Below are 1,153,433 nucleotides of genomic sequence, written 5' to 3' on the forward strand. Positions count from 1 at the left end.
GGTTTTTGTCAGTCTCACTACCTGCAACCTCCAGGAACCGCACGGAAACCTTGGGCGGGGCGCAAAGTCTCCAGAGGTTTCCGTTCAGGTTTCCTAAGTGGGACAGGGGCATTACAGATAATTTTACATAAATTTATTATTACCATAACATAAATCTTATTAGATTTCCATCTAAATTATAGATATATGGACAAACAGCTGAGGTCCCAGCACAGATCCTATGGAACACCATTGGGCACATACCTCCAGCCAGAATAACATCCTTCCACCACAACCCAAATCTCCCAAACCCCACCCAACATCTGCCCTACCACTGATGTGAGGCTCATCGGCCTAGAACTTCCCAGATTATCCCGATTTCCCTTCTTAAGCAATAGTACATAGAACAGGGACAGACCCTACGGCCTAACATGATGCCAAATTAAAATAAACCTTACTAAGAGAATCTTCCAGGATTCTCCCTTACCTTTTCTGCCAAGGATATTCCATGTCCCCTGTTTATCCTCCTAATCCTACTTGAAACCCTACTTTTCTTGTACTCCTTTGTACATTTGTTTGATCCCAGCTGCCTATACCTGATATATACCTCCTTCTTATTCCTGACTAAATATCTCCTATATGCCATCTTCCTCACAACTCATAATGCCTCCAAGTTTCAGATGACCTGAAATTTTGGAAATCGTGCACTGTAAACTGTCTACATCATTGATATATGTTAAGAATATTGGTGATAGTATGACCAACTCCCGGAGACCGCCTTTGTCTAGTCCTCTCAACTATGATAAATAACTTTTTTACATTACATTTACCATTAATAGATAATTGATATTCATGCTAATTACTGCCCATGAGCTTCAACTTTGATGACAAGCCTATTATGTGTCACTTTATCAAAAGCCTTTTGAACCAATTTATATTGCATCCAACTAAGGGACACATTTTACCTTTAACAGATGGCCTTCTCTAATCAATTCACATGACCAAAATAACTATTAATCAAATTCCTGATGCATTTCAACTGGACAAGTAGATTTATCCACTTTATGTATAGCTCGTAGTCCTATTTTTTCCTCTATATAAACTTTTAGACCATCCAGAATCTCAACTATATCCTTCTTTGCTCAGATTCCAGGAGCATTCTTTCCTTCAAAAATATTGTTATAAATTATTCATTTGAAACCTCAGCTGTGGCCACAGTTCTCCTCATTCTTCTCACCAAAATGTAACACTTTGCCTTTTTCAGCATTGGATTTAATCTACTTCTCCTCTGTCAGTTTCACCAGCCTTCCTCTTGGTTAAATATATCTCCTAGCTTTGCACCCCCTTCCACTGATAAGTTCCATTTTAAATTGACATTTATTATACAAAAATAAACATTTTGATATGAAAATGCAATTATCCAATTATTTTCATGCTGACTGTTGCACCTCTTGGACCACATGCAGAACCACATTGCCTGAACCAAATGCAGCAACATTGAGCAACATCCTGCTTCCCTGAACTAACAAAGAACTGATAAAGTAAGTTATCATCAAGATATTTCATATGTTAAGTGCAATCGATGTCAAGGACAAGATATTCTACATTTGTTGCATTTTCTGTAATTTTCCTGCACATTTGATCTTCCCCCGTTAGTCTTAAGTGGCCCAGTAATAAGAGTTTCCTTCTTGCTTCATACCACTAACTAAATGGATTTAGTCTATAACCTTGCAAGAATGCTCCTTCTCTCTAGCACTATAATGAGTAATGGATTGCCACCCTAATTTATTTTTCTTGATAATATTTCCTGAATAACTGGTATGCAAGAATATTAATTGTGCAATCACATGTTTTGTACTGTTTCATAAAGTCAAAGGGTTACTTGAGTCTGTAGTTCACTAACTTTGTGCATTGTGCCTTTAAACATAGTCTTTGTCTTCCTGCTAGTCAGATTCTAGCTTTTACTGAATTTCTCATTAATCAAGTGCTACCCAATACTCCGATGTTTCAGTATTCCTTGTTCCTCTTTTCTACCTCGACAAGCAGGTGAAATTAGTTTGAATGCTCCTCAATCAAACTAGTGAAATATGCTCCACGCAAGAACACTGTCTGCAGTTTTATTTTTTGGATGTGTCTTCTTCTTTTTGAACAGTTCTCACCTACCACAGAACTGATCTCAATGTTCCCAGAATCTAAAACACTATCTTTTCTACCATGCCCTTAGCCATGCATTTTATCAATTCATTGTTAACTCAGTTAAGAATGATGTTCCTCAATGTCGCTGCGGTTGGTTCTGACAAATAGTGTTCCCCTAGCAATGCATTGATCTTTTTTATCTTATTTTTCCATTTTGTCGATGCATGGTTGAGATTAGACCATAGGTAATCCTGTATTTTAGAGATCCTATAGAGATCCTATTAAGATCCTTTATTTTAATGTGTCCTAGCTCCTGAAACTCTGACTATCGGTCCTCAACCCTCTTCTTTCTGATGCTGTTTATTTCCAATGTGTGACACAGCTTGCTTTTTTTCTCTCCTCTGCAGAGTGTTCTGTACCCATGCTGTGATATTCGTTATTCTTCTACCAGGACTCAACAGACTACCAGATTCAAGAGCAGCTTCTTCTCTGCTGTTATCAGGTTCTTGAACAAACCTCGCATATGCTGAGAATGCATCCCCAATCTATCACACATGCATTTTTATTTCTAGATGCACTTTTTCTGCAGCAGTAACATAAAAATTCTGCACTCTGTTTCCTTTCTCTTTTTCCCATACCTATTATGCTCACATATGTTATTATTGCATTCAAGGATGGTTTGATCTGCCTGGATAGCATGCAAAACGTATTCACTTTATCTTGGTAGAATAATAATTTAATAGCCTTTCACGTAATTATTATCAACTGATTTTATTTATTTACATTTCAAAGTGCAATTTATTTCAAAGAAATGGCAAATTACCAAAAGTTCAAAGGGCAAAATACTTGCCACATCCTTGTACATTTTCCTTTTTATCTCCCCAGTTTATGCTAAAGTTTAAGTTAGAGACCACTGCTTTCTCTTCTGCAACAAATTCCCATATTGTCCAAATTCAATAAACAATCTGTTAAAGCTGTATCCTCTGATGTCATAGTTCTTTATACTTAAGTACATCTTTCAGCCTCATCCCCCATATCTGAGTATTGCTTCAGCTCTTGATGATAATACTTGCTATCTACAATACACAATTGGTTTTCTAGCATGTCAGATTTGACAGCTGCCGGTTTGTGATAAATGTTAGTTAATTAGGAGTCAGCCTGCCTGCCCCCAAGGGTCTGTCCCTCCTTCAGCCTGCCTGCCCGCTCCGTGTTGTCTCTTCTTCAGCTTGCTTGCTCTTTCTGTGCTGTCTCTCCTTCAGCCTGCCTGTTCCCTTGGTGCTGTCTCATTTTCAGCTGTCCTGTTCCCTTGATGCTGTCTTTCCTTCAGCCTGCCTGTTTCCTTGTTCATGTCCTTTCTCCCTTATCATTGTTGTTCCTTCAGTCCAGCAGCTTCCTTAGCATTGACTTAATGTTGGTCTGGGTGCTCCTACAGTGCTGCCACAGACCCATCCCAATGTTGACGCAGGTATTTTCATGGCACTATCACAACCTAACCTGACACAAGTCAGGATAGCTACTCCCTTGAGGTGATGGTTGCAGAAATACATTTGTTTGTAAAGTACTGGACAAGAATTATTTTACTGAATTCAGTTTTGAGTTCTCGTTTTGTAGTAATTTACTACCATTTGCAGGCATCTTGTTCACAATTGAGAACATCTAAGAGATATTTCGTGAATTTGAAGTTAAATTATAAATGCAAAATTAAATTGAATTGAAGAAAAATACAGAAATAAATTGATTAGTCACTCACCAATTCACACACCGAAGTTGCTGGGATTCACACCCTATTCAATTTGTACTCCGTAGGTTTTACTCCATACTTTCCCACATACATGTGTAAGAGGAATAAAGAAATCATACATTTCAGCGGAGTAGCCGGATACTCTGTTATTTCATGGAAATTGATACGTCTGTTTGCACACTTAAACCCCATTGCCAACCCTTTCCTCGTGATCTTAGCTTTCCAACCAGACCACAGGTTCCCTCCCCAATCGTCAGCATGAGGTTAAAACAAATTGTTTGCAACCTTGCATGTTGCATGACCTGTTCTTCCAACCACATATCCACAACACCTACAAAAAGAATTGCTCAACTCAGTCACAGCTGAAGACCTCATCCATGTCTTTGTTGTCACTGATGAATTCACCAGTGGTCATCATTCCCCATTACACCCTCTGTAAATTTGAGATTATCCAAAATTTTAGTGCCCTTATCCTAACACGCATTGTTTGATTCACCCATCACCTCTACGCATGTTAGTCGACATTGGATGTCAGTTAAACACTTCTTCAATTTTAAAATTCTGACTAATTTTCAAATTTCTCCATGGTCTCATGTTTCCCATCTATATAAACCTTCAGTCGTCCTCTAATTCTGAGGTTATCAGCACCCCTGATTTCAATCACCCATTCACTGGTGGTTGTGAATTTGCCTGCCAAACTTCTTTACCTTTAACTTCCTCTAAACACTCTTTAAAACCAACCTGTTAGACTATGTTTTGTCCTGATTTGCTTTGGTGTCCAAGATGTTTGATAATGCTCATGTGAAGAGTTTTAGCAAGCTTTAATGTGTTAAAGATAGTTGAAATATATTGATGTAGCATTTTTAAGTGTAAAAATACTGTAAAAATGAATGTTTCAATTAACCATATAACCATGCATGGCCATCTCGCATTGGCTTCGGCAAAACAATGTTTTTCCTGGGTTTCAACATACTAACCCTCCATTCTCAGATCCATATGCCTATCCATATATTTTTAGGTCTTTATTCTCTGCAGCGCTTCCAGAAGCTCATTCCACACTGGGGACCTGATAGAGAAGTCTTTAAAACTGAATTCTGAAGTCATGGTTTGATAGACCTCAGAGTTGATGCTTGGATCAAAGCTTTATCCCTCTCATTTGAGAATCAGGGAAGATTCAAACAAGAGAATAAAGACATTCACTCTCAGAATTAAGGGACAGAAGTTTAGGGGTAATATGAGGGGGAAACTTCTTTACGCAGAGAGAGTGTGGACATCGGTATAATTGGACCAAAATTGTATACCAGTGGAAGTGGTGGAGGCCAGGCCTTGTACATTTTAACATCATTTAAAAATAAATTGGATTTAGGCATATGGATACCAAAAGCTTTCTGGACCCTTCTATATGGTATTCCACCTGCAGGCATGCACGTGGGACTAAGGGGAAAAAATTCTTCAATTCCCTACACCATGTACTTCCTAGGGCCGAGATGGCCTGCATCTGCATGCTGTAATTGTTATATGGTTATATGGTCCAGATATTGTTAAGTATTGCCATGTAATTTATTTATTAGTTTAGTTTATGGTCACGTGTACCGAGGTACAGTGAAATGCTTTTGGTTGCATCCTATCCAGTCAATGGAAAGACTAAACATGATTGCAATCAAGCCGTCCGCAGAGCACAGATACAGAATAAAGGGAATAACATTTAGTGCAAGATTAGGTCCAGTAAAGTCCGATTAAAAATAGTCCAAGGGTCTCCATTAAAGTAGATGATAGCTCAGGACTGCTCTCTAGTTAATGATAGGATAGATCAGTTGCTCGACAACAGCTAGGAAGAAACTGTCTCTGAAACTGGAGGTATGCATTTTAACACTTCTAGAACTCTTGCCTGATGGCAGAGGGTAGAAGAAGGAGTGTCGGGGGTGTGACTCATCTTTGATTATGCTGGTGGCCTTGTCGAGACAGCGAGAAGTGTATATGGAGTCAATTGAAGGGAGGTCTGGGCTGCGTCCACAATTCACTGCAATTTCTTGCAGTGTTGGATAGAGCTGTTATCATATGTGATGCATCCCTATCAAATGCTTTCCACAATAGCAAGTACACATAGCATATGTGTACATAGTTCCTTGAAAATGACATGCAATTTGTAGAAAAATACATTGAAAAAATGTATACATTCAAAAAATGAATACATTCAAAAAAATCAAGATATTTTCAAAACCAACTTTATTATCGTGTGTTTTGATATAAATGAGACATTTTAAATTCCCAAATAGTTCAGAGTTGTCACTGACAATTAGTTGTAAGAGATACATACTGTATGTATGTCTTACTGACTTTTTGATAATCTGCCATTGCTCTGGATTGTGAATAACTTGAAATTTGAGTCCTGAGCTTATTTACTATTTATAAGAAACACAACTGAATTATGTGTTTTGAAAACCCTGTACTAAAAAATATAAGCACAAATTATTTGGTCTTGTACTAATATGTTCCTTTTAATAAAGGCGAGAATACTTTGTGCCTTTTCAATGTCCTGCCACCTTCAAAGATTTATTAACGCACACTTTAAGGTCACTTTGTTCCTGTTCTCTCCTTAAAATTGTACTGTTTAGCAATGATATTTCCTTTTCTTATCCTAACCAAATCGCACTTTCTTATTTCATGGTCGAGGTGAAATTTGAGGAAAACTGTGATAAACCTCAAAGAGATGCTGCTGAAGAAGGTAGTAAGGTTTAATACTGAGAAACATGAAAAAGTAGGATAAACAATATAAGCTTGAGGGCAGAATCCTTAAAAGGAGTACAAGAACAACGTTGTAGTTGTGTATGTTCATTACACATTGAAAGTGGCAAGGCAGCTCGGAAGGTGATTATAAACCATGCAGGATCCTGCTAATGAAAAATTACAGCGTGATCTTGATCACTTGGGCAAGTGGGCCGAGAAATGGTTCCTGGAGTTTTATGCAGGCAAATGTGAGATGTTGCATTTTTGGAAGTCAAGCAAGGGCAGGATCTACACAGTGAATGGCAGAGCCATGGGGCGGGATGTAGAGCAGAGGGATCCAGGAGTGGAGGTACATGGTTCCTTGCAAATGACATCACAAGTAGATAGGGTGGTCAAGAAGGCTTTTGGTACATTGCCTTCATCGGTCGGCTAATGAGTATTGAAGTTACATTACAGTTGTAGAAATTGTTAGTGAGACTGCATTTGGAGTATTGTTTTCAGTTTTGGTCACCCTGCTGTAGGAAGGATGTTGTTAAGATGGAAGGAGTGCTGAAAAGATTTACGAGGATGTTGCCAGGACTTGAAGGGCTGAACTATAGGGAAAGGTTGGGCAGGCTAAAACAATTCCTTGGAGCACTGGGCGATGAGGGGTGATTTTAGAAGATCATGACAGGAATAGACATGGTGAATGCAGTCTTTTACCCAAAGAAGGGGGAATCAAAAGACAGAGGACATAGATTTAATGTGAAAGGGAAATAGGAACCTGAGAGGCAAATGGCTGGAGTTTGTACGTTCTCCCCGTGACCTGTGCGGGTTTTCTCCGAATATTTCGTTTCCTCCCACACTCCAAAGACGCACAGGTTTGCAGGTTAATTGGCTTGGTGTATGTGTAAATTGTCCCTAGTGTGTGCAGGATAGTGTTAATGTTTGGGGATCGCTGGTCCGCACGGACTCGGTGGGCCAAAGGGCCTATTTCCGCGCTTTATCTCGAAACTAAAAAAAACGAAACTATAACCATTGATATATCTTGACAAACAGTGATCCAGTTACGAGTGGAGAATTCTGCATCACTCTGGAAAATATGTAAAAGCCTTAGAAAGTGAAGAAGAGATTTACCAGGTGGTATTTTTCTCCTTTGAAGCAAGGGGATGGAGAGAACAAAGTCTTCCACTGGTGGAGGGGTCAAGAACAAGGGGACATGAAATGAAGGTGATTGGCAAAAATGTCACTTTAGTTTGATGAAAAAAAGACAAAATAACTGGTTATGGTTTAAAACACACTGTGAGGGTAGTTGTGGACACTGATTCAATTGGAAGATAGCTTTCAAGCAGGAGATGGATAAATAACCAAAACTATTTTGTACTCTGAAATTTCAGCTGTCATTTGATTTAATATGTTACGCATCTTTATTCCTATTGAAATCTATTATTAAATTATATCTTGTGGACTATATTTGACTTTTGGTAGTCTCATTCAGAAAATTAATTGGAGCCAGATACTGAGCTAACAGGTTAAAGAATATTCAGTAATAAAATTATTATTAATACCAGATTCCTTTACAATGTTCTGTTCAAATTCAGGTTACTGATGGTCTAAGTAATTCCATTGATCATTTAATTGTGTAGTTAACATTAATTAATTAATTTCAAAACACATATGGAAATACCATTTTATAAGCCAATTTTCAAAAAGCATACATTAGAACAAATAATAATGGGTTTTTTTTTAAAGCAAGACTTACAGAGGTCGGCAGGGTGTTCTTTGTATTGGCCCAGAGTATACTAGAGTGATGCAGTGTGGAAACTGGCTCTTCGGCCCAACTCGCCCACACCAGCCAACAATGTCCCAGCTACACTAGTCCCACTTGCCTGTCCTATCCATGTACCTGTCGAACTGGTTCTTAAAGGATGGGATAGTCCCAGCCTCAACTGCCTCCTCTGGCAGTTTGTTCCATACACCTGCCACCCTTTGTGTGAAAAAGTTACCCTTCGGATTCCTATTAAATCTTTTCCCCTTCACCCTGAACCTATGTCCTCTGATCCTCTTGGCCTACTCTGGGCAAAATACTCTGTGCATCGACCCGATCTATTCCTCTCATGATTTTGTATCTCCCCTCATCTTCCTGTACTCCAAGGAACAGAGACCCAGCCTACTCAACCTCTCCCTATAGCTCACACCCTCTAGTCCTGGCAACATCCTCGTAATTTTTTTCTGACACCTTTCAAGCTTGACAATATCTTTCCTCTAATAATGGTTCCCAGAACTGAACACAATATTCAAAATGCAGTCTCACTAATGTTTTATACAACTGCAACATGACCTCCCAACATCTAAACTCAATATATCTAACTGATGAAGGCCAAAGTGCCATAAACCTTTTTGACCACCTTAACTTATCTGCCTGCAACTCGACCTTCAAGGAAACATGCACATGTGCTCCTTGATCCCTCTGCTCCACAACACTACCCAGAGGCCTACCATTTACTTTGCAGGTCCTGCCTTTGTTCGACGTATCAAAATGCAACACCTCACACTTCTCTGCATTAAATTCCATCAACCATTCCTCCGCCCACCTGGTCAATCGATCCAGATACTGCTGCAATCGTTCACAACCATCTTCACTATCTGCAAAACCACTCACTTTTGTATCATCAGCAAACTTGCTAATCTTGCCCTGTATGTTCCCATCCAAATCATTGATGTAGATGACAAACAGTAATGGACCCAGTACCAAACCCTATAGCTCACCACTAATCAAAGACGTCCAGTCTGAGAAGCAACCTTCCATCATCACCCTCTACTTCCTTCCATGGAGCCAATTTATCATCTATCCAGCTATCTCTCCTTGGATCCCATGCGATCTAACCTTCCAGAGCAGCCTACCATGCGGAATCTTGTTGAACGCCTTACTGAAGTCCATGTAAACAACATCTACAGCTCTGCCCTCATCAACCTTTTTGGTCACGCCTTCAAAAAAAATCAATCAGATTTGTGAGACACGACCTCCCACGTACAAAACCATGCTGACTATCCCTAATCAGCCCTTGCCCATCCAAATGCCTGTATATTCTATCCTTCAGAATACTGTCCAATAAGTTACCAACTACAGATGTTAAGATCACCGGCCTATAGTTCTCAGCATTTTCCCTGCAGCCCTTCTTGAAAAGAAGTACAACATTTGCCACCCTCCAGTCTTCCGGCACCTCTCCTGTATTTAAGGACGGCTCGTAAATTTCAACCAGGGCCCCCGCAATTTCTTCTTTGTTTCCCACAATGTCCTCGGATATATCTGATCAGGCCCTGGAGCTTTATCTACCTTCAAACACGGCAGTACCATATAACCATATAACAATTACAGCACGGAAACAGGCCATCTCGGCCCTACAAGTCCATGCCGAACAAATTTTTTTCCCCTTAGTCCCACCTGCCTGCACTCGTACCATAACCCTCCATTCCTTTCTCATCCATATGCCTATCCAATTTATTTTTAAATGATACCAATGAACCTGCCTCCACCACTTCCACTGGGAGCTCATTCCACACCGCCACCACTCTCTGCGTAAAGAAGTTCCCCTTCATATTACCCCTAAACTTCTGTCCCTTAATTCTGAAGTCATGTCCTCTTGTTTGAATCTTCCCTATTCTCAAAGGGAAAAGCTTGTCCACATCAACTCTGTCTATCCCTCTCATCATTTTAAAGACCTCTATCAGGTCCCCCCTTAACCTTCTGCGCTCCAGAGAATAAAGACCTAACTTATTCAACCTTTCTCTGTAACTTAGTTGTTGAAACCCAGGCAACATTCTAGTAAATCTCCTCTGTACTCTCTCTATTTTGTTGACATCCTTCCTATAATTTGGCGACCAAAATTGTACACCATACTCCAGATTTGGTCTCACCAATGCCTTGTACAATTTTAACATTACATCCCAGCTTCTATACTCATATACTCATACAGAAGTACCTTCAGTACTTCTTCCACAGTATACTGGAAAATAATTTAATGCACATGTTGATATTTCAATGTAAATAACCCAGCAGGTACCAAAAAATGCCTCCCCAGCCTGTCTGAATGACTACCGTCCGGTGGCCCTTACCTCGGTAGTCATGAAATGCTTTGAGAGGCTGGTGAAGAAACACATCTGCGCTTTCCTCCCTCGGAACATGGACCCGTTGCAGTTCGCATACTGTCCGAACAGGTCCACGGACGATGCGGTCTCCCAGGTCTTGCACACCGCCCTCTCCCATCTGGACAGCCAGAAGGGGGGCTACGTGAGGATGCTGTTCATAGACTACAGTTCAGCCTTCAACACGATAGTCCCCACCAGACTGGCCGGGAAGCTAATGGAATTGGGGCTCAACACCTCCCGGTGTGGCTAGGTTCAGCTCCAATTCAATAATTAAGGGTCCTGGACTTTCTCACCGCCAGGCCCCAGGTAGTCAAGATGGGAGGGAATACATCGAAGTCCCTCACCCTGAGCACAGGATCGCCTTTACCACCACCTCAGGCAATTGAGGAAATTCAGAGTGTCTCCGAGGATCCTCCAGTGCTTCTACGCAGCGGCGGTGGAAAGCATCTTGTCCGGGAACATTACCATCTGGTTTGGGAATTGCTCTGCCAAGGACACGAAGGCTCTGCAGAGAGTAGTCCGTTTGGCCGAACATACTATGGGAACTTCACTCACCCCCCTGCAGGAACTATACATCAGGAGGTGCAACTCCAGAGCCAACAATATCATGAGAGACCCCTTCCACCCCTGCAACGGACTGTTCCAGCTGTACGGTCAGGCAAACGCCTCCGTTGCCATACGGTGAGAACGGAGAGGTTGAGAAGGAGTTTCTTCCCAGAGGCCATTCGGACTGTAAACGCCTTTCTCACCAGGGACTAACTCTACTGAACGTTTTTCCTTCCATTATTTATTATGTAAAAGAATATGTGTGTTATGATTGTGTTTATAGTTTGTTTGGTTGTTTGTCTTTTGCACAAAAGTCCGCGAGTATTGCCACTTTCATTTCACTGCACATCTCGTATGTGTATGTGACAAATAAACTTGACTTGACTTGACTTGTGATGAGAGTGAGTTGTGCTGCCAAATGATCTGCACCACTTTCTTGCTGGCATCAGTACAATGGAAACTCAACCCACTCATGGGTTTGAAGTAATTGCTGTATTTGCGTTGTAAACCAATACAATACTGCAGGAGATTAGGACCGCCATTTAATCTATTTAAAACCTTCTTAAGGCTTGATTTTTTTCCCTGATATCCAACTTGTACCAGGATTTTAGCAACGGAACAAATCTACGCTGTGGCATATCTGAAAGATGTTAAATTGGGAATTAGGCTTTTAAAATGTGAGTTATTAAGATTTAAATTGTTATCTTCTTGAACTTTCTGTTTCTTGGTACAGTCAATATTTTCTTTTAACTTTCTCTCCATACCCAATATGACTCTATTTGTTTAGTTCAGTTTAGTTTAGAGATACAGCGTGGAAACAGGCCCTTCGGCCCACCAAGTTTGCGCCGACCGGCGATCCCCGCACACTAGCACTATCCTATACACTGGTAACAATTTACATCTTTACTGAACACAATTAACCAACTAACCTGTACTTCTCAGGTAAAATGTTCAAGAAGGAACTGCAGATGCTGGAAAATCGAAGGTAGACAAAAATGCTGGAGAAACTCAGCGGGTGCGGCAGCATCTATGGAGCGAAGGAAATAGGCAACGTTTCGGGCCAAAAAAGGGTTTCGGTCCGAAACGTTGCCTATTTCCTTCACTCCATAGATGCTGCCACACCCGCTGAGTTTCTCCAGCATTTTTGTCTACCTTCTGTACTTCTTAGGAATGTGTGAGGAAACCGGAGAACCCAGGGAAAACCCACACGGTCATGGGGAAAACGTACAAAGTTTGCACAGACAGCACCCAGAGTCAGGATCGAACCTGGGTCTCTGGTGCTGTAAGGCAGCAACGTTATTGCTGCACCACCTTGCTCACCCTTTTTTTTTCAATTTTCCTTAAAATCTCATTGATTAAAGGGGCAAAACTGCTTGAACATCTTTTAATAATTTGTCCATTGACCAAACAGTTATTTTAAATTTGTACTCCTAGCAAAAGATTTTTGGGCTGGATTAAGAAGTAAAAAATATAATTAGAAATGGAACAAACTGGGGGATGCTCTACTGCAGGAAATTCTGAATCATTTTGTATTCACATGCCAGTTAATTACAAAGAGTATAATTACAAATCCTATGTTCTATTAGGCCTTTTGTTGGTCAAATTAGACACGGCTCTGCAAATTTGTAGGCTAGATAAAATACTGTACATTTGGTGTTTGTTCCCGATTCTAAAAATACTCAGTTTGCAAGATAAAATAAAACATTTTCAAGTTTGTCAGCTAGTTTTTATGCAGTTCTCATGTATTTTCATTCCAAAATGCAAATTTTGAGCTGAGGTTTTCCTGTACAAGGGCAGCCAGGCAGTTGTTCCTATTTTTACAGTTTTCTGTAATTTCCATATGCTGGTGGTAAAAATGAATAGAATTCCATTGCACCTGGATGACAAAACTATTATCCATTGCTGCCAAGGAGCATTGTTCTAATACATTTCAAGTAACTCTTCAATGAAACAATGTTAAAAATACAAAGTCAATTTGAACTCTTTAATTTACTGCTGCCGAGAAATTATTTGAGTTTCACTTCTGAATGTTATGGCAATTTTGGCAAACACATACTGAAAAAAGGAGGTAGATGGATACCGTACCCACTTCAAGGGCTATGATCATATGATCAGCCATGATCATATTAAATGGCGGTGCAGGCTCGAAGGGCCGAATGGCCTACTCCTGCACCCAATTTCTATGTTTCTATGTTTCTATGTGTGATGGAGTTGAAAATTCAGCTGTGCGTAACAAATGTAAAGAGTGGGCACTTCTCATCACGAGCCATGTTTTTTCTGGGAGTTCTAGTGGAGATTCATTCTGTTAAATGAGTCAGATAGGCTGCTAAGAAAAGCATCCAAAAGATTCCATTGTCTCCTTCTTCCTCGCCGGTCTGAGAACAGTCCTGGCAGTCCAGGACTGATTACTTGTGGTCAAAGATGTATTTTTGCAGAAACCTTTCTCTGAGGGACAAGTGGTGCAGCACAATCCAACCGAATGGAATATTCCACAGAAAAAAAGTTGGCTCTGGACTATACTTGTGTCATGTACAGCGAAACTGAGATTACCTAGCATGTTCAAACCAGGTTCTTTCCTGCAACTGAGGGAAGAGAAACTCCCCCATTTCCAACTTGTTTCAACTTGGCTATCTACTCCAACCAGTTCTAGCTGCATGCTCAGACTTCTCTGCACTTCATTCCCAGAAACTTATTGAAAGTTGAACTTGGCAGTGAAACATACAAAATATTGGTCGGATCCATTCTCAAAGAGCACAACCTCTCTGTCACTGCAATTGATTCTGGTCTCAGAGTCCGGTTCAAATTGTATGCACATGCTCGTCGGACTGCAGATCAACAGTAAGTCCAAGGAGAAGATGATGACATGATCCATAAACAAGAATGGTTTGACCTTAGTGCCTCTGCTGCTGGGTGCCTAGCCTTCCTGATGGATTCAGCAAAGGCTCAATGTAACACGCGAACAAGAGACCCGAGATAATATCCTTATCTAACTTCAGTTTTGATTGTGAAACTTCCCGTTTCTAATCATTAAAATGAACTATGCTTATGATGTCTGTGTGGAGCTGCGGTATCCAATTTTAGATTTTCTTTCAAACTTCTGTCAAAGGCTATTTCCTGGTCCAAACAGTCCACCTCGCTGTCACATGTCTGAAGAAGAGTCTTGACCCGAAACATCCCCCATTCTTTCTCTCCAGAGATGCTGCCTGTCCCGCTGAGTTACTCCAGCATTTTGTGTCTATCTTTCACTGTCACATTAGATAGGCATATGAATATGCACGGAATAGAAGGATATTGATCATGTGCAGGCAGTAGAGATTAGAGTCTGAAGAAGGATTCCAGCCCGAAACGTCACCCATTCTTTTCCTCCAGAGATTCTGCCTGGCTCACTGAGTAATTCCAGCATGTCCATCTGTCTCTTTCTATCTTCAGTTTAATTTGGCTTCATGTTCGGCACTGATATAATGGGCTGAAGGGCTGTTCCTATGTAGTTTCCTATTCCTAACCGAGGAATGAGGAGATAAGTTCAGTTGGGCAAGAGCAAGCAGAAATATTGAGCTTACCAGGATTGTGTAGGAAGAAAATACAAATGCTGGTTTAAACTGAAGATTTAACTGTAGGCCGATGAGTCGGACTACAGGGAGGAGGTCCAGCTCCTAGCAGCATGGTGCACTGACAACAACCTGGCCCTTAACTCCAAGAAGACCAAGGAGCTCATTGTAGACTTCAGAAGGTCTAGGGGTGGCACGCACACCCCCATCCATATTAATGGGACGGAGGTGGAACGTGTTTCCAGCTTCAGGTTTCTGGGGGTCAACATCTCCGATGACCTCTCTTGGACCCACAATACCTCAATTCTGGTCAAGAAGGCTCACCAGCGTCTCTTCTTCCTGAGGAGACTGAAGAAGGTCCATCTGTCTCCTCAGATCCTGGTGAACTTCTACCGCTGCACCATCGAGAGCATCCTTACCAACTGTATCACAGTATGGTATGGCAACTGCTTTGTCTCCAACCGGAGATCACTGCAGAGGGGGGTGAAAATTGCCCAACGCATCACCGGATCCTCACCCCCTTCCATTGAGTCTGTCCAAAGCAAGCGTTGTCTGCGAAGGGCGCACAGCATCGTCAAGGACTGCTCTCACCCCAACCACAGACTGTTTACCCTCCTCCATCCGGGAGGCGCTACAGGTCTCTCCGTTGCCGGACCAGCAGGTTCAGGAACAGCTTCTTCCCTGCGGCTGTTATATTACTTAACTGCGTACCTCGGTGATTGCCAGTCACACCCCCCCTCCCCTCGGACACTCCTTCCACCAGAAAATAAAAATTTGCACTACTACGACTGTATGTACGTAAATATATTTATTGCTCATATTCTATGTTCGCTCTTCTGGGGAGATGCTAACTGCATTTTGTTGTCTCTGTACTGTACACTGCACAATGACAATAAAGTTTGAATCTGAATCTGAATCTGAAGATAGACACAAAAAGCTGGAGTAACTCAGCGGGACAGGCAGTATCGCCGGAGAGAAGGAATGGGTGCAATCCTTCTTCAGACTCTAATCAACCCGAAACGTCACCCATTCAATAGACAATAGACAACAGACAATAGGTGCAGGAGTAGGCCATTCGGCCCTTCGAGCCAGCACCGCCATTCAATGTGGTCATGGCTGATCATCCCCAATCAGTACCCCGTTCCTGCCTTCTCCCCACATCCCCTGACTCTGCCATCTTTAAGAGCCCTATCTAGCTCTCTCTTGAAAGTATCCAGAAAACTGGCCTCCACCGCCCTCTGAGGCATTCCTTCTCTGCAGAGATGCTGTCTGTCGCACTGAGTTACTCCAGCTTTTTCAGCCTACCAGGATGGTTGTTTTTGTGGATTTGGGGTTGGAAATAGAAGCGGCCGGTACAAGGCTGGGTCACTATCAAGTTGAAGGCTGTGCAGGAATGATTTCCTGATGTGCAGAGGTCTGTGACAGTGTGGGATACAGTGGCCTGGTATTCGTTGGTTGGATTATGGTCCAGGGGAAAGATCCAGAGGTGGTACCCAAGCTGCTGCCTGGCCTCTGCAAGGTAGAGGTCAATCTATCAGACTACAATGGCACCTCTCTTGTCTATGGGTTTGTGATGATGAGATTAGGACCGTTGCGAAATGAATGGAGTGCTCTATGTTTGAGTTGGGTCACATTGGAGTGGACAAGAGTGAGAAGTCAAGGCAGTTGACGTTACAATGGCAATTGGAAGTGGTAATATATCAAATGCTGGGGAAGAGTGAGGAGGTCCAGACACGACTTCAGGAGCAACCGAGTTGTGAGAGAGTGAAAGGAAACTACTGCTGAGAATCAGGAGTCCGCATTCTGGAGCGTTTCCGATCCTTCCTGGAAGTCAGGAACATGATAAATCAGTGGTTGGAAAAGTAGATTAGATCAGGCAAAGGATGAAGAATTGAGGGCCATGGCACATTGGGGGAAAGTAGGGGAAATGGACCAGATGTACTAAGGCATGGCAGAGATGGTAGAGTTTACACAGCTGATTGGTACTCCACGAACATAGAAATACTTAATTGAATTCGATCCTGGTTGGCTCGGAATCAGATTTACCTCCAGTGTTCAATAGGTATAGTGAACTCACTGTGGCGGAAGTTAAATTTGTGTTTATTGTGTGTTTTTTTTGGGTTTTTTTAAATGTATGACTGCAAGGCACGAAATTTCGTTGACAATAAAGGATAATTCTTTCATTTAAAAAGTAAGAGTAAAACTGAGTAATGGATTTGATAAGGTATAAGAAGGCTGCACATTTTAACTGGGCACAAGCGATTGAACACTTGGGTGATAGAAAAATACTTTTGTCATTGTCTATGTTATATCATCGCAAGGCACAGCTTGGATTTGGCAGGTTCTAACCGTTAGGAAGAGGGATACCAACCAAGTAAAACAATCTAGCCTGAAAAGTCTTCATATTCACTATGGACTATTTCAACATCAGCATTCTCATGAACCTCTCACTCAAATGATTTTCTTCTTTAGACTTCAGTTTTAATCATGCAAATCCTTGAAGATGGGGAGAGGCAAACAGGTATTTGTAATGGAAATAGAGGGGTCCAAAATTTGTAGGTTGGGACGTCAGTTACAATGTGAGCATGTGCCAGGCTTATATTTAGTACAGCTGCATTCAGATGCCTGCCAGCAGGGCGGTTCTGTGGTTAATTTCAAAATAAGGAATCCATTACTTATCCCACATATTTCCATTTGGTTACCAATTGACTCCTGCAAAGTTCTACTGCGGTATTCATGTGGAAAAATTAGTTGAAAAAGTGGGCTTACATTATGAATTCCAAGGGTCTTCAATACGGTTGGAGTAGAAATTTGGGTGATCTCTATGTTGTTCCTCACTTTGATTTTAAATTGTCTATTTATTTAATGCCAGTCTTTGGAGTTACAGTGTATCCCTCAGCCTGCATCTATCTCATTGCTGGCAAAATAGGATGGTATTCCACATATCTACCCCAAGGTTTCTAAAGTGTACAGTCACTCTGGGAAATACAAAAACACAGGATTGCTCTGTGCAGGCAAGTAATGCCTCTGTAAGTAATGCCCCTGTCCCACTTAGGAAACCTGAACGGAAACCTCTGGAGACTTTGCGCCCCACCCAAGGTTTCTGTGCGGTTCCCGGAGGTTTTTGTCAGTCTCTCTACCTGCTTCCACTACCTGCAACCTCCGGCAACCACCTGCAACCTCCGGGAACCGCACGGAAACCTTGGGTGGGGCGCAAAGTCTACAGAGGTTTCCGTTCAGGTTTCCTAAGTGGGACAGGGGCATAAGGCATATCACTGTTAAACGCCATCTCCACCTAATAAAACCTTGCATATAGTCATACCAGGCACATAATTTTAAATATGGTAAGAAATTATAAATGAATTCAAACATAAAAAATAATTAGCACAATTATACATCAATCGAGTAAAAGTACTAGTATACAATGATAAAATTGTTTTGCATCACGGCAATTGAAACACCCAGGAATGAAGAAGTATGCAAAAAGTGGTGAACACTGCCCAGTCCATCATGGGTACTGACCTCCCATCATCGGAGGAATCTACAACAGTCGCTGCCTCAAAAAGGCAGCCAGCATCATTACAGACCCACACCACACAGGTCACTCTCTCATTTCACTCCTGCCATCGGGAAGAAGGTATAGGTGCCTTAAAACTGTGATGTTCAGGATCAGGATCAGCTTCTTTCCTGCAACCATCAGGCTATTAAATCTATAACCTTCAAGTAGGTTCTGAACTAGTTTATAGACTGAGGGACATTGTTTTTGACTTTATTATTGTCTGTTTGTTTTTCTGTCAGCATTTGGATAGACAAGGCATGATCGAGGGATAGTCAGCAGCTCGTTGTGCATGGGAAATTATGTCTCACCAATTTCGTGCCTCACAAGTTTGTTGGAAGGGTCACCAAAAGAGGATTAAGGAGGGCAAGGTGGTGGATGTTGTCCATTTGGTCTTTGTCAAGGTCCTGCGTGTTAGGCTCGGCCAGAAGATTACATGGGATCCAGTCTGAGGTTCAAAATAGGCTTTGTGGAAGGAAACACAGGAAGGTAGTGAGGGTTGTTTTTTCCAATGGAGACCTGTGACCGGTGGTATGCTGCAGGAATCTGTGCTGAGTCCACTATTGTTTGCCATCCATATTAACAATTTGGATAATAATAATCATGGTCAGGAAATTTGCAACTGTCACCAAAATTGGTGGTATACGTAGATAGTGAGGAAAGCTAGCTGTATTTACAAAAGGATCTGGATCGACTATGGAAATGGGCCAAGGAATGGCAGATGAAATTTAACTCTAAGAAGTGTGCAGAGATGCATTTCAGTAGGACAAACCAGACAGGTATGGTAAATGGAGGCCCTGGAGGTTGGTGCATAGCAGAGAAGGCTAGGGGTAGTGGTGTACAGTTTTCTGAAAGTGACAATATAGATGGATATAGTGGCGAAAAAGGAGTTTGACACACTTACCTTCATCAGTAAACGTTTTGAGTACAGGTGTTGAGCCATCATGCTGCAGCTGAACAACACATTGGTGAGACTAGATATCAATCAATCAATCAATCAGTTTTATTCGTCACTTGCACATAAAGTGCAAGTGAAATGAATTTGCCAGCAGCGGTACAATGAAAAAGAACACACAAAAACACAATAAAATGTTAACACAAACATCCACCACGGCATTCATCACTGTGGTGGAAGGCACAAAATTTGGCCAGTCCTCCTCCATTTTCCCCCGTGGTCGGGCCCTCAACCCTCCGCAGCCGCCACTGCGGGCGTCCAGATGAGTGAAAGTCAAGGTAAGTCCTGAAACGGTGCCTCCCCCACTGGAGACCGCGGCTTCAGGTTTGTGTAGGCCGCAGGCAGGCGGTCGAAGATTTAAAGTTCCTGCTGTGCTGCGCCGCAGCCAGAAGCACCGCAGACTGCAGGGCCGGCGGTCGAAGCTCCCCTACAGAGCCCCTGGCGAGGGACCTCGCTCCTGATGGTAACTCCCTGCTGCGCCCGCGGTAGAAATAGGCCGCGGGCCGGCGGTGAGAGCCTCTTCTTCTCCCGGGTCCCCAACGAGGGATCCCAGGCTGCGGACGCCGCAACAGCTGGAGCTCCGCAGACCGCGGCTTCAGGCTGCCGCCGGCCAGCGAACTGACGCTCCCCTCCGGCGAGCCCTGGCTCCACGCTGAGAGTCCAAGCTGCTGAAGCCCCGGGTGCGTCTCCGGGAAAGGCCTCACCGATCCTCGATGTTAGGCCACGGAGGAGGCGACCAAAGCGGTTTCCCCCTTACCCCCCCCCACACAAGACACACAAAGAAACATTAAAAACATACATTTAAACACACTTAAAAAATTAAAAAAATGTAAAAAACTGGCACGCTGCTGGCAGGGCTGCCGGCTTGCAGCGCCCCCACCGACCGACAGATATGGTGTATTGTCTGCCGTTTTTATACTGATGGATCGTATTAAGCTGGAAAGGTGCAAAAAGAATTCACCAGGATTTTATCAGGACTTGAAGACTTGAGTTATAAGGACTAGATAGACTGGGCTTTCCTTCTCTGGATCGCGTGTGGTCAAGGGATGACTTTAAACAAAATCAAGAATGCCATAGAATGGTCATGGCCTTTTCCCCAGGGTGGAGCTGTCCAGAACTAGAGGGCATAAGTTAAATTGAGAGGGGAAAGATGTATCAGAGACCTGAGGGGAAATTTCTTCATGCATGTGTAAATGGAACATACTGCCATAGGAAATTGTAGGGGTAGGTACAATGGTAACGTTTAAAAGTAATTTATGCAAGTACAGGGATAGTAAAGGATTAGAGGGATACTGGCCAAACCTAGGCAAATGGTACTAGTCCCAAATGGTATATCCTGGTCAACATGGACAGGTTGGGCCGAAGGGCCTGTTTCTGTGCTGTTTGGCTACGATTTATAATATGCAATCAGAAAAGCGATATGAAATATTCTCAAAACTGTTAACATTTGAAAAGAGAACAGTAATTAATATTTTGTTATCAGATCCTTTTTCCAATCTGAAAACAGAATGTAAGTGAGTTTCTTTTAGAATTACAAAAAGAGGCAAGAATGAATTTTGGATATTAACCTATAAAGCTGGAGCTAATATGATTAATGATCAATGTGATGGAAATAGAAGAGGTCAAAATACAACTAGTAGATTTCATGCTGTTGCAAAGAAAAGAAGGCAACTAAAGAAGAATAGATTTTGGAACATGTAGTGGATTTGGTCATGATGGAGGGAATTGCTTATTTGAAAGCATGAAAGAATATAAAAGACACGTTTGGTGGGAGCATCCCATTACAGACTCGACTTGTACTCGCTAGAATTTAGAAGATTGAGGGGATCTTATAGAAACTTACAAAATTCTTAAGGGGTTGGACAGGCTAGATGCAGGAAGATTGTTCCCGATGTTGGGGAAGTCCAGGACAAGGGGTCACAGCTTAAGGATAAGGGGGAAGTCTTTTAGGACCGAAATGAGGAAAACATTTTTCACACAGAGAGTGGTGAATCTCTAAAATTCTCTGCCACAGAAGGTAGTTGAGGCCAGTTCATTGGCTATATTTAAGAGGGAGTTAGATGTGGCCCTTGTGGCTAAAGGGATCAGGGGGTATGGAGAGAAGGCAGGTACAGGATACTGAGTTGGATGATCAGCCATGATCATATTGAATGGCCTACTCCTGCACGTATTTTCTATGTTTCTATGTTTCTACAGATGGTGTAAATGTGAGATAAACCTCTACAGAATTTTTCAATTATGCAAGGGAGCCCTGTCATGACTGTGAGTGAGCAAAGGAGCAGACAGGATCGTTGATTTCATCAACATTAAGGAGGTGGATATTCAAGGCAAAAAGAGTAGAAACACAGGTTGGTGTGACATAAGAATACTTTTAGGAACAGTGTGCACAATGTAGTATGGCTCAAAGATCAGCTCTATGATCTTTGGTATGGCTTTGGTACATTATTGAAGCAGCCATTTATTTTTTGTTGATATGCTGCCTTTAATAAATTATACTTGTTGATATTTCTATATTTCAATATTATTTGCCTCCAAGTACCAACAGTGACGTAAAAAGCTCCAGGCAGAGAAGTGATAATTGCAAATAGTGGATGTGGCAGAAATGTAGGCCAGTTCACGCAAAATGAATGGTCTCAGCTGTTTTTCCAGTAAATGGAATATGTAGACACAAAGTGCTGGAGTAACTCAGTGGACCAGGCAGCATCTCTAGATAGGCTGACTAGTCGCTAGAAAGGTTCTGATCCGAAACATCACCCATCCTTTTTCTACAGAGATGCTGCCTGACCTGCTGAGTTACTCCAGCACTTTGTGTCTACTTTCGATATAAACCAGCATCGGCAGTTCCTTTCTGCACAATGGAATATGTGGAAATATTCTCCAGGCACAGAATATCATTGAGGTCCCAAGAAGTACATTGAATATGCCAAAATCATATATTAGAATAGGCACGTGAATTTTGTACTTATGGTTGGGGAGTGGGGAATACTGGAGGCATGTGAGACTCAAGAGTCCACTACGGGTACAAATCACATGCCTGTAAACTCCCAAGCAATGTTTCAGTGCAGCACTGGAGATTTGAGAGAACTTTGCTTTGGTATATGTAACTTGGGACCTGGGATTTGTAAAGATGGCTTGTGAATTTGTGTTTTGCGTGAAACCTTTTTTCACACTATGATTGATGAGGGGATTCAGATGAACATAATTAATACAGAGCACTTAACATATGAAGGATCATGTAGAATGAAAATGGACATTTAAGAACCTGAGGCAGTTTCAGTCAGGCAGAATTCCATTTTTTTGTTCACAGTGTAGTATCATATAATCATACAAAGCAACTTGAGTGGAAACCCTAGGGTCACAAGAATCATAAGGTTTACAGAACAGGAGGCTAAAGGAAGTAGCTTAAAGAGATAATATGTTTTAAATGTGTATGCTTAAGTAGATATGTTTATGATATATCTCAGTGATTTAATTGTTTCTCAGATAACCAGTTTCAAAAGTACAATACATATTGTATTGTACTTTTGTACAATACAACGCAATACAGATACAACGCAATGTTAATGCAAAGGCAAAAGGTCAAGAAACAAAGAATCATGATTAATTAATTCAAAACAGGTAAAAACTTCTAAAAATATACTTGTCAGGTTACCAGCTATGGAAGGAGTTGGAATGCTATTAACTTTGAAACCCATACTGTAGAAAACCAGGGACAAACAAACCAATGAAATCTATAAGAAATGTGTCAATAAAGTATACAACTTGAAACCAGTAAAGTAGCAGCAGATCAGATTAAGAATGATGGGAGGTTTAAATATCTCAAGGACCTTCCCACTGGAGCAATGACATTTTGTGACAAAGAATAATAATGACTAGACTAAGTGGGACCCGTTGTGGGGGTGGGGTTGTTGTGGGGTGGTTGTTGTGGTGGGGGGGGGGGGATTTGTGGGGGCGGGGGTGGTTTGTGGGGACGGAGGGAAACTGTGGGGGCGGGGAGGGTTGTGGTGGGGGCTGTGGGGGCAGGGGAGGTTTGTGGGGGTGGGGGGAACTGTGGGGGTGGGGAGGGTTGTGGTGGGGGCTGGGGGGGGGGAGTTTTGTGGGGGGGAACTGTGGGGGGGGGGGTTTTTGAGGGCGGTGGGGTTATGGGGGCGGGGAGGGTGTAGACAATAGGTGCAGGAGTAGGCCATTCGGTCCTTCGAGCCAGCATCGCCATTCAATGTGATCACGGCTGATCATCCCCAATCAGTTCCCCATTCCTGCCTTCTCCCCATAACCCCTGACTCCGCCACTTTTAGGAGCCCTATCTAGCTCTCTCTTGGAAGCATTGAAAGAGTAGTGGGGGCGGTGGGTTGTGGGGGGGGGGGGGTGATGGAAAGACTGGAGGAAAGACTAGGTGCTGAGAGCTCTCTTATACCTGCATTAAGGAGTCATTTAAACACACCTGAGCAATTACAAACTCCTGTGAAGCCACATGTCCCAAACATTATGGTGTCCTGACATGGGGGGACTATGTATAAACACAGCTGTCATTTCTACATGGTGAAACCAAAATGTATAAAAATGGCAATAGACAATAGACAATAGGTGCAATAGGCCATTTTGCCCTTCGAGCCGGCACCGCCATTCAATATGATCATGGCTGTTTATCCACAATCAGTATCTCGTTCCTGCCCATTAGCCATATCTCCTGACTCTGCTATATTTAAGAGCTCTATCTAACTCTCTCTTGAAAGCATCCAGAGAATTGGCCTCCACCTTTGAGGCAGAGAATTCCACAGATTCACAACTCTGGGTGAAAAAGTTTTTCCTCGTCTCCGTTCTAAATGGCCTGTCCCTAATTCCTAAACTGTGGCCCCAGGTTCTGGAATCCCCCAATATCGGGAACATGTTTCCTGCCTCTAGCATGTCCAATCCCTTAATAATCTTATATGTTTCAATAAGATGCCCTCTCATCCTTCTAAATTCCAGAGTGTACAAGTCCAGCCGCTCCATTCTATCAACATATGACAGTCCCGCCATCCTGGGAATTAACCTTGTAAACCTACACTGCACTCCCTCAATAGCCTTTAATAAAATCTGACAATGTGCACTTTAACCACATGTGATTTTTTCTATTGCAAATCGCAAATTGTGGAGTACAGAGGCAAATAAATAAATGATGGGTCTTTGTCCCAAACATTATGGAGGGCACTGTATATGTTTCTGTAAGATTCCCTCTCATCCTTCAAATTCCAGTGAATACAAACCCAGTCGACCCATTCTTTCATCATATGTCAGTTCCCATTAATGTGGTGAACCTACGCTGCACTCCCTCAAGAGCAATAATGTTCTTCCTCAAATTAGGAGACCAAAATTGCACACAATACTCCAGGTGCGGTCTCACCAGAGCCCTGTATAACTGCAGTAGGACCTCCTTGCTCCTAAACTCATATCCTCTCGCAATGAAGGCCAACATGCCATTATCTTTCTTCACTGATTGCTGTACTTGCATGCTTACTTTCAATGACTGATGTACAAGCACATCCAGGTCTTGTTGCACCTCCCCTACTCCTAATCTGACACCATTCACATATAATCGGCCTCCTGTTCGTCCCACCAAAGTGGATAACCTCACATTTATCCACATTTTACTGCATCTACCATGCTTCAGCCAAACCTATCCAAGTCGGCCTGCAGCCTCATAGCATCCTCCTCGCAGCTCACACTGCCATGTAGTGCAATAAGAAAAATAACAGGAATGCAGAGTAAACCTCAAAGAAAGTGTATATAAAAAAGTGCAAGGGCTTCAACAAGGTAGGTTGGGAGATTGGGTCTATACCCTTAAGATCATGGTTGCAGATGCTGCTCCCTGCATTATGGCTAGAAATGGTGTGCAAGAAAGATCATATCCATTGTTTTTCTAGATGGATGGAATCCACACAGTGGGTTGGGAATCAGTCATGCCCTCTGGGAAAAGGCAGTTGTGCCAGACAGCAGTCAGACCCCTCTGCAACTTCCATGGTTGGATTTGACACTTTTCTCGAAGATAGTCACAATTACAGGCCTTCTATGTTTCTTGGATTATCTTCGTCTTCCCAGATATATATTGACGCTGCAGATTTGTAACTGACACGTTTGTCACTGAGTTTTAGGATTTTCATGAAGATTCTGTCTACTTTCAAAGCCTTGTGGGATAGGAGCCCCGTGCACTCACTTCAATAATGCAGCTGCGTTTAAGGAGATCCTTACATTCCTCACGGCGTGACTGCCACTCTGTCCCTCTTGAATTCACCCCTAGTGTGACTTTCATTGTGGGAGGATTTTGTGTGTTGTCTTTGATAAAATCAGTTGGGAAATTTCATTTTTAATATAGAATGCTAGCTGATAGCTCAACCTGTTATTTGTATTTGTAAACAGCAACATTAAGGAGCCAACAGATGTTACAGTGTGGATTTGTCATTCCCAGTGCAATGGGGGTGAAAAAAGCAGAACTGAAGGGTTGTGGTAAATTGGTCGGAAGGAAGTTTATTGAAGATAAGTGTGATCATTAACTGGAGTAATAGCAAGTATTGTTTTGTAGCATGAAACTGATAATGGACAACAAGGAGTCGAGGGTGGGAAGAATCATGATAGAACAATGTGAATGTAAGGGAGGAGTGGAAATTTTAAACAAAGCTGTTGACTTTTTTCAGTTCATATTGATAACAGGAAATAATCATTAGTGCATTGGCAAAAATAATTTGAAAAGACTGAAAGAAGGGTCTCGAACCCAAAACTTCACCCATTCCTCTCCAGAAATGCTGCCTGTCCTGCTGAATTAATCCAGCATTTTGTGTCTATCTTCTGAAACTAAGAATGTTTGATTTCTCATTTCTCTTGTTTCTCGTCTACGTGCTGTCCTGTTGACTCAATCCCACGCACAGCTTCTGTTTGCACATATACACAAATGACACCTGGATCCTCCAGACCACAACCCCAATGATACCTGCACTCATTTTCAATTGATGCCTGTTTGTATAACACAAGTGTATCCTCCAACTTAAATATTTAGTTATTAGATACCGATCACTTTCAGCGCCAGAGCAATTGTATGAGGTTACACTGTTCATGACTATGGTATCGTATTTGAATCCAAGATGAGCTTCCAATCAATATTTTCATTTTATCGCAGTCTGTATATTTTCACATCTGTAACATCCTTCTCATAATAGGAAGTACAAGTCTGCCTGTACAAAGAATGTTTTGCAGCAAAAACCCAGCTGAATTATAATTTGTAAATTACAAACATTTGTGAAGAAACTCAAAAAATCCAGAATGAGCTTTGTGGAAATTGTTACTGTGATAAAACAAAAGGCGCGAGAATGTAGCATTTAAGAAGGAACTGCAGATGCTGGAAAAATCGAAGATACACAAAAATGCTGGAAAAACTCAGTGGGTGCAGCAGCATCTATGGAGCGAAGGAAATAGGCAACGTTTCAGACCAATCTAAAGAAGGGTTTCGGCCCGAAACGTTGCCTATTTCATAGAAACATAGAAACATAGATTGTTCCCGATGACTAAGGAGTTGGTGGTGGACTTTGGGAGAGGAACACCCCTGTCCCCTGTCTCCATCAATGGTGTGGATGTGCAGTGTACCTGGGAGTACAAATACCTTGGAGTGTACCTGGACAGTAAACTGGACTGGTCCAGGAACGCTGAGGTCCTGTTCAAGAAGGGACGGAGCCGGCTGTACTTTTTGAGAAGGCTCCGCTCCTTCAACATCTGTAATAAGATGCTGCAGATGTTCTACCAATCGGTGGTAGCCAGTGCCACCTTCTTAGCCGGCGTGTGCTGGGCAACATGACGAAGGTTGCGGACGCGAATAGGATCAACAAACTCAAAGGAAGGAAGGCTGGCTCTGTCCTGGGGGCAGAGTTGGATTCAGATTCAGATTCAGAAAACTTTATTGTCTGTCGTAACAGAAAATCTTCTTTTACGTGGCTCAACATACAGACAGGACAATGTACTGATAAGCAGTCATACAGCACAGATTTCTGTGAGCACACACAGTGTGTATCGATCTTAAAAGCAAATATAAAGATTAAAAACTAAAAATAGACAAGATAAAAGTTGTGGATACGTGTAAAGTGACAATGCGTCAGGGTTAATTTGTCCATTGTTCATTTTTTATTTAAGCTGTTTATGGCAATAGGTATGAATGAGTTTTTGTGGATGTTTTTCTTGGATAGGGGGACTTTATATCGGCGGCCTGATGGCAGAAGTTGGAGAGACTTGTGCAGGGGGTGGGTGGGATCCTGTGTAATGAAATTGGCTTTCCTTTTAACTGCCTGAGTGTGGAGTACTGATAATTGATTTTGAGTTTTGCTTGCCTGATTGATGATCCGGGAAAGCTTTGATTTGTCTTTGACAGAGGTGAGGGTGAACCAGGATGTGATGTTAAAGGTGAGTACAGATTCTATAAGTGATTTATAGACAGCTGTTAAAATGTCCTGTCTGACATCAAAGCTCCTGAGTTTCCTCAGCAGGAACAGGCGTTGCTGTGCCTTCTTGTACACAGAGACTGTGTGCTGGGAGATCCCTGCTGCTCTCCTGCTCTTTGCAGCTTTCGTATCCCCAACTACAATTAGCCAAAAGAAGAGTCCTGAAACGCCACCTGACCATGTACTCCAATGGGGTGTCAATCTCTGTGCCCAGGTATCTAAAGGCCTCTACCTGCTCAACTGTCTGCCCATTCAGCCTCAGAGGTTCAAAGAGAGGTTGGGGGGAAGATGTTCGCCTCCCCCCACAACACAGCTCCTTGGTCTTGGAGATGTTAAGCTCCAGAGAGCTCTCTTTGATCCACAGCATCAGGGTGTTGACCTGCTGATAGTAGGCAGCCAGAGAAGTGTGATCCTTGATGTGGGCCACCAGGGCCATATCGTCTGCATACTTAAAAAGGGAAATGTCACTGTTATTATTTGTTATGTTGTTTGTGTAGATGGAAAATAGAATCGGTGATAAGACACAACCCTGGGGGACACCAGTGTTTAAAATCATGTTCTTGGATTTCAAACCATTTACCACCACATGCTGAGGCCGGTCCTGCAGAAAGTCTTTTATCCACAGGATAAGTGATGGGTTGACTTGTAGATCCAGAAGGCGGTTACAGAGGGTGACCGTGTTAACTGTGTTAAAAGCTGAAGAAAAGTCCATAAATAAAATCCGTGTGTGGGGGTGTGGGAAGTCCAGCTGTCTGCTAACTGTGTCCAGGAGAGTCAAACAGGCATCCTCCACCCCACGCCTTGCCTTATGGGCAAACTGGAGTGGGTCAAGCCTGTCCCATGGTCAAGCCTGTTCATGGAGGTGGTCTTGGAGGGGAGGATGCTCCTCAAACCGCGAAGTATCCTGGACAATACAGCTCACCACCTCCATGACACACTGGTCAACCTGAGGAGCACCTTCAGCAACAGACTGGACCCACCAAGATGCAGGACCGAACGCCACAGGAGATCCTTTTTCCCTTTACAACTTTATCAAACTTTATAACTCCTCCCCTTCTGTTGTGGGGTAGACTGAGACTGACTCACCTCCCCCCGCCTCCTCAATCTTTGCACACCCCCCAAGCCTTTCCACTCATCACTTTAATTTCATGTTTCGTGTATTTCATGACTGTTTGCAGATCAATTTGCTCTCCTGGGATAAATAAAGTTCTATCGTATCTTCTGCACAGAGCCTCTTGCCCAGAGTAGGTGAATCGAGGACCAGAGGTCATAGGTTAAGGTGAAGGGGAAAATATTTAATAGGAACCTGAGGGGTAACTTTTTCACACAAAGGGTGGTGGGTGTATGGAATAAACTGCCAGAGGAGGTAGGGACTATCCCAACATTTAAAAACCAGTTAGACACGTACATGGATAGGACAGGTTTGGAGGGATATGGACTAAACGCAGGCAGGTGAGACTCGTGTAGCTGGAACATGTTGACCAGTGTGGGCAAGTTGGGCTGAAGGGCCTGTTTCCATCACTCTATGAATATCTATTCAGGGTTTCAGAGTACAGATTAAACCATGTACTTTGCCCCTCAGCTTTGCACCTATGTTCGCTGAGATATGGGTGGTGATCGAAGTAATTTGAAAGAGGTTGCTGTACCTGTGGAAAAAGGTAAATCCATGCAAGAGTGCAAATTAACAATTCTTTATTGTCAGAGTGAGGCCACAAGCAAACTGGAGGACAGCACCCTATATACTCTTCTGCAACCTAATGGTATGAATATTGAATTATCCAATTTTAGGTAACTAACCACAAACACCCCTCCCCCTTGTTTTTCCCCATCTTCCCCATGTCCCACCTTGATTTGCACCCATTTCTCCTCTCCCCTAACATTCTTTCCTCTGGCTTCACAATTCACAACTCTTCAATATTTATTTCACTCCTTTTGTCTTTTCATCCCTGGCATTTGTCCAACCACCTGCCTATAAAATATACCTTCACCTGTATCCATCCATGACAGGGCGGCACAGTGGTGCAGTGGTAGAGTTGCTGAATTGCTGCAAGATATGTGAAAAGAAAGAGATTAGTTAAAACAAATGTAGGTCCCTTGCAGTCAGAAACAGGTGAGTTGATCATGGGGAACAAGGATATGGCGTACCAATTGAATAACTACTTTGGTTCCGTCTTCACTAAGGAAGACATAAATAATTTGCCGGAAATAGCAGGGGACCGCGGGTCAAAGGAGTTGGAGGAATTGAGTGAAATCCAGGTTAGCCGGGAAGTGGTGTTGGGTAAATTGAATGGATTAAAGGCCGATAAATCCCCAGGGCCAGATAGGCTGCATCCCAGAGTACTTAAGGAAGTAGCTCCAGAAATAGTGGATGCATTAGTAATAATCTTTCAAAACTCTTTAGATTCTGGAGTAGTTCCTGAGGATTGGCGGGTAGCAAATGTAACCCCACTTTTTAAGAAGGGAGGGAGAGAGAAAATGTAAATCATGTCTGACGAATCTTATAGAATTTTTCGAGGATGTAACTAGTAGCGTGGATAGGGGAGAACCAGTGGATGTGGTGTATCTGGACTTCCAGAAGGCTTTCGACAAGGTCCCACATAAGAGATTAGTATACAAACTTAAAGCACAAGGCATTGGGGGTTCAGTATTGATGTGGATAGAGAACTGGCTGGCAGACAGGAAGCAAAGAGTAGGAGTAAACGGGTCCTTTTTCACAATGGCAGGCAGTGACTAGTGGGGTACCGCAAGGCTCAGTGCTGGGACCCCAGCTATTTACAATATATATTAATGATCTGGATGAGGGAATTGAAGGCAATATCTCCAAGTTTGCGGATGACACTAAGCTGGGGGGCAGTGTTAGCTGTGAGGAGGATGCTAGAAGACTGCAAGGTGACTTGGATAGGCTGGGTAAGTGGGCAAATGTTTGGCAGATGCAGTATAATGTGGATAAATGTGAGGTTATCCATTTTGGTGGCAAAAACAGGAAAGCAGACTATTATCTAAATGGTGGCCGATTGGGAAAGGGGGAGATGCAGCGAGACCTGGATGTCATGGTACACCAGTCGTTGAAGGTAGGCATGCAGGTGCAGCAGGCAGTAAAGAAATCGAATGGTATGTTAGCTTTCATTGCAAAAAGGATTTGAGTATAGGAGCAGGGAGGTTCTACTGCAGTTGTACAGGGTCTTGGTGAGACCACACCTGGAGTATTGCGTACAGTTTTGGTCTCCAAATCTGAGGAAGGACATTATTGCCATAGAGGGAGTGCAGAGACGGTTCACCAGACTGATTCCTGGGATGTCAGGACTGTCTTATGAAGAAAAAGTGGATAGACTTGGTTTATACTCTCTAGAATTTAGAAGATTGAGAGGGGATCTTATAGAAACTTACAAAATTCTTAAGGGGTTGGACAGGCTAGATGCAGGATGATTGTTCCCGATGTTAGGGAAGTCCAGGACAAGGGGTCACAGCTTAAGGATAAGGGGGAAATCCTTTAAAACCGAGATGAGAAGAACGTTTTTCACACAGAGAGTGGTGAATCTCTGGAACTCTCTGCCACAGAGGGTAGTTGAGGCCAGTTCATTGGCTATATTTAAGAGGGAGTTAGATGTGGCCCTTGTGGCTAAGGGGATCAGGGGGTATGGAGAGAAGGCAGGTACGGGATACTGAGTTGGATGATCAGCCATGATAATATTGAATGGCGGTGCAGGCTCGAAGGGCCAAATGGCCTACTCCTGCACCTAATTTCTATGTTTCTATGTTTCTATTACAGCGCCAGTGATCCGGCTTTGACTCTGACTACGGGTGCTGTCTGTATGAATTTTGTTTGTTCTCCCCGTGACCTGCGTGGGTTTTCTCCGAGATCTTCTGTTTCTTCCCATACTCCAAAGACATACAGGTTTGTAGGTTAATTAGCTTGCTATAACTGTATATTGTCCCTATTGTGTGAAGGATAGTGATCGTGTATGGGGGATCACTGGTCGACGCGGACTCGGTGGGCCAAAGTTACTGTTTCCACACTCTATCTCTAAACTAAACTTGCCCACACTCTATCTCTAAACTAAACTTGCCCAGCTTTGTCCTTCCCCTCTTCTCTTCCAGCTTTTTTCCATCTGGCCACCACAATCAGCCTGAAGAAGGATTTTGACTCGAAACGTTGACCTGTTGAGTTACTCCAGCACTTTTGAGTCTCATTGTGTGTAAATTATTTGATTTGATTTTTGTGTTTAATTGCTTTTATGATTTTATGGTCATCTGAAACAATTAGATGTTATTAATCACCTAATCTATGTGAATAGTTTTTACATGTTTGACTATCAGCACATAAGCCTTTGACAGTGACAAACATTTGTCAACTGTCAAGGCAGTCTGAGGTAGTACACTTATTTAGATCAATTTGCATCCCTGAGCCCTTCTGGAATAGCTTTTAGACATAGAGGGTGAGAGTATTCTGTCCTCTGCATCTGGGGAAAGGGTGTATGGGGAGAGGAAGGTGGGGAGTTTCAACAAGTCCAATAGGGGTCAGAATCCAGCATGATCCAGACCAATGTTTTACAAATGAAAACTGTAGCAAACAAGGTAGCTACAAAATGGTACGTTTAGTAACAACACGTAAAACTCAAAACTGTGAAGGGGTAGATCGGTTCAGCACGGGAACCTAACTGAAGCTTGAACTCAGGATTAGATGAAAAGTTATACTTTATAATCCACAAACCTCCAATGATGTATTATTAGTAAACCATTCCATTCTTTTTTTTATCTTGACATTTGTGTTTTTTTCCTCTTTCTCTCTCACTTCCTATCTTTAAAAAAAAAACTAGAAGCAGAATCAAACCAAAATTGATAATATTAATAATGTACGACTGATATACATGAAATGTTTATAATATGTGTTTGCTTCTAATAAAAATATTTAAAAAAATAATAATAATAACAGATCCTATAACCTATGGATTTATGAATAATTTTAAAAAGGATGTCATTGTAGTCACTGCTAACAACAGAGAACACATCTTGTCCACACCAGCTTGTTCTCAGAGCAGCTCTCTAGTTCCACCCACTGGCCCTCTTTTTGTAACCGTACAATGTTTCACCATTTATTTATCCAATGTACTCTTGAAGACCACAATATTCCTCCCCCACATCTGCAGGCAGCGCTTTCCAGATTTCAACCACAGGCTGTATAAAAAAATCATGTCGATCTTATTTTTCTACTTTGAACCTGTAACCTCTAGCCCTCAACTCTTCCACCAAAGCGAACAGCCTTGCACTATATATTCTGCCCAGACACCTCATTAATTTGAATATTCTTATCAAATCTCCCCTCAGACTTCTCTTCTCCGAATAAAACTGGAGTCTATACCACCATTCATTAAGCCTCAATGGTATTTACCTGCAACATCCCCATATCCTGTAATTCCATTAAGGGCCTGTCCCACTTAGGCGATTTTTTAGGCGACTGGGCAGTTGCCACATGGTCGCCGGGGTGTCGCCTGTATGGTCATGAGTAGTCTCCTCAGTCACCCAGAGTCGTAGCATTTTTCTGGTCGCTGCTGGATTTTGAAATGTTCAAAACTTTTTGGTGACAGTCGGCAACCGTGGGCTTGTCGTAGCTTGTCTTCTCCTGACGTAGGTGCTGATGTAGGTTGTCACCAGGTTGTCATCAAGAGAAGTCAAGAGAAATCAAGTAGGGACTTTGGAAAAATACATGATCAGGTAAAAATAAAGCGCGTGGACTTCCTGAATTTTTTGTTGGAGACCTTGAGCGTTGTAAAATGGCTCCAAGGAGAAGGAAGGGACAGCCCAGTGGCAAGGACAAAACCCCATCCCCACCCACCTGGCAGGGGGAGACTGAGGAGACCCTGGAGGAGGAGACACTGGAGGAGGAGACCCTGGAGGAGGAGTTATGGGAGGAGGAGGCCCAGGAGGAGACCAGGGAGGTGGCCCGTGTCCCCATCACCACCCCACTCCAGACTGACTGCCCTGTCATGACCACAGGTACTGCTGCTGCTGATCCAGACTCTGCTTCAGATTATGGTCAGGACATTGATGCCTCAAGTGAGGTGAAGAAGGGCAGGAAGCTTATGAGTTCAGCAGGGAACAAGAACCTGAGCTCGTTGAGTGGCATCAAGCAAACCCTGAGTTGTAAGATAAGAACTGCCAACTTTATCGTAACAAGGACAAGAAGTACTCACTAATTGAGACCAAGGCGAAGGAGTTCCCTGACTGCACCTGTAAGTACCTACTTACTGGGTTGTTTGTCTGTTAATATAATTAAAATTAAAAATTTGTTTCACACTGGTCTTCATTTTTTTTACAGATGCACATCTCTGGCAGTGGTTCAAGAGCCAGAGAACCAGATATGGCAAGCTGTCTCACAACAAGTCAGGGTCTGGTGGCATGAACTTTACCCAGAGGCAGCGGTGGATCTTGGACAAATGGGGCTTCATCAATTCACATATAGTACGAGTGGAGAGGAGCAGAGCACCAAGAAGGTAAATATTATAAAATACTTATTGTGACATTAATTATTTGATTGTTATCTTGCCTGCCATGTCCTGATGGTCTTGAAAGTTTGTAAAACATATTTATTTTCTTCCAGTTTGACAAGACATGTGCCGTGAAGAGGAGGTTGATCCACTTGAGGAAACCTCTGGATCCACCCCCTCCACCAGTCAGCAGCACAGCAAGAGGAGCAGGAGCACTGCCAGCACCACTGCAGGCTCTACCCCAACAGCAACTGAGGTTCAGGAGAGAGAGGCTTGTCAGCTGGAGCTGATCAAGGAGGGAAGTAATTTTGGGGAAATATTTGGCAGATTTCTCCATCCATCCATCCACCCACCCATCCATCCATCCACCCACCCATCCATCCATCCATCCATCCATCCATCCATCCATCCATCCATCCATCCACCCTCCCTCCCTCCTCTTCTTCTTCTTTCCCCCAGATACAGGAAAAACATGTTCCCGATGTTGGGGGAGTCCAGAACCAGGGGCCACAGTTGAAAAATAAGGGGTAAGCCATTTCGAACGGAGACGAGGAAACACTTTTTCTCACAGAGAGTTGTGAGTCTGTGGAATTCTCTGCCTCAGAGGGCAGTGGAGACCGGTTCTCTGGATACTTTCAAGAGAGGGCTAGATAGAGCTCTTAAAGATAGCGGATTTAGGGGATATGGGGAGAAGGCAGGAACGGGAAACTGATTGTGGATGATCAGCCATGATCACATTGAATGGCGGTGATGGCTCAAACGGCTGAATGGCCTACTCTTGCACCCATTGCCTATAGTCTATAACGATGGTCAATTTTTGTGGAACAAAATTACAACAATTTTTGTGGAATTTAGGTAACATTTGACTTTAATATTTGACCTTAAAATTCATGTATTTGTATGAAATATTCACAATGAATTCATGTGTGTTGCAGGTTCTGCAGCTGATGGGACACATGGGACAGCAACAGATGGGACGGCCTGTTGTAGATCGCCACTCCCGTCTGACGAACCAATTAAAGATTGCCATGATTTTACCTTTAACAGTTTTTGTTGCTATCTGCTTTTAAGAAATGAACTTTGACATTGGGACTACCACAGATGCCACCACCAGCGATGTCATGCTCACCGATGGCCACCTCAAACATGGGCAGGTCACCCAGTTCTACAGAACATCAGGTAGTCACAATTCCCACATACACTGCCTGGCAGCCATCAAATACTAATGGCATCTCTGGACATTCAGCCGCATTCACAAAGAACCCCAGGCTTGACACACCCAGACCTGACCCAGTGACCCCAGGTACCCCCGGAACAAAGACTCAGGACGCATGTGGGCACTTGAGTCTGAGTTTTACTGGATTAATGGACACAGATCACCCCTGAGTGTAATGATGTTAAGTCCTGTATGTTTTTATACTTGTGTTATGTTTAAAGTCTGAAGTTTGAAGTTTATTTAAACTCGCCGACCCTCCTTGGGGTATGGGAGTACAATTTAATGTGATTATAATATATTTATTTTTGTATGCACAGTTGTACGTTCTTATGAACATTTCTTTGTTGTTAAAACTTTTGGTTGATTAAATATCAATAAAGGAAATTCTTAATATCAATAAAGATATTTTATTTCAGAATAATGTCTCATGGGATTACTTTCAAATATTTAAATTTCATATTTTGATTAATAAAACACACAAACCCAAGCATTCAACTGCATTGAAAAGCAACCTCTTTTCATATATTTTGATCAATTAAACAAACACAACACAAGCATTGTACTGCATTGAGAAAATTAAAATCTTTTGGGACGATGTGCGTTTTATAGGAAAATTGGGTGATTCCATTGTTTGTGGCCAAAATGACGTCACACGTCTTCAGTTGTCGCCGACAGGGTCGTAGCGTATCATGGGTGGACGTAGTCTATCGTCGGTGTCGTCGTAGGTATGGTCGTAGGTGGACATCCTAAGTAGTGACGATTGAGTCGCCAGTTGTCAGTAGCTTGACGTCGATTAGGTGGTAGGTTGTAGTTTGTCGCAGACATTGTCATAAGGGGGTCCTGTCGCCGGCCTGTCAGCAACCTGCTACGACTATGACAGTCGCCAGCAGTCGCCGGAAAAATCACCTAAGTGGGACAGGCCCTTTAATGTCCAGAAATCTATCGATCACTTTCTTGAGTGAACTCAGTGACTAAAACATCATAGGTTAGAGAATTCAAAAGTTTTACACCTTCTATTTGATTATTCTTATCTTTCTCTCTGTCTTAAATGGTGCACCCATAGTCTGAAACTATAACCCCTGATTTCAGACGACCAGCATCCAGCCTGCTAAACCATCTAAGAAACTTCTAAGTGTTGATGAGATTTCTCATTTTTCTAAGCACTAGAGAATACAGGCCTGGTCTACTAAATCGCTCCTCGTACACCAAATCTACTATTCCTGCATTGTATTGTATTGTATTGTATTCAAATTTATTGTCATTGTCTCAATTTGAGACAACAAAATTAATTTCCCTTACAGGCAGTATCATAAAAAAAAATCACACAAAAAATAAATAAATAATAAAACATATTAAAAATAAAATTGAAATTGAATTTTAAAAAAGCACAAACACAGAAAGTCCACGACACAACATAACATAAATGGCACCAAGGTGAGGATGGCACCATAGTCCAGCCAGCCTCCCCTTCGTGTTCATCCGTGGTCGGGGCCTTCCGAGCACCCGCAGTCGCCGCCCCGGTTGGCCCGATGTTCAGGCCCTCACGCCGGGCTGGTGGAACGCCGACGCCGAACCCCGACGGTGAGCATCCTCCTCCTCAGCGGCCCGGACCTCCTGATCAGCCGCCTCCCGCTGCCGGAGTCTGCAGCTCCTGAGTCCACAGGCCGAGCCGGGCAGAGTCACAGGACCCCGCGCTGTCCATCAGCACCGCCCGCATTGGGAGCTCCGCAAACCGCAGCTCCAGGATGTTGGTGCAGCAGGTCCAGCACTCCGGGCTCCAGTCGGCGACCCCTGGTAAGGCATCGCCAGCCCCGCGATGTTCCAGCGCTGTCCCGCCGCTGGTGGTGCTCCGGTCGATCCAGGCAGGAAAGGCCGCGCCAATCCAGGTATGTAGGCCGCTGTGGGGGGAGGGGCGAGGACTCGACTCGAATAATAGTCGCGTCCTCACCAGGAAGCGGCTGAAGGACGGTATCCCCCGCACCGTGCCCTCTTCCCCCACATAAAAGCACAAAAAAAACACACTTTTACATAACTAAATAAACAAAAAAACAAAAAGATACCGGGCTGTAGGTGGAGGCGGCTGGCACCAGCGCCACCGGAAGTACAACACTGGAAGTGCAACCTGCCCAATTAATTTTCTTTACATTCCCTTTATGGCAAATATATTGTTTTATATGTAATGGGCCCCACACTGGGCTCAATACTCCAGGTGAAGTCTCACTGAAGGCAGATCCAATGGAACAAGACTTCCTTATTCCTGAAATTAAACCCTCTTGTTATAGGCAAGGTATCATTTGCCTGCCTCATTGCCTGGAGCATCTATGCATTGGCTTTCAGTGACTCATGCCCAAGGATACTTGCATCTCTTTGAAGATCACCATTTCCCAATTGCTCACTATTTAACAAAGAGTTTACTCTTCTGTTTTGCAAGTCAAAGGTGTAGAACTTCACATCTTTCCACATTATAGTGTATCCGGCATGTTCTTGTCCTCTCATTCAATTTGTCTGTATCCCATTGAAATGTCTACATATCCTCCTCTTTGCCTTGAATCCTTGAGTTTTATATCACCAGCAACACAGGAAATATGACATTTGGATCCTTAACTAAATCATTGATAAAGATCTTACATCTCTGTGAAATGCCAATAGCCATAGTCTGCCAACTCAAAAAAGATCTGTTCTTTCCTAGTCTTGGCTTTGTGATGGATAACCAATTCTCAATCCATGTCAGTAAATTATTAAAAAATCTGTGTGCAGTTTTGGTCACTCCAACACAGGAAGGATGTGGAGGCTTTGGAGAAGATGCAGAAGAGACTAACCAGAATGCTTTCAGGATTAGAGGGCCTGACGTATGAAAGGTTGGACAGACTGCCGGAGAATAGGAAGGAGATTGAGAACCTCGTGTCCTGGTGTCAAGACCACAACCTTTCACTCGATGCCAGCAGAACAAAGGAGATAGTGATCAACTTCAGGAAGCTAAATGGCACACATACCCAGTATGCATTGATGGTGCCAAAGTAAAGATGGTTGAATACTTCAAATTCCAAGGAGTAAATATCACCAACGACTTCTCCTAGACCGTCAATATTGAAGCAACAACCATGAAAGCGCACAAATGCCTCTACTTCCTAAGAAGGTTTAGGAAGTTCGGCATGTCCCCAACATGACGAATTCCCTGCCACAGAGGGCAGTGGAGGCCAAATCACTGGATGGATTTAAGAGAGAGTTAGACAGAGGTCTAGGGGCTAGTGGAGTCAAGGGATATGGGGAGAAGGCAGGCATGGGTTATTGATAGGGGACGATCAGCCATGATCACAATGAATGGCAGTGCTGGCTCGAAGGGCCGAATGACCTCCTCCTGCACCTATTTTCTATGTTTCTGTCTCTCACAAACTTCTACAGACACATTTTATCAGGATGCATCACAGCTTGGTTTGGGTACAGCTCCATCAAAGACCGTAAGAAATTGCAGAGAATTGTGAACTCAGCCCTGATCATCACACAAACCAACCTCCCTTCCATTGACTCCCTTTATACGTCACGTTGCCTTGGCAAGGCCAGCATAATAATCAAGGACGAGTCGCACACTGGCAACTTCCTCTTCTCCCATTGGGCAAAAGGTATAGAAGTGTGAAAACGCACACCTCCCGATTCAGGAAAGGTTTCTTCCCAGCTGTTATCAGGCAACTGAAATACGCTTGAGAGGTAGAGACAAAAGAAGGAGATGTCAGGCAAGCTGATTCAGTGCGATGCTTGCAGTATGTGGGAGGTCAAGGACACCGCTGGTGCCTCTGGCTGCTACAAATGCGAGAAGTGCATCCAGGTAGAGCTCCTGAAGGGCCGTGTTGGGGAACTGGAGAAGCAAGTGGATGACCTCCGGTTCGTACGAGAAACGGAGTCGTTCCTCGACAAGTCCTACAGTACGATTGTTACACCTAAGGTACTGGAAGAGAGAAGGTGGGAGACAGTGAGAAAGGGAGGGAAGCATGGAATGCCAACGTCCCCGGGTGATGTGCCTCTTGTAAACAGGTTCATCCGCTTAGAAGCTGTTGGGACAGAAGACGTGTTTACACTGAGCGGCGGACTGGCTTGCGATGCGAATAGGGCTGTTGAGCCAAAACCAAAAAGGCCTAAGGCAGGCAAGGCCATTGTTGTGGGAGACTCCATTGTGAGAGGTACGGACAGGGGTTTCTGCGGGATGTGAGGATGGTGTGCTGCCTTCCCGGTGCCAGGATCCAGGATGTCACGGACAGAGTGCAGAAAATCCTCAAGGGTGAAGGTGAACATCCGGAAGTGGCAGTGCATGTCAGCACAAACGATGTCGGAAAGAAGGGGATGAATATTCTGCAGCGTGACTTTAGAGAGCTCGGAAAAATGTTGAAAAGCAGGACTTCCAGGGTTGTTATCTCAAGTTTGCTTCCAGTTCCCCGTGCTGGCGAGAGCAGGAACAGGGAGATACGGGACCTGACCGTGTGGCTGAGGAACTGGTGCACGGGGCAGGGATTTAGATTCTTAGATCACTGGGATCTGTTTTGGGGTAAGGGGGAACTGTACAAAAGGGACGGATTGCATCTTAACAGGTGTGGGACCAGCATTCTGGCAGGCAGGTTTGCCACTGCTACACAGGTGGTTTTAAACTGAATAAGGGGGGTGGGGTGTCGAATGGGATAGTGGAGGATGGAGTTAAAGGGAAAGGGTTTCTTAAATGTGTGAGCGTAGAGACAGAGGGGTGTAGAAGCAATAGGTAGCAAGGTGAAAAGTAAAAGTGGCAGGCAGACAAAATCAGGGCAAAAATCAAAAATCACTTTTCAACATAATTGTATAAGGGGTAAGAGTGTTGTAAAAACAAGCCTGAAGGCTTTGTGTCTCAATGCAAAGAGCATTCGTAATAAGGTGGATGAGTTGAATGTGCAGATAGCTATTAATGACTATGATATAGTTGGAATCACGGAGACATGGCTCCAGGGTGACCAAGGCTGGGAGCTGAACATCCAGGGATATTCAATATTCAGGAGGGATAGAGAGAAAGGAAAAGGAGGTGGGGTAGCGTTGCTGATTAGAGAGGAGATTAATGCAATGGAAAGGAAGGACATTAGTTTGGAGGATGTGGAATCGGTATGGGTAGAGCTGCGAAACACTAAGGGGCAGAAAACACTGGTGGGTGTTGTGTACAGGTCACCTAACAGTAGTAGTGAAGTTGGAGATGGTATCAAACAGGAAATTAGAAATGCGTGCGACAAAGGCAAAACAGTTATAATGGGTGACTTCAATCTACATATAAATAGGGTGAATCAAATTGGCAGGGGTGCTGAGGAAGAGGATTTCTTGGAATGTATGCGGGATAGTTATCTAAATCGACATGTAGAGGAACCAACGAGAGAGCAGGCTATTTTAGACTGGGTATTGAGTAATGAGGAAGGGTTAGTTAGCAATCTTGTTGTACGTGCCCCCTTGGGCAAGAGTGACCATAATATGGTTGAATTCTTCATTAGGATGGAGAGTGACATTGTTAATTCAGAAACAATGGTTCTGAACTTAAAGAAAGGTAACTTTGAGGGTATGAGACGTGAATTGGCCAAGATTGACTGGCAATTAATTCTAAAAGGGTTGACGGTGGATATGCAATGGAAGACATTTAAAGACTGCATGGATGAACTACAAAAATTGTTCATCCCAGTTTGGCAAAAGAATAAATCAGGGAAGGTAGTACATCCGTGGATAACAAGGGAAATCAGGGATAGTATCAAAGCGAAGGATGATGCGTACAAATTAGCCAGAAAAAGCAGCATACCGTAGGACTGGGAGAAATTCAGAGACCAGCAGAGGAGGACAAAGGGCTTAATTAGGAAAGGAAAAATAGATTATGAAAGAAAACTGGCAGGGAACATAAAAACTGACTGCAAAAGTTTTTATAGATATGTGAAAAGAAAGAGATTAGTTAAAACAAATGTAGGTCCCTTGCAGTCAGAAACAGGTGAGTTGATCATGGGGAACAAGGAAATGGCGGACCAATTGAATAACTACTTTGGTTCCGTCTTCACTAAGGAAGACATAAATAATTTGCTGGAAATAGCAGGGGACCGCGGGTCAAAGGAGTTGGAGGAATTGAGTGAAATCCAGGTTAGCCGGGAAGTGGTGTTGGGTAAATTGAATGGATGAAATCCCCAGGACCAGATAGGCTGCATCCCAGAGTACTTAAGGAAGTAGCTCCAGAAATAGTGGATGCATTAGTAATAATCTTTCAAAACTCTTTAGATTCTGGAGAAGTTCCTGAGGATTGGCGGGTAGCAAACGTAACCCCACTTTTTAAGAAGGGAGGAAGAGAGAAAATGGGGAATTACAGACCAGTTAGTCTAACATTGGTAGTGGGGAAACTGCTAGAGTCAGTTATTAAAGATGGGATAGCAGCACAATTGGAAAGTGGTGAAATCATTGGACAAAGTCAGCATGCATTTACGAAAGGTAAATCATGTCTGACGAATCTTAAAGAATTTTTCGAGGATGTAACTAGTAGCGTGGATAGGGGAGAACCAGTGGATGTGGTGTATCTGGACTTCCAGAAGGCTTTTGACAAGGTCCCACATAAGAGATTAGTATACAAACTTAAAGCACCCAGCATTGGGGGTTCAGTATTGATGTGGTTAGAGAACTGCCTGGCAAACAGGAAGCAAAGAGAAGGATTAAACGGGTCCTTTTCACAATTGCAGGCAGTGACTAGTGGGGTACCGCAAGGCTCAGTGCTGGGCCCCAGCTATTTACAATATATATTAATGATCTGGATGAGGGAATTGAAGGCAATATCTCCAAGTTTGCGGATGACACTAAGCTGGGGGTCAGTGTTAGCTGTGAGGAGGATGCTAGGAGACTGCAAGGTGACTTGGATAGGTTGGGTGATGGGCAAATGTTTGGCAGATGCAGTATAATGTGGATAAATATGAGGTTATCCATTTTGGTGGCAAAAACAGGAAAGCAGACTATTATCTAAATGGTGGCCGACTAGGAAAAGGGGAGATGCAGCGAGACCTGGGTGTCATGGTACACCATTGAAAGTAGGCATGCAGGTGCAGCAGGCAGTGAAGAAAGCGAATGGTATGTTAGCTTTCATAGCAAAAGGATTTGAGTATAGGAGCAGGGAGGTTCTACTGCAGTTGTACAGGGTCTTGGTGAGACCACACCTGGAGTATTGCATACAGTTTTGGTCTCCAAATCTGAGGAAGGACATTATTGCCATAGAGGGAGTGCAGAGAAGGTTCACCAGACTGATTCCTGGGATGTCAGGACTGTCTTATGAAGAAAGACTGGATAGACTTGGTTTATACTCTCTAGAATTTAGGAGATTGAGAGGAGATCTTATAGAAACTTACAAAATTCTTAAGGGGTTGGACAGGCTAGATGCAGGAAGATTGCTCCCGATGTTGGGGAAGTCCAGGACAAGGGGTCACAGCTTAAGGATAAGGGGGAAATCCTTTAAAACCGAGATGAGAAGAACTTTTTTCACACAGAGAGTGGTGAATCTCTGGAACTCTCTGCCACAGAGGGTAGTTGAGGCCAGTTCATTGGCTATATTTAAGAGGGAGTTAGATGTGGCCCTTGTGGCTAAGGGGATCAGAGGGTATGGAGAGAAGGCAGGTACGGGATACTGAGTTGGATGATCAGCCATGATCATATTGAATGGCGGTGCAGGCTCAAAGGGCCGAATGGCCTACTCCTGCACCTAATTTCTATGTTTCTATGAATCCTACCACAACTATAGAGCAGTCCTGAACCACTATCTACCTCATTGGTGTCCTTCAGACTATCTTTGATCAGACTTTACTGGCTTTACGTTGCAGTAAACGTTATCCCCTTATTAAGTATCTGTACACTGTAAATGACTCAATTGTAATCATGTATTGCCTTTTCACTGACTGGTTAGCATGCAATAAAAGCTTTGCACTGTACCTCAGAACACGTGACAATAAACTAAACTGAATTGACTATGCAATGTTACATTCCCCTCTAACTAGTCTGAAAGCTAACAGCAGCTTTCTGAAATTGTCAAATTTTGAGACCACTTCTCTGGATTTTGGCAAGATTGCCGTTCTGCAGATGAGCAGCAGTCTGTCTGGTGTTAATAAAGAATGGCTAAGTGACCAATGGAATTGATATTATTCAGATCTCTCTCTCTCAATTTCAATTTTCAATTCAATTTTAAAAACTTTATTGGCATGATAAAACACATTGTTATATTGCCAAAGTATAAAACATAACATACATATTTAAAATGCATAAATATAAATACAAGTATACAGTGCATGGATAGATATGCTCCTGTACATACATATACACATATATACTCGCAATACACCTATAGCTCTTTATTGATTGCTACTGTGAGAGGTACAACAGAATAGCAAGTTTAGCAATTCACTATTAATTTCTTACTATCAGTTAATGTCAATTAGTGTGTGCATGCATGTGTGCATGTTGGTCATTCACCGTCTCTCAGGTTATGGCATGCTGTTACGTATTGTGCACCAAGATGTGCCGTATTTACTTCACCAAGGATTATTCTTAGTTTTGATATATCATCTAGTTCTTTAAAATCTGGGGTTGCCAGGCTGAGTTTGTCAAAGTATGTTTTCTTTGTTTTGCCAATTTTTTTTTGCATTTTAGGAGGAAGTGCACCTCTATTTCAACCTCATCTGTCAAACAGTGGCCGTATATTCTATTTTCTCTTGGTTGCCAAAATCTCTTCTGTCTTCCTTTTTCAACTGCCAAATAATGGTCACTTAACCTGTATCTGGTGGGGGGCTGTCTCTGCTTTATGTCTCTAACAGTTGAGAGATAGTCTGCCAATTTATAATCTCTTTTTAGGGCACAGTAACATTCTAATCTGCTTTGGCTTTTGGTTTCTTTAACACAATGTTCCAAATATGTTTCTTTACATTGTTTGATAATTTGGTTCACACTAATTGGTGATTGGGGGGTCAGTATTGATCTGGGGCCGGTCAGGGTTTAACTGGATAGGGTTTACCTGAATAGGGGTAGTTAGTCTCAGTACCAACTGACACATGAAACTCTTTTCTGGGTTCCCCTCTTGGGTTTGAAGGGCTTTAAACTGGAAGGTATCTGGGGGGCTAGATTTAAGGTGATTCCAAAAATGTAGTGGTCGTTTCTGGATATTTATTATCAGTGGGTATCTGCCTAATTCCACCCTACATGCGTTTGTTGGTGATTTTCTTTGGATACGGAGAATTGTTCTGACAAATTTCCGCATGCAGGGCCTCTGTTGTATTTTTTTACCATTTAAAATAGCCATGGTGACTGAGCGGACCCCATACTTCACTACCATAAAGCGCAATAGGCTGGATTACACTGTCAAATATTTTACTCCAGATTTTAATTGGATTTTGGATGTTGTAGAATCTTTTTATTACATACAGAGCCTTTCGAGCTTTCTCTTTTAGTGCATTCACTGCCATATTGAAGCTCCCTGATGCTGCAACAGTTAGACCAAGGTAAGTATAGCTCATAGTGTGTTTGATAATGATACCATTGAGAGTAAATTGGTATTTATCTTCCTGACATCTGGGTCTTTTCTGAAAAATCATGATGTTGGTTTTCTTTAGATTTACTGCCAGGGCCCAATTTTGGCAGTGCTCATCAAGTAGATTCAATTGTGGCTGCAGTCCCTGTTCTGTGGGGGACAGCAGAACCAAGTCATCTGCATAAAACAGGGATTTTACCTCTCTGTCCAGAAGACAGAGGCCCGGCGCTGTGCTCTGGTCCACCATTACTGCCAAATCGTTTATAAATACATTAAATAGTGTCGGGCTCAGATTGCAGCCTTGCCGGACGCCTCTTTTCTGGGCGAAGAGATCAATGCGTTTGTCCCCAATTTTAATGCCACATTTATTATTCAGATACATTGATTTGATAAGGTCATATACCTTTCCTCCTTTACCACAACAGTGAAGTTTGTAATAGAGCCCTTCGTGCCAAATAGAATCAAATGCTTTCTCAAAATCAATAAAACTGGCAAATATCTTTCCATTTTTTGCTTGGTGTATATGTTTTTCAATGAGAGTGTGGAGGGTATAAATATGGTCAGTGGTACGGTGTTTTGGGAGGAAGCCAATTTGGTTTTTACTGAGAATGTTGTATTTGTTAAGGAAATCCTGTATTCTGTTATTTATGATACTGCAGAATAACTTCCCTAGGCAGCTACTGACACAATGCCACGATAATTATTTGGGTCTAATTTGTTTCCACTCTTGTTTGTAGTTTTGTTGTGCTCAGGTATTCCACATATCCAGGGCTCGAAATTAGCGGTTGCCCGGGTGCCACTGACCACCCAAAGTGCCGCCGGGCAACCTAAACGGCGGATCATTTTGCCCGGCTTGGCAACTTGGTTTATACCGAAGATAGACACAAAAAACTGGAGTAACTCCACGGGTCAGGCAGCATCTCTGGAGAAAAGGAACGCGACGTTTCGTGACAGTGACGGCTGTCGTGCGGGGCAAAGATACTAGGTGTGTGGTGACGAAGGGTCAGAGCGAATGACGGGTCCCGACAGCGGCAGTGACAGCGGTTCCATCTCCTCCTCCTCCCGCCCCCCCTGATAAGGGCCGCTGCTTACAAACCCACTAATGGCGCTTTCAAAACAAACCCTCCCGCACACCGAGCCAGGGAGGAGTGAGGAAGGGGGAGGCCTCGGCGTGCGGGAGGGTTTGTTTTGAAAGCACGTTAACGGATTTCCAAGCAGCAGCCGCTATCAAGGAGGAGGCTGAGATGGAGCCGCTATCGCGGCTGCTGCTGCCACTGTGCGGGACCCGTCATTCGCTCCAACCCTTCTGAAGCAGCTGCACGAAAGATCCTATAGCTATAGGATCTTTGAGCTGCACTGCTAGGCCCCGCACCTTGCTGTTGGCTGGCGGAGGAGGGAGGCGGTGGCGAGGAGTTTTCAACGGCCAAGGCAGCGGGACGATGTTGTCCGAGGAGCGCTGACTTTCCTTCCTCCCCACCTCGCCCCCCCTCTCTCTCTCTCTTTGTACGCCCCATCCACCTTATCCTGGGACCCCTCCTCTCCATCCTGCACTGATCACCATTCCCGCTTCTATTCAGCCCTCACTGACATCCCCTGTGCTCCCCTCCCCATCTACCCCCCCCCCCCCCCCCCCCCATCTATTCATCCTGCGCTGATCACCCTATCCACCTCGCATTAATTCTCCTGCTAACCCCCCCCATCCATCCTACTCTGGTCCCCCAATTCATCCTGTACTTACCCCCCTTCCCATCCATCCTGCACTTCTCCTCCATCCATCCCGTACTGAACCCCCCCATTCAACACCACTGACATTCCCTGTGCTCTCCCCTCACTATTTTACCTACTCCAACCAACACGTACTAATTCACCTGCCTCAATCAAATCCATTCTGCACTGACTGCCTTCTAACCCCCACCCCCACTCCCGCCATCTATCCACCCCGCACTGATTCACACACACACACACCACTCCCTGACCCTATTGTGCTGGAAATGTTTGTTTTAGTCCTTAAAGATGGATTAATTATATTGTGAACACGTGAAACATTAAAACCGCAGTGTTCGATTGTCACTGCTGCCGTTGACACATTATTACAGAATTCATTTTAAAAGCAAATTAATGCTCTTAATATGGAGTATCAGTATTGTAGTTATTTAATGAGCAACATTCACAACTATACGTTGGATTTATCCAGGTTTTACTTCTACAGTCGATCATACACATCATAAATTTGGTCAGGAGATATTTCAGTTGAAATTTTAACGTTAAATCTGAAGTGGGAATGATGGAAACAGCGTTTATCAATAATTTTATTTAAATCTGGTGCTTACAAACTGGGTATCTTCATTGCTGTTCACAACACATTCATCTAATCTGAATGTCCAGTAATGTGGCGTTTTGAATATATTACCAAAAGAACATTTGCTGCAGTTATGACCTTTGGCCATCTCTTGTCAGTTAGTGTAATGTTTAACCTGTCAGATGGGTATAGTCGGTTTTAACACCTATTATCATAAAATGCCTATAGAAATGTCCTTGCAACCTGTATATTTTGTTGTGGATAAATTATGTGGGAAGCGAGAGTGTTTCTGTACCAATAGCAATAACGGCCCATGCTATGGGCATGTTATTTTAATTTTCGGTCCTTCACAGAAAACATGCTTGCATCAATCTGTAGTGTGCATGGTTAAGCATATATGTTACCATGGTCCAGGATTTATTGGCACAGGTTGATCATACGCTGAATAATCCAACCACATTTTAGTTTGGAAGTGGAAAGATCTAATAGAAATTACATTCATTGCAATGTGTAAAAAGAGTTGAGATACTGTATTATAATTTTGCTGCATGTCATCTTGGGATATATCATGTCTTGCTTGGTGAATATGTTTAGTTTGTGACTTTATTTGAAGCAGAAATAATATGTGAATGCTTCATTGAGTATAATTCCGACTGGTAACTACGCATTTCGTCTGAGCACATTATCGCGCGCGTCATGCAAACCGTCTTAAATGCCAACCTAAGCTGTCTTTTGGCAACCTAAAAAGCTGCCAAGGTTGCCTGGCTGGCAACAGGGAAAAAAAGTTAATCGAGAGCCCTGATATCCCAAAATTGGTTTTGATTTATGGAATTTTCAATTTCATCAAGTCTTTTATGAGTGTAATTTTGTGTTTTGTCCCTAATAGTGTGTTTATATCTTTTAAGAGTTTCATTATATCTAATACATAAGTCTGGATTGTTTGGTTGACGGTGTTTTTGGTTCGATATTTTCCTCAGTTCTTTTCTAACACGTTTTTTGATAATTTTTCTCTTCTGTTTCACAAGATCTGCTTTGATAGCTGCCTTGTGAAAGATCACATTAATGTCATTTATGGACATGTTTACACCATCTCTAGTCGTCTCATATGGGTTTGACTTGAATTTCAATATTATATTTGTGAGATCAGGTGAATTCAGGGCCATGATGAATTTATCTCCAGAGCCTAAAGCTCATCTATATGTCTGATTTCGTTTATAGAGCTTACTGGGCTCCTTTTTTACATCTTTAGTTTGAACAGGAAATTTTAGGTACACGTTGATTTAACTATGGTCTGAAAGAGGGGACTGCTGCCAAAACTCTCTCTCTCCCCCCCCCACGTTAGCGCAAACATTTTTGCACCACCTTATTCACAATTGTCAGGTTTCGTTCAGATTGATGTTATATTTCACAAGCGACATATAACCATATAACAATTACAGCACGGAAACAGGCCATCTCGACCCTTCTAGTCCGTGCCGAACACGTATTCTCCCCTAGTCCCATATATCTGCGCTCAGACCATAACCCTCCATTCCTTTCCCGTCCATATAACTATCCAATTTATTTTTAAATTATAAAAACAAACCTGCCTCCACCACCTTCACTGGAAGCTCATTCCACACAGCCACCACTCTCTGAGTAAAGAAGTTCCCCCTCATGTTACCCCTAAACTTCAGTCCCTTAATTCTCAAGTCATGTCCCCTTGTTTGAATCTTCCCTACTCTCAGTGGGAAAAGCTTATCCACGTCAACTCTGTCTAACCCTCTCATCATTTTAAAGACCTCTATCAAGTCCCCCCTTAACCTTCTGCGCTCCAAAGAATAAAGCCCTAACTTGTTCAACCTTTCTCTGTAACTTAGTTGCTGAAACCCAGGCAACATTCTAATAAATCTCCTCTGTACTCTCTCTGTTTTGTTGACATCCTTCCTATAATTAGGCGACCAAAATTGTACACCATACTCCAGAATTGGCCTCACCAATGCCTTGTACAATTTTAACATTACATCCCAACATCTATACTCAATGCTCTGATTTATAAAGGCCAGCACACCAAAAGCTTTCTTTACCACCCTATCTACATGAGATTCCACTTTCAGGGAACTGTGCACAGTTATTCCCAGATCCCTCTGTTCACCTGCATTCCTCAATTCCCTACCATTTACCATGTACGTCCTATTTTGATTTGTCCTGCCAAGATGTAGCCCCTCACACTTATCAGCATTAAACTCCATCTGCCATCTTTCAGCCCACTCTTCCAACTGGCGTAAATCTCTCTGTAGACTTTGAAAATCTACTTAATTATCCACAACCCAACCTATCTTAGTATCATCTGCATACTTGCTAATCCAATTTACCACACCATCATCCAGATCATTGATGTACATGACAAACAACAGTGGACCCAACACAGATCCCTGTGGCACCCCACTAGTCACTGGCCTCCAACCTGACAAACAACCATCCACCATTACTCTCTGGCATCTCCCATTCAGCCACTGTTGAATCCATCTTGCTATTCCACCATTAATACCCAACCATTGAACCTTCTTAACCAACCTTCCATGAGGAACCTTGTCAAAGGCCTTACTAAAGTCCATGTAGACAACATCCACTTTACCCTCATCAATTTCCCGAGTAACCTCTTCAAACAATTCAAGAAGATTAGTCAAACATGACCTTCCAGGCACAAATCCATGTTGACTGTTCCTAATCAGACCCTGTTTATCCAGATGCTTATATATATTATCTCTAAGTATCCTTTCCATTAATTTGCCCACCACTGACGTCAAACTAACAGGTCTATAATTGCTAGGTTTACTCTTAGACCCCTTTTTAAACAATGGAACAACATGCGCAGTACGCCAATCCTCCGGCACAATTCCCGTTTCTAATGACATTTGAAATATTTCTGTCATAGCCCCTGCTATTTCTACACTAACTTCCCTCAATGTCCTAGGGAATATCCTGTCCGGACCTGGAGACTTATCCACTTTTATATTTCTCAAAAGTGTCAGTACTTCCTCTTCTTTGAATCTCATAGTTTCCATACCTACTCTACTTGTTTCCCTTACCTCACATAATTCAATATCCTTCTCCTTGGTGAATACCGAAGAAAATAAATTGTTCAATATCTCCCCCATCTCTTTTGGCTCTGCAGATAGCTGACTCTCTAATGGACCAATTTTATCCCTCGTTATCCTTTTGCTATTAATATAGCTGTAGAAACCCTTTGGTTTTACTTTCACCTTACTTGCCAAATCAACCTCATATCTTCTAATTTCTTTCTTAAGATTCTTTTTACATTCTTTATACTCCTCAAGCACCTCATTTACTTCATGCTGCCAATAATTAATGTAGATCTCCCTCTTTTTCCGAACCGTGTCCAATTTCCCTTGAAAACCATGGCTCTTTCCAATTTTTTACTATTTCCTTTCAACCGAACAGGGACATAAAGATTCTGTACTCTTAAAATGTCACCTTTAAATGTACTCCATTTCTCTTCCACATCTTTCCCATAAAACAAACTGTCCCAATTTACTCCTTTTAAATCCTTTCGCATCTCCTCAAAGTTGGACAGCATCTCTGGAGAAAAGAAAAATAGATGATGTTTCGGATCGAGACCCTTCATTTGTGGAAAATGGTTCATTTCTAAAATCATCTCTGCCAGCCTGATTATCTCGCCGCCCTCACCTGAAGATGCAAAAATCCACAGTCCTATCAAAATGTAATCACATGGAAAGTTTGCTTCAGAGAAAATAAATTCGACTTAAACGACATCGTCTTCAACAAATGTCTTTACTCGGCAGTGCATTTTATAAAAGCCCAAAATAAATGTAATCAATTATTTACAATATGTACAATACAAAACTATACAAACAAATCCACCACCGTAATACATAGAAACATAGAAATTAGGTGCAGGAGTAGGCCATTCGGCCCTTCGAGCCTGCACCGCCATTCAATATGATCATGGCTGATCATCCAACTCAGTATCCCGTACCTGCCTTCTCTCCATACCCCCTGATCCCCTTAGCCACAAGGGCCACATCTAACTCCCTCTTAAATATAGCCAATGAACTGGCCTCAACTACCCTCTGTGGCAGAGAGTTCCAGAGATTTCACCCACTCTCTGCGTGAAAAAAGTTCTTCTCATCTCGGTTTTAAAGGATTTCCTCTTTATCCTTAAGCTGTGACCCCTTGTCCTGGACTTCCCTAACATCGGGAACAATCTTCCTGCATCTAGCCTGTCCAACCCCTTAAGAATTTTGTAAGTTTTCTATAAGATCCCCTCTCAATCTTCTAAATTCTAGAGAGTATAAACCAAGTCTATCCAGTCTTTCTTCATAAGACAGTCCTGACATCCCAGGAATCAGTCTGGTGAACCGTCTCTGCACTCCCTCTATGGCAATAATGTCCTTCCTCAGATTTGGAGACCAAATCTGTACGCAATACTCCAGGTGTGGTCTCACCAAGACCCTGTACAACTGCAGTAGAACCTCTCTGCTCCTATACTCAAATCCTTTTGCAATGAAAGCTAACATACCATTCGCTTTCTTTACTGCCTGCTGCACCTGCATGCCTACCTTCAATGACTGGTGTACCATGACACCCAGGTCTCGCTGCATCTCTCCCTTTCCCAATCGGCCACCATTTAGATAATAGTCTGCTTTCCTATTTTTGCCACCAAAATGGATAACCTCACATTTATCCACATTATACTGCATCTGCCAAACATTTGCCCACTCACCCAGCCTATCCAAGTCACCCTGCAGTCTCCTAGCATCCTCCTCACAGCTAACATTGCCCCCCAGCTTAGTGTCATCCGCAAACTTGGAGATATTGCCTTCAATTCCCTCATCCAGATCATTAATATATATTGTAAATAGCTGGGGTCCCAGTACTGAGCCTTGGGGTACCCCACTAGTCACTGCCTGCCATTGTGAAAAGGACCCGTTTACTCCTACTCTTTGCTTCCTGTTTGCCAGCCAGTTCTCTATCCACATCAATACTGAACCCCCAATGCCTTGTGCTTTAAGTTTGTATACTAATTTCTTATGTGGGACCTTGTCGAAAGCCTTCTGGAAGTCCAGATACACCACATCCACTGGTTCTCCCCTATCCACTCTACTAGTTACATCCTCGAAAAATTCTATAAGATTCGTCAGACATGATTTACCTTTCGTAAATCCATGCTGACTTTGTCCAATGATTTCACCACTTTCCAAATGTGCTGCTATTCCATCTTTAATAACTGACTCTAGCAATTTCCCCACTACCGATGTTAGACTAACTGGTCTGTAATTCCCCATTTTCTCTCTCCCCTCCCTTCTTAAAAAGTGGGGTTACGTTTGCTACCCGCCAATCTTCAGGAACTACTCCAGAATCTAAAGAGTTTTGAAAGATTATTACTAATGCATCCACTATTTCTGGAGCTACTTCTTTAAGTACTCTGGGATGCAGCCTATCTGGCCCTGGAGATTTATCGGCCTTTAATCCATTCAATTTACCCAACACCACTTCCCGGCTAACCTGGATTTCACTCAATTCCTCCAACTCCTTTGACCCGCGGTCCCCTGCTATTTCCGGCAAATTATTTATGTCTTCCTTAGTGAAGACGGAACCAAAGTAGTTATTCAATTGGTCCGCCATATCCTTGTTCCCCATGATCAACTCCCCTGTTTCTGACTGCAAGGGACCTACATTTGTTTTAACTAATCTCTTTCTTTTCACATATCTATAAAAACTTTTGCAGTCAGTTTTTATGTTCCCTGCCAGTTTTCTTTCATATTCTATTTTTCCTTTCCTAATTAAGCCCTTTGTCCTCCTCTGCTGGTCTTTGAATTTCTCCCAGTCCTCCGGTATGCTGCTTTTTCTGGCTAATTTGTACGCATCATCCTTCGCTTTGATACTATCCCTGATTTCCCTTGTTATCCATGGATGTACTACCTTCCCCGATTTATTCTTTTGCCAAACTGGGATGAACAATTTTTGTAGTTCATCCATGCAGTCTTTAAATGTCTTCCATTGCATATCCACCGTCAACCCTTTTAGAATTAATTGCCAGTCAATCTTGGCCAATTCACGTCTCATACCCTCAAAGTTACCTTTCTTTAAGTTCAGAACCATTGTTTCTGAATTAACAATGTCACTCTCCATCCTAATGAAGAACTCAACCATATTATGGTCACTCTTGCCCAAGGGGGCACGTACAACAAGATTGCTAACTAACCCTTCCTCATTACTCAATACCCAGTCTAAAATAGCCTGCTCTCTCGTTGGTTCCTCTACATGTTGATTTAGATAACTATCCCGCATACATTCCAAGAAATCCTCTTCCTCAGCACCCCTGCCAATTTGATTCACCCAATCTATATGTAGATTGAAGTCACCCATTATAACCGTTTTGCCTTTGTCGCACGCATTTCTAATTTCCTGTTTGATACCATCTCCAACTTCACTACTACTGTTAGGTGGCCTGTACACAACACCCACCAGCGTTTTCTGCCCCTTAGTGTTTTGCAGCTCTACCCATACCGATTCCACATCCTCCAAACTAATGTCCTTCCTTTCCATTGCATTAATCCCCTCTCTAATCAGTAACGCTACCCCACCTCCTTTTCCTTTCTGTCTATCCCTCCTGAATATTGAATATCCCTGGATGTTCAGCTCCCAGCCTTGGTCACCCTGGAGCCATGTCTCCGTGATCCCAACTATATCATAGTCATTAATAGCTATCTGCACATTCAACTCATCCAACTCATACAAGTAGGTATGTTGCAAAGCCTACCTGAAGATCGCTGAAAATCTGTCCCAGCCCGTGTGCGTGATTTTTGCACCGTTTAGAGGGGGGTGAGTTTAAAACGCGATTTTCCCTAGGCTGTTCAAATCGAGGTTTTTCAGCCTAGTTAATTATTAACGAAAAATCGCTGGAAGATTCCGTAGCTGAAGCTATTTTTAGTTTTAAGGGCTTTCTTTACTTGTTATAGTAGGTTAAAAATTAACCTCTAAACCCACGACCGCCGACAACGGGTCGGATCTCATACAGGGGAAAACGGAAGGTAGGCTGTTTATTTTTACGTTAAAAAGGGCTTCTTAAGATCCCTTTATACAAAGTTTAATGTTGCGAGTAGCTAATTTGGGCCCCATTATATCCCGCAGTATTTTTCTGGGCATTTGAGGGCACAAATCTACCGCAATGTGAATGTTCTAAACCAGCGGTTTCACAGGATCCCACTAGAAAGCTGATTTAAATGGACTTTAATTTACAGCAATTGAACACTAAATTCCTTCCATTTGGCCTATAAATTAATGTAAATGAGATTTAAAAATCATGTTTTATTGTGAATTATTTGTGAATATTATTTGGACACTTAGGCTATTTAAAAATGTTAATCATTTATTAAGAAATGGATAGATGTTTAGATCTAGTAATTGAAGTTTGAAATTAGCTACAATTGGGTAACTAACTAATTATATGCTTTAATTTCAGGTCATCCAAGTAAGATTATTTTATATTTGTTTCAGAATGCTTCAATCTATGATAACTGAAAAAATTTCATTCAGTTCTCTTAATTTTTAAGAAAGTTATGGGCTTTTGACTGTCCACGATCACAGCTTTTTTGTTATGTCCATAGAAAATCAAGATGCTAATTTCCGAGTATGAAAATGGCCATAACTTTTTAAATACTTGAGATATGAAAGTGAATTAGGTGTCAAATTAAACTTCTGTTTATGCTTTATCTGATGGGATAAATTGCAGACTTGACTTTAAAATCTCAAAATTTTGTAACATTGCTAATAGGGTGATTTCACCAAAGGTCAAATGAGCGTAGATCCCCCCTCACGTGACCGAAAATTTTAACTGGAGGACATATGTCAGATCGGTACATGTAAGTGAATGGGGAAACACGCACTTTCCCACCCGTTAAAAACATGGAAAACGGCGGATTTGTGACCTGAATTTCATCAAAAGTAAGGCATTATTAACTTATTTTTGATGAAATTCAGCGAGCAAATGCAATAATTCCCGATATTTTGGATCTTAAAATCACCACGGCAAATGTCAGCTGTTCACTTCCGCTGCTTTCTACCTTCAGTTCCCTCTTGTAATTACCTTACTTTCTATCTTTTTTTTGGCCTGAAAATTTAGGTCGCTGTGCTTCACGGTCACCCCGACTAGCACAGAAAATTTCAGGTCAAAAATCGTTTTCCATGTTTTTAACGGGTGGGAAAGTGCATGTTTCCCCATTCACTTACATGTACGGGTCTGACATATGTCCTCCAGTTAAAATTTTCGGTCACGTGAGGGGGGGGATCTACGCTCATTTGACCTTTAGTGAAATCACCCTATACAAGTAAAATATTCTTAATACTGAACATTAAATTACTATTTGACCATTCTTACTCAGCAGTGCAGTGGGGTGAGATGTTTTCAACGTGTGCACAGGGAAGCCCTCTGGGGGAAGTGAGTCTAAAAGCATTGGTTGCCAGGAGACAATGGGGGCCCACTTGCCATGGGGCAAGCTGACACCCTGGCCGGCCCGCCACTGCCTCAGGGTAGTACGGGGAGTGGGTTCACAGGGAAGGCCTCGGGGGAGTGGGTACAAGGGGGAAAGGGTCAGGGGAGAGGGAGCACCAGGGAAGGGTCAGGGGAGAGGGAGCACCAGGGAAGGGTCAGGGGAGTGGGTACCCGGGCGGCGGCGGCGGCGACGTTGGCGCCCAGACCAGACCAGACCTACCTCAGGGGGCGGGCGGGCGGCTCCAGCCGCCGAGTGACGTGCGCTCACTGACACCAATCGGCCGCCGCCGCTCCGCCGCCGCCGCGTTGAGTGGAAGGGAGGAGTAGGCCCCACAGTGTAGGCAGCTCACAGGCAGTTCATCCTCGCCGACTCTGCCTCAAACTAGCAATAGTTTTTTTTGTTGTAACTATTAGAAATTATGACACCTCTCCGTACAAGGTTGCAAACGCGTGAAAGCTAGTGAGGAATAGTCCCCGGTCGGTAGCACGTATTTTACGGCAATTTACGGTTTCAAAGACGTGCAGTGAATGGGCAGCTGCGGCCTTGTTTAAAATGAGTGTTTGCAACAGTGTTACAGCTGAAATTTCATACCTGCTAACTAACGCTCACTGTGTGAGGGGAAGACGAGGGCGATATAAGAATGGGACTCTGGACTGCTGGATCCGATTGCTGAAATTCTAGAGGGTTTTAATATTGATTGATAACAAAGCTTGTTATTTTTAAAATATCACAATCAGTTCACAGCCAAAAATAACAGGTTGATTGTGAAGCCTTATAATAATGCATAATCGAAGTGATTCAAAAATGTTTTCTGACACGAAGGTACATCTTGTTCGAAGTGTGAAAGGTGCAAACTATTAAAAAAAAAATTGGCCTCAAATGTATGATTATAAATATTTTCGAAGGTTCTGAATTTAGTTGCCGAGGATGTAATTTCTAATTCTTGCAGTTCACACGGATTAGTCACTTGAAATGCTGTTGGTTTAAAAAAATGGACAATATTTACATTAGAAATGACAAGTTATATTAAACAGTTACTTAGTAACACCTTAAACTCCGACATTGTAGTTAAAACCTATTTTGTTTTGAGATATTTATGGAATCCATGTTTTTTTAATTGATGATCATACCTAGATTCCTACTTCTCTATAACATATGTGTAACATTAGGCATAGTTCCAACACTAGTACTCGGTGAGCGGCATCATATGATATAAAACACCATAAAACGTGCGTATAAAATCTGATTTTTCAGTCTAAAATTAATTTTCATATTAAACTGAAAAATCATTCTAAATGATATTTCAGATTTATTTTGCATTTTAATAAATGTGTGGCAAAGCATTTAGAATGTCAACTTAATCAGTGTTTATATTTGGAAGATGCAAACATATTTAAAGTTGCCATCTTTACTATTTGTTTACCTAGGTCACAAAACATTACAATATAACTATTTAAAAAAAAAACTTTGACTCATTTTATTTGTGATCTGGTGGTGAATCTGTGGAATTCTTTGCCACAGAAGGACGTGGAAGCAAAGTCAGTGGATATATTTAAGGCAGAGATAGGTAGATTCTTGATTAGTACAGGTGTCGTAGGTTATGGGGAGAAGGCAGGAGAATAGGGTTAGGAGGGAGAGGTAGATCAGCCATGATTGAATGGTGTAGACTTGATGGGCCAAATGGCCTAATTTCGCCGCTGTAGCAGAACTAGGCCATTTGTGATCTTATGATCATATGATCACTCATGATCTTCTGATCTGAGTTTCACTTTTCCACCCATTCCTATTTTCCCTAACGAAGATGATAATCAGCAGCAGTTGACCTGGTAAAGATACATGTGTTGGATGAGTTTCCAGGATTTAGACCGGACAAGGCCAATGTGTTTACAAGGTACACGGCTTCATGACAGTATGGTGTCCAATTGGATGGAAGCCAGCAGATGGTAGTACTATTCCTAGTCACGTCAAGAGAGTTTATTGTCATGTGTCCCAGATAGGACAATTAAATTCTTGCTTGCTGCAGCACAACAGAATATTGTAAGCAAAAATACAGAATAGTTCAGTTCAATATGCACATAATAAGCAGATAAAGTGCAATAGGCTGTTACAGTTCAGAGTCTTTTTGTTGGTGAGTTTAATAGCCGGAATGCTGTTCCTGAACCTGGATGTAACAGATTTCAGGCTCCTTGGTGGCAGAGATAAAAATTTCACAAGGAGCTGTTTGAGTTGCATAAGTGAGTAACTGCAGTGCATTTTGCTGATGGTGTACACTGTAGCCACAGTATGTTTGTGATGGAGAATTGGATTGTGGATGTGATATCAATCAACAGAGATGTTTTGTACTGTGTTGAGGTTCTTGAGAGTTATTGGAGCTGGACTCATCCAGGCAAATGAAAGAAAAATGAAAACCAAAATACGCCTGTGTGCCTGTGATGTTGCTACACGCAACATTTTCATAGTATCTGTACCTCACTGTACTTGTGCATATGACAATAAACTTGACGAGTATTCCATGACATTCCCTAACTTATAAATGCGAGGAGATGTAATAATGTTAATGCCATTGAATGTCAAGAGTATGTTGGTGGACCTTCTCTTTTTGGAGATGATAATTGCCTGGTACTTATGTGACATGGATGTTACTTACTCCTTATCGTTGTCTTTAATGTTGTCTAGATATTGCTGCATATAGGCAAAGATTAGTTCATGCGTCGAGGAATTGTAAAAGGAAATAAACATTGTGCAGTCATCAGCTTTGGACATTGTGATGGAAGGAGCATTGTTGTTCTTTCACCAGTTGCTAGATTGATTCCATAGGTCCAGATGCGAAAGTCCTTCAGTGATGTTGTGGGTTTGGGATAATTATCTTCTACAATCATAACTGGCTTCCTTGGTGTGAGTTGTGACTCCAAGCATCAGAGTTTTTATTTCACCTTGAGGTTCATTGACTTCAGTTTTCTCCAGGGTTCTTGAAATTACGTTTGGTTGAATGCTGCCTTAACCGCCAAGGGCAGTCACTCTTGCTTGACCTATGAATATATTATATTGGTTCCTATTTGGACCAAGATTCTGAGGTCCAGAGCGGGAACATAAACAGACAGGGCTGCACTGATCAATTGATTGGTGAGGAAACACCACTGTAGTTGAGATGCTCCATTTCTACTTTATCAGGGAGATGCTGGCATTGTAACCAGAAAAACAGCATGGCAAAAGATGCAGCTTGTTCTGAAGTGGGGTGATTTTTACTCCCCCCAAAAAATTGCTGTACCCAGTGTTCTCAGCTGTTTCATGCTGGCATGGATATAAATGCATTTAAACAGGTACATGGATAGAAAATGATTAAAGGGATATGGGCCAAACCCATAGGCACCTTGGTCGGCATGGACAGGTAGGGCCAAAGGGCCTGTTTATAATTATAAACTTATATAAGTTATATAATTCTATGACTATTATTTAGTTTAGATAGTAGACTTTTGGATGTGTCATTTATGCAGGGAAGTTGTGCTTCATTTCTCTATGATGAATATCTTGCAAGATAAAGGAACTGAGAGGCATGCCTTAGTGTCAGCAGCCTTTTACACGGAAGTTCATCTTGTGCTGGTAATTTTGTCAACATGGACAAGTTCTAAGTGAGGGCCAATAGCAAATTCATAGGTTATAAAGTAAAACCAGAGTACTGAAAACTTTCAGCAGGTCAAGTGACACCTGCCACAGGTGGGGGTTAATTTCTTCTCTTTCTCCTATACAAGGAATTTCATGTATTTCATGGGGGTGGGGGATTGAAATGGAGATGTGGGAGGGATAGGCACAGATGACAATATCTTAGTATGTAAATACTTTCAAGCACCTCTAGCAGGGCATTTTGAGATTAGGCAGAAGTTACCAGAATCAGAGTTTAATTATGTGAGCTTTAAATAGTGTTAAGTGATTGTGGTTTCGAAAGGAAAGGTGACAGACTGTCAACCACCTTGGGAAGGATGGAAAGTAAAATTTGATTAAGGAGTCTCTGGGCATTGAGTGGATATTGTAGATGAGATGAGGTCAAAACGTTTAGTGTGAATATGTGGTAAAGAAGTTCATGATTAGAGATTGTGATAAGCTATATGATCATTAATCTTCGCATTACGATTAAGCAGCTGAATGAATATTTCTGTCTGTGGCACATGTGTCTTTGAACATTTAATTCTTGTTAAAGGTTTAGGTTAGTGGGCAAGTGGAGGGTGGGGAAAGAGACCTGAATACAAACAAATACTGTGCCATTTTTCCTGTGCTCCTGTGAGGCCTGATAGTCCTTTATGTGGTTTGACAAGATATGTCAGTGGATGGCAGAGTTTGTTTGCATGCTATGCATGCATGCTTGCTGAAGTAAATAAATAAGGATATTTTAGTGAGGGAAAAGATGAATTATTCAATGTCATTGTACTAATTCATATTTGACATGATAATTATGGATCCAGTGGGTGAGGCTGGGATTGAATATTGCTGTCAGTTCAATATAAAATATGATAAAGCCAAGAAATACTCCTACATTTTTAGATATGTTCAAAAAGCTGGAAAAAGAGGTTGTGAAATTTTAATATCAATAAAGCTAGCTCTTGTCATTATGTTTTTATAAAAATGAAATATAATTTAGAACATAACAATTGTCCATCACTGTTGGCATGATACTCTCGTGTTACAGAAAGGAGATGGTTGTAAGTTGGGCTCCTTCCCTGCTCTGAGTTATGTTGAATAGATATTATCAAGCAGCTGGTTGCTGTATTTTCCAACATTGACATAGGAAAATCATCTGGTTGCAACAGAAAAGAAATGTGTGTCTCTTGACCTTCAGTTGTGGCAGATGGATGAATTTGAGATGGTGCCGAGGAAGCAGTGCACTTCTCATATGAATACACAAACATCCCAACTAGGCACAGGAATAGGCTGCATGACTCATCAAGTCTGCTCTATTGTTCCATAGGATTTTGTCTATTTGGTCAATATCTCAAATCCATATTCTTGTCCATCTTTGTAACCTTTGATTATCAAAAATCAATTTACCTCTCCCTTAAAACCATCCAAGGACGTTGCTTCCACCAGCAATTAAGGATGAGAGTTTCAAAGATTACATCTCATAGAAAATAGGTGTAGGAGGAGGCCATTTGGCCCTTCGAGCCAGCACCGCCACTCATTGTTTAAGAAAGAACTACATATGCTGGAAAATTCGTAAGTAGACACAAAATGCTAGAGAAACTCAGCGGGTGAGGCAGCATTTATGGAGAGAAGGAAATAGGCAACGTTTCAGGTCGAGACCCTTCTTCAGACCCGAAACATCTCGACCTGAAACGTCGCCTATTCCTTCTCTCCATAGATGCTGCCTCACCTGCTGAGTTTCTCCAGCATTTTGTGTCCACCCGCCATTCATTGTGATCATGGCTGATCATCCACAATCAGTAACCCGTGCCTGCCCTCCCCATATCCCTTGATTCCGCTAGCCCCTAGAGCTCTATCTAATTATCTTTTAAATTCATCCAGTGAATTGGCCTCTGCTGCCTTCTGTGGCAGAGAATTCCACAAATTCACATCCCTGAGATAAATAATATTTGCCTCTTCTGTGTTAGATGGAATGACCTTTTTTATTTTAACAGTGATCCCAAATTCTAGATTCTTTCACGAAGGGAAATATTTTCTCCGTATCACAAACCTCAAAGACCTGGCAGGAGCTTATGTTTTAATTAAGTCCCCTCTTGTTCCTCCGAAGTCCAATGGATAGAGGTCTAGGTCTTTCACACATGGCAACCTGTTCATTGCAGGAATTAATCTGGTAATTTTTTTAATATCAATAACAAATCATCCACACTATTAAGATATGCCATTTGCACCAGCTACAGTGTTAATGACCAACATTCTCAGAAGCATTGATTAAGATACAGGATGTGTGTATTTTCAGTTAGCGACCTCAAAGTAGATTTATATGAAAAAGGTGAATAAAACATGGCTTAATTCTTGTAAAATTCTTGGTTAAGACGACAAGAGTTCTCAAACTGTAGGCTATAGAAATTAGTTTTGTATATTTTCTCGCTTTCCTATGACGGTTTGAATTTATGGGGGGTCTTGGAGAATTCTATCAAACCCATTTCTCTGCTTTTTTCTGTAGCTTATTTTCTCTTCTGTGCTCATTGTTTACAGGGTGGCACAGTGCCACAGTTAGTAGAGCCGTTGCCTCAAAGTGCCACAGTTAGTAGAGACGTTGCCTCAATCTTGACCTCGGGTGCTGTTAGTGTGGAGATTGTACGCTCTCCCTGTGACCACAAGGGTTTGCTCGGGGTGCTCCAGTTTCTTCTTGCATCCTAATGGGCCTGTCTTAGGCACCTTTTTAGGCGACTGCAGGAGACTCTACAGTCGCCACATGATCGCCATGTTCGCGGGTAGTTGCCGGGGGGTCCCCTTCATGGTCGTGAGGAGTTCCCACATTCTGGGAACTAGTCGTGGCCTCATTATGGTCGCCGCAAACTTTTCAACATGTTGAAAAATTAGTGGCGACTGGAATGAACCCGCCATGGAGAGTAGCGAGAATCGTTGTGCCGTAGGTGGGTCACCAGGAGGTCCTAGTGGGTTGTAGGAGGTCAAAGGATCTCGTAGGTTGTAACTGATGCTGACCAGTGAATTTCATTGGCTCATTGGGGGAAAAAACGTAAGCAGTAGTTTTCAGAACCAAAGATAACTGACCGAGCTTCACAGCCGTGTATCTCTGGCTTCTTAAAAGGTCACTCCTTCCCCCCTCCTCCTTCCCCCCTCCTCCTTCACTCCTTCCCCCTCCTCCTTCCCCCTCCTCCTTCCCCCATCTTTTAAAGGGCTTACTGTACACTGTGCTTTAGCCGTCTTAATTACAGCGCAAACCTTCCTGCTCATCTTGGTGTGTGTCTGTATCACCTTGGCTTTGCACCGTGTGAATTTCACTCAGACAGCGCTTGCCCTGTCCCCCACCAACACAGTAGAGGCAATTTACAGATGGCAATTATCCAATCAACTCAAAAACCTTTATGGGCGATTTGTCAGGCGACTGTCGGCGACTGTCAAGTTGCTGGCAGTTGCCTGAGAAACCGACAACTGGAACGGCGACTGTCAGAGTAGAACACACACACACATCGCTTCCTACACTAGCCCGTGGGTTAGTGTAGGAAGCTAGTGTAGGACTCGTGTAGGAAGCGATGTGTTTGTGTTCCACTCTGACAGTCGCCCATCCAGTTGTCGGTTTTTCAGGCGACTGCCAGCAACTTGATAGTCGCCTGACAAATCATCTATGTGGGACCAGCCCATAAAGGTTTTTGAGTTGATCGGATAATTGCAATCTGTAAATTGCCTCTACTGTGTTGGTGAGTGATGGAATCTGCGGAAAGTTGAAGAGAATATGGGGAGAATTTTGGGGGTGGAGAAAATAAATAATTGTTGGATAAGTATAAAATGGGTGATTGATGGTTGGTCGGGATGTGGTGGGCCAACATATTTATTTCTGTGCTATTATTTTCTCTCTATGACAGTGTTTAGATGAGAAAGTATATTTATGACACATGTTCCTTTTGGTCTTATGTTCCATATCAGCTTCTTGTGTTACTGATTTCTTCAACAGTTGGAGGGTGTGTTTAAATCTTAGTTTAATCCTTTTAGAATGGATTTTGTCTTAAAATAATGTATGTTGGTGCATATAGTATTAAAAATAAAACTGCAGATGCTGGTTTGTATTAAAGATAGACACAAAATGCTGGAGTAACTCAGTGTCTCTGGAGAAAATGAATAGGTGGCGCGGTTAGAGTCAGGACCCGTCTTCAAACGGATTGTAGCAGGTGGGGAGTAAGCTGGAACCTCGTAACCAGGTGCTGACCCAAAACGTCACCTATCCATGTTCTCCAGAGATGCTGCCTGACCCGCTGACTTACTCCAGCATTTTGCGTCTATTTGAGGTGTATGTAGTATTTGAATTGTGCTGCCTTTTAACTCCCCCTCCCATTCCCAATCTAACCTCTCTGTCCTGGGCCTCCTCCATTGCCAGAGTAAGGCCCAGTGCAACTTGGAAGAACAGCACCTCATATTTTGCTTGGGTAGCTTACACCCCAGCGGTGTGAACATTGACTTCTCTAAGTTCAAATAGCCCTTGCTTTCCCTCTTGCTCCATCCCCTCCCTCTTCCCAGTTCTCCCACCGGTCTTACTGTCTCCGACTACATTGCCAATGCATCCACTATTTCTAGAGCCAACTCCCTGAGGACCCTGGGATGCAGACCATCAGGTCCAGGGGATTTATCATCCTTCAGTCCCATTAGCCTACCCAATACTATTTCTCGCCTAATGAACATTTCTTTCAGTTCCTCTACCCCCTTAGATCCTCTGTCCTCCAGTACATCTGGGAGATTGTTTGTGTCTTCCTTAGTGAAGATGGATCCGAAGTACCTATTGAACTCTTCTGCCATTTCCTTGTTGCCCATAATAATTTCACCCGTGTCTGCCTTCAAGGGACCCATATTTGACTTTGCTACTCTTTTTCCCTTAGCATATCTAAAGAAGCTTTTACTGTCCTTTTTTATATTCCTGGCCAGCTTCCCTTCGTACTTCATCTTTTCAGCCCGTATTGCCCGTTTTATTTCCTTCTGTTGTCCTGTGAAAGTTTTCCCAATCCTCTGGCTTCCAGCTACTCTTTGCTGTATTATACATCTTTTCTTTTAGTTTTATTCTATCCCTAACTTCTCTTGTCAACCATGGTTGCCTCCTACTCCCCTTAGAATATTTCTTCCTTTTTGAAATGAAATGATCCTGCGTCTTCCGGATTATGCCCAGAAATTCCTGCCATTGCTGTTCCACCGTCATTCCTGCTAGGATCCCTTTCCAGTTTACCTTGGCCAGCTCCCCTCTCATGCCTTCATAGTCCCCTTTGTTCAACTGCATCACTGACACTTCCTATTTACCATTCTCCTTCTCAATTATAGATTAAAACTAATCATATTATGATCACGACCTCCAAGCGGTTCCTTTACCTCGAGTTAATGAAACTTAATTCTAAAACTCAATTTTCTATGAATTAGAATCAAAATTAGCTATGAACTTTTGGATAGTGCTGTGGTTGTCAGCTTCTGTGCAAAACATTTTTATTTTTGTAAATGTACTTCAAAAGCTTTTGTTATGGCAGTTAAGTGTATCTTTATATAATAGAATTGCAATTTTGATCCTGTGGTTAACTGCGTTGAACATTGTTAATTTAATGGTAATTGTCCTTGCATGAGTTTGAAAGTGTATGATAGTATTGCAATTATAAATACAATGGCTGAGGCAGAAACATTTGAGTGATTTTTATGAAATTATCTCCTTAGTAGAGGAGTGTACACTATTCTTTCCTCTATGGTTATACTTCCAAAGTTGTAATTTGAAATTAATTGTACATCTTTACAGATTTGTGCAGGTGAAAATTTGCTTGACACTTTTTTTTCTTTTTATAGAAGGATCATATTGGAGAACGTTTTGAATCTTCTATATGGGCCATTTTCTTTCAAAAAATGGTAAACGCGTGAAGAAAAGAAGACGGAAAGTTAGAAAGAACTGCTTTCTTCGTGGACCTTGTATGCTATGCTTCATTGTTCACAATACTTCTGCCCTTGATGAGGATCAGTTTGAAAGTGCATCCAAAGCAGCAGAAAGATACACTGCATTGACTACTACGGAGGAGTGTGCTAAGTTTCTTCTTTCCCCAAAGGAACTTAGTATCTGGGAAGAACAGGGTAAAAGTTTGCTTTCCAGTGTTCCAGCAAAGCTCATTGGACCCCCTCTGTTTAGAACAGTTTGTTCAGACTATTCCGAGATGCCAGTTTGCAAGCGTAAATGTGCTGGCGTACAAGCTTGTACACCTTGCAAACTGCCTCGTTCTGCAGTCGGAAGAGTTCCTGAGACTGGATTAAATAATGACATAGCACAGTGTCCAGTGTCTGTATGTACTTTGCCTACATCCACAGCAGAATGTACAAATTTGGGACTTGAGGGGAACATGGGTGACTGCTCTTCTTTGCTCCAGCAACCATTGTCCCCTTTGGGATCTGAAGATAGTGAAGTTATTACCCCAGAAAATCTTACAGATTTAAGAATGGAATCTGAGCCACCGAATATTAATCAGCTTCCTTCGTCTATACTTCTAAAGGTGAGGATTTTAACCATGTTGATTATTACTTGTATCTTGAATGGTGCCACTTAATGAAAGTACACAAAACAAATCTGAATTATTAGAAGCTTAAGCAAACGAGATTTCTGTGAAAGAAAAGGTTAAAGGCATTGACAACCCTCATGTTTGTTTCTGGTCATCTGTTTAATTTATGTTGTAAAGACATGACTTCATTCTAAGTTATTGGGGAAAACCTCTACTTGATGTAAATATTGTCCCAATAATAAGACGCTTGCAGAATGATATTCCATGCAGTTTTATTAAAAACAATCTGAGGTGTGCATTGTAAACTCTGCAATGTTGTAATCTGCCTTGCTCTGCAGATATACCAAGATTAAAATTGAAATATAGTTTTAACACACATCGGCTGTATTTTGCTTTTTTTCTAGTAGAGCAACTCGTCCATCTCTTTTCCCTCCCTCTATATCATGCCAAAAACATTGAAACCCCGGAATATTGAGCTGCTATTCATGTCCTGCTGTCAACCATGTTTTTACATTGGCCTCAACATCATAACTGGAGCAATGATTCAGGTTCTAAGTTCAGCTGCTTTCCTAATAATACTCCCTGCTTTGAAAGAAACATACTTCAGCTCATCAGCTTCACCATATTTGTACATCTCTCCATGCTATCCTTCCTTGAAGACTTTCTTTCCATCATTCCTAACCAATGTCTGACCTGCTATTATGCTCCTCCAGCTCCTTGTTCATCTATTTATATAACTTCAACTTTAAAGTCTTAAAGCTTTGGAATTCTCTTCCGAAATCTGTCCTAATTTCTTCTTGCGACAGTGATAAATATATGATAATGCCATTGTGAAGCATGTCAGGGTTATTTTCTATGTTAAATGTTCTACATAAAATCAGATGTTCATGTCCCAGGTATTGCATTTGTTGAAAAAAATATTTTTTCAAGGATTTTTTTCAGATTTGTTTTCTCTTTGCTGGGAATTTACTTTAGTGATCAGTAATCTCATGGCAGTGTTCAAAAAAATGGAACACAGTTCTCTAGATACCCCAGCCAATATAAATCAAAATTATGGATTTGATGGAAAAGACATCCTCATTTAAATTATTGCCCATCTGAGTTGTATAACCATATAACAATTACAGCACGGAAACAGGCCATCTCGGCCCTTCTAGTCCGTGCTGAACACTTATTCTCACCTAGTCCCATCTACCCGCACTCAGACCATAACCCTCCATTCCTTTCCCGTCCATATACCTATCCAATTTATTTTTAAATGATAAAATCGAACCTGCGTCCACCACTTCCACTGGAAGCTCATTCCACACAGTTACCACTCTCTGAGTGCATATGAGTGCATAAAGGACTAAAAACTATTAGGGATTTTAAATAACTTTTTAGCAATAAATAGCTGTTTACATTTTAATTTTAATTCAAGTTAGTCATTTTTTTAAAATTTAAGCCAGGTAAAATTCACACCCTTTGTGTGAAAAAGTTACCCCTCGGATTCCTATTAAATCTTTTCTCCTTCACCTTGAACCTATGTCCTCTGGTCCTCGATTCCCCTACTCTGGGCAAAGGACTCTGTGCATCTACCTGATCTATTCCTCTCATGATTTTGTACGCCCCTATAAGATTTCCCCTCATCCTCCAGTGCTCCATTGAATAGAGAGCCAGCCAACTCAACGTCTCCCTACAGCTCACACCCTCTAGTCCTGGCAACATCCTTGTAATTTTTTCTGAACCCTTTCAAGCTTTCCTATAACATGGTGACCAGAAATGAGCACAATATTTTAATTGCTGTTTAAAAGCAAAGTGATATAATTTCCTTTTGGGAGATCTGAGGAAATAAATGGAATTTGTTACTGAGAAGCAGCGCAATACATTATGTAATTACAGCCAGATTGGGAAAGTAAACAAAATTACAAGAGCTTACCATGGTTTTGTGAATGCTATTTTTCACAACTCCCATCATGAGATCTCTATGATAGGTTTCCCATTGCAGTTGAGGGTGAATTTATTCATCCAAAGCCATGATTAATTATTGCATCCAGTCTGACATCCTTTTTCTTTATTATTTTCAACAGAGAAAAAAATGACTGCAACATATTTGGATAATCATTGACATTATATCAGATACATTAAAGGCATTGCCAGTTGTAATTTATCTAAGATCGAGAGGCTGAAAACTTCAGGGAAGATATTCCATAGCTTTATTAGGACAGAAATAAAGTCCAGATAAGTTGGACTATTTCAGGTATTTTCTGATGTGAAATCATTGTAAGAAGAATACAGAGCTGTAGACGGGGCTGACCGTGGTATGTTGAGAAGAATCATGTCTGGTCTTTTATTAATCTTTCTATGTGGGGAAACTCCATGCCTTTTGTTAGGTTCAATATCAACTACTGTTCGTCATCTTATAGTCGCTGACATAATCTGGTATCAATTCTGCTTTCAAATTTTAATTACATTTCAAAATAGTCTCTTTTAACTTTTTTTCTAGTTCTTTACTCCTTTCGATCTTTTACTCTTCCATTTCTGGCGTTATGTGCATCATGAATTTTATTTGGTCCATCATTAGCAGCTATGCCCTTGGCTCCTTTGGTTGCAGCATCTGATTAATGCTTCTTGAAGTAATCTTTGTTGCTCTCTTTCAAGTTTGTCACGTTAACAAAACATTTGGTGATTGCCTAATCTCCTGACGTGACTGCGTTGAATGTTGTCTAATAATGCTTCTGTGAAGAAACTTCGGATGTTTTATTATGTTGAAAGGAATGAAAGTCAGCAAAGTCACTAAGCAAGGGAATAGTTAGGGAATGAGAATAGTGGAGGTGAACATGTTAATTTGACTGACCTGCAGAATTCCTCCAGTTCTTTGTGTTTTGATTATTATTCATGTGTATATTTAAAATATCTAACTTTACAACTTTATATCTTAACTCCAAGTCCGTATTTAAAATTGCTGTCTTTTTATTGTGCTGACCAATATTTTTCTTGTCCAGGAGTTTCAGATTTTACTGCAGGAAAATAGAAGTTGCAAAAAATTGGCTCCCAACCTTTCTGTAAATTTTGCCCTTTAACTGAAGTATCAAATGTAATTGTCTGATTGTATTAAATAAAAACACATTTGTCAGTCGGTTGTTCATCGATTACAGATTGGCGTTCAATGCCATCATCCCCTCTAAACTTGTTACCAAGCTCGGGGAACTGGGTCTCTGTGCATCCCTCTGCAACGGAATCCTCGACTTCCTCATCAACTGACCACAATCGGTACGATATGGCAACAGCATTTCCTCCTCAATAACCAGCAGCACAGGAGCACCTCGGGGCTGTATGCTCAGACCCTACTCTTCTGACACTATACCTTTGACCATGTTCCAACTCCATCGTAAATTCGCCAATGAAATCGGCATTGTTGGACGAATTATCGTAATAATGAGTCGGAGTATAGGAAGAAGATTGATCGTCTGATTGAATGGTGCCAGAACAACAAACTTACTCTCAATGTCAGTAAAGCCAAGGAGCTGATTGTTGACTTCGGAAGAGGAAGGCTGAGGATCCACAAACCTGACTTCATCGGTGGGCCGATGGTGGAGAGAGTCAGCAACTACAATTCCTGGAGTTCCGTCCTGGACCCAACACATTGGTACAATCATAAAGAAAGCCCATCAACGCCTCTACTTCTTTAGATTTTGTTTTATTTTGCACTATATTGGGTTTTTGTCTTTATTTTATCTGTTGAATGCTGTATTTGCAAACTAGTGCTGTTGCCAGTAAGAATTTCATTGTTACATTTTAGTACACGTGACAAATAAACGCTCTTGATTTGAAAGTGGAGAAATGAATATTTTACTGTCATTTCACAAACTGCCCACTGGGTGTAGCTGAAAATCCATTCAATTTGTTTATTTCTTTTAAAGAAAACTTCTGTTCAAAATGTAACTTTCTATTTTCACGCTCTACAATTTGATCTATCATGTAAAAACAAAACTCATTCCATACACAGCTATTCCAGTGTAATTTTTGAAAATTGTATTAGTTTGCTGTTATTGCGCATGCAAGGTTTTCTTTTGAGCTTCCCAGGAGATGGCTGTTGGTGACCTGTACTTTAAATTCATTTAGATATTTGAAAATGCTGATTAAATAGTTCCTTCCAACAAAACCTACATTCGACTTGAGATACTGTGCAGAATCAGGCTCTTTGGCCCACCGAGTCTGCAGCGACCACCCAATAGACTAACACTATCTTGCACACAAGGACAATTTACAATTTTTACCAAAGCCAATTGACTTACAAACGTGCACATATTGAGTGTGGGGAGCATCTGGAAAAAGCCCACACTGTCACTGTCACAGGGAGAACGTACAAACTCCATATAGACAGTAACCACAGTCAGGATTGAACCCGGGTCTCTGGTCCTGCAGGTCTACCTCTTTGCCACTATGTCGCCCTAATTCTCTTTTCCTTTTATTTTTCTCGCAGTTTTAAATGTGTCTCTGTTTGCATCTCAATATTTGAATCGTATGCAATTTGCAGTGAGTGCCGACAGATTTAGGTGGTTTCCCTTCGTCTATTTCAGTAATCTTTTATCAAAATGGATGTGAAATTAAAAAATATCTAGCAAATATTTGTTTTGATCTTTGCTGGATGAATGTATTAATTATCTTGCAGAGCACATGTTTGAAGCCACACCTGGTCTTGTAAATATTGGCTCTATTGTATCTGATCAGAAACTTCTCTTAATTTCAGGTCTTTGCTCATTTATCTTTGAAGGAAAGATGTCTTTCGGCATCTTTGGTTTGCAAGTACTGGCGCGATCTTGGTCTAGATTTCCAATTTTGGAAGCAGCTGGACCTCAGTGGGCGACAGCAGGTAAAGACTTGACTCTCTTATTTATATAGATTTGCTAAAATAATCCTCCAGGCCATTTCGCTTTAATATATGAAAAATACTTTACCAAATTTACAGGTTACATAAAGAGTTAAATTAAGCTTCGACAGCAAGAAGGGTCATGGAAATGACTGCACAAATATATGCTCTTCATGTGCTGATTAAGTTTGCTATAAATTATAGGAAGTTCTATTTGCATGCATTAATTAATTTTAAAAATAGGATGGATCAACGATTTTGAGCATTCCTACCTAATATTTGATCACCCCCTTAAATTTCAGTCATTTTGGAGGAGTGAATTATCTGATGTAAGGAGGTATACATTTAACCTTAAAACCACTCAATGCTCCCATTAGTATTTGCTGGGTTAGCATTGTAGCCAATTCTTGAGAATAAATCAAATCATTTGTGTTTTTGAAAAAGTAAATTTTGTTATTCCCATTGCTCGGATGAAAATGCTGTTGAGCCTTTATCTTAAATCATTGTTAAACCCGTCTCACGGCGCAAGTTGACCCACGAGGTACCCCGAGTTTAAAACAAATTTTACTCGTGGTAACTACGTACAATTAACGTAGCGGGAACATCGGAACTCGTGGACGCAACTTAGCGACTCGTGGCGCTAAAGGCAGGTTCCCGTGAAACTTGGTAACTCTTGGAAAAATTCAAACATGTTTAAAGTTTTCCACAAATAAAATGTACTGCTGAAGTTAAAAATTGAGACATTTAAACTTGTTTTAAGAACATAGTGGCCCGTGCGTTTACCTTAGTGTCTCGTGAGTCTACCGTGGGAACTCTTTAACTCAGCGGGCAGGCAGCATCTCTGGAGAGAAGGAATGGGTGACGGGATGACATTTCCAAATTTCTGCTGCATCTTTGTGTAACTACAGCACTGTGTGTACACTTTTTGTCAACCAGCATCTGCCCTTTCTTGTGTATGACATCATTTGTATCCGTGGCAGTTGATTGTCGCTCCCTTCAGTTTCCCAGGGGGTCGTGACGGGACTGGAGTTGGGAGGGAAAGGTGGGGGGGGGGGGGGGGGAGGGAGGGGGGGGGAGGAGGAGAGAGGGTGGAGAGTGGAGGGAGAGGAGGGGGAGAGAAGATGGGGGTGTCGTCATTCACTGGCGGCGGTGCCTTTCACTGAAACAGGCAGGTGAGATTTCACATCCACCTTGTGTGTGTGTGTGTCTCTCTCTCTCTCTGTCTCCCTCCCTTCCTCCCTATCACACAGGCTGAGAGACTGCCTCTGTGAGTGTACGTCTCTTTCTCCCCCTCTCTCCGCACAGTAAGACAGAGGTACTGTGCTCTGTCCATCTGTGTCTCCCACATACACAGTAAAACTGCTTTGTGTCTGTATGTATGTCTCCCCCCATTTCTCTCTTTCTCCCCCCACCTCTCTCTTTCTCACCCCCACCTCTCTCTTTCTCCCCGCATGCACAATAAGACTGATGTATTCTGCTTAGTCTCTCTTCCCTTCCACACACACAGATAGACCGAGGTCCTGTGCGATCTTTCTCTCCCACACAGTCACGGCGAAGTACCTCTCTCGCTCTCGCTCTCTCGCTCTCTCGCTCTCTCTCTCTCGCTCTCTCTCTCTCTCTCTCTCTCTCTCTCTCTCTCTCTCTCTCTCTCTCGCTCTCTCTCTCTCTCTCTCTCTCTCTCTCGCTCTCTCTCTCTCTCTCTCGCTACGACGCTCTGAGGCCTCGCAAGGATGCGTTCTCAGCTCCTTACTATACTCTCTATGCACTCATGACCATGTCGATAGATTCGGCTTTAACTGCATTTCCACGTGGGACTGGGAGCAAGATAAGTCCAGGACAAGTCATGGTCGCAACAGATTACCTCAGGCAGGGTGGTTTCCTGATAGGCCAATTGTTGGCTGGGGATAGTGTGATCCTAAGAGAGATACATTGTTGCAAATTGTGGAACTGGTAACTGACTTTTAGTGGAGAAAGGGGAGCAAGGGTGGGGGGAGGAGTGGAAGGGGAGGGTGGAGCAAACATTCCCCCCATTTCCTCTCTCCCCTATCCCCTTGGTCCTCTTGCCCTTGGTAAAAGTGTGCACAGCTCACCTCTGTTACATTGGACATAAAATATGCCAATGAAATACAAACTCGCAATGAATACAATTTACACTGATTCTGTATTATTCTGAATTTATTCTGACCATTTACACTCTAAGTGTACAAAGCAATTTTGATTAAGGTTCTGTCTTAAGAAAATTAATCATTAAAATGACTTTGTATGAATGAAATGTTTCCAAACAGACTAAAGGGTAAATCAAGTTTCTCAAATATTTTTGCAAAACGCTGAGAGGCTGTGCAGTTGATTTATACGCCATTCAAAATTGTGGTGGTGTAAGCTTTGTGAATTCTATTTTGATTAGAGATTTCAGATTTATATTGCCAAAAGCTTTCCATAAAAAAGAGTATGGTATATTTTGTTTTAAACACTCGAACAAAATTAATACATTCATTTGTGGCTCTCCTGTTTTCTCGATTAAGTTGAAAAGTAGTGAGTGGCCTTTTTTTATGTATGTTCATGTTGTGAATTTCAATAAACAAACTCAACCCTTCCAGATATAAGCGATATTCATTTTGTGATAGAAAATGCTTGTCCTGTATTGTGTTCTGCTGCACAATATTTTATGCAAAGTGCAAATAGTACGGCATTGGTAATGTTTTTGAATGTGACTTGAGTTTATTTCATTTGAATGTTTTGTTAGAAAATGAGAAGAAATCAACCTGCTGTTGGCTTGGGTAGTGGGCAGTGGGGAACTGATTTGCTGGTGCTTTTGGTGGAGGAAGGGATGCTAAGCTTGCTCGTTGGACGGATACCTCAGTGAGTGTTCAGAAAAGAGAAACAAAACAGAAAGGCAAAGTTAGTGAAGTAATATGCAAAAAAATGCCATAAACAAGTAAAGCGGTCAAGTACAGAAAAAAATATTAATGACAACATTAGAGAAATGGTAAAATGGAGACACAAGAATTTGCTGATGCTGGAATCTTGTGCTGCATTGTGTGTCTTGCTTCCTGTAATATGTTGCCAGAGTGTTGCAGGGGTTGTGACATATTAACTGATTTAATTTAATGGTAGAATGAGTTTGAAGACGGAATGACCGTCTCTTTATTTTTGGGGGGGGGGGAAAGAGAAAGATTAACAGACACCTGAGGGGTAACTTTCCCGTACAGACACTGGTGTAAATATATGGAAACAGCTGCCAGAGGAAGCTGAGGAATTGCTCTATCAGAGAAATTGAGACAGGTACAATAACATAATTTAAAAGATATTTGGACAAGTAAATGGATAGGAAAAGTTCAGAGGGGATAGGTTAAATGCATGCAAAGGGGACGGCAATAATGAGCATCTTATTTGGCAGAGATGAGTTGGGTCCAAGGGCTTGATTCCCTCCTGTATGACTCTTATCAATCGCAAGCTGAGAGTGTTTCAGTTTCTTTTGCTTGTTTTAAGCAAATCCTATCCCGGGGAGCCGCCCGTGTGGCGGTGGGAATGTCCCGGGGAGCTGAGCTCGTGGAAGCGGGAGTGTCCCGGGGTGCCGCGCGGGCCCGATCCACTCACCGAACAACGGTGGCGCTGACGACCGGAACGCGTCCTGGTAAGCCTGACGCCCTACAGGCCTCCCAGGGGACTGCGGAGAAGCTGGGCAGCGAGGTCTGCCTGGGTCAAAGAAGCGTCAGCGGCGGCAGCAGCTTGAGCCTTGACAGCAACAGGAGCCTCAGCGGTGATGGGGCCTCGGCGGCAGCGGGAACCTCGGTGACGGTGGAACGTTTGGGGGGGGGCGGGAAGACAATGGGAACCCAGCGTGGGGAGACCGTTGTGATGAATGGTGGAGAACCCGGCGTGGGGGGACTGCCGTGATGAACAATGGAGGACACGGGAGAGGGGTGGGGGGGGGGAAGCAACTTTAGTTTTAGAATCCTCTTCCCAGGCGATAAGCCTGCGTTCGTTTGTTTGTTCCGGTTCGTTTCGGATGAAGGCGCTGCGTACACGGCAGCCAGCCAGCTAACAGTCGATTGTCCTTTTACTTTGCACTTGTAAGTTCAAGTTTTTGTGTACCTTGCGTGTTGTGACTGTTGGCAGACCAATTTCCCTCCGGGGATGAATAAAGTGTTTATAGTATTGTTACGTTAAACATGATATAAAACATTTTAGACGGCAAGAAATGATACCAGGGTTTGATATTTGAACATATGAACATATTAGTTAGTCTCAAACTGAAGGTGTCTTTTTGTTCAGTGCCAAAGGCATTCTTTACTTTAATGTTTGTAGACTATTTCAAGGAAACTGCTAAAGTTGAGAGAAATTGTCAGTTGGAGCATTTTTCCAGCATGTACAATTTTATGATTTTAAGAATTAGATAATTACGACTCTTTCAAAAACGATTTCCTCTTGCACAATTTTGTGCTTTATCTGGTTAAATATTATTTGGATTGTTGGTTTGTAGATGCATAGAACTGCAGATGCTGGGTCACAAAAAAGGACACGGTGCTGAGTAACTCAAGGAGTCAGGCAGCATCTCTGGATAACATGGGTAGGTGATGATTCAGGTGGAAACTTGTCTTCAGAGTCTGAAAAAGGGTCCCAACTCAAAACGTCACAATCAATGTTCTCCAGAAATGCTGCTTGACCTGATGAGTTACTCCAATGCTTTCTGTCTGTTTTTGGATTGTTACTTTACTGTTCGAATTCTAAAAATCTTCTTGATGGATTTCTAAAATATGTGCTATGTTGCGTTCCTTTCTGGTTTGAGTCTGAAATTGAGTTGAAATTGAGTTGAAAGTTAAAAAACAGCCCGATTTCTTCAAACTCGCCCATTTCGAGAAAAGAAATTCTGAATGACGTCACAATGCACACAAGGAAGGACGGCTCACTCCGGCTCCAGCGCTCCGGGAGGGAGGGGCACTCCAGCGCTCCAACGGCAGTTCGCAAAGCACGACAGGCCACTCAGGGCGGGAGCGCACTCCAGCGCTTCAATGGCAGTTTCCACATTTTAAAGCGCTTGCATTTAAAAACAACGTTGCCATTGTTCACTCTTCCAACCGCTCTTCCACAACGTTCTTCAAACCCTCTCAAGACAATCAGGCGAAGGTGCAGTTCAGAGCTGATTGCTTCATTCTGACTTCGCTGACTCTATATTAAAAATAGACGGCGATTGGATTGATTAATATTTATTAAATAAAGACTTGCTGATTGTATCGATTAATTGAGATTTCACACTGTAATTAGACTGCTGCTTTTGAAAAAAAACGGCCATTTCAGTGCATTTAAAAAAAATATAGATTAACATTTATTTTAAAACACTTGTATTTAAAACAAAAACGATTACTGCTCCGGATCACATGTGAGGGGAGCACAGCTCCATAACCGCATTTCCAGAACATTCTGACCGCTGACTGCACTGTATTTAACTATAAGCATTTACTAGACTAAGTGGGACCCGTTGGGTCCCATGTTCACATGGGAGGGCTGGGCCTCCAACGCAATATTCCACCTCCCCACCAATTCCAATATTGGTGGCCAATGGGGTGGGGGCTTTCTGGAGGGCCAGTATGGAAGTTGTGGGCCAAAGGAACTGGTTTCCTGAGGGCTAGTATGGACATTGTGGGCCAAATGGATTATTTGGCTGGCAGCTCAGTCACTCGGGCCTGGTGGGCTGGCAGCTCAGTCACTCGGGCCTGGTGGGCTGGCATCTCAGTCACTCGGGCCTGGTGGGCTGGCAGCTCAGTCACTCGGGCCTGGTGGGCTGGCAGCTCAGTCACTCGGGCCTGGTGGGCTGGCAGCCGACTCACGGCTGGTGGACCGGCAGTCGACTCACACACAGCTGGTGGGCTCACACAACACACACACACACCCTCCATCACAGACACACACCCTCCATCACAGACACACACTCCTTCTCACAGAGACAAACGCTCCATCTCACACACACACACACCCTCCATCTCACACACACACACACTCCCATCTCACACACACACACACCCTCCATCTCACACACACCCTCCATCTCACACACACCCACCATCTCACACACACACACACACCCACACTCACACCATCCATCACACACTCTCACAGACTCACACACTACATATATGTGACAGTAAAACTCTCTTGAATCTACTCGCGCGTTTGAGCGCGGCCTCTCCCCTGACCGGGGCTTCCGTAGTAGGTGGGACTTCCGGAATGAGCGCGACATTCAGTTCAAGTAGCCCAACCCTTCAATTCAGTTCAAGCAGCCCAGTGCAGACCAACCCTTCAATTCAGTTCAAGCATCACAGTGCGGACTCACAGTTCAGTTCACTCACGGCGTAGACTCACAGCTCTGGACTGAACTCTCACTCACGGTCTTCCGGGATGACTGACTCACGTCCAGCCTCTGGGGCTTTATTCTCCTAGCCCCCCCAGAAGGGGCGTTACCTTCATCATGGTGACTGACGGGCGAGAAGACCAATCTGCTGATCTCACAATTTTTAAAAAAACATTCATAACTTTTAATATTTCACCGATCGGAAATAACCTTGGGGCGGTTGGAGGAGAGGATGATGAGTAAGATGGTGAAAAAAATCATAGCGATATAGGGTAGCATTTTTTTCTAAAATTTATTTACAACCTAGACAGGAAGTAATTAAGATGAGAATTTTAGTAATAGTGTAGATATATTTTTAACTTTGCGCGATTCTTTCAATAATACTTGCAATTTAAAAAAATCGCTATTGCATTGATTGACTTTTATTTTAAACAAGTTTCATTTAAAAAAAAACATTTTGTTTTAATCGAGTTGCATTTTAATTAAAAAAAAGACGGACCGGACCTAATGGGTCCCACTTGGTCTAGTTAAGAATAAAGAGAGCACTGGTGAGCTTACTAATCATAAAGGGACTGGCAGGTTAAGGAAGACCTCCACAGCTGATGACAGAATTCTCTCTATAATAAAGAAAAATCCCCAAACACTTGTCCGACCGATCAGAAACACTCTTTAGGAGTCAGGTGTGAGTTTGTCAATGACCACTATCCGCAGAAGACTTAATGAACAGAAATATAGAAGCTACACTGCAAGATGCAAACCACTGGTTAGCCACAAAAATAGGATGGCCAGGTTACTATTTGCCAAGAAGTACTTAAAACCACAGTTCTGGAAAATGGTCTTGTGGATAGATGAGACGAAGATTAACATATCAGAGTGATGGCAAGAGCATAGTATGGAGGAGAGAAAGAACTGCCCAAGATCCAAAGCATACCACCTCATCTGTGAAACACGGTGGTGGGGGTGTTATGGCCTGGGCATGTATGGCTGCTGTAGGTACTGGCTTGCTTATCTTCATTGATGATACAACTGCTGATGGAAGTAGCATAATGAATTCTGAAGTGAATAGACACATCCTATCAGCTCAAGTTCAAACAAATGCCTCAAAATTCATTGTCCGGCGGTTCATTCTACAGCAAGACAATGATCCCAAAAATACTGCTAAAGCAACAAAGGAGTTTTTCAAAGCTTAAAAAATGGTAAATTCTTGAGTGGCCAAGTCAATCACCCGATCTGAACCCAATTGAGCATGCCTTTTATATGCTGAAGAGTAAACTGAAAGGAACTGGCCCCCAAAACAAGCATAAGCTAAAGATGGCTGCAATACAGGCCTGGCAGAGCATCACCAGATAAGACACCCAGCAACTGGTGATGTCTATGAATCGAATACTTCAAGCAGTCATTGCTTGCAAAGAATATGCAACAAAATACAAAACATGACTGCTTTCATTTAAGTGACATTGCTGTGTCCCAAACATTATGGTGCCCTGAAATGGGGGGGACCTATGTATAAACACTGCTGTAATTTCTGCATGGTGAAACCAAAATGTATAAAATATAGCCTTTATTAAAATCTGACAATGTGCACTTTAACCACATGTGATGTTTTCTATTACAAATCTCAAATTGTGGAGTACAGAGGCAAATAAATAAATTGTGGGTGTTTGTCCCAAAAAATATGGAGGGCACTGTAATTAAAGATGTTTCACTGTAATATACTTTCACGTGAAAATGGTTAACCATATAACCATATAACAATTACAGCACGGAAACAGGCCATCTCGGCCCTACAAGTCCGTGCCGAACAACTTTTTTCCCTTGGTTGTTCTTTTTCTGTTATGTTTTGTTTTTCTTTGGTTCATGAAGGTGTTTCTTTTAAGCTCTGGGAAAGAAAATCCCAAGATGAAAATTAAACCGATAGTATTTGTTCCTGAAATTGTACTGAACCGGTAATAATCAGAGATACAAGAGTATCCTGAGCAAAACACTAAGAGCTTGAGGAAGTTAGTGGGCCAGTCAGCGCCTGAGAGAGAATAGAATGACACCCTAACTTTGATTATGTATATTTAAATTGATTAAACTGATTTTCATTTCTTGTTTATTGACAGGTCACCGATGATGTACTCAAGCGAATTGCATCAAAGAACCGAAACAGAATCCAAATTAATATATCTGATTGTCGAAATATCTCTGACACTGGAGTGAGTTCCATAGCAATGCAGAGTCCAGGACTGCAGAAATATATAGCATATCGATGCAAGCAACTTAGTGACATTTCGCTCATTGCAATTGCTTGCCATTGCCCTTTACTGCAGAAAGTGCATGTTGGAAACCAAGATAAGCTAACGGACGAATCTTTACAACAGGTATTTGTTTTATTATTAAGTATTTTATTTGCTATCTTTTTTGAGCTTCTTTGATCTATTAGATGTTCTAAATCTATTTTAGACTGTCCAGGGATTTTTAAAGTATTAGATGAACATGCTCACAGTATCACAGTCCATTGATTAATAATCAAACAGTATTTCATTCATTTGGGGTTGGATTCACTTGATTAAATTATTTGCAAGCATTTTTATTTTTTTAACAATTACTGAGAATAAATGTTTCCAGTCTGCTTCTTCATGAAATGAAAAATACACATTATGGTTGGAAAGATTAAGTTGCATTTGCAGATCAAAGGGGCTGATGTTATTCCTCGAGTCATAACTTCATAGTGATAGGAGCAGAATTAGGCCATTTGGCTCATCATGTCTTCTCCGTCATTCAATCATAGCTGATCTATCTTGCCCTCCTCACCCCATTCTCCTGCCTTCTCACCATAACCCCTGACACCTGTATTAATCAAGTATCTATCTCTGCCATCAAAATAATCCATTGACGGCCTCCACAGCCTTTTATGGCAATGAATTCCACAGATTCACCACTCTGACTAAAGAAATTCATCGTCATCTTCCTAAAGGAATGTCCTTTAATTCTGAGGCTATGATCTGCGGTCCTAGACTCTCCCACCAGTGGAAACATTCTCTTCACATCCACTCTATCCAGGCATTTCACTATTTGGTAAGTTTCGTTGAGGTCTCCCCTCATTTTTCTAAACTCCAGCGAGTAGCACCTCAGTGCCATCAAACGCTCATCATTTCTTAACCCACTCATTCCTGTGATCATTCTCGTAGTCCTCCTCTGCACTCTCTCCAGAGCCTGCACATCCTTCCGCAGATATGCTCACAATACTCCAAATGCGGCCTGACCAGTGCCTTATAGAGCCTCAGCATGACATCCCTGTTTTTGTATTCTCGCCCTCTTGAAATAAATGCGTGCATTAAGTTTGCTTTCCGTACTACCAATTTGACTTGCAAATTAACATTTTGGGAATCCTGCACCTAGTTCCTTTTCATTCCCAATTCCCTTTATAGAATAAAGTGGGTGATGACAACTGATACATGACATGCAAGGTGAATATAGTTGTAGTTTTAGATGTGCTGCCGCTTGTGGAGGATTATGGATCGAAGGAAAAAGGATGGAAATAATAAGCGAGTTCGGTATAGCGACTGCGCATGCCCAGGTCAAAGGTCACTATGCATAAACATTGCTGGAAAGCAGTGGAGCTGTGTACATATACACCTTCATTTCTTCTGTTTTCCAGCTTTGATTCTTCTAGGTAAGAAAATACTGATTTCAAACTATGAATTAGTTGTATTTATTGTTCCTTTGTTAAAAGCTAAAATTATTTTTTCGTTTTGCCAGCGCAGAGAAGCAGCGCTAAATCCAGCTCAACTCTGCCTGTTAACCTACAAGCCCTACCTGGACTTGCGTGAATGACGGCCCAGGTTTACAGCCTACGTGGAGAAGCACCGCTAGCTCCACGGCTTCGGACTGGTGTCCCGTCAGTCCAGGCAGGGCTCTAGGTTAAACCGGCGAGACAGGCAGAGTTGAGCTGGATTTAGCGCTGCTTCTCCGCGCTGGCTGTAAGCCTGGGCCGTCATTCACGTAAGTCCAGGTAGGGCTTGTAGGTTAACAGGCAGAGTTGAGCTGGATTTCGCGCTGCTTCTCTGTGCTGGCTGTGGGCCTGGGGACACCGCTCCCGTCTGATGTTAGGATTGTTTAAAACTCCAAACATTAAGGTAGACACAAAGTGCTGCAGTAACTCAGATGGTCAGGCAGCTTCTCTGGAGTTAAAGGATGGGTGATGTTTTGGGTCGGGACCCTTGTTTGCGTGTGTGTATGTGAGAGTGCGTGCGCATGCGCGAGCGGCCGCCAAGAAATTGCGTCCCCATGTTTTGATAGCGATTTCCGTGCCTGTCCTCGGGCACTGTCTGTGTTGAATTTGCACATTCTCCCTGCAAGCGTGTGGATTTCCTCCCACATCCCAAAACGCATTGGCTTTGTAGGTTAATTTGTCTCTGTAAAATTGCCCCTAATGTTTAGGGAGTGGGTGAGGAAAGTAGGATAACTGAACTTGTGTGAATGGGTAGACAAAAATGCTGGAGAAACGGGTGAGGCAGCATCTATGGAGCGAAGAAAATAGGCAACGTTTCGGGTCGAGACCCTTCATCAGACTGATGTGAGGGTGGGGGGGGGGGGAGAGGGGAAGGAAGAGGCAGAGCCAGGAAGAGGCGGAGGGAGAGCTGGGAAGGGGAGGAGAAAGCAGGGACTACCTGAAATTGGAGAAGTCAATGTTCATACCACTGGGGTGTAAACTGCCCAAGCGAAATACAAGGTGCTGCTCCTCCAATTTATGGTGGACCTCACTCTGGTCATGGAGGAGACCCAGGACAGAAAGGTCGGATTCGGAATGGGAGGGGGAGTTGAAGTGCTGAATCACCGGGAGATCAGGTTGGTTTTGCGAACCGAGCGGAGGTGTTGTGCGAAGCGATCACCAAGCCTGCGCTTGGTCTCACCGAGGTTGATCATACGCTGAATAATCCAACCACATTTTTGGAAGTGGAAAGAAATAATAGAAATTACATTCATTGCAACGTGTAAAAAGAGTTGAGATACAGTATTATAATTTTGCTGCATGTCATTGTGGTATATATCATGTCTTGATTGATGAATATGTTTAGTTTGTGACTTTATTTGAAGCAGAAATAATATGTGAATGCTTCATTGTGCATAATTCCGACTGGCAACTACGCACTTCGTCCGAGCACAATATCGTACACGTCATGCAAGCCGTCTTAAATGACCACCTATCCGGTAGGCGGCGCGACTCTCGTCAGCAGCGGCCTCTGCAGCCCGTCCGCGTTTTAATTATTTTTTGTCTATGTTTCTATGTAGTTTTTGTTATTTTTTGTTGGGGTGTGTGTGGGGGTGGGGTGGGAGGGAGGGGGTAACTTTTAAATCTCTCCCTGCACGGGACCTTTTCTTGTCGGGTCTCCGTTGTCGTTGGGGCTGCAACGAGGAGCGGCCTCCAACAGGAGAAGACCGGGGGCTCTGGTGCCGACGACTCACCTCACCATCGCGGAGCTGGCCGAGTCCAGAGCGGGTGGAGCGGTGGTGGAGCGCTGCTGCTGCTGCGGCCCGACCTCCGGAGATTCGGAGGCTGCAACTGCGGGTCTGGCGGACGGCGGCACCGGGAGCCCGCGGGTCCCTGGAGGGAGACCGCTTTTCAGGGCTCTCGCAACGGCGACTTCTCCCGCCCGAGTTGCGGGGTCGAAGAGCTCCTGGAGCGGGGTCTCACAGCACCGCCCCGCGCGGCTTGGAATGGCCGCGGGACTCTGCGAGCGCACGCCGGGGGCTCTAACACCAAGACCCGGTGTGCGACCTCGCACCACCCGGCCGTGGCTTTAATGGCTGTGGGACATCGCCAGCGGGGGCTTTGACTTTGACTCTGACATCGGGGGGGGGGGGGGGGAGTGCAGTGGAGAGATAAGTTTTTTTTGGCCTTCCATCACAGCGATGTGATGGATGTTTATGTAAATTATGTTGTGTCTTAGGTCTATTTGTTTGTAATGTATGGCTGCAGAAACGGCATTTCGTTTGGACCTCAAGGGGTCCAAATGACAATTAAATTGAATCTTGATCTTGATCTAAACTGTCATTTAACAACCTAAAAAGCTGCCTAGGTTGCCCGGCTGGAAAAAAAGTTAAGTGAGAGCCCTGGATGTATACTGAAGTAGTTTTGTTTTGCATGCTATCCAATCAGATCAGATAATATTATACGTAAATACAATCAAGCCAAACTCAAGTTCAACAGGTAGAACTAATAGAAAGATACAGAGCAAGAGCACAGAATATAGTTTACAGCATTGCCACGCCACAAATCTCGTATTGTATGTGACGAATAAATTTGACTTGACTTGACTCCATATAGCAATGTTACAAAATTTTGAGATTTAAAAAATCAAGTCTGCAATTTATCCCATCAGATAAAGCATAACAATAAGTTTAATTTGGCACCTAATTCACTTTCATATCTCAAGTAATAAAAAAGTTATGGCCATTTTCATACTCGGAAATTAGCATCTTGTTCCCTATTGATTTTCTATGGACATAACAAAAAAGCTGTGATCATGGACAGTCAAAAGCCCATAACCTTCTTAAAAATTAAGAGAACTGAATGAAATTTTCAGTTATCATAGATTGAACCATTCTGAAACAAATATAAAATAATCTTACTTGTATGACCTGAAATTAAAGCATATAATTAGTTAGTTACCCAATTGTAGCTAATTTCAAACTTCAATTACTAGATCTAAACATCTATCCATTTCTTAATAAATGATTAACATTTTTAAATAGCCTAAGTGTCCAAATAATATTCACAAATAATTCACAATAAAACATGATTTTTAAATCTCATTTACATCAATTTATAGGCCAAATGGAAGGAATTTAGTGTTCAATTGCTGTAAATTAAAGTCCATTTTAAAATCAGCTTTCTAGTGGGATCCTGTGAACGCGCTGGTTTAGAACGTTCACATTGCAGTGGATTTGTGCCCTCAAATGCCCAGAAAAATACTGCGGGATATAAAGAGCCCAAAATGAACTACTTGCTATAGAAAACTTTATATTACAGGGTTCTTAAGAAGCCCCTTTTATTCTAAAAATAAGGTACATACCTTTAATTGTTTGCTTTATAAAACCCTGGGGCTGCGAGAGGTTGCGAGTTGAGAGAGTGATTTTTAAACTACTATAACTATTATAGAAGGCCATAAAAACTAATAATACCTTTTGCGACGGGGTCTTTCAGCGATTTTCCGTTAATGATTTACTAGGCTGAACATTTTCGATTGCAACAGCCTAGTAAAAATCGCGTTTTAAACCCGCCCCCTCCAAACAGCGCCAAAATCACACACACGGGGCTGGGACAGATCCTCAACGACGATTCAGGTAGGTTTTGTAACATACCTACTCCATTCCAGGATATCCACGATGTCCTCATTCTTCAGAGAACAGGGGTTCCTCCCTTCCATCGTAGATGAGGCCCTCAAATGTGTCTCCTCGGTACCCTGCAGCTTCGCCCTTTCTCCCTTTAGTCGCAACAGGGACTGTCCCCCTAGTCCTTACCTTTCACCCCATCAGTCCTCTAAACTGTAAACATAAGTACACAACAGGCTTGTGATTCGGTGTTGATTTGCTTGAGAAAGGTAAGGAAATCGTGGAACAAAGGTAGAAAATATAGTTCATGTATAAACCAGTCATGACTTAATTGAAAGACAGAAAATGGACAAGTTCATGAAGGTGTATTGTCTTTTTGATGTAGTGCCCTTGAAATGAGCAATTGGATGGGCAACAATTTCATTCCACTGTTTGAAGATAATATGGAAATTCTTTGGCCCTGACATTTATTTTTGCAAGCAACAATGCAAGAAAATTATCTTAGTTTATGAATAAGAATATCATTGTTGTTATTGTCCTTGCTCCCCTCACTCGCCAGACGATGCCTCCCAAATTATTAATAGACTGTAGTTCAAGAGTGTTTATCTTACTGGGAAATTATTTTGGCACATCTTGAATGTGTGAAAAGGGTTAAATAAATGCAAATCTTCCTCTCTCCTTTTATGGAAACCCATGGAGCAGGAGTGTTGTGTACTCTGGACACAACACTAGGCTAGGTTCAGCTCCAACTCATTAATTAAGTTTGCTGATGACACTGTGGTGGTGGGCCTGATCTCAGACAACGATGAGAAGGCCTACCGGGAGGAGGTGGCTGGTCTAGCACTCTGGTGCCAGGATAACAGCCTCCTCTTGAATATCAAAAAAACGAAGGAGCTGATCATGGACTTTAGGAGGGCACATCATCCGAGGACGTACACTCCATTGAGGATAAATGGGGATCCTGTGGATAGGGTGAATTGTTTTAAATATCTGAGAGTCCACATCTCCGAGGATATGACAAGGGCGTCACACGCCTCAGCACTCGTGAGTAAGGCAAGGCAGCGCCTTTACCACCTCAGGCAATTGAGGAAATTCAGCGTGTCTCCGAGGATCCTCCAGTGCTTCTACGCAGCGGCGGTGGAAAGCATCTTGTCCGGGAACATTACCACCTGGTTTGGGAATTGCTCTGCCAAGGACAAGAAGGCTCTGCAGAGAGTAGTGCGTTCGGCCGAACGCACTATGGGAACTTCACTTGCCCCCCTGCAGGAACTATACAACAGGAGGTGCAACTCCAGAGCCAACAATATCATGAGAGACCCCTTCCACCCCTGCAACGGACTGTTCCAGCTGCTACGGTCAGGCAAACGCCTCCGTTGCCATGCGGTGAGAACGGAGAGGTCGAGAAGGAGTTTCTTCCCAGAGGCCATTGTAAACGCCTATCTCACCAGGGACTAACTCTACTGAACGTTTTTCCTTCCATTATTTATTATGTAAAAGAATATGTGTGTTATGATTGTGTTTATAGTTTTTTGGTTGTTTGTCTTTTGCATAAAAGTCCGCGAGCATTGCCACTTTCATTTCACTGCACATCTCGTATGTGTATGTGACAAATAAACTTGACTTGACACTACTCCATTGATCTCTGTTAATGTGGAAATGAATTAGAATGACACAGGAACATTTATAGCCCTATCAAATCTGGTTTTACAAATAATCAATAATAATTTGATGCTCTTGAGAATTATTTAGAGTACCATAATTCAGCATGTTCAGTGACTTTACTGAGAACTAAGTGTTGTAATCTTGTATAGAAAATTAATTATGGCAGTGCAGAAATCATTGAGTGAAAGGAATATTTGTCCACTTACTTTATAAAACACATTATGGCTAGAGTAAGAAAAAAGAATCCTTGTTTAAATAAACTAAGAGATTATTTTAATGAACTTGTAAAATCCTTTTTGTAAATCATGGTGATGATTCCAGAATTCACTTGTGTTTTACTGTATTTCTCGGCAATGAGAACGCTATTTTTTTTTACCCAAAATTACATGCGTCTTGGAGGCCGAAGGTTAGGTTGTTAGCCAAGAAAGATTGACGGCTATCCCTCAGTTATCCCTCATTGCTGGCAGCTGATGGGAAGCGGCTGTAAAGTGGGAAGTGGGTGAGCACGGCCTGGGCTGGACAAATTGGCTGGGCTTGGAAACATAGAAACATAGAAATTAGGTGCAGGAGTAGGCCATTCGGCCCTTCGAGCCTGCACCGCCATTCAATATGATCATGGCTGATTATCCAACTCAGTATCCCGTACCTGCCTTCTCTCCATACCCCCTGATCCCCTTAGCCACAAGGGCCACATCTAACTCCCTCTTAAATATAGCCAATGAACTGGCCTCAACTACCCTCTGTGACAGAGAGTTCCAGAGATTCACCACTCTCTGTGTGTGAAAAAAGTTCTTGACATCTCGGTTTTTAAAGGATTTCCCCTTTATCCTTAAGCTGTGACCCCTTGTCCTGGACTTCCCCAACATCGGGAACAATCTTCCTGCATCTAGCCTGTCCAACCCCTTTAAGAATTTTGTAAGTTTCTATAAGATCCCCTCTCAATCTTCTAAATTCTAGAGAGTATAAACCAAGTCTATCCAGTCTTTCTTCATAAGACAGTCCTGACATCCCAGGAATCAGTCTGGTGAACCGTCTCTGCAATCCCTCTATGGCAATAATGTCCTTCCTCAGATTTGGAGACCAAAACTGTACGCAATACTCCAGGTGTGGTCTCACCAAGACCCTGTACAACTGCAGTAGAACCTCTCTGCTCCTATACTCAAATCCTTTTGCAATGAAAGCTAACATACCATTCGCTTTCTTTACTGCCTGCTGCACCTGCATGCCTACCTTCAATGACTGGTGTACCATGACACCCAGGTCTCGCTGCATCTCCCCCTTTCCCAATCGGCCACCATTAGATAATTGGACTTATGTTTTTCAACAAATTAAAGTCTTTCAACAGATATATTTAAAATACATCAATTATAAGTTCTATCAATTATACTTTTGATGCAGCAAAAGTTCATCTTGAGAGAATTGCATTCTAAATATGGTACTGTTACACAAAACCATTTAAATCAATTGCCATCAATAATTTATCTGTGCAGTGTTTAAACAACCTCTTAAGTGTGAGGTCTGATTGTTATCTTTCTTGCTAATGTTGTGCGAGTTTGATAGCATAATGCTTACCAATGTATACCATCTTAAAAATTGCTTAAAGTTGATTTAGTGAGCTATGTTCTATAATATTATTTTACGATTAATGATACGAGTTTCCGAGATTGATACCACATCCATATAACCATATAACAATTACAGCACGGAAACAGGCCATCTCGGCCCTACAAGTCCGTGCCGAACAATTATTTTCCCTTGGTCTCACCTGCCTGACTCATACCATAACCCTCCATTCCCTTCTCATCCATATGCCTATCCAATTTATTTTTAAAATGATACCAACGAACCTGCCTCCACCACTTCCACTGGAAGCTCATTCCACACCGCTACCACTCTCTGAGTAAAGAAGTTCCCCCTCATGTTACCGCTAAACTTCTGTCCCTTAATTCTGAAGTCATGTCCTCTTGTTTGAATCCACATCAACTCTGTCTATCTCTCTCATCATTTTAAAGACCCCTATCAAGTCCCCCCTTAACCTTCTGCGCTCCAGAGAATAAAGACCTAACTTATTCAACCTATCTCTGTAACTTAGTTGTTGAAACCCAGGCAACATTCTAGTAAATCTCCTCTGTACTCTCTCTATTTTGTTGACATCCTTCCTATAATTGGGCGACCAAAATTGTACACCATACTCCAGATTTGGTCTCACCAATGCCTTGTACAATTTTAACATTACATCCCAGCTTCTATACTCAATGCTCTGATTTATAAAGACTAGCATGCCAAAAGCTTTCTTTACCACCCTGTCTATATGAGATTCCACCTTCAAGGAACTATGCACGGTTATATCCAGATCCCTCTGTTCAACTGCATTCTTCTATTCCCTACCATTTACCATGTACGTCCTATTTTGATTTGTCCTGCCAAGCTGTAGCACCTCACATTTATCAGCATTAAACTCCATCTGCCATCTTTCAGCCCATTCTTCCAAATGGCCTAAATCACTCGGTAGACTTTGGAAATCCTCTTCATTATCCACAACACCCCCTATCTTGGTATCATCTGCATACTTACAAATCCAATTTACCACACCTTCATCCAGATCATTGATGTACATGACAAACAACAAAGGACCCAACACAGATCCCTGAGGCACCCCACTAGTCACTGGCCTCCAACCCGACAAACAGCCATCCACCATTACTCTCTGGCGTCTCCCATTCAGCCACTGTTGAATCCATCTTGCTACTCCTGCATTTATACCCAACAGTTGAACCTTCTTAACCAACCTTCCATGAGGAACCTTGTCAAAGGCCTTACTAAAGTCCATATAGACAACATCCACTGCTTTACCCTCATCAATTTCCCTAGTAGCCTCTTCAAAAAATTCAAGAAGATTAGTCAAACATGACCTTCCAGACACAAATCCATGTTGACTGTTCCTGATCAGACCCTGTTTATCCAGATGCTTATATATATTATCTGTAAGTATCTTTTCCATTAATTTCCCCACCACTGAAGTCAAACTAACAGGTCTATAATTGCTAGGTTTACTCTTAGACCCCTTTTTAAACAATGGAACAACATGCGCAGTACACCAATCCTCCGGCACTATTCCCGTTTCTAATGACATTTGAAATATTTCTGTCATAGCCCCGGCTATTTCTACACTAACTTCCCTCAATGTCCTAGGGAATATCCTGTCAGGACCTGGAGACTTATCCATTTTTATATTTTTCAAAAGTGTCAGTACTTCTTTTACTTTGAAACTCATAGTATCCATACCTACTCTACTACTTTCCCTTACCTCACATAATTCAATATCCTTCTCCTTGGTGAATACCGAAGAAAAGAAATTGTTCAATATCTCCCCCATCTCTTTTGGCTCTGCAGATAGCTGTCCACTCTGTCTGTCCAATGGACCAATTTTAACTCGTGTTATCCTTTTGCTATTAATATAGCTGTAGAAACCTTTTGGATTTACTTTCACCTTACTTGCCAAAGCTACCTCATATCGTCTTTTAGCTTTTCTAATTTCTTTCTTAAGATTCTTTTTACATTCCTTATACTCCTCAAGCACCTCATTTACTTCATGCTGCCTATAATTATTGTAGATCTCCCTCTTTTTCCGAACAAGACGTCCAATTTCCCTTGAAAACCAGGGCTCTTTCCAATTTTTACTGTTTCCTTTCAACCGAACAGGGACATAAAGATTCTGTACTCTTAAAAGTTCCCCTTTAAATGTCCTCCATTTCTCTTCTACATCCTTCCCATAAAACAAAATGTCCCAGTTCACTCCTTTTAAATCATTTCGCATCTCATCAAAGTTAGCCTTTCTCCAATCAAAAATCTCAACCCTAGGTCCAGTTCTGACCCTCTCCATAATTATATTGAAACTAATGGTATTGTGATCACTGGACTTGAAGTGCTCCCCAACGCATACCTCCACCACCTGTCCTGTCTCATTTCCTAACAGGAGGTCCAGCACTGCCCCTCCTCTAGTAGGTACCTCTATGTATTGCTGCAAAAAACTGTCCTGCACACATTTTACAAACTCCAAACCATCCAGCCCATTTACAGAATGTGTTTCCCAGTCTATGTGTGGAAAGTTGAAATCTCCCACAATCACTATCTTGTGCTTACTACTAATATCTGCAATCTCCTTACATATTTGCTCTTCCAATTCTCGATCCCCATTTGGCGGTCTACAATACACCCCTATAAGTGTTGCTACACCTTTCCCACTTCTCAGTTCCACCCAAATAGCCTCCCTAGATGAGCCCTCCAATCTATCCTGCCAAAGCACTGCTGTAATATCTTCCCTGACTAGCAATGCAACACTTCCACCTCTTGCCCCTCCAATTCTATCACACCTGAAGCAACAAAATCCTGGAATATTTAGTTTCTAATCACAGCCCTCCTGCAACCATGTTTCACTGATCGCCACAACATCATACTTCCAGGTGTCTATCCAGACTCTAAACTCATCCACCTTTCTTACAATGCTCCTAGCATTGAAATATGCACATTTAAGAAACCCCCCGCCTCTTATTCTCTGTTTATTTCCTTTTTCTTCTTTCTCCTCTTGTGTCCGAGTGCTTCCCTTTTCTGCTTCCTGCCTCCCATTCTGTCTACTAGCTTTTTCCAATAGTGAGGAGTGGAATTTACATGCCCATATATCCAATATGCAAGATTCCATGTAAAGTCTTAAAGGATAAAGCTATAAGTCACGAGAATTTACTTCAGGAAATCTTCATGTAATGCTTTATGTAGATCTGATGCATTGAAGGATACTATGTATGTAGGCAAACTAAGATACACAAATAGTGTCCAAAGCTGGGATATTTTTCTGTGCATCGTGGTTCACCAATTCTCGCTGCACTGTGAAATGGTGATGTGATAAACAGAGTTAAAGAGGAAGCATTATAGAATGTAGCATCTTTGAGATTCACCAGGCCTAGCTGAAAAACATTCCAGACGGTTAAAATATACACTGGATAAATTTCTGATCATCAACATTCAATCTTTACTTGCTACAGGATTGGGACTAGAGGCTTGGAAGACTGTGAACATTGCATTGTGATTTAATAAGAGAGAAAGGGATCAGATTACAGTTTGCTTTATTATATACACCAGAGGACAACAAAATCCCATGTTCACGTGAAGCTTACAGAGTAAACAGTATACACAAAGTAGTAATAAATACAAGAATAAGTACAATGCCGAGTGCCGCACAGTAGAAAGGTGCAAGGTTATAGTTCATAGCTAAGTGGTACAAAAGGATTTAGTTTAATTTGGAGATATAGCGTAGAAACAGGCCCTTCGGCCCACCAAGATTGCGCCGACCAGTGATCCCTGCACATTAACACTATTCTACACAAACTAGGGACAATTTACACTTATACCAAGCCAATTAACCTACAAACCTCGTCAAGTCACGAGAGTTTATTGTCATGTGTCCCAGATAGGACAATGAGATTCTTGCTTGCTGCAGCACAACAGAATATTGTAAGCAAAAATACAGAACAGTTCAGTTCAATATACACATAAATAAGCAGATAAAGTGCAATAGGCTGTTACAGTTCAGAGTCTGTTTGTTGGTGAGTTTAATACCCTGATGGCTGTGGGGAAGAGGCTGTTGCTGAACCTGGATGTATCCGATTTCAGCTTCCTGTACCTTCTGCCCGATGGTAGCGGAGAGATGAGTGCGTGACCAGAATGGTGTGGGTTCTTGATGATGTTGGCTGCCTTTTTGAGGCAGCGACTGCGATAGATCCCCTCGATGGTGGGGAGGTCAGAGCCGATGATGGCCGATGTGGTCACAACTTTCTGCATCCTTTTCCTCTTCAGGGCGCTCAAGTTGACGAACCAAGCCACGATGCAACCAGTCAGCATGCTCTCTACTGTGCACCTGTAGAAGTTCGAGAGAGTCCTCTTTGACAAACCGACTCTCCGTAGTCTTCTCAGGAAGTAGAGGTGCTGATGTGCTTTCTTTATAATTGCATCAGTGTGCTGGGACCAGGAAAGATCTTCGGAAATGTGCACGCCCAGGAATTTGAAGTTCTTGACCCTTTCCACCATATATATACGTTGATATAAACGGGATTGTGTGTCCCTATCCTACCCCTTCCAAAGCCCACAATCAGTTCCTTGGTATTGCTGGTGTTGAGAGCCAGGTTATTGTGTTGGCACAACCTGTATGTATTTGGAGTGTGGGAGGAAACTGAAGATCTCTGAGAAAACCAACGCGATCATGGGGAGAATGTTGAAACTCCGTACAGACAGTGTGCCATCAAAAGCACAAGATCTATTGTATGTATTATTTACGTGCATTTAGGTAACATGATAGGCTAACAAGAAATTGTGAAATGCTAATAAGAGTGTACAGTATTCATACATATTTATGCCATTTGTTCTAACTTTATCAATTAAAGCAAAAAATCTCTTTTCTGTTGTAGCTGGGAGAGAAATGTCCAGATGTCTTGGATATCCATTTTGGTCAATGTTACAAGATCACAGATGAAGGCATGATGGCATTAGCACGGGGCTGCCCAAGGCTGCAGAAAATCTACATGCAGGAAAACAAACTGGTATGTTGAAATTCAAGGAAGAGCTGCGGGTGTTATGAATTAATAAACATGCGTGTCACATGACCAGAAAAAAAAAACTTTCTCTTGGGTAAAAATGATTATAATTGAAGGGTTTCATTTTTATATATGTAGACCCTACTGAAAAATGATGTTCTGATTCTAGTTTTAGAAAATAGAAAATAGAAAATAATTTTGTTTTGTAGGAAATACTGTAAAATGGTTGTAGGCCATGGACCAGATACATTTTCATGCTGTCAGAGGCAACATGGATTTCTTCTACTAATTACCATAAACCATTCTCTTAACTGAAGAATCAATACTCCTCTCTGTTAAACCATACTTGGAAGGTTTTGGGTTAAGGTAGAATATAATCTGAGTGACTGACCTCTATTGCTGACGTTCAATCATCTACAAACCCAGCATTGTCACCAAAAGTTAAGGAAAGACCCGTGGCTGTAGTAGCAAGTCTGGGTAGGAGCAGCAGGTATCACAGAGGAGGAGCAGTGAGAGTGGGTCTTGCAGAACTCCTGTTGGAGAGTGGAGCAAAACCTGTTGAAAGTAAATATATTTTGCGTGGATATGCAGTGGAGCAGTAACATTAAGGCACAATAGGCTGCAGATGTTGGTGATCCTGACCCGAGTTTGCAGATGCTGGTCTGAAGAAGGATGCTGACTCTGCTTCTTGCGTTTGAGGCAGCAGAAGTCTGCAGCAGGGTGATGCCATCCGGCTCAACATCCGTAGGTGCCCGCTCCAAAAAGGGTGCATGCCCCGGGTTGGGGCCAAACAACGCTGACTCAAAACATCGTCTGTCCACGTCCCTCCACAGATGCTGCCTGAACTGCTGATCTCCTCCAGTGCCTTTTTTTAAATTCAAGATTTCACCCTTTGTGTCTCCATTTTATTGCTCCACAGCTAAAACTCCTCAAAGTGTGCCTAATTTGAAGTAGTTGTCCTCCTTCCTGATGGGGGTTCTGTGGGACAATAGCTGCTCTTCCTCCTATGATTCCTGCTGCACTTCTGCTCTTTGACCACATTCTCACCGAGACTCGCTACTGCCGCCATGTGTCTATCCTCAGTAGTTACCTTCATTCTGAAGAAGGGTTCCGACCCGAAACATTGTCTGTCCATTTCCCCCTACAGATGCTGCTTGACCCGCTGTTTCCTCCAACACTTTGTTTTTTGCAGTCACCAAAAGTGACCCTTGAGGACATAGTTGGACTGATACTGAAGCAGGTAGTGAGAACACCACACAGGGCATAAACTACTACATTTTGTTCTTACAGTTGTGGATTAGGAGAGTGGCCACCATGCAATGATTGTAAAGATCCACATTATATGTGGGTCATTGGGTGAAACGGATATTAAGTTGAAACAGATATAGTAGTGCAAAACCAGTGTCCATAACCATGAAGGCTATTTGAGTGGTAGGATTGTTTTTCACGACAGTTCGTAAACTCCTGGTATAATATTAGGGGATCAACACTGATTCAACGTATACTGGAACCAGAAGACTTGTGCTCTGGTTATATCCAGGGTAGCTGCAACACAGGATTATGTGCATGCTGAACAGAAGAAACAGAATGTTTAAGAAGGAACTGCAGATGCTGGAAAATCGAAGGTACACAAAAATGCTGGAGAAACGCAGTGGGTGCAGCAGCATCTATGGAGCAAAGGAGATAGGCAACGTTTCGGGCCGAAACCCTTCTTCAGACTGGACAGAATTCTGCAAATTTAACTTCTCAATAGATCAGATCAAAGTTTATTTAAAATTATAATATTCATTCTCAGGCACTGGTGGACAGTTAAACGGGTATAAGTCCTCATGATTATTCGCATTTTTAAAGCCAACATGCTGCAAGAAAAGATATAGCTGAAGCATTCACAACTATCTTCAGACAGAATAAACCTTTGGTTAACCCTTCAGTTTCTTCCTTTCATCACTGAAGCCAGTTTTCAAACAATATGATTTTCTTAACATGATTTTAAAGAACAGGGGTGGCACACTGATGTAGCTAACAGAACTGCTGCTTCACAGCTTCACAATCCAGATTCAATTTTGACCTCTGGTGTTGTCTGTGTACAGTTTGCTTGCTCTCTCTGTGACCACATAAGTTTTTCACAATGCTCTGGTTTCCTCCCACATCCTAAAGATCTGTGGATTGGGAGGTTGATTGGCGCTGTAAATTGCCCGAGTGTGGGTGAATGGTAGAATTAATGGTAATGAGTGGGAATAGGTGACAGGGAAAATTAATGGGAGAATGGGATTGCCTTGTGTGTCAGCATAATACACTAAATGACCTCCTTCTATGTCGTAACAAAAAATATGGAAGTAGACTGGAATGAGCAAAGGCTGTGGGCTCAAACAATATATCTAATGCAGTGCTATAGAAATAGAGCTGCAAGACTAATTTCAGCTTTCATCACACTTATCCAGTATAAATGCAAGTTCCTGAACAAAAAGGAAAATATTCTTGATATGCATAAGCTACAAAAAAAACAGCATGCATCCCTCAAATTAATTATAGTGCTGTTGGCAAATAATCTGCCTTTTGATTCCTCTTGGTGCATGACCTCACACGTCCTCATATTAAACACCATATGCCAGACTTCTGTCCAATCACCCATCTTATTTATATCACGTTATAGAATCATATAACCCTCATCACAACATGACCTTCCACCTATTTTTGAATCACAGCAAACTTAGATGTTGTTCCTTCCTCCAGGTAATTAATGTAAATAGTAAACAAATGAACAAATGAAGGCCGAGAACTGATCCCTGGAAATTCTTTTAGCTCCAACCATCCAGCCTGAAAAGGAACTATTGATTCTAACTTTTTTTACACGCGATAGCTAGTTTTCAATCCATGCTAACGCACAATACCTTTGTCCTTCCTCTCGTCTCTTTCAGCTTTCTCTCCCCCCCCCCCCCCCCCCCCCCCCCCCCCCCAACCCCCCCCCCCCACCACCACAGAAGGCCCCCCCCCCCCCCCATCACCTATCCATGTTTTCCAGAGATGTTGCCCGACCCGCCTTTCCTCCTATACCTTGGGCTCCTAACATTTACACTGACAATAAATACTGTGAAATATCATAAATATTAGATTCAAATTATGCATTTTGGATTATGTAAATAGATTTTGGTGGCATTATATAATATTTTTGAAGACTCGTGGCTGCTTCAATTTGCAAAGTAGTGGGGAAATCTTGGGATTGGGAATGAATAATAGTAATAGTGATAAGTTGGAGAAAGTGGATAAAGTCTTGTTGATTTGTGTCGTGAACCTGATTTTTTGCTGATGGTTGTCGTGAGCCTGGATTTTATGGATTTTAACAGTAGTTTTTACCTCAGAAGTAAGTTATGCAGGTTCTTCTTTCCTTCATGGATAATGAACAGTTATATTCACTCTTTGTTTTCATTTGTGTGGCACTGGCAAAGTGCTATAGAAGAAATCTATTGTTAAGTACTGTTACTTCAACTACCCTGAGCTATTAGTTGTTTGAATATTGTTTTTTTTAACAAACTACTTTGTCGCAAATATCTGAACATAATTAAACCATTTTCTACATTTTGAGGATTTGTCATTCCAGTACAAAATTAGAGTTAACCCATAAATATATTTAATTATTTGGTCAGGCATGTTCCCACTGAGTTGAAACTGGTTGAGGAATAATTGGAATTTAATTCCCGTTCTTCGCTATCTGATGAAGTTGTTATTAGATCTTCTCTACCCACTAGTTGCCATTTAATACAGCTTATCAGATTTTACTGGATTTTGATGTATCAATTTCAATTAAGCTTTAAACAAATTCAAGGATGTACTTCTGTGTAATTATGTAAATGATAGTTCATTTAAATAGTTAATCAGATTAAAGGATACAAGATAGACAAATAAAAGCAATATGTTGAATAAAGTGGATTTTAATCTAGAATGTTTCTCCTCTGTTTTTAAGAGACTAATGGCAATTCTGAGACTTGTATATTTATATATTGTTGGACCTAATCTGCACATGTGTTATGACATAAGCAATTGCTTTCTTCATAGAAGACTTAATTGCCCTAAATAAAAACATCCATGCAGCATAACATCTCAAGTTTCCAGCATCACACAGATAACTGCATAAAGATTCAAGCAGCTACTGTCGACGTTGAATGCTGATTTATTCTAACAATACAGTGCAGTTTGCAATAATACTTGCAAACATTTAATTCAATATTTGATCCATGTCTTAAAAATGATATTTTGTCAACTTCAGGCTGATATTTTCTTATTCCAAGGTTTAGTCTATATTTTGATCTGTAAAGTATTTCTTGAATGTGAATAGATTCAAGAATTATGAGTGTCTTCTACTGTTTGGTCATTTTAACAAATTTTCTATTCGTATGAAGGAGGATAAACTTTCCAATCGGTTTAAAAATGAGGGAGAGAAATGCATTTGTATTAATTTAAAGCAAACAATTCATCAGACTTCAGTTCTGGCTTCAAAATAATCATGTTGAGCTGGTTTAAATGTAAAGTTTTTTTTGTTTTTTTCAGAATTTTATTTTCGAACAATTGTTCTGCTGCCACCTTGTGTTGTTGCATGAGATTTGTAATTTGATAAAAAAAATCAGCAATCGCTTTAGAATGTAAGGTTCTGGAAGGAAATGTAACAGCATAAAAATTCTTGTTATACATTTTGCACACACAGACACAGACACAGACACACAGACACACAGACACACACACACACATTGACATAAATCATAAATAATTGATCCATCTCTTCCAGTGTGAAAAAATAACCATTTATTCCGACTCTATCTTCTCTGTGATAACTAATCTTCGGTTTTTGCCAACAAATGTCCCCTTGTACCATGAGGATTTATCAATGCCCTAGTCATTCATGTGGTACCTTGTCAAATGCCTTTTGAAAATTCAAGCACATTACATCTTGAGGATTCCCACTACCTTGTTACATCTTTTAGCAAAATGGAGACATGTTTCAATTTTTTTTCCGCAATCATATGTACTTCCTATTGTAACACATTAGTTTTCTTTCTGAAGGTGTTCATAAATAGGTAGCCAGTGTGTGAGCTTTCAGCTGCAAACCGAGTCTATTATATCAACATTCAGTAAGGAGCATTCATTCTGCATTTCTTTTCTTCTCCTTTTACTGTGCAGCACTTGCTTTGTTTTATGATGTCCCTTCTTCCATCCCCTAATCTTCAGGATGTCAACAGGCACTCACTACCAATCTATGCCAGCGTTAACTGACCAGAAAATAAAACTTTAGAACAATGAACACATAATAAATTGCTGTGTCTGAACAATTAAATCCATACATGAAGACAATAATCCTAAATATTTTGAATGTGTATTGTTGCTTTTACCTCTGAGGCACAGTGTGTTTAATTTATTTTGTTTTGATAAGCAAAGGACTGGGTCTTTCGTTGACATAATTTGCAAAATAACATTTCCTTGGGTGATATATTTGATCATGAGGGGAAAATACCATGTGAATATTGCACATCCCTCACTAGTTTAAACTGCCTTTGATTAAATTGAGCATATTTCCTGAACCTATTTCATGACCATTATTAAGTTGTCCAATTTAAAAGTAATTTAAAGTGCTGTTTCAGGCAGAGGATAAAGAAAATCAGTGGTCAAGCCTCAGTAAGATGTGCTTTAAAGAAATCATGTTGCTTCCAAAATAGTCAGATGAAGTTCAGGTAATACAACCATTTTTTTCCTTTCCTATAACAAACATTTTGTTTGTCATTTATTTCTGCCAAGCTTCATTTCAGTTTTCAGTGCTCCACCTCTGTGTTGTTGCAGGTTATCATTGAAACAAACACGCAGGTAGAACTTTGGAATCTCTGCTAATTACCAATGAAACCACAGTTTCGCTGGAAGAATTTTATTTATTTGTTTAGTTATTTTGTGTCTTGGAATACTGTGATCATATGAATCGTAATGCATTGATCTGCCCCTCTCCCATGTTTATATTCTTCACTTTGATTGTTAACAGTTAATACAAAACAATTTGAGACTCCAATTTCCCACTCCTATCTTCATTGGACACTATGTCTGCTATGTCAGAGATGGAGAGTTCAATGATTTTCTGAGAGGAAGACATTGCATGGTGGTGAGACACCCGACCTAAGGGCGGTCCTGGGAACCAGTGGTACCAGGAGACTGGCAGAGCCAATATTAGAAGAGCCTTGGAGGAGGCTACTTAAATAGACACCATTCAGTGGAATGATGTTGGAAAAATGTCAGGATTTTGCATGAAAGTGCTGAAGGAACTCAGCGGATCAGGCTACATCTTTGGAGGGAATGGGCAGATGACTTTTAGGGTCAGGCTCACACTCCAGACTGATGGAATTGGGCGGATAGAGTTAGAAATGAGAAGTGGGGGGGTCCGGCAAAGCCTGGCAAGTGATAGGTGGATGCAGTTAAGGGGGGGGGGGGTGTTTGACAAATGGGTGGAATAAGTGGCATAGGCTAGTGGTGAAAAGGGGATCTCGCTTCCTTTCACCTCTAGCCTTTGCCATTATATCCATCCATTTGTCAATCAACTCTCCTCTCTTGTATCCACCTATCACTTGGCAGGCTACAGGCTTTTGTAGTGAACTAAATCATCGCGCGCCAATGACCTGTCACGGAACTGACGGCCAAAGTGGGACAGGCCCAAGACTCCGGCGCGACGCAACGTCTCACCTTCAACAGCATCAGAAGCAGGCAAACGATCGCCGAACTCGGCCTGGGGCTCACATCCATTGCGGTCTGGACCTTCCCCCACTTCTACTCCCATCGCGGGGCCAAGAAAATTAAAGGTAGACACAAAATGCAGGAGTAACTCAGCAGGACCAGCTGCATCTCTGGAGAGAAACAATGGGTGACGTTTCGGGTCAAGACCCTTCTTTTCAGACTGAAGAAGAGTCTCGACAAGAAACGTCACCCATTGCTTCTCTCCAGAGATGCTGCCGGTCTCGCTGAGTTACTCCAGCTTTGTGTCCATCTTCAAATGACGTCACGCGCTCCAGATGGCTGTGCGTACGCATTGAATCACGCCTGACCTTCGCTCGACCGTCTCGGCTCAACGCGACCACGAGGTCTCGTAATTTGGGACACGTAAGTGGGACAGGCCCTTTAGGATGTCCGACTGCAATTAGGAATATTGTGTGCAAGTCTGATCACTCTACCACAGTAAGGGTACATTTGCTAAAGAGGGGAGCAATAATTATTCACCAGTTTGATTCCTGATAAGAGAACAACAGTTAGGCGAAGAGAGATTAAACAGACTGGGTTAATGAATAAAAGGTGATTTCATTGACAGAAGTCTTGCAGGGATTAATCGGATGGATGTGGGAATTAAATTTCCTAAAGCTATGATGAGTGGAACTAGAAAACGGTTTCAAAATAAGAGGTCAGATACTTGGGACTGATATGTGGTTTATTCTGCCAAAGGATATTGAATCCTTGGAATTCCCTATCCAAGAGGGTTGTGGGGTTCACTTGCTATATATATTCAAGAGAGATTGATAGATTTGTTTATCAAGGGAATATGGGATAGTGCTGGAAAACTGTGCAGACTAAATAAATTAGCTATAAGCATTTTTCAATAGTGCAGCGTACAGGAGAGATCAAATGGCATGCTTCTGGTTGTAATTTTTATGTATAATTTGTGAGTAAGAGCATATATTTGGCAGTAAGAGATGGGATGGAGCAATTCTAGATTCAACCAAGCACGGATATACATAATCCATTTATAATTTTGGTCCATGAGCAGTGATGAGGTGCCATTAGCAAAGTAATTTGATTTGCCACATTTATGCTGTACAGTTAATCACCTGTGAGCACTGTTTCCTGTATAATGAATGACACTGCAAACTTGGTTTGAAGGATATTTGCATCTCTCTTGAAATTATTTTGTGTTATGTTGAGCTTTGTGTGTAAATGCTCTCAGCATACTAGTGCATATTTTATGTCACAACTATCACTTCTGCATTTTTAAATCTGAACTGCAGAATTGGTTCAAATGTAAAATAAATCAAAGATCAAGCATTAAAAAAAACCCAAATTATCTCAGATGTTGCTGAATTTGTCACATGTGGATAATAGATACACTTGAAAATTAGCTACAAAGTCAAGTCTGAAAATATGATTTGTATTTGTTAAGAAAATATGTAAACTTCGTATAAGATCAAACCTTTTGTAAAGGAAGTTGCTCGCAATTTCATTTAAATTGAAGGTCAAAGGCTATTGCTGCATTGAGGAAACACTTGAGATGAGACAGCAGGTGGCTGTTTCGATACACACATAAAAAGCATCGATGCAGTAGCTCTGTAGATTAGACATGGTCCTTGCTTGGCTTTAGACATGTTCTCTTTGAAGAGGAAATTGTTGTCTTTCTATTCATGATGAATTCTCAAAGGATATGTGTCAGGTCTATTTCCGTTGGTCTTTTAGTTAGAGATTATGGTTCTTTAGTTTTGGAGTAGTTGGCAAGTGATAAATGGCACTCTGTAGTTTTGATGCCAGTCTTAAAGCCCTCGTTGCAGGCTAAAAATAAAAACTCTTGTTAGTTTGTAGCAGATTTACTAGTAGTCACTATAAATTTTAGTATTTTTTCTAATGAGGTAGTTCAAATATAAATATTAATGCAATTTATATGAATTAAACATTATGTCTCTTCACTCAGATGCATACTTTCAAATGCTATTGTTTGATTTGTTAATCTGATAAAGATGGTTAGTTAAGAATGCTGGTCAAAAATTTATTCTGAATATTTCGTACATTTCTGTACACTTTAAATTTCTGAGTGCCACAGTCTGATATATTGACCTATTTGTTTTACTGTATTATGGTGTTAAATGTTTGAATTTATATATTATACTTTGTGTCCCATCCTTTTTTATATATCTGCAATAAACATGCATTTTCTCCAGAAGTGTAATTGCACAAATAAATTGCTAATATCAAACACAGGATGAATTTAAAGGAAATGGCTTTAGGATATATTGACCAAACGTAAATATTTTTTTTGTTTAAACCAACCAAAATTTACCATGGGATGAATTAATTACCAACATTTTGTGAAGTAGAGCATATTTGAAGTACATTGGTACAGATGGATCAGTGATGTTAGGTTTTGCTTCATGTCTAATACTGGACTGGCCCGCTTTGTGCTGCACTTCATGAGGAACCTGCAACAACAGAACTGTAAGGGCAGCATGGTGGCGCAGCTGAGTTACTCCAGCATTTTGTATTCACAAGTAATCTTTCTATTTCTGTGGAATATAAACCCCTTGTTGTATGGAATTATGTAACTGGTTTGGACTGATGGTGGGATGGAAGAGGTGGAATGAATAGACACAAACTGCTGGAGTAACTCAGCGAGAGTTACACATAAACTAAGTCGATGAAGTTGATTGTGCATTATTTTTAGGGAAATCACATCTATTCATGCGTCCATATTCTTTTAACTGAAATTCATCATTTATTAGATGCATTTATATTTACAAGCCTGGTACGAGCACTGTCTAAAACAATTGTCCTGCATTGTTTAAGTGATAAATGACAGGCAGTTTCAATTTGTTATATAATAGTACAAGCTTGAGAGAAATCAATGTCTCTTATGAGTGAGTGGATAATGTTAGACAGAACTGCTTTCAGTTTTGTGATTATAGCCTTGATTCTACAGCTACTTAGTTAATGCTTTGGACTGCTTTAAAAAAATATATAACTCATCAATCACTTTGTGAAAGTTACAGTTCCCTCCATAATGTTTGGGACAAAGACCTGTCATTTATTTATTTGTCTCTGTACTCCACAATTTGAGATTTGTAATAGAAAAAAATCACATATGGTTAAAGTGCACATTATCAGATTTTAATAAAGGCCATTTTTATCCATTTTGATTTCACCATGTAGAAATTACAGCAGTGTTTATACATACATGGTCCCCCCCCCATTTCAGGGCACCATAATGTTTAGGACACAGTAATGTCATGTAAATGAAAGTAGTCATGATTAGTATTTTGTTGCATATCCTTTGTTTGCAATGATTACTTGAAGTCTGCGATTCATGGACATCGCCAGTTGCTGGGTGTCTTCTCTGGTGATGCTCTGCCAGGCCTGTATTGCAGCCATCTTTAGCTCATGCTTATTTTAGGGGCTGGTCCCCTTCAGTTTTCTCTCCAGCATATATAAGGCATGCTCAGTTGGGTTCAGATCGGGTGATTGACTTGGCCACTCATAAATTGACCATTTTTTTAGCTTTGAAAAACTCTTTTGTTGCTTTAGGAGTATGTTTGGGATCATTGTCTTGCTGGAGAGAGAGATAGAGAGAAGGGGCCAAGCTGGGAAAATAACACGACTTTTAGATTGCCCGGCGGGACTTTAGGTGGCCATTGGCAACCGGGCAACTGTTAATTTCGAGCTCTGCGTACCGTCTCTAGACCTCACTATCTCCACCGCAGGTAACAGACTACTGACCGACATCTACTACAAACCCACTGACGCCCATGGCTATCTGGACTACACTTCTTCCCACCCTGCTTCCTGTAAGGACTCTATCCCCTACTCCCAATTCCTCCGTCTATGCCGCATCTGCACCCACGGTGAGGTGATCCAAACCAGGGCATCGGAGATGTCCTCATTCTTTAGAGAACGGGGTTTCCCCTCTTCGACTACAGATGAGGCCCTCACCAGGGTTTCCTCTATATCTCGTAGCTCCGCTCTCACTCCCCACCCCCCCCCCCCACTCGTAACAAGGACCGAGTCCCCCTTGTCCTAACCTTCCACCAGACGTCATATACCACAGATAATCCTCTGACATTTTGCCACCTCCAACGGGATCCCACCACTGGCAACATCTTCCCATCACCTCCCCTTTCGGCTTTCCGCAAATACCGCTCCCTCCGTAACTCCCAGGTCAATTCGCCCCTTCCCACCCAAACCACCCACTCCCTGGTACTTTCCCTTGCAACCGCAGGAAATGCTACTCTTGTCGCTTTACCTCCCCCCTCGACTCTATCCAAGGACCCAAGCAATCTTTCCAGGTGAGGCAGATGTTCACCTGCACCTCCTCCAACCTCGTCAATTGCATCCATTGTTCTAGGTGTCAACTGCTTATCATCGGTGGGACCAAGTGCAGCTTGGCGATCGCTTCGCCCGACACCTCCGCTCAGTTCGCATTAACCAACCTGATCACCCGGTGACTCAGCACTTCAACTGCCCCTCCCATTCCGAATCCGACCTTTCTGTCCTGGGCCTCCTCCATGGCCAGAGTGAGTCCTATCGCAAATTGGAGGAGCAGCACCTCATATTTCGCTTGGGCAGTTTACACACCAGCGGTATGAACATTGACTTCTCCAATTTCAGGTAGTCCTTGCTTTCTCCCTCCTTCCCCTCCACTTACCAGCTCTTCCACAGCCTACTGTCTCCACCTCTTCCTTTCTTCTTCCCACCCCACGTTAGTCTAAAGAAGTCTCGGCCCGAAACATCACCTAGTCCTTTGCTCCATAGATGCTGCCTCACCCGCTAAGTTTCTGCAGCATTTTTGTCTACCTCTGATATGTTATCTTCGTCTGATCTGTCCATAAGAACATTTTTCCAGAACTATGGTTGCTCTTTTAAATACTTCTTGGCAAACTGTAACCTGGCCATCCTATTTTTGCGCTAACCAGTGGATTGCATCTTGCAGTGTAGCCTCTGTATTTCTGTTCATGAAGACTTCTGCAGACAGTGGTCATTGACAAATCCACACCCGATTCCTGGAGTGTTTCTGATTTGTCGGATAGGTATTAGTAATTTTCTTTATTATAGAGAAAATTATTCTGTCATCAGCTGTGGAGGTCTTCCTTGGCCTGCCAGTCCCTTTGTGATTAGTAAACTGCTCTCTTTCTTCTTAATGATGTTCCAAACAGTTGATTATGCTAAGCTTGTTTCGCTGATTTTTCTAACAGTTTTATTCTTGTTTCTCAGTCTCATAATGGCTTCTTTGACTTTTATTGGCAAAACTTTGGTCCTCGTGTTGATAAACAGCAATAAAAGTTTCCAAAGGTGTTTGAAAGACTGGAGGAAAGACTAAGTGCTGAGAGCTTTGTACCTGCATTAAGGAGGCAATTAAACACACCAAAACAATTATAAATGCCTGTGAAGCCACGTGTCCCAAACATTATGGTGCCTTTTTTGGGGGGGGGGGGGGGGGGGGGGGGGGGGCTATGTATAAACACAGTTGTAATTTCTACATGGTGGAACCAAAATGTATAAAAATGGTCATTAATCAAATCTGACAATGTGTACTTTAACCACATGTGATTTTTTTCTGTTACAAATCTCAAATTGTGGTACAGAGGCAAATAAATAAAGTAGGGTCTTTGTCTCAAACATACCGGAGGACACAGTATATTCAAATTATCATATATAGTTCCTGTTTGCAAGGAATGGATCAAGATAGATATTGATCACAAATGTAGATCTTTTAGTTTGTCCATGTAATGGCCTTTTCAAGAGATGCCTCTCACCAGATAGTAGGTCAGCAAAGCTATGGTGTTTGCTGTAACCAAAATGAATTTGTCCAGTCAGTGCACTGAGACTGTCCAATTTTCAATCAGAGCATGGCGTATTTGTGCCTCAATGCCACTTGCTCTTCACTAATAGAAAACTTATTTTTGAAGTTTAGATTGGTCCAATTTTCACACACTTTTTGTTTGGAAGCGAATTTGAGATTTCTCCCTCTTCTGGAAAGACAACTATGCTTATCAATTTGATACCTAAAAGGTTCCCATCTAATTTTCAGATTATGCTGCCATATTTGGATTTCCACATAAGAGGAAATGTTTTATTTCTGCATCAATCTTATTGAATCGTTGACTTATTGCAATACACTAATCTATTTCCATAACCTTCTTCACTCTTTGTGTACACGCTAAATCTATAGAAGCTGCTCTCAAAGTTCACTCCTTTCACCTGTTAAGTCTGAAAAACATTAAAAACAATCGTACAGAATTCATATGAAACGTGATATGGTAGATGTGAATTATATTTCTCCTGGCTGTGTGTAGAACTGGGTATTACAGTCTGAAAATAAGAGCCATTCAGAACTGAGAGGGGAAGAAATTTCTTAAAACAGTGAAAGAGATTTTGTGGAATTTGTTACCTGGCAGTGTTTTGGGAGCTTAATTGCTGAGTATATTAAAAACAAGAGTTTTAGCTATTACTGAAATTAAAGGATATAAGATTAATGCAGGAAATGGTCAGTGAGTAAAAGATCAACCATAATTTTAATTGAATGGCAATGTAAGCATGAAGTGCCGAATGACCTAATCAATTTCTTACATTTTTATGGAGCCGAGTAGCTCTAAATCCACATTACTAGAAACAAATGTGCTGGTCATTATCACACTCTGGTTTGCAATAACTTGCTGGACACTTATTAATAAGCGAGTTGAGTATTTCGAAGAACACAAGGAATCATGGGATTTGTCAATGGTCACTTGCTGTAAAGAAAAAGCGATCGAAGCGCTGGCTGCATAAACTGTGTATAAATTCTTATCTTTATTCATGATTTATGTGTAAAAATATATTTAATGTGAAGAACAGGGTGCCAAGTAGCAGGAGAGCGGGGTGGAACAGCGAGAGAGAGAGAGGGTGCAGTTGCGAGTGGGAGAAGGGGAGAGACGGACCGGCAGAGAGACATTCTCGGCAGTTGCTCGCACACAGACTTGTACCTCATCCGCAGCCAGGATCGAACCCTTGTCTTCGGCACCACAAACGCTGGAGGCCACTGGACCATCCGTCCCACCCCTTTACCCCCCCCCCCCCATCCGGGGCGACTCCTGACCGACAGGATGACAGTTCAGTGGCCCGGAGCAGCGGCCCACAGCCTGCACGGAGAAGAAGCACCAACTACAGCCCAATCCCGCTCCAACTCCAAAGGAACCCGCTCCCTGACGGGCTGGGGACCGCCAGTCGCACCCCTTGCCTCACCCGGCGGCCGTCGGCCACTCTCCCCCCCCCCCGGTGCTGCCGAAAGCCATGCACCAGCCATCAACGGGGATCCACACAAAATGCCGCAGCAACTCAGCAGGACAGGCAGCTTCCGCGGAGAAAAGGAATGGATGACGTTTTGGGTCAAGATCCTTCTCCAGAGATGTTGCCTGACCTACCGAGCCCCCGCAGCACCCCATGTGCATCCCTGCCGATGGCCAGCACTTGGCTTTATTTATTTAACTGACAGCCATTGGACAATTCGAGAGGCACAGCCGACGGTTCCAGGCCCGCCAAGGAATGACCCCCCCCCAGGAGCCGGAGCAGAGCCGAGCCGGCGCCAGCACCTTGCCAGTCCAGGGCTGTCGACCAACCCGGCGGGACAGGCACAGCCGAGCAGGAACCAGCGCCTCCCCCCGCGCCGGCTGCAAGTCTGGGGCGGCTACCACCCCGCCTGCCCAGGGCCACCCCGGCCACCTCCAGCAGCCCCCAGACAGGGACTGGACACCCGGGTGGGGACGACCCAGCACAACTCAACAGCACCCGCAGCGCCGGAGACCCGGGCCCGACCACGGATGAAACACAAGCCTGCACACAACGCAGCAGCACAGCTACCGAGAATGTTTATAGCGAGTGACCCATGACCTGGGCATGTGTAGTCAGAATACCGAACTCGCTTATTGTTGTGCCTTCAATGTAACAACCATGACAACAATTTAAAAGTACCTATTAATTTGGTTGCCTTAAGCATGTGAACGATTTTGGAAGAAAGTGTATCCTCATCCACTAATGAAATGTTAAACTGACTATGCTTACAAGTCTTTTGTTTTCGGAACGAAAATATCGTCAGAAATTATGATCACTATATCCACTATATCAGTTTTTGATGATTTGCTTACAATTGTGTTTTGTTACGAGTTAAAATCTCCTATGCATTAGAACAGTCTTTGCAAACATTCACTGAAGGAAAAGCATAGTTTAAAATTTTTATTTGACATTTCTAATAGCGTAGTGCTAATAAATTTCAAATGGTACAGCTTTTTAATTCATGCATATTGCCAAATTGATTTAATTTTTTTAAATTATTGTATTCCTTTATTGAGTTTTGTTGTTCATTTTTGATATTGTGTATTCATTTATTTCGTAATATTTGATGTATAGTAAACATTTGGCACATCTTGCACTCATTGAACTAGTTTTAATCTCCTTGAATTGACCGCCAGATAATGTAATTTCAATATCTAGTTTAATGTTATTAATTTGTTGTATTATTGATTACTATGTAATTATCAGTGTGTCATTGGTATGTATTATGGACCTGTTAAAAAGCAACAAATAACAATGTCATTCTTCTGTTGCTGGTACATGTGACAAGCACGACTTGAGAAGGAAAGATAAATATGGCGACTTACATTTTTGTGAATAAAATTATAATGGTTAAAGTTAAGCTGAAAGATCTCTTGGGATCGTCACACATTCAGTGTTTAATATGTTTAGTTGATGCTGATTAATAATCAAAGAAACCGTTGGATGTTGAAATCCACCGGCAGATTGCTCTTGTCGAGCTGCTGTGCTCAGTTCTGCTTGACAGGAAAAAGGCGATATTAAAATATTTGTGGTAACACAACGAGGGAACGAGACAGGATCTTGGAAATGATTGAGGCTCAGTTTTTTACACTACTTATGAAGGAAACTTTATTTCTTATGAGCATCAAATTGCATTATTTAATTTTTATATTAAGCCACAATTTATGATTTGATGTACATATTAATGTTAATTAACTGTTGTAGTATGACGATGAAACAAAATGGTGCATTGTTTAATCACCCAATAATTAGTCCTCTCTTAAAGCTCTGAGTAGAACTGGCACAAAGAATTGGTGCACGATTTGGGATGCAATTTCATATGTTCTGCCATTGAAACAAGAACAAATAAAGAATTAGAGTAGCTATTGGTGGTACCCTTTTCCACATTTTCAATAGGAAAGAAAATGCAAATAAAGTCCATTTAATCACTAAAAGGTTTGTGTGTACTGTACTGATACTGATGGTTTTCCTGGATAAAATGCTTGACATAGTTCAGAGGAGTAAATTAATTCGGCCTGGTTAAGTATTCAAGAGGTAACTTTTCATCAGTATCTTTTGCCAGAGGACTTGAACGTTAAAATGGCATAGTGAAAAATTAGGCTTGGATTGTGAGTGATATCAATTAATTCAGCAATAGTTGTAAATTCGCATAATGGCGATCAGTTTCTTGTGAATTCCTGGTGAATGGGTCTCCCAGTCTCATCATTGTTAACAATTTGAACCTGAAGTATGTGGAAAATAACACTTGCGACAATTTCATTTATGAAAAAATATGTTCTATTAAGCTGTAATATTATTGGCTGGAATGTTGAAATCAAAATTAAAGTACATATTTCAATTAATTTTAAACTGGTGTTGTGCAGCACCATTGTGTTGAAATATTTTTTGAGCTGATGCAAGTACCTAAGTTCTTCTGCATTTTGATACCTAGTGATCCATTGTTAACATTTTGTTACTCTGCGATTCATTAGTTTGATTTTAGACTTTGACCCTCTGCTGTGTGGCCTGCAAAGAACACCAAATTCATCAATGGTAGTTATTTAACTGGTTGATTACAGTTTTGTTGAGAACTGTTGAATTGTGCTCTTTATATTGTTTTTTCCGTTATTTCCATCACCTATTTATAAAAAGTCTGGAAAATCCTGAGAGGAAAATTGCATATTTGTTTTGTAATTTGATTATCTATTTTGGTAGAATGCTAGTAATTCAACTTTTTTTAAAAAGAGAATACGACTGGAAGATGTCCAATACAACACAAGTTGTTCTTCAGTAAAAATGTATATTACAGGAATTTAACATCAATTAATTTCACATATATTATGAGGCACAGGGTAGATCATTTCCAATTACAGCCATTATAACAATTTTAGATAAGTGATTCCCTCTCTCTAAATAAAAGGATTTATGTACTTTAAAGTTTAAAATAAAAGTATGCTCTTAATCACTGGAGGCCGATATATTGAATTTCAGCTGTAATCATGAGTGGCGAGCCAGTCAAAATTTAGACCCTTACAAAAATAATTCACTGTGCAATTGCAAGTCAAAGCAGTCAATGGTGCCCTTTATTTACATTTTGAGTTCAAAGCATGAAAACTCTTTGGGGATTTAAAAAAAAAATACTGCCATGGGAGCAGGAGTCATTTACCTATGTGTAGAAATCACTAAAAGCTGAAGCAGGTATAAGAAGTAACCAAAAAGGGTGATTTGGTTTCTTGAGTAGAATCCAATATTGAGTAAATGATGGTTATAAAAATAACTTTTTATAGTTGTAAAGCCTTGGCTGAAGAGAATTGCATTTATTATTGAATTTGTGTCCATCCTGGAGTTTTGTTAGTCTTGTAAGGGTAATTCTGCAGGTAGTTAGACTAAAAAGGGATAATATTGAGGAAAGAAAATAGCTTGAATCTGGGAATATTTGCTTGGAATGAGAAGTGTTCAGAATGATTTGAAGACTTGATGAGTATTGGCCTAGGCTGCTTAATCATTCCTCCAAAGTAATCCTTCATCCCAATAATCAATGTAGTGTATGTCCTTTGATTGTAATCGTATGTGGTGTATTTTATCTGGCTTTGTTTTACTTTTGCATTGATCTTAACTGTTTAATCTTTACGGTAATATTTTATTACAATTTTAGTGTTCATACGCACACAGTTATTTTATTAGCGTACATTCAATCCTCATTCACCACTTCATATTCTCTCTAGCTAAAAACACAGAGTTCACAGTACTTATTGGTGTCAGTTAAAGGAAAGCAGCTGAGAACATATGATTTATTTAATGTCCAACCACAGGGTACAAAAGGCTAAAGATTTTATTGCTACTTTGTCTCATGTAATTTCATTTGTTTCTTATTCTTCAGTGGACTAATAGTCCTTTGAGAGAATGATAAACTTTGAACAGTAGAATGAAGTAAATTAAAAAAAAAACTTCAGTGGTGCCAAACAATAATGCTGAAATACGTCAGAAAATGTATGTTTTAAATAAATACACGTTTTATATGTCCCCTTCTTATAATTGCTAAGGCATTTGTATTGTATCTGAGTTGTATTGTATTGTAAGAAGAATATTTGCACATCTATATTTTAATTAGTTATTGATTTCTGCTGCATGGAATCAGACCCTTTGGCACAACTCCCCTCTGCAGACCAAGTTTTACCAGAGCTAGTTCCATTTGCCTGCATTTGTCTGATATTTATGCACTTGTCTAAATGTCTTTGAAACATTGTGATTTTATCAGCCTTCCTCTAGCAGCTCATTGCATATACCCATCAACCTCTGAAGAAGTTGTCCCCCACGTCCCTTTAAATCTTTCCTTATTCACCTTGTACCTATTCTGCAGAATGAACTGATGAATTGCTTCCTCAAATGGAAATTACAATTTGACGTAATTCAATGGTTATATTTGTTCCATTTAAGTACAACATTTCAATCAATCAATCAATCAACCTTTATTGTCATCTTGCAAAGCAACATTTGTACAGTGCAAAATGAGAAGACTTTTCCCACAGAATACCGGAGCATCGCACATAAAACTTAAACATTTCACACATAATAACAGTAAAAACAATCCAGTCCCTGATGAAACAGTATGAAACAATTTAAATCCTATTTTGTACAACCCATCACAGATCATTGACTCTCTTGTTGGAATGGATTCATTGAGATTTTTTATTTGGTCACAGAAAATTTCTGGTGTCATTTGACAATTTAAAACATATATGTGGTGATCGTACGTACTCCTGCTATATGAACTGACTTTTCTGTGTGTATGTGGATTTAATAAAGCAAGTCAAATTTAGCTCAAGACTAAAATCTATGTGAAGAGTTGGATGCTTAGTGATTTGTCTCACACAACAGACAAATCTTAAATGTTATAAAAAATATTTTTTATAAGATTTAGAAATTGGGAGAAAAAGGTAAATTAAGTGCCTGGCCTTTTATTGAAAAAGATCAATGGATTAGTTCTATTCTTATTAATCTATCGTACTTAAAAGCTTGCTTCTTCTGATGGTGCCTGACAAAAACCCTCCACGAAAATCTTTTGTACTAAACTTATAACAGTTCAGAAAGCATTGCTGTTGTATGAGACGTCAAATGGTCTTTGTCTGACTAACTGACATTTTTTTGAAAATTATCTAATGCAGATAGAAAATAATCGCGGTTACAATTAAGTTAAAAGGATTTTTAAGAACTAATGTTGAAAAGAGCTAAATATAATGAGGACGGCCCACTGCACACAATAATCCTTTCTCCTACTGTATGTGCATAGGCCTGACATTGCATAACAAAAGAAATTGAATTGGAAATGATGAGAGCTACAGCTATTCTTCTAAAATCACGTCATGGCCTATTGGCTGTATTGGAGCTCTGTTTGATGGTCTTTATTCTCTATGGCACATTGGCACACTAAAATTTGACCATCATGAGATCAAAAGTGCCAAAGAATCAAAGCAAAGCGTTTGTATTAGGAGCTTTTCTTTCTGTCCTCAACACCTGGCTGATCACGAAGTGAAAAATGCACCAGACGATAGACTGTGTTGATGTATTTTGTATAGTCCATTTCAAGTGGATAAGAGTGCAAACTGCATGGTTTCTAAACTGCTGTAACTCAACAGAAAATGCATTGAAAACTTTGTGGTTCGAAATACTTTGTATACTTTGTAAGAATGCACTAACTCTTGTAGCTAAAATATCAAGCATTGTTCAAGTATTATTATTATTTTTTTTAAAAGCCTCTGATTTTTCATTGGAATGAACATGGTCATTGATAACTTAAAACCTAAGTTTTTGTCTCAAGTTTTAAGAACTGGATAAATGTTGCTGCTCTTGAAGTGGTTTGGTCAAACCTTTTCTTCACTGGAGTAAATCACAAATGTGTTTAAAAAAAATCTTTGGATTTTGCTGCACAGGCATTAATGTGGAGGATAGTATATGGATGGTTAAAAACTTTAAAAACATGCGTCTTCAGTAATTAAGTGTTAACTAAGAACAATACTGATCTTACAATTAATAAGAAAAGTAATTGTGAAATATATATAATATTTTAGTTCACAGGGTGATATGTATAGGAGTAATGTTTTAACAGTTGTAGGTAAAGTAAAATTGTTGTCATTTATTATTAATAATTTTGAAAAATTATCATCAAATTGGAGTGGATGCAGAAATCAAAAGGATCAGGCTGAATACCTATGCAGGTTTTTACCCACAGATAAACTAATTTGATTGAATTAATCATACTATTGTGTTCTCATAAGGATGCTCAATGTTCTAAAATATAATTGCATAAAATGATGCATTACCTTTTATTTTTTCTTCTGTATGCCTCTATGCATCACCTACGTGCCTCTGCCTCCCTTCTGCACCACTCCTCTTTCTCGACTTGGCACCATATTCCATCATCCGTCTCCTTTCCCTGGCCCACCAATCAAGTCTCACCACTCTCTCACCACTCACCTTCTCCTCTTCATACCAGCAATCTTCCTTCTCCACTCTCTTTTCTGATGCAGGGTTTCGATCCGAAACAACAACCATACCTTTCCATTTTTGGATGCTGCTTGAACTGCTCAATTCCACCAGCAGATTTTTTGTTGCATTGATACTTAATATACTGGTGAATTAAGGAGTCCAAAGCTTATGAATGGGAATAGTTAAATATTGTAATGAAATGCAATATTAATAATTACATATTCTGACAGCAAACAACTCCTTAAGGAGTATTAGAAAGATATTTAATAATACACCAAAGTATGTTCCTGTTTCTTGGATTATTTTCACTGTCTTTTATAACTTGAGCATCATTTATTTATAATTTATGTTTTGTCTGTGTCTATGTGCCTGTGATGCTGATGCAAGCAAGATTTTAATTGTACCTGTACCTCAACAAATTTATGCATATGACAATAAACTTGACTGGAATTAATGTAATGTTTTTCTAAATTGTCTTTACTGGATTACAAACCCCACCTTGCTTGCTCCGAGTAAGGTTATATTTTACATTTATGATTTATCATTTTTTGAATTCTAGTTATTGGTTAAAGTTGGAAGGTTATCTATCTAGTTTCCAGCGAAGTATACAATTAGGTTTTGATTTAGTCCAATGTGAATTACAGTAAAACGCTTAGTCTGGTACTCTTGGGACTTTGGGTTCAGACTAACAGATTTTCTGGACTATTACTCAAGGCAGATGTAGATGATGAAATTCCCTATTGCCGTAAATTTGCCAGCTCAATTTAGAACCATCAAAGGAAAGGTATTCAAAGATCAAGACTTCACCCCAGAAAGAGTTGTGTGAGCTCAGGCAGGAGTAATCTGCCCCCTTCTGTTCGTCTCTGGGTCATGAACTACATGTACACGACATCTCAAAGTAGTGGACAGATACCACCACTGCCGCCTTTGCAAAAATCTCCAATGTCTGCACCTTTTTCTGAGACAATATCTCTGCTGGTGTAGTACTCATTAGCTCCAAAGTCAAGCCACATTGTTTGCTTGCCCAGCACCAGACTGCCGAAACGGTCTGTTTCAAGTTCTGTCCCAGCAAGAGAACTGAGCAAAGGGTTTAAAGATGTCCTTGATGCCTCAAAAAAAAAAAGTACCATCTCCATTGACCCCTGGAATCCCTCAGCCATAATCCATCAACATGGCGATTTGGGGTGGAGCTGAGAATCTCCATTAATCATTCATTGGTTGCCTAGCATTAATTGCAGAAGGAAATTATCATGATCCAGATAACCCACCCCATCAAATACTTCCTGCATCAGTGTCGGCAGAGTCCGCAGTCCCACATTTGTATCCCCAGCTATGTCAGAACAAAGAGATATAGAGTGAAAGTATATTATTCTCAATCCCAAGGGATTGTTGAGGAGAAAGTTAAAGTATTTCAGAATTTTGTATATGGTTATTTAAACATAACTCTTAATCTCTATAAAATATCAAAACATATTGGTTTGAATACAGAAAGAGAAAAAAAGGTTAAAATTGAGCCACGTTGTGGGAGGAAAGGGTGAAGGTGAAGCTGCTGTGGGAACAGGAAGATATCTGTGCTGGAGCCGGTAAGAAAAGTGATGATGGGAACCATTCGCGGAGAGGTGAAGTGTAAAACCAGATTGGGGAGGGGATCTGATGGGATTATTATGTGGGCAGTAGGTGAATAGAGCCAGGGGAAGGTATAGCTGTCTTATTGTTACATGTACTGAGATGCAGTGAAACGTTTTGTTTATGTGCTATCCAGTCAAATCATGCTATCGTTGTTCCCTTTTGTAGAACTTCAGACAGTGTTGGGTTTTTTGTTTGTATGCCCAAGTTATTTATTTAACTGAATTATCCAGAAGGAAGGAAGATGATTATTGTACAATAGAGCTTTGCATTTTACCATTACTGATATCGGATTTTTATTTTTAAATCATGCCCTTTAAATTGACATTCATTGAAGAAATTAATCCATAATAATCAATTAAACTGACCTTTTTTGCAGAATGTCTATAGAAATGTGTTCTTATGTTCCAATATATTCAAAACACAAACTGCTGGAGTATGTTTATTCAATTTATTTTATTTTTTAATTGCAAACAATCTTAATTTCAGAGCAGAATAACTACCACTTTCCTTCGCAAATTACCACTGCTTTGTTATCACTTTGTTTCTGTGGAACATAACATTACTCCAGAGATTGCATTGTCATGTATATTATAAATAGATAATGTTTTTTTTCTAAAACCTTTTCTTACCTGGGGATTATGTGAATGATTGTACTGTTTTCATTAAGCCATGTAACATTCATGACCAATCTTTCTTTGCCCAGCTGTTTACTGCTTTTTGCTGTCGTTTTTGTACCATTAGATAATTAACCTTGCGTATCTTTGCTGAATGGAATCTTGGTTATTCATAATTACTTCTTGCCCAGTTGAAGATTACTATTTGGAATATTCCCATAACGTTAGATGTTGCAACATTTGTATTTTGTGAAGAGCATCTCTGTTAATGAACTCACGAATAGATATAGTTTGAGCAGGGGTTCGGAAAGTACTTTGAGAGGAATTGATAGCCAGCACAGCAGAATTTCTGAGCTCCAGTGCTTGGCTATCTTTTGCCGAATGCTTCATTTAATTTTATTTTGGGACTCAGATAACTTTAGGGTATTCTGAAAGGTATAATCATAAAGTGGAAAGAATTCTGTTGAAGGCTTTGTTAAAAAAAAAAATATACAAAGTCTTTGTGAAAATTGTGTTCTTAACCAGGGTCAGAACTATCAAAATTCTCTTTTCAGTTGAATATACACCTGTTACTAATGGAAGTCTACAACGTATAAAATTTGTTGATTGTAGTTTCTTGGTATTTGTATATTGTTGTCACGTGCAGCATTGAGATATACTGAACATTTCTGTTTTGCGAGCTATCCAGTTACAATCATATAGGAAAAACAATCAAACCTTATGGGATAATGTGCTATAGGGATGTAGTGTTACAACCACATAGAAAGTGCAAATAAAAGAAAGAGTGCAAAGGCTGCAACTTTGGGGGATTGTGAATCGTGGAGAGGGGGAAAGATTCTCTGCGTATTTTGATATGTTTGTTCGTGCGCATATGAACTCGTGGAGCAAGTTGTTATATTTAGTTAATGTTGTAAATAATTTTTATATAGGTTGATCAGAATTTTAATTGCACTAATTTGACAATATCTAAAGGTGCATTTTACAAAGTTCCTTTGAAGAGCTGAAACTAAATTATACACTCAACAAGATTTGTGAATGAATCTTTTGATTATGTTCTGGTCCACTGGACATGTTTTCTTGTTTATGGTATTTTGTTTAAGGCCATTGGACAGTGATTGATTTGTTTCTCTTAAATGCAATCAGAATAATATTGGCAGAAAGGTAGTGAAAAAAGTAGGCATGTAATTGAAAAAGATATTAAACAGAGCCAGTGTAAAGAATCTCGACCCAAAACGGCTCCTATTCCTTTTCTCCAGTAATGCTGTCTGACCAGCTGAGTTACTCCAACTTGTTGTGTCTATCTCCAGTCTAGGTCTGTTTGGATAAATACTGTCTAATGAAGAATGTGGAGGTCTCCAAGGTACCAATAACCCTCCCTCGACATTGTCTCCAAAACCGCAATAAGATGATAATTAATTCACTACAGTTAAATCTTGATCAGGATACTCCTAATTTTCAGCTCTTTAAAGAAATTGTGAAATGTACTTTTGGAGATGAGATTTTCTGAGAAGTTGTGTAGTTGTTATCTTAAGGGCCTGTCCCACTTGGGCGTCATTTGCTCGTCATTTACGCGACAGGCCGGTAATGACTGACGCGTGACAGTCGCGCGAAAATCGCCTAGCAGTAGGACTGTCGTGCGCCAAGTGCTCTTGAGGGCCCTACTTCTTTTGGGAGCAATTTGCGATGTCGTTCGTACTTAGTCCGATCTCCGTGGCAAGGATTTTCCCAGTGAAAATCAAAGATACTATGGTGAAAATTTTTCAAAACTACAAGCGCTTTAAAGCCGGGTGGTCACGTGGTGTGGTGCTCAAATCACGCGTAAATGGTGCGCCGACGGCGTACGGGCGGCGCATAGTTACGGACGTTGACGCTCGGTGACACATAATAAATTAGCATAGACAATGTTCGTGCGTAACCGTGCGTCACCACGTGCTACATGTATGCAGTCAGTACGTCAGCATACGCCATCAGTATCAGCGTGCGCAAGGGATATGTCACGCAGTTAGCGCACGAGGATTTTGAGCACTGCAAAATCCTGGGGCGCTGCGCGTCACTGCATATGCCACCACGCCTCACCACGCGCCATGCGCGCATCATGACGCGCCAACCAATTTTTAGGATGTCGCGCAAATGACGCCCAAGTGGGACAGGCCTTTTACTGTTGCTTGCAAACTTGTGGTGCATTGCTATGATGTCACCAAATAGGAATTGACCATACATGCATGGTTAAGACGTGTAGGGTAAGAAAGTATTCTGTGCACAAAGGAACAAACTAAACAAATTATTGGCTAAATTCAACTTTGATGGAAGTTATTATATAGAGTCTGCTATTTAAGGTGTAAGGCCCTGTTGCCATTTACAAGCTAGTTTTGGGGGCAAGTTATCTCTGCAGATAAATGTGAACTGGGGAACATATGAGCAATCAAATTTACTCCTCACTGACACCAAATGTTTATTGTGGAATGCTGTTCTATACCTATCTTCTGACATCCAATGCACAATCTAGTTAAGTGTCTGTATTGTAATATGTAATATTAAGTTACTTTTTTGAAACCATTCGTAGAATGTGAGAGGGAAGTTAATTCAAACATTTGAAAAATTGTAAAGTATTTTGTATATTTTTCTAGCCTAAAGATAGAAGATACCAGATGTTACCGCTTGGAACCAAAAAATATATATCTTTGATCCTATCTTCTCCTACTTTACATTTGAGATGACGACTTTAACTCTGGGGAGGATATCATTCCCAAATAATTAATTCCCTTTGGTTTCTGAATGATTGAAAAAGCTGAAAGGAAATCTTGAGTACAAAATGTATGCAATGTTAACACTTTTGATTATAACCAATTAACCTTTATATTCAGAAAGGACACAAATAAATTGGAGCTTAAAGGATCCCTCCAGCCATTATCTCTGGGATCTAAATGATCAAAAGAATACAATGTGCATATTAATGTCTATGATGTTCTGCATAAGTCACTGTCAATCTCCAGATCTGCCAAATATTACCTTCCATTGCCAAAATCGGAGAGAAGGCAATTTTATCTTGTTATTTTGCATATGTTTAATAAATAATGCAGTGTGTTAATTCTGCTCACATAACTGTCCTTTTTTCATCCCCGCTTGCTACTTTGAAAATACCTTCTATTTATCTGCATTTATTCGTGCATTGTCCAACTCCATGTCTTCCCATTTGCATACATTTTCCTAAAATAATTTTCATGATTAACCAATGCTGCATTTAAATTGGTTTATATTTTTTTCTTGTATATTGTAGTCTAGATATTTTATGTTGAGTAGACCATTTGTCCTAATGTTGACCCATAGAAATGTTATGACTTCATCTTTGTATCAAAGAAAATATTGTTTAATAAATGCTGCTTATTGTTCTTGTCATTTCCTCTCCTTGTTTGCATATTATATCTGCTCTAAATTCCAGTGTAGAAATCTATGTGTCCTTGGCTCACTTACTTTGCTTGTGGATTTGGAGGTTTTTGAGGAGACAACTTTATTAGATTTTTTCCAGTACTTTGAAATACTTCAAGGTTTCAAGGTCAAGGTTAGCTTATTGTCACGTGTACCAATTAAGGTACAGTGAAATTTCAGTTACCAAAGAGCCACACTAAGTGAAAAGCAACAAGACACACAACCACATAAAAGTTAACATAAACATCCATCGCAGTGTATTCCACATTCCTCACTGTGATGGAAGGCGATAAAGTTAAATCTTCTTACGCTTTGTTCTCCCGCGATCGGGGCAGTGAAACCATCCACAATCGGGGTGATCAAAGCCCCCGCAGCTGACGGTCGAAGCTCCCGTCGGGGTGATCGAAACTCCCGCGTCGGGGCGGTTGAAACTCTCTCTGCAGCATGGAGCCCCCGAGTCGGACTCTTCTTACCAGAGACCATGGGCTTCACAATGTTAAAGTCCACAGGCCCTGCGGTTGGAGCTTCGATCCCCACAGGCCAGCAGTTAATGCTGTCCAGTGAACTATCTGCTTTGTGTCAGACTTGAGATCTTGATCTCTCAATATTCTTTTCCTCACTGCCAAAAGGTGCACTAAAGTGATGGTGATTATCATCATTCAAAATTGCATTAACTGAGAGATGCCCTGAAATAATGTTTCTACTGCAAATGTTATTTGTCAGGTTACACTATGGGGACGTGTTGGCTGATGTAATATGCTTATCGGATTTTTAGTATTGGGACCCTTTCTTTTCTAGCCTTTAATAAGTGAGTTGATGACTCGAATCTTGTCATCCGAACATAAATGTGCAAGTATCATATGCCTGCTTCATCTCGATGACGGAGCTTATTGTGAGTTGTTCTGGAATGAATCTGATAGAATCGAACAGTATATTCGTTCCACTCCAGTTAGAGGCTTCGTGGAGATGAGGAATAGAATTGTTGGGCAAAGATCAACAAAATAAAGGGGAAATCAAGCCGTGTTTTATACTGGTCTGGTCAGAGATTGGGTCTGATGTTGGTTAAGATTACAGCTTGCCTGCCATTATGGATGTGAGGAGTAAACTATTCTTTGAACTCGGCTAAATGTGAAAAGGGTACTTTGTAGTTCCTCTTGTTTGATGGCCGAAAGGATTTGTGAGGTCAATGGTTGATGCAACTTCCTATATTTTTCTTAGAACTGTGACATAATAAAAGACATGGTGATAGACATTTATCAAGATCTTGGGTGATTTTCTGTCTCACCTTCATGTTCCTGCACTATCCCTATATCTAATTCTTCCCATAAAATGTAGAAATCTGTTGATTTGAGTTTTGAATGCACAGAACAACAATCTTTCTACAGCATTTGGGAATTCTAAAAATGCACCTTTCTCCGCGTGAAGAAACTTTTCCTCATCTCAGACCTATTCATTTGGTCACTGTATTCCGTGGTTTACTTGCTTCCTCAGCTGAAGGTAGACATCCTCCATGTATTCATGGAGAAGACATCCTCTCCATGTATTCATCCTCCATGTATTCAAGTTAGAAATTTGTAAGTTTCAATGAGAGATCTTCTTTAAACCCTTGAGAGTACAGGGTATGGCATGCTAAACACTATTCACCATAGCTTATTTTTTTACAAAATAAAAGGGGGCCATTTTGGTCAATTAACTCAATGCTGGCTCTCAAAACAGTCCCATTCCTCACAAATTTCCGCACTGTAACCTGTTCTCACCACATTTCCAACATTTCTTCCCAGATTCCGCCACTCATCGGCACACAGCAGAAATTTACAGCAGCCAATTAATCTACCAATAGACGTTTTGTATATGGGAGGAAACTGGAGCATCTAGAGGCAACCCACAGGGAGAATATGCAACTCCATAGGAACTATAAGGCAGCAGTACTTTTTTGCTGGGTCATGGTTCTTCCTCCACCAATCATAACATTGCATAAGTGTTTGGATGTTCAGGGTTGTGGTTGGTATTTGTGAGGGGGGTAAGGAAACTTAATTCTTAGTCAAGCAAACCTGGTAAAACCAGCTGGGGGCTCCGTCTGGCTGCGAGGCACTCCAAATCCAGCACTTCCGCGAATGTTGGGAGTCGGCGGCCACAGCGCTCCGGAGCTTACCGCACGGCGACCCGGTAAGGCATTGCCTGCTCCCCGCTGGTATCCCAGCGCTGCGACGCTGCCGACTCCCAACATTCGCGGAGCTGGGGCTGGTCGGGCCGCGGGCGGCGGTAGATTTGGAGCGCCTCGCAGCTAGGGGTAGAGTTGCCGGGGTCGGAGCTTGGGAGTTGGCGGCCACAGCGCTGCGGAGCTTACTGCACGGCGACCCGGTAAGGCATTGACCGCTCCCCGCCTCTCCGACCAGGTAGGGGGCTAAGAATTAAAGTTTTCCCCTTCACCCCCCCCCTTCACATAAAAGCCCTCCAAACTAACTGACTAACATTTAAGCAATGATTTGCAGATGTTTAAGTGTCTCCCCGGTCTCCGGGGAGGAGGCAGCCGCTACAGTAGTACAGACCTGGGTTGACCGTGGGTCGTTTCGGGTCAAGTTTGGCGCCAAACGCGAGCTTTGGTGTGCAGACGACATCCTGGAAAAATGGCCGGTTTTCTGAGTTTTTCGGTTTCCGGAACACCGGATAAAAGGTTGTGCACCTGTACCTTTCAGTCTCCATTTCTTGGCTGGTCAATTTCTTTGTTTTTCTCTTTCCTTTTGGCATTGGTGAAGGAGGAAGTCACAAAAGAAACATCAGTTTTCTCAGTCTGCCCATCTTCCCATGCACTGTAAAGCTGTGCATTGTTGGGTGCTGCATTGCTATTCCAGTTTTTCGTATGAGAGTCCAATTGTGTGTCTTGACTTTAGATTCCTTCATATTTAAATACCTGTATTTGATCATCAGATGCTGTATATTTCCCTGGATTGTTAGTCTTCATCATTCTGTGGTATTAACAAGCTGAACAGACTAGTAGTGTTGGAAGGAACAGCAGATGCTGGTTTACACTGAAGATAGACCCTTCTGCAGACTGGTAACTGGTTCCCATGTTAAAAAAAAATGAATGTTTTCTATTTCAAGATGCAATTTTTGTTATTTTTTTGGCAACGCGTTAGTTTTTCTGTGTCTCAACCATCTCTTCTCTGTCCATTTACTTCTTAACTCTTACTTTCTCCTACCACCATATTAGCGGATTAGCGGAACATATTCTGATTAGCGGAACATAAATGCTTTATTAAAAATTGCCCTAGAAACTGCCCAAATAAAATTTTAAAAACAAGAACTGGTCTTGTTGAATTCTAAAATCAGCTCATCGTGTAAAAATAAATGATTTGCTTAGTTCAGAGACAGCACTTTATTAGGGTGTAGTCTCAAACCAGCTACTATTGGACTTTGTCTTTGGATCTGATGCGCTACAATGCTGGAAACTATATGCTGCATTCTGTATTTTACCCTTTTGCTCTATCTATCGTACTTGAGTTTGATGATTATATTTATGTATAGTATAATCTGATCTGATTGGATAGCAAAACGGAGCTTTTCACTGTACCTAGGTACACATGACAATAATAAACTTAAGCTTAAACATGATTTAATTGTGATTAAAACAGAACCAATGGAGTGAGAAGGAAGTAAAAGTGGTGAGAACATTTCTTTGAGTAGGGCCATGTAGCACACAACTTGATTGATGGCTTCCCTGCAAGCAATATGCAGTCACACTTTGGGGCTTCCCTCGATTATTACTTAAGGCCTGTGCACTCTCTGTACTTGTTGCTGACTTTGCCAGCTATGCTTTACTCTCTGGACCGACAGTGTTATGTTCTTTTTCTCTACTTTCATTCAAACAACTAGCAAGAGTGCAGCCAATAGAAACTTTAATTTTTTAAGTTTTTAAAATGAATTGAAAATGATTGTCTATACAGTTATGACTTCATTGTATCAGTATGCATTTCATGCTGTCGGGAGCATCTGATTGCATCTTTCACGACAGCCTCTGAACGAGCTCATCTGGAGAAAACATTTTCTTTCTGGGACGGTAGTTGTTATGAGTGAGGGGGATCTGTAGACAGCCTTAAATGATCAGCAAGATTTGATTGTATTGCACTAGCACTGGGAATTCATTTATATTTACAACATTTTACAGTTTTCCAGGCTATTTCTTCTGTATCCTCAACAAATACACTGGAATTTTCAGGTCATTTTTTCGACTGATGTCCAAGTGCAAAAGTGTGAATTCTTCACATGAGGTAAAAGGCCCCTTCAATCTTTTGATGTAACGTTAGCATAAATGTGATGGCAGAAGTAAATTCTCAGGGTTTACTTACCAATATTTACTTTTCATTTATCCAGGTAGATAGATTTTCAATCAGCAAGGGAATCAAGTGCCATGGGGATTGGGCAGGAATGCAGACTTGACAAATGTTGCAATAACCACAATTCAATTCAAAGGGCTGAGTGACCTTTTCCTATTTCTGCTTATGGTCTTAATTGGATGAAGTGTCGCTAGCAAATTAGTAATTTGGTTCGTTGAGAATCATACTATCTGGTGTTATTTTATCAGTAATTAACAAGAAATACATGCAGATATTCTGATCAGATTTTGACTGCACAGATTTATTTCACAAACCTGCATCTCACAACGACGTGGGGGTTTGTAGATTAATTGGCCTCTATACATTTCTCCTATTGTGCAGGGAGTGGATGGGAAAGTGAGATAACATAGAACTAGTGTGAAAAGGTGATCGATGGTTGGCATGGGTTCAGTGGTCCGAAGGGCCTGTTTCCATCCTGTATCCTTCAATCAATCAAGGTGTTAAACCTATGATAAAAATGTTCAATAATGCATTCCTTACCAAAGGTCTGCCAGCTACCTTAGCAATAATGTCTAAAGGTATCTGAGGTTTGCTCTAGTAGTAAAACATCTATTTATTATATTACTAAAAGTCTGATCTTGACTACTTCCTGTTGTTCTGTATATTGATTAAAAAAAAAACGCTGCCACTTACGGCTGCGATTTATGGCCATCTTACTCCGAGTCCCCCTACGCTGCACAGGACAAGAACATTTTCCCCATTGATTACAAATAAGAGATATTAGTGTTTAAAAAATATTGTAATTCTCTCTCCTGAATGCCACACCCCTTCCGGAGGGACTATAAAACCCAGAAATGTTGAGTGCCTCAGTCAGTCTCTGCAAGATGGGGAAGCGAGAGGGTCACGTCTCTCAGTCTGAGCTGTGAATAACACTGAAAACATGTCTACTAAACTGTGAGTGGTTTTATTAACTTGTCAGTGCCCTTAATGTGGTTTGAAAATATAGTTTGGAAATGCTAAAGCAGTGTGCCTTTGGTTTGGAAATGCTAAAGCTGTGTTGCCTTTGGTTTGGAAATGCTAAAGCTGCCTTGCCTAATTAAAGTTGCCTTGCCTAATTAAAGTTGCCTTGCCTAATTAGAGTTGCCTTGCCTTCTATATAATTAAAAGTCTAATCTTGACCACTTCCTGTTTGTGCTTTATATTGATTTTAGAAAAAACGCTACCACGTACTGCTGTGATTTTTGGCCATCAGGTGCCGAGGATTTTTCCCATTGATGAAAAATGAAAGAGTTATTAGTGTTTTAAAAATGTTGAGGTTCTCTCTCCTGTCAATCATATTATGGAGGCCATGCCCCTTCTGGTGGGGGGGTGGGGGGGGGGGGGGGGGGGGGGGGGGGATACTATAAAACCCAGAAGTGTGGGCGTGGCTCACTCTCTGCAAGATGGAGGAGGGAGAGGTCGTGACTCGCTGTCTTTAGTGGCCTTGCACCCTGCTTGAAATGGTATGAAACGGCACTTGAATTTGGTGGTCTTGCATGTTGGTTTCAATGGGGGTTGTGGGGCCTGCTTGTCCCTTTTTCACCTCCCCATTCACACTCCCATCCTCACTTGGTGGAGAGCTTTTATATGTGAACCTGCATTGATGGTAGCAGCTATCTAATTTAAATGCAACCCAGTGTCTTGGTTTCACTCCTGTAGATTGCAGTTGAGCACTTTTCCAGCAGTAGAGACTTAAAAAAACAATTTGAGGCTGAAATAGACAATTTATAACATGATTAAAATTGACCAGAAATGCAACAGAAGTGTGACACCGGGAATTTGTTATATTTTAAAAAATGTTTTATCATTACAGTTCATCACAAAAATTGGCTTGTAATTAATTTTCCTTAGTTGGGGCTGGCTGTATTTCCAGTTGCTTTGGTTTTCTCGCTGACTTTCAATGATTTTGCTCATGTATGTGCTATCTGATATCATCTGGTATCGAATCATTGATTCACTGTTACAAAGTTATTTGTGATCATTTGCATACAATAGTCTTCTTACTTCTAAAATGTGAGCAATATAATTTATTATAGGATCTGGAATTTGCATGTGAAGCATGAAGAACCTGGGTGTTTGGCAGTAATGGGTGTAACCTGGGTGTAATGGAATATCAGTAAATTGTATTACCAATTTGATTCTGTTAATGATACATCTGTACATTGATTAACAGCTTTACCTACATTAAGAAAAAGCTACTTTATATATATTTACTTTGAGCGAATTCATACTTTGCAGTTAATCACTGTATTTGGCAGTCAGCTGGAAGGTCTGAATAATACTTATCAATGATAGATTTAGTTTTTATAAGCATGAGGCACTTCTCGGGTATTCTGAATGGAACACTATGAATCCTTTGCAGCAGTGAAAAATAGATGGATACTGCATTGTAAATAAATGACCCACTTTTACATTTGCTCACACTGTCAGGCTAATGAGATCTGGAGAACATTAAATAACTGTTCAGGCTAGATGCTAGAAAATTGAAGGTACACAAAATGGAGAACTCAGCGGGTGCAGCAGCATCTATGGAGTTAAATAACTCGTATTTCCTTCGCTCCATAGATGCCCCGCTGAGTTTCTCCAGCAATTTTGTGTAACTTAAATAACTTATTTTTCTTCCACCAATCCAGAGGATTTTTTTTCTATTTTGTGTGTTTCATGCATTGCACTTTGGCAAAATATGATCTCTACAGGCACTGCATTATGCAATCTTCTACAGAACTTGCATCAATAGGACATGAAGTAAACAACTTTATGGAAAATTATATTATGTGTGGTGTAGCTACGTATCAGAGCCAGTTTTAACGTAGTCTTAAATGAAAACAAACCTCTTGTTTTGTGCGGAGGATAACAGTTGTCTGAAATACTTATTTTGAAACACATTTACAGTAATTTTGGAGGGATATGATGAAATATAAAGCAACTGTTGAATTAGCACAAGGTGCATTTTAAACATTGGTAGGATAGATTCCCCAGTGCTTCCAAATATATATTGTAATAAGTGTTGTACAGTGTGATATGCTCCTTGATGTGCCTAACAAAGATTCCTTTCAAGGTAAACTTTACTTTTTCAATTTTTAATTCGATATATCTCTTTGTGCATTTTTAATTGCATTACAAACCCACGTTCCCATATTTAGTGCTTTACTGAACTCTTGGACCTCTAACTATTCTCTCATGTTTAGACTCTTGTGATTCTAATTTGCCTCCTTTTTCTGCCCATCTCACAATTATCTAAATTCAAATTTATTTTCAAATTACACATACCATTCAGTAATTTCCAATATATTTCCTTTGAATAAATTATAATGCTCAATTGGTATGGTTATCAGGTAGAAATTATATTTCTCGTCCTCCAGTCCAAGTTATTAATACAAATAATGAACAATAGTGGTCTCGGATGGGGAATATTGTTTCTTTCTTTAACCTTTTAACCTCAACTTTCTATTTTACAGTCAGTTGGTTACTTGTCTCCTGCTACGTTTTCTATGAACTTTTTTATCCGTTAACAACTTTGGTTTCTGCAGCCATACAACAAAAAGAAACAATTTTACAAGACACACAACCAACTCGATTCACACAGACATCCATCTCAGTGAATCTCCTCCTCACTGTGATGGACGGCAATGTCTTGTCTCTCCTCTGCTCTCCATCCTCTCCCGATGTTAAAGCCCCCGGCGGGCGATGGCAAGTCCCGCGGCCATTAAAGCCGCTCCGGGCGATGTCAGGCCCCGCTCCGGGTCGTTTTCATCCCCGCAATTCAGGCGGGAGAAGCTGCCGCCGCGGGAGTTCCGAAAAGCGGTCTCCCACCAGGGACCCGCGAGCTCCCGACGTCACCGTCCACTTCTAAATCAAACCGCCTCATTTGACAGGAATGTGATCAACGACATTCCAAAGCAGCCTGTTGACGACTCCCTAAGCAGAATACCCTCACTTGTAGAAGTCAAGGAAGCCATCAAAACCTTGAAAAACACCAAGACAGCTGGACTCGATGGAATACCAGCCGAGGTCTACAAAATTGGAGGTAACCTGCTCCATTATCAACCGCATCAACTTCTCATCAAGATCTGGATAAATGAAGATGTACCAGGAGACTTTAGAGACTCAGCAAACGTTACCATCTACAAAAGGAAAGGCGATCGATCTGACTGCGGAAACTATCTTGGAATTTCCCTATTAGAAACAGCTGGCAAGGTCCTCGCCCACATCATGAACTACAGACTCAAGCCTTTAGCCGAGAAGATCCTTCCAGAGATACAAGCCCGATTTGGACCATCACGTGGAACAGCCGACATGATCTTCACAATGCGTCAACTACAAGAAAAATATAATGAACAACTTCAACCTTTGTACATGGCATTCATCGACCTCACTAAGGCCTTCGACTCGGTATCAAGGGAACTCTTATCGGACATCCTAACCACCTTTGGATGTCCTGAAAAGTACATTCGAATGCTTTCAAGAGAGAGCTAGACAGGGCTCTTAATAATAGCGGAGTCAGGGGATATGGGGAGAAGGCAGGAACGGGGTTGTGGATGATCAGCCATGATCACATTGAATGGCGGTGCTGGCTTGAAGGGCCAAGTGGCCTACTCCTGCAACTATTGTTTATTGTCTATAATCCTGAGACTCCTCCACGATGACATGCTTGCCACAGTCCTGGTCAGCAACAGCAACTGTGAGCCACTTCAAGTCAGATCAGGAGTGAAACGGGGATGTGTGATTGCCCCAACACTGTTCACCATCTTCATTGCGACAACGATCCACATCATCCAGGACGACCTACCCCCAGGAATTGAAATCGTCTACAGAATAGATGGCAGACTTTTCAATCTTGCCCGTTTCAAGTCCAAAACTAAGGCATCTATGAGCTCCCTCATTGAGTTCCAATACGCAGACGACAAATGTGTTGCAGCTCTTTCAGAAAATCATCTGCAACAGATCCTGACTGCCTTCAACAGTGCATACACAAAACTTGGACTTACCATCAACTCCACGAAGACGCGGGTTATCTACCAATCATCACCAACTGAGACAAATCGGAAAGAACCGTCAATTCAACTTGGTGAAACAACCCTGGAAAATGTGGATACTTTCCGTACCTTGGAAGTCGCCTCTCCTCCAATGTCGACCTTGATGACGAGATCCAACATTGTCTTAAGTGTGCTGGAACAGCTTTAGGACGTCTTCGAACGAGAATCTTTCTAAATCGTGACATCCGAACAGACACCAAAGTAGAAACATAGAAACATAGAATATAGGTGCTGGAGTAGGCCATTTGGCCCTTCGAGCCTGCACTGCCAGTCAATATGATCATGGCTGATCATCCAACTCAGTATCCTGTACCTGCCTTCTCTCCATACCCCCTGATCCCTTTAGCCACAAGGGCCACATCTAACTCCCTCCTAAATATAGCCAATGAACTGGCCTCAACTTCCTTCTGTGGCAGAGAATTCCAGAGATTCACCACTCTCTGTGTGAAAAATGTTTTTCTCAACTCGGTCCTAAAAGATTTCCCACTTATCCTTAAACTGTGACCCCTTGTTCTGGATTTCCCCAACATTGGGAGCAATCTTCCTACATCTAGCCTGTCCAACCCCTTAAGAATTTTGTAAGTTTCTAGAAGATCCCCCCCCCGCAATCTTCTAAATTCTAGCGAGTACAAGCAGAGTACAAAATGTTAGTGTACAAGGCAGTGGTGATTCCAATGCTGTTGTATGCATCAGAAACCTGGACAACATACCAACGCCACCTGAAAACACTTGAAAAGTTCCATCAACGATGTCTTCGAAGCTGCTTAAATATCAGCTGGGAAGACAGAAGAACCAATGTCAGCGTGCTGAATGAATCAAAAACATCAAGCCTTCGTCATCAAGAACCAACAAAGATGGGTCGGTCAGGTTGTTCAGATGGAAGACGAGTGTCTACCAAAGCAAACCTTCTACTCCCAGCTTAAAGAAGGCAAATGTAAAAGAGGCAGACAAAAGAAGAGATTCAAAGACACCTTAAAAGCCAACATGAAGAAATGTGAAATGGACATAGACAATTGGGAAACCAATGCCAAGGACAGGAAACTCTGGTGAACCATCATCCAAGAAGGGACAGCGACCTTCGAAGCCAAGAGATGCGCAGAATTAGAAGAAAAGAGAAGAAAACGGAAAGAGAGGCAGCAACAACCAAAGCCCGATCTGCCATCTGGAATTACCTGTCCTGAATGCCGAAGAACTTTCAAAGCCAGGATTGGCCTCATAAGCCACCTGAGAGACCATAAAAACAACAGAACGTAGACCATCATCCTCGACCTCGAGGGACAGCCACGACGAATTCAAATGTTCACAACTTATTAGCTTCATTCTTAAACAAGGAGACTAATATTACAAACAATAGTCCAAATATGGATTCACCAATGCTCTATATAACCTTTTTTGTATTTAGTTTTGCTAGCAACAAATAATATTCTGTTTTATTTTGAAATTTATTCAAACATTACATGTGCATTTTGCAAATTATTAATGTATTCATATACTGTATCTTGTTTCATTCCACCTTCGTGTTAATTTAATTGCCAATTTGACTTGTCGGTGCATTTAAAAATTGTATTTCCTGTTACCATTCCAAAATGTTAATGCAAATTGTGAGCAAACGTGGTCCAGGATTTCCACCGTGTGCTGTTCTGAGTGTTGTGTTTATTTTAGTTTAGTTTACGTTAGGTTAGGTTAGTTTAGAGATACAGCATGGAAACACGTCTTTTGGCCCACCGAATCCACGCTGACCATCGATCACCTGTTCACACTAATTCTATGTTATCCCACTTCCACATCCACTCTCTGCACACTAGGGGCAACTAACCTACAAAACCAAACATCTTTGGGATGTTGCAAGGAACTGAAGCACCCAGAGGAAACCTATGCGGTCACAGGGAGAATGTGCAAAGTAGGTCATGTTCGTACCCGCTTCTCAGGCACTGTGAGGCAGAAGCTCTACCAGCTGCGCCACTGCACCACCAAAGAGGGAACATCATTAATTTACCCTCTCACCATGATGGTAGATGACGGCTAGTGAGGCATTGCTGCATAACAAAGGCGAAAGTGATCGAAAGCCTAACATCATTGGCGATTAAATAATTGAAATATGATTCCAAAGACCAGTATAAATGACCATTTAAAGAAATAAAGGAGAATCGGCACGGATTATTTCGGAGAGTTGTTTCAGACTAAGAACAATTTTAAAGGATGTTGATGAGGGTGGTGCATTTCATGTATTGCATGGATTGTAGCTGGGCATGTGAAAACGTTCCACGTGGTAGATTGATCAGGAAATAAATGTTCATGTTTCACAGGAAACGTGTTTTATTAAAAATTGGTGCAGTGAGATAAAGCAAAGTGATCATAGGGACTTGCAGTGGCTGGAGGGCAATGTACACTGGGGGGTTGTATTCCTCAGTACTAGGTTCTTTGCTATTCATAATAGGCATCAAGGACTTTGACTTAAATGTATGGTCTGTGATTGATAAGTTTGCTAATTTTACCAGATTTAGCTATCTAACTGTTGGAAAGAAAGTTCTAATTTGTGATACGATATCAATGGACTACTTAGGTGGACTGTGTCAAAGGAATTTAATTTGAGAAGTGTGAAGTTTTCCACAGGAAACAGGTTAAAATAAAGTGGTTAAAAAGATAGCACAATATATTTGCCTTTATTTGTTCAAGGATTGCACTAATCTTGCTTGAACAGAATACAGCAAAAAAAAAACCCAGTTAGACAACAGCCAAATTACAGATTTTATTGATCACACTACAGGAAGGTTGTGACAGCACTAAGGATGATGCAGATGAATTTATCGAAGATGTTGTCAAAGCTGGAGAGTCATAGTTATGAAGAACAACAAACCAAGCTGACTTGTTTTTGTTGGAATAAAATAAGTTGAGGGGGGAGTAATCGGCATCTGCAACCATCCCCTTTGCAAGTGCTGGAAGCAGAAGTTTTCATCGCATTTGGAAAGCACTTGGAAGATTATTTGAAGAGCTGTAACCACAAGGCTTTGTACTAAGATCTTGGAAATGCAATAATCTAAATCATCCCATAAATGTCGCAGGGCAATTGGTGGTTCCCTGTCCTATAAATTTCTATGATTCCATGATATAAAATAAATTAGGTTCCAAATTCTAAACCAGGATGTGCCCTCGAGTGACTTAAAGCTTTCCTTGAAGCAGAAACATAACCCCAGTCGTCATTTTGCGTTTTAATTTTAGCTATAGCTTTAGTCTAAGTGTCTTTGAATATTCCAGGAGTTAAGCTTAATCAACAGTTGACTTCACGTTTTCTTATCTGGATCTTTTTGAGTGCGCAATGATTAGATAGACAATGCTTTGTTATTTCAGCTGATGATTTTATCTGCTTTTTCTTGAACATGGAATATGACAAAATATAGAGCCTGTCCAACTTAGGCAACTTATTAGGCGAGTGCAGGAGACTGCCCTCGCCACATGGTCGCTTGTGGTCTCTGTTGTGTCTCCTTCATGGTCGAGAGGAGTTCCTGCATTCTGGGAACTAGTCGTGGCCTCAGTATGGTCGCAGCAACTTTTTCAAAAATTGGTCCCCATGGAGAAAATCGATACTTTTGTAGTCGTAGGTGAAGTGGTAGCAGGGTCGCCATGTCGTTGTAGGTAGTCGAGGTAGCCGTAGGTAGTTTTACTTAATCTCCTTTGCTGACCGGGCATTTTCATTGGCTCATTGGGGGAAAAAAAACGTAATCACGAGTTTTCAGAACCAAGGAAAACCGATTGGTATTGTTAAATGCCCGCTAAACTTCACAGCTGTGTATCTCTGGCTTTATTATTCCTAAAAGTGTTCGCTATGTCCTTTAATTTAGATCCCCCCCCCCCCCCTCCCCCCCGTCCCCTCCCCCCCCCCCCCGCTCTTTTAAAGAACTTGCCGTACACTGTGCTAGCCGTATGTGCCTTCCTCCATCGCGGTGTGTGTCTGATCACCTGGAGGTTTGCACCATGTGAATTTCAGACGGCGCTCTCCCGCTTTCCCTGGCCCCCGCCTTTGCGATGTGTGTTCCACTCTGACAGTCGGCGTTCCAGTTTGGCGTTTTTCAAGCAAGTGCTTCGAGCTTGAAAGTCACAGACAGTCCATTGAAAAGTCGCCTAAGTGGGGCAGACCCTTAAAATCCAATAAACAAGACTAGGCATCAAAGCGCCCTTTAAACAGTGGAGCAGGGATAGTTATGGGCAGTGCACACTTATGCCTACCTTCAAATGCTGGAACTTAAAATGGTGTGCTTGCTTTCCAGAATGAATATTTGACTGATCATAATGTGCACAGGAATTTTATTTATGTAGCATTGATTTTCAGGTGAAAATGGACTCTGAAGTTTCTAATATGGCATACAATATGCATGGTCAGCTCTACTTCGTAGTATGCTGCATTGGTTAGGATATTCTGCTCCAGTGTGGTATCTAAAATAAACATCAGGCTCAATGCTGAGAAAAATTGGGGCCTTAAAACTTTTTCATGCTCTGTCATTTTCAATTCCATTTTCTTCTGAATACAATATCTACGCAATGACATGTGTAGCAGGCGAATTACCAAATTTAACAGTTGTCAGGTGTTGCCACAAGAAAAATAATTAAAGTAAGGTTGTACTTATTATAGTCCTGCCTGCACAATAAAACTGTACCCTAATCACAAAAACTGACAGTAGTGGGAAAAACTTCCATGTTGCACTCATACCTTGCACACAGCTTTAGTTAATGGTGGGCAATCATCGCTGCATGAGCACCTCAAGGCAGTGTCCTGGATCATCTAATCATGGTCCCTGTTAGTTGATATTGCTGATAGCAAAATAAGAAAAGCTTGTGCTGAATTCAATGGAACCTATGCCTTCTGGAGTTAACTGTATATTCTCCCTGCTTTTCCTTTTCCATAATTTATAATGTTTAGTAGCTCTATCCCATTTATTATTTAATCTTCGCTGTGTTTTAATTTAGATCACCCAATCCCTTTACGTCCATATCATATTGATAATCCCCATGTGCTCTCCATATCTTACCCTCCACATAAAATAAGCTAAAGAACTCTAAAAACATACATATAACACATACAAACAACCAGCAAAGGAAGGAAAGCCAGACAGACAGACTGTTGGTGAGGCAGCCATTGCTGGGAGAGTCTAGGACCAGAGACCTCGGAATTAAAGGATGTTCCTTTAAGAAGGCGGAGGAATGAAGTGGTAAATCTGTGGAATTCATTGTCGCAAAAGGTTGTGGAGGCCTAATCAATGGATATTTGTTAGGCAGAGATAGATTCTTGATTATTATGGGTGTCAGGGGCTTGGGGAGAAGGCAGAAGAAAGGGGTTAACAGGGAAAGATAGTTCAGCTAGATAGATTGATGGGCCGAATGGCCTAATGCTCCTATCACTTATGAACTTATGAAACACACAATACATTATCAATTAATCTTGGTAAACTAAGACTATGATAGGCCAAGCCCAAGTAGCTAGTGCACAATGAATAATGCAAAGTCCATAATAGTTTGGTGTTGAGTCAGGGTTGTGGTCAGGTTTGTGCATGATGGTTGGTGGGAAGAAATTTTTCTTGAACATTTCCTGGACATAATCATTCTCAGGCTCTTGTACCTTCTCCCAATGGTAGCAACGAGATGAGAGGATAGCCAGAGTGGTTTGGTTCTTTTATGTTAGTTGTTTTCTCGAAGCAGCGTTTTGTGTAAATTCCTTTGATGGTGGGAAGGTTAATAAATAATAGGCGTTATTTATCTTAAATGGGAATAATCGGCAGACCACAATCAGTTTGAACAACACCACCACCACCTCTGTTCTGGATAATACCCATCATTGGAGATATATATATATATTGCACTATACTTCCATTTCAGTTATATGAATATTGCATGTTCAATTTCTAATGATATGTTGTTTCTCAGAGAGCTCAAATGATGCCAGTCAGAAATGGATACAATTTACATCAATTTATTTTCAATTAAGTGCTGGGTACAGCTATGTCCCAGCATGAGGTAGTCATCAGGCAAGGGAAAATATCAATGTCAGAAAGTTTAGCAAATGGGTTGCAACTTCTCTGACGCACCTTCCTCCCACCCTGCACCCCACTACACTATTACTGCCTTATTTATCGTAACAGACAGGCCAACAAGTGATGTGCAGGATTAGAGGGGGGAGGGAGAGAATTTCCTTCATCCAGGAGTTCAAAAGTATCTATTTGTGCGCCAGGCAGTACTGTGAAGTGGGAATAGGCAGGATAGTATTATTTTTGGACGGCAAGGATGTGAAGATCTAAATAGACTCCTGTCCCATAAATTTATTCTGTTTTCTGTTCAAGACACAGTATTATGTTTGCAGTCATTTAAATTGTGAATCATGCTGGTGTACTTTTCCCCTCTGAACTCTGTGGCAGTTAATCATGTGATAAAATGATCCAATTGTTGCCTCATGCATATGATTTTTATAATTTATAAAAATATAAACACAATTTGATTCGGTAATTAGTTTTAAGATTGTTAGGCTTATATTTTAGCAGATTTATATCTTGCTGATGACTTTTATTTGATGGTGGAGCACATTTTTTCACAGTTCGCACCAGCAATAACAATTTTCAAAGATTTTCTAGTCGAAAGTCATCAAATATCATATATCATTAACAATTCATTTTTAAATGCTTGCACCCTATAGTAATGTTTAGCACATTGCGCTTTCTGGTTTTAAGTTTCTTTAGTGTGTTTTAACGATTAATTAAGCAAATGCTCCCACCTTTTTTCAGTCTAGAGTAATTGTTCTCGGAGATTGAAATTTGTTGAAAGCACAGCATATATTCATTCAAAAATTCTGGAATCACCTCTGCTGATATCTTGATACATTATATGTTTGTGGTTATTTAATTATATAGAGAGAAATTTTAAAAATCTATTTCAGAATCATGTTTCTTCCAAATGCTGTTGTAATCTGTCTATTTCTAGAACATTGTCTTTTGCACGATTGATACAATATGATGGATGTTTTTATTTTGAGAAGCTTCTGTTAAAGGAGCATCATCAAATGTTTGAATCTCTTTTGGAGAAGGTAGAATGAGAAATATGAATCATGATTAACATTTACGGCATATATTGAACTAAAACTATACTGAAACTTAATGTTAGGTTGGGCATTGTCACTTTTTGCTTGTCTATTTGAGGTGTACAGAAAGATTTTTAAAGATTTATTTGTCTAGCCTTAAATTATGCTCATGACCATGTTACTATCAGTACAATGTTACTCAGTATTATGCTGACTAGATGATCCACCATTGCATTGTTTATTCAGAAATGTTACCCGTATAGTGTGTGTGAAAGAAATACAGTAGGAATACTGATGTAGTAGGTGTGCCGTTTTGAATACAAGATAAACAGATAACAGTTAAAGAGTTTATCACTGCTGACTTTTGTCCTGGTGACTGGATTTGGTTAAAGTTGGAACACCACATCCTTTTTCGAGTATAGTAGTTAGATAACTATATATATATCATTAAAGACGGGGCTCGAAATTAACGGTTGTCCGGTTGCCAGTGGCCACCTAAAGTCCCGCCGGGCAACCTAAAAGCGTGTCATTTTGCCCGGATTGGCAAGCGAAGGAAAGCTTGGCTGATGTGGACAGCGGACGGCCTGATATAAACCGTGCCTGCGTTTCTCAGAGAGCTCCTGCCTTATCCTTGTTCCCTGCCTTGCCCTGTGAAGTTGCTGCTTGTTTGTGAATCAGCGGCTCAGGCAGCGGATTGGCGCTCGACACCGCTGCAAATTGTTCTGTTGCTGTTGTTCCCTTAAAGGGCCTGTCACACTTAGTGATTTTTTCTACAACTGACGCCCTTTAAAACCATCAAGTTGCACGACATACACGCTGACATATGCTCTCCTGCGGGTGATGCCCGGTTAGGGGTTTGTTAGGGTTAGGGCTAAGGCTAGGGTTAGGGGCCACAGATGGGCTGTAAAATGTTCTTCCTTCAATGCATGGATTTTAAACATTAATATATTACAATCAATACAATAAAATCAATTGTGTAAATGAAAAAATGTCTGAGTCATTCAGTTTTACAGATGTATTGGTCCGCTTCCAGATCCAATCACCATCTAACTTTTCACAGGGATGGATTCAGTGAGTGCAGACTGAACTCCCCTCTTCCCTCCACCCCATTCTTCCCCCCTCCCGCCCACATCCCTCCTTCTCCACCCCCCACACCCTTCTCCCCTTCCCCCCCTCTTCCTCCCTTCGCCCTGTTCCACTCTTCTTCCCCTTCTCCACTCACCCCCCCCCCCTCTCCTCTCATGCCTTTCTACCCCCCTCTCCCTCCCTTCTCCCATTCTCCAACTTTCCCCCCCCCATTTGTGGACCCAGCCTGCGACCAGCGACCCCCCCCCCGCACACTGTCCCACCCACGCTAGGGACAATTTATACAAACCTGTGCGCCTTTGGAGTGCGGGAGGTAACCCTAACTCTAACTCTAGGTTGATAGGCTTGGTATTTAAGTAAAAGTTGTCCCTAACGTGTTATGGGATAGTGTGCGGGGGATCGCTGGTCGGTGCGGACTCGGTGGGCCGAAGGGCACTGTATCTCTGAACTAACTGTGGCACAGGGGCCCCAGGGGTTGGACTCGAACCCCCAATATTCTGCATGGGAACTAAAATGTTGGCCACGAGTTGTCCCAGAGGCAGTTCTCTCTTCCAATGGTCTCTCCAAACCCCCAGAGGCAGTGGGCTTTTCAACTGGGTACAGGCAATGTTGTCAATGTACCAGTGCCACCCACCTGAATGCCACTGAATCTAAATACCCACCACCCATTTAGAAGCAAGGCGAGGGGGGGGTGGGGTGGTGGGGTGTTGTTCCCAAAGTCTGCATTTATCCCATAGTCGATGTTACTAAAACAGATGACGTGGAGTAGACTATGTGCAATACTAATAGTGGGATCTAGCTGTCACAGGCTGGGTCCACAAGTGGGGGGCGTTGGGGAAAGTAGGTGGGGGGTTGGAAAATGGGAGAAGGAAGAGATAGGAGGAGAAGGCGATGTGAAGGGAGGGGGGGAGTGGAGAAGGGGGAGAAGAATGGAGCCGAGAGGAGAAGAGGGGGAAGGGTGATTTTCACACAGAGAGTGGTGAATCTCTGGAACTCTCTGCCACAGAGGGTAGTTGAGGCCAGTTCATTGGCTATATTTAAGAGGGAGTTAGATGTGGCCCTTGTGGCCAAGGGGATCAGAGGGTATGGAGAAAAGGCAGGTACGGGATACTGAGTTGGATGATCAGCCATGATCATATTAAATGGCGGTGCAGGCTCGAAGGGCCGAATGGCCTACTCCTGCACCTAATTTCTATGTTTCTATGTTTCTATGTGAAAGAAGGGGGGGGAGAGGGGAAGGGAGAAGGGTACGGGGAAGTGGACAAGGAGGGATAGGGTGGGAGGGGGGTGGAGGGGAGAGGGGAGTTCAGTCTACACTCACTGAATCCATCCCTGTGAAAAGTTAGAGGCGGTGATTGGATCTGGAAACGGTCCGATACAAAATATAACTGAACGATTCAGACATCTTTTCATTTGCACAATTGATTTTATTGTATTAATTTTAATATATAAATGTTTAAAATCCATGCATTGGAGGAAGAATATTTTACAACCCATCTGTGGTCCCTAACATCAACCCTAACCCTACCCAGGCGTCACCAGCAGGACAGCATACGTCAGCATGTGATAGGGCGCACGACATGATGAGACACCCAAATGTCGCCCCTGGATTTTGAACATTCCAAAATCCTGGGGCGACAGAGACACCGCGTGTCACTACATGCGTCACCTATGCGTCACGACCCGACCCGACCATGACGCGACAACCTCTTTTCAGGCTGTCGCCAAAAATGTCGCCCAAGTGGGACAGGCCCTTAACTAACTAACTGTCTGGTTCAAATCGAAGGTAGACACAAAAAGCTGGAGTAGTGGTTAACAATGGTATGAACATTGACTTCTCCAACTTCAAGTAGCCCTTGCTTTCCCTCTCTCCCCATCCCCTTCCCAGTTCTCCCACCAGTCTTACTGTATCTGACTACATTCTATCTCTGTCCCAAACACTCCCCTGACATCAGTCTGAAGAAGGGTCTCGACCCGAAACGTCACCCTTTCCTACTCTCCAGAGATGCTGCTTGTCCCACTGCAGCTTGTGTCTACCTAACTGTCTATCTCTGTCTCATAGAGTCATAGAATCATAGAGTGATACAGTGTGGAAACAGCCCCTTCGGCCCAACTTGCCCACACCGACCAACATATCCCAACTACACTAGCCCCACCTGCCCGTGTTTGATCCATATCCCTCCAAACCTGTCCTTTCCATGTACCTGTCTCTGTCCCTGTCTTTCTATCTGTCTCTGTCTCTGCCCTCTGTCTATCTCTGGCTCTGCCTCTGCACTTTCTGTCTCTCTCTATCTCTGTGTCTCTGTCTCTCGCTTACCAGTCCTCCCCCACTATTTCATCAGAAACCCACCCCAAAATTTGGGCATTGAAGCTCCCCCTAATGCTCCAGTGTAGTTCCAAGTACAGCCATGTTGCTGAAAGGGTTGTTGTGATATAGCATGGTGTTCCTGAAGTCCCACACCAGATGATGTACCCAACATCTGCACTCTCCTTGAACTCGTCCTTACCATACCGGCAAGTTCAGCTGAGGCTGAGCGAGGCAAAAAAAAACCCATAACCACTTCAGCCATTTTTATTGCCCTTCTGGGCAATCTCACTTGCCAAGTTCCATGATTGATTCAATATAGTCACCTACTTCCATGACTAATCTTAAATAGGCACAGAGTTAAAGAGGTACTATGTACATACAAAAGTATGGTGTAGGTCTGGTCAGGTAATAATAATAATACAGTAACAAGTATGTTACAAGAAAAAGAAAATCAAAGTGCACTTCCATTCTCTTTATTTCTTTTAAATTACAAAATCCTAGAGCAGAAGGGATATATTATGTATCTATTTTTCCCCTCTTGATGTTGTTACTGTTACCTTCAAAGATGTCAAACAGATCGATTCAATTCTTTATTAACTTACCTTGCTGCGACTGGGCATAGCACAGATTGATGATTGAAGATTCAAGAGGAAAAGACCATGATAATTGTCGGCCCTTCACAGAAAACATGCTTGCATCAATCTGTAGTGTGCACGGTTAAGCATATATGTTATCATGGTCCAGGATTTATTGAAACGGGTTGATCATACGCTGAATAATCCAACCACATTTTTGTTTGGAAGTGGAAGAAATAATAGATATTGCAATCATTGCAACGTATAAAAAGAGTTGAGATACTGTATTATAATTTTGCAGCATGTAATTGTGGTATAGATCATGTCTTGATTGGTGAATATGTTTAGTCTGTGACTTTATTTGAAGCAGAATATGCAAATGCTTCATTGAGCATAATTCTGACTGGTAACTACGCACTTCGTCCGAGCACATTATCACACGCGTCATGCAAGCCGTCTTAAATGACCACCTAAACTGTCATTTGGCAACCTAAAAAGCTGCCTAGGGTTGCCTGGCTGGTACAGAGAAAAAAAGTTAAGTGAGAGCCCTGAAAGATAGACACAAAATGCTGGAGTAACTCAGTGGGTCAGGCAGCATCTTTGGAAAAAGGAAGCGGTGACGTTTTGGGGGATGAGACCCTTCTTCAGACTGACTTTCAGGTCTCGACCTGAAATGCCACCTATTCCTTTTCTCAGAGTTGCTACCTGACTTGCTGAGTTACTCCAGTATTTTGTGTCTATCTTCGGTGTAAACCAGCATCTGCAATTCATGCACACTTGATTTTTCTTTGATGTTCATTTTGTTCTCTTTCAGATAATTTGGACAAAATTAGGTTTAGTAAAATATTCCTATACAAAATGTACTTTTGTCAATCAAAGGTAATGGTAGTGGCTCAGTACTTCTGTTTAAACAAGAAATTATTGGAAACCCAAAATCATAACTTACATAAGGAAATTATTGGCCTGGTTAAATGGCCCGCTCAATGGTGTGTATTCTTTTCAGCACAACCAATGATTACTTGCTTTAATGTTATTTTGAATTTTCTCCCATTTTTCTGCAATCTCTATTCTTTATTATCACACATATTCATTCTAAATAACTCTCAGTTGGTGCACGGTCTTGTGTGTAAAATAAGTCATGTTGCTATTTGATTCAACCTGGCTTTTATTATTTAGCCTCTTACATGGTGCACATGGGATTGTGAATATCCCACATCCAAATATGACTTGGGCAAAATATATTTTTATGCTGTAAAACAAGATCAACAATCAGTTTTACACAGTAATTGTCAGCTGAACACCAAACCCCATATTCCAATTCCCAGAGATTGTAATTGCACAATTAGAATTCTAGAATATTTGTGATGCAGAAGAGGCCAAGGAGAATAAATCCTTATTTTTCTCACTTCTTCATAGTTATACACTTCTCACATAAGAGACCTCAACAACCCAATTCACTTTGTTTGAAAGTCTATCTTACCCAAGCTGTAATATCCAGTCCACCAATATCGCCATGTGATCTCATCCTACTTGCAAGATGGTGACCAGAACTCTGAAAACTATACAATTATGGCCGCTGGGAGATGAAGGCTGACCAGCAGCCCACTGCAGTATCACCCTTGGTGGCTGGTATGAAGATGGTATCAGGGTTGGTTCTTCGTGGAAAAATATGCTGCAGGTTCAGAAGGTGATATGTTAGAATGAGTGAGGCAAGGAACGACTTTGTTGTAGAGAAATGCTTTTCTTAAGCAGCAAGAAAAGTATTGTCCCCAATGCAAACTACCAAATGTCGTCATCAATAATCAGCTTGGAGAGGCAAGGTAATGCATAATATTCTCAATTCCTTGAAGGTCTATTTGCATTGACGATAGCAAAAGATGGTAAAGATATTTTAAAAAACTTGCTTCAACATTTCTCGACGGTGATGAATGAACTTTTCCATGGAGGAGCTTCACAATACAGGTGTAAAGAATGGTGGAGAACTTAAGTGCTTCAGCAATGGAGGCTGCTCAGAATTGTATAAAATGCAGTTCAGAGCATCGATTATCGCAGAATATTGTTTAGATGAATATGCATTCAATTGGAGGATAATACATTAAGCAGCTAACATTTTGTGAAAGGAAATATCTTATAGAACTTCAAGTATAATTTGATTTTAAACCATTGAACTGTTTAACTATTTCCAGGTAAACAATGGAGTACTTATTGTTTCAGAAAATCAATTGCTTATGATTGCCAGTGGGAGTGGCGGTGCCTAACGGCAGCGGCTCGACTACAGGCGTCTGTCTTTTTTTTATTTTTTGTCTTGTTAAATGTATGTCTTTGAGTCAGTTTTTATTATTTTTTTTAGCTGTGTATTTGTGGGGGGTGGTGGGGGGGGGCTGTGGGGGAAACCGTTAATCTCTTCCCTGTGCGGGGATCCGACTATTCCCTGTCGGGTCTCGGATGTCGTTGGGCCTAACATCGTGGAGCCAGCGGCGACCTCCGGCCGGGACTAACCTGAGGGCTCCAGTTGCAGAGCCTGCGGAACTGACATCGCGGAGCTGGCCAACTTCGGAGCAGGAAGAGCTGTGGTGGCGCGCGGCTGCGACCCGACTTTTGGAGTTCGGAGGCACCGGCCGCAGACCCGGTGGACGGGAACATCGGGAGCTCGCAGGTCCCTGGTGGGAGACCGCTTTTCCAAGCTCCGCAACGGCGACTTCTCCCGCTGGAATCGCAGGTTTAAGGACATGGAGCCGGGGCCTAACATCGCCCGGCGTGGCTTAAACGGGCTCAGGACTTACCATCGCCCGCCGGGGGCTTTAACATCGGAGCCCCAGTTCACCTCGACACTGCAGTTGGACTGCTGGACCACGGGAGAAGGAACAAAGGGAAGCGATAAATACTTTGCCTTCCATCACAGTGAGGAGATGTTGGAGACTCACTGTGATGGATGTTTATGTAAACTATGTTAAGTGTGGGTCTTGAATTGTTTTGTAATGTAAAAAACTGTAGAAATTGAATTTGAAACACAGGTTTGAATGACAATAAATAGCATTCTATTCTATTCTATTCTATTCAGTTTCATGCCACATTTTCTTTATGTTTAGCCTGAAATATGCTATAAGAACTGCAATTTTCATAAGTAATTCAGTTTATCCAATAAAACCGAAGATGTCAGATTTTGAAAAGCAAACTATTCAAATTCAAATTATTTTTAAAAATCTTGATAAGCACTGATTGCATAGTGGTTAAAATTGGGCAGGCATGTCTTTCAAACGTAGCTAATGTTGTAAATGCCCTGCATGATTAGGAATTTAAATTGTAGTAAAGGTTAAATGTTTTGCTGAAGACGTTCTGATGCTTGCTGAAGTCATTTTACGATTTAAAAGGAACTTGAAATGATTCTTATCTGTGATTGTTTCATACAAAATACTGATTATTTGCCTTGTATTTGATTGTAAAATAATGAGGTGTGAAATGAACAATAAAGTAGTTATCAGATTTCCCTTCTCTACTTCAATTCAGCTTTGAATCTCAACCAGAATTGTGACAGATGCCCCAGTATCTAATGGCTCGGGTATAATGTAGTTAAAAAGGCACAGTAAAGCTACATGCCAATGTTATATATGAAAGGGAAGAATTGGGATTGGGATGAAGCACGGAATTAAAGGAAGCAGTGATTGCAATGAATGAGCATAGAATACTTCCTTCTGATATTCCTTTTTTTTAAAATGAAATATGTGGCAATATTTTGCAAGCAATGCAACAGGACAGGATCAAATATTTGATATTTGAACTTGGATAAAAGAAATAGTACAAATCAGTACTGTAACTTATAAACTGCTAGTCCATTTAAATGGATTTTTCACTTTTGTGATCTCACGGCACCAGAGTTAACAGTTGTGAGGACATCCCTGATGTTGGGGAAATCCCCAGCCTCACATTTACATGGAATACAGTGCCAGGAAACACACCAGAGGCCACCATTGTGCCCAGAAATGTGGTCAATGGCACGGCCTGCAGGTAAGGCAGATGCTCAAGGGACTGAACACACCCTCCCTTCCATTGGCCAATGTAGATGCCCTAGAAAATAAGATTGAGGACTTAAGGGCAAGGCTGCCTTAACAAAGAGAGATGAGGAGATGAAGCATGCTCTGTTTTACAGAGACATGTTCACCCCCCAGTTCTCCCAGACTCAGCCCTCCAACCTCTAGGTTTTTCAATTCATTGTATGGATTGAATGGAGGCAATGGGGAAAGGGAAAGGGAGAGGTGGAGATGTCTGCATCATGGTAAATTCTTTGTGGTGCTATGACATAGTATAGCATGTCTTTATTGTCATTTTCCTGGGTACTCACATACCCAGAGGAAACAAAAAAAGTTGCTCAACCAGTGTCCATTCAGTGTGCAGTAAAAAATAAATAGAAATAAAAATACATATATCATGAACAAATTAAACACTACTCTCTACTAAACATCAACAGGCGTTCCGATCGGCAGCGGCACGACAGTGGCTCTGCTGCAGTGTGTCCAGGTTGGTGGTTGGTGCGCATTACTTTGGCAGGGGGCAAAGTCCATTTATCAGTCTTATAGCCTGCGGGAAGAAGCTGAGGAGCATCCTGCTGGTTTTGCAGCTAATGCTCCTGTACCTCTTCCCAGATGGCAGGATGGAGAATATGTGATGTGATGGGTGGTAAGGGTCTTTGATGATGGAGATGGCTCTGCTGATACATCTCTTCCTGTATATGTCCAGCAGGAAAGGGAGTGGAGCACCAATAATCCCGCTGGCGGTCTTCACAATCCTGTTTAGTTGGTGCCGTTCGTACGCCTTGCAGCTTCCGAACCAGGAAGTGATGCCGTAGGTTAATGTGCTCTCGATTGTCCCCCTATAAAAAGTTTGTAGGTGTGTAGTGTGGAGACCTGCTTTCCGTAGTCTTCGGAGAGGGTGTAGTCGCTGCTGGGCTCTGGTGTTGGTCGTGGACGTCAGGTCATCTGACAGGTGGAGTCCTAGGAACTTCACGCTGCTGACCCTTTCCACATCAGCTCCATCGATGTGCAGAGGTGTATGGTGTTGTTTCCCCGCCCTCCTGAAGTCAACCACCATCTCCTTAGTTTTTCCCACGTTGAGAATGAGGTTGTGGGATTTGCACCACAACCTCATAGCAGTCCTGTCCAACTCCTGCTCTCCGTACCAGGAAGAGATGGACGTCCGGCAGCTGTTGCATGGCTTGCATGCCATTACTTCCTACAGGCGAAACCGAGTGGCAGCTCAGGTCACAGAGAGGCATCACTCACAGATGAGCTCATTGTGTTCTATGCACAATTCGATAGGGAGAACACTGATGTGCCTTCTCTGGAGGTCCCCATAGCTCCCGATGGTATTGTAATCACAGTCACCAAGGCCCATGTCAGAAGATACTTATTCAAATGGCCATAAGAGGCCCTCACTCGTGTCTCCTTGGTACCCCGCATCTTGGGCTTTGCTCTCTCTCCCCCTAGTCACAACAAATACGGAGTCCCCCTTGTCCTTACCTTCCATCCCATCAGCCATCGTATACACCACATAATCCACCAAAATTTCCGCCACCTCCAACGGGATCCCACCACTAGCCACATTTTCCCATCTCCATTCCTTTCCGCCTTCCGCAGAGACCGTTCCCTCTGCAACTCACTGGTTAACATCCCTTCCCACCCAAACCATCCCCTCCCCAGGTACCTTCCCCTACCACAGAAGATGCAACACCTGTCGCTATACCTCCTCCCTCGACTCAGTCCAGGGACCTCGACAGTCCTTTCAGGTTGGGCAGAGGTTCACTTGCACCGCCTCCAACCTCATCTACTGTATCCGTTGTTCAAGATGAGGACTCTTATACATCGGCAAGACCAAACGCAGACTAGGCGATCATTTCACGGAAACCTTCCCTCAGGCCACGTTAAACAACCTGATCTCCCGGTTGCCGGACACTTTAATTCTCCTTCCCATTCCTACACAAACCTTTCTGTCCTCGGTCTCCTCCATTGTAGGAGTGAAGCTAAACGCAAATATTTCGCTTGGGCAGCTTACAGCCCAATGGTATGAGTTTGATTTCTCTCACTTCGGGTAGCCCTGGCATTCCCTCTCTCTCTATCCCCCTCCCCCACCCAAGTTGCACCAGCTTCTCATTGTCATCCTACAAACAGTTTACAATGGCCTGTTTCCTTTATCATCGTTACTTTTTGGCATACATTTCATTCTTTGTTCTTTATCTCTCCACATCCCCATCTATATCTCTCGTTTCCCTTAACCCTAACCAGTCTGAAGAAGGGTCTCGACCCGATACATCATCCATTCCTTCTCTCCAGAGATGTTGTCTGTCCTGCTGAGTTACTCCAGCTTTTTGTGTCTTTTGTGAGTTTAAACCAGCATCTGCTCTTCCTTCTTACACAGATAAATGTAATAGATGGAATGTACAGCAAGACCTGGATTAAACCCCAATTCAGACACTCGTGTTTTTATTATGCTACGGTTGAGCAACTGCTCTAATTATTCATTCGGTTATTAGCAGTGAATAAAAATAAGCTGTGTTTTAAAAATTGAGCCATGGAGCCCCATGTGCTCCCACACCACAACAACTGGAAGATCTGGAGCTGAAAAGAATAAGGGTACCAAGCACATGAAAACATCATCACATTCAGGATCTTTGTGGACATCTTGATGGGCACATAATCACCATCCCTTAACTGCTGCTGAAGACCAAAAGAACTGCAGATGCTGGAAGAAATCTGCACGGGAGAAAACTTGCCCACCTGTTCCCGAAGGCACAACAGCACAGAGGAGGGCGACTCCTGCTGATCCCGCGCAGTCGGAATGAAATCACCTGGAACCGTAAGCAGAGTACTGTACACTAATTCGGCAGAGGACGTAGCCAGATCTCCGTTAGGGGCAGTGCGCATTCCCAACAATACCCACGGTAACTCATCAACCCAATCTGGACCTGTGAGCCGTGCTTTCAAAGCATCCTTGAGATGGCGGTGGAAACGCTCAACTAACCTGTTGGATTGCGAATGGTACGCCGTGGTGTGGTGCAGCTGCCGGGCCATGGCAGACCAGAAGTCAGAGGTGAACTGTGCCCCCCTGTCAGATGAGATGTCCACTGGCACACCAATGAGTGGCGAGGGCACGAGCACACATATCGGCGATCGGAACAGCCTCCGGCCATAGAATGAAACGATCAACGATAGTAAACAGATGAAAAACCCCTCTGGACGGGAGCAATGGGTCCACAATATCCACATGGATATGGTCAAAGCACCTCTGGGGCACAACAAAACCCTGCACAGGCGCCCTGGCATGATGCTGCGTTTTATACGTCTGATAGGAGGTACACGATCTCGCCCAGTGACCAACCTGCTTGCGCAAACCATGCCACACATACTTGGCCGCCACCAACGCAATCGTCGTTCGGATGGATGGATGGATGGGCCAAGCCATGAACCAGATTTAAAACCCGGTGACGCCATGCTGCAGGAAGGATGGGTCTCGACTGACCAGTCGACACATCACAGATGACCTTGGCACCAGCAGGAATAAAGCGCACATCTTCCAAAACCAAAGCAGAAATAGCGGTGCGGTAGGTGACCACCTCATCATCGTCACGCTGTGCAGCCGCCAGTGCAGTATAATCAATACTCGGAGCCACCTCATGGATGTCCTGGATAGCGGTGCGGGACAATGCATCCGCAACCAGGTTGCTCTTACCCGCAATGTGCCGGACGCAAGTTGTGTATTCCGACAAGTAAGCCAAATGGTGCTGCTGCCGTGCTGATCTTTGTAAAAGTGAAAGTAAGAGGCTTGTGATTCATGAAAGCTGTAAACTCCCTGCCCTCGAGAAAATATTGAAAATGGCAAGAGGTTGCCGACTGAAAAAGGCGAGAGGTTGCCAGCGCCCATCCATCAACTGCTCGAGTACGCCCCCCAACAGCAGTGTCAAGAAGCGTCAACTGTCAGGGCAGTAGGAGCGGATGGACTAACATCGTCGCATTCGCCAGCGCTTCCTTTGCGCCCTCAAACGCAGCCGTGGCCTCATTGTCCCACGCCGCTTGCTGGACATGAACCTAAACAGTGGCCACATAATGCGAGCAGCCGTGGGCATGAAACGATGGTAAAAATTGACCATCCCAACAAACTCCTGCAGGCCACGCACTGTGGATGGTCGAGGAAAATGCCAAATAGCGTCAACGTTACTCGGGAGCGGCACCACCCCCTGTGGTTTCTGAAAGATGATAGAACTCAGACCAAATTGACACTTTGCGAGGTTGACGGACAGTCCATATTCACTGGTGACGTTGACACAGCAAACGGATGTGGGTGCAGTGCTCTTGATGAGAGCGACTGGCGACGAGGATATCGTCCAAGTAAATAAATAAAAAGTCCAAACCACGACCCACCATGTCCATGAGGCGCTGGAAAGCCTGTGCGGCTGGGACAACCAAAACACGGGTAATTTAACCGCAACGGCGTTCTGCTGAGCCAAAGGGCCGACTGCATCAGGCGGGCTGTTTCTGTTTGCATTTTGCTTCTCTGCTTGCTATTCCAAAACGACAGTTTGGAAAACATCGAGGTCACCATTGAAGCACAATAAAACAAGTTGTAAGCTCCAGAGAAAGCTTTATTAAATACGAAGGAACTTCAAAATAATAGCGGTGTGGCTGAGCTCAGACAAAGTGCGTGGCGATCTGCTAGGCACACGAAAACTCCCTTTTTAACTCCTTATCTCCAACCCTCACCCCTCAGTCACACGCTTCTTCCGAGGGTTCGACTAAATAATGGCCCAACTATCAGATGGCGCCACAATATTATATATATATTTTAGTAAGTGAATAACTTTGATTAGTGATGAGAATTCAACTGATTGTATATGTTTTGTAGTTCAATGGCAAGGCAAGGTGGATTTTACGTCATGTATCATTCGTATTGTGTTTTAATGAAGGACATAAAATGCTGGTGTAACTCAATGGTGCATCTCTGGAGAACATGGACAGGTGACATTTCTGGTCGGGACCCATCAGACTCAATTGTGTATTTTTTTGACTGAACTCGCAATTCGTTTGGATTGTAGAATTAACTAATTAAAGAAACATTGCAGAAAAAAATTATGGAAGTACATGTACAATTATAATTGATTGCTGACATTCTAAAACTTTCTTCGCAGTTTTCATCCACTTTGAATCTGGCGTTTAAAGGAAACGACAAATAAAATAGCTTGCAGAATAAGAAATCATATGACGACAAATAACTGCTATTAAATAGTTTATTTCTTCGTGAATTTGCCATTCTTAAATTGCAAAATTCTAAGCTGCCCTAAAATACATAAAATATAACTTTGGGTGCAGTTGGAAGAATGCAAAGGAAATTTGACCCATTACAGTGAATTATGTTGATTGTTTTGCATGCCTAGCCTTGTGGTCAGCAATTAGAGGAAATTAACACAGATTGAAGTATCTGTGGGGCTGGTTTATTTTATTCTAGCTGGATGAGCACTGTTGGAATAAACAGTCTCATTTTTTAATAACCATTTATCATCAGCATGCAATGAACACTGGAACACATCATTACGAGCTTTTAAGCTTTTAACTTCCCCCAAAGACATGATGTCCTAAGTAAAATATTACGCAGACCTTGGGTCCAATTGAAAATGCTTATAAGGCTGTTAAATATATAGTGCACAAAGTATATTCAAGCCTCAGTTTATAGATCATTATGAAATTTGAGATGTTGTGTTAGATGTTAGCTTTTAGCCAGTAAAACTAATTCCCAGACCTATATGCATATGCCCTCAATCTGGATTTATTCTGTCTGGCCAGTGACCTTTCATGAGAATCAACTTGAAAGGTCAACACTGTATTTCTTTCTGTAGATGTTGTTTAACCTACTGAGTGTTTCCAGCATTCTCTGTTGCCTTTCATAAGAATTTATTGGCCTTGTCACAGGACTGCAGGTGTGTTATCATCAAGGCGCACTACAGTCGTGCAGAAGCATTCTTTTTATATTCTAGTTTTAAGCAGAAAAAGCAAACACCATTTTCCTACTGGAAAGAAAATAGTGCACACGCACCCCAAGTTTTGAGCAAGAGGTTGCGTCATTGATATGTAGATAAGAAAGGAAGATAAAAGAAGCTTGCCCGATCCAGTCCAAATATCAAACATTTCTTGTCATTGTTTGAGTTGGATATTTTTATACATTTATATTTCACCATTTAAGGAAGAGCATGATAGACAATACAATACAATACAATACCTTTTATTTGTCATTTGAACCTCAAATGAGGTTCAAACGAAATTTGGACAATAGGTGTTCTGAAAAAGTTCTGAAAAAGTCTCAACAATATATAGGTAATATTGAGATGCTTTATGGAGCAACTGGTGCCATGCGCATCTGTCAGAATGTTTTGAATTTAGCTTGGCTGTTTCGCATAAAACAGTTAGTGTGCTTGAAATTTCTCATAAATCAAATTAGAAAGCATGTTTTTCTTCTTTTAAAAGTGTCTCTCACCAACCCATCCTTATACACACACATCGTCAATTTAAAATCCTAAGAAGTTTCAGTTGTTCGGTTAGAGTGAGTAACCCTTTGTCAGCATGTACAACAATAAGTTTAAAATGAACTTATTCCTATAACTAGTTATATCGGAAGAACTACAAATAGGAATCCAAAAGTTGTAATCTGACGAAGCTTTTATTCAGTAGTGTTGTAGAGTTGCTGGAACTTCATCGTTTTTAAGTTTGGATTTGCAGACAAATTGACAACATACAGGATACAAGTATTTCATAAACAACCATCTTTTTCAGGTTATTTGAGGGTTTTTTTAATGGTTCTGTGATGTTATGTCATGATTGTTTTGTAGTACTTATTAAGATAAATGGTGACATGGCTCTTTAAACTCTGTTGAACATCTAATCTGATGCTCAAAATATGTGAACCATTTCTGTCAGCCTATTTCCAGTTCATAGTAATTTGGGAGTGATTTTGGTTTTGTTCATTGTGAACAGCTTAAGAAGTTAAATAATAAAATACAATTACAGTGTTGGTGAAAATATTTAAAATGTTGCTATTACCAAGAAATGTTCTTGTGCATCACACACGCATTTATGAATTATTTTTGCATTGAAAAAACTTGATTAAAGTTTCAAGTAAAAGGCAATTTCTTGCCTCTTAGTCTCACTGCACAACAATACATCTGAGGACATTGTGGGAAACCAGAGAGAAAATTGCGGGAGCCCTGGTTGAAATTTACGAGTCGTCCGTAAATGCAGGAGAGGTGCCGGAAGAATGGAGGGTGGCAAATGTTGTACCTCTTTTCAGGAAGGACTGCAGGGAAAATGCTGGGAACTATAGGCCGGTGAGCTTAACATCTGTTGTTGGTAAGTTACTAGAGAGTTTTTTGAGGGATAGGATGTACAGGCATTTGGATGGGCAAGGGCTGATTGGGGATAGTCAGCATGGTTTTGTTCGTGGGAGGTCGTGTCTCACAAATCTGATTGATATTTTTTGAAGACGTTGATGAGGGCAGAGCTGTAGATGTTGTGTACATGGTCTTCAGTAAGGCATTCAACAAGGTTCTGCGTGGTAGGCTGCTCTGGAAGGTTAGATCGCATGGGATCCAAGGAGAGATAGCTGAGTGGATAGCAAATTGGCTCCATGGAAGGAAGCAGAGGATAATGGTGGAAGGTTGCTTCTCATACTGGGGACCTGTGACTAGTGGTGTGCCTCAGGGTTCGTGCGGGGCCCGTTACTCTTTGTCATCTACATCAATGATTTGGATGGGAACATACAGGGCAAGATTAGCAAGTTTGCTGATGATACAAAAGTTAGTGGTTTTGCAGATAGTGAAGATGGTTGTGAAAGATTGCAGCAGGATCTGGATCAATTGACCAGATGGGCAGAGGAATGTTTGATGGAATTTAATACAGAGAAGTGTGAGGTGTTGCAATTTGGGACGTCGAACAAGGGCAGGACCTACACAGCCTCTGGGTAGTGTAGAGCAGAGGGATCTAGGAGTACAGGTGAATGGTTCCTTAAAGGTCGAGTCGCAGGTAGATAAGGTGGTCAAAAAGGCTTTTGGCACTTTGGCCTTCATCAGTCAGAGTATTGAGTATAGAAGTTGGGAGGTCATGTTGCAGTTGTATAAGACTTTGATGAGACCGCATTTAGAATATTGTGTTCAGTTCTGGGCACCATGTTATAGTAAAGATATTATCAAGCTTGAAAGGGTTCAGAAAAGATTTACGAGGATGTTGCCAGGACTAGAGGGTGTGCAAGCGCAGGCAAGTGGGACTAGCTGGGATATAGTTGGCCGGTGTGGGTGAGTTGGGCCTGTTTCCACACTGTATCACTCTGTGACCCTATGGACTGTATGTCTCTATAAATACAAATATTTTCTCAAAATACTGTTGTATAATTGAAGTGCTTTTAAACAGGATAAATAGCAACACATTTATATAGGGATTGTACTTTATTTGAATTAGCAGGAAATGTGATTTGATGAGGAATCTAAACTATCCTGCAAGGACTCCTCAACCAGAAACAAAAATTAGCAATGTTGAAAATACAGCTGAAAATTTAGCTGTTGTATATGTAAGCACTTTTGGTTAAAGTAGAACATCATTTGAATAGTTAAAAGCTGATTTCAGTGGTGAAGCAATGCTATTTGTTGGATGTCCAGTTTTCTTAGTTATATTCTTGTAACTGGCTTTCACCAAAAAATGAGCAAGAATCAGAGCAAAAAAAAAGTTTTTCTTGTTTTCATGCCTTTTCCTCCTCACGATGGTTTCCGAGTAGATGTACAGTAGAATACTAGACTAAGTGGGACTCGTTGGGTCCCAGCATCACCCAGCATCACTCATACAGAACAACAGGAAGTGGTCAAGATCAGACTTTTAGCAATATAGATATCTCGGACACGAAAGATCCTTCTCTCCAGAGATAATAATAATAATAATAAATTTTATTTATGGGCGCCTTTCAAGAATCTCAAGGACACCTTACAAAAATTTAGCAGGTAGAGGAAAAACATGTAAGGGGAATGAAATAAATAGTAGAGACGTGACTAGTACACAAAGTAAAGACAGAATTCAATTCAAAACACAATATGAGGCAATTAATGCACAGATGAAAAGGGAGGGGGACGTGGGGCTAAGGGTAGGCAGAGGTGAAGAGATGGGTCTTGAGGCGGGACTGGAAGATGGTGAGGGACACGGAATTGCGGATCAGTTGGGGGAGGGAGTTCCAGAGCCTGGGAGCTGCCCTGGAAAAGGCTCTGTCCCCAAAACTGCGGAGGTTGGACTTGTGGATGGAGTGGAGACCGGCTGATGTGGATTTGAGGGACCGTGAGGGTTGGTAGGGGGAGAGGAGGTCAGTGAGATATGGGGGGGCCAGATGGTGGAGGGCTTTGTAGGTGAGGATAAGGATTTTGTAGGTGATCCGGTGGGAGATGGGAAGCCAGTGAAGTTGTTTGAGGACTGGAGTGATGTGATGCCAGGATTTGGTGTGGGTGATGAGTCGGGCAGCTGCGTTCTGGACCAGTTGGAGTCGGTTGATGTAGGTGGAGCTGATGCCAAGGAGAAGTGAGTTGCAATAGTCCAGTCGGGAGGAGATGAAGGCATGGATGAGTCTTTCAGCAGCGGGAGGTGTGAGAGAGGGTCTGAGTTTGGCGATGTTGCGGAGATGAAAGAAGGAGGTGTTAATGACATGGCGGATGTGAGGCTCAAAGGAGAGGGTGGAATCAAAGATCACGCCAAGGTTGCGGGCCTGGGGAGATGGGGAGACAGTGGTGCCGTCGATGGTGAGAGTGGGGTTATTGATGTTGCTGAGTGTGGCTTTGGAGCCTATGAGGATGAATTCTGTCTTATCGCTGTTGAGTTTGAGGAAGTTATGTTGCATCCAGGTTTTTATAGCTGACAAACAGGAGTTGATAGGGGAGAGGAGGGGGGGTTGTGGGGGGATTTGGTGCCGAGGTAGATCTGGGTGTCATCGGCGTAACAGTGGAAGTCCAGGTTGAAGTGGCGGAGTATCTGACCAAGGGGGAGGATGTAGATGATGAAGAGGAGGGGGCCGAGTACGGAGCCTTGGGGAATGCCTTGAGTGACTGTGGCTGTAGCAGAGGTGTGGTTGTGGAGAGAGATGAAGTGGGATCTGTTGGAAAGGTAGGAACGGAGCCAGCTGAGTGCAGAGCCTTCAATGCCGAGGTCTTTGAGTCTGGTGAGCAGGATGTTATGGTTCACTGTATCGAAGGCTGCGCTCAGGTCGAGGAGGATGAGGATGTTGAGGGAACCAGTGTCAGCAGAGGTGAGGAGGTCGTTGAGGACTTTGAGGAGAGCAGTTTCTGTGCTATGGAGGGGGCGAAAGCCAGATTGGAGGGGTTCAAGTAGGTTATACGCAAGGAGGTGGGAATGAAGTTGCGACGCAACGATACGCTCCAGGGTTTTTGAAAGAAAGGGGAGGTTTGAGATTGGGCGGTAGTTAATGAGAGAGGAGGGAAAAGACCAGGTTTCTTTAAGATTGGTGTGACAGCAGCAGTTTTGAAAGCGGAGGGGACAATTCCTTGGGACAATGAAGAGTTGATTTAGTGAGTTAGGGGCAGAGAACGGGGAGGCAGGACTTCAGCAGGGGAGTGGGGAGAGGGTCGAGGGAGCAGGTAGTGGGTTTGGAAGAGCTGATGAGTTTGGAGATTTCAGTAGGGGTGACCAGGTCAAACTGGGAGAGGAAGCAGTGTGGAGGAGGGGTAAGGAGGTCAGTGGAGATGTTGAAAGGAGGGGCCTTGGTAGGTGGTGGAGTAGATGCTGGGGAGTCGGGTACAGGGGATAAAGATTGATAGATGGTGCTGATTTTATCAGCGAAAAAGTGGAGGGATGAGTTGCAGAGATCCGGAGTAGAGGTAGGGAGAGTGTTTGCTCGAGGCTTGAGGAGGTTGCCCACTGTGGAGAAGAGGGTTCTGTGGTTTAGGCAGGGGTCGGTGAATATGGAGGAGAGGTAGGCAGATTTTGCAGCAATGAGGGCATCTTTGTAGTCAGTGAGGTGGAGTTTGTAAGCTTCAAGGTGGACTGTGAGAGATGATTTCTTTGTGAGTCGTTCAAGTCGGCGACCAGTCTGTTTCAGTTTACGAAGTGCAGGTGTGTACCAGGGTGAAGATGTGTTGAAAGTTACGGTTCTTGTTTTGAGGGGGGCCATAGTGTTAAGGGAGGTAGACAAGGTGGAGTTGAGACGGTTTGTGAGATCATCAGGTGAGATATGGATTGAGTCCAGGGGGAGAGTGGTGGAGAGCAGGTCAGAGAGATGGTGGGGATCAATGGATTTTAGATTACGGAAGGTGATTTCTCGGAGGAAGCAGGGGCGAGGTGTCGGAGAAGGGATGGTGAACCGTATATTAGCTTATGATCAGAGAGGGGGAAGAGGCATGGATGGAGGTCGAGTACCGGTTGATTTGTGAAGCAGACCAGGTCAAGGATATGACCTTTGTCATGGGTGGGAAAGGTGATGTGCTGAGTGAGAGAGAAGTTGTCAAGTAAAAAGGCGAATTCAGATGCAGGCTTGCAGGTGGGGGAGTCCATGTGAATATTTAAGTCACCAAGTAGCAGCAAACGTGGGGAGAGGGATGAGGCAAGTGTGAGGAGTTCAGTGAAGTCAGATAGGAAGGAGGGGTTTGGTTTAGGTGGCCTGTAAATGAGGATGACTGTCATGGAGGAAAGGGCTTTGATGGCGAGGATTTCAAATGATGCTACGGGGGGAAGGTGAGTTCAGTGATCCAAAAATTCTGGTTGAAAATATGAAGAGATGGTGCCTATCCCGCTGAGTTACGCTTGCATTTTGTGTTTATCTTTGCTGCATGGATTAATCACCTGTTTAGCCTGAAAGTAAAGTCTAAATGAAAAGCAAAAGAACCAATGCCAATGATAGTTAAACTGAGAGAAGTACTACAATCCTTAAATAAAAACAAGGGGGTAATGTGGGGAGCAGCAAAGAGAGTGTGGAATAACTTGCAGCCAATGTGAAGCATAATTTGGACACCATCAAAAAATTGAGTAATGCTGAATGAAGTCCATTGCAGTACAATTGTTAATGAGCCAACAAGGTTATGCAATGGCAAGAATTCATTTCATAAAAGTGCCTGATGCAATTTCATAAAAATAGTGGAAACTGAACAAACCTGCAATTTGTTAATTTCAGTTATTTTATAAATGTTTTTTCACCATGAAAGGACGAGAAAAAATGAATTTTTTGATAGCTTGTGAGTGTGAAATTTGGAGTGCGATTAGCAGAATTGATCTTATTAAATAGAATTTTAGAAAATAGCTCCACCACAAGGGGAAGAAAATAACGTTGTGTCCACAAATTTGGTAATCCACTCAGAATACCTAATGAAGTTGGTGAGAATTTTTGAGCATTTTTTGTTCTAAAGTTCAATTGTGTCAAAATATTAAACATCAATACAAAAAAATAGACAAAACATATTTTGAGCAGTTAGCTTTCGAATAGTTGAATAAATAGTCTATTTGGCGCTTTTCAAATAATAAGTTGGAGATGTAAGTCACTTTTATTTTCATTTTAGATATTCTGGACTTGCATCATCACTTGGTTCTGTGATGTGAACTGAAATGCACAACATGTCAGACTCCATATGTGGAAAGAGAACTAGCATTAATCTTTCAGACCCTTTGTCAAAAAAAATGTTTCAAACATTTTTTTGCGTTTATTTCAAATTTCCGACATCTGCAGTTTCTTTGATTTTCAATTGGTTTCATAATATTGCAGTCTGATGTGCTATTTTTGGCTCAATATGCAGTTAAAATTGTTTGCGAATGGCTCCTGCCCTGAGGTAAAAAGCTATTCTTTTGATGTGTCTAAGAGGAAATTCCAACACTGAAGTGATTGATTTCACCTAAAAGATTGATAATTTGATGAGGTGAGCCACTGTTGTGTAACTTCTTCTGCTCATCTTGTCTCTCCCTCCATCTTCCACACACCCAACATCCCCATGGGAGTGGCTGGTAATGTTGTGATAGGGCAAAATGTTGTCTGTGTGTCTTGAAACCTGAAACAGTTTTCTTTCAGAGGAATGCAGTGGAGAGCCATTTTCCATTGCTTAAGAGCACATAATATAAAGTTTTATTTTTTGCAAATGAGGAGTATAAATTGGCAGACTTACATTTATTTAGTGTTTAAAATAAATTAGTTGATGTTTTGTCATTATGTTTCTTAACAATACATAGTTTCTTTCAACACATAATTACTGGTTCTGGATCTCCTTCCTGTACTCCGTCTCATCATTATTTGATATTCTGCCCCACAATGGTGTATTGTCTGTAAATTTATAAATTGAATTAGATTTGTACATGACTGCACAGTCGTGGGTGTACAAAGAGCACAACATTCATACTATGTCCTTCAAGTCCATAATACCGAATATGCTCATCTCTAAATTCCTGGATAGACACAAAATACTGGAATAACTCTGCGGGAAAGGCAGCTTCTCTGGAGAGAAGGAATGGGTGACGTTTCGGGTCTGAGATGCTGCCTATCCTCGTTCTTACTCCAGCATTTTGTGTCTATCTTCAATTTTCATACCACTGGGTTGTAAGCTGCCCAAGTGAAATATGACCTTGGACCTTGGCATTGGGGCCAACATCTGCTCCTGGCTTCTGGATTTCCTGACTGGCAGACCTCTGTTTGTTAGATTTGGTCATAATATTCCCTCCATACTTACCATCAAGACTAGTGATCTTCAAGGTTGCGCGCTTCATCCCCTGCTCTTCTCCCTGTCCATCCATCCAAGTGTGGTCAAGTATTGTGCCAACGTGATCCTTAAGTTACAGGCTGGAAGTCTGCCCTTCTGGCCATTCCTATTATTTCCTTCTGCCTTCTGGGAGAAGATACAGGAGCTTGAGAATCTGGAGATCCAGACTTATAACAGGTTCATAATAAGTTCATGTCAAAGGAGCAGTCAAAGATCTATCTTTTCCTCTCAGCCCCATTCTACTGCTTTCTCCCCGAAATCTTTGACACCCTTACCAATCTTGGCTTTAAAAACACACAACGACGTGGGTTCTACAGCCATCTGTGGTAATAAATTCCACAGATTCACCATCCTCTGACTAAAGAAATTCCTCCTCATCTCCTTTCTAAACTTTTGTCTTCAGATATACAGCGCGAAAACTGGCCCTTCGGCCCAACAAGTTTGCGCTGACTAGCCATCATCCCGTACACTAGCACGATCCTGCACACTAGGGATAGTTTACAATTGTTACCAAAGCCTTTGTAGAGTGGGAAGAAACCGAAGCATACGGAGAAAACTCATGCGTTCGCAGGGAGAGCGTGCAAGCAGACAGTCTCGACCCCAGGTCTCTGTCGCAATAAGGCAGCAATTCCACCGCTGCCTCACTGTGCTGCCAAAGGTACGTCCTTTTATTTCGAGGCTGTATCCTCTGGTCCAAGACTCTACTACAAGTGGAAATATCTCATCCACTCTATCCAAGCCTTTTACTATTTGGTAAATTTCAATGCGATTTTCCTTCATCCTGCTAAACTCTAGTGAGTACAGGCCTAGAACCGTCAACATCCGCATCACATGTTAACCTTATTTCCTACTGTTATCAGATTCCTGAACCATTCACTCCTTTGCACCCCATTATCGGAGGTACTGCCACGTACTCTTAACCCCACCTCTTCGGTCATTTTGTTATTGTGCTTTAGAATTTTTTTCCTAGCTTCATATTGCACATCAATCTTTGGACCATTATGCTGTGTTGCAGTCTCCATTGTATTTCTGGTTGCATCCATCATTATACCATTTACTGTGTACTCTGAGCTTCATGCAAATAAGGAATTTCATTGCACCCTGGTGTATATGACAATAAACTAATCTGAGGCTGATGGGTGATTATAATTCCATTAAGAACACCTGGAATAACAAATCAAAAAATTTGGTATTGTCTGTTGATTTGCATTTATACAAATATAGCACATAACATTACAAAAAAACTGTTGGCTAAAGCATTTTAAGCTTTATGTATTACACCTGGAGTAGCGCTGATAATGGATTGTACTAATTGCCTATTCCAAAGACTGAAATGAAAAAAAGGAAGACTCCAGTATAATACCAAGAGCACAATTCCATATTTCAGGTAATATTTTTAGGTGTTATATTAAACCAAGGCTCCATTGACCCTGCTGATGGCACTGTATTGAAGAAGTATTCAAGAGCTTTTTTATGTTGTCAAGGTCAATATTTATCCCATATCCAGCACACCAAAAACAAATGATCTTATTTCTGTTTTTGTGAGATCTCATTGTATGTAGAAATTGGATGCTATGTTTCCGACATTAGAACATAGCGATTTCGGAAAGATCCATTTGTTGTAAAATTCTGAGGGGTGTCCTGAATTTATGATAGTAGGTATATAAACTGAACCATTTTTAGAACTTCAGATAGCTGTCGAAATATTCTTGCAGTTGCATATTGTGACCACTGGATGTCATTGCAGTCATAAATACTTAAAGGCAAATTTACAAAAATCGCCATATGATTCAATTCCGAACAAGGATGGTTTGTCTAAAATACAATACAGCAACATGTTGCTTTGCAATGAGTGAGAATTTTTTCTGAAAAATAAATCACGTTTAAATTTTGGCAACTTGCAGGTTAATTTGCAAAGTCCAGTCTTTTTGTCTTCCAAGTCCTTCTGCCAAAAGGACCTCGATGCAGGGATGACAGTGGGACAAAAATGGCAGGTGTTTCTAGGAATAATACAGAAGGTGCAGGATCAGTTAATTCCTAGGAGGAAGAAAGATTCCAAGGGGAGAAAGGGACGACCATGGCTGACAAGGGACGTCAGGGACAGTATAAAAATTAAAGCGAAGAAGTACAACGTAGCAAAGATGAGCGGGAAGCAAGAGGATTGGGTAATGTTTAAAGAGCAACAGAAGGTAACTAAAAAGACAATACGGGGAGAAAAGATGAGGTACGAAGGTAAGCTAGCCAAGAATATAAAGCAGGATAGTAAAAGCTAAAAGTAAAAGTAAAAGCTTCTTTAGGTATGTGATGAGGAAAAAAATAGTTAAGACCAAAGTTGTGCCCTTGGAGGTGAATTTATTATGGGGAACAAGGAAATGGCAGATGAGTTGAACAGGTACTTTGGATCTGTCTTCACTAAGGAGGATACAATCAATCAATCAATCAATCAATCAATCAATCAATCAATCAATCAATCAATCAACCTTTATTGTCATCTTGCAAGCTGTACAGTTGTACAGTGCAAAATGAAAAGACGTTTCCCAGGGAATACCAGAGCATCGCACATGAAATTTAAAACATTTCACACATAATAACACTAAAAACAATCCAGTCCCTCATGGAACAGTATAAATAGTTAAAAGCAGGTAAAACAACAACGTTAAAATACAGTAAAACCAATCATAAAAATGTCAGGAGCAGCTGATTTGAGTGGCCAGTGCCAGTTATTAAAGTGTCTGTGCCAAGCCTCAGAATCAGGTGACTGTGAGTACAGAGTGACTGTTTAGCAGCCTCACAACCTGTGGCAGTAGTAGTGGCCAGAGTATCTGGGGTGACAGAGGAACTGAAGGAAATCCACATTAGGCAGGAAATGGTATTGGATAGACTGATGGGACTGAAGGCTGATAAATCCCCAGTGCCTGATGGTCTGAATCCCAGGGTACTTAAGGAAGTGGCTCAAGAAATCGTGGATGCATTGGTGATAATTTTCCAATGTTCTATAGACTCAGGATCAGTTCCTGTGGGTAGCTAATGTTATCTTTTTAAGAAACGCGGGAGAGGGAAAACGGGGAATTATAGACCAGTTAGCCTGACATCCGTGTTGGGGAAGATGCTGGAGTCAATTATAAAAGATGAGATAGCCGCACATTTGGATAGCAGTAACAGGATCGGTCCGAGTCAGCATGGATTTACGAAGGGGAAATCATGCTTGACTAATCTTCTGGAATTTTTTGAAGATGTAACTAGGAAAATGGACAAGGGAGTGTAGTGGATGTAGTGTACCTGGACTTTCAGAGAGCATTTGATAAAGTCCCACATAGGAGATTAGTGGGCAAAATTAGAGCACATGGTATTGGGGGTAGAGTGCTGACATGGACAGAGAAGTGGTTGGCAGACAGTAAACAAAAAGTAGGGATTAACGGGTCCCTTTCAGAATGGCAGGCAGTGACTAGTGGGATACCGCAAGGCTCAGTGCTGGGACCGCAGCTATTTACATGTTTGCCGACTACACCACCGTTGTGGGACGAATTCCAGAGGGTGATGACTCAGTGTAGAAGTGAGATCGACTGACTGACCAAATGGTGCCAGCACAACAACCTCTGTTTATCTATCTTCTATCTATATTACTAAAAGTCTGTTCTTGACCGGTTTTGGCCATCTGTGCTGCGATTTCCGAGAGAACGCCGCCACCTACGGCCGTCATTTTTGGCCACCTTGCTCAGAACCCCCCTCCGCCGCATGTGTGCCGAGGATTTTTCCCGTCGATTAAAAATGACAGAGATATTAATATTTTTACAAAATTCCCCATTCTCTCTGCTGCCCCCGCTGGCAGCAGGGGGGAGGGACTATACAACCAGGAAGTGGTGTGCCACACAGTCTCTTCAAGATGGAGGAAGGCAGAGGGTCACGTTTCTCTGAGCTGTGAATAACACTGAACACATGTCTACTCAAATGTAAGTGCCCTTAGTGGTTCTAAAATGCTTGCAGAATGTGTCTATTGGTTCTAAACCTTGCAAAAAGGTGCCTAATGGTTCTAAAGGTTACAATAAAATGTCTATTGGTTCTAAAGCTTGCAAAAAGGTTCTAAAACTTGCAAAAAGAGTCTCTATTGGTTCTAAAGCTTGTAAAAAGTGTCTCTATTGGTTCTAAAGCTTGCAAAAAAGTGTGTCTATATTGGTTCTAAAGCTTGCAAAAAGTGTCTATTGGTTCTAAAGCTTGCAAAAAATGTCTATTGGTTCTAAACCTTGCAAAAAATGTTATTGGTTCTAAAGCTTGCAAACAATGTCTATTGGTTCTAAAGCTTGCAAAACAATGTCTATTGGTTCTAAAGCTTGCAAAAAAATGTCTATTGGTTCTAAAGCTTGCAAAAAATGTCTATTGGTTCTAAAGCTTGCAAAAAGTGTCTCTATTGGTTCTAAAGCTTGCAGAAAAATGTCTATTGGTTCTAAAATGGTTCATACTAGCGCTCCAGAAAGCCCCCCTCCCTGCCCGGTTGGCTTGGCTTGGCTGGGTGTGTCTTGAAATTGAAAGGCACTACTTACTGTAAATGGTGGCATGAAGTTGAAAGGCACTACTTACTGCAAATGGTGGCGGGTGCTTTGGCTTGCAGTTGAAAGGCAGTACTTACTGCAAATGGTGGCTTGGGTGCGGTGGCTTGGGTGCAATGGCTTGAAGTTGAAAGGCACTACTTACTGCAAACGATGCCATGGGTATGGCTTGAAGTTGAAAGGCACTACTTACTGCAAATGATGGCTTGGGTGTGGCTTGAACTTGAAAGGCACTACTTACTGCAAATGGTGGCTTGGGTGCATTGGCTTGAAGTTGAAAGGCACTATTTACTGCTAATGGTAGCATGAAGTTGAAAGGCACTATTACTGCAAATGGTAGCTTGGATGCAATGGCTTGAAGTTAAAAGGCATTACTTACTGCAAATGGTGGCTTGGGTGCATTGGCTTGAAGTTGAAAGGCGCCACTTACTGCAAATGGTGGCATGACGTTGAAATGCACTACTTACTGCAAATGATGGCTTGGGTGTTCTGGCTTGAAGTTAAAAGGCACTACTGTAAATGCACTTACTTCCTGTTTGCACTGTATATTGATTATAGATAAAACACTACCACTTACGGCTGTGATTTTTGGCCATCTTACTCAGTCCCCCTCCGCTGAGCAGGTGCAGAGAATTCTTCCCATCAATGAAAAATAAATGTTATTGGTTTTTTAAAAAAATGTTGAGAATCTCTCTCCTGTCAATCACTCCATGAAAGCCATGCCTTTTCCGGTGGGGGGGGGGGGGGGGGGAGGGGTTATAAAACCCAGAAATGTGGGTGTGGCTCAGTCTCTGCAAGATGGAGGAGGGAGAGGTCACGACTCGCTGTCTTTAGTGGCTTTGCACCCTACTTCAAATGGTATGAAACTGCACTTGAATTTGGTGGCCTTGCACCCTGCTAGAAGTGGTAAGAAACTGCACTTGAATTTGGTGGCCTTATACCCTGCTTGAAATAGAATTTCAAGGATTAGCCGTGAGTCAACTACCAGCCCACCAGCTGTGAGTGAGTGAGTTGCCAGCACAACAGGCTTGATTGACTGAGTCGCCAGCCCAAGAATCCATTTGGCGCACAATTTGCATACTAGCCCTCTGGAAACCAGTCCCTTCAACCCACAACACCCATACTAGCGCTCCAGAAAGCCACCCCCCCCCAACTGACCACCAATATTAGAATTGGTGGAGAGGTGGAATATTGCGTTGGATGACCAGCCCTCCTGTGTGATGCTGGGACCCAACGGGTCCCACTTAGTCTAGTATATATATATAAACCTATGTGAGTATGTAAACATAGGTGAGTATATATATACACATATGTGAGTATGTGTATATGATACACAATATTGTGTGTATATATATACACAATGAACTTTTTTTTCTCTCTCGTTTATCATATTATTTACAGTGTACTATGTTTACATTTTCTGTTGCGCTGCAGCAAGCAAGAATTTCATTGTTCTATCTGGGGGATATGACAATAAGCACTCTTGGGATTTGTTTTATCCAATTGCCTTTGCTATATCCAGTGTATTCAGATACTGATCCAGGGTGAAGTGAATTGAATTGGGTTATAACTTCATTTCTGTCATCCCTCTGTGATATTAGCTCAGCTTGTTCATTTCCCTCACACCTTTCTCTTTTCTATCCCTCTGGAAGTGGAAGTGCACTCCCCCCCACCCCCTTTCTGCTGCTTAACAAGTTTCCTTTGTCTCCTGGAGGCACAAGGAACTGGAGATGCTGGAATCGTGAGTAAACCACAAAGTGCTGGAGAAACCTAGCGGGCCTGGCAGCATCTGTGGAGAGAATAGATGGGTGAGGTTTTGGGTTGGGATCCTTTTTCAGATGTCTCCTGCCCAGTTCTGATGAAGATTCTTCAACCTGAAGCATAACTCTGCTTCTCTTCACAAAGATAGAACTTGGCCTACTGAGTGGGGTGGAAGATTGCAACCTTCACGTGGTCCGCCCTGTTTCGACTAATGCAATCAACTCGACGTGCACAAACGGAAGATCAAATAGATAAGTTATTCTTTAGGCTGTGCATGCCACACGAAAGAAGAAGAAGACCTACTGATTATTTCCAACAGTTTTTTTTTCTTGTTTTAAACTTCCAGCATCTGCAATTGATTTCACTTCCCCTTGAATTTTATTTAAGTGTCATCCACCATTTGGAACTGGATGTGGTAGGGCTTCAGAGTTTTAAGCGGATTAGTTGATTTTGACACTGCTTACATATATCTATTGCATGCTTTTGTGGTGTTAATCATGCACATTGTTCTGTGTTTCAGCTTCATTAGCTCTTACCTCATCATATTAAGTATGTCTTGTGCGGCATGCCCTTCTGCTCCGGGTGTTTTCCAAGGTTGGTCCCTAGGATTGACAGTGACAATGCTGCAGCAACATGCTGTCCTAGTCCCATGGCCAAGCATGTTCTCTGCTTAGATTGTTCACTGCTTATTGTAGGAGTTGATTGGGATTATGTACTACACACTAGTTAGATTTGGGGTTACTTACAGTGCCCTCCATAATGTTTGGGACAAAGACCCATAATTTCTTTATTTGCCACGGTACTCCACAATTTGAGATTTGCAATAGAAAAAAATCACATGTTTAAAGTGCACATTGTCAGATTTTAATAAAGGACATTTTTATACATTTTTGTTTTATCTTGTAGAAATTACATACATAGTCCCCCCAGGGCACTATAATGTTTGGGACACAGCAATGTCATGTCAATGAAAGTAGTCGTGTTTAGTATTTTGTTACATATCTTTTGCATGCAATGACTGCTTGAAGTCTGTCATTCATGGACATCACCAGTTGCTGGGTGTCTTCTCTGGTGATGCTCTGCCAGGCCTGTATTGCAACCATCTTTAGCTTATGCTTGTTTTGTGGGCTAGCCCCTTCAGTTTTCTCTTCAGCATATAAATGGGTTCAGATCGGTTGATTGACTTGGCCATTCACGAATTGGCCATTTTTTAGCTTTGGAAAACTCCTTTGTTGCATTAGCAGTATGTTTGGGATCATTGTCTTACTGTGGAATGAACCGCTGGCCAATGAGTTTTGAGGCATTTGTTTGAACTTGAGCAGATAGGATGTGTCCATACACTTCAGCATTCATTATGCAACTACGATCAGTATTTGTATCATCAATGAAGATAAGTGAGCCAGTACCTACAGCAGCCATACATGCCCAGGCCACCACACCCCCACCACCATGTTTCTCCTTTTCTCCTTCATACTTTGCCCTTGCCATCACTCTGAATTAAGTTAATCTTCGTCTCATCTGTCCACAAGACCATTTTCCAGACTGTGGTTCCTCTTTTAAGTACTTCTTGGCAAACTGTAACCTGGCCATCCTATTTTTGCAGCTAACCAGTGGTGTGCATCTTGCAGTGTAGCCTCTACATTTCTGTTCTTGGAAGTCTTCTGCGGACAGTGGTCATTGACAAATCCACATGTGACTCCTGAAGAGTGTTTCTGATCTGTCCGACAGGTGTTTGGGGATTTTTATTTATTATAGAGAGAATTCTATCATCAGCTGTGGAGGTCTTCCTTGGACTGCCAGTCCCTTTGCGATTATTAAGCTCACCAGTGCTCTCTTTCTTCTTAATGATGTTCCAAACAGTTGATTTTGATAAGCCTAGTGTTTGGCTTCAGGAAACATGGACGTCTACAAGGCAGAGTCTTACCGACTGCGAAGGGCGGTGAAGAACGCAAAGAGAAGGTACAGGGACAAGATGGAGTTACACATGGAGCAGCAGGACACCGGAAGCCTGTGGCAGGGGCTACGGATTGTAACCAACTACCGAAGCATCGCTCCCTCACCCGCATGTGCCGGCACCTCCCTAGCTGACGACCTGAACTCCTTCTACGCTCGTTTCGAGAGGGGCAACACCACTCCAGGTCTGCCGACTATCGACAATACCGACAGCGGGCTGGCTAACGAAGCTGAAGGGAGGAATATGCACACATTCTCGCTGTCCGAGCACGACGTGAGGAGGGCACTGACACGGGTGAACACGAGAAAAGCTGCAGGCCCCGATGGCATCTCGGGGCGAGTACTCAAGTCCTGTGCTACGCAGCTAGCTCCAGTGCTCACTACATTATTCAACCTCTCCCTGGACAAGTCCGTGGTCCCTGCCTGCTTCAAAAAATCCATCATTGTACCGGTACCAAAAAATGCCTCCCCAGCCTGCCTGAATGACTACCGTCCGGTGGCCCTTACCTCGGTAGTCATGAAATGCTTTGAGAGGCTGGTGAAGAATCACATCTGCGCCTTCCTCCCTCGGAACATGGACCCGTTGCAGTTCGCATACCGTCCGAACAGGTCCACGGACGATGCGGTCTCCCAGGTCTTGCACACCGCTCTCTCCCATCTGGACAGCCAGAAGGGGGGCTACGTGAGGATGCTGTTCATAGACTACAGTTCAGCCTTCAACACGATAGTCCCCACCAGACTGGCCGGGAAGCTACTGGAATTGGGGCTCAACACCTCCCTGTGTGCCTGGGTCCTGGACTTTCTCACCGCCAGGCCCGAGGTAGTCAAGATGGGAGGGAATACATCGAAGTCCCTCACCCTGAGCACAGGATCGCCCCAGGGTTGCGTCCTCAGCCCCCTATTGTACTCCCTGTACACACATGACTGTGTGGCTAGGTTCAGCTCCAATTCAATAATTAAGTTTGCTGATGACACTGTGGTGGTGGGCCTGATCTCAGACAATGATGAGAAGGCCTACCGGGAGGAGGTGGCTGATCTAGCACTCTGGTGCCAGGAGAACAGCCTCCTCTTGAACATCAAAAAAACGAAGGAGCTGATCATGGACTTTAGGAGGGCACATCATCCGAGGACGTACACTCCATTGAGTATAAATGGGGTCCTGTGGATAGGGTGAACTGTTTTAAATATCTGGGAGTCCGCATCTCTGAGGATATGACATGGTCATCACACGCCTCAGCCCTGGTGAGTAAGGCAAGGCAGCGCCTTTACCACCTCAGGCAATTGAGGAAATTCAGAGTGTCTCCAAGGATCCTACAGTGCTTCTACGCAGCGGCGGTGGAAAGCATCTTGTCCGGGAACATTACCATCTGGTTCGGGAATTGCTCTGCCAAGGACAAGAAGGCTCTGCAGAGAGTAGTGCGTTCGGCCGAACGCACTATGGGAACTTCACTCACCCCCCTGCAGGAACTATACAACAGGAGGTGCAACTCCAGAGCAAACAAAATCATGAGAGACCTCTTCCACCCCTGCAACGGACTGTTCCAGCCGCTACGGTCAGGCAAACGCCTCCGTTGCCATGCAGTGAGAACGGAGAGGTTGAGAAGGAGTTTCTTCCCAGAGGCAATTCGGACTGTAAACGCCTTTCTCACCAGGGACTAACTCTACAGAACGTTTTTCCTTCTATTATTTATTATGTAAAAGAATATGTGTGTTATGATTGTGTTTATAATTTGTTTGGTTGTTTGTTGTTTGTCTTTTGCACAAAAGTCCGCGAGCATTGCCACTTTCATTTCACTGCACATCTCGTATGTGTATGTGACAAATAAACTTGACTTGACTTGACTTGACTTGGCTGATGTCTCTAATAGTTTTATTCTTGGTTCTCAGTCTCATAATGGCTTCTTTGACTTTCAATGGCACAACTTTGGTCCTCATGTTGATAAACAGCAATAAAGGTTTCTAAAGGTGATGGAAAGACTATGTGCTGAGAGCTCTCTTATACCTGCATGAAGGAGGCAATTCAACACCTGAACAATTACAAACTCCTATGAAGCCATGTGTCCCAAACATTATGGTGCCCTGAAATGGGAGGACTATTTGTAAACACTGCTGTAATTTCTACATGGTGAAACCAAGAAGTATAAAAATGGCCATTATTAAAATATGACAATGTGCACTTTAACCACATGTGATTTTTTTCCCAAATTTTCCCAAATCCCAAATTGTGGGGTGCATAGGCAAATAAATAAATGATATGTCTTTGTCACAAACATTTGTATATTTTCATCTTGGTATCTCCACTGTATATTTTCCATCTTGGTATCATTTTACTCCCTGCAGTTCCTGCCTTCATCAGGCAGCATTTTTTTAAATACATTTTGCTTATTTTTTTTCCCCTCTGTGCCTGAAGTGCAATCTGAATTCTGCCAGGTTGTCAAAATCTTTTGTGGAGTGGCCTAGATACTTAATCTGGTTAATTATCTTCAAACCAAAACACTTGGGATCCAAATTCCTCATCAAAGAAACATATTTAAATCACACTCATTTACACAAGTTTTGTAACAGAAGAAGGAGGTAAAAAAAGTTTGGCAATTACTTTTCATTTTCGTAAAAAACATTGGGCAATATCATTGGACATGAAGGAAATAACTAATGGCCTTTGTGACGCTCCTTTCTCCTCAACAACACACCTCGTTTTTAAGGCATCCAATGATACTTCCACCTTCTCCCATTTAAAGGATATATTTTTTTATGACTTCACTTCTCTTATTATGGACTACACCTCTTGCTGAGGATGGTCTGTGGGGGAGCTGCGAGATGGCTGCCCTGCCAGCAGTGTGTTCGTAATCTCTACTTTTTTTGTTTTTTTTAATGTGTCCAAATGTGTGTTTAAATGTCGCTTGGTGTGTCTTGCGGGGGGGGAGGGGGGGGGGCTCGTCCACACCGGACAACTCGTCCACACCGACCAACATGTCCCAGCTACACTAGTCCCACCTGCCTGTGTTTGATCCATATCCCTCCAAACCTGTCCTTTCCAGGTTTCAAGTAACTTCTTGCTTGAGTGGGCTCATTTCTCCTTGATATATGAAACAGAAAATAAACAGAGGAAGGTAAAATTTGACAGCCAGTCGTGGTTTCCTCTTTTTTTTAAAACAAAATCGTTATGCTAAAATAAATTAGTATTTCTGAGTTAATTTTAGCAAAATATGTGCTAAATTACTTGAGATGCGGTTGACCTGGTTGGCCTAACGAATTAAGTAAGTAATGTGATCTCTAGGGTCCAAGTGTTTTGCAGGCTAAAATTCTGCTCCTTCTGTGATTTCCTGTGATCAAGGACTGCTCTCACCCCAGCCACAGTCTGTTTACCCTCTCCCATTCGGGAGGCGCTACAGGTCGCTCCGTTGCCGGACTAGCAGGTCCAGGAACAGCTTCTTCCCTGCGGCTGTTACATTACTTAACTCTGCACCTTGGTGATTGCCAGTCACCCCCCCCCCCCCCGGACCCACTGCTTCCCCCAGAAAAATTGCACTACTACTACTGTATGTACATATATATATTTATTGCTCACTATTCTATGTTCGCACTTCTGGGTGAGATGCTAACTGCATTTCGTTGTCTCTGTACTGTACACTGCACAATGACAATAAAGATTGAATCTGAATCTGAATCTGAATCTTCCTGATGGTGCTTGATGGGCAGTTTACATCTTTACTGAAAAACTGTACAGTCAGGAATAAAGAACCAAAACTGAGGGCAAAACTAATTTACCTTGAGGTAGTTTCAGAGAGAGACATACTTATTTCAATTGTAGATGTTTTTCTAGTGCATGCAATATTTTTTGCACCTTAGTGTTTCCATGGTTTAATTAACCCTACTGAATTTATGTATGTGTTAATGTAGTAACTAAAGAACATGTTCCTTCACTAAAGACAGAAACAGAAGTTGGAACAAACTGGAAGTTGGTACAATTTTTTAATATTATCACTTCTGCATTTCGTTCAAGCAATAAATTATTTCTTCCTTGGCCCCCTCCACTGCCAGCATGAGGCCACACACAAACTAGAACAGCACCTCATATTCTGCTTGGGTGGCCTACAAAATGCTGGGAATTATGGACTGGTGAGCTTTACATCTGTAGTTGGAAAGTTACTAAAGAGTATTCTGAGGGATAGGTTATACAGGCGTTTGGACGGGCAAGGGCTGATTTGGGATAGTCAGCATGGTTTTGTATGTGGGAGGTCGTGTCACAAATCTGATTGATTTTTTTGAAGATGTGACCAAAAAGGTCGATGAGGGCAGAGCTGTAGATGTTGTATACAAGGTTCCGCATGGTAGGCTGCTCTGGATTGTTAGATCGCATGGGATCCAAGGAGAGATATGCAAATTGGATACTGGATGGATAGCAAATTGTCTCCATGGAAGGAAGCAGAGGGTGATGGTGGAAGGTTGCTCTCGGACTAGATGCCTGTGACTAGTGGTGTGCCTCAGGGTTCGGTGCTGTGCCCGTTACTGTTTATCATCTACATCAATGATTTGGATGAGAACATACAGGACAAGATTAGCAAGTTTGCTGATGATACAAAAGCGGGTGATTTTGCAGATAGTGGAAGATTGCAGCAGGATCTTGATCGATTGGCCAGGTGGGCTGAGGAATGGTTGATGGAATTTAATACAGAGAAGTGTGAGGTATTGCATCTAGCAAGGGCAGGGCCTATACAGTGAATGGTAGACCTCTGGGAAGTGTTGTAGAGCAGAGGGATCTAGGAGTGCATGTGCATGGTTCCTTGAAGATCGAGTCGCAGGTAGATTAGGTGGTCAAAAAGTATTTTGGCACGTTGGCCTTCATCAGTCAGAGTATAGAGTATAAGTTGGAAGGTCATGTTGCAGCTGTATTAGATGTTGATGAGACCACATTTAGAATATTGTGTTCAATTCTGGGCACTTGAAAGATATTGTCAAGCTTGAAAGGGTTCAGGGAAGATTTACGAGGATGCTGCCAGGACTAGAGGGTGTGAGCTCTAGGGAGAGGTTGAGTAGGCTGGGTCTCTATTCCTTGGAGTGCAGGAGGTTGAGGGGTGATCTTATAGAGCTGCACAAAATCATGAGAGGAATAGATAGGGTATATGCACAGTCTCTTGCCCAGAGTAGGGGAATCGAGGACCAGAGGGCATAGGTTCAAGGTGAAGGGGAAAAGATTTAATAGGAATCTGAGGAGTAACTTTTTGACACAAAGGGTGGTGGGTGTATGGAACAACCTGCCAGATGAGGTAGTTAAGGCTGGGACTATCCCATCGTTTAAGAAACAGCTAGACAGGTACATGGATAGGACAGATTTGGCGGGATGTGGACCAAGCGCAGGCAGGTGGGACAAGTGTAGCTGGAACATGTTGGCCGGTGTGGGCACATTGGGTCGAAAGGCCTGTTTCCACACTGTATGCACGCTATGACTCTTAACCAATTAACCAATCTGTTGGCCTCGTAAATGCACCAATCATTTTCATCACTTTCGGTCTCTATGCAGACATGCATGGAGATTAGGAGTGCGAACCCAAAATTCTGAGGTGAATTGTAGTTTTAATTTAGCATAGATGAATCTGATATTTTGCGGTTCGGTCCGAACCTTGGCAGTTTCACATACATTATAATTTCAGAATTAATTCTATTTGCACATTAATTTATTATTCTCACTGTTGATTTTTTTTCCGTGAAACAATTCAATTAGTTCCAGCAATTTGCTGGTTCTCGTGATTTATTAAATCTTGTTTCCAACAAGTAATCACTGTGGTTTGCCTTAAAAGAAATGTTTTGAACGCAAAAAAAACCCTATATATTTAAACTATAATGAGTGTAACAGTTGCTTAAAGTTGTGCCTTTTGCAACACAGATTGTGTTATCTCCATAAATTGACGTCAGCATCAAACATTTTGGCCAGTTGGAGGTTTAAACTAACGATATTTCATATATTATCAGTTGGGTACCAAAAATACATATGATGTGAAAACAATTTTTTTTTTTGTGTGTTATATGTGTTGGTGTAGTTTGCAATTTAGTTGGCATGCTGATCTGGAAAATTAAAAGAAAGAATGGTTATGGCTTCAGAATTTTTTTCAGTTATACCAAGATTCCAAAGTATAATTTTAGACCCACTGGAAGAAGTAATGAATATCAATGCGGAGTCAACAAAATTAATATCATACTTGTATAACAGCATTTTAAATATAGAATTACCATCAACAGAGGCAATTAGAGAAGACTGGGAAAAATAATTAATGATAAAAATCTCAAAAGAAACATGGGAAAAATATTTGATACATATACATAAATGTTCGATCAATGCTAGACATAGCTTAATTCAATTTAAAATATTACATATATTATATTATTCCAAAACTAGGTTGAATAAATTTTATCCAAATATTTCTCCCATTTGTGATAAATGTCTTTCTCAAAATGCCAATATTACGCACTCATTTGTCTCTTGTTCAAAACTTTATAAATTTTGGTGTGATATATTTGATATATTCTCAAAGTTATTTAAGACAAAAATGGAACCTAACACTGAAATTATTATATTTGGAGTAAGTGGAGATGGGAACAAATTAAATACACACCAAAACTCATTTTTCAATTATGGGTTAATAACAGCAAAAAAACTTATACTTAAATTTTGGAAAAATGCTAATATACCAACATTTAAAATGTGGATCAGTAATATGCTGGACACAGCACATTTGGAAGAAATGAGACTCCTCCTAATAGACAGACAAGACCTGTTCTTAAGGAGTTGGTCCCCATTTATTGATTTCTTGGATTCATGTGGTGACATAGTATCATGAAAACCAACAGTTTCAGGTATGGGTGAAAGATGATTTAGAATATTTTAAAAAAACATCTCACTGTGGCAATGGAATAATCTCCCTCCTGCTTTCCTTCTTCACTTATTCCTTCTCTTTCACTTTTTCTTTATTGGTTTTTCACCCACGCTCACTAATCTATTCTTCACTTTTCACAACCTCTTTTTCTTCTCTCCTTTCTCACTTCTCTTTTTTTTTTTTAAAAAAGGGAAGTTGTACAGAGAATGTAGAATGTTAACATCGTTTTTGTACCAATGCATTGTACTCACTTCTAATAAATAAAATAATAAAAAAAAAAAATATATATATTTTTTCAGAATTATTTATTGAGAAATTCTATATTATTTATGAAAACATTGTAGAAACAAGACTAACATGTAGGACTCTTGACCTTAAATAGTGAAAGAGGGAAGCATACACTAAATTTAAAAGAATTTATCTTTAAAAAGCTAGATAATATAAGGGTATAATTTGTCAATGCGATCTGGTGCACTGAATAGGGGAAATATATTATCTAAGGTCCATCATATATCTTTTTTAATGGGTGGAAAAATATCAGTGCCATTAGTTCCAGGCCAGTCTCTTTTCATATTCTGTAGGTTTTAGTGCATAACTTATAAATTTCCTTTCATCAGCTGTACAATTTGCTTCAAGCAAACCCAATGTGAAGCAATGGTCAAAGAGTGAATGTCATTGAAGGTGGAATAGGTAATCAAATTATTATGAATTCCTGGGTAGAAGCTAATGGACTTGGATAATGTGATAGTTGTGATTTTCTGTGGCCTTGTCATGAGATACAATTAATATGCCCACAGGAACTAATGATAATTTTATTTTACTATTGAATTAGCTACTGACCGTATCATTATTATTTAATTATGTATTTTTCTAGGTCATTCTGCCTGACTCTGGAATTCAACTGGGCACACCTCTGGGTGACTCACACTTGTGTGGGTGATGTGTTTTGGGGATCTGAAGTACACGCAATACATTCTGTTCATCTACAACACTGCTTGTTGAGTGTTGCTGGGTAAAATTCAGTCACATTTCTCCAACGCTTCCTTGCCATTCGTTATCTTCAGACCAACCACTTCCTCATTGCTGTTTGCTTGGCAGCTGCATGATTTACACTTTCACTCCTAGTTCTTGAACTCTCTTGTGCAATATTTAAAGAGTGACTGATCACCACGGAGGCTTCTACTGCCTTCCATAGCTATTCAGAATCTGGAAAATCTTTACAGTACGTGCATGCATTATGTTGCTGCTGGAGCTGTTGGAAGACCTGAAACTGGACCACTGGCCTTGTGCAGACCAATACAGCCAGGGTCTCCATTCTGCGGAGATTTATATTCCTATTTCTAAATCTATCGAGGACAGCATGTATGCTGGCTCGGATCTATCAAGAGAGTCATCACAAATATCTGACTCTTTCAGTGCAGGTTTACATCTTAGCCACTTTGCCAGAAGATTTCAAGGTCACTTGAAACTATACAACTTCCCAGCCTTAATATCTTTCCTGGTGGCTGTGGTTGTTCTATGCTATATCATAGGGTAATGGCGCAAGAAACAAGCTCTTTGACCCATCAAATCAATGAACCAGCAAGCATCTAGTTACATAATAAGTTTAGAGAGTTTAGAGAGATACAGTGTCGAAACACACCATTCGGCCCACCATCAATCATCCATACACTAGTTCAATGTTATCTCAATTTTGCATCCATGGGCAATTTAAAGAAGCTAATTAATCTACAATGGAATGTAAGAGGATACTGGCGCACCCGGAGAAAATCTACGTGGGTCACAGGGAGAACGTATAAACTCTACACAGATAGCACCAACGGTCAGGATCAAACCTGGGTCTCTGGTGCTGTGAGGCAGCAGCTCTACCACTGCGTCACTGTGCCGCTCCTTAGTTGTGTATTATTCTCCCAGGTTAGCCGGGAAGTGGTGTTAGGTAAATTGAATGGTTTAAAGGCCGATAAATCCCCAGGGCCAGATAGGCTGCATCCCAGAGTACTTAAGGAAGTAGCCCCAGAAATAGTGGATGCATTAGTGATATTTTTTCAAAACTCTAGATTCTGGAGTAGTTCCTGAGGATTGGAGCTAATGTAACCCTACTTTTTAAAAATGGAGGGAGAGAGAAAACGGGGAATTACAACCAGTTAGTGGGGAAACTGCTAGAATCAGTTATTAAAGATGGGATAGCAGCACATTGGAAAGTGGTGAAATCATTAGACCAAGTCAGCATGGATTTATGAAAGGTAAATCATGTCTGACGAATCTTATAGAATTTTTCGAGGATGTAACATTACCGAGATCACTGATGCTCCATACTCCAGGACAAATGCTGTGTATTCAAATTTGTCTTTGGCGCAGAAAATGAAGCAAAGTGATACATGGATTTGCCAGAATTGTTGACTACTTCAAATTCCAGGCCATTGAAGTGGTTATGCTCAGTTCTAATGTAGTTTAAATGCAAAATTGATGCTAAATGGGCTTAATGTTTGAAGGATACCTAACCTCAGTAGTTGCATGAGATGATTTACAGTGTGATGTGCTACACTTTCACCATTCTCCTGTGCTCAAGTGCAACAGGTTTTGTTCAGATCGATGGTATAGTTTAAAATTTATTAAGGTTTAAAAATCTTAAAAACCGCGCATGCGCAGATTGGTCTCCTCTCCTGCCAGTCACCCGGGATGGCGACGCCCAGGCCAGGACGGCGCTGCCCCTTCCGGCGCACCATCACCACATTGATTGGCTGGGTCCTCTGTCACTCACAGGCGGGGAGAATTGAAGGAGCGGAGCGAGCAGAGTTAGTGCATCACTGCCGGCTGGAGCCTGGCCGACTTCCAAGCTGACTTCTGCAACCTAGAGATCCTGGGGAGGTGAAGAGGGGGACTGAGACTCAGCAACCTGATAGAAGTAGCTAAAATTATGAAACTTGTAGATAAAGTAAATAGTCTTTTCCCCAGGTTTTAAGGAAACTTTAAAGGAGACTTATGAGGGAAGTTTTAATCACATCGAATGCCAGGGGAGATGGAGGAAGCAGATATGATAGCAATGTTGAAGAATGCATAGAGGCAGGAAATTGAGATACGTTGAGCATATATAGGTAGATGGGGGACGCGTTTAATTTGACATTGTGGGCCCAAGAGCTTGTTCCAGTGCTGTATTGTTCTATGTTCTGGAGGCAAGGAGCAGAAATATTGAACTGTTGACCTTTTTTTAAAATTTCCATTTGCATGTTTACACTAGAGAGGGAAGCACAGAAACATTATGATCAAAGTAGGCAATCACTTGAGTTTAACAGAGTTTAAACAAGCTGATCAATGTTTATATTTTTGGCTATTTTCAGGATATGGGTGAAATTAATTGCTTGTCCATAATTGTCCTGAATTAATGACAGAGTCACCTTCTTGACCAATGTAATCCTTCTGTTAAAGGTGCTTGCATAATGTTATTAGTCAGAATTGTACCACATGGAAATAGGCCATTTAGCCCACCATGTTCATGTTGGTCATGCGGCCTACCTATATCAATCCCTCTTACCTGCATTAATTCTGTATCCTTCCATGCCTTGCTCAGTCATGTACCTGTCCAGATGCATCTTAAATATTGTTACGATTCGTACCTCCTCTGGTAGCTCTTGGCAGCTCATTGCAGCTACCAATACGTTTTGTGTAAGAGACTTACCAAATCGCCATTAAATCTTTTTCTTCTCAGATTATGCCCTCTAGTTTTATGGAGACGTAGACTTCGGATGTTGGGATCTTGAGCAAAAACAATTCTAGTGCACTCAGCATTGCCTGAATGAGTACCTGCAGAATATTTTATGGATAGTACCTACCATGAGTAAGAATCAATGTTTAAGATGGTCTTTGGGTTGCCGGTCAAGCAGGCTACTTTGTCCTGAATGGTCTTGAACCTCTTGAGTGTTGTGGATGTGCATTTGTTTAGGCAACTGGAGCCAATTCCTGTGGCTGCTAGGTATTGGAAAAGGATTTTAGATTGTCAGAAGGTGAATTACTTGCTGCAGGATGCCAACTCTGTTCTTCTATTATGGCCACAGTATTTACATGGCTAGTCCAGTTTCTGGTTGCTGATGGATTATAGCATGTTGATCTTTAATGGCAAAGCCATTGAATGTCAAGGCTGGCTGAGTAGACTTTGATTTGTTGGAGATGTTGTTTTTTTAATGAAAATTACCTGCACATTCCTCAATTTTCTGGCAAGTTCAATTAAAACTGAATATTGTCCTGTCTTCAGCAAACATCTTTTCTTCTAACCATTGACAGAAGATGACTGGACCTAAGGTTATTTCCTGCCCTGAGGAAATCCTGTAGAGATGATTGACTTCCAACAACCACGGCAGATCATCATTATACCCCCAAGGCTATTTGCAGATGGGCAATAAATGCTGGCAATACCAGCAATGATATTATGCCAAAACAGGAATAAATTATGTAGGAAGTTAATCAGGACAGTCATCTTATTTTTTGTTCTGATTAATTAGTAGCCATCAAGTGAACAACCAGTTGCACAGTACCTACAGATACTTTTTCCTCAGGATTGTTCTTTTAGCTCTATAAAATGCTTTAGTTCATCTTGCTGTTATTTTAATAATTAGAGCAGGAGTAGGAGCAGTCTTGAATCTAGACTTGCTCTCCAATATGGTCATGGGTGATATACCCTAAGCCTCCTCATTACCAAATTGCCAGAACTCTCAATCCTTAGATCTTTTTCATAAGTATATCTACCTCCAATTTAAATACTTCCAATTAGCTAGTATCCACAGCTGTCTGGGGCAGAGAATTCCAGAGATTCACAGCTATCTGCAAGAGTAAATGTCTAAGTACTTCAGTGTTAAATGCTCAGATTCTTATCTTGAAACAATGTCCCCTCGTTTAAAATTCTCTCGTGAAAAATCTTGTCAAGTCCATTAAAATCTCAAAAGCACCTGTTTCCCTCTCATCGTAGCTCTTAAGCCTAGTGGATATCATTTGGATTGCATTCACTGCTGCAGAATCCTTTCTTAGATAGGGGGAATCATAACTGTGCCCAGTAGTACTGGCGAGATCACACCAACACCCTATACCATAACAACTCTTCTGGTTAGAGTTCTGAAAAAATTGACTTCCTTTGGTGGGACACACACCTTGTTTTATTTTTTTTGTAACGTGAAGTATTTGGCATTTTGTTAATTTCATTGTTGACTGCATTGATCACTAATATTTTACATCGATCTGATAACCTGTTGCTCTCATACCTTTCTATAAAGTTTGATATGATTCATAAATGCTGGAAATGTACAAAACTCCAAATACGAGATTGATTTAACATTCCATGAGGTGAAAGATGTTTTTTTAAAGCAGTTTGCAACATTCTTCCCGAAAGGAAATTTCACAATGTGTGTTGTATGTTTTATTCTCTAATGCCTCCACCATGCTAACCTAATGCTTTATTTAAAAGGGAAAGGATTTGTTGTACAAATTCTGACAACTGTGTTTTTGCTCTCAATGTTTAACACACTGAGAAAGTATGATGGAGCTGCCAGACCTACCATTGCTGAAGGAAAGCTTTGATATTTGCATTACATTGGATTTTAATCATGATGTATAAGTTTTATATAGAACCATAAATGTAAATGTTTCTTTTTGACAAATACATTGTTTCAAAGTATGCCCACAGTATGGTATGTCCACTTGCAGTGAAATTGAATGTATCTACCATTAGTTCAAGCCATGGTGTTATAATTTCAAAAACCTTTCCATTACAATTTTACATTTATGGTTTTCTAAATTGAAACCATGAACATTTTGCGTGGCTGTGAGAGGGTAAATAGTTAACAGCCTTTCCCACCACATATTACTCAATGACTAGATTGCATTGCACAACGACTAGACACAATGGCTTGGATTTAAAATCATCAAAGAAATGATGAGAATATTTTTAAATGCACAATTTAGGACAATGTTTCAGCTGAAATAGACGGGTTTTAATCAGGAAAGAGATAAATATTTTGAATGTTCAATGTTCTAAGCTGAACAAAGCAACATAAATAATGTGCAAAAGATGAATTGCAAAACTAGTACACTCACTCAGATATACAATTTGGTTTTGCATTTAGCATTGAACTTTAATTTGCGAAAAGCTTGCGATGTTAATACATAGTAAAATGGGTTTTGCCAATTAAATGTTCAAACCGTTAATTATGTGATAACCTGTAATGGGTGATAATTATTGTGAGCTGAGGTTGAGTCAGCACTTAGGGACCTCAGGTTAAGTAAATAGATTTTGCTGGCACGTTCAGTGCATTATCGGGAATTTGATGCAGAGGGGAAAAGAGGTGAAACTTTGTGTCTCCATTAGTTTCTCGTGCTGAGAATACGTCTGGGTGTTTTGGCCTTTTCTACAAGGTGAATGGAATGGAGGGACAGTTATATATTTGCTGGTGTTTGGAAGAATGTGAAGTGTCTTACTGAAACATATCAAATTTTGAGATGGCTTAACAGGTTGGTGGCTCTCTAGGATATCTTAGAACTAGGACATATAATTGAGAGTCGCCTATTTAAGATTGAGGTGAAGAGGAAATTCCTCTCTTAGAGGGGTGCAGAACTTAGGAATGCTTGACAAGAGGTTGTGATGGTTGAATGCATCCAAGAATGATAGATTTTTGGACTGTCCTTGAATCTGGAGGTATGCATTTTAAAATCTTGCATGATGGGAGAGGGGAGACGAAGGAGCAACTAGGGTGAGACTGGTTCTTGATAATGCTGGTGGCCTTGTTGAGGTATTGTGAAGTGTAGATGGAGTCAATGGAAGGTTGGTTGGTTTACGTAATGGTCTTGGCTACGTCCACAACTCTGCAATTTATTGCGGTCTTGGATGGAGCTATTCCCAAACCATGCTATGATGCATCCTGATGAAATGCTTTCTATGGTGCATCTGTAGATGTTAGTAAGGATTGTTGGGGACATGCTGAACTTCCTAAGCTTTCTAAGGAAGTAGAGGCGTTGGTGTGCTTTCTTGACCACTGCTTCAATCCGGCTGGTCCAGGTCAAATGGCTGGTGATATTTTTTCATTAGAACTTGAACCTGTCGTCCATTTCATAGAAACATAGAAACATAGAAATTAGGTGCAGGAGTAGGCCATTCGGCCCTTCGAGCCTGCACCGCCATTCAATATGATCATGGCTGATCATCCAACTCAGTATCCCGTACCTGCCTTCTCTCCATACCCCCTGATCCCCTTAGCCACAAGGGCCACATCTAACTCCCTCTTAAATATAGCCAATGAACTGGCCTCAACTACCCTCTGTGGCAGAGAGTTCCAGAGATTCACCACTCTCTGCGTGAAAAAAGTTCTTCTCATCTCGGTTTTAAAGGATTTCCCCTTTATCCTTAAGCTGTGACCCCTTGTCCTGGACTTCCCTAACATCGGGAGCAATCTTCCTGCATCTAGCCTGTCCAACCCCTTAAGAATTTTGTAAGTTTCTATAAGATCCCCTCTTCATCCCCATCTTCTAAATTCTAGAGAGTATAAACCAAGTCTATCCAGTCTTCATAAGACAGTCCTGACATCCCAGGAATCAGTCTGGTGAACCGTCTCTGCACTCCCTCTATGGCAATAATGTCCTTCCTCAGATTTGGAGACCAAAACTGTACGCAATACTCCAGGTGTGGTCTCACCAAGACCCTGTACAACTGCAGTAGAACCTCTCTGCTCCTATACTCAAATCCTTTTGTAATGAAAGCTAACATACCATTCGCTTTCTTTACTGCCTGCTGCACCTGCATGCCTACCTTCAATGACTGGTGTACCATGACACCCAGGTCTCGCTGCATCTCCCCCTTTTCCAATCGGCCACCATTTCGATAATAGTCTGCTTTCCTATTTTTGCCACCAAAATGGATAACCTCACATTTATCCACATTATACTGCATCTGCCAAACATTTGCCCACTCACCCAGCCTATCCAAGTCACCCTACAGTCTCCTAGCATCCTCCTCACAGCTAACACTGCCCCCCAGCTTAGTGTCATCTGCAAACTTGGAGATATTGCCTTCAATTCCCTCATCCAGATCATTAATATATATTGTAAATAGCTGGGGTCCCAGTACTGAGCCTTGGGGTACCCCACTAGTCACTGCCTGCCATTGTGAAAAGGACCCGTTTACTCCTACTCTTTGCTTCCTGTTTGCCAGCCAGTTCTCTATCCACATCAATACTGAACCCCCAATGCCTTGTGCTTTAAGTTTGTATACTAATTTCTTATGCCATTTTTTCTGGCTAAAGTGGCCCTTTTTGATTTTTGCCCTGGTTTTGTCTGCCTGCCACTTTTACTTTTCACCTTGCTACCTATTTCTTCTACCCTCATTTTACACCCTTCGGTCTCTACGCTCACACATTTAAGAAACCCTTTCCCTTTAATTCCATCCTCCACTGTCCCATTCAACACCCCACCCCCCTTATTCAGTTTAAAGCCACCCGTGTAGCAGTGGCAAACCTGCCTGCCAGAATGCTGGTCCCATACCTGTTAAGATGCAATCCGTCCCTTTTGTACAGTTCCCCCTTACCCCAAAACAGATCCCAGTGATCTAAGAATCTAACTCCCTGCCCCGTGCACCAGTTCCTCAGCCACACGTTCAGGTCCCGTATCTCCCTGTTCCTGCTCTCGCCAGCACGGGGAACTGGAAGCAAACCGGAGATAACAACCCTGGAGGTCCTGCTTTTCAACATTTTTCCGAGCTCTCAAGTCACGCTGCAGAATATTCATCCCCTTCTTTCCGACATCGTTTGTGCCGACATGCACTACCACTTCCGGATGTTCACCTTCGCCCTTGAGGATTTTCTGCACTCTGTCCGTGACATCCTGGATCCTGGCACCGGGAAGGCAGCACACCATCCTCGCATCCCGTCTGTTGCCGCAGAAACCCCTGTTTCAACTTGGGCATCATCAATGGGCATGTACTGGGTGTGTACTGTTTTGCTTCCTGAAGTTGATCACAATCTCCTTTGTCTTGCTGACATAGTCATAGAGTGATACAGTGTGGAAATAGGCCCTTTGGCACAACTTGCCCACAGTGGCCAACATATCCCAGCTACAGTTGTCTCACCTGAAGGCGTTTACTCTATATTCCTCCAAACCTGTCCATATACTTGTCTAACTGTCTAAACGTTCCAGCCTCAACTACCTTCTCTGGCAGCTTGTTCCATACAACCACACTTTGTGTGAAAAAGTTACCCTTCAGATTTCTACTAAATCTTTTCTCCTTCACATTAAACCTATGTCCTCAGGTCATCGAATCACCTACTCTGGGCAAGAGACTCTGTGCTTCTACCCAATCTATTCCTTTCGACTTTGGCAGAGAGGTTGTCGTCATGGCACCAAGTTACGAGGTTCTCAATCTCCTTCCTGTACTCCGTCTTGTCATTATTTGATATCTGTCCCACTTTGGTGATGTCACCTGCTCAAGTGTTATCTATTTTATATAATGGTACTTGAACCCTATGGGATAATTTAGAAATAAGACTATACCATACAGCTTTTGTCATTTTCTGAAATTATCCCAGCTCTGGCAATAACAATAAGCCCCATTATCCAGAGTTTTGTTTACAAAAAAACCCACAAAGCGCTGGAATAGACTGAATAGGATCCCGACCCAAAACGTCACCTATCCGTATCTACCAGAGATGGTGCCTGACATGCCGAGTTACAGCATTTCGACTGACATGCCGACTCCAGCATTTTTTTTTTCCCCTCAAGATTTATGCATTAGTCCCACAGTCCAATGTTAATGAGGAGGTTTTAACGTTGATTTCTAGGACTCGATACAGCAGCCACTTAACTGGGGGTGTCAGAATTAACAGCCACTTGTCATTGATATTTGCTGGAATTGATTGAATTAGGAAAGCTTTTGAGAAAGGTTCACTATCGTAATTGCCGGAAAAGTTTAAAGGAGCAAGTATAAAATATGTAACAAGAATAGCATTTACTGTCATTATGGGATTTAAGTAATATCATGACTGCCAAAAAGTGTTTTAGCTGATTGAAACGTACAGCTTTACTAGCCTAATTATTTGAGCATGAAATCTAGTTGTTTATTGTTTATTAACTTATTGTCAATATCTACCTGGAGTTATTTTTTCATGAGAATTGACCAATTTGAATAAAAGTTTAAACTTAAGCTCTGGGGTGGTAAACCAACATTGGAGCATTCTTAAGTTTTGCTGCATAACATATAATGTATTCCATTTGGAGCAAAGAGAAACTTCATGATTTAGCTTCAGATGTTTTAATTGAAGTTTAGTAAGGAACAGGAACAAGTAAATATCAATGAGTGAAAGAATTAGAGAGAAGAAGATTGGAAAACCAATTTGAAAGTAGCTGAAAAGGAATTAAGAACATCAAGAGAAAATTGGTAGAGTAAATTGGAAAAGAAAATTGCTAATGACCAAAGTGTGATGTTTGGTGGACTGTGTGGGGTGGGAGGACCCGTTGCTCCTCCCGAGCAGCAACGTTGTAAACGCTGACGACCGCCTTGAAAAACTATAGCCAAGTGGAGAAAGAAGCACAGGCGATCATGTTTGGTGTCCGGAAGTTCCACCAATATTTGAGTGGGCGACATTTCCTGCTCATCACCGACCACAAGCCGCTGCTGACTATTTTCAGTCCGGAGAAAGGTTTGCCCGTCATGACGTTGCAGCGTCTACAACGTTGGGCCCTGGTCATGATGGGGTATGATGACCACATCATTTACCGACGGTCTGCCGAGCCTGCCAATGCCGATGCACTGTCTTGTCTACTGATTGGACCAGACCTGACATTCGATAAAGGGGAGGCTATTATGGAAATTGAGACGGACGTGATCGTGCTCAAAATGTGGGTCATCGTCGATTTACCCGTCTCCGCAAGGACGGTCGCCAACTATACAAGCACAGACCCCATTTTGTTGAAGGTATGACATTTTGTCACTCAGGGGTGACCGAACAGTCCTAAGTTGGACAAGGAATTCTGCTCATTCCAGAATATGTAAACTGAAATCGCCTCAAAGGATGGCATTCTGCTCCGCGATGGTCGAATGATCATTCCGACGGAACTGTGATCGCTAATTCTGAAAATGTTGCGCAAGCCACAAATTGGAATTGTGCAAATGAAGTCGTTCACCCGCATGCATGTGTGGTGGCCGAATATCGAGACCGATATAGCCAACCACTGCAAGGACTGCACACCATGTGCCGAAACAGCAGCAAAATCCGCCGGAAAAGAACTCCGCATGGCCCGTCTCCGACCAACAATGGCAGCGAATCCACATAGATCTTGCCGGACCGTTCATGGAGGACATGTGGCTGGTCGTCATGCACGCCCATTTGAATTGGCCACATGTTATCCAAATGTATATGTATCCGACCACCGAAACAACCACTTCAGCGTCGACAATTTGTTCTCCATTTGGGGATTGCCCTTAACAATTGTAAGCGACAATAGACCCCAATTTGCCTCGTAAATGTTCGGTGACTGGTGCAAACAACACTCAATCGTGCATCTGACATCAGCACCTTTTCATCCATCCTCAAATGGTGAGGCAGAGCGGCTTGTCGGCGTTTTCAAGCAGGCCATGAAACGTGCTTTAGGAATTGAAAAGAAATCGAAAGGATTGGCATTGCGCGATTTCTTACGGCAATATCGAACCGTTCCAAACTGAACTATCGGCTGAACTCCAGCAGAGATGATGCTCGGACGTCAAGTGCGCTCTCCTCTATCAGTTTTGAACCCGACCCATAACTCTTATACGGCGCACACTCAGCCAACAAAGTCGAAGAAGTCCAACTTCGATATGTGCGACTACGTATATTACCGCAATTATACGGCCAAGGAAAGCTGGCAGGATCATGGCTCATATTCGAACCAAAATGTACAAGAAGAACAATTCCGACGGCATGTTGACCAATTAAGAAACCGCATTCCTCCAGCGAAGACTGTGCAAAACCTGACCAGAACCAAGCAGTCGGACACCCTGGTGCCGAATCGTGCGGATACTGGAGTGCCTGACTTGCCCTTCCCCTGGCTTGACGAAGTTCCGCCAGATGAACTCCCCGTCGATCTGCTTGTGGTCCTTCATCGATCGACACGTTGCAATCGTGGCATTCTCCCAAGGTGACTCATTCAGGAATAGAGACATTCAAACTGGAAAGGGGGAGTGTGATGTTTGGTGGACTGTGTGGGGTAGGAGGACCCGTTGCTCCTCCCGTACAGCAGGTGTCACTGCACAGGACAAAGGGAGATGTTTTGTTTATAGTCTGTTGTCTGTCTGTCTGTCTGTCTGTCTGTCTGTCTGTCTGTCTGTCTGTCTGTCTGTCTGTCTGTCTGTCTGTCTGTCTGCATTGAGCAAACCATTAATGCTTTCTGTTGTATATTAAAGACTGTCAGGTTTTGTGCAGACCATGAAAACGAAGACGAAACAAAGAGAATGCCAAGTTCTTTTGATAACTGCAGCATTTGCAGTTTGGGTATTTGTAGTTTGATATCAAGGATTGAAACACAAAATTGCTTGTGAAAAAAAGAGATGAATGTAACTAAAGGTCTAAATGACTTTCAGTCAATTATACATTTTCAAATGTTCAACAAACATTAAGGACAGCCTTGAATTGCAAGTTCAGAAATGCATGTGCATTGCCTTCAATTAAATGTTCAGAGGTCCACAATGGATTTCAGGAATAAAGGTTGAAGCCCATTAAAGTGATTCGAAAAAACATTGTGACATATTGCTTGAAAATGAAGAATATACTACTTTCTGTTATTACCAAAAACACAATGGACGGTGAATCTATAAAAAGACATCTATAGTGCCCTCCATAATGTTTGGGATAAAGACCAATCATTTCTTTATTTGCCTCTGTACTCCAGAATTTGAGATTTGTGATAGAAAAAAATCACATGTAGTTACAGTGCACATTGTCAGATTTTAATAAAGGCCATTTTTATACATTGTGGTTTCACCATGTAGAAATTACAGCAGTGTTTGTACATAGTCCCCCCATTTCAGGGCACCATAATGCCTGGGACACAGCAATGTCATGTAAATGAAAGTAGTCATGTTTAGTACTTTGTTGCATATCCTTTGCATGCAATGACTACCTGAATGTAATGTTTTTTTACCTGCACTTTTTAACTATTCGTATTGTTTTTGTCAGGGACTGGATTGTTTTTATTGTTTTTATTTATGTGTGAAATGTTTAAGTTTTATGTGCGATGCTCCGGTATTTCCTGGGAAACATTTTCTCATTTTGCACTGTACAATTGTTGCTTTGCAAGATGACAATAAAGATTGATTGATTGATTGATTGATTGATTGAAGTCTGCGATTCATGGACATCACCAGTTGCTGGGTGTCTTCTCTGGTGATTCTCTGCCAGGCCTGTATGGCAGCCATCTTTAGCTTAAGCCTGTTTTGGGGGCTAGTCCCCTTCAGTTTTCTCTTCAGCATATAAAAGGCATGCTCGATTGGGTTCAGAGTGGGTGATTGACTTGGCCACTCAAGAATTGACTGTTTTTTAGCTTTGAAAATCTCCTTTGTTGCTTTAGCAGTATGTTGGAGATCTTGCTGTCGAATGAACCGCCGGCCAATGAAACATTTGCTTGAACTTGAGCTGATTGGATGTGCCTATACACTTCAGAATTCATTAAGTTACTACCATCAACAGTTGTCACATCAATGAAATTATTATGGGGAACAAGGAAATGGCAGAAGAGTTGAACAGGTACTTCGGATCTGTGTTCACTAAGGATGACACAAACAATCTCCCAGAAGTACTGGAGGACAGAGGATCTAAGGGGGTCGAGGACCTGAAATAAATTTTCATTAGGCAAGAAATAGTATTAGGTAGGCTAATGGGACTGAAGGATGATAAATCCCCTGGGCCTGATGGTCTGCATCCCAGGGTCCTCAGGGAGGTGGCTCTAGAAATAGTGGACGCATTGGTGATCATTTTCCAATGTTCTATAGATTCAGGATCAGTTCCTGTGGATAGCTAATGTTATCCCACTTTTCAAGAAAGGATCGAGAGAAAAAACGGGGAATTACAGACCAGTTAGCCTGACTTCGGTGGTGGGAAAGATGCTGGAGTCAATTATTAAAGAGGTAATAATGGGGCATTTGGATAGCAGTAAATGGATTAGTCCAAGTCAGCATGGATTTATGAAAGGGAAATCATGCTTGATATCTTCTGGAATTTTTTGAGGATGTGACAAGTAAAATGGATGAAGGGGAGCCAGTGGATGTAGTGTATCTAGACTTTCAGAAAGCCTTTGATAAGGTCCCGCACGGGAGACTAGTGACTAAAATTAGAGCACATGGTATTGGGGGTAGGGTGTTGACGTGGATAGAAAATTGGTTGGCAGACAGGAAGCAAAGAGTAGGAGTGAACGGGTCTTTTTCAGAATTGCAGGCAGTGGCCAGTGGAGTGCCGCAAGGCTCGGTGTTGGGGCCGCAACTGTTTACCATATATATTAATGATTTGGAAGGGGGAATTAGGAGCAACACTAGCAAGTTTGCGGATGACATAAAGCTGGGTGGCAGTGTGAACTGTGAAGAGGATGTTAGGAGGTTGCAGGGTGACCTGGACAGTGGGCAGATGCGTGGCAGATGCAGTATAATATAGATAAATGTGAGGTTATCCACTTTGCAAAAACAAGGGGGCAGATTATTATCTCAATGGGGTTAGGTTAGGTAAGGGGGAGGTACAGCGAGACCTGGGTGTCCTTGTACACCGGTCACTGAAGTTTGGCGTGCAGGTGCAGCAGGCAGTGAAGAAAGCTAATGGAATGTTGGCGTTCATAACAAGAGAATTTCAGTATAGGAGTAGAGAGGTTCTTCTGCAGTTGTATAGGGCTCTGGTTAGACCACATCTTGAGCATTGCGTACAGTTTTGGTCTCCTAATTTGAGGAAGGACATCCTTGTGATTGAGGCAGTGCAGCGTAGGGTCACGAGATTGACCCCTGGGATGGCGGAACTGTCATATGAGGAAAGATTGAAAAGACTAGGCTTGTATTCTCTGGAGTTTAGAAGGATGAGGGGGATCTTATAGAAACATATAAAATTATAAAAGGACTGGACAAAATAGATGCAGGAAAAATGTTCCCAATGTTGGGCGAGTCCAGAACCAGGGGCCACAGTATTAGAATAAAGGGGAGGCCATTTAAGGCTGAAGTGAGAAAAGACGTTTTCACCCAGAGAGTTGTGAATTTGTGGAATTCCCTGCCACAGAGAGCAGTGGAGGCCAAATCATTGGATGGATTTAAGAGAGAGTTAGATAGAGCTCTAGGGGCTAGTGGAATCAAGGGATATGGAGAGAAGGCAGGCACGGGTTATTGATTGGGGACGATCAGCCATGATTGCAATGAATGGCGGTGCTGGCTCGAAGGGCTGAATGGCCTCTTCCTGCACCTATTTTCTATGTTTCTATGTTACTTCTTGGCAAACCGTAACCTGGCCACCCTATTTTTGCTGGCTAACCAGTGGTTTGCATCTTGCAGTGTAGCCTCTGTATTTCTGTTCATGAAGTCTTTTGCGGACAGTGGTAATTGACAAATCCACACCTGACGCCTGAAGAATGTTTCTAATCTGTCGGACAGGTGTTTGGGGGATTTTTCTTTATTATGGAGAGAATTCTTCTGTCATCAGCTGTGGAGGTCTTTCTTGGCCTGCCAGTCCCTTTGCGATTAGTAAGCTCACCAGTGCTCTCTTTCTTCTTAATGATGTTCCAAATAGTTGATTTTGGTAAGCCTAAGGATTGGCTGATGTTTCTAACAATTTTATTCTTGTTTCTCAGTCTCATAATGGCTTCTATGACTTTCATTGGCACAACTTTGGTCCTCATGTTGAACTTTGGTCCTCAACAGAAATAAAAGTTTCTAAAGGTGATGGAAAGACCAGAGGAAAGTCCAGGTGCTGAGAGCTCTCTTATACCTGCATTAAGGAGGCAATTAAACACACCTGAGCAATTACAAACGAATTGCAAAGCCATGTCCCAAACATTATGGTGCCCTGAAATGAAGGGGTCTATGTGTAATTTCTACATGGTAAACCAAAATGTATAAAACATCCTTTAATAAAATCTGACAATGTGCACTTTAACCACATGTGATTTTTTTTCTATTACAAATATCAAATTGTGGAGTACATGGGCAAATAAATAAATTATGGGTCTTTGTCCCAAACATTATGGAGGGCACTGTATATCTTTCTGATTATTTGCAGTCCTTTGTTAACAGGTTCTAATTTAATTAAATGAAGTAAATGTAATTAAACAACCCAATTGTTGAATGTTGCCGGAGTAAATGTGCACTAGTGTTGTTCTCAGTCATCCTTGGCAAGAAAATGGAAAGGCAGCCATATTTTTCATTCATGCAATGTCCATTGCATATCGTAACTGTGAATAAACCAGATTCTTATGTTCCCTAAATAGCCTGGTCATATCCATTGTTTGAACACATGGAATTTGTTTGCATTGCAAGTTGCTCTGAATGTTGATTTTCTTCTGAACCATCATTTGATCTGTGTTCAAGTGATTGATTGAAGTCTTTCTTTAACAGATATTGGACAACATCATTTTTTTCAAAGGGTTAACCATTTAGGCCTAAATGTACATATTTCCATGCTGAGGGTGGTGGATATACCTTCCCCCACTCTCTTCCCAGGTCATGAATTGCATTCAATAGCACAAGTGATGGATTTCTGAATAGCCGAGTAATCAAGGAATAAGGGGATGGAACAGAAAAAATACTGTTGAGATCAGCCAATTTCTTGTTGGCTGGTGGAAGGTGGCTTAATGGTCTGTTACTGTTCCTATTTCTTATACACTTATTTCGATAACTTGAATATTAATTAATAGCCCACAAATTGCTTGGACACCAAACTACTGACTTCCCCACGCTTTCTAGACCAGACATTTTCATGTCCATAACAATTTTTTCCATACTCCACAAGAAGCGGCAGATTAATTATATGATGTACTCTGCAAGGCAACTAAGATCTTTTGCACGGTGTATCTCCTTTCACAGATTGTTTCATGAAGAGTGGGAAGATGTGGATGGTTTTGTTAGTTTGATTGGACATGATTGGGTGGCACAGTGGTGCAGCAGTAGAGTTGCTGCCTTATGCCCCTGTCCCACTTAGAAAACCTGAACAGAAACCTCTGGGGACTTTGTGCCCCACCCAAGGTTTCCGTGCGGTTCCCGCAGGTTTTTGTCTGTCTCCCTACCTGCCTCCACTACCTGCAACCTCCGGCAACCACCTGCAACCTCCGGGAACTGCACGGAAACCTTGTGTGGGGCGCAAAGTCTCCAGAGGTTTCCGTTCAGGTTTCCTAAGTGGGACAGGGGCATTACAGCGCTTGCAGTGCCAGAGACCCGAGTTTGATCCCGACTACGGGTGCTGCCTGTATGGAGTTTGTACGTTTGCCCGACCATGTGGGTTTTCTCCGAGATCTTCGGTCCTCTCCCACACTCCAAAGATGTACAAGTGTAAATTGTTCCGTGTGTATGTAGGCTTGTGTTAATGTGCGGGGATTGCACGTTCGTGTGGACTCGGTGGGCCGAAGGGCCTGTTTTCACGCTCTATCTAAACTAAAATTAAAGTTAATGTAAAAAAAAACATGATTAAGATTTGATTAAGTGAAAAATATACAATAAGCCAAAGGGCAAAGAAAATGAATTTTACTTAATATAATCTCCAACCGTAGAAAAGTAAAAGGATATCCAAGTTTGTCATTATTAATTTTCAGTGTTAAAGATAGACCGACAATAATTATTACTTCGATTTTTAAATGTTGTATTTTGAAGTTAAACCTTCTGTATGGATTTTGCAGGACAGTATCCCAATTAAACAGAAATCATATGATTTTTATTGGGTCTTAACCATGTCTGAATCATTTATTCAACAATTCATAAGATATTTGATTCCAAAATAATCCAGTCAGTATAATATTAATCCTACCTGTATGCCTATAAAGCGGTAAAGTATCACGTTTATTGGATTTTCGTTAGTCTTGATAAGTAATCTCTAATACAAACTAGTAAATATTACTGCAACCACCCGTGCATTTCCAATGAAATTCTATCTTTGTCCGACAATTTGTTACCTCAATAATTAAAAACAAAAAGTATTAGATTTCACCAAACTAGGTGAAAGCATTTTTTCAGACGCATGTTTTATTTCATTGATGGTAATTATAGAACCCTCCTCATGTAAATCTCTGACGAGGCTTTTATATTTTCCATTTTGAAATTTCAGAACAAAAGCTATGGCAGTTTTGCCACTGTATTAGAGCAAGGTTTCAGTTTATTCTCATATGGTTTGAATAGTGCAACATGCTTTGAGGAATTAAATCATGGCCTTTCAATCCTGTCCTATAAGTCATGTCTTTCTCTTTCTTTACTGGAGTGTCAGAGGTCACAATTAGGATCCCTCTCTCCTTAAATGTATTCCTGTATGTCCTGCTAATCTATTGCTTCCCCCCCCCAAAAAAAATCTTTGCTTTAAATGTTCAACTTTTTTTGCACACAATTGAAGTAATGAAAGGATATACCTGGCTTAATTTTGCTTCTGTTTCTACTGCCCATTGTCTTTATCAATGTCCCATTCTGATTGCCTCAGTTTCCCTTCCTCTCTTTCTCTTTCACCAGCTTACTGTATCAAAATAAGAGTTTTGTTGCATCTATTTGAACTATCAGCTTTGACATGTCAACAAAACCTAGGTGAGGATTTAGACAACCTCCGCGTTACGACAGTCGGGGTAATGGAAGTTTGCTTTTGAAGAATTCACAAATCATGACCCAAACATTTAGATTTATGCGGGGGAAAAAAAAGGAATAAATACATTTTATTCAACTTGTGTTTGAGGATGCAGGCGCAGATGATGCTGGTTTGTGTTACACAAAATCTTGGTACGGACCATTTTCCAGGAATGTAACCGACATCCACCGCCCTCCTTCACCGTCCTCTTCACAGGGGTTGCTTGTATTTAGTTATGAAATTATTTGTTGATTTTTTGTTTATAGCTATACCTTACTGTTCTTTTGCACATGACAATGGCATGAACATGAAACGTGTGGTTACTTGAAACAATGCCCAAGTCATAATCTCACATCAAAGTCAAATTTGTTTAAGTTATATAAAAAACACCTAATTTTTTGCTTTTGTAATACTTCAGAATATGTACCATTTTTACCTGCTGCGTCCTTCAATTAAAGCACAGTTGTTTCTTTAGTAACTATGCTTCACAAAGTATTTGATTTGAATGAAGATTATTTTCGCTGATTGGATCAGAGCCCATGCATATGACTGAATTTTAAAACAGCATGCTGGGTATTGTAGGTCAGATAGCATTTGTGGAGAGACTCCGGAAATATAATTTAGTTTTTAACACAATGGGTGATACACTATTGTTTTAAGCTGCTTTTCTATCAGCATTTTAGTTCCAAATTTGAAATATCTTGTATGTGGTTATCATGTATACAATAAATAAATTAATTATTGTCATTTAAACCTCAGTGAGGCTCAAACGAAACTCTGTTTCTACAGCCATACAAACAAAAAACGATTCATACTAGACACACAACCAATTCACACAAACATCCATCATAGTGAACCTCCTCCTCATTGTGATGGATGGCAAAGTCTCTTCTTTCCCCTGCTCTCAATTTTTCTCCCGACGTTGAAGCCCCAGGCGGGCAATGGTAAGTCCCACGACCATTTTAGGCCGCGCCGGGCGATGTACGGCCCCGCTCTAGGCCCAAAAGTCACAATGTTGGAGCCCCCGGTGGGTGCTGGAATGTCTCGCGGCCATTAAAGCCGCGCCGGGCGATGTACGGCCCCGCTCCGGGTCGTTCCAACCCCGCGACACGGGCTGGAGAAGTTGCGTTGTGAGAGCTCCGGAAAGCGGTCTCTCACCCGGACCCGCAAGCTCCCAATGTCCCAGTCCACCGGTCTGCAGCTGGAGCCTCCAAGCTCCGGAGTCGGGCCGCAGCAGCGAGCCACCACCACTCCCCACGCTCCGAGGCTGGCCAGCCCCATGATGGTAAGTCCGCAGGCTCCGCGACTGGAGCCCCCTGGTCGTTCCGGCTGGAGGCCGCTCCACGGTGCTAGGCCCCAACGACAACGGAGACCCGACAGGATAAAGGTCGGGTCTCCCGTGCAGGGAAGAGATTTTTTTAAGTTTCCCCCCCCCCCCCACATAAACACAGTTAAAAACAATATTAAAAAAACACAACTACATTTAACTAGACAAAAAAAATGTTTTAAAAGACGGACAGGCTGTAGGGGCCGCTGCAACAGTGTCGTGCCGCCAACCGGGATGTATATCTGGGATGTATTGGGCAAAGATCATCATGCCAAGGGCTTATCATACTGCCAATGGCTTAGATGAGTGGAGTTTGTCCAGTGTGTTCAGGAACGTTTCCTCAGGCAATTTATTGAGGGCCCTACAAGAGAGAGAGGGCTCATCTTAACGTACTCTTAGGGAATTGGACAGGGCAAGTGACTGAAATGTCAGTGGGTGATGCTTTTGGGACCAGCAACCACAGTTCTATTAGTTTTAAAGTAGGACAGGGCTGTTCCACAAGTTAAAGTTCTAAATGGGTAAGTGCATCTTTGAGGGCAATAGATGATTAAAATTGGCTGAAAAGTGGGATCCTTTCAAAAGCGTGATAATGCGAGTTCAAGGTACGCATACTCCTGTTAGAGTGAAGGATGAGGCAGGCAGGAGTAAGGGACCGTGGATGACGAGAGAAATTGAGGCTCTGGTCAGGAAAAAGGAGGAGGCAAGGGATTGTTCAAGCTGAGTTCAGGTGTATCCCTCGAGGAGTATAGGGGATTGAGGAGTATACTTAAAAAGGAAATCAGAAGGGCAAAAAATGGGCATGAGACAGCTCTGGCAGATAGGATCAAGGAGAATCCAAAGGGAAAAAGGGCTAGCACGGAAAGAATAGAACCCCCAGAAACCGTAGTGGTCATCTATATGTGGGATCTACAGAAAATGTACAAGGTCTCTTACTGCAAAAAGACATGACGAATTAGGAAAGGAGATGTCTTGAACACGGTCTATATTACAGTTTAGGAGGTGCTGGGCGCCCAGGACAGACGAAGGTAGATAAATCTCCCAGGCTTGATCTTATCTATCCAAGGTCACTGGGGGAGGTTAAGGAAGAAATTGCAGGTGTCCTGGCTGAGATATATGAATCAGCATTAGACACGGATGAGGTACCGACGGATTGGGCGGCGAATATTGTGCTTCTATTTAAGAAGGGCTGCAAAGAAAAACCTTGGAACTGTAGATCAGTAAGCTCAAAGGGGTGGGACAGTGGTAGAGTTGCTGCCTTACAGCGCCAGAGTCCCGGGTTCGATCCTGACTACGGGTGCTGTCTGTACGCAGTTTGTACATTCTCGCTGTGAGCGCATGGGTTTTCTCTGGATGCCCCGATTTCCTCCCACACTGTAAAGGCGTACAAGTTTGTAGCTTATGGCTTCTGGCGTCTGTAAATTGGCTTCTGTAAATTGTCCCAAGTGTGTAGGTTAATGTTAGTGTACAGGGTGAACACTGGTCGGCAGGAACTCGATGTGCCAAAGAGCATGTTTCCACACCATCTCTAAACCATAGAGTAAATACATTCTAAAGTAAATCTGTACTAGGAAAGGTACTAAAGTGGATTCAAAGGAATAAAATGCATTTGGAAAGAGATGGATGATTCGTGATCGTCTACATGGTTTTGTGCATGGGTGATCATGTCTCACAAATTTGATTATTTTGTCAAAGTAACTATGAAGATTATCGATGACAGGGCAGTAAATATAGTCTACTTGGACTTCAGCAAGGCCTTTGTTGAGGTTTCACATGGTAGGCTGCTCTGGAAGGGTAGATTGCATGGGATCAAGGGAGATCCATCCCTTGATCCCATGTGTATTCTTCCTGGATACAGAAATATCTGCATGGTAGGAAGTAGAGGACGGGAGTGGAAGGTTGTTTCTCAGATTGGAGGACTGTGACTAGTGGCAGTAACCAGGTGCTGGGCCCACTGCTTGCTGTTTGTAATCCATATTAACAATTTGGCTGAGAATGCACAAGGCAGGTTTAGTAAGTTTGCAGATGACACTAAAATAGGTGGTATCAGAGGCAGTGAAAATAATGATTAAGAATTATAGTAGGATCTCGAGCAGTTGGTCAATTGGGCTGGGGAATGGCTAATGCTCAGACGGGTGCTATCTGTGCAGAGTTTGCGCGTTCTGGCGGGAGATGCTGGAGAATCTCAGCGGGTGCAACAGCATCTATGGAGCGAAGGAGATAGGCAACGTTTCAGGCCGAAACCCTTCTTCAGACTGAGTATCTAAGTCTTCAGATCTAAGTAAACAACATCTACTGACTCTTTTGTCCTGCTAGTTACTTCATCAAAGAACTCCAGCAAATTTGTCAAGCAAGACCTCCCCTTCACAAAGCCATGCTGACTTTGGCCTATTTTATCGTGAACCTTTAAGTACTCCGTAACCTCATTCTTTATAATGGACTAAAAGTTAGGTTGAAGGCCTGTTTCAATGCTGCAAGACTATGAGCTAATGGATTGACCAGAGCTCAGACCTACTACAGATTTATTATCAAACGTCTTTCAGCTATGGTAGACATTTTATTTTCAAAGTGATGAAAGGCAATCACATAGCTTGGTACACATGCCAATAAACTAACTGGGGGTAACGTTAAGCAGGTTAGGTAGTTCTTCAATTGGGTTTGAAGCTGCACCATTCATAAGCATATCAAAATCACTAATATTTGTATTCAAATATGTACCATGATTCAAAAAGCAAAAGACTGCAGATGCTGGCAATTCAAAATGTAAACAATACATGCTTTGAGTTCTCAGCAGGACAGGCAGCATCTGTGAAGTAGCAATTATAGTTCTGGTTGATGGCCTTTCATTAAATCACCCCCCTTGTGCTTGCCTAATCCAGGAATGACTATTGTAAAATTTTCATTCTTATTTACGAAGGTTTCTATGGCCTTGCTACACCACCTTTGCAAATGTCCATGTGCCTTGCACTCCGACCTATTGCGTATTCTCAGTATTAATTGCTCCAATGTTAGCAGCTATGCCTTCAGCATTAGGTCTTCACTATCATTTCCTTATGCCTCCACATTTCTGCCTCTCATTCCTCTGTAATGACGATGCTTGAAACTTGTTTCTTTGCTTGTCGTAGTAGCATCTTGTGTAACTTTTTTCAACATTTTATTTGATAATTTGTCTGTAATTTGGCTGGGATCATTTTACAACATTAAGCAGACTATAAAGATTGATGCTTTGAATCTCCTGTACATGCACGAGTTTAAGCATCCATTAATGCTCCCATCCTACAATTTACACAATCTGTGATTATCAGCACTATTGATTAACATTATATTTTGCTTTAATTCTTATAATATCCCTTTCCAATCCTGGCCAATGATTGTGGCTCTCCAGCGAGGTATATGAATAATATTTGACTGTGACTTGCCTACGAGTTGTGATGTTATAATCTAGCTGAGTTTCGTTTTTTGCACCTTATCATTGACTATTATAGGAATAGAGATATTGTTTATTCAAGAAGATTTCCATTATTTACTGCTATTTTATTAAGTCTGCTCATCCATGTCATTCAGAAACTATCATTGCGCTAATAAGAAAAAGATTGCAAAGTTAAATTCTTCCTCTGAGACTGACTATCGGGTTATGTATACTCATCGGGTTTATAAATATTAGATCAAATACAAGTTTGTGTTCAGGTTTGCAATTAACATAGTTGCCTGTGCAAAATATGCCCATAGTTTAAGTCTGCCTGATTTGATATGCGTCCATTCCCTCCAAGTTCAAATGAGCACCCAAGGGGTTTGGTGGAGGAAGATTGTAATATTTTCAGAAAAATTAAGGAGGTCATTATAGTTCATTGCATAGTTTTCTATCAGGCCCAATGGGAATCATTTGCAACTCAAGGGATACTCAAGCACTTCTAGCTTCAAGCACTGTTTAGTAAATTGGGCCAGGTCGTGATCAACAAATCCTCCTATTTGTCCCTCGCACAATTCCCACTGCTGCATTAAATATCTGCTACCAAGATGGTTGCCCCTGAGCGGGAAGCCTAGCTGCTGAAGCTGAGACTGTAAAGAATATAAATTGGATATTAAGCAATCACACATTTATTTGAAAACACAGTGAACTGACATTAATTAAAAGAAAAACACTTACCTTTCTTGCCTAGGTTGGAGGAATTTTATACAACCCTTCAGTACATTGCTACTGAGTATCTCCCCAGGTTCAGTAATTAATCCAACTAGGAGCAATAATCAGATGCAAAAGCATCTAACTACCAGAACATTTCTTATAACATGGGGGAAAGCTGTTAACTGGTTGTTCCCATTGCAGCGAGCTGTAGCAGAGGGTCACAGTATGGACAAATGATATCTAAGTGATCTGTAGCTTTGAAATAGCATTGATAAAGCTCTCCATCTTCTTTGGTTATTGTTGTCCGCTTAAACCACTATAGGCACGTTGATTTCCAGATTGCATGGGAACCGATTTTGGTCAGCCTCTACCAAATGTGAACCTCCTGTGGCCAAATCCAACCTTCTATTTGTTGTTTTTTGCACTTTTCCCTTTTCATAAACCAGATGGAAATGATGACATTTCTGAAATTCCTCATTTATATTTCTGAAAAACACATGGAATATTACTGCACAGCAGCCTGCAGATTTCTCTGATTTCTCCTGAAGGTGATCAATAGGGCCATATATCCTGTCCATCCCCTTGTTGGCCTGGTGGGTCAAGATATTGACCAGATATTTATTCTGATCCTTTCAGCGATGTCAAAATCATCTGTTGGCCAGAGGTTCTGTGGCTGAATCCAATTTTTTATGATAAGCCCGCACCTTTCGTGATTTTTCTTTAACCTAGTGACCTTGCCACTGACTATCATAAACTGTAACTTGAACTGAAAATCTTTTGGTTTATGTTATGATACAAAAAAATCTCTTTTTTCTGAATGTTATCATATAGCACTGAGAAATCATATTTAATATTGAGATTTTGACTGTGGAATATGACAAATAAAATGTTACTTCATGCTGCTTCGTGTACATATGCAAAGCTTCATGCTCCTGTTGTGTTTGATTCTGGAACAGAGCCAGAAACCTTATCCTGTTAGGTACACTATTGAATTCAGCATTTCTGTTTTCCAGGATCATGCTTATTTTTTGTGTGTGAATCAACCAGTCTGTCTTTGCTACATGTGGGCTAAGTCTTGTTTTTTTTTCACATCTGAGCTGAAGTGTGCTCTATAATTATGAGCTGCGGTTATGACACCAAGTAGTTGCCGTTAGGTGTCATGTTTTGCAGAGACATTGTGGATCGAAGGGCTTGTTGCTGCACTGTTCTATTTTCTATGAAAGGCCATACAGCATCTACTGATCGCCTTCAATAACCATTTAAGTTATCTGAAGAAAACCCAATCAAATTATTGAGGCAAGATGGAATGAAATTGACCAAACTAAAGAGGAAAGAAAACCAGGAAAGAATGGGTGGGGGTGAAAAAGACATTTAAATAAAAAGAATGGGAACTGCTAATGTTCTTTGAAGGTTAGGCAATGATAATGAAGTCTGAAGATAAAATAATTGAGAGATTTTTGAAAATTTTATTTTGTTTGATTGGCTAAAACATTGGGTGTTTTTTCTTTGTTGTTTGTTATTTAGAATTTTTGATTTGTTCTCTCTCATGAATCCTATATTTAATTACCATTTATTTAAAAAAAAATTTGCTCGGGTGTCTGAAAAAAACAAAAGCTTTTCAAAGCAGATGAAATTGAGCCATTGTGAGAATTGTTTTATTGATGATTTCAGTATAATGGCCTTTACGCAAAATGTTCCTTCAAATTAATTTGTTCGATAGAGTTTGTTAAAACATTTTCTTTTGATGAATGTATTGCTTAGCTGCTGGATAAATGTCAGGCTAATTGGTTTTTCTTGCATTCTTTCTGCAGGTGACCGATAAGTCGGTGAAAACATTTGCAGAACATTGTCCTCTGCTGCAATATGTGGGTTTTATGGGATGCTCTGTCACATCCCAAGGAGTGATTCACCTCACAAGGGTAAGTAGTAAACCAGTACTCATTTATCATAAATCTCCATAATTACTGCCAGATCGGTTTCAGTATTTCCATAGAAATATATTCTGAAGTTCGGCAAATCGAAATATCAAATCTTCTACCACTCCTTCACTATTTTAAATCTGATTAGGATTAATGAAAATCTTTCTGATTTCTTGAAGTATCTTCCATGGATACTTTTATGCGTTGTGCAGGAAATAAACAGTCTAATTGATAGCTGAAGCATTTTTAAATTATTGTTTAGAGTGCTCCCAAATTCATTCAATTTCAATGCTGATTTAAATATAGCTTTTGATCTACCAGAAAGAACAATGAAAAAGGAGTTGATGGAGAAAATATGGCATGAAGTAAATTTCACATGACAAAAATTTACACCGTTTTACTAACTGAATAACATTGTGCTGGGATGATAAACAATGATTAAGGAATAAGATGTAGCATAGGCGAAGGGATAAAGGCATAGACGCCTTTCTAAATGAATGAATGAATGAATGAATACGTTTATTGGCCATTATTCACATACAAGGAATTTTCCTTGGTGCTCCGCCCGCAAGTGACAACAACATACCGTGACAGTTAGGAATGACACATAAAACATTAAACATTAATAATAAAACATTATTGATTAAACATGTGAATTAAATAAAATACCAGAGCAAAAGGAGGCTACAGATTTTTGGTTATTGAGTAGAGCTACTACTCGTGGAAAAAAACTGTTTTTATGTCTGGCTGTGGCAGCTTTGACAGTCTGGAGTCGCCTTCCAGAGAGAAATGGGGCGAGGATTCACAAAAAAGGATGTTCAAAGGGACTTTGGAGTAGTAGTGAAGGATTCCCAAAAGGTTAATTTTCAGGTTGAGTTGGATAAGGAAGGTAAATGCAATGCTAGCATTCATTTCAAGGGGACTCAAATATAAAAGCAAGGATGTAATGCACAGGCTTTGTCATGCACAAGTGTGGCCACATTTGGATTAGTTGTGAACAATTTTGGGCCCATTGCTGAGGAAGGACGTGCTGGCTATAGAGAGGGTCCAAAGGAGGTTTACAAGAATGATCCTGGGGATGATTAGGTTAACGTATGAAGAGCATTTGAAGTCTCAGAGTTTAGAAGGATGAGAGGGAATCTCATTGAAACCTACCTGATAATGAAAGTTCAGGATAGAGTGGATGTGGAAAGTATGTTTTCAGTCATGGGAGAGTCCAGAATCAGAGGGCACAGCCTCAGAATAAAAGTACGTACCTTCAGAATGGAGATGTGGAGCAATTTCTTAAATCAGAGGGTGATGAATCTGTGGAATTCATTGCTGTGGAGGATGTCATTGGGTACTTTCAAATTGGAGATTGATAGATTCTTGATTGGTAAGTGTAGATCTGTGTCACTCATGTTATATCGTAATTTGTAGCCATGCCCACTAGTTTAACAGAAAGCTTCTCTGCCCTTTCTCCCTCAGTCTTGAGTTATGTGTTAAGATGAAGTTACCCATGCTGTAACACTAATAAAGTCTTTGGATATTGTGCCAGAGCTACTACACTCCAAACTTTCCGAGTTGACTGTGCCTGAACCCCTCTGTCAGTGGATCACCAACTTCCTGACATACAGGAAGCAGCATGTGAGGCTGGGAAAGCACATCTCGGACGCGCAAACGCTCAGCATAGGAGCACCGCAAGGCTGCGTACTCTCTCCTCTACTCTCTCTACATCAACAACTGCACCTTCACAGACACCTCTGTCAAGCTTCTCAAGTTTGTGGACAACACAACCCTGATTGGACTGATCCAGGATGGGGAGGAATCTGCCTACAGACAGGAAGTGTCACAGTTGATGTCCTGGTGCCGTAGCAACAACCTAGAGCTCAATGCTCTTAAGACAGTGGAATTGATTGTAGACTTTAGGAGAGCTCCCCCTCCCCTCACCCCACTCGCCATCAACAACACCACAGTCACATCTGCAGAGTCTTTTAAGTTCCTGGGAACCATCATCTCCAAGGACCTTAAGTGGGGGGCTACCATCGACTCCACAATCAAAAAGGCACAACAGAGGATGTACTTCCTGCGGCAGCTGAGGAAGCACAATCTGCCACAGGCAATGATGGTCCAATTCTACATGGCCATCGTAGAGTCTGTTCTCACCTTCTCCATCATGGTCTGGTTTGGCTCAGCCACCAAGCAGGACACCTTAGGAGGCTGCAGCGAATCGTCCGATCAGCAGAGAAGATTATTGGCTGCAACATTCCCTCCATTGATGAACTGTACACTGCAAGGGCCAGGAAATGAGCGGGCAAGATCATCTCTGACCCCTCTCACCCTGGTCACAAACTCTTTGAATCACTTCCCTCTGGAAGGCGACTCCGGGTTGTCAAAGCTGCCACTGCCGGACATAAAAACAGTTTTAATCCACGTGTAGTTGCTCTACTCAACAGCCAGAAATCTGTAGCCTCCCTTTGATCTGGTATTTTGTTGGTTCACATGCTTGATCAATGGTGTTTTATCATTCATGTCTTATTATTATTAATGTTTAGTGTTTTCTGAGTCATTCGTAACAGTCACTGTATGTCATGTTGTTACTTGTGGGCGGAACACCAAGGCAAATTCCTTGTATGTGAATACTTGGCCAATAAACTTACTTACTTAATCACTGTGCGTGACTTAAGTTATTCCAACAGCAGAAGCTCGACAGTAAGGGATTCAATGTTATGGGGAGAACGCAGGGGAATGGGGTTGAGAGGGAAAAATAGATCAGCTAAGATTGAATGGTGGAATAGACTTGATGGGCTGAATGGCCTAATTCTGCTTAATAGAAACATAGAAAATAGGTGCAGGAGTAGGCCATTCGGCCCTTCGAGCCTGCACCGCCATTCAATATGATCATGGCTGATCATCCAACTCAGTATCCTGTACCTGCCTTCTCTCCATACCCCCTGATCCCTTTAGCCACAAGGGCCACATCTAACTCCCTCTTAAATATAGCCAACGAACTGGCCTCAACTACCTTCTGTGGCAGAGAATTCCAGAGACTCACCACTCTCTGTGTGAAAAATGTTTTCCTCATCTCGGTCCTAAAAGATTTCCTCCTTATCCTTAATGACCCCTTGTCCTGGACTTCCCCAACATCGGGAACAATCTTGCTGCATCTAGCCTGTCCAACCACATAAGAATTTTGTAAGTTTCTATAAGATCCCCCCCCCTCAATCTTCTAAATTCTAGCTAGTACAAGCCGAGTCTGTCCAGTCTTTCTTCATATGAAAGTCCTGACATCCCAGAAATCAGTCTGGTGAACCTTCTCTGTACTCCCATATGGCAAGAATGTCTTTCCTCAGATTAGGAGACCAAAACTGTACGCAATACTCCAGGTGTGGTCTCACCAAGACCCTGTACAACTGCAGTAGAACCTCCCTGCTCCTGTACTCAAATCCTTTTGCTATGAATATCTAAAGGTCTAAGTGAAAAAGAACCTTGAGTTGTAGGGAGTTATGTAGTAATATTGCATGCAACAGACTCTTGGGCTCGTCACACTCATGGCACCTGTTGGACCTATGTACAGTCATTTACTCCCAAAGCCTTTCATGTCATAGAGGTTCTTCTTAAATATCGTGAGATTATCTGCCTCTACCGCCTCTGCACGCAGAGCATTCCAGACCGTAAACCAATTATCTTTTCATACACACCACCTGCATGAAAAAGAGATTTATCTATCCACTCAATGTATTCCGCTTAAATCACTCTGTATCAAACCACCTCTCGGTTTGCTCAACTCCAGGGGAACAAACCAATGTCCATTATTGAACTGCTCCAATCCAAGTGTGTTCTTGTGAATCTCTTCTGCACCCTCTCCAGCACAATTAAAATATTTTGATAGTGTGGCAACGAGAACTACACACAATACTAGGTGTGGCCAAATCAACGTGTTATAAAGTTACAACATGACATCTTAGCTGTTATATTCAATGTCAACTGCGTTCATTTGTAATACCTTTCATGACTGCTGGGCATCATAATACATTCTGATGGCATATTTTTGAAGTCTAATATAGAACCAGTTTCTGCCCCCCAATGGATGTGTTTTAATTGCTTAAGAAAAGCAGTGTGAGTAGACTACAGAGTTAAGAGACAAAAAAAAATAATGAAAAATCATAACATAGAAACGTATAAAATAGGTGCAGGAGTAGGCCATTCGGCCCTTCGAGCCTGCACCGCCATTCAATATGATCATGGCTGATCATCCAACTCAGTATCCTGTACCTGCCTTCTCTCCATACCCACTGATACCTTTAGCCACAAGGGCCACATCTAACTCCCTCTTAAATATAGCCAATGAACTGGCCTCGACTACATTCTGTGGCAGAGAATTCCAGAGATTCACCACTCTGTATAAAAAATGTTTTTCTCATCTCAGTCCTAAAAGATTTCCCCTTTATCCTTAAACTCTGGACTTCCCCAACATCGGGAACAATCTTCCTGCATCTAGCCTGTCCAACCCCTTAAGAATTTTGTAAGTTTCTATAAGATCCCCCCTTAATCTTCTAAATTCTAGCGAGTACAAGCCGAGTCTACCCAGTCTTTCTTCATATGAAAATCCTGACATCCCAGGAATCCGTCTGGTGAACATTCTCTGTACTCCCTCAATGGCAAGAATGTTTTTTCTCAGATTAGGAGACCAAAACTGTACGCAATACTCCAGGTATGGTCTCACCAATACCCTGTACAACTGCAATAGAATCTCCCTGCTCCTATACTCAAATTCTTTTGCTATGAATGCTAACATACCATTCACTTTCTTCACTGCCTGCTGCACCTGCATGCCTACTTTCAATGACTGGTGTACCATGACACCCAGGTCTCGCTGCATCTCCCCTTTTCCTAATCGGCCACCATTCAGATAATAACAAGATAAAAACTTGCAATCATCCTGGTGAACGGGAAAAGTAATATGAAGTGAAAATGATAATGAAAGGGAGTACGAGAAAACATTGCAAAAGTTATCAACTTCAAAATGCAGAATTTTCATGACTTCATTAGAAAAGACAGTGAGCCGTTCTCAAATTGGTAACAATAATTTTTTTACAGGAAGTAAGTAAATCCTAGACATGCTTAATTAGGTTTTTTTTAATGTTGAAGGAAGGGTGATGGCATGTTGGATATCTCAACCAGTGATAGTTGTGATAGTAGACAATTAAGGATGGTTTGGGTTAATTAATTTTACTTGTGAACTTAACTGATATCCATGTCAATTTTGTCCTTAATTTGGAAACTGTTCCAAAATCACTCAATATGGGAACCATATTTCAGTGTTTTAATTAGTTGTATTAAAAAACACATAGAGGAGAGAACAATTAGAGGAGAGAACAATTAATAAAAATGAAGAGAGAGAGGAAACTTGTTCCGCCGTTCATGGGAACGAATGTTTGTACGTGCATCAAACTTTTGAATTGAATATTATGGGAGTTAGTTCATATGTATGAGCGTTCAAGTTGGTCATTTGGAACCTTGTTGGTCAGTTGAATTTCATAAAACTGCAGACAAGTTGCTGTCTAAATTAGAAAATTTGATGTGACAGGACAAGAGATCACATATAATGTCTGAAAAAGGGCCTCGACCCAAAGTGTCACCTATTCGTTCTCTCCAGAGATGCTGCCTGTCCCGCTGAGTTACTCCAGCATTTTGTGTCGACCTTCAATTTAAACCAGCATCTGCAGTTATTTCCTGCACATGTAATGTGATTGTCATGTCCCACAAGCATTTATGTGAGAACTGCAATTAGAAACATAGAATCATAGAAAATAGGTGCAGGAGGGGGCCATTCGGCCCTTCGTGCCAGCACCGCCATTCATTGTGATCATGGCTGATCGTCCCCTATCAATAACCCGTGCCTGCCTTCTCCCCATATCCCTTGACTCCATTAGCCCCTAGAGCCCTCTCTAACTCTCTCTTAAATCCATCCAGTGACCTGTCCTCCACTGCCCTCTGTGGCAGGGAATTCCACAAATTCATAACTCTCTGGGCGAAAACATTTTTTCTCACCTCAGTCTTAAATGACCTCCCCTTTATTCTATGACAGTGGCCCCTGGTTCTGGACTCGCCCAACATTTGGAACATTTTTCCTGCATCTAGCTTGTCCAATCCTGTATTCTGTAACAACGTGTCAACACTGCGGTTTTAATGTTTCACGTGTTCACAATTTAATTAATCTACCTTTATCGACTAAAACAAATAATAACATTGGGAATTAAAACACTTTTGATTGTATTCCATTATCAAACATAGTCAATGTTCGCTCTGAAGACATTTCCAGCACATTAGGGTCAGGGGGGGGGGGGGGGGGGGGTGGGTAATCAGTGCGGGGGGGGTAGGGCGGGGGGGGTTTAGAAGGTGATCGGTGCGGGGTGGATAGATTGAGGCAGGTGAATTAGTACGTGTTGGTTGGAGTATGTAAAATTGTGAGGGGAGAGCACAGGGGATGTCAGTGGTGTTGAATTGGGGGATCAGTACGGGGTGGGGGTAACAGTACAGGGATGGAGGGTAACAGTACAGGATGAATGGGGGGGCTCAGTACAGGATGAATGGGGGACTCAGTACAGGATGAATGGGGGTAGACAAAAATGCTGGAGAAATTCAGCAGTTGAGGCAGCATTTATAGAGCAAAGGAAATAGAAACTTAGAAACATAGATGGATTAAATAGGCAACGTTTCGGGTCGAGACCCTTCTTCAGACTGTTCCCCCCCATTCTTCTTGAATGGGAGGATCAGTACAGGATGAATGGGTTGATCAGTACAGGATGAATGGGGGAGGGGGGGGTCAGTACAAAATCGGAGGGCCTGTGCAGGGAGAAACTCACTACAGGATGAATGAGGGGATCAGTACAGGATGAATGGAGGGATCAGTACAGGATGAATGAGGGGATCACTACAGGATGAATGAGGGGATCAGTACAGGATGAATGGAGGGATCAGTACCCTTCTGAATGAGGGGACACTACAGGATGAATGAGGGGATTCAGTACAGGATGGATGAGGGGGGCTACAGGATGAATGAGGGCAGTACAGGATGAATGGGGGGGTTCAGTACAGGATGAATGGGGGGTGGGGGATGAATGGGTTGATCAGTACAGGATGAATGGAGGGAGACAAAAGTACATGAAGAAACTCAGTGGGCGAGGCAGCATGTGGGTATGAATGAGGGGATCAGTGCAAGGTGAATGCGGGGATCAGTGCAGGGAGAATGGAGGAGGCGAAGTGCAGGGTGAATGGAGGAGAAGTGCAGGATGGGGATGGGAATGGGGGGATCAGTACAGGATGAATGGGGGGTACAGTGTGAGGGGATGGGGATGGGGGGGGTGCAAGGAAGGAGGGGATCATGCAGGGGAATGGATGCAGGTAGAATGGAGAGAAGGCAGGGTGGATGGGAAGGGGTAGTACAGGATGGGGGGGGGGGGGGGGGGCGGCAGGAGAATCAATGCGAGATGGATGGGGAGATCAGCGCAGGATGAATAGATGGTGGGGTCGGGGGGGGGGTTGATAGGGATGGGAGCACAGGGGATGTCAGTGAGGACTGAATAGAGGCGGGAATGGGGATCAGTGCGGGATGGAGAGGAGGGGTCCCAGGATAAGAGGGGTGGAGGACGGCGTACAGAAAGAGCGAATGAGAGGGGACGAGGTGGGGAGGAAGGAAGGTCAGCGCTCCTCGGAACACATCCCTGTCCACTGCCAAGTGCCGCTGCCAAAAGGGGGGGTGGTTGGGATGTCCACCACCTCCCCTTTTGGCCACCTCCTCCCCTCCTCCGCCAGCTAACAGCAAGATGCACGGCCGAGCGGTGCAGCTGCTTCAGACGCTGGAAGGAGGCCTCCCCCTTCCTCCCGCCCTTCTCCCGGCCTCGGCGTGCGAGAGGGTTTGTTTTGAAAGCGCCGTTGGCAGAGTGGCACGCAGCGGCTGCTATCAGGGCGGGCGGGGTGCGGGAGGAGGAGAAGTTGTCGGAGCCGTTGTCGATGCCGCTGTTCGGGGCCCGTCATTCGCTCCGACCCTTCGTCACCACGCACCTAATATCTTTGCCCCGCACTACAGCCGTCACCGACACAAAACATCACGTTCCTTTTCTCCAGAGATGCTGCTTGACCCGCTGAGTTACTCCAGTTTTTTGTGTCTATCTTCAGTATAAACCAGTAACTGCAGTGCCAAGCCGGACGAAATGACTCGGCTTTTAGGTTGGCCGGCAGCACTTTGGGTGGTCATTGGCACCTGGGCAACCACTAATTTCGAGCCCTGAGAGGCTAAATAATACCAAAGCACATGTATTCTGATTGTGTGCTGCTGATGTACTGTTCGAAAAGTCTCTGGATAAAGTAGAAAATAAATTTGTTCTGATTAAATTCCCTTGTGTTTAACCAGGTTAAAATGTAATCTTCAGCAGCCATATGCCAAATTTACTCAATCTCTCAGAGAATAAATGCTTTTGCTGTCAACTGTGTAATTAGAATGTCCTGAAATTAAATATGTTTAAAATCTTGAGGAAGCAATAATGTGTGTCATTATCTTTTATAACACATGGAATGATATATAAACATGTAAGAAATATTTTCCTGCGTGCGCAAGGCACAGTAGAGCGTAACATCTGCAATTCAAAGAATTGCTAAAAGTGATGAGGAAGAACTTTTTGCTGAGAATTATTAATTGTAGTAAGTGGGCCATTCCATGCTGGTATTCCAAAGATGGTAGAATGAGGCTACATGTGCAAGAAAAACAACATGAACCTTACATTGCCTTTTTGAAACACTTCAATGTTCTTATTTTTAATTATATTGCAGTCTTTTGATTACTGATTCTAGAACAGCTAAATTACCAACCTAGAAAACAGTTTTAATGGGATGTCAATGTTTTGAGATAAGTTTGCCACAGGAATCCACTCGAACTATTGGAAGGTGCAGGTTGGGTCTTAAAATGATGTCTATTTAACAATTGCAGCTCCCAGTATTTCTATTGATGTTTTGTATGCATTATGGAGAAACATTGGTACATTGCCTGAATTAATAAGTGAGTTTGATTTTGAGGTGTAGGGAAGAACTACAGATGCTGGTTTAAATCGTCACCCATTCCTTCTCTCCGGAATTCTCTGGAATTGTCTGCCACAGAAGGTAGTTGAGGCCAGTTCATTGGCTATATTTAAGAGGGAGTTAGATGCAGCCCATCCGCGTTTTTATTCTTTTTTGTCTATGTTTATATGTAGTTTTTGTTATTTTTTGTTGGGGTGTGTGTGTGGGGGGGTGTGGGAGGGAGGGGGTAACTTTTAAATCTCTCCCTGCACTGGAGACCCGACCTTTTCTTGTCGGGTCTCCGTTGTCGTTGGGGCTGCAATGAGGAGCGGCCTCCAACAGAAGAAGCCGGGGACTCTGGTGCCGACTCACCTCACCGTCGCGGAGCTGGCCGAGTCCAGAGCGGGTGGAGCGGTGGTGGAGCGCTGCTGCTGCTGCTGCTGCTGCTGCTGCTGATTCGGAGGCTGCAACTGCTCCCACGGGTCCGGCGGCCGGCGGCACCGGGAGCCCGCGGGTCCCTGGAGGGAAACCGCTTTTCAGGGCTCCTGCAACGGCGACTTCTCCCGCCCGAGTTGCAGGGTCGAAGAGCTCCTGGAGCGGGGCCTAACATCACTGCCCCGCGCGGCTTGGAATGGCCGCGGGACTCTGCGAGCGCACGCCGGGGGCTCCAACATCAAGATCCGGTGTGCGACCTCGCACCACCCGGCGTGGCTTTAATGGCTGCGGGACAATCGCCATCGCCAGCCGGGGGCTTTGACTTTGACTCTGTCATCGGGGGGGGAGAGTGCAGTGGAGAGATAAGTTTTTTTTGGCCTTCCATCACAGCAATGTGATGGATGTTTATGTAAAATGTAAATTATGTTGTGTCTGGGGTCTATTTGTTTGTAATGTATGGCTGCAGAAACGGCATTTCGTTTGGACCTCAAGGGGTCCAAATGACAATTAAATTGACTATTGACTATTGATGTGGCCCTTGTGGCTAAAGGGGTCAGGGGGTATGGTGAGAAGGCAGGTAGAGGATACTGAGTTGGATGATCAGCCATGATCATATTGAATGGCGGTGCAGGCTCGAAGGGCCGAATGGCCTACTACTGGACCTTTTTCTATGTTTCTATTTTTCCAGAGATGCTACCTGTCCTGCTGAGTTACTCCAGCATTTTGTGTTTACCTTTGATTTTGTGATCATCTTAGTCAACATAGCTTCATAATACAATAGAGGGGAATTAACAAGCCCATAGCAAAATTTTGCTAGATAATCATGATTTTGATCTTTATGCACTGCGGATTCATAAAGATATAGATCCATCAATACAGGGCTGGAAAAATCAGATGGAATAACTATAAGTGACTATTACAATTAACAATTACATTTTGAATGTAGGATAGAAACATAGAGTTTGCAAATGGCTACTTGTGTGCCTGAAATTAATTTGGAAAGGTCAAAACTGTGAGATATCTCAAAGGAAGATAATGATATGTGACTGAGTACCGCCAACATTATCGACAGTGAATGTACCTCATATTCTGCAGTAGTTCCATTGTAAATAGTACATTGTTCACAGACCATCCATTGCTTTTGCACTGTTCATCTTCTTGAAATATCTTAACTTCTTCCAGATTTCCTGACATTGCATAGGTCTCTGAAAATTATGTTATAACTTGTGACTGTTTCCTGTGGAGCTGATAGTGCACTTCATCAGTGGCGAGTGAGTAATTTAGCAAGGAAGAGGATCATCTTCTCCATGAATAGAGACTATTGAAACTTAACCAAAGACTTCTTCTTCTGTTCTATAAAATGTTGGAAAATTTCCTGACCTTATTTTGCATCATTTGTAGGTTTTACTTTCTGAAAATTGATGTAAATTTGATAACAAGTTTGAAATCAAGGGAAAAAAAGATTTGTGACGTGTTTTATTTTTCTGTGGAGCTGATAGTGCACTTCCAGTGGCGAGTGAGTAATTTAGCAAGGAAGAGGATCCAATCTGAGTTTCTCCGTGGTAAAATGCAGCAGTCAGTAATGAAATGCAGTAACCATATAACCATATATACAATTACAGCACGGAAACAGGCCATCTCGGCCCTACAAGTCCGACCCAGTTTTGAAACATTGGAACCAAAGACCACTCTCTGAGTAAAGAAAGTTCTTTTACAAACTTCTGTCCCTTAATTCTGAAGTCATGTCCTCTTGTTTGAATCTTCCCTATTCTCAAAAGGAAAATGCTTGTCCACATCAATCTGTCTATGTCTCATCATTTTAAAGACCTCTATCAAGTCCCCCCTTAACCTTCTGCGCATCCAGAGAATAAAGATCACTTTTACTTCTCTGTAACTTAGTTGTTGAAACCCAGATGTAAATTTCTAGTAAATCTCCTCTGTACTCTCTCTATTTTGTTGAAATCCTTCGTAATTGGGCGACCAAAAAACACCCATACTCCAGATTTGCTCACGTAATGCCTTGTACAATTTTTTACATCCCAGCTTCTATACTCAATGCTCTGATTTATAAAGGCCATACCAAAAGCTTTCTTTACCACCCTATCTATATGAGAGTCCACCTTCAAGGAACTCTGCACGGTTATACCCAGATCCCTCTGTTCAACTGTATTCTTCAATTCCCTACCATTTACCATGTACGTCCCATTTTGATTTGTCGTGCCAAGGTGTAGCACCTCACATTTATCAGCATTAAACTCCATCTGCCATCTTTCAGCCCATTTTTCCAAATGGCCTAAATCACTCTGTAGACTTTGGAAATCCTCTTCATTATCCACAGCACCCCCTATCTTGGTATCATCTGCATACTTACTAATCCAATTTACCACACCTTCATCCAGATCATTGATATACATGACAAACAACAAAGGACCCAACACAGATCCCTGAGGCACCCCACTAGTCACCAGTAGAAAGACAATACATGATTACAATCGAGCCATTTACAATATATAGATACTTGATAAAGAAATAATGTTTAGAGGGGAAAGCCAGCAAAGTCCAATCAAGGATAGTTCGAAGGTCACCAAAGCGATAGATAGTAGTTCAGTATGGCTGTCTGGTTGTGGTAGGATGATTCAGTTACTTGGTAACAACTGGATAGAAACTGTCCCTGAATTTGGTGGTGTACGTTTTCCCGCTTCTATACTTTTTGCCTGATGGGAGAGGGGAGATGAGGGAGTAACCAGGGTGCAACTAATCCTTGATTACGCTGCTGTCCTTGCTGAGATATAAATAGAGTCAATAGAAGGGAGAACCGCGGAACCAACGAATCCCCATCTACTGATACTCTCCTCCGCCTAGGTCCTTAACCTTAATAACTTTTCGTTTGACACCTCCCATTTCCTCCAAATACAAGGCGTACCTGTGGGCATGCACATGGGCCCTAGCTATGCCTGCCTCTTTGTAGGGTACATCGAACAATCCTTGTTCAAGGCGTACCTTGGCCCCATCCCCGAACTCTACCTCCACTACATCGACAACTGCATTGGTGCTATCTCCTGCACTCACACACAACTCACTGACTTCATCCATTTCACCACTAACCTCCATCAAATACACCTGGACCATTTCCGACATTTCCCTTCCATTTCTTGACCTCACTATCTCCATCGCAGGTGATAGACTACTGACCGCCATCCACTATAAACCCACTGACTCCCATGGCTATCTAGACTACACTTCTTCCCACCCTGCTTCCTGTAAGGACTCCATCCCCTACTCCCAATTCCTCCGTCTACGCCGCATCTGCAACCAGGATGAGGTGTTCCACACCAGGGCATCGGAAATGTCCTCATTCTTCAGGAAACGGGGGTTCCCCTCTTCGACTATAGATGAGGCTCTCACCAGGGTCTCTTCTATACTCCGTGGCGTTGCTCTCACTTGCCACATTTTCCCATCTCCTCCCCTTTCAGTTTTCCACAGAGACCGCTCCCTCCGTAACTCCCTGGTCAATTTGTCCCTTCCCACCCGAACCACCCCCTCTCCGGGCACCTTGCCTTGCAACTATTGCATCCGCTGCTCTAGATATCAGCTGCTCTACATCGGTGAGACCAAGCCTAGGCTTGGCGATCGCTTCGCCAAACACCACTGCTCGGTTCGCAATAACCAACCTGATCTCCCGGTGGCCCAGCACTTCAACTCTCCCTCCCATTCCGAATCCGACCTTCCTGTCCTGGGCCTCCTCCTTGGCCAGAGTGAGGCCCACCGTAAATTGGAGGAGCAACACCTCATATTTCGCTTGGGCAGTGTACACCCCAGCGGTATGAACATTGACCTCTAATTTCAGGAAGTCCCTACTTTCTCCTCCCCTTCTCAGTTGCCTATTTATTTCGCTCCATAGATGCTGCCTCACCCGCTGAGTTTCTCCAGCATTTTCGTCTACCTTCATAGAAGGGAGGTTGGTGTGTGTGATGGTCTGGGCTGCATCCACAATTTGCTGCAATTTCTTGCAGTCTTGGATGGAACTGTTTCCAAACCAAGCTGTGATGCATCCTGATAAAATGCTATTGATGGTGCATCTGTAGATATCCCTTTTCTAAATAAATAATAGATTAGATATACATTTAAGGCAACACAAATGCCATTGTATAAAAACATAAGTACCAAGATATTTGATATTATATCTTCCAGACTATGAGACAACAACTAAATTAAGAATTATAGCATTTTATTAATCTGATGATGACATTTTTTGATATACATTATGCATTTGTCTGAAATTTGGCGAAATTGTTCGATATTCATGTCAATCTTTCAAGAAAGATTTGTGCAGATGGTACTGGCTATGTTTATATTTATCTACAACATTTGTGTGAACTGGATATTCACAGCCTTTTTATTTTAGGACATCATGTGAACAATTGCTTTTTACTTGTACAATTAGCATGTTTAAAGAGAATCTGAGTTGTTACAGCACAGAAGGAAGTAATTCATCTTAAATCTGTGCCAGTTCATTGTAAAACAATCCATACATTTCCATTACCCCCGCTCTTTTCTTTCGCCTCCGCCTATTTTTTTTTTCTCACCTTGAAGTATTTATACTATTTCAGTTTGAAAGCCGTAATTGCATTTACAACTAGCACTCTTTAAGGCAGTGCTTTCCAAATCATTGTTACTTGCTGAGCAAAGATTTTCCTCATGTCCCCCCTGGATCTTTAGCTTTTATTTTAAATCCGTGTCCCCATTCCTTGATCCTTGCATGAATGGGAACTATGGCGCTTCTGGACCTTATTTAAATTTGTTAGATATCTATATAGTCTATCAAATCTCTCAACTTTCATAGCCTGAGATTCCACAGTATGCAGTTTTTTGTAATTGAAATCCCTTTTCTTCCATAGCAGTCCCTGGAAATCTGAAATATATCATCTCTGGAGACTACACATCCTTCCCTAAAGTGTGATTACTGGAACTGTGCACAATATTTTACTTATATCCCAACAGTTTTATAAAGATTCAAAATGACCCCCTTGCTTATTTACACTGAATTACTATTTATATATTCATGAAGGGAGTTGATGAGGTGAATGCACAGTCTTTTACCCATTGTGAGTGGAATCAAGAACCAGAGGACATAGGTATAAGGTGAGAGGGGAAAGATTTAATAAGAACCAGAGGGGCATTTTTTTAATTGGGAGTGATAAATGTTTAGAATGATCTGCCAGAGGAGGTAGCTGAGGCCAGTACAGTAACTGCACTTGTGGGCTTGGGTTAGAGGGAGAGGTTGGATAGGCTGCGACTATTTCCTTTGGAGTGTAGGAGACTGAGGGGTGACCTTATTGAGTAGTACAAGATCACAAAGGGCATGGGTAAGGTGAGCGCTCAGTTTTTCTCTCAGGGTAGAGATTTCAAAACGAGGGGACATAGGCTTAAGAAGGATCTCTGGGGCAATTTTTTCACTCAGAAAATGCTGGAGTCAAATATAAAATATGAAATAGCGGCACATTTGGATAGCAGTAACAGGATCAGTCCAAGTCATCATTGATTTACGAAGGGGAAGTCATGCTTGACTAATCTTCTGGAGAAGGCAGGAACGGGGTACTGATTGGGGATGATCAGCCATGATCACATTGAATGGCGGTGCTGGCTCGAAGGGCCAATTGGCCTATCCCTGCACCTATTGTCTATTGTCATATGTTGATGGAATGGAGCGGCTGGTCTTGTATACTCTGGAATTTAGAACGATGAGAGGGGATCTTATTGAAACATATAAGATTATTAAGGGTTTTATACACAGTAGAGGCAAGAAACATGTTCCCGATGTTGGGGGAGTCCAGAACCAAGGGCCACAGTTTAAGAATAAGGGGTAAGCCATTTAGAACGGAGATGAGGAAACATTTTTTCACGCAGATGGCTGTGGAATTCTCTGCCTCAGAAGGCAGTGAAGGGCAATTCTCTGGATGCTTTCAAGAAAGAATTAGATGGTGCTCTTAAATATAGCGGAGTCAGGGTATATGGAGAGAAGGCAGGAATGGGTACTGATTGTAGATGATCAGCCACAGTGAATCTTGAAGGGTCGAATGGCCTACTCCTGCACATATTGTCCAGTGTCAACAATTTCTGGAATGAGCTGTCAGAGGATGCTTTAGAAATGGATACAATTGTGATTTTTAAAACATATTTGGACAGATGTATGGATATAAAGGGTTCAGAAGAATATTGGCCAAATGCAGGCAAATGGGACTAGCTCAGTATGCCGACTTGGTCAGCATGGACAAGATGGGTTGAAGAGCCCGTTTCTGCTGTATAGAATTCTATTTTGTTCTATGGATTTATTTTGCACTTTTCAGGGGTGATTTTGCATGATGATTTGGACTGACATTTAATCTCACAATTTTACATAAACTTGAATGAGGTAAAATTCTCTTGCCAGGAACAAAATGAAAACAATAAATTTGCTTCAATCAATTTATGTACTTCATACCTTTCCACTGATGTCTTTAGAAATATTGGAGTATAATTGTAGCAAATTGAATGTCCTGTTTGAATTGTTTGCTTCATCTTTGCAGGATTGGCCTTGAAGCAGTGCAAACATCGAGTGTTTTCAAATATATCTATTTGCCTGTGAAATTCATCATCTGTCAGTAATGCTAAATGTTTTCATTGGAATATGTTGCAGAGCTACAGTAGAATACATTGACACCATGAGCTCAATCAACCTGCTGGGTTTTTTTGGAAGTTATCTGGTGGATTTTGACTCATACACTTCAAAAACCAGATCACAAAGTAGGCAGCTGTGATTAATCAAAGATTTATTGAAAATACCTTTAAAAATATTTGGAAAGTTAAAAACTTTTGTCAATTTAATTTGAGATTAGCCATCAATTTCTGAATTAGTTCACAGCATGCTTAATTACCATCCTTTTAAATTTAGGCTTAAATTTAAGCCTCATTTAAATTTTGAGTCACGGCACAATTATTGAAAACTACCAACGCTGATTAATTCATCCTGGAAATGTGGTCAGTTTTGTGTGAGGGGCAAGTTTCTAGCATGATTTTTTAAATAATGCAAACAATTGTATAACGAGTTGTTTAAAATGGGATTTGAACTCAAAGTTCCATGATGTTTTGCTGTGCCCATTACTGATGCAGTATTGGAAAATTACTCCAATAAAATCTTTGTAGATGAGAACAAATTCCTTTCTAAAATTTGAGAAAATCTCAGCCATAAATGTTTTTCACAGCACATTTTGAGCTGGGCATGATTGCCTGGGTATGTTTCATATTTTAGTTTGGTTCAGAGAGACAGAGTGGAAGCAGGCTTTTCGGCCGAGGATCTGCACCAACTGACAATCCATCACCTAATATATTGAGGACCATTAATTAAAATTTCATGTATGGCATTAACATCATACTTCATTGTATTACAATTGATGGAAAGTTGATCTGAAAATGTCATTATCATATCCAGGGCCTTGAATGTTATGCTAAGTGGTGTATATCCTGAATTAATGAATACGGAGAGAAACAGGGATAAAGAAGCTTTGTGTATTGGAGCCAACATAAATATAAACAGATACACGAATGAAGAATGACTCCAAGGAAGAGTAGATTAAGGAGAGAGGGAAAAGTTCACAGGAGGGAAAGGCGAATCGAAAATTAACAACAATAAGCAAATCAAAAGAAACATCCTTTCTTAATGTAGACAAAAATGCTGGGGAAACTCAGCGGGTGAGGCAGTCATGAGACTGAAGAAGGGTTTCGACCCTGAAACTTTGCCTATTTCCTTCGCACCATAGATGCTGCCTCACCCGCTGAGTTTCTCCGACATTTTTGTCTACCTTCGATTTTCCAGCATCTGCAGTTCCTTCTTAAACATCCTTTCTTAATGTAATTAGAGGTCTCCCGGTTAAATAACATCAAAAATAGTACATTTCCAAACTCTTTTTTCAATTGTTATAATTTATGGAGTTTCCATTAAAGGAGATTTTGGGTCCAATAGTCTCATATCAAAGAACATGTGCACTTGCATATTCTTTTTGATCTCATAAACCCGCGATGCAATTGATAATTGTTCCAACTTACGTACAGTGTTCAATCTTTTTTCAGATGCTCACCAAACAGAATGCAGCTTGTCTTTCATAGTGACCTTGAAGTTAAGAGTGGGTAGTTTAACAGTATAGTTTTAAACTGAAAATGAAACGTTGAATGCAAACTGTGAAATGTCTGTGACTAATTAAGTATACAACAACAGATTTTTTTTCTCTCTCTCTCATGGTCTTTAGAAATACTGCCTTTTATCTGCTGCCAGGTTTTGAACACTGAGTTTATTGTTTAAACATTTCGCAGAGTGTTGCGGTGTTTTTCTTTGATGGTTTCTCGTGTTCAGGTGTGTTTTCTTGCTGGATTTAATTGATTATAGATGGAAAATGAAACAAATAAACTACAATTTGATAATTTATCTTTTTCTATCACAAGTAGAAATGTTGAGAACATTTTGGACTGACAATGCAGAAAATGCTGGAAACACTAAGCAGGTCTGGCAGCATCTGTGGAAAGTAGAACACTTAACATTTTTTGTCCAGGCCTGAAACATTAAATGCTTTTCCAGCACTTTTTGTTTTCATTTAAGATTTGCAATATTATTTTTATTTTCAATGGACTGACTTTATATGGTCACACTGCAAAGGTTTTAAACCCTCCAAGCACTGTAAGTATAAGCATTAGCTCATGGAGGTCAGCCTTGGTTATAAACAAGTCTTGGTCATCTGGCTTAATGTTAAGGAGATACAAAGATGAAATTGTCAGTTGTGTTAAACTACTTCTTTCGATGGCCACTATATCTCACAGAAGTCCAGTTTTGGCAGCCTTCATCCATTCCTAATCCTTTGAAAGGACAGTAGTGTACGAGGGAGTATGTTCTTATTGTAAATGTGCTGTTTTGTCTCGAAGTAAATGCAAATAGCTGACCTGCCAATGCTGTCAAAGACAGACCCATCATCAATGAGGAGATGAGGCAGGAAATCTGTTGGGTAGACTGATGGAACTGAAGGCTGATAAATCCCCAGGACCTGATGGTCTGCATCCCAGGGTACTTAAGGAAGTGGCTCTAGAAATCATGGACGCATTGGTGATCACTTTCCAATGTTCTATAGATTTAGGATCAGTTCCTGTGGATGGGAGGGTAGCTAATGTAATCCCACTTTCTAAGAAAGGAGGGAGTGAGAAAACAGAATTATAGACCAGTTAGCCTGACATTGGTGGTGGGGAAGATGCTGGAGTCAATCATAAAAGAAGAAATAGCGGGACATTTGGACAGCAGTAGCAAGATCCGTCCGAGTCAGTATGGATTTTGTTGAAGTCAGTTGAACAAATGTGTCTATGAAGGCATGAAGGCATGAGAGAGGAGCTGGCCAAGATAGACTAGAAAGGGATCCTTGCAGGAATGACAGTGGAACAGCAATGGCAGGAATTTCTGGGCATAATCTGGAAGACGCAGGATCATTTCATTCCAAAAAGGAAGAAAGATTCTAAGGGGAGTAGGAGGCAACCGTGGCTGACAAGAGAAGTTAGGGATAGAATAAAACTAAAAGAAAAGATGTATAATACAGCAAAAAGTATCCGGAGGCCAGAGCATTTGGGAACCTTTCATAGGACAACAGAAGGAAACAAAACGGGCATTACGGGCTGAAAAGATGAAGTACGAGGGGAAGCTGGCCAGGAATATAAAGAAGGGCAGTAAAAGCTTCTTTAGATATGTTAAGGGAAAAAGAGTAGCAAAGTCAAATGTGGGTCCCTTGAAGGCAGACACGGGTGAAATTATTATGGGTAACAAGGAAATGGCAGAAGAGTTGAACAGGTACATCGGGTCTGTCTTCACTAAGGAAGATACAAACAATCTCCCAGATGTACTGGAGGACAGAGAATCTAAGGGGGTAGAGGAACTGAAATAAATTTTCATTATGCGAGAAATAGTATTGGGTAGGCTAATGGGACTGAAGGATGATAAATCCCCTGGGCCTGATGGTCTGCAGCCCAGGGTCCTCAGGGAGGTGGCTCTAGAAATAGTGGACGCATTGGTGATTATTTTCCAATGTTCGATCGATTCAGGATCAGTTCCTGTGGATTGGAGGATAGCTAATGTTATCTCTCTTTTCAAGAAAGGAGCGAGAGAGTAAACGGGGAATGACAGACTAATTAGCCTGACCGGTGGTGGGAAAGATGCTGGAGTCAATTATTAAAGAGGTCATAATGGGGCATTTGGATAGCAGGAAAAGGATTAGTCCAAGTCAACATGGATTTATGAAAGGGAAATTATGCTTGACTAATATTCTGGAATTTTCTGAGGATGGACAAGGGAGAGCCAGTGGATGTAGTGTACCTGGACTTTCAGAAAGCATTTGATAAGGTCCCACATAGGAGATTAATGGGCAAAATTAGGGCACATGGTATTGGGGGTAGAGTACTGACATGGATAGAAAATTGGTTGGCAGACAGAAAACAGAGTAGGGATTAACGCGTCGCTTTCAGAATGGCAGGCAGTGACTAGTCGGGGTACTGCAAGGCTCAGTGCTGGGACCACAGCTATTTACAATATACATCAATGATTTGGATGAAGGGATTCAAAGTAACATTAGCAAATTTGCAGATGACACAAAGATGGGTGGCAGTGTGAACTGTGAGGAGGATGCTATGAGAATGCAGGGTGACTTGGAAAGGTTGGGTGAGTGGGGCAGATGCATAGCAGATGCAGTTTAATGTGGATGAATGTGAGGTTATCCACTTTGGTAACTAAAACAGGAATGTAGATTATTATCTAAATGGTGTCAAGTTGGGAAAAGGGGAAGTACAACGGGATCTGGGGGTCTTTATTCATCAGTCAATGAAAGTAAGCATGCAGGTACAGCAGGCAGTGATGAAAGCAAATGGCATGTCGGCCTTCATAACAAGAGGAGTTGAATATAGGAGCAAAGAGGTCCTTCTGCAGTTCTATAGGGCCCTAGTGAGACCACACCTGGAGTATTATGTGTGGTTTTGGTCCCCTGATTTGAAGAAGGACATTATTGCCATTGAGTGAGTGCAGCGTAGGTTTACAAGGTTAATTTCCAGGATGGTGGGACTGTCATATACTGAGAGAATGGAGCGGCTGGGCTTGTATACTCTGGAATTTAGAAGGATGAGGGGATCTTATTGAAACATATAAGATTATTAAGGGTTTGACATGCTAGAAGCAGGAAACATGTTCCCGATGTTGGGAGAGTCCAGAACCAGGGTCCACTGTTTAAAAATAAGGAGTAAGCCATTTAGAATGGAGATGTGGAAACACTTTTTGACAGTTGTGAGCCTGTGGAATTCTCTGCCTCAGATGGCGGTGGAGGCTGGTTCTCTGGACACTTTCAAGGGAGAGATAGATAGGGCTCTTAAAGATAACGGAGTCAGGGGAGAATACGGGGAGAAGGCAGGAATGGGGTACTGATTGGGGATGATCAGCCATGACCACATTGAATGGCGGTGCTGGCTCGAGGGGCCGAATGGCATATTGTCTATTGTCCGTTGAGATTATGGAACTATTTTTGTGATTGTAGAATACAGATGAAACAATTCAGCTTTTGTATCTGTTTATAGGGAGATTAATCAATACTGATGCAATTGTTCAGAAACTTTGTTGTACACTCAATGAGGAATGATTTTTAATAATTGCTTTTGTAAGAGTGAAAAGAATCAATGTTTGGATAGTGATGGGAAATTGAAGAACAAGAACATGAGAATCTCAATGCTCTGTAGCCTTTTGAGTTTCGTTGCACGTTCATATCCTGCCTGTCCCGCTGTGTTACTATGTGTGTATGTGCATAAGTACATATATATATGTATATATATAATATATATATGTATGTGTGTGTGTATGTATGTGTGTGTGTGTATATACAGTGCATTCAGAAAGTATTCAGACCCCTTCACATTATCCACATTTTGTTACATTACAGCCTTATTTTTTAATGGATTAAATTAATTTTTTTTAATCATCAATCTAAACACAATACCCCAGAATGAAGAAGTGAAAACGGGTGTTTAGAAATTTTTCCAAAGTAATTAAAATTAAATAACAAATATTACATTTACATTAATATTCAGTCCCTTTGCTATGACACTCAAAATTCAGCTACCTGTTTCCATTGATTATCCTTGAGATGTTTCTACAACTTGATTGGAGTCCACCAGTGGTAAATTAAATTGATTGTACATGATTTGGAATGGCGCACACACCTGTCTACATAAGGTCCCACAGTTGACAGTGCATGTCAGAGATGAAACCAAGCCAAGAAGATGAAGGAATTGTCCGTAGACCTCCGAGACAGGATTGTGTCGAGACACAGATCTGGGGAAGGGTATAAAACAATTTCTGCAACATTGCAGGTCCCGTAGAGTACAGTGGTCTTCGTCATTCTTAAATGGAAGAACTTTGGAACCACCAGGACTCTTCATAGAGCTGGCCGTCCAGCCAAACTGAGCTATCGGGGGAGAAGGGCCTTGGTCAGGGAGGTGACCAAGAACCCGATGGTCACAATGACAGAGCTCCAGAGTTCCTTTCTGGAGATGGGAGAACCTTCCAGAAGGTCAACTATATCTGCAGCACTCCACCAATCAGGCCTTTATGGTAGAGTGGCCAGATGGAAGCCACTCCTCAGTAAAAGGCACATGACAGCTCGCTTGCAGTATGCCAAAAGGCACCCAAAGGACTCTCAGACCATGAGATACAAGATTCTCTGGTCTGATGAAACCAAGATTGGACTCTTTGGCCTGAATGCCAAGCGCCATGTCTGGAGGAAACGAGGCACCGCTCATCACCTGGCCAATACAATACCTACGGTGAAGCATGGTGGTGGCAGCATCATGCTGTGGGGATGTTTTTCAGCGGCAGGAACTGGGAGACTAGTCAGGATTGAGGGAAAGATGAACGGAGCAAAGTACAGAGAGATACTTGATGAAAACCTGCTCCTGAGCATTCTGGACCTCAGATTGGGGCAGAGGTTCACCTTCCAACAGGACAACGGCCCTAAGCACACAGCCGGGACAACGCAGAAGTGGTTTCGTGACAAGTCTGTGTATGTCCTTGAGTGGTCCAGCCGGAGCCTGGACTTGAACCTGATCGGACATCTCAGGAGAGACCTGAAAATAGCTGTGCTTCGACGCTCCCCGTCCAACCCGACAAGCTTGAGAGATCTGCAGAGAAGAATGGAGAAATTACTCAAATACAGGTGTACCAAGCCTGTAGCGCCATTACCAAGAAGACTTGATGTTGTAATTGCTGCCAAAGGTGCCGCAACAAAGTACTGAGTAAATGGTCTGAATTCTTATGCAAATGTGATATTTCAGTTATTTCTTTTTAATAACTTTGCAAAAATTTCGAAACACTTGTTTTCGCTATTTTTATTATGGGGTATTATGTGTAGATTGATAATTTAAAAAAATGAATTTAATCCATTTTCGAATAATCCACATGAATAAAAGTAATTTGACACAACAGTAAATCGCTCTTTACATAAGTTGCCATGCAATTCGAAAAGGCACAAAGCATGGACAAAATTCCAAAGCTTTTAATATATTAATGGTGAAAAGGCGAATGAAGCCTAAGAAAAATACGTTTTCTAACTTTCTTTGGTATCTTGCAATTAAGCACTCTTTGGGTGGTAGTACAAATTATTAAGCAAAATGTTGTAGGGACAGGAATTAAAGTTATAATGGAAAATGATTTGTGTATAGAATGGCAAAGGAACAGTGTGGTCGTGAGGGAAATAAGAGACCCAGTCCGTAAGTTATCAGTGCTTCCCTGATGGAATGCATATTACTCCTTGGAACCTCTTGCGATCATTAAAGCTATTGTTGTGAACCATCTGATCGAGCAGCAAAGCGCTGGCCAATCTTTGTGAATAAAATTTGGTTTTAAATTCTGTTTTCACATGCCACCTGTGTAAATATTGAAGTCAGACAGTAGGCATTGTGCTCCATCTGTTGTTGATGTGTTTTTGTACTTTGCTTTCATTGCCTACTAGTTTCTATCAGGTGCTTACTTATCAAATTAGAATATTTTATGTTCTAATATTTCAATGACGCCTTTAAAATTACAGTTATTTCCTTAAGAATCTTTTCTTGATATACTTTTCCGAACGATGATATTTTAAAACCTATTTTTACTGAACCAAATATTCTTCCCTTTCATACATTTTTCATGCATTTTCCAGTCTATATACCCTCACTTCATTAAGCATTTGTTCAGCACATGTAAAAATCTGCTTCAATGAAATTAATATTGAGAATGTGAATTGCCTGTAATTTATTTGTTTTGAGTTGCATGTAGTCAAAAGTATTTCATGCTGATTTTATATAGTTACGGCATTTTTTGATACCCGTGTTCAATATAAAATCAGGAAAATAGGCTGTTTTTTGCTAGAAACCTCATGTGAGAACCAGGCTATTAATAGGAACTTCACAGGCAAGATGACAATGTAAGGTGTAAGTTTCAACAGAGACCAAAAATGAGATCAACTTTAGAGGAATGGCTGAGATATTAATTGAATATGTTGGTCTCTTTCAAAGAAGAATATGCTGCTGGAGTCTCATAGGCCTGTTGTGGCAGTAGGCAAACCACAGTGGATCATGCGCAGGAAGGAACTGCAAATGCTGGTTTAAATCGAAGATAGACACAAAATGCTGGAGTAACTCAGCGGGACAGGCAGCATCTCTGGAGAGAAGGAATGGGTGGCGTTTCGGGTCAAGACCCTTCTTCAAACTGAAGGTGGAAGGGGGTCGTGCTCATTCATGGACCAATTTGCCAGAGACCATCCTCGAGTAAAACGTACATGGTCGAAGCCTGTCTTCAACATAGTCGAAGGAGGTCAAAGGAGGTCTTCTTCATAGTCAAGGGAGGTCTTCAACATAGTCGTAGGAGGTCATACACATAGTCGTGGAAGGTCGTAGGAGGTCGTAGGTGACCTTGATTTAAAAAAAAAAGTTGCTTAAGGTTACCAGAAGTCGCAGTGGAGGTCGCCGAAGTGGGACAGGGTCTTTACTCCAGCTTTTACTATTTCAGATTTTATTCCTTTTAGCAACAGTGTTACATTGGAGTAGATTAACAATGCGGGGCAACTTCCAGTCCTTACTTTCCATTGTTAATGGTGACATTGGTCTATGATGGGAACCTTCTGTCAAGTGCCAGCGTGTTTCTCTGGTGATCTTCACGTGGACTCCAATTGAATAGAGTGATCCCCGGTAGGCCTCCCAGCTCAATGGTTGCAACATTTGATTGTTGAATCGAGCTATGAAAATAATTATATAACCATATAACAATTACAGCACGGAAACAGGCCAACATGGCCCTTCTAGTCCGTGCCGAACACTTATTCCTAGTCCCATCTACCTGCACTCAGACCATAACCCTCCATTCCTTTCCTATCCAATTTATTTTTAAATTATAAAATCGAACCTCGCTCCACCACTTCCACTGGAAGCTCATTCCACACAGCTACCACTCTCTGAGTAGTGGCAGTACTTCCTCTTCTTTGAATCTCATAGTTTCCATAGCTACTCTACTTGTTTCCCTTACCTCACATAATTCAATATCCTTCTCCTTGGTGAATACTGTAGAAAAGAAATTGTTCAATATCTCCCCATCTCTTTTGGCTCTGCAGATAGCTGTCCACTCTGACTCTCTAATGGACCAATTTTATCCCTCGTTATCCTTTTGCTATTAATATAGATGTAGAAACCCTTTGGATTTACTTTCACCTTTCTTGCCAAAGCAACCTCATATCTTCTTTTAGCTTTTCTAATTTCTTTCTAAAGATTCTTTTTACATTCTTTAGACACCTCAAGCACCTAATTTACTCCATGCTGCCTATAATTATTGTAGATCGCTCTCTTTTTCCAAACCGTGTCCAATTTTCCTTGAAAACCATGGCTCTTTCTAATAATTTTTACTATTTCCTTTCAACCGAACAGGGACATAAAGATTCTGTACTCTTAAAATTTCATCTTTAAATGTCCTCCATTTCTCCTCCACATCCTTCCCATCAAACAAAATGTCCCAATTCACTCCTTTTAAATCCTTTCGCATCTCCTCAAAGTTAGCCTTTCTCCAATCAAAAATTTCAACCCTAGGTCCAGTTCTGACCCACTCCATAATTATATTGAAACTAATGGTATTGTGGTCACTGGACCCAAAGTGTTCCCCAACACATACCTTCGCCACCTGACCTGTCTCATTTCATAACAGGAGGTCCAGCACTGCCCCTTCTCTAGTAGGTACCTCTATGTATTGCTGCAAAAACTATCCTGCACGCATTTTACAAATTCCAAACCATCCAGCCCATTTACAGAATGTGTTTCCCAGTCTATGTGTGGAAAATTGAAATCTCCCACAATCACTACCTCGTGCTTACTACTAATATCTGCGATCTCCTTACATGTTTGCTCTTCCAATTCTCGCTCCCCATTATAATACACCCCTATAAGTGTTGCTACACCTTTCCCATTTCTCAGTTCCACCCAAATAGCCTCCCTAAACGAGCCCTCTTATCTATCCTGCCAAAGCACTGCTGTAATATCTTCCCTGACAAGCAATGTAACACCTCCACCTCTTGCCCCTCCAATTCTATCACACCTGAAGCAACAAAATCCTGGAATATTTAGTTTCCAATCACAGCCCTCCTGCAACCATGTTTCACTGATCGTCACAACATCATACTTCCAGGTGTCAATCCAGGCTCTAAGCTCATCCACCTTTCTTGCAATGCTCCAAGCATTAAAATATATACATTTAAGAAACCCACCCCCTCGTATTCTCTGTTTATTATCTTTTTCTTCTTTCTCCCCTACATTTAGTGTCCGAGTGCTACCCTTCTCTGCCTCCTGCCTCACACACTGACTACTAGCTTTCCCTATTTGAGTCCCTCCCCTCAACCGTTCTAGTTTAAAGTCTCCCCAGTAGCCTTTGCAAATCTCCCCGCCAGAATATTGGTCCCCCTCGGGTTCAAGTGCAACCCATCCTTTTTGTACAAGTCGCACCTTCCACAAAAGAGGTCCCAATGATCCAGAAACTTGAATCCCTGCCCTCTGCACCAGTCCTTCAGCCAAGCATTTATCCTCCACCTCGCTCCGTTCCTACTCTCACTGTCCGTGGCACAGGCAGTATTCCCGAGATTGTTACCTTTGCGGTCCTTCTCTTTAACTCTCCTCCTAACTCCCTAAATTCTCCTTTCAGGACCTCTTCTCTTTTTCTACCTATATCATTGGTACCTATATGCACCACGGCCTCGGGCTCCACTCCCTCCCATTTCAGGATATCTTGGACACGTTCAGACACATCCCAGACCCTGGCACCAGGGAGGCAAACTACCATCCGGGTCTCCAGACTGCGTCCACAGAATCGTCTGTCTGACCCTCTAACTATAGAGTCCCCTATTACTAATGCCCTCCTCTTCTTTTCCTTACCCTTCTGAGCAACAGGACCGGTCTCTGTACCGGAGGCCCGGCCGCTGTTGCTACCCCCATGTAGGCTGTCCCCCCCAACAGTACTCAAACAGGAGTACTTATTGTCAAGGTGTACAGCCACCGGGGTACTCTCTAGTCCCTGCCCCCCTTGCCCCTCCTAACCGCGACCCACTTGCCTGCCTCCCGTGGTCTTGGAGTGACCACCTCTCTGTAACTCCTCTCAATTACTTCCTCGCTCTCCCTGACCAGACGGAGGTCACCGAGCTGCTGCTCCAGGTTCCTAATACGGTCCCTTAGGAGCCCCATCTCAACGCACCTGGCGCAGATGTGGACGTCTGGAAGGCTATCAGATTCCTTGACCTCCCACATCTGACATCCAGAACAGTAAACTGCCCTGGAACTCATACTCCGCTCCTACCTAGGATACAATACATCAGCAGGTATCTGACTCGCAATCAGCTGCTCCCTCTTGTCTGCTTCCACCAATCAGCGGCTTCCTCAAGCCCACTTGTTTTGAAATGCGAATGGCACGTTGCAGATTTTGGCTCCTCCCTCTGCGACTGCTCCTACTGCTCTCGGGCCTCTGTAAGCAACAAGCAACAATTCTGAGTGTCAGGTATGTACACAGAAAGCCTCGCTCTTCTACCCCCCGGTATCCCCATTCCCATGCTGGAAGAGGACTATGCTGGGAGCTATACTTGTACTGGCAGGGTCATTTGTAACTTTGGCTCACCAGAGGATCTGTGCCATTGGTTTGTTAAATCTGGTTGATAACATTCTCTCAGTCCGTTGTGCAAAACTTTGGAAGCTGTGTGTCCAGTTCTGAAATTTAGTTGCATTGGTATCATTAGAAATGTATTTACAAATAGAATGCCCCACTCAACCACTGTTAGTTATCCTGCAGGTTTAATGGAATACCAGCTCAAATATTAGTTTGTTCTAAGAAATCCTTTAATCAAAGTTACTGTTGCAATTACAACTTAAGAGGAGAGTCTCCAATTGTAGTTGCAGTTATAGTTGGTGCTACCTATGTAACTCAAAGCCAATTACTGAACAATTTTATTTGGATGCACATTGCTTATCAAGCTCTGCAGTTGCAGTTGCAGACCTTCAAGTCATTCAGCAAACTATTTTGTGAGTAATTTTCTTCACGTATAACAGGATAAATTATATGTTGTCAAGTGCAAAGTACCAGTTTAACAGATTTTGCAATGTGAAGCACTAGAGCTTTTCTTGTCTTTGACAAAAGACATACAATATTACAATACAATATACAATACCGTCCAACTGCGTATTTAAATATAGTTTGGCAGACAACAGTTCTCGTCAGTTGGAGTCCTCTTGTGACATGCTGTGCAGTGCAATTCCCTTAAATGCTAAGTAAATTGCTGCGTTCTGCACCAAGGGATCGATATGAAATGTTCATGAAAGTCATTTTTATGGAGACTTAGGAGAATCAAGATATTTATTCTTTGACGAGAAAATGATGAATCTGTTTCAGATGGGGTTTAGTGGCATTGATTGGGTTTAATACATTTGAAAGACTTAAGCTCAACTTGCCTTGATTCAGCAATTTGTTTATCTATAAACTTGAAATCTCACTGAGGCAGAAGATTAACCAGAACAGTATGTAGATGCAAAAATATATATATATATGATTACAAAAAGGGCGAAGCTTGCACAATGAAGGGGTTGCTTTGCTTGGAATTATTTAATATTTACAATAAAAAAACAACTGTGTGAGAATGCCCAGCAAGCCTGTCAACATTTCAAAGGGATGCTAGGGATTTACAGCTGGTCTAGAAGAAAGGATCACGCCTATCTCTCAGAACGTTGCCTTCAGGAAACGGCTGAGAGAAGCCAGTTCCATCCATTGCAGTGGGGTATGCTCAGTGACAGGGCCATAAACCTTCTTGAAATAATGGAGAACTGCTCGTCCAGAGTGAAATACGAACTCAAAAATATTAGCATTGATAAAATAAAATATGATTAGGGGGTTTAATGGGACTGGAAGGCAATAAACCTCCTAGGCTGTATAAACTATATTTTAGGGATAGGATGAAGGAAGTTGTCATTTTAAGCATTCCATAAGCTCACAAATTAGTAGAAAATGTGTTCCCACAAAGAAGAGAAGAGAGGGAGAGAGAAAATTGGGGACCAAGGGCCAGTTAGCTTGACTTCATTAGTAGGGAGATTGCAAGAATCCATTAAATGAAAAAGTAATAATAGAGCACTTAAAAAATAATAATAGTATCAGGTAGAGCCAACATGAATTTGCAAAAGGGAAATTATATTTGACAAATCTATTTGTTTTTTTAAGGTTACAGCAGGTTAAACACAAATCAACCGATGAATATATTGACTTTAAGAAAGCCTTTGCTAAAGTGTCACACAATATATTATGAAGCAAAATGAGAATGTATGGCATTGGAGGCAATATGTGATCTATGAATTGGTTAATAGACAAAAAAGTGGAGAAATATTAAATCATTTTCAGGAGAAAAGCAGCGATTATTAAAGTGTCGCAGTGCTCAATGCTAGGGGGCCAGTTGTTTCCAGTTTATTCCATTAATTTAGATGAGGGGACTACATATACTACATCCTTGTGCTGCCAATGCCAAGATGGTTGTCAACGTAGGCCATGAGAAGAGACAGTTAGCCTTCAGGATATATGAATATGATAAGTGACTGGGCAAAAGCATCTGGAAATTAACCGTTTCAGAACTGGGTGAGGGGTGTGGAAAGATATGAAGTAGGTATATTCCTTTCTTTTCTGTTCTGTTTTTTTTTTCTCTTCCCCCCTTTTTTTCTTTTTTTTTTTGCTCTTCCTTTCTGGTCTTCGCTTTTTTTCTACATCTCTATGGGCTCTTTCTCTCCATCTATCCACAAACTACTAATTGTTAACTTCTGGGGCCTACACATCACTACTTTCCTTAACCTCTTCTTTTTTCTTCTTTTCTTGCGTCTATTAATTTTCTGTTGTTAAATTTAAAACAAGAAGTTGTACACTAAATGTATTATGTTATATGCCATGGTTTATACGACTGTACATTGCTTCTATTAAAATATTTAAAAAAAAGCATAATATGGAAAAAGGTGGAGTTACCCATTTTGGTAGAAATTATAGAGTAATTTCAAGAGATTGAAAAGAATCAGATGGACAGAGGGACCTCTGTATAAATAGTGTCCTTCTGTATAAATCATTGTAAGTTGACATGGAGATTCCACAAGCAACAACAAAAAATAACACCCTCGAGGCCGGTGATCAGTGATCGCTCAGCTTCCCCACAGTTTCATGTTCAAGGCTTGTATTTTTCAACAACTTCATTCTTTTTAAATTGTAACCAAAGTTCATTGCATTGGAAACTAATCTGCATGTGCAAATACGTTAAAACAGTAAATCCTAAAAGAAACCTTATGTAAAAATATAAATTGTTTGATTAATGTCCCTTGAAGCAACACGATTACATTTTCATGGGAGCTTTCCAAATTTACACCGCCGCTTCACGTAATTCTTGGAGAAACAGTATCAAGACCATTTATACCATTTCTCCATGCTTGCATGAATCTTCCTCGAAATATGGCCATTGTCAGAACGCCAACAACTATTGAACAAGCCTCTTGTAAAGACATTTTGGTGTTCCGTATGTTACTCTTTTTTGCCTCGAACATAAATAGGTTTCTATGTCCTCAATAAAACAAATGTGAACAGACTAAATCTTAACTCCATGTGTCCAAAGTAATAGTCCAAACAGGTCTGCCTCAAAATGCTTGAAATGAGTGTTTAATTAGAAGAGTTCAAAGCTGTTATACCCACAGCATGTATGCAACATGTATCAGCTGTTGATTGTTTTTTAAGCATCCACATAAAATGTTAGTAAATAGAAGATTAGAAATACTTTTAGAATATATTTGCAAAACCACAGCCTGTCTGATCCATGTTGGTTCTTATTCTCCATGTGAATCCCATCCCTCCCATACTAGAGTAAATATGGTATAAGCTTCCTTTTGCCTTCATACACTAACCTAACTTCTGCTTGCATGCATTGTGCGATTTGCCTTATGGGCCTGTCCCACTTATGCGACTTTTTCAGCGACTGCCGGCACCCGTCATAGGTTGTTGCAGGTCGCCGAAACCTTTCAACATGTTGAAAATCCAGCGGCGACCAGAACAAGGTACGACTGTTTGGGCGACTAGTCATGACCATATAGGCTTCACCCCGCGACATGTTGCCGGGGTGTCGCCTATATGGTCGTGAGTAGTCTCCTTAGTCGCCCAAAGAGTTATAGCGTCTTTCTGATCGCCGCTGGATTTTCAACATGTTGTAAATTTTCGGCGACCTGCAACGACCTATGACGGGTACCAGCAGTCGCCGAAAAAGTCGGGTAAGTGGGACAGGCCCATTAGTTAGTCCATGCAGTTAAAACAAAAGACTCATGTGAATAATTAAATCATGATTTCATTGAAAGAAGGAACTGGTTTGAGGGATTAAATGACATATAGTGGTTCCTTTTCTAGATTCTTTGTTCCAGTTATTTTATTGTGATTTACAGCAGGAATCATAGTGTAAGTGATATGTTTCAAATTTTATTTTTACTTTTGTCCTAAGCTGAAGGAGCTCATCAGTCTCGATCTACGTCACATAACTGAATTGAATAATGAAACAGTAATGGAAGTGGTGAAGAGATGCAAGAATTTAAGCGCTCTGAATCTATGTCTGAACTGGAGCATTAATGACAGGTACAGTAGTGATTTATGTATATATGTATTAACTTGAAAATATGAATGGTGAAAACTCCCAAACAACACTTTTTTTCTCGAGAGCTACATCTTTTGCTATCAGAGCCAAGATGATTACTTTGCAAATGATGTCTTTGCACAATGTAAGTTATAATAATTTCCTTTTCATAGCTGTAGTAATTGGGATTGCCTGTAATAAAAATAAGACTATGGTTTGAAGAGCCAGTCATTCCATTAACTTATTTATTGGTAATTTTGATTACAAAAATATGAAGAAAGCTTAAGAAGCATGAGGAAGCATGGAAATTATATGAACTTTCTAGGATAATCCATTATTTTCTACTCAATGATGAGGTAGCCTACACTTCAAAGTAATTTAATTGTAGGTTAAGTAACATAAATGTAAGCCATTTCACTTAATTGTTTTTGTTATTTGGCAAGAAGGCAGAAATTGGAACACAATCGTTTTTGTTTAACACAAGCAATGTTTCAATAGCATGATATTCCTATAATTGTGAAGAAGTTTTGCGTATTCAACAAAAATGTTCATGATATTGCCACCTGGGTGGATATAGACTTCTATGTCCTCCTCATCCGATGCTTTAATCTGTACATCCAGCAATGTGTGATCTAGGCATGTTCTCACTGTCATATTATTCTAGAAAATAGTGTCGAATAATGTATACTCATGAACCTATACCTTAACTAGTTTTGTTCAAAAATGATTAAATCAGCAAAGGTTCTTTGAGCACCGACCACATCATTCAATGTGGTTGCTGGTCATTAATAAATTTAAAGAATGCAACAAACAATGGTGGAATTGTAACGGTAGCTGGTTTCGGCCATAAACCTGCATGGAAGTGACTATTCCTTTAAGTAACCCTGGTTGGGTAGAAATACTCATGGGTATGGTCGGAGGTAGTGTGGTGATCGGGGAAGTGTCCCTTGTGAATCCAAACGAGCACTAATGAATCAAAAGGTGCATGAGAACTAATATAGCCTCTATAGTTCCACTGACTGATCTAATTTGAAATTGTGCACATTTCACATGTGCAGCCGATATTTCGTGCAATTAAGTAGGAATACTGGGAATATTGTTCGCAGTTTAAACAGTTTGGAAGGAATTTTAGGTGAATCACAGTTTCGTGGAGTATGGCTGTTTTAGTTGCTAATTAGAACTTGAAACACAAACCGGTTATTTTCGGAAAGTTGTGTTGGAATTGGGCTGGAGTTTTTAAATTGCACACAAAGAATACGAGCAATGTTGTTAATTTTTAATTCATGGGAGAAAGACTTTCCCCATGTTTTATAATTCGCCTTCGTTCTAGTAAAATATTGCAGAACTTTAGTAATGCACATTTTTGGCAGTGAATCAGTTATTATTTGCTATTAAAATGTATTGCAAGAAAGTTTTAGAGCCACAGAAAGGGGATTTTTATTGGGGGTAGTTATAAAGTGATTTGTATGCAATGGTGCTAGCTCACAAAAAATCATTTATTGTACCATATGCCTGCATCCAGATTCAGTAGAAGGGAAAACAACCAGCTGAATAGTTGTGTTGAGTCTGGCGAGAAGAATAGCCAGATCAAGTCAAGAGTCAAGTCAAGAGTGTTTTATTGTCATTTGTCCCGGATGGGACAGTGAAATTCTTACTTGCTGCAGCACAACACAATATGTGAATCTGTAAACATAGTACATAACGGGGGAAGAGAGAAAAAAAGAGAAAAAGTTCAATAAATAACAAATATAGTGCAATAATAATATAGTATTTTGCAGTTCAGAGCTCCGAGCTTATTCATTGTTGTGTTTAATAGCTTGATGGCTGTAGGGAAGAGGCTGTTCCTGAACCTGGACGTTACAGTTTTCAGGCTCCTGTACCTTCTTCCTGATGGCAATGGTGAAATGAGTGTGTGGCCAGGATGGTGTGTGTTCTTGATGATTTTGGCTGCCTTTTTGAGGCAGCGACTACGATAGATGCCTTCGACGGTGGGGAGGTCAAAGCCGGTGATTGACTGGGCAGTGGTCACAACTTTTTGGAGTCTTTTTCGCTCCTGGACGTTCAAGTTGCCGAACCAGGCCACGATGCAGCCAGTCAGAATGCTCTCTACCGTGCACCTGTGGAGGTTTAAGAGAATCCTCTTCGACATGTCGAATATCCGTAATCTTCTCAGGAAGTAGAGTCGCTGATGTGCCTTCTTTATAATTGCATCAGTCTGCTGGGTCCAGGAACGATCTTCGGAGATATACACGCCCAGGAATTTGAAGTTATTGACCCATTCCACCATCGTCCCATTGATGTGAACAGGATTGTGGGTCCTCATCCTTCCCCAACCAAAGTCTACAATCAGTTCCTTGGTCCTACTGATGTTGAGAGCCAGGTTGTTGTGCTGGCAGCATTTGGTCAGTCGGTCGATCTCACTTCTATACTCTGACTCATCCCATCTGTGATTTGTCCGACAACAGTGGTGTCGTTGGTGAACTTGATGATGGAGTTCGCACTATGTCCGGTTACACAGTCATAGGTATAGAGTGAGTAGAGCAGGGAGAGTATAGAGTATAGAGCAGCCTTGAGGTGCTCCCGTACAGATTATCACTGAGGATGAAGTGTTTCTGCCAATTCGAACAGACTATGGTCTGTGGGTGAGGAAGTCGGGGATCCAATTGCAGAGGGATGCGCAGAGACCGTTCCATGAGTTTCATAACCAGCTTGGAAGAGATGATGGTATTAACCGGCGAGCTGTAGTCTATAAACAACAGCCTGACGTAAGTGTTTTTATTGTCCAAGTGGTCCAATGCGGAGTGGAAAGCCAGTGAAATTGCATCCTCCGTTGACCTGTTGTGGCGATATGCGAAATGTAGTGGGTCGAGGTTCTTGGCGAGGTAGGAGTTGATGTGCACCATAACCAACCTCTCAAAGCATTTCATCACCACAGACGTTAGTGCCATTGGTTGATAGTCATTGAGGCACGTGACCTTCCTCTTCTTGGGCACTGATATAATTGATGCCTTCTTAACGTAGGTGGGAACCTCAGACCTCAGAAGTGAGAGGGTTGAAAATGTCCGCAAAAACCCCGCCAGTTGGTCTGCACAGGTCTTGAGAACTCGACCGGGTATACCATCAGGTCCAGGCGCTTTCCGAGGGTTCACCAACCCTGAAGGATCTTCTGATGTCGGCCTCTGTGACTGTGACTATAATACCGTCAGGGCGAATGGGGGCTCGAGAAAGCACATGAGCGTTCTCTCTATCGAAACGTGTGTAGAACGCATCGAGCTCGTCAGGAAGTGATGCTTCGCTGTCGTTTGAGCTTCCTCCTGATTTTGCCTTGTAGGAGGTGATGGTATTCAGGCCCCGCCACAGTTGCCAAACATCTGTCTCATCCTCCAGCTTAGAGCAGAAGTCCCTTTTGGCCTTTTTGATGGCCTTACCAAGGTTGCATCTGGACTTCCTATAGACCTCGCATCGCCAGACCTGAATGCCCGGGATCTGGTCTTCAGAAGAATGCGGATCTCATGGTTCATCCAAGGCTTCTGGATAGGAAACACTCGGAAGGTTTTTTCTGGAACGCAGTCCTCCACACATTTCCTTATGAAGTCTGTAACCACTGTGGCGGATTCATTCAGGTCCGTTGCCGAGTCCTTGAACATTGCCCAGTCTACAGACTCCAAGCAGTCCTGGAGTTGTTCCTCTGCCTTCCCCGACCAGCTCTATACAGTCCTCACCTCTGGGGGTGCTATATTCAGTTGTTGCCTGTATGCAGGAAGAAGCAGCATCGCTGAATGGTCGGATTTTCCAAAGTGAGGGCGAGGAATAGAGCGATAGGCATCTTTGATGGCCGTGTAGCAGTGATCAAGGGTGTTTGATCCTCTGGTGCTGCAGGAGACATGTTGGTGGAAGTTAGGGAGCAATTTCTTCAGGTTAGCTTTGTTGAAGACCCCGGCTACGGTGGTAAGCACCTCAGGGTAAGCTCTCTGGTGCTTGTTGATCACGGCGTGCAGCTCCTCCAGTGCCAGACGGACGTCTGCCTGGGGTGGGATGTAGACCGCAGTCAGGATAATGGAGGTGAATTCCCTTGGTAGGTAGGAGGGGTGGCACTTCACCACCAGATGTTCCAGGTGTGGAGAGCAGGAGTTGGATAGAACTGCCATGTCTGAGCACCACAAAGAGTTGACCATGAGGCAGACGCCCGCTCCTCTCCCTTTCCCAGATGCCTGCGTATGGCCCAGATGGTGGATGGAGAAACCTTCAGGCTGGACAGCTGAGTCTGGGGAGCTGTGGGTGAGCCATGTCTCTGTGAAACAGAACACAGAGCATTCCCTCAGCTCCCTTTGGTAAAGCAGCCTTGACATATCAGGACATATAGGTGAAACGATACATTAATCGATAAAAAAGAAAACAACCATCTGTAAAATATAGAAACAGATGTAAAAGAATTTACAAAAACCTCTCAAAAGAAAACAGTATTTTGTGACCTATAACAGTAATATCCATAAAGTTAATGACGGCTTCAATTTATTGATGTCCTTTGGTGGCTTAGATCTCCTGACTTTGAATTAATCAATTAAACTCTCACAGACACTGTACAGCTGGAAAAATAATTCAGGAACATGAAAGGATTGTAGAAAGCTGAATAACCATGTATTGAGCAACTTTTTTTTTAAATTGTGAACATCTTCTGGCAGTAGTTGAATGGTTTATGACACTCAAACATTTTTAATAGATTTACAACTTTTGTAGCCTCACAGGATGAATGCAAACATATTCTGTGCATGATATTTATTTGTCTACTATAGTGCTGTCATTTTTAAATACTTTCTGAGCAATGTACATTCAAGGACCAGAGAATGGTTGTGTCAAAACAGAATCGGCTTTATGTCTTGAATGTCACATCATACAGGAGTTTTAGAGGTGTGACAGGAGAATACTGGTATAGTTAATTATACTTTTAAAGTAAATTCAGTAGATTATTTGCAACAACGAAGGTGCAAACTACAATTTTTCCCTTGTTCATCCAATAATTGAAATATGAGGTTTAAAGCAGCCGAAACGTTGCCTATTTCCTTCGCTCCATAGATGCTGCTGCACCCGCTGAGTTTCTCCAGCATTTTTGTGTACCTTTGATTTTCCAGCATCTGCAGTTTCTTCTTAAACACATTATTTTCTGTTATCTCTATTACTGCAGTTACCTTTGTGGACAATACACTAATCATCCAAAGATTCACTGCTAACAACACATTTCTCATGATATATGGCAACATTTATTTTGAGTTCCAATCAGCATGATAACTGCGTTTAACCTGTAATCAACAAATTATCATGTTGTTTTCAACTCCTTTAGATGTTTGTTGAGATATTCCTTTATCTGACTGGCTACTTGATATGTAATTACTGGTGTGTTCTTACATGGGTTCTGTATGTAATTGCCTGTTCACCAATAAGAAGTTTGTGGAAAGTCTGCAATTTTGAGCTTTACCATTTTTTTTATCGAGATGTTAGCACATGCGTGTTGGGTGGTACACAGGCGAGATGACTTTTACCTTAAAGCAGCAGTTTACTGTAGCACAAATACTGTATACGTGTCCATTACTGAGGATGGATTGATTCCACCAAAATAGAAATTAATCTTAACACGCAAGTATTTTAAAATGGAGCTTGAAACTAGAAGCGATGGAAGAATAAAGCATAATCATTTGTGCCAATTGCAGCAGAGTGATGAGAGAGCAATAATATAGCCACAGTCAGCTTCACAGAAGGATGTGAGGCATTACTCTCAATGTTCATGTTCATAAGTGTCATGAGTAGAATTAGGCCATTCGGCCCAAGTCTACACCACCATTCAATCATGGCTGATCTATCTCACACTCTCAACCCCATTCTCCTGCCATAACCCCTGACATCTATGCTAATCAAGAATCTATCTATTTCTGATATATTATGGTATAATGTTGGATTAAGAGTGATAAGTGATACAGTTGTTATGGGTCTATTGAAGTATTTCCACATTTGCGTATGTCATTTTGGGCTGCATGTTGCTTGCATGGTTTTGAGGCCAAAGATGCCACTGTGCAGGTGAAAATCATTTCAGTGATTGTGGTCAGTCCGGATGCCAATAGCATAGCATAAATAAAGTGGGGTCCTTCAGGAAAATATGTGAGCTACAAAGTAAATGAATAAGAAAGACTTTGAAGGATGGTAATCTTTGGATCACATGTTCACCAATAAGAAGTTTGTGGAAAGTGCAATATGCTTAAGTTAAATCCAGAAATAGGATAATGGTGCAGATATGCTGAAAGCTTTGAATGGTTGATTGTAGATGAATGGTTGAATGGTAGATGAGCTCGTATTTTCCACATTATATTTTTCTGCCATGTCCTTTTCCATTCATGTAGCCATTTTTTTTAATCCACCTGATGCCTCTCCCATTCTCCTCACAGCCCACATTGGCACCTACTTTTAAATTATTGGCATATTAACATTTCTTCAAACCTGGTAAACAGCGTGAATTTCAGACTATTCAGATGTCAAAGTTCCTGGTTTGCTGTCATGCTTGTTGCCAGTGACATCCCTGAAATTATTTTTTGAGAATGGAGATTCAGTCTCAGAATTATTTAGGATTTAGGGTTTGGATTGCTGGGAAGGCCTGCATTTATTACCCACCTCTAATTACCCTTGAATAAAACAGCTGGAGGACATTTAAACGATGACCACATTGGTGAATCTGGAGTTGTGTGCAGGATGTATTGAGAAAGGATAGCAGTTTCTTCTGTTGTCAGAGTAACAGATGTTTTTTTGTATAACAATACAGTTGTTTTGTGGTTATTGGTGCTAAAGGGATTTTCATTCTAAATGATTAATTGAATGTAAAACCCATTGCATCTTGTGTGGGTTTTGAATTTTTATATCTGGACTACTAGTGTGACCTTTTGGATAACGCATCAAAATATCTGGACTAATTTAGTTGTTTTGCCATGTGCAATGTGAGGTCGATCGTAATTACAATTCATTAAGATAAAAATCCATCAGAATTCTTTGCTCGTATCTGTATGCTTTTAAAGGAAAAGTGCTTTTGATTAATACAATCTACTCCCAAGACTTTCCTTTCCTGTTTGAACCTTTACATCCCTTCGCCCCACCGCTCCCTATCACCATGCACACAGTGCTTTGTCCTTAGATTTTAAATAGATTCAAATTGAATTACACTTAATAAAGAATTTCCAATTCTTTGAATGTCTGCTACTTGAGGTCCCTGGGTGATGTTCATTCACATAGGTAGGTCATCGTTATTCAATATGGGTCAGTTGCGTGTGTGATGAAAATAGAGGTTTATCTGGCAAATGTCCAGCAGCTAAATCTACATGCTCAGTAAGTTGAAAAGCAGTTATGGAATAGTAGGCGTGTTGCTGTACTTTGAATACTTCCATAGACAAATGCTTAATCCCATTGCCCAATTCCCACTGTGCATAGATTGACAACAATAGTGGCAAAAACATGGCTATTATCAATAGGTTTTTGGATGCAATATCTCTATCAAATATTAAAAAATAAAAACAAATAATCTTTGGATACTATTGAATCTTCATTTCAATTATGCTTTCCTTGGGGATTTCAAGTTAATCAGAGAACTGTTTGTGACATGCTGGAAATGATAATTGAATGAGATTGCTATTATTTGTACCTGGTTGAGACGGAGGCTGGAATCGTCAATAATGAATGTTATAGAGATCGGTGGTGGTTTAATATCTATTCATGAACAAATAATAGTTTCTTAACGCAAAATCTATGAATACATAGATATCAAAAATGGTGTTTGAAATAGATTGCTCACAAATAGAAAAGGCTAAGTTAGGTTTATGTGTGCTGAAATACTGGCTGTCCTGTAAATCTAAGGGATCTTGCAGTAAAATCTATGGGATCTTGCAGGAATCTATGGCCCCTGCAGCCTGTCTGTCTTTTTTTTTTTTTTTGTCCAGTTGAACGTAGTTTGTTGTATTCTTTTTATATGGTTTTTAACTGTGTATATGTGGGGGGCGGGGGGGGACTTTTAAATCTCTTCCCTGCACGGGAGAAACAACCTTTATCCTGTCGGGTCTCCATTGTCGTTGGGGCCTAGCACCGTGGAGCGGCCTCCAGCCGGAACGACCTGGGGCTTCAGTCGCGGAGCCTGTGGACTACTCACCATCATGGGGCTGGCCGGCCTCGGAGCGTGGGGAGCGGTGGTGGCTCGCTGCTGCGGCCCAACTCCGGAGCTCGGAGGCTCCAGCCGCAGGTCTGGTGGACGGTGACATCGGGAGCTCGCGGGTCCAGGTGGAGACCGCTTTTCGGAGCTCCCGCAACGCAACTTCTCCCGCCCGTGTCGCGGGGCTGGAATGACCCGGAGCGGGGCCGTACATCGCCCGGCGCGGCTTTAATGGCCGCGGGCATTCCTACACCCACCGGGGGCTCCCACATTGAGACATTAAGACCTGGAGCGGGGCCGTACATCGCCCGGCACGGTCTCAACGGCCGTGGGACTTACCATCGCCCGCCTGGGGCTTTAACATCGGGAGAAAAGTGGAGAGCAGGGGAGAGAAAATACTTTGCCTTCCATCACAGTGAGGAGGAGATTCACAGTGATGGATGTTTGTGTGAATTAAATTGTTTGTGTGTCTTGTAGAAATTGTTTCTTTTTGTATGGCTGTAGAAACAGAGTTTCGTTTGAGCCTCATTGAGGTTCAAATGACAATGAATAAATATTGTATTGTATTGTATATCAGCTTCAAAAGCTGATAGAAATACTGCTGTGTGAATGTTAATTTAACCTTACGATGAGTACTGGACTGGAAAAACACAATATTTTGTGCACTTTAATTACTCCCACTAATCAACCCTACATCACTCAAAGCAATGTCGGCTTGTTTTCATTTATCACAAAAGCAAAATAATGTGAGTAGTGGGTATTTAGAAATGCTTTCCACAGTTGAGTAATTCAGTGAAAGTCTGATCCAAGATATAGCAATTTGTTTTGAAATCACATTTTCGCCTGTCTGGCAAAATAATAATTGATGAAACAACTGCTCAGTTAGAATTATGTGGGCGTGCTCCGTGCTGGAACCATAAAAACATGTTTGTTTGATATTACCTGCTGTAAATCAATGGACCTAATACTCCAAAAGTAAGATATTAAAAATATTTAAAACAGCTGCAAGCAAGACAGAATTCACAACACAGCAGTGTAAAATAAGAAAAGAAGACTGAATACACAATCTAAATACACATGCCCAGAGGTGGTAGAAAGAGAAATGGACCATTTAGACCCTCAAGCTAGCTTTATCATTTCAAATGATCATTGCATCTTCTGCCTGCTATGCTTCTGTGGATTTCTTTATTGTTTTTTTTTATTCCTCCATTGACACTTAACAAGAAATGCAGCAGGATGAAGTATTGAAATTCATGAGTTTTAAGGATTACTGGAAGAGCGGTGGAAAAGAGCAAAATCCAGAATAGAGTAAAAGAGTGGAAGGTGGCAATAAGGTGGCCAAGGATACTAGGATGGTGGGCAGTAGGTAAAAGTTGGAGTCTCACTCCTGGGGGAAAGAAATGTCATTTGGCAGAATGGTTGGAGTTGCTTTTTCCATGTGCTGACGTTCCATTGAAGAGCAGAAAACCAATAGACCAGGAATTGAAGAGGAGGAAGGCAGAACACCTGAAGCTGATGCTCAGCCAGAAAGAGTGGCATGAGCTAACTAATGGTCACTCAGACAGGAGTGAGAGAGAGCATGTTGGTGCATGGATGGTTGATAATCCTTTGGCTACAAACTGCATAAACGAATGAATGAATGAATGAATATGAATAAGTTTATTGGCCAAGTATTCACATACAAGGAATTTGCCTTGGTGCTCCGCCCACAAGTGACAACATGACAAACAGTGACAGTTAGGAACTTGGTATCTCCATCGTTTTGTGCGGACATAAGATTTTCAAACCTAAGTTAGTGCTTATTCATATTTGCGATGTCTTACTTGTTTCCCATGTTATTTTTATAGGCACTGTGTAGGTGTATTTGAATCCTGAAGAGCATGCATGTGTGTGTGCGCACCTACACAGGCACACACACAGACACACATGCACATGCACATGCAAGCAGAGAAACAGACACATGTTCAAATTCATACAACGACAAAAAGAAACAATATTTCAATGGTTAAAAGTGGCCAAAGGCGTTGGTTGAATTGTGTTAAAAACGTATTATTTATGTGTTTTGCTGCTCAATTAAGTGTAGAACACTGCACAAACCATACCATGTAATGGAAGGCCATGTACACTTATAAAGCCAAAGTATGCTTGCCAAAGGAAACATAAAAAATAATAAAATATGACCTCGAAGTATTTTACAGTTTTAAGACGTTCTAGGAGTACATTAATTTTTTATGAGGATAAAATGCATTTATTTCTGGCATTCAGATCAGGTCGACAACTTGCAACAATATTGTTCCTTTATTGTGGTAATCCATCCCAAAAAAAGACAGTTTCAGCTTTTCCCTTTTCAGTACATCAAGAATGATTTAAGTACAACCTTGTAACACCAGACGCTCTGAGTAACTCTGCTTAAGGCTGACAAATTCTTATTACATTGGGAATAAACTGTTTGTAACTTATGTTTTGAAAATGCTATTTTTTTCTGTTAAATGGGCAGTATACTTGCATTGAACATTTTGCTTCTGTTCACAGATGTCATGAAATGTTCATAGGGGACAAACCTTATTGATTTGGTTCATTTTTCTTAAATCACATTTGAGAATCCTCACAGAGAATATTGCACGCATACTGATGACAATATTCCTATTAACTAATGAAAGGAAGTTATCCTGTTTGATAACTAAATTTAACAAACACCCTCACGCCCAAATGCCTCCTGTAATAGTCATGTCTTCCTGATTGTGATGTTAATTTTGTGACCAATGGTTCTACCATGCTGTACCAGCATCATTTTATTTAATTTCAGAACACATTGTTTTTGCCTTTTTCATCAAGATCTTGAGGGCTATTTTTTTTTTCATGATATCCCCCGTATTTGAAACAATAAATCGTATTGATTTGTGGCTTTCTTTGTTGGGCTTGGTGCTTGATGTGCCTGAAGTTTTACTAATGGTGAGGCATGCTCATAGACAAAGAACTGACATAAGCAAGAGAAGCATTGGGATAGAGGGGGTAAAAAACCCATAGAAATAAGCAAGGTGACAGAAATAAATTAAGAATAATGCAACAAAGAGGGTTGAAAATCAACAGATTTCAAGAATTAGATTAATTTAATTCGAATAAAATAAAATAATTAGGGAGCATTTAAAAAGATGAGTATGGCATTTTGTGAAAATAAATGTGATAGCATCGTGTTATTGTCTGCATGAGGAGAGTGTTGAGTGTACATTGAACCTGTCAAATTTCTCAAAGTCAGACCACTGCACAACTCCAAAACCAATGGATAGGAAATCCCATATCAGGCTTTACTTCATGGTGCTTTGCTTTAGATTCCAGTCTGTTATGTCAGTGAACAATGATGCCCATTCTTCTTCCTTTGAGAATAATTCCCCCCCCCTCTGCTAGCCAAGGTGATTATCGAGATGTGCTCCAGATTTTGAACTGCTTGTGCATAATAAGAAAACAAAGGTAGCATTGATATTTTTAAATCATTTATCGTTTGTTTTCCTAACCATTAAAAAAAGGAAAGAATGAGGTTGGACACGGAATGTTTTTTTATAATTCATGACATCCGAAAGGTGTGAGCCATGGAAATAATTCTGAAATATTCACAGAGATATATAACATCACAGAGAGATATAAAGGATTGATAACTTTGGCCCACATAATCAACATGAATCCCATTTTTACATATTCTCATCAACACCACGCAGATTCTTCTTCTCACCTGCACACTGGAGCAATTTACAGTGAACTAACCTTATCATTCCACTTACGGGAGTACCATGAATAAACCAGCAGGGTTACAGTGAGAAGCTACAAACTCCATGCAGCCAGCACACAGCATCAGGATTGAACCAGAGTCTCTGGCACAATGGGGCAGTGGTTCTATCAGCTGTGCTCCTGTGCCATTTGTGAGAACACTGCTGCGGTGAGGAAAATGTAACATGTTATTTTTATGCAATAACATTGTCAAACATTGATGGAATAAATGGCATAATGGAATAAATATTATTTATTTTAAATGTGAGAACAGAAAATGCTGGAAATGCTCAGCAGTACAAAAAACTGGGTTAACATTTCATATGGATGACTAGATACTGCCTTAGTTGCAGGATTTTTCCAGTGTTTTTTTGTTTTTATTTCCGATTTCCAGTAAGTCCAGTTTATAAATTTGGTTGCCAAATGTTGACTTGGTCATAAAGAGGAGTTCTCTTTGAATAGTGGCAATAATTGTAATGCCTGCCGACGGCAAATGGGCCTTGGTTCAATAATCTTTCACATGAGCATCATTAAAGCAACAGTCTGAAAATATATGTTCTGGTTTATGAGGTGGGCTTTGAACCCACAACTGGCGGCATTCAGCACTGCACTGAATCATGGGTGCTACATGTCTGCATCAGAGAGGTGCAGCTTCCATTCTCCACAAACTGGGCCATTTTATCTTTGAATAAATAAAGCCTATATTTTTAGCATTCAAAGACAAATATTAAAGGAGCAAAAAAAAATGGAATTGATGTGACTTGTTATATTCTTTGCCAAAGTGGATACATTTACAGCCGCATTTTTCTACCTTGCTCACCCTGTGTGATTGTTTGTAATTTACTGTTCTGAGCTCCAATTTGTTTGGTTCAGACAAAACTTGTTCGATTGATAAACATTTAAAAATAGTTACCGCTGAATGATTTTGCGCACTGAACACTTATATTTGTCTAATGCTGTCTGCAGATCTATTACAGTGATAGATATAATCGGGAACTTATTATACCTAGACTAGGAAATAGGATCAAGCAGCACGTCTGAAGATCTTACAGATTCTCTGACCTACATTATAAATGTCTACAGCAGGGTTCAAAGTCAGTTTCAGTTGCAGAATTATATCAACTTGTTCCACTGCTGTATGAACAACAACATTTGAAGCCAGGATTCTAAACATGCAAGATCAAAGCTATTGAACAGAAATTCTTGAACGGGGAGGCAAGCATGGTTTTGAATGCCGGCTTTGAAGCTCTGTACACATGTGCACTAAAGCTATCATCACGTTCGACATATTCGGAAAACTAAACGTGGGAATATATCATGCTTCAGTTTTACCATTAAGCTTTTACTAATAAGTAAAGCAGAGAGTGTCGTATTTTAACATGTGTTCATTATTTGACTATCTTAGTGGTGACACTGGCAAATTAATGTAAACATCAGTGCCTAGATCTTTGCTTGGTAACCTAGATTAGAGGAAATAAAATAAAAGATGAGGGCCAACAGAGATTCTATGAAAGCATATTCATGCTGTGACTGTTAACTATGCAAGGCCCAATCAAAGGTATGACGCCATGTGTAAAAACATTTTGTTGTGGTGCTTCTTTAATTAAAGATATTTAATGGCTCACCATCAATTGAATGAAACTGTTGAAGAAATGTTAGGTTAATGATTTGCAGTAATACAACATTAATTTTATAAAGGATTGGAAGGACAAGATGTGTGTTTTGTTGTTCCATATTTGGTTACAAATTGCATTAGAGTTGAATCGAATGCATTCCTTTCTCATTATCACTTGCTGTTAAAAAGGGTTAAATGTCACTTGGGAACGTGCTATCAACTTGAGTAACTGACCTTCTCAAATACGTTTGCAAGTTTTTAACAGATTTTAAATCATTTATAAGAAATCAAACAAACTGAAGTCTGAAGTCCCTTAGACTTTTAAACAGATTTGCTCTATGCAGATTTATAATTTATTTGAATATGTGGAAACCTTAAATTCATAACTTTTTTTAAAGTACATTTAAACAAAAAGTCTCAAGGTAATGCAAACTTGTCCATTTAAGGACAAGGTAATGAACCATGTGAATAAATTAGTCACCACATTTAGCCCAGCTTATATTAACATTATTGATCTCAGTCATAGTAAGTTGATTTGTTGCAATTAACTTCAATGGCACAGGGCATCACGGTGGCACAACGGTAGAGTTGCTGCCTTAGAGCGGCAGGTACCTGGGTTCGATACTGACTACAGGTGCTTGTCTGTACAGAGTTTGTACGTTCTCCCCTTGACCTGCATGTTGGTCTTCAAGTTCAAGTTCAAGTGAGTTTATTGTCATGTGTCCCTGATAGGACAATGAAATTCTTGCTTTGCTTCAGCACACAGAACGTAGTAGGCATTTACTACAAAAACAGATCAATGTATCCATATACCGTAACATAAATATATACACACTTGAAAAAAATAACATGATAAATTGCAAATAACAGAAAATTGGTTACTAATAATCAAAGTTTTGTCCGAGCCAGGTTTAATATCGGGAAGTAGCTATTCCTGAACCTGATTGTTGCAGTCTTCAGGCTCCTGTACCTTCTACCTGAAGGTAGCAGGAAGATGAGTGTGTGGCCAGGATGATGTGGGTCTTTGATGATACTGCCAGCCTTTTTGAGGCAGCGACTGTGATAAATCCCCTCGATGGAAGGAAGGTCAGAGCCGATGATGGACTGGGCAGTGCTTACTACTTTTTGTAGTCTTTTCCTTTCCATGGCGCTCAAGTTGCCGAACCAAGCCACGATGCAACCGGTCAGCATGCTCTCTACGTCTTCCCCGGGATCTCCGCTTTCCACCCATATTCCAAAGACGTACAGGTTTGTAGGTTAATTGGCTTGGTAAAATTGTAAATTGTTCCTAGTGTTAATGTGCGAGGATCGCTGGTCGGCATGGAGTTGGTGGGCCGAAAGGCCTATTTCCACCCTGTATCTCTAAACTAAACTAAACTAAACTAAACTTCTAGGCTCGGGATGGCCATATCAGCAATTGTCACTACTTCTGCTAACTCATAATTTCTCAACCACAAAATAGCCAATCTTTACATGATTTTGACTCAGAACAACACAGAGCATTCAGGTTTACACATGGAAAATAGTGGCTAGAGCTGTTGGTATGTATTAAACTGCACTCTTGTACTAGTCATTACCCTCAGATGAGAAATTAAAAAAGAGAAAACAGTAGGTCAGAAAGTGCAAAATGCTCACAAATGTTCACTCCTACTTTTGCAATAGATTCAACCCCTTCCCCTAAACTCTCTTGGCCATTGTCTTGCTGAATCACACCATTCATAATCTGTGACTGAGAGGAGCTGCGAGTATCACCTTATTTCCAGCACCAAGATCATTTATTTTGCATGCATACTGTTACATGTATCTGACCCTGTCTCAGTCCTATCACAGCTGAAATCCTTGTGTCAGCTTTGTTATTTCAGATTTGATTATGCTAATACTGTTCTTATTGACGTAATACCCTCGATTAATTACAAATGATCCAAATTTTGCAAATAATTTGTCTAGAAATGAGTCTAACATTGATCAGAATTTAACTTTCTAACATATTTGTCAGCTATGGCTGTGGTTACCAGTTTCACTCCAATTACGTCAGTACTAGAAATGCTGCATAGCAGGAGGAGTCATCTTTCAGATGAGAACTTGCCTCAAAGGTTGTCTTCTCTCTTGAGTCATCACTTTGATGGAGTTTTCCTATTGGCCTCACCGTACATAACAAAAATTAGAACAGATATGTCGGCAAATGTCAGTCGGATGTAATAACATCAGGGAATTAGTAAGAGGATTTTACCTTTCCGATTTTGACAGGGATTGTCTCACTTAAGGGCTTAGATGGAATTTGTAAAATGCATCCAAGAGAGCATTTTAAAGCAGCTTGTGCAGAGTCCATGTGGCTGTATTCGACTTTGTATTGGGTGTGGTGGAAGTGTCTTTGATCCTTTAACCCTTTGGGAACAGTGAGCATAATTCAATAAATGACAGGTTAGTCATAGCTAAAGATTGTTGGCCTTAGTAACAGGGTCCTCAATTGGGCGAGAGCCAATTTCAATAGTTTAAGATAGGGTCTGACGAAAGGAGATGGGTAACAGCTGCTCGAGGGATACACACATCCCAAAAGTGGGAGGCATTTCAATGTGAAATAGTAAGAGTTCAGGATCAGCATGTCCCTGTAAAGATTAAAAGCAAAGATGATAAGATATGGGAACAAAGGTAATTGAAGGTTTGATAAGGGAAAAACAGGTAGCATATGTTGGGGACAGGCAATTGATATCAAGTGAGTCCTTTGAAGTTAATAACGGATATCGAAGAGAATGTCTGAAACAAGTTAGGAGGACAAAAAGGACAAAAAATGGCATCGGCACGCATGATTAAAGAAAATCTCAAAATCTTTGAAGGATATATTAGAAGCATGTGTAGTTGGGGAAAGAGTAAATCTCCTCAGGGACCCACAGGGTAATCTGTGTGCAGTCAGAGGATACGATTGTGGTCCTAAATGAATACATCTCATCATTATTTATCAGAGAAAAGGATGTAGAGAATGGAGTTAGGGGAGGCATACAAAATATGTAGGATGGAACCGCAGATGCTGGTTTAAACATGATAGATACAAAAAGCTGGAGTAACTCAGTGGGACAGGCAGCATCTCTGGATAGAATGAATGGGTGATGTTTCGAGTCGAGACCATTCAGACTGAAAGTCACGGAAAAGGGAAACTACAGAAATAAACAATGATGTAGAGAGATATAGACCAATGAGTTAAAAAGATATGCAAAAAAGTATTGATGATAAAGCCCAGTGGTGTGAATATTGATTTATTTAACTTCAACTAACCCCGACATTCCCTCTCTCCCCATCTCTCCCCCGCTCAAGTCGCACCAGCTTCTCATTTTCACCCAATAAACAGCTAACAATGGCCAGTTTCCATTATCATTGTTAGTTTTGTGCATATATTTTATTCATTGTTCTATATCTCTCTACATCATCGTCTATATCTCTCCTTTCCCTTTCCCGTGATTTTCAGTCTGAAGAAGGGTCTGGACCCGAAACGTCACCCATTCCTTCTCTCCAGAGATGATGCCTGTCCTGCTGAGTACCTCCATCTTTTTGTGTCTATCTAGGGGAGGCATATGCTGATATTCTGGTGTGTAGGAAGGACTAATTTAATTTACAAGTTTGTAGTGGGGAGTATTTTGAACATGGTGAGACAGAGTATGGGAAGGGGATAAAGAGCATGGTGCCAAGACTACAACCTCTCCTTCAATGTCAGCACAATGAAGGAGCTGGTAATTGTCCTCAGGAAGTGTAGTGAAGTCCGCACCCCAATCAGCTTCACTGGTGTTGAAGTGGAGATTGCCAAGAGCTTCAAGATTCGAGGTGCGAATATCATCAACAATTTGTCCTTGACCAAATATATTGAAGCTATGGCCAAGAAAGCACACCGACACCTCCTTTCTCAGAAGATGCAGGAAGTTTAGCAAGTCTCCAATGATTTTTACAAATGTCTACAAATGCAAAGGAGAGAGCATCCTATCAGGATGCATCACAACTTGGATTGGCAACAGCTCTGCCCAATACTGCAAAAAATTGCAGAGTTGTATATTAATCCAGTCCATTACACAGACCAATCTCCCCAACATCGACTCCTTCCACACCACACTATCACGGGAAAGCAGCCAACATAGTCAAGTACATTTTTCACTTTGGTCATTCCCTCTTCTCTCCTCTCTTCTCGGACAGGAGATACAAAAGCTTGAAAGCACGTACCCCATATCCAGGAACAGCTTCTTCCCCTCCATAATCAACGGTCCTCAATGAGATGAAATAAGCTAGGGTGTAGTCCCAGCCCACCATCCCATGCCATTGTGGACCTTGGACTTTTCCTCTGTAACTGTAATGCAATAATGCTGTAATACTATATTCTGCACTGCGGCATTTTTCCCTTTGCACTACCTGTTGTACTCATGTAATGGCTTGATTGTACTCGTGTATAATATAATTTGATTGGATAGGATACAAACAAAATGTTTCTCTATATCTTGGATTACATGACAAAAATAAACCGATACCCATCTGCTGTTATTTGTTTCTATTCTTCAACATTTGTTGAAAAATAAGTAATGAACACCTATTACTTTGAAAAATGTAAAACAATTACTTCACTGAATTACATCCTAAATGTAACATGGACTTACACTGCAGTATGATATGTGTATACTACCCAACCGATTATCTTGTTTTTAAAAGCAAGCAACACTTATCTCAGCCAATTATTCCGCATGATCTTCCTATTGATGTGACTTGTTCATCATGACTAATGCCGTGCCACTTTTTGAAGTGGTGTCAGTGAAATTTGATGCGTGGTGAGAAAGCAGTTCAATTTTGCTGTATTCTTACATTCACTCGGTTTATAATTTACTACAAGAGAAAAATAATGACGTTTGCATTTCTCATTTTGATAAATAAATATGGAATATTGGATTAATTAAAAATACTGATTAGCAAAACTGAAACTTCCTAATTGGTAGAAAATGCTCTCACTGTCATAGATCTTTGTACTAAAACATGGTCAGAAACATTCAAATTTGATGAAGCATTCATTCAAAAATTTTTTTTTTTTACCTTATTCAAAGCTCTCCCTTACATTAGCAAAATGTACAAACTGATTAATAACCATTACTGCAGAAATCACTGGCAAAAAGCTTGGTTATTCATTTGAATTAAACATGGGAAGTGATGGATTTATCTAATTACTGTGCCCAAGTTACAATTACACCAGTAGGGTCAATCTGATTGTCACCAATTAGAGAAGGAAAGGCTACATTTATGGGTCTGAAAAACAATTGTACTGAGAGAATGGAGTAGCTGGGCTTGTATACGCTGGAATTTAGAAGGATGAGAGGGTATCTTATTGAAACATATAAGATTATTAAGGGTTTGGTCACGCTAGAGGCTGGAAACATGTTCCCGATGTTGGGGAGTCCTAAAACCAGGGGGCCACAGTTTAAGAATAAGGGGTAAGCCATTTAGAACAGAGATGATGAAACACTTTTTCACACAGAGAGTTGTGAGTGTGGAATTCTCTGCCTCAGAGGGCGGTGGAGGCCGGTTCTCTGGATATTTTCAAGAGAGAGCTAGATAGGGCTCTTGAAGATAGTGGAGTCAGCGGATATGGGGAGAAGGCCGGAACGGGGTACTGATTGTGGATGATCACATTGAATGGTCACATGATCACATTGAATGGCGGTGCTGGCTTGAAGGGCTGTATGGCCTACTCCTGCACCTATTGTCTAATTAAGTCAATTTTTATGCTACTGTCAGTCTTAAATTTTCCAAGAGATAATCCCATTTGCCTTCCTAATACACCTTGCTCAGTAATTGCTGTAAAATAGAGCATTTTTTGTTAATTGCTAGAACTACCACCATGTTTAATCATATTGTTAAAAAAATCATGTTAGCAACAATAAAATGTCAGGTGCATCTTTGCCCATTGCAGTAATAGATGAATTTGATCATCTTTCAAACTTCATGTGAATTTAATGGTCAAAATTAAATTGCTCAGTCATTGAGTTGTTACCCATAGGGAAAGTGGTGCACGACCCTATTCAGCTTCTTCAGGCTGATTGAGATTACAACATTAAGAGTTTACATTCTCTTGGATTTAGTAACACTTATCGCTTCAAGTTGTAATACTTTAATTCCTTACAATTAAGAAGGAACCTTAATTGCTTGATATCTTAAACAATTAGCAGTGTAACAAATGAGTTATAATATAGGTATTTTGTGGTTTGTAGAATATATTTATATTGTATGTACTGCCACATACATTTTATCATTGTTTATTGTGAGAGCATGTCAATAAATCTGTCCTGGGACAATTGTCTTACTCTGTTAGAGGCTGTATATGTTTACAGTTCTGCCTGGAGCTTTTCTACAGAAACCTCAAGAGTGATTCCAACCATAATAGAGGTAATACATGTTCTAAAATGGGAATTATCACTTTTAATACATTAATCTGACTTTGTATCAATGCTTCTTGGTACAGGTGCACAACCTTTTATCCGAAAGCCTTGGGACCAGACACTTCTCGGATTTCGGAATTTTTTGGATTTCGGAATGGAAGATTTTTAGCGTAGATTAGGTAGGTAGCGCGGGCGGCTTGAAAAGTCTGGAGCGGCTGCCTCCTCCCCAGACCCCGGGGAATCATTGTAAATCATTGCATAAATGTTAGTCAGTTAGTTTGGAGGGATTTTATGTGGTGGGGGGGGTGAAGGGGGAAACTTTAATTCTTAGTCCCCTACCTGGTTGGAGAGGCGGGGAGCGGGCAATGCCTTACCGGGTCGCCGTGCAGTAAGCTCCGGAGCGCTGTGGCCGCCAACTCCCAACATCGCGGAGCTGGGGCTGCGGGCGTCCGGCTGCGGGCGGCGCCGGTTGGAGCTCTGACCCCGGCAAACTCTACCCCTGGCTGCGCGGCGCTCCAAATCCAGCGCGGCCCGCGGCCGAACGCCCGCAGCCCCAGCTCCGCGATGTTGGGAGTCGGCGGCCACAGCGCTGCGGAGCTTACTGCACGGCGACCCGGTAAGGCATTGCCCGCTCCCCGCCTCTCCGACCAAGTAGGGGACTAAGAATTAAAGGTTCCCCTTTCACCCCCCCCTACCCCTTCACATAAAAGCCCTCCAAACTAACTGACTAACATTTAAGCAATGATTTACAGATGTTTAAGTGTCTCCACGGTCTCCGCATAGGAGGCAGCCGCTACAGTAGGACAGACCTGGGTTGACCGTGGGTTGTTTCGGGTCAAATTTGACGCCAAACGCGAGCTTTGGTGCGCAGACGGCATCCTGGAAAAAATGTCTGGTTTTCGGAGCTTTTCAGTTTCCGGAACTCCGGATAAAAGGTTGTGCACCTGTAGTTGTTTTAATACATTAAGATGAATATCTGTGGAAAGGGGAACATGCCTAATGTTTCAGTTTGATGACCTTTCATCAGTAACCTTTCTTTCTCCATTGCTGCTGCCTAACTGGAGTGTTTTTATTTCAGATATACAGCATGAACCATTTTTGCTTTTACATTAGCTGTAGGTGTCCAATTTGAAAAGATTTCTTCATCAATTAATTCTGTCCTCCATGTAATTCAATCGCTCATGAATAAGCTGGGCTGCATGAAAGAGGTGGTATATAAACTTGCTTTCATAGGTTGGGGCATGGATGTAAGAGTCAGAAAGTAATGATGAAACTTCATAGGACTATGGTTGGGCTGCATTTGGAGATTTCTGTGCAGTTCAGGACACTCTATTACAGGAAGGATGTGGAGGCTTTGGAAAGGGTGTGAAGTAGGTTTACCTGATTAATGCCTTGATTATTAGCTGCAGGGAGAGGTTGGACAGACTTGAGAGGTTGTGAGGCGACCTGATAGAAGTGTATAAAATTATGAGAGAGATAGGTAGAGTAGACAGTCAGAACCTCTTTCCCAGGATGGTAAATTCAAATACTATAGTGTATAGCTTTTAGGTGAGAGGGGCAATGTTTAAAGAATTTGTGCAACTTTTTTACACAGTGGGTTGTGTGTGCCTGGGACACGCTGCTGACAGTGGGGTTGAGGCAGATACAATAGTAGCATTTAAGAGGCTTTAGGATAGGCACTTGGATATGCAAGGGTAGGAGGTACATAGATTATGTGCAGGTAGATAAGAGATGATCTTGGCATCATGTTCGGCACAGACATTGTGGGATGAAGGGCCTGTTCTTGTGCTGCATTGTTCCATGTTCTATTGCCTGGTCTCTGATGGTACTGACCTCACCACCATCAAAGAGATCTACTGGAAGCACTGCATCAAGAAGGCAACTAATATCATTGAAGACCTACACCATGCTGGCCCTCTTATCTTGCTGCCACCATTGGGAGAAAGGTACAGGAGCCAGAGAATTGTTATATCCAGGTTTAAGAACAGCTTCATCCCATCAACCATTAGATTCTTGAATCTGCCTGTGCAACTCTAACTGCACATTCAATCAGTAACAGACTACGTCAGTGCTTTTATGATTGTTCCACATTCTTACGGTAGCTCTACCTACTTGGTTTGCTGCAAGTAAGTGCATTGTTATAGTTCATATGACAACAATATGAATATGACAATAAATGCTCTTGATCTCTCGAAAGTTCCAATGCAAAAATCCTATTGTTGAAAATGATTCTATTGTTGATGCACTTATTTACCTGTTCCTTTCAAAATGTCACCTCTTAACCCCTGCCTAACTCTGGACTATAATGTTAAGCAAAGTATTTATTCTTTTAGCAAAATGTCACGTGTCCTATTGAAATCAAGTAGTCATGTGTCTAATGGAGATATTAATTATTTTATGTGAAATCTCCTTTAAAGTTCCAATGGAACAGGCACTGTGGTATTATTTTATGTCTTTGTAACAAATTCCTTGCCACTTAAACAATCTCTTCTTTTGAAGCCGACTCATGTTTCCTAATCATCCGCAGCTTGTGTGATTAACATTCCTCATATGTAAGATTAAACCATAAATATTATTAAGTCAGTTTTCCATGCTTGTAATTCCAGCAGAAATCAGTAACAAGTGATTAGGCATAGGAAATTAAAAAAAAATATGCAGATGTATAAAATCGGAATCAAAAACAGAAAATGATCAGCAGGTCAGGCTAAGTCTGTGAGAAGAAAACCAGAGTTAACAATTCAGAATGGTTTTGGAGCCAAAGGAAGCTTATTAAACCTCAGGGATGGTAGGGGAGGGAGAATATGTCTGATCAGGTTATACTAGGTTTACTGTGGGGATAAACTGTAAACACATTTATCTGGTCTTGAATTTATTTATTTGTTTATTTGTTCCGAACAAGTAAAGACATAAATAGGAATAAATAACAACAACAAAATTGAAATAGTCAAACAATTGGACATTCCAGGCAATATTTGCAAAGCAATGAAAAGCATGAAGCAAAATTTAAATGACCAACACTTTTTCTTTACAAGCTCGAAAAGGAGTGAGAAGAAGAATAACGTATTTAATCTCCCTGAATGAGTGGGAGCAGTTAGAGAGTGAGAATAGGGATAAAAGAGCATACATTCTTGTTCAAATTCATTGAATCACGGACTGATTTTGCTATTTTCAAAGGTTATTTTATTGGTCACATACACCTAGGTGTAGTGAAATGCTTCTTGCCAATGCAGCACATAAAGAAAGAATACAAACATAACAGCAATAAAGATATTTAAACATAAAAACACCCCCCCCACAATGGTTCCCATTATGAGGGAAGGCACAATGTCCAGTCCCCATTTTTTCATATGATGATTTTCTATGTCTACCATTTGTTCTTAAAGTTTTCTGAAACACTGTGAATCGCTCTGAAAAAGTTATTGTGGTCATTTTCTATTTGCCAGGTATTAATTTCCAGTGATTTCTGTGCAGAATGGTCAAATTCAATGTTAAGTGCCCAGATAAGTTGAGGTGCTGTCTTCAAGCTTGTGGTTTTGCATCATTGTAACAATAACACAGGACACAGCCCAAGAGGTCATTTAGGGAACGGATAGATGATTAAAGTGTCAGGCAACGGGAGCTCGGGGTCATCCCTGTGAATGGACACAGGTGTTCGGCAAAGCCAATCTGCATTTGTTTTCTCCAATGTACAGGAGACCACATTGTGAGCACTGAACTCAGTTGGCTAGATTGGAGGAACACGTGAATTACTGCTTCACCTGGAAAAACGTTTGGTTCCCTCGATGTTGTGAAATGATGACATGAAAGGAAAGGTGTTGCATTGTCAGTGGTTGCAAGAGAAAGTAATGTAAGAAGAGAAGTGGTTGGTAGGAATGGAAAAGCCTACTATGTTCTGTGTGCTGAAGCAAAGCAAGAATTTAATTGTCTTATCAGGGACAGATGACAATAAACTCACTTGAACTTGAAGTAGATAAGAGAGTCGTGAATGGATGCAAAATGCTGAAGGTGGAAAAGGGGAAAATATGTAGTGGTGCAATCTCTTTGTAGGTGGTGAGAATCAAAGATCTTATAGCGGAGCAAGATAGGCTACTCCTGCTAAATAGAATGGGCTGACGTGTAGTACGCTACGGAGGGGATCCTGGGCATTTTTCCCCGCCCATTTTAGTAACCGGAGCCTACCTGACCCGACCCGACTCGCAGTGCAATCAATGAACAGTTTGTGTGTGTGATATAGGGTTAGATTCATCATTCTGTCAGTTCATACTTCTTGTCAAGAATAAAATTTGACTCTGGTAATTGTCTTTTTTCATATATTTTAAATCATTTCTTTTTAAATGGCTCACAAGCAGTGTTTGAGTTGATTTTGTAGTAACCGGAACCGACCCGACTCGCAGTGTAATTGACATTGCGGGGGAAGTTTTTGTGTGTGATATAGGGTTAGATTCATAATTCTGTTAGTTCATAATTCTGTTAATTCTTGTTAAAGAATAAAATGTTTATAAACACACATACATGAATGTGATATAAATGTATATAATCATATAACACACACAATTATATTTCTTCTGATCCAATGATGAACTTTATTTCAGACTAGACAAGGGACATTAAATAAGAAACATTGTAAACCTCCCCGCAACTTCACACACACTAGGCCTTATCCCCGGGCCCCACACTCCCTCTCCCGCTGCCCTGGGCTGCGCACTCCCTCTCCCGCCTGCCCGGGCCGGGCACTCCTTCTCCCGCTGCCCCGGGCCCCACACTCCCTCTCCCTCTCCCCGGGCCGTAAACTCCCTCTCCCCGGGCACTCCTTCTCCCCGCTGCCCCGGGCCCCATACTCCCCGCTGCCCCGGGCCGCGCACTCCCTCTCCCCGCTGCGGAAACAAAGATCCGATCTTTGACCGGAAGCAAGATGGCGGAACAAGATGGCGGAGCAAGATGGCGGGGGCTGGTTGCTAAAATGGGTCATATAATCACCCATGAATCCGCCCATGAGCGTACTACACGTTTGCGTGAGAGTAACCCATCTTGCTCCGCTATAAGATCTTTGGTGAGAATTGGAATTTGGTGAGAATCTTTGGTGAGAATAAGAATTTGGTGAGAATAATGCATTTTGTTGTCTCTGTACTGTACACTGACAATGACAATTAAAATTGAATCTGAATCTGAATTGTGGAGAATGGTTAATTGAACACAGGCTAGTGGGGTGGAAAGTGAGGACCTGGGGAATTCTATCCTTGAGGTGAGGTGGACAGGAGACTACCATTTCTCCCCAATCGATTCATCTGTCCCCCTGTCCTGTAGCTTAACAAGCTACTTTTGTTTCCTTCCTGGTACTGATGAAGCCTTTGACCAAAACATTATTTCTGCCTCCCTTCGCACCTGCTCTGCTGGATATTTCCAGCATCTTTCATTTTTATATCATGCAGGGAAACTGAGCAAATTTTATGTTGCAACTATTTGCACTGATTTTGGTGAATTTCTTTGCTCATAAAATCTAAAGTTGCCACCTGATCTCCCGGTTGCTGGACACTTTAATGCTCATTCTCATTCCTATACAGACATTTCTGTCCTCGGTCTCCTCCATTGTCAGAGTGAGGCTAAATGCAAATTGGAGGAACAGCATCTTATATTTCGCTTAGGCAGCTTATAGCCCAGTGGTATGAATATTGATTTCTTTCACTTCAGGTAGCCCTGGCATTCCTTCTCTCTCTATCCCCCACCCCACCCCCCACCCAATTCGCACTAGCTTCTCATTTTTACCCTACAGTTTACAATGGCCTGTTACGTTTACCATCGTTACGTTTTTGCATCTTTCATTTATTGTTCTTTATCTCTCCACGTCACCGTCTATATCTCCCGTTTCCCTTATCCCTAACCAGTCTGAAGAAGGGTCTCGCCCTGAAACGTCACCTATTCCTTCTCTCCAGAGATGCTGCCTGGCCCAATGAGTTACTCCAGCTTTTTGCGCCTACCTAATGTAATAGTTGCCTTTCCCAGCCCATAGCTTTGTGGACCTTTGTCATCAATTCCTGTCCTGGTTTGCTTCCTGGTTATACATTACCGCACATGAGTGCATCGCCCTTTCTAAAGTTTGTTGCACAGCAGGCTACTCAAAACTCCATGCCAATTTCCTTATCGTGGTCTTCACCCTTAATTTCAACAATGATGGACAAATTTCCCCTGTGGCTGAAACATTGTTCTCTTTTCCCAGATTGATTTGAAATATGGTCATTTATTTTCCCACTTTTTTAAATTTTTTAAAATTTATCTCTATCTATCTATTTATTTGTTTGTTTATTAGAAGCCATGTACAAAAGTATAAACTGCGGCATATGACATTGTACAGCTTCCATTTTAATTTTAGCAAACATGAAGTAGAAAAAGAGAGGAAGAGCAAGAAAGAAAATGAAAGAGAAAGTGAATGTGTAAGAATAGAACCACAAAACTACCCAATGAGTTTAGTCAAAGAGTGAGTAAATAAAGACTTAAAGAAATAAAAAGACAAAAAATGGAAAAAATAGTTTAAAAAAACAAAAAAGTGTTGATATACCTGCTTCATTTCTCTCCCCACTCATCACCCATTTTCCCACTTCAAACATCCGTTATAGCTCTCTTGCTAATGGCCATAGCTTCATTTTGAAGGTGATTATTTAGCAATGTTACAAAATTTTGAGATTTAAAAAATCAAGTCTGCAATTTATCCCATCAGATAAAGCATAAAAATAAGTTTAATTTGACACCTAATTCACTTTCATATCTCAAGTAATAAAAAAGTTATGGCCATTTTCATACTCGGAAATTAGCATCTTGTTCGCTATTGATTTTCTATGGACATAACAAAAAAGCTGTGATCATGGACAGTCAAAAGCCCATAACCTTCTTAAAAATTAAGAGAACTGAATGAAATTTTCAGTTATCATAGAGTGAACCATTCTGAAACAAATATAAAATAATTTTACTTGGATGACCTGAAATTAAAGCATATAATTAGTTAGTTACCCAATTGTAGCTAATTTCAAACTTCAAATACTAGATCTAAACATCTATCCATTTCTTAATAAATGATTAACATTTTTAAATAGCCTAAGTGTCCAAATAATATTCACAAATAATTCACAATAAAACATGATTTTAAAATCTCATTTACATTAATTTATAGGCCAAATGGAAGGAATTTAGTGTTCAATTGCTGTAAATTAAAGTCCATTTTAAATCGGCTTTCTAGTGGGTCCCTGTGAACGCGCTGGTTTAGAACGTTCACATTGCGCTGGATTTGTGCCCTCAAATGCCCAGAAAAATACTGCGGGATATAAAGAGCCCAAAATGAGCTACTCGCTATAGAAAACTTTATATTACAGGGTTCTTAAGAAGCCCCTTTAAATGTAAAAATAAGGTACATACCTTTAATTGTTTGCTTTATAAAACCCTGGGGCTGCGAGAGGTCGCGGGTTTAGAGAGTGATTTTTAAACTACTATAACTATTATAGAAGGCCATAAAAACTAATAATACCTTTTGCGACGGGGTCTTTCAGCGATTTTCCGTTAATGATTTACTAGGCTGAACATTTTCGATTGCAACAGCCTAGTAAAAATCGCGTTTTAAACCCGCCCCCTCTAAACAGCGCCAAAATCACGCACACGGGCTGGGGCAGATTCTCAATGACGATTCAGGTAGGTTTTGCAACATACCTAGATTATTGACCTTTCACTGTAATTATCAGTCAGTGTGAAGCTGTTGTCAGCAAGGCCATGCAATGGAATTATTCTGAAAGATGTTCGTCCAGCAGACATATATTCTACGAAAATGCAGTGGTTTTATCAGTGTCAGTCAGATATTGTATTACCGGTTTCGTCTTGTGCAACTCTCTGGATACAAAAGCAACTGCTGTTATCTTTGATTAATCCAATTTAAAGTCTATGGAATCATGTTTAAAAGAAACAGAATGGTATTTTCTGCTGCTGCTTTACCATGCTTCCAATTCCAAGCATTGCTTCTCAATGTACAATCAATCTGTAAATTTACAACCTAAGCTAGCGTGGCTTTGTTTTAAAGATCTTCACTCTATTAATAGCCAGTACTTGATTTTATATTCTCATCCCAATATTTTTTCACTGACTGTCCCACAAAATTGACTTCACTGTGTAACATGTAATCCTCTTCAGTTGGTGTGCATTGGGTGTACTGGACAGTTTTTGGAGATAATTAATATGAGTGATGACTGTAGGAAATGTAATGTTTCATTCTCCTTCCGCGTGGATTTCATTATCTTTGCTTATACTGAGTCAGCTGTAATCCTGTGAACATTTCAGAGCACTTTTTGCAATTTATTAGAGCAATTGAAGAACATCAGATTTCCTGCTGTAGCTCACTTGCCAGAAGAGAATGTAAGACTCTCCAGCCCGTGAACTCTGTTGATGGATCGTCAAACTTCAGAGACTATAACAGAATTGTTTTAATTCTGCTTTGAGACAACTTTTAAGAGCTTGGATCCAATGAAGCCTCTGCTAGGGAACTTGCTCACATGACAGCTTTCTCCCGACAGCAGCGCACTGCTATAATTTGATTCTTTGTTATCCAAGGGCCAACTTGCTGACGTTCTTTCAATGTATTGGTGATACTGACTCAAAGTACATAGTTTGATCCTCCCCCCCAGACTCCATTCAAGGACCCAAGTAGTCTTTCCAGGTGCGGCAGAGGTTCACCTGCATCTCCTCCAACTTCATCTACTGCATCCGCTGCTCTAGGTATCAGCTGCTCTACCTTGGTGAGACCAAGCGCGGGCTTGGCGATCGCTTCACCCAAGACCTCCACTCGGTTCGCAATAACCAACCTGATGTCCCGGTGGCTCAGCACTTCAACTCCCCCTCACATTCCGAATCCGACCTTTCTGTCCTTGGCCTCCTCCATGGCCAGAGTGAGGCCCACCGTAAATTGGAAGAGCAGCACCTCATATTTCGCTTGGGCAGTTTACACCCCAGCGGTATGAACATTGACTTCTCTAATTTCAGGTAGTCCCTGCTTTCTCCTCCCCTTCCTAGCTCTCCCTCGGCCCAGTGTCTCCACCTCTTCCTTTCTTCTTCCCGCACCCCCCCACCCTCACATCAGTCTGAAGAAGGGTCTCAACCCAAAACGTTGATCCTTTGTTCGGGAAGAACAAACACAGTTATGTTTTTGCTCAGACCCCCGGTTACTAAACCCCCTCCCGTTCACATACTGACCTTTCTGTCCTGGGATTCTTCCATTGTCAGAATGAGGCCCAATGCAAATTGGAGGAACAGCACCTCATATTTCGCTTGGACAGCTTACAACCGAGCAGTCTGAATTTTGGTTTCTCTAATTTCCCTTGCTTTCCCTCTCTCTCTGTCCATCCCCTACCCTAGTTCTCCAACTAGTTTCACTGACCTTCTGATTAATTTTACTGATTGTATGCCCCCTGGTCACCTTCCCCGTAACTAACAATGAACCATTCTACATTTCCTTTAATCTGCTTTGATCTGTCATTTTCACATCTTATCCTTCCATATCTCTGAACTCCCTCTCCCCTGAGTTAGGTGAAAATCATAAATGGATGTGGAGGACTCATCCTCCACATCCTTTGTGTCCGTTTTTCAAATTGAGCACCAATCTGTGACTAGTGCTGTGCCTTTAACATAGTTTTAACCATTTTATTAGATGTAGTTTGCAACCTCCCCACCCAAGTTCTCTCTCTCTAATTCAGACCACGTCAGCTATAAGCAGCAAGGTGAACTATTAATAAACTAGTAGAGTGGGAGGTGTGCTTAGTTTTTCAACACAAATCTCCAGTATAACTCAAATCTAAGGATTATGAGTGGGAGGTCCATTTTCCGAGTATCTTTCCGAAGAAACACCCTCCCTTTGTTTTTCCCTGGTCAGTTACAGCAGCTGTGCTGCAAAATCTGCTCAAATTTGAGATTCAATAACACCAATATGCACATTATTCATTTTAATGCTTTTTGCTTTCCTTTGGTAATCATACATTTTAATTGAGGAACAGGTATGACTGCATGTTCTTGCTTAATTTTTAATTAGATCTATTTACATCAAACAATATTAAACATTTATGTGGCAATATTAATTTGTAATGTGCTGTGAAGTTGACCTTGCAAAAACACTCCTGTATACAGAAATTCTGATTATTACGATGGAATTTAATAAACTCCAGTGGTAAAATACTCAAAGGTAAGAGATTCTATTTGGCTCATCTTAATTTGTCTCTCCAGAAAGACCTACTTCACTTATTAAGTTGAATGTTTCACCTACGTCTGCCACTACTGCTGATGCATGTGGAGATTATTTGAGAATCGTGATTCACAATGAAAGTCAGATGTATAAAGTCTCTGAATCACATTGTTCACATTCACTGCCAACGGAAATAACTAAGAACTTAAATTAGATGATCTGGACAGCAGCAACTTTGTTGAGTTCCTGGCGGTGGGAGAGTTTGCTGCAGCATGCTAGGTTGATATGGGCAGTGATTGTATGGCACAAATGATGTGGGTAAGAGCACAAATGATGTGGGTAAGAGCACAAATGATTGGGTAAGAAGAGGAAGGAAGTTCTGCAACATGACTATAGAGAACTAGGTAGGAGGCTGAAAAGCAGGACCTAGGTGGTTATCTCTGGGTTGCTTCCAGTACCTCCTAGTGAGGGTAGGAACAGGGCAATAGGGGATCTGAATGTGTGGCTGAGGAGTTGGTGCAGGAGGCAGGGATTTTGATTTATAGATCACTGGGATCTCTTCTGGGTCAGGGATGATCTGTGCAAAAGGGTTTGCTAGTGCCACACGGGTGGGTTTAAACTATGGGGGGGTGGTGTCAACAACGTGGAAGTGTATGCGTGCAGTTAACAGTAAGGTCATGTTTCAACTAACAGGTTAGGGAGATGGAAACCAATGCAAGGAGACAGAGGGGCATATAAGGAGGACAGAAGTATAAGGTTCGTTGTTAGATTTAGAAAAAGGAGAAGAGGGGCATATAAGGAGGACAGAAGTATAAGGGAGATTAGAAAAACAAGCCCGAAAGCTTTGTGCCTTAATGCGAAGAGCATTTGTAATTGGGTGGATGAATTGAATGCACAGTTAGTAGGGCGCATAGTAGACATGGCTTCAGGGTGACCAAGGCTGGGAGCTAAACATGCAGGGGTATTCGATATTCAGGAAGGATAGACAGAAAGGCACAGGAGGTGGGGTGGAATTGCTGGTTAAAGAGGAGATTAATGCAATAGCAAGGAGCGAGATTAGCTTGGATGCTGTAGTATCGGTATGGGCGAAACAGCCAAAGGCAGAAAACGCTAGTTGGAGTTGTATACAGACCACCAAGTAGAGTAGGGAGGTTGGGGATAGCATCAAGCAGAAAATTAGGGATGCGTGTGGCAAAGGTACAGCAGTTATCATGGGTGACTTTAATCTACATATAGATTGGGCCAACCAAATTGGTAACAGCGCTGAGCAGGAGGATTTCCTGGAATGTATACGGGATCGTTTTTTACACCAATCTGAAGAAGAACTGACTAGAGGACAGGCCATCCTAGACTAGGTATTGTCCAACGAGGAAGGATTAGTTAGCGATCTTGTTGTGCAAAGCCTCTTGGGCAACAGTGACGTACGGTGGAATTCTGCTTTAGGATGGAAAGTGACACGGTTAATTCTGAGACTAGGGTCCTGAACTTAAAGAAAGAAAACTTTGAAGGTATGAGACTGGAATTGGCCGGTATAGACTGGCAAATTATACTTAAAGGGTTGACGGTTGAGATGCAATGGCAAAGATTTAAAGACCGTATGGATGAACTCCAAAAATTGTTCATCCCTGTCTGGCGAAAAAATAAAACCGTGGCTAACGAGGGAAATCAAGGATAGTGTTAAATCCAAGGAAAAGGCATATAAATTAGTCAGAGGAAGCAGCAAACTGGAGGACTGGGAAACATTTAGAACTCAACAGAGGAGGACAAAGGGGTTAATAAAGAGGGGCGAAAATAGAGCATGAAAGAAAACTTGCGGGGAATTAAAAAACGGACTATAAAAGCTTCTTTAGGTATGTAAAAAGGATAAGATTAGTGAAGACAAATGTAGGCCACTTACAATCAGAAACAGGTGAATTTAAATTGGGAAGCAAGGCAGAACAAAATGGCAGAACAGTTAAATGAGTACTTTGGTTCTGTCTTCACTAAGGAAGACACAAACAATCTGCCAGAAATACTAGGGGACCGAGGATCTAGTGGGAGGGAGGAACTGAAGGGAATCCCCATTAGTCAGGAAATGGTATTAGGTAAGCTTTTGGGACTGAAGGCAGATAAATCCCCAGGGCCTGATGGTGATCCCAGTGTACTCTCAAGGAGGTAGCCCTAGAAATCGTTGATGCATTGGTGATCATTTTCCAATGTTCTCACGACTTTGGATCAGTTCCTGTGGACTAGAGGGTAGCCAATGTAACTCCACTTTTTAAGAAAGGAGGGAGAGAGAAAACGGGGAATTATACTGTAGACGAGTTAGCCTTATATCAGTAGTGGGGAAGATGTTGAGTAGACAATTAAAGATGTTATAGCAGTGCATTTGGAAAGCATTCTCCAGAGAATGGAGCAGCTCGGCTTGTATACTCTGGGATTTAGAAGGACGAGAGGGGATCTTATTTAAACCTATAAGATTATTAAGGGTTTGGACATGCTAGAGGCAGGAAACATGTTTCCGATGTTGGGGGAGTCCAGAACCAGAGGCCACAGTTTAAGAATAAGGGGTTAGCCATATAGAACGGCAATGAGGAAACACTTTTTAACACAGAGAGTTGTGAGTCTGTGGAATGCTCTGCCTCAGAGGTCGGTGGAGGCCGATTCTCTGGTTACTTTCAAGAGAGAGCTAGATGGAGCTCTTAAAGATAGTGGAGTCAAGGGATATGGGGAGAAGGCAGGAACGGGGTACTGATTGTGGATGATCAGCCATGATCACATTGAATGGCGGTGCTGGCTTGAAGAGCAGAATGGCCTACTCATATTGGAGGGGGGGGACCTATTGTCTATTGTCTAATGTCATTGTCAGTGACAGGAACGGTCAAAGTCAGCATGGATTTATAAAGGGGAAATCATGCTTGACCAATCTTTTGGAATTTTTTGAGGATGTAACAAGTAGAACGGATAAGGGATAGCCAGTGGATGTGGTGTATCTGGACTTTCAAAAAGCCTCCAACAAGGTCCCACACAAGAAATTAGTGTACAAAATTAGAGCACATGGTATTGGGGTTAGGGTATTGATATGGATAGAGAACTGGTTGTACATTTCACATCAAGCAAGCACATAAATCAGCAAGCACAGAGATTATGGACAAGTGAAACTGCAATAGAATATCGGGAATGTGATTGTAGATGAGTTTAAATTTGTAACGGTTAGAAGATGGGAGGTTATCAAGAGCACCATTCAACACTAAATCTGAAGTGCTACAGTGAAGTCTGTTAACAGAGGATTTTGTTTTAGAGCTTCTCAAATACGATACGATACGAAATTGTCACAACACACAAGGTACACAAAAACGTGAAATTAAAAGTGAAACCAAAAAGAAAAGCCAAGCGACTGTTGGCTGGCTGCCGTGTGCACAGCTCCTTCAAAATGGTACAGTTGCATCCCTAACACTTCGTGCATTGAAGAGAATGCCAGCTTTAAGGCTCAGATCTTTCCCATCATACAATTATTTTGTTACCTTTATGAGACCTGAGATGCTGAAATCTGAACTGAGCAGACGGAAAGATCTTTAATATCTCTATCTGTGTCCCTAGCTCTTATTTCTTTTGTACTTGAAAAAGTCACTGATAGTGATATTCATGTGCATTGAAAGCACTTTATCAAGGAAGTGACACCTTAAAAATCTCCTGTATTTTAGATCAACCTTCTTTTCTTTGCCCAGTTGCTGCTCAGTGTCTATTGCACATAAAATATCTCACTCTATTTTGTTGATAAAATTATAGGCATTTTGCTGTTAAAGTCATTATTTGAGTGTCATTAAAATGTTGTTTTCGTATATAGACATAGACATAGAGAATAGGTGCAGGAGGAGGCCATTTGGCCCTTCGAGCCAGCACCGCCATTCAATATGTTCATGGCTGATCATCCATAATCAGTACCCCGTTCCTGCCTTTCCCCATATTCCTTGATTCCTCCAGCCTAACAGCTCTATCTAACTCTCTTTGAATGCATCCAGTGAATTGGCCTCCACAGCCTTCTGAGGCAGAAAAATCCACAAATTCACAACTCAGACATCGGGTGGCGCCACGTGCGGCAGCCTCACTAGCAGTCTGTCCGTCCCTTCATCCTTTTTTTTATTTTTAGTCTGCCAAAAAGTATGTTCCTGGAGTCTTTTTATGTAGGTGGTGGGGAGGGGGAAGAGGGGAAACCGTTTCCCAGTCACTACCTGGTCGAGGATGCGTCTTTTCTCCGAGTCGCATCTTTGCCCCCCCTTGCGGCCTACCATCTAGTTGGCACGGTCTTTCCTGCCAAAGACCGGCCAGAGCTTCAGCAGCGGCGCAGCACTGGATTCCATCGCGGAACGGGCAATGCCTTACCGGCGATTGCCGTGTGAAGCTCCGGAGTGTTGGACCAGCTATGGTCTGCGGAGCTTCCAGCCGCGGGCGGCGCTGACTTTAACATCGCGGAGGCCTGGGATCCTTTGCTGAGGGTCGCCAGTTTTGGAGCTCAATCCAGCTCGGCCTCTGGACTTCGGGAGCTGCGGTCTCCGGTAGGAAGCGCCTGATTCCGAAACTCCAAGCTGCTGAGTGTGTTCTTCCGTTCTGACGCCGGAACTCCGATCATCCCGGCGAAAGGGCCTGAACATTGGCCACCGTAGCAGCGACTGCGGAGGGCTCAAAGGCCTCGACCACGGGTGAACAAAGAGGAAGATGACTGAACTTTATTGCCTTCCCTCACAGTGGGAAACGTTGATTCCGCTGTGTGGGGATGTTCATGTTAAATTCTATCTAAATTCTATATGCTCTTTCTTTATTTGTTTGGCTGTACGGTAACTCAAATCTCACTGTACCAATTGGTGCATGTAACTTCAACTTGAACTCTCTGTGAAAAAAGCTTTTCCTCATCTCAGTTCTAAATGGCCTCTAATATCTCTAATTAAAACATATCTTATGCTTTCTGTATAACTTTAATGTTCTTCTTTGAAAATATGGACTATTTTCCATGGGATCTGAGTAATCCGTCTAACCATGCTTCATGTGTAAACCTTGATATTAAAGGTGGACTATTTGAATGTAAAATCTGTTATATTTATGGAGATCTGTCCCAATGATTTCTGGTTAACACAAGGAGCAGAAGTTTAATTTTCTTTTTTTATCCTAAACAAGAAGTGCTAAAGTTAATTATAAATCTATAGACATTCTCATTGAGATGTAATTAGTACAGTTGCATCTGTGACAAGTAGAGTCTGAAGAAGGGTTTCGGCCTGAAACGTTGCCTATTTCCTTCGCTCCATAGATGCTTCTGCACCCACTGAGTTTCACCAGCATCTTTGTGTACCTTCGATTTTCAAGTATCTGCAGTTCCTTCTTAAACAGAGTGATCTTACAGGTTTATCCAGAATGTCGGTTCTCACTCATCTACTCTAAGGCCTGTCAGGGAGGTTCATCCTTCTGAACTCTACCAGCTTTGTTTTGTGTTAGGGTGATCAAGACACTTTGGACTATAGATGATAAAAACTCCCATCCAGCATAAATTGTTCCTGTGTACATATTTCATTTGAGGGGGGATATTCAAGAGTAATCAAATGGTAAGTTACCTTATGCGATACCATGAGGCTTTATGGGGCATGGAATCAAGTTTGAGAACCGCCAATCCATTCCTCTCCCAAATGTACCAGCTCTCTGATGATGCCTCTCTTCTGATAACCAGAGATAAGGATGAAAGGATTTGGATCACTCACTGAAAGCTGTGATTCTGCGACTGCCATCCTGTTACTTGATGTCTGCGTGATTGATTTTCCAATTGAGGCACAACTCCAAATCTTTATGGCTTGTAATTTGCAGGGTAAACTGCTCTTATTATGTTTTTGTCATGTTCAGATCAGTGCCCATATCAATGCCACATCAGCATTTTAATTTGGTATAGCTGAGTGGCTTGTTTTGGCAATTGAGAGGACACTTGAATCATCAGTCGTCTTGAGTCACATACAGCTATATCAAGCAAGAACACATCTTTCCAATGTGAACTGGTGATTATTTTATGACAAATCCATTGCCATAGTTCTCTTCGTTCTGTATGAGATTTATTAACTGGCAGAATTTAAATTCCCCAACTGCCATGGTAGGATTTAAACTCAAGCCTCTGGATCTTTTACAGTTCAGGTAACCCGATTCTTGATGCTTTCTGTTTGCAAATGAAGATAAAACCTGAAAGACTGGCCACTGAACTTGAATTCTCCATGATCCTCACCACGTCGGGGAACAGTTTCTAAACTTAAAAGAGCTGATCACAGACAAATCAAACTTGACCTTGAGTCATCCTCATGGAATCATAACATACTGACAATGTGCCTGACTCCTCAACCACAATGTCTGGAATGCTCTGCCCTACTGGTAAGATAAACTCAGTAGACTGAGTAAACAAATGAAACAAACAGTTTTGGGAGTCCTTAACACTGACTTCTGGCCCATAAAGTCTTATGTATTGTCAAGGAAAGCTCCTCCTGATTATCATTTTATGCAATCCTTTAGTTAATGAATCAGCGTTTCTACACGTTGAACAGCACTAGTAAGAGACACAATCCATGTACTTATGTTCAACAAAATAGGGACATGGAACATCGAACAGTACAGCACAAGACCACAAAGTCTGTTCCGAATATGATGCCAGGACTAACTCTAAGGGCCTGTCCCACTTGCATGCGATTGCATGCGTTTGGCGTGACCAAATGGAAGCGGAGTTCACGCGAAGTTCATTTGCGTCATACTCACCAATCAGCTGGGCAGGAGGCGGGCCGACTGAATTTGGGCATCGCACGGCGTCGGGCGGTGACGTCATCACGCAAAGCTATGCCGGGCGGTGACGTTATCGCGCAACGCCACGTGCTAGGCGTACGTCATCAAGACGCTGTGTACGACCGCAATGCGCCTGCGTGCAGACAGGCCGTTGGCACGCGAAGATTTCGGCCACTGCCAGTTTTTCGGAGCCCCGCGCGATCTCAGGACCAGCCCCGCACAACTCCGCGCTTCTAAGTGGGACCGGCCCCGCCCGGCCATACGGTGCCCGTACGCCTCAAGCGACCACGAGGTCGCGTAATTTGCGAGCCAAGGTCGCGTAAGTGGGACAGGCCCATTATCTGCCTGCACATAATCAATTTACCTTAATTCCCTGCATATTCATGTGCCAATCCAATAGATTCAATAGATTCTTAAATGCCCCTATTGTATCTGCCTCAACAACCACCCCTGGCGGTGAGTTCAAGGCACTCACCATGCTTTGTGTGAACAAAAACTTGCCGTGCACATCTCCTTTAAACTTTGCCCCTCTTAACTTAAGGCTGTGCCCTCTGGTATTTGATATTTTTCATCCCATGAAAAGGGTTCTGATTGTCTATCCTATCTATGCCCGTCATAATTTTATATACTTTAATCAGATTTCACTTCAACCTCTGGAACATTTTGGAAAATGAGAGTGATGTAATTTGATTGTTGATCATGATTAGCATGCAGTTTGTTTAGCTGCGGGCAAAAGTTATTTTGCTGGCAACTTTCATTGGTGATTTTCAATTGCTCGTGGAAAGTGGTAATTAGTCTTGTCTGTCATGAACTGCTGTGATTCGTGTCTGCTTGTATGAAAGCTGATATCATGCTTACAGATAATTTTGGAATTAAATAAGATTAATGAAGACAGGATTGGTCAAGGATGGAACCAAAGAACATACTGGAGAGTAACCTTGAGGGTATTGATCTTTCTTTTGAAATAGAATGTGCAAACTTGGCTTGGCTTGATCCTCTCAACGGGAATATTTTTGAGAATAGCTATAAACCAAAATGTTATGTTTAGTTCTTATTTTATGTTTTATTATCTATGACAATGTTTCATTAGATATTATTAATAAGCCAAATTACAGTATAATTAAATTACACCAACATTCAGTCAAAATAAACTGAAACTGTAATTCTGAGCATGTAGGAAGTGTCTGAAACATGGAATAATGGGATCAGAGGCCAGACAGAAAAGAGAAAATGGGCACGCAAGCAAAGTGAATTGAAAATTATTTCAATGCTGATATCAAATATAAAACAATATATCTTACTGCATTCTACTAACAAAGTATAACATAATGTAATTTGAAATGAAACATGCAAGATAATAATTTAAATTCACACTTGATGTAAGGAAAAAGGCCAAAGAATTCAAAACTATATCTTCAATGTCAAACATGGGAAGTTTGCTGGATGATAAAATATATCATAGCAATAAACTTCAAAATTGCATAGCAAATCTACAAGTGAAAACATTACATCAGTGAAGATGGCTTGACAATAGCTTCTGAAAATCATGTCCTAAAAAGCAAGCTTTATTTTCCAACTATATTCTTTACTGAAACCTAGCAGTGAGCTGTGTTTTAGCCACAACTCAGTATTTTGTGTATCAGTTTATATAAAGATAATACTTTTGGTTAATAAAAATTTGCTCTTTTCGTTAATACTTTTGGTTAATAAAAATCTAGCCTCAAGTCTTCTGTTCTTCAAAGTGGATACATTTGAACAAAGTTTATTATTTTGTTTTGTAAGGAACTGCAGATGTTGGTTTAAACCGATGATAGACACAAAATGCTGGAGTAACTCAGCCGGGCAGGCAGCATCTCTGGAAGGAATGGATGACGTTTCGGGTCGTGACCCTTCTTCAGACTGAAAGTCCCGGGAAAAGGAAATGAGAGATATAGACGATGATGTAGAGAGATATAGAACAAATGAATGAAAGGACAAATTTTGACCCGAAACGTCACCCATTCCTCTTCTCCAGAGATGTTGCGCTGCTACTCCGGGCTGGCTGTAAGCTTGGGCCATATTTCCCATAAGTCCAGGCAGGGCTGTAGGTTAACATGGCGGGAGAGGCAGAGGTGAGTTGGATTTAGTGCTGCTTCTCTGTGCTGGCTGTGGGCCTGGGGGCACCGCTCTCCTCTGACTCCCGATGTCTTTGGCCACCCCGGGCATGGGGGGGGGGGGGGGGGGCACTCGGGCACTCGGGTGGGGACGGGGATGGTCCAGTGGAGGTTCGGCAGCAATTGCAGCACCGGAGAACCGGGATCGATCCTGGCTGCGGATAAGGCGCAGGTCTGTGTCCAGGGCTGCCGAGAGTGTTTTTGCTTGTGACCTATGACCAGGGCACGTCTCCCTCCTCCAATCACTGCGCTCTATCCTCAGTCCCACCCCCCCCTACTTCCGTCTCCGACCGACTCCTCCCTCCTCCAATCATCATGTCCCGCCCCCATTGCCTGCTGTCCGATGTGTCTCTCGTCCAATCGGCACCCTCGATCAGCAGTCCCACCCCCACCGTCTCGCCGAAAGCGGAGATTTCACCGAATTTCAAAATCCAGATTACAAAAAATGTAATCCTCTCAAAATAGGGGTGGGTGGGGGGCGTGTTCACCCTGGCTCCCCCGGGATTTCCACCTCTGCAAAGTTGCATCATTATAGAAACATAGAAAATAGGTGCAGGAGGAGGCCATTCGGCCCTTCGAGCCAGCACCGCTATTCATTGTGATCATGGCTGATCGTCCCCAATCAATAACCCGTGCCTGCCTTCTCCCCATATCCCTTGATTCCACTAGCCCCTAGAGCTATATCTAACTCTCTGTTAAATCCATCCAGTGACTTGGCCTCCACTGCCCACTGTGGCAGGGAATTCCACAAATTCACAACTCTCTGGGCGAAAACGTTTTTTTCTCGCCTCAGTCTTAAATGGCTTCCCTTTTATTCTAAGACTGTGGCCCCTGGTTCTGGAATCGCTCAACATTGGGAACTTTTTTCCTGCATCTAGCTTGTCCAGTCCTTTTATAATTTTATATGTTTCTATAAGATCCCCTCATCCTTCTAAATTCCAGTGAATACAAGCCTAGTCTTTTCAATCTTTCCTCATATGACAGTCCCGCCATCCCAGAGATCAATCTCGTGAACCTACGCTGCACTGCTTCAATCACAAGGATGTTCTTCCTCAAATTAGGAGACCAAAACTGTACACAATACTCCAGATGTGGTCTCACCAGAGCCCTATACAACTGCAGAAGAACCACTCTACTCCTGCTCTCTACATTATTTGCAAAGTGGTGGAAATAATAAGATGTTTGGATTATAGGTGATAAATCTTTCATGAGGCAACAATCTGTATTGTTAGTTTATCAACTTATGTTCTTGTGTTGTTTTGTGAAAGGAGAAGTTATCTTATTACATATATTATGTTGTAATAGTGATTTGTTCATCTGAACTCTTGTCCTACAGTGGCTACGGTGTACATTCACAATCTCTTTGATGAGTCTTGAAGGTCTGCAGAGAAATAAAATAGGATGACTGATTAGATACAGTATAGGTACGTTATTCCCTATGCAAAGATTGATCCTCTATGTTACTCATCCATTATCTTTACTATGCACCACTTTGGTTGGTGTGAATGTCGGAGAGAATGAATGTGAAACACTGATAAATATCAAGCTTAAAGGATTATCAGTATCTTCATGTTTCTAACTGAATTCTGTGAATAGAAACAAAGGAATTAGGTGCAGGAGTAGGCCATTCAGCCCTTCCAGCCTGCACCGCCATGCAATATGATCATGGTTGATCATGCAACTCAGTATCCCGTACCTGCCTTCTCTCCATACCCCCTGATCCCTTTAGCCACAAGGGCCACATCTAACTCCCTCTTAAATATAGCTAATGAACTGGCCTCAACTACCTTCTGTGGTAGAGAATTCCGGAGATTCACCACTCTCTGTGTGCCAACCATTTGTACAACAGTAAGTGCCAAAGGAAAATGCGTCTTTTGCACCACAAATATTTTGCTGAACTTTGTGTTATTGGAAGGGTTTGTACTGAGAAATGGAATGCTTTCTTCGGCATAATGAACTCCAGGTTAAGGTATGATACAGTTAAGTGTCTTTAAACGAACAATGTGTCTTAGGCAACTTGATCAAGATGAATGTTTCCATTTTGCCCGTTACCACCGAAATATGAGTTTCAAAGCTGTAAACACGAGAATTACATTGGCAATGCCACATTTAACGTGCATTGTCACATGCTTTCTTAAATAATAGTTATATATACAACCAAGTGGCTATGAGACAATCCCAGAGGATGTTAAGAATTATTTATGTGCTGGGGTTTTATCATTTGTTGTGAGTTTGATGAGGATCTCTGCTCACAAATCTCCGGATATATTGAATTTATTTTCACGGTTTTCCATTTGAGACATGAATTCACATGACTGACCTGTTGGATTGTATCATTACAAAATCAAAATCAATAAACATGAAAGTAAAAATGTATGGAAGTTGATTCCAGCTAGTGCTTTCATCAGTGAATGCCTGTTATGGGGCTTTCAATTGTTCATTCAAGTGGGCTGAGGATCACAGCCTACAGCCCCTTGATTTTCTCACATCAGTCCTCTGCAAGTACACAGATGATTGAATCGACCCTGTATAATTTCAAATACAAGGGACTATCCTGCCTGATCTAGTGACCATATTAGTGATCAAGTCAAGTGATCAAGTGCTGGAGTGAACTTCAGACTTTCTTTGTGCTGAAATGTCTTGCACCTGTCACATACACCAAGAAACTGAATATCATGTCTGCTGTACCTCTGGATGGGTGGAAGCCACACTGTGATTCTGGGAGTACCTCCCCAGACAGTGGTAGAAGTCAGTTTGCGAGGACACAAGCAAGGACTTTGCCTGTTGTTGACAGGAGTGAGATGCCCCTGTAGTTTCCACATTCAGCTTTGTCGCCCTTCTTAAAAATGGTCACTATTAGAGCATCCCTGAGTTCTGAGGGAAGTTCTTCTTTTTCCCAGACCTTCCCAGAGTAGGGCGTGGATGTGGTACAGGAGCTCCGGTCAACCTTCCTTTAAGATCTCAGCTGGGATCCCATCTGGACGGATGGCCTTTTTGTTCGTAAGGCTCGTGATGGCATCTTGAATCGCTGTCATAGGGGGAGGTTCTTCCATGTCTTCTCTGATGGGACTCTGGGGGATGCAGTGGGTAATGTCTGGTTCAGTTGTGCTGTCACGGTTGAGGAGTTCCTGGAAGTGCTCTTTCCATCATGTAGCAGATGAGGCGATGAGCTGGTTCCTGATGGCAAACCCAACACCATGGTTCCTGGGCTCATCAGCAACTTTTCCTTTCCAGAAGAAAGTGCAGCCACCCTTCTCCTCCTTCTTCTCCTCCTTTGCCAAGGCATACAGAGCCATGCGTCTAGCCTTAAATATCAAGAAAACCCAGATCCTACATCAACCTCTACCCAGCCCACTATAAAAATGGACAACACCACTCTTGAAAACGTTGACCACTTCCCCTACCTTGACAGCATTCTTTCCTCAAAGGCTGACATCGACTCTGAGGTCAACCATCGCCTGAGTTGTGCAAATGGAGCCTACGCCAGACTCAAGAAAAGAGTTCCGACTTGAAACATCACCTATTAATTTTCATCAGAGATGCTGCCTGACCTGCTGAGTCACTTCAGCATTTTGTGTCTATCGTTGATTAGTTTTGTGTTGTCATCATGATCGGCAATCACTAGAAATGAGTATGACTGTCCTCTCCTCTTTTCAGCTTGAAATTGTGCAATCTGCTGCATACTGTCGCAAGTCTTTTAACTTACACTTGAATGCAATATTTATGCTTTAAATTGGATTAGCTATGAATGTTAGGCTAAAATGCATTCCTAATTATATTCCACAGTAGATCCGGGCTCTGATCAACAGGTGCAGCACATAAATGATCTTAATATATTCATGTATGGAAATCAGATTATAATCAAACACTTGGCCCACGTTGACCAACCTGGGTCTCACCGCACACCTGGTACTATTCCTGACCCTGACTCCAGTTGCATACCTTCTCTCATTCCTGACCCTGAGTCCAGCCTTACACCTGGCCCCCTATTCTACCCCCTATCATAGCTGCTTACCTGCTTAGGTTCCCAGTGCTGAACACTCCCGTTGTCCCAGCTTTGACTGCACATCTAGTACTATTCCAGACCTTGACTCTGGATGCCCACTTGGCCTTGCTCCTAGCCCCTCTTCTTCTTGTTGCATATGGCGTACACAGCCTAAAGTTGTAGAACAACTTGTTCTATTTCATCTTACTTGACTGTGCACGCCAGGTTGATTACATTCGTCGAAACAGGGCGGACCACGTGAAGGTTGCAATCTCCCACCCCCTAGCCCCTCTGCACTGACAATATATCTGGTCCACATATAAAGCCCCATATCTGACCCCCTGGACCGATTACGTTCAAGTCCACCGGTGCTTATCTAATGCGGTAATCTTTTATGGGGTACTTCATTTTGTATAACAAAATTTGCTACATCCATTGGCTTCCTTGTTATCTAACATGCTAGTTACTTTGTCAAAGAAGTCATCAATTGGTTGAACACAATATTTCATCCATAAAATTATACTCACTCAGCTGTATAAGTATTCGGTTACCATTTCCTTCATTTTCCTAACAAACTGTCCTGAAGTAATTTTCGCCCCCAATATTTTCAGTATTTTGTTATCTTCCTCTCAGCTGGGACTTTTCCGAAATGCAAAGTCTAATAACTATATATTTAGGCAATATTATTCTATTAAATGTGATCTTGAGTGTATATAATATTTTCTGTGGTATTCATAACACAACAATGATAAAAAGATCTTTGTTTTGGTTGCACCTACCAACATACATACATTATTATATTACAGTTAATATGTACAGAGGGCAATTTTTTGTTCCAGTGCTCCCCATTCCCAATTCCTTTTACATTGAAGTGATTGAAATCCAAGTGACGTTTAAATGGCATCAGAAAAATAAAACCTCCGGAATGGATGATATTCATTACGTGATTGGTTGGGGTCAGTATCAGCACAATTACTATATTAAACTTTGCATCTTCAGATGTCCTGGTTCAAGCTAAAACTAAAGACAAATAATAACCTCCTCACACAAATAATAACTTCCTGCAAGTATCTCTGTCACTCCTTTAAAGTATGCCCCTTCTTTGAACAGGCTCTTAAACATCGCATCTGAATCAGTTTCCATCTGATTACACTCCTTGAGGATGTTCATCTACGTGTTCAATTAATAAAACAACAAGATTGGGGACAATTCCATTCAACCTGTTAAATGAATTTGGGGGGGGGGGGGGGGGGGGGGGGGGGGGGTAGAAATAGTCAGTGAGGTAAACAAACATAATAGTTGAGTGGCAAATGATAATAGTGCTACTTTCCCAATATTTAACTGAAGGAAATAATGGGTTATCGGGGCTGTATGTTGTGACAGACAGCCTGACACCTTGCATGTCATTTTAATATTACGCTTATCCCATACCCCTGGAAAATCCGGATTAATAAATTAAGGTTTTGTCAACTAATTACAAATCAGGCTAATTATAAATCAATAACATTCGCCAACTTTGAAACACGAAGCGCTGAGCATTCAGATCCAGACATCACAGACATCTGGCCTCAGTTCCCCACTGGCAGTGCTCTCTGTCTGAACCAGGGGCCACGGAGGGTTTTTGAAAGTGGGGAGGGTGAGCGATCACTGGTCTTGGGGGTACCTGGCGAGGGAGTGAAGCAACTGAGTGGGGGGAGGGTGTGGGTGCGGGGTGCCCCCCCCCCACGGTAGGGACTTTTTGAAATTTTATGTATTAAAATAATGTTTTAGTACATTGTAGAAGTATGATTTCAATGTTTTTTATTTGAAGTATTTTTAAGAGGTAACTTTTTAAGGGGAAACTTTTCCCACAGAAAGGGTGGTGGGTGCATGGAACAAGCTGCCAGAGGAGGTAGTTGAGGCAGGGACTATCCCAACATTTAAGAAACAGTTGGACTGATACATGAATAGGACAGGTTTGGAGGGATATGGACCAAAAGCAGGTAGTGTAGCTGGAACATGGTGGCATGTTGAAGGGCCTGTTTTCACACTGTATCACTCTATGACTATATTATACTTCCACCATGCATGAATGCTTCAAAATCAAGCGGTCGAGTTTTATTGCCGTATACTCAAGCATAAAAACATAGAAAATGGGTGCAGGAGTAGGCCATTCGGCCCTTCGAGCCAGCACTGCCATTCAATATGATCATTGCTGTTCATCTAAAATCAGTACCTCTTTCCTGTTTTTTCCCCCTATCCCTTGATTTCGCAAGCCCTAAGAGCTAACTGTAACTCTCTCTTGAAAACATCTTGAAATTCTCTGCCTTCTGTGGCAGAGAATTCCACAGATTCCCAACACTCTGTGCGAAGAAAATTTGTCCTCATCTCAGTCCTAACTGGCCTACCCTTTATTCTTAAACTGTGACATCTGGTTCTGAACTCCCCCAACATCGGGAACATTTTTCCTGCTGTTACAGTAAGTGAAAATCTAGCAGGCAATCAGGATGCTTTCTCCAACCACCCCCATTTGAAGGCTACTATCTTCCACCGTATCTACCCAGTGCTTGGTACATACTTTCAGTAACCACTGGTTGTCCTCCAGGATGCACCGAGCCGCAGCCTGATCTATGCCGGTCACCTGGGCGATTTTGGCACAGAGACTCTCATGGCAGCGGCGCAACGCTTCCGACACCTCAGATGGCCCGGGACTCTGGCACTGAGGCTGCTCCATGGCTGGAGCTACAGCAAGCGACTCGCCAGCCCGGCAAACACTTGCCAGCCCCGGCTCCCCGTCCACATCTGTCCCCGCCGCTGCTTCTGCTTCCATCCCTCCCTCAGCCCCGGCTCTCCAACATCAGAGGCCCATGCAGTTTATATGAGTTTTGAAATTTTCATTGATCAGTGTGAGAATTTGGTGAAATGCGTGATTCTCCCACTCAATGCGTGAGAGTTGGCAGCCCTGAATTTTAGGTATTTTCTACAACCACCTTCCTCCCCCTCCCCCCCCCTCATTAAAAGTCCACCAACCAGCTCCACAGTTCGCAACCATGTATCCCTCCTTGGCTCACACCTGTCTACCCAACAATTGACCTATCAGTGAATATCCTTGCCTGAGATCATCTGTTGCTGACCCTGATTCGTCCTGGGATTTTTTCGCTTCCAGTCCCCCCCCCTGCTCCCCCCTACTACAATCAATCTAAAGAAGGATCCCAACCCGAAACGTCACCTATTCATTTTCTCCAGAGATGCAGCCTAACCCGATGAGTTACTCCAGCACATTGTGTACATCTTCAGTATAACCAGCATCTGCGGTTCTTTTTTTTTAATCATATTAAAAAAGCAAATCAAGTTGCTTTGTTTTGTTCTTATGTTCTCAGGTGAAATCAGACTCCATTAGTTTTTACTAATTATCATTTATGATATTTGGTAGCTCGTTATCATCATATGAGAGGTACAGGCAAGTACTGTGGGACAAAACATCATCAAAGCAACATTATTGACGCAGCTGGAATTTTATATCATTCATCAAATATAGAGGTTACTGTTTAACTCGTTAGAAATTTGTTTAAAAATAGTATTTCTGCTTTAGCTGAGTTATTCCAGCACGTTGTGTTCATTTTGAAGACAGAAAATAAATTGTGGCAAAAGACGATACCCAGTATATTTTTTACGGAAAAAATGATTGATTGTGCTGCAAATGCTTTCGACTGTTTTCTCTCCTGCATTAAGCCATAACCCATGAAATTGTTGACACATTTAATGCCTAAGCTCTTGTTTGTCTTTGAGTAACCAAGCTTCTTACTCTGAAGAACAGTTCCCATAGTTGCAGTTGAATGCAATTGCTGGTCGGTGCAGACTCGGTGGGCCGAAGTGCCTGTTTCTGCACTGTATCTCTAAATGAAAATAAAAGAATGACAAATCATAATTCGGTTACATTTACCTATGCACTGAAAGTTTAACTTCTCTCTGGAGCCCTTTCTCAGAAAAGATTGGATTTAGCAGCACAAAGGTGGCCGGGCGAGGAGAATGGTCCGAGCCGGTCGAGGGCGATGGAGGAGGCCCTGCAGCAACCTGGGGCTTACCTGGGTCAGGAGCTGCTCTGGTACATCCAGCACCTGGACCGGACCTATCAGGGTCAAGGGTGTCAAGGTTGTGGGGAGAAGGCAGGGATCAGCCATGATTGAATGGTGGTGTGGATTTGATGGGCCAAATGGTCTAATTTTACTCCTATAACTTGTGAACTTGTGGAACTTTCTCGAGAAAGATAAAATGGCACAAACTCCCTGATGATGAAATGCACAAAGAAAACTTGGCAAATATATCTCCAGATTACCTCCGTGCCTCTGTTGGGCATTCTCTGTAAACCAATTGAACTACATCATTTTTTGTTCTGTAGCCCCCTAGTTTTGCCTCATTGTTGAACAGTATGCTTCTAAAGGCATATCTTATCAAGTTCCTTCCTCTCCAGTTTACTCCATCTGGTATTTATGTAGTAATTAACTATCACAGCCCCTCTCTGTGCCCACGTTTTGAATATACAGAAGATCTTCTCATGAGGTATTTTCCATTGTATAGTCTATTATGGAGTGAGGCTAATCCTCAACCTCAGCTCCTTTTTCTGTACCATTCCCATATCTTTTGTTTCTTATCGAATTCAGAATCTCTTGACCAATTTTGAATGAGCTCTCACTAAAGGGCCTGTCCCACTTTCACGACCTTAATTCATGACTTTTTTTACTCGTGGATATTTTTCATCATGCTAGGAAAACGCCCCAACCTACTTGATGTCACGAGTACCTACGACTAGCACCACGGCCTGCTACGACCTACCTACGACCATTGCTGCGAGTATGAAACAAGCGCAAACTCAGCAGAGGTCGTGAATTAGGTTGTGAAAGTGGGACAGCCCCTTAAGTTTGCACAGGAGTAGAGAACTCTCAAAACTCAACCCACTGAATTAAGAAATGTCTTCTCATCTCAGTCCCTTGATGACGGGGTTGTGACCCCCTTGTTTCCAGATTTCCACGGGAAACTTCAGCTTTTAGTGACTAATCTGGTCACTGAACTCGTCCTGTTAAATATCAGCAATTCCCAGACTCTCACCATTTAAAGACTGCTCATTAATTTTCCTACCCAACTGGATAACCTCACTTTTTTTTTAAACATTTACTCCATCTGTTGGCTGCTCACTCATCTGCTCTATATCCTCTTGAATTCTCGTGGAATTCTCCTCCCTTCTCACATTTCCATGAAATTTCATGTCATCATCAACCTGGAAATCCAGTCTTTTACACAGAAAGCTGGAGAAACTCAGCGGAATCAGCAGCATCTCTACAGCGAAGGAAATAGGCAAAACTCGGGCCGAAACCCTTCTTCTCAGACTGAGTCAGGGGTGGGGGGGGTTGTGACCCCCCTGGGAAAAGATTTAGCCGGGAAGGCTTCCGGCTACTCCTCCTTTTCCTGAACTCGTCCTGTCCCCACCCACCCCCACCCCTCTCATCAGTCTGAAGAAGGGTTTCGGCCCGAAACGTTGCCTATTTTTTTAAACTTTTACTCCATAGATGGCTGCTGCACCCATCTGAGTTTCTCCAGCTTTTCTGTGTAACCTCCTCGATTCTCACATTTCCATGCAGTCCATGTCTCATTAACACTGGAAATATTATATTGAGTCTTCTCAGCAATGGTTGATATACATTGTGAATAGTTGAAGCTGAAGCACAGGTCCCTGTGGTAGTCTGCTGGTCATTGTTGTTGCCATTCAGAAAAGGACCCTTTACTCCCACTGTTTACTTTTATCTGTTAACCAGCTCTTAATCCATGCTTAGTATGTTACCCCGAAATTCCAAGTGTTCTACCTTGCTAACCAAACTCCTGGATGCTACCTTTTCAAAAACCCTCTGAAAATCCAGTTGCATCACAACTAAATAAAAAGACACAGTGCTGGAGTAACTCAGCAGGTCAGGCAGCATCCCTGGAGTTTACAAAGACACAAAGTGCTGAATAACTAGCTTCAGCTGATTAGTCTCGAACCGAAACATCACCTACCCTTGTTCTCGAGGGATGCTGCCTGTCCTGCTGAGTTACTTCAGCACCGTATTGTTTTGAAAATCATCATCTGCAGTTCCTTGTTTCTACATTACATCTAATGTTTCTCTTGTTCCCGACATGATACATTCGCAAATAACTAAAATAGATTGGTCAAACATGATTTTCCTTTCATAAAACCCCGTGTTGACACTGCCCTGTTATGTTATTTAGTGTCTTAATATCAAACTCCTTCATTGAGATTTTGGCATTTTCTCTGCTACTGATGTCAGGTTAACAAATTGGCAGTTCCCTATTTTCTCTCTCCCTCCTTTCTTAATTAGTGGGGTCATGTATGCTGCCCTTCAATCTATAGGAATAATAAAAAAAGTTATAGAACTTAGGACGATGAAAACCAGAGCCTCCATTTTTCACTCTTCAAACAGAGTAGGCCTGAATAGGACTGAATCAGTGATTGTTCCATACATCTAATGAACAGACAAGCATAGGTTGGATCCATATGAGTTTAAGTTAGCGATTTTAATTGTCATATGCATCGGGAATAGAACAATTGGATTCTTCCATGCTGCAACTTTACAGGCATGTTAACACAATGACAACAATAATCAATAAGACAATAAAATTAGAAGTTAGAATCTTCATGGGCGTGTCAAATCTTCTCAGATGCCTAGGAAAATAAATATGCTGATGCACTTTCTTTATCATTGCATCAGTGTGAAGGGATCAGGTTTCAATTGCTGGTGATATGGAAGCCCAGGAAATTGAAGCAGCTAACCATTCCTACAACAGTCCTGTTGATGAGAACAGTGTTGTGTTCACCCTCTCCCTTCATTAAGTCAACAACCAACTCTTTTGCCTTATTGATGTTAGGGCTAGATTGTTGTTCTGATCTCATGACACAAGGTTCATAAGATCATAAGTGATAGGAGCAGAATTAGGCCATTCGGCCCATCAAGTTGCTCCGCCATTCAATCATGGCTGATCTATCTCTCCCTCGTAACCCCATTCTCCTGCCTTCTCTCCATAACCTCTGACACCCGTACTAATCAAGAATCTATCTATCTCTGCTTTAAAAATATCCACTGACGGCCTCCAAAGCCTTCTCTGGCAAATAATTCCACAGATTCACCACCCTGAACTATCTCCAATACTTTGTGTCTCGACTTAACAGTGGTCTGATTGGCAAAATTAAAGAGTGAGTTGCCCCTGAATGCTGTGGCAGAGGTAGACAGGGTGATGATAAAAAAAAAGGTGTTTGTAAGAATATTGAGTAAAGGTGTTTTGACATCATGTTACCATTATGCAAATCATTGGTGAGACCACATTTGGACAATTGTGCACACTTCCAGCTGCCCTGCTGTATGATAGATGTCATTAAGGTGGAAAGAGTGCAGAAAGATTCACCAGGATATTACCATGACTTGAGGGCTTGAATTAGGAGGACTTCGGGCTTCTTTTCCTGGAGCATAGCTGTTGAGGGGTGACCTTATACAAAATAATGAGAAGCATAGATAAGGTGAATGTTCATAGTCTTTTTTAAAGGATAGATTTTAGGTGAGATTCAAGATTTAAAAAAACACCTGAGGGGCAATTTTGTAATTGAAAGGGTGATGAATATATGGACTGAGCTGCCAGAGGAAGCTGTGGGTATAGGTACAATGGTGATATTTAAAAATCATTTAGACTTGTATATGAAGTGGAAATGTGTATACAGATACGGGCTAAAAGGTGGCAGATGGGGAGAGCTCAGCTATAAATCCTGGTTAGCATTGAGGAATTGGGCTGAAGTGCATGTCCCCAATGCCGTATAACTTGATCCCTTTTATGAGTGATTCAGTCAGTGCTTTTTTCCTCTGAGACTTTGTTGCTGAATTCCTTTCAAAATCTGCGACTGACAGTGTACATTACCTTATATTCAGTGAGTTCATGTTTTCTGATACCCTTAGCACAATAATGATTTTACTCATCCACTCTCATATTTGTTATACTGCAGTATGAAAACAATCCTGATGACTCATTGCACCCATTGGCATCTGCCAACACCATCCGCATTTCATTTCATTTTCATACGCTATCATCTGCCTCCACACCCTGATTCTCTTGTCACCCATTATTTACTAGATTTACTAGAATGTTGCCTGGGTTTCAGCAACTAAGTTAGAGAGAAAAGTTGAACAAGTTAGGGCTTTATTCTTTGGAGCGCAGAAGGTTAAGGGGGGACTTGATAGAGGTTTTTAAAATGATGAGAGGGATAGACAGAGTTGACGTGGAAAAGCTTTTCCCACTGAGAGTAGGGAAGATTCAAACAAGGGGACATGACTTGAGAATTAAGGGGCTGAAGTTTAGGGGTAACATGAGGGGGAACTTCTTTACTCAGAGAGTGGTGGCTGTGTGGAATGAGCTTCCAGTGAAGGTGGTGGAGGCAGGTTCGTTTTTATCATTTAAAAATAAATTGGATAGTTATATGGACGGGAAGGGAATGGAAGGTTATGGTCTGAGCGCAGGTATATGGGACTAGGGGAGAATATGTGTTCGGCACGGACTAGAAGGGTCGAGATGGCCTGTTTCCGTGCTGTAAATTGTTATATGGTTTTTATATGGTTATTATGCCAGGTATATCTTTCAATAGCTGAATAACTTACAGCCAACATGTCATGGGCATTTAGGAGGAAACAACCAATGGAAACCTACAAAGTCAGAAGGTAAATGTGTAAATTCCTCGCAGACAACTCTGACGTTCACGATCAAATCCCAATCTGAAGTTGAAAGCCAGCAGCATTAATTGCTGTGCTACTTACTGCCCTTTTGTCCGTCAAATTGTCCTTGAACCATTTGTGAAAGGGATCAGCTTCTTTCTATATGTCCTTACTAAAACCTCTTTCTTTGAGCACCTACCTTTATCAATTTTCATTTCCGTCATCTGCGTTTCCAAAACTAAATTTTTGGCTTGAATCCCTCATCCAGGAAATATTCTTGTAAATCTTTTTTGCATCCTATTTAGCACTGCCACATCCTTCTTGAAGCGTTATGAACCGTTACAACCAAACTAGTGTTTTAAAGAGGTTTGATTTAATCTCCCAGCTTTTGTAATCTTTGCCTCTTTGAATGAATCCCAAGATCATAAATGCTTTGCTAACTGCCCTCTCAACATGCTTTAATACTTTCTAGAATTATGCATGCATTCTAACTGGCCGTTCTGCTCCTGCATACCCTTTCGAACTGTCTCATTCAGTCTTTATTTTTCCTCATTCTTTTCTCTATAATGTATAATTTAGCACTTCTCTGTATTAAATTCCACCTGACACTTGTCTCTCAACCTGTTTACTTCCTTTTGCTGCCTTATTACTGATCATACTGTTGACCATTCCTCCATATTGGTGCTAATTGATATTTTAAAATCTTACCGTGTTCACTCTTGCCTAAGTCGACAATATGGATTGAAATAAAGCAGTGATTCTTGGGGAACAATATGTCTATATGCTCCATATTATATAAACTAATGTTTAGCAAAACACTGTTTTCTGTCCTGCAGCCTTTTGAGTCACACCCTGAGAAAATTCATATATTCATCTGTTCCATCAAATTTTCCTGTTATCTTATTGGAGATTTAATTCAGGTTACTGAACCAGAATTTGCCTTTTCAGAAATCCATGCTGGCTCTCCTTTTTAACTCCTTGTTAACTTATACAAGTGCCTGATGTTCTGCCTTCGATAATTATGTCGAAATGTCCCACCACTTAGTTTAAATTGACTTGCCTATGTTTGAGTCACTTATACCATTTTCTAGTCCTCTTGTATGTCTCGGGTGAATTGGAAAACACATAATGCTCCATTTCACCTTCATTAGCAAACTCCTTTGCATTCTCACTGTGCAAACTACTGGCAGTGTCAACCTTCCTGCCTGAATCTGGGGTGAGCCAATGGAACTCTATCTGTGAGAGTGTTGAGATGGAGGATACTGCTTCACAAATGGGATCAACTGTTCAGTTTGATTTGAATGTTATATAACATTTTCTTTGAATCAGTAAGTTGGAAGAGGTACAAAGCGGGAATGGTTTGTACCCAGGAACATCCAGTGCCAGTCCAGCATACCCCTTCAGTTGGTCCCCACCTCAGGCTTGTGCAGATGAACTCTTGGACTGAGTAGTTTAGAACTACTGGCTCTTCTCCGCAAGCCCTGGTCTAATATTTAAACTGCAGAATTTGCCTTACTGACAGCCAGACAACAGCCAATGTTTAATTCACCTGCACTTTCACTGGTGCCATGGAGTTAAGTAGGCATGAGAAATTGGCAAGGCTTGAATTACAAGTGAAGTGTGGGACTTAACAGACATTGACTGCAGCTTGTGGGATGTTTAGCTCTCCAATGTCATTACGCAGAGGAGATGGGAATTGAAATACTGATTATTTTTTGTTTAACACGTGGAAAGAACACAGTTTTTGTATTTTATGACTCCTACTGGGACTGCAATATTGGACTTGTTTTAAGACAAAAATTATGGTGCAAAATTACAGGATCAATCTTTACTACTTTCCCTTTAGGAAACAAATGGTTTAATCTGCCTTATTGACAAGGTGTGCATGTGCAGATCTGGCTTGTGGCTGATCTTGGAGTAGCACCAGACATTTGAATTTCTAATGCTTTCAAAAAACAACTTCAGGAAGCACACATACTAAATTGAAATACTGGCTGTCCACACAAAACACAGATGGTCGCTGTGTGTGTATGGTGACAGCTTTCTATTTCTAGTATAAATTGGGCATTCACTTCAAGTCATGGAAAGTGGAAAGATTCTTACATAGGGTTGTTATATTATTACCAAGGAAACTACCCAAAGGATAGAGCATTCGGAATGAAACTTCACTTGTGAGTGATATTCCTTCATTATGCTAATTAATTACACAGAAAAAAAATGTATGTTATACATATCAGATCCGCTAAGTTTAGGCAAATTGCCATTGATTTGTAAGATTGTGCCATTGAAAATAAACAGAACTTCATATCTATGAGCATCTTTGTCACACGGATTGAAATCTCACTGCTATCTGATGCAGTGCCTCTGAATCATTACGGAATTACCCATTTGCCAAATGGACAAAACAGAAATATGCGACAAAAACAAAGTCATGCTGAAGAGTACAGCCAATATTATTTAATTTTTACTTTGTGGCATCTGGAATGAACAAGATTTTTCCTGAGCTGGAAACCTCTCTAAATCTACCCTGGTTTGTCTCTTGTTTGACTGCATACATTACTGTTCCACTGCAGCATCTCAAGAGTTAGAAATTAAAGAGAAGGGGAAAGAAACAAATGGAGCGAGGAGAAATTAACCAATAGAAATGCTTTCAAACCATATACAGAATGATACTGTTCAGTTTCAGAACTTCATAGAGGGAGAGAAATACACAGTGCAAGAAAAACATTAATTGAATTGATACTGCTAGAGAGAGTAGCAAGGCAAAGAGTGGTACAGTGGTACAGCTAGTGACGCACCTGGTAAAGCTGCGGCCTCACGACACCAAAGCCCGGGTTCAATCCGGACCTTGGGTTCTGTCTGCATGGAGTTTGCACCTTCTTCCCTGTGTTACAGATTCCTCCCAAAGATGTGCAGATTTGCAGGTTAATTGGCTTCTGCAAATTCCCCCAAGTGAGTAGAGAGTGGAGGTGAAAGTGGGATAACTTAGAACTATTGTGAATGAGAGTGATGAATGGTTGGCTCAGACTCGATGGGCCGAAGGATCTTTCAATCAATCAAATCTGTTCTAAATTAAAAGCACCAATTTCAGAGTCTGTGCATTTTCAAACGTTTTTAAGAAGGAACTGCAGATGCTGGAAAATCGAAGGTACACAAAAAGACTGGAGAAACTCAGTGGGTGCAGCAGCATCTATGGAGCGAAGGAAGTCTGAAGAAGGGTTTCGGCCCGAAATGTTGCCTATTTCCTTGGCTCCATATATGCTGCTGCACCCGCTGAGTTTCTCCAGCCTTTTTGTGTACCTTCAAATGTTTTTAACCCTTTTCCAAGGTAACAGAGATTTTAGTCTTTATCTCTGGTTATAGAATGTTATGAATGTAGCAAGAAAATTAAAGAAGCATTTAAAAGTAAAACATTTTTGAACTATAAAATCCACAGAGAATACTTTCATCGAAGACCTATGGAGGCATTGGAAAGTCATCAGAAGAGTTATCAAAAAGACAAGAAGACTTATTCTTGTGTTTTTTCACTCTTTCTTCTTGTTCTTAGTCTTTTGATTCTGAGTCCAGCAGAAATCCTAGGATCTAGAAAACAGATGGTGCATCAGTGCGTTCAGCTAGCTGCTGATAGCCATGACGTGCGCAAGGTCTTCAAAGCTGTAAAGGCCAAACATCCAAGGTCCCACTCCTTTGAGAGCTAGAAATAAAACTTAATTCATCGGGGACAGAAGAGCAATCAAAACTCACTGAAATGAAAGATTCACTTTGATAACCTCCATGACAAGAGTGCACTTGAGTCTATCCCAGAGTAGCTTATGTGGGCCAGCCTTGCTGCCACCCATGATTGAAATAAAAATTAATAATGCCTTGGAAAGCAAATTATTACCCCCCCCCCCCCCCTCGAAATCCTAAAATGTGGCAGTGTGAAGCTGTGGCCACAAGTTCACAGCCTTATAACTATATTTAGGAAGAGGCAGATATTTCAAGAACACAAGAGATCCCATTAATGTGATTCAAGGGAGGAGACAAATCTGACTGTAGTACCAGCAAAGGATCTCACTGCCCTTTGCTGAGGAAAGATTGTTTCCAAGGTCCTCCGCAACGGCCACCTCCCAGGGGGCAAAGGGTTGCTCCTTGAGTGGGTGTCGACTCTATCAAAAAGCACTGTGTGTGATAATGTCAAGACAAATATAGGGAATAGTACAATCCAGTATACGTGTTCTTCTTCAACCTTACGAAAGCCTTTGACTCCATCATTGGGAGGGATTGTGGAACACCCATCTCAAATTTGGCAATCCACAGAAATTTAGTATCCAAGCCAGATGTTAAACAATGGGTCTACAATGGTACCATCTGCAGTGTCAAACGAGGCTTTGTCAATGGTACACAAAAATGCTGGAGAAACTCAGCGGGTGCAGCAGCATCTATGGAGCGAAGGAAAGAGGCTTTGTCAATGTTCTGACACCATTCTCAAAGAGTTTAACCACAGTGCTGCATTCCATTCCCCAAATGTTCAAGTGGGTATGGAGTTAACCTTAAGAATGAACAGGAAACCGTTACACCCATGGTGATCACGCTCCAAACATCTGCAGTTGGGCTGCAATATGGTGCTCGTGTTTGCCTCCACTCAAAATCTGAACACCAAGCTGCTGTTGATGCTTTAACCAAACTTGAGCCTTATGTTCATTATCCACAAGACTATGTTCTGCTATCAACCTACTGCCACCACACCACACTACCATCTGACAGTGAATGTTCACAGTGAGATCCTGGCAATTTGGAGACCACTTGCCATATTTTGGGAACCAACTCTTGCGGAAGCCTAACCAGCACAGCCTTTGATCACGTGGGAAAAGGGATTTTGGATGATTAGATAATTTGCACAATGTTCACGGTCTACTGGGCGGGTGTGATCTCTTTTATCCTTTGAATTTGGATTACCTACATCAGGCATCTCAGTCTGGAAAAATACCACCAATGCTGTCTTGGCAAAATTCTCCAAATACATCGGAAGAACGAACAACCCAACATCATCAATTCCTCCTTTACCAATAACTCCAGATTAAGGCCAGAGTGAAAGTAAGTGGACAATGGGAAGACCACTGTTTGCATGCTCAACACCCATCGACAAACTCTTGAAACAAACATACTGTTCTGAGTGCTGTCCTATAATCAGGCCAATGGAGGAAAAGATTTCAGCGTGCTCAAAGCATCTTTGATGAAGAACAAAATATTTGTTGACTCCTGCGAATCTCTAGCTCAAGGCTGTTTAAAGTGGAGAAGAAACATGTGGGATAGTATTAAGAACCTGGGGGCTCTGTGGCTTCAGCTCAATAGATGACTTTCTGTTACTAGAACGTTTGATAACATATCCACATTATACAAGAATTTGTCTAGTCTGGAATGCGACTGTGCCCATTTATTGAAAGTTTCATCATAAGGTGATTCATTCCTCTTAATAAAATGGCATTACCTTCAGAGTGATTTTTGTTGATTGTACTTGGAAATAAGTCAAGATGCAAAAATGTTCCTCAATGAAACTAGAATAATAATTGAAGTATTTCTTTGGATTCACTTTCTTTTTGCAAAAGTGATAAAAAATTAATGGCCTGTAGAGAAATTGAGGCATAAATGGTCAAATGTTATGAGAAACCGATGATAGATAGTCTGCCAATACAATGTTATTATCTGGCTAGAGAAGACATTTAGTTTATCGTGGCTCCTGAATCTATAATGACTCAAGGTATTCCATCATAACATTCAATTGTTTCCAAAGCTTTCTCTTCCACTATTCTGAGAAATCCATTCCCAGTGTTAGACAGCAATCCTAAACTTGCACCGTACTGTTATGCAATTCCTTGCTTGTGTTATTCACAAAGTTTAGTTGATTATGATTTTCTGGATTTACTTCTTCCATTAAATTCTAGTGTCGATCTCCAAAAGATCACTGCTTGTCTTTAGTTTTTATCTAATCTAATCATTTTATTTTTTTCAATATACAGGAAGCGGTATAAGCAAAGAGGTTGTTTTGAATTGCCTTTGGGGTTTGACCATGTTTTAATATCTGCGGTTTTTGGATTTATTGATTATAAAACTAGGATGAAATTTTATATCAATACACTCTATTCAAATTTCTTAATATCAACAATGTTTTTTTTAGTAATCTTTCTATTGATAATGACATTGTTTAAATGATTGAATGATGGGCCAGCTTGTAGTTTACTGGATCATGTCTCACAATTGTTCCTCTATGCCAGTGGCTCTCAAATGGGGGTACGCGTACCCCTGGGGGTACGTGAGATTTTAAAATATAGGCCTACATATATTTAAAAAGTAGCATCCATGCAAAAATCCCGCTGGTTAGGGGGTACTTGGCTGAAAAAATATTTCACAGGGGGTACATCACTGAAAAAAGGTTGAGAACCACTGCTCTATGCTATATGATTCCTTGTAATTGCACAAACTTGCTGCATAGATCTAATGCAGCTCAGAGCTTCACTGCTGCAGCTGTTTCACAAAGTGGACCCATTTACGAATGGCAACTAATCCTTAGTTAGAGGACTCACTCTGCATTAGGATCATGCGTTCATAATTCTTTTGGGTTTTTTAAGATATTTAATCAGCAGCATTTAAACACTTGTGTAATTGATTTAAAAGAATTGAAAGTAAACAAAATGTAACAAATTGGAAATGGGCTGCACTATGTAAGATAGCTATTGCTGGATATGAAGAAATGGAAAGAACATTCTGAACATTGAGATGAACCCAGATAAACTGTTCTGTCTTCATTCAGTCCTAGATGTATAAATCTAATAAAATAGTTTTAATTAAACAGTTATCCTTCTGCACTGAGGTAAAAATCATGTTTATTTACCTTTTTAATTTACTATTAACAAGATAATTATGTATAATGTTGGTCAATAAAATAGTTTCCTTTCCTCAAAAGAGAATAATTTAGGATGGTAATCTGGCCTGGATGATTTTGATCTGTGTAACACAAATATGACAATTATTCTTAGCTCGTCCAGGATGTGCGCAGCGGTCCAACGATCATGTTATTTCAAGGTCAAGGTTTCACGGTCAGTTTATTGTCACATGTACCAATTAATGTACAGTGAAATTCGAATTACCATACAGCATACTAAAAAAAAAGCAATAAGACACAAAACTACATAAAAGTTAACATAAACATCCACCACAGCAGATTTCCCACGCTCCTCACTGTGATGGAAGGCAATAAAGTCTTCTTCTTATCTTCTTCCTCTTGAATGAGTAGTCGCAAGACAGAATCCCCCAGTAAATGTCCATAATCTTTTATCTCCCCTTGTGCCTGGGTTTTTCTGAATTCGATATTGAAGAACATGCATTTTATGCATTTGCTGTTATGAAGAACTCTGAAAGGAGTAATCATTCATTTACAGATTATGCTTGTACATGCCTTTCTCCTACAGCATTTGCTTACTAATTCCAAGTATTGAATTTCATATTGATTGATGATTGGGCAAAAGTCACAGAGGCAAATCGGAGAAAGGTTATCTATCTATCCACTGTGGTGCTAATGAATTTTTCACCTCCATGTTTAATGTTAGAATGGTCACTGAGAGCTGAATAAATGCCGAGGCACAGCCAAGCACGTTAATCATCTCCAGCTCTTCTATCCTAGTGTATTTGTTATTATTAGTGGTCAAAGAAAGTTTATTTTGGAACATCCATCTCCTGAGTCTGCCTACACAAAAAAGCTGGAGAAACTCAGCGGGTGCAGCAGCATCTATGGAGTGAAGGAAATAGGCAACGTTTCGGGCCGAAACCCTTCTTCAGACCACTAAATCCTGAGTCTATGCCATTGGTGCTCCTTTTAGGAACAGGCTTTGTGTATTTGCTGGTACATTTTATCTGGTGAATGGCCCTACATTTGAGATTCCACTGGAGGAATTTATACCATGTGTGGTTGCAATTTCAACACATTGTAACATTTATCTGTACAATTACTTTTTAGTTCTCGTTCACCAGTATCTTGGATAAACCCACACTGCATATTCCCTTCTCTTAGATCTTCAGAATTCAGAGGAGACAAATTAAAGTTTGTGTACTTTCCTCAGCCGTGAATTGCACAGACCAGACTACCAACCATTGACTCCATCTAGGCAGCTTTGGAAAGGCAGCCAACATAATCAGAGACTTGTCCCACCCCGGCCATTTCTTCTTCTCCCTGCTCCTGACTGGCAGAAAGCCCAGAAGCTTGAAAGTGCACACTACCAGACTTGGGAACAGCTTCTCCCACTCTGTTAACAGGCTTCTGATTGGTCCTTCCATATGCTAGGGTACTGTCCGATTCACCACTACCCCATTGCAGACATTGAACTTAGTCTATAGAACTGATGCACTACAATACTGAGAACTATATTCTGCACTTTGTATATTCCCTTTTCCTCTATCTATTGTACTTGAATTTGACATGATTGCATTTATATATAGTGTTATCTAATCTGATAACATAGCATGCAAAACAAAGCTTTTCACTGTACCTTGGTACACGTGACAATGGTAAACTTAAACCTGAACCGATACCTAAAGATTGTGGTTTAGAATAATAGATTAATGTAGCACAGAAACCGATCATTTTGCCCATTGCCAATGCACTGGCATTTTGTAAAAAACTGTCTAATTAGACTACTCTTGGATAATTGTACTGTATCTACCATCATCTTGCTCACTCATACTCAGATTGTGCATTCCTCATACTCAGATTATGTCCTCCTATTTTATGTTCCTGCCTGCCATAATTGGACCATTCATCAAAGTTATTAATATGGCTGAATCCCCAGCACTGATCCATGAATTTTTGTACTATTTTCAACTTGTAAATGATTCCTTTAACCCTACTTTCTATTTCCTTTCTGTTAACCAATCCCCAGTCCGTAGTCATATGTCTTCCTGAACCCAGCTATTAAGCAGTCACCTCTTATGTGGTGCTTTATTGAGCTCCAAAACTACAATCTCTGGCTGCCCATACCTATCTTGCTAAGTACTTCCTTGTAGTTTCAATACTTTTGTTAAATGTAGATGTTGTAGATGGGTTGGTCGATAAGTTTGCAGATGTCCAAGCCACTTATGTCCAATCAATGTGTATATATTGTGCAATGTGCAATAGCAAATATATATATATATATGTGTGTGTGTATGTGTGTTTGTGTGTGTGTGTGTGTGTGTGTGTGTATATGTGTGTGTGTGTGTACGTATGTGTATGTGTGTATATATATATTTCTGTGTGTGTGTATATACGTATGTGTGTGTGTGTATATATCTATATGTGTGTGTGTGTGTGTGTGTGTGTGTGTGTGCGCATACAACGCACACACATACACACATATATATATACATAGATATATATATATATATATATATATATATATACACCACAGTATATAACATACAAGGTATATATAGGATAAGATAGAGCCACAATTCTTTTGATGCAAGAGCATGAAAAGCTAGAGGGCATGGGATTTAGGTGAGAGAAGTTTTAAAAGTTGCTTGAGTGGTTGATATATATGAAAAATCCTGTCAGGGGAGATGATGGATTCAGATAAAATCACCACGTTTAAAAGCCATTTGGCAGACACACAGGCAAGGCATAGAATATGGGAAATGTGGGCAAATGAGATGTGTAAATGGGAAAACGGTTGGCATTTATGTGGTAGGCTGAAGGGCCTGTTTCTGTGTCATTCACAATAGTCCTGGTCCATTCAGTCCAAAGCTTATATAATTGCAGGAAGACATCTTGACTGCTATTACCAATTCTTGTCATAATAAAGGGCAGCTTATTATTTGCTTATGTTGTCGGGGGGTTATGGGGAGAAGGCAGGAGAATGGGATTAGGAGGGAGAGATAGATCAGCCATGATTGAATGTCGGAGTAGTCTTGATGGGCTTAATGGCTCCTATTACTCATAACCTTATGACCTTCTTAAGTGTTTGCTGCATGTGCAGATCAGCGAATAAGCAAGAATATTGCTTGAGAATTGAACAGCAAATATGTTTTTCTTTTCATTATATGCATCTTTCAACTGCAATTTTAATGGAGTGAAGCATATTAAGAGTTTTTCGGGCGATTCACATCATCCTGGAAAATCAATGAGGCATCTCCTCCTCCAATTTCTACACTGGGGCAGCACATGTGTTGTCTTCATTGTCTATGCCACAGTCATGCTGCAGCATTAAATGAGGGATTTGATTACACTGCCAAGAGGTGTCCTTCCCTGGGCCTTCCAAAAAAAATGTACAGCCCAGCCATGAGTTTCTTAAAGGAAATTATTTTCAGAATATTTTGAATTTGTGATGGAGTAAAAAGGAGATTTAATGACGATGAGACAGGAAACCATTATTAAACAAATAATACCAGAAGCTTGTTAACATTGGGCAGAGTGACTATAGTTATAATGATTGCAGAAATTAATGGGAGTTGGTTGGATAAATGCTTAGAACCTGATGATCTGTATCCTGGGGTTTTGTCGGAGATGGTTAGGGACTGGGTGGATATACTAGTTGTCCATTTTCCAAAATCACGTAGATTGTAAAAACATTCCCACAGATTGAAAGCTAACAAATGCTACCCCACTGTTTAAGAAGGAGGAAGGGGGTAAACGGAGAATAAATAATCAGTGACCCTGATATCACTAATAGGAATATTACAGTTAACTGTCCTTAAGGAAGATATTAGGAATCGGTTAGGACAGGGATGGATTTATGAAAGGGGAATCATATTTAACAGATGTGTATGAATTTCTTTTGAGGTTGCAACTCGCAGAATAGGAAATGATAAACCAGTAATCAATAGGATTACATTATAAGATATAAGGAGAGAGCCGCGGCGGCACGGTGGCGCAGCGGTAGAGGTGCTACCTTACAGCGCCAGAGACCCAGTTCGATCCTGACAATGGGTGCTATCTGTATGGAGTTTGTACATTCTCCCCATGACCAGCATGGGTTTTCCCCCAGATCCTTCGGTTTCCTCCCACGCTCCAGAGACTTACAGGTTTGTATGTTAATTGGTTCGGTAAAATTGTAAAAATTGTCCCTAGTCTGTAGGATAGTGCTTGCGGCCAAAGGTCCCATTTCCGCACTGTATCTCTAAACTAAACTGAACTAAATGAATCTTTTTCAGGTTGGAAGGCTCTGATTAGTGTGGTTAAGAAGGAACAGCAGATGCTGGAAAATCGAAGGTACACAAAAATGCTGGAGAAACTCAGCGGGTGCAGCAGCATCTATGGAAGAAGGGGTTTGGCCCGAAAGGTTGCCTATTTCCTTCGCTTCATAGATGCTGCTGCACCCGCTGAGTTTCTCCAGCATTTTTGTGTACCTCTGATTAGTGTGGTCATGGCTTTTTACAAACTATAATATTGATTTGAATGTGGGAATCATGTAATATATTCATGTTTGCTGACATAAATGAGTTGTGTGGCAGTGTGGACACAGTGCAACAAGACCAGGGAGGTACAGATAGATTACATTAATGTACAAGTATGGGGTAGGATATTGTGTGGAAAAATGTGAGACCATTCACTTTTAGAAAGTTTTTTAAAGAATGAAGATTGTAAGGTATTGACATTCAGGGAGACTCGTGTAAGAATGGACGTGATCTACTGGTGCGTAACATGCATGTGTAGCAACCAATTAGGAAGGCAATTAATATTTAGTATCAAATGCTTCATTGTCTGTTCTGATTCTTCTTCTGGAATTATATATTATCGTCTAATGGAGAATCTAAAGATTTGATCACTTACAATAATGCACATGTTAGGGTCAGATATTTATACAATGCACTTTGCATTGATTACTTTCTTCTTTTGTGAGTGCAGCTTAAAGGTTTTATGTCTGATTACACATGAATGTTGCTGATGAAGATTTTTATAATATTGGAGTCATTTGAAATCAGGTGCAATCATTATTTTTCAATTAGTTTTACTTGACAATCTCAATCGGCATTACATATATCATCATTCAGGCTTGTAAGGCTCGCATTGTCAAGAATGAAAAATATTTTAATCACACTCATAAATGGGATCCATATTTTGCTACTGGATACAATTAATGTTTTTGATCAGAAAATAAAGAAGTAATTATTTATCTAAGTTTATTGTTCAAAGTCAGGAGTCTCAGGCACCAAATAGGTCTTAAGATTGCTGAAATATACTGTGAATAACATTACATTCATTGTGCATAGCATTGTGTTCATTTTTGATACCAAATTTTGTCATTATATAGATGAAAAATATTTTTTGCAAAAATGTAAATCTTGTCGGGATTGTAAAATGTGTTATTTGGTGAAGAAATAATACTGATAATTTATTGAACTTTTTGCATCCCAGCTGTTTTTAGATTAGAATTTGCATTTTCTGTGGCGAGGGTTGTTTTTTGAGATTCGCTGAAGAACATATCATATTTTGCATTGCCTCATTGTAACAGAAGTGTTGTAGAATTCTCCTTAAGACCCAAGACCTACACTACGTTTGTTAATCTGACAGTCACATTAAATTAACAGATTTGCTGCAGTGACGCGTTATTGGAGGAATGAAAACCAGTAATATTCAACAATGGTGATTTCTTCTTATTTCACGATGTCTCAATTGACTAATGTTCACACAGAGGTTTAAATTAAATTGTTCATCTCCCTGCTGATCATGGCCAAGAATTGTTGGATGGTGTCAGGAATAGGGGGGATGGGGTGGGTGGAGGCATTGATTTGGAATCTTAAATCATGTGTATTGGCATGAAAGATAAGGCAATAATCTATAACACAAGGAAAGGTAGAAAATTAATGAATAACATTTATATGAACAAAAACATGTACAATAGAAAACACAGGAAATTATTTGGTTCAATGATTCCTTATCTCCTTGGAGGCCGTGGGAAAACCAACTAAGAAAGTCAATAAACATATATTATGAAAAAATTAGTTTCAATTTCTGTTAATGCATTTCGTTAATTTAGAAAAATAATTGTAAAATGACTTTTGCAGGCACAATAGATTCTGAAGCTAAAGATGGCTGCTTTGGGAAGTGTGACGAGATGTAAGATTTAAAGGAGTATTTCCAGAAATATGTAATTAATATAATGGAAAATCTAGCTGCCAATGGTAATATACTTGATTTTGTTTCATTTAAAATGAGTGCGAGCCATGATAGCATTTCCTCTTCTGACCTCTCCTTGTAATTTTCTGGTATATCTTTTACTTTTTAATCAAATGGAATAGAATTAATATATAGATTTCATCTGTTTCAATTTGAGACTTTGCAAGGATTTGTTTTTTTTTGACCTGTGTGAAAAGTGTCAAGATGTCGTTTTTGTTTTATATTGATTGGTTTTATATTGATCGTTTTATATTGATTGTCCGAACCTAATAATGGTGTAAAATGTGGCTCTGTTGTTGAATTGAAAGGGACAATGGTTACAAATTTGTAAGCATTGTTACACTTATAACTTTTTAGATAATACATTTATAGACAATAGACAATAGGTGCAAGAGTAGGCCATTCGGCCCTTTGAGCCAGCACCGCCATTCAATATGATCATGGCTGATCATCCACAATCAGTACCCCGTTCCTGCCTTCTCCCCATATCCCCTGACTCCGCTATCTTTAAGAGCCCTATCTCGCTCTCCCTTGAAAGTATCCAGAGAATCGGCCTCCACCACCCTCTGAGTATACAAGCCCAGCCGCTCCATTCTCTCAGCATATGACAGTCCTGCCTTCCCGGGAATTAACCTTGGGAACCTACGTTGCACTCCCTCAATATCAAGAATGTCCTTCCTCAAATTAGGGGACCAAAACTGCACATAATACTCCAGGTGTGGTCTCACTAGGGTCCTGTACAACTGCAGAAGGACCTCTTTGCTCCTATAGTCAACTCCTCTTGTTATGGCCAACATGCCATTTGCTTTCTTCTCTGCCTGCTGCACCTGCATGCTTACTTTAATTGACTGATGAACAAGGACCCCCCAGATCCTGTTGTACTTCCCCTTTTCCCAACTTGACATCATTTATATAATCATCTGTCTTCCTGTTTTTGCTACCAAAGTGGATAACCTCACATTTATCCACATTAAACTGCATCTGCCATGCATCTGCCCACTCACCCAACCTGTCCAAGTCACCCTGCATTCTCATAGCATCCACCTCACAGTTCACACTGCCACCCAGCTTTGTGTCGTCTGCAAATTTGCTAATGTTACTTTGAATCCTTCATCTATTCATAGCAAAAGGATTTGAGTATAAGAGCGGGGAGGTTCTACTGCAGCTGTACAGGGTCTTGGTGAGACCACACCTGGAGTTTTGTGTACAGTTTTGGTCTCCTAATCTGAGGAAAGACATTCTTGCCATATGGGAGTACAGAGAAGGTTCACCAGACTGATTCCTGGGATGTCAGGACTTTCACATGAAGAAAGACTGGATAGACTCGGTTTGTACTCGCTAGAATTTAGAAGATTGAGGGGGGATCTTATAGAAACTTACAAAATTCTTAAGGGGTTGGACAGGCCAGATGCAGGAAGATTGTTCCCGATGTTGGGGAAGTCCAGAACAAGGGGTTACAGTTTAAGGATAAGGGGGAAATCTTTTAGGACTGAGATGAGGAAAACATTTTTCACACAGAGAGTGGTGAATCTCTGGAATTCTCTGCCACACACAGAAGGTAGTTGAGGCCAGTTCATTGGCTATATTTAAGAGGGAGTTAGATGTGGCCCTTGTGGCTAAAGGAATCAGGGGGTATGGAGAGAAGGCAGGTACAGGATACTGAGTTGGATGATCAGCCATTATCACATTGAATGACGGTGCAGGCTCGAAAGGCTGAATGGCCTACTCCTGCACCTATTTTCTATGTTTCTACATCATTGATGTATATTGTAAATAGTTGCAGTCCCAGCACCGAACCTTGCGGTACTCCACTAGTCACTGCCTGCCATTCTGAAAGGGACCCGTTAATCCCTACTCTTTGTTTCCTATCTGCCAACCAATTTTCTATCCATGTCAGCGCTCTACCCCTAATACCATGTGCCCTAATTTTGCCCACTAATCTCCTATGTGGGACCTTATCAAATGCTTTCTGAAAGTCCAGGTACACGACATCCACTGGCTCCCCCTTGTCCATTTTCCTAGCTACATCCTAAAATAATTCCAGAAGATTAGTCAAGCATGATTTCCCCTTTGTAAATCCATGCTGACTTGGGCCGATCCTGTTACTGCTATCCAAATGTGCCGCTATTTCATCATTTATGATTGACTCCAGTATCTTCCCCACCACCGATGTCAGGCTAACTGGTCTATAATTCCCTGTTTTCTCTCTCCCGCCTATCTTAAAAAGTGGGATAACATTAGCAACCCTCCCATCCACAGGAACTGATCCTGAGTCTATAGAACATTGGAAAATGAACACCAATGCGTCCACGATTTCTAGAGCCACTTCTTTAGTACCCTGGGATGCAGACCATCAGGCCCTGGGGATTTATCTGCCTTCAGTCCCATCAGTCTATCCAACACCATTTCCTGCCTAATGTGGATTTCCTTCAGTTCCTCCGCCACCCCAGATCCTCTGGCCGTTACTACATCAGGAAGATTGTTTGCATCCTCCTTAGTGAAGACAGATCCAAGGTACCTGTTCAAATCATCTGCCATTTCCTTGTTCCCCATAATAAATTCACCCTTTTCAGTCTTCAAGGGTCCAACTTTGATCTTAACCAATTTTTTCCTCTTCACACAACTAAAGAAGCTTTTACTGTCCTGCATTATATTCATGGCTAGCTTATCTTTGTACCTCATCTTTTCTCCCCGTATTGCTTTTTTATTTGTCATCTTAAGGGGTTGGACAAGCTAGATGCAGGAAGATTGTTCCCGATGTTGGGGAAGTCCAGGACAAGGGGTCACAGTTTAAGGATAAGGGGGAAATCCTTTAAAACCGAGATGAGAAGAACTTTTTTCACACAGAGAGTGGTGAATCTCTGGAACTCTCTGCCACAGAGGGTAGTTGAGGCCAGTTCATTGGCTATATTTAAGAGGGAGTTAGATGTGGCCTTTGTGGCTAAGGGGATCAGGGGGTATGGAGAGAAGGCAGGTACGGGATACTGAGTTGGATGATCAGCCATGATCATATTGAATGGCGGTACAGGCTCGAAGGGCCGAATGGCCTACTCCTGCACCTAATTTCTATGTTTCTATCTGTTGCTCTTTAAACATTACCCAATCCTCTTGTTTCCCGCTCATCTTTGCTATGTTGTTGCACTCCCCCTCTTTATCTATTTAAATAAAATTCTTATTAATGGTAAAGTTTCAAAATTGAGGACCAATTGCACTGTGGTCCATTACGCAGCTTAGTTTTACTGTGCTCAAAACTTAAAGATAATTTGGTGTTGGAAAAGCAATTTTATTTCAGTTCACAATTAAATAAATTAACAAATCTATTGTATTGAAAGCCATGAATGCAGTAATCCCAGTAGTAAATAAACAATGAAGCTGTGTAATTCTTATAATTAGTCTTCTTAAAAGTAGATTAAAGAAAACTCCTTCAGTGACCTAATGTTGTCTGTAATTTCAGCAAGCTGCATAAGGGAAAATGTAATTCAGGAGCACATCTTTGTTCTGAATACGTTTTATTTTTGGTACTCGCCTCATGTTTGTAGTCAGATAATTAACAATAACTGAAAATAATGAGCGAGAAAATCCTAATGTGCTCTGCATTTTTGCATAAGAAGTAAAGGCACATGGCTATAATGTCCCGAAGGGTGGCTTAAAATCAAGGCCCTCATTGTAATGATCAATGTCACTGTTATTCGAATGTTTTGTAGACTTCTATATATAATTCTATCTGAGAAACGGGCCGTTTTGTCATCTTTTTTCCTTGTTTGTCAAATGAAGGCACTTCATGATACTGGGTCTGGATGAGCTGACCATTCTTCATCTCTTAATCTCTCTGATTCACAGTGTTAACCATTATAATTATATCATTCTTTCCGATCTTGTTGTTATCTAACAGTCAAATCTTTCCAATAAATGTCAATGGTTGATTTTGGGAGTGGAGAGTCCATCCCTTTGCATGGAAGTGCTGGCACCTTGGTGTTAAACTAAAGTTCCTTGTTGAGGTTGGGGGTGACATTAAATAGATCATTTATATTTTTTTAGGAGTTCTGGATATAACTGGCAAGGCAGCAGGCCCTAATTATTTTTGACAAGATAGTTGACCAGTAATTTCATTTGCTGCAATCTTTGTGGTGATACTTTTGTTGGGTATGCAGTTCAAGGATTTAGACCCGATGATGACGAAGGAACAGTGTTTTGTTTTCTGATGGTGTCTGATTCTCTGGAAGAACCTGTACGTTTCCATGCTCATGTTATTCTTGCTCTTGTCTTTCATGGTGGCAGCTGGTTTGTAAGATGCCGCCGGTGGCTAGGTGTGTAACTGATAAAATATATAAGAGAAAACCAGTTGCTCGAGTTTATTTTTGTTTTAGAATATTAGTGTGCCAAATGAGAGCACATGGAATAAAATCAAAAAGGACTGGAAATACTCAGCAGGTCAGACCTGAAATCTTATCTCTGGTTCTCTTAGAAACATAGAAACATAGAAAATAGATGCAGGAGTAGGCCATTCGGCCCTTCGAGCCTGCACCGCCATTCAATATGATCATGGCTGATCATCCAACTCAGTATCCTGTACCTGCCTTCTCTCCATACCCCCTGATCCCACAAGGGCCACATCTAATTCCCTCTTAAATATAGCCAATGAACTGGCCTCAACTACCTTCTGTGGCAGAGAATTCCACAGATGTAGCCTGACCTGTTGAGTTCATCAAACATTTTGTGCTTTTACTTCAGATTTCCAGCAACACCGGGTTTTATTCAAATTTTCACATAAAGTACATGGAACTGGGGGCAAGGAATGACAGTTAGGAAAAGGGGATTCAAAGTAAATATTTTTTTCAGGTGATCAGTGCCTGGCCTTTGGTATTTGGTCTTTGGTCTGGACTCATATCATTAACGGTCTGGCTAGATGAACTGAATGTAATAAATGCTTCATGACTATGACACAACACTGGACGGGGTAATAAGAGGGATCCAAATAGATTTAAAGGTAATTTTAGCCAAGTTGAGTGAGTAGGCAATATAATGTGGATAGATGTGGTTATCTTCATAGAAAGCAAAACGGAAAGGTAGAATATTATTTAAATGGTGATAGATTGGGAAATGTTGATGTATAAAGGGATGCGTGGGATCCTTGTACACTGTTCACTGAAAACTAGCATCCAAATGTAGTAGAAACATAGAAACATAGAAATTAGGTGCAGGAGTAGGCCATTCGGCCCTTCGAGCCTGCACCGCCATTCAATATGATCATGGCTGATCATCCAACTCAGTATCCCATACCTGCCTTCTCTCCATACCCCCTGAACTTTTTAGCCACAAGGGCCACATCTAACTCCCTCTTAAATATAGCCATTGAACTGGCCTCAACTACCCTCTGTGGCAGAGAGTTCCAGAGATTCACCACTCTCTGTGTGAAAAATGTTCTTCTCATCTCGGTTTTAAAGGATTTCCCCCTTATGCTTAAGCTGTGACCCCTTGTCCTGGACTTCCCTAACATCGGGAACAATCTTCCTGCATCTAGCCTGTCCAACCCCTTAAGAATTTTGTAAGTTTCTATAAGATCTCCTCTCAATCTCCTAAATTCTAGAGAGTATAAACCAAGTCTATCCAGTCTTTCTTCATAAGACAGTCCTGACATATCAGGATGTAAGTAAGTTAGTAAGTAGTTCAGAAGGAAAATGATACACTTGCCTTCATTGCAAGGCTTTTTAAGTGGATGACAGAATAATGTGCCAAAGCATAAGCAAAGAGTGAGTTTATTTTAACAAACCTTGAGTTAAGAAGAATCTATCAGTGTGGATTAAACACATAAAGTCGTACAGCACGGAATCAGGCTCTTCTGCCCAACGTCCATGCCGACCAAGATGCCCCATCTAAGATAATACCATTTACCTGTATTTGGCCCATTTTCCTCTCATCCTGTCCTATACATGTACTTGTCCAAATGGCTTTTAAATGTTGTTATTGTACCTGCCTTAACTACTTTGTTGGCAGCTTGTTCCATATACCAGCCACCCTCCTAGTGAAAAAATTGCCTCTCAGGCTCCCAATTAAAATTTTCCCCTCCCACCTTAAACCCATGCCTCTAGTTCTTGATTCCCATAGCCTGTGAAAAAAGACTGTGCGTTCCCCCTATCTATTCTGTATTGTATACACCTCTGAAAGATCATCACTGAGCCTCCTGCGCTCAAAGGAATAAAGTCAGCCTGCCCAACCCTTCCTTGTAACTCATGCACCTCGAGTCCTGGCTTTCTTTACCACCCTATCAACTTGACACGCCACTTTTGGGGAACAACGTATTTGTACCTCAGATCTGTGCTCTGCAACACTCCCCAGAGCCGTACAGTTCACTCTGAAGGTCCTGCCAGAGTTCGACTCCCCAGAATGCAACACGTCGTACTTATCTGAATTAAACTCCATTCGCCATTACTCAGCCCACATGCCCATCCTATCAAGATCTACTGTAATACTTGATAATCATCTTCACTGCCTACGATACCACCTAATTTATTGTCATGTCATTTCACTGATAATGGTTTGTAAATTAATTGATTATTGACAGAGCAATGGGTCCATCGCTGAATGAATGAATGAATGAATTAATGAATTAATTAATTGATTAATACTTTATCTCTGATCTCTGAGGAACACCTGTAGTGACATGTTAGCAGTCTGAAAAACAACCTTCCATTACCAAGCTCAGCTGCCCACCGTGAATCCAATGCTGTGCCCAGTTAAGTAGTTCTCCCTGGATCCCTTGCGATCTAACCTTGCAGAGCAGTCTACCATTTGTAGCCAAAACAAAACCTTGCTGATGTCCATGGAGATGATGTTTATGGCCCTGCCCTCATCAACCTTCTTGGTTACTTCTTCAAAAATAGCTAATGAAATTCATGAGATAAGATCACCCATACACAACCATGCTAAATAATCCCAATAAACCCTTTTCTTTTCAAATGCATGTTTATCTTATCCCTCAGAATCTTCTGCAGTAACTTTCCTACCTTGGATGTTAGGTTGACTGGTCTATAATTCCCAGCTTCTCTTTGCAGCCCCTCTTAAATAAAGGCACATTAGTAACCCTCCAGTCTTCCAGCACCTCACCATAAAAGGACAATATTTTGGATGTTTTACTTCAGTGACTGCTCCTTGTTACCCTGTAAAATTTCCTTTTCAACTATTTTCTTTTGAAAGATTAATTGCTTCTCTCTCACATACTTGTCTTCCGAAATAACAATCCTCCTTATCTGGTCTCAGTTTTCTCTACCAAAAAATGTCTATGTACGTTTGCAAAATACTTGTCGGTCTCATATGACATTGATCATGCTGAGTCATCTGCTTCCTCGATGTGCAAGATTTATTGTTTTGTTGCACTATGCAACTAAATGTCTCTTTCTCTGACCCAGTTTCTTCTGCAACAATGACCAAAATAAAACAACTCCTGAGTTGTCAAAAAATGTGTTCAATATATGGTTCCCAGTTTATCACATAACATCTTGAATTATTTTTTAGTTCACCCTTCCCCTCAACTGAATCCGCGTTTTTATTATTTTTTGTCTATGTTTCTATGTAGTTTTTGTTATTTTTTATTGGGGTGTGTGTGTGTGGGGGGGTGGGGGGCTGGGGTGGGAGGGAGGGGGTAACTTTTAAATCTCTCCCTGCACGGGAGACCCGACCTTTTCTTGTCGGGTCTCCGTTGTCGTTGGGGCTGCAACGAGGAGCGGCCTCCAACAGGAGAAGACCGGGGACTCTGGTGCCGACGACTCACCTCACCGTCGTGGAGCTGGCCGAGTCCGGAGCGGGTGGAGCGGTGGTGGAGCGCTGCTGCTGCTGCGGCCCGACCTCCGGAGATTCGGAGGCTGCAACTGCGGGTCTGGCGGACGGTGGCACCGGGAGCCCGCGGGTCCCTGGAGGGAGACCGCTTTTCAGGGCTCCTGCAACGGCGACTTCTCCCGCCCGAGTTGCGGGGTTGAAGAGCTCCTGGAGCGGGGCCTTACATCACCGCCCCGCGTGGCTTGGAATGGCCGTGGGACTCTGCGAGCGCACGCCGGGGGCTCTAACACCAAGACCTGGTGTGCGACCTTGCATCACCCGGCGTGGCTTTAATGGCCGCGGGACAATCACCATCGCCAGCCGGGGGCTTTGACTTTGACTCTGACATCGGGGGTGGGGAGAGTGCAATGGAGTGCAGTGGAGAGATAAGTTTTTTTGGCCTTCCATCACAGCGATGTGATGGATGTTTATGTAAATTATGTTGTGTCTTGGGTCTATTTGTTTGTAATGTATGGCTGCAGGAACGGCATTTCGTTTGGACCTCAAGGGGTCCAAATGACAATTAAATTGAATCTTGAATCTTGAATCTTGAATCTTGGACACTCCTATTCTTAATAAGTAAAAGGTTTAGTATCTGTCATTGTAGCCGTTCCCACATACAGTAAATGCACAATATTTTAGCTGCCCTTTATCAGTACAGACTCCAGCATATTTGAGGAAACAAAGGGCGTAGTGATAGGGCTACTGCCTCACAGCGCCAGAGACCCGGGTTCAAACCTGACTATGGGTGCTTGTCTGTATTGTGTTTGTACCTTCTCCCCAGTTTTTACGCTGTATCTCTAAACTAAACTAAAATGCCGTAGATGCTGGTTTACACAAAAGGACAATAAGTGCTAGAGTGACTCAGCAGGCCAGGCAACATCTCTGGAGAACATGAAGAAGAGTCCTGGCCCGAAACGTTACCTAGCCATGTTCTCCAGAGATGTGGCCTGATCCACTGAGCTACTCAAGCACTTTGTGTCCTCCATATTGATCATTGCTTTGTTGTGCAAAAGCTATACTCTCCTTAAGGGTTATGTTTGAAGACTCCATCAGCAACCTTCATGTTCTTAGTTATTTTCTTCCCTCAAATGTATTCATGGCATAGAATTGGCCAGGCATTGGAATGAACACTAATGAACATAACAAGTCTAAGAGCAGAACATCTTCTTAGATAGAAGGCTTCAGTAATTTCTAGGGTCTGGGCTCAAAATGTCTCTATATTTATGCAGGTTTTCATATCCACTTCATCCATCATGTGGTTTCTGTGAATTACAATGCCAGTTTATTGCCAATTAGTGCTGAATTATGGTTGGCTTGGTGATCTAAAACCATTATTTTGAATTGTGTAGGTTGCCAAATACATTCCAATTGGGATCCTTCAAAGTCCAGAGAGCAGAAAGAATTTAGTTTTATCAGTTCAGACTACCTTTGAGCCAGGTACCAGATGTTAAAGCAAAATGCTGAGCTCAGTGTTCCATTTGGAAAAACTTTTAAAAACATTGGCTCTAAAAGAGAGCTTATGTAATTGAAAGGAATTGCTTATTTTCCTTTAATATACTTAATTCACAATGTTTAGTTTGTGCTGATGATGCACTTTTAAGAAGATATGATAACAATTATAAAGAGGCAACAAAAAAGCCTAAACTGCAAGGTGGTTTTAAAAGGTATTTTTCTTTTCATTGATGTATCAATCATTATTGCAGAATGGTTATATTCAACACGTCATATAAATTGTCTGATTCATCGCCTCAACAATGCATTCATTGTCTATCATGTGTGATCAACTGTGGAGAGACTTCTGTGATTCAGAAATAAATTGATTGAAACTTTTGTGATAAGCCTTTCAGCTGGACCCCAACATACCTGGCTGGCATTGTGGGGGTGATTCTGGTATGTGGGTCTACTATTGAGGTAAAAATTTATAGAGATAAAAATCAATAAACAGTTGTGGATTCAGGAGATGTAATACCCAAGAATGTCAAGTCACTAGAGAACATTAGTTCCACATCTTTTATTTTGTTCTTTTTGATGTTAATATTGAGTCTCTTTGAATATCAGCTGGCCACTCTAAGATAGGGTGTGAACCCATTTTATAGGATCTTGCTAGGATTGCAGAGGAATTCCATTGTGCTCCAAGCTAAGCAACAAACTGAGGAACAAATAACTATATTTTTATTTGATTCATGTATTTTGTATAAATACAGGACTGTAGCAAATACTGCTCAATATTTGTTGTTCAGATTCCCTATCATGTTCATGAGTGAGGTGAGGAACAGGTACGATGAAAAATCTCTCAAAGGGAGGTTCAGATGCCTTTGTCCTGGACCTTAGGGATGAGTTTGGGGTGGGTGATAGTGTTGATTGCCAACCTGTAGGTGACTAATAGCAGCTGGAAGCATGTGTTCCTGTTATCCAGATGGTCGAGAGCAGATTGAAGTGCCAGTGAGAGAGCATCTGCTGCTGATCTGTTTTGGCGATAGGCAAACTGAAGTGGATCCAGGTCATTTCTTAGAGAGGAGTTGATTTGTGCCATACCTAACCTCTTGAAGCACTTGAATCATTATGGTGGATGAAAGTGCTACCAGACAGTATTTATTGAGGCAGGTCACTGCTTTTCCTTTTCCCTGGCCATGAATCTTATTTTAATAATTCCAAAATAAAATCACACCAGGTAGTTTAAATATGCTGCCTCTATTAGTCAGGATAGAGTGATTTGCTGTAGAGCTGCAGTTATTCATACTGTGGAAGAGCAACTTTTACTAAGGACTTGGCAACTTAATTTGGATATGTGTGTGTAAAACAATTGTACTCAGATAAAATAATAACTTGCTGACAGTGAGGAAGGGAGTGGTCATTGAATAAAAAGCTGCACGTGAAACTGAAGCTTTACAATTTTAAACACTGATCAAGCTGCTGAATTCAACCACCTCTTTATTGGACAACACGGTTCTTGGTTTAAATTCAGACCAGACTAACATGAGTAACCAATTCCTTTCAAGATAGTAGAAAAATAATTTTGATTTGCCGAACTGAAATGCTCTGAATCTACGTAATCAATCACAAGATAATTGGGCTTTAATCCTGTTTGGGAATAGCAAGCCGAGCAGACAGTAACTGTCCTTGGATTGATTTATTGCTGACAGTAGAGGTGTTCCATTCCTCAATAGGACATCCCTAAACTCAATGAAGATGTAATCTAATGCCCCTGTCCCACTTAGGAAACCTGAACGGAAACCTCTGGAGACTTTGCGCCCCACCCAAGGTTTCCCTGCGGTTCCCGGAGGATGCAGGTGGTTGTCGGAGGTTGTAGGTAGTGGAAGCAGGTAGGGAGACTGACAAAAACCTCCGGGAACCGCACGGAAACCTTGGGTGGGGCACAAAGTCTCCAGAGGTTTCCGTTCAGGTTTCCTAAGTGGGACAGGGGCTTAACACACTGATTTTCCTTTGGATACCCTAATCTTAATCAAAATAAAATCAAAAGCTGTCGAGTGGATATGAAAATATCCTGAGATGTTATTGTGCAAGAAGAATAATGAATTTCTCTACAAATTGTATGGTCCAAAGTTTTGAAAAGGGGCTTGTCTAATTGTCTTGTTTTAGTTTTGAGAACGTATCAGTATCTATTTACCAATAAAGCTTGGCAAAATTATTTTCTGGTTCTGGATTTTGTGCTTTCAACATTTGCAATACAGTGCAATACTCACGCACTGAGATACTCATTGAATTAATGGATCATTTACTTTCCCTGGCAGCAAGCCTGCAGCATTTAATATTTCAGGAAATCTTCTATTCATCGAACCTTAGTCGGCTTACCTAGACTTTCAAGTTGATCATTTTGCTACCTAATCATATAAAAAACATAGTGTAATACAAAGCAAAACACGATATTTAAATATGCTGCATCACTTGAATGGAACTAATATTGTCATAACATGACCGTTATAGTACTATACTTGAAGTTATGGATGCAAGGATGCATTATTTGCCCTTTATTATATTCCCTATGCAGTTATGATTGTGCAGCCAAAATCTGCTCTATTTTACAAATTTGCTGATGACGCTACAGTGATAGGCTGGATCTCAAATAAGACTAGGTTGAATAAAGGAAGGAGATAGGGAGCTGAGCAACCTGGTGTCAAGACAACCACTCCCTCAATTTCATCATTATAAAGGAGTTAGTTTTGACTTCAGGAAGCATGATGGATGACATGCCCCAGTCACCATCAATGGTGCTGAAGTGGAGAAGGTTGAGAGCTTCAGGTTCCTTGGCGTAAATATCACCATCAATTTGTCCTGGATCAATCACCATGAAACTGTGGCCAAGAAAGCACACAATGCCCAAACATCCTCTGTAAATTGAGGAAGTTGGACATGTCTCCAACAACAGTTATCAACTTCTGCAGATGCATCTTAGAAAGCATCCAGTCAGGATCAATCACAGTTTGGTTTGTCATCTCTGCCCAAGACAGCAAGAAATTGCAGAGAGTTGGGGATGTGGCTTAGTCCATCACACCATCCAGCCTCAATACCATCGACCATCGATACCCAGTACACGGCATTGGGGGTTCAGTATTGATGTGGATAGAGAACTGGCTGGCAAACAGGAAGCAAAGAGTAGGAGTAAACGGGTCCTTTTCACAATGGCAGGCAGTGACTAGTGGGGTACCGCAAGGCTCAGTGCTGGGACCCCAGCTATTTACAATATATATTAATGATCTGGATGAGGGAATTGAAGGCAATATCTCCAAGTTTGCGGATGACACTAAGCTGGGGGGCAGTGTTAGCTGTGAGGAGGATGCTAGGAGACTGCAAGGTGACTTGGATAGGCTGGGTGAGTGGGCAAATGTTTGGCAGATGCAGTATAATGTGGATAAATGTGAGGTTATCCATTTTGGTGGCAAAGACGGGAAAGCAGACTATTATCTAAATGGTGGCCAATTGGGAAAGGGGGAGATGCAGCGAGACCTGGGTGTCATAGTACACCAGTCATTGAAGGTAGGCATGCAGGTGCAGCAGGCAGTGAAGAAAACGAATGGCATGTTGGCTTTCATAGCAAAAGGATTTGAGTATAGGAGCAGGGAGGTTCTACTGCAGTTGTACAGGGTCTTGGTGAGACCACAGTTAGATGCGGCCCTTGTGGCTAAGGGGATCAGAGGGTATGGAGAGAAGGCAGGTACGGGATACTGAGTTGGATGATCAGCCATGATCATATTGAATGGCGGTGCAGGCTCGAAGGGCCGAATGGCCTACTCCTGCACCTAATTTCTATGTTTCTATGTTTCTATTACTCTATTTGCATTCCACACTGCCTGGGGAAAACGGCCAACAGAATTAAGGACCTTCCTCACCCCTTTCATGAGGTTGGAGGAGGTGCAAATGGACCTCTGCCTAACCTGAAAGGACTGTCGGGGAGGAGGTATACGGGCAGGTGTTGCATCTCCTGGTGGTTGCAGGGAAAGGTACCTGGGGAGGGTGGGAAGGGATGAGTTAACCAGGGAATTGCAAAGCGAACGGTCTCGACAGAAAGCGGAAAGAGGTGGAGATGAGAAGATGTGACTGGTGGTGGGATTCCGTTGGAGGTGGCAAAAACGCCTGAGGATTATATGTTGTATGCGACGACTGATGGGGTGAAAGGTGAGGACTAGGGACTAGCTTTTTCAGAGTTGTGCTATCTGTTGCAGCTTGAGTGCTGCCAAGTTTCAGAACATATGTAAATGTGTAAGTTTCCTGCCATTTCCTGGCTGCCTCCCACCCCTGGACTCTACCTGGAGTTCAGCAGAAGAGCAGAGCTTGCTGTGACTTCTCAGCATTTAGAGATAATGCTTTGAACTTTCTCTCAGATCCTGCAGCAGGTTCGACATAGCAGAGAATTCACGAGCCCATTAACTTTAATGTGGATTGTGGGGGAGAAAGGGAAGAATCGGTTCAGTTGCAATGTTTTAATTACTTGTATTTGGTTTTGTACTTTGAATAGGAAATTATAATGATGATTTTTAATGTTTTTAATATGTTTTTATCATCATTGAATACTTATGCACGTAAGAAATATTCAAATACATTGAAAACCACGCAACAAAAACGTTTCACTACCTCGGCACACATGACAATAAACTAAACTAAAAAATGTTAACAGTTTGAGGAATTCTGGATGCAGGAGCTCTGTCATCTGTCAAGGGTTTCCAGAGGAGTTTTGTGGGTGGGTCTGGGTACATTTGCTGAGGCAGTGGCTCTATGCAGGCTATGGCTGAGAATGTAAGTTTGGGGAATTGGGAACATGTGCAGCAGATGCAACTCAGGAAAATCCATGCACCTACATTTTGTCATTTTCTGGGAGTAGGATCTACATATTTCCTCCTGGTTCTGATTACTAAAATGTACTGTTAATGCTCCTTCAACTTGCTATATCGAAGATGTAATTCACCCCTGTCAGATGTTTCCATTGTGACCACCACCATCACTCTTATTTTATTTATAACATTGTTATTCATGTGCCTGGATATTATATTTTAACGGTACAATCTTGACAGACCAAATTTAAATAGCAACCTCCTTGGCTTTAAGATATTCCAAAGCACGATAAAATATCAATTGTGCAGTTTTGCAGCATGGAGGAAATGGAGGGATATGGATTATGTGCAGATAGATAAGAGATGAATAATATAAACCGTGTAGTAGGGCGGAGATTCTAATACTAAAGCACTACAATTAGGCAGTGTGGAGTAACCAATCTACAGTCTTGGCATCATGTTCGCAATAGACATTGTAGGCCGATGGGCCTGTTCTTGTACTGTTCTATGTTCTATGTAATGTAGTTAAACACAGCGACTAATTCCCAAACAGTGTTTTGCAAAATGTACATATTCAACGTAGTTGCAGCTGCTCTGCTTTCTGCATTTGAGGACTCTTTTCTTTGAGGCCTAGTTTTAATTTTAGAGATACAGAGCGGAAACAGACCCTTTGGCCCACCGAGTCTGCGCCGACCAGCAATCCAGCAATCCTCACACATTAACACCATCCTGCACACACTGGGGACAATTTACATTATAACCAAACCGATTAATCTACAAACTTAATCTGCAAAACCTACGGGAACGGGGAGAACCTACAAACACCGTACAGACAGTCCCCGTGGTGAGGATCGAACCCGGTTCTCTGGCGCTGTAAGGCAGCAACTCTACCACTGTGCCACCGTGCACCCGACAAGGCAATGAAAACTATTTTATAATCAGTGTAGATTGTGAAACTGTTACCCTGTAATGCATTTGTTTTGAGGCAATAAATGGAACTACAATAATGACAGAAAATGTTGAAGTATTCAGCAGGTTAGGCAGCATCTGTAAAGAGAAGCAGACCAAACATTTTGGATTGATGACCTGTCATTATTACTGAGAAAAGGTGCAGCAAAGGGGAGGGGTGGTGAGCACAAAGGGAATGCCAGTGATAGGATGAAAATAAGATAGAGCTTGATGATTGCAAATCATGTAAATAGAATAAAACAAATAAAAATGAGGGAGGGAGGGGAATAAAACAAAATACAATCTTCAGATATTGCATATAGCTTTCACCAAGGAAAGTTAAGTTCTGATGAAGGCTCCTTGACCTGAAACATTGGATCGCTCTCTCCATTGATGCAGCCGTAATTCAAGGTTTCAAGGTTAGTTTATTGTCACATGTACCAATTAAGGTACAGTGACAATAATTTTTTGAGTGCTTCCAGCATTACCTGTCTAGACGTTAAAACATTAGCCTGAAGGTCAGCATCCCTTAATAGGACACCAAGTCACCTCCCATCATCCCTCTTGGCAATCACACTCACATTTGGCTCGGAGCCAACCATTTGACTGCTTCTGCAGATGATTCTGGGCTGCCGTCTGTATCTCGGGCAAGACCTTCTCAAGTACCATCATGGACATCTGCGTAGACTCAAAAGGAGCCAGTCTGCTGTCACAGAAAGGACACTGCGATTCAGCACTAACAATTTTAGACCAGTGCATGTAATAATAAAACCGAAAAGAGTCGGGGGTGTTAACATTTAGGCCAAAATATTGTTTATTTTAAAATTATTCACCCTTTCCTCGTTATAAATTACTCTGAACACGGTAGTGCAATTCAGCTATGACCTTAAGTGTAATAAGTGACACGGCTGTTGTGGCTGCTAGGGTTGCCATAGACCCTGACAGGTTAGAGCCAGAAAAGTTGCTAATTTTAGGGATGAAGAATGACTTGGGTTCTAAGTTGGTTACTAAGGTCATATAGCAACCATAGACTCTTCCACAGACGGAACAAGAGGTGGCTGATGGGGCAGGTAGGGACGTAGTGTGTGGAGTGGTGTATTCCTTTCAGCACTCATACAGGGATTTCGATTCATGAGCTTGAGGTAGTCAATACCAACTATTTCTCCATTTTGAGTGGGTTTGGGCAAGAGGTTTACAAGAATCAGTGGGAATCTCACACAGGCGTACGAACGGCACCAACTGGACAGGATAGTGAGGACCGCAAGCAGGATTATTGGTGCTCCACTACCCTTCCTGCTGGACATATACAAGAAGTGATGCATCAACAGAGCCATCTCCATCATCAAAGACCCTTACCACCCATCACATGACTTTTTCACCATCCTCCCATCTGGGAAGAGGTACAGGAGCATCAGCTGCAAAACCAGCAGGATGCTCCTCAGCTTCTTCCCACAGGCTATAAGACTGTTAAATGAACTTTCCCCCCTGCCAAGTATCACGCACAAACCCCCCACACTGCAGCAGAGCCACTGTTGTGCCGCTCCGGTCGGAGCTAAATGTTATCTGATTAGAGGGTTAAATTGTTCATGACTGTATTTTAATTTTAATTGCTATTTATTTTGTAACGAAAACTGAACGGACACTGGTTGAGAAACGTTTTTTTGTTTCCTCTGAGTATGCGAATACTCAGGAAATGACAATAAAGATTTACAATTACAATTACAATTACAATTACAATTACATTTTCAGGGAAGCCTTAAGTACATCCTTGAATCTTTATCTTTGACCCTTGAATGTCTGATAGAGTTCAGTCAATGTTGTCTTCCCTGATACAATTGTTGAATAAGAATGTCAGCAGCTAAAATCTGAAGAAAGCAGGGTCTAATAATTTTAGCACCATCTGTGCACTTTGGAGGAAGTCTGAGCAACCTGAAATGAGTTCTAAAGTAATGCAGTCAGGTCTGGTAATGTCAGTAGAGTGCAATGAAAGTAACAATATAACATGATGTGATCCCGGTCGGACGTAAATATTTCCACATGGCAAGTAGTTTGCACCTTTGAATTTCATTAAGAAAGGAAATGGTGGTTGGACAAATAGCGACTTTGTTTGGTGTGTACTTGATGCTGAAAAGGAAATCATAGCTAATGGATTCTGCAACTGCTTAAATTAATTTTTGTGCAATCCATACAAATTGCACAAAATGTAATCTAATCCAATTGCTGGTCTTATGTAACTTTTAAAATGGGCATTTACTTTTCCTCTTATCACCATAAACATATATTTCACTTCAGTGTCTGACTGCATATTTTATGGGGGTGAGTGCAATTTAATAAAATATATATTTTTCTAAAAGGCCGTATTCTTTTTAAACAAAACAACTGTTCATTATAAAACAGTCTGATAGAGATCCACCACGGCATGCATTTGCACCAGGAAGCTATTGTAATGACTTCATGATTGATGAAAATCTTGGAGTGGCTTTGTCAATATGTCAGGGCATTTGAAGTTAGCCAAATTGCAGACATAGTCTATTGCCTTTTGATCTCAGAAAAATCCGCCATAAGCTGGGGAAACAATTCCGTTATCTGAGGGACATGCCAACATGAAACCACACATTAATCGAAGGGCTACTGCATAGAATCACAGTCTTGTCCACAGACCTGCATTCACCAAGACTAACTGGATGTTGAAGGTGTACCATGCTGACCTCTGCACCCTTGCTGTCAAACGTTTGGTTTGGAGGGTGACTGGGCCTCAGCTGACAAAGTGCAGAAGCTTGCCATCAAAACATCCCTGACAGCAACAAAGGTGGCTTGCTTGCTTTGAAAATAAAAATTTTAATTAGCTTTTTAAACAGAAGTTAATAAAATACACAGAATCCCATAAATTAATGAAATATTAAACTAAAGGAAAATATTTTTTTAAGTAACTCAGTTATTCTTTGCTGCAGAAGTCCTTGCCAACAGTGAGAATTCTTATTAAGATTAGTTTGTCATTGGATAACAATGGCAGAATGAACTGACAGATCTTTTGAATAAACTCCAGACTTTCATGTTTCACAGCACCTGCACTTCAGTCTGAGATGGACAGCCTTTGAAGGGCTGTGTACTTGTGGTTCCAATTAGCACTGCCGCTTTAACTCAGCATGTTCAGGTCCATAATGTTTCTAAGTAAATAATTCTGATTGGACTGGGAAGTGAAATTACTCCTATTTAACTTTTCTCCAACTGATAGATAATCAGGATTTGGTTCGTATGCAGGTTTTTAATAAAGATAAGAGTAATTTGAATGAACTCTGAACTGAGTGAGGATGAGAGAGATTTGACTTGCTCATCAGTTCTTTATCGGTCTTTACCTTCAATGAGGGACGTCTGCATGAATCGTCGCTGAAAATGTTAAAAGCTGAGTGCAATGCATTTCAATCTGTTGGAAATTGAAATGCATTTTGATTAAGGTCAATTTAGGTCTCCATAAACCTCATAAAGCTAGACGCTAATCCCTATAGTGTGTCTGTGATTGAGACTATTAAAGCTGCAAGCAGCATTTTCAAGGCACACCTCATCTGGTTTCTCTTCCTTCATTTACTTCACTATTGTTAGCTTTTTTTCTCCCGTATAATCTCCTGCACCACATTAACTCCACTCAGTTTCACCACCATCCCAACAAGGCACGTGTGCAGAATGTGTTCAAAAGCTCCTGCAGGCTTTTGCATCTGTCAGTTACATTCATCAGGCTCGTAATAATTTTCAGACATTCCCAGGATAAAAATAAGTTGACATTGACCATTCATCAATGATCCATGACAAAACTTATTTCCCATATGTAGAAGCACAGTGAACATTTGGAGCAAAAGGTACAAAGCATTTAAGGAAAGTCTAGGTATGCATGTGGGGTATGGGAGATGAGAGGAATGTAGGACACAGATGGAGAAAGGATGGAAGGAAGCTCAGGTGAATCATAAATATCTGCTTTGGGTGGCTGGACCTTATTTTTTTCTTCTACATTATCTCATTTAACTGCATGTTTAGGTGATTTACTGATTCTGCTTTTGGAGCAAGACAGATGGTAAAACCGAACATCATTAAGGTAAAATATAACATCATCCTACAGCTATATCTCTGTGAAGGGCATGAGATCAATGTGAACATTCCCAATAGGAATTCTTCCATTGTGTCATGAAAGGACAATGATCACTGGCCACGTTGTGAAGTCCGAAGAGTCACGTTCTGAGACTAGGAGAGTGAAACGTTAATAATTCAGCATGCGATCATTTGGAACTCCTGATGGTCTGGCATCTGACTCGCGCATTAGTCCAGAATGGGAGATGAGGGTCCAGAGCGCAAGTTGGGTATGTGGCCCGAGCCGGAGGTCTGGAAACATAGAAACATAGAAAATCGGTGCAGGAGTAGGCCATTCGGCCCTTCGAGCCTGCACCGCCATTCAATATGATCATGGCTGATCATCCAACTCAGTATCCTGTACCTGCCTTCTCTCCATACCCACTGATCCCTTTAGCCACAAGGGCCACATCTAACTCACTCTTAAATATAGCCAATGAACTGACCTCAACTACTTTCTGTGGCAGAGAATTCCACAGATTCACCACTCTCTGTGTGAAAAATGTTTTTCTCATCTCGGTCCTAAAAGATTTCCCTCTTATCCTTAAACTGTGACCCCTGAAAGCAGCTGCAATCTGGACCATAGGGCAACGCTGGGATTGATAATCTGCAGCACCAGGGGGTCAGGTATTTGGGTGGCTTTGCAACAGGAGCTGAGGATCAGAGTGCTTGTGTACTTCCTGCATCCTTTAGACTCTGAGTTTACTGGAAAATTTATTATACCACTGTGCAACATGTTTAAAAAACGACATCGAAGAATAGTCGGGAAAATCTGCTTGTCCAGCACTGCCAAAATCTCAAGGGTATAAGATTATCAGAGTGTTATTGTATACGAAACATTGAGTAGCTTGGCCTCCGGCAGGCATGCAGTTTGGGATAGCAGCCTAATTATCAGTCTTTGACATCCCCACAGCCTTCATCAACTTCAGTTCATCAAAGTTGAAAAGGCCAAGTAGGATTCTGAGCTCTTCCTGGTATAACACGTCCAGTAACTGTTCTAACACTTACTGCCTAGCCCTTATCAAAACATTGAGCTCTGACATTCCCATTGAGGAAACTGCTGGAGGGAATAACATTCCAATATTGAATGAAACTTGAATTATCACTAGTAGTGGAAATTAATAAGCCACAGTACTCCATTGATTTAGTTACAATTGTGTGTAATTATTCAAATCATTAAAACAACAGTATATTTTTTCAACAGCTTTGTGTGACAGTAACATTATGAGTAAACCCCTTGCAGAAGCATGCTGCAGAATATGCTATCATCTTTGGAAATGGAGTGGGAGCTGCAGTAGAATTGTTGCTTCACAAATTAACTTATTCCATTTTTATCTTTTCAGCTAAATATGCTCAATATCCTGAAAGGATCTAATACATTACATCAATGTGTGTGTGAGAGAAAGGCCTTCTATAAAAAATAATTCATCTGACTATGGTGATAAGATAAAAGGCTGTGAATGATCTTTTGGTGTGAGGTTCAACTAAATGGTGATGATTTAAGACAAAATTCCGAATTATCAGTCCTTCACATCCCCACAATGCTGCTGACTGTCTTTGAATAAAAACAAGAACGGCGAAAACTAACATTTCTCCCCAATATTAAATCCTATCTGTTCAAGCTATGGAAAGAATGTATTCAGTTTAAGAAAAGCATTTGTGTGTTTGAGAACTGTTCTATGTAGATAACTGAAAGTACAATAATTCCACAAGTGACTGGAATTTTAAACTATTTCTGCCTTCATTGTAAGGAACAAATGCTTCTCAGATTTGTCCATACTCCTGTCATTTGATCTCTTTATGTGCGTGTATGTGAGAGTGTGTGTATGTGTGTTGGATGCAGAGGCTGGTGGAGTGAAAGGTAAGAACCAGGAGTTCAGATTGGCTATAGTAGCTTCTGGAGCAAACCCGATTTCAAACTAATCAACTAGATAATTAAACAAAACCAGTACTAAGGAGAGAGCAGAACTGCTTTAGAAATAACTAAATTAAACATGACTATTGTTGTTAATGCAAGAAATAGCAATTTGGGATGGTGGATATCCCATTAGTTACAAATGGACACTGATTGCTGGCCAATTTGTGAACTCGATGATAGGCCTTAAGAAAATGAGAGGCTGCTGTTAATCTTATCATTGACATTCACGGCATTTCTGGATTTGTGCCACAACTACAAATTAATCTTGGCACCGCCACATATGACAGTAATTCATGTTGTGTCAACATGCCACATGGCCCTTGGGGCCTTGAAAATAAATAATAAATTCTCACTGCGAAAAAAATTTCAAGAGGTTTTCAAAAAGAAGTTTATAAAATGCCTTTACTTCCCTTTCCTTAATCAACTCTTTCTGACTCAATCTTACTTTACTCTTTGATTATCACTCATCTCCCATTTTCTCCTCCAATTTGTTTGGTATCTTTCTCCATCCTTAAATTTAATTGACTTAATTTCTATCAGATTCTAAATACCTGCATTGACATCGGTATCAGGCTATTAATTCATGGTTTTAGCCTTGTGATGCAAGAATAATAGAATCTGAGTGATGAGGTAAATGTCCAGCTCATGACACTTGTTGCAAGTTATGTCAGGGCAAGAGTTAAACTTCACTCAAGTTTTACCGTTCGTTCAGTTGGTAAATGTGCAAGGTCACATGTGCGAGCCGCTCTTTGACTGTTGCATTCCACTTTCTGCTGCTTTCGCTGATCTTATCTTTGTTGGTGGTTGATGTCCTTCAGTAAACCTCAGCAACCATGGGTTAGGGAATGGAGAGTTTTTCACCGGGTTCTGTTCTTGATTGTCCATAAATCACACACGAGCCAAAGGATTGTCAATTTGTAGCATTTTCACAAATGATGCCTGATCTACTGCGTATTTCCAGCTTTTGTTTCAGATTTCCAGCATCAGTAGTTTTTAAACATTCACCAATCATATACTAAACTCATGGCTAGGGTCGTGTCCAGACATTAATTAATTTGTTATATCTTTTCTGGCGAATTGAAATTTTTGGATTGCGAAGGATCATATATTTTTTAAGTGTTCCTGGGAAGGAAACATGTTGGCAGAGACATTGCTTGTCAAAAAGAACCTCATGTGGTCTTGATGGAGCAGTTGCCAGTGATGATGTTTCCTGGCCATTTTGTGGTACTGATTAAGCCAATGAATAGCAGGTAGTCAATCAGTATAATAATAATAATAATAATAACTTTATTTATAAAGCGCTTTTAGATGTTACGCAACTTGTTGATTGACCCAGAGAGACTTCATGGGAAGTTCACCACTGATTCTTATCAGAATCTCATGATGCTCAGTAACATGATCTAGATAAACTTTTTTTTTGGCGTGTTGTATCCATGTTTGAGACTTTTTCACATTGTCCTTCTAATATAGTCCCAGAAAAGTAAGAAATCCTAATACAAGTGATTTAAGGGCTGCTTTTATTTCAGGCACCCAATGTTGATAACAAGCATTCCAGTGTCAGTGTTATCAAGTTCAAGTTCGCATTTATTGTCACTTAGCTTTTTGTTTCAGAGGTGTATATACATTTGGCAGTTTGTACATTTGTTGGTAATGTTTGGATGAGACAATTCTGGGAATAAAAGAAAAATCCAATCAAAGTCTTCCATGTATCTCACCATTACTTTATTTTTGTTTTTCTCCAGCATGCAAACTAAGATGGATAGGTCATTTCAAAATAAGCCTGTCCAATAACATCTTGAAATTATAATGAGTGGATAATTATATCTCTAACATGGACACAAAATACTTAAGAATTCCCTCAGACTCTAATTAAGCTAATCTGATCTGCTATAAAGTTGAGATGAGTGCTTTTGATTTCACAGCAAGATGTATTTTCAGCCCACGTCAAGATATTGGTTCCTGATTTATTTTGCCATTTCTCTTGATAACCACATTTCATAGCTGCTAACTACTGTGCCTGAGAATAATACCGCATACTTGTGGCTTTCCCCAGTGGTGAAAGCTGCCACTATCCAATTAGTCTTTTAAAAATAGCAAGAAATAAAATTTAAATTGCTCTGTGCAACCGGAGCTCTTTTGTGCTATACTTTAAAGTGCTGCATAACATTTAAAAGCCTAGCAGAATAGCTGACAGCTATCTGGGATTTATATCCTGCAGCATTACTACCCTTAGGGCAATTTATAATAAGGTGGCAAGCTTCAACCACAGAATGTTAACCCCTTCACTTGCAATTCATTACTTTAGGCTGTGTCACTTGTAATACATACAGAATTCTGTCTTTGTATTGTCACACAACTAGCATGGTTAGAACTCGGCCTCCCAGAGTGATGGTGCTGTTTCAGAGGTACAAAGACAATGTAAATTTGCAGTTCCAGAAATGATGGGAGCTGTGTGCAAGGGAAGAATAAAGAAAATCCAGTTAAAGTGACTCCACTGTATTTTTATTCTCGAAAGGTATAGGAATTAACTGGGAAACACTTTTCAGAAAAAAATGTCTGGGTGCTATTGATTCACAGAGAATAAGGATGTATTTTTGTGGATCTCTACTGAGTTGATTGGGTGAGCACATTCTTACCAGACAGTGGGGTATGAAAGAGAATACTTGAGTGGGAAGAGGAGGGAGGATGGTTTCCTGACTGGTATGTTGTGATTTTAACTGGGTAGCATTTGTTGATCTCAGACAAGGAGGAGATGGGAGTTGGACATGATTGCCCTTGTCCTTCCAACCCTCCATCCTCTCCCCACATTATCAAATAGTCAGCTGTAACCCAGGGACTCATATTTCGAATGAAAGAGCAAGTTAGTAAAAGGTATAAACAACTCGTGCCCCAGCATGTATGCCAGTATTGTTGTTACGGCAGAAAGAAAATAAATCCGTTTTTTGTTTATCTGTAAATGAAATCCACCGATAAAAGATGCACAGCTTTAGTCCAGGTCTTTCTTGTAAACCAAAGTATTTGCCTGATAGTTTGTCAGTAACATCAGCAGCTAATCTAAAGAGAATCATTTTTTTTGTACATGGCCATTTTATAGACTGTCAAACAATTTGTTAAAAGCCAAAATGCTGCTTCCTATTATGAGAACACGGTTTCCAATGACTGAGTGAGGCCAGGGATGTACATGGTCTTACCATAACTTGCAACCTTACAATTAGAAAGTCATTCGATTACAGCACTCCGATTACATACCAAGTGCTGTCAGCAAGCTATCTAATGGTCATTAAGGCCCAAGAGCACCACTTTATCTTGGTAACTTCACACTCAGATATGGTAAAAACACACACACTCTGGATCTCAAACTATTTATGGCTGACTTATGAGCTAGACCAAATGAAGAAATTGTCTTGAGGCAGAAGCAGCCAATTAACATTTATTTATGTTCTCAACAATTTAGTTTTCTCCTGTGCTCTTGGTACGTTGGTTTTTCTGGGTTATTGTTCCAGCCAAGCCTTGATGCTGGTTTGTAAAAACAGAATTATTCATGTTGGGTGAACCGTAATAAATGTATCAAAAATATTGAATGTTTCTTACTATTTAATGTTTCTTACTGTTCAAAAATATAGAATGTTTCTTGCTATTATAAATTTAAAAACAATTCAAATTTTGGTCAAATAATTTGAAAACAAATCTAAATTAGCAAGTACATCCTCTATCCCCCCTCCATTGAAATTGTTGGAGAAGGTGGCCTAACACCTGGTCTAACTTGACATGTTGTTTGAATGGATTCACATTGCAAGCAAAGGGGAAAATAGCACAACCTTGCTTTATATGTCTGTCTTTTGACACTACGAGGAGTTCAATGTGGAAAGTCAGTTTGGCTATCTACCACAACAGACGGCACATTGGTGCATTTAGTAGAGCCACTGTCTCACACTGCTGAAGACCTGGGTTCAATCCTGATATCAAGTGAGTTAGTGTTCAAGAAGGAACTGCAGATGCTGGAAGATCGAAGGTACACAAAATTGCTGGAGAAACTCAGCTGGGTGCAGCAGCATCTATGGAGCGAAGAAAATAAGCGACGTTTCGGGCCGAAACCCTTCTTCAGAGCGGGAGGGGAGAAGGAAGGAAAAAGGGGAGGAGGAGCCCGAGGGTGGGGGGGGATGGGAGGAAACAGCTCGAGGGTTAAGGAAGGGGAGGAGACAGCAAGGGCTGGCAAAAGTGGGAGTATTCAACATTCATGCCATCAGGATGCAAGCTGCCCAGGCGGAATATGAGGTGCTGTTCCTCCAATTTCCGGTGTTGCTCACTCTGGGAATGGAGGAGACCCAGGACAGAGAGGTCGGATTGGGAATGGGAGGGGGAGTTGAAGTGCTGAGCCACCGGGAGTTCAGGTAGGTTATTGCGGACTGAGCGGAGGTGTTCGGCGAAACGATTGCCCAACCGCCGTTAGTCTCCCCGATGTAAATCAGCTGACATCTAGAGCAGCGGATGCAGTAGATGAGGTTGGAGGAGATACAGGTGAACCTCTGTCGCACCTGGAACGACTGCTTGGGACCTTGAATGGAGTCGAGGGGGGAGGTGAAGGGACAGGTGTTGCATTTCTTGCGGTTGCAACGGAAAGTGCCCGGGGAGGGGGTGGTACGGGAGGGAAGGGAAGAATTGACAAGGGAGTTGCGGAGGGAGTGGTCTTTGCGGAAGGCAGACATAGGGAGAGATGGGAAGATGTGGCGAGTGGTGAGGTCACGTTGGAGGTGGCGGAAATGGTGGAGGATTATGTGTTGTATTTGCCGGCTGGTGGGGTGAAAGGTGAGGACCAGGGGGACTCTGCCCTTGTTGCGAGTGCGGGGATGGGGAGAGAGAGCAGTGTTGCGGGGTATGGATGAGACCCTGGTGCGAGCCTCATCTATGGTGGCGGAGGGGAATCCCCGTTCCCTGAAGAACGAGGACATCAAGTGAGTTAGGATGGATTTCCTCAAGGGGGGCCTGGTTTACTCCCATACCCCAAAGACATACGGCAGGGTAGGTTAATTGACCGCTGTAGCGGCCTGGACGAGGTCAGGAAAAGGTCAGACGTCAGGCAGGTTCAACAGTAGTTTAATGTAACCTCGAGGACACACACACACCGAGAAGAACCTCGGGAAACCCCGTGGCAGACACACCACTGTAAATTGTCTCCAGTGCATATATGAATGATAAAATTAGGATGAACTGACAGAAATGTGGAGTTGATAGAGATGACTGATTGCCAGGGTGGACTTGATCGGATGAAGGGCCAGATGGATCTCATTGACTTTATGACAGTAGCTAACCACAATCTTGGGACATCCAAATTACATGGAAACATTAGGTAGATAAACGAGCACTATCGGTGTTTCCTTGCAACATCCAATACATGGATGCACATATCGTACCTAGTTAGTTCCAGCCATGTCCACTGAAGTGATTTGAAGCAGGAACATACTGTTTATTCCTGTTTAATCACGGAATACTTATTCTGCTCAAGGACGCCTCTAATCCTGCATTGCCCGAGTTCAGTTGCTCAGTTCATACCAGGGACTTAACCCAGCACTTGTGCTCGCTGAACTTTAGAAGAATGAGGGGGGACCTCATTGAAATGTACAGAATGTTGAAAGGCTTGGATAGAGTGGATGTGGAGAGGATGTTTCCACTAGTGGGAGAGTCCAGGATTAGAGGTCATACCCTCAGAATTAAAGGATGTTCTTTTAGGAAGGAGATGAGGAGGAATTTATTTAGTCAGAGGGTGGTGATTCTGTGGAATTCTTTGCCAAAGAAGGTTGTGGAGGCCGTCAGTGGATATATTTCAGGCAGAGATCGATTCTTGGTTAGTACATGTATCAGAGGTTATGGGGAGAAGGCAGGAGAATGGGGTTAGAAGGGAGAGATAGATTAGCCATGATTAAGTGGCGGAGTAGACTTGATGGGCCAAATGACCTAATTCTGCTCCTATCACATGATCTTGGTTGCTGGATAAACCTGCTGTCATGTCAACAGTGCAAGAATGATGCTCTTTCTCAAAATAGGGTATGAAAGGTGATGAAGTGAGAACGTAGCTATAAGGTGAGATGGGGAAAGATTAATAGAGATGTGCGAGGCAAGTTTTTTACACAGAGGGTGGTGGGGGCCTTGAACCCATTGCCAGGGGTGGTGGTGGAGGCAGATACTACGATAGTGGTATTTAAGAGGCTTTTGGATAGGTACATGGAAATTCAAGGGATAAAGGAATATGGATCTTGTGTAGGCAGAAGGGATCAAGTAAGCTAGGCATAATGTATGCCACTAATATTGTGGGCCAAAGGGGTCCTCTCCTGTGCTGTTTTCTATGTTCTAAGTGCTGAATGAACGAACCTTTATAGAAATGTAAAATCCCAAATGGTGGAATTTGAAGATGAGGAAACAGTGTAAAAGGGAAATACAAAGCAAACATTTTGACAAAGTAAATGATTTGTGATAAAAGGGGAACATCAGTCTGAAGATGGGTTTCGGCCCGAAACGTTGTCTATTTCCTTCGCTCCATAGATGCTGCCTCACCCGCTGAGTTTCTCCAGCATTTTTGTCTACCCATGATAAAAGATATTTGGGTTGTATAAAACTGACCTAGATTTTGGAATTGAATTTTTATAGCAATGCCTGGGCATGTTCAAAGCTGAAACGTGTGTAGAAATAGTTAGCATTGGCACAGCAGAATGTTTGATCACAGCCAGGAATCATGAATCATATCATGCAATAAAATGGCAAAAAATAACCTACATTTCAGGAAGCATATGTGGTCAGAGAAACAGAATTAATGTTTTTGGGTTGATGACTAGGATAGCTAAAATCAATTTTTTTGCGAAAGAAGGAAAGGGAGAGACAATAATAGGAAGGTCTTTGATACAATGCAGGAAGAAAAGATTCATCAACGTAGGTGGAATCAGTGCTGGTTGAGGTGATTCATATTCGATCTAGTTGGAGGATATGTAAGAGGAAGCAGATGATGAAAATAGAGGGAGTGAAAAAGATAATGTTGGAACTGCAGCAGGCAAAACACTCAGCAAATACCCAGTAGATCAGGCAACGTCTGTAAAGAGAGAAAAATTGAGTTACTGTTGCAGGTTGAAAATCTTCTATCAAGGAGATGCTGCTCCATGAAGTTGCATTGAGCTTCATTGGAACAGTGAAGGAGCCAAGGACAGAGAGGTAGAATGGTCATCAATTCTGTATTTGGTTTCACCAATGTAACATTAACTCAGCTTTTCTTTTCTCTCCACTGATTCTATTTAAAGTTAAAGGTTGCCAATATAAGGAGCTGTCAGCCTGGCCCTATTTCCAAAGACCCCCTGTAGTACCTCCTGCATCATAAGGAACAGATTAGTATAGTGCAAAAACGAAGAACGTTTTTAGCTTCAGCGTAGAATATCAAAAGTTTCTTTAATAACCACACCAGCCAAAATAATGATACATATCTGAAATAAACTTGTGACACTACATTGTGGATTGTAAATGATTGAAAAATAATCATAAAGGAAGTAATTATTTACAGTCACCTTGGCACAGCATGCAATTCAAACATCATTCTTTCCCCATCTCTCAGCTGTCATCTGCAATTGACATTTGTGAAACATGGCGTACAGGGGACTTAAGTAGGAGACCATCTTCACAAACAATTAAGGCGGTGGAATTCACTTTCAAGACCACTGTTCAAGATAAGATTTTAATATATACTAGACCAAGTGAGACCCGTTGGGTCCCGTCCGCTCAATGCGCCACACATACACACGCACACACTCTAACCACCCCCCCTCCCACACACACACCAACCCACCCCTTGATATTATATTATATATTATTCAATACGCTCCTTTTACCCCATCCCCCGCCCTATCCACTCATGCATAACCCCCAACTTCGCAAGCACGGCTAGGGGGGGGGGGGGGGGGTGTAGTAGAGGGAGAGGGAGGGGGTTGGGATGGAGGGGTAGGGGGGCGCGTGGCGTCACAGGGGAGGGCTGGTTCCCAACCACAATACTCCACCACTGACCCATAAGTCCCAGTATTCACCACTCCCTAGAGAGGGAGGGGGGGGCGGGCAGAGAGGGAGGGAGGGCCAGAAAGGAAAGGGGCGCAGAGAGGGAGGGGGGGAGCAGAGAGAGAGGGGGCAGAGAGGGAGGGGGGACAGAGAGGGAATGGGGGGGGGGGGGCAGAGAGGGAGGGGGGCAGAAAGGGAGGGTACACAGAGGGAGGGCATAGAGGCAGCACCTACCCAGGTCGTGGAGCAGCAGCCTCCCCACCAGGCGCTGGGCCCGAGCGAGGCTGTGGGTGGGCGTGTACCTGAGCGAGGCCCCCTCTCCTTCCCCTCTCCCCCCCCCCTTCTCCTCTCCCCCCTTCCCCTCTCTCTCTCTCCACCCCCTCTCCCTCCCTCCCTCCCCCCACCCCCCCTCTCTCCCCCCCTCTCCGCCACCCCCCCCCCCTCTCTCTTTCTCAGCCCCGGGGAGGGGTTAGAGAGGGAGGGGGAGGGGGTAGAGGGAGCACCTACCCAGATCGTAGAGTTGCATCCTCCCCACCAGGCGCCGGGCCCGAGTGTGGCTGCGGCCGTGTGGACCCGAGCAAGGCCCGGAGCTATCTGAGGGCGGTCAAAAGCAGCAGAGGGCGAGGGGAAGCCCACCCACCCACCCGCGTGACAGACGATCGGGCGGGGGAGAGAGGAGAGGACGTCGTCTCCCGTGGCGGCCAGAGATCGCCAGGGTGATGAAGGGAGGGGCAGCGGGCGGGGCAGCAGTGCGCACGTCAACCAAATTGCTGTGTGTTCAGCGGCTTCAATCCAGTGGGGGGGGGGGGGGGGGGGGGGCGCGGGCGGGGCGGGTGGCTGGCCGAGTGCGAGTCGACTGCGAGCAGGTGGCGACCAAATGACTGCAAGTCGGGGGGTGACATAAATCACAACGCGTGGAAAACAGTTCGCAGCAGGCGATGCGTGGAAAACAGTGTGCAGCGAGCAGACCCATTGTGACGTCATCAGCTCGTTTTAATAAATAACTCGAGAAATAATGCATCATATTTTCAGATAAGGCTATTTTTGACATCATGGCATAAATCTCTATTGTTGAATATCGTTGAAGGAAATAATGATTGAAAGGTTGTTGATCCCTAATATATAAAAGTGATGTGTTATTTGGCTAAGTGGAGGGTAATTTCCAACATAGTAAATGGATTAGATAGCCAGGGGGTCTATTTTTCTACTCCAACCCCTAAATATATCTTTGGGATAAAGCAACAATTGAGGTCCGAAAGTAAAGTTTCTTCCCTTTTACAGGATACATGGAGATTTTATTTAGCTTGTAAAATAATTTGAGAAAATGGCCAGAACTTACCTGCACTTCTGAATCAATGGATTCATTGGATACAGAAGTAAGAAGACAGTTACATTGCCCGGATGCAGAGTTCAGGCTTGAAGATCAAAATAGTACTGGAGGCCATGTCATTTGTGCACGTGATACCACATTTCCAAGACGCACATTTAATTACAAGTCCGTCACGAGACGTGAGTACGAGGTGGACAGAAAGGAAGATTCAAGTATATCCTCGAAATCGCCTTGAAATAAATTGAAACTTCCTCTCTGACTCCTGGGAATCCTTGGTTCTTGACCACTTGAAGTGCATAAGTGCACCAGCGTGTCGGGACAGAACTATTTTGAATGCAATTGGTGGAAGGAGTTCACACTCTTAAACTACCAATCTTTCCATCCTGTCTGGCATCTCCTGCCTTAACTGTGATGTTGCCTGCGGGTCATACATTGACTTCATTAGCCAAGCCAGAACCTACAAAGCTTGAGTGGTAGCAAAAACTGAATGCTGGAGGAGCTCAGCAGGACAAGCAGCATCTGTAAAGGGAATGGACAAATAATGTTTTGGGTTGGAACTCTTCTTCAGACTGATGGGATGGAGGGTAGATTGTTTGTAGAAAGAGGAAAGGGGATGTAGGGGCAAGAGTGATCAAATGATCACTATATTTAAGAGGGAGTTAGATGTGGCCCTTGTGGCTAAGGGGATCAGGGAGTATGGAGAGAAGGCAGGTACAGGATACTGAGTTGGATGATCAGCCATGATCATATTGAATGGCGGTGCAGGCTCGGGCCGAATGGCCTACTCCTGCACCTAATTTCTATGTTTCTATGTTTCTAAATGACTCATCGGTGGATGAGTCAGGTGTGGGGGAGGAGAAGGGTGGAGATAGCAACCGAGGCTGGAGGTAATATGTGGAGAAGACAAATGGGTGCAAATGGTGGAGTCTGATAAGAAAGGTGCACAGGGGGAGTGAACTGTAGAACCAGAGGCAGGTATGAGGAAGAAAATTGAGGGACCAAGAGGAGTGGGGGAAGGGAAGAAGAATTGAGTGATGGGAGCTGAGTGAATGACCACCTAGAACCAGAACAGGAAAAGGAATCCACTTTTTACACGTTGCCTCTCTGTTTTGAAGTCAGTTGACCATGTCATACTCTGGAAACTGCATTTTGAACACCTAATTTCACATTAAGCAAGTGATTGGGGTTGCTTTGGCTCTGTCATTTGAGATAACTGATAAGTAGATTGGGCAGAATGTGATAAGCAGCAATGAATGTCAAAAAGATTCAGAAAAAATAAATTGCATAGCTCTGAGATACCACGACATTCTTGTAAATAATGTGAAAGGTTAGTTTTCCAGTGTAGCAAGTAATTTAGAAAATGATCAGAAACATGTTATTGTTCATTGACATGGAATTTAATACAAAAGTAAGGAAGGTATGCAGTTATAAGTGAGACCTTATCTGGAGCATGAAATATTATTTGTCAAATTTAAGGAAGTAGTTTAGGGAAGATTTATTCAATTGATACAGTTTGAAATGACTGAAATCTTCCAGCATTACTGTTTTTCTACGAATAGGTTGTCTCATAAGAAAAGGTTAGGCTAGATGAGGCTTCCATCCTCTTTCATCCACTGACAAGAACATGTGTGGAACATAAAAGATGCTGAAGTTCTTAACAAAATCAACGTGGATCCTCTTTATGGGAAAATATTGAATTTGGGATCACTGAATAAAAATAAGGGGTCACTCATTTAAGTCAGAGATGAGAATTTTTTGTTGTTTTTTAAAAAGGCCCAGAGTGCTTGTATAATTCAGCAGGTCAGGCAGCATCTCAGGAGGACATGAATAGACGATGTTTTGGGTCACGTCCCTTCAGTCTCGACATGAAATGTCGTCTACTCATGTCTTCCAGAGGTAATGCCTGACCCGCTGACTCCAGCATTTTGCATGGGTTTTATTTGTAATCCAGCAATTGCAGTTCCTAGTGTCTATTTTTTTCTCTTAATAGTCTGTGAGACCTTGGAGCTCCCATCGTCAAAGTGTGGTGAAGGCAGAGATGGAATATTTTCTGGAGAGGAGATAGATATTTGATAAGCAAGCGGGTGACGTATTATTGTGGGTAGAAAGGAATGTGGAGTTGAAATTATAATCTGATTAACTGTGGTCTAATTTAATGGATTACCTGGCTCAAGGGGGTGGGGCCTTCTATTGATCTTTTATATTCCTTTGGTTATTAATCTGATCACATTACATATATAAAAACATATATAATGTCAACTTTCTGAAAATTTCTCATTCATTATTTTCAGCAAGTGAAGTTGTAAAATATAGCCTAGTCCACGTATTTCCGGCCGTGAATATTTAAACTCTAACTGTGGTATGGTAGAACATCTCTGAAAAATTGCTTTAGTATTTGACTGTTGATGTAATAATATATGTACCTACTACAATAAAACACAAGCCAGTATTTTAAAATATTAACCTACATATCAGCTGCTGTTCAAACATTTTTTGTATTTTGCAAATACTTCTTCAGGGGGTAGCAATAAAAAATAGATGAGAACCATGTGTTCCCCTGAATATTGTTCTCACATATTAAAGGTTGAAGTGTTGCAATAGAAATTGATCCATGAAATGGAATAGGAATTCATTTGAGTGTACTAAAGATGAGAAAGGTTCACATGCGAGTACTGTTATTTCTTTCTTCGCCCCCAACCATGTCCTAAGTACTTTCTCCATTTGCAGTAATGGACCCCTACCTTGTAAACTACCTAACTGCCCACCCTGTCAGCCACCGCATGGTATGTTTGTGCAAGATTATGTGGGGCTCATGTTGGCCTCGTAGCCACCTCAGGACCCACAAAACCAAAGTGGATGCAAGTCATCCTGAATCCGAAAGGGTTCTCCAAGAATGTTTTCTATCTTAAAAGTTATAGTACATATTTCAACGAGAATTCTGCTTTATCTATTGTATTCTGGTATGGAAGTGAGATGGAATTTAGAATAAGAAGCACTATTCCCCAATCTCTTATTTATGATTTTTAATCATACATAATTATTCAGATTCAGATTAGTTTCTTGTCATACACACTAGGGTGCAATGTAATTTCTTGCTCTCATGAAGCTCATAGAATACACAGAATACATAATAATGATAGACACAACAATAATGGTGGCACAATAAGCAGCTGGTAGAATGTTTTCTATCTTAAAAGTTATAGTACATATTGCACTTCCAGAAGTTCTCATTCAAAAAGAGAAATTGCCCATGTGTTGTGAAATGTGACATGCTGGACTACAGCTTTTGATGTTGGTTTGGGGTGGCTCTCTGCCCTATCCTGAAGTAGTAACCTGTCAGTAAGCAATACCAAGAGTTTATTCTTTTCCCCTGAAGTGCATTCTCCATTGAATTTGCCTTGCGTCATCTGTTGCTGAGGGCCGAGGCTCCAGAATTCACTATGAGGATTTTGTTTCCTCCACACTCGTTCAAGACACATCTTCAAATCAGCTTGTTTAGTCTCAGGTTTTGGTTGACTACTTTTATCTCCTTACGTTACATAGCATTTTCCATTGCATGGCACGTAAAGCACCAAAGTTTCGTACTTTCTTACAGATATCGTGTAAGTGGAATTTGTTGGGGGGCGACAGTGTGGAGCAATTGCGTTGAGAGCAGAATAGAGTGAAGAAAGAGGGAGATTGAAGAGAAAAGGGGAGGGAGGGAAGTTAAGTGGGATGGAGCAGAGATGGCTCTATGCAGGGCACAGTACTGAGATAATCCTGGACCTTGTTTCTTCCGAAAAGTCAGCTTTGGTTTGTCACTTGCTGTCCAAAATCTAATTTTGTGCAGCAATTGGATCCTGAGGGAAACATGGCTTGAAATTGACTCCTGACTGTTGCAAGCACTCACAACATGCGCAGAACAGGGTCAATCAACCCAGACCACTCCCCACCAAGGTTCCTACTCCACTTCCCCAGAATCTGTTTTCCTTCCCCTTGCAAGGGTTCAAGGTTCAAGTTCAAGGTTCAAATTTATTCGTCACATGCACCAACTAAGGTACAGTGAAATGAATTTGCTATGCTGCGATACAATTGAAAAATGAACACACAATACACAATAGAATTTAACATGAACCCACCTTGCATTCTTCACTGTGGTGTAAGGCAATACAGTTCAGTTAGTCCTCCTCCTTTGCAGTATGGCATTTAAAAGAAAAATTGTTTTGAATGTAGTTGAGCTGATTTATAATGAACTCTGTAGTTGATAAGGATGGGTCAAAGGAAGTAAATGCTGTGAAAGAAGCTTCACGTAGATGGTTGCAGAAATTTGAAAGTAGTGGTATTGGAGGAGGTTCAACACAAAGAAAAAGACAAACCCATTCAGGAACATAGACATGACAATTGTTAATTAAATTGTTCGGTGATAAAGGGAAATCATTTTCCCGTGGACCCATTCATAAATATTAGTATTTTGTCATGTTTTAGCCATATGAACAAAACTGTAAATTATTTGCGATTATTTTCTTCAATTGTCCTGCTATTAAGAATTTCATTGTTTCCTTTTCAGACATATGGCATTAAAACACTTTTGAAGTAAAAATACACTTGTTATTTAGAGAAGTAACCCTTATTGAGACATTAACCTATTGGAAGCTAAATGGGATAAATTGACTCGGTCATTGTCAAAATCACTGCAGAAGTAACAAAATTGTATTTGTTACTTCGTAAAATCAGTTTATATATGTTAGCACTGTTGTTTCTCAGCGTTATAATATAAACCAGAGTACAAATGCTGTAAGTACTCCCACCAGTGTAACTGCCACACCATATAACTTCTACTTCTAATGTAGGCAGTAATAGTCAAGAACTCAAAAGAATTTGGTTCAGTAACTTCATGATACAGAGCCAGCATTTGGCTTCTTTCAACAAGAATTCCATGTATTTGATGGAAAAGCAATGCCCCTTTTTTAGATAAATGTCGATTATCTGTAAGTCAAGCAGTAATATATGAAGATTTTCAAATCCACATTGAAGTTATGACTTTGACCAGTGAATTACTGCTTAAAATGAAAATAGAAAATTCAAGAGAGTTGATGGAAGAAGCCAATGGAGACTACTTTTGATTGATTTTATAATAAACCTGGTAGAATGTTCTTAGTTGTTTTACTAATGCAATCATCATGTGGACTTTCTTTCTCACATTAATCCTCCTGTAATGCACGAGTGGCAATATTGTCACATATAGCTGGAGCCTTGACTTTAATCTAACGTGAATTCTACTTTTTACGGTGACATAACATCACCAGAAGTCAAGTTGTAGATCAGAAATATATGGATCATTACAAAGCTTCTCTTTGATGTTTTACAAAGCTGACTGTCAATTAGATCATTAGAACAGCCAAATAGGGATAGTGATCTAACTTATGGAGATCCATGCCTTAAAGTAATCTTTCAATGAGAATTCTGCTTTATCTATTGTATTCTGGTATGGAAGTGATGTGGAATTTAGAATAAGAAGCACTATTCCCCATTCTCTTATTTATGATTTTTAATCGTACATAATTATTCAGATTAGTTTCTTGTCATACACACTAGGGTGCAATGAAATTCCTTGCTCCCATGAAGCTCATAGAATACATTGAATACAAAATAATGATAGATACAACAATAATGGTGGCACAACAAGCAGCTGGTAGAGCTGCTGCCTCCCAGTATCAGAAACCCAGGTTTGATCCTGACCTCGGGTGCTGTCTGTGTGGAGTTTGCGCTTTCTAACCTTAATAGCGTGGTCTTCCTCCGTCCGGATGCTCCAGTTTCCTCTCACATCTTAAAGGCGTGTGGGTTTGGATCTGGACTTTAGCAGAGAGTGAATCTTGTTCATCCAAGATTTCTAGTTAGGAGAGACTGGAACTGTTGTCATAACTCAGTTGTCAATACATTTCTTCATGAAACCGGTGAAGTGTAAAGTCTCACAGGCTAGATGAGGTGGTTTTGAACATGATTCTTTGAAATGACTCAACACAGTCTTGAAGTAGACCCTCAACCTTGTCAGACCACTGCAGTATTACTCTCTGATGTTGTCTTACATTTCAATCTCTGTAAGCCAACAGGTGCAGCACTGACAGATGAGAATGGAATAGCTGGATTGAGGGTTGGGTATGAAGAAATACGGTACTTGATGGTGGTATATTAGAATGTTAAAACCCGTGTGGGATAGGGTACATTCTGATCGTATTTGGGCAATGCATTCTTGAAGTTCGCCTGATTGAAGTCACCAGCATCGGGGTTTGCTGTCTTGAGAGTTGATGACCATGTGTAATAATGGGTGAATCTCATGGGATATCTATGGAAAAGATATTTTTACTGTTGATATTTTAGTGTTTATTTAGAGATACAGCTCGGAAACAGGCCCACCGGGTCCGTGCCGACCAGCGATCCCCGCACATTATCACTATCCTACACACACTGGTGACAATCTTTACATTTACCAAACCAATTAACCTACAAACCAGTATGTCTTTGGAGTGTGAGAGGAAACCGAAGATCTCAGAGAAAACCCCCACGCAGGTCACGGAGAGAACGTACAAACTCCATACAGACAGCACCCGTAGTCGGGATCGAACCTGGGTCTCCGGCGCTGCATTCACTGTAAGGCAGCAACTCTACCGCTGCGCCACCGTGACTGCTCTGTTGTATGGAGAAATATGTTTTGCATGCCTGTGCAAGGAGCAGGATAGCACAAGAACAGGCCCTTTCAACCCACAATGCCCATGCAGAACATGATGCCAAGACCAACTCTTAGTTGCTTGCATGTAATCTATTTCCATCCATTTCCTGCATAGCCACATGCCTATCCAAAAATCACTTAAATGCTACAATCATATCCGCCTCAACAACTACCCCTGGCAGTGCGTTCCAGACACTCACCACCATCTGTGTAAAAAAATATTTAAATTTTACCCCTCTTACCTTAAAGCTATGCCCTCGAGTATTTGATGTTTACATCCTGGGAAAAAGGTTCTGATTGTCTACCCTGTCCATGCTTCTCATAATTTTATATATCGTTCTATCAGCTCTCCCCTCGACTCCTGGCATTGTGGAGAAAATAAGCCAAGTCTGTCCAACCTCTTCATGTAGCTAATGCCCCCTAATTCTGATATCATTCTGATAAACCTCCTCTACACTCTTTCCAAAGCCTCAATATCATTCCTGTATTTTGACTTTTATACTCAACTAGACCAAGTGCAGACCCGTTGGGTCTGTTCCCCCAACGTGCGGTTGTGGGGGGGGGGGGGGGGAGGCATGCAGCGTCACACACACTAACTATCCCCCCCGCACTCACTATTAATATTATTAATTTGCACCTTTTACCCCATAACCACACAATCTACTGACGCATAGCCCCCAACTTGCACACATCCAGAGAGGGGGGGGGGGGGGTGGCGGGGGGTAGACAGTGAGGGTAGGGGCAGAAACAGAGAGACAGAGAGACAGAAACACAGAGGGAGGGGCAAGAGGGAGAGGGGGGTGGAGAGGAGGAGAAGAGGAAGGGTGGGTGACGGGGGAAAGGTGGGGGAGGAGGGGAGGAGAGAGTGGGGGTGAGAGTGAGGGGTAGAGAGAGGGGGCGCTGAGAGGGGGGTGATGGGGAGAGGTGGGGAGCAGGGAGGGGGAGGGAGGGGGGAGGATGGAGGGAAGAGGGGTTAGGGGGTGTGGGAGGGTAGGGGATTTAGGGGAGGGAAGGAGGGTGGGGGAGAGGATGGAGGAGGGAGGAGGGGAGAGGAGAGAGAGAGAGGGAGGGGGGAGGGGGAGGAGAGAGGGGGGCGAGAGGGGGGAGAGGGGGGGGATGGATGGGGGGAGAGATGGGGAGCAGGGAAGGGGAGGGAGGGGGGGGGGGGTGGAGGGAAGAGGGTAGGGGGTGTGGAGGGGAGGGGGTTTAGGGGAGGGAGGGAGGGGGATGGAGGGGGAGAGAGAGAGAGGGATAGAGGGGGAGGAGAGGGAGAGAGGGGGGAGGAGAGAGGGGGAGGTAGGGTGGAGGGAAGGGGGTAGGGGTGTGTGGAGGGGAGGGGGGTTTAGGGGAGGGACGGTGGGGGAGGGGAGGGGAGAGAAAAAGAGGGGAGAGAGGAGGGGGGGAGAGGAGGGGGGGAGAGAGGAGGAGAGGGGAGGTAGAGGGAGGGGGAGAGGAGGGGAGGAGGGGCAAGAGAGAGAGGGGGGAGGGGGAGAGGAAGGGGGGAGAGGAGGAGGGGGGGGGAGAGGAGAGGCTGGGGGGGAGAGGAGAGCTGGGGGGGGGAGGAGAGGAGAGAGGAGAGGAGAGGGGGGGGGGGAGGGGAGAGGAGGGGGGGGGGAGAGGAGAGGCTGGGGGGGAGAGGAGAGGCTGGGGGGGAGAGGAGAGGGGGAGAGGAGAGGGGGGTGGGGGTGGGGAGAGAGAGGAGTGGAGAGAGAAAGAGTGCATTTTTACTTCAACCCAAACCCCCCAAACAACCATTTGCAGGCAGTGCTTTTTTTATTTAAAACTAACCATAACCATATTTTCATTTTCAAACCACATTAAGGGTACTTACTCACAGCGCTCAGAGTGACAGAGACTAATTGACAGAGCTCCATCTTGATGAGAGACTGATTGAGGCACACCACTTCCTGGTTTTATAGTCCCTCCCCCTCCCTCCAGCATGGGGCAGCAGAGAGAATGGGGAATTTTGTAAAAACATTAATATCTCCGTCATTTTTCATCGACGGGAAAAATCCTTAGCACACATGCGGGGGGGGGGGGGCTCTGAGCAAGGTGGCCAAAAATGATGGCCGTAGGTGGCGGCGTTCCCTTGGAAATCGCAGCACAGAAGGCCAAAAGCGGTCAAGAACAGAGATTTAGTAATATAGATAGATGTCGTGACCTATGAAAGCAAGCATATCATTTGCCTTCTTTACTACTCTATCTAATTAAGTTGCCACTTTCAGGGCGTGATGGACTTGGATCCCAAGATCCCTCTGTACATCAATGCTGTTAAGGGTCCCGGCATTAATTGTGTATGTTCCCTTTTCATTCAAACTCTCAAAGTACACCTCTCACTTGCTTGGATTAAACTGCATCTGCAATTTCTGTAGCTGTTCAATACCTCATTGTGTACTTTGACACACTGTGTATGGTGTACTTCGCTGTATACTCCTCACAGACCGTGACCCCAACAATCTTGGTGTCATCTGTAAACTACTAACCAACCCATCTACATTTATGTCCAAGTCATTTATGTCTACCATGAACAACAGTAGTTCCACCGCAGATCCCAGCGGAACTCCAATGGTCACAGGGCTCCAGCCTGAATATTGTCCGTCCACCACAACCTTATGTCTCCTATCTGTAAGCCAGTTCTGAATCTATACAGCCATGTCACTGTTAATCCCATGCATCTTAATCTTCTGGATCAGTGCACCATGGGGACTTTATCAATTGTCTTTCTAAAATTCATGTAGACACCATCCACAACTCTTATCGGTCACTTTGAAAAAACTTGATTGATTTAATAAGACACGACCTCCTGCAAACATATCCATGCTGACTCCCCTTAATGAGCCCATTCTCTTCCAAATGGGAGTAAATTCTATCCCGAAGAATCCTCTCCAATAGGTTCCCTACCACGGAGATGAGTCTCACGTCTATAATTCCCTGGATTCTCTCTACTTCCCTTCTTAAATAAAGGAACAACATTATCTTCTCCTTAAATAAAGGAACATTAGCTACCCCTAGGTATATACCTGCGTTTTGTAGAAATTATTGATTAGCAGAGTTTGAACACTAATATTTTGATGCATTAAGAGAAAACAAGTAGGAATTCCAAACTTTGTCTCTTTGCATGCAGGTTTTCTTCACAATTGCCAACAAAATCATGTCTGGTTGTCAAGAAATTAATTGCTGTAAAGCAGAAAGGGACATCTTTTGTGCATTTAAGGTGACATTTCAGTGCATTCTTTCTTTATTCTTTATTATCTTTACGCCATAGTACTTTCACAACCGTTTTCATTCGTGACCACCATTGGAGGAATAAAATGGCAGCCAATTTATGACCATGTAAACAAACTGCACAGGAGCTGTAAAACGAGTCATTCAGTTCTGCTGGATTTGGCTAAGACAGTGAGGTGGTGCATTTTGGTCAGGATGCTAGGAAAGCTTCATAGCCTACGATCTTCTACAGCACCTGAACAGTACTTCAATTTAATGGCATTCATGAAATATAATATCTCTGACATAACAGCATTCAACAATTTTCCACTAACATGCCAAGTGTGATTATGTTGTGAAGTCCTGAGCTGGGCTTTAATTTGCATTCTCTGGCTAGGATTTCTTCCACTGAACCAAGGCCAACACATAATTAAAATACAATGTCAATAAGAGCCTGCTGGAGAATGGCTGTCAAATTTTCCTGTCACTTCACTTCAACCAGCTATCAAGGGAACTGCGTGGTTCATGGGTTAGTGTATTGAGCAGGATGCTTTTCCAAATAATATTTTGCCAGTTTTCTACTGAAATCACTATGTCTTATTTCATTTAGAATATATGGACATTAGCTGATATGCTGCTGCCAGTTGTGTGAATTTCAAACAGGGAGTGAAAGCTGAATTTTGCAGCAGAGAATTTTGTATCCTATGCAAACATCTACAAGTGTATACTTTGCAAAAGATATCTCCAAATTATCAATTGTAACTTGAACTCTTGTTATTCAAGGTTTTCGAGGGCAGGTGGGAGGCTGTGGACTTCCTGTCTGAATTTACTAACTCCGCAAAGAATAACATTTAATCCTCGTGTTCCCTGGCTTGGTTTAATATTAAGTCAAGTGGATATTTTGGCTACTGTCTTTACATATACTGACAGCAAAGCTGTAGCCATTCCAACTGGCTCTTGCAGCGAGAGTTTTAAAAGGTTAAAAGTTCGAAAACAAGTGATTTGAGTTAGTTTGTATCAGATTAGCACAGTGAATGAGGCACGGCACCCAGATTTAGAGCGATTCATCTTGCTCAGCTCGATTCACCGAATAAGCAACAAATCAAGCAGTAGCAGGTCGCATTGTTTCTGTCACCTGTGCTGCAGTAAAAAAGATGGAGTGCCAGAATTAATACTCTTCAGTGCAGTGCACACCGGTAGCTGTTTAACAACCGTGCCAGATAGTGCCAAGAGCTAGTGACACACTGAAGCACAAAAGCTGTCACTCCAAATGACTTGAGATCTCTATGGCAGCAGCAAGTGTTAAAAAGTGCTTCCATTTCCTCAGATATATGTGGTACTTATTGTTGCTGTTCATCGAGTAACTGAAGAGCAGATTGCAAAGAATGCGGAGCGCTATTCAAAATGTTGATGTTTAAATGCAAGATTAAATATAGAGCACTGGAAAATATCCTTTCGCCCACAGTGTTTGAGCTGACCCTGTTGCCAGTGTAAACGAATCCCATCTGCCATCAGAAGCTACATTTCCCTCTATTCCCTGCCTGTTCATGCGTCAGTCTAAATGCTTCTAAACCATTGGTCTTGTATCTATTGCTATCACTCTCCCTGACAGCCTGTTCCAGGTAGCTACTAGCCTCTGCATGCCTGGTAAATCTCCTTTAAACTTTTCTCCCCTTTAATATAACCTATGCTCTCTACTATTTGACACTTCCTTCCTTGGAAAAAGACTCTGACCATCTACCTATCCTCTCAAAATGTTTGATTCTAACGTGGTCGTCCCTCACTCCAGTGACAACATTCCAAGCTTGGTCAACCTCTCTTTTGAGCTAATAAACTCGGATTCAGGCAGCATCCTGGTGATTCACACCCTTCATGGCAGGTGGCGAACAGAACGATACACAATACTTCAATGAAGGCCTAACCAAAGTTTTATACAGAGCAAAATTAATTCCCAATTATACTCAATGCCGCATGCCTGCTTGCATGCCATTCTTTACAACCCTATACACGTAACTAAACAGTATTAGATCCCAGTTTTTTTCTCAGGCATTAATTTACGATGTAGATTGTTCAGTAAAGGTGGGAAGATCAACTATTGGTAGATGCACAGTATTTAACATGTGCTGAATAGCTGCAGACACAATTGGAGTGTTGATGTGATTGCGATAGCCTCAACAACAGAAGTAATATGAAGGCAATTGGTCATTCCCTAGCTAAACAGATGCAGAATATTACCAATTTCATAGAACTGAACTGACGATATCGCTTTGTGAATCCTAACGATGGGTTATGAAAGTAGGATATTTGAAATGAAATGTGTTCCTTTTTCACCATACCTTGCCCACTCTCATCAGAAAAATACTATGGAGGTAATAAATTGACAATTCCATTTTAAGGTATGCAGATTTCATTAACTTACTTTTCACTAGCTGATACAAGGTAATGAAAGAGATTCTCCAGGTTAATCCCTGGCATGATGACATTTTCAATCAAAAGGGGATGAACAGATTTGGTCTGTATTCTGTGGTGTTTAAAATAATGAGATGTGACCTTATTGAAACATAAAGGATCCGGAGGGGGCATGGCAGGGTCGATGCTGAGGTGTTTTCACTAGTCGGAGAGTCTCCAACAGGGAGGCATAGATACAGATTTGGGGCAGGACATTTAAAATGTGGGTGTGTAGAAATTTATTTTTTGCAGAAGCTGGTGGATCTGTGGAATTCTCCAGCCCAGAAAGTCGTGAGGCCAACTTATTAGAAGATTTTATGGAGAAGTTAGATAAATATTTGAAAGATCATGAAATTGACAATTGGGATGTGGCACAGTAAAGGAGTAATGTTGTTGAGTGTATATACACACCAACAAAATATAGTATATCATGGACAAAGTTTTTGAAATGTATGTATCAATCCCAATTTAAAAATATTTTTGTGTTATCGAGCAGATTTGTACAAATTAAATCATGCCCCAACGCTTGCCGTAGTTATAATTTGTTTATAAGTCCCTTGTCCATTTTCTGTCCATTCTGCGTATTTTACGTATTGCTCTGCAAACTTTCTGAAATTGAGCTGGTTTTGCTTTTGGTTTCTGAACATTGGAAAAGAGACTTGCCTGATGCGATTCGACATTCTAGCACTTGAGGGGCTGTAAAACCGACTGGGCAGCATTGCTCTGCTGGTAATGTGTGATTAGGAAACAATGCTTGAAAGTGCGCAGCCAGCGCCCGTCAGGCCAGCCGAAGATGACGTACATTTCCTGTTCCGATTGGTTCGTGCTCATTTTTTTATCGTCTATATTTCTCTTTTTATCCCCGTTCCATGTTTTTTTTCCCATCACATTCCTTAAATCATTTCTCTGCAACCCTTATGACGATGTGTTTTGGGAATCGAACCTTCTCCAAAGGACCTGCTCCCCTGTTCGACATTCTTGCTAAACACGAGAAAAGAGGTTGATGAGCGAGTCTCCCTTGAATTGATGCGCCCTTTTTTTCCAGTGATCCCTTTGGTCTTTTGTCCCTTGTGGTTCCTGAAGCGTGCCATATGTGATGGCATCTCAGCTCCCCGTTTTTGGCCGGTTAACATCATTTTGTTTGGGGCATTATTGATTCACTGCCACTTGTCGGGGTAGCGCGCCCCCATTTTTTTAGTGATTGACTTTTTGCCATTAAAGAGGCTCTTGCGTTTCCACTGTACCCATTGTGTTTCTTTTGATATTATGACGGAGGACTGGTATATAATGCGTTGGCCGCACTCGTTTGTCGGGTACCTTCATAACTGTGGGGACAATGTAGGCGACTGCCTGGGGGTTTCTAGGTCACGTTGCTGAGTGAACCTCGGTCATTAGGGATGGCAGGGTCGTGGACTGGGTTGGCGGGATGAGGAGAGGGTATCTGACGCCACCTGGGCCACCACTTACTCAGTTATGTTGTATTCGTCGTGTGTGTTGTTCTTTGTATTGCTCTTAAACAGAGCACTTGGATTCCCGAATCGTGGCCCCCCTCGCTTTTTATAACATAGCTTATATCTCTACGTTACAGTCGCTTAGTTTGCTGGAGGATATCGCTTAGCAGGTCCGTTTTCCATGCCTCTTGGAGAACAGGAAGAGTGCGTTTACAATCACCGAGTGCCCTTGGAGTTTACATGCGCGGGTCAGGCAGAATCGTGGAGACAGATAGGGAACATTGCCAATTATTGCACCTTTTTATGACCGAACGATAGTGTATCAGTACGCCGTTGGGTTACTGCCTATCCCCAAACAAATAGCGTCAGTTCCGCTTCCCTACTGTTTATTTTAGCCCATAAGGGAGGCGTGTTTCGCGTGCGTTTTATTTTAATCGCGCGGTGTTTCAAGTAGTATAAGTGAATGTGTTGGGGTCAATTTTGTTGCGAGCCCCTTTGCTTTTGGGGTGTTTAGTCATCAATGAAGTCTAGGTCTTAGTGAGGCGATCTCACTGCCAGGCGCGGAGCATAAATGGACGCCTCTCGTCGTGAAGCTTTGGTTTGGCTGAATTTTGAGCAAATAGGCCTTTGATTTTTTAGTATTCTTTAATCGCAGTAAGGAAGTGAGAATCAAGCCCAGAAATAAAGAATAAAATGTTCAATCGAAGGGTGCCCCGAGGGAAAAGTGAAATCAGCATATGTAAAGTTTGGAAAGTCTGGCAATTTTAAAGCTTTATCGCGAATAAGGTTTGTGTCAAAGTAGGATGAAAACTTCGCAGTGAGGCTGTCACTGATGCTAGCCATCGATCGGTGAAGGTCATCAGTGAAGCTATCGTGTTTTCCTTTCAAATGTCTTTTGACTTTTCGAACTTTTAATTATCCAAACTATTATGACTCCTTGAGAAACCTAATTAGCATACAAATGTTAAGAGAAGGTGGTTCGAGGTACTCTTCCCCTTATCCTGTGGAAGGGCGCGGCCAACCTATGTCAATTCGGAATATGAGAAAAATCTGATGTTTATCGTTACCGCGTAGTATTTGCGAAGATGTGTAAAGACAACACAGATACTGCACAACATATACAAACCTGTGAAGTTTACAAGATGGCAAATTTTAATAACGGCCAAACAAATTCTCCATGGCCCATTAGTCATTGATAATTTACTATATTTGCCATTGGCCAGTGTTCAATGCACAGGATGGGCATAGGGCAGGCGTGTACACAATCCACTTGATAGTCATTTCATTTCACATTTTGATTTCTTTTTTGCAGTTTCAAGCACAGGTAGGGCAGGCCAAAACATCATGTGATATGTGAAATGTGATAGCAAAGAAAGAGATAGTTACCAAAACAAATGTAGGTCCTGTTGCAGCAGACACAGGGTGAGTTGATCATGGGGATTTACCTACCTAATTTAGGATATTAGGTCGGGTTCCTCACTTTCTTTCTCTTTCTCGAGAACAATGTGAAATTTTAACATAATGCCCGGTACATCTTCTCACTAAGGAAGACAGAAACTAAATACTGCGGAAAATGTAGCAGGGGACCGGGCGTACAACGGAGTCGGGGATTTCATTTAGGAATTGATGTGTAAGTTTTTCTTTTTCCTTGGCGTTCGTCCCTTTGGTGGTAAGTTGGTGTGTGTTAAAATTGAATTGCGATCTAAAGGCCGCTGAACCCACCGATCCCCCTAGGGCCAGATAGGCTGCATCCAGTAATACTTTAAGGAAGGTAGCCCATGAAATAGTGTGCAGTAGTAATCATACTTTCAAACGCTTTAGATTCAATGCTTGAGTAGTTCTGAAGATGGCGGGTAGTCAACGTAAACCCCTTTGTAAAAGGGAGGGAGAGAGAAAATGGGGAATTACAGCACTCCTGTAGTCTTTTCTAACCTACCGTGTAGTGGGGGAAAACTGCTGAGAGTCTAGTATTAATGTATGGTGATAGCAGAACATTTGGACAAGTGGTGAAATCAGGATCCACTTAGATTCTATCTCTAGCAGGGATGTTTTAATCGATAAGGGAAAAAATAATGTTATGACGAATCTTATTTTGAGAAGTTTTCGGCGAGGAGTAATTATTTTCGTAGAGTGTGTTAGGGTGATGATACCTCCATGTCCCGCCGCCACGGTACCATTCTGTTATATGTTCATATTGATGTGGTCTTCGTTTTTATCTGGAAGCTTCCTAGTAAGGGCTTTCGACAATTCTCGATCTTTGGTCCACATCAGTCTGATTAGTATTTGCACCAGATCTTTAAGTATCCCAGCAATTTGGGGGTTGTCAGTTATTCGTCTTGTGGATTTACGAGAGAATCTCTCCCTGGCTGGCTACTTAGTTGATCTCAGGACGACAGCCCACCTAAATGAGTTAGGATCCCGTATATATGCCGCGGGTCCCTTCGTCATTCTAATGGCAGGCAGGACTTAGTGGTTGGTTATCCGCCAATGGCTTCTAGCTGCTGTGGACCCAAGCTTCGCATGTTTACAATGTTCTTTTGTATATATGATGTCGCTTCTTGCTGGCTGGGCTGGTCCATTGATACCCCCCTTGGCTCCAATTTCGCCTATATGTTGCGTTCTTCTGCACTAAGATGGGGGGCAGGTTAGTCTTAGTGAGTGAGGATGCTAGGAGATCCTGTCACATGGTGACTTGGTTAGGCACTGGAGTGACCTTTGGTCTGCCAAATGTCTGGCCATGAGCCCCTCTTTTCCAGGTATATCATGTGTTCCGATAAAGCTACTCATCCTTCTTTTTCCACCTTTTTTTGTTATTCGGTAGGGTTACCATTTTGGGGCAAAACACCAACAAATCCAACGAGGGAGAAGATATCGATTTACTCTAATCGGTGGTCTCGAACTTCTTTTTTGGGAAAGGGGGTTCACCCGATGGGTGAGGACGCGGTCGGAGACTGCTAGAGCTTTCTTCCGTGGTTGTCATCCGCTCCGAGAACCTAGCAGTTCCTGAGGTCTGGGGGGGGGGGGGGTGAATGGGACCCAGCGCCACCCACTGCAGTTAAATGGCATATGAGGCGCCGCAATTGGCTAGTGAGAAGGAAAGCGAATGGTATTTAGGTTCATGCAAAGGAGTGAGTACGGACCGGAGAAGGGTGGTTCTTAGTGCAGTTTTTGTACAGGGGTTCTTGGTGATGACCACATCTTGGAGGTTAGTGCGTACAGTTTTGGCGTCTCCAAATCTGTCGGAGGAATTATTGCCTATAGAGGAGTGCAGGAGCGGTCACCCGATGCTTCTGGGTGCTGTCTAGGTTGTCTCTCGGAAGCAAAGCCGTGGCTGCTTTGCATCGATTTCGGAGTTGATGGAGGGGATTTTATAGAAACCTTCTTACAAACTTCTTTATAGGGGTGGACCGGCGAGGGCCTGATAGTGAAGATTGTTTCCCGAGTTAGGGCACGGCACAGGAGGACCCGGGGTCAAGACTTAAGGATCCGGGGACTATGCATTTCGTCACGCGATGAGATACGCAACTGTTTTCCCCCAGAGAGGGTGCATCTCTGGACCTCGCCTCTGCCACCGAGGGTTAGTTGATAGCGCCCTGTTCCTTGGGTATATTACGAGGGCGTTAGCATGTGGCCCTTGTGGCTACGCCCGGATGGTCAGGGGGGGTGATGGGCCTCTGGGAGAGCGAGCAGGTACGGGGAGATGAGTAGGGAGATCAAGCCCTGATCTATATTGCCTGGCGGTGCGGCGTCGAAGGGCCCGATGGCTATCCCTGCACTATTTCTGATGTTTGATAGTTGCATTAAGGGTAACCAGATCATTTATTGCACAGTACATTGGCCCGGGACTCAGTCAGTTGCTTCACCGCTTCGAATACAGGCGGTCGGTCTCCCTATGGCGATTGCGGAGTGATGGAGACGTCCAGGCATCGGCGTTTTGTTTCTCGTCTCTGCGCCCTCCCCGCCCCCCGTCCTGGACGGGGCTCTCCTTCGATTTCGGCACGAGACTCCTATGTTTGATTGGCAGGCTTTTTTTTTTTTATAAGCAATCGGAAGGAAACCAATTTTGTTAGTGATCTTCAATTCCCTTTTAACACATCCCTATAGCTTGTTGTTTTTCATTTTTGTTCGATCCGTGAACAATTTTTCAGTGGACCTCCGCTGGCTCCCTCCGGGCCATGGCGCATCTTGTGAGTAATTCCGCCTGGCCACAGCAATATCTTATTCCATCACATAGCGGCTTTTTTTTATTCTTTGTTAGCGTTTGTTTTTTAACAATCAGCGAACTCATTACTCCCTCTCGAGCGAGAACGCTTTCCGCCGGTGTACCCTCTTTTATCGCACCAGGAGAGAGCACTGTCGGACTCAGCGCGAGTTTGACGTCGGCCCCGTTCGTAGTGCTTGCTTCTCGCACGCCGGACGAAGTCTACCATCGCCGGCTGGGGGCACCAAACCGTAAGTGTGGATCGCCTCGGGCTAGTTTTTCAGAGCGTGAGTACCACAGGAGGGGTATAGAGGGGAACGCATAGTAGACTTGAATGATTTTTTTTTCGGCGTTTTCTATCACAGTGCAGGATTTGGTGCTTTTTTCCTCATGGTGTACACCTACTTGTTGGTGGTATGCTATGAAGTTGTGTTTATTATTGCTGTTTGTGTCTTTTGACTCTAAATGTATGACTGCAACCTCACCCCAACCTTTTTTCCCCTCTCAATTTCAGTGTTTTTTCCCCTTTCCCTCTCCCCCCTTTTCTCCCCGTGTTAGGCCACGGACTTTGTTTGCTTCGAAAGGATGCATGAAATAAAGGTCATACTGTGGCTTTGATTTTTGCCAGGAGTGGGTCAAGATGAGACTTTTCGTTCTATTATGAATGATATGATATGATCTGGTGGCCTCTTGATTCGCTGTGAATCCATTGAGATGGCTGCAATATGAGATTAAATCATCCCTTAGTTAGGGCTGTGGTGATTACATTCGTGCATCGTTTCAGGAGTTTCTGTATTCTGCGTCGCGATTTGTTAGTCTTTTACTTCTGGCGTCCTCGGTGGTTTTCTCTGTGACCTCCCATATTCGACTTGGAAATTCAGGGCATGAGCTTGCAGGGGGTTAGGCGGCAGAGAGGGGGGTGAGCTTTTTTTTGTGGGCGTGGGGGTTTAGAGGGTCTGGGTGGCTTGGGAGAGGTGTGAGGTGCTTCGGGAGGGTTAGGGCGACGTTTTGGGGTGTGTGCGGTGTTTCGCGTTTCGGGCGGTAGTGAGGTTGGGGTACTCTTGGTGGGGACACGCGAGCGGCCTCCCCCCTTTTTTCTTTTTTTGTGGTGTTAAAAGTAGATCAAGCTCCTTGAAGTGGCTAAGAAGCATGATCCTCTCTAAAAACTCCATAGGCCCTACACAGTCATGTATCAATAAGTCCAGTTTATGCCCTCGATGGTCTCCGCTTTTGCCAGGGTGCATGGAGTGACATTGATGCACCTAAACTCTTGCCTTTCTACGGGAAAATTCAAATTAAAAAGGCTCTTCTGAACCTTGGAATTGCAGTCATTATATTGTTTTTTGGTTCAGGTGGAAAGCAAATGACATAGCATACAAATTTGTTATGGAGGTTTTAATGTAAACATTATGTACTTCATGGCATATGCAGTGTGAGTATATTTTGTGCAGCCTACTGCAGCGATATCAGGAAACAGTGCTAACCGATTTTTTTTTCAGCACGATTTTGCCACCCGTGCTGTAAAGGATTTTAGAATGTTTTATTGCTAGAAAATAATTTGATTGGTTTCAGGAAGTTCCTTTCAGTCGTAACAGTGATATGGGAATCCTCCAGGGACTGTCAAAGACTGGACAACGAGGGTCAGAGAGTACAACTTTGAGCTACTTTTTCATCGCCCATCTTCTCCCACAGTTTGTAATACCTTTTGTTGCTTTCCTGAAAGATTGCCATAATCGGTTTTCACCCACCCCACCAGCCTCCACATTCAGTGGGTCATTCTTTGCAATGCCTGCCACTTTCAGTGACATTCTGCCACAAAACACATCTTCCCCTCCTCTCGCGTGTTTGCATTTTGAAAGATTGTTCCCTCTGAGATTTCCGAATCCTAATGTAATATTCCTAATGTTATATTGAGGCCCAATGCAAGCTGGAGAAACAGTACTTTGTTTTGCAGGAGAAATTAGAACATCGAACACAGAACAGTACAGCACAAGAATCGGACCTTCGGTCCACAGTGTTTGTTCCAAATATGATGCCTAGTTAAATTAATCTCATCTGCTTGTATATGATCCATATCCCTCCATTTCCTGCAGTCCCATGTGCTTATCTAAAAGCATCTTAAATGTCACTATCGTATTTGCCTCAACCACCACCTCTGGCAATGCGTTTCAGGATCCCACCACTCTCTTGTCCCTCACTTCTCCATTAAACTTTCCCCCTCTCACCTTCCCCTCTCACCTTATGGCTTTGCCCTTCAATGTGGACATTTCCACACTGGGAAAAAAGTTCTGACTGTCTCACATGCCTATGACTCACGTAATTTGATATACTTCTATCAAGTTTCCCCCAAACCTCGATGTTCCAGAAAAAAACTATCCAAGTCTAAAATTGTCACGGGCGGCCATGGTGGCGCAGCGGTAGAGTTGCCGCCTTTCAGCGCTTGCTGCGCCAGAGACCCGGGTTCGATCCCAACTACGGGTGCTGTCTGTACGGAGTTTGTATGTTCTCTCCGTGACTGCGTGGGTTTTCTCCGAGATATTCAGTTTCCTCCCACACTACAAAGATGTACTGGTATGTAGGTTAATTGGCATGGTGTATGTGTAAATTGTCCCTAGTGTGTGTAGGATGGTGTTGATGTGCGGGGATCGCTGGTAGGTGCGGACTCAGTGGACCGAAAGGCCTGTTTCCGCGCTGTATCTCAAACCTAAACTAAACTAAAGTATACCTTGTAATGCTGAGCCATAGCTAAGGGAAATGTAAGACCCAGAATGACATATGCTGGACTTTAAAGCAATAAACTGACAGCTGTTCAAACAGCAGCATTTGCTTTCTTTGCATAATCTGCACCAGCATGTTTCCCAGGTCTATGATTAGTGGGAGTCTGTAGACAATGAGTAGAGGTCCCCACTGTAAGTGGATAGAACTATGCATTCCTGTAATTAATCTGCATTGTTAGAACTTCAGTAATTAGAATGATTTCTTACAACACTAACATTGCTCACTTGTAGCCTCCTTTGGTGTCCTCATTGCACTCCTTGTTCTATTTCAACTGCACGCTACAGTAGGTTAAACACATTGTCTGGAGACAAAATATTCATGCCAACAAGATGGCTTTGACCAGCACACCAAATGAAAATTAGGTCCCACAGCTGTAGATTTACGTCTTTTATTAAGAAAAGGCATATCATATTTTGTAACCATTTAACTTGACAGTGGTGACCTTCCCACTTAACAGTGAAGAATAGTTTGGTGGAATAGTCTAATTTGAAAAACACACTCAAGTGAATCGGGGAGATGACACTGAACCTTTGTAAAGTTGTGACATTTTTCTAAGGTACAGAAAGGATTTACTGGATGGTTCCAGGAATGAGGAATTTTAGCTCTACTGTTTGACTGAAGAAGCTGAATTTGTTCCTCTTGAGGTAAGAAAAAAGTTGAAAGGGTATTTGTAGGAACGAACTGCAGATGCTGGTTTAAATCGAAGTTAGACACAAAATGCTGGAGTAACTCAGCGGGACAGGCAGCATCGCTGGAGAGAAGGAATGGATGACGTTTTGGGTCGAGACCCTTCTTCAGACTGGTTAGGGATAAGGGAAACGTGAGGTATAAATGGTGAAGTGGAGAGATAAAGAACAGTGAATGAAAGATATGCCAAAAAGTAACAATGTTAAAGGATACAAGCTACCGTAAGCTGTTTGTAGGGTGAAAACGAGAAGCTTGTGCGACTTGGGTGGGAGAGGGATAGAGAAAGAGGGAATGCCGAGGCTACCTGAAGTGAAATAAATCAATAATCATCCCACTGGGCTGCAAGCTGCCCAAGCGAAATATGAGATGCTGTTCCTCCAATTTGCGTTTAGCCTCACTCTGACAATGGAGGAGACCGAAGACAGAAAAGTCTGTGTAGGGATGGGAAGGAGAATTAAAGTGTCCAGCAACTTTGAGATCAGGGTAGACACAAAATGCTGGAGTAACTCAGCAGGACAGGCAACGTCTCTGGAGAGAAGGAATGGGTGACGTTTCGGGTCGAGACCCTTTGTCAGGGCAGTGGGCGGGACAGAGATAGAATTAATCGGAGACAGTAAGATTGGTGGGAGAACCGAGAAGGGGGAGGGGATGGAGAAAGATGGAAAGCAAGGGCTATTTGAAGTTAGAGAAATCAATGTTCATACCACAGGGGTGTAAGCTCCCCAAGCAAAATATGAGGTGCAGTTCCTCCAATTTGCGCTGGGCCTCACTCTGACAATGGAGGAGGCCCAGGATAGAAAGGTCAGATTGGGAATGGGAGGGGGAGTTAAAGTGGTGAGCCACCGGGAGATCAAGTAGGTTAAGGCGGACTGAGCGGAGGCATTCAGCGAAACAATCGCCCAGCCTGCGCTTGGTCTCGTCGATGTACAGAAGTTGACACCTGGAACAGCGGATACAGTAGAGGAGGTTGGAGGAGGTGCAAGTAAGCCTCTGCCTCACCTGAAAAGACTGTCGGGGTCCTTGGATGGAATCGAGGGGAGAGGTAAAGGAACAGGTGTTGCATCTCCTGCGGTTGCAGGGGAAAGGATATTTGATAGGTATATATGATGTGTAGATGTAGAAAGTGCAAAGAGAAATAGTTTGTTTGCCTTAGCAGTGGGTTAAAAGACAAACGGACACCAATTTAAAGTGGTGTGTGAATGATTCAGGGAGCTGTGAAAATATTATCTTTTGCACATAGTTGATCTGGAACTCGCCTCCAATAATAGTAGTTCCAATAACAGAACAAATAGGAAATAAGGACCTCCATAAAGGAATTAAATGGGCGTGAAATAAAATAATTTGCAAGGCTATTGGAAAAGAATGAGGGAACAAGGCCAACTGAATTGCTCTGCAAAGAGTGAATACAAACTCAATGATCTGTATTATAACAATGTTTTGGTTCTGGACTTGGAATGATCACTAGAAGGCTTAAACAAATGTCCTCACTCAGAAAGTTAATAGACTATGGAATGTTTTGCCAAAAGAGGCTGGAACCGGACTTTCTGTGAACTCATCATGACTTGATTATTCAAAAGCAGCTGATTTTTTCAGTGGTATAAGCAACACAAATAGAAAGGAATGCAATCATCAGATGGTTTAAATTAAGCTGTTAATTAGAATGTGTTTACTGAATAATTATCTTCTAATGGAAATTAAATAGGTATTTGAGAAGAAACATTTTAAAGGGTTACACAAGGAACTGAGGCTGCAGAAGTGGTGCCAGTGTCTTTCCTCTTGTAACATTCATGCATCTGTCACAAGTGGGTTCATTTCCCATTTCAGAGACTCAAGTACAGAAATCAAGGCCAACGTTCCTATCCAGTACCAAAAAAATGGCGCAGTCAGAAATGCCATCTTCCAGGCATGAGGTTAAATAGAAGTCCTTTCTATTCTCCACAGTGGATGTATACAATCCTATTTTAAAGAAGGTCACGAGAGTTACCATTGTGCTCACAATTCAAAGGCACCCATTAATAAATGTAAAACATTTGGGGAATTTTAAATAACTTTTCTCCTTAATTTTATTTTCTCATATGTGTTATAATTTCTCTCATGTTCTGGTCATTCAAGTCAAGTCAAGTCAAGTCAAGTTTATTTGTCACATACACATACGAGATGTGCAGTGAAATAACCAGAATGACTTTTCAGCTGTGCATAGAGACATAGAGTCATAGACTGTTACAGCGTGGAGCGGGCCCTTCGGCCCAACTTGCCCACATCGACCAACAAACCCCAGCTACACTAGATAATTTATTATTTACTGTTAAGAAATAAGACAACATTTGGGGGTATCACTTTTGGATTAAGCAACACCGACAGGACCCTTTCATAGACAAGGCTCTTTATGCTATCACTATTTACTGGCCACCATTGGAAAGTACTTATCTGGGCACTGAATGAGAACAAAACAGTTAGTCAGTTTGGTTAGTTAGCTTAGTTTATTATCACGTGTACCACAGTGAAAAGTTTTTTTTTGTTGCATGATATTCAGTCAGCGGAAAGACTATACATGATAACAAACGAACACCAATGACAAATGCACATGTGCCTCTAGGAAAATTGGTCTGGGCACTGATGCACCCTGTTCATGTTTATACTCCTGACATCATATCTGCATCAAATGTCTTTTTTATTCATGTAATATATATTTTTTTACTGAGGTGCAACGCAAGATCTCCGTTAAACAGTCACAAAAACAAGCTAACATTTGCATTAAGATTCTCAACTCTGAATTTGGTTAATGATCAAACATCTGTGAGGTTCATATTTAGTGGCCAAAATGTTTTCCAAGCAATTTTCCACAATCTCCACTTTTATGATCATCATGTAACACATTTGGCAGGGGGCTACTCTCAGCATGAGATTTCATGAAAGGTTACCACATATACTAATAGTGTGAGTGATTCTTGATTATGTTGACTGCTTTCCTGAGTTAGCATGAACTATAGCTGGAGTTGATGAGATGTAGGCTAGTTTGCACGATGGATTGGGCTGCATACACCATTCTTGTTGTGCATCCAGATAAGGTGTTTTCTAAGATGTATCTGTAGAAATTGATAAGAGTCATTGGAAACATGCCTAATTTCCTTAGTCTTCTAAGGAAGTGGAGGCGTTGATGTGTTTTTCACACGTCAATGTGGTGGGATCAGAGCAAATTGCTGATGATATTTATGCCTTGGAACTTGGACCTCTCAACCATCTCCACTTCAGTAGACTGTACTGCATCCCGCTTTCTGAAACTGATGACTAGCATTATATTTCGCTGACATTGGGGAAATGTTTGTTGCCTTGTCACCGTGTTACTAAGCTCTCTATCTCTTTCCTGTAATCTGTCTTATCATTACCTGAGAGCCCCAGAGTCATGAGTATGTAGGAAGCATAACAAGGGACTGGAGGAGCCTTGCTGGGTACCAAGGTTGAGAACTATAGTGGAAAATGTTTTGTAGCCTTCCCATATTATTGTAGGCTATGGGTCAGAAAGTCAAAGATCCAGTTGCAAAGGTATCCAGGAATTATGTGTTTCCTGGGAATTATGGTGTTGAAAGCTGTAGTGAATAATAGGAGTGTAATTTATGTGTCTCCATTCGCCAGATGTTCCAGAGATCAATGCAAGGTCAGGGAGAGAGCATGCACAGTGGACCCAATAGCTGAATTGTAGTGGGTCAAGGCTGGCTGGCAGGCTGGAGATGATGTGTGACAGGACCAGCGTCGTGACGCACTTCATGATGGTGAATGTCAGAGCCAGTGGATGGTAGTAATTAAAAGGCGCACTACCGTGCTGTTCTTTGGCACGAGGATGATAATGATCTCATAGATCTCTGCAGCTCTCGTGAGCGTATCTGTATATCCTATCTTGTCTTCCTATCCAGTTTCAGAATTTGTGGGCAATTTCACAATTATTTTGCAGGGCTTTGTGGAAAATCAACTTAATGCACCAAAGGTTGGTGAAATTAAATTTCTAGCTAATTATTTCCACCAGATCTGCAGTTCAGTGGATGACTTTACCCAATCCATGTCAGTGTTGTGTCTCTTTAATCAAACACAATGGTCTCCTGCAAAGGGAAGCTCAGAGTAAAATCTTACTTTGTTCCAAATAGTTATCAGTTTTATGTTCCATTTTATAGGATTCATCTGGCACATGTGTCTGGGATTCTAATATTACAGTAAATCTGATGTCTTAGTTAGCTCTTTATAATAAATCAGCTTTAAGTTCTATTAATGTGTTACGGCATCCTCGACACCCTTTATTGGGAAAGATTTTACAAGTGTACTAACGGTCTGGGGGGTGTAAGAAAAATAATGTTCTTCTCCCAGTACATTTGTACTATTGTTAATGCATACAATGGAAAGGAAAGATATAAAGCCATGACTAAATTCCTGCTAACAAGCAAGAACTGCTTCATATTATTCTACAAGTGAATATGTCAGTCCAGTACTGCTCTTCAAAATTGTTTAATTATTTTTCAAAATCCATTACTAACAGCAGGTTCTCAATTAACATATATTTTACATCAATGCAAATTTTATTTTGTACTGCATATTGTTGCAAATAATGAAGTGTAAAATTGCTAAATTACTGAATTAAAAAAAAACACAAGTGATTCCAGGAGATTGTTTCACATTGCAGTGGCTTCTGAACTGCTGTAATATAACCACCAAACATTTTGTAGTAAAGTTTATATTGATCCAATATCCAAATTGTTTCTGGTTGGTGGATGCAAAGGCAGCTGCCAATATTTAGCTTCTCCAACATAAATAAGACTCAGATTTGTGTGGAATTGCTATAATATCGGGGACCTGTGGCCTGTTTATCTGTCACTCAGCTGCAACATTGAATTCCCCATTGTGTTCAACAGCAAAGCCACATCAAACTTTGTTTGGCAGGCAATGTGCTGGTGATTTGACTTCTCTAGCCCATTGCCAGTCAGAACTGGCAGAAGAGCCGCAACACCATTGATTTGAATGGCCATTCTTGGTCATATTGATCAATGGAAATGGCTAAGTAAGTTCAGTTATTACTTTTTTCTTGTTTTATTTCAGTTTAATATTGATTATTTTCTAGTGTCGTAAAGTACTTTTCATCTGTTTAAATTTACAAATCTGTTAAAATTAGTTAAATCAATATTCATAGTTTTTTACTGCTTCTGTTATCCAGAGATCATTTAAGCTGCAAAAAAAACTACCGAAGGCATTGATGGAAGAAGACACTCTACCTAGGGCAGGGGGTGGGGTGGGAATCAATGCAAAGGCAGGGGATGGGATCCAATGTAAGGAGACAGAGGGCCATAAAAGGAGGACAAAGCAAAAGGTAGAAGGGAGATAAGAAAAAACAGACCTGAAAGCTTCGTGCCCAATGCGAGGATCATTCGTAAAAAGGTGGATGAATGCGCAGTTAATAGTTAAGGGATATGATATAGTTGGAATTACGGAGACATGGCTTCAGGGTGACCAAGGCTGGGAGCTAAACATGCAGGGGTATTCAATTTTCAGGAAGGATAGACAGAATGGAAGAGGTGGGGTAGCATTGCTGGTTAAAGGGGAGATTAATGCAATAGCAAGGGGAGAGATTAACTTGGATGCTGTAGAATCTGTATGGGTAGAACTGCAAAATAGCCAAGGGCAGAAAATGTTTGTTGGAGTTGTATACAGACCACCAAGTAGCAGTGGGGAGGTTGTGGATAGCATCAAGCAGGAAATTAGGGATGCATGTAGCAAAGGTACAGCGGTTTTCATGGGTGACTTTAATCTACATATAGATTGGGCCAACCAAATTGGTAACAGCACTGAGGAGGAGGATTTCCTGGAATGTTTACGGGATGGCTTTTAACCAATATGTAGAGGAACCGACTAAAGGGCAGGCCATCATAGACTGGGTATAGTGTAATGAGGAAGGATTAGTTAGTGATCTTGTTGTGCAAAGCCCCTTGGGCACCAGTGACCATAATATGGTGGAATTCTGCATTAGGATGGAGAGTGACACAGGTAATTCAGAGACTAGGGTCCTGAACTGAAAGAAAGGAGACTTTGAAGATATTATACGGAAATTGGCTAGAATAGAAAGCAAATTATACTTAAAGAGTTGACGGTGGAGATGCAATGGCAAAGATTTAAAGACTGCATGGATGAACTCCAAAAATTGTTCTTCCCAGTCTGGCGAAAAAATAAAACGGGAAAGGCGGCTCAACCTGGCTAACGAGGGAAATCTAGGATAGTGTTAAATCCAAGGAAAAGGCATATCAATTGGCCAGCTGAAGCAGCAAACCGGAGGACATTTAGAATTCAACAGGGGAGGACAAAGGGGTTGTTAAGAGGGGGGAAGAGCATGAAAGAAAGCTTGCGGGGAATATAAAAACCATGTAAAAGCTTCTTTAGATATGTAAAAATTAAAAGATTAGTGAAGACACATGTAGGTCCCTTACAGTCAGAGACAGGTGAATTTATAATGAGAAACAAAGAAATAGCAGAACAGTTAAACGCGTACTTTCTCCCACAAATACTAGATGACCGAGGATTTAGTGGGAGGGAGGAACTGAAGGGGATCCACATTAGTCAGGCAAACTGTTGGGACTGAAGGCAGATAAATCCCTAGGGCCTGATGGTCTGCATCCCAGAGTACTCAAGGAGGTGGCCCTAGAAATCGTGGGTGCATTGGTGATCATTTTCCAATGTTCTCTCGACTCTGGATCAGTTCCTGTGGACTGGAATGTAGCCAATGTAACCCCACTTATTAAGAAAGGGAGAGAGAAAACGGGGAATTATAGACCAGTTAGCCTTACATCGGTAGTGGGGAAGATGCTTGAGTCGATTATTAAAGATGTTATCGCAGCACATTTGGAAAGTAGTGATGGAATTGGTCAAAGTCAGCAGCAAGGGGAAATTATGCGTGACTATATTTTTACAAGTTGAATGGATAAGTGAGAGCCAGTGGATGTGGTGTATGTGGACTTTCAAAAAATAATTGTCATGGTCCCACACAAGCGTACAAAATTAGAGCACATGGTATTGGGGGTAGGGTATTGACATGGATAGAGAACTAGTTGGCAAACAGGAAGCAAAGAGTAGGAATTAACGGGTCTGTTTCAGAATGGCAGGCAGTGACTAGTGGGGTGCCGCAGGGCTCGGTGCTGGGACCCCAGTTATTTACAATATATATTAACGATTTAGACGAGGGAATTAAATGTGACATCTCCAAGTTTGCGGATAACACAAAGCTAGGTGGCAGTGTGAGCTGTGATGAGGATGTCATGGGGCTGCAGGGTGACTTGGATAGGTTAGTTGAGTGGGCAGAGGCATGGCAGATGCAGTATAATGTGGATAAATGCGAGGTTATCCACTTTGGTGGCAACAACAGGAAGGTAGATTATTCTCTGAATAGTGTCAGGTTAGGAAAAGGGGAGGTGCAACGAGACCTGGGTATGCTTGTATATCAGTCATTGAAAGAAAGCATACAATTACAGCAGGCAGTGAAGAAAGCTAATGGCATGTTTGTTGGTCTTTATTGCAAGAGGATTTGAGTTTAGGAGCAAAGAGGTCCTGCTGCAGTTGTACAGGGCCCTGGTGAGACTGCACCTGGAGTATTGTGTGCAATTTTGGTCTCCTAATTTGAGGAAGGACATTATTGCTATGAGGAAGTGCAGCGTAGGTTCACCAGGTTAATTCCCGGGACGATGGGACTGACATATGATGAAAGAATGGGTTGACTGGGCTTGTATTCACTGGCATTTAGAAGGATCAGAGGGGATCCTATAGTAACATATAAAATTCTTAAAGAATTGGACAGGCTAGATGCAGGATGTTCCTGATGTTGGTGGAGTCCAGAACCAGGGGTCACCGTTTAAAAATAAGGGGTAGGACATTTAGGACTGAGATGAGGAAAAACTTTTTCACCCAGAGAGTTGTGAATCTGTGGAATTCTCTGCCACACGAGGCAGTGGATGCCAATTCACTGGATGTTTTCAAGGGAGAGTTAGATTTAGCTCTTAGGGCTAAGGGAATCAAGGGATATGTGGAAAAAGCAGGAAAGGGGTACTGATTTTGGATGGTCAGCCATGATCATATTGAATGGCGGGTGCTGGCTCGACGGCTCACCTATTTTTCTATGTTTCTATTCTATGTTTCTAAACCTTGCCATCAGTCATAAACTGTCAGGGGTTTCTTGGATGGGGCCTCACCATGTCCTCTAAGACCTTCTCAAGCTATTGGAAGTCCTCAGTGTACCTTAGGGAAAGCCTTCTGAGTGCAGGGTAGAAGCACTCTACCTGTTGGTCAAGGTAATTATGGCTGGGTCGGCATCATGAGCAGTGGATCCACATGATGGGCCACATCCAGTCTCAAGTTAGCCCATAAATTGTGACCTTATGTTGTCTGTGATTTTGGCAGCAAGACGTAAACATACAGTATACCTATGGATTCAGCCTCCATTTCTACAAAAATTAATGTCCCCAGAGAGAAAAGTAGAACAGTGCAATTTGAATCTTCCGATCCATTAAACTTAGATCTGACAAATATGCTTCTGAGTAACAAGGTTCTTTAAAATTATGGCTCCAGAGTGTCCTTTATTCTGAGTGTGTTGCAGATTAACTGATGTAAATTAGTTAGCAACTCCACTCAATGAATCCTGCAATTAGAAGAGCTGTAGAAATCATATTTAATGGCCCTTATGTCTACTTTTGGCTTACAATTCCTACAGTTCGAAAATATATAATTCTTAAGCCAGCCACCATAATGCCCATTTCACGAATGATCCAGGTTCTAGTTTAAAGTTTACTGGATACAGTTGTTGTAGAAAAAAGACTCAAATCAAAGCAATTAATTGTGAGCTAATATTATGAGAATTCTTTTTTTGTACACCCTCTTTTATCTTACAAATATTTATGGCAGCATTTTAACATGACCTCATAGCCTAATGGTACTGCAATTTCCCTTTATTTTGAAATGTACCAATGTATTAAAATGACTAAAATCACCAGCTGGTTGATTGGTTTTGTTTAGGGGTATTTCATAAAAGAGGGCAATAAGGTATACACTTGAAAAACACGTATATGAGAATTGTTATTGTATGACTGTTTCTGCTGTTTCCATTCAAATAACATTCTTGCATTGTATAAATGCAATTAATTATTTTAAGAATGTACAGATATTTATTTGAATATCTGAATATAAATCGTTCACACATTCTGGCAGCTGTTTTTCCAATTCATTTATCATTACCTTTCTTCCCTTTATTCCCTTTGGGAGACCAATAGTGATTGATCAGACAGTATTCATCTTTGATTTTACCTTATTCTATTGTAACATTAATTTCCATTTACTTAGAGTAACTTTTATGAGTGGTAATTATAGCAATATCTGCGCCTTCATTGCTCAACTGCATGTGCATAAAATACTGCTGATGCAGGATAACTTGGAAACAAAAACAAAATGCTGGAGACACTCAGCAGATCAGGTGATGACAGCATTAGCATTCCGGGTGAATGCTTTTTCATTGGAATAAACAGCTACAGCAGAGGAAGAGATTGCAGAAAAAAAGAGAAGTCTGCGTTTCACTAAAGAAGAGATGAATGATAGAAATAACGGTGCTACAAGGAACATGGAAGTAATAAGAAAAAAATTGAAGAGCCCATAAATCTGTCCAGAGGATTTGAGAAAATAAGATAAAATGTTGGAACATAATTAGCTTAATATCTAAAATGTATAGAATAATTTCTCGAATATGATGAGTCACCACATGACTCGGATAGAAAATGTCAAAGAATCATCATATTTGGTTCATCAATGATGAAATATCTACTGCTCTGCTCATGAAAGGCCGACCCCTTATTGTGAGAGTGTGACTCCTGATTATAGATCCTCAGCAAGGTGAAACCTCAATTCATATACTCTACGTGGAGTAAGAATATTGAATATTTCAGTGTGTCTCTTCTTTCATTCTTCTAAACTTAATAGTATCACCCCAGTACCCTTCATCTTTCCTCATAAAACAAACCTGCCATGCCAGGACTCTGCTGAACCTTTGCTGAGATCCCTGTGTCACCAGAATATATAGTGCATTCAGAAAGTATTCAGACCCCTTCACTTTCTCCACATTTTGTTACAGTATGAATTAAATTCATTTTTTTTATCATCAATCTACACGCAATACCCCATAATAATAAACCGAAACAGGTGTTTAGAAATGTTTGCAAAGTAATTAAAAATAAATAACTGAAATATCACATTTTCATAAGTATTCAAACCCTTTGCTGACACTCAAAATTCAGCTTAGGTTTATCCTGATTCCATTGATTATCCTTGAGATGTTTCTACAACTTGATTGGAGTCCACCAGTGGTAAATTACATTGATTGTACATGATTTGGAAAGGCACCCACCTGTCTATATAAGGTCCCACAGTTGACAGTGTAAGTCAGAGCAAAAACCAAGCCATGAAGACGAAGGAATTGTCCGTAGAATTCCGAGACAGGATTGTGTCGAGACACAGATCTGGGGAAGGGTCTATAACAATTTCTGCAGCATTGCAGGTCCCGTAGAGTACAGTGGCCTCCGTCATTCTTAAATGGAAGAACTTTGGAACCACCAGGTCTCTTCATAGCGGTGGCCGCCCAGCCAAATGAGCAATCGGGGGAGAAGGGCCTTGGTCAGGGAGATGAAGATGATGGTCACTCTGACAGAGTTCCAGTGTTCCTCTGTGGAGATGGGAGATCATTCCAGGACAACTATATCTGCAGCACTCCACCAATCAGGCCTTTATGGTAGAGTGGCCAGATGGAAGCTACTACTCAGTAAAAGGCACATGACAGCCTGCTTGGAGTTTGCCAGGAGGCACCTAAACAAGATTCTCTGGTCTGATGAAACCAAGATTGAACTTTTTGGCCTGAATGCCAAGCGTCACGTCTGGAGGAAACCAGGCACCGCTCATTACCTGGCCAATACCATACCATACCTACGGTGAAGCATGGTGGTTGCAGCATCATGCTGTGGGGGTGGTTTTCAGCGGCAGGAACTGGGAACTAGTCAGGATCGAGGGAAAGATGAACGGAGCAAAGTACAGAGTGATCCTTGATGAAAACCTGCTCCAGAGCGTTCAGGATCTCAGACTGGGTTCACATTCCAACAGGACAACGATCCTAACCACACAACTAAGGTAACACAGGAGTGGCTTCGTGACAAGTCTGTGAATGTCCTTGAGTGGCCCAGCCAGAGCCCGGATCTGAACTCCATCGAACATCTCTGGAGAGACCTGAAAATAGCTGTGCATCGACACTCCCCATCCAACCTGACAGAGCTTGAGAGGATCTGCAGAGAAGAATGGGAGAAATTACCCAAATACAGGTGTGGCAAGCTTGTAGTGTCATACCCAACAAGACTTGAGGCTGTAATCGCTGCCAAAGGTGCATCAACAAAGTACTGAGTAGAGGGTCTAAATACTTATGTAAATGTGAATTTTTATTTTTAATTACTTTGCAAAAATTTCTAAACACCTGTTTTCGTTTTTTTATTATTGGGGGATTGCGTGTAGATTGATGATAAAACAAATTAATTTAATCAATTTTAGAATAAGGCTGTAACGTAACAAAATGTGGAAAAAGTGAAGAGGTTTGAATATTTTCTGAATGCACTGTACTTCCTGAGATCAGTCTTACCAATTCAGGGATGAAAATAATGTGATGATGGAGTTAAAAATGATCAAAAATGTCTTTAAATCAGCAATCTTGCTTCTATTATCCTCTATTATCATCATGCTTGACAAACGTACTGGATATTATTGAGGATGGAACTAGGAGACTGAATGGGAGGAGAATGGATGTGGTGTATATGAATCTTCAGAAGATTTTCAAGATTCCATGTACAAAATTATTGTGACATAATAAGCTTCATTGAAACCCAGTGTTTGAATATATTTAACAAAAAAACCCACAAATAATTGTTAGATGTCTTGGGGGAGCAATAGGCACCTACCTCGCTGCCATATGTGTGCCTACTGGCTTAGAAGAAAGCCTATATAATACCATTTATATATTGTTTAAATGTTTGTTTCATTTTAATTATCTTTTCCCAGTAGCATGGATTATTTTAAAATATATAGCAGCAGGGAAACATTAATTATTTTGTGGAAGTACCTTGTAATTTTCAGATGTATTATACAATTAAGGTTTCTTTAAAACCTTGCACAATAAATCTAATCACAGCTATAATCTGAAGTCACAGTAAGTATTCTCTAAAATTGCCACGCTAAACTCTTGCCGTTGGCCACCAATGCCATAATTCATTGGCCACTACTTAAAACGTGTCAGTTTTTGTAATCATAGAAACATAGAAAATAGGTGCAGGAGGAGGCCATTCGGCCCTTCGAGCCAGCACCGCCATTCATTGTGATCATGGCTGATCATCCCCTATCAATAACCCGTGCCTGCCTTCTCCCCATATCCCTTGACTCCACTAGCCCCTAGAGCTCTATCTAACTCTCTCTTAAATCCATCCAGTGATTTGGCCTCCACTGCCCTCTTTGGCAGGGAATTCCATAAATTCACAACTCTCTGGGTGAAAATGTTTTTTCTCACCTCAGTCTTAAATGACTCCCTTTTATTCTAAGACTATGGCCCCTGGTTCTGGACTCGCCTAACATTGGGAACATTTTTTCTGCATCTAGCTTGTCCAGTCCTTTTATAATTTTATATGTTGTATAATCAAGCTGTTATATTTGGCATCTAGACACACAACTGCTTGCATCTGGATCACCAATTTACACCTCATAATGTCACTCTGTCTTTGGGAATCTGATGCTGAAAAGCCTTTGTTTTCACTGTATTCCATTATTCCACCACGAGTAAATGTCCCATCAGCCATCCTCCACTAATTCTAGTTTAATCTAGATTTTAAAGTTTGCATTTTTCATTACAAATTAATCTATTGATTTATGTGCTCCAGTTTCGGTTTTCAGATTGAGTCTGATTTTAATTCTTTAAACTATCTCTTCAACTGACAATAATCTGAGCTCTGGAATTCTCTCCCTACCTCTTTAGAAACATAGACATAGAAACATAGAAAATAGGTGCAGGAGTAGGCCATTCGGCCTTTCGAGTCTGCACCGCCATTCAATATGATAGAAACATAGAAATTAGGAAATTTTCTTTACCCAGAGAGTGGTAGCGGTGTGGAATGAGCTTCCAGTGGAAGTGGTGGAGGCAGGTTCGTTGGTATCATTTAAAAATAAATTGGATAGGCATATGGATGAGAAGGGAATGGAGGGTTATGGTATGAGTGCAGGCAGGTGGGACTAAGGGAAAAAAGTTGTTCGGCACGGACTTGTAGGGCCGAGGTGGCCTGTTTCCGTGCTGTAATTGTTATATGGTTATATAGGTGCAGGAGTAGGCCATTCGGCCCTTCGAGCCTGCACCGCCATTCAATATGATCATGGCTGATCATCCAACTCAGTATTCCGTACCTGCCTTCTCTCCATACCCCCTTAGCCACAAGGGCCACATCTAACTCCTTCTTAAATATAGCCAGTGAACTGGCCTCAACTACCCTCTGTGGCAGAGAGTTCCAGAGATTCACCACTCTCTGTGTGAAAAATGTTTTTCTCATCTCGGTTTTAAAGGATTTCCCCCTTATCCTTGACCCCTTGTCCTGGACTTCCCCAACATCGGGAACAATCTTCCTGCATCTAGCCTGTCCAACCCCTTAAGAATTTTGTAAGTTTCTATAAGATCCCCTCTCAATCTCCTAAATTCTAGAGAGTCTAAGCCGAGTCTATCCAGTCTTTCTTCATAAGACAGTCCTGCCATCCCAGGAATCAGTCTGGTGAACCTTCTCATATCCCTCTATGGCAATAATGTCCTTCCTCAGATTTGGAGACCAAAACTGTACGCAATACTCCAGGTGTGGTCTCATCAAGACCCTGTACAACTGCAGTAGAACCTCCCTGCTCCTATACTCAAATCCTTTTGCTATGAAAGCTAACATACCATTCGCTTTCTTCACTGCCTGCTGCACCTGCATGCCTACTTTCAATGACTGGTGTACCATGAAACCCAGGTCTCGCTGCATCTCCCCTTTTCCTAATCGGCCACCATTTAGAGAATAGTCTGCTTTCCTGTTTTTGCCACCAAAATGGATAACCTCACATTTATCCACATTATACTGCATCTGCCAAACATTTGCCCACTCACCCAGCCTATCCAAGTCACCTTGCAGTCTCCTACCATCCTCCTCACAGCTAACACTGCCTCGCAGCTTAGTGTCATCCACAAAGTTGGAGATATTGCCTTCAATTCCCTCATCCAGATCATTAATATATATTGTAAATAGCTGGGGTCCCAGCACTGAGCCTTGCGGTACCCCACTAGTCACTGCCCACCATTGTGAAAAGGACCCGTTTACTCCTACTCTTTGCTTCCAGTTTGCCAGCCAGTTCTCTATCCACATCAGTACTGAACCCCCAATGCCGTGTGCTTTAAGTTTGTATACTAATCTCTTATGTGGGACCTTGTCGAAAACTTTCTGGAAGTCCAGATACACCACATCCACTGGTTCTCCCCTATCCACGCTACTAGTTACATCCTCGAAAAATTCTATAAGAATCGTCAGACATGATTTACCTTTCGTAAATCCATGCTGACTTTGTCCAATGATTTCACCACTTTCCAAATGTGCTGCTATCCCATCTTTAATAACTGACTCTAGCAGTTTCCCCACTACCGATGTTAGACTAACTGGTCTGTAATTCCCTGTTTTCTCTCTCCCTCCTTTCTTAAAAAGTGGGGTTACGTTTGCTACCCGCCAATCCTCAGGAACTACTTCAGAATCTAAAGAGTTTTGAAAGATTATTACTAATGCATCCACTATTTCTGGAGCTACTTCCTTAAGTACTCTGGGATGCAGCCCATCTGGCCCTGGGGATTTATCGGCCTTTAATCCATTCAATTTACCCAACACCACTTCCCGACTAACCTGGACTTCACTCAATTCCTCCAACTCCTTTGACCCGCGGTCCCCTGCTATTTCCGGCAGATTATTTATGTCTTCCTTAGTGAAGACGGAACCAAAGTAGTTATTCAATTGGTCCGCCATATCCTTGTTCCCCATGATCAACTCACCTGTTTCTGACTGCAAGGGACCTACATTTGTTTTAACTAATCTCTTTCTTTTCATATATCTATAAAATTATTTTGCAGTCAGTTTTTATGTTCCCTGCCAGTTTTCTTTCAAAATCTATTTTTCCTTTCCTACCTTGCCCATTGACTCCATCCATCTCCTTAGCAACTGTTAGAGACATAATTTGTGCCAGCACAGGAAGGGGGTCGAAGCCAGTGGAGTGGGGTCGCTATTTACTTACAGGCAGTCGAAGGCAATCTCCTTCGCTGACTGGCCATTTTGATTGGCTCATTAGAGTTTTCTGGACCTGGAAGATCCGCCAGAAGATAAAATGCCCGCTAACTTTATTAAACATCTTAAAACTCTCCACTCCTTCTTCCCCCGCCCCTTCCCTTCTCCCCCCCCCCCCCCCCTTCTTCCCCCCCTTCTACCCCCCCCCCTCTCTCCCCCCCCTTCTCTCCCCCCCTTCTCTCCCCCCCCCTCTCTCCCCCCCTTCTCTCTCCCCCCTTCTCTCCTCCCTCTCCCCCCCTTCTCTCCTCTCTCCCCCCTTCTCTCCATCCCCTCTCTCCTTCACTGCGCTCTCTAAAGGATTTACTGTGCTCTGTGGCAACCGTTTACCTTCCTCTTCATCGTGCAGACAGCACTCCTCCGATGTCCCTGGCCTCCACCTTCGCGATGTGTGTGTGTGTGTGTGTGTGTGTGTGTGCGGTCGGTAGCAAAGGTCCTGTAGGATCTTTGGTCAGTAGATGCAGCTCACGCTTCGGTCGAGGCTTTCCAGGCGAGTGATCAAAACCTCTGGCGACCCCTCTTGGAAACCTTGGGTGGGGCGCAAAGTCAGAGGTTTCCGTTCAGGTTTCCTAAGTGGGACAGGGGCATTACTCTTCTATGAATTTCCTGTCACTGGACTAAACATTTCCACCAACGTCTTGGCCATTTTTCCAACCTGCTCTCCATACACTACTGTTTGCGACTTTTAGATGGATAGAGTGAACATGGAGAGGATGTTTCCACTCGTGGGAGAGTCTAGGACGAGAGACCAGAGGAAAAGGACGCACCTTTAGAAAGGAGATGAGAAAGAATTTCTTTGGTTAGAGGGTGGAGAATCTGTGGAATTCTTTGCCACATATGTCTGTGGTGGGCGGCAATGGATGTTTTTAAGGTGGAGGTTGACAGATTCTTGATTAGTAAGTGTGTCAGGGGTTATGGGGTGTAGGCAGGAGAATGGGGTTGAGAGGGAAAGATTGATCAGCCATGATTGAATGGCGGAGTAGACATGATGGGCCAAATGGCCTTATTTTTGCTCCATTTGGCCCATCTATTGCTCCTGGAACTGATGAACTTATGACTTGCCATTCACACTGTACCATTGTGCTTGCTAACTAACATTTATTCACAGCCTTAATTTTTTTATTTTCATCTATGATTTGAAATCCTTCCATGACTTCACACATGAAATATTAATGCAAGTTATTGTTGATAGGTGAGCAATTCAGTAGCCTGGCTGGTTGACAAATGACAGGACATATCATACAATAATTCAAGTGTAGCTAAAGAAGAAAACCAATGGAATAAAGAGATCAACTCTAAAAAATGAAAAAAATACGTAAAGATAATTGCTTAGTGCTTAGCAGGCACAAGATATATGATGCATGGAGGATTAAGCTGTTGGGTATCAGATCTAATTAACTCACAAATGCTATAGGCGTAAGAGTGCAGGACCTGATTGTCTTGTTACCACATGCTAAGGTACAATAAATATTTATCCATCCATAACTTCTTTTTAATAAAACAGGCATCAATACAAATAGATTGAGTTCTTGCCAAGGCTATTGGTGTGCCCTGCTGTTTTTTCCCTCTCTCGTTTTGCTCATAAGATGTGGTATACTTGTGATTTATGCTATGAATTGTAATTTTGTGGAAGCAGGTGTTGCAGATATTGTCACATATTAACCAGCAAAAGTGGAAACAAAATAATTGTCATATTTTGATGTGCATAATGAAAAACAAGAGAATAAATTTCAAAATGAATTCATGAGGAGCACTTTGAAATGCCCTTGACATGATTCAAAGGCTGACAACTATATTAACAGTTGATTGGAGATGCACTAAGGCAATTGACTGGAAAGAGTATGGTGTGTGGAATGAACCTTTGCCAATAGTGGTGGTGACAGGTGCATTCACTAGTTAGAGATTAGAACATCTTCTACATCCTGGATTGCCACGAGACCTCGGAATGGGCTCCCCAATGATTTTTCATGGTGACTGCATCAGCCTTAAATGAGCTTTTTGTAACTTGAGCAGTTGTGTAGATGATTCTCCCAATAGTCAATGAGATCTTCCAATTTCCTGAGATCTTGCGAGGGCTTGTTGCCATGTGAGACATTTAGGTCTTTCTCTGCTTTTCAGTTCATTTTTGACAGCCATAAAGCAAGTCATTCAGAAGACAATCTGGAAGTAATCTCAAAATGCTCCAGCTCATGGATGCAAGTTAATATAGGTTGCAGACTTGTTCTCGTTAGTACCCAAAGGAATTTCCTGAGATTTTACAGGTGGAAGCTATTCAATCTCAACCTCTAGTTGGATTATGTGACCCACCAACTTGTGCTAAAAGTGTAAACACTGTCTATGTTAACTGCTTGTTTAAAATTGTAATAAGTAAAAGATCTGATTAATGATTGGAGTTTTGGGGAAGCACAATTATACTTGTCTTTTGATGAAAGTTGGCATGAACGAAAAATTAACCATGTGAATAATAATAGGAAGAATTTAATTCAGGTGCAACTTGCTGGTAATTTGGGAATAGACTGCAAGAATGCGCAACTGAACTTGCAATCATTGAGTTTCCATTCAGATAATTGGAAAAACAAATATTTTCTGATATTCAAATATTTTTTTCCATTTTTAACAGGGCTGTTCATTATTACATAAACAGTAAAACTCAATTTAAAAAAACGATGAAAAGGTTTATTATTTTTAAAACCCAAATTAGATCTGATCTTTGTTGTAAGAGTTTTATTTACTTGTCATTTACTATTTCTTTGGATGCAGATTTTTCTTGCATGTTGCTAGTCACAAGAGTTGTAAGTCAGATTTCATGGTATTGTTTCCTCCACGACAATGTCTTCATTGTATTGTTTCTTTCGGGTCTATGTTGAATTTCTTTACACCTTTCCTCAAATTTTGTTGTGTCTTCTCCAAATTGGAGTATTTTCTTAATTTTCCTCGTGAATTTTTGTTCCCTATCTTTTTTGTTACCGATCCTTTTTCTTTCAAATTCTCTTGAAGAGGAATTACTGCAAAGTCTGACTGACAGCTATCCCTCTAAAACTTTTTGAATAATCGTGTTATCCAGTGAATGAAACAAAAAAAAAGCTGCGCCTTCTATTTTGACATTTGTCTAATAAAATACTGGAGGAACTCAGCAGGTCAGGCAGCAGCTGTAAGGGGGAAGGAACTGGTGACATTTAGATGAAGATAGATACAAAATGCTGAAGTAACTCAGCAGGAGAGAAGGAATTGGGTGACGTTTCGGGTCGAGGCCCTTCTTCAGATAGGGTGACATTTAGTTGCTGTTTTTGGTGCTGTACACAAATTGGTTATTTTTCCCCTCATTACACTTGTGAGTGCACATCAAATTGCACTTAATGAAGCCAGCTATGGTGGAACATGTTATATTTATAGCCCTTGTGGCTAAGGGAATCAGGGGGTATGGAGAGAAGGCAGGTACGGGATACTGAGTTGGATGATCAGCCATGATCATATTGAATGGCTCGAAGGGCCGAATGGCCTACTCCTGCACCTAATTTCTATGTTTCTATGTTTCTATGAACGGAAGAGCTTGGAGCGAGATAGGAGTAAGACCATTTCTATGGAAAATGTATTTGTAACTGTCTGAAGAATTTAGATAAGGAGTTGTGGGACCTATGCGGCTTAAGAAGAAAATAGTGTTCAACAACTGTACTCTCCAAAGTATCTGTTTCGTGAGAGGTGTGTTGTGCAAATATAACGATTTGGGTGATCAAAGGCAGAGTAAGAATTCTTTATTCAGTGATCATATCAGATTCACAAATAATGGAGCTCATGACAGTTAGTCAGCACTTTGGTTGAATAACAGTGAGTAAGATAGGAAGGTTTGGAAAATTTTGTAAGTTGACTCACTAAGCTGTTAATCATTTTTTCAGCCTCTTAATCTGTTCCAGGGGATATAAATCCTTCACTTTCAAGGTCTGCCTGGGACATGATTCACATCAGAGCAGTTACATGCAACAGCCTTTTCTCTCGTTTATGCTCTACTGGAATGTTTAATGCTTTGGATTACTCACGCTTTGAAATGAAATCAAATTGATCTGACTATACTTTCCCTATCAATTTCCGGAGCAGAGATCATTCAGACGTACTTTCAAAGCAAAATCTCAGGATGGAAAGCAAAATTGGTTTCAAAAAAATTACAGATTGGATTGAAATCCAAAGCAGAGCATTTTCAGGGATCTATGTTTACAGCTAGTTTGCAATTGAAATTATCTAAATTAAACAGGCCTGAATTGATGTGCATAGGATTTTTTTTGCTAATCTGAGAAAATATTTGCTAATTCAAAATTGAATGATTTCCTGAACAAATTTGTCAGGTAATTATTTGGATACTGTTACATGAAGCAAATATCCAAGTAATTATTGATTGTGCAGTTTCAGAATACTTATGAATGTAGGGAATTATGTGTGCAAAAGTCCTTCGCTGATGACTATTTAATCTTTAAATCCGTTAATTTGGCAGGCATTATTTTGATTTTCTTCAAAACTTCTTGTGCTCACTGTTGTGACTTAAACATTTCTTGTTTTAGAGGACACCAGGAAAAAATGTGTTGCATCACACAGCTATATAAACCTATACTTAATCCATTCCCCCTATATCTCTTGCATTTCATCATTTTCAAAGTACTCGTATCCATCTGCCCTGACCCAGTTGTTTTTATGAGTAATGCCAAAAGCTACCTGCTGGTAATACTTGGCAAATCATGCAGAATTTGTGAAGGAGAAGCATTGAGCATTTCGTGGAGATGACTTTTCATCCAGTAGTGGAAAATGTCACAGATGCGGCAATTTTAATCAAATATTGAGTCTTTATAAAGGGAAGAAAGTACAAAGGATAATCTTTTAGATCAAGGTAAGAAGGTATGGTATGACGCTTAGGAAGTGAGTAGTGTGATTAGTAAACAGAAAAATAAGTCCAGAGAATTTATTAGTAACAATTTACCAGCATTCTGGTTTATCTTAGATCAATAGCTAAGACATTGATGAGGCCACAGTTAGAGTATTGTGCTCAGTTTTGGTCACCATTTTATAGGATAGATGTAATATGAAAGCTTGAAAGTGTTCAGAGAAGATTTACCAGGATGTTGTCAGGACTCGAGGGACTGCGCTATAAGGAGAGGTTGAGCAGACTAGGGCTTTATTCCATGGAGCACAGGAGGATGGGGGATGATCTAATAGAAGTGTACAAAATCATGAAAGGAATAGATCGAGTAAATACACAGGGTCTTTTGCCCATAGGGGAATTGAGAACCAGAGGACATAGGTTTAAGGTGAGATTTAAATGGAAGCTGAGGGGTGGCGGGTGTATGGAACAAGCTGCGGAGGAGGTAGTTGAGGCAGGTGCTATTTCAACAGTTTAGAAACATTTGGACATGTACATGGATAGGATAGGTTCAGAGAGATATAGGCCAAAAGCCAGTGGGTGGGACTAGTGTGGATGGGGCATGTGGGTCGTGTGAGCAGGTTGGGCCAAAGGGCATGTTTCTACACAGTATGATTCTATGACTAACATCTGCTGAGTCTGTATTTCCATTGTTCCAGCAAAGTTTTTCTCTGATTTGTAATTAACTGCTGTTAAAAAGTGCAGACCCAAGAGACGGGAGATGCTGTAATCTGGAGCAAAAAATAACTACTGGAGGAACTCAGCAGGTCAGGCAGCATTTGTTGATGCAAACGGATAGTCAATGTTGCAAGTCGAGACTCTGCATCATGATTGAGGGTGTAGAGGAAATATAGCCGGGGGGAAAAGGGGAGGGATAGCAGGTGATAAGTGGAACCAAGTGAGGAGGGGGTGATGGGCTGATGGTCTCATGTGGGGAAGGGGTGGAGTTGGGAGCCAACAGTTGATTGTGATAGGTAGACAGATAATGAGAAAGGTAAAAAAGATAGTTGTTGTCATATGGGGGAAGAGAGGGTAAATGCAGGGACATAAGCTGGTAAGTGAGGATTCACAAGCCTGCAGATGCAATAATCTGATAAGTAACAAACCCCAGGACAAGGGGTCACAGCTTAAGGATAAGGGGGAAATCCTTTAAAACCAAGATGAGAAGAACTTTTTTCACACAGAGAGTGGTGAATCTCTGGAACTCTCTGCCACAGAGGGTAGTTGAGGCCAGTTCATTGGCTATATTTAAGAGGGAGTTAGATGTGGCCCTTGTGGCTAAGGGGATCAGGGGGTATGTTGAGAAGGCAGGTACGGGATACTGAGTTGGATGATCAGCCATGATCATATTGAATGGCGGTGCAAGCTCGAAGGGCCGAATGGCCTACTCCTGCACCTAATTTCTATGTTTCTATGTGAGGTGTGGAACCAGACAAGAGATGGATAGAGGGCAGATGGAACCAGTTAGGAGTGATGATATCATCAAAATAGCATGCGTATCCTCACTGGAGATAGAAGCAGGTGGGGGAGGGGAACAAAACTGGGAAAAGGTGTGTGGAGCTGAAGGAAAGAGAAAGGAGCACAGGGGATGTGGGCTACTTGAAATTAGAAAATTCAGTGTTCGTACCATTGAGTTGTAAATTAGCCTGGTGTTCTTCTAGTTTGCATTTGGTCTCACCCTGGCAAATGGGGAAACCAAGAACAGCTGGTTATGAGAATGGGAGGGGAGTTGAAATGGCTTACATCTGAGAGATCAGGGTGGCCATTGCAGACAGAGCACAGGTGCTCCACAAAATGGTCGGCTAGTCTAGTCTACGTTTGGTCTTCCCCTTGTCAGCCGCTGAACTATATCCTTAATGACACAAATTTGATGAAACATAAACATGCCTAAGTATTATATTGAATTTGGTATTGTATTGTTTTGTAGTTTTGATAAACAAATATGGAGTTTATTTTAACTAAAATGAGTGTATGTGCCTAAAAATATATCACCATAGTCAGGGATTTCTACTGGCTAACTCAAGCTTTATAGTTTTTCTATATCTGGGAAATTGCTTCTTAATCTCCTCACTCTAATGAAAATAGGCACAGTTTTGCAAGCCTTGCCATTTAGAAACATTTTATAGACTTCTTTGCAAATTGTTAGCTCCAAGGAACAATTGCTGATTCAATTGCTTTTGCTCAACTTGTACATCAGGTCCTGAAAAATAGTTTTGAACTCCATTTGTTGACACAGTATGGCACAGTGTTGAACAGCTAGTTGCTTCAAAGAACCAGATTCAACTTTAACCTTAATTGCAATCCGTCTGGAGTCTGTATGTCATGTTGCAGCTATACAAGATTTTGGTAAGGTCACATTTGGAGTACTGTGTACCGTTCTGGTCACCCTGATAAGGGAAGGACATCATTAAACTGGAATGGGTGCAAAAGGATTTACAAGGATATTACAACGTCTGAAGGATTGACTTGTAAGGAGGCTGGATCGACCGGGTCTTTTTTCTCTGGAGTGCAGGGGGGCTGTAGGGTGACCTTATAGACTTTTAAAAATGTGAGGTATAGATATGGTGAATAGCCACAATCTTTTTGTTCCAGGGAAGGGAAGGTTTAAAACTCGAGACCATAGATTTAAGGCAAGAAGAGAAAGATTTAAAGCAAGCTGAAGGGGTGGGTTGTTCCACATAGCTGTACATACATGGGAGAACTTCCAGAGGAAGTGGCAGAGAAGGATACTATTATCACATTTAAAAGCCAATTGGATGAGTACATGGATAGAAATATTTTGAGGAGATATGGGTGCAGGTGTAGGAAAATGGGGAATAACTTGTTTGGGTAACTTGCTTGGCCTGGACAATTTGGGCCGAAGGGTTGTTTTCATGCAGTACAGCGATATGACTCTTCAATTTGTGGCTCCCTGGGTTTCATCTGAGTGTTTCAGTTCACTCCCACATTTCAAAGCTGTGTGGGTTGATAGGTTATTAGGCTACAACAAATTACTCCTTTTTATGTGAGTGGTGGAATAAGGAGAGAATAAAATTGTCTTGTTACCATGTTCCATGACTCCATGAATATTGCCAGTATTATCATCGTAATACAGGTAAATGCTTTTGCATGTTCTTGTTGCAGAAGTTTGAATCGCTGTTTAAGCTGCACACAATATTTATTCAAAGTAAAAATAGAAAATTACAGATGTCCAATTGCATTAAGATGATTGATCATTTCTACCAGCCAAATAAAAATTCCTGCACAATGCTTCAATCCTGAACTCAGAAGATGGTGCCAATGTACTGTGCCCTCCATATTGTTTGGGACAAAGACCCATCATTTATTTATTGGTCTCGACCCAAAACGTCGCCCATTCCTTCTCTCCAGAGATGCTGCCTCACTCACTGCGTTACTCCAGCATTTTGTGTTTACCTTCCATTTATTTATTTGCCTCTGTACTCCACAATTTGAGATATGTAATAAAAAAAAATCACGTGGTTAAAATACACATCGTCAGATATTATGAAAGGCCATTTTTATACATTTTTGTTTCACCAGGTAGAAATTACAGCTGTGTTTATACATAGCCCCCCCCCCTCCCCCCCCCATTTCAGGACACAATATTGTTTGGAACACATGGCTTCACAGACGTTTGTAATTGCTCAGGTGTGTTTAATTGCCTCCTTAATGTAGGTATAAGAGAGCTGCCAATGAAAGTCAAGTAAGCCCTTGTGTAACTGAGAAACAAGAATAAAACTGTTAGAGGCATCAGCCAAACCTTAGGCTTACCAAAATCAATTTTGGAACATCATTAAGAAGAAAGAGAGCACTGGTGAGCTTACTAATCACAAAGGGTCTGGCAGGCCAAAGAAGATCTCCACAGCTGATGACAGAAGAATTATCTCTATAATAAAGAAAAAACCCCAAACACCTGTCCGACAGATCAGAAACACTCTTCAGGAGTCAGGTGTGGATTTGTCAATGACCACTGTCCACTGAAGACTTCATGAACAGATCTCCAGAGGCTACACTGCACGATGCAAACCACTGGTTAGCTGCAAAAATAGGATGGACGGGTTACAGTTTGCCAAGAAGTACTTAAAAGAGCAACCACAGTCTGGAAAAGGTCTTGTGGACAGATGAGACGAAGATTAACTTATATCAGAGTGATGGCAAGAGCAAAGTATGGAGGGGAGAAGGAACTGCCCAAGATCCAAAGCATACCACCTCATCTGTGAAACACGGTGGTGGGGGTGTTATGGCCTGGGCATAGAAACATAGAAATTAGATGCAGGAGTAGGCCATTCGGCCCTTCGAGCCTGCACCGCCATTCAATATGATCATGGCTGATCATCCAACTCAGTATCCCGTACCTGCCTTCTCTCCATACCCCCGATCCCCTTAGCTACAAGGGCCACATCTAACTCCCATCACAGTGAGGAGGCATGCATGGTTGCTAAAGGTACTGGCTCACTTATCTTCATTGATGATGCAACTGCTGATGGTAATTGCATAATGGATTCTGAAGTGTATAGACACATCGTATCAAACAAATGCCTCAAAACTCATTGGCTGGAGGTTCATTCCACAGCAAGACAAAATGGCGGCACCTCGCGGCAGCGGCCTCTACAGGCTGTCTGTTTTTTAAAAATGTTTTTGTCCTGTTGCGTGTATAGTTTGGTTGTACTTTATATATTGTTTTTAGCTGTGTATATATGGGAGGGGGTGAACTATTAAATCTCTTCCCTGTACGGGGGACCCAACCTTTTCCCTGTCGGGTCTCCGTTGTTGTTGGGGCCTAGCATCATGGAGCAGCCTCCAACCAGAATGTCCTGGGAGCTCCAGTCGCAGAGTCTGCGGACTCACCGTCGTGGAGCTGGCCAGCTTCAGAGCTTGGCGAGCTATGGTGGCGCGCGGCTGTAACCCGGCTTCGGAGGCTCCAGCCGCAGGCCCGGTGGACGGTGACATCGGGAGCTCGCGGGTCCCTGGTGGGAGACCGCGAGCTCCCGCAACGGCAACTTCTACCGCCCGAATTGTGGGGTTGAAAACGACCCGGAGCAGGGCATGACATCGCCCGGTGCGGCTTTAACGGTCGTGGGACTTGCCATCTCCCGCCGGGGGCTTTAACATCGGAAGAAGAATGGAAAACAGGGGAGAGACAATGACTTTGCCTTCCATCACAGTGAGGAAGAGATTCACTGTGATGGATGTTTGTATAAATTGTGTGAATTGTGATTCTCGTTAATTGCTTCTTGTTGTTGTATGACTGCAGAAACCAAATTTCGTTTGAACTTCATTTGAGGTTCAAATGACAGTAAACGGTATTGTATTGTATGATCCCAAACATACTGCTAAAGCAACAAAGGAGTTTTTCAAAGCTAAAAAATGGTCAATTCTTGAGTAGCCAAGTCAATCACCCAATCTTAACCCAATTGAGAATGCCTTTTATATGCTGAAGAGAAAACTGAAGGGGACTATATGCTATATGCCATTTATTGTCACTATACATGTACAGTGAAAATGAAAGCTGCTCGTACTCAGTGCATACATACAATTTAGCACAAAAAACAAGAAACAGAAAAAAACAAAAAAAACAGAAGGGAGAAGGGGGGGGGGGGGGGGGGGGGGGGCTAGGTGCATTTCTGCGGCGCTACATGATATATAAATATACAGATGGAAGTCCGTGTTGGGCAGTGTGAAGTCAGCAATTAATAGTGTTAAATTCTCGGAAAGCAACTATTCCTGAGTCTATTTGTGCTAGATTTGATGCACCTATGGCGCCTTCCAGAGGGCAGCAGGTCCAAGAGTAGTTATAATTCTCGGAAAGCAACTATTCCTGAGTCTATTTGTCCTGGATTTGATGCACCTATAGCGCCTTCCAGAGGGCAGCAGGTCGAACAGTCCAAACGCAGGATGGGAGCTGTCTTTGATGATCTTCTTTGCCCTGCTAAGGCAGCGGGAGGTCTAGCCCCCAAAACAAGCATAAGCTAAAGATGGCTGGAATGCAGGCCTGGCAGAGCATCACCAGAGAAGACACCCAGCAACTGGTGATGCCCATGAATTGCAGACTTCAAGCAGTCATTGCATGCAAAGGATATGCAACAAAATACTAAACATGATTGCTTTCATTTACATGACATTGCTGTGTCCCAAACGTTATGGTGCCGTGAAAAGGGGGGACTATGAAAAAACACTGCTGTAATTTTGACATGGTGAAACCAAAATGTATAAAAATTGCCTTTATTAAATTCTGACAATGTGCACAACGTGCACCTCCGGAAGTGGCGGCGCTGGTGAACGGCTGCGGCTCGCCTGCAGTCCGTTTGTTTTTACTTTTTTGTGTTTTTTTTTCGTTTTGTCTAGTTATGTTTTTGGTTTTTAGGTTGTGTTTATGTGGGGTGGGGGGTGGGGGTTTGAAACGGGGCTCGCTGTCTCTTCCTTCGGGGGAATACAACTTTTTTGTTGTATCCCCCTTCTCTGCCTCCGTCTGCGCTCAGGCCTAATGGCGGAGCTGGCGACCTCGAGGCTCCGGAGGCAGCCTGACAGGACTCGCCCTGGGCTTGCTTCCGTGAAGGCGGCCCAGCTTGGTGCTGGAACTGCGCTCTCGTGAGGGGCTGTGACGCTCCCGTGAGGGCGGCCTGGTGAGGGGCTGAGACTCTCCCGTGAGGGGCTGTGGCACTCCCGTCGGAGTGGCCCAGCCCGAGGTGGAACGACACTCCCGTCGGAGTGGCCCAGCCTGAGGGTGGAATGGCGCTCCCGTCGGAGTGGCCCAGCTTGAGGGAGGAATGGCACTCACGTGAGGGCGATCCGGTTTGGGGCTGGAACGGTGTTCCGGTGGCTGGGACGGCGTTCTGGCGGCGGTGACCTGATTCCTGGTTTCAGCCGCGGGCCAGCGGCTGCGTCCGCTGGACTGGAGGGCGGCAGCTTCGACCACCCCGGGCCGCGGTGTTTGAGCCGGCCCGTTTGCGGGGTTCGGTGAGCCGCGGGACTGTTTATGTCATCGCCCGGTGGGGAATCGCCTCAGCGCAGAGGGAGAAGAGGAGGGAAGAGACAGTAACCCTAAGATTTTTGCCTCCACAACAGTGAGGAGGTGCTTGGAGGATACACTGTGGTGGATGTTAATTTGTGTTTATTGTTGTTTATTATTGTATGATTGTATGTATGACTGCAGGCACGAAATTTCGGTCAGACCGTAAGGTCTGAATGACAATAAAGGTATTCTATTCTATTCAAAACTACGTGGTTCTTTCTATTACAAATCTCAAATTGTGGGGTACAGAGGCAAATAAAGAAATGATAGGTCTTTGTCTCAAACATTATGGAGGGCACTGTATGCATTATCATTTGTATCCCCTAGCAACTTTTCAGATGCTTTAGATTAAGATTACCATTTAAAATCAATGACTGATGGCCAGTTATGGCCAGTTTTATCGTGTGAAGCAAGTGCCCATAGTTTGATTTTATGATTCCCATATTCCTTTCATTTGGGACTTTGGAAAATAAAAGCTGCTGGAGGTATTTTATTCACAGTTACCATCACTTTGAATACAATTTCTTTTCTTAAACTTTGACTCCTAAGAATTGAATTTATCTTGATCAAAAGCTTTAAAGGAAAAGCAAGAAATTCATAGTAAAAGATAATGATATAAAACTTCTGTATGGAAGACAACCATTATCTACGTGGGGAAAACTGCATATTGCCACAAAGATTAATAGGAACAGAGAAACCAAAATATAATTGAAGGATAAAACTGCATGTATTTAACTTTACATGTCTAATGACATTAAAGTCACTACAGAGGTACAGGTTGTTGTTGCATTCAGGAATTTAATTCCATAAATTACCCATTACATTACCAAGATAGCAAACTTGCTGTGCAGTATTCCTCTTTCTTCCAGTTGCACCTCTGGAGTACAGTTTCAGTCCCGCATAAAGTTTATTGCCATTTTGAACATGGTTGTGATTTAGTTAATCGCTTGTTTGCCGGTCTACCTTGGAGGGTGGATCATCACCTAGACATTACCCCACCCAACGAGTTCCCGCGAGCATTATTGTGCATAACATTCCTTTATGTTGGCAGACCTACCCTTTCAAGACCAGCATTTTTCTTCATGTTGGTCTGCTGTTCCCATGAGAATTGTGAACTGGTCTTTTTTCAGTCAAGATAAGAAATCTTGATATAACACAAAACAAAGAAGCCCATGGTTCTTGCTTGTTAGCTTCCCACCAGTGTGCTCTTACTCAGAGCATTTATTTGTCCATTTAACCATTTGAATCCAGGTGGATAATTCCAAGAGTCCTGAAACAATTGTTTTTGTTGCTTGGAACTTAATATATTCTATCCAAGTAAACGCTTCTACCCTGCTATGTTAATTGCGGATGAACTTCACTAATTAATGAAGAAGGATAAGAATAATGATAAGATAAGGAACAAAATTGAATTAAAGTAGCGAGAAATGTAAAAACTTCTTCCGATGTATGAAAATAAAAAGTTTCACAAAAGTTAATGTGGGTCCCTTCTTATGACAAACGAGGAGACCATTTGGCCAAATGGTTTCATGCTGGCGCAGGGGAGCATTTGCATTGGTCCCATTTCTTCTTTCCTTAATTCTGTGTGGCCTTACAGATTATTTTCTCTCAAACATGTACAGTGGCTTGCAAAAGTTTTCATACCACTTGAACTTTTCCACATTTTGTCACGTTACAACCACAAATGTAAATGTATTTTATTGGGATTTTATGTGATAGACCAACACAAAGTGGTGCATAATTGTGAAGTGGAAGGGAAATGATACATGGTTTTCAAATTTTTTTACAAATAAAAAACTGAAAAGTGTGGCGTGCAAAAGTATTCAGCCCTCCTGAGTCAATACTTTGTAGAACCACCTTTCGCTGCAATTACAGCTGCAAGGGGTATGTCTCTACCAGCTTTGCACATCTAGAGATTGAAAATTTTGCCCATTCTTCTTTGCAAAATAGCTCAAGCTCAGTCAGATTGAATGGAGAGGGTCTGTGAACAACAATTTTCAAGTCTTGCCAGAGATTCTCAATTGGATTTAGGTCTGGACTTTGACTGGGCCATTCTAACACATGAATATGCTTTGATCTAAACCATTCCATTGTGGCTCTGGCTGTATGTTTAGGGTCGTTGTCCTGCTGGAAGGTGAACCTCCGCCCCATCTCAAGTCTTTTGCAGACTCTAACAGGTTTTCTTCCAAGTTTGCCCTGTATTTGGCTCCATCCATCTTCTCATCAACTTTGACCAGCTTCCCTGTCCCTGCTGAAGAAAAGCATCCCCACAGCATGATGCTGCCACCACCATGTTTCACGGTGGGGATGGTGTGTTCAGGGTGATGTGCAGTGTTAATTTTCCGCCACACATAGCGTTTTGCATTTAGGCCAAAAACTTCAATTTTGGTCTCATCTGACCAGAGCACCTTCCTCCACATGTTTGCTGTGTCCCCCACATGGCTTGTGGCAAGCTGCAAACAGGACTTCTTATGGCTTTTTTTCAACAATGGCCTTCTTCTTGCCACTCTTCCATAAAGGCCCGGTTTGTGGAGTGCATGACTAATAGTTGTCCTGTGGACAGATTCTCCCACCTGAGCCGTGGATCTCTGCAGCTCCTCCAGAGTTACCATGGGCCTCTTGGCTGCTTCTCTGATCAATGCTCTCCTTGTCCGGCCTGTCAGTTTAGGTGGACGGCCATGTCTTGGTAGGTTTGCAGTTGTGCCATACTCTTTCCATTTTCGGATGATGGATTGAACAGTGCTCCGTGAGATGTTCAAAGCTTTGGATTTTTTTTTATAACCTAACCCTGCTTTAAACTTCACCACAGCTTTATCCCTGACCTGTCTGATGTGTTCCTTGGGCTTCATGATGCTGTTTGTTCACTAATGTTCTCTAACAAACCTCTGAGGCCTTCACAGAACAGCTGTATTTATACTGAGATTAGATTACACACAAGTGGACTCTATTTACTAATTAGGTGACTTCTGAAGGCAATTGGTTGCACTGGATTTTATTTAGGGGTATCAGAGTAAAGGGGGCTGAATACTTTTGCACGCCAAACTTTTCAGTTTTTTATTTGTAAAAAAATTTGAAAACCATGTATCATTTTCCTTCCACTTCACAATTATGCTCCACTTTGTGTTGGTCTATCACATAAAATCCCAATAAAATACATTTACGTTTGTGGTTATAACGTGACAAACTGGAAAAGTTCAAGGGGTATGAATACTTTTGCAAGCCACTGTATGTCAACATCCCATTTATTTTTTTCTTCCATTAGCGTACGCTGAGGGGTAAATACAATGGACAACTAACCTATCAGTATGTGAAGTGGGAGGAAACCAGAGTACCTAGGGTCACAGGAGACCATGCAAGCGCCACATAAACAACTTTTAGACTTTAGAAATTCAGTGCGGAAACAAGCCCATTGGCCCTTCGAGCCTGTGCTGCCTAATGATAAGCCGTACACCTGCAATATCCTTCACACGAGGGAGAATTTTACTGAAGCCAGTTAACCTAGAACCCTGCACGTCTTTGGAGTGTGGGAGGAAACTGGAGCTCCTGGAGAAAACCCACCTGGTCACAGGGAGAATGAACAAACTATATACCATTGCATCAGTAGAAAGGATTGAACCCGGGTCTCGGGCACTGTCAGGCAGTAAATCTACCTCTGCACCATTGTGCTGCCACTGAGCTGCCCCATAAACAGTGAGGATAGATGGGATGGTATTTACAAGAATCGGTGGTCTGCAGGTGGACTGTCGGGGGTGCCCATAAAGCATATGCTCCAGGTGCGGCTCGAACTCACAACCTCGGCATTGCTCACTGTGTACTGCTATATAAGTATCTGATTGCTCCACAGGAGCTCTGACAAGCCACGGAGGTTAAGGTTGAACCCCAGTCTTTGGAGCTGTGAAGCAGAAGTGTGACCACTGAGTCTGAAACAGAGAGAATTACGCAATGAAAAAAGGAAATGGCAGAGGAAATAAACAAAATAGATTAAAACAGAGAATATCTCCCAGAAATAGTGAAGATAAACAGTTGTTAACCAAATGAGGAGCTGAAAGAAATGAACACATACAAAAAAATAAGCATTTTGAAAAGAAACAGAATGGAGAGTTTTAGAAACTCAGACTTTCATGATTTTGCTGTTGAATGCAAAAGCGCAGGAGTTACTAAGTGACAGACGTGGCCTCATCCGTCACTGTACATTATGCTGGGGAATCACCACTCAAATCCTACCTGGCATAGGATATGTTTGTCCCCATTGTTTTCAATGGAGATTCCAGGCCTGCTGATCAGGAAGTGACAAGGAGGGAAAGTAATATTTAAAATTATTTTACTTTTGCTTATTCTTTTAAAATGTCTCCATTCATTTTATTTGTTTATTTATTTATTTATTTATTTAATTAATGCCATTAAATACTATTAAAATAACTTTTAAGGATCAGAGAAATGAAAGCAATTTCAGCTTTGACAAAATCTTCTTTGCACCACTCCCTTCCCCATCACCTCTCGAAAAAACATTTGCCTTCTGTCAAAGTCTGTGTCAGATGAGCCTCTCACACTCCACTGTCCGTGGTCCACTCGCCACTAAGTCCTTGCTGCCTGACCGGAGATTACCCTCTGCTTCAGGCCCAGGTGAGTATAGGCACATGGTGACTGGGTGGCAGGCCAGCTTGAGCACAATCTGGTCCCATGGAGCACTGATGAAACAGACATTTGCAAGAAATACCTCTTGAATGTATTCATTTGATCAACACTGCTGGTACATCAAATAACATTTTGCTCAAGTGTTCTTTTACCTGTATTCTCAGTGACAAATGACATTGAAGATTTTATAGATTGAAAATAATTGATAACATTAATTCTGTGCCTTCAGTCGCATTGGCCTCCTGTCTTTTTTGTTCTTTATTAAACATTTATGCATGTTGTGATGAGCTCTGTGGCCAAAAATACAATTTCTTTCTTGTGGATTGAATGATATGAAGGAGTATAATGAAGAAAATCTATTTGATGCACAAATAATAGACCAATTTGATCTATGCTGACATTAACCAGAATACTAATCACTTTGTTTCTTGAATTGAATCACCATAATATTTGCATATTAGATTAGTTAAAATGTAAATAATGCTGAAACAGGATGTCTCATAAAATGAAACAGACACAAAGATCATTTTTGAACATCTGTACTCTTGGTGAGGTACCTTTCCCAGTGGGATTGCTCATTGGTCTTTCAGAATGGGTCAGCTTTTTTTTCTTTCCATTTCCCATCTACGAATTGCCGTTTCTATCCTACTGTATATTTGAATTATAATTGATTTTTTTTTTAAAGATTTTAAAAAAAGAGAGCATAGCAACTTAGTTTAAAGTGTCTTCCAAATGTATTGTCTTTGTTGGACAGCTAAGCATTTTGCAATTTATTGGTGTTGGTTTAATATTATTGTCACATGAAATGAAAAAATGTTGTTATGCATTCCATCCAGGCAGACCACACCAGCCGTGCATTCATATACACATCAAAGTAGTGCAAAAAATATTTTTAAAAAAAACAGAATATGGAATATCAGTTGCAGAGAAGATATATATTTTTTTAAATGCTAGGGCTGCAAAGGGATAGGTTGGGAGATCAGGAATTTTTCTCTGTGTTAAAAGACTATTTAGGAGTCTAATTACAGTGGAAAATCAGCTGTTCTTGGTTATGATGGTACAGGGCTCGAAATTAACGGTGGCCCGGATGCCAATGGCCACCTAAAGTCCCGCCGGGCAACCTAAATGCCCCCGGTCATTTTTCCCGGCTTGATACTGGTTTATACCGAAGATAGACACAAAAAACTGGTGTAACTCGGCAGGTCAGGGAGCATCTCTGGAGAAAAGGAATAAGTAACGTTTCGGGTCGGCGGCAGCAACGGCTGTAGTGCGGGGTGACGGAGGGTCGGAGCGAATGACGGGCCCCGCACAGCAGCGGCGGCGACGACGGCGGCGCCACCTCATCCTGCACCCGCACCCTGCCCACCCTCATAGCGGCTGCTGCATGCCACTCCGCCAACAGCGATAGCTGCTTTAGAAACAAACCCTCCCGCATGCCGTGGCCGGGAGGAGGGAGGAAGGGGAGGCCCCCTTCCGCCATCTGAAGCATTTGCACCACTCGGCCCCGCACCTTCCTGTTGGCTGGCAGAGGAGGGGAGGCGATGGCGAGAAGATCCCAACTGCCTCCCCCTACATCTCCAAGTTTGCGGATGACACAAAGCTGGGTGGCAGTGTGAGCAGCGAGGAGGATGCTGTGAGGATGCAGGGTGACTTGGACAGGTTGGGTGAGTGGCCAGAGGCATGGCAGATGCACTATAGTGTAGATAAATAAGAGGCTATCCACTTTGGTGGCAACAACAGGAAGGTAGATTATTCTCTGAATGGTGTCAGATTCGGAAAAGGGGAGGTGAAACAAGACCTGGGTGTGCTTGTACATCAGTCACTGAAATTAAGAATGCAGGTACATCAGGCACTGAAGAAAGCTAATGACATGGTGGCCTTCATTGCGAGAGGATTTGAGTTTAGGAGCAAGGAGGTCCTACTGCATTTGTACAGGGCCCTGGTGAGACTGCATCTGGAGTATTGTGTGTAATTTTGATCTCCTAATTTGAAGAAGGACATTATTGCTATTGAGGAAGTGCAGCATAGGTTCACCAGGTTAATTCCCGAGACTGACATACGATGAAAGAATGGGTCGACTGGGCTTATATTCACTGGAATTTAGAAAGATGAGAAGGGATCTTATAGAAACATATAAAATTCTTAAATGATTGAACAGGCGAGATGCAGGAAAAGTGGTCCCGATGTTGGGGGAGTCCAGAACCAGGGGTCACAGTTTAAGAGTAAGGGGTAGGCCATTTAGGACTGAGATTACGAAAATCGTCTTCACCCAGAGAGTTGTGAATCTGTGGAATTCTCTGCCACAGAAGGCAGTGGAGGCCAATTCACTGGATGTTTTCATGAGAGAGTTAGATTTAGCTCTTAGGGTTAAGGGAATCAAGGAATATGGGGAAAAAGTACTGAATTTAGATGATCAGCCATAATCATATTGAATGGCGGTGCTGGCCTACTCCTGCCCTTCAGCCCAATATGCCCATGCCGATCAAGATGCCCCATCTACACTGGTACCACCTGTATGTGTTTGGCCCATATCCATCTAAATCTTTCCCAAATATTTACCTGTCCAATTAACTGATTACTTATTTTTTAATTCAGCTTTACATTAATATTTTGTTTTCTGCAGATTTTCTTTTTGTTGTCTTGTAACAGTTATGCATAAATCACATTTTTTCCAAATGTGTGAAAAAAAAATGTTCATACATTTTGGTGAATGTGTAGTGAATCTGTGGAATTCTCTGCCACAGAAAGTAGTCGAGGCCAGTTCATTGGCTATATTTAAGAGGGCCCTTGTGGCTAAAGGGATCAGGGGGTATGGAGAGAAGGCAGATACAGGATACTGAGTTGGATGATCAGCCATGATCATATTGAATGGCGGTGCAAGCTCGAAGGGCCGAATGGCCTACTCCTGCACCTATTTTCAATGTTTCTCTTTTTGTGTGTTATCTAAGTTTATGTGCCTGTGATGCTGCTGTAAGGTAGATTTTCATTGTATCTGTACCTCACCATGCTTGCGCATATTAATAAATTTGATTTGAGGATACACTTCCTTTGCTGTGCTGGCATTGAGGGGAGGTTGTGGTCCTGACACCATGACACTTAGCTCCCCATGTCCTCCCTGTATTCTGTCTCATCGTCGTTTAAATCTGGCCCACTATTCTGGTATCATGTACAAACTTGCCGATGGAATTGAAGTAGAATTTGGCCACATGTGGTATGGGGAGAGGCTGTTGCTGCCTTGCAGTGCATTTGCATTGAGGAGTACAGTACAAGTTAAGTTAAAGTAAGATCTACGAGGTGATGTTGTCGGTTATCCTATTGTTTGTGGTTGATTAGTTGGCCTACTGATTGTGGTTGATTGGTAAGGAAGTCAAAAGATTCAGTTGTCATCGAGGAAGGATGCATTGTTGCCTAGCTTCACTTTGGGGCCGGTTATAGCATGCAAGCCTCACCATAACCAACGGGTGTTGGCGTAGTTAGTCTGGGACTCCAGCATGGACTGGTATTGTCTCTTGCCATCCTTGATGACTTTGCGAGAGTCATACCTGGATTTCATGTATAGGTTAGTGTCAGCTGACATGATGCCCAAAGTTGGGGAACACTTGGATTGACCTATTTGGCATGCAATCCTCCACACGGTGCTTTGAATATAGAACACTGTGTTCTATTCTGGTTTGCTTATTATTTTTCATATCCAGATAAGGGATGTAATGAGCACACAAGAATAGAACACAGAACAGTCATAATAGGATAAGCTGTGAACAGAGATAATTATACATTTAGAGCCAGGGAGTATGTTCTCAATCATGTTGCATCCTCAGTGTAATGTTCAGCTTTCACATTTTGCTGTGATCTCAAGTCCCTCGATAAGACTTTAGTTTTATAAAATTGTCTTTCTTGTTTTTTCGTCTCTATTGATTTACAACTATTAATGGAGAGCTCCACAAATCAAAAACTCACCTGTGGTTCCTTGGTTAATCACATCAGAGAAAATCCACAATGATGTCTGACTACATGGCCTATTTAATCATTGCTGTGCTGTGGATTAGTCGATGAGAAATTATAATATCCATACAACAGTACCAAAGAGGCATCCAGAGTACCTTGGCAGCAAAGATGGGGATGATGTTTTTGTTAATTATGTTAAAACGTAAGGATGAATATAAATGATGAATCCTGCTTTGTATTGAAGCTAATCTTATAATGCAAATTTTGATTTGTCAAACCAAACAGCTGCCTACCTATTCGAGTCTTTATTAATCGAATAGATCATTTCTCCTGGATAGCATTTCTCTTTTGCCAATATTCTCAAAAATATGGCAATAAAAACAACCACTTACATGTACAGTGCATTCAGAAAGTATTCAGACCCCTTCACTTTTTCCACGTTTTGTTACTTCACAGCCTTATTTTAAAATGGATTCAATTACATTTTTTAATCATCAATCTACACACAATACACCAGAATGAAGAAGCGAAAACACGTGTTTAGTAATTTTTGCAAAGTAATTAAAAATAAATAACTGAAATATCACATTTACTTAAGTATTCAGACCTTTTGCAATGACACTCAAAACTGAGCTAAGGTTTATCCTGTTTCCATTGATTATCCATGAGATGTTTCTACAACTTGATTGGAGTCCACCAGTGGTAAATTAAATTGATTGGACATGATTTGGAAAGGCACACACCTGTCTACATAAGGTCCCACAGTTGACAGTGCATGAAGATGAAGGAATTGTATGTAAACCTCCGAGATTTCGTTGTACTTGTATTTGTGCGATGACATTAAAGTTGAATTGAATTGAATTGAATTGAGATAGGATTGTGTCGAAACACAAATCTGGGGAAGGGTATTAAACAATTTCTGCAGCATTACAGGTCCCGAAGAGCGCAGTGGTCTCCGTCAATATTAAATGGAAGAACTTTGCAACCACCAGGACTCTTCGTAGAACTGGCTGCTCGGCCAAACTGAGCAATCGGGGGAGAAGGACCTTGGTCAGGGAGGTGACCAAGAACCCGATGGTCACTGTGACAGAGCTCCAGAGTGGAGCTGTGGAGATGGGAGAACCTTCCGGTAGGACAACTATATCTGCGGCACTCCACCAATCAGGCCTTTATGGTAGAGTGGCCGGACGGAAGCCACTCCTCAGTAAAAGGCACATGACAGCTCGCTTGGTCATCATGCTGCGGGGATGGTTTTCAGCAGCAGGAACTGGGAGCCTAGTCACGATCTAGGGAAGATGAACAGAGTAAAGTACAGAGAGATCCTTGATGAAAACCTGCTCCAGAGCGTTCTGGACCTCTGACAGTGGTGGAGTTTCACCTTCCAACAGGACAACACAGCCAAGACAATGCAGGAGTGGCTTGGTGACAAGTCTGTGAATGTCCTTGAGTGGCCCAGCCAGAGCCCGGACTTGAACCCGATCGAACATCTCTGGAGGGACCTGAAAATAGCTGTGCATCGACGCTCCCCATCCAACCTGACAAAGCTTGAGAGGATCTGCAGAGAAGAATGGGAGAAATGACCCAAATACAGGTGTGCCAAGCTTGTAGCGTCATACCCAAGAAGACTTGAGGCTGTAATCGCTGCCAAAGGTGCCTCAGCAAAGTACTGAATAAAGGGTCTGAATATATATGTAAATGTGATATTTCAGTTATTCCTTTTTCATTTACAAAAATTTCTGAACACCTGTTTTCGCTTTTTTATTATGAGGTGTTGTGTGTAGATTGATGATATAAAAAATGAATTTAATCCATTTTAGAGTAAGGCTGTAACGTAACAAAATGTGGAAAAAGTGAAGGGGTTTGAATACTTTCTGAATGCTCTGTATGTATTGCATTTAAAATATCTTAAATTGATTACTTTGTTCGCATACAGTAATTTTTTAAGTCTACAGAAGCTTTATGCAATATCAAACCATCTATGGGATTCAATATGCGACAACAATAAGAACAATACACATTTTTATGGTTCCAAACCATAGAATTGCTGCTATCTCCTGAAAACATCTTTTTCAGATTTGATGCCAATAAAAAACAGAATTGGTTGTCATGACGTCTGGAAGTTTTATTCTGCTGACAGATTTTACAAGATGTCGGTCTGGTCAAGGATTTTTTTTGAAATGTAATTCTCACTCAGTAATAGGAATGCAAAGTATTTTATGGTGGTACTTTTCTCATACTTTTAATTTGTTGTATCAATCTTACTGTAGTATAGAAGGATGCCATTCGACCCATTTGGTCCATGCCAGCCCCCGAAAGAGCAATCCCATACCTCTTATTGCCCCTATTATTTCCCTAGCCCGATGATGTTGAATCTGTGGAATTCATTGTCACAGATGTCTGTGGAGGCTAAAACATTGGGTATTTTTAAGGCAGCAATAGTAAGGGAGTCAAAGGTTACGGGGAGATGGCAGGAGACTGCAGTTGAGAAGATAAAATAGAACTGCATGATTGAATGATAGAGAATACTTGATGGGCTAAATGGCATAATTCAACTCCTATGTCTTATGGCAAATTTACAAGCTTTAATGCCCATCAACTTCTCTTGGATTCTTTCGCTTGCAGCGAATTAACATATCACCATACCTTGGTAGTAAAGTTAAGCAACTGATGAAATCTCACACTGTCACAGGAACAACATGCGTTCCACATGGACCCAGGACCCTTGATTCCAACTCCTTGAATCTGTAAGGTAGCAACACTATCTGTTCCTCCACCGCCCGCTGTTCAAATCTGTCTTTGCATGGTACAATGCAGCTGCAGATTTTTATTGGAGATTTGCTAACCTATTTCTAAATTTTTCAAAGTTGTTGGTGAGATACAGTCTTGAGTTGCTTTAGTCCTTGAACATACAACAAGATCATTACAAGACAGGAGCAGGCCCTGTGGCCCACAATGTCTGTGCTGATTTGAATGCCACAACCAATTCTTATCTGCCTGCACAAAGTCTATATTCCACCATTCCCTGCATATTAATGTATAAATGAAACTTTATTGTCAAGTGTGACATGTCACAGTGAGATTCTTTGTTTTGCATACATAAGTATGTAAAGAGCCGCCACACATAGGACACGGACAAAGTATTCCATTTAGTCCCCAATGGTCCTCCTTTGTTCTCGGCGTTCCCCCACACCGTGCCCTCCTATTTTTGCCATGTGCCTACCTAAAGGGCCTGTCCCACTTACGCGACATGCGGTGATGCCTGTTTGGTGGTGAGTAGTCGCCCAAAGAGTCGTACGTTTTTCTGGTCGCTGCTGGATTTTCAACATGTTGAACATTTTCGGCAACCTGCTGCGACTATGACGGGCAAGTCGGCAAAAAAATCATGGAAGTAGGACAGGCCCTTAACCTCTTAAATGCCACTATTGTATCTGCTGCCACCACCACTCCCAGCAGCGGCAGCAGCAGCAGGCTCCAGGCCATCATCACCCTCTATGTAAAACACATGGGCATCGCCTTTAAACTTTGCCCTTCTTCCCTTAATGTAATAACATTAAAGCCAGGCAGTATCTGCAGAGAGAGAAACACACTACTGTTTCAGCTTAATGACCCTCATCAGAACTTAACAACTTAAATGTGAGCTCTGTTTCACTCTCCCACAGGTGCTTCTTGACTTGCATTTTCAGTCTTTTTTTCACTCTTCCAGCAGCTGCAGTAATTTTTAACTTTGCTTTGTTCCAAGTTTTGAAATCCTTGCTTGATTGATTGGTTAGAAAACGATATTGATGAGAAATTCAGTCCTAGTTGGTAGTGCTGTTTCCTCCCTATAGTCACAGAAGTATATTGTATATTGCCTCCTTCAGAGGCAGGTATAACACGCTGACATTCCTCTTAAGCTGAGCATTTATGTTTTTGTTTCATTTACACAGAATATATGTGAATTAGAAATACAAAGTTTGGCACATTTCCGCCTCCCCTCACACCTCCCATGTATTGGTGTGTTACTTGGCAATTTGCCTTTCAACAAGACGAGGGGCTTCATTATTAATTTTAGTTTGCACTGGGCTAATTGATCCTAATAGTAAGTGTCTTACAATTAGCTTTAACATCTGGCAGAGGAAATAGAAAGAATTGCCAAGTTTCTGTTCTTCAGTTGTTTATAGGTGGGCAAATTGCACATTTAAAAGGAAATAGTAAAGACTTCAGGCTGTGTTAACTGCTGACAAGCATCAACGTTTAAAATTGAATGTGTGGGTAAGGTATCACGTGGATCCATGCCCTGGCATCAGTAAACTAGTTTGGGAGAAAATTGTGAAAAATACAGGTTCCTTTTATCAACTAAAGTATCTTATCTTATTCAAAAGACTTGCCACATGGTGGCAGTGTGGGAAGGTGCAAAAGGTTTTTCAGATAAAAATCTATGAAGAAGATGTATGTATTAACTTATTCCCTGCTGCTACGGATTATTTCAGTTGAGCAATATTGCTGCTCAATATGGTTTTCATTTCTTCAGTTTGAAAATGACTAAAGAGGGTGATTAGTGGTTCAAAGTTGATATTCTGCAAAGTACCTTTGGAATATTATAGATGATCATTCTTTCAAAATTCTCTATTTTGGAAATGTTGCTATTTTTATAACAAAGATATTTAACGTGCTTTCAAAGAAGCATATTACTGCAGAAAGATGCCTTTAGATTCCTGCCTGAAATTTATGCTCATGTTAAAGATTCATCTGTTGTGATAAATACAATTTGTTTTGAGCTTGGAGCTCTCTCTGGATATTGGAATTATTGTTAAGCACTACTTCATAGCCACGCTAAAGCTGTAGTGAACTTCTCAGTACACAGAAGCATCTGTTACACACATTTTTTAAAAAGCATTTACAAGCTGATAGCTTAAAATGAAAGGTGTTGCTTCTTTTCTACAACTAAGATCCATTAATGTTTTTTAACCATTGCAGTCTGATTTTGTTTAACTTCTCTGAATCTTGTGATTCATTGTATGTCAGATATGTTAGCACTGGCTGTTTCTCCTCGTTCCATCCAAGGTCACTTTGGGCAGTTTAACTACTGTGGCTGTTAAATAAAGTTGACTCCACCACACAAGCCAGGAACTAAAACTGAAGCCTCCTTGCTCTGTTTTATCCCAAGTGATGGATTAACCTGCATAGTTTGCAGGGACATGAAGGAGGGAGGGATCAGGAGAAATGTCCACGTTTGCTTTGTATCAACCCATGCGTCATTTGTCTCTTATAAAGCAGATTCCATTTGTACTACTGAAACAGCAATGTCAATAAGTAGTAAGCACTAGCTTTCAAAAAATATTTTAATCAAATATTTTGCTCTTTGGGCAATATTGGCAACGGAGTCCAGTTCTACCAGCTCAGAGCAGGTTTCCATACATTAATATCTTCTTCAATAACACTCACCCACCTGTTTAACCTGCATGCAATGTTCTTAAGCTTTCAGCAGCATAAAAATAAAATTGCATGCACTACTGGTGACAAATACATACTTGTTTGGACAAGGTAAAGAGAGATGCTGAGACTAAATATAAATAAAGCTACGTATATACTGCTGTATAAAAGCAGAACTTCTTAATAGTTTAACTTAATTTCAATCTGAGTTTGAGACCCACAATATATTTTAACCAATTGATGTTTGACAAAGAACAACCTTGAAAATATGCATTATTGTGGAAAATGCAGCCACATCATCTGCTTGTGATAAAATTAAATTGTAGCCAGTCATTTATGGTTGATTGTATTACTTCCTCTTGGTTTTATGTTGTGCCGCAAATAATGGTTAAAGATAAGCCTTTCGGTTTGGCATTAGATCTAACTTATCTTGACAAGGAGTTAGATCACAGTTTACATCTTTGTTCATTTGATTTATATGGGACATTAGGAAGAGAAATGCACAAGTTCCAAGATTATTCAGGTGAAATTTATAAATGGCATTTTTGATCTTTCAAAATGGAACCCTGAGTTAGATAAAGTATATGGAGTTAGATTAAGAAGCAGTTGGGGTATAAAGTTTTTCTGAGCATGGCTGAATATTTGCAGCCAAACATCCTGTTAAGGGAAGAAATAATCTGCATTTATAGTGTGTTTTTCACAACTGCAACAGATCCAACATGTTTGCGGTTAACAAATTATATTTAAAGTGCAGTATCTTTTGTTAGGTAAGAAATCCAACATCTAATTTGCATACAAGAGCCCACAAATGATGATGTTCTGACAAACCAGGTACTGTAATATTGAATTGGTGATGCATACCGTGAACCTCACCATGATACCACGCCAATCACACTGTTTAGTTATTAACAACACTGTTGTTAACTTGGCTCACATTTGAGGTTTTTCGTGCTATAATAGGCCAGTGTGTTGAATACAGTACTCGACACCAACATGATGCTCATTCATCACTGGCAGTCGCTGGAGTGTCTCAGTTGCTGATGTGTAACTTCTCAAATAATCTTTTACCCACAGTATCTCTTTGGTGCAATCCTCCATCCCGAATTGCCACATTACTAGCAGTTTTAAATAAAAACAGAAAATGCTGGAACCACTCGTCAAATCAGGCAGCATCTATGGAAAGGGAAATAGAATTAACGTTTTGTGAGAACTGGGAAAAAATGAAAACGTTTCTTTTCAGTTATGGAGGGGGAAGGACGGATCCGATCTGAAGAAGGGTTTCGGCCCGAAACGTTGCCTATTTCCGTCGCTCCATAGATGCTGCTGCACCCGCTGAGTTTCTCCAGCACTTTTGTCTACCTTTGATTTTCCAGCATCTGCAGTTCCTTCTTAAACAGGACGGATAGGATCTCGGCTGGGATAAGGTCAGTGTTGCCATGATGATGCACTATAGGAAAGTAATTGGTTGATAGATTGAGGGCAATTCAAAGGAGAGGGAGAGAGCAGCGACAAAGGAACATACAAACTATGTCACGAGGATGTTTAAACGGAGAGAGATGGTACCATTAAAAAGAAATGCAAAAGCAGTGAAGTATCAAGCTGTAAGAAATGCCCAGCAGGGCAGATGGTACTCATGGAGAGAGGAAAGAAAATGGAGCTAATGTTACTGATGGATGACCAAGAGCAGAACTGGGCCAGTTGTGCAGCACAAACTGAGAAAGCAAGTTATCTGAATTGCTGAGGAATTTGATGCTAATAGTTCAATACTGGAAGAATTGTCTTCCAGAAGGTCAACTTTAAAAAAGGTCTGATCCACATTCTGCCTCTTTTGCCCCGCCTGTCTTCTTGCCAGTTTAGCTGCAGCATCTGAGTCTCAGCTGTAACATTTTAAATTAAATTAAATACATTTAAATTAATATTTGTTTTAGGTTTTGTGAATTCAGCAACCATTAAATGAGTTGGGGCAATATTGAAGTGTCTGATTATGTTCGTTCGATTAAGAATAAAACTTGCAAATCTTTCCTGGGAGCTTTTCAATATTGTAACAGCTGTGATCATTGAGCAAATTAGAAATATTAGAAGAAAATATTTAAGTTTTTAATCCGATGAAATAGAGTAGGAAAGTGGAAAAGGGCCCTTTATATTCTACAAACTGTCAAATCACTTGAGATGGGATATATTAGAAACATAGAAAAATAGGTGCAGGAGGCGAATGGTAGGCCATTCGGCCCTTTGAGCCAGCACCGCCATTCAATATGATCATGGCTGATCATCTAAAATCAGTACCCTGTTCCTGCTTTTTCCCCAGATCCCTTGATTCCTTTAGCTATGAGCTGAACCTCTCTTGAAAACATCCTTTGAATTAGCCTCCACTGCCTTCCGTGGCAGAGAATTCCACAGATTCACAACGCTGGGTGAAGAAGTTTTTCCTCATCTCAGTCCTAAATGGCCTTCCCCTTATTCTTAAACAGTGACCCCTGGTTCTGGACTCCCCCAACATCGGGAACATTTTTCCTGCATCTCGCCTGTCCAATCCTTTAAGAATTTTATATGTTTCTATAGGATATCCTCTCATCCCTCATCCTTCTAATTTCCAGTGAATACAAGCCCAGTTGACCCATTCTTTCATCCCGGCAATTAATCTGATGAACCTACGCTGCACTCCCTCAATAGCAATAATGTCCTTCCTCAAATTAGGAGACCAAAATTGTACATAATACTCCAGGTGCGGTCTCACCAGGGCCCTGTACAACTGCAGTAGGACCTCCTTGCTCCAAACTCAAATTGTCTCGCAATGAAGGCCAACATGCCATTAGCTTTCTTCACTGCCTGCCGTTCCTGCATGTTTACTTTCAGTGACTGATTGATGTACAAGCACATCCAGGTCTCGTTGCAGCTCCATCTTTCCTAATCCGACACCATTCAGATGATAATCTGCCTTCCTGTTCTTGCTACCAAAGTGGATAACCTCACATTTATCCACATTATACTGCACCTGTCATGCATCTGTCCACTCACCCAACCTATCCAAGTCACCCTGCAGCCATAGAATCCTCCTCGCAGCTCACACTGCCACTCAGCTTTGTGTCATCCACAAACTTGGAGATATTGGGTTGGAAATCCCAGATGCAGGTTGTGGATATACTGACACCCTATTTATTTAGTCATTGTAGAAGTAAAACATTTTAATAAGTTAATTTTTGGAGCAATAACTCACATTTCTTATTTTCTGTTAGGTGTATTAACTTTTGTGATTTCGAAAATAACCACGTCATTACATTTTTTTAAACATTCAAGTTAATTTGATTGAAAGGAAAAAAACACCTAAGATGCTGGAAAATGCTTAACACATGTGAATATTACTTCCCCCATCCTGGGTGACTCTTCGACTACTTGGGCAGAAAATCAACACAAAATACTTTTGGATAGATGAATGCCGTCGTATATCTAGCTGCTTGTTGTTCTTCAAATCAAAAGTTTTGCCCCTTAGTCTTTCTAACCTTAAAAAGTACCCCCGGCAATTTCGTACTGCTCCTGAATTTGTCAATATCTTGATGTCAAGACTCATCACAGATCACTTATCACACCTCCATACCATGGCTTCCCATAGTAATTTAGTTGCAGAAGGAAACATATTTAATTGTTTATATTTGATTTACTTTATGTCCATTTCTAATAATGATAGACATCTGCATTATGATCTATACAATATTAGTGAGATATGTTAAAATTTCTCTTAGAAATTCACTGGATGTTTAAAATCATTAATGGTATCTATCACCAATGCGCCTTCCAGTCTGATCAATGTCTATTTTTATTTCAGATTGGATTTATCCCTTAAATTGAAATCATGTAAGAATTTGCAAAGATAGAAATTCTAATTTTATTTCCTTAAGATATTGACGTCAGTGAATTAAATAGCGCTTTGATACGGATTTGTTAGTTATGTTCCGGAAAGGTAATAAAGAAAGACTTGAAATTTGTTCTGAAAATAAACCATCACACTCCACAATTTGAAATGGTATGTTTCATGCACCCACCAATGAACAAGTTTATTCCCTGAAGATTCACGGCTTCACCTCAGTGATTTTACATTTGTAGTAAATTAGGGAACGAAGCCAGCATGGATATTAGAGGAAAGTCCATTTTCTCATCAGCGAAAGCATTGGGCATATGAATCAAAGTTAACTGGTTTATTTATTAACAATTTTTTTGATATTCAATAAGAACAATGACAAATTAATTGCTTACTCTTTTATCAGGATGGATTGATAGGTCAGGTCTTCTTCTTATCGAGTCCATACACAAGATTAGTTCAGCCAGAGTTGAATCCACTTCTCGGCATCTGCATTCAAAGGTGTCTGTCTTGTCGCTTCTTGTGCGTGCTGGTGGAAAGTTTGGTGGATATAGGGCTGCAACGTGAACGCTCCTTCCTTGATGGGTCGGGTAACATCAGATGTAATGTTCAACTTGAAACATTCAATCACAGTGTTTTTTCCAATTTCTAATTTTGCATGGCAAAGTTCTGAGGAGAAAAAATCTGCAAGCTTGCGATGGAGCAAGATGGGCAGTTGAAATATAAAGTGAGGAAATGTGAAGTTATTGACAGTATGAAGACAGGAAACCATAATATTATTTAAATAGTGTGCAACTATTGAATGCTGAAGTTCAGAGAATTCATGGTACCCATTAAACACAAATGTAGCATAAAGATGCAGCAAATAATTAAAGAGTTTAAGAAGGAACTGGAGATGCTGGAAAATCGAAGATACACAAAAATGCTGGAGAAACTCAGCGGGTGCAGCAGCATCTATGGAGCGAAGGAAATGGGTAACGTTTCGGAGGTTGTGTGCAATGTTGGCCTTTATTATAGTGCAAAGGTAGAGAGTTTTGCATCAACTAAACAGGACTCAAGTGAGATCACATTAAAAAGGGATCATACATTTAATGAATTATGTGCTTGCCTTGAAGACAGTGGAGAGAAGTTTTTTTTTTTTTTAATATTAAGCAGATAGGGCCAACACTTAAATAGATTAGTATTATCCATGTATGATTGAGTTGAATCATTCAAGTCCTAAAGTTTTTTTAGAATTCTCTATCCCAGAAAACCATAGGGACTGAATCATTAAATATCTTCAAGGTTCCGTATACCAACCACCCTCTGACTCAAGGGAGATTTTGAGGCGTCTTGATCATTAACATAAAACAAATGTACACGTCACTTGTTGGTGCTTCGTGTGTACATGTATATTGACTTGCCAACTTTACCACATAATGCAGATAACAATATATCAAGATCATTTTGGGATATCCTAACAATGTGGGCATGTGTTTTACGTACAGGCTTTTTGAAACTCGATAAATGTTACAAGTTTGGCATGTCAGCAGCTTGTTCAAGCAACTATTGATCATGTTTAATGAGTTATTTAGAGAACCATTAGGTGTGAGTCAGAGGCCGTATATAGGTATGATTTATATTGAAGTGCTACCTCAAGAAGACCCGCGCGATGTCGTGCACAACTACATACCCCTCCGCGCTTCTCAGTGGGACCGGCCCCGCGCGGCTATATGATGCCTGTGCGCCTCAACGCGACCACAAGGTCGCGTAATTTGCGTGCCAAGGACACGTAGGTGGGACAGGCCCTTAAGGCTGTGGAGGCATTTTTAAACAAGACGTCAGAAAACCACAAAATTATGGAGTTGTGCAGATTTTGAGCTATCAATTCAGCATAGACAAAATGATGCTGGCATTATTTTATCTGTTATGGTCAGTAATATCTATCACCCAAATTATATGTTTAAAGAGTAGTATTATGAAAGAAAAAGAAAAGATGGAACCGCTTAAACACAAACATTAAAGGGACATTGTTATTTTGGAAAAGAAAACTTAGTCACCTTTGGACACAAGCACCATTTACAATGGTACGGGGCATTGAAGATGTGGAGGCTATTTGTCATGAAGAGTAAATGGTTTCCCAATTGGGGATGCTTGCGTTTATCCTTCTATGATTGACAGTCCAAACGCACAGAGGAATATTTGGCTGTTCTGAAAGAGTTGCAGAAGCACAACTCTATAAGTAGAAGAGAAAAATAAAAGTCAGAATTAGACGTTGGAGAAAAATAAATCTGGCCGTGCTGTGCAAGTTTTTGTTTTGAGTAGCAATTATGCCACATGACCTAATTACAGCTTGATGTGATAGCTTCACCTAAATTCACTGAAGCATTATCTGAGCAATGCTCCATTTGTATTCCTTTAACATGGAAAATATGGGAACAGACAGGAAATAAATAGCAACCTATACTGTGTGTCAGTCTTCATTCTGTTTCCTTAACTATGAGAGGGTTGAGAACTTTTTATGGTGAAGTGAACTATTTGTTGAAAGAATGTAATTTTGAATATTAGTACTCTGCTCCAATTTCATGTAAGTGGAACTGTCAAAGGTTCAAGTCTCACTCCAGAAACGTAATTATGACTACAACAAAGGGTCAAAGATTCAGACATTTTCCTTTCAACAGAATGTAATCAGAAGTGTATTGGGAATCATATGAACGGGAACTTTTATATTGATTAAACAAATTGATGTTGAAATGTGAAAACCTGACAGTCTTTTTGGACGGATGACTTGGTTCATCTTCATTCTTTACTATCATTGGATTTTGAGGTGGAAGGAGCCATTACAGAACATTACATCATCCCCTGATTACCACTTAAATGGGTGCTGAGGGAATCGATGCATTTAGCACTCCTTTTAAGTAAAGATTTGAATTCTGCAACTTGAAATGTACAACAAAATTGCCATGATAAATAAATTAAGTGAATATGGAATCATTACACACATGGGAATGAACTAATGCATAGCTGTTAAAGTTGGAAATATTGACAGCTGGCTTATAACATTTAGCTCACTCATTGTTAATGCATATCTGTTTAAAATTTCTGCTGATCACTCTGGTAATCATTGCCTTTTAAACCATATTATTTGATAATGCTGCAGTTTTTGGACAGCTGTTATATTAGGGACGAGACAGTGGTAGAGTTGCTGCCTTACAGTGCAAGAGACCCGGGTTCAATCCTGACTACAGGTGCTGTATATGTGAAGTTTGGACGTTTTACCTGTGACCATGTGGGCTTTCTCTGGGTGCTATGGTTTCCTCCCACACACTCCAAACACGTAGGTTAATTGACTACTGTGAATAGAAATCGTTCTTGGTGTGTAGGATAGTGCTAGCTAGAAGATGATTGCTGGTTGGCGGTGGGTCGAAGGGCCTATTTCCGCAAAGTATCTCTAAAGTGGATCCAACTAATATCTGAAATATGTGAACTCACCTGGATTTTAATTTCAGTTGCTGCACTTTGGGGCAGTGGATGCATTCTACATTAAATGTTTACGTATTTTGGTCATACGTAATAAGAGCTTTTAAGACAGGGATATATATTTTCTGGAGACACGTGAAACTGCAGATACTGGAATCGTAAGTAAACACCAAGTTTTGGAGGGATTCAGCAGGTCCAGCAACTTCAGTGGGGGAAATGGTAGATGACGTTTCAGGTCAGGACCCTTCTTCAAACTGGTGAAGGGTCCGTTGGAAGAGGCTCCCGACTTGAAACGTTGTCTGTCTATTCCCTCCACAGACGCTGCCTGACCCACTAAGTTCCTCCAACACTTTGTTTTTTTGCAATTCATACTTTTTATTGTTTATGAAATTGAGAAAAGTAACACAACTGACACTATACTGATAACTACTTCCTGTGACCAATAATTCAAGTTCAAGTTCGAGTTTATTGTCATATTCAAGAGTATGGTGAGGTACGTGCAATGAAAAATCTTTTCTGCTGCAGTATCATAGCAGCACAGATTAAGACACGTGAAATTCTAAAAGGAATAAGAATGTGCATAAACACAAGATATTAGTGCAAAAACATATTAATTAGAAGGAAAAAAAAGCCCATTGTGGTACAAGAGGTGGGCCCCAGTGTTCCATTATTAGTGTCCTGTTGTCGAAGTACGATTGGGTTGTGTAGGTTGCTACAACAACCTGGCAGTTTTGGGAAAACAGCTGTTCCTGTACCTGGTGGTGTGGGACTTCAGGCTACGATGCCCACAACCCAATGGTCGCAGTGAGAAAATGACATGGGCCTGATGGTGGAGATCAATGATGAAAGATGCCACCTTCTTGAAGCAGTGCGTCATGTAGATGCTGTTGATGGAGGGGAAGGCTATGCCAATGATGGATCGGGCTGAGTCTACCGCTCTCTACCGCATTTTGAGTTCCTGTGTGTTGAATGATGCTTTCAGGATACTTTCTCCAGGTCAACTGTTAAAGTTTGTTTATGCATTTGGAGACATACCGATTCACTTTAAACTTCTAAGAAGATAGAGATCTTTAGAGCCTTCCAAGTGAAATCCTCACAAGGGCATTTACATCTGTTAGAATTTTTGTTTCTGAATCCATCTCGTCCAACTAGATAAGAGAACAGGTAAAGAAGGACCTACGACAGATATTCAATTGTAAAGCACCTGTTTCCTGAACTTTAATTCTCTCAAAATTCAATGTTTGTAGTTTTGCTTCAGGATATCACAATGACTGTTGCAAAATACCCCAACTAAACAAGACTTCATCATCCTTTATTGTCATCTTGCAAAGCAACAGTTGTACAGTGCAAAATGAGAAGACGTTTCCCAGGGAATACCGGAGCATCGCACATAAAACTTAAACATTTCACACATAAAAATAAAAAACAATAAAAAAAAACAATCCAGTTCCTGATAAAACAGTACGAATAGTTTTTAAAAGTGCAGGTAAAAACAGCAACATTAAAATACAAGTAAAAACAGTCATAAAATGTCCAGGGCAGCTGATTTAAGTGGCCTGAGCCAGTGCCAGAGTTATTACTCAGTGCCAGTTATTAAATTGTCAGTGCAAAAGCAGCAGAATCGGGTGGAGTGACTGTTTAGCAGCCTCACAGCCTGTGGAAGGAAGCTGTTTAGCAGTCTGGTTGTCCGGGCTTTGATGCTACGGTATCTCTTTCCAGATGGCAGGAGATCTAGATTTGTGTGGAGGGGGTGCAGTCTGTCCTTTGCTATGCTCAGTGCTTTTTTCAGGCAGAGGTACACTTCAGTATCAGCAATGTACTGCTCAAGGTTTCAGAAGTGTGCTTCGCCTCATCTGCAGATCATCCCTCATGTACAGAGCTACAATTAATACATCTTCTTCCTTTGACATTGTCTCCCTAATTATGGATGTATTTTACTGAGAGATTTAATAACGATGAAGCCTCAGGCTGCTTCCTCACACGCTGGTCTCTAAATCATTGCAGCTGGTGCCACAATTTACACTGCAATTCCATGGTGTGAGTGGCTACATTTGGAGGTGTAAAGTGATCAAAAAAAGCGCAAATGAAGCACAATCCCAATCCCACACCAGTCAAATCAGTTAATACCATATGAGCATCCAATCAAGCCAAACACAAGTACAGCAGGCAGCACGCAAAGAATATTGAAAAATGATGGCAGAAAATGTTATTTGTCTTCCTGCACCAGATGCAGCAACTTTAGTGGTTGGCTACTGATTTGCAAGTGGCAACCACTCTCTGGTACCAGTCTGAAATTGGTATTTGATTATGAAAGTATCGCAGTAAAGGGCCTGTCCCACTAACGCGACTTTTCAGCGACTGTCTTCGACCTTCAAACTCGAGGGCACTCGCCTGAAAAACCTCAAGCTGGATCGGCCGTCAGTGATGAAACCACACACAAACACAATGCAAAGGCGGGGGCCAGGGAAAGCGGGGGAGCACTGTCTGAACTTCACACCCGCGATGAACAGGAAGGTAAAAGACGGCTGCCACAGTAACGGTAAGTCCTTTAGAGAGCGCGGAGAAGTAGTGGGGGGGGGGGGGGGAGAAAGAGGGGAGAAGGAGTGGAGACACTTTTAAGAAGCCAGACAACTTTTAATAAAGTTTAGCGGGCATTTAACATTACCAGTCGGTTTACTTACCTTTTTTTTCTCAATGAGCTTTACCTTCGACTACCTTCAATTGCCTTTGATTACCTACATTAGCATTACGACCTACTATGACCTACCTCGACTAAACCTACGAGAACAAAAATATCAATTTTTTCCATGGCGACCTTTTTTTTTACTCGCGGGCATTTTTCAGCATGTTGAAAAAAACGCAGTGACCTAGCTGAGGCCTCGAGTTAGCGGGGACTCGTCTCGAGCATGAAGGAGAGTTACAAAGACCTCCTAGGACCTCGTGTTGACCATGCTGCGAGTATGAGTCGAGGGCAAACTCTTCTAAACTCGCAAATTAGGTCGCCGCAGTGGGACAGGCCCTTAAGTCTGAGTTTATCCTCTTGCTGAATGCAGCAGGGCTACCTGCTGGTTTTTCTTCTATTCTTCAACCAAAGATGGTGCATCTTGGCATCCTCCTAAAGCAACATCAGATCTAGCTAGAGACAAAACAAACTGCAATGTTAAGACTTAAGTTCAAGAAACAATTGAACAAATTAATTTGGTTCACATGGAGAAAATGTAATTACAGTTAATTCTTTATATTCAAACATAAAGTAGGAAAAGCTGCAAATAAACAGCAGGTTAAATAACATTTAGTTTAGATACATGCACCAACCAGTGTCTAGTGAGAAACCTTTGTTGCGTGCTAACCAGTCAGCGGAAAGACTATACATGGTTACAATCGAGCCATCCACATTGTACTGATACAGGCAATAATGTTTTGTGCAATATTTTGTCCAAGAAAGACTGTTTAAAGATAGTTCAAAGGTCTGCAGTGAGGTAGATAGTAGCTCAAGATCGCCCACTAGTTGTTGATTCAGGTGCCTGATTAACTGAGGGAGAAATAGAGGTTAAGTTGGTGATCTTTCATCAGAACTTAAAATGTAACTATTTTACTCTCCACAGTGCGGATTGATATGGTGAATATTTTTTGTTTCTAATCAGTTTCGGGTACTAACATCTGCAGCATTTTACTTTTGTTTCTTCACATCTGAAATACTTTTTTGCACAATTCAGATTTTAATTCCCATAATTAAATAACGTGGAAAATTGAAACTTTTGGTGCCAGAAAGTTTGAATAATCAAGAAGCGTGAATTAAGCAATTTTGAATTCACAATAATTAGTTGTTTACTGCCATCATGGAAAGTCTTAGGATGAAGTGGCTACAGGAGTAAAAGGGAAGTCCATGAGTTTAAAGGCTACTGAATGGTTTTCCGTTCTTCTTTACTGAGAAACTTCCTATTAGAAGGAATAAAGACCACTCGACGGCAATAGAGTTTACCTTGCCACTGTTTCCATTGGTGTTTTTTTAGTTTTTTAAGATAGTCTGATGCCAAAGGATAGGCACCTTTATCATCAAATAACACTGGACCCAACAACCGGGTGGTGAATCTGTGCAATTCTTTGCCATAGAAGGCTGTGGAGGCCAAGTCAGTGGATATTTTTAAGGCAGAGGTAGATAGATTCTTGATTAGTACAGGTGTCACAGGTACAGGGGAGAAGGCAGGAGAATGGGGTTAGGAGGGAGAGATAGACCAGCCATGATTGAATGGCAGAGTAGACTTGATGAGCTGAATGGCCAAATTCTACTCCTCTCGCTTATGACCTTATAACCTAATGTCATGGATCATCTTTTGTGTGACCATCCTCTCGCCCTCTGAAGAGGCCAGTCATACAGGGATGTGGTTTAAGTTATTCCTAACCAGTAGACAGTAAAACAATTCACTCAAGGAATCTCCCACTGAAGAGAGAGAAAAAACAGTTTTATCAAGTTTGGGCAGTGGGCTGGTGCTGTAGACCTGCACGGGAAGGTAGACGCTCCCGCCCCCTCGAGTCTTGGACAGATGGGGCTCATCAGCCTGGGAAGCCAGTCCATCTAGGAGAGGGAAAACTCTGATTTAAAACCTCCACTGCCTTGTGGCCATATCCAGTCATGGAAAAGGCTCCAGGAGTAAACCTGAAGAAAATCCAGAATCGGAGCCTCTAAGGCAGTTCATCGTTGTCTGCAGCCTCGCTCTGGCAGCTCCTGCGACGGCATTGGTGCCAAACTATCACGACCCTGCTGTTCCTTTGGATCGATCAGCGACGTGGAGAGGGGGGACGTGCTACGTGGGCAACAGCCTGTCCTCCATATGACATCGCCCAGGCTTGCATCCAACCAGGATGCATCACCCATGGTCAGTCATGACCGAGGGGGGCCTACTATCAAGTTTGAAAAAAATGAGTTTGGATGACATAGAAACATAGAAACATAGAAAATAGGTGCAGGAGTAGGCCATTCGGCCCTTCGAACCTGCACCGCCATTCAATATGATCATGGCTGATCATCCAACTCAGTATCCCGTACCTGCCTTCTCTCCATACCCCCTGATCCCCATAACCACAAGGGCTACATCTAACTCCCTCTTAAATATAGCCAATGAACTGGCCTCAACTACCCTCTGTGGCAGAGAGTTCCAGAGATTCACCACTCTCTGTGTGAAAACATTTCTTCTCATCTCGGTTTTAAAGGATTTCTCCCTTATCCTTAAGCTGTGACCCCTTGTCCTGGACTTCCCTAACATCGGGAACAATCTTCCTGCATCTAGCCTGTCCAACCCCTTAAGAATTTTGTAAGTTTCTATAAGAATTGGTTCTGGCTTTTATACCTAAAGAGAATGCAGCATTATTCTCAGGGTTTTGGCACCATAGTTCCTGGATAGTGATTGATAGATTAGTCCTTGTGCTACAAGGTTGTTCTTTCATTTGAAAAATATTTTTTTTATCACGATGTGAAAATAAGAGGGCCATATCAATGGACATAATTATCTCTGCTTTTTTGATAGCTGCTAACTATTGGAAAAGTGGCAACGCATGTTCATTTCACATGGCATTGTATGTGCCTTTGCCTTCTACTTAACCTTGAGCTAAACTTTTAGCAATGATTAAATCCACCAATAGCTACTACACTGTTCCATTTATCAGCTTCTAAGACCCTTATCCATGCCTTTGTCATTTTTTACCACCCTTTGTGTGCAAAAAAGGGCCTGTCCGACTTTGGCGATTTTTTTTTTTTGCCGACTGCCGGCATCCATCATAGTCGCAGCAGGTCGCCGAAAATGTTAAAAATGTTGAAAATCCAGCGGCGACCAGAAAAAGGTATGACTCTTTGGGCGACTACTCACGACCACACAGGCGTCACCCCGCGCATGACGTCTGGTTGGTCATGAGGTAGTCGCCCAAAGAGTCGAACCATTTTCTGGTCGCCACTGGATTTTCAACATTTTTTACATTTTCGGCGATCTGCTGTGAGTATGACGGGTGCCGGCAGTCGCCAAAAATATATCGTAAGTGGGACAGGCCCTTTGGGAACCTATTAAATCTTTCCCCTTTCACAGTAAACCTATATACCATCTAGTTCTTGATTCCCCAACCCTGGTAACAGGCTCTGTGCATTCACCCCATCTTTTCCCCTCATGTGTTTATACAACTCGATGAGATCACGGTCTCGACCCAAAACGTTACCCATTCCTTCTCTCCAGAGATGTTGTCTGTCCCATTGAGTTACTCCAGCTTTTTGTGTCTATCTTCGGTTTAAACTAGCATCTGCAGTTCCTTCCTGCACTCTATAAGATCACCTATCAGTTTCATGCACTCTAAGGAATGAAGTCTAAGCCTGCCCACCCTCTAACAATTTATTGTAAATTATTCTCATTGTTGCGTCTAATATGGCTGTAAAGCAACAGCAAGTAAGATTTTCATTGTTCCAGTTCGTATCTGGTGCACATGATAATTAAACACTCTTGTCTCTTTTCTTGAACCCACCTCTTCTGCACTATTGTCCATGAAAATATGTTCTTACTCTGATATTGTTTAGTTTAGTTGAGAGATACAATGTGGAAATAGGCCTTTTGGCCCACCAAGTCCGCACCGACCAGCGATCCCCGCACATTAACACTATCCTACACATACTAGAGACAATTTACATATACACCAAGCCAATTAACCTACGTACCGGTACTTCTTTGGAGTGTGGGAGGATACTGAAGATCTCGGAGATAACCCACGCGGTCACAGGGAGAACGTACAAACTCTGTACAGAGAGCACCCGTAGTCAGGATCGAACCCGGGTCTCCGGTGCTGTAAGGCAGAAACTCTACTGCTCCACCGCTGCGCCATCGTGCCGCCCTCCATTATCTCCAATTTTAACAAATATGCTTTAGGTTGCAAAACAGTTATATACTCAACACTTGAGCTGCATTCCAATGATGTTGGGCCAGTTTATTCTACTTTTACATGCGCTTATTTTTTTTGTAGTTTTGTAAATAAATGTTGTTGAATTTTCCCAGAATGCAAAGATAGAGCTTTTGGGGGATTTTTTAAATGTATCTTTCCTTCCAATGAAGTATAATTTTAAATAGTACAGATTAAATACATTCATGGGGGGCATTTTGAAAACAAATAATGTAAAAACAGTATGGATCGCTATCCGTACATGTCTCCCCATCATGCGCTCAGACCATAACCCTCCATTCCCTTCCCATCCAATAAATATCCATTATTTTTAAATGATAAAAACGAACCTGCCTCCACCACCTTCACTGGAAAACAAACCATCTCTGAGTAAAGAAGTCCCCCTCATTTTACCCCTAACTTCAGTCCTTGTTCTCAAGTCATGTCCCCTTGTTTGAATCTTCCCTACTCTCAGTGGGAAAAGCTTTTCCATGTCAACTCTGTCTATCCCTCTCATCATTTTAAAAACCTCTATCAAGTCCCCCCTTAACCTTCTGCGCTCCAAAGAATAAAGCCCTAACTTGTTCAACCTTTCTCTGTAACTTAGTTGCTGAAACCCAGGCAACATTCTAGTAAATCTCCATTGTACTCTCTCTATTTTGTTGACATCCTTCCTATAATTAGGCGACCAAAATTGTACACCATACTCCAGCATTTTGAAAACAAATAATGTAAAAACAGTATGGATTGCATAGTACATGTATCATTGAAAGGGAAATACATTAGTTGAATTTGAGAAAAGTTTGGAAAACAAAATCGTAGTCAATTTTAACCTTTGTTCTGAGCTACATTCCACATTTTGTTGACCCCAGAATCATATTGTACACTTTAGATCGCATTAGTACACTAGTCGCATGTGGGAGCCAATATTTGAGACCATCGACACAATTATAATGGGATGTGATGTTTGAAATGATTCCCTTGAATCTGCTGTCTGAAGAACCACACCAACCCCCTATTTCACGTTCAGTTTAAACCAGTCCATCAAAGGAATATTTACTCTTACAGATTGATCTAAGATGATACTTGCGATGCCTCCTAGAAAATTAAATTTTGTCATGGAAGTGGAAAATGGTATTGTTATCTCTGTCTATTTGTCTGAATTGTGGACTTTCCGGCAACAAATATACGTTCATAACAAAATCTGGCCAGAGGCAATTATAAGTCTGGAAATATTAGTGTCTCTTACGGTACAATTTTCTCTCAACTCTGGAGAAATCTGAAGTCCCTTGCCCTAGAAAGTGAGATATGATAACCAATATATGACAGTTCTAATTAGCTTCCCTTGGTTGTGAGTATATTGTAAACAGTAAAAAGGCCTCTCAGGGCTGCTTTTTGCTGCCAAGAACTTAGACTGTACTTTCTAATTAACTACATTCAGTCGTCAGTAATGCCAAGTTGTAGATTTATTATCACAAATGTATCCATAGATATACTTGTAATTGATTGCCAGGCCCACTTCAAATTATCAGATTCAAACTCCATTTTAGCTAGTCCATGCTGTAATAACACCTTTGTATATTTTTTATCTAATTTTAACCCCTCTCATCCCTCTTCCATTCCCATCTGTTTCTAGTGTGCTGCTTCTTATTAGGATACTTTTACAAACAGCAATTGCACATTCAGTGTTGCTTGGATTCAACACGAAAGCTAATTAGCCACATCTTCCCACTGTTGTATTGCTGAAGTAATCTGGAAAGCTACGAATCATTATTTTTTCTTCCAAGTGTTCGAAAAAAATACAGACAAATGCACACTTTACAAGTTTTCATGGGACCTGTCTGCTCCATATTTCCACTCATATTGGTACAGCTATTTTCCAGAATATTTCCAGTTTTTTGCCTGCTGTAATCTATTTTTGCAGAAACATATATTTCTATCATTGATTATACCCTGTGTGGAATTACATAACATTGATTGCTGAATGAATGTCTTTTCAATTGCCAACATAGTTTAATTTCATATCGTTCTCTTGATAAACGATCTATTCTGTTTACTATCATATACAGCCTTCATTTCTTACAGTAACTGTGTTCTTCATAAACGATTTACGTATTCTGTGCAATGGGAGTTGTAACGCTAGTTCATGAATGATTGCCTGGGTGTTTCTAGCTTTATTAGACATACACTGTGATTTATGTTTTTGTACTCTTCAAACTTTACTGATTTGCATTGTGCTGAGTGTACAATATCGTCAGAAACATGCCAAAACTTATTTCATTGTTTCTTTTGGCCTTGAGTTTGGTGTTTTCTGCCCATCCACACAACTATGAAGGCGTCATGGTCCAAACAGGAAAAATACTGGGATGTTGCAATTATGATTTATACTCTTATTATGTTTCTTCTCGAGACATAAAAAGAGCCCAAGTGACGATTAAGAACTCTGAATTAAATTATTTACATGAGTCGAAGCTCTTTGGATGCTTTATAGCCGCCCAAATTTTATTTTTGTGTACTTATAAGCTATTAGCAAAGTGCAGTACAAACGATGATAGCCACTGGATGCATTAACATTTGATTGCATGGAGGTATTAGATCAGTGGGAAGAACATAAAATAGTTAAATCACCCTGACTGGATGGGATGCATGCCAAGATTTTAAGGAATGTATGGAAGGAAATCATGAGATGATTGACCATAATCTCCCAGTGATTGGCAAAATAGGCAATGCAGGTGGTTATGGTACCAGAGGATGAGAGAGCATGAGGAGTTATTTCCCTTGCTCAAAAGAGGCAACCACAGGCTAGTCAGTTTAACCTCAGGAAGGCATTTGGAATCATTGATGCTAGACAGGATTTTGGAGAAAATTGAATTACTCAAGGCAAGGCAACATGGATTTGCTCAGGGCAAATTATCTTAAATCAAGTTGATATCATTTTTAATTGAGATTATGGATAAAGTTGAGAGTAATACAGATAATGTGGAATGCAAGGACTTCCAGATGTCTTAGGAAAGGAATGTTGAAGCACTTAGTATAAAAGGGACATTGACAGCATGGATTGCAAAGGTGGTTATCTAGCAGGCAACAGAAGGTTTGGGTAAATGGTTGTTTTTCAGACAAGAGGAGGGTGAATAATGGTGAGGAGGGTGAATAATGAAACAGCTGTCATAGAATCATACAGTGATAGTGTGGAAACAGGCCCTTCGGCCCAACATCCCCACACCTGCCAACATGTCCCAGCTACACTCGTCCGGCCAACCAGCATTTGGTTCATATCCCTCCAAACCTGTACTATCCATGTGCCTGTCTAACTGCTTCTTAAATGTTGGGATAGTCCCTGCCTCAACTACCTCCTCTGGCAGCTTGTTCCATATATCCACCACCCTTTGTGTGAAAAGGTTACCCCTCAGATTCCTATTAAATCTTTACCCCTTCACCTTAAACCTATGTCCTCTGGTCCTTGATTCACCTACTCTGGGCAAGGGACTCTGAGTATCTACCCGATCGAAACACCTCTATAAGATCATCCCTCATCCTCCTGTGCTCCAAGGAATGGAGTCCAAGCCGACTCAACCTGTGCCAATAGCTCAGACCCTCTAGTCCTGGCAACATCCTCGTAAATCTTCTCTGTACCGTTTCCAGCTTGACAGCATCTTTCCTATAACACGGTGCCCAGTACTAAACACAATAATCTAAATGTGGCCTCTCCAACGTCGTATCTAACTGCAACATAGCCTTCCAACTTCTATACTCATTCCTCTGGCCGATGAAGGCCAATGTACCACAAACCGTTTTGGCCACCGGATCAACCTGCGACTCCACATTCAGGGAACTGTGCACCTTCACACCTAGGTCCCTCTGCTCTACAACACTACCCAGAGCCCTACCATTCACAGTGTAGGTCCTGCCCTTGTTAGACTTCTTAAAATGCAACACCTAACATCAAGATCCTGCTGCAATTTTTCACAACCACCCAATTTTGTATCATCTGCAAACTTGTTAATCTCACCGTGTACAGTATGTTCTCATCCAAATCATTGATGCGGATGACAAGCAGTAACGGGCCCAGCACCGTGACCCTGAGGCACACCACTAGTCACAAGCCTCCAGTCTGAGAAACAACCTTCCACCATCACCGTCTGCTTCCTTCCATGAAGCCAATTTTCTATCCATTCAGCTATCTTTCCTTGGATCCCATGCAATCTAACCTGTTGACCTGTTATGGTCTATAATAATTACCTAGACTTGGGTACGTGTTTCTAAGTTTATGGTTGACCCAACATTTGCACATTATTACAAACTGTATAGATAGATTGCAGCAGGGTATAGACAGGCTGGTGGAATAGGCAGAAACATAGCAGCTAAAGTTTAATGTGGAGACATTTATGGGGTTACATTTTGGTGGGGAAAAATGGGAAAAGGCAAAGGCAATGTAGAATAAAGGGCAGTGCATTAAATAAAATGTAGACAGAGAAGGACCCAGGTGTGCCTGTGCACAAAATATTAAAAGTGACAGAGCAGATTGAGAAATTCTGAATAAAGCATTCCCAGTTTTGGGCTCTATCAATAGATGCATTGAATGTAAAACGTGGAAGTCACGCTTACACTTTATAGAACACTTGCCTGACCTCAGATAAAGGATTGTGTTCTATTCTGGTTGTAACTTAAAAGGAAGGAATGGGAATATTAGGGTCCAGTAAATATTTTCAAAGATAGTTCCTGGAATAAGGGGCTACAGTTGCAAGGACATGACTGTTTAGGACGAAAAGGATGTAACCTCAAGTGAATACACATTTCTTATACCTTACATATGCTTCCTTGCTTTTCTTGATCAAACTTTCAATTTCCTTTGTTAACCAATGTTCCCTAACTTAGCATCTTTGCTTCTTACTCTAGCAGGGACATGGTGACTCCGAACTACCTTACTTTTAAACTCTTCTATGTTTTTTACATTATTTTTCCCTCAAGCTCCTGCTCCTAATCTACTTATGCCAAATTCTGCCCCACATTATTGAAATCTACATTCCTGGTCTTGAGAACCAACCACTTCCATGAGTACCTTAAGCTTACTGAACTATGGTCACTTTCCCAAAGTGTTTCTCCGCAGACCCCTCTGTTACTTGCCCCTCTTCATTCTCTCTGATAAGGTCAAGTACAGCCCCCTCTCTGGTAGGAGTCTCTGCATTATGCTTCAAAAAACTGTCATGGATGCATTTTACAAATTCCACTCAGCCTCTTGCACTAAGGTAATCCCAGTCAACATTGGAGAAGTTAGAATTCTCTGGTATTACAACCCGATTGTTTTTCTTCTGCAGAAACATAAGACAAAACAATCTTTCCCTTTGGTGACATTGAGTTATTGTTGCTTTAGTACTTGTGATTGGAAGAGTGTGTAATGATAGAGAGAACTTGGCATTTTGTTTTATCGCATCAATTACAGCCAGATATTGTGTCAGGAATTCGTGTTTGCTTAATCGTTTAAACCTTTGACTCCAATTTGTATTAACTGAGTGCCTTAATTTGTTTTTTTGTAGATGTGTGGAATTCATAGCTAAGGAAGGAAAGAGCCTGAAGGAGCTGTACCTGGTATCCTGTAAGATCACTGATTACGGTGCGTATGCTGCTGTTTATCACTATTGCCTTTGGGATATGTGTATGTCTGCAAACTTGAGATTTAGGGTCATCTAATATGTGCAGGGCATTGAGGCATCTCAAATGTGATCATAAAAAATGGAGGCATTTTTGCTGAAGTAGGATTTTTCAAATGTCCACAGTGGTCAATTATTTTATGTTGCATTGTGACTGCATAGTAACTTCCACAAATTTACCAAAGTTTAGGGCTTGAAGTATTGAAACTAAGCAATGTTTAGCGATTGCAACAGACATAGCAAATTCAATTTGAAATAAGTCCCTCATAATTCAGAATTGAAATGTTTAATATACATGCAGTTCTTTAAACATCTTTTATAGAGTAACTTTACAAAACACTTCTTCATTGTAACACATTCCAGTATTGCCATATCAGGAAAATATGTGGATGGTTGATTTTAGGTTAAGTTAATTGTTAATATTTGAAATGCAGGAGCGATGTTACTAGAACCAAGATATACAATAGATTTTGCTACATTTTTCAGACCAGTTGACTTGCAATGTTGTCATGAAAGTGCTCATTTTAATGGTTGGTTATTTGTAATGCCGAACCCAACTGGGGTACTTTGGATTATTTTGCCCTACACTTCGCAAAGTCTGCAGGTCCCTTTCCAGCCTCATCAGCCATCTCAGAGCTGGAGTAAAAGCAAATCGTCTTCGAGCCTGTGAGTCTGCCTTGGAAGAGGAAGAGATTAATGCAATAGAAATGTTTATTTTTATTTTTCTATATCTTTCTCCTCTTATTTTAACTTTCTCATATGATATTTAGTTTTCATGTTCATAATTTCATGTTGAAGGACTGCTGAAAATGTTTTGACATAAAGCAGGCGATATACAATGATTGCCCTTGTGATCCTACTCATCTGAATTCATTATTCATAGTTTGTTCTGGGATAGTTTGCTACCCACGTCTGCAGCTGTCCATTGGTTGCTCAGTTGTGTTTGATCGGACTCTGTATACAACTTCATGTAAGGGGCAATGGATGATGCTTCCTTTCTCGGTGGTCAGCAATGGAGATTCATATAACTGATGTCATGGATGTGTATAGGATGAACAAACCTTTGTCCTCTGACCAAGGCAAAATGGTTCACCTAGCAGTTTTGGAAACCACTGATAAGATGCTTCATAGCAGTGGCTGCATTTGTGAAGGACTAAGAGATCTGATAGGCTGTGGGCCGAGCATAAAAAATGTGTCTAGAAATCAACTTTCGTGACCCATGTCTCGGAACTACATGAAATATTGCACAGATTTAGATAACATATAATTGAGAAGGAAGTCATAACTCGTCAGTGCCAAAACTTGCACATTAATTAATTAAACTAATTAGAAAATAAGATCTTCACTTCCCGTCTAGTGTCCAATGCCCATATTACACCATGGGGAGCCTATTTCCGTGTTGCAGTCTATTTAAACCATATATTATTATACCACATATGTAATCTGTAATCATATATAGTTATGTATAATTATATTATATAAAAATAATATGAATATAATTGTGAGTGTTTTTTTACCGTGATCTGCGTGGGTTTTCTCCGAGATCTTCGGTTTCCTCCCACACTCCAAAGACGTACAGGTTTGTAGGTTAATTGGCTTGGTGTAAATGTAGAAATTGTCCCTAGTGGGTGATGGATAGTGTTAACGTGCAGGGTTCGCTGGTCGGCACGGACCCGGTGGACCGAAGGGCCTATTTCCGCGCCGCATCTCTAAACTAAACTAAACAGTCCCCTAGAGTCAGGGGAGAGGGGAAACCAGAGATAAGGAAGTTTAAGGTGTGAAAACGAGAGATCAAAGGGAAAGAGGGTGAAGGAAAATGTAGAATAGATACTTTCAAGAGAGAGCTAGATAGGGCTTTTAAAGTTAGCAGAGTCAGGGGATATCAGAATCAGAATCACACTTTATTCGCCAAGTATGTTTTGCAACATACGAGGAATTTCATTGGCCAGGTCAGTCATAGAATTAAAAGTAACAGATTACTCAAAAACACATTTTAACATGAACTCAAAAACACATTAAAGACAGTGGAGTCAGGGATATGGGGAGAAAGCAGGAACGAGGTACTGTTTGGGGATGATCAGCCATGATCACATTGAATGGCAGTTCTGACTCCTGACTCCTGCACCTATTGTCTGTTGTCTGTTGAATGAGACTGCCGCAGAGGTCCGGCTCCTCAACCAGCCTAATTAATGGGTGAGGGCAGTTCCTGTGGGTTCCCCCATTTACTGAACCCCACTGACTGCCTGTGTGCAGAGTGGGGACCAGGGCAGTAGTGGGACTGGGGCAGTGCCAGGCTGGGGGAAGGCTAAGGCACCTTCCACTGACAGGAAAATGCCTAACCCTGAGCCTAACTCGCCCCCCTTCCAGAGCTACCCACGGCTGGAGCTGGAGCCACTTTGAGAACGGCTGTGGGCTCCGTACGTGTGGCCCCGCAGCGCATCTACCTCGGCCAGTATGCCCTTCTGGATCACTATGGTGATGATGGTGGGGAGCTGCACTGCCCTGCAGCACCGCCCAGGCCGCCTTCGGCACCTCCATACCGCCGGCTCCGTCAGACCGCCCTTTCGCTCGCTCGCTGCAACACCAACCTACCGATAGCCTGACCAACCCCTCGCAGCACCCACCGGCCATCCGACCACTCGCAGTATCCACCGGCGGCCTGGCCACTCTCACCACCCACCGGGGGCCCGACAGCCCGACCGATCCTCCACGGCATCCATCGGACCAGCCCGACAGACTGACCGACTGACCCTGACCCTAAACCCTAACCTTACTCTACATTTGTTATTTATCATTTTTATTTAACAGTTCACATCATAACTTTATAAAGATAAATCAATTGAAAAACAAAGGTTAGCATTACCTTTATTCCTTGGAAACCTTGTAATTGTTTTGATGTAATGAGGAGGCAGCCATGATCCCAGGGTCCTCGCTGCCTAACGATCATAAAACAACGCGCGGGATTGGTCAATTTGCGTCCGACCTCAATGTCAAACGTGCATTGATTGGACAATTACTACTCGGAAAATTGGAATTTTTTGTCTTTTTTTTAAAAATGTGCAGGCTTTGGTCTTGACGAATTTCCGGAATGATTTGTATAATATTTTTACACAATATGTTAAAAATTCAGGTAGTTCCGTGAGTTGGGTCACGAACTTGAACAAAAAAGCTCCTTGGTCCACAGCCTATGAGCTTCAAAGGTTTCTGCTATATAATGTTAAAATGATTGTGAGAGTTATATTTGTACTTCCTATATCAGTGACTCGTGCAATCAAAGATAGATAACATATATTGTCATCATCATCCTGGTTCCAAGAGAGCCAGTTGTTTAATAATTGAGTAGTTTTACCATTATTACTGATGGAATATTGAGCATTACACTTTCGGGACCTTTTGTGCAGGTGTTTCTGAGTCAGGCCAAATATTACCACTTCCTGTATTTAGCTGTTTGGTGAACGTTCTTTGTGACAGCATAGCCTCGACAATGGATGACATTTCATATATTCTTGGTATAAAAATGTATTTGTAGAGGAATATTATGGACAGGGTTAGTTCCTATACCTTCTCTGACAAAGTTGGTCATGGTGCTTCAACATCCTCTCCCTACCCCCCATTTGCAATCCTAACCCACTTCAATAAATCTGTCATCACTAGGTTACACTTATTCTGCCATCCTCCCCCAATCTACTTCCATTCCTTCCCCTCCACCCCCTATATCAATCTTGGCTGGCTGACCTTTCTTATGATCTTACCATTCTTGCCCTCTCCCCCAACTCTCAAGTCTTATCCCAACCTTGCCTTATTTCCTTGGTGTATTATGGTCAAGAGCCTGAAGGCTGCCGGGATGCTCACGGCAGCAGAAGACTCCCGGGATGCCACAGGTCCGATAACCTGCTCATGAAACCCGGTGACAAGACAAAGGAAGACCTAGTGGGCCCCTTGTAGCCATGCACGTCGTCAGACCTTGCTCGCAAGGGGGATCTCAGAAGCCGCCGAGCTTGGTGGGGTGTGGCTGGTCGGAGAGGTGCCATGTTATTGCCTCCAGCACTGTTAAGGTTGGCTGCAGGGGATGCCCCAGTGGCACAAAGGCAGTCAGGCAAGGAGAGCCGATCGAGGACAGTGGATAAGGCCTTGCAGCAACCTGGGGCTTACCTGGTTCAGGATCCACTCCAGTTCATCGAGCCTTATGGACCCCACTTTGGACGTTTTGTAAAGGTCACCAAAATGTGGTCACTCAAGCATGTATGATCTCTGCAAAAAGGAATATCATTGTGCAGTACACACACAACAATAAAGCACCATTGAAAGAAAGATTGTTCACCTTTAAGCAAGACTTTATAATAGCAAATATGTTTCAAGCCTTCCTACACTATTGTATTTTGTGTTGATGGGCCCTCAAATAAAAGATTTGTTGGCCCACTATTATCATCCCATTAATAAACGATATAATTTCTAGTTACATTATTTCTGAAGTAGTAATATTTCTCCAATTTGCTTTATACCAGAAATGCTCTTCATTATAACATTATCTTCTCCAGTTCTTTTCCAGCTCAGAAAATAAATGATAGCTCTGAGCCTGTTCGTTATAAGCTCATTGCAACTATTGCATGTTTCTCCCATCAGCATTTCCATAATCCTGATTAACACAAAGTAGACCCATTCATGTTCTTTTGTTTACTTGGTCCAAACCGATCATCATTCAAAAAGTCATTATTCAGAATCCAATAATTTGTCTATCTGCTGTTTATCTACTATAATTATTTCAAATAATTATACTGTAATTAATTTGATCCAGGATTTTTTTAAGTGGAAGATTTTGAATGTAGACAAAATGTGCTATTCCAGCTAAAGCATTGTTGTTTTTTGACCGTTTGACACTTATGGAGAATTTGTCACTTGTTCTGGCAACAGTTTGTGAAAGATTAGTGTTGAGAGGAAGGTCACAATCATTTCATTTATGTTAAGGTTTGAAAAACATAGGCCATTTGTTGTGATTGTTTTATTTTTATTTGGATTAATGTGCGACGTTTGGAAAGCACAAGAATATAAGAGCATGAGATAGTTTGCCTCTTGAGCTTGCATCATCGTTTGATACGAACAGGACTGATTTGATCTTGGTCTCAACTCCAACTTCTTGCCTGTTCATTATGGCCCTTGACTCCCCTATAGACCAGAAGTCTGTCTATAGTATCCAAGAATATACTAAATGATTCGGCCTCCTTAGCTCTCTGGAGTAAAAGAAATCCAAAGATTCTCAATCCTGTAAGAGAATATCACAGAGTTGCATTTGGCGATGTCACTGATTAACTGCAGCTCCAAGATTAAATTATTTTTAGTTACCCCTTTCCACTATGTTAAAAATAAGACACTGACAAAGGGAAAAATATTCTTTATGGTCAGCAAATTTAACCACTATTTAACTAAACGTAATGCAGTGAAAATCATAATTATTCTAACATTGGCTTATGTAACAGCCCCTTCAAAGCAGAATTTGTCTCTGTGATAGTAATGTCAAATGTTCAGAAACCATTCACTGCGAACTCCCTGGACAACTTGGCCCTTCCCACCCAAACCACTCCCTCCCCAGGTACTTCCCCCAGGAACTGCAGGAGATGCAACACCTGTCTCTTTACCTCCCCCCTCGACTCCATCCAAGGACCCAACCAGTCTTTTCAGGTGAGGCAGAGGTTCATTTGCACCTCCTCCAACCTCATCTACTGTATCCGCTGTCCCAGGTGTCAACTTCTCTACATCGGCGAGACCAAGCGCAGGCTCGGCGATCGTTTCACTGAACACCTCCACTCAGTCCGTCTTAATCTACCTGATCGCCCAGTGGCCCAGCACTTCAACTCCCCCGCCCATTCCCAATCTGACCTTTCCGTCCTGGGCCTCCTCCATTGTCAGAGTGAGGCCCAGCGCAAATTGGAGGAGCAGGACCTCATATTCCGTTTGGGTAGTTTACACCCCAGCTGTATGGACATTGACTTCTCTAACTTCAGATAGTTCTTGCTTTCTCTCCCCATCCCTTTACCCTTCCCAGTTCTCCTTAGTCTTACTGTTTCCGCCTACATTTTATCTTTGAGAAGTTGCAACAGAGAGGTAATATTATTGTGGTTATTTATCATTTGAAATCTACAGGAAGTATGATGAAAATATGAGATATCTAAACGGGTGTTTCCATAAGTAAGGATACCAACCTGTGACATAGAAACATAGAAACATAGAAATTAGGTGCAGGAGTAGGCCATTCGGGCCCTTCGAGCCTGCACCGCCATTCAATATGATTATGGCTGATCATCCAACTCAGTATCCCGTACCTGCCTTCTCTCCATACCCTCTGATCCCCTTAGCCACAAGGGCCACATCTAACTCCCTCTTAAATATAGCCAATGAACTGGCCTCAACTACCCTATGTGGCAGAGAGTTCCAGAGATTCACCACTCTCCGTGTGAAAAAAGTTCTTCTCATCTCAGTTTTAAAGGATTTCCCCCTTATCCTTGGGTGACATGGGTGGTCAAATTTAAAAGTTATTAAATCATAATGAAATAATGCTAAAATCACAGCAATGAAAATAGGCCTACCTATGATCCTTTTGACCTAATTTGTGATCAAAATTTGACCAAAAAAAACAATCAAATTTTATTTATTGGGTCCCTGTCATACAGGAGGCCTGGTCCCCCAACACAACGTACCCCAACGCAATATTCCACCACTCACCCGTTCCCCCAATGCAATATTCCACCACTCACGCATAGCCCCCAACTGCCCAGGGCTCATTTCCCCTCATCCCCCAGCACTCCGCCGCCTCCTCTTCACCCTACCTCTTCATTTCCCCTCTCCTCCTCCCCTCCACAACCCATCCCTCACCTCTCCCTCCCTCTCCTTTCCCCTACCCTCAGTCACTCACTCCCTCCCTCCATAACTCCTCTCCCCTCCCTACCCCCTCCTATCCCCCACTCTCCCTCCAACCTCCCCAGGACGGCGATAAAGTTGTACTTGAGACTAGGGCTGTCGGGGGTGGGGAGGGGGGGGGGTGTGTGTGTCCTGGAGCTGGTGGAGGGCCGCTGGGGGGGGCGAGCTTCCTGGGGAGGGTGTGATGCAGGGAACCCCAGCCCAGGGCCGGGGGGGGGGCAGAAATGAAAGATAGAAAGGAACATGCCCGTGGAATTGTCGGTTTACTGTTGTGGAAATAAATATGGCGATAAAAATTCTAGAAAGGCCCCAACTGCGCAGGTGTGGCTGAGGACCCGTCGGGTTCCTTTTGCAACGCTAGTAAAGACGCGCACAGGAACTCTCTCCCAACTACACATGGGTGGGTGGGGGCGCTGTTTTAAGTTGATTTTTTAAAATGTTAATAACTTTTAAAATATACCATTGATCTGAAAAAAACTTGTTTCATTCACAGCACAGGGCACAAAACTCTCCCCCCTCCCCCCTCCCCCTCCCTCTCTCCCCCCCCCCTCCCTTCTCTCACCCCCCTCTCTCTCTCCCCCTCTCTCTCTCTGCCTCTCTCTCTCTGCCCCGCTCTCCCTCTGCCCTCTCTCTCACTCTACCCCCCCCCCCCCCCCCCCCTCCTGTGCCTCAGTCCTTTCTGTGCCTCAGTCCTTTCTGTGCCTCTGCCCTCTCCGTGCCTCTGTCCTCTCTGTCTCTACCCCCCTCCCTCTCTAGCCACGCCTACGGGTTGGGGCTATGTGGGCGTGGATAGGGTGGGGGATGGGGTAAAAGGAGCGAATGAATAATATTAATATAATATCAAGGGGGCTGGTTAGTGCTTGTGTGTGTGTGGGGTGGTTAGTGTGTGTGTGTGGGGTGGTTAGTGTGTGTGTGACGCCGCAGGCCCCCCCCCCTCTCTCTGTCTCAGCCCCTCTCTCTCTCTGCCTCTCTTTCTGTCTCTGCCCCTCTCTCTCATTCTCTCCCTGCTCTCTCTCTGCCCACTCTCTCTCTCTAACCCCCCCCCCCCCAAATAGATCCCATGGTTTCGTACTACTTAAAATACAGGATATGAAACAATGGGAATATTACATAAAAAAACAGGAAAATAACGTGGCAGTTTCACTACTGAGCGCTGTGTTTACGGAAACACCCAAATATAAAAGATAATCCTATGAACATAGATATACCTTTAGATAAAGCAGGTGATAGCCATGGGAAAGAGAAAAAGGAGTAAGGTATGAAGAGTCGTAAATAAGGGGAGATGTGCACAAAGAAAGCAAAGAAAAATAAAGACAAATTACCATACTCTTGGACTGTCAAGTGAATTTTACTGATCATCTGAAAGCCAGAAATAAATTTACTAGATAGATTTCAGTGCCATGTTGCAGATATTTGAAATGCCCCAGGCACTTTATATTTTGAAATATATTTTGCTCTTGCTGTTGAGTTTTTGTGGAATATTGGTATAAGAGACCGGCTGTCTTTCTGGTTTACTTGAATGTATTGCAGAAATATTCCCTGCAATCAAAGTAGAAAAAAATTCAAATGCTGGCAGTTTAAAATAAAATTACTGGAGATAATGAAACAGTTCATCATATTCTGATCCGAGCAAAGGCAGGAGACCCGTGAGGTGACCTTTCAGCAGTCATTTTTAACAAGGGTCATCATCCATAATATTAATCGCCCTTTCTCAAATGGATGTTGACAGTTCTACATTTCCACCATTTTTTGTCCCCACAGCCCAGATATCATGAAGTTCGGGCTGTGGATGAATCGATGAATAGAAGATTGAGGGGGGATCTTATAGAAACTTACAAAATTCTTAAGGGGTTGGACAGGCTAGATGCAGGAAGATTGTTCCCGATGTTGGGGAAGTCCAGAACAAGGGGTCACAATTTAAGGATAAGGGGGGAATCTTTTAGGACCGAGATAAGGAAACATTTTTCGCACAGAGAGTGGGGAATCTCTGGAATTCTCTGCCGCAGAAGATAGTTGAGGCCAGTTCGTTGGCTATATTTAAGAGGGAGTTAGATGTGGCCCTTGTGGCTAAAGGGATCGGGGGTATGGAGAGAAGGCAGGTACAGGATACTGATTTGGATGATCAGCCATGATCATATTGAATGGCGGTGCAGGTTCGAAGGGCCGAATGGCCTACTCCTGCACCTATTTTCTATGTTTCTATGTCTATTAAATGTTGTCATGAAACATGCTGTGAATATTTCCTCTGCAAAGTCACTCCATATACAAACCTCCCTCTTTGTGAAAAATTACCACTCAGATCCCTGTTAAAACTTTCCCCTCTGACCTTGCATTCGCCATATATAAAATTTAGGATAAGATAAGTGTAAAAAAATATTTTAAGTTTCAAGCAACTGTCTCCTTAAAACAAATATTTTAAACTTACCCATTTCCAGAGTTTTTTTGATTGGTGATCATTTAACAATTTTCAACAGTTGATCATATATAGAAAACATAAACCTATTGATCAACAGGTGGATACAATATTGATTAAGGAGAGCTCCAAACAATTTTTAGACCCATCAGAAAATGACTTTAACTGAACTGCTTTAGACCTGACAATAGGGAGAATCACTTGGGACAAGCAAAAGAAGAAGAATTCAGTTTCTTATTGATTTTATTAAACAGAATATGTAGTTACAAAATAATTCAGAATAAAAGAAAAGGGAGGGGATGTTATTGATAGAAATGGTCTATTGTCCAAATAATATACAGAATCTTTCATTGGCTGCTTCACTAATATTACTGTAATCAATTAGAAACATAGAAAAATAGATGCAGGAGTAGGCCATTAGGCCCTTCGAGCCAGCTCCGCCATTCAATATGATCATGGCTGATCATCTAAAATCAGTACCCCGTTCCTGCTTTTTCCCCATATCCCTTGATTCCTTTGGCCCTAAATGCTAAATCTAACTATCTTGATAACATCCAGTGAATTGGCCTCCACTGCCTTCTGTGACAGATAATTCCACAGATTCACAACTCTCTGGGTGAATAAGTTGTTCCTCATAACAATTGTTAATATCTCAGTTATGACATTATGATAATTGAGCCTCAGTATGAGGTGAAGCACTCACAGGGCCAATTATAAGGGAGAATATAGAAACAAGGAATTGCAGCTGCTGGTTTACCAAGGAAAAAAACACAATGCTGGAGTAACTCAGCGGGTCAGCAGCATTTTTAGAGAACTTAAGTAGGTGACGTTTTGGATAGGGACCCTTCAGGTCTTCTTCAGACCCTACTTCAGTGTATTTCCTTTACAAGAGAGAGTGTTACAAAAATGGTGACTGTCTGCAGAAAAGTATGGTTGATGGCTCTTTATCAGATGGCTGGCAGATAATTGGGATCATTAAATGGATTAGAGGGTATTAGCTATTAGGAGAGGTTGGACAAACTTTGCTTGTTTTCTCCGGAAGGTCAGAGTTGCAGGGCGACCTGCTGGTTATGAGAGGCATATGACGAATTAACAGTCAGAATCTTTTTCCCAGAGTGGAAATGTCAAAGACTAGAGGACATAGTTTTAAAGTGAGAGGGACAAACGTTAGATGGGATATGCTGGGCATGTTTTTACACAGAGTGGTGGGTGTCTGGAACACGCTGCCAAGTACGATGGTGGAGGCAGATACGATAGTAGCATTTAAGTAACTTTCAGAAAGGCACGTGGTTATGCAGGCACATGGTTCACGTTCCATTAAATCTGAAGCTCAGCAAAAGGTCAAACATTGATTCACCCTATCTAATCCTCTCACACTTTTATACACTTCTTTCAGATCACCTCTCAGCATCCAAGGAATATTTGCTCTTAGGTATAAAGTCCTAGCCTGCCCAACTTCTCCCTATAGCTCGTGCCCTCATGTCCTGGCAACATCTCATAAATCGGCGCTCTTTAGAATGTTTTAATTTTGAGGAGGTCTTCAGCTTGATTCCCATTGATTTTACTGCGTTAAGATAAGGTGTATTCAATTTGAAATATATTTTACAGTGTAATAACATTATGATTTGTGGTGGGATTATTGAAGTCTGTAGATAGACACAAATCATGAGATTATTGAATTCTGCAGATGGACACAAAATGCTGGAGTAACTCAGCGGGACAGGCAGCATCTCAGAAGGCTCTCGACATGAAACATCACCCATTCCTTCTCTCCAGAGATGCTGCATGTCCCGCTGAGTTACTCCAGCTATTTGTGTATACTCCAGGATTTTGTGTATATCTTTGATTTAAACCAGCATCTGCAGTTCCTTCCTACACATTGAATTCTGCAGCACTGTTTTCTGCCAGAGTTACGAATGAAGAATCGGCTTTTTGTTTTAATTTGGTCTGTAATATCTAGGAAACACCAGCAAGACCACAATTATTTCCCACTCCTAGTTCTACGATATATTTCATTTTTCTTCTATCCAAATTTGATATGGGTGTGACATTTGCTATAATTCAGAGAATGGCAAGACATCCAAATGCTCTAATGAAATTTGATGACCTGGCACAGATATAATTTCCACAGTGATGTTAGGTTTGGAATCCCAGGATTCTGGTTAGACAACCATGAATGAAATAAGGAGTTTGCATGCAATTCGGAGCAGATTGCAAATATGATTAAAATTTAGGTGACAATACCGGTTGCTAATTTTAATTTTTGATCATGGAATATGAGTGTCGCTGGCTTGATCAGCATTTATTGCCCATCTTAACTCAAAATAGTGTCCAAGTAAAGTAACTACTGTGCTATTACATTATTTAGCATATACCAGTTAGAGGCATAGAGTCATACAGCATGGAAGCAGGTCTTCAGTCTAACTTGCCCATGTCAACTAAGATGTCCCATCTACACTGGTTCCTTCTGCCTGCGTTTAGCCCATATCCCTCCAAATCTTTCCTATCTATGTACCTGGCCAAATGGATTTTAAATATTGTTATTGTACCTGCCTCATTACCTCCTCAGGCAGTTCTTTCCATTTACCCACTACCCTCTGTGTAGAAAACGTTGCCCTTCTCCTATTAAATCTTTCCCCTCTCACCTTAAACCAATTGCCTCTGGTTCTTGATTCCCCTATGGCTAACCCTCTGGTTCTTGATTCCCCAATTCTGGGTAAAAGACTCTGTGCATCCCCCTCATGATCTTAGACCCTCTACAAGATCAGCCATCATTCTCCTGCACTCCAAGGAATAAAGTCCTAGTCTGCTCAATCTCTCCCTGTAGCTCAGGCCCTCAAGCCCCGGCAGGCAACATGCTTGGCAAAATCCTCAGAACAGTCATGTTAATAATACATAGAATTAGTTCATTCGGTCCATCAAGTTTACGCCGCTTTTCAATCATGGCAGATCCATCTTTCCCTCTCAACCCCCTTCTTCTGCCTTCTCTCTGTAACCTTTGACACCCTTACCAATCAAGAACCTATCAGTCTCCGTTTTAAAAAATACCCAACGACTTGACTTTCACAGCTGTGTGTGGCAATGAATTCCACAGTTTCACCACCCTCTTGCCAAAGAAATTCCTCCTCATTTCCTTTCTAAAGGTACGTCCTTTTATTCTGAGGCTCCCGTGAATGGAAACATCCTCTCCACATCCACTTTGTCTACGACTTTCATTATTTGATATGTTTCAATGAGATCCCCTTTATTCTTCTACACTTCAGCGAGTTTAGAAGGATGAGGCCTCGAGCCATCAAACACTGATCACACGTTAAGCCAATCATCTCTGGGATCATTCTCATAAACCTCCTCTGGACCCCGTTCAATGGCAGCTCATCCAGCCACGAATATGGAGCCCAAAACTGCTCATAATACTCCAAATGTAGTCTGACAAGTGCCCTATAAAGACTTGGCATTACAACTTGCTTTTATATTCTAGTTCCGCTGAAATGCATGCTAATGTTGCATTTGCCTTCCTTATTACCGATTCAACCCACAAATTAGCCTTTTGTGAATCCTACACCAGCACTCCCAGGTCGCTATGCAACTCTGATTTCTGAATCCTCTCCCTATTTAGAAAATAGTCTAATCATTTATTCCTACTACCAAAGTGCATGACTAGGCTGTGGGCCGAGCATCAAAAATGTGTCTAGAAATCGGTTTTCGTGACCCAAGTCACCGAACTACATTAAATTTTTCCACAGATTTAGATGAAATATAATTGAGAAGGATGTCATAACTCGTCATTGCCAAAAGTCGCACATTAATTAATTAAACTAATTAGAAAATGAAATCGGGAAAGTAAGAGCCCTCTAGTGGCCAATGCCCATATTACACCATGGGCAGCCTATTTCCGTGTTGCAGTCCATTTAAACTATATTATTATACCAATATATATATATATATATATATAACTTGTTAATATGACTGTAATCATATATAATTAAGTATAATTATATTATATAAAAATAATATGATGAATATAATTGTGAGTGTGTTTTTTTAATGACACAGGAGCAGAGGCTGCAGAATAGCTAGAGAAAGAAACATCTCATAGTACCTAGGTCTGCATGGACTTCCATTCATAAAGTGTCAACCTCTATTTAATGTCAATGAGACTTACACTGTAATTTACTACCATTGATAAGAGTTCAAGTTCAAGTGGAGGGTCAGGCAGAGGCTACAGAAAAAAAAATCTCATAGTCATTAAGTCTGCATGGACTTCAATTCATAAAATTTCAACCTCTTCTTAATGTTAATGAGAATAACAATAGGTTACTACCATAGAAAAATTAGTTCAAGTTCACATACACCAATTCATTTCGGCAGAAACATCAACCATTTCTGACTATTTCTAACTCCAATGGAAGCCTATAAAGTGCGATCAATATCCCTCTGTTTTTCTCCCGTGGTTGGGGCCTGGAAATTGGCTGCTGCGGACGGCACTATGTACAGCCTCCCCCCCCCCGACCGTGGAGATGATATAAACACACCACGATGATCCACGTTCGCGAATCGGCCGCTTCTTAATTGAGAATTCACTATATTAAGTACCTAGGCCCCGCGGTTGGAGCACTTTTTCCCAGTAAGTTATCACAGGCAGCTCTGAGATTAGATGTTAAAGACTTATTAGACTACAACAAGCTGGCAATAGTGAAAATGTTTAATTTACTTTGTTATGGATACACATAGTTTAGGCCCTCAACTTCATGAATGAATGAATGAGTGAAAGAATGAATGAGTGAGTGAGTGAGTGAGTGAATGAATGAGTGAGTGATGAGTGAATTAATGAATGAGTGAATCAATGAGAGTGAATGAGTGAGTGAGTGAGTGAATGAGTGAGTGAGTGAGTGAGTGAGTGAATTAATGAGTGTACAGCTTCCAAATCTCATTTTTTCATATTATAAAAGGGTGCAATTAAATTAATTAAAGTCCATACAGATAGATTTTCATAAATTCAGACTTTCGATCTTACCTTTCAGTTCCAGTTGATTCACAAAGTTTGACTGCAGCACCTCAGCAGCAACTTTGCTTTCAAGACTTTCTTCCTCTTCTATCCACTTAGCAGCACATTCTTCAGCCTTCTTAATGCTTTTCTCACTAAATTCAATTACCCTGCTGCAAGTTTCCACGACATGTATTCCACAGAACTAGAAAGAACCTTCATCGGAATCTCCAGTAAAACAGGCATCAGTGAAGTCCTCTCAGCCATGTTGTGTGCTACCTGCCTAGCTAGTCAGAAACAAAGCGGGTGATTGGCCAACTGGCATACAACTCAATGTTAAACGTGCTTTGATTGGACGAAAAATACCCAAAATGTTTCCGTTTTTTCTCTAATTGAATAAAAATGTGCAAGTCTTGTTCATGACGAGTTTCAGGGGTGATTTGTATAATATTTTTACACAGTATGTGAAAACTTCATGTAGTTCTGTGACTTGGGTCACGAAACACTGGAATAAAGCTCCTCGGCCCACAGCCTAGACTGCACACTTTACTACGGTATATTCCATCTGCCACTTCTTTGTCCCCTCTGCTATTATTGTTTCGGAGTTATTGTTATTGTTTCAGTTCAAAGGCCCTTCATCTGAACATAGTATCCCACATTTTCACACATACACTTTAATAATCTGCTTATCAAAAAGGTCCGACATAACAGGATTGAATTTTGATCTAATTTCAACTTGTGGCCTTGGATTGTGGCCCAACTCAGACCACATTTATAAAAAAGCCAACCAAAGACTCTTCTTTCTCCGCCTGCTCAAGAAGTTCAGAGTGAGGAAATATCTCCTAATCCGATTTTACACAGCCATCATCCAAAGCATGCTCACTTCATCAATAACAGTTTGGTACAGCAGTTTGGACACTCACTCCCGTAATAAACTATAGTGCATTGCCAACAAAGCATCCAAAATCATCAGCACCCCCCTCCCATCAATAGAATCACTCAATCTCAAACGGTCCGTGTCAAGGGCGAAGAAAATCATTTCTGATCCCTCCCACCCAGCTCACCACATCTTCCACCTGCTGCCCTCAGGGAGGCGCTACAGCTCACTGCCCGCCAAAACATCATGATTCAAAAACAGTTTCTACCCATATGCAATTCGAACTCTGAACACTCTATGATAATATCACAAAGCCACCCCGTGCATGTACTGTATACTGTATGTTGTCTGTGTTTTATGTTATGTTATGTTCTGCTTACTGTGTTCTTCTGTACCACAAACTGTATGTCTGTATGACTGGAATCAGCTTATTGTGTAAAATCCTGTACTGAACATGAATTCCACCAGCTTGACTGTGTGGTCATTAAATAATCTTGAATCTTGATTGGATTCAAGATTAATAAAATATAAGAACCAGAGCAGGCTTTTCACCTCTTGTGCTACTATTGTATTACTATTGCTTCAAACCACCACTGATCTGTAGGTCAACTCTATTTAGTTTGTTTAGCACCACTATCCTTGAAGTCTTAATGTAATGCACATTCAATGATTGCAGTTTTAAAAGCTCACAATTGATTTGGATTCCCAGGAAGAATACTGCTATCCTTTGCATAGCCAAATGCTACTCAAATTCCTACATCCCTATTTTAAGATCATCTCCAACCAATTGCATTCTTGCTTTTAATTGCTAATAATTGGCTCAAAACAATTGAATGATGCTATTTTTGAACATTAATGCATTTCAATTGGAATGAAAATAACCAATTCCAGCTTGTTTTACATCATTCAAGAATTCTGACCAAACGATTCTCAGCATGAGTTGCTCATGCATGATTGACACAGGTCATTCATACTTCAATATTACCTGAGATTACATGATTATTTGACACTACACTTTGAAGAAGGATCCCGATTAGAAACATCACCTGAATATGTCCTCTGTGACATGGGCTCTGATCTCCATTTTCAATTGTTACCCACATTTTGTGGCATCCATACCCGTCTCCTCCCACTGAACATAGGCACCGATTGATCCCATGACTTCTTCATGCTTCCACCTCCCATGACCAAAGGATACAACTGCTTATTCCAAAAATTGCAATCTGCCCATATGGTTGCTCCCAAGGCAATTGAAATTTGCTCACAGTTGATACAGCTGTAAACACGCCCCAGGGAATGTATACCGCACCCATTTCTCAGTTATATTTTCTGCGTATTAAACATTTTAAACACATTGTCTAGATCCCCCCAGTATCTGATTGTATTCCATGTAAGTATTTATCAAGAGATACTTGGACGCGTTTGACAAAGAATCTTCTGCCGTATAGGTTTAGGTTTATGATTATGTCACAGGTATCGAGGTGCAGTGCAAAGCTTTTTTTTGCATGCTATGCAAACAGATCTGATATATCATATCATACCTAGATACAATCAGTTCATATTCAAGTACAATAGATAGAATAAAGGAGAAAGATAAAAATGCAGAATTTAGTTCCCAGCGGCTGTAGAATGCATTGAGTTCATCTTTGGGGGTCCCACTGTTGCCAGCGATGCAGTTCACCTAGGCTTTGTAGCCCATTAGACCGTGCAAGCCTTGCCACAATTCCTGTTATTGCCTCGAGACTCCAGCTTAGTCCAGAATACCCTCTTGGTATTCTTAATGGCTCTATGAAGAGTTAATTGTAAATTTGTAATCGTCCATAAGGATAAATATCTTCTCCCTCTCGCTTTTGTCATAAGTCAAAAGAATTGCGACAATAAAATATACAGTTCATTCATAAACCATTAATGTTTTTAAGTTGACAATGAATGTCAAGTGCTAGTTCATTGTATTTTCCAATCTGTTCTAATTGACTATAACAATGATGTTGGTTTACATGAGTGTGTTCCTGGCCTCCATTTTAAAGCCGTTAAATATTTGACTGTTTTATATTTCCTTCATTGAAAACTTTTTAAATTAGGTGTAAGTGTTTGTTTTAGGAAAACTTTGAACCATTTAGTACAAATGCAGTTGCAAGATATCACATGCCTCCAGCCTGAACCGGTTTTGCTTATATAATACTGGTAGGAAAGAGACCTTACTTTATCATGATGATGCACAGAAGCAAAATGCAATTCACACACCAGAAACACAAAACTAGCAGTTGATAATGTCAGTTCTATCCTCGAGAAGGGGCTTTATCGTTTACACAGTTTTGGAAGAAAGTGAAATATTCTTCAGCCATAGGGAGATTGTGTGTCAAATGAATTAGTTTGAAACAATCGTGTGTGCCTGACAGAGCTGATAGCAATCGCACATGTAATTGTGTCACTGTCGTTTTGATTTTCCGCTCTAATTCATTTTATTCATTCCTGTAGAATTCCAAGATTTTTTGTTCTGAAGTATTTTGAAAATATTTGATTTGTTTGTTTCGCCATATAAAGCTCGAGTCTAGCGTTATAATACTTTGTTTGAAAGTTAACTTTGGTTTTCTAAACTTTTCTGCTTTTTGGCCTGACATGAATTACAGTTGGAATGGATTTTAAACAAAACACAAATTTCTGGAGGAATTCAATGGGTCAGGTAGTAAAGGGAAAGGGTAGAAAAGATCTGTAAAAAGAATGGACAGATGCCGTTTAAAGTCGGGACCCTTGTTCAGATTGAGAAGTGTCCCAAACTGAAATGTCCTCTGTCCATTCCCTCCACAGATGCCACCTGACCCGTTGAGTCCTCAAGCACTTTGTGTTTTGCTTAATATTCCAGTATCTGCAGTTTCTTGTGTCTCCATCTCTCCAATTGGATTTTATCTGTTGATTTGATGTATGAATATTAATAACAGTAAGACAATTGGACGATTTGCTTAGAGAAATAAGTATTATATGCTCACACTGCAGAACAATTGTTTGCAATATTTAATGAACTGATACTGTATTCAAGCCTTTTGCCTGCCAACAGTCATCCACAGTGAGTATCATTGCATGTGTTAACATAAACAGTTTCAAGCCCTTTGCTTTTCATATTCTGACCAGCTACTACAAAATAACTAACTTCTTATAGGACGTGGTAAATTATTAGTGTTGGTGTCACTGCTGCCCTTGACCAGTAATATTTATCTTTTATTATATAAAGAGAAAATGACTTCTCCTCGTCTCAGAATTATTCAAACGAATAGCGGATTATGAATATTTTTATTACGTTGAAAGATATGCAAATGTCGGCTTACTGATATTATATTCAATCTTCAATCCTTATAACGTGTTTCCAATTTTCAGGTATTTCTCTATTTTTTAATATTGCTGCATGTGAAACATTTTTTACACAGAGAGTGGTGAATCTCTGGAACTCTCTGCCACAGAGGGTAGTTGAGGCCAGTTCATTGGCTATATTTAAGAGGGGGTTAGATGTGGCCCTTGTGGCTAGGGGGATCAGGGGGTATGGAGAGAAGGCAGGTACGGGATACTGAGTTGGATGATCAACCATGATCGTATTGAATGGCTGTGCAGGCTTGAAGGGCCGAATGGCCTACTACTGCACCTATTTTCTATGTTTCTATGTTTTATTTTTTAATACTGGTACAAAATCATTGATTTTCATTGCTGGCTTATCTGTTAAGTCTGCTTTCACCTCGTGCATATCTCCCAACAAAAACTTCATTGCAGAAGCCATTGGATCTTCATGGATTTTCTGTGCAGGTATTCAAAATTAAATCCTATCTCTTTGTAAACCCAAAACAAGACCCATTCAAAACCGTAGCTTCAAACCCATGTTATTCCGCAACATGGGCAAACTATCAATGAGTAATCAGATCGTTAAAAGGTTTAGAAATTGATTTATAATATAAAAACTAAAAACACTATAACACAATTAAAAACATTTGAACAAACTCAGTTAATGGAAAAAAAGCTAAATTATCTACTTTTTTATTTGTTCCTTCAAACCCATTCTGTTTTATTGAAATTAATTTAGTCTCACTCAGCAAGAGATCTAACAGTTGATGGCTCAGTGTAAATTCTGGGGAATTGCTAAAATGTTTAACTTTGCATCCAATGGAAGATGATGATTGATTCTGGTTTTTATTTTTTTCTTTGCTGGAACTTGGAAATCATAGCACAGCAGGAATCTCAAGTCAAGTCAAGTTTATTCGTCACATACACATACGAGATGTGCAGTCTCAAATCTATTTGGCCTTTTGTGCCTTTATAATTCTAGCTCTAACTAGCTCTTATAGCAGAACTGCAATAACTTTATAATCTGGCTATGACTCACATTTGCTATATTGCTCTTGTTCAAGCACTTCCAAATCCTTCCAAACCATGTTATAATTTCCCCCATCCCAAATACCTAATAAAGATGCAAACTGCTTTGTTAAATTGTATTCAAAACTCATAGCTCTTTTTAAAATGTGTACTAAAAGACTATAGAATCATCTGCTTCTGCAACAAATTTTAACTTTTTAGGAAATATTTCAGAATGTATCTATTGAATGTTCATATGGGTCATATTTTATGTTTGAATATTGTTTGTTTTTTATTTTGGTTTGGGGTAATTCACTTTAACGTTGTGCTTGTAAGTATTCCAGTGAGTTTGAAAGTGCTCTATGTGTTTCATGGCCAAAAGTGGACCGAAAGGCAAAGGTAAACTAATTTATTTCATCAGCTCTTTGAACTGTTTCCATTTATTTCCACAGTGGAACTGCAGTCCTGTTATGCTGTCTTTCTTTTCATACAAAGGAGGGAAAAGGCAAATACCTTTGTATTTGCAGTCAATGATCAGTGAACAAATTAATTCTCCCAATATGGATGAACAGATTATATCAACATGTCCATCCTGTCCTTGGCACCCAAGTTTGCCTCTGATCATGGCAGATGGATTTCAGTGACAGCCATGAAATTCAAACTGCAGTCATTTGCCTGGAAGTGAAGCATTTGATATGCTGTTTTATCAAACGAGCAAGTAAATCCCAGTTTGTTTGAGGTTATTGGACTGCTTTCAAGGATTATTAACCCCCTATTCCTGCTTTAATTAGCTGTCTGTGCTGCTAGTGAAAATTGTGTATACAGCATCACTGTCTAAAACAAAATCCATTCTGTCACCCGGGTTGCTTAAACTCCCTATCCTGCAGCCTTTGGAAATAATTACCGACACTTATTGCTGCTGGTAAAGCAGAGCTCTCTGCCACAGTGACACCAGCTGGGTTTTTCGGGGAATAATAACTTTTCTGTTTTATTATCTATTGCGAAACTCGGCTTCATTACAGAGGAAATGAGCAAAGCATGGTGAAAGGAAAAAAACAGAAAGTGACATTCGTTTGAAAATGTGAAATACTAACAGAGGTAAAGACAAGTACCATATTATATAACTCAGCATAACAGTGGATGGATCACCAATTTAAAACAGAAAATGAGAAAACCGTGCACCATTTGCAAAATGGCAGAACAAGAACTAAGAGGGAATAAAATGGTTGGAATCCACTTAGAATTGTTTCAGACTGAGTGACAAATGGATTTTAACCTCCGCTGCTGGTCACAAAACAAAAAATTACAAACTCCCCAATAGCACAGCAGCCATTTTAAGCAGAAAAAGCTTACAACAGCCTTACATCATGTTTAGTAGGGAGAGCTAACTCCTTTTTTCCTGCAAATTACCTCCTGCAAATTGGAGGAACAGCACCTCATATTTCGCTTGGGCAGCATACGCCCCAGCAGTATGAATATTCACTTCTCTAACTTCAAGTAGCCCTTGCTTTCCCTCTCTTGCCATCCTTCCCAGTTCTCCGACCAATCTTACTGTTTCTGACTACATTTTATCTCTGCTTTGTTGCTACCTTCTCCCAACTAACAATGATCCATTCTACATTTTCCCTGATCTCCATTCCCTTTGTCCTGTTTTCACTCCTTATCTATACACTTCCTTATCTATGTACCGCCCATTCCCCTGACATCAGCCTGAAGAACGTTCTCGATCCGAAACGTCACCCATTCCTTCTCTGCCCCTTTCATTAAGCCAGAACAGGAAAAACAGACTGAACAGCTTCAAATACTGCTGAAAGATTGTGGATGCTTTTAGTGGAATCCTACATAACAACTAAATTAAGGGTGGCATGGTGGTGTGTGTGCATGCGAACGCGTGCGTGTGTGTGCGTGCATGCGCGTGCGCAGCCTCCAAGAAATTGTGTCTCCCCCATGTTTTGATCGCGATTTCCGTACCTGGTTTGTAGATTACTTGGCTTGGTATAAATGTAAATGGTTCCTAGTGTGTGTAGGATAGTGTTAATGTGCAGAGATCGCTGGTTGGTGCAGATTCGGTGGGCCGAAGGGCCTGTTTCCACGCTGTATCTCTAAACTAAACTAGGTTTATTAGTGCTACACGGGTGGGTTTAAACTAAATAGCAGAGGGGAGGGTTTTGGCAAATTGGGAGTATAAGGATGGAGTTAAAGGGGAAGAGAGTACAGGAAACGTTACGAAAGACACCTGAATTAATGGGACGGAAAGTTCAAGGATAAGAGAGTAAGGTCAGGTAAAATAGGAACCGGTGTGAGAGGGGAGGTGAATACCGAATTAAAAGTGTTATACATGAATGCGCCAAGTATAAGGAATAAAGTGGATGAGCTTGAGGCTCAGTTAGAAATTGGTAAGTATGATATTGTGGGAATTGCAGAAACATGGCTACAAGAGGATCAGAGCTGGGAACTGTATATTCAGGGGTATACGTCCTATTGAAAAGACAGACAAGTGCATAGAGGGGTGTCGGGTGTCTCTGTTGGTAAGGAATGAAATTCAGTCCCTTTGTGACAGAATCAGAAGATGTAGTCATTGTGGATAGAACTGAGAAATTGTAAGGGTAAAAAGTCCCTAATGGGAGTTATCTACAGGCCCCCAAACAATAGCCTGGAGATAGGGTGCAAGTTGCATCAGGAGTGAAAATTAGCATGTAACAAATGTAATGCTACGGTGGCTATGGGAGATTTTAACATGCAGATAGACTGGGGAAAATCAGGTTGGTACTGGACCCCAAGAAAGGGAGTTTGTAAAGTGCCTCCATGATGGATTCTTAGAGCAGCTTGTACTGGAGCCTACCAGGGAGAAGGCAATTCTGGATTTAGTGTTGTGTAATGAACCGGATTTGATAAGGGAACTCAAGACAAAGGAACCATTAGGAGGTAGTGACCATAATATGATAAGTTTTAATCTGCAATTTGAGAGGGAGATGGTAAAATCAGAAGTGTCAGTATTGCAGTTGAACAAAGGGAACCATGGAGGCCTGAGGGTGGAGCTGGCCAAAGTTGACTGGAAAGGGACTGGAAATGTGAGGTTATCCATTTTGGTGGCAAAAAAACGGAAAAGCAGACTATTATCTAAATGGTGGCCGATTGGGAAAGGGGGAGATGCAGCGAGACCTGGGTGTCATGGTACACCAGTCATTGAAGGTAGGCATGCAGGTGTAGCAGGCAGTAAAGAAAGCGAATGGTATGTTAGCTTTCATTGCAAAAGGATTTGAGTATAGGAGCAGGGAGGTTCTACTGCAGTTGTACAGGGTCTTGGTGAGACCACACCTGGAGTATTTGCGTACAGTTTTGGTCTCCAAATCTGAGGAAGGACATTATTGCCATAGAGGGAGTGCAGAGACGGTTCACCAGACTGATTCCTGGGATGTCAGGACTGTCTTATGAAGAAAGACTGGATAGACTTGGTTTATACTCTCTAGAATTTAGGAGATTGAGAGGGGATCTTATAGAAACTTACAAAATTCTTAAGGGGTTGGACAGGCTAGATGCAGGAAGATTGTTCCCGATGTTAGGGAAGTCCAGGACAAGGGGTCACAGCTTAAGGATAAGGGGGGAAATCCTTTAAAACCGAGAGGAGAAGAACTTTTTTCACACAGAGAGTGGTGAATCTCTGGAACTCTCTGCCACAGAGGGTAGTTGTGGCCAGTTCATTGGCTATATTTAAGAGGAAGTTAGATGTGGCCCTTGTGGCTAAGGGGATCAGGGGGTATGGAGAGAAGGCAGGTACGGGATACTGAGTTGGATGATCAGCCATGATCATATTGAATGGCGGTGCAGGCTCGAAGGGCCGAATGGCCTACTCCTGCACCTAATTTCTATGTTTCTATGTTTCTATGACCCTAGCAAGGATGACCGTGGAACACCAATGGCTGGTATTTTGGGGAATAATCCAGAAGATGCTGGATTATTTCATTCCAAAGAGGAAGAAATATTCTAAGGGGAGTAAGAGGCGACCGTGGCTGACAAGGGAAGTCAAGGACAGTATAAAAATAAAAGAGAAGACGTATAATATAGGAAAGATGAGCGGGAAGGCAGAGGATTGGGAAACTTTTAAAGATCAACAGAAGGTAACTAAAAAGGCCATACGGGGAGAAAAGATGAAGTACGAAGGTAAACTAGCCAAGATTATAAAGGAGGATAGTAAAAGCTTCTTTAGGTATGTGAAGAGGAAAAAAAATGTTGAGCCAAATGTGGGACCCTTGAAGACAGAAACAGGCAAATTTATTATGGGGAACAAGGAAATGGTAGATGAGTAGAACAGGTACTTTCAATGACTGGTGTACCATGACACCCAGGTCTCGTTGCATCTCCCCTTTTCCTAATCGGTTCTGTCTTCACTAAGGAAGACACAAAGAATCTCCCAGATGTACTGGGAGACAAAGGACCTAGGGTGATGGAGGAACTGAAGGAAATTCACATTTGTCAGGAAATGATTTTGGGTAGACTGATGGGACTGAAGGCTGATAAATCCCCAGGGCCTGATGGTCTGCATCCCAGGGTACTCAAGGAGGTGGCTCTAGAAATCGTGGATGCATTGGTGATCATTTTCCAATGTGCTATAGATTCTGGATCAGTTCCTGTGGATTGGAGGATAGCTAATGTTATCCTACTTTTCAAGATAGCAGGGAATTATAGACCAGTTAGCCTGACATCAGTGGTGTGGAGGATGCTGGAGTTGATTATTAAAGATGTAATAGCAGCGCATTTGGATAGCAGTGACAGGATCGGTCCAAGTAGGCATGGATTTACGAAGGGGAAATCATGCTTGACAAATCTTCTGGAATTTTTTGAGGATGCAACAATTAAAATGGGCAAGGGAGAGCCAGTGGATGTAGTGTACCTAGACTTTCAGAAAGCCTTTGATAAGGTCCCACACAGGAGATTAGTGGGCAAAATTAGAGCACATGGTTTTGGTGGTAGGGTACTGACGGATAGAAATTTGTTTGGCAGACAGGAAACAGAGTAGGAATTAATGGGTCTCTTTCAGAATGGCAGGCAGTGACTAGTGGGGTGCCGCAAGGCTCGGTGCTGGGACCGCAGCCATTTACAATATACATTGATGATTTTGATGAAGGAATTAAAAGTGACATTAGTAAATTTGCAGATGACACAAAGCTGGGTGGCAGTGTGAGCTGAGAGGAGGATGCAATGAGGATGCAGGTTGACTTGGACAAGTTGGGTGAGTGAGCGGATGCATGGCAGATGTAGTTTAATGTGGTTAAATGTGAGGTTATCCACTTTGGTGGCAAGAACGGGAAGGCAGATTATTATCTGAATGGTGTCAGGTTAGGAAAAGGGAAAGTACAACTAGACTTGGGTGTCCTTGTACATCAGTCACTGAAAGTAAGCATGCAGGTTCAGCAGGCAGTGAAGAAAACGAATGGCATTTTGGCCTTCATAACGAGAGGAGTTATATACATAGGAGCAAAGAGGTCCTTCTGCAGTTGTACACGGCCCTGGTGAGACCACACCAGGAGTATTGTGTGCGATTTTGGTCTCCTAATTTGAGGAAGGACATTCTTGCTATTGAGGGAGTGCAGCATAGGTTCATGATGTTAATTCCTGGGATGGCGGGACTGTCGTATGATGAAAGAATGGAGCGACTGGGCTTGTATTCACTGGAATTTCGAAGGATGAGAGGAGATCTTAGAGAACCACGTAAAATTATTAAGGGAATTGACACGCTTGTTGCAGGAAACATGTTCCTGATGTTGGGGAGTCCAGACCAGGGGCCACAGTTTACGAATAAGGGGTAGGCTATTTCGAACTGAAATGAGGAAAAACCTTTTCACACAGAGAGTTGTGAATTTGTGGAATTCTCTGCCACCAAAGGCAGTGGAGGCCGATTCACTGGATGCGTTAAAAAGAGAGTTAGATAGAGCTCTTAGGGCTAGCGGAATCAAGGGATATGAGGTAAAGGCAGGAACGGGGTACTGATTGTGGATGAACAGCCATGATCACATTGAATGGTGGTGCTGGCTCGAAGGGCCGAATGGCCTTTACTGCACCTATTGCCTATGTATCTATGTAACTGACATTTTGTGATTTGTGTCCATTTTTCAGCATATGGTTTCACATTTGCTCTCTGTATATTTTCTTGCTTATTACATTGAAAATGATTGATTTTTATTCACCAGTCATTTTTGACATGATGAAATGTTTTAATTTAGATTAGCTTGCAGAATGAATGATCAAGCTATTAAATTACAAGTAATACAAAATTACTTGTATTATACAAGTGTCAGTTTCTTTTATCAGCAATATGAAAACATTTAAAATCAAACTTATACAGTTTTCTCACACAAATACTTTCATCCCTATGTCAAATAAATATATGATTTAAAAAACCTTTGGTCCATTCCAGCATACAATTAATGCCACATGCACACAACCGCGGAATTTGGCTGCCCTTTGTTTTGTCCAACATTGTAGTTAAAGTGACAAGACCTATTGCTGTTCTTTGTAAAACCCCTGTCCCACGGTACAAGCTCATTCCTAGAGTTCTCCCGAGTTTGCCCTGATTCGAACTCGGCGATTTAAGGTAATGGCCACTCGTCGGTACTCGGGGCTCTCGTGGACATTTTTCATCATGTTGAAAAATCTTCACAAGTATTCCCATGCTTACCTGCTGTTAGCGAGTCTTCACAAGTACCTGCCGTTAGTGCTAAGAGACGTCCCCGAGCTCCGACGTACCCGCTACGTTCATTCTTCGTGCTTACCACAAGTTTGATTTTTTTTAAACTCGGGAGAGCTCTTGGAATGAACTCGTACTGTGGGACAGGGCTATAAGAAACACAGAAAATAGGTGCAGGAGGAGGCCATTCGGCCCTTCGAGCCAGCACCGCCATTCATTGTGATCATGGCTGATCGTCCCGTATCAATAACCAGTGCCTGCCTTCTCCTTCTCCTACGAGTTTCCTTATCAACTCCTACCAGTTCAACTTCTTAAGGAAGTTGAACTGGTAGGCGTACAAGAATTACTTTCGAGTAGATGCTAGGGAACTGCAATTTGGAAAACTAGCTTGTTGAATTTGACATTGATATCTTAAATAAAAATGGAATCATCTATTTGAATTAATGCATAGCAGTCTGAGTAATATCTCTGGAGAAATTAATCTATTGATGTGAATCACCTTTCTTTGGAACCTACTGAAAGTTTCTGATCTTATCTGTTTTTAATAGGGCGCGTGGGTTTTCTGATGCAAGGCTGGGTGAGCTAAGAGGACACAGTCTACAGAGGGAATTTGATAGGTTAGGTGAGTGGGAAAGGTAGCTGAAAACAATGTAGCATGGGAAAAGCTTACTCACTTTGGTGGAAGAGTAAGTTAATAGATATTTCAAATGGTGAGAAACTTGTTAACATGAATGAACAAGAGAGATGGTGTGTTGATTCATGCAAAGCAGAAAGTAAATGTACAAGTACAGAAAGTAATAAGAAAGATATTTGATATGTTGGCTTTTATTCCAAAGTGGTTGGAGCACAAAAATAAGCTTGTTGTGCTGTATTTTACAAAACTTTAGTAGACTACGAATGAATGAAGGAAAGATCCCAAAAGATAGTTGTGTCAGAGATGGCGGAGTGCAGATTCACTAAATTGAGAACTGGAAGGAAAGGGCTTTCTCGGAAGATATTGAGGAAGCTTGAAAGATACTGGAACTTTGAAAACTGAGTGCTGATTGATGCATTAAAGATTTTTCATGGCTACTACCACGGGCTAAATCAGATTCAGATTCAGAGATTCAGATTCAGATTCAATTTATTTGTCATCAAAAATGTCAGTGTACAGTACAGAGACAACGAAATGCATTTAGTATCTCTAAGATCTTGAACAGCGTCATAGCAAGGGATTTGAATAAATAATAATAAAGTGTCCGGGGGGGGGGGGGGGTGCCGTGATTGGCATGTCACCGAGGTACGTTGTTGAGTAGAGTGACACGAGCCGCCAGAAAGAAGCTGTTCCTCGACCTGCTGGTTCGGCAAATCCAAGCCGCAGGGAAATAATCACAGGTGAAGGAATTCACCATTGAGAGCAGTGTTATTTCTTTACTCAAAAATGTAAATTTGTGGAATTCTCCAGCAATTGGAGCTGTAGATGCTCGGTGATTGAGCATATCTGGGCTAAGATCTGTACAATCTTTGTCACCAAAAGAGTCAAGGGATTTGAAGATTACTGGGCAAAGTGAACTTGAGGTATATGATCGTATTGAGAGGCAATGCAGGCTTAAGGGGTTTTATGACCCTCCTGGTTCTGTGCCGTTATACTAATGGCATGGCCAGTTTACAACTATTACAGTAGAATATGAGTCTAAAAATGAATAATATAAAAATGTTGACTGACGAGCCATGGCTTGCTATTTCAGTAGCTTATTCACGTCGCTACCAAACCCAACCACCATTGTTTGCTTCTGATCTATTAGGAACTCACTACCAGTCATAAAATCATGGAGACATACAGAAACAAGCCCCCTCCACCCACCTTGTCTCTGCAGACAGATGTCTACACTAACCCCATTTGCAAGCATTGAGCCCTGTATACCACTATTCATTTTCTCTCAGAACCTTCCTTTTACATGTTGTCGTGGTATCTGCCTCTACCACCACCTCTGGCAGTTCATTTCAGATATTTACCACTCTCTTTGTAAAAAACCAACTCAGAATTATTTTAATTTTCTTCTCCCTCACCATAAATTTATGTTTCACTAGTTCTAGATCCTCTGCCCTGGGTAAAAAAGCTTGATGATCTAATCTCTGTAAGGTCATCCATCAGATGTTCTGTTCTAGTGAGAATAAATCCAACCTGTATAATCACCCCATATAACAACATCCCAGATCAGATACCATCCTGGTGAACCTGTTGTGCACATTGTCTATTACTACCATATCCTTCCTATATGTGGTGACCAGAACTATACACACTTTAACAGCTGTCCAAACAATGTTTTGTACATCTGCAATATGATGTCGCAATTCTTAAGGGCCTGTCCCACGAGCATGCGACCTGCATGCGGTGAGCGCGACCAAACCAGAAGCGGGGGCCGCGCGGAGGTAGAGTGAGTGACGTGAAGTTCGATCGAAGTCCGTGGGAAGTTTGCGCATGATGTACGGCGTCGAGACGCTGCGCACGCCCGTCGAGGCGGTGCGTACAGCGTCTAAGCAGCTGCGGGCCGGCAGGCCGTTGCCGCGTGGAATTTTTGAACACGGTCAGTTTTTCGGAGCCCCGCGCGATGTCGGGACCAGCTCCGCACAACTCCATATGGCTCCGGCGATCGAAGTGGGACCGGCCCCGCGAGGCCGTACGGCTCAAGCGACCACGTTAGGTCGCGCTTACCGCATGGAGTCACATGCTCGTGGGACAGGCCCTTTACTCTGAATACCTCAGCCTACGAAGTCAAGCATATCAATTGCCTTCCCACTATCCTATCTACCTGTATCGCCACTTTCAGACTTGCACCCCAAAGTCTCTCTGTACATCAACGTTCTTTGGGTCCCGGCCATTTATTCTGCATATCCTACCAGAAATCAACCTCGCAATGTGCATTACCTAAAACCTGCGTGGATTAAATTCCATCTGCTGCCACTTCACGCAACACTCCAGCTGATCTCTGCCCCACTGTATCCTTAGACATGCTTCTTTCTCTACAGGACACTGAGCTCTGAATGGGGGAAAAAATGATCCCCAAAAGCCAGAGAGGTGTTCTGATTTTTGTGATGAAGTAATATGTTAACTTCAAAAGTGTAATGAATCTGAAATCTGCAGTGTAATGGCATTAATGCAATGGCCATGACCTTGAGTGCTGTGCAATCAAAGTGCCAGGGACCAGCAGTGGTGGGGAGGTGCGGAGGTTGCTAAAAACACTCAATGACAAGCCTTTGGCTTCAAGAAAAATAGATCACACGTTTTATTTTTAGGGATCCAGACATGAACCCTTATTCCACCATAAAACTGTGTGCCCAGAATGTTTTTAGCTCCATCTGTCCTGGTGAAGGATTCTGGCAATATCGGTTTTTAAAATCTCCGGTAATGAAAGAATAAGTCATCATTGATTTTGTTGTAAACATGATGAGATAAGATAGAAATGGTTAACATCTCTGTTTCAGTGACAGATGGAGTAATTTGATATTAACTGGAATCATTTGAAAAGCACCAACTATAATTTCTGCCCTGCAGTCACGCAGTGTATACTGCCGATATTGCAATGTGTTTTGGCTAAGTTAAATCTTAACACCTATATTCTTAGCTGAAGTCACAAAAAATGTGATAGCCATCCCCATGCCAGTTTCAGATCATCACTGACTTCTTCAGAACATGGTGTGTGTGTTTTATGTGAATTATTAAGTAGAACGTATTTGTATCAACCAATGTTTATTTCTTCATTACATCCAACCACCCTGTTTCTGACCACATACTCAGTCATGCAGCCTCATTTTCTCCTTTTAGAATATTTTTAGAACCGATAAACAAAGTGTTCAATGAAACTCAAAATGAAGCACTTTTTTCTTAATATCTCTTGATTTTTCTATAATTTCACATGACGGTGTCATTAAAATTGGTCTTTAATTCCTGGAATCTGCAGGCTAAATATTTGTCAATATGGCTTATTAATTAGGTGATTTCATATTACTTGGAGATTATGCAACACAGCAGTAAATAAGCAACAGAAGGAAAATATCAGGTACGAAATGGATTGGGTAATTATTAACCATGCTCATTGATCTCATGGACTTTTCCAAATCCACATAAATTACATCAAATTCAATTCTCTCAGCTGTACTATACACTTAAGATACAGATTAAGATTGCCATATATACAATGGTACAATGAAAACATAGAAACATAGAAATTAGTTGCAGGAGTAGGCCATTCGGCCCTTCGAGCCTGCACCGCCATTCAATATGATCATGGCTGATCATCCAACTCAGTATCCCGTACCTGCCTTCTCTCCATACCCTCTGACCCCCTTAGCCACAAGGGCCACATCTAACTCCCTCTTAAATATAGCCAATGAACTGGTCTCAACTACCCTCTGTGGCAGAGAGTTCCAGAGATTCACCACTCTCTGTGTGAAAAAAGTTCTTCTCATCTCGGTTTTAAAGGATTTCCCCTTTATCCTTAAGCTGTGACCCCTTGTCCTGGACTTCCCCAACATCGGGAACAATCTTCCTGCATCTAGCCTGTCCAACCCCTTAAGAATTTTGTAAGTTTCTATAAGATCCCCTCTCAATCTCCTAAATTCTGAGAGTATAAACCAAGTCTATCCAGTCTTTCTTCATAAGACAGTCCTGACATCCCAGGAATCAGTCTGGTGAACCTTCTCTGCACTCCCTCTATGGCAATAATGTCCTTCCTCAGATTGATCACATGAAACTCACAGAGTAAAGAGTATACAACCGGAGAGCAGTGCTGAACTATGATCCACCTCATTGGTGACCCTCGGACTATCCTTGATCAGACTTTGCTGGCTTTACCTTGCACTAAATATTATTCACTTATCATGTATCTGCAAACTGTAAACGGCCTGATTGCAAATATGTATTGTCTTTCTGCTGACTGCTTAGCACACAACAAAAGTTTTTCACTCTACCTTGGACCACAAACTAAACTAAACTGAACTGAACTGAACTATATTCATGCAGTAATGATAAATACAACAATATAGACAATGGAGGCTCAAGAGACAGTAGATGCTGGATTTGTGAACGAAACATAAAGTGCTAAAGGAACTCATAAGGTCAGGTAGCATCTAGAGAGGGAATGGCTAGACAGCATTTCAGGTCAGAACCCGTCTTCTTCAGGCTCAAGAGAATAGAGTCAGAAGAAAGGTCCTGACTCAAAATGTTGTTTATCCATTCTTTCCCAAGATGCTGCCAGATCCACTGAGTTCTTCCGGCAATTTGTGTTTTGTTCAAGATCCCAGCATCTACTGTCTCTTGTCCCTACATTGTACATGCAACGATAAGTACAAAACAGCAGAATGGTGCTAGATTGCCTCGGCATCTCCATTAGCAAGTCAAGTCAAGTCAAGTCAAGTCAAGTTTATTCGTCACATACACATACGAGATGTGCAGTGAAATGAAAAGTGGCAATGCTCGCGGACTTTGTGCAAAAAGGCAAACAAACAAACAAACTACAAACAATGGAACAGAATCACATATTATTTTACATATTAAATATTGTGGCCGGAAGGAAAAAGGGAAAAAAACAGCACTTTAAAAAAAAAAAGCAGTAGAGTGGTACAGTAAAAGTTAGTCCCTGGTGAGATAGTTTACAGTCCTAATGGCCTCTGGGAAGAAACTCCTTCTCAACCTCTCCGTTCTCACAGCATGGCAACGGAGGCGTTTGCCTGAACGTAGCAGCTGGAACAGTCCGTTGCAGGGGTGGAAGGTGTCTCCCATGATTTTATTGGCTCTGGAGTTGCACCTCCTGTTGTATAGTTCCTGCAGGGGGGGGCGAGTGAAGTTCCCATAGTGCGTTCAGCCAAACGCACTACTCTCTGCAGAGCCTTCTTGTCCTGGGCAGAGCAATTCCCAAACCAGATGGTAATATTTCCGGACAAGATGCTTTCCACCGCCGCTGAGTAGAAACACTGGAGGATCCTCGGAGACACTCTGAATTTCCTATTCTTCCTATTAAGCACACTTGAACTAATCTCCACCTTCTCCTCAATCTTTCCACCTGCTGATCTACTTCTCTGGTTCCTACCCCTCTGCACCACCAGTTTAAACTCTCCCGAGAAGCTTCACCACACCTCCCTGCAAGGATATTGATGCTCCTCCAGTTTAGGTGAAGCCTGTCCTTCTTGTGTGAGGCCTCGGGCATCACACACACACTAACTACCCCCCACACACTCACACACTAACCACTCCCCACACACATTAACCACCCCCTTGATATTATATTAATATTATTAATTCGCTCCTTTTGCCCCATCCCCGTCCTACTCACGCATAGCCCCCAACTCGCAGGCACGTCTAGAGAGGGAGAGGGAGGGGGGCAGAGAGAGGGGGCAGAGACTGAGAGGGGGCAGAGACAGAGAGGGGTAGAGAGAGAGAGGTGGGCAGAGAGGAGAGGGGGGAAGGGAGGGGGGAAGGAAGGGGGGAAGGAAGGGGGGAAAGAGGGGGGGAAAGAGGGGGGAGCGGGAGGGAGGGGGGAGAGAGAGACAGGGAGAGAGAGGGGAGGGAGAGAGAGGGGGGGGGGGGAGAGGCCCCGGGGAGTGGGAGAGAGGCCCGAGGCGCAGAGAGATGGTGCTCGGCGTCACAGGGCAGGGCTGGTTCCCGAACGCAATGCTCCCTCACTTCAGCTCCAGGATCTGCTCCAGCCCAGGTCCAATCTGCAGCAGTAACCTCCCCACCACACGGCCGGCCGGTGCTCAAAGGACTGCGAATTTAGCGAGTTCACTCTGGCAGCGTCTTTTGAACAACGGGGAGGAGGAGGAGGAGAGAGGTGACATCACTCACAGCGCGAGCAGGACGGCGGCAAGCAGACCCATTGTGATGTCATCAGCGAGAGACAGGCTTTTTGATTTCAAAGTTTAATCGGATTTGTGAACATTTTCATTAATAACTCCAATTTTCAGATAAGGTGATTTCAGACTCCAGGGGGGGGAGGGGTGAGAGGGGGGAGAAGGGGGAGTGGGGGGAGAAGAGTAGGGGGGGGGGGGGAGAAGAAAACGGGGAGAGAGAGTAGGAGGAGGAGAGGGGAGGGAGGGGGGAGGAGGGGGAGGGGGGGAGGGGGAGAGAGAGTGGAGGGGGGAGAGGGGGAGGGGGAGAGAGAGAGAGAGAAGAGAGGAGAGAGGGGACTTTGAACTCGGCGAGCGGGGGCAGACGCTGAGCATGCGGGGTGGACGGCGAGCAGCCGGCCGGCGGGCGGCAACCAAAGGACTTGTGAATCGGGGGGGGCATCACTCGCAGCACGTGAAACACAGCGCAGACCGCGCGCAGCAGACACCCATTGTGACGTCATCAGCGAGACCATCTTGTTTAAATTCAAAGTTATGTCAGATTTGTGAACATTTTGATTAATAACTCGAGAAATAATTTTTCAGATAAGATGATTTCAGAGTCCACGGGATAAATCTCTACCGGAAATGTGTAAAAATATTACCATTAACGCGTCGTTTTTTCAAGAAGAAGTGATTATATACACACACGCACACACATGCACACGCACGCACACACACGCACGCACGCACGCACACACACACACACACACACACACACACACACACATCCAAGATCAGATTTTTATAATTATAGAGATATGGATTATAGTACGTGCCTCGACTATCTCCTCTGGCAGCTCGTTCCATATACACACCTCCCTTGTGTGAAAAAGTTGCCCCTTCTGGGCCTGTCCCACTTAGGCGACTTTTTTAGGCGAGTGCAGGAGACTGCGCTGGCCACATGGTCGCCACACGTTCGCTAATGGTCTCTGGTGAGTCTCCTTCATGGTCGCCGCAAATGTTTCAACATGAAAAATTTTCTGCGACCAAAACTTGGTCGCCATGGAGAAAATCGATAATCCTGTAGTTGAGGTGCAGTTGTAGTGGGGGCGCCATGTAGTTACGGGTAGTCGAGGTAGTCGTAGGTAGTTTTAGTTAATCGCCTTTGTTGACCGGTCATTTTCATTGGCTCATTGGTGGGAAAAAACGTAAGCAGGCGTTTTCAGAACCATGGATAACCGACCGGTAATTCTAAATGTCCGTCGAACTTCACAGCTGTGTATCTCTGGCTGATTAAAAGTTGTCTGGCTTCTTAAAAGTTGTCTCCATCCTTCTCCCCCCCTTCTACCCTCTCCCCCCCCTCTCCCCCCTTCTCTCCTATTTTAAAGGACTGTGCTAGCCGTCTTAATTACATCGCCAACCTTCCTGTTCATTGCGAGGTGCGTCTGTATCACCTTGGCTTTGCACCTTGTGAATTTCAGACAGCGCTCCTTGAAAAAGAAAGGAAGAGGCGGAGACAGTAGGCTTGTGGGAGAGCTGGGAAGGGAGGACTGACCTGACCGACATCTACTACATACCCACTGACGTCCATGGCTATCTGGACTACACTTCTTCTCACCCTGCTTCCTGTAAGGACTCTATCCCCTACTCCCAATTCCTCCGTCTACCCCACATCTGCTCCCAGAATGATGTGTTCCAGAACAGGTTCCCCTCTTCTATTATAGATGAGGCTCTCACCAGGGTCTCCTCTATATCCCGCAGCTCTGCTCTCACTCCCCATCCCCCTACTCATAACAAGGACAGTTCCCCTTGTCCTCACCTTTTACCCTACCAGCCGTCGCATACAAGATATAATCTTCCGTCATTTAAATTCTATACTGTTGTGTTTATCTTATTTGTGTGCTGCAATGGCAACTCAAATTTCACTGCACCAATTGGTGTATGTGACAATAAATGTCCTTTGTCCTTTGTTTTTCGTCACCTCCAACGGGATCCTACCATTGGCCACATCTTTCCATCTCCTCCCCTTTCTGCTTCCCGCAAAGACCGTTCTCTCCGTAACTCCCAGGTCAATTCGTCCCTTCCCACCCAAACCACCCCCTCCCCTGGTACTCTCCCTTGCAACCGCAGGAAATGCTACGTTTAAGAAGGAACAGCGGATGCTGGAAAATCGAAGGTAGACAAAAATGCTGGAGGAACTCAGCGGGTGAGACAGCATATATGGAGCGAAGGAAATAGGCGTCATTTCGGGTCAAGCCCTTTCTTCAGAAGAAGGGTGTTGTAGAAGGGTCTCAACCCGAAACGTCGCCTATTTCCTTTGCTCCGTAGATGCTGCCTCACCCGCTGAGTTCCTCCAGCATTTTTGTCCACCGCAGGAAATGCTATAGTTGTCGCTTTACCTCCCTCCTCGACTCCATCCAAGGACTCAAGCAGTCTTTCCAGGTGGGGCAGAGGTTCATCTCATCTACTGCATCCGCTGTTCCAAGTGTCAACTTCTCTACATCGGTGAGACCAAGCGCAGGCTTGGCGATCGCTTCGCCCAACACCTCCGCTCAGTTCGCAATAACCAACCTGATCTCCCGGTGGCTCAGCACTTCAACTCCTCCTCCCATTCCGAATCCGACCTTTCTGCCCTGGGCCTCCGCCATTGCCAGAGTGAGGCCCAGCGGTATGAACATTGACTTCTCCAATTTCAGGTAGTCCTTGCTGTCACCCTCCTTCCCCTCCCCTTCCCAGCTCTCCCACAAGTACAGTCTGCGCCGCTTCCTTTCTTTTTCCCGTCGCCACCCCTGATATCAGTCTGAAGAAGGGTCTCGACCTAAAACGTCGCCTATTCCTTCGCTCCATAGACGCTGCCTCACCTGCTGAGTTTCTCCAGCACTTTTGTCTACCTTCCTAAAACAAGGTGACCAAACTGAACATTATACTCAAAATGCAAGCTCACAACTGTAACATGACATCCCACTTGTAGCCGTCAGGTGCACCTGGATTGCCCTTGATATCCCGTGTCTCACAGGATGAGTTTATCACTTTACTCACTGTCAATGTCACTTTAATAACTAGTGGATTAAAAGAAAAGGTAAGACCTTGCCTTAATGTTGCTCACCCTCCTCACAGGTGCCGGTATTCAACTTTGACTTCAACAGCAGCAGTTTGATTGCCAATCTGATTATGTTACAATGTCGATTGAGTGACCCGCTGAGTTACTCCAACACTTTGTGTCTTTTGGTGAAGTTACAAGCAAAATATTCATGCAAACAATAGCTTGGCCCTGGTGCAGGTTCTTGACCTGAAATGTCAACCATCCCTCTGCCTCACAGATGTTGCCTGACCCGTGTGCAGTGTACTTTTTTGTTCAGATGACAACATCTGCTTTTTTTCCAGCAGTCTCCAAACTCACCATGGCAACAATTGCCTGTGCAGTTTATACTGCATTGCCTTGCGGAACAGGCCAGGGCAAAACCTTTCTGGTCTTGCAAGAGGTGAACAATAAACTGACATTGAAACCTTGAAAGATGTGACAATATTGAAATGGTGATTGAGAAGTTGCAAGGTAGAATGTGAAAGTATGCATCTGTTGCAGTGGATATTACAAGAAATACTTATGACAACTATTAACATCAAAGCCTTTAACCTCTGAGGATTTGATTATGAGAGATTTGCAACGTACAATATGGGCTATTAGAACTACTGTCACAGCTCCAGCGACTGCTGTCTATATCGGCTGCTGTCTATATCGGCTGCTCCTGTTTCCTACCTTAAAGTCACACTGGTAGATTAATTGCATACTGCAAATTACCCCCCTTTGTGAAGTAAGTAGCAAAATTAGCAAAGGGGATGTGATGGGCATATGAGAGAGAAGCAAGTTGCAAGGATACAGGAAAATGAGAGGGAGGAATGAGACTGAGGGGATTGCCTGGATTCATTGACACATATCGCAAGCGCTGTGCCCTAATGAGCAAGTATGTCAATATTTCCCCCAATTTCTGATTCAACAATGTGACCATTTAAAAATTGTTTAAAAATTAATATATAAATATGATTCCTGTACTTTAATATTTGTGATCAGTAAAAGATCTACAGGACTGTTTTATATCTTTTTAACTGAGTTGTCGCGAAATTGCATCTTTTTGTGTCACATTGCATTATTTGACAATCATTGGTGTTTGTCACATTTGTCTCTGCTATGCAATTACATTTAGATAACAATTAACTAGTCACTGTGCATATGCAAATTCACCCCATTGATATTCTCCTGTTTTTAAAGAAAAAAACTGCATTTACTTGCTGAAATTTCTCAATAATAATCTGACATATAGCCAAAGAACTTTATTCATGAGTAAACCTGAAATTCAAAAAAATAACTTTTTTTAAAATAGGTCTCCATTTTATCATTGTTCATCAAGCAACTATGCAACTGTGGTGTAGCATGTTTATTTTTGCTGGTAGGAACTACCTCTACACTGCTCTATAATATTAGTACATGTAGATATCTAATTAGATCAATAATGCAAGATTCCTTGTCAACCCTTGGAACAGAAAGTCTATTTGGGGATGTTCCAAACCAGGGTATATCAAAGGCAATATTTACTGTACTGGTGCTACTGTGTACCTATGGGAATCATATATAACTACTAACTGTCACACCTTCAAATAAACAGAAATAGTGTAACAATACATTTAACTGAATTATGAATTACTTTGATCATAGTAATTACACAAAGTAATTATACTTTGATCATAGTAATTCCAGGACAAGGGGTCACAGCTTAAAGATAAGGGGGAAATCCTTTAAAACCGAGATGAGAAGAACTTTTTTCACACAGAGAGTGGTGAATCTCTGGAACTCTCTGCCACAGAGGGTAGTTAAGGCCAGTTCATTGGCTATATTTAAGAGGGAGTTAGATGTGGCCCTTGTGGCTAAGGGGATCAGGGGGTATGGAGAGAAGGCAGGTACGGGATACTGAGTTGGATGATCAGCCATGATCATATTGAATGGCGGTGCAGGCTCGAAGGGCGGAATGGTCTACTCCTGCACCTAATTTCTATGTTTCTATGTTTCTATGTTTACACTGTACAGCCATGTCAACTCAGTCAATTACAACAATGCTGCTTCCAAATCATTGAAATGGGACAAGGCAAACTGAAAGCATTAAGTGGATTCTTGACAGAGTTCTATCAGATTAAATAATGTAGACTATCCAGGTCCAACAAATATTGGAATGTCCTTCTCCTCAGATACAGGAGAATTATGTGACCTCTTTGTATACCAATAGACAGCTGAGAAATATGACAAATCTATAAAAGGAAAAAAGCAACTTGAACAAACTATTCAGCAGAAACTTAAAAATATATATACTCCTGTTCATAATTTCAAGCTAAAAATAATTTACATTGAAATCATATTCAGCAGCAAACTTAAAATTTACTGCCTCTATAAGGCCCAGCTGTGTTCATAATTCATATGACATAGCTTAATCAAGCTAAATAGTACTTTTTAATATTATCAGTAATTTATATTGAAATCATTAATAAAAGAAGAATATGAAGGTAAATGATTATCCTCTGCTGATTAAAAATATTGCACTGCTTCCATCCAACTGGCAGGTCAGATGCTTAATGAAAATGACATTGGCAGATAAACAAACCCTACTCGTTACTGCCTCTAACACTGAAGCAATCCAATTGATAGCTGAGAATGCAAGACCTTTTAAATAGACATCAGATGCATTATAGACTTATAAAGCTTAATCCATATGAAGTCTTCATTCACGCACATTTCTGTATCTGCAAGTTTTGGGCCGAGAACCTATATCAATCGCTTTCCAGAATCTAAATAAATGCTGTATACAGAATGCACAAGGCTTGCAGGTTCATATTGACAAAGAGAATGGCTAAACAGAAGCAATTGCATGAACAATGGTAAATGTGACTTAGTCCCCAAGGCTCTACTGGGATTTTTTATTTAATGATGATGAGGGAAAAGGTATTCATTTGCAGCAGAGTGCACTGCTTCCATCCAACTGGCAGGTCAGGATCATATGTAACTTCGACTATAATGAAAATGACCTTTGCATCTATTAAAGGGGGAACCTGGGTGATGGTACTCGTTGAATGCAGGTCCAGCTGAAAGAAAGCGAATGGTAATGTTAGCTTTCATTGCAAAAGGATTTGAGTATAGGAGAAGGGAGCTTCGACTGCAGTTGTACAGGGTCTTGGTGAGACCACACCTGGAGTATTGCGTACTGTTTTGGTCTCCAAATCTGAGGAAAGACATGATTACCATAGAGGGAGTGCAGAGACGGTTCACGAGACTGATTCCTGGGATGTCAGGACTGTCTTATGAAGAAAGACTGGATAGACTTGGTTTATACTCTCTAGAATTTAGAAGATTGAGAGGGGATCTTATAGAAACTTACAAAATTCTTAAGGGGTTGGACAGGCTAGATGCAGGAAGATTGTTCCCGATGTTAGGGAAGTCCAGGACAAGGGGTCACAGCTTAAGGATAAAGGGGACATCCTTTAAAAACCGAGATAGGCAACATTTTTCACGCAGAGAGTGGTGATCTCTGGAAACTCAATCCACAGAGGGTAGCACTAATCTATATTTAAGAGGGAGTTTTGGCCAGGGATCTAAGAGAAGCAACGGGATGCTGAGTTGATCAGCCATGATCATATTGAGGTGGTGCAGGCTCGAAGCAATTCTAACATCCTGCACCTAATTTCTATTTTCTATGAATATGTGACAGGTCCCGAATGCAGGGGCACAACCTGAAACTGAAATTCCTTTGCCTCCACAAATATTGTCTAACCTGTTGAGTTTCTCCAGGATTTTGTTTAGCTCCAGATTCCAGTCTCTTGTGTTATCATTCTCACCAGCAGGACATTAGAGGCGTGACACAACAATTGTTAGTTGGGAGGGAATGGCCCTGGGACTCTTCAGTGCCAACCCAGAAAATCATGAAGCCTCTTGTATAATATCAATTATGGGCAAGGAAACCACCCGTGATTCTCACTTTGTAGTTGCCACCTGACCTGCTGTTTATTTCACGCATTTCCTCATTTTATTTTGGGTTTGTAGCATTTGGAATATTTTGCTTTCAGAATCTGCAGTTTCCATCCAATATCCTTCTTCAAGTCACCCTTTTATTGAACAAAACCTGGAAAAAATACCAAGGCTAGAAATGCGGCAAAATATATGTACTTTAGTATGGAAGATCAATGCTCATCCACCGAGTTGGCAGAGTCCTGACAAAAAGAAAGGGTACTCATTAGATGGTGCAGGAACCAACACTTGTTATCATCAGTCTTCCTATCAAATATCCATCTCACTGTCCACTTACATGAGGTCAGGAACAGCAATTCGGATTGAGTATCTGTGAGCTGCTGAGTCATCAGTAGCAGTAGGATTGTGTTCCACTTCAATCTGTAGCTGCATGAAGCAACATATTACTCATTTCTGGATTCTTCAAGCCAGGAACCAACCCTTACCCAATGCCTGGAGCATATGAGAACAAATATTTGCCAGCAATAGACAGAGTTTAATCCCACAACAAATGAATCTGATTGCTCCAGTGCTTCCATATCCAATCATGAATGCTTGAGAATTAAACAGCTAACAGGAGGATTCAGCTTTGTTCAACTTCATCCGCAATTGTTATGGTACCCAGTGCATAACTCCAGTCGCAAGTGGTAAATTAAATTATCCATCTTGACTGCCTCAAAGCTCCACCAGTTGTGAAGCTGACTAAAACTGAACTCAGGAGAACTATTGAAGAAGGCAATGTCTGCAAAAGTAACTATTTATTTAACACCTTTTAACATTGCAGAACATCTTAGGGTACTCTACGGGATTGTTAATAATCAAAATTTGTCACAAGCTTCATCAGGAGATTATTTAGGAATTTGGCCGATAAATTGGTCAAAGAGAGTTGTTTAAGGAGTATCTTGAAGGAGGGAAGAAAGGAGGAACAATTTCAATGGAATCAAATGGAGGCCATTCCTCTTGATTTAGTTTAGTGATACAGCGTGTAAACAGGCCCTTCGGCCCACCAAACCCGCACCGACTATCGACCCCCACACATTAACACTAACCTACCCACACTAGGGACAATTTTACATTTATAACCAAGATAATTAACCTACAAACATGTATGTCATTGGAATATGGGAGGAAACCGAAGATCTCGGAGAAAACCCATGCAGGTCACGGGGAGAACGTACAAACTCCGTACAGACAGCACCCGTAGTCTGTATCGAACTTGGGTCTCTGGCGCTGTAAGGCAGTAGCTCTAGCGCTACGCCACCGTGCTTCCCACCTTGGCATCTTGGTGTTTTGACATGGCTGTGGAAGCTGCTCAGGTCACCACCATTGGCCGAGCATATTTGAAAAACTGAATGAAAAGTCAACAACCTGAAGTGTTATATATTTCTCTCTCCATTGATGCTGCCAAAACTGTTGAGTATTTTCAATTTAATATTATTTCACTTAGCACTTGAAGCACAACCTTAGACTCCTTGCATCATAAGAACACTGTGACTACCTTATGTACAATCTGTAAGATTTGGCTAATCATATAGGCATTTTTATCAAGATTTCTCTAAAACACGTCACAATCCATCCACAGCAAGTGGCACATTAAAACACGGCACCTTTTCAATTAAAAACACCAACATTATTTAGAAATACACTGCCATTCCTTCATATTGGAACATTTATTTAACAACAATGTTGGTACAGGTGCACAACCTTTTATCCGGAGTTCCGGAAACCGAAAAACTCTGAAAACCGGCCATTTTTTCCCAGGATGCCGTCTGCACACCAAAGCTCGCGTTTGGCGCCAAACTTGACCCGAAACGACCCACGGTCAACCCAGGTCTGTACTACTGTAGTGGCTGCCTCCTCCCTGGAGACCGGGGAGACTCATAAACCTTTGTAAAGCATTGCTTAAAGGTTAGGGAGTTAGTTTGGTGGCCTTTTAGGTGAGGGGGGGGGGGGGGCGTGAAGGGGTAAACTTCTAATTCTTTAGTCCCCTACCTGGTCGGATAGATTGGTAGGGGACTAAGCTCCGCAAAATTGTGGCCGCCAACTCCCAGATCCAGATTTGGTCTCACCAATGCCTTGTACGGCGCCGGTTGTAACTCCGACCCCCCAACTCTACCCCTGGCTGCGAGGCGCTCCAAAGGCCAGCATACCAAAAGCTTTCTTTACCACCCTAGCCCCAGCTCCAGATTCGGCAGCATCGCAGCACTGGAATGCCAGCGGTTAGCGGGCAGATCCCTTACCCAACTGCCGTTCTTCAATTCCCTACCATGCTGTAGCCATGTACGTCCCCATTTCGCGGAGTCCTGCTGCGGGCGTCCGTCCGCACATTTATGGATTTGGAACGCCTCCCAGCCAGGGGTATCTTTCCGGGGTCGGAGCTCCAAATGGGCGCCGCCGCTGTAGACCGGACAGAGAATCCCAGCTCCGCGATGTCGGGAGTCGCCCCCATCTAGGTATCTAAGAATACTTTCCCCCTTCCCATTTACCATCACATAAAATTCCCTCCAAACTAATTAACATTTATGTAATGATTTACAAGGATTCCCCGGTCTCCCTGAGGAGGCAGCCACTCCAGACTTTTCAAGCCTCCAATTCAATTGCCTGCCTGCCTGCCTGCCTGCCTTCAATTAAAAACGCCGACATTATTTAGAAATACACTGCCATTCCTTCATATTGGAACATTTATTTAACAAGGTTGTGCACCTGTAGTACCATCCCCACACGCACTGTAGCAATTTACTGCCATCTTTTCAAAGACAAATAGAAATGGTTAACTAACAATGATCATGTTCATGAAATGAAACTAAATGTTATTCTTGCATGATATGTATGTTCCTGGCTTAATCTTTAACTAATGGCATTAGTCTGCAGAATGCTATAAGCACATAAAGAAGATCTTGCGGCAAATCATATCAGGCTGAACATAAAGAAGATTATCTTAATAGGGATTTTGAAACGCTGTGTGATACATGTGTATTTATCGCTTAACAGAGAGGCAAGGCAGTTTGGGGATAAGGACAAGTAAATTATTTTACCATTCAATACATGTATTCTTTGGTGCAGTGTTATACTTCAGTGGTCTTATCAGGCTTTAATGTGACAGCTGATCTAATACAGATGTACATGCAAGCTTTGGCACTTCAAAGATTGAAATTTCTTTATTGCCACAATAGATTTTCCCTTTTGCCCGTAAATTTTCTGCTTATCAAAGACACTCGGAGACTACTAAGTCCAGTAAAAGCATCTTGAGCATAGACCTGCCAACCGTGGTTTCTTTATTCCAAAGTAAGTATTTATGTTGATGTGCAAGATAATTTTTAAAAGTATTGTGAGGTTGCAAGTCTGGGAATGTGCAAATATTTGGAGATGTATTAATGTCATGAACAATGGCCCAGATTTTGCATGAGTAGTGATGGTGAAAGTATCAGTGTCACTTTCAGTGAAACTAAAAGCAACTTAGTGATTTTGTAAAGTTTAATGTGGAAATTCTGAAGTTGCTGTCAGTTGCTCTGCCTTTGTGCACAAGTTTCTCTATTTGTAGACCTCCAGTAGAATATAGGGGAAATCACTTTAATTTGTGCATATGTAAGCTGGATGATAACTGGTTTGGCTATTGTTTTTAAATATATAGTTTTTTACTTGCATATGATACTATTATTATTGGTTACTGTTCAGCCAGCTTGATGCCAATGTAGTTGCATTGTGTCAGGAATCTCTTGGGTTGATATAAATATATTCTTAGGCAGATTTCCTTTAGAGTGCTATTGCATCACTGCTGATTCCAAATTCTGGTTAAAGCAATGAGATTGCTTTAGGGGGGATCTTATAGAAACTTACAAAATTCTTAGGGGGTTGGACAGGTTAGATGCAGGAAGATTGTCCCAATGTTGGGGAAGTCCAGGACAAGGGGTCACACTTTAAGGACAAAGGGGAAATATTTTAGGACCGAGATGAGGAAAACATTTTTCACACAGAGAATGGTGAGTCTCTGGAACTCTCTGCCACAGAAGGTAGTTGAGGCCAGTTCATTGGCTATATTTAAGAGGGAGTTAGATGTGGCCCTTGTGGCTAAAGGGATCTTTCTATGGAGAGAAGGCAGGTACAGGATACTGAGTTGGATGATCAGCCATGATCATATTGAATGGCGGTGCAGGCTCGAAGGGCCGAATGGCCTACTTCTGCACCTATTTTCTATGTTTCTATGTTTCTAAATACTGCAAACATGTTTAATAAAGACAGAGTCCATAGTATGCATTGTATCTGTACTGCAGGTAATCTAACTTCAAGCCACTGTTGTTTTCACAAGCTATTCCCCAGGACATTTTTCCAGAAAGATGACACTGAAAACCTGCCTGAAATAATGGAGGCGTACTGGTCTACGATAACTGACAAACAAACTCAGTGAAATTAGCAACCGTACAGAACAGGAACTGGATAAATAGATGGGACTGAAAACTGCTAAAGACCCACAAGCTGGTGATCTGAACCCTGGAATTTTGAGAGAGGAAGCTTTGAAGACAGTGGATATTCTAGTTATTGACTGAAAATTACTTTGATCTATCATGGTTCACACAGATTGGAAGATAGCAAAATACAATTTCAGAAAGGTGGGAGAGAGAATGCAGAAAACTGCAAACCAGTTAGCTGTACATCAGTGATAGGGAGAATGCTGGAATATATTATTAAGCAAATGGTAACAGGGCACTTGAAACATAATAGGATTACCAGTGACCACACAGGGGATTGCATATTTTACAAATCCGTTTTTTTTTGTCATTATATTTAGCAGAAAAGTTAAAGACAGACCAGTTGATGTAATTTTTTTAATTTGATTTTCAAAGGATTTTGATAAGGTGCCACACAATCTTTGCACAAAGTTAGGGAAAAAGGTATTGAGAGAAGCATGCTAAAGTGGGTTGAGAATTGGTTAATGGACAGAAAAGCTTGAATAGGAATAGACAGGTCATTTTCACATTGGGAAGCTGTGACCAGGGGAGTGCTGCACGGTTCGGTGCCTGGGACCCAGCTGTTCACAATTTATATCAGTGATGTGGATGAGGAGATCAAATGTGATGTATTGATATTTGATAGTGATGCAAACCTCAGTGACACTGTGGGCTTTGAGAAGGACATAGAGTCTCTTCAGGGAAATATAAAAAGACTAAGTGAATGCGCAAGGCTATGGTTGATAAAACATAAAGTTGAAAAACTGTGGAAAACAGCTTGGAAAAAAATTAAAAAGGCAGACTTTTTTTAAATGGTGAGTGATTGAAAAAGAATTTTCAGAGGGACTTGGATAACCTTGTGCACAAATCATTGAAATTTAACATACATCTTCAGCAGAGTGTCAGTAAGGCAAACAATATGTTGTCCTTCATTGCAAGTTTTGAGTACAAGAAGAATTGACATTTACTCCAATTATGTAGATACCTGGTGGTTAAGAAAGAACTGCAGATTCTTGGTTCTTGGTTCTTGGGTCCTCCAAAATATTCCAACTGGAATTTAAACTGGAGGTGGTGAAGGGAGGGATTAAGCCAGAAAGGGTATAAAGAACACACACTATAGAATTTGACATAAAACATCCCCACACAGAAGAATCAAAGTTTCCCACTGTGTGGGAAACCAAAGTCAGTCTCTTCCTCCACTGTTCCTCGTGGTCAGGGCCTCCCCAAGCCCTCCGCAGTTGCAGCTACGGGCGGCCCGATGTTCAGGACCGCTTGCCGGAGTGATACAAGTTGGACGTCGGGGCTGCGGGACGTCCTCAGCAGCGTGGACACCAGAGTCGGCCCCCTCAGATGCTGGAAAAATACCTGGTGTGATTGTATTGGACTATTGTGTTCACGTCCAGTCTTAAGGAATTATATACTTGTGATAAAATGAGTCCAGCAGTTCACGAGGCTAAATCCTGAGATGGGAAGTTTAGAAACATAGAAAATAGGTGCAGGAGTAGGCCATTCGGCCCTTCGAGCCTGCACCGCCATTCAATATGATCATGGCTGATCATCCAACTCAGTATCCTGTACCTGCCTTCTCTCTATACCCCCTGATCCCTTTAGCCACAAGGGCCACATCTAACTCCCTCTTAAATATAGCCAATGAACTGGCCTCAACTACCTTCTGCGGCAGAGAATTCCAGAGATTCACCACTCTCTGTGTGTCGTAAGAGGAGAAGTGAAGCTGATTATGCCTGTACTCCAAAGGACACAAAGTGTTAAACTAACTTAGCAGGTCAGGCAGCATCTCTGGAGCACAGAGAGAGGTGACATTTTGGGTTGAGACTGAAGGGACTCGATCCAAAATGTCACCTATCCATGTTTCGCAGAGATGCTGCCTGACCTGCTGAGTTACTCCAGCGCTTTGTGTCCATTTGTGTATTAATCAGCATCTGCAATTCTTTGTTTCTAAGTGTACTCAGTTTTGTTTAGAAGAATGAGAGATGATCCAATTGTAAAGGACGATATTTGTCTGAGCTTTATCGGATAGATGCAGCATTGAAGTTTTCCATGGTTGGGGTGTCCAGTACCAGGGTTCATAGTTTCAAAGCATGAGGTCAACCATGAGGGATCAAAATGAGACAGAAAAAAAAGTCTTTATGATTTACCTGGATAGCACTCAAAGCAAAGTTTTTCAGTAGATCTCTGTACACGTGCAAATAATAAAACAATTCCAATTATCGAATTCTTTATCCAAAGGGACAAAGGGTCAATTGCTTTGTGTGTTCAAGTTGGAAATCAAAGAGTGCTTATTTATTAAAGAATCAAGTGTGGGATAGTGACGCTGATAGAAAAGTTCATCCATTAAAAGGTAGAACAAATTGAAGGGACCAAATGGCCTACTCCTGCTTCTGTGTCTCATGTCTTAGTAATATCAATGTCAATCATAACTATCCTGAATCTACAATCAATGTTAACTGGCAATGAGCAGCATTTCATTTCAATTGTCTTTGAAAGGCTCTTCCAAAGATTTAGTTTTTTGCTTCTATGATTCCCTATTTAGAATTTGGACTCATTTCCTTTGCCTCACTATTCTCCAGTAGCTGCTCTTGGGAAACAGATTCATTCCAGCATTTTGTTTTTTTGTAAGATAACTTCTTTGTCCTCGGACTTTACTGGCCCACAACTGCAACCTGAGCACAGGCTGAACCAATTTCATTCGGTTATGTTTTGACATTTCACTACCTCTACATAGATACATTTCTAGCAAGCAAAACTTGCAAATAGGAGGTGACAAAGATTCCATGACTAACCTCAAAAAACATTTACATTTGCCACATAGTTTTGCTGGTGAAAATGCAAAAAAAACAAATATGTTAACTACTTGCTTCAAATGTGACTGAAAATAGCTCAGAAGTGGTCTGGGAGATGCCTAGCAGGTTCAAAGAGAGACATATGAAAGAATATAGTGTGTTAATATAGCATAGACTGTGCAATGTGCTTCTAAGCTTGTTGCAGAGAATAATGAAAAGAACATAAATGGAATTGGTATTTGCCATACACATTAAGTTTGCTGATGTTAGAATTGGAGCAAGATATTACTATTAGGTTAGATTTTTTTATTTGTCTTATTAATTGAGAAATGGTGAAGCTTGCTGAATAATATATCAGCTTTAGTAAATGAACTTCCATTCAATTGGTATTCATGTGGGAGTCTTGTCATTCTGAAGATTTTAATTATAATGCAAAGTAGCTTCAGAAACAAAATATGAACAGCCTTCAAAACATTAGCAACCGTTTATGGACAATAATTTCTTTACTTTCAGTAGCTATTGCTATTATAGGCGTTGATGTCATCAGTATTTTGTTTTGTTGGTGTTGTTGAACTGTTTGGCACACAGTGGCTGCGATTTTGTACTGAGAGTCTAACCGCGATCTACCCAATCTTCTTATGCAAAATATGAGTGTTTTTTAATTTTATCATCATTTGTTCTCAGTAATGGAAAATTCTAATGCCTAAATAATAATAAATTGACATTTAAAATCAATTTTAAGATAGTGCTATTAATATCACTTGAATCATCTTTTCAACCTTTTAATTTCAACTGTTTGTCAGATTTTTTTAAATCTGTTATCAATAAAATGTTAATGGCCCAGTCACACCTACGTAACCTTCCCATACTTTTAAGGAAAAATTCCCTCTTAGCTCCATCTCTTTTACAATGAGTGTAAAACTCTTTCTTCTTAATGATGTTCCAAACAGTTGATTTTGAAAGCCTAAGGTTTGGCTGATGTCTCCAACAGTTTTATTCTTGTTTCTCAGTCTCATAATGGCTTCTTTGACTTTCATTGGCACAACTTTGGTCCTCATGTTGATAAACAGCAATAAAAGTTTCCAAAGATGATGGAAAGACTGGAGGAAAGACTAGGTGTTGAGAGCTCTCTTATACCTGCATGAAGGAAGCAATTAAACACACCTGAGCAATTGCAAATGCCTGCAAAGCCATGTGTCCCAAATATTATGGTGTCCTGAAATGGGGGAACTATGTTTAAACACATGGTGAAACCAAAATGTATAAAAATGGCCTTTAATAAAATCTGACAATGTGCACTTTAGCCACGTGATTTTTTTTCTATTACAAATCTCAAATTGTAGAGTACAGAGGCAAATAAATAAATGATGGATCTTTGTCCCAAACATTATGGAGGGCACTGTAACAATTCAATTCCCTTGTGATCACTGCAGTTAATACAGACATGGAATAAAAACAGAGAATGGTGTAAATATTCAGCAGGACGTGTGGTATCCGTGGAGCGAAAAAATGTCTTCTTATCGATGAGGACATGATAAAAAATCATTAATCTGAAATATTGGCTCTCTTTCCGTGTATGCTGCATGAACATATGGAACAGAATGTGTTTTAAATAGATGTATTTGGCAATTTATCACAAGATCAGTATTTTGCTAATTAAATGAAGTGCATGTGGAGAACTGCATAGTTTCTCCACATCTCCAATGAACAGTACAGTCAGTCAGCTAGTATAATGCTGAAAATCCAAAATTAAGAAAACAGAAAATGTTCGAAACACTTAGCAGGTCAAACAGTTTGTGAAAAGATAAACAATTAGCATCTCAGATCTAAGATCCTGCACAGAATTGGGGAAGAAGAGAAAATCAGTTTGTTTTCAGTAGCAGAGAGGTCAGAGAAAGGATGGTGAAACACAATATATTTGTCTGATAGAGCAAGAGGAACCAAGTCAGTTAGCAGTCAGAGTAACAGTTAGGATTATGTTATGCTTCTTTATTAATATTATGTGTTGTTAATAGCAAGTCTGTGAGCCATGCCCAGCAAGCTGGATTATACAAATAGAAACAAAAACTGAGCCAAAATGATGACAGACAGAAAAGGCAAGTTCGAATACAGACATAAAAGAAAAGTGAGTTATCTCTTAAAGCTCGAGAATGTGATATTGAATCCGGAAGGTTGCAGTATGTGCAGAGAGGATCGCAGTGTTTAAAAGACATTTGGACAGGTACAAGGATAGGATAGGCTGGGAAGGTTATGTGCCAAATTCAGGGAGGTGGAAATAATGTAGATGGAGTATGTTGGTCTGCGTGGGCAAGTTTGGCTGAAGGGCCTGTTTCCACACTGTATGACAATGACTATATGCTATGTGGAAATATGCTTGTAAAATGAAGCACGATGTATGTGTTTCTATGTGGGTGTGTAGAGTTAGGGAGAGTTGAGACACTGGCATGCAAAGTACTTTTTGTACCTCACAAATATAAACACATTGAAAAGTTTTATTCGGCATTTCATTAAATTCAGAAGTGCGAATCTGTACTCTAGTTTTCCTCTGGTTCATTCCCCCTTATTCCTCCACTCCAACTCGTTAGGGATCAAAGCATTATTGTCTCTGGCAGGATCAAATTCACATCAGATTTATCTTCAGCAAACATCTGCAAATGCAATTCCCAGAGTTGTTGCCAGATAGAGTTCAGAACTAGGATGTTTTAACATTATTGCTTTGTCTGACAACTGGCGTATACTTGGCTTTGCATGCATTCACTGAGTTATTGAGAAGACTTGCGCAAGTTTAAATTGCCTCAAGAAGGAAGGAAGTGTCTTTGGGTCAAATAGAGTTAATTCCTGTTCATTCCAAACTTGAATCTAAAGGCAGCAAATGTCAGACTTGTTGCAGGTGTCACTGTCTTTTCTCATGCTGCTGACTATCAATCAAGAGTTTAAAAATTACTCCTCTTTGAACTCTAATCGAGCAACAGTTTAAAAAATGAGTTTCAGATTAAAATGCTCACTGGTTTGTGTGAAGTAAGGACTAACACATAACATTTGGTGTCTGGAATTGTGGAATTCTGATGACATTGAACAAACCTTTGACAGGAATGTTGCGGATTGACAAGCAAGTAAAGACGTGGCCTCAGAATCACTAAATGTTATACTATTCCCTGATTTCCCTTATTCTATAATTCAACAACCGAAATAAAAATCAGGGTTTTTATCTATTGTAATGTTATGTTTTTTTAATCACCTTTAAAATAATTTGAAGCTGAAAAGGCAACACAAGCTAGACGGTAACTTGGCAGCAGACTGCTCTCTGTATCATATTTGTTTTAATGGCAGTAAATTAGCACAGTTGTCTTATTTTGTAGCAGGTAAAGTGCATGGTGCTGATACTAATGCAACACCAGATTAACATCGTCGCTCAGCCTAGCCACTGTGGGAACATGATACACTTGCACATAAGAGTTTGTTCCTCTAAGGTTGGAGACGACTGTTGATTTCTTTACACACTTCATCAAACTCAACTGGCAATGCTTCAAAATGTTCAATCCTGAACATCCATGAATAGAAGAGTGGCTTCATGAAATCAGGTTAATATTTTACATATTGAACTTGGAAGAAAGTTTTCTGATGCAGGTGAGTACCTGCTGGCCACTACCCATCCAGATTTGAACTAGTTGCTTGAAAGTTAACATCATGTATTTATAAAGTGTAGTCTCCTTTCATTATTCAAAGGTATAGAGACTCTCCCACCTGGTTCAAAACCATTTTTATTCACATTTTTGGGATCAGGGAGGTGCTGGCACCCTTAGAAAGCAGCTGTTTAAGTACTTCCAGGGTTTAAGCTCAGCTTTGATAATGGCAATTATATTACAAGTGTGGCAATTATATTACAAGTGGGGGGGGGGGGGTGGAACAGAAGGAAATGGTTCATTTGCATCTGTAGCGCTTGGAGCTGCCTTTGAATTGGCCTCATCTAGTAGCTGCAGTACCCAATTGCTGAGGGATTGATTGAATGTTTAGGGTGATTGATGAGATGGCAACTAAACAGGCTGATTTGTCCTTGTTACTGCATGCATGTTGTTGAATATGCACCCATTCAGGGAAATGACATGTCGATAGCAGAAAGCCTTTGTGATATCTGGAAGTGAGTAAGACAGACATAAAAAGCTGGAGTAAAGGGCGTGTCCCACTTGGGCGTTATTTGCGCGTTATTTACGCGATATCATTATCGCGGGCGTGGTGGCGTAGGCAGTGACGCGCAGTAGCGCCCGGCGTCCCAGGATTTTGGGATTCTCAAAATCCTCGCCCGCCACCTGCGTGATGCGCAAATGACGCCCAAGTGGGACATGCCCTTAACTCGGCGGGTCAGGCAGCAACTCTTGAGAAAAGGAATAGATGAAGTTTTGGGTTGAGACCCTTCTTCAGACTGAGAGTGAGGGGAAAAAGAAACTAGAGATACAGACAGTGATATAGAGAGATATAGAACAAATGAATGACAGATATGCAAAAAAGTAACGATGATCAAGGAAATGGTCCTTTGTTAGCTGTGGACTAGGTGACAATGAGTTAGACAATGAAACTCAGCAGAATGACAGTGAAACTAGTACAGCAACTAGGGTGGGGGAGGGAGAGGGGATACAAGGGTTACTTGAAGTTAGAAAACTCAATATTCATACCACTGAGTTATAAGCTGCCCAAGTTAAATATGAGGTGCTGTTCCTCCAATTTGCGTTTTGCCCAGGAGGCCCAGGACAGAAAGGTCAGTATGGGAATGGGAAGGGGAGTTAAAGTGTTTGGCAACTGGGAGAGTAAGGTAGGATCACCAGCATCTTACTATAATAAACCGCAGAAAGTAAGTAGCTGGTCCAATTGAGTTTCTGGTCAGTTGTGAATTTCTGAACCCCGCTCCCCTCTCCTGCCTCCCACCACCAGAGATGATAAGGCCATTGACAGTTCAGGATTTGTTCAGTCCCTCTCTGATTAATGATGGTTATTTCTTAGAAGTTTTGTCCTACAAGTATTACTTGTCAGCTATCAACCCCTGCCTGGATCATATGCAAGTCCTGCTGTTTGAAAGCATGGACTCTTTCTTGTGACCTGTGAAATCTAACTCTTGTCTGAAAGTTGAAAATCACTTGATGATAACTGCGTTATTGCTGACTCAAGAATTGCAACACGTACACTTTGCGAAGGAAAGGAAAATATATTTGACAGTGTTCATGCATTTCAGCAAGAACATGCAGCACGAGCAAGAGCAACACGGTGGAGCAGCGGTAAAGTTGCTGCCTTACAGCACCAGAGACCCGCGTTCGATCCTAACTATGGGTGCTGACTGTGCGGAGTTTGTGCATTCAATCAATCAATCAATTAATCAATCAATCAATCAATCAAGTTTTATTCTCATAAGTGCAAGTGAAATGAATTTGCCAGCAGAGGTATAATAAAAAAGAACACACAATACACAATAAAAATTTACACAAACATCCACCACAGCATTCATCGCTGTGGTGGAAGGCACAAAATATGGCCAGTCCTCCATTTCCCCCGTGGTCGGGACCTCAACCCTCCGTAGTCGCCGCTGCGGGCATCCAGATGTACAGACAAGGTAAGTCCAAGTAAGTCCTGATTTGGTGCCTCCCCACCGGAGACAATGGCTTCAAGATGGTGTAGGCTGCAGGCCGGCGGTCGAAGATTTAAAACCCCCGCCACGCCTCAGCCAGAAGCACCGCAGACTGCAGGGCCGGCGATCAGAGCTCCCCTGCGAGGGACCCCGCTCCGGATGGTAAGTCCCCACCACGCCCGCGTAGAAGTTGGCCGGCGGAGCTCTTCTCCTCCCGTGTTCCCAATGAGGGATCCCAGGCTGCGGACGCTGCGCCAGCCGGAGCTCCACAGACTGCCGTGGGCCAGCGAACGGAGCGCTCCCCTCTAGCGACCCCCGGCGAGGGCTCGCCCGCTCTGCGACGAGAGTCCGCGCTGCGCCCGTTGCTGAATCCCCAGGCGCTTCTCCGGGAAAGGCCTAACCGATCCTTTCTGTTAGGCCACGGGGGAGGCGACATGGAAAAATTTACCTCTCCGTGGAGGAGGCGACTGAAACAGTTTCCCCCTTAAACCCCCACACCAACCCCCACACAAGACACACAAAGAAACATTAAAAACATACATTAAAACACACTAAAAAAACAAAAAAAGTTGAAAAAACAAACACGCTGCTGGCAGGGCTGCCGGCTTGCAGTCCCCCACCGACCAATCTCCCCGTGACTGCGTGGGTTTTCCCCAGCTGCTCTGTTTATCCACCCACACTCCAAAGATGTATAGGTTTGTAGGTTAATTGGCTTTGGTAAGGATTGTAAATTGTCCCTGTTGTGTAGAATAGTGCTAGTGTACGGGGATCGCTGGTCAGCACGGTCTCAGTGGGCTAAATGGGCTGTTTCCATGCTGTACCTCTAAACTAAACTAAATCCATAATAAAGTAAAGGAAGTAAAGTTGAGCAGAACTAAGTAGTGGAGGAACACTGGGTCACGCAGCATTAATGGAGGGAATAAAGTGGAGGGACAGTCGATGTTTCAGATCGGGACATTTTTCAGAGTGATGGAAGTAGTGGGAGAGAAAGTTGGAAAAGTGAGGTGAGGGTCGGGAAAATCCTGGCTAGTGTTAGTTGAAGACAGGTGAGGAGCTGGGGTGATTGGCAGATGGGAGGAATAAGTGATTAAGGCTAAAAGCGAAAAATGAAACAAAAAGGTGTCAGATAAGGAGAGAAAAATATGAAATATAAAGCCAGAGAGCATGATATAGGTAAAAGGGGACAGGGGGAAGAGGAAAGGGAGGAGTGGGGGGGGGGCATTGACAAAGAAAGTGAGAGGAATCAAACAACAAGTTACCAAGGATGAAGACAAGTTCTACCAGAGAGAGAAGAATGTTAGTTGAGGAGAACTGAAAGGCCATCTCTTCCTACACTGCCTCTTGCATCCCTTACACTCAGTTCCTCAGACTCTGCCACGTCTGCTCCCAAGATTAGGCTTCCATTCTCAGACATCCGAGCTGTCCTCTTTCCTCAGTAACATCGGATTCCCCCTGTTCATTTGTGACCATGACCATGTGCGGACGAGGTGACCATCTCGCCGAACACTTGCATTCTGACCACCGTGGCCTCCTGGTTGCTAACCATTTTTACTCCTCTTCCCATTACCATACTGACCTTTCGGTCCTTGGCCTCTTACATTGCCAGAGTGAGGACAAGTACAAACCGGAATAACATCATCGCATATTCCGCTGGGTAGAGCTTATAACCCAACAATATGAACATAGGATTTTCCAATTTCAAGCAATACACTACCATAATCCCCTTTGCCCTGCCCTTCTCCCCCCTCCCCCTTATATGTGCACACATTTCTGCCACTATCCCCCCACCAATTTAGTCACCCTGCCCCTTTCCTTTCCCCTTCTCCAAATGCTCCTCTCACATCCCTGGCACCCATATTTCCATTTAATTCCTCCCCCTTCCCTTTACATTTCCCTCTTCCCCTATCTAATTTCCAAATGCTTGCCTCTATTTCACCTCTAGCTTTTCTCATTCACCCATATGCCAATCTCTCGGTAACCTGTTTCCACCTATCACTTACCAGCCTTTGCCACACCCTCCTGTCTGTTCCCTCCACAGATGCTGCCAGACCCACTGAGTTGCTCCACCGCTTTGTTTTGTAATCGAGATTCCAGCATTAGTTCTTTCTGTTCTGTCTCCAAAAACTAAAGTGACAGATTGAGAGTACAGTGAAACGGGATCAGATGCTTTTAATATGACTGCGTGAAATTAATTTAAGCTTTCATTTAATTTGTCAATTCACAGTGCACATATTCATTGTTAACACTTCAGTCTGCTTCACTGCTTCCCATACTGCTTCTTTTGTAAATGAAAGATGAAACCCTGAGGAAGAAAGTGAACCGGCTGTAATAGTTTGATAAAATTCCTTCAATGGCTAAGAAACAAGGACATCTGGAATCTGCACCATTTTGCTTTCCCTTGTTTTACAGTCGGAAGATGAAACCCTGGCTGATCTTTCTTGCCTTGTTCAAGAACACAGTAATTTTGTGCTATCTACCTGAGCTTGCCCAGTCAACACAAATCATTGATGGAACTTGGAATCATATCGTTTTGTCGGGGCAGTACTTAGTGGCCACACTGACACGAAAAACAAGTTATTCATTATTTTTAGGACTAGCCAGTTTTATTTTCTGTTTTGGATCAGTTGCCTTTTTGTTTTAAAGCTAAATGATGCTAAATGATAGGATGCTTTCTGATGAGGTAGAGAAATTAAGATTGGTCTTTTGAGGTTTCCTTTCTGAAGACTTCATGCAGAAGACTTCATGTTCTCATCAACTGCTCAGATCTGATAATGAGTGTTAGGTACTACTAGTTAGTTAATGAAGGAAACATCATGGTGGGCATTTCCAAATCACACAAGAACCTGCATTGTATTGTATTGTATTGTATTCAATTTATTGTCATTGTCTCAATTTGAGACAACGAAATGAATTTTCCTTACAGGCAGTATCATTAAAAAAAATCACAAAGAAATTATAAAAATAAATAATAAATAAATAATAAAACATATTAAAAATAAAATTGAAATTGAATTAAAATTAAAAAAAAAGACAGAGAATCCAGACGTGGAAAAGCTTAAATGGCACCCACTGAGGACGTAGGGAGCCAGCCTCCCCTCCAATCCGTGGACGGGACTTCCAATTACCCGCAGGCCGACCCGGGTGGCCCGAGTTTCACGCCGGGTAACACCGACGCCGAACCCCGACGGTGAGCACTTCTTTACGGCAGAGGAGATGGTAGCCTGTGCCGGAGTCTGCAGCTCCTGAGTGAACAGGCCGGCCGGGGCAGGTCACAGGACCCCGCGCTTCCATCATTTGGGAGCTCTGCAAAAGCTCCATGATGTCGGCAGCAGGTCCAGCACTCCGGGGCTCCAAATGGGGTAAGGGACCAGCCCCGCGATGTTTCAGCGGTTGTCCCGCCGCTGCTGGAGCTATGGTCGATGCCGGGGAGGAAAGGCCGCGCCAATCCAGGTAGGTAGGCCGCTGTGGTGCTGTAATGGTTATATGGGGGGATTATGGTTAACTGCGAATAATCTGCGTCCTCAAGGAAGCGGGTTAGGTACTACTACCGTTCTTCCCCCACATAAAAACATGAAAAAACACAAAAAAACACACTTTTACATAACTAAATAAACAAAAAAACAAAAAGATACCGGGCTGTAGGTGGAGGCTGCTGGCACCAGCGCCACCGGAAGTACAATAAGGTATATGCCCAAATATCCTAAGTGCCAGGGATCCATTATTCGTATATTCTTATATAGTGCACAATCTCTGCCTTTATAAGGTATTTGTGTGCATGTTCACAAGTTCACGTTAACGGAGTAGAATTAGGTAATTTGGCCCATCGAGTCCAATCATGGCTGATCACTGCCTCCCATTTTTCTGCCTTCTCCCCATAACCCTTGACACCCGTTCTAATCAAGAATTTGTCTATGTCTGCCTTAAAAATATCCACGGACTTGGCCTCCACAGCCAATGGCAATGAGTTCCACAGATTAACTACCCTCTGACTAAAGAAGTTCCTCCGCACTTCATTTTCTAGAAGAGTGCCCTTTAATTCTGAGGCTATGACCTCTGGTCCTAGACTCTCCCACCAGTGAAAACATCTTTTCCACATCCACTCTGTCTATGCCTTTCATTATTCTAAGTTTCAATGAGGTCCTAACCTCAACCTTCTCAACTCCAGCAAGTAGAGGCCCAGTGCTGTCAAAGGCTCATCGTATGCTAACCCGTTCATTGCTAACCCATGTAAACCTCTCCAGAGCCAGCACATCCTTCCTCACATATGGGGCCCAAATTTGCTCATTGTACTCCAAATGCGGCGTGACCAGCGCCTTATAGAGCTCAGCATGTTAGAAATAATTAATTTGAAATTACCTTAATTTTGATAGGTGCATTGTATTGTCTTCAGAGGGTGTCCCACTGTTGCGAGTCAAGACATAATTGAGGAAAGCACATAATTCTTTCTCCATGAAATGCATCACTGGTCAGTACAGCTAAGTGCTTTGCAGAGAAGCAGCTATGAAATTTTGATATTGTTCCAAAACGTGCATTCATTGAAAGCAATGAAAATGAATTTCAATAATGGTGTAAAATACTACAATCAGAGCATATTCATCATCACTGTATGTAGTTGCATTTTACGTTATCTATGTCTCTCTATTCATTTATGGACTGTTATGGATTTCATATAGGTTGCATACTTTGGTTTGCACTATTATGATCTTGTTACCTGGAAATTGTTGATCAATTATTCTATTATTGATTAATGACTTTTTTTTGCTCTGTTGTTCCGTAAACCTGCAGCAAGTAAGAATTTCATTGTTCCATCCATGCTACATATGACAATTAAATACTCTTGACTCTTGACGTTGTTGTGACACATGTTCACCTTTCATTTAATCAACAACTGTAAAAATAATACAGCCCAAATCCTGATGGGCCTCTCCCACTTAGGCGACTTTTTATGCGACTGCAGCAGACTATGCGGTCGCCATATGGTCGCCACATGTTCGCGGGTAGTTGCCGGGTAGTCGTCTTCATGGTCATGAGGAGTTCCCGCATTCTGAGAACTAGTCGCAGCCTCATTATGGTCGCCGCGAATCCTAGTGGGTTGCCAGGAGGTCGAAGGTTCTCGTAGGTTGTAGTTGACTGGTGAATTTCATTGCCTCATTGGGAAAGAAACGTAAGCAGTAGATTTCAGAACCAAGGATAATCGACCGGTAATGTTAATGTCCGCTGAGCTTCACAGTCGTGTATCGCTGGCTTCTTAAAAGTTGTCTCCACTCCTTCTCCCCGCTTCTCCCCCCACCCCCTCCCCCCCCCCCCCCCCTTTTAGACGACTTACCTTTCCAGTACACTGTGCTTTCACCGTCTTAATTACAGCGCCAACCTTCCTCTTCACCGTGGCGTGTGTCTGTATCACATTGGCTTTGCACCGTGTGAATTTCACTCAGACAGCGCTCCCCCCCGCTTGCCCTGTCCCCCGCCTGCAGGAAGTGATGTGTGTGTTCCACTCTGACAGTCGCCGGTTTTTTAGGCAACTGCCTGAAAAATCACGTAAGTGGGACAGGCCCATTACTCATGGACATGGGGGATTAATCTCATTTCACTTTGTTTCAAAGTCATTGTGGGTCGTAACGGGATTTAGGCTCCACAGATTTATCATCAGTGGAGGGTGAGCTGTTTAGCTCTGTTGGTGAGCTTGCCATAGGAACATTGTATCTGCGATAGTGGGCATGAGAATCATGGCAGTGAATTAATGATTTAAAAGTCTCCATGCTGGGGCCGAGCTCATGAACAATGCTGCAAAATCTGATTTATTTTGTCCTAATTAAATGTTTTTATTTTGTCCCACAGTGGTTTATTTTCAGTATTTCAGTTCTGACTTCTGTGAAGTTAAGTGGCACAAACATAAAGTGCAAAAAACAGGTAGATTAATGAGCGCTTTAGGTGATATTCACTCCATGTTAAAATCTTTTGTAATTACATGTCAGTTTTCCTTATTCATTTCTCATGTCCATGTTTTTTGTATATCTCATGTCATTGGGTTCACTTAGTCCAAATAAACAATAGTTTTCTTTAATAGCAAGCTTTGGTTAAGGCATTGTGGAAAGCATTTCAACCCACTGTTTGTTTTTAAACTGTAATTGCCAAGCACACAGTGCTGTTTGAAAATGACTTCAGACTGTGAGCATAAATGAAATGTGGCAGTGCTGCTGAATATCACGTTAGTGTAGAACAAAGCCACAGCATCCACGGAACATTAGGATGCAGGAAGTCAGGTAAAACTGAATCGACATGTAATTACTGCAGGGTCAAGAGGTTGCCAATATGCAAACTGAATTATCTTATCCTTGTTAGCACGCCAACATTTGGATGTGAAAACAATAAAGCTATGTATTACCCGCACATATTAATGTGAGCATCCGTGTGAAATTCAGCTACAGGATGGTACAATGACAATATATTCAAAGCTGGAGGAATGAATTAAAAGATGCAATTTATTTTGCTACATTCTTCCATCTTGATGTGTTCAGAGTGTTGTATAAACAGGAGTGCACCAATGTTTTAAACGTTTCTCTTTATATTGGAATAATAACTTGAATAATTGGAAGTTTTGACATTTAATCCTGGAATTTTTTTCAATTTATTCATAAATGGTTCATGTCATGTTGTTCTGTGTGAATACAATTACAACTCTGCATTGAAGTAGTGTGAGGAGAAAATCACATGCACCGTCATCTGCATGTACACATATTCATTATGGTTGCACACACACACAAATGCATCTGACATTCAGATTTCTGCTGGTATGAGGAGAAATCGTAGAATATTGACATATGGCTTGTCTGAAAACATACATAAATAGGTTGCTCTAAAAATGATTGATTTTAGGTTAATCCAAGTTGGTGCATATGTTTAAACCCATGAATATTACAGAAGCTCAATATCAGAATCATCTTCTGATATGCGAGATAGAGTTAAATACAAAGTACTCTGTGTAATGTAAACTATGTGTTCTTGCAATACACCTACTTTCAGTTACGTTTACCTCTGAGGACGCCCACCACAAAGATAACACCATATTATTTATGTGTAGTAAAGATGCTGCTTTAAATCGACGCAAGGTGCTGGAGTAACTCAGCGGGACAGGCAGCATCTGTCCTGTCTAAAGAAGGGTCTCGACCCAAAACGTCACCCATTCCTTCTCTCCAGAGATGCTGCCTGTCCCGCTGAGTTATTCCAGCATTTTGTGTCTACCATATTATTTACTTCTTCTTACCTGAAAAATATAGAAAAAAATACACGTGATACTCAGTACCTCAAAACCTAATTGCAATTGATGAAACTCAAATTAACAGTTCAGTTTATGCTGCCTGTCCCGCATGTTTAATTATAGTCTTGTGATTTCTGATACCCTCATTTCTGAACAAGTCTAAATGTATTTAGTATGAGTAAGAATATTGCTCGCTGAGTCCGACACCAGGGCTGTCACCGTGGCGCAGCGGTAGAGTTGCCGCCTTACAGCGCTTCCAGCGCCGGAGATGCGGGTTCGATCCTATCAACGGGTGCTGTCTGTACAGAGTTTGTACATTCTCCCCACGACCTGCAGGGTTTTTCTCCGAAATCTTTGGTTTCCTCCCACACTCCAAAGACGTACAGGTATGTATGTTAATTGGCTTGGTATAAATGTAAGTTGTCCCCAGTGTGTGTAGGATAGTGTTAATGTGTGGGGATCACTGATCTACGCATGCTCGGTGGGCCTAAAGGCCTGTTTCCGCGCTGTATCTCTAAACTAAACTAAACCAGTTGACTCCTCATGAAAATACTTGTGTCATATACATGTAGAGTGATTCTCTTGCTGGCACAAAGTGTCCCATCAAACACCAGCATGGTCTGATTGATTGCGTTTGCACCTCAGAAGCCTCCTCTCTGAAATCCACGTCCCCTCAATTATAATAGCTATAAAAGCTATGAGGTATTTCACATTTTTAAAAATATTTTAAAAGGTAAAAAAAATCATAGAATACATAGCAATAATTATAAAAAAAATAAAATACAGTGAATTATCTTTTTTAGTAAAGGTTACTTTCCCCTTTGCCTTATATCCACGTTTCACATTCCTGAAACAAATAGGGTCTTGGACCTGAGAAGCAATTTCCCTGATGTAAAAGCTGTCAATTACAGCGAGGTGGAGCTTTGTCACACAATTCCATGTTGGAATCCTGCAATGGAGCAAATTAACGGATTTGGCATTCCCAATCTACACATAAGTTTGTAACTTCCAGGATTTACAACACAACGAGCAGAAGTTCTGACTCACTTCTATTTCAGCAAATAACTGTTGGTGGTTCTGTAGTTTATGAATGTTTGAAATGTAAGTACTGTAGAATAATTTGTAAGTTGATACAAGGAATGTGCTGTATAATTTAAAACTAATATTTAGGGATCGAATTAAATATCACAATTTGGCAATCAGTTGGCTTGTGCAGACAGATCTCTAAAGAGCATTATGCTCCCAAACACACATGTGTTAGGTGGATTAGAGGTCAGCCAGAAAAGTGAATTACACAGTTTGATTTGCAGCTTTGATGCAATGGTGTTATCATCAATCACACATTCTCGAAGAAGTAATTGAACTAACTGAGGCAAATGGAGTTTGCCATTTTATCTACATTAATACTGTCTTAGGGTTAGTCGATGCAAAAGCTGCTGTCCAAGGTGTGTTGCTTTACAGCTCGTTTCAATAAAACAGCACCTTGCTGTCACGTCCATTACTGAATGCATGGAATGCCATGGAACTGCTGTATTTGTGGGATATATGAAACTAACCACAGATATTTAAGCCTTGTTAACCGACATTTCTATGGCGTTAAGTGACATTTTCTATCAATGAGGCTGACATTTTTTTTTAAATAAATTGGACTCATATTTTATATGATTAAAGTAGATTAAATATTTTCCAATTTAAATGTTTCAAAAATGTGATTTTTAATGGTTGTGCTTTGGATACAACCCTGAGAAACTTCTCATGTGATGTCTTGGGGCTGTAATAGATGACCTCTGACAACCATGACCATTTTCCTTTGTGTGAGGTAAAACTCTAACCATGGGAATATTTTCTCCTCAATGTCAAGATAACCAAGGTGCCATGTTGCCACTCAAGATTAAATGTTGCCTTGACTTTAGTCAATACGCAGTTGTTCTTCAGTAGGCATACTTCTTGACCTTGTCAGCTGGAGTGTTGATAAAACAAGAGTGGATAGTTGTGGGTTGAAGGCCATTCCAGTATACTATCAGCGCACTTCGTTGACATACTCCTTCCAGTGGACACAGATTGCCTCACTGATATATCCACCTTATCATGGGTGGACCCCAGGGTATTTGGGCAATAAAGATTCCAAGCATGCCATGTTTGTCAACAATATTCTGAACCACCTGCATTCTTTCCTCCCACTTTATATTCTTTAGTGTGGATTTTCTGTTTTGTTATCCCAGGTGTGTTGTTCATTTTCCCTTGAGTTCTGGTGGAGTTTCCAATTGCAAAATACAGATAATCAACCCCTGAGTCTCCTGGGTTATTCTTGTCACACCAGTCGTGGTGTTTTCTGGGAGAGAAGCCAAGGCTCTCATCCAGGTACAGACTGAGGAAGGTAACAGGATGGATTAGGCCATAGACACTGCAAGAATCATCAGCAATGGTCACAGCATAGATGATACATACATCCATGAAGGGGGTCCCATTCAGATAAGAACATTATCTGAAAGGTCCCAGTGCTGATATTTCCCGAAATCTTATACATATACTTATACCTGTGATGAAACAGGGAATAGTTTATGACAAAAATATCTTCCAAACATTTAGAGTTAGCTGTGCCACCTCCCTCCTTACCAATTGCTGCCTGTCAGATAATTACTCTCCCACCTCAACTACTATCCATTATATTCACAATAAGTTGTACTCAAGTTCCAGAATTTTTGACGACAAGCATCCAGTGTACATTTTCGGGTTCCAAAGTTGATTTTAGTGTTTTTGAATAGATGCAAATAACTTTTCGAATATTTTGGAAAATAATATTTAGAGCAATGAGAAAAAGACGGACTGAACCTATGCTTGTGCAGCAATAGAGGCAAATCCTTTACAAGACTGAACATTGGAACTAGAGGCCAAGGCTGCAATTAATTTACTCACAGCCCCCCCCCATCCCTTTGTTCAGCTGTCACTGCGTTTCCTGGATAAGTAATGTCACAGGGAGCCTCGAGTGTTGTGGAGCAGTGAGAGAGCAGTGAGCCAACCCTTGTCTAGTTTTGAAATACAACTCTTTTGAAGTGGCTTTTTTTTATATGTGTAGTTGAATTATTTCAATTGTGTTATTTGATCAATATATTTAGTATCCTAGGATTAACTGCCACTATTTTGCTTGTGAAGCATCTGACTGCTCTCTTATATTATTTTTGACACCCAGGGCTTTTTGAACGATGATTCATATAATAAGATTTATGCTTCAGGAGCATTTAACCAAAATTGAACTTTTCCAGTAAACTAGAGACAACTTCCCCTCCCCTGCCAATTCCTTTCTGCTTACTGCAGGGACCACTCTCTCCAGACACTTTCACCTGCAGTAACAGGAGATGCAACAGCAGATAGTGCACCTCCGCCCTCATCTCCATCTAGGAACCCCAATAGTTTTTCCAAGTGAGGCAGAGGTTTACTTGCACATCCTCCAACCTGACCTGTTGCATTCCGTGCCTTTGATGTGGCTTCCTCTACATCGGCGAGACTGTGTGCAGACTAAGTGACCATTTCACTGGACACTTGTGTACTGTTGCCAGGTCCAGCTGGAGATCTCTACTACCCAACGGTATGAACATTGAATTCTCCAATTATAGCAAGTAAGACAATGCAGCACTCCATATATAGTGCATGAATTCAAGTAAAAATGGTACCAGTAAAGGGCCTGTCCCACTTTCACGACCTAATTCACAACCTCTGCCGAGTTTGCCCTTGACTCATACTCGCAGCATGGTCATCACGAGGTATGCTGTAGGTAGGTCGTGATGCTAGTCGTAGGTACTCGTGGCATCAAGTAGGTTGGGGGCGTTTTTTCAACATGATGAAAAATGTCCACGAGGAAAAAAGGTCGTGAATTAAGCCATCGAAACATAGAAACATAGAAAATAGGTGCAGGAGTAGGCCATTCGTCCCTTCGAGCCTGCACCATCATTCAATATGATCATGGCTGATCATCCAACTCAGTATCCTGTACCTGCCTTCTCTCCATACCCCCTGATCCCTTTAGCCACAAGGGCCACATCTAACTCCCTCCTAAATATAGCCAATGAACTGGCCTCAACTACCTGCTGTGGCAGAGAATTCCAGAGATTCACCACTCGCTGTGTGAAAAATGTTTTTCTCATCTCGGTCCTAAAAGATTTCCCCCTTATCCTTAAACTGTGACCCCTTCTTCTGGACTTCCCGAATATCGGGAACAATCTTCCTGCATCTAGCATGTCCAACCCCTTACGAATTTTGTAAGTTTCTATAAGATCCCCCCTCAATCTTCTAAATTCTAGCGAGTACAAGCCGAGTCTATCCAGGTCTTGAAAGTGTAAATGACCAAAATCTCATGTTACAAAAATGAAATGTAGCATGGTGTGTTGTCAATAATTTTACTTGCAGAGAGTGCTAGTCAGGCTTAGTAGGTCAAGCAGCATCTGTGGATGGTAAGATTGATGACCTTTGGAGTTGGGACATTTTTTCAGACTTGAGACTTCAGACTTATTACTTTGCAGAAAATCTGTTTATAAAAAGATGTTGCAAGTAATAAGGTGTGAATCAAAAGTGAAATTAAAGTGCTGAATTGATCATGGATCCTTTGGAATAGTTCTATTTGCATTTGCTATTCAGCTTCCATATGTGTATCTGAATTTTCAATGTCTTTGTCTTTCTGAGTTAATATTTGTAGAGATGCAAATTTTGATCCATTACAAATTAACTTCAGCTTTTTCCTATTCACGTCTTTATTTTCAGCACAATCTCCTACTTAAATGTGATAGGTAATAAATCTTCTATCGTGGATGAGATCAAACAAAGCAATATTGGAATTAAACACAAAGTGCTGGTGGATTTCATTGTGTCAGGCAATTTTTGTAAAGGAAACGGACAGACAATGTTTCAGGTCAGTACACTTCTTCAGACAATAGTAGTTGGGGAAAAGAGAGCTGGGGCAGAACAAAGTCTAGCAAGTGATCGGTGGATGGCCAGCCTTTGTCCGCCCCCCTCCTCTCTTTTCCTGCGTTTTTTCCCCAACTACTATCAGTCTTAAGAAGAGTCCCATCCGAAGCGTTGTCAACCATTTCTCTCCACAGATGCTGCTTGATCTGTTGAGTTTCTCCAGTACTTTTTGTTTCACTCAAGATTGTGTTTCCAAGATATTGGAGTAGTTATCATGTTCTATTAAACTTTAGTCTCTGAGAATTATTACCATCTCCTCAGGAGCTATAAAAATGAACTCCGCCTTATAACCTCAAACCAATATGAGCTTATAACCTCAAACCAGTCCAAAGGTGCCTTCTGTAATTATAACTTACTGAATATAACATTAGTAGGTTGTCTTTCATGTTAATTCCTTGCCGGGAGGTATTCACCAGGGAAGTATGTTACGCCAGGCATGATATATGGTACAGTGGCTCAGCCAGGAGAGCCCTGCCTCGCAATGCCAGAGACCTGGGTTCAAGCCTGATCTTGAGTAGAGACTGTGTGAAGGTTGCACATTTTCCTGTGACAACAAGGATTCCTCTAGGTGCTCCAGTTTTCTCCCACATCCCCAAGACGTGCAGGTTGGTAGATTAATTGGTCATTATAAATCGCCCTTTGTGTGTAAGTGACTGCTGGAATCTGGGGGGAGTTAATGAGAATGTGGGGAGAATAATAAGCAGATTTGGTTAAGTGTGTGGGCCAGAAGATGATAGATGGAGTGCAATGTGGGAAATGTAAGGTTATCCACTATGGAAGGAAGGATGAAAGGTAAATTATTATTCAATTGGAGTAAAAACTGTTAGAGGGATCTTGAAACAATCATGCATGAAATGTTAGCACGCCGATACAGCACATTATTAGAGCCAATAGATTGTTGGTCTTTATTGCAAGAGGTATGGAATATAACAGCGGCAAAGTATTTAAGCAATCTTAAAGATTACTAGAGAGACCACATGTCAAGTTCTGAGTACAGTTTTGGTCTCCATATTTAAGGAAGGATGTTCTTGCATTGGAGGCAGTGCAGAGTAGACTAATTAGGTTGATTCCTAAGAAGAAGTGATTGACTAATGGGAAATGTTGAGCAACTTGAGCCTCTATTGATTTAGTATAAATTTGAAAGAGAGATGACATTCAAACATACAAGTTTCTAAACAGGATTAAAGGGTAGATTCTTCCTTTAGGTTGTTTCCTGCTGTGGGAGTATTTACTCTGAGGTCTTCTTACGATGCAGAAGGTGGCAATGCAGCCTTGTGTGAACCATTGAACAATCCCATCTATCCTGTGCTCCACTTATTTCTTCATAGGCTCTTTCCTCACAGATGCTCATTAACTGCCCTCAGTTGCTTGTACCACCCACCTGCATGAATGCTAATTTACAATGGCCAACTGACCTACCAACTAAGGTAAAAACTGAAAACAGGCAGAAAAAAACAATGTGGCTTGAGGGAGAATGTGCAAACTCCACGTAGACATCACAGGAGGTCAGGATAGAACAAGAGTCGCTGGAGCTGAGAAAGAACAGTACTATCCTTCTGGGACATCCCAGCAAGATGTTTAGGGAGAGAAGAGGAACTAGGAGTGAGGAAGATTATTGGGTAGGCCAGGGAAAATAGTGATGCCAAAAATGATTGAGGTATCTGGGGGAGAAAGATTGATCAGGGCTTCCGGATGCCAGGAGATAAACGAGCATTTTGGAAGGTGATTAGGAATAGAGAGTTGATGGGGAATCCTTGGGAGGAAATCGGATTCTGGAGAGGGGGTGTGGGAGGGGGATGGCCATAAGTGGGCCTGAGGAGGAGATCAGAGAAAATGTCGCTGGTGAGGGAGGGGAAAAATGCGTGTGGGTCCAGCTGGAGCACAGGGGATCGCGGGGAGGTGGGGAAAGAGGTGAGGTGTTATATGGGGGAAGCAGTGAGAGGCGAGGGTTGTATCGTTACCTAAAATTGGAGAATTCAGAAAACACGGAGTTCTGGAGTAGTTCAGCAGGTCAGGCAGAGAACATTGCAGGTTCTCTGATATCTGATTCTGACAGTGACCTGGATTGGCAAGGGTGTTTTAACCAGCATAGAAATAGGCATTAACTGACTTCCAATTGCTTATGCATCGGAAACAAAATTGCATATGTCAGTCAAGAATCAAGTGTGTTTCATTATCATTTGTACCGACATCTGGAACAATGATATGTGCTACAGGTTGTTCGCCATTACTGTATGTGTTATGTCTCCATTGATAGAGATATTGAGGTCGAATGTCCAGTGGGGAGATTCCCACTGGGATGTCCTTTCATATGTATAGCTTAGGTAAGAGGCCTGTGGAAACCCTTAAACAATTTTGAGTAATTTCACCATGGATTCCATCAATGGACGGCGAATGTTAATGAGGTGTTGAGGAGCACTATTCAGATGCGTAAGAATTCACGTGCAACTGATCTCTACACTATTCCCATGTTTATTTTTTCACCTCTTAAGTACATACAACACTGGAATATACAGTGGCTTGCAAAAGTTTTCATACCCCTTGAACTTTTCCACATTTTGTCACGTTACAACCACAAACGTAAATGTATTTTATTGGGATTTTATGTGATAGACCAACACAAAGTGGGACATAATTGTGAAGTGGAAGGAAAATGATACATGGTTTTCACTTTTTTTTACAAATAAAAAACTGAAAAGTGTGGCGTGCTAAAGTATTCAGCCCCCCTGAGTCAATACTTTGTAGAACCACCTTTCGCTGCAATTACAGCTGCAAGTCTTTTGGGGTATGTCTCTACCAGCTTTGCACATCTAGAGACTGAAATTTTTGCCCATTCTTCTTTGCAAAATAGCTCAAGCTCAGTCTGTGAACAGCAATTTTCAAGTCTTGCCAGAGATTTTCAATTGGATTTAGGTCTGGACTTTGACTGGGCCATTCTAACACATGAATATGCTTTGATCTAAACCATTCCATTGTAGCTCTGGCTGTATGTTTAAGGTCGTTGTCCTGTCCTCCACCCCAGTCTCAAGTCTTTTGCAGACTCTTAACAGGTTTTCTTCCGAGATTGCCCTGTATTTGGCTCCATCCATCTTCCCATCAACTCTGACCAGCTTCCCTGTCCCTGCTGAAGAAAAGCATCCCCACAGCATGATGCTGCCATCACCATGTTTCACAGTGGGGATGGTGTGTTCAGGGTGATGTGCAGTGTTAGTTTTCCGCCACACATAGCGTTTTGCATTTAGGCCAAAAACTTCAATTTTGGTCTCATCTGACCAGAGCACCTTCCTCCACATGTTTGCTGTGTCCCCCACATGGCTTGTGGCAAACTGCAAAGAGGACTTCTTATGGCTTTTTTTCAACAATGGCTTTCTTCTTGCCACTCTTCCATAAAGGCCCGATTTGTGGAGTGCACGACTAATAGTTGTCCTGTGGACAGATTCTCCCACCTGATCTGTGGATCTCTGCAGCTCCTCCAGAGTTACCATGGGCCTCTTGGCTGCTTCTCTGATCAATGCTCTCCTTGCCCGGCCTGTCAGTTTAGGTGGACGGCCATGTCTTGGTAGGTTTGCAGTTGTGCCATACTCTTTCCATTTTCGGATGATGGATTGAACAGTGCTCCGTGAGATGTTCAAAGCTTGGGATATTTTTTATAACCTAACCCTGCTTTAAACTTCACCACAACTTTATCCCTGACCTGTCTGGTGTGTTCCTTGGGCTTCATGATGCTGTTTGTTCACTAATGTTCTCTAACAAACCTCTGAGGCCTTCACAGAACAGCTGTATTTATACTGAGATTAGATTACACACAAGTGGACTCTATTTACTAATTAGGTGACTTCTGAAGGCAATTGGTTGCACTGGATTTTATTTAGAGGTATCAGAGTAAAGGGGGCTGAATACTTTTGCACGCCACACTTTTCAGTTTTTTATTTGTAAAAAAATTTGAAAACCATGTATCATTTTCCTTCCACTTCACAATTATGCGCCACTTTGTGTTGGTCTATCACATAAAATCCCAATAAAATACATTTACGTTTGTGGTTGTAACGTGACAAAATGTGGAAAAGTTCAAGGGGTATGAAAACTTTTGCAAGCCACTGTAGTTGCTAATAAAAGGTGAGCCCCTCACTTTAGCACAGCAGTATTGGTGACTAAAGATTAATTATTATAAAGATATTATTATTCTTGTCTGTCTAAGTGACCAAATAAATGGGAATGTCAGAGTTGTTATTGTAAAGTTTAGAACTAGATTGTAATTGTAATTGTAATTGTAAATCTTTATTGTCATTTCCTGAGTATTCGCATACTCAGAGGAAACAAAAAAAAGTTTCTCAACCAGTGTCCATTCAGTTTTCGTTACAAAATAAATAGCAATTAAAGTTAAAATACATGTCATGAACAATTTAACCCTCTAATAACATTCAATAACATTCAACAGCCGTTCCGACCGGCAGCGGGGTGTTTGTGCGCGATACTTGGCAGGGGGGAAAGTTCATTTAACAGTCTTATAGCCTGTGGGAAGAAGCTGAGGAGCATCCTGCTGGTTTTGCTAATTATGATACTAATTATGATTGGAAGGAAGATAAATGCTGAGAAAACCAGGGAGTTATGGAATGATAGAAACCATTATGAGGAAACAATGTGCTATTTCTTGTTAGTACGTCAACAAAGAAACTTTTGAATCGATGAAACTGAAGCATCCAAAGAAAACATGACAGAGTCAGTAAGCATCACTGTACTTAGATGTTGTTTTACTGCCAGCCCACAAGTCACATATCATTAGCTATGGGATTGAATCTGATATTTTTCTGGATTTCATGTCATCTCTGGAAGACGTTTAATTTCAGTAAAACTAAAAAGCTTTTGCTATTTATATCAAATAATTGGTGTAGGATCAGATGATATGACACTGAAATCAGATGCTTTTTCAAGAAATGTCAGTTAATATTAGCAGCAGGCCATTCAGCCCTTGAGTCTGCTGTGTCATTCCTGAATGATTTGCAACCTAACTCTTATTACTTGGCTTGATATTCTTGCACATAAAAAAACGACTGATCCATCGTCAGCAATCTTGACCATTTGGAAAGACAATGCTGAATTTCTATTACCCTTAGACTATAAAGTGCTTCCTAATTTCATCTGTCAAACCATCATTTAAAAACAGACAACAAATGCTGGAGTCACTTTAATGTTATTGGTGAGGCCAATTTTGGAGTATGGTGTACAATTTTGGTCGCCTAATTATAGGAAGGATGTCAACAAAATAGAGAGAGTACAGAGGAGATTTACTAGAATGTTGCCTGGGTTTCAGCAACTAAGTTACAGAGAAAGGTTGAACAAGCTAGGGCTTTATTCTTTGGAGCGCAGAAGGTTAAGGGGGGACTTGATAGAGGTTTTTAAAATGATGAGAGGGATAGACAGAGTTGACGTGGAAAAGCTTTTCCCACTGAGAGTAGGGAAGATTCAAACAAGGGGACATGACTTGAGAATTAAGAGACTGAAGTTTAGGGGTAACATGAGGGGGAACTTCTTTACTCAGAGAGTGGTAGCTGTGTGGAATGAGCTTCCGGTGAAGGTGGTGGAGGCAGGTTTGTTTTTATCATTTAAAAATAAATTGGATAGTTATATGGATGGGAAGGGAATGGAGGGTTATGGTCTGAGCGCAGGTATATGGGACTAGGGGAGATTATGTGTTCGGCACGGACTAGAAGGGTCGAGATGGCCTGTTTCCGTGCTATAATTGTTATATGGTTATATGGTTATCTTCTTCACCATGAACAACTCAAACAGAGGAAATATGTGTGTATCTCATTTACCCAATCAAACATTTCAATTGGATTACCCATTAATATTCTACACATGAGAATACAATTTAAATGTCTGCAATTTGACATAATTTGAATCTCTAAACTCAGGATTCATTGAGATGAATCTGCTCTATATCCCTTTATTGGGCCAGTATATCCTTTTAGATCCCGTACAACTTAATCACAACTTTCTCCCATGTATATTTTAGTCTAATTTTCCACTCAGCTTTTGCACTCTGTGTGTTTGCCCTTGCAAGTAACTTTTGCTGTGGTTACTTGTAGTTTTCAATATGTTGATCGTCACCAGCACAAATTTAGGAAAAACAGTAATTCTTAACATATTAGATCTATGAATAAAAGAATACGCATGATCTCCACCTTTCATGCACTTGACTTCCTTTGCTATCCATGACATGGATACGACAGGTTTGGAGTGATATGAACCAAACGTGGACAGGTGGGACTAGCAGTGTAGCTGGGACATGTTGGCCAGTGTTGGCAAGTTGGGCCGAAGGGCCTGTTTCCACACTGTATCACTATGACCTAATTTGCACTCCTGTGTTACCCTCCACTCTTTACTTGCTGATTACATTGGCTTTTGCGGTAGCAATGCTTGACTTTAAAATTCTCGCCGATATATTGAAATACATCCATGGCCTTATTTAAATATATTTTTACTATGTTATCCTCCATTCCCAAAATCCCTGAATAGACTGTAACTGTATTCCCAGGGGTTGAGAATAATAAAAGGAGATGTCTTTGAAGCATACAAAATTCTTAAATGGCTTGCCGACACCCTGAGTTCTGGTAAACTGTCCCTGAAGCATTGTAAGTAAGTAAGTAAGTAAGTAAGTAAGTAAGTAAGTAAGTTTTATTTATATAGCACGTTTTAAGTCAACTCAAGTTAAGTCGACACCAAAGTGCTTTACACAAACTAAATAATAAAGGTAAAACAAATGAATAAAATGGACACAACACATTATAGAGTTCAACACAAACGTGTCCCCACAGCAGAATCAAAAATTTCCACTATGGGGAAAGGCACCAGAAAGTAAAGTCCTCTTCCTCTGTGAAACACCCGAGGTCGGGGCCCATTTGTGGCCGTGCAGCCAGTCCGATGATTTTCAGGGCCATCTTGCCGCAAAGATGGAACTTCGGCGTCGGATGAAACATTCCTCAGCGGCTTGGAAAAGTCTGGAGCGGCTGCCTCCTCCCTGGAGACCAGGGCACTTGTAGTCCTCAGGCCGCGCCAGTTGGAGCTCCGACCCCGGCGAACTCGAAACCTGGCTCTGCGGCGCTCCAAATCCAGCGCCGCCCACGGCCGGACGCCCGCAGCCCCAGCTCCGCGATATTGGGATCGACGGCCACAGCGCTCCGGAGCTTGCCGCACGGCGACCCGGTAAGGCATCGCCCACTCCGTGTTGGTATCCCAGCGCTGCGCCACCGCCGCCGAAGCTGCAGTCCCGGCCGGTCCCGACAGGAAACGCCGCTCCATTCTCGATGATAGGCCACGAGGACGGGGCGAAGAAGCAGCTCAGAGGGATGCTGCCTCTCCGACCAGGCAGGGGACCAAGAAACAAAGTTTCCCCCTTCCCCACCCCCACCCCCCCACATAGAAGACCTCCACTAACATTTTTTAACAGGACTTAAAATAAAATAAAATAAAAAAAGGTGTTGAGACGGACTGCAGGCAAGCTGCCATACACAGACGGCGCCCACTCCTGCACATCCGCCATTGTACCTCTCTTTCCTTCTTTAAGATGTTCCCTAAATATGCCATATCATCTAAGGCAAAGAAAAATACAGAGTGCGGGAGAGACTCGGCATGTCAGGTGGCATCTCTGGAGGATTTGAATAGGAAACTATTCAGGTTGGGACTCTTGTTCAGAAATGTGAAAAAGAGTCCCTATCCGAAACATGCTTCCAGTGATGCTACCTGGCCTGCTGAATTACTCCAGCCCTTTATGTTTATTTTTGGTAAACTAGCATCTACAGTTCCTTGTTTCTACATCATCTAAGGCATTTAGTTCTTTAGATAGATAAGGCATAGAGAGATGTGGTCTAAAGTGAGCAAATGAATTAGAGTTGGGTGGAACACTACTCCGACCTCTACTCAAGAGAGAACACTGTATCCCCCTCAGCCCTTGATGCCATCGAGTGCCTGCCGACCATGGATGAGTTGGATGCAGAGCCGAAGGTAGAAGCGCTCAGCAAGGCCATTGACTGGCCCCAGGCAAGGCCTCAGGCAGCGATGGGATTCCCCCTGACCTGATCAAGCATTGCAAGACTACCTTACTTCTTCCTTTGTATGAAGTCCTCTGCCAATGCTGGCAAGAAGGAGCTGTACCACAGGACATGAGCGATGCCACCATCATTACCCTCTACAAGAACAAGGGCAAGAGAAGCGTCAGCAACAACTACAAAGGCATCTCACTCCTCAACATTGTCGGCAGGGTCTTTGCTCGGGTCATCTTGTTCCGCCTGCAGAAGCTGGCAGAACCTGTCTACCCAGTGTCACAGTGTGGCTTCCGAGCTGGAAGGTCAACAGTGGACATGATCGTCTCCCTTCGCCAGCCCAGGAGAAGTGCAGAGAACAGTGGATGCCCCTGCATGTTGCTTTCATTGACCTCACCAAGGCATTCAACCTCGTCAGCAGAGATGGCCTATTTAAGGCTCTGCCAAAGATCGGCTGCCAACCAAAACTGCAGAGCACGATAGAATCCTTCCACATCAACACGAAAGGGACAATGCAGTTCAATGGCAGCTTCTCTGAGCCCTTCGACATCCACAGTGGCGTCAAACAAGGCTGTGTCCTCGCTCCCACACGCTTTAGGATTTTCTTTGCTCTGCTCCTGAAACATGCCTTCAGCACTGCAACAGAGGAGTCTACCTGCGTACTAGATCAGATGGCAGGCTCTTCAACCTCACCCGCCTCAGAGCAAAGACAAAAGTACGTGAAGCTCTCATCAGAGACATGTTGTTTGCCGACGATGCCGCAGTTGTGTCCCACACCCAGCAGGAACTACAGTCACGGATGGACCGCTTCTATCGGGCATGCAAGGACTTCGGGCTGACCATCAGCCTGAAGAAGATGAACGTCTTGGGGCAGGATACAGAGGCGCCGCCTGTCATCACCATCGACGACTACGAACCTGATGCCATCCATCAGTACACGTACCATGGCTCCACCATCACCGACAACCTCTCCTTGGACACAGAGATTGATAAGAGGATCAGGAAGGCAGCTACAACTCTCGCTTGCTTCACAACTCGAGTGTGGACCAACCCAAAGCTGACAGTGAAGACAAAGATAGCAGTCTACAACGCCTGTGTCATCAGCACTCTGCTGTACGGCAGTGAGACATGGACTACATATGCCAGGCAGGAGACAAGACTCAACACCTTCCACCTGAGAAGCATCCGCCGTATCCTGGGCATATCCTGGCAAGACAGAGTGTCCAACGCCGAGATCCTGTCTCACGCTGGCCTTCCCAGTATGTATCTACTGAGGCAGCGCAGACTGCGGTGGCTGGGCCATGTCCACCGCATGGAGGGTGGCCGTATTCAAAAGACATCCTCTATGGAGAGCTGACATCTGGGAGTAGAACCATCGGCCGCCTCCAGCTACGTTACAAGGATGTCTGCAAGAGAGATATTGCGGCGCTCGTCATCGATCCTGGGAGAGCCTTGCAGCCGACCGCACGAGGTGGAGAGGTACCCTGAACCAACATCTCAAAACGGGGGAAGAGAAACTGTAGAACGCAGCGGCAGACAAGCGGGCACGCAGAAAGGAGCGCAGCAACTTCAACAAACCAGAGACCACACACAAACGTGACCTTTGCCACAGAGACTGTCACTCCCGCATTGGTCTCTTCAGCCACAAGCGACGCTGCTCCAGCCGAGGTTTGGAGCAAGCAGCCAACAACTAGGATGCATCATCCATGGGTCAGTCATGACCGAGGGAGAGATGTGGTCTAAAGTGAGCAAATTAATTAGTGCTATCACAGTTGATTGATGAGGTGGGTTGAAAGGACCTGTTTTTTTGCTATATAATTCTGTGATTCTACAATATTTCTGCAAAGTGGGAGCAAAGGTTTGGTTAAGAGGTGGAAGATGGATTATGAGACCAAGTTTGCAGCGAACATACAAACTGCCTGTAAATTTGTAAAAAGATAAAGATTAGTGTTTGAATCCCAGCGATTTGCAATGCTATATCAATGGTTTGGATGAGGGAACACACGATATCATCTCTATGTATGCTGATGATACGAAGAGCTTGCGGTGGGGGTGGGTGGGGTGGAGGTGGCTCCATTGTGTCTTGGACAAGTTGACAGGTGCATGTCAGATACAGTTTAATGGAGGTAAATTTTGCTTCTATAAGTAGGTAGAAAGATTATTATCTGAATAATTGTAGATTGTGAAAAGAGACCTGGATGTCCCTGTGCAAAAGTTGCTGAAAATAAATGTCCAGGTAAGAAGACAGAGAGGAAGACAAATGATTAGTTGGCCATTACTGCAAGATGATTTGAGAATAGCAGCAAGGATGTCCATCTGCAGCTGCAGGGAGCTAGCTAGCTCAGACCCTATCTGGAGTTCCTCGTGCAGTTTTAGCCTCCTGTCTGGGAAGATATTCTGTCATGGAGAGAGTGTGATAATTTTTGCTGCACTGATTCCTTGACTGTACTTTATATTCACCTGGAATATAGATAGAGAGGGGTGTTCCTGATGAATGGAGAGTTCAGAATCAAAGGTCATCATCTTTGGATATGGAGTATGCAATTTAGGAGGAACAGGAGAAATGTCTTCCCTCAGAGGACAGTGAGCCAATCAAATTCTCTACCATACAAAGTAGAGAATGTTAAGTCATTAAACATATTGAAGAAGGGGTATTTTTGTTTAATAAGTGTATATTTTACACTTGACCTCATTCACATCGTTGATATAGATTGTGAACAGCTGGGGCTCAGCAGCAATCCCTCCAGCACCTAGTCACAACACAGTTGAGGAGAGGGAGAATTGCAAAAATAAATAGCAGATCGAACTGTGGTATCATATGTCATGAGGCAGAGGTATGCTTTAGGCTTTAAATTTGACCATCTTTAGCAGGGTACTTTATACACACTGTATAAATATGCATCCTTAACATTTTTTATGTTATAGAGGGGCATATTGTTGCTGCTTTCCCATCTTTTGGGGCATGTTGCTGCTTTCCCACCCTCTCTTGCTAATGTATTTCATTTATAGTTAATGTTCATTGAATTACTACGAGAACTGCTTTTAACTGTTTTAAATGCAACCGTCTGGAAATTAAATTGCACGATTTCTCATAATTCATTGCAACATGGTGGAAGCAGTAGTTTACCACTGGCAAAGAACTTACTGAATATGACAAGAATATGAATTGACAACATTCCTGTAAGGAAGATGATAATGTGCAGAATTGCGAAATGAAAATGGATTGCAGAATCATTGAAAGAACTGGTTGTCTCCAAGGGCTATCAATTGGAAAGGTATATGAAGTCACACATTCTCAAGAAGCACAAACATTTGTAGTTAGACAAAAATGCTAGAGAAACTCAGCGGGTGAGGCAGTATCTATGGAGCGAGGTTTCGGGTCGAGACCCTTCTTCAGACTCATTTGTAGCTGATCTGAATATATTTCCAGGAAAGAACTGCAGATGTCGGTTTAAATTGAAGGTAAATACAAAATGCTGGAGGACCTCGGCAGGACAGGCAGCATCTCTGGAGAGTAGGAATGGGCGACGTTTCGGGTCGAGACCCTTCTTCAGTCTGAAATATCAAAGGATATTCTGTTGGATTGTTTAGTTTAGTTTAGATACAGCATGGAAACAGGCCCTTCGGCACAACGAGTCCGCAACAACCAGATCCCTTCATTTTAACACTATCCTACACACACTAAGGACAATTTTTATATTTACCAAGCCAATTTACCTGCATACCAGTTTGTATTTGGAGTGATTGATGATTAGTCATCATTTTGGACTAGGTAAAAAAATCAAGCGCTTTAGAGTGACGTGTCTCTGATGTATTATGAGTGTTTAAAGGGATTCCTCGATCTAGTGGATATGATGTAATCACTAAAGAATTCCCACAGGCAGGATATATGAGGTGGAAACCGTTCAATCAGAGCTGATCATGTGTCTCAAATCCACTTTGTAATCTGATTTTCAAATGTCCTGGTTCTTCAGATCCTAAGTTCTATTAGTCTGAGCCTTGGATATCATGGTCTTTGTAGCCAGTCTTTTGAAGTCATGGAAGACTAATTTCCAGTCAATTCCTTCATTTGGAAGGTGACCGATATTACCAATATGTGACCCACAAATGTTGGTAGTTTAGCAGATGGGAAATATTTTTCTCCACTTTCTATTGGCTTCTGAGTACTTCTGATGAAGAGACGAAGGGCTTTTACTGTCTTCCAGGATGCTTTTCCTGAGTGTAATTAGAGATGGAAAACCTAAAAGAAAATATTAATACATTAAGGATTTGTTAATACCATATACACCCTTCCTCTTCTTCTTCTTGCGTATGGCGTGCACAGCCTAAAGTTGTAGGACAACATGTTCGATTTGATCTTATCTGATTGTGCATGCCAGGTTAATTGCATTCGTCGAAACAGGGCGGACCATGTAAAGGTTGCAATCTTCCACCCCAACCGTATATACCCTCATCTTCTATATCTCTCGTTACTCCAGCTTTTTTATGTACCATATTTCCCTGTAATGTAGAAAGAAGCCATTTCAACACGTAAAATCTATGCCGACTCATGGAGCAATCTCGCGTCCCAGATTCTATCTCTTACCTAAAAACTGGTGGAAATTTGCTGTAGCTTAATAACCTACCAATCAGCTTATCTCGGGGGTATGGCCAGAGCAAAGATCATCTTTGGGCCAGAGCACCCGAAGAAAACCCACATCTTCACAGGGAGAACATGCAAACTCCACAGACACCACTGGAGGTCAGAGCTAAACCTGAGTTACTGAACAGACATTCCTGTGAGGCAGCAGCCATACTAGTTGTGCCACCACTTGCCACTGGACTTGGAGGATTGTATGGAGATAACATCGTTGGGGCCTTGCAGTGCTTTATGGTGCCTGGCTCATTCTAATGCAAATGAGGAGTAGAATCAAATCTGCCCAACAGCAAATGAGCTAAGTGCAAGGTTTGAGATCTTAACCTTAGAACAAAAAGTCAGTTGCAGGCTGTACTAGAGATATTGGTGAATTGTAACACTGATGTCTGGTTTCACGGAGAATTAGATAGAATCAGAAAGTGATCTGCATTTTCAGCATCTCATCATGAACCTTTATTGTCAAAGGCTGGTATTGTGCAGAGCAGATACATTTGGAGAAGACCTTTGCGTTATGGATCGACACAAAAAGCTGGAGTTACTCAGCGGGACAGGCAGCATCTCTGGAGAGAAGGAGTGGGTGACGTTTCAGTTCGAGACCATTCTTGACCAGAAACGTCACCTATTTCTTCTCTCCAGAGATGCTGCCCGGCCCACTGAGTTCCTCCAGCTTTTTGTTTTCTATCTTCGGTTTAAACAAGCATCTGCAGATCCTTCCTACACATTTGAGTTATGGCTGTTTAGTGTTTAACCCATTCTCTCGCCCACTTTAGTGAATGAGTCAATGATGGTTTGCTCCATCTCCGGGTATGCATATGGGCAAGCACTTTCTGCTTACTCGTTGGCCGAATCTAGAATGACATTGATGAGTGAGCATTCAATGCTCTCTGAGATAGAGAATGCCAATGTTATACAAAAGCTTTCTTGCTATTGAGGGAGTGCAGTGTAGGTTCACAAGGTTAATTCTCGGGATAGTGGGAATGTCATATGATGAAAGAATGGAACAACTGGGCTTGTATTCCCTGGAATTTAGAAGGATGAGAACAGATCTCACAGAAGCAAAATAAAATATTAAGAGATTGGACAAGCTAGATGCAGGAAACATGTTCCCGATGTTGGGGGAGTCCAGAACCAGGGGCCACAATTTAAGAATAAGGGGTAGGCCATTTAGAACTGAGGTGAGGAAAATATTTTTCACACATGTTGTGAATTTGTGGAATTCTCTGCCTCAGAAGGCAGTGGAGGCCAATTCACTGGATGCATTCAAAAGAGAGTTAGATAGAGCTCTTAGGGCTAGCGGAATCAAGGGATATGGGGAGAAGGCAGGAACGGGGTACTGATCAGCCATGATCATATTGAATGGCGGTGCTGGCTCGAAGGGCCGAAAGGCCTACTCCTGCATCTATGTTTCAATGCTTCAAACCTCTCCGTAAATAATTATCTTCTTATCTCGAATCTAAATGCCTGTCCCATTAAGCTAAGAGCATGGTCAATGCTTCTGAATACTCCAGCTCGAGGAGTTTCTTGCATTCTGACTGCCAATAACGCTCAGTTGTGAAATAATGTCTCAAGAAGACTGGATTAAGCCATGAAACAATTTTTGATCTTAAAGCAATACATGCAGAGTTAAATAAAGACTGGAACATGCTGGATATGCTGAAAGTATAAGCTAAAGATACATAGAAACATGGAAACATAGAAAATAGGTGCTGGACGAGGCCATTCGGCCCTTTGAGCCAGCACCGCCATTCATTGTGATCATGGCTGATCGTCCCAAATCAATAACCCATGCCTGCCTTCTCCCCATATCCCTTGATTCCACTAGCCCCTCTATCTAACTCTCTTAAATCCATCCAGTGATTTGGCCTCCACTGCCCTCTGTGGCAGGGAATTCCACGCTGCACTGCTTCAATCACAAGGATGTCCTTCCTCAAATTACGAGACCAAAACTGTACACAATACTCTAGATGTGGTCTTACTACTTTGCTACTCTTTTTCCCTTAACATATCTAAATAAGCTTTTACTGTCCTTCTTTAAATTCCTGGCCAGCTTCACCTCATACTTAATCTTTTCAGCCCGTATTGCCCGTTTTGTTTCCTGCTGTTGCCCTATGAAAGTTTCCCAATCCTCTGGCTTTCGGCTACTCTTTGCTGTGTTATACATCTTTTCTTTTAGTTTTTATTCTATCCCTAACTTCTCTTGTCAGCCACGGTTGCCTCTTACTCCCCTTAGAACTTTTCTTTGGGCAAAGTCAGCATGGATTTATGAAAGGTAAATCATGTCTGACGAATCTTATAGAATTTTTCGAGGATGTAACTAGTAGAGTGGATAAGGGAGAATCAGTGGATGTGTTATATCTGGACTTTCAGAAGGCTTTCGACAAAGTCCCACATAAGAGATTAGTATACAAACTTATTGGGGGTTCAGTATTGATGTGGATAGAGAACTGGCTGGCAGACAGGAAGCAAAGAGTAGGAGTAAACGTGTCCTTTTCAGAATGGCAGGCAGTGACTAGTGGGGTACCGCAAGGCTCAGTACTGGGACCCCAGCTATTTATGATATATATTAATGATTTGGACGAGGGAATTGAATGCAACATCTCCAAGTTTGCGGATTACACGAAGCTGGGGGGCGGTGTTAGCTGTGAGGAGGATGCTAGGAGGCTGCAAGGTGACTTGGATAGGCTGGGTGAGTGGGCAAATGCATGGCAGATGCAGTATAATGTGGATAAATTTGAGGTTATCCACTTTGGTGGCAAAACCAGGAAAGTAGACTATTATATGAATGGTGGCCGATTAGGAAAAGGTGAGATGCAACGAGACCTGGGTGTCATGGTAGACCAGTCATTAAAAGTAGGCATGCAGGTGCAGCAGGCAGTGAAGAATGCGAATGGTATGTTAGCATTCATAGCAAAAGGATTTGAATATATGAGCAGGGAGGTTCTACTGCAGTTGTACAGGGTCTTGGTGAGACCACACCTGGAGTATTGCGTACAGTTTTGGTCTCCTAATCTGAGGAAAGACATTCTTGCCATAGAGGGAGTACAGAGAAGATTCACCAGACGGATTCCTGGGATGTCAGGACTTTCATATGAAGAAAGACTGGATAGACTCGGCTTGTACACGCTAGAATTTAGAAGATTGAGGGGGGATCTTATAGAAACTTACAAAATTGTTAAGGGGTTGGACAGGCTAGATGCAGGAAGATTGTTCTGGATGTTGGGGAAGTTGGGGAAGAACAAGGGGTCACAGTTTAAGGATAAGGGGGAAATATTTTAGGACCGAGATGAGGAAAACATTTTTCACACAAAGAGTGGTGAATCTCTGGAATTCTCTGCCACAGAAGGTAGTTGAGGCCAGTTCATTGGTTATATTTAAGAGGGTGGTAGATGTGGCCCATATGTCTAAAGGGATCAGGGGGTATGGAGAGAAGGCAGGTACAGGATACTGAGTTGGATGATCAGCCATGATCATATTGAATGGCGGTGCAGGCTTGAAGGGCCGAATGGCCTACTCCTGCACCTATTTTCTATGTTTCTATGTTTCTTCCTTTTTGGAATGAAATGATGAAATGGCGTCTTCCGGATTATGCCCAGAAATTCCTGCCATTGCTGTTCCCCTGTCATTCCTGCTAGGATCCCTTTCCTGTCTACCTTGGCCAGCTCATCTCTCATGTCTTCATAGTCCCCTTTGTTCAACTGCATCACTGCCACTTCCGATTTAACCGTCTCCTTCTCAAATTGCAGATTAAAACTAATCATATTATGATCACTACCTTTACCTCTAGTTCCCTTATCAAATCTGGTTCATTAGACAACACTAAATCCAGAATTGCCTTTTCTCTGTTCAGTTCCTTACGAGCTGCTCTAAGAATCTATCTCGGAGGCATTCTACAAACTCTCTTTCTTGGGGTCCTGAACCAACCTGATTTTCCCAGTCTATCTGCATATTGAAATCCTTCATCACCACAGTGGCATTACCTTTGTTACATGCCAGTTTTAACTCCTGCTGCAACTTACACCCTACATCCGGGCTACTATTTGGGGGTCTGTAAATCACACCAATTAGTGTCTTCTTGCCTTTACAATTCCTCAACTCAATCCACAGTGACTCTACCTCGTCAGTCCCTATGTCTTCCCTCGCAAAGGACTGAATACCATCCCTCACTAGCAAAGCTACCCTTCTCCTCTGCCCACCTGCCTGTCCTTTCTATAGGATGTATAACCCTGAATATTAAGTTCCCAGGTCCGATCCTCCTGCAGCCACGTCTCGGTAATCCCCACAATGTCGTATCTACCAATCTCTTAACAGCCTCAAGCTCATCTACTTTACTTCTTATACTTCGCGCATTCATATACAATACTTTTAATTCCTTACGCATCTCACCTTTCACATCGATCCCTATTACACTTCGTCGTACTCTCCTATCCCATTGTGAGCTTCCTTTCCCGTTAATTCTGGGGTCATTAACTATCCCTTTACTCTCTTTCCATTTAACTCTGTCCTTGACTACCCTATTTGACACCTCCGCCCACCCCCCCCTCCTTTTTAGTTTAAAACCACCCATGTAGCAGTGGCAAACCTGCCTGCCAGAAAGCTGGTCCCCCACCTATTAAGGTGCAATCCGTCCCTTTTGTACAGTTCCCCCTTACTTCAAAACAGATGCCAGTGGTCTAAGAATCTAAATCCCTACCCCCTGCACCAGTTCCTCAGCCACACATTCAGGTCCTGTATCTCCCTGTTCCTGCTCTTGCCAACACGAGGAACTGGAAGCAAACCGGAGATAACTGGCGTTAAACATATATTTTCATTTTAAAACAGGTACATGTTGAAATGTTTATTTAAAGAAATTATAGTGCATATAAAGAAATTAGTTATTTTACAGCCAGATAGTTTGTTGAGTAGTAATTATGGCCCTGTACACCATAAAACCTCACAGACCTCCTATAACTAAGCCAAGGATTTTCAGTGTATTTCCATTGTGGATTGTCCATAAAAAAGCCTAAATGCCTGTCAATTAAAGTGATTTCAGTTTTATTATGCTAGAAATGATGGCTGACAGAACAGCATGTGTAGGGTTGCTGGAGCATTAACAGAAATGTTTAGGTTTTCATGTTAAAACTATGCATGCGTGAAAATCCAAATGTCGCTGAGAAATACTGAGCAACAATGGTGAATTTTCACCATTATTTCTGTCACGTAATCCAGGCTAAGATTTTTTTAAATTCTTCCAGACACTAACTTAAACTCTTCGGTTCTACCAATCATTATTGAGGCTGAGAATAATGCACATTAGAGCATGTTGAGTAGATTGGCATTCAATGGGTCAGGAAATACGTTGAGGAGCTATCATTTCAAGCCAATGGTCCATGATCATTCAACAATGAGAAATCATTCATGAGATTACAGTGAAGTTCACTTTCAGTCATTGCAGCAGTCGGCCATCTCCAGCGCACAGTGGGAGAATTGGTGTATTAATGATAGAGGCATCGAATTTCACTACACATGCAGCAGTTAAATTGTTTAATGTAGTCTCATCTAAAGCTGTTGCTTTCTCTCAGAAGCACGGAAGGATTTCCTTGAGGAGGGGCAATGTAGTGCAGATTTTTAATTTTAATGGAGAGCTTCCTTTTTCCTGGCCTTTCTCTCCTTCCTGAAAGTCACAGATTGTTTTTCTGTTGTCAGACTGCCATGTGGAGTGTGGCTTTAAGGATGGATGCTTTTATTGAATTGTGAAGCAAAACGTTGCAACTGGTTTGTTGCAAATGCTTTTATCTTTTTGTCATCAGTGACAATTTGAGAAATATAATAAATAGTAGGGCTTTATAACGGTTGGATTAAATTCTCTGTGATACATGGTGATACATAGGAGGCAGGCAGAATATGAGCAAATAGTTGGATTCAAGATTCTTAAAATTAGAATAATCTGTAAAGTGCAACAGCTTAATTATCCTGATTTAATAAATATTGATCACGATGCATACATTTCAAGGCATACAATTTCTTGCTTACCTAGGACTTAAATCTGAAAACCAGCACTGGAAATGAAGATAGGTGTAGTTTAGAAATATTCATAATCCAATTTATGCCCACTAGCTTCCAGCAACATTATTAAGCCATGCTGTTTTTTGTGAACAAAGAGGATTGAAGTTCTCCCGTGGTTGACTCAATTTTACTCGGGTGAATTCAAGTATGCAGTTGGAACCAGTTAGGTATATAGCTTTTGACAGTGTGGCCTGACTGTAATTAACATTTCTAATGATCAGTTATGGATCATGTCAGTTCTGTGTCCACGTATAGGAAACACAGAAAAATGGGGAGAGGTTCCAGTTGTGCACAACTTTGTTGCAGGCAGATTGGAATAGCATAAAATTGAAGATAAAAATATTTCAGCTGGTTGGTAAGTGATTTTAAGTGAGTTGGTAAGTGAAAATACGTGAACTTAATAATGCAAAATAAGAAATAACGCTCACATTCAACTGAATGGTTCTACCTCAGCTGCTATTGTTATTTATCTGTAATTTTTTAATTTTTTTTATATGTATGTATTTTTACCTTATCTTATATATTTAAAACTGCTCTTGTGAATCGCACCGTGGGATTGACTTTTAAATTTCGTTGTACCATGTGCAATGACAATAAAGAGATTCATTCATTCATTCATTCATTTTGTTGCAGCATTGGACTTTTGTCCTTTGACAGCAAATATTACCATTTGCAACAGGGACAAAGTCTCATAATCAAATGAGTCTTCTTTATATCGTGTTCAGATTGGTACAGTGCCCTCCATAATGTTTGGGACAAAGACCCATAATTTATTTATTTGTACTCCAGAATATGAGATTTGTAATAGAAAACATCACATGTGGTTAAAGTGCACATTGTCAGATTTTAATAAAGGCCATTTTTATACATTTTGGTTTCACCATGTAGAAATGACAGCAGTGTTTATACATGGTCCCCCCATTTCAGGGCACCATAATGTTTGGGACACAGCAATGTCATGTGAATGAAACTAGACATGTTTAGTATTTTGTTGCATATCCTTTGCATGCAATGACTGCTTGAAGTCTGTGATTCATGGACATCACCAGTTATTGGGTGTCTTCTCTGGTGATGCCCTGCCAGGCCTGTATTGCAACCTTCTTTAGCTTATGCTTGTTTTGGGGGCTAATCCCCTTCAGTCTTTGCTTCAGCATATAAAATGCATGCTCAATTGGGTTCAGATCAGGTGATTGACTTGGCTACTGAAGAATTTACCATTTTTTAGCTTTAAAAAACTCCTTTTGTGCTTTAGCAGTATGTTTGAGATCACTGTCTTGCTGTAGAATGAATTGCCAGCCAATGTTTTGAGGCATTTGTTTGAACTTGAGAGATAGGATGTGTCTATACACTTCAGAATTCATTATGCTATTACCATCAGCAGTGGTATCATCAATGAAGATAAGTGAGCCAGTACCTTCAGCAGCCATACATGCCCAGGCCATAACACCCCCACCACTGTGTTTCACGGATGAGGTGGTATGCTTTGGATCTTGGGCAGTTCCTTCTCTCCTCCATACTTTGCTCTTGCCATCACTCTGATATAAGTTAATCTTCGTGTCATCTGTCCACAAGACATTTTTCCAGAACATAGATCGTTATAAATTGCTCTTTTAAATACTTCTTGAGAAACTGTAACCTGGCCATCCTATTTTTGCTGCTAACCAGTGGTTTGCATCTTGCAGTGCAGCCCCTGTATTTCTGTTCATGAAGTCTTCCACGAACAGTGGTCATTGACAAATCCACACCTGAAAGAGTCTTTCTGATCTGTCGGACAGGTATTTGGGGACTTTTTAATGAGAGAGAGAATTATTCTGTCATCTGCTGTGGAGGTCTTCCTTGGCCTGCCAGTCCCTTTGCGATTACTAAGCTCACCAGTGCTCTCTCTCTCTAATGATGTTGCAAACAGTTGATTTTGGTAAACCTAATGTTTGGTTGATGTCTTATTCTTGTTTTTATTCTTGTTTCTCAGTCTTCTTTGACTTTCATTGGTACAACCTTGGTCTTCATGTTGATAAACAGCAATAAAAGTTTCCAAAGGTGACGGAAAGATTGGAGGAAAGACTAGGTGCTGAGAGCTCTCTTATACCTGCATTAAGGAAGCAATTAAACACACCTGAGCAATTACAAACTAATGTGAAGCCATGTGTCTCAAACATTATGGTGCCCTGAAATGGGAGGACTATGGATATGCACGGCTGTCATTTCTACATGGTGAAACCAAAATGTATAAAAATGGCCTTTATTAAAATCTGACAATGTGCACTTTAACCACATGTGATTTTTTTTTATTACAAATCTCAAATTGTGGAGTACAGAGGAAAATAAATAAATGCTGGGTCTTTGTCCCTAACATTATGGAGGGCACTGTAGAAGGAGACTTTGTTTATTAGTAATAGACCTGCCAAGATTGGCACCAATGGATTCCTGATTATCTTGCATTCTGATGTGAAAGAGCAATTTCTCTTGTTTTGGGAATATAAAGACTGCATAAAAGGTTACTGTCAGCTTTATTTCCAATTTGATTTAGGTTGACTATCAGTCTTTATATGGCAGAAAAACATAATCGTCCAAGTGACTGATTCTCAAAGAGATTCTCAACGAAAGGCAATGACACTGTGTAACAAGTCAGGTGGACATTTATAACGATCTATGCTAATTATAGACAGCAATCAAAATGGTTGATTTAAGTTCATTCAAATTGAACAAATGTGATCAAAGAGAGATCTGCGCAGAACAATGAGACCATCTCATTTAATTCTGACTGGTGCTAATTGGATTGCAAGCCACTTCACATGTTTTTACCCCATTAGTCCATAGCCAGCTATCTCCCCATCAGGAATGGTTATGGATTCTCAAAGCTAGCTGCTTTCATGTTTGCTAAATATGACATACTTAAAATGAAGAGGCAGAGGAACTTGGAATGTAGCTCAATTAATTATATAATTGGCCATCAATAAGGGCTGATTCCTATGGTCATTTGGCAAGACCGTTACGTTTTCTTGTCTTTAGCCAAGATTTTATCAGTGTGTTTATCAGGTTTTATCCAGAATTGTTACAAATCGTCTCTATCAAATACCATTTAGCAAATCTTTGAATTGTGTGTGTACAAAAAATTATCCCTTAAAATCTATTTATTTTACAATAATCATAGTGCATCCAAATGATGTATCTCTATCCTTACAAGCTCAGTTTATCATCAACTGCAGGGTACAAGGCATTGAAACACCCCTGTTGAATTTTATGCTAGCCACGAATTCACCCATAAATTATTGCTGCCACATTACACTCTGAATTATATCAATTTTAGATTCTGAAAGAAACAGTACTATGAAATCCAGTTTCTTCGCAGATATATGTTTGAAGATGGGGCTATTGGAATAACATCACCCATCAGAATTGGTACCCAATGTGTAGATGAAAATCAAGTCCTCCTCTTTCCTATAATTTCTAATGGGACCGACTCAAAAAAATGCTTTTTTTACCTGCATCATACCATTACTATCCCATCGTTAATGTGCTCAAAATATTATGGGAGGAGCTCTATTCTGCAGGTGTTGACAGTAGTCAGCAAAGATACTAGAGGATCAAGATAGATCACTCCTCCGAAATCCAATGGACTGACGTGTAGTACGTAACGGAACGTCACGGCCGCCATTTGTTTATGCAAAACGCGACATCTTTGGTAGCGGGGATGGACTCCACAGTTATACAATCTGCTCTTACATCAGGTCGCAGGGAAGAGCAAAGATACTAGAGGCTCCTCTAGTATCTTTGGGGGAAGAGGACGGTTCCTCCACTCCTGAGTTGATCCAGGACTGATTCTCAGTCCCCCCCGATACCAGATGAAGGCGGCCGGCACCAGGCTCTCTGTCCGGCGGGAGAGCCTCAAGCGTCAGCCCGCGGTCGGCGCTCCCGAGGCAGCGAGCGAGCAATGTTCCTCTAGTATCTTTGGTGTAATCCGTTCCACAGATTGATCCGCTCTATCATCTTTGGTGTAATCCGTGTTGTAGGGGCCAGTGTTTTATATAGCATCGATCACTTCACATATTTAGTTAATATTATTGTAAATGTTATTAATATTATTGTAAATTGCAGCCCAATAAAATGGCGTCAACAAGCACCCATGTCATACTACGCTTTTTTCGCAGAGTGGCGCATCTTGCTCTGCTCTATAATCTTTGGTAGTCAGGAGATTGAGTGCTTAGCCTGCTGGTCAACATCAGTGGTGGATACAAAAGGACACAAAGTGCAGAAAGTTCTTCAGAAGAAGGGTCCCGACCCGAAAAGTCACCAGAAATGCTGCCTGACCTGCTGAGTTACTCCAACATATTGTGCCTTTTTTTTGTAAATAAGCACCTTGTTTCTACATCAGTGGTGGATATTCATCACTGTTGCCAGTGAGGTTGACAGTAACGTGTCGCAAATTAATGTTTAAGGAGATATGCAGTGGGTTTGGTGGTACGTAGAAGGGCTAAGTTTTCCCAGGGTATGAATCAACTTCACGTTGGAGGATGTACCCAGTTATTGTTAGAATTATATGGCAGCCATTGTATCAGAAGAATTACCTCAGGCTTGATTGCTGCATTGCAGTGCAGTTATTCTTTTTATTTGGAAAAGATTCTTGTTCACCCAGCGGGAATCAAGGTTGACATTGAGCACATTGACCAGATGTGCATGACATTATTCACCTTATGAAGTGAGTCATCTCAAGATAAGCTGCAATGTTTGAAGCTGCCAGACTAATGCAACTTGTCTCTGAAAGCTGAATAATATTGTTAGGCCAAAATGAAAATATGTTAGAACATTGCTGTGGCTTGAAAATCATTTATGATAAAATTAAAACCAAAATCCATGAAATAAATACCATGGCATTTGTCTGTCATGTTAAACATTCTTGTGCTGTTCCCTTCTTAATTGGGATGTTATGGTTTGCCCCAATGTTGCTGAGCTCCCCTGTGTGGCTACTGTCTGGTCGCAGAAAGCTGTTTAAATTCCTTTCAAATTCCTCCAGGTTACCTTGACTCACGAGAAACTCAGCCTTAGATAACTCAAGTTCAGACTGCTGGTCCGAGCCAAGTGAAGGAGCAGTCTGGAATGGTTGGTTGTGAGGGATAGGTGAGCAGGGTATATTGTACATGAAAGGCTGTGGTGAGAGGAGAATTGGTGATTTAGAAATGGGGTCATCAAATAGCCTAAAGCTGTGAGCCAAGTAACCTCCCACGTGAGTGGTGCTAGTCCTTTATCATTCGTATCACACTATTTCAAGGTGAGACTGCATTGAAACAGGAAGATGTAAGGCCCCTTCCCAACCCCCCACCCCGTCTGTGCCTTCACGACATCTGTCAGCCGCCTAACCCAATTGAACATAACCCATTACAGAGATTAACCCAATTGAACACAACACATTACCCAGAATGGGGATTGTAGTTCCATGGTTCTGCACAGCCTCCTCCATCTGCTGCATTTCCTGTAACTCTTCAAAACCCTGTTGGCCAATGTCTAGCAGTAATCATTACTTATTTAGAGTGATAGAATCACACAGCATGGAAACAGGCCCTTTGGCCCAACATGTCCATTCCGATAAATATGCCCCATCTAAGCTCGTCTCATTTTCCTGCATTTGGCTCAAATCCCTCGAAAACATTCCTGTCCATGTAGCTGCCAAATGTCTTTTAAATGTTGTTATTGTACTTGCCTCAACTACTTGCTTTGACAGCTCATTCCATGTATCCACTACTCTCTGAGAGAAAAGGTTGCCCTTCAGGGTCATACAGTGTGGAAACAGGCCCTTCGGCTCAACAATTGTCCACACTGGCCAACAATGTCCCAGCTACACTAGTCCCGCTTGCCTGTGCTTGGTCCATATCCCGCCAAACCTGTCCTATCCATGTACCTGTCTAACTGTTTCTTAAATGATGGGAAAGTCCCAGCCTCAACTACCTCCTCTGGCAGCTTGTTCCATACACCCACCACCCTTTGTGTGAAAAAAGTTACCCCTCGGATGCCTATTAAATCTTTTCCCCTTCACCTTGAACCTATGTCCACTGGTCTCAGGCCTCCAGTCCGAGAACAACCTGGCAACATCCTTGTAAATCTGCTCTGTACTCTTTCCAGCTTACTGGTATCTCTCATATAGTAGGGTGGCCAAAACTGAACACAATTAGCCAAATGCAGCCTCACCCATGTCTTATTCAATTAACATGTCATCCCGTCTATACCCAGCTCCCTGCCTGATGAACCAGAGTTGGAGGCTTTATGTCTGTGTGGGGTAAAATGTCAGTGGTAGAGCTGAGGGTAGAAGTGGTGTAAGCAAAGATCTGGCATGTAACAGATTGTGCGTATGTGTCAAGGTAAATATGCTTTGATATATTTCGTCAGGTCACGATCGTTCTGCAATGCGAGAGTTCTCATTCCTGCGGAAGCAACTGTGGCTGTCTCCTTCCAGGCTCTTATGGTAGCTGAAGCATGTTTTCTGGCTACCCATGACATTCAAAACCTTCTCCCTGGCACAACATTTACTGGTGAGAACTTTTGTGCCTCTCTCACTACATTCTGAAACTCTCTACCATTTCCCTGCCACCTTGATCTCCTCCATGGCAGCTATGCTGTGTTTACTGCTGTTAGTTGCCAAGGGAAGCATGCATTTCATGGCTAGCGCCCAACAATCTGTCAGGAATTGTTACCCAACAATCTGTCAGGAATTGCACAATCTGTCAGGAATTGCACTGAGCTGAATGAAGTCTGATTAGAAACCACACAGGTCTTGTTTAACCACAACTTTCTTTGTGAAAATGGTACTAAAGCTGTTGCACACTTGTTTTGATCAATCTCATGATTTTTTTCAGATGACTTACATTTATTGTGAGCTCCAGCACACCAAGGAAACAACATTCAAATTTTTATATAATGTGTTCCTTTACAAATTCCATTACCTTATTTTGTACTCGGCTTGTACTCGCTAGAATTTAGAAGATTGAGGGGGGAATCTTATAGAAACTTACAAAATTCTTAAGGGGTTGTACAGGCTAGATGCAGGAAGATTGTTCCCGATGTTGGGGAAGTCCAGAACAAGGGGTCACAGTTTAGGATATGGGTGAAATCTTTTAGGACCGAGATGAGAAAACCATTTTTCACACAGAGTGGTGAATCTCTGGAATTCTCTGCCACAGAAGGTAGTTGAGGCCTGTTCATTGGCTATATTTAAAAGGGAGTTAGATGTGGCCCTTGTGGCTAAAGGGATCAGGGGGTGTGGAGAGAAGGCAGGTACAGGATACTGAGTTGGATGATCAGCCATGATCATATTGAATGGCGGTGCAGGCTCGAAGGGCCGAATGGCCTACTCCTGCACCTATTTTCTATGTTTCTTATGATAAACCCTATATTCTACTGTTGTTATTATTGACTTTATTTCCTGGATTTTCAGGAAATTCTATATTTAATCTGCTAGATTTCACATTCACTAATCTCTTAGCATCATTTTACTTTACTAGTGTATCTCTCTGACATCAGCATTTGACAAACCATTTTAGTGCCATTCATGAATTCACAAGGTAACAATGTCTTGATAAACAACATGTTATTTTTCGCTCTCAACCAACCAACATTTGTTATAATTGGTCAAGATGCATTGTGTGGGGGCAGATGCTGGGGTTGATATGGTGGGATGTGGGGGTGGTCATTGTTATTCATCTTATTTTATGTAAGTTGTAAAATAACAACCTTGCAATAATTCAATATTAAATGAGTTTACTGCTTTAGCTCCCACTCTCATCACAGTGTATGAGCATGTATATAACAGATTTATTTTGGGAGCCCTTTCTAGTTGCCCACTTTGCTACTGGTATAATCTACAACTTAAAACAAAGCAGCAGAGAAACTTTGGAGGAACTGGAGAAAAAGAGCAGGTGATTATTTAACAAATGTGCTGAAAAAGTGAACACATCTGAAAACCAACACAACATGGCCAATGTTTATAGATTTAGGAAGTAGAATTGTAACACATTCAAATGTTCTGATGTCACTATTGCATTTTTCAAATGCTTTCCCTGTTAGCAGTTCATATCACTGAACAGTAAATTATTTGATAAGCAAAATCCTTTCAAACATTTTCCAAACAATGTTTTGTTATGGCAATGGCGTGCAATTATGGGTTCCTTCAACATCTGAACTTCAGAATGAAACCCATTTTTGACTAAAAATAAAATAACGTAATAAAGCATCAGTCATGGACCATGTTGTAAGTTTTACTCTGTGTATACAAAATATGCAAATAAACAGCATCAAAGATGGTGCTGAAGCCAGGCGACTCTGTGTGCTGGTTCCAGAACTGGATCTGCAATCATTCATTACAATCGCTCCACTCTTTCAAACCCATTCCCTTTATCCTGTATCTGTACACTATGGACAGCTTGGTTGTAATCAGTATAGTCTTTCACCTGACAGGATAGCACTAAAAAAAGCTTTTCACTGTAGCTTGGTACACATGACAATATACTAAACTAACTAACAAAGTATATTCTGTTTACAAAACATTGAGCAATTTGAATTATTTTGTTGTTAATATTAATTATTCACAATGTTTTTGAACATGTTTGATGCTTTTTCTTCCCCATCTCATTTGTTGTCCTCAATTTAATAAAATATTGTCTGAGTGCAGGCTGCATTTCAATGAGCAAAAGTTATTTTACTGTGCTAAATGGTCACGCAATTGAATTGCTACTTTCCTTTATTCTTCGGTTGTGGCATTCTTTAAGGTATTCTGAGAAGGTTCAGTACCGCTACTTAATTCTGTATTTCTAGCCATATTTAATGCCCTGGATCGCTATAGAAATTGATGCATTTGACCTTGCATAGTTGCCTTTCTGCACTACATTCATCATTGACCCACTCTGGCTTCATCCAACAACTCAGTCCTGTTTTTTTTTTGTTGAAATGCTTCATAATCTGTAACCTTTATTATTATATTATATGATTTCACATCATAATTTCCCACACTAATGAAAATCTGGTTTGCCTACACATAGCTTATAATGTGCAACACAGTTTCTGTATGTCTGATATCATCGGCACTTGATTTAGAAGTGAAGGACTGCAATGTACAGGATTTACTATGATGCATTTTGTCCACGTAACTAAAGATGCACTTTAAAGATGCACATAACTAAAGAACAGATCATCAATTGCTGAAGGAGATAAGGGTGGTATTGTAGAAGTTCAAGTCATACTTTTCTAATACTAAATCAACACATTACGAGATGGAACCATCTGTGGTCGGAAAGTTACTGGAGAGGTTTCTGAGGGATAAGTTATACATACACGCACCTGGAACAAGTTAATTAGCGATAGTCAATATAGTTTTGTGCGTCAGAGAAATATATATATATATATATATATATATATAATACTCAGCAAGGCCTATCATACGGTTCAGCATTGTAGGCTGCTCTGGAAGGTTAGATCATCGCATGAGATCCAGTAGAGCTAGCTAACTGCCTACAGAATTGACTTCATGGAAGGAAGCTGATGGTGGTGGTGAAAGGATGTTTGTCGACTGGAGGCCTGTGAGTAGCGGTGTACGTCTGGATCAACGCTGGGCCCATTGCTGCTTGCCATCTGTATCAACAATTTGGATAAGAATGTACAAGGCATGATTAGTAAGTTTGTAGATGATACATAAATAGGTGGTATCAATGACGATGAAGATGGCTTATCGTGAATTACAGTGGGGTCTTGATCAGCTGGGCAAGTGGGCTGAGGAATGGTAACTAGAGTTTAATTCAGAGAAGTACAAGTTGCTGCATTTTGGAAAGTCAATATTTAATGGCCTGGATTGCTATAGAAATTGATGTCTTTGACCTTGCATAGTTGCCTTTCTGCACTACATTCATCATTGATCCATTCTAGCTTCATCCAACAACTCAGTCCTGTTTTTTTTTTGTTGAAATGCTACATAATTTGTAACCTTTAAGATATTATCTGATTTCACATCATAATTTCCCACACTAATGAACATCTGGTTTGCCTACGCCTAGCTTATAATGTGCAACACAGTTTCTGGATGTCTGATATCATCGGCACTTAATTTAGAAGTGAAGTGCAATGTACAGGATTTGCTATATTGCATTTTGTCCACGTAACTAAAGATGCACTTTCAAGACGCACATAACTAAAGAACAGATCATCAATTGCTGAAGGAGATTAGGGTGGTATTGTAGAAGTTCAAGTCAAACTTTTCTAATACTAAATCAACACATTACGAGATGGAAGCAGGACATCTGTGGTCGGAAAGTTACTGGAGAGGTTTCTGAGGGATAAATTATACATGCACCTGGAACAAGTTGATTAGCGATAGTCAATATAGTATCGTGCGTCGGAGAATATGTTTCACAAATTTGAAGAAGTAACCAAGAATGTTGATGAGGTTAGGGTTGTAGAAGTAGTGTATATATATCTACATCCCTAACCTCAACAACTCTCTTGGTTACTTCTTCAAATTCGTGAAACATTCCCCTACGCACAAAACTATATATATATAAATATTATATATATATAATACTCAGCAAGGCCTATCATAAGGTTCAGCATTGTAGGCTGCTCTGGAAGGTTAGATGATCGCATGAGATCCAGGAGAGCTAGCTAACTGCCTACAGATTTGACTTCATGGAAGGAAGCTGATGGTGGTGGTGAAAAGATGTTTATCGACTGGAGGCCTGTGAGTAGCGGTGTACGTCTGGATCAACGCTGGGCCCATTGCTGCCATCTGTATCAACAATTTGGATAAGAATGAACAAATAAGTTTGTAGATGATACATAAATAGGTGGTATCAAAGACGGTGAAGATGGTTTATCGCGAATTAGAGTCGGATCTTGATCAACTGGGCAAGTGGGCTGAGGAATGGTAACTGGAGTTTAATTCAGAGAAGTACGTTGCTGCATTTTGGAAAGTCAATATTTAATGGCCTGGATCGCTATAGAAATTGATGCATTTGACCTTGCATAGTTGCCTTTCTGCACTACATTCATCATTGACCCACTCTAGCTTCATCCAACAACTCAGTCCTGTTTTTTTGTTGTTGAAATGCTACATAATTTGTAACCTTTAAGCTATTATCTGATTTCACATCATAATTTCCCACACTAATGAAAATCTGGTTTGCCTACGCCTAGCTTATAATGTGCAACACAGTTTCTGGATGTCTGATATCATCGGCACTTGATTTAGAAGTGAAGTGCAATGTACAGGATTTACTATATTGCATTTTGTCCACGTAACTAAAGATGCACTTTAAAGACGCACATAACTAAAGAACAGATCATCAATTGCTGAAGGAGATAAGGGTGGTATTGTAGAAGTTCAAGTCATAGTTTTCTAATACTAAATCAACACATTACGAGATGGAAGCAGGGCATCTGTGGTCGGAAAGTTACTGGAGAGGTTTCTGAGGCAACTTTTTCACACAGAGGATGGTGAGTATGTAGACTGAGCTGCCAGATGAAGAGGGTGAGGTGGGTACAATTACAATAACAAAAACACTAATGAACAGATAATGGATCGTCAACGTTCATAGGGATATGGGCCAAGTGGGCAAATGGGGGTAGTTTGGTTGGGCATCTTGGGGGGCGCTGTCCTGTGCACGGCTGCCCAGCCAGCAGCTGTCTGTCTTTTCATCTTCTTATTTTTTATTTTAGTTAGTTAAGTGTTTTGTTTGGAGGTCTAGACCTTTTTATGTGGGGGAGGTGGGGGGGGAAGGGGAAAACTACCTTTCAGGGTCCCTACCTGGTCGGAGAGGCAGCTTTTCTCCGGGCTGCAGCTTCGACCCGTCCTCGCAGCCTACCAGCGGGCCTGGAGCGGCGTTTTCCTGTCGGGGGACCGCCTAGAACCTCGGCTTCGGCGGCGGCACAGCGCTGGAGCGCGATCGCGGAGCGGGCGATGCCTTGCCCGGGTCGCCGCGCTGGAGCTCCGGTGAGCTGAAGATCGCTGAGGAAAACATCGCGGAGCTGCGGGACTGTGGAGCGACCAGATGCGGGCGGCGGCGCTGACTTTACACCGGGAGCCTGGGATCTCTAGATGAGATCGCCAGTTGTGGAGCTCCAACCGGCACGGCCTTGTTGGCTTCGGAAGCCGCGGCCTCCAGTACGGAAGCTGCCGTTCCAGGGTTCCCATGCCGCTGAGAGGACTCTCCTGACGCCGGAGCAACATCACCCGGCGAGAACGGCCAGGAACATCGGGCCTCCGTTGAGGCAACTGTGGAGGCCTCAATGGGCCCGACTATGGGTGAACTGGGGTTGGGGACTGGACTTTGTGCCTTCCCTCATAATGGGAACCATTGTGGGGGGATGTTCTTTATGTTTAAAACTCTTATTAATGTTATGTCTGTATTCCTTCTTTATGTGCTGCAAAATGGCAAGAAGCATTTCACTTCACTACACCTAGGTGTATGTGAATGTGACCAATAAAATACCTTTGATACCTTTGATACCTTTTGGTCAGCATGGTCAGTGGGGTCGAATAGCCTGTTTCTGACTGTATGACTCTGTGTCCTTGTGACTCTAGTAGAGAGAAGGATTCTAATTAGATCTTGCTTGCATGACATAAGGCCATCCCAAAGTGATGAAATTTCTGATTCACTGATGTATTTGGCCACAAATTGCCCCCCGCCCCTTGCCGATATAGAAAAGCAGAGGCTACAGGAAAGTAGACTATTATCTGAATGGTGGCCGATTAGGAAAAGGGGAGATGCAAGGAGACCTGGGTGTCATGGTACACCAGTCATTAAAAGTAGGCATGCAGCTGCAGCAGGCAGTGAAGAAGTGAATGGTATGTTAGCATTCATAGCAAAATGATTTGAGTTTAGGAGCGGGGAGGTTCTGCTGCAGTTGTACAGGGTCTTGGTGAGACCACACCTGGAGTATTGGTCTCCTAATCTGGGTAAAAACATAGAGGGAGTACAGAGAAGGTTCACCAGACTGATTCCTGGGATGTCAGGACTTTCATATGAAGAAAGACTGGATAGACTGGGCTTGTACTCGCTAGAATTTAGAAGATTGAGGGGGGATTTAGAGAAACTTACAAAATTCTTCAGTGGTTGGACAGGCTAGATGCAGGAAGATTGTTCCCGATGTTGGGGAAGTCCAGAACAAGGGGTCACAGTTTAAGGATAAGGGGGAAATCTTTTAGGACCGAGATGAGGAAAACATTTTTCACACAGAGAGTGGTGACTCTCTGGAATTCTCTGCCACAGAAGGTAGTTGAGGCCAGTTCATTGGCTATATTTAAGAGGGAGTTAGATGTGGCCCTTGTGGCTAAGGGGATCAGGGGGGGTGGAGAGAAGGCAGGTACAGGATACTGAGTTGGATGACCAGCCATGATCATATTGAATGGCGGTGCAGGCTCGAAGGGCCGAATGGCCTACTCCTGCACCTAATTTCTATGTTTCTATGTAAGCTTGTAATGGAAAAACCTTTCTTGACTACCATGCTCGAGAATTTAAAAACTAGGAACTGCAGATTATATTTTACACAAAGTGCTGGAATAACGCAGCTGAACAGGCTGCATCTCTAGAGAACATGGTTGGATGGATGTTGTTTTGTGTCTGGACCCTTCTTCTATCTAAACATCTCTGCTTCTGGTTCTTTATATATAAATAAATAGCCCTGAAAGTTACACTAAATCTTTCTGAAAAAAAAATATTTTCCTTAGCCAGAGGAAAATGTGTCCATTTTCAGGCAGTCTTTTTAAGAAACGATACAAAGGGTTTGAAAAAATTAAAAAAAACAATTGAATCCAATATTTCCAGAGATTCAGGATTATGGTAATATGAGTAGATGACAGAAGATGTTACTTTTTAAATCATAAGGTTTAACATAGAATAATGGTGAGAAATGTTTTTATTAGTGGGGAGGTTAAGGTCCAAAACACAGATTTAAACTGACTGGCAAAGAACTCAGGGTGGCCTGAGAAAAATATGTTTCTGCAGAAAGTGGCCATGAATTTATAATGTACAGCCTATAAATGTGGTGGATGTATTTTCAAATGAGACTTTCAAAATAAAATATTTATTATACTGAAGAACTGGTGGGACTAGCAAAACTGGGACACCACGGATTCAGAGGCTGAATGGCCTTTGTGCTATAGCAGCGTACGTTTTATATATCAGCATTTCTTTAAATTCATCTGTTCCCCTCTCCCTACCAGCCTGTGTGCTTGTGCTTTCTTCTGCCTCATTTTCAACGCAGATCAAATCAATTTCAAAATGAAACTCACTGACTGCCTGGCATAATATCAAGCTACTTCAGCCAATGGGGAGAAATACTAGAACACCTAATATTGCCAAAATTAAATCAATTTGCATTATTATTTTTGTATATTTTGACTACCCATCAAACTAATTTTCTCGATGTGCCTTTAGGTACAGATCTTTCTATACTTTAGCATAATTCGAGATGACAGTTCCTATTGCTAAAACAATTTACAGGCTATACAGCTTGGACTTAAAACTAACTATTGAAGTTTTCTTTGCCCCAGTAACATTCGTGAAGGTTCAACATTTTATCATGTAAAACTTTGATTGCATTTATGACAGGTTTATTTTGACATGGCATGAATAAATGGAAATCATTAGATGGTTCATTTTTGTATTTATGAAACTCATGGGTCAAATGTAATATGTTTCTCATTGGCAGCAAGCTCTTGCTGGTGGCTATAATCTGTCAGCTTCACAGTGTCGTTTTCTACCAATGAAACCAAATTAAAGCAAGACTGATGAGCATGGTGACAAAATGGACATTTGTACTGGAAAGCTAAAGCACTGAGTTGCTCACAGAATGTTGTTACCATTTGGGAAATTGATGGTCAGATCTTGAGGCGGATGGAGAGTGCTTTCATTTTACCTGTCAAATAGCATTAGATTTGAGCTCTGTGAAATTGATGGCAAGATTGTTGAGGAAGTGATATTAAACTTTTCTGTAAATGATGCTGAGCACTGTAGTCCTGTTTAATATACCCTTGCAGTTTAAAACATAACATGTGCATATTCACACTTTAATTCAGAATGAGGCGGGTGACTATTTTCTTCATGCAGTATTCTATTTTATTGTAAAATATGTGTTAGTGGATTTAATTTTACTAAAATAACTACATAATTGAAGAATTCTGTTTGCTTTCCTTACCAAGAAAAACCGTGCTCTGTTTTCCTAACACAGCAAACTTTGTATTCTTGTTTTATTTTTCAGCAGATTTACAATTTAAGGCAAGGGCAGAATTCATGATGACCGTTAGCCATTATTGCATTCTTGGCTGTAATTTTGCAAGGAGACAACAAGAACACAATTTTGCCATAAAAATTATTGTGACGCTAACTATTATTGTTAATCCTGTATGATTTAGAAAGCAATTGCAGATAACGACACAGAAACCTGGAATTTGCTGTTTGGAACATTCTGTTCCTTAAAACGAAGCAATAATGCCAGTTAAATCAACATTTAAATACATTGAATGGCATGTAGTTGGTTTACTGTTAAGAATGCAGTAGACCCGCCAGATAATGTCTATTTGACACAGTCTCCGTTTAAAGGTGTGATAATTATTGTTCGGCATGCTATTGAATTAAACATTAACACTTAAAGGTGTGGAATATTGAACTTTCAGCTGTTCATTTTTGTTTACTTAAGACAAAAAAAAAATCTTTTTCCATTCTGCTGGACACAAAGTACTTGCGTAACTCAGCAGGTCAGGCAGCATTTCTGAAGAACATTTCAGGTCGAGACACTTCAGACTGATTATAGGAGGGGGAGAAGGAAGCTGAACAGGAAGAGTGTACATGTTTCAAGAATGTACACTGGCATTTTAAGAGGATATATATACAGATATGCATTCATATCTGTATATATATCCTTAAGGGGTTGGACAGGCTAGATGCAGGAAGATTCCTGATGTTGGGGAAGTCCAGGACAAGGGGTCACAGTTTAAGGATAAAGGGAAAATCCTTTAGGACCGAGATGAGAAAACATTTTTCACACAGAGAGTGGTGAATCTCTGGAACTCTCTGCCACAGAAGGTAGTTGAGGCCAGTTCATTGGCTATATTTAAGAGGGAGTTAAATGTGGCCCTTGTGGCTAAAGGGATCAGGGGGTATGGAGAGAAGGCAGGTACGGGATACTGAGTTGGATGATCAGCCATGATCATATTGAATGGCGGTGCAGGCTCGAAGGGCCGAATGGCCTACTCCTGCACCTATTTTTTATGTTTCATGTATGCATTTTATGAAGGTATATCTACAGGTTTAGTATGAGCATGATCATGAGCACAGTATTATGAGCATGATCATAGCACAGCAGCTGAATATGTTTTAATAGAATAATTGTGCATGTGACATACACATTGTAGTCTTCCAACACACTGCACTGGCGACAGAGGTAGTCAAGGGAAACAACTGATGCTTCTGCAACAGAAAAAGGTTTTTAAGAAGCTCTTCAATGAACCTGTCAAGGATCAATGACTGATGGCATTAAACACTGAAGCTGTAAAACTCTTTCGTTGGTGAAGACAAAATGGCTGTAATGCCAAAGTTTTGAAGACCACTGGGGCACAATGAGTCAGTAAATGTGCATCTAGAATTCAGGCAATGACAAGTAAAAAGACAGCTATAGTTAATATTAGGTGAGAGAGAGCGCAGGAAATAGTCTAAAAGCAGTAGAATTAAACGCAGGAGAATTGGACATTGCCTAGAGAAACCTTGAGTGCAGCAGTGCTGTTCTGTAAGAAAATGGAGAAGAAATGTCAGTAACCGTACTGCAGGAGAAAAAATTAAGGAGGCCCTTTGTGGCATTTAAAGGCAGAATAGACATTTTCTTTGCTGCAAATTATATTTAGGGAGGAGAGGATTATATCAAAAATATACAGGTGCAGAATACAGCCGTTAGATAAAAATGCATCTTGAGGGCATGAGACAGAGTGTGTTACAGGCTGGAGTCGTGTAACGAGTGCCACAGGGATCGGTGCTGGGTCCTGGGTTCCCTCTTTCCCCCCCCACTCGAGTGATCCGACGGGACACCGGCTCCCAGGCCCACTGACAGCGCGGAGATACACCAACCCCAGCTCACCTCCGCCTCTCCCGTCGGGCCAACCGACAGCCCGGACCAACGATACATAGAAACATAGAAATTAGGTGCAGGAGTAGGCCATTCGGCCCTTCGAGCCTGCACCGCCATTCAATATGATCATGGCTGATCATCCAACTCAGCCATACCCGCAGCCCGAGGCCCACAGTACCCACAGCCAGCGCTAACCCTAGCCCAACCCCGCTCCAACTACAGAGGAACCCGCTCCCTGATGGGCCGCTATGGCGACAAGTGCCAGTTCGCCCACGGCCTGGCCGAGCTGCGTTCCCTCAGCCGCCACACCAAGTACAAGCCGTACCTTCCACACCACCGGGCTTCTGCCCCTACGGAACCCGCTGCCACTTCATCCAAAACCCCGAGGAGGAGCAAGGACCCTGGCCTCGCCTGCGCCAAAGCGCCAGCCTGAGCTCGGCCTCCTCCGACCCGGCGCTCGACTGTTCCGTGCTGCGGGCGACCTTCAGTCCCGACCTGGAGTTGGAGCTGGACCAGACTCTGGGCTTGGGGCTGGGCAAGGGAGGGGGAGGAGGTTGCCGCTGCCGCCAGCATCACCAACAGCTCCAGCGGGCACCCAGCCTTCCATGGCCGACAGGAGCCCGTCCGCAGACTCTCTCAACGACCAGGACGACTGCAGCAACTGCGGTTCTGAGTCGCCCGTCTTCGGGCAGGGCAGGCGGCTGCCCATCTTCAGCTGGATTCTGGTGTCGGACTGAGGGGAGGGGGGTGGAGGTGGAGGGCTGCTGGCCAACCCGGCGAGACAGGCAGAGCCAAGCTGGAGCCAGCAGCTGCAAGTCCGAGGCCGCCCTGCCAGCCCAGGGACACCCCGGACAGGGATGGGACACCGGGGAGGGGACAGGGATGGCCCACCAGTATCTGAACAGCACCCGCAGCGATGGAGAGCCGGGCTCGACTTCGACCCCGACCCCGACTACGGACGAAATGCAAGTCTGCACACAATGCAGCACCACCGTTGCTGTATTATAGCTTGTGACCTATGACCTGGGCATGCGCAGTCGGAATACCGAACTCGCTTATTCATGGTGTTTTTATAAACATAGTAACAAAGGTTATCTAAAATTATAACGCGATCTTGATCAACATCAGCGCCTCTACTTCCTGAGAAGATTACGGAGAGTCGGTTTGTCAAGGAGGACTCTCTCTAACTTCTACAGGTGCACAGTAGAGAGCATGCTGACCGGTTGCATCGTGGCTTGGTTCGGCAACTTGAGCGCCCTGAAGAGGAAAAGACTACAAAAAGTAGTAAACACTCCCAGTCCATCATCGGCTCTGACCTTCCTTCCATCGAGGGGATCTATCGCAGTCGCTGCCTCAAAAAGGCTGGCAGTATCATCCCACACCATCCTGGCCACACACTCATCTCCCTGCTACCTTCAGGCAGAAGGTACAGGAGCCTGAAGACTGCAACAACCAGGTTCAGGAATAGCTACTTCCCCACAGCCATCAGGCTATTAAACCTGGTTCGGACGAAACTTTGATTATTAATAACCAATTATCTGTTATTTGCACTTTATCATTTTATTTATTCATGTGTGTATAAATTTAGATTATAGTATATGGACACATTGATCTGTTTTGTAGTAAATACCTACTATGTTCTGTGTGCTGAAGCAAAGCAAGGATTTCATTGTCCTATCAGGGACACGTGACAATAAACTCACTTGAACTTCAAGTTCAAGTTCATTTGGTGGCCGATTAGGAAAAGGGGAGATGCAACGAGACCTGGGTGTCATGGTACACCAGTCATTGAAAGTAGGAATGCAGGTGCAGCAGGCAGTGAAGAAAGCAAATGGTATGTTAGCATTCATAGCAAAAGGATTTGAGTATAGGAGCAGGGAGGTTCTACTGCAGTTGTACAGGGTCTTGGTGAGACCACACCTGGAGTATTGCGTACAGTTTTGGTCTCCTAATCTGAGGAAAGACATTCTTGCCATAGAGGGAGTACAGAGAAGGTTCACCAGACTGATTCCTGGGATGGCAGGACTTTCATATGAAGAAAGACTGGATAGACTCAGCTTGTACACGCTAGAATTCAGAAGATTGAGGGGGGAACTTATAGAAACTTACAAAATTCTTATGGGGTTGGACAGGCTAGATGCAGGAAGATGTATTCCCGATGTTGGGGAAGTCCAGAACATGGGGCCACACACAGTTTAAGGATAAGAGGGAAGTCTTTTAGGACCGAGATGAGAAAATCATTTTTTACACAGAGAGTGGTGAATCTGTGGAATTCTCTGCCACAGAAGGTAGTTGAGGCCAGTTCATTGGCTATATTTAAGAGGGAGTTAGATGTGGCCCTTGTGGCTAAAGGGATCAGGGGGTATGGAGAGAAGGCAGGGATGGGATACTGAGTTGGATGATCAGCCATGATCATATAGAACGGCGGTGCAGGCTCGAAGGGCCGAATGGCCTACTCCTGCACCTATGTTCTATGCTTCTATGTTACGTTGGTAAGGCTGCATTTCTGAAGAACATTTCAGGTCGAGACACTTCAGACTGATTATAGGAGGGGGAGAAGGAAGCTGAACAGGAAGAGTGTACATGTTTCAAGAATGTACACTGGCATTTTAAGAGGATATATATACAGATATGCATTCATATCTGTATATATATCCTTAAGGGGTTGGACAGGCTAGATGCAGGAAGATTGTTCCTGATGTTGGGGAAGTCCAGGACAAGGGGTCACAGCTTAAGGATAAAGGGAAAATCCTTTAGGACCGAGATGAGAAAAACCATTTTTCACACAGAGAGTGGTGAATCTCTGGAACTCTCTGCCACAGAAGGTAGTTGAGGCCAGTTCATTGGCTATATTTAAGAGGGAGTTAGATGTGGCCCTTGTGGCTAAAGGGATCAGGGGGTATGGAGAGAAGGCAGGTACAGGATACTGAGTTGGGTGATCAGCTATGATCATATAGAATGGCGGTGCGGGCTCGAAGGGCAGAATGGCCTACTCCTGCACCTATGTTCTATGCTTCTATGTTACGTTGGTACGGCTGCAGTTGGAATACTATGTACAGTTCTAGTCACTTGATGACGTCTGGATGTCTGGAAAGGGTGCAGAGGAGATTTATGAGGATGTAATCTGAGCTAGAATGTTTGAGTTATAAGAAGAGGCTGGGTCTTTTTTCCCGTGAGTGTTAGAGTCTGAGGGGTGACATTATAGGGCTTTGTATAATTATGAGAGGCATAGATAAGGTGAATAGTCATAATTCTTTCCCCAGGGTATGGGAATCAATACATAGAAGAAGGGTTTTGACCCGAAACGTTGCTTATTTCCTTCGCTCCATAGATGCTGCATCACCCGCTGAGTTTCTCCAGCATTTTTGTCTACCCAAAACATAGAAGACATTGTTTTACGGCGAGAGTGGAAAAATTGAAAAGGGACCTAAGGGGTAATTTTTTCACACATAGGGTGACGTGTAAATGAAACGAGCAGTCAGAGAAAGATAGAGACTTCTTATCGAGTCCACACACAAGATTAGAAGTTGTTCAGCCAGAGCTGAACACACTTCTCTTCATCGGCATACAACTGTGTCTGTCTTGTGCTTCTTGTGTGTGGTGGTGGGAAGATTGGTGGTAACAGGGCCGCGACGTGAGTGCTCTTTCCTTGACACCAGGGAAAGTGGTAGAGGTGGAGGACACACGACATAGTCATAGGGTAATACAGCACTGAAATAAGCCCTTTGGCCCAACTCGTCCAAGATGCCCCATCTAAATTAGTCCCCTTTGGCAGTTTCTGGCCCATATCTCCCTTGGTCTTTCCTGTCAATGTACTGATAAAGTTGGCTTTCCAATAATAGGTTGATTTGAGGCATTGGGGATTAATCTGGGATCACTCAAATCTGTGGTACCCAGTATTTTTCCCTGGTTCTGCAACTTTAATTTGAATTTAATGTCCCTGCAATGAAGCCATTATGTTTAAACAGACATGACCAAGTGGAGTGGAATGGTAGTTCACTATAGATAACTAAATCACACCTTGTTAGGCTGTCTTGTGACCGCTCTTAAGAATGTAAATTCTATGAAATATAGCCACTTAAACCTCAATATCTGTGCTCTTAGGTAATTATATCAAGCAGCCAAAATGCCTCATTGTCTGACTGCCCAGTGAATTCTCTGAAATAACTACTTCCTCTGCAGTTCCACAGCAGAGTCATTGATTTCAAACAAATGAATGCAGCTTCTAACATAGCTTTTGTGTCCAGGTGACATTCAGCATAAAGGGAAAAGAGATAAACTGACAGCAGTGTCGAGTTAATAAAGTCATAGGGAGGAAGCTAAGAATTTACAGCAGCATCTTTGCAAGATTTAAAAAATGCAAGATCGTTAGATTTTTTTGTCCGAAAATGCATCTATTGTTGGGACCTGTTCTATCCATTAAGTGTAAACTAGCTCCTTTGTTTAAATTCACCACAGCACAGCAACTAACCCATTTATGATAATTCGCTAAAAATAATATTTGTCAGACGCAGATAGATTGTCACTTTCCAAATGGATGTTGGGGGATTATAATCAGTGCACTGCACATTACATATCTTATTTCTTCATGTTAATTTTTGCATGATTTTTCAGTGTTATACTTTCAGAAAATGATTCTGTTCTGTTACTTCCCAACATGTGGACAACTGGTCTTGCTTTATTGGCCTGCACTACAAACTTCTGCAATACAAGGAAAGTGATTCACATTTATTTTCTGTTTGAAAATATGATTTACAAGTATATATTTCCAAGCAAAATCTTGGAGGCAGATTTGTTTCCATAGATGGCAGGCTTAAATTGGTTAAAAAAATGCCCTGCATTTCAGGAAGTGAAACAATGTGTTTTGGCTTTAAGTGTTCGTAGCTTTGCAGACCACTGATTCCCATACAAGAATTACAACCAAACTCACTGCATATATATTGTTAAATCATTGCCTCACTGCTGGGCTTGACAATTACTCCAAGCCCAGTTACCCAGTTGTGTTATTTTAAAAGTTGTAGACTTACTGTAGATGCAGATGTAGACTGGATGAAAAAATAATCGTAACATTTACCATTCTTTCACATCACTAACACAAAAACCTATGTTAATTCGGAAGTGTGCAATGATCAATTTCATCTTGGCTCATTTTTATCTTTGATCTTATGATTGTTGGGGATATTTATGAAAAATCCTCCACTTTCAGACCCATTTTTCTCATGTAGCATTCCTAAGCCGAAAATCCGTTTTAGACCACCACGGCATTCTTAGTGCACATTTTCATGACACCATCTCCTCCTCCTGAAGCAGTCCCTTGGGTTCAAGGAAGAATTGCTTGCATTCCAGTTTTGTGGGTTTTGAGGTTCAAAGTGAGAATCACAGACTCTTCCACAGATGCAGTAGAAGGTGGCTGTCAGGCAGGTGTGTTGGTAGTCTGTGTGGTGGCACGCTCTTTCTGTTGCTTATACGGGATTTTGTGTACCTCTGATGCTTGGCTTTAAGGTTCTTAATACCATCACAATTGTTCATTCTTCACTTTGAGCTGTCATAAGCCAGTGGTTCCTGAAATCAGCGAGGATGCTGCATTTCTTCAATGAACATATTGAGCATATCCTTGAATATCTTTCTGTGTCTTCCTGGTAAACTCCTCTCATGACATAGCTCAGGTATCTGGTGTCAGGCATGCAATTGATGTGGCCTGCCCAGTAAAACCAATTGAGAGTAGGTGCTCGATGTTGGGAAAGTTGGGTGGGAGAGGATCCTGATGTTGGTTTGCTTATAGAGTCATGGAGTAAAAAAAAACCAGGAGGTTCTTTGACCTGCCACGTCCATGCTGCCTGTCAACTACACTAATCCCATTTACTTAGCCAATAGCTAGGTTTGGGTTTAAGTTCATTCATGTCACGTGTACCGAAGTACAGTGTTTTGCATGCTCTCTAATCCAACCAGATAATACTGTACACAGATATAATCAAGCCAAACGCAAGTGCAATAGGTGGAGCAAAGGGAAAGATAGACCGCGTAGCATATACTGTAGTTCTCGATATTGTTGCACTCCTGTTACAGACACAAAGTCCAATGTTTGTAATGGGACAAAGTTAAATTGGATGGTATTCCAGCTTATGGAAGAATATTCAGAAGCCTGAGGGGAAGAAGCTGTTCCCGAGTCTGGTAGCGCCCTATTTCAAGCTTCTGTATCTTCTGCCTAATAAGAGCAAGGCGATGAAGGAATGAAAAGTCTTTGATTATGTTGACTGCTTTTCCGAGGCAGTGTGGATGGAGTCAGTAGTGGAAAGCCTGGTCTGTGACGGACTGAGTACATTCACAACTCTCTTCAATTTCTTGTGATCTTGGGCGGAGCTGCTCCCAAACCAATCAGTGATGTAAATCGGCAGTACGTTTTCTGTGATGTATCTGAAGATGTTTTTAAGAGTCACAGAAAATAGGTGCAGGAGGAGGCCATTTGGCCTTTCGAACCATTCGAGACATGCTGAATTTCCTCAATTGCATGAGGAAGTAAATGCATTGGTATATGCCTCCGTTGCTGTTGCTTCAATGTGGTAGGTAGACAATTCATTTGCATCTCTCGATATTATTTAAATGTTGTGCAAGTGCCCATTTTCACCACCAATATAGTCAATCTGCACTGTATTTGAATCACTGCTTGGGAGAAAAAATATCTTCCCAAGATCCCTTCTAAACCTCGTTTTCATTACCCTAAAACTATGAACTCTGTTGTAGGGAGATGTTTCCTTTTATCTACCCTGTTATGTCCCTCACATAATTTTGTATATCTGTATTAGGTCCCCCCCTTAACACCCTCCGCATCAATGAACACAAACCCTGCAATTAAATCTCTTCTCATATTAAGAACTCCTTTCCAGGCAACATCCTGTGAAGACAAAAGAGACTACAGCCATTCTTGCCATAGAGGTAGTACAGAGAAGGTTCACCAGACTGATTCCTGGGATGTCAGGACTTTCGTATGAAATCTCTCCCTGGATAGACTCGGTTTGTACTCGCTAGAATTTAGAAGATTGAGGGGGGAACTTATAGAAACTTACAAAATTCTTAAGGGGTTGGACAGGCTAGATGCAGGAAGATTGTTCCCGGGGTTGGGGAAGTCCAGAACAAGGGGTCACAGTTTAAGGATAAGGGGGAAATCTTTTAGGACCGAGATGAGGAAAACTTTTTTCACACACTGAGTGGTGAATCTCTGGAATTCTCTCCCACAGAAGGTAGTTGAGGCCAGTTCATTGGCTATATTTAAGAGGGAGTTAGATGTGGATCTTGTGGCTAAAGGCATCAGGGGGTATGGAGAGAAGGCAGGTACAGGATACTGAGCTGGATGATCAGCCATGATCATATTGAATGGCGGTGCAGGCTCGAAGGGCCGAACGGCCTACTCCTGCACTTATTTTCTATGTTTCTATGTTTACAGACGACGCAAAACCCAGGCGTAACTTCAGCGGGTCAGCGGCACTCTGGGAAACATGGCCAGATGATGGCTTAGGGTCGACCTTTTTTCAGACAATTGTGGGGGGCGGGAGGGGGGGGAGAGAAAACTGGAAAAGGCCTTCCATCACAGCTAGAGCATGGCCGTTTATGTAAAATGAACACATGTTGTGGGGGGGGGGGGGGGGGGGGGTATGGGTTGATACTCATATTGTTGGACAGAGATAAAAAGACAGGTCTAAGCCCAGAATGACTAGACAGTTGCTAATTGTGAAACTCGAGGTTAGAAAAGTTATGAATTGTGTGGCTGGTGGAAGATATACAGATGGAGGAGAGGAGAGGGGAGGGGAGGGGAGAAACTGAGAAACTCAGCCAGAGTTCAGTGGAGGGGGGTAAAAAGTTGGGCGGTCTTGGGGGAGAAAGGGAAGGGGTGTGGGACTGCTTGTGGGTTAGTTACCAAACAACTGGAGAATTTATTGTGCATACCATTGGGTTGTAAGCTATCCAAACGGAATATGAATTTTGGAAGAACTCAGCATCTGTGAAGCCAAAAGATGTTAGTCAACGTTTTGGGCCGAGACCGTGATAACATTTTCTGGTGGGTCTTCTGTGTCCCGTCTTCATTGCAATCACGTTCTTCCAATACTGTGATGACTAGAACTGCACATAGTGCCACAGTTTGCCAAAGTTTTATAAAGATGTACTTTAAGCTTCTTGCTCTTTTATTCTATGCTCTGGCTAGGGAAGCATATATCCCATACACTATCTTCACCACCTTTATCTGGATGTATACCGTGCCCTTCAATGCTCCCTAGTGCTCGACTACTCATTGTGTGTGTTGATCCTACCCTTATTAGTCAGATTAAATTACATTTGTCAACTATTTTACCCACCAATCTTTATCTTCCTGTAGCATTCCACTATTCTCTTCACTATCAACGATACCAAGTCTCCTGCAAACTTACTGATCATATCTCATGCATATCTCTCCCAATCATACCTCGATCATTCCTCTCTATGTCATAGAATCTTACAGCATGGAAACAGGCACTACGGCTCAACTTGCCCAAAATGTGCCATCTACTCTAGTCCCACCTGCCTACATTTGGGCCATATCCCTCTAAACCTGTCCTATCCAGGTACCTGTCTAAATATCTCTTAAACGATGTGGTAGTACCTGCCTCAACTACCTTCTCCAGCAGCTCATTCCATACACCTACCATCGTTTGCATGAAAAAGTTACCCCTCAGGTTCCTATTAAATCTTTCCCCTCTCACCTTAAACCTTTGTACTCTGGTTCTCAATCCCCCTACTCTGGGCAAGAGACTTTGTGTGTCTACCCGATCTATTGCTCTCATGATTTTGTGCACCGCTATAAGATCATCCCTCATCCTTCTGCCTCCAAGGAATAGATTCCTAAACTGTTCAACCTCTCGCTATAGCTGTCCTAACCCAGTCAACCTCTCCCTATATCATTAATATATTTGACAAGTGGGAAAGGTTCCAGCACTAATCCCTGTGGTACACCGCTGGCCACAGGCGTCCAGTCATAAAAAAACAACCCTCAACCATCTGCCTCTTTATAGCAAGCTAATTATGGATTCAATTTCTCAACTTGCCTTGCACGCTATATGCTTCAAACATTCTGACTAGCCCCGATGTTGGACTTTGTCAAATGCTTTACTAATGTTTTACTAAATGCTTTACTAAAGTTTATGTAGGCTTCATCAATGCTAAATCTTCCAGTTAATCTGAAGGATTTTGTTGAGACAACCTTGATGGACAGAGAGTGGTGAATCTCTGGAATTCTCTGCCACAGAAGGTAGTTGAGGCCAGTTCATTGGCTATATTTAAGAGGGCGTTAGATGTGGCCCTTGTGGCTAAAGGGGTCAGGGGGTATGGAGAGAAGGCAGGTACAGGATACTGAGTTGGATGATCAGCCATGATCATATTGAATGGTGGTGCAGGCTCAAAGGGCCGAATGGCCTACTCCTGCACCTATTTTCTATGTTTCTATGTATTTTAACAGTGCCTTGAGATACCTGCTGTATGCAGTCCAGATCTCAGAGATCTCTGCTACCCAGTAGACCATGAGTTTTGTATCAGATCTAACGTCTTGTTCTTCAAATCGGCTTTTCTGAGCATCATAGCACCAAATTTATTGCAGGATATATTGAAAACATAATACATTGATTTATCTACATTGACAGAAAACTGAATTGCCAGCAATGATTTACTACTAAGATATTGATGAAATGTCTGAGTATCACCTTATGGAAGAGCTGTGTATTTTAAAAAATGAAGTCAGTACTGAAGTCAAAACAGTCGTAGACTGGTGACTGGCATTCTCAGGCTTTGCACATAATTATCGGATTATGTTGCTCTCTAAAAATAAGCGCAGAATGCTGTTATGATTGTAGGAATCATTCAACTATTTGTAGAATTTAAAAAAGAAGTCTGAGGAATTTATATTTTGTGAAGTGCAGAAACCCGGGCGGGGGAGGTCCACAGGCCCGTAATTCAGTGTGATTGACCCTCAATTTGACACATTGTTTTCAATTAAATTGGCTTTGTGAAAATGCCCTGCACTTCTGCTCACTCAAAGGCATCAAGTATCTGTTCTGCTGTCAGAAAATACAACTTTACAAGTTTGTACAGGCTCTGTTTCAATTGGCAATATATCAGAATACGGAATAAAGCTTGTCAGTTAACTCCGACAGATTGCTGTTTGCTGTTTGTTAGTACAGAAGCAAAGTGGCCCCTTTTGGGTTCATTTGTTACACCTGCATGAACACCAAGCGGAACATAAAGGTATAAACATTCACATTAATGAATGTACAATTCGCTCAGAAAAACATTTTAAATGGACAAATCACAAGGTTTCTAATGGCTACATGTCCAACTGACATTTTTTGTAAACACTGAGTTTATCTATATTCTTATTTGTAGGAATGAGATGTCAAAAATGCCACTGAAAAACTCAAAACTCCACTCTTCCTTTGAATAGCAAAATTATTTTTTCGAGGTGTTTTATTTCATCCGACAAGCATTTAATGGTTAATACCATTAGTTCTTTTGTCGAACTGAATCGCAGTCTTCTATTAAAGACTGTCAAAACACTTTGTGAATTCTAAACTCAGAGCTTACTTCCTGTACTCTGAGTTCACCGGAACAGTGTGATGCTTAGAAGCCAATGTGATGGGACAGGTTCTCACTAAAGAGAATCAAGGAACAAAAGAATTAGTAAACATTGAATGTATGAGTTGAAGAACCAAGTGTACCATGTGGTATGACCTCAATACATTGCTGTGCTGAAAACTGCTGGTTGGTTTTAAAATGGTTTTCTGTTGGCCCTGTTTAGTTTTTTAAATATTACTTTCAGCAACACCTAACTGGCCCCAGACATTTCAAGAGTCAGGAGTGTTTAATCGCCATACATCCCGACGACGGAACAATAACATTCTTATTTGCAGCAGCTACACAGGCCTGTAAATGCAATACACAAATTTCACTTAGATGTTTTGGTGGACAGAATATCTGAGAGTGTTTGTAAGTTTGCCATCTGCTGAGAACTGGCATTTAAGAACACGGGGTAGATTTTTTTCCAGGATGTGATTGTGAAGTGCAAGTTAAATGCAGGCCCACAGAATTATATTCTCACTCCACTTTTCTCTTTGCATCCTCCTCACAACTCAAATCCAACTCGGCAATCTTGGAATAGTTGGGGCCCAGGCACCGTTCCCTATTATACCTTGCTATTCATCACCTTCCACCCAGCGAAAGGTCCACTTATTCCTTTTCTTCCTTGTCTGAAAATCATCAGACATCAACTATCAACTGCAGGAAATTTCCCTTCCATCCGAGGTAGGTAAAACGAGAATATAGATTGAGGATAAATCAGAAGAGATACAGAGGGGATATATAGGGATCCTTCTTCACACAGAGAATGGTGAGTACCTGGAATGTATTGCCTGAGAGCATGGTTGAATTTGAGTCCCTAACTTCATTTCAGTTGCAGTTTAGTTTTTCGTCATGTGTACCGAGGTACAGTGACAAGCTTTCGTTGAAGCAGTGGAAACAAAGGACTGCAGATGTTGGTTTTTACCAAAGATAGACACAAAGTGCTAGAGTAACTCAGCGGGTGAGGCAGTCTGAAGAAGGGACCCGACCCAAAATGCCACCTTCTCCAGAGATGCTGTCTATTTTGGAGAAGTGTCTGGATGAACACTTGAATCACTTTGACATAGAAAGTTATGGGTCAAGTGCTAGATTAAAGAATTGGATGGATATCCATCAGTTGGCATGGATTAATTGGACTGAATGCCCAGCATGTTCCTATTTCCTTCGCTCCATAGATGCTGCTGCACCCACTGAGTTTCTCCAGCACTTTTGTCTGCCCAGCATGTTCCATATTTTATGAGTCAATGATTCTATGAACCAGTTTTCAGTCAATGTCAGGCTGAATAACATGGGATATATTGTTTGCACATTAATTTCATATTTCAGGCTTTATCATAAGCCTTCTGAAAATCCAAATACACCCTATTCACTGGGAGGAATTTCTTTAGCCAGAGGTTGGCGAATATGTGAATTAATTGCCACAGATGGCTGTGGAGGACATTAGATATTTTGAAAGCAGAGATTAATAGGTTCTTGATTATGAATGGCATCAAGGGTTATGGGGAGAAGACAAGAGAATGTGATTGTGAGAGAAAAATAGATCATCCAAGATTGAATGGCGGAGATGGGCTGAATGGCCTGATTTTGCTCCTATGTCTTATGGTCTTATGTTTAAAGTGGCAGAGTTAACTTACTATTTTAGATCAATATTAATCTTTTAAGACATCTCAGCATCAGATTTCCTTTGCAGACTGCCACTGTGCATGATAGTGATCACTTCAGCAATGGTACAGAACAATGATAATCAGCTGATGAGAAGCAAGTAAAGGTCAATATTGATTAAAAATCAAAAGATAATTCTGCTATTCCATGTATCATTGGAATAATCCCATTTAATATGGTTCCTGTTTGTCAACAGCTTTTGATTCCAGGAGCCAACATCCTTGCTAATATGCTGTTGCAGCAAGTGCTAATTGATGTGTTTGTATTTGTATTAGTCCTACTCAGCAGTGTCTACTCACACACTCCTCCTGTAAGTGCTACATTACTGGAGCTATTTTAATCTATTATCTGTTTCCTACTGCCTTTGTGTTTACGTGATTTGAGCAAATTACCTTGTCTATTTTTCCTTTCAGTGTTGAACATTCGCTAGTTCCTGCACCTTCCTTTACTATTCCACATATGCATTTCAAAGTAAATTTAACAATTCAACTGGGCACGTCCTTCTCCTCCTACACCACCTCAACATGACAGATGCTGTTAGTTATATGCAGAGCTGATAGAAATACTCTTTAAAAAAATCTTATCAGGGAGAATTCTTGAGATTGTTTATTCTTTAAGGAAACGTTCAGTTTTTCCCTACATACTACCTAATGGCACAAATTGCATTGCAATAATTATTTATTGCATGTTTAAAAACTTGATCTTTTCATATTTTGCAAAGGTGGAAATGCCAAAGAATAGAGGACATAGCTTAAAGGTGACTGGGACAAATTTTAAAGATGCACGGTGCAATATTTTTTAAAATTACAGACCATGGTGGGTGCCTGTAACAAGTTACCAGGGATGGTGCTGGAAACGTATATAATAGTGGTATTTAAGAGGCATTTAAACAGGCACATGGATATATAGGGAATGGAGGGGTATGATTCAAGTACAGGCAGAGATTAATTTAACTTGGTATCATGTTCAGCATAGATATTGTGAGCCGAAGGGTTGTCATACTGCCATCTATGTTCTACTCCTGCCTTCTGAATGGATTCTGCACATCTGATTACTTTGTGCAAAGCTTAAAAAAGACTATAAAGTGTTTGGAGGGCAATAATGCCCCTGTCCCAAAGTCACCAGAGGTTTCCGTTCAGGTTTCCTAAGTGGGACAGGGGCATTTGGAAACCTGAACGGAAACCTCTGGAGACTTTGTGCCCCACCCAAGGTTTCCGTGCAGTTCCCGGAGGTCCCCAGAGGTTTTGTCAGTCTCCCTACCTGCTTCCACTACCTGCAAGCTCCGGCAACCACCTGCAACCTCCGGGAACCGCACGGAAATCTTGGGTGGGGCACAAAGTCTCCAGAGGTTTCTGTTCAGGTTTCCTAAGTGGGACAGGGGCATTAGGGTTTCAAAGCTGAAATTCACTATCCCAAAGAACCTCAAGCAGCTTCAAACAGCATCTGAATCATTGTGATTAAATAATGACCATGAAATGATTTCCTAAAATGAATACATAAAATATAGCCCAGTTTAGCTTGGTTGAGTGTGGGGGTTATAAGAAGTGATAGTCTGCAATCAATCTTCATTTCATTTGAGCTATTTGTTTCCATATACAGTACTGCTATTAGTGAGCAGTGACCTCCAGTATAACTATCATAAATTATGCCTTGCGTGCATTTACCATAACATAATATAAGTTATTCAAGACGTTTTTGTTAACGATTGGTTAAAGCGTTGCCCAACAACTAAAGGCATAATAAGTGGCAAAGAGAAAGTGTCAATTGTGAGAAGAAATTGCCTCACAAAACTCCACAGATCACCCTAAACATGGTGCAAAGCTTCTACCTAAATGGTATTTGGAAGAACGCAAGATCATGGGCCGAACTAGCCAAGACGAGCTGGGTAGCAGGCAGTGGGAAGCATTTGTCAAAGCTTGGTGATGGCTGCAGCAATAGTGTTCTGACTTCAGGCATGCAGAGAGATACAGTCCTGCTGGCATTTTATCGCTCATCACCAAATGTCTTGTGAAGGAGTTGATGGCCTGCCATCTTGAACTGCTGTGATTCTTCACATGAAGACACTTCAATTTCATTATCAGGTAAGGAGTTTCCCAGTTTAGCTCCAGCATTGATGAAGGAAAGGCTTGTCATCTCCTCACCACCCTGATTACGTTCCACTTTATCCCCTTCTACCACTGCCTGTTACAACCTGCAAACCTGCCCCTGCAATCCCCTGTACCTAACTTGATATTTTCCCTTTATCATCTCTCGATAATGGTGAGAAATCTAATCACTGTACATAACTGCCCAAAAAAGCCTGTTCTATGCTGATGAATCCCCTGCTCCACTGGCAGCATCACTTCATGTGTATTCATGCATTGCTGAATTCCTAGCTCACAGAATATTAGGCTGTGCAAGTCTCAGTGATCAACAAAGCAGAAGCTGTTTTGTATATCACTAACAGCAACTGATGTATTTATTGGTGGAAGTGCTGAGAGATTCTCTTCAGCAGAATGATGGGCTTAGCCTATATCGTCCTCTGCATATCCCTCATTCCAGACTGTATCTTGAAGCAGTGACAATTTAATGATGGCACTGAGGACCTTCTAATTTCACATGTTGGTGTTTTTATAACCCAAATTGTCCATATCATATTTGCTGTTAAGTTAAAAAAAATATGTATTTTAACCGAGCAGTCTTTCACAAAATATTTGGGAATTTTGGAGTTAGGAGGTACTTCACAATACTTATTTTGTCCAAGTTTTGAGCTATTGAAAGCTAGCGTCTTTCTGGTCACCGCTGAATTTTCAACATGTTAAAAATGTTGGCGACCTATTACATGTGCCGGCAGTCGCCTGTAAAGGTTGCATAAGTGGGACAGGCCCTTTAGAATGATATGATGGAAATTTGCAAAACACTGATTAGCCCACACTTGAAATATTATGTGTGTTTGCGATCAGTTTTGAGCATCACAATTGATGAAGGATGTGGTTGTGCTGGAGAGAGTGCAGAGGAAATTCACCAGGTTGCTGTTTGGATTGGACAATTTAAGTTATGATGAGATCAGTACGGGTGTCGGGGGTTATGGGGAGAGGGTAGGAGAATGGAGTTAGAAGAGATAGATCACCTATGATTGAATGGCAGAGTAGACATGATGGGCCGAATGGCCTAATTCTGTTCCTATCACTTATGACCCTATGAGATTGAAGAGACTGACTGTGTTTTACCTGGCGTGGGGGAGGCTGCGGGTGACCAGATAGATGGATATAAAATTGTAAGAGACATAGATAGGCAAGATAGTCAGTATCTTTTATCAATGGTGGGGGTATCAAAAATGTAAGGGATAGGAGTTTTATGGGGATTTGAGGGGAAACCTTTTCACACAGAGAGACATTGATATCTGGACCTGCTGCCAGGGGAGCTTTTTGAACCAGATACATCACTACGTTTAAAAGATATTTAGACAGACATTTGAGTAGAGAAAGCGTAGAAGGATACAGATGTAATGTCAGTGAATGGGATGAGAACATGTGAGAAAAAAAGTCAACGTGACCATTTTGGCCAAAGGCCTCGTTTTTATGCGGCACAACATTGAGTCTAATGATTCTGTCTGGGACATTTAGAGCTGCCGCCGAGGATGAATATCTCGATATGTGCCCATGGTGGAAAAAAATAAAGTCATTCACAGTGACACAATGAGCCCAAGACTGAGTCTGGGATGGATCTAATTATGATGCATGATGACTATAATGAGCAGCACAGAAAATTAAATATTTGTGGCGCATGTCACAGTCAATATTTTACTTTGTTTATGCGATATAAAACACAATCTCATGTTTTGCTGTGGATTGAACCAAGCAGTTGTTTATTAGAAATTTAAATGCTGCAAGTTACCAGTATAAACATACTCTATCAATCTGAAGAAGGGTCCGACCCGAAACGTCACCTATCTATGTTCTGCAGAGATGCTGCCTGGCCCACTAAGTTACTCCAGCATTTTGTACCTCTTTTTGTAAACCAACATCTGCACTCCTTGTTGTAAACCTTTGAACTTTTGAAATCAAAAAGTTATACTGCTTCTCTGAATTGATCCACTGTGATGTTGATTTCAGTAAATGCTCTCATCTTTCAAGGAATGATTCTTTACATTGCTGCCTTCTTTTCAGAACATTGCTGTAAGTACCTGTACTTTGAAATGAATGCCATATTAGAGTTATGCCAGATGTTTGTTCTAGCACCTGAGTTCCAGTCAGAGTTCCAGTCTTTTACAATGATTTAAAACAGTCATCCAGCCCACCACCACAAACATCTATACATGACTAAAACTCTGATCTTGTGCTCTTCCGGTTTGCGTGGTTTTTCTATTAGCGCAAAAACAGTACACGTTAGCGCTACGATTTTTCATCAGCTTACTCACCTTTCTCCTGTGCTGCGGGTGCAACACGATTCGTTCCGATCGGTAGTATATTGTAAAAGTTAGCGAAGTTTCAAAATCTTCAAAAACGCGTGTGCGCAGATCGATCTCCTCTCCTGCCAGTCAGCGCCTCATGGATTGGTCTCTTCTCATGCACTCCCCGGGACGGTCCGCCCCTTCCTGCGCCATCGTGTCTTTACTGGAGCTGAGGGACACTGCGGGTGGCCGGCGGAGGTCTCCAACCGGACACAATTTTCGGAGGGACCGGAAGTGGCCCGGCCCGGAGTTGGAGGTGTCGCCAAATGGAAAGCAGATAGTTTGATGCCAGCGGAGGAGAGTGTCCAGCGCCCGCTGTGAGTCCCTAACGCACCGCCATCGCAACGCCCCGCAGCTGCAGCCCCTTCTCCTCTGGTCCCCCTCGCTGGCTCTCTCCCCCATAGCTCTTCCCCCGTCTTTTCTTCGAGCTCTCCTCCCACCCCCACACACCCCCGCCCACACGCCGATGCAGCCGCAGCTGCTGGTGCTTCTGAACCAAGCCGAGGATCCGAGGCCTGGCTCGAAGGGCGCTTATGCTCCTCCGGGAAGGGAGAGGAGCGGCAACCTCCAGATCCTGGGGAGGTGAGGAAGGAGTGTGGGAGAGGAGAGGGGAGAGAGGGATAGGAGTTATGGAGGAAGGGAGTGACTGAGGGTAGGGAAAAGGAGAGATGAGAGAGGGATTGGGGGAGGGTAGGAGGAAAGGGAAAAGAAGAGGGAGGAGGTGTGGAGGGAGAGTGGGGAGGAGGGGGAATAGAGGAAGAGGAATAGAGGGGGGGGAATAGAGGGAGAGGAGGGCAAATGGTCCCCCATGGTGAGGAGGGATAGTGGGGGGGATAGGTGGAGGTGAGGAGTGGGAAGTGGGGGGATAGAAGGATAGGAGGGGGGTAGGGAGCGGAGAGGTTATGCAGGGAGGGAGGGAGTGACTGAGGGTAGGGGAAAGGAGAGGACGAGGGAAGTGAGTGAGGGATTGGGGGGGGGAGTAGGTGAAGGAAGAGAGAGGGCGAAGAGGAGGGGGAGAGAGTGCTCAGGATGAGGGGAAATGAGTTGCGCCTGTGCAGTTGGGGGCTATGGGTGAGTGGAGGAATATTGCGTTGGGGAACCAAGCCTCCTGTGGGACAGGGACCCCACTTGGTCTAGTTTCCGCTAATTTTCTCATTTTTGGCGCTTGCTTCTTTTTTCCCTTCATCCACTTTTTTTTTAACTGAATATTTTAGGCTTGTGCTCATGCAATGGCTTACGCTCTTTAAGCTTCCACAAGTGTTAGGAACTGTCTCATCCCAGTGACATTATCTATATTACTAAAAGTCTGATCTTGACCGCTTTTGGCCTACTGTGCTGCAATTTCCGAGGGAACGCCGCCACCTACGGCCGTCATTTTTGGCCTCCTCGCTCAGAGCCTCCCTCCGCCTTCCTGGATGGAGGATTTTTCCCATCGATGACAAATCAGGGAGATATTAATGTTTTAAAAAAAATCATCATTCTCTCTGCTGCCCCTGCTGGAGGGAGGGGGAGGGACTATAAAACCAGGAAGTGGTGTGCCTCACTCAGTCTCTGCAAGATGGATGAAGCCATGAGGGTCACGTCTCTCTGAACTCTGAATAACACTGAACACATGCCTACTCAACTGTGAGTCCCCTTAATATGGTTTGAAAATGAAAATATTGGTTTGTTTGAAGTAAAAAGGCACTGCCTGCAAATGGTAGTTTGGGAGCTTTGGAGAAGTTAAAAGGTACTACTTACTGCAAATGGTGGCTTGGGTGCTTTGGCTTGAAGTTAAAAGGCACTACTTACTGCAAATGGTGGCTTGGGTGCTTTGGCTTGAAGTTGAAAGGCACTACTTACTGCAAATGGTGGCTTGGGTGCTTTGGCCTGAAGTTGAAAGGCACTACTTACTGCAAATGGTGGCGGGTGCTTTGGCTTGAAGTTAATAGGAACTACTTACTGCAAATGGTGGCAGGTGCTTTGGCTTGAAGTTGAAAGGCACTACTTACTGCAAATGGTGGCTTGGTGCTTTGGCTTGAAGTTGAAAGGCACTACTGCAAATGCACTTACTTCCTGTTTGCACTGAATATTGATTTTAGATAAAATGCTACTACTTGCGGCTGTGATTTTTGGCCATCTTACTCTGTCCCCTCTGCTCAGCAGGTGCAGAGAATTTTTCCCATCAATGAAAAATAAATGTGTTATTAGTGTTTAAAAAATGTTGAACACACTGAATGTCTACTGAACTGTAAGTTTGGTGTTTTGTGTGGTTTTATGATGGTTTCACCCTGCTTGAAGTGGTATGAAACTGCACTTGCATTTGGTGGCCTTTCACCCTGCTCAAAGTGGTAAGAAACTGCACTTGAATTTGGTGACCTTGCACCTTGCTTGAAATGGAATTTCATGGAATAGCCATGAGTCAACTGCCAGCCCACCAGCCGTGAGTGAGCTGCCAGCAGATCAGGCTTGAGGAACTGAGCTGCCACCCCAAGAACCCATATCAGAGCTCCAGAAAGCCCCCCACTGGCCACCAATATTGGAATTGGTGGAGAGGTGGAATATTGCGTCGGGGGACCAGCCCTCCCGTGTGAACATGGGACCCAACGGGTCCCACTTAGTCTAGTTTTCTTATGTCCATGGTCTATAGTGAGGCAACTTAGAAAAAAAGAAACAATCTTAAAATGAAAACAAATATTTTTGCAGGGGAGTTAGGACCCCGCTTTCACACAAAGCAGAATGGAAATATGCCCTTCATTTCTCTTCCCCCATATTCCCCCATCTCAGCCCTCTATAAATGGATGGATGTTAATTCAATTGAAACTTTCAAGAAGAGATCAAAAGAGGTTTGTCAAGGAAGATTCTCAAAGTATTACCATAAAAGGCAAATGAGCAGTCATATCTCACTAAATCGCAAAATAAAATCAGCTCATTGCCCTGCAGTTGCAAAGTGACATTGAGGCTGTGAGGCTAATCTGTCACTCAGGCTCTGATTTATTTTTTAAAAAGTGAAGGTACAATTCAGAACCAAGGAAATTTCAGGTTCAAAGGTCAGTTTATTGTCACGTGTACCAATTAAGGTACAGTGAAACTCGAATTACCATACAGCCATACTAAAAAAAAGCAACAAGACACACAACGACATAAAAGTTAACATAAACATCCACCACAGCGGATTCCCCACATTCCTCACTGTGATGGAAGGCAATAAAGTTTAATCTTCTTCTTCTCCCGCGGTCGAGGGGTCAAATATCCACAGTTGGGGCGATTGAATCTCCCACAGCCGGCGATTGAAGCTCCCGCAGTTGGCAATTGAAGCCCCCGCGTCGGGGCGATTGAAGCCCTCGCGTTGGGGCGGTCGAAGTTCCTGTGGCCTGGAGCTCCCGAAGTTGGTCTCTAACCAGGGACCACGAGCTCCATCGATGGAGCTCCCGAAATCAGGCAGAGGCGCAGTCCTCGATGTTAGGCCGCAGTGCGGACGGAGAAACGATACGGAAAGAAATCGCAACTCCGTAGAGGTAAGAGATTTAATAAAAGTTTCCGCCAATTCCCCCCCACCCCCACATAAAACAAACTAAAGAACACTAACATTTTTTACAATATATTTAACATAGATTTAAAAAAACAAGAAAGAAGGAAGGGACGAGACAGACTGTTGGTGAGGCAACCATTGCTGGCGCCACCCAATGGTCGTATGTGTAACTAACTTTTATACGGATTTATGGAACTGAGACCAATGCTGAGCATGTTCTAAATTAGTGCTGCTCTGCAACAATATGTATAAACATTAATTTCATGCTGTAAATCCAATCTTGTGTGGCAATTTCTTAGGAAACAATAATGCAGTCATAAAAGGGCAGATAAAGCAGATTTTTATGGTTGCATTTGTATTTGCGAACTGACGTTTGCTCATTTCAATGCTCATTTCAATGTGCAACACGAATTATTTTGTTCCTTGATTCTGTTCATTAATAAAATATTACCATGGGAATCAGAATCATAAAACTAAAACCATTAACAGACTGAGCAAACACCATGGAAGTTGCTGGGAAGGATGGGGAAAACATTGCAACCAAATCAAATATCCTTTCTTACCTGATATCCATTGGCGTACTGTAAAAATTGGAGGATGTAGGGAGGGATTACTGTGCCCAGACCAGTGAAGTGTTTTGCCAGGTTCTTTTTTCAGAGGTCGTGAAGATCCAGCTCCATGGTTCAGATTGTCTAATTCACAGACCAAAGAATGAACTCAAATGGACATGGCCAATTGGATACAAATCCAGACAGTGGCTATTGGTCCGTCAGTCATCCAGTGCATTTATCCAGTCTGCGAGTGGGTTACTTGGACTACGAAGAGCCTGGGTGTGATCCTCAGTCCATGCTGACCTATTCAATAAGAGGTTAGGAATATGAAAGTTGACTGCAGTTTATTCATGATCATTGCGCAGTAACCTGTGCTGTAACAGTGAATATACAATGCAGGAATATAGGAATAGTCTCAGTTGAATAGCTAGCAATACGTTTAGTCAGAAACACATATGATGAATGGGATACCCAGGGATTAAGGGACAGAAGTTTAGGGGTAATATGAGGGGGAACTTCTTTACACAGAGAGTGGTAGCGGTGTGGAATGAGCTCCCAGTGGAAGTGGTGGAGGCAGGTTCATTGGTATCATTTAAAAATAAATTGGATAGGCATATGGATGAGAAGGGAATGGAGGGTTATGTTATGAGTGCAGGCAGGTGGGACTAAGGGAAAAAAAATTTGTTCGGCATGGACTTGTAGGGCCGAGATGGCCTGTTTCCGTGCTGTAATTGTTATATGGTTATATATGGTTATACGAGCAAGTCAGTAATATTCTTAGAAATGGAATGGTGAGATTCACAATCAGCCTGTTTCTGGCCATCTGATCCACAACGAAGAATTCAGTCTCCACTTATGTTTCCCAAGGCCTCTTTCCAGAACTCTGTTCCTCTCTGCCCCACCTTCATGATGACTAACCACGAGCCAGTTATCTGCCTGATCTAACTCACCCTGGTAATAATCATGTTCAAGAAGGAACTGCAGATGCTGGAAAATCAAAGGTAGACAAAAATGCTGGAGAAACTCAGCGGGTGAGGCAGCATCTATGGAGCGAAGGACTAGGTGACGTTTCTGGTCGAGACCCTTCTTCAGACTGATGTGGGGGTTGGGGGGGATGGGAAGAAGAAAGGAAGAGGCGGAGACAGTAGTGGGAGAGCTGGGAAGGGGAGGGGAAGGAGGGAGAAAGCAAGGACTACCTGAAATTGGAGAAGTCAATGTTCATACCGCTGGGGTGTAAACTACCCAAGCGAAATATGAGGTGCTGCTCCTCCAATTTGCGGTGCCTCACTCTGGCCATGGAGGAGGCCCAGGACAGAAAGGTTGGATTTGGAATGGGAGGGGGAGTTGGTGCTGAGCCACCGGGAGATCAGGTTGGTTAATGCGAATTGTGCGGAGGTGTTGGGCGAAGCGATCGCCAAGCCTACGCTTGGTCTCACCGATGTAGAACAGTTGACACCTAGAGCAGCGGATGCAATAGATCAGGTTGGAGGAGGTGCAGGTGAACTTCTGCCTCACCTGGAAAGACCCCACAGACGAGCACAAGGCCATTAGCCATTAGGCTCTATAGCTTCACCCGCTGAGTTTCTCCAGCATTTTTGTCTACCTTTGATTTTTCCAGCATCTGCAGTTCTTTCGTAAATATTATGTTTATATATACACATATACACACATAATCAAAAAACAAACAATAACAGTGCAATAATAATAATAATAATAATAGTCTATTGTAGTTCAGAGCTTATGTGGTTGTCGTGTTTAATAGCCTGATGGTTGTAGGGAAGAAGCTGTTTCTGAACCTGGACATTACAGTTCTCGGGCTCCTGTACCTACTTCCCGATGGCAATGGTGCGATGATTGTGTGGCCAGGATGGTGTGGGTCTCTGATGATGTTGGCTGCCTTTTTGAGGCAGCGACTCCGATAAATCCCTTCGATGGTGGGGAGGTCAGAGCCAGTGATGGACTGGGCAGTGTTCACAACTTTTTGCAGTCTTTTCCGCTCCTGGACGTTGAAGTTGCCGAACCAGGCCACGATGCAACCTGTCAGCATGCTCGCTACTGTGCACCTGTAGAAGTTCAGGAGAATCCTCATTGACGTACCGAATCTCCGTAATCTTCTCAGGAAGTAGAGGCGCTGATGTGCCTTCTTTATAATTGCATCAGTGTGCTGGGTCCAGGAAAGATCGTCGGAAATATGCACGCCCAGGAATTTGAAGTTTTTGATTCTCTCCACCATCGTCCCATCGATATAAACAGGATTGTGGGTCCTCAATCTTCCTCTTCCAAAGTCCACAATCAGTTCTTTGGTTTTACTGATATTGAGAGCCAGGTTGTTGTGCTGGCACAGTTTGGTCAGTCGGTCAATCTCACTTCTATACTCTGACTCATCACCATCTGTAATTCGTCCCACAACGGTGGTGTCGTCGGCGAACTTGAAGATGGAGTTTGCACTAAGTCCGGCTACACAGTCATGAGTATAGAGCGAGTAGAGCACGCAGCCTTGAGGTGCTCCCATACTGCTTGTTTCTGAGGGTGAAGTATTTCTGCCAATTGGAACAGACTATGGTCCGTGGATGAGGAAGTCGAGGATCCAGGGTAGGGGAATCAAGAACTAGAAGGCATAGATTCAAGGTGAGAGGAGAAGGATTTAATAGGAATCCGAGGGGTAAATTTGTCACACAGTGATTAGTGAATATATGGAACAAACTGCCAGAGGAAGTAGTATAATAACGACATTTAAAAGACATTTGGACAGGTACAAGGATAGGAAATGTTTAGAAGGATGTGGGCCAAAAAGGGGCAAATGAGACTAGCTTAGATGGGGCATTTCAATCAGCATTGACGTTGGGCCTCGAGGCCTGTTTCCTTGCTGTTTTGATTGATTCTATGTCGCACATGATTAATTGAGTGCATTTAGACAGACATTGCAGCTTCACTAAAGCTGTTACATACTAATTGTAGGCCGCGTCCTCTGATGACCAGATAACTCCTCTTTAAATGTCTACATTTGTACTCTAGTGGCCAGAAATATTGATTTTGTTTGAGACATGTTTTCTTCAAGGAGGGAAATAAATAAGCATTAACATTTTAGAAACTCTACAACTAGCAAGTTAGCAGTCCTTCAATAATGAGGTAATAATATAATCAGTTTGTTTTTAATGTTTGAACAGAAGAGATATTAATGGCCTTCCAATGGTTTTAACAGCCAATTCAAGCAGGGATTTTGGATTTCAGATGGTTGTCAAAGCATTCCTTGATGTGAAGCTTTCATTTTTTACTGTGCAAAGTTCCAGTTTTAATTCCTTTTACATTAAGTCATTAAATGGCAGGATCAGGTGTTTCTTCAGATCTTCATTTCAGATCTGTTTGGAGTCAATCGCTCACTTCCCTCATTGAGCTTGCTTGTGCATACAGTTTGAGCAGGAAACTCATTTGTGCCATTTACTTGAGGGCAAGTACTTGAGGAGATGAGGAAAAATGTTTTCTCACAGAGAGTGGTGAGTCTGTGGAATTCTCTGCCTCAGAGGGCAGTGGAGGCAGGTTTTCTGGATGCTTTCAAGAGAGAGCTCGATAGGGCTCTTAAAAATAACAGAGTCAGGGGATATAGGGAGAAGGCAGGAACAGGGTACTGATTGGGGATGATCAGCCATGATCACATTGAATGACGGTGCTGGCTCGAAGGGCCGAATGGCCTAATCCTGCACCTATTGTCTATTGACAGTCATTTTTTCTTCATTTAGAGAAACATTATTTTGTTCCTTTTTGTATTTCTGTAAGCGATGTTGAGAAAACACAGGGTTTTTTTCTGTGAATATTACCCTGTCCAGAAAACTACAGAATGCAGTAAATGCCAAGGATCTGTGGGAAAGCAAGTGGTTGATTCTCGCAGCCTCCTTGTTTTATAGAAGATTATGTTTCCTCTTAAAAATAACTATATGCAAAACTAAACTGATATACTTATAAATGTCTATTTCATCCAAGCATGAAGTAAAGTGATATTAATAAAAGTTGCAACTCCAGTTACCAACAGCTTTCCCCTGACCATAATCTCCATTAGTTCTTTCCCAGCTTTTAATAAATGAGAAATGTGATCAACAATTCTTGTGCTCCCCACCAAAGAGTGAGTGCTGTAGTCAACGTGACTTTCAATAAAGAAAACCATCGCAAAATAAAAGTTCTGATCTTTTACTTACTGATTGTCAAAAATGTCCAAGTTATCAAAGATCCCGAACATGGAACAGTACAACACAGGAACATACACTTTGGCCCACAGTATCTGTACCAAACACGATTTCTATTTAGGTTTTGTTTCATTATTGTCACATGTACAGTGAAAATCTTTGTTTGCATGCTACTCAAACTGATCAGATAAGGCCGTACATAAATATAATCAAGTCAAACTAAAGTGCATTAGCAAAAAGGAAGATACAGAGCGCAGAATCTAGGTCTTAGCATCATAGTGCATCAGTTCCATCGACAAAGTCCAATGTCTGCAATGGGGTAGTGAATAGTACAATACCCCAGCTTATGGAAAAGCTGTTCAGAAGCCTGATAACAGAGGGGATGAAGCTGCTCCTGAGTCTTGTGATGCACACGTTCAAGCTTCTGTGCCTTCTGCCGGATGGGAGTAGGGAGAAGGAGGAACAAGTCTTTGAATCTGTTGGCAGCTTTTCTGAGGCAGTGTGAAGTATAGATGGAGTCAGTTCTGGGAAGTGTGGTCTGTGATGGACTGGGCTACATCTACAACTCACTGTAATTTCTTGCGGTCTTGGGTAGAACTATTCCCAAACCAAGCTGTGATGCAACCCAACAGTGTGCTTTCTTTGGTGCCTAATTAATCTCCTCTGTTTCCATGTGATCCATACCCTTCCCTTCCCCACATATCCATGTGGCTAACTACAAACCTCTTAAACACCACTCTTGTATTTGCAGGGTTTTCCAGGCAACCACCACTCTTTGTGTAAAAACCCACATCTCCCTTAAATTTTCCCCCTCTGACCTTAAAGTTATGCTGTCTAGTCCTTCAATTTCCAACTCTGGGGAAATTATGGATGCAATCGAAGTTGAATTTTTGCAGGGGTTGTCTCTTTCCCCAGGGACCATGGGTCGGCCTTTTCAGGTTACTACGAACAGTTGAAAACTTCCTATACAGAAATTAAACCTCACTGCTGCCAGAGTTATGGGGTCATTAACGTGAGACATTTGATGTACTAGGTGGAATTAAAGTTATATTCACATTAATGTCTCATCTTGCTATTAATACAAGTTGAGCTCTTGACAGCTCAGTAACTCCTCCATGCCTGGAGGATGTTATCCTCATTCTTGAAGGAAAATTTTACTTATTTCAATAATTAAAGGCAAACAAAAGAATAGAAAAAATTAATGAGAAATCTCTATATCCATTTACTTTTTAGAACTTGACTTATTGATATAATTTGCTCCTTTAATGTGTCTGGATGATTGGAATTAAGTTTGTTGTTCTTTGTCATCTTTCTAATCATACTTTCTAACTTTCCTTTCAAAGAAATATCTTTCATTTGCTTTCTGGATGAACCATTTTAAATGGTGAACCTTTTCACCTTGAAACGAGCCAAACCTTTGTGCTAAAGAGACAAATCGGACAGTGGGTTTAAGGAGGGACGGTCATAATATAATCCTGAAACCAGACCCCCTCCCATTTTCCCCCATTGAAATCAGAGAATCGATCCTTGGCTGCTGCTTATTCTTCCACTTGCTAACCCGTGGCAATATTATTTGCAGGTAAGAGTGACAGTGTCCATCCATCACCCATTTGTCCATCTCAACAATAGTAGCGCCAGATATTTTTTGATGAATCGTTTTCTTTTGCTCAGTTAGCGATGAGAAGAGAGATGCAATTCATTTTGTCCTGCACAAGCAAGTCTACACTCTTGCCAAATATTCCTTCCCCTCTCCATAGCTGCAATTTAGAGTTGACTGTTTCATGTTGATTTGTATGACCCCAAATTAGTTTCCATATCTATATCCTCTTAATCATAAATAACAATTGCCTTCAATTCCTTAACATTACGCACCTGTTTCAGCCTATCTGTGCCTGCTCAGCCCCTCTAAAACCCACATTTCCTGACTTACCAAACTAAATGCATTCCATAATTCTCTATGGTCAATAATTCAGCCGATCTAGAACGCTGTCCTAAACCAAATGCCATTCGCTCATCACCAATATTGTTGCTGGTCGAAATTGACACCTCCTCCCTTGACTACACCAACTAAAATTCTCCACATTGTCTTTCAAAGGTTCAAAGGTTTCTTTATTAGTCACCTACACCATTTGGTGTAGTGAAATGCTTGTTTCCAATGCAGCACATGAAAAAAAAATACAAACATGACAATAATAAAGAAATTTAACATAAAAAACATCCCCCCACAATGGTTTCCAGTCCCATCCCCATGTCCACCCATAGTCCGGCCTATTGAGGCCTCTGCAGTTGCCGCAACGGAGGCCTGATGTTCCAGGCCGTTCTCGCCGGGTGATGGTGCTCCGGCGTCGGGAGAATCCTCTCAGCGGCTTGGGACACCTGGAACGGCCGCTTCCTTACTCGAGACCGCGGCTTCTGAAGCCGACAGGCCGTGCTGGATGGAGCTCCACCACTGGTGATCTCGCAATCTCCCGATGTTAAAGTCAGCGCCGCCGCCCGCGGCTGGCCACTCCAAAGTCCCGCAGATCCGCGATGTTCATCGGCGGACTTCAGCTCACCGGAGCTCCAGCGCGGCGACCCGGGCAAGGCGCCGCTGCCGAAGCCGAGGTTCTGGGCGGTCCCCTCAGGAAACGCTGCTCCTGGCCCACTGGTAGGCCGCGAGGACGGGTCGAAATTGCAGCCCGGCGAAAAGCTGCCTCTCCGACCAGGTAGGGACCTTGAAAGGTAGTTTCCCCCTTCCCCCCCCTACCCCCCACATAAAAAAGACTAGAACTCCAGAACAAAAATGCTTTAACAAACTAAAAAGAGATTAAAAAACGGACAGCTGCAGGCTGGGCAGCCATACCATACAGGACGGCGCCTCCTATACAGGACGGCGCTCCCTAAAGTTTTAATGGTTTTTGTGATTTTTTTCAATTACATATGTGCAACGTTGACTTTATACATCCACCTCCATGCCTCATTCCTCAATGTTGACCCTTTTCTCAGATATTTTAACTCATCCCACTGGGGGTTTTCCTTCCTAACCCCTACTGCCACCTCCACTCAAAACTCACTTATTTGTTTGAATCTTTGGGTTAACCACATAATATCTTTATTTTTTAATCTACATTCATGAGTCAGCACTTCTGTGAAGGAATTACTCCAATGCAAAATGTTGCTGACATCATCCATTTGACTGGGAGCTTTGGCTATAACTATGAAGCACCTATTTCATCACGGCGCATTACTGTCAGTCCCAGTCCACCTTTTATCTAGCAGGAAGAGGTGCATTTTATTGTGAACAGACGGTGGAATTTTGGATGATTTTCCTCTCCATTACCCAGAAGAGCTGAGGTAATTTGTGGTTTTCTTTCTCGTAGTATCTAGAGATTGATCCTCGACCTTCCTGTTCTGTCTGGTCTAACTTCCCATTCCCTTAGCCCTCATTGTTAGGAGCCGCAGCATTCAAAATTCTGTTCAAAATAAGACGGAGTGTCCGGTTCATGTCTTATTTGTTTCATTGATGCAGGAACTTTGGAAATCAATAAAATTGCAAATCTGAAATTGAAAATGCTGGAAACACAGACAGCACTTGGAGATGAAGAGTCCTTGACATAAAACGCTAACTAGGTTTCTCTGTCCACAGGTGCCAACCAACCAGCTAAGAGTTTCTTGCATTTTCACTTTTGATGCAGGAACTTTATTGGTAACGATGGAGAAAATGTGTTGGACTCTTGTAAAATATAGTGACATAAGGTCATGGGGATTAAATTGCAATTAGCCTAACAGTGCTGACGGGCATTGATTGAGGCTCAAAGATGAGTCAACAAATGATTCAGAAACCATATTGTGAAGAGAAACACACAACTACATCTATCTTTTATTCTGGAGGAAAAAACTCCTTTCTATTATGAGTAGTGCGGGCAAAGGCCCACATAAGTCATTGGGGATGGCATTGTACTCAAGGAGGGTTTTCCCGAAGATAAACACAAAAATCCGGAGTAGCTCAGCTTTACAAGAGTAACTGCAGACTGAAGTCTGAAGAAGGGTGTCGACCCGAAAAGTCACCTTTTCTCCAGGGATGCTGTCCGACCTCTGAGTTACTCCAGCTTTTTGTGTCTAACTTCAATTTATACCAGCATCTGCATAGATTAATGTGGATGGTTAGAGTGACAGAGAAAACAAACAAAGAGGGGTATTAAAGTTGCGAAATGAAGGCCTATGCTGTACGAAGTGCACAGCAGATCAGGCAGTGCCAGTAGAGGGAGAAAAACTGAGTTACAATTACAGTTCGATGGCTTGCAGAAGAACTGGCCAGTTCAGATATAAACAGATCTCCTGTTTGCAGCATTAGATTTTTGGTTTACAAATAGTAAAGTAAACATGCAAGGCTATCATTAAAAAAGAACGTATTTATTGATATGTTTATTTTATGTTCATCTGCACCAAAATGATCATTTACTATTTTGGGGGGGTAACCATATAACCATATAACATTTACAGCACGGAAACAGGCCATCTCGCCCCTTCTAGTCCGTGCCGAACACATAATCTCCCCTAGTCCCATATACCTGCGCTCAGACCATAACCCTCCATTCCTTTCTCGTCCATATAACTATCCAATTTATTTTTAAATGAAAAAAACGAACCTGCCTCCACCACCTTCACTGGAAGTTCATTCCACACAGCCACCACTCTCTGAGTAAAGACGTTCCCCCTCATGTTACCCCTAAACTTCTGTCCCTTAATTCTCAAGTCATGTCCCCTTGTTTGCATCTTCCCTCTTCTCAGTGGGAAAAGCTTATCCACGTCAACTCTGTCTATCCCTCTCATCAATTTAAAGACCTCTATCAAGTCCCCCCTTAAAATTCTGCGCTCCAAAGAATAAAGCCCTAACTTTTCAACCTTTCTCTGTAAGGTAAGGTAGGTAAGGTAGGGGCGGAGTTGGTCCTTTAAAGACAGTCTGCTAAATTTTTGGAAACTATCACCTGAGAAACGATGCTTTAAATTAATCAACACCATAATGTTCATTAATCAAGTGTGGATGCAAGAGGTTAATATCCAGCTAATTTTGATCCTTTACATCTGACATCTCAGGTCCTGATCTGGTCTTTTAGCTGTGAAGAAACATGATCAGTTAAATTTGGGGAATTGGTCAATAGAAGAAAGAAATGTGACTAACACATATCATGAAACAATATCATGAAACAAACAAGCAGAATTAACACATCTCATAAAACAATACGTGTTGCTCGGATTATATTAGCTACCAAAAATAGTTTTCTCCATCAAATTTGTAAACTGGAGCTATATGTTTAATTGCTCTTTAGCCTGAATTTCGCAATGTTGTAGCTCTAAACTATTATCAGTATCTGAGCCAGTGTCTGCAGATGTTAAATCGGTGAAGGTTTGGCATGCGTCATCTCTGATGGTTTCCGTCAATCTTTATCACTGCCCTAGAAACAGGTTTCTCAGTGTTGATACGGTGTCCCATCAACGGAGATTATCACTTGCAGGCACACCAGTTCCTCTCCTGTCAATAGCTGGTGCTTCTAGTTGTGTGCCACCTTTTACTGCAAGAATGTGGAAATGTGTTCATTTTGTTTAGATAATCAAGCGCATAAGGTTGAATGCACAAAAGGACATAAAGAACTTGAGGAACTCAGCGGATCAGGCAGAACATGGATAGGTGTCGTTTCGGGTTGAGACCCTTCTTCAAATGTCTCGACCCGAAACGTCACCTATCCATGTTGTCCTAGGATACTGTCTGACCCGATGAGTTACCCCAGCACTTTGTGTCGTTTTCAGTCTTAACCAGCATCTGCAGTTCTTTGTTTCTATAATAAGGCTGAATAGTAGGCAAGGCATACAATGTGTGATACAGTGTCCTCCATAATGTTTGGGACAAAGACCCATCATTTATTTATTTGTCTCTGTACTCCACAATTTGTGATGTGTAATAGAAAAAAATCACATGTGGTTAAAGTACACATTGTCAGATTTTATTAAAGGCCATTTTTATACATTTTGACTTCACCATGTAGAAATTACAAGTACAATAATGAAATAAAATCATAGAGTCATACGGCACAGAAACAGACATGCAATTGTACCCCAAAATTTCTCTGTTCTATAATACTCTCCAGAGCCCTATCGTCTACTGTGTAAGTTGTACTTTGGTCCAACTTACCAAAATGCACCATCTCACATAAATTCATAAGTTCTAGGGACAGAATAAGGCCATTCAGCCCATCAAGTCTATTCTACCATTCAATCATGACTAACCTATCTTTCCCTCAACCCCATTCTCCTGCCTTCGCCCCATAACTCCCTGACACCCGCTACTAATCACAGTAGTCAGAGTAAATTCTATCTGCCATTCTTTGGCCGGCTTCTCCAGTTTAACGAGATTCTGTTAGGAAACATTCATCACCGTCCAGAAAGGTCGGTAGGGGCGCTGCAAGCCGGCGCCCTGTCAGCAGCGTGTCCGTTTTTTCCAACTTTTTTTGTTTTTTTAGTATGTTTTAAAGTGTGTTTTTTGTCTTTCTTTGTGTGCCTTGTGAGGGGGGGTGGTGTGGGGGGGTGAGGGGGAAACCGCATCGGTCGCCTCCTCCACGAAGAGGCAACTTTTTCCAGGTCACCTCCCCCGTGGCCTAACAACGAGGATCGGCGCGGCCTTTCCCGGAGACGCGCCCTGGGCTCGCCGGAGGGGAGCGCTCCGTTTCGCTGGCCCGCGGCTGCCAGCAGCCTGAAGAAGCGGTCTGCAGAGTTCCAGCTGCTGCGGCGTCTGCAGCCCGGGATCCCTCGTGGGAGGACCCGGGAGAAGAAGGAGCTTTCACCGCCAGCCCGCGGCCAACTTCTACCGCGGACCCGGCGTGGACTTACCATCACCCCTGGAGGGGAGCTTCGACCACCAGCCCTGCAGTCTGCGGTGCTTCTGGCTGCGGCGGGGACTTTAAATCTCGACCGCCGGTCTGCGGCCTACACCATCCTAAAGTTCTCCGGTGGGGAAGAGCCGATCCTGGACTAACTCTGGACTCTGGCCCCGACCACGGGGAGAATGGAGGAGGACTGGCCAAATTTTGTGCCTTCCACCACAGTGATGAATGCTGTGGTGGATGTTTGTGTTAAATTTTATTTGTGTATTGTGTGTTCTTTATCATTGTACCGCTGCTGACAAATTCATTTCACTTGCACTTTATGTGCAATGTGATGAATAAAACTGGTTGTATTGTATTGTACACCACCGATTTTGATGCCATCTACAAACTTACTAACCATGCCAACTACATTCTTATCCGAATCGTTATTGTAGATGATGAACATCAGCAGACCCAACCCGATCCCTGAGACACATCACTGGTTACACGCTTGCAATCTGAACAACAACCATCCATGGCCACTCTCTGACTCATATCATCAAGTCAATTTTGTATCCATTTGTCCAGCCTTCCCAGGTAATCTAACCCTTTGGACCAATCTACCATAAATAACTGAATGGGGTGAAGTTAAGTGTGGGAGCAGGGAGCAGCACCTCTGGGAAGTGGAGATTGATTCAGGTATCTGATGGCAGTGGGGAAGAAGCTATTCTTAAGTCTAGATATCTGAGCTTTCAAGTTCCTATATATTCTCCCAAGTTTGCAGATGGCACAAAAATAGGGAGTATCAGAGACAGTAAAGATGGTTATCAAAAATCTGTTCGTAAGTGGGCTAAGTAATGGCTAATGGTGTTTAATTCAGATAAATGAGAAGTGTTTCATTTTCGGAAGTTAAAATGAGGAAAGACCTTCACAGGCCCTGGGGGGTATTGTCAAGCAGAGGGATCTAGGATAACAAGTGCATCCACGGGTAGATAGGTGGTGAAGAGGGCTTTTGGCCTACTGACCATTATTAGTCTGGAAATCGAGTATAGAATTTGGAATGTAATGTTACAGTTGACAAGACATTAGTGAGGCCGCACTTGGAGTATTGTGTTCAGGTTTGGTCAATAGCAAAAGATGCCATTAAGCTGGAAAGAGTGCAGAGAAGATTTACCAGTACTCAGGGGCCTGAGCTCCAGCTAAAGGTTGGGCAAGCTCAGAGTTTATTCTTTGGAATGCAGGAGGCTGAGCACTGATCTTGTAGAGGTGTATAAAACCATGAGGGTAGTCGATAGGGCGTGTTGTGTATTGTGTGTGTTTTTCCCAGGAAAAGGGAAAAAAAACAAGAGAGCATAGGTTTAGAGTGAGATGGGAAAGATTGAATAGAAACCAGAGGGACAACCTTTTCACACATTTTTCAACTGTTCTTATTGGAAAAGATTACTTTACCATTCCATCAGGTTCTTTTTTAAGATTTACTCACCAATCACTCATGCACACTCGGGAGAGTTTTCCTTTCTGTGAATTTACTTACTATTTTATCTTTGTTGCGTTACCATTTGAAGATGGGCTCCTTGAAATAGCTTGATTGGGAGCCTCTAGTTAAATAAATCAATTCTCGGCCAAAATAAACTTGGCTTTCTGCTGAGATCTTGATTATTGAATTTATTTAAAATCCAGACAAGAAAACATTTTCAAGACAAGGAAGTCCTTTTAAAAACAACCTAAAGAGCCCAACATTAAGTCTGCAGTGTCATCGAGTCTAGTTGTATACATCAGCGAAACTGTGTTTAGAACTTGTGCTTATCTAATGAAATATTGGAAGCAATTCTTTCCAAATTAATTTGCCAAAGAGTATTCCTAAAACATGGTTTAAAATTCATCTGAAGTTGAAAAGTAACAGGTTGAATGTAACAGGAAGTGGCCTTGCTGTCCTGTGTGATGTTTAATAGCAGCAGTGCCATTCTTAATGTTGTGCATTTTCTTAAAGTCTCATTGATTGTTACCCACTTTTAAGTTATTCCAGTGGGATTCAATGTCATTTCAAATTTCTGTGGTACAAATACAATTGATACCAATATAAATCTCATCATGGGTTTATACGGCAATCTCTGCAGAAGAAATTCCATGGCAGTTTTATGAGACAGCACTGGAACTGGAAGTGGCTGCACCAGATAGTGGCTTTGAGAAACATCTGTGGAGTCAGATTTTTTAAACCATTTGGATTGGATTGGATTAGAACAGAATTTGATGTATAATTGGCTTCATGGATACAGAATTGGCTTCAGGAAAGAGGCTGGGAGTGGTGGTGGAAGGGGGTGGGGTTTAGGACTGGAGGCCTGTGACGAGTGGTATGCCTCAGGGATTGGTGTTGGGCTCATTGCCATTTATGGTTTATATCAACGATTTGAATGAGAATGTTCAAGGCATGAGTAGTAAGTTTGCAGAAGACACTAAAATGGGTGGTATCATAGATAGTGAAGATAGTTATTAAAAGTGACAGCAGGCTCTCGATCAGCTGGGCAATTGGGCTGAAGAATGGCTAATGTCAAACCAGGGCAGGACTTTCAAAGTGAATGGTAGGAAATGGGGTCTTGTAGTGCTGAGGGATGATGGTACAGGTACATGGTTCTCTGAAGGTGTCACAGGTAGATGGGGTAGTAACAAAGGCTTTTGATACACTGGACATTTGTCGTGGTGATTTAAAGATCCAAAATATCGGGAATTATCGCGTTTGCATTTAAATAATCGTAAACTATCAGTGCGTTTTGAATTTATTTCAAAACGCATTGATAGTTTACGATTATTTAAATGGTAAATGTAGCTTCAGAAGCATTTTCATTTTGCATGTTAAAACCCACCTGAGAACCATGGGCGATTTTGCAATTTTACTGACGGATTTTTCACTTTTAAAACTTTTCATATAACAAATGAATAAAGATAAAAAAGTCAATAATGCCTTACTTTTGATGAAATGCAGCGAGCAAACGCGATAATTCCCGATATTTTGGATCTTTAAATCTCCACGGCAAATGTCCGCTGATCACTTCCGCTGGATTTGCACCTTCAGCTCCCTCTTGAATTTACCTTAGTTTCTATCTTTTTTTTGGACTGTAAATTTAGGTAGCTGTGCCTCACGGTCACCCCGACTGGCACAGTAAATTGCAGCTCAAAAACTGGCCGTTTTCGATGTTTTTAACGGGTGTGAAAGTGCGTGTTTTCCCATTCACTAACATGTACCGGAAGTATAGCATGTACTCCACTTCAAATTTTCGGTCACGTGGGTGCGGATCTACGCTCCAGTGACCTTTCGTGAAATCACCCTATAGAAGTTGGAACATTATGTTAGTTGTGCAAGACATTGGCAAGGCCTCATTTGAAGTACTATGCTCAGTTTTGATCTTGCTCCAGGAAGAATGTCATTAAGCTGGAAAGAATGCAATGAAGATTTACGAGATTGTTGCCAAGACTTGAGGGATGGAGCTATAGGGCAAGGTTGGGCAGGTTAGGACTTTATTCCTTGGAGTGTAGGAGGTTGAGAGGTAATCTTATAGATGTGTATAAAATCATGAGGGGAATAGATAGTGTGAATGCACAGAACCTTTTACCAAAGGTAGTGGAATCAAAAGTTGAAGAACATAGTTTTAAGTGAGAAAAGGAAGATCTAAAACAAACCTGAGGGAGAACCTTTTCACTCAGAAGGTGGTGGGTATATGGAACGAGCTGCGAGAGGAGGAAGTTGATGCAGGTATTATAACAGCATTTAAAAGACACATGGACATACATGCACATGGATAGGATTGGTTTGGAGGAAATGGTTTATTTGGTTTATGGGGCAAATGTGGGCATATGGAACTAGCTTAGATGGGGCATCTTGATTGACATGAACAAGTTGCGCCAAATGAACTGTTACCATGCTGTATGACTATGATTCTATGACTAGGATCTGCTTTCTTAAAAGGGCAGTGACTTGTGGCTGCAATTGGTGGTGGAACACCTTCCCTAAATCTTTGGACAATAGACAATAATTGCAGGAGTAGGCCATTCGGCCCTTTGAGCCAGCACCACCATTCAATCTGATCATGGCTGATCATCCCCAATCAGTACCCCGTTCCTACCTTCTCCCCATATCCCCTGACTCCGCTATCTTTAAGAGCCCTATCCAGCTCTCTCATGAAAGTATCCAGAGAACCGCCCTCTGAGACAGAGAATTCCGCAGACTCACAACTCTCTGTGAGAAAAAGTGTTTCCTCGTCTCAGTTGTAAATGGATTACCCCTTATTCTTAAACTGTGGCCCCTGGTTCTGGACTCCCCCAATATCGGGAACATGTTTCCTGCCTATAGTGTGTCCAAACCCTTAATAATCTTATATGTTTCAATAAAATATCCTCTCATCCTTCTAAACTCCAGTGTATACAAGCCCAGCCACTACATTCTCTCAGCATATGACAGTCCCGCCATCCCGGGAATTAACCTTGTAAACCTACCCTGCACTCGCTCAATAGCAAGAATGTGCTTCCTCAAATTAGGGGACCATAACTGCACACAATACTCCAGGTGTGGTCTCACTAGGGCCCTATACAACTGCAGAAGGACCTCTTTGCTCCTATACTCAACTCCTCTTGTGATAAAAGCCAACATGCCATTCGCTTTCTTCACTGCCTGCTGTACCTGCATGCTTACTTTCATTGACTGATGAACAAGGACTCCCAGATCCCGTTGTACTTCCGCTTATTGCCACTTGAAACCATTTAGATAGTAATCTGCCTTCCTGTTTTTGCTACCAAAGTGGATAACCTCACATTTATCAGCATTAAACTGCATTTGCCATGCCCACTCCATTCTCATAGCATCCTCCTCACAGTTCACACTGCCACCCAGCGTTGTGTCATCTGCAAATTTGCTAATGTTACTTTGAATCCCTTCATCTGAATCATTGATGTATATTGTAAATAGCTGCGGTCCCTGCACTGAGCCTCGCGGTACCCCACTAGTCACTGCCTGTCTTTCTGAAAGGGACCCGTTAATCCCTACTCTTTGTTTCCTGTCTGCCAACCAATTTTCTATCCATGTCAGCACTCTACCCCCAATACCATGCGCCCTAATTTTGTTCACTAATCTCCTGTGGGATCTTACCAAATCCTTTCTGAAAGTCCAGGTACACTACATCCACTGGTTCTCCCTTGTCCATTTACCTAGTTGCATCCTCAAAAAATTCCAGAAGATTTCCCCTTTGTAAATTCATGCCGCTATTTCATCTTTTATAATTGATTCCAACATCTTCCCCACCACCAATGTCAGGCTAACTGGTCTATATTTCTCTGTTTTCTCTCTCCTGCCTTTCTTAAATGGTGGAATAACATTAGCTACCCTCCAATCCACAGGAACTGATCCTGAATCTATAGAACATTGGAAAATTATCACCAATGCATCCACGATTTCTAGAGCCACTTCCTTAAGTACCCTGGGCTGCAGACCATCAGGCCCTGGGGATTTATCAACTTTCAGTCCCATCAGTCTATCCAACACCATTTCCTGCCTAATGTTGATTTCCTTCAGTTCCTCCGTCAGCCCAGATACTCTGGCCACTAACATATCAGGAAGATTGTTTGTGTCCTCCTTAGTGAAGACAGATCCAAAGTACCTGTTCAACTCATCTGCCATTTCCTTGCTCCCCATAATAAATTCACCTTTTTCAGTCTTCAAGGGTCCAACTTTGGTCTTAACTAATTTTTTCCTCCTCACATACCTAAAGAAGCTTTTACTATCCTCCTTTATATTCATAGCTAGCTTACCTTCGTACCTCATCTTTTCTCCCCGTATTGTCTTTTTAGTTGTCTTCTGTTGTTCTTTAAACATTACCCAATCCTCTTGCTTCCCTCTCATCTTTGCTACATTGTACTTCTTCTCTTTTATTTTTATACTGTCCCCGACGTCCCTTGTCAGCCACGGTCACCCCTTACTCCCCTTGGAATCTTTCTTCCTCTTTGGAATGAACTGAACTGCACCTCCTGTGTTATTCCCAGAAATATCTGCCATTGGTGTTCCACTGTCATCCCTGCTAGTGTATCTTTCCCATCAACTTTGGCCAGCTCCTCCCTCATGGCCCCATAGTCCCCTTTATTCAACTGTAACACTGACACCTCCGATTTACCCTTCTCTCTCTCTCCAATTGTAGATTAAACGGACCATATTATGGTCACTACTTCCTAATGGCTCATTAACCTCAAGTTCCTTTATCAAATCCAGTTCATTACATAACACTAAATTCAAGCCCCAATACAAGCTGCTCCAAGAATCCATCACGGAGGCACTCCACAAACTCCCTTTCTTGGGGTCCAGTACCAACCTGATTTTCCCAGTCTACCTGCATGTTGAAATCTCCCATAACAACTGTAGCATTACCTTTACTACATGCCAATTTTAACTCCTGATTCAACTTGCACCCTATATCCAGACTACTATTTGGGGTCCTGTAGATAACTCCCATTAGGGTCTTTTTACCCTTACCATTCCTTAGTTCTATCCATAATGACTCCACATCTCCTGTTTCAATGTCACCCCTTGCAAGGAGATGACAATTTAATTCCTCGCCAACAAAGCTACCCCACCCCCTCTGCCCACCTGTCTGTCTTTTCGATAGGAGGTATACCCTTGAATATTCAGTTCCCAGCCCTGGCCCTCTTGCAACCATGTCTCTGTAATTCCCACAACATCATACTTGCCAATTTCTAACTGAGCCTCAAGCTCATCCACTTTATTTCTTACACTTCGCGCATTCATATACAACACTTTGACCTCGGTATTCACATCTCTTATCCCTTCTCGAACTTTCCTTCCCATTAATTCGAGAGTCTTTTGTAACTTTTCCTGTACTCACTTCCCCTTCAACTCCATCTTTATACTCCTAAATTTGTCAATCCCTCCCCCCCACTTTTAGTTTAAACCCACACGTGTAGCCCTAGCAAACCTGCCTGCCAGAACGTCGGCCCCCCTCTAGTTAAGGTGTAACCCGTCCCTTTTGTACCAGTGGTCTATAAATCTATATCTTTGCTCCCTGCACCAGCCCCTCAGCCACACATTCAGATCCGCTCTATCCCTGTTCCTGTCTTCACTAGCACGAGGTACTTGAAGCAATCCAGAGATAACCACCCTAGAAGTCCTGCTTTTCAGTCTTCTTCCCAACTCTCTAAACTTGTAGCCGTCTCTGATTGCTAGCAAAAGTGGGCATGCCAGTTTTCCAATATGTCTCCGGCAGCCATGGTCAACAAGGTGGAGAGGAGGGGAGAGATCCTCTTTACAAAGGGAATCGTGCGATTTTCCAGATGTTAAAGTGTGCATAGGGTGTTTGGAACTAAGGTCAACACAAGGAGACAAGCCTTATCTGGGAACACAGTGCCACAAGAAGATTGTGTAGGAAGTAACTGCAGATGCTGGTTTAAATCGAAGATAGACACAAAATGCTGGAGTAACTCAGTGGGCCAGGCAGGATCTCTGGAGAGAAGGAATGGGAGACGTTTTGGGTCGAGACCTTTCTTCAGACTCTTCAGAATCCAAAAAAATATTAATGGCCATAAGGTGTGATTAAGTTAGTATACAAAGGATCAAATCCTATCCCCCAGCACTGCCCTGTTAGCCTTAAGGGCCTGTCCCACGAGCATGCGACTCCATGCGGCAAGCACGACCTAAGCGACTCCATGCGGCAAGCGCTACCTAACGTGGTCGCTTGAGCCGTACGGCCTCGCGGGGCCGGTCCCACTTTGATCGGCGTGGCCGTATGGAGTTGTGCGGAGCTGGTCCCGACATCGCGCGGGGCTCCGTAAAACTGACCGTGTTCAAAAATTCCGCGCGGCAACGGCCTGCTGGACTGCAGCCGCCTCGACGCCGTACGTCACGCGCGAACATTCCGCGGACTTCGCCCGCACTTCATGTCACTCACTCGACCTCCGCGCGGCCCCCGCTTCTGGTTAGGTCGCGCTTGCCGCTTGGAGTTGCTTAGGTCGCGCTTGCCGCATGGAGTCGCATGCTCGTGGGACAGGCCCTTTATGCACTGCTCCATGCAATATGCACCCCATTGTTCAGTACCATTGACCTCTGGCACTGAGACATCCATATTTCTTCACATATAAAATTTCGGTGAAATCTTTTGATCCATGTCCTGATCCATTCCATCAGCTTCCATGTACTGCTAGCTATTCAATCATGGAAAGCACATTGCTGGACACTAAAACAGAAATGCTGGATGAACTCAGCCAGTAAAGCAGCATCGGTGGACAGAAATTACTGCGGCAGCAGTGGGGGGGGGGGGGGGGGGGGGGGGGGGGGAGGGGGAGGGGGAAAGGGGGGGGGGGTAGGGGGATGGGGGAGACCATAAAAGAGGAGCTGGCGTGCTTTGTAACGTTGTCAGCGGTGGCTGCTATAGGTATACATTGTGTATGCAAGTAAAGAATCTCACTGTACCTAGTTACATGTGACAATAAAGTATTCCTATTCCTATTCCTATGTTTTGGATCAGGGTCCTTTCTTAGCACTGGTGTCAAATTGGAGGGTAGAGCTGTAGGAGGAGTAAGGTGTCAGACAGAAGACTCTGCAGCATTAGGTGATGAGGAGCATGAGTATTCACCATTAGCAAGACGTTTTCTAGGAATGGCATGAGAATGGGAAATATTATTTCCAGAAGATTGCAAAGTGCCTTAATCGAAGGTAAGATGTAAAGTAGATTATCCTTTATTGTCATTCAGACATTTCAGTCTGAACAAAATTATATACCCTGCAGGCATAACATAGAATAAAATAACAAAACACATAGTTAGCACAGTTTAACATCCACCACAGTGAGTCCACCAGACACCTCTTCAATGTGATGGAAGGCACAAGTCTTAAAGTCCTTGTCTCTCTCCCCCCCCCGTCTCCCTCTGCGTTGAGACGATCCAGGCTTCCGATGTTGGGACCCCGCCGGGTGATGGTAAGTCCAGCAGTCGCATCCGAGCTCCGCGAACGGGCTGGTTCAAATTCCGCGGCCTGGGGCGGTCAAAGCTGCCACCCTCCAGTCCAGCGGACGAAGCTGTTGTTGCGGGAGCTCCGGAGAACCAGTCACCAACCTGGGACCTGCGAGCTCCCGACAATGTCGTCCACTGGGCCAGTGGCCGAGTCTCCGAGGCCCCGAAGTCGGGTCGCCGCCGCCGCAACGCCAACACAGCCCCGAAGTCGGCCAGCCTCTAGTTGGAAAGTCCTGGCTCTGCCTCCGGAGCGTCGAGGTCGATCCCAGTTGGAGGCCGCCAGCTCCGCCATTAGGACTCAGCGCAGACGGAGACGGGGGATATGACAAGAAAAGGTCGCATCCGCATCCCCCTAAATGAGGAGACTAAAAACAGTTTCTCCCACTCCCCACACATACACAACTAAAATAAACTAAACAGGACAAAAAAAAAAAGAAGAAAAGACAGACGGACTGCAGGTGAGCCGCAGCTGCTTGAGCAACCCCACCACTTCCGGATCATATTATTGCTTTTAATATCAAAATCTCCCTCACATATGCCCATCAATTCCCCCCTATGATTCCTCTTACCATTAACTTAGACGGTGTAATTTACAATAGCTGATTAACGTTCTTATACATGCGAGGAAACTGAACCAGCTGGATGCAGTTATAAAGCGTACAAACTGCACACTGACGACTGCTGAGGTCGAGTCCCTCGAGCTGTGCTGTTGAAGCACCACCATGCCACACACAGTAGTTGAGCCACTCTCGAAACATCTAACTCCTGACCTGCTAAGAGTCAGTAATTATATTGCTTGCCTAGTTACATTTCTGGTCAATGATGACTCCTGCATTTTAATCTGGATACTGGAAAAAGGCAATGGGAGGAGTTTGGACTTACTCTTATCGGGGGACAGTCATTGTTTGGGATTTCTAATATAAAAAGCTCATTGTCATTTAGCATGACTGAAAGTTATCTGGTTCTTCTGGCACAGACAACTTCATTTTTGAAGGAGCAGCGATTTGACGTGTTTCATTTCAAGAACAGTAATTTCAATTCCTCTTTGATTGCCCACCAAAAAGGACTTCCTGAGGTTGCCCGTTTCCTTCCACAGTGTTGTTTCTTTCTCATTGTTTCATTGTGCTCTTGCCTCACCATCTCCTTCCCACAGTTTCTGATCTATTTTAATTGCCAGTTATGTGGAGGATGCAACAGAGGATTTTTTGCAAGATGATTCCAGTCTGCTGCAGGCAGAGTATGTGCTACATGAGCACTGAGCTTGTCTGCTCAGTGCTGGTTTTATAACAAGGAGGCTCTGCTTATATATGCTTGTTTGTTGGCTAAGATAAGGTTTGAGGAGGCAGATTTAGTTAAATATATAGAGATACAGTGCAGAAACAGGCCCTTTGGCCCCCGAGTCCGCACCGACCAGTGATCGCCATACATCAACACTGTCCTACACAGACTAGGGACAATTTACAATTATGCCAAGGCAATTAAGCTAAAAACCTGCACGTGTTTGGAGTGTGTGGAAGAAACCGGAGTTTCCGAAGGAAACCTACACTGGTCACGGGGAGAACGTACAAACTCGTACTGGCAAGCACCCGTAGTCAGGATCGAACCCCAGATCTCTGGCGCTGCACCACCGTGCCGCCCAGATATTCAGCAGATGTTCCTTGTACCAAGTAGCTGCTCTTGAGTCTGACGTGATGGCTGTAGAATAGTATAAGGCACAGCAGATGGTTGCATGATAAGTTAGATGTGGACCTTGTGGCTAAAGGGATCAGGGGGTATGGAGAGAAGGCAGGGATGGGATACTGAGTTGGATGATCAGCCATGATCATATCGAAGGGCCGAATGGCCTACTCCTGCACCTATTTTCTATGTTGCTAGGATAAGAGGTCATTGTAGCTTCCCAGATAAAGGTTTTTGCTTTCATTATTTGTACCTATGGTTACACACAAGATGGCCATTGATATCCCCTTAGAATCCATTATATTCCTTTGACATGATAGCCTCATGTTAACGTGACTGCAGCAAAGAGGTAGTGACACCATCAGGAAGGCCGCAATTCTCAAACGTATCATCACTTGATTTGTTTACCCAAGGAAAAGGAAATACATTCAAGGCTTCCAGTATAGAACAGCCCTCTTGATATTTCCCTCTTAATGTGTCCAGCAAAAACATGGAATGGGCTAGAGAAAATGATATTTGATGCCAAGGGGTTTTTACTGCCGCTGTCAGAATGGTTTAATGTGAGAGCCAACCGTGAAAAGTAGAACCTCTTTGAGAATTGTTGCTCAGTAAAATGCCCCTGGTAAAGCACTTCAGGTTTTAACCACCGATTTAGACCTCTTCTTCTGCCCGCTCCTTCCTCTTTTGGAAGGTATGTTTGCTCCCCTTCAGCGCCATCATGTCAAACTAAAAGAAAAAACAAGCATCAACCCCCTTGCCTTTAGTGCAACTGATCTGGGTTCAAATTAAACTTTAAACCACAGCACTTTCTCATGACCTCTCAAACCCTAGTGAAATCCAACAATCACAGTCTGGCAAATCAGCACAACCAATTCTCCTTCCAATCAATCATCCACAAGCCTGCAGGTAATTGAGGAACTCCATAATTGGGCCAAGGTGGGGGTGTGGACTGGTGGAGTATAAATGGCACAGGAGTTTCTTTTTCTTGCAAGTACTGTTTTCACATCCTTAATGGATGGCTCGAACAGGATCACCCTGTCTAATTTGGCAGCACTACATCAAAACAGAATTGCATGAGGTTTGTTGTTAGGCAAATAAATAATGGATCCTGAAGAGTCCAATTTCAGTCTAATCTGACATTGCAGTTCATGAAACTGAAAGCTGGTATAGGAGTTGGTCTCAATGTTATGCTTCATTTCTTCAAAGTGAGACTGGATAAGGGCTGTGGAAGAGAACTATTATAATGGGTTTGATGACCCTTGCTCATACATGTGTTTTGTTGGCATTCTTCACTATGCTCAGAGGTTGTACTTGATTCAACACTAATTTAAGCAGTCCTTAGAGCGTCAGTGTAATGGAGAATTTGAGCAACACTATGTTACTGAAGTTGATTGCATAAGCAGAGGAGTCTTCCAACAATTTCTTTTCTTGGCATATGAAATTAACTCGCTTTCTGCCTCCCTCCTTCCAATCTTTGGGTACCATTCATTAACTTAACTAGCTTGCCGTGCAGATTTCTGTCCTTGAATGTAAGCAATAATGTATTTGTCTGGAATAAATACCCTTTAATGACTGGAGATGAAAGCTTGAATCCCTTTTTGCAATTTAGAGTTTAAAATTGAATGGCTTTCTTCTGCTTCCTCCTTTAAAGTTTTACATGACTATGCTCCACAGTAAATATTGATTTCTTGTGCGAATGAGATCTCTTGAATGCCTGTTATAATAAGGTGCCTTTCTCATGTAGCTATTTTGTTACCTTTGAATTAGTCATTGTGGGCAGATTATTCAGCCAAACATATACCAAGGTTAACCTGATAGATTCTTATCCTTTCTCATGTGAGTTGGCCCAATTCATCGCCGTGGATTGAACTTCATGCTGTCCTATTCTATATAGCTGAGTTGGTATCTTACAATCTGTTCTCCTGAAACATTGACTGTAGGAATAATTTGAAGACTGTTTCTTTGCTGGCAAACTGCATATATATATAATGTTAACCATGCAGGTCAGAAAGACCTCCAGAATTGCAGTATGATTTATGGGAAAAAATCCAAGCATTTGGAAAAGCACAAAGTTGCCATTTTTGCCTTTGAAACATCACGAGTTCAGTAACACAGATTGTGCATTTTTAGTCAGTAACATAAATAGTCTACATTTAATCAGTCATGTGGTAATGGAGTGGTAATATGATTTTTCTAAAAACTTTTTAAATGATCAAGGGAAAAGTAAGCTAGCATAGTAACCTTTGCATTTTGGATCAGAGTTTGATTCCGCCCCAGACTGATGGAAAGAATGTCGCGTTTCTCAGACAGCTGTTAATGATCAGCCTGTCGAAACCCACTTCCAGCACTCATGGTATAAATAGTGGTGACATCATAAAATTGATCTGTTTGCAACTTCAAGTTAGCTCTTGCAGGATGATGAGCTGAGTATTTAAAACACTATGAATGTCTGTTGCATGGACTGTGTAGGCTCACACCTACAATTCTATGCAGTTAATTTTTAAACCTTTTCAATTCCAATGAAGTTGGTAATTAAATGGGTGTGTCAGTTTTATAATATCTGCAAACAGATAAGCTTCTGGACTGGAGCAGGTGCACCCAATATATCAGGGCATTTGGTGGAGGAATGATGAGGTTCTGAATGTTAACTCAAAAATTAGTTGAGATTATGATGTAAATCTAAGCACATTCTTAACTACAGTTAGCCAGTTAAAGCATTTGGATTTGCAGCCTGACATAAGGTTTAATTGCTGAACCCTATATTGCCTCCCGTCATTGAGCCTGTACGTGCACTTTGGATGACATGTGAAAATTTCGAAACACCCTATGCCCCTGTCCCACTTAGGAAACCTGAACGGAAACCTCTGGAGACTTTGCGCCCCACCCAAGGTTTCCGTGCGGTTCCCGGAGGTTTTTGCCGGTTTCCCTAATGGTCGAAAGTGTTTTTCACTTCTAAGTTCCCGCGATTATTTCAAAAAATTCAAAACCGGCCACGACTAAAAATAGGTTGCCGTTTTAAAAATCGGTAATTTTTTAGTCAAAGCCGATTAAGATGCTAGTTGAAGGTGATTGCCGGAGGTTGCAGGTAGTGGAAGGTCTTACCTTCCACTACCTGCAACCTCCGGTAACCACCTGCAACCTAGTCCTAGTGCTTGGTGTCTTATCCTTCCATTAACCAAGGCCTTCTGCAAAATTAATTAACTGAACATTCATTTATCATTTTTTCTGTATGCAAAACTATCACTGTAAGCATAACCGTTACAGCACACCTGGAACGAAATTTCAAAAACAGTGTACAAAATGCTGCCAGTAGGACCTCACCTCCACCTTGCCCTAACCACTACACACTCCCCAGTTTCTAGGGTCACCATTCTCGTGATCATTGGGGAAACCCAGCTCTTCTCTCCTGACAATGATATTTTAGTGCAGTATCCCAGTCTCCACATCTGATCATAAGCCCTTTCCTCAATCGCTTGCCCATCCCACTCACACCATACCAAACCTTGGATTTGAACTCGGCACAAAGATAAGTGAAATGTTGGCATTGCTAAGCTTGCTACAAAGAACACTAAATTAAAACAGTCCCTGCTGGAACACTTATGCAAAAATCTTGAAGATGCTAATGAATTTCTCAGCCACCATCTTATGTTTAGATTTATAATCGTACCATGTTTTTCTCTGCAGCACTCTTCTGAGGCATTGTGCAGTGCCCACCATCTGATTATGAAGAGTTATGCCTTTTTAATATAGTTGGAAAAAGTTAGTTGTAAATTTGGCGTCCGTTACTCAAAGTTGAATTCACACCAGCCCGATAAGAAGAATGCATCGTCATTCTAAAATCTATTTCAGTCTGGTTGCAGTGGAATGAAAACTTTTGCGACCAGAATGAAAGACCTAAATCTGAAGATTTGCCCAAGATATTTCTTAATGTAAGAAAATGAATATTTTAACTGTTATTGTGGAATATGTCGCAGAAAGTTCAGTTAATTTGGTACTGCATTCATCAATGTTATTTTAATTCATGGAATCCTGTAATGCCAGAATTGGATTTATTAAAAAAAAAAACCTGTGAGCTGTAGCAGGAAGGGAAATGCAGGAGCTGGGAATTTTCGCACTTTTGAACTTTAAGTCGGTACTAGACTAAGTGGGAACCGTTGCGTCCCATGTTCACACGGGAGGGCTGGTCCCCAATGTAATATTCCACCCCTCCACCATTTCCAATATTGGTCGCCAGTGGGGGTGAGGGGCTTTCTGGAATGCTAGTATGGGTGTTGTGGGCCAAAGGGACTGATTTCCAGAGGGCTAGTATGGACATTGTGGGCCGAATGGCTTCTTGGGCTGGCAGCTCAATCACTCGGGCCTGGTGGGCTGGCATCTCAGTCACTCAGGCCTGGTGGGCTGGCAGCTCAGTCACTCGGGCCTGGTGGGCTGGCAGCTCAGTCATTCGGGCCTGGTGGGCTGGCATCTCAGCCACTCAGGCCTGGTGGGCTGGCAGCTCAGTCACTCGGGCCTGGTGGGCTGGCAGCTCGGTCACTCAGGCCTGGTGGGCTGGCAGCTCAGCCACTCAGGCCTGGTGGGCTGGCAGTTTGGTCACTCAGGCCTGGTGGGCTGGCAACTCAGTCACTCAGGCCTGGTGGGCTGACAGTTCACTCACGGCTATTCCTTGAAATTCCATTTCAAGCAGAGTGCAGGCCAGCAAATTCAATTTCACAGCATTCAAGCAGAGTGCAGGCCACCACGTTCAATTTCATAGCATTTCAAGCAGAGTGCAGGCCACCACATTCAATTTCATAGCATTTCAAGCAGAGTGCAGCCCACCAAATTGCCAAACAACTCATTGCATTGTCATTAAGGGCTAACAAATCATTTATTGGAAGTACATTGCAGACTTATAGTTCAGTTGATTCACAGCTTAGAATCACAGTCGTGGACTCTCCCTCGCGATCTTCCAGAGTGACTGACTCGCGTCCAGGCATCCGGGGTTTTATAGTGCTGCTCCCCTCCCCCCCACCCCCCCCCCCCCCCAATCAGCTGATCTCAAGATTTTTTTTAAAACACTCATAACCTTTTTCTTTTCACCTATCGGAAAAATCCTCGGGGATGCCTCAGCGGTGGAGGACTAAGTAAGATGGCCAAAAATCATAGCGATATATGATAGCGTTTTTTTTCTAAAATCAATATACAGCGCAGACAGGAAGTGGGCAAGATGAGACTTTTAGTCATATAGATTTGGCTGAAGAGGGCAGAGCATTACGATCAGAGGGGGAAGGTTTAATGAGGGTGTGTGCAGGCAAAGCACTTAACACAGAGAGTGGTTGAGTGCCTTGTAGCATCAGCGACCCGAGATCGATCTTGACTTTAAATGCTGTTTGTGTGGAGTTTGCATGTTCTCCCTGTGTGTGTGAGTTTCCACCCACATCCCAAAGATAAACAGTCTGTAAGTTAGTTTTGCGCTGTAAATTGCCGTAATGTGTAGGGAGCGGATGAGAAAGGGAGCTAACATTGAACCAGTGTGAATGGGTGATTGATAGTCGTCGTGGACTCATGCTGTATCTATGAACTCCAAACTTTTTCAACTTAAAAGGCTTTAAACTTGATGTTATACTACTGTAAATAATGCACACTGCCGTTGTGATACATTGAACCAGAGCAAGTGGATATTTTATATGCTGTTGGTTTTGTGTAAAAGGCTGAGTTTGTGGGCAATAAAGATTATTTCTTCAACTAGGTTGAACGATGTGGGATGCTGTAATAGTATTTCTTGTTATTGCCTCTAGTAAATCCCACATCTCCCTCAGGCGACCAATCTCATAAGGAATAAGTGGATAAAAACCGCAGAATAGAGATGTGACAAAATAGAGAAAACAACTGAACATAGTAATTAGACGAATTAAAAGAATAAACGTAATTTGTTTGTTTTTAATCCATTGTGCAGATGTGTGGTGAAACATGGGAGAGTATAACTTATTTGGGCATGAGAGCTTCATCTATAGCTGGTGCAAAACTGATAGAAGGAAACATACTGCTTCAATTTTTAGAAAATATGAGAACAAATCAGTTTGTTTTACTGTATCAGTGTAGCATTGACATTAATTTGTCAAAAGGATGGGAAAATGATTTGGTTCAAATGTCCCCAACAATTTGTACTTTTAGTCTGATACTTCGAGGTACATGAGCAGTTTGCCTGAGAATGTTTTGGACTTGTCAGTTTACCCCCTTTGTAAACAAAATGCTTGGCCTCTTCTCTTTAAGTGACCAGGCTGAGATTATCACCATGGTGGGTTTTTGGGAAGTGCAGGAAAAGACCATTTATTCATGTAGATTTCAAACACACTATAATGTTGTACCACGGAACTTAAATGCGCTCCGATAACAAACCATCTTGTGGTCTTCATTATAACAGTAATTTCTGGTTTATGAAAATAATATATGAATCAAAAGCATTGGCTTGCTCAGATTTGTATCCATTTTCATATCAAACCCATTTTATAACATTAAAAAAACAGTTACCAAGAGAGTTACAAAGTGCTGGAGTAACTCTGCGGGTCAGGCAGCATCCCTGGAGAACATGGTTAGGTGACGTTTCAGGTCAGGACCTTTCTTCAGACCTTCTACGACGCAAAACGTCACCTATCCATTTTCTCCCTGCTTCCTCCACTTATTTGCAACTTTGGGTATGCCTGCTCAACATAAATGAATTGCCTTTTCACAGAAGTGTTGCCAAACAAACATTGTCACCAAACTAGAAATGAAGGCAACAACCTAAAAAATAGTTTTCAAGGAACTTTGGAAGAGGAAAAAGGGGGACAGAAAGATGAAGAGGATGACGGAGAGGATTTGGGAGAGAATTCCAGTCTTGTTACCTGAAGGCAAATGCACCTTTGATGGATCTGTTGCAATGAGAGATGATCAGGAAGTAGGAATGGAAGCACAGCTATCTTGAAGGAAGCCTGTAGGATGGAAGAGTTTGTAGTTACAAGAGGACATGACTTCAGAATTAAGGGACAGAAGTTTAGGGGTAACATGAGGGGGAACTTCTTTACTCGGAGAGTGGTAGCGGTGTGGAATGAGCTTCCAGTGGAAGTGGTGTCGGCAGGTTCATTGGTATCATTTAAAAATAAATTGGATAGGCATATGGATGAGAAGGGAATGGAGGGTTATGGTATGAGTGCAGGCAGGTGGGACTAAGGGAAAAAAGTTGTTCGGCACGGACGTGTAGGGCCGAGATGGCCTGTTTCCGTGCTGTAATTGTTATATGGTTATATGGTAGTGATGAGCAAGGGCAAGATCATGGAAGGAGCTGGAAAACCGATGAAAACTTGAAGATCATAATGTTGCTTAAAGAGGATATGTAGTATGTTAGTGACCGCTGAGGAGACGAGGATGGTGCAAATTTGTGCACAGGAGGCAGAATTTTGGATGGCTACGTTTACAGAGGCCAGTACGAAGTCAATTAGCCAGGGGTCCTTTGGAATAGCCAGGTCCAAGCATGAGTGAATGCACTTCTCTCAAATAATATTCTCTGATATATTTGTCCATAAACTAATTCTCAAAGTGGTTATTGTTTCTGCATTATTTTCATCCATGTAAAAAGAGCTTGTGTCTAAAATCCAGATATACTTCTGATTTGATAGTTTTGATCTTAGACAAAATATTGTGTACAGCTTTTCTTGTACTTTGACTTGCAACTCCTGCATTATTTTGCCTATGCTCTCACTCCCTAACTGTTCCCATTTACTAATTGAGCAGATAACCTTGTTTACAGTTTATTTCCATGGTCACCACAGTTTTACCCAATTAGAGATATCCCCTCTCCCCCACACTCCCTGCAGCTTAACAAGCTTCTTGTGCCTCCTTCGCAATTCTGCCACTTCCTCGTCCCACAGAAGTGGTGTAATCAAAGTCTTTCCAGAATTTACTGTTTTTATTTTCAATTTCTAAGCATCTGTATTTTTTTTTTTTTAATGGACTTACAGATCATCAGTGACTCATTTAAGAACATTAATGCATTTTGTTGCATTTATAATCAACCATGGGTTGGAAAAATAGGTTAATCCAATTTGACATCTTTGGACATTTAGAAATGTTATTTCATTTTTTCAATGAAATGGTGCTCCAAGATATTAAATGGTTTTGAGTTTTGTCTTTAAGTGAGCCCAAAGAATGCTTATCTCTCCCCGAATGATTTCCTTTTACATAAGTATTGCTGTGGCTTGCTTAACCCAGCTAGCCTTTCCTGCATTTTCCAAGTCTGTAATGGTCACATACATGCTGGTGAGCTTAATATGTCTGGTCACTCTGTTACATACAGTACAGGTAAGGAGATAAGATACAAGAGGTTCGACTTTTGTTGCTGCTATCATCTCATCCAGCATCACATAGTAGCAGGTATGCCACCTGTAATTAACTGTTTGAGGGGGGGAAAAAGCTGTTTCCCTGACAGTTTTCACAGCGTGATCTGGCTTCCAGCTAAGGGACACAAGAATAATAGATTCATTGACATTATTTATGTAGCCTATTGCTGCCAATCAACTTACTCATGTATAAAGAATTTACATGTGTTAATACTTTAGAGGCAGTGAGCACAGATGTGTTTTCTTTTGCCTGTCCATCAACAAGCCTTTTCTCTATTAGTGTTATGTAAAACTATCAGGAATCAGTGGGAAGAATCAGAGATTCAATGACAAGTGTGGCCTTCCAGGAAAAATCAAAATGTTACTTAATCATCTCTGGAGAAAAAATAAACACGAGTTCTAAATCTGCTGCAGAGGATCAGCTTGTCTTCTTGGATCCATTACCTCACTAGTAAACTTACCCAAAAGATAGCCATGAGTGATTAATAGATAACTGACTTGCTAAATAGTTGACACAAGGACTTTGCACAAACCAAATGTTAAAGACCAGATACATAATATCCCAGCAATGGGATTTGTTCTGAAGTTGTGCAAAAGATAGCTGCACTGAAACAGAATGAGAATGAAACTAGACAGACCATTCTGGCTGCATTCTTGGCACCTAGTCAGGACGTGACAAACACATCCTCAGCCAACTCGACTTGGCAAAGTTCTTTCGATTAATATATGGGGATTGGTGTGTAATTTCGAAGAACAGTCCCAACGTCAAGGCAAGCAGAAGCCTGACCTAAGTTGTACTCGCAGAATTGTACTGTTCAGCCTCTAACCACAATCCCAAGCTATGTTCTTTTCCTCCATCACAACTGACCCACTTGAGGCGATAGATAATACAGTGGTATACAAGGAGTATAGAGTGGACCTGACAATCCTAAACATTGACTTCAGACTACCTGAAGTGTCTTGCTTTAAGTCAAACAGGAAACCTCCTTTCTCAATAAATTATCATAGATAGGGTAGATAACGAGTTTTTTTCCCCCCGAAGAGAAATGTCAAATGCGAGAGGGCACAGCATTTTTTTTACATAGATAATAGAGAATGGTGGAAACAGATATGATTGTGAGTTTAAGGCATGTAGATAGACTCTTGAACATGTAGGGATATGGGTTGCGTGCAGATTTATGAGATTAGTTTAATTTGGTGTCACGGTCAGCACACACATTGTGGGTTGTGGGGCCGATTCCTGTGCTGTGCAGTTCTGTGTTCTATTACCTGTTACCATTCTCCCTCAGCTGATAAATCAGCACTCAAACATATGAACAATGTGGAAGAAACAATGTGAGTAGTGAGGACATGGAATGTAGGCAGGGTGACGAACATTGATGTCTATCTCCAAAAGAAGCACCAACACTGTTAGGATCAGCCAATTCCTGAAGGATTTAGCTGTCACATTGAGACTGCAGCTGTCCCACTTAGGAGACCTAAACAGCAACCTCTGGTGACTTTGCACGCCACCCAAAAAAAAATCAAGGTCAAGGTGACATGCAACCTCCTACCACTCCCACGCATACGTTGAAAACCTTCCTCGACTATGAAGAAAATCGGCTTCCGACTTGACCTGCAACAAAAAAATAATTGATTTTTAAAACTGCAACCTACTTTTAGTCGAGGCCGGTTTTAAACATGATGAAAAAATAGCAGCAACCTAGAAGAAGCCTCGACCACGTCCGCCCGGAAACCACTTTCGACCATTAGGAAGAGGACCAAAACCTCCGATGACCTCATCGGAACCTTGGGTGGTGGGCAAGGTCATCAGAGGTTGCTGTTTAGGTCTCCTAAGTGGGACAGGGTTAGTGAGCAAGCCATGAGAAGAGATAAAGATACTTAATCTGGTCCTTGACCAGTTGTACATGTATCTATCCTTTCATGGCATTCGGAGTGACTACCACAGAGCCTGGAGAGATAAGTTATATCATCACACACCATCCATTATGTTGTGTGGTGCTAAGTTTGACTCTCATTACAAATGGGAGCTCAAAACAACACATCTATAAATTGCTAGTAACCATCAAGCAACATCTCTGGAGAACATGGATAGATTATGTTTTGGGTCAGGTCCCTTCTTCAGGAATCTGAAGACTGGTCCCAACTGAAACATCACCCACCCAATTTCTCCAGGGATGCTGCCTGAACTGCTGAGTTATTCCAACACTCTGTGTCCTTCTTTGAAGTTCCTTGTGTCTACATAAAAATGAGGTAACCAACATTACAAAACCAAAATACAGGCTGCAAGCATGCTGAACAGTAATCCCACAATCTATAGATCAGACCATAGCTCCTCATATATGTCACATTTAAATTATGATTATTGGACAGTAAAATTATGGACTGGGTATATCAATAACGTATCAATACTATCATTTCATTTTCGTCCGCTGGTTTCTGAAATTGAAGACTGATGAGGTGTCCCCTGTTTAATAGTGAGTCTGCAAACTATTCGCTGATAAAAAGATGCTTCTGTAAAGCTTCCTCCACTAAACTGTACAGAGCATGTCATATCATTAAGAGGACTCAAAAATGATATTTACACTATTCTCAAAACCTTAATTTCATGAAGAGGCTTCTTTCATGTATAATATTTAAATTTTGTTCTCTGGTTTTGTCTTTCATAATGGCATTCTTTTCATATGGGACTTTTCCCTCAGAAATGTCTTAAAACATAACGAGCAATGAAATGTCATGTCCGATATGTGGGCAATCATCGCAGCCATTTGGCACACAGGAACACAACATCATTAATAAGCTCCACTATAGCTTTAATATGTTTTTGGTGTATTCATGAAGAAATGTTGACCAATACAGGGAAAATGCATTTTGTCATTCATTAATATTTCTGAACCCTCTAAATGAGCTGTTGGGTCTCAATTTAACGTTTCCATTGAAAATGAATGCTCCCAACAGTGACAGCTTAGAACTTGGGGTGGCACGTTAGCATAGCGGTAGAGTGCTGCCTTACAGCGCCAGACACCCGGGTTCGAGCCTGACTACGGGTGCTGTCTGTTGTTTCCTGACGCTCCAGTTTCCTCCCACACTCCAAAGACGTACAAGTTTATAGGTCAATTGGCTTTTGTAAAATTGTAAATTGTCCCTAGTGTGTGGGATAGTGCTGGCATACGGGAATCGTGGTCGGTATGGACTCGATGGGTCGAATGGCCTGGTTCCATGCTGTATCTCTAAACTAAACTTAGACTAGACTATATTCAGATGTCAAAAGAAGCTATTCAACCTATTATAGTTCAAAGTTCATCTGGTTAAATAAAGCAACATTGACCTTAGTTGTTTAGTCGCTGGTTCAAAGTGCCAGAAGCAGTCTGACATATAAACTTAATGCAGCTTACGGCTTTCATGATGAGGTTATTAACATACAGACTTGAACTATATGTGAAACTAGCTGCATCTCAAGAAACAAACATTTTATTTTTGTGTTGAATATTAAGAATACTGGGCAACATACTTGGCACAAGTTAACAGTCTTTTCTAGTAGATCTAGTGGGACGGCTGATGTTGAAAATAAATTGACATTGGTCTGTTAGGTGACATTTTTAATGAGCTTAAGGTACCCTTAGAGAATTGGAAGTATAGACTGGAGGAAGTCTTATGTTTATTCAATTATCTTTTTATTTTGAATGTAAATTCTATTTCTCTTGCTGGTCACTTATGTCCCTCATGCTCCCACCAAATATGTGAGATTTATTTTCTTTTGAAAGTAAACCCAATCTTTTTTTCCCCCTTGATCTCCCAGAATATACACCAACTGCAGCTGACAAGACTTCCACTATTTCTTGGTAGTGTTACCAAAGACCTAGAAGCTCCATACTTCATTTTGGTGCCTCAATTCAGCTGCCAAACCTCATCAGAATTTATCTCAACAATTTACAATGACCAGAGAATATTATGCCTTTCGAATGTCTGTATATTATACCAAGGGGCCAAGGTTTTATCCAAATTACACAGTTAATTGATCTTATTTGGCACTAAAGATAGATGAAATTGCAATGCATTAGACCTGGAATGTTTATCTTGATGCATTGGGCGATCAGCCAGTAGAAAAGTCATTTTTAAGCTCTGGCCATCAAGAGTAATGTATTTTTCTAATGGCCATTTACGAAATCTTGAAGTAACCAATATGGTTCCTACTATGGTTCAATAATAAAACTTCTCTCATAATCTGTAAGTTAAGGGTAAACACCTGACTTCATGGGCTTTATTTGATTAGACTGTGACTTCAATGAAATACTATGGGAGTACAAAACAAGACGGTTGAGAAACATAACTTGTAACGTCAATTGTTTTTAAAGCTTTTGCGGGCATTAAGTCCTATTGTGGTTCCCAATTAAATTAAAAATCTTCAAATTAACTGGTCATCAGCCTCTTTGGTCTTTATGGGACTTTACAGTAGCTTATCAATTTACCAAAGTAACAAAAATGTTGCATTGTAATTCTGAAGCAGTAGGCAGTTATATAAAGACAAGTTATTTATTTTTCTTCATCTGTTCTCAGTTAGATTATCAAATCTTTTAAGGCGTATCTTCTTTCCCTATTTGTCGTTCAAGCATTTAATGCTTCATCCTTCCCTCAATCCCTTCTATTTGGTGAAGGCTTAGTCAAACAACTTGGTGATTCAGATACATCTGGAATCAATTATGGTGTTCAAGTGGGACTGCTAATCACTGTGCTGCCTTCCCTTCATGATCTTAAATTGAGCTGAATGGTGCTTTTCTGAGAAAAGGGGAGAAATTATTGACTGTGTCGTCCCCAACTACACACTAACCTCCTATCTCAGAAGTCAAGAGCAGTAAATGTCAGCAGTTGGTTGATAATGATCACCTTAAGTCAATGATTATAATGGTTGCCTACTCAGAACTAATTGACAATGTCCTTATTTGTTGCAGCTTTGATAACGATTGGGCAATATAGTGCAACCATTGAAACAGTGGATGTGGGCTGGTGTAAAGAAATCACAGATAAAGGAGCAACCCAAATCTCACAGACCAGCAAGTCCCTCAGGTATTTGGGGCTTATGCGGTGTGATAAGGTAAGAGGCTTAATTGAAGACACTTATGATTAATTAAACTTTACCATGTTAATACTTTATTCTTTTGCTTAAGCACCAACTGATCTATTTGATTTTGTAATGGTCACAATGCAAACTGATAGGGATCCTAAAGTTTAGTTTATAAGAATGTTGGATGGTATTTTGAAGAAATTGCATAACATTAAAAAAAATGATGTCCTATCATCAAATCAAAATGTGCAAAGGAAAACTAGCCACGATACCCGTCTTTCCTAGAAGCAACATGCCTAAAGGAATTATGCCTATTATCTGTGGCAACCTCTTATAACACTTTCTAAAATTAGTAGGATTATTAGGTACATAGATACATAGAAAATAGGTGCAGGAGTAGGCCATTCGGCCCTTCGAGCCTGCACCGCCATTCAATATGATCATGGCTGATCATCCAACTCAGTATCCTGTACCTGCCTTCTCTCCATACCCCCTGATCCCTTTAGCCACAAGGGCCACATCTAACTCCCTCTTAAATATAGCCAATGAACTGGCTTCAACTACCTTCTGTGGCAGAGAATTCCACAGATTCACCACTCTCTGTGTAAAAAATGTTTTTCTCATCTCGGACTTAAAGGATTTCTCCTCTATCCTTAAACTGTGACCCCTTGTCCTGGACTTCCCCAACATCGGGAACAATCATCCTGCATCTAGCCTGTCCAACCTCTTAAGAATTTTGTAAGTTTCTATAAGATCCCCCCTCAATCTTCTAAATTCGTGGCGGTGCGACTCACCCGTTGCAGCGCCCCCTACAGCCTGTCTGTCTTTTTTTTTTTTGTCTAGTTAAATGTTTGTGTTTTTTAATAGTGTTTTTAAATGTGTATATGGGGGGGGGGGGGGGGGGGGGGGAAACTATTTAAAATCTCTTCCCTGTCTGGGAGACCCGACCTTTTCCCTGCCGGGTCTCCGTTGTCGTTGGGGCCTAGCACCGTGGAGCGGCCTCCAACCTGAACGACCCGGGGGCTCGGGAGACTGCGGAGCTGCGGACTTCTCGCCATCGTGGGGCTGGCCGGCCTCGGAGCGTGGGGAGCGGTGGTGACTCGCTGCTTTCGCACCAGCAGACTTGCAGGGACGTCCAGTCCGCTGCTGCAACTCGACTCCTGGGGCTCGGAGGCTCCAGCAACGCAGCCACAGGTCCAGTGGACCGGGATATCGGGAGCTCGCGGGTCCGGGGGGAGAGACCGCTTCCCGGAGCTCCAGCAACACGACTTCTCCAGCCCGTGTCGCAGGGTTGGAACGACCCGGACCGGGACCGTACATCACCTGGCGCGGCTTCATGGCCGTGGGACTCACCATCGTCCGTGGGGGTTCCAACCTTGTACTTTCAGACCGGGAGCGGGGCCGTAAATCGCCCCGCGCGGCCTAAAATGGCCGTGGGACTTATCATCACCCGCCTGGGGCTTGGACATCGGGAGAGAAATTGAGAGCAGGGGAGAGAAAAGACTTTGCCTTCCATCACAGTGGGTTCACTGTGATGAATGTTTGTGTGAATTTAATTGTGTGTATGTCTGTAGGACATTGTCTTTGTTTGTATGGCTGTGTAAACAAAATTTCGTTTGAGTCTCACTGGGGCTCAAATGACAATAAATTTGTATAGTATTGTATTGTAATTCTAGCGAGTACAAGCCGAGTCTATCCAGTCTTTCTTCATATAAAAGTCCTGACATCCCAGGAATCAGTCTGGTGAACCTTCTCTGCACTCCCTCTATGGCAATAATGTCCTTCCTCAGATTTGGAGACCAAAACTGTACGCAATACTCCAGGTGTGGTCTCACCAAGACCCTGTACAAGTGCAGTAGGACCTCCCTGCTCCTATACTCAAATTCTTGATTCATTTTGTTATGCAATGTATTGTAATGATTAAATGTAATGCACACAGAGAGTGGTGAATCTCTGGAACTCTGTGCCACAGAGGGTAGTCGAGGCCAGTTCATTGGCTATATTTAAGGGGGAGTTAGATGTGGCCCTTGCGGCTAAGGGGGTCAGAGGGTATGGAGAGAAGGCAGGTACAGGATACTGAGTTGGATGATCAGCCATGATCATATTGAATGGCGGTGCAGGCTCGAAGGGCCAAATGGCCTTATCCTGCACCTAATTTCTATGTTTCTATATGTTTACCCAAAACCAAGTTCCGAGGACAGATTACAGCAATGCAGTTTACCATAATTTGTTCTTTGATGAGCTTTTATTGATGTAGTTATCAAAGCAAAATAACTATTTTTGACTTTTAATGACCAAAGGGCCTTTCCCACTTGGGCGTCATTTGCGCGTTATTTGTGCGTCATAATTTAGGCAGTGACGTGCGGTGCCCCAGAATTTTGGGATTCACAAAATCTTCGAGCGCCATCTGCTTGACGTGCAAATGACGCCCAAGTGTGACAGGCCCTTTAATGTTTGAAAACTGGTGGAACAGATAAAGAATGGCCATGTAGTGTATGGGGCCACCATGCCAGTACACAATCGCCTGTTATTTGCATAGAAAATAGACCAGTACAGCACAGAAACGTGCCCTTCTACCCACAATGTTTGTGTCAAACATGATGTCTCGTTAAACTAATCTATTCTGCCTCTATTTCTTATCGTGTCCACATCACAAGATGTGGACACACCTCTCGGCATCTGCATACAATGGCATCTTGCTCTTCTTGTGTGTAGTGGTGGAAACAGGGCCGCAACGTGAATGCTCTTTCCTTGACCCCTGCCTCTACTTGATCCATATCCTATTCCCCGTTCCTCCATGTGCCTATCTAAAAGCCTCATAAAAAAAACACTATCATGCCTGCCTCCGCCAACATATCCTCTTGCTTGTTGTGCTATATTGGTAATTTGAAAGAGTGGGAAATGCATGTCAGAAGTTATAACCTAATATAAACATAGAGCAGAAATATGCCATATAATCAACAATGCGATGTCAATGTTACAAAATGATTTGTTCCAAAAACAATAATAAAGTCCAAACAAGAAACAGAATACATAAGACTCCTTGTTGGAATGGAAGGTATGTGAAGAGGATGAAATTGAAATGGAGCTGCAGTAGTGAATAGCTTCAGATGAATGTGCAGCAATGCTCCACATTAGCAACTGAGTCTTGTAATTTCTGCCCTTCAGTGACTTTTTCCAGATTCTTTAAACAGTCTTTGACAAATGTAATGTGAATACTTCTTCTGTACCAAGCCCTCACATTGTTTCAGCACAGATAAAAACAGACACACTAGGAATGGGTCATTGGGGAACTTCAGAAGTATTTATTCCAAAGAGGCTGTGATACTTCACACCAAAGTACTTGTTTCCCGCTGGACAGCCATCTGTGTTATTATTCAGTTTTAACTTTCAGGTAAGCCTGAAATGTCTGTTCATTCAAGTGAATTAATTGCCTTTGACACCCTCCTTGCAGATCAAATAACTTAGTTCCAGGAACAAGTTCAACATGCATTTAAATTTTAAAATCACAATGAGTATTTTGATGCAATTAACTTATGTTGACTTCATTTAAGAAACCTGCTGAATTAAATAGCTCCAATAGAATATTTGCCATAAGGGCAAAGTAGTTGGTTTTGTTTTGTTTTACATTTTGGCTTAAACCATATAACAGAGGTCTTGTGAAAATAATTTGTATGATAGGATTTTGTTCCCAATTCATTATCATGTTGTGGAAGCAACTTGTATGTTGATTTTCAGATTTTGGAACCAGGATGGGGCATCTTGCATCACTACTGATATTGGCCACATGTCATAAGGTATCGGAGCAGAATTAGGCCATTCGGCTCATCGAGTCTGCTCTGCCATTCGATACCCAATGACGGCCTCTTGGACCCTCTGTGGCAATGAATTCCACAGATACACTGCACCCTGGCAAAATAAATTCCTCTTTAAGACCAAAGGGGGTCTTTGATAATGTGTTCAATTGTTTGACTTGCTGTTCTGCCAATAGATCTGGTTCTGTTTCCATGGTGCAAACAATGGCCATAACTTCATTCACCTGTTTGTATTCATCTCACAACCTGGAATGTCTAGTCCAGCTATTGGTAAAACGGTGCTTGTTCTATTGTTGCTGTTCCATTGATGATTCCAGTGCTGCTTTCATTTGAATGTGATGTATAATTTAAACATCTCCCGTGGTTTTTCCCTTCATTGAGCAGTCATTTTGGCACACCTTCCATCCTGTAATGGAATACATGATGGGCTTGCAGAAATTAAATTACTGAAAGGATGGTGGGGTTTCCTTGTCTTGTATCTGGGGGAAATGTTGTTCTCTTGCATCAGGGATCAGTTGACAGTCATTAACATTGGTGTTCTGATGATGATAAATGTAGCTGTGTTTAATAGCATCTCAATTTGGTAACTGTCTATCCATGGCAGAGCACAATACTTGTCAGTCGAATACCTTAAAACGATGCCCTCTCATCTTTGTCATTTCTGTTGTGGGAAGAAGGCTCTGACTATCTAACTATCGACATCCTATAATTTTAGACAAAGTGTTCAAGAAGGAACTGCAGATGCTGGAGAAGGGTTTCGGCCCGAAATGTCGCCTATTTTCTTCGCTCCATAGATGCTGCTGCACCCGCTGAGTTTCTCCAGCAATTTTGTGTACCTCCTATAATTTTATCTGCTTCTGCCATGCTCCCCTCAATCTCTAGCACTCCACGTTTGTCCAATCTCTTCTTACAGCTACACTAGCCTCTAATCCAGGCAATATTCTAGAAAAGCTCTTCTGCATCAACTCCAAAGCCTTCACATCCTTCCTGCATTGGGGCAACCAGAACCGCACATAATACTCCAAACCTGCAACTTCCTGATTCTTATATTTAACTAGACCAATTGCAGACCCGTTGGGTCTGCTCCCCCAATGATGTGATCCCCCAACCCAATATTCCACCATGCACCCGTCTCCTCCAACGGAACTGAACCCGTTCCCAAATGTAATATTCCAGCACTCCCCTGCCTCCCTCAGCAGTGGATTGAAAAAAAATTCCAATTGCGCCTCCCCTGCCTGCTGCAGCAGTTCCAATTGCAATACCAATTGGCCCTCCCCCTCCTGTTGAAGCACTTGCTGTGATATCCCATTGAGGTGAAAAATTCAGAGTGTCCCTGTCTTGCAACTTTGTTTTGAAGTGTGTTGGAAGCTGATAGGAAGGAGTGTATTGGGCATTGTGACATCACACGATGGAACAAATCAAAAGGCAGAAAGGCAGCCGGACGGCAGGTGGCAGGCACACAGTTTTAATATATAATAGATAGATAGATGCCCAGACCAATAAAGGCAAGAATACCATATGCCTTCTGTGCCACTCTCTCTACTTATGTTGCCATTTTCAGGGAGCTATGATTCCTCTGTACATTAACAATGTTAAGTGTCCTGCCATTAACTGCATACTTTCTTTATATTCGACTACGCGAAGCGCAACATCTCATACTTGTTCGGATTAAACACCTAGAATATTGATTTCTCTAACTTCAAGAAACCCTTGCATCCCCTCGCCGACCCTAGTTTCACTGTCGTTCTGTTGAGTTTCTCTGTCTGTGTAACTCGTTTTCCCACAGCCCACAGCCAACATTGGACCATTGAGGGCTCCACCTTTCCTTGATCTTTGTTACTTTTTGCATATCTTTCATTCATTTGTTCTATATCTCAATATATCACTGTCTACATCTCGTTTCCCTTTCCCCTGACTCTCAGTCTGCAGAAGGATCTCAACACGAAATGTCATCTATTCCTTTTCTCCAGAAATGCTGCCTGACCTGAGTTACTCCATCTTTTTGTTATCTATCTGATTATAGTTATTGATGGAGTCCACAAGGTTTAATTGTATCGTATCACTTGTTGCAGCAGCCAAACCCACGCATAATAATGGCATTGGATTATCTGTACGTTACAGGAAGAGGTATAAGTTATGGATAATCGGGAACGATGTCATTTTAACACCATGGAAAATAAATTTGAAGCATTTGTCACAACATTGTGGTCCAACATACTTGATGGAATCATGTTCAACGTCCAACATAGCTCGATTTATCCCTTTACAGTGTCAGTTTCAAATCTCTGTTCCCATAAAATACCATGTATAATTCAGGGTAAAGCAGCGAATAATCATGAGAATTGTATCTTTGACTCTCTGTACTTAATCTATCTACTCTGTACTGTTGAAACCATCAATGCAGTTCATTATGCTACATTCAGTGTCGTGACATGCTTCTTGGCAGATACCCAGTTTATGTATTATAGTAAGAGTTTGTGCAAAAGATAAAGAAAAGTAAATTATTTCCAAGCATTTGACCCCTTAGCTAATGGCAGTGAGCGGGAAGTTATTCAAAAACAGATGGGAACATTAATAAAATAGATTAGGTTAACCAATTTTCACTTTTAGATGAACAACAGTGCATCAGGTGCATTATGATTCAGGTTTAACGGAATGGGAAATTATGGCTCATCTGAAGTTCTATTGCAACAAAAAAAAAATTAAATATTTGGATGTTAAAGTACTTGAATGAAATGTATGTATAGAAAATATCAGTATGATAAGCAGCTTCCAGTAAATCATCTTTGTTTATAGTGTAATCATTTAATGGAATAGAAATATTTAACTGACATCCTCCACTACCATTTCCAGCCAATATGAGACTATACAGGCTCACAAGCCATGAAAATGTGAATTTATTTCCATGCTAACATAGTGATCTATTTCAATGCACCTTTTCCTCATCAATATATGATCTTGGAAATTTCTCTTGGATATCTTTCATTGTTTATGAAGAGAGACAATTTTTAACTTGGTTCCAGTTCGATCCAGATTAAAGGCAATATTCTACTGGCTACTAACATTCAATGACAGCTCCAATGTATCTGCCACATTCTCATTACTCTCTTCAACAGGAAGGACAGTCATCTGGACTTGTTCTGGGAAATTGAAAGACTTGAGAACAGTGCAATGAATATATTGTGTCATTCAGTCCCCTCTAATTCCAATTACTGGCGTTTTACACGTGTTGCAGAAAAGTCAATTATTTATTTTTCTTGTAAAATATGTGCTCTCTGTAGCAAAACCTACAAATATTTGAAAATAAACTTTGGATTTGGTGGTAATTTGTTTCTGAAGGTTTAATCTTGTATATTGAGGAATAGGATTTTAAAAGCAAATTATCACCAATATTTTATATAAAGCACCCTATTATATTGTTCCAAAATACCCAATCCTAGTATTATAACATGCCCTTTCCTAGGATTATATTTGGTCGTCTATTTAGATGATGAAACATAAATGCAAATATTCTACAGTAATTCAGCACAGAAACATGCCCTTTAGCCCAACTTGTCTATGCCGGTCAAGATGCCCCATCTATGCTAATCCCACCTACTCGCGTTTGGCCCAAAACCCTCGCAACCTTTGGCCTATGCATATATTTGTACTCTGCCTAAGCTTTAAGCATATTAAGCATGTAAATAGAAATTTGTAATGTACATTCCTAGATCTCTATTCTCCCTCCTCCAAATCAGACAGAATATCTTGCATTTCAAGTCTTAAAACACTGAAATAAATATTGGACTGATGTAGCAGCAAAATCTCAGCATCAGAAAAATATTTTTGTATCTGACTGAGGAAAGGTTTAGACTTAAAATATCCTTAAATGCTGCACCTGTTTAACTTTAGTATCTACTTTGAAGATTACCAAGTGTTGGTATAGCAAGTGCATATGGCCTGAGGAAGGGTCTCTGCCTTTTATACCATTGACTTTGACATATGCTTTATTATCAAGTAGGTACAATGTGATTTGTATGCTGAGAAAAAGAGGAAGCTTTAATGTTTATACGTAACGATTTGGAGACAACCTCTTCCTGTTATGTTTAGATAAAAGGTTTTTCTTTTATGGAATTTAAATGACAAATAACGATTGCCTTCTAGAATATTCTTTGGAGTTCTGAAGAATGAGAAGCAAGCCGAATGAAACGCACACAATTCTTATGAGGGTTGGCAAAGTATTGCAGGGGTGATGTCTGGAACTGGGGATCACAGGTCCCGAGTGATAGATCACTGGGGATCTATCAGGATAAGCGATCAGCCATTCGGAACTGAGGTGAGAAGAGAATTTCTTCACCTAGAGGACAGTGAATGTTCTGAATTCGCCACCAAAGAGGACGGTAATGAGGTCAGTCACTGGGTATATTAAACCAAAGATAGACACGAAAAGCTGGAGTAACTCAGCGGTACAGGCAGCGTCTCTGGAGAGAAGGAATGGGTGATGTTACGGGTCGAGTGAGAAGGGCCTTGATCGGAAACGTCACCTATTACTGCTCTCCAGGGATGCTGCCTGTCCTGCTGAGTTGTTCCAGCTTTTCGTGTCTACTGGGCATATTCAAGACAGGAGTTGATCGATTTTGGAAAAATAAGAGAATCAAGGCTTTTTGGATTGGTTCGGGGAAAATGGTACTGAAGTAAAATATAAGCCATGATGTTGTTGAATGCCAGAGCAGGCAGAAGTGGCTGAATAGCTTATTCCATTTTCTATTTCCAATTTCCCACGTTGTAAATACTTGCTTCTCTTCAGCTGTGGATCATTATCTTTCAGCAATGAAGTAAATTTCTAAAAATAAAGATCTTATTTTTAACTAGTCTTTCTTGACATTCCAAGCCATTCCACAGCTGGTGAAATAATCTTGAAATGTAGTCACCATTGCTATGTATTAAAGACAACAGTCAAGTTGCACATAGCAAGCACCCACAAACCATAGAGACCAGATGATCTGCTCTAATGATGTTGATTTAAGATTAACTATCATCCACGATAGCAAGGGAACCCTGTGCTCATATTCAAAATGGTGCTGTGAGACCTTCTAAATTCATCTGGCAGCAGGTACAAAACTTTAGTCTAATGTCTCGTCTCAAAGATGAGACATCTCAAAGATGAGACATTATCAAGCACAAAGCCAGTAAAATTGTACACTGGAGTACCAGCCTATGTTTTTGTCTTCTCTCCTGAATAGAAGAAATATAGTTTATTAGAGTTATTCTACTCGTCTGATTCGATGAAGAGTTGAAGAATTTTCGCTTTCTGTAAAGTTTTCTCTTCAAATGCATATATCCGCCTGTCTTTTAAAAGTTCTTATGATATCTGTTCCACAACCCTTTCAGATATTGCTTTCCAGATCATAATAACCTCCATGTTAGAATAATTTCTCATTTTCCATTGAACCTTTTGTCAACCTCAAATTCACAATTTCTGTTTATTGGCTCACTTATCTGGGAAACAGTTTTTCCTTTCTTGCTGCAGTTTTTCTTTCACTGGAGTTTAGAAGGATGAGGGGGAATCTTGTAGAGACATATAATATTATAAAAGGACTGGACAAGCTAGATGCAGGAGAAATGATCCCAATGTTGGGCAAGTCCAGAACCAAGGACCACAGTTTTAGAATAAAGGGGAGGTCATTTAAGACTGAGGTGAGAAAAATCTTTTTCATCCAGAGAGTTGTGAATTTATGGAATTCCCTGCCACAGACGGCAGTGGAAACCAAGTCAATGGATGGATTTAAGAGATAGTTAGATAGAGCTCTAGGGGCCAGTGGAGTCAAGGGATATGGGGAGAAGGCAGGCACGGGTTATTGATAGGGGACGATATTTTCTATGTTTCTTCCTTTATTTGATTACTTGCATTTGTGTTGTGAAGCAGCTTTGTTGATGATAACATATCACCTCTCTCATCAACAGTACTTGAAAGAATTAATGTAATGCCTTCCGTTCAAAATTAAGTGGAAGAATGTGAATTTTTGAAAGAATTATTTAAATCTAGTATTGGTTTGCCTGTGCAATGGGAAAACTCAGAGTTTTCTATCTGGTTGCAGTTCCAAGCCAAATCCAGTTTGCATCAACATTGTTCTTTTTTTAATCAGTACATCAGTCTATCATCAGCAACTTGATAATTATTTTGAGACGTAATTTAATTAAGTTAGCAATGTTCTGATTATTCATGAAAAAGATATATAATCACAGTAAGAATTGTGTTAAAGTTGGATATAAATATATAATTATTTATAATCAATTCACGATCAAGGAAGATATATTCTTCTTTACAATATAGTTAAAAAAATCCACAAATCATGGGCATAATATGCAGAGAATGAAGGGATATGGATTATATGCCAGCAGCTAAGAGTTGGTCTTGGCATCATGTTCGGCACAGACATTGTGGATGGTTCCTGTGCTGTACTATGTTCTATAATTGTTATCTATTCTAAAGCTTGTTCATCCTTTTGATCATGATGTGAAGACAATAATAATAATAATAATAATAATACATTTTATTTTCGGGCGCCTTTCAAATCTCAAGGTCACCTTACAAAGATTAACAGAAGAGGAAAAAACATATAGTCGGAGAAAAATAAATAATAAGGACATCATCAATATACAAATTAAAGATAGAAATCGCTCCAAAGACTCAAAATCAAAAAAAATCAAAAACACAATGTGAAGAGAGAGCAGCGGCAGCTAAAGCGCGCCAGCGTCCACTCTCTCTTCCGACAGCCATCTTGGACACAGACTAACATAGTAACTACACACAGAAAAATCATCCGCCCCACAATGGTTACCACTGTGGGGGAAGGCAAAAAGTCCAGTCCCCAACCCCAGTTCTCCCAGGTCAGGCCTATTTGAGGCCACCGCTATTGCCTCTACGGAGGCCCAATGTTCCTGGCCGTTCTGGCCGGGTGGCGTTGCCCCGGCGTCGGGAGAGTCCTCACAGCGGCTGGGCCACCTGGAATGGCCGCTTCCTAGCAGGGGATTGTCGGCTTCCGAAGCCGACAGGGACGCGCCGGTTTGGAGCTCCCAGGCTCCCGATGTTAAAGACGGCGCCGCCCGCTCCGCTCCGCAGACCCGCAGCCCGGAGGTGTTGATCTCGGCGGTCCAGCTCACCGGAGCTCCAGCGCGTCAATCCAGCGCGGCGACCCAGGCAAGGCATCGCCCGCTCCGCTCCGCGATGGCGCTCCAGCGCTGTGCCGCCACCGAAGCCGAGGTGCTGGGCGGTCCCCACCAGGAAACGGCGCTCCAAGCCCGCTGGTAGGCCACGAGGATGGATGAAGAAATGAAAGAAATAAACTCCAGTTTCCTTGGCATATTATTTTAAACCAGAATTGCTCATTCGTGTAATTATTGAATCTGCTATATATACACAAGGCATGAGTAATGTCTTGTTGAACAGACCAAAATAATCATTTTTGGATAAAATTAAAACCAGTTGCTCCAATCATGTATGTTATATTATGCAAATAGGTCACAGAGGGCCCAAGAAGCTCATAACCAGTGTTGAACAGTAAAATATGCAGAATGTTATGTCAATTTGTAAGTTAATTAATATGTGTTTAAAAGAAACCACACATATAGGTAGCTTTAGTACTGAGCAATAGTTTACCATTGGTCCTGCTCTTATTAGTTTGTTTGGCTCGCATGAAAGTATTCACAATCTGTAATTCAAATAGTAGAAGTTGTTCACCACTCATCATGAGTTTAATTTTTCAGTCACGTTAAAATAATTGCAGGCACAAATGCCTGTGTTGCTGAAAGCAAGGAAATATCATGTGTAAAAAAAACAGCTGGCTTGGTTGAATTGTGGCAATGTGCAGACATCTAGAAACCTTGGAATTTTACTTAATTACCTTTGAGAATCAGTCGAACTTTGCTCCTAGTGATCAGAAACGTTGGTATTCGTCCATTCAATCCAGCAGGGTCCCATACTTGTGCACGTGCAGTGGAATGTGGAAGTTCAGCATTTACCAATAAATCTGGGGCTGAATCTGTCAGTTCATTCTGACACAAGTAATGTTGTGGTTCTGGAATAATGGGAAGAAATCACCATGCAAATCCTGTGCAGGAAGTGAAAATCTCATTCATTTCAATGTTTATTAGAGAAGATCAGTCCTTCCTAAAATTATTTTTGCTTTATTTTAATGCTTTTAATTATTTCTGTGTTTTTATTTACAATTTATGTTCTTACCGTACTTTATTTAGTGGTTTACCTCCATTTTTAATTTTTAAAGTTTCTGAATGTCAGATATATTTCTAAATATGTTACAATCGATTACAGTTTTGAAACAAGACATGGCTCAATACCCAGGTTTTCTCATGTTAGAAGGAATAGGAATAGAATTAGGCCATTTGGCCCATCATTGAGGGGGGATCTTATAGAAACTTACAAAATTCTTAAGGGGTTGGACAGGCTAGATGCAGGAAGATTGTTCCCAATGTTGGGGAAGTCCAGAACAAGAGGTCACAGTTTAAGGATAAGGGGGAAATATTTTAGGACTGTGGTGAATCTCTGGAATTCTCTACCGTAGAAGGTAGTTGAGGCCAGTTCATTGGCTATATTTAAGAGGGAGTTAGATGCGGCCCTTGAGGCTAATGGCATCAGAGGGTATGGAGAGAAGGCAGGTACATGATACCGAGTTGGATGATCAGCCATGGTCATATTGAATGGCGGTGCAGGCTCGAAGGGCCGAATGGCCTACTCCTGCACCTATTTTCTATGTTTCTATATCTATCAAGTCCACTCAATTGTCTATTCAATCATGGCTGATCCATCTCTCCCTCCGACCACCCCCCCTACCCCCCCCCCCCCCCCCCCCCCCCCCCCCCCCCCCAAAATCTCCTGCCTTCTCCCCATAACCTCGGACACCTGTGCTAATCAAGAATCTATCTATCGCTGCCTTAAAAATATCCATTAACTTGGCCTCCATGGCCTTCTGTGGCAAAGAATTCCACAGATTCACCACCCTCTGACTAAAGAAATTTATCCTCAACACCTTCCCAAAAGCACATCCTTTAATTCTGAGGGTATGATCTCTACTCCTAGACTCTCCCACTAGTGGAAACATTCTCTCCACATCCACTCTATCCAAGCCTTTCACTATTCTGTAAGTTTCAATGAGGTCCCCCCTCATTCTTCTAAACTCCGGCGAGTACAGGCCCAGTGCCGCCAAACGCTCATCATAGGTTAACCTACTCATTCCTGGAAGGAGTGTACGTTTGTCACCCTTGGTGTAATCAGCATTGAGCAATCAGCAAGTGGGTGCCGAGAGCAGAAGTGAGAAGCACTCTCCATCCAATCAAAGAAAGTGCAAGCATCTGAGGACTGGGTATAGTGACTCCATGCGGTGAGGGGGGAGGGTTGGGGGTAAGTAGGATAGTGAGATCTGTTCCTTTATAGTTTCCAACTCGGGAATTTGGCCAAGATTCAAACTGAAGTGATAGCCGTATAAATTAAATGATTTAACTAATGAAGATAAATCAGTAGTCATTTAAGGTAGACAAAGGTGCTGGAGAAACTCTGCGGGTGAGGCAGCATCTATGGAGCAAAGGAAATAGTCAACGTTTTGGGCCAAAACCCTTCTTCAGACTCAGTAGTCATTTAATTGAGTTGTGAAAATTGAAATAAATGTTCACATATATAGCCAACATTAGTTAGGATGTGTAAAATAAAATATACAGAGTATAAGGTAGGTAAGGTAAGGCATCTCTGGAGAATGTTATAGCTTCCCCAGTAAAGCTAAACAGGAGAAGGAGTACATTCTGAAATGAAGCAGAAGCCTGGAGGATTTAGAGAACACAACTGAATAACAATTAATATGTGCTTTGGGCTTCATATTTTTCTTCTTTTTTTTTCATTATAAAGTCAGCGTCTCTACTCATTTTGTGTTATTTGCAGTTCAGCTGCATCAGAATTTCAGAGTTTTTTAACTGTTCTGTCTGTGAAAGATCAGAGCATTTTCAAGGCTTGGTGAAACCACGCACTTGTATGACTCCATTCATTACCACTTGCTCCAGGCAAGGATGCCACAATAGAAGGAGAATGGCATGATCAGAGCCATAAAAAATCATCAAAAGAATGCATTGTTAATCAAATTAGTGTCGGCAAGTCCTCATTTCTCATCTGAAATCCTCAGTGAAAAAAAAAGTTTAAAACAAATGTCACTTTTTTTCACATCCTAGATTGCAAATGTCAGCATTGAAGAATGAAGTATTTTTGGAATCACTAATAATTATATAGAAATGATTACATGCTCCTTTATCAGGCAGCATTATATATCCCAGTATCAATGTCTTTTTGATCTTTGGGTTTAGCCTTTAGTGGAACTCGTTTTCTGATTTCATTGAGAGAAGCAATTATCTGAGCATCTATCACCATCTGTCATGGCAAGCCCATCCATAAAATAAAAGCATGATTCCATCCCTTCCACCCCTCATATATGGTCAATGTACCATTTTCTGGTTTATTCCAACATAGCAACAAAGTAGGTATTTTGTCAAATGTAATTACTATCTTGTGACTGACTAAAAAACAAATATTTGTTAGCATTCAAACCTAATAAATTTCCACCTAATCAGGTCAACAAAAATCACATCTTCAAAATCCTAATTCATGATTTTGCCAGTGATTTTTCACTTTGAACAAGTGCAATCATTTTTATGGCCTCTCGTTACTATGGTCCGTCTGCTTTAACAGGACATAAATCAGTGCCCAAGAGGAGTAAGGTGACACGCAGCAGTAACTGCCCACTGGTGACATTAACATCCATGGCAATGAAGTGCTTTGAGAGGTTGTTTATGACACATGTCGACTCCTGCCTTAGTAAGGACCTGGACCCATTTCACTTAACCTACCGCTACAACAGATCAACAGGGAATGCGATCTCGCTGCCTCTCCACTCTGCATTGAATCACTTCATTCATCGTTCAATATCATCATTCCCCCCCCCCCCCCATATGTAACACCAAACTGGGAGGAGTGGGTCTCTGCTCGTCCTTATACAATTGGATCCTTGACCGCTTCATCATCAGTACGATTGCCAGCGTCCTCCTCGATGACCATCAAAGCCATGTCCTCAGCCCTCTTCTGTGCTCTCTCTATACCCATGACTGTGTAGCTAGACAAAGCTCCAAAGCCATCTTTAAATTTGCCAACATTATAACCGTTGTTGGACGAATTCCGGTAACGATGAGAGAGAGTACAGGAAGGAGATTGAAAATCTGATTGAATGGTCGAGGCGTAGAAAGTGGAGGATCCACAAACCTGCCCTGAAAGACAGTATGCCGATGGAGAGAGTGAACTGTTCAGATTCCTGGGCGTGCAGTTTTCTGAAGATCTATCCTAGGCCCAGCACAGATGCATTAATAAAGTAACGTCATCAACTCCTCCACTTAGAAGATTGGCAAGATTCGGCAGGTGCACGAATTCTCTTATCGAACCTCTCCAGTCGAGAGCATACTGATTTGTTGCATCACAGCCTGATTAGGCCATCTCGAAAGACCAGGAACAAAGAAGGCTGCAGATAGTGGTAGACATTGCGCAGTCACAGGTGGTGTCCTTACCACCATCAAAGAGATCTATAGGGGGCATTGCCTCATAAAGGCAGCCAATATGATCAGTGGCCCACGCCACCATGTGAAGTGAAGACTACCTCCGTCATCTGCTGCACCCAGTCAGCTGACCACCCAGGTCGTCATTGATTGGTCGGCCCCGATCACGCCAGGTCGGCCTGCCACATGACCCCCCCCCACCAGAACCAGAGTATTGGAGGCGGTTGGGCTGTCGAGTGAGGCGGCCTGATCTTGTGTACGTGTCTCCTGTGTTCGGGATTGCAGTTGGTTGAGTTGGGGGCGGGTTTGGTCACGATGGTAGACTGCTGCAGGATTGTTCCATCTGCTTAAGATGGTCCACGGAGACATTCACGTGTCTGCCGCCCATGTTGATGATGAAACCCATGGCGTCATTTTGCAGTACTCTTCAGAGTCACTTGTAAGGCTTTTGCAGTGGTGTAGGGTTGGAATCTCGGCAAAGGACGACATACTCGGGTGGGACGAACCTGGTTGTGAGACCGTGTTGGAACTGGAGAAAGCATGCCCACCTTCTCGCGGAAACACGTCACCATGGTCGTGGGCGGTTTGTGATGTCCGCCCTTCGCCGAGATGAAGTCCCCTGGGACCGTAAGCGGGGCGCCGTACATCAGCTCAGCTGAGGAAGTTGCCAGATCCTCCTTTGGGGCAGTGCGTATACCTAGCATGATCTACGGCAATTCGTCCATCCAGTCTGGGCCCATGAGCCGTGCCTTGAGGGATGCCTTCATGTGCCGGTGAAAACGTTCCACTAGGCCGTCTGCTTGCGGGTGGTAGGCCGTTGTGTGGTGTAGCTTAGTGCCTAGTAGCCGGGCCATTGCTGACCACAGCTCGGAGATGAACTGCGCACCTCTGTCGGAGGAGATGTCCACCGGCACGCCAAAGCGGGCGATCCAATGGGCGGCGAGGGCACGTGCACAGGTCGCAGTGGAGGTATCCGAGAGCGGGACAGCTTCCGGCAACCTCGTGAATCTGTCCACGATGGTGAGGATGTGGGCGACACCTGTGGATGGGGGCAGCGTTCCAACGATGTCAACGTGGATGTGGTCGAAACGGCGGTGTGTCAGGGCGAAGTTCTGTAGCGGCGCCTTGATGTGTCGCTGAATCTTGGAGGTTTGACAGGCGTTGCACGCTCTGGCTCGGTTGCCGACCTGTTTGCGCAACCCCTGCCACATTAACTTTTATGCCACCAGTACATTTGTTGTCCGGATGGCAGGGTGAGCTATGCCGTGAACCTTGTCCAAAATCCGGCGGCGCCAGCCAGCGGGGATGATGGGTCTTGGAGGTCCCGTAGACACGTCGCAGAAGAGTGCGGTGTCAGCGAGCCCGAATCAACCATCCTACAACAGCAGGCGTGAGATGGCGGTGCAGTAGGCGAGTGTCTCTTCATCCTCTTGCTGGGCCACTGCCACGGCCGTGTAGTCGACACCTGGGGCCAGAGCATAGATGGCATTGATGGCGGTACGGGACAATGCGTCTGTGACCTGGTTGCTCTTGCCTGCGATGTGCTGGATGCAAGTTGTGTATTCTGAGATGTAGGTCAGGTGGTGCTACTGTCGGGCTGACCAAGGATCAGACACTTTGGCAAAGGCAAACGTGAGTGGCTTGTGGTCCGTGAAAGCTGAGAAATCCCTGCCCTCGAGGAAGTGGTGGAAATGCTGGATGGCCAGGTAGAGAGCGTGGAGTTCCCGGTCTAAAGCGCTGTATTTCTGCTTGGTGGGGGGGGGTCTCAGGTGACGACTGAAATTGGCAAGGAGCCGCCAACTACCATTGATAGTTGTTCCAGCACTCCGCCCATGGCGTTGGCAGATGCGTTGACCATGAGAGTTGTTGGTGCATTGGCCCGTGGATGTACCAGCATCGTTGCCTTTGCCTTTGCACCATCGAGAGCATCCTTACCAACTGCATCACAGTATGGTATGGCAACTGCTCTGTCTCCGACCGGAAGGCATTGCAGAGGGTGGTGAAAATTGCCCAACGCATCACCGGTTCCACGCTCCCCTCCATTGAGTCTGTCCAAAGCAGGCGCTCTCTGCGGAGAGGCGTTTACCATGCTGACAAACTCTCACACCAAACTTGCGAATACCCTCCGACCTCCGGTCTGTTGCGGGACCGCAGCAGGTCGAGGTTGCTGTCTTTCCGAGGAGATTGATGGAAGTGAGGCCAAACTGAACTTGGCCTCGTTGATGGCCAGGCCATTCTCGTGCTTCAGCCCCCCTGGCCACTTGAACTGTTTTTGTTGATGTCAAATCGTTTGCCAAGATGTCGCTCTTCGGAGAAGGTCACCGAGCTAAATGGGGCGCAGTCAATCTGACGCAAGGCGATGGACTCGAACATCTCAAATTAACAAGAAAATTGAATCTGAATCTGAATCAAGCATCCTTGGAATTGTCGAATGCGGTCCTGGCCGCGTTGTCCCAAACAAGCTCTTTTGTCTTGTTGGCCGGGGCGGTGAACAGCGGTTGCATGATCCTGGCGGCTACTGGCACAAAGCGGTGATAGAAGTTTACCATGCTGACAAACCTATCACAGTAGAGGGTTTGGCAAACTTGCGAATATCCTCGACCTATGTCTGGAGCGGGACCGCACCTTGCTGGTTGATGTGGTGGCCGAGGAGATTGATGGAAGTGAGGCCAAACTGATACTTGGCAAGGTTGGTGGCCAGGCCATTCTCGTGCTTCAGCCTCATGCTTGGGGCAGGCCGTTGTGAACTGTGGAGTCTTGATGTCGGGGAAATCGGCCAAGATCCTGGAGTACTCGTCGGAGAAGGTCACCGAGCCAACGTGGGGCGCAGTCAATACGGCGTGACGCAAGGCGATCGACTCGAACATCTCAGAATTGACGAGAAGTTGTCCTTTCGCGTCGACTAGAAGGAAGTGCAACTGGAGAAAGCCTCCAGCAGCGGTTGTGAGACGCCGACGATGGTAAAGGGACAGGGAGTTGTTGTTGAGCGGGATTGTGCGGACTCTGTATGTTCTGATGTTGCTGCTGTTAGTGGCGGTCAGGGGAGGTCCCCTCTTTCCAGAACGCGTGCCGGTGCCTGAGGGGGGGGCAAAGCACTGACCTCCGCTCCCGTGTCAACGAGGAAACGTCACCCCAAATGATGATCCCAGGTGTAGAGGAGGCGATATTTTTAGGCAGCACAGTTGCCACTACCGACGGGCGGCCGAGGCGTTTCCCAGATGCGTGCAGGGTGGTCATCATCGGCGAGCCTCGGATACCCACCTTTGGTGGTAGTAGCACTACTTGTCCTTGCTGGTGTCGTTCATGGACGACTGGGACCGCCCGTATATGACCTGCCGAGGCACAGCTGCCACCCGACTGCTGGTGGCTTCACCCTGCTGTTTGGCCTGCCACAGCACGTCCGCACGGGCTGCCAGCCATCGGGGGTTGGTGAAATCGTCAGCCGCGAGGAGTAGGGGGATGTCCTCGGGCAGAGGTAGGTCTTGTGTCCATCCATCAGGGCGAGCATTTCGTTCACGGACACGGACGGTTAGCGGTGGATTAGGCCATCCATGTGCAGGGTTTTTGCTGCCCTGTCACGGCAGCAGAGACCGAATGTATCCTTGAGAAGCATCTTGAACCCTTCGTACTTGTTGTTGGCTGGTGGCTGCCGAAGGTAATCGATGAGGCGCCTGGCGGTTTCATGGCCCAGCGCACTGGCCACGTAGTCGTACTTGGTGACGTCTGGCGGATGTGGAATTGGGCTTCGGTTTGTTTAAACCACACTTGGGGCTGACATGTCCAGAAGGTGGGTAGTTTGAGTGAAACAGCGTTCTGCTGATCTGGGTTGGCCCCTCCAGGCATGATGAAATCCAAAAGAGGCCGTTTTGGATTGTCCAGGTGACCACTGAAAAGGTTCACGTGTTGTAGAAACACTCAGTTTAATATTTAAATGGACAGCTCAACAATTAGTACAAAACGGCAAGGTGTGTGAACTTGTTGACTGTAAAGTGAACCGCTGCAGCCCATCAGCTGACCACCCAGGTTGGCGTTGATTGGTCGGCCCAGTTCACGTCGGGTCCAAGCGAGTGCTCGAGCTCGATGAACGGCAGTTCAAGGCCAAAGTGGCTCGGCCCGCCACACTGGTACATATAGCAATTAAACACTCTTGACTCTTGATATGTTCTTACAATGCCAGTGAATCAGACCTCCAGTATTGGCATTGAAACCACCACTGAGTCCAGCAACAGTACTGGATCATATAACCATATAACAATTACAGCACGGAAACAGGCCATCTCGGCCCTTCTAGTCCGTGCTGAACACTTATTCTCACCTAGTCCTATTTACCTGCATTCAGACCATAACCCTCCATTCCTTTCCCGTCCATATAACTATCCAATTTATTTTTTCAATGATAAAAACGAACCTGCCTCTACCACTTCCACTTGAAGCTCATTCCACACAGCCACCACTCTCTGAGTAAAGAAGTTCCCCCTCATGTTACCCCTAAACGTCTGTCCCTTAATTCTCAAATCGTGTCCTCTTGTTGGAATCATTTATAAGGAAGGCCTTACTGAAGTCCATATAGACACATCCACTGCTTTACCCTCATCAATTTCCCTAGTAACCTCTTCAAAAAATTCAAGAAGATTAGTCAAACATGACCTTCCAGGCACAAATCCATGTTGACTGTTTCTAATCAGACCCTGTTTATCGAGATGATTATATTTATTATCTCTAAGTATCCTTTCCATTAATTTTCCCACCACTGACGTCAAACTAACAGGTCTATAATTGCTAGGTTTAGTCTTAGAACCATTTTTAAACAATGGAACAGCATGCGCAGAACGCCAATCCCCCGGCACTATTCCCGTTTCTAATGACATTTGAAATATTTCTGTCATAGCCCCTGCTATTTCTACACTAACTTCCTTCAATGTCCTAGGGAATATCCTGCCAGGACCTGGAGACTTATCCACTTCTATATTTTTCAGAAGTGTCAGTACTTCCTGTTCTTTGATCCTCATAGTTTCCATCAAACCGAGCTCAGTGGCTAAAACCACTTTGCATTAGGGCTGACATTCATGTGACTACCCCGTACATACATACATGTGACCACCCCATACACTGCACACAATACTCCAAATCTGGCATAATCGAAGTTTTATTAATCGGCAATATGACTTCCTGATCTTATACCCCTACTTATGAAGCTAGCACACCATATGCCAACGTTACCACTCCATCTACTTGAAACTTACCAACTATGTGATACTCAATATTATTAAACTCAGATTAACAAAGTGTTCACAGTTGGTAACCTTGTATTGATCAATCTGCATCTGGGACACAGATATGGAAGACATAAAGGCCCGATCTACTTGGGCGTCATTTATAATAATAATAATGTTTATTAGTAAGATTAAACGAGAACTTACCAGTTTGAAGTTTGATCTGTATTTTATGAGGAGGAACGTTGAGGGAATACATGAAAGAAACCCGCTACGACGCATGCGTGTCATCCTTCAAAGCAGCGGTGTGAGGTCACAGATACCCTATATTGACCTAAAATAGCAAGATTATCAAAGAGATACCAGCTTAAGATTTGACCCTATGAGGGTGGGAGCGGAGGGCATGTATTCCCTCAACGTTCCTCCTCATAAAATACAGATCAAACTTCAAACTGGTAAGTTCTCGTTTAATCTTACTATTTTACTTCGGAGTCACGTGAGGGACTCCATGAAAGATTTCAAAGCTCTGTGACCTCATGCCGTGGAAACGAGTCCATGCTTCACAACTGCCTTGGTAGTTAGAGAGAAATTGTTAATTATATTCAAAGCATTCATACCAATTATTTAATGGAAATGATAAATAATATCGAATTAATTCAAATCATAACCCTGTATTCTTCAGGGATAAATTATCATACAGAACTTAAAAATTGTTCCCCGAAAAACCGTTCCCATACTGCTAACTGGTTTGTTAACATTTCTGAAACGTATTCTCCAACAACCATCCTGCAATCCTGAGGATTTGGTCCATGGATACATCAAGGCGTTTTGCTGCAGATGTAGCTGCAGCCCTGGTGGGGTGAGAATTAAATATGTTATTGTCCACTCCCGCCTATCATATCCCATATTTCAGCCACCGCAAAATGGTCTGAGTTACACTCTATGGTACAGTATCTTATAGCTGATTAAACGCCAATTCCTTGCCTCTGATAGCCTTATTTTGCTTACTGTATAACAAAACCGTACTTTACTATACATAGGCATTGTCCTCTGGGTAGGCCATCAATTCTATGACCTGCCCTGCTAATCCTGGCCTATTTTGTTTAATAATACGGTCCTGGATCACAAACCTCAATCTTCGTGCCGCAATAGTGAAGCCATCCAGTCTTACTTTTAGCAATAACTGGAACTTATGCACTGTGACTAGCGCTATCAGCATTACCATTTCTAGTTAGTTATCCAGATTTAATGCTGTAGCCGGCGACCAATTCCTTAGCAAGATCAAAGCCACACTTACATTCCAAATATAGTTATCTTACTGTTTCTTGCCATTAATAACTTAACAATGCACTTTCGGCATTATTCACAGTGCTGAAACACAGTCCTCCATATTGCAGGCTGGTAAGCAACTGTAGCACCCCCGGAACATCCTTATTTCTGTGGTCCAGAAAGTTTTCATGGCAGTAATTAGTCTATTTTAATATGACCTAAATACTGTTATAGAGTAGACCTTCTTCGTGCTGCTGTGATCATGTCCACAGTTCTATCGATAGCCCCATGTCCCATAGCGGTGTTATAGAGTCTACAACCTACTAAATCAATATTTTCTATGACATGGATAGCTATCCTCAGTTACTGGATGCACCAGCAACTTAGGACTACGTCTACCGTTATACATAGTTCCAGCACCATGTCCTGTACCCCGGGAAAACCATAGTTGGGTAAGCCAATCGGGTACTAAGACCTCCCCAATGCCGATTCCTGTTGAATGTCCCTTCGTACCCCAAATTTATAACTAGACAAGGAGGTAATACATAAATGAAAACCCCTCCCCTAGTGCAGTGAAACAGCATCTGTAGCTTCTGCCTCAGGATCTGGTATCAATGATACATACCTCGGTAACTGGTGATTTAACCCCGGATGCAATTCTAATATCCGGCCTTACCTACTTTACTGATTTTAGCAAATACCATCTATCCAACATCCATTTAGTACTTCCAATAATTTTTCGTGGCCTGGTGTCTGCCACTGATTTAGTATCCCTGGTAGATACGTAGCCCATAACCAAATATTCCTTTGGACACACCATTCCCAAGTTTAATTTGCCAATTCCTCACAAACTGGTGATATCTTTCCACCCATATGACTTAAATATGCCATCACCGAGGTATTATCTATCTACCATCTACCATGCTGCAGTTTCATTCCTGAGCAATAAGATTTTTGCCCATGAAATGCACTTAACATTTCTAACCCTTAGTGTTATGTAGGTTAGCTTCTTATATATTCCATCTCCCCCATAGCTCGAGATGGTATCAGTTGTACCATAACCAATTGCACTGGCATCTGTTTGTAATAGCACAGACGGGTTGTGAATAACTATTGGGTTTGGAGCAATACTTAACATTGTGTTCCCAACATTGTAATTCTTTTATAGATTCTATCATTTTTCCCTTGGCCAAAATAAATGACCTCTATAATATATGCGCCCATTAAACTCTGTGGCTTTCCATATTAGTAAAGTCATTAACATATTAAATGTGTTAATGGTGTCAATTTTGACTTAAGTGGATGGATAATGAATCCCAGCTGTTCAAACAATTGTATAGTGGCAACCACTGGCTAACATGCCGATTCATAAGTTATTCCCACAATAAGGATATCATCCAACTATACCATTACTCTATGATTTTGGTGTTGCAGCAGTCCCAACGCTGGTTTAAAATTTTCCCCCTGTTGGATATTGAGTAGCAAGGATCTTAAAGATTAATACTTGCCATACAGTAGCCTGCTGAACACTAAGTCTTTAGCACTGCTAAAAATATCCATTTTGAAAATGAATATATTGCACAACATTGTGAAGTATTGATAATCCATAATAATACGGCACCCCCATCTTTCTTATTTCTAATAAAGATATTTGAGACAAATCCTGTTTTTCAGGTTTGGTTTATTCCATTACCAGCATGTATATCTGTCCGGTATATGTTGTACTGGAGGGTTTTGTTTGTGTAGAAACTCTATCAGATATCCCTTAAAACTGCTAAGGATATATCTGTCCATAGATATATTACACCACGCTTCAACATGAAGTTGCAATATCCCTCCAACTTCCGTGCTCCCTATTAATGCTGGAGCCCCAAATTCACCTACCTCCATGGTATTGTTGGTAACCAAGTTATTTTTCTTGGTTTCATATGCGGTTGTGGAGAGCCTAAAGGTTAATGTTACTTTGCATCTCCACAGTGGTCGTCCTGGCCAAACCCTAAACAGGACGCTGCTGCTGGGTACCTCTGCCCAATTCTTTGTAGTATAATTACAAAAACACTACCTCTCGTAGGATGCACATGAGGTTAATGTCTTCCCCAGATAACCTTTGGATGCTTTAATCAGCCCCAAAGTCAAGCCTCCTCGCCAATTCTTTACCTGTTTAGACAGGTCTCCCCCCCCAAATAACGGGGTCTATAGCCCTTTGCTTACATAGTATAGCGAACTAGGATCTAGAGCTGGCTTAATGGCCCTTCAAACTGCACATTTCAAAAAAATAGTGCTAATGGCATCCTTGTGGTCACTAATTTTGTACACCTTATTTAACATGCGGGCCAAAGCTGTTATGCCCGCCATGAGACCTTTCAGAGTATTACGGATTTTCCCAACTCCTAACGGCCTTCCCAACATGTCTGCAAATGCACCTGTAACAATGGCTACATTAAGAGCACCACAATATTCCGGGGTATAGAAGCCTTGCCAACACTTCAGCAAAATATTAGCTTGAAGTTGATGGGTGGACACACAGTCCTTCAATACTCACAGCCATCCTCTCGAGATCATTCTCCGTGAGTTCTGCTGGCAGTACTGCTCATCATATTCGGCAGGTTGTTTTCCCCCCCTTCAATAGGGGACAGTGGCTCCATCACCTGCTCAGGCTTTACCCCGTCAGACCTTCCATACCCTCCTCAGAGGCGTCCGACATTTCATGCAGCCCATATGGGAAACTGCTGTGGGACTTATATTATTATTTACCCACTGTGGCTACCTCCAATCCCGGAGCCTGCCAATATGGAGAATTTTACTCCAGCAAACCGCTCCAGCCGACTTACATGCTCTCGGGCACTCGTCGTCGCGGGTGCTTAATATATGGGACCGCTCCTGCCGACCTTTGTGCTCTCGGGCACTAGTCGCACGCGGTATATCCCACAGCCCGTCCCCATGCCTACGGGCACTGGACCGTTCCCCATGATCCTGGTACTCACGGGCACCTCTACCCATTTAGGGTGAAGTTTGGCACTCGCTCCCATCTGGGAGATGCTGGTGCCGACATTTATTGCTGCCTGCTGCTGGTCATTAAACAACAGCAAACTCTGTGTTGGCAGCCCTTCAGCTCTATACTGACATCAGTAGCTGGCTCCCTGCTGTTCAGCATCCCACCAGTAACGACCTGTGGCTGTGGCCTGCCTTCCTTAGGTGGCTCCCTGCTGTTCAGCAACACACCAGTCTCTTCAGAATACAGCAAGCACTCTGGAAAAAGCACCAAAAAAGGTAAGGGAAATTTGTTGTTACCTGTACTGGTTTTCAGCCTGCCGTTTTGGGAGGAACGTCCTTCCTCCCGCAGCCCCACAGACCCCGTAGCGCAGGTCCATGGGCTGCTGTTCCCGATGTCAGCTCTCTCTCTCCCCGGGTGGTGCAGCTGCTTCAATCAGCTGCGGAGCGCCTAACGACTGCATCTAAAAATAGACCCGACTTGGTCTAGAAACTTCCCGGGCCGTGTAGCTTTGTTTCCCGCCCGGCAACAGTCAAATCTTGCCGGTGCGGGGAGCGACGTCGGGCACAGCTGTTCTGTGCTAAAAATAGCCGTTTGGGAATCCCCTCCGGAGGGTTCGCGCTAACGGCTGCTGCTGCTGCTGCTGGCCTGGCTGCAAATTTTTCTGCAGTCTCCCTCCAGCTCCTGCAGCTTCTTGTCATTCTCTCTAGGGAGACGTCCTCTCCCACTTCTGACTCGTTCAATGCGTGTATGCGATATGACACGCATGCGTCGTAGCGGGTTTCTTTCATGGAGTCCCTCACGTGACTCCGAAGTAAAATTATATAGCACTTTTAAACAAAATCACTTTGAACCAAAGTGCTTTACAGAGATTGATTAAACTAATTGAATAGATTAAATGTCAATAAATCCATACAAAATAAAAAAGAGAAAATAAAAAAAAGACACAGAACAGTACACTATAGAAATCAACAAGAAACGTCCCCCCACAGCAGAATTCACTGTGAGGGAAGGCACTAAAAATATCCAGTTCTCCCCCTCATAGTCCACCCGAGGTCGGGGTCTATATGTGGCCTCCTCAGCCAACCCGATGTTTTCAGGCCCTCTGCCGCGAAGCTGGATCATCGGCGTCGGGTGAACATTCTTCAGCGGCTTGGACTGAAGCGGCCGCTTCCTCCCCGAAGACTGCAATGTCCAAAGTTCTCAGGCCGCGCTGGCCGGACCTCTGACTCTGGCGATCTCGGATACCAGGCCCCGCGGTGTTGTAAATCCAGTGCCGCCCGCCCGCGGCTGGACGCTCTGCAGCCGCAGCTCAACGATGTTGGTGTCCCAGCATTTGCACCGCCGGCGAAGCTGCAGTCCCGGCAGGAAACGCCGCTCCAGCGCTGCTCCAGCTTGATGGTAGGCCGCACAGAGAGGACGAAGAAGCGGTTCGGAAGAAAACCGCATCTCCAGCCAGGTAGGACTGGGATTAAAACAGTCTCCCCCTTCCCCTCCCCCCACCCACCACATAAAAGAAGACCTCCAATAAACATTTTGTACGGACAGGACTAAAAATAAAAATAAAAAAAGCTGAAAGGATGGACTGCAGGAGGAGCAGCCATACACAATGGCGCATCACCCCCGCAGTCCACCATTTTTTTGCGCATCACGCATGTGAGTATTTTGAGCATCCCAAAATCCTGGGGCGCGGGCGCTACCGCGCGTCACTGCATACACCACCACGCACGAGTTACGACGCGCCAACCAATTTTTGGGATGTCACGCAAATGACGCCCAAGTGGGACAGGCCCAATAGATGCTGAATGGTCCAGTGGTCCTTTATTTTGTTCTTGTAAGCATTTGAAACTTGAAAAACATTTGATAACCGTAACTTTAAATGATCATGTTTCTATAAGCAGCTACAGTTAAATATCTCCTTTTAGAAATAAAGACCGGCTTTACAGTGAAATACTTGATATAATCTATTGTTCAATGTTGCTAATAGATTTTGAACAATACGTGATTTTGCTCGTAAGGAAAATAGTACTATCTTTACAGTATGCAAACTTAAGAGTAGAGACACAAGCATTTGGAGTTAATCCATTAACTGTGTATTCTGTACTATTGAAAATATTTTTTAAATCATAAATATCAAGCCTTCAGCTTTTGGTAATGATTGTCAATTTGCAATTCACCAAGGAATTGCCCTGTTACTTTAGGTACTATTATCTGACATGCTTAATTTAGTGGTAAAGCCACCTAAAATGGGGGAAGAGGGCAGCTGACTTAATTTGAGTTGATGGATTGGATTGAATTAAATAACATTTGTCATCTATGCTAATCATGAGATGATGGCAGGATGTGTGAGGGCTGAGAAAGATTTGCCTGAGATCTGCATTAGTTATAGAAAAAGTTCCAGCCTAGAAAGAGACCATCTGGCCTATTGAGTTTTGGCTCTACACAACAACAACTATCTGACTAGTCAAAGTCCCTGACCTTATCGCAATGGTCCTGTAAATTCTTTACTTTCCTATCCAATTATCTTTTAAATGCCACAATTAAATCTATCACTGCTAATGCACCCGCAGTGTTGTATCTCTAAACTAAACTAAAAATTAAGGCCTAAGAATTCATCCATTTGTGTTTTATGGTTTATCGGGCTGTTTATACATCAAATATTTTGGCATAAGATATGTGATTTTTAAAAAAATAATTCTAAGAGTGGTTTAAAAACATTCTTCAATTGTCCAATTAGGATAATTATGATCCCAGAGGATGTGATGTGGGTGGGGGTTGTGGGCTGGACGTGTTTGTGTATAATATTAATTTTACCGGTGATTTTATATTTCCAGCTTTCACATGTATTTTATGTCCAATTTTTTTTTTTTTGACATTTAAGGAATTAGAATCTTATGAGTCATGAGTATTGATGTGTTAAGCAGTTCCTTTTCCAAGTTCTCAGAACATGTTCATTTGCATCTTAGAGGTTTGTAACCATACCTACTGTTATGTTCTGAAGTATCTTTGTTCTTGATGTGAAAAGTGGACGGAATTTGTCTTGTTGTTTCATTGTGCCATTATATTCTATATTGTGGATATAATTCAGATTGTTTCAATTAATGATTTTTGTGTCAGTTCAACCTCGTATTTAGAAAAAAAATATTAAAGCCAAATTACTCCGCTTTTTAAAAATAAATGAGTTAAAACTACTCCAAGCCAAGTGAGATCGCAGCCTACTTTTATTAAAATATATAAAATATATTAAAATATATAAAATATATTAAAGAAGGGCTTCGGCTCGAAACGTTACCTATTTCCTTCGCTCCATAGATGCTGCTGCACCCGCTGAGTTTCTCCGGCATTTTTGTGTACCTTCGATTTTCCAGCATCTGCAGTTCCTTCTTGAACACATATATTGAAAGCCAGTTGCTTTTGAATTTCTTCTATAATTTACATTGACCTCATTTCAGTCCCTGAAAATTGAGTTTAAAATATGAAGGAAATTTGAAAGTTGATCACTCAGAATGAAATGGGTATTCAAAGCCCAGTATCGATCTATCTGTGCTCTCCAAATATTGGTCCAAATCTCATCCTTTATACTTGCATGCCCTCGAATGTGACAGTACATTTAGTCCTACTCTTATTTTCCAAACATGGCTTCAGCAATAGATTATTTTTGTGCCTCTGCAGCACCACTGGATAATTGTCGATCCATGCCCCCTCCACCTACTAACCCATGGAATGTCCATCAGTTAGCAGCATCTACAGGCGTAATGTTATTTTCCATGCGGCGTGGCATCAGTTTTATCTTTCCAATCTATCTTTTGACAACCCATCATCAGCTTGAACATCTCACATCGCTATTGATGAGTAGCAAATACTTTGTACCATACATCAAGAGGGCCAATATGTTTCAGTCGGACCAAGCTTTGGTCAGATATCTTTTGGAGCACATTGGCCTGTTTACAGCACAATGTATTCAGGAAGGATTTATTAACCTAGGAAGGAATATAGGTTAGATTCATACTAGGCTGTAAAGGGTAAAATGATGATGACAGATGACATAAACCTGGTTTCTAGTTCCTGGAGCTGAGATTGATGAAAGGTACTCTTATTGATATATTTGAAATGGTAAGTCGATGCAGAAAAGTTAATTATTCTAATTGCGAAATCGTTTATTCTTCTTTCGAAGAAGTAAGTAACTGAGGCATGAAAACAAAATCAGAACAAGCTGTTCAAAAAAGGGATCAGGAAACCTATTAAAGCTGTTTAGGCTGGAGCAGTTACAATGTTCAAACCCCAGATTGATGGATTGTTCAGTAGCATTTTGAAGGATATGAATCATTGTTGAGGTACAAATCAGAAATGATATAACTGACTGTCAGAACAAACTTAATGGGTTAAATAGCCTACTCTAGTTTCTAAGACCCAAGTCAATTTGTCATCAAGCCTTGCTACTAACTTTGACCTTTAGAACCGAGTGGTCCGTTTATCTGGCCACTCTGTCAGTGTGAAGGAGATCACTTTAAACTTCCGTTCCCTGTTTGACTCTTAGCTGAGCTTCAGCCTTCACACTCTAGCCAACAATGCAACTCTAAGATAAATACGGTAAATGCACAATGTTTTACCTGTTCCTGTTAACTGTTTTACTTTCCACCATGTTCATGACTAGATGTGTTGGATTGCATTGATTAGAGCTGATCATTGGTTGTGAGATGGCTTAACGTTGTCTATCGCAGGCTGTTTTGCGGGTTTAGCACCTGCTTCACTGGGCGACCAAGTCTTCATTTTCATGTGAGCATGGTGTTGCTTCCAGCACAGAATCATGTGCCACAGAAATGAACCCTTCTGCCCACCATATCAATGCTTAGAACCAGAACCCATCTGCACTAATCCCATTTAACTGCACTTTCTGCAGTGGTGATTTAAATGATCACCCAGCTTGTTAAATGTGAGAATACCTCCCTCTACTATCCACTCAAGCAATATGTTCCAGATTCCAAACACCCAATGGGTGAAAAGAGTTCCTCCCACATCCCTGTGGCATGCGGGTTGATTGTCTATTGAAAATGGCACCTGTTGTGTAGGTGAGTGATACAATCTGGCAGGGTGGGGAGCGGGGGCAAATTGATGGGTATGTCAGGAGAATATAGTCTTTAGCCAGAGGGCAGTTAATCTGTGGAACTCATTGCCACAGAGGGCTGTGGAGGCCGTCAGTGGATATTTTTAAGGCAGAAAAAGACAAATTCTTGATTAGAACGAGTGTTGAAGGTTACGGGGAGAAGGCAGGAAAATGGGATTAGGAGGCAGAGATCAGAGATGATTGAATGGCATAGTAGACTCGATGGGCTGAATAGCCCAATTCTACCTCAATAACTTGTGAATATATAATGGAATGAGTGTACATTGATGGTTATGGGATGAAGGGCCTCGTATGACTGTGCGATGGTGGAAAGTATCATCAATATGAAGGTATCAATTTGTCTCCATAAAGACATTTCTACCTCTACTGTTGTACAGAGGAGTGTAATGGACAAATGTATATGTCACAGCTAGAGTGGTGAGGATGAGGAAATGTGTTTTTGTTCTGTTCGATTACTCACTACCTGCAACAAACCCTATCTGACCTGTGCATTAAAGGGCCTGTCCCACCAGCATGTGACTCCATGCGGCGAGCGCGACCTAACGTGGTCGCTTGAGCCATACGGCCTCGCGGGGCCAGTCCCACTTCGATCGCCAGAGCCATATGGAGTTGTGCGGAGCTGGTCCTGACATCGCGCGTGACTCCGAAAAACTGACACTGTTCAAAAATTCCGCGCGGCAACGGCCTGCCGGCCTGCAGCTGCATTATGGCCGTACGCACCGCCTCGACGGGCATGCGCAGCGCCTCGATGCCGTACGCAGCATCTCGACGCCCTACGCAACGGCTTGACGCCGTACGTCATGCGCGGACTTTACTCGAACTTCACGTCAACCCGTACGGGATCACTCTACCTCCGCGCGGCCCCCACTTCCGGTTTGGTCGCGCTCGCCACATTCAGTCGCATGCTGGTGGGACAGGCCCTATACGGGGATCACTCGACCTCCGCGCGGCCCCTGCTTCCGGTTTGGTTGCGCTTGCTGCATGCTCGTGGGACAGGCCCTTAAGACTCTGTCGGCTAGGTTGTTGTGCAATGAAGCCACATTTGGCAATAAGCATTGAAGACCCCCACCCGGAATACATTTAGTAACTTTGATACTTTCAATGCTTCATCGAAGGATAGTTAAAGATAGAGGAACACCAATTCATCATCTGAGGGAGGACAATATACACTAATCAGGAGGCAGCTCTGTTGCCCATGTTTAACCTGATCGTAGGCGACTTCATGTCCTGGAGTCAATGTTGAGGACTTTCATACTGCAACTTCCTGCCTGTGTGCCACTTCTGCTGCCATTTTGGATGGGTCTCTTCCACGTGGGGCACGGACATGCCAACGAACATGATTGAGCAGTCCAGAACCATGTCCATAGTGTACGATTCTGTGTACGAAGCTTTGGCAGAGAGTCAGCAAAGATAAGTAAAGGTGGTAAAACAATCCAAAGCCTGGGATTTGGGGATTGGTTTATGGGTGCCCTTGCAACAGCCTTGTTTTATAAAATGACATATTTTACAGTTGTGAGGGCCATTTGGTTTATGCAATTCCATACACGATATCATTTCAGAGAAGGTTAATTTTTATGGTTTAAAAAATGTTAAGAACGCTGCTTTAATGACATTGGCAAGACTATTTTAAACTTTGTAAATTGAGTTGTTAAAATTGTTCAACTTAGATGAACAGTTAATTGTATGGCCTCTCCAGGGGGCAGGCTGTAAACTATGCATCAACATTATTAATTGTCAGTTATTTTTAAGATTATAAATAGATTAAATTATATGCTAATAGGCAGGCAAACATTAAAAGTGATGTATAAAATAAATACATTAATGCTGAATTGTATAAAACCTAACATGGGTTTGCTAATGTTAGAGTTATGTTACTGGACGAATTCAGTGCAGGCTGGAATTCAGAGAACTAATATTTTAAAGATTTAAATATTCAGATCCCACAGTGAAAGAATGAGGATTGGGTGAGTAGATATGTGGCATAAATTGCAATGGACAGTAAGCTGCGATTTTCAAGCCATTGCAAAAAATCTTATGAATACAACAGTGTCAACAGACTTTCTGTCATTGAGATTTGAATATTCTTTGTTTGGTTGCGTGGAATTTAGAAACAATTTCAAAAACATCTGATGGGTTTGTTTTATTTCCCACTTTGCAGGCCTGCCAATATTATAAATTTGTTGTCTCATCACATTGGTTAAAATACTAAAACCCCCGTCTCACGGTGCGAGTCCACCCGCTAGTGATCCAGAGTTCAAAACAAATCAAACTCGTGGTAATCACATGGAATTAACGTAGCGGGAACCTTGGAACTCGTAACGCTAACGGCAGGTACTCGGGAAACTTGTTAACTCGTGAAAATCTTTCGACATGATGAAAGATTTCCACCAGTCAAATTTACTCTTGAAGTAAAAATGTTAAACTTTTAAACTCGTTGTAAGAACGTAGTAGCCCGTGAGTTTACCGTTGTGACTCGTGAGTCTACCGTGGGCACTCTTTAACTCAGCGGGACAGGCAGCATCTCTGGAGAGAAGGAGTGGGTGACGGGATGACGTTTCCAAAATTCTGCTGCGTCTTTGTGTTACTCCAGCACTGTGTGTTCACTTTTTGTCAACCAGCATCTGCCCTTTCTTGTGTATGACATAATTTGTATCCGTGGCAGTTGATTGTCGCTCCCTTCAGTTTCCCAGGGGGTCGGGGGGGGGGGGAGAAGATGCTGCCAAGTGACGATCTCATTTATCCAACGAGTTACTTTAAGGATTAATTTCTAAATAACCCGCCAATTTCTCTTCATTCGCTGTTATATCCAAGAACTGCTCCAGATCTCCTGGATTTGATTTTTTTTCTTCCCGGAGGTAAAAGAAAAAACAAATGCACTTAAAGCATCAGGGGTGGGGTAGAGGCGTACGACCAACGATCGGGGAGATATTATCCAAAATTAGTAAAATAAAACAAAAATTGTAGTACTGAATAATGGCACAGATTTGAGAGGTGCAGGAAGGAACTGCATATGCTGGTTTGAACCGTAGATAGGCTCAAAAAGCTGGGGTAACTCAGCGGGACAGGCAGCATCTCTGGAGAAAAGGAATGAGCAAGATTTTGGGTCGAGACCCTCCTTCAGACTGCTGTCTGCAGTCGCCTAGTCCATTTCTCCAGAGATGCTGTCTGACCCGCTGAGTTACTCCAGCTTTTCGTGTCTCTCTGCGAATTTGAGAGAGTGAGATTCACTGTGAGACATCGTCGGTATGTTAAACGTACAAGAGTCGTTTCACATGACCGTAGTCAAGGAAACGGCAGCGTACCAATAGTCTGATTATTGTAGCGGTATAGCAAAGACATCTCTGCTGTCAGTTTTTGGTGTTTCATATTTGTTCTTCCTCCTTCCCCCCCCCACCTTTCCCACCCAACTCCAGTCCCGTCCCAACCCCCTGGGAAACTGAAGGGAGCGGCAATCAACTGCCATGGATAGAAATTATGTCATACACAAGAAGGGGCAGATGCCGGTTGACAAAAAGTGAACACACAGTGCTGGAGTAACACAAAGACGCAGCAGAATTTTGGAAACGTTATCCACGGGCTACTACGTTCTTACAACGAGTTTAAAAGTTTCAAATTTTTACTTCAAGAGTAAATTTGACTCGTGTTGAAAAGATTTTCACGAGTTAACAAGTTTCCCGAGTACCTGCCGTTAGCGTTACGAGTTCCGACGTTCCGGCTACGTTCATTCGACGTGATTACCACGAGTTTTGACTTGTTTTAAACTCGGGATCACTCGTGGGTGGACTCGCACCGTGAGACAGGGCCATAAGCTGACATTGGGCAGAGTGCAGTGGAGATACAAGTTTTAATGCTGTCACACTACCGAAGAGTTAGTCAGCCAAGATATTCAATACTAATTTCGGCCCAGTTACCCCAATGGAAATCACGCACATGCTGATTTCTGATGTGATTAAGAGCCGACTGGGCCATGGCCTTGCACTAAAGCAGCTCCTTACAATTGGTGTCTAGTTTGTAACTGAAGTATGACCACCTGCACAAGATACCCTCGAGATCTACATCACAGCAAGAGCAGAGATGAAACATGAGGGAAAAACAAGAGTTTAATATTTTTCTGTGTTGAAATCTGTTTTGTAGGTGAATGAAGATACAGTAGAACGTCTCGTTCAAGAATACCCGCATATCACCTTCAGCACTGTGATGCAAGACTGCAAGCGGACACTGGAACGAGCCTATCAGATGGGATGGATTCCGAATACATCAACAGCATCATAATGCTGAGAACTATTTTGTGTAAACTAATTGTGTGGTTCTTGTAAGTCTCAAATTCATAAATACAGTAAAGAGTGGTTGCAAGAGACCATCACAAAAATAATAAGCTGTGTCGAACTGAATTAATAACCACAAAAAAGACAATGCATTTCCATTTTCTGTTCCTGTTTTGACAATCCTTTCCCTTTAAAGATTCAAATCATGGATTTTTAGATATCCATGGAAGGAGTTTATTTTTAAAGGAACATTAATAATTGACAGCAGGTATTGTTTTTAACCCAAGTGGGTTTATTTTATGAATTATTTGACGCCAGTTGTCATTTTGTCTTTGAAACAGCTGTAATTAAATCTTCTGCAATGTATTAGTTTAAAGTAAACAGTATGTCTTTTCTACAACATACTTTCTGCATTTTGCTACATCTGAGTCCCTAACGGATGTAATGCGAACTTTCAAATATGACTATAATCTGTTAATTTCATCTGGTTATAGTTTTGTTTAACAACTCCTCTCTTTGTTAATCTCTGTTGAGATTGCATCTCATTTATTAATAAGCTTGGTTAAAAATCTGAATTCCATTTTATTAAGCTTTATTCATCCATGAAATAATCAATTACTACTGATGATAAAGAATAGCAATGATTTTACTGTAGGTAGAAGAATCAATGGAGTGTTTTCCCCCCAAATCCAGATTTAGCTGTAGCCAGCAGGTCCAATAATGTTGATGTACTTCGTTACTGTTTTTACGTTTTATTTCACCTACACAGTTGTTCAGAAATAGCTTGTGTAGGACATAATTTTTATAATACAAAAATCTAAATAAAACTAATTTTTGCCAGTTATAAAATTGTTGTAAATATTGTGCCTGAACACTTTATTAATTAACACAAGAAAGTGACCGAGGGTACTAATTAAAATTGACAAAATAACACTGGATTATTGTGTTGTTTAAGACGGCTTTAAATGACCATATCCAGTGAGAAAACTACAATCCTAATACCAATAAACTGTCGTTTGTCCAGTTTTGACCAAAGAGATCCAGAATATAGAATAAGTTTGCAGTTTCTTCTTGCTTACATAAGATAATTCATTATGTTTTGACATTTTCTGAATAACTTACGTCATCAGATGTTAAGGGAAGAGGTATATGCAGTGTGGAAATCAAATTTGTTTAATTTGTTAAAGGTTCATTGGAGATAAATAGTTTCACAGAAAAATGTAGGAACCGTAAAAATTATTTGTCTATTAATGTGTGTGTGCGTGTTTTAAATATATGCAATTGTTATGAAATATACATTGAACAGGCCAGTTGTATGATCTGCTTCAAAGTTCTTTGACTCGGCTAAAAATGAGGAGGTGGTAGCAAGGAAAAAGAAAGGGCAATTTAACTGTAAAGGCAACCTTTTTATAGTCCATACTGAAACGGAACAAATCGAGACAACTGACAGTAGCAATATGGTGTATCTAACTGGAAGTCTCCATGGGCCATGCCTCAAAACCGCAGCATTCGTGATAAATAGGTTTGTCAATTTTTAATTAGATTGATTTTCTCAGGTCTTGCAGAGTTGTCTCTTTTATGTAAGATTCAGCCATTTCTAAGTATTGCACCTTTCTGTTAAATTCTTCAAATGTATCTGAGTTTTGGAGTCAATAATTAATGTGAATGATTTTAATTTGAAGATTTCACCAACAAAGAGTGTTTTCTGTGTAAGAGGTTTTAGTCTCGGTTTATGCTTTGCCTACATCACACAGCAACCAACATTACACATGTTCAGTTCCACGGGTAAAGACTGCTGTTTCAGTGTTAAGAACAACAGGGAATACTTTCTATTCAGATACACTCCGGCATCCTTCCATTCTGAATAGTTTAAAAAATGACCTGGCATTTGTGCTAAACCTTGGGAATCTCACAACCGAGTGGTCCTTCACTTGTTGCCGTTCCTGTTCTTCAAGGTGTAGTGAGAGGCCTTGAGCATCATGGAGTAACTGACTCATTTTATTGGTAGTAACCTGGAACTATGGAACAAAGTTCAGAGACCACTCAGCACAGTAAACTATCTGTCAGAAAAACAAACAAAGAACAGAAACATGCCAATTTCTCATTAAGTTCACATTTTAAGCATGTCTTCACCCTTGTCTATTCCATCACAGGCCTTCAGCCCTCATGTTATCTATCATCTCATTCAACTAATGTCCTTTTGAAAACATCTAACCGATTTATTCCAACTACCTCCATAGTCAAGTCAAGTTTATTCGTCACATACACATACGAGATGTGCAGTGAAATGAAAAGTGGCAATGCTCGCGGACTTTGTGCAAAAAGCAAACAAACAAACTATAAACAGAACAGAATCATATTCTTTTACATATTAAATATTGTGGGCGGAAGGAGAAAGGGAAAAAAAACCAGTAGAAAAAAACAGTTAGCACATCCTAACAATTCTCTGTTCAGCAAATAACCCCGATGCCACTTTTGTTTTATTAATAACTATTTTGCATTCCCTTCACTTGCCCAATCCACTTGTAATATTAAATGGCTTAACTTTTAATTGAAAAGCTGGAAATCTGAACCAGCAGGTTTGGTGGCATCAGGGGAGAGAGGAGCAACAATCGCATTCATGATGATCTTTCAACAGAATTAGAAAATGTTTAAAAAAAAAAGTTTCAAAATGCAAAGAAGGGGAAGAGGTAGAGACACCAAAGGAAATGATGTGAGTTGAGACCAAGAAAGTCAGAATGATATGGAAGAGGGAGAGGGGGGAGTCTTACTTGTCGGTGGAGGGGCTGGTCTGGTGACAGGCAAGCTTGTGATTGTTGGTGGAGTCCAGGTAATTGAGGGAGTGTTGATTGAAGGTGTGGATCTGGCAGAGGAATAATTAAAGTTAATGCCAATTGCATGTGAGGCTCGGAGCTGTAGGAGAGTCAGAGTGAGGGCTACTAACGCCGGTGCATGGGGGAGCGTGTAGAACAGAGGGTGCAGTAGATGTTGGTGCAGGTTAAGAGAAGGTAGCAAAAGCTTTTAAAATCACAATTGATCCAGCAAATGATTTTAAGACGGTGGGAGCAGGGGAGAGAAAAAAAGAACACACTGGAACTGTGATCTGCATTTTGTGGCAGATGCTGGAAATCGGAAATAAAAGAATGTTGGAAAGGACTCGATGGATCACATAGAGAGAAACACCAGTGCAGCTGGTGAAGCTGCTGCCTCACAGTGAGAGTGATCCCGATTGGACCCAGACCTAGGGTGCTATCTGTGTCGGTTTCTCCCTGGGTGCTACGGGGTATGGATCCCACGTCCTATGGATCTGAGGATTTTTAAATTAATTGGCCTAATTGCTCCTCGTGTGTAGGGAGTGGGTGAGAAAGTGGAATTTTGTGTTTTAGTTTAGAGATACCATGCGGAAACAGGCCCTTTGGCCCACCGTGTCCACACCGACCAGCGATCCCTGCACACTAACACTATCCTACACACATTTTGGACAATTTTACATTCCTATCAAGCCAATTAACTTACAAACGTATTTGGAGTGTGGGAGGAAACCAAAGATCTCTGAGGAAACCCACGCAGGCCACGGGGAGAACATTCAAACTCCTTACAGGCAAGCACCTATAGGGAGGATTGAACCTGGGTCTCTGGTGCTGTAAGGCAGCAACTCCACTCCAACACCACCGGGATAATCTAGAACTGGTGTGAGTGGTGGTCGCCTTGGGATGAAGGGCCTGTTTCCATGCTGGAACTTTTAATTAATCAATTTGATCAATTACACAATCTCAATTTGTTGAATTGTGTGGCAAATCCTGACCACTGTAAGGCGCCTAGCTAGAAGGTGAGATGTTATTCCTTGAGCTTGCTTTGGACTTTGTTGAAACATTGTAAGAGGTAAGAGTGATCAAAGCGGAAGTGCATTCAAAAATGGGAATAACACAGTCAAACTGGAAGTGCATTCAAAAATGGGAAGACCACAGTCAAAACATAGATGGTGCAAGATCAGGCCATTCGCCCTTCGAATCCTGCCCGCCATTCACATGGCTGATCATCCAACTCAGTATCCCGTACCTGCCTTATCCCCTTAGCCACAAGGGCCACATCTAACTCCCTCTTAAATATAGCCAATGAACTGGCCTCAACTACCCTCTGTGGCAGAGAGTTCCAGAGATTCACCACGGTGAAAAAAGTTTCTCTCATCTCGGTTTTAAAGGATTTCCCCTTCACTGTGACCCCTGGACTTCCCCAGATCGGGAACAATCTTCCTGCATCTAGCCTGGATGATGATCCCCTCCCAAAGAGAAAACCAAGTCTATCCAATAAGACAGTCCCATCCCAGGAATCCATGGTGACTCTCTGCACTCCCTCTATGGCAATAATGTTTCCTCAGATTTCGAGACCAAACTGTAAAACTCCATTACCAAGACCCTGTACAAAAAAAAATGAAAGCTAACATAACAGCTTCTCTTACTGCCTGCTGCAGTAACCTCAGACTGGTGTACCGTGACACCCAGCATCTCCCCCTTTCCCAATCGACCATTAAGAATAACTGCAAGATAAAGGAATTAGTGCTTCGCCTGGCAGATTTGTTGGATCCCTGGATGATGGAAAGGAAAGAAGTCCCCAATCCATGGACTCCAATGTTTCAGGCAAAGCAAAAATTTACTTGCAAAAAAAAGATACAGGTCTGGAGTAACTCAGTGGGTCGTGCAGCATCCCTGAAGAACATGGATAGGTGATGTTTTGGGTTGGGCCCCTTCTTCAGACTGATTGGGAAGGGATGGGGAAGGGTGGGGGAGGTTGAAAGAATGCTGTAAGAGGTGCTTAGTAATGCCCCTGTCCCACTTAGGAAACCTGAACGGAAACCTCTGGAGACTTTGCGCCCCATTCAAGGTTTCCCGGAGGTTGCCAGAGGTTGCAGGTAGTGGAAGCAGGTAGGGAGACTGACAAAGACCTCTGGGAACCGCACGGAAACCTTGGGTGGGGCGCAAAGTCTTCAGAGGTTTCCGTTCAGGATTCCTAAGTGGGACAGGGGCTTATTTATAGGCAGATGGTTGGACAATGGTCAGAGATTAAAAAACAGCATTAACCATATAACAATTACAGCACGGAAACAGGCCATCTCGGCCCTACAAGTCCGTGCCGAACAACTTTTTTCCCTTAGTCCCACCTGTCTGCACTCATACCATAACCCTCCATTCCCTTCTCATCCATATGCCTATCCAATTTATTTTTAAATGATACCAACGAACCTGCCTCTTCCACTGGAAGCTCATTCCACACCGCTACCACTCTCTGAGTAAAGAAGTTCCCCCTCATGTTACCCCTAAACTTCTGTCCCTTAATTCTGAAGTCATGTCCTCTTGTTTGCATCTTCCCTATTCTCAAAGGGAAAAGCTGATCCACATCAACTGTCTATCCCTCTCATTATTTTAAAGACCTCTATCAAGTCCCCCCTTAACCTTCTGCGCTCCAGAGAATAAAGACCTAACTTATTCAACCTTTCTCTGTAACTTAGTTGAAACCCAGGCAACTTTCCATTTTGTGCACTGCGTTGTGAAATCAAAAGCAGATTGCGTGCACACTTCGCAGAACATCTCAGTTGGGAACGCAAAGATGATCCTGTGCTTCCAGTTGCCTGTCATTTTAAATCTCCACTCCCACGGTGACTTTGCTGTCTTGGTCTTTCATTTTTCCAACAAATCTCAATACGAGCTCGCAAACAATATTTCATTTTCTGACAAGGCACATTATAGTTCTCCGGACACGACACGGAATCAGTCATTTCAATGACAAGTATTTCTGATGTGTCTCGGGCCTAGCTGTTCTCGCAAGATATTACCCACCTGTAACCTTTATTCCATCGTTAATGTTCAAAGGTGCCACCAGATTTGCTGCGTACTTTCAACGTCCTCGATCGTTTCAAATTTCCAGCAACTGTAATGTTCTGCATCTCTCAGTTCTTGACAGTTTTTTTGTTACATCATTTTCTAATTTATCTTCACACAACTATCTGTGATTGCTAAGCCTTCATTCCCTCACTCAGCACCATGGTGTTAAAACATCTCCACCCTGCCACAGCAATCCACCCCAAACCCTTTACTGCAATTTAAAACATTTGATTCTAACATTTTGTAGTTCTGTTTTGCTTTCCAATATATGCTGACTGATCTGCTGGGTGATTCCAAAACTAACTGGTTTCTGTTCATGATTTTGCAAACTTCTGCTATATCACCTCTTGGTGGTAAAGTAGTTCTCTCTTTAATCATCCCCAACAGGTGTAGGTTTTAAGATGTGTGCAGCCTGTGAGACTATTATGCCCCTGTCCCACTTTGGAAACCTGAACGGAAACCTCTGTAGACTTTGTGCTCCACCCAAGGTTTCCGTGCGGTTCCCAGAGGTTTTTGTCAGTCTCCCTACCGGCTTCCACTACCTGCAACCTCCGGCAACCACCTGCAACCTCCAGGAACTGCACGGAAACCTTGGGTGGGGTGCAAAATCTCCAGAGGTTTCCGTTCAGGTTTCCGAAGTGGGACAGGGGCATTACCATTCGACTAGTGAAGTTTTTCCTTTGGGGCTGATTGGCCCAGGTCAAAGTGAAATGCCAACGCCATGGGATACAAGTGGCCAATCCCTGTGGCTGATTAACTGGAGCTCAGGAGAAACTACCGCAATAATAGGCAGATCCCTATCGGGCAGTGAATTTGATAATATTTCAATGCAGGCGCCATATACTTTTTAAAGTGACATGTCATTGCTTTAAAAAAAAGTGTAGAAAACTTCCACCTTTCTGCCCTCTCCCAACGCCTCTAACACGCACGTGCACAGACAAACGCTAGGATTTCCCCCAGTTTGATTTTGAATGAGTTTGGTTGTGCCATTATTTCTTGCATTTTTTGAATAGTAATAAAAATAACATCCCATTTTGGGACTTTGTAATATTCTGTAGATAAACCTGCATACTTTGAAGGATGCAAAGAAAAGTAGCTAATGCTAAATATTTGGGGGGTGATAAAACATATTTTCAACGTACAAAGTAGTTTGCTAAGAAAACAAAACACACTAAATGGTTTTTTTCTGGTATCCAGTCTAAATTTACACACTTCGATCTGCTGGAAAGAGTTCTGTTGTTTTATTATTGTCGTGCGTTATTTCTTCTCATCCCATTTTATTATTTCTGTTGACATTGCAGGGTTATGGTTGTGTCTTGCATAAATAGGCAAAATGATCAGAAGCCTTTACCTAATCTTCAAGATGTGTACACAATTTCCAAGTGACTCATAAAAGCCATTATGTTTCACGGCTGATAGATATTGCCTATTGAGGCACTTCATTTACCTGATAAGAAATTTTATTCACATCCAAATCATTTCAACAAACCCTTCAGCAGGATTTGAGATTAGAAGGATTTCCTATCTAATTAGTGGGATATCTGAACTAGATTCTCAAATAATGAAGTATTGTCCAAGCTTTCAATTTTTTTTAAAAAGAGCTGTTTAAGTATCCGGTTTGAAATAAGATTGAGAATTATAATGATGAGTACTGTCAAAAAAGATTAATGGGATATGATGACTCCTGTTCTGTGACAACTGAATGTCGTGATAACTGGATGAGAATAAATGATGTGGGGTGCAATGACAGACAGATACTACAATGCTTCATTTAGTGAACTCTTTTTGGAGAAGAGAATATTTGCAGGACTTTTATTCTTGGGCTAACTGGGTTTGGTGTTATTTACAATAGAATATGTCGTACATGGTTTGTGGAAGGAATACTTGATTAGCCATCTTGTCTTTTATTTCATGCTCCCTTTGGTTCTGGGGACATTTTCTTATATATAGATTTTTTTTCCTACAGTTTATAAATTTGATTTATTTTGCTAGAGCGATGGTCAATGAATATAAACTATATCTTGTAAATTCTGTCATACCAGGCGGGAAAATAAATGTTACTTACTAGTTTGTTACATGGAAACTGTCAAATAAATACCATTTCCAAAAATATCTCCACCAATCATATTCTTGCAATTTTGTGTTTATTTCACTTAATAAACTAACCACTCATGGGTCTGTAACTATCAGGTTTGCTGACTATTATATCAAAAATGTCTAACACGTTAGGTGGATTGCTTACTCTTATTCTAATATCTAGCTACATATTGCATTAAATTATCTGCTACTGATCTGACCATGAGCAGCGCAAGAACAATTTTACTGTTCACTCTGTCACTAGGGGGGACTCAAAGCTCTTTTCTTAATTTCTTTCACAACATTATACTTTTTTTCTATACTTTCTCCGTTCTTTTCTTTATGATACTTTTCTATACTTTTATAACCCAATGTCCAAAAGAGTTGGGTTCACTCAACTTTGATGCTAAGCACAGTAGAATATAACTGTAGAAACAATGAACTGCAGGTGCTGGTTTTTACACACCGGGCTACAAAATGCTGGAGTAACTCGGCAGGTCAGGCAGGCAACATCTCTGGAGAACCTGGACTGGTGACGTTTCTGGTCGGGACCCTTCTTCAGGCTAAAAAATGACTGCCAGATTTCAGTCACTTGAAACAAATGTGAAGGCTCTTTTGCCAGTCTGTCAAATAATTTATTATTAAGAAAATTGCACCAACCTATTCAATCTTTCATGATGGTTGTAGATTATTATTTGTTGTGCCATCTTGCACAATTAAAAAAAAAATTGTATGCCCCTTACAGGCAGGTGCTTTGTCAGCACGTTCACACATATGATCCACATATGATTTGTTATGATGCGGATAAGGACACTTCTGTTCCTACCAATTTTCATATACATTTATGCTGAAGATAATTTGCCATTTAATTGTCTAGTTTTAGAATTTTTTAATGCTGACGCAATCATTATAGTGTTGCCATGTTTTAACTGGACCTTTAGTTTTGTAATAACTACATTTTGAAAATGAATTATCCCTAAATCCAAATTATTAATGTAAATTAATACATTTCTCATTAAAAAAACAGCTTTTACTCCTGCTCTCTTTTCGGTGTTTTTACCTATTTTGATCTATTTGCTCCACAACAAATATTACTTTTTACAGATTAGAAAGCATGCCCCAAATGTGAAATAGTCTATAATCTGACTGTTCTCATTTAATTTTAAGGATTTTGGTGTGTATGCCAATTTCAGCACTACAACAATCTTTGATTTCTGGAGCGCTAGTATGGGTGTTGTGGGCTGAAGAGACTGGTTTCCAGAGGGCTAGTATGGACATTGTGGGCCAAATGGGTTATTGGGCTGGCGGCTCAGTCACTCAAGCCTGTTGTGCTGGCAGCTCACTCAGTCACAGCTGGTGGGCTGGCAGTTGACTCACGGCTATTCCTTGAAATTCCATTTCAAGCAGGGTGCAAGGCCACTAAGACAGCGAGTCGTGACCTCTCCCTCCTCCATCTTGGGGAGACTGAACCATACCCACACTTCTGGGTTTTATAGTCCCCCCCCCCCCTCCACCAGAAGGGGCGTGGTCTTCATGGTGTGATTGACAGGAGAGAGAATCTCAACATATTTTAAGCACTAATAACACTTTAATTTTTCATCGATGAGAAAAATCCTCGGCACTTGATGAGTGGAGGGGGCTCTGAGTAAGATGGCCAAAAATCACAGCCATACGTGGTAGCGTTTTCTTCTAAAATCAATATAAAACGCAAACAGGAAATGGTCAAGATTAGACTTTTCATTATATTGAAGGCAAGGCAGCTTTAATTAGGCAACACAGCTTTAGCATTTCCAAACCAAAGGCAACACAGCTTTAGCATTTCCAAACCATATTTTCAATCTACAAACTATATTAAGGGCACTGACAGGTCAGTAAAACCACTCACAGTTTAGTAGACATGTGTTTAGTGTCACTCACAGCTCAGACTAAGAGACATGACCCTCTCACTCCGCCATCTTGCAGAGACTGACTGAGACACTCAACACTTCCGGGTTTTATAGTCCCTCCAGAAGGGGCGTGGCCTTCAGGAGAGAGAATCTCAACATTTTTTATACACTAATTACTTTTATTTTTCATCGTTAGGAAAAAATCCTCTTGTCCTGCGCAGCGGAGGGGGACTCTTGATTATGATGGCCAAAAATCACAGCCGTTGTTGGCGGCGTTTTTTCTAAAATCAATATACAGAACAACAGGAAGTGGTCAAGATCAGACTTTTAGTAATATAGATATCTGAGGTGTTTCACATCTTTATGGAAATGTGTGGGGACTATGTGGAGGACGAGCAAATTGACTGCAATACAGAAATCTGTTTGTCAGGGGAATAAAAAGGATGGGGATTGTTGAAACAAATAGCATGGATGAATAGACATTGCCCTCTGCACCGGAGAACAAGAGACTGTGGACAAGGACATCTATGTGTTGGAAAATAAATGGGAGTGGGAGGAGTCACTTGTCTTGGTTCATGTGGGTATCATCCTCAGGCAGGATTAAGAAAAAGCATTCTGAGAGAAAGTATGAGCAGTTGGGGATTATATTAAAAAGCAGAACCACAAGAACATAAATGATAAAACAAAGGATAAACAGTGGCTGACTTTTAAATGGTGAACACAATGATACTTACCTTTATGTAGCAAAAGCACTTATGGAAAAGTGACCCAGCCATGGCCAACAAGAATGTGAAGCACAGTATTAGATCCAAAAAGCGGCATTTAATGCTGCCAGCGAAAGTCAAAGCCTTGGAAGTTAGGCAATAAAGAACTGAGCTTGTTTGAAAAATGAAAGATAGAGCATAGAACTTGTGAGGAACATAACGGCAGACTGTAAAGCGCCAGTCCAACTTGGGCGCCATTTACGTGTCATTTAAGCGACAGGCCGGTAGTGATAGTCACGCAAAAATCGTCTAGCAGTACGACAGTCGCAGGTCCCCTGAGGGCCCTGCTTCGTTTGGGAGCCATTTGTGATGTTGTTCGTACGTAGTCCGATCTCCGTGGAAAGGATTTTGCCAGTGAAAATCAAAGATACTATGTTGAAAAATGTTTCAAAACGACGTGCGTTTTATAGCCAGGTGGTCACGTGGTGCGATGCTCAAATGGAGCGCCGGCGGCGCATGGTTACAGACGATGCACGGTGAAGTATAATAAATTAGCATAGGCAATGTTCGTTCGTCACTGCGTAACCATGTGTCACCACGCGCTACACGTATGCCGTCAATACGTCAGCGAACACCATCAGTACATCAGCGTGCGCAAGGGATACGTCACGCAGGTAACGCGCAAGGATTTTGGGCCTCACAAAATCCTGGGCCGCCGTGCATTATTGCACGTCACTGCATACGCCACCATGCGCCAACCATTTTTTAGGATATTTTTAGCGTAAATGATGCGCAAATGACGTCCGAGTGGGACAGGCCCTTAAAGGCTGCAAAATTACGTTAAAAACGCAATAGTAGTGAAGACAAATGTTGGCACCATCTGGTCAGCAGTCAGAGAATTAAAAATGGGGAATAAAGAAATGCAACACAATTAAATAAATATTTGGTTGCTTCTTCACGCAAGAGGACTTAAATAATGTGGATGTAATTGCTTTCAATGGTCTCGGCAACACCTGCACCCATGGTCACCAGCATAGATGTCAGATAGGCCGCCTTGAAAGTGAACCTGCACAAAGCAATTGACCCAGATCTCCCACCGTGTCCAGTGACCCATCTGACAGGAGTATTCATGGACATTAATTTGCCAATCTGTGGTTCACACCAGTTTTATGAGGATCACTATCAAGGCGTTGCAGAGGAAAAGCAATGTAGCAAATCTTAATGATTATTGGCTGGTGGGTCTGACCTCCATCATCATGAAATGCTTTGAGGACCATAGCTGGTCACATAATTCCAACCAAGTACACATCACCATCTGGATCCCTTCCTGAGACAGTGTTACAAAATTTTGAGATTTTAAAAATCAAGATTTATCCCACTGCATATTTGACTTCATCATCGCAAGTAGGTGGCCACGACAGATCTTGCCCTATCAATCCAAAAAAGCTGGAACTTGGATATGGATAACAAGGACACAAATACACAATCATACTAATTTACATTAATTTATAGGCGAAGTTTATTTCAGACCAAATGCTCATTTAGCTCTAGCCGCGCTGGTTTAGAACAATATCAAATAATTAAAAAGCCAAAATGAACAATAGTAACACCCCCATCAAACTCCAGGATCTTCATCTTCAAATGCATCCTTGACTTCCTGACCCATAGACCACAACCAGTAAGGAGAGGCATAAAACATATTTCATGATAAACCCCGCAACGGTATGATCTCAGCCCCTTACTATACTCCATAAACTTACGACTGTGCTACTAAATTCTGCTCTATATCCAATTACAAGTTTGCAGATGACACCACCATAGTGGGCCAGATTTCAAACAATGACGAGACTGAGTACAGGAAGCAGATAGATAGCTACATAACATGGTGTCAAGCACTTCCTTGATGTCAGCAAAATGAAGGCAATAGTCACCAACGTCAGGAAGCACCACTGGTGCTGAAGTGGAGATAGTCAACAGTTTGAAGTTCCTAATGTAAATATCACCAACAATTTGTCCTACTCCAACCACTTTGATGCTTTGGCCAAACAAATACATCAATGTCTCTACGTCTTCAGAAGACTAAGGAAATTTGGCAAGTCTCCAAGAACTCAACAATTTCTACAGAAGCACCATAGAAAACATTCCGTTGGGATGCATGACAACATAATTTGGCAACTGCTCTGCGTAAGACAGAAAGAAATTGCTGAGCGATGTGAATGTAGCTCAGTCCATCACGCAACTTCATGCTGCCTTGGAAAAGCAGTCAACATAATCAAAGATCACTCACCCTGTTCATTCTTTCTTCTCCCCTCTCCCATTAGATAGTATAAAAGCTAGAAAATACTTACCAACAGATCCAGGAGCAGCTTCTTCCCCACTATTATTAGACTATTGAATGGATCTCTCATAAGGTAAGGGAAAAGTCTCCATCTCCCAAACTATCTCATCACAGCCATTATACTTTTTTAATCTGCATTTTCTCTGTAACACTATATTTTGCATTCCATTTATGTTTCTTCTTGCACTACTTGTTGTATGTGCATGGTTTGATCATACTCACATGGTATGATTTTTCTGGATTGCACAATTTGATTTTAAACTATATCTTACTATACATGACAAAAATCAACCAACTACTGACAAATGGTCAAGAACAAAGGGATTTGTGAAAAGGAGGCATTAAAGAAAATCATCATAAAAGCAGTAAAATGAATGGCAATACAACTCCAGCCCTAATAATTTGATCCCAAATTACACAACAAAGTGGCCATGGAAATGCTGGGTACATTGGATATAATCTTACAAAATCAAAGCGGCAATAGCACAGTTGTTGCAGATTGGAGGATGGCAAATGTAACCCTACTATTTAAAGATGGAAAAGACAAACGGAAACTGCAGACTGGTTAGCCTAGGTGGTAGGGAAAATATGAAACTATTATACAGGACACAATAAAGGACACTTAAATAATACAGGTATAAAACAAAGAAAACAGATTTATGAAAGGGAAATAATTTTGACAAACTAATTGGAGTTGATAAGAGGATATGAGCATAGAATAGATAAAGGAAAAGATGTGGATATGGTATACTTGGATTTTTCAGAACATCTTTGATAAAATTCCACATAAGAGGTTAGTATGCAAAGTTAAGCACATGGAATATATTAGCATGGATTGAATTAATTAGTTGAATAGGAGTAAATGGGACGTTCATGGGTGGCCGGTAGTGACCTCTAAGATATGAAAATCAAAAGCTGCAGATGCTTGAATCTGAAATCAAAGAAAATACTGGAAACAGCCAGCAGGTTAGGTAGTATCTGTGGAATGAAAAATGGTTAATGTTTCATGTTGACCTGAAACATTAACTTCACTTCTGTTTCTTCAGATGCTGCCCGACCCGATAAATGGTGCCGAGGCGGCAGCTATTTAAAATGTATATGAAAGATTTGGATGAAGGAACTGAATGCAGTGTTTCCATGTTTGCCAACAATAAGAAGCTGAGTGGGATTGTGGGTTATTTGAAAGATGCAAAGATGCTTTGTGACAGATAGGTCGATTGAGTGGTGAAGAAAATGGCAGATGCAATTTAATGTGGATAAATGTGAAATGTAAAATTAGTAGGAAAAAACAAATTGGCAAGTAATATTCATGATGATATATATTGGAAAGTGTTGATTTACAAAGAGATCTGGGTATCCTTGTATACCAGTTATAGAAAGTAAGCTTGCGGGTACAGCAAGCTGTTAAGAAGGCAAATTGTATATTCTTCTTCATAGCCCGAATTTTTGAATATAGATGCAAGGGTATCTTACTGCCATTATACGGGGCCACAGTGAGGCCATACTTGAAATATGGTGCAGTTTTGGTCTCCTTACCTAATAAAGGATATACTTGCCATTGAAGGAGTGCTCACCAGATTGATTAATTGGATAGCATGACTGGGTCAACTAGGCATGTTTTAACTCAAGTTTGAAAGATAGAGAGGGGATTGCATTGAAAAACACAAAATTCTGGGACACAGGATATTTCGCCTGATTGGGGTCACCCTCACCATTTTCCTGGTAAGACTTTAGGACTGAGATGAGGGAACATAACTTCACCATGTGGAATTTTCTGCTGCAGAAGATAGTGAAGACCAAGGCACGGAATGTGTCTAAGGACAGAGATCCATCTCTGGACACAAAAGCATCGAGGGATATATGGAGAGCGCATATGGTGTATTAACTGAGGACCAGTCATGAATGGCAGAGAGGTAGAAGGGCTGAAAGGCCCTTTCCTCCCATTTTTTTGTGTTTCTATGGTTCTCTTGTCCCTTGATCCAGGTATCAAAGTGGCAATGGAAATGTTGCTAATGTCTTATTCGATAGAATGCAATGCCAGAAAATCCATCAGGCTAGAACTGTGAGTAACTGCTGGGAACGGAGCCTATCACAGTTTCTGTCAAACTCCAGCAGAGGAAGGAAGTGTGACCAGTTTGTGTTGCTGTGCAATTTTTCTTTTTGTTTAAAGTGATAATTTTCCCCAGATTATTTAGAGATATTTAGAATGAAGCGCTGCTAGCCCCAGGCCAGCCTGCCTGCCGTTGTTATGCCTTGATGTTACCGAGCAATCTTTTCTCCTGCTGCCTCACTGTATCATCTCTGACCTTCCAGTGTAATTAATCATTTCCTGCTTCCCTCACCAGCCACTCTGATGAGCTGCCTAAGTGAGTGATATCACCAATTTTAAAGACAATTTGTACAGTTAATGGTATTACTTTTCATTTACTGTAAAAAATATTGAGACTTATTCAAGTTTATTTCTTGAAGGACACTTCTGGACAGCAATTTAAGCAAAATCCTTGGTATGACGTGGCCTGGCTGCCTTCATGTTTGTAGAGGAAGGATGAACCCATTAACCCACTGTGGACCTAAATCTCTTGTCACTGTGGATGCACTGGCTTGTAAATTTCATGCCCCCAAATGGGTGCAACCCAGTAGGAAGCATTTAAGCTGATGGATGTGCCCTGTTGAAACTTCATTTGTGCCTTTAGCGTGAAGGGGCACTTCATATTTTGGGGAACAAACCTGGAGTTATGAAGATTATCTGCAATTACCAAGAAAGCTCATCAGCGCCTCTACTTCCTGAGAAGATTACGGAGAGTCGGATTGTCAAGGAGGACTCTCTCTAACTTCTACAGGTGCACAGTCGAGAGCATGCTGACCAGTTGCATCGTGGCTTGGTTCGGCAACTTGAGCGCCCTGGAGCGGAAGAGACTACAAAAAGTAGTAAACACTGCCCAGTCCATCATCGGCTCTGACCTTCCTTCCATCGAGGGGATCTATCGCAGTCGCTGCCTTAAAAAGGCTGGCAGTATCATCAAAGACCCACACCGTCCTGGCCACACACTCATCTCTCTGCTACCTTCAGGTAGAAGGTACAGGAGCCTGAAGACTGCAACAACCAGGTTCAGGAATAGCTACTTCCCCACAGCCACCAGGCTATTAAACCTGGCTCGGACAAAACTCTGAACATTAATAACCCATTATCTGTTATTTGCACTTCATCAGTTTATTTATTCATGTATGTATATATTTATATTATGGTATATGTACACACTGATCTGTTTTGTAGTAAATGCCTACTATGTACTGTTGTGTTGAAGCAAAGCAAGAATTTCATTGTCCTATCAGGGACACACGACAATAAACTCGCTTGAACTTGAGTCAGGTCCAAGGATGCTTTTTGATGCTCACGATAGATGATGACCTTGGGTCAAATTGGGCCACTGGTGCAATCCGAGGGGTTTGGAGAGGAGATCTAGTGTTTGATAGCAGAAGAGGAATCGTACCTCTCAAGTGGTTGGGCATGAGGTGTGTGGGTGAAAAGGACCAGCCTGTATTGTGACTTGGAAGGATGGGTTAAGAAGAATCAGACCTGTACATAGTCCAAGCGGGCAGCGGTGATCAAGCTGACTTTGTCGCGGAGATGGAATGAGAAGGAATGGGGCTGTGATGATCTGTTTCGGGAGGGAGTGTGAAGGATTAGGCCGGTGCTTGGGTTGGAGAAGAGTGGAGAAGCATTTGTCATGCATTGTGGTTTGGGGCCTGGAGTGAGAATGACTAGCCTTGTGATGGCGTGTTGGAGGAAAACAATTAGGTTGGTGCTTTAGATCAGGATGGGGAGAAGGAGAAGTATAAAAGCTGAGGACTGTATGATGGGCGTATCAGAATCAGTGGTGGGCGTGAGATGAGTACCGAATGACGCCGTGTTCAAGGCCTCCATCTGGAGAGTTGAGACATTTTGGGCCTGACATTGCGGGAGTAAGAAAGATGGGGAAGGGCAAGCGATTAAGGGGCAAGTAAGGTCAGGGCTTGAGCTTCCGAGCATTGGCAGTGAGATTGTTGTTGCGGGGGCAGAATGAAGAAAAATACATTAAAAAACAATCTGAGAAGGGTCCCAATTTAATGAAAATCTAGTTGTCTGGGAAATATCCAACAATAGTCGCTCTCAGGACAAAGCAATTTAATTTCCTGCATAATGCTGTAAAAAGTTGAACTAAGAACTAAGAATAATGGTATCCTGTATACCTCAGCCAAGGTAGTCCCTATGTGACTCCTGCCCAGAATTGTCCAGTTGACTTGCCAGTGATAAGTTGGTTGTTGATTAGTTTTGCTCTGTGAGAAATGTTTGTTTTGGCCGCATGACAGTTAAAGAAACAATGGTGTGGAATTTCTCAGCAGCCAGGTATGTATCTGTCTTAATAGTGCTGTATGATATTTACTGAAAGTCAGGTTGAGGCAGGCGGAAAAAATGATGGTTCAATAAAAATGACTTTGAAAGTTTAAAAAATGTCAGGTTAATCTCAGTGTATCACAGTGATTGTTTAGTTTAGTTTAGAGATACAGTGCAGAAACAGGCCCTTCGGTCCGCTGGGTCTACGCCGATCCCCGCACATTAACACTATTGAAGATCTCGGAGAAAACCTACGCAGTCACGGGGAGAATGGACAAACTCCGTACTGACAGCGCCCGTAGTCGGGATTGAATCTGGGTCTCCGACCCTGCACGCGCTGTAACGCAGCAACTGCGCCACCGTGCCGCCGATTGCATTTATGAATTGAAATATTTAAAAGAGGGTTATTATTGGCATAACTTTAATGGCCCTCATACTATGGATCATCCAATTTAAAAGGTACCACAAGAAATTTAATGAGACTTTCCCAAGACTCATGTAGTTTGGCGAAGTTAAGCAGTTCAGGTTAAAGTTTTGTTCTTTTTTAAAAGCATGAATTATAAAGGGATATAAAACGATGGAGTCTGATCATTATTACCAGCAAGAAAACTGGTGTAATAATAAAATGGAAAAAAAAACACTTTCCATTCAAATTAATTATTGCATGCTAGAGAATACAATCCCAATTTAAATGTCACATGTGGTATAGGAGCAGAGGTTTTTAATCAAAGACTATCTTTGGTTTATAGTGTCTGACTCTACCATTATAAAACACAGTTCAAAAACCAATGTTTATCTACTAAGTATCTCTTTCACAGATTTAAGCTGTACCAGCGTCATATTGACACACCTGGCAGAGCTGCTGCCTCTCAGGGCCAGCAACCCGGGATCGATCCTGATCGTGGGTGCTGTCTCTGTGGAGTTTGGACGTTCTCCCTGTGACTGTGTGGGTGCCCCGATTTCCTCCCACATCCCAAAGACCTGAGGATTTATAGGTTAATTGGCCTCTGCAAAATTGCCCCTAAAGTGTTGGGAGTGGATGCAAAAATGGGGTAACATAGAACTAGTGTGAACAGGTGATCGATTGTTGGCATGGAGACTGGGCCAAAGAGACTGTTTCCATGCTGTATCTTTCAAACAATTAACTTTCTAAACATGGCGTGTACTTTTTACATCTTCTTGAAGTTTTTGTAGCGTGTTGCAATATTGCTATCACCATTACTTTGTTATCGTTAATAGGTGACTCATGAAGAATTACTCTGTTCTCACTGTGCTTGTATAATTAGCACGTATCTCTTAATTCACTGGAATTTAGAAGGATGAGCTGGGATCTTATAGAAACATATAAAATTATTAAGGGATTGGACACGCTAGATGCAGGAAACATGTTCCCAATGTTGGGAGAATCCAGGAACAGGGGCCACAGTTTAAGAATATGCCCCTGTCCCACTTAGGAAACCTGAACGGAAACCTCTGGAGACTTTGCGCCCCACCCAATGCTTCCGTGCGGGTCCCGGAGGTTGCAGGTGGTTGCCGGAGGTTGCAGGTAGTTGAAGCAGGTAGGGAGACTGACAAAAACCTCCGGGAACCGCACGGAAACCTTGGGTGGGGCGCAAAGTCTCCAGCGTTTCCGTTCAGGTTTCCTAAGTGGGACAGGGGCATTATAGGGGTAGGTCATTTAGAACTGAGATGAAGAAAAACTTTTTCACACAGAGTTGTGAATTTGTGGAATTCTCTGCCTCAGAAGGCAGTGGAGGCCGATTCACTGGATGCATTCAAAAGAGAGTTAGATAGAGCTCTTAGGGCTAGCGGAATCAAGGGGTACTGATTGTGGATGATCAGCCATGATCACATTGAATGGTGGCGCTGACTCGAAGGACCGAATGGCCTACTCCTGCACCAATTATCTATGTATCTATGTATCTAATAGTTCATTTTCTAGGCTCCATCTTTTCCGCGCGACTCTCATGACACAGGTTTTCATCAGGAAGCATATTGTTTGAAACAGAATTTTAACAGGATATGGAAGTGACATGCAGAAAATATCCTGCCAATACAAGGCAGATGTCAGCTACAATGATTTGCTTTATATAGCTTCTTTAACAGAGTAAAATATCACAAGAAGTTTCACAGGTATGTAAATCAAACAAATATTGACATTGTTTCAAAGGAGGGAAATTAGAACAAATGACAAAACATTTGTTTAATGAGTTGGAATCCAAGGAGAATTGTAGATGAGAAACAACAGCAGGAGAGGATAAGGGATGAGATTTCAGACTTTGGCAAATTATGTCAATACAGTGAATTGTGGAATAGGATTCTGGAAAGCTCAGAGTTTGTTGGGCTCAAGAGATAGACCATGAAGGGATTTGAAAATAGTGGACAATTTTAAAATTAAAACGTTTACTGACAGACCTGGGACTAATATGGTGCAAGTACAAGAAAGCAAAGTGAGCAGATCATAGAAACATAGAAACATAGAAACTAGGTGCAGGAGTAGGCCATTCAGCCCTTCGAGCCTGCACCGCCATTCAATATGATCATGGCTGATCATCCAACTCAGTATCCCATACCTGCCTTCTCTCCATACCCCCTGATCCCCTTAGCTACAAGGGCCACATCTAACTCCCTCTTAAATATAGCCAATGAACTGGCCTCAACTACCCTCTGTGGCAGAGAGTTCCAGAGATTCACCACTCTCTGTGTGAAAAAAGTTCTTCTCATCTCGGCTTTAAAGGATTTCCCCCTTATCCTTAAGCTGTGACCCCTTGTCCTGGACTTCCCTAACATCGGGAACAATCTTCCTGCATCTAGCCTGTCCAACCCCTTAAGAATTTTGTAAGTTTCTATAAGATCCCCTCTCAATCTTCTAAATTCTAGAGAGTATAAACCAAGTCTATCCAGTCTTTCTTCATAAGACAGTCCTGCCATCCCAGGAATCAGTCTGGTGAACCTTCTCGGCACTCCCTCTATGGCAATAATGTCCTTCCTCAGATTTGGAGACCCAAACTGTACGCAATACTCCAGGTGTGGTCTCACCAAGACCCTGTACAACTGCATTAGTACCTCCCTGCTCCTATACTCAAATCCTTTTGCAATGAAAGCTAACATACCATTCGCTTTCTTTACTGCCTGCTGCACCTGCATGCCTACCTTCAATGACTGGTGTACCATGACACCTAGGTCTCGCTGCATCTCCCCCTTTCCCAATCGGCCACCATTTAGATAATAGTCAGACTTGACAACTGGGCTGCAGTGTCATTGTATCCATTTTATGACGATTGGAAGATCAGAGGTCAGAGTGGCACAGTGGCACAGTGGCACGGCTGGTGGAGCTGCTGCCTCACAGCGCCAACGCGACCCGGGTTCATTCGGTTCAGTTTAGTTTATTGTCACATATACCAAGGTAGAGTGAAAAGCAAACCTTGGAATCCATTCGAGTGGAGTTTTCAAGTGACCACGTATGTTTCGTCCGGGTGCTCTGGCTTCCTCCCACATCCCAAAGACATGCCCGTTTGTAGGTTATCTGGCCTTTGTCAATTGCCCCAAGAATGTAGAGAATAGATGATAAAATGGGATAACAGAATTATTGGACTGGACAAGCTAGATGCAGAAAAAATGTTCCTAATGTTGGGCGAGTCCAGAACCAGGGGCCGCAGTCTTAGAATAAAGGGGAGGTCATTTAAGACTGAGGTGAGAAAAAACTTTTTCACCCAGAGAGTTGTGAATTTATGGAATTCCCTGCCACAGAGGGCAGTGGAGGCCAAATCACTGGATGGATTTAAGAGAGAGTTAGATAGAGCTCTAGGGGCTAGTGGAATCAAGGGATATGGGGGAGAAGGCAGGAATGCGTTATTGATTGGGGACGATCAGCCATGATCACAATGGATGGCGGTGCTGGCTCGAAGGGCTGAATGGCCTCCTCCTGCACCTATTTTCTATGTTTCTATGTTTCTATTGTTAACCGGCGATCGATGATCGATGCGGATTTGGAGGGCTGAGCGACCTGTTTCCATGCTGTAAACTATAAACTTGAGATTTCTGATGTGGCCAAAATTATGGATGAATCAGAAGTATCGATCACATTTTTACCATCAGATGACTCAAGAGACGGGAGATACTACAGAGACGTGGAGTCTTTACAGTGGAGAGGATGTGGAATCAGAGGCCATTCAGGTTCATACAGGTGCCAGCGTTATGAACCATCAGGCTGAGGTTGAGTCAATCAACATGGTGGCGAGCTGGAGCCGAGTGTCAGTGACATGTCACGTCTTGAAATGTGATGCCATTGCTGACGAGCAGAATGCAGTTGAGAAATAACATCAAACTCAATTAAGCAAGAATGAAATAAATGCATGTCAAGAATTTTTTTACTCTGACTTCACATTAATTATTTTCCTCAAGCTACATGTCTTGTATACCCCATGCTTCGTGTTCAAAGCAATATTGATGCATTGGATCGCGTGTGCAGACAATTATAATTTCAAAGCATGAAACATTTTTGTGAAAATAAATTCCTGAGATTATATTTGTTTTCTTTGATGAACTGAAGTTCGAGAAAAATCTGATTGTGCTTTTTAAAATGTTGAAACTGTAGATAATGCTGTGTCTGTCGATGCCTTAAAACTGTGATCACAGAACTCAAGGGGACAAGTTTAAATTAGTCAACCCCAAGCTAAATGGAGATCAGAGAGATTTACTTCTTCAATTAGTATCCTGTGTTGAATAGAGTAGCATCAAAATAGCTCCTCAGTGTCAATTAACTTCTTCAAAACAAGAACTGAATGAATAATATCTCATTGAGAACGGGATTGATAGTTACACTGGTAACTGCAGACAGAAGTGATTAAATATTCCATGGAAGACCATCATTCCTGTTGTGTTGTGACAATGTAAATGTAACAAACAATGAAATGAAAATTTGAATTCCCTGCTGATTCTTGAACAACGTGAAGTATATGAAGCTGTTTCAATGTAATCATAGCATCTATTACCACCTGCCAATCCGTGACAAAATTCAAAGGAGAAGTGCAACTCCGATTGTTATATGTTGAATCACCTGCAAACAATTAAAAGTATATTTGGTGAGTTGGTGCTGTGTTGATGCAAGTAGAATTTAATAGAGCATAGTAGCAAGAAATTTGCAAGTAGCCCGGCCCTTCGAGCCCACCGCTTGATCAGGAAACCTGAACGGCCTTCTCTCCACCCCTGATCCCCTTAGCCACAAGACTTCTAACGCCCCTTAAATATAGCCAATGAACTGGCAGAGAGTGGCAGAGAGTTCCAGAGATTCCCACTCTCTGGTGAAAAAAGTCTTTCATCTCGTCTTTCCCCCTATCCTTAAGCTTCCACTACCAATGCCCCTGAACCTCCGGAAACCACCTCTGGAGACAACCTCGGTTCCCGGGTTTTTTGTCACCGCACGGAAACCTTCCGGGTGGGGGGGCGCAAAGTCTCCAGAGGTTTCCGTTCAGGTTTCCTAAGTGGGACAGGGGCATAACTGTGCCTGGAGATTGATTTCAGGGGTGAAGTGGTAGCATACCTCTATTAGATGCTTTGTCCTGCCTCTCCTGTCTCCCCGTTTTCTTCCCCCACCCCACCCCCCTACAATCACTGAAGAAGTGTCCCTTGCGACACGTACAGCAACCCCGAGAGTACCTCACACCTGATGACCAAATGTTTTCCCCTTATAGAGAGGGAGCGTTGCCTCCACAGCCCCAGTTTCTTCCCCACCTTGGCTATCCGCTCCAGCCAGTTCTTGTCACATGCCTCAGCCCCCCCGATCCAGATCCCCAGCACCTTCAAGAAGTCAGGCTTGACAGTGAAGGGGACGCAAGATCGGTCGGGCCAGTTGCCAAAGAGCATGGCCTTGCTCTTCCTGCGGTTCACCCTGGCTCCCGTGGCCGACTCAAACTGGTCGCAGACGCTAATCCATCTGCGGACCGACCCTGGATCCGAGCAGAAGACGGCGATCCTTCCTGCACCATCAGAACCTCACTACCAACGCACGCTGCCCTCGGGACGGCTGCTATGGAGAGCAGACAGCTGCCCACCTCAGTGCAGAGTGTGGATTTGCAAAGACAGTCTGGAGAGGGTTGCAAGGGCCCCTGTCACGGTTTATTCCAAACAGCTCTGTCACGGAGGACTCCGTGATATACGGACTGTTCCCAGGGACACATTCCGAGACTGACACCGGGTGCTGATGGAGGGTCGTCAACTCAGTGAAAGACGCTCTTTGGTCTGCCTCAGCTTTGTTGACCTCCCAGCGGAGTGAGATGTCCGTCGGGGGAATGCTGCCGACTGACCTGCTGCAGACAGCAGGAGGGACACACTGAAGTTGGTGCAGACAACGGCAAGGTTCGGTGGAGGAGGAACACAGTCTAGGTTCCTTCCGCTGTTGGACATGGGGAACAGAGTGCGGTGGAGACGCCCCTCAAAATAAGGGAAGGGATTCTACGCCAGTGGAGCACATGAGTGGCAAGGGTGGGGGATAAATGTGTGTAATTTGTTTAAACAGTATTGAATATATGTATAGCCTCCGAGAATGTTGGATGGAATCATCATATTGGATATATTTATTTCTCGAATAAAGTATATTTTGAAATTTAAAAAAATGTTCAGACATGCCGCTTGATCTGCTGAGTTACTCTAGCATTTTGTGCCCTTATCTACCTCTGTTCCTCCTCTCCTGGTGCTCGAATATTAACACCAAGTTCTGTAGAAACCTCTGTTCAAATATTAAGTTAACTTTAGTCAGTAAAGAGGCAAGGGTGGAAGATTGCTAACAGCTGTATATTCACTGCCTCAGCAAATCAGCTGGATGGATGGGACCAGCGACTTTCAAAATGTTATGCGATTTACAATATTTGCAGGAATTATGTATTTTTCCATATATTTTTTATGGGATAGTAAGTAAAAAACGTACTTGAAAAAAGCCGAATAGAAATGCTGCTCATTGGTACAGAACCAATGCCACTACAACATTAGCATTTGGATCAGGAAAATAAAGTTTAGTAGCACAGCCTTGTTGCAGTTACAGGGAAAAGCATTCATGAGGATAATAAAGTACAAAGATGCCTGCAAGTGGTTGCACTGCAGTTGGTATGATGTAAAAACAGAGTTGTGCCCCATTTTTGTCAGCCCACAGTTCCAGCTGTAGCAGCAGATTTTCATATCTTTTAGGGAATTAGCACCCTAGCCCCTATTTGGATGAGCATGGCTTCTAAACGCACGCAAGCTCACTCACAGAGACCTTCAGAGCTTCTTCTCAGATATGACTTCAAAACACAGTCCTTTGATGAATAAATGCTTTATTGTTGCTAGAAAACAGTAAGATACATCCAAGTTTCTTCCGACTCGTTACTACAATCTTCTTCGAACTCCAGCTTATTGTTTTAGACATTAGAAAACTCCTCGTGTCTCCATAACACTGGCAAGATCTGGCATGATCTCCTTCAGATCTCCCATGGACCCCGCATGATCTCACATGATCTTACATGATCTTACATGATCTTACCTGTGCCTCTTGCATGGTAGAAGGGTTAACCTTCCCCATGGTCTCTCCAAACTAATCTAAAAACTAAACTTCTGCGCAAGCACCTAAGCTCCAAACACGCCCAAAAAATACATCATAAATCCCACCCACAATATAACGGACAATATAATGAGGCATTACCAATAAACATCAAAAAAGTGACCATAAAGGCTTAACATACATCAAAATCAAAATCAAAAGATCAGGGAATGAAACCCTGTGGCTCCTCTTCGGGAAATCAAACCCCGGTCTACCGCTTGCCAGGTGGGGATACAAATCACTATACTAAGGAGGAAAAAATAGCATGCACTATATATCTGCAATCACAATTCTTCATCAACTCTTGCATCTTCACTTTCACCTTCTGGAAGCAAGCACAACTTAGTTATTAATCTTATTACAACAGTGGTTTCATTCAAAGTCGTATCGTGCATACCAATCCCTTAAAATCAGGCATGATACCCAGTATATAGTCCAAAAGATAATAGTCCAAAGCTTTGATAGCATGAAACGTTTTCCTCCATGTCCGATCAACTAATTGATGTGTTATAACAGCAATGTTGCAGTATGAAAATCCTTCAAAAGAATAACAGGATCTTTAACAATAAAGTTCACCGTTAAGTTTTATTTAATGTCTGAATCTTTAGCAGGGATTTCAGATCCCAGCTCGAACTTTGGCCACTCTCTGTCTGGCTTGCAGAGAGATTTTAGTTCATCGATCCATTTATTTTCGCTTAAGAAACGGTTCACTGTCAGTTCTCTGTAAACTTCATTCGCAGAATTTCCTTCTGTGTCAACGTATTTCAGTTGCACCACATTAGTAACTCTCAATGCTCTCTCCATTGGCAGATCAACACTTTCTTGCCTGAAAAGGCAAGTCCACACAACAGTGTCCATCAGCTTTCACTGAGTAGTTCATAACATCCATAAACTTCAATTCTTCTTTCGGCATCTCTTCAGCTGGTTTGCTGGTACTTTCCTTAGAGTCATGACTGTATGGCTTCATCGCCGGCTTTTCTAATTCATCATTGGACATTTGATTAACCGCAATGGCAGGACAGGTCTTCTGATTTTCGTTTTTGTGGTGCCTTTTCAAGGAGCCATAGATAACCCATCCAAGTCGGGTTTTTGTAGCACACGGTCCTTCACCTTAGAAACATAGAAACATAGAAATTAGGTGCAGGAGTAGGCCATTCGGCCCTTCGAGCCTGCACCGCCATTCAATATGATCATGGCTGATCATCCAACTCAGTTTCCCGTACCTGCCTTCTCTCCATACCCCCTGATCCCCTTAGCCACAAGGGCCACATCGAACTCCCTCTTAAATATAGCCAATGAACTGGCCTCAACTACCCTCTGTGGCAGAGAGTTCCAGAGATTCACCACTCTCTGTGTGAAAAAAGTTCTTCTCATCTCGGTTTTAAAGGAAAACCCCCCTTATCCTTAAGCTGTGACCCCTTGTCCTGGACTTCCCTAACATCGGGAACAATCTTCCTGCATCTAGCCTGCCCAACCCCTTAAGAATTTTGTAAGTTTCTATAAGATTCCCTCTCAATCTCCTAAATTCTAGAGAGTATAAACCAAGTCTATCCAGTCTTTCTTCATAAGACAGTCCTGACATCCCAGGAATCAGTCTGGTGAACCGTCTCTTCACTCCCTCTATGACAATAATGTCCTTCCTCTGATTTGGAGACCAAAACTGTACGCAATACTCCAGGTGTGGTTTCACCAAGACCCTGTACAACTGCAGTAGAACCTCCCTGCTCCTATACTCAAATCCTTTTGCAATGAAAGCTAACATACCATTCGCTTTCTTTACTGCCTGCTGCACCTGCATGCCTATCTTCAATGACTGGTGTACCATGACACACAGGTCTCGCTGCATCTCCCCCTTTCCCAATCGGCCACCATTTAGATAATAGTCTGCTTTCCTGTTTTTGCCACCAAAATGGATAACCTCACATTTATCCACATTATACTGCATCTGCCAAACATTTGCCCACTCACCCAGCCTATCCAACTCCTAACAATCTGTATAGGTTCCAAAGCCTTCAAAACATTCATTCCGATCAGTAAATCAACACTAGAATCTATTTCAGATATCTTGACATCCTTCAGGTAAGGCCATTGTTTTAATTCTTCATGTCTTGGTATATGTTGACGACCAACAGGCATAGTTCCATGCGTAAACACTTCAGATACTGGTATGAAATTATCTTCATCCAAACTGGATATCTTCCATACTCATAACGCAATGACTCATGCTCTCTTTATCTTTATTCATGGTACGTAATCTTCTCCTCTGATATTCAGCCTTCTCGTCAGGCTTTCTGTGCAAAAGGTAGTCGAACTTCCATTATCCAAAAAAGCATATGTCTGCAACACTGCATTTGTCTTGCTGTTCCTTACTTGCACTGTAAGATAGAATAATTACGAGCTTCAACCCCAGCCCCAGTATCAGCAGATACCTGAGGCGAGGTGATAGCATTTCTAGTAGTTGGCTTCTCGCCCTCTTCTGTTTGTTCCGGTTCTTCGTCTCCTATTTGCTCTGGTATTTCATCATCCGTTTGTTCCAGTTCTTCTTCTTCTTCCCAGTGCTCTGACAGTTCTTCAATGTGAAGTGCTTCAGGGTGATATTGATTGCATTCATAACAATTTATAGGACTCTTGCAATCTCTCACCATATGTCCCTTTATCAAACATCCAAAACAGATTCCCTTTCAAGAAATCCATCAAATCCTTCATATTCTTTCATCTTGAATCTTCGACACCATCTTATGGTGTGACCAACTTCATCACATAACAAACAAAATACTATTTGCTTGCTAGTAGGCACCTTTCTTTTTCTTTCATCTGTCTTTTCCACAGACACGGTCGCGATAGCAAAACTACTTCTCTTAGGTTGAGATCTTTCTTCAGTTTTGGAAAAAGTAGAACCTTTATAAGTTGCAAGTGGTCTGCGATCTTCAATAGTTCCGTTGTATGAGTCTGACATGTACCGTACTTCTTTATCCAAGAATTCCACCAGGTCTGGTAGCCTGGCTACTTAGAAACATAGAAACATAGAAAATAGGTGCAGGAGTAGGCCATTCGGCCCTTCGAGCCTGCACCGCCATTCAATATGATCATGGCTGATCATCCAACTCAGTATCCTGTACCTGCCTTCTCTCCATACCCTCTGATCCCGTTAGCCACAAGAGCCACATCTAACTCCCTCTTAAATGTAGCCAATGAACTGGCCTCAACTACCTTCTGCGGGAGAGAATTCCAGAGATTCACCACTCTCTGTGTGAAAAAAGTTTTCCTCATCTCGGTCCTAAAAGATTTCCCCCTTATCCTTAAACTGTGATCCCTTGTTCTGGACTTTCCCAACATCGGGAACAATCTTCCTGCATCTAGCCTGTCCAACCCCTTAAGAATTTTGTAAGTTTCTATAAGATCCCCCCTCAATCTTCTAAATTCTGGCGAGTACAAACCGAGTCTATCCAGTCTTTCTTCATATAAAAGTCCTGACATCCCAGGAATCAGTCTGGTGAACCTTCTCTGTACTCTCTCTATGGCAAGAATGTCTTCCTCAGATTAGGAGGCTAAAACTGTATGCAATACTCCAGGTGTGGTCTCACCAAGACCCTGTACAACTGCAGTAGAACCTCCCTGCTCCTATACTCAAATCCTTTTGCTATGAATGCTAACATACCATTCGCCTTCTTCACTGCCTGCTGCACCTGCATGCCTACTTTTAATGATTGGTGTACCATGACACCCAGGTCTCACTAAGATACAACATCTCCCCCTTTCCTAATCGGCCACCATTCAGATAATAATCTAGTTTCCTGTTTTTGCCACCAAAGTGGATAACCGCACATTTATCCACATTATACTGCATCTGCCATGCATTTGCCCACTCACCCAGCCTATCCAAGTCACCTTTCAGTCTCCTAGCATCCTCCTCACAGCTAACACTGCCCCTCAGCTTAATGTCATTCGCAAACTTGGAGATGTTGCATTCAATTCCCTCGTCCAAATCATTAATATATATCGTAAATAGCTGGGGTCCCAGTACTGAGCCTTGCGGTACCCCACTAGTCACTGCCTGCCATTGTGAAAAGGACCCGTTTACTACTACTCTTTGCTTCCTGTCTGCCAGCCAGTTCTCTATCCACATCAATACTGAACCCCCAATACCGTGTGCTTTAAGTTTGTATACTAATCTCTTATGTGGGACCTTGTCGAAAGCCTTCTGAAAGTCCAGATATAACACATCCACTGGTTCTCCCTTATCCACTCTACTAGTTACATCCTCGAAAAATTCTATAAGATTCGTCAGACATGATTTACCCTTCATAAATCCATGCTGACTTTGTCCAATGATTTCACCACTTTCCAAATGTGCTGCTATCCCATCTTTAATAATTGATTCTAGCAGTTTCCCCACTACCGACGTTAGACTAACTGGTCTGTAATTCCCCGTTTTCTCTCTCCCTCCCTTTTTTAAAAAGTGGTGTTATATTAGCTACCCTCCAATCCTCAGGAACTACTCCAGAATCTAAAGAGTTTTGAAAAATTATCACTAATGCATCCACTATTTCTGCAGCTACTTCCTTAAGTACTCTGGGATGCAACTTATCTGGCCCTGGGGATTTATCGGCCTTTAATCCATTCAATTTACCTAACACCACTTCCCGGCTAACCTGGATTTCACTCAGTTCCTCCATCTCATTTGACCCCCGGTCCACTGCTATTTCCGGCAGATTATTTATGCCTTCCTTAGTGAAGACAGAACCAAAGTAGTTATTCAATTGTTCTGCCATGTCTTTGTTCCCCATGATCAATTCATCTGTTTCTGACTGCAAGGGACCTACATTTGTTTTAACTAATCTTTTTCTCGTCACATATCTATAAAATCTTTTGCAGTCAGTTTTTATGTTCCCTGCCAGTTTTCTTTCATAATCTATTTTCCCTTTCCTAATTAAGCGTTTTGTCCTCCTCTGCTGGACTCTGAATTTCTCCCAGTCCTCTGGTAGGCTGCTTTTTCTGGCTAATTTGTATGCTTCATCTTTTGTTTCGATACTATCCCTGATTTCCCTTGTTATCCACGGATGCACTACCTTCCGTGATTTATTCTTTTGTCAAACTGGGATGAATCCATGCAGTCTTTAAATGCCTTCCATTGCATATCAACCGCCAACCCTTCAAGAATCAATTGCCAGTCTATCTTGGCCAATTCACGTCTCATACCCTCAAAGTTACCTTTCTTTAAGTTCAGGACCCTTGTTTCTGAATTAACAATGTCACTATCCATCCTAATGAAGAACTCAACCATATTATGGTCATTCTTGCCCAAGGAGCCACGCACAACAAGACTGCTAACTAACCCTTCCTCATTACTCAATACCCAATCTAGAATAGCCTGCTCTCTCGTTGGTTCCTCTACATGTTGGTTTAGAAAACTATCCCGCATACATTCCAAGAAATCTTCTTCCTCAGCACCCTTGCCAATTTGATTCACCCAATCTATATGTAGATTGAAGTCACCCATTATAACTGTTTTACCTTTGTTGCATGCTTTTCTAATTTCCTGTTTGATGCCATCCCCAACTCCACTACTACTGTTAGGTGGCCTGTACACAACTCCCACTAGCGTTTTCTGCCCCTTAGTGTTTCGCAGCTCTACCCATATTGATTCCACATCCTCCAAGCTAATGTCCTTCCTTTCTATTGCGTTAATCTCCTCTCTAACCAGCAACGCTACCCCACCTCCTTTTCCTTTCTGTCTATCCCTCCTGAATATTGAATATCCCTGGATGTTCAGCTCCCAGCCTTGGTCACCCTGGAGCCATGTTTCCGTGATCCCAACTATATCATAGTCATTAATAGCTATCTGCACATTCAACTCATCCACCTTATTACAAATGCATTGAGACACAAAGCCTTCAGGCTTGTTTTTACAACACTCTTACCCCTTATACAATTATGTTGAAAAGTGGCCCTTTTTGATTTTTGCCCTGGATTTGTCTACCTGCCAAGGGTTCTATCCTTGCACATTCCACTTTTTCTCTCTCTTGCTTTTTCTCTTTACTTTTCTCTTAACTATAGCTTAAAGTCACAATTGAAGTTGTACAATAACTGTATTATGTCATATGCCGTTGTATATTTTTGCTTGCTTCTAATAAATAACAATTAAAAAAAAAAAAAAAATCAAGCATGTGAACCAACAAAATACCAGATCAAAGGGAGGCTACAGATTTTTGGCTGTTGAGTAGAGCAACTACTTGTGGATAAAAACAGTTTTTATGTCCGGCAGTGGCAGCTTTGACAATCTGGAGTCGCCTTCCAGAGGGAAGTGATTCAAAGAGTTTGTGACCAGGGTGAGAGGGGTCAGAGATGATCTTGCCCGCTCGCTTCCTGGCCCTTGCAGTGTACAGTTCATCAATGGAGGGAAGGTTGCAGCCAATAACCTTCTCTGCTGATCGGACGATTCGCTGCAGCCTCCAGGTGTCGTGCTTGGTGGCTGAGCCAAACCAGACCATGATGGAGAAGGTGAGAACAGACTCTACGATGGCCGTGTAGAATTGGACCATCATTGCCTGTGGCAGATTGTGCTTCCTCAGCTGCCGTAGGAAGTACATCCTCTGTTGTGCCTTTTTGACTGTGGAGTCGATGGTAGCCCCCCACTTAAGGTCCTTGGAGATGATGGTTCCCAGGAACTTAAAAGACTGTAGGCAGAATGTAGAACTGAGGTTAGAATCAGATTAGTCTTGATTTTATTAAACATCAGAACAGATTGAAGTGCTGTTTGTTTGTATTTGCAGGTTCATCAAAGATTGGAAAACTACTGGATTCTTTGAAAGTAGCGAATATATGTTAATGTCAATAATAATTAACAATTTTTCTTAAATTGATGCATACTTTGGATTGGAGGGATGTTAATTTCCTACTTTATAAAGCAGCAATGAATATACGACAGGTCTCGTAGTCACTGCAGATGCTGGAATCCTGAGCAACACACAAAGTGCTGGAGGATCTCAGTGCATCAGGCAGCATCTGAGGAGAGAATGGACAGGCAACACTTCAGACCCAAAACATTGTCTGTCCATTGCCTCCCTAGATGCTGTCAGACCCGCTGTGTTACGCCAGCATTCAGTGTTTTGCTCAATGAATATGCAACAATTTGGAAACACCAAATCAGGAAACAAATATCTGATTACAGTTTGGTTACAGTTTAGTTTATTGTCACGTGTACCGAAGGTACAGTGAAAAGCTATTGTAGCGTGCTATCCAGTCAGTGGAAAGACAATACATGATTACAATCGAGCCATTGGAAGTGTAAAGATACATGATAAGGGAATAACGTTTAGTTCAAGGGAAAGCCAGCAAAGTCTGATCAAGGATTGCGGGTTAAGGGTCTTCCTCCTGAGCCATCACTTCTGTTTCTCTTTCCATTGATGCTCCATGACCTGCTGAGTATCTCCAACATTTTCAGTTTTTTTATTCAAATTTCCAGCATTTGCGGTTTTGGATTTTCAAAAGAGCATCAACATTGATTTGACTGAAATGCCGATTATGTCTCAGGCAAGGCATAAAATAAACAAACGTACCAGAGAAGAGATGGCCAAGATGAATTGTGGCTCTCAAATCCTTTGACATGACATGAGATGGTGAAAAGCATACTATGTCCAAGAAATTGTAACCTTTTGTGAATTTATTTAATACCAACAGCAAATGTTTAACCACAGATGTACATTAGTTTTCTGGTCAAAACATTTGAACTAATTCGGTTTAGGTATATAGAACTTTGTAAATACAAACTCTTGTAAATCAATTAGATGAAAATCAATATACTTCAGGGCATAACAATGCAAATAGAGTTTGACAGGTTTAAGTAGAGATTTCACTTTACTATTAAAAGAGGTAATTGGACTGAGCAAGTCATTAATGTTGTTAATGACATTCTTTTTATTTGATTCTGGACTGACAATGGGAGGGATGGATCGGAGAAAAATAAAAATCCCAAATCTAAATCTGCTTTTTTAAAAAAAATATTTATTTATTAGAAGTAAGTACAATAATGTGGCACCTTTTTTCAGGTGCCAAATATATATTGGCATGTTACATTTTACGTACAGCTTCATTGTTTAATTTTTTTTTAATGAAAGAGAGAAAGAGAGACTAGATAATAGAGAGTAGAAAAACATGTGACGTATAGTGTGTGAAAAAGAAAAAGGAAGAGAGAGAGAAAATGAGGAAAAGGAGTAAAAAAAATAAAATAATCTGTTTTTATTTTAAACATAACAATACCAGTGATGGAGAAATAAAATATTTTACAATATGAAAATCTTGCTAAGTATCAATATAATTCAAGCATAACTGAGTGAGGAGTGAATTAAACCGTCTCCCTCTTGTCTGAGCGAGGCATCTTCTCTGCAACCTCGGAAGAACACCTGCTACCACACCAGTTTGCCATTCCTATTTCTCACATCGGGCCAACCAAAGGCCACAAACTTAGTGCAGAATCATGATAGTGTTCTGCGCTCTTGTATTTCCAAAATCTTTGATTGAGGCTGTCAAATCCATGCATATCAGGCACATAGACAATAGGGGGGGGGGAGATTCACAAACCATCAGTCAAACTGGAATCCTTCAGATCAAATAAAAGTGATGCACCATTCTTCATCAACCACTTCTGATATGTAACTTTTCTTTTGTTACCACACTTGTAGAACTTCAGCAAATTTAAGCCCGTGCTGCAGTTTCAAAGGTCAGTTGTTTGATGCTTTGAATTAGATTCATAATAAGTTCACACAGGCAATCAAAATGATAGAATTGTTACAATGAAGAAAGAAGCCATTTGGCCCATCAAGCTAGACATAAAATGCTGGAGTAGCTTAACAGGTTAGGCAGCATCCCTAGAACAAGAGGATTGGTGACGTTTCGGGTCAGGACCCTTCTTCAGACTGACGTTTGGGTGGGGACCCTTGATGCTGCCTGACCCGATCAGTTATTCCAACACATTGTGGACATCTTCGGTATAAATCAGCATCTGCAGTTATTTGTTTCTACAGTTTGGTCCATCAAGCTGTTGATCCTATTCTTTCTGAGATTTCAACCAATCTCTTTAAGTATGTTTTACCCTGATGCTTTATACTTTTGAGGCAAACAATAGAACAAATGCATTTTTATTCACACACTCTCACACAGTAATTCATGCAATATTCATGCAGGTGAGGAAAGAGCTGAGTAGACTCAGGTAAAGCCATGGGTCCTGATGCCATCAGCCCTAGGGTACTCGAGGCATGTGCCATCCAGTTGTGTGGAGGAGTACAACATATCTTCAGCCTGAGCCTGAGCCTGGAGAGGGTTCCTGTGATGTGGAAGATATTCTGCCTGGTTCCTGAATCAAAGAGGACTCGCCCCAGCCCCTCCAATGACTACAGACCGGTGGCACATCATAATGTCCCTGGAGAGGCTGGTGCTCACTCACCTGCGATCCCTGGTTAAGCTAGGAAGCACAGTGAATGCTTTTTGACTTCTCCAGTGCGTTTAACACCACCCGGCCTGTAGTGCTAGGGAGCAAACTGACGGAGATGCGGGGGGATGCTCCATTGGTGTCCTGGATCATTATGGACAATCACAATATGCCACCCGCAGAAAGTTTCAGATGACTCTGCAATTGTGGCTGCATCAGTGAGGTGAGGGAAGCAGAATACAGGGGTGTAGTCAATGACTTTGTTGAGTGGTGTGGGCTGAATCACCTGCAGATCAACACCAACAAGACTAAGCCAGGTAAACAACCTGGCCCTTAACTCCAAGAAGACCAAGGAGCTCATTGTAGACTTCAGGAAGTCCAGAGGCGGCACGCACACCCCCATCCACATTAACGGGACGGAGGTGGAACGTGTTTCTAGCTTCAGGTTCCTGGGAGTCAACATCTCCGATGACCTCTCTTGGACCCACAATACCTCTACTCTGATCAAGAAGGCTCACCAGCGTCTCTTCTTCCTGAGGAGACTGAAGAAGGTCCATCTGTCTCCTCAGATCCTGGTGAACTTCTACCGCTGCACCATCGAGAGCATCCTTACCAACTGCACTGCATCACAGTATGGTATGGCAACTGCTCTGTCTCCGACCGGAAGGCATTGCAGAGGGTGGTGAAAATTGCCCAACGCATCACCGGTTCCTCGCTCCCCTCCATTGAGTCTGTCCAAAGCAAGCGCTGTCTGCGGAGGGCGCTCAGCATCGCCAAGGACTGCTCTCACCCCAACCATGGACTGTTTACCCTCCTACCATCTGGGAGGCGCTACAGGTCTCTCCGTTGCCGAACCAGCAGGTCGAGGAACAGCTTCTTTCCGGCGGCTGTCACTCTACTCAACAACGTACCTCGGTGACTACCAATCACCCCCCCCCCCCCCGGACACTTATTATTATTTATTCAAATCGTTTGCTATGTCGCTCTTCCAGGGAGATGCTAAATGCATTTCGTTGTCTCTGTACTGTACACTGACAATGACAATTAAAATTGAATCTGAATCTGAATCTAAGTAGTTAGTGGTGGACTTTTGGAGGAGAGGAATATCCCTGTCCCCTGTCTCCATCAAGGGTGTGGATGTGCAGTTTACCGAGGAGTACATACCTTGGAGTTTACCTGGACAGTAAACCGGACTGGTCCAGGAATGCTGAGGCCCTGTATAAGAAGGGACAGAAGCCCAACATGAGCCTGAAGTCCTTTGTGCAATCAAGACCGTTCATAGTTCATAATAAAGTTAGTGTTTGTAGTGTTAAAGAGGTGTTGGGAAGCAGTTCTGGAAATGGAGGTCACGAGGTCAGAATCCGATACCTTCTTCTCGAGGGTAGGAATGAAATGAGAGCGTGGCCAGTGTGTTGTGGATCCTTGGTGATGCTGGCTTCCTTTCTCAGGCCGTGCCTCCTATAGATCCCTCCGATAGTGGGGAGTTCACTATCTGTAATGGACCAGACGATATCCACCATGTAATCGTCTTCATTCCTGGGCGTTCAAGTTGGCGAACCAGGTCTTGATGCAACCAGTCAACATGCTCTCTATCATATTCCTCTAGAAGGTCAACAGAGAAGGTCATGAACTATGAACTATGAACAGGTCAACAGAGTATTCATCGGGATACAGATCCATCTCAATCTCAAAAGAAGTAGAGGCATTTCTTTATGATTCCATCAATGTTGTTGCCCCTGGTCAGATCTTCAGATATCTGCACGCCCAGGAACTTCATCAATGGATTGATGGTAGATAGAGTAGATACAACTTCTTGTTGACTCTCTCTACCACCGATCCATTGTTGAGGGCAGCTTTGTGGTTTCCTTCGGCTTCCCTCTTCTAAAGTTAATAATCAGTTCCTTCCTGCCATTCAGATCAAGGTTGTTTATCTGGCAGCATTCAATCAGACAATCCATCTCTTTCCTATACTCGCACTCATCTTCACCCATACTTCAGAGGAGGTGTTGGAACGGCTTGGCTGCACAGTCATGGGTTTAGTGTGAGTCGGGCACACAGCCCTGAGGTGCTGATGGTTATTGAGAGAGTGTTATTGCCAGTTCATTTTGATTGTGATCCGTTGATGAGGAAGTCAAGGGTCCATTGGCAAAGGGATGCGCTGAGACTAAGTTCATTGAGCTTGATAATAAGTATGGATGGGATGATGGTGTTGATTTCCTTTATAGGATCATCTTGTCCGGGAGATGCCCCTTTCCTTTCCTCAGCTCAAAACCAAGTAAACTGCTGAGCGTACAATCTCTGTTCTTCTTTCCTACTTTAGCCAATATGGTTCTCCCTCCTCAAGTACTGTCCTATTCTCCTTCAAGAGTCATCGTTATCATTCCTCTGCTTAAAACCCTCGATTTCAGCCACTACCACCCAGCCCGACTCCATCTCCATCTTAGCTCATATTTTGCTGCAAACCTCGTCTGGTTTTAAAGTTTGACTTTTCAAAGGCATTCTTGATTGGCCACCCTCATTCAATTCTCTGCGAAATCCAGGATATCGGGAAGAGTGCTAGCCTTACCCAAAAGTCTCATTCATCTATTCTGCCTCTATTCATTGACCTATGCTCACTCCCAGTTGAGCAATATCTAAAAATTAAATATCACACATCCCTTTCAAATCCCTTTATATTCTTACCCCTATTTAAATTCAAACATCTCCCACACCATACTGAATTACGTGCTTCTCCCAATTCTAGTTTTGTGCAAATCCTGAATTTACCTGCTTGGATCACAAAGTCTGGAGCCCCTTCTTGAAACCTACACAATTCTTTAGCTCTCTTTCTTTAATTCTTTTTTATTCTTTAAAACCTTTCTTTTACCAAACTAATGGCTATCCGTCACATTTACCCTAATGTGGTTTGATATGAAATTCTGCTTTTAACAAAATATAATGCAATATTGAAGCCACTGCATCAAGAGAGGTTGCTATTGTTCTAGTGTTCAGCATTCCCGAATCTATAAAGTGCACAGAGATTCAGCAAGACAGCAACCATGGCAACGTTTTCACACCTAAATGGTAAGATTTAATTCAAATAATGCACCCATCTTCTTTGTAATGGAGAATTGAAGCCACTGATTGAAGGATTTGACCTGCCTGTCCTCAATTCTCCAGAGCTGTGCAAATGGCCATCCATTATAACATAAATGATTGCAGATTATAGTACTATCTATATGAGTGTCTATTTGTTACACTCATAATATTAGTGCATTTATTACCTCATCCATCACCAAGGCACTTTGTGCAGCATCTGGAAAATATTGCCAGGGTCTCTTTTTATTGATTCAAACCGTATTTAGTATTAGACAATAATGGATTCTGCCTACTCAGTTTATAATCACGTTTATCAAAAAAGGTTAAACACTCTTAGATAAGCAGTGCATACATTTTTAAACAGTGGTAAAATGATTTTTAAAACTATTAAGGAAACATTGAATTTAGATGAGGTAATTTTGATATCTCACTAAGTGAACTATTGAACTATTTCTCCGTACAATCGGAGGCGTATGTTGCTCCAGTTAGCTGGAACAAAAAATTCAATTGTAATAATTTTCATTGTAAAAGTTAAGATTCAAAGATAGTTTTTAAAGTATCATTACTGAAAATGGAGAAATATATGGACTGTCACTCATTTTTATTCTTATCTTTTCCTTTACTTTAGAGTATGTCCAAATAAACAAATATAAAGTAGAAACAAGAAACTGACGCACAGAGTCTCTTGCTTAGAGTAGGGGAATCAACAACAATAGGAACCTGAGGGACACCTTTTTCACACAAAGGGTGGTGGGTATATGGAACGGGCTGCTGGAATTCGCAACGTTTAAGAAACATTTAGACAGGCACATAGATCGGACAGGTTTAGAGTTATATGGACCAAACACAGGCAGTTGGAACTAGTGTAGATGGGATATGTTGGCCAGTGCGGGCAAATTGGGCCGAAAGGCGCGTTTTCACGCTGTAAAGGGCCTGTCCTACCAGCATGCGATTGCATGCGTCTAGCGCGACCAAACATGGTGGCTTGAGTACAGCGTCAAGACGCTGCGTACGGCGTCCAGATGCTGCGTACGCCCGTTGAAGCGCTGCGTACGGCCACAATGCGGCTGCAGGCCAACAGGCCGTTGCCGCGCGGAATTTTTGGACACGGTCAGTTTTTCGGAGCCCCGCGCGATGTCGGGACCAGCTCCGCACAACTCCATACGGCTGCGGCGATCGAAGTGGGACCAGCCCCGCGAGGCCGTACGGCTCAAGCGACCACGTTAGGTCGTGCTCGCCGCATGCAGTCGCATGCTCGTGGGACAGGCCCTTAAGACTCTATGATTCCAACTGCAGATGCTGGTTAATACACAAAGTATATAAAGTGCTGGAATAACTCAGCAAGTCGGGCAGCATCTCTGGAGAACATGATCAGTGATGTTTTGGTTGGAGACTCTCCTGCAGGGTGATTGTAGGGGGAAAGGTGAACGTTTGAAGAGGGGAGAGGCAGGACAAAGCGTGGCAGTTCATAGGTGGACACAGGCAAGGGACGTTTGTGTTAGACAGCTGGTTGGGACAAAGGCCAGAGATAAAAGCCGAAGGTGAGACAGGATTGGAGAATTGTGCATTGTGTAGACAGACGGGGGAACGTAACAGGGGGAGGGTGGAGGTGAAAAACAGGTGGGAGTCCAGGTGGTGCACAGGCAAGGGGAGAGGGGGAGGTGTTAGAAACTCACATTAACTGAATTAAAAGTGACTGATTTCAATGTATTTATTTGTGAAGACTGCCAGGAAAATAAAACTCCCCTTCCCATTCCTATACTGACTGTTCTGTCCTGGGCTGCCTCCATTGCCATAGTGAAGCCCCATACAAACTGGAGGAAGAGCACATCATATTCCACTCAGGTGCTTTAGAACCCAATCATATGAACATTGAATTCTCCAATATCTCCAATTTTAGGTAACCTCACATTCACTCTCCCCCCCCCACCCCCCCTTGAATTTTCTTCCCCACACTTACCCTTTCTCTCCCCACCCAGGAGAAGAACTACCCTGTACCCCACACCCCCCCTGTGCCCATCCGGCTTCACAGCTGTCAGCTTATTCCTATCTCTCTCCAACTCATGCCGACTGCACTGCGACCAACTGCAGCATGTCTTCAGCTGAAGGCGGGATGTAAGCAGACGCCTCCACGTGGCGCATCCCCCACAGCGGGCAATGCTGACGACAGAAACTGACGACAGAAACGACAGAAGTAGCCAATTCTGCAACCACCGACCGTCAACCCTCACTGACCGACCGGGAAGACGGGATATAGAAGATGGCCAGACACGAGGAAGGCAATTAAAATATCAGCAAATGGAAACACCTCCAGTCTGTCTGCCTGAAACTGTGGCAGATGAGGGATTGTTAAAAACGTTACTATACTGACAGATTAACTCCAATTAGTCCAATAAATGGTCTCCTGTTAGTTGGGCTGGATTTGGATTATTGTGGTCATTTCTGGTTACCCTATTCCAGGATGTGATGGATTTGGAGAGGCGCATGTTTACCAAAAATCTGCCTGGATTAAGGGGTATTAGTTATGGGCCTGCCCCACGAGCATGCGACTGTATGCGACTGCATGCGACTGTATGCGACTGTATGCGACTGTATGCGACTGCATGCGACTGCAAGCGGCGAGCGTGACCAAACCGGAAGCGGGGGGACGCACGGAGGTTGAGTGATGCCGTGCGTGTTGACGTGAAGTTCGATCGAAGTACGCGGGAAGTTTGCGCTAGGCGTACGCCGTCAAGACGCAGCGTACGGCTGCGGGCCAGCAGGCCATTGCCGCGCGGAATTTTTGAACAGTGTCAGATTTTCGGAGCTCCGCACGATGTCGGGAACAGCTCCGCACAACTCCATACGGCTCCGGCGATCGAAGTGGGACCGGCCCCACGAGGCCGTACGGCTCAAGCAACCACGTTAGGTCGCGCTCGCCGCATGCAGTCGCATGCTGGTGGGACAGGCCCTTTACTGTATAAAGTGAGTTAGGATTCACTTGGATTGTTTACTCTGGAGTGCTGGAGGGGTGACCTGATATGAGTATATCAAGTTATGAAAAGTACAGATAGGGTAGACAGTCAGAACCTTTCTCCCAGAGTAGAAATGTCCAAGATTTGGCGTAGCTTTAAGATGAGAGGGACAAAGTGTACAGGAGATGTGTAGGGCAAGTTTTTTACACAGACGGCAGTGGACAGAAGGTGCCGGCAATGTACTGCCAGGGGTGGTGGTGGAGGTAGACTTGACAGTAACATTTAGAAGGCCTTAGATAGACACATGACTACACAGAGGAAGGAAGGATGTGGATGATGTGCAGGCTAGTTTAAGAGATTAGTTTATTTTTTGTATTTAATTCATTTTTATTGGAGGAAAAAAGAATTACAGTACATCTGACGTATTGCATTACATTTCCCCCCATTTTGTTTTTTATATATAATAACAAAATAACCCTTACCCATCCTCCCTAAACACCCCTTGGCAGCTAATGGTGTCACAATACAAATATATCACAAATACAAATGCACATTTTAATAATAATAAAGTAACAAAACAGAATAAAGGTGGCTCCCCATTTACTGTCAAGTGCCCTCAGTCAATAGGTAGTTCCTTTAGACCCTCAAAGTATGATAAAGAGGGTTCCCATTTCAAATACAACTTTTTCACAGACCCCCTCGATCTTTTCTAGCCTTAAAAAAAACATCACGTCTTCCAGCCAAGCAGCAGCAGATGGATGAGTGGTAGATTTCCAGCCCAGCAAGATTCTCCTACGGGCCAAAAGTGATGTAAATGTTATGATATCAGACTGGGTTGTGTTTAAACCCAAGGTTTTATCTGCTACACCAAATACAGCTACAAGTGGGCAAGGTCTCACTGTCATCCCAAGGACTTCACTGATGGTTTTAAAAACCACTGCCCAGTAGTTACCAAGACCAGAATGCATGAGCTAGATTGGCTGGAGAGAAGGAGCACCTGTCACAGCTAGCGTCTGTCCCTGGATGTATGTCAGCCAGCCGGTTAGTTTATTTTGGCATCATGCTCGGCACATACATTGTGGGCCGAAGTGTCTGTCCAGTCCTGTATTGTTCAAGTCCAAGTTACATTTATTGTCACATGCACCAATTGGTACGGTGAGATTTGAGTTATAATTCAGAGATACAATAAAAAGAACACAATACACAATAGAGTTTAACATAAACATCCCGACACAGCGGAATCAATGTTCCCACTGTGAGGGCAATAACAATAATAACAATAAGTTTATTTATATAGCACATTTATAGTCAATTTTCATTGACCCCAAAGTGCTTTACATAATTTAAAAGTCAGTTCCATACAAAGCATAAAGATGGGTTAACAAAATAATAAAATGCATAAACAGGACACAACATGTAACATAAACATCCACCACAGCATTCATTACTGTGGTGGAAGGCACAAAAAATGTTGGCCGTCCTCCTCCATTTCCCCCCCAGGGGAGGCAATAAAGATCAGTCATCTTCCTCATTGTTCGCCCAATATGTTTTGTTCCTATGATTCTAATTTTATCTAATAATTTCCAATTTACCAAAAACAAAGCCTCCATGGTTCTAATATTTTAGAGGTAGAATACCTGGGATTCTTTCTCTGTAAACATTACCCCTTAAATATTTCACTGCCTACATATTTCTTATTTTGCACTAAGCCCACTCAACTAAACCTTGCCCTCACTGACCTCCTTGGGTTTCCTTATCTCCCACTGCAGTAATTTCAAAGTCCTTGTCTGATTTACGACTCCCTGAAAACTCAACCATTGCTGTGAACAAGTCACGTTCTCTGATGTTTCAGCTCTGAACTTCACAGCGTATGGTGGCAGAACGGCCAGTAGTCATGCCTGTGCTCAATTCTCTATCTAAATCTTCCCACACTCAAAGCTTCCCTGAGATCAATATTTACCCCAACGTCCCCTGCCAGCTGCCCCCAACATTCCTCAATCTCAAGGTCAGTGTCTGATGCTTCTAGTAAATCACCTTGAGATACATTATCAAACTTAAGAAGCACCTGGTTATTGATGAGATTTTGTTTCCATGTTGTACAAGAGTTGAATTAAAAAAATATTTTGAATTTGCTTTGCTATAGTGTGCATGATATTGTTTGTATTTCATAAATCTTATCAGTATATATAGTGAAGTTTATATGACTATACTCCTACTGGTTAGGGTGGTGACAAGGTCTGGATTCTTTCACAACCAACACTCTAGTGACACATAGGGAGCGTGGGGTGTAGCTGTCGTGCCAGGAGAGGGGTCATGAATCCAACCGGGCTTTGAAACCACTGCAACAATATTCACAAATTTGAGAGTATCAAGGCACATAAAGCATTCTCAACCCCCACCTCATAAAAAGGCCAAGAAACACACACTGCTTTGTGATTAAGTTTCAATGGAGCTGGATATCCCATAAAACTCCACCCTGGTTGTAAAGGTTAGAAACCTAGTTGACATATTGGGATAGGTATTGGTTTCCTGCCACATATTGTCACATTGAGTGAAACGCTTTGTTCTGCGTGCTACCCAGACAGATCATAAAATAAATGAGTGTAACAGGCTGTGCAAACGAGAAAAGGAACAGAGGGCAGAATATGGTGTTACACCAACAGAGAAAGCACAGATAAGTGCATGGGGTGCAACAAGGTGGATTGGAGCATCAGGAATACATCTTACTTCATGGGGTGGGAAGGATGAAGGTCCTATTGGTCATGGTAAGCCTCATTCTTGGCTTCGCTGGATGGGCCCAGTAGTCAGGTCAGGAGATCATTGATCTAGAGGTTGTAAGATTGAAAGATCTAGAAGTAGATTAAAGAGAACGTTGTTGGTGTTTTGATAGATGTTGAATTATGCCCCTGTCCCACTTAGGAAACCTGAACGGAAACCTCTGAAGACTTTGCGCCCCACCCAAGGTTTCCGTGCGGTTCCCAGAGGTTGCAGGTGGTTGCTGGAGGTTGCAGGTAGTGGAAGCAGGTAGTGAGATTGCCAAAAACCTCCGGGAACCTCCGGGAACCACACGGAAACCTTGGGTGGGGCGCAAAGTCTCCAGAGGTTTCCGTTCAGGTTTCCTAAGTGGGACAGGGGCATAAGGATTTAAAAGAGTTGAATGATTGTAATATTTGTTCGTAGATCCTCTTTGGCCAGGATACAAAGAGTCACTTCGCTCTTGCACCATCTTGCCTTTGTGTTTTCAAGGTGACATGGAAGTGCTCAGTCAAATCTTCACTTGTATTAAGTTTCAATTTTACAAATTTTATCACCGAATGCAAAAATTCGCAGCAGCGTGTGTCGGGAAAAGTAAAGATCCTGGTGAACTTCTACCGCTGCACCATCGAGAGCATCCTTACCAACTGCATCACAGTTTGGTATGGCAACTGCTCTGTCTCCGACCGGAAGGCATTGCAGAGGGTGGTGAAAATTGCCCAACGCATCACCGGTTCCTCGCTCCCCTCCATTGAGTCTGTCCAAAGCAAGCGCTGTCTGCGGAGGGCGCTCAGCATCGCCAAGGACTGCTTTCACCCCAACCATGGATTGTTTACCCTCCTACCATCCGGGAGGCGCTACAGGTCTCTCCGTTGCCGAACCAGCAGGTCGAGGAACAGCTTCTTTCCGGCGGCTGTCACTCTACTCAACAACGTACCTCGGTGACTGCCAATCACCACCCCCCCCCGGACACTTATTATTATTTATTCAAATCGTTTGCTATGTCGCTCTTCCAGGGAGATGCTAAATGCATTTCGTTGTCTCTGTACTGTACACTGACAATGACAATTAAAATTGAATCTGAATCTGAAAATGAATCTTGAGTTTATGAAATCTTATTTCTGGCACTTACTTGGAGCTGGTCATCAACTTCAAGAACCTGGAAGGAGTACATACCCAGCCTGTAGCAATAGTACTGGTCCCAATGGTCAAGAGATTTATGCAACTACCAGACTACAAATAGTCAAAGTAAAACTGAGGAAAATTGATGACAGGCAGTTCAGGTACAAATAATGAATGTGACACAAGAGACTGCAAACGTTGAAAATGGGAAAACAAAGTGCTGGAGAAACTCATCAGGTCAGCTAGAATTTGAGGAAGGAAAGGGATGGATGACGTTTCGGGTTAGGAGCCTTCTTCAGACTAATGAGTGAGTTACCTAATGTTGGAGAAATAAAAGTTGAGTCCAGAAGGCTGCAGGCCAAGATATGTTTAATATGTTTGTTCTACAACAGCATTCTGTTTGCCTTAAGTGAGGGAAATGTATTTATTAACTGACAATGTGAAATTGCTGTAAGATTCAACGTGTGAGCTATCTTGCCCCATCAGGAATGGCTGTGAGTGAATGGGCCCAGAGTGATTTCAGAGCTCCTTTGACCTTAATACGAGGCAGAGGCAGGACCAGAAAGATCACAGGATTGTGTTAATGTGCCGGGAACTACTGTTGAGAGAAATGTATCTTTTTTATTGTGCAGCACTTTGATCTCCTTGTCCAAGGTAGAAGATAATTGCTATCGAAGGAATGCACTGGACAGGTTCCTGGGATGTTAAATATGCTGTGGGAGGAGAAATTCAGTAGAATGAAGCGGTATTCTTTATACATTGGAAGAATGAATTGAGATCTCATCAACATTTACAAAAATTCCACAAGTGCTATACAGACTATACTTCCGGTGGCGCTATGATGGCTTAGGGCACGCGCTATGCACCTCCGCACCATTTAACGGCAAAAACCTACTGAAAATTCAAACCAGACATATCGAAAAATACTCACCGGCAGACGTTCAGCAGTCGCGTAAGTGACGTCATCAGAACGCGACCCCAGTACTTTTAATAAATGAAAGGTAGGCGTCTGCCTAAACGCCCGAAACATCAACCAGAAGTTACTGAAACATAGAAACATAGAAAATAGGTGCAGGAGTAGGACATTCGGCCCTTCGAGCCTGCACCGCCATTCAATATGATCATGGCTGATCATCCAACTCAGTATCCCGTACCTGCCTTCTCTCCATACCCTCTGATCCCCTTAGCCCACCACAAGGGCCACATCTAACTCCCTCTTAAATATAGCCAATGAACTGGCCTCAACTACCCTCTGTGGCAGAGAGTTCCAGAGATTCACCACTCTCTGTGTGAAAAAAGTTCTTCTCATCTCGGTTTTAAAGGATTTCCCCCTTATCCTTAAGCTGTGACCCCTTGTCCTGGACTTCCCCAACATCGGGAACAATCTTCCTACATCTAGCCTGTCCAACCCCTTAAGAATTTTGTAAGTTTCTATAAGATCCCCCCTCAATCTCCTAAATTCTAGCGAGTATAAGCCGAGTCTATCCAGTCTTTCTTCATATGAAAGTCCTGACATCACAGGAATCAGTCTGGTGAACCTTCTCTGCACTCCCTCTATGGCAATAATGTCCTTCCTCAGATCTGGAGACCAAAACTGTACGCAATACTCCAGGTGTGGTCTCACCAAGACCCTGTACAACTGCAGTAGAACCTCCCTGCTCCTATACTCAAATCCTTTTGCTATGAAAGCCAACATACCATTCGCTTTCTTTACTGCCTGCTGCACCTGCATGCCTACCTTCAATGACTGGTGTACCATGACACCCAGGTCTCGCTGCATCTCCCCCTTTCCCAATCGGCCACCGTTTAGATAATAATCTGCTTTCCCGTTTTTGCCACCAAAATGGATAACCTCACATTTATCCACATTATACTGCATCTGCCAAACATTTGCCCACTTACCCAGCCTATCCAAGTCACCTTGCAGTCTCCTAGCATCCTCCTCACAGCTAACACTGCCCCCCCAGCTTAGTGTCATCTGCAAACTTGGAGATATTGCCTTCAATTCCCTCATCCAGATCATTAATATATATTGTAAATAGCTGGGGTCCCAGCACTGAGCCTTGCGGTACCCCACTAGTCACTGCCTGCCATTGTGAAAAGGACCCGTTTACTCCTACTCTGAAGGCCAAGAAGAAGCCTCGACCTCGATTACGGCACACCCCCGAGAGGAAGCAGCAAGGCAAACTCCGGGTTTGGTGGAGGAGATCCGTTCAGCACTGTGTCATGAGCTTTCGGCTGTGAAGGCAGAAATCTGTGGGAAGAGTGATAAGATTGATGCCCGTATAGAGGAAGTGAATTCCGACCTGAAAGAGGAAATCCACTGGCTTGAAACCGACATCAGCTGTAAGTTGGAACCTATTCTTGCTACTTCACAAAAGCAAAGCCAGGCTATTTGGGAATTGGAAACTACTGTGGCTTTAAATGTTGAGACAACACACAACTGATGGCTGAGGTGGAACATCTCTCTGGGTTACTAGCTAAAGTAACAGAAGATGTCTAGATTTGGAAGGGCGCTCTAAACGTCAGAACCTAAGGATTGTTGGAGTGAAAGAAGGCAAAGAACTTGGTCAAAATCTTCGAGATTTTACGGCTCAACTACTACTTCAAGACGTACTCGCTTTGGATGAAAAACCTAAACTTGACCGGGCTCACAGAGCTCTGAGAGCCCGGTCAGACAGTACAGCCCCACCAAGGCATTTGATCCTGAGGGTACATCACTGCCATGTTCTAGAGGACATTCTGCAGAAAGTTGCCAACAACAGAAACTTAACTTTTAAAGGTGAAAACATACGAATCTTCAGAGACTTTCCTGCCGAAGTTGTTAAGAAAAGAGCACTCTTCTCCAAGTCAAGAGCTTTTCTTTTTTTTCTTTTTTATTTATTTAGTAGAAGTAGACATATTATAAAGTATAGTTACATATTATAGTAAAAAAAACTTTTCATATACATCAGTCATGCATTATTAAAATTTTCAATTGTCGATTACTTCTACTTCTAGTTTTTTTTTATATAGAAAAAGAGAGAGAAAGAGATGGAAAAGTTACAAATATCAAAAAAAAAAGAACAAAAAAGGTGGAATGGATTACTTATAATACGTCATTGGAGATAGGTTCGTAGGTTATAAAATATGACTTTTCATCTAATCCTGAGTTCAAGTTTCAGTTGGGTTTTCGTGCCGAGATCAGTCTATCCCGTCAGATAATTAATGAATGGAGCCCATATTTTATCAAAACGTTCTTGTTTGTCCATTAAGACAGGTCTAATTCTTTCTAGATATGGGGTCTCCGACATTTCCACAATCCAAAATTTTAATATTAATTTTTTCCCAGTTATTATACTGTAGTCGAGGAAATTTCTTTGACTTGTTGTAAGTGTTAAACTTTACTCTGATATTCCAAGTATTATTAATTTTGAGTTTGGATCCAGTTTTGTATTAATAACTTCTGAGATAATTTCAAAAATATCAATCCAGAAATGTTTAATTTTTATACAATTTGCAAACGTATGTGTTAAATTAGCATCTAGATAAAAGCTTTTCTGAGGGGCATACCAGACCTTAGATTTGGCCTATTAGATCCTGCCAAATTGCGAGTTACTTATAAAGGGACTGAATCCTTTTTTTACTGCTCCTGATAAAGCATTCAAGTTTGCCCAGGACACTGCGGGATCCGTCAAGGGATAAGTAATTGCTCTACTGAGTTTATACCATGATGATAATCAAGAGGTTTATGCTGTGTTTATACTGTGTTTATAATTAAAAAGTTGTTATAAATCTACTGACATAGAGTCGGTTAATATGTCAAAACAGAGAACTTGCGAGATAGAGAGACAGAGAGAGAGGGAGAGAGGGAGGGGTAGAGAGGTAGAGAGAGAGTAAGAGAGGGAGGGGGGACAGAGAATGAATGTGTGAAAAAGTTCGAGAAAGTTTGGGAAAGTTTTGGAGAGTTTGAGAGGGGGTAGGAAAGAGGGAGGGATGGAGAGAGGGAGAGGGGGAGAGAGAGAACGATTGTGTGAGACAGGTTGGGAAAGCGTTGGAAAGTTTTGAGAACGTTTTGGAAAGTTGTAAGAGAAAGTTTTGGAAAGTTTTGAGGAAGTTTTAGAGAAAGTTTTGGAAAGTTTTGGAGAACTGGAGAGAGGGAGAGAGAGGAGAGAGAGAGAGAGAGAGAGAGAGAGAGAGAGAGAGAGAGAGAGAGAGAGAGAGAGAGAGAGAGAGAGAGAGAGAGAGAGAGAGAGAGAGAGAGAGGAGAGAGGGAGAAAATGAGTGTGTGAAACTGTGTTTGTAATCAATAAGTTGTTAAGGAAGGCAGGTACATTATAATATCTGGGAATATTCAGCTCCATAGACTATGGTGAATATTTATGCTCCTAATTTCGATAATCCTCAATTCTTTAATTAAAAAATTAATACAATTTCAGACTCTGGTCAGCAGAACTTGATAATTGGGGAAGATTTAAATTGTGTATTAGATCAATACTTGGATAAATCTTCACTTCAAAGGAAAAGTACTTCAAAATCGAGTGAACTTTTAAACCTATATAAACAATACAAACATAAGAGACATATGGAGGATTGCCAACCCATCTGGAAGGGAATACTCTTTTTATCTGCTGTTCATAAAATTTATACACAAATTGACTATTTCTTGGTTGATGTCAAACTTATGCCCTTTAACTACAACCCAAAATATCACAACATTATTATTTTGGATCACTGTCCTCTCACTTTTTCAGTAAAATAGTAAGATTAAACGAGAACTTACCAGTTTGAAGTTTGATCTGTATTTTATGAGGAGTTACGATGAGGGATTTCGTGAAGAACCCCGCTTCCACGCATGCGTGTCATTCTTCAAAGCAGCGGTGTGAGGTCACAGGAACCTATAATGATCTAACATAGTAAGATTATCAAAGAGATACCAGTTTTTGATATGATCATAAGAGGGTGGGAGCGGAGGGCACGAAATCCCTCATCGTAACTCCTCATAAAATACAGATCAAACTTCAAACTGGTAAGTTCTCGTTTAATCTTACTATTTTACTTCGGAGTCACGTGAGTGACTTCGTGAAGATTTCAAAGCTCTGTGACCTCATGCCGTGGAACGAGTCCATGCTTCACAACTGCCTTGGGTATTGGGAGAGAGCATTATTAGTAATTTTAAAACACAATTATACAAAGAGTTGTGTGGTATAATGAAAAAATTATATAACATTTTTTAAGATTTGAGAATCATAGCCCTGTAACCTTTCGGCCAATTATTTTGTTGGACATAAAATGTTTTCTTAATACAAATGATGGCTCCAAAAAAATAACTGGTTTATTATAAAACCTGTGGAAAACCCTTTTTGAATGACCATCCTGTCATTCTGAGGATTTGGTCTGTGGGTACCTGTACAATTTTTGCTGCGGATGTTGCTGCAGCCCTGGTGGAATGAGAGTTAAAACATTAGCGTCATTTTTAGGACCTATTTGAGCCACCTTAATATAGTTTGAGTCGTAACCCTTTCATGCGGTTTCTTGTAAGAGAGATAAACAACTCCATTTCCTGACCTCGAATGTTCTTAGTATATTCTATGTATTGTTAGATGTGTCTTGCTATACACAGTCGTTTGCCATATGGGTGTACCATAAATTCAAACACTTGACCCAAGGAAACCGATCTGTTTTCTTTTATTAAATCCTGTATGACAACACCAGTTTCTCGGTGAGATGATCAGGGAGTCCAGGCGCAGTTTGCTTAATGGCTGGACTAGTTGTGCGGTAAATAACACCATGAGCATAACCATCTTCCTGGTCTGTTACTGAAGTGACAACGCTGTTATGAGCTACAAGCTCCTCAGCATATTGAGAAACGACACCCACGTCCCAGATTTCGGAGTACCTGGTTTTCTTACCAGGGGTGCGTTCCCACCTCGTGCCACTCCGTTCCTTGTGATAGGTAATTGGAGAGTGCACTTGTGGCACTATTGATGGCACTGTAGCTCCATCGATTATCATAATGGAGGCTTGTTAAAATTCCAATACGGCCAGAAAGTTCTTGGCCTTTGGTCGAGGTTGTTGTCCAAGCAATATATACCCCATTTCTTGATGTGTCCAAGGTACTGGTTCCGTGTTGACAGTCTTAGTGCAGATGAGATGAGATTCATCGTCCTGTCTGACAGCCGAAAGCCGTGTAGTGGGTCTTTTAGACTCTACAAATCAATAAATCCATAGTCTTATGGCATGGATGACTGCCTCCAGTCACTGGATAAATCCATAATTTTTTTATTTTTATTTATTTATTTATTTTTTTCTTTTCTATGTTCATTAGGGAACATGGTTGTAACACCATCCCCTGTATGACCGAATACCATGATTTTGAAGGTCAGTCGGGTACTCTGAGAATTCCAGATGCCGAGTGTAGTTGAATTTTCCCTAGTACCCCATTGATGGGGCCGAACGGGGGAAATACATCACCCTATGGCTTTGTTTACATAACAATGCGAAGCTAGTTTTAGAATTGTTTGGTTTAGGTAAGGACAAAATGCCCTTCTGGTGTATGTTGTACTGTGGTTATTGGGATGAGTAAATCCTATCAGATAACCCTGAATACTGCTGAGATTATATGAATCTGTAGTGATTATATACCATACCTAACTGTAGTGTTGCAACCTCCCCTACCATCGTAGGTCCCTATTTTAACAGAAGAAAAAACCCCACCCACCTACCTCCATGGTTACCGGTGGTTGTGTTATTTCCTTGGTTTTTTGAAAAGGAGGTTCTGGTTTGATATCTCTTGTTCGGAGTTATGTGGGAGGTTGAGTCTTCCGCATCTTCCAGGGTAATATTGATTTCTGACACTGCCACTGGTATGAGCCACATTTTTTATGGCCTTGCCTGTGGCTGGTATCATGCTCCAAAATAGGCCCTTGCGCTGGCCTTGATGAGTCCCAGTGTCTTGGCTTTGTCCACACACGGTTCTTTATTTGCAAATGGTAGCATATTTTGGGGTCCCCGTGCTGGCTGAATGGCCGCCTTCCACGTGTACTTCAGGTCATATTGCATATTACTAAACAGAGCTGGTGCGTCTTGATGGTCTTTTGGTTACCTACGTTTAGTCCAGGGTGCGGGTGTATGCTATGATGCCTTCCGTCAATCCCTTTAAGGTTCTGTGGATCTTGAGGTCCTGGTTCCTGATGTTCGTCCCCATCTGCTGCCAAATGCATTGGTTTACACTGGGCACCTGTAATGCCTCACCATTGCCAGGTGGCAGATGTCTGGCCAGTGTCTGTAAATTTTCCTTGTTGGCGTTTGTGGCCAGACATATAGTAATACTATTGCCATCCTGGATCCAAGTCTACCCATGTTTGACTTGGCTAAAGTAATCAGCCACCATGTCCAGCAGAGTCCCTGCTGTGTTAGGATCATGGGACGCTGTATTACCAGGCTCTGGCCCATCAGGGTCCTGCCTACTCTTTTTTATTGAGTTAGAGATCTCTAGGGTCCCGCACGGGGTACCCATGTGGGGCTTAACTGCTGCCCACTTGTCTTTTGTTCTGCGGACCCCTCTTGCAAGTCAACCCAGAACTGACCCACAGTGCTCCCCTCTGATGGGGTAGAAGCATTGTGCAGCCCTCAAAGAGGTACTGCTGTGGGTTTATCACATTGGAGCAAGGCTCCATACACCGCTTCTTCCCGCTCCAGCCCTCTCGGGCGCTGGTTGCCGGCGGTTTTATGCAAAGTCGGACCCTCTGAGTCCACTACCTTGCTTGTTTTGTGTCTAGCCTTACCGCTCGGCCACCTGGATCTGGCCGGTGCGGGGCCGACATCGGGCACAGCTGATCCCACTACGGTTGATCCAAGTGCCGCTGGCTGCTGCTGGCTGCCCGTTGTTCCACGGTCCTCCTTCTCCAGCTTTGTCCTTCCTTCCGTGGAGTGGATATGGCCGGTGTGGAGGATAACTGGCACAGCTGATTCCATCTATTCCTTTAACCCGGCTCCAACGCTCTCAGCACTCCTGGTTGCTCCTTTATCTTAGACCCCTGGGACCCACCCCCGTTACTGACGGTACTGGTCCCTTGCGGTCGTTGCAGCCGGTCAACCCCACTCTAATGCCCTCAATTCTGGGCACTCCTACTTATATGGTCCTTAGATAAGGGACGTATCAGACATCAGACAATAAGACATTAAACTGATAATAACAGCTACTATAGTTTTTATTTAATATATGGTCCCTAGATAAGGGACGTATCAGATATTAAACTGATAAGAACAGATACTACACTTGATCTTAGCCAAAAGGCCGAGAAGCGATTACTGTAACTAAAACCCCGCTGGGACCGACCCTGGTACTCACATTACTGGTCCCTTGTGGTAGATTGCAGCCAGTCAACTGCACTGCAAAGTCCTTGGCCTCGGCGCTGGCCGTTACTGCTGCTGCTGAGAAATGAATTTTCTCACCGTGCTGGAGCGAAGTTGGGCACAGGTGTTTTCCCCCTCCGGGAATCGATGTGCCCCTGTTGCCCCTACCGCTGCCGGCTGCCGTTGCTGCTCACTGCCACTGTCAGTGCTCCTGCCGCTGCCAGTGCTCTCCTGCCGGCTGCCTGCACTCCGCGGTTCTCCCGCTGGCTTTCTGCAGCTTACATGGACCCAGTCCATGTCTGCACCTAAAGGTAAGTGGAAGGAAACGCAGAGTCTCCTACCTGCTGTTCCCGACTTTTCATTCTCCCGCTGGTGAACGTTGTTCCCTTCGCGTCGGGTTCGAGCCGCTCGGACCGACCCCGGTGTTTACGGGGCTGGTCCTACTCCGCTAATTTTAAAGTGCCAGAGCCCTAATACAACCCACTGTTTTGTGGGTTGTTGGCTCTGTTTTTCCCTCCACCCCGTATGGGGTGAAGTTGGCACTCGCTCCCGTTATGGGAGACAGTGGTGCCGACTTCCGTTGCTGGCTGACTGCTGCTGTAGAAACGGCAGCTCGTCAGCCTTCCTGGAAAGAATAAGAAAGGTAAGGAATTCTCCTACCTGTTCCACAGCCCCAGGCCCATGTAGCGTCGGTCTTTGGGGCTGTGTCGGCTCCGGAGTGCTCCCACGTCGTTCCCTGTGTGTTGGGTTTGAGCCGCTCGGACCGACCCCGGAGTTCACGGCCCTGGTCCTTCGCGGCAGTTCCGCAGCCGGTAAAACCCGGCTGTACCTAGGGACCCCTTGGACCAACCCCGGTGCTTACCTTTTGAAGAAGGTTTTCGGCCCGGACGTCCAGTTCCTAGCTCCATTAGTGCCGCTGCACTCGCTGAGCGTTTCCAGCCCTGCTGTGTACCCCAGGTACTTACAGCGCTGGTCCCTGCTCTCTGTCCTGCTGCCTCCGCGCTGGCCGCTAGCGACTGTTCCAAGCCAGTCTCGCTTGAGACTGGCATACGGGACCTCTTTGCTTGCTTCCCGCCCGGCCGAGAAGTGAATGTTGCCGGTGCGGGAGCAAAGTCGGGCACAGGTTGTTCCCCTCCAGGGAAACTCGTGCCGTTGCTGCTGCCGGCTGCTCGCCCTCCACGGGTCTCCCCCGCCAGCTTTCCGCAGCCACCTAAAAGGTAAGTAGAAAAAAGGAACGCAGAGTCTCTTACCTGCTGTTCCCGACTTTCAAATTCTCCCGCTTGGGGAACACCGTTCCCCCCTGTGTGACTCGTTGCAATGCGTGTAGCGATATGACACGCATGCGTGGAAGCGGGGTTCTTCACGAAGTCACTCACGTGACTCCGAAGTAAAATTGGAAGGAATATATAATAAACAACAGTTTTGGAGATTTAACCTACAAATACTAGCTGAGGCAAGTTGTTTTGACTATCTGAAGCTACAGATGAAAACATTTTTTGAGACAAACAACATCCCCGTTATTTCTCCATCTTTGCTGTGGGAACCTTTTAAAGCATTTGTTAGAGGCTATATTATCGCATGCCAAGCTTTTCAAAACAAGAAAAATAAGACTGAACAATTGGAATTAGAAAAACAGTTAGAGCTAGAAAACGCGGCTGACCCAACCATCGCAAAACATAATAATATAGCTGCATTAAAATTTAAATTAAACCAGATTCTCTCTGCAAAAATTATTAGGGTATTTCAATATACTAAACAAAAAAATTTTGAATTTGGTGATAAACCACACAAGCTACTAGCACGTCAACTCCGCAAATTAGAGAATGACCGTACAATACACAAAATTAGATCAGAAAAAGGAGATCTGCTTACATTGCCTAAAGATATTAGTGAAAGATTCTTACAATTCTACCAAACATTATATTCATCAAAAATGACAGTCGATCCTACAAAGATAAAAAGTTTCCTTGATAATTGCAATCTCTCATTCCTTAATGAGGAGGAACGGGATGAATTAGGCGCAGAGATAACAACAAAAGACATCGTAGAAACTATTAAATCATTGAAAAGTGGAAAAACTCCTGGCCTGGATGGGTTTAGTAACGAATTTTATTAAAAATTTAAGGATATAATTTCGCCACGCTTACAAGCCCTTTATATTCAAGCATTTAAAGAACAGAGTTTACCACAAACTCTTGCTGAATCAACTATTACATTAATTCCAAAAAAAGATAAAAATCTCGAGGAGCCTGGATCCTACAGGGCAATAGCCCTTTTACATATGGATCAGAAGATACTAGCTAAGACTTTGGCTCGTAGATTAAGCTTGGTTATTGGTAAACTAATACATCCTGATCAAACTGGGTTTATACCTAAACGACACTCGTTTTATAATTTGAGAGGTTGGTTTAACATAATATATTCACAGAGAATGCCAAATGAAGATCTAACAATTATTTCTCTAGATGCAGAAAAAGCTTTCGACCAAGTGGAATGGTCTTATCTTTTCACAGTTGGAAAAATTTCAATTGGGAGAAAACTTTACTTTCTGGGTGAAACTTTTATACACTAATCTGACAGCTAGAATACTGACAAATCAAATGCTTTCACCTAAATTTTATTTATCTAGGTGTAACAGACAAGGATGTGCTCTTTCGCCAATGTTATTTGCTTTAGTCATAGAACCTCTTGCCGAGAGGATCAGGTCCCATTCAGGCATTTATGGATATAATACCAAATATACCACCAATAAAATCTCGTTATATGAGATTATGTACTTTTATACATTACTAATCCCCAAGTTAGTATTCCAAATGTTCAAAACATTGTAGAACAATTTGGTTCTTTCTCTGAATACAGAATACATTGGAATAAAAGTGAATTCATGCCAATAAAAGAACAAGACCCTTCTCAGCTCCAACAATTTCCTTTCAGAATCGTTACTGAAAAGTTCAGATATCTTGGAATTTATGCGACTAGAAAGTATTCCTCGTTGTTTAAAATAAACTTGCCACCATTAATCACTAAACCGTATGCCTACATCCAATTTTGGAAAACACTTCCTATCTCCCTTATTGGTAGATTAAATGCCATAACGATGATCTTCCTTCCGCAACTTTTTATATTTATTTCAATCAATACCGATATATCTCCTTAAAAGCTTTAAAAAAAATTGATTCTATTGTCAATAACTTTATTTGGGACTACAAAACCCATGGAATACACAAAAGACATTTGTGCAAATACAAAGAAAATGAACGATTAGCTTTACCGAATTTTCTTTTTTACTACTGGGCAACTAATAATAAAAATATAACATTCTGGTTGGACGATACACATCAACATGTAAAACTGGTTAAAAATGGAGAGGGAAGATTGTTTGACTTTTAGTATAGGCTCGATCCTCCTATATCCAATACATTTGAATGTCAACGTATGAGCAAAATCCGATAATACATAGTACTATCCGTATCTGGAAACAGCTGAAATTCAGTCTTAAATTGAGAAATATGTCTCTCCTTCTTTCTTTTTTTTTTTTTTTTGTTTATTTTATTAGAAGTTAATACAGCACAAAACAGTACAGTGGAACCTATGTAATACCGTAATCCATTCTATGTACAACCTCTAGTTTTATGTTATGAGAAGGAAGTAAGCAAGACAAGAAAAAGAAAACAATAAAAAGAGGAAAAAGTGGAAAAATAGATGGTAGAGAGTAGAAAAACGTGAAGTGTGTATATAAAAAATAAAAAAGGAAGAGAGAAAGTGGAAAGTAGAAATAGAAGAGAAGGCCCCTTAAAAGAGAATTTTTCAAATCTGTATTCGGAGATGTAGATCTATCCGCGTCATGAACTGAAATCAGCAATCTTTACGGTACCGCTGCATCACATGATTCCAAAAAGTCGATGAAAGGAGACCAACTACTTAAGAATTGGTCATATTTATCTATTAGTCGGAGTCTCATTTCTTCAAGGCGTGCTATGTCCATCATATTCCTAATCCACATTTTAACAGTTGGTGTGGTTGTATTTTTCCAAAATGTAAGTATCAATTTCTTTCCAATTATTAACCCATAATTAAAAAAAACATTTTGATCTTTATTTAAATTGGTATCTTCTCCTATTATTCCAAATATAATCCATTCCGTTTTGGGTTCTATTCTTGACTTGAAAAGCTTTGTAAATATATCAAATATATCACTCCAAAATTTATTCAACTTTGTACATCCTACAAATGAATGTGTTATATTAGCGTTTTGAAACAAACATTTATCGCATCTGGGAGAGACGTTTGGATAAAATTTATTCAACCTCATTTTTGAATAATATAGTCTATGTAATAATTTGAATTGAATTAAATTCTGTCTTGCATTAATAGAACAGTTATGTGTATTCATCAAATACTTTTCCCATCTATCCTTCGAGATCTTTATCATTAGCTCATGTTCCCAATCTTCCCTTAATGCTTCTGTTGAGGGTGATTCTCTATTTAATATATTATTATAAAAGTATGATATTAATTTTTGTGAATCAGCCTTAATATTCATTGCTTCTTCTAAAGGATCTAAAAATATAGTTTGAAATCTATGTGTATATTTCTTCAAAAAGTCACATACCTGTATATATTTAAAATATTGATTATCCTTCAATTTAAATTTTAATTTTAATTGTTGAAATGATAACAGTTTGCGCAATTCATACATATCCCCTACTTTCCTAATCCCCAGTCTATCCCATTGTTGATATGTGTTGTCGATGAGAGAAGGTTTGAATGCGGGGTTGTTCAATAGTGGGGTTAGTACTGATAAATTATTTAATTTCAAGGATACTTTTATTTGTTTCCAAATTCTTATTATATTGTGAATAATTGGGTTCTTCTTATATATTATACTATTCAATTTTATCGGTGAGAGCAGGATCGTTCCTATATCGTGCGGATAGCACTCCTCTTTCTCCATTCTTATCCACTCCAACTGCTGAGTGGAACTATCCAGCCAGTACATTATGTTCTTAATATGCACTGCCCAGTAGTAATACATAAAGTTAGGTAATGATAAACCCCCAACTTCTTTAGATTTGCACAAATGCTTTTGTTGAATTCTATGTGTTCTGTAGTCCCATATAAAATTAGTGATAGTGGAATCTAGTTTTTTGAAAAAATATTTTGGAATATATAATGGGATCGCTTGAAACAAATATATTAATTGTGGTAAGAAAGTCATTTTTATAGCGTTAATTCTACCTATCAATGAGAGGTATAAATTCCAAAATTTAATCGTATCGTTCAGTTTATTTAATAGTGGTATAAAATTGGCACTAAATAATGATTTGTGTCTTCTCGTAATTTGGATACCCAGATACTTGAAGTTTTCTGTTGCAATTTTGAAGGGGAATTTTAGTAAGTGTCTCAAATCCTGTGGTTTTAAAGGCATAATTATGCTTTTATTCCAATTTATTCTATATCCTGAAAAAGAGCCGAATTCCTCAATTAGTGTTAATAAGGTGGGTATACTCATTTGTGTATTAGTAATATATAAAAGGATATCATCAGCATATAATGAAATTTTATTCTTTGAGTCCTTGCTGTTATATCCGTGAATATTCGGGTGATTTCTAATCCTTTCGGCCAGCGGTTCTATCATAAGGGCAAATAGCAATGGTGATAAGGCACACCCTTGCCTATTACCCCTTGATAAGTAACATTTTGGAGATAGCGTATTGTTAGTTAATATTCTTGCCGTAGGTCTATCGTAAAGTAGTTTAACCCATCTAATAAAATTCTCACCTGTATTAAATTTTTGGAGTACCTTGTATAAATACTGCCATTCTACTTGATCAAATGCCTTCTCTGCATCCAGCGTGACAACTGAAATATCTTCATTGTCCTCATTATGAGAGTACATTATATTAAAAAGCCTTCTCAAATTATTAAATGATTGTCTTTTGGGTATAAATCCCGTTTGATCTGTATTTATTAAATTGTTAATATAATTATTTAGCCTTCTAGCTAGAATCTTTGCTAAAATTTTCTGATCCGTATTTAGAAGTGAAATAGCTCTATAAGAACCCGGTTCATCTAAATCTTTATCTTTTTTTGGTATAAGCGTTATTGTTGCTTCTGCTAGGGTTTCTGGTAGTTTATTTTCAGTATAAGCCTGCATGTATAAATTGAATAATCTTGGTACGATTGACTCCTGTCTCTCCTTCTTTCTATGGCAAATAATCCCTTGTTTAATCCGGCTACTTTAGATATGGTGTTTGTTCAATGGAAGAACCTGGGAATCAATACCGTGGGAGACCTCTATAAGAAGGGGACTATCTCTTCTATTCAAGAGCTACAGGAGAAATATCACTTGAATGCCAATAATTTTTTTAGATACCTTCAAATCCGAGAATATGTGAAAACATATACACAAGACTGTCCTCTTATGGCTCCAGATATATTAGATGATTGTTTGAATAGACATGCCATTACAAGTAAGTTGATATCTTACATTTATAACACTCTTCTAAACATTGACAACCCACCCTCTGAGATTTATAGGCGAGCATGGGAGGACGAGCTGGGTTTATCCATTTAAAAAGATATATGGGAGGAAAGCTTACTATACAAACTACTGTTCTTTAAATGCCAGGCATGGCCTGATAGAATTTAAAGTATTGCATAGGTTATACTACTCAAAGTGCAAATTGAACAAGATCTTCACAACTGTCTCTCCTCGCTGTGACAAATGTCACTTCCAAGAAGACTCATTCTTTTGTATCCTGTATAAAAATACAAAACTTCTGGACAGGAATATTCAATATCATTTCTAAAGCACTTTTTGAATTTCTAAAATTAATAATATTAGGAATATTAGAGGACTGCCCTAATTTAACGATATCCCAAAAACGTTTCCTTGACTATGGTTTAATAGCTGCGAAAAAACTTATACTTAAATTCTGGAAAAAGTTAACAATCCCCACAGTGAAGATGTGGATCACAGAAATAACCGAGACACTACATCTAGAAAAAATAAGGCTTGTGTTGACTGACAAAGCAGATCAATTTTCCAAAATATGGTCTCTTTTCATTGAATTTCTTCAACAACACAATGGTTAATCACAAATTCAAAACCAGACGTTAGGGTCGGGTGAGTGAGCATAGGGGTAGTGGGATATATCTCCGCTTCTTTCCCTTCTTCCTTAGTTCAGGGGGTTTTCTTTTTTCTCTTTCCTGTCTTTTTCGAAATTCTTTCTTTACTTTTTCTTTTCTTTCCCTTTTTTCCTTTTTCCTTTTTTCCAATTTAGTTATTAGTTTATAAAATGTTAAAATTGAAGCTGTACGAAAATTATATAATTGTTATGTCGATTTCTTTCTCCTTGTACAAATACTTCTAATAAAATAAATATTAAAAAAATGAAAATAAATCAGTTCAGTTCCTTAAAAAACAAAAAAAAAGTGGTCTACTGACTGGATGGAGGAAGGATATTTTTTGTCAATGATGATTCAAGGATCATGGCCAAGTTTGACAAAAAGAGAAAGGATGTTTTGCACTGAGATGAAAATTGTCTTCAGGAAAAGATAGTGACATTTTTGGAATGCTTTACCCTATATAGCTGTGGAAATTCAGTTGTTATGTTCATTGAAAACCCAGATTAATGGATTTCTGGGCATTTAGGAGGTCAAGGGATGTTGGAATAATGCTTGAAAATAATGTTAAAGAAGAAGGTTAACCATGAACAACGAATGGCAGAGGTGGTTTGGAGTATTAGATGGACCACTCCTGCTCCTATTTTTTGTTCTTTTCAATCCAGACCTCTAATGTTAAAAGAGCAACATACATAGAGTTGTGCAGCCAGGAACCATGGTGACTGTCTAACAACTGTGGCAGCCAAAACAAAGTGGTACCTCAACCTTGTGGATGCATTTTCTGTGTACGTTGATTGTTTTATGTTTGAAATGTACTTGACTGGAGAGTCACCAAGGCTGTATCTGATCCTCCATGCTGCCGAGATTAATGGTATAATCACTAACCTGTCTCTCCCACACACTGATCTATCAACAGCCAACTCAGCACAAACGTGGGATCAAAAGTCAAAACTTCTTGGCCTGATCTGTAGCAGGTTGGACATTGCAATTACATGCGAAACCAGTTGGGAGTTCAATACTGATAATTTATGTTAATTAGATATAATAATGAAGAAAAGGCAGTCAACTATGAAATGAGTTTCAAAATAACTGAGCATCCAAGATTGCTCTTACAACAGACTCATTAGCACAGGGACCACTTATTGTCAGAAGATCGTAAACAGTGGTGGACTCACTGCTGTTCTATTACTAGGTTTCACTGGCCCCACAAAAAGGAAGGAAAATATATCAGAAAAATTCCTGCTCCCAGCAGCTATCCGAGTGTCCTCAGCAAATAACACAAAGCTGGGTGGCAGTGTGAACTGTGAGGAGGATGCCATGAGAATGCAGGGTTACTTGGACAGGTTGGGTGAGTGGGCAGATGCATGGCAGATGCAGTTTAATGTGGATGAATGTGAGGTTATCCACTTTGGTAGCAAAAACAGGAAGGCAGATTATTATTGAAATGGTGTCAAGTTGGGAAAAGGGGAAGTACAATGGGATCTGGGGGTCCTTGTTCACCAGTCAATGAAAGTAAGCATGCAGGTACAGGAGGCAGTGAAGAAAGAAAATGGCATGTTGGCCTTCATAACAAGAGGAGTTGAGTATAGGAACAAAGAGGTCCTTCTGCAGTTGTACAGGGCCCTAGTGAGACAGCACCTGGAGTATTGTGTGCAGTTTTGGTCCCCTAATTTGAGGAAGGACATTCTTGCTATAGAGGGAGTGCAGCGTAGGTTTACAAGGTTAATTCCCGGGATGGCAGGAATAAGGGGTAAGCCATTTAGAACGGAGATGAGGAAACACTTTTTCACACAGAGAATTGTGAGTGTGTGGAACTCTCTGCCGGTTCTCTGGATATCGGTTTTCTGGATACTTTCAAGAGAGAGCTAGACAGGGCTCTTAAAGATAGTGGAGTCAGGGTATATGGGGAGTAGGCAGGAACGGGGTACTGATTGGGGATGATCAGCCATGATCACATTGAATGGCGGTGCTGGCTCGAAGGGCCGAATGGCCTACTGCTGCACCTATTGTCTATTGTCTATTGTCTTGTCAGATTTCATTAAAGGGTATTTTTATATAATTTGGTTTCACCATGTAGAAATTACAGCTGTGTTTATACATAGTCCCCCCAGCACACCATAATGTTTGGGACACATGGCTTCACAGGCGTTTGCAATTGCTTAGGTGTGTTTAATTGCCTCCTTAATGCAGGTATAAGAGAGCTCTCAGCACCTAGTCTTTCCTCCAGTCTTTCCATCACCTTTGGAAGCTTTTATTGCTGTTTATTAACATGAGGACCAAAGTTGTGCCAATGAAAGTCAAAGAAGCCATTATGAGACTGAGAAACAAGAATAAAACTGTCAGAGACATCAGCCAAACCTTAGGGTTACCAAAATCAACTGTTTGGTACATCATTAAGAAGAAAGAGAGCACTGGTGAGCTTGTGATTCACAGAGGGACTGGCAGTCCAAGGAAGACCTCCACAGCTGATGACGGAAGAATTCTCTTTATAATAAAGAAAAATCTCCAAACACCTGTCCGACAGATTAGAAAGACTCTTCGGGAGTCAGGTGTGGATTTGTCATGACCACTGTCCGCAGAAGACTTCATGAACAGAAATACAGAGGCTACACTGCAAGATGCAAACCACTGGTTAGCCACAAAAATAGGATGACCAGGTTACAGTTTGCTAAGAAGTACTTAAAAGAGCGACCACAGTTCTGGAAAAATAGTCTTGTGGACAGATGAGGCAAAGATTAACATATCAGAGTGATGGCCATATAACTATATAACAAAGTACAGCACGGAAACAGGCCATCTCGGCCCTACAAGTCCATGCCGAACAAATTTTTTTTTTTCCCCTTAGTCCCACCTGCCTGCACTCATACCATAACCCTCCATTCCCTTCTCATCCATATGCCTATCTGCCCAAGATCCAAGGCATTCCACCACCTCATGCTAAAGATGAAACAAACTTCTGGTGGTGGGTCATGGTGGAATCTTCCCTATTCTCAAAGGGAAAAGCTGGACAACTCTGTCTATCCCTCTGCATTTTAAAGCACTATCAGGTCCCCCCTTAACTTCATTGATAAAGACCTAACTTATTGATGGCAAGAGCAAAGTATGTATCCTATCTGCTCAATGCCAAATCCAAAACAGCCCACCTCAAACACGGTGGTTGGGGTGTTTATGGCCTGGGCATGTATGGCTGCTGAAGGTACTGGGTCATTGATGATACAACTCCTGATGGCAGTTGTATCCGATCTGCTCAATTTCAAACAAACACCTTAAAACTCATTGGCCGACGGTTCATTCCACAGCAAGACAATTTTCCCAAAGATACTACAAAACAGTTTTTCAAAGCTAAGAAATGGTAAATTTTTGAGTGGCCAAGTCAATCACCCGATCTGAACGCAATTGAGCATGCCTTTTTCTGCTGAAGAGAAAACTGAAGGGCACAAGCCCCCAAAAACAAGCATAAGTTAAAGATGGCTGTAATGCAGAGCATCACCAGAGAAGACACACAACTTTGCCCGTATAAGAATGAATGGAGATGCCGGTCCATCCATGGGCAACTAAAGAATTGGCACCACAGGGAAGTTGTAATGATGTCCATGAATTGCAGACATCAAGCAGTCATTGCATTCAAAGGATATGCAACAAAATACTAAACATAACTATTTTCATTTACATGACATTGCTGTGTCCTAAACGTTATGGTGCCCTGAAATGGGGGGACCATGTATAAACACTGTTGTAATTTCTACATGATGAAACCAAAATGCATAAAAATGACCTTTATTAAAATCTGACAATGTGCACTTTAACCACATGTGATTTTTGCTAATACAAATCTCATTTTGTGGAGTACAGAGGCAAATGATGGGTCTTTGTCCCAAACATTGTGGACGGCACTGTACCTTATGTCCTTTTTTTGCCCTGCTGATTTCCCCTCTTGTGTACTTGGGTGTCAGGGGTTATGGGGAGAAGGCAGGAGAATGGGATTAGGAGGGAGAGATAGATCAGCCATGATTGAATGGCGGAGTAGACTTGATGGGCCGAATGGCCTAATTCTGCTCCTATCACATGACCTTATGCATTCTTATACTCCTCATACACCTCAAGGGCGTTACTTGATCTCAGCTGCCAACACTTGACCGATGCGTAATCCTATTCCTTGGCCGGTGCCTCAATGCTTCTTGTCAAGCCGGGTTCCCTACTCCTGTAGGCCTTGACCTCCACTCCAACAAGGACACGCTGGTCCTGAAATCTAATTATCCCACGTTCAACAACCTCGAGCTTACCTATCTCCAGTTTCAGCCTCAAACCTGGGAAGTGGGAATTTTTGGCCTTGGAAAACTCCCATCTCAATGCTGACTCCATAACAATGCCAACAACATCGCCTGTATAACAATGAATGGAGATGCCGGTCCTTCCATGGGCAACGAAAGAATTGGCACCACAGGGAAGTTGTAAGGAGTTTAGTGGGAGTTATGCCCCTGTCCCACTTAGGAAACCTGAACGGAAACCTCTGGAGACTTTGCGCCCCACCCAAGGTTTCCGTGCGGTTCCCGGAGGTTGCAGGTGGTTGCTGGAGGTTGCAGGTAGTGGAAGCAGGTAGGGAGACTGACAAAAACCTCCGGGAACCGCACGGAGATTGTGGGTGCGGCGCAAAGTCTCCAGAGGTCTCCGTTCAGGTTTCCTAAGTGGGACAGGGGCATTAAACTGGGGACCAGTGGTACACCTGAGATAATTCCAGGCTGATACTTCCACATAGTTCTTGCTAAAATGTTCTTGTTTAATTTTGGGAATGTACCTTTTAAAATGCTTAACCCCAATGACTGTCCTTTAAAACCAATTAATATCATTTATCTTCGTTCAAATAGATTTTGGACAACATGTCGATCAGTTGATCATATTCAACAACACTAGGTTGTCTGTTAATTGTAACACTGACTTAAACTTGCCCACACAAAAATCTAATTGACTTTACTCCAAACTTTGTTTCCCATGTTTTCCAAGTTCTTGAGTCATATGCACTAATTGATTCTGGTTTGGTGAAAATAAAAATGATGGAAATAAAAATATAATATTCTGGCAACACGCAGCAGGTCAGGTGTCATCTTTGCAAAGAAAACCTGTTAATATTTCAGTTTTTACTCTCCCTGGTTCCGCAGTTAAAAGCAGTTCATTGATTGCGCTCTTTCCCTTTGAAAAAGCGGGATACCTCCTTAAGTGGTCGCAAGTTTAGAGAACAGTCAGAATGCTTTTGTTTATATTGTTTCTTTCGTCATCATATGTGTCTTCACCAATCCATTGTTGGCCTTGGAAACCCATAAAATAAAAACACTATCGCTTGATTGCGGCTTGTGCTATAAACCGACAGAGAGCTTTATTAAATATGAATGGCAAAGTGAGCAGAAGTATTGACACACTGTAGATACTTGGTTAACATGGTTCTTAAACTCTCATGGGTAGATAAAAATCGACAAACAATTGTATCAGCTGTGCCAGGCTACAATATAAACTGGATTGCACACACCACTGAATATCAATATCAGCGCAAGGGTCTGATTTTTCTTGTTATCTCCTTGTGTGTCTCTCTCTCGTCAACATTTGGACATGAGTAAAAATTAGATTTTCCAAAAAATGCCCTGGTAAAGTGGTTAATATTTCTTAAACTAAAATATTGCATTTAACGGTGGTAAACAAATAAAACCCAGAAGCTGCTTATATTTGAAATGAACAGCTTATCACATACCTGATGTAGACAGAGATGGGTTATTAAGAGCATGTTGTGAAAACAGATACAAAGACATTCATGAATAAAAGTCTGAAAGTGGGATACAAGTTTGGTTCTGTCTGCTGATTACTGTAATGTGAACTTCCTGAAACAGAGGAACATAGAAAATAGGTGCAGGAGTAGGCCATTTGGCCCTTCGAGCCTGCACTGCCATTCAATATGATCATGGCTGATCATCCAACTCAGTATCCTGTACCTGCCTTCTCTCCATATCCCCTGATCCCTTTAGCCACAAGGGCCACATCTAACTCCCTCTTAAATATAGCCAATGAACTGGCCTCAACTACCTTCTGTGGCAGAGAATTCCACAGATTCACCACTCTCTGTGTGAAAAATGTTTTTCTCATCTCGGTCCTAAAAGACTTCCCCCTTATCCTTAAACTGTGACCCCTTGTTCTGGACTTCCCCAACATTGGGAACAATCTTCCTGCATCTAGCCTGTCCAACCCCTTAAGAATTTTGTAAGTTTCTATAAGATCCCTCCTCAATCTTCTAAATTCTAGCGAGCACAAGCCGAGTCTATCCAGTCTTTCTTCATATGAAAGTCCTGACATCCCAGGAATCAGTCTGGTGAACCTTCTCTGCACCCTCTATGGCAAGAATGTCCTTCCTCAGATTAGGCTGAGGGTGGTGAATCAGAATCCTGCAGCCAGATACTGATTAAGTATTATTTTTTAAAGTAATATATGTGGACCCCTTCCAGTTACTTCCTCTAAACTATGGAGGGGTCCTCCTGGTAAGATCCTTCCTGCACGATTGGACTCTTATTCCCAATGTACCCTGTCTAAGGGATGGCTGTGATGAAGACAAGGTGATTGCCATCCCACTTTGCGGGCAGTGCATTTGTAAAGAAGGTCTGGAAAAGGATGCAAGGGTCTTGTCAAGGTTCAATCTAAGCAGCTGCATAACAGAGGACTCCCTGACGTACAGTCTGTTCCCACGGACTCATTCCAAGATAGACATGATGTGCTGTTGGATGATCATCAACTCAGTGAAAACACATTTGGTCTGCCATTAGTTGTTGATCTTTCAGTTCCACAGATGGTGGGACTCCATGCTGAGGGATGCACTGAAGCATGGTACAACTAATACAAATGCTTTGTGGGGAAGGACTGCAGTCATTGCCACTAGACATTAAGAGGTTATGCTCCGTGCAGAAGCCTCTCAAACACTTGCAGTTTGTAATATCCTCGGAGGCTGCATGAGTAACAATGGTGCTCTGTATACAAAACGTGCTCACACTATAAATGTACAATACCACTGTGAATTTATAGAATGACTCTATGAATGTAAAGCAATCCTTGCACTATTTTATTGTGATTTTTATATATATCCTTCTAAATGACATTTATGCTTTGACGTTAAAAATATCCTGGGTGGGGTTACTAACTAACTAGTTATCAGGGAGTTAAACCCCTTGCTGCTCCAGAAGATATTGGGTTTCTCACTGGTGCATTAAAGCTTACGAGGATGCTTGCAATTGGAGACATGAGATACTGCAGATGTTGGAAATTCTCTCTCCAGATGCTGCCAGACCTGCTGAGTTTCTCCAGCAGGTTTCTTTTCTCAATGCTGGTGTTCAAGGCCCCCTCCCTCATAGGAACATCCACAGATCTAGCCATCCATATATACCTGATGACTTCTCATCTCATCTCAGAGAGAGGCAGATAAATTAAATTGCCTTGGGGCAGAGAAGCCTTGTGGCTTCCCTATCACAGTGATGTTCTGCAACTTGTGAATCACTGCAGATGTTCCTAGCCCTAGCCTGAAAGAGACATGAGAATTCATATACCCTGTTGCTTCTGCTGCCACTGGCAATATAGCTCTGCCCTGTCCTGGAGTTATTCCATGCAGCTTATTCCTGTAAGTACTTCTTTACAGGAGCAGAGTCTCCTTATTAAGGAATATATTTTGTGAAAATGCGTGTAGTGTAGCTGTTCCCTAAACACCTCTAGTGGAGATAGCAGGAAGCTGAGAGCTCTTCGTGTCATTGTTAAATAAAAATTCATCCATTACATTATCGGCTCTTCACTGTTTGATGATACTCCACCAAGAGTTAACATCTTTGTGTGAGGTGATTCCCATTGAGGTTCTCATGGTCACTCTTCAACTTGTCAGAAGAGCTGAGTAGTACTGGTTGTAGATTTTCTGGGTCTTTTTTAATTCTGGTGCTATTATTACTGCAAAGAAAGAGTAGGAATTCACTCCATAAAATCCAGTGTATTTTATTCATGTTGATTAAAAACATTATCAGTGAAATATGAACTATATGTACCGACCCTATTTAAATAAATTCCACTTCTCTTATGCTCAACAGAAGCATATTTTCCCAATATTGTCATGTATTTAAATAAGTTAAAATCTTCTCATAATTATTCTGACCCAGGCAGAAACATCTCCCAGAATCAATTTGAATGACAAAAGGCTGTTTATAATCAGGATGTCCCAATGCTGAAGTTCTCCATTAATTCACTTTCAAGGATCTTAGAAGTGTTATCATCCTCTTGGGTCCACTTTTCTTCAATACATCAGTGGATTGTTCTATTATCAAGATGCCGGTACAAAAGCCATGAAATCATCCAATTATTCAAGAATCTCTTTTATTACGATACTTGAAAAGATTTAAAGATAAATACAAACGTAAGGCACAAGCTGAACTTCATGACACAGAACAATTTTATACCTTCTAATAAGTAGCTGCTGGTATATTTTACTGTGACATGGATTTGGTATTAACCAAACTATTCACAATCCAAACAGACTAAACCGTTTTTTTTTTTCCCATTAAGAATCAATCTGTTAATCTTGCAAATCTCAACAAAGTATTTTACACTCAAAGTACATGGCCTCTGTTTGATACGTTATACCTTATTACAAAGGGAAACTCTACATAACTTCATGGATTATTCTCAACCTGCTAATACCTGCTGTTGAACTCCAGGGAAGTGAGTTTCATCTTGGGTTTCATGGATCATTATCAATAATTATTACATGAAGTAGTAACTTGTTGTTGGATAGTGATCAAGGACAGACATATATCTCTGCCAGTCAGACTGGTATAGTGTGATCGATCAGCCTTAACCACTGATATTGTCCAAAAGTTGATGAGACTGGAAGCTCACCAGTGGTCCGCCATAGAGGTCAATACTGGACTTAGATTACAATACAATTTATATTACTGAATGAATGAGAATGGTATATTTAGGTTTGCAAATGAAAAAACATGCATATATGGATTTAATGGATATTGTCGATATTGTTTAAGGAAAAAAACACAAGCTGGAGTAACTCAGCAACTCACTAAGCATCATGGATAGCTGACGATTTTGGTTGGGATTCTTCTTCAGACTGATTGTGATGGGGAGGGGAAGGAAGAGGGGAGGGGAGGGGCTGGATAAAGCTTGGCATGCAATAGTAACTCAGCAGAACAGGCAGCATCTCAAGGAGAGAATGAATGGGTGACGTTTTGGGTCGAGACCCTTCACTCGACCGGTAAAGCACCCATTCCTTCTCTCCAGAGATGCTGCCTGGCCCACTGAGTTACTCCAGCATTTTGTGTCTATCTTCGGTTTAAACGGTTCCTTCCTACACTTGGCATGTAATAGGTGGATATGGAGATATGGATACAAGTGAGGGCAGTTTTTGATAGGCCGCTGGTTGGACTAAGGCTGAAAGACAGACAACATGAGACTAAAGGATTGAAGAGTTGCAAATTGTGAAACTAGCGGATGGGATGTAGGTGGAAGGGAAGGGGTGGGATGAAATAAATGTGAGTCTAGGTGGGACAAAGGGGAGGTGTGGAGAGGTGGGGGGAAGGTTAGCTACATTCAATTGGAGAATTCAATGTTCAGACCATTCCGTTTTAAGCTACACAAGCGGACTATGAGGTGATGTTCCCACAGTGTGCATGGCCTCCCTCTGGCAATGGAGGAGGTCCAGGACAGCATAGTACAGTTTCCTGTTGTGATTGAGGAAAATAGTTTGCTAGGAAAGTACTCTTGAAATTCCCTGCCCATGTGAAAACGTAAATAAAAATGATTTGCTTGCTCGGAAAGTGGCAAGGGGCTTCCTGAATGACAACAGGAAGCTGTTAAAATAGTCGTCAGGACAAAGCCAGTTAGCAGCATATGACTACAGGAGATTGAACCTCCTTGCGTCCAGCTCTTCTCCAGGAGGCGGGAGGGGTAGAGTTAAAATTAGTCCCATAACAATAATGTGGATAAATGTGAGGTTATCCACTTTGGTGGCAAAAACGGGAAAGCAGACTATTATCTGAATGGTGGCCGATTAGGAAAAGGGGAGATGCAACGAGACCTGGGTGTCATGGTACACCAGTCATTGAAGGTAGGCATGCAGGTGCAGCAGGCAGTGAAGAAAGCAAATGGTATGTTAGCTTTCATAGCAAAAGGATTTGAGTATAGGAGCAGGGAGGTTCTACTGCAGTTGTACAGGGTTTTGGTGAGACCACACCTGGAGTATTGCGTACAGTTTTGGTCTCCAAATCTGAGGAAGGACATTATTGCCATAGAGGGAGTGCAGAGAAGGTTCACCAGAGTGATTCCTGGGATGTCAGGACTTTCATATGAAGAAAGACTGGATAGACTTGGCTTATACTCGCTAGAATTTAGGAGATTGAGGGGGGATCTTATAGAAACTTACAAAATTCTTAAGGGGTTGGATAGGCTAGATGTAGGAAGATTGTTCCCGATGTTGGGGAAGTCCAGGACAAGGGGTCACAGCTTAAGGATAAGGGGGAAATCCTTTAAGACCGAGATGAGAAAAACATTTTTCACACAGAGAGTGGTGAATCTCTGGAACTCTCTGCTACAGAGGGTAGTTGAGGCCAGTTCATTGGCTATATTTAAGAGGGAGTTAGATGTGGCCCTTGTGGCTAAAGGGATCAGGGGGTATGGAGAGAAGGCAGGTACGGGATACTGAGTTGGATGATCAGCCATGATCATATTGAATGGCGGTCCAGGCTCGAAGGGCCGAGTGGCCTACTCCTGCACCTAATTTCTATGTATCTATGTATCTATAACATCCTCTAGCTTTAGAGATACAGTGTGGATGCAGGCCCTTCGGCCCACCAAGACCATGCCTACCAGCGATCGCCCGCATACTATTTCTATCTAACACATATGGGACAATTTACAGAGGCCAATTAACCTACAAACCTGTACGGAATGTGGGAGGAAACCGGAACACATAGGAGAAAATCTACGCGTTCATCGTAGATCTATGGAGATCTAGGAATCCACTTAGTAAGAGCACAATTATAAAAATGAATCTCCTGTTTCAGAAAAGTATAAAACTGCAGATGCTAGAAATCGTAATTAAAAATAAAATTCAATCATCAGACATCTTTCCCTTTCCTCTCTTCTCAGAATGCTGAAGGGACTGTTCTCCCTGTGATTGGTTTGCTCATCTATTTCCATCAACAGCTCCATTTCACACAGCGTTTTACAAAACTATTGCTGGAAATGTAATGCCTGTCCTTTTGTCTTTTCACCCCATCCATAACCCAAATAACCCAATGATTCACTGACACTTCTGCCAATTTACTTATTGCCTTTGGTGTCTATGCTATATCTCTTCTCCACACTGAAGAAACCAAACACATATTGGGCAACCACTTTGCCAAACACCTTCTTAGTTTGCAAGGACAACCCTGAGCTTCCAATCATCTTTGGCCTCATACAAAGTTCACATTTAAGCCCTACAAAACTCAAGGGAAAGCACCTCATCTTGCATTAGTTCTGATATTGATTTATTTTCCTCTACATATTTGCTATCAGAGTAATTCAAGCGTTCTTTTTTATTTCAAATTTTGAGCAACTTTTGGATTTGCATCCAATATTAAAGGAGTCCAGACGCAGTAGAATCACTTGGTCAATCTCCACTCTGTCGCAGACATTCCCTTTATTCTTTCTGCTCCTCCTCAACTCTGCAAATTTAAAACGTATTTGTATTTCTCACTTTTCCACTTCTGATAAAGCATCGTTGACCTAAAATGTTAACTCATGTCTTTCTCACTGGAGAGGCAGCCTGAACTGCAATAAAAAGCCAGATGCAAGAATTCAAACCAGTTGATATCAATTGCTAGAATATTGATTTACACAATGTTAGTGTAAAGGGCAAAGAACGAAACAAATTGTCTGAAATACATCCAGGAGAACCACTTTGACCTGTACAATTTAAATATGATAGAGAATGTGGCATTGATAGGTTGAATATTGAGGAATGAGATGGGTCATCAGTGAAAGTATATTTGGGGAAAATTGATCATTAGGTCATAGAGTTTAGATTAGTAATGAAGTGCTAGGAACAATTTAAATTAGAATGTCTTACTTGGAGCAAATTTAAATGTGGAATGGTCAAGTGGAACAGAAACAAAGAGTGATGGGTAATACTGTAATCGATCTGCGTTCTTCACACCAGCTAGGTACATACAACTCGCAAGAAAAGTAGAACCAAAGTCAGAATTTCCTGGATGACAAAGGAAATGAAAAAGGAGGTTATATGGTGCATATCAAAAGAATAATTCAAATGAAAACTAGGCTGCATATAGTAAACTAAGATGGCTGATGGAAACAAGAGAGTCAAACAGATAATGAGATGATAGGAACCTGGAAGTCTTCCGTAGGTTTGTAAATAATAAACAGGTACGAAGGCTGGAATAGGCACAAGAACACGAGAACATTTAAGTAAGAATCAGCCACTTGGCCCCTCAGTGCTGATGCTGGAAAAATCGAAGGTAGACAAAAATGCTGGAGAAACTCAGCAGGTGAGGCAGCATCTATGGAGCGAAAGAATAGGTGATGTTTTGGGTCGAGACACTTCTTCAGACTGAAGTGGGGGTGGAGGGGGGGGGGGGGCGTGGGAAGAAGAAAGGAAGTGGCAGAGAAAATGGGCTGTGGGAGAGCTGGAAAGGGGAGGGGAAAGAGGGAGAAAGCAAGGACTACCTGAAATTAGACAAGTCAATGTTCATACTGCTGGGATGTAAATTACCCAAGCAAAATATGAGGTGCTGCTCCTCAAATTTACGGTGGGCCTCACTCCAGCCATTGAGGAGGCCCAGGACAGAAAGGTCGGATTCAGAATGGGAGGGGGTGTTGAAGTGCTGAGCCACCGGGAGGTCAGTTTGGTTACTGCGAACTGAGTGGAGGTGTTGGGTGAAGCGATCGCCAAGCCTACGCTTGGTTTCACCGATGTAGAGCAGCTGATACCTAGAATAAAATTATTTATTTTAATGTCATTTGAAAGCTTTGATATTTTATTCACTGCTCACTCTCTCTCTATCTCCAGGTCACTCATACATAGGGTAAATATTTGACAGCCAAGAACAGATCCTTGGGGAGCTCTACTAGTTACAACCTTCCAGCCCAAACATGATCCCTTTCTTCGTGATAACCAACCTTCAATCTATGCTAACACCTCTCCCCAACATTGTGAGCCCTTATCTCGTGCACCAGTCTGTGGCAAGTCGTCACGTGCCTTTTAAAAAATCAAAATACCTACATCTCAGGTTCTCCTCTATCAACGCTGCTTGTTAGATCCTAAAACAACTTTAGCAAGTTTGCCAAACATGATTTACTTTTCATAAATCAATGTTGACATGGTTTGTTTATATTAAACTTTTCTAACCGACTGGCTATTTCCTCCTAGATTATGGACTCTTGCCAAACAATGAATATCAAGCAAACCGGCATAGTTTCCCCCCTGCTTACGTATTTGTTCTATTTGTCTTTAAAGATGAAGATAATATTGCCAAAATCATAGTGAAGGGTTTAAAATTGACATACTACAAATGCTGGCTATGAATACATACTACGAATGTTTTCAGTAAAGAAATCGTCTGGTCCTTTATGGCATCTAACCATATAACCAAATAAAAATACAGCACGGAACACAGCCATACCCTTCTAGTCCGTGCTGAACTCATAATCTCCCCTAGTCCCATATACCTGCGCTCAGACCATAACCCTCCAGTCCCTTCCCATCCATATAACTATCCAATTTATTTTTAAATGATAAAAACGAACCTGCCTCCACCACCTTCACTGGAAGCTCATTCCACACAGCTTCTCTGAGTAAAGAAGTTCCCCCTCATGTTACCCCTAAACTTCAGTCCCTTAATTCTCATGTCATGTCCCCTTGTTTGAATCTTCCCTACTCTCAGTGGGAAAAGCTTTTCCACGTCAACTCTGTCTATCCCTCTCATCATTTTAAAGACCTCTATCAAGTCCCCCCTTAACCTTCTGCGCTCCAAAGAATAAAGCCCTAACTTGTTCAACCTCTCTCTGTAACTTAGTTGCTGAAACCCAGGCAACATTCTAGTAAATCTCCTCTGTACTCTCTCTATTTTGTTGACTATTTTGTTGGCATCTGCAGTATCTAAGGTTGCAGAAGGAATGAGGGTGGAGACTGCAAAATAACTTACCATTACATTTCATTTCTCCCTAGATGGCATCATGGTGGTGCAGCGGTAGAGTTGCTGCCTTACAGCACTTGCAGCGTCGGAGACCCGTGTTCGATCCCGACTATGGGTGCTGTCTGTACGGAATGTGTACGTTCTTCCCGTGACCACATGGGTTTTCTCCGAGATCTTCGGTTTCCTCCCACACTCCAAATACATGCATGTCTGTAGGTTAATTGGCTTGGTGTGTGTGTGTGTGTAGGGTAGTGTTAATGTGCAGGGATCGCTGGTTGGTGTGGACTTGGTTGGCCGAATGGCCAGTTTCCACATTGTATCTCTAAGCTATACTAAAAGTAAAGAGGTGTTAGAAAATGAGCGAAAAACAAATTGACAATCTTGCTCAAAAAATGGTGCAAGCAAATGTTCAGCAATCTGAGCATAGCCAGTTTAACTTTGACAGTTAAGTAACTGTAATCAGAGAAAAAAATTAATAGATACCTGGAGAATATGAATTAGTAATGAAGAGCAATCACCTATGTGTTAAAGATTAATTGTGTTTGACTAACCATGTTGAATTGTCTTAATACATTAATAGAAGCACTTGATGAAAGGAATGTAGAGCATGTTGTACACGTGGATTTTCAGAAAGTGTTTGGGGAAAAATCCCAAATGAGAGACCGGCTGGGATAAGTGAACCCTATAAAAAATGGTCAGTGGCAGAATTTGTCTCAAGTCCAAAACACAGAGAAATATGATAAATGGTTGTTTTCAAGATTGTAGGTGGTGGCATTAATGAGGAGTCAGTGTCAGGGCCATTGGTTGCCCTTCAGTAACATTTCAAAATTGGCAGATGACACCAAATTTATAAAGTGTGGTAAATAGTGAGGTGGATTGAAATAGATCACAAGAGCAGACAGAATCCACAAGCAAATGGCAGTTCACATTTAATATAGAGAAGTGTGAAGTGATATATTTTGTTATAAGGAAAGAAAGCAATATAGTTTAAAAGGCAGTGTTCAACAGGGAATGCAGGACTGGAGGTACTGAGTGTATAATTGAATACATATTTTAGAATGTTAGAACAAGTTGAGAGAGAGATTAGTAAAGCAGTTAGGATCCTGTGCTTCAAAGGCATTCAGATAGTCCATTGAATCTTTATAAAACACTGGTTAAGCCACGAATGAAGCATTGCATCCAATTGTAGTCAGTGGACGTTAGAAAGGAAACGGACGTCCCACAGCGACTACAGAAATATTTACTGGAAACTGTCCAGGGTTTCAGCTTGCACGGTTAGACTGGAGAAACTGGGGCTGTTCTTCGTGGAGCAACTGAGATTTGATTGAAATGTTTTAAAGATAATTATGGATGTAAATAAGGTGTAAGGAAAGATGCTTCCAAGACTTTTGTGCAAACATGAGCTGATATAAGACAACCATGCTGCAAACACCAATGTGAACCATCAGAGTTAAATAGAAGGGGAGGGGTGGATAGGAGGGAGGGGAGGGTGTGGAGGGGAGGGGGGATGGGGGTTTGGGGGGGGAAGGGGGTTTAGGGGAGGGAGGGTGGGGGAGAGCAGGGGGAGGTTGGGGAGAGGAAGGGGGAGAGAGAGAGAGGAGGGGGGGAGAGAGAGAGGGGGAATACAGAGAGAGGGGGTAGAGAGAGGGGGGATAGTGGGTGAGAGGAGAGAGAGGGAGAGGGGGGGAGAGAGAGGGGAGGGAGAGAGGGGGGGAGAGAGAGAGGGGGGAGAGAGAGGGAGAGAGAGAGAGGGTGAGAGAGAGGGTGAGAGAGGAGAGAGAGAGAGGAGAGAGGGGAGAATGTTTCATGCTTTGAAATCATAATTGTCAACACACGTGATCCAATGCATCAATATTGCTTTGAACACGAGGCATGGGGCATACAAGACATGTAGCTTGAGGAAAATAATTAATGTGAAGTCAGAGTAAAACATTCTTGACGTGCATTTATTTCATTCTTGCTTAATGGGCAAACTGTCTGCTCTCCATAGCAGCCGTCCAAGGGAAGCGTGCGTTGGCAGTGAGGTTCTGATGGTGCAGGAAATATCGACGTCTTCTGCTCGGATCCTGGGAGGAGAGGGGGGGGGAGATCCTGGAGGAGGGGAGAGGGGGGGGGGGAGAGGGGGAGAAAGAGGAGGGGGGGAGGGGGGAGAGGGAGGGACCCCCCCCCTCTCTCTGGGGGGAGGAGAGGGCCCCCCTCCCTCTCTGCCCCCCCTCTCTCTCTGCCCGCACCCTCCCCCTCTCTGCCCCCCTCCCTCTCTGCCCCCCCTCCCTCTCTGCCCCCCCCCTGGCCTTCCTCTCTACCACTCTCTCTCTACCCCTCCCTCTCTGCCCCCACCCCCCTTCCCCCCTCTCTGCCCCCCTCCCTCTCTAGGAGTGGTGAATATTGGAACCTACGGGTGAGTGGTGGAGTATTGCGTTTGGGAACCAGCCCTCCCCTGTGACGCCATGTCCCCCCCCCCCAATCTCAATCTCTACCCCCCTCCCTCTCCCTCTCTCCCCCCCATCCCCTCTCTACCCCCCCTCTCTAACCGCGCCTGCGCAGTTAGGGGTTATGTGTGAGTGGATAGGGCGGGGGAATGGGGTAAAAGGAGCGAATGAATAATATTAATATAATATTAAGGGGGGGCTAGTGTGTGTGAGGGTGGTCAGTGTATGGGTGACGCCAAAGGGCACCCCCCCCCCCCCCCACAACCGCGCGTCGAGGTCTAGTCTAATATAAGATATAAAATAATAGATAATTCAGTCTATTCAGTCAGTCACGCCACACATTAATTTTAGTTCCTACCTACAATTGTTTTATTGGGGATGTGCTTTGTGTAGCACAGTAAGTCCCCATGGGGACATGTGGAAACTACATGTTGAGCTGCCTGCTACTGTGATTGCCTGTTATTAAAGTAACGAACCCAAGTGAAGTCCAATCCACAGCCCAGAGTGATCGGAGTATTCAAAACCAAAAACGTAGGGTTACACATTATTGAAATATTATGGGACTGTTTGCTTTAGATTTGACGTGCCTGCAAGGGAAATACATAGGCCTTGAGAATCCCAGCAGGTAACAAATAAAGCCAGTGGGGAAATGATGAGGTTTGAAGAGGGGTGGTATTCAGCAGCATCAAACTTCAATCCTGTCCACCACTGAACTTCCCCCAAATGTCCCACAGATCTGTTGGTAAAACATATTTCTTCTTACTACCTTGAGCCATACTTCGATAATTTTAAATTCTTTTGTCAGTCTACCTCAATATCGGCCTGGCTTCAATCAATAACAATGGAATAGCCCTCCCAAGCACATGCACATTCTGCAGACTCCCAGTTGCTTCGGCAGTTGCAAAGCATCTGAAGTGTTCCCTGAGCCAGAACTGTCAAACTGCTTCCAGGCAATTGTGCAATAAACGCAAAATATCCAGAACTTCCAAAACCCTGCTCCCTAGCTTACACAACCTGCCCTGATCCAATTTTTTTGTTACCTTTCGACCAGACTTTAACTCATTTATTCACTTATCTTATAGTCTTGTGAATCTTGCCATTTCTATTTTCTAATATGTCAGTAAGTCATACCAGTTTTGTATGTCTTTTTTATTTTATTTTCATTTAATCTTCTACTTGTGTTCTGTACTTCATCATTATCTTCCTTTTTCTTTCTCATACTTTGCTATCCCATAATGGTACAATTCTAACCAGCAGAATGTATTCCCTCCCCTAAAATACAAATTTACCTGCCTTCAGAAAAGAATAGCTGCAAACGTAACGTATGGATGATCTCTCATATGTCCTCATCACAGTATTCTAGTTTCGACATCTGGCTGTTGTGTGGAGACACCTCCTGAGCTGTAACCTCTGTTGATCAGTCTGCAACCTCGTCTTGTTTAAGAGCATTGTATCTAGTAATGGTTTGGATCCATACACAGTCTGGTGTGAGAAATATTTAAACTGCGCCTAAGAATCAGGGATTATAACCAGGACTCTAAATGCTCAGAAACGGAAGCTGCAGATTCAGAATCAGATTCAATTTTAATTGAAGATGAATCTTAGTTGAAGATTGGATTAGATTTTCATCTAAAATTTGATTAGTTTTGGTGTCATATGCATCAGGGTGCAATGACATTTCTTGTTCATAGAGTAAACAATGATAAATACAAGAAAAAATACAAGGAGGTCAGAACGGTTAATGGTACAAACTTGTAGTGCAAAATCTGAGTAGTGCAAAATAATATTAAAGTATAATATGCAAATAATCTGAATGAGGTACAGGTAAGAGTACTCAAATTATTCCTCAAATCAAAGAGCATCCTGAAGAAGCTGCATTATACCTTTGTTAAATGTATTTTATTGTTTTATTGCTTGTTCTATTATGCCCACCACCCTTTGTGTGAAAAAACTGCTCCTCGGATTCTTGTTAAATCTTTATTCTCTCATCATAAATCCATGCCCTCTAGTTCTTGATTCCTCCACAGTGTTCTCTGTAATTTCGCTGCTACCTCTTGCCTTTTATTTTCGATATACTATAAGATTTAAATATATAATTCAACCTGATTCACCAATCTGAGACACTGCCTTTAATTTACTATAATCATGCTTACAAAACAAAGTATTCCAACACAATACTGAGACTGCAGAGTACTGCTTTCGTGGACATAAATGAATCAAAAAGTTGATATCCCCATTTCTGTCGTATCCTTTGGTTTTTAAAGAGTTAATTATATCTGCTATTTTCATATCAACCAACTTTCTTCCCCAGGAAGACATCTATATGATTGAGTTCTACAGAGAGAGGAAGTGACTGTAGAAAGGAAACCTGTAGAGCAAGCCTTTTTCAAGAACTGCATTAAAATCAGTTTTTACTCCCATTCATTGTCCCTCATTCACACTAGTAATGAATCAGGTCCTTCCCCCAGACCTTGTTCTGCATCCCTTAACATCTTCTAATTGAACCTCTTCAAATGCTTCCCTTAACTTCATGTACATTCGTCAACTGTGTTTCCTTGTTCCACTGTGTTTGTAAACTCTTTAAATAACTTTGAGGTTTGACAAGCTTTCAGAATGATTTGAGAAATTTGTTTATTTTTAGCCACCATAACCTTACTTTGCTCTTGAACATTTAAGTATTTACTTCCTCACTTATCTCCTTTCTTTACTATTATTAGCTACCTGCGCTACATTCTGTTTCTGCAAAGTTACAATCCTCACCTCGAAGATGTTGTATCCGACTGATGCACTTGCAAAACAGTTCAATCTTCCTTTTGATATCTTGTGATTTGGTTCCTCATACTTCCTCCTAGATTTCTTTTTCCACATACATTCTAATTTTCTCAAATTAAATTTAGCTTTTCAATATTATTCTTATAATCTCAAAGCCTTCTTCAATTTCAATAGATTCCTAACATTTTTATTTACACATAACATTCCAAGATGACAGTATTCCATCTTTTTTATTTGAATGTCATTATTCGCTACATTCACAATTATGCTATGAAAGTTTACTCCTTCACTTAAATTGAGTGCCAACTCCCTTTTCACCTCAAATAACCCAGCTATTTCCTTTCTTCTCAAATTCCATTCTGACACTTCACTTTTCAAACTAAATGATCCTTTATCTAGTTGGGTTTACAATTATAATCCATAATCCACTATTGGCAACTTTTCCAAGGCGTTCTCCTAAAATTAGAACAGGTACTTGATCAATGCCACTATTTACAATCAGATTTAGAAATACCTCATGTTGTGCCCCTACTAATGTACTGTTTTGGGAAAGAAGTACTTTTGGAACTCAATTCCCCTTTCTCTACATCTATCTATATCTATCTATATTACTAAAAGTTTGACCTTGACCACTTCCTGTTGTTCTGTATATTGATTTTAGAAAAAACGCTGCCAGTTACGGCTGTGATTTTTGGCCATCTTACTCAGAGTCCCCCTACGCTGCGCAGGACAAGAGTGGGGGCGCCGTCGAGTATGGCTGCCCTGCCTGCAGCTGTGTGTCATTTCAACTTTTTTTAATTTTTAGTGTGTTAGTGTGTTTTGTTTTGGAGGTCTTCTAGTCTTTTTATGTGAGGGGTGGAGGGGAGGGGAAGGGGGAAACTTTTTTTCTCAGTCCCTACCTGGTCGGAGATGCAGCTTTCCTCCGTGCTGCATCTTCGCCCCCTCCTCGTGGCCTACCACCGGGACTGGAGCGGCGTTTCCTGCCGGGACTGGCTGGAGCTTCTGCTCCTGCGGCGGCGCAGCGCTGAAGTACCAAAGCGGAGCGCGCGGTGCCTTACCCGGGTTGCCATGTGGTAAGCACCGGAGTGCTGATACCGCCGACTCCTATATCGAGGAGTTGTCGTTGCGGAGCGTCCAACTGCGGGCGGCGATGACCCTGAACACCGCGGAGCCTGGGATCTTTCACCGAGATAACCAATGTCGGAGCTCCAACCAGCGTGGCCTGTGGACTTTGGGAGCCACGGTCTCGGGTAGGAAGCGGCCATTCCAGATACTCCAAGCCGTTGAGAGTGTTCTCCTGACGCTAGAGCTCCATCATCTGGCGAGAGGGTCTGTAACATCGGGCCGACAAGAGGACTGGACTTTGTGCCTTCCCTCACAGTGGGAACCATTGTGGGGGGATGTTTTTATGATTGGTGTTAAATTCTTTAATGTTGTGTTTTACTTTTATTGGTGTGCTGCAAATGGCAACACAAATTTCACTACACCAATTGGTGTACGTGACAAAAAATGTCCTTTGTCCTTCGTCCTTTTTCCCATTGATGAAAAATAAAAGAGTGATTAGTGTTTAAAAAATGTTTAGATTCTCTCTCTTGAAGGCCACGCCCCTTCCGGAGGGACTATAAAACCCGGAAGTGTTGAGTGCCTCAGTCAGTCTCTGCAAGATGGGGGAGCAAAAGGGTCATGTCTCTCAGTCTGAGTGGTGAATAACACTGAACACATGTCTACTAAACTGTGAATGGTTTTACTTTCCTGTCAGTGCCCTTAATGTGGTTTGAAAATATAGTTTGGAAATGCTAAAGCTGGGTTGCCTTTGGTTTGGAAATGCTAAAGCTGTGTTGCCTTTGGTTTGGAAATGCTAAAGCTGTGTTGCCTTTGGTTTGGAAATGCTAAAGATGCATTGCCTTTGGTTTGGAAATGCTAAAGCTGTGTTGCCTAATTAAAGTTGCCTTGCCTTCAATATAATTAAAAGTCTAATCTTGACCATTTCACATAGCACATACACTACCACATACAGCTGTGATATTTGGCCATCTTACTCAGAGTCCCCCTCCGCTCATCAGGTGCCGAGGATTTTTCCCATCGATGAAAAATAAAAAAGTTATTAGTGTTTTAAAAATGTTGAGATTCTCTCTCTTGTCAATCATGCCATGAAGGCCACGCCCTGCCTGATGGGAGAGGGGAGGGACTATAAAACCCAGAAGTGTGGGAGTGGCTCAGTCTCTGCAAGATGGAGGAGGGAGAGGTCACAATTTGCTGTCTTTAGTGGCCTTGCATCCTGCTTGAAATGGTATGAAACTGCACTTGAATTTGGTGATCTTGCACCCTGCTTGAAGTGGTAAGAAACTGCACTTGAATTTGGTGGTCTTGCATCCTGCTTGGAATGGAATTTCAAGGAATAGCCGTGAGTCAACTGCCAGCCCACCAGCCTTGAGTGAGTGAGGTGCCAGCACAACAGGCTTGAGTGACTGAGCTGCCAACCCAAGAATCCATTCGGCCCACAATGCCCATACTAGCCCTCTGAAAACCAGTCCTTTCAGCCCACAACACCCATACTAGTGCTCCAGAAAGCCCCCACCACACCCCCACTGGCCACCAATATTGGAATTGGTGGAGAGGTGGAATATTGTGTTGGGGGACCAGCCCCCCCCGTGTGATGCTGGGACCCAACGGGTCCCACTTAGTCTAGTATATTACTAAAACTCTAATCTTGTTTGTTTGTTTGCTTGCATGTGAGTGAGTCCTGGAAACTCTACCAAAACCGTACACGATAGCACTACAATTTATGGCCCACTTTACTCACCATTGTCCTGGGGTGTGCAATAGCCAAGTTTCGTTGAGATTGATGTTATATTTTACAAGTTATTGACATTTTAAACTTTACAAAAATCACTTTTAAAACCACTTTTCCACTTGCCCTGCCTGTCAGCCGTGTTACAATGACGTCACAATGGGATCCCGAATCTCATTTACATAAAAATCGCGATTTAAAAAAAAAACAGTTTTAATCAAATTCTTCCGTTTCCATTAACAGCTAACATTATGTTTAGGTTATTTTAAAGAAAAAACGCGATTTTCATTGAGAATTTCATTTTTTTTTAATCGGCATATTCATTGTGGGGGTGGGATAGTGTGGAGCTTTCATTTAAAAAAAACAATCGCGATTTTCATTGTGGGGCAGGTGGGATAGGCGGGAGCTGGGGAAGTGGAAGAGCAGGGGGATAGAGGGAGGATAGGGAGGGGAAAGTGGGGGAGGTGAGGGGAAAGACTGGGGGAGGAGGGGAGATATAGGGAGAGGAGGGGGGGATGGGAGAAGTAGGGAGTGGGGGAGAGGGAGAGTGGGGGGTGGGAGGGGAGGTGGAGGAGCAGGGGGATAGAGGGAGAAGAGGGGGGTAGGGAGGGGAGGGGTTAGGGAGGGAGGGAGAGACAGGGTAGACGCAAAGAGAGGGAAGGTGGAGGTGAGTGGGAGAGGGGAGGATAGTGGAAAGAAGAGGGAGTGCTGGGGATGAGGGTCATCGGAGGAGGATAGGGGTAGGAAGAGGGATGGTGGGGTAATGGAGGAGGGGAGGGAAGAGTGAGGCGGGGAGGGTGGTGAGGGGAGGAAGCAGAGGAGGGTTGGTGGAGGGTAGGTAGAGCGAGGATAATGGAGGAAGGGAATAGGGGACTGAAGAGGGAAAGTGAGATGCGTTCACATGATCTTATATTTTACAAGTTATTGCCATTTTGAACTTTAAAAACATTGCAGTCGCACTTCCACTTGCCGGCCGCGTCTGTTCAGTTGGGGAGGGTTGCTGTGACTCGTGTCACAAAGGGGATCTCTGGCGTCACAACAAGACCCCGTCAGCAGCGCCTGCGCAGTTGGGGGATAAGCGTCAGTGATGGAACATTGTGTCGGGAGTGACTGAGGGTAGAGGAAAGGAGAGGGATGGAGAGGTGAGGGAGGGAGTAGGGGAGGGGAGGAGGAGAGAGGAAAGCAGAGGGATGGTGAAGAGGAGGGGGAGGGTGTTGGGGATGAGAGGGAATGGAGGAGGATAGGGGTAGGAAGAGAGATGGCGAGGCGCAGTTGGGGGAGGATTGCCATGACTCGCGTCACAACGGGGATCTCCAGCGTCACAACGGGAACCCCTCAGCCCAGTTGGGGGCTATGGGTCAGTGGTGGAATATTGCCTTGGGGGACTGGGCCCAACGGGTCCGCATTTGGTCCACTGCTCCCTAAATGATTCAATGCAAAAGTAGATTAATAAAATTTCCAAAAGCAATGGTTCTGTAATTTTTTATTTATTTCTACACTCAGACTGCAACATTTCACCTCCATTCCTTTTATAATGTGGATGTCCGTAATGTTACACCAACGGCTTGATCAACAGTCTACAGAGTGATTTAGGCCATTTGGAAAAATGGGCTGAAAGATGGCAGATGGAGTTTAATGCTGATAAATGTGAGGTGCTACACCTTGGCAAGACAAATCAAAATAGGACGTACATGGTAAATGGTAGGGAATTGAAGAATACAGTTGAACAGAGGGATCTGGGAATAACCGTGCATAGTTCCTTGAAGGTGGAATCTCATATAGATAGGGTGGTAAAGAAAGCTTTTGGTATGCTAGCCTTTATAAATCAGAGCATTGAGTATAGAAGCTGGGATGTAATGTTAAAATTGTACAAGGCATTGGTGAGACCAAATCTGGAGTATGGTGTATAATTTTGGTCGCCCAATTATAGGAAGTATGTCAACAAAATAGAGAGAGTACAGAGGAGATGTACTAGAATGTTGCCTGGGTTTCAACAACTAAGTTACAGAGATAGGTTGAATAAGTTAGGTATTTATTCTCTGGAGCACAGAAGGTTAAGGGGGGACTTGATAGAGGTCTTTAAAATGATGAGAGGGATTGACAGAGTTGATGTGGACAAACTTTTCACTTTGAGAATAGGGAAGATTCAAACAAGAGAACATGACTTCAGAATTAAGGGACAGAAGTTTAGGGGTAACATGAGGGGGAACTTCTTTACGCAGAGAGTGGTAGCGGTGTGGAATGAGCTCCCAGTGGAAGTGGTGGCGGCAGGTTCGTTGGTATCATTTAAAAATAAATTGGATAGGCATATGGATGAGAAGGGAATGGAGGGTTATGGTATGAGTGCAGGCAGGTGGGACTAAGGGGGAAAAAGTTGTTCGGCACGGACTTGTAGGGCCGAGATGGCCTGTTTCCATGCTGTCATTGTTATATGGTTATATGGTTAAATAACATCTTCTAAACCAGAGTCCACTATCACCTAGATTAGGGCACTGGATACAGGAGAAGACTACTACCTGTAGGTTATTCTCCCTGTCATGACCTGGAAATATTCCCATTCTTTTGTTTTTGTGGAGACACTGGAACTACCTACTCCAAACAGTATGGAGGGAGAGAGAGCACCTTTTACCAAAATGAATGTATTGGTTCAAGGAGGCTTTTGTTACTACTTCTTGCATAAAATATAGAACCATGCAGCCCAGGAACAGGCCCTTTGGTCTACAATTTCTGTGCTGCACATACCTCCAAGTTAAACTTCTCTCCCTGCACATGATCCATCTCCCTCCATTTTCTCCACATCCATGTGCCTATCTAAAAACCTCTTGTGCCATTATCTATCTGCCTCCAGCACCACCCCAGGCAGCACGTCACGGGCACCTGTCATCCTATCTGTAAAATCGTGCCCAGCACAATTTCTTATGCGACATTGGGGATGACCAATAATGTTGACGTTGCTAGCAAAACACACATCGTGCATGATAATATGGTGAGGAAAATCACTTTTTATCTTTGGGTTCCAAACATGTTGACTTGGTTAGTACTCTTTCTTGCCTACAGCAACAATAGTAAATAGATGCGTTTTTTAATGTCCAATGTTAATATACTGTTATATCTGTATCTTTACTGGGTGCCTTTTGCCTTTACTGACTGCCTTTTGGAAAAGTTTTTGAAAGCAAAGATTGCAAATATTTTTCTTAAAAATATCCAAACTTATGTCAGATCTTCTTGCATGCCAAACAAAATAGAAAGCTCATAAAGGAGTTCAGATGCGAAGAGTGCCCTGGGACCCACTTTACAATTAGAGAGCCTTTTAAATACAGTGATTACAAGGAAGTAATCTAATCAAGTGGTTCAAATGACATCACAAACCACAAGACTGAAGCTCCAAAGGTTAATAGCTGTCATCCTGTTCTGGGATTTGATTACATCCTTGACATCACTGCGTGGTATATTCTACTGTTTAGAAAATATACTGTTTTCATTTCTTGTGCAGGTTTTATTTGGTTTCTGTGGTTGCAATGGCCTTCAGTGCAGGCGCCAATTGTTGATGTGTTTCTTGCTCATGATCCATAATGACATTTATGATAGACAATAGCCACAGTGAAATAATAATTGTAGATCAGTAGATGGCTGCCAAAAGAATGTTTGCTTTGTATTTATTGTTATTGGTAAAAATGATTCCAAATAATAGAATTATGGGAGACTGAAGCTGAATCTATCTTGGCGACTTGGGTTCAAATTGAAACCTTTGATCAGATCAGGAAAATGTGAAAATTGTCTGTGCGTTAACACTTTATACAGATAGGACTGCTAGAAGTCTGGTCCAATATGATTAATGTTATGTGCACTAAAACAAACCATTTTTATAACAGATACTTCTGAATAGATACCTGCTGCTATCAGTATTTCAGTAATTCTGATTAGAATCATTGTAAATTAAATAGAATAAGGACATCCAAACAATTGAAAGAGAGTAATGTGCCAACTATATAACGCTTAAGAATTAAAAAATATTCTTACCCATAAATGCAATCCATTGTCATTTATTGATCAATTAATTTGCTAAGAATCAGTGCAATTAACCATAAGTGCATACTAGATTTATAAGATTTCTAATTCCAAATACATACCTACAAATATCCCTTTTTTGTAGGAAATGAGAACACAAAAGCAGAAAATGCAGTTAGTTTAATTGAAACTGCATATTAAAGTTTAATGGCAAGCTGATAACTTCCAGGTTAACTGGGTATTACTTCACTCCCTCCATGATTTACAAATACAGGACAGGAGTTTGAAATGTGGCTCATCGACTAATGTTGCTACCGTAAAACTTGGTGAATTCTTGATTCAATAAACAGGTACCCGTTCCATGTGCTGTGTGACATTCCACACTATTTAAAGAATTCAAGTTGGCAATTAGAAGGGCATGTCGGATTAAAGAAAATCCGAAGGCAGTTTATATGTACATTAACAACATGACGATAACCAGGAGGATGGTAGAACTACTCAAGGAGAGGTGGGAATTTATGCTTGGAGTCGGAGGATGTACAAGAAGTAAAAATACAATTACTTTGTACCTGTATTTACCAAGAAGAGGGGTATGGAGGACAAGTGAGATCAGCGTGGGGAATGCGAATATGATAGGGCAGTTTGAGAGAAGCCAATATTGTTCCTTTGTTTAAGAAGGGAAGTAGAGTTAATCGTGGAAATTATAGGCCGGTGAGCCTCACATCAGTGGTAGGGAAGCTATTGAAGAGGATTCTGTGGGATAGCGTTTACTCTCGTGTGGATGAAAATTGGCTAATTAGGGACAGTCAGCAAGATTCAGTTAAGGGCCTGTCCCACTTGGCCATCATTTACGCGACTGGCCGGTAGTGACTGACGTGCGACGGTCGCGTGCGACATCTTGCGCCCGCACAGCCGTCTGGAGCACGTGACGTCATTTGAAGATAGAAACAAAATGCAGGAGTAACTCAGCGGGAACGGCAGCATCTCTGGAGAGAAGGAATGGATGATGTTTCGGGTCGAGACTCGTCTTCAGTCTGAAGAAGGGTCTTGACCCGAAACGTCACCCATTGCTTCTCTCCGGAGATGTTGCTGGTCCCGCTGAGTTACTCCTGCATTTTGTGTCTATCTCCAATCGTCTTGGCCCCGCTCTGGGAGTAGGAGTGGGGGCGGATCCAGATCCACAACGGCCATGAGCCCCAGGCCGAGCCCGGTGATCGTTTGCCTGTTACTGCTGCTGTTGGAGGTGAGACGTTGTGCCGCGCCAGGGTCTTGGGCCTGTCCCACTTTGGCCATCAGTTACGTGACAGGTCGGTGACGCGCGAAGATTACGTGGAGGACGAAGTCCACACTCCTCCACATCCCTCCATGAGCCCGTCCCGCGCTACCCACACACTACCCACATGCTAGCAGGTCGCGTAAATGGCGCGCGAATGATGGCCAAGTGGGACAGGCCCTTGCTCATTATAATACAAAAAGTTCCTGAGTTTCAATCAGCAAAACTAATTGGAAATCATAAAAGCAATGCTCGGTTACACAATTTTGAAATGGTGCTCTTCCAAAATAATTGGAATTAACACATAATTGTATATTTTTTACTAGTTTATTGTCACGTGTACCGAGGTACAGAGAAAAGGTTCTGTTGTGTTTGGGGCTATCCCAACATTCTTCACATATAATTTTAATTTTAAAAAGACGAGTGTAACATTCACTGTTCATATAACAGTTAGATGAGTGATTCATTAGTTTGTTTTAGATATAAGCGGGAAATGTTGAGAACTCTCTGCTCTTTTTCAAGTACTGTCAGTAAATTATGTATAAAATGGGGTGGATCAAGAGACTGTAATCTTCAAAATGAGGTACCATGCCAAGTAAATGAAAGTGCCACTTAATGTCTGTGCTGCTGTCATGATACATGAAGTGCATCAGGCTGAATGGATTTTTAAAAACTATTCTTAAATATTACTATTTGAATTCCATGAGTTTACTTTCTTCATTATTTTTCATACCTTTTTGATCGTGATGTATGTTTGGCAGTTCTAACAGTTAAAATATGCCATGGTAAGTCTCTTGAATATAATTCTCACTAAATGTGTTACATGTCATCAGGTCCAAAAACACAAGCTCCAGCAATAACTTTGAAAACTAAAAGTAACCATAATTGAACAAAAAATGCTGTTTCTGAAAGTAAGATTAAGAAAAATTAAGTATGTTAAAGAGAAATTATAGAGAAGAGGCAGACTCTGAATCTGAAGGAGGTTCTCGACCCGAAACGTCACCCATTCTTTCTCTCCAGAGATGCTGCCTGTCCTGCTGAGTTAGTTCAGCTTTTTGCGTCTATCTTCGGTTTAAACCAGCATCTGCAGTTCCTTCCTACACACCACCTATCCATGTTCCCTAGAGATGCTGCCTGACCTGCTGAGTTACTTCAGCACTTTGTGTTCTATTGACAATCTGATATTGTTTCTTTACATTTAAATCTCAACCTCACATGATACATAACGTTTACAGCAACCACTGATTGTCTCAGCTAATTCTTCACACCAAAAACAATATATTTTGCCCTTTCATCACTTTTAGTCCATCAAAACAGGAACACAAAAATTGGGGAGCTGGCAGTAAGCATTTGATATGACAATGTATTATCACAAATTTACTTTCAGTCCCTCAGTCCTGAGAATGGCAGCATGCACCATAGGGATATGCTCAAGGATTCTGCATTACAAGGTTAATTGTGTATGTGCGCAGTTATATGGGCAGGGCTGAACTTGTTTGAGAACCCTCATGAATCTGCTGCATAGAGCACACCAAGATTGTGAGAGTAAAACCTACATACAAAGACTATTCCTTATCAACAAGCATCTTTCAGGTGCATCTGGCACATCATGACACATCGAATAGAAGAATCGCTCTGGCATGTGTGAATGTATGTTACTGAGACCATGCAATCAACTAGAGGAGTTGACTCTCACACGGACATTGATTCCTACACATCCTCTGTTCTGGACTTTATAAACTCCACCATCAATAGTGTCACCTCCCTCAAACAGGTGACCATATACCCGAATCAGAAGCCATGGATGAACAGCGAGGTCAGGCTACTGCTGAAAGCACGGGACACCGCTTTCAGGTCAGGCGATGCTCGAGCCTACAGTTCATCCAGGGCTAACCTGAAGAGGGGCATCAGGAAGGCCAAGCACTGCCATAAGCTCAGGATTGAGGAGCACTTCAACAACAACTCCGACCCCCGACGCATGTGGCAAGGCATCCAGGCCATCACGGACTACAGACCCTCCAACATCACTCCCACATCCAGCGACGCCTCCTTCCTTGAGGAGCTTAATCACTTCTATGGCCGCTTCGACAGGGACAATCTAGAGACAGCCATCAAGGCTGTGCTACCTGCCGATCACCAACCCCTCACACTCACCCCCTACGACGTGTACGTGGCACTGAGTAGGACTAATGCACGTAAAGCTGCTGGCCCTGACGGCATCCCCGGGCGCGTGCTCAGTGCCTGTGCTGCGCAGCTGACAGACGTCTGGACTGACATCTTCAACCTGTCACTTGCCCAAGCAGTTGTCCCCACTTGCCTTAAAGCCACCTCCATCGTGCCGGTGCCAAAACACTCTACTGCGGCAAGCCTCAACGACTTCCGCCCAGTTGCACTTACCCCCATCATCACCAAGTGCTTCGAGAGGCTGGTCATGGCACACCTCAAAAGCTGCCTACCCCCCACACTGGATCCCTATCAGTTTGCCTACCGCAAGAACAGGAGTACGGAGGATGCCATCTCAACGGCACTTCACTCCGCCCTCTCCCACCTCGACAACAGAGACACTTATGTAAGAATGCTGTTCATCGATTACAACTCAGCATTCAACACCATTATTCCATCAAAACTGATCACCAAACTCGGTAACCTGGGCATCGACCCCTCCCTCTGCAACTGGATACTGGACTTTCTAACCAACCGACCCCAGTCTGTGAGGTTAGACAAGCACACCTCTTCAACCCTCACCCTGAACACCGGCGTTCCTCAGGGCTGTGTGCTGAGCCCCCTCCTCTACTCCCTCTTCACCTATGACTGCACACCTGTACATGGTACTAACACCATCATCAAGTATGCAGATGATACAACGGTGATTGGCCTCATCAGCAACAACGATGAGCTGGCCTACAGGGAGGAGGTCCAGCACTTAGCAGCATGGTGCGCTGACAACAACCTGGCCCTTAACTCCAAGAAGACCAAGGAGCTCATTGTAGACTTCAGGAAGTCCAGAGGCGGCACGCACACCCCCATCCACATTAACGGGACGGAGGTGGAACGTGTTTCTAGCTTCAGGTTCCTGGGAGTCATCTCCGATGACCTCTCTTGGACCCACAATACCTCTACTCTGATCAAGAAGGCTCATCAGCGTCTCTTCTTCCTGAGGAGACTGAAGAAGGTCCATCTGTCTCCTCAGATCCTGGTGAACTTCTACCGCTGCACCATCGAGAGCATCCTTACCAACTGCATCACAGTATGGTATGGCAACTGCTCTGTCTCCGACCGGAAGGCATTGCAGAGGGTGGTGAAAATTGCCCAACGCATCACCGGTTCCACGCTCCCCTCCATTGAGTCTGTCCAAAGCAAGCGCTGTCTGCGGAGGGCGCTCAGCATCGCCAAGGACTGCTCTCACCCCAACCATGGACTGTTTACCCTCCTACCATCCGGGAGGCGCTACAGGTCTCTCCGTTGCTGAACCAGCAGGTCGAGGAACAGCTTCTTTCCGGCGGCTGTCACTCTACTCGACAACGTACCTCGGTGACTGCCAATCACCAACCCCCCCCCGGATACTTATTTTTTTTTATTCAAATCGTTTGCTATGTCGCTCTTCAAGGGAGATGCTAAATGCATTTCGTTGTCTCTGTACTGTACACTGACAATGGCAATTAAAATTGAATCTGAATCTGAGTGGGCTCTATGAGACCTTGAATTGGGAAGTGAACCATGCTGGTTTCAGTGGGAGAATATTTTAGGAACAGTCATCATAACTCCATAAGTTTTAAGATAGCTTTGACTATGGATATGTGTGGGGTTTGGGGGAAAATACTAAATCGGGACTAAATCCAGGAAATTATTTTGTTGTTAAGCCTCGCGTTCGTGGTCGGGATACAATCGGAGAGGATTTTTCAGGATAAGATTTATTCAGATTTGGAAGAGAATATGCTACTAAGGGACAGTGGGCATGGCTTTGTCTTTGGCAGGTCATGTGTTTGAGATTGCTTTGTTTGAGGGTGTGATGAACATGAGCAATGAGGGTCGGGCAGCAGTTGTTGTCTACATGGATTTTAGTTATGCATTTGATAAAGTCCTCTATGGTATGCTGATCCAGAAGATTAAGATGCATGGGATCCAAGGTGACTTGGCTGTTTGGATTCAGGTCCGGCTTACTCATATAAGGCAGAAGGTTGTGATGGAAATGTGTTCTTCTGGCTGGAGGTCTGTGACCAGTGGAATTCTGTAGAGATTCTCATCTGTTTGTTTTATATATACAGTATAAACTACTTGGAACTAAATGTACTGCGGATGGGTTGGTTAGTAGGTTTGCATACATTACCAAAATTGGTGTAGTTGTGGACAGTGAGGAAGTTGTCGAAGCATAGAACAGGATTTAGATCAGCTACAGAAATGGGCGGAGAAATGTGAGATGGGGTTTAATCCGGGCATATGTAAGGCATTGCAATTTAGATCAAATGTATGGGGAAAGTATACAGTTAATGGCAAGACCTGTAGCAGCATTGATGTTCAAAGGGATCTTGGGTTCAAGTCCACAGCTCCCTGAAAGACAAAACAAGTAGAGAGTTTGATGACGAAGGTGTATGATATACTTGCCTTTCTGATTGGGGCATTGAGTATAAGAGTCAGGAAGTAATGTTGCAGATTTTGGTTGGGCCACACGTGGAGTATTTTTGTCACACCATTACAAGAATGATATGGAGTTTTTGGAGAGGAGGTTTACCAGATGGCTGTGTGAATTAGAGTGTATTACCTTTAAGGAGAGGTTGGACAAATTCAGATTGTTTTCTCTTGAATGTCGGAGGCTGATAGAAGTATATAGAATTATGTGAGGCATAGATAAGGTGGACAGTCAGAAGCTTTTCCCTAGGGTGGGGAAACATAGAAACATATAAATTAGGTGCAGGAGTAGGCCATTCGGCCCTTCGAGCCTGCACCGCCATTCAATATGATCATGGCTGATCATCCAACTCAGTATCCCGTACCTGCCTTCTCTCCATACCCTCTGATCCCCTTAGCCACAAGGGCCACATCTAACTCCCTCTTAAATATAGCCAATGAACTGGCCTCGACTACCCTCTGCGGCAGAGAGTTCCAGAGATTCACCACTCTCTGTGTGAAAAAAAGTTCTTATCATCTCGGTTTTAAAGGATTTCCCCCTTATCCTTAAGCTGTGACCCCTTGTCCTGGACTTCCCCAACATCGGGAGCAATCTTCCTGCATCTAGCCTATCCAACCTCTTAAGAATTTTGTAAGTTTCTATAAGATCCCCTCTCAATCTCCTAAATTCTAGAGTATAAACCAAGTCTATCCAGTCTTTCTTCATAAGACAGTCCTGGTATCCCAGGAATCAGTCTGGTGACAGTTAAGGTGAGAGGGGAAAAACTTAAAGGAGATGTGCAAGGCACATTTTTTTACATATGGGGGCCTGGGGCGTGTTGCCACGATCGTGGTGGAGGGAGCTACAATAGTGGTACTTATGAGGCTTTTAGATAGATACGTGGACATGCAGGGAATTGAGGGCTATGGGTCACATGCAGGCGGAGGAGATTAGTTTAATTTAGCATTGTGTTCAACAATGAGATACAAGGAACTGTAGATGCCAGTTTACAAAAAAAAGTGTTGGAGTAACTCGGCAGCATATCTTGAGTATATGGATAGGCGACGTTTTGGGTCGGGACCCTTCTTTCGTCTGATGTCCTCCAGAAATGCTCCCTGACCCGGTAAGGTACCCCAACAATTTGTGTTTGGCAAGGACATGGTGAGCCGATGGGCCTGTTCTTGTGCTGTACTGTTCTATTTAGTCATAAATTCAAACAGCATGGAAACAGACCCTTCAGCCCAACTTGCCCATGTCGACCAACATGCTCCATGTACACGCGTCCCATCTGTCTGCATATCGCCCACATCCTTCTAAACATGCCCTATCGATTTTATTCGATACGGTGGAAATTTAAATTGGCTTTATTTCGTTGAATATTCACAGTTGAAGTGTCTTTGATGAATTAACGATCTGTGGAAAGGTGTTCTCGCTATAGGTTGAGTGTGTGTGTGGGGCAGTACGAGGCGACGCCGCCAGGAGGAGTGTTGGAGCCGTCTAACCAGCGGTTCCGATTTGTAAATTCAATCACGGGGGCTGACTGAGTTGGGTAGACAGATTCACATTCCCGAATAAACAAGGGAGCGGAGAGGGCAGGCACAACGTGCAAAGAAACGGGCAAACAACACTCATCCTCGTTAAATCCGATAGACTGCGTGTGTTGGAGCAAAACTGGGTGACTTGACGGCAGCTGTTGTGACAACTGAGAATAATTTGCAAAAATGCCTCGCTGCTGCTCTTTGACTGTGTTGTGAAAGGATTTATAACTAATGATGTGGGACAAATAACATCAACTCTTGATACGACCGAGCCTTACATTTTCACAGCGCACTTCGTAAAGCAGCCGATTTAACCCGACAAGCCGCACATTCTTTATCTTGCTTGTTTATTAAACAGGTGAGTTTCTCATCATGAAGTCAAGGCGCGATCCTTGCCAAGGCAGATGGTCCTGGCGAAGATCAGATGGGCCACAATTGCTGCCGACGCACTGAAGCGGCCTGTGCAGGACATGCTGGAAAGGTAAGCGAAGGCAATGCAAGGGGGGTGCTGAGGATATGCGAGGTGACAACCGCCTGTGTGCACCTTGTCCACCCAGCCCGGTGTCGCCGCTGCCGCCAGCGCTGTGACTTGGCCGGGCTTGGACAAGTGCAAGTGCACATATTGGCGGAGACGGGCTGGGGGTGGCGTCCGGGCTGTCCTATCAGTAGCAGAGAGGGAGGGGCGGTGGGGGCAGGAGTTGGTGCTCCACCCCTTACCATCCATCCCCTCCCCTACCCGCTCCTCGGATGCAGCCCCCGCCCACCCACCCACCCCAAGCCGCTCCCTCCCTCCGGCTGCTCCGCCTCCCCTGCCGGCCCCCCAAAACAAGCTGGAGCCGCCAGACTGTCAATGAAGCGGCGGCTCACACACACACACACACACACACACACACACACTCGTCCTGCAGGCTCGTCTCTCCGCCCAACTCGGATTTCTCTTCGGATCCTGGCCGCTCCTTCATCTCAGCACGGCAGGGGAGGGGCACCCAGCAAACTGCCCAACCCATCTACCTCACCCCTGTCCGGGAGGGGCAGGCAGGCAGGCAGGCAGGACGTGTGCTCGCTTCGGTTGCTCTGTGTGGACTGTATTTGCAGAGAGATTGCGCCGCGAGTGCAAAGCTGCAGCGGCGACTCTTGGTTCCAGCTCTTCAAGCCATATCTTCAGTGGGGGAGGGAGGGAAGGGGTATTGGGGAGGGAGGAAAGATGCTGTGACTGATTGACTGGATGCTGTCGCCTCGGGAATCTCCAGCCGGTCTTGTTCTACTCCCAGTAACTGAATACATATAATTTAAAACATCGATCTCTCTCACACACCTCACCGCCACCAGCTCTCACCACGCCGTTACTTCAGGCTCTGCACCGACTTTTTTTTTTGCTGATTGTTGCCCCAGTTGCATACAGATTGCGGACTTAACCTCGTTTTACAGAACTTTGCGCCAATCTCATGCCCTGCTGACAGTGATTCCGGGAATTCGTCGTTGTTTTATTTGATTTCACAGACGACTGCCTCAAACATCGTGTTCCAATGAATTAATATCTCCATCAGGTCTCTGTTGCTTTGAAGTGGTTTGCACAGTTGCAGGTATTTCATTCCCATTTCCTGCTACAGTTTTGGACTTTGTCTCCCCGATTCTGGACTTTGATTTATCTGAAGACATTTGGTTTGAGTGTGGGCATCTGAAGCTGTGTAACTTTGGAAGAGTAGAGAGAGACAGAGAGACTTAAAGGGCGGGTTCTTCTCATCCTCTCCGCAGTCATGATCAACACGGAGATACTTGTCGTATTCCTGCTGCTCTGGATGTGTGTTTGGTCTCAGGAGTCCGGCAAAGTGGTGGCCGACCGGTACGCCGTCTACTGGAACAGCACCAACCCAAGGTAAGGCGCTGGAATGGGCCGTGGGGGGCGGAGTGAGTGAGTGAACGCGGCCCGGCTGTACCGCAGTTGCCTCTCTTGGTATTTAATGTAGAAATCACTGCCGGGAATTGGGAAACGACTGGTTCCATAAATTTGTGTTACCTTCTGATAAACCCTGTGGGGATGGTGCTATCCAGTGAACACAAATACATGCTATGTAGGGAGGGAAAGGGGGGGGCTGGTGGGGCTTGATAAATCGTGGTGTTAAAACTAGTGTGACTGGTCCCTTTCCGTGTAATTCCCGAGGCAGGCGGGAGAGCGTATTCAGGTGCTTCTTATCGCTGTGGTGACAGGCACATGGACTGGAGTTAGTGCGTTGAATGACAATGAGAGCCTGGGCTCTGTGTAAAAGTTGCGGATCAGACGTGGGGTGGTTTGACTGCTCTGCCCGCGTCCAGTCCAAAGCTGCCGTCAGTGGAGTTCCCAACTCGAGTGCTTCCATTCCAACAAGTCGCCGCCTTCCCCGCCTGCACTTAAAACGGCGTCCGAGACTCTTATGATCAAGCGCTGCAAATGAATCTACCCGCCCGCCGCCAGCTTCCCCGCCAGGCAACTCCCCAATTGATACCATATATAAAGGAGGTGCCTGGATGGCAAAGTTGACCGCCAGTAGGGTGTGTTTTTTTTTTTAACGTGCATTTCTTTATAAAGATGTGCCGCGGTGGGGGGAAATTAAATTCGGAGCGAGAGCGGTGTCATCTTGAACCGATTAATGCAAGCGTGCAAATGTGAATGCTTGAGTTGTGCAGGCGGCGCCTCTTGTTCTTGTGAGCGGCGAGAGAGAGGCGCTAAAGTTTGAGTGAAACTTCAGCCGTCAGTTTGAGGTTGGGCCCAGGTTGCCAGCACCGGATACACACACTGCCTGCCAGTGAAACCTCTTCACGTGTTACTGTCTGATCTGTGCCATCACATTTTCTTACAACCGGAACGATTCCCATATATTTTTTTCTAAGTGCCCTTTGCCTGGATATAGTCCATTCTATATGTGACAATTATAGCACGGATGCTCGTCTTACTTATTAACGCGATCAAACATAGATAATACTCTTTTAGCGTAAAAAAATATCGCAACATTTAGACTCCCAACACTCGGCTGCATCTTGTGTACACCCCACCCCATCCATGTACACACACCTCTTCGCGAATTGATTAGAGACCGAAAGTTTTCATTTGTAAAAACAACCCAGAAAAGATAGGTCATTATGTAATCAAAACATTGGTGAAGTATTAGTGGATTAAGGTGAAAGTAAGTTTCTGATAACTCGCAGCAAGAGGGTTGAATTGAGGCATTCCTATTTCAGGGGTCACTCAGACCTCTGCTGTGCCGCAAGTAATTTTAAACAGTTCCTTCCCAGCCCTGCCACCATTTGTCGTCACCAATTATACTATCCTTTCCTCCCCAAACATTTTTTCCCAGAGATTTGCATGATTAATTGTGGTCTTGGTTCTTGGTTTCTTGGTCCTCCAAAATGGAATTTAAACTGGAGGAGTTGATTAAAATAGTCGAGCTCAATTTGTATTTGAGTTGCAAAGATGAAATATGCATATTCTTCATTTTTTTTAAATTGGAAACAAATAAAAGATGCCCAGATTCAATTTTAAACTTGTACAATGACTCTTCCCCCGCATTCATTAGTTTTCCTTGAGGGAAAAAAAAATCAATTTAGAAAAGCTCTAGTGTGGATGCACATAAAAAGATTGTTTTATTGTTTCATTCAAAGTTGCACACAGTAATTTAAACATGCAATTAGTGGTTTAGTTTGGTGTATTGAATGAGCTTCATTTTGGTTGATTCTGTCATTTTGTTTAATTTCTATCCCCTCTTTGGTTTTTATGTGTGTGTATAATTCTTTATCACCCAGTTATTCACAAATAATATTTAAATCTATTTCGGTAACTGTGCACTCTGCGTCATTTTTATATTGTGATCTGTTAATTTACCCGTTTCCATGTATCAGTGATTTGCATTTGTCTTCTGGAGAGCTGTCTTTACTGCCCTATTATATGACTTAACTTGTGTGTATTTTTTGGAATTTTCATTATGATTTGTATACTTTGTTACATTTTGTTAATACTGTCTCATTCTTTATATATTTGTGTGTCTGTCATTTTGTCTATCTGTATCCCACTTGGTATGTTCTATCCAATATTCCCTCTTGTCTTGTGTATCTTTTTCCAAGCGCAGAGGTAATGTCCCAGTTTGAGCTGAGATGAACAAATGGATTTAGGTCACAGGGCATGTTTTATTTTGCAATTACTATATTGCTATGAAAAATCTGATTCCAACATAAGTTGGATTTTAAACTATTGGGAGATTGTCCTTAACCAGGACGATATGGATGGGGGGGGGGGCTGCTATCTCTTTTGTGGGTCTCGATATGATGAATTAAGAATAATATAGAAATTCAATTCAGCAAACATTAGTTGCACTTGCTGCAGTTACTTGATATACTCGTAGGTTTTAACAATGTTTTATCAAAGAAAATGACTCCTGCAGTGGCCTAATGCGCTACATCTTTTACGAGTTGGCCTTTTACCTTGTGGCATTTCGAGTACAGTATCTTATAATAAAGTCACCATGTGGAGCCCTGTTTGAAGCTATTTATATAGTATACAATATTGCATTGTGCTGATAGATTATAAGACATAAAATCCATGGCCTTCAGTCGCTTTCAGTCTTTATAATTCTGAACAATGTTGAAGCAGTAGAAAAGAGGTTACAATTATCTTGAGTCGGACTCGTAAGTTCTCAGAGTTGCGAGATTAATACATTAATTTATCTTACTTGTTGACTGCTGGTAAATTTAAAGATAAAGTAGAAGCAACAGTGTGTAAAATTTGTATTGTTGCAAGGTATGACACTTCCATGGATATACCCTGACATGCCTGCAATGATTCTGGCTGCATAGTTTGAAATCCTCAGCTATATCCATTGTTCTTGTAATGCATCTTAATTTTCCATTTTTATTACTGTAGCTCTGTTTGCAATTGAGCCAAAGTTTTGGAGAAAGCATTTTTTAATAAAACATATGTGAGCTTCCTATAATGTGTTCCTTTGCTGTATTTATAAAATCCTCAAATCAGTAGATTAAAAAAAAACAGATATCTTGAGAGCATAAGCGAAAATGATCACATTTATTGTCAGCATTTTTATTTACAGCATAAACAGATTACACTTAATAACACTTCTGTTTTCAAGATGTCTTTGCAATTAAAGACATTTTTGAAAAACATTTTCCTTTAGCACTCTCTTAAAAATCATTTTTACCATTACAACCCTTATCTTTTCAATTTATCTTTTTCTGAAGAAGAATCTTTTTGAAATATTTATTGAAAAATGAATACATTGATAACTAAAAGAAACAAGAAAATGCACATTGCCAGCCTGGAGATTTAATGGTGGAAGGGAGGCCAACAGGGTTAATGCTGATTATTAAGTTGGCGGGCAGGAGGTTGCATTTTATTTGGCAAGGGGAAGTTTGAGTTACTGTTTCAGCACTTCCAGGAGTTTGGGATTGTGGGGGCAGAGGGGGTAGAATGGGGAACTGATGTTGCTCATAAATGTGTTCTGTTTCTGGTTGTAAAATTCAACAGAAAGGGGTTTTGTAGTTTAGTGTGTGGCTCTTAGTTAAAGTTAATGGCTTTGCTGTATCCAGTGACTGTTTTCAGGAGGAAACCCGTTCATTCAATGGGGTCCCTTTATATGAGCAGAGAGAAAACAAGTCCTAGTAAGGGTTTCACAGGCTGCCACTTCCAGAGACAAGGCATTGACAAGCAACTTATTAGAGGTTAATTACCCTTCTCCTTAAAAAGAGAGAAAAATCTCTCTCATTTAAATCTGAAAATATTTTAATGACCGGTTGCATTCCGACCCACCCAGATGCAGCATCTTGGTTGGTGAGGTGCAGCTAAAGATGATATTTTTCTACCATCCTGTTGCTGTGGATCTGGTAATCTAACAATGCCATGCTGTGCAGTGTAAATGAATGAGTGTAATTAGTCTTTAAGGAGTCCAGCCAGGGCTTACTGTGTGACAGATTAAAGAAAATCGGGAGAGGGAAAAGATAGAATCAGGAAATCCATTCACCAACACAGAGGAGCACACATATATAGTTGTTATTGCACAAAGTTGATTTTAAAATATAAATACTTGCTCCAGAAACCTGGGAAATGTGTAAGACATTTTATCTCTTTTTTAAAAATAATTTTAGCAAATTGACCCATGCAAATTCTATCTGCAAATCATTGTGCATATCTATTAGGTACTTAAACTTAAATCCAACTTGAATATAATTTCTAATATAATGATGCAATTGGCTGAACAAGGGCCTCTACCCGGTCCTTCTCATGTCACCCATTCCTTCTCTCCCCAGATGCTGCCTGTCCCACTGTCACTCCAGCTTTTGGTGTCAATCTTTGATGCAATTACAAATTAATGTGTTTTGGTATGTGCTCACTGTGGGATGTACACAAAATACTGCAGTTTTAATGGTTACAATCTTTGAGCCAGCGCAGTGTCACAGTTAGCAGAGCCACTGCCTCACCGCTCCAGCGACCTGATTTCAATCCTGGCCCTCCGTATCATCTTTGAGGAGTTTGCATGTTATCACTGTGATCACGTGGGTTTCTTGCAAGTTCTCTCGTTTCCTCCCACGTCCCAAAGACATGCTGTTTGATGGGTCAGTTGTCAAAATTGAGAGGGAGGGGATGCGTTCAAGAGCTAAGAGTGTTTATTGTCATATGTACCAACAACGGAACAATGAAATTCTTGCTTTCAGCAGCCATAACAGGCCTGTAAACATAGTACTGATAAATAACATATTTAACATTTGGGGAGATAAGATGAGTTGGCATTCATGAGTGCCTGATAGTTGCGGCAGACCTATGAAAAAAGGCTTGTTTCCATGTTATTTCCACAGTGAAATATTTGTGTACCAGGAAGCCAAGAGCCAACAGTTACTGATTTATCTTTATATATATATATAATATGATATAATATGAAATCGGATGAACAAAATATAATTGTGTTGAAGCACCATTGTGTGCTTCCCTGTAAGGAAAAATAAATAAGTTACTTTACACAAAGTAACAGGAATGGCAGAGTCTTAATAGAAATGAATGCAATGAAAGAAAGACTTAGGAAAATAATTTTAACGATTTAAAAATCCATTACATGTAGTTTGTCGTAATCGTATCAAATAACATTTCTACATCTATGCAGATTTCTTAAATGAATGTTCAATGTAATCTGTGCAATGTAATCGCAGTATGAAATGGCATTCTTAAGAATAATAGGAGCATCTTGATAATCTCCACAGATGAGACATAGAATAATCAGCTATGTTTATCCTAACTATGTGCATCTAGTTTCATAAAAAAACAAAGCACATGTAAGTATCAGGCTTTTCATTTTTTGGTCTTATTCTAGAATTAATCCCTTTGCCTGATGTGCAATATCTTTTGCCTGAATGTTTAACATCAAGGCAGTGTTAAGTATTTTGTTTTCTGCCTGTCATTGCTAATAATAATTGCGGTTTCTTCAACAAAACAGTTACAGTTAGTGCGAATGCTTTAAAAAAACAAAAACTACAATTATTCAGGCCAGTGGTAAATTGGTTTACTAAGAAAATAAATGAATACATGAGAGCGAGGAATACCAGTAACAGCCGTTGATTGTATACTCCAGTTACTTGCACAGTAGGTTCTGATAGTCCCATGCCACTTTGGCTATCACACACAAATGCATCCAGTTGCTTGATGATTCAAATAAATCCTGCGTTCTAATTAGGTGGCAGGGAAACTGACAGAAGAACGATTCCTCTGACACGTGGATGCTTTCTTACTTATCAACATTTTTGGTATGATATGTAGCTCTTTTTTTTTAAACCCTCCTGATATTTGTGTCTTGCGAACTGTTGTTCTTTCTCCAAATCCCCTTTCTTCAAAAGGCTATGTATGATGCTGATGCATCCTAAATATCTGTGCTTTTATTTTTCGCAATTACCTTTAGAATCAGTACGGTTATAATTACACCCTCTTCACAGAACTGCCATAGTCCAAACCAAATTTAAAAGCAATGTATTGTTTTGTTAATGATGGTGTGACATTATTCTTATCTACCTCTGAACCTCCTCCAGCAATGTTGCCCTCTCTTTGATCTCTTGTTCTTGTTATTTTGGTTTCTTATCCATCTGCTCTCCCTTCACTACATAATTCTTTGCTGTTCCTTCCACTGCTTGGGCCTCAATAATGCACATACATTTATTTGCCTTTCCATATCCGTAAAACCTACCTTTTGCCACCACCGAATCTCATTTTTCACTGTTATTCCAGAAATTATATTTAAGGAATTGTGTACTTCATAGTAACTGCATAAACGCAAAATGCTCTTATTGAATGTGACTTTTGTGAAAAATGGAAACAGCTTTCTTGTCCAGTCTTCCTGTTTCTGAATCCATTGTGACAGTCCGTCTTTCCTTGGCACCCATGATGGCCTGTCAGCACGCCTTTTAGGGCTGTGCAGTAATTAAATACTTGTCAATGGAGAATTTTCCATAATACTTACTACAGAAAAGACAAGGGTCTGCTCTGAGCAATGACTGTCAGGGGAACAATGAAAACTAATTACACATAGGGCTGTCACTTTTGTTAGACTTGTCATTTTGGGGGAAAAAACATGACAAAGTATGTGTTCTACCAATGACTTGTTTATGATGAGAAGACCAGCGATGAAGGAAATATCAGTGCTTATTTGTGAAAAAAAGTTCTTCATCCATCAGTCTTTTCCACGTGCAGAGATTTGTTCCGCAGCTCTTTCCTGGCTGCTTCCCTTTACTAGTCTTGAGTTTGTTTACTCCTTTTTATTTACTGTGTGTGACGTTTTGTTAAAAAGTACTGTGGAGGGTTCTTGAGAGTCGTAATTCACACAGGAACGGCCTCCGCACATTGGTGAAGTAGTAGGAAGTGTGCAGAGTAACCAATGCCACCTTTGCCTGTTGTTGAAGTGGTGATCTCAGAGATAAACTACCTGCTAAGTAATTAAAACCCCAGGCAATGTTTGCGAACTCTTCAAGTTTGTTCATTTTGTATACGAGCACAAACAATTGCACAACTCTTGGTTTAGTTGAGCACTCGCGCAAAAAAAAAATTGCTTCTGAGAAATAAGACATTTCCAAGCATTGTATAAGAAAATGGAAGAAATCAGTCTGAAAGTGTCATGCATTGTTTTCAGCGGGGTGAGTTTATACATGATTAATTCACTGAAGTCATGATATAAACAGCAGTTTGTCACTTTCATAAAGTTTTGAGTATATGTCATTGGAATCCTTTAACCAATAGGCACCGCACTTCCTCCTTCCAAGCAAACGGGTATCTTCTCACAATCAGTGCTGTGCCTTGTAGAAAAGGCTGCCGCTTGCAACGGCACAGCAGCTTAGTTCTACATCTCCGCAGGTCTAGTTCTGGGGGAGGCTGGAGGGTTTCTTGCTGATGGCACGAAGAAAGGACAAAGGGTTGGAGTCTGGGGTGGCTTATAAATGTGGTACGTTTTACTCGAATAAACTGGTGAAATATTGAATATTGTCTTTTTATACCAGAAAAATAGAGAATTTTGTTTCAGGAAATAATATTTCTTTATGTCCAGTGCCCTCCAAAATGTTTGGGACAAAGACCCATCATTTATTTATTTGCCTCTGTACTCCACAATTTGAGATTTGTAAAAGAAAAAAATCACATGTGGTTAAAGTGCACATTGTAAGATTTTAATAAAGGCAATTTGTATACATTGTGGTTTCAACATGTAGAAGTTACAGCAGTGTTTTTACATAGTCCCCCCATTTCAGGGCACCATAACATTTGGGACACAGCAGTGTCATGTAAATGAAAGTAGTCATGTTTAGTATTGTGTTGCATATCCTTTGCATGCAACGACTGCTTGAAGTCTGCGATTCATGGACATCACCAGTTGCTGGGTGTCTTCTCTGGTGATTCTCTGCCAGGCTTGTATTGCAGCCATCTTTAGCTTATGCTTGTTTTAGGGGCTAGTCCCCTTCAGTTTTCTCTTCAGCATATAAAAGGCACGCTCAATTGGATTCAGATTGGGTGATTGACTTGGCCACTCAAGAATTGATTATTTTTAAGCTTTGAAAAACTCCTTTGTTCCTTTAGAGATATGTTTGGGATCACTGTCTTGCTGCAGAATGAACCGCCGGCCATTGAGTTTCGAGGCATTTGTTTGAACTTGAGCAGATAGGATGTGTCTGTACACTTCAGAATTCATTATGCTACTACCATCCACAGTTGTATAATCAATGAAGATAAGTGTGCCTGGTCCCTCAACAGCCATACATGCCCAGGCCATAACACCCCCACCACCATGTTTCACAGATGAGGTGGTATGCTTTGGATCTTGGGCAGTTCCTTCTCTCCTCCATACTTTGCTCGCCATCACTCTGATATGTTAATTTTTATCTCATCTGTCCACAAGACCTTTTTCCAGAACTGTGGTTGCTCTTTTAAGTACTTATTGGCAAACTGTAACCTGGTCATCCTATTTTTGCAGCTAACCAGTGGTTTGCATCTTGCAGTGTAGCCTCTGTATTTCTGTTCATGAAGTCTTCTGCGGACAGTGGTCATTGACAAATCCACACCTGACTCCTGAAGAATGTTTCTGATCTATCGGACAGGTGTTTGGGGATTTTTCTTTATTATAGAGAGAATTCTTCTGTCATCAGCTGTGGAGGTCTTCCTTGGCCTGCCAGTCCCTTTGCGATTAGTAAACTCACCAGTGCTCTCTTTCTTCTTAATGATATTCCAAACAGTTGATTTTGGTAAGCCTAAGGTTTGGCTGATGTCTCTTAACACTTTTATTCTTGTTTCTCAATCTCATAATGGCCTCTTTGACTTTCATTGGCACAACTTTGGTCCTCATGTTGATAAACAGCAATAAAAGTTTCCAAAGGTGATGGAAAGACTGAAGGAAAGCCAAGGTGTTGATGTATAAAAAAAAATGGCCTTTAATAAAATCTGACAATGTGCACTTTAACCACGTGATTTTTTTTCTATTACAAATCGCAACTGGAGCACAGAGGCAAATAAATAATTAATGGGTCTTTGTCCCAAACATTTTGGAGGGCCCTGTATATGATCTATGTGAAAGAAGGATGGAGCTACTGCCCTTGTTTTCAGCTGCATTTTGGCATAGCAGACGTAGAGTAGTTGCACAGAATGACCTTTGAGGTGCACTCGTGTTCAGATCTGACTGAGGTAACTGTACGTGGCTATTTTCAAAATGGAGAGTCTTATTTAGCTCCACAGAACAGGAAAAAGCAGAGCTGACTCCTATTTGCACAAGCTGGAATTAGCTCTTGATAGATTGTGAGCAGTTTAGCTGTTGCATTGTATTTGTGATTTTTGAACCGATAACTAATTTCTGATTAAGTGCAGGAGAATGGTTGGGTGAGGACTGAAAGGGAGGTTACAGCTCCTCATGCAGATGGTTTCATTTATTCCTCATTTCTAGTGTGTTAATCAGAGTGCACATACACTGTGACATTATCTTGTAGATTTTGAGTAACTCGTATTGCACCTGTGTAAAAACTAATTCTGTAACTTGGAATTGGAGTGAAATCCTAACTCGGGTAATAATATTTACAGAGAATTGTGTATGCAGCCCAGACCATCACGCAAACTAACCTCACTTCAATTGACTGCAATCTCCAATTGCACCTCACACTGCCTCGGCAAGGCCACCAGCATAATCACACCCCGGCCTCTCTCTCTACTTTCCTCTCCCATCGTGCAAGAAATATAGCAGTGTGAAAACAAACGCACACCTCCCAGATTGGGGGGGCAGGGGGGGCAGTCTTTTCCCAGCTGTTATCAGGCAACTGAACCATCCTCCTAACAACTAGAGAGCAATCCAGAGCTTCTATCTACCTCATTGGCGATCCTCGCACTATCTTTGATCGGACTTTTCTGGACTTTGTCTTGCACTAAGCATTCACATTATTCTCGGTATCATGTATCTGTACACAATAAATAGATCAATTGTAATCATGTATTGTCTTTCCACTGACTGGTTACCACGCAACAAAAACTTTTCACTGTACCTCGGTACAGGTGACAATAAACTAAACTCAATAAACAAAGCTTGAATTATTCCGTTTCAACTATAAAACCTGAGAAAGCAACTGTTCTTTCTTTAGTTTACACTGCTACGTTCTGTGTTGGTAATATATTTATCATACTGATTACACATTTTCTTGGAAGAATATTGCTTTTAAAATGCTGGTGTTTAACAATTTACCATTTGTGTTTGTTTATGGCTACATAATGAAATGAGAGTCAAAGATGTGACTTGCTAGAATAGTAAAAGTGTAGGTAGTAGTGGACAACTTTAAATGAGCAGCTATTGTTGTCACTATCAATTTTGTTGCAATTTATTATAGAATCTGCAAGTTTATATTTTGCCAAATTTTCTTTTTCATTGCCAGATTGTGGAAAAAGCATCTCAGATTGAATGATTCGTGAAAATTGTAATGTCAACATAAGGCTGTTAAAACTCCACCTGATGTGAACATTTATTATACTCAACGATGTGGTATATTTTTGGAAAGGACTTAGTAGTGTGCAGACATAATTGAAAAGGTCGTAAACTTCAAGAAAGACATTCAGAGAATGAGTTAATACTGTATTTTGTTGGTTCAAGATTAGATAGTAAAAGTTTTAAAATAGGCTAAGGGCAACACAATCATTCTGTGAAAAAACTGTATATTTTTTTTCATTCTCTGAGAAATGGGAGAGGTAAAGAAAATCGAGAGGAGAGGAAGAAATATGTGAAAAGGGAATTCAAATTACCAGTCTTTGCATTGTAATGTGGGCACAGAATTCCCATACATGTCGTGCCATTCATATTTATTGAAGCTGTCAAAAAGCAGTTTGAGAGCATTGCAAACAAAGCAAAACATTCATTCATGTATGTGAAAGTGAGGTGGATTTGTCTTCGTGAGACAAGTTTTACCCCACACAAACTAAACTTGTGCCTTTAATTGACAGTCACTTACTGACCGCTGCATCTAGTCGCTGAAACTGGTGGCAAGGCATTTGTAACCACAGACAACACTTCACACTTTATAGATAAATTAGATTATTTGGCTCTCCTTGGATTTGAAATATTTACCTGAAATCGATGACAATTTAAAATAGGAGGACATGGAAAGCAGGCTTATATGTGTATGTGCATGTGTATGTGCATGTGTATATGCATGTGTATATGCATGTGTATATGTACATATATATACATATATATACATATATATATGTAATATATGCAGCAAAATTGGTGTCTTTAATATATTTAATATGTATATATGTGTGTGTATATATATATATATACATATACATATACATATATATACATATAAAATATATTAAAGACACCAATTTTGCTGCATGAAATCCCTTTGCTTGATATTATATGCACAGTGCTCTTGAAACAATTTAAATTAATGTGGATATTGAAGTTTTCAGTTGGGTGACAATGGTCAGAATTTGATCTGTTGCACAGAAATCATGGACTTGGTGGTAGCGTTGATGTGTGGGAGTTAGTGACGAGCTAATAAAGGACCTACGTAAGTTAAAGAAAATGAACAAAACCTGCTCGGGTTAGATTCTTCAAATTGGCCTTGGTCTCTCACCAGAATGATCCCTAACGAAGTAGCAATGTTCCAGGAAAGATGCACCTTTGATCAATTTGACCTAATTTCCTGGGTTTCCCTCCAGGGTGAATAACTTCATCCCATGGGGCATTGATGTGGAATTTGGGTAATTGGTGAGAGGGTGAATTGCTACTAGAAATAATTAATTACATTTACAGAATGATGTTATTTGTAAGGAAATAGTTGCAGTTGTGTTCCTCTCTGGACTTTCAGGCATGAAGTTCTGCACAAACAGGGCCAACAGTCTGAAGTTCAAGACAATCGTCCTTTGCCTCTTGATCTGTGACAGTGTTCTCATTTTGTATTTTTTCATTATTTTAGAACTATTTTTATCAACATTATATTAATGTAACAACTTTTTCTCTTTCTAAATATCCCACTAGGTTTCAACTGTTGTATGAGTATATAACTCATCAGAAATTTTGGTCTTTTTATGGTAGATTTACCTCCCTATAACCAATGTGATTTAAAATCTTCATTTGTTCTTATACCTGATAAAATACTCCAGATTTATCAGAGAAAGCAGAGAAATTGCTTTAGTTTTATAGTGTAAGAATCACATACATTTGCTGACTTGTCGGAAACTGATCATGTATTTCAACACTGGTATCTTTTCCCGGTGCTCTATTGTTTGTAGAGATTGAATTTCTACTCTAGGAGATGATGGGAGGAGGGCAACGGTATTTCAGAATGTTGTTGTCTGAGATAGTATTTTCTTTTACATTTTGTTCTTTTGTGGCTTAATGCCGTTAACCCTGATATTTCTTGAAGCCCTGGCCTCGACTTGGCTCCCTGCTGTTGTTCCACTTGGAGAGAGCTATAAAATGGCACCATCAAAGTCTGGTAAATATTGACTGTGTCTCGGAGCTTTGACCGCTGTGGAATCACCAAATTAAAAGCTGCTGCTGTTCTTCGTTGGGCCTGTGCTCTATAACTGACACCAGAGCCTGTGTGTGTATGTGTGTGTGTTAAAAGCTGAGAATCGGCAGAAAAATAATACAAGGCAAGGCAGTGAGAGTGGGAATTAAAAAAGGCAATGCATTGGAATTTGTAAATACTTGATTTGAAGGAAAGTAAAACCCGCAAACCTGTACAGAATTATAGAACCTTTCACAAAGTCGGGATTTATAAATGGGGGAGCTAAATGTCTTGTTTAACATTTCCCCTTTTTATTTTATTAACGGGGTTCTAAACATGTAGCCTGGTTATTTGCTATATTCAGCCTGGTTAGAAAGGTTTGGCTAAATTTAAAGTATCATCAGTTAGTTTTCATTGGCATAAATGGGAATACTTTTGTGATGTACCTTTTACTCATTTTCTTTAGAAAGGTGAATTATATTATTGGTGCATTTCCATTAAATTGAAGTGGGGTGTAGTAACATTATTTTGCATGGCATTTGCCGTGGTCTGGTGAGGAGATTTAAATGTAAATAAAGTGTTCAATCAGGATGTCATGTTCTACGGCCAATTCTGCTGCTGATTCGATGGAGTACTGAGGCTTGCTTGCTACCAATTTAATAATATCCTATACTATGGAAGTTTTTGCAGCTCATTCCAATTTGGTGGGCTTCAAAGTATGATTTGTTTCAGTTAATTGTTCTATTGAAGCTGTATATGATCGATCTCATGAGAGTTGGTACTTGAGAGCTAGCTGAACAGATACTGCAATTGAAAAGACACAGAATACAAGGGCCTTGTTGGATTTGGAACTGGATAGTCACAAATCTATTGGATAACAATTCAAGGGCATGTGAACAAGCAAGTGATTTTATAGCTATTTCCTTATCTTTCAGCTTTGAATAAGCTTGCTAATGAGCATTTATTTAATAGATGAAAAGACAGTTTCCTGCAAATTGTCAATTTAATTTGGGTGCATCGGAAAAATTGGCCGTGTTATCCCATGTTTGTTGTAATGTCAAGACGAACCCTCTAGAAGTCCATAGGAGATGGTAGCTTTACACAGCAAGATGACGAGTACAGAGTGATTGTTTGCGGTGTTTTATGCAGCGGGCCATGCTCTTTCCTTTTGGCATCTCTATTTTAATAAATAAATGTTTTGTTAATTTAAAAGAAAACTGAGGGAATAGCTATTGATATTTCCAACATCATGAATACACGGAAGCATGATGCTTCTTTTGTTACAGGATTAGAAACAAATCCGCTTCATCTTTTGCTCAATATATTTGATTCAGAGCAAATATATTTAGTGGTACTGTAACTATGTAGAATTCCTTATTGCACACCTCGGTTGTTCAAAATAGTGTTGACATGTGGCTGTTCAATACTGAATATATCCCGGTGTATTGACTAATCTTTTGATTGTTTGCTATGCAGTAATTACTTTGTTTTAAAATATTTATTCAAGCATCTTTAAACTTGCCTTGCTGAGCTTGCTTGCTGTGCTTTTTTTAACTTGATGCGAGTTGTTTCCTGTACAAACAAACTCTGCCTCTAGAAAGTGGTACCAGTAAAATTTAGAAGTTTTGCTATGATCATAATAAAAGCTATAATTTGTCTTCATTGCCAACTTTTGCAGCAAACAGTAAAATGTCATAGTTTATTCCTGCAAAGCTTTCTTTTCATTTTTTTTTACTCCTGCAGAAAATGTCCTGCATGTATTTTCTCCCGCCTACTTCCTCAGAATTAAAAACCAATTGCATAGTACCTTACACAAACCTATTTCAATTATGGATTTTGAAACGGTATGTTTTTGGACTCAATAATCCTCCCTTCCATCGTGTACTTAAAACCTAAACTTGTCGTTGCAGAATCCCAGTTTCCCGATTCATCCCGTCTTTCGATTTTATTCGGTTGCACCGGCTATTTTGCCTTAAGGAACTGAGTTTTTCTGTTGTTTTCTCCATAAGTGAGAAAATTTAAATTTTGTTAATTGAAAGGAATACGTTTACCAATGTACGTGAATCCATGGTGTCAGTTAGCTCTTTAATTTATGTATTTGCAAATATTGAACCAGCAATAGAATTGCCAATTGTACCTAAGGGTGAACAGGTTTAGTTTGATCATATCTGTGACACATCTGTTGCAACATGAGCTAACATGATTTGGAGTTCATATGTTTGAAATAAATAGGTCACATCTAATTCTGATTGATCTTGGATATTTTACTTCGTAAGTCCTAATGCCTCACTTATGCTGCAGCTGCAGATTTGTATTTGATGTGAATTACAGCTGAATCGCAACATGCGGAAGAGTGTGAAGGCTGCAGAGGGATTTGCGCCAATCATGGTTTGCAATATAAGCTTTACCCTCTGAGTTTGAAAAGTCTCAAGCAGGCATCAGTAGCTGGTGCACATCGTGATTTTTTTTTTTATAGCAGGAGATAGCTTAATATTTCCTGAAAATAATTCAGCACCGTTGTAGTTATTCAGCTGTGAAAGCTTTGGCAGTGTAAATTCCCCAGTGCGTTTACTGGATAGCTGCACAACGTGGTAGAATCTTGGGCCTGGTCTCCAGTTTGCAGCTAATTTGCTGATCTTGGGTTAGAAACATTGGAATCAGATGGGGTACAGCATGTTTAGTGGGTTACGTTAAAATAAGAGTTAGGATTCACTACCTATCCACCTCTATAACAGAAAGGGTGACAGGTACTCGGCTCACAAAAGAAAAATCTTAGAGAAATGTATAGAATAATGTATTCTGCTCGACTTATTTCAGAGATGCGGCGACAATCGGCGAGGGTTTTAGATGGTAGGCGTAGGAGAGGGGATTGTTATGCTATTTCCCGTGTGAATATTAGGCAGACATTTGACGATTGGCTTCTGTTTGTTAAAGAACCTATGTATTTGAATAAAAATGGGTTATTTTTTAGTAAACCCAAGCTGTTAATTGAAAATCCATTGCACAACCATTAGGGGCCCGTGCATGTAAATGTCTTTAAGATTGCAAAAGGTGCCAGAGGTGCTGCAGTTTCTCTGAGCTTCTTCCATTATGAAAAAGGTGGATGATTGCAAATCTTTAGATGTTAATTTATTGCAGATGAATTAAACCCTCCTCCCTTCCTGCACCACAATACCCTATGACAGCGAGGAAGACAATGGAAAAAATCTCTATCTCCCTATAGTGCAAATTAGAAAGTGCCGCGGCCATTTTAAATTTATACACAGCACCATGAATGTATTCCAGTTTTTAATTTTTTAATCTGCACCTTGTGAGACATATTACATGTTTTTGCATTGTTTACATACTTTGGAAAGAGTCGTTATTGCTTTGGTATTGTAATATATTATAAAATTACAGGTTTTAGTGTAGCATTACTTCATTAATGCAGCTTCATATCCAGGTATATAAATGCAATTTTTTGTACTGATGAAATGGTTTTTTTTGCACTGAAATTTGTTTGATCATTTCTAAAACAGAGAGACATTGTAGATATCTGTGACCCTTACTGTGCCTATAACTGCAATCATATTGCAGGTTCTCAGTATCCAATAGCTTTACGCCGCAATATTAATTATTCGAGATGTTGTGGTTAGGCACCCATTTTCACACCTCTATCGAGTCTTGTGCCTGGCATTTCTCAGGAGTGTGCATCTCCAGTGGCCCCAAAGATCTCGTATCTTTCGGCTTTTAATCCTTGAATCATTTTAGTCTAACCTCCCCAAGTTTAAAGAAAAAATGTTATGATTATTCGTAGGAGAAAAATATTAGCAGACTATCTGTTTATGCGGCTACGAAGGTTTCTGCATTGTGTACAATTACTATTCAAAGTTGAACGATACGATACAAACATATTCTGGAGGAAGAATTAGTTATCTGTTGTATATGCTAAATGCATTAGGAAGTAGCATATGCAGGTTGTACTCTGACTTTAGTAGAACCAGTTTACACAGAAGTGGAACCAGATTTCAGAAGCGGAATTCTACAAACGTGTGCAGCGTTCCTATTGCAATCAATAATCAAAGATTTTTTTTTCTCCTTCTTTCAGTATGTATGACAAATTAAATCGATTGCACAAAGAACACAATTTGACCAATCCAATTCATTTGGTTGCAAATTTACAATCCTAAGAAGAGCAATGAAGGATTTAGAAAGGCACCTTATCATTGTCCTGAGTACAAAACCCTTCTGTTAAGATCTTTCAGCTAACTTCTTCACTTAAATATCCAGGGGGCAAACTGGCCATTCTTATTAATCGGCTTAAAACTAATGAGATGAATGGATCTTAAGCAGGACCTCAAACTGTCCCAAGGCCTCCTCATCAGCAGTTTTGAAGAGATTGTGAGAGAAGGAGGCCAGTTTGTGTGTATGTAGAGGGGGGTGGGAAAAGTGGATCAGACTTCAGAGAAAAGCTAGCTCTTGTTTTCCTAAGATGTCAACACATTCTCAGGTTTACCTCGGGTATTAGGCAGCCCCCTCCCTGTTCAATCATGTGCTGACGAGGCCTGAGAAACAATGAAAGAAGGAATTAGTTTGCTTTTTTAGGGCGGAAAATACCATGGGAAAGGCAGGAAAGACTGAGCTGGTTACTGGGGACTTAGCCGTTGACTTGCCATCAGTAAAGTCTATTTGAATAACCTACCCCTTTAGCCTTTAGTTTCCCCCTTTGTCCACTCCAGTTCATAAATGGTAGCAGCTGGAGATTTTATTCATATAAGCGGTTGCTTAATATCCATGAAGATCTCTAACTGGGTCAGAGGAGCAATAGGATTTTATTTTTTTTGTGGGGTTTTTCTTTGCCCCACATCTAGTAAAGGCCAAAGCTCCAAATGTTCCTTTTCAATCCAAAACTACTCACCTTTTGTGTGCTCTGTGCTTTGTCTTTATCACATTCTTTTATTAACAGACAGACGATACAAACCACATTTTCTTCACAGAGGCTTGAAAAGTCCTTGAGCCCTCAGAGGATTAATAAGCTGGAGTACTTGAAGTACTTGTTCTGGTGCTGTGCGAGGAGCTGGACTTAGTGCAGTGGAGGTGATGGCAGCTGGAAGTCAGAACCATTTCAGCCCACCATATGCTTATGGGTTAAGCTAGTCGCAACAAAAGAAAACATGTCACCCTGTGGAGATAGAGCATTTATAGATTGTATATACAGGACCCTTCTGTACTGTTCCATTGCAGTGGGCATATTTTCCCAATATGTCGATGCATAGGGTGTTGGATCTTAACGTTATATTGTGCAAATATGGGTTTGATAAATTGCAGCACACATTGTGAAAGTACGCCGGTGATGCAGCAGAACAATATATTGTGTAGATGCATCTACGATAGATCATAACGCTACATTGTGTAAGTGACCCACGGCAGCCTACCGTGTAGATTACAACATAACAGGGTTGTAACTGCACCAATGACCGATTGCAATTCGACAATGGACAGATGCATCAGTCCAATGTGCACTCTGACTAAGATCACACACATGTGAAGTTACACCACTGACAGATCATAATATCACCCCATGTAGATACTCTGGTGAAAGAGCAAAACACCACACAGTACGTGGCAGATCATTTGGCACAATATATAGATGCCATAAGAAAGGACGAACTTGCATTTCAATTGCATCTTTCTCAACCAGTAAATAACCTTTAATTATGATGTGACGAATGTCGTAGGGAAATACCAATTTGTGTACAGGAAGGCTGTACAAACAGCAATAAACTTCAGGTGACCATCTTATCTAGTTTTGATGGGGGAATTAAAAATTGCGCAGAGCACTAGGATAGCTCCCTCTGCCACACTTTAAACATGGGTTTTTGATCCTGCACATGAAACCACGAGGGCAGAAGTGACCTTGACTAACTAAAGGTCACATTTGAAAGTTATAATCTCCAAAAATACAGTGTTCTGTCAGGACTGCAACGAATAGTCAACCTGGATAACGTGCTCAGGTCATTGGAGTGGATCACACGACCTTCTGTCCCAAAGTAAGGAGGGCCACCGCTGAATTTTGTCTAGCAATAGAAAGGATTATGTTATTAGACTATATGGATACATTATCACAGTGAAATTGTAGATTTGTTTATTAATCGCCATCATCGATGTAAAATAGTTTCAGAATTGCACTGATGCAACAATGGTTATTTAATCAATTATACTTAGATCCAAACCTCCCTTAAATCATTGCTCTTCATTAGCATTAACACCAACTGACTGCACTTGATTTTAAAATCGGCTGAAGAGTTCATTGTATGCCCTAGGTCAATAGAAGAAATATGTTTGAATTAATTTAATTGTGCTCATGTTTTAGGTCATGTTTATTGTTGAGGTTGTTACACAATGCATCTAATATTGTAATCCATGCCTCATCATATATACAGATATTGATCTTATTCTGACTTCTTAGCTGCTTTAGATATCCAAATGATAACATGGTGTTTCTTAAAAACTTTAAATTACCTGTAAAAAGATTACCGGTAGCTAGTAAGATTGACCGAATTTGATCTGAATTATTTTAACACAATTCAGAGTGAGCAGTCTAGCTTACAGTTCAGTCTATAATGTAATTTTTTGAGCAATTTAATTAATTTTGTTCAATCTTAAAGTCAATTGCATGTCTGTTACAAATGTTAGTTTATATTCCATTTAACCGGAACGTCTGTGGTGGTGTTGGCGTATCCATAATGTGCAAACATGTGGACGCTGTATCACTGCTTAAGAAAAATTATATTCAGTGGAAATCCATCCAGTGAAAATTCTGAGGATTTATCTGGCATAATGTTTTTAATTTCAACTGTTTTAAAAAAAAATAAAAACTGAGAAAAGGGTCACTGGAAAGAAGTCCCATTGTAAAAATCTTGTCTTCAGATTTTTCCACATCTGATAAACTGGCAGTAAATGTCGAACATGCAGAATATTGCTTGAAGAATGTTCCACATGGCATTCAAAATATGAACGTAGATTACTAATCAATTTTGGTACACACAGAGTAAAAATGTCTTTTTTTTAAATCGCCACTGGAACTGAACAAAAAACAAAAACGAGAAAAAGGTCAAGTAATAAGGATTTTTGCCGAATCTATTGCTCGTTGTTACATGTAAGATTATGCTTGTACATGTTGGGAAATTGTCTTGATCAGATATATCTGATATTAATTTAGATGAAAGTAGCTCTTTGCTATTAATTTAAAGAATTTTTTTAAAAAAAAACCAATAACTACTATATCTAGGAAAGTCGTAGTTGCAGAAATTTGTGCAGTGATTTACAGATTTAAATAATGATTGCTTCTGCTTGAATAAGTCTTTTGCTATGGAAGCAATGTTCTGCAGACATGAATATACAATCAGTTCATATATGCATGATAATACATACATTTGACTGCTGACTGTTCCAGTTATCAACGAATTAAACATTTATTTAATTGTCAACAAAGGCTTCAACCAAAGCTGGATTCACTATTTGTATATTTGTAAATATTAGGTGGAAAATTACAGAATTCAGAATCCAGGTTATCCTTCACTGACCTGTTTATAAAGTTTGCGGTCATTTTAATTTAGGTTATAGAGAATATTATTTATTTTGATCCTCTTCAAAGCCTAAAGCAGTAAATATTTCAATGTTTGCCGTGCCGTAGTAGGTAGTTCATTGCAGTACTGAGGGACCGTATTTCGGGTGGGGAAAATAAATTGAGCGTCTGATTAATTTTATTTTAGTTGAATGTTAAAGATCCCAGAGCTTCTCTTTGTGGAAGAAAAGGGAAGTTATTCCTGATGCCTTTGCCAATGATCATCCCTTATTCAGTGTCACTCAGCAGTTTATCTTGTATCACACATTCAGTGTTTGTGGGAGCCTGCTCTTCACAATTTCTTGGCTGTGGCATTACAACACCGACTACATTTGAAAGTACTTCATTAGTTTTGTAATGCATTGAAAGGGCTGTGAAATATGCTATATTATTACGTACTTTTTATATACTACTTCAAAGTTACACCTTCCTTGTATAGGATTTTTTAGAGAGGCCAACACATTTTAAAGAAACCAGTATATTTTAGATTTTCCATCTCCGTATGACATTTTCTAAAATTTTGCCTGGACTTTGGCTTGAATTGTGTCAGAAGAAAGATTCAAATTTCACAGGAAATATGTTACAATCTGTATTTTATTGCCAATAAAAAAATATGAAAATTCCCTGTGAGCTGGTGTTAAGCAGGACATGCAAATTTCACATGGACAGTATAGGAGTTTTTGAGGAAATTGTACTTCCTTTATTTCACAATAATATTTGGTTCCTTTTATATAAAAATACCATGTCAATTACAGATTGCCTTTAATGAATGTTTAAATTATCCTGCAAAATTATTTATTGTGGACATTTTAGAAAATTGCATTGTTTAGATGATGAGAATATTTTTTTTTTTTGATGGTTGAATGGGAGGGAAATGCATTTGTGTTTCTATGATGCTTTCACTTTTTTTTAAATTTCCTACAGTATGAATTAGCCAAAGTTACCACCTCTGTATTATCCATATTTTTGCAGTTAAATTTTTTTTCGTATAATGGTTCAATTCTAATTGAGGTAATCAAAAATAAACTTTGAAATCTATTCAAGTGCAGATAAAATTGTCTTTCTCTCCCAAGGCATAACAGTTTGCATAAAGCAATAATAGAAAATGTTGAGGTATATATATAAAGAGATGTTAATTTTGGGTTTAGCCCATTTAAAAGAATCCTAGCTCTATTGATAGGTCTATAGTATAACAATTAAACCTATAATTTCCTTTACAAAGGCCAATAATTCTGCAATGTTTTATCCACTATGGTTTAAAGGAACGAAAGAAGATGAGAGCATTTGTAAAAAGATCAGAGGTTAGCTTTTTGGGTATAAACCATTTAACAGATTTCCAGTTTGTTTTAAAGTTCCCAATTAGAATCATTAATCAACAAAGCCATTACAAATGTTATCAAATGTACCCCCCCCCCCCAATGCATTTCTAGAATTATCTGATCTTTTTAATAGTACAATATTTATACAGAAATAGAATGTGAGGAGGTGAGCTTGTAATTTTCTTAAATTGTCTGAGAAACATATTGTGGTATTTAAGATCCAGCATAGAATTCTAATTCTATGCATTGGTTTGTACATTTCCTGGATATTTAACCACATGGCATGTGATTGGTTATCTGCTACAAAACAACCTCAGAACTATAATTTTTGCTCCATTACAAGGATTTTTATCGAAATTGTTGAGCTTTTCTAGGATGAAAATAGGAGCAGAATACACATTCTCACATCATGGGGACCGTTCAATAAACCTTGCACTTGTCAAAAGGAGAGGTAGCTAATTTTACGTTGAGTGCTTAAAACATGATGTTACAGATGCTGCGATGATACTCTGATGCTATTAATCTTTTTATGAATTTGAAATGTTCATGCAAATGTATCTATTCACTTTGTAACCTCTAAAGAGATGGAATAATTTTAAGTACTTTTACTTTCTGTGGTAGCGTGAGAAAAACTTGTATTAAAATTTTGTAACTACACAGGATGACCTTAGCGCAGGATAAAAAAAATCTGAGAACTGGTCAGTAACACGCAAGCTTCCCATTAGCTTCAGTGACGTGACTGCAGCTGCATTTCACAAGTCTGGGGAGACTTGAGGATCTTGTGATGTTGGCACGGGATTAACTTTTTGCCTCTTAACAAAGAAAGGTGTTGGTGTAGTTTTGACAAATTGCTATGGATGTTCAAAAAGGCTACCGTTATATTTGATCTCCATTTAAGAATGAACCATCTTGGAGTGATCCTTATGTATATTCCTGGCTCTAAAGTATGAATAGGAATAGATGGGGAAAAGTATATTCTGAAATTCAGCAGTGACAAGAGACTACCGGCTGAATAATGCAGCAACTTTGCTGGCTTTAAAGTATACGGGGAGCTGTCAGCACATTAGGAGGGGGAACCTGCCCTGTCGGTACATTACTTGCACTGGGCTAGTATCACTGGTAAAAGGAGCATGGCACGCAGGTGTCTAAATTATTTACAATCATAATCATCCTTTATGTTACATCTCAAAGCCATGGCTCTGTTATTCTTTTGCATAATTGATGGTGTTCAGAACTGGAAGAGTTAGAATAGCAGAAGTAATGTGATGCAAATGTGCAGTGAGGCAGAAAGTCAGTCAGCTGGCATTGCGCTGCAGTGATGTGGTGGTACAGTAATCACTAGTTTGCGTGCATAAGCCTGTACATGCACAGCTAGAAGTAGAGAAAGGAGCCATCCAAATATAACAGGACCTGACACATAACAATGACTGGATGGCAGTCAAATCAGAAGGTATTGGTTCATAGTTACAAACCATCTGTAGTGGAGGAGGCGATGGTTCCAGTAGTGGCCGTCCCAATTCTGCTGACCACATATTTCTGCAACTCTTTTTGTGTAGCCCATTGTTATTCTGAGTTCGGATGAAAATAATAGGTGATTAAAGTTTCATTGATTGCAAACGAACGCATCTAGATGCTTCAAATCAAGACAAAATACAGTATCATTTTACAAAAAGTTTTTTAAATTTGAGATGGCATAACCATTTTTTTGTATTTTTTTTCCTGCTGCGTTTCTTCGATGGTGTGATCGATGGTGCAGTAAGTTTCTGCTCAAAAAGAAGCTGTGAGCAGATGATCAAAGGTGTAAAGAAACAGCTATAAAGATAAATAAAATGGTTCTAGATTCAATATGAATGCTTTTCAGTCTCTAGCTGATGTGGACCTCTGCTTATCAGGAACTCGTTGTGTTCCAAATCTGTGTTACATTATCAGGTTAAAAACCCTCTATGGAAACCTATAGATTATTATTAACTGTTACAAATTAGGGAATGTTAGGAAGGGACAGAGAACACGAAGGGAAGAAAAAACACATCTTATATAAATCGATAATTCTTTACCCAATTGCTAAAAATGTCACAGCAGTCTTTGAGAATCACAAACAGAACCTCGTTGGCGGTTCCACTTTACAGAGCTGAACATGTGAAGCAAGTTGTTATAAAAAAGGTATTTGCCACTTTTTTCCACCAAAAGATCCATGTGAAGATGTGACTTAACTACTGTTCATGAATAAGCCCAATTTGCGTTGTAAAATGATTGCACCAAAATATAAAATATAAATATTTTTGAGACATTCATATATTTATTCTTTTTTTTATTACACCATACTTTATTTTGTTGAGTTCCTGCACAAGATATATTGTGGCTTTGGTCGGTCATTGTGAAAAATGGTTGTGCATTGACAGTTAGTGGATTGCACCCTAAAAAGGTTCAAATGCCTCATTTGTTTCCCCTTGAAAATGTCAGTATTGATTTGGGGCTTCATAATGCTATTGATTTTGTGCAATTTCCAAAAAAGCATTCTATAAATTGCCTGATGTGTTTTAAGTTTGCATTTCAAGACTAGGAAGGATTCTCACAGCCATAGATCAGAATATCTGCAGTTTTCTGCATCCTTGACCACCACACACCAAAAATCCTCGTCACAATAAATTGCAGTCTTGAGGTTCGAGTGCTGGAGAGTGACAGGAAAGGACAGGTGATAGCTGAACCGTTAGCAGAGCAACATCCTTATCTCCTCTATAAATGCTTCGATGTGCATGTGTTCTTAGCCTTAAACATCAGGAGTATTTTCTTCAACCTCCTGATACCATTTCCTATATAACAGCACGCTTTGATATTGTCTGATGGAACAATCGCAAGCAGTCAAGAAAAATGCCCTTTGGTTGCTCAAGATGAGATTAGTTGGCAGCGCTATCTTATTCACTGCCACGGAAAGGAGCCAATGGAACGAAAATTACGAGCATATCTTTGAAAGAATCATGAGGGAAATACAGAAAAATACTCAAAATATAAGCATTCAGATAGGATTATATTGTCTTAGTTTTTGTTTGGACAACACAGTAAATAATAATCTATGTATGTAATGTATGTATTTTTTTAAAGGATTTTGCTTCCATTATTTACCCTGGAATAATAATGAATTCATTGAGCATACGTGGTAAAGCCTCCCATTAATTTAGAAAAGATGTAATTTGTAAAATATTCATTGTCGACTTAAGCAAATGCAATGAGAAGTGAAACATACCAAATATCTAATTTCAGACTAATTTCAATCTTCTGCTATGCAATGAACAACACAGAAATAATAGTCCAGTTCTTTGAGGATTTGGGAATGAATTGTCCTAATAGACCATAAAACAGTTTCCTTCTGTTTTTAAATTTCAATTGACTGAAAAACCACTACAGCCCAGCAACCACCACAGACAAGCAGATAATTAAGTTTCAGGGAGGAGGATCTGAGTTGCTGCCATTAATGTGTCACTTTCTGTGCATTCATTTCCCTATTGCATTTCAGAAAACAGGACTGTGTATGTTTGGGGAGACAGTAGGAGGTTAATGAAAGCACTGATTAATGAATCATTATCTACACGCAGAAAGACTTGAAATATGTTTTATAATCAAGTTTCTCTGCAATGGGAAATCAAAACCATTCATCTATCAGGGCAGATTAAGCCATTTTAAAATTTGTTTCAGACAGCGCGATCGATGCGCGAGTTGCCACTTCAACCCATTGGAGCGTTAACATTTCTCGTGCTATAAATTCTTGCTGCGCGCACGCAAGTGGTGGACTGGGAAACATACTCAGCCCTGACAGGCTTCAACTCTCAAATTTCAATTAAATCAGGTTTCATTTGACAATATCCCTAACTACAGCACAAAAAAACATATTATTTAATATACACTCTTGTTCTTTTTGTGAAGGAGCGGAGGTAATTTATAATTATCTCATGAACCAAGGCTAGACTGTACCGTGTGTGATGAGCCATTGAAGACTGCCTGCCTTCTAAGTTAAATGACAAATTATTAGTTACATTTAAACATTTTTATATGATGCATGTAATAAAGTGCTCTCATGTTTTAGCTCATGGTTTTATCTTTCTAATTTTAAAACAAAATAAACAATAATCAAGCAAACATAAATGTAGTAAAATAAGCACACAAAAGGCATTGGTTTTTAAATTAATATAATGACAAAACGCATAAAGGCAGCACAGTTGTAAAATGGTAAAACTTTAATCCACAAACCATTTTCCTATTATTGTCCTTGTGTGGGGATTTTTTCACAGATAATTGTTCACAGGTAATCAGTTGAATAATGGTTATACGTTGAGATACAATATGAATATATGTTTACCAAATAATAATGTTCTATGTCAATATACATGTTACATTTGTACAAAAAAGCAATCCACAGAATAATACTATAGCAGAAAAAATCTGTTCCTACTGTGATTGTTCATCAGTTATCTGATTTGTAGCACTTAAATACTGATTTGGAAATCAGAAACTGATTTACAGACTGCGTACTAACAGAATTTAATTTTTGAAAACCTTGTTTTGAAGATATTAGGAGAATAAAATTGTTATTTCAGTGGATTAATTAAATATTATTGAAATCAATTAAAATCTTCTCTGTGCATTTAAGGTATTTAATGTAATGAAAGTAATAATGCAGAGCTGGGAATTTAGAAAGACTGGTTAGGCAGTTCAGTTCAGAGCAAAATAAACTATCAAGCTGCCTTATTCTTTAACGCTAGGTTAACTGAGTTTAACTTTAAGATAAGATGTGGTTTAATTTTGAGTCAACTCAAATTTCATTTGTTGGAAAAATAACCTTTTCATTAATTTTATTGAAAGAGAATTATAGATTAGTATAAGGCGTGTAGTGAAATGTGTTAAAATAATTCATATTGTTTAAACAAAAACTAGTGATTACCGTCGCATTAGCAAAGTGAGACTAAACATTTTATTTTATCAAATACAAAATTACAAAACAATGTATGGAAACCATTTATTTTTTCGTTGTATCATTTTCAAAACCAGGATCTTTTACACCAATTCAATTTTTAAGCAAGGTGTGAATCCTTAACAAAAATCATTGTAATTTGCACAGAGAAGGTGGATTTGAAACCGATTGACATAGGCAGTGAATTGAAAACACCATGAGACAATAAACAGAGAGGATCTCATGAAGAACTTTGATTGTAAATTGACTTGAACCAGGCTGTGCTCCTGTAATTGAATTATTTTGCTTCAATTGCTAATGAAAAAAGGGTTGCCTAAATAGGCTGTAATTATAGTGACTGGGCAGTTTAAAAACTGTGAATGCAACCAACGTTTGGTTCCGACCACAACAAAGGTCTCTGCATTTGAGTTTGCCTAATTCTATAAAGAACAATGGAAAAAAAAAACAATAATTGAGTTATCCAAGTAAATCAAATATGGTGTTGAAAAAAATAATTTAGTGAAAATCGGCTGCATTAAATTATTGCTATTGCACATCTCAAACTGAGCGACTGCATGGAATAAACTCGCAAATCTTGTTCTGTATTTTTTTTTGCTGGCTTCTATCTGTCGTATCTCCTCTTTCACGCTTGTGTGATTATGCAAAGAAAATGCAGAAAGATTGAATATTTAGGAACAGCCAAGTCGATAAGTTTTCCTGCTTGTGACCGCGCCATCGAATGCAATCGCATAGTTCTCTGCTGAATTCTAATTTGTTTGTGCCAATCACAGCTATCAAAATGTGGTGCCAATGTTTTCAGATCATCAATTTTCAAAAAAAATAAAAAGAACAAAATCCCTGCACTGGAACCTCAAGATATGTATTTTCCAATACTAATCCAAAAATATGCTAAACCATCTATGTGATACTATCTTTAGAAGCTATAGACTCCTTAAGCAGCTGTTTCAGATATACTATTGGAGAAGGAGCTGTAAATAATGTCTGCTGTGCCATACAACAGTGCATTGATGGATGCTGATCTTAAACAGATACTTTATGGACCTTTTACATTGGGGTGGGGGGAAACATTTATCTGTTGCATTTTGATCAGAGATGAATGTTCTATAAATATTTTGAGCTGTGTCTCAATCAAGCAACCCATTAATCAAATTGAGGAAACACTGATTAAAAATAATTTGATAGGAAAGGAGCTCAATTGTTAATGTGCTCATCTTATTCATCTAACCTGACCCAAGGCGAAGGAACATATTCTAAATTGCATTTAAAAGAAAAATTCAAAGAATATTGCAAACAAGAACAAATGGTGCAATTCCTGAACTTTATTTTTATTCCTCACTTCCCCCTGAAAAATTGTGAACGGTGTCATCTTTCTCAGGCTTTATAGAGGTCAAAATACTCCTTCACCAGCCTCTGGGTTAACGGATATAAAGTCTTTTGATTCAGTCCAGAGCACAGTATTCTTAAGTCGGAGATCCATGCTGTGTGGAAGCGAGTTTTCACCCCAAATTATCTGCCTCTGTCTGATTTGGCTGTGCTAGTCAGGCAGTTAATGTTAATAACATGGAGGACAGATCAAAGGCTCTTTGCTGCCAATGATCATAAGACATTTGATGTTTTGAGTACGGAATTCTCCAAGACTGGAACATCCATTCGAACAGGTGCCTTGTGACTCCCCAAGCTTAGATTCTAAAGGATAATATTTTAAGACTTGGCAAAGACAAAGCACCTTTTATACACTGCCTACTCAATAAACAAGCGTGCAGATGAGTGACACATTTTTACTCGTTAGAACCCAACTTATTTTTCTCTTGCCTTTTGTTTTAAACCTTTAAAAACTTCTACTTTGGTTGACTTGTAACAAGCAAGCCAAGTGTCTCGAAACAATTGTTTCAAGTGAATGTATTTAGAAAACAAGTTGTGCCTACAAAGTCAAAACCTTGGATGGAAAGTTTGTTTCATAAAATCACCCTGGCTTCACTTTAAATATTGAATATAACAGAGGCTTCATTCAAAAAGCAACCAGAAGTGGTTCCTGATATTCTCACGTTACGTTGCGTGTTGTTTTGGGACATTCACTGCAGCACACACCTCATTACAATATAAAAACACTTGGGGGTTTAATTTCCTCTCTGTGCTATTTTTGGCATTTGCTTTAAACTTCTCTATGCACTATTTAATATTTTTATTAACCCATTTCATTTTAAATGGGTTAACAACTATATTTTAAAAAAGCACTGAATTGAATTTAGCACATGCATTATTCAGCATGTTAAAACAGCAGGCAGATAATTATTCTGCATATGTGTTGAAATTGTGTTATGCAGTATTAACACATTCAGATGAAATTCCTTTCCATCCTAATTTAATGAAGTGTTAACCTGTATAATGTATGTCTTGGTTTTTTTTTTAAATGGGCAAAGGGACTTCATGAAAATGTATCCGTTGCTGATACAGACAGTTTCAGGCTGTTAGCTCCTAAAATTAGAGCTGTATCAAACACAGAATGTACCTATTAATGCTGATTTTATTTTATTATTTTGGCATCAGTAAAATATTCTCTTGGGCACTGACCATGTGCCAAAGTGTAATACTGAGCTGGATGAAAGCACAGTGGTGCTGAAATTTGTGCTGAGTGGTACCACTTGCAAGTGATGATTTAAAAACACATGTATCTATAACAGAATAAATGCACCTGGTGTGAATCCTGACAGTAAATTAGTTTGTAAGTTTATAAAAATAATCTAGGTGACTGTGATACCACCATCGCCACTGCTGTGTTTAAAAAGCAGAGGGAATGCCACAAGCTCTTTTTAATCATTAACAGAATGTGACCAGCAGGCAGACCATTTCTATTTTTCGGGGGTTAGGCACTGTGCAATATTTTCCCCACTGTGACACGAGGCAGCCCTGATTACACCAATGTCTGAATTCCCTTGTTTTCAAATGCACAAGACAAAGTAAAAAGTTGATGAGCAAATTCAGATTTAACGTGACAGATTACTCCCTTCACGTTAAATCTCTGATCCCCTAAAGAAACTGTGTCTTATTTGCCTGGAATGAAGGATGCCTAACTTTGGTTCAGTTGCAACTGAGCTGTTTAGTTTTTGCTGACAATTACTGTACTCATCTCCTCTTATCAGGATATATATATGAGTGAGCACACCACAAATTATCAAAGAAAAAGACTGCAATGTCACAATATATTTTTATTAATCAGTTAAGCAGACATTGTGTAAGAAATCAGTAGGTATAACATTAAACTTTCAAATTACAATTTAAGATTCTCACATTGAGGCTTTCTCCTGAAATGCTTGGGGATATAGTTTATATCATCACAAGATTATCTCGAGGATCTCGGTTGAAATGATAATATCAATAATTCCCATTGTTCATTGATAGTAGCAGGCTTTACCTGCATTGCTGGTCATTTGTAACACTAACTGACAGAACATTGGAATATAAACCTCCCTTCGGTAAAAGAAGAAGAAGCAGAGATGCTCCATTCTCCGGTGTTCAACGAATGAAGAAGGAAAAACTTACAACTTCTAAATGGAGCATCCAACATTTAAATAGAGCATCCTATTTAGTACTGCTGATCCAAAGTTTGGTGCATTTCCAAGAAGCTGGGATGAAGCTTCATCAGGCTTGCACCAAAATGAAATTGGCTGGAAGACAACTATAGTTGTGATTTCAGTCTATCTTCCAGAATTTACAATTTCCGATGACTCCCATCCTTCCATGATGTGAGGAGACAGAATGCGCCAACATAGTGCACAGAAATGGCTCCTTGCAGCCATATTTTTTTTAATGGGACTCGCTTCTACTTGAGCTTTTTAAAAAATCAATTGGATTAAATCCCTCATGTACCTGAATGACTCCAAAATAATTTTGAAATAGAAGCCGCTACTTTTTCTCTAAACCAGATAATGATTCCATTGCTAGCACAATTTATGATAGCAGTTTGCTTTCATGATGTCATAACACTGGCAATTATAACGTGACATTATCCCGTGAAAAGATAAAATACACAAAATCTGTGGTTTAATTGAAAAAATGCAGAAATCTCCATGGAGTTCAAATCCACCCCCAAGAAACAAATGTGAAGAAAATAGCACTTAAAGGGAGCTGTCTTCAATGAATGATTTGCAGAAATGTTTGAACTGTGTAGTTTATCGTGATACAATAAATTTATTTGCTCAGTACGGTGCCATTTCCATCAGCTTATAATTGCATAGAGTCAGTTGCAGAGAAAGGAAACTGCCTGGGGTTAGTTAAGAATATTTTGTCATTTGAATATTCACAACCTATAGATATGGACCAAAAGCGTTTAATACTGTTTGTGGTATATTTAACTAAAATGTACTGAGGTAAAATTTTCGCTGGTCACTATATGTAAAGACAGCTGTTTGCATATAATATAATTTTAACTTTTAAGTGAAATTATAAACAGAAGAAATGCATCAATAATCTTGTTAAACTGACTAACTAGGAAAGATATTTGTTCATATGTGGTACAAAAGCTCCATTACTTTCTAGGCTTGTCATGTCAAAGAATAGGTGATTTCTTTGCTAATTTATAGTAAAATGAAATAATTTGATACCCACAGAATAGATTTTTCCGATTGGCTCTGATTATTTTTATGATGTATGACAGTAGAAAAATGCTATATTTTACAAATCTGTTTGGTTTGCTATTTCCTTCACCATCTTGCAATTTAATAATAACTTTATCTTGTATTACTCTTCACATTCCCTCTTCATTTTGCTCAGACAGAGAAAAGCCTCCTGCTGCAAATTGGGCCACATTTTTTCACCGGATTCAGTTCTGTAGCTTTAAGATTTGTAAGCGAAGGACCAGTGAGGAAGAAAGAGGGAGACTGACTCCTAACTAACTGCAATCTGAATTTGTCCTTTTTTTCAATAACTATTTGCTTTGGATCAAAGTGAACTCTGGAGGAAATGGTGAACAGCTCCAATGGGAGTGGGTACCATATGGGATAAATTAATAACCACAACACTGGTCCTGTTTGAAATGTCTGACTAGTGTTGTCAGAATGTGACTGGAAAGCACTTTTATCACATCCAGGGTGGGAGTGGAGGAAGGCATGGAAGGATAAATGCATTCAATTGTCACAGAATTGTTGAAAAGATTACTCTGAATTGTATGATCTTATGGAAATTGTAGCATCTGATATGTGAATCAGCCTCGAAAGCTTGATGGAGCACTTTTTTTTATAATGAAGAGCATTTTAAAAAAAACAGGTTTTAAGAAAAAAGTATAGATTTAAAAGATTTTGTAATACAATAATATGAGCTAATAATAGCCAATGAGTCGAATCTGTTTGTTTTGGAATCATATTACAAATTTAATTTCTGTTGTCATAAAGAATATTAATTGTAGATGAGTATGTGAAGTATTAAAATGTCATTAAATATGAGAAAAACTCCTGGATATTTGTAGCAATGACCTCGGTCACATTTATTGATTTATATTCTTATTTTTGTAATGGATCGTAGTTATAAGGGAGACCTAAATATCAATTTGAAGAGGAGAGGGTCAATTTCCTGTCCTTTGTCTCGCTGCCCAGGCTAGGTTTTTGCTTTTCTTAAGGAAAGATAGGATGCTGCTGTCATTGCTCGGCTGTTGTATCTCAAAATAAAGTAGCTCCGCATTAACGTAGAGAATGATTCGGGGAAAGAGATGAACAAATAGTCATCCAAATCGCAAGCAAGGTTTTTATTATTAACAGAGTTTTTGACCAACTTTGACTGAGAGTTGAGGAAGTAGGTGTACGGAGATTTCCATCATGATCCATTCGAGTTTGGTCACAGCTGTTGGATATCTGCAAGTATGTTCATAAGATTTGCAGTAACATGGCGGAATTCCGCTCCATTTTATAAATTATAAACAGTCTTAAGAATGTGTTGTAGCCTTCAAAGACAGCATGAATGCACATTTTGTAGCCTTCAAAGACAGCATGAGTGCACAAGCTATCCGCAGACAGGGTGTCTGTGCAGTGTGAGGAATTCAGAGGTTGAATTAAACTCTTGTTGCTTTCTTGTTGTCCTGTTACTTTGAAACTCTTCGTAACATTCTATACCTTGTCCCATTTAGGAAGTACTCCTAATTGCTTCAAGCTAAAACAAATTCACACTTAGCTATTTTTTTGGAATAAATGGCCTATTTCTGCTGATAGGCTGGTGAAGGGGGTTGGCAGATATGGAATGTCTTAGAAATGAACCATGTCTGTCAGTGGGTATACAACACCTGGGTAACTTGCTTAAAAAAATGTTCCTTCTGAATAGAGAAATGAAAATGTCACTAATCTACCGACTGAATCTGGACCAATTGGGAAGCATCATCAATCATCAAGCTACATCAATTTCTTTGGAAGAGTTAAATTGATTTAATTATGCCACCTTCTCTCCACATTTAGTATATTTAGTATTCTGCAACTCTCAAGTGCTGGAAAATATTTTGTTCTGATTTGTATTACCGTATAATATTGTGCTTTAAAATTCAGGAAAAAAAACAATCTTATGGTGGCAATGCCATAACTCTCTTGCAGTTAATGCTGTTTCTGAATTTGAGCTCCTTATTTTTCTGTTGGGTATTATGTTTTTATTGAGTTGGTATAATATGTCATGCTTTATGTTCTTATCTCTTTGGGTAATAACTCAGTTAATAGCTCTTAAAAATATTGCATTTTAATGATGTCGCTTTGAAGACTTTATCTTTGCTGAACAGTCGGGGAACAAAATAAGAATCAGTGTAGGCTGCACTGCTCCATACGGCACTCCCCTTGTTTGATTAAATTAAATGTAGGAAAAATTATTCATATAAATCTTCCCTGAAAAGCTATTAATCACCAGTGGAAAAAAGTCCCGATTGAGATCCCATTTCATGAATGTGCATTATATCATATTTTATTTCTTTAGTAAAATGTGAAGAAATATAGAAAATAAGTATGGAGTTTTACGAGCATAATTTTTGTAAGATGAACAAACATCCTTACAAAAAAACCACCTCTCCCTCCTTTGTCGCTCTGTTTAAAATTGCCCAGAAAGTCTTCTACATTAGATTGTTATATTGCAACTAGATGCTGAAATTTAATTTTGGGGAAAGATCCTTGTTGTATAAATGTCCATTCAACATTGAAAATGTGAGGATTGTTTACATGAGCTATAACAAAAACAAAACATGCTGGAAAAACTCAGATGGCCAGGCAGCACCTGAGAAAAGAGAAACAGTTAATGGTACAGGTCCGAGATTATCAGAGAAACAAATTAGTTGAGCTAACAGAGAAGGTGGGAGAGGTATTACGAGTATTTATAATATTTACAAGGCAAGTTTCAATAAAGCGACACACTCCAAAGTACTTCACAGGAGTGTTAACAATCAAAATTTAACATGGATCACAAGGGGAACAATAAGGGAAGATGACGACAGCTTGATTATTTAGTATGTTATCAAAAGTGATTTAAAGGAGGAAAGAGAGGTGGTAGATTTTCGAGGAGGTATTGTAGTTCAGGATCTTGACAGCTGAAGACATGGAATAACCAGATCTGAAGATGATCAAGGATATGAGGGTGTAAGGCTGATGGACTTCGAGGAAACCAGGGAACAAGACCTTTGAGAGTTTGAAAGTAAGATGAAGAATTTTAAAAGCAGAACTCATGTTTGTGATGTGTGAAGGGGTACATTCAATGATTTTAATAGATGGGAATAATTCCGAAAAGCATGTAGAAATAAATTCCTATTGTTATTAAGTTCTGATGAGCACAACGTTAAAACTGCATCCTAGGGGTTGCGTGCTAATAGACAAAGAGACGTCTCATAGTTTAGCCTCCCAGTTAATTGCTGTCAGGTGGTGGTGGCAAAGACTCGTGTTTACAACCACTTCCAATGAAAATTAGATCTGCGACAGTTTGGGTTGCATACAAATAATCCAGAGTGCTCCAGTTTGTGGTAAGAGATCAGTTTACCTTAACACGTCCGTGGCAAGAATTGTGGATAGAGGACTTAATAAAGATCTTAATAAAGGTCTGAAGAAGGCCCTCGACCCGAAACGTCACCCATTCCTTCTCTCCAGAGATACTGCCTGTCCTGCTGAGTTACTCCAGCATTTTGTGTCGACTTTTGGCCTTAATAAAATTTGGGTACAGAGATAGGCACTTAAAAATGCCTTTATGTTTAAAAATGTACTGGATAGTGCTTACAATGTTCCATCGCCAGACGTTGCACTTGAAATCATGGAATGTAGGTCTTTATTTTATTTTAATAACATCAGAGTTCCCATTTTCTTTGTGGCTTGAGATAAAGCTGTTTGATTCACTGGGCCCTAATTCTGGCTGGCATTTGATGGCAAATGCAGCTGGTAAGATGTAAGTTGTGAAAATTGTGCTTGGAATTGACATCACAATGCTCTTTTGAACCCAAACCATTAACAGGATGGTGCTGTATTTCAGTTCTTTACCAGGTTTTGCAGGTTACAGCCATTAGCTGCTGTTTTGTGGAGGGAGTTTGCATGCTTATATGAAAGAAATACTAACTGAGGATTAAGCAGCATTGCCTAAGGATATCCAGGCTCAACTTACACCATTGGTATATGCTCACATATTGGTTCCAACAGTGGTGGCTGATGTTCTGTGTTTTCTGAGGTTTTTTGGTTCTTCATTTATGCCGGAGGCAACAAACCTTACTTGGACCCCAGCTAACAAAAGCAGAACAATGGAGGGCATTATTATAATCAGCATAGGTTATAGTAAACTTGTTCTATTTTCTACACACTATTGAAAATAGCACAACAAGATTGTTGATCACCTGCAGCTTTGTACTCGCGACAACAGTTCATGGCCTTACCAACCAGGTGAACATATGTGTTGATCCTAAATTAAATTTAGTTTTAGTTTAGAGATATGGTGCGGAAACAAGCCCTTCGAGTCTGCGTCGACTAGCGATCCCCGCACACTAACACTATCCTACACACACTAGGGACAATTTACATTTGTACCAAGCCAATGAACCTACAAACCTGTACGTCTTTGGAGTGTGGGAGGACACCGAAGATCTCGGAGAAAACACGCGCAGGTCACAGGGAGAACGTACAAACTCCGTACAGACAGCACCCGTAGTCGGGATCGAACCCTGGTCACTGGTGATGTAAGGCAGCAACTCTACCACTGCACCACCATGCTGCCCCTTTCTACAACTGTAATGGCAAATATTTCACCTATTTAGTTAATTAGTTGATGTCTATCACTGCTCAACGTCATGAATAGACGTGGCAACAAATTACCCATTCAAACTTAAAAACATGAGTGTACTAGTCTCATAGACTGGAGAACTTAACAATGAAGGCTTTGACCCTTTATACAACATGTTAAACCTAAAGAAGCTTCAGAGCAAAGTTCCTCTGCAGTATTTCAGGATGGTGCTGTGTGAGGACAAGTTCAAAGTTAAAATAGTTTCCATTTGTATAGTGCTACGGGCTTGCATGAAATAGGCTGAGAAATAGATCAACCTTAAAGGAATGACTGTGCTTGTTTAAAGAAGCATGGGCAAGAGAATCAAGTGCTTTTTTGAAGACTTTCTTCCTTATTACACCTGTCAAGCTTGTGTTTCTGCATTTAAACTGGAACCATGAGATCAAGGAGCAGGACTACAACTCTGTGACAGTTTTCACAGAGATTAGTGAATATGGTTTTCATAGAGCTCTTTCCCAGTTCAAACATATTAAACAAAACTGAAAGTGGACGTGGAGTTTAGCACCAGGTTGGATTCTGCCAAACAGGCATTTTGATCAGATCGATATGAGAATTACTCCTTTACTGTGGCTGGGGGCACTGTCACATCAGAAGTTCATTTGAATTGAATTAGTATTTTATTTTTGTTCAACAATGGCTTAACTCACAAGAACCTGCTTAAAATGGCCACCTGCCTTCACTGTACAAAAGACTAATTCCCAGCTCACCGTTCACTCCCAATAAACATATTGTTTGACAAATAATTAATTGTGTAAACTTTTCAATGCTTTTGAGCTGCTGGGCACTGATGTAATCCAAAGGAACATAATAAACATGTACATTTGTGAAATATAAGAGTGATTCTCAAAATAACTGTGCCCCAATCAAGGATGTTGCAATCAAACAAAAACTAAATTTTCTGGCTCTGGAAGTATATCTGACAGAAGCCCTTTCACATGCCATCAGAGTAGTGGTGATTATCAATGTAAACAATAAACAAGACTCTAGAGGATGGCTGTGACCAGCCTTTCGAATGGAAGACTGAAACAATCTGTAACGTATTACAAAAGAGCAAAGGGCATCCTGGAGAGCTAGCATGGAAACACCTTAATGGAAAGAAAATCCCACCTTGATCTTTTAGGGTGCAGTTCAGTTGAGATTGAGTTAAAGGTAAATTAAAGACACATTCCCTTTCTTTGATCATTTAGTATATTTTTTTGCCGCTGAAATGTTTCTTCCTGTCAGTGGTGTATGTTTCTAGGCTTCTATGTTCTCCTGCTACTCTGTCCATCTGGGATTCATCCGTTATGTACCCCACCTAGTCACAGTAGCCATTGTACCAAAAGGATGGAATTCTTCCTCTTGGGGTTAAGATCTAAAGCAGATTGGAAATATTTAACAGCAGAAAGCTGACAAAAGAAAAACTCTGATCGCTCCACCTTAACTAAAAGAAAACCTTCAATTAGAGCAAGTAGTAGTATATTTGATGTTTTGCCAAGAGTAGACAGAAGAATAGTTGCAGTAAGGAGAGAGTTAACCCTGGGACCAGTTGGAAATATGCTTTGGCTTTGCTGTTAATGCAAACTCTTACAGAACATAGTTTTCCAATACCATCAAACAAGGAAGTATATGAAAGAATATTATTCAGAAGAATTTATTTGGCTTGTAATAACTTGATATCTTACTAAAAAAACTATACTCTGTTACCCAATAGTGAATGGGTGCAGCAATTAAAGATAAGGGCGGTGATATCTGTGTGGGTGAGGAATCATGTTTAATAAAGTAGTTTGAAATACCTTTAGTACAGATACTTCAGACATTCCATTACCAATATTAAATACACTTAGAAGTCCAAATCCTTAAAGCATGTGCCTTTGCATGTAAATATATTTATAGTCCTCCACAACCTGAGCAAAATATCTATTTGTCTCCTGCACTGCTATAATAGTAATTTGCACCTCAATATCTTTTGGCTTTTTTTTGCTCCTCAAGCTATTGAAGGAGAAATTTCGAACTGTTTTGTTTTCCTTGACACATCGTGTATTGTCTGGCTAAAGCAGTTGTCTGACTTTCATTTGGCTTGCTTCTCCTTGGTGGTTGCCTGCTGATCCTTGGCACCACAGATCCTGCTGCTGTTAGTCTAGTGACTAGAAGCCAATCTATCTCTCAGCAAGTTGTTTATTTTCTGAATACACAGGGAGGAATCCCCGTAAATGAGTAAGTGTTACTTTTCACTTATTTCCCAGCCAGCAGGTGTCCTGAAACACAATTTTGCCTTAACTACCTTGGCATCTGAGATGTGAATGAAGTCTAATCAGTCACCCCCTCTTGTCAGATTTTCTTGAATAGGACTCTGTACCCAAGTTATTCTGAGGTCTGTGCTCTTGAAATACAGCTTTAATTCTTCAAGAACAGGCAGAATGTCTTATTGAACAGTTTGAACGAGTAAGTCTTGTCTCAGCATGGATTGACACCTGGCAGAAAGGATGAGCATAAACCATATTGTGTATTATCTGTATAATATTATGTCTAGTATCCGATTGAGTATCATTCTTTGGTCTTATATGATAAGAAATTAATGTGACTAGAATGGAACTGAACCATACATAGCTGGACTAAAATTAATTGGCACAATATTATTTGAAACTTAGAGGACCAAGGTTAATGTTTGCTGTGGTATAAATCACTGTGAACCTTTCTTTTAAAGAAACTAGTATGCTCACTTGTGACCACCAGCTGTGTGAACAGACCCTTGTATATCCAGTCCCTAGATTAGAATCCAACTTAAATTAAATATTTACTTTCCTTGTTAGCTGCGGCAGTTTTTCTTAGAGTAGTATTTGTCAGAGTAGGTCCAGTTCCCATTAGTTGTGAAATTGGCAGCAACAAATCACAGACTCATTCAGAAACGCCATAAAGATGATTTGGAAAGTGGAATAGAAAGGGAAGCCGGGAAAATGAGTTATAAGCTCCATCTGACTGCAGCATATCATACCAACATTGGATATCAACGTTTTTTTCATTCTTCAAATGCAGTTATCCTTAACATTAATCAGCACAATAAGCCTTGCAAATAAAAACTCTTAGCTCTGATTTAGGGAACTGAACCTTTAATCCAGCAACTGAGCAGTGTGATATGCGAATTACATCGCATCAAAAATCCTCATCTTGTTATCAGAAATATTATTGAAGAATAAAGGAAGTTTTAACTTTAATTTTTCAACAATAATTAACACTTAAGATTGTTGTGACTGCCACTTGCTTCCTTTCTTCTCTTCCAGAGAAACCAAACTTTTATTCAAAACCAAACCCGGCTTTTCTCAGCCCTGTGGTCAGGGTAGATTTTCAGAGCATGTGTGATCATAACTAAGACCACTTATTTCCACCATTCAGCATATGTCCTCTCATCCTTAATATTGCTACCCCTCAACTTAATCTAGATAATGTGCATAAAAACTGACTATCCAGTATCGGCAGGACTATAGTGGTGTTAGATTAGCAGATATTCCACGATGTTACTCATGTTAATACCCCAACACACTTTTTTATTTAACTTTTTTTCATTGGTATATGGGATATTGAGAGCAGGAGGCTGAGACGGGTGAGTTTAGAAGAAAAAAATAGGACATTCATCCTATCGGAACTGGATGCCAAACCATCAGGATTTGCAAACAATAAAATATGAGGTTATTGTCTGACGAAGGGTTTCGACCCGAAATGTCACCCATTCCTTCTCTCCAGAGATGCTGCCTGACGCGCTGAGTTACTCCAGCATTTTGTGTCTGGGGTTATCGAAGTTTTACTGCACTGTTGAACAGACTTCCTCCTTCTAACAGTTGTATATATGTTCATCCAAATCTCTGTTGCCTGTATCCTTTTGCACCACACCCTGATCCCCAACGCTCCTGAACATGTAGGAACGAACTGCAGATGCTAATTTAATAATAATAATAATAATAAATTTTATTTGCGGGCGCCTTTCAAAGTCTCAAGGACACCTTACAGAGATTAACAAGAGAGAAAAAACATAGTCGGAGTAAAATAAATAATAAGGACATCACCAATACACAAATTAAAGACAGAAATCGCTCCAAAGACAAAAAATCAAAAACACAATTGAATAACCTTTAATAATCCTTTACAGGAAATTACAGAATTACAGTTTCGGGTCGAGACCCTTCTGAACGTATGTTGCTCTGGCCTTCATCCCACCTTATTTCTGACCATTCATCCTATAGCAATGTGAAGAGAGAGCAGCAGCTGCTAAAGCGCGCCAGCGTCCACTCTCCCTTCCGACAGCCATCTTGGACACAGAACACACTAAAACTTCCAAACAAAAGTGAATTAAACGGACAGCTGCTGGTTAGCAGCCGTTCCCCAAGATGGCTCCTCCTCCACCAATTTAAACCGAAGATAGACACAAAGAGGATAGAGGAGTAACTCAGCGGGTCAGACAGCATCTCTGGAGAAAAGGAATAAGTGACGTTTCGGGTCGAGACCCTTCTGAACGTATGTTGCTCTGGCCTTCATCCCACCTTATTTCTGACCATTCATCCTATAGCTTTTCATGATATCTTTATTCCTCCAGCTATAATCCCTGAATGTTATTGCTTGAATGATAGTTGTGCCGTTAACTGGTAAGGGACCAAACTCTAAAATTCCTTTCCTAAACCTGTCAAGCTGTCTAATTTTCATCTTTTAAAATATTCTGTAATATCTACACATGCAACTGCCTTGGTTAGCGCTGTGTGGCGGTTAGCAATTTTTGTTTACCCATGCTCCTGTGAGGTAGTTTGCTATGTTCACTATTATTGCCATTGCAATTTTATTTATAGTTGGTCCCTACTCTTCAGGCATCAATTAAGTGACACGTCTTTCAGTTTCTTTGATTCAGTGTCATCCCCGATTAAGTCCCCAGAAAATAGCCTTCTATTGTAATGACTACTCGTAGCTTGTTGGTGTTTTCACATCTCAAAGCTCTCGACTTTGCCTTCACTCATTATTGCTCCCATTGAGCATGTTTCTGCTTCTGTAAGACAAATCTGTCCACATCAGTTGTCCAAACAATGCAACGTATTCCAACTCCCCAATAATAAGGGAGAAGGGCCATGGAAGAGAACAAGAGTGTGTCAGAGTGAATATGTGTGCGCATGCGCTGTGTGTGTGCCGTGTGTGTGCTTGTGCTGTTTCTGCATTCGCTGTGTGCGTACGCACTCTTGAGTCAGCGTGCTCAGTGTGTGTACACATGTGGAGTCAGTTCGCCTCTGCCCACTCAGTGTGCATCTTTGCATGCTTATCTATGTGTATTGATCTATGCTAAAAAGCCTGACCTTCAAGGGCTCCAATCATCCTGGACACCAATAGCCGCCCTCATGTTAAAGTTATTTCATGCACCAATGTCTAGACCCTAGACTCAAACAAAGGTTGAGACTTGGAAAGTCAGGAACCTAGTAGAGAATGCCAGCAGCATCAGATCTGAAATTCCTTTGTCATCATCTCCCGTGAATGCTGACATTGATGCTGTTACACAAGTGGGTGGTAGGACATATCCAGCTAAAACGGCAGCTTCATCCTGAGGGTTCCGCTATCAGAATGAACTAGTCTGTTGCCTCAGCGATTTCCACTGGTTGCTTATTAGAATGCATCATGATCCTCCAGCTCATACTAAAGTGGAAGCAGCATGCTGCAGCAATTAGTGCATATGCTCCAAACCTGAAAGCAATGCACAAGGCCAAAGGGGAATTGCACTCTGACCTTGAATTCTGGCCTGAGCCCCTGCAGGAGACTAATGGTTTCACTGACAATTTCAGGAGTCAGAAAGGAAACTCTGGAAATGTGCGATTGGCAAGGAAGGAGTATGTTCTGCCCCTGACGAAATACTTTGAAGACGGACTTGTTTCACTGGGATTTCACCAGAAAAAATACAAGGCCTCGTGCAATGTGCTTGATCCAGCATTGATAGGCACCTGCTATATTACTATGTTGTCTGCGTAACAGATTGTAGGCATGACCAGATCAGTCACATCACCACAAAGGCAAACAACTACTGGATTTTTGCTGCTATCCACTTGGCTCTGAAATGTTTTGGCAATGCCAAAGATCCCACTAAAAAATAACTACTAAGTCAGACAACTTGACTTCCAACCAGCTGATACTGACATTGTCATGTGTACCGAGATACAGTGAAAATTGTTATTGCATGCTAGCCAGGCAAATCATACCACACATGCTAATGTCAGGTAGTGCAATGTTGGGTTTCCTTGCATAAAGCCACTCTGAGTACTTACCTAGTCAGTTTCATAGTGAGATGCAGCCACCTCTTCAAGGTACGTTCCACACAATATAAGCAACACGTCCAATTGCACCATACATGAACACATGCAACAATGAAAATTAAAAATGCAGAATATATTGTTACAGTTACAGATAACAAAATGGAAGAACTACAATGAGACAGATTAGAAGTTTGTAATTCATCCTTAGCATATGAGAGGTCCGTTCAAGAGTCTGAAAACGGTGAGGAAAATGCTATTCTTGAAAGTGCTTTCAAGCATTTCTATTTTCTGCCCGACGGGAGATCACCTCGACGAGTAAAAGTATCCATGATTTTGTTGGCTGCTCTCCTGAAGCAGCGTTAAGTGTAGAAGGATATGTGGATAGAGAACTGGCTGGCAGACAGGAAGCAAAGAGTAGGAGTTAACAGGTCCTTCAGAATGGCAGGCAGTGACTAGTGGGGTACCGCAAGGTTCAGTGCTGGGAACCCAGCTATTTACAATATATATTAATGATTTGGACGAGGGAATTGAATGCAACATCTCCAAGTTTGCAGATGACACGAAGCTGGGGGGGGGGCAGTGTTAGCTGTGAGGAGGATGCTAGGAGGCTGCAAGATGACTTGGTGGCAAAAACAGGAAAAGTAGACCATTACCGGAATGGTGGCCGATTAGAGAAAAGCAGATGCCCACGAGACCTTATGGTACACCTACACATTGAAAGTAGGCATGCAGGTGCAGCAGGCAGTGAGATTTACACCAAGCCATGTAGCATTCATACAAAAGGATTTGAGTATAGGAGCAGGGAGGTTCTTGCAGTTGTACAGGGTGTGGGAGACCACACCTGGAGTATTGTGTACAGTTTTGGTCTCCTAATCTGAGGAGGACAATAGAGGGAGTACAGAGAAGGTTCACCAGACTGATTCCTGGGATGTCAGGACTTTCATATATGAAGAAAGACTGGATAGACACGGCTTGAACTCGCTAGAATTTAGAAGATTGAGGGGGGATCTTATAGAAACGTACAAAATTCTTAAGGGGTTGGACAGGCTAGATGCAGGAAGATTGTTCCCGATGTTGGGGAAGTCCAGAACAAGGGATCACAGTTTAAGGATAAAGGGGAAATCTTTTAGGACTGAGATGAGAAAAACATGTTTTACACAGAGAGTGGTGAATCTCTGGAATTCTCTGCCACATAATGTAGTTGAGGCCAGTTCATTGGCTATATTTAAGAGGGAGTTAGATGGCCCTTGTGTCTAAAGGGATCGGGGGGTATGGAGGGAAAGCAGGTACAGGATACTGAGTTGGATGATCAACCATGATCATATTGAATGGCGGTGCAGGCTCGAAGGGCCGAATGGCCTACTCCTGCACCTAATTTCTATGTTTCTATGAGAATGGGGGCAGGTTTAGTTTAGTTTAGAAATACAGCGCGGAAACAAGCCCTTTAGCCCACCGGAGTCCGCACAGATCAGCAATCCCCACACATTAACACTACCCTACACACACCAGGAACAATTTTACATTTACACCAAGCCACCTACAAACCTGTAATGTGGAGTGTGGGAAAAACCGAAGAACTTGGAAGGAAGTCATCCTTGGTCCCGGGAGCAACTGCAAACTGTACATACAAGAAGTCAGGATCGAAAGTCTCTGGTGTTGTATGCAGTGCTCCACCATGAACCACCTGTTTTTTTTTTACAACACTGCAAATTCTTGCGGCTGCGGGCACCACAGTTCCTATACTAAGCTCAGTGAGTCATATGTGTGCAAATAACAGAATGAATGCCCAATCTCTGAAACTACCCACGCACTCCCTAGTTCAGCAACACCCCTTTGTGGCAGGATGTGTGGGCACCATATTTTATTCATCAGCCACCACTGAAATGTAGGAATGGATTGGAAGGAAGTCATCCTTGACCCTGAGCAACTGCTGAAGAAGAAGAAGAAGAAGAAGAAAGTGGTAGCAGTGAATCAGCTGTCTTTTTTGCAACTTACCTGATTTTTAACTATCATCTTACACTATTGTGCTATATCCTATTATTTGGCAATTAACTGAAACACTGTGGCTTGTTGATTTTGTGAAGGTTTTGCTGAATCACAATGTATACGTTCCGACAGCTCCTCTTTCAGCTGTTGAAAAATTGCATTATCTAACAAGACAAGAATTGATGTGACTTGAAAATATGCCAACCAGGTACTTTAACATACAAGAAAAAGCTGGCTTGCAAACACGAGACCTGACAACAATGCACCTATTGAAGGTTTTCAGTTTCTGCTTCTAATCTGTTACATCTGTACATTTCTACACTTCCTATAAAGTTCTAGAGCTGTAAACAGACCTTGTTATAATATATCTCACAGAATGATCTTTGGAGAATGACAGCCAATATACTTTTGAAAAATGGCCAGTATAGTTTTAGGTAAGTACATCTCGGATATACTTTGCTTTAAAGTTCTTTGGATTAACAGTAAGCTGAGGCTTTGCAGCCGGTTTGTTGTTGAGAGTAGCGCGTACTCTGCTATTTTAATGTCCAAACTATTTCCTTTCATATGACTAAATGTAAAACTCTACTTTGCTTGTCTTTGTAGGTTTGTAGTGTGCTTTGCTCTTTTCTGGAGGTTAGTGTTAGGACTGGCTTTTCTCAGAGTTTGACACCGGATGGCTGGATGCCAAAATTCTTTTGAACGCGATTGTGTAATTTTTAGGATGGTGTTAAGTAATTATTTTATTTGGGAACTGCATAACAAAGCTATTTGACAGTCACGTTAACATTCACATTAATACCAAATTCACATTAATGTCAAGTTATTATGGTTTATAGAATGATGGGATTCTGCTAGGATGGGTTTTTTCTACCACAAATGTTTGAAACATTCAGAATGTGCCACAGTTTTGGTAGTGCCAATATGATAGAGTAATACAGAACAGGAACAGGGCCTCTTGTGCAACATGCCCAACCAAGATTATTCATCGAAGCTGCTCCCATTTGACTCATATCCCTCCCAACCTTTCCTATCATGAACAAATATATATATATATTTTAATGCTGTTATAGTAAGTACCTGCTTCAACTACTTCTGCTGGCAGTTCTTTCCAGATATTCATCACCCTCAATTTGAGAAAGGTGCTTGTTGGGCTCCAAGTAAATCTTTCTCCGCTCACCTTAAACCTATGCCTCTATTTTTGATTCCCCTATGCTGGGAAAAGATTGTGCATTTATCCTATCTATTCCCCCCAAAAGATCAACTCTCAGTCTCCTGCACTTCAAAGACTAGAGTCCTAGCCTGTCTATCCTTTCCCAATAGCTCAGGCCCTTGTGTCCCGGCAACGTCCTTGTGAATCTTCTCTTTTCAGCGAAATGGCATCTGACCAAACTGAACACAATACTCCAACTACCTATCTGAGATGTCCACTTTCTGGGAACAATGTACATGAACTCCAAGATTCCTCTGCTATACAATACAACACTCATCAGGGAGCTACCATTCACTGCAAAGGTCCTTTAGGTTCCCAAAATGCAACATTTTGCACTTACCTGAATTAAACCTACATTAGCCATTCCTCAACCCACTTAGCCAGCTGATTAAGATGCTGCTGTAACTCTAGATAATCATCTTCACTGACAACAATACCATCTGCATTAGTGTGATCTGCAAACTTACTTATCATACCTTCTCATTCACATCTAAATTATAGATGTAGTATCATTGTATAAGATTGCACTGCTTGTTATTCCTCACTATACCACCAGGGGCACCGTACGATTGGCAGCCTCACCAACAATCTCTGGTTTTTCGTATTTTTTTGTTATTTTTAGTGTGTTTTGAAAGTTTGTTTTAATGTTCTCTGGTTTGCTTTATGTGAGGGAGGGGGAGGGGTTCAGGGGAAACTTTTTTTTCAATCTCTTACCCTGCCGGAGATGCGATTAATTTCTGGATTGTATCTCCAGTCGCTCTGCGGCCTAACATCTTGGAGCTGGATGCCTCACTTGGGACTGACTTTGAGCCCAATGTGTGGTCTTACCATCGGTGCCGATCCTTGCCTGGGACCGATTTAACTTTTTTTTTCGCCTTCCATCACAGTGGGGAATGTGGAGGAGTCACTGTGGTGGATGTTTATGTTAAAATGTATTTTGTGTGTCCTGTTGCTTTTTATTTGTATGACTGACTTGGCAAATGAAATTCCTCCTACATTGCAAAACATACTTGGCTAATAAAGCATTATTGTATTGTATTAAAGCTATTTCCTTCTAATGAGAATTATATGACGCATTGCAATACAAAGATTGTAAATTCGATTAATGGTTTAGTTATTAACACACTTCCTTGTGAGTTTAAACCACCTGGACTATGAGTGTCTCGGGTGACTTCCCAGGGCAAAATGAAGGTGTAAATAATCTGTCAATCTCCAACCCCACTGCTCAAGCCTAAAGCAAATTGATACCACTGGGCAGTCAACACCAATGGAACTGTATTGAAACTATAGTCTTTACATTAAAGCAAAGACAATGAATTGGAAAGTGAGGACGTTTTGTAATTTACTGCATTTGTCTGCTTTAAGCAAGTTTTTTTTTGAAGCACAGGAAATTCATTAAAGTTGAGGAAGTGACTGAGCGGGTGTCTATGCTGCTACTGACCTCAGTGCTTTGATCTGGAACTCACAGTCTTGTTTCTAAGTGTCCATTTACTGGGCAAACACAATGCAAGCAGTGACCAAGGTCACTGGCCTTCTGCAATCAGCTGTCTGTTTTATTTAAGCACATTTCTGCAATGGGTGAATGCAATGAATATGGAACCATGTCCTGGCAAAAATATAACCAAATGTGCGGGACATTTTGTTTTCAACTTTGGTTGACAATGTTAAACTCAGCAAAGTAAACTCAAATCAATTTTGAAATCCCTTTGTACATTTACACGTAAATGCTTGAAGGTCAAATTATAATTTGTATTTTCCTGACCTGCCAATGGTGTGCTAAGGTGACCTTTCCTCAGACTTGGCACGAACATTAAACACAATGTGAGTTTTAATATCATTGACAGTAGTTTGTGTTATTGGCAACGTTCTTCAAAGGCCACTGGTGTTTGCAAACTGTGTACGTTAAAATTAAGTGGCACGAAAATGAATAAAATAAGTATGTAACTTATATTGCGCACTTGTGTTCAAGGTATGTGACACCAAGAGGTGTTTCAGTGAGCCAGGATGCTAGGAGATGGTTTCCTTCTGTATTGAGTTGCCATGGTGATGCAAATGGAGTGAATAATGAGGTAATCGCTTATGGTGGGGAAGTGGAGAAATTCACAGCTTTTGAAGATGTCTTTTCTAAAAAGAGTGGATGGTGCTTACATGTCTCCACTCAGCCTTCGTTTTTTTTTTGTCCCTCCAGCTCTAATCTGATTATTCAGTTTATGACTTTAGGAAGAGTGGGAAATGTGCTCACACGGTAGGCATTCACCTTTTGGCCCTCTTTGATTAGCCACCCATGTCTTTCTATTACCATTTCCTTTATTGAGGAAGAATTAACTTCAGGCTCTCAAGCTATTTTTCTGATACATTTTGGGGATTATTGTGAAATACTTTCACACCTTTTCTATTGGGGGCAGCGGCTGGAGGAATCGTTTCCATGTTAACTTCCAGGAAAGCATTGAATTGAATTAAATTCTGCCATCACTCTTTCACTTCCAGATTAACTTTTTTTCTTCTGTTGATTTTTTAAGAGGGCTTTGTGGAGAATAGACTTTAGCAGACATTTGTGATGCATGCTTTTGTGTGAGTTATATAGTCACGAAGATCACTTTTTCCACCAGCTTTGCCACGGCAGAAGAAAAAAGCCCCTCCCGTTGAAGGATGAAAGCTGGAGACTAATCTGCTTCCATCTGGAAAATCAGAGAGCCAGGGGTTGCAGTCATGAGGTCACGTCCCTTATGTAAACTGTCAGATTCTTTTTACATTAAAAATTTATCACGTAAATACCAACTGAGGACTTGTCAGAGACACTCCTCAGAATGTAAAGCCAGGCTCTTCTCGAAAAAATGAAGGACTCTGTCTAAGGAAGAAAAATGACCGCCTTGCCTGTCTGCAAGTAGTTATTATTCTATTGGGAGTCAGCAGGAAGAGAGAATCTAAGTTGCTGCGGCCATTGTGGCAAAAGATGTTCAGAGCATGAACTCACATTGCACTTTCCCTATTATATTTCTCCACTGATTCCTGAACGGTTTGTTTTTTTTACTCTCTGAAGTGATTAGCTGGGAAGAAATCGTAGGTATTGAATCCATGGGAATGTTGTTTCTGTATGAAGCAGATAGTGTGCTCTGCAGTGTGACTAAAATTGGAGTGTTTGCTCAGGAAGCTCTGGATGCCAGCTGGGCAATGGGATGGCAGGGATTCCTGCCCCAGTGTGGGAAGATCAAAGATCCACGGTCGTAGTCTGTAGCGAATGTGTGCTTTGGGTGGAACAGTTTGTCACGGAGAGTGTGTGGCCTCAACTGAAATAATGCGTCTGCTTTTTTTTTGTTTCTGAGGCGTCTCTAAATGCTAATGGTGGGAATGACCTGAAACTTCTCTCCAGAGATGCTGCCTGTCCCGTTGAGTTACTCCAGATTTTTGTGTCTATCTTCGGAATGTATTAGGAGACGTGGTTATTGTCCCATGACTGTGATAGTCTATCAAGATTTGCAGCAATAGCAAGGAAGTTGGACAAATTCCCAGACAATATCATAAACTTAATTGTATATCCATTGAATGGATAATAGAAGAAAGAGGAGGGAAAACAAAACCTATTCACTGGATTAAGTTTTTTGCATAAATTTCTCTGCTTGGTGATGCTGTTGTATTTGTTCAGTGTGCAGTTTGCCCACGTTATATGGGTTAATGACGAGGATACTGAAACTTTTACTTTTGTCACCAGCTCACTATCACTGTCTTTAGATCAATATTTTGTGTCCAGAACACTTGTCACGTTTTAGCTATTTCACTCGTACAAACTGAATGGGGTTTAATGGAGAGGTACAGCATAGCAACAGGCCTTTTGGCCCCCAATGTCCGCTGCAACCGATGTCAATCTAAACCAATCCCATTTGTCTGCATGTGATCTATATCTCTCCATTTCCTACTTGTTTATGTGTACTTCACCCATAGTTATACAACATGGAAACAGGCCCTTCAGCATATCGTCCATGGTGCCTTCCAGAGCTGGTCCCATTTGCCTGGATTTGGTTAATCTTCCTCTAAACCTTTTCTCTCTGCGCACCATCCAAATGTATTTTTTAAAGTCCAATGTGTCCCTTGTTCAGTGGCAAGCCAGGGATCAGTCTGTCATTTGGCCAGGTAGCACCAGTTGAGGGTAAATCCAACTAGGACCTTAGCATCGAACAGAATGCTAACCCACCCATTCCAACCCGCCCATGGATGATGTGACGGCCAACTAAGACGATGCTGAAGACATTGATGGAAGACGCATGTGTAGAGGCAACAGAGGAGCTTGCCAGCTACATGGAGGACAGAGATGTGTGGTGCGTTTGTCACCGAGCCCGTTGGAAACCAGCACCACTGCGTCGCTAATGTTTCCAATAATAATGAATGAATTAATTGAACAGAACCTCCATGTTCTCCAGAGCCAAGTGCCAGTCGGAGCAGGGAAGGGGCACGGGAACAGGACATCCCAGCCAGATATATCGTCCGCACCCTTTGGGGACGGAGACCAATCTGAAAGTCCAACGATTAAAGTCCTTACTTGTTTTAGATCATTTTTAACTCTTTTGCCAGCACACCTGAAGCCCTTACATGTATTCTGCATTTGGCAGTGATTAAAGACATCAGATCATGTGACACTGTCAGTTTCAGTACCAAGTGGTAGAAATGGAATTGGTAGAAATGGAGCGAAATGTGAAACAAACATTTCCAGGTTGCTGTGCATCATTCTAGCAATGCAACCAAACACTTCCCATTTGCTCATATTTTAATGTTAAAGGTGCAGCTACTTGCATCATTCCCCATGCAAAGCTCTATTAGGGATCATGTGCCGGAGATTAGATCATGTTCTTCCAGGAGGAATCATCAGACTCAGTGCAACACCTGACTGGGACCACACAATGACACCTGAGATCCTTAGGCCCCAATGAACCCACTGCCCTAAACCTACAATTGACCCAAGCCCGCTTCTCCACCCCCAATTTCCCAACATCAACTACCTTCCACTGGTCCACTGGTCCTTTGTTTGATTGCCACTCCTGACCACATAACTCCTAACCCTGATCACTCATCCAGGTCCTGTCACCACTGACCCTTCTCATGCACCTGACCCCAGACCTATGACCACTGACTCTCTCATCCATCCCAGCCTCCACCTCAGGCATCAGTTTACAGAAGAGTTACATGGTCTTGGGCACTATTAAAGTATTTTGTGGCGGGCTCGTGGCCAAAGCACTCATTGGCAGGTCACTAGTATGGCCGTCTAGTGTACTTTTCAGGGAACAGCAGATTTTGTAGGTCCAATACTTTTCTGACCTTTGAAGTTGGATACAGTACCATTTGACCCAACAATTGCCACAATTTATTGTGTAAAATATTCAGCGACATTAAAAGTTTGTTTATCGGTAAATATAAAATTATTCAGAAAATACCTGGAATGTTCCAATTCTGTTTGCTTCATTTAAGGAGCATTGCATTCATGAAGTATATCTAGCAAATGTTCCTTTGTCAGGACAGCATGCTATAATTACGTAGAAATGCTGAAAAAACGTATGGCCTTCAGATTGGCATCAATCGCAGCAGCCCTGAGATTCACCACGTCTGTGGACCTTGTTGTTAAACAACTTCCTTTCATTAAGGACTTCAAGATGTGTGTTGAGTATCCCGATTTAGTGAATTGTGATAAGAGTTTTCAATGCAGACTAGATTAGGTGCTCTCTGTGAGATTACAAAATGAGTTCTGAATGGCCAGTGAAAGTTCTACTGTGCAAAGTTTGAATAGACATTACTGTTAGCATTAATTTGGTGGGCGTCAGGATGTGGGAAGGAAAATGCAAATGTTGAATTATTTTTCTTAAGTGAGCTATTGGACATTATAGGGTCAGCCCAACGAGAACCTGATCACTCTGCTATACTTCACACAGTCTGATGAAGTAGGATTTGGTTTATTAAAAAATCAAAGGTGTGTAGATTACCAATGCGTAAATGATAGCTAGGAAAAAAACTCACCCAATTTGTAAATGGTAAGTTTGCTTATTAAAATAGAATTTCCATGTGAGAATTGATCCCAGCTGAATTACTTCTCCAGTAATTCCTCTCTCTGGTGAGTAGCCTGAGATAGTTTTAGAGACTAGGAGGATCAGCTCTAAAATTTCAAGTGTGCAGGGGCAGACTTAGCCACAATCTTCTTGAAGATAGACACGAAATGCTGGAGTAACTCAGCTGGACAGGCAGCATCTCTGGAGAGAAGGTAAGGGTGACGTTTCTGATCGAGACCCTTTTTTTCTTTCCTACACAATTTTATTGAGCAAGGTGCATATTGAGGCATTTGCAACTCTAATCTCCATGTTATGTTGCTATCGGAAAGACTTTAACACACTGGTTGAGGGAGCACAGACAGGTACCATCAGAAGTGATCCCAAGGTGGATTTCATCTCTCTATCGATCCACAGTGGGCAATTGTCCTGGTACGCTGACACTTTTGGTTTTTATTAACACTTTTGACATCATGATGAATGCCATCCTTTGTATTCCATGGCTGTCCCACTGTGAAATGCGACAGTTGTCATTTATGCTTACAGGCAGATATATTTAAATCATCCTGTTTTCAGTTATTTCCATCTTGAAAGCCTCCTGCTATTCGTACCAGAAGCCAATGGCATTACGACAAATTTCAGCAGCGTATTTAGGCAGCAAATATTTAACAGCATGAGTTCAACATTAATATTCAAACCACAGAGTGAAATGCAAACAGTACCTACCTTGAACCTAGGTCATTTCTCAGGAAGAAATATTGCTCGGTGATTTGGAGAATGGCCATACGGTGGCTTTGAAAAAATGTAATCAGCATAACCTGAGGCTTAGACGGTTAAGATAGAATATGTGCTACAGATTTTATCATACACACTCCACTGTTTGCAATAATATGAATGATGCCCTTTGTAAAATGGATTTGTAACTGCTTCTAACAAATTCATGCACTACTATTCAGCCGCAAAACTGCACAAAATTTCAGGAACCCTAGTTACAAATAGCTGGAGGTGTGTATAGATGATTCGGTTAGTCGGTGGTAAATTATGGAAGGATTATAGTTTAGCATCTTCAATACCAATTATTGATATAAGATGTAAAATCAGTTGTCTTCACATGATACTGACAGACTGTACAAGGACCAAAACTTGTGACGACAAACACTATGAATACTTTATCATAACATAACATAATTTGGGATGCAAACTTGAGCAAAAGCCTTGAGTAGAAATAAAGGGGCTGTCCCACTGCGGGGACCTAATTGGCAAGTTTAGAAGAGTTTGCCCTCGACCCATACTTGCAGCATAGAAACATAGAAACATAGAAATTAGGTGCAGGAGTAGGCCATTCGGCCCTTCGAGCCTACACCGCCATTCAATGTGATCATGGCTGATCATCCAACTCAGTATCCCGTACCAGCCTTCTCTCCATACCCCCTGATCCCCTTAGCCACAAGGGCCACATCTAACTCCCTCTTAAATATAGCCAATGAACTGGCCTCAACTACCCTCTGTGGCAGAGAGTTCCAGAGATTCACCACTCTCTGTGTGAAAAAAGTTCTTCGCATCTCGGTTTTAAAGTATTTCCCCCTTATCCTTAAGCTATGACCCCTTGTCCTGGACTTCCCTAACATCGGGAACAATCTTCCTGCATGGTCGACACGAGGCCCTAGGAGGTCTTTTAACTCTCCTTCATGCTCAAGAGTAGTCCCCACGTACTCGAGGCCTCAGTTACGTTGCGGCGTTTTATTTAGCATGCTGGGGGAGGTGAGGAGGAATAGTGGGGTGGATAGAGGGAGTTGAGTGGGGGATAGGAGGGGGGTAGGGAGGGGAAAGGAGTTGTAGAGGGAGGGAGGGAGTGACTGAGGGTAGGGGAAAGGAGAGGGAGAGAGAGGTGAGGGGAGGAGGAGAGGGGAGAGTGAAGAGGAGGGAGAGAGAGTGCTCGGGATGCGGGGAAATGAGCTGCGCCTGTGCAGTTGGGGGCTATGGGTGAGTGGTGGAATATTGCGTTGGGGGACCAAGCCTCCTGTGTGACAGGGACCCAATGTGTCCCACTTACTCTAGTGCCTCATTAAAATGGTGCTGCAGAGCTACCTGTTTTGAACTGGCATCTCAATGCAGCTCATCGTCTGTGGGCCAATACAATATCAGGTAGCAGGATATATTGCAGTTTTTTCTCGGGTGCTCTGATTCCCCCCCACTCGCCAAATACTTCAAAGGTTTGTAAGTTAATTGGCATTAGTAAAATTGTGACTTGTCCCTAGTTTGTAAGATAGTGTTAGTGTACGGGGGTGATCGCTAGTCCATGTGGATTGGGTGATCCGAAGGGCCTGTTTCCACACTGTGTATGCCACAGCTCTATAAGTAAAAAGTAACTAAAAATAATGACTGGGATCTTACTGTTAACTCAATCAATGCGGTGACATCAGATCCAAATTTATTTCCTTAATACTAAGTGATTAAAAATTGATTAAAATGCGTTGTTTCTTTTGCTCACACATTGTCCATTCCCTTGGTCTAATGCTAGCCTCGACTGTTAAATGTTAGCATTGAGTCACTTTGTCATTGCCAATGAAATAGCTTGATAATGTAGAAAAAAAATCACGTTGACTTTCAGCCTGAAGAAGGGTCTCGACCCGAAACCCCACCCATTCCTTCTCTTCAGAGATTCTGCCTGTCCCGCTGAGTTACTCCAGCTTTTTGTGTCTATCTTTATGTAGGAGCAGTGCCGGATTTACGTATAAGCTAAACAAGCTATAGCTTAGGGCCCCCACTTTCTAGGGGGCCCCCCGAAAAAATTGATGGGCCTCGAGGTCTAGGGGGGGCCTCCGGCCAAGGCAGAACACCTACCGTTCAACTCTGGGCGGCCCCCCTCTCTATCTCTCTCTCTCCATCTCCCCCCCACTATCCGTGTCCGGGCCGCCGGGCTCCGCTCGCTCCTCATCCGCCGGCACGGCAGGCCGCCTTGCACATGCGCACAACCACGGCCAGCACATCATCGGCCGCCCTGCGCATGCGCACTGCAACGGCAACTGGTCGGCGCTGGGCACTTTCTCCGTCGCTTTGAATTGTTGGAGATTTGGCCACCATGGCTGGGGGCCTCACAAGTGGAACAGCTTGGGGCCTCTCTTCATCTAAATCCGGCACTGTGTAGGAGCACATCTCCACATAACACAGGATTCAATCGGATAAAACAGGGTTTGTGTTACAGAGAAGCGTAATACAGATGTTTTTACCTGGGAACAAGACAATCCCTCCATAATGTGGCGGTGCCTGCCTGCCTGCGTGCTGGAGATTTCTAGTTTGCTCAGCGTAATACGGTTACGATTGGTGACTGGCCAAAGTAACTCGGCAGTCTCAAGGAGGGAACAGTTCACAAGCACAGGATGACTCAGTAGCCAGCCAAGTATTAATAACATATCCAAAAGCTTGGAAATTTCTACCTGATTTCACTGAATGGGAATACTTCACTGCATCTAGCAAAGGCAACAGTGGCAGTGTGCAAGATAAAATTAGTTAATTCCAGGAATGAGTAAGTTAAACTTTGATGAGCGTTTGTCGGCACTGGGCCTGTACTCGCTGGAGTTTCGAAGAATGATGTGGGACCTCATTGAAACATACAGAGCAGTGAATGGCTTGGATAGAGTGGATGTTGAGATGATGTTTCCACTGGTGGGAGAGTCTAGGACTAGAGGTCATAGCCTCAGAATTAAAGGACGTTCTTTTTGGAAGGAGATGAGGAGGAATTTCTTTAGTCAGAGGGTGGTGAATCTGTGGTATTCTTTGACACAGAAGGCTATGGAGGCAAAGTCAGTGGATATATTTAAGGCAGAGATAGATTTTTGATTAGTACAGGTGTCAGAGGTTATGGGAAGAAGGCTGGAGAATGGGATTAGAAGGGAGAGATAGATCAGCGGTGATTAAATCTACTCCTATTCCTTATGACTTTATGACCTTAGGAAAACAAGGAAAAAACAGCAGTTAATTTGAGGAGCAGACATACAACATAATAGGCATCAAAATCTGTTTTACTATTATGTGGATAAGTAATAAATATCCAAAAGAGTTCTTTGTTCTACATTCTGGCGCAGTGGTAGAGTTGTTGCCTCACAGCGCTTGCAGCGCCACGACTACGGGTGCTATCTGCACTTTCTCCCTGTGACCGCGTGGGATTTCTCTGAGATCTTCGGTTTCCTCCTACACTCCAAAGACGTACAAGTATGTAGGTAAATTGGCTTGGTAAATGTAAAAATTGTCCTTGGTGTGAGTAGGATAGTGTTAATATGCAGGGATCACTGGTCGGCACAGGCCTGGCGGGCCGAAGGGCCTATTTCCGCGCTGTATCTCTAAACTAAACTAAAAATTCAGTGATACCATGAGATCTTTCTCAGGGCGCACATCGGGTACCTCATCATGTGAATGATGGTGGGACTATAGGAGGTGCATTTCATTACTGTTGATCTCTGTTTATGAACCAACATTGAATCCATTTCCATGGGGCAGATCGAGTTAAAATTGTCTCCATGTGTTGAAAGTTCTCCTCACTGTCGGTTGTGAAGTATTTTCTGTGTTTGTGCATTGTTAATGAAAGTAGCATTAGCAAAAAATGCTGCTAATTTGATTCTAAATATCAATTTCGCTTTCAAAGGTCACCAAATGGTTGGCATGGGAAATGGATAAGGTCACATCGGTGTAATAAGGCCTGCTGTAGTGAGGTTTAATTTGAGGCATTGTTAAGACAAAGCAAAAAATGACTTTACTCAAAACATCTTTACTGAGCCAGAGAGGACCCTTGGGAGACATAGTATTCTCTGTGCTTGTGCCAATAATCTTTATCATGATGAGCACAACATTCATTTAAAAGGAAATGCTTAAATAAATAATACACTACTGAAACTAAAATAACAACACATAGTATTGATGACATGTTCTTAATTGACTGTTGTTAATTTAGGGGTAAAAAATAAAAATAAAACTAGAAATTATATCAATAATTAGTCATTATCTAATAGTGGGTGGATGCTTTTCCGTGTCTTAATTAGAAATCACAAAAGATTGAGATGATTGCCCAGACGCCATTGCAGCTTCCTCATACTAATTGACAGTGTGTATCAAGAGGGTCACTCTTGCATTCCGTCAGGCAGAGTATGTAAAGGCATTGAGGCAAACCACCTGCTTTTCTAAATGTATTAAAACATGGTGTCACATGAAATTATTATTGTTTGACATTTAAAATGGTGCATTAATCACAGTTAATTATGTGACATACTACAACATGTGCTGGAGGCCGGTTGCAGAACCAGCTATGGTGGGTGATTTAAAGACAAAATTAAGTGCCTGGCGGTGGCTATTTTATTGCTGAGTGCTGCTTATGCTGAATAGTCATCGAATATAGGATTGTCTCAGGAAGAAATGCTAGCAGCCTCTGCCTTGTGAGCTGCATAGCAACCTGAATGATTAGAACCACCCCCCCCATAAAATTAAAAAAAAACTACTAGTACTGCAGGATTTACAGAAGTAAATGTGCTTGTTTATTGGACAAAGAAGTAGAAGTTTTTGTTAAATCATAAGATGGGGATTATTTATGTTTTTACTTTCAGCAATCTCAACATCAGGTAAATGCATTTATTTCAAGGAATTGAAAGACATCCCTGACAAAGGGAAAAAAAACCCCATGCACCCACCCATCTCTGAAAAAAGTCTCCATGTGCAGCTGAGTTTAATCTACAATTGACGACCTCTTTAGAGACTATTTAAGGCTCATGGGTATGTTTTGTTTCCATTCGCATCTTGCTAAACCACACTGGGCACAGTTAAGTAATTTTTTTTTAGATGGAGAGGAAATAATGGCAGGCGTACTGATTAGTTTTGTAAATAACGAGTAGGCAGTTAGATAAAGAGACAAAATATTAGTGTCGTATGCCTGTGTGTATACAACACATACTTGCATTTGAATGCACGCAAGGCAGCTGCCACTTGTTTGAATATTACAGGTGTTGCCTCCATCTAATTTCAGAACTGCAGACTTACAGATGCAGTTTGATTGTCAGGACAAAAGTTCCACTTTTTGTGGCTAAAAAGTATTAACAAGTGAGTAACGGCTGCCATTGGCAATGCCCTTGCAAAGTATGAAGGGTTCTGATTTAAATTGCTTGTACATTGACTAAAAGCCAGGTCTTTTCCATTATGTTGAAAAAATAGACACATGAATGGCACAAATTAATCAAATTCACGGCAAGAATAGAAGGCTCTCGGCAACTAAATGCACGTGAAAGCAGTTCTTAAAACGAGGGTGAGGACCTATCACATCAACATAAAAAATGGTTGGTTTATTAAGTCTGTGGGATTGTGAGGCTTGACCAAGCCTGTATGCCACCATTGAAGGGGAACAAGGCAGTGGGCTGCACAGGGGAAATTTCCCCCACCCCGATTGATACTGCTGTGGCTGTGAAAGAACTCCTTGGTGAGCTGGGGTCAGAGGTTGAAATGCAGTGCCAGCTGACAAGTTTGCTTCGTTGCGATGGTAGTGCCCTATTCAGAATCGGAGTGACAAATACATTTTCACTTAGTAATATTGTAAGACTACTACTGCTATTATTTGTGACAAGGAGATCTTTCACTGAGAGTGGAGGACTCTATCTAAATAGTGTTTCAATTTTCACAGTTTCCTCACTCAATATTAACGTAAGCAAGAGGCACCGAATAATCATTAGTTTATGCTGCCTTCTTCCATCTTCCATCTAAATATATTTGAGATCCTATAGTTCTAGCATTCAGAGTGTGATATGAAATGAAGGAAATTATGAAGAATGTGAAGAACAAAGCCCTTCAATCAAACTGGAGGTTATTTGCAAGTAGAAAAAATGTGTGATAATCTAAAGTTTTAATTTAAAAATTTTGCTCCGATCCTTTTACTATAACATTAAATTGTTCAGTGTTGTACATACAGTAGTAATCAGTCAGGGATATGGCTTCATGGGATTTAAAATGTATCAGATACATGCTCTGCAATTACAGATGCTCCCTGATTTACGATGCTTCGAATTGCGATATTTCGACTTTACGATCGGCAAACGCTCATCAACGGTAGCGAGCCGCACGTCACTTCCGGTCACGTGATCGCATTGTATTAAATGCGCTTTCGACTTGCGATATTTGCGATTTATGATGGGTTTATCAGAACGTAACGCCATCGTAGGTTGAGGAGCAGCTGTGTATTATCCGTCACATCTTCACACGACAATGAACTGACAACAGTGATGGTTAGGATATGATTCAAAGCCTTCCTAACAAATAACAAAATCATGTATCTTTGATATGTAATTTCAAGAGGTCATGTTTCCTTGTAATCCCTCATTCTATGTCAGAAATATCTCAGTGTCTACAAGGATTTAGTAACAGTTGGATTGTAGCAGGTGCAGTCACCATTTCCAAACATATCTAAATCTCATAACCTCTAACAAGTTGGCTGCTTAGTTTAGTGTGGAGAAAACAGCATGGAATCGGGCCCTTTGGCCCACGCCGCCCATCGATCAGCTGTTCACATTAGTTCTATGCAATCTCACTTTTGCACCCATTCCCTACACACTAGGGATAATTTACAGAGGCCAATTAACTTAAAAAAACAGCACCTCTTTTGTGGGATGTGGGAGGAAACCGGAGCACCTGGAGGAAATCCGTGCGGTCACAGGGAGGACGTGCAAACTCCACACAGACGGCATCTGAGATCAGGATTGGGTCTCTGGTGTTGCGAGGCAGCGACTTTACCAACTGCGCCACTGTGCTTGTTAAGCAGTTCAGATGTAAAAAGCTAAAATTGAATTCCTCAGCATAGAAACATAGAAACATAGAAAGTAGGTGCGAGAGTAGACCACCAGGTCCGTCGAGCCCGCACCGCCATTCGCTCATGGCTGAACACTAAACAGACACACTTACCCATGTCAGCCAGCATCTGTACAGATATACACAGAGTTAATGTTTTGGATTGATGACCTTTCAACATGACTGCCTCGAAGATTTGATTGAGTGAGGAATGTCAAGTAAGAAATAAAGTCGTTTGTCCTCAAATTTGCACCAGGCGATCTTTAAAAACCTCTTGACTGAATCTTAACTCAAAGATCCGATAGAAAGTTGCCCATTTATTGTAATCCTGCCCATAAAAAGTAACTGCATCATTAATTTTATCAAACAAAAAATGCAGACGATGTTGGCAAGATCAATATTTATTATTCTTATTTTTATTTATTTATTTTTTTATGATTTTTTTTATTTATACTGCCTGTAAGGGAAATTCATTTCGTTGTCTCAAATTGAGACAATGACAATAAATTTGAATACAATACAATACAATTATTCATGTCTAATTACCTGTTAACCAAATTACTTGCACTTACACTAATCCCATTGGTGGATCTAGAATGATACGTGGGCCAGATAAGTTTTTGATGTACAGATTTCCTTACCTAAAGGTCATCAAGGTAGATTTTACCAATAATCTAATTACCATATATGGTCATTATTGCTCTCGTTAAATTGTATTTTAGATTTCCTAGCTATTTGCATTCAAATCTCCAGGTGCAGTGTTGGGATTCAAGCTCGTGTCTCCAGAGCAGTAGTTTGTCACAAGATTCGGTACTTTTAATCACCATGCTATTGAATCTGAATTAGCTGAGCTCTAAGTTGTAGCTATCAGATATTTTAGTTCCTTCCAGTCGTTAAGCTACAACCCCCCACTCCCTTCCCTTTCCTACAAACGCTCCTCCTTTCTCCCCTCCCCGGTGCCCCACCTGAGCTGCCATCACTTTCTCCCCTCACCCTCCTGCATTACTTCTCTGGCTTCACAATTTGCAACTATCAGTTTGTCTCACACTTTTTCTGCCCTTTGTTCCAAACATTTGCCTAATAAAATCCCCCCGCCCGTGTCCACCTATATGACCTGCCAGGCTTTGTCCGGCCTCCTCATTCTTCCCAGCATCCATCCCCCCATTAATCAGTCTGAAGCATGATCTTTGGTCTGAACAAAGTCCCAACCCAAAACGTCACCTGTCCATATTCTCCAGAGATGCTGCCTGACCCGCTGAGTTACTCCAGTACTTTGTGTCCTTTAGTGCAAACCAGCAACTGCAGTTCCTTGTTTCTATGAAATATGTGTGGAGTTCATCAATGGGAATTGGTCAACCTTCTACTATTGTGTGTGTGTTACCAACTGTTGGAGGTGCTCGGGTGAAAATCTTGCCACGCTACTTTTTGTGATCTGACTTTGCCATTAGTTCAGGTTTTGCTGGCCCAGATGCTTGATTTCTTATCTGGATAATGTGAGCATCTTTTGTTTGACATATTTGAGGGAGCATTGGGCTCCTGCTGCAAGACCAGCCCCGAACCGGGGTCAGTTCGCCCTGACGCGAGGGCCCAAACGCCGCCGGCTACGGGAGTCAAGATCGCCCCGTCAACAGAAGGCTCGAGGCCCCAGACAAGAACAAAGAAGGGAAGAAATTTAACTTTTTTTTCACAGTGAGGAATATGGAGGAGTCACTGTGGTGGATGTTTATGTTAAAATGTATTTTGTGTGTTGTGCTGCTTTTTATTGGTATGACTGCATGGCAAATTAAATACTTGGCTAATAAAGTACGATTATGATTAAGACATCTGCCTCAATTATGATGTCTATTTCTCTTCTTATGAATAGTTTTTCCTAGTCTAAGAACCCTTGGTGAACCAGTGAACAAAAGATAGTTAAGTAGACACTGAAATATATTTTATTTCTGCCAAAAGCTGACCTGAGTTTGATTTATTTCTGGAGCACATGATGGCAAAGTCTTACCTGCCCCATCACGCATGAAATTACTTTTTTGGTTTACGCAGAGCTTTTGTTATCTACCTAAACCAAACTTTGGGTAGTTTTTAACCGTGAAGGTAATAAAACATATATTTTTCTATTATTCACTGACAGGCCAGTGGTCACGAGGGAATATTCTGCGCTTGTGCTGACTGCTCTGTGGCCCACCAAGGCAGGTGTTTTACTTGAGGCAGCTACCTGAAATGACTTGCATGCTTTCACTAATCTTGACCTGACAGCTGTATTTGACAAACTTTTAAGCACAAGTGTTTGAAGCTGAACAAAACATTTAGATCTTCTGATATTTTTATATGTTGCTTGCATGGTGGGAGAGCAGTTAACAAAAGGAGTGAGTACATTGATTGATGCTTGCTCCATTTTTCTTCTGCAATGTACAATTAGAGTGCTGGCATGAATGGGGCTTGTACTTTATTTTACCTCATGATAATTCTAAGAACCAACAATCCAAGGATCCACCTTTTATCTTGTCAGATGATCCCAATGATAGGAGTATTGGTGTATGTCAGCTTGGATCAAATTGTATTTACTCTTTCAGTACACAAAAGGACACAAACTGTTGGAGTAACACAGTGGGTCAGGCAGCATCCATGGAGAACATGGATAAATTACGTTTCGGGTTGAGGCCATTCAGCAGACCGTTTTTCAGTCTGAACAAGAGTCTCAATTCAAAACATCACCTATCCATGTTTTCCAGAGATGTTGCCTGACCCGCTGAGTTACTCCAACACTTTGTGTCCGTTTGTATATTAACCAGCATCTGCAGTTCTTTATTTCAACTCTTTCAGTAAATTGCTGGCCCCTGCTGCAGAGATCTAACATAAACCAATGATTAATAGAGGTTAGTTAAGTGAATACTGTGGAATATTTTATGTTGTTACTGCTCTGTTATCAGACACATGTCAAATAGAAACACTAAAGAACTTACAAAAGTGGAAATTTGGAAGGGGGAAGATGCAAATAAAGATATTTGAGTATGATAGGAAAAGGGGAGATGCAGCGAGACCTGGGTGTCATGGTACACCAGTCATTGAAAGTAGGCATGCAGGTGCAGCAGGCAGTGAAGAAAGCGAATGGTATGTTAGCATTCATAGCAAAAGGATTTGAGTATAGGAGCAGGGAGGTTCTACTGCAGTTGTACAGGGTCTTGGTGAGACCACACCTGAAGTATTGCGTACAGTTTTGGTCTCCAAATCTGAGGAAAGAAATTCTTGCCATAGAGGGAGTGCAGAGAAGAATCACCAGACTGATTCCTGGGATGTCAGGACTTTCATATGAAGAAAGACTGGATAGACTCGGCTTGTACTCGCTAGAATTTAGAAGATTGAGGGGGGATCTTATAGAAACGTATAAAATTCTTAAGGGGTTGGACAGGCTAGATGCAGGAAGATTGTTTCCGATGTTGGGGAAGTCCAGAACAAGGGGTCACAGTTTATGGATAAGGGGGAAATCTTTTAGGACTGAGATGAGAAAAACATTTTTCACACAGAGAGTGGTGAATCTCTGGAATTCTCTGCCACAGAAGATAGTTGAGGCCAGTTCATTGGCTATAGTTGAGATGTACAGTGGCGGCGCCTAACGGCAGCGGCTCGTCTACAGTCGTCTGTCTTTTTTTATTTTTTGTCTTGTTAAATGTATGTCTTGAGTTTTTTATTTATTTTTTAGCTGTGTATATGTGGGGGGGCTGTGGGGGAAACCGTTAATCTCTTCCCTGTGCAGGGACCCGACTATTCCCTGTCGGGTCTCGGATGTCGTTGGGCCTAACATCGTGGAGCCGGCGGCAACCTCCGGCCGGGACTAACCTGAGGGCTCCAGTTGCAGAGCCTGCGGAACTGACATTGCGGAGCTGGCCAACTTTGGAGCGGGAAGAGCTGTGGTGGCGCGCGGCTGCGACCCGACTGTTGGAGTTCGGAGGCACCGGCCGCAGACCCGGTGGACGGGAACATCGGGAGCTCCAAGTCCCTGGTGGGAGACTGCTTTTCCAAGCTCCGCAACGGCGACCTCCCGCTGGAATCGCGGGTTTAAGGACATGGAGCCGGGGCCTAACATCGCCCGGCAGGGGCTTAAAAGGCCTCAGGACTTACCATCGCCCGCCGGGGGCTTTAACATCGGAGCCCCAGTTCGCCTCGATACTGCAGTTGGACTGCTGGACCACGGGAGAAGGAACAAAGGGAAGAGATAAAGACTTTGCCTTCCATCACAGTGAGGAGATGTTGGAGACTCACTGTGATGGATGTTTATGTAAACTATGTTAAGTGTGGGTCTTGGATTGTGTTTGTAATGTAAAAAACTGTAGAAATGGAATTTTGTTCAAACCTAGGTTTGAATGACAATAAATTGCATTCTATTCTATTCTATATTTAAGAAGGAATTAGATGTGGCCCTTGTGGCTAAAGGTATCAGGGGGTATGGAGAGAAGGCAGGTCCAGGATACTGAGTTGGATGATCAGCCATGATCATATTGAATGGCCTACTCCTGCACCTATTTTCTATGTTTCTATGATAACGGAATTATAGATTTACTAATGAAGAAAGCATGTGTGAGCAATACAATGGCAGGAAAAGGCAGTGCATGAAAGACCAGAGAAATGGCAGATAAGGAAAAGGAGAGTAGTAACTTGCCACAAATCATTTTTAGGAAAATTGATGGCTATTTGTATTCTTACTGTGGACACTGGAGTAGAAAGTCAGTTCATTATCACACACCGTGTGCATAACTTGTGAAATACTCCTGCCATGATAAAGCAATGTGCCTTCTCAAGGAACGGGTGAGAATGGCCCCATATTCATTCCTGACTGCGATATTTCTTCATTGGTCGATCGAGATAATATTCCCGCAGGTTGGGAGAACGTTTTTGAATATGCTCTGAACATGTGTTGCAGTTTCAGTTTGGGTTTGTTGTCTTGTCAGTATCTGTTGTCAGAGCTGGCAGACCCAGAAGGTCCAGTAATTAGGAGAGGAGTTTAAGAGCATATTGGAAATGAAAGGTTGAATTTTTCTGGAGGCTGCTATCTCACACACAAATGCTCCCCTTTCTTGTTCTGACTTCTTGTTTTGATTTCATCAATGATTTTATTTATGTGTACTTGAAAAAGTAAAAACATTTGGAGGGTAAGGAGTCTGTAAAAAAACCTTCAGCTGTTCATGTTGATCCAAACCTCAGAATTACTGTTTTGATAACAGATTCAGCACTGAACTCCTAACATAACTGGCCGCGAATGAAATCACCCGTGAAATGAGAATTTTGAAATGCAGCACAATGTCTGCATTCATTTGTCCATTGGGCATTAGTATGATTTTCCTAATTTATCTGAAATATTTAATTCTGTTCTGTGTTGGTTCCTCATTTGGGGAGAGGTTGGAATCAATCCCCTTTTAACTGCTTGAGAAATACGCTTAATAGTATTGTTATTCATGTAGATAATATGCTGTTTCTAATGTACAGGAGCAGTACATTGTGGAATGGTGAAGCACTCTTGTACTAATATATTTGCACCACTGTTAGGAACAAAAGTGAATGCTGCTGAGACTGTAATGAGTGGAGCCAATTATTTCAAAAATTGTCAAGGTGGGGCATGGTCAAAGGTCATAAAGGGACGAGTAAACGTGGGCAGTGTTAACCTTTGAAGCTACTGGACTAAATCCACACAGCAGTGGGTGCATGATGCTAATTATTTTAATTTGTGAGTGTTAGTGTAGCATCAGTGTTTTTATATAAACACTGAGGATTCCGTGCAATGATATTATGCATTTCTGGAATGTGTGTTAAGGCAGAAACTGCATAATGTTCGCTCTTGTGGTTTATTTACCAACATTCCTAAATGTGTAATTGCCATGCAATATTGACCCTATTCAAAAATAATACTTAAACTTAAGTCTCCTGACATGATTATCTAATGTATGGTCGAACTAGGGCACCCATTCTCTGTTCACAAAAAAAGATGTGCAATTATTCTCAATCGTTGATTCAACTTAAAATATTTTTCTGTCCTTATGAAAGCAGAAGCTGAACAGCATTATAGATTCATCTATGTCATTCCTCCCACATTTTTAGGCTGTACTGTGTGTGTTGAATGGCAATCTTATCAAAGGAGACATCAGAATTGAGCTTAATTCTGCTCTCATCATCGTCCATGGAGCAGCATTTATAATGAGACATTCTGTAGTACGGACACTCCAGTCCCAGGATGCTGAGGCAGATTGAACTGACCCATTGCTTCTCTAATTGAGATTAACTGGCTCCTCCTGGACAGGGAATTAAATCCCGATAGGCATTTCTTTAGTGCAGTGAGCCATTTGGGTTTGTTATGAGCATGAATGAACTGCAGATGCTGGTTTAAACCAAAGATAGACACAAAAAGCTGGAGTAACTCAGCGGGACAGGCAGCTTCTCTGAGGAGAAGGAATGGGTAACTTTTCGGGTCTGAGGAAGGGTCTCGACCCAAAACGTCACCCATTCCTACTCCCCAGAGATGCTGCCTGTCCCACTGAGTTACTCCAGCTTTGTGTGTCAATCTTGGGTTTGTTATGAGTTGTGCAATGCATGGCAATGAGCCTAATAGAAAATGCTTCTATTTTCACTATTTTCTTGAGAAAGCTGAATGCATTTAAGTGGCCTCTTTCGCGGGTTCAGGCTATATTGCTGGCACCGATTTAACGACTGCTGGTGAAACACTAACTGTCTTGGGTTGCACATGTTAAATAAATGGCCAGTTCAGGTTACCTTCCCCACCTCTTGGATTTATTGCCTAATACTTGGGTATGGGCCAGATGGAGCTCAAAGCAATGATTGGAATTCCTAGCATTCTGCTACTGAAGAATCGTTGAGGGTAATTAAATTGCTGATAACCTACACTATGAAATAGTTCTTATTTTATTAGAGTTTCTTTATTAGCACAGGCACACAATGTCCATGCCAAACATGTTGAGAGATGAAACTATTTATTATAATTCTCTATTATCATTTTATTGCGTAATTACATTATGAAATATTCTCATAAGAAAGTCGAGGTTGTATCTTGTGCAATGGAATAAAATTTGTGACTGGTTTTGGGAGAGAGAAAAATTCAAATATTTTTGCATAGCTTTTGGTGGGTTGGTTTGGGGTGAGTTGATTTGCTCCTCTGTAAATTACCAAGTGAAGTTTCCCGTGGATATGGGGAGAGGAAACTCAGCGATGAGGTAGACTGAGAGGCTCACGGGCATTTTCAATGGCCGACTTTAAGTTAACATTTTTAAAAATACACTGGAAATGCTGGAAATCATGCTGGTTGTGGGTGCCTTCCATTTCGTTTGGATGAAAGTTCATCAATCTGAAATGTCATCTCGGTTACTCTCTCTCCAGTTGGTTTCTGATCTATCAGGAAATAGCGACAGTTTTTGTTTATCTCTTCGGGATTATTTAGTTTTTTGAGATTTGCATTGATGGTGATTGACCCAGTGTTCCCTGGAGAACAGGAAGAATTTTGGCACTGATAGAACCTTTCTTCTCAAATGTCCTGAATCTTTTATGTGTGGCCCTTTACTCTCAGTTGCTTTAGTATAGGGAAGGATAGTTGCACCACTAGGTAACGGAGGATATTCAAGAACTAGATTGATCACAAAGATCAAATAAACATAATGGAAAAGCCAAACCGTTTGAGACATAACACTACTCTGTTTGTATAACCTCAGATTAGACTGTTGAAAACCTAAATGGTATTAAACCAATTGTAGCATTTTTTAATTTTTGTTTAACACATAAATCATAATTCCTTTACAGCATCTGTTTTCTTTTTAGTTAGGAATTGGTCATAGCATTGCAGGTGTGAGTTTTTTCCTCCATCATGTATTGTCCTTGAGGTGAACATATTTGATAAACCTCATCTCTAGATCTTCATCGGTGAGGAATTGAACATTCTTGAGTGTACACAGTTTCAATTCAGACCACTTTCACATGTGTTTAAAAAGGAACTGCAGATGCTGGGAAATCGAAGGTACAGAAAAATGCTGGAGAAACTCAGCGGCTGCAGCAGCATCTATGGAGCGAAGGAAATAGGCAAAGTTTTGGGCCGAAACCCTTCTTCACATTGCCAAATGTATTCAGCAACAAAGGGGGAAGTTAAAACAGCTGAATAATATAATTACCTAGTCGTTTCTCATTGCTCTAATTGTGCTGTGATCAAAGTTGTGTAATTTCAATTTTACTTGCCAAGATATTACTTTTATTTTTGGGTTCCTTTTGTTTTTCATAATCTCTATTTTTCTGTCTGAAGGATCTCGACCCGAAACGCCACCCATTCCTTCCATCCAGCCATGTCCCGCTGAGTTACTCCAGCATTTAGTGTCTGGTCTATCTTCTGTTTTTCCTAATTTGATTTTTAATTTTGCATGAAAGAAATGCCTTATCTGATCCACTGATTTTCTTATGGGTTTAGGAAAACAAAATCAAGAAATGCATCATTTGTAGTGCTGAGTTTTTCTATGCCACGAGATGGCTTTTCAAAAAAACTCAATTGCAAAACAAACAATGCTCACCTTAATGAGCCCTGAGTGAAACTGTACAGTTCATACACAGCTCACAAATGGCTGAAGTCTCCAAGGCAGGAATAGATTCTAACTGGTGTGTTGAGGCCTCCTTCAGTATTAATTGTCATTATCAGTTCAGTGTCCCCATCTGGAATGCTGCCAGGTTGCCTGAGGTGTAAATACCTATTTTCAGGCAGGTTTTCTGTTGTCTTTTCGTAATTCCTTCAGCTTTTCTTTTTGGTTTTTGTGGTTATTGTGTGCCCCTCCTCTTCCCCTGGCCACTAGTAAACTCAGACACTACGCAATCATCTTTCTTACCACGCCCTCCCCTTTCTTACATCTCAATTATCTCCGCAGCTGAACATAATACCCTTCTAAGCTTCTCCCACCATTTTAGTCTTTTCTTTCTCTTAAATTTTCTTTTAAATGTTTAAATTTCTTTTAAAAGAATCTAAGGCAGACAATCAACAAGTGACTATCTCTCTCCTGATGTAACCAGCCCATAAAAAATATTTCCAAAAACAACCCAGAACATTTATCTGATGCTGAACAAAAGTGCATTCCCCCCCAACAGCTGTTTTCAGACTAATGTGTTTTCAAATTTTAAAACTGGGTTAGGGTTTGTGCAAGATCTCTCACTGCATGTGCCATCATTCATGAAAATTTGCCTTAAGCAGTAACTTAACACTGGTGGGTTTTCTTCTCTTCCTATCCTGTTTCTCAAAATATTAGATATCTTTTGCCATTTTACATATATCTGTTGTATTACAGTAAGAAAATCCTTGTCAAATCACCCATTGCAATGAGACCCAGAGAATGATGTGTTAATCCTGGAAAAAAAATAGATTTTCTGCTCCTAATAAGGTTGTTTTAAAATAATTCAAGCCACATTATAATTCCATTTGTGGGTCAAATACCCAACATTGCTTGGTAACAAAATGGTGATGATAGGGGACCAGCAGCCAGAGAAATGAGCCATTGATCTAGACCAATGTTCCAATCCCACCACGGCAGATGGTGAATTTAAATTCAAGTAATTGAATTAATCAGGAAAAATAAAGGTTCTTTTTGGTATTGGTAACCAGGAATGTTCTGCGTTGTCATAAAATTATGTCCTTCAGAGGAGATTTACCATCGTTACCCGAATTGGCCAACATGTAACTTGGCCGAGTTATGTTTGACTCTTAACTGCCTCCTCAATTTAAGGAACATTAGAGATGAACAATATTTGCTGGTGTTGGCAGTGATGTCTGCATCTTGTGAATAAATAAATTAAGGGTAGCAAATTAATCCAGGCTCACTTGGCAGCTGACTCCTGCTGAGAGTTTTGTTTTTATACTGTGGAAAGCAATTGGTAAGAAAACAAATGCAAGTATATAACCCGCTGAGTTACTCCAGCTTTTTGTGTCTATATACAACTACAAGTGGATATAAAAATGTGTACCTTCGATCTTCCAGCATCTGCAGTTCCTTCTTGAACACTTTGTCTACTCCACTGCGATATCTCCTCAAGGTATGCCTACTTTGAAGAAGTTCTCCTCCTCTCTCCGGAGACAGTTTCCCAAAACGTCGCCTATTTCCTTCGCTCCATAGATGCTGCTGCACCCGCTGAGTTTCTCCAGCAATTTTGTGTACCTTATAAAAATTATATGATCGCTTTATGCAATCAAATCTAAATTTAATGCAAAATTATCTTCAACCCTATTGCAAACAAGCCTGAAAGTGAATTGGTTCAACTGATGGTTCATCCCCAGATTGAACTATCTCTCTCTGGATTCTCATTTATTCAGCAAACTGCGCTATAATAAGACCTGCCTAACTCAGGCAACCGGTTCTGTGTAACAACAGTGAGCTTCTGTTGGGTGATGAGCACTAGTGTGAAAGTGCTGTTGGATGTTTCTCAAAGTTTCCTGATCAAATGAATAGCATGGCCTCATCTGTAATGTCTGACCGTCTGATAGTGGCAGAGTCACCCTTTTGCTCTGTGAGTGCACCTGCTGCACATATCTGCGTTCATGTGCTTGTAATGGGCCCGTCCCACATTGGCGATTTTTCAGCGGACTGCCGGCGACTGTCAAGTTGCTGGCAGTTGCCTGAATTTTTTAGACAGCGCTCCACCCGCTTGCCCTGTCTAAGGAATTCACACGGTGCAAAGACAAGGAGATACAGACACACGCCGTGATGATCAGGAAAGTTGGCACTGTAATTAAGACAGCTAAAGCACAGTGTATGGTAAGTCCTTTAAAAGAGAGGGGGGAGAAGGAGTGGAGACAACATTTAACGAGCCAGAGAAACACTGCTGTGAAGTTCAGTGGAAATTTAACGTATCCTTGGTTCTGAAAACTACAGCTTTTTCTTCCCAATGAGCCAATGAAATTCACCGGTCAGCACCGGCTACAACCTACGAGAACCTTCGGCCTCCAGGAAACCCATTAGGACCCCCTGGCGACCCACCTACGGCTCGAGAATTCTCGCTACTCTCCATGGCGGCTTCATTCTAGTGGGCGCTAATTTTTCAACATGTTGAAAAATTCATGGCGACTATATCGAGGCCGCGACTAGTTGCCAGAATGTGGGAACTCCTCACGACCATGAAGGCGACTCCCTGGCAACCACCATGTGGCGACTGCATAGTCTCTTGCAGTAGCCTAAAAAGTTGCCTAAGTGAGACAGGCCCACAAAACTGCTGCAAGTAAGAATTTCATTGCCTAAGACATCAAACACTCACGACTGGATTTGTACTGATGTGAACAAAATCCTTGGTGACTCTATAACTGCACTTAATAGTCTGGGGAAAATCCTTGGTGACTCTATAACTGCACTTAATACCTGATAAGTTTACACGAGGGCTAAAGTTTTATCAGGGTCCGTGATAGGACATAAAGTACAGGTTCCTCATCAACTTGAAGTTTAGTTTGTTAATCACTGAAAATACTAAGTGGGAGAATACTTGCATGAAAGCAAGAGGATTAAATCTGACTAGAAATACACATTTAGAATAAGAATGATGTGAATATGAATATTGTTTTTGGCTATTTTAAACCATATGCAAATATGATTTTACAGAACCAGCTTTCTATCTAATAGAAACTATTCATCAGTATGCAGACACACAATCCATCAAGTGTTCCATATACATGCATCTCTATGAGATATTATGTGGATACAATAATTAGATGACATGAATACAAATACATAGAATTCAACAAGATTACTTGCATCTTTAATTAACCCACTGTTAATGGGGATTACAATAGATAAAGAAATAATGTCATGCACAGAACTCTATTTTGTTGCAATCATACATCTGAAGATTCATGTGTTCATAACTACAGGTAGGCAAAAGGTCATACACCTTTGAACACAGAGAAAAAATTGTTATTGATATTGACGTGTACCCACGTAAATAATATTTTATAAAAGGCTACATTAACTGTTACCCTGAGTGACTAGTGAAGTGTACTGTTAAACCTAGAAAAATACAGTCAAAAATATAACTAGAAAATGTTATATTAAAAAAAAATGGCTTTCTCAGTCATGTGAGTATGCCATAATCAATCTTTTAATGGGATGTTCTGAGATTCAGTATGGCTTTTGAGAAGAATATTGAATACTTGGCCAGGAGAATCAAATTTCAGTCCTGTTCTTAATTAACTTTAGATCATTGAGTTTTCATCAGAGAGTTTGACCTGGCGGAATTGTTGGGGTGGATGTGATAAGGTGAATGGCATGTTTTGGGCTTGATTGGGACTGAAGTTAATTTCTTGCACTGCCTGAGGTCGAACAAGAAGCTGTGTTGATATGTTAAATTAAGATTTATTTGTAATCTGGCTGAAGAGTTAGCATGAATGGTGAGGCTAACAGAGGAGGGAAATGAAGATGATAGAAATGGCAGCAGAATTTATAATTTTAACTTTTTGAAATTAACTTACATTTTTATTGTAGTCTCATGAGAAGTTGCCATAGTACCATTCCTCTTTTAAACTTGAGAGCATTGTTTTCTAATCCGAATGTGTAAAAAGTAAGATTGATTGTGCCAAGAAATTTTAATGGCCCCTCCCATTGGTACGGAACATTTGCATTTTTCAGCTTGAAATTGTGCAATATGGTGCATACTGTAGCGAGTCTTATAACTTACACTTGAATGCAATATATATAATTTAAATTGGATTGGAGCGTTTTTGAAAGGGGGGAGGCTGTGCGATCATTGATCACTGGCCTTGGGGGTACCCGGTGAGGGAGTGGAGCAACCGAGTGGGGAGAGGGTGTGGAAGAAGGGTAGGAACTTTTTTAATTTTTTTTTTTTTTTTTTTTTTTTTTTTATTTTATTTTATTTTTATTAGAAGTACAGTAAATTACAGTAATACATATCACATATATCTCATTACATTTTGTTGTACCACTTCGTTTTTCGACCTTTAAAAAAGGTAGAAATAAAAGAAGTAAGGAAAGTGAGCAAGAATCGTGAAGGTGCAGGAAAGTGTTGGGAGAAGAAAGCCCCTTAGGGAAGAAGTTAGAGAAGGAAGTAAAGAAAGGAAATAAGACACTAGAAAGAAAAGAAAAAAAAGGAAAAACAATCGCTCTATTGTAACACAAAACTCCGCAAAAAAAAGGATATACCAACCGTGTTTTTTATTTTTTTTTTATTTGATGTATTAAAATCATGTTTTAGTGCACTGTAGAAGTATGATTTCAATGTTTTTTGTATGAAGTATTTTTAAGAGGTAACTTTTTAATGGGTAACTTTATCCACACAAAGGGTGATGGGTGGATGGAACAAGCTGCCAGAGGAGGTAGTTGAGGCAGGGACCATCCCAACATTTAAGAAAAAGTTAAACTGATACATGGATAGGACAGGTTTGGAGGTATGGACCAAAAGCAGGTGGCGTAGCTGGGACATGTTGGCGGGTGTGGGCAAGTTGTGCCGAAGGGCCTGTTTTCACACTGTATCACTCTATGACTACATTATACCTCCACCATGCATGAATGATTCAAAATCAAGTGATCGAGTTTTATTGCCATATACTCAAGCATAGAAACATAGAAAATAGGTGCAGGAATAGGCCATTCGGCCCTTCGAGCCAGCACTGCCATTCAATATGATCATGGCTATTCATCTAAAATCAGTACCTCTTTCCTGTTTTTTCCCCATATCCCTTGATGTCGTTAGCCCCAAGAACTAAATGTAACTCTCTCTTGAAAACATCCAGTGAATTGGCCTGCACTGCCTTCTGTGGCAGAGAATTCCACAGATTCACAACTCTCTACGTGAAGAAAGTTTGTTCTCATCTCAGTCCTAACTGCCCCCCCCCCCCCTTTATTCTTAAACTGTGACCCATGGTTCTGAACGCCCCCAACATCGGGAACATTTTTCCTGCAGTTACAGTAAGTGAAAATCTAGCAGGCAAGCAGGATGCTTTCTCCAACCACCCCCATTTGAAGTCCACTATCTTCCACCGTTTCTACCCAGTGCTTGGTACTTACTTCCAGCAGCCACTGGTTGTCCTCCAGGATGCACCGAGCCGCAGCCTGACCCATGCCGGTCACCTGGGCAAATTCGACAGAGACTCTCTCTCTCTCTCCCCCCCTTCTCTTCCGCTCTCTCTCCTCTCAACCCCATCTCCTCTCTCTCTCCCCCTCTATCTCTCCCCCTCCCCCTCTCTTTCCCCTCTCTCCTCCTCTCCCCTCTCTCTCCCTCCTCTCACTCCTCTCTCTCCCCTCCACTCCTGTCCCCCCTCTCACTCTCTCCCCTTCCCTCTCTCTTCTCTCTCCCCCCTTCTCTTCTCTTCCTCTCCCCCCCCCTCCCTCTCTCCCCTCTCTCCCCTCTCCCTCCCCTCTCTCCCCCTAACTCTCCCCCTCTCTTCTCCCCTCTCTCCTCTCTCTCTCCCCCGCTCCCTCTCTCTTTCCCCTAACTCTCTCTCCCCTCTCTCTCCTCTCTCTCTGCATCTTCTCTCTCTCTCTCCTCTCTTCTCTCCCCCTCTCTCCTCCTCGCTTCCCCCCCCAAACCTCTTTCTCCCTCCCTCTCTATCTCCCCCTCTCTCTCTCCCTCTCCACACACACTCCCCTCTCGCTTTCCCCCCTCTCTCTGTCTCTCCTCTCACCTCTCTCTCTCTTCCCCCCTCTCTCTCTCCTCCTCTCTTTCCTCCTTTCTCCCTCTACCTCCTACCTCACTCTACCCTAGCCCTCTCTCCCCTCTCTTTCTCCTCTGTCTCTATCTCTTTTTCTTTGCCCCCCTATCGCTCTCTTTCCCCTGTTTCTCCCTTTCCCCCCCTCCCTCTTTACCCACTTTCTTTTACCACCCCTCTCTCTTCCCATTCTCTCCAGCCCTCCCCCCTCTCTCTCTCCCCCCCTCCCACCTCACTCTCCCCCCTCTCTCTCAATCCCCCCCTCTTTCTCTCTCTCCCCACTGTCTCCCTGTCTCCTTCCCCTCTCTCTCCTCTCACCCACCCTCTTTCTCTCTCTCCCCACTGTCTCCCTGTCTCCTTCCCCTCTCTCTCTCCACCTCCCTTTGAGAGTCTGTCCCTTCGGCACAGAGACTCTCGTGGCAGTGGCGCAACGCTTCCGACGGCGCCCGGGACATGCACTGTCCGGAGTGCTCCATGGCCAGAGCTGCAGCGAGCGACACGCCGGCCCAGGCAAACACTCGTCCGTCCTGGCTCCCCGCATCTGTTCCCGCTGCTGGTTCTGCTCCCATCCCTCCCGCAGCCCCGGCTCTCCAACACCCGCGGACCATGCAGTTTATCCGAGTTTTTTAATTTTCGTTGATCACAAAATTTCTCACCACTGAGCGTGAGAAATTTCTGATGAGCGTGAGGGCGTGAGAGTTTGCTTGAGGGCGTGAGTCTCACGATCAAAGTTGTTGCATACAAGATATGTTGCATACATACAACAACTCAGTATCCACAGGTTAGACATAAAATGCAGGAGCAACTCAGTGGGACAGGCAGCATCTCTGGAGAGAAGGGATGGGTGAGCTGTCGGTTCGAGACCCTTCTTCAGACTGTCCCGCTGAGTTACTCCAGCATTTTGTGTCTATCTTTGGATTAAACCAGCATCTGCAGTACCTTCCTACACCAGTATCCACATGTGTCAGGTTGAATTTCCAGCATGGTGGAGTACATCTGGAACTAGTTGTTAAGCATCTTGTTCTGGAAAAGTTGATTTTTCAAAAGCATTAAACAATTGAATTTCCTGGCATTTTTAAAACTATTTTAAATGCCATTTGAGAAATTTAAAATCAACAAATGTTGCTTATAACCCAGTTTACAATTGGTGGGATGTTTTGTACACCCACTTGGAGTTCCTGAGATCTCTTTTGTTCTCGCTACCCTCCTATTCAGCAGTGAAGTCTTTGACAGGAATGATAAACGCCTCCTTATTGTTAGAAGGCAAATCAATTGTAACTGGGGTGATAACCTGACCCACAAAACCTCATCAGCAACCACAAATCTGCCCTAGATTCACTGGCTATTGTGGAAGATCTCATTAAAATAACTTCCCCAGGCACTTTTTGGTGGGCCTTCAAATAATGATACATGTTTTTTTTCCAAAGCTGTAAGCTTGTTGCACATTATAGAGTATATCATTTTTGCACAAGTGGATCCTCTTAGTACAATCGAAGGAAACAAATGTGTTGCCATGTTGGCATAGCAGCAGTGGCCAGTTTCCATATACATATTCAACGAGAGAGCTCATCGTTGACAGCTAGGAACAGACTTGTGTGAAAAAGCTGTTCACCTCAGAAACATGATGCACATTGATGCGTAAGTAGTTCCGTTGTAGGCAATGTCTTTTGTAATCATAAATATCTTGGCATTCAATAACAGGTTGGATTTGTGTTTGCATTCCACTCTAAAACATCTGTCTTCACTTTGGCAAAGGTGCTCTGCCTCATTTCGGAGAAATAATCGAAAGAAACAAAGGAGGTATTGTGGAGATCAGTTGGCATCAATGTTCTTCTCACCTCTCTCTACCCATCATCTTGTATCTCCTAGATTAGGATAATCTAACTTTTTCGTAATCCTTGCAGTTGGCAATGTTTTACAAGATGTGAGTGTGCATGATGAGGCAGGTTTTGATACATACGTTTTGACCTTTATCTTCCCGCTGCTGTCAGATGATGTAACTCTGACTCTAGAGAGCTTACTCACCAGAACGCAAATTACAATCAGGAACAACACTTTAGTAATTTAAAATTACCATTTTACAACTGGATAATATCAGACTACCTGAGTACGGCTTTTTGAGCATTCCGTGAAACCTTTAAAACCTTAAAAAAAATTCTTGATGCAGCTATAAACATTTTTTAAGCAGATAATCTGTCTTTGTGCCATTGACTGAGGGAAACTGGGCACTGTATACTCTTTTTTACATTTCCTAATAAGGCAGATGAGGCTTTGGTCAATATTTCATGCAATGGCTGAGTTGTCTGATGGTGCAGTATTCTCTCGGCACTGCTTCAAATTCCAGCCTGACTAAATAGTGTCATCTATCTATATCTATCTATCTATCTTCTATATATCAATAAAACTCTGTGCCTGACGACTGGCTGCCTTTCTGCCTTTTGATTCGTGCCCAATACTCGCATGCTTGATGTCCAATCGGAACGGCCGATGCTCGCAGATGTCCAATCGGAATGGATCCTTTTACTTTCTTCCTTTGATTCACTGCCACGCCGAATCCAGACGCTCAATCTCCCAGGTCTTTTCCATTTCGGTGGAGATTTCGCTTTTCTTTCTAAGTATCCGCTCCTCATTACATTTCGACGCCTTTATGTACACGTTTTTAATCAAATCCTCCTCACCCCCCCCCCCCCCCCCACTCACTCATTTTGTCGCCTCCTGCTGGCCAGCGACCATAACGGCTGCTGGCGCCCGCATTTCAACCTCAAGAGACGCCATTTAATTCAGCCTTTCAAGAACGGCTTCAGTTCGAGGACCACGTCTCCCGTGGGGGCTGCGGGTAGGGAACGGCTACGGGTAGGGAACGGCTGCGTTGGGGGAGAAGACCCAACGGGTCTGCCATTGGTCTAGTAGAGATATAAAACACAGAAAAGGGCCCTTCAGCCCACCAAGTCCACACCAGCCATCAACAATCCATTTACACGACTCATACATGAATCCACTTTCCTCAGATTCCACCACTCACATACACACTGGGGACAATTTACAGTCACCAGTGTGTAGGGGAGTGGTGGTCACCAGCCTGCATGCCTGTGGGAAGTTGGATGAAAGCAGAGCATCTAGAAGAAACCCATGCAGTCATAGGGAGAATATGCAAACTCCAGACAGACAGAACTGAGGTCTGCATTGAGCCTGCGGGGGTCTCTGGTGCTGCAACAAAGCATCTCTGCTCACTGTGCCATTGTGCTTCTGAGTGATTGAAAGTGATTTTAAACACGCAACTTTCAGATTTGGAAACGGCTCACTTGCCACTCAGCCATGACTGACGCTTAGATCAATGTTTATTCCACATGTAAAAAGGCTGTGATCTGGAACTCTGTTATGAAGTCTTATCCTAGACACTTGAATTCAGATGTTAAATTTCAGTTTTTGGAATTGAAGTGGAAAACTTTGAAGTGGCCCCAAATTAACTCCAGACTACGTTCTCTGTTGTGTAATGCGAATAGCTAACCACAGATTTAGTAGAATGTAGAAGACACTGTGAAAACTCTTCCCGATCCCTGCAAGAAACTTGAGGTAATAACGGAGTACCATTTCAGAGAAAAAAGGAAAATGACATGGGACCCTTTTGCTCCCCCCAATAGCACTTATCACAGAAAAGACCGGGGGTTCTTTCAGTGTCATGGTCAAAATGTTCCCCACAAATAGCATCACCAGAGCAGATTATTGGGTCATTATCTATTGCTGTGTGTGGGGGCTTACTCAAGGAAACTTTCCTGACATTACAATTGTAACTATGTTTCAACAGCACTATGAAAACTCCTAAGATACTTTATGTATAACTTTTATGAGAACCAGCCACATATCCCTACTTCTTTACGTCTTGGATCCATTTTCTCCTCATTCCGTCGATTTAATTTTTTTTTTACTTTGCTGTCAGGATGACATTACTTGTTTTCACTGGATAAGTTCTGGAAGAGATTGATCTTAAAGTGTGAGGAAGAAAAGAACTTTGCATAAAATCTCCAGGGAAGCTGATGAGAAAAGCAAACCAATATGGAGCACCGTCATTCCTTCTTATCTGTTTTTGGCACTTCCACTTTTCCCATGTGAATATTCCATTTGCTTTCATGTTTGATGTGTCAAGCTCTTAGGATGTTCGTAAAACTGAAGAAGTTACCCATTTTTCAGGTAGCTGTTCATTTGTTAACTGGGTGCTGTGCTGGTGTAGCTGCAGTTCTAAGAACTAGCAGGATATGCAAGATGGGAACTTTGCTTCAGTTTTCATGTGAGGTATTTTATATTATTAACACGAAGATGTGTGAATATATTTTAAATTAATACTTTGGGAATTTTTCAGGTCTTTCACTTCGACGTGACTCCACTGAAATAGGAGCTCGTAGTTCTGAAAAGTGAGCTTTTTGTCCCTGCATTCTTACAGCTGCAATGGGCCCATCCTTCATATTTTAAATGGAGTCTGGGTGGGGGTGGAGGAGTGCGGAGGTGTTGTGGTTGGAAACTGTCGCAAAATAAAAGCAAACAATGAAAAATCTGTGAACAATTTATGGGATGTCATTTGTGAAACTGGTGGTTTCGCATCATTTCCCAGAATCTTGAAATAAGGAGCCGTGGTTGAGAACACAGTCCAATGCCTCACAGTTGTCACAAAGGCATCTCTCAATGCAGGGACGGACTCCTTTGAGACCTCTTTGAGAATTAATGGGGATTTAAAGTTAGTATCTGAACATGCATTGTGCTTTGAAAGCTCAAGGTTAGCTTCCGAGCTTCTAAAGCTGTTTAATGTCCAGTACTGTGTACTGTTCTGGATGTGCATTGAAAACGCAGCATGAATAGAAATGCTCTGTATAGTTAAAAACTAATTATTTAGTAGCTGCACAATTTCAATGCAAAGATTCTGAATAGGTGCAGAATTCATTTTCCTTTTTAAATCACTTCACTTTTATTTATTTTGCTTTATATTGCATTTGTCACTTTTTTTGTAGATACATGTGGATATAGCCCCAATTTTTAATGTGCTTGACTGCCTTATTAGTCACCATCTTATTTGCATACACTGCACATGGTTCTTTTTGCAGTTCGCTGTTAACCTTTAAAATCCCTGTATAACACAAACCTCTTTTTCTCTCCATAATCTTCCGTTCTAATTTCCTCCACCAGGTTTATTTACCAATCTCCTTGTTACACCATTCCCTAGATTATCCCACCTCAATATGGCTGGTTTCTGAGAGAGCTGATTGACTTCTTCGTACTGACTCAAGTGGGGATGGATTTATGAATGAGGCTTGACAGAGACTTCTTAAAGTATTCATCATAGAAAACATCATGTTTGATATTACTCCCAAATCCATGCTAATTTTTTTGCACGTGCACATTTCAATACCTCTAATTAGCTTGCTATCGCTGACAGAGCACTGAAATGGCACAAATTATATCTTGTAAGACTGTGACAAAGGCGATCTTTCTGCCCTCGTGCTTCACAGCTGAGCTGCAACTTTTTGGGGTTAACCTTTGAAAGGGAATACAGGGAATTGTGGGCTATGGGGAACTGGCACAGAAGAGGAAGTGCGGCCTGGGACATATCAACCGTGATTATATTGAATAGTGGGGCAGGCTTTAGGCCAACTGGCCTCCTCCTATTTTCTTATGTTCCTACGACTACAGTTTTCCTGGTGTGCCCAGTGATATTGTCCATTATTTTCCCATTGGTGGCTGAAAATTTTCACATGCCATTTCATGTAAGTAAATAAAACGTACATTCTTCATTGCCAGATTGTCTAACACAATGATGGCAGTGCAGTGGAGCTGCTGCCTCCCAGTGCCAGGGACCCAGGTTTGATCCTGACTACAGGTGCTTTCTGCGCAAAGTTTGTACGTTCTCCTTGTGACCGCATGGGTTTCTCCGGGTGCTCTGGTTCCTCCCACATTCCAAAGATGGTGCAGGTTTGCAGTTTAAACCCCATGTCGTCACAGGTTAATTGGCTTCTGTAAATTGTACCTAGTTTGTAGGATGCTAAAGTGGGATAACATGGAACTAGTGTATGGTTGGTTGATTGATGGTTGTTGTGGACTCGTTGGGCGAAAGGGCCTGTTCCAATGCCGTATCTCTTAACAATAAACAAAACTGACAACAGGAAAGGGAATCTCTTGTAGAATTTTTGTTATATTAGTAAAATAATTTCTCGACGACCTTTTGTAAAGTGACTGCACATTGCAGATGGCAGCCATGTTACTTCCTGTCTTGAGCATATCTAGACTTGAAAATTCTTATGAAATAAATTTGTATGCACCTGGCCAGAAGGATTCCTTTTCATTTCACCCAGGTGTTCCTCATGAAGTGATATCATTTTGGAGATATTCGAATGCAGACATGTTCTTTCTTGCTAACTGAGTAGAAATCTTGGCCAGTGAGAGAGAAGAGGAGCTGATTCACCATATTATTTTTCTATGTGGGGGGTAGTTGGGGTGATTGGCTCTGGGGCGGCGCCTGTCTCTGGGGTGAGCGTCAACTGTGTTGGGGGACGGGACCCAACGGGTCCCACTTAGTCTAGTATTTAATAAATATGATTATTGGACTTTAATCCTTTTTAAAGAACTTTCTGTCATTGGATCCTATCTTATATCTGGTGCAGGTACATTGAATGGAGTTAGTTTATTCAAACTCCAAATCTGAGTATGATGGTTACATTGACACTGTATATTACACAGTTACGTGAAGTAAAAAACCTGGCTATCAGAAGTAAAGGTTTGAAATAGACAAGGTGGAAGTCCAGGGGCATTTTACTTGTACTGCAATAGAGTTGACAAAGGAGGTGCATCTTATTTTCTGTTGCATGGATACAAGCCATGTCTTCAGTTTGACCTCCACTTGAATATCCCAGTGAAGGAAGATCCACACTGTGCCCCTTAGTAAATTGAACTTTGTTTTACTTGCATATAGCAGAAAACTACGACCTTTGTTGCAGGTTTGTGGACAGAAAACAATCACATACTGAAAGGATGAACTCAGCCAGTCACGCGGCAGCTGTGGAGGGAAAATATTAGCTACTAAAATAAGTGCTGAGTTCCTCCAGCAATTTCTGCTCCCGGTTCCAGCATCTGCAGTCTCTTGTGTCTCCTGATGGGTTCAGCTGAATCATATTTCCACATCTGGATGGAATTATTTGATGAATGCCATCAGGGTTAAAGTCTGTTTTGATGATGAGATTCTTAATTTGATTACAAGACAGTACATTGCCTTGATGACAGAAATCAAACGTACATCCATCATTGCCAGATTGTCTAACACGATGGTGGCACTGCAGTAGAGCTGTTGCCTTAGTGCCAGGGACCCAGGTTTGATCCTGACTACAGGTGCTTTCTGTACGAAGCTTGTGTGTTCTCCCTGTGACTGCATGAGTTTCTCCGGGTGCTCTGGTTCCTTTCACATTCCAAAGAGGTGCAGGTTTGCAGTTTAAACTCATGCCGTCACAGGGAGAATGTAAGAACGTAAAAACTTGCAGGTTAATTGGCAAAAAAATCTCACTCATGGCAGCACCTCAAGCAAGTGGGTGTGAAAGAGGTGACTGGTTCAGGTGTCTGATAGCCGAGGGGAAGAAGCTGTTCTGATGTCTGGACATTTGAGCTTTCAAGTTCCTCTATATTCTCCCGGAAGGTAGAGGACAGAAGGCAATGGCCAGTCTTGAAGATACTTTCATTCTTGTTGATACAATGCACCGTGATGATGGACTGGATGGAAGGAAGTAATGAGCCTGTTCCAAACGATCGCGTTCATCAAAAACCCACTCGCAAGATGATTTAAATGGCCATTAATATGTGAGAATTAAACACTAAATTCCTTCCATTTGGCCTATAAATCCATGTCAATTAGATTTAAAAATCATGTTATATTGTGAATTCTTCTTTGGACACTTATTTGGACACTTAGGCTATAAAAAAATGTTAATCTTTTCTTAAGAAATGGATAGATGTTTAGATCTAGTAATTGAATTTTGTAATTGGCTACAATTGGGTAACTAACTAATTATATGCTTTAATTTCACGTCATCCAAGTAAGATTGTTTCATGTTTGTTTCAGAATGCTTCAACCTATAACAATTGAAAATTTTAGATCTCTTAATTTTTAAGAAAGTTATGGGCTTTTGACTGTCCTTGATCACAGCTTTTGTGTTAAGTCAATGGAGAAGCAATAGGGAACAAGATGCTAATTTCCAAGTATGTAAATGGCCATAACTGTTTTAATACTGAAGATATGAAAGTGAATTAGGTGTCAAATTAAACTTATTTTTATGCTTTAACTGATGGGATAAATTGCAGACTTGATTTTTAAAATCTCAAAATTTTGTAACATTGCTACATTATGGATGCTGAGGAACTTGAACCACATTTTACGCAAAAGTAATATGCGTGAAGAATTTCTTTCCATATCCTTTAATGCAAACTGTACTCATTCCACTTTCCTGTATATTTTAGCAGTTATTGCATAAAACCTGTGTTTAAGAAGGAATTGCAGATGCTGGAAAATCGAAGGTACACAAAAATGCTGGAGAAACTCAGCGGGTGCAGCAGCATCTATGGAACGAAGGAAATAGGCAACGTTTCTTCAGAAGAAGGGTTTCGGCCCGAAACGTTGCCTATTTCCTTCGCTCCATAGATGCTGCTGCACCCGCTGAATTTCTCCAGCATTTTTGTGTACATTGCATAAAACCTGTTTGGTTTGTTTCATGCTTTCCAGCATTCATCTAATTATATCAGTTGAAATAACACATTGTATTTTGTCAGAGAAAATAGTTCTGGAACTGACTAGCCAGAGTTTTTACAACCACTAATTGCTTCATGGAAGGAGAAATGTTATTTTTATTCTGAAGCACTTTAGTTCTTGCCAAAAAAATGTTGCAGGTCAACAAAAAAAAGCAGAATTAGATGCTGCCTGGAGGATTTCCCATGATCTTGGTATTATGTCACCTCCTCCAACTTGGAACATCTGACAGAATGCAGTGAATGAAGATGACTCGGTGAGCAACCTCTCCCCTTTCCCCTCACTCTCCCAAAGCAAAGCCATTGACCTTCCGGCCAATGTTTGGCTAAGTCTGGCTTTGAATGTGAGAACTTAGAAGTAGGTGACATTGAAATTAGAGTTCAGTTCTGATAGTGTTTGAACTTCAGTTCGTGTACTCTTATTTTACACAGCAAAGTGATGTACGTTATTACAAGAAAACATCCCTTTGACAGTTTAAACTATGCATCTTGCATGCATCTCACTGATGAATACATAGTTTATGTATAGTTGGTCATAAAAAAAAACCCTGCATAGCTACAGTAGTTGCATGCACTTCCATGCAATAGTAGCCGATGTTTTGGTTCTGTTACAAAACGATAAAGAAACATATATCTTTCTCCAGTTAAAGTACAAAGGCTGCTACATCTATCACAAACCATAATATTAATGTGTTCCATTAATGTGAAATTCAATGAAAAATATATTTTTAAAGAAAACTAGGTTTTACTTTGAATTCCTAAGTCGGTGGTTTTGCTTTCTAGCTCCAGGTGCATCTCGCATGCTAACGTGTGGCTGTGTCTGAAAATGTGCAGTAGCATCAGGTGATTTGCACCTTGTGCCTATCTGCCAATTCCCGCTGATGATTGGGAAGCAGTTTTTCACAAGGCACGCGCGGTAGTCTTATATTGGGACGGCGGAGGAGTGTCGGAAATTCCTAATCGACTGATAACACCCTTGAGGCAGATTCTGTTGCAACAGGCACAGTCTGTGGGGAAAGCCGTTTGAGGTGGACGCCAATTATGAGCCACATTAAGAGATCTAGGAAGCCATTAAATTTAGAGGAAGTATGGTAATACACCTTTTGCAATTAGAGAGGGTTGTTATGATGCAAGGTTTCGATGAGTCTGAGGAAAAAACAGTGTCTGCAGTTTCTCACTGGACTAATCTGAGAAACCAAGTACCTGTCACCTGTGATAATATAGGATAAATTAAATGACAGGTTAGAGCAGCTTGTGAGTAGTAAAGGCATAATTGGTTTAAGTTCTTGGAAACATTCATCATCAGATAGATCACCAAAAATGTAAAAGGAACACTCTCTTATGAACTTGAAGCCTAATATGGACCTGATCAGGAAAATGACAAACGCTGAAGTAGAGCAGTACAAGGGGAAGAAGTTAGATTAGAATGACAACTGGGTTTGTCATTGTGGTTGTAAAATGATCCCATCAAAGAGGTGAAAAATGGAAGGAATCTTGTGAGGTTAAGAAAAGTCTAAAATGGATAAAGTACGTGATTGTTGGCACATAGACAAAGAAACAACAGTTTTTGTGGGAACGGAGACACTAGAAACATAGAAATTAGGTTCAGGAGTAGGCCATTTGGCCCTTCGAGCCTGCACCGCCTTTCAATATGATCATGGCTGATCATCCAACTCAGTATCCCATACCTGCCTTCTCTCCATACCCCCTGATCCCTTTAGCCACAAGGGCCACATCTAACTCCCTCTTAAATATAGCCAATGAACTGGCCTCAACTACCTTCTGTGGCGGAGAATTCCACAGATTCACCACTCTCTGTGTAAAATCTTGAGCAAAAATCAAAGTGCTGAGGAACTCAGTGGATCAAGCACTGTCTGTGGAGGGAATGGACAGCTGACATTTTGGGTCGGGACCCTTCAGTGAAAGTGTGGGGGAGAAAGCTTGAAAATAGAGGTGGGGGTGGGTTAAAGCTTGGCCAATGACAGGTGGCGACAGGTATGGGGGAGAGATTGGCAGATGGCTGGAGTAAGTGACAAAAATGGGAGGTGAAAAGGAGACAAGATGGTGCCAGGCAAGGAAAGAATGGGAAGAACAAAATGTAACGGTGGAGGGAGGGATGTGGGTGGAAGGGGACAGGGGAGGAGAAAGAGCAAATTCCTAAATTATTTAAAAAGAATGTTTTCAGAATAGAATTGTGAATATTTGAATTAAATACCAATCTGACAGGAACTGGCTATGGAGAGACACTGTATTCCAGGGTGAGAGTGCAATTTTAACGCTTTTTAAAAATGACATGATTATTGAAGGTTTAAAAAAATGTACCTACTCATCTTGGTGACACTTTTAAGATTTAGTTACTCCCCCTGGTTAATTTTTATGTGACATTTTCAGCATTTATTGTTTAGCTAAAACTTTGAAGACATCAAATGGAATAAAACCACCACCTTTCCTTGATCATTGTAACTTTTTGCCTATCCTTCATTCATTTGTTCTATATCTCTTTATATCACTGTCTATATCTCCCGTTTCCCTTTCCCCTGACTCTCAGTCCTAAGAAGGGTCTCGACCTGAAACGTCACCTATTTCTTCTCTCCAGAGATGCTGCCTGCCAACTGAGTTACTCCAGCTTTTTGTGTCAATCTGATGTTAGTGGCTTACTCTTAATCATTCCCGTTTTTTTTGCAGTGATCTCCCTCAGGTGCAGTTAACTTGGCAGAGAGTCAGATGAGTGATGTGTTGCCTCCACCCAGCCAGTTTCTAACATCTTTGTTATGGAAGGTACGCAGACATAGTCAGGAACCGCAGACCTAATTTTCTGGAAGCAAATACCTAACACCTTTTTTCCTCCTCTCCTCATCATTGATTGGAAAGTCACGAGTGCTTCATATGTCAAGCATCAAATGTTATGGGGACATAGGGTGGGAGTGCAGTTTGCTTCTGATAAAAATGAGAACTGTTTTTGAAAACCGTGGACACGGAAGGTCACGTTCGCGCAATTAATATTTCAGGATTTTCAAGTGCAACACTACTTGTGGCTCAGTTATAGCCACATGCAGGATATGATATTAATTCATGGTGGTTTCTATAGCTGTCGTGTTATTTTATTATAGGCATATCAATTGCATTGCACACAGAAAATCAAGCCTTCACACTTTGAATGGCTGCAGGTTTTATTACAATGGGTGTGAAAGAATGGAGGCAACTTTCGTTTACCAGCTTCAGTGCAGATGTCACAACAGGCTTGATTCTGGAAGCTATTCTGTTGCTAATATTTTGAGAGTGAGATTTCAAATTACAGTTTTCACAAGTTAAATGTTTTTCAACACCCCATTCCATGGATTACTGATTACAATATTGGCTTGGCAGATTTTAACTGCTCTGTAAATATTTTATCATGGGAAATTATATCTTTAGGGCTTGCTGCAAAATGGCAATGTCTCACAACAGGTCATTGAAAGATGTCAGGAAGGCTGCCAAAAAATGTGGTATATAATGTTGGATATATTTGGCAAATGCTCATGTCAAAGCTCCCAAATGATTTGTTCAAACAAGCCTTAAAAATATGAAGGTACACAAATATGATATAACATATAAAATATGAAGATCTACTACTATTGGTGGGAATGTGTATTTTTGTTTAGTTTAGAGATACAGCATGGAAACAGGCCTTTCGACACACTGGGTCCGCATCAACGCGATCCCCGCACATTAACACTTTCCTACGCCCACTAAGGACAGTTTTTACATTTACCAAGTCAATTTCAATCAATCAATCAATCAATCAACCTTTATTGTCATCTTGCAAGCAACAAGTACAGTGCAAAATGAAAAGACGTTTCCCAGTGAATAGCGGAGCCTCGCACATGAAATTTAAAACACTTCTCACATAATAACACTAAAAAAAACAATCCAGTCCCTGATGGAACAGAATAAATAGTTAAAATCAGGTAAAAAACACAATGTTAAAAACAGTAAACCAATCATAAAAAAATGTCCGGGGCCGCTGATTTGAGTGGCCAGTGCCAGTTATTAAAGTGTCCGTGCCAGCCGCAGAGTCAAGTCAAGTGACTGTGAGTGCAGAGTGACTGTTTAGCAGCCTCACAGCCTGTGGTAGGAAGCTGTTTAGCAGCCTCGTAGTCCGGGCTTTGATGCTTCGATATCTCTTGCCTGATGGCAAGAGATCCAGGTGTGTGTGGAGGGGGTGCAGTTTGTCCTTGGCAATTCTCTGTGCTTTCTTCAGACAGCGGCTCTGGAACAGTTCTTGTACCGAGGGTAGGGAGACGCCAATAATCCTCTCTGCTCCCCTCACTACCCTCTGCAGAGCCTTCCTGTCCGAGCAGTTGCAGGTGCAGTACCACGTATTGATGCAGTACGTGAGTACAGACTCCACCGTGCCCCTGTAGAAAGTCCTGAGGATGTTGGTGGGGAGTGAGGCCTGTTTTAGTTTCCTCAGGAAGTGCAGTCGCTGATGGGCCCGTTTACCTACATACCTGTATGTCTTTGGAGTGTGGGAGGAAACCAAAGATCTCGCAGAAAACCCAGGCAGGTCACAGGGAGAACGTACAAACTCTGTACAGACAACGCCCGTAGTCGGGATTGAATCCGGGTCACTGGTGCTGCAAGCGCTGTAAGGCAGTAACTAATTTTACTTCGGAGTCACGTGAGTGATTCCGTGAAGAACCCAGCAGGTACTGCGCATGCGGCATTATCGCACAGCTGTGCAACGCGGCCAGCGGGAGTCGGGCTAGCTCCCGCATCCAAGGAACGAGAGGTAAGTACTTACCTTAATCGGGCCTTGTGGTTTTTGCTCCAGCGGGAGCAAAGTGAGGCATGGTGAGCGGGCCCCGTTTCGACTCCAGCGTGGGGCCGACAGTGACGGGGACAAGGTGCCACCCGGACCGCTAACGCTGCGGACCAAAGGTGCCACCCGGACCGCTAACGCTGCGGACCGCTGCAAGGAGCTGCGCTATGCCGGTCCGCTGAACAGCTGTTTGGTAACAGCAGCGGACCGGCGGGGAATTTAAAAACCCGACCGGCAGCCCTGCAGACTCCTGACAAGGAGAATCGCCGCCCGGGAACCGCCACAACGCCGCCTGGAAAACGGCAGGCAGCCTCTACATACAGGTAAGGGGAAATCTTACCAATTTACAGGTTCTACAGGAGCCATCTTCCTCCAAGCTGGAACAGGTTGGAGAAGGCAAAAATAAGTATGTCTGTCTCCCCAAACCAGAGGAGGTCATGGAGTTCCCCTCCAGGAGAAAAGGGGCACTGGCTGAATGCCAAGGGAGCTGACTCCTACCCCAGTGCTATTGCACTAGCCATCTCCCTTGTCAAGGGATTGATGCAACAGCAGAGTTTGAGCTATGCCTCCTCCAATTTAGCACACCCTTTTGCTCCCTCTTTTGAGGCTAGCTAAGGAGGCCAGGGCTGGGCTGGCTTAAACGCTGGGCAGGCGGACGAGAACAGCAGTATGCCAGGGGAGCAGGATCAGGAAGAGCTACTGGGTGTCGTGGGCCACTACATGGCTCCTCCACGCGACCATCTTCCCAACAAAAGTCCTGCAGGAGCAGGCCTTTTCAGAGGCAAATCCGCAGGCAGCTGGGTCAGCAGACTCGCAGACAAGCAGCGAATTCTACAGAAGGGTCAAGATGTTACCGCCTTTGCTCGCCTTTTCCACGGATTATACTCTCCCAGGATGAGACTATCCCATTGCACTACCAGGGTGCTGACGCCTAAGATGTTCCCAAATTTGGGATACTCGACTGAACAATGGTGCATATAGACCTGCCCGCAACCCCAAATATATGGGGCTATGCAAACCGCTGCTGCGGGAAGAGAGGCAGATAAACCTGTGCGCCTCATGAAGGCAGGCCATGGAACGAGCAGGACATCGCATCCAACACCCAGCTGGCAGCACCCCTCGGCATCCACCAGTGAATCAAACAAGGACTGGTGAAAGCCTGGCGACCGCTTCACTTTACCCCCAAAGTTCTTTTCAGACGGGGCCCAGAGCGGAGCCGTGGGAAGATGCGCCGCCCCACCGACAGCACCAGCATACCAGCAAACTACGCCTTCATGAAAAAACAACAAACATGGAGGTAGGTAGTCTGGTTCCTCCCGTTTACACTAAACAAGGGTGTTCTACTAACTGCGTGGGGGGGGCATTTACACTTGTGGATAAAGCATGGGATGCTGTCACAAATAACTAAAATATACTCAACAGTCTTAGAGGATAAAAACGAATTCAAATTGGGCATATTACCGCCAGTTCAGCAATGCGCCCAAAGGGCATTTTCTCCCTCTAAGAAAAGAGAAGTGAGAAGGTCAAGCTGAACTAGAAAGGCTCATTACTGAACGGATCATGGGAGTAAACATGAGCCATTGGAATTTGTATCGAATATATTCACCAAAACTACAAAAGATGGTGAATGTAGCATCATCATTGATCTAATATCACTAAATAAATCTGTTGAGTATATACACTTTAAGATGGAGATGGGTTCTTGTCACTGCCAGACATCTGATCTCCCTAGGATACCTATGGGGAGCATTGATATCGAAGATGCTAACTATCTTATACCCATACACTAGGATCATTATAGATACCTAAAAAATTTTACCTGGATAATGGATATCCCGGTTAGGGCAACCATGGGAGCATATAGCATTCCCTATGGTCTAACCTCAGCCCTAAACTATTATAAATGGCCATGAAAATATTAAGAAAACAAGCATAATCATGGCATATATTGGATGATATCCTCATATTAGGGGAAACAAAGGAATTAGCTGTGGCAGCAGTTCTAGCTACGAAACAGCTCCCTAAAGCTGAGGTTTATCCCACGCCCAGATAACCAGAATTGAAGCGTTAACTACCAAGGATTATCTGGGCTTCAATAATAATCCGTCCATATGACTGTTACTTTGCCAAGGTACTTGGGTCACTATAATCAAATCATGGATGTACCCACTGAAGCTATATCACAATTAAGGTGGTGGGCAGACATATATTTGGCATAGTTTTCAGCCCTATTATCATCACCAATCCCAACCTGGTTATTAAAAACCGATGCCAGTACTTTAGGCTGGGGAGCAACTAAACTCCATATCCAGCACAGGTAACAGATGGACCAATTCACAAACATCGTTACTACACATACCGGGCATCAACTACTTGGGATTGGTGATCGCCTATTGGGCTAAAAAGCATATGCATTTCAAATGCAGCACGTACATATGTGGTTACGGATTGGTAATACTATGGTGGTGGCTTATATCAACCATATGGGGAGCATAATAATCATTATTGTGCAACAAATTGGTCAAACACATCTGGCAATGGTGTGTCAAAAGACATTTTAACTATCAGCTGCCTATGTCCTAGGAAGCTAGAACACAGTGGGAGACACCATGTCACGGGGTAAAATCTGATGATTACATTGAATAGATGTCAAACCCAAAATATCTGCTAAATTTATTAAGCAGTTTGAAAGCCAGATATCAATTTGGTTGCACAAGACGGAATCACCAGTAACCCATGTATGTGACTTAGGAACCAGATTAGAGGCAGCAGCGATAGATGCCTATACGCTGGAAGGGGGAATTTCTGCTTTGCCTTCCTCCCTTCTGCCTCATCAGACGGGCACTTCGCAATACAGAGGGATCTGTCTCCGAGATATTGAACGTGCCCGACCGGCCTACACAGCCATGGTTCCCAGTTCATCACGACACGGTGGGCGAGTCACCTATGGATTTCCCTAGTGGACCATGGTTGCTGACTCAACCCAGTATCAGGCACAAGCCACCCATGCCAGGGAAACATCAAACTCCTGGGTGCAGGGTTTGAATAGACCTTACCAGGGACTGGGATTATCCAAAGGAACCATTACCACCATGTCGGCATCCCTGCGAACAGTCACTAAAAGCTAACATGGGTAAAATACTGCCACGACGCAGGGACAACGAACTATTCAACCACTGACGTATTGGAGTTCCTGGAACATCTACACCATGACTAAAAGGTGAGTTACAGTGCCGTAAATACAGCATGGAGCGCCTTATCTGCTTATCTAAAACAGCATGTCAGCAGAGCATGGGATCCCATCCACTGAAGGTATGAAGGGCAACTATAATATAAGCCCCAAACACCCAGGTATATACCCATGTATGGGATATTGGTGTGACATTGACATGTCTCAGAGATGGCACCAGCCAGATCCCTCAGCTTGCTTAATCTATGTTTTTAAAAAACGCTCATGCTTATGGCTCTCGTACACGCTCACAGAGTCCGGTCACTCCATAAACCAGACTGGATAACATGGTGATTACCCCAGACGCATCACGTTCTTATTTAGGTCTGGTAAAATCTAACTCGCAGGTATATGGGACTAGGCGAGATTATGAGTTCGGCACGAACTAGTAGGGTCGAGATCGCCTGTGTTTTCCGTGCTGTAGTCGTTATATGGCTATATGGACCAGGAACGCCCAATTCACTGGTGGGATTCCGGGCCTACCCACCAGAGTCCAGGTTGAGTGTGGTGACCCATCTACTACTATATATAGACACAACCCACAATCTTAGAGGGAGAGGAAAGCCTATGGGTCAACCACAGTAACCCAAGACGAGGTACGAGCCAAACCACTCCAAGGTGGCTCAAACAGGTACCGAAAGCTGCCGGAATAGATAATAATACATTTAATCCCATTCCACTAGGGCAGCATTGGTATCAGCGGCTGAACGAATGGACATCCCGGTTGACCACATTTTCAATACAGCAGAATGGTCAAGGGAACGGCGTTCAGAACATTTTGTTTTCATTATAAACCGTTGATAAACCTGATTTAATTGCAGGAGAATATTACAAACTGCAATATTAATTTAAGCTCAGAGGAGCTCTTTTATGTTGTTATTGTTAACAAATACCTTTCTGTTTCTTTTGAAAGCAGATCAACTGGTTGATTACGATAACACTTCCTCCCTCATAAACTTCGGCAGTGAGTGAAATAAAAACTGTTACACGGTTTGAAATCACAGACCTTTGAAGTCTTCACGGAATCACTCACGTGACTCCGAAGTAAAATAGTTAGATTAAACGAGTACTTACCAGTATGAAGTTTGATCTGTATTTTATGAGGAGTTACGGTGAGGGATTAAGTGCCCGCCGCTCCCACCCTCATTATATAGATCAAGCTAATAAACTGATGTCTCGTGATCTTTACTATCTTACTTCAAATATTGTGTCTATTCTGTGATTCCACACCGCTGCTTCGAAGTATGCCGCATGCGCAGTACCTGCTGGGTTCTTCACTTAATCCCTCACCGTAACTCCTCATAAAATACAGATCAAACTTCATACTGGTAAGTACTCGTTTAATCTAACTATTCTGCACCACTGTGCCGCCCGATGCTTGACTGATACATGTGTTGGATGTTTGATGTGCTATTGTAAGGTGGCCATGTGAATTTTTTCCATTGCTTCATTTATCTCTGCATTTATCAAAATTCTGGAATTCACTTCTGAAGTGGGTGTTATAGGTGGATATTTGATAAATGAGAAGCCTTTAGCATTTGAAATACATGCATTATTTCAAATGCTAAATACATGCATTTGAAATACGTGCAATGCTGTGGGCCATGTGTTGGGAAATGGGATTAGAACAGGCATGTACTCCATGGCCCGCATGAACACAGGTGGTCCAATGGACTGTTTCCTTGCTCTAAAACTCTATGATTTTATGATTTGATATATCAGAAAATACGGGGCTATGAAAAGCATTTTGAGCTAATAGCACTATGTAAAATAGTGGACATTACTGCTTTGTCCACAGATAAGGTGTCTCTATGCTGACTTAGTTAACAATTATCCTGCCTTACCAAATCAACTCTGATAGGACTTGTAACGTGGTGTGCCTCAACCTGCCTGAGACGTCTGATAAAAATCCACATGAAATGCCCCAAATTAAATTTGCACCTGAAGCAATACAAAGTAACTCTGGAAATAGATATGAAACATGATGAAGGGTACAAAGAAATGATTACATATTAGATGAGTTATGACAGGAGATTAAACTCATTAGGGTTTCATACTTTTACATCAGTCATATCCTAATTTGGTCAGTTCATAGGTTAATTATGCTTTCTTCGTTGCTTATCTGATTAAATGCATCGCCCGGACACTCTTCCATCTCCTGATTATTTGTTTGAAATCTTCACTTGTCAGATGCAATTGGATTTTCACCAGTTAGTAAAATGCCTTCATATGAATCAGTTCATTCCCTGTGGTTATACATATTCCATTGGAAATGTATTTTTGTGAATGGATGAATTATATTAACCTTGTGCCTGATTCTTTCTTCTCTTTTTGCTTAATATAAAAGACCAGCTCCACAGATACTTAATCAGTAGAGATTGTTCTTCACTTGAAGAATCATGTGGATGACTATTAAATCGCTAGGAATAAATGGGAAGATAACTCCAAGGCCAAATTTTCTATGGTGAATAGATATTAATCAATACGGTAATGAATTCTTTACAAAGTGCAATAAAGATGTTGATTCATGAAAGTGGCAAATTGTAATCGGAGCCGTGATATGTTTACGTCAATGGACATTCTTCTGCAGTATACGGGGGTGGAACTTGAATTACTTTATAATGGATCACATCATTAAAGGAAGGAAACAAATAAACATGTTGTATAGTACAGCCTATATATAAACAATGCCAACTTGAACCTAATAAATAGTTTCATCTGGGGCAGCTTATCAGTAATTCACCACCAGCTCTGTTGATTTCTGGATATTTTGTAGGGCCAGCAGAAAATGTGATGCCTAATTCATTCAAATAACTATTTGCAATGATCAAGAAGAGTGCCTGCCTTCTACCAGTATTTTGTGCTACCTGTTTGGCTGTAGAGTTGTTCTTTTTAGAAAGCGTTTTTCAAATGAATTGCAATCGCTTTCCATGATGGAATGGAATGTAGATGTGTTCCTCCTGCACCTCAGAAGGTCAAAAGGGAGACCTTTAGTTATCTCTTTCTCCATAATGCTGATTTACAGGGTGCAGGGCTTTAGGATGAATTGTAATGTCACAGGGATTTATTCCCTTCAAAGTTCTCAACATCTCAGTCAAATCTTGCCTTAGCACATTCACATGGTGTGCTAAACAGGTGGAGGGAATGTGGATCCCATTGCCAAAAATGTACCGAGAATCTAAGTTACCAGGGAGGGTTTAACAACCTGGTAGCAGATTTCTTTCAGTGGGAATGGAATTAGTTCAGTGTGGAGCTAAATCACGAAGAATGAATGGAATGGTGATGGCAAGAGAATGAAGCTGCTGAAGGCCAATCCTTTACACGGCATATTCAGCCCATCAAAACCCATTGTGGCGTGACACTCTCTTCATTCCAGAGGTGGTAATGACAGGAGTCACTTATGGCAGGTAGCAGTTTGCTGAAAAATCAATTAGCTTAGAGGTTTATGGGATGAGGGAATACACTTGTTTTATAGCCATAGGTAAAGACAGCCAGCTCCATTCAGGTCAAAGCCAGCATTTCACACTCGATATCAGGAACACTTAACTGAAGGATGAGGTGGTGACCTGTGGCGATTCTATCATCATTGATCTGAATGTTATAGGGGTGTCAGGCAAAAATGGACAAATTAGATTCTAGTTAGCACACCCTTAAATACTTCTTTGTGTTCCTTCCTTCTTTGATCGCAATGCAATTATTTATAAAAACATTAGTATAGCATATTAATGGCCCGCAGCCCACTAATTGCTTGCTGAAAGCCTAAGTGCTCCCATGGAATGGTTAAAATGTCAATATCTATATCAAATGCTTGGCTTGCTGTCCAAAGCCTGCATTCTTCACAAATTTGACATGGATGGCTGGTTTACTAGAGGATAGTTTGTGGAGGGAGAAGTGGGTGCGGCATGGTGGATGGGGTTGGCAGTTTGTTGACTGTGTGGGATGGTAAAGATAATCATGGTATTAAAAAAAAATGAGGTCTGCTTTAGTTAAATGATGGACGATCCGGGAAAACCTCACAAACGCAGGAAAATTCCCATTTTAGATTATGTTGCGTAAATTACTGAACAAAACAGGGTGGGGGTAAATCTTTGAAAGATCTTACATTTTTCACAATGATCATTATGATTGTTGACAAAGTAGAAAGAGCTTCAATACTAGGATTACTGATTCCTACAGCGATGGAAAAAATCAGCAGATGCATCCAAAGGACTGAAAAATTGTCAACTACCATATAATAGCATTTGTAGGTGCTATAGAACACCAGTCATTTGTGGTCTCCAAGGGAGGAAGATCTTTGTGTTAAATATTTGCTTTGGGACAAATTGGTTGTGATATTATGTTAATAGACCAATGCAAAATGGATAATTTGTGTGGTTCAAGATGGGATCCTTGACCTGAATGATGCTAACCAGGCAAAAGGAAGTTGTCCAAAGCAAGTTCTCAAGATCTGCAGCAGATCTTATCCCACCTATCCCAGAATGTAGATGCAGAAATCTTATTGGGGCTTGCTGATTTAAAAAAAAAAAAATAGTCTAACCATAAAGAAATCCTGAAGTAAACATTGCCTGTGTTCAGTGAGTCAATCCCATCTTTTCAACAGGAAACTAAAACCACATTGTGATATTAACGACAATTAATAATAATCAATAATCAGGATTAATTTTGATACTCGCGTATCTCTGACTTGGTGAGAAGAGTAAGTTATGATGCAGCAGCTGTTGACCAGTGGCAGTATAATAGCTGTTACAAAGCTTACCCCGAGTTGACACTTACATTACAGTGAAAAGTAAACCCATGTTTCTCAGAAATCTAGCGTGATCGCAGAATGGATTGGGCATGCATTGACAAGTGTTATGAACTTTGCTGAGTTGTGTATTTTGGAACCTTATCAGCATAGCTTTCAGCTTGCATTCTGGCAGAACAGAACACAGGACTCCAGAAGCATTTGCGAAGGGTGTGGACACTTGGGTGCAGGAGGCTAGATTATAGACACAATCCTGGAGTAACTCAGTGGGACAGGCAGAATCTCTGAGAGAAGGAATGGGTGACGTTTCGGGTTGAGACCCTTCTTCAGACTGGATAGATTATATCTGATTCATGAATTGGAGCCTCTGACCCTGCATGTTCTAAGTTGTCTTGATATTAACACTAGAAAGATGTTTTCCTTCAGCGTGATTCATTGTTTCAGTGGACCTTGGCTGTTTTCTGGTAACTTCATGTGGTTTCGAGGCTTCAATGATGGCATTCACTATAGAAGAGATTATTGAAAGGAACTTGGTTTTCGTCTGAAAATATATTTGGTATTAAACAGTTTGCTTAACTTTGAAGAAAGAATACCAAACTTCAAGACATATGACATGATTACAGGGTATATTTCAGAGTATGATGACATAATCAGAAAGAGTAATAAACTTGACTTTCCACTACACTTTCCATGCTATGTTGGCTCAAATGTTTGAAGTCTAGAAGTTCAGAAACCAGACGGATCTTCTGACCTTCCATTTGCATTCCCCAGTTCTGTTTTCCTCCTTTCTGCTCTGCGTCATTGCCATGAGTTGTCCCCTCCCTGTTGTACGTCTGGCCTCATCTTGCTCTGCATAAAAACCACAACCGATTAAATCTCAGTACAAATGGAAGAAATTACAGTCACTGTACTCTGCCATCCCCGTTTGTGTAAGGATTCTGCCTGGAATTTAGCAATCCGTTACTACTATCAGTGTTATTTACAAATATTTGCATTGATGCCCAATAGTCGATGGTGGCACTTTGACTGAATCCCAGTAATGTAGGCAACTAAATAAAACACTAATGTTTGGTGATAATAGGCTGCGTGGTTTAATTTTGGAATCGATAAAAATTGTGGAGAACTACATTTAACTGCAGGAAAGGATCTGAGAAAAGAAACAACCTTGGTGGACTGATCTTTTTTTCCCCCATGTTTGATGAATTGCTGTTGTTCAGTTTAGCTGGACATTCTACCCTTTTTATGTATTCTAACAAATGGGGTTTAGGTTAATTCGTAATAAAAAAAACAGGTATTCTGATTTAAGAAGTTACAAACCATGATTCATCTCTGAAATAAAAGTCCCTCAAATGTGGATTAAATTGTGAAAAGGACAGTTGTAATGGGACCGATATAAATGTCTTTTGCAAGTCTCCGATGAATTTAACAATTATCACATGCGGATTTGTCACAAAATGTTGCTTTTCAATTTAAATCCGTAGTAGATTGACATCAACTGCCTTTTACTAATTTGATGTGAATTTCCTACTGTGCAGCTCCAGAGAAGTGGCTGGGTCATTTTAACAGCTTCCAGCTAACCGTGACCTTTTTCACGAAACCTGATGGAATTGTGTGATTCATTTGGGATCATTCAGACCAAAGTACAAGATGACCTGGATTTTTATTAAAGCAATAATTGAGAAGGAGCAAATGTATTTTACAGAGGAATAATTGGGGGGAGATTATGGATGCGAATATAGTAGGTACGGGAAATCTGAAATAAAAAGAAAGTGCAGGATTTACTCAGTGGGGTCAGGCGATATATGTGGCGAGAGAAACAGTTAATGTTTCAGGTTGATCATCAGTACTGGAAACAAAATGAGAAATAAAGAAAGTTTAAAGTTGCACCGTTCGAAGTCTATCCGTCTTCCACCTTGATCCCTCAATCCTTGACCTCTGCTGTTCTGATGTTCTAATGATGCTGACTGGACGTTTAAGCAGCATCACCTCAACTTGTCATATTCAAGCCTTCAGGACTTAACACTGAACAGTGCAATTCAGATAATCATCCAACCTGCTGTTTCAAAGACACAGAGACTGCAGGTTGCTGGCATCTGGAACAGAAACCAAAATGCTACACTGGGGTAAGCCCAACTTTGAGGGTATGAGAGAAGGTCTCGCTCAAGTTGACTGGAGCAGGTTATTTAAGGGGAAAGGAACATCGGCCAAGTGGGATGTTTTTAAAAGTGTACTGTAGAAATCTCAGGATGTGTACGTCCCCAATAGAGTGGAGGGCAAAGCAGGCAAACGTAAGGAAGCTTGGCTGAAGAAGGAAATTGAGACATTAGTCAAAAACAAGAAGGATGCATGGGACTGGTATATGCAGCTGGGATCAAGTGCATCCCTGGAGGAGTTTCGGGAACTAAGGAGTAAACTAAAAAAGGAAATCAGAAGGGTGAAAAGAGGCCAGGAGATAGCTCTAGCGGGTAGCATTAAGGACAATCTCAAAAGATTTTATAAATACACTAGACTAAGTGGGTCCTGTTGGGTCCATGTCACACGGGAGGCCTGGTCCCCCAACGCAACTCGTTCCCCCAATGCAATATTCCACAACTCACTCATAGCCCCACTGTCGTGTTTGAAGGTAGACAAATCTCCAGGGCCTGATCAGATATATCCGAGGACATTGCGGGAAACTAGAGGGGAAATTGCGGGAGCCCTGGTTGAAATTTATGAGTCATCCTTAAATACAGGAGAGGTTCCGGAAGACTGGAGGGTGGCAAATGTTGTGCCTCTTTTCAAGAAGGTCTGCAGGGAAAATGCTGGGAACTATAGGCCAGTGAGCTTAACATCTGTAGTTGGTAAGTTACTGGAGAGTATTTTGAGGGCAAGGGCTGATTAGGGATAGTCAGCATGGTTTTGTACGTGGAAGGTCATGTCTCACAAATCTGATGAGGGCAGAGCTGTAGATTTTGTGTACATGGACTTAATTTTATATGGCATTCAACAAGGTTCCGCATGGTAGGCTGCTCTGGAAGGTTAGATCGATTGGGATTCAAGGAAAGATAGCTGAATGGATAGCAAATTGGCTCCATGGAAGGAAGCAGAGGGTGATGGTGGTAGGTTGTTTCTCAGACTGGAGGCCTGTGACTAGTGGTGTGCCACAGGGTTCGGTGTTGGGCCCGTTACTGTTTGTCATCTACATCAATGATTTGGGTGGGAACATACAGGGCAAGATTAGCAAGTTTGCTGATGATACAAAAGTGAGCGGTTTTACAGACAGTGAAGATGGTTGGGACAGATTGCAGCAGGATCTGGATCGATTGGCCAGGTGGGCAGAGGAATGGTTGATGGAATTTAATACAGAAAAGTGTGAGGTGTTGCATTTTGGGATGTTGAACAAGGGCAGGATCTAAACATTTAAATTGTAGGCCTCTGGGTAGTGTTGTAGAGCAGAGGGATGTAGGTGTACACGTACATGGTTCCTTGAAAGTCAAGTCGCAGGTAGATAAGGTGGTCAAAAAGGCTTTTGACACTTTGACCTTCATCAGTCAGAATATTGAGTATAGAAGTTGGGAGGTCATGCTGCTGCTGTATAAGACGTTGGTGAGACCACATTTAGAATATTGTGTTCAGTTCTGGGCACCATGTTATAGGAAAGATATTGTCAAGCTTGAAAGGGTTCAGAAAAGATTTACGAGAATGTTGCCAGGACTAGAGGGTGTGAGCTATAGGGAGAGGTTGAGTAGGCTGGGTCTCTATTCCATGGAGCGCAGGAGGATGAGGGGAGATCTTACAGAGATATACAAAATCATGAGAGGAATAAGATCGGGTAGATGCACAGAGTCCTTTGCCCAGAGTTGGGGAATCGAGGACCAGAGGACATAGGTTCAAGGTGAAGGGGAAAAGATTTAATAGAAATCCGAGGGGTAACTTTTTCACATAAAGGGTGGTGGGTGTATGGAACAAGCTGCCAGAGGAGGTAATTGAGGCTGGGACTATCCCATTGTTTGAGAAACAGTTAGACAGGTATATGGATAGGACAGGTTTGGAGGGACATTGACCAACCAAGTGTAACTGGGAGTTTAAGAAGGAACTGCAGATGCTGGAAAATTGAAGGTACACAAAAAAGCTGGAGAAACTCAGCGGGTGCAGCAGCATCTATGGAGCGAAGGAAATAGGCAACGTCTTAAGACCTTCTTCAATGTAACTGGGACATTGTTGGTGTGACAAGTAGGTGTGATGTTGTGAGTGCAGAATTTAAAGAGAAGTTTGAGAAAGAACACTGGAGAAATCATTTCCTGAGACTGAGGTTCTGAACACAGTGGCTGAGTGAACATGATTTCAAACATCAAAGCCTCTGTGTATTGTATAGACTGGATGTAAACTAAAAATAAAAGATGGCCAGGATTCAACTGGATGCTAAGCTAGTGCATTGCAAATGTGTTATGTGCTAATAGGAACTGAAATAATAGTTTGATCCAGCAGAAGAGCTAAAGGATTTTTTTAGACTTAGTGTTGGATAAGTTGTGAAAAGTATTGCAATGGCTAATAGCTGAGGAGGTGTGAAGAGCTACTATGTACTGGGCAAGCTTTCCTGTTGCCTGTCCGTCCTCATGTAGGGTCTCGGCCCAAAACTTCAACTTACACATTATGCCTCCAAAGATGCATCTTGACCTGCATTCTTCTAATATTCATGCTTATTCCAGCATTCTGTTTTTGTTGGAGAGCTTGGTGTCCGCATTCACGACAGAGCTGATCTCCAGACTTTGTTATGGCAGGAGAATTTGCTTGATGCAGCAAAGGAACAATAAATAAAACTGCTGGAGAACCTCAGTGGATCAGGCAGCATCCGTGGAAGGGAATGGACAGATTATGTTCTTGGTCGACAACCTTGCTCTAGCAGTTTGTCTTTTGCTCAAGATTCTAGCATTTGCAGTCTCTTGTGTCCTTATAGGAAGAGCTTCTTTGGTTCGTTACTCTGTGGAACCTTAAGGGGACGATGTCAAAATAATGGACATCGGGGGCATGTGGTGTAGTCACTCTGTCAAACAGTAGAAGAGGATGTAGAGGAAGGGGATACAGTTTAGCTACAACCTTGCCTGTGCGCAATATAATAATAAATATATATTTCATTTTTCTCACGAACAAAGATAAAGCTGGGATGTCAGATGAGTCTTCTGAAACCCTTTGAGCATGATAAGAATCTTTCAGTATGCATCCGATAAAGAAAGTTTAAACACTTTCAGTTCAGATGCAAAGCACTGTGCACAAAACTAATCTTCCTTGTCTTACAATAGTCATTCAGCAGTATCAGTGTCCACGGCAGGAAGAGTGTCAGATTTTGTATTTGGTGCCAACATGCTTTATAAACATGAGCACAATTTGGCACTTAATAGGATTACAGTGTTGAATTGTTTTGAGGTAGAATTCATATGGCGGTGTTAAGATGTCTATTATTTTTAAGTTAGAGCTGTGTCAGTTTTGCATGCTTTCTCTTATTATAATGACACACTCGCAATGACCCTGAACTCCTTGGTATCACCATAGCAAATTGAAGGCCAGGATCTCGAGTGGTGAATGGAAAATCACACAAAGTAATATGATTCACTCTGCTTTGTCACAATTCTGCGCCCTTCATCAGTTCTGACATAAGCGTTATAGTACTTCCAACAATTCAGTTGTGAATTTTTTGACAAAAAAAATTGCAGTTAATTTATCTTCATTTATTTTTCTGCTCTGCCATGCAAATAATTAAGAAGACAGGGGAGACGTTCAGCAAATCATTGTCCTTTCATTTACTTCTTGACTTTGATGAGAGAGACAAGTTTTCATTTTTAGAACTGATACGCCGAAGCAAATACATTTTGAGTTGCATCTTGTCAGTGCTTGATAAATAAGATGAACAATTCACTGTATGATTTGAATAAAAGGTGGTTTGAAAGAAGCTTTAGATCCTGTTGTGAGCCGCAGTCAAATTCACAAAAACACAACCAGTTATGCCAGACTGAAGAAGGGTCTCGACCCGAAACGTCAACCATTCTTTCTCTCCAGAGATGCTGCCTGTCCCGCTGAGTTACTCCAGCTTTTTGTGTCTATCATCAATTAGTTATTGTTGTAAATCAACTAAAACACACAGGATGCAAAGTAAATCAGAATTACTCTGCAGAATGACTGATTTGAAAACTGCTCGAATACCAATTGTAACTACATCAGGAATACAGAACAATTTAAATTCAACAATATGTAGGATAAATTCAGGCACAAAAATGATGAAAAATACCAATTTCTTCCTGTGGTTTATGTGGAACCTTGTTCTATGAACTTTCTTCAGCCCAGCTATAATGGTAGCTCATTCTCTCCGACAGATGCACAACTCCTAACATTACAGATTATCCTTGCACTCTATTTACTAAGCCCCATTGAGTGTAGAATGGTGTTTGTGTGTTCCGGCTGATTTCACCTGACGGAGCTGGGTTTTATCACTGAAGGAGCTTGAGTAAATACCAGCGGCAGTTCTGTCACAAAATAATACGGTAAATGTGAAGCCTCTGGAAATCTATAGGTCTGTTTTAACAGTAAGGATTATATTAAATTTGTACTGGCTATCCCAGTAGGAATCTCCATTTTGACAGGAATGTTTAACCCCTTGGCTCATGGATGGGAAGTCATACACTTGTAAAATTATTACAGTCTATAAATGTATGTTATTGTATCATCCACTCTGATATTGTATGTGGGTAGTCAAGACCAAATCTCAGGTCAAACAGTTTATAACGGATTAGTTGGAACGTGAAAGGAAGGGGATGAGGTTGCAGGAGGGGGGAAAGCAAGACTGGATCAAGTAGAGACAAAGGGAAAAAAGAATGGATAATGGGGATGGATGTGAGGAAGGAAGAAAGAAAGAAAAGAAAGCGATGAAGGCTGGAATGGGCAGGGGATAGAAGACAGGAACGATAGGGATAAAGGGAATGTGAATCGTGGGTAATGAATAAAGGGTGGGTAATGGATGATTTCAGCTGGAGAGTGGCAGTAATGCAGTAGATAATCACTACACTTATTGCAGATATTCACTCAAGCCTATCCATCTCTTCCCCACACTGTAGCTTAAAATTAATCAGTGAGGGATAGGTATAAATGAGAGTATTGTAGGTATGTTACAAAACCTACCTGAATTGTGGCTGAGCATCTGCCCTACCCCGTGTGTGTGATTTTGGCGCTGTTTAGAGGGGGCGGGTTTAAAACGCGATTTTTACTAGGCTGTTCCAATCGAAAATGTTCAGCCTAGTAAATCATTAACGGAAAATCGCTGAAAGACCCCGTCGCAAAAGGTATTATTAGTTTTTATGGTCTTGTATAATATTTATAGTAGTTTAAAAATCACTGTCTCACTCCGCAACCTCTCGCAGCCCCAGGGTTTTATAAAGCAAACAATTAAAGGTATGTACCTTATTTTTACATTAAATGGGGCTTGTATATAACCCTGTTTATAAAGTTTTCTATAGCGAATAGTTCATTTTGGGCTCTTTATATCCCGCAGTATTTTTCTGGGCACTTGAGGGCACAAATCCAGCGCAATGTGAACGTTCTAAACCAGCGCGTTCACAGGAACCCACTAGAAAGCCGATTTAAATTGACTTTAATTTACAGCAAATGAACACTAAATTCCTTCCATTTGGCCTATAAATTGATGTAAATGAGATTTAAAAATCATGTTTTATTGTGAATTATTTGTGAATATTATTTGGACACTTGGGCTATTTAAAAATGTTAATCATTTATTAAGAAATGGATAGATGTTTAGATATAGTAATTGAAGTTTGAAATTAGCTACAATTGGGTAACTAACTAATTATATGCTTTAATTTCAGGTCATCCAAGTAAGATTATTTTATATTTGTTTCAGAATGTTTCAATCTACGATAACTGAAAATTTCATTCAGTTCTCTTAATTTTTAAGAAGGTTATGGGCTTTTGACTGTCCACGATCACAGCTTTTTTGTTATGTCCATAGAAAATCAATAGAGAACAAGATGCTAATTTCCGAGTATGAAAATGGCCATAGCTTTTTTATTACTTGAGATATGAAAGTGAATTAGGTGTCAAATTAAACTTATTGTTATGCTTTATCTGATGGGATAAATTGCAGATTTGATTTTTTAAATCTCAAAATTTTGTAACATTGCTAAGTATTGGGCTCAGGTAAGGTTTAATTTGATATCAGCTGGGTTGGCGTTGGGCAGAATTTAATTTTACGACTGAACAGACTTCCATTGGAACATTGTTCCAACCTTGAGCTCCCTTTGCATATCCCAAGCAGTTGTCCATATCTTCCTATTTAAGCAACTGATAGGAAGCTGCAAGGAAGAGTGGAGTCTCCCATCTATCACATCTATCTATCTATGAGGCTTCTCCAGATCATTCAATGAAAGCTTGCATTAATCTTGAAGTCAACTATTACTAAACCCTCCCTCCATGTTATCATCTGCTTATAAGGCCATGCCACTGTTTATTATTGGGACACTGCCTCTAGCTTATTATTATTATATGCCTTATAGTCTCTTTGTGCTGCTGTGAAGGCATCCATAATTATTTAATAATTATGCCTGCAAACTGCAACTAAATAAATTTGCAATAATATCCAATTAAATGCAACTTAAAGAACATTTGTGTAATAATATGTCTTTAGTATTAATGAAGGCCCCATGTTCCTGCTAATGCTCACTAGGACATTCTTGAATGTGGCAGCATGCTTTTGAACAATCATTTAATTCCTGATGTGCTTCACAAATCTATAATTGGTTTAAAGAGGTAATAATTACAGTGCTATTTTTCCTTGAAAAGTTGTCTCCATTTTATGGTTATTATTGATAGTTTGCAAGAGAAAAAAATGGCACTTCTCCAGACTACATATAATACAGATGGGGGAGCTAACATTCATCAAACGAGGTCTGACAACTTAAGCCAGAGTGGGGGTGTGGTGGCCCTGTCTTTACATGTGTATGAGTGTGCATGGACGTATTAGGAGGATGTATCCTTTTGCACAGTTTAGGTGATCTTTACTATGGTTTGTGGGAGTTCTGCTGATTAGAAATGAAAGCAACTAAAAGGATTAATGAGGTCTTATTTTCATGGCAATCGACAAAGCAGACCCAAAACGTGATTAAGTTAAAGTAAAGGGCCTGTCCCACTTGTGCGTCATTCAGGCGACATAATTTATGCGTCACGACGCACCACGCTCGCGTGTCGTGACGTGCACGCATGGCGCGTAGTGTGGCGTAGGCAGTGACACGCGGTGCCCCAGGATTTTGGGATTCACAAAATCTTCGTGCGCCACCTGCATGACGTGCAAATGACGTCCAAGTGGGACGGGCCCTTTGGACACAAAAAGCTGGAGTTACTCAGGAATGGGTGCGGTTTCGGGTCAAGACCATCCTTCTGACTAGTTTAGACTAAGTTAGAGTTCAGACTAAGTTAAAGTATTTGGCTACTGCCTGCCCAAGTGCTAGGTAAGTAGAACATTTGGAACAAGGCAAGAGGAACATGTTTGCACAAAGAGCTGTGAGGTTGTGGAATTCAATTCCAGGGTTGGTGGATGAGTCAGAAAAGTCAAAATTAAGGTCAGTTTGGACTGGAAGATAAAGGAACAGGAGAGATATACAAGAGCGGATCTGAATAGGTCTGTTTACTCAATTAAAGGGTAAATGCAGACAAAAAACTGGAGGGTCAGGCTCTGCAATAAAACGTCTAAGCACAAATGCTCAAATGGTCATTCCATAATCTAGGGGACTGTCCACTTCACCTCTACCCGATTGTGGACATTGGACTTTGTCTATGGAACTGATGCACGCCAATGCTGCGAACTATAATCTGCACTCTGTGTCTTCCCCTTTGCTCTATCTATTCCACTTGAGGTTTACTTAATTGTATTAATGTATAGTGTACCTGACCTTATGGATTACGTGCAAAAATATAGCTTGTCACTAAACCTCAATACATGTGTCAATAATAAACCTAAACCTAAAATACATGTGTACCATTAGAGGCCCTAGCTAGCACACTCAAACGTGTTCGTTTTAGACAGCTTGGTTGCACACATTGCAAAAGATTGGAAATGTGACAGTCTGATCCAAAAACAGTGGGCAAATAAGGTGGAAGGATGCCCTTGCCTGACGTATTTATTTTTAAGCACCTACCTATTGCGGCGGTTGGCACCCTGCAAGTTGCCTGCGGTGACAGTTTGAATCTGTGACAAAGTGACATATCTCCTTGTTATTAACATCTGGAAAATGAAGGGCCTGTCCCACTTGGGTGTCATTTGCGTGTCACGCAGGCGGCACGCGAGGATTTTGAGAATCCCAAAATCCTGGGGTGCCACGCGCAATGGCGCAACACAGCCTAAGCCACCATGTCTCACCATGCGCGCGTAATGCACGCCATGCGCGTGTCGTGCGTCGTGACACGTAAATGATGTTGCATAAATGACAAGCTCAATGAAAGCCCAAGTGGGACAGGCCCTTGAGAGTCATGGGGGCGGGTTGTGATTGTGATTGTGAGGTGCGGGCCAAGTGTTACCAAGGGTGAGGGCATTGCACGTCTTTTTTACAATTATACATCATTTTTATTTCCATCCATGATATTGCACATGGGTTATCAAAACCCTAATATTGTTCTAAGGTCAAACGGGGTTAGCTGGAAGGCGCAAGAAGGAAGATAAGTTGGAGGAGGAAAAAAGTGAGATATAAACAAACAGGAAGACCAGGGAAAGGATGATGGTTAAATGAAGAATGGATTGTGGGACTGGGAGGTGAGCAAGGAAAATAACATGGAGGCTGGAATGAATGGTGAAATAGTTTAGAAGGATGATAAGTGTAAGCAGAATTGGAATGGTGGTCAGGCAGGAAGACAAACATGAAGGAAATGAATTTAATTATCTCAGCAGAAGAATAACTACTGAGAAATCTACTCTCTGAAGAGTGCAATGGAAAATTATCTCCCCTTCACCTTATCAAAGATAACTATCCCCATTACTCCCCCACTCTCTCTCTGCAATTTAAAACAGTTTTTCTCTCATTTTGACCCTGAAACATTAACTGTGTCTCTCTTTTCTCTTTCCACAAATGCTGCCTGATGTGTTGAGCAATGTTATTTTCCAAACTGGTTCTTTTGAAAATGTGTGCTGTGATGGGCTTGAGTTTAATAATGCACTGTTTGACAATATGGCAGGTTATCTAACCCAAGACCAAGTATGCTCAACTTAGCTGTATACGTTGGATTTGGTCAGACATGAAATAAATGTTAAGTCCTGAAGCTCAAGACCATTTGAGCCAGCCCAGCCCCTTATAAATGAACGCACTAAGGTTCTGTACTCAGCATACAACAAAGCTACTTAATCCAATCCCAAGCCTAATTATCATTGGAGTTAGACGCAAAATGCTGTAGTAACTCAGCGGGGGATGCAGCATATCTGGATAAAGGAATGGGTGAAGTTTCAGGTCAAGACCCTTCTTCAGACTCTTCTATCGATCCGAAGCATCAACCATTCCTATCCTCAGTTGCTGCATCTCCCGCAGAGTTATTCCAGCATTTTGCGTCTATCATCAGTGTAAACCAGCACTTGCAGTTCCTTCATACCAATTCTAATTGGGTTTAGGTCAGGAATCAAAGAAATCATAATTACTTGGGCTCATGTAGGGTTTGAATTGACTATGATTGGTCAGGTTTGGGTTGGGTTTTGAATTTTATCAGTGTGCAGCCCTCTATTCTTCTTCTCACAATTACATGATGTAATGTGACATGTAGACATATCCACGAAGATCATCTAATGATCCCTCCTGCTAGTGTTGAAGGTTAATGGTATGACATGGGTAAATACGTAGAAACCAACAAATATTTGACAGCAGCAAAGAAAAAAAACCCAATTAAGTTGCATTTTGTACCTCCTCTTGATAGGTTGTTATGTGTGACTTGCTTTTGGTGTAATAATCCTGTTGGAGGTAATAACATATTGTTGTTCTCTGCCATAGAAATCTGGACTATTGATTTTGAATCCTTCAGGACTTGGTCAAAGAACCTTTAGCCTAATTGCATGGTATTTTCATGTCAGCAACACTTTTTAAAAAAAGTTTCATGTTTTGATGCTCAATGCTGTGTCATTCCTGGGTTCTGTTGAAATATCCCTTATTTAGTTCAGCCTAATTTAGTTTAGATATAAAGGGGCGGAAACAGGTCCTTCGGCCCACCGATTCCATGCCGACCACGATCCCCATACATTAACACTGTCCTACACGCAGGAGAAACTTACATTCATGCCAAGCCAATTAGCCTACAAACAGGTATTTCTTTGGAATGTGGGAGGAAACTGGAGCCACGCAGGTCACGGGAAGAACGGACAAACTCTGTACAGACAAGCACCCGTAGTCAAGATCAAACTCGGGTCTCTGGCGCTGAAAGGCAGCATCTCTACCACTGCGCCACCGTGCCAAACTTATATCACTATACCTTTCCCACCAGAATATTTGGGACAGCTTCATATATGAGCTACATGATATCACAATGGGACATTGCACCCTGTGCAAAATAATTGTAGTTAAGTGTTTTTTTAAAGTCTTTTGTGGTTGCTGGATTGAAGCCCAGTTAATATGCCTGCATGGTCAGTGTGGTTGAGTTCTTACAAAATCAAAAAGGCAATTGTTTGCTTAACTGTCATCCACTGCACGTCAGTTGACACAGTATTAAAGCCCTACCTAAATTGCAAGATGAAACTTCAAAACACATCGGCTGAGTTGTAAAGAAGTCAAATAAAACTGCTGAAAGATAATATTGATTTTTATACTGATAGTAATTTACAAAAGTTACTTGGCATATTCCTTTCTGGTTAAACTACTTAACCTCTTTTTATATCTTTTAAAAACATTTCATGCTCTGCTGCCTTGATGAGAACCAGTTGCAGAACCTTCTCAGCTGTCAACCATCATTCTTCAGAGAGTGAGCAGGGCGGCACAGTGCGGGGGGAAGGGAAAGGGGGGGGGGGTGTAGGGCTATGGCTTTCTCTGCGATCGACGGGGGGTGCAGCCATTACACTTGGCCCCCTCTAGTTCTGAGAGCAGGTTGCACTAGCCTGATAAACACTAAAAGCTGGAGTAACTTAGAGGATCAGGCAGCATCTCTGGAGAAAAGGAATGGATGACGTTGCGGATCGAGACCTTTCTTCGGTCCTCTCTTCAGCCTGATGATTGCTCCTCTCCGACGGGGCCAGCTGACCCTTCAATATCTCCAGGGGCCGCTCATCGCTACCACCATTATTCCTGCTTTCTCATGTGCCGTCCACTTTTGTACTGTTTTCTTGCTGTATTTCATCTACCATTATCTCCTCCTCTCTCTCTCTCTCTCCCTCTCTCTCTCTCTCTCTCTCTCTCTCTCTCTCTCTCTCTCTCTCTCTCTCTCTCTCTCTCTCTCTCTCTCTCTCTCTCTCTCTCTCTCTCTCTCTCTCTCTCTCTCTCTCTCTCTCTCTGTCTCTCTCTCTCTCTCTGTCTCTGTCTCTGTCTCTGTCTCTGTCTCTGTCTCTGTCTCTGTCTCTGTCTCTCTCTCTGTCTCTCTCTGTCTCTCTCTATCTCTTTCTCTCTTGCCAGGTGTTCAGACAGTGAGATTTATATGTGAAGGGGAGCAGGGCATCACATCACTAATGGCCAAGGCCCAGAAATTGTGGTGGACTCTTAATTCTGTGAAATCCAGAATTTCGACAAAACCGTCATTTAGGAAGGACTTTACATTGCATCAATGAAACACGAGAAAGACTCCTCATTAAATTTTGACAGTGCACAGACACGCACATGTTTCCTTTGAGAGTTGTGCTGCATTATCAATCTCAATTCACATACCAACAAGGCTGTCAGTCAATGTACGTCTTAACAATATTAAACAAACTGGGCAGGCACTTTCGAAAAATGACGCTTCTAGATCTGCTTGGGAGAAAAGGAATTGCTAGTTGGTTGGAAGTGTGTGCAAATACAGAGACTTGCAGTAAAATCTAGTTAGCAGCAATGTAGTCTTCTGACACATTGGTTAATGCTCTAGATTTTTAACCCAGTTCTGCCCATTTTTCAGTCTTCCCTCTTTTATTCAGAAGGTGGTAATTCTTCCTAGTTTTGATGCCAGGACTGATTGCTCCGATTTGAGCATCTGATTATAATGCTCAATCCTGGATGAATAATAAATGGCTATTCAATAATAAAAGGCATCACATTCAATCCCAATCTTCTCAAATCAAATCTGCAGCTTTTTAGTACAGGTGCACAACCTTTTATCCGGAGTTCCGGAAACCGAAAAGCTCCGAAAACCGGACATTTTTCCCAGGATGTCATCTGCACACCAAAGCTCGCGTTTGGCGCCAAACTTGACCCGAAACGACCCACGGTCAACCCAGGTCTGTACTACTGTAGCGGCTGCCTCCTCCCCGGAGACTGGGGAGACACTTAAACATCTGTAAATCATTGCTTAAATGTTAGTCAGTTAGTTTGGAGGGCTTTTATGTGAAGGGGGGGGGGGGGGGGGGAAGGGGGAAACTTTAATTCTTAGTCCCCTACCTGGTCGGAGAGGCGGGGAGCGGGCAATGCCTTACCGGGTCGCCATGCAGTAAGCTCCAGAGCGCTGTGGCCGCCGACTCCCAACATTGCGGAGCTGGGGCTGCGGGCGACGCCGGTTGTAGCTCCGACCCCGGCAACTCTACCCCTGGCTGCGCGGCGCTCCAAATCCAGCACCGGACGCCCGCAGCCCCCAGCTCCGCGATGTTGGGAGTCGGTGGCCACAGCACTCCAGAGCTTACCGCACGGCGACCCGGTAAGGCATTGCCCGCTCCCTGCCTCTCCGACCAGGTAGGGGACTAAGAATTACAGTTTCCCCCTTCAACCCCCCCACCACATAAAATCCCTCCAAACTAACTGACTAACATTTAAGCAATGATTTACAATGATTCCTCGGTCTCCAGGGAGGAGGCAGCCGCTCCAGACTTTTCAAGCCGCCTGCTGCTACCTACCTAATCTACGCTAAAAATCTTCCATTCGGAAATCCGAAAAAATTCCGAAATCTGAGAAGTGTCTGGTCCCAAGGCTTTCGGATAAAAGGTTGTGCACCTGTAGTGGCAATTTGCTTAAAGTTTGTTTTTAGTTTACAATTTATCAAATTGGAGGATATCAATTGAAAACCCAACCTTGTGCTGCAGATTTATCGATTATTGCATCAACTGTAACATGTCTTTGTAGGCATGCTGTTGTCATGTTGGATGCTATCACTCCATGACTGTCTATGCTGCCCCACAACTCCTGTTCCCGTTAGCATTCACAACTTTTCCCCCTTGCCCGGTATACACTGACCTTCTTGTCCATCAGGCCCATCTGGCTCACTTTAGATCCCTTGACTTCAGTGCACTAAATTTATGATTCTACATCTCATTTTTAAATCTCTTTGTGGACTCACTTCGCCCTTCCTCTACAATCCATTCTTATGCTTTTACTTGCCTTATTTACTTGCCTTATTTACAGGACCCCCCCCTTCATCTCACTCTAGGTGCCTGTGCCTTCAATCACCCGACTGCTTTTTCTGGAAGACCGACACCAAAAGCTGAAGTAACTCAGCCGGTCAGGCAGCATCTCTGGAGAAAGGGAATAGGTGACATTTTAGGTGTGAAGAAGGGTCTTGACCTGAAACGTTACTTATTCCTTTTCTCCAGAGATGCTGTCTGACCCGCTGAGTTACTTCAGCTTTTTGTGTCTGTCCTTGGTTTAAAGAGAGTTTTATTGTCATGTGTGTCCCAGATAGGACAATGAAATTCTTGCTTGCTGCAGCACAACAGAATATTTACAGAACAGATCAGTGTGTCTTTCAACCAGCATCTGCAGTTCCTTCCTACACGCCTTTTCCTAGATCTCTTTCCCCATTTAGATAGTCAAGGACAAGGGATTCCCACAGAGTAGTTGGGGATGTTTCATTTTCTCAGCAAGCTTGAGAAAGTCTTCAGACTTTACTTTAGACTTTAGAGTCATTGCAGTGTTCCCTCTGTCCAGCTAATAATTTGTTGCCATGGTGATGCCTGGGGGTAGAGAGTCTGTTTCAGTGGTCTGGTATCAGGCACAAATCACACAAATTAAAGTTAGTGTCAGCAGGCATACACAGCCCCTTCAAGCCTTTTATATTTTGGGAAAAACATTCACATTGTTAACAGAGATCAAATCACTTCCCTGTTCCCTCAGTATAAGGAGAGTTTTATGGGCTGGTTTGTGGCATGATCATTTCTCTGCAGGGAGTTGCAGTTTTCCCACAGTAATTGATATTGGAACAACTGCAATTAATCAAATTGCAGAGCAGCAGAATGATTGCCAAGGTAAAACTCAGGAATCTAATATCTTGAGTGTTTCCTAATAATTAGATTTTTTTTTGTAGTAAGGAAAATTATTTCGAGTTTGAGTTATTCACTTTAATGAAATGTAAATTATACTCTGTGAATCTTAACCTCATTTATGCTGAAGCTCTAACCTATGCCAGGCCCAATTTTGATTTTAGTTTAGTATGGACTGAAGTATGGACATTTTTCTCCCTTTGCATTGATTTCACTGGAAATTATACATTAGAATTATGGTAATACAGGACACTGCGCTGAAACACTTACTGTACATTGGTGGATGGAAGTTATTATCTGATTTTACACTCCTCGTTGGAGTCTTGCCCAGCAGGAACACAAATTGGAAATCTGGGCATGTGTGGAAAACTAATTTCCAATCATGTGTAGCAGTGCACAAATTTTCAATATATCTTTCTATCAGGCAAGGCTGCTGGTCAGAGGATTATTGTACGAGCTGTTATGTTTTGGTGTATTCTACCAGTATACATTGAGTTGAATGGCCGAGAAATTTCTGTGGCAGCCTCCTTGGATGCTGCTGGCAGCGTCCTTGATGCTGACCAAAACCTCAGCAACCAGATAGATTGCAGATTAACCATTTAACCATATAACACTTACAGCATGGAAACAGGCCATCTCTGCCCTACAAGTCCGTGCCGAACACTTTTTTTTCCTCCCCCCCCCCAGTCCCATCTACCTGCACTCAGACCATAACCCTCCATTCCTTTCCTGTCCATATACCTATCCAATTTATTTTTAAATGATAAAATCGAACCTGCCTCCACCACTTATTATTAGGAATTTGTGCCGCAGGTTGAGTTCCTCTGCAGTAACATTTTATTTACATTTTATACATTTTTAATATACATAACCTATTTATTTGGCAACATGTTGATGTTGAATCAATCACTTTGGGGGAATTTGTGCAAAGCCAATTGTCTGTAAACGTATTTTCCATACTTATGTGAAAGGTGATGAGCAGGGCAAGATGTCTCTATGTTGCTGGCCTAGGTTGCGAGGTGCAGTAGAGCAAACAGCTGGTGAAGAAGTCAACGATGGCAGTGTTTCAATACCGTACATCGATATGCCTATTGCTGTAATTAAAAAATTACTGGTGTAAAAAAGAAATGGTGCTGAGGTAATGGTTGGGAGAGATGAAAAACTTGTTGGTCAAAAACACAAAGTTGGGAGGTTTAGGGAGGGAATTTCAGAGTTATAGGCCGTGTCCTCATTGTAGGCCAATGAACAGGCATGCACAAGAAGGCAGAGATGAAGAAATTCTGCATGGTTAATGCCCGGAGAAGATTATGGCTCTTGTGGGGTATAAAAACAAAATGAAAAATTTAAAACCAAGGCATTGAAGGATTTATGTAGATCAGGAAGCACAGTTATAATGTTGAATGAAATTAATCCAATGTGAGCTAGCAAATTCTACATTCTCACACCACACAAGTTGCATTTACAGAACTCTTTGACTGCAATATAACAGCATTCCATTTTGCTGACAAAACATAATGGGCACCAAAATTGTTCCATTATTAACCCATCAAGAGGCTGATCGACTTCCAATGCAAGTGATGAACTAAAATTCACCTGAACACATTCCCCAGTGAATGTCACTCAGCAATAGGCTTCTTCACCAAGAGATGATAGACTCTGTGCTGTGACAGATAGAACCCGTATTCATTCTCTTTCTGTGATAGAAAAATAATAAATAGTTGCATTAGGCTGCATTATTTGCTGCATTTAAGCCTTGTACACGTGTGTCTGAAGGCTTTGTACTTTCCTGTGGTATTACAGCCAGTCGTATTCTTTATCTACAACTTTTATTTGCAATTCCAGGAATTATTAACTGGTGTAACAGCCTCTGCCTCGTCCCCATTGTTGAAAGAGGTTTACGATTCTTTCATACATCAGGAAACATCAATGGAGGGAAATGGACAGATTACATTAGGGGTTGAGACCCTTCATCTGGACAAGAATTATCTAATGGTGTTTATTATTGTAGTCAGAAATTGTAATCATATTTTTTAACTGAAAACAAAAGTGTGTGATTGTGTCGAATTTACATTGCCAAACCAACATCCCGAGCTCTGGCCTATTGATCCAAAGAGAAGATTTCAAATCCCACTGATAGACACAAAATGTTGGGGTAACTCAACTGATCAGGCAGTCTCTGAAGAAAAAGGATGGGTTACGTTTTGGCTCGGAATCCTTTATTTGGTATAAACCAGCATCTGCAGTTCCTTGTTTCTACAGTTCAAATCTCACCATGGTAACAAGAGACTTACATTTGAATAATTAAATAAATTAGGAAATTAAAAAAAAAAATCCTTTGTTTACCGTGTTTATGAAATTACTGGATTGATATGAAAACCCATCTTCTCCATTAATGCGCTTTAGGGCAGGACCATACATGACTGGGATCATCAATGTGGTTGACTCCTAATTGCCTTCTTAGTTTGGCTCAATTAGAGATGGACAATAAATCATGTCCCGCGAATGAGTAAATTAAAAAAAATCAATTATTTTGTGAACATGTCAATTCTGGTCTGTCAAAATGTCTACATTCATGAGTATTTTTAACTAGCACATTCACTAGTGATTTGGGATGTGTTTGTTGAATACAAAATTTCCAAAATATACAGTGATTACTGTAATAAAATTGAATAAACCATGATAGAACGGCAAATAATTATTTCAGGTATCTAAATAACAGGCCATATTTCCATCTTTGTTAATGCATATCTGTGGCAAATTAAGACTTGCTAGTCACAGTTAAGTAACTCGGCAACACCTTCGATGAATAACCATCTATGAACATTGCACATCTCGTATGTGTATGTGACAAATAAACTTGACTTGACTTGACTTGAAGCCAAGAAAAATCACAGGTTTTCCTATATTGCGGTGGCCAGGCAGTTCAGAAGTTAAGTCTCAAGATATGCTTCCTTCATTTGAGCAGAATTTTAATTTTGCCATATAGGCAAACCAAGTTGGCTGTAAAGCAATAATAATGGTGCAATACATCGAGAAAGCATATTTCTGAAGCAGTGGTTCAGCCATTTTCAGAGCATAGTCTGGTTTTGGGTACAACATTATGGGCAAAAATGTGGAGTTGTTGTAGAAGAGATGCATGAAAGGGAATGAGGAACTTCAGTTATGTAGATAGATAAGGTTGTTGCAGATGTTTTTTCTTGAAATAAAGAAGATTGCAATATCGGCAAGACCAAGCGCAGGCATGGCGATCGTTTCGCTGAACACCTCCGCTCAGTCCACCTTAACCTACCTGATCTCCCGGTTGCTCAGCACTTTAAAGGGCCTGTCCCACTTAGGAGACCTAAACTGCAAACTCTGGTGACCTTGCCCGCCACCCCAAAAAAAATCAAGGTCGAGGTGACCTGCAACCTCCTACCACCTCCCATGCATATGTTGAAAACCTTCCTCGACTATGAAGAAAACCTCTTTCGAACTACAGCGACCTCCTTCGACTATGTTGAAAACTGGCTTCGACCATGCACGTTTTACTCGAGGATGGTCTCTATTAAATGGGTCCGCGATTGAACAACACCCCCTTCGACCGCAAACAACCAAACTGAAAACCAACAACGACCAACGTCAACTGGTTGCAGCTCAGACGATCACATGATAAAAATGATGTCATGAATGCATTTTTTTCCCTTACAATAAAAACCTAGGTTTTTTTTTAAATCATTCTGAACCATGTGAGCAGGGAAGGAACTAGTTAGGTGGATATTACAAAAAGTACATCTACTGCTGTCAGCAGCAACCCTTTTGCTCCATCAGCTCACTTGCCGCCCTCACTTTAATCATTGAGATTATGGTTGATCAGCATTTCCACTCCATATACCTGTTTTTGCACCACATCTCTTGGCTTACTATCCTGCAACACTCAGTCCGCATCTTGAGCATCTCATGTGGCTCAGCATGCACACATTCTACTGAACTCTTACAATTTAGCATGTGAACATTCACTAACACTCTTCTCACAGTACTAAGAGTGTTGGCCTATATAAAACAATAATTCGGCCTGGGAGTTAGACGATGTTGACATTAGCAATAACTTTGAGCTATGCTGTGGTATTTTATGATATTATCAGTTGAGGGCTATCTAATTACTACCTTATAGGTTTCTAGTGGCCAGTTAGTTTACATGCACGTACAAAGACTTACTATATAAGTTTTATTGCTTGTGGAAGTAAAATGACATGGAGATTAATACCAACTCTAGAGAGTGTTACAGCAGGAATGTAGATGACACTAGGCTCATGGGGTTTATAAAATGATCTAAGCCAATGATCATGTTAAAATTATGATCACGGGCAGCTTTTCTTATTTTTAGTACTTAACTTACTTTCCACTTAACATTTAAATATGACTTTGACCTACTCAACAGGAATGGCTCACATGGGGTCTAATAGAGCAGCCAGTATGAACAATGTAAATGCAGAGGCCAGGATGAGGATTTCTCCCCCCTGAGTGCAATATTAGGGTGGCACAGTGCATAGCTGGTTGAGCTGCTGGCTCACAGTGCCAGAGACATGGGTTCGATCCTGACCTCAGATGCAATCCGTGTGGAGTTTGCACACTCTCCTTGTAACTGCATAGGTTTCCTTCAGGTGCTCCAGTCTCATCCCACATCCCAAAGATATGCATGCTTGTAGGTTAATTGGCCTCTGTAAAATCACCCTTAATATGTAGGGAGTGGACAATGGAGAAAGTGGGATAAGATAGAACAAGTGTGAACAGATTATCAATGATCGAATGGGACTTGGTGGACCGAAGGGTTTGTTTCCATGCTGTGCCTCTAAACTAAACTAATATATATGTGAACATTTTAAACAGAAGGCAGGAACTGTCAGCAAACATCTGTTCTGCAAGGTGTAAATAGCGGGGCTACAATCAGCCCTGGGTTAGGGAGAGGACAATTGACCATATTTCTTCTTTGATTACTGTTCACAAGTGTGAGTTGCTGGTAAAGGGATGCTGATGAATCATTGCAGAAGGATGGGATTGAAGGACAAGAGATGTGGTGCCTCTGTTCTTGCATTAAGATATTGTTCACATGCACAGGGCTGGAGGAGGATTGGGTACCTCAAGGATGAATTGTACCCTAAGAAATTTGTTGGTGAGTTCAGGTAAAGAAAGTTAAACATTTTCCCCTCCACCCCTGCAATCAGTCTGAAGAAGGGCACCGACCCTAAACGACACCTATCAATGTACTCCAGGGATGCTGCCTGACCCGCTGAGTTATACCAGCATGTGTTTAAGAAGGAACTGCAGATGCTAGAAAATCAAAGGTACACAAAAATGCTGGAGAAACTCAGCGGGTGCAGCAGCATCTATGGAGCGAAGGAAATAGGTAACGTTTCGGGCCGAAACCCTTCTTCAGACTGATAGGGGGTGGCAGGGAGAAGGAAGGAGAAAGGAGGAGGAGGAGGAAGAGCCCGAGGGCTGGGGGATGGGAGGAGACAGCTCGAGGGCTAAGGAAGGGGAGGAGACAGCAAGGGCTAACAAAATATACCAGCATGTGTCTTTCCTTGATAAACCAGTGCCTGCAGTTCCTTTCTTTCTATAAGTTAAAATGGACTGTTTAAGAAGCTGAGAAAAACTTGGAAGAATTGACAAGGAATGCATGTGTTAATTATTAATGAAATTACGTGTTTATAGAAACACCAAATCATGAAATAAAGCATTTGGAACAACAAAAGTTGAGTGTGGGAATTATGGTAAAATTCTCCGAAATATTAAAACGGCCACCTGCTTTTATCTTGGCAGTGGTTCAATTAAGCAGCATTATTGCGCTAATGTCTCCTTTCATAGGAAGCTACAAAATATATTGCCTCTTTACTAATAGGATGTTGGTCATTTATTTGATGTGTGAGGGGAGACCTGTAACCCAAGCATCCAAAATGCTTTACAAATAATAACTACTGTTCTACTGTTAAGGACATTTTGATAGGTTACCCTACTGATATTGTTTTATGAATCTAGCTTTCAGGGACTAACATGGTGGTACATTTTTCAGGTGCCTCATTGGGTTTGTCAATAGCAAAATGTTAGGCCTCTAACTTGTCCGCTTTGCCTTGAATGGTAATACTCTTGAATCGGATTCAGAAGGTTTAAGTTCATTTCTGAGACTTGCGCAAGTGCCTTGTGAAAGTGGGTTGACATAGAACTAGTGTGAATGGGTGATCAATGGTCAGTGTGGACTGAAGGGCCTGTTTCCATCCTGTACTTGTGGACTAAACTAGACAATTTCTACACCAGAACCACAATTGTATTTCAAGTAATTCAATTGACCATGTCATTTCAAAGTATTCTACACCTCAAAAAGGCTTCATATAAATGAAAATTCTTATTCTTAATTAAATAATATTAATTTTGCTAATGGAGGCCTTTCACAATCTCAGAATTCTATCTTGATTCCCTGGAGCAAACGGAATAGGACTGTTGCTCTTTTATCAAGACTCCTGATATATTCTTCTGCCATGCTAGTAGTTGGCAAGGCCCACCTCCTGACTGACATCTAATCATTGCCTTGATCAGGAAATCTCCTACATTGTGTGCTGGTTAACTCGGGAATAGCCACTTATATAAGGCAGAGAAGAGGCGGTGATCAGCCCCTTTCTTTTGAAAAGAAGAAAATTTGAAAATCGTGGGAGGAATTGAAAACAATGCTAGGTACAGTTAATTATCGATGCAGTTTGAGGCGACCTGTGAACAAACTGATACAGTGAAGAAACAGGCCCTTCGGCCCTCCAAATCCACGCCAACCAGGTATCACCCGTTGACTAATTTTATCCTACACACTAGGGACAATGTATAGAAGCCAATTAACCTACAAATCTGCATGTCTTTGGAGCATGGGAGGAAACCGGAGCACCCGGATAAAACCAACACGGTCACAGGGGTAACGTACAAACAACGTAAAGACAGCACCTGTAGTCAGGATTGAACCTGGGTCTCTGGTACTGTAATGCCCCTGTCCCACTTAGGAAACCTGAACGGAAACCTCTGGAGACTTTGCGCCCCACCCAAGGTTTCCGTGCGGTTCCCGGAGGTTTTTGTCAGTCTCCCTACCTGCTTCCACTACCTGCAACCTCCGGCAACCACCTGCAACCTCCGGGAATCGCACGGAAACCTTGGGTGGGGCGCAAAGTCTCCAGAGGTTTCCGTTCAGGTTTCCTAAGTGGGACAGGGGCATAAGGCAGCAATTCTACTGCTGTGCCACCGGGCCGCCCTATAATTAGACATGAGAGATTTGGAAAACAAGGGAGCAGCATAAAACAGAAAATGCTGGAAATACTTAATAGGTTACACACTTTGAAGAGAATTTCCTGTCCATGATTGGTCTGAAGTGCTAACTCCTTTTTCTTGCTCTGCGGACTATCATTTCCAGCATTTACTGCTGTACTTCCGATTTCCAGCTTTGTAGGCAAGCAGAGTATAATGTATTCCGAGTTAACTATCCTCAGAGCTGAACTGCTCGGTTCTCACTGTTTACAAAATGTAGAGTGAATTCTCTGTGGCCTCACGTCACAGCGCATCAAGCCAAATAGGAAGTCCCTTGATGTCCAGTACTACATTAATAGCCTGCATCTCAGCAGCACCTTACACTGGTGTGAAAGTATCGCTGATAATCAGTGTAAACTATTAAACAGAGAATAAAAATTGATACAACGGCTGGAAAGCCCTCGGTGGATTCATTTTCAACGAGATTGGCAGCTGTTTTCACCAGCCTTGAGAGCAAATGAAAGCAAGCTGACTGTTATTTTGGTTAGAAAATGGGGTTTTGACTTGTTAGAACCCAAAGATAATTATTTTTTCAATGAGGACCACGGTCTGAGAAATCTGGGTCACTGTTAATATTTCCAAATCCCCCTTCTCCAGTTATGTTTATTCAGTCATAGCCTATAATTATGATTACGCTGTGGGTAAATTGTGCAGCCTGCTCCTGATTATACCTTTAGTCGAAGACCATCTGGTGGTGATGGAGACATTTGGATGTCAGCCCTTCTGCAGGCAATAATGCAGAAACGAAGGAAACTATTGGTGCAGGGAGTAGGCAGATGTATCCTATCGGCTTCTTTCAGTCCCCTCGTTCAATGTGCTGTCCGTGGCACGTTGCTGGGCTGTGTGCCTGCAAACCAGCCCCTTCCTGAGCATCAGCAATGATTCACTTGTGTCCCGGGCGGTTTAGAACAGGAATGCAACGAGTCATGGTTTTTTTTTTTTTGCGCTTCTGATCCTGAGAAATTTCTTGTCGGGACTTGAGCATCTCTGAAAGAAATAGATAGAAAGTTTTTAATATTGCTACAACTGGAATGTGTATAAGAATACAATACCTGAGAGAATCTGGGGGTCATATAGCTATACAACGTGGTAAAGGGGCTTATGGCCCAACTCGTCCATCACAACTATATTGCTTAACTAAGCTCCTCTTGCTTGCGTGCGCCTAGCTATAGCCCTCTAAACCATTCCTATCCATGTTCCTGTTTCTGTCTTTTAAATGTCGCAATATTATCCACCTCAACCACATCCTCCAGTTGTTTGGTCCGTGTACACACCACTCTATGTGTTAAAATGTTGCCCCTCGGGTTCCTTTTTAAACTTATCTGCTCTCATTAAGCCTATGTCCTTTAGTTTTTGACTCCCCTACACTGGGCATAAATTATGGCTTTTTACCTTCATGATTTTATATGCCTTTGCAGGCTCATCCTCAGGCTCCTACGCTGCAGGGAAAAAAGACCCAACCTATGCAGCCTCTCCTCACAAACTCTCCTGATTCGGGACATCTTCATAAATCTTTTTTGCATGCTTTCAAATTTAATGATATCCTTCCTACAGTGATCAGAACTGTACAAGGTACTCCTTACCAATGTCTTGTGCAGCTGAAATATGATGTCCCAACTCTTGTACTCAATATCCTGACCGAGGAAGGCAAGCGTATCAAAACCTTCTTCACCAGCTTGCCCACCTGCGTGCTAACTTTATGGACCTGTGTACCTGCAGCCCTTGGGCTCTCTCTGTTCTACAAAACTTCCCAGGGCCCGATCATTTACCTTTTACTGTGCACGTCCTGCCCTAGTTTGTCTTTAATAGAATGCAACACCTTAAATTTATCTGAATTAAACTTAATTTGCCAAGTTGAGGATGATCCCATTATAATCTTAGATATCCTTCTTCACTGCCTACTATACAACCAGTTTTTGTGTCATTCGTAAACATCCATACATGCCACCTGCATTCATATTCAATCAATAAAGTAAGTTACCCTGCACTGATCCATGTGGCACTCCACTCATTCCAGGCCTCCAATCTGATTTATTTTTAAACCATCTATTGCCACCCTCATTTTCCTACCTTCAAGTTAATGTTGTATCCTATGGCTTTTTTGATCTGAATCCAATGGATTCAAAGATCTAAGCTTCCAGACCAGCCTACCTTGTGCTACCTTGTCAGTGGCCCTTGTTGAGGTCAATGTAGACAACATTTACTGCACTACCTTAATTAATCATCAGAAATGTCTCCAAAAAATCACCCACCACTGATATGAAGTTCCCAGTCAGCATTAGCTTCCACAAGCTCCCTAGCGTCCATGTCTTATAAACACTGTTCATTTAACACCTTGTTCATCTCTGTGCCTCCACACATAGACAACCTCATCGATCATTAAGACTCCCTATTCTCTCCCCAATTTCTTGTTTGCCCATAATATACGTGTAGAATTGCTTTGGATTCCCCTTTACTGTATCTGCCAAATGTCCATTATCTCATGTCTTCTTTTTGCCCTCCCGATTCCCCTCTGAAGTGTAAGCCAATGTCCTTTATACTCCTCCAGGGATTCACTTTATCCTAACTGCCTATACCTGACTTGTCCCCTATGACTTGACCCATATCAAGCTAGGTTACCTACTCCCGCTAGCCTTGTCCTCCACAGAAACAGGCCCTTCTGCCGACAATGTCTGTAATAAATCTGAAGCCACTAATCTATTTTGCGTGAATGTGATGCTTATCTCTCCATTCCCTGCATCTCCAGGTGCTTATCTAAAAGCCTCCTAAATGCCACAATCGTGGCCCTGAACCTTGCCCATCTCACGGTTAAAAGCCTCCCACTTCCCAGATGTTCCTTCACTTGCAGACAGGCTTCTCTGTAAGTTCCGAAAGTTCCTTGAAGAAAGTTATTTTATTTTTGTGTTGAGATTGGAGCCTGTTTATTACAGCAGTAAATGAAGCTCGGTTGGTCCTTTGAGGGAATATTTTATGTGGTTGTGCACAGTTGGAGGACAGAAGACTACAATGTTTCCTGAATTGGATAAAACGTTTTCAGACATGCAGTCAAACAATAAATATGCCATGGTGCAGCGTCTTGGTATAAAATATTGACCTTCCCGCTCTGCCTCCATAGATGTTAGCTCAATCTGCTGTTCCTCCAGTAGTTTTATTGTCCAGATTCCAGCATCTGCAATCTCTTGTGTACTTTCAAAGCTGACTGTGCATAATGACAGCTCAGTATAGGAACTGTGGCTATGGCGCCTTGCTTCCTCCATTGATTACTCCATGCCAAACTAAAACACCAGTAATAGCTGACAGGCGGCATCAAAACAGCTCACAACATAAGAACAGGCTGATCTAATTACTTGGAAATTTTACTTTGCGGCAATATTCAAGACTAATGTTACCCTGTACAAATTCAAAGGGACAAAAATTGAGGCCAGCTTAATTAAAAGTTTTCAATGCAGCTTTGTAGTGTGTTGTGTGTTCTCATAAAATGTGTCCAACCATTAACAGAAACCTCAGAAAATAAACAATTTTCAACAGCAGAAACAAGCAGATGTTTCTGATATACTGCATTTTTCAATAACAACACTTCTTGTGTTAAGATGTATTGGAAGCAATCTACCAGTATCTACCAGTGGCGGGCAAATGAATGGAAAATATACTTAGAGATAATATATATAAGCATCTGGATAAGCAGGGTCTGATTAGGAACAGTCAGCATGGATTTGTGCCTGAAAGGTCATGTTTGACTAATCTTCTTGAATTTTTTGAAGAGGTTACTAGGGAAATTGATGAGGGTAAAGCAGTGGATGTTGTCTATATGGACTTTAGTAAGGCCTTTGACAAGGTTCCTCATGGAAGGTTGGTTAAGAAGGTTCAACTGTTGGGTATAAATGCAGGAGTAGCAAGATGGATTCAACAGTGGCTGAATGGGAGAAGCCAGAGGGTAATGGTGGATGGTTGTTTGTCGGGTTGGAGGCAGGTGACTAGTGGGGTGCCTCAGGGATCGGTGTTGGGTCCTTTGTTGTTTGTCATGTACATCAATGATCTGGATGAAGGTGTGGTAAATTGGATTAGTAAGTATGCAGATGATACCAAGATAGGGGGTGTTGTGGATAATGAAGAGGATTTCCAAAGTCTACAGAGTGATTTAGGCCATTTGGAAAAATGGGCTGAAAGATGGCAGATGGAGTTTAATGCTGATAAATGTGAGGTGCTACACCTTGGCAGGACAAATCAAAATAGGACATACATGGTAAATGGTAGGGAATTGAAGAATACAGTTGAACAGAGGGATCTGGGAATAACCGTGCATAGTTCCTTGAAGGTGGAATCTCACATAGATAGGGTGGTAAAGAAAGCTTTTGGTATGCTAGCCTTTATAAATCAGAGCATTGAGTATAGAAGTTGGGATGTAATGTTAAAATTGTACAAGGCATTGGTGAGACCAAATCTGGAGTATGGTGTACAACTTTGGTCGCCCAATTATAGGAAGGATGTCAACAAAATAGAGAGAGTACAGAGGAGATTTACTAGAATGTTGCCTGGGTTTCAACAACTAAGTTACAGAGAAAGGTTGAATAAGTTAGGTCTTTATTCTCTGGAGCGCAGAAGGTTAAGGGGGGACTTGATAGAGGTCTTTAAAATGATGAGAGGGATAGACAGAGTTGATGTGGACAAGCTTTTCCCTTTGAGAATAGGGAAGATTCAAACAAGAGGGCATGACTTCAGAATTAAGGGACAGAAGTTTAGGGGTAACATGAGGGGGAACTTCTTTACTCAGAGAGTGGTAGCAGTGTGGAATGAGCTTACAGTGGAAGTGGTGGAGGCAGGTTCGTTGGTATCATTTAAAAATAAATTAGATAAGCATATGGATGAGAAGGGAATGGAGGGTTATGGTATGAGTGCAGGCAGGTGGGACTAAGGGAAAAAGATTGTTCGGCACGGACTTGTAGGGCCGAGATGGCCTGTTTCCGTGCTGTAATTGTTATATGGTTATATATGGTTATCAGTGTAATAAGCATTTATACTATTTGAATGATAACTATCAATATTTCCTCTGCTAAATATTAACATGTATATCTGTAGGTTTCACTCCACACAAGAACAGCAATCGCTCAGTCAATCAATGAGATGATTTGACAGAAAATATATAACTGTGAGCATTTGCAATGACTGCCACTGTGAGCTTGCCTGTTCGTGGTTCATTTGTAGTAGCAAAGAACAGTATGTTTTTGATTGGTGCTATTTTATAATCAGTCTGCTTACCAATTCATATTGAAGCACCTTGTTTGGAAAAACGTCCTAAATGTTGACAAAATTGTTGGAAAGGAAGGAAGCATGTGAAGAGTGTACACAAAAATGCCGGAGAAACTCAGCGGGTGTGCAGAATCTATGGAGCGAAGGAGATAGGCAACGTTTCGGCCCGAAACGTTGCCTATTTCCTTCGCTCCATAGATGCTGCTGCACCCGCTGAGTTTCTACAGCATTTTTTGTGTATCTTCAATTTTCCAGCATCTGCAGTTCCCTCTTTAAAACATCATGTGAAGAATGCACTAGGAGCACATTTTCACACTGCTCTTATTGCACACAATATTATGCCACAAAATCTTCTCTCTAATCCAGTCTTTCTTCATCCTCACCATTGTTCTTACAGTTTTCCATCTACTACATAACTGCTTCCACTATAGAGCAGAAATGAAAGGGTGTATAGAGGAGAGGGAATTGAAGCTGCACTGGACATCAAACTCTTGCAATATCAATGCTGTACAGTGTAAACTGTTACCATTGTTTCCCATCTAGCTGCACACGAAATGTCATACGATACGATATGTTACGATAGTATTTTATTTTTCCCAGGAGGGAAATTAATCTGCCAACAGTCATAAAAACACAAAATACATGAAACAATGTATGACAAAATGTTGGATAAGATGCTTTTATCAAATTTCAGGCAGGTAGTTCGATCACCAGATTAGATGGTGTCATGAGAAGCACATGCAAAGATCCACTGCAATTGATTTTTTTATTTTACCTCCTTGCCCTCTCTTTTGTAAATACATTGTATTTAGACTGGGATCCTTGCATTTGGTCTCAGTGCCTCTCCTGGTGTCAACCAAGTGCCTCTACTGGTGTGAACAGCTCAGCATTCATTGAGCTATCCACTGGCTTCCAGCCTCAGCCACATACTCGGTCTACCTTCTGATTCCAACATACACTATCTCTGTCGATTCCCTCCCGCACCTGGAAACTTAAGCCCAAGATCCTGTCTTGAAAGCATGAATGCCTTGCTGAATTTAGATCAAGAATCTGAGCCAAAAAGAGCTGTTTCTGGAAAGCTAGCATCTGCTGTACACTCACCATTAGCCAAATTTACACATTCCTAAAGTTCAGACTTATCTGAAAAAAATGTTGGATAAAATGCTTTTATCAAATTTCAGACAGGTTGTTGGATCACCAGATCAGATGGTGTACCAGCCAAATCAGCCATCATTTCACACGTTGAATTTATTTCTATGCCTGAGTTCATCAGGGATACTCTGTTGTGCAACAGATCAGTATGGGTGTCGGGGAGAAGGCAGGGGAGTGGAGTTGAGAGGGAAAGATAGATCAGCCATGACTGAATGGCGCAGTAGACTTGATGGGCCGAATGGCCTAATTCTGCTCCTATCACTTATGACTGTATGAACAGGTTGGCCTGATCTGATGATGTAAAGAGAGAAGAATATACATATAGTCTACCCTCATTATACAGAGCTCTTTATAACAGATTCCAATGATGGCAGGCAGAGCATCCCACAGTAATCTGCCAAGACTGCCTCTTTAGACCGAGCGGGGGGAGCTACCAAAAACAAAGAGGAACCAGTAGGACTCTAATGTGTACTATTGTAACTTTGTTGGTGCCAGATACGTGGCGACCCTTTGCTTACTTGTATGCAACAAAATAATAATTTCAGTCCACCTATGTAGATGTGACCATAAAGTGGAATTGAATAATTGAATTGAATTAAAGAACACAGGCTGCTTGTTATACTGCATGAGTTTATTGAAATTGACAAGCGATTGCTTCAATCGACACTTGTGCAATGATACTCTGTTAAACAATGTAACAACCAGCTTTTAGTATCTTTAACTTGCAGTAACAAAATACATTTTTAGCTGTTAAAAAAGAACGTTGTGTTTGAAAACAACCCGTGGGCCACAGAGTGACCGCTGTGGTCGGAGCGAATTCCTTCCCCAGGTACAGTGGATAATTGCCAATAACACAACCCCCCCCCCCCCCACACACACACACACACACACACACACACACACACACACACACACACACACACACACACACACACACACACACACCACACACACACACACACACACACACACACACACACACACACACACACACACACACACACACACACACACACACACACACACACACACACACTATGGTCCATTATAATGAGAGTTAGCTGTACCACAAAGTCTCTCCTCATTCATCCAAGGTACACTTACTTACATGTGGAGCCTTTCGTCTGCTATATCCTATGGAAGCATAATTGGTCAATGAGGAGAATCCTTCCGATTCAGCTTTTGCTGTTGCTGGTTACCAGGTGGGGAGAACCTGCCATCCTGTCCTTCTGAAGAAGGGTCTCGAATCCAAACGTCGCCTATTCCTGTTCTCCGTCTTACCCAGCTTTTTGTGTCTATCTTCGGTTTAAACCTTCATCTGCAGTTTCTTCCTACACATTCTGTCCTTACGCCTTGCTTCTTAATGTTGTACTTAGCCCTTTGCATTACTGCTCTGTTTCTAAATTTCCCTCTCCACAGATGCTCCATTGCCCTGCCTCACTACCAATCCCCTCAAAGGCCTGCCCCATACTCCAATAACCTATAAACAGTGCCAGGAGACATCCACTTACGGGAAATGGAGTGTTTGGTGCCATTGATGAAACAGCAAAACCTTTGGAAGGAATTGACACTTGTGGCTTCGGAACAACAGGATTAAATTAAATGTTTATTTAGCAAAAGAGGAAGTTTAACAAGACTATTTTAAGTCAACATTACTGATGTGTTATGGGATCATTAACAACACCACAGAGAGCTGTTATTAAGTGGTTTGTTGTGTACAGTCGTGCCTGGCTAATTTGATTATAGTTGACAAAGGAAAATAAAGATAAATTAGTAAATAAGACATAACACTCCACACAAAATACAACATAAAACAGGCTTTAAAATTATCCTTTGATCGCACCTAAGAAAGGATAAACGTTAAGGTTGTTTTATTATTGTCCCGTGCACCAAGGTACAGTGTAACATTTTTTTGTTGCTGCTAACCAGTTGGCAAAAATACTATACATGATTAAAATCAAGCTTCCCACAGTGTACAGAAACAAGAAAAGGGAATAACGTTTAGTGCAAGTGTAAGATAAAGTTCAGTAAAGTCGACACGAGGAACTGGTGTACGATACGAGGGTCTCCAATGAGGTAGATGGGAGATCAGGACCGCTCTCTAGTTGGTGATAGGATGTTTCAGTTGCCAGATAACAACTGGGAAGAAACCGGCCCTGAATCTGGAGGTGTGTGTTTTCACACTTCTGTATCTCTTGCCAGATGGGAGAGGGGAGAAGAGGGAGTGACCTGGGTGAGACTGGTCCTTGATTATGCTGGTGGCCTTGCCGAGGCAAAGTGAAGTGTAGATGGAGTCAATGGAAGGGAGATTAGTTTGCGTAATGTTCTTGGTTATGTCCACAACTCTCTGCCATTTCTTGCCGGTCCTGTTCCCAAACCATGCTGCGACATATTCCAATAAAATGATTTCTATGTTGCGTCTTTAGAAGGGGTGACCATTAAGGATTGAAATAAGCTTTTTATTAGATTCATTCCTGGGATGAGAATAGATTGAGGAGAATGAATTTGGATTTGTAACTATTTACTTGTAATATGCAAAATGTATCGAAAGGGCAGATATGAAAAGCTCATCTAGAATAAGTGTCTCAAAACAAGGGGTCAATCACTTGGTGGCTTCAGTCAGAGGATAATGAACCTTCAGGATTCTCTACCCGAGAGTGTTGTCACCGGATGTGGTGTCAGATTTGATGTGGTATGGGAACCGAGCGAGAGTTGTTATGGTGGGAAAATGGAGTAGTGTAGAAAATCTGCAATTATCTTACTGAAAGTTGGAGCAAGGTAGAAGGGCTGTTTACCCTGTGTAGGAAGGAACTGCAGATGCTAGTTTAAACTGAAGATAGACACAAAATGCTGGAGTAACTCAGCCGGACAGGCAGCATCTCTGGATAGGGAATGGAAAGTTGCCTGTGCTGCTGAGTCTATCCGGCAGAAATCCGAAACGTCACCCATTCTCGACACCCGAAACGTCACCCATTCCTTCTCTCCAGAGATGCTGCCTGTCCCGCTGAGATACTCCAGCATTGTGTGTCTTATCTACGGCAGTTTACCCTGCTCTGTTACTGTTTCTTATCTGTTTGTGTACTGTATCCTTATTATTCTTATTTTAACTTTTAAAAGATAAAGAGGAAAAAAATGAATTTACAGAAGTGATTGTCGAACTTACAAAAATGTCATAAATGGCAAGATCAGAAGTTGACTTGTGGCTGCCATTGTTATGTTGGCCTCCATTCAGGAAATTAGTTGAACAGATCTGCTGCAATCTGGTCTAACTTCTTGCTCTTCATGTTAAGAGTTTTGTGTTACATATGTACACATAGACCTGATGCATGCATAGTTTCCTTAACCAAAAAGCACTAAGGCTAATTGTAGCACATCTATCACAATATCATCTGACATTACCTAAATCGGTAGATGAAGATGGAGTCATAAACGTCCTTGGTGTGTGTGTGACAGAAACCTCAGGCACCGACAATTGTGCTTACTTGGTGTTGATTTTATGTGGGAACCTAATTCCTTTCATTTTGATTCTCTTTCTTCTGTGTCAGCTCTGATACCAAATGTCCAGAGAACAATTGAAGTCCGTGATTGATGGTGACACTCGTACGAGAGGATTAAAGATTGCGACATTACCACTGTAGCTTTAATTGAGCAATAATGTGATTGATTACTGGAAGATATCCAGTATTTCCTGCAATTGGTCCATTTCTGCAGTTCTCCACCTTTCCCTGTTCACAATGAGATTTTGCTTTCCAAATATTTCTTCTCTTTCTCCCCCCCAAAAGTTGCAAGGCCACATATTTCTGATGTGGTTTTCTATTTCAGTTCCCTGTTCTAAGTTTAGGGACACAGCACCCTTTGGCCCACTGTGCCCGCACTGACCAGCGATCCCCGCACATGAACACTACACTACACACACTTGGGCCAATTTGACATTTATACCAAGTCAATTAATTTACAAACAAACCTGTACTTCTTTGGAGTGTGGGAGCGAACCGAAGGTCTCGGAGAAAACCCACACGGGTCAAGGTGGAGAATGTATAAAGTCCATACAGATATGCGCCCGTAGTCAGGATCGAACCCGGGTCTCTGGCGCTATAAGGTAGCAACTTTACTGCTGCACCATCCGACCGAAATGGAAATGTACGTTGAGTATCTAAAGGGCCTGTCCCACTTACGTGTCCTTGGCACGCAAATTACGTGGTCGCGTTGAGGCGCATGGTCATCGTATGGCCGTGTGGGGCCAGTTCCACTGGGAAGCGCGGAGGGGTATGGAGTTGTGCGCGACATCGCGCGGGGCTCCGAGATTTTTTTAGCGAACAAAATCTTAGCGCGCCAACGACCTGTAGCGTAACTGACGGCCAACGTGGGACAGGCCCAAGATCCTGGCGTGACGCAACGTCTCACCTCCAACAGCAGCAGAAGCAGGCAAACGATCGCCGAACTCCGCCTGGGCTCATGGCCGTTGCGGTCCAGATCCGCCCCCACTCCTACTCCCAGAGTGGGGTCAAGAAAATTGAAGATAGACACAAAATGCAAGAGTAACTCAGCGGGACCTGCAGCATCTCTGGAGAGAAGCAATGGGTGACGTTTCGGGTCAAGACCCTTCTTTTCAGACTGAGGAAGAGTCTCGACACGAAACGTCACCCATTGCTTCTCTCCAGAGATGTTGCTGGTCCCGCTGAGTAACTCCAGCTTTGTGTCCATCTTCAAATGACGTCACGCACTCCAGACGGCTGTGCGTACGCATGAAATCACATGGGACCGTCGCGCCTCAACGCGACCTCGAGGTCGCGTAATTTGCGTGCCAAGGACACGTAAGTGGGACAGGCCCTTTAGTCTTCTTCTTGCGTATGGTGTGCACAGCCTAAAGTTGCAGGACACCTTGTTCTATTTGATCTTATTTGATTGTGTACGCCTGATTGATTGCATTCCCAAAACAGGGCAAACCATGTGAAGGTTGCAATCTCCCACCCCAAGTATCTTAGTCATAGAGTCATACAGCAAGAAACAGGCCCTTTGGCCCAACTCTACCATTGGGTAGTTTAAGTTTATTGTCACGTGCACTGGGGCACAGTGAAAAGGTTTTGTTGCATCCAAACCAGTCAGCGAAAAGACAATACATGATTACAATCGAGCCATCCAGTGCTCAGAAACATGATAAAGGGAATAACGCGATTAACATTTAGCGCAAGATGAAGTCCAGTAAAGTACGATTATAGATAGAAACAAAGAAAATAGGTGCAGGAGTAGGCTATTCGGCCCTTTCAGCCAGCACCGCCATTCAATATGATCAAGGCTGATCATCCAAAATCATTACTCCGTTCCCCATATCCCTTGATTCTGTTAGCCCTGAGAGCTAAATCTAAATAGACACTGTAAAGAGGAGTGATCACAGCTAAATCCTTTCCGAACACAGGCCTCAAATTATTTCACCTTGGCATTCCAGAACAGTGAAAATGATGGACGTCTGATTCTTTGAAATTCGTATTTAACTTTTCCATGCAGGTCGTGTTTTATCAATCATCTACATTTTCCATCAGAGGGCAGCTGAGCCCAAAGAGGAGTGGTTGAAGGGTGTGGTGGAGGCTAAGTCCCTTCTCACAATACTCAAACTTACCTGTTATATTTAGTGAACTGTCCAATGACCAATCTTTTAGCATTGTGTTTGGTTTCATCAATTATTTTTTTGTGGCAATCAGTACATTTTCATAGTTTCAGGTGTATGAAATATTCGTGCTTTGCACACTGACATTTCTGTTCTCATTGGGTACAGAAAGATGCTGCAGCGTTATTTATAGTGCAATATAGTATTTTTCCTTTCCACCTTAAAATTAAGTCTACTGCTAGGGTGCTGTCTAATAGTTGAAGGCACATTTTGACACGTGTCTCAAATCCTTGAATCCAAATGGTGAGGGTTGGTATGAATGAATGAATACTTTATTGTCACATGTGACAAGTTGCAGTGAAATTCTTTGCTTGCATATCCAAGGTATGCAATTGTCGCCACAGAAGGGCACCGACAAAGTTACAAAGTATCCTGCAGCAGGTCCCCCTTTGTTCTCCTACCCTTCCCCTCTCTCCCTCCTGGCGGTTCCCACCTCGCCGGGTCCTCCATGGTTCTTCCCCCTCCCACACAGCGATCCCCCCACGCCGGGTACTTCTTTTGTTCCTCCCCCATTTCGTTGCCATTGTGGCTTGATTCTTCTCCCATTCATCACACATGTACACAACTTGCATTCTTTTTGCCTGGATATCCTGGTTAATTTTCATGTCACAGGCTCCGAGGTCACGGGTGGGGGTCAAGGAAAGAGCGTTCATGTTGCGGTCCTGTTTCCACCAATCTCTCCACCACCACGCAAGGCGCCATTGTATGCTGATGTTGAGAAGTGTGTTCAGCTCTGGCTGAACAATTTCTAATCTTGTGATGTAGACTCGACAAGAAGGCAGGCTCTGGTGTTTTACTTAAAGTTAGCTACAGTTTTGATCATGGGTTCGGGGTTTCTGAATTGCAACCCAATCTTTCAATTATAATTGATGTTGGAGTTTTGCAATGGCAGTCACAAGAAGGTAATTCTACTTGCTGCTTCATTGGATATATTGAGAAAGAAAAATTGCAGCAAGTGATGTTTCTCTGATTCATTAATAGAATGACTATAAGATAATGAGAACATCTGCTTAACTGCTGTGACTTGTGAATTAGGATGTGAATAGGGCTTTAAAAAAGGCTTCTGCGCTGAATAGCTATTCACTGACAGATGTCTTCAATCACTAATGATTGAAATTATTTGCCAGCCCCAATTGTCTGATAAAATCGCCAAAACTTCAGGAAGAACTAATGAATTGAACAGATCTCAGCAAGTACTTGAAGATCTGGAGGCTTTGGAGAGGGTACGGCAATGTTGCCTGGATTAGAGTTCATTAGCTGTAAAGAGAGGTACAAACTTTGATTGTTTTCTCCAAAGTGTTGGAGATTAAGGGGAGAACTGATAGAAGTGTTTAAAATTATGAGATGCGTAGATGGGGTGAAAAGATAAAAAGTTAGTGGTGTAGCATTAGGTTCAGAGAGGGAACATTTAAATGAGCAACTTTTAATTTTACACAAAGTGGTGGGTGCCTGGACTACACTGCCAGCTGGGGGTGATTGTGGAAGCAGATATATCAATGGCTTTTAGATAAACACATGTATATGCAGGGAGGGAATGGAGGGATATGGATTATGTGCAGACAGGAGGGATTAATTTAATTTAGCATCATGTTTGGTAAGGACATTGTAGACTGAAGGACGTGTTTCTGTGCTGCACTGTGTTCTCTGTTGACAATTATATCTGATCAGCAAAGCGATTATGTGGGAGTTCTGCAGCTGACTACATTATTTGCCTTCAGCAATGTTGAAACATCCTTGTTTTGTAACCTGCTTCTCTTGATTGAAGGGCTTGAGTCCGCAACCCCAGAATATGTGACTTTTCCGTCTCGACCAGTAACGTCACCTATTCCTTTTCTCCAGAGGTGATGCCTGACCCACTGAGTTTCTCCAGCTTTTTGTATCTGTCTTTGGTTTAAACCAGCATCTGCAGTTGCTCCCGCCACCCCAGAATATGTATTTATCACTTGATTGTTCCAGTTCTTTAATGCTGTTTACTATTTTAAGAATGTGTACTTGCCTTTCTCTATTGTGTTACATAGAAACATAGAAAATAGGTGCAGGAGTAGGCCATTCGGCCCTTCGAGCCTGCACCGCCATTCAATATGATCATGGCTGATCATCCAACTCAGTATCCTGTACCTGCCTTCTCTCCATATCCCCTGATCCCTTTAGCCACAAGGGCCACATCTAACTCCCTCTTAAATATAGCCAATGAACTGGCCTCAAGTACCTTCTGTGGCAGAGAATCCCAGAGATTCACCACTCTCTGTGTGAAAAATGTTTTTTTCATTTCGGTCCTAAAATACTTCCCCCTTATCCTTAAACTATGACCCCTTGTTCTGGACTTCCGCAACATCAGGAGCAATCTTCCTGCATCTAGCCTGTCCAACCCCTTAAGAATTTTGTAAGTTTCTATAAGATTTATAAGATCAATCTTCTAAATTCTAGCATCCACCCGCTGACTTATTTTGATATCATGTTGTGTTTGACACTATTCCTGGTTGATAGACACTAAAATGCTGGAGTAACTCAGCGGGAGAGGCAGCATCTCTGGAGAGAAGGAATGGAAAGTTGCCTGTGCCGCTGAGCCAATCCTGCTTTTTGTGTCTATCTTCGGTGTAAACCAGCATCTGCAGTTCCCTCCTACACTATTCCTGCTGATGGTCTGCTGGTGAAAGAGCCGCAGCCTTCATCTGATCTTGCAATAGTGCTAAAAATGAGATTCCAAAGCCTTAACTAAATTCTGATGAAAGGTCATCAACCTGCAATATTAACATTATTTCCTGCTCCCCAGATGTGACCTGACATGTTGAGAATTCCCAGGATTTTCTGTTTTTCCAGGCTTCCATCATCTAGAGTTTTTCTTTCAGCCATCTGGTGATGGGGACAGGCTGTGTGTAGGAAAAAACTTACTGATTCTGGTTTAAACTGAAGATCAACACAAAAAGCTGGAGTAACTCAGCGGGTCAGACAGCATCTTAGAAGAAAAGGAATAGGTGACGTTTCGGGTCTGAGGAGGGGAATTCAAGTGTTTTGCAACCGGGAGATCAGATAGGTCCAGGCGGAATGAGCAATGGTGTTCAGCAAAACAATTTGAGAACAAAAGGATTTGAGTATAGGAGCAGGGAGGTTCTACTGCAGTTGTACAGGGTCTTGGTGAGATCACACCTGGAGTATTACGTACAGTTTTGGTCTCCAAATCTGAGGAAGGACATTATTGCCATAGAGGGAGTGCAGAGAAGGTTCACCAGACTGATTCCTGGGATGTCAGGACTGTCTTATGAAGAAAGACTGGATAGACTTGGTTTATACTCTCTAGAATTTAGGAGATTGAGAGGGGATCTTATAGAAACTTACAAAATTCTTAAGGGGTTGGACAGGCTAGATGCAGGAAGATTGCTCCCAATGTTGGGGAAGTCCAGGACAAGGGGTCACAGCTTAAGGATAAGGGGGAAATCCTTTAAAACTGAGATGAGAAGAACTTTTTTCACACAGAGAGTAGTGAATCTCTGGAACTCTCTGCCACAGAGGGTAGTCGAGGCCAGTTCATTGGCTATATTTAAGAGGGAGTTAGATGTGGCCCTTGTGGCTAAGGGGATCAGAGGGTATGGAGAGAAGGCAGGTACGGGATACTGAGTTGGATGATCAGCCATGATCATATTGAATGGCGGTGCAGGCTCGAAGGGCCGAATGGCCTACTCCTGCATCTATGTTTCTATGTTTCTAATTGCCGAACCTGCGCTTGGACTCGCCGATATATAGGAGTCCACACCTGGAACCGAAGCGGATACAGTAGATCTACTGTTTTAATTATTAGGGACGAGCATTTTGCAGAGAATATGTGATTATATTGAAGCTGTCCTGTAGAATCTTGATTTGTACTTCCTTTCATGCATGTGAGCAACACGGGGACATGGCCAAATGTAACTGGAATAATCCCGAACATGATTGGCTGTTTGTTTATAAGGCTGTTGTTCAGTAGTTGCTGCCTTACAGCGCTAGAGATAGGGTTTGATCCTGACTACGGCTGCTGTCTTTGTGGAGTTTGTGCATTCTCCCTGTGACAGCGTGGGGTTTTCTCTGGGTGATCCGTTTTCCACGTACACTCCAAAGACGTGTGGGTTTGTAGGTTGATTGGCTTTAGTAAATTGTCTCTAGTGTGTAGGATAGAACTAGTGTACAGGGTGATCGCTGGTCAGTGTTGACCCGGTGGGCCGAAGGTCTGTTTCCACGCTGTTCTATATTATTCCTTGTGTCCAGTGCAAATCAAGACAATGGGAGAGCTCTTTTTTAAAGGTCCTTTGACTAAATCTTGTGTTCTGACAATCCCTTGGAAGAAATTTCAACGTTAGCTGGATTGTCAAGATGAAAAATGACATTGGAAATGCGCATTTGTACCACTGCTGCTGCTGTCAGAAATGAAAGTTAAAGTTGTCACATCCATGCAGTGAGAAATGATTGGGTGCATTTTTGTCTTAAGTGTTTGACATTGAACATCATGGGTTAACAAAGGTCATAAAACGTGGTGCTGTAATGATTGCTCCTTGGGTTGTCCACCACAACCCAATATATAAATATGCCTATTTTTTTTGTTCATTATAACAAATATTGCTGCATTTTTACCCTAGTGTATTCCTTTGGTAAAAAAAAAGGAAGAAAACCGGACCAATATTAGTTTGACGGCATGGGTTTCTTCCGGGTGTTCCAATTTCCTCCTACATCCTAAAGACATGCCAGTTTGTAGGTTAATTGGCTCCTGTAAATTGCCTGTAGCGTGTAGGGAGTAGATGTAAAAGTGGGATAATGTAGAACAACCATGAACAGGTGATTGATGGTCAGTACGCACTCAGTGGGCCAAAGGGCCTGTTTCCACGTTATATCTCTCGACCAAACTAAACTAAACATTTTAGAGGTTTGGTTCAGAAATAGCCTTGAGTATCTATTAGGACCCATAATGTATTCCACACCTCATCTGAAATATTCTTGGAGTGTGGTACAGGGCATCATTGAACAATCTCAAGGTGATATCAGAGTCTATGTACCAGCAATATTGTGATGAGGCCTGGACAACACTGATATAATCTTGCCATAATCTTGTTGTGCTAACTGCCAAAATCTACACATGCATAAATAGTCCTTTTAGTCATAATGTCCTTGAAATAAGATGTCAACAGTTCAAATTTCTTAGACTTAGTTTGGATATTATGATACGGCTGCAATCCTCAAATGATTAACTTGGTTTAGTTTTTTGCTATATGGCCTGCTTTAACAGTGTGATGGAACTAATGAAGATAAACTGGTAAAATTCTGCTCAGCAAAAAATGGCCACAGTAGGTTTTTGACAGAAGCAGAAGGAAGAAGCAATTAGCTTCCCAGCTTGCAGTACTTATGTCTGTCTGACCTTTTACATCAGAACAATAATGCCTGAGGTGGGAAGGTCATAAAACCAGAGCTCTTAAAGAACATTCTGTGTCTGATTACTGCAAATATTTCCAACAAGGAAGGAGTAAACTGATAGCTCAGTCAGCCATTCATTGCTGGTATGGGTGTGGGAGTGTACATTTATTCTAGTTTTGTCTGATTGTGGAAAAAAGTGGCATTTTTGTAATATTCCTATTGTGATAAGGTTAGCTTGACGCACATTTACATTTTTCTAAATATATCTTTCTATTGCAAAATTCAGTACAGTTCCTTTGTTAAGATGGGTAAACTGTGCAATCAATCTCCCAAGGTAAAAGTAGAATGCTGTCCCCTTTTCTGTTGTATGAATAGAACTGAAGTTAACATATTGTCTAATATTTGTGCATATATGTATGCATGCACAATCTCAAATCTGATGAAAGAGAAATTTAAAGCTCAAGTCCTGAATTTCTTGTGCTTATTCTATGCTGCATTAATTTTGTTTTACCCTGTGGTACAGTTGGATGAAAAACTGCTTTACAGCAAACAAAATTCAATGCAAAACATTGTGTGTTATCGATGCAGGTTCATTTGTCATATAGGTAGGCAGCAGATGCCACACAAATTAGGTCTTCTCACTCTTATTTGCTGATCCATGTATTCTTGGAAGATGTTGACGACAGTTGACTTATTGCAATGTAATGAGGCAGAGGACAAAGGCTTTATAGACTATTTATTACAGTGAGCGAATTTAGTAGCTGTCAAAATCACAGCTAAATAAAGAACATTTATTAAATGGAAGTAAAATGCAAAATGTATCTAATTATTTTTGAATATACGCATAAAATAAACAAGACATTTAAGACTTGTCACTCCACAGTAGAAGGATTAAAGTAAAAAGCATGCCACAATGCAACTTCCTCTGAGTGTAAACTGATCCTATGGGAATTAATTTAATACTTAAGATGAATACCAGGCTCTTCATTGTTTATTTGGCAAGCAGAACCACCCCTGCAGTATGAAAGATAATCTTTCAGTGTGAACTGACTGACTGACCATTTTTCCTTGCACCTGTAAAAACACTCATTCCATTGTATCAGTAATATGGCAGAGCCTTGTATTTATATGGTCCATCACACAAAACTTGTTAGTTAACCAGAAGGGGATGGAAAGGGAGATGACGAAAAGATTGGTTCAGAAAATATGTGTTGAGAACCATTTTAAAGAAGGAAAAAAAAATCAGGGAGGCTTAATAAAAAGATTCCAGTGCTTCGGGCCTTGGCAACTGAAGGGAGGTGCTGAGGAGCAGCAAATACATTTGGAGATGATCAAGAGGCCTGAATTGGAGGCATGCTGTGTTCGCAGTTGGGCAGGAAGATATTACAGTGATGTCAGTAAGAGGCAAACCCTTGGTTTTGGAAATCACGGAAGAGAATTTATAGTTGAGGCATTGATTAACTGGGAGCAGGAACCTTGGGGATGAAGGGTAAATGTGACTTGTTGGGGCTTGAGGAGCAAGGTTTTAGATGATCTCATGTCTACAAAGGGTTGAAGGTTGAAATCTGCCAGGAGTATGTTGAAATAGTGAAGCGGAAAGAAAAGTATGGATTAGGATGATAGGGCTGATGAGCGAAGGTGGAGGCTGAGATGGGGAAGTTATGGAGGCAGACAAATGCACTCTTAATGATGCCACGGATCAATGGACCACACAGGAGGAGGAGCCATCTTGGGGAACGGCTGCTAACCAGCAGCCGTCCGTTTAATTCGCTTTTTTAAAGTTTTTAGTTAGTCCTGTGTCTCGTCCGTTTGGAGAAATGGACTTTTAAATGTGGGGGGGTAGGAGGCAATTTTGTTTCTAGGTCCCTACCTGGTCGGTAATGCAACTTTTTCTCCGGGCTGCCCGTCGACCCGTCCTCGCGGCCTACCAGCGGGCTTGGAGCGCCGTTTCCTGGCGGGGACCGGCCAGCACCTCGGCCTCGGTGGCGGCACAGTGCTGGAGCGCTATCATGTAGCGGAGCGGGCGATGCCTTGCCTGGGTTGCCGCGCTGGATCGACGCGCTGGAGCTCCGGTGAGCTGAGACCGCCGAGTTCAACACCTCCGGGCTGCGGGTCTGCGGAGCGGAGCAGGCAGCGCCGATTTCAACATCGGGAGCCTGGGAGCTCCAAACCGGCGCGGTCCCCAGTCAGGAAGCGCCCGTCCCAGGTGGCCCAGCCGCTGAGTGGACTCTCCCGATGCCGGCGCAACACCACCCGGTGAGAACGGCCAGGAACATCGGGCCTCAGTAGAGGCAACTGCGGTGGCCTCAATAGGCCTGACTTTGGGTGAACTTGGGGTTGGGGACTGGACATTGGGCCTTCCCCCACAGTGGTATCCATTGTGGGGGGATGATTTTTTGTCCGTACGTAATCCTGTTAGTCTTTGTCCAAGATGGCTGCCGTGAAGAGAGAGTGGACGCTGGCGCGCTTTAGCTGCCGCTGCTCTCTCTTCACATTGTGTTTTTGAATTTTTGTTTTTGGACTGAATTCTGTTTTTAATTTGTGTTTCTGTGATGTCTTTATTATTTATTTTATTCTGATTATATGTTTTTTATTCCTGTTAATCTTTGTAAGGAAGGTGTCCTTGAGATTTCTGAAAGGCGCCCAAAAATAAAATGTATTATTATTATTATCTTACCTTAGCATCATGTATTACACCAAGACTGTAAGTAACCTGGTGACTTTCAAACATTCGTTGAAGGGAAAGTGAAGCTGGTGAATCTGGAAGCAAAGAGATTTGCTTCAATCATCATAGTATTTAGTCTGAGCTAATTTTTAGTTCAATCTGAGCTGTTTTCAGACAAGTGGTGTGATCATTCGGAGTCGGAAGTAGTACATTGGTATGGCAGAGATGGGTAGAATAAATGTGTATATAGAAAAGATGCAAGGTTTGGATAATACTAATAATGGGAAATCATATACATGAGGAACAGAGGGACTCATGGGTAAATCCTGTGCTGTATAATTCCTGTGCTTCTGATTCAAATTAGAAACATAGAAAATAGGTGCAGGAGGAGGTCATTCGGCCCTTCGAGCCAGCACCGCCATTCATTGTGATCATGGCTGATCGTCCACAATCAATAACCCGTGCCTGCCTTCTCCGCATATCCCTTGATTCCACTAGCCCCCAGAGCTCTATCTAACTCTCTCTTAAATCCATCCAGTGACTTGGCCTCCACTGCGTTTAAGGAGGAACTGCAGATGCTGGAAAATCGAAGGTAGACAAAAGTGCCTGAGAAACTCAGCGGGTGCAGCAGCATCTATGGAGCGAAGGAAATAGGCAACGTTTTGGGCTGAAACCCTTCTTCAGACAGTTTTTTCTCACCTCAGTCTTAAATGGCTTCCACTTTATTCTAAGACTGTGACCCCTGATTCTGGAAATGAGTTTATTGTCACATACACCAAGGGGCAATGAAATTCCTTGTTCACATGTTGCTCACTCAGGAAACAGTCTACATACAGTAATGATAAATACAACAATCAGTACAATGATGAGCAGAAAATGGCAGAATTGTACAAGATTGAAGTGCACTCCAAAGTAGATAATGACAGTAGACTGTCGGTGAGAGGTTGAAGATGTTGGCAAAAGCCATGGCTAGTTAATTGATGCACAATTTGAGAACCCATCCAGGTACTCCATCTTGTTTGGCCACTTACTAATAGTTTACCCTCATGATCTGACATCTGCTGCAGAAATATATGGGACTGAGCAATCAGGAATTAGGGGTATGCACACAGGTATACTTTGTAGAAATATATGGGACTGAGCTCACCCGGTAGAGATGTGTTGTTGTCAGAGGCCGTCATTGTTCTTTGGCTTGTAACCCGGGATGTTATTTGTCTGTCACAGTCACCCGGCATCCACTTGATTGAATTGAGCTTCCAGCTTGTTTGGGAATTCTCTCTGTGCAACCCTGAGAGCCTTATGGAGAGTATAGTTGTCCTCCTTGATCATTTAGGAACATCCCTTTAGAAAAACAATCTGGATCTTAGCAATGAGTGAATCTTTCTGTTCATCGAAGGTTTCTAGTCAGGATAGATGCTAAGTCTTTGTCAGAACATTTCTTGACTTCCAAACCTTTCACGAACTCCGACCTATCTGTTGGCCACATCGACATATTGAACCTCAGTTAAAATAGTGTTATTATAGAAGTAATGTTGATGTTGAGTTGGATGATCAGCCATGAACATATTGAATGGCGGTGCAGGCTCGAAGGGCTGAATGGCCTACTCCTGCACCTAGTTTCTATGTTTCTAAGTACATTGACATGAGTATCAAATCCCTATGGACACATGGGGTAGTTAGTAGCTTGGATGTAGCACAGGCAACACATGCAAGGTTTACGAGAATGATTCCAGGGGTGATTGGGTTAATATGTGATGAGTGTTTGAAGACTCTGGGCCTGTACTCACTGGAGTTTAGAAGGATGAGGGGGTATCTCATTGAAACTTATCAAATAATGAAAGGCTGGATATTGAGAGGATCTTTCCATTAGTGGGAGAGTCTAGGATCAGAGGGCTTAAAGGATGTACCATTAGGAAGGAGATGAGGAGGAATTTCTTTAATCGGAGGATGGTGAATCTGTGGATTTTATTACCACAGTTGGCTGCGGAAGCTATTCCTTTGGGTATTTTTATAATGAAAATTGACAGGTTCTTGATTAGTAAGGGTGTCAAAGGTTATGGAGAGAATGCATGAGAATGGGGTTGAGAGGGAAAGATAGATCAGCCATGATTGAATGGTGGTGGAGACTCAATGGGCCAAATAGCCTAATTCTGCTCCTATAACTTAAGAACTTGTATGTACTGTACTGCTGATCTTTGATTTTATAGACAATCTAAATGGAGATGCTTTACACAAGCACAGAAGAGCAACGTGTTCAATGTATGAACTTGGAAGGGTACATGTGAATGATTCTGGCCAAAAGTGCCCCACCTGAGGAATGTGCAGCAAAATGGATTATACATCTGAGATCCAAGTTCATATTTATTCCATGAATACAACTCTCCACAATCTACAAACTGTTAAGGTTTTTGCATTAAATAACACTTTATTTGGACAAAGTCAAGTTCCTTTACTTCATTGTAGATGCTGGAGCAACTCAGCGGGTCAGGCAGAATCTCTGGAGAGAAGGAATGGGTGATGTTTCGGGTCGAGACCCTTCTTCAGACTGTGCCTTATGCCATGGACCAGTTACAAATAGCAGCCAGTACTTTAGTATTGGATTAGGTATCATATTAATCCAAGCTTAGAATGGCTGGAATGTGATCTGGAAAAAATCCGCCATATCTTTGATAAGCTTATAAAGCTACAAAACTGGCACATACCAGAGAATGGGTATTACGCTTGTCTCGCCTTGTGCTATATTTTGTTTGGGAGTGCTTACTTATACTTGCTACTGTTGTTATTTTAAATATATTTCTCGCCTTTTTAATTGTTAAGTAACAATTGCACAAAGCTGTGAAAAGGAACAGTTTTGTGGATATTTTTAGTTTATTAAAAGAGTTTTTTTTTTAAGTGTGTATATTGTGAGTTCCACAAAATTCCATTGCTTCATCAATAGACCTTTCTCCACCATATGGTTGTAAGTGGCAGATGGAGTAAAGTAAATAGAATGCCAAAAAAAATGTTATAATTTCTTGTGCTTGAGCATCTACAATCTTTGAGTTGAGAATTCCAAATGATTATTGGGTGAGGAAAGTTCTTCCTAATTTAGCAGTGAAATGCCAACCATCATTTTAGGCTTTGACCTTTTAACACCCCAACCATCTAACTTATCAAACGCAGATCACTTCTCATTCTTTTTACTCAAGCAAGTAAAAACACAGACTTTTAAAAAAAATCTCTCCTCATAGGACAAGCTACATCGTGGGAATCAATCTAATGAGCTTCTGTTGCACTTCAATCTTTCATTAGGTTGCGAGCCCAGGCCTGGACGATAATACAGATGCTAGAACCCTTCATATTTCTTCAGTAACTTGTCTACAGCCTTGCTATTTATTACTCAAAATTCTCCAGTAATAAAGACCAACTTTCCATTTGCTTTCCTGATGGCTGTCTGTACATAATGTTTGCTTTCATTGAGTCTTGGAAAAGGATACCCAGATCCCTTTGAACATAAGTACCATTCAATTTCTCACCATTTTATCAGTACTCTGCTTATTTTTTTTTAGCCAATGAAGACAACCGCACATTTGTCCACATCTCTCCCAGAATCCTCTCTGCACAGCCCACAATGCCACTCAGCTTTGTATTATCAGAAATCTGAATAGATTACACTTGGCCTCCTCATGCAAAATATCTATGCTGAAGAAGTCTCAACCTGAAACGTTGACCTTCCATTTCGCTCCATAGATGTTGCATGACCTGCCGAGTGCAACAGCAATTTGTTTTTTCCTCTTGTCTCCAGCATCTGCATTCTCTCGTGTCTTCATAAATCTATGTTACACTTTCCAATCCTGCTATTATTTTTAATAATAGATTCCAGCCTTTCTCTTTAATCATAGATAAGTTAATTGAATTGTAGTTCCCCAGTCTCACTACATACTTTTTAGAAACCAAAATAGTGGAGTTACATTTGTTAACTTCCTATCTGTGGGACCCACCAGGACCTCTGCAAACATGGAAGATGACAACCAGTACATCCACTATTTCTAAAGCTGCTTCTCCATCAAAACCGTCGTTAACAAGCTGTCAGGTCCTGGGGATTTAGACAAAACGTACTGGAGAAACTCAGCGGGTGAGGCGGCATCTATGGAGAGAAGGAATTGGTGATGTTTCGGGTCGAGACCCTTCTTCATCTGAAGAAGCAGTTTGAAGAAGGGTCTCGACCCGAAAAGTCACCGATTCCTTCTCTCCATAGATGCTGCCTCACCCGCTTAGGTTTCTCCAGCATTTTTTGTCTACCTTTGATTTTTCCAGCATCTGAAGTTCTTTCTTAAACATGTCCTGTGGATTTGTCAGCTTCTCCAATTCATTTTATTTTTTTCTAGTTTTACTCATTTCTTTCAGTTCATGATGTTTCTTTCATAACTCCTTGTGACTTTGCCAAGTCCCATAATCATTATCTCTTCTCTTTCTGGGATCTTTTCCGCATCTTTTTCTATGAAACCATCTAAAAAATATGATTTCATTTCTCTATGGTTTCCTTATTCCCAAAATAATTTATCTGGTCGCAGTTTACAAAGAATCCACTTTAACTTATTCTAAATATTTATTTTTGTATATCTTTTGTACTTTTTACAGGTTTCTTGTAGATTGTGCACATATTCAATTCACCCGTTCCTTGCTAATACCTTGCTCCTGTTTTGTTGAATCCTGTGACAATTCTCAATCCTAATATGGGCACAAAATGCTGGAGTAACTCAGTGGAAAAGGCAGCATCTCCAGAGAGAAGGAAGGGGTGACGTTTCGGGTTGAGACCCTTCTTCACACCTAATACTTACTCAACCCTAATACTTACTTCACTTTTTGCCATGATTATCAGCCTTTTAACTAACACTCCCTTTAACTTCTCTTTCTATCGATCACTGCACTACTTTCTCCAAGTTCGCAAGAGGAACTGCAGATGCTGGAGCATTGTAATGTCTCACCATTTAGATAATATGCTTTAAAAAAAATGGGCATTGTCACATTTTCCCACATTATACTTCACTTGCATTATCTTTGCCCACACACCTAAGCTATTTGTATCTCTCTTGTCCTCTTTTCAACTTACTTTCCCAACTGTCTTGATAGGATGAACAGCTATTTTCTATGCTTTACTGTCCTTTAATACAGCAGTTGGGTTATATTAAGGTAGAACAACAATGCTTTCATGTGTCCCAGTCGAAACGGAGCGGAAATGTTGTTTCTTTGTCATTGTTCGGTATGAACAATATGTATTAATTCAATTTTTGTTACTGCTATTTATCTTCACACTATTATTTGAAAAAGTATTCTATTGAGAATAAGTGCAATATGCACAATGGTCAACATCACAAGAGTAGAATTTGAGGTAGACAAAAGTGCTGGAGAAACTCAGCGGGTGAGGCAGCATCTATGGAGCAAAAGTAATAGGCAAAGTTTTGGGCCGAAACCCTTCTTCAGACTCTGAGAATTTGAGTGTTTAAGAAGGAACTGCAGATGCTGGAAAATCGAAGGTACTCAAAAATGCTGGAGAAACTCAGCGGGTGCAGCGGCATCTATGGAGCGAAGGAAATAGGCAATGTTTCGGGCCTACACCCTTCTTTGTCTGAAGGAGGGTTTCAGCCCGAAACGTTGCCTATTTCCTTTGCTCCATAGATGCTGCTGCACCCGCTGAGTTTCTCCAGCATTTTTGTGTACCTTCTGAGAATTTGAGTGTCGGTTTAAAATCTTTTACATGAAAAGTGTACAAATCTGTAAAAAATGTCCTAATTTGTCTAAAGTAGGCTTCAAGCAATGGATGTTATTGGAAGTGGCCTACAATGGACAGTGTGATCATTTCCATCGAGAGTTAAGGTATTATAAACATTGGCCTCCATAAAATTAAAAATGAGAAGTAAAGATTTGTTTGCTGTGGCCAAAGAGTGTGTTACGTGCAGTAAGAGTGTCAGGCTATGAGATTGCATGCTCTTTTCCTTTCCACAGCAGGTGAGTACATTGTTCTTAACTATCCCACTTTTTAAGAAGGACAGGAGAGAGAAAACAGGGAATTATAGACCAGTTAGCCTGACATCGGTGGTGGGAAGATGCTGGAGTCAATTATAAATGATGAAATAGCGGCACATTTGGATAGCAGTAACAGGATCGGTCCGAGTCAGCATGGATTTATGAAGGGGAAATCCATGCTCTAATCTTCTGGAATTTTTTGAAGATGTAACTAGGAAAATGGACAAGGGATAGCCACTGGATGTAGTATACCTGGACTTTCAGAATGCATTTGATAAGGTCCCACATAGGAGATTAGTGGACACAATTGGAGCACTTGGTATTGGAGGTAGGGTACTGACATGGATAGAAAATTGGTTGGCAGACAGGAAACAAAGAGTAGGGATAAACGGGTCCCTTTCCGAATGGCATGCTGTGACTGGTGGGGTGCCACAAGGCTCGGTGCTGGGACCACAGCTATTTACAATATGCATTAATGATTTAGATGCCGGGATTAAAAGTAAAACTAGCAAATTTGCAGATTACACAGCGTGAACTGTGAGGAGGATGCTGTGAGGATGCAGGGTGACTTGGACAGGTTGGGTGAGTGGGCAGATGCATGGCAGATGCAATTTAATGTGGATAAATGTGAGGTTGTCCACTTTGGTGGCACAAACAGGAAGGCAGATTATTATCTGAATGGTGTCAAGTTAGGAAATGGGGAAGTACAACGTGATCTGGGTGTCTTTGTTCATCCGTCACTGAAAGTAAGCATGCAGGTACAGCAGGCAGTGAAGAAAGCGAATAGCATGTTGGCCTTCATAAAAATAGGAGCAAAGAGGTCCTTCTGCCGTTGTACAGGGTCGTAGTGAGACCACACCTGGAGTATTGTGTGCAGTTTTGGTTCCAAATTTGAGGAAGGACATTCTTGCTATTGAGGGAATGCAGCGTAGATTCACAAGGTTACTTCCTGGGATGGCAGGACTGTCATATATTGAAAGCATGGAGTGGCTGGGCTTGTATACTCTGGAATTTAGGATGAGAGGGAATATTATTGAAACATGTAAGATTATTAAGGGTTTGGCCATGCAAGAGGCAGGAAACATGTTCCCGATGTTGGGGGAATGCAGAACCAGGGGCCACAGTTTAAGAATAAGGGGTAAGCCATTTAGAACGGAGATGAGGAAAAACCTTTTCACACAGAGGGTTGTGAATCTGTGGAATTCTCTGCCACAGAAGGTAGTGGAGGCCAATTCTCTGGATGTTTTCAAGAGAGAGTTAGATAGAGCTCTTAAAGATAGAAGAGTCAGGGGATATGGCGAGAAGGCAATAACGGGGTACTGATTGTGGATGATCAGCCATGATCATATTGAATGGCGGTGCTGGCTCAAAGGGCCGAATGGCCTACTCCTGCACCTATTGTCTATTGTTCAGTGTCATAATGGGTTTTGTTCATTGTGCTATGCAAGGAAGGTTTAAACACTAGAACCAAGCTACTTAGACATAGTTAACCAAATAATTTGTATTATTTTCTTAAGAATCATGAGATGTGAAACATCTGCATTTGTCTGTAAAAACTACTCTGGCCAAGTGCTTTTTCAGTTTGTTTTGTGTTTGGCATGAAAAGCAGCCAAAATAAAGGCCTTGGTCCTGTCAAATGACTGAATGTGCACTTTTGTCATCTCAAGGCTGTTGTGGGAGGCCTTTGTAATATCCAAGTTACATACTTGTTTCATTTTACATTATCGGAGATTATATTGCAAAAATGATGTCATGATGAGACTCAAGGGAATTTATTTTGTAATAGAGAGCTGCTTGCCATAGATGATGACTGTGCTGTGTTGGTCCTCGACTGAACTGTCAGAACATCAATTTGGTTGCCCAATAGCAGAGGAAAAAGAGGGGGGAACAGATGTTTGGTGTGCCATCACTTCCCAGTTTTTAAATGGTTTACCCTTCTGAGCTGAACAACTGCAATTTGCTGATATATATTTTACTGCCAGTTATGATAGGAACCCTGTACTTCAAGTCAAGTGTCAAGTTAAGAGTGCTTAATTGTCAGATGTATTGACAACAGAACAATGACATTTTACTTGCAGCAGCATAACTGGCAGCTCAACGCATTACATGGACAACATATAATACCAAAAAAAAAACTATAAATGAATACCAGATATGAGTGCAAAAACCCCTAAAGGGCCTGTCCCACGAGCATGCGACCTGCATGCGGCAAGCGCGACCAAACCAGAAGCGGGGGCCGGACGGAGGTCAAGTGATCCCCGTAAAGGGCCTGTCCCACCAGCATGCGCCCTGCATGCGGCAAGCGCGACCAAACTGGAAGCGGGGGTCGCACGGAGGTCGAGTGAGTGACGTGAAGTTCGAGCGAAGTCCGCGGGAAGTTCGCGCGTGACGTACGGCGTCAAGACGCTGCGCACACCGTGTCGAGGCGGTGCGTACGGCGTCGAGGCAGCTGCGAGGCCGGCAGGCCGTTGCCGCGCGGAATTTTTGAACACGGTCAGTTTTTCGGAGCCCCGCGCGATGTCGGGACCAGCTCCGCACAACTCCATACGGCTCCGGCGATCGAAGTACGGCTCAAGCTACCACCTTAGGTCGCGCTTGCCGCATGTAGTCGCATGCTGGTGGGACAGGCCCTTTAGTCCTTCAAGAGGGCTGTAGGAATGCAGAAAGGGCATTGACTTCCAGCAGATCAACTGTCATTTATAATTTGCCACGCTTAGTTTTCTATATAAATACTATTACAATGTCTAAGGCATGCCCATGTGCTATTACAATGTTCAAAGCTTGTCCATGTGCTTGTCCTTTGTGTTAAGGTTTCTTCACAAAGTGATATTTTTGGTCACTAATAGCTCAGTTACTACATCTCTCTCTCACTTACACATGCATGCACACGCTGCCTCACACAAAACACAACAAATCTGAGAATTTGAAAGGCCTTTACTTTTCCTGCAGTACCCTTCAAATTACCCATTCCCCATGTGTCAATATCAGCTATATCTGACATCAATTCATGCAATTTTAAAGGAAAATTCACAGTATGGCACAGCTCCTCAACAGGGGTAGTACATCAAAAAGCTCTGGCATATTTCTCTTGTATCCATATGTTTTCCAGGAAAGGTCAATGAGTAACATTCAGGAGTGGTACTTGATTACACGGACTCATTCTGGTATCACTATCATGATTCATAGAAAATTAAAAAATAGGTGCAGGAGTAGGCCAACACCACCATTCAATATGATCATGGCTGATCATATGATCATGGCATCAATTCCTCACTAGCAAAGGATCAGAACTTTGACAAATGTTTGTGTGGTTCAGTTTTATAGCAGGCAGTGCCCTTATTACATGAATCATCAAGGTTTTGTTTGGACAGTGTGTTAACTGAGTTCTTGAGGACATGGTTCGAACAGATCTTTGCATGGACATTAGTACATCTACCATCTCTGAACTCAACATACTTCAGACACTGTAGGTCATCAACAGCAACAGAATTAGACTTGTCTACTATAAGCTGAAGGCTCAACACAATTTTTCATCCCACAGTTTTGTTATATGGAGGGTGTTGAAGAATGATAGGAGCAGCACTATGCTTAACTAAAAATGAGATGGCAATCTAATGAAGCTACATCAGAAGATTGTCTAGAATCTAAACAACACCAGCAGAAAACAATAATCATAAAGCATTCATACAACTTGCAGGTCAAGCCAAAGCTAAGTTTAATTTTGAATTGAATTGAATTGTGAATGATAGCAGATATTGAGGATGATCTATGGAGATCACCTTCCTCAGAGATGGCAGAAATTAGCATGGATGTGCATAATTCAAAGCATTTGTAACAAACTCCAAGGTGCGAATGAATCTGCTATCAACTCACAATTAATAATATGGTACTCTAAATTTTAATTTGGTTTCCATGAGAACTGTTTGGTGTCAATATGGACAGTAACGTATTCCAAATAAGGAAGTCAAGTGTTTTATTGTCATATGTCCCAGATAGAACAATAAAATTCTTACTTGCTGCAGTATAACAGTTACTGTTGATATCTAAGTATTTTTTCCCACAAATGTGGAATGGAGAAACTGTAGCAAAATAAAAATCAATGATGATCGAGGGGAAAACTTTCCACAGAGAGCATTCTGGCAAAATGAAGATTGTTCCTATTGTTGGAGACTAATGATCCCAGCCGAAGATCACTTCTAGCCAGTGTCCAGATGCCTAACATCTTCACCTGCTTCATCAGTGATCTTCCCTTTGCTAAAAGTCAGACATGTGTTTGCTGATGCTTACAGTTTTCAACCTCATGTATAGATCCACTATAATTCAAGCAGTCTGCCCCATGCCACAAGACTTCAGCAGCATAACTGGCAAATACCGCTCACACCACACAAGTGCCAAGTAATCTCCCAATCTCCTCAAAACCTTTCACCGTATCCATGGTACAAGATAGAAGTGTGGCAGAATACTCTCCACTTGTCTGAATAAGTGCAACTTCAATGATACTCAAGGAACTGGCTACCATTCTGTATAAAATAGAAAAAAAACATAGAAAAATGTGTGCAGGAGTAGGCCATTCGGCCCTTCGAGCCAGCACTGCCATTCAATATGATTATGACTGATCATCTAAAACCAGTACCCCGTTCCAGCTTTTTCCCCATATCCCTTGACTTCTTTAGCCGTAAGAGCTAAATCTAACTCTCTCTTGAAAACATCCAGGGAATTGACCTCCACTGCCTTCTGTGGCAGAGAAATCTACAGCTTCACAACTCTCTGGGTGAAAAATAGCTTCATTGGCACTCGTTCTACCACCCTAAAAGTGAACTGTCTTCATGTCTGTGGCTGGTATGTACCATCTGCAAAATGCACTGGAACAGCTCACCAAAATTTTTTGACAGCACCTCTCAAACCTCTGACCCCTCTTGGAAAAACAAGCAGAGCAGGCACATGGGAATATCACCAGCCGCACACCCACTCTAAGTGATAAACCATCCTGACTAGGAAATATGGTCACTGGGGTACAATCCTGGAACCTCTTAGCATGCAACCCTGCAAGGTTACATTCGACACAAGGTTTAAAAGCTCCCAGCTTCTCAAGCTAACAAAACCTATGTCCTGTGGATAAAATAAAACCTTCATCACATTCTATGTTGAATCATAATGCTTGCAATTAAAGTTCTTTGTAATAATATCAATGCTGCAGTATATTTACTGAGGTTGAATGTCTCATTCCTGAACAAGTAAAGCAGCCAATGCTACAAATCATTATGATCGAGACTCTGTTTAATCATTGTTTTTCAAGTAGGGAATTCAAGCTCTAATTAGTAATAAATGCTGCAGGATTTACTGCTATTTAGTTATAGCTTCTCACCTAAGTTACTGTGAGAGCTACTTCCCAACACTTGCTGTTGACTCATAGTTTCATTAACTTTCATTAGCTTTTAATGTGCATGCATTGTATAATGAATGTCCTCATTCATGTCTTCGTGATAGCCCTTCTAACATTCAGCTCTCAATCTGCAGTGCTAGGAATCTAAATTAATTTCTGGTAATTGAAACAAATATGTAAATGTTAAGGAAAGAATAGAATAGTCATCCTCGTTAATTTGAAATTAGCTTTAAGAAAATAATTTGCTGACAATCAACAATTTATGCTGATAAAATGATAATGAGATTAGTGAAATAAAAACCGGCAGCAGCGGTGAAAATCGGGGTTTTTTTTCTACGATATAAAAACACATCTCGAGAGGTTTTCAGATTAATGCAATCATTTCAGAATTGCACATTTGAATCTCCTCATGTAAAAAGTTGAAATTTGTTTTCTTTGGTAACAGAAAGCAGTCACTTTTCTTGTAAGCATGGATTTCTGGCTTGCTTGGTTGTTATTGTTGAGACCTTTATGGAGTGTTAGTCACAGCATTTTTTCTGCTAAACAGATGGCAGTTATGTTTATTCAGCAGGGCAAAGGCTGAAATAAAATGATTCACAGGCAGATTGATTGTGCACTTTATACTGCTTTTTTGTAGAATTTAAAATAAAAATTACGACTCCATTTTTTAAAAATTCCAACGTAACAGGAATTCAATCTAAATATATCTACCGAGAAACAAATACGACTAGATTGGTTTTGCTTATGGGAAGTATCAAATGCCGTAGGGATTTCATTCAGGCTCCTTGCCTTTAGGACCCGCACCACATTAATTATTCCAAGGAGAGAGCAGGTTGTATCTTAGGAGGCACAAGAGACTGCAGATGCTGGAATCTCCAGCAACTAAACTAGCAGAATAAGGTTGAGTCTTATCCATTTATGGTGTCAGCCATTGCATAATGGCATAGTGCACCTGAAAGAGAGGGATGTGGATTCAAGTTATCTTCCAGAGTGAGGACCAGACAGTAAGTTGACAGTCAATTATCAGACAAGATTATTAAAATGTTTAAGAAGGAACTGCAGATGCTGGAAAATCGAAGGTACACAAAAAAGCTGGAGAAACTCAGCTGCTGCACCCAAGATTATTAAAATGATGCGTTAAAATGAAGAACTGGTTTGTTCTCAGTTGGTGTAAAAATATTCCTTGGCTTAACTTCAAAGAGGAGAAGGGAAGTTGCTGCAGTGGCCTGGTCAGCCCATATCTAACTCAACCAATGGCTATCATTAGATTTCTGCTCTGTGGGCGTTTGCTGTGATTAAATTGGATAAAATGTTATCTGCATTAAAACAGCAACATCTCAGATGTATTTCTTTGCCAATAAAATACTGCAGAATGACCTGAGATTCCGAAATAAAATGTAAAAATGCAAGTCTTTCTTTAAGTAAATGAAAAATCACTGATCACTATTCCTTCATCATTCTAAATTCTGAAACGCACAACAGCATTGAAATTTACCTTTACCTGAAGAACTAAAATGGTTCAGGAAGGTGGCTTGACATCCGTTCACTAAAATGAATAAATATATATGTTCTAGTGTTTGAAAGCTAGACTTGTTTGAGGTGCTAAGAGAAAATGTCAGCAATGCACAACTCGAGAGCAAAGCTGACTCATGAAAAGAAAAGAGCAGCAAGTGATGTACAGTCTATTTCAAGGATAATTACTCATCATTTGTGACCATTAAAAAATACTCTATGATTGTTGCCCACTGATTCTATTCCCCTCTCTGGGCAATGTTTCAGCTTGAACTATAGGGCATATAGTCATTATGTTATGTATATCTCTCTGGAGATGCTGCCTGTCCCACTGAGTTACTCCAGCATTTTGTGACTACCTTGATGTTATTGAGTTGAGCTTCCAAACCTACATTTGCAACTGAAGGGTGGGTGCCTGTATAGGTTTAGGTTTATTATTGTCACGTGTATCGAGGTATAGTGAAAAGCTTTGTATTACCTGCTATCAGATCACATCCAGATAAAACTCTTTGTAACTACTATCAAGTACAATAGAAAGAGCAAAGGGGATGAAAGATACAGAGTGCAGAATATAATTCTCAAGATTGTAGTGCAACAGTTCCATAGACAACGTCTAATGTCTGCAGTGGGATTAAGGTGAATCGGACAGTACTCTAGCTTATGGAAGCCTGGAAGGTCTGTTCAGAAACCTGATAACAGAAGGGTTTCTGTGTCACAAAGCAATCTGTATTGATCCTTGCTCAGTCAATGCTGCTCTTTTGGTCCTTCATCAACTCAACCCCTCCAGCTCCTAGAATGGTAATGTGGTGGTTATTTTACCATGCCCAAACAAGGACCTATTTGATAGTATAACTATCTTACTGGGCTCATGCCTGGAGAATAAAGTTGAAATCAATTTGAAATTTTTAATTCTGTTTATAACGTCGAGAAATAAGAAAAGTGATCATGTAGTAATCGTGATTGTTGTAAAACTTCAACTGGTTTACTGATATTCTTTTGGAAGGAAGCCTGGTGTTTTTGAGCAGACTGGGCTAAATGTAACCATAACCCCACATTAATGTTCCCATACAATATAGCTGTTTCTTGACCAGGGCCACTTCCAATCTTGTCTCTCGAGTCATTTCCAAAACTAGTTATTTGACAGATTCATTCCGTACTGATCATATAGGAGGTAACTTAATGCAATTCGTGTTTCAAAAATATACATGCGCTGACAAGCTATGTCATGCCAGAGCTGAGGCATTGTACCCTGAAGTTACAGCTTGCCCCAAAATGTTTCTTGTGTGGACAAACTAGCAGGTATTTGAGCTGTCGACTGTAAAGTTTACTTGTAAAGGAGGCTTTGAAAGCTCTAAGTACCCATGTCTGGTAGAGACTAATTTGTTTTGGTGAGAGGAGCTTTTGGGTAACAAATATGCTTCACACTGTTTCAATCCATCTGCTTCTTTTTGAGTTTAATCACGTTGTATTATAATTCATGCCACAGACTAAAATGTGTGTAGGAAAAGGGCAGCAACTCTCAAGCATTCTGCCTATGCCCATGAAAGACATGATAACAAAGAAGGGATAAATGCGTCATTTCACACATGCTCTTTAATACTGTAATGCCTGAAAGTGATATAACTTCAACCCTGCCGTTATTGTTTTACCACTGACACAAAACTCTCAGTTGCCCTGCAAGCCGCCACCCTTCAGTTACATTTCCGAAGAATTAATGTTGAATGACTTTAACTGTGTCTCACCAGGCTACGTGGATGGTTATTGCAAAGGAACCAGACATTGCGTCTCCATGGGTTACCGACATGAACAAATATTTGAATGTTGTGTGGGCAGTTAACAGCTACATCCTCATTCAAAGAAAAATGGGGAAAGGATGGTTGGAATGATGTGACTTCCACTTCATTAAATGTCTTGTCCATCAGACAGAACAAAAGCTTTGATCAAAATTAAATCCAAGTTGAAATGTCCACCCTTAGCAAGGTATTAGAAGGGAGAAAGCTGAGTCTTAGTCCTAAGAGCCCTGTTGTTGACAAGGGAACTCAGCAGAAAGTACAGGTTTGCAAGGTAATAATATTGGTTTCTCAACCAAACAATTTATTGAGAAATAGTTTGGATTTCTATTTGCATGCAAAGGCTGGTTATATGGTAAAATTGATAGGATTGTATATTAGAAAAGTATATCTGTTGTACTTGCTTTAGAATGCCGGTATAGGAAACCTTAATGGAACCATATTATTGCTAGAGATTTGAACTCTTTTTCGGAGTATTTTCATTTTCCTGGGGATTTTTCCAGCCAAAAATCCTGTAAAATTAACATATTCAGTTTACTGCCAAATATTTCTCTTTTATTTTATTTGTAAGGTTACTTTTAAAGGTTTAATCCATTTTGATTACTTGGACAATTATTTGTGAAAAATGCTATTTCAAGAACGTTATAATTTTAACTGCAGAAATATTTATTCAATGTGAGAACCTACCGGGAAAAGTGACTGCTAAAACACTTCTATGTGTGGTACAAAGCTTTATATATTTATAGCAAAACATATCCATTCAACTAGGATTTCTTCCTTTCTGGCTCGTCGTCTGAGTTTTCACATTGTCTTTGCAATGAGAATTAGTATGTGTTAGTGCACAGTTTTAGCAATCATGCTATATTTCCTCAAGATTTGCTAGATAATTTAATGGATTAACTATTCATCGGATGGAAATCTAAAGGCACGGGCCAAGTCCCTAGTTTGTGCTGTGTTAAACTGATTTTACTTGGGAGTGTCTGTGGGGATTTTAAATTCAATCACATTTTCCCTGGGGATCACCTGATGTAACGGCTGCATTGGTAGTAGATTTCTTTTAAGTAGAATAGAGAAGAGTAAATTATTATAAGCCTGCCAGCTCAGCGGAATCTTCTTTATCATTGCATTATTTTTGAAAGGGCAGGCAATGAATAATACTACTCTGATATCAACTTGTCAATCAGTCAATTCAGCCGGATCTGTATGGTTTACAAACGACAAATAAATTAGCCAAGGCTTGCTTTTATTGTGGAGTCCAGATGCCTTTGGGCAGGACAGGAGTTCTGTCTTTCAAAAGGATGCACCTCTGACCTCATTGATTTTTTTTTTATGCGTGTGGTCAGGATAATTTGCATTTTTTGAGATGGTCTCCTTGGCTCACACCATGTCCTTCTGAGAGGGGAGGGGCAGGAGAACAGTTGTGAATGGTTTGAGAGGCCTGCTGTGCCATTGTGGCCCACTGCTTCTGTAATGCTATTCAGTGCTTTTAAAATTGAATTTTTTTTTAAAGAAAGGTGCCTATGTGTTCAATTGACTGCCCTGTGAATGATTTCATAGGATTTATTGGCCTATGGAAATTTGAATAGCCCTTTTGCCACATGTAACACCAGAGTTCGGCGACCCAGCTCCTGTTATGTGTGCAGTTGTTATTGATGGGTCTAATTTAATGATTTCCAAATGCTGCCAGTGTACCAAGCAGTGTTTAAACCACTATTTGTTTTAAAAAAAACCCCAAATGTAAAATCCAGTGGAAAACACCAGCGTGAAGAAGAGTCATGACCCAAAATGTGGTCTTCCCATTCCTTCCATAGGTTCTTCTTGTCCCGCTAAGTTCCTCCAGCATTTTGCATTTTGTTGTTTGCTTTTCAATGCACACATTTGAATGTTTCATCCAAAGGAATTTGTCATCATCAAGTGATATCCATTAACAAAAATCAAACTAAATATGCTTGATTGAAAAGAAATAATAATTTTATCCACTTCTGTTGGGAGTAATTCTACCTTGGGTTTTGTGCAATGTCTGCCAGAATTGCTACATAGTTTGTGCAGCTTCTGCAAGATGTTTGAAAGGCTGGGAATTGGGGAGTAGCAGTTTTACACCAGCCTGTGAGGTGACTCGCACTTGATGGGTGGTTGGGAGGAAGCCAATCCTTAGCAGAATCGTACTCTCTAGGTTTACAAGCTGTCAGTGCTATTGACTGTTGTGCCTTGTGACAATTTGCCAAAGCTCTGTCATAGAATCTCGTAATTCTCGCAAAGGAAAGTGTCAATGGGAAATGTCAATCCTCTACCAAGGTTGCAATTTGGCTCTGACATCAAAGTTGATGTGTGCCGACCTTGCCAGTAACAATTCAAAAATACACTGAATCCATTTTGGAAAAACGTATTTGTTATTTAAAAAAAAAAAAAGATTTTTGACAGAGATTTTTGATTAGAAGGGGACAGAACTACAAGCAGCCAATAGATTTACTGAAAGTTGTACTATTTTGGAGGTATGATCTGCCAGCGTGGTTTCAGCAAGTTGTGGTGAGTTATTAAAAAATGGAGCCAAATGTCATTGAATCTCCTCTGTGACCCAGTTGATTCTCGGCACACGTGATAAGGACATCCGATGGCGTCACGCCCTCTTGCAGTTATAGTTTGCAATGAGCACGTTAAGGGAAGATGCAAATATTTTCTAATAGAGACCCTGTGATCTTTTAAAGGACTAGGATGCGAGGATGGCAATGTTCTTTTAATACAGTGAGAGATTTTCAGCATGGTTATTTTGCATTGAAAGCAGAATTTTCATGGGCTGGAATTCTATTTTAATGGTAATGTTTTTTTAATTGTCTTACACACTTCGTTTGTCCCTCCAGTAAAGGGTTACATAAATCATGAGATGAATGTCAAAAAATTGTAGCTGAACTACATTCAAGATGGATAAATTTGCAGAAAATATTGACTTATTAATAATAGTAGTTTTCCAAAAATCAGTAGGCATATTCATTTCAAGGGATGGGTTGGGACAGCAATCAGCTTAAACAGCGCAAACATTCTGCACTTTTAAATAAATAACCATATAACAATTACAGCACGGAAACAGGCCATCTCGACCCTTCTAGTCCGTGCCGAACACGTATTCTCCCCTAGTCCCATATACCTGCGCTCAGACCATAACCCTCCATTCCTTTCTCGTCCATATAACTATCCAATTTATTTTTAAATGATAAAAACGAACCTGCCTCCACCACCTTCACTGGAAGCTCATTCCACACAGCCACCACTCTCTGAGTAAAGAAGTTCCCCCTCATGTTACCCCTAAACTTCAGTCCCTTAATTCTCAAGTCATGTCCCCTTGTTTGCATCTTCCCTCCTCTCAGTGGGAAAAGCTTATCCACGTCAACTCTGTCTATCCCTCTCATCATTTTAAAGACCTCTATCAAGTCCCCCCTTAACCTTCTGCACTCCAAAGAATAAAGCCCTAACTTGTTCAACCTTTCTCTGTAACTTAGTTGCTGAAACCCAGGCAACATTCTAGTAAATCTCCTCTGTACTCTCTCTATAAATGTTTTATATCCAGTTGTTTTGTGACTCCTGGTGAGAATCAGCTGCTGTCCTTCATCAGACACCAGGCAAGAGGCAACAAAGAAAAAAGAGCAACATTTGGTAAAGAGATGGAGGTTCTTTGTTCCCTCATTTGCCCTGGGCAGTGGGAGGGGCAGAACTCTGAGCTGCTGTAGAATAAATTTAATGGAACAAACTGCCAATTGACTAGTGTAGCACGAATTGTAATATATAGCTGCTCAAAATATTTAAGGGCCATTTCAAATGTGGATGTATTTTAATTGGAAGCACAGAAACATGTCCATACATCTTTCACTGCTTTGGATGGGAATGACAAACCATTAAGTAAAGTAGACACAAATGCTGGAGTAACTTAGTGGGTCAGGCAGCATCCCTGGAGAACATGGATAGGTGATGTTTTGTTTCGGAACCCGGAATGTTCTACAGGGATGCTGCCTGACCTGCTGGGTCACTCCAGCACTTTGTGTCTTCTTTTGTAAACCAGCATCTGCAGTTCCTTGTTTCTCCATGCAAGAGAATGTCATCAGCAACAAATAGTTCTACCTTCTACGAATAGAACAGAGCCTTTTATTTTCCTGGCTGACAAATTGCAGAGGGACAGAGAAACGAGAGACCACAGATGCTGGAATCTTGAGTAAAAAAGAATGCTGGAGGAACTCGGTCTCTGTATCATCTCTGACAACATCTGTGGAGGGAAGAAGAGGTCTGACTTGAAACGTTGTCTACCAGTTTCATGCCACAGTTGCCCCTGACCTACTGAGTTCCTCCACCACTTTACAAAAAGCAGGCTGCATCCTGCACAGTTTAGGTGAAATCTGTGTCAATAATAAATTTGCTTCTCAAGCTATAAATTGACTGGAACGTGAACACAGAATGCACACTATTATCCCTATAACAATTGTTAATGCACTTTTCTAACATACTACAAATAATATATTTCTTCACCATATTTGTATTGGCATGTTATTGGATGACAGACCAATTCCTTCACCATTGGTTTTATTCTTCACTGTCTGTCAGATATATGGGGTCTATTGAAATGGTTCACCTGGTTAAAGCAAATTCTTCATGGAGATGCTATCATAGACAGAATTTTCCCCCTAACCAAACATTAAATCAGGAATTGCACTCGGAGACGTCTTGTGCCTTTGTGCTAAGGTTATGTAAAAGGCACATAGGTAGAGCACTGGGAGGGAGCTTTGTTGCCTATTAGGCGTTGGCCTATCTCATCTACAAATTTCTTGATGCAGAGATTGTGTGAGCAATATTCCATTCTTCAGCATAATGTCCTACACCTTGAAGTGCTCCAAATTACCTTAATGAACTCTTTAAAAGGAATGATAAGCATCTTCAAAGAATTTGGAATATCATAACTTGTTTATTTGTTTTAAGTAGCAAGAAAGGCTTAATTATTTGAGGATTAGAGTAATTACTTGCCTCGGGCCAGCTTTAAATTAGCACCTGCAAGTTGAATAAGAACAATCGTTACTATCTTGATAGAAACCTAACAGACTATTTACTTTTCAGTGGCAATTTGCATACTTTGAAATGGTCTTTTATGGGGTTTTCATTTGTTATAATCAGCGACTGAATTAGTAACATTTGAGAATTTAACTGGTCTGTCCCTTTTCAAATAGTCTGTGAATGACAGCAGTTTACAAAGCACAACATTTGCACATAGTCATGCAAATACTTTTAAAAAGTACAGAATTTGGTTTTGCTCGTGTAGAATCTTTAAAAATAACAGACTCCGTCTCACCCAGCAAGGTCAGTTTGGAAAGTAGCTCACTAAAAGGTTGAACTGGTCATATGGGAATTTGAGTCTCCAACTACAGTGACTCAGAGTTTAGCTAATGTGGAGCCTGGAGCAGAATGTTGCTCCTTGTGTTAAAATGCCTTTTGCCAAGAATACGAAGAAACCTTTTGTTCTAGTTTGAGGGAGCAGCTGAGCATTGATTGACTTCCATCCGCCCTGCAGACCCCTGAATGAAATAACAAGACCTTTGCTTTTCCTGTTCATTTTGCCTAATGCACTTGTTGGATATGATTGATTTTTGTCAGTTGAAATGAATAGGACAGTTAATAAGGCAAGACCGTCGAGGTATTTCCTCTTGAGGAGATGCGAGAATGATACATGCTAATTGATTTTCATTTTCATTTAACACATGATGCATTCAATATAGGTTTGGTTATGCTGGAAGTTAATTTTACACTGTGTGGCTTTTCTAACAGAATATCTGAGATAAGGATGGTATTGCTGGGTCACGGACTGAAACTGATGCTCTTTACTGTGCTGTGTCCAGGCTCTCTAACTCACCCAATTGTAGCAGTGTCTATTTTATACTGTCGGACGGTTCGTGCTCCAACTTGAACAGAAATGCTCAGAAGGTAATAATGGGGGACATGGAGCAGAACTGCTGGATCCCAGAATGCTTTGCGGTGTGGCACTAGGTCATCTTTCATTCCCACTCATCTGACCTTTCTTTCTCATCTGTATGTAAGATGCATCTGCCGAGTCAAAAGCTGATACACTCTGGTTTTACACAAATCAATCCCTTTACAATTTAACAGGCACAGAGTTAAATCAGAAGAAAGAATGGTCCTAACATTGGCTGATTGGCAGCAGAGGGCACAGTCTGAATGTAATCATTCACTGAATATAATCCTATTCACTGAACAGAGTGATTTCTCCGGCTGGCTTTTTTGAGGCCTATACTTGACTAAAGTGATAGGTTAATGGCTGCATCTGGAGGGCATGGTTGTGTCTTAGTCACTTACAAGAGAAGGCTTCTGTTACAAGAGGATAAGCGGCTGTGGATGAAGACAGGCGACTTGCTGTACGCTGCGCTTGGGACTCAGCCATCCTGCCTGTGTGTACCAAACCAATCCCACAATCATCACTAATTTATTAGCTTCATGATGTTTCGTGAATACCCTTGGCATATAGGGTCATAAGATAAATAATGAGAAATTCTACAGAGATGAATTCCTGGGAGTCACAGGGCACTGATAAGGCAGCCACAGATGTGAGCCTTTTGTTCTCCTGACAGTTTTCAGGTCGGGATCCTCAGCCTCGAAGCAGTTTTCCCTGTCACTCCTTTGTCATGTTGCATGGCACTTTGCTAATGCACTTAATGAGCACCATTTTGGAGGTGCTGACTTGGTCAGTGTACTCCTGTTTAATTCCAGAGATCCCCTATGACCTCCATCAGCCAGTGCAGGCTGCTTTTAAAAATGTCAGTTTTTCCTTTACGAGTCCTTTAAAAATGAAGGGAATAATCCTGTTAACCGACGCTCAGTAAATTTAATCTAATTTTCAATGCAACTGGGAGGTATTGCACTCCTGAAAAATGGAAACCAATAAAGTCACACGCATTTTCATTCTTCTGGCCTTTTTCATTTATTGGGAGCTGTGAAGGCAGGAAGATTGCAGTGTTTTATGGAAGAAGTGTAAATTGTATTTTCTTAGGTGCGGTTTCCCGTAAGGTAAAATGCATTTTACTGGAGTGCTTTTTGACAGAGATAGAATTCTTTCCAAAGGTCTCTGCAGGCTGCATTGAGACACTGATGAAATATTGGCGCAAGTTAAGCAAATTCTGCCGACTGTCCCCTTTTGGTGCCTTGCTCTCGCATGACAGCAGGGCCATGTTCGATTTAGGAGGCGAGTGAGCTGGAATCACGCAAGCTTCATTTGCATTCATGTCATTTTTGGCTGATACTGTTTTATCACTGGCTTTTCGCTATGATGATGTGCTTGCAGTTTGGTTCCTTATTCCCGGGCTGCAAAGCTTCTCAGCTGCCTCCTCAAAGTTTGAGCTTTTCCGTCAAGGAAAGAAGCAAATTAATAGGAATGACTAATTTTGTTTTACACACAGAGAGCGAAATAGACAAAGGCAATAAAATAGAGGCTTCAGGTTCCTTATTAAAATCAGCTGCATCATCGTTTGGAAGGATATGAATGTACCAACGTGACTTGCATTTGATTTATCGGACACACTCAGATTGAAATATCAAAACCCTCTCAACGGGATTGATGCCCAGATGGTTTCTCAAGAAAATTTCGGAAACTGGCTTGGTATAATATGGGTGAGCTTTCTTAATGAGCCAGAATAATATTGTAACCACATGTCAGAGTTGTGTTTGGTGAAGGATGCTGGTGCTGTGTTGGTGCTGCAGATTGTTTGAACAGTTGGTGTGTGGAAGAAAGGGCCATTACAACATGGTGCCGCTCTGCTAGAGACGGACTTGTTTTATGAACGCGCTGGCACATAAACACATTCATTCACGTTGGAGAGGTTAATGCACGTGCTTAGCCTCAGTCAGATGCTGGCAGTAGCAGTTAAAGGGCAGTTATTGGTCTTAAATCACAGTTGGCAAATAAACTAAAGCACGTAACATTTTCTAATTAGTTTTTACATAATACACACCTACCAATTGTGTTTGTACAATGTTTATTTGATGGAAATATATGTGCAACTCTGGGGGGTGGAGTTGAGTAGGGGAAGGAAAATGTTGTGCATTCTGCACGTAGTAGAGATTCGCAGTCAAAAGCTCTTAATCCGAGCCATTTGATTTTTTTATCCATTTTATTATTTGTGTACCTCATCTTGTGCGCCAGATTAATACAGGGTTGCTTGTCATTGTTGCTTCCAAGAGGATTATGGTGATGGAAATGTTTTCCTTCCATGAGATGCCAAGAAAATACCCATAGATATTGAAGAGGGTAGTTGCTGAACCTTCTTTCCTGACAGCTACGTTCAGATCAATATCCTCCGAATGTACACCTCGCAGATCAAATCACAATCCTAAGGGCGAGTTCGTTATTCTACTATGTCCATTTTGTCAATAAGGCAACATTGGTAACCTCCTGACCTGCTGAATTCCCCAACACTTTGTTATTGCTCATTGGTAACCTCCTGGTCAACATGCTCTTTGCGTTCTTTGCCAAGAGGAATCTGATCTATTATGATGTAGGCAATGTAGCAAAATGGGGCCAGTAGAGGAAGGGAACACAGAAAGCTTTACTAAGAGAGATACCGTAGTCTTGCCTATTTCCCCACTTCTCTCCCACCATATTTATACAGGCCACTTCTTCTCTACTCTTTCAGTCTGGATGAAGGGTCTTGATCCAAAAGGTTGACTGTCCATTTCATAGAAACATAGAAACGTAGAAAATAGGTGCAGGAGTAGGCCATTCGGCCCTTCGAGCCGGCACCATCATTCAATATGATCATGGCTGATCATCCAACTCAGTATCCTGTACCTGCCTTCTCTCCATACCCCCTGATCCCTTTAGCCACAAGGGCCACATCTAACCCCCTCTTAAATATAGCCAATGAACTGGCCTCAACTACCTTCTGTGGCAGAGAATTCCAGAGATTCACCACTCTCTGTGTGAAAAATGATTTTCTCATCTCGGTCCTAAATGATTTACCCCTTATTTTAAATTGTGACCCCTTGTCCTGGACTTCCCCAACATCGGGAACAATCTTCCTGCATCTAGCCTGTCCAACCCCTTAAGAGTTTTGTAAGTTTCTATAAGATCCCCCCTCAATCTTCTAAATTCTAGCGAGTGCAAGCCGAGTCTATCCAGTCTTTCTTCATATGAAAGTCCTGACATCCCAGGAATCAGTCTGGTGAACCTACTCTGTACTCCCTCTATGGCAACAATGTCTTTCCTCAGATTTCCCTCCACTGATGCTGCCTGACCTGCTCAGTTCCTCCATTGTCTTTCTTTTTTTGTGTGACAGATTCTTGCACCTGCAGTCCCTTTCTCCTCGATGAAAGCCCAACATTGATTGTGACAAGTGAGAAACTGTTGCTGGTGTCAGAGCAGAAAACAAAATTGATTCTGGGTAAGGATGTCTACCGGGCATAACTAAATTCAGAGGCTCCACAGGAGCCAGCAGCACCGTCAACAAGGCACACAACTATTTTATATATATGTTAGCCTACATCTTTGGCTAATGATACTTTCAGTTGTGCCGGTTCTGGAAGATTTGCTTATTCACTATTTCCGGAAGCATTTATTCAGTCATCAAATGAAATGCAATTCATGGTAAAACATCACTAATTTTTTAATGTGGCATATCAAACGTTTAATCTGGACAAAGAATGCCAGTTGACATATGTATTGTTACGAAACGATCTACTGCATTAAGTGAATAAAAACTTGACTTTCAATGTATTTGTATCTTGTCTCTTCTACATGGCGAAAGTGTGATCAAGTATTCGTGGCCAATTTCCATTCTGCAGCACCAAAGAACAGTTGGCATTTCAGGGAACTGTTTGCTTTCCTAATCAGAACAGCCACTATCAAAGGAGACATTTAGCTGGGTTAAGCCTTCAAAGTGTCCTTCTGTGGTTTACAGAGTCACTAATACAATGTTCAAAACATCAGAGGTATTTTGCATACACTGTGCTTTTTTTCCCTTCTGGTAACTCCTCAGTTGATTCCTTTGCAAAATTTAATTAACTGATAGTTTAAAAAAAAAAGCTTTTTTATGCCAAATCTGTGCTCCTTTTTTATGAGAGCTGATTGCAATCAATCCTTGATTTAAAAACGAACCTTGGGAATTCTTGTGATTCTGTGAAATTATCTTGCAAATGTTATTACAAATGTGCAAATATATTTAAATGAATCTTTTTTTCAATCTTTTTTATAATAGTTACTGACCAATCTCGTACATGGCCCAAGATTAATGCGTTATAGTTACAGTGCAAAGAGTCAGACCGTTATGCGAGCTGAAGAGATATAACAAGTTTTCATAGATACAAAAAGCCCTTGGATAAATTCTATCTAGCCTGCTGATACTTTGATTTCCTTCTTGCCTTTGTATAAATGTATTTGTACAGTTCGTATGCTCTGCAGTTTTAAAGCAAAGTCCTGCAGAGTTCAATTGACAAGTATTGATGGAGGCCTTTACCAAGCTTGCTGGTGGCAGCAACTAAAAGAACTTTTAATAGACTGTGGAAGTGCTCTTTAAAATTCTAATCATATCTGTAATTTTCATCTCACTATCTGCTCAGTGTTGTACTAAACCCATGCTCATTGACACAAACCTTTTACAGCAGAAATAATTGATTAGTTAGAACCCTCTGATGTGGAGCCATCAACTGACACCTGTGCAAAATGAATAAAATGTGATAGGAACAAGACGTGGTACTTTATCCCTGAGCCTCTCAACAAAAGTCGGCGAAATTAGTGAAAACGATCTCCAACTGCACACCGTATTGTGGAGATTATTGTGAAGGCCAAATTACGTTTTGCTCATGGGAACTGGAGAGGCATAATTATCTCAGCAAATTCCTGCTGGTAATGGGACATTTATCAGAGAGCAGGGTGATATACAGCTGCGCTGTGCGGAGGTGAGTCTTTAGAGGACAGCAGGCGGAGAATGGCTTTGATTATTTTGGGCCGTGTGGTTTAGTCCCCAAACAGGTGCAAGCTGATTTTAAATCCTGACAAGATGTTCAAGTAAGAGGCTAAGGCCTTGGAGACCCTCAACAACTACTGAGAAAGATGGTACAATAATGTGTTAGGAAAACAGGTGTTAGTTGGCGTTCCGAATGTTTTTACTCCAATTGTTTTGACTGCGTATGGAAGGTAGGTGCAGATCTGTCCAAGATGGCACGGAGCGTGGCGACTCTTTGCCCGCCGCTGGTCCCAGAGGAGAGTTTGCTGTCATCCATTACAATCATTCCACTCTTTTAAATCTCTATTTCAACAGCAGCATTTCTTAATATCTTTGCACGTAATGTTATGCCTAGTGCGCACTGTGGAATGGCTTGATTGTATTTATGTAAAGTATTTTGTTTGACTGGATAGCTCACAAACAAAAGCTGTTCACTGTACCTTGGTCCACGTGACAGTAATAAGCAGAACTAGTAAGAAGACAGATTGTTGCATTATTGTCTCAATTATTGTGAGGTGTGGAATTCTAGTATTTGGTTTGAGATTCACAACATTGGTGGCGGGCTTTTTACTTCAACGATGCTGACTGAATGTTCATAAACTCTAGAGTGCGGTAATACAAATTCCCCTTTGATCACAGCAAGCCTGTGAGAGAGTTGCAGCCAGCACGTCAGAGACCCAGTGGAATGTGATCTGGTGGCAGGCATGAGCTGGCTCTGCCTGAGGCATGCAGCAGCATCTTTCATCGGATGCACTGGTGATGTCCCAGCTGCCAGAGAAGTCATCATTCACATTCGGAGCATTTAAGGGAGAAGCCGTGGATTAGAAGAATGGGAGCACTGAAACAAAAGGAGAGCTAAACTGGGGAGTGATTGATATGGAAAATGTCAGAGGATTCCACCCGTAGCAGCAGATGTGTCTTGTTGTGGTTGGTTAGTGGCATTTGTCATGGCGCTCAGTTCCATTCATCTGTTGGTTGAATGGGGCCAATCTTCCGTGCCAACCTGGAACAGTTGAGGAGGGAAGCAGGTCAGTTGCAATTAACTGGTGGCTTATCAAGTCAGAAGGTTTTGATTGGATTTCGTGAGCAATATTGCATTGTAAGTTTTATGAACTATAACTTTGGTGAGACTCAATTATTACGGGACGTCGTTTTAATAATTTATAGGCTCTATCATTTAGTTTTAAAGTGCAGACAAGATTGGCACATTCATCATGGGCTGAAGGGCCTGATACTCTGCTGCAGTGTTCTATGTTCCATGCCCTCTCGGGTGAACAGAGAAACCTTGTACCACTTCCAATAAATTATTTTATGTTGTTCCTTGGAAAGCTATTTTAAAGACAGTTGTTGGTGTACTGTACAATGACTTTTCATTGGAAACACAGGACCTGCAGATGCCGGAATCTTGAGCAAAACACGATGCGCTGGAGTAATTCAGCGGATTAGGCTGCATTTTTGGAGGGAATGGATTGGCGATGTTTTGGGTTGGGACCCTTCTTCAGACTCAAGAAGTGCCTGACCCACTGAGTTACTCCAGCACTTTGTGTTTTGCTCAATGACATTTCAATGCTTTGTTAATGTAAAAATAACTTTCTTGGATCGCATGCAAGCAGGGGAGAGTTTAACGGCATCATGTTCGGCACTGACAACGTGATCTGTAGGGCTTGTTTCTGTACACTGAGCGCTAAACAGGACCGGGCAGAGGGTATCAGTTTAACGGCATCGTGCTTGGCACAGATATTGTGGGGTGTAGGGCCTGTCCCTGTACATTGTGTGCTGAATAGGCCTGGGAACAGTTTTGTTTTTGTCAATATTTAACTCCTAATCTCAGACACGCTGTCAGGAGAAGATGATAAATCATTTGGCGTGTCACATATATTTCTTCTGAATCTCACATCAATAGGAACTTAAACAAAGGTCAAAGAAAATCTTAAGCATATGGTCTCCCTCCCCGCACTAGTTGTAGAGATATAACTGGAGAAGGAAACCTATGAGTGGATTGTTTGTAGCTTGGTATAGATCATCTTTTATATGAACACAAGATGAGCTATGCAACACATACCTGCTATGAGATCTGTATAGGAAGGAACTGCAGATGCTGGTTTATACCGAAGATTGACACAAAATACTGCAGTAACTCAGATGGGACCACCCCTTCTCTCCCCCTTCTCTCCCCCTTCTCTCCCCCTTCTCGCCCCCTTCTCTCCCCCTTCTTCTCCCCCCTCTTCTCCCCCCTCTTCTCCCCTTCTTCTCTCCCCCTCCCCCACTCTGCGCTCTCTAAAGGGCATACAGTTACTATGGCAGCCATTTTACCTTCCTCATTGTGGGTGTGAATTTCAGACAGCCCTCCCCCACTTTCCCTGGCCCACACCTTTGCGATGTGTGCGCGTGTGTGCGTGTGGTCGATTGATCCAAAACTCGCGGTTTCAACGCGGACGGTGGATCCAGCTCGAGGCTTTCCTGGCGAGTGCCCTCGAGCTTGAAGGTAGAAGACACTCTTCTGGACTCGCGGATTAGGTTGCCCAAGTGGGACAGCCCCCTTAACAAAACTGTTGATTTATTCTACCTTATAATTATTTGTCAGAAAGACACCTCACACAATGTGGACTTTAATGAAGGAATAACTTACCCTGGGTCGGGGGGGTGGTTATTTTGCAAAGAATCCTTTAAAATCTAAAAGTTAACCATATGTGACTTTACAATGTGTTTACTAAAATTTAAATCAATAATAACTGTAGAAGAGTGAAGCCAATTGAAGATATACAAGGTGGATAGCAACACCTTCCCTTAGTTCCACAGCCCAATGGGTATGGGTGGGCATGTCCAAATGATACAAGAATAAGTTATCCAATACTTTATGCATAACTGAAGAACTCAGCAGTTAATAATCTCTTGTTATGATTCTATGGGGAGTAAAGCTGGCACATGGGTTCCATCAAGTCTTCATTTACTCCATCACTTTCGTCAGGATGGGTTTCACCTCCATCTCCATAATCTTGTCATTAACGCAGCATTTATTCTATGAAATGGACTATAATGGACATCAATAACGAAAGCAATGAGTTTTATACCGTAATTCAATCCCAGGTTTTCGATGATTGTCAAAAACCCTCTCGCCAAAATTCAATATTGCAATTTAAGACACTTTGCAAAATATTCAGATGAATTATTGGCCCTCTAGCTCTCACTGCCAACCCTACATTTTTTTCTGTTGAAATCTTTTACAAATATGTTGTCCACATTATGAGTTATGTTCTCCAGAAATTAGTTTCTGAAACTTTAAGCATTTAATTATTGGGAATTGGAACACTTTGCCACACCTCGTAGCCTGTGCATCATCACGGCGAGCTGGAATAGACACAATACAGGCATAATGTTTCATAAGTGCTGCCTGATTGTCACCTCACACAGGACAACAAGGGCAAAAAATAGGAAATCTTTGGACAGGTCGTCAATGATCACTTGCGGGCACAATGAGCCAAATGCCCTCCCTTTGTGTTGTAAGGTTCTTGGATTGATTGTGGGTAAAATCAAATTAAACTGAAAAAGGACAAAAAGGATCTCACTTTTTTTTTCACTGCTGGCCCTTGTAACTAATCACTAGAGGTGGTGGAGGGAGGATGTCCTTGAAACTATGAAAGAGGCGTTGAAATGAAAAGTTGTTGGATTCCCAATACAAACATCGTCCCTTTGATCTCCCGTTTTCACACCTTACCCTTAATTCGGTCTATGTCATTGTCTCCCCTGACTCTGTCTAAGAAGGGTCTCGACCGAAAATGCCACCCATTTCTTCTCTCCAGAGATGCTGCCTGTCCTGCTGAGTTACTGCAGCATTTTGTGTCTTACTTCCCATTACTTGCAAGTGCCATCCCAAATATATATTAGGTGATGCATTGCATTGTAGAAGTTTAACTCCAAGTTGCTTCCCAATTGCACCTTAACGTAATCACATATTTTAAGGATATATTTGCATATAAACTAACCACTTTCCATCAGGAATGCCATTCCGGTTATCAAAACAGCCATAACAGCATCATTTGTTTGTCCAATTTTATAAAATATTGATACTTTATTTCCGTTAACAACTGTGCATGCCGTATTCCAGGAACCTGACTGCAGGCTGGAGTTTAAATCTACACTTAGAAACATAGAAAATAGGTGCAGGAGTAGGCCATTCGGCCCTTCGAGCCTGCACCGCCATTCAATATGATCGTGGCTGATCATCCAACTCGGTATCCTGTACCTGCCTTCTCTCCATACCCCCTGATCCCTTTAGCCACAAGGGCCACATCTAACTCCCTCTTAAATATAGCAAATGAACTGGCCTCAACTACCTTCTGTGGCAGAGAATTCTACAGATTCACCACTCTCTGTGTGAAAAATGTTTTTCTCATCTCGGTCCTAAAAGATTTCCCCCTTATCCTTAAACTGTGACCCCTTGTCCTGGACTTCCCCAACATCGGGAACAATCTTCCTGCATCTAGCCTGTCCAACCCCATAAGAATTGTGTAAGTTTCTATAAGATCCCCCCTCAATCTTCTAAATTCTAGCGAGTACAAGCCGAGTCTATCCAGTCTTTCTTCATATGAAAGTCCTGACATCCCAGGAATCAGTCTGGTGAACTTTCTCTGTATTCCCTCTATGGCAAGAATGTCTTTCCTCAGATTAGGAGACCAAAACTGCTCCTATACTCAAATCCTTTTGTAATTGTGAGCTGACACTTGAGCACAATACACATGCGTTCCCCTTTTTAAAAAAATAAATCAAAATAGACTTTATTCAAGTAAATAAACAACCAGGAACCATGCACAAAAATGTCAACCGACATTCTCGGAGGCTATACATACATTCAATACTGTTTACCCAAACCACACAATTTTACCCCAGACCCTAGTCACTCTTGCGCCACACTGGCGTGGAATCCCTCCCCTTATTTTGAGCAGCATGTCCACCACACCCTGCCCTCCATGTCCAGCAGCAGAAGGATCCTGGACTGTCGCCCTCCCCCACAGAGCCTTGACATTGGCTGCACCAAGCTTCAGTGTGTCCCTCAGCATGTACTTCTGCAGTCTACAGTGGGCCACTTGAGTACAATACACATGAGTTGCCCCTGTTGCCTCCCAATAACTTCAGCTGCGGACCTGTGGATGATTGCTCCCGCCACCCATTAGACTGCACTCAGCACTTGCCTATGAGATGCAGTGAGGTTGCTGGTGGTGGTGGAGGAGTGGGCAAAGTACAGGTGCACAACCTTTTATCCAAAAGCCTTGGGACCAGACACTTCTCGTATTTCTGAATTTTTTGGATTTCGGAATGGAAGATTTTTAGCGTAGATTAGGTAGGTAGCGCGGGCGGCTTGAAAAGTCTGGAGCGGCTGCCTCCTCCCCGGAGACCGGGGAATCATTGTAAATCATTGTTTAAATGTTAGTCAGTTAGTTTGGAGGGATTTTATGTGGTGGGGGGGGGAAGGGTGAAGGGGGAAACTTTAATTCTTAGTCCCCTACCTGGTCGGAGAGGTGGGGAGTGGTCAATGCCTTACCGGGTCACCGTGCGGTAAGCTCTGGAGCGCTGTGGCCGCCGACTCCCAACATCACGGAGCTGGGGCTGCGGGCGGCGCCGGTTGGAGCTCCGACCCCGGTGAACTCTACCCCTGGCTGCGCGGCGCTCCAAATCCAGCGCCACCCGCGGCCGGACGCCCGCAGCCCCAGCTCCGCGATGTTGGGAGTCGGCGGCCACAGCGCTGGGATACCAGCAGGGAGCGGGCAATGCCTTACCGGGTCGCTGTGCGGTAAGCTCCGGAACGCTGTGGCTGCCGACTCCTAACATTGCGGAGCTGGGGCTGCTGGCGGGCGTCCGGCCGTGGGCGGCGCTGGATTTGGAGCGCCGTGCAGCCAGGGGTAGAGTTGCTGGGGTCGGAGCTACAACCGGCGCCGCCAGCGGCCGGACGCCCGCAGCCCCAGCTCCGCGATGTTGGGAGTCGGCGGCCACAGCGCTCCGGAGCTTACTGCACGGTGACCCGGTAAGGCATTGCCCGCTCCCCGCCTCTCCGACCAGGAAGGGGACTAAGAATTAAAGTTTACCCCTTCACCCCCCCCCCCCCCCCCCCTTCATACTTCATACTCATACTTGTATTTGTTCGATGACATTAAATTTGAATTGAATTGAATTGAATTAACATAAAAGCCCTCCAAACTAACTGACTAACATTTAAGCAATGATTTACAGATGTTTAAGTGTCTCCCTGGTCTCCGTGGAGGAGACAGCCGCTACAGTAGTACAGACCTCGGTTGATCGTGGGTCGTTTCGGGTCAGATTTGGCACCAAACGCGAGCTTTGGTGTGCAGACGACATCCTGGAAAAAATGTCCCGTTTTCGGAGCTTTTCGGTTGCCGGAACTCCGGATAAAAGGTTGTGCACCTGTAACATGATTACATTTTAAAGTGTGTGGCCAACTTTGAGCAACAAGCAAATGTTGAATGAAAAGCTGGTACGTAACATCCAGGAATAGTGGCATTTGGATAACAAAGCACAGACTGAAAAAAGATTTATTCTGTGTGACATTATTTGCCACTGGAGTACATTAGCTTGATGGATAAGATTGCTGCCTTAAGCTGAGGGTGGTATTTTAATATGCTAATAGAATTGGAGTTGTTTTTATAGTGCACCTCATGTCTCCTTTCAGAAACCTTCTCCTTTCTTTGAAGCTGACACTCCACGGCACCTCTTGGTTTACTGACAGCATCCATTATCCCTGCTGCTGCAGATGATCCAACTGATTTTTTCATTCATTGACTGGCTGCCCTCATTTTCTCCAGGAGTATTTTCTCCGAAAGAAACAGGAAATTCGGCTTATTGACCTTTCGGAATTGATTTTCGAGAACAAGTACTTTCCTCCCTCATCTGACTTGAGTTGAATAGATCCCAGGTTTTGTAGATCTGAAATTTATATGCTTTCATTTTTGAATGCTCTCAACCTAATTGTTCAGGAGCCGAGCTCAAAAAGGAGTGTGGTATTTAACCAAATCCAAAAAGAACAAAAGTATTCTGCAAACCCATAAGATGGCTGATGTGGGAAATTAAAACAATCGTATCAGTGCACCAGGGACATTCTTAAGAGGCTGGGAGGAAAATGCTGATCCCAGAATGGAAAAATTTCCATCCCTAGTATACTTGAACATTTTAAAATAAGTTATAAAAGAGTGCTTTAAAGATTGCACAATGCTTGAAGGGTTGCCTAAATGGGTGCTCAATAAGCTGTTGTAATGTTGCTGCTGCACAGGCTGGGCATTTTGTCCACTGCGAGATTCAATGATGCCAGAGGTACTTGGTGCGATGGAATCAGGCTTACACAAGGACACATGAAGATATGCTGAGCAATTCACAGCCAGGCTAAGTTGCTTTCACTTACTATGTTAAGTTACTTTCATTTGAATGTCAGCAGCTCTGAAATTGCACCCCTCCCTTAATACATGATACCCTGGCTGATAATTAAATCATATTCATTTTCTTCTGAGTTAGTTTGTGATTTTAAGGGACTAAACGGAATTGGGTGCTTCTGGAATATGTGCGAAAGACATTTTATGGATAAGCTTCATTAAATTTTTATTTTTTTTCTCATTTCTGCTGATGGCTAGCCACTCTGCCATTGAAACTATAATGACATAGACAGTGTGAAGTGAAAGACAGACGAGCGTTCAGATAGCAGCTCATCACATCGCTCAAAGGTGTCTTGAAGTATTTCACGTGCTATGAATTACTTTGAAATGCGGCGACTGTTGGTATTAGACAAGCAACAGCCATTTTATATGGAAAGCTCCAACATACAGCAAAGGTTTGAATAAGCAGTTAAAGCTGTTTTTGGCCGTTCTTTATTAACATTGTTTGGGAATGAAAATTTATAGTTGGTTACCAGTAATGACCTATTGACAGAGTAGCAACTACTACAGCCTGGAACTGTGTAATATCTGCAGCTTACATGTATATAATAACTTGAGTATTGTAAACAGACCTGAGGCTCTTCACAGAGGAAAACCAATTTCTGAGCAGTAGCAGACATATAAGTGCGTTGTAAAGGATGAGTGGGTTAGGAATGTGGATATCCACAATAAGGGTGCATTGTATAATTACAGTTCAAATTAAACATCACAAAGATTTCAACAATTGCACCAATGTACTCAATGCTAATGCGTTATGCATCAAATCATTCTTTTCTTTGATGTATGTGAAACTGGGAAAACCTGCAGCTACAAATAGCAAGGGCTCAACTTTACTGTGAAAATAAATCAGGCACACTGTAAACCAGAGCTATTGCTTGGGCAAGGGTTATGGCAAATGTAAAAGAGTAGTCTTAAGACTGATGAACTCCATTTGGTCAGGAGCCAATTTTATCCAACTGTGTAATTAGAATGGAAGTGGTCCAATCAGCGTTTCATTTTCAAGCAAATTTAAGGGAGTCTTAATCGAAAGAATAGATGAAAAAATAGTATTCAAGTAATTGGCCTCTTTGATGGTATTTTGGTCACGGTCACAGCGGTCAACGTCAGAAAATCCTTCAGAGGGGTGAACCCTCGGAAAGCGCCTGGACCTGATGGTATACCCAGTCGTGTTCTAAAAACCTGTGCGGGCCAACTGGCTGGAGTTTTTAACGGACATTTTCAACCTCTCAATTCTGAGGTCTGAAGTTCCAACCTGCTTCAAAAGGGCATCAATGATACCGGTGCCCAAGAAGAGTAAGGTGACGTGCCTCAATAACTATCGACCAGTGGCACTAACGTCGGTGGTGATGAAATGCTTTGAGAGGTTCATCATGGCGCAAATCAACTTTACTCGACAAATACCTGGATCCACTGTAGTTCGCTTACCGCCACAACAGATCAACGGTCTCGCTGGCCCTCCACTCCGTTCTGGACCACTTGGACAACAAAAACTCATCTCAGGCTGTTATTCATTCACTACAGCTTGGCATTTAATACAATCATCCCTTCACAGCTGGTTACCAAACTCTCAGAACTGGGTCTCTACGCATCCCTCTGCAATTGGATCCTCGACTTCCTCATTCACAGACTACAGTCTGTTCGTATTGGGGGAAGTGTGTCAGCCTCGATAACAATCAGCACGGGAGCACCTCAAGGTTGCGTGCTCAGCCCCCTGCTGTACTCACTCAATACTCATGACTGCATAGCCGGCATAGTGCAAACTCCATCATCAAATTCACTGACGACACCACTGTTGTCGGACGTATCACTGATGAAGATGAGTAATAGCAGTGAGATCGACCGTTTGACCAAATGGTGCCAGCACAATAACCTGGCTCTCAACACCAGCAAAACCAATGAACTGATTGTGGACTTTGGAAGGGGTAGGATGGGGACCCACAGTCCCGTTTATACCAACGGGTCGATGGTGGAGAGGGTCAATTCCTGGGGGTGCACATCTCTGAAGATCTCTCATGGTCCGAGAACACTGATGCTACTATTAAGAAAGCACATCAGTGCCTCTATTTCCTGAGAAGATTACGGAGAGTCGGTATGCCAAGGAAGACTCTCTCTAACTTCTACAGGTGCACAGTAGAGAGCATGCTGATCGGTTGCATCTTGGCTTAGTTCGGCAACCTAAGCGCCCAGTAGTGGAAAAGACTGCAAAATGTTGTAAACACTGCCCAGTCCATCATCGGCTCTGACCTCCCTTCCATCGAGGGGATCTATCGCAGTCACTGCCTCAAAAAGGCTGCTGGCATCATCCACACCATCCTGGCCACTCACTCATCTCCCCACTGCCTTCAGGTAGAAGGTACAGGAGCCTGAAATCTGCAACATCCAGGTTCAGGAATAGCTGCTTCCCCACAGCCATCAGGCTATTAAACTCAACTCAAACAAAACTCTGAACATTAATAGCCCATTGCATTTTATCTGATTATTTATGTGTGTATATATATATTCAATAGTATATGGTCACACTGATCTGTTCTGTATTTATTTATGCCTACTATATTCTGTTGTGTTGAAGCAAAGCAAGAATTTTATTGTCCTATCTGGGACACATGACAATAAACTCTCTTGAATCTTGAATCAACCATGGGTAACTGGCCAAAGAGCCGCATCTACAATGGCAGAGCAGCCTTCATTCTGAGCCTTCATTTAATCTGTCACTGTAGCACACTGTGAACACCTGTAGCATAAAAGAGACCCACAATTATCATAATTAACCATCTCTGTGTCCTCATTTAGTTCTTAATTAACAACTGTAAATTGTAATTTAAAAGATGCTTGGGCAGCAAACTTTCATTTTGTGAACATACCTTCCCTCTAGTGGAAGGTAAACTCAAAGGTGAGATACGGACAGTAATGTGGATTCCGTATACAGTGTCACTTTGCTAACCTCGTGTTCTCTTTGTTGCTGCAAACATCAGGGAATAACAATAGTCCCTTTAATCTGCAAAGTGATAAAGAGAGAGTAGGAATGTGGCGTTAATGCTAAAATTGGATTAGCCATGGCGGGGCAGGCTTGAAGGGCCAATTGGCCTGCTCCTGCTTCTGATGTTCTTTAACTAAATAATGCTGGTGATTTGATTCACAATTAAAATGTATGTTTATCTGACAAGGAAAGTAAAATGCCTGTATGAACTCTTTAGTCCATCAGACTTCATTCTGACAATCAACTCAATTTGAAGAAAGTGCAAAAAAATGTTAGCTCTGATAAACTATAATTAACTCTAAATTGCAAATTACTGCCTAATCGACTATGAATTTTCTTTTTATTTGAAATGGACATTTGGGAAAACGTAGGGGGTATCCACTAACCGTGTCCCTGTTAAGTTCAGAACTTATTTTAAAGGGGAGGGAGATGAGCATTTTTTAAAAATTAATTATCAACATTGAATCTGATTCCTGATGTCATCTTTGATATATTTTGGTGAGAGCAGCATGTCAAGGGCATGTCACGTCAAGGGCAGCTTACACCCCAGTGGTATGACCATTGACTTCTCTAACTTCAAGTAACCCATGCTTTCCCCCTCTCTCCATCCCTGCCCCTTCCCAGTTCTCCGACCAGTGTGACTCTCACAGTTTATCTCTGTTTGCTTCTCCTGGCTAACATTGATCCATTCAACATTTTCCTTGATCTCAAGGTTTCGAGGTCAGTTTATTGTCACATGTACTAGTTAAGGCACAGTGGAATTTGAGTTACCATACAGCCATACTAAGTGAAAAGCAACAAGATACACAGCCACATAAAATAAAAGTTAACATAAACATCCACCACAACGGCTCCCCTCATTCCTCATTGTAATGGAAGCTGATAAAGTCCAATCTTCTCCCTCTTTATTCTCCCACGATCGGGCCTGTCGAACCATCCGCAGTCGGGGCCATCAAAGCTCCCGCAGCCGGCGATCCAAAACCCTTGTGTCGGGGTGATCGAAACTCCCTCGTCGGGACGGTTGAAACTCCACGACTTGGAGTTCCCAAATTGTTCTCTAACCAGGCACCGCGGGTTCGACGATGTTAAAGTCCACAGGCCCGTGGTTGGAGCTCTCCACAGTCGATGCCTGGAAAAGGGATCGCAAGTTCCACGTTCGTGAGTCCGCACCGCGCCCACGGTTGAAGTGTCAGGTCGGTGTCCAGGAAAGACCCGCCCCACTTCACGATTATAGGCCGCAGTGGGGACAGAGATACGATACGGAAAACAATTGTATCTCCGTCAAGGTAAGAAATTGAAAAAAAATTCCCTCAGACCCCCCCCCCACCACATAAAACAAACCAAGGAACACTAAAACATACTCTTTGACACGTACTTAAAATATCAAAAACAGAAAAAAGGACAGACTGTTGGCAAGCCATCCCCTTTGTCCTGGTTTCCCACCTTACACTTCCTTATTTATGTATCTCCCTCCCCCCTGACATCAGTCTGAAGAAGTGTCTCGACCCGAAACATCCGCCCATTCCTTCTCTCGAGAGATGCTGCCTGTTCCGCTGAGTTACTCCAGCATTTTGTCTATATTCGGTTTAAACCAGCATCTACAGTTCCTTCCTAAACATGTCAAGGAGGACAGTGAGTTAACCCTACGTACCTAACCTTGCTGTTCCATTACAATAAAAAATGTACCGCTTATTCCAACAGTGCGATGCCTTATCTGACACTGAAGGCGTTAGGCAATATGAGCCGAAGCGATTCCCTTGTCTTGAGAAGTGAAATGCGGATTTGGCTGCTGTTGGGGCTTTCACACCGCTGTAGTATTCTAAAGTGGATTTGTGTTTCCTCTACCCTTAAACAGATCGCTTGTAGAATATGTAACAGATGTGGATTTGTGGTCACAACGCTATACGTGGTATTCCTTTTTGTTTTGCAAGCCCAGAAACAGTTATATGTATCTACATGCTTGGTCAGCAAAATCCAATTTGAGGGTCTGAGGACAGAGTGGATCTTTCAGCGCTGACTTCATTACAAAAAGTCAATTTTTCTTTCGCTGAATGGTGGGACAACTTCTGTAGCAAAGAGCGGAACTAAAAATACCAGGAGCAAGGATGGGAATACTCTTACTGCTGTAACCCAGGTGTGCACTTGTATCATCTGATACACGCACAACCCATGAATAATTGGGCCATCTGAGGCTACTGAAGCAGACTGGTGATTTTTAACTGTATCTGGAAAATCTCACACAATCAATGTATAAGGCACCTTGCATATTAAATTAGAGGGCTCAATATCACCCGTTTTTGCTTTAAAATCACACCTTTTTTTGAAGTGTTTCACGTTTTAAAATAACAGCGTCATGAGTTTAGATGAGTTGTCTTGCTCTTTTTATAAATAAATCTTACTTTTACTAGTTTTTTTCACAAGCCCTGAGCCATGGAGAATCTTTAAGTACAGCCTGTTCTCTGGCTCTCTGTTTCTTTGGGATAAAATAACCCCATTCAACATCTTGTTTTTAAATGAGGAAAATTATAAATCTGGTTGCTCTGGGGGGTGGGGGGGGGAGAGTTAAAACATTTAAATTATATGGGGGTGTAGATGGAAAGAACAACTTGGAGTTTCGTGTAATTATTTAAGTTTTGGTTTCGATGTGTGTCATTTTTTCAGGATTTGCAGGTCAGAAGCTGTTGTTTTAGCATTTATCTTGCATTTATCTCTGCAGTTTTATGAGTTTTTCGCGTATTGCCTCTGAATAGATCAGAACTTTACAAACTCGGTACATCCATGTATATTGTAAGTGGGAAACATGTTGGCATCACCACTGGCTGAAGCGGATGGAATCTTCATCTGTACACAATGAGACCAAATACATTTCTTTTTTGAAATTGATTCAGGGAGGTATTCTGAATAATCAAAACGTTAAAGATCGGGCATTTCTTCCAAAAATGACTGGTGTGTGTGTGCATAAAGTGTCTTTACAGAACATGGCATTTGTGATATTAAATTTGATAAATGGTGTAACTGTAAATACTTCAAACGAAATTGAGTGATAGTCAAACAGCCCCTTTGTCCCAGTTTATCCATGCTGACTAAGGTGCCTCATCTACACTAGCCTACCTGCCTGTGTTTAGCCCATAACCTTCTAAATCTTTCCTATCCAAATGCCTGTCCAAATGCCTTTTAAATGCTGTTATAGTTCCTGCCTCAACTACCTCGTCTGGCAGCTGATCCCACATATCTACCACCCTCTGTGTGAAAAAGTTGCTCCTCAGATTCCCATTAAATCTTTCCCCTCTCACCTTAAACCTATGCCCTCTGATTCTTGATTCTCCTATCCTGGGTAAAAGTGTGCATCTACCCTATCTGGGTAAAAGTGTGCATCTACCCTATCTATCCTCTCATGATCCTTCATAATCTTATACATCTCTATAAGATCACCACTCATCCCTCTACACTCGATACAATCCTAACCTGCCCAACCTGCCCTATAGCTCAGGCCCTCAATACCTGGCAACATCCTCGTAAATCTTCTCTGCACTCTTTTTCCCAGCATAACATCGTTTCTATAGCAATCGGGGTGTGTTTGGGTACACTGTGGATTTGAGAGTGTTATTTTAATTTCATGAAGCTCATCTGAATATAGAACACTGATAGCAAAAATCATTTTGGACCTCTCCCACCCAATCCATCCATGAAATCTACTTCATGTGCAGGTTTACAACTTTCTAACTGGTGCTGGGAGAGGGTGGCAATGACAATGGAATCAAAGTAGGTCGGGTTCATTAAGTTGTGACAATCAGTTGCCTATTATAATTGACCCTTATTAGACTGGTACCATGTTCTAAGATCCATTCATACCGCTCTGTCACAAACCTATAGATTGATTTGCTGAAATGTTCTATATACAATATACTTGTAATCTGTTTCGTGATTAAAATTCCATCGTGCCGTGTACTTAATTATTGCATTACTTAGGGACTAATTTCTTTAATATTCACAGTGATCAAAATCTGGACTAATCCATGCAGTTCTTGATTCGAAGAACCCCACATAAGTTGCTTTTTCTATTTATACATAAACTCTTAAATGAGACTCCAGCTCTTTTTTAAAATGTGTTACATCTTGTTTTCATTACGGCCCTGCCTGAGCTTATCCTAGTAACTGCTCACTGTGTCTCAGCTTGTCTGCATTGCATGGAACCATAAACGTTTTGCTATCATTTACTGGAGTTAGCCTGTACTGGATTTAATTACATTCAATATAACTTCCTTCTTTTCTGTTTTAATCTAGCAGTACTGAACAATCCCCTTGCTTTATTTGCAGTTCCTCACTTTTTACATGGTTTTTATTGTAATTGTTTAAACCAATCAACACATTATACTCCTTAAATATTCCTAGTCATTGACTTGTTACACAATATCTTATACTCCCTCTCATGAATAGAAGGAACACAAGGCGGGGAACAATGAAGTACATGGCCTTTTCTCTATCTAAGATAAACATACTAAAGGGAGCAGTCACAATGCATCATTCTGTACATAATGATTTGGAGATTCCACTGTACCTATTGTTCATTTTTAGAAAATATTTTCTTCTAACCTATCATGTATCCATCCCATGGGTAGTATGTATTAACGGAGATCATTTAGAACACCAAGAACCAATTTACAGGCTTAAGAAGATGAGAATATCTCACTAACAAAGCAATCAGTAAAATTAATCTGCTGAATTATTATATTCAACAGTCCAGTATGCTTTGTGTATTTGTGAATGTTGGAGGGACATATGGTACATTTGCGCAGCTATTAAAAATACATTTCAATACAACTACAAAGCATTATTAAAATCCAGTTCACCTGTTTTTCAGAGTGTAGTGTGCAAGTAATCTTTGTAAAGCTGTTCTAACAAAGTTATATGATAACTTCAAATTGATCACAAAGGGGCAAACTTATTTAAAGTCATCAAAGGATTGTAACTAATAATATTAATTCTCAGCAAATACATATTCCTTGTGGAGACAGGGGAAGTTGATTTAATTATGCTCAGAACTGACTTGGCAAGTTCATTTTTTTTAAATCTTGGCTAGTAGCCATCAAATTATTGAATGTGTAGGAATTGCTGAGGGACTTTATCTTTGAGATTAGCATGTGTGTCTTGGAACTGGGGTTTCTCAATTTTTTGCCATTTGGAATTCACATTGGTGTAAGGAATGTGAGGCTTTGTGTTTAATTATCCCTAATGAGCCATATCAGACAGCAGGTATATATATATAAAAGTGTGCACCGTACTTAGAACAGAGTTGAGAAAGCTTCCTGCTGTGTGCATCTAAGAATCATTATTCGCTAACACGGGCAGTCATGTCGGCAGATTAAGCAACATTTCATGGCAGGCTTTAATTCAGAGGTTTAGAATCAGGCAGTATGGCAATAATTAACGTTGCACATTCCTTTAATAACATAAGAGTTGCTTCTTGATGTTAGACTTATGGACGGTATGCTGGTGTGCCTTTTCCAATGAACTTTCAATACAAGTCTGACTGAATAGAAAGGCTCGTTAAATTACTATTTGATTTGTTACCTATTGCTGTAAGGCATTGTTAAAATTGAATACATGAAACCGTGCAAAATTAATAGCTATTCTTTTGATAATGTGAATTTTACATTTGTGTGATTAAAAGAAAAACAAATGAATTACAGTTCAGGATTACTGACGATAGTGACGATTTCTTCAGTGACATCACCCATTTTGTAAGCCTACTTGTGCAAATGTGGCGAGTACTTAAAAATTAATACAATTTTGACATAACTGTGTGCAATTATTTCTTTCTGTTTTCTGTTTTTTTTTGTGCCAAAAGATTAATTAGAAGGTAGTAACTATGGACACTTTTCTTTTCATTCCTTTTTCAATGTGGGAGAGCTTTGAGAAGCTGTTTTAAGTGGAAGTAACTTTGTCATTTCGGTGACTTTAACTGGAACTAAATTAAAGATGAAAGTTCATGCCCAGCAGGTAGTTGCAAATTACTTAGTGTCCGAATGTACATGGAAGAGAATTTGTTGTTTGACGCCCCATGACAAACCAGATTTTATGAATGCGACGTGACCCATTAAACCTTGAGAAACCTTTAGGATTATTTATTTGCATGTATTGAGTATTAGGAACAAGTAGATGCTCTGCATTTGCAACACATGGCTATAACATTAGAGGTTAACTGCTCCAAGCAGCAAAGCTCTGCATATTATCAAGCCAAGTGGACACACCGTTGCTTTGTTACTAATCTGATTAGGAACTCCTGTTTTGGCTCTGCTGCCCAAACACCAGATAACGCTAACCTGAGCCTTCAGATAGTCGGTAACATAGATTTGTGATAAAAATCGCCAGGAGCATGGGAGATGTGGCTGCAAAATAGTGCTTCAGGTACTTTTAAAAAACTTTTTAGAGACTTTTTAAAAAAAAAGTGAATATTTTAATGTAGACTGATGTAATATAAAACATGTCAAAGCATATCAAGAGCATGGCACTGTGGTGCAGTGGAAGAGTTGCTGCCTTACAGCGCTAGAGACCCAGGTTCAATCCTGACTGTAGGTTCTGTCTGTATGTAGTTTGTAAGTTCTCCCTGTGATCGCGTGGGTTTTTTTCCGGGTGATCCGATTTCCTCCCACACACCAAACACGTACAAAAGACGTAGGTTATTTGACTTGGTTTAATTGTAGATTGTCCCTAGTGTGTGTAGAATGGCGTTAGTGTACGAGGATCACTGGTCGGCACGGACTCAGTGGACCTAAGGGCTTGTGTCTCTAAAATAAAATAAACTTATTGTAACTCTTTGGTGCTGCATATTTTTTCAAAGTAAGTTAAAAGATCTTGACACGGTGGAGGGGGAGGGGGAGGCCATCGACAAGTTCAAAGGAAAGGTTTAATCTGTGTCACCTTTCATCAGTAGATAGGTGGAAGTAGACCTGAGTGCACCAGACTGCCTTCATGTGGCTGTAAGTGAACTCAATGCACAGTGCAGTCATCCAGGATTTGAAGAGAGGAGAAATATAAAGGTCTTGATGATACTTCCATTTTAATGGTTTTTTAACAATTGTTGGGTGTATCCATATGGACAAAAGTAATCTGTAAAAGAGGTACAGTCTGGAGTGAACGGTAATGTGGGGTTCAAGTACATGTACATTTAAGTAGATTTTGTTATTGCAAACCGCAGTGCAAACCGGTGGTGGTAGAGGCAGATATGATGGCGGCGTTTAAGGCTTTTGGAAGTCACATGTATATGCAGGGAATGGAGAAATATGGATCGTGTGCAGGCAGAGGAGATTAGTTTAATGGGATCATGTTCGGCACATGCAATGTGAGCCTAAGGACCCGTCCCTGTACTTTACTGTTCAATGTTTTAATCTAAGTTTTTTATTTTTAAAACAGGATATTCTCTCAATAATTGTTGACAGAGATTATATAACAGGTACTGTTCTTTTTGCAGGTTCATGAAAGGAGATTTCCACATTGAAGTTTGCATCAATGATTACTTAGATGTTTTCTGCCCCCATTACGACGAGTCCATGTCAGATGACAAGACGGAGCGCTACGTTCTCTACATGGTGAATTACGATGGCTACAGCTCGTGCGATCACACCTCCAAAGGGTTCAAGAGATGGGAGTGTAACAGGCCTCATGCAGCCAATGGCCCCTTAAAATTCTCTGAAAAGTTCCAGCTGTTTACTCCATTTTCATTAGGATTTGAATTCAGACCTGGCCGAGAATATTACTACATCTGTGAGTATTATCATGTTTCCGTTTGATTCTCCAACAAATTGAGAGTGATGTTTTATACCAAACTGTGCTAATTCTTGCAAGATGAGTGTTATTTGTCAACTAACTTAATTCACAGTTTTAATTTCCCACGATGTCGGCTTGGAAACTCTTGTTCCGCAACATTTTTTGTGTGTTTGCACAGGAATTTAATCTCAAAACTGCTTGTGTTATTATGTTGCACAAGTCACCATTTGTTCCAAGTCCCCTGTGTGTACAGCACACGTGGATGCACAGAGGCCACGAACAATGCTGTCAAACCACATTTGACATTACTTGTGCACCATCTCATTTTATTAATGGTATGGGCCACTCACACAGCAGAAATTGAAGCTGCTCCTGCCTTATCTGGTCTGCTGCTGCCAGTGAACTGATCCTCCAGAGGGACTTTGGTTGGTGTCTGATTTTCTCACCCAGCCCATCCCCATCCACAATGAACCTGTCAGTTGGTGTTGTTTAGGCCATTATTTAACTTAGCCCCCCACAATCCCATTTTTCTAAATTAATCATGTCACATCCATGACCCCAATACAATTACTTAGTTGCCTGATAACCCTTTTCCAAACTCTCCCCAAAATGTCATCTTATTTTGAAGGCTTCATGTCACCTTCGCACCAAGCCACCAACCTGTCCCAATCCTTCTTACACCCATGTGCTCCCCAACACCCATCCCTGGGCCTTTCCAAATCACTGCTCCAGCTGTGATCAATGACCTACCTCTGAACACAGTGGAAAGTCTATTGTACATATTTTGCCGTGCAGGAAGTGGACTATAATACACACTGTTCTGGGGCTTGTACGCAATGCAGAATTGTTTCCAGGGGAGGTCTCGATCTAGTTCCTTGTTTAGTATTAAATCAAAATGTTTTATCAATGGAATTTGATTGGTAGCAGTCATTTTTCAGCATACGGGAGGAGTTTTCCTCTGGAGTGGAACATGATCATAGCATTTTCCCAAGCTGACTTACTCCACTCCAGAAATTTGACTAAGAATTATTGGACACATTTTCACGTGGATAATTTTGCACTTCAATTGCCTGCCTCATTTGTAGTGTAATGCTTCTTTGGAGGATTGCTCAGGTAACTTTTTTCTAAAATCATCATCTCGGGTTGAAAACGTTTCATCAGAAGATCATCGATCCAGTTTCACAGATGCTGCCGTGACCTCCTGAGTCTTTACAGCAACGTTAAATTTTGTTTCAGATAGAATGTAGAATACGACAGCACAGAAACAGGCCCTGCGAAACATGATGCCTATTTTAACTCATCTCCACAGCCTGTATGTGATCTATTTATCTCCATTCTGTGCATATACATGTACCTGTCTATAAGCCTCTTACATGCCATCATTGTATCTGCTTCCACCACCATCCCTGGCAGCGTGTTCCAGGCATCTACCATTCTCAGTGTTTCCAAACAAAACTTGCCCTGCAAATCTCATTTAAGCGTTATCCCTCTCAGCATAAATCTACAGCTCTAATCATGACATTTGCACCCTGGGAAAAAGGTCCTGACTGTCTACCCTATCTATGCCTCTCATAATGTTTGTGTCCCTCCCTCTCCAAACCATCTGAAATATTTTACATTGGAAAAGTTTTAATAGCACAATTGTCTCTGAAATATTGGCGATAACAAAGATACAAGATACATTTATTTGTCACATGTGGTAGTTGGCACAGTGAAATGTGATTCCCATACAGCCATACAATAAAAATAAAGAACACAACACACGATGGAATTCAACATAAAACATCCCCACACAGCAGAATCAAAGTTTCCCACTGTGAGGGAAGGCACCAAAGTCAGTCCTCTTCCTCTAATGTTCCCCAATGGTCACCCGTGGTCGGGGCCTCACCGAGCCCTCTGCAGTCGCCGCTGCGGGCGGCCCGATGTTCAGACCCGCTCGCCGGGTTGATGGAAGTCCGACGTTGGGGCTGGGATACTAAAATCTCTGCAACACCGGCATGGTGGCACAGCGGTAGAGTTGCAGCTGTACAGCGAATGCAGCGCCGGAGACTCGGTTCGATCCCGACTACGGGTGCTGTCCATATGGAGTTTGTACCTTCTCCCCGGGACCTGCGTGGGTTTTCTCTGAGATCTTCGGTTTCCTCCCACACTCCAAAGATGTACAGGTATGTAGGTTAATTGGCTTGGTAAATGTAAAAATTGTCCATATTGAGTAGAGGATAGTGTTAATGTGTGGGGATCGCTGGTCGGCACGGGCCCGGTGGGCTGAACAGGGCCTGTATCCAGGCTGTATCTCTAAACTAAACTACTAAACTAAATAGGGGGTCTCTCTGAACTGATCCCAGTCAGTACTGGCATCATGACTTGGAAAGGTTCCCCTCACTTTAATTACTTCCTTTCAGTGAACCTCACTGTACACCACTACACTGACCTCCATCTTCCCCATCAAAACTTATGGTTTCTGGCTGACCTATCTCAGGCCCCAACCCAACAATGTGGTTATTCTCCTGGCCCTTGATCCAATGGCCTGATTCCTGCCCTCCAATCTGACCTCCTTTCCTTCGACCCAAACTCAGTCCAACTCCTAGATTTGTTGCTATTTTACTTCCCACGTTCTGCAGCAGTGTAGTCCACAAATTAAAATACACAAGGTCCATTTAGTAGTTCCTGGCTCCTTGGACCTTCATGAATTTATAAGCATCAAGTCCAGGATCAAAAGCAATTAGTGGCATGTCACATGACCACAGATTAATGCTGCCCTGATCGTGTAATTTAGAAGATTTCAAAGCTGTGAAAAATATTCCAACTATTAAAAAAATAAAACGTTAAAATATAATTCAAAAGCTCTTCAAAATTGAGAAATCAATCAATATGTTTAAATAAATAAAAGCTGATTATTTTTAAGAAAGCAGATTAACCCAAACTTACTTTAATCTCTCACAGTGGTTCTACTATATTCAAATGAGCCTGGGCAGGTGGGCCTATTGTAATTGGGGTATATTGGTCTGCATGGGCTAGTTGGGCCGAAGGGCCTCTGCTCTATGACTATGTGTTCAGAGGATATTTTGCACTCTGCAAAAGTTTGCACTTTGTATCTTCCCCTTTGCTCTATCTATTGTACTTGAGTTTAATTTGATTGCATTTATGTATAGTGATCTGATTTGATTGGGCAGCTTTTCACTGTACCTTGGTACACATGTCATAATAGTAAACCTAAACCCTGTCATATTATAAGGTGCCACAACTTTGCACCCTGCCATTGGACTTTACAGGTTTGAAGTGCAAAATTGCGAGCATTTCCCTGCTAAACATGGGCTGGATCATTGTGTCTCAGTGGTCCTGTAAGTCGATATTGAAGTCCCATCAATGTGGAATTATTCAAATCCCACGGATACATTTCATGGGACACTCATCAACAATAGCAGTTTAGCGAACAATATGCACATAAAAGATCTTGTATCCAGAAATTGTTCTTGAGGCAGCAGTACAATTCTATTTCACAACAAATTCTATTTCAAAAGAACACAAAAGCCAAATACTGAATAATGAGTTAGAAAGAAGTATGAAGCTGAACGGATATGTTGCTTTCTCCTTCTACATGTGCTTGTTGACCCATTGAGTTTCAGCATTTTGCTCTGAATTCAGTCTTGCAAGCTATTAATTTTCCATCCACTCCAGTCCACAAAGAATGATTGCACTGAAACTGAGATCACAACAGTAGTGAGTCTTGACAAACATTTGAATTCAGTACCATCTTCTTTAAAAGAAACCCAGTGCTGGTGTTGTTTTCACCCATTGACATTTCCAATAGATAACTACATCCTTTCACTGTAAAGTAGACAAAGCATGTGCATTTGCTCTCTGTCCCCAGCAGACATTTCAGTGTCCAATTTTAGAGAGTCGACACATCCCTGTAATATTTGTTTGCCTCAGCATCAAATTTTGCAAACAAATAGGCTGCCCCAAAATTAAATCAACAGTGAGGTGGCCCCTGTAACCATCCTGAAACTGGCTATAGAATAATATTGTGGTAGCATGGAATGTTCCTACGCTACCATAGCCACCAAGGGGGCAAATGATTGACTAGAATCACAGAGGAAGTCTAGTCAACCCGTTTAGAGAGCTTGCAACTTTGCATGCCAGAGAAGGTTATGCTCCGTGTGGAGTCAGACAACTTTGTCACTTGTACAGTTGTTTGTATTTCGTCCCTGGCACCGCGGTTCTGCCAGATACCCCACAGGTAACCTGAAAGTCGTGTTGCTTGGGTGTTGAGAGAACAGACAATGACATTCTTGTCCTTCACTGAGAAGATCAAGTATGAGTGTCTAGATATTTGAAAGGTTCCTGTGAGTAGTTAGACTGGGAGCCATGGGAACCATTAAAGGGAGTGGGTAAAGAGACACTCAGCTTCCAAATATGTGGTAGTTGTGGAAACCTTTATTATAAAAGTTTTTGATTCACTATGATTTTTAAAAGGGTGGATGTCGTCTTGTTTTTTATTATAGAAGTGAAAACTATATGGGAATTCTCATATTAATTTAATAACTCGGGTTCCTATAACAAAAGGTTATGGCCACCGGAGGAAATGAAGTATGTGAATCACTGAAACAAAGTTTTTTATTTTACTAAAATTAAATGTGCATTTGGTGATGGCAAGTCATGGTAGGTTATAGGAAAGTACATGTCTTTTGACAGAAGAGAAAGAAAAAGATCATAACAGATTTAATCTTTTTGTAAAATAAATGTGGGAGCTAGTCATTTTTTTCCCGGCAAGTATGCTGTAGCTATGTGCCCTGGGAAATTATAGCAGGTCTTAAGAAGTATTGTGTTGGTTTGAAGTGGAAGAAATTCTTCCACTTGAATTCTCAGAGGTACTAGTTAGTCCTGCTAAATCTCACCTCAACTCGAATTGAAAGTGGGGAGAATAAAGCTGCCCAGAACACCTTTTGTTTCTGCTTTATCCCTAGGCTGTCTGTAAAAGAAACTCTCTGTAATGCACAGCAGCAGAGTTATGAAGGTTAAGTAGAGAACTGTGAAGATTGATCCATGAGGATTCAGACATTCGTTGTAAACATTTTTAGGAGAAAAAAAGTAGCCTTTTACCAGTAAACGTATTTTAACAGAAAAGCAAATTCTCAACCTAAGTTAATGCCATTTGCATTGATTCAATGTTGAAGTGCTTTGAAATACCATTTTCCTATTGAATGCTTGCCCATTTATAGCTGACTTACTCAGCCCATTCAATGCATTTTACTGAGACATATAAATGTTGCAGGAGTTCAGTGTCAATGTGGGTTGCAATGGACCTGCATGCAGCCAAGGTGACCTTAAAACTGCAACCTGCACCTTGATTGGACCTTCCATATCCATTTATTTCAACATTATCCAAAATAAATGGGTTTGTATTTATGGCAAGTAATTTTGCCATTTTTTATATATTAACACGTGCTGGCTGCCAAATGCAATGCCCAAAACACATTTTTTACTGCCACAGTAAACAAAATAGTTATTATAGTGCTTAGATAAAGATTAACGGTTCAAGCAATTCATTTAACAAAAACCCAATTTTACTTCAGTGTTCCAGTTCAATGCGAGACATCACAATAAAGATGATTTGTTGAGCCTCTGATAAAATTAGATGGCAAAGACAGAAGCTGGTGTAATTCATTCGAGCAAAAGAAGCTAGTTAATCAACAAAAGTCATGTGGGATAAAATCAAATTGAGGCAATATTTTTTAATTTTGACAGACAGGGCTTTCAGGTTTGAAAAGAAAATTACCCATTCAGCCAGTTGAAAAGCAGTTGATTTGTTCACCTTTATGTACGAGGCATGGACATCAACTGGGTGCCACTGTACAATGTAATACAGGAAGCCTTCTCAAGTGCTAAACGTCTGCAATCAAGCCTTTAGATGCTTTACACACTTGATGAATGTTAATAAACAAAGGGGATTATTAGGTGGAAATGGCTTATTTCTTATTACGGCATTGAATTAGTATATCTGATTTAAAAAATAATACTCTTGTCGATGATGATGTACCCCTTGGAGCTATTTGTTACCGAAAAAAAATAATAGATGTAAAGGCTCTAAAGCAATTATTTTAGGCAGCGTATATTTTATTTTGCCCACTCGTTCTCTTAATTCATTACAAGCATTGAAAACTCCATGTTTCTCTAATGATGAATTTCACTTGGTTGGATGCCTTGATATTTAGGAAGATTTGTGTTCACTGACACTTCCCACAAACATAAATGCCAACAGTATTTTACCCGTCTAGTTTCAACCATAAAACTGCATAGTGAATAACTGGCAAATATTTTATTATTTATATTTCATTGCACAGCTGTGTCTTCCTTCCCCTCATAAGCAAAGGAACACACTGGCCATTTGTTGGTTAGTTCACATTTTACACTATGGGGAATTGAGAGCATGGAATATTTAGCAAAGCGGTCCATTTGCAGCTTGCATGCTTGGGTCCTTCCTGGTCATTTAACATCTGCCTAATGAAGTGTTCCAGGGCCAGTTTACTTGCATTTTAGCACAGTGATTGTGACTTGCTTCATTATTCTCTCCAGTAGGAGATGTGTTGATTTACACAAATGTTGCAATCTGAAATTTAGGAGTAAATCCTCAATGGAAATGGCCCTTATTTCATACCAGCCAATTTATGGACAAATATTCATTAACTTTTTTGTTTAAATGAACATTTAATTTTATTTTTACTTCCTCTTTGCAGGGCATCACAAATGATTGTCACCTTCATCATTTTATCTGATCTTTCCCCCCTCTGCCCACTGCTCAGCTGTTTATCCTTGTGACAATAATCATATGTAACTCAGTTTGTATAAGGCATTCATTCCATAAGATGCATTGAACAGATATAGGTTCGGCCCTTTGAGCCAGCACTGCCATTCAATATGATCATGGCTGATCATCAAAAATCAGTACTCCATTCCTGCTTTTTCTCCTTATCCCTTGATTCCGTTAGCACTAAGAGCTATGTCTAACTCTCTCTTGAAAACATCCAGTGAATTGGCTTCCACTGTCTTCTGTGGCAGAGAATTCCACAGATTCACAACTCTCTGGGTGAAAAAGTTTTTCCTCACCTCAGTCCTAAATGGCCAACCCCTTATTCTTAAACTGTGATCTCTGGTTCTGGACTCTCCCAACAACGGGAACATTTTTCCTGAATCTAGCGTGTCCAACCATTTAAGAATTTAAAATATTTCTATAAGATCCCATCTCATCCTTCTAAATTCCAGTGAATATAAGCCCAATCGACACATTCTTTCATCATTTGTCAGTCTCACCATCCCGGGAATTATATAACCATATAATAATTAACCTGGTGAACCTACGCTGCACTCCCTCAATAGCAAAAATGTCCTTCCTAAAATTAGGAGACCAAAACTGCACACAATACTCCAGGTGTGGTCTCACCAGGGCCCTGTACAACTGCAGTAGAACCTCCCCGCTCCTATACTCAAATCCTCTCGTCATGAAGGCCAACATGTCATTTGCTTTCTTCACTGCCTGTTGTACCTGCATGCTTACTTTCAGTGACTGATGTACAAGGACACCCAGGTCTCATTGCACCTCTCCTTTTTCTAATCTGACACCATTCTGATAATAATCTGCCTTCTTGCCACCAAAGTGGATAACCTCACATTTATCCTCATTATACTGCATCTGCCATGCATCGGCCCATTCACTCAACCTATCAAAGTCACCTTGCAGCCGCATAGCATCCTCCTCGCAGCTCACACTGCCACCCAGCTTTGTGTCATCTGCAAACTTGGAGATGTTACCTTTAATTATCACTTTAACTTGAGCAAGCTGATGCTGCAAACATTCCTTGCCTTAAACTTCTTGGATACTCTGGCAGAAATGTCTGCAGCAACGTAGATGATTGAATCTTCCCCAGAAGAAACCCCTGGACTTGGGCAAAACCCATCATATCAGGAGTCAGGCTGGATAGATCTCATAATGCTAGTACTCAAGCCATATGTGCCTTTTCTAAAGAAGGGGATGTTTCCCACCTACGTTGCTGTATGAGAGGTTGCTCCCTTACACGTGCTACTTTTTGAAGAACCCATTCTTTTCGCGGTACATGTCTGCACTAATCTGTACTTGTTAATTACACCCACATCCAAATCCTTCTTTCCTGATTTCTGCGCCCCCTTCCCGCTCCACTGCACATGCCATCGGTGCAGTAGGTCAGATTTTTTCTAGTCAGGTCAGCAAATGTGCTTGAGAGAAAACACCATTCATATATCCTGGAAGCACAAGGTCAATGGTGCGCTCTAATTGCTCTCCTTACAAGCTCTTGTATGCTTTTGCGGCTAAATTAGCTTGCATCTGACCTCTTACAAGCAGAGGGAGATGCAAGAAGCCATTGACATTTTTAGTATATTGCAACTGTATGTCCCCATTTAATGCTTTTTGAGGTTTTGTTGGTTTTGTGGCATGATAGAAACTAATTACCAATATACAGTTCAGTCCACAGTAGCCAATGCTTCCTGTTGTGAGCCAGGGGCAGTATGAGGTCATTTAGAAATGTCATCCCAGCACGAGGTTAATTGATTTGTGACTCCTAACTTGGATTAGTTTAGTTTAGGATCGTGGAGCAGGACTTAATCCAATAAACATAATTGAGATGTGACAAAATACAATGGTTCTCTTGTGGTGTCCAACAATATTTATATAGTTGCATGCAAGAAATATTATGTACATAAACAATCCTCAAATTGCACTAGAAATAGATTGTGGTGAATGTCTCTGGTCATTTAATCCACAGAAACGAATAAATTAAACCAACCACCCTTGTATGGAATTTGTATTTCTGTTGAGTCAAGTCTCCTGATCATTTTTATAAATGGGGAAAAAACTAGACTCCGTTTTATTTTTTCACTTTCTGAGCAGTTTAACACTGGACCCTTCTACTCGTATATGCTACTTTTTCAAAAGCTCAGACTCTTTGGAGTAGTACGCTGATATTTCCTGAGGGAACTATGAAGGATCTAGTCATGCTCAGTTGACTTCAAGAAGAGGAACAAGGGGGGGAGCTCTGATACTAAAGCAGATTCCACAAATCATTATTGTGCGACTGATGAACTATGTGCAGCTATATCTGCGTGCCATATCATACATGCCTTTGGCTGGCATTGTATGAAAGAGCTCTGTCCTCTATGGGTCAGCTGTACACTACAATGTGAAGGACTGAATGAGCTGGATGACAGATGCCAATGCCACCACAATGTTCAAAGCTATTCCTGATCATTCTGAGGCATAGGAATTGATTACACTGTGTGTATCCAACATAGCCCATTTGTTTAAATAGGCCCATTGGCCATTAGAAGGTAAGTGAAGGTTTCACCTTTTGATTTTTTCCCAGTATTTGTAATTTAAAATGTATTTAAATATTTACAATTTTGTTTTCCCAATTAAATGTAGTTCAATGGCAATCAGGATCATTATGAACATTTGGAGATGGTAGTAAAGACCTCTAGACTGTTTGAGCTATCAGAAATCCATGGGTTAGCAGAAAGATTGGGTTAGCATATGATTAGCGTTTGAAAGCACTGGGTCTCTACTCGTTAGAGTTTAGAAGGTTGAGGGGGGGGACCTCATTGAAACTTACAGAATAATGAAAGGCATAGATAGAGTGGATGCGGAAAGGATGTTTCCACTAATGGGGAAGTGTAGGACCTGAGGTCATGGCCTCAAGTCAAGTCAAGTCAAGTTATTTGTCACATACACATACGAGACGTGCAGTGAAATGAAAGTGGCAATGCTCGCGGACTTTTGTGCAAAAGACAAACAACAAAACAACCAAACAAATTATAAACACAATCATAACACACATATTTTTTTACATAATAAATAATGGAAGGAAAAACGTTCTGTAGAGTTAGTCCCTGGTGAGATAGGAGTTTACAGTCCGAATTGCCTCTGGGAAGAAACTCCTTCTCAACCTCTCCGTTCTCACCGCATGGCAACGGAGGCGTTTGCCTGACCGTAGCAGCTGGAACAGACCGTTGCAGGGGTGGAAGGGGTCTCCCATGATTTAGTTTGCTCTGGAGTTGCACCTCCTGTTGTATAGTTCCTGCAGGGGGGTGAGTGAAGTTCCCATAGTGCGTTCGGCCGAACGCACTACTCTCTGCAGAGCCTTCTTGGCCTTGGCAGAGCAATTCCCAAACCAGATGGTAATGTTCCCGGATAAGATGCTTTCCACCGCCGCTGCGTAGAAGCACTGGAGGATCCTCAGAAATTTAAGGGCGCTCTTTTAGAAAGAAGGTGAGGTGGACCTTCTTCAGCCAGAGAGTAGTTAATCTGTGGAATTCTTTGCCACAGAGGGCTGTGGAGGCCAAGTCAGTGGATATTTTTAAGGCAGAGATAGGGTTATGAGGAAAAGGCAGGAAAATGGGATGAGGAGGCAGAGATCAGCCATGATTGAATGGCGGCATAGACTCGATGGGCTGAATCGCCTAATTCTACTCCTATAACTTGTGAACGTGATATCAGGGGCAGCTAATGGGCAGGAGCTGAATTCTGCACTCTGACGAACCCCTGCAGCAGTGACGGCTCAGTGAATGGGACCAGCTGGGGCTTGGGATATCTTGTGTAGATTCAGGCTAATGAACTGTGCCAATAAACATAACGGTTTAAACTAAAACAAAATACTGGCAGGTTCAACAGCATCAGTGAAGAGAGGAACAAATGTAACATTTTGATCAAGATCTAATGAAAAATAGTGAGTGAAACATTTTTCCCTTATCAAATTATATCAGTAAGTTTCATCAAACACGAATGTTAGTTTATTTTATTCTACCAGCGGCACATCAGCAGATTAATCCTGAGGCAAATTAATGCATTGTCGTGGTCAGTGCAGTGATGCACTGCAGTGGTCAATAGGCTGTTTAAATATTTGTTCCCTTGCCTACATTTTTGAATTTGGGCTTGTTAGAACAGAAAAGAATGCTAGTGCAGCTCATGATCTAATTTACTTTAAATAGGGTTTAAAAGAAAAACTTGAAATTGCGATAAGGTGGAAACCTGTAGGCATAAAAAGGCAAAGATTTTTTATTCCACATTTTACATTAAGTTCAGAAACTGAATTCTATTGATTTGTTCACAAAATAATTATGAATATGCCATTAAACCCCTACAAGTAAATGGTGGAGAGCAATTTGACTTGTTTCATCTCAACTTGATTCAGGAATTCAAATGCTCAAGAACAAAGGAGGCTGTATAAACTGGAGGACATTATCTGGTCCATACATCATGGGTATTGACCTCCCAACCAGCGAAGGGATCTGTGGAAAGTTCTGTCTCAAGAAGGCAGCTTTTACCATCAAAGAACCACACCACTTTGGATACATTCTCATCTCACTGTTACCATTGAGAAGAAGGTGCAGGAATCTAAGAACCATTACCTCCAGCTTACTGAACCACCAGGTAGATCCTGCCAGTGGATCAGCTATTATGCTCTAATTTCCTTCAGAATATCTGTTTGATGGTGAGAAGTGGCTTTCCATGAATTTGCAGACGATTGCATTGACTCTGGCCTGTGCAAAAATCTGTCTTGGGAGTGACAGTACCTACCTTCAAAATGAGGAACCCCTACCTGACTTATTTATTTTAATCTCTTGACTTATGAATAGCATGACATTTTGGGTCTTATCACAGTTACCATTTACAGTGATGTTAGTGCAGCAGAAATAATATAAACTGCTATCAGTTATATGAACCAAAAAGGAACCAATAAGTTGATATTATGGTAAAACTCTTGGTCAAAAAGATGTGGCTTCAGGAAATTCTTTGGGACGGAGAGCTAGAGAAGCACTGAGCTTCAGGAAGCAGGATCCTCGCAGCGCCTCATTATGTCATTGATTCCCTCAACTCTACTGATCATTTAGAACTACCTTTGCCACCATCTCTCACTCATCAACAAATTATCTAAGAGTGCCTGTCTAACATCCAGTATTGATAATCAAACATTTACTTGAACCAAATATTGGGAAGATCAAAGCTATTATTTTCAGTCCTTGTCAAAAACACTGACTTCATTCAGTGTCAATACTCAGGTCAATATCGGAACCGAAACAGACCATTCTTAACCTTGGTATCACATCTTCCAATTGAATATGCCACAGACGACTTATCTGTGCCATCAATAATTCCATTGATTTCCATCTCCGGATCATTGCCTGATTTTGATCCTGTCTCATCTTTTCTGTTATTTAATTGCCCTTCCATGCCTTGCTTCCCTCTGTGCTGCTTATTTCAATGATCTCTCAGATGGGCTCCCACGTTCTAACCCTGTCTATAATTCTCCTACCCATGCTCCAAATAACATCCAATTCAATTCACTCATCACATCCGTGCCTCCAAACCATGTCAGGTTTTCGTTATGTCATGATTCAGTTTAAATATTTTGGCCATCTCACCTATGACCATACAATTTTCTTAAGATATGAACTTTTGTTCTTTGGTCATTAATGATTTTAATTGCTCTCTCATTGCAATGTGCTTTCAAGTGTTAAGATCCTAGACTGTGGTTTCCACCCAGCCTCATTAACCTCTCATTTCTTCCTTAAAACTCCTCATAACCTAACTCCAAATATAGAGAACTCCTTGCTCCTTTAAACGTATTTAATTGGCAAACTTTCTGGAGTTGTCTTTACTATGTGGCTCTATGCCAAACCTTGTTTGATAATTCTGCTGTAAAATGCACTACCACAACTATTTAAACCCTAGGTGTTGAACACAAACATTGTCTGATAGAATTTGGCTCTAGATGATGGGAAGTATGCTTTTGCAATCTCTAGATGCATCCAAATATTAAAGTGTAATTTTTAAATGTTTTGCTTCCATCTTAGGGCTGAAATTTAATTTATTATTTTTCACAAAAGTTAAATTGACAATGTAAGAAGCAACATTTCATTAATAAAACAATTGGATTGAACCAAAAATATTCGATTTCAAAACTAAACATAATAAATATCTAACCATATATCAGAGTTTACAACTTAAATGATAAACGGAATGCACTCTGGAAATGTTGAAAATAGTTATTCTGAAATATCATTCAGCTTGGATTTGATTTATTTACATAATCTTTTTGTTGATCTAAAAAAAGGTTTATCATAAATGTTCAGCCCTTATCAAGGGAATAGCAAGGGACTTTATAGCTTTCAAACTCAACTTTAAATTGAATAAGGTTCACAAATCACTCATTAAGATGATGAAATTATGTTACTGTTATCATTTACAGTATAGAAGTTGGGATGTAATCTTACAATTGTACAAGGCATTGGTGAGGCCAATTCTGGAGTATGGTGTACAATTTTGGTCGCCTAATTATAGGAAGGATGTCAACAAAATAGAGAGAGTACAGAGGAGATTTACTAGAATGTTGCCTGGGTTTCAGCAACTAAGTTACAGAGAAAGGTTGAACAAGTTAGGGCTTTATTCTTTGGAGCGCAGAAGGTTGAGGGGGGACTTGATAGAGGTTTTTAAAATGATGAGAGGGATAGACAGAGTTGACGTGGAAAAGCTTTTCCCACTGAGAGTAGGGAAGATTCAAACAAGGGGACATGACATGAGAATTAAGGGACTGAAGTTTAGGGGTAACATGAGGGGGAACTTCTTTACTCAGAGAGTGGTAGCTGTGTGGAATGAGCTTCCAGTGAAGGTGGTGGAGGCAGGTTCGTTTTTATCATTTAAAAATAAATTGGATAGTTATATGGATGGGAAGGGAATGGAGGGTTATGGTCTGAGCGCAGGTATATGGGACTAGGGGAGATTATGTGTTTGGCACGGACTAGAAGGGTTGAGATGGCCTGTTTCCGTGCTGTAATTGTTATATGGTTATATGGTTATACATTTGATTGTTGATTTTTGAAGATAAACCAACTATTTATTTTAAAGTCACATCTTTGTGAAATAAGTATATTAATACAAATATACCAGAATCTCATAAATGCTCATAATAATTTTGCAACACTGCTAGTTAGATACTCCAGGCTCCTAACATGCATATTTAAAATGGGAATTTTCTCGTGATCTGGATGTTGGAATGGTTAGCCGTAGTAATAGGATTTGAAGGGGTGAGGAATGACACAACAATGTGGAGACTTTGGAAAGTGGATGGTGGAGTGCAGGATAACCATATAACCATATAACAATTACAGCACGGAAACAGGCCATCTCGACCCTTCTAGTCCGTGCTGAACACATAATCTCCCCTAGTCCCATATACCTGCGCTCAGACCATAACCCTCCATTCCCTTCCCATCCATATAACTATCCAATTTATTTTTAAATGATAAAAACGAACCTGCCTTCAGGATATTATGGTTTATAACACCAACACCTTCACTGGTCTAGAGAAAGAGTGAAACATATTGAAAACTGGAATATGAAGAGCATGGATGTGTAAAACGATGTAATGAATCATTCAGGGAATTTTAGAAAGGAGGCAAGTTCTTGAACAAAGTCCATGTGTTGGGGAAAGGAGAATCAATTAAATTGAAATGAACACGGGTGATTCAGTGGTGCAGCTAGTGGAGCTGCTGCGTCACAGCTCCTATGACATGGGTTCAGTCCTGATCAGCAATGCTTTCAGTGTGATGTTTGCATGTTCCCCCCTCTGATCACATGGGTTTCCCTTGGGAACTCCAGTTTCCTTTTTCAACCCAAAGGCATGCAGGGTGGGAGGCTAATTGGCCACTGTCTGTTGTCCTTAGTGAAAGGTAGAATCTAGGGTAAGTTGACAGAATAAAGTAAGGTTGGTATAAAATGCATAGTTGATGGTCAAGTCAAGTTTATTTCCTTATGCACAAATATGGTGGTGTACAATGAAAATGTTGCCTGCAGTAGAAGCACAGGCACATAAACTCAGACAACACATATGTTACGGATAAATTATACATTTCAAAAAGAAAGAAGAATGCAGAAAAAAGTCATTAGTGCAAGTCAACGCAGACTTGGTGGGTTGAAGAGCCTGATTCAAATAATGCCCCGTTTGTGTTTTCTCGGGCTGGGGAATCTAGAAAGAGGGTGGAAAGTGTTTAATGTGTAGGAAGGAACTGCAGATGCCGGTTTAAATCACAGATAGACATAAAAAGCTGGAGTAATTCAGCGGGACAGGTGGCATCTCTGGAGAGAAGGAATGGGTGACATTTCTGGTCGAGATCCTTCTTCAGACTGGTTAGGGATAAGGGAAACAAGAGATGTAGACGACGATGTGGAGAGATAAAGAACAATAAATGAAAGATATGCAAAAAAGTAACGATGATAAAGGAAACAGGCCATTGTTAGCTGTTTGGGTGAAAACGAGAAGCTGGTGCGATTTGGGTGGGGGAGGGAATGCCAGGGCTACCTGTAGCTAGATAAATCAATATTCATACCACTGGGCTGTAAGCTGCCCAAGCCATTTGTATCAAAAATGGATAGGGGGTAGCCGGGGGTATCATTTTAGGATAAGGAGTTAGTCTTTTAGGACTATGATGTGGAAATTATGTTTTCCTGGAGAGGTCTGTAAACGTATGACATTCTGTAAATTAGAGAACTGATTTCCCAGATTATTCCAAACGGAGATTGATGGATTTTATAGCGCGATGTTAAGGATAGGCCAGGAAGGTGAATTTGAAATTCAGGAACAGGTGTAATCTTATCAAATGATGGAGCAGACTTGATGAGCCATATGGCGTGCTGCTTTTTCTTGTGTTCTTATGATCTGTATGATTACATTAAAAAATGACACATATAAGTTTGAAATTTGGATGAGAGTAGGCCATCCGTCTGTATTGTTCACTGCTGTCTTTTTTTCAAATTGCAGCAAGAGCATTTAATTCCTGTGAATACTAATTGGAGATTGTAACATGCAACTATCTAATATTACTGCATGGTCAAATTGCCAGTCTGAACAAAGTGATTTATACACCAGCCACAATGCACAGCGGAAACTCTCACCACCTAAAGCTTGTTTCAAATTGCCAGTCTGACGTACTATTTTGGCAGAAGGCCAGTTACTTGTGTTGAATAAAACCACAGCTTGTATGTGTAGCAGGGGACCTTTGAGTGGCTGATAACATACAATAATGCCAAGAAAGTCAGGATGAAGATGAGTATAAATGCCAACTTTGGTAGACTGTTATGGATACGTGAGGTCTTGTAGCTACCATAATTGCCACTGCTGTCCTCGTTGTCTGAGCCTGGGAATAGTAATAACAGTCTCTGTCTAATTGTACCTGTCATGGATGCTCCATTGCAAACCTGCCAGCTTTCACTCTGTTTCGGACAATGCCCAAACAGCTGAGGTCGCGTGAAGCTCAAATTTGCTCTGTGCAAGCTCCAACTGGATTCTCAACAAGGTGTGTGGAGGCTCAGTGTGTTGAAGTGAGAGACAGGCCACCACTATCTTTTTGTAAGAATATTGTCATTAAAATGACTTTGAACTCAAAACTGCAAGTTATGAACTTCACACATTGTTTCGCCTCACTTTGCTTGGCTAATAGGATCCTTGGTGACTTGCAAATTGAATAGAGATACATTTACACTGCTAAATGCAGGTTTGAACCAAGCTCATGAATTCCCACTAATTCTGGCTCTGTTTCTCACTTTCTTTGAAAAAAGATCATTGTAGTTGTGAAATTATAATTGACTAGTCCGTGATAAATTGGAAGGAATGTTGAAGGTCATGTCTGGCAGCGTTAAGCTTTCTGGCGAGAATGGGAACATAAGATAGCGGTAGAGTTCAGGGTAAAGCTTTCATCAGTTATTATCTTTCAGGGTTATACTCTGTATTGACAGGTTGGGTTCCATTCTGTGCAAAGTCTGATCTCTCCACTGAGCAAATTAATAGGGAACAGAGCCCAACAAAGACTGATTGATCTGTTCTCACATCAGGGGCATTTATTTAAACACAGCCCACTGTGGCATCGGACAAATGGCTAATGTTTAGTTGAGGCACTGTTGGGCAGAAACCCTTTGGTGACTATTTTAACCCATGCTTGCTGTGTAAAAGTAATAAAACAAGGAGCTAAATCCTATACGTGAATGGTCAAAAATTGTAAGTGATCTCATTTCAATTTATCAAATATATTTATCTTGGGCTAGCTCTGTTTCTCTATATCTCTATCCTGTTGTAGCTGGCCCAGTAACAGTAACATCTCCTCGAATGCTTCATGTCATTCCTCTATGTAAGCTTTGTTTGTTCTCTACATACATTTTCTTCTACATCTGCTTTCCTTTACCCATTTGTAACAGCCCCACTCTTGCGAATCCTAGCCAGGATGCTCTGCTCTATTGTTGTATTTCTCTTCAAAAGGACTTTTCAGTGCACATAGATGAATGATTTGTTTAAAGATAATAGATCATCCTTTGGGATTTACACCCATGACCTTTTAGTGCAGAGTCAGATGCAAAATTCACAAACTTCCTTGCACATGTCCATTTAGTTACATTGTCTTTTTTAAAAAAAGTAATCCAATTGATTGGGCAATAGTTAAAGATGTTATTTGAATTATAAACACCAAATTGCAAGTGCTGGAAATGAACAGGCAGAATGCATGGGAGGGGAGAAGCCGGGCTGATATAAGGCATTTGCCCTTTTCCAGCTTGCTTTTCCCTCCCCCTACAATCAATCTGAAGAAGGGTCTTGACCTAAAACGTCACCTATACTTGTTCCCCAGAGGTGTTGCCTGCCCTGCTGAGTTTCTCCAGCACTTTCTGTCCTTTTGTGTATTAACCAACATTGGCATTTCATTGTTTCACCATTTTCTGGTTTTACTTCAGATTTCCAGCTCCCTGCAATATTTTGTTCTTGTTTTATTTGTCAATGGCGAATGTCTAACCCAACATCCACCTGTTGCTCACCAGCACCTGCGACCACTATATGCACTGATCAGGGGAAACCTGAGTGATCCCATTGATCTCCTGACTGCGTTTGTCAGGACAGCCACACTTTGGTCATCAGTATAGAGGGAATAGCACGTCACCAGCCCTTTTGCATGCTGACAGCATAACACCTCTATTTTATTCCTGACTGGCATTCAGTGGTATCTAGCTGAGTGTATTTGAGAAATGATGTTGTTTCATATTCCCCAAAGAAGAATACAGCTGAAAAGCTTTGCTGGGCTTACCATCTTCACTCGCCTGCAGGAAGCAGTACACAAAAAATATTTAAGGCAGGATTTAGGAGCAGCCTCTGTCTTAATTTTATTTGCCCAAAATATGTCTGCCTGGTTGGCTGGCTTTTCAGGCAAATATTACCAAAGTTTGCATTATTCGTGAAGTTCACTGTCGTCTCCTCCCTCCCATCCTCTCTCTCTTTTATCCCACGTCCACTCCTACTGACTACACAGATTCCCTAGGAATGCTCCTGCTTCACTCAGCCTTAAGCCTCCCGCCATTCTGTAGACTCGTGCTAAAGGTATTGGCAGAGGCACATTGCTGGATAGTGGGAGCCACCCACGAATGGCAGGGCATGGAGGTTATATCACTCAGCAGTATGGCAACAGAGGGGGTTTCCTCCCTGGCAATTGGCTAGCCTTTCCTGTTTAGAGCCAGCCTCCAAGCTGTAACATGGGTAAATACTGGTAGATACTCCTGTTGATAGACATAAAATGCTAGAGAAACTCAGCGGGTTAAGGGCCTGTCCCACCAGCATGCGATTGCATGCGTCTAGCGTGACCAAACGTGGTGGCTTGAGGCGTACGGCCTCGCGGGGCCGGTCCCACTTAGAACCGCGGAGCCGTATGGAGCTGGTCCCGACATCATACTCACCAATCAGCTGGGCAGGAGGCGGGCCGACTGAATTTGGATGTCGCACGGCATCGGGCAGTTACGTCATCATGCAACGGCACGCCGGGCGGTGACGTCATCGCGCAACGCCACGCGCTAGCCGTACGCCGTCAAGACGCTGCGTACGACTTCGAGGCGCTGCGTCACTTGCGCTGCGTCACGCCCGTTGAGGCGCTGCGTACGGCCTCAATGCAGCTGCGGGCCGACAGGCCGTTGCCGCGCGGGATTTTTGGACAGTGTCAGTTTTTCGGAGCCCCGCGCGATGTCGGGACCAGCTCCGCACAACTCCATATGGCTCCACCGATCGAAGTGGGACCGGCCCCATGAGGCCCTACGGCTCAAGCAACCACGTTAGGTCGCGCTTGCTGCATGCAGTCACATGCTGGTGGGACAGGCCCTTTAGGCAGCATCTCTGGAGAAAGGAATAGGTGATGTTTCGGGTCGAGACTCTTCTTGCTTCAGAATGGGCGGGCAAGTTGTTGCCCATTGGTGGGGTCGGCAGTAGGTGAGAGATGTTAAGAATATCAAGTCTTGTCTAACCTGTGCCTGTGAAATTTATCTTTTATTGTACTTCCTGTGGACAATTAAATAGTCCCTTAGATTTAAGCAACACTGTTTGTAACAGCTGAATCCACAGGAAAGTAGTCATTTCCTGTCGGTAAACACTAACCTCAAGTACTTTGCCCGTACAGCAAGTTCTGGTGTTTTCATTTAGTTGTAAAGGCAGCAGCTCTTGGTTGTGCAATTTTGTGGGAGCTTTTGCCTAATCTGTTATGTTAAGAGAAACAGTTGCCACATTTGTAAGTATTTAAGGGGGGAAGGGGAGGGAATCAAAGCTAAGAACCAATGTCACCATAGAACCAATTGTTTTGACTTTGTGTATCAAGATAATCAGATTTGTGGTTGAGACCTCAAAGCGCTCTAAGTTATCTTTCCCAAAGCCACAAATGCCACAAATTTAAACTGCTGACATTAAATTGATAAAGGATAAACACAAGAAAACAGCATCTGCTGTTCCTAAACATTGAATTGTTTTCTGTAGATCAGTCAATGACCTGCCGTTTACCAATGTGCTGTGAATTTTTACTTTCAAAATCTTGAAGCCTTTTTCTGCAGTTAGTGTACAGTACTTCACTCTCCTGTCAGCTGCAGTGACTGATCAGGGACATGTTTTAACTTGTGAGTAAAACTAAAGAGGAGTGAAAATAAATGCTTTATTTATTTCCGTTGCAAAGTCCTAAAATAGTGTCTATTCACACTCCACAGCTTCGGCTATTCCAGATAACGGCAAGAAGAATTGTTTAAAATTGAAAGTCCTCGTGCGACAAACAAGTAAGTTTCTTTAGCAAGCTTGCAAGGGTGGCTTTAGTGCATGCTTTATTGTAAGCAGTGATAAAAAAAAAAAAAAGTTTTTCTTTCTTATTGTGTATATCCTGTGTGGTATCTGTTCTGTATATAGCATTTTCTGTGTTTTTTTTCATCATATTTTTTTTTTCTTACATTTCTTCACTGAGCTTTTACGGCAGTTGCTAACTTGTTGTTTCTGATAGTTTTCCATGGCTGAAACAAATGGACGAGTTCAGCATTACACAACGTGGAACAATAAAAAAGGAAATAAAAAAAATAGCAGGGAAATTAAAAATGTCAAACTAACATATTTGGCTATTATTTCTATTTTTGTTATAGACAGCTGTTCGAAAACTGTAGGTGTACATGAAAGTGTTTTCGGTGCTAACGACAGAGTAGACAGTTCATTAGAACCAGCAGGTTAGTATGCTTAGAGAATCTTTTAACCAGTTCGTCTGTCCCCAACCCCAACCCCTTCTCTTAATTGCCCCTCCTTCACAGTTTGCATGCCCTGCATGGATTCAGTGTTGAAAGTTTGTTCCCCTTCCTCCCCCTTTTTTTGGTGACTCTCTTCTACAATATATTTATTACAACAGGACAATGCAATAACTCCTGCATGGTGTGCCAGATTTTTATTCTGTGCAGTGCTGGATATTCTTCTTGGTACAAATATATTGAGACAGGATATCCAGCAGGTAGAATGCTTCTGCTGTCTTCTAACCATTATTTTGCATTTGCTTCACAGAAAAGAAGCTAATTCAAAAAATTGTTTTAATTAAGGAAGTTGATCTGCATAATACTCCAATAAAACTGACTAATGATTTATGAAATCAAAAGCATGAAACTAACTTTTTTTTTAAATTGGTATGTGGGAGGGAGGCAGGGATTGCTCCAAAATTGAATGGGATTCCAGTTTTCATGCACTCTAAGGAATGTGGCCATGACAGCTGAAAATATTGTCACTTTGTGACATCTGGTCCCCTCAGTTTGGTAGAATTCAGGCTTCTATCTGCCTGTATCGCTGCCTTGAACAGAAATAGATGTGTCTGGAGCATATTTATGTGTCTTTGTATTTTTAATGTTGTCCTTTTCATTAAAGTCTGCCACCAACATTTATGTCTCCGAGTACATTTGGTTGTGTTTGCTGTCTGCTGCTATCAATATTTTAGCAAACCTAACATGTCAATTTCATTATTTTGAGGGACTGAGTGGCACAGTGGATCAAGTTCACCATTCACTTTTGGAATTAGGTTTTGGATTCAACCCAGATTGATGGGATCACATTCTGTCTGGGAGAGAAATAGTATTAATATGGAGTTGCTAAAGACTGTGAATGTTCCAAAGCTCTCTGCAGCCAATAAACTATGTTTTGAAGCATTGTCACTGTTTCAGCATTGCATATAATTTACAGCACACAAGAAAGCCCTTTGGCCCGTTATGACTGTATCAGCAATGCTGAAAATGTGACTGAGAGTTGGTGCACACCAGTATGAAGGAAACAAATAATGAGTGTATCTTTATTGCATGTTAACAAACAACATAGAACAGGACAACACAGGAACAGGCCCTTCAGCCCACAATATCTGTGCCAAGACCATCACTTATCTGCCTGCACATAACCCATATCCCTCTGTTCCCTGCATATCCATATGCCTATCCAAAAATATTTTAAATGCCACCATCAGCTGCAAATGTATCTGCTTCAAACAGCAGTGCGTTCCAGGCACTCACCGCACTGTGTAACAAAAAAACGCCCATCTCCTTTCAATTTTCCCTCTCTCACCTTAAAGCTATGCCCTATAGTATTTTATTTTTTCCATCTTGGGAAATAATTCTGACTGTCTATCCTATCTATGCCTCTCATAATTTGTATATACTTCTATCAGGTTTCCCTGCAACCTCCTGCATTCCAGAAGTTGCTTTATTGAAAAGTGTAACCTGGATATGAAAAGGCATCGTGTGATTTTGATGGAATCATACATGACCAGGTCTCAGTTTAACTAAATGATCTGAATTCCTGAGTGAAAGATTGTGTGGGAGTTTGAGTTGAACATCTATTGAGATTGAATATGACTAAACAAAGACTACCAAAAAATAACAATTCTCACATGATCCCATATTTTTACATTTCTTGGTAGAAATCACCAGAGCTTGTTGGTCTGTTTAGAAATCAACCTTTTTGTCCAGAACCAGGGGCCACAGTCTTAGAATAAAAGGGGGGTCATTTAAGACTGAGGTGAGAAAAAACTTCACCTAGAGAGTTGTGAATTTGTGGAATTCCCTGCCACAGAGGGCAATGGAGACCAAGTCACTGGATGGATTTAAGAGAGCGTTAGATAGAGCTCTAGGTGCTAGTGGAGTCAAGGGATATGGGGAGAAGGCAGACACAGGTTATTGATAGGGGACGATCAGCCATGATCACAATGAATGGCGGTGCTGGCACGAAGGGCTGAATGGTCTCCTCCTGCACCTATTTTCTATGTTTCTATTAACCTAAAGCAGGCTGATCCTGAACACTTGAATAGTGTTTTTATTTTTCCACATACAAATTTTTGTATTGGTACCAAAAGTATTTTTATTGCCTTAGTTAAGTGTCCCCACACAGTCAGTGATAAATGGGGGATATGATATCCAAAGCCAACCTGTTCTCATGTAGTTCATGCAGGTACTTCTTCCAGTAATGATAGCCATAATGTGATCAGCAGCAATAAGCCCAGCCTATCGCTTTACACTTTTCCCAGCTTCTTCCCTTGACTGCAAACCATAAGTTATTTGTTACTTAGTTTCAGTTTATAGATAGAGTATGAAAACAGACCCTTCAGCCCACCGAGTCCAGGCCGACTTCCTATCACCTGTCAACAATAGTTCTATGTTATTCCACTGCCTACACATTAGAGGCAATTTTATGGAAACCAATTAACCTGTAAACCCACACATGGGAGGAAACTGAGCACCCGGAGGAAACCCACGCAGTCACAGGGAGAACGTGCAAACTCCACATAGACAGCATCCGAGGTCAGGATCGAACCCGGGTCTGTGGCTCTATGTGCAGCAGCTCTACCAGCTGAGCCACTGTGTCACCCCAACTCTTCCAGTTGTCATCAGAGATCAGCATATGCTCCATCAGCATGTACAAATTAAACCTGCAACCTATTCCGGCCTTTGGACTGAACATGTAGATTTCGTAAAGTTTAGCTCTTTTGCCATGATGAATTAAAGTTGTTTTTTTTTTTCATTTTAGCTCATTTGCGATTTATTTCTGGCAATTCTTTAAAAATATTTATCTTTCAATGCTTTCTAACAGAGTGGCAATGATATGACTTATCTCCCTTTACTAAATTCAAAGCTCTTGATCAAAAGGAATACCAGTCAGTGGGGTTTCATGTTCCCTTTATGAATGACTCTTACTCCTATGAGTGTGGTCCCTCTGCTCCTACAAAGGGAGCAGTCCACCCAAAAGATGCCATCACTCATCACAACATGTTTCAAGTAAAATGGTACTTCACACCAGTTGGACTAAATCTAACCGGGTCACCAAATGCAGAGTATTTCCCCAAAGTTCCCATCAAGGTGAACAAAGTCCGTTTTAATGTAAACATGTAAATAGATTGCAGTGTTAAGTGATTTCACTGCTGAATGAGGAAAGAGGAACTTTGTGCTTGGAATGTGCATTAGCTCAGGATTCAAACTTATCTTTAGTTCCAATGAAAGGATATTAGCCCAATGTTGAGGTGACCTTTCAAGCTCTGTCATCACAGACCATCCTTATCTGAATGGAGATTGGTTGACAATGTTATTAACACACAGCTACTTGCATATATTATCCCCCCACTCGTAACAAAGGCAGAGTCCCCCTTGTCCTCACCTTCCACCCTGCCAGCCGTCACATACAACAAATAATCCTCCGACATTTTTGCCACCTCCAACGTGATCCCACCACTTGCCACATCTTCCCATCTCCTCCCCTGTCTGCTTTCCGCAGAGACCTATCCCTCCGTAACTCCCTGGTCAATTTGTCCCTTCCACCCAAACCACCCCCTCTCCGGGCACTTTCCCTTGCAACCGCAGGAAATGCTACACTTGTCGCTTTACCTCCCCCATTGACTCTATTCAAGGACCCAAGTAGTCTTTCTAGGTGTGGCAGAGGTTCACCTGCACCTTCTCCAATCTCATCTACAGCATCCGCTGCTCTAGATGTCAGCTGATCTACGTCGGTGAGACCAAGCGTAGGCTTGGTGATCGCTTCGCCGAACACCTCCGCTCGGTCCGCAATAACCAACCTGATCTCCCGGTGGCTCAGCACTTCAACTCCCCCTCCCATTCCGAATCCGACCTTTCTGTCCTGGGCCTCCTCCATGGCCAGAGTGAGGACCATCGTAAATTGGAGGAGCAGCGCCCCATATTCCGCTTGGGCAGTTTACACCCCAGCGGTATGAACATTGACTTCTCTAATTTCAGGTAGTCCCTGCTTTCTCCTCCCCTTCTCAGCTCTCCCTCAGCCCACTGGCTCCACCTCTTCCTTTCTTCTTCCCCCCCCTCACATCAGTCTGAAGAAGGGTTTCGACCCGAAACGTTACCTATTTCCTTCGCTCCATAGATGCTGCCTCACCCGCTGAGTTTCTCCAGCATTTTTGTCTATCTTCGATCTTCCAGCATCTGCAGTTCCTTCTTAAAAATCTTATGCATATATTATCGAGTAGCCAAACATCTCAGACCTGAAATGTCTGGACTGAGAACAGAAAATTGTACCGAATGTCAAGGAATGTAGAGGTGAGATTAAAGACATGGACAAAGATATAGGCTTTCAATATGGTATTAATAGCAGAGAGTAAAGTAGTGAGACAGAACGGTTTTGAAAGTTAAAGAAAATGAGGAGGGCATAAGCGTAGGATCTATATTTGACAGTATAGTGAAGAAAGTAGGGAACAAAGTAATTGTATGATACGGTGGGGAAGTTGGAAACTGATAACAAATACTAGGGAATTAAGGCATTGAAGGGTTGAATATGATCAGAGGAAAAAAAACCCAGTGGATTTTGGTGAAGGCAGGATTGGAAAATATTGGATAATTAGCAAAAGACCATTTATCAGGTGCTGTTCTTGAAGATTTTAGTCAAAACAAACATTGCCATCATGTTACACGCTGAAAGGATTAGATTAGAAATGTAATCCCTGTGATAGAAAATACATACAAAATGTATAAAATGACAACTGGATTCACAAATTCTGAGATTTCTACGTGAAATCTGAATTTCAGATTATTCCTTCGGTCAGTCAGCCAGCCAAAACCGACCATCCTTGGTGCGGTAATACAGTGGATTATCGCTGATTAACATTCAAACTACTATTGTGAAAAAGGTTCCCAATAGCTCAGTCTCAAAATTTAATCAAAATCATTCAATGCAAAATGCTTAATATTTTGCAAATATGTAGGAACTGTTATCCAGAGAAAATCATCTTTTAGATCTCTTACCTTTTGGGACTGCCTTCCACCAGATAGGCAATGTTTAAGATTAATAGAATTGTTCCAAAATGCAGTGTAGTTGGGTTGTTTTTTTTTAAAAGTGTATAATGCCATTTAAAAAAATTACGCAGGCTGCCAATTTAGACAAGGATTTAATTTGCCCAGGAAGGAAAATTCATGTAACTTTGGTTTTTCCAGTTGATATTTCTGTACTGGCAAATACAGGAACAGTCGCTCTTCCTCCTGAAGCCGTTATCTTTTCAAACCCATGGCTAAACAGAAAACAGATCACACCCTACAGTAGTGGCTTCACTTCCCGAGACGGCAATCAAAACATATTTTAAAAGAATGTACAGTCAGTAATAGTTTTTTGTCTTCCAAGCAACAAATGGAGAATATTACTATTAGTTCCTCATTTACAAACCAAGTTTGGATGAAGAAATACACTCACTGTGCCATTCAGCTGTTGCCAGTTTCTGCCTGGTTATAAAAAAAAAAGGTCATTGTGATCGTATTAGCAGCGACTCAGTGAGATACTCTGTTGGTTTTCTCATGCAGTTTGTAGATCTCTTTTACAAACAAAACCAGAAAGATTGGATTTGACTCGTTTCAATTGCCTCAGAGTTTTGGAATGAGTTTAATCTAAACTCTTCCATTGTAGGTATGCGATTAAATTTTACCAGTAGCGTATGCATTGACTCATTTTAAAATAATGCTAAGTAATTTGATGAGAAGGCCAAGAGTGGATGTGGTGCGTGAATTTTTTTTTTTTAATTTGTTGAGCAAACTATACAGAAATTAGTTGGCTCCTTGGTATTAAATGTCTGGCTTGTGCATTTAAATATTAGTAATTGAGGCTTTATATTGCCTCCTCTCAGCCACTGCATTTGATTTGCATTGGTTTTCCATAAACTCCATGAAAGTTAAAAAAAAAAATAAAGACAAATTTGAAATGCATTGTAGATTGTTAGAAGGTGAATTGCCAGTGTTACAATTAAACGTGTTTGGCCAAGGAGCTGAGCTGACCTGTATATGTGACTAAGTACTGAGGATTACTCTTTCATATGGCGTTTGCAGTAACCGCATTGCTTTCTCTCTTTGTTCTGTCTAAATAGATGATACCATCCATGAAGCGGAGCCATCGCGAGGTGACAATGATGCTCAAACAGCCAGGATATCCCCGCTACTTTTGGCAACTGTACTATTACTTTTCTTGATGCGTTCAACATTGTAGTGCTCAAAAATACAAGGAACCTCTGACACAGCATGGCTGGATCAGGAAACATCACGAATTCTGTAACTGCACTTTTGAAGAGGGGGACATTCAGTTAATCCAGGCATAAGATTTATTTTCTGTCCGGAGAGTAGAGAGTAATTAAGAGGGATGATGCGTCCAAACTGATAAAACCCCTGCAAAAATGCCAAATTATATTTTGAGACTAATGAATCTTATTTTCCTGTGCATTTCTTCTTTCAAAGTACCCTGAGGTGGTTTGGCTCTTGTCATCCAAGTGCAGATGAGAAACAGTAGTGGCAGATGCAGTGACTGAAGAATAAGAATATTGAGCAGAAGTCCAAGAGGGATTTAGTCCTCCATGCAATATTTATACCTTATCACTCAGTACCGTAAGATGATCACGCAAGGCATCGAGTCACCATGTCAGAACTTTAGGGGAGATATTACAAATAGATATAACCCCATCCCTCTTGGGACTTATAATTTAACATGTGTCTGAAGAGAGGGTTCCTGTGCTTGTGCAGTAGCTAATATGGTCTGTAATATTTTGTATTTTCCGCACATTTCTTGTTTCATGAGCTCTTGGCAGGGCTTTGCATTTTTGTAGGAGATGAGTGTACTTTAAATAGCCTTTGAAAAAATTGGGAATCACCACAGAACTGAAGAGTGGTGCAATTTGCAAAGGCTTCTAGCATAACGCTGAACCATGTGAGAAACACAAATATAAAGGTAGATTAGAAATGCTGGTTTCATTTGTAACAAGGATAGTTTTCATGTGAATAAGGATAGACATTGTGAATAACATAACGGTTTGGAATTTATTTTAACACCATATTCAACAAGTGAAAAGGTAATGAACTGAGAATGTAAAATACTGCATTTTTTATTTCCTGTAAAACTGGATTGCGATCCACTCTGTAATAGTGATGGAACAATTGTATATTTTTCTGACAGCTGTAAACTTCAGTTTATTATTTGACCAATTAATTTCTGGCTGTTTAGACAGGACGTTGCCAACATGCTTTGATAATGAATAAATTCAATATGAAACAATTACTATTACATACTTGGAGGATCAAACACAAACTGGACACCCCTGTTGTTATGGAAGACATTTGAGACCTACAACTTTTTGCTTGTTTGTTTTTAGTTGCCTTTTTTAAAGCAGGGAAAAAAGGATCAGTCTGTTCAGTGGATACTGTGTATCCTGTAATAGTCTATAACATTAGTGTTAGCTTAGTACATTGATTTGTACCTTTTATTGGAGGGCAAAAGGAAAAAATACATTGTTTAAATTCTGTATTATTAGCAACCTATGTTGTAAATAGTGTTTGATAAAGTATTAATTCCAATTCTTACACCTTTTATAATTGAATACAATAGAATTTCTGGATTTGATTGAGCAGTTTAAGCAAACAGATCTATGTTGGATTTGAAGATGTGTTTCAACAAACAGTACTGATAGTGGCTACATGGATTGTGTAAACGCTACACACGGCTGGAAGCGCAGGAGGTGCAGCCTGCACATTGCTTAACTCGATGAACAGGAGGGAAGCAAAAAACTGTGACTTGACATTCAACGTATTGGTCCTAAATGTTTAGGAGGTGTGAAGAAAGTCGCTTGATTGGTGTACTTGATTGTTTTTGTTCTCCCTGCCCCGGAAATGAAGTGAATATTTTACGGAAAGATCTTGCCTGCGTCCGCCTGGTATACACATGGAATCCAGTAAGAAAAAGAAAGTTTGCCCGGTATAGTTTTGTAAATCGTGTCTCCTGCTTTCTCCCTCTTTGTGTGGAATCGGCTCCTCCCAGGGACAGGAGTAGGGGTGCACCCTGTACCTGTCACCAATCAGTCACACTTTACTGACCTACCTTGCAATGTGGAATGGAAATGGTTCGATAAATTTGGAAGCATAGAAATTAATCCACTCCCCTTTTATTCACTCCACGTAGATCAGCTGTTCCCTGCTTTCATCCAAGCCTTCATTGAGCGGTGAATGGGTAAATCTGTTCTATTTGGCAACTCCGAGTTTTTCCCATGCATTAGCCCCCAAACTGTTCTGATGCGAGACGAATCTTCTTACAATCGCGTTGCTGCCATTGTCTGTACAGTTTAATAAATGCTGGCATGCTGAAGGTTACTCATGGAGTCTGCTAAATCTGTTTTAGATGCTTACTCTTGACACTCCGTCAGAGTCACTCATTGTTTGTGCGTCTGGATATTAGAGTCCAGCCATTGTCGTCCTGTGCCTGTATTGCCCTGCTCAAGAAGCGCTTGAAATGCAGATTCTTTGCACTTATTGAAGAGTGCTTTTTTGACATGCTTGTAAGTGAAAGAAACAAACCTATGGTATTCTGCCATGTGGATACTCTATACATCTGTTTTGTATATACACGTGTCTGAGCAGCTATACATAAATAAAACTAAAGATGTTCATCATTTGTAATGTTCCGTGTGTTTGGACATTAAAAGTAGGGAGATGTGTTTTAAAGGGCAAAAGACCGACTCATTCTTCATGGTAAATTTTCAGAAAGTTTGTATGTTTTATTCGGAAAATATTCCTAGGGGGGTACTTTAAAAAAATACCATAATATGCACTAAAAAATGAAATTTCAGCATGAAAAGCTTAGGAAGTAAGCGCTATAGGTGTATAATTCAGGTGAAACCGAGTAGTCCTGACATCGGGTGCGACTAATGGTCAAATTAGTTTATTTTATGTTCTGTTCAACTTGGAATATGGTAGGTTCTACAACAGCATCTCTGAGACGAATAAGAAACATATATGCTGATGGAAGTTGGACAGAAACGGAATGGCTTGACAGCCTTCCATTCCTGCGTTGAATCCAGGGAGACCAAATCACTTTTCAGCCCAGCTGGATGCTGGGTCCCGTAAGGAAACCCATCCAGGGTTTCCAGCACAAATCTTCATTCCTGAAGAAAAAAAGATGCTACCTTCCAGTTGAATCCCACCTTACACTTCAGCCCAGCTGGATGCTGGGTTCCGTAAGGAAACCCATCCAGGGTTTCCAGCACAAAATTGATGCCACCTTTACATTCATGTTTGAGACTTGCAGAGATGGAAAACGTGCTCTGGTGCAGAGGAAAAAAGATGCTCTCTGATGCAATTATGCCTGATTCCAGATCGCCCAGCTTTACACAGGGTTCTCAAAATTGAAGGTGATTTCATTTCTCAGCGCTCACCTGGCAAACCTTGATGCTACCAACACGTTTAAACAAAAACCGGAACATGAACTCGAAACTCTTTCTGAATGTACACACTTTAAACTGGGCTGTTCGATCAATATAGTGCATCATCGTTGTACACACGTTAGGACCATATACAGCAAGCCATTCAATTTTGATTTTAATATGTGATAAAACACCAACTATCGAAATTGTATCCTAAGCAGGATAGGGTTAGTTATAACGGCAGAATATTAAAACGCAAAATAAATCTTGAGCAAATGTTGTTGCTTCACCGTGATAGTTTAGATCGCACTACATTGCAGACACAATATTTCCCCCCAAATGAATGGATGTGTCGTTTCGATTTATCAGTAAAAGGTGCACTCTTTTCCACATTATTGCATAGCCTTCATTTAAAAAAAAGAAGCTATTTAACACAAATTCAGTTGTTGTTCATCTACAAAAAAAAAACATATTTTAATCAAAGGATGTTCCATAAATAGTACAGGACGAAACTATTTTTGCCAATACAATTTTGCCTTATCTCTGGATTTTGCATCAAAACGAAGCCCTCTCACAAAGCCCTTGGACGAATTTATAACGTGTTTTGACGCCAGGAGATATCAATAAAAAGTTGCGTTTAATCTTGATATTGCAGAGCAAGGACGGAATGGCAAACCCCAAGGTGAACAGCACAGTGAAAAGAAATCATTCTATATCATTACTCATCATGTTTTCAGGGGAGTGGACAACATCCACACTGTTCAACATTCTTGATTGTTTTGTGCGGCAAATATTAGGTAGAATTTCCACTGGTTAAAGTTTTGTTTATTTATATCCATCTTTATAACGTCCTCAACATCTGTACCTGAATAAATCGATGGAGACTATTATTGGTGTATCCCCCACTCATGGATAAAAGGCCTGAGCGCGATCAGAATTTGGATCGAACCTATACATTTGCAAAAAATAAATGTGCACTCAATTTCGCATAACGCAAAATATATTTCACGTAATATAAACAATGATAATTGACAATTTTAATTGAATGGTATATTTTACAAATTAAGCCATTTTCAAGGTTCCATCTCGTATATCAGAATAGGCTCTCTGATTTGCTGTACAGAAAGAGTACCACGTTAAAATCGACAAGTTTCGCACAAAGTCCGAAGCCACAGTGTATTCTGATCGGAAGGGTTAGTTTATACTGTTGGTGTGTGTGTTTTAGGACTGGCAGTCAAAATAGATTCCTCACAATGAACTGTGAAGTGCCGGAAAAGCCAATACACATTTGTTCATTCCAATAAATGCTGGTGGGATAAATCCTAAAGTTTGCACATCGCGACTCAGAGCACTTATTTTGATCGGATTCGCTCGCCTACACATTTCCGAACACACCCGTAAAATGTATTCAACTTAAGAAGACGCTGGAGCAAGCAGCACAGCGGTTTAAGGCGGCATTTCTCACCCACTGAGTTACTTCAGCACTCACTTTGTGTGGGGTTTTTTTTTGTTGTAAACCAGCATCTGTAGTTCCTTGTTTCTAAATGTATTCAACAAATTGGTTCAGGAAATGTTAAAATCAAAATAATTATACAAATGATTCTTCCAGACGGGTGTTATATGAACATGAACATACACCATTGTGTCCCACCTTTTTCTTGGTGGCCCGTGGAAATTAATTTGGCAAAACGTCTATAACATGAATGTTATACACGTGTTTTACACGAATAAAAAGTATACGAATAAAAATGTAAAGCAAATGTGTCATGGGTAAAAGGCTTGGATAACTAGCTTGAGTTTCGACCTAGTCTACATACACGTATACACACGCACAGCTAACATAACATAGAATGAGATCAGCGATTTGTAATACTAGCATTTTAAGAAACGTGTTTATATCTGGGCAAGTCATTTTCAGATAACAGAAGGCAGCGTGGAGTCGTATCGTTTCAAACCGTTTTTTTTCCATTCGAGGCATCTAAATATTACTTGGGCATAAAGTGAGGTTGTGGTCGCCCTGCGATGAGATGTGGGAAATCACGCAGTCGCAGAGACATAGTCCCAATTCAAAGCAAAATCAGAGCTAAAACCAGGTTCAGTAGAACGATACCTGTCGGAGGCGTAATGACAACACGCTCAATTAGGCGGAATTCCTGCACTTCACTCGTAGGGTGGAAAATAAGTGGAGGTGGGCAAAGCAAACAGCGAGGGTTGGAAGACAAATCATTTGCCGCACACGCCTTTAAGCTGGTGTTGATAACTATCTTGACAATATGAAAGAGCCCCGCTGGAGAGTGGATGTTTCACAGGTCACCCAGCTCTGCGAATCCGATATAGCAGAGATACAGAACGAAGCAGATTCCCTGTTGACCCTCTGTGGTTAAGGTCTTTGTCTCCAGACTCACTGATCCTGCAGGATGGACTCGCCCCGAGCGCCGGCCAAACCACTGCCGTGCCCTGCAACAGCAGACTCGACCCACCAAGCAGAAAGCTTCGTTAGTTTATCATATGATGGAGAGGCGACCACGGAAAGGAAACAAAAACTCACCAAAACAATTTCAGGAGAGTCGGTGAACGAGTTAGGTCAATCATTTGTTTCTGTCTTTTCTTAGTAGCATAACAGCCTTAAGCCTGGATAAATCAAAAGCAATTTAATGCAATACTTTCACGCCAGCCAGCCAGCAAAGGCGTGGAGTTTAGACACAACCCCCCTTTTAATTGCAAACAATGGCAAATAAAACTTTGCAAACGACTAAGGACGTGAAGCGTGACCGCGTTCCCATCTCCTCACTGGAGATGAGGGGAGATTGGACTGGGTGCAGGTCGGGTCAGAGGCTGCTGACATTTCACGCCGCAGATAGCTCTCTAATTGATTGCCCCCCAAACAGTTAAATCTGATAAACTCGTGTCTCCCGCCAGGTGACAAAATATCAGACCTTAGCCATTCACCTTTGCCCCTCATCCCTTAAACCAGATTGAACCTCGGAGATAAGATGAGCAAAACAAGACGAAGGGTGGACTACATTGATATGGAACTTGCTATTTTCATTGAAAACATACCAATCTCATTCACTCGGCGGTCCTGTATTTGCAATTGAGTTTAAGCACACGAGCTGACCTGAACTATCTAATGATAAATAAAGCAGACACGGATTTAATGTTTTTGCAAAGCGCAGGCATAATTTGTGACTTAGCCAGTTAACGTTGCAAAGGTCTTCACGTGTATAACGATCCCAAAATGATGTTATTTGCACATTTTGTGCTTCCTTGAATTAAAAAAAACAAAATCCTAGTAAAGGCATTCTAGACCCACGACTCAATAGTTTGTGACCCGTCAATGCAGAGTTGTCTTCCATATATTTATAATGTTGTAGTTAAACAATTTGTTTAAAAAATGAGATCTTGAATCCCGCTATGCCAGTGATTTATGTATTTAATATCACACTGCAGAGACGTAACCCAGCGTTTAGAGCAAGGAAACAAGGTCAACTCGTTTTGTTGCCATCGGTAAACTATTCACGCATCTTGCGGGTAAAAGACGTTCAGCTGCAGGGAGGGAACCATCGTAAATAATTGTAGGTCCAAGGAATTGACGATAAAAAAAAACGTGTGGGTTGGAACGATTAGCGCCTTTACAGAACTCGGAACATGCAGATGTTCCATTAATGATGGAAAGGAATTCGCTAACATTACGTCAACAAAAATAATTTAATTGTCAGAACTCCAGCTTTTCTGCCTCAAATTTAGCCATAACACCCCCCCCCCCCCCCCCCCCCCCCCCCCACACAGCAGAGGGACAAATCCTACAATTCTGTTAGGAACAGAAATTAAAAAAACCTTCCCATGATCTCATACCCTGAAAATCCTGCCCATCTAATGTCTCATTTGTATCAGTTTTGTGTTAGAAACATAAAAATAGGTGCAGGAGTAGGCTATTCGGCCGACACACTGCCATTCAATATGAGGGATCATCAGGCCTTTGCCTTCTCTCCATACCCCCTGACCCCTTTAGCCACAAGGGCCACATCTAACTCCCACTTAAATATAGCCAATGAACTGGCCTCAACTACCTTCTGTGGCAGAGAATTCCAGAGATTCACCACTCTCTGTGTGAAAAATGTTTTCATCATCTCGGTCCTAAAAGACTTCCCCCTTATCCTTAAACTGTGACCCCTTGTTCTGGACTTTCCCAACATCGGGAACAATCTTCCTGCATCTAGCCTGTCCAACCACTTAAGAATTTTGTAAGTTTCTATAAGATCCCCCCTCAATCTTCTAAATTCTAGCGAGTACAAGCCAAATCTATCCAGTCTTTCTTCATTTGAAAGTCCTGACATCCCAGGAATCAGTCTGGTGAACCTTCTTTGTACTCCCTCTATGGCAAGAATATCTTTCCAAGAATGTGGCAAGAATGTGTTCCAGGCAGCCAGAACCCTCTGTGAGAACCAAGCCTGGCACTCTCTATTACATTTTACCCCCGTCACCTTAAAGCTATGCCTGCCCTTGCCTGTTGCTCATCAACCTCTTATGCTCCAGAGAAAACAATCCAACTTTGTCCAAATGTAGCCATAACACCGCTCCAATTCAGGTGGCATTGTGGTTAACCTCTTCTGCATGGTCTCCATAGCCTCCACATCCTGCCAGTTACTATCTCGGATGTCCTGTCCTGGGCCTAGCATATATAATGGAGAGATCAGAACTGCACTTAATACACCAAATCTGGCCTAAACAAAAGTTTTATAAACATAGAAACATCGAAAATAGGTGCAGGAGTAGGCCATCCGGCCCTTCAAGCCTGCACCGCCATTCAATATGATCATGGCTGAACATCCAACTCAGTATCCTGTATCTGCCTTCTCTCCATGCCCCCTGATCCCTTTAGCCACAAGGGCTACATCTAACTCCCTATTAAATATAGCCAATGAACTGGCCTCAACTACATTCTGTGGCAGAGAATTCCAGAGATTCACCACTCTCTGTGTAAAAAATGTGTTTCTCATCTCAGTCCTAAAAGATTTCCCCTTTACCTTAAACTGTGACCCCTTGTTCTGGACTTCCCCAACATCGGGAACAATCTTCCTGCATCTAGCCTGTCCAACCACTTAAGAATTTTGTAAGTTTCTATAAGATCCCCCCTTAATCTTGTGGGACCTTGTCGAAATCCTTCTGAAAGTCCAGATATAACATATCCACTGGTTCTCCCTTATCCACTCTACTAGTTACATCCTCGAAAAATTCTATAAGATTCATCAGACATGATTTACATTTCATAAATCCATGCTGACTTTGTCCAATGATTTCACCACTTTCCAAATGTGCTGCAATCCCATCTTTAATTACTGACTCTAGCAGTTTTCCCACTACCGATGTTAGACTAACTGGTCTGTAATTCCCTGTTTTCTCTCTCCCTCCCTTTTTAAAAAGTGGGGTTACATTAGCTACCCTCCAATCCTCAGGAGCTACTCCAGAATCTAAAGAGTTTTGAAAAATTATCACTAATGCATCCACTATTTCCGGGGCTACTTCCTTAAGTACTCTGGGATGCAGCCTATCTGGCCCTGTGGATTTATCGGCCTTTAATCCATTCAATTTACCTAACACCACTTCCCGGCTAACCTGGATTTCACTCAGTTTCTCCATCTCATTTGACCCCCAGTCCCCTGCTATTTCCGGCAGATTATTTAAGTCTTCCTTAGTGAAGACAGAACCAAAGTAGTTATTCAATTGGTCTGCCTTGTCCTTGTTCCCCATGATCAATTCACCTGTTTCTGACTGCAAGGGACCTACATTTGTTTTAACTAATCTTTTTATCTTCACATATCTATAAAAACTTTTGCCGTCAGTTTTTATTTTCCCTGCCAGTTTTCTTTCATAATCTATTTTCCCTTTCCTAATTAAGCCCTTTGTCCTCTTCTGCTAAAGCTCAACATTATTTCCTGACTCTTATACTCAATGCCCTAACTGATGAAGGCAAGAAAACCATATTCTTACCGTCTGAAATCTGAAGAAAGGTCCCGACCCAAAATGTTGTCTCCTCATTTCCCACCACAGATGCTGCCTAACCTGTTGTGTTTCTCCAGCACTTGGTATTTTGCTGAAGATTCCAGCATCTGAAGTTCCTTGTGTCTCCAAGCATATCATATATCTTATTTACCACTCTATCTGCATTGCTGTTTTCAGGAAGCTATGGACTTGGACCGCAAGATCCCTCTGTACATCAATACTGTTCAATATCCTGCCATTAACTGTATGCTTTCCCCTTGAAATTAACTTCCTAACATGCAAACCTCACACTTGCCAGATTAAACTCCACCTGCCATTTCTCCAGTGATATCTGCAACTGATCTCAATCCTGTTGTAGACTCAAAAATCTGGAGTAAAGGGCCTGTCCCACTTGAGCCATCACTTACCCGACAGGCTGGTAATGACGGTCGCATGACGGTCCCGCGAGAGTCACGCGCATCATCATGCGCCCGCACAGCCGTCTGGAGCGCGTGACGTCATTTGAAGATGTACACAAAATGCAGGAGTAACTCAGCGGGACCGGCAGCATCTCTGGAGAGAAGGAATGGATGATGTGTCGAGCCGAGACCCTTCTTCAGTCTGATAGAAGGGTCTTGACCCGAAACGTCACCCATTGCTTCTCTCCAGAGATGCTGCCAGTCCCGCTGAGTTACTCCTGCATTTTGTGTCTATCTTCAATTGTCTTGGCCCCGCTCTGGGGGCGGATCCAGATCCACAACGGCCGTGAGCCCCAGGCGGAGTTCAGCGATCGTTTGCCTGCTTCTGCTGCTGTTGGAAGTGAGACGTTGCGTCGCGCCAGGGTCTTGGACCTGTCCCACTCTGGCCGTCAGTTACGCGACAGGTCGGTGGCGCGCGAAGATTTTGTGCAGGACGAAGTCCACACTCCTCCACGCCACTCCACACTCCTCCACACCACTCCATGCGCCCATCCCGCGCTACCCACATGCTACCCACGCGTTACCCACACTCTACCCACACGCTAGCAGGTCACGTACATGGCGCGCGAAAGACAGCCAAGTGGGACAGGCCATTAACCCTACGGGCCAGGCAGCATCTCTGGAGAGTAGGAATGGGTGACGTTTCAGGTCGAAACCTTTCTTCAGACTGGTTAGGGATAAGGGAGACGAGAGATATAGATGGTGATGTGGAGAGATAAAGAACAATGAATGAAAGATATACAAAAAATTAACATTGATAAAAAAAATAGGCCATTGTAAGCTGTTTGTAAGTTGAAAATGAGAAGCTAGTGTGATTTGGTGGGGGAGGGATAGAGAGAATGGGAGTGTCTGTGGAATTCTCTGCCTCAGAGGGCGGTGGAGGCAGGTTCTCTGGATGCTTTCAAGAGAGAGGTAGATAGGGCTCTTAAAAATAGCGGAATCAGGGGATATGGGGAGAAGGCAGGAACGGGGTACTGATTGGGGATGATCAGCCATAATCACATTGAATGGCGGTGCTGGCTCGAAGGGCCGAATGGCCTATTCCTGCACCTATTGTCTATTGAATGCCGGGGCTACCTGAAGTGCGAGAAATCAATATTCATACCTGCAAGGAGCCCAAGCGATATATGAGATGCTGTTCCTCTAATTTGCGTTTAGCCTCACTCAGAAAATGCAGGAGACCGAGGACAGAAGGGTCTGTGTAGGAATGGGAAGGAGAATTAAAGTGTCCAGCAACCGGGAGATCAGGTTGGTTTCGGCAGGCCATGAAACGCTCGCCCAGTCTGCGTTTGGTCTCGTCGATGTATAAGAGTCCACATCTTGAACAACGGATACAGTAGATGAGGGTGGAGGAGGTGCAAGTGAACCTCTGCCTAACCTGACAGGACTGTCGGGGTCCCTGGACTGAGTCGAGGGAGGAGGAATAGCGACGGGTGTTGCGTCTCCTGCGGTTGCAGGGGAAGGTACCTGGGGACGGGGTGGTTTGGGTGGGAAGGGCTGAGTTAACCAGGGAGTTGCAGAGGGAACGGTCTCCGCGGAAAGCGGAAAGGGGTGGAGATGAGAAAATGTGGCTCGTGGTGGGATCCCGTTGGCGGTGGCAGAAATTTCAGAGGATAATTTGTTGTATGCGATGGCTGATGGGGTGAAGGTAAGGACTAGGGGTGCTCTTTCTCTGTTGTGACTAGGGGAGGGAGAGAGGTAGCAAGGGCAGAGCTGCGGGGTACCGAGAAGACATAAGTGAGGGCCTCATCTATGATGGGAGAGGGGAACCCAAATTCCCTAAAGATTGCGGACATCTTGGATGTTCTAGTATGGAACACCTTATCTTGGGCGCAGATGCAGTGTAGACGGGGGAATTGGGAGTAGGGAATAGAGTTTTTGCAGGAAGCAGGGTGGGAAGAAGTGTAGTCAAGATAGTTGTGGGAGTCAGTAGGTTTGTAATAGACGCCTATCAATAGCCTATTTCCTGTGATGGAGACTGTGAGATCATGAAAGGGGAGGGAGGTGTCAGAGATGGTCCAAGTATATGTGAGTGCAGGATGAAAATTGGTGGTGAAGATGATGAATTCCATGAGTTCTACATGGGTGCAGGAGATAGCACCGATGGAGTCATCCATGTAACGGAGATAGAGTTCAGGGATAGGGCCAGTGTACGCTTGGATTGTTCAATGTACCCTACAAAATGGCAGGCACAGCAGGGGCCCATGCGGGTGCCCATAGCTACGCATTGGACTTGGAGAAAGTGGGAAGAGTCAAAGGAGAAATTGTTGATGGTGAGGACCAGCTCCGCTAGCAGAGTAGAGTGGAAATTGGATGGGTCTACATTCGAGGAAGAAACTGAGGGTTTTAAGGCCTTCCTGGTGGGGGGTGGAGGTGTAGAGTGACTGAATGTCCACAGTAAAGATGAGGGAGTGGAGGCTTGGAAAGGGGAAGTCATTAAAGATAGAAGGGCATGTGAGGTATCTTGAACATAGGTCGGGAGAGATTGGACCAGAGGGGATAGGATGGAGTCGAGGTACATGGAAATCATTTTCATGGGTCAGGAGTATTCCTTGACAGCCTTCAGTGTCCACAGCTCCACCAATTTCTGTATCGTCTGCAAAGTTTCTAACCAACACAACATTTTTGTTCAAGTTATATAAATATAATAAATATATAAATATAAATATATAAATATAAATGATGAGAGGGATAGACAGAGTTGATGTGGACAAGCTTTTCCCTTTGAGAATAGGGAAGATTCAAACAAGAGGACATGACTTCAGAATTAAGGGACAGAAGTTTAGGGGTAATATGAGGGGGAACTTCTTTAGTCAGAGAGTGGTAGCGGTGTGGAATGAGCTTCCAGTGGAAATGGTGGAGGCAGGTTCATTGGTATCATTTAAAAATAAATTGGATAGGCATATGGATGAGAAGGGAATGGAGGGTTATGGTATGAATGCAGGCAGGTGGGACTAAGGGGAAAAAAAAGTTGTTCGGCACGGACTTGTAGGGCCGAGATGGCCTGTTTCTGTGCTGTAATTGTTATATGGTTATATGGTTATATGGTTATCACAAACAACAACAACAGCAGCACTGATCCCTGCAGAACATGGATGGACACAGATCTCCAGCCAGGATAAGCCCCTCCCAGCACAACCTTCTTTCTCTATGGATAAGACAGCGCTGAATCCAAATGACCAAGTCACCATGTATCCCATGCATTTTATTCTTCAGGATTTCCTTGTGAAATGCTTTACTGAAGTCCACGTGGACAACATCCACGGCCCCTCCATCAACAATCACCTTCATCACCACCTCAAAAAAATCAAGTTTTTAAGATTTGACCTGGTAATAAGAAAATAACCTGGAGCTTATCTTTGGTCATCAAAGCGATCTGGAGTAGTGACTGACCGGAAGAGGATTTATTTCTGATTATAATGAAATTTTACTATAAATGAATACAGCACCTTATAGATGTCAAATTCTGAGTACAAAGTTGTGTTGACTGCCCCTAATTAGCCAATTTATTTCAAACTTGAGTCAATCCTATCTCTAAGAAATCTCACCAATATCTTTCCTACCACTGATGTGAGTCTCAACGGCCTATAATTTCCTGAATTATCCCCATTGAAACAAAGGAACAACACCGGCTATTTCCCAGCACCACTGGGACCTCAGCTGTGCCTTGACAGGATACAAAGATCCTTGCCAAGGCCCCAAAATCTCTTCTCTTGCCTCTCTTACTAATTTGGGACCTCTTCTGTACTGATTTTCAGCATTTCCGTTTTGAGATCAGTGTTCATCAAAGTAAATTTAATATTTCAAAGTATTCTCTTGGAAATTGCTTAATACACAATTGCTGCATTCTTTTTATTGCACCTAATTGCTTTGGGGATGAGATCAACTTTTTAAAAGATTTAGTTTAGATTAGCTGAAAGGTGACGGCACAGTGGTGCAGCAGTAGAGTTGCTGTTTTACAGCACCCAGGTTTGACCCTGACTACAGGTGCTGTCTGTATGGAGTTCGTATGTACTCCCTGTGACTGGGTGGGTTTTCTCCGGGTGCTCTGGTTTCTCCAACACTCCAAAGATGTACAGGTTTGTAGGTTAATTGGCTTCGATAAAATTGTAAATTTTCCCTAGGGTGGTAGGATAGTGCTAGTGTATGTGGTGATCTCTGGTTGGTGCAGACTCAGTGGGTTGATGGGGCTGTTTCCCTGCTGAATCTCTAAAATCTAAAGTTTAAGGATAAGGGAGAAATCTTTTAGGACCGAGATGAGAAAAACATTTTTTCACACAGAGAGTGGTGAATCTTTGGAATTCTCTGCCACAGAAGGTAGTTGAGGCCAGTTCATTGGCTATATTTAAGAGGGAGTTGATGTGGCCCTTGTGGCTAAAGGGATCAGGGGGAATGGAGAGAAGGCAGGTACAGGATACTGAGTTTGATGATCAGCCATGATCATATTGAATGGCGATGCAGGCTCGAAGGGCCGAATGGCCTACTCCTAAACCTATTTTCTATGTTTCTATGTTTCTAGAGTTTAAGTCAATGGTCAAATGCCACTGTCTAAAATATCCTTCAAAACACACTTAAAAATATCCTTTCAAATATCTATACCACAAAATAACTCCTGAAATAAAGCCCCAAGGCAGATCCTCAAGTACCTTAAAAATCCTTCAAGCTGAACGGAGCTACTAATCTAAACCCCAAAATGAGCCAACAAAGCAGCCTCTAAATTAGGCCCCAAATAATTATTTAATAGTCCACAGTTCAGGTCTGAAAATCTCAACTGCATAAAATTCAGCTTGGTGTAAAAATATTTCACCGACTGCATACAAAAAGTAATCTTTGTGAACCATCAGGTGGGAAACGTTAAGAGATGACTCGGATAGTTAGAATTTAGAATTTGTAACACATAATTGGTTTTACAAACAGCCCAAGTTCAGAATGACAACTTCTATAGTTGTCTGCTTTTCATAGATTAAACCTACAGAGGAGAAAGCTTCAAACAGGCATTGTTATGCTTAAGTGAAGTCTTTGCGGCAATTGTACACTTATACTGATGGATAGTATCATTTGTTTGTTCTCAAGATGTGGGTGTCGCTACCAAGGCTGCATTTATTAGCCATTCCTGGTAGTTATGCAGCTGTGGGTTGCTAGGCTGCTTAAGAAGCATTGTCGGGCTGAATCAGAACATTCACGCAAATATGAGTGAAATGGTGTCAAGGTTTCAGCAGCACGTAACACTACCAGCATTGGGTTTGTTGGTGGCTTCAGGAGCTACCTCTTGATGTGCGTATTTCTTCAACCCCTCAATCGACTCCATACCATTGCTCCTCACAACAATGGGTTATGGTGGTGCAGTGGTAAAGTTGCTGCCTTACAGCACCAGAGACCCGCTTTGATTCTGCCTACAGGTGCTGTCTGCATGGAGTGTATACATTTTCCCTGTGACCGTGTGGGTTTTCCCCGGAGCGCTCCAGTTTCCTCCCACACTCCAAAGACATACAGGTTTGTCAGTTAATTGGCTTTGGTAAAATTATAAATTGTCCCTAGTGCGTGTATGATAGTGCTGGTGTACGGGGATTGCTGGTCGGCGCGGACCCGGTGGGCTGAAGGGCCGAAGCGTGCAGGTACAGCAGGCAGTGAAGAAAGCGAATGGCATGTTGGCCTTTATAACACGAGGAGTCGAGTATAGGAGCAAATAGGTCTTTCTGCAGTTGTACAGAGCCCTAGTGAGCACCTGGAGCATTGTGTGCAGTTTTGGTCCCCTAATTTGAGGAAGCACATTCTTGCTATTGAGGGTGTGCAGCGTAGGTTTACAAGGTTAATTCCCGGGATGGCGGGACTGTCATATGCTGAGAGAATGAAGCAGCTGGGCTTGTATACTCTGGAGTTTAGGATGAGAGGGTATCCTATTGAAATATATAAAATTGTTAAGGGTTTGGACACGCTGGAGGTAGGAAACATGTTCCCGATGTTGGGAATCAGGGCCCACAGTTTAAGAACAGAGACGAGGAAACAATTTTTCTCACTGTGAGTGTGTGGAATTCTCTGCCTCAGAGGGCGGTGGAGGCAGGTTCTCTGGATGCTTTCAAGAGAGAGCTGAATAGGGCTCTTAAAGATAGTGGAGTCGGGGGATATGGGGAAAAGGCAGGATCGGGGTACTGATTGGGGATGATCAGCCATGATCACATTGAATGGCGGTGCTGGCACGAAGGGCCGAATGGCCTACTCCTGTACCTATTGTCTATTGCCTATTGTCTATTGTCTATTGTTTAAACTATTGTCTAAACTAAACTACCAATCCATTGTGAACCTTTTTTTAAACAAAAAACATAATTCTTTACCACAATAAACCACAGTTTCATAAACTGCTTCATAAGCATTGGGGCCTTGGTGCTAACAGGATGCATGGCCTTCAGGGAGGGGGAGATGAGGGCCTCACAGCTGCCTGGGACATCAGTTTCATTGGCCTTAACCTTAACCATCACACTAAACGTCCATTCCCTTCACCTGTGGCATGGAGGATGCAGTGTGTATCATCTCCAACATGCATGTAGCATTGTGTAGGAAAGAACTGCAGGTACTGGTTTACACTCAAGAGAGACACAAAAGTAACTCAGCGGGACAGGCAGCATCTCTGGAGCGAAGGAATGGGCGACGGTTCAGGTCTGAAGAAGGGTCTCGACCCTAAACATCACCTATTCCTTCTCTCCAGAGATGCTGCCTGTCCTGCTGAGTTACTCCTGTGTGCATGTAGCTGCAGCTTGCTGCCAGCCAGATAGTGTGGGATGACTAGGAGGGTGAAGATGGTGTGCAAGGCAAGCAAGTGAGAACTCTTATGAAACCATTTCTATATAGGAAATAATCGAATACATGCATGTGCTGATGATTGCAAGTACTTGTAAAAGTCCCTAGCAGAGAATCCCAAAGCAAGGCAGTTGAGGGCAGTGGCAACTGATAGTCTCTGACAAATTGTGGTCTCCAGACACTTGTTCATATTCTATCAAGTCAAGTTTATTGTCATATGCACAAGTGCCGTGAGATATAGGTAGAATGAATAATGTTGCTGGCAGCAGCATCACATAGACCCAGACAACACAAAACATAGATTATACAAGTTAGTGGAAAAGAAAATACTGTGCAAAATAAAAGCAAAACAGTGCAAAAAACACAACTGGAAAACAGGTTCATGTTAATGAGTGTTCCATGACTGAGATAGGATTAGGGATGTACAGGTCAGTTCAAGAAGCTAGTGGTTGTAGGAAAATAACTGTTCCTGAACCTGGTGACTTTAGGCTTTATTATACCTGCCTGATGGGAAGAGGACATGGCCTGAATGGTGGGGATTCTTGATGATAGATGCTGCCTTCTTGAAGAGAGAGTTCTCTGCAGCCTCTTGCATTCCTGTGCTTTGGAATTGCCGTACTAAGCTAGGATGCAACGGGTCAGGCTGCAAGTATGTGTTGCTTCCTCACGTGCTCTCCGGAGGCTCCTGTGACACCAATGACCAGATTAGATAGACATACAATTATACCGTGTGGAAAATCGGCCCTTTGCTGACCACATGCCCTATCTACACTCATCACATCTGCCTGCATTTGGCCCATATCCCTCTAAACCTATCCTATCCATGTCCCTGTTCAAATGTTTTTTAAATGTTGTGATAGTACTTGCCTCAACTATCTCCTCCTTAGCTCCATACACCTACCACTTTTTGTGTTAAAAAAGTTGCCCCTCAGGTTTTTTAAATGTCCTCCCCTCACCTTTAACCACTTTACCAAAGTCATATAACCTACAAACCTGTACATCTTTGGATTGTGGGAGGAAACCGGAGCACCCAGATAAAACCCACGCGGTCACAGGGAGAACGTACAAACTCCATGCAGACAGCCCCCAGTAGCCAGGATCGAACCCGGGTCTCTGGTGCTGAAAGAAAGCAGCTCTACCGCTGCGCCACTGTGTTCTTCCGGACTACCCTTCTGATCTTTTTGGTTAGTTCTAAATGTAAGCAGCAACGATGTTATATGACCACTGAAACCATGGTCATATAACATCCTGTAGATCCTTTAAAACCGAGATGAGGAGAACTTTTTTCACACAGAGAGTGGTGAATCTCTGGAACTCTCTGCCACAGAGGGTAGTTGAGGCCAGTTCATTGGCTATATTTAGGAGGGAGTTAGATGTGGCCCTTGTGGCTAAGGGGATCAGGGGGTATGGAGAGAAGGCAGGTACGGGATACTGAGTTGAATGATCAGCCATGATCATATTGAATGGCGGTGCAGGCTCGAAGGGCCGAATGGCCTACTTCTGCACCTAATTTCTATGTTTCTATGTTTCTATGAAAGCGGCAGAGTACTGATTGCAAACGGTCTCTTCCGAAATTTATAAATTGAATGGCAAAGTTTACAAAGCTAGTTCCAAACTTTGAAAAAGCAGACATACAAAATTACTTAAGAGCAGGTTGTTTTTTATCTATTAATGGATCTGCCTGTCACATCTGCAGCTTCCCACAATGCTACACTCCTCTTGCCTGATTTTAATTGTCAGGTTCCAGAAGGCTCAGGAAACCCACGTATAATGACTTGAAATTCAACGCCGCTGATTAAAATTGCTGTTAATGAGCATTTAACGTACTGAAATCGACACCCACCCCTTGCATGCAGTCTGTCTGACATGCTCGGGTTACAGGCAAAGGTCAATGAATTGGAAGCTGCTCTGGGATAATATCACCCCGTGCAAAATCCAGAGTTAAATTCCAGGCCTCTGTGCAAGGCTCATAAAACTTGACCCCGTAGAGGTAATACGTTCCTGTTTCTGGTGGCACTTTTCTCTGGTTCTGGCTTGTAATTTGGCAGATTTGTTGAATTTCAGCTTTTCTTGTTGCAACAGTAAGAATTCCGAGGTTGATTCAGGATTGTCAGTATGGGTTTGTACCTGGCAGATGGTGTCTCACTAATTTGATTGGATTTTGATTAACTAACCAACAAGGTCGATGAGAATAGAGGCTGTAGATGTAGCCTATATGGATTTTAGTAAGGCCTTTGATAAGGTTGCGCATAGTCAGCTGCCCTTGAAGGTTAGATTACATGGGATCCAGGCAGAGAATATAGAAGTTGAGTATAGAAGTTGGGATGTAATGTTAAAATTGTACAAGGCATTGGTGAGGCCAATTCTGGAGTATGGTGTACAATTTTGGTTGCCTAATTATAGGAAGGATGTCAACAAAATAGAGAGAGTACAGAGGAAATTTACTAGAATGTTGCCTGGGTTTCAGCAACTAAGTTACAGAGAAAGGTTGAACAAGTTAGGGCTTTATTCTTTGGAGCGCAGAAGGTTAAGGGGGGACTTGATAGAGGTTTTTAAAATGATGAGAGGGATAGACAGAGTTGACGTGGAAAAGCTTTTCCCACTGAGAGTAGGGAAGATTCAAACAAGGGGACATGACATGAGAATTAAGGGACTGAAGTTTAGGGGTAACATGAGGGGGAACTTCTTTACTCAGAGAGTGGTAGCTGTATGGAATGAGCTTCCAGTGAAGGTGGTGGAGGCAGGTTCGTTTTTATCATTTAAAAATAAATTGGATAGTTATATGGATGGGGAAGGGAATGGAGGGTTATGGTCTGAGCGCAGGTATATGGGACTAAGGGAGATTATGTGTTCGGCACGGACTAGAAGGGTCGAGATGGCCTGTTTCCGTGCTGTAATTGTTATATGGTTATATATGGTTAACTAACTAGATACAGAAGACAGACACAAAATGTTAGAGTAACTCAGCGGGTTAGGAAGCATCTCTGGAGAAAGGAATAGGTGACATTTCAGGTCAAAACTCTTCTTCAGACTCAGATACTAGATACAGAATTAACATCATGGTAGAAAGCAAAAGTTGATGGAAGGTTGTTTTTTTGAACTGAAGGCCTGTGACTAATGGTGTACCTTAAGGCTTGTGGTGACCCCCTTTTCTGTTTGTCAACGATTTATGTGAGAATGAACAAGGCAACATGAGTAAGTTTGCGGACGACTCTAAATGGATGGCATCGTAGACAGTGAAGATTGTTATTAAGAATTACTGCGGAACCTTGAGCAGTTGGGCATGTGGACCGAGGAATGGCTAATTAAGTTTAATTTGGATACGTCTGAGATGTTGCATTTTGGAAAATCATTAGCTGCAAGTGGTTTGGGATGCCCTTAGACTACACAAATGTATTTTTATAGTCTTTTGCCGCATTCATATTTGACCTTCCTTTGCCCAGGGCCCCATACTGACTCTCTTCGTCTCTCCTCACAACTGCTAATGTCTCCAGCAGGTGCTCTTCCTCTAGACCTCCGATTACTTCCGTGCTTTCAGGACCAGGCTTGTACTGTTGTTTCGCTGCTGCCGTGCGTGTGTTCGTTTTGTCCTTGGACATTTCTTCGGGTACTTCCTTCATATGTTTTTTTAACCTTCTGAGCCATTGAAATGTGGACCGCAGGGGACTTGGGGGCTGCCCATAAAATGAAAACGTCAATATCGGTTTAATTTGCATATATTGCAGACTCAGATACGAGCAGATCTTGGAATACTGATTTGGGCTTTTTTTCACATATGCAGAAACAGTGCTAGGAACAACTGAATGAAACCTTTATGCCCAAAATATTCAAACAGGATAATCCAATGTCAACATTAAAAGCGCATAAGGGACTTACATGCTTTATGAGACACCTTGCTGCTATTTTATTGATGTATCAACAGCCCTGCAGACATTGTTTGGATAACCCATTAAATGCAGCTTAAGCCTTTGCTGCCTCGTTTTCCCCCCCACCTTTTCGTTATCGCCCCTCGTGCTGTTGTACATCTGCAAGTTACAAATAACTCCAGTGTCTCGTCAGCCATCCTCTGAGTTTTCTCCCTTTTCGGGTGGCATAATCAAATTCACTTTTTTTCGCTGAGTTCCTCTTCTGTCATTCCTTTTGCAGTTTTCATGGGCTTTGCAAGCCCCGTAAATTGCCCCTGGCCTTGCCTTCCTCCTCTGACAGCTGCTTGACATCCTGCACCCTCTGGAGCCATCAGTATTCAAACCATGGGTGTCAAGGCACAGCTGTCACTGCTTCTGGTGCAGCTCACCTACCCCCAGCTTTTTTTTTGTGTCCAACATGTTCTACGACGACAGGAAAATAATCTTTCCCACCGACAAAAAAAAAAAAGTCACGTTAATAGAATATGAGTGAGAGGTGGCCTAAATCTTTCTTTTTGATTTGCCCATTTCACTGATATAATGTTGAGACAGGTTTTCAGATCTGGCGGATTGCTGTCGCTCAAAGATTACTGTTTGCTTTTTTTAGGGAGGATAGTTCACCAGCAGCTCTGTTATTTATTTAGACATTTGATTAAACGTTATCGTAGGCAAGTAACTATTGGTGTGGCCGGCGGTGGAGATAACATTCGAATTACAAATAGTATTTACGGGTTCTAGGACTGAAATTACTGTTTTACATTTGGGATTTTGGTTATTTTGTTTTCGGTTTGAGTCTGGTAGCTTTACGAATAGGTTCAACAGTAATGTTGCAGTTAGGGTCGCACAATGGTGCAGGTGATAGAGCTGCTGCCTATAACGCCCCTGTCTCACTTAGGAAACCTGAACGGAAACCTCTGGAGACTTTGCGCCACCACCCAAGGTTTCCGTGCGGTTCCCGGAGGTTGCAGGTGGTTGCCGGAGGTTGCAGGTAGTGGAAGCAGGTGGGGAGACTGACAAAAACCTCCGGGAACCGCACGGAAACCTTGGGTGGGGCGCAAAGTCTCCAGAGGTTTCCGTTCAGGTTTCCTAAGTGGGACAGGGGCATTAGTGGGACAGGGGCATAACAGCAGCAGAGACCCGGGTTCAACCTCTGGAGACTTTGTGCCCCACCCAAGGTTTCCGTGTGGTTCCCAGAGGTTGCAGGTGGTTGCTGGAGGTTGCAGGTAGTGGAAGAAGGTAGGGAAACTGACAAAAACCTCCCGGTACCGCATGGAAACCTTGGATGCTGTCAGTGTGGAGTTTGCACATACTCTCTGTGACTATGTGGGTTTCCTTCTGATGCTCCGGTTTCCTCCCACATCACAAACACAAGCGGGTTTGCAGGTTAATTGGCCTCTGTAAATTGCCATTAGTGTGGAGGGAGTGGAAGAGAAAGTGGGATAACATAGAATTAGTGTAAATGTCTGATTGATAGTCGGCATGGACCCGGTGGGCTGATGGACCTGTTTCCATGCTGCATCTTTAACCTAAACTAAACTAAGCCAAACTAAACACAATGGACTTTTTTTTTGAGATGTTGATTGCTTTCCCGACTTGCGTTACATTGTAAATGTACAGGCTGTGGTGTAACTACTCTTGGAGTACGTGTAGAGAATATGCTTCCTTATTTAAGAAAGGATATTTTTGCTTCAGAGGTGTTGCAGCACAGATTCACAATTGATTTTTGGTTGTCATATGAGGCAAGTGAGCGGAATAAAGATACAGGCACTGGAGATTAGAAGTATTAAATGATCTTTTGGAAAAGGGATGAAATTCTCTGGTAGAAAATTATATGCCTCCTGTAAAATACCATTGAGCGAAAATAAATTGTAGGATTATGTGGAAAAATCAGAAGAAGGGGAGCCAAACTGACACAATGGGCCCTTTTCTATGATAATATGTAAGTAAAATTTGGATAAGGATTTAGTAATTTCAGGAAGTTTCGACTCAAATTATGACAGCTTCTTGGTTAGAAACTATTTAATAGTTCAATGGTACTTTATTGTCCCATATATACATTGGAACAGTGAAATTCCTTTTTTGCACACAGTTCAGTAAAAATCATATAATCGTACTAAAGTCCAAGAGTGTGGGAATAGTAGATTACATTGAGACAGTGCGCAAGAGTTGCCGCATTTCCAGTACCATTTTGTATGATTCAAGTCCAAAGTTGTTACGAATGTGGAATCTTAACTTGGGCGTAAAGGCCCGTTGTCCTGGCGGTGGCATTTCGTCGGAGTTGCAGAGCCAGCCTGGCCAAGAGATGTGACCATGTCCTCCACCGTTGCGCCAACCCTCACTTCACGCGGCCACTGCTCCAAGTCTTTGCCCTGGGCGACTCACACAGCCGAACACGGAACACCCGGTTTTCCAGATCTGAGTGAATCCTATCTCTAAGAACCTTCTCCAACAATTTCGTGCTTTGTCCTGATTGGCCTTCTGAAACAAAGAACGGCACAATCAGCACGGGAGCACCTCAAGGCTGCGTGCTCAGCCCTCTGCTGTACTCACTCTATACTCATGACTGCGTAGCGAACCACAGTGCGAACTCCATCATCAAGTTCGCTGACGACACCACTGTTGTGGGGCGTATCACTGATGGGGTGAGTCTGAGTATAGAAGAGAGATCGAGCAACTGTCCATATGGTGCCAGCACAATAACCTGGCCCTCAACACCAGCAAAACCATGGAGCTGATTGTGGACTTTGGAAGGAGTAGGAGGGGGACCCACAGCCCCATTTATATCAACGGGTCGATGGTTGAAAGGGTCAAGAGCTTCAAATTCCTGGGCGTGCACATCTCTGAAGATCTTTCCTGGTCCGAGAACACTAACGCAATTATCAAAAAAGCTCATCAGCGCCTCTACTTCCTGAGAAGATTACGGAGAGTCGGATTGTCAAGGAAGGCTCTCTCTAACTTCTACAGGTGCACAGTAGAGAGCATGCTGACCGGTTGCATCGTGGCTTGGTTCGGCAATTTGAGCGCCCTGGAGAGGAAAAGACTACAAAAAGTAGTAAACACTGCCCAGTCCATCATCGGCTCTGACCTTCCTTTCATCGAGGGGATTTATCGCAGTCGCTGCCTCAAAAAGTCTTGGCAGTATCATCAAAGACCCACACCATCCTGGCCACACACTCATCTCCCTGCTACCTTCAGGTAGAAGGTACAGGAGCCTGAAGACTGCAACAACCAGGTTCAGAAATAGCTACTCCCCCACAGCCATCAGGCTATTAAACCTGGCTCGGACAAAACTCTGATTATTAATAACCACTTTCTGTTATTTGCACTTTACCAGTTTATTTATTCATTTGTGTATATATTTATATCATGGTATATGGACACATTTATCTGTTTTGTAGTAAATGCCTACTATTTTCTGTGTGCTTAAGCAAAGCAATAATTTCATTGTCCTATACAGGGACACATGACAATAAACTCACTTGAACTTGAACTTGAAGTTGTTTTTTGTAGTCACTGTCCCTATATCTCCTCCCTCACCTCCACCCAGGGACCCCAGCAATCCTTTTGGGTGAGACAGAGGCTCATGTGCACCTCCTCTAACTTCAGCTACTGCATCCGGTGATCCTGATATGGCCTCCAGTACATCGTCAAGACCAAGTGTAGACAATACAATACAATACGGTTTTATTCGTCACATTGCACATAAAGTGCAAGTGAAATGAATTTGCCAGCAGCGGTACAATGATAAAGAACACACACAATACACAATAAAGATTTAACACAAACATCCACCACAGCATTCATCACTGTGGTGGAAGGCACAAAAATTGGCCAGTCCTCCTCCATTTTCCCCCGTGGTTGGGACCTCAACCCTCCGCAGCCGTTGCTGCTGGCGTCCAGACCTGGCGACCATTTTGCCAAACATGTGAACGTGGTCCACCAAGGCCTACTGCATCTCCTGGTTGCTAACCATTTTAACTACTCTTCTCATTCCTATAATGACTTTTCTGTCCTGGGCCTCTTCCATTGTCTGAGTGAGGCCACACACAAACTGGAGGAGCAACAACTCATATTCCACTTGAGTCGCTTACTATCCAGCTTTCTGAGCTATGAATTCTACCATTTTAGGTAACTACAAAACCCTCCATATCTCCCTTCTTCCATAAACCCCCCATCATTTCCCACCCTCTTTCCCCCTGTGCCCCACCTTTTGGTCTTGTTTTAATCCTCTATAAGAACTGCACGTGCACTTCAAAGTACATTTTATATAACTGTGCAGAAAATTGGTTAATAGAGAAATAGCACAGTGGACTCCATTTTGTGTAGCTGCAAGGCATGTATTTAATTATAACATAGGGTTAACCCATTGGAATTTATATAAAAGAGTTTTGAAAAGTATAGAGAGAAACGTCTGTGTTTTTAATAGTGGTAATGCTCCTGATACTGGGTCACTTTAGGTTTTCAGAAATGTCTTTTCTTTAATTATTTGTTTGTTACTGAAAAATGTTTTGAAATTTGTTTTCATGTTAGGGTTATCTATTAGGACTGAAAAGTTTTTTTTGTTTGTTGTTTTTTCAAGAATATTTCTCTAGTATATTTGACAGTTTGGATGATGTGAATACTCCCATTGAAATAACGGGGCATAAGCTGATTGAAGATTGTCGGGGAAAGTGAATGTGGAGTATTTTCCCAGCTTGTTATCTGATGCAAGTATTCCCCCCATGGTGTTTGTTGGAGCCCTGAATTCTGGGAAGTATCTTTGGATTGGAAATTGCTGGTGGGAAGCTTGCCAGTGAGAAACTGGAAGCAAGATGTAATTAACCTGTCAAAACATAGTTTCGCAATTAGTTGTTTGCAAATCACAAAATAGATGCCGTAATTTAACGATCATAATTGTAGTAAATTCCTCCTCATTGTATTTAATCTGAGTTTCCCTGTGGCTCAGTGTGTTGGTCGCTCATTACTTTATTTGGGCCTGGCTCCGTCTGTTGACTGTTCCTGGTTATGGTGAAGCTGCTGGAACTGGGCCTTAATGACCCTCAACGAGAGACTGGAAATGCCAGCTAATCTTCCAGTTCATGGTGGCTGGAGGTTTGCGGAATGTGATGAATTCTAATCACCCTGCCGACAGTCCTTTCCCAATATCGCCATGAAGAATCAAGACTTGTGTAAGCAGGTACCCGTGACACAATATTAGCTGGTACCTTAAGGAAAGGAATAAACATGGTGAAAATAAGAATAAACATGGTGAAAATAAGAAAAGGAATCTTAATAACATTTGTTTCAAGCATAAAATGGTTTCTGTATTTTCTGCTTTTGCCTGATTGGTAAATATAAACCATTCTCATTTGGGGTGTATGGAAAATACCTCCTCAGCCAACAAACAAACTAAGTTGATAGTGAATTACATTCTCTGATATCACTGTATGAATTGTTTTGTGCATTCCATGGTTGTATGGTATTTAATATGGAAATTTATTTAAATCTTCTTAACTTGTTTGTGTGCCGGGGCACTGCCTGGGTGTCATGGATAACAATTCAGAAATTCTAACGTGTGTTTTGGAGGAAGCGATGTTAATCCTTTGATTCTTTAGTCCCCAGTGTTGTGTTCAATTGGCAGATGTCATTCTTGGGCTTTACAGCAGTGGCATTTATAACAGTAGGATTTCTAATTGTGATTTTTATTGTAGCACGTTTTGTGCGCAGTTTACAGGGTTGAAGTGATATCGGATCGCAGAGGTGAGGGGGAGTTGCAGATCAGATTTACATTCATTAATGTGTTTTATATTAATGGTGGGGTTCAACATTTGTAGATCTTATAATCTGTTCTTCAAACATATTGAAATAATACTGAAAAATCGAATACTTTTCATATAGAAATGAAATAATGGATTTAAAAAATATATTTTTCTGGATTTGAGCATCGCTGCTTGAGCCAAAATTTATAGCCTATCAATGATTGCGCTTAAGAAAAAGATGGTAGAACAACCACCTTGAACTGTTGCAGTCTCTCGTTGAACTTAGCAAACTCATATGGTGCTGTTGAATAGGAAGTGTTAGGATTTAGGCCCAGTGCAGGTTTGGATGATATATTTCTAAGTGAGAATGGTGCAACTTGGCGTTGAGGTGGCTGAGTCTGATGAGCATTTGAGATGCTAGAGGTCATAGATTTGTGAGGTGCATCTGGAGTAACGTGAATGAGTAATGGGACTGTCCCACTTACGTGACTTTTTCGGCGACTGCCGGCACCCGTCCTAGGTCGTTGCAGGTCGGCGAAAATTTTCAACATGTTGAAAATCCAGCGGCGATCAGAAAGACGCTACGATTCTTGGGGCGACTGAGGAGACTATTCACGACCATACAGGCGACATGTCGCGGGGTGAAGCCTGTATGGTCGTGAGTAGTCGCCCAAAGAGTCGTACCTTGTTCTGGTCGCCGCTGGATTTTCAACATGTTGAACATTTTCGGTCACCTGCAATGACCGGGTGCCGGCAGCCGCCGCAAAAGTCGCGTAAATGGGACAGGCCCATAAGGTTCTGAAGTACTGTTCCAACCTGTAACGTCACCCACCCTCTGTCTCCAGAGATGCTGCTGGACCCGCTGAGTTATTCCAGCTTATTTTATCTATCTTCTGTCGTAACTGTTACAGTCTGCAGCAACTTTATACCATGACCATGTGGTGCATCAGTCAACAGGCTGCTCTGTCTTGGATGATGTAAGGTTTCCTGAGTTTGAAGAAGGGGCTCGAACCGAAACTTCACCTATTCGTTTTCTCCAGAGATGCTGCCTGACCTGCTGAGTTACTCCAGCTTTTTGTTTCTTTCTGAGGTTTCTTGAGAGCTGTTGAACTTTAATTCATCCAGGTAACTGGAAGGTATTCCACTGTGCCTTGACTTGTGCCTTGTAGATGGTGGAAAGACTTCCTGGTGCCAGCACTCTCTGCAGGGGGCCTAGTCTCTGACCTGCTCACATTGCCTTCACATGAAGACGACATGACTTCAGAATTAAGGGACAGATGTTTAGGGGTAACATGAGGGGGAACTTCTTTACTCAGAGAGTGGTAGCGGTGTGGAATGAGCTTCCAGTGGAAGTGGTGGAGGCAGGTTCGTTGGTATCATTTAAAAATAAATTGGATAGGTATATGGATGAGAAGGGAATGGAGGGTTATGGTATGAGTACAGGCAGGTGGGACTAAGGGAAAAAAAGTTGTTCGGCATGGACTTGTAGGGCCGAGATGGCCTGTTTCCGTGCTGTAATTGTTATATGGTTATATGGTTATTGCCGTGGTATTTATGTGGCTGGTCCAGTTGAGTTTCTGGTCAGTGGTGTTCACCAGGATTTGATGATGAGGACTCAGTGATTCTAATGACATGAATGTCAAGCATAGGATGGTTTGCTTCTCATTGAGCACCTAGAGAATGTTGAATTGCCTTGATTATATCCTTGCCTCATTTTTTGGGGAGTTTCAATGAATCTAGTTTCAGCATGTTTTGATGGGGATTATTACTGCCTATTTTATGTTGAAACAAGCTTCTTCCAGTTCATCCCAGTTGGAACGTTAAGGTTATGTCCCGTACTCTGGTTTTATTCACCAGGAGAAATGGCTTCTATCTACTGTCAATTCATTTAATTATTTAAACAATCTAAATTTGTTCATTCCTTCATTCTCCAAACTCCAGGAGGATAAGAGCCTTGTTTAACCAACCTGTCTTTGACCAGATTTCATTCTGGTCAAACTGTAATGGACACTCCCCAAGTTCATTGGATGGTCCCTGAGAAACTATGGACAGAACAGTCTTTAGGATTCTACTCTCTAGAATTTAGGAGATTGAGAGGGGATCTTATAGAAACTTACAAAATTCTTAGGGGGTTGGACAGGCTAGATGCAGGAAGATTGCTCCCGATGTTGGGGAAGTCCAGGACAAGGGGTCACAGCTTAAGGATAAGGGGGAAATCCTTTAAAACCGAGATGAGAAGAACTTTTTTCACACAGAGAGTGGTGAATCTCTGGAACTCTCTGCCGCAGAGGGTGGTCGAGGCCAGTTCATTGGCTATATTTAAGAGGGAGTTAGATGTGGCCCTTGTGGCTAAGGGGATCAGAGGGTATGGAGAGAAGGCAGGTACGGGATACTGAGTTGGATGATCAGCCGTGATCATATTGAATGGTGGTGCATGCCAAATGGCCTACTCCTGCACCTAATTTCTATGTTTCTATCGGTCTATAAGATTTAACCAGAGCTTTACATAAGAGTAAAGGGCGTGTCCCACGAGCATGCGGCAAACGCGACCAAACCGGAAGCGGGGGCCGCGCGGAGGTCGAGTGATCCCCGTACAGGGCCGGTCCCACGAGCATGCGCCTGCATGCGGCGAGTGCGATCAAACCAGAAGCGGGGGCCGCGCGGAGGTCGAGTGAGTGACGTGAAGTTCGAGCGAAGTCCGCGGGAAGTTCGCACGTGACGTACGGCGTCGAGGCGGCAGTGGGCCAGCAGGCCGTTGCCGCGCTGAATTTTTCAACACGGTTAGTTTTTCGGAGCCCCATGCGATGTCGGGACCAGCTCCGCACAACTCCATACGGCTCCGGCGATCGAAGTGGGACCGGCCCCGCGAGGCCGTATGGCTCAAGCGACCACGTTAGGTCTTGATTGCCGCATGGAGTCGTATGCTCGTGGGACAGGCCCTTAACATAATTAGCCCATTTGTTCCCATGTTTTGAAGATAATCATTTCATTAGTCATTTAAATTTTATTTTGAGACCCTCTACTGATGTTGAATGATTTCATTATTGGTTCCACAAAATCTCTCAGCTCCTGTATAGATCCCAAATTTGACCATTTAAAAATAATATTCTGACTGGCATTTTATTGATAATAAAAGGACCTGTATATATATAGCGCCAGTTACACTCTTTGAGAACAACATAAAATGCTTTACAGGCAATAAAGTACATTTAAAGTCACAGATAGATAGATAGATAATTACTTTATTAATCCCCTTATTCAGGGGAAATTCAGATGGCCTTGCAGCACACTAATAAAAATACGACATAGCATTCAAGAAGTTTAACATTAAAACATAAAACATCCCCCCACAGAGGTTCCCACTGTGGGGGAAGGCACAAAGTCCAGTCCCCATCCTCTTGTCCACCCAGAGTCGGGCCTATTGAGGCCTCCACAGTCGCCGTTACGGGGCCCGATGTTCCCGGCCGTTCTCGCCGGATGATGGTACTCCGGCGTCGGGAGAACCCTCAGCGGCTTGGGGTGCCAGGAACGGCCGCCTTCTTACCGGAGACCGCGGCTTCACAAGCCAACAGACCGCGCTGGACGAAGCTTCACACACTGGCGATCTCGGCGAGAGATCCCAGGCTCCGGGATGTAAAGTTCAGCGCCGCAGCTGACCGCTCCACAGAACCGCGGCTGCACGATGTTTTTATCGGCGGTCCCAGCATACTGGAGTTCCAGCGCGGCGACTCAGGCAAGGCATCGCCCGCTCCGCGATAGCGCTCCAGCGCTGTGCCGCCGCCAAAGCCGAGGTTCTGGCCAGGTCCCCTCAGGAAACGTCGCTCCAGGACCCGCTGGTAGGCCGCGGGGACAGGTCGAAGGTGCTGCTCGGAGGAAGGCAGCCTCTCCGACCAGGTAGGGACTTGAAAAAGCAGTTTCCCCCTTCACCCCCCCCCCCCACACATAAAAAGATTAGACCCCCCCGACTACACACTTTAACGTACTAAAAATAATAAAAAAGAAGTGAAGAAAACGGACAGCTGCAGGACAGGCAGCCGTACAGGACACCGCCCCCACTCGTCATTGTTATGAAGAATAGGATATTAGAAGCGCTATAAAAATGCAAGACTTTTTGGCTCAACGAAAAGCAAAGCAGAATAGTTTCAAACTGCCTGTCCTGAAAAACGGCTATATGATAATGAACAGATGGTCTGTTGGATAATGTTGAGTGAAAGATAAATATCTTTTGGGACACATTTGAAAATTCAATTTTTTTGCTGAAAAAGCACCTAAGCAGCTTTTATGTGCACCAGGACACATGGCATTTAACTTCTCTTCCATGTAGCACACTCTCAGTAGCTCCCTGGAATAAATACATGATATTTAGGTTTAATTTCTAGATTGGGTCTTGAATCAAGATCCTTCTAACTCTCATCAGAGCAGACTCTGCCCGACTGCCGAAGAAGATACCTAATTTTTTAAAGAAGATTGAGGGGGGGATCTTATAGAAACGTACAAAATTCTTAAGGGGTTGGACAGGCTAGATGCAGGAAGATTGTTCCCAATGTTGGGGAAGTCCAGAACTAGGGGTCACAGTTTAAGGATAAGAGGGAACAGGCCCGTACAAAGCTTTCCAAAAAGGGGGTGGCGTGACAGGGTTACAAAAAATGTAATGTGAAATAGTGTGCGCACTGCGCGCATCATGAGCGCAAAGCGTGAAGTCCCTCAATGCCAGGGTCCAGGGCCCGCTTAAAGGCCCTGGAAGCTCTGGGGTTTTAGATGCTCTCTGATGCATTCTGAGCCTTATTTTGGAGCATTTTTGCACCAAATATATGACCAATATTTCAGATATTAACAGGAATCTGAGGTAGCTTTTTCACACAAAGGGTGCTGGGTGTATGGAATGAGCTGCCAGAGGAGTTAGTTAAGGCTGGGACTATCCTAATGTTTAAGAGACATTTGGACATTGCACCCTTGAGAATATCAGATTATAAGAAAAAGTAGGTCAGCTAAAGAGTCCATCAACGAGAGTCCGTCTGAAAAATAGTCCGTCTGAAGAAAGGTCTCGACCCAAAACGTCACCTACTCTCTTTCTCCGCAGATGCTGTCTGACCCGTTGAGTTACTCCAGCTGTTTGTGTCTTATAAACATACAATATCCAGACCCGAGGTCAGTATCTAATCCGGTCTCCAGTGCTGTGAGGCTGCAGTTATGCCAACTGTGCCATTTGAAATCTTTACTTATCTATTGGCTCCAGAAACATTGTCATATGTCCTTATTAAGTTCAATATTCAATGACCTGTTGGCCAATTTTTAGTTTAGTTTAGTTTAGATTAGAGATACAGAGCGGAAACAGGCCCTTCAGCCCACCAGGCCCGCCCCGACCAGCGATCCCTGCACACCAATACTATCCTACACACCAGGGACAATTTACAACTTTCACCAAACCAATTAGCCTACAAACCTGGACGTCTTTGGAGTGTGGGGGGAAGCCAGAGGACCCGGAGAAAATCCTCGCAGATCATGGGGAGAACGTACAAACTCTGTACAGACAGTACCCATAGCCTGGATCGACCATGAGTCTTGGATGCTGTAAGGCAGCAACTCTACCGCTGCGCCACCGTGCTTGTAATATTTTGCATCATTTCTTTCGGATTGAGAAGAACTCTCATGACAGGATTGAGATCAAATCAATAGCCCCGTAATAGCTATACCACACAAAACCCTTTTTATTTGTGAGGGATAGGGATATGGGCATCACCTAGATTGGGGCGTGGACTTGCATTCTTTACTAAAAAATGGGAAAAATGTGCTTCACAACTCGTAGAATCCGGGAGCACATAAAGTGCCTCATCAGCCTACTCTGTTCATGCAAACCATCAGGTACCCATTTCTCCGAATCTCATTTACTAGCACTTGGTCTGTAACCTTCTATTGACTGGTGATTCAAGTGCCCATATTTATAGATAGCGGAGTCAGGGGATATGGGGAGAAGGCAGGAACGGGGTACTGATTGGGGATGATCAGCCATGATCACATTGAATGGCCGGTGCTGGCTCGAAGGGCCGAATGGTCTACTCCTGCACCTATTGTCTTTTGTCTATTAAACGTCTTAAATGTTGTGCGCATGGCCTCCAATAATACCTTCTCAAGCAGTGCCTTCCTAACTCCAATCCTCCTCCGAGTGAAAAGATCTTTCCTATTTCTCCTTATTAGGATTAAGAGGTTTGCTTACTTTAAAACTCCTAAGGATGCCCTCTGGTTACACATACCTTTGCTGTGGTGAAACGTTTACCACTGCCTATGCCCTTCATAATGTTCCACATCTCTGTCAGGATGGAGACCCCACTAATCCATTCTCTCCTCACAGTTGGGGCATTCTATCCCAGGAAACAACCTGGTGAATCCTCTCCGTACTCTCTCCCGAGCCATCGCCTCAATTTTGGTCATTTTTATCACGAGTGTGCAGAAATATTTAAGCCTCTGATGCATGTTTGTAGAATTCCTCTTGTTAAGTGCCTGGCAATTTGCAAACATACAGCTTGTTTTTCCTGTGCTCTCAGCATTTCAATACCCTATGTACATTTTGTTGTTTAATGCAGATTTCTGAAGGTGTATTTATACCAGGTTCTTTGTTTACTTCATGTCACAATACAATACACAATAAAATACACAAAGGACAAAGATTATCTCAAACAATATTACAAATCGTGTACGGATGTTTGTGGTATTTTTGGATGTTTCCTGTCACCTGCATGTATGCTGACAAAGTGGTTGGCAAGAAAGAAAATTACAGAGTTTTCAGCTATTATGTGGTTTAGAAATGCTGTCAGGACTGATTATACTGCAGAATAATGCAAAGGCTGACATATCTGGTTCTCCATGTGTATCTACTTCATAAATTAAATAATGCAGACATTGAGGTTAAGTGAATAATCTGCTTTATTTATTTGTAAGTGACCTGATCCTTTGGTAAGTATTGTGTTTTTTTTAGTCTTTTGACCTCGCGTCAGTTTGTCCCATTTCCAGATCAACTGCAGCAATTCACCTTAGGCAAATTAAAGTTGCTCCCATCTACTCCATAGATTGCTTTCCGCATAAGAGGATGACTGCCCTTCTCAATGGTGTGGTCAGTTACATTGCCCAGGGTCTATATTGGTTCATTTCAACTTTAATTTAAGTCTGGTAGTAGACCATCTAACGTGCAAGTCAGTAACATTAGACATACATAATTATAAATATTTTAGACTATCTGGAACAATACGAGTCACAGGAGTTCTGCGAGGTTTATCTCTAAACTAAACTAATCTCACCGAGTCGGCGCTGACCAGCGATCTCTGCACATTAACACTACCCTACACACACTAGGGACAATTTTACATTTTGTACCAAGCCAATTAACCTACAAACCTGCCTGCATGTCCTTGAAGTATGGGAGGAAACCGCAGATCTCGGAGAAAACCCACGCAGGTCACGGGGAGAACGCACAAACTCCGCACAGAGGTCGAACCTGGGACTCTGGTGCTGTGAGGCAGTAGCTCGACACTTCGCCACTGTGCGGCACTTGTAGTCGAAGGGGTTGTAGTCCAAACGGAGAGTTTTATATGTGTTTGTGGTTTCTGCCCTCCATCGGACATCCAGTCCACTGCCTTCCATTCCACATCTCAGCAACACGGACCTGGATATTATACGCTGGTTAGAGTCAAGAGTCAAGTCAAGAGTGTTTTATTGTCATATGTCCCGGATAGAACAATAAAATTCTTACTTGCAGCAGCACAACAGAATATGTTAACTTAGTACATTGTAAACAATATAATAAACGAGAGAGAAAAAAAAGTTCAGTGTGTGTATATATATACACAAACTAACAAATACACATACACACACATATATATATATATATATATATATATATATATAGAAACATAGAAACATAGAAATTAGGTGCAGGAGTAGGACATTCGGCCCTTCGAGCCTGCATCGCCATTCAATATGATCATGGCTGATCATCCAACTCAGTATCCCGTACCTGCCTTCTCTCCATACCCTCTGATCCCCTTAGCCACATGGGCCACATCTAACTCCCTCTTAAATATAGCCAATGAACTGGCCTCGACTACCTTCTGCGGCAGAGAGTTCCAGAGATTCACCACTCTCTGTGTGAAAAAAGTTCTTCTCATCTCTGTTTTTAAAGGATTTCCCCCTTATCCTTATATATATATCTATATATACATACACGCACGCACGCACACACACACACACACACACACACACACACACACACACACACACACACACACACACACACACACACACACACACACACACACACACACACACACACACACACACACACACACGTATATTCACACACATACGTACACACACACATATAAAAAATGGGCTGACTTTGTAGTGTCCATTGGGCGGTTTGACAGGGTGCTTGTGTTTCGTGGATGAGAATCACAAGGTACATCTTAAAAAATGAAACAGGTGTCCTATTAATCCTATTATGCCATGTACAGCAATGGGGATGTGTCAAGTAACAATAGTGACAAATTGCTGGCAGTTTTATACTGCAGACTTTCTGCCATTACGAACGTGAATGAGATGAATTATAGAAAGTAAAAATACTGCAGACGCTGGAAATCTGAAATAAAAACAGTAAATGCCTGGAGCACTGAGCAGATCAGGTTAGTGGAAAGAGAAACAGCGTTCAGGTGGGTGACCCTTTTCGGAAAGACATCTTGGAGGGACTGTGCGGAAAGTCTTGTCACTGGAACAGATATGAAGGAACAGAGAGACGGAGGAACTGGGAAAATGGAATGGAGTCCACATGGATGGAGATGGTTGTTGTTCTCTGCATGCTTCTAATGGATGGTGGTTCTTCACCTCCACTAGTGACCTAGTCCTTCTCTATCCGCTGACATGACATGACCTGCTTTTCTGCATTTATATTTAATCTCTTGCACTTTTTCTCTCTAATTACTTCCAATAACCTATCAACTAGATAGCTTCGCCATCAGCTTATCAGATGTCAGCCCTGGCTACTATCAGATATATTCCTCCCTTTCTTTCCCTTCCTTTCCATCCCTCCTCACCCCCTCTGCAATTTAAAACATTAATCTTCCCATTTTCCCAATTCTACAAAGGGAGGAGGGGAGATGAGGGGAGATAAGGGGAGAGAAGCGGGGGGGGGGGGGGGGGGGGGGAAGGAGTGGGAGACACTTTTAAGAAGTATAATAACGTTTAGCGGGCATTTTACCTACCAGTCGGATTTCCTTGGTCCTGAAAACTCCAATGAGCCAATAAAAATGCCTGGTCAGCGAAGGAGATTGCCCACGGCTGCCCTCGACTGCCTGTAACTAAATAGCGACCTCACTCCACTGCAATACGAGTTCAAAAGACCCATGCCGACCAAATGTTACTAGCGGAAAAGTTTTCAACATGCTATAAAATTTTTCGCGACCTAGCTGAGTGCCACGAGTATTCGGGAACTTCCCTCGAGCATGAAGGAGAGTTGCAGCGACCTCATAGGACCTCCTAGGACCTCGTGTCGACCATGCTGCGAGTTTGAAGATCAAAGACACTCTTCTAAACTCGCAGATTGGGTCGCCCAAGTGGGACAGCCCCTTAAGAACTGTCTCAAACCTGAACACAGAGGGCAGTGTAGAGAAAATAAGTTTGGCTTTAGTATACGGGGAGATGAGGATGTGAATAGTGGAAGGCTCCGTTATGGAAGGCATTTTGCAGAGGACGCAGGAAGATGTAAACATGACTAAAGTTGCTGTGGCCTTGTCAGTGTCCCATTTGGGTGACCTAAGCTGCGAGTTTAGAAGAGTTTGCCCTGGACTCAAACTCTTCTTAAAACCATATAACATATAACCATATAACAATTACAGCACGGAAACAGGCCATCTCTGCCCTACAAGTCCATGCCGAACAATTTTTTTTCCCCTTAGTCCCACCTGCCTGCACTCGTACCATAACCCTCCATTCCCTTCTCATCCATATGCCTATCCAATTTATTTTTAAGTGATACCAATGAACCTGCCTCCACCACTTCCACTGGGAGCTCATTCCACACAGCCACCACTCTCTGCGTAAAGAAGTTCCCCCTCATATTGAAGTTGAAGTTCCTTTATTGTCATTCAGACCTTACGGTCTGAACGAAATTTCGTGCCTGCAGTCATACATACAATGATACAATAATAAACAACAATAAACACAAATTAACATCCACCACAGTGAGTCCTCCAAACACCTCCTCACTGTGGTGGAGGCAAAAAATCTTAGGGTTGTAGTCTCTTCCCTCTTCTCCCTCTGCGCTCCCTAATATTACCCCTAAACTTCTGTCCCTTAATTCTGAAGTCATGTCCTCTTGTTTGAATCTTCCCTATTCTCAAAGGGAAAAGCTTGTCCACATCAACTCTGTCTATCCCTCTCATCATTTTAAAGACATCTATCAGGTCCCCCCTAAACCTTCTGCGCTCCAGAGAATAAAGACCTAACTTATTCAACCTATCTCTGTAACTTAGTTGCTGAAACCCAGGCAACATTCTAGTAAATCTCCTCTGTACTCTCTCTTTTTGTTGACATCCTTCCTATAATTTGGCGACCAAAATTGTACACCATACTCCAGATTTGGTCTCACCAATGCCTTGTACAATTTTAACATTACATCCCAGCTTCTATACTCAATGCTCTGATTTATAAAGGCTAGCAAAAGTGTCTCCACTCCTCCCCGCCTTCTCTCCCTTTCTCCTCCCCTTCTCTCTCCTTCTCCCCCCCTTCTCTCTCCTTTTGTCTCCCTTCTGTCTCCCTTCTGTCTCCTTCTCCCCCCTTCTCCCCCCTTCTCTCCCCTTCCCACCCCTTCTCCCTAAAGGACTTAGGTACTCTGTGGCAGCCATTTACCTTCCACCTCATCGCGCAGACAGCACTCCTCCGCTGTCCCTGGCCCCCACCTTTGTGTGTGTGTGTGTGTGTGCGTGTGTGTGTGTGCGTGTGTGTGTGCGTGTGTGTGTGTGTGTGTGTGTGTGTGTGTATGTGTGTGTGTGTGTGCGTGTGCGTGTGTGTGCGCGTGTGTGTGTGTGCGTGTGTATGTGTGTGTGCGTGTGCGAGCGCGTGTGTATGTGTGTGTGTGTGTGCGTGCGCGTGTGTGTGCGCGTGTGTGTGCGTGTGTGTGTGTGTGTGTGTGTGCGTGTGTGTGTGCGTGTGTGTGTGTGTGTGTGTGCGTGTGCGTGTGTGTGCGCGTGTGTGCGCGTGTGTGTGCGTGTGTGTGTGTGTGTGTGTGTGTGTGTGTGTGTGTGTGTGTGTGCGCGCGCGTGTGTGTGTGTTCGGTAGATGCAGCTCGCGGTTTCAACGTGGACGGTGGATCCAGCTCGATGCTTTCCAGGCGAGTGCCCTCGAGCTTGAAGGTCGAAGGCACTCTTCTGGACTCGCGGATTAGGTCGCCCAAGTGGGACAGGCCCTTAACACCTAGTCAGAAAAAAATGGTGCCGGTAGATATGCCAATGAGAAGTCATTTCCTCTGAGAATTGAGCTAATTCTGGTAACCGGATACATGCTGTCAGTACTGCAAACTACTTTACAGTCTTTCAGCTGGAACGTTTAACCAAAGTAAAGGTGTAATGATACAAAGAGCCCTCAAGAATATCAGTTTGTAAGAAAATGTAGAAGTCAGCCAAATAGTCCATCGAAGAGAGTCCGTCTGATAAATAGTCTGTCTGAAGAAGGGTCATGACCTGAAATGTCACCTATCCTTTTTCTCCAGAGATACTGCCTGACCCATTGAGTTACTCCAGCACGTTGTGTCTATCTTTGGTATAAACCAGCATTTCCAGTTCTTTGTTTCTACAGTCCATTGAGCCTGCTCTGTTTGATGATTGGAATCGTGGCTGATTTGATCTTGGACAGCTCCACGTTCATGCTTGTTTCCCAAGACCCTTGGCTCCCCTGCCAGACCAAAAATCTGCCTGTCTCTGTGCATGCTTCACTTAATCTATAGTAGATGGCCAAATAATTATTTTCCATCACCCTTTTGTATTGCTTTAAAAGAACCTTTCTGCACTCATGTATCATGCTACGTCTGAAGAGATATGAGTTCAATTTGTTTTCCGTACATTAAAGAATTTACTTTAATTACTTCCCTGTGTCGTCAGGTACTGCAGCTGAAATGAGGAAAAGCAAAATGATTGTGATGAAAACCGGCCAACAGGGATCGGAATTTATGAGCGCCTGAGGCAAACAGACATTGCACGAGTCACTTATTTACAATGTTAACCACTATCAGACTTTTTTTAACTGAGGCAAAAAGAAACTATTGTTCATTATTCACCTGGGGCAATGGTTGGTGGGTTATAAGAGTTTCAATCTGCTTAGGTTGATGAGAAGCAAATTGGTTATTTACTTGTTCATGGTATATAATTTGGCCCATCTAACCTGCTCACAGTTCAGTGTGATCACGGCTGCTCACCCAAATTTAGAACCCTATTTCAGCATTTTCCCCATATCACAATTTCTTGTAACTCTCTTCACTCCTCCTTCAATACATTTAATAATTTGGCCTCAGCTGCCTTCTGTCCTAGAGAATTCCACAGGTTTACCAGTCTCTGGTTTAAGAAATTTCTTGCGATCTTGGTCCTAAATGGCTCGCCTTGTATCCGGAGGCTGGGACTCCTAGTTATGTACTCACCCACCTTTGAGAATGTCCTTTGCACCCCTCCCTTCCCTTTCTTGTCCCCACCCACCCCCACCCCTGATCAGTCTGAAGAAGGGTTTCGGCCCGAAACGTTGCCTATTTCCTTCGCTCCATAGATGCTGCTGCACCCGCTGAGTTTCTCCAGCTTTTCTGTGTAACCTTTGAGAATGTCCTTCCTGCAGCTAGTTTCTTGTAAGCGTCACTCTTCCAATTATTCTTAATGAATATATGACTAATTGATTGCTGCTTGGAAATTGTGCTGCCTAAGGAAGTATTTTAGTCAATAACATTCATGTTGATTGAAATATGAAGGCTTGCGAATGGTAAACAAGACATAAGGAACTGCAGATTCCTTGTGCAGTTTTGGTCTCCCAATTTGAGGAAGGACGTTCTTGCTATTGAGGGGGTGCAGCATAGGTTCACCAGGTTAATTCCCGGGATGGCGCGATTGTCATATGTTGATAGAATAGAGCGGCTGGGCTTGTGTACTCTGGAATTTAGAAGGATGAGAGCTGATCTTATTGAAACATATAAGATTATTAAGGGTTTGGACAATCTAGAGGCAGGAAACATGTTCCCGATGTTGGGGGAGTCTAGAACCAGGGGCCATAGTTTAAGAATAAGGGATAAGCTATTTGGAATGGGGATGAGGAACAACTTTTTCACAAAGAGAGTTGTGAGTCTGTGGAATTCTCCGCCTCAGAGGGCAGTGGAGGCTGGTTCTCTGGATACTTTCAAGACAGAGCACTTAAAGATAGCGGAGTCATGGGGTATGGGGAGAAGGCAGGAACGGGAGGATACTGATTATGGATGACCAGCCATGATAACATTGAATGGCGGTGCTGGCTCGAGGGGGCGAATGGCCTACTCCTGCACCTATTGTCTATTGTCTATTGTCAGAAGCTGGAATCTTGAACAAAACACAAAGTGTTGAAGTAACTCTTTGCACCTTGGCAGCATCTGTGGGGGGATCAGTTGGCAATATTTTCACAGGGATTGAAAGACTGTGGCATTCTGTAAGAGGGATCAGGGTAGTGCACCTGAAATCTCTTCATCTGTATCTAAAGGAAATGTTCCTCCAAGGCAGTTCCATAGGCACTTTTAATCATTCAATGGAGCATACTGGTATTACTTAATTGACATCATGTATCTCCATATAATATAAGAAAGAGGCCATTCAGCTCATCAGGTCTATGCAGTACGCAGAACATTTCCAACAGTCCCATTCTCCTTACATTTCCTGTAATCCGTTCTCTCTCGTGTGTCTTATTACTGTAACCATTCTTCTGATACCCGGGTAGTTACCATTTAACCTATCGGCCATTTTTGCGATATGGGGGGAAGGTGGAGCATCTAGGAAACCCACGAGACTAGCGAGAGTTTGCAAAATCAGACCAGCATTGCAGCAGCAGTGTGCAGCAGCACCGTGATGCTTTAACATTAAAATAGGCCTCAGTATTGAAGAGAACATCAGTTCATTGGATCACTGGTGCTTCATTGTCACGTGTGTAGCACACGGTGAAATTATTTTTGCATAGTTCACACATGCATGAATTCCCATATTTTGCCGCCATTTACAAAAAGTCCAAAGTCCGGTCCATGTGCTCGGTGTTCTGGAGTGGCTCCTGATCCAGATGAGCCCCAGGCTGCTGCCGGGCCTTCTCCATCGCCCTCGACCAACTTGGCACGTGAACTGATGGCCCTCTCCCCGCCCGACAACCTCTGTTTCCTGGTGGTGCCTCCTGCACCCGACCTTGAAGGTAGTGGAGGCCATTCCCCAGTCGCTCTCCTACCGGCCCACTCCTCACGTCCATCATCGCCAGTGGCTCCTTCCTCCTTGACTCTCTGGTCTTCGGGTCTGAGCTCAGCGGCCTCTGGGCTTTCCCCTTGCAGGCCGTGGCCCACTGGGTGGGTGTTCCTACGTCTGGCATACCGGGAGCCTAGATTTGGTGCGCAAGTCTTTGGAGAAGGATTTGAGCCCATATTCTTCTGATACTGAAAGAAATGTAGAACCCATTGAAACAAGCTAATGTTTCATTTCACTGCACATCTCGTATGTGTATGTGACAAATAAACTTGACTTGACTTGACTTGACTTGACTTGACTTCACAAGTTATAGTAGAATTAGGCCATTTGGCCCATTCAATCATGACTGATCGCTGCCTCCTAATCCCATTTTCCTGCCTCCTCCACATAGCCTTTGACACCCGTTCTAATCAAGAAATTGTCTATCGCTGCCTTAAAAATATCCACTGACTTGGCCTCCACAGCCTTCTGAGGCAATGAGTTCCACAGATTAACTGCTTTCTGATTATAGACGTTCCTCCTCACCTCCTTTCTAAAAGAGTGCCCTTTAATTCTGAGGCTATGTCCTCTGGTCCTAGACTCTCCCACCAGTGGAAACATCCTTTCCACATCCACTCTATCTAAGCCTTTCATTATTCTGTAAGTTTCAATGAGGTCCCCCCTCAACCTTCTAAACTTCATCGAGTACAGGCCCAGTGCTGTCAAGCACTCATCATGTGCTAACCCATTCATTCCTGGAATCATTCTTGTAAACCTCCTCTGGACCCTCTCCAGAGCCAGAAAATCCATCCTCAGATATGTAGCCCAAATTTGTTCCCAATACTCCAAATGCGGCCGGACAGAGCCTTACAAAGAAATAAAGTGTTGGATGGCCCAGAACTTCCTCCAACTAAACAAGAGTAAGTCAGGTCATCCTTCTCGGCCCCTCGGACTCAATCAAAACGATAGCAGGCAGCCTTGGAAGCCTTACCCCATTACTCAAACCTCGCGTCAAAAACCTTGGCGTGATATTTGAAATTTGAAATTTGACAAACAAGTCAATGCCGTGGTAAAAGCTAGCTTCTTCCAGCTTCAGGCGATAGCTAAAATAAAACAATTCCTCCAGTTTGATGACCTCGAAAAGATCATCCACACATTCATCTCCTCCCGCCTAGATTACTGCAACTCCCTCTACACTGGCATCAGCCAATCTTCCCTGTCTCGCCTGCAACTGGTCCAAAACGCCGCAGCGAGACTCCTGACGGGCACCCGAAAAAGGGACCACATCACCCCGATCCTGGCCTCTCTCCACTGGCTCCCTGTGCGGTTCCGAATAAATTTCAAGATCCTTCTTTATGTCTACAAAGCCCTTAACGGGCTTGCCCCCACCCACATCAAAAGTCTGCTTACCCACCACACCACCTCCAGGTCCCTCAGATCGGCCGACTTGGGGTTACTGAACATCCCGTGGTCTAGGCATAAGCTCAGGGGCGACCGCGCCTTTGCGGTTGCAGCTCCTAGACTGTGGGACAGCATCCCTCTTCCCATCAGAACTGCCCCCTCCATCGACTCTTTTAAGTCGAGACTTAAAACTCATCTTTACTCTCAAGCCTTTCTTGACGTCCTCTGAGGGAGGGCTATATGTTTGTATTTATGTATGTACTTAATCTATGAACCACTGTTGTAGAACGTTAGTACCTCCACCAATGTAAAGCACTTTGGTCAACGAGAGTTATTTTTTAAATGTGCTATAGAAATAAAAGTGACTTGACTCAGCATTACATCTCTGTTTTTATATTCCAGTCCTATTGATATAAATGCTAGCACTGAATTTGCTTTCCTTTCTACCGATTCGACTAGTGATGTGATTTGCACGTGCAACTCCATTGACTTTTTATATGTGTCCTACTCACCCACTCCTTTTGGTTTAATGAGGCATGGCCGAATGTCTGTGGAATTGCAGAGGGCTCGGTCATTTGTCTCATTAGAAACGGCCACTTTTCCACATTCAGCCTGCTGTGATTTTTTGTAAGGTTAATTCACAAATATAACCACACATGCATATTAGCTCGTCTCCCCTCTGGCATTAAACTATGCACAGCTAGGATGAAAGCAAAGCTTCAAGAAACTTGTGGGAATACTTTGGTGAGTGCAACCAATAAACTGCAGCAATGGATTAGCTGAAAGTGCCCTGGAGGTGCAGCACATTGAACTGACTCAGTGGATTGTCCATGAATTTAAAATACACAATGAGTGCAATCAAGGTGAATTGGACCTATGACCTACTTTATGTATGCGGTGTAAAATTAGTTGAAAAATAGAGTGCACGGTGAAAAGTTTACCTGAACTATTCACTGGTTTCCAAATAAGAGATTAGGTTTTATTACTTTTATTAAGATTGAAAGCAAAGTTGCTTATTTTGCAATTCTAATTGCTAAAGGTAAACATTCCTGTCCTGTTAGTCTTGCTAAAGATTATGTGAACTTTCATTGACATTTATGGACCACCTTGTTCATTTGCATATGGAATTCAAAGTGGCCAATTGTTACTTCCTCACAGGTTTGACTTCACTTTGCAGATTCCTCACTTAAGGGCCTGTCCCACTTAGGTGATTATTTAGGCGACCACAGGCGACTAGGCTGTCCACACATGGTCACCGGGGTGGGTGTCGCCTGTATGGTCGTGAGCAGTTTCCTCAGTCGCCCAAAGAGTCGTAGCGTTTTACCGGTCGGTAGCCGCTGGATATTGAAATCTTCAAACATTTTTGGCGACAGTGGGCTTGACACCAATGGTATGGTATTGTATATCTTTATTGTCATTTCCTGAGTATTCGCATACCCAGAGGAAACAAAAAAACGTTGCTCAACCAGTGTCCATTCAGTGTGCATGAAAAATAAATAGAAATAAAAAAAAATACATGTATCATGAACAAATTTAACACTCTACTAAACATTCAACAGGCGTTCTGACCGGCAGCGGCACAACAGTGGCTCTGCTGCAGTGTGTCCAGGTTGGGGGGTTTGTGCGCGATACTTGGCAGGGGGCAAAGTCCATTTAGCAGTCTTATAGCCTGTGGGAAGAAGCTGAGGAGCATCCTGATGGTTTTACAGCTAATGCTCCTGTACCTCTTCCCAGATGGCAGGATGGAGAAAATGTCATGCGATGGGTGGTAGGGGTCTTTGATGATGGAGATGGCTCTGCTGATACATCTCTTCCTGTATATGTCCAGCAGGAAGGGGAGTGGAGCACCAATAATCCTGCTGGCGGTCTTCACTATCCTGTCTAGTTGGTGCCGTTCGTACGCCTTGCAGCTCCCGAACCAGGAAGTGATGCCGTAGGTCAATGTGCTCTCGACAGTCCCCCTATACACAATGAGTGTAGCTTGTCTTCCCCTGACGTAGGTGATGTTTTAGGTTGTCGCCAGGGTGACATAGGTTGTCGCCAGGGTGACGTAGGTTGCTGACTGGTGAATTCCATTGGCGACTATCTACGTCAACCTACGTCAACTGGCGACAGGTACCGGCGACTGAATTGTCTTAAGTTGTCGCCCACAGGGTCCTACCTTGTCGTAGCTTGTCACCGGTGGACGTAGGTTGTCGTAGGTGTGGTCGTAGGTGGATGTCCTAATGGGTCGCCGGTTGCCTGGAGCTTGCCATGCCTTGACGTTGACTAGGTGGTATGTTGGTGTAGCTTGTCGTAGGCATTGGCGTAGGGGGGTCCAGTTGCCATTTTATCGGTGGCCTGCTATGACAATGACAGTCACTGGCAGTCGCCAAAAAAAATTGCCTGTGGGTCAGGCCCTTTAGTCCTGATAGCAAGGATATGAAACAATCACAACCGTGTATAAATATAGAGGCACAAGAATCTGCTGATGCTGGAAGCTTGAGCAAAAAATAGTGCTGGAGGAACTCAGTGGGTTAGGCAGCGTCTATGGAGGGAATGAACGACCCTTTTTTAAGGCTTTTTGCTGTAGGGGACAGGAAAAAAGTTAGGAAAGAGAGGTAGGGGCAGGGTAAATTCTGTCAAGCGTTAGGTGGATACAGGGGAGGGGTGATTGGCCAGTGGGTATGACAGGTGAGGGAGTGGGACTCAGTGGGCCAAAAAGACATGCTGTACCTCTAAACTCCAATCTTCTCTTTCACCAAACGTTTAATGCTTTATCTTTATAAACTCCGTTAGAAAAGTAGAAAAATACTCTGCTCGAGATCTGAAATATAAACCGGTGATTGTGGAAATTCTCCACTCATTATTCTTAATTTAGAATTGTCAGGTTAGTGCCCTGAAATATTTAACTCTGTCCATCTCTCTCTGCAGAAGGACATTATTGCCATAGAGGGAGTGCAGAGACGGTTCACCAGACTGATTCCTGGGATGTCAGGACTGTCTTATGAAGAAAGACTGGATAGAGTTGGTTTATACTCTCTAGAATTTAGGAGATTGAGAGGGGATCTTGTAGAAACTTACAGAATTCTTAAGGGGTTGGAGAGGCTAGATGCAGGAAGATTGTTCCCGATGTTAGGGAAGTCCAGGACAAGGGGTCACAGCTTAAGGATAAGGGGGAAATCCTTTAAAACCGAGATGAGAAGAACTTTTTTCACACAGAGAGTGGTGAATCTCTGGAACTCTCTGCCACAGAGGGTAGTTGAGGCCAGTTCATTGGCTATATTTGAGAGGGAGTTAGATGTGGCCCTTGTGGCTAAGGGGATCAGGGGGTATGGAGAGAAGGCAGGTACGGGATACTGAGTTGGATGATCAGCCATGATCATATTAAATGGCGGTGCAGGCTCGAAGGGCCGAATGGCCTACTCCTGCACCTAATTTCTATGTTTGTGTATGAAGACCCCATGACCAAAGCAAAGATACTAGAGTGGAGACGGAAGGTGGTTACGGAAATGGCGCTAAAGATTACCCATGACCCTACTACGGCTTTTTCGTCGAGTGGACTATCTTGCTCCGCTCTAGGATCTTTGGTTTAAACTAACATCTGAAGTTGCTGCCTTCACATGAACTTTAGAAGGGCTTTATGATGCAACAGTATAAATCATTAGTTAGGCCACGGCTGGAGTACTGTTTGCATTTCTGGTCACCACATGGGGAAGCAAGTCATTGCCTTGCAGGAGGAATATTGGCTGGGACAGAACAATCTGGCTATGAGCAGAGACTGGAGTGGCAGTGATTGTGTTCTTGGAGCAAGGGCCTGATTGAGGTAAACAAATATTGAAGGGCATAGATAAATTATCCAGTAAAAAATATTTCCTCTTTGTCGAGGTGTCCATGACCAGAGATGTGGGTATAATATCAGGGATTTGAGTAATGAAAATGCACCCATTGGAATATTGAAACCTGGAACACATTGCGTGATGGCTTAGTGGAGGCAGGTACTTTGACAACGTTTCACAAATATATAGATGAGCATTTGAATTGCCTTGGCATGGAGATCTCTGTCTGGGCTGAGTGCAGAGAAATGGAATTGGTGTAGGTGGGTGCTTGATAATTATTATGGAAACAGAGGCTTCTCTCTGTGTTCTGTGCTTCTGTGGCTCAAAGTACTGCATGTGGGCTGGCATCGTGTTTTATTGTTGATACTCCTATGAAGCACTTTGTGAAAGCAGAGGTGGTGAGAATTAGGGAGAGAATTCGAAGGCTTAGTGTCTTGACAGCTGAAAACTTGATTGTCAATGGCGATGAGTAAAACATGGGATGGCCGAGAAACAATATTGGAGTCTATTCTGTGGGTTGTGCAGATGGATGACTTTAGTTTAGTTTAGAGATGCAGTGTGGAAACAGGCCCTTCGGTCCATTGAGTCCATGCCGACCAGCGATCCCCCATACACTAATTCTATCCTGCACACTAAGGACAATTTACAGAAGCCAATTAACCTACAGAAATGCACATCTTTGGAATTCAGGAGGAATCCGGAGCACCCGGAGAAAACCCACATGGTCACAGGGAGAACATGCAAACTCTGTACAGATGGCACCCGTAGTCAGAACCGAACCCGGGTTTAGTTTTAATTCAGTTTAGAGATACAGTCCAGAAACAGGCCCTTTGGCCCACAGAGCCCACACTGACCACTACTCCTGCACACTAACACTAGGGACAAATTACATTTATACCAAGCCAATTAACCTACAAACCTGTACGTCTTTGGAGTGTGGGAAGAATTCAGAGCTTCCTGGAGAAAACCCACGCAGGTCACGGGGAGAATGCACAAACTCCGTACAGACAGCACTCGTAGTCAGGATCGAACCCGACAATTCTACCGCTGCACCACCGTGCCGACTTTAGAGGGGGAGGGAGGAGCTTAGGGAACTGAAAAGGAGAGAATTTTAAACTAAAAATACTACTTAACCTGAAGCCAACACAAATCAGTGAGTACAGTGATGGCAGCTGAAAAGGATTTATTATGAGCTAGTTCACAGCAATAGAGCTTAGGCTGACCTTCAGTTTAGTCAAGATTGAATATGAAAAACTAGCCAATAATAATCGAGGCGTGGGTGAGTTTATACAGTAGCGGAATAGTGGAAGAGCTGAACATTAGAGGTGGAGTTAGAGTTCCTCAGCAATGGCATAGATATCTGGTCAAAATCTGAGGTTAAAATTTACCACAAGTTTGCAAATAATCTTCATTCAGTTTCAGACTGTTATCAGCTTGAGGAATGGACTTATTGGTTAGGGAATGGAGTTTGTCATGTGAATCAATCCTCTCAGAACTTAGTTGGCAGAAATGTCTGCTTTTCCAGTATATTGATCATTTCAATATCATATTGATAATTTGATAAATTAGAAGCAGTAGAGGGTGTTGAAAGAGGTGTTATTATTGTTAGGTTATTATTATTGTAGAGCTGGGTTTCGTTTATGCTCTTGTAAAAATCATTGATATTATTTTGAATTATGCCTCTAGAGAGGCTACATGTAAATACAAAAATGAGTGAAGGTCAAGTGGAGATTCCTGGATGACTACACAAGTAATGGCGAGGGGGTGGGAATGGAACCCACTGCAGGGTGAAACTTTGGTTCTAAATGGATAGATAAGGCTGGAATGAGAGAAATGTAATCTTCCGCAGTAGGATGATGGTGCATAGAGTCGTGTGAAGGTGGTGTGGCAATTGTCATGAAATATCACAGATGGGTTTGTTTCGATAAGGAACAATTAGTAACCTTTATCACTTTGGCATAGTAATTTAAAAGTTATGCATGGGATGGCAGAAGCGTAAGCGAGATTAAGGATAAAAAATTATGAAATTCTAAATATAAATGTGGACAAGCTGAGCCCATAAACCACTCTCGTCTACCCAGAAGTTTTTCCTTTTCCTTCATTGGCAAGCAGCCTAATAAGGATGATACAAATTCAAAGTTGGGGATAGATTTTGCAAACTTTGACAATATCCAAACTTTGGAAAAGAAACACTCCAAAACCTGCAAGGCCTATAAACTGCAACAAAAGGTTGGTCTATTGGGACGGGACAACAACCACAATGGTTTCTATATTGCATTGATATGTCCCAGTGGTGTTCTAAGCATATATTTTCAGGCATAGGCCTTCAATGTTACCTGGGAGCTGCAGCTTCAATGGGAAGTTGGGGTGGAGCTGAGCCTTGTGCTGCAAGGCCACGTTAGCAATGCTCTGTGGAGTTGGCATTTCCAATGAACCTGCAAACACCCCATCCCATTACTTTTGGTAGTGCTGTCATTTTGCAATAATCATAGATGCAGACAAGTACTTCACGTATTTCCAACAACTTGTGAGTAAAGACATTGTGGTCCGGAGGGTCTGTTCCTGAATCTTTCATATGTTCTAAACTGTACACTACATTTGTAATGCTTATTCCACTCCAAATGTTTCAGTTAGTTCTGGGAACTCCAGGAATCACCATACAGGTCTTGCTCCAGGTACTTAAATGGTCAACAGCAGACTATAAAGATAACTTGTAATTGGCTTTAATGCCACCTAATTGTAATGGAAATAATGCTGGATGTTTGAATTGAATCTTAATTACTCTCATGGCAATGGATCTTTCAAGTAAGTAAATGGAATGTTAAAAAGTCCAGCAATTCTAATTTTTGCATGTCACTAGGTTCATCCAAACATGACTGTAAATCGGACGATATAATCCACTGGGAGTTGTTGTTTGTCAGAAGCTTGCAGGATGCTTGTTAATAATTTATAGTGAGGATTAGCGTAAACGTCTACTTAATGCAGTAAGTAATAAAATAAATGTCAGAAGCATTCCTTTGGTGTGACCAATGTTGCTGATGATGGCGATGTAAGAGCTAAAGCATCATCATTAACCATCAACTGTTGGCAGAGATGCTTGGGATAAGGAGGAAGCAAGTTGGTGGTTGAAACATGTATCTTTCCCTTTTTATCTTCCCTTCAAAATCATCTGTCATCAGAGGTAACATTTATAATGCTTATTTCTTTGGTATTGGTCTTGTTATATAAAAAAGTCTGAAAGTTTAAAATTATTTTAGTTTATGAAGCCAATTACAAATTAACTTGTCATAAACTGCTATTTTAAAAATGTTTTAAATGTAAATTTAATTTCATCACTTTAATAAATTATAAGGTTGCCGATCACTATACTTGATCAAGTTGCAATGTTTAATTTTAATGTATTTATGATCGAATGCATCAGTATTAAACTTGGAAGCAATTTTGGTTTGTTGAGTCACTAAATGAGTGGTAAATGAAAGGTGATATTGCCTCCATTTAATTTTGTAGAAATGCACTGAAGAATATGAGGTGTTATTCGGTACAAAATATTGGAACAATGTATGTTCCGGATAAGTTTGCCTAAAGGCAAGCATAACTTATGGACAATAATGATGCTGAGTTAATCGATAACTGGTCCAAATGGCTAAAATAACGTGCTACTTGTTGCACAAGTGGAGGAAAGACATACCATAGAAATTCTTAAAATTGATCATTTATGTAATGATGTCCCAAAGGGAAGTTTACTTCTTGGAAGAATGTATATCTTGAGCAGAGTGCCACTAATTTGCTGCACCTGCAAGTACAGTGGGGAAAATGTGGCTGATCTGAAGAAAAATGCAAAGATGTGAAATGAAAAATGAGGCTTTAGGTATGAAAGTACCAATGGTTAATACATGGACAACATTGCTCGAAAATGGAACGTCTATTTCTTCATTTTTCGGGATGTGGGCCAGTGGTTGTTGCCTTTCCCCATTCGCTGTGATGTGATGGTGAGCTGCTGCCCCCAGTGGAAATATTCCCACAGTGCTGATAGGAAACAATTCCAGGCCATAGATTCAATGACGATGAAAGCGCAGCAATATATTTCCATGCCAAGTTGGCGTGCAATTTGGAGACGTATTGGTGTTCTCATGCACCTGGAAGCACTTGCCTTTCTTTGGCGGCAGAGGTTGTGGGTTTGTGAAGTGTTTTTGGAGTAGTCTAGATGACTATCCAGACTTCGAAATGAAATGAAATGAAATGATTCAATTTATTGTCATTGTCAGTGTACAGTACAGAGACAACGAAATGCATTTTTAGCATCTCCCTTGAAAGGGAGACACAGGGCGTCGCGGTGTGCCAACAGCCCAACACCCGGACTTCCATCTGTATATATGTATATATGTATATAGCGCCGCAGAATTGTGCTTTGGCCTGAATTCTCCCTTCTGTTTTGAGCTGTTTCTTGTTTTTTGTACTAAATTATATGTATGCACTGAGTATGAGCAGCTTTAATTTCACTGTACAAGTATAGTGACAATAAAGGCATTCCATCACAGAAATTATGCATACAATTTTGTGGTACCTATTGCAACCCTGTTTATTGATGGTGGTTTGTTGAATGTTCAGGTTTGTCTTGATGGAACAAAGTGAAGGAGGTGTGCTTTGGCACTGAATGGTGTTGAGCTGTTTGTATGTGTTCCAGCTCCATTTATCCAACAAGCTTGAGCATTCCATCACAGATCGACACAAAAAGCTGGAGAATCTCAGTGGGACAAGCAGCAAATCTGGATGGAAGGAGTGGGTGATGTTTCGGGTCGAGATCCTTCCTCAGAGTTAAGGGAGAAGAAGACACAGAGATAAGGAAGTGTAAGGTGTGAGAACGAGACATCAAAGAGGATGAGGTTCAAGGAAAATGTAGAATAGATCATTGGTAGCTAGGAAAAGGTGACAACGAAGCATTCACTGGCCCTAGTGTGCCATCTCTGAGTCTCTGTCTAATTTTAATGTCTCTGTATGTTTCATTGCCACCTTCATTTTGACACAGTATTTTGTGTCTATCTTCGGTGTAAACCAGCATCTGCAGTTCCTTCCCACACGTTTTCCATCTCAGTCCTGACTCGTGCCTTGTCGATGATCAGGATTTGGTTCCCAGTCAAAAGAGTCACATGCCATAGGATACTAAATCTCTAACATGCTGGTATTGCTTCGGTGTTATGTGTCTGTTCAAGGTGAATTTCTGGTCATTAGAAAATCCCAAGATGTTGCTGCTAAGGAATTCAATGATAATAATTCTATTGAATGTCAGGGGCAGGTGGTTAGACTATCTCTGGTTGGACTGATGCAAGTTTTAAAGACAAGGCAGAAGCATTCACAACCATGCGCCATTGACCGATGTGAAAGTTATGTTTGGTTTTCATTGTATTTTATTTTAGTTTAGTTTAGAGATACAGCGCAGAAACAGGCCCTTCGGCCCACCGAGACCTTGACGACCAGCGATCCCCACACACTAACACTATCCCACACACACTAGGACCAATTTGCAATTACACAAAGCCAATAAGACTACTTTGACGAAGCCTACAAACCTGTACGTCTTTGGACTGTGGGAGGACACTGGAGCTCCAGTACAGTTTTGGTGTTGCGTAAAATTTTGGTCTCCTAATCTGAGGAAAGACATTCTTGCCATAGAGGGAGTACAGAGAAGGTTCACCAGACTGATTCCTGGGATGTCAGGACTTTCATATGAAGAAAGATTGGATAGACTCGGCTTGTACACGCTAGAATTTAAAAGATTGAGGGGGGATCTTATAGAAACTTACAAAATTCTTAAGGGGTTGGACAGGCTAGATGCAGGAAGATTGTTCCCGATGTTGGGGAAGTCCAGAACAAGGGGTCACAGTTTAAGGATAAGGGGGAAGTCTTTTAGGACCGAGATGAGAATTTTTTTTTTCACACACAGAGAGCGGTGAATCTGTGGAATTCTCTGCCACAGAAGGTAGTTGAGGCCAGTTCATTGGCTATATTTAAGAGTGAGTTAGATGTGGCCCTTGCGGCTAAAGGGATCAGGGGGTATGGAGAGAAGGCAGGTACGGGATACTGAGTTGGATGATCAGCCATGATCATATTGAATGGCGGTGCAGGCTCGAAAGGCCGAATGGCCTACTCCTGCACCTATTTTCTACGTTTCCTGGAGAAAATAACACACAGGTCACAGTGAGAACGTACATACTCTGTACAGACAGCACCTGTCTGCACAGAGTTTGTACCCGGATCTAACCCAGGTCTCTGGCGTTGTAAGGCAGCAACTCTACTGCTGCGCCACCATGCCACCCCTAGTGCCACTTATCAGTCCCTGCCTAACTTCTGTCACTGCTCCCCCTCTGTGCTCCTCACTTCGACAGGAGTTCTGTGAAACCCTCTCTTACTGCTTCCCCGCCATTAACAAGGGTCCCAACCTGTAACATCACCTTTCAATGTTCTCCAGAGATGCTGCCTGACCCGCTCAGTCACTCCACCGCTTTGCGTCTTTTTTTAAATGTACTGGAATCCCTTGGGTGGAGGCACAGTTAGCTCTGGAATACAGGACTTCACTACTGTAATGTTGTCTCGTCCTGTAGCCTTTGCTATATCCAATTCTTGTAGCTGGTTGTTATTATCACATACAATTAATTGAATTGCCTATAGTGAGTTGGGATTTAAACAGGGTACAGAGAGATCATCCATCGCCACTTTTGGCACATGGTTCTGCCTTGTCTTTAACACTCACACGTTGAATTCTACTGTCGCTAAAGATGTGGGTATCAATGGAGCCTCTTTTTCCAGTTATATTTACACACTATTCACAACTAGATGTGGTATGTATACAGACTTTTGACCTGATCCACAGTTTGTGAGATTGTTTATCTCTGTCTATTCTATGCTATTTTTGAAACTTGACATTCGTGTGGTCAATCCAGTATTTGCAGTATCTAGTCCTGAATTAACTTGGCAATTTAATAAAGTCAGAATGTTGCAGCTGAATGGGGAAAGGTTTCAAGATCAGTTTATTGTCACATGTACCAATTAAGATACAGTGAAATTCGAATTACCATACAGCCATATTAAAACAAAAGCAACAAGACACACCACTGTATAAAAGTTAGCATCAACATCCACCACAGCGGATTCCCCATGTTGCTCACTGTGATGGAAGGCAATAAGGTCCAAACTTCTTCCTCTTTATTCTCCCGCGGTCGGGGCAGTCGAACTATCCGCAGTGGGGGAGATTGAAGCCCCCGCGTTGGGCGATCGAAACTCCCGTGTCAGGGTGGGCTTGAAGTTCCCGAAGTCGTTCTCTGACCAGAGACCCCGGGCTCCATGATGTTAAGTCTGCATGCACCCACGGTTACACTCTCGATTGCAGTCTCCAGCAAAGGCCGCCAACTCCTCGATGTTAGGCTGCAGTGCGGACGGAGATACAATATGGAAAAAAATCGCATCTGCGTTGAGGTAAGAGATTAGAAACCCCCCCCACCCCTACATAAAATAAGCTAACGAATACTAAAAACATCCATTTAATACATGCAAACAAACAACAAACGAAGGAAGGGACAGACAAACTGTTGGCGAGGCAACCATTGCTGAAACAATCAGAGCATGAAACTGTGACTTATATCCAAACTCTTTCAAAGTGCCAAAGGGTCAAATGCTTCCCTCTCTTCCCCCCACCCCCCATGATTAACTTGTTTGACTTGCTTTACAATTAGTATGATTGCTTACTCTACTTAAGTAACTTACAAGAGTTGCAAAACTAAAATGAGTGAACAAAAAAACTAATTGCTGGATGAAGTCAGAGGATCAGGCAGCATCTGTGACAGACACATTTCAGATTGGGACCCTTCTTCAGCCCTGAAAGGTTGTACGTCTATTTCCCTCCACAGATGCTGCCTGACCCACTGGGTTCCCCCAGCAGTTTGTTTTCTTACCAAAGAATCCAGCACCAGCAGTTTCTCATATCTCGGGAAATGAACAATTGTTAACAAAGATTGATGGATCAATGGTGCTTTACTGCCATGTGTACTGAGGTACAGATTAGGAAGGGTAAGAAAAGAAATGAAAATGTAGCAACAAAGCCTGCCCAGGTGCCACTAAATGTAATTATTGCATGGGGTTGAATTTCCACCATCCTTATTTTCGGAAGAAAAAAAGTTCCTTTGATCAGCTGGGGTATGTACCTGGGGGGATGTTTTAGGTACAGACAATAGACAATAGGTGCAGGTGCATTTTGGCCCTTCGAGCCAGCACCGCCATTCACTGTGATCATGGCTGATCATCCACGATCAGTACCCCGCTCCTGCCTTCTCTCCATATCCCTTGACCCCAGCTCTATCTAACTCTTTCTTGAAAGCATCCAAAGAATTGGCCTCCACTGCCTTCTGAGGCAGAGAATTCCACTGATTCACAACTCTCGGGATATTTAAATGCTTACAGAAACTAAATTTAATACAGTACTTGTCGAGCACTGTGGGGAATCCATCATTGCACCCCAGAATATTCACTCTTAAGGAAGGGAAAGAGTGTGGAATGTGCACGCGGTTTCCAATCTTTTCGCTCGGTGAGTATAATGGTTTGCCATGCCAGGTGCGTGTCTTTGGAAAATTGGCTTTTAAATATTTCTTCTATTTGTCATGCTTTTTTGTGCCTTGCATCCTTTCAAGCTGTCATTTGAGGGTTTTGTTTTAAGCTTACACTCATCAGTTACATTCTTTGTATCTGTGCCACAGCCTTTTCATGGTTTCAATAAAAACATAATACTTTCCTGTCCAAGCTCATGCTAAATTAGAATCGCGTGAGGAAGCTCGGACTCGGTGAGAAGCCATGTCAGACTGCAACAGGAATGTACAAAGTTAAAGAAATGCTGAGAGTCTGGAACAAGTTTGCTCAACACATTCAGTAAGGACCGTGCAAACGGGTCTGGCTATTGAGGAGAAAGGACAACTCTGCTCATCTCACCTTTAATATTCACTAGCTAATGAAGCAGGGGAATTACAAATTAAAGGGGGCTAAACAGTAACCTTCCGTTAAATACTCAGGGAGAACTCAATTTAATAATTTTGACAGGCATGGGTCCAAAAAATGTAATGTGGTCCTTCTGTGCAATAAACCTCTTATGATTCTAAAGATAAGCTTCATTTCATCTTATTGCCTAGCATTCAACTTTGAATATTTCCCCTTTTATATTGCTGGTGAATGCAGTGTGGTGTTGTAAAAGGTAATTAGGGATATAGTGCAATTTCCTTATCCTTCTGTAGTTTAGTTCAATTTAGTTCAGTTTAGAGATACAGCATGGAAACAGGCCCTTCAGCCCTCCAGGTCCGTGCCAACCAACAATCACCCGTACAAACTAGTTATATCTACACACTAGGAACAATTTACAGAAGCCAATTAACCTACAAACCTGCACGTCTTTCTTTTGCTTTATGTCCCATTCTTCTTCTACGTAAATGTACAGGATTAGGTGAGGAGATATAGTACAGGCAAAATTGTTAGCACTGCAACATTGATTCAGATTCAGATTCAGATTCAATTTTAATTGTCATTGTCAGTGTACAGTACAGAGACAACAAAATGCATTTAGCATCACCCTTGAAGAGCGACATAGCAAACGATTTGAATAAAAAATAATAAGTGTCCGGCGGGGGGGGGGGGTGGTGATTGGCAGTCACCGAGGTACGTTGTTGAGTAGAGTGACAGCCGCCGGAAAGAAGCTGTTCCTCGACCTGCTGGTTCGGCAACGGAGAGACCTGTAGCGCCTCCCGGATGGTAGGAGGGTAAACAGTCCATGGTTGGGGTGAGAGCAGTCCTTGGCGATGCTGAGCGCCCTCCGCAGACAGCGCTTGCTTTGGACAGACTCAATGGAGGGGAGCGTGGAACCGGTGATGCGTTGGGCAATTTTGGGTGGAGACTATCTTCTTTCATCATCGGTCTTAGTGATCTGCTGGACTTTCCAAATCCATTTCTCACTTCTGGTGCGCTTGCAGTCACCTATGCAATGATAAAAGTTGGTTGATAGTGAGGAAGATTTTAGAATGATTTTCTTTAATGTTGGAAGGAAACATTGTAAAAGGCAACTGGAGCAAATGACTTGCTTTATTCTTCTCTTCAGCGAGTGCACGCCCACTATTGATCATCCAGTCACACTAGTTTTTTTCTCATTCACTCCTTAGACATTAGGGGCAATTAAACACAAGACCAATTCACCTTCAATCCCAATTGTCGGTGTGAAATGTGGGAGGAAACCAGAGCACCTGGAGGAAAGCCACGTGGTCAACGGGAGAATGTGCAAACTCCACACCGGTAGTACCTGAAGTCAGGATCAAACCTGGGTGTCTGGTGCTGTGAGACAACATCTCTACCAGCTGCGTCATTTGCATTGACCTTTGAAACGGTGAACGTTCTTGCGTAAAATTGATATTTGTACCTATAGGCACAACATGCTAAGCACAGACTGAAGAATGTGATCATTAAAATAGTTTCACAGTAAAGTGAGTAAAGTAAGTGAATGATGTAGTTAGTATTCGCACAGGCTATTGCTCGGCATAATAACTCAGTGAACGGTGTATGCAGGCACCTGCTTTGGTTCTGGAATGGGGCTAATCCTGCCCATCTCCTTTCCTACAGATATGTTGCCTGACCCACTGATTTACTCCAGCTTACTGTGTCTGTCTTCGGTTTACACGAGCGTCTGCATTTCCTCCCGACACATCTCCATTGCAAACGGACTTCATAAAGATACAGCGCTGAATGATCATTCGCTGGAAGAAAACAGGTGGCCTCCTACCAACTGATGTGCCTCATAATGTTTTGGATTGTGCTGAGAATTGTAATGAGTTGATGGTATTGGAAGTAAAATGTGATAAGGAAATAACAGCGAGGAAAGCAACAACTAAGCAGTTGTCATGTCAACATAGCATGATATGGAGAAGTGTTCATTAACGCTGTGCCCTGGCTTGGAAATGGGATAACATTGATTAATGTGGTGCTGTCCATTTTCCAGCTTGACATGCTAATACAAAGGACATTTGCAGTTTTTCCCTGTTTGTCAATATTTTAAGCATTATTTACTGTTGAATTTTTGTTATTTGTGTTTTTTCCTTCTCAATACCAGTTAGACTTGGCCTTTTTGGAGTGAAGCATCTGGAGAAAATTAATGCATTTGAACAGTGTTCTCTGGTACGATGAAATGACTGAAATGAGACACTAATCAACAAGTAAGAAGGGTTTCAACCAATACAGTCACAAGAGGACAGTTTTGATTCCGGGTCAATCTCACCCACTGCATGTTATACTCAACCATTTGACATTGTTTAATAATTGCTACTCTGGAGCTATGGGAGTTCTCAGGCACTATTCTTCTAGAAAGCACGGTTATGACATCTTAACTGAATTAGTACAAGCTGTCATGAACAGGCCAATTAAGCTAATTAATAAAGGCTGGGTGCAATTGAACTGGTTCTCATTGTAATTACCCCCCAGTGCTGATTATATGTTCTCCTTCAAGCCAGGACTAATCTTGCAAGCTTCTTCCCAGAAGCAGTAACAGGCATTTCAGCTTTTGCCATTCTTTGTACATTTGAAAATTGGAATGACCAAGTAGTATGAGTAGGTACACAAAAATGCTGGAGAAACTCAGCGGGTACAGCAGCATCTATGGAGCGAAGGAACTAGGCAACGTTTCGGGCCGAAACCCTTATTTGGATGCTGGCTTCTCAAGAAAATGTTGGCAAGGCAACTTTCAATTTTGCATTGTGGGGCTTTGCCGATCAAGAGTGCATGCTGGAGATTATATTTCATGTCATATTTTATTTTCTGTAGATCAGTAATGGTAGTTTTCTAACTCTGCATGTATTGCCATGGATTCCTAAGCAATTACACAATATCGATGGACTCTTACAAAGAGATACCTAATGCAGTTTATGAGATCAGAAGAGGGCAATAATTGGAAACGAGGAACTGCAGATGTTTGCAAAAATAGACACAAAGTGCGAGAGTAATTTTGAAATCAAACGGGTGAATGGGCATGAATAATACAAAAATATGACTAAAGGCTAGAGGCTGAGAGAATGGTTTCACCAGGTGTCTGGAAATGGAAGCTCAGTTTTGGAATAAAGTGGTGCATTTCAGATGGAGGTAAGCAGGAATAAATTCCGATGGCTGCGAATTGTTGCAGTTCCCTACCACAGAGCTGTGCTGGAACAGTCATTCAATAAACAGTATTTAGTTTGGGCAGATATTTAAGTTTCAAAGGAGCCAAGAGGCAAGGGGGCAGGCAGGAAAGTGATGTTGGAATCAAGATTGGACCAGCCGTAATTTTATTAAAGGGAGGATCAGGCTTGAGGGGCTAGTTGTATGTGAATACATGTGGTTGTGGTTACAATAGTCGATTGTGAATGTGGATTATGTTCTTTTTCCACTGGTTCAAAATACGAATTCTCTCTACATATTCTCTCTGTTTTAACTTGTCTTCTTCAATAATGGTAATGCGACATATTGCCATTGCCAAATACCAGTAAGAGATTCTTAGCTTTGTATTTTGATGCATCTGGGATCTTCAGTTTCATTAGCTGGGAGAAATCCATTGAGTTTAATGCTAAAATGAGTGACGAAAGATTTCCAGATGGTTAGAACACAAATTGCTGGAGTTACTCCAGCACTTTGTGTTCTATTTAAGATTCTAGTATCTATAGCTCTTTGCCTCCATTTCCAGATGGTTAGTTTGGGTGTAAATGGCACCTTGCTGTTTCATAACTTTTGATATTTAAGTTTGATAATACTTAGATTTCCAAGGAATTAATTAACAAAGTAGTCATCCATGTGCCTCCACAGCCTTCGGCGACAAAGAATTCCACAGATTCACCATCGTCTTTCGCTCTTCAGGCTCGAAGGGCCAAATGGCCCACTCCTGCACCTATTTTTCTATCTGATTGAAGAAATTTCTCTTCATCACCTTCCTAAAAGAACGTCCTTTAATTCTGAGGTTATGACTTCTAGTCCGAGACTCTCCCACTAGTGGAAACATCCTCTCCACATCTACTCTAGCCAAGCCTTTCACTATTCTGTACGTTTCAATTGGGTCCTCCCTCATTCTTCTAAACTCCAGCGAGTACAGGCCCGGTGCTGACAAATGTTCATCATAGGTTAACCTACACATTCCTGGGATCGTTCTTGTAAACCTCCTCTGGATCCTCTCCAGAACCAGCAGAAGAGGCTGAAAAGATCAGCTGTGTATATTAAGTAGCAAATATGACAGTTCATGGAAAAGATAGCAGAATATGCAATATGCATCAGCTATAAACCATATAACCATCAATTACAGCACGGATAGGCCATATACAAGTCCATATAGATATAGTCCCACCTGCCTGCATATAGAACCCTATTCCCTTCTATCCATATGCCTATATTTATTTATAGATATAGATATAGATCATACACCGCCACCACTCTCTGCGTAAAGATATAGATAAACTTCTGTCCCTTATATATATATATATATATATATATGTGTAGATATATAGAAAGAAAGAAAGAAATTCGGTGCAGGAGTAGGCCATTCAGCCCTTCGAGCCTGCACCGCCATTCAATATGATCATGGCTGATCATCCAACTCAGTATCCCGTACCTGCCTTCTCTCCATACCCTCTGATCCCCTTAGCCACAAGGGCCACATCTAACTACCTCTTAAATATAGCCAATGAACTGGCCTCAACTACCCTCTGTGGCAGAGAGTTCTAGAGATTCACCACTCTCTGTGTGAAAAAAGTTCTTCTCATCTCGGTTTTAAAAGATTTCCCCCTTATCCTTAAGCTGTGACCCCTTGTCCTGGACTTCCCTAACATCAGGAACAATCTTCCTGCATCTAGCCTGTCCAACCCCTTAAGAATTTTGTAAGTTTCTATAAGATCCCCTCTCAATCTCCTAAATTCTAGAGAGTATAAACCAAGTCTATCCAGTCTTTCTTCATAAGACAGTCCTGACATCCCAGGAATCAGTCTGGTGAACCGTCTCTGCACTCCCTCTATGGCAATAATGTCCTTCCTCCGATTTGGAGACCAAAACTGTACGCAATACTCCAGGTGTGGTCTCACCAAGACCCTGTACAACTGCAGTAGAACCTCCCTGCTCCTATACTCAAATCCTTTTGCTCTGAAAGCCAACATACCATTCGCTTTCTTCACTACATCTTTCAAGGACACAAAATGCTGGAGTGACTCGGCATCTCTGGAGAAAATGGATGGGTGACGTTTTGAGGGGGAGGGAAGGGGGATGGTGGGAGGGAGAGGGAAAGAGAGTTTTTTTTGTTTGAGGGGTGGGGTTTGTGAGAGGTTACCTGAAATTGTAGAATTGGACATTCTACACAGCTGGGTTGTAAGGTATCCAATCAGAATATGAAGCGCTGTTCCTCTACTATGCGTGTGGTCTCATTCTGCCAGAATACAGGAGGCCCAGGACAGAGAGGTTAGGGTGGGAGTAGAAGTTAAAATGCTTTCTACATTGTATATTGCTTTGTATTTGTTTTGCTTTGGAATCCAATTTTAGTTTTGTTTTTGTGTTGTTTTTGTTAGTTCGTTCGCTCGTGTGTCAGACGCTGTTGACTTCTGTCGTCGTCCAACATGTTGACGGAATTGGTCGCCCGCCACGTCACAGAGTGCATCGTGTCGCCGTTTCCGGGGATCGCCACGAGGAAGCTTCAGTCATGATTTAGTAACCTGGCTTGGTCTTACACTGATAATCACTGATAGGGTGATTCTTCAGTAAGTGCCTACTTTTAAGTTTCTGGAAACCCGAAAATGAAACTTACATTTTTGCAGCTTTGTTTCACATAGATGAAGATCTCTACTATGGGGAAAAATATGTTTGGCGCAATCCTTTAGAGCCTTTAATTTATTTTTTCCTCTTTTTCCAGGTTGCCCATTGCATTCAGTCATATCTGTCATTTTTATGATGAGCAACACTGCAAAATATAACTGATTTAAGAATATAAAATATTTTGTTGCAGTCTTTCAAATTTATAGTATCCTCCTCAAATAAACCACTAAAAAAAAAATGTTTTCAGTCTAACGCATTGATTTTAAACCTTCGTAACAGTTTACTGCTGAAAAAAGTGATTTTCAGCAAGAATGGTAACCTTCAGATAACTTTTCACCAACTTCCTCTAAAACAGTATTAACTTCAGATGAATAGGCAGAAGCATACTGTTCATTTATCAATTATAATTGATAATTATGGTCATTGTTGGTATTATTTTACACATTATGAGCATAAAATACTCATGTGACGCATATGACTCAGCATGGTGGAGATGATCAAGTTGGGAGCATCACGGAGATGGAGATGCCTAAAACTATCTTTAGGGCTAGGGGTTAGGGTTAGGGTTAGGTCTGGGGCTGTGGTTAAGGTTGGGGCTAGGGCTTGCGTTGGGGCTAGGGTTAGGGTTAGGTCTGGGGCTGTGGTTAAGGTTGGGGCTAGGGTTGGGGCTAGGGTTAGGGTTAGGTCTGGGGCTGTGGTTAAGGTTGGGGCTAGGGCTAGCATTGGGGCTAGGGTTAGGGTTAGGTCTGGGGCTGTGGTTAAGGTTGGGGCTAGGGTTGGGGCTAGGGCTAGGGTTGGGGCTAGGGTTACTTACCCCCGATCTCCAGCTCCAGCCGGACACAAAGCCGTTGCAGCCATCGCATCTTCCCGTGACCTGATGTCCCTCTCCACGCCCGGCCCTCTTCACCCCTTGTTCCCTGGTGGGCGGGGGGAAACAAGATGGGTATTAATAATTAAAATATTTATCACCCTTAAAAAAAAAAATAAAAAAAAAAAAAAAAAAAAGCCTCTGTTCTTGATAAAATTATAAATCTTTCAAAAATTTATTGTCCCGGTAATTGGAGTAATTTCATCAAAGTTTAAAAGTATTTTAATTTCAGATAGATCCCCCATTAACTAAATATGCAGACTTAATTTCAATAGTAACCATCGGGACATGTGGTTTTCGGGGGGGGGGGGGGGGGGGCATCGAACATGGGGGGGAAAAAAAATTAAAAAACAACACTTTATTCATTCAGGGTTTAATCCCTATTTATGAGGATTATGTTTATTAACAATATAGAAAAAGAAGAAATGGGATAGAATTACGGACTTTCCTTAAAAAAAAAAAGCATCAAATAGCGGGACAGCAAAGTAGACACTTACTGAAGAATCACCCTGTGGCCATTTTGCTTCAGTTACTTTGACTAGAAATGATTTGACCTGCTTCTGATTGCCTCTGCTGCCATCTTTACCACTGATTATTGGCTGATATCATCCTTCAGACTTTGTAGCTAACCACCGATACTGATGTTTCCACCTTCCCTTCTGTTATCCAGAGGATTAGCTATTGTGGTTAAAATTGTGGACTTCCAAAAATTACATTGGGTTATAAGTGAAAAGCTTGATTAAAGTTAATAAAAACAAATCATTCAAAATAATGAGCAAATCTGACAAGATCTCTGGGTAGAGAAACTGTTATCATTTAGGATATGAATTTTTAAAATTATGACAATTTAGAAGGGCATGAAAGAGCATGGGGAAGCAGAACTGCAAATCCTTATTTCATTCATATCAGTGTGTGTGTGTGTGGTGCTGCTGCAAGTAATTTAATTGTTCTGTTTGGGACACATGACAATAAAACAATGTTGACTCTTGTTAAAGAACCATCCAAAAATCTATCTCAGGGCAGATGATAAACAAGCTTATTGTTGGCTTAAGATGATCACGATTGCAATTATGATGAAATAAATAGTGACTTCCTAATAATCTATAGCCATCAATTTGTGTTTGAAGACCATTAAACCTTCTTTGCAGCAATTAAGTTTTACTGAATATTTAATTTCCAGCTGCAGCAATTTTAATTTCCATCAAAATATAGTCAGAGAATTTACTTGCACTGCATGGAGAAGCTTAGATAAGCCTTCAATACTTGGAAAAAATAAAAATTCAATCAAAAAATTAATTGCTGCAAAGAGACTTTAAGAGTCTCCTAATGGCACGATTGCTATTGATTTGTGGGTCAAATTGCTATTTTTTCCTTCAGAAGAATTGGATTATAGGAGCACATTATAAGCAAGGCCCACTGACTACAGTAGACCTATTGTGCAGATTCGATTTTGTGACACTAGAGCCTGCAGAATAAATGTTTTAACCTGCAATCAATTCCTATAGAAAAATAAAGAGATCAAAGTCAATTTTTGATAGTTTACTTTTTTTCCAAATATAACATTAGAAAATGCATCTGTTTCAAATTTTTTTTTGGGGAGGGGGGGTGATTTAATAAATGTCGATATATGTAAAACCAATCCTAATAAAATGAAGAAAGATAAAGGAAAATTGGCACAAGTAAAGGAAAATTGAATGTGACCACAGAAGTAGGTTACTATTTGAAGAAATAAGCAAGTAACAAAATATTTATTTAAAATTTATATTCTACTTTAGACCATCGCAAAAATATGGGGAATATCATTTTATTTTGTTCATTTACGGGACAGTGGGATCTCCTGCAGTAAATTAACAGCCAAATTCCTTTCGTACCAATTAAACACTGCCTATGGAGTGTGACCAGTTTAGAATTGGTGTAAGGTTTGGAGGAACTCTCTTCCATTCATTTAACTGTGGGCATCTTGCCATCTGACATCATTTTAGCCCTTCTGTTGATGGATTTGGATAGGTGCCATACATTCACTTTTTGCTTTAAACACGACATGAGCATGTATTTAAAATCACCCTCGTAGAGTTCTAGCCAATTCTCTGACCCTTGATGTTCAATAGTGCATCCTCGCTCATCACCCCAATTATTTTGAGTAGGAATAGTGGTAAGTAACGTTAATTTAGTAGTTCGAATGTCGATCTCCATGCATTTTAAATCTTGCAACTTGACCTACTCAACCAGCCTTGCAGTTTAGTTCCAGCACAAGATGACAAGATCCAAAGGGGATGGCAGTTGCAAGCTCCTTATGGATTTTATTACTTGGTTACAGATTAATCATGAAAGCAAATGCATAGGATTTAGCAAATGCAGGTCCATGCAACAGAGAAATGTTACATTTCAATATGACCTGTATAATGAAATAAAGAAGGGCAGTCAAATTCAAGCATATTACTCATTCGATCCCTAACTAGAATATGCAGTGTTTGCAAGCCAAATTTTGCAAGCATGATATAATTTTAAATGGGATTTCTGCTGCATTGCTGATGAAGTTATGTTGGAGGTGTGAGAATGGTTCGGATGTAATATGTAGCTTGAGCATTAACAAATATCCATTCCAATCTTGCAGTGATGGGGCATGTTATTCGGGGAAGTTGAAACAGATGAGTTTAATGGAAAAGAAAATCTGGCAGATTGGGCAACCAATATGGTATTGCTAATTGTGCTAGCAATAATGTTGAACCTTATTGTTGGTGAATAGGAAAAGACCAATGCTTTGATTTGAAGATTTGGGCATTCTCAATATAAAACAACTCTAAAACAGTGAGGAGAAAGGTTTAAGATGAATTGCAACAGAGAAGAAAATGAAAGGGATAGTGGATGCAATAAATGGGATATTTATTTTAAAAAAAAAAGCAAGATGGTTATCTAACCCATTGAGAATTTTCCATGAATGACCTCTGACCTGGCTCCTTTGACCAGCCTTTGTCTTGTTCTTCAATTCACCCATTTAGCAAAAAAAACAGTAAATCTCATTTTTATAATGAAAAAAACTGGTGCATATCAGTTGTTATTTGCAGAAGAGTTCCAAAACTCTTCTCGCACTTTCTCTACGTAGGAGATAAGTGCAACTCCATTCCTAAAGGACCTGGCTCTAACTTCATGCTATGTCATATAATCCTGGATTTGCTAGCCAGAAGAAATTGGTTTCCTCCACCTCCCACCCATCTCTTTCTCCTCTGGTTCCCTTAATGTCTTGAACTTGGGTCAACCCATTCATTAACCTTTTAGAAACATAGAAACATAGAAATTAGGTGCAGGAGTAGGCCATTCGGCCCTTCGAGCCTGCACCGCCATTCAATATGATCATGGCTGATCATCCAACTCAGTATCCCGTACCTGCCTTCTCTCCATACCCCCTGATCCCCTTGGCCACAAGGGCCACATCTAACTCCCTCTTAAATATAGCCAATGAACTGGCCTCAACTACCCTCTGTGGCAGAGAGTTCCAGAGATTCACCACTCTCTGTGTGAAAAAAGTTTCCTCATCTCGGTTTTAAAGGATTTCCCCCTTATCCTTAAGCTGTGACCCCTTCTCCTGGACTTCCCCAACATCGGGAACAATCTTCCTGCATCTAGCCTGTCCAACCCCTTAAAATGTTTGTAATTTTTTGTAACTCAAGAGTAATTTTTTAAACTCGTGTATAAAATACAAATTTGTGTCATTTCTGTTCATAGTTTATTCACTGTTGGGCTTGGAATTTATACTGTAATTTCACTACTCCTTCTTATAAGGTGATAAACACAATGTCCCTTCACCTCCCCCTTCGACTCCATTCAAGGTCCCAAGCAGTCGTTCCAGGTGTGGTAAAGGTTCACCTGTATCTCCTCCAACCTCATCTACTGCATCAGCTGCTCTAGATGTCAGCTGATTTACATCGGGGAGACTAAGCGGCGGTTGGGCGATCGTTTCTCTGAACACCTCCGCTTAGTCCGCAATAACCTACCTGAACTCCCGGTGGCTCAGCACTTCAACTCCCCCTCCCATTCCCAATCCGACCTCTCTGTCCTGGGTCTCCTCCATTGCAAGAGTGAGCAACACTGGAAATTGGAGGAGCAGCACCTCATATTCCACCTGGGCAGCTTGCATCCTGATGGCATGAATGTTGAGTTCTCCCAATTTTGCTAGCCCTTGCTGTCTCCTCCCCTTCCTTAACCCTCGAGCTGTCTCCTCCCATTCCCCCCCCCTCGGGCTCCTCCTCCTCCTCCCCTTTTTCCTTCCTTCTCCCCCCCACCCCCGATCAATCTGAAGAAGGGTTTCGGCCCGAAACGTCGCCTATTTCCTTCGCTCCATAGATGCTGCTGCACTTGCTGAGTTTCTCCAGCAATTTTGTGTACCTTCGATCTTCCAGCATCTGCAGTTCCTTCTTGAACACAATGTAAAAGTTAACTGGACGTGTCAATGTAAGATATCTGGATACTGGCACAGATCAAGCATAACTTCTATTTACCGATGTCCTAACTCTATAAACATAAAGGAAGGCATCCTCTTTTTGTACGGCTCCATGACATTTTAATTTTATTCACTATATACAATACCATTTGGAACATTTCTGTCACTAGCTTTTCACTAAGGTTTAGTTTAGCGATACAGTGTGGAAACAGGCCCTTCACCCACGAAATCTTCACAGACCAGCAATCGCTGCACACTGACACTATCCTACACATACTAGGGACAATTTACAATTTTACCAAGCCAATTAGCCCACAAACCTGTACTTCTTTGGAGTGTGGGAAGAAACCGGAGGGCCTGGAGAAAACCCACACAGGTCACAGAGTGAACATACAATGTGCGTACAGACAGTGCCCATAGTCCGTATTGAACCCGAGTCTCCGGCGTTGAAAGCAGCAAATCTACTGCTGCTCCACTATGCTGGGCCAATAAGATAATGATGGACCAAGAAGCTAAAGCTCCCTACTAGTTTTTAAATGATTAGGACCAATAATAACTAGGACCAGAACAATAAACATGCTACAGGTATTCTTAAGTATGCACGGATCTATATGTAGATTTGTAAGCAGCCCAGAGGTAAGAGCAAATGGTTACACTTAACCAAAATATGATCACATATTGTCAAATATTGCTTAAGTTCAGAATCTCAAATGTTTTTTCTAAGTTAAAAGACTTTTGAACAGATAGGAAGGGTTTGGAAGATATGGGCAAAATATAGGCAAATAGGACTAGCCCAGCATGCCAACTTGGTTAGCATGGACAAAGATAGCCAATGGGCTTGTTTTCATGCTGTATATCTCTTTACCTCTTTTTTTGTCTCTGCCGCATAGACTTTGGCTAACTGTTTCATGTGAAGAACTTTATATAAATTGACTTGGGAAGAATTCATTTGATAAAGTCAATTAATCGATTGGATTGTTTGTATCAGTATACTTCGGACAGCTTTATATAAAAAAATAAAATAAAAATAAAATAAAAATAAAAATAAAGAATACAGTAAAGATACAGTAAAGCTTTTTTATAGAAGGGAGAGACTAGAACTGCATTTACATAGCTCCACTGGAACACCCCAAGACACCTTACAGCCAACTCTATGTAAATGCCATTGAAGGAGGCAACTTGGGCATAACAAAGTTTCATAAACATTCATGAGCAGAAAACCAATTCTAGGGAAAGGGAAACAAAGTTATGTCTCGAGGTGAAGACTGTCAAACTGCATGAGAGGGAAAACTAGTTGGTTTTAAATGCAGAAAGGCTGGGGAAGGGATGGAATTATTACAGCAAAAAAAAAATCTCTGATAATGTGACTCTAAGGTTATCATAGGAATAATTTATGGGTGTGGTCAGGACTTTGGCCTCTCCATACCAGAGATTCATTCATTTTTTTTCTCCATCCTGACACCACCCTTCTGGAATGGAAAATGTGTTGTTCTTCCTTTCAAGGTTGTGGCAAAGATTCTTTCACCTGAAATGTTAACCCTGTTTTATCCCATAGACATTGCTTGGCCTGGTGAATGTTGCCAGCAATTTGGTTCCTTTTCAGATTTATTTGTGTTTCAGAACATCTATTCCTGTGATTTAATCGCGTGATATTGATGAAAGATGTTTTTTGTTTAAATGAGCTCTTGAGGATTTCATTTCAAGTTTAATTTGAAAGATAGTAACCCCAGCAGTGAAGCATTCCATTTACATTGGAACCTCAGTTTAACATTAGTTTGCTGAAGTACTGTATCTGGAGTGAAATATGCAGTCATAAAATATTTTGAAGCCCAGGTTGTTACTTGTGGACTGCAGAAGAATTAAATTAGCATTTAATACTCCAGCAGAGAGACAGCACAGAGTTGATGGTCAAAACACTTCAGATATCAAATGACACTGCTAAAATTGAAAATTATGAAATTATACAGCAGATGCTAAATTGGACAATGAGCCTCAATGAATCCTGGAGAATCAGAGCTTTGTGGTTACTAAGAATGAAGAGATATGGGTATTAAATGATTGACTTGCAAAATATTCAGCAAGACTTTTTTAGATGAAGGATAAAAGGATCGATTTTCATTTCATTTTTATTATTGTGTTGTGATGCAGATTAACAGCTACCTTTCAATACCTTGCCCAAGTGTCTATTATTCATGTGTCAATCTAGGTAGTGAATATTATCAGGCTAGTTATCTAGGGAGAGGTGGGTAATTATGTATTTTTGAATGATTCATGTTGGCACATCTGTTTGTAAACAAATGCTAAAATATTTGCCATATTTTTCCATGAAGACTGTGTGCCTTTCAAAATTGCCCTAATTTTACTAAGAGAAATGATTGATGTGCTTAATGTAACCGAATGTGCTCCAATTTAGGTCAATTCCTGTCTTATTTTCCCAAAAGAACCAAACAAACATCTCTTCCAGTATTAAGAAATGACGAGGAGCTGGAAGCAAGTAACTGTGGAACATTTCCAATTAATTCAAATTATGGAACGAGCTACCAGAGGAGATGGTTGAGGCAGGTACAATAACAACATTAAAAAGACATTTGGACAGGAAATGTTTACAGGGACATGGGCCAAACAAGGTAAATGGGAGCAATGTAGATAGGGCATCTTGTCAGCAGAGACGAATTGTGGGTCTATTTCTGTGCTGTACGACTGAGTCCATGACTGTAATTCCAGGAAAATTGGCATCATCGTCTTTTCTCTCTCTCGTTTGTCATATCATACTGTGTTTGCATATTCTGTTGTGCTGCAGCAAGTAAGAATGTCATTGTTCTATCTGTGACATATGACAATAAAACACACTTGACTCTTGACTCGATTGAGATGAGTATACTGTTTTATGACTGACTTTGCACATTGGTGAGGAACGAATCTTTAGAAAAACAAAGCATCCAGAAGCAGCCAGACAGAGCACAGGCTGTTATAACACACTTGGTATACAAGCTCTACAAAATTTACCAAATGAGCCGACAAAGGGAATGGGGAATGCTCAACAGCTGAAGGGTCTTGAACATTTACAATGTTGCAAAACCCACATTCTCATTGACGTAATTTCGTGCAAATTCTTAAGATGTATTTTGTTTTATTTCACAATTGAGCTACTTGCATCATACCCAGACAATTAAAACCACGAAAAATGTAGTACAATGTATTGACCTGTAATTTTCAGCCACAGCAACGTGAAGGTGCGTTCCAGATCTAAGATAAGATAGCTGCCCACAAATATCTAGTTATCTCTGTGCACGGATTTAATCTTTCCTGATGCTGATGGCTATTAGCTGTGAGATTGGAACAATTCCTTGCAAGCAGCAAGACCCACGAAGAACACTGCACAGCCAGTCACTGGGATAAATTCTCATAAACTGCAAACCTGGAGTTAAAAACACGTTCAAACTAAATTTATTTTATATTTAAAAAAAAAAAATAAAAAAAAAATGACAGGGTGTGGAAGACTGGAATGTACACATCATTTTAGAGTGCTGTTCGAAATATAACCTGTAAACAATCAACATTTGTAGGTAAGAACTGCAGATGCCGGTGTCGGGCAGAGCTATGCTGGTGGGTGACTCCAATATCAGAGGAGCGGACAGGAGATTCTGTGGTGGCAGACGAGACGCGAGGATGGTCTGTTGCCTCCCTGGTGCCAGGGTTCAGGATGTCACGAGCCAAATTCAGAACATCCTCGAGAGAGAAGGTGAACAGCTGGCAGTAGTTGTGCACGTAGGCACAAACGACATCTGGAAGAAGAGGAAGGACATGAGTCCAGAGAGTTGGGAAGAAGACTGAAAGGCAGGACTTCTAGGTAGGTTATCTCTGGATTGCTTCCAGTACCTCGTGCTAGTGAGGACAGGAACAGGGAGATAGGGGATCTGAATGTGTGGCTGAGGGGCTGGTGCAGGGAGCAAGGATTTAGATTTATAGACCACTGGGATCTCTTCTGGGATAGGGGTGACCTGTACAAAAGGGACGGGTTACACCTTAACTGGAGGGGGACCGACATTCTGGCAGGCAGGTTTGCTAGGGCTACACGTGTGGTGGGAGGGATTGACAAATTGGGAGTATAAAGATGGAGTTGAAGGGGAAGTGAGTACAGGAAAAATTACAAAAGATTCTCGAATTAATGGGAAGGAAAGTTCGAGAAGGGATAAAAGAGGAAGGTCAGGGCCATTTGCGCGGGGGGACGTGAATACCGAGGTCAAAGTGTTGTGTATGAATGCGCGAAGTATAAGAAATAAAGTGGACGAGCTTGAGGCTCAGTTAGAAATTGGCAAGTATGATGTTGTGGGAATTACAGAGACATGGCTGCAAGAGGGCCAGGGCTGGGAACTGAATATTCAAGGGTATTCCTCCTATCGAAAAGACTGACAGGTGGGCAGAGGGGGTGGGGTAGCTCTGTTGGTGAGGAATGACATTCAGTCCCTTGCAAGATGTGACATTGAAACAGGAGATGTGGAGTCATAATGGATCGAACTAAGGGTAAAACGACCCTAATGGGATTTACCTACAGGCCTCCAAACAGTAGCTTGGACATAGGGCGCAAGTTGAATCAGGAGTTAAAATTGGCATGTAGTAAAAGTAATACTGTGGTTGTTATGGGAGATTTCAACATGCAGGTAGACTGGTGAAAATCAGGTTGGTACTGGACCCCAAGAAAGGGAGTTTGTGGAGTGCCTTTGTGATGGATTCTTAGAACAGCTTGTATTGGGGCCTACCAGGGAGATGGCAATTCTGGATTTAGTGTTATGTAATGAACCGGATTTGATAAAGGGACTTGAGGTTAATGAGCCATTAGGAAGTAGTGACCATAATATGGTCAGGTTTAATCTGCAATTGGAGAGGGAGAAGAGTAGATCGGAGGTGTCGGTGTTACAGTTGAATAAAGGGGACTATGGGACCATGAGGGAGGAGCTGGCCAAAGTTGACTGGAAAGATCCACTAGCAGGGATGACAGTGGAACAACAATGACAGGTATTTCTAGGAATAATACAGAAGGTGCAGGATCAGTTCATTCCTAGGAGGAAGAAGAATACAATGGGAGTAAGGGGTGACCGTGGCTGACAAGGGATGTCAGGGACAGTATAAAAATAAACGAGAAGAAGTACAATGTAGCAAAGATGAGCGGGAAGCCAGAGGATTGGGTAATGTTTAAAGAACAACAGAAAATAACTAAAAAGACAAAACGGGGAGAAAAGATCAGGTACAAAGGTAAGCTAGCCAAGAATATAATGCAGGATAGTAAAAGCTTCTTTAGGTATGTGAAGAGGAGAAAAATAGTTAAGACGCTTGAAGACCAAAAAAGGTGAATGTATTATGGGGAGCAAGGAAATGGCAGATGAGTTGAACAGGTACTTTGGATCCGTCTTCACTAAGGAGGACACAAACAATCTTCCTGATATAGTAGTGGCCAGAGTATCTGGGGTGACGGAGAAACTGAAGGAAATCCACATTAGGCAGGAAATGGTGTTGGGTAGACTGATGGTCTGTATCCCAGGGTACTTAAGGAAGTGGCTCTAGAAATCGTGGATGCATTGGTGAAAATTTTCCAATGTTCAGGATTAGTTCCTGTGGATTGGAGGGTAGCTAATGTTATCCCACTTTGTACAAAAGGCGGGAGAGAGAAAACGGGGAATTATAGACCAATTAACCTGACATCGGTGTTGGGGATGATGCTGGAGTCAATTATAAAAGATGAAATAGCCGATCAATTGGATAGCAGTAACAGGATCGATCCGAGTCAGCATGGATTTACGAAGGGGAAATCGTGCTTGACTAATCTTCTGGAATTTCTTTAGGATATAACTAGGAAATTGGACAAGGGAGAGCCAGTGGATGTTGTGTACCTGGACTTTCGGAAAGCATTTGATAAGGTCCCACATAGGAGATAGTGGGCAAAATTAGGGCACATGGTATTGGGGGTAGAGTGCTGACATGGTTAGAAAATTGGTTGGCAGACAGGAAACAGAGTAGGGATTAACGGGTCCCTTTCAGAATGGCAAGCAGTGACACAGTAAGGCTCGGTGCTGGACCCAAGCTATTTACAATATGCATCAATGATTTGGATGAAGGGATTCAAAGTAACATTAGCACATTTACAGATGACACAAAGCTGGGTGGCAGTGTGAACTGTGAGGGGGATGCTATGAGAATGCAGGGTGACTTGGACAGGTTGGGGGAGTGGGCAGATGCATGGCAGATGAAGTTTAATGTGGATAAATGTGAGGTTATCCACTTTGGTTTCAAAAACAGGAAGGCAGATTACTATCTAAATGGCGTCAAGTTGGGAAAAGGGGAAGTACAACGGGATCTGGGGGTCTTTGTTCATCAGTCTATGAAAGTAAGCATGCAGATACAGCAGGCAGTGAAGAAAGCGAATGGCATGTTGGCCTTTATAACAAGAGGAGTCGAGTATAGGAGCAATGAGGTCCTTCTGCAGTGTACAGAGCCCTAGTGAGACCACACCTGGAGTATTGTGTGCAGTTTTCATCCCCTAATTTGAGGAAGGACATTCTTGCTATTGAGGGAGTGCAGCGTAGGTTTACAAGGTTAATTCCCGGGATGGTGGGACTGTCATATGCTGAGAGAATGGAACAGCTGGGCTTGTACATTCTGGAGTTTAGAAGGATGAGAGCGAATCTTATTGAAACATATAAGATTGTTAAGGGTTTGGACACGCTAGAGGCAGGAAACATTTTCCCGATGTTGGGGGAGTCCAGAACCAGGGGCCACAGTTTAAGAATAAGGGGTAAGCCATTTAGAACGGAGACGAGGAAACACTTTTTTCTCACAGAGAGTTGTGGGTCTGTGGAATTCTTTGCCTCAGAGGGCGGTGGAGGCCGGTTCTCTGGATACTTTGAATAGAGAGCTAGATAGGGCTCTTAAAGATAGTGGAGTCAGGGGATATGGGGAGAAGGCAGGAATGGGGTACTGATTGGGGATGATCAGCCATGATCACATTGAATGGCGGTGCTGGCTCGAAGAGCCGAATGGCCTACTCCTGCACCTATTGTCAATTGTCATGCTGGCTTCTGAAGAAGGGTCTTGACCCGAAACGTCGACTATTCCTTTTATCCAGAGATGCTGTCTGACCTGAGTTACTCAAGCGTTTTGTGTCTAACCATAAAAATGTGCTTTATTTAGAAATATAGTAATATTTATCCATGGATCTGATTTCTGTGTTCTGTTTCTCTGACTGTAGGATTATTGTGCTTGTCATACTCTTTATTTAACAAAACCCAAAAAAAAACCAATGCCATCAGGTTTCTTGTTATAATTGAGCAAGTACAGCTTACTATAATGAGACGTGCTATACCTTTTTGGAGGCCTTAAGAACTTGAGTATATAATCTCCAACTATAAATTTAGTGTTGCCAACATGATTCTGCAGGAAGTGCTTTTCATTGAATCACTAGGTTGTGAATGTCACTAGCATGGCTGACATTTATTGTGCGTCCCTTATTGCCCTAGAGTAGATTGAGCTGTGATGTTCCTTTGAACCACTGCAGTTCATCTGGGGAAGATATTCCCACATCTATCGCAGTCGCTGCCTCAAAGGCTGACGGCATCATCAAGGACCCACACCATCCTGGCCACACACTCATCTCCCCGCTACCTACAGGTAGAAGGTACAGGAGCCTGAAGACTGCAACGTCCAGGTTCAGAAACAGCTTCTTCCCCACAGCCGTCAGGCTATTGAACTCGACTCAAACAAAACTCTGAACATTAATAGCCCATTATCTGTTTATTTGCACTTTATCTGTTTTATTTATTCATGTGTGTATATATTTAGACAATGGTATGTGAACACACTGATCTGTTCTGTATTCATGCCTTCTATATTCTGTTGTGCTGAAGCAAAGCAAGAATTTCATTGTCCTATCTGGGACACATGACAATAAACTCTCTTGTGTAGTGTGTTCCAAGATTTGCATGAAAGAATGAAGAGTCGGGATCCTGTGTGACTTGGAGGTGAAAGTGTTCCCATGTGCCTTCCGCCTTATTCTTCTTGGTGTCACTGTCATGGGTTTGGGGAGTGCTGCTGGAACAATCTAGCCCAGTGGATGTTGTGTAGATGGGATATATTACAGATCTGGTGTGCTGGTGACAGTGGGTGTAAATGGATTTTGCTGATCAGTGGCTTTGTTTATCCTGTTGCAAATCAACTCCTTTCTTAGTATCGTCCACGTTGCTCAGTTTGTTTGTGGATTAGTGTCTTGAAATGAGTACCTGTATTGGAAAGATACAATACTGAATTAATGGTTCCATTAATTGCAGAATAAGCAATATGAAAAAAGCATTTAAAAATCTCTGTAATGACAATGCTTAAGATTATTGAGCTGAATTCTTTATTTGTGAATACAAAGTGGGTTATAAGTGTATGTGAGTGTTTCAGAAAGGTATGGGAGGGAAAAAAACAAATTTAATTCTGGGCAGTGAAAAACGAAATAGTGTAAAACTAAAGGGACTCAATATAATGGAAATGATTGATTGCAGTGGCATGGTTAGTACACATCTATTGACAATTGGATAATTGCAGTAACAATTTAATCCAACTTGTTTGTATACTTACTGCTGCTTTTAAGTAATTGGCTGCAAAATTAAGCTCTGAGTCACCTGTTATTTGGACACTCGGGCTACTGATTTAGTGCTAATTTCATATGAATTGCAGGATAGGTGCAGCCTGCCATATTGGATCAGACCCTTCACTCTTTCACAGTGCACCTTCACTGTTACCATACCCAGGTCAATATGATTGTTGGTGCTGGATATTCAACGTTGGGAATTCTCCAGGTTTGGCCTAGAGTCAGGCACAAATTTCATGAAAATTCCTCGAGCTTTGGCTTGGGTGAAGTCCAATTCCTGAAATCAAATTCCCAGGGGTGGGGTGACTTGAGGGCTTTGGATAATTTATTGTCGATATAGGGATTGGAAGCAGAAGTAGGCTATCTGACCTTTTTAGCTGGTTCCATCCTTCAAAATGATGGCTAACTTGCCTCTGCTCCATTTTCAACCCGATCCACTAATCTTGCATATCTAGAAATTTATTTTAGTCCACAACACCTCTTGAGTAAAGCATTCCAAAGGTTCAATAAAATGACCAGTCTCAAATAGCCTATCCTTTAATCCACAATTGTGTCCTGGATCTAGACTTCCTGTCAAGTGGTATAACTTCGCTCCCTGCATCCAGCCTGTCAAATCTATAAGTATCTGTAATCTATAAGTATTTTGTAAATCACCATTAAAATAAATACTATGTTTTTCTCATTCAATTATCCATTTCATATTATGTCATTTACACCAGCGTGCAAGAGTAAACTGTATACATACCCCAATGACAAAACAACAATAAATGCAAGGATGGATGCAAAACAGCATCATGATGCAAACATTGTAGCGCAGCCCGACGTAGAGCAACAAAAACCGTGAAGTACAATATCAGAATAATCAAAAGAGATTGCGTTAAGAGAAAGAGTATATGCAAGCAAGGAGGTGAGTAGTTCGGGTATCTGATCGCAGTGGGGAAGAAGCTGGCAAGTGTACAAGTGGGCATTCGAGCTCCTGTATCCTCTCCCTGAGGGAGTAGAATCAAAAGGAAATGGCCAGGGTTGCAGGCATCCTGATGCAGCACTCAATGTAAGAAAATGACAGCCTGTGATGGACAGAGCTGTACACACCATTCACCGCAGCTTCAGATGGTTCAGAACACTTGCTTGTTGCCGTCCTTGGCTGATATGCATCCCATCAGAATAGTTTCTATAGTGCATCTGTAAAGGTTTGAGAGAATCCTCGTGGACATGCCGAATGTCTAAGAAAGTAATTAGGGTGACGTGCTTTCTTTATCACCAGATCACTCTGAAGGGTTCACAGCAACAGACATGGCTGACAGATTCACGGTGCTCGTCATCCATATCAACAGCAACCCAACCTGGTCCCTTCAGAGTGATCTGGTGATAAAGAAAGCACATCAGCCCAATTACTTTCTTAGACATTCCTCCTAACTATTCCACTTGTGATATCTTCACCACCACTAAAGTACCCTGGACTCTATGAAGGCAAGCATGTCAAATGCCCTTTTCAGTCTGGCGTTGAGTACAGGAGTTGGAACGTCGTGTCACAATTGTACGAGGGACCACACTTGGAGTATTGTGTGTATTTCTGGTCTTCTGGATGTAGGAAGGATTTTATTAAGCAGTGATGGGTGCAGAGATGATTTCTGAAGATGTTAGCAGACTGCAGAGCTTGATATGCAAGGAGAAGCTGGATAGCCTTAGACTTTTATCCTGAAACCTAGTAGACTGAGGCTGACTTTTATGGAAGTAGATAAAATGTTGAAGAGCATAGATAAGAGAATAGTTACTTTCCCAGGGTAGGGGTGTGTAAACATCGTGTCGTTTTCAGATTGGGGGAAAGATTTCAATGCAACATGACGGACACCATTTTTCACACATTATGTGCCCTGTGTATGCTACAAGTCTCTAGAAGAAGCTGTTAAGGTGGGTGCATATACAATGCTTAAAATAAATGTTGACAAGTATATGGTGAGGAAAGGTTCAGAGGGATATGGTTCGAATGCCAGCAAATGGTATTGGCTAAGATTGACAAATTGGTCAGCATATATGAGTTGGACTCTATGGTAGATTTATCAAACGCGGAGCATCCTCAGTGTTTCATGGGGCTTCTTTTTGCGTTCCAATGAGAGTTGATGCTGTGTGATATTTGTGCTGCATGTTGAAATAGAGCTACACGCTGCTTCTGGTGATATTTTGTGGTTGGAGTGTTCTACTCTGCCTAAAAGTTGAATGTCAGGCTTCCAATATCTGCATTAAATTATTAGACTGCAGAATTCTCTGTTGAAAGCACAAGTCTATAGGTGTAATCCATCTGAAATAGAACTGGAACAGGCAGCATCAGTATTGAGGGAGATGGAGTTGACCTTTTATCTCAGATTGCAGGTTAGTTTGTCTCCATGGTAGCACTTCATGTAATAAGTGACTATTCTGAATGGCCACGTTGAGAGACAGCTCGTGTATAAAGCTGCCCCTAATAATTTTACATTAGGATATTTGAAATCCACTATTTTGTATTGAACAATGTTCAAACCTACTCGGTGAAATTGGTTGTATATTATGTATGGTTTGGTTTCATCAGTCTTAGTCTGATATAATTGTCAAACAATTTGTGAACCGTGTGTTTCAATATCAGTGAAATAAATACATAGTAGGAAATCAGGGCTTTGCTGCAAACTGCACAATCTGCCTATCCTCCTGGCAGTGCGACTGCATGAATCACAACCATCCGATGGCCTGCAACACACTGCAGATGCTGGAAATGTGAACGAGCAACAGACAATGATGGAAGCATTTACAGTAGCACATCAGGGGTGTCTGTGGTGAAGCGGGATCAGCGTTTGAGTTCAGCTGCCTAACCTGCTCAGAGATTCTGGCACCTCTGTGGAAATGTCGGAGACCTTACATTTGGAAAGAATCAGACTTGTCTTAATGGACAAACAAGAACTTTTTTTTAATCAGAATATGGTCTCCATTTATTCACTACATGAAGGGGCAGACTGGTTCGGCACGGGGGCCTGACTGAAACTCGAATTAAGGATTAGATGTAAAGTTATACTTTATAATTTACAAACGTATCTCCAGTGTTGTATTTTTAGTAAATGATTCCATTCTTCTTTATCATGCTTCTTCCTTTTTTTAATTTCTTTCTCATTTTCTATCTATATAAAAAAAAATACTAGAAGCAGAGTTAATATCAATCGATAATATTAGTAATGTAGGAATGATAAACATATAATGTTTTTAAAATGATATGTACCTGCCTCTAATAAAAAGATTATTAAAAAAAAAAAGAGATTCTGGCATCTTGTATTTCATGTTGACCATGCAGCATAGGCCTGGCTACCACTTCTGTGATTTCCTTTTGTTTTAAGCATTCCTCTGTGGCGCAGCTGGTAGAGTTGCTGCTTCACAGCACCAGAGACCTGGGATCAATCCTGACCTCTGGTGTCTGAGTGGTGTTTGCACGTTCTCCCTGTCAACCGTGTGGGTTTCCTTTTAAGTGCTCTGGTTTCCTCTCGTGTGCTTTAGGTTAATTGACCTCTATAAATTGCCCCCAAGGAGTGGATGGAAAAAGTGGGATAACATAGACCTTTGTGAATGGGTGATTGCAGGTTGGAGTGGACACTGTTGCACAGCATGGAAACAGGCCCTTCGGCCCAACTCGTCCATACTGACTAAAGCCCTATCTAAGCTAGTTTTATTTGCACATGTTTGATTTGTATCCTTTTAAACCTTTCCTAGTGGTGGCTGTGTGGAATGAGCTTCCAGTGAAGGTGGTGGAGGCAGGTTCGTTTTGATCATTTAAAAATAAATTGGATAGTTATATGGACGGGAAGGGAATGGAGGGTTATGGTCTGAGCGCAGGTATATGGGACTAGGGGAGAATACGTGTTCGGCATGGACTAGAAGGGCCGAGATGGCCTGTTTCCGTGCTGTAATTGTTATATGGTTATATGGTTATATCCATGTATCAGTCTGTCTTTTATAGTACCTTCCTCAATACCTCCTCTGCGTAAATGTCTCTGTATAATCTTGATTAAGCTCCAACTACTATTTTACCACCCATGTGGATTAGTTGGAAATATCTTGTTGTATCCTTTGACATCCTTACTCGCTTTGGCAAGTTTTGTATTTCTAAGGTCTATTCAATATTGGTAACGAATCTCCCAAAGAATAGGTTCCCTAGCCTGATACAAGTTATCTGATATGTGTTTTGAAAGACGAAGACAGACATATTTCCAGGCAAATATTTTTTATTCATGTGTTGAAGAGAGAGAGTCAAATGAAAGTACATTATATATTCAAATAAGTATGTGAAGAATACGTTTATTGCCCTGGGTCTCACTATCGCTAATCTACTTGTTCGCTCCAGATAAGAGTTAGAGTCAGTTACAAAAAATATTAATGACTCTGGATATGAGAAAGAAAGTATAAAGCTGTACAAAATATCTGGGGCATAAATTAGACTCCTTTATCTTAGTACCAGTTCCATTCAAATTTAAATCAATCCCAGATTTTACTGGAAGTTCAGAGCAAGCAGGCGGACACGGCAGGAGACGGAACAGACTGAATACAACATTGTCTTGAGATTGGAAAGTGAACTATCTTTAAACTAGTTTTTTTTCACAAACGGAAAGGGTGATTGCAAGAATATACGTTGGACAACCTGGTCAGGCTGAGAGGTTTGCGGAGGAGGATATTTAGGAAAGGCACTAGTTATTCATTTCCACAAGTGTGGCCCCAAACAATTAAATTCCCGCAATGTCGAATTTGGACTTGTTTGACTTTGTTGGCTTAGTGCGCGCCGTATAAGAGTTACGGGTTGGGTTCAAAACTGATAGGGGAGAGCGCACTTTACGTCCGAGCATCATCTCCGCTGGAGTATCGACCGGTAGTGCAGTTTGGAACGGTTCAATATTGCTGTAAGAAATCATGCAATGCCAATTGTTTCGATCTCTTTTCAATTCCTACAGCACGTTTCATGGCCTGCTTGAAGACATACAAGCGGCTCTGCCTCACCATTTGATGGTGGATGAAAAGGTGCTGATGTCAGATGCACGATTGAGTGTTGTTTGCACCAGTCACCGAACATTTGCGAGGCAAATTGGGATCCATTGTCGCTTACGATTGTTAAGGGCAATCCCCAAATGGCGAACAAATTGTCGAGCGCAGAAGTGGTTGTTTCGGTGGTTGGATACTTATTCATTTGGATAACATGTGGCCATTTCGAATGGGTTTCCATGACGACCATGGTGTGCAGTCCTTGCAGTGGTCGGCTATATCGGTCTCGATATTCGGCCACCACACATGCATGCGGGTGAACGCCTTCATTTGCACAATTCCAATTTGTCGCTTGTGCAACATTTTCAGAATTAGCGATCACAGTTCCGTCGGAATGATCACTCGGCAATCATGGAGCAGAATGCCATCCTTTGAGGAGATTTCAGTTTGCGCATTCTGGAATGAGTGGAATTCCTTGTCCAGCTTAGGACTGTTCGGCCACCCCTGAGTGACAAAATGTCGTACCTTCGTCAAAATGCGGTCTGCGCTTGTATATTTGGCGACCGTCCTTGTGGAGACGGGTAAATCGGCGATGACCCGCATTTTGAGCACGATCACGTCCGTCTCAATTTCCATAATTGCCTCCTCTTTATCGAATGTCAGGTCTGGTCCAATCAGTAGACAAGACAGTGCATCGGCATTGGCAGGCTCGGCAGAGTGTCGGTAAATGATGTGGTCATCATACCCCATCATGACCAGGGCCCAACGTTGTAGACGCTGCAACGTCATGACGGGAAACCTTTCTCCGGACTGAAAATAGTCAGCAGTGGCTTGTGGTCGGTGATGAGCAGGAAATGTCGCCCACTCAAATATTGGTGGAACTTCCGGACACCAAACACGATCACCTGTGCTTCTTTCTCCACTTGGCTGTAGTTTTTCTCGGCGGTCGTCAGCGTTTTGGATGTGAACATGATTGGTTCCTCCTTGCCGTTCGGTGCCGTTAGTGAGATTACAGCTCCAAGACCATACGGCGATGCATCGGCGGCCAGCGAGATCAGCTTCGATGGGTCATAGTGGACCAAATGCGTCTTCTAGGTGAGCATCTCCTTCAACCTGGTGAATGCATGGTCATTGGACCAGTGCCATTCGACGTCCTGTTTTCGCAGGTTGTTCAATGGTGCGCCCCATGTCGAAAGTGCCGGTATGAACTTGCCACAGTAGTTCACCTTCCCAATGAAGCTTTCAAGCTGCTTCACAATTTCGTGCGTCGGCAATTTCACAATGGCATCCACTCTTTCTTCCAATGGCTTCAGACCACTTGTCGAGATCACATGTCTGAGATATGTGACCTGTTGTCAGAAGAATGCACACTTGTCCATGCGCAACTTCATGCCGTGGTTGTTCAGTGCCATGAGGACCTGTTTTAGGTTCCGCAGGAACTCTTCCTCTGTCAGGCTGATGACAATTATGTCATCCAGGTAGGCAGCTACTTACGGAATCCCAGCAACCAGATTGTCAACCAGTTTGTGGAAGATGGCCGGTGCCGGTGCCAGTCCAATCGACAATTGGTTGTAACTGACAGTCCCTAGTGCGTGTTGATCATGAGCCGGTCTGCGCAGGTGATTTTACTAGCAAGAACTTTGGCCTGATTGTTGCCTGATTGGAGTATCAGTGAGAAAACGATTGAAATGTAATAAAGTGTACTATGGGGAAGTGGTTCAGAGTTCTGGGTTGGGCTGGGCTGGGCTGGGCCGGGTCGAGTAAGGCCGTTTATGGTCCCTCCCTCCAAAAATTGTGTCCGGTTGGAGACCTCAGCCAGCCATCCAGAGCCTCCCGCAGCTGCAGTAAAGAAGTGGCGGACCACCCCCGCGGAGTGACAGTAGAAGGGACCAATCCAAATGGCTTTGAATGGCAGGAGAGGCAATCGATCTACGCACGCACGGTTTTTAAGATTTTTAAACCTCGATAACTCTTACCAGCTTCCACTGATCGGAATCACAGCACAGGAGAACGGTGAGTAAGCTGGCAAAAAATCTTAGCGCTATCGCGTACCGTTTTTGCGCAAATAGAATGACCACCAAACCGGAAGATAAGATCAGTGTATTAGTTATGTATAGATAGAGATTTCCATTCTTCAAATTTATCTCTGTAACATACAACAACGTTGAGCATATCACATCCCAGTTTCTATGAGTCATTCTTTCACGACACCAAATGCCTAGAATTAATTTAATTGGAAATAAGCCACTGTTGCTTGCTCCAGCTACTTTGCTATTCCTGGAAAGGATTCTTGTTTGTTTCTCCTGGTGAGTTGAGACAAAAGTTTACACATATTGGTGCATCTTCAGAAACATGAATCACATCAATCTCTGCCGTCATTACATTTGGAGCTGCATGTTTGGAAAGTGTAATGCTAATCTGAAATCATTGTTGGAAACCACGAGCAAAGAATATATTTTGTCTTCCAAGATTTAAAAAAAATTCCAGGGATTCATTATCACATTCATATCCGTAATCCTAGAAAAACTAATCTGATATCACTGATCTTTCTATCGAAAACAACACTTGTGATTCATATTTCAAGCATCACCAGGAGCAAAGATTGTCACCAGTATTATGGGGTACAACCAGTAGAATGGAGTTAGGAGGGAGAGATAGATAGCCATGATTGAATGGCGGAGTAGGCTTGATAGGCCAAATGGCCTACTTCTGCTATCTCTTATGAACTGAGTGGCATCCCTGGAGAACATGGGTAGATGACAATTCGGGCTGGGACTCATCATCAGACCTGACCTGAAACGTCATCTATCCACATTCCCATCGGCTTTCCCGCACCCTCAATCCTAACCAAGAATCTCCTTCCCTCAATTCCTACACGTAGCAGGTCCACATCCCCTGTGAATGTTTTAATTTGATCCTCTTCCTTCAGTTTACTGAGCTCCCTCCACATAAACTCTCCTTCTCCAATTTTTAGCAGATTTACAAAAAATGCAATCATTCAAGAGAAACACTCTCCCTTTAGCACAACCCCCCAATTTACCATTCTCATTCACATATGTCCATTACTTTAGAGCCTCGGTCAGAGATATCTATCACATCTACATCTTGCACCCTTCATTTCCATTTAAAATCTATCACCTTCTAACAGCACTTCCTTCCCTCTTCGCCCCTGAATAGATTCCTGGGCCAAATTGGTTGATTTCATTTATAGCTGTCAACACTCCCCCTACTGTTGATCTGCACAATCAATCTCTTCTCCTGAAGCATGATGCCAAATTGTATAGTAATTAACAGATCTGGCTGGTCAACATCAAGTGCTTTTGTGCATTGTTTAATGCTGGCAAATCCATCAACTATTCTGAGATCATCCTGGTGAATAAGAATAGCTGCTTTCCCCTCCCCCCACCACAACAGTTATCTTGCATCCATCACTCCTGGTCCATCACAATCAACAAGTGCACCTCATTAATATTGAGGCCATCTGTTCGGCCATTGTTCTCCCTAATTCTCCACACATACCAAGCCAAACCTATCCCCAGATCTAACCTGGAACTGTGCATTCTCCTTTTGCCTTTAATTTTCAGAGCTCCTCTTGTCCATGTGATTGTGCCCCTGCATCCATCAGAATTAATGAGTGTAATACTGAGAGACCTCCAGAGGTAAGGTCTTGTGGAACATTGGCACTCAATCAATGACATGCTTTTGTTCTTGTTCCCACTATTCCATTTCAAAGTATTGCCCCATTTCCCTGCATGGCTTTCTCATTCCTATTTTAATTTGACAGCTAGAATATGGCATTTTGTGTTGGGCATTGTACAAAGAAAGGTACTAAAGCCTTGGAGGAGATATAGGAATACTGTATTTACTGGAATGAATGGTAACTTATGCTGGCAAGACTCAAAAAGAATTATTCTTCAGAGAAGAGGTTGTCCAAAAATACAAAGTTTGTTTTGAGTGAATAAAGGGAATTTGTTGGAGTAACTCAGTGGGAAAGATATGGATGACGTTTTGGGTCGAGACCCTTCCATTCCTTCTCTCCAGAGATAGTGCCTGTCCCGCTGAGTTATTCCAGCATTTGGTGTCTATCATCAGTGTAAACCAGCATTGGTGGTTCCTTCCGACACAAAGAGAAATTGTTTCTGCTTGCAGGATATTCTGTGGATGTAGGGTTCCACTTCTACAGAATATCTGTGGGCAGGTGCTATAAACCTGCACGGGAAGGTAGACGCTCCCGCCCCCATGAGTCTCGGGTAGATGAGGCTCGTCAGCCTGGGAAGGCAGTCTAGCTAGGAGAGGGGAAACTGATTTAAAACCTCCACTGCCTTGTGGCCATATCCAGTCATGGAAATGGCTTCTGTAGTAAACCTCAAGAAAATCCGGAGTCGGAGCCCCCGAGGCAGTTCATCGTTGTCTACAACCTCGCTCTGGCAGCTCCTGCGACGGCACTGGTGCCAAACTGTAACGGTCCTGCTGTTCCTTTGGATTGATCAGCGACATGGAGAGGGGGAACGTGCTGCATGGGCAACAGCCTGTCCTCCATATGACATCGCCCAGGCTTGCATCCGACCACACATCATTGTAAGCGACGCTGGTCCAGCCGAGGTTTGGAGCAAGCAGCCAACAACTAGGATGCATCACCCATGGTCAGTCATGACCGAAGGGAGCCTACGTAGGGTTCCTAACAAACTGAAAGGGAGCGGAGGTGAAATTTAATATCCAGATAATGACTACAAATACACAGCTGTAACCTTGGTTCTAAATGTAATACCTTTAACCCTAGTGAGAAATCATTTCTCTTATTTCCATTTAACTCACCTGTCCATTTGAGTCTTATAACAACTACATTAGGGGTTCTTTGCAGAGGGAAATCAATCTACCAACTAGACCCCTGGATCTGTTCTTGCCATAGAGGGAGTACAGAGAAGGTTCACCAGACTGATTCCTGGGATGGCAGGACTTTCATATGAAGAAAGACTGGATAGACTCGGTTTCTACTCACTAGAATTTAGAAGATTGAGGGGGGATCTTATAGAAACTTACAAAATTCTTAAGGGGTTGGACAGGCTAGATGCAGGAAGATTATTTCCGATGTTGGGGAAGTCCAGAACAAGGGGTCACAGTTTAAGGATAAGAGGGAAGTCTTTTAGGATGGAGATGAGAAAATCATTTTTCACACAGAGAGTGGTGAATCTGTGGAATTCTCTGCCACAGAGGGTAGTTGAGGCCAGTTCATTGGCTAGATTAAAGAGGGAGTTAGATGTGGCCCTTGTGGCTAAAGGGATCAGGGGGTATGGAGAGAAGGCAGGTGTGGGATATTGATTTGGATGATCAGCCATGATCATATTGAATAGCGGTGCAGGCTCGAAGGGCCGAATGGCCTACTCCTGCACCTCATAAACCACTAGGGGCGCTGCACTGGCAGCAGCCTCTACCTACAGCCTGTCTGTTATTTCTGTCTTTTTATTATTTTTAGTTAGTCTAAAGTCTTGTGTTGGGGGAAACTTTTACTTTTCTATGTGGGGGAGGGGGGCAGGGTAAGGGGGAAACCGTTTCCCAGTCTCTTCCTGGCGGGGACGCAACTATTTCTCCGAGTCGCGTCCTCGCCCCCCACCTCGCGGCCTACCAGCTGGATCGGAGCGGCCTTTCCTGCTGGGGACCGGGAACCGGACCAGGGCTGCTACAGCGGCGGCGCAGCGTTGGAGTCACCGCGGAGCGGGCGATGCCTACCTGGATCGCCGTTGGAGCTCCGGAGCGTTGGGCCGTTGCTCCAACATCTTGGAGCTCTGGTGCGGAGAGCTTCCAACGCGGGCGGCGCTGAACGGCATCGTGGAGTCCTGGGGCGCCTTGCAGAGGGTCTCCAGCAGCAGTCTCCACCCGGCGCGGCCTGCGGTCTTTGGGAGCCGCAGACTCCGGTAGGAGGGGGCCGACTCTGTGTCCACACCGCTGAGGACGTCCCGCAGCCCCGACATTGGACTTTTAACACCCCGTCTTGCGGTCCTGAACATCGGGCCGCCCGTAGCAGCAATTGCGGAGGGCTTGGGGAGGCCCTGACCACCGGGAATAGTGGAGGAAGAGACTGACTTTGGTGCCTTCCCACACAGTGGGGAACTTTGATTCTGCTGTGTGGGGATGTTTTGTGTTGAATTCTATAGTGTGTTGTGTCCTGTTGATTTTTATTGTATGGCTGTATGGAAATTCATTTCACTGTGCCATCAGGCACACGTGACAATTAAATCTATCTTGAATCTTGAATTTTCTATGTTTCTATGTTTCTATGTTGCTGCTGGTTTACCACGAAGACAAAATGCTGGAGTAACTCAACGGGCCAGGCAGGATCTCTAGAGAGAAGGAATGGGTGATGTTCGGTTCGATACCCTATTTCAGACTGAATGAGAGTCTTGACCTGAAACATCACCCATTCCTTCTCTCCAGAGATGCTGCCTGTCCCGCTGAGTTACTCCAGCATTTTGTATCTATCTTCGGTTTGAACCAGCACCTGCAGCTCCATCCTACACGGCACGTCAAGAGAACGTGGATTGGTGACATTTTGGGTTGGAACCTTTCTTCAGACTGATTGTAGAAGGGAAGCGGCAGTGGTAGAAGGGAAGACGAGATAGCTGGAAGAAAGGCGAGGGTGGGGCTAACTTAACAACTAGCATGTTTTTGGAAAGTGAGACGAAACCAGAGCATCCAGTGGGAAAGCCACACAGTTGGAGAACTTCCAAACTTTGCATAGATTCCACTGGGGGACAGGGTCAATCCCTGCATTCTGAGCTATGGGACACGTGTGCCACCTGTACTACTCCATTGCTGCTTTGGAGAGAACTTGTGGCTTAATTGTAAAGTAGGACCCATAAAAGTTAGCGGGATGTTTAATATTATTTGCCTTGATCGGGTGAAGATAAATAATGGAAAAATTGACCAGGAGCGTTTGGTTCCATAAAGCATTGTAGTTTATGTGTGGGATTGATCTGCTTGGTTGAAATACATAATGTACAGCTACTGGAAATCTGATGTTGAAATCAAAATGTTTGCTATTTAACAGATCGGGTAGGATCTCTGGAAAGTGTACAAAGTTGAGGTTTAAGGTGGTTGACTTTTTATCAGAATAGACTTTAGACATACAGTGTGGAAACAGGCTCTTTGGCCCACCGAGTCCATATCGACCAGCGATCACCCCATATACTAGTACTATCCAACACACGAGAGACAATTTACAACTTACCAAAGCTAATTAACCTACACCCCCTCTACATCTTTATAGTGTGGGAGGAAACCAGAGGACCCGGACAAAACCCATGCGTTCACAGGGAGAACATACAAACTCCGTACAGACAGCACCTGTAGTCAGGTTCTAACCCGGATCTCTGGTGCTGTAAGGTAGCAACTCTTTTGCTGTGCCCTGACCGGCTGATTGTCTCCAGTATTTTATGTTTAAACATCCTTTATTAACTGCTACTTATTAAAACAAGTTTATTCTTATCTTATTGTGACTTTTACTCCATATCTACAAGGAATCTTCAAGAATTTATATCAACAATTGAAGCAAAAATGAAATCACACGTGGCCTTGTAGTTTCCTTGGTGTTGAGATGTGAGATTTCTGTTTTAGCACAGTTCATTCTGGAAAGACTAATAGCTTCTGTAGAATGCCACTGCTCCCAGGACTATGACATGTCAATAATTCTTATTTGCTCAGAATCTATCACTTTTTTTTGCGGAGAAGCATGTGTGCTTTTCAGCTAAGTGATGTGATGTTTAAGACCGCACTGACGTTATTTTTGGAATTGGGTCACCTTTTATGAATTGCCATAAAGGCAATCCATTCAGAGCATTGATTAATCTTTGTTAGGGAGGTTTGAACTGTTCAACCTTTACGTGCTTGCTTGCTAACTGGGTTGATCAGAGTTGGAGATGGGTGACAAAGATTTCTAGTGCACTGGACAACGTTTTAGCTCACTCTATCTATGCTGGATCATTGAAAGGCTTTTTCCCTGTAGCCCTGAACATATTCCCTTTTTATTGCTGTCGTTATGTTGCTACCTTCTGAAGTTTTTAGAAATATGATATGTCCTTCCCTTCCCAATCAGAAAAAGTAAGATGGATCACAGAGGCAAGGGAATTATTATTCTTGCAGATGGATGAGGCAGAGAAAATTGATTAGAATTTCAAATACTAATGGATCTACTTCATCTTCAGTGTTTTGGCATTCGTATAGCAATGGTTTGAGTGAAATTCAAGAGCATTGTTCAGCAAGAGCCTCCATTTCCTGTGATCTAGACTATTTGAATAAAGTCAAGAAAATCTGAGGTAAACTTGATTCAGATGATTCAATAAAACCTTTTTTCAAGACATAATTTTCTATTCAACTGGAAAAGAAATCATCTTGCAAATGTGAACTCCAATAGAAACTATGGGTATAAAACAACTGTGTAATACAAAGAGCATCAGTGCCAAAGAAAATATATTTTTCACCTTGTGTTAACTCTTTCATAAATTGTACCATCCTAGAACTAAAACTATATCTTAATGAAGATCACTAGTTATAATGAAAATTTTTGTTTATAAATAGTACATTTTTGTTTGTGCAGAAATGAAGGGTAGTCCAAGAAATACAAAGAATTATAAAGCTTTTAAGAGTTTTTGTATTGCATCCATAACATTATTTGTTTTCAAATATGAATTTGCTATTGGCAGGATGTTAATTCATCCAAAGGGATTTTAAATTGAATAATTCAAATCTAATCATTTAGTATCTGGAAATGAGCCGTAATTGTCTTAATTTAAAAAATTCTGTTATTATAACTCTCCTCTAAGAATTTTTCATGTTATTTCTTAAATAATTTTGCATAAACTTTCCAGTATTGCTGCAATTCAATCTTAAATATCTGAAAAGATATTTTTAGTGATATCTAAAGTTTTACACCATTAAAGTTATGGGAAAGCAAAGTTTCACTTATTGGTTTTACATTAAGTTAAGTAGCAGTAAGGATGACTACATTATTTGAAGTGCATAATGAGTCTTGAGTGACAATTCTAAATAGACATGGCAGTCATTTTATGGTTTTTACCGATCATTTTGCAGTGAATGAGGATTTGTATTTTTATCCATTATTGCTCCCAAGACGTGCATCAAAGAGCTATGGGATAATGACAAAAACATTGAAAAGTGGAACATTTCATTGCCTTTTCTCCTTCCTGAAAAATTTGAATAGACATTTTCATTATTTGATAAAGTTATCAGATTCTGTACGAGTATTCATGAGCAAGTCAAAAAGGTAGTTTGAATAGCAAGGATTCATAAATTATAAAGTATAAATATAAGCAAAAATCACATGGATTAGTGGAAGCTCCAGCTGAAGTATTGTGATTTTCACACAGGAAGGAAAGCTAAGGACTTTGAGAAGAGATTTATTGAAATGATACGGGTATGAGGAGCCATTTATGTGAAATACCTGGCAGATTATTCAACAAGCAGAGGCAAGAAGTAATGGTTGTGTTTAAAATGATGTATAATATAGCTTGATGGAATAAATAAAAAGGTGCATTTTCTGTCAGTAGAAAAGCAATAAACAGATGATAACATTTTAAATAGGCCAAAATGCCAAAAGGGCAGATGAGGACTACTTTACCAAATGACCAAATATGTGATTGGGATTGGTGTATAAAAATTCACCTGTAATAATCAGAAAACAATTGTAAAATAATTGAATAGGAAATATTTATTGGGATAAGGGGAAATAACAGGGGAGTGAAGGTTAATTGAATGGGTGTAGGATGGACCTGGCCCAAGTTCAGTCCATTGGCCTCTATCTAATGTTATTGAATTGCACAGTCAACTAAAGGATGGCACTAAAGCCTAGAGTATTTCCAGAACACAATTTCTTTTGGCATATTCAGTACAGCTGTACACTTATAACAGTGTTGTAGAAGTGAACATCAGTGTAAAATCTTACTTACTAACTATGTTTAACTAGATCCCCAGTCAGAGAGTCTCCCCCACTGACTTTGATTTATTTATTTTGTATTCATATAAAAAGTTAAAGAATATTGAATTGGATATCTTGAACTAGGAGAACCATCAAAGGGTGTAATTTTTGCCTTTCATTAATACAAAAATGTAATCTTAAAGTTCTTGGGATATTTAATAAAACATTGGGATATAAAATTACATAAAGCACGGGATGCCAACCTGGGAAAGATTTACCCCAGGGGGTAAATGTTGCCTATCCAGGGGGTAAATTTGTTTATTCTGGATTTGTACATATTTTTCTCATTGACTGACTGTTTGGTTCTGGTATCTGTTCATCATTAGTTGTTCACAAATAAGTGAAATAACATTGTTATGTGCTATTAAAGTTGCCAGGGGTAAACGGGATGAAAAAGGTTGGGAACCCCAATTTAAAGTGATTCTGTTTTGCTGCTGCATAATTTGATTCCCCAAAGTAGATGGAACCCCTTCTTGTGGATGTAACCATGGCATTTGTGTCCAGCTGGCAGAGCAGGTGGAACCTTGAGGAACCCTGGATCTTTCTTTGATTAAATCTTTACACTGCAAGCTTTTGTGCAAAAGTTCACAAAATACTGAAGTAACTCAGTGGGTCAGGTAGTATCTCCGGAGAACATGAATAGGTGATATTTTAGGTCAGGTCCCTTCTGTAGACGGTTCTCCAATAATGCTGTATGAGATTTCTTTTTTGCGGAGGTAGAGGTTTGGGGATGGGGCCCTGGTACGCCTCGAACAAGGATTGCTCGACGAACCCAATAAAGAGGCAGGCATAGCTGGGGCCCATGCGTGTGCCCATAGCTGCACCTTGTATTTGGAGGAAATGGGAGGAGTCAATTGAGAAGTTATTGAGTGTAAGGACGAACTCCGCTAGGCGGAGGTCTGAAGAAGGGTTTTGGCCCGAAACTTTGCCTATTTCCTTTGCTCCATAGATGCTGCTGCACCCGCTGAGTTTCTCTAGCATTTTTGTCTATCTCCAGTGATGTTGGCTGACCCACTGAATTACTCCAGCACTTTGTGCCCTATTGTATAAACCTACAGTTCCTTGTTTTTAGGCTTGTATGCAAGCTTTTTAATGTTGGTATAGGGTCTCTCTTCCTTTCAGTAACATTGAATGTGATAGTACTAATCTCAGTGGAGCTTTGGAACTGATGCTGCAAATCAGACTTGGTGCCATCTGGATCACTCTAATCAGTTAATTATATAATCAGTTAACACATAATAACTAATATACTTTGCTCAAGAGGCGAATACCAAAAAAATGCTGAATATCCTAGTGGGTCAGGCAGCATCCGTGTAGAGAGATGTAGCTAATATTTCATGTCAAAGTCCTTTGATTACTACATCAATTATGTTATGAAATGTTTACTCATCACTTTGACCCATAATTTTTATTGATGTAACTTCTAAATACACTAAAGTTTCATGTCATGCCTTGGTAACCCTGAATATTGCAACTAACTAATTATAGGTAATTTTGCTTTTCAGATGCAGCTGGTGCCTTATCCGCAATATTTGGAAGCTAATAGGCAAGCTATATTATATTATACGTTTATTAATACCTGTGTCTGATACTAGCTGGTAAGCAGGGCTACAGGATAAGAGAAAATGTTTGCCTTTTCGGACAACCAAATATCAATTTGATGAATTCTATTGCAACTAATATTTCCAGGTCAATAATAACAAATTGACAATTATGATCAACACAAATGCACTGTAAAATTTGCAAAGTGAATTTTCCTTATCTCCATTTTTGGATTCTTGTCTCGTTACATAATTGAATTCATGAACAAATCATTTAATTTTTGAAATGCTCCCAAAAATTGAAATTTTGATGCTTTAAATAATGTAATCCATTAGGAAACAAGTAAAATTCATGCAATTTACTAAAAATGTGTACAATATGCTTCATAGCATAATGTCAACCAGACACTACTCAAAGTGCAATTCGAGTCATTAGATGTCATAGTCATAGATAGAATAATACTGTGGAAACAGGCCCTCCGGCCTAACTCGCCCACATCGGTCAACAATGTCCCAGCTACCCTAGTCCCACTTGCCTGCGCTTTGTCCATAACCCTCCAAACCTGCCCTATCCATGTACCTGTCCAATTGTTTCTTAAACTATGGGATAGTCCCAGCCTCAACTACTTCCTCTGGCAGCTTATTCTATGCACCCACCACCCTGTGTATAAAAAAAATGATCACTCGGATTCCTATTAAAACTTTTCCCCTTCATCTCTGTGCATCTACCCGATTTATTCCTCTCATGATTTTGTACACCTCAATAAGATCTCCCCTCATCCTCCTGTGCTCCATGGAATAGAGACCCAGCCTTCTCAACCTCTCCCGAAAGCTCACACCCTCTAGTCCTGGCAACATCCTCGTAAATCTTTTCTAAACCCTTTCAAGCTTGACAATATCTTTCCGATAACATGGTGCCCAGAACCGAACACAATACTCTAAATGCAGTCTCACCAACATCTTATACAACTGCAGCATGACCTCCCAACTTCTATACTCAACTAGACTAAGTGGGACCTGTTGGGTCCCAGCATCACATGGGGGGCTGCAGACACCCGACAACCAAAATTCATTTTGTGAACACAAACTTGTTAAAAAGGGCTGCAGCCACTTTACAGCTGCATCGAGGGGACTCACCGTGGATTAGACGTGCGTTCAGTGTTATTCGCAGCTCAGAGAGCCGTGACATTCTCGCTTCCTGGTCTGGCAGAGACTGAATGAGGCACGACACTTCCTGGTTTTATAGCCCCTCCCCCTGCCACCAGCGGGGGCAGCAGAGAGAATGGGGAATTTTGTAAAAACATTAATATCTCTTCCATTTTCATCGACGGAAAAAATCCTCCGCACTCATACGGCGGAGGTGGGCTCTGAGCGAGGTGGCCAAAAATGACGGCCATAGGTGGCAACGTTCTCTCGAGAATTGCAGCACAGTCGGCCAAAAGCGGTCAAGATCAGAAATTTAGTAATATAGATACTCTGACTGATGAAGGCCAAAGTGTCAAAAGCCTTTTTGACCACCTTATCTACTTGCGACTCGACCTTCATGGAACCATGCACTGCCCCTCCCTTAACCAGGTTTTAGTCATAGTTACATCATCCCAGTCATTCGTACCTATCCACACGCTAAGCTCATCTGCCTTGCCGTCAAGGCCCTTGCATTAAAATACGTGCAGTTTAAACAAACCCTCCTTCCTCGCTCTCCGGCTTTTTGCCTATCCTGGTCATTAACATTTCCCACACCACCCTCACATACCAACTTCTAGCCTCTCCTGTGCCTCTGTCCTGCACGAGATCCCACCCCCTTGCCAATCTAGTTTAAACCCTCCTGTGTAGCATTAGCAAACCTTCCCGCTAGGATATTGGTCCCCCTCCAGTTTAGGTGCAACCCGTCCCTTTTATACATCCCCCCCCCAATCCATCCCCGGAAGAGATCCCAATGATCCAGAAATCTGAATCCCTGCCCCGTTGCACCGACTACTCAGCCATACATTCATATAATCTCTCTTCCAATTCTTACCTTAACTAGCACGAGGTACTGGAAGCAATCCTGAGATCACTTCCCTGCAGGTCCTGCTTTTCAATCTTCTGCCCAATTCCATAAAATCTTGTTGCAAAACCTCCTTCCTCTGCTGACCCATATCGTTCATGCCAACATGCACAACAACCTCCAGCTTCTCCCCCTCACTCTTGAGGAAGTCGTGCACCATTACGAAATGTCCTGGACCCTAGCACCAGGCAGGCAACACACTGTCTCATCTGTTGCCGCAGAATCTCCTGTCCGCACCTCTGATGGGAGTCTCCCACCACCACAGCTCTCCCTTACGTTACTCTTCCCCGCAGTGTAATGTCAGCATGATTATACGTTTAATATTCTATTGACAGTTTTCTGTAACTGTTTCAATAATGAATGAATTGAAGACATTAAATCCAAAGTAATCTCATTTATCTATTGTAATTGAAATTACATACTTATGTGTTGGTTGTTCTGAGTAAGAGACATTCTGTTTACATTAATAATGTTTTTTAAGTTCAAGGTTCAAATTTATTTGTCACATGCATCATAAGGTGCAGTGAAATGAATTTACCATGCAGCCTTACAATTAAAAAAGGACATAATACACAACATAATTCAACACAGACATCCACCACAGCATTCTTCACTACAATACAATATTTATTCCATGTCATTTGAACCTCAGAGAGGCTCAAACGAAACTCTGTTTCCACAGCCATAGAAACAAAACAATTCCTACAAGACATACAAACAATTCAATTTACACAAAAACATCCATCATTGTGAATTTCCTCCTCACTGTGATGGAAGACAAAGTCTTTTCTCTCCCCTGCACCATTTCTCTCCCGATGTTGAAGCCCCAGACAGGCCATGTTAAGTCTCACGGCCATTTTAAGGCCGCGCCGGGCGATGTACGGTCCCGCTCCAGGTCCAAAAGTCACAGAGCCCCCGGAGGGCGTTGGAATGTCCTGCGGCCATTAAAGCCACGCGGGGCGATGTACGGTCGTTCCAACCCCGCGACACGGGCGGGAGACGTTGCGTTGCGGGAGCTACGGAAAGCGGTCTCCACGCCCGCTCCACGATGAAGGGTCCGCTCCACGCCTGTCGTCAGAAGCTCCACAGACTAAGGCTCCAAGATGTTGTGGGCCGCAGGCCAGCGGTCGGAGCGCTTCTCTGGCGACCCCCGGCAAGGGGTCGTCCAGCTCGGCGAACCATGAACCTTGATGTAAAGAGATATTTAATGGTTGGCACAAGGGACAGTTTCTATGCTGTATGACTATTTTGAGACACAATAGACTGCAGATCCTGAAATCTGAAGAAACAATCTGCTGGAGGAACTCCACTGGTCAAATACGTGTATCTGTACACTGGTATCTGTAGGAGGAGAAGGAATCATGCAGGGTCCTGATGCAGGCTTTTGACCTGAAATGTTGGCACTCTTTTCCTCCACTGATGCTGCTTGATCCAAAGAGTTCCTCCAGCAGTCTGTTGTTCAAGAATTGAATCTGTTTGTGTACAAAAACATACGAATCTATTAAGCCAACATCTTAATGCCAGCTGTCCCATCTGCACAAATTCCCTCTGCAGGGACCTGCAAACCACCTGCAGATGTACAATGTGACAAGATGTTTGAAACGTAGCTAATACCATTTAAGTGATGGTCTACCTTCCCATGCCATTTGTGAACAACGTTATATGTAGACTGTGTAGGACGGAATTGCAGATGCTGGTTTAAACCACAGATAGGCACAAAATGCTGGAGTGACTAAGTGGGACAGGCAGCATCTCTGGATAGAAGGAATGGGTGACGTTTTGCGTCGAGAAGAAGGGTCTCGACCCGAAATGTCACCCACTCTTTCTATCCAGAGATGCTGCTTGTCCCACCAAATTACTCCACCATTTTGTGCCTATCATATGTGGACTTTTCAGACATGTTGCAAATTACTTTGTCTATGTGGCAAGTTAGGATGTTACACAACCAAATGTATGTACATCACCCATTAGCAAAGATTGCCTGACTTCATTCTGTACGGTTAATGTTTCTGCGCACAAATTATGGAATGGATAACCTGATATACTCGACGCTAAATACGTGCAAATATTATTGCAAATTTATATTTGCAAACCCTCCAATGTGGGAAGATAAGAGTCTATCGTTGCACAGTAAGATTCCTGGAAAGGCCAGACCAGAGGGATATAGTACAGAAATGGGCACCTTGTTCCCCACATCTTCACTGACTATTTACACTAGTTCCTTTAAAAAAATTCTTCCCATATCCTACACACAAAGGATAATGTACAGTGGCCAATTAACCCACTAACCTGCATGTCCTTTGAAACCGAAGCACAAAGAGGGGACCTATATGGTCACAGGGAGAACATGTTCGCATATAACTCCACACGGACAGCATCCAAGGTTACGATTGAACACAATGAAACAGTCGGTACTACCAGTCATGGCCTTGTGCAACTGGAAGAGCCATTTGTATATTTAAAAAAAAACCTGGTATTCTTTTCTTGAGACAGCTGGTGCACATTTACACTGCCACGTTATGGGATGTTCTAAAATTGTTTGCTTATATCCTGCTTGTTTCCAACCGTCAATTGTAAACCATGAAATCTGGCAACAAGGGACATAAAGAAAACATTTAGAGATTGTCGTTCAATATAAATGGATTTGCTTCTCTTTTAATCAAAGTGATTTTGTCAGGTATTTGTTTAAATGGAATTAACTGCAGTCTTTCAAATGGGAATCTTCAGTCCCAGTGCTCCAATGCTGCACTGACCTGCAATCTTGTCTATCCTTTTATTTACATCTGCATTTACTACTTTGCTACTTTATATTTGACCCAATAGGTTTATGCCAGTGATAATGCTTTCCAAATTTCTACATTTTAACAATAAATGTTTTAAAGAAATCCTTCATTTTCAATGAATGTATTATCCATTGGGAGGTTAAAATCTCCATGTGGGGGGGAAAAAATATGTTGCTATGACTACTGAAATGATGAGAATACTTTTAGATTAAAAAGAGAAGTGTATGATGTTGACAGGCATAGTCTGCCCAAGGATCGGGAACCATTAGGAACCTGCAAGGATAACCAAAGAGTCTGTGAAGCTGGATAACATTTTTTTTAAAAAGGGAATAAATTAGCAAGAATTTCTTTCCAGCATCACTATTTATTTTTGTCAATTCCATAACATGTAGTGAAGGTAACACCACCATGATGGTTCAGTTGCCTAATAACAGCTTGGAAGAATCTGGAGGTGTGCATCTTCACCCTTCTATAACTAATGCCTGATGGGAGAGGGGAGAAGAGGCAGTGACCAGGGTGAGACTTGTACTTGATTATGTAAGTAAGTAAGTAGGTGCGTTTTATTTATACAGCATGTTTTAAGTCAACTCGCATTGACACCAAAGTGCTTTACATTAAATAGATAATAAGTTTCCATACAAACCATAGAAAAAGATTTAAAAAAAAAGGTTAAAGAAAATAGACACAACACATTATAGAGTTCATAGAAACATAGAAACATAGAAAATAGGTGCAGGAGTAGGCCGTTCGGCCCTTCGAGCCTGCACCGCCATTCAATATGATCATGGCTGATCATCCAACTCAGTATCCTGTACCTGCCTTCTCTCCATACCCCCTGACCCCCTTAGCCACAAGGGCCACATCTAACTCTTAAATATAGCCAATGAACTGGCCTCAACTACCTTCTGTGGCAGAGAATTCCACAGATTCATCACTTCTCATCTCGGTCCTAAAAGACTTCCCTCTTATCCTTAAACTGTGACCCCCTAGTTCTGGACTTCCCCAACATCGGGAATAATCTTCCTGCATCTAGCCTGTCCAACTCCTTAAGAATTTTGTAAGTTTCCATAAGATCCCCCCTCAATCTTCTGAATTCCAGCGTGTACAAGCCGAGTCTATCCAGTCTTTCTTCATATGAAAGTCCTGCCATCCCAGGAATCAGTCTGGTGAACCTTCTCTGTACTCCCTCTATGGCAAGAATGTCTTTCCTCAGATTAGGAGACCAAAACTGTACGCAATACTCCAGGTATGGTCTCACCAACACCCTGTACAACTGCAGTAGAACCTCCCTGCTCTTATACTCAAATCCTTTTGCTATGAATGCTAACATACCATTTGCTTTCTTCACTGTCTGCTGCACCTGCATTCCTACTTTCAATGACTGGTGTACCATGACACCCAGGACTCATTGCATCTCCCCTTTTCCTAATCAACCACCATTCAGATAATAGTCTATTTTCCTGTTTTTGCCACCCAAATGGATAACCTCACATTTATCCACATTATACTGCATCTGCCATGCATTTGCCCACTCACCCAATCTATCCAAGTCACCTTGCAGCCTCCTAGCATCCTCCTCACAGCTAACACTGCCCCCCAGCTTCGTGTCATCCGCAAATTTGGAGATGTTGCATTCAATTCCCTCATCCAGATCATTAATATATATTGTAAATAGCTGGGGTCCCAGCACTGAGCCTTGCGGTACCCCACTAGTCACTGCCTGCCATTCTGAAACCCATTTACTCCTACTCTTTGCTTCCTGTCTGCCAGCCAGTTCTCTATCCACATCAATACTGAACCCCCAATACCATGTGCTTTAAGTTTGTATACTAATCTCTTATGTGGGACCTTGTCGAAAGCCTTCTGAAAGTCCAGATACACCACATCCACTGGTTCTCCTTTATCCACTCTACTAGTTACATACTCGAAAAATTCTATAAGATTCGTCAGACATGATTTACCTTTCATAAATCCATGCTGACTTTGTCCGATGATTTCACCACTTTCCAAATGTGCTGCTATCCCATCTTTAATAACTGACTCCAGAATTTTCCCCACCACCGATGTTAGACTAACTGGTCTGTAATTCCCCGTTTTCTCTCTCCCTCCCCTTTTAAAAAGTGGGGTTACATTAGCTACCCTCCTGACCTCAGGAACTACTCCAGAATCTAAAGAGTTTTGAAAAATTATCACTAATGCATCCACTATTTCTGCGGCTACTCCTTTAAGTACTCTGGAATGCAACTTATCTGGCCCTGGGGATTTATCGGCCTTTAATCCATTCAATTTACCTAACACCACTTCCTGGCTAACCTGGATTTCACTCAGTTCCTCCATCTCATTTAACCCCCGGTCCCTTGTTATTTCCGGCAGATTATTTATGTCTTCCTTAGTGAAGACAGAACCAAAGTAGTTATTCAATTGGTCTGCCATGTCCTTGTTCCCCATGATCAATTCGCCTGTTTCTGACTGCAAGGGACCTACATTTGTTTTAACTAATCTTTTCCTCTTCACATATCTATAAAAACTTTTGCAGTCAGTTTTTATGTTCCCTGCCAGTTTTCTTTCGTAATCAATTTTCCCTTTCCTAATTAAGCCTTTTGTCCTCCTCTGCTGGACTGAATTTCGCCCAGTCCTCTGGTAGGCTGTTTTTTCTGGCTAATTTGTATGCTTCATCTTTTGTTTTGATAGTATCCCTGATTTCCCTTGTTACCCACGGTTGCACTACCTTCCCTGATTTATTCTTTTGCCATACTGGGATGAACATTTGTTGTAGTTCATCCATGCAGTTTTTAAATGCCTTCCATTGCATATCCATCGTCAACCCTTTAAGAATCATTTGCCAGTCTATCTTGGCCAATTCATGTCTCATACCCTCAAAGTCACCTTTCTTTAAGTTCAGGACCCTTGTTTCTGAATTAACAATGTCACTCTCCATCCTAATGAAGAACTCAATCATATTATGGTCACTCTTGCCCAAGGGGCCACGCACATTAAATTCTGTTTTTAATTTGTGTTTTGGTGATGTCTTTATTATTTATTTTATTCCAATTATATGTTTTATTATTCTTCTTAATCTCTGTAAGGTGTCCTTGAGATTTTTGAAAGGCGCCCAAAAATAAAATGTATTATTATTATTATTATTATTATTATTACTCAATACCCAGTCTAGAATAGCTTGCTCTCTCGTTGGTTCTTCTACATGTTAGTTTAGAAAACTATCCCGCATACATTCCAGGAAATCCTCTTCCTCAGCACCCCTGCCAATTTGATTCACCCAATCTATATGTAGACGTGTCCTTGAGACTCTTGAAAGGCGCCCATAAATAAAATGTATTATTATTATTATTATTATTGAAGTCGCCCATTATAATTGTTTTACCTTTGTTGCACGCGTTTCTAATTTCCTGTTTGATGCCATCCTCAACTCCATTATTACTGTTAGGTGGCCTGTACACAACTCCCACTAGCGTTTTCTGCCCCTTAGTGTTTCACAGCTCTACCCATATCGATTCCACAACCTCCAAGCTAATGTCCATCCTTTCTATTGCGTTAATCTCCTCTCTAACCAGCAACGCTACCCCACCTCCTTTTCCTTTCTGTCTATTTCTCCTGAATATTGAATATCCCTGGATGTTCAGCTCCCAGCCTTGGTCACCCTGGAGCCATGTCTCCGTGATTCCAACTATATCATATTCATTAATAACTATCTGCACATTCAACTCATCCACCTTTTTACGAATGCTCAGCACAAGTAAGTTCAACACAAACGTGTCCCCACAGCAGAATCAAAAATTTCCACTGTGGGGAAAGGCACCAGAATGTTAAGTCCTCTTCCTCTATGAAACACCCGAGGTCGGGGCCCATTTGTGGCCTTGCAGCCAGTCCGATAATTTTCTGGGCTCTCTTGCCGTGAAGATGGAACTCCGGCGTCGGGTGAAACATTCCTCTGTGGCTTGGAAAGTCTGGAGCGGCTGCCTCCTCCCCGGAGACCGGGGCACTCGTAGTCCTCAGGATGTGGTGGCCTTGCTGAGGCAGTGTAAAATGGAGATGGAGTCAATGGAAGGGAGGTTGGTTTGTGTGAGGGGCTGGGCTGCGTCCACAATTCTCTGCAATTTCCTGTGATCTTGGATGTAGCTATTCCCAAACCAACTGTAGAAGTTGACGAGAGTTGTTGGGGACATGCTGAATTTCTCAGGAAGTTCCTCTGGAACTTATAAGCTTTGTGAGGAGGTAGAGGTGCTGGTGTGCTTTCTTGGCCATTGCTTTAATATGGCTAGACCAGGACAAGTTACTGATGATACTTCATCCTAGGTACTTTAAGCTGCTTCGGCACCATCGATGTAAACTGGGGGTATGTTTACCACTTCACTTCCTGAAGTCTGTTACTAACTCCTTTGTCTTGCTGATATATTTGTGGAACTCCACTGGTCACAGATCTCAGGCCAGAATGACACCATTCCTCCACAACGTTGCCTACTCTCCAGCCCTCCAAGGTCTTGGCTAGAGAAGATACAAAAACCTTCACCAAGGCTCCTGCCCCTCCAACCTCCTCTTTCAATAAGATGGGATGGATCTCATCAGGCCCTGGGGAATTCATCCATCTTAATTCTCTTGGCGTTCCAACACCACCTTCTTGAACTCAAAACTGCCCGAGCATATTAATGCACCTCACACTGATTTTGCTATTAGTCCATCTCTTTGATGAAAAGTGCTCAATTACCTTGCATCATCCTTATTCCAAGCACAAATTCATTTCTTTATCCTTGAATGGTCATACCTTCTCCCTGGTTACCCTCTTGTTTTTAAGGTAGGTGTAAATAAAATTGGGATTTTGGAACTAGCCAATTACATTTTTTTGACCCTGCACGAGTTCTTTCCTGGCTGCTTTATATTCTTCTAAGGCCCCATTTGACAGGACATGCTGGTCCTGAACTCTGATCATCAGATTTTAATTTTAAAAATGCCCACAGATCTGAAGAAGGGTCTCGACCCGAAACGTTACCCATTCCTTCTCTCCAGAGATGCTGTGTGTCCCGCTGAGTTACTCCAGCATTTTGTGTTTCCCACAGATCTGATGTGGGCTTACCCAATAATAACTGCTCCCAATTTACTTTCCTTGGTCTCTGCCTAAATGTTGTAACGTGCATTACCCCAATTTAGTACTGGATCCAGACTTATTATTTTTCTTTGCTATCTTAATTCTACTGATCCTTTTCTGATCACTAGTTTTTTTTCTGCTCATTTTCTGCCTTGTCAAATACTTCCATACTTTGAATAATATTTATTTTATCACCAATCAGATTTTCCCTTCTTAAAGGAATAAGTCCCAGCCTATTTGTCTTTTCACCTCTCACTATGGCCAGTTCATCTCGGGTAACTTGGTATTCCTTTTGATATGAAGACCAGAACTGTTAACTCTGCACAATGTAGTCTATGCAAGGTGACATGCGCTTAAAATTAACATCTCTTATCTATCCACATGGATATTTTTTTAGGGCCACATTAACCTATGCTTTTGTGATTTGTAAATCAGTACTTGCAATTTCTCCACTCTGCTCAATTTAAATACTTATTTTACAAGAAGTATTTGGTCTCCTTATTCATACTATCAAAATGAATCTTGTCAAACTTCACTTGCCATCACACTCAATCTGCAGGATTATTAACGTTTTTCTGTATCTTGTACCAAACCTCTGTGTTAGCCTATGACGTGAGATGGAGTTCGCTGAAGGCTTATTTCCCATTGTAGCCATGTCTGCGCAGTGTATTATTTGACAGAAGTCAATTTAATTATCAGATGCGCTCTAAATTAAATTTCTGCTTCCTTCATGTTTGGATGGTTGGTAGTTGTTAGAAGTCATGTTAATTTCCTGGTAGGGTGAAAAGCCTGACATCTGATTGCAGAGGCCACTTTAAGTTGAATTGGGCCTCAATCAAATTTTAATTAAATTCACACTGGGTTTGGTGCCCCAGATTTTCTGCAATCAGATGTTTGGCAGAACCCACCACAGTTCAGGAGGAATCTGGGGGTAGTTCCTAACCTCTCATCTTGAAAGGCTAATTATGTTAAGTACAACTCCTTGTGGGGTGTTCCATTGCCAGGTACTACTCATTAATTCAGATGCTACATCTGCCAAGATGCTATGACTTATTTGGGATTCTTCTTTCTCTGGGAAGTAAATAGCTGAGTGCTGGCATAGAATGTTTTTAAGGCAATGAAAGGAATAGACTGGTAGATGTGGGGAAGTTATTTCCACATGCTCCTCGATATACTTCAGCCTTTGAGTATGTGATCGTTCATAAATTTATAATTTCATCCTCATTATTCACATCATCATGATGTCTATGAATGAGTGTGTACAGAATACCTTTGGAGTTTGCATAAAAGGACCGGCCTAAAGTAGAGATTGGTTGCTCATGTCCCACAGCCTGAATAAGGTGATCTGAACATGGAACCCTCTTCATAAAGCCTACTGGCAGGATTATAGACAACAGGTGCAGGAGCAAGCCATTTGGCCATTTGTGGCAGCACCGCCATTCAATGTGATCTTGGCTGATCATCCACAATCAGTACCCCGTTCCTGCCTTCTCCCCATATCCCCTGACTCCGCTATCTTTAAGAGCCCTATCTAGCTCTCTCTTGAAAGTATCCAGAGAACCGGCCTCCACCGCCCACTGAGGCAGAGAATTCCACACTCACAACTCTCTGTGAGGAAAAAGTGTTTCCTCATCTCCGTTCTAAATGGCTTAGCCCTTATTCTTAAACTGTGGCCCCCTGGTTCTGGACTCCCCCAACACCGGGAACATATATAATGTTATATAATGATTATATAATGTTTTGAGCAGAAGGCATTAGACATGCTATTCCTGTGCAAATGTGACGTATTTCTGCTGTTGTGTGCAGGCTGGAACAAACCTAGAAAAGGCACTGTGGAGTTGAATTGGAGTCGAGATGTGTTTATTGTCATATGAACGGGTATGATGAAAAGCTTGCTCGGAGGTACAGAAGCAAGGAGACTTGGACAATAAACGGAACATAAATTATCTCTAAGTTGTGCATAAATTATAAAATGACAGTGGAAAGTAAAAGACTGCAAAACAAGACATTAGTGCAAAAACAGAATTGGAGGGCAAGTCCATGATGGTGCAAGAGTATTCTGTTGCTGATGTAGGATTAGGGTTGTGTAGGTCAGTTTGCAAATTTGATGGTTGTAGGAGATTTGGCCAACAACAGTGGTGTTTTTAATTTCTAGAGGGTATTATAGCTGTGCTTAGCCACACAGTCATGGTGTAAATAGAGTAGAGTAGTAGACTAAACACACTGCCCTTGAGTGCACCTGTGGTGATGGTCAATGCGGAGGAGATGATGTTACGGATCTTGCATTGATGCTGCTGGTGATATTCAAAGCAGTGTCAATGTTAACAATCGAAAAACACTGGGTAGTAAGGTTTGGGGATGGCTTTGATGATCAATATGTTTGATAGTGAATGAAACAAGAATAACAATGTATCATTCAAACGCTGACATATATGCGATGGAGAGATACGTAATCTGGAATTAATGGATAATATATTCAATTTCAAGAACTGGTCATTATAAGATGAGTTTTCTGCTGGGGAATTAATTTAATTTTCTCTGCTATTTGAAGAACAATGACTTTTGCCAGAGTGATCAGTCACTATTGGAAAATGATTGCATGCTTTTATCCATTGTCAAGCTTTTGGATTGGTTTTCATTATGCGATATTCAGAAATCAAGCATCTACCATATGGTTTAGTATGTGCACTCTGTTGAAAAATTTGCTTTTGGACAGATGAGTATTATAGTCCCAGTTTCAGCCAGGGACGTCCAGAGATTGAAGCAAATCTACCTGATTCATGTTGAACATTTCACTCGTATACCAGCAATGGCCAATGGATACCTAATGCTGGTTACAATTTAATGATGATTGATGAGGTGATGAGGTAAAACATTCTCAGCTAATTAGTTTAGTTTAGAGATACAGCACAGAAACAGGCCCTTCGGCGCTCCGGGTTCACGCCTACCAACGACTATCCTACACCCACTGGGGACAATTTTTACATTTACCAAGCCAATTAACCTACAAACCGGTATGTTTTTGGAGTGTGGGAGGAATCCAAAGATCTCGGAGAAAACCCCAAGACAATTAGCCGTCAAGAGTTGTACAACTCTGATTCCAAAATCCGAATAAAAGTGAGTTGTGGAATCCTGTATCACTTTACTTTTGGACTGACCCTTGAATTATCTATATTACTAAAACTATGATCTTGACCGCTTTTGGCCCACTGCGCTGCGATTTTCAACAGAACGCCGCCACCTACGGCCGTCATTTTTGGCCACTTCGCTCAGAGCCCCCCTCCGCGTTACGGGTGTGGAGGATTTTTCCCATCGATGACAAATCAGAGAGATATTAATGTTTTAAAAAAATTCACCATTCTCTCTGCTGCCCCTGCTGGAGGGAGGGGGAGGGACTATAAAACCAGGGTGGTGTGCCTCACTCACTCACCCTCTGCAAGATGAATGAAGCCAAGGGTCACGTCTCTCTGAGTTCTGAATAACACTGAACAAATGTCTACACAACTGTGAGTACCCTTAACGTGGTTTGAAAATGAAAATATGGTTTGTTTGAGGTAAAAAGGCACTGCTTGCAAATGGTTGTTTGGATGCTTTGTCTTGAGGTTGAAAGGCACTACTTACTGCAAATGATGGCGGGTGATTTGGCTTGAAGTTGAAAGGCACTACTTACTGCAAATGATGGCTTGGGTGCTTTGCTTGAAGTTGAAAGGCACTACTTACTGCAAATGGTGGCTTGGGTGCTTTGGCTTGAGGTTGAAATGCACTACTTACTGCAAATGGTGGCGGGTGCTTTGCTTGAAGTTGAAAGGCACTATCTACTGCAAATGGTGGCTTGGGTGCTTTGGCTTGAGGTTGAAAGGCACTACTTACTGCACTTGCATTTGGTGGCCTTGCACCCCGCTTGAAATGAAATTTCAAGGAATCGCCGTGAGTCAACTACCAGCCGTGAGTGAGCTGCCAGCACATCAGGCTTGAGTGACTGAGCTGCCACCCCAAGAATCTATTTGGTCCACAATATCCATACTAGCCTTCTGGAAACCAGCCCCTTCGGCCCACAGCCCCCCCACACCCCCCACCGGCCACTAATATTGGAATTGGTGGAGAGGCGGAATATTGTGTTGGGGGACCAGCCCTCCCATGTGAACATGGGACCCAACAGGTCCCACTTATTCTAGTAATACCTGTTTTTGTAGCAGCAAACGTCTGAACTGTCCTTGCATCAAAACAACCTGGTCGCTATGACTTATGCATGCAGTGCAAATGATCATGCCTCATTCTTTTCCCACCTGCGATGTAATCACCATTGTTATTACTTTGGATACAGCCTGATTTTTCCCAAATGACTGTCTGCGATGAACCCTGGAACCTCTAATGTTATCCACATCATGCCTGAAACATTGGCCCATTATAAAAGTGCATCAACATCACAGGGTCTAATTTATATGCAGAATATTGTGTATCTACATAAGCATAAATGTATGTAGAGACACCACCCCCCCAATTCCCAATGGGTTTTACAGTATCTCCAAACCCCCTCATTTTACTTGCTGAAAAAAATTCAAAAACTAATCAATGTAGTCCCTCTATGTTCCATTGTAATTAACAGTGCGTTTACTGAATTCAAAGCTATTAGGATTGCCATTGCCACTTTGTTGCAGAAAAATGCTGGATGTGTAGAGTGTAATAACAGGAATCATAACGGGAACTAATTTGAAAGAGGCAACATTGCTTCTGGGCATCACAAAATACAGTTCTTATCTGAATTCTAAATGTTCTTGATTGATCAAAGCTGAGTCCATGCTTTAATGCTGTGGACATGTGCATGTTAATTATGTTTATTTCTTGCACTGCTAGACACTCTATGGTAATCCAGAAAAATGGGTAATTTTTGAAATGCTGTGAAATTACCTCTAGAGGAGACAGTCTTCTGCAGCATTATATGAAATTGCATTCTGATATCAATCGGTGGTAAGAGATAACAATCTAGCTAAAATCCATAGCTCCCAGCTGTAAACACATGATATAGTATGCAAGCTCAACAGAATTACTTTCTAAATAAGCTTTGTCCTAAAACCAATAATTTATCATTATTTATTCCTTTATGTTGTTGGATAAGTCTCCACTGCATAAATAGATGATAACATTATCTCTTAACCATCTATTGGCTGGTTCACTGCAATGCTTCAGAATTGTATTTCCAGATAGATTTGGGTGCAATTTGCTGCTGGAACATTGCAAAGCTCTATAACCTGACACTATGCCATTTTTCACTAATGCCTCCATTAGTAAGAAGCTTAAAATGAGTCGCCACAGTAGAACATCAATTAAAGTGATTAAATAATTAGTGCTGAAGGGTGAAGGATCCCTCCATTAAGATACTAAAGAGTAAATATGGAAGAACAATTGTTGCTCAGGATTTTAAATGCTTTAATAATACATACACACTTCATACATGTTATAATTAAATAACTTTCTTTGCTCTTCACAGACTCTAACTGATCTAACAGTATCCCTAGTAATTTCTGATGTATTGCGAACACTGATTATGACCAAAGACACTATTTTAAAGGAAATGTTATTTCATGTTTTCGTCCATCCAGAAATTAAACAAAATACAAAGCTTTGGAGATATCAGCCAGGTAGTATTAGTTGCGAGGAAGAAATACTAAGAGTTAGTAATTCCGGTGAGTGAGCATGCATTTAAATGAGAAAAATAGATAAGTGGGTTCCTTCATGTTGTAAAGAGGTGGTGGTGAAGGCAGGGGGACTTTGGGGTTTATGGATATGCAGGGAATTGAGGAATATGGATTGTGTGCAAGCTGAGAAGATTAGTTTAAATCATTAGCATCATGTTTGGCACAGATATTGTGGGCAAAAGGCCTGGACCTGTGTTGCGCTATTCTATGTTTTTGAAAATAAAGAATGAAAGTGTGATCCACAGCAGAATTCACGACAAAGGGATTTTGTACATCATGCTTTATCTGTTATGAGATAGAAGGAGACTATTCAGCTGATTGAGCCTATCTTGGCTTTGAGAGCAATTCCATTCCTCTCCCTACTTCTCAACTATATGTGCTGGAAACCTGAAATAAAGACAAAATGCTATAATCTGAGCAAGTCAGGCAGCATTTTTGGAAAGAAAAACAGTTAATGTTTCAGGTCAAATGCTTTGGTCGTAAGCCTTCAGCCTGAAATATTAATGCTGTTTCTCTTTCAACAGATGCTGTCCAAGGCCTTTAGTGTTTCCAGCTTTGCCTGCTTTTACTTAGCTTATTTTCCTGTAACCTATTCTCTCCCACATGCCTTTCAACTCCCCCTGTATCCTCTACCACACACCTATACAAGGGTAGTTATAGTAGCCAATTAATCTACAAATCAGCATGTCAGTGGAATGTGGAATGTGGGAGGTAACCAGGGAGACCAATACATTTATAGGAAGATCGAACAACCTCCACATATGGCATTGGAGCTCAGAATTGAATCCTGGATTTCTGGAGCTGTGAGCAGCAGCAGTAACTACTATGCCAATGTGCCACCCATGCCCGATGATGCAGGGTGAAGGAAGGTGGTAGTGGAACAATAAGGGAACTACATCATTCTGAAGGGAATGTGCTGGGGAAGCAGAATACCTTTAAATCTGTCAATCTGAATGTCAGATTCACTGATTATCTGCAATTGATGAGCTCTATATTGAATCTAGAAGGCTGTCATGTGACTAACGTGCTCTGCCCAATCCACCACAGGCTAAGTGCTCCCTACCTTTGAAAACATCTACATGAGAGGCTGCCTCAAACAGATGACATCTTTCATCAACGATCCTTGTCATCTTGGCCATGCCCTCTTTTCACTGCTAACATCCAGCCAGATGTACTAAGGCCTGTAGTCCCACACCATCAGCCTCTTTCTTACAACCATCATGTTCTTGAACTGACTTGCACAGCCCAAATCTGATGGAACTGATGGAACACTAAATCATCTCTTGCACTACTATGGACATGTTATCTAGTTGTGCTTTGCGTTTTTTTTGCACTTTATCCCTTCACTATCTTGTAGAATCTTGTAGAATTTATATGCAATTTGTTTATTGTGTGTTGTCTAAGTCTATGTGCCTGGGATGCTGCTGCATGCAACATTTTCATTTTACATGTATGGTGAAGTAAAGATACAAAGACAATTAAGTTGACTTAACCCAAATGCATACTTTATTTGAACAGCTTAGGAAGTGAAAGGCAGGGTTTGCCTTTCTCTGGGTTTGCCTACTCTGCTAAACAGTTGCCCAATTCATGTAAACCCTGAACAGTGGGAAAGGAGGAGGTAAAAGGAAAAGTGTTGCCACATTTTGGTTGTATGGGAAGGTGCTATGGTAGTGATGAAGAGAGAAAGTGAACTAGCATATAGAAACATAGAAACATAGAAAACAGGTGCAGGAGTAGGCCATTCGGCCCTTCGAGCCTGCACCCCCATTCGATATGATCATGGCTGATCATCCAACTCAGTATCCTGTACCTGCCTTCTCTCCATACCCCCTGATCCCTTTAGACACAAGGGCCACATCTAACTCCCAGAGAGCAACAATCCTTCAGAATGCTAAATGGGAAAATGTGCCTAGTGGTGGGGTGGATCTGGAGGTGTTGGGTATTTCAAAAAGACGATCAATGTGATATGGTTCTGTGTGGGAAGAGAAGGGGTTAGAACAGAAGTGTGAAAGGTTCTGATAATCATGCTGAAGGAAAGGATGCCACATAAGAAGCACTGGTATGGAAGGTGGCATCATCAAAAGAGATGTGATGGAAATGGTAAATACAAGTGGAAAAGAGATTTTTAAAAGAGTGGAGTGATTACATTGGATGACTGCAGATTTTCTTCTGGGGCCTGTACGGAAAGAGTGGCCATGCTCTAGCAGCATAGGAGATAATTTTCTCTTTTTTCGGCAAGAGAAGCAAATGGCACCAATACAGACATCAACAGTGGAAATAGAGGTGAGGAAAGGAAAGGTAGGATTGAAACAGAATGTTCCACCCATACCACAAAGATGTGGTGTGCTTGTACATCAGTCACTGAAAGTAAGCATGCAGGTACAGCAGGCAGTGAAGAAAGCTAATGGCACGTTGGCCTTCATATCAAGAGGAGTTGAGTATAGGAGCAACAAGGTCCTTCTGCAATTGCCCAGGGCCCTAGTGAGACCACACCTGGAGTATTGTGTGCAATTTTGGTCTCCTATTTTGAGGAAGGACATTATTGCTATTGAGGGAGTGCAGCGTAGGTTCACCAGGTTAATTCCCAGGATGGTGGGACTGACATGATGAAAGAATGGGTTGACTGAGCTTGTATTCACTGGAATTTAGAAGGATGAGATCTTAGAAATGTATAAAATTCATAAAGGATTGGACAAGCTGGATGTAGGAAAAATGTTCTTGGTGTTGGGGGAGTCCAGAACCATGAGTCACAGTTGAAGAGTAAGGGGTAGGCCATTTAGGACTGAGATGAGGAAAAACCTTTTTCACCGAGAGAGTTGTGAATCTGTGGAATTCTCTGCCACAGAAGGCAGTGAAGGCTATTTCATTGGAGTTAGGTTGAGCTCTTGGGGATAAAGGAATCGAGGGATAGGGGGAAAAAGCAGGAACGGTGTACTGATTTTAGAAGCTCAGCCATGATCGTATTGAATGGCAGTGCTGGCTAGAAGGGCTGAATGGCCTATTCCTGCACCTATTTTTCAATGTGTCTAAGATGTCTTGCATAGAACCATGTGTTCCCAGTGTAAAACCTTGTATTTTCACCCTTTAACCTGTGTCAGTACACATATGCATGATTTATAGCTCAAGATGTATCTGTTGATTGAGACTGCTCTTTCACATAGGCCTAAGACACAAAACTGCCACAATGACCCAGAAAACTATGGTACAACCGCCGACCTTGAGGAAAGCTGTCATAAAGATCGTGGCCTTTTTAGTATAGACTTCCACTTTTCCAATATCGGTTGTTGTCCATCATTAGTACAACAGTAATCTCTGGTCTCCAGTAACCATGACCTGCCAAGCTTGCCGGATGTGTTGAAGATTTTTTTGCAGACAGAAAGCTGGGAAGGGAAAAATACAATTTGTATTTAAAACTTAAAATGTAAAAGTCTTTACATTTTTTTTACACAAAATTGGTAGAATAAGAAATATAAATAGCAAAATGTGTTTGAAACTCTTCTATTTTTAAGGTTGAACAAGTTAGGTCTTTATTCTTTGGAGCGCAGAAGGTTAAGGGGGGACTTGATAGAGATCTTTAAAATGATGAGAGGGATAGACAGAGTTGACGTGGATAAGCTTTTTCCATTGAGAGTAGGGATGATTCAAACAAGAGGACATGATTTGAGAATTAAGGGACAGAACTTTAGGGGTAACATGTGGGGGAACTTCTTTACTCAGAGAGTGGTAGCTGTGTGGAATGAGCTTCCAGTGGAAGTGGTGGAGGCAGGCTCGATTTTATCAGTTAAAAATAAATTGGATAGGTATATGGACGGGAAAGGAATGGAGGGTTATGGTCTGAGTGCAGGTAGATGGGACTAGGGAGAATAAGTGTTCGGCACGGACTAAAAGGGCCGAGATGGCCTGTTTCCGTGCTGTAATTGTTATATGGTTATATGGTTAAGTATTTTTTCTGAGGGAAATACAATTCCTGTACAATTTTTTTAAAGACCAAGCTGTTTGGAAAAGTAATTTTAGCTTTATCACGTAGACTATATGTATCATTTTCGGGAACTTTACAGTGAGTATGGCTTGTATGAATTGAACACGTTTACCTTGATTATGAAGAATACAAAAAAATACCCTGGCCAGAGATGAGGGCTGGATCACCGACAGATCACCATTGTGAGTGAATGCTGAGTATATTGCTATCAATTCAGCTGTAATAACCCAATCAATTAGTACGATACCAGCACTGAATGCAGCAGGTAAATATGGTGGCATTATGCATTCCTTGGATTGGTATGTTCTACAGAGAAACATAAAAAATAGGTGCAGGAATAGGCCATTTGTCCCTACCAGCCAGCACCGCCATTCAATACGATCATGGCTGATCATCCTAAATCAGCACCCCGTTCCTGCTTTTTCACCATATCCCTTCATTCTGTTAGCCCTAAGAGCTATATCTAACTCTCTCTTGAAAATATCCAGTGAATTGGCCTCCACTGCCTTTTGTGGCAGATAATTCCACGTCTAATATCGGGCAAAAATAGTCAGTGGTTAATCTAAATGTATTTCTTCCAGTAATGTTATCCGAATTGACAGAAAGAAAACAGAAGTAAAATGTCAAAGCACACATGGTGCTACTTTAAAAAAAAAGAAATCAAGGCTGCTTCCATAAATAAACATAGAAAGTGAACGTTATGCGTCTAGACTGAATTAAAACAAGATTTAAGTACTTGAAGATGAGGTGCTTAACAAAAAAGGCCTAGTGTAATGTGGTTAAAAAAAAAAAATTGCTAACAGACAACTTGCTTGTGTTTCATATTGTTCAGAGCTCTCCGAAAATGGAACAGGCAGCATCCGTGAAAGGCCAGATCTTGCCTGCTAATGAACCTCTCATTAATGAGCAGCGTATGCCCCATTCTGAAGCTAACAAACAAAATAAAAAAAGTGGATATTTATCACCCAGCTAGCCCTAACATTCGTCACCTTAATGAACAGAAGATGTTCAAGGAGCTCCACAGGCCTATACTCAGTAGAGAAGTGGGTAATAAATTTGAATCCATAGGGAGGCCTAACATCGTTCCTATATGCCCTGGACAATAGCAATTGTCACCCCATTTTAAAAGTGATCATAAATATAACGTGGAGGAATTGGTCACAATTTTTAAACATGGCATCTAATTGAAAGAGAAATTCTCAATGAACAATATTTATTTATTTTTCAGGAGAAAATTGCAATGCCACAAGGCTTTTTAAAATCAGTTTTTCTGTGAGGGGATGCTAAAAAATCTAAAACGTCTGCTTTTAGCCCATGGCTGGGATTCTCAACTCCACATATCAACCTGGATAAATTGAAATATATTCTATTGCTATTTATTTTCTTCCCATGACAAAGAAACAACCCTGTACCCAGCGCTGAGTTAAAGAGCTGGCATTTGCACTGGTTAAGTGGCTCGCCATCTGTTTAGTGAATGTCAACAGGATAACTATTCACTGGTGTGGGGTGACTGTGTTTCTTAGCTGCCACTAGTAATTAGATTGTGTTTTTTGAGGGAAAACATTGTAACAATTTCTAGTGTACCCATAACTTTGCGTTGTCTTTCACCAAGGGACAGAAACTTTAGCCCCAAATACTCTTGTTCATTTTATTTGAAGGGATAATATTACATTGAAGTACAATACAGTCACGGCACAGAAGTAGGGGAAATGAATGAATGATTGAATAAGTTTATTGGCCAAGTATTCACATACAAGGAATTTGCCTTGGTGCACTTGCCTTGCGCAGTGAATCTCTGCTGGTGGTTATGGAACTCTTCCTCCTTTTCCGTTTCTGCCCGTTTCTCTCATCTCGTCATGAATTGGCATTGTCACTGTAACTTCCTGATATTGCTCCTGGGGAAGAAACTGATGGTTTAAGGCTACCTTCACTTTGAGAAACAAGGTACACCTATGTCGCAATATAGCACTATTGTCTCTTGAACCCAGATACCCTCTTAGTACAGTATTATAAATGTAAGGATAACATGAAGGCATCACTACTTTTACTTTACTGATTTGCGTCTTATGATCTTGGGTGCCAAATCAATCATGTTTATGGATTCCCCCAATATTGTCTTGTTGGAACAAACTTATCAAAATTCCATACTGAAGCCATTGTACCTCTGCTCTCGAGAATTACATAACTGTCTTCAAGATGTGACATTGCTACTAATCGTGATACAGGTAAAGAGAGAGAGAGAGAGAGCGCAGAGGTGCAATGCAATTTCCATCGGTCTATTAGAGACTACATTAATACTAAAGACTACATTAGGGGTATCTATAAACATGCCTTGTCTTCATCTCGCTTGTTAACTGTACTTTCCCATGATGATCAAAGGAAGGCTGTGTCTGCCTCTGATTACAACCTAATGCTATTTTGTCATTAGCATGAGATCTAATTTCCTTGTTTCACTTCACCTTTTAAAGGCCATATGTTAATGTATCTCTCTATACAACTGAGCAGCGCATGAGTGGTTATCAATTTCTTATAAAATGCACCTATAGACATTACTCAGCTTAAGGATGGCTACCTAACTAAAGCCACAGAAAGGTCAGATTCTTTGTACAGATTCTCTACTGAAAGCAAAAAAAAAGTTAGGAGCTGACTGGCTAACTCAGTGGGACTGCATCACCCTGCAAGAAACTTCTGTAATTTTATATGCACACAGTGAATTACCCTGTAATATGAAGATAGGTGTTCTGTTTCTGTGTTTTGAGAACATTGTAAGATTATTTTGTGATGGCACAGCCAATGTGTGTGGGGTGGTTTATTCAAGTCTTTTATGTGCAGGTAGTGTGCCAACATTGTACTGTCTGCTAATTACCATGAATGTAGCACACCAGCAATGCTAACTGCTATTGAGCGGCTGCCTGCTTTACCATGGGATCTATACATGAATGGTGAACACCACCTAAAGCTTGCTTGCAGCGGGTATGAAAACCCAGTTCTAAGAGTGTTCAGCAGCAAGTAAGCCCCAGAATCATTTCAACTAACTTCCCTTACAACACGGATGCAGATTTGCATGAATATTCCTAATGCAGAAAAGACATGTCCAAAGAAATCTGTGCTATAACAGCAATAAGCATCAACCTTCTCGGAGTGTAAAATATTCCTCTTACAATATTCGACCAAAGAGAAATGAGGAGTGTGCAATAATGAGCATTTGTAGCAAGATTATTTTTAACAGTGGAGCTGGAGCTTCATGATAAATAATGTCCTTAAGTACCACGAGCCATTTCAGATTCAGATTCAGATTCAGATTCAATTTTAATTGTCACTAGACGAAGTGCAGACCCGTTGGGTCTGCTCCCCCAATGGTGTGATCCCCCAACCCAATATTCGACCATGCACCCGTCTCCTCCAATGGAACTGAAGCCGTTCTCAAAAGTAAGATTCCAGCACTGCCCTGCCTCTTTAAAAAAAAATCCCTGCCTGCTGCAGCAGTGAAAAGTTCAGTGTTCCTGTCTTGCAACATTGTTTCGAAGTGTGTTGGAAGCTGAGGAATGAGCAGCCGTCAACGAATCAAAAGGCAGGAAGGGATCCGTACTGCAGGCGGACGGACGGCGGACGGATTTGAGTTTTATATATATACTAGACCAAGTGCAGACCCATTGGGTCTTTTTCCCAACAGCGTTTGCGGGGGGGGGGGGGGGGTGGGGGGGGGGGGGGGGAGTAGGGGCTGCGGCATCACACTCAAATTAACCACCCCCCTCACAGTGGGGGGAGGGGGGGGTGTGGGTGAGCAACGGGGAGGGAGGGGAGAGCCTGAAAAATGACAGATTTGGGCTGGAAGGTCTGTTGCAGGGGAGAGAGAGGGGGATCATGAGAGAGTGTTGCTCTGGATGGGGAGGGAGGGGAGGAGGGTGAGAGGGGGTGGAGGGATAGACGGCAGTGGTGGGGAGGGAGTTCCCATAGTGGGTATCGGGGGCGGGTGGGGAGAGGGAACTCTCCGCAGAGGGTGAGGAGAGAGAGGGAGAGGGGTGAGGGAGAGAGGGTGAGAGGAGAGGGAAACATAGAAATTAAGTGCAGTAGTAGGCCATTCGGCCCTTCGAGCCTGCACCACCATTCAATATGATCATGGCTGATCATCCAACTCAGTATCCTGTACCTGCCTTCTCTCCATACCCTTGTAGCAAGATTATTTTTAACAGTGGAGCTGGAGCTTCATGATAAATAATGTCCTTAAGTACCACGAGCCATTTCAGATTCAGATTCAGATTCAGATTCAATTTTAATTGTCACTACTCATACTCTTCTCTCCTCTTACAGTGTACAGTACAGAGACAACAAAATGCATTATTTCCAATGTGGAATGAGATTAGAGATCCCACAAAGTCAGCTGGGTAAGTAAGTGCAGTTGTAAGTGCCATTAATCTATGTGCTCTATAGGAGATGCAGCATCAAAAAGGCAGCCAGCATCACCAAGAACCCTCACCACGCTCAGGAAGAACGTATCAGAGTCTGTAAACTGTATCCATCCAGGTCAGGAGCAGCTACTTCCCAATAACCATCAGGTTTAACTCCGAACTACAAACTGCATTGGTTGTATTATGGACAGGGCATTATTTTTAACTGTGCTGTATTATTTATTTTTTAAACATTGAACTTTTTCTTTAGTATGCTGACTAGTGAATACTATATTTACATAACTGGCGTTGCAAGTATAGAATTTAATTGATCTGTTTTGGGACATATGACAAAAAAACACGCTTGACTCTTAACGTGTACATCACAGAAACGGTCCTCATCAACCTATGAGAGAAATCTGCAGCATAGAAGGAGAACATTCAATCTACAAAGTCTATTCTGGGCAGTAATAGGGCTAGTCTGTTTATTCCCACTCGGGCTTTCAGTCCAGAGCTCTTCTCTTCCGGATACCCTGTAAATATGCCAAAACCTTTTGCCTTCATCTTTGTTCTAGGCAGTGGAAAATATTTACTCTATTTCCCTTTACTCCTTCCATCAATTAACTTAAATTTATATCCCTTTTGTTATTGTCGTTTCGGCCAAGGGAAATAAATCTTTCCTGGTCATTCTGTCTTGCCCTCTCACTATTATATATATCGCAATTAAATCTTCTCTTGGTCTCCTTTGTTCTAAAGAAAACAACCATGGCCATGTTAATCTCTGCCCGAAACAGTAATTCTCCAGTCTTGGCAATGTCCCCAATGGACATTGAATTCTCTTTCTACAGGAGACCATTCAACCCATTGAGGATGTACAAGCTCCCAGAAGAGCAGGATCACCAGACCCGTTTCACCTTCATGGACCTACAATTGTTTTTAACTATCAAATCTTTATCCACTTGCCCCATGTAAATTACATTTAGATCTGCATTTGACAGACTTCTATGCATTGCATTTCCAGATCACACATTTTTTTACTGCACTGAAAAAATTATTCCTCGAGTTGTTCCTGGAACTTTGCCGGTCATTTTAAATCAGTGACCACTGGTTCTTGACCCTTTAGTAATGGGAACAGCTTCAATCTATTTATCCTATCAAAGCCTGTCAAGATTTTGGACACCTCTATCCAATTTCCTCTCCTCATTCTTGGCTCCAAAAGGACAATACCAGCTTCTGTAATCATTCCTTTGAACTGAAATTCCTCATTCTGTGGAACTACTCTTGTAAATCTATTCCGCAACACTGCTGCAGTCTTCACATCCTTCGAAACAGCGACCAGAATTTAACCAACACTCTAGTTGTGGACCTTTCAGTTCTGTTTAAAAGTTCAACAATGCGTTCTTTCTGTAGTGCTCTCTGGCTAGAATTTCTCAGTTGCCCTGCCACACTCGAAGATTTATGCATGTATACACCCAAGTTCCTCTGTTCCTGCAACAATATTAGAAGTATAATATTGAGCCTATATTGGCTCTCATTCTTTCCGCTAAAATATCATTTTACAACTCTATAAATTACATTTCATCTAACACTACCCACCAAACCAACTATCCATATCCTCTTGTGGTTTGCTATTACAGTTGCCTTTTGCCACATTTCAATCTTTGTCATCTGAAAATTTTCAAATTTTACCCTGCACATCCACCACTAAGTCATTAATAAATAATATGAAAATTGTGATCTCTGCACTGATCCATGGGGAATATTACCATCTAATTCCCTTCAATCTGACAGACAACTCTTCAATCTCCAAATTAAGCTTGTATTCATGCTGTTCCTGATCCAATTATTCCATTGGTTTGAGTTTGCTAATTAGTCTTTTAAGTGAAACTTTATTGATAGTCTCCTGAAAATCCACATAGAAAATATTCACCTCATTAACCTTATCAATTCAAAATGCTGGAGTAACTCAGCGGGACAGGCAGCATCTCTGGAGAGAAGGAATGGGTGATGTTTTGGTTCAAGACCCTTCTTCAGGGACCTGTAGAGATGCTACCTGTCCTGCTGAGTTACTCCAGCATTTTGTGTCTACCTTCGATTTTGCCAGCATCTGCAGTTCTTTCTTAATACTGAACCTTATCAGTCCTCTCTGTTATCTCATCAAAAAACATCTAGGTTTCAGCTTGGAAAACTGAAAACCAGATCTGTAAAATCGATAGTTATGACTCAAAACCTTTTAAAGAAAGGGAAACTTTAGCCTGACTGAAGTAAAAAAAATGAAAAGAATATTTATATAAATGGAAATCCATGTTTTGAGATCATTTCCTTCTATGTAATCTCGCATTTCATTTGCAGCCAGTAAAGTAACACTGCCGCCTAGTTAGTGACATGGGCTGAACCCAAAGAAAATAAAATTTCAAAAACTTCAAATGAAAGGAGGAAACAGAAAGAACATTATTCAAATTTAAGAAAAATAAGCTGCCAGTTTTGCATATCATCTAAAATATATGGGAAGTGGGCACATGGGAATGTAAATGGGATTTAAGAGGAAGTTAGATAGAGTTCTTGGGGCTAGTGGAATCAAGGGATATGGGGAGAAGGCAGGCACGGGTTATTGATAGGGGACGATCAGTCATGATCACAATGAATGGCGGTGCTGGCTCAAAGGGCTGAATGGCCTCCTTCTGCACCTATTTTCTATGTTTCTATGTATGAATGTCGAGGGGAAAACCCCCCCATCTCCAATTGTTACAAAGCAGAGCAGCACATAGAAACATAGAAACATAGAAATTAGGTGCAGGAGTAGGCCATTCGGCCCTTCGAGCCTGCACCGCCATTTAATATGATCATGGCTGATCATCCAACTCAGTATCCCGTACCTGCCTTTTCTCCATACCCTCTGACAGGTAGCACACCCTAAAAGATTTAAACTCTGCTTTGTCTTAACTAGTTAGATATAATCTATGTTTGTAGAGGCTAAAGGAATATCATTCAAATTGCATAACTATCCAATCCAGTCAGCATCCTGCCAGCTCGGGCTCTGCATTTCACCCTGCATGCGACCAATATGCATATTAAGGTTTGCTGGTCATCCTCTCGTATTTCTTTAATCTCTCCTTCATCCAATTAGCTAATTGAACCTTGAATGGTAATGTAGCCCAGGGTTTTCCTTTCTACAGGATTCTTCCATCATTTCTGTAAACTATGAGAGGCATGGATAAACCACTGTTTGCATACATTAAGAGTAGTGTGCGGAGAGGCCCATCCGCATTTCCCGCTTACTCACCATTTCCAGAATTGAATTCTGCCGTCTCTGCTTAATGAAGTTTCCTTCACTCCTATTATAAATGTATTGGATTTAGGTTTCATGCATAATATAAAACATCAGTCTGTTTACCTTAAAGAAACATCAACTAAATGAGACAAATCCTGCAATGGAGGTACATCCATGCAAGTTACATGATTTCTCAGAAAATTGTATGAAAGAATTAGGAGATTTTTCAAATAATTGACAAATTAACTAATCTGGGACTAACAATTACATTTGTTCTTTCACAATGCTGTCTGTAATTCTTAAGATGGACAGGCTTCAGAATAGAAAACAGTGCAAGCTTGTGATAACTCTGGAACTCGCTGACTCCAGCTGTAAAGGATAGACAAGTCTGTGAGTTAGCTTTCGGCAGTAGTACGGGCTGCCTCAGTGTTAACACTCAGATGTGGATCTGTTCCCTTTTTAACTTTTTGTTTCTGTGGAGAACCACACGTGAACTCAATTAGAAGGGAAAAGTGGACAGCTGGAAGCTTATTTCATTTTGTATTCTGCTTCTCTTCTCATGAGAGATCCTGTCGAGAAAGAGTGTAACCAATACGAGAAACTTCAACTTCTATGACTATCAGGAGCAGTTAATCCACTCTGCGCTGACTTGCAATGAGTAGCCCGAATAATTGCCAGCATAATACTGATACAATGGATCTCAGTGCAGCCCTGCAGAGCACTGATTTGTTTTAGAATTCTTGGACCTCCATACATCCACTACACATTTTAAACCAAATCAGTGTGAACTGTTTGCTCCTTAGTTAGTTTAGTTTATTGTCACATGTATCAAGGTACAGTGAAATGCTTTTGTGTGCTAACCAGTCAGCAGAAAGACAGTACATGATTACAATTGAGCCACCCACAGTGTTCAAATAAATGATAAAGGGAGTACCGTTTAGTGTAAGATAAAGTCCGATTAACGATAGTCCGAGGGTCTCCAATGAGCTGACTGACTGAGTGTCTCCTGACTGTTCTCTAGTTGCTTATAAAATTATTCAGTTGCCTGATAACAGCTGGGAAAAAGCTGTCCCTAAATCTGGAGGTGTGTGTTAACACGCTTCTGTACCACTTACCTGATGGGAGAGGCGAGAATAGGGAGTAATTGGGGTGCGACATGACCTTGATTATGCTGGTTGCTTTGCCAAGGTGGTGCGAAGTATAAATGGAGTCAAAGGAAGGGAAGGTTGGTTTGGGTGATGGTCTGGACTGTGTCCACGATTCTCTGCAATTTCTTGTGGTCTTGGATGGAGCTGTTCCCAAATCTTTATGAGCGAGGTAATTATCGTACTGCTAGCTCACAGATACTTCCCCAGCAATCAATTGCTCAACAGTCGAGAGGCCACCTGCAGATCTGGTATTGTCGAAGGGGTGGGCTGGGTTGAGCGGTGTGACTTTGCTGCATTGGGACGTCGGTCTTGGGCGGCAACATTTCCAGCACGGTATGGACCATGGTGGGACCTGCTCCATGTGTTGACAGATCACCCAGATCCTTATCTCCCATTGCATGTGATGGAAACCACTGTCTCTCCCACCTTCCCCCCCCCCCCCACCCCCACCTTTGTTTGGCTGCAGGCCACTCCTCTGCCCGGAAGTGTCTCTGTCCCCGATTCCTAAGTAAGTATTAGATAGTAAAAATGTCCTCCATATTACAGGGAAGGAGAGGTTGGAACAGGAATAAATTGCAATGCTGAATTGGAGAGAGTGTCTCATTTGGCTTTATCGAGCTTCATGATGCTTGGCCACAGGTAGTTTGGGTGCAGTCCCAGACAATAGTGCCTATGAAAGGGTGCGATTGCTTGATGAGAGAGCATCTGTTCTCTCTTGTGCTGAGGCTGTGAAACTGAATTTAATTCATCTTTCAAACTGCAGGCTAGTCTTCTGTAAAATGGTCATTTTAAAGGCCGATCCAATCCTTCAGGGAAGGGAGCTTTGTTTCTGATTATTCTCAGCCCTTACATGACCAGGGAGATGAAGAAAATAATGAAAGTGGACCGAAAAAGGTTACTATGCTGAAAAAATGCTGAAAGCCTGCTGAATACAAAAATAAAGTGAGAGGTAAAGAGCAGTCAATGTAAAAGGGAAACATCTCCCTCCACCCCTGAAAAATATCTACCAGGGCATGTAATTGGTAGGAAGAGGTTTGGCACCTATTCTGGAAAATAATTTCTGCTTGAAAGTGTAGGGAATGGCTAGTATACCTGATGTATACTAAAGAAGTGGATAATGGTAAAATATTAATAGAAGCAGGGATGGTAGGAGTGTTGGTTGGTGTGGTGAGAAGTGATAGGCAGGCTGCACAGGAAATGCTGGCTATGTCAGGAATGAATGTCAACCTGGTCCTAAGGGGCTAGTCCCACAAGCATGCGACTCCATGCGGCAAGCGCGATCTAAAGGGCCGGTCCCACCAGCATGCGCCTGCATGCGGCAAGCGCGATCTAACGTGGTCGCTTGAGCCGTACGGCCTCGCGGGGCCGGTCCCACTTCGATCGCCGAAGCCATATGGAGTTGTGCAGAGCTGGTCCCGACATCGCGCGGGGCCCCAAAAAACTGACCGTGTTCAAAAATTCTGCGCGGCAACGGCCTGCTGGCCCGCAGCTGCCTCGACGCCGTACGTCACGCGCGAACTTCCCGCGGACTTCGCACGAACTTCATGACACTCACTCGACCTCCACGCGGCCCCCGCTTCTGGTTTGGTCACGCTTGCCGCATGCAGGCGCATGCTGGTGGGACCGGCCCTTTAGGTCGCGCTTGCCGCATGGAGTCGCATGCTCGCGGGACAGGCCCTTAATGACTTGCATTCCAGATTTCTAGGGAAGTGGGTGCTGGCATGGTGGAAGAATTAATCTTTGCTCGTGGCGAGGCAGGAGGCAAGGGATTGTAAAATGGCAAATATAACATCATTGTTCAAGGAAAGATATTCCCAGAGATGCTGCCTGTCCCGCTGAGTTGCTCCATCATTTTGTATCTACCTTCGGTGTAAACCAGCATCTGCAGTTCCTTCCTACACAGTTTAATCCCATTGGTGGGTAAGGTTTTGAGAATGATAATCAAAGAAATACAAAACAGGAATTTGGAGCCAATTGGAGGGAAAGCCAATGTGGATTTGCAGAAGTGCAGGAAGGAACTGCGGATGCTCGTTTAAACTGAAGATAGACACAAAATGCTGGATAACTCAGTGGGACAGGCAGCATCTCTGGAGAGAAGGAATGGGTGACTTTTCCAATCGAGACCCTGCTTCAGACTGAAGGGTCTCCACCCGAAACATCACCCATTCCTTCTCTCCACAGATGCTGCCTGTCCCGCTGGGTTACTCCAGCATTTTGTGTCTATCATGCATTTGCAGATGGTATTTGACTATCTCAGTATAACTCTTGGACGTGGTTGTCTTGACACCACTTACTAAGTTCTTTATCTCCTTCCTGTACTCTGTCATCCCATTGTTTGAGATCTGGCTACCACGGTGGTGTCAATTGCAAGCTTGTAAGTGGAATTAGAACAGGATTTGGCCATAATCTTCAGGATTAGAGCTCATTAAACCATCTCAGACCATTCATTTTATAATATAGTCACCTCCTCAAATTGGACACATTCAGTTGGATGAGAAAATGCCGTGAACAATGACCCAGATGATTGTAAACATGCATGGATAGACAAGGGGAGATGAGCATTGTGTATTTAAAATAATCCATATGTTCCACATGGCAGGTTGGTCAAAAGTGTAAAACCCCATGGGATTCAGAGGACTGAGTCAAGTTGGATCAATGACAGGAAGCAAAGGGTGATGGTTGATTGAAGTTTGTCAAAAGAGGTTTGTCAGCATGCAAGGGACGTGATGGTCATTTTTCCAGTCCAAAGAAGAGCCCTGACCTACAATGTCACCTGTCCATTCCTTCCACATATACTAGCAATGTTACAAAATTTTGAGATTTAAAAAATCAAGTCTGCAATTTATCACATCAGATAAAGCATAACAATAAGTTTAATTTGACACCTAATCCACTTTCATATCTCAAGTAATAAAAAAGCTATGGCCATTTTCATACCCGGAAATTAGCATCTTGTTCCCTATTGATTTTCTATGGACATAACAAAAAAGCTGTGATCGAGGACAGTCAAAAGCCCATAACCTTCTTAAAAATTAAGAGAACTGAATGAAATTTTCAGTTATCATAGATTGAACCATTCTGGAACAAATATAAAATAATCTTACTTGGAGGACCTGAAATTAAAGCATATAATTAGTTAGTTACCCCAATTGTAGCTAATTTCAAACTTCAATTACTAGATCTAAACATCTATCCATTTCTTAATAAATGATTAACGTTTTTAAATAGCCTAAGTGTCCAAATAATATTCACAAATAATTCACAATAAAACATGATTTTAAAATCTCATTTACATTAATTTATAGGCCAAATGGAAGGAATTTAGTGTTCAATTGCAGTAAATTAAAGTCAATTTAAATCGGCTTTCTAGTGGGTTCCTGTGAACGCGCTGGTTTAGAACGTTCACATTGCGCTGGATTTGTGCCCTCAAATGCCCAGAAAAATACTGCGGGATATAATGAGCCCAAAATTAGCTACTCGCTATAGAAAATTTTATATACAGGGTTCTTAAGAAGCCCCTTTTAATGTAAAAATAAGGTACATACCTTTAATTGTTTGCTTTATAAAACCCTGGGGCTGCGAGAGGTTGCGGGTTGAGAGAGTGGTTTTTAAACTACTATAACTATTATACAAGGCCATAAAATCTAATAATACCTTTTGCGACAGGGTCTTTCAGCGATTTTCCGTTAATGATTTACTAGGCTGAACATTTTCGATTGCAACAGCCTAGTAAAAATCGCGTTTTAAACCCGCCCCCTCTAAACAGCGCCAAAATCACACACACGGCCTGGGGGCAGATTCTCATCGACGATTCAGGTAGGTTTTGTAACATACCTACATATACTGTCTGACTCTCTGAGCTCCTGGAGCACTTTGTGTTTTGCTCAAGATTCCAACATCTGCAGTTCCATTGTGGCCCCATGGACATTTCACAATTTGATGGAAATTTATCAGATTTTGTATAAAGAATCTAGTTTGGTTGGCTGTGTTGGATTGCAGAATTTTATGCAACGGCTTTTGGAAGAATTCCCACTTATCTATTCACCACTGACATTGGTGATTTGTATAGCACATACAGATTAACCAAATTCAGCTGGCAGATAGTCTGGTATATGAAAAATCAGGATTAGCAAAAGCAGCTTGTATTTACATAACAGCTTTACATCATAAAACATATTCAAGTATTTCACAGAAGTGTTGTCAGGTACCATTTGACATTGAATAGAAAATTGATAGTGGAAATAGGGGGAAAATATGAAGCTGGAAGAAGTATTCACATACAAGATTTAAATGTATTTGGGACAGGAGCTGGTACATACCAGAGGCATTAGGAAAATTGGGAAATGGTTGGACGTGACAGAATAAATCCTGGGTCAGACTAGGTGTTGGAGGTTCATGGGGCAACATTTCTTCCCAGTGTCTAACCATTCTTTGCAACTAACCTGGTTTCCCAGACTGGGGCAGATTAAATAAGAATGGATATTTATGCCCCTGTCATAGAAACATAGAAAACATAGAAATTAGGTGCAGGAGTAGGCCATTCGGCCCTTCGAGCCTGCACCGCCATTCAATATGATCATGGCTGATCATCCAACTCAGTGTCCCGTACCTGCCTTCTCTCCATACCCTCTGATTCCCTTAGCCACAAAGGCCACATCTAACTCCCTCTTAAATATAGCCAATGAACTGGCCTCAACTACCCTCTGTGGCAGAGAGTTCCAGAGATTCACCACTCTCTGTGTGAAAAAAGTTATTTTCATCTCAGTTTTAAAGGATTTCCCCCTTATCCTTAAGCTGTGACCCCTTGTCCTGGACTTATCCAACATCGGGAGCAATCTTCCTGCATCTAGCCTGTCCAACCCCTTAAGAATTTTGTAAGTTTCTATAAGATCCCCTCTCAATCTCCTAAATTCTAGAGAGTATAAACCAAGTCTATCCAGTCTTTCTTCATAAGACAGTCCTGACACCCCAGGAATCAGTCTGGTGAACCTTCTCTGCACTCCCTCTATTGCAATAATGTCCTTCCTCAGATTTGGAGACCAAAACTGTACGCAATACTCCAGGTGTGGTCTCACCAAGACCCTGTACAACTGCAGTAGAACCTCTCTGCACCTATACTCAAATCCTTTTGCTATGAAAGCTAACATGCCATTCACTTTCTTCACTGCTTGCTGCACCTGCATGCCTACTTTCAATGACTGGTGTACCATGACACCCAGGTCTCGCTGCATCTCCCCTTTTCCTAGTCGGCCACCATTGAGATAATAGTCTGCTTTCCTGTTTTTGCCACCAAAATGGATAACCTCACATTTATCCACATTATACTGCATCTGCCAAACATTTGCCCACTCACCCAGCCTATCCAAGTCACCTTGCAGTCTCCTAGCATCCTCCTCACAGCTAACACTGCCCCCCAGCTTAGTGTCATCCGCAAACTTGGAGATATTGCCTTCAATTCCCTCATCCAGATCATTAATATATATTGTAAATAGCTGGGGTCCCAGTACTGAGCCTTGCGGTACCCCACTAGTCACTGCCATTGTGAAAAGGACCCGTTTACTCCTACTCTTTGCTTCCTGTTTGCCAGCCAGTTCTCTATCCACATCAATACTGAACCCCCAATGCCTTGTGCTTTGAGTTTGTATACAATTAGGAAACCTGAATGGAAACCTCTGGAGACTTTGCGCCCCACCCAAGGTTTCCGTGCGGTTTCCAGAGGTTGCAGGTGGTTGCCGGAGGTTGCGGGTAGTGGAAGCAGGTAGGGAGACTGACAAAAACCTCCGGGAACCGCACGAAACCTTAGGTGGGGCGCAAAGTCTCCAGAGGTTTCCGTTCAGGTTTCCTAAGTGGGACAGGGGCATAATGATACTGAACGTGCCTTTTACTTCTGAGGGAAAACCACAGAAGTGAAACAGTGTCATGAAGAGGGGTGATCTGAAAGAGTTGTATAAACCATGAGGGGGATAAATAGGATGAATGCTTTATCCAGGAATCAAAAACCAGAGAACATGGGTTTAAGGTGGGAGGGGCAAGATTTATTAGGAAACTGAGCAGCAACATTTTCACACAGAGATTGGTAGTGAGCTGGTATATGGAGTGAGTATATGGAGCTGGTATATGGAGTGAGCTGCCAGAGGAGGCAATTGAGGCAGGAACTATAACAGCACTTAAAAGACATGGACCGGTACACGGAGGAATATGGGCCAAACATGCAAAAATGGGATCAGCGTAGATGGGGCAAGTTATGCCAAATGGCATGTTTGTATGTTGCATGAATCTATGACTCCAAGAAGAAGACCATTTCAGAAAGCTGAATGTCCTCCCAGATAATATTAAAGTTGTCTGGAACTTAGTTATTGGAAGTGCTTATTGTATTAAGAAGGCAAATTAGGGCACTTTTTCTCATCAACCTATCACTCTGTGTGTGTCATTAAAACAAAAGTCTTGCCCTACACATCTAGCCCTATACTTTCCCCCTCTGACCTTGATACCTCCTGATATCCTCTCAAACCAGGCAGCATGCTGTTAAAACTTTTCTGCACCCCTCCAAAGCCTTTTCTGCATCCTTGCTGTAATGGGATGACCAGAGTACACACAATACTCCAAACTGACGACCTTCTACCGCTGCACGACAGAGAGCATATTAACGTATGGCATCTCTGTGTGGTATCTCAGCTGCACGGAGGCGGAGAGGAGAGCTCTTCAGTGCGTCGTTCACAGAGCACAAAATATTATTGGGACACAGCTACCAGCCTTGGAGGGCACCTACCACAAACGGTGCCTCAGGAAGGCCGTCAGCATCCATAAAGACTCCTCACGCCCTTGTAATGGACTGTTCGAACTTCTACCTTCCGGCAGAGGTTACAAGGCCTTCTACGCCCGCACCGCCACACAATACACAACACAATACACAATACAATTTATTTGTCACTTGAACCTCATAGAGGCTCAAATGAAATGTTGTTTCTGCAGTCATACACACAAGAAAAATAGACCCAAGACACAACACAATTTACAGACATCCATCACAGCGCATCTCCTCCTCGCTGTGATGGAAGGCAAAAAAACTTATCTCTCCCCTGCACTCCCCATTCCCCTCCCGATGTCAGAGTCAAAGCCCCGGCGGGCGATGGTAATTGTCCCGTGGCCATTAACGCCGCGCCGGGTGATGCAAGGCCACGCTCCGGGTCTTGTTGTTGGAGCCCCCGGCGGGCGCCAGACTCAGGAACAGCTTAATTCCCAGAGCTATAGCTGCTCAGACACATCTGTACTTTAGACTGTTTTACTGTTTTACTGTTTTTTTTATAAACCATGTTCCCAGGGTATCTAAATCTAAATTTTATTAGCTGTTTAAGATATGACATCGGATGGAAGCTGCATACCAAATCTCGTTGCACATATGTGCAATGACAATAAAATATATTATTATTATTATTATTATTATTATGCAGCCTTACCAAAGTTTTATAAATCAGCAGATAGACACAAATGCTGGAGTAACTATCCAGCATCTCTGGATAGAAGGAATGTGTGATCCTTGTTCTGTCACCCATTCCTTCTATCCAGAGATATTGCCTGTCCTGAGTTACTTCAGCATTTTGTGTCTATCTTTGGCGTAAACCAGCAGTTCCTTTCTACACATTTTATACATTTGCAGCATGACTTGCTTGCATTTATACTTAATACTCCAAAAAGGATTGTGAATCTTTGGAATTCAGTATGCTTGAGGACTATGAAAACACAATCGTGGACCAGTTTCTCAGCCTAGACTGATAACAGGTCATTATGTAGAAATGTGCATTTGAGATAGAGATTCAACACACAATGATTGCTTGAAATGGGTGGAGCAAATTTGTCAGACGGTATGGCTAACTCTTGCTCCATGTACTATGGAGATGCTACTGTCAGTGGTAGTCAAGATCATCACCAGTGGCGGACTGGCCAGAGTGTCAGCTCGCCCGATGGCAAGTGGGCCCCTGATGAAGTGGGCCCCTATATCAAGTGGGCCCCTGATGAAGTGGGCCCATTTTGTCTCCTGGCAACCAATATTTTTAGACCCATTCCGCCACTGGTCATCACAGTTCCTTTTAAGTCCCTGGCTCTTTCCTAATGCCTGCAAACATATTGATGGAATCCATTTAATCAATCAAGCAATGAGATACAAAGCCAACTTTTTTTATGGGGCATTCGGAATCCAGCTATTGCAGTGAAGGCTACAACACCAAACATATTGGTCATTGAGACACTTGTTAAAATAAAAACAATTAATCATGCAATGTAAAGGAGAATTTGCATTGAATAATAACTTTGAGGAGAATTATTAACCCTGCCGGAAAATGGATAGAAATTATTTAAATTACCAGATAGTATCTGTAAACTTATAAAGGTGTGGTTAACTTTCCATGGGTTCTGATGAAAAGCCATTGTTATGAAATATTGATGCTACCTTCACCTCTGCACAGGTATCATAAGACCTGCATTTTCTTTTCATATTTTCAAGACAAATGCTGCATTTGTGTTCTTTTTTTCCAAGGGCTACAAAGACGTTAAAGCCCTTTGGAGTTGACCTCTTTGGAATAGGGGAGAGTGAAGTCATAGGTCTTCTTTCAGCCCCGACCTCGGGCAACCTGGTTGATTTTATTTGCTTTCACCCTGCCCAACCTTGCTCCACTTCGCTCATTGATGCGCAGAATGTATATAAAAGGTTTGATAAAAGGCTATTGGGCAGAAAGGTTAACTTTGTTTCACTTTCTCTGAAGTTGTTGTCCGGCTGCGGGGAATGGCTAGCAGTTTCTGTTTTTATTCCAGGTTTTTAACTTTCACAGTTTTATTTTGCAGATTCTCTGACAAACATAGGCCATGATCATATTTATGCTCTCTTACCTTACAGTGGTGTCCAAGTTCAGTTTAGAGATACAGCACGGAAACAGGCTCTTCGGCCCACTGATTCTGCACCGACCAGTGATCCCCGCACATTAACGCTATCACACACACACACGCATGCACGCACACGCACACACTCACACACGCACGCACACACACACACACACACACACACACACACACACACACACACACACACACACACACACACACACACACACACACACACACACACACACAATTTACATTTGAAGATCTTGGAGGAAACCCATGTGTTTACAGGGAAGAACGTACAAACTCCATACAGACAACACCTGTCGTCAGGATCGAACCTGGGCCTCTGGCGCTGTAAGTCAGCAACCCTACCACTGCGCCTCCGTGCTGCCCTCAAAGTACTGCTTATGCCTTAAAGCAGATAACACCGCTGCTAAATGTCCTCTATTGTGGTAATGGCCCTCAGTTATTTCCAATTAACTGTGCTCCTGCCTGCCATCTCTTTCTTGCTCCGTCTCAATCTCCACTCAATCAAGAGGCTGAAAGCAATCCCAGCACTGAACCATTTGATTGCAAAAGCCGATTTGGCTCTGCTGCAGCTGCCTCCCTCCGATTCCCCGGTTTGCAAGAACCGACCTGAACTCTGACATCTATTTCACTTGGTGTGGATTAACAGATGATGTGCACAGTGCGTTTTCAACGGTCCTTTCCTCTTTGGACGGCTGCTTCTTTTGGTCACCGATCCTGATGTTTATACTCCGGTGGATGGTCTTGGAAGGCTTGATTATTTATATTAAACCCCACATAAATGTAAACTGTGACCGAACAGGTATGATGCACAATTTGACACACATTAGTCTACAATTTAGTAATTTCATGATAGAAATTCAATGGATGAGAAGCGGATAAATCTAAAATCACGTTATGCTGCGTTGCGCAATCTTGGTGGTTAAAAAATGTACCAGATCCTACCTCAATCACAAACACTATTGACCTGTTCACTACCATAGGCTTGCTTTCTAATTGTGTCACACATGTCTTGTTTTTCTGCATAGTCTTTTTCTTGTAGAATTTATGTGTAACTTATTTTTAATTTATGTTGTATGTTGTTATGTTAATTTATGTTGTTATGTTAATTTATGTTAATTTTATATGTTGTCTGAATCTGTGCCTGTGATGCTGATGCAAGCAAGGTTTTTGTTATTACCTGTACCTCACTAGTCATGCACATGACAATAAACTAGACTTGTCTTGACATAGGTGAGGCGCAAACTATTGCAAACAAATTCATTCTTTCAGGACCCAACGATGGAACACTGTCACTGGTTCAACTCCTCCATGTCAGCCTTCTCCTGGCTGCCTTCACAAACATTGATTCATCCTTTTTCTTAACCCGTTGCCTTTCACTGTGCTTTACTGCTTTCCCGTTCAACAGGAATTCTCAGCGCTCTGCATTCCTACTTCATTCAGCTAATGCACAAGCAGCAAGGGAAGAGGCTGAAAGGGATGTGTACAACAGGAGACAAAATACATCAAAGCACAAGATCCCGGTGCACCTGCTGATCCAACTGGTGAAACTGGCCCTTCCAATGGTTCTTGCAAATGACCAGTCAGTATCTGACTTCCTTCTCACTTGCAGTTTTCGTTCACTCAACATCAACAAAGGGAAATGTTATTTTAGTTCTGGATATTCTCATCTTGAACAACTGCCCGCCACTCATTTACTGCAGACAATCTTATGCAATATAATTAAAAATAATTGTTGTGTTTTGTTGCCTGCCAGTCTGTTCATGTGACAGGGCTTTCATTTGGACTTATTACTACGAGTCAGCATGGCTTTGTGCAGGACAGGTTCTGTCTCACAAATTTGATTGAGCTTTTTTATCCGGAGGTAATGAATAATATTAGTGAAGGTAGAGTAGCTGTTATTAGGATCATAGATTCATGCAGCTCAGAAACGAGCCCTTTTGCCCAACTCATCTGTGCTGTCCATTCATCACTGACCTTTGTCCACTATCTGCCTATCAAAACACCCCCTAACCTGTATCAACCCATCACCTGCCAGGCTTTGTCCTGCCCCTCCTCTATTCCAGCTTTCCTCCCCCCCACAAACAGTATGAAGAAGGGTCCTTTCAAGTTCACAAGTTATAGGAGTAGAATTAGGCCATTTGGCCCATCGAGTCTACTCTGCAATTCAATCATGGCTGATCTCTGCCTCCTAATCCCATTTTCCTCCCTTCTCTCCATAACCCTTGACACCCGTTCTAATCAAGAATTTGTCTACTTCTGCCTTAAAAATATCCACTGACTTGGCCTCCACAGCCCTCTGTGGCAATGAGTTCCACAGGTTAACTACCCTCTAACTAAAGTAGTTTCTCCTCACCTCCTTTCCAAAAGAGCGTCCTGATCCAAAATATCACCTATCCATGTTCTTCAGAGGTGCTGCCTGACCCACTGAGTTACTCCAGCACTCTATCCTTCCTTTAAACCTATGTCATCTGGTTTTTGATGCCCCTACCCTGGACAAAGGGCTCTCTGCATTCACCCCATCAATTTCATGATTTTATACACCTCCATAAGATAACCCCTTCACCCCTTAGCCTTCTGTGCTCCAAGGAATAAAGTCCTGGCTTGCCCAATCTCTCCCTTTAGCTTAGGCCCTTGAGTCCTGGCAATGTCCTCGTAAATATTCTCTGCACTCTTTCCAGTTTATAGATACATAGATACAGTGGAAAATAGGTGCAGGAGTACGCCATTCGGCCCTTTGAGCCAGCACGGCTGATCATCCACAATCAGTACCCCTTTCCTGCTTTCTCCCCATATCCCTTGGTTCCGCTAGCCCTAAGAGCTCATTCTAATTCTTTTGAATGCATCCAGTCGACCTCCACTGCCTTCTGAATCAGAGAATTCCACTAATTCACAACTCTCTGGGTGAAATTTTTTTTCCTCATCTCAGTTCTAAATGGCCTACGCCTTATTCTTAAACTGTGGCCCCTGGTTCTGTACTCCCCAACATCGGGAACATGTTTCCTGCATCTAGCGTGTCTAATCCCTTAATAATTTTATATGTTTCTATAAGATACCCTCTCATCCTTCTAAATTCCAGTGCATACAAGCCCAGTTGTTCCATTCTTTCATCATATATCGGTCCACAAGAACTCTGCGCCCAGCTCAGACATAGGAAATTGGTTGGCCGTCCCGGGAATTAAGTGAACCTACGCTGCACTCCCTCAATAGCAAGAATGTCCTTCCTGAAATTAGAAGACCAAAACTGCACACATTACCCCAGGTGTGGTCTCACCAGGGCCCTGAACAACTGCAGAAGGACCTCTTTGCTCCTATACTCCAATCCTCTCATTATGAAGGCCAACATGCCATTAGCTTTCTTCACTGCCTGCTGTACCTGCATGCAGTGTCTGATGTACAAGGGCACCCAGGTCTTGTTGCATTTCCTCTTTTCCTAATCTGACACTATTCAGATAATAATCTGCCTTCTTGTTCTTGCCACCAAAGTGGATAACCTCACATTTATCCACATTACACTGCAACTGCCATGCACCTGCCCACTCACCCAACGTATCCAAGTCACTCTGCATTCTCATAGCATCCTCTTCACAGTTTACACTGCCATCCAGCTTTGTATCATCTGCAAATTTTCTAATATTACTTTTAATTCTTTCATCTAAATCATTAATATATATTGTGAATAGCTGCGGTCCAAGCACCGAGCCTTGCGGCACCCCACTAATCACTGCCTGCCATTCTGAAAGGGAATTACTACTCTTTGTTTCACAGATAGATAGGGTGGTCACAAAGGCCTTTGGTACATTGGCCTTCATCAGTAAGGCTACTGAGTATAGAAGTTGGAATATCATGTTATTGTCGTAGAAGACCTTGCTAGGGCCACATTTAGAGAATTGTGTTCAGTTTTGGTCACTTTGTAGGAAGGCAAACCTGGAATTTATTCCTTGGAGCACAGGAGGCTAAGGAGTGATCTTACAGAGGCATGTAAAATCAGAGAGGTATAGATATGTCGAATGCATGGAGTCTTTTATCCATAGTTGAGGAATAAAGAATCAGAGGACATAGGTTTAAGGGGAGAAGGGAAAGATTTAAGTGGGGATGTGGTAGAAGCAGACATGAGAGCAGATTAAGAAATATTTAGACAGCCACTTGACCAGGCAGACGATGGAGGGGTATGGACCATGTGTAGGCAGATAGAATTAGTTGGTCAGTGCTCACATGGTGGGCTGCAGAGCTTGTTTCTGTGCTGCACTGTTGTAAATATAATAATAATGCATTTTATTTATGGGCGCCTTTCAGGACTCTCAAGGCCACCTTACAGTCAAAACAAGCTTGAAACAAAAACAAAATATGCAGCAACAATACAAAATTCAGAGAGAGAGAGCAGCGGCAGCCAATCGCGCCAGCGTTCACTCTCACCTCCAGCAGCCATGTTTTCCGAGCCATCAGCAGCAGCCATGTTTTCCGAGCCATCAGCAGCACACCAACAAAAACAAAACACAACATCAAAAGAATTTAACACTGAACATAAAAACATCCCCCCACAATGGTTCCCACTGTGAGGGAAGGCAACAAAGTCCAGTCCTCTTCCTCATTGTTCACCCATGGTAAGGCCTATTGAGGCCTTCGCAGTCGCTGCAACGGCGACCCGATGTTACAGGCCCTCTTGCCGGATGATGGAGCTCCGGCGTCGGGAGAACACTCTCAGCGGCTTGGAGTGTCTGGAATGTCCGCTTCCTCCCCGTAGACCGCGGCTCCCGGAGTCCACATGCTGGTTGGAGCTCCACTACTGGCGATCTCGGCGAGAGATCCCAGGCTCCGTGGTGTTCAAAGTCAGCGCCGCCCACAGCAGGACGCTCCACAACCACAGCTCCGTGATGTTGGAGCCGGCGGTCTCAGCACTCCGGAGCTTACCACACGGCGACCCAGGTAAGGCATCGCCCGCTCCGCGATGGTGCTTCAGCGCTGTGCCGCCGCCGAAGCTGAGGTTCTGGCCGGTCACGGCAGGAAATGCTGCTCCAGTCCCATTGGTAGGCCGCGAGGAAGGGGCGAAGATGCGGCTCGGAGGAAAACCGCAACTCCAACTAGGTAGGGACCGAGAAAAACAGTCCCCCTCCCCTCCCCCCTCCACCCCCCAAAAAAAACTAACCTCCAAAACAAAACTTTTAAGACACTAAAAACAAAAAAGGGGTGAAAAGTACAAACAGCTGCTGTCAGAGCAGCCATACTGGACGGCGCCCCCTTGTTTACTGTTATTCTATGTCTGAGTAGGGAGTAGAATTCTTGTGGACCTACAGATGGCATTCTCAAATTTGCGTCGTCTGACTTTTTAAATATAGTTCTTAGATAAAAAGTAGCAATGCAGAAACGTGTTGGCCTCAACTCTACTGTTAGCAATTTGGGTATTGGTTTATTCTCGTCAGATGTACCGAGATACAGTGAAGAACTTTGCTCTGTGCTATCCAGGAAAATCATAGGTAGTGTAAAAGAGACAACAAACAGTGCAGAATATAACGTTACAGTGAGCTGTAGTCCTCATGACATAAGGCAATCCACTTTTCACATCATTTTATTTTTTAATTTTCTACCCAGTCTTATTTTTCTTCTCTAAATTCCAATGCTCATTCTAATCCTGCCAAGAGCCACAAACAATTGCTTCCACTCTGCTGAAATGGACCGAAGCTTCCTATGTTTATTTTCTTAACACCTTTCCAAAGATTCATTCCCTCCTCTCCATCCTGACAGCAAAGTCCTGGTCATTTTCATCCCTGTAATCCAAGATTCCTTTCCCTCCTTTCCACGTTCCATGTCATGATATCATTTATTTGAGATGATTATAGAGAATTATCAGTTAATGCGAACAAGATGATTAGCCAAAGGCAGAAAAGAGAGATCCAGGGACCATAATTTATGCAATTATTGCCAGACGGACAGTTCCAAATGAAGCTAATCAAATAACCTATTCACTGGCCAATGTAGGCAGCCCCTATAGGCTTAACATGAAAAAGTTGACAGCAATGTAATGGACTCCAATTAAATGTTTTGACAACTGAATAAAACAGCACCATTTTAAACTCTAAAAATGTCTACAAAGCCCAAAGACCACTAAATCTTTGGGGCTGCTGAGCGAGAGGCTTTAGCAATATGCTTGTAAGTTAAAGGCCTACATGCCATTTTCAAGTGCTTTGTATAAACTTGTGCCTCAAAATATATGTTGTGATAATTTGACATGGGCGTGAATCATCGCAGGGATAGAAACATAGAAACATAGAAAATAGGTGCAGGAGGAGGCCATTCGGCCCTTCGAGCCAGCACCGCCATTAATTGTGATCATGGCTGATCGTCCCCTAGCAATAACCCATGGCTGCCTTCTCCCCATATCCCTTGACTCCACTAGCCACGAGAGCTCTATCTAACTCTCTTAAATCCATCCAGTGATTTGGCCTCCACTGCCCTCTGTGGCAGGGAATTCCATAAATTCACAACTCTCTGGGAGAAAAAGTTTTTTCTCACCTCTGTTTTAAATGACCTCCCCTTTATTCTATGACTGTGGCCCCTGGTTCTGGACTCGCCCAACATAGGGAACATTTTTCATGCATCTAGCTTGTCCAGTCCATTTATAATTTTATGTTTCTATAAGATTTCCCGTCGTCCTTCTAAACTCCAGTGAATACAAGCCTATCTAAACTCCAGTGAATACAAGCCCGGATGATAGAATGCAGAATACCACTGAATGCAGACATTGTGGAAACCAGATCTTTTTGATGTTTCAATAACAAAATCCACAAAACCAAAACAAGAAGATTTATGTTTGCACCCAAAGGCATGTTTGCACCGAAGTATCCCGCATAGTAAGTTTACAAGGCTTCCAGAGTACCAAATGACCAGGCCAATGAAAGTTTCCCTTTGTATGAGATACGATCAAATGTTTGATTCATTCTGAGTAAATTGTATGAAGTACTTGAATCTGAAGGGGGAGACTGACTCTACTCCACCTCATATGGGTTATATCTGATAAATTTTGAGTGCTCAATCGTGGTAATTCCTTGGAGTATCAGAGGCAATGATACATAATACTGGCTCTTAAAAATTCATGACCTAAACTACAGGACATCACTGCTGAGCTGGAGCCAGTCTAATATTATGTAGATCAGAGATTTGGAGCAATAGTGTCATTGTGCAGCTCTGCTGATGATTAATTCTCACATCAGAAGATGAAATGGGAATTTAGTTGCAATTTTACTTCGGAGTCACGTAAGTGACTACGTGAAGACCCCGTCCAGTACGCATGCGTGTCATATCGTCTATCGCATTGCATGACGACTGGCAGGGTGAACGTGATTCTCCTGCCAGCAACAGACCTGAGGTAAGTTTTTTTTTAATCTTCTTGCAGGAACCTCTACTTAGGTCACGGGGAATCCAGTCCACGGACCTAGACGCTCGGAACCGCAGAATGCGGGTAGCGAGCAATGGTGGATTCACCTTTGAGCCACTGGCAGTAGAACCAGCGGCTTCCTATTGGTGGAGAATCCACTCGGGAGACCGCTGGAAGCGGGGAGCGGACGGCGGTGGATTCGCCTTCGAGCTGCTGGCGGTGGTGCCAGCGGCTTCATATTGGTGCTGGGGGGGACACCTGGACAGCCGCTCCGGAGACCGCGGAATACGGGGAGCGACCTGAGAACCCGCTCCGTAGACTGCGGGATGCGAGGAGTGGACGGCAGTAAGTCACCTACTGTGCCGCTGGCAGTTAAACCAGCGGCTTCATATACCCCCCCCCCCGAAGCAGGATACCCTACCCCCCTACTTTGTAAATCGCGGCTATCCCTTTGATAGGGTAAATCGCGGGGATATCCCGGCTGCAGTTACTGCGGGGATACCCAGATCGAGGAGGATGGGGGGGGGGAAAGAAAGCCCCAACTGGAGAACATCGTAGAGAAGCCCTGTTATAAGGGACCGCGGAGAAAAAGTTTGGGGGAGAAATAACCCGCAATGGAAGCCTTTCTACAAGGACCACAGAGTAACCCCAGCTGTAACAAACCACGACCACGAGACCAGGCTCGGGAGGAGAGTTGCCCCGCAGCAGAAGGTTTAAAAAGGACATGCAGGTAAATTCGAAGGTCGTTTTGTGCTATTTTGTGAGAATATGTTACAGGAATGGACCGCATCCAGGCTGACTGCAGCAGCTGTCAGCAGCTGTAGACTGCACCTGGATCGCTATTGATCAGCAGTCTCCGACCTGGCACCTGCACAGTCGGAATCGACACCTCATACTGGTGGGAAACTAAACAGAAGTTGGGACAGGCTGAAGACTCGGACGAGTCGGGCTGTGAAGACTCACCGCCGGCGGGAGCTACTGTGATCGCATATCCCACATGGAGCAGTTGATGGATCAGAAGCTCCAATGTGACATGCTCCGGTATATGGAGTCTAGTCACCAGGGGGTCCTGGGACGCCCATGGCAGCAACTTATTGAGGGCTGCATAATGCATCTCCCTCGACAGAGGGGAGCATTAGGAGTCACATCTGGGCTGACTCTGAAGACAGGTGTTTGGCTGAAGAAACCCCAAGTGTGCAGAGGGTGCAGGAACAACACTACCAGCAGCAGGAGCTCGACGAGTGGCCGTCGGGTTCAGGAAGGCCACATCATCACACAAGACCTCACATCTTCGACGGCAGCACCCCTACGCACCCACCAGCAAACCACGATGAACTGAAGCTGGTGAAAGCTTGAAGGCCGTACAACCAGGACAAAGGTCTTGTTTAGGCCACAGCCCAGAACGGCCTTCCTGGAAGATGCGCCAACCTCGTACTCGAGCTCCTCTACCTCCCAGGAGCAGATGTAAAATCATGCACACATGTTTGAGGCAGCTCCTGGGTCGGGTTGCATAAGTCCTTCCATTCGGATAAAGGTATGGAACCTCATCGATGATGTCTCCTGTCACGGATACAAGTTGGTAATATTAAACTGGTTTGAATATTTACACTGGTTTGGGATAACACTAGATTAGTTTATACTGCACACAGGTATGGTTGGAGTTGCCTTTCAAGACAAGGCTCACAAGAATGGGATGTGGACTGATCATTGTCAACAGCCTCAACCCGCATGTACAGTATAGACTTTTCTGAATAACTTCCATGTGATCATTTCCGCTCACAGGGTTGAAGATATTTGAAATTTAACTGGATGAGGCAACGATACACTCAGTAGCGTTACAAAATGGGCTAACTCCAGTTTCCAGATTATTTACCAAATCACTACTATCAGTGCTTCGGCTGCACAGAGCTAACAAATAAGTAGCATGGCCAATCTGGATGATATTGAACATACTGTATTTTACTAAATTAGCCTTATCAGCCACATAGCTATATTTGAGGAATTGGTTCTCACCTGTCCAGTTAAATTTAAATTAAGTTGATACCAACTGAAACTATTGATTATTGGGATACAATCATCCATTTATTGGTCTGGGATCAGCTCTGAGACAAAAAATTAGACCTCTGCTATTTTTAGCTGAAACAATCAAAGTCACAATGATGGACAGCTTTGCTCCACTAAAACCTCTTATCCGTAAATCTTCAGTCATTTCCAAACTGATGCTATTGCCCAAAGATGGGTAATTTACTAATACCATCTCTAGTTACGGAGGCAGATGGGATTAGCATGAGTTATCAAGTGTTCAGTCATGGTATCAACTGCCAATGGACACCAGGTGCATTCTGTGCATTAAAGGGTGTGTGGATATGCATATACGGCATGCACAAGTCCAAGGTGATACACTTTGGTGGTGGTATATGTTAATCACAAAGGTACAATCAAATCAAAGTATCCGGTGATAGTTTTACCAAACCGCATTTAGCACTGGTGTATTATTATGCAAAATCAATGACAACACAGAATGAATGTGTGATCACAAAGTATTTAATGACAATGTGGATTGATAGAACACTAACTATTGAGTTGCTTGCATCCAGTTTCAATCAACAGTGAACGAGGCATACAGTGGCGAAGGGTGCATTCTCGCTACACTAGGAAGGAATGTTCTTTTATGTCTTCCTCCATTTGGCCTCAATAGACGGGTCTTGCAAAATTCAGCAAGATTCCCGCTTCCGGGTTTTCATAGTGCCTGCCTGGGTTATACACCTATGGCTCCTGCTGAGGCGAAGAATTAACATAAAACCTTACATGGTTAATTCCGGATAAAAAGATGCTGGTTCAGTTGTGATGTTGAAACCATCCTCTACATGATATAATCAATTCATAGACTTACAGACTCTGAGAGATCGTTTCTGCGGCTCGGGTTGTCAAACCATAAGCGTTAAGAGTGCTCACTACAGATTGCAGGGATAGCACCAAATAGCAGCAATCTGCATAGGAGATGGGAAGCATTGTTTATGCTTCCTTATGTTTAACTCGGCACGGATGACTGACACATTAAAATTCAGTTTTATGGGATTATAACATTAAGTTACTATTCCATTACTGTGCCTTAAGTACCTCCTAATCATTTGGCTGAGGAGTACATAAACCACTCTGTCCGGTTTCACCCTCTGATATCCAGAATATGAAGGTATCGTCAGCCTAAAACCTCCCAGGTTTAGGGACGCAGAGATATGGGTTGTTAACATTGTACTACGTCACTTCACCGATGGGCACCAGCAACATCCCTGTCCATGGTCATACTCACGTACTAGTGATTACGCCATGGCACTGAGTACAGCGCTATGGGTCCAGTCATTGCAACACTGGATAGGATGATCATATCTGTGGGCTATAATAACATGTTTTGTTTATGATTAGTCAAGCAGATTAGACAGGGACACAAGACCAAACTAGATGTTGCATATCCCATGGACCTTGGGTTGCGTGTGATCACGCATCTACACCAGTATGTCAAGGTTCCTAAGCCATATAGACTGACAGCAATATTATTAGTTACATAAAATCTTGTTAGAAGATATCACTACGAACCTTCTCCAGATGGTTATATGGGTCTGGCATATACAGGAGTGTACATTGACATTGAGTCTCACTCCACCAGGACCGCTATACCTCAGCAGCAGGGATGGACCACATCCTAGCGGTTGCAGGATGGTCAAACTATTGATCTGTCCAAATATTCAAAATAAACCTATTGCCAGATCAGGGGTATTTGCCAACTCTATGTTAGGTATGGTTCATACTTCCTCCAGGTTGAGGGAGGTTACTATTGCCACTATTATTCATTAATAGCATCAACATGTCTATATCTATGTCATGTCTGAATGCATTCTTAATGTTCACTGATCATTGGCCTACTCATGCAGTGTATGACGCCTGGACTCGGTTACACGGCATGAAATCACAGAGCTTTAAAATCTTCACGTAGTCACTCACGTGATTCCGAAGTAAAATAGTAAGATTAAACGAGAACTTATCAGTTTGAAGTTTGATCTTTATTTTATGAGGAGTAACGTTGAGGGATTACGTGCCCTCTGCTCCCAGCCCTCTATCATAAAGTTCAACTGGTATTATGGTTCTCTTATCTTACTATGTTCAGTTCAATAACTGTTATCTGTGATTTCACACTGCTGCTTTGAAGATTGACACGCATGCGTACTGGGCGGGGTCTTCACGTAATCCCTCAACGTTGCTTCTCATAAAATAAAGATCAAACTTCAAACGGGTAAGTTCTCGTTTAATCTTACTATTTATTTTAGGTGCATTTGCCTCTGCCCTCATTTTGCCTGCCCATTGAGCAACTTGGCTCTGAAGGAACAATTTTCTCAGTCTTGTTGGTGACCCATAATACTTGAGGAACATTCTCATAGTGGCAAATCAATTTCCTTACACTTTTGAGTTTTAATATAACATTGTCAGACGTTACTCATCAGAAATTCTTTGCTTCCGTCCTTCCATCAGCAGAGATGTGTTCAATTAAGACAGTCAGTAAATTTGAAGTGGCTCCCAGACCATATAACCATATCACCATATAGCAATTACATCATGGAAACAGGCCATCTCTGCCCTTCCAGTCCGTGCTGAACACTTACTCTCACCTAGTCCCATCTACCTGCACTCAGACCATAACCCTCCATTCCTTTCCAGTCCATATACCTATCCAATTTATTTTTAAATGATAAAATCGAACCTGCCTCCACCACTTCCACTGGAAGCTCATTCCACACAGCTACCAATCACTGAGTAAAGAAGTGCGCCCTCATGTTAACCCTAAACTTCCTGCCCACTGCAACAGTGCGTGGAACTTGTCTGAAATGCAAACTGTTGGCTTCTCTCTGTGCAGAAAAGAAACCAGCCATCACTTTGCCTTCCAAAGAGATTCTAAACTAGGAAATTGATTTGTCGGAGGGAGTTGAAGCTTAACGTCATATTAGAATGAAGGAAGATGGTACAATTTCATTGGAAACAAGGCCATTGAAAGTAAAAGTGAAGGCATTGTTCATCAGCTTAGTAATTGTAGAAGTTTTCTGTGGAGAATTAACACTTGTGGGTAGGGAGTGGATAACATAGAACTGGTCTGCATGGGTACTAATAGCTTGGCATTAGGGCCCTTCATAGTGTAGTTGTAAGTGCTTGGCTTGGAAGAGTTGGGCAAAGAGGATGGGTCATGCTGCTGCGCAAAACCTCACCTTAAAACAAAATGATCCTTGGTGATATTGGCCTTTTTTGGCAAGATAATGATGGAGTTGTTTGAAATCCAAAACATTTTCCCTGGTAAGATCCCCAGGAATTTCTAACCTGAATTCCTAGTGTAAGTGCCGGCTGATGAGGTGTGCATCAGCCTTTTGTAGTCTGGCACGTGAGTCACCCCGAGCTCTTTCATCACCGTTGTTCCAAATGGTTCCATTCTTACATTTCCAGTCTGGCCGAGGGAATAATCTGCACCATTCTTACATTATCATGATAATCTAGGTCATGATAATCTATTGGCCAGTGGGGGCGCTGTGAGACGGCCGCCCTCCCAACAGCGTGTTTGTTATTTCTACTTTTTTTGTATTTTTTAGTGTACAAATGTTTGTTTTAGTGTTTCTTGGTGTGTCTTGTGTGGGGGGTGGTGAGGGGGGGACAGGGGGGAACCGCTTTCGGTCGCCTCCTCCATGGAGAGGCAACTTTTTCCATGTGGCCTCCCTCGTGGCTTAACACCATGGATTGGAGCGGCTTTTCCCGGAGTCGGGCCTGGAGTTTCAGCAGCGGGTGCAGCGTGGACTTTTCATCGCGAAGCGGGCGAGCCCTTGCCGAGATCGCCAGGAGGGAATGCTCCGATCGCTGGCCCACGGACTGTTACATCCTGAAGCCGCGGTCTGCGGAGCTTCTAGCTGCGGGCGCGGTGTCCGGAACCTGGGATCCCGTGTTGGGGATCCCCGGAGAAGAGCTCCGACCAGTGGCCCACGGCCTATAACATCCTGAAGCCGTGGTCAGCGGAGCTTCTAGCCGCAGGCACGGAGTGGACTTACCATCCGGAGCGGGATCCCTCGCTGGGGATAGTCAGAGAAGAGCTCCAAACGCCGGCCTGCAGCCTACAACATCCTGAAGCCGCGGTCTCCGGTAAGAAAGCTCTGATTTGGGACCTCCGAGCCGCAGAGTGTTTTCACACGTCCATACTTTTTGCCCGATGGGAGAGGGGAGAAGAAGGAATGGCCAAGACTTCCACTGTACCTCGATACACGTGACAATAATATACAACACTAAACTTGCAATTCTTTGTTATGATTTTGAACGAGTATCTTGTATGTACAATGCAAAATGTAACCAAAGTTATGTTTAAGAAGGAACTGCAGATGCTGGTTTAAACCAAATATTGACACATAAAGCTGGAGTAACTCAGCGGGCCAGGCAGCATCTCGGGGAGAAGGAATGGATGATGTTTCGTGTCGAGACCCTTCTTCAGACTGGTTAGGGACAAGGGAAACGAGATATAGATGGTGATGTGGAGAGATAAAGAACAATAAGTGAAAGATATGTAAAAGGTACCGATGATAAAGGAAAAAGACCATTGTAAGCTGTTTGTAGGGTGAAAATAAGAAGCTAGTGCGACTTAGGTGTGGGAGGGATAGAGAGAGGGAATGCCGGGGCTACCAGAAGTGAGGGAAATCAATATTCATACCACTGGGCTGGAAGCTGCCCAAGCAAAATATAAGATGCTGTTCCTCCAATTTGCATTTAGTCTCACTCTGACAATGGAGGAGACTGAGAACAGAAAGGTCTGTGTAGGAATGGGAAAGATAATTATAGCGTCCAGCAACCGGGAGATCAGGTTGGTTCACTCGGGCTGAGAGAAGGTGCTCCACGAAACGATCGCCCAGTCTGCGTTTGGTCTCGTCAATGTATAAGAGTCCACATCTTGAACAACGGATACAGTAGATGAGGTTGGAGGAGGTGCAAGTGAACCTCTGCCTAACCTGAAAGGACTGTTGGGTCCATGGACAGAGTCGAGGGAGGAGATATAGCGACGGGTGTTGCATCTTCTGCAGTTGCAGGGGAAGGTACCTGGGGAGGGGGCGGTTTGGGTGGGAAGGGATGAGTTAGCTAGGGAGTTGAGGAGGGAAGGCGGAAAGGCTAAAGCTATGTTGTTGGTTTCTGATAAGAACGTACAGATCCAATGGTGCTCATGTTGCTTCCTATTGAACCACACGCCTACGATATCAACAGTGTTGGTGGGCACTGACTGAGGCCCATTCACTTGCTAGGCAGATATTCAAGGTTTCTTGTGTATATGGATGTGGGATTAAACCCACTTTCAGGCATCAAGCTGTTATGGATTTAGTGAAGAAACGATTATAAACGCTGTATTGATTTTTTTTTCAAGAACAATGCTTCAACAGAGAGACAGTGACATAAGGCAGACCATTTATTTTGCATTTAAATACTAAAAATAGAAAGCCTTGTGAGAGAAAGAGATGAACAAATGTCTTTCTTCAAATACAAAATAAAATAATAGACAGAATCTGAAATCCCATTTAATTTAAATTGTCAAAAGATTGAAAACTCTACAGTATGTGGGCTTTTGTCATTTTAGTTACAGTAATACAATAGCAAATACTCACAGTCTACTGTAGGATTTGAATGTCAACTATTATATTAAATGACAGCTTTCAGGAGTAGACTGGTTTAAACCAGACAGCTTTTATTAAGGCAGTTTTAATGACCTTTTAAAAATAAGGATTTCGTGTTCTGTCATGGAAGGTATTTACATTTTTTCAACACATTGCTATTACCATTAGTGGAATCTATTGCTATTTAACAAGACTGCTTTAACATATTGTTTCAAATATTCTTGCAGCTGATGATTTTGTTTTTCTTTTGTGTTCAGGTTATCTGCATCAACACTGTACAACTATGTAATCGTAAAAAAAAACTAGTTCAGAGCTACATTGAACAGATAGAGCATAAACATAGAAAAGTTAAGTTCAGGTCCGTCAGCCCACAATGTTTGTGCTGAATGGGATGCCATCTAAACTAATCCCATCTGGCTGCAGATAATCCATACTTCTCCATTCCCTGCATATCCTCGTGTCTATCTGAAAGCTTTCTAAACACTATTGTAGTACCTCTATAGTGTATATGCCTCTACCACTACCACTACCAGTGGCATCATTTTCCAGGCACTCACCGCCCACCTGTGAAGGAAAAACTAACCCTGCACATATCCGATAAATTTTGCCCCTTTCACTTTAGAGCTATGCCCTCTAGTCTTTGACATTTCCACACAGTTCTAACTGTCTACCTTATCTATGCAGCCCAAGAACTCTCATAATGTCTCTCAAGAAGGTACAGTGGTAGAATTTGGCAATTATTTAGTTGCAACCAATGAAGCATCATGATTTGAGATTTTAAATTGGTTTTGTCTGAATTATTCCAAGATTTATAAACCTAATATGGTCCAGGAGGCATTTCACCAATCTATCACTGTTACTGGAGTCCACTTTTTCATGATTCCTTAGGGTTAGGGTTAACATCGTGTATGTGAGACGTGGACACTGTTCTTCCAACAGAGTCTTGGCCAGGCCCTTTGTTTCCCCTTTATTGTCTGTAATTTAATGGTTCCTTGTCCCTTGATTTGAACTTGATAATGTACTTTTTCCAAGCCTTAGTACTGTAAATACACTCTTCTCAAGCTTACCCTCCAGTCTAGTTCAGTGAAAAAACACTGAGACAAGCACTGGAACAACTAAACTTTATTTTTAGATTGAACAGCAAATTCCCCTATACGATACCTAAACCACCGCGGGTTCGATCCTTGTCTCTGCCTGTTCAAGCCCTTCAGTCTCGTGCAAGCAGAAACACTCGAAAAGGTCACGCAGTCTCAATCGCACTTCCAGAAGATCGACCTCGATCGAAGATGGAGCCACCTTTTATAGGTCCATGAACTTTGATGGGCCGAACTACACAGCGGTAGTCTCTTTACAATCCAATCAAACATATTAATTACATCAATACATTATTGACCGTTCCCCAAACCAATTACAGAGTCTCCCATACATTGTTTCCAGGAGAAGCTTCTGGAAGGAAGCTAACTTAACTGAATAATGCAACATTTACCCTGGAACTCAAACAAACCTGCCAGGGCTTAACAGTTTGGCCAATCAACAAACAGCAGGGTAACTGTCTCACAACATTATTTACATTATTTACAATCCTTTTGCAGTAATCCCAGTCAACTTCCTGCATTTATATTACTTTGGAGGTCCTCTGCAAAAATCTCATTCATCCTGTCAATTGAAGAGATACTCATACATTTCATATCTGCAACATTGATCTGGGACCTAGACTTACTGGCACCATTCAGCAGCTTGTTTACAGAAACACAGACTTGACCAAACTGGCCTAGCAATGCATGAATCCTCTGCTAAATTTTGGTTCTATTTCTGCTCCGTTTTGGCTAGGATCTACAGTAAATGTATATATATAAATCCGATTAAATATTTGGTAATATTTGCTATGCCATTTTTAGCTGTGAGAAGCCATATGTTTGTTACAAATATCTCTACCTTTCACATTGTAGAAAGATAAAAATATCTAATAATTTAGATTTAACTGCTTCACCTGAAGCAGATAAATCCAATAATATCCCTGGATAAAACACATCCCTAGCTGGTTCTTTCTGAAATAGCTACAATATCATCTTCTATTCCATATTGTGAAACACTGCACAGCTACGTCCAGTCCACAACATGCAAGACAAATCCAAACTAAGCATTTACTTTGTTTTGGTTTTTAGTTTTAGAGATACATCGTGGAAACAGGCCCTTCAGCCCACACCGGTTCCGCACCGACCTGCAATCTCCGCACATTAATACTATCCTACACACACTAGGCACAATTTACATTTATACCTAACCAATTATCCTACAAACCTGTACGACATTGGATTGTGGGAGGAAACCAAAGATCTCGGAGCAAACCCACGCGAGTCACAGGGAGAACGTACAGACAGCACCCGTCGATGATGAGAGGGGATCTTATTGAAACATATAAGATTATTAAGGGTTTGGACACGCTAGGGGCAGGAAACATGTTCCCGATGTTGGGGAAGTCCAGAACAGGGGCCACAATTTAAGAATAAGGGGTAAGCCATTTAGAACGGAGATGAAGAAACACTTTTTCACATAGCGAGTCGTGAGTTTGTGGAATTTTCTGCCTCGGAGGGCAGTGGAGGCCGGTTCTCTGGGTACTTTCAAGAGAGAGCTAGATAGGGCTCTTAAACATAGAGGATATGGGGAGAAGGGGATATGGGGAGAAGGCAGGAACTGGGTACTGATTGGGGATGACCAGCCATGATCACATTGAATGATGGTGCTGGCTCGAAGGGCCAAATGGCCTACTCCTGCACCTATTGTCTATTGTCTATAGTCAGGATCGAACCCGGGTCTCTGGCATTGTAAGGCAGCAATTCTCCTGCTGTGCTGCCATTAAATGCTTTACTTACTCTTGGCCCACTTTCAACCATCAATAGAGTGGTGGGTGAGGTTGTCAGTGGTTTTATCAAATAGGACAGTGGATTCGGTGATTAAAACAACGAGTGCCACTGCTCAGTCTAGTTTTCACCTGGAACAAAGAAAGTGCTGGAATAAATCAGCGGGTCAGGCAATGACTCGGGAAGACGCGAATAGTTCACTTCGAGCAGTTGGTTCCGGATCTCATTACAATTTTGTTCAAAATAATTGAATACAGAAGTAAGAGTTAATGGCTTTGATATCAAGACAGTATTTACCCCAAAATGGCATTGAGGGGATGTTTTCCAGTGGGTGCAGTCTTAGTTTATAGTTGTTACAGAGATGGGAATTGTTAATGTTTCTGCTCTAAGCCCAACCTTTAACTGCATCATCTATGAAGAGGACAGTTCAACCTCCTACTGTGTGCTCTTTAACACAGAAGTATTGATCATGTTTAGGTCCATTTCTGTACGTTCTTTTCTTTTTTTGCACGCTAAGTCCACAGTGATTGAATTTAAAATAAATCGCTATAATATGTTTGCACCTCTCTATCTCCTTTCATCATGATATGATTCACTATTCTTCATTTGAATCTTTGCTGATCACTTTGTCCCCCCAATAGAATATATTCACAATGGAATTAAGCAAATTGCTTTGTTATTGGCTTTTTCTTTGTTCTGTAACATACAATATTAAGTCTAGTAAAGTCCGATTAAAGATAGTCACAGACAGGAAGCAGCATGTGAGGCTGGGAAAGCACATCTCGGACCCACAAACCCTCAGCATAGGAGCACCGCAAGACTGCGTACTCTCCCCTCCACTCTCTCTACACCAATGACTGCACCTCCACTGACTCCTCTGTCAAGCTTCTCAAGTTTGCGGATGGCACAATCCTGATTGGACTGATCCAGGATGGGGAGGAATCTGCCTACGGTGTCACAGCTGGCAGCCTGGTGCCATTGCAACAACCTAGAGCTCAATGCTCTTAAGACAGTGGAATTGATTGTAGACTTTAGGAGAGCTCCCCATCCCCTCACCCCACTCACCATCAACAACACCACAGTCACATCAGTAGAGTCTTTTAAGTTCCTGGGAACAATCATCTCCAAGGACCTTAAGTGGGGGGCTACCATCGACTCCACAGTGAAAAAGGTACAACAGAGGCTGTACACAATCTGCCACAGGCAATGATGGTCCAATTCTATACGGCCATCGAAGAGTCTGTTCTCACCTTCTCCATCCTGGTCTGGTTTGGCTCAGCCACCAAGCACGACACCAGGAGGCTGCAGCGAATTGTCCGATCAGCTGAGAAGGTTGTTGGCTGCAACCTTCCCTCCATTGATGAAATGTACACTGCAAGGGCCAGGAAGCGAGCGGGCAAGATCATCTCTGACCCCTCTCATCCTGGCCACAAACTCTTTGAATCACTTCCCTCTGGAAGGCGACTCAGGACTGTCAAAGCTGCCACAGCCAGACATAAAAACAGTTTTTTTCCACGAGTAGTAGCTCTACTCAATAACCAAAAATCTGTAGCCTCCTTTTGCTCTGCATGTCATGATGTCACTTGCGGGCGGAGCAACAAGGCAAATTCCTTGTATGTGAATACTTGGCCAATAAATTCATTCATCTGTAGATGTTGGTGAGAGTACAACATCCCTAACTACCAAAGAGGGCTTTGAAAACAACAATAAAGATCTTAAAATTGGGAATATCGCCAGATTAGGAGCCATTGTGATCAGGGATCACAGCGTGATTTTTCAACCAGACTTGGTCTGAGATAAGAAACTAGCAAGGTTTTGAACAAGAGTTTTGGCTGCGTAAATGTTTGTGTAAAGTATGAGTTGGGAGGTTGACCAGGAGATTACAGGGATAATTAATTCCAGAACTAACGAGGCGAGGATGATGTTCATATTTCTCTGGAAGTATCCTGAATTATTTTCAGATCTTCTTTATTTTAGTGGTTTGAGGTTTCCATTCTTATTCTATTCCAAGTATATAAAGGCAACAAGGGATACTATGCATCACTGACATTCATCTAAACCCTATTGTAACATCAGTAGATGATGTTACCCATTAATCTGTTTCTGTTAATTACCTTCAACCTGTAAACACTAATGAATTAAATTTTCTTTGCCCTCTATTCTTGGTTCACTGGCTAACTTGTTCTAATAACTTTATGTCTGCAGTCTTTTAATGCAGCTGTTATACTGTTCATAATTAAAAGGATTAACAGCTTCTTTCGATAGAGCAAATGGGAATGAGCTGAACAATATGTCAAAAGCAAAGGTTGAGTTGAGTGAAACCACTGAATACTTTACATTTCTTTGTGTACAGAGGAATGGAACTGTTGCAGCTAGTCGGTATTTTAAACCCTGCTGCATGTAATTATAGGCTATCGTTCTTAAGGGCACGGCCTTTAAAAATATTTTTAGAAAACGAATTGCATTTTATTTTAAGTGCACAAATGATCATGGTTACCTCATCCTGAACATTGGCTGAATTTGCAAATGAAATATCAGGTGGAACCCAGCACCTCTCGAACGTAAGGTAGGTCAGATCATCACTGGAGGGCAATTTTTCTGTGTTTGCTGCCAAAATATCCTCGTTGTGGGGCTAGAATAGCATGAGGTAATGACACAATTTGTCTTCTGGCCCACAGATGCTTTGTGGCAACAGTGAGACCTAATTAATAATTTGCCACAAATCTTTTTCAATCTTTGTGTAAAAATAGTAAGTAGTTTATTTCCAAGGATACTCTTTAATAGAACTGATATGGGTGCAACTATCCAAAGTCAGCAGTGTAAAAAGGGCCGGTCCCACTTTCCCGAGTTACTCACGAATTCTCCCGAGTTTTCCCCTTGATTCAAACTCTGAGAATGTCCGTAGGAGTCCGTAACGAGTCCGTAGGAGTCCGTAGATATTTCGTAGTGGCTCGTTATGCCAGCCGTAGGTACTCGGGGCATCAGGTAAGTCGGGACGTTTTTTCAGCATGTTGAAAAATGTCCACGAGTAAAAAAAATAGCCCCGAGTACCTACGGCTGGCTATTACCGTAATTCTCCGAGTTTGAATCAAGGGGAAAACTCGGGAGAATTCGTGAGTAACCCGGGAAAGTGGGACAGGCACTTTACCTGGTGCTCCGAGTGCCTACGGCTGGCATTACGAGCCGCTATGAAATATCTACGGACTCCTACGGACTCGCTACGGACTCGCTACAGACATTCTCCGAGTTTGAATCAAGGGGAAAACTCGGGAGAATTCGGGAAAGTGGGACAGGGGCTTAACGTAGCGTTTTTTTATCAGCTTCCGGGCTGAGAGTACTTACATTATTTATATTTGCAGGTGAGGTGTTTTATAAAGACTTTTTCATCATAGATTGGGCTCCAGGCGGCGCAAATAACCTGGACTGTGGTTCTTAAGAGTTTTAAGAATGCATGAAAAACTCTATCAGCCCAATCTGTTTCCCCAAGTCTAGATAGTAAAAAACAAACAAAATAATGTTCCATTTAGTTAAGCAAGGTGATGCATCCAACATTGTAACTTTGTCAGAAAGCTTTTCACTTAAAAAAGCTTTTCCTTTAGTAAGGATATATTGATTCGTTTTTAGTGGGGTGCATGTTAAGCATTGTGTCTGTTTATTAGGTTCAAATTGTGGGCCAAACGGCTTGTCTCTGTGAAGTATTGTTCCGAGAACATCATAAACAGTAGCAATTTAATAATGGATCATCCTATGCATAATCAGCTCCGTGGCTGGTCCCATGTATGAAATTGCGAGATTTATTTTATTTTCAGCATCCATATGTTATGAATTAGTCCCTTGAAACCAAGAAATGCAAGGGAGTTTCTGCCATGTCAGGGGTAGGGAGATTGGATTGTCCTTGGACTTAACCCCAGGTAAGGTTGAAAGGTTATTATTGGTCACATACACCATAGGTGTAGTGAAATGCTTCTTGCCAATGCAGCACATAAAAGAAAGAATACAGACATAACAATAATAAAGAGATTTAAACATAAAAAACATCCCCCCACAATGGTTCCCATTATGAGAGAAGGCACAATATCCAGTCCCCATCCCATGTCCACCCATAGTTGGGCCTATTGAGGCCTCCACAGTTGCCTTTACGGAGGCCCGATGTTCCAGGCCGTTCTTGCCGGGTGATGGTGCTTCGGCGTCGGGAGAATCCTCTCAGCGGCATGGGACACCTGGAACGGCCTCTTCCTTACTGGAGACCGTGGCTTCTGAAGCCAACAGGCCGCGCTGGATGGAGCTCCACCACTGGCGATCTCGGCGAGACATCCCTGGCTCCCGATGTTAAAATCAGCGCCGCCGCCCGCGGCTGGCCGCTCCACAGAACCCCAGCTCCGCGATCTTTTTCTCGGCGGTCTCAGCTCACTGGAGTTCCTGCGCGGCAACCTGGGCAAGGCATCGCCCGCTCCACTCCGCAGTAGCGCTCCTGAGCCGTGGACCGCCGAAGCCGAGGTTCTGGGCGGTCCCCTCAGGAAACGCCGCTCTAGGCCCGCTGGTAGGCCGCGAGGATGGGTCGACCAGGTAGGGACCCTGAAAAGTAGTTTCCCCCTTCCTCCCCCCCCCCCCCACCCCTCACATAAAAAAAAAACTAGAACTCCAAAAACAAAACACTAAAACGCACTAAAAATATAAAAAGAGTGAAAAAACGAACAGCTGCAGGCTGGGCAGCCATACCATACAGGACGGCGCCCCCTATCTCCAGGGTTAGGGTTAGGGGTATAAGCCAAAGCAACTGTTAGAGTGTTCTTCCTTTACTTGGTTTCTCTCATGGGACAAATTGTCAGTGGTGACAACATTGGGTCTCCTTAAAAGTAGATCAGGCCCAAAATACACATTTTTTATTCATTCTCTTTGTTTCTTGACTTGGGTAGAGCTAACTGGAAAATTTTAAATGGGAGATAACTACATTTCTATGAAAGTATGAATGTCAGTTGCTTCACAAGAATCCCCTGTATGTAAGCACTGAACAAAGAGTTTTTGGGTCACCATGTAGACATGTATTAACGAAAGGCAGTAGTTATATATCATATCAGTTATCATAAGACTTCTATGATAACAGTTACCTCCCAGGAATAGGAAGGGAGAATTCCTCCCACATTCCAAAGACATACAAGCTTGTAGGTTAATTGAATTCTGTCCCTGGTGTGTAGGATAGTGCTCATTTACAGGGTTGGTGCGGACTCGATGGGCCGAAGGGCCTGTTACCACGCTGTATCTCTAATCTCTAAAGTAAAGTCTAAATTCTGGTTTGAGTTTTTTATTCCCAACAATTTTCTGCTGTACTTGTTGGGAAGTCTATGTGCGTAATGCTTAGATGAGGGGCAAATTGGGCTGCAATGCAATCTATGACAGATCAGCATTCAGATTAATACATCTGAAATTCCATTTGAATGAGATAACGGAGGGCACTTATTCCCTGTCTTGAAGAAAGGAATGAAAATTGGAAAGCGGTTTACAAGTTGTAAAAAGGTATTTGATTTGTCGTTGCAGTACTAATCAGTTACACAAATCTTAAAAGTTCTTCCAATGTCTCAAAGATAATACACTGAAGTGTTAACGTCATACTCATAGTCATAACAGCCATATTCATGCTGAGTAGGTGTATATTTTAATATAAAAAATAAATGCAGCCCTATTGGAGGTGTGCGTGTGTGCGCGCGTGTGTATATTCCTGCATTAGGACTGCATTAATAAAAATGAAAGTCCAATTCCTATAGAACTTGGACGTGTCAGCATTGGCACAACTGACATCAACCACTCTCCTTGAGCAGTAGATCAGGCCCCAAGGATCTGAATCAGGACCTGAACCTGAAAGAAAATAAAGAGTGATTGGATGATGCCAAGCTCATTTTTTTTCAGAGATAAGAGTTCATACGGTATGGAGAAGGAATATGTTAGTTTGAAATATTTTACTAGAAATCTTGAGGTTCACTGCTTTGCGAATTTCCTTGAAACATTTAAGTTGACATTTTTGAAATTGACAAAGAAGCAGCATTAATGGCTTGCGAACAATGCTCCGGAATTTCCCAAACTACGTATTGACCAACAAAAGCCTTACCACTGATTTTTCTTCTTTCATTCCTTACAAGATTCAACATAAGCTTCTTCAGATTCTTTAACTTTGATATCCATTGTTTGAAGTCTCATGTGTTTCACTGGATGCAACATCTTGTTCATCCTTTTGCTCTGATTTTCTAAACGTGGAGCTTGGTCATCATCAGTTCAAGCATAGGTACTTTTCAAATGGTTTGTCTATTTCACATCTTTTGGTGTTCAACAATCACTTTATAAATCACTATGTAAAGGTGGCACAGTGGCGCAGCTGCTAGAACTGCTGCCTCACAGTGCCAGAGACCTGGCTTTGATCCTGATCTCTGACGCAGTCTGTGTGGAGTTTGCACATTCTCCTTGTGACTGCATGGGTTTCCTCCAGGTGCTCTGGTGTTCACCCACATCCCAAAGACATGCGGGTTTGTACGTTAATTGGCCTCTGTAAATTGTTCTTGGTGTGCAGGAATGGAGGTCTTTAAAATGATGAGAGGGATAGACAGAGTTGATGTGGACAAGCTTTTCCCTTTGAGAATAGGGAAGATTCAAACAAGAGGACATGACTTCAGAATTAAGGGACAGAAGTTTAGGGGTAATATGAGGGGGGACTTCTTTACTCAGAGAGTGGTAGCGGTGTGGAATGAGCTTCCAGTGGAAGTGGTGGAGGCAGGTTCATTGGTATCATTTAAAAATAAATTGGATAGGCATATGGATGAGAAGGGAATGGAGGGTTATGGTATGAGTGCAGGCAGGTGGGACTAAGGGGAAAAAACAAACATTTGTTCGGCACGGACTTGTAGGGCCGAGATGGCCTGTTTCCGTGCTGTAATTGTTATATATATATTATATATATAAGAAATTGAGATAACATAGTACTAATGTGAACGGGTGATTGATGGTCAGCATGGACTAGGTGGGCTGAAGGGCCTGATTCCACACTGTATTTCTAAACTCCAAACTATACTATATGAAAATGGCATAAATATGACTGGAAATCAGCTTTCACCCTTTCTGGTAGCTGAAATTGCTTATGTGAAACTAGTTGTATATTTTTTAGCTCAATGTTATGAATTGGTATTATTATGCATCCCATCTAATTGCTTTGATGCTTATTGCAACGTTCACTGATAACTAACATATCAGACTGACCTGATATTAAAACTGTGTATATTTTCAAAATATATACATTTTCATTTTCATTTGTATTTGAATAGTCCCCAAGATGAAAGGAAATCTAGATGTCCAAATAAAAATCAGAGTGCCTGATAACCTATAAAATTGTGAAGCATATTAGATACAAAGTGAGCACAATGAGAGAGGCAACCTTAGTTAGAAGATGGTTTCATAATGAGACTGTTTCCCTATTCAGTGAAAAGTTCAGGTTGGATTCAGACCAATGGCATCGCTAATATGCCGGAAAATGCTTTAATTATCCAGAATGAAAAGTTCACAGAAGAAAATATCTCTTGTGTGTTACACATCATTTGATTGTATTTCATTTCACGGAATAACGTACTAATGGGAAATGGAATAGTAAATTAATGTAATTTCTATTAATTTTTCGATTCCTACTTCAATCCAAAATATAAACACTAAAAACAGTACATGTTTAAGAAAGCACAGCAAATGCTGGTAAACTTGGTGAGACACAAAATGCTGGAGAAACTCAATGGGTGAGGTAGCATCTATGAAGTGAAGGAATTGCTGACATTTTGGGTCGAGCCCCTTCTTCAGAATGAAGAAGGGTCTTGACCCAAAACATTGCCTATTCCTTCTCTCCATAGATGCTGCCTAACCCGCTGAGTTTCTCCAGCATTTTTTGTCTACCTTCTTCAGACTGATGTCAGGGGAGGGGGTAGGACAAAGAAAGAAAGTGGGTGGAGACAGTGGGACTAGTGGGAGGACTGGGAAGGGGGAGGGGAAGGGGAGAGAGGGCAAGGGCTACCTGCAGTTAGAGGTCAACGTTCATAAACTACCCAAGCGGAATATGAGGTGCTGTTCCTCCAATTTGCTCTGGGCCTTGCTCTGACAATGGAGGAGGCCCAGGACAAAAAGGTCAGATTGGGAATGGGAGGGGTAGTTGAAGTGCTGGGCTACTGGGTGATCAGCTTGGTTAAGACGGACCGAGTGGAGGTGTTCAGCGAAACAACCACCAAGCCTGCGCTTGGTCTCGCCGATGTAGAGAAGTTGACACCTAGAACAGCGGATGCAGTAGATGAGGTTGGAGGAGGTGCAAGTGAACCTCTGCCTCACCTGGAAAGACTGGTTGGGTCCTTGGATGGTGTCGAGGGGGGAGGTAAAGTGACAGGTGTTGCATCTCCTGCGGTTGCAGGGGAAAGTACCCGGGGAGGAGGTGGTTAGGGTGGGAAGGGATGAGTTGACCAGGGAGTTACGGAGGGAATGATCTCTGCGGAAACCAGAAAGGGGTGGAGATGGGAACATCCATTCTTTCCAAGTGTATGGAGAGGGTGGTAAGTGATCACCTCACTGCTATGGTGGTGGACAGGCTTGACCCACTCCAGTTTGCCTATGAGGCAAGGCGTGGGGTGGAGGATGCCTGTTTGACTCTCCTGGACACAGTTAGCAGACAGCTGGACTCCCCACACCCCCACACACGGATTAAGCTCTCTGGAGCTTAACATCTCAAAGACCAAGGAGCTGTGTTGTGGGGGGAGGCGAACATCTTCTCCCCAACCTCTCTTTGAACCTCTGAGGCTGAATGGGCAGACAGTTGAGCAGGTAGAGGCCTTTAGATACCTGGGCACAGAGATTGACACCGGCCTGTCCTTCTCCCAGCACACAGACTCTGTGTACAAGAAGGCACAGCAACGCCTGTTCCTGCTGAGGAAACTCAGGAGCTTTGATGTCAGACAGGACATTTTAACAGCTGTCTATAAATCACTTATAGAATCTGTACTCACCTTTAACATCACATCCTGGTTCACCCTCACCTCTGTCAAAGACAAATCAAAGCTTTCCCGGATCATCAATCAGGCAAGCAAAATAACTGGCAAAACTCAAAATCAATTATCAGTACTCCACACCCAGGCAGTTGAAAGGAAAGCCAATCTCATTACACAGGATCCCACCCACCCCCTGCACAAGTCTTTCCAACTTCTGCCATCAGGCCGCCGATATAAAGTCCCCCTATCCAAGAAAAACATCCACAGAAACTAATTCATACCCATTGCCATAAACAGCTTAAATAAAAAATGAACAATGGACAAATTAACCCTGACGCATTGTCACTTTACACGTATCCACAACTTTTATCTTGTCTATTTTTACAGTTTTTAATCTTTATATTTGCTTTTAAGATCGATACACACTGTGTGTGCTCACAGAAATCTGTGCTGTATGACTGCTTATCAGTACATTGTCCTGTCTGTATGTTGAGCCACGTCAAAGAAGATTTTTTGTTACGACAGACAATAAAGTTTTCTGACTCTGAATCTGAAGATATGGTCAGTAGTGGATCCCTTTGGAGGTGACGAAAATGTTGGAGGATTATATGCTGTATGTGATGGCTGATGGGGTGGAAGGTGACGACAAGGTGAGGACTCTGTCCTTGTTACGAGAGGGGGAAGGGGGAGTAAGAGCAGAGCTGCTGGATATTGAGGAAACCCTAGTGAGAGCCTCATCTATAATGGAAGAAGGGAACCCCCGATCTCCCTAAAGAATGAGAACATCTCCAATGCCCTGGTGTGGAGAAACTCGTCCTGGGCACAGATGCGGCGTAGACAGAGGAATTGGAATAGACGGATAGAGTCTTTACAAGAAGAAGGGTGGGAAGAAGTGTAGTCAAGATAGCTGTGGGAGTCAGTAGGTTTATAGTAGACGTCGGTCAATAGTCTACTTCCTGTGAAAGAGATGATGAGATCAAGAAATGGTGGGGTGATGTCGGAGATGGTCCAAGTGAATTTGAGTGCAGGATGGAAATTAATGGTGAAGTGGATGAAGTCAGTGAGTTCTGCATGGATGCAGGAGGTAGCACCAATGCAGTCGTCCATGTAGTGAATAGATAGCATTTATTGTCATTCAGACCGAAGTCTGAACGAAATTGCAGCAGTCATACATATAATACAATAAAAACAACAATAAACACATATTAACATCCACCACAGTGAGTCCACCCAGCATCTCCTCACTGTGATGGAGGCAAAAGTCTTAGGTCTGCAGTCTCTTCCCTCCTCTTCTCCCTCTGCGCTGAGGCGATACCCCACCGGGCGATGTTAAAAACAGTCCATCGGCTCAAACACCGGGGTGGTCGAAGCTGCCGCCCACCAGTCCTGCAGACGCAGCCGCTGGCCCACGGCCGAACCCCGGACTCAGGCCACCACCGCCAGAACACCGTCCCAGCCACCCTCACGTGAGTACCGCGCCGTCTTCAGCCTCGGGCTGGGCCACCCCGACATGGGCGCCGAACCTCCCCCGGGGCCGGGCCGCCCCGACTTGGGCGCCGAACCTCCCTCGGGCTGCCAGCGCCGCACCTTCCCGAGCTCGGCCGCTCCGACGGGAGCCTCGTTCCACCCTCGGGCTGCCGCCCTCACGGGAGCATCCCAACCTCTTCCAGCCCTGAGCCGGACCACCCTCACGGGAGCGAGCTCAGGGCGAGTCCTGACGGGCTCTGCCTCCGGAGCCTCGAGGTCGTCAGCTCCATTAGGCCTCAGCGCAGACGGAGGCAGAGAAGGGGAATACGACAAAAAGGTCGTATTCCCCCGCAGGGAGAGACTGCAAACCCCGTTTCAACCCCCCCCCCCCCAAAACACAAACTAAAACCAAAAAACTAGACTAACCAAAACAAAATAAACAACATACAAAACACAAAAACAACGGGACTGCCGGTGAGCCGCTGCAGCCAGAGCCGCGCTGCCACTCCGAGGACGATAGAGTTCTGGGTTAAGGCCAGTGTGTGCCTGGAATAGGGTTTGTTCGACGTACCCAACAAAGAGTCAAGCATAGCTCGGGCCCATGCGAGTGCCCATAGCTACGCCTTGGATCTGGAGGAAGTGGGATGAGTGGAAGGAGAAGTTGTTGAGGGTAAAGACCAGCTCCGCTAGGCGCAGGAGAGTATCGGTGGAACAGTACATGATATTTTCAGGAAATCTGGTAATAATTATCTCCCTCCAATAGAGGAAACCTTATCAGAGGCTATTTACCGTTTAAGACACAACGTGGTATTATCGTGAACTAGATTGTGGATCTTTATCATTATTTTTTGGATTGAACTTCAGTGAGATCATGGAGAAAAAGCCACAGGGCTCAATAAAATCAGTGGGAAAGATATATGATGATCATACCCCCATCAGGGTTTATGTGCACATGGAAGGTTGGAATTGACTGCCGTTTTCTATGCACAATAATACTTTAGAAAGAATACTATTCATATATGAATGATTTGGATGAGAAAGCAGGTGGCGTGATAGTTAGGTTTGCAAATGCGCCTAAATTGGTGGCGTAGTGGGCGGTGAAGGTTGCCTCTTATATACGTAGGACAGTGGTGCAGCGATAGAACTGCTGCCTCACAGCACTGGAGACCTAAGTTCAATCCTGACTATGGTTGCTGGCTGTGCAGAGTTTGTACGTTCTCCTTGTGACTGTGTGGGTTTTCTCTGGGAGCTGGGTATTCTCTCACATTTTTAAGATGTGCAGGATTGTAGGTTAATTGGCTTATTTGTTAAGTTGCCCCTAGTGTGTAGGACATAGAATGAGTGTATGGGGGGTCGATGGTTGGCATGGACTTGGTGGGCCAAAGGGAGTGTTTCCACGCTCCATCATTTTTTTTTTTCTTTTTCTTTTTCAAAGACTTTATTCAACACATCAAATAATACAACAGATCAAGTCATACACAAAATGAACTTACATTATATCGTGTCATTATAGTACAACATTACAATCATTATTCACAATACTCTCAACCCCACGCGGTGAGCAGCGCCCACGGAATACCTCCAAAGTCACGCTGCATCCTTATGCTCTCTAAGCTCTCTCTCTCTCTCTCTCTCTCTCTCTCTCTCTCTCTCTCTCTCTCTCTCTCTCTCTCTCTCTCTCTCTCTCTCTCTCTCTCTCTCTCTCTCTCTCTCTCTCTCTCTCTCTCTCTCTCTCTCTCTCTCTCTCTCTCTCTCTCTCTCTCTCTCTGAGGATCTAGATCAATTGAATAATAATAATAATAATAATCTTTATTTATATAGCATTTTTCAACAAAACCAGTATTTGAACCAAAGTGCTTTACAGAGTTTGATTAAATTAATAGAACAGACCAAATGTCAATATATCCATACAAAAAAAAAAAAGAGAAAAAAAAAAAAAAAAAAAAAAAAAAAAAAAAAAAGAATAAGCGAGCAAAGGAATGGAAGATGGAGAATTTAACTTGCATAACTGCAAATTGATGCATTTGGGGAAGTTTAACAAGAACAGTACATATGCAGTACTGGGGATACAAACCTGGAGTAAAGGTACATAGTTCTCTGAAAGTGGTAACATGGGTTGACAGGATGATGAAGAAGGCATTTAGCATGGATGCCTTCAACAGTTGGTTCTGTTGAGTACCAGAGTTGGGATGTTTTGTAAATGTTGGAGCAGGCGTTGGGAAGTTTCACTGAGTATTGTGTGCAGTTTTGGTTGCCATGCTTTAGAAAGGATGTGAATAACCCAGAGAGGTTGCTGAAAAGATTTATGAGGATGTTGCTGTATGTACAGGGTTTTAGTCCTAAGGAGAGACTGGGCGGGTTGGGGCTATTCTCCCTGGAGTGAAGTGGGGGTATCTTACCAAGGCTTATAAAGTTATAAGGGGCATTGAGCACAGTCTGTCTCAGGATAGGGAAGTCTAAAGCTAGAGGTGAGAGGTTTAAGATGAGAGGGAAAAGATTAAAATTGGATCCGAGGGGCAAGTTATTCACACACAGCGGTGGGTATATGGAATGAGATGCCATACGTGGCAGAGGTACAATTACAATGTTTAAAAGACATTTGGTCAGGTATATGGCCACACACATGTAAATGTTAGGTAGCCTCTTTGGTTGGCGCTGAACAGTTCTATGACTAAAAGTGAATGTAAATATAAAATTTGAAATTATATATGATATTATTTGTAAATGAGGTGCTATTTGGTTCAAATCTTTATAAACTGATTTTTGCATCAAACAGTTCGGCACAATGTATTATTTTCTGCCATAAATCATATTGATTGTTTTATTTCTCAATCTCACAGAATGTCCAGTATCATACTAGGACAAGTTAAGTTTGTTCACAGTATCATTTTGTCTTGATTGTGTGCTGTAGCAGTTCTTGCAAGTGATTATTTCAAAATGTGAATGACAAATGCTGATGGAAGACAGCAGTTTGTTTATCTCAATGTCAGAACTCTGGAACTTGTACTTGTTTTGAGAGAAGTCCTCTATCGGGCTAATAGAAAGCAATGGTGTCTTGTAGATTCTGTGTAAAGTGCAGAGACCTCATAGTGGATTGATTCCGCCACAATGAGCAGATTTCATATACAGTGTCTTTACCTGACAAGTCACCATTCCTTAAATCTGTTACTGCCATAGTAGAAATAGTACTTAACAAATAAACCGTGATTGCCTTATTTGTTAATGCTAACACCTGACTGGGCGTGATGTCAGAATATCTGGTGGGGATTATTGTAAATGGGTCCTTGTTCCTCTGAGTTATGATGGTAAACTGTTGTAAATCTAATTCTTAAAATGTCGCTCCCCTGTGAATAACTGCAGTTCCCACCTGCATAAAACGTTCAATGAATTCTATTCATTAGAAAAAATCATCCATCCACAATGTTGTAATGGAGTTGTGTATGACGGAACTGCAGATACTGGTTTAAACCAAAGATAGACACAAAATGCTGGAGTAACTCAGTGGGACAGGCAGCATCTCTGGAGAAAAGGAATGGGTGATGTTTCGGGTCGAGACCCTTGAGTTTCTCCATTCTGCACATTTTGGGTATAAAGGGTTTGCATATTTAAAAGTATTTATTATTATTTGAACTGAAGATTAATTGTACCAAATATCTGCCTGTATGTTTGAAATTGAGTAATATTATATATTATGTGAGAAATAGCAATATTTTCCTTACCACATTTAATATGCACTCTTTTATTTGAGAAAATAAATTAGCCTTGAACTGAACAATTTTTATTTCCCAAATTATTATAATTGTATTTAATTTACATATGTAATGAGGCTTAACAAGAAACAGACTTTCTCCTAGGTTGGAAAAGTCAATTTTTTGAAACTTGTATGTTGTATGTATTATACAATTAGGGATAATAGCAAATTAACATAATTAGTTCTAATTGATATAAATTGATAAGATTAATTGGAAAATAGACTTCCGGTGAAAGCTTAAATTTGAAAACCTTTTATCTTGAGAACACTGGGAAGGTATTAGTAAGCCCATCATTAAGCTATTTAAAGGTAATAGCATTGCTAATACATAATTAAACATAATTCTCCTCTGAACCACAGCTTATTAAGTGAAAGATATTTTTACACATCTTTTGCCAATCAAGAGGAATCTTGCCTAAAAGCAAAGTGCCTTGCAGTTAACCAATGTACTCCTTAATGAAAATAAAAAGGGTGGAGAACAACATATTTAGAGTTGTGTGGAATCAGAACTGTATTTGTGGAAACCTGTAAATATTAGAGTCTGCAAATGACAACAGACAATGGCACATGCAGCAGATTGTACCATAAAACATACCCACATGGTTAACAGAATCTCCATCAATTTGGTTCTGAAGTGCATATTAGCCTTGATTTTTTTGGAGGGTCTTGGGGGGGGATTCTTTGGATTTACCACAAAGCTGCTGGTGTTTTATTATGCAACTGACAGGAATTTCTGATCAAAGTTGTTGCCAACTGTGTGTAGTATTTTTCACAACTGTGCTCAGATGCTTGACATTTTAGAGTCCAGAACAGAAGTGTAAAGTCACAGGTGGATGGTGGGGAACTTGCTTGTGCAGCATCTCCACTGGTTGCAATAGAGAAGTTATAATAGAGAGAAAAACAAATATTTTACCTAGAGTAGGGGAATCAAGAACCAGAGGACATAGGTTTAAGATGAGGAGGAAAATATATTAGGAACCTGAGGGGTAGGGTTTTCATGGAACGTGCTGCCAGATGAGGTAGATGAGGCAGATACTATAAAAACATTTAAAAAACATTTGGACAGGTACATAGATATTTTATAGGGCGAAACACGGCAGGTGAAATTTGTGTAGTTGTGGCATCTTGGTAAGCATGGGCAAGTCGGGCCATATGACCTGTTTTTATGCTGCATGACTCCAGGTGCTAGAATGTGAATATTTTTCATATTTATTTTAATTTTTAGTTTAGTTGTTTTAGTTTAGAGATATGTCAACACTTTTTTTTTCGTTTTTGTCTTTTTATTTTTTTAAGTTTTTACTTACTCACTCTTTGACTAAACTCATTTGGTAGTTTAGGGGTTCTATTCTTACACATTCACTTTCTCTTTCACTTTCTTTCTTTCTTTCTTTCTTGCTCTTTCTCTCTTTTTATATTTCATCTTTACTAAAATTAAAATGGAAGCTGTACACTAAATGTCATTTGCCGCGGTTTATAATTTTGTACACGGCTTCTAATAAAAATATAAATTAAAAAAAATATATATATATAATAGTTTAGAGCTACAACGCGGAAACAGACCCTTCGGCCCACCGAGTCCGCACAACCAGCGACCCCCGCACATTACCACTACCCTACCCACACTAGGAACAATTTATAGGAACATTTATACCAAGCCTTATTTATTAACCTCCAAACCTGTACATTTTTGGAGTGTGGGAGGAAACCGAAGGACTCGGAGAAAACCCACGCAGGTCACGGGAAGAACGTGCAAACTCCGTACAGAGAAGCATCCATAATCAGGATTGAACCCGGGTCTCTGGCCCTGCAAGGCACTGTCTCTATCGCGACGCCACACTGGTGCCCAAGTATAAGTTTATTTTTTAATGTTTCGGGTATTTTGAGACCCAGGTGAATTTTGTGAAAGTTGGCAAAGCCAGAAGTTGTGAGTTGAATAAGAAATAGCAAAAAAAATAGGACAAACAGCCCTTCAGTAAACATGGGGATAGTTCTTGCCTTCAGCTTTATTTTCCTGTTTTCTTCCCTTGACTATTGATTCCTCTGCTGTCCAAAACTCTATCTCTGCCTTCAATATATGAATGACTTGGTATACCCATCTCCCTGGAGCAGCAGATTTCAAAGATTAATCGCTCTTTGGGGGGAAAAATTCCTCTTCATTTTAAATTTAATGGTTGGCCTCTTATCCTGAGTATATCCCCTGGTTCCACTGTGCCTCACAGGCAGAACCTTTCTCATTGTATCTACTCCGTCAATCTGGCAGGCAGCTGTCAAAACTGTCTCATCTTTTTTGCTAGGGCTTAATCTGCATCCTCACGTCATGTCATGTATGGCCTTATAAGCCATTTATTCAAGCCGTCCAGTTGCAGTGCAAGGCACTGCTGCTGTTGTTGGAGCCACTTCATGTCCGTGCTTTTGTTACACTTAGGCTGGAATTTTCCATTATTGTCCCTCACTAATATCGCATCATCCACCCTCCATATACTTGAGGTCACCCACTTAGCTGCTGTCCACATTGTAACATGGGTTCCATGCAACAATCAACTTTTCTTCCTGACCTGCAGCAAAACCCAATTCAACATTTTCCATTCTTGTTTGCAAATTACTTCATGGGCTCACTCCGCCATGTCTCTGTTACATCCCCCAGTCTAATAAACTTCTGAGATCGCCTCCTCACCAGTATCTCCTTCATTTTAAACATTCCATCATTAATTTGCATGCTGACTATGGTCAAGACTTTAAACACTGGAATTCCTTTCACAAATCTTCCTGTTTGCAATGTTTCTTAAAATCTCTCTCTCTCTTCCCCTGATGTAATACCTCCTCTGTCAGCTCTCAAGGTAGATGCTCCCACTGGACAGTTTCCCCAGTGGGAGATTGTAGAAGCAGAGACCTTAGTCTTAGATAAGAGTAAAGTGAGGATGTACTACTTCATCAGAACGTGTCTTTGAAATTCCCTCTCCCCACCCACCCTGCCGTCCATGAATCCCCATGATTTGTGGATGCCAACTCATTGCTATATTGAAGACAGATACTTTTTTTGGATTACAGGGGAGTCAATAGTTTGGGTGATCAACCAGGGGACTTCAGTTGAAGCTACATATCAGATCATCTGTGGTGTTATGGTACTGCAGAGTAGGCTCTGCATTGAGACTGGTAGATTTACATGACATTTGGAAGATGGAAAAAATGGCCTGAATAATGTGGTCAGAGGCTTTTATATTAATGTTATATAACTGAGAGGCTGGGATGGAGTCCATGTTAAGGGAATGGGGTTTGTGGTAGGTGCAGAGACGACGGCCTTGTTCTTCCCAATGATTAGATGGAGGAGGTTCTGCTCATCTGGCAATTATGACAAAAGCATAACTTGTTTCTTAGCTGTTGGGGTCTACATTGGTCAGCAACATGAATGGTGAATCCTCTTATGTTTTCATAAATGGAAATATTATTGCATGGAACCCAGGTTAGAATGTGGACCACAGGTAAGTGGGTGGCCTCAGGTATAAATGGAAATGGTGAAGGCATGACAATGCACAATGAAGTACGAAAGGAATAAAATAAACCATGTTTGATTGGAGTCTGCCACCATCTTTACTGCACTCTAAACAGATACTGACTACAAGAGACAGAAATAAACATTGAAGATCATTGTCATTTTCAATTGTTCTTTATTGTCATGCATGCACTGGACAGTGAAATCCTTTTTGCACAGCTAGGGATTCATGAGGATTGCTTAGTATCGAGCACTTATTAATATCTTCCATAATGATCTGTGGAGTTGTAACTTGCTAGGAAGTGGCTTAAAAGGTTATTTATTGGACACTTGCCATATGTGACACAATTACATCATCGTTTTACACCCCAAATATTTGGCTGCTATGGAAGCTATTTGCATAGCATTACTGTAAACCAATCCAAATGCCATGGCAGCTGGTACAATCTTATTTTTAGTTACCAGGCAAAAAAATAGATTGTTTTCCCAGTCACTGGTACTGCAGAGCTTAAGCATATTCTGAATGGAGCAGAATTGGATCAAAGAAATGCTATTCCTGGTATCCTTTTCATTGTACATCATACATTTTTGTTGTCACGAGCATTTGCTGATGGTTCAGTGAGTGAATGTGCTCGGTACCTGACACACTGCTTGTCTGCACTTACACCACACGTCTGCAGCTTGATCTCTTGGCTCTGTTGAATATCTGTTCTTATTTATGGAAGCAGTGAAAGCATAGATATTCTAGGTAGGGAGGAGTATCGGGGAGTCGTGACCATTCAGAGAGAAGGACACAGCTTGGTCTTTAGTGCCTCCACTGGTCTTTATGAAAAAGCGCTCAAGAATTCCCATTCCCCCTGGTGCAATCTCATGTCCTGATCTGTTCCCCCATCCAATTCTGTCTTGAAAGAGATTTCTGAATCTGTTTCCAATACCCTGTAACGCTAGATCTTAAGAACAGTGCATATTATTGCTCCTGCTCTTGCCAATTGAGGTTATATTCTTTTGGTGATATACCATCTTCTCAAAGGAAAGACTTTCTTCCCATCTGTCTGAAAAACAGTGTAATTGGATGGCTGAGGAGATTTCCAGAGGAACGCTCCCAGAATATTTATTTGCTTCATGAAGGGAATTCTGTCCAAAGAAATGCAGTTGCAGAATTGAACATCATATTTCCATTGGAACATAGGTTATATCTATACAGTTAAGGAAAGACTATTCACATCAAACAGCATTGATGTGCAGAGGGGTCTTAGAGTTCAAATCTATAGCTCACTGAAGGTGGCAGCACATCAATAGTGTGGTAAAGAAGGCATATGGCATGCTTGCCTGCATTGCTAGAGGCATTGAACATAAGAGTCAGGAAGTCATGATGCAGCTCTATAAGACTTTGGTTAAGCCATATTTGTAGTATTGTGTGCAGGCTGGTTGCCCCATTAAAGGAACCATGTGGAGGCTTTGGAGAGGGTGCAGAGGAGGTTTGCCAGAATGCTGCCTAGATTAGTGTTTCAGCTGCAGGGACAGTTTCCAGAGACTTGGATTGTTTTCTCTGGGACTTTGGACGTTGATGAGAGACTTGAGAGAATGATGAGAGGCATAGACAGGATAGACAGACAGAACCTTTTTTCCCAAGATGGAAATGTCCAACACTAGAGGCCATAGAGAGGGAACGTTTAATGGTGACTAGACTAAGTGGGACCGTTAGGCTGGTCCCCCAATGTAATATTCCACCTCTCCACCAATTCCAATATTGGTGGCCAGTATTGCCTTTCTGGAGCGCTAGTATGGGTGCAGGCCAGCACATGTTCAGTTCCACAGCATTTCAGGCAGATTGCAGGCCACCACATTCAATTTCACAGCATTTCAGGCAGAGTGCAGGCCACCACATTCAATTTCATAGCATTTCAAACAGAGTGCAGGCCACCAAATTGCCAAACAACTCATTGCATTGTCATTAAGGGTTAACAAATCACTTATTGCAAGTATGTTGCTGACTTACAGTTCAGTTGATTCACTGCTTAGAATGACAGTGGCCTCTCCTTTGCAATCTTCCACCCCCCCTCCCCCCCACCACCCCGGAAGGGGCGTTACCTTCATCGTGGTGATTGACGGGCGAGAGGACCAATCAGCTGATCTCAAGATTTTTTAAACACTCGTAACTTTTTTATTTTTCATCGATCGGAAAAATCCTCGGGGCTGCCTCAGCGGAGGAGGACTGTGAGTAAATGGCCAAAAATCATAGCGATATTGGGTAGTATTTGTTCTAAAATCAATATACAGCTTAGACAGGAAGTAGCCAAGATGAGACTTTAGTTATATAGATGTGCGGGATTTTGTTTTTACACAGAGTGGTGGGGTCCTGGAACATGCTGTAAGGGTGGGGTTGGTGGGTGCTGTAGGCAGATACGATAGTGGTGTTTAAGAGGCTTTTGGATAGGCACATTGAAATGCAGGGAATGGAGGGACATGGATCATGTACAGGCAGATCAGGTCCGTTTAACTTGGCATCATGTTTGACACTAACATTGTGAGCCAAAGGGCCCATTCCAGTGCTGTAGCGTTTTATATTGTATCTTTTTAAAGAAATGTGGTGCGAGGTGGCATTGATCAACAGAAATTAGTGAGTTTCTCTGACTGAGGTCTGAATTCAGTCAGTATTTACCGTTTTATTGTTCAGCATAACCTACAAAGAAAAATTGTCTCCAAATTTTAAAAGCATTACTGGAACATGCTGCTGACCTTTCTGAAGCTGAAATGAAATGAATTTTATCAAGGAGCTAAGCAAACCTTTGCCAAGAATTGTTGCAAGATTTGAGGGAAGCAATAAAACTAAATGCATTAAAATTAAACTTCAAATTGAATATCACCCTCCCCTAATCCTAAAATAAATTCTGCTATACTTCAAACAATTAGGTTTAGCAATGTGAAAATCAGTGCTAAGTTCATTTTATGAGAACAGTAAAACTGATGGAGTACGACTATTGCAAATTTTCCAGACTTTCACTGTCTAAGCATATTACTGGAAATTAACAAACTGAATCGATATTCAGTTCCAAGCAACCTTAAGCTGTATGTGGAAGTTCAAATGTACTTCACAAGAATTTCAATGGTGTAAACTAATTAATGAACAATAGAAGTCTTATTTTATAATTTAGGAGGCCTGTCTGCCCCTTAAACCCATGCCAACACAAAGAAAGTATGATCTGCAAACTTATTTACCTTCTCCTTAATTTTTGTTTCCTTTACAATGATTCACACACTTGGAAAACGTATTTTCATTCTGTTTTCATGGAATTATATTGACTGGATGGAATAGAATCCTCAATCTAACCAGTGTTAATGGATTATATAAACTTGTCAACTGGCCTGGTTAGCGTTTCCACTTTCTTTCTCCATTAAATGGTTATCTGACTTGTTCATTATGCTTTTATATCAAATCCTCCTTTTGGGAATGAAACTCGTGTCCAACTACATTCATGTGACAGCCATGGCCAATGATCATGCTCTTGTCTTTGACGTTAGAGACTGCATTTAAGTTTCACTTCCGAGAACTGTGCAGTAAATATCTGCCTGATATTCCAATGCAACGTTAAGGATATTGTGCATTTTTGGCGTTCCTGTCTCTCTGTGTGGCTTTCTCTACTCTCATTGATGGATGTAAAAAACACATTGGAGCTGGTTTGGAGAAGTCCAGTGGTGTTGTAATTGATTTATGGTTAACCTGTGATGAGCGTTTGATGGCACTGGGCCTGTACTCGCTGGTGTTCAGAAGAATGAGGGGGACCTCATTGAAACATACAGAATAGTGAAAGGCTTGGATAGAGTGGGTGTGGAGAGGATGTTTCCACTAGTGGGAGAGCCTAGGATTAGAGGTCATAGCCTCAGAATTAAAGAACATTCTTTTAGAAAGGAGATGAGGAGACATTTCTTTAGTTAGAAGGTGATGAATAGACGGAGCTCTTAAAGATAGCAGTCAGGGGATATGGGGAGAAGGCAGGAATGGGTACTGATTGTGGATGTTCAGCCATGATCACAATGAATGACGGTGCTGGCTCGAAGGGCCAAATAGCCTACTCCTGCACCTTTCCTATTGCCTATTGAATCTGTGGAATTCTTCGCCACAGAAGGCTGTAGAGGCGAAGTCAGTGGATATTTTTAAGGCAAGGATAGATAGATTCTTGATTAGTACAGGTGTCGGAGGTTATGAGGAGAAGGCGGGAGAATGGGGTTAGGAGGGAGAGATAGATCAGCCGTGATTGAATGGTGGAGTAGATTTGATGGGCCGAACTCCTATCACTTATGACCTTATGATTCCCTGCTTGGTGTTCATCCTTAAACAAAACGATTTTAAACATTGCTGTTTGTGGGGTCTTTCTGCGTGCAAATTGGCTGCTGTGTTTCTAACATTATTACACTCAATTACTTTTCAATTGTATTGCTTTGGTTGTAAAGTGCTTTGAGAGATCGATAGTCATAAAAGTGCAATGTTAATGCGTCTTTTCCTTTTTCAGTTACCTGATTATCTATATTACTAAAAGTCTGTTCTTGACCGGTTTTGGCCATCTGTGCTGCGATTTACGAGAGAACGCCGCCACCTACGGCTGTCATTTTTGGCCACCTTGCTCAGAGCCCCCCTCCGCCGAATGTGTGCCGAGGATTTTTCCCATTGATTAAAATGACAGAGATATTAATGTTTTTACAAAATTCCCCATTCTCTCTGCTGCCCCCGCTTGCGGCAGGGGGGAGGGACTATAAAACCAGGAAGTGGTGTGCCACGCAGTCTCTTCAAGATGGAGGAAGGCAGATGGTCACGTTTCTCTGAGCTGTGAATAACACTGAACACATGTCTACTCAAATGTAAGTGCCCTTAGTGGTTCTAAAATGCTTGCAGAATGTGTCTATTGGTTCTAAAGCTTGCAAAAAAATGTCTATTGGTTCTAAAGCTTTCAAAAAATGTCTATTGTTTCTAAAGCTTGCAAAAAAATGTCTATTGGTTCTAAAGCTTGCAAAAAAATCTCTATTGGTTCTAAAGCTTGCAAAAAAAAAAATCTATTGGTTTTAAAGCTTGCAAAAATGTCTATTGGTTCTAAAGCTTGCAAAAAAAATTGGTCTATTGGTTCCAAAGCTTGCAAAAAAAATGTCTATTGGTTCTAAAGCTTGCAAAAAAAAATGTCTATTGGTTCTAAAGCTTGCAAAAAATGTCTATTGGTTCTAAAGCTTGCAAAAAAATGTCTCTATTGGTTCTAAAGCTTGCAAAAAATGTCTTGGTTCTAAAGCTTGCCAAAAAATGTCTATTGGTTCTAAAGCTTGCAAAAAGTGGCTCTATTGGGTCTAAAGCTTGCAAAAAAATGTCTATTGGTTCTAAAGCTTGCAAAAAAATGTCTATTGGTTCTAAAGCTTGCAAAAAAATGTCTATTGGTTCTAAAGCTTGCAAAAAATCACTATTGGTTCTAAAGCTTGCAAAAAAAAGACTATTTGTTCTAAAGCTTGCAAAAAGTATCTATTGGTTCTAAAGCTTGCAAAACAGAAGTCTATTGGTTCTAAAATGGTTCATACAAGCGCTCCGGAAAGCCCCTCCCTTCTCCTCCCTGGTTGGCTTGGCTTGGGTATGTCTTGAAATTGAAAGGCACTGCTTACTGCAAATGGTGGCATGAAGTTGAAAGGCACTACTTACTGCAAATGGTGGCTTGGGAGATTTGGCTTGAAGTTGAAAGGCATTATTACTGCAAATGGTGGAAACGTGGGTGTGGCTCAGTCTCTGCAAGATGGAGGAGGAAGAGGTCACGACTCGCTGTCTTCAGTGGCTTTGCACCCTACTTCAAATGGTATGAAACTGCACTAGAATTTGGTGGCCTTGCACCCTGCTAGAAGTGGTAAGAAACTGCACTTGAATTTGGTGGCCTTATACCCTGCTTGAAATAGAATTTCAAGGATTAGCCGTGAGTCAACTACCAGCCCACCAGCCGTGAGTGAGTGAGTTGCCAGCACAACAGGCTTGATTGACTGAGACGATAGCCCAAGAATCCATTCAGCCCACAACACTGATACTAGCACTCCAGAAAGCTCCCCCCCCAACTGGCCACCAATATTAGAATTGGTGGAGAGGTGGAATATTGCGTTGGATGACCAGCCCTCCTGTGTGATGCTGGAACCTAATGGGTCCCACTTAGTCTAGTGTTTATTACAAACTTAAGTGTGTCCCCTTGGGCCAGGTACAGTCCTCTTCAGAGGTCATTTCTATTTCATATTCTTTCTTTTGTTCACATTTCATATTCTTTCTTTTGAAAAAAAAGTCGTGCTTCCATGGCAAATCAATGAAAGCTACAAACTGTTGCTGTATCTCTTGACATTACATGGCCACATATGCAGACGATGTCCTGTGGTTTACTATTTAGCACCGAGAGGCTTGCCATAGTTGGCATTTCATGGCATTTTGCCTGGAGAATTCATCCAACATGCTTGGCAGTCAGTAGATGACATGAGGATAGTTTTCCCCAACACCCAGAGGACATGGTTGCAATGACTGAAGAAGATAATGGGCCTGAAAAGTGCCAGGATTGTGCTGCCCAGCTGATTCCTCTAGTGCATGTGCAAGGCACCAGGTGAGCCCTCAGAGTCAGCTTCTCCTTTATTGCTGGTAATCACAATTGAGTTCCATAGCAATTAAGGTGATTTCAGACAGATGATTGTTTGCATTATCATATGACTTTGTAATCCAGTCATTGCCACATATCTGGTTTAATGTTTATTCTGCATTATTTTTCTTAGTTTGCTCCTTGAGTATGTTAGCATAACCTTTGTTCGGTTAAAAACAAGGGCCTTTGAAGATAAAGACCATCAGGAGGCGTCTGTCAGATTTAAGAGGTCATGATAAAACTCCCTCCATGAGTTTCACAGTCATTGACTGTAGCAGTATACGTAGTTAAGCAATCAAAAGGACACAAAGTAGATATGAAATAGATCTGCAATGTTGTCTTTGTGTGGAATTACAAAAAATGGGGGAGATAATAAATTAATACTTCTTGTCTGCTTTTATCGTGGAGAAGATCATGGAAGCTAAGGAATTGCAGCATAGCAGTTGTGATGCCTTCAATCATATGAATTACCCAAGAGTGGTTTTGCCAGTTTCAAAGGCCATTAGGGTGGATAAATCCATAATTAACCATATAACCATATAACAATTACAGCACGGAAACGGGCTATCTCGGCCCTACAAGTCCGTGCCCGAACAACTTTTTTTCCCTTAGTCCCACCGCCCTGCCTGCACTCATACCATAACCCGTCATTCCCTTCTCATCCATATGCCTATCCAATTTATTTTTAAATGATACCAACGAACCTGCCTCCACCACTTCCACTGGAAGCTCATTCCACAACCGCTACCACTCTCTGAGTAAAGAAGTTCCCCTGCCTCATCATTACCCCTAAACTTCTGTCCCTTAATTCTGAAGTCATGTCCTCTTGTTTGAAATTGATACCTCTTTTATGCTTTATTTTTTTGTCTTTTCAATTCTGGCCTTTTTCCAACAATTTAACATCCCCCTTCCCCATCCCACCACCCACCTTTATCCTCCCATCACATGCCAGGCATTGTCCTGCCCTCACTTCCCTTCCAACTTACTTTTCTTTCTCCCATCAATCCCACCACAATCGGTCTGAAGAAGGATCCCACCCAAAATGCCACCCAGTCCAATTCTCCAGAGATGTTGCCTGACCTATAAGTTAGTCTAGGACTGTGTGCATCCGCAGTTCCTTGTGTCTCTCTGATTAAGGATAATCAGCATGGTCGGGTACGTGGGAAATTGTATCGCACAAATGTGATGGTTTTATTAAAAGGTCACCAAGAGGATTGATGATGGCAGGGAGCAACTGCAGAGACTTGGTTATTCAGTGGAGTCATTATGGGTATATTAGTGGAGCTGACGTTTTCCCATGGTGTGGGAAGCTATCAATGATGGAAAATCCTCATATCCAAGACACCATCTTTTACTGAATGAAATTAAAAAACAATGAAGATGCTCCTTGGGTAATTTAGAGCTTGGTTGACTTTTCAGGAGCTACAGTGAACTGTAAACTAATAAAAGAGGCCGTTGTTATGAGGGCAGTTAAGATTGGACAATAAGTATTGCTCTTTCCAGTAATGTCCAAATCAGCATAATCTCGTGCCAAGGGATTTGAGTTACTGTGACTTTTACCTACATAAAGAGAGCAGCCAGCGTGGCTGGAGATCATCACAATGACTGCCTTCCAAGACCTAGCGAACAAAGATGTTGCTGATCAGAAAGGTTCAGATTGTGGTGCATTGTGCATAGTCAGAGAGAGAGACGGAAACAGATCCTTTTGCCCAATGGTTTCATGCTGACTGTTGATCATCACCACCCATCTAAATAGAATCCTAATTTAATTCCCCCCCCCCACAATTTCTCACCAACCCCACGCAGGTTCTATCACACACCCAAGTACCAGGGGCAAGTTACAGTGGCCTATTAACTAACTAGCCAACCTTGTCTTAGGATGAGGGAAGAAACTGGAGCACCCAGATCAACCCAGGCAGTCACGGGGAGAACGTGGAAACTCCATGCATATGGCACCTGAAGTCAGGATTGAAACAAGGGTCTCTGGCATGGTAAAGTAGTGGTTTTTCAGCTATGCTGTGCTGTCCATATTCTTTACAGATGCACATGTCTGTGCCTCTGGGCCAATGACCTTCAACCCTCCTGTAGCAACTTTAATGGTTAACTGGAACTTCCAGTGTGAAGAACTACCATTGATGTCGCTGCTGAGACTCCCATTGAATGACTTACCCTGCAGCTAAAATGATGCAACAACATTCCCTGTGAGCTTCAGTGTACACCTATGAGCTTTGGGAATTGCCCGAATAACCATTCGCATCGTCCTGTGCGATGTCCCAATGTCAGCTGGCCAATAAATGAGGATTGTGACCAGACCCTTCCCCTCCAACCCCCACCACCTCAGGTTTACAATTGCACACGGAAATAATTGCTGATATTCTTTCTTCTGAATTAAACTGATTTAGTTTTGCACAGTGCTGCAAATAAACATAGCTATGTTAATTAATTGCTAGGCAAGTGACCTTAAAAGGTCTCCTGGGTAATATGGTTACGAACAACTCAAAACTGAATTGCTACTTTCCTTGGGCAAAAAACGGGATGTATAAATAGGCTGTGATCTTTTATTCTGTTTTGTTGTACACAAAGTGTAAGCCTCGTGAGAGCCAACTGTTCAAACAAAATCTAAAATGAATACAACAAATACTCAGCCGAACAAGGAGCATCAGTGGAAGTAAAACAGAATTCAGGTCATTGATCTTTTTGTCAAAACTATTTTTAAAATCGAACGATGGTGGACATTTACACTTCAAATGATTTGATGTTGCTTTAACCTGACCAGACCAATTATGTATTTGATGAACCTAGATAATAAATTGCAGAAGCTATCTTCTAGGTCAGCTATGCTGAGTATTAAGTGTGTGCAGGGGATTCTTGACAAAGCTCTGAACATAACACTTCCATATAGTCAAATCAAGAAAAACACGTGATTTTACTCATTAAAAGCTACCTGTTTATGTTGCCTGAAACCTGTGCCAAAGAGGAGTAAAATATTAAGAAAAATAATTCAAAATGATAGTGCTTCCATTTTTAACCTGGAAAATTGAACAGTACCGCAGAGTAACAAGCCCTTCAGCCCACAAGGCTCGTGCCAACCATGACACCAATCTAATACTATCTGCCTGTACATGGTCACCTGCCTGTACATGTGCCCATCCAAACGCCTCTTAAATATTGATCTTCTATCTGGTTCCACTACTTCCCTTGGCAGCGCATTCCAGGCACTCTGTGTAAAAACTTACCTTGCAAATCTCCTTAAACATTCCCCCACTCATATTAAATCTATGCCCTGTAACATTTTCTGCCTGGGAAGAAGACTCTGCGTTTGTATTCTATCTATGCTGCTGATAATTTTATAAACTTTTATCAATTCGCAAATCTACATGTACATATAACATATAACAATTACAGACGGAAACAGGACATCTCGCCCTTCTAGTTCGTGCTGAACACTTATTCTCCCCTAGTCCCATCTAAAGTCTACCTCCTGCACTCAGACCATAACCCTCCATTCCTTTCCCGTCCATATAACTATCCAATTTATTTTAAAATGATAAAATCGAACCTGCCTCCACCACTTCCACTGGAAGCTCATTCCACACAGCTACCACTCTCTGAGTAAAGAATTTCCCCCTCATGTTACCCCTAAACTTTTGTCCCTTAATTCTCAAATCATGTCCTCTTGTTTGAAACTTCCCTGCTCTCAATGGAAAAAGCTTATCCACGTCAACTCTGTCTATCCCTGTCTATCCCTCCCATACCGTAACCTTCTGGATCAGCCTACTTTAAGGGACATTGTAAATGCTTTACTAAAGTCTGTACAGACATTATCCATTGCCAACCCTCACTTATTTTCATCATGACCTCAAAAAATTCAAATAAGATGGTAAGACATAACCTCTTCGACATAAAGACATGCTGACTAACCCTAATAAATCCATGCTGTTCCAGATATGAATAATCCCTCTGCAGAGAATGCGCCCCAATAATCTCACAACTACTGGTGTAAGGCTTGCCTGCTTTTAATTTTCTGGTTTGTCTCTATTGTCCTTTTTTAAACAAAGGAAGAACATTAGTTATTCCGGTTACCTTGGACCGCGCCAGTGGCTAAAGAGGATATAAAGATTATACAAGGCACTGCAGATGCTGGTTTACAAGAAAAGATACAAAGTGTTGGAGTAACTCAGTGGATCAGGCAGCGTCTCTGGAAACATGGATAGGTGACGTTTCAGAGTGGGACCCACCTTTACACCATGACTCAGTGTGAAGAAAGATAACAACCTGAAACTTCAACTACCTGTGTTCTCCAGAAATGCTGCCTGGCCTGCTGAATTACTCCAGTAATTAGTTTTTTTTGAGGATACAAAGTTTCAGGTTAGTTTATTGTCATGTACACTGAGGTGCACTGAATAAATCTATGCTTGTGAAAATCTGTCACAGATGTAGCATTTTCCAGTTCTCATGAGTGAAGGTAGATCTAAAACATGAGCTTTGTCTCTTTCACCTGAGATGCCCTCTGACATTTTCAGTTTATATTTAATATTTTAATATTTTTATATGAGCATGTATCTTCATATGTCTATCCTCTTGCCACCCTTTGATGCCCATTCCAACATTTAATGTATGATCTTTCTGAATTCCCCATTTTGGAAGCTCTCCCAAGTTCCTTCTCTGTAGGAAATTCTTCCTTAATAATCTTGTCTTATCCTTGGCATGCTTTTCATCGTGGCTGCTGCTTCCCAGTACCTGCCAAACACCAAGCTGAGTGCTGCCTCATGTACTGGGCTGTACTGCAAGATGAGAACATTCTGGCTCATCAGTCCTTGGCTGAGCCTTCACCTCAGGGAATGGATTGCAGCTGGATCCATGACAGGGAGGGAACGAGCTCAAGATACCAGACAGGGCTCTTAACCCAAGCTGCTTGCTCCTCTCCCATGGGTCTGCCTCTGTTTCCCTTCCTGCCACGGCATCTGTTCTTCAGCTTGGCCAGCTGCATTTTGCGGCATTCAGTGTAGTTGTCGGTGAGAGAAAACAGTTGCTTCTGAAAAATTGAGCCTTCTAACCCACACTCCATAGTGAATATCAAAAAGATGCAGAAGAAAGATAATAGACTCCATCACACATTTTGCTCATTCATTTGATCTGTGATATCTGGACCAGCTTCTATAAGAATTGTTCAATAACATAAAGATATGGGTAAGCATAAATCATTTTGTTCAGGCCATATTCCATTTCAGACCTCATTAAGTTATTCCTAATAAAATGAAACCACATATAATAATTAGATGTCCAACTTAGGCCTAAAATAGCAGATGCAATGTCCCTTCCCTCTTTTCTGACTTCTCAAGCAGCTAGATAGATTGCCTGGGATTTGTTAACATATGCATGTTAATTGCATGGGATCCAGGGATAGCCGATGAAGGTTCCAATCCCAAAACATCTTCTATCCATGGATGCAGTCTGGCCTATGGAGTTCGTTGAGTGCTTTGCTTTTTGCTCAAGATTGCTCCATCTGCTGTGCCTTGTGTCTTCATAAATATATTTGCAGCAGATGACAGATCAATTTGTTCCACACTAAAGGTCTCTTATCTCCCACCTTTTCTTTTGCCAGTTATCTGTGTTGCATCTCTCAGCAATAGAAGCAGTTTTTCTTGTTTTAGTACCCCATTATATTTTCCCTTAGCCTTCTTTAAGGTCAACAACCTTAACCTCTTTGGTCGCTCTGGAAGAAGAAAATGAAAAAAAAAATGACTGCCAAAAACCTCTGCCTGCTCTCCTGATGCTTTCTAAAGGTTGGTGTGTGTAAGTATTATAGGTAAGATGCAGCATAAGTATCTCATGCAGCTCATTGACAACAGTGGCAAAGGAAGTGGGAAATTATATCCTCTTCTGCACAGAGGGTAAAGATGAAATTCCACCCTTTCCAATTCTTCGGAAGGAAATTGTAGTCAGCATCTTGAACAAGACTCAGTTGATATGACATGACTTCAGAATTAAGGGACAGAAGTTTAGGGGTAACATGAGGGGGAACTTCTTTACTCAGAGAGTGGTAGCGGTGTGGAATGAGGTTCCAGTGGAAGTGGTGGCGGCAGGTTCGTTGGTATCATTTAAAAATAAATTGGATAGGCATATGGATGAGAAGAGAATGGAGGGTTATGGTATGAGTGCAGGCAGGTGGGACTAAGGGAAAAAAGTTGTTCGTCACGGACTTGTAGGGCCGAGATGGCCTGTTTCCGTGCTGTAATTGTTATATGGTTATATTGTTATATGATAGTTGTAATTTTTAATTAGGGAAGGAAAATCTGAAAGGTGCAATGTGGTAGGTTACACAGAAAAGCTGGAGAAACTCAGCGGGTGCAGCAGCATCTATGGAGCGAAGGAAATAGGCAACGTTTCGGGCCGAAACCCTTCTTCAGAGCAATGTGGTAGTTTGGTCCGAGTTAAGAAGGCCAGACTGAAAATCGCACTGAACTGGACAAGTGTAATGGATGCGAAATTGGTGTAAAGGTGGAAGAGTGGGATGAAGTACATACTGCAGATTTGTGCCCATTAGCAGTGAGCTGCCTTAGTGAAACACTTGGTTGGGTGGTTTATCTGGAGTCTGGAGATGGTGTGAAACTGTACAGTGGAGTTTCTGAGGCAGTCTAGAAATATTACAAAATTTAACAGATTCACAACTTTTGGGAGGAACTTGCTTGCAGATGACTGGAACATGACTGGCACACGGCATTGGGGGTTCAGTATTGATGTGGATAGAGAACTGGCTGGCAAACAGGAAGCAAAGAGTAGGAGTAAACGGGTCCTTTTCACAATGGCAGGCAGTGACTAGTGTGGGGTACCGCAAGGCTCAGTGCTGGGACCCCCAGCTATTTACAATATATATTAATGATCTGGATGAGGGAATTGAAGGCAATATCTCCAAGTTTGCGGATGACACTAAGCTGGGGGGCAGTGTTAGCTGTGAGGAGAATGCTAGGAGACTGCAAGGTGACTTGGATAGGCTGGGTGAGTGGGCAAATGTTTGGCAGATGCAGTATAATGTGGATAAATGTGAGGTTATCCATTTTGGTGGCAAAAAGGAAAGCAGACTATTCTCTCAATGGTGGCCGACTAGGAAAAGGGGAGATGCAGCGAGACCTGGGTGTCATGGTACATCAGTCATTGAAAGTAGGCATGCAGGTGCAGCAGGCAGTGAAGAAAGCGAATGGTATGTTAGCTTTCATAGCAAAAGGATTTGAGTGTAGGAGCAGGGAGGTTCTACTGCAGTTGTACAGGGTCTTGATGAGACCACACCTGGAGTATTGCGTACAGTTTTGGTCTCCAAATCTGAGGAAGGACATTATTGCCATAGAGGGAGTGCAGAGAAGGTTCACCAGTCTGATTCCTGGGATGTCAGGACGGTCTTATGAAGAAAGACTGGATAGACTTGGTTTATACTCTCTAGAATTTAGGAGATTGAGAGGGGATCTTATAGAAACTTACAAAATTCTTAAGGGTTGGACAGGCTAGATGCAGGAAGATTGTTCCCGATGTTGGGTAAGTCCAGGACAAGGGGTCACAGCTTAAGGATAAGGGGGAAATCCTTTAAAACTGAGATGAAAAGAACTTTTTTCACACAGAGAGTGGTGAATCTCTGGAACTCTCTGCCACAGAGGGTAGTTGAGGCCAGTTCATTGGCTATATTTAAGAGGGAGTTAGATGTGGCCCTTGTGGTTAAGGGGATCAGAGGGTATGGAGAGAAGGCAGGTACGGGATACTGAGTTGGATGATCAGCCATGATCATATTGAATGGCGGTGCAGGCTCGAAGGGCCGAATGGCCTACTCCTGCACCTAATTTCTATGTTTCTATGTTTCTATGTTTCTATGAGCAGGACTTGGTTCTATTAGTAAACTTGAAAATGGTTGTTTTTCAATAATGGGAAGAGTGGAGATAACAATTCTCCATTTTATGGCTCGGTAGTATATCTGAGAGAATTCTTGGATTGCTCTGGGAATTATGATCTTGTGTGGTCTCAATGAAACTCTTGCCATCTGAGAGGCCAAAACATTTAGGAAACATATAAAGCGTCACAACGAGACATTACAAATAAAGAAAAAATCTTTGCTTCCACTAAGAAACTGACTTGTTTTTAACTGTGTATATGGGGGAAACTTTTAAAAATCTCTTCCCTGCACGGGAGACCCGACCTTTTCCCTGTCAGGTCTCCATTGTCGTTGGGGCCTAGCACCGTGGGCGGCCTCCAACCGGAATGACCTTGGGGGCTCCAGTCGCAGAGCTGCGGACTACTCACCATCGTGGGGCTGGCCGGCTTCGGAGCGTGGGGAGCGGTGGCGGCTCGCTGCTGCGGCCCGACCCCAGAGCTCGGAGGCTCCAGCTGCAGCCGCAGGTCCAGTGGACTGGGACACGGGAACTCATGGGTCCGGGCGGAGACCGGTTTTCGGAGCTCCCGCAACGCGACCTCTCCTGCCCGTGTCGCGGAGTTTGAACGACCCGGAGCGGGGCCGTACATCGCCCGGCGCGGCTTTAATGGCTGCGGGACATTCCAGCGCCCACCGGGGGCTCCAACATTGTGACTTTTGGACCTCGAGTGGGGCCCTGCATTGCCCGGCGCGGCCTAAAATGGCCGTGAGACTTACCATCACCCGCCTGGGGCTTCGACATCGGGAGAGAAATGGTGCAGGGGAGAGAAAAGACTTTGCCTTCCATCACAGTGAGGAGGAGATTCACTGTGATGGATGTTTATGTAAATTGAATTGTTTGTGTGTCTTGTAGGAATTGTCTTTGTTTGTATGGCTGTGGAAACTAAGTTTCATTTGAGCCTCACTGAGGTTCAAATGACATGTAATAAAATATTGTATATTGTATATTATTGTATATATTGTATATTGTTTCATGGTCAGTCTAGGATCTGTTGCAATAGCTGAAGGGATTATACCATCTAAAGTAAGATCAATTGAGTGTCACCAAAGTTTCGCTGTACATCTGTACTGTTGGTGCAGATGGTTCAACCATATTATTATTTGGACTGATGTTTACTTCTTTATTTTATGTGTACATTAGGCCCTGACCTCTAGCTGGAGAGAGCAATGTTTGGAGTTAATGCTCTGCAGAGAATGTAGTGTTTATCTTGGAGATCAAAAAAGGGTGTTGAGGAGACGCCACAGAGAGCAGGGAGTAGATGAGTGAGTGGAGAATCAAAGCAGAGATCTTCAATGGAGTGATGTTAGTGGTGTGATCTTGTTGGGGAAAAGGGCATATTTGAGATGTAGATTGTTGGGAGAATTTAGCAATGTAGAATACTAGGAATTGGGAAGATGTTACATTTAAACAAAACAATGACTCTCTGAACTGTAATTCACCATAGAATGCAATGCATGCACATCATACATGCAGTCTAATGTGCTTTCTAACATGTCTTTTGTGTTCTGGATTCAGATATGCTCAAAAACATTTTGCTTGTGGAGAATATCTGCACATTTTGCTTGGCAAGAAAGTCAATTTGACATAACTGTCTCTCAGATAGAAATTGATAGGTCCCCCTTAAATAAGCTTTGAAATGATTACAATGTGTGAATAAGCTTAACATTTATAGCCTTTAAAATGAAATCTAATCAACTAATTGGTTTTGAACACTAGCCTTTTGCAGAACATTATCGATCTATCAAAATTAAGAACTGATGTTAATTAAAACCAAAAGTATCAATGTCAACATCCGGAAAACATTAATAATAATTGATAAAATAATTCCATCCTTTTATTTTATGCATATTTGTTGATTTATAATTGTCGTATGGAGCAAAATGATATCACTGGATTTAACTGTTCAAGAAGGAACTGCAGATGCTGGAAGATCGAAGGTACACAAAAATGCTGGGGAAACTCAGCGGGTGCAGCAGCATCTATGGAGCGAAGGAAATAGGCGACGTTTCGGGCCAAAACCCTTCTTCAGACAGATGGGGGTGGGGGGGGGGGGGGGGGGGGGGGGGAAAAGGAAGGGGAAAAGGGGGGGGAGCCCGTGGGCGGGGGGATGGGAGGAGACAGCTCGAGGGTTAAGGAAGGGGTGGAGACAGCAAGGGCTAGCAAAATTGGGAGAATTCAACATTCATACCATCAGGATGCAAGCTGCCCAGGCGGAATATGAGGTGCTGTTCCTCCAATTTCCGGTGTTGCTCACTCTGGCAATGGAGGAGACCCAGGACAGAGAGGTCGGATTGGGAATGGGAGGGGGAGTTGAAGTGCTGAGCCACCGGGAGTTCAGGTAGGTTATTGCGGACTGAGCGGAGGTGTTCGGCGAATAGATCTCCCAACCTCCGCTTAGTCTCCCTGATGTAAATCAGCTGACATCTAGAGCAGCGGATGCAGTAGATGAGGTTGGAGGAGATAAGATGAACCTTTGTCGCACCTGGAACGATTGCTTGGGACCTTGAATGGAGTCGAGGGGGGAGATGAAGGTACAGGTGTTGCATTTCTTGCGGTTGCAACGGAAAGTGCCCGGGGAGGGGGTGGTACGGGAGGGAAGGGAAGAATTGACAAGGGAGTTGCGGAGGGAGCGGTCTTTGCGGAAGGCAGACATAGGGGGAGATGGGAAGATGTGGCGAGTGGTGGGGTCACGTTTGAGGTGGCGGAAATGGCGGAGGATTATTTGTTGTATTTGCCGGCTTGTGGGGTGAAAGGTGAGGACTAGGGGGACTCTGCCCTTGTTGCGAGTGCGGGGATGGGGAGAGAGAGCAGTGTTGCGGTGTATGGATGAGACCCTGGTGTGAGCCTCATCTATGGTGGCGGAGGGGAATCCCCGTTCCCTGAAGAACGAGGACATTTCCGATGCCCTGTTGTGGAATGTCTCATCCTGTGAGCAGATGCGGCGTATGCGGAGCAATTGGGAGTAGGGGATGGAGTCTTTACAGGGGGCAGGGTGGGAAGACGTGCAGTCCAGATAGCCATGTGAGTCATTTGGTTTGTAGTGTATGTCGGTCTGAAGTCTGTCCCCTGCGATGTAGATGGTGAGGTTCATGCATACCCCAGGGGTGGGGGGGGGGGGGGGGGGGGGGGGGGGGGGGGAAGGGGGGGGGGGGGGTGGGGGGGGGGAAAATTGAACTGAGAATGAATGTTGGGATCATTAAGCATATATGCTTTTTGCTGGAGTTTTAAATGCTAATTTTATCTTTACTACCATGTGCTTTTTACTTTCTTTCTTCTTAAATCAATTTTATTTTTATTAATTTAACTGATATAGAATATAAACTCAACTAGCAAATTAATTAAAGTATGAACAATATATTTTTCTCCAGTAATTCTCCAGTAATTGCCACCCTGCCCCTGGTTGTGTCAGAGATGAAACTTTTAATTATAGCCACAGATTAGATCAGATACAAGGGCAACTTATGTAGGTAAAAATTAATTATAACTGTTGCCTTGCTTTGACAGTAGTTTTATCACATTCATATTGTGTGGATTAGTGTTAAAAAATAATTTGGCTTTATACCCTCTTCGTACATTTGATGGGCTGGATGGGAAAATATGTGGATTAGTGATTTAAAAAAATCCAAAGAGACTCTGTATCTTAATCTTAAAATGTCAATTCAATCACAACTGATTTTCACATTATTGGATTCTACTTGCAATCAGAGTTCTTTAAGTTTATCTTCCATTCATAATTCAGCAAGCGTGAAGCTGTGGGTGAACTTGGATAAGGATCTGATTTAAACGTTTAAATCCAGCCTCAGTTGCTGGGGTTGAGACTCCAAATTGCAGGCATCACCCAGATTAAAATATGTAGAAGGAAGAGAAACAGGAGACCCCCAAACCCGCTTTGGCAGATGATTTAGGGGACAGTTGGTCAGATGGTTGAGGGGAGAGAGCGGTCTGCTTACGCTACTGTCAGTGGTTTCACTGATTTAAACCAGTATTACAGGTCTCCGTGACGGGGAAAGTGTTCAAAATGTTAACTAAGGAGACCATTACCAGTCACTAGAATGCTTGAATCGATTAGAGAAGGTCAGCATGGGGTTATTAAAGGCAAATCGTATATAACAAACTGAAACTGATTTTTTGGGGAAAAATAGCAAAGAGGGAATTACAGATGGCACTGTGTTTTTTAAAAGGCATTTGATGAAGTGCCACATAAAAGGCTTGACAGCAAGATTGAAGTCCATGGAATAAAAAACTCAAGCTGCAGTGATATGGATAGCAAATTGGTTGAATAATAAAACAGTAAGAAGGTCATAGATGATAGGAGTAGAATTAGGTCGTTCGGCCCATCAATCATGGCTCATCTATCCCTCCCTCCAAACCCCATTCTCCTGTCTTATCCCCATAACCTCTCACACCTGTACTAATCAAAAATCTATCTATCTCTGGTTTAAAAATATCCACTGACTTGGCCTCTACAGTCTTCTATGGCAAAGAATACCACAGATTCACCACCCTCGGCCAAAATAAATTTCTCCTCATCTCCTTCCTAAAAGAACGTATTTTAATTCTGAGGCTATGACCTGTGGTCCTGGACTCTCCCACTAGTGAAAACATCCTTTCCACATCCACTCGATCCAAGCCTTTCACTATTCTGTATGTTTCAATGAGGTTCCCCCTCATTGTTCTATGCTCCTCATAGTTTAACACATGCTCATCATAGCACATTATCTGTTTATTTGCACTTTATCAGTTTATTTATTCATGTGTGTATATATTTATATAATGGTATATGGACACACTGATCTGTTCTGTAGTCATGCCTACTGTGTTCTGTTGTGCTGAAGCAAAGCAAGAATTTAATCGTCCTATCAGGGACACATGACAATAAACTCTCTTGAATCTTGAATCTTGAATCATAGGTAAATTATTATTTTTTGTTTTGGACTGGCGAGAAATTAGGTCTGTTCTCTAGGAATCGGTAGAAAACCAATTACCTTTTCTTATTGTATGTTAATGGCGGGCTCGGGTTAAAATCAAAGTCTGGAGGAACTCAGCAGGTCAGGCATCATCTGTTGAAGGAATGAACTGACAATGTTTCACATCAGGAGCCCTCTTTAGACTGACGGAGTGGGGAGCTGAAAAAGAGAGATGCGTGTGGGAAAAAGCTTGGTAAGTGATAGGTGGATACCATGGAGGGAGGACGATTGACAGGTGAATGGAGCAAGTGACGATGGCTAAAGATGGAAAGGAGACAAAAGGGTGTCAGATGAGGAAAGAAGAGGAGGTGTGAAATGTAAAAGCCGGAGGGAGGGACATCGGTGGAATGGGTCAGGGAGAGGGGAAGGAGGGGGAAATAAAAGGAAAATATGGTACTGGGATGCGAGATGAGCTTTGGCAGAGAAGGGGGGCGAAGAAGCAGGATGGCTGGGATGGTGGGTAAAATGTGTGTGCACTGGGATAGGGACCGGGGGAGAGAGTGGAGGAAGTGCACACAGTTGGACTTGGGTACAAGTTCCAAATGGTCTTGGTCTTTTAAGACTTGGTAATGTTTTTTTAAGACTTTAGGAGCATTTTGAATATAATAGTAGGTATGGGTGTCCATAGGGTATGTGTTTGTAACCTGTGGACAGCCTGCACAGTATTACAGTGGTAGATTAAGTTGAGAAGGTGGTAAAAAAGCAGTGCGTATACAGGGTCCCAACCCGAAATGTCATCGATCCATGTGCTCCAGAGATGCTGCCTGACCCTCTGAGTTACTCCAGCACTTTGTAGGTGTTTTTTTTAACATACAGTCAACAATACTTTTTCCTGGAAAGAGGAAATTGGCATTTAAAATTCCAGCAAAAAGCATACTTGCTAAACATCCCAGTTTAGCCCCTGCAGAGATAATGAGGATCATTCTGGATTCTGCTTTTTGGGGAAAAAGGGAGGTGCAACTTCTGTGATGAAGCAGTGGTGGCTGGGACAGTGGTTTGGAAAAGATGATGGTGGTCTCCTTGGAATAATGAAAATTTAGGGGTGATCTAATAAGGGTCTTTTAAGGTGAGAGGTGGGTCTATGGAGTGAATGGTGAAAAGCCATTTTCCACTGTTGATAACAAGAAACTATAAATTGGCAAACACATGCAAAAGGTTTCGTGAAGAAAACAATGAACACGATGACCTTTTTTAACTCAAAGTTGACAGGGCCTGGAAAGCTGGTGGAAACTAATTCTGTGTATCATTAGTTAGAAAGTTGCCATTGAGAAAGGAGCTGATGGAATTATGAGCATAAAGTGAATCTTTCTTCAGAGCCAGCACTGGAACAAGTGACTGAACAGCCACCTTCTGTGCTGTAGGTTTCCAGGATCAGTTGCCTCCTTGTATCGAAAGAATTGCAAAGAGGCAGAAGTGAGGTTAAAATGTAAACAAACAATTTCAGTGTTAAAAATTATTCTGCATATATTTTACAGAGATTTTGAAGCGGTGGTGGCTGGGACAGTGGTTTGGAAAAGCAAAAATGAATCTGCTTTCATTTTGTTGTAAATTGGTGCATTGGCTTCTTCTAATACATTGCTCAAGATCAGTTGATACGGGCGATTTAATGTGGTTTAAGTGGTGGTCAGATTCTGTTGTAAAATTTGGGATGTCTATTACAACAATGTCTTTGACAGTGAAAGTGAGCACGGTGCATGACAAATTAAATTGGGCAGTTTATTATACTGATTATGAACTCTATCCACAGTACAGCTGTATTCCTGGTACAGATTTCATTCACAGCTTGAATGAATTCTGAAAAGCAGTATCATTGATCTAATGAAAAATAGACATATTTCATTAAAACTATGAAATATGTCATCTTAAGACTAGAACAGATCATTTTTCCCTTTGTATTTTTGTGATTTTTTTTCTTTAATAAAGCACTCTGTATGCATTTTACGAGTAAATTATTTTTCTGCTTTTGTACCTGCGAGGTACAATAGAATTAGGTTGTTTTCAATAATGTGGAAATCGCATTTACATAATGTCTGATGTATCTATCCAGGTGATCTTTTGGCTCTGAATTGCCAGGATTTTTTATACGTTTCAATGAATTCAAGGGGATGCTTTGAGTTTAATTTCTGCTAAAAAGATAAGTAAAGTGGAGTAACAGAAACACATTAATATTATAATACAATAGCATCTCTGGTTCACACATCAGAGTATAAAATGAATATCAGCAATTGTGTAATGATGCACAGTTAACTATGTGTAAGTGAGGTTTGTTGGTTAATTGGCCTCTGTAAATTACCTGCACTGTGTAGGATACAACTCGTGTGAATGAGTGATCAGTGATCAGCGTGGACTTGGTGGGCTGAATGGCCTGTTAAAACACTGTATCTCTAAGTTAAACCAAATGCAGAATATTGCTGTCATGAAACTTCACTGCAGAGATTTGAGGAAATGACTGAGGTCTATGCTTCAGTGCTGCATTGCTGCCTCGTATTTTACCCATGTTTGATTTATACGTCTTTGAAATAATGCACCTGTTTAATTAATACTAAAAACCTAATTTACGTGCTGTATTTTTGAAATAATGCACTCTTATTTACACCTGTTTCAATGTTTAAATTTACATGTTTATTTTAAATTAAGTGTTACTTTTCAGGTACCTAACCCCCACCTGAAATGTGAGGTGCCAGTACTACATTTAAAAGGATGATAAAATATTAACATTCTGGCAAAAACAAAAGCTATCTTAAAAGTAGAATGTATTCTTATCTTGCTTTATAGCAGGTATATTATGGAGGCACTAGATATATGGTATAAATGTAGGACTTTCTTGCAGATACTATTAGAAAAAAGAGTTTAGCAGTTTGTTGATTAACCAACATTGCTTAAAAATGAATAGGTGACTTTTATCTATTGTTTCTAGTTGACAACTGTATTTATTTACACTGCGCCTATGACTAGACTTGAAAAGTTCTTCTTTGGTTGTGGAACATTTTAGGATGTTTGGAGCATATGGAGCATGTTCCACTCGTACAAGCATTTAAGAAGCCTTGTGTGCCAAGGGTGATTGCTGTTCCTGTCAGGAGATCAAGCCATCACATCTTTCTATAGTGCCTAATGATAGTAATAACAGGAGGACAGCTGGTAGTTCATTCATACTGAGATGTTGTTGAATGTCTGGAGATAAACCCATCGAATTGAGACCGTCTGTCCAGGTGGAGGCCATCTTTCAGGAAGTCGTTCCAATTCATGACCTTGTAATTATTTTCTGACGCTAAGTGTAAGCCAAAACCACTGACCACTAAGTTTAGGATCTTTGTCAGTATTTGGTCCTTTTTAACTTAATGGTTCTTCGTTGGTTTCAAATATAAATATAACATATAGTCTAATTATGGAATTTGTATTTTTATTGTATAGATTATATATTAATTTCAAATTATTCCAGATTTGCCAAAATGCCAATTCTGAATCTGGCAACCTTTTATATTTCAAATCTATTTTGATTTTGAAAAATCTTATAGGGTTCAAAGTTAAATATAATTCATAAGCAGCATAATTGAATGCAAGAGGTTCAATTTACAGAAATAAGTAGAGATAAAAGAAATTGGAATAGCAGATTAAATTAAAATGATTGATTTTAAATTGTGTAATTTACTCCCTTTACATGCTTCAGCAGAGGAAAATTAAAACATTAAATCGGCAAATTTTCTTTTAATCAATTTATGTCAATGGAGTGCTGTGAATCTACCTAAATTTGGGAAAGCCACACATTGTCCGAAGATGTTACGGGTGAAGTTTTCAGCTGATGAATGATTCCATTATACAGATTATCAGGCCTTTCCCTGTTATCAGTACAAGACGAGCAGACTGCTGTCACAAAGCCTAATGAAAGAAAAGATCCAAGATAGATAATGGATAGATCCACCAACTTGACCCTGTGACAAGACATGGGCACTCATCACAATTTCATTTTGAGACTTAAAAGTCATTTGGAGTTCATGAAATCAAATTACAGCTCGTGTTTCCTACCTAGCCAATTTAATGCTTCCTCCTCATTCTGAGTAGGTTAATAAAACTGCTGCTGCCCAGCTTATCAAGTTACCTATTGTCACACCTGTCTGCAGAGAAACATGCTGTGGGTGAACATTACTTCCATTTGCAGATCTCTGGGTCAGGTGTATCTCGATGACAAGGCTATGTGAACTGATGACATGGTTGTCCGAGAAACTGGTCGGCTTTAGAACTGATGGTGCAAATACCCAGTCACTGGGTAAGTTGTGGTTAAATTTTACTCCAAAAGCCCGCAAATCATTTGTGGATACCTGTGAATGCTACAAGATTAAGAGAAGGAAAGGGGGAAATAGTACAGCTGTCATAGGCTGTGATTTAATCGCTCACAATAACGCAGCACAAAATAATTCAATTCCCTTCTTGAAATGCAAGGCTGCTTGATCAACAGTTGATAGTATGATTAAAGTATCTCTCTTCGAAACCTGATTGCAAATCCCTAATGAATATATAATCTATTAGCTGTGACACTTTTGGAAGTCAGCCATTAGTGACTCTTCAACGGAACAGGATTATGAGAAAAATGTAACTGATGATGAAATGTACTTTAGTTAAGCCTCTGCTTATTAATGGTATGGAGATTGTGGCATTATGTTAGCCACATGATGGTTTAAGTATGAATAGGATTAAATGAAGGATGTCTGTAAAGGTCCAATTCCACACTTGGTTCGAAGTGCACAGTCCTATAAATCTCGAAAGATAAAAGACTGTTTTGAGCTGGAAAACAGTTCTGACGGTAACTCTTCCTTGCATGTAAGAACACAAAACATTATCTAACATTAGATTAAATATTTAATTATTTTATATGGACACATGTAAAATATTTAATTATTTAAAATGGACACACATAAAATATTTTGTTTATACATATGCATCAAATGTTTTGCTTGATCGATGAATATAACCCTTGTGTATAAAGATTTATCCAAGTTTGTTAATTATGCAGGGTACGGAGAGAACTTTTATACTTTACGGATTAGATCAGGTGAGACAGAGTGTTGGGATATCTGTCTGTCATGTTCATATCTAGAGATTGACATTAACTTAGGCAGAGGGAACAAAGATTTTATATACTCTGATGAATGTCATAAAGTGTTCCCCTGAGACAGTGTTCATCGTCACCATCTGCTCATTACATCATGAGCAAAGTAAAAGGAATTCTAAATCTTTTTTAACCTTTTTCAACCTAGTTACATATTTCTTTCTGACCAATATTAAAAAAATATCTGCATTAGAGTAATGAAACATAGCCTTCTTTCCATTCATCTGTTTAAATTACTACCTGATACATCAATAATCAGACCATTACTTTCATCACACTTCCTTTCTTTACTTTGACTGCTTTTCGTCTATTTCTTCTCATCACAAAATGGAATGGCTACATTCCAGAGTAACCATGTCATAATTTTTCATCGAGCTCTGGAAAGAAACATGAAAATCCAGTGGCAGGTTGGACTGGTGGATTTGTGAATTTTGGTTTTGTTCCCTTTATAGGCTAATTGAGGTTATTGTGTGTGGAGTTGGCAGCTGGGGTTTGGGTAATTTACATGATTGAATGAAGCTCAATGTAATGAATGCAGTGACTCCATCACTGCAGTTTATTTCCTTTTTAAAATGACTTTACCTAACAAGTATGTTTCTAAAGTTGTGGTTGGAATACTTAGGAAGAGATATGGGCTGTAAACACACCAATACCTCTTTGGATTTTTTGCTAGATTGAATATAAAAAAAAAGAAAAATGTCACACCTGAGAAAATGCATTTTCTTCCGTCATTCATTGATTCTGAAATGTTTTTCTGCACATATATATCAGAAGTGCAACCAATGTGAGTGATCACTATTTGGGAAAGATACAAAAAGCTGGAGTAACTCAACGGGTCAGGCAGCATCTCTGGAGAAAAGGAATTGGTGAGGCATCGGGTCCCGAAACATCACCTATTTCTTTTCTCCAGAGATGCTGCCAGAACTGCTAAGTTACCTCCACTTTTTGTGCCTATCTTCCATTTAAACCAGCATCTTCAGTTCCTTCTGACACTATTTGGGAACGGTTAGCTGTCTGATTGCAGAGAGAGTGACATGCATTATAACCTCTAATGATATAAATGTCTCCATGTGTTCTCCCTTTTCTCTACAATGGGGAAATAATCTTGTACATCAAAACAAAGTATTAAAAATGCCATTTCTTCTGGGATTCTTTTGATCTCCCATTAGGTTGCGGTGAACAAATAAGTAGCCTGACCCACCTTTTCTCCTTCCTCTCCACAATAATAATTCAACCCCGTTATACAGAATGATATTTATGTTTCAAGCGACAGGCCATTACTCGACAGACCTAATGCTCTTTCCTCTTCCCTGCCCTTAACTTTTGGGTACATCATCTATCACTTAACATAAGATATTAGCTGTCAGTTGGTGACAGTCTTGGCATCTTTACATTCCTATAGCCTTTAATTTATATTATATCTTCCCCTCACCAAGTACAACTCTCATGATGCTATCCTCTAATACTGATGGCATTGAAATTCTATTTCCTTGATATCCTTCCATGTTGTGTAAATCTGCTCCCATCTCATACCTACTTTCCATAAATAATAATACCCGGTTCCTGTGTTTACTGTAACCTCGATCATGATGCATTGTTTATAGTCAGTAAGTTAACAGAGTTAATGATAGCTTAGTTGTGTCACAATTATCGCTGGTGAGGATAGCATGCTTGCATATTATATCATTTACCAAGAGCTAAAAGAGCTAATTTGGACACACTAAAAATAGCATATCTCTGAAATCTGTCATATTTTGTTTCAATAAATAGGTCTAACATCCGAATCTGGACCCCGATTCCATTAGATCCAATGGAACAGCATTTCAGAAATGTGGTATCAGGTGCATATGCTTTTACATTATGTTTTTAGCACATGCAACTCTAGCTGACCAATGCATCAGAATCAGTGCCAGACTTTTTAGAAATGGTGAGGAAAGATTTCAAGCAGCAAAAGGTTCTAGATTGTAAAAAAAAAGTGTCAGCAAAAAGCAATTGATCCTCGTTGTTGTTAATAGTAAATTAAGATTTTTTTACAGTTTATGATATCGGTCAAAATAGCATGAAGACAAAGATTTAGTTATGATCTCAATGAAGGGTGAAGCAAGTTTAAGGAGCTAAGAAAACTTCCTACTTCCATGTTAGACATAGACATAGAAAATAGGTGCAGGAGGAGGCCATTTGGAGCTTCGAGCCAGCACCGCCATTCAATGTGATCATGGCTGATCGTCCCCAATCAATAACCCGTGCCTGCCTTCTCCCCATATCCCTTGATTCCACTAGCCCCTAGAGCTCTATCTAACTCTCTCTTAAATCCATCCAGTGATTTGGCCTCCACTGCCCTCTGTGGCAGGGAATTCCACAAATTCACAACACTCTGGGTGAAAAAGGTTTTTTCTCACCTCAGTCTCACCTCAATGGCCTCCCCTTTATTCTAAGACTGTGGCCCCTGGTTCTGGACTCGCAAAACATTGGGAACATTTTTCCTGCATCTAGCTTGTCCAGTCCTTTTATAATTGTATATGTTTCTATAAGATCACCCCTCATTATTCTAAAGATTATGAAATGCTCTGTACCACTTGTGCTTTTCTTTGTTTACGCTTAAGGTGTTGATTATTCCACTTTTAGGATCTTTTCTTCCTACCTCACTTAAATCACAAGAATCTGTAACTTTGCATTGGTCCTCATGAATGTAAGTATAATACTAAGTGTATAATCCAAAGCAACTATAAACACAATAGTATAATATGATGGATTGTACTGGGTTAATGCAGATGTTTCTACAATAATTTCCTTGACCCTGTCGAAACCTTTCTGAGAATCTCAATCAGTGCTTTGTTTCTATTTAAAGGCCCAAAAATGCAACGACACTAGTGCATATTTGAGGGGAAATTACTGCAGGATGCACTGACAAAGGTGGCAATAGGTGGTTGATGCCTGCTTCAACAACTGTAATGGCATGAGCTTGATCAGGTTCAACCTGCTGGAGTGGAGCTAATTTACAGGATAAATGGGAACCTGTTCACCAAATCTTCAGACATTGAGCTGCAGCAGGCTGGTGATGCCTGCGTCATTTTTTGACTTGTTCACTGAATCATATAAAAGGATGGGTCTTAAGGGCCTGTCTCACGAGCATGCGACTCCGTGCAACTCCAACGTGGTCGCTTGAGTCGTACAGCCTCGCGGGGCCAGTCACCACCTCGATCGCTGGAGCCGTATGGAGTTGTGTGGAGCTGGTCCCGACATCGCGCGGGGCTCCGAAAAACTGACAGTGGTCACGGTCTTGACAGGTGCGCGCAGCGTCTCGACGCCGTACACAGCATCTTGACGGCGTACGTCACGCGCGAACTTCCCGCGGACTTCGCTCGAACTTCACGTCACTTACTCGACGTCCGCGCGGCCCCCGCTTCCGGTTTGGTCGTGTTTGCCGCTTGCAGGTCGCATGCTCGTGGGACAGGCCCTTTACACTAGTATCTGCAAAGCAAAGCTTCTCTGCCAACTTGGCTCCCCCTTTGCAATACTGCTCTGCAACAATAAAGTTCCACAACAGCATATTCCGAATATCAATCATGCTCAGAAAAAAATTACCCCTTGGATCCCCTTTTAACAGCATTAAAATAATGCCTTCTTTTTATTTAAACCCCTACCAAGGGGAAAAAAGATACTTTTGTGGGCTGGAAGAGTCTGTGTACCACATGTACATGGGGTGTGTGAGTCTGCAGCCACTGTTTCAATACCTAAAGGGGATGCTCCGTGCTTTCTAGCTGCATTTTTCACCCACAATCCTCATCTTTGGACACCCTGTGTGTAGGGGAGAGGGTAGGGCTGAAGATGTCCTGGTTGGGTTGCTCCTGGGCCTGGCCAAGCTGGCCATCCTCGAGTCACAGTGCCAGGCGGAAGGGGTTCTGCCCGAGCCAGCTGCCTGCCCCTTTTCCGGGGTTACATTTGCGCCCGGGTGGTAATAGCAAGGGACTACGGGTACCCCTGGGGATTTCTGGGACCATTGGGCACCGAGGGGGGTTGAATGTAGCCTGGACAAGGATTGTAATATAGTTCTTTAGTAGTATATTTATTTGGTCTGGTACTATGGTGGTGGGTTCTGTTTTGTTTTATTGTGTTGTAAATACTAATTTAATATTTGAATAAACATTTTTGATTTAAAAAAAGAAGGGGGAAAAGATGATGAATGGACCGTCACCTTCAGTGAGTCATCTCAGCCTTGTGAGTTGAAGGGTATTTGAAGACCAATACGTAAAACATGACACAAAGATTTACTGGGTAGGTGGTCCCTTCTCTCCTGTATCTTCCTGAGTCCAGGGTTACCAACGTGGGTAAAATTTGCAGGGACAACCGACTGACTGGTTAAGCAAATCAATGCCGGCATCTTCTCCCAGGCCAACATGTGCAGTATTGAGCGTCTAATTGCATTAGTTTGGCTAAATGGCTTTGTCTGTTTTGGCACTGAGCATGCAGAAGACATACCATTTTGAACTTCGTCACAGGAAGAGATTACCAGTTGGACAAAAAAAAAAAGTATCAAAGATATTCCCAAAGCATCCCTGAAGGAGTATAACAACAACACTGACGCTGGTCCATGTTCACTCAGAATAGATGAGGGAGTACATTGAGAACCTTGGGCCAATGGACGTAGAGTACATAGACACTCAGCCTAAATGGCAGAGGGTGCAAATCATCACCAAATAAACTCACCCGATCGCCCAATCACGTATCTCTCGCTAACCTGCGTCACTACCTGCCGATCCCATATTTGCCTTATCAGGAACCACTGAAGATTCAGAATTGGAGTGGTAGCAAGCTAGCTCCAACCTTGAGGCACTTTGAAAAGCAAACTCTCTGGTGAAACCAAAAGTGAAAGAAAGTGCTTTTCATTCTTTAAATTGATGTTTGCATGCTCTCTGTATATTATGATTTATCACAACACCTTTTATTGAATATAACAGAGAAGCAATTTTTAAATGCTGACAGAGAGTCCTATGAGTTGAGACTGTGCACATATGATTGATGTGCCTGAGTCACAGCAAGTGACTTTTGTCCTTTTTTTGCGCTATTGGTACTTGTAAATGGGAGAGAGAATAAAATAGCTACTCCTCCAGTTCACTTAAGCTAATTTTATTTGGTTCATCTATCCTAATGACCTAAACCGTTGGCCCAGGTAAAGGCTCCAGAATACATTTATATCACAATTAATTGGTCATTACGATACCAGTCTCAGTTTCTGACAAACTCTGTTTCCAGCTCCTGCCTGCCAACCCCTGGTGGTAGAAATGATGACAGATCCATTTTAGACAACCTCAGCTATCTCAGATAAAGGTGATGTACAGTACAAGCTTTTGTAGCGATTGTTTCTTGAGAGGCCTGAGAGATCTTTTGACCTTTGAAAGATTTAAGCATTAGCTGCTGTCAGTTTCCTGAACTGTTAAAGTGGTTCTAATATTGCGGTGGTTGACACGTATTCTTCTTGGTGAGAAAGGGAATTAATTAAAAAGAATTAGAGTTGAAGCTGGCATTTGCAAATAAAGTGAGAGATGCCTTCATGCTCTCAACTAACCAGATCAACGTGCCTGCAGTTTTCTAAGACTTTACACGGTGGCGCAGCAGTAGAGTTGCTGCCTTATAGTGCCAGAGGCCAGGGTTTGATCTTGACTATGGGTGCTGTCTGTACAGAGTTTGTACGTTCTCCCTGTGACCGCGTGGGATTTCTCCGGGTGCTTTGGTTTCCTCCCACACACTAAAGATGTACAGGTTTGCAGGTTAATTGGCTTAGTAATAATTGTATATTGTCCCTAGGATAGTGCTCGTATGCTGGTTGGCATGGACTCGGTGGGCCAAAGGGCCTCTTTCAGTGCTGTATCTCTAAACTAAACTAAACAAAGCTATGATCCTCCAGCAAGGCAGTGGAACTACCATTGCAGAAGGGTTTGCAGAATGCTGAGCGTGAGGATGACAGGAAACAAGCAGCGGTTATCTGCAGAAATAACTCTTTAGCAAGATGCAATAAATGTTGGACACTGTACTCCCCTGTCTCAACGGATCAACAAAGGTCTCTGCCATTCTTCCCAATAACTAACAACATCTGCTCGAGTAACTAAATTGATATTCATAACACTGAACATTATGGACTCTGCAGCTAATTCCGAAATAAACATAGAAACATAGAAAATAAGTGCAGGAGGTGGCCATTCGGCCCTTCGAGCCAGTACCGCCATTCATTGTGATCACGGCTCCAATCAATAACCCGTGCCTGCGAACTCCCCATATCCCATGGTTCCACCAGCCCCTAGAAGTAGGCTCTGTACTAGATGATTTCAAACACAGCTGTCGTTTCACTGGCTGGCAGAAAGACTCCACAAACTGTTAGTTGTTTTCTCTGGGACGTGGGAAATGAAGGGGACACCTAATGGAACTATATACAATTGTGAGAGACTTGGATAGTGGAGACAGCCAGAACTTTTGATTAGGTTGGAAATGTCAAAGACTAGAGGGCATAGGTTTATGGTGTGAAGGGCAAAGATTAAAGGAGATGTGCAGGTCAGGTCTGTTACAATGTGGGTGACTGAAACATGCTGCCAGGGATGCTGGTTGAGGCAGATGTGATGGAGGCATTTAAGAGGCTTTTGAATAGGTACATGGAGGGCTATGGATCAAGTGCAGGCAGAGGAGATTAGTTTAATCTGCCATCATTTTCGGGAAACAGACATTGCGGGTCAACGGGCAGTTTCCAATGCTGTATAGTTTAGTTTAGTTTAGAGATACAGTGGGAAACAGGCCCTTCAACCCACTGAGTCTGTGCCGACCAGTGATCCCTGCAAACCAATGCTATTTTACACTCACTAGGGACAATTTACAATTATACCAAGCCAATTAACCTACAAACCAGTACGTCTCTGGAGTGTGGGAGGAAACTTGAGCTCCCGGAGAAAAAACCCATGCAGCACCCGTAGTCAGGATTGAACCTGGGACCCTGGCGCTGTAAGACAGCAACTCTACCACTGCGCCACTGTGCCGCCCACTAACAAGCTACTTCTCACTTTGATGTGAGCGACTGGCTGACGTAATTTGCGTGCCAAGGACACGTAAGTGGGACAGACCCTTTAATGTGTGGGGATCACTGATCAGTGCAGACGTGAAGGACCTGTTTCCACGCTGTATCTCTAAACTAAACTACTAGTGTCACAAATCCCTGCAGAAGGAACTTAACTACATTGGGTGAAGGAGTAATGGGTTTAAGGGGACCATTCACTTCCAGCTGATTCATTGAAATGCACAGCATTTGGTAATAGACTCTGTCACAACATTCAAAATGCCATGAGCAATTTTTAAGGTGCAACATTCATCTATTCTTTACATGTTATAAGTGAGACTGCTATCCTTTTCCCCTGATGAGACATGAACATGCTCTGCCTTGCCATTTTCATTCAAACATACAGTTGTGGTTGGTGAATCATTCACCCCTCAATTAATCTGCCATAGAGAATGATAATTTCCGTGACACTGTTAAGGTAAAGCAATAGATGTTGCATTCTTATCCGTTTATCTCCAATTTGTGGTAGTAGTGAGTGTGTCTGCTGACTGACTTAGAACCTTCCCTGGCCATCTGTTTTCCACTTGACCAGTGGAACATTAATATGCCAGTGCATGATTGGTGACAGTAAGGAATCAGGTAAGCTCCCCTTCCCATTCAATATTTTAAGTGGATAAAGATGCCCCTTGGCAGGCTGTATCCTTCCAGTTATGGGTGATCCCAAGCAAAAACATGGTTGACGTGCATTACGCAACAATTTACAGCATGTATAATATTTGCCTGAAGCCACAGCCATTGTATAAGTCAACGCCTTAACGGCAGGTTGAAGGAGGCAGGGTTAGAGACTAAGAGTAACTTTTGATAACTTGTACAAGCAGACAGGAAAAAGAGTCATACAGTTGCCCAACATGCCCAACTGGCTCCTACCTGCCTGCGTTTAGTCCATGTCCCTCTACACGTATCCAATCCATTAACCTGTCTGAATATTTCTTAAATATTGTGATAGTACCTGCCCCAATGACCTCCTATGGCAGCGCGTTCCACATACCTACCACCCATGGCGTTAAAATAAAGTTGCCCCTCAGGTTCCCACTAAATCTTTCTCCACTCACCTGAAACCTGTCTTTTGGTTCTTGACTCTGGGTTAAAGACTGTACATTTATCCTAATGAGTCCACTCATAATCTTGTACACCTGTACAAGAATACCCCTTATCCTCTTGCGCTCCAAGCAATTGAGTCCTAGTTTGTTCAACCTCTTCCTAGAGCTCAGGCCCTTGAGCTCTGGCAACAACCTCATAAATCTGCACCCTTTCCAGGTTAACATCATTCCTATAACAGGGTGCCCAGAACTGAACAGAATACTCTAATTGAGGCCTCCCCAAAGTCTTGTACAACTGTAACGTGACCTCCCAAAGTCTATACTCAATACTCTGAGCAATGAAGGCCAATGTGTTGAAAGCCTTCATGACAACTCTTTTACTTCTGACGCCACTTTCAAGGGACTGTTTACCTGCACGCATAGATCCCTCTGCTCCACAGCACTTCCAAGAGCTTCAACCATGCACTGTGTAGGTGCTGCCCTTATTCAACTTCACAAAATGCAACACCTCACATGTCTCTGTATAAAACTCCAACAGCCATTCCTCAGCCCACCTGCCCAACTAATCAAGATCCTGCTGCAATATTTGACAACCATGTTTGCTATCTACAATAGCACCCACCTTAGGGTCATCTGCAAACTTACTAATCATGCCTTGTACGTTCTCATCCAAATCATTGATATAGATGACAAGTAATATTTTCCTAATTGACCTATTGATATATTGACTTCAAGTGGAAAAGGGAGGTTTGATGGAGATGGGCCAAAGATGGGTCCTAGATTACCATGTGCAAGATATGCGAAAGGGACTCTTATCCCTGCACTTCTGGCAAAACTCATTCTATTCCTTTCTTCACTCATCTCTTTGCATATTTGCCAGATCTGGAATCTATCTTTCTGTTTCATCATATAATCAGAGGTCAAATTGTCAGCACAGAACCTTGTGATATACAATTTGAGCTCATGTCTTTTTTCTCTACTCACTGTTTCCCGCTCTTCAGCCAAGTTCAACAATTTGCCTTCATTTCCTAAAAGAATAGCTTTAGCTGGCAATGGCTCAGAAGAAGCTTCATAAGATGTCTTCTGGAAGTCCAGGGAAAACTTCTGAATTGAATCCTTTGTTTACTTTCATAGAGTGTGTCCTACAATTTACAAACCCACACAAGTAACTCACATAGAAACATAGAAACATAGAAAATAGGTGCAAGAGTAGGCCATTCGGCCCTTCGAGCCTGCACCGCCATTCAATATGATCATGGCTGATCATCCAACTCAGTATCCCGTACCTGCCTTCTCTCCATACCCCCTGATCCCTTTAGCCACAAGGGCCACCTCTAACTCCCTCTTAAATATAGCCAATGAACTGGCCTCAACTACCTTCTCTGGCAGAGAATTCCACAGATTCACCACTCTCTGTGTAAAAAATGATTTTCTCATCTCGGTTCTAAAAGACTTCCCTCTTATCCTTAAACTGTGACCCCTAGTTCTGGACTTCCCCAACATCGGGAACAATCTTCCTGCATCTAGCCTGTCCAACCCCTTAAGAATTTTGTACATTTCTATAAGATCCCCCCTCAATCTTCTAAATTCTAGCGTGTACAAGCCTAGTCTATCCAGTCTTTCTTCATATGAAAGTCCTGCCATCCCAGGAATCAGTCTGGTGATCCTTCTCTGTACTCCCTCTATGGCAAACATGTCCTGTGGTCTCCTTCCACACCTACTCATATGCTCCTGTTCAACTGTCCCTCTCTTCACTTGTCCAATCCATTGGCCCGCTTGGTTCAGTCTGCCCTCTATCCTCTTCCCAACTGGTTCCACCTATTACCTGCATCCTCTATCCCACTGCCAACCCCACCCTCCCATCCATTTAGTACTGCTATACCCTGGCAATCTTGTCTCTTGCCCCACAGGGTCTCTCTGCATTCTGTTTTTTTGTACTTTATAAATTCATGCCAATCATCTAAAGATTTAAGGTGTTATTATTTCAACAACTATACACATATATGTAATTGTATAATTGTTTAAGGATGAACTGCAGATGCTGGAAAATTGAAGGCACACAAAAAAGCTGGAGAAACTCAACGGGTGCAGCAGCATCTATGGAGCGAAGGAAATATGCAACGTTTCGGGCCGAACCCCTTCTTCAGATAGATTAATGACACAAATAATTGTTTTCAATTAATTGGAGCAGTTCCTAAATTGGGGGAACTTTGCTGATTCTCTAACTACAACCTCCTTGTCTACTTCCATTTAAAAAGTCCAAATGTCCTAATGGCCTGTTGCTCTGCAGCTGCTATGCCCTATATTTTCCTCCGTCATCTAAACTCACTAGCAATGTTCTTTATTCCGTGCACCATCGAATCCAGAAGATCTTGTGGAACAGAATTATGGAGACCTCAAGTGACCATTAAATAAGTGTCAATGGGCAAGACAAGCCATGTTCATCATACTTCCCTGTGAACATTAGATAGAGAGCAAAGTCATGTAACATTTTTTGCTTGATGTCTAGTTTCATTTTTTTTTAGTTTAGTTTAGAGATACACCGTGGAAACAGGCACTTTGGCCCTCCGCAACGTTCAGCTATCTCCGCACACTTACACTATCCTACACACACTAGGGTCAATTTACATTTATTCCAAGCCAATTAACCTACAAACCTGTGCGTCTTTGGAATGTAAGAGGAAACCGAAGATCCTGGAGAAAACTCACGCAGGTCACGGGGAGAACGTACAAACTCCGTACAGACAAGCACCCGTGGTCAGGATCGAACATGGGGCTGCAAAGGGGCTGCCCCACTGCGGCGACCTAATCCGCGAGTTCTGGCAAGTTTGCCCTCGACTCGTACTCTCAGCATGGTCGACACGAGGTCCTAGGAGCTTTGAAACTCTCTTTCATGCTCGAGTGTACTCGAGGGCTCAGCTAGATCGCGGCGTATTTTTCAACATGTTGAAAAATACCCGCAAGTTAAAAAAGGTCGACATGGAAAAATTAGATACTTTTTTTACTTGGTTTAGTCGGCTTGAAGAAGGCCGTAGTAGGTCGGCATGTTATTTGTACGTATTGGAGTGTAATCGAGGGTAATTGAAGGTAGTCGAGGGTAGTCGTAGATAGTCTTCAACATAGTCGAAGGAGATCGAAGGAGGTCGTCTTCACTCTCCACTATTCGGTATCCAATTTTCCCGAAGCTAGTCGAAGGAGGTCGAAGGTCTTCTACATAGTCGAAGGAGGTCTTCAACATGACATTTTTTCAAACTCTCCTAAACTCTTCTAAACTCGTCATTAGGTTGCCGCAGTGGGACAGCCCCTTAAGGCAGCAACTCTACTGCTGTGCCCAATGTAAATGTCAATATAAATCAGCTGTCAATATAAATTTTCACATCTAAAGCAATTAAAAATTAAATAAATGCAAACGTTCGGAATAATTGTCTTTTAAAAATAACTGAAAATACTTAAGAATAGTTCAAATATAGATGAACCAATTAAACTAAACGTGACACATAAAAGTAGATTATTTTCAGTCCAGCGGAGGGATCATATCTGAAATGTGTGAATACCATTACCCCCACACATGCTGCATGTCCCCCGAGTTCCTCCATCACTTTGTGTTTTGCTCAATATTCCAGCACCTGCAGTTCCTTGTGTTGGAAAATTAACTGCCGCAACCGACCTCAAGGGCGCAGAAGGTAAGACCCCCACTGGTTCCTCTCACTGGGCCCTTTTTCCAGCGAGCGTCGCTGTCACCGTCTCTATCCACCTCATCTCCGATTCCCGACCCACGATGTGAGCAGGGGACAGACTCGGCGGCCTACCCTCACCGAGGGAGCCGGGCCTGGGGTTAGTTCGCCGGGCTGGGCTGGGCCCCAGGCTGTTGCAGGACCTCCAGTGGACCTGTCCACCATCGAGGCCTATCCCTGCTTCCCACCGCCGGCCAACGTTCCGTCCTCTTCTCTAGTGCGGGCAGAGGCCGAGCTTGGCGACAACCCCTCCAGGCCCATTCTCGTTACCGTGGCAGCGAGCCGCGTCTCTCAATGCTCTGCTGGTTGCCTAGCCCAGTCGTGGCCGGCTCCACACCGGCAGCCAGGCCCGATCCAGCACAGCTCTATAGCCCTTGCCATGCTGGTGCACCTCTTCTGCGCTGGTGCAGCACTCAACGGGAGCTCCCTTATTAACACACCAACATGACAACAAATGTACAATAAACGGTAGGCTAATTGGCTTCTGTAAATTGTCCCTAATGTGTGGGATAGAACTAGTGTACGGGGTGATTATGGTTGGCATGGTCACAGTATGCCGAAGGGCCTTTTTCCACGCTGTGTATCTAAACTAAACTAAACAATAAATTACCAATTACTTGGTAACCAGACCGGAATAGTGCAAGCCAAAGTATGTCACCCCACCCTTGTACAAAGTCCATTGAATTCTTTGCTGGAGTCGGATTGTGGTTTGGGCTGTACATTATGTTCCAAGAACCTTATGTTTGACAGGAAGATGAATATAGCCCAACCTCAAAAAATCTTCTAAATTCAATCTCTTTATCTCAGGGAACAACCTGGTCGGACTTTTCTCCAATGCAAGTGCATCGGAACAAAACGTAGTACTTAAGATAGAGTTTCATTATAGATTAATATCAAAACTTGCCTTTATACTGTATGCCCTTTGCAATAAAGGCTAACATTCCATTAACTTTCCAAATTATTTGGTGTACTAACTTTTTAAATGTTATGAACTATGCCTCCAGAGATCCTGTTGCAACATAACACAACCTATTTTTCAATCTTCAGCAGCTCTGATGACAACGCACTGGTTCTTTTGCCTAAACTATCATGTAGATTATGAATTGTTGAGGCTCCAGCATAGACTCCCTGTAGAACCCCATTGAATGTCAATCTGTTCTGCGCCAAGCATAATCTGAGACCCAGGATCTAAGCACAGACCTAATATTGTAAATGTTAGGGAATCTCAGCAAGATTCTGCGCTTCTACTGACGGGAAGAACAGTCAGAAAAAGGCTGGCAAGTCGTAGAGCTCAGGACCTCAACGCCAAAACCTTTCAACATGCGGAGAAATACCGGCAGTTTCAATGCAAATTTAGAAAAAAAATGTTTACATTAATTTTGGCTCTTTGACAGAACAAACCACTTAAACTCTTTACTTCTCTTTTCCTGAAGAAGGTTTATTTTTCTTCTTCAAGTAATAACAAGTTTTCTTTTTCAAGCTATTTTGGAGCAGTTTTCACTTCTGGTTATGAGAGAGCAGTTCATACTGAAGCATTACTGACAATCTGAAGCATTAAAAATCCCTCCTCTGCCTTTTCCTTTCTGATGATGAATTAAATGTACGTCTTCATTTAGGAACTTAAAATTGGTAAAAATTATTTTCTCTACTTGCCTTGTCAAAATCCCCCATCTCTTTGATATGAAGAAGCATGTGGTATGATTTGAGGCAAATAACAAAGATGTATCATAGGACATCCTGCCTGTCATTTGTATCATGGCTGCAAAATAAATGCTGTTAACCTCTTTAGCCAGAGCTTTGGCATTCAGATATATTGTGGGTCAGTGCATTAATTTTAAAAGGGTACTTTGCAATTAACACAGCAGCAATTTTTAAATCTGGAGTTGCAAAGCTGAGTATTTTGTTAATGGCACTTGGAAATCAACCTGGTCCAGGCATATATTTCTTGGGTGGGCAGAAGACCGCTTGGTGAGGACACTGATTTATTACCTGACTAGTATCCAGAGGCTTAGAGCTCTGATCCAGAAACAAGAGTTCAAATCCTGATATGACAGCTGATGAATTTAAATTCAAATATTTAAAATAAAAATGCATTGCAGTTAAAAGCCCATCTGGTTCACGATTTTCCAGGGGTGTCCTTGACTCGTCTGCAGCTTTACAGGCACATTAATTGCAACAACACAACAAATAAATTTACAATCATTTATCAATTATACTGGATAATCAGACCATGATAGTGCAAGCTGAAGTACAGTTTTGGTCTCCAAATCTGAGGAAGGACATTATTGCCATAGATAGAGTGCAGAGAAGGTTCACCAGTCTGATTCCTGGGATGTCAGGACTGTCTTATGAAGAAAGACTGGATAGACTTGGTTTATACTCTCTAGAATTTAAGAGATTGAGAGAGGATCTTATAGAAACTTACAAAATTCTTAAGGGGTTGGACAGGCTAGATGCAGGAAGATTGCTCCCGATGTTGGGGGGAAGTCCAGGACAAGGGGTCACAGCTTAAGGATAAGGGGGAAATCCTTTAAAACAGAGATGAGAAGAACCTTTTTCACACAGAGAGTGGTGAATCTCTGGAACTCTCTGCCACAGAGGGTAGCCAAGGCCAGTTCATTGGCTATATTTAAGAGGGAGTTAGTTGTGGCCCTTGTGGCTAAGGGGATCAGAGGGTATGGAGAGAAGGCAGGTACGGGATACTGAGTTGGATGATCAGCCATGATCATATTGAATGGCGGTGCAGGCTCGAAGGGCCGAATGGCCTACTCCTGCACCTAATTTCTATGTTTCTATGTCTATTTTACATACTGCATTCTTATAAAAAGTCCATAGTGGTTCTGAGTTGCGGTGGGATTGTGATTAGGATAAAGCAAGATAGTTCCAGAGCCTGATGGTTGATGAGAAGAGGATGTTCTTGAACCTGGAGATATCAGTTATTAGTCTCCTGTACTAGTTTTCTGATGGTAGCAGTGAGATCAGGGGCTGTGCCGGGAGATTTCGGTCTTTGATAATATAAGCTGTCTTCTGGACGCAGTGCTTTCGTAGTGCTTTAATGGTGGGGAGGTCAATTTCCATGATGGACTGAGCAATGGACCAGGGACCCTCGGTACAAGAACTGTTCCAGAGCCGCTGTCTGAAAAAAGCTCTGAGAATAGCTAAGGACAAACTGCACCCCCTCCACACACACCTGGATCTCCTGCCATCAGGCAAGAGATACCGTAGCATCAAAGCCCGGACTACAAGACTGCTAAACAGCTTCCTGCCACAGGCTGTGAGGCTGCTAAACAGTCACTCTGTACTCACAGTCACCTGATTCTGCAGCTTTGCACTGACATTTTAATAACTCTGGCACTGGCCACTCAAATCAGCTGCCCTGGACATTTTAATGATTGGTTTTACTGTATTTTAATGTTGCCGTTTTACCTGCTTTTAACCATTTATACTGTTTCATCAGGGTTGGATTGTTGTTATTGTTATTATGTGTGAAATGTTTTAAGTTTCATGTGCGATGCTCCGGTATTCCCTGGGAAACGTCTTCCCATTTTGCACTGTACAAATGTTGCTTTGCAATATGACAATAAAGGTTGATTTGATTTGATTTGGATTTATGACTAATAATGATGGAGGATCAGCCATATATTTCAAAATCTGGGTGGTGCATGAGTTGGAGGGGATTTGTGGATTCAGATTCAGATTCAGATTCAAACTTTATTGTCATTGTGCAGTTTACAGTACAGAGACAACGAAATACAGTTAGCATCTCCCCAGTAGAGCGAACATAGAATATGAGCAATAAATATATATACGTACATACAGTCGTCATAGTGCAAATATTTTTTTTTGGGGGAAGGATTGTCCGGGGGGGGGTGGTGACTGTCAATCACCGAGGTACAGAGTTAAGTAATATAACAGCCGCAGGGAAGAAGCTGTTCCTCGACCTGCTGGTCCGGCAACGGAGAGACCTGTAGCGCCTCCTGGATGGTAGGAGGGTAAACAGACCATGGTTGGGGTGAGAGCAGTCCTTGGCGATGCTGAGCGCCCTACGCAGACATCGCTTACTTTGGACAGACTCAATGGAGGGGAGTGTGGAACCGGTGATGCGTTGGGCAATTTTCACCACCCTCTGCAGTGCTTTCCGGTCGGAGGCAGAGCAGTTGCCATACCATACTGTGATGCAGTTGGTAAGGATGCTCTCGATGGTGCAGCGGTAGAAGTTCACCAGGATCTGGGGAGACAGATGGACCTTCTTCAGTCTCCTCAGGAAGAAGAGACGCTGATGAGCCTTCTTGACCAGAGTTGAGGTATTGTGGGTCCAAGAGAGGTCATCGGAGATGTTGACCCCCAGGAACCTGAAGCTAGAAACACGTTCCACCTCCGTCCCATTAATGTGGATGGGGGTGTGCGTGCCGCCCCTAGACTTCCTGAAGTCTACAATGAGCTCCTTGGTCTTCTTGGAGTTAAGGGCCAGGTTGTTGTCAGCACACCCATGCTGCTAAGTGCTGGACCTCCTCCCTGTAGGCCAGCTCATCGTTGTTGCTGATGAGGCCAATCACCGTTGTATCATCTGCATATTTGATGATGGTGTTAGTACCATGTAAAGGTGTGCAGTCATAGGTGAAGAGGGAGTAGAGGAGGGGGCTCAGCACACAGCCCTGTGGAACGCCGGTGTTCAGGGTGAGGGTTGAAGAGGTGTGCTTGTCTAACCTAACAGACTGGGGTCTGTTGGTTAGAAAGTTCAATATCCAGTTGCAGAGGGAGGGGTCAATGCCCAGGTCGCTGAGTTTGGTGATCAGTTTTGAGGGTATAATGGTGTTGAATGCTGAGCTATAATCGATGAACAGCATTCTTATGTAGGTGTCTCTGTTGTCGAGGTGGGAGAGGGCGGAGTGAAGTGCCGTTGAGATGGCATCCTCCGTACTCCTGTTCTTGCGGTAGGCAAACTGATAGGGATCCAATGTGGTAGGTAGGCAGCCTTTGAGGTGTGCCAGGACCAGCCTCTCGAAGCACTTGGTGATGATGGGAGGAAGTGCAACTGGGCGGAAGTTGTTGAGGCTTGCCGCAGTGGAGTGTTTTGGCACTGGCACGATGGAGGTGGACTTACTGCCCTTCACATTCTTGGTGGTCGGGTTCACAGATTTAGGAAATGCTGTTGTTGTATGTAACTGAAGGGTGTCTTGGACGTGGAACACCATGTTTTGATGATGGTGTTTTAGGGTTGTTGGGGTATCTTGGTTCTTGTTTACTTGGTCCTCCAAAATATTCCAACTGGAATTTAAACTGGAGGTGGTGAAGGGAGGGATTAAGCCAGAAAGGGTTATTGGGAAGAAAGTGCTACTTTAAATTTAGTTGCATCTGGTTGGGAAACTATAGTTTGGTGGAGATTATTCCATGCTTTAATTGTGCGGGGGAAGAACGAATTGCTGTACACATCTGTCTTTGTAGCTGGGATCACAAATTGGATCGAATGCCCTCGTCTGCTCCTAATTGATTTGGGGTTAGTATCCAGTATCAATTTGTTTCTGGATAGTGTTGTGCTTCAATGTACAACAATGACAAATATTGGGAACAAAATAAAATAAATAAAATGATAGTGACCATTTAATTTTGAATATAAATCACTTTATTGTGCGCAATGATTTTTATTGATTGCTGGAGTAGCTTTTTGTTGTGTGCTCTTATTGGGCACTAAGTGATGTGAAGGCTCCTCCTTTTTTCCTTCCTTCTCCCCCCCACCCCCTATCAGTCTGAAGAAGGGTTTCGGCCCGAAACGTCGCCCTCCTCCCCTTCCTTAACCCTCGAGCTGTCTCCTCCCATCCCCCTGCCCTCGGGCTCCTCCTCCTCCCTTTTTCCTTCCTTCTCCCCTCCACCCCCCATCAGTCTGAAGAAGGGTTTCGGCCCGAAATGTCGCCTATTTCCTTCGCTCCATAGATGCTGCTGCACCCGCTGAGTTTCTCCAGCATTTTTGTATACCTTTAAAGTTAAATCCACTGTTGGGCATTTTTCAATTTGAAAACATTGAATGTAAGTTTGGAACCAATCTGAAGTTGTCGAACAGTCAATAATTACACAAAGGTGAATTGATGATAATTTTGAGAATAAATGTAACTGTTCTCTCTGTTTGATTTAGAGACAATGATGAACTATTCCCATGTGCATATATGTGCTTGCTCCAAGCATGGCTGAAATCACCCATGACTGATCAAGTGATGTATGGTCCAGGTGAAAGTTTGTTCTGAGTGGTTGCCCGCTTTAGAGTCATAGATTATACAGCACAGAAATGGGCCTTTCGGCTCAACTCAACCATGCCAACCACATTGGCAAGCTCTGGTGCACATGGCAAAGCTTTCCTATCCATGTACCTGTCCAAGTGACTTTTTAAATGTTGCAATTGTTCCACCTCTATCACTATCTCAGGCAGCTTGTTCCATACCACTACCAATTTATGTGCTTAAAGGGTTGCAATTTAGGTCCCTTTTTAATCGTTCCTCTCCTACCTTAACCCTACACCCTCTAACTAGATTGTTTTACTTGGGGGAAAAGACTGTGGCTATTCATCTTATCTATGTCCTTCGTGATTTCATAAACTTTCTACTAGGCGACCGCCTCTGTCTCTACTCTGGAGAAAAGGCCCAGCCTTCTCATCAACTTCTAATAACTCAAATCTTCCGGACCTGGCAACGTCCTCGTAAATCTCCTCCTGACACTTTCAAGTTTAATGCTTCTTACAGCAGGACGATCAAAACTGTACAGGGTACTCTGTATGAGGCCTCACTGATGTCTCGTAGATACAGTGTGGAAGCAGGCCCTTCGGCCCAATTTGCCCACACCGGACAACATGTCCCGGCTACACTAGTCCCACCTGCCAGCAACTGGTCCATATCCCTTCAAACTTGTCCTATCCATGTACCTGTCTAACTGTTTCTTAAATGTTAGGATCATCCCTGCCTCAACTACCTCCTCTGGCAGCTTGTTCCATGCATCTAATACCCTTTGTATGAAGAACATTCCCCCTCAGTTTCCTAACCAAATCTTTTCCCCTTCACTTTAAATCTATGTCCTCTGGTCCTCGATTCACCTACTCTGGGCAGGACTCTGCTGGGGCCATGTGCACTGCATGACAATTCGGGAGGGGGATTGGTGGGCATTATAGTGCATGAGTAGTATCATCAGTTCTAGGAAATGATTATTACTACAAGATTATTTTTTGTTTTGTATGTTTGGCTGTTTGAGTGGAACCTTTATTCCATATTTGGCCTCCCATCCAGTGGAAGATCCTTGATTCCAGCTCACTTATCAAAATGCAGGAAGAATTTTGAGTCTTATTAGCTCACTGGTGTTTTGGAGCTGAAATTGCCTGAAGCCATAACAATTGGTATTTATGAAAATCTGATATTTGATCCTGGCGGCAATGGTTATTCCCAATGGTAGGTTTCAAATCGTGCCTCTAATAAAAATAAGTTATTTGTTATTCATTGGAACTATTTCCTTGCAAATAATTAGTAATAGGGAACTCTTAGATTTAATTATCTCCTAATTTCCATGCAAACATCTAAGTAAAACCAGAAGTAAGTGTTTGTAAAAAGTTATGGATTGTCTGCATTTGAAAACAAATCCCACACAGCAGAAAATATCTTTATAAATCTGTTAAACTAGAGAGAAATGTTCTACTGTTTCATATACAAAATGTAATTTGTTACGGATGCGGTAGAGACAGGAAGATGAGATTTAATGATCTCTCATATCCATCATGGATTGAATTAGCAGCAGGTTAATAAAGAACAGAATAGTTTCATAATTTCTGCATTGATGGGGAGTTGTGTTTTATTGCAACTAGTCTGTCCCATCAGACTTGAGGAAACAATGACAGCTTTGGAAGTGAAATCAAAAGGAATTGCTTGCTTTTACCTGGGATTTATGGTCAAAAGGAAATTTTACAGGATCGGAATGTGTATTTAAGGGTTTGAATTTGCCAACAACGTTTACAAGTGTTTTATGGTTTACCCAAGAAAATGGGTGTGTGGTTGGGGAGAGTTTTGAGGGAGAGTTTCTTCCCAGCTGGTTTCAGGCAACTGAATCATCCTACCACAACCAGAGAGCAGATCTGAACCACTATCTACTTCACTAGTGACCCTCGCAATATCTTTGATTGAACTTTATGGTTTTACTTTGCATTAAATGATATTCCCTTATCATGTATCTATTTATACACTGTAAATGGCTCGATTGTAATCATGTATTGTCTTTCCACTGACTGGTTAGCATGCACTGGTAAGCTTTTCACTGTACCTTGGGTACACGTGACAATAATCTACACTAAACTTAACCAATGTACACTGTTTGTAAGGATGGTGGCTGCCAGCCCTGTGGTGATGGTTCATGCTGCCTGTGCTGATTGTACTGTTCACTGTTTGCCAGGCTCACCAGGGGACTAGAACCTTGGCTAGCGCCATGAGAAGAAAAAGCAATAATGCCTGCATTAAAATGTAGACTGCATGTCTTAAATAGAAGGTACACAAAAATGCTGGAGAAATTCAGCGGGTGCAGCAGCATCTATGGAGCGAAGGAAATAGGCAACATTTCAGGCCAAAACCCTTCTTCAGAGTGATAGTCAAGAGTCAAGAGAGTCAAGAGTCAATTTAATTGTCGTTTGCCGTTTCTACAGCCATACATTACACACAAATAGACCCCAGACACAACATAATTACATTTTACATAAACATCCATCACATAGCTGTGATGGAAGGCCAAAAAAACTTATCTCTCCACTGCACTCTCCCCCCCCCCGATGTCAGAGTCAAAGTCAAAGCCCCCGGCTGGCGATGGCGATTGTCCCGCGGCCATTAAAGCCACGCCGGGTGGTGCGAGGTCGCACACTGGGTCTTGGTGTTGGAGCCCCCGGTGTGCGCTCGCAGAGTCCGCGGCCGTTCCAGCCGCGCGGGGCAGTGGTGTCAGGCCCCGCTCCAGGAGCTCTTCGACCCTGCAACTCGGGCGGGAGAATTCGCCGTTGCAGAAGCCCCGAAAAGCGGTCTCCCTCCAGGGAGCCGTGGGCTCCCGGCGCCGCCGTCCACAGACCCGCAGCCGGAGCCCCCGACTCTCCGGTAGCAGCAGCAGCAGCAGCAGCAGCAGCAGCAACGACAGCAGCAGCAGCAACGCTCCTCCACCGCTCCACCCGCTCCGGACTCGGCCAGCACCGCGACGGCAACGGTGAGTCGGCACCAGAGTCCCCGGCTTCTTCCTGTTGGAGGCCGCTCCTCGAAAAGGTCGGGTCTCCAGTGCAGGGAGAGATTCAAAAAGTTTCCGTCCCCTCCCACCCACCAGTCCCCCGCCCCCGCCCCCCCACACACACACCCCAACATAAAATAACAAAAACTACATAAAAACACAGACAGAAAAATAATAAAAACGCGGACAGGCTGCAGAGGCTGCTGCTGGCCAGAGCCGCGCCGCCTACTGGGGTGGGGAGGAGGGAGGCGGGGAGAAGAAAGGAACAAGGTGGAGGAGGAGCCCGAGGGCTGAGGGAGGGGTAGGAAGGGGAGGAGACAGCAAGGGTTAACAGAACAGTGAGAATTCAATGTTCATGTCTTAAATAGAAGCCGTGCAGAAGTGCGAGAGGCATTCAAAAATAAAGTTGATCTGGAAATATTGAAGAATGGCACATCCAGATTCCTGCTCCATAGGTGTAGGAGTGCAATAGAGAAGTTTTTCTACAGGGGAATGGGAAGCCCATTGTAAACACCCGCAATAATGAATGGGATTTGCACCTAATAATCATATGTTCCACTACATCCTCACGGGCTTTGTACTGTTGAATGCTTCAATCATAAGCACAGCTTTCGCCCACTGCATCATGTTGGATACATCGCCACATCATGTTGGAGCATCTTCGGTTTAAACCAGCATCTGCAATTCCTTCTTACACATGTAGCATTCACTGATATAGAATAGTGCAGCACAGGAATAGGCCCTTTGGCCCACAATGAGCTTCCCTCTGCCCCGTAAGGCAAGGTGGTATAAACTGCAGCCGTAGTCCATTCCCAGGGTAACAAACTTGACTTAATTTGCATGGAGGAGACAGTGATCACCATAACCAGAGGTGCTACTGGACCAGTGGTCAATAGCAGGGCCAAAGTGATAGACGATGATGGTATCTTTGCATTTAAAATCCTTTCATGCTTCCGTGGGTCCTCCCAACTCATAATCTTATCTGATTTACAATTTACGGATGGTGCAAACATTTGCCTCTTATTAATTCCCTTCCTTACAACAGAACTATACTTGTGACTTCCTCCCTTCAGATAAGCCAACAATGCAAACCCATCAAGAGGTGAGGCTCGAGGGTCTCAAGCAGTCACTTGACTTGACAAGCCTAGTCATTTGCTCCTGTATTGACAATATATTCAGGTATTGACAATGTTTCAGATAGTTAGGTAATAGTCACCTTGATCCAGCCAGAAATGGTAGGGAAATTGTCAGATCCTCAGAAGTAATGTTGGATACATTTTACTGCAGACTTCTCAGGTAAGGACTTTGGAACAGTTCTTCAAAGGATAGGTGGGTAGGTGTAATATAATGCCTGAAAGTCAAGCTTTTGTCAAGGAGTATGAAGAAATCCAGCACCGATTTTTGTAAAGGACACTGTGCAAAAGCTGAATCCTGCCCTTTCCAGAATGGAGATACTGGCCAACTCATTTAATGCAGCATTTGATGTTAATGGCTCGGGTTCCATCGCACTGTCATTCTATCTGTACCCTTGATGTTGCTTGTTTATCAGCCATATCAGATCACTGGTGCTCTTGCCAAGACAGTGCAGTTCTTCTGGAGTACGAGCTGCTGGAGGTCAGACTTTCTTCCCTGGAAAACTAAAAACCCATTTGGTTATCCAAATGTTGATACATCCTGTTCCACAGAATCCCCTCCAATAACTTGAACACCACTGATGCCAATCCTCTGGTCTATAGTTTCCTAGTTTGTCCTTGCTGCCTTTTATTGGTACATTAGCCACCCTGAACTTTCAGGTGATAATCCCCTTTGTAGCCATTCTTTTACTCTTAATATATCTGTGACTTTCCTTATCTTGCTCCATTTCATACCCTTTGTTGTCTTCCTGATTTCCCTCTAACTGTGCTGCTCCACTTAGAGGGAAATCAAGTCAATTTCTTGGGTGTAATGCCCCCGTCCCACTTAGGAAACCTGAACGGAAACCTCTGGAGACTTTGCGCCCCAAGATTTCTGTGCGGTTCCTGGAGGTTGCAGGTAGTGGAAGCAGGTAGGGAGACTGACAAAAACCTCCGGGAACCGCACAGAAACCTAGGGTGGGGCGCAAAGTCTCCAGAGGTTTCCGTTCAGGTTTCCTAAGTGGGACAGGGGCATAAAATGTGCTGCTACAATTCTTGCACCCAAGAGATTTGCTTGTTCTTGCGAATGGTATGTTAGCTTTCATTGCAAAAGGATTTGAGTATAGGAGCAGAGAGGTTCTACTGCAGTTGTACAGGGTCTTGGTGAGACCACACCTGGAGTATTGTGTACAGTTTTGTTCTCCAAATCTGAGGAAGGACATTATTGCCATAGAGGGAGTGCAGAGACGGTTCACCAGACTGATTCCTGGGATGTCAGGACTGTCTTATGAAGAAAGACTGGATAGACTTGGTTTATACTCTCTAGAATTTAGAAGATTGAGAGGGGATCTTATAGAAACTTACAAAATTCTTAATGGGTTGGACAGGCTAGATGCAGGAAGATTGTTCCCGATGTTAGGGAAGTCCAGGACAAGGGGTCACAGCTTAAGGATAATGGGGAAATCCTTTAAAACCGAGATGAGAAGAACTTTTTTTCACGCAGAGAGTGGTGAATCTCTGGAACTCTCTGCCACAGAGGGTAGTTGAGGCCACTTCATTGGCTATATTTAAGAGGGAGTTAGATGTGGCCCTTGTGGCTAAGGGGATCAGGGGGTATGGAGAGAAGGCAGGTACGGGATACTGAGTTGGATGATCAGCCATGATCATATTGAATGGCGGTGCAGGCTCGAAGGGCCGAATGGCCTACTCCTGCACCTAATTTTCTATGTTTCTATGTTAACTGCCTAACCTGATATATGCCTCCTTTTTCTTGATAGAGCCTCAATATTCCCTCATCACCTAGGGTCCCCTATACTTGCCAGCCTTATTGTAAAATGAATTGTTGTACCCAAACTCTTGCTATTGCATTTTTTTTTTATAGCTCCAGACTTGCTAGATATCAATTTACCTGCAAACTGTCTAACAGTTCCTGTCTAGTACCTCAAAAACTAGCCTTGCCCCAATTTAGGATATTAACTTGTGGATCATTCCTATTTTTTCACATAACCTTTTTAGAAACTAATTATGGTCATTGGTCACAAAGTGCCATCCCACTGACAATCATGTCCAGTTCTATTGAATTTCATTGTATTCCTGGGTGCAGTTTGTACAATAGGGTAATTAGTCACTTTGTTATGGCCACTTTTTCCCCATTATTGGTTTGTTGTGTTGGATGGAAGAGGTGAATGGCATAGAATGAAAGCATCATGACTGCTGTCAGAACACCATAGATTATTCTGCTTGAGACCTAGACATGTTCACAAACCAACTCGACATTGAAGTAGAGGAACCATTTTATATTGTATTATATCTTACACGTTGACGTTAAATGTGTACTGTCCAAAGCACCTGGCAGAAATCCTACATTTCTTCTGATGCCATAGAAACATAGAAAAATAGGTGCAGGAGTAGGCCATTTGGCCCTTCAAGCCAGCACCGCCATTCAATATGATCATGGCTGATCATCTAGAATCAGTACCCCATTCCTGCTTTTTCCACATTTCCCTTGATTCCTTTAGGCTTAAGAGCTAAATCTAACTCTCTCGTGTATGTGCTGTTACCAGTGTGTAGGGAGGAACAGCGGATGCTGGTTTATACTGAAGGTAGGCACAGATGCTGGAGTTACTTAATGGGTCAGGCAGCATTACTGGTGGAAAAGAATAGGTGATGATTCAGGTATTGGGTTGAGAGAAATAAATTGAGGTGCGAAAAGGTCAGAACAAATCAGGACTGGCAGCAGATGACCTCAGAAAGGGCCATTATGGGCTGGGAAGATGTGATAACAAGGGGGTCTATTCGCTGATAAGACAGAATAAAAGAAGGAACATCATTGTTTCCATTGCTGTTAGTTCCCACATTGCTGCTAGTTCCCACATTGCTGGTAGTTCCCGGATTCCTGTTAGTTCCCACATTGCTGTTAGTTTGATGGAATAACAAGGACAAAAACTGACAGTTCCACCATCAATACCATGCACAATTTGTGTCATCATCTATTAAAGTATTTGCAATTACCAAACTTTACTGCATATTGCTTTATTAAGAGTGACTTGGGTTAGAATTTACTTTGATTAGTAATTGATTTATTAACATCAATATCCCAATAGTTTTAGTTTGCGGACTCAACGCAAGTCTTACATGTTAAACCAGGGCAGTTAATACAAAATATTTACCACATATTATTGTTTGAAAGAATTGCAATATCAACCTAAATGAATAACTGCAATATATTTACCTAGCATACTTCCCCAAATAATTGATTAGTATAACAACATCCACAGTTTTTTTAGATTTAATTAGAAATGACATCAATTTTATTGGTAGTTTCCAGGCCTAACAAATAGTTTTCTGCAATTGTAAGCAAAAAATGTATCAGTATCCTAAGTGCGAATAGCAAAAAATAATATTTGCTATTTCAAGCTTTTTAAAAAAAGATTGTACCTTTCAATTTAACTATTCTGGATGCATTAACTGTGAGTTTTGAGTAACGCGTTGAGAAAACTGATCTGTTAAAATCACAAATAAATGTAAGGATGAGAATGAAACTTCAAGGTAAAAGAAGTAAATTCAACTTTAGATGGGCAGCGAAATGGGCTGTTGATGGAAGGGTGCTAGTGGGGCAGTGATTGATGCACTCTGCTGGCCTTTATTTTCCTGAACACATAGGATGACGAATCAGGTGGCATAGAAGTGGCAGTACATTTGCTGACAGCTGTTTATTGACCCAGATGAGCTGCAATTGACCAGAATTCTATAATGGATCCAACCTTTGTTCAGTGTGTTCATATTTTATTCCTCGGGATCTAACAAGAAACAATACGAGTAGAAACCAGTCACAGACAGGATTGTCATTCAACGTCTGAATTAGCAAATCTGTGTTTCAATCGTTAAACCGTGTGTCTGCTTTCAAGCTATATAACCTTCTGGGGTTAAAGTAGTTGTAAATAGCTCAATAATCATGTTGACCAAGGTTCAAAGTATTCAATTTTCAGTGCAATGCAACATCCTCAAAGTGAATGCATGAGGATGTTAAATTTTATTTGAAACCAAGGTGTACAATATTGAACTGTGGTGATAATACCATTGGAAAAGTAATTCAGAGGCCTTGACTATTTTGCTTCTATTATTATTGGTACATCATTAGGCATTGTTTTAAAAATAGGAGGAAGTGATGACCACCATTGTTAACGAAACGTCCGCTGACAAACATCTGTCAAGTTTTGCATGCCTCATTTGAAGGGAACCCGATCTGTCTTAGCTTTCACAGAAAGGCTGTTTCCTAATATATACCGCACCATAAAGCCCATTTGTAAGCAAGGCATTCTCACAGAACCATTGCTCCTTATCTTTGTCTTATTTGTTGAAGAAGAAGAAGGAGGAAAAAAAAACAAATCATGTCAAATGAGATGTATTTCCTTTCCGGGCCTCAGATGACAGCATGGTTTTTCATGCCTAATATAAATATAAATTACCTCCGGCTCAATACGAGAAATTTGACCTTTTCATCAGATTTTTTTATACTGCCATATCTTATAATTAAGCTCACTTTTAGGTGAACCTTTACGGCAATGAATTTTAATTATTATTTTATTTTGAGTAGTGTAGGAAGACAGTGATCTTTTATGGCAAAGTCGGGATGTATTTCATCAGTAAGGAGTAATTTAAGTTGGCATTTTTGCCAATAGATCTCGTGAGAGTTTGGTTGTATCTTTAGTGCATATATCATCTAATTATTTTTGCTATTGTTTGTAACAATTGCAGCATGGATGTCTGGAAACTGAAAAACTCCCATTTCAAATCTATAGGATCTTTATGCATCGAGTGTGCTACATAATTTTCAATATTGGTCACGAAGATGAGAAAAAGATTAACAGATCTATCTGACTGGGATTTTTTTACAACATGTACCTTGTAGTGTGAATGAATATAATTGCATTTTTTGTGCATGTTTTAAAGGAGTATTTCACAATATTAATCCAGGCTTAAGAGGATTCGTTTTTGCACTCAAGTGGTTGGGCTGGTGGTCGATTATTACCTTATCTGTCAAGAGCACACAGTCTTATCCATTAGCAAAACCAATGCAAATCAAAGGAAGGCAGATAGCCAAGAGTGCAAAATGAAGAGTGAGTAAGAGGTCAAACAGACGGTTCGTAGAAGGCTGCTGGGAAATTGGCTAGGAAGTCGAGGGCCTGATTGGCGAGCAGCCCGTGATTAGCTGCAGTGCGCTGTTAACACATTCCCCACTTGCGGGCTTACATGCTGCAACATGGGAGTACAGGGCATACAACGGACCTCCCTCTGCTCCCTCTGAACTTGGCGTGGAATGCAACCATAGAACTTGCATTCATAGAGCACGGAGACCAGTACACTTTGTACCCACCCCTCCTGTTTATGGCAACTATATTTTCCAAGGAGCAGAAGATGGAAGCAAATGAATTCAGAATTCAGAGGAGGGAACAGTAATATTTTGGAGCATATCAATGCTATAAAGGATGAGATGATGAAAATCCAGAAAGGTGAATCGATTCCCAGAGTCTGGCCAGGTGTATAACCAGGTTATTAGAAGTAAGGGAGGAGATTGCTTGTGCCCTGATAGATTTTAGTAATCGCATTAGCCAGAGCTGAGGTACCAGAACACACTGAGGACCGCTAATTTGACTTTATTTAAGGAAAGCAGGGATAAGCCAGGAAAATACAGGCCAATGAGTCTAGCATCAGTGGTGGAAAGTTATTGAAGGTATTCTGAGCAATAGAATTTATTTACATTTGGAAAGGCAAGGACAGACAGTCAGCATGACTTTGTGATTGGGAATTCATGTCTCACAAGTGACAACGAGGGGTGTCTAAAACTAGACCATATGTTTAGTGAGGGAAACAAGGTTTAAAGGAGATCTAAGGGGTAAATCTTTTCATACACAAAATAAGTGGTATCCGGACAGGCAGGATCAGTAACAACATTCCAGAGTCATCTGGATAAACACTTGAATGAGCAGGACATAAAGATATGGAATTAAGCCAGATAAGTGGCATTAGTATAGGCAGACATGAAGGGCCTGTTTCTACGCTGCACAACTCTGACTCTCTGGTGCATATCTGGGGCAGCAGCCGTGACCCCATTCATTTGCAAGTGGTACCTGAATATAATGGATTAGAGTTAGGCTTATGGTAATACTATTCTCTTATAATACCAGCTATTCTTCCGGTGAATGTAATTGAAGATTCTGCTCACTATCAGGTATTGAAGTTAACAATGACAGAACATGGCCCTTACCGATATATTGCAGCATGATGAAAACATTGCTCCAGATTTCCATCTAGTTGTACAATGACAAAGGATCAGATTAATAACACAATGCATGGTCTATCTCTTTTTATCAGCGCTTTCCATGATGATTTAGAATTCTAGTCTTCACTGCTTTATGTTCACGGTAAACGTGACACCATTAAAATGAGCAGCCAATTAGACAGCAGCTATTTAATATTATCCTAACTAATACCACTGCGATGCACATTTAATGAGTTTTTCAGAAACATTCCCACAGCACTCCAGCTGAACAAAAATCTTGTACATCCCCTGATGGCAAAAAAGAATGAATTGTGTTGTTTTTAACCAGTGGTTGTGAAAGGTCCTCATCCACTGGTACGCAGGTCCAGGACTTGCACAGCCCTGGTCCACAACGAGCTGAGGGACCAGTTGCTGGTGCATTTGTCATTGGATTTCACAAGGGAGGATTCCTCCGGGTTATGGCTGTGAAGTTGATTTCTGTGATCCATTGCTAGCCAGACCAATTCCCAACTTGCTGATTAGGAGCAACAGATTCTGACCAAGGATCTTCAATCTGAAATGTCAACTCGGCTTCTCTTTCCATACTTGCTGCCTTACCTTCTGTGTTTCTAGCATTTTTCTGTCTATCAGAGGCATTTAAATGTACTTTGGGTGGGGGGGGGTTGATACTTTTGCCCCACACATGCCTCATGTCAAAGGCTGTTCCAGGACCAGAAACCCCAGTATACTAGCAGAGGTTCAGTCATCTGTGGTCTTGCAGTGTCTCATCACCCAACTCTGAGCAGTGGCGAGATGGTTTCTGTGACATATTGCAGCTTTCCTGGATGGCTGCAGTGGGCAGGGGATGTAGTGGTGAGTCCAGATGGCAGGCAGAGTCCATCTCAAAGCAACCCAATTACAGAGTTGTCAATGGGGGAGAATGCTGTTGCATCCCAAAATAGGTCCACGGGATCATGATAAGCAATTAACTCGCTCTTATTGTTTCTACTAAGATCAGCATGCTCACTTCATTGTGCCCAGCCACTTCCAGCATTGTTATAAACAGTGTAGGCTCAGTATAATGAACAGTGGGTGCACAGTTTGGCACTGTGCAAATGTGGTTCAGTAACTAGAACACAAAAAGGCAGCCAACACTACTTCAGTGAGAGGAGGACAAATTGCCAGAACAAATTGACAGGTGTTCTGTGACTGAAATCATAGTAGGAGAATGTAAAAAAAGGCAACTGCAATATTTTCGATGCAGCTGCAGAAACCTTTGTACAAAAGATGAAGAGGAGAGATGTAATCTTTTTTTCACGAGTCCAAGAGATCCTCCAAAGGCAGTGGGAGGAGACAGTTGGCAGCCGTCAGTACCAGGAACAAGCTGTAGAGATTGGATATCACGCCATAAAATATTCAAGATTAAGATGGTGAACACATCTCCCATGAACTGTGACAACAACCTCAGCCATTGCTCCAATGCAGCGCACCCCCTTCCAACAGCCCCATTTAGCTACTCAACAATGCAAGGCACAATGCTTAAACACATTGTTTGAGATGTTTGCAAACACATTCCATCTCTTTCTGAGGGCAAGGTTGCATGAAGGCAGCAGCAGATAAGTGACAGGAGTCGGACTGGCCTGAACAAAGTTAGAGACATAGAAGGAATGGCGTTTGTCACCATTGACATGTATATTACTATTACTACGATACTGGTAAACAGCTAGGCTGCATTCATAGATTAGGAGAAGGCAATTGGGCCCATCATGTCCATGATGGCTGTCTACCAGAACAATTCTCCGGTTCCTTCAAGTCAAGTCAAGTTTATTCGTCAAATACACATACGAGATGTGCAGTGAAATGAAAAGTGACAATGCTCGTGGACTTTGTGCAAAAAGACAAACAAACAAACAAACTATAAACAGAATGGAACAGAATCACATATCCTTTTACATATTAAATATTGTGGGCGGAAGGAAAAAGGGAAAAAAAGCAGCAATTTAAAAAAAAGCAGTAGAGTGGTCCAGTAAAAGTTAGTCCCTTGGCCCCTTTTCCATTGTATTGAAACATTTCCTCAGTGTATTTATCTCATTCTCACTTGATGGTCACGGTGGAACTGGTCTCCACCATATTTGTGAATAGTACGTTCCATACATTGGAGGAGATGGCAATATTTATTCAAATGAGATAAAGTGTGAACAGGCAATTGTTGTGTTTAGCTATACATAGAAAGAACACTCAATAAAAGACATTCCAGCTTCCATCCATCCTCTTTCTTTGTTTGCTGGTGTTCCTTCTCCATAGCTGTTCATTAAATAGCTGGTGACAAAACATATGCCTCAATGCCAGTGACAAAATGTAGTGTGGACCACCGTACGTTGTGGCCCCACATTTCAGAGACCATAAGACACAGGAGCAAAATTTAGCCAATTGGCCTATTGAATCTACTCTGCCATTGGATCATGGATGATCTATTTTTCACTCTGGATGCGTTTATTTCAAAGCAGTATAGCAGCCATGTCACTGGCAGTTAAATTGTGCCAAACTGTGCTTCACTTGCCACATGGTAGGTTTGTGGTGATGGTGAAATGATCCCAGGATGCCAGGCCGTCAGAATTTTTTATGCCTAATTTGGTGATACACTGATTGCCTTTCAGTTCTGGCATCCTTCACCCCGTATCATAGAAACATAGAAACATAGAAAATAGGTGCAGGAGTAGGCTATTTGGCCCTTTGAGCCAGCACCGCCATTCAATATGATCATGGCAGATCATCTAAAATCAGTACCCCGTTCCTCCTTTCTCCCATTGTCCGTCGATTCCGTTAGCCCTAAGAACTATATCTAACTCTCTCTTGAATACATCCAGTGTATTGGTCTCCACTGCCTTCTGTGGCAGATAATTCCACAGACTCACTACTCTCTGGGTGAAGAAGTTTTTTCACATCCCAGTCTTAAAAGGCCTACCCCTTATTCTTAAACTGTGACCCCTAGTTCTGGACTCCCCCAACATCGGAGACATTTTTCCTGCATCTAGCCTGTCAATCCCTTAATAATTTATGTTTCCATAAGATCACCTCTCATCCTTCTAAATTCCAGTGAATTATAAGGTCAGTCAATCCATTATTTCATCTCTTTGTCAATCTATTGTCAATCCCCCTTCAATTTGGAGTTTATCTGGCACATAAACATTGTGTCCAGAAACAGCGAGTGACTTGCAGCTTAATAAAAATGTCACTCATGCTGGTTTCAAAGCAAAGAGCATGTTTAATTAACATTTGCTGGCATCTGGAAAAATCAAACCTCTATGTTCTCAAAGCCGAACTTGTTTCCCTCATTCCAACAATTACACCAATGCTTGTAAATCTTTACACCAATGCTTGTAAATCTTTCCTGCATCTAACCTGTCCAATCTCTTAAGAATCTCGCATGTTTCTATAAGATGCCCTTTCATCCTTCTAAATTCCAGTGAATACAAGACCAGCCAATCCATTCTTTCATCATATGTCAGGAATTAACCTGGGTGAACCTCTGCTGCACTCCCTCAATACCAAGAATGTCCTTGCACAATTAGGAGATCAAAACTGCACACAATATCTAGACTAAGGGGAAAAAAATTTGTTCGGCATGGACTTGTAGGGCCGAGATGGCCTGTTTCCGTGCTGTAATTGTTATATGGTTATATGGTTATATATCTCATCAGGGCCATGTACAACTGCAGTAAGACCTCCTTGTTCCTATACTCAAATCCTCTCGCTATTAAGGCCAACATGCCATTTGCTTTCTTCACTGCCTGCTGTACCTGCATGCTTACTTTCAGTGACTGATGTACAGGGACACCCAGGTCTCATTGCACCTCCTTTTTTCCTAATCTGACACCATTCAGATAATAATCTGCCTTCTTGTTCTTGCCCTCAGTGGATAACCTCACATTTATCCACATTATACTGCATCTGCCTTACATCTGCCCATCCACCCAACCTATCCAAGTTACCCTGCAGCATCGTAGCATCCTCCTCGCAGCTCACATTGCCACCCGGCATTGTGTCATCCGCAAACTTGGAGACCCACAGGGTATCAATTGTACGAAGAAGTCAGTGTTACCTCTCTGCCTCCTACTGTCTGCCAATGGTTAGAACATTCCTGTCATCTTTCCATGCACACCCCTTGAGATGTAAATATTTTCATTCTGTGTGCATTGAACTTCAACTTCAAAATCACCGTGACAGCATTGGGCTATGAGCTTGTCAACTTGCTTGAAGACTGCATTCTAACTCGAGTTACAAACAGCAATGAGGGTTTCTTTACTGATGTGCAGACATCTCACACACTGTTCCTAGCAGAGATCCTGTCAGCTGAATTATTCCATGAGAAGCCTTGGCATCTGATGTGTAACTTTCTCAAACATCATCCTTGTCGTTTCAGCAGCAGGTCCTGGTGTATGGGACTCTTGGTACTCTCCAAACCAGGACTACTCCTTCCTAAGTCTTTTGTTGTGACAAGGATCATAGATATGGGGTCCTCTCAAGGATTTAATAAGGCCCTTCGCCATAGCACGGGAAAAACATGTACCATGTGGAGCTTTGTATGTTTGAGACAAATCATAATTGTCTCCCAAATTATTCAATCCCTTAAAGCCACTGCAACGTGCTGCTCTGGCTCAAACAACCTCCACCACTCCCTAACACCCTTCCAATGCTGCTAGCATGTTGGCATCCTTTGGCCCAAGGTGACGGTTCTGGGAACACCACTCATGGAACATAGTACATACAACAGTGAAACTCAGGTACAGGCCCTTCAGCCCAGATATCAGTGCCAAACGTGATGCCAACTTAAACTAATCACTTCTGCCTATGTACGTATGCCTCATATCTCACCATTCCATGTATACTCATGTGTCTATCTAAAAGCCTCTTAAATCCACTATTATTTTTGTTTCCACCTCTGTCCAGACACTAACCAACCCATCTCCATTTGCTTCCAAGTCATTTATATATATTGCAAACAAAAGAAGTCCCACCACTGATCCTTGCAGAAAACCACTGGTCAAAGACTCCAGCCAGAACGATACCCTCTTCCTTCTATGTGTATGACCGTTTTGATTCCAGACCACCAAGTGACCATGGATTCCAAGGATCTTCATCTTCTGGATCAGCCTACCACGAGGGATCTTGTCAAATGCCGTACTAAAGTTCACGTGGACAACATCCATTGTCCAACATTTATCTTTGTCAGTTCCTCAAATTCTCATTCAAGTTTGGAAGACATAACCTGGCCAACACAATACCACATTTATTGATCATATTATATAACCATATAACCATATAACAATTACAGCACGGAAACAGGCCATCTCGACCCTTCTAGTCCGTGCCGAACACATAATCTCCCCTAGTTCCATATACCTGCGCTCAGACCATAACCCTCCATTCCCTTCCCATCCATATAACTATCCAATTTATTTTTAAATGATAAATACGAACCTGCCTCCACCACCTTCACTGGAAGCTCATTCCACACAGCTACCACTCTCTGAGTAAAGAAGTTCCCCCTCATGTTACCCCTAAACTTCAGTCCCTTAATTCTCATGTCATGTCCCCTTGTTTGAATCTTCCCTACTCTCAGTGGGAAAAGCTTTTCCACGTCAACTCTGTCTATCCCTCTCATCATTTAAAAAACCTCTATCAAGTCTCCCCTTAACCTTCTGCGCTCCAAAGAATAAAGCCCTAACTTGTTCAACCTTTCTCTGTAACTTAGTTGCTGAAACCCAGGCAACATTCTAGTAAATCTCCTCTGTACTCTCTCTAGTTTGTTGACATCCTTCATATAATTAGGCGACCAAAATTGTACACCATACTGCCGAATTGGCCTCACCAATGCCTTGTACAATTTTAACATTACATCCCAACTTCTATACTCAATGCTCTGATTTATAAAGGCCAGCACACCAAAAGCTTTCTTTACCACCCTATCTACATGAGATTCCACTTTCAGGGAACTGTGCACAGTTATTCCCAGATCCCTCTGTTCACCTACATTCTTCAATTCCCTACCATTTACCATGTACGTCCTATTTTGATTTGTCCTGCCAAGATGTAGCACCTCACACTTATCAGCATTAAACTCCATCTGCCATCTTTCTGCCCACTCTTCCAACTGGCATAAATCTCTCTGTAGACTTTGAAACTCTACTTCATTACCCGCAACCCCACCTATCTTAGTATCATCTGCATACTTACTAATCCAATTTACCACACCATCATCCAGATCATTGATGTACATGACAAACAACAGTGGACCCAACACAGATCCCTGTGGCACCCCACTCGTCACTGGCCTCCAACCTGACAAACAACCATCCACCATTACTCTCTGGCATCTCCCATTCAGCCACTGTTGAATCCATCTTGCTACTCCACCATTAATACCCAACCATTGAACCTTCTTAACCAACCTTCCATGAGGAACCTTGCCTTACTGAAGTCCATATACACAACATCCACTGCTTTACCCTCATCAATTTCCCGAGTAACATCTTCAAAAAATTCAAGAAGATTAGTTAAACATGACCTTCCAGGCACAAATCCATGTTGACTGTTCCTAATCAGACCCTGTTTATCCAGATGCTTATATATATTATCTCTAAGTATTCTTTCCATTAATTTGCCCACCACTGACGTCAAACTAACAGGTCTATAATTGCTAGGTTTACTCTTAGACCCCTTTTTAAACAATGGAACAACATGCGCAGTACGCCAATCCTCCGGCACTATTCCCGTTTCTAATGACATTTGAAATATTTCTGCCATAGCCCCTGCTATTTCTACACTAACTTCCCTCAATGTCCTAGGGAATATCCTGTCCGGACCTGGAGACTTATCCACTTTTATATTCTCAAAAGTGTCAGTACTTCCTCTTCTTTGATCCTCATAGTTTCCTCATATTAGTCCATTCTTTTCCAAATGAGCAAAAATCCTATCCGTTAGAATCCTCTCCAAAAGCTCCCCTAGCACTGCGGTGAGGCTCACCAGCCTACACTTCCTAGATCATCTCTATTTCCCTTAGTTTGGTTTAGATTAGAGATATAGCGCAAAAACAGGCCCTTCAGCCCACCGAGTCTGCGCCGACAAGCAATCCCCGTACACTTGCACTATTCTACACACTAGGGACAGTTTACTATTTACAGAAGACAAGAAACGCTACGAATCCCAGCTGTGGAGACACTGGTATCGTTGTCTCATTGTTGGACATTGATCATTCTTTTAATCTGGATTTTTAATTCATGTATTGTGGTTTTTTTTTAAATATATTATTTATGATGCTTTTATAAGTTATATAGTAAGATTTTATATGTACTTTATGATATTTTTTATTATGCAATGCATTTTTATGGAATGTTGCCCCTTGTCTGGACCTCGAGTCCGTAATAAAATTTATTATTATTTATTATTATTAAAACCTACAAACCTGTGCGTCTTTGGAGTAGGAGGAAACTGGAACATCCGGAGAGAATCCACAAGGTCACATGGAGAACGTACACACTCCATACAGATAGCACCTGTAGTCAGGATCCTTTTTAAATAAAGGAGCAACATTGTTATTCTCAGGGACCTTGCATGCGGCAAGAAAGGATCCAAAGTTTTTTGTCAAGACCCCAGTTCTCAGCTCTTGACTCCTTCAATAACATGTGCTAAATCCCATTAGGCCCTGGGGATGTATCCACCTTAACCCCGTGTACTCGTTTATTGCTTTTCCTTCAGCCTGATTCCAAGCATAAATTCCCTCGTTTCGTCTTGAGTGGGTGTACCCTGATTACCCTTTATTTTCAATACATGTATAAAACCTCTCCCAATTTCCTTTATTCTGACTTACCAGTAACATTTCATGCCCCTTCTTGCTCTCCTAAATCCCTGTATGTGTTCTTTCCTGTTTTCCTTATATTCCTCAAAGGCTCTGTCTGATTTAATCTTCCTTATGTGTATATATGCTTACGTTTTCTCTTTGACCAAATTTACAACCTCTCTCATCATTCAAGATTCCCTTATCTTCCCATTCTTCTTGTCTTCAGAAAACTTGCACATGTCTAATGTGGTCTTACCCAATAACATCTGCTTCCAATTTACTTTCCCTTGCTCCTGCCTCACAATCTTGCTTCTTGACCTTTTCCCAATTTAGTACTTCCCCCAAGTTCCAGACTCACCCTTATTCATAACTATCTTAAAATGAATGGAGTTGTGATCACTGCAATATAAATGATCTTCCACTGAAATGCCATTGTCACCTGGCCAGGCATGTTTCCTATTACAAGGTTAAATATGGTCCTCATACATTCGCTCACTCGGTGCAACACCCTATATTAAGCTTCAATTTCAAGAAACATAGAAACATAGAAAATAGGTGCAGGAGTAGGCCATTCGGCCCCTCGAGCCTGCACGGCCATTCAATATGGTCATGGCTGATCATCTAACTCAGTATCCTGTACCTGCCTTCTCTCCATACCCCCTGATCCCTTTAGCCACAAGGGCCACATCTAACTCCCTCTTAAATATAGCCAACGAACTGGCCTCAACTGCCTTCTGTGGCAGAAAATTCCAGAGATTCACCACTCTCTGTGTGAAAAATGTTTTCCTCATCTCAGTCCTAAAAGATTTCCCCCTTATCCTTAAACTGTGACGCCTTGTTCTGGACTTCCCCAACATCGGAAACAATCTTCCTGCATCTAGTCTGTCCAACCCCTTAAGAATTTTGTAAGTTTCTATAAGATCCCCTCTCAATCTTCTAAATTCTAGCGAGTACAAGCCGAGTCTATCCAGTCTTTCTTTATATGAAAGTCCTGACATCCCAGAAATCAGTTTGGTGAACCTTCTCTGTACTCCCTCTATGGCAAGAATGTCTTTAGGAGACCAAAACTGTACGCAATACTCCAGGTGTGGTCTCACCAAGACCCTGTACAACTGCAGTAGAACCTCCCTGCTCCTATACTCAAATCCTTTTGCTATGAAGACACACGGCAACCGCTCTGTGTGGCAGCAGAAACTGTACTGACTGGAACAAATGAGTGAACATCACTGGAACATCATTCTTATCATCCCCACTCTCAAATCATCGCTAATCAAATTTTACAGATTCTTTGCATGCTGAAGTAGAGATTATTTTCAGGTTTGTTACTGATTTAACATTCTCTGGACAGATATTCTGGTTACAATATAGATCCAGTCACACATAACCATATAACCATATAACATATAACAATTACAGCACGGAAACAGGCCATCTCGGCCCTTCTAGTCTGTGCTGAACACTTATTCTCCCCTAGTCCCATCTACCTGCACTCAGACCATGACCCTCCATTCCTTTCCCGTCCATATACCTATCCAATTTAGTTTTAAATAATAAAATCGAACCTGCCTCCACCACTTCCACTGGAAGCTCATTCCACACAGCTACCACTCTCTGAGTAAAGAAGTTCCCCCTCATGTTACCCCTAAACTTTTGTCCATCATGTATAGGAAGGAACTGCTGATGCTGATCGACACTGAAGATGGACACAAAATGCTGGGATAACTCAACGGGACAGGCAGCATCTCTGGATAGAAGGAATGGGTGATGTTTCGGGTCGAGACCCTTCTTCAGACAAAGTCTCACCTCATTCAGGACCTGAGCACAGCTTACCGTGGTCTTGTTGCTGATAAAATCCAACATCAGAAGCAGGAAACCAACTCATACAATTGTTGACATGCTTGGGAAAAGTACTGCATTGCAACTAAGGGTATATTCAAAGGGCAAGCAGAATTTTGTACTTCAAGCTAATTGTACATTAGTGCCCAACTCTAGAATCGGGGGCTGAGAAGTCAAATTGTATAATACAATCTTTGTGTATTTTACTGCACTTTCCATGGAGGAAAAAAACAAGTGAAACATGTCATGCTGTGTGATTTTCATTTGAATCCTCGGTTGCCTGCTGTGGTCACGTATGGAGACACTCAGAAGAGTGCAGTGATGTGATGATTTTTCCATCCAGGCAAGCACGATCTGAAAATTTAGTTTAAGGTGAGAGGGGAAAGATAATAGGAGCCTGAGGGGTAACTTTTTTACACAAAGGGTAGTGGCTCTATGCCGGAGGAGGTAGTTGAGGCAGCTACTATCATAACAATTAAGAGACATTTGACCAAGTACATGAATAGGACAGGTTTAGATGGTTAAGGGCCACACAAGGCATTTCTTCTCTCCAGAGATGCTGCCAGACACACTGAGTTACTCCAGCATTTTGTGTCTATTGTCGGTGTAAACCAGCATCTGCAGTTAATCCTGCATGTTCGATCCAACTTGATCCTTATGGCTACGTCCAAATGCATTTCAAAATCTTATAGTCATGCCAGATAAAATATATAAATTGTAAAGAAACTGGTGAGTGGTTTATTTATTTGGTGTTTTAAATGTGAAATACTGTTTGTTGAAAATGAATACACCATTAAATTCTAAAGACTGGATAGACTTGGCTTGGACTCGCTAGAATTTAGAAGATTGAGGGGGATCTTATAGAAACTTACAACATTCTTAAGGGATTGGACAGGCTAGATGCAGGAAGATTGTTCCCAATGTTGGGGAAGTCCAGAACAAAGGGTCACAGTTTAAGGATAAGGGGGAAGTCTTTTCAGGACCGAGATGAGAAAAAAAAAATCACACAGAGAGTAGTGAATCTCTGGAATTCTCTGCCACAGAAAGTAGTTGAGGCCAGTTCATTGGCTATATTTAAGAGGGAGTTAGATGTGGCCCTTGTGGCTAAAGGGATCAGGGGGTATGAAGAGAAGGCAGGTACAGGATACTGAGTTGGATGATCAGCCATGATCATATTGAATGGCGGTGCAGGCTCGAAGGGCTGAATGGCCACTCCTGCACCTATTTTCTATGTTTCTAAAGGCAATTATCATGCTTATATAATGTTGAATATCAAATTGTTAGCCTTACCATCCTAGTTATTCCTTACAGTCAAAAAGATGGGAGTGAAACTCTAATGGCAACTTTTAACTCTTCACTTATGATTGAAGGTTATTTATTATTACTTGCTTGATATTTTACGATATCTTTCACATTTAGTTGATAAATTAATGTAACACATAAACCATAGAAAATGCCTCACTAAATGCCAAGTTGAAAGGGGATCTGGGGGTCCTTGTACATCAGTCTATGAAAGTAGGCATGCAGGTACAGCAGGCAGTGAAGAAAGCAAATGGCATGTTGGCCTTTATAACAAGAGGAATCGAATATAGGAGCAAAGAGGTGCTTCTGCAGTTGTACAGAACCCTAGTGAGACCACACCTGGAGTATTGTGTGCAATTTTGGTCCTCTAATTTGAGTCATATGCTGAGATAATGGAGCAGCTGGCCTTGTACACTCTGGAGTTTAGAAGGATGAGAGGGCATCTCATTCAAACGTATAAGATTGTTAAGGGTTTGGACGCAATAGAGGCAGGAAACATGTTCCTGATGTTGGGGGAGTCCAGAACTAGGGGCCACAGTTTAAGGATAAGGAGTAAGCCATTTAGAACGGAGACGAGGAAACACTTTTTCTCACAGCAAGGGGTGAGTGTGGAATTCCCTGCCTCAGAGGGCGGCGGAGGCAGGTTCTCTGGATGCTTTCAAGAGAGAGCTAGATAGGGCTCTTAAAAATAGCGGAGTCAGGCGATATGGGGAGAAGGCAGGGACGGGGTACTGATTGGGGATGATCAGCCATGATCACATTGAATGGCGGTGCTGGCTCGAAGGGCCGAATGGCCTACTCCTGCACCTATTGTCTATTGTCTATTGAAAGCAGTTGAGAAGTTATTGCAGTGAATAAGGAAAATACATCAGTTATTGAATTGTAATATGTGATAATGTCTCATTTTAAACTTAACAAATGGGATTAAATGGTTAGTGTTTCCAGAATTGATTAGTTCAATATTTCTCTAACATAGCATAATGAGCAAATAATTCAGTTTCGGCCTGGATCCAGCTGGGTTGTATCCAACTCCCGGATTCTCCACCCACGTTTACCCAGGCTGGATGTTGAACGTACTGTAGATGGAGCACCACTGTGGCACCCAGGTTTAAGCTTATTTTTTAAAAAGAAAAGGAAAACCAACTAAACATGGTGTAAACATTTAAATGATTAACTAAGATGTATTAAAACCCCACAAAATAATTAAAGTGTTAAAATAAACAAAATATTTGAATTTGCTATATATTCACTGTATCCATAGGGCCAGGAAACATCATTCGTCATTGGGGATTCCAGCTCTGGCTGGTGCAGGATAAGGAATACAGCTGGTGAACTGCATGGATATCAATGATGGAGTGGAATGGCTCCTGCACTGGCAAAAGAGCACAATACACCCCCCAAAAATACACAAGGTGCTGGAGAAACTTAGCAGACCAGGCTGCATCTCTATAGAATATGAATAGGTGCCGTTTTGGGTTGGGACCCAAACATGTCACCTTTTCAGGCTTCCAGACCTACTCAAATACTCCCACACATTGTCTTTATTTGTAAACCAGTATTTACAGTTCCTTGTGCCTGCAATATCCCCCAATGTTGCTGTTAACATATAATTGATACTAGACTAAGTGGGATCCGTTGGGTCCCATGTTCACACGGGAGCGCTGGTCCCCCAATGCAATAATCCACCTCTCCTCAAATTCCAATATTGGTGGCCAGTGGGGGCTTTCTGGAGCGCTAGTATGGGTGTTGTGGGCCGAAGGGACTGGTTTCCAGAGGGCTAGTATGGACATTGTGGGCCAAATGGATTCTTAGACTGGAAGCTCAGTCACTCAGGCCTGGTGGGCTGGCAGCTCACTCACTCAGGACTGGTGGGCTTGCAGCTCAGTCACTTAGGGCTGGTAGGCTGGCAACTCAGCCACTCAGGGCTAGTGGGCTGACAGATCATACACTCAGTGCTGGTGGGCTGGCAGTTCACTCATGGCTATTCCTTGAAATTCCATATAAAACAGAGTGCAGGCCACCAAATTCTATTTAATAGCATTTCAAGCAGAGTGCTGGTCACCACATTCAATTTCATAGCATTTCAAGCAGAGTGCAGGCCATCAAATTGCCAAACAACTCATTGCATCGTCATTTTTTTTTTCTTGTTTTTTCTCTTTATGTACAACTACTACGGACTGACGCAAAACTGCATTTCGTTGTACTGATACTTGTATTTTGTGCGATGACATTAAAGTTGAATTGAATTGAATTGAATTAAGAGCTAAAATAATCATTTAATGCAAGTACATTGCAGACTCACAGTTCAGTTGATTCACAGCTTAGAATCACAGTCATGGACTCTCCCTCGCGATCTTTCAGAGTGACTGACTCACATCCAGGCATCCGGGGTTTTATAGTCCTGCCCCCCCCCCCCCCCGAAGGGGCGTTACCTTCATCATGGTGATTGCCAGGCGAGAGGACCAATCAACTGATCTCAAGATTTTTTAAACACTCATAACTGTTTTATTTTTCATCGATCGGAAAAATCCGCGGAGTTTCCTCAGCAGAGGAGGACTATGAGTACGATGGGGGAAAAATCATAGCGATATAGCGTGGCGTTTTTTCTAAAATTAATATACAGCGCAGAAAATCAATATACAGGAAGTGGTCAAAAGATGAGACTTTTAGTTATATAGATAAGATTATTGATATGAATATCCTGTATTTTTTAATTTAGACTTTAGAGATACAACGTGGAAACCGGCCCTTCGGTCAACCGAGTCTGCTCCAACCTGTTATCATCCATTAAACTGAACTACATACACTAGGCAAAAATGTTTTACAACTTATCAAAGCCAATTTTACCTACAAAGCCTGTACGTCTTGGGAGTGTGGGAGGAAACCAGAGCACCTGGGGAAAACAAGTGGTTCCAGGACCAAAATACAAACTCTGTACAGACAGCACCCATAGTCAGGATCGAACCCAGGTCTCATGCTCTGTGCGCCACTGTGCCGCCCTAAATTAGATGGAACATTTCCATGCATTTCTGAAAGGGTTGATCAACGTCGATGTGTGTTTGAATTCCTTTCATTTACCCGTCTGTGTTGGCACTTGCTTGGACACAGCCCACTGCCCTATTAGATGGGCCTTGGTTATAAGTTCACAAGTGATAGGAACAGTATTAGGCCATTCGGCCTATCGTCTACTCCGCCATTCAATCATGGCTGATCTATCCTAACCCCATTCTCCTGCCTTCTCCCCATAACCATCGACACGCGTACTAATCACAAATCTATCTCTCTCTGCCTTAAATATATCCATTGACTTTTTTCGCTACTGTGAATCAGGCACAGGGAAGATGAAATGCCTTTACTGGGCTGGACTATAAATGCACATCGCCAGTGCCTTTGCTTTGTTCACTGAACAAGCTGCTGTGTTGAATGGTGGTCATATCTGACCCTGAGATAGTGCAAATACCTCACTAATGTGATACAAATAAATGGCTGGACTGGGTTAATGGTGTTTGTAGGGAAGCCCCTTTGCAAAAATAAATGTAGTCAATCCAAAATGATAAAGAATTCCCAGAACCAACTAAGCTGATTTAAAAAGTCAACATGATATAGAAAAGCTAATTAAAACTGAATTTCAAAGGATAATATGAAATAAAAGGATCTGAAACTTTGTAAACAAACCCTCAGGCTTTAAGCCACTGGGAGAATAGGAAGATGATTATCAGTTAAAAGTTAAGTTTTCACGTTCAATTTGATGCTGCACATGTGTTTTAAATGCACTTAATTTAACAATCTATCTGACTGGACTATTTCTTTCCTTCTTACTTATAGTTCACAAGTATAAAAAATACTGCATGATTATATGAAGGGGTTTTCTTTTCACCTGAGACAAATATTCGGATGCTCTCAAGTTCGGTGAAACAATAGTTGACTGTTTATCCCCAGCGCGGAAACCATATGGTTGACAGCTGCAAGAAATAAGCCAAGTGGACAGAAAGAATGTTTTAATAGCTGAATGAAAGAAAACAATTACCAAAAGAATTTCAGGTTTTATAAACATGTTTGGGATTCAAATAAGAGGGAAAAGGATCACACTCAATAAAACAAATGAAACTTTACTAAGCAGGATTAAAACTGTGGGATCTGCAATGCACCCCCCAACACATGAACTTTGGACACAATGGACAAGAGAGGGTTGGACATTTTTGAAAAACTGGCAATGAGGAAACTGATATAACTTGGCCCAATCTGGCAGTTCAGAGTTTGTACACGACTTCTGCTACTTGCAGCCTGCAGGTTCTGGGTGCTAATTAATTTAATTTAAACCTTACGAAGACTAGGGCTGTTTGTGGCCTTACTGGGTTTTATTAGAAAATTCCTTGTGGGCCAGGTAGATCAGGAATGGCCCATTCCAGAAGGAAACTCATGACTTTCCCTGCCCTGATTTCCACTCTCTGCTACCAGCCAGTCTGTCAATTAGGGCAGCTCTCTGGTAAGACTCTGCAGGGTTTCACCCAAGTGTCACCTTCCATTAGGATCATCACCTTGCAGGATTCCTCATCTCTTGCTGGGATAACCTGCTCTTCCCACCACTCCACTCCTTTTGAAGCAACTGTGCTACTGTTTCCAACGCCAATATTTAAATTCTGCATGTTTTTTTGCTTCCATTGGGCAATTCTGCTGCTGCTGCTATGTATTTGAAAAGCACTGAAGATAAATTTTTGTGCTGATAAATTTCCCAGACCAAGCAGAAATTCTTGGCATTTAAACACCTCCGGCCTCAATCCTGAGTAACCCATCAGAATAGCACCAGATGGTGGTCTGTAATGCTGACCAGACTGGTGGATTCAAAGCCAGAGATAGGATATGTAACAGCTCCAGGCTAAATAGGGTCACAAAACACAGTCTCTACATCTCCTGAGCTGCCTGTGTTAAATCTAGTCTCTTACACAGTGAGAAAGGAGTGACCCTGCAAGGCTTGTATCTGGTACTTTATTCAGGCTTGTGACCAGAGGTATTTAAAGGCCAAGAACTTTGTTTGGTTTCAGAACTTTATAAGTACAACATTTTCCTTCAGTGTATTCTAAATACATAGCCTTAGAAACATAAGAGAACTGTATAATGGAAGCAAAAGAGCTTGCGGACTTTAAATATTTGCTTAGCTTTGCCGACTAAAGAGCCAAGTTGGCAATATCACTGAAAAGTAGTCATGGAGCGTTAAGCACAGAATGAAACCCACTGAGTCTCTGCCAACTTCAAGCACCCATTGACATTGATCCTACATGAACGCATTCTATTCTCTCCACATTCCTGTACAAATCCCCACATATTCTGCTCTCACCCCACACACGAGAAGCAATTTATAGTGGACAATTAACTTACCATCACAAATGTGGTTTGGATGAGTGAGGAAATCCGTGTACCCCAAGGAAGCTCTCATTTGTCATAGGGAGAGCAAGAAAATGCCACACAGACAGTATCAGAGGTCAGGATTGAAACTCTCCTTGCAACTCACCATTGTGTATAATTCGGACACTTAGCTGTTTCCCGACCTAGGATCACTGACAGGAATCCTCATATACCCTCATTCTGTATGACTGCATCCACAAGAAATCTAGGGCTGCTGCTGAAGTGGGAGCACCGGCTTTTGGAAGTATCTGACTTGACATTTCCCCCACCATTTAGTCACCTCGTGTATAAAGTGGAAGTTTCATCTGTTGCAAAGCAATGAGAAAATCCTCTGAAAGCCAAGCAAAGTTAAATATCTAGGAGTGTGTAGGGGGGAAAAGCAGATGCTGGTTTAAACCGAAGATAGATACAAAAAGCCGGAGTAACTCAACGGGTCAGACAGCATCCCTGGAGAAAAGAAGGGTTTCAACCAGATGCTTCACCTATTCCCTTGCTCCAGAGATGCTATCTGACCCGCTGAGTTACTCCAGCTTTTTGTGTCTATCTTCACAATTAATACTGTTTTCCTGAATGTTCAATCAATCACATCATGGAGCTGCAGCAAGTAGTATGCAGAATCCTTGTGGAATTTGAGTGCCCTTACCCTTATTATAATGTCTTACCCTTAAAATAAAGGCTTCCACCGGCCCCATAGGGTGAAGGTACAGTGAACTTACATTTTGTGCTTGAAAGGCATTCTTACGGATGAGAATAAACAAGTACCATGGCAACTGTGTTGGATAGGGAATTAATTTAACAGAACAGCAGAGTGTTGTGCTTGTAGATCAAAGGTCCAGGTTGCCTCCGGGGAGTTTAAATAGAAAATGGAGATTACAGGAGATTATGGCATTCCATTGCCGAGTATGGTTCATTTTCTAAATACTTTGTCTTTAGAAGAATTGCACATTTATTTGACTAGATGTAGTGTTGAGATTGGAAAATAATTTGAAAATGGAGATAATTTTAGATCAATACAGAACCATGAAATGCAACTAATTTATTCCAGTAGATATTACCAAGCAGAGGTAATCCCGTACTCAACTGTATCGGTTTAAAAAAAAAATACTATGTGCATTGTACTTCACTTCTGTCGTTAAGTTAGACTGTCATGTTTTGTTTGGGAGCGAGTGGTGATGATGAAGTTGCACAATAAATTAACCTAACTTCAGTTTAGCTACCAAAGGATTGGAGGAGAAATGTCATATTGTCACACCTATTTTGGAAAATGGATTTAGTAGCATCCGATGATAAACTCCTCAGGGCCTCATTAAAGGTCATTGCTTATCTTATTTACTACAGAATGGCTTCTGGAGTTATATTACTGGCCAACACAGGATGAGGCAGGGATCCCACTCCTGTCCACCCTACTGTTCATCTCAAACTTACCCGTCAGTGGCTCAGATTCACATGGAGATTCAGCTCCAGCTCAGGTTAGTTTTTACACAGTGTGGTGAGCATTGGGAATAACCCAGCGTGGTGGAGGTAGATGCAATAATGATATTTAAATGGCCTTGTATAAGCACATGAGACTTGTTGAAGAAAGTTTGTATATGAGACACAGATGGAGACATGTATAATATATGGTAGGTACACAAAAAAGCTGGAGAAACTCAGCGGGCGCAGCAGCATCTATGGAGCAAAGGAAAAAGGCAACGTTTCGGGCCAAAACCCTTCTTCAGACTTCTTGAGTTTCTCCAGCTTTTTTGTGTACCTTCGATTTCTGCATCTGCAGTTCCTTCTTAAACACATATAATATATGGTAGATCTTTTTTGGAAAAGAATATTTGCCTCTGATCCAAGAGCGACAACGATGGTCGAGGGTTAGAAGAACTTTTGTTCCAGGTAATATTGTATTGTCTTTGTTGTTGATTCTACTGCATCAAACGTCATTTCGTTTGGACCTCAAGGGGTCCAAATGACAAATAAATTGAATCTTGAATCTTGATCATGAGGTTCATGGTTGATGGGACAGATACTTGAGATCATGCCTGACATTAAGAGTTTGGTGCACACAGTACGACTTCAGACTAAGAACAATGTGTTAAGAAGACCAATAACCAAGTTGTGCTTGCTTTGTGGAAGGTGAAGGTGAAGATGGAAGAATCACTAAAGAAGTCTGAATGCTGATTGATAAAAATACATCGTGTTTAAGAGGGAACTGCAGATGCTGGAGAATCGAAGGTTACACAAAAAAGCTGGAGAAACTCAGCGGGTGCAGCAGCATCTATGGAGCGAAGGAAATAGGCAACGTTTCGGGCCGAAACCCTTCTTCAGACTGACGGGACAAGAAAGCCCGGAACTGGGGGATGGGAGGAGACAGCTGTTTCCTTCGCTAACCAGAGATGCTGCTGCAGACCCGCTGAGTTTCTCCCCTTTTTTGTGTACCAGCCGTCACATACAAAAAAGATTCCTCCGCATCTCCAACGTGACCCCACTACTCGCCACATCTTCCCATCTCTCCCCCATATCTGCCTGAAAGACATCCATAACATTGTCAATTTTGGTGCGCAACAAGAGATACAACTTCAGACTAAGTGAGAACAAGGTGGGGTTGAGGACTAGGGGGACTCGAACAGATCAAGTCTGCACCCCGGGGGCAACCTCCCAAGTTGTGCTTGCTGTCTCCCCTGTGGTCTCTCCCAAGGTGAAGGTCCCCAAGATCAGGAAGAATCACCCGAAAGAAGTTCTGAATAGATGATTGCACCCGATGAAAATCTCCATCTATTTTGTGTAACCTCCGATAAAAATACATCTATTGATGCTCCTGAACCAGTGATGTAACCTGGGGTCATTGCGTGTTTCGGGTCTTTCAACATCAGACACCCTCACCCAGGCGACCCAGCCGTGGTTGATCAGACCACGACTTGTGTTCAGGTGGCATTCGCTCCTCCCCATGGATGAAGAGGTTCGATGGGCTGGGCAGGACATCATACACTGCCTGTACCAGGAACTTGATGCGCTGTGGTGCAGCCTGCCAGAGCTCAGTCCGTGTGACTTTTCGATCCATGGCGTGCTCCCACCTTGTCCAGACACCCTGCTGCTCCAAGCCAACCACTCCGGTACACCTCTACTCCTCCGCCACTGCCCTCACTTCCTCCTGGGCCAGCCTGCCAGCCACTTCACCTTGTCAAACTGGGGAGTTGGGAAGATTCCCAGACTAGCTCTTCCCCGAATCACTGCTCCCACCAGGACTCTGTGGCGTATCCGGGACTCTGCTTGCAGCACGGTTTCGCCGGCTCTCCACTTCCTCCCAGTTTTTCACCTCCACCCCTGCCTGAGCCACCTTGGGGTCGCTGGAGTCCCTGAACAGCATCACCTCTCTGGCCCGAGTCACCTCAAACTCCTCCTCCAGGGAATTCAGGGGCAGCTGGAGCTTGGTGTTATTTCCATAAAAGGGCGATGCTGCTAAGGCTCCTGGGCAGTCCCAGCCACCTTCTGAGAAAGCTGCTGACTTCCCTCTCCAATCTCTCTATGATGGAGATTGGGACTTCGTAGACAAGCAGTGGCCAGAGTATCCTTGGCAGGACAGATACCATGCTGGCAAATCCACGCCTTGAACTTGCCGGGAAGCCCCGACCGGTCCACTGCTCTCAACCAACTCTCCAGCTCCTGACAGGTTGCCTGGACAGATGCTGTATCCTTCAGGCTGCTGTTAAACACCTTGCCAAGACTCTTCACTGGCCTTTTGGAGACTGTTGGGATTGGTGCCCCTTCGATGCTGAAGTGGAACCTGTCCATGACTTTCCCCTTCTTCAGCACCAGTCACCTTGATTTTCCTGGCTTAAACCTCATCCTTGCCCATCCAATCAGTTTCTCCAACCCCTGCAGGACCCACCTGCCTCCTGGCACTGAGTCTGTGATGACTGTCAGGTCTTCCATGAAGGCTCTGATTGGTTGGTTGGCGGATTCCTGACTTGGTCCGAGGGCCCCGGCACTCTGACTCAGCAGACTTGACGATCATATATATACACAGGTAGACAAAAATGCTGGGGAAACACAGCGGGTGAGGCAGCATCTATGGAGTGTATGAAATGTCAGGTCTTCCATATATATATACCCCCCTCCCACCTCACCCCCCCCAACCCCAACCCCCCCCAACCCCCCCCCCCCCCCCCCCCCCAACCCCAACCCAAAAATCACAGCCGTATGTTGTAGCATTATTTTCTAAAATTAATATAAAGCGCAAACAGGAAGTGGTCAAGATTAGATTTTTAATTATATAGAAGGCAAGGCAACTTTAATTAGGCAATGCAGCTTTAATTAGGCAACACATTAAGGGCACTGACAGGTCAGTAAAACCACTCACAGATTTGTAGACATGTGTTCAGTGTTATTCACCACTCAGACTGAGAGACATGACCCTCTTGCTCACCCATCTTGCAGAGACTGACAGAGGCACTCAACACTTCCGGATTTTATAGTCCCTCCGGAAGGGGCGTGGCCTTCAGGAGAGAGAATGTCAACATTTGTTAAACACTAATAACTCTTTTATTTTTTATCGATAGGAAAAACCCTCTTGGCCTGCGCAGCGTAGGGGGACTCTGAGTAAGATGGCCAAAAATCACAGCCGTAAATGACAACGTTTTTTATAAAATCAATATAAAGAACAACATGAAGTGGTCAAGATCAGACTTTTAGTAATATACTAGACTAAGTGGGACCCGTTGGGTCCCATGTTCACATGGGAGGGCTAGTCTCCCAACGCAATATTCCACCTCCCCACCAATTACAATATTGGTGGCCAATGGGGGGGCTTTCTGGAGTGCTGGTATGGGTTCTTGAGTTGGCAGCTCAGTCCCTCAAGCCTGATCTGCTGGCAGCTCACTCACAGCTGGTGGGATGGCAGTTGATTCATGACTATTCCTTGAAATTCCATTTCAAGCAGGGTGCAAGGCCACCAAATTCAAATCCATGTTCCTACCATTTCAAGCAGGGTGCAAGGCCACCAAATTCAAGTGCAGTTTCTTACCACTATGGGCAGGGTGCAAGGCCACCAAATTCAAGTGCAGTTTCATACATACACTTCAAGCTGGATCCAAGGCCACCAAATTCAAGTGCGGTTTCATACCACTTCAAGCAGGATGCAAGGCCACCAAATTCAAGTGCAGTTTCATTCCACTTCAAGCAGGGTCCAAGGCCACCAAATTCAAATGCAGCTTCATACCATTTCATGCAGGGTGAAACCACCATAAAACCACACAAAACACCAAACTCACAGTTCAGTAGACATTCAGTGTGTTCAGTTGATTCACAGCTCAGACAAAGTCATGACCTCTCCCTCTCCCATCATGCAGAGACTGAGCCACACCCACACTTCCGGGTTTTATAACCCCTCCTCCTAAAAAGGTGTGGCTTTCAGGGCGTGATTGACAGGAGAGAGATTCTGAACATTTTTTAAACACTAATAACACTTTTATTTTTAATTGATGGGAAGGATTCTCTGCACCTGCTCAGCGGAGGGGGGACTGAGTAAGATGGCCAGAAATCACAGCCGGAAGTGGTAACATTTTTTCTAAAATTAATATACAGTGCAAACAGAAAATAAGTGCATTTGCAGTCGTGCCTTTTAACTTCAAGCCAAATTACCCAAGCCGCCATTTGCAGAAAGTAGTGCCTTTCAACTTCATGCCACCATTTGCAGTAAGTAGTGCCTTTTAACCAAGCCAATTCACCCACACCACCATTTGCAGTAAGTAGTGCCTTTCAACTAAAAGCCAAAGCACCCAAACAACCATTTGCAGGCAGTGCCTTTTTATTTCAAACAAACCATATTCTCATTTTCAAACCACATTAAGGGTACTCACAGTTGTGTAGACATTTGTTCAGTGTTATTCAGAGCTCACATAGACATGACCCTTGGCTTCATCCACCTTGTAGAGACTGAGTGAGGCACGCCACTTCCTGGTTTTATAGTCCCTCCCCCTCCCTCCAGCAGGTGCAGCAGAGAGAATGGTGAATGTTTAAAAAACATTAATATCTCTCTGTTTTGTCATCGATGGTAAAAATCCTCTGCACCCTTAAGGCGGAGGGGGGCTCTGAGCAAGCTGGCCAAAAATGACGGCCGCAGGTGGCGGCGTTCTGTTGCAGATCGCAGCACAGTGGGCCAAAAGCGGCCAAGATCAGAGATTTAGTAATATATATATATATATATATATGTATATAGATGTATATATATATATATGTTTTTTTTTGTTTTTTTTGTATGTTATGGTTTTATAGCTCCTTTTTTAATGTCTATTAGTAATTGCCTCGTTATATACTCAGAACATTTAGGGGCCGGTATGTTGTAGCCATTTAGTTTAACTCAGTATGTTATAACTATAACCAGTTATCTTTAAATTTTATCTGCCTGTAATTATGTGGGTGGGATTTATATGTAGTCTGAGGCGTGTTTGCGGCTGGGATTCTCGCGCAGACTCTCAAGGAGTTTAGTTTAGTTTAGTTCGATGAAGATTGGGGAAGAGACATCGTTTTTGACCATGCACGAGCATGATCACGAGTATGATTGAAATGTACGTATACAAGTGGAAGCTTTTTATGATTTATCTTACTGTTTGTACTACTACAATAAAGAAACTATTAATTAAGAGTCTCTTATCGGAAGATTCATCTTTCGATGGCATTGAATGCCTCGTGGACAGCTCATGGGTGCGTATAGATTACCTTCTGATCCACGGTCATTAATTAAAGTGACTATCGAGGACTAAATCCTTGAGATGGCGTAAAACCTGTCTACAGGTCCCTTGGCCCATAACATCTGCGCTGAACATGATGTCAAGACTAACTCTCAACTGCCTGCACACAATCCATATCCCTCAATTCTTTGCACATCCACGTACCTATCTAAAAGCCACTTTTTTGCCACTATCGTATCTGCCGCCACCACCAACATGGAAACATAGAAAATAGGTGCAGGAGTAGGCCATTCGGCCCTTCGAGCCCTATGCTCCAGGCACCCACCATTCTCTGTGATTGAAAAAAACTTGCCCTGCGCATCTTAAACATTCTCCCTCTCACCTTAATGCCAAGCCCTTGAGTATTTAATATTTCCATTCTGGGGAAAAAGTTCTGACTGTTTACCCTATGAGGTGAGGACATTGTGCTGAGAAAGATAAAGAGAGTTTCAAGATTATAATGAGGCATTGGTGACAGAAATATCTAGCCTGGGATAAAGGTCAACTTTTTTTATACTGCTCTGAAATTCAAGGTTCAGGCATCCAGGATGGATGCGATTGCAGTTACACTATATCATTCCTATGACCTAATTCTAAATACAGGCAATGCAGAGTTAAGTATCAGAGACGAGATATCATTGTCATCTCATAGAAAATGCTTCAAAGATAAATTTATTTTATTGACCTTACTTTGGCATGGGGGAGTTATTTTACTTAGCATTAAGTTTATTTCAGAATAAAATACATGGTTCTTTCAGATATTTTGCTGAAACCAGCGGCTATTTTATGTCAGGGTGCAGTACGGTTTGCCAGTCATGAAGACCGGCATTTAGTAATTCACTTTTATATCTTTGCTGCCATTTTCTTAATGTCGTGCCACAGGAAACAGGAGGAACTAGAATAAAGAAATTAAAGTACAACTAAAGCCTTTTCAGATGTTTGATTCTGTGGTGTTTGGCTCCAGGCTGTGAAAATAAGACACAATTTTATAACAAGCTTTACTAGCAGTGATGAGAAGTGCTATTCTCCAGTTTCCTGTAATAAGCAGTTGCGGGCAATGCTGAAAGATATTGAAACTGTGTTTCAAGGCTCGGTTCATAACAGTATCAATATTGTCATGCTTGCTAAACTGCACAATAATATGAAACCAATTTTAAAATATGTTATGTGTGTACCATAAGTGCATTATTCACAGCTCTCTGCAAAGTTTGAGTTTAGAAAACAAAATGGCAATACTATTGTGCTTATATATATGTATAATATATATATATGTATTCACATATATGTGTATGCATCCACATATATATACACACATATGCACACAAATCTATTTATCCATATATCCATACATATACTGTAGAAGGTAGACACACAATGCTGGAGTAACTCAGCAGGACAGGCAGCATCTCTGGAGAGAAGGAATGGGTGACGTTTCGGGTTGAGACAATAGACAAAAGACAATAGGTGCAGGAGTAGGCCATTCGGCCCTTCAAGCCAGCTCCACCATTCAACGTGATCATGGCTGATCATCCACAATCAGTACTCCGTTCCTGCCATATCCCCATATCCCTGACTCTGCTATCTTTAAGATCTTTGTGTGTAATGTATGGCTGCAGAAACGGCATTTCGTTTGGACCTCCAGGGGTCCAAATGACAAATAAATTGACTCTGACTCTGACTCTGAGCTCTATCTAACTTTCTCTGGAAAGCATCCAGATAATTGGCCTTCTGAGGCAGTGTATTCCACAGACCCTTCTTCAGACCCATTCCTTCTCTGCAGAGATGCTGCTTGTCGCACTGATTTACTCCAGCATTTTGTGTCTACGTTTGATTTAAACAGTATCTGCAGTTCTTTCCTATCCATATATATATATATATGTGTGTGCGTGTGTAGGAAAGAACTGCAGATGCTGGTTTTAACAAAGATAGACACAATCTCTCGTTGTATCACAATATATCTCTCGTTTCTCTTTCCCCTGATAAGTCTGAAGAAGGGTCTCGACCTGAAACGTCAACCAATCCTTCTCTCCAGACATGCCGCTTGTCTCACTGAGTTACTCCAACTTTTGTATATATATATGTACATATATATACATACACGTGTGTGTGTGTGTATATATTGTGTATATATAAATAATTGTATTTCTTTTGAATACAGTTGACAAGGTTCCTTTAGCAAAGCCATAGGCTGCAGATAGCTCATGATACTTCGAGGCTGGAATCTCCCAGTTTGGACTGGGTAAACCTCAGCTTACATATGCATCTTAAATAATACTTAAGGGGAACTAATTCTAAACTAACACATTTATTTTGAAAATTATTCACATTATAACCACACCCTGATCATAATGCTAATTATAGATAATTTTTGATCATAATGATAATTATAGATAATTATAGATAAGGAAAGCGTCATTACATTATCTGTGATCAAATTGAACTAATTGAGACATCAGGGCTTAGTTTGCAAAAATGGCATTCTTTTTTTCACATAACAGTCAAAAAAAAAAGTGGAGCTATTTAAAGTTACTTGCTCCACTATTAGCAATCATTTCTTCAACTGCCATGGCAGGAAGCCATGGAACTATTTCTCTAAATCCATCCATCTTTTCACCTCTCTCTCTCTCTCTCTCTCTCGAGGAAACACTTTCAACTCTCCCAGTTTTCACAAGCATTTGGCAACCTGTCCCAATATATCCTTCTGTAGTATGGTGTTCAATTTTGTTTAAAACACCCCTGTTAAGGGCCTTAGGATGATTTCCACTTTATAATTGTATTCATACATGGGATATGATCATCTTTGGTAAGATTTTTGCTAATCCTTAAATGTCTTCAAAGGGTGATGAGCTTCCTTCTTGAACCAGTGTGTTCTATCTGGATAGGGTGCTTGCAACAATATTAAGTGGGAAGCTCTGGGATTTTGACCCAGAACCAAGGAAAGAACAACAATATACGTTAAAAATGACCTTAATGTGAAACTTGGAGGAGAGTACTGTCTTTGTCCAGGATGCTAGAGGTGACACTCTTGGGAGATGCTGTCAATGAAATGCTGCCAAGTTGCTGAAATGCATCTTGTGAATGTTGAACAGATAATGAGCTGCTGCTGGAATGAATGAATGTTTCGGGTGGAGGTTGGAGTTCAGATTCAGCATAATACTGTATCTGTAAAGAGTCAAACTTCTTCAGTGATGTTGGAGACGCAGTCATGCAGGCAAGTGGAGAATACTCCACAGCAGATGGTTGGAAGATGCAATGTCAAAGGTGAATCAGTTGTTACTCTGTCGCCAGTTTTCAAACTGTTTCAATATGACAGTTTTTATGTGATGGGTCCAGTTGAGATCTTGCTCAAAAGTGACGTGAGGATGTTGACATTAAGAAGTCTTGCAAGGACAAATTGCTGTTGAACACAAAGGGAGGTTATAAGACCTGTTTCTGTCAGAGATGGCCATTGCAATTGTCAAATATGGAATGCAGATCCTTTCGCATATGGTCCAGACTGAACAAACACAAGTAAATATTCTCACATTCCTGCTGATACGTTGATGCGGCAGAAAATGTTTGGTCCAGCAAACTGCCCTGATAAACGTACAATACAATACAATACCTTTATTTGTCATTTGAACCTCACATGAGGTTCAAACGAAATGTAGTTTCTGCAGCCATACAATACAATAAAAGAACCAAAACACACACCAACACTATTCACATAAACATCCATCACAGTGGCTCTCCTCCTCACTGTGATGGAAGGCAAAGTTCTTGTCTCTCCCCTGCACTCCATTTCCCTCCCGAAGTCGAGGTCAAAGCCCCCGGCGGGCGCTAGTCCGCGGCAAATTAAGGCCGCGCCGGGCGTTGTAGGGCCCCCCTCCAGGTCACTCTCATGGTCACGTATGGCTGAACCTCCTTCCTTTGTAGTAGATGTGACACTCTCCATTGCAACCCCTTTTCCCCACTAACATCAGGGCTTCTTCATGCTAAAGATCGGCACAAAATGCTAGAGTAACTCAATGGGACTGGCAGCAGCTCTGGAGAGAAGGAATGGGTGACATTTCGAGTTGAAACTCTTCTTCATGATACCCTGATGTTTGGACAATCAATCTTACCTTGTCACTAATTTTTTTTTAATCGATGTTTGCGATTGATATTTAATTAATAGGTTACTCACCTAGGAGATTTGTTGTTAAATTTCAAAAATTCATGTTTGTGATAGCTGTATAATAAACAAAAGGAATGCTTTACTATTTACCAGCATCAACAGTTCATACTGAGATGGATCTTCTTCAATTTGACATTGAAGACAATGGAAATGAAAATAAAGAGAAATCTATTGATATTTTGTGGCGGAAATAATATTGTTCAAACAATAATACTGTCTGTCAAAATTAGCCATTGTTGTCAATTAATGGTTGATATTTGCAGCTCTATGTCACAACTATACTGGTGAATATGCTGCAGCCACTGTTGCAATATTAAATAAACTATTTTTGAAAATATTAGTACTGCAAAATGTGCCTCCTTATGTCTGTAGATAGTTTGTTCTCCTCTGCTAGTACCTTAGTTATTATCCTGGGGACCAACTACATTTTATAAGGTTTCAAAAACAATTTCACATGCGTGGGTATGCAGGGAGAATGTAGGGCCTTGATCCTAAGAAGGATCAAGAAATTTCGAAAACGAAATTTCGTTTGAGTCTCACTGGGGCTCAAATGACAATAAATTTGTATTGTATTGTATTGTATTGTATTGTATTGTATTGTATTGTATTGTAAAGAAAGGAATTTGTGCTTGGAGAATGGGGATGCAGCCAAGGTAATAAACAAGTACTTTGAATCAGTTTTCACCAAGGGGAAGGACATGAGAGAAGTAAGAGAGGAGATTGCAGGAGTCGTGATAAAGATCTTTGTGTTTTCTCTAGCCCTAAGCAAGGTCCTGGAAGACTGGAGAGAAGCTAATGTTGTTCCTTTATTTAAGAAGGGAAGTAGAAAGTATCTGGGTAACTTTAGGCTGGTACATCAGTGGAAAAGTGAGCTATTGGAGAGGATTCTTCGGGATACGATTTATTCCCATTTGGAAGAGAATGGGTTAAATAGTGAGAGTCAGCATGGTTTTGTACATGGCTGATCATGTCTTACAAGCTTGATCAGGTTTTTTGAGGAGGTGATGAAGGTGATAGATGAGGGTAGGGCAGTGGGTTGTCTACATGGATTTTGGTAAGACATTCAGTAAAGTCCCCCCCATGGTAGGCTGATCCAGAAGATTAAGATGCATGGGATTAACAGGTCATATGGATTCAGAACTGTCTTACTGATAGAAGACAGAGGGTTGTGGTGGAAGGACTGTATTCAGGCTGGAAGTCTGTGACCAGTGGAGTTATGCAGGGATCTGTGCTGGGACCTCTGCTGTTTGTGATGTATATAACTGACCTAGACATGGCTAGATTGGTTAGTAAATTTGCAGATAACACCAAGATTGCTAGGATTGTGGATTGTCAAGAAATACAGCAAGAAAAAAAAGATCACCTATGGAAATGGATGGAGAAATGGTAGGTGGAGTTTAATCCGTGCAAGTTGGACTTTGAGAGGTCAAATCTAAGGGTAAAATATACAGTTAATGGCATGATCCTTAACAGCATTGATGTATAGGGGTCGAGGTTCAAGTCCATAATTCTCTGAAAGTGGCAACACAAGTAAATAGAGTGGTAATGAAGGCATATGATATGCTTATTTTCATAGGTCGGGGTTATTGAGTATAAGAGTCAGGAAGTCATGATGCAGTTTTATAGGACTGTTGGTTAGGCTGCATTTGGAGTATTATATGCAATTCTGGTCGTCCCAATACTGGAAGGATGTGGAGGCTCTGGAAATGTAGCAGAGGCGGTTTCCCAGAACAATATCTGGATTAGAGGGGATTACCTACATGGAGAGGTTGGACATATTTGGATTTTTTCTCTGGAATGCGGGAGTTTGTGGGGAGACCTGATAGATGTATATAAAATTATGAGAGGCATTAATAGGGTAGACAGTCAAAGCCTTTTCCCCAGGATTGGAAAAATCAAATACAAGAGGGCGTAGCTTTAAGGTTAGAGGGGCAAAGTTTAAAGGAGGTGTGGGGCAGCTTTTTTTACACAGGATGATGTGTACCTGGAAAACACTGCCAGGGTTGGTTTAGTTTAGTTTAGTTTAGTTTAGTTTAGAGATACAGGATGGAAACAGGCCCTTCGGCCCACCAAGTCTGTGCCGACCAGCAGTCGCCAGTTCACACACTGGTTTAGTTTAGAAATGCAGCGTGGAAACAGGCCCTTCGACCCACCAGGTCTGCACCAACCAATCATCACCCATATACTAGTTCTATCCTACACTCTAAGAACAATTTACAGAAGCCAATTAACCAACAAACCTGCACATCTTTGGAATGTGGGAAGAAACCGGAGCACCCGGAGAAAACCCACATGCTCACAGGGAAAACATGCAGACTTAATACAGATAGCACCCGTTGTCAAGATTGAGCCCGGGTCTCTGGCGCTGTAAGACAGCAACTCTACCGCTGCGCCACTGTGATGCCCCTGAATTTGAATGAGTCTGAAGCGACAGTGGCATTTGAAACTTTTGGATGCAGGGAATGAAAGGATATGGATTATGTGCAGGTAGATAATAGATGGTTTTGGCATCACCTTCAGCACAGACATTGAGGGCTGGAGGTCCTGCTTGTGTGCTACACTGTTCTATGCGCAGACATTAAAAAAACACGGTCATGTAAACATGATTACCACATGATCAATATTTCTCTTTACAAAATGCTCTTTCTTCTAATTCCTATGTTTTTTCACTCAATCTTCTCTCAATAGCAGAGTTCATCGGGAAACTGCCTATTAAAACAAATTATTGCACAGGTATGGAGACAAAAGAACAGTGTGAGTGACAGAATGGCAGCTATAATGCAGGTATAATGAGCTGGTTTGTGCATCTCTGTGTAGAATCACTAGTTGACTTCTACACTTGTCCACTGAAAGATAAAACTCGGTGATTGGCTGAAGGGAGTAACCCTCCAAGAATTCTCACTAGAAGCCTCGTATGTACTGAAGGTTGCTTAATGAACATGCAGGTGGCAAGTTCAGGCACTGGCCTAGATCCATTACCATCCTGCCCAGGGGCTGTGTGTCCATCAATTACCCACAAAATACAGAATACGGAGTCAATTTAGGAATAAAGCCAACGTTTGCACAAGATCTTGGGGAATTTGAAGCTCTGGTACACTGAATGAGTTTGAATGAAGTACTACTTCAAGAGGATCTCCCATCCAACAGATTAATCTGTGAATGAAATGTGCCTTTTGAATACTAAATACACCATCAGATTGCTTGAAATGTTTCAAGGCAGCTACGGATGTCTATATGTTGACATGGAATTATTATCCTGGTCTGTGGTCTTCTTCCTTATTCCTATTCTTCTTAAGGATAAGGGGGAAATCCTTTAAAACCGAGATGAGAAGAACTTTTTCACGCAGAGAGTGGTGAATCTCTGGAACTCTCTGCCACAGAGGGTAGTTGAGGCCAGTTCATTGGCTATATTTAAGAGGGAGTTAGATGTGGCCCTTGTGGCCAAGGGGATCAGGGGGTATGGAGAGAAGGCAGGTACGGAATACTGAGTTGGATGATCAGCCATGATCATATTGAATGGCGGTGCAGGCTCGAAGGGCCGAATGGCCTACTCCTGCACCTAATTTCTATGTTTCTATGTTTCCTTGCCCAGTAAGGCAGTGCTATTACAACAGTAAGAGTCTACTGGATGCTACTATGAATCTACTATGAATCTAATATTAAACACCCTTAAATCTAATTTTCAGATGCAGCAGCTACAATTGCAAATTGTGAAAACCTGACACATCTACTGTGTGATATGATCTTATTTCCTTTAGGACATCAACATTTCCATATATAGAATGCCACCACAACATTCTGAGAGTCATTTATTTTAACCTATTCGAAAATCCTGCTTGAATTGAAATTGATATTGGTGATATTCTTGGCTTATCTCGCTGAATTTCTTTGCTGTAATTCACGTGTTATCCCATAAAAAATGGAAGTACAAACTCAGCCTTTACCTTTTATTTTCATGTCCAGCTCCTATTTTATGTTGTTTAAGGAAACATACCGAAAGGTATGATAATCAAAGCTCAGGAATTCCTGCTGGGGTAAAGATTACACTAGCAAGAAGTGTGGGCCCAAGAAACAGGAAATTATAAATTGCAAAACATGCTGGTTTCCTGCTCAGTAATATTGCTCCAGGGGATTGGCAAATGATCTACCTTTCAGAGAGCGGTGCTGTGTCTTACACAGAATGTGAATTCTGAGGATCTAGTAAGGTATTTGAGTTACAAACAAGAAAAAGACTGACAACATCATTAGAACTGGATAGTACAAATGTAAAATCTGACCTGTTGGCTTTGGGCAAGCTTACATGCAACCTGCACATTGAGGCTGGTTAATGGCTCCAGGGACAATAGGCACCTTTCTCATTTATTTTGGCTGTTGATATGCAGGTGAGTAGGGTTAAAGTCTTCCTTGAGTACTTGAGACGTTAATTTAATCTGTTTTTTATTGAATGTCAAGAAATATGTTACTTCAATTAAGCTTTTATCCATAAAGCAGTAAAACGTTCATGGCAATTAAAATAACCCTTCCAGCTTACAGTGGGGGGTTAATTACATTTCTGATAATTTAACAAGAAGCAAACAACAATATAATTGCTGCTCTGCCATCTAGGTTAAGTTTCAGACCAAGGCTATGAACTTTTTAAAATTTGCTTCATTCCTTGGCACTGCCAACAGGAATTGTATTATATTTTAAAAGCAATTCTGCATCTTGAAGTATCATTGGGTTGCATATGACCTTATAAAACAGTGTGTGCTTAACTGTCCATTGACTTTACATCAGCTGCGTTCTATTCCAATAACTATAAGCAGCTGTTGCACAACCACAACAAAGAAATACAAGTACCTGATAACCAACTTCATACTCCATTTGTCTTAGGGAAACAGTTTACAAGAAAAGTTGCTTGAGATGATACCAATACCCGAAGAT

At 41.9% G+C, this 1,153,433-nt stretch overlaps 2 protein-coding genes, 2 long non-coding RNA genes and 1 pseudogene across 9 annotated transcripts; 2 read left to right on the plus strand and 3 right to left on the minus strand.

Annotated features, from left to right (window-relative positions):
* The first annotated feature begins 56,110 nt into the window (after positions 1–56,110).
* On the plus strand, positions 56,111–600,980 carry fbxl17 (F-box and leucine-rich repeat protein 17). 3 transcript variants are annotated; one of them, XM_055633232.1, is made up of 10 exons: positions 56,111–56,299; positions 65,289–65,980; positions 70,743–70,841; positions 79,293–79,550; positions 92,628–92,759; positions 198,318–198,425; positions 229,991–230,121; positions 408,052–408,128; positions 564,900–565,042; positions 599,141–600,980. In XM_055633232.1, exons 2-10 carry the CDS (start codon positions 65,324–65,326, stop codon positions 599,276–599,278), a joined length of 1,743 nt encoding a protein of 580 aa, XP_055489207.1. In that variant the 5' UTR covers positions 56,111–56,299; positions 65,289–65,323; the 3' UTR covers positions 599,279–600,980. The 3 variants fall into 3 exon arrangements, with proteins under 3 accessions (XP_055489207.1, XP_055489208.1, XP_055489206.1); XM_055633231.1 differs by having other exon boundaries at positions 56,112–56,299; positions 70,719–70,841; XM_055633233.1 differs by lacking the exon at positions 70,743–70,841.
* Positions 600,981–651,621: 50,641 nt separating this feature from the next.
* LOC129695938 (U2 spliceosomal RNA) lies at positions 651,622–651,727 on the minus strand (annotated as a pseudogene).
* Positions 651,728–682,499: 30,772 nt separating this feature from the next.
* LOC129695852 (uncharacterized) lies at positions 682,500–692,948 on the minus strand. The gene is made up of 3 exons (XR_008723237.1): positions 692,811–692,948; positions 690,886–690,936; positions 682,500–682,528 (listed from the first exon to the last, which is right to left on the minus strand). It is a non-coding gene; the product is annotated as an uncharacterized LOC129695852 (long non-coding RNA).
* efna5b (ephrin-A5b) lies at positions 692,877–906,624 on the plus strand. Of its 4 annotated transcripts, XM_055633236.1 has the most exons (6): positions 692,877–693,013; positions 694,288–694,408; positions 877,031–877,323; positions 897,404–897,469; positions 897,824–897,904; positions 904,063–906,624. In XM_055633236.1, exons 2-6 carry the CDS (start codon positions 694,290–694,292, stop codon positions 904,179–904,181), a joined length of 678 nt encoding a protein of 225 aa, XP_055489211.1. In that variant the 5' UTR covers positions 692,877–693,013; positions 694,288–694,289; the 3' UTR covers positions 904,182–906,624. The 4 variants fall into 4 exon arrangements, with proteins under 4 accessions (XP_055489211.1, XP_055489212.1, XP_055489213.1 ...); XM_055633237.1 differs by lacking the exon at positions 694,288–694,408 and having other exon boundaries at positions 692,904–693,013; XM_055633235.1 differs by lacking the exon at positions 692,877–693,013 and having other exon boundaries at positions 693,710–694,408.
* A 135,829-nt stretch (positions 906,625–1,042,453) lies between these two features.
* LOC129694006 (uncharacterized) lies at positions 1,042,454–1,045,223 on the minus strand. Its single transcript, XR_008722942.1, has 2 exons — positions 1,043,680–1,045,223; positions 1,042,454–1,043,648 (listed from the first exon to the last, which is right to left on the minus strand). It is a non-coding gene; the product is annotated as an uncharacterized LOC129694006 (long non-coding RNA).
* Positions 1,045,224–1,153,433: the final 108,210 nt, after the last annotated feature.

The sequence above is a fragment of the Leucoraja erinacea genome, chromosome 3, assembly GCF_028641065.1.
Source record: "Leucoraja erinacea ecotype New England chromosome 3, Leri_hhj_1, whole genome shotgun sequence".
In the NCBI taxonomy this organism is placed as follows: Eukaryota; Metazoa; Chordata; class Chondrichthyes; order Rajiformes; family Rajidae; genus Leucoraja; species Leucoraja erinaceus.

What these genes read in the sequence shown, in the direction of transcription:
- efna5b (XM_055633236.1), top strand. Translation starts at nt 694,290, where the DNA reads ATGATCAACACGGAGATACTTGTCGTATTCCTGCTGCTCTGGATGTGT. An exon ending in CCGAGAATATTACTACATCT is followed by an intron (nt 877,324 to 897,403) that starts GTGAGTATTATC and finishes CACACTCCACAG; the next exon opens with CTTCGGCTATTCCAGATAAC. An exon ending in CAGTTCATTAGAACCAGCAG is followed by an intron (nt 897,905 to 904,062) that starts GTTAGTATGCTT and finishes CTGTCTAAATAG; the next exon opens with ATGATACCATCCATGAAGCG.
- fbxl17 (XM_055633231.1), top strand. Translation starts at nt 65,324, where the DNA reads ATGGGCCATTTTCTTTCAAAAAATGGTAAACGCGTGAAGAAAAGAAGA. An exon ending in GAGTGATTCACCTCACAAGG is followed by an intron (nt 198,426 to 229,990) that starts GTAAGTAGTAAA and finishes TTTTGTCCTAAG; the next exon opens with CTGAAGGAGCTCATCAGTCT. An exon ending in AACTGGAGCATTAATGACAG is followed by an intron (nt 230,122 to 408,051) that starts GTACAGTAGTGA and finishes GTTTTTTTGTAG; the next exon opens with ATGTGTGGAATTCATAGCTA.